Raw genomic sequence first — 1,153,433 nt, 5'->3', positions numbered from 1 at the left:
TTTGCTAAATCCAGTAAAGAAACCATTTGCCAAGTGAACAGGCTCATTTTGTGTTCAGGTTGCTGAGCACAGGTGCCTTTGACAAGGTGCGCAATGTCCTTTATTTGACCCTCACTTGATAGAGAAATCTGCTTGGTTTTCCTTTATCTCTGAATTTCTGCTTGCAGTGAAAAATAAAATTAAATAATAAAAAGAAAATTAGAAGATTAATTTAAAAATAAAAAGCAAAGAAAAGCTGAATTAACCCTAATTTCTTCTTTTTCAGCTCTTTGGTTTATTTTGAGCTCCTAAAAAAAACCTCCTTCTGTTCAGGATGAGTCCACACAATATTATCTTCCTGGTGGTGGTGCAGGAGGAAGTATCATTTTTAAAAGGACAATCTGTCCTTGCTGAAAAGAAAGAGCTGTATATGAATGATGGAACAGGGGAAATAATAAGAAAGTAAAGTGGTAGATTTTCTTATGATCTTTTTTTTTTTTTCCTCTGAAACTGTTTACTTATTTCATCTTTAAAGAGTGCAGCATTTTGACAGCCAGGAGCTAATTTGCAATTTTCCCTCTGAATTCTAGTTTCAAATAAATTTTCCCTGCCCCGCCCTTTCCATTGAAATAAAGTAAATCTCAAGCTGACAAATTTTACTATATGCGGGCACTACAGCTTCTCTCTGATTTAATGGATTTTGGACAAAATGACAAAAAAATCTGGCATAACAAAGAAATGCTGGTGTATACCAGAATGCTCCATGTAAGACACTTTGGAGTCATAGATTGGATGTATAGCCACAACCTGTAAATGCTGAATATTTTTCTAATAAAATTTGCAATAGAGGGAAGCATAAACAGACTGGAAAAAATTGTCTGCAGCCTAAATAAAACTGTACTTTATTTGGCAGATGTTGAAGTTAAGGATACATAGGCAAAAAATGCTAGGCTTGGCTTGCACAATCTTTCTTCCAAAAGAAAACATTCAGGTAGGAATTGCTATCATTTTTCTTATCAATTGATAAAATTACATGGAAGTTTCATTGCCATTCCCTCCTTTTAGTACCCTTTAGTTTGTTCTAGTAGTTAAGACTGTACTGTTACTAACATTACTTTCCTAATGTGTTTTGCTTTAAGTTACTTATGAAAGTAAACATTTCATGAAGTCTAATTTTTTTTCTCAAAAACAGATGTTAGGTAAGGATAAATCAAACAGTGTATATCCCTGCATGAAAACACTTGCAGTTTGTTTGGCTGTGCACTTTGCAGGCATTATTTAGTGCTTTATCATGGAAATATAGACAATATCTCAGCTAGACCTCATTGTGACTTCTTTTTGCTTTGTGTGGGTCTTGGGGTGAACACCACTGTTTAGTGACTAAAGCGATGTTAGTTAGTTAAGAAATCCGTTCTTTCACCAAGCTGCACACTTGACTTTCCCAGTAATATCTGGAGATTGTTTCAGCCTCTGTGTGCTTTAGTTTTCTTGTTGCTGACTTCTGGCCACTTATATTAATGACAAAATGTGGGAGGGGGAAGCCTTGAACCAAAGGACCTTGACATTCAATAGAAAGAGAGAAGAGAGTGGTTCTGATTTCTGAATAGTGTAAAGGTTTAGTTTTCATTCCAATATGGGATGAAAAAGAAATAAAAAATCAGAAACTCAGAAACTGTTAAGAGAAACTGTGTTGGGGGAAGCTAGTGCTGCCTAAACCATTCTGAAATGGTATTCCACATAGTCAGTAAAAGATTTTATGTACAGATATCTAAAATCAAATATTATAGTACTGAAATGGAAAGACATGTACAGATGGTTGTCAGAAAATAGGAAGATACTGCTGTAGCTGCTATATCTTGCCTTGCTGAGTACCTTTGTGAGGGAAACTGAAAATATAGGATTGACATTGTGGATGAATAATTTCTCATGTTTTTCAGAGGGCACACTTCCCTAATAAGGATCATTCACAGAGATCCTTTTCCTGTCACACTTTTATTTCTAATCCCAGAGGGTTTAGGGTTGGTTTATAAACAGAAACATGAAGTTTAACAAGACAAGCTTGCAAAATTGTGAATAGTCTTCATGCTGTCCATATAAGAAGACATCTCTCTTGAATAAGTAGACACTTTGCTTGCCAACCAACTTGAATTTTATAAGTATTTTTGCAAGGAAAGACAAGCCACTTCTTGCAGTCATGTCAGGGACAAATTTGAAATGTCATTTCAAAATTCTGGCTGCTGTGATCTGATTGATAGCATTTCCTGAGTTTTTTTTTGCTTTGAATTTTTCATGCCGTCTTGCTCAGGAAAAACATATATGTGCCATCTGCCGTATGTTGTATGCGCAAATCAGTTTCTGCATCTCTCATGTTACAAATATCTGGATAACAAAATCGTGTGGTGTCCATGTAGATGGACTGTAGATATCAGCTCACACTGTGCCTGCCTATGTCAGACTAGCACAAGTGCTCAGGCAGTTGGACACAGAGGTGTTGCATCTCTCTTGACCTGTCCCTCTGCACAAAAGCCAGTTCAGTTCTTGCTCTTGGGTCTGAGCTGTTTGTATGTGACCACTGGAGTGTCTTGGAACGATGTTTGGAGGAGCTGTGGACCTCTGAAATACCATTCTCCTGCATTCTTTCTCACCAGAAATGCAACTTTGCCCCAGGATGTTTGTTAGCTTTCACGTGAAGGGCTGGATTGTTAGGCTGTTTGTAGTATTTTATATATATTTTTATATATGTCTTTAGAGGCCAAGGAGTAAGGATATTCCTAACCAAATGAAGAGTGGTCCTGCACAGTGTACCACCAGTTCAGCAGTAGGAAGAGTTGTGCCAGTGCTTCCTGGGAGTGGTTTTGGTAGATACCTTATTATCAATTTTGGGACTTGAGCAGCTGTACTTCAGATTTTCCATCTTTGAGCAGTAAATTTTCTTTAGGCACCACACTGCCAGTTTTCACCATGATGTTGGGCTATGTAGGACATTGCTGTTAGCAGGGAGAATTAATTCAGTAAGCTTTCAGTTGGTCTCTTGCACCTCTAAAAATTCAGTAATGATTATCCCCCTTGGATATTGTTCTACAGCCTTTTAATGCTACCTGGAATGGCTTTCATGCCCTGTGGCATGCTCTCTGGGATGGCTGTTTGCTGCTTCAGTTCTTTCACAGGCACTTTGCAGCCTGCCCCTGTTCTGGGTGCGCGGGTTTCTATCGCATTGACCTTCCTGAACAGAAGCTCATATTTGCTAGCCAGTCCAGCACAAGTGAATGTTTGTTGGGTTTTTGTGGCTTTTCCCAACAGGGCAGGGCTTGTTGAGCTTGTGGGCTGAGGGTTCTGCTACAACTCAACACGTTTGGTTACAGGTGACCATGTAGGGAAGAAGCTCCCACTACCATTCTGTTCTGTCTGTAGAGACAGAGTGTACTGTCTGTAGTGTACTTATCCCTCTCCAGCAACTTCGCTCTGCCTTGCCTTTTTGTGCTGTTTATGCAGCAGCAATGGCTGCTTGGAGATCCACTGAAGTGCAACCACTTCTGCTGCCAGTCCTCTGCATTTCCCTATAAATTGCCACCCCCCTGCTGTGATCTGTAGGCTGCCATCAGACTTTAATACAGAGAGTGGTACAAAATAAGACTTTTTAATGTCACCCTGTGGAATTATTCTGGGGGAAAACCAGTGTTTGTGGAACTTTAATCACTTGCGAGACACCTTTTAAGCAGATATGCTCCAGAGGTCCTTACTCTCACCTTTTTGATGTTAACATTAAACTGTAAAAATGTTATTGAAATTAAGTGAGCGGTTCTGGATTTTCAAGAGCATCATTGGGAAAAAGTTATTCTTCTCTTGATTCGGTACTATTATCTGTGAATATTTACTTTAATATGAGATCAAAATTAGTCCTTTGTATCCTTAGAAAAAGTTTGAGGAATGTATGGATAGGTATGATCTGTGCCCTTCAGTCAACCTCTAATGAAAGTAAGAATTCACTTAATTTCTGGAGCTGTTCCATAATTGTGATTTTTTTTTCTTTTTAATTTAGGCCGTGATCTGTAGGTTGGTGACATTCTGCCCTGGTTGGAGGTAGCTCTGTTATTTCTCATGGCATAAGAAAAAAAAAAAAGACAAAGCCTAAATCCAAGGCCTATAGTTTATTTTAACAGAAAGTGTAATTACAAAAAAAAAACCAAAAAACCCCAACCAAACAAAAACAACAAAACTAAAATTTAAAATTAGCGTGTAACTAAGATGAGATTTCCTATGCTGTACAGCTCAAGAGCTGTTTGTGATGTTATTCCTAAATGACAGTTTTGCCTGACAGTAATTGACAGAAGTGAATTTTATTCTCAGAAAACACCAAAGTTGCTCAAGAGTAGGCATCAGTTTTGAAAACTTAAATCATAAAATATAGCAGGATTTGGTCTTGATTTATCAGTATCTGAAGAGTACAAGGAAAAATATAAAATAATTTACCTTAAGTTTTGCCAGGATGTATTTGGATCTTGCTGGGTGTTTTCATTTAGCCCCAGCCAGAAACTAATCCCAGCACAGCTGCACGCTCACCTTCTGCTCACTTCGAGATGGAAGAGAGAACCAGAAGAGTAACAGTGGGAAAACTCATGGGTTCAGATAAAGGCACTTTATAGGAAAAGGAAAACCTGTGCACACAAGCAAAGCAAAACAGGGACTTCAATCACTGCATCCCATGCCAACCCCAGGACAGCAAGGTTGTGTCACTCAAAACAGTGACTTGGAAAGAAAAACTGAACATTCTTCCCTTTCTTCTTCTTCCCCCAGATTTATATATTGTCAGCTGTCCTGGCTGTCTGTCCTCCCAACCCATGCTCCTCACTGTTGGGGTGGGATGAGGAGTAGAAAAGACCTTGAGACTCTGTGCAAGCCCTGCTCAGCAATAAGGAAAACATCCCTGCATTACCAGCAGTGTTTCCAGCTCTGTTTTGGTTTGAAAGACAGCTGTCTGCTTAGGAAGGCAGGAGCCCCCCTAGGGGAAATGTACACCCCTTCCAGAGCAAGCAGCTGCCCCCAGCCTCGTCCTTCACCCACCCCAAATCTCGGTATCTCTCCCCTCAGAGAGAAACTCCCAGAGAAAAAGAAGTGTAGCCAGATGCTACACTCCTCTCCTGACCTTGGCCACTTCTTTTGCTTTTCTTAAGCACCATAAGTACCCAGTAGTTACTTTCCTAGCCGCTTATGGGAAAAAATTCTAGAAGAAAAAATAAAAAAGAAACCCAACCCCCAACAAGCACAAATCCCAAACACAGTCCCATACCAGATACCATGAAGAATATTAACCATCCCAGACAAAACCAGCACACTGAGTGAGGTGTGGAAGTTTATCATTATCTTTTTGTACTTGCTTTGGATCCAATAAGAGATTTTTTTGAATATATTTTTATGGCATTTCATTCTGTCACGCTCTCTTCTTTATTGGGGTGTCATGTCCCCAATATGTTGAGTTTTGCTTAGTGAGGGCTGCCTCCCTTTGCCTGTGAGTGCTCCCTGAAACGCTCCCACATCACTATCACATTGCAGTTTGGTTAGGAGGGGTCATTTTCCTCTCAGCTCCTGTGCAGTGGGCTCTGTCAAGAGGAAAATCAGGGGAGAGAGGGTCACCAACCCCCCCCAGTCAAGTTTTCTGTTTGAAATAGATACAAACATGGGAGTGGCAGGGTGAGTACACTCACGTACTGGACACAGTTGTTAATAATAATAAAATGTGCAAACTTTTATCCTGGTCATTTTCAGTTTCTTGATAAACAGTATTTTGAGAGAATTTGTTTTATCAAAGGAGGAGTGCTTGAAAATAAAAACATGATTAAGCATTGTCAATACAAATAATATACCTTTTGTATACTTTAGGACTGAAACTTTCAAGTATGATGCTAGGAGTCTATTGCAAAACTTTTCCCTTGTGTGTCTTGTAGCTCAATGTTTTTCTATCAAAGCCAATAACTATTTATATAAAAAGGCTTCTTATAACAATGGTAATGTTTTGTACATAATTATCATCAAAAAAACTTGTGTGTCTTCTTGTAAAAGGATTTGTGTTTTAATGACCAGAATATAGACTACTGTTAGTGAAATCCAGACTAAAAGAGAAAGGGTACAAAAATTCCTTGTTTACTTCCACCTGTCAGTGTTTTTGTTTTATTGCCAATTTCTAATAGCATATTGAGGTAATTTTTTTTCAGAATTTTGACAGTAGGACTTTCAAAAAACATATATCTTACATTTGTTCAAATACTACTTTTTTTCTATTTTTTAGGAATTATGCTAGTAAGATTACGGAATTAGATGTATGTGTTTTCAAATCCATGTTTTCCTCCTGGTTTTTCAATATTTAAATATTTTCAATATTTAAATACTTTTAATATTTTCAATATTTAAATACCATATTGTTATAACTAAAGAAATATATTTAAATATTAGTTATAATACTTCTTGTTATATAAAGAAAAGCTGAAAAAAATATTTGCAACAAGTCAGACACAGATTTATATGTTTAGTTTTAGGATTCCAGAAGGTTAGAATTTTGTGGGGAATTTCACCTAGATTTGCAAATTACTTCCTCAGAAAACACAAATTTAGGAAAAGTGCTGAATTTAAACCAATTTAAAATGAAATGTATAAGATGTTTTCAAAAATCATATTCTAGTTACTAATATGTAACTTTGGTAGTGTTAAGAGCTCCAATATGAATTTAAATACTCGAGTTTGGACTCCACAAAGTATTTAATTAAATTCCATAAAACGAAAAAATTTTTCTTTTTACAAATAAAAATCTATAATTTTTAATTTCAGCCATTGTTCAACAATCCTCTTTCCAAACAACTTTTATTCCTAATTGCAAATTTTCATAGCGACTTACTTTCATCCTTATTAATTTCTTTTTAAAACTAATAATTTTAAAATTATAAAAACATATACTAATATTAGTATTACAAGAAAAATATTTAAAAACAGTAATTGTCATCCACCATATGCAGAGACCACTGGTTAATTTTCAGTCCTAGAAAGCTTGTTAAAATGAAAAAAATATTTTAAAAAAATAAATAAAAGGAAGGCATTTTAGATGTTGCACAATGATGATATTCAGCTGCAATGAGTTAGAGGGGGAAAAGTTTTGTCTATCACCATAATCTTTGAAACCAAACCCAAGCCCATTTATTACATCAATCATGTATCTTTTTGGGAAGCTGAAGAATCACTGAGAACATGCCCTAGGATGTAATCTGGGCAGTGATGAGGAAGCGGACAGGATGACATGTATGCTGTGATGCCTGCACAGTTCAGTCTGCAGCCCAGCATTCCTGCTATTTGTGTCCTAATAAATCTAAAGGAAGGGGATAATAATGTCCACTGCTATGGCTGGACATGGGTAAATTGTAATTGCTTTTGTTTTTATGATTTGTCTATCAGAAAACGGTCCAGCAAAGTCTGAATGATCTCCAATTTATAAGTGGACTCTTATTAAGCAGAGAGTTTATAGGCATGCAACAGATGATTACAGCAGTGGAGAAGCTGTATCTTACAGCCTCTAATGTCAAAGGAGTTATTACCAATGACAGCCTGAGCATAAGTCTGGGTGCTTTGGAAGTTGTGGTTCATGTGGAACATCTATGGAGGCATCTCCCTCCACCACAGCTTCTTCTCAGGCAGTAGAAGCCAAATACTTATTTCCTGCTGCTAAAATGAGATCAGATCATAATGATGTGACATTCACTCTTTCAATAATAGTGCCAAATATTCCCAGACTGAAATATTAAATGAACTATCCCTGTTGCTTTTTTAGTGTAAAAGATGTTTCCTGGTGTGCTGTGATTAGGAGTGGTAAAATCTTGCTAACACTGCTCATGGTAAAACTTACATTTACTCCAATAAGTGGGATAAGACTGCTGAAATTTATCTGGTGTTAAAACTTAATGTTAGCATCCCACCACTTAAATGACAGAGGTCTTATTTAATATGATGATGCATAAAAAAACCTCAAAACAAAATCAAGCCAAAAATTAAATATCTTCAATTTCTGGATTATTACAATAATAACTGAGGGATAGAAGCAACTCCTTTTCCTCCAGGAGGACAGTTGTTCAGAGTATATTAATACTTTTAAGAATGGATTACCAGATTGGTATCTTAAAGGGAATGAAGGTATTTCTCTGACATCCTTAAGGCAGTGGCTAAGCTCTGGAGAAGTGGGATTTCTCAAGCACCTGTATGTTTAGTATTTCCTAGTAGCTAGTTCTAGGCAATCCTGCACATATTTTCTATGATTTTTCATGGACTGTAATAGGTTCTTAACCCTAGAGATCAGGGTGTTTTTCACTTTCAAGTTTCTCTGCTATGCTACCCCCTAGAAACTTCCTGAATCTCTCACTGGAGCCAGTCTGTAGGCAGAAAAAATATCTCTCCCTATCACCTGTACAATGCATGAATATTTTCCCTGTCTGTTTCTCTCTTACAGGCTCACACACAAATTAAATTTTAATTATGAATCTGCATCAGGCATTGAATCAAAACGCTAGCTAATAAACCACAGACTACAGCAATAATCCTCTCTGCCTGACAATCCCTGGTCCCCTGTGGACAATTGGGCCATTTATTACTCCACTAGTCTAAACAATTGTGCCGTAATAGCTGGAGTGAAGCATTGCCTCATAACTGAAGGTGCCTGCTTTCTCTAGTGTCTGCAAGGCATTCAGCTCAAGGTGATGTCAAACTTCCTAACTGGAGTACACAAATGTGAAAAATGTCAGGGAGCTTGCAGTGTGCCACATGAGGTGCTGAGCAGAAATCAGACCTTAGTATCGTGTTGTACAAAATACACATTAACACTGAAAGCAATTAGGACCCAACACACAGGGCCAAATTACTTTATATTATTTTTTAGTACACACCTGGTATAGATTTTTTTTTTGTGCACAGTTTCATCCTGTTCCGCCTCGCCTCTTCCACCACTGTGTTTACCTCCTGAAATTCTGGGGGATATATCTGGAGGAATTGTGGTAAGGAGAGATTGTTTGAATGTTAGTGGTGCTGAGATGTGATTGAACTGGAGAAAGAGAGACTTAGTGGACCAGGATCTGATCTTCATTAGGATGGCAGCTGCTGATTTCAGTGGATCTATTCGGTGCTTCTACTGATGTACAGAGGATGTAGAATAAAGACTCGTCACGATGCTAGGATTTTCATTTCTATGGCACTACTTGTTGTATTTCCAAATTTCCCCCTAGATATAACTGGTGAAGATAAAGGGGGCCAGAAATATTAAATAACGTCATTTGGAAGAAACTGCTTTTAGGATTCAGTTGAGCACTGATGAACAGAATGTATCACAAAGGAAAAAAAATTCCAAACCAAAAATAGCTTAGCAAAGCAGAATCCAGTCAAAATTGGTTTGAGAATGAGCTAGAAAAACCTTTTCACCTTTGTTTTTTCATTTTTTTCCGTGCCTGTTCTGCCAAGCCAGGGATCTTCATAGTCTGTCCCTTTTGCGGACCCTTTACCAGTGTAAACTTGCTGCTGAGTCCATGAAGGAAGGTTCAAGGCTTTGTGCAAGGATGCTGCTCTGAATCTGAGAGGGCTGCAAACAAATGGAGGTAAGATAAACATTGCAAAAGCACACTTGCACTTAAAATTAAATGCAACAGCACTTTCTAGATGCTTTCTCAGTTAGTACTGCCCTGATGCTCCAACACCCTCAGCAAAAGTTATCACTTCCCAAATTTGTCCCTAAGTACATATGCTGCATTCTCCCCTTCACCTCCTCTACTCTCGGCCTTTTTGTGTCTCAAGGAATAGGCAAGTCAGGATCCAGGGTGCTTTGGTCTACACTTACCCAAGAGAACATCAAATTATTTAGGTTTTAACTTGCTGCTGCTGCCTGTCATCACTGTCACGTTGCTTTTATTCTAGGTACATTTCCCAAATGATAACATAAAGTACTCCTTGGAGAAAAGGTTCAAGAAGTAACTAATGGTCAGGTTCATTTGGAATTGTGCTTGTGAACACTTTGTAGAAGAAAGCTTCAGGTTTTTTCCATAACCCTTCACCAGAGAAAATGCATCCCGTTTGTTAAATTTGTGACTTAATTTGAAGTTGCATTGTGTTCTATCACTCTCAGTCCATTCCCCCACTTTTTCATTTTCCATGTTTCTAATAGATTTATGGGAAAAAAAGGTTTATTCTCCATTAATGCAAAAAATACAAACATAATAAATGTTCTCTTCTCCTATAAGATGTCTGGTTTATTTTATGGATTTTATCATTAATATAATGTCATAAGTTATTAAATTCCCTGTCTTTATTTCCAGCACATAGTTGATGTCAGCCTGGGAAACATTCTTTTAATAGTTTCTGTGATCAAAAAGTTGATCTATTTATCACAAGACCCAAGTTCTAATGAAATTAAAATTTCTCTCTTTTTCACTTTTGGGTCCTGAAATCACAGAATTTTTTTTTTTTTTTAATGAGGAAAAAAATGCGCAGAATGCCATCGAGGTGAGTAGGAATAAGGCTCCATGATGAACCAAGACACTTAGACAAGGCTTTTTCAAGAGGCTCATGAAAAACTGTTCAAATAGGAGCCTTGAATTAACTTTATTTTCCTGATGGTTAACTATATTTTCCAGATTAAAAGATGTTTTCTTTTATTGAAATTGAAAAGTGCCAAACATTGAACTTGCTTTGTAGGACATACATCAAGAGAGAAAATATTTCAGTGCAATGACATGACCTGACATTTTAAAGCAGATAACAAATGACACCTTGTCAATGCCATCAATTTATTATACCCTCTTTTGTACCTCTGTGTAGCAGTGGGATAACACATTCATTTTAATCATGGGCATGTGTTAAACAAATTTTTACCAGAAAAGCATTTAAAACTCCCCTAGTTGTTTCCCATTTCCTGACCTTACAGCCATCCCACTAGCATATATAAAGAAAAAGGCTGTGTTAAATTTTTCATTATTTTATCCAATTTCTGATCCAATTACACGAGGCTCTTCCATCACTAACATGAATGTATATGCTATAATGTCAGGTGCTGCACATTAATCAGGCTTTTTTTTTATTCAGTGGACACAGGTGCTAAATCATCTCTCTGAAAAAAATGGGACAAGAAAGAGATGCAAATGAATAAGGAGGAAACTTCTTTTTGAGTAATTAGAGCAGGAGTGGGTGGCCTTCCAATCAAAGCCCCAAAGATCTGGAAATGCAGTAGGTTGTTTTATGTCTTTTGTTTTCACCTAATTAAAAAAGAATACATGCTTCTTCTTGTGGCTTTACTTTTCACTACTTTTTACAAGCCTGCATGAAGAATTTGAACTGTGGTTGGCTAGTTTTAATTCTTTCAACTGAATGTGTCACCCAGCTGAAAATACATCATATTGTTAAGGTTGATTTCTGGACACGTTACAGAAAGAAGAGTTCTACTGGGATGAGAATCTCTCTCACCAGAGTTTGGAATGTTATTTTGGTTAATGTACAGTCTTATGGGTGAAGAAGGAGTAGGCCTTTAAATGGCAAATAAACAATAGTTTCTAAATTTGGTATTTCGTTTATTTCATTGAACTGTGAGAAAAATCCCCCAGGTGATTTCTCATTTGTAAGGGACCTGGTCTCAAACTCATATCAATAATATAGTTATGATTAGCCCTGATAGGCATAAGCACTGCAGAAACTGGAGCTTTGGGATTTTCCTTCGTCTTCAGAGTCAGATCTTACATGGAGGAAAACAAAGGTTCAAGAGCGCAAAGTCAGACTGGGTTATGAAGACCCTTGAACTTGCAGCAAGGCCTGGTATTAGAAGAGGTGTACATGTTTTCTTAGGTTTTGGCGTAGTTGCCCAGGAATTTGAAAAGTCAGGGTTAGTTTGAACAACTCCATAGCTTCAGGAATATAAATGTTTGCTGAATTTTACATTATTTGGAAAGGGTTGTTGTTTACAGAGATGTTGTCTTTTTCCCCTTTGATGGTCCATGGATTGAAATTAATTCTATTTTTATAGTTAGATTTGTGGGGGTTAAGAAGTCTTATGTGTCCAGCATCACCTTAAGAAATCTTTTAACACAGAAACTTATACTAAATATCAGGACTACTAGGCTTCCTTGTGGTTTTGATTTTTGTTTTGCCTTTTTTTCTTTTGTTTTTTGGTTGTTTTTTTTCTTTATTATATTAATTGATTTTATTATATTGATTTATTTTATTTTATTAATTTAGCATACAGTCCGACATAGGAAGGAATACGGTTTTCATTACAAAATGTATCTATCTCAAAATTGTTGGATACATATTTGAAACCTTTTTCATATTAATGGAAAAAATTATGTGGGCATGGTATACAGAAGAAAATAATGGTGGGAACTTTGTTTTTCAGTCTTGACAGAGCTTGTGTTTATATTTTTTACATTTGGAAATATCCAAGGGGGTCTTTAATCATAGACATTAAAGCCATTAGACAATTGAATTCACTGAAATCAGCACTAGATTTTTAAGAAATAAAATAATTTGGAATTAATGTTTAAATTGTGAGTTTTATTTGTTTATGGATCAGACACTTTCTGTGGTTAAGACTATCATAGCATTTAAAATGCAATTTATGATTTCTGTTATTTCTTCTGCATAATTCACCTTGACTGTCACAGTAAATGCAGAAATGTTAAATTTATGATGTATTCTATTTCAATCAGCTGTGTCACACCACATTGCAGCACAAATAAGTATATACACAATATGGCAGTTTACAGTTAAACTGCAAATTATAACTATTCATTTTAAGAAAAAGATAAAATCAAGCAATCAGAATGAAAGGTAGAGTTACAATTTTTATTTATTTTTTTTTTTTTCCTAAAAGTGAAATCCAGGGTTATTAACTCAAGAGTGGCTTTTTTTTAGGGCCAGCATGGCCCATTTCCACCAGAATTTTGTAAAGCTTCCTACAGTGTTTCACTGTAATCTTGTCTCAAAGATGACGAGTAGTATCATGTATCATGACAGAGGAGACTGACAACCTCCTGCATTTTGTTGCAACACCTAAGCAACAACATGTAAAAATTTCTTATACTATATAAGAGACTGCTAGGACATAACTCTATGTTTTTAAGTAGCAGAATTCTCCTGCTCTCCTGCACTTATGCCAGGGACCTCAGTGGGGTTTTTGCTGGCTACCCCCAGGCTGGCTAGGGCAGTTTGGGTCAAGTGCTGGACACAGCTTGAAGGAGGGATTTACAATTACTTTCTCAAAGACATAACCATTTGCTGTGGTTGTTGCTGTTTTTGCCCAGTGTATAGCAACCCATATATTTTTTGTGTTTTAATATTGTCTGGATAAGAAGAAAACAAGAGCATATATTCCTTAACCCCTCAGTTACAGATATGGTTCCTATGAGATTCTGTGACTTAAGCATAATTTCAAGATGGTTTTTCTTTTTTTTTCTGGATGTTATTCTGAATAAGGAGAAAAAAAGGTGTTTCCTAAGTTTCTTAATGCTGTCTCTGTAAAATAGGACAAAACCAGCTTGATCATTTTTAAGCTGGCACGATGGTGTGACAGCAACCAGGAGAGTGGTTTCTAGGAGTACAACATCAGATTGGTGTAACCTTTTGGAAGTGACCAGGGGTGACTGGCTGGTTTAGACTAGTTTAACAGAATTCATATTTAAAAACTAAGTAATCTGTGTCTCTCATTCCTTCAGGTTTGTCAGTTTAGAAGAAATGCTACTGGGTGACAGCAGTGTGGTGTATTTAGTGGGAGGAATACTGAGTGAAGGGGTAAAAAGACTCCACAGCTATATTGCAAAAATAACACATGGATATATATTAAAAAAGAATGAGTTGTGTTATGAAGAAATAACATTTCTCTAGCTCTGCCAACCTTAGTGTACTAAGTGTACTGTATCTGTGATACAGATATAGTATGGTATATTAGTTTTTCCATTTAGCTAAGCCTTCTACAGAAGTAAATGTCCCTAGTGCAGCTTAGCCTGACCTGTTAAGGATAGGAATGAGTGACTAAAAGAAATAACTCTTGCTTCTTTCTGAGTAACAACTTCCTGGCAGTCTTGGTAAGAATGCAATCACAAATGTGTGCAGTTTAGGACTTCTCATCACAGAACTGAAATTAAAAGATTAGATGAGATTCAGGGGAGGGACAGCTAAAATGCAGATAAACTAACATGCAATTATCTCTGGTGTTAGAGACAAATGTGGTTGCAACCCACCATGGTGGGGGTGATAAAAGAGTCCTGGGAAATGCAGTGGAAACTTGCACAATATATACAGTATTTTGTAGTAATTAAACTTTTATACATTTTATCAGAGAGAGATTTTCTGTCTTCAGTAGGCTTCAACTTGAAAGTTATTTAATCAAAAGTAGGCAGGAAGAATATACCTGTAACATAAGTACCTTTACTAAAGAGCAGAAGGAGGACTTGTTTAATAATGATGGCAGAATTAGGAGTAGAAGCTTCAAGAACAACGAAAGGAGTAAGAATGATAATTTTTGTTTCTTTTAATAATTGGTAAAACAGAGTAACAATTTAAAAGAGAAAATTTTACAAAGAACTTTTCCTGAAGGCCATTCCCTTCAGGCAGGATACTGTGCTCTGATTAGCACTGGTGTCAATCCAGGTTCATTTTGCTGAAGCCTGGAGTTATCCTGACTGGTAATGGAAAGCAAAATTTGTCCTGAGGAGATTTGTTCTGCAGAATAGTCAGGATATCAGCTGCATAGTGAGAACTCAGCAGTTTAGTTATGGGAAACTTCTAAAACAGCCAAGGTAAAATCCCATTGATCTTAGTGCTAAGGAGAAATCACGGTGGGATACAAAACTCTGAACTCACTTCAGGGCCCTGGTTTTCATGTCCTCTCTAACCTCACCTTTTTTGTGAAGTGTGCCTATGTTCTGTTTAACAAACCCACTTTGTGCTTTTTTTGTCTTTATCCTTAATCCTTATCAGGTTCCAACAACACTGCTTCATTTGTGGTTTTATCAATTTTCCCAAAGCGTTGTCACAGGAAATATTTTCAGACCTACAGCTTCCAAATTCTCTGCATTGATGTTTTGTTATCCTATTAAAACAAATCTAGTTTCTGTAATAGCAACATAGTCACTTCATAAAAGCAGTCAAAAGTTCCAGGAGATAGGCTGAAATCAATGATTACAACAGAAAAAAGTCAGTAGTGTTTATATGATTAATAGCACCATGGGAAATGTGGTAACCTAGATAGGGAAATGAGGAGGCCAGATAATTGGAGAATTAGAAGCAGCACATCAAAACCTTGAAGTCCAGAGAGGGTGTATTCAGGGACCTGTTATCTCCTGTCAGGCCTGTAGATATCAAAATTTTTTGTCAACTTTGGTGGCATTTATACTGGCATAAAAGGAGAAAATTCAGTGTCTGGTTTCTAGAGCTTAAAGGGAAAATAGTCTAGTAGTCTCCTGTGCCATTTCTGAATGCAGGTCTACCACGTACAGTGCTCCAAATATCTGCAACTGGGCTCACACACGTACAACTTGGGAGGGTGGGAGGTCACCCTTTCTGCAAAGCCTCTTACGGAGGGGATCTCGCTAATCCTTATAGCCTGGTTCAAACTAATTAGGATGGATATGGACATTGTAAAGAGAAAACCAGACCGCCCGTCCTTGAGGAATCCCCAGGGATGTGGGAGTGCAATCGCTGACTGCGAGGAAGGATCTGTGACAGACTGCACAGAGCCCTGCTTCCAGCACCTTCTGGCTTACCTGATGAAAAGCCATTGCTCTAAGCTTTTAAAGGTGAACTGAAAGAGCAATGCAAAATTTAAACCTAATTGAGCACCGCTTTCTGTGATGAGCTCTTCCTCTGAAAAGGCAATGTGACACAGGCAGAAGAAAAGGCAACATCATAAGAAACTTATTTGAAGTTATTTTTATACCCAGAGACTCTGGGTTTTGTTTGCTTCCCTAACAGGTCAACACTCAGCAACATAAGAATGCTTTGTGTTTTGCTTTTAATTGCAGTGACTATGAATGCAATTTTGACTTAGTTATTTTTTTACTAAACATACTTTTTTTTTTTTTTTTTTTTTTAATCTAGAATGAGAAAAAGAGGCACAGCAGTTTATCTAGCCAGTTCTTGCCCCAAATTCTTCTGAGCAGAGCAGGGCTTGACCCAAAATTTTCAAAATGAAAGGACAATTTCATGAACCTTGCATAATTCTCTGAGGGAAGAGATGTTTTCCACAGTTCTCAATAGCCAGTTTTTGATGATGTCATCTTGTCAAGAAAACTTAAAAACCCTTAATAGCTCAAAGCCACACCCTAATACAAGAAAAAAATTAGAGAATATCTGCACTCTGTAGATCACACTAAGCTCTGCAGACCAGAGCAAAATACACACTTTTTACAGGCCCATTTCTCTGCAGACTTTGAATACATTCAAAAGTGGAGTTTCTACAATCTCCCTGGGCAAATGGTGTCTGGTCATCCTGAAAGTGAGAGTTTCCTGCTGTTCAGAGAGAACCTCTGAAAGGAGGTAGATGCTCCATCCCTGGAAACATTTAAACATCCTGTGATTCAGTTTGTGACCATTGCCCCTTGTCCTGTCAATTCAAGAGGGTGTAATAGTCTACAGTAAACTAAGCAGAAGAAAACTAATTTATCATTTTGTTTCAGTTACAAACAGAAGTCTGTAGCACAAGGTCATTCTTGGAAATATCTTTTTGTTAGTTCTGAGAAAACCACATTTGAGTCCAGCAGTCAATGCTCAAACATTCTCAGCACTGTCAGCCACTTGTGGGTGCAGAGTTTGGCACTGGACATGTCTCACACCCCAAAGATGCAAAATATGACCTTCAGTGCACTCAAAATGCATTTTTCTCCCTGAATTAAGCCTCCAAGTCCACAAATCTCAGGAGCAATTACCATGCAAATCTTTAATATTAGGCAGTGAGTAGGACCCATTTATTTTAATTCCCTTTTAACCATTGCTGAGCTTCTGTTCTTTAAATTGACAGTTATTGGGTGTTATTCTCCCCTTTTTACTTTTTAAAATGTCTATTTATTCTGTTCAAAAATATTTTTTTATATTACCTTTTTCTCACTCAAGTGGAAAAAGATAAACACCAGTGTCACACTGATGTGGCACCAACAGCCCTAGAGAGGGCACAGCCGCATTAGAGAGGGCTGCCAGCTTCAGGCACTAGCTCTGGTCATGTTGTGTCTCTGGGAACTGGTGACATAAGTGGCCCAGGACAGATGTCACCTGGCTGTCAGGGAGATGTGGGATGGACAGCCTTGACCTGAGGCTAGGAGAGTGCTGTACAGGCAAGAAGGGGCTCCTCGGGGTGTAAGGTGTCTGCTAGGTCTTGTATCCCTGGTTTTGACATCCTCAGCTCTGGACAGGGACATGATCACAGCATGACATGCTCCTGTTCCCACCCTCCTCCACCACTCAGCCAGAGTGCATTGCAGCATTGTTCCAGGATAAGAATAAACACATAGTCCCAGTCTACATTATGCCATAGTCCTACAGGCAGCTGTGAACAAAGAAAGCTCCACACCACCTGCCTTCTCTGCAGCCTGTCTTTTTTCATGAAGCAAACAAAACACCTCAACTAGAAAATAGTGCACAGCTCAAATGAAATTGGTATTTTAAATTTTTCACCTTTGTGCAAAGAGTGGCTCAGCTTTCCAAAACTGTTCAGTAGTACATTAAATATTCTAGGTAGTTCAGCACTTTTCTGAAGATCAGAGCATTTTGCTGTGTTGCTGATGAGAAACATAAATTCACTGGTCACCTTTGGAAAGCTTAGTTGAAGCTTGAAGAAATTTAAAAAAATTTTATAATTTAAAATTTATTTTCTTTATAGATTTGTCCTTCCTTGTGTTAGCATTTTCCTTAAGTAGGACTTCAAAGCACATGAACAAAGATGCATGGGGGATCATACAGGTCACCATGGCAGGTTACAGGTATAAATTTCCTCTGAACCACCTTCAGCTGCACTGCACTTTAGCATCTTCACTGCTCTAATCTCAGTATTTTGGTGAATATGAGAAATTGCTATCCTGACCCCCAGCTGATGTAATTTTCACAACTCCTTTAAACTCTCTGCCATTATATCAGTCTATGTTGTTTGGACCATAAGGACTTATAAGTGATCCAGTAACACTCAAAAGTTGTTTTTCAGTCAGCAGTCTGTAGGATCTAATTATCACATGAGCACAGATCATTTGATCAATGGTGCCATGAAGAAGTCAATGAAACCAGTGTACCACAGAGCAACACAAACTAAAAGAACTGCAGAAGACTAGTTTTGCAGAAAGAATACTTTTCATGTGCAAAGCAGCACATGTCATCTAACAAAAGCTCAGACAGAGACAAGTAGTGGAAGAATATTAGATTTATACATTTTACATCTAGATGAGAATGTAGAAAATGTGAGTTCTTATGTGATCTTTTTTCAAAATCTTACAAGTAATTATTCTGTGTTTTGCATAAGCAAATTCTTGAATATTATGCAAAATGCCACTGCTCATCTTAGCTGAAGTGTTGATGAAAAGCAAATGCAACAATATGATTTGAAATCTGAAGTACAAACAGATGTTACTTTTGAATGAACTTCCATTGCTCAACCACTGGCTCTAGTTATTGCCATCTAAAGAGAGAGATGAAGCAACTTTGCATGCTGTGGATGTGGCTGTAAATTTTCAGCATGCAAATGAAATTGTAGCTATTGCTTTAAAGGCAGTGCCTCTAAACACAATGGGTGGGCTCAATTTTTAAATGCAGTTTGACTCCGTAGGACATTACACCAACTCCCCGTGTTAAAAACATAAGGTGGGATATGTGCTTTAACACTGTTGTACAGTGGTTACTTGATACAACTGCCTCAGAAAAAAAAACACATTTCTTGCTCCATACCTGCTTCCTTAGCACATCTTGCACATGCCTGCACTGGGCAGGGCATTCTGGCAGTGGGACAAGCCTGGGATTGGGACAAGTCTGTGGTGGGTGGACCTAGGCTTGAGCTAAGGACAGAGAGAGATTACTTACCAGTTACCAGCATGGGCAAAACAAAATTGACTAGGGAAAATTAAATGACTTTTTTGTCAATCAAAACAGAGTAGGATAATGAGAAGTAAATACAAATCTTTAAAACATCATCTGTCAGTCGTTCCTCCATCCAGGGCCAACTTTTAGTCCCAATTCTCTACCTCTTCTTCCAGTGCTGCAGGGAGGTAGGAAATGCAGGTTATAATCAGCTCATCACACATTGTTTCTGCTCCCTCCTAAGGTGGAGGAGTCCTTCCCCTGCTCTAACATGAGATCCCTCTCATACGAGAAAGCTCTCCACAAAATTCTCCAGTTTGAGTTCTTGCCATGAGCTACAGCCCATGAGCTGCTCCAGTGGAGGTCCTTTTCCATGGGGTACAACCTTTCAGACACAGGCTGCCCCGTGTGGGACCCCCTTGGGGTCACAAGTCCTGGAGCAAACCTGCTCCAGCCTGGGCTTCTCTGTGAGTCCACAGGTCCTACCTACTCCCATGTGGACTTCCCACATGGTCACTCCTTCCTGCAGGCATTCACCTGCTCTGGCGTGGGGTCCTCCAGGCTGTAGGGGAATCTCAGCTCCAGCACCTGGAGCACCTCTTCCTCCTCCTTCTGCACTGACCTTGATGTCTATATAGTTGTTCCTATCACGTAGTCTCACTCTCTTCTCTGTCTGAAACTTGTTTCTGTGCAGTAATTTTTATTTTTTTTTTTAAATACATTATCCCAGAGGCACTTTCACTGTTGCTGATGGGCTTGGCCTTGGCCAGTGGCCGATCCATATTGGAATCAGCTAGCGTGTTCCGTGCTGAACACGCGGAAGCTTCTGGCAGCTTGTCAGAGATGTTGTCCCCGTAGTCCCCTCACTATCAGAAGTTTTAGGTTGCCACAGAAACTAAGTGAAAAGCCCTAATTCAGAATGTAGAAGTACATAATAAGAAGATGGAGTGGCTTAAGTACTGCTGAAAGGCTGAAGCCTTTGCTTAGAATAATTGTTTTCAGAAGGCTATTGCAGGCATATCTAAAACTTTAAATTATGCCGAGATGTGGGAGCTCTTAAGGATGACTTTAAGCTGACTTTTTTCTTATTTTACTGCCCTTCTGCTGTGTCAGCAGACCTTACATGCAATCAGTCATCTGACCTAAAGCACTTATTTGTAATTAGGTGTCAAAATAAAGTGATAATAGCAGTCTAATTCCGATGGGTCTGTCTACCTGAAATGCAAATCTCTCTCCATCTCAGTAATTAAGCTATGAAATTTAGAGTGCTCAAAGCTTTTGATGTTTTGAAGTAATTAGCAATATGGAGAAAGATACTGCTCTCTGCAAGTACCAACAGCTGATTTGTAATAAAATCAATGTGTTTGGTTTTCTGTTATTAACTAAGTTATATTATTCGTTATTTACCAGTATTTTGCCAGCTGCCAGCATTTGTAAAAATGTTTGTGTAGCCTAAATGCACTGCAAAGATGAGCACAAACTCTTCAAGTCATTAATTACCATTTACATGAATAGAACATGTAGGCATTGATCCTCATAAGGCAACAGAGCCCTAGAAGCATCACAGAGCCAAGAAGCTGTACAAACCAAACCAAAATAGTTGCAAGTTTGATAGCAGGCAATACTGAAAAATGAACAAAGCAAATATTCAGTAGAGGATTTTAAATCCTCTATTTGTATTTTTATGAGATTGCATTAAAATGCTGCCTGTGCAGAATCACATGAAGACATGCATGCACTCAGCAAGTGCCAGGTAGTTTGCAGGATGTTGTACATTGTACTCCTGGGCCTGAGCACAAACCACAAAGCACTTGGAGGAAACTGGCTGGTTTTCTTCACTGACATCAAAGTTGTAGACAGGGTCTGCTGAATACTGGGCACAGAGAAGGGAAGCAGAGATGGCTGGTCTGGAGAGAGAGTGTGACACGGTTTGTAGTGAACAAGATACAGGAGAAGATTAACCCAGCTACAGGATTGTATTCCTTGTTGGCAGTTTTATATTTAGATGTGTTGCATTACAAGATATTAATTTCTCCAGCCCAAGTGCTCTCTCTTTTGAGTTTCGTCAGGTGAGGATCTGCAAGCAGCCACATGCACTGGGAAATACTTAGAACTTCACCGTAGTTAAGTTGTGACTTAACTAAATTGCAAATTCTTACCCTACAGCTCCTGTGTATATTGAAGGATTAATCTTTGAAAGGTGTTTCTTCTGGCTGGACTAGTGTGTTTAAAGCTTATAGTTCTCATGTGGGTGTATAGGAACTGCTATTTTAACCTCAGACTTGCCACACTTTCATCTAGAGATTTCCTAAAGGATCTTTTGGAAAAATAACTGGCCTGGGAGCATGCATTTCTTGATTGCATTTTCCTTCATTTAAAGTATTTGTTGCTTGTGGAAGTAGGAATATTCAATTTCTTATGTTTTTTTTTGTTATTCTGATTATTTTATAAGCAGCCTTTAATAATCACAGTCCATTATCAGTTTGCAGGCTAAGGGAGCAATACCAACTTCCTTTCAGCTCCTGCCAAGGAGCATGTTGGCCGTCACTGCTCCACCTTTGTTTAACCTGTTTTTAAAATCCTGCAAAAAAATGACCTTCCACATCTCTCTGGAGGACCTGTCAATTATTTAGGTACCAATTCATGACATAAACTGAGGCTAATAGGCTTATGTAAAGACTAAACTTGCCACCAGGCACTGGAACAGGCTCTTCATGGATGTGGTCACAGTCCCAAGCCTGACAGAGTTCACGAAGTGTGTGCACAACGCTCTCAGTCACATGATATGATTCTTGTGGTGTCCTCTACAGGGCCAGGAGCTGGACTTTGGTGATCCTTGTGAGTCCTTTCTAACTCAGGATATTCCCTGATTCTATGAAAATATTCAGTAAAGTTACTGAAAAGTAAAAGTACAATTATTTTATCAGTACTGAAATAATAAGCCAATTTGAAAAGAGGTTTAGAAGTATTCTGAGCTGTTTACATGGTGTTTTGTAAACTAATTAATTTGAATGTTGACATTGCTATCTACCACTAGAAAGAAGCACATTTAGATAGGGATTTGGGCCAGTGAAACAAGGCTCCAGTCAATCACAACAAAGCTTAAACTTGTTTGTGAATAATAAAAAATGAAGCTGTTTATAATCCTATTCAAAAATGCTGGGAATGGATCAAATTTGAATCACTTTTACAGAAATGTATGTACTTTTATTTATTTTGCAATTTTTTGCATTTTTTTCAAAACAAAATCAGAAAATACCAGTTTTGCAGAGTTTCAACAGCGCAAATGGTATTTTAATTAGAAGTCTAGTGAAGAGTTTCTGGGAATAGCATCTGTCCTTTCACTGTGATTAGGCAGGGATGAGGGAGTATGGCTTCCACCACAGAGCTCACATATAGTCCTTACTGTGAGCATGAAAGATGGCTAAGGGTGATGTCAGTGTGATTAAATCAAGCAGGTGTACAAACTCTTTGACATTTCTAAATATAATGGATCAAGTTATTCTCTTACTATGAGTATTTAAATCCTGAAATGTCTCCAGAAAAATGAAAAAATACCCTGATACATTTTTGACATCATACACTCTGTGCTTGCAGCACACTGTGGGACACACATGGTGCCCACAGGGTTACAGCAATTGTTACCTTTTGGATTGGAGTGACATAGGTGGGAACAGAATAACAGGCTTGGAGACACCTCCCAGGATGACAGATAATGAGAAAAGTTTAGATGGAGATTTTCAGATGCCAACTAAATCACAATTTCTTAACTCCCTAACCATTTCCTCAGTATCCCAGCATCAAGATCTTCAGAGGTTTTAAAGATGGATTTGTTTTGTTGTTTGTTTGTTTGTTTTATCATTTTAATTCAAATTTCACATTCATACCTGGGCAAAGCATTTCACACCAGAAACAGTGTTTCTGATTATTCCTGCAGGTGCATCATTAGTGCATAAAGATTTGCATACTCAGCTCCAGAGATACAGATGCAAATCAAGATCAGTTTATTTGCACACGTTCAATTATCTTACTTATTTCATTATTCTCCTTTAGTTCATCGACCAGGTGCTGAAAACACTATGGCACCTACCGTACTTGCTCCTCTGGTGGTTTCTTCAAGCTGAATGTCTGGCTTGCTGGTATAAAAGCTTGGAGCTCGCTGACAGTCTAAAAGAAACCAGTTTGAGAATTGTTGATGAGGTACTGGAGGTAAATAAAGTCCTTTCATATTATATTTTACTGCCATTCAGGTAAGATTTAACTTCACTTTTGCAAAAAGTGAGTTTTTCTTTTCTATCCAAACCCAATGCTGCTATCTGTGTTGTGGGCAAAGCTCTTGCATGTAGTCTGAGTTTATTTTCAGAGTTGTAAATCTATTGTTTAGATGGGCTATGTGTTAAAAGGTACTAGGTGGCCTGTGAATCCTCAAAGTAAGGAGGAGGCACTTGAGAGGTTTTAAACTCCTGGATGATAAAGAAGAGGTATAAATAGTGGCTTGTAGCAGTATTAAAAAGCCTCACCTACATAGAAACTTGCACAATATTTACTGCAAGTAATAAATATTTGTAATTGTTATGTGGTGCTTTTCAAATGATATTTCATGTCTAGTTTTATTTTGAGTTATTTTTTACAACTTCAGTTCCTCATGAAAACAAGTTGTATAGCTTATGGTATTACTCCAGCAAAATGATTTCCATAAATAAAGCAAGAGGCAATAGAAAAGAACATATATAAAGATTAATGTATCAGACTTTTAAGCCTACACTGACTAACAATAATTTCTGAGACTTAAGTTATTGGGAAGGAAATCTCTCATATGGAAACAGGCAACAAATCCAAAACTACCTGAGCAGTATAGGCAATTTACTTTCCTTCCACTTAAAGAATTGTATTTTTATAGCTGCTTTCCCTGAGCTTATTGATTTTGTATGCAATTTTCTTCAGAGACAGAAAGCAGCTAGATTTGGCACACAAATGGATGCAGACAGCAATTAATGCTTGTGCTGTTTGTTAGCTGGTGAGTGCTGCTGTGGGGCTCCCTGCACAGGACAGGGAATGTTCCCCTCCTGTGAAACTGGGTGGGGAGGTGACCAGGGAGCCTTGGAGGGGGGGCACTATGAAGGTAAGAGCAGTTCAGAGAATCATGTCCAAATAAGAGAGGCATCTACAGAGACAGGTAGTTAATATTTTCTTCCTTTAAAAGAATAGTCACAAGGAAGTGCAACTGGAAAATGACACCTTGTATCATTTCCAAATTATTTTCCACTAAGTCAAGTGTGGAAAAAATGTGGAGCAAATGTCAGAGAATGTAAAGTAAATTTTCTAATTAAAGGCAGTTAACAACCTTACCTTAAAGTCCTAGATGCTGAGATAATAAAAAAGCCTACCAAAAAACCTAACATAACCTGGATCCCAATTAACATCATTCAACTAGGAACTAAAAACCACCAGTTTCTTTCAGAATTTTCCATTTCATTTCTTAATTTGGTAAAAATAACAAAGTTCATTAGGAATCAGGTTAAACCCACTTTAGACAGAAATACACGAAGAATAGGGGCCTAAATTATGAACATATTATTATATCATCCTTGAACGATATACAATATCAGAGAACAAAACTAAAAGATTTGTTAGGATCTTTCTTTAAAAAAGCAAGAAGAACATTAATTCAAATCTGGGACAAAAATATCCCTCAATTTTTATTTCACTTGAACTTACAATTCTTCATCACAAAAGACCATAACAACCCGTAAAAGAAGACTTGATGAAGGTGGGAAGGTACTGCCAGTTAATGAACTGATGCAGATGTACCACCTAAGGCGCATGTTATCAGTGGAGCAAATCTAGAGAATGCTTTGCTACAAACTCATTACTTATGATGCAATCCATAAATTACTGAGATTCTCTTACTGTACCTAGAATGACAGAAATGTCGATGCTGCAGCTTTGCAGACTGGAAAACGCTAATTATTTAATGACATCCAGTGCCAGAGTATGAGACACTAATGATCATTCCTTTTTGTTTTCCATCTATAAAAACAAGTTCCGTATAGCTGGCAATCATCAAAAGAAGGAAGAATCAAAACTGACATCTTAAACTTCCAATTATGACCAAGGTACACACATTTTAAAATAGCAGTCTGGAAATACCAGAGGCCAGGTGCAACCTTTCCTCCTCCAGATCTACTTTAAATTCTAGATTTCTGCTGCCTTGCCATTTCCTCTTTCACTGCCCATTGATGGGCACACATGGTGATCCCTTTCAATGGGCAATAATTCAGTGTAAAGGATCATGGTTCACACACCTTATTAACATCAAATGAAACCAACAGGGCAAATTGTGATTAGAAATCCTTACAAAAATGCCTTACACCATGGAGAATCAGGAAATTCAGCTATTTTCTGTGAATTGCAACACTGAAAAAATACATAAATTTAGAACTCATGGGAAAGATGCTTTGGCTTTCTCAGGAAGCTCATTTCCCTTTTGTTCTCCTTGTTTCTGCCGGAGCCGTGTCTTCTGTTACCTTTGGAACAAGATGCATTTTTTCTGAAGGACTTCAGGGAACCTTCATCTGAGGCTCACAGTTTGTAGAGCCTATGTTTACATCTTGCAGGTTAACAAATTACCATTTTTAAGAAGAGAACCTTGGTTCATGTTGCATTACAGCAAACACATGCTCTGTACAGTGTGACACTCACAGCTTTGGGCACAGCATGGCATCGCAGGGCGTCACTCAAGGTGGCTACACACCTGCTCTGACCCTCCCGAGCACGCTGCAGGACTGAGCAGCACACGCTTCATGACAGGACATTGCTGCCTCACTGGGAACTATAAGGAAAGGGGGAAGGAGACAGACACAGTGCGATTAGAGGACAGTTTTATATGTGTGTCTCATGTTGTGAGCAGTGACATTTCATGACTTTTCTTTCCAATGAGTACAGCATTCCAAGGTGTAAATTTTACAGGGCATCAATTCAAAAGGCAAGGTGTGGGTAACTCCTTCCTACTTGAACTGCCTCTAGGTGCCCTAAGGCTCTTCTTATTTATTCAAGGGTCTGTGCAGCCTGCTTTGCCTTCTTGTGCCCCTTCCACACACTCAGGAACCAACAGTTCCCAAAATGATTTAAATCTTTGTATGTGGAAGGTGACTCTTTGGCCTCGCACCTGCACAGAATTGCCAAAGCAGCGCTGGTGAGCAGCTCCATGGGACAGACAGAGCATGTGACAGAAAAATCACAGCAATGAGTGAACACAACAGCTCAGAAATTAGATACAGGACGTTTTTAGTTTACAGTGGATCTGATAGAGAAAAGAATTCTTCTGATAGAGAAAAACATTCTTTGGCATGAATTACAAAGACAATTCTCTTATGGCCTGGTGGATACACATGGATACACAGAAAATGTATCTGGCAAGACAACCACACATACTGTTTCCTGCAGAAACTAGTGGTTCTATAAAACAAACACTATTAGATTTGGGACTTCTTAGTATAGAAATATCAAAACCAAATTAAGTGAAAGGTTTCTGTCCTCCATTTTTGTAGGATGTAGCCTATGAAAAGGAAGAGTGTGTTTTATTTGAACTCATATACAGTACTGCTATTTCAGTATTTATTTTTGTGTATATACAGTTTCCTTCTAATGAAGGAAACTAGATGCTTATTGTGTCTTTGAAATGTATATTGTTCTGATAGGAAGGCTCTTGTCACTGTGCTAAAAGACGCTTGAAGTAATTCACATGTGATATCTATCAGAATAATAAATTCTGAGGTTTTGATACCCATAATCCTTTTCTAGAAGAAATCAGAGAGCTTTTTCAATTTTTCTATGATAAAGCTCATCAATCATACTTGTATCAGCTGTTTAATCTCTCATTATTGCATTGTGAATTTATTTGCTATAGCTCCATCTCTTCTTAGTGTTCTGCACATGCATTCTCTGTCCCTAGATTTATGAATCTTGGTCTTGACCTTTGCAATAGTTTAATGGGTATTTAAATCAAATTATTTTAAATAAACATCAGAAGCCATTTATTGATTGTAAGCAAGAAAAGGCAGGAGTTCAGAGGCTTGTAAATTGTACATGTAAGTGGTTCACCTATGTGAGCATCCTACCCAGGCAGGAAAAGATCATGCCTGTCCTTTGTGTTCCAGCCCAAGGCATGAGTTTCCGCAAACAACAAATTAGGATTATCCACAAATCATGGCTTCTTTTAGCTTCAGTTTCACTCTCTGATACCACTCTTCCACCTTCCCCTACCCAACAGCACAGGGGGATGGACAATAGGCAGCTGTGATCCCCTGATATCTCCTTTTAGCTTCTTCTTCCTTCTCACACTGTTCCCCTGCTCTTGTGTGGGTCCTCCGTGGGCAGCAATCCTTCAGGATAAACCTGCTCCACCATGGGCTTTTTCTTCCAAGGGAATATTCCCCTGCTTCAGCATGGATCAACAGTGTGGACATCTGTTCCGGTGTGGTCTCTACAGGCATTGCAGGGGAATCTCTGCTTCAGAGATGTCTGCTGTCAGGAGCTGCACTTTTAAACAGAACTTTACACCAGCCATATGGAAGGAGTCCTTGTACCAGTGCAGGGTCTGGCATGGCAAAGCTATGGGAGCTCAGATGTGGAAGGGACAGATCTGTTCCAGGGTCACTCAGAGCTAGGGTGTATCGTTAAGGCAATGGCTCACTTGAGGCAGGAGTAGGACACCTTTAAGCTTTTTGTCTCTGCCTCAGTAGAGGTTTATGTTTCTCTGCCTACTGTACAGCACATTCCTTGCAGTTACTCATTGCAGTTAATTTTGCTAACACTGCTGAGCTCTGTTTGCAGATTGGCAACATCCTGCCTTTAACAGTCGTGCCCTAAAGCCCACTGCAAACCTTACCAACCTGTCTAAAAATGTGTTCAGCCATCATGCACAAATCCATTGTGCTGATGAAGAGGCTGCTTTTGGCACTAGTGTCTGTTTTGCTCCATCCTCAGTGATGCCACTTTTAATTAAAAGCTGTTATTGATATATTTTTGCACTCTATTTCAGATGATTATTAAGCACATACCTAAACTCATGCTCCCTGCTTTATAACACAGAGGGGCTTATGCTTGTTTATGAAGCAAGGGACAAATATGGAAACCGTCTGTATGGATTTGTATGTCTTTATTTGTGGACAGTTTGTAAGATTAAATTACATATCAATATTTGCTTACTCTACCATTTGATTAATGCACTGAAAGCAGATTTAGAATCTAGTTTTGTACAGGTTTTTCAAGAGCTGCTTAATATGTTTACTCTTGGAAGTACTTGCCCATTAGATTGAATGTACACAAAATAAATCATCCAAACAGTGATTAAAAATAAAGCATATTTGACCATCATATCATTTAGTTAAGACCAAATATTTCTGTAGAACTGCTGGACTATGGCAGATGAAAAGAGCAATTCCTACCTTAACAGCTCACCAAAGTGCCATCACTGCAGTGAAAGATCAGATGGATATCACCTAGGTAATGTGCCTTGTCAGTAGCTGTGATGTACTGTGTAATGCAGGTGGTTTCAAGAGGTTCTCAATCTTGTTATGCTACTACCAATGCACTGAAGTGGTCCTTTCTCTGAAGTGATGGGGGGGCAACTAAAGTCAGCCGGCTGCTGAGAAGCTCTCCATGTTTCCCAAGGATATTAGAGAGAGTGGGACACATACAAGACCTTACTAGGATTACATGCAAGATTCAGTGCGAATAAAGGCTCAAGGATGAAAACATGCTGAATGTGTCTGCCCTGTAGATCAGAATATCAGTAGTCTTCGAGAAGTGATCATCTGTTCCCTAGTGCTATAATGACAAAGTTCCAATGGTCAATGCCCATTGTGTTGTGTTCTTGCTTGCTTTTTCTTTTTCTTTCTTTTCCTGAAAAAAGCTGTAAACCTCTAATGTCCTCTTTTACAGAATCCAATTTGTGACCTGCCATAAAGGGCACTATCTCATTAATCAGTGAAAGCAGAAACAACACACCAAGCCCATAAAGAATTATGGGTGTGCCTTGCTCACAATTGGAGCTCTCCTGACAAATAAAACACGCAGTTTGTTCTCAAGGCCTTTGACAAAAAGCCACCACATGTAATTAGGCACAGCTGCCTTTACACTGTATCTGAGATGGTGCTGGCTGCACAAAGAGTGTTTTCTCTGTATTATCAACACAAATGATATCAGTACACAGAATGCTTCTTGAAAGGCTTCTCATCTCCACTGCTCAGGTATTGAGGGCAACAGGAAACAGAAGAGTTGTTTGACTTAGACATTCCTTTATTTAGAACATAGAATAAGCGATACCTGGATCCAGTCAGGAGATAAGTATGCAAAGACAGCAGACCTACCTGAAGCGTGTAGTGTATGTACTGGTTTAGGCTGCCACTCTTCTTATCTATTTTTTAACAGCCACATTGGATGTGTTTCAGTGGCTTTCCAAGACCCTTTTTGTCACACCCATTTTTATGCTGTTTTATTTTTAGAACTTCACTGGAACACCCTGACTTCACTGATTCATTAGAAGTGAAGTCCAGCAAACCCTTCCAAATGCTGTGAAGTTAAAAATATTCAAGGGAATTGAGTGAAGCTTTCCTACCAACTTTTGGCCAGACACAAAAATACCAGATTTCTTGAGCTAGATCTAGAGGTGGCAGAGAGAGATGGGAGAAGTTTTCAAATTTGGCTCTCCTAATTCTAGGGATTTTTTTTTTCCATTTATGCCCCTTAAGTCTTCAGAACTCTCAGGGAATGCCAGAGTTGTAAATGTTATTGACTGCCATGATTATTCAATTTATATTACGTTTTCAATTTTACAACATTTTTTCCATGTTTTATTACCTTTACTCTGTGTCTCACTGTTTGTCACACTGTTGCTCACAATCTTTCAGTGTTTTTTAGCTATAAATCAACTAGAAAGTGGTCAAGCAATATGACTTTTGAACCTATTTCTCTGAAGACAGCATTTCACCTCTTCTTGTGTGATCTGAAGTAGGTTGTGAAGCTTCTTTTATATTTCTGTTAGTGTGCAGGTCTGAATCATACCTCAGCCACTGCAGAGGGCTCTTGCCTTCCCTAAGTCATGCTGAGATGCTGAAGAAAGAGGGCTATGTTTAGATCTTATTTGTTTGAAGAGATAAATGTAAATTATTTCAATTCTTCCTGCCCTAGTAAATAACCTTAAACCTTCCACAACTATATCATAGCAAGTTTAAAATCATATTCTCCCACCTACCTCCTCTGTGATATCTCCCCCTTTTTCACACAGTATATAGAAATACAGCGGCCCACTTTGGACAACTGAAGAACTGGTATTATCTTTTAGCCAAATAAATCACAAGAAATAATTGATAATATTTCTCTGTTTCCTTTTAATTTTCCTCCTCTATTTCTGCAGCATGCCCCAAAGGCTTTTCTGTGAGAATGAGGAACTATGTAAGACTCATGGCCCTCCTCTTCAAATGAGGTCTAGGTAGTTACTGAGTTGGTTTTGCTGGCATAGTACAAGATGTCAGCAGTGGACCAAGTGCAGTACAAGGAAACAGGGAAAGAGAATTTCCATTTAGATGGGAAAAATGAGACAATTTATTGATATAATGAATGGAAAGGGCTCTCTAAGAGGAGGCTTAAGGTGGTGTTCACAACTGGCTCATTTTTTGTTCCTCCATTCATTATACTTCACCTTTTCCATTCTCTCTCCAAAATGAACAGGTTCAGTGCTCAAACTGAGAAGTAAGGGTAGTCCTACATATCTGGCACTATATTCTGTACATATCTGAAAGAGTACGGCTCTATAAATAATAACCTATGCTGCTAGCTCAGCATTTCAGTTCATTTAATGAGACACATGTGACATCCCTGCATGCTTTACAGAGCATGTCTAGAAAGGATATCCTCTTGTCAGCTCAGCAAAAGTATCTGTGTCTTCCAGCAATATGAGTCTCCTCCAGCCTGGCACAATTTCAAGGACTGGAACCTGGGAAAAGATTGTGTTTCTAAACAAAATACACCTGAAACAATCATTTCCCTTTGAGGTTCTCTTGAGTCATGTTGGGCTGGCACATCGAGCTGCTGACAAAACCTGTTACATCAGATAGCTTCTGATATGACTAAAAAAACCCTTATACAACATATGGTAACAGAACAGGATTATGTGTCTTTTTTTTTCTTTTTTTTTTCTCCCAAAAGAGAATGTGCTGTCTTCAAGACTGCTGTGTGCTCAATTGTCTAGCCTTCATTTACCTGTAAAATACAGAGTTGTCACACATTCTTGAGGTGATGGGCTTCTGTTTTGTTTATTCATCCTTTCATTCTGAGCATCTACTCGTGGTTTCCTTTTTTTTTCTTTGAAGCTTTTATTAAGTAGCAGTATCAAAGATATGTGACCAAAAGATAACAAATCCTCTGAGAATGTACGAGACAGCTCTAGCAGGATATTTGCAGTGTGAGGCTGACAGAGCATCTCTCCAGGATGCATTGCAAATGGGACACAGGGCTGGGAATCATATTCTGTGGGCTTTTTTTTAAGTTGGGGAAGAACCATAACAGGCATCTAATTCAATTTTTTGTACAACACAAGACTTTAACCAACAGAACCTTGAATATTTTCATATTGAAGAGACCGAATAAACTTTTTGTTTCATTGCAGATATTCATGCAAATTAAAGACTCCATGTAATGGGGCAACACATCTGTACAATCTGTTGCTAAGTACTTCTTATATCCACTTAAAACTGTTGTGCATTTAATTCCCAGCTTGATATCCCCACTGCCAACATCATACATGAAAGAAGGTGTGGATTTCTTTTCATTCTTGTTCTGTACTTTAGACTTCAGTGTTCATAGTGGAAACGTATTTTGTCTGAAGCCTCTGAGGGATAGAAATCAATTTTATTTTTTTCTAGTGGAAACACTGATGCTAGGAATGAAATAATTACAGCAGTTGGAGGCTTTATGATAAATCCTGATATTATGAGACTTGCATTAAAGGTGAAAAAAAATCACATCAATTAAAGTCACTGAAATTTATATAGCTTCTATTCCCATGCACTGACAACACCTTGCAGTGTCTTCTTTTTTTAGCTTGAGCAAATACCTGGTGTTCATTTTTTTTCCTCTCTAAGTAATCTTAAAACCAAATGGATCCTTTTTTAATCTTCTTATGGATAAACTAGCTAAATCTAGGATCTCTGGTTTTAGACTTGTCACTTGGCTGGTATTAAGCAATAGCTGCATTCAGAATCATTGAAAGCTCTTGCATGTGTGCATTTGCCCCAGTGGTCCTGGGAAACACAAGAACTGATGGAATCACACCCAAAGTGCATGGGCACAGCAACTCTACCTCATTCTGGCTGTCCTCACCTGGCTCAGGTCACTTGGACAGGACAGGACTTCTGACTTGGCAGCACCCTGTCTAGAGGGAGTTTAGAGAAACTCTTCACGTGAACGAGCAAGATAAAGTACAGCCTGTTTTGTGATTCATCTGTTATGGGCGCTAACCACAAATTCTTGCCCTTCTGAGGGAGCCATCATGTCCTGTAACTCAAATACAATTTTAATGAAATTCAGCACAGTGCATTTCATAGTTTCTGTAGTTTTTCATGTAATTCATCAGTCTTTCATGTAATCCATTATGTTCAGTTGAAATAATCATACCAGGTGTCCCTTTTAACATGCTATTTTTATTTTTTCTTCCTATTGCACAGGATTCTAGTGTCAGTGTTAAAGCATTCCTTCAACATGGGATAACAATTTGTTATGCTTCAAAATTCTGTTGCTACAATGGGTAATCATGTAATCACTTTGTGCCTCAGGTCTTTATCTGTAAGACAGTAATAATTTTGCTACTGTGGGATGGGAGGGAGCATTGTGAAGATAAACCTGTAACTACTTAGGATGTAAAGGGATATTGCAATTACAGATGTTAGGGAAGATCTTACTGATAAAAAGTAGAGAATTCTTCCTGAAGATACAGTTTGGAGTACTGAGTTCAGATTTTAACAGGACAATGCAAAACAGCTTTGAAAAATGGTTTGGTTTTTGGTTCTTCCTGCTGTGCAAAACTGCATACACAGTAAGGAATAAAATGAATGGTTCATAGTAATAATGTACACTTCATATCTCTTTGGACACTGAGCTTTTGTGCAGTTGTTTAAGGGGACAAACACAGCTTTGGCCTGTGGCAAAACTCAGAACAATGCACAGGTTTGTTGAAAGTTTCAAAGAATTTGTGTCCTTAAAAATCTTTTGCGTTAGTTAAATCAATGTGTCAGACCGCAAGATGAAGTTTATGCAGTTTGTCGGTGAGACCTGTGCTTTGTTTTATGCCAGTGTTGTCAAATTCATGTCACAACAAGATTCTAAGTTGGCAATGGCAGACATTAATAAAAATTGCAGTAAAACACACTGTGTTAGAAAAAAAAAAAAATGAAATAAAATGTTCTGGTTCAGGAGTTAGAATGGAATGCACCACATTTGTCAGTAAATGATATATGAGGTGGAGCTGAAATGTTCCAAATATATTTTATTACTCTTTGGAACTGTCTTTGTTTAAAATTCCTAATTTCTGCATAAATGTTTTGTTTCAGAGAGAAAGCTGGAAGATGGGAAAAAGTGTGACAGGTTTAATTATATTTATGAGAATACAGAGGAGATCAAAGCCAAAGAGATAAAAGCTGCAGCTACTGTATGGGCTGGAAACCTGTGAATCGTAAGCATCCTTAAGTGGAGTGAGCCAGAGGAAGCCATCCTGAATTCAGGACAGAGGCACAGCTGAAATGGAAATTCTCTATTTACAGTGTTTTATGACCTGTATTGGCTGGTCTTGGCGAGTCCTGTACTTAGGCAGGCACCAAAATGTCTGGGAACATTCATGAGAAAACAGTAAACCAAAGAGTGCCACCTAAGTCAGCAGCTCTAAAATAACCCCCCAGGGGCAGTATTGCTGTGAGCTGTTTGCAGAGATGGCATTTGACTGTGGGCCAAGAAAAATCTTGTATCAACACATGTAATCAGAACCCCTATGCTAGTAATGACTCTGTCACAGTTTTCATTAGCTATTAGGAATTTCGAAGGAATGGGCTTCCCCCACCACTACCTTTTTATTGGTGCTATATGATCTATTACTAAATCAAAGTTATCAAGCTGCTGCATCTCCTTTCTGAAAGACAATACTTAATAGAAGAAGTGTAAGCCCAAACAAGGTCCTGCTAATATTTTAAGCAAAGATGCATCTCCACCATTTTTGCTTCTGTTGTTTTACCCTAAATCCACTAATCCTTATACTCTGCTCTCCTCAAAGCATTGCTGCTGTACTTCCCATCTTCAAAGGAAAAATCCAGAATCTCCATATTTCTCCCTAGGAAGTTTCTCCCCACTCTGTTCCTCCAGCCTCTGCACCCTGATCCTCTAGACCCAAAGAGCCTCCAGACCCAGTGCACCTCCAGCTCAAGATTCTTGAGGAAATTCCTTCCTTTCTTGTAGATGGGCATGGCAAGATGTCTGTTCCTTCTGCAATAGAAAAAGGAAAAGAGACCTTAGGTTGCCTTCAACTTGGGGCATTTGGTTGAATGGAAAGAGCAAGTCTTTTGTTTGGAGGGTAGAAGTCAGTTACCCACTGTGGAGCTTTGAGGAGGTGGAATCTGTTGTTGGTGCATGTGGTAGAGTAAAGCTGCTGTCAGAAACAAATGGGTGGTCAACATTACCAAAGGATTGCTGGAAGTAACTCACCTCTGACATGCTGTCCAGAGTATTTCTCTTCTCCTCTGCCATTTTTTAGACAGTGGGTAGTTCAGTTGACTTCTCTGCACATCTGAAAAGCCCAGCCAAGGGGATGAAGTAGAATTGCTCATAATCATCTTAGTTCAGTCCCAAGCTTATAAAAGGCATCACACCAGGAAGCATGGCTGCATGTATTCTACTTTTTGCTATTCCTGGTGTCGTTTATAAACATATGTGTAGAAGAAGATGATTATAGGGATGAAACACCTTTCCTATGAGGAAAGCCTGAGAGAGCTGAGGTCGTTCAGACTGGAGAAATCTGGGATGGCTTTATCATAGATTTTCAGTACCTAAAGGGGGCCTACAAAAATGCTGGAGAGGGACTTCTTAAAAAAGTGTGCAGTGATAGAACAACAGGGAATGGTTTTAAATAAAAAGAGGTCAGGTTTAGATTGGATATAAGGAAGAAATTCCTTAATGTGCGGGAGATGAGATTCTGGAAAACATCGCCCAGAAAAGTTTTAGATACTCCAACTCTGGAAGTGTTCAAGGGCTGATTGGATGACACCCTGAGGAGCCTGGGCCACTGGGTGGTGTCTCTGCCCATGGCAGCAGGGAACTGGAACTAGATGGCATTTTCATTCCACTCCAATCCACACCACTCTGTGATTCTATGACAATGTAAACATGCACGTCTGGTAAGTGCTGTCACATGTTCATGCAGTCACTTGTAATCTGTACACCAAGACTGAATGTTCCTTTTTTTTCCCACACAGCAGACTATACTCAACAGGAGCAATGGTATAGTGTGGAGGTGCAGGGGCCTGCCACCAAGGTGGTCATACCTCCAACCCTGGAGGCACAGAGGCAAATGGGAAGAGACACACCTCTACAACAGAGTAAGAAAAGCCCTCCCTCCCATTGGCCTTTGCAGTTATATATTAATGTCTTGTTATGTCTGTTCCCTCATTGGTTTGTAAGTTATGTCACCCCAGTTCTGCCCCCGTTTACCAATTATGTACCCTTTCCAGAATGTTCTTCCTTCCCTCAATCCCCATTGACCCTATTTTGCTGCGGTGCTCTTCCCCTGTCATCCTATTAGTTCTCCTGATTCCTAGCCACTCCCCTGCACCACTTTACCCTATCCCGACTGGCCCTTGACCCTCAGATCTGCCTCTTCTCTCTCATATTTAACCCTGCACTCTCAACCCAGTTCTCTGTTCCTGTCACTGCACCCATTTGAAGCTATTCCTGTCCCTGGACCCCTGTTCCTGTTCCTGAATAAATAGTCTTTGGATACCGGAACAAGAACCCATCCCTTCATCAAGCTGTCAGCCTTTTTTTAGCAGTGTGCTCCAGGCTCCGAAAGCGCAGCTTGCTCTCTAGGCCGTGCTGTTGCATGCTGCAACAGTATTGCTGCAGAGGGTATTCCTAGCTTTCTGGGCACTGGAGGCTTGTAAACCACAATTAAAAAAATTCTGGATGCTTCTTGGAATTATTTGCTTGCATGTGCAGTGAGAAGAGCGTGTCAGAGATACATGGATCAGACCACTCAATGTGTGCAGGTACACCAGATCACATCAGCTGCCACGTCAAGGCTAATGCACATAGAGCCATTGATCTGTTATTACAGATTAGACCAGCTCATCTAAAGCGTAATGAAACTGTGTAGCCTTGAAGCAAACACATTCATAGGAGTCTGTGTCAGAATCTACCTCTTGTTTGGTCACATAGCAATAAGCCAATTTCAACACAAACTGGCCAGGGAAAACCCTGGGTAGACTAGAGAACCATAGATGTTAAGATCTTGCACTCTTTTCACATAAGAAAGAGTGATTTAATACATAGAAATTTTGGTTAAGGTTTGTCCAACTCTGCAAAATTTGGTGCCTGTTCAGAGTGTTCTATGCTGCTTCTCAGAGACCTCTTTTTGTTATTCATGTTTATGCCCAGGGGCTATCTAATCATTTGAACATCAATAACTGGGCAGGAGAAAAAGGATCAATCTTTGTGATATTTTTAGTAATACTTATTTGCGGCAGTTGTCCTGGAGAGAGGTTGTTATATGGCATATCAATACCACTGGTTGTGAAAAATGTGAAGGTGGATGAAAATGAAAGCTCTAGGAATTTTATGAAGTAGAACTGATAGGGATCACTTCCAGTATCAGACATGAACATTTTTTACATGTGCTCTTGGAAAACACATTGGAAAGAACAAACTGAAAAGAACTTCAGAAGCATGCAGTACTTATAATGTAGCTTTTCCAGACACTGCTAGATAGTTGTGTGCATGAACTTTGAGTAGCAAACTACTTTATTTCCACATGGATGCTGTCCAGGTTTTTGTAAGAGGCCTTTTTTTATTTTTATCTCTTGTATCTAACCAACTAAAAAAATAAGGGAGTCTTATGAATAGGATAGGGTGCACTTCATAAACACAGAAAATACTTTCCTGTGTGCATCTAGATCATACATGTTAACTTCTGCAGCTGCAAATTTCCACAGCAATGTTTCTGAAGTCATTAGACACAGCTTACAACTTCAAACCAACATTTTGGCATCTCTGAAGTGCTAACAGTTTTTCTTAAAGCTGTGTGGAAACCCACATTTTCACAGTCCCTTTGGGTTTAACCTTCTGGAATCAATAAGAGCTTTTTCCTTGCCTCTCCAGTCACTGACAGCATCAAGAAGGCTAAGGATTTGTCTTTGTGTCAAATTTAAGACTTATCCTTTTTTTTCAGAAGGTGTCAGAGGAGATAAAATGATCTTTCCATGTTCTTTTCAATGCCAAAAGTTCCCTTTCTCAAGTACCTTACTGGCCATTGGGTGGGAGATAAGAGAAAGCCTGCAGTGTGGAGCTTCAGAGTAAGTGCCAGAAGAATGCTCCACAGGACTGCCTGTGCTCAGCATTTGTCATTTCCAAGTCCAGTGGGTCATATAGTCCAGAAATAAATCTAAGCCTCCTTAAGACTGCCCAGCTGTTTTGCAGGCACAGCCTCAAAGGCTTAAAAGTCATGGTGTACAATGGGGATTTTAGAGCAAAACGAAGATCCAAGCCTTTGGTGACTTGAATGCATGGATATGCTACAGGAAATTTCTAAGAAGCAGCACATATAACAGAAAACTCTCCTGAATACAAGTAGAAAGGAATTAAATCTGTGCATCATTGGGTACTTTTTCAACTCTAAGACATCCATAAATTACATTTTGTAAAAACAAAGGGAGCGCATGGATTTATTATTTTCTCATGAAGGCAGGAACATCTGAAATTATGTGTTACAGCCACAGTCCATTTACTGACAGTGCTAAAATTTCTAGTAAACCTTTTTCCTCCACTCTATCCTTAAAATTTACATAATGGAGCACTACTCCTAATTGTTTAAAATCCATACTCCAAAGGAGCTGAACAAATGAATGTCTGGAAGGGTTGAAAATACTTTTTTTTTTTTTTTTTTGGCCATAAAACAATGCTGTAAAAAAAAAAAAGTGTTATATATTTAGGAAAATGATTTTAGCTCAGAAGCATTTCTCACGCAGAAATTGTTTCAACAAAGGGTTTTCAGCCACTGCAAAGGAGTAGGTGAATGCTTAATTAAAAGAAGGGCAAGTCCTCTAATTTACCAGTGGAATTACAGCTAAAGTAACAAAACTTGTGTTCAAATAATGCTGTCAGAGCAAAAGATCATTAACTATAAACCACAGTACCTTTTTATTTACAAAGTTTTCTCTTAGGTTAAGAAGATGGGGTAGGTGCGTGGGTGTGTGTGAAAGAAATGTAATACCAGCTCTAGGATGAAATCAAAAAACATAGCTTTTAAATGTGAAAAATAAAAGCATAAATTTAGAAGACAATTAAATGCTAGAACAGGACCAGACCTCCATCTTTAGGCAGGTTGGGAGGTACAGTTAGAGGGATGTTGTGCATTGTTGGCTAGACAATGTAATGTAATGTCATGCAGAGATACCATTGATTTTATTACTGGTGGTGAATAGCACTACATCCACTGGGTGGCATGTAGTAAGGTTCCCCAAGGCTCAGCTGGGCCCAGTCCTGCTTGATATCTTTTTTGATCAAGTGCAGCCTCAGTAAATCCACAGGTGACACCAAGCTGGGTGGCAGTGTTGATCTGCTGGAGGGCAGGAAGTCTCTGCAGGGGATTTGGACAGGCTGGGTCAATGGGCTGAGACAATGGAATGAGGTTGAACGAGGCCAAGTGCTGAGTCCTGCCCTTGGGTCACAGCAACCCCAGGCAGTGCCACAGGCAGGGGACAGAGTGGCTGGGAAGCTGCCCAGTGGGAAGGGACCTGGGGTGCTGGTGACAGCAGCTGAACATGAGCCAGCAGTGCCCAGGGGGCCAAGAAAGCCAAGGACATCCTGGCCTGGATCAGCAATGGTGTGGCCAGCAGGAGCAGGACAGGGGTTGTCTCTAATCCCTGTACCCACACTTATGAAGCTGCATTTCAAGTGCTGTGTCCAGTTCTGGGTCTCTCACTACAAGAAGGACATTGAGGTGCTGGAGCAAGTACAGAGAAGGCAATGGAGCTGGAGAAAGCTCTAGAGGGAACTCCTATGAGGAAGGGCGGAGGGAGTTGGGGATGTTTAGCCTGAGGTCCTTATTCCTGCAAACTTCCTGAAGGGGTGTTTTAGTAAGCTGTGAGTCAATCTCTTCTCCCAGGCAAATAGTGACAGAATGAAAGGATGTTGCCTCAAGCTGCCTTTGCCAGGGGAGGTTAAGGTTGGGTATCAGGAAGAATTAATTTATTCACTGAAAGGGTTATCAGCATTGGAACAGGCTGCTCAGGAAAGTAATGGAGTCATGATCCCTGGAACTGTTCAAGAAAAAGCTGGATGTGGCGCTAAGTGCCATGGCCTAGTTAACATGGTGGTGTTCAATAGAAGATTGGACTTGATGTTCTTGGAAGTCTTTTCCAACCTTAATGATTCCAGGATTATTAATAATAGTTAATTTATATTACGAATTAACTCACTAGTCGACTTTAACCAGCATACAGTACTTACTGCAGTGGGGCAGTCTCATCATGGCTCTTTGTTTTAGCATGGCTTTCCTTCCCTGTGCTGTGCAAGGATATCCATTGTGTAGACAAAAGTACAAATCCCTGGTGGTTAATGAGTTTGTAAGCATTGATGTAGTCCTTTTCTAAGTAAATGCCCCATCACATCATCGATCATGGACCTTAAATTTTGTAATTGGGAAAAAACAATTCTGGTACTGGTAGTGTGCAAGCACTGAGGGATGCTGGTTTGTGTCGACAGCTGTGCTGCCTGCTCTACCTGATCCTAGACCATGGAGTTTTGGAGTAATACAGCCACACATAGGTTCACCCAGGGAAAATACTCATCTGCTAATAAACAGTGTAAATGATAAATACACTTCTTGGTGGCTTTATAGTGACATAATTAATGCTACTTTAAGTGAGAGAAAACCAACAAAACTGGCATGGAGTGCAAAGCAAGAAGGTATTTCCTGCTTTTTCCAGGAAAATAAGCTTTACCCTGTGCGCTCTGCTGGCCCTTTGAGAAAATACAAAGCATTCCTGGTAAATCCTTACAAGCTTAGGCTTTCAGAAGGTCTCTTTCTCTGATAAAGATGCCAATAATCCTAATATGGTTATAACACAGAAGTAAAAGTCTTTGCTCTATCTAAGGACCTGAGGTCTTTCAGATACAAAATCTTTGTAGAATTCACTGAAAAATAAAGTCTGGCAGCAAGTACATTGTTTGCAGCTTTTTCAGAGTCTAAGCAGCTTTAGGAATGTGTATTACTTAAGACAGAGGGTAGCCACTGCAGGCTAATGAATCATATTAATTCTGTTCTAAAAGACAGGTGTTTTTAACCTGCATTTTTACCCAGCTCTCTGGCCATGCATTTAGAACTGCTGCTGAGCTAGGAATGCCACATTAGTGACCATGTGAGGTGGATGGTGACTGTGAGCACAGGGTGTGTTCAGGGCATCACAACACTAAATTGCATTCCTGGAATACTGCAGGTAAGTTGAACATATGTCTTAAGGATCTAGAAAATTTCTGAGTGTCCATGATCAGGGTATCCTGATTTTAATGAAATAACCTAAATGTCATTTGCATGATTATGGGAAACTGTTATCATCACAAAGAAACAGAACAGATTTGTTTGTGTCAGAATTTTATTTTTTTGTTTAGAAATCCATTCTTTGGCAGTCCTAACATCCTCCATGGTTTAATTTTCAAAGCAATTCTTTCTATAGGTCTCCTGCCATCACTGTAACAATGCAAAGTAGTGATTAAATAGATATCTCCCGCTGGCTAAGACTCCTCTGTGATATGTTCTAGGATTGAATGCCATTCTATTTTTAAATGTTGGGCAATTACATAGCAGTAAGTTAAATCTGAGAGATGCAGTAATGTTAAAATTAAAAAAAAAAATACCGTTTTCTAATATCAGTAGAATAGCTAAAGCAGAAGGGGATTTTTGCACTATAGAAAACAATTAATGGTATTTATTATGAGAGAAAATCACATGGATTTTGACTTAGTTTATGGGTATCTACACTTGGCTATTTGTGGTGGACACAGAAAGACACCTTTGTGGTACTATTCACAGTTCTAGAAGTTTCCTTGAAAAATGTTTTTTCTTTAGCTATGTTTAAAGCAATGATGTTAGAAGAGTGAATCAGTACTTGCATAAAAATGTCTTTAGGAATAGTTGATACACCAAGTTATCTCACTAGCACTCAAATAAGAGTTACAGATGAAGAGGAAGCACTGGAGCTGCAGTAAGAACAAAAATTATTATTTATAAGAACGTGTCACAAAATAATCGTTAAAAGTGCTGAAAATTCAGAAAACTTCTAGACACACATGACCTAGAAGTATCAACCATGTTATAAGTGTATATAAATTTTGGATAATAGGATGGGAGATTGAATAATAAGGTAGCCATAACAAAGAGGTAAAACACATTCAGGGAGATCTTCATTTCTCCTAGTGCTGCTGATGTGGCATCTTAGCAGGTTAGCACTGACAAAAAGTGCTAGGCTTCTTATTTTACGTCCCAGCATTGTTGGAATGAGAAAATGCGTCTGTGAGCATGTATTTATACAGAAAAATATGTAAATATATATAAAAGAATTAACTGCCTGGAAGAAAATGATGATAGCATTAGAGTTTTTAACTCCCACAGTGTTACCCAAGTAATCAGAGGGTTCAGTAGCAATACTGAAATTTCTTTCAGCTCATCATTAACCCTTCTAATTTGACATTCCCAGCAATTAACCCCCATGCCCTGAGACAAAGCATCACAGTGGGTGACAGAGACACCACTGCCAGCCCTAAAGCTGCTTGTGCCAAGGACTTTGGCAGTGGTGTGCCCCAGTCTGAGCATGGTGGCAGTGGGATCCTGGCTCTGTTGTTAACCTTCAGCTCTGCTCCCTGTGCTAGCCTCCCCTTTCTCCCCATGCCTACCTTGCCCATTTAGGCAGTGATTTGCTCATGGGCATGCTCATGTTGCTGTGTCAGCGACTGTGCTCTCTGTGCTGTCCTACCTCACCCTCCTCCTCCCTTGTCAGGGTCTGCAGCTGGTAATGCAACATGAAGAGAGAACACATGACACCTTTTTCTGAACTCGGCTTTCATTTTCTGAGTTATTTAGATTAAGTTATGCATTTGTAAATAGGGTGAAATCTACAATTCCATACAACGAAGAAGAAAGAAGTGTGAATTTCCCACTGATGTCTGAAGCTCCCTTGTTCTTTACTCCTTTGGGCTGTGCAGGTGATACCTTCCAGCTGGTGCTCATGAAGCTGGGCACTTACCTGTATGGGTAGCTAGGGTGAGGCTTGATGTTTGTTAATTCAGGAAAAGCATCTGCTATTTAGTGATACAACTTGGGAAGCAAGCATTTAAAGGAACTTCAGCTAAATATTTGTGAAGGACGACATGCATTCAAAACTCTACTCAAGTACAGTTTGAGCACTGTAGCAAGGTCTAGGGACGATGAGGCAAGGTTTCTCTGTTGTCACAACAGCAACGTGAGCACTGTCAGAGCCAGCAGCAGATGTTCAGCCTTCTCTGTTTACTGATGTGCGTGGCACAGTCTCATTCAGTCCAGTAAAATGCCTGCTGCAGGGCTTCCAAAGAAAGTACTCTCTAGAACGAGTGTTTTGCCTTCCTGAGAACCTTACTGTGCTTTATCAAATGATAGTTAGATTTCATATTGTTTTAAATTAATTTTATAAAAATCTACTGGCTCAAGGGCTGGCAAATAAGAGGATTATGGAAAATAGAAAAATAATTGCTTGTTTCACCTGATTGCCATGAAGGTAAATAAACTGAAGGCATACTATGAAGCACCTGGAATACAGACTCAAGGTTTTCAGCCTGAGCCCATTAATGCCAAGACCATGTGAAGGATCAAAACTTGCTCTGGGGCAGCAGTTTGGATACAAATTACCTTATTTCAGTAAAGAACACAACTAAGGAAAGTGAGTCACAGTTGCTGTGTTTTGTTAAGTTTCTATCCAACTAACAATTCTCCATTTATTTTCTGCTTTCAATTACTTTGTTAACTTGTCCTTCCCTTTTCCTTTTTTTTTCCTGCTCAAAAGCTTGCATTATTTCTCATAATGCTCTTAAAAATTAGTGCCATTTTCTGTTGAATGTCAATTTAGCTTTTCCTTAGTTTCATAAATGCTTCCCATTTTATTGAAGGCTCCTGGCAACTAAGAGAAAGCCAAAGTCATTGGTGAGTGTTGCATTCCTCAGATGCAGATTTTTCTTGTTTGGTTATCTGTGTCAAATTTGCCATTCTAAGCCATTGCTGTGTACCTCAGTGCACATAGGTAAGATTAAAATAAAGTAATATAGGATGAAGCAAAAAGTTTTCATGATCATATAAAAACAAACAACATTTAAAAATTTTAGCACTGCTGACCAGAAACACTTTGGTTTTGTGCAGTTTTATTGTATTGTGGGGAAAATTGCCTAACTGAACCATGTATGTATAAATGATCCAGGATTAAGCCTACCTAAAACATCACATGGAGGTTAAGGTGTTAAAGGACTCAAGAACCAAAAAGATGTAGCTTCGCTTATAGTTTTTATGTTTTTAATGACTTTGAATTTAATTGTCCTTTAGGACATCTGGAAGCCTTAATGAGCATGTCTTTGCCACTATTTATAGTCTCAGCAAAATTATATAGATCCAGATGAATATATAACCATCCCTGACAATCCAGAACATATTTCTGATGCTTGAGCCCACTATCACTAAACAACATGAGAGAAGGAAGAACAATAACTCATGACAGTAACAAACTGCATCTTGAAGTGGTTCAGGGTCTTTGGTTAGAAACAGAACACACACTTTTCTCCATTATGTCATCTGAACCTGTCATGTGCAATTTCTCGCTGGAGGTGAAGGAACAAAGTGCTTGTTCTTTGTTGGATGGGATTTATTTGCCTTTTGCTGAGTGGTTCAATGATAGCTAATAATTTGCAGATATATGACATCTAGGTTTCATGACAGACACTCTTCTCTGGATAGGCTTCTAGTAAAGAGAGAAGAAAGCTAAGACATCTAACTGGCATTAACATGATTCTTGGTGCATTTATGTATGTTATGTATATTTAATTTTGGCAGGAGGGACATGAGTTCAATCACCAAATCATTGAGTTTCTATGTTGAAATGGTTTCCTTTACCATAAATTGTATATTTTCTATGTTATTTCATTGTCTTACTTTTTGTGAAGTAGAAGTATAAGGAGATACAGGCTAACTTGTTATCAATTGTATTTTCAAATTATACTTGGGACACCTGAAAGTTTGAGGACATTTACTGATACAGAAGTATAGCTAAACCTCGCCACCTAAAGCTCACAGGAAAAAGCTGTTCCTTACCATAAAGCCCATCCTTCAGATTTGCATTCCTTCTCGAAGAAAATTCATATGACATTTGGAATATCTTTTAAGCTTTTGGAGTATTTTCTGACCTGAGGGTTGGAATGAGCTGAGAAATAGGAGTCATAAATATTTTCCCAGTCCTTGCACTGACTTGCTGTGTGACCTTGAGCAGGTGGCTTGGGCAAGCGCTTTAGGAGTTCTCTCTGGTTTTGTGTTCTTTGCTTTATCTAGATAATCTTCTTTTCAGGTGTAAGGACAAGGAAACTATTGGTTTTTAGCACCACTAGCAGCCAAAATGCTGGCCAGCATTATTGAAAAAATGGTGCATTAAACTCTGCCTCAGTTATGCCATCTCTAAAAGGGGGAAAAGTAACATGGATAGTAAACTGCTCATGTTTACAAAAGGAAAAAATAATCTCTGTGCAAATGCAAAATACTATTTTATTTTAGAGTTTCTGACTGCTGTGCATAACTCAGGGAATCTTCACATTCTCATGAATGAACAATCTATCTTCTGTTTTGCCTCCTATGAAAGGAAAGACTTTGGCATGCTCAAGTATGCCTTAAAAGCAGTGCTGCCTCTGGGATCTCACATTAACATAATGATAAATGTGCTGTGTATTGCTTGAAAATGCCATGCGCCAACGTGTCAGAATGTGTTTTCCCTGCACACCTCTTGATTAGCATCTTATTTACATATTGGCAGGAAAGGGATACTGAGGAAGACCTACAAAATAGGATATGTGTTAGTACATTCTTCTCTAAGGCCAGGGTATTAGTTGCAAAAGCAGCTCTCTGGTGGTATGTCCTTCAGAGCTAGTGGATAATACATTTTGAAGTACTGAGCCCACCTGAGTTTTAGCAAGCAGGAGTAATGCTGATGCACTTTCCCATCTTATACTAGTGTAGGATTTACTGAATAATCAAGACTCAATACATACCTTGGACAAAAGTACTTTCCCACATTCCCTGGTATGTTACAGGGCAAAATATCTAACTTTAGTGGATTTTTCTTCAGTTTCATCCATTCAAGTAGTATGCAAATGTGAAAGAAAATAGTGGAAGATTTAACATCACTATCAATTTATTTCTCAATACTTTTGCTTATGTCCAAGTATATTGATTATTCTGTGCTTTGGTTTTGTTTGCTTGTTTGTTTTAAAATAATATTCTGCTTTTCCAATATCTCACATTATTCAGAAGCTCCGTGTTCTCGATACTTATTTTAGCACAGGTAAGCATGAGAGAATATGTATGCAGTCAAAAAGCCACTGAAATGATACTTTCTATTCCTTATATAAATTAAAGATACTGTTGACATTGTAATTTATACTTGTGCAGTGCTTGTAAATCCTTGTTATTAGAAAAGCTTCAGGCTAGGGACTGCATGGATCTATCACTCTATCCTATTGAACTGAGTCAAAATAAATTTCAAGATACAATGTACAAATAAATATGAACAGGTAGGAACCTGCAAAGAATGCATAGCCAAAATTATTATGAAAATCATATCACTTGGACAGACTAAACAGTTTTGTGGCATCACAGAAATTAAGTGTATATTTTCACATCTTATAATAGATGTGAAAGAAATTAATGAAGTAGCCATTGGTAAGGTAAATGTCATTTTCAGGAAGATGCTGCTTATTTAAGATATATGTTTTCAAGAGGACTGAAAAGGATGTTTTAGCACTTGAGATGTGAAGTGATCAGAGTAGATGAGCTAATTAGGAATTTAGAGAAGCAAAAAACCCCTTGTCTTAGAGTTGCTTTTATAATTTAAAGACAAAAGAAATCTCAAACCCTTCTCTGAAGCAGACATAGCCTGGATGCCATGACTGGAGATGCCAGATTGGAAAATAATATGAGGGGAAGGAGGATGTTATGAGTCACCATCTTCTGGAAAGGGCATAGCAGAGTTTGAAGAGGAAGATTAGATTATCCAATTTGTTCTTTCTGAGTTTTATATGAAAACTGTAAAAAAAAGTGGGGTGAGCAGCACAAACTAAAATGGTAGTTTAGAGGAAAGAACTCAAGAAAGGAGATAGTGGTTTCTGAACCATTAGAATAGAGTTAGGAGATTAATTCATGCTTTCATTGACTTTTACAAATGGCTCTGAGCAAAAAATTGGTTCAGGCTATGATAAACATTATTTTGAATGTTACAATATAAAATGCACAGTAGACTAATATCCCCTCAAGCAATGACTGTAAATACAGTTGTTGATATTAAATATCTGGAGGTTATGTTATTTTAATTGCCTCTAGAGAGGACTATCTCAGGGAAGTTTTGATGTTGAATGTTACTGGCTCCTACTGGCAACTGTGAAGTCTGTAACTAGAATAGTTCAGCTCAGAAAATTCGGAGAGCTGCCAGATCCAGTGAACTCGGTGGATCAAATTCTGCTGGTTTTACACATGAGGAGCCGTGTTGACTTCATTAGGGTCTCATGTGTATAACACAATACTTTCTTCCAATATGATTATATCAGGAAACTGGGATTCAGCTGCAGCTGATTTAATATTGCATTAGATATAAGTTTTCCTGCATCATACTTGTCAATAACACCTCAAAAAAAAAAAAAAAAAAAGATAACACCTGGAAAGAAAATAACTTTGGAAGGCAGATGATGTCTTTGGAAAATGAAATAGATTAAACAGACAAAAGAAGTAAAAATCTGATAAAAATGTCAAAGCAAAGTGCCAGGGCCAGACTGTGAGGTTTAACATCTCTGCTGCCCTCTCACTGATGGCTTGACTAACAGCACACTGAGGAATTTAAAATGCAGTAACAGCAGAAACAGGGTCATTACAGACAGTGGGTGGGATTTTTCAAGCACGAGTTGAGCACTCTTTCAAGTCCTTGAAGTTTTAGCTTTGGTTTTTAGTAGGTGTACAGATGGGCCAACCCTGGTGTTTCAGACCTGAAGCTGGTGTGTCTGCTTCTAGCCACAGAGACCTGGCTTCTACCTCTTAGAAGGCTTCTACCTGGCTTCTAAGTGTTGTGCTTCTGTAGTTTTCTCTCAAGCTTGCTCTAGACAGCCAGTCTACATGGATGGACTCTCATCTTGCATCATTAACAGGGGTGAGAACTCAACTTCAAGGAGTTCTTGCAAGAGCTGTTTTAAATTGATTACTGTGCTGTTCAGAGGCTCTGGTTACACAGCGCTCATTAGTGACAACTAAGGCACTGAATAAAGCAGAGCTGTCAGACTTCCTGCCTTCAGAAAGACAGATAAATTAGTCTGGGCAGAGTGCCACGCTAGTCTGGTTCTATTACTCCCAGTAGCTGAACTAGCTCTGAGAGCTAGCTCGGGTATCCCTTTAGGAGAGGAGAGCATGTTGTTCGGATGTCTTCTGTGCAGACAAACAGTTCACAACACTTTGAATTGACTTTGCATTTTCTACTTCAGTTAAAACATTGTGGCAACTCAAAATAATAGGCTAAAAGTCACAAGTTTTGCTTTTTTTGGTGGCTGTGCTGTACAGGAGACCTACTGCAGTGCAAATGGTGGGTGGCCTTTAACCTTTCCAGCTGGCTCTGCTATTACTCAGTCAGGTTCCTTCTGAGGTGCACTCATTTGTCTTCTGGCCCTGGGGACTGGTGCAAGTGCAAGTGTCTCAGGGGAGCTCAGGCTGGGGGCTCTGGCTTCTGCCCATGTCAGCTAATGCAGAGCCTGACATTGAGGGAAGAGAAGAAAGGACAGAGTTTTCTTGCTGCTCTCTCAGTGCCAGGCTACAGCTGCACCCAGAGAGGGGCCATCAAGTTGAGTTGATGTAAAAGCTGTAGGATGCCTTTGCTCATCTTTTCAATGATGTTGCATCTCCACAAATGTTATAAAAGTGTTAGCAACAGGTTAGCCACAGAATTCTAATCTGACCAGAAAGTATATACATTAATTCATCCAGACAACCAAGGGAAATTTGTGCTGGAACTACTGTTTCCAAAGAACTCTTTTCCCTTCCCACCTATACTTTATTATATACTCTCTCACCTCCAATATCAAGATAAAAGCAAAATAGTCACAGTAGTATCTTCTTTTTCTCCCTCTGCCTCCCAAATGTGACTGAAAGAAGTTGTTCAGCCAGGGTTTTGGATCAGCAAAAGTTTTCACCAAGGCAGACAAATCACAGCTACTTTATACAGGATGGAGATCCCCAAGAAGAGAGACCTGTTTCCTTCACAGGAGTCTGGCCTTGAAAGCTTATGGTCTGTTGAGTGGTAGGGGAACTTGAAAAATTGTTTCCCATTTCCCAAGGAAATGCTCGTCCTGTGAACACGTTTGGGCTGGGTAAGGCCAAGCCTGATCAGTTGGCATTTTCTGATGATACCTGACATGTTTGGGCATACCTCAGTGAAGCAATAGGAAGAATGACAGGACATCATCCAGCAACCTTTTATCTTGATGTAGTGTGTGATGCTCACGGTGCTGGAGATAAATGAAGAAACACAGGTAAAACTGACATTAGCCCTTTGTAGCTTTCTGGCTCACTGATCAACATAGCCCTTACCAAGCCATGTTTGGTCTGGCTGAAACATTTGGTCTTGCAGATAAACAGTGAAATCTAGGGGCTTCTGGTAAACATTGAATTAACAGAATAAACCCAAATTCTGTCTTATTTAAATATCCTGTTATTTTAGTTTTTAGACGCGGCTGATGAATTTTAGAAAGCTGAGCAATTTTACCCAGGAGTCCTTGACCAAGACTCACATGGGCAAGAAGGGTGGGTGTTAGAGAACACAGGAGGGTTACTGCAACCTCTCATAACAATATTCACCCAGGAAGGACTCAAAAATCAACTCTCAGCTAAAGTGGACTATGTAGTACTCCTAATGACTCACTGGAGATTTGCAAGACTCTTACCAAGTGCCGTTAAATAAAATTTTCCACTTCAGCAGCTTATTCAACCAAAGGGAATTCAGTCTGCAGTACTACTGAAAATATTCTTGTTCAGAAAATAGACATCATTGATTACCCTGCATTTGTGAAGGCATTGTTCTTGATGCTGCCCATTGGTCTGTGCTTTGAATAGTCCTTCATGATTGCTACTGAATAAGTCAATGTTGCAAAAGCATTGAGCAAGGAATGCTTTATTATTATAACCATTTCGTTAGATGCAGTTGTTGCCACAAAGGACGGGTAGAAAACACTAAGATTTTCTCTTAAAATGATGCTAGGTTCATCAATCTAGAACTTGGGGGTTAACTAATTAGCACTCTTAATAAGCAATGCACTCCCATTTCTAAGTAATGAGTATAAAGAAAGAGAAAAGCTTTAGTGAAGGAGAAAAAATTCACAAGGGCAGCTTGTAAAAGCTCTTGACAATACATCTGTGAAATGAAAAAAGCAACCCTCAGTTTCAGGACCGGATAATGAGTTATGTTTGTTCATCACACTCCAGTGCAAATGTCTAATAACCTAATGTTCCATCACCTCTGTGCTGATCCTTACCTCCTTCCAGAGAATGTTTCCGTGTTTCAGTTTCAGTGGACAGCATGATTCAAAAATGAAGTCATCCTTCCAGTACCTGGTCTTACTCTGTTCACTCATCCTGCTGTAGGTATTTCAGATAGTAGATCTCATCATACTTTAGTCTGCTTATCTTCCATGATGCAAGGTTATGTGCAACCACTTTTTCTGGGAAATGCTCTGTCAATATCACCTCACAGTGAAGATCCCAGCAGAGTATTCCTCTTACTTCTATTGTCATAGTTCTTTCAAGCCCCAGAAAGGGTTTTACACCATGTTGCATTTGGTACCCCCCAAAACTCACCTGAGCATTTCCATCATTACAGAATAAGTATCCTTTCCCTGACTGTTATTTTGTTCATGACAGAGAGGATTATAAGTTCACATATGTTAAGATGGGTCCTAAAGCATCACTGAGAGATTCTGAATAGAAAGCTACAATCAGTTAAGTTTTTTCTATCACTAAATTCCCCATGGCCACTAAAATCTGAGTGGCTCTTTCATCTCCACTTATCTGAATGAACATAAGTGGTTCATGCTAAAATAGTTGTGACCATTCCTTCCTCTCATTACCTTAGGAAGTGGAAAACAACTCCTTACCTTCTCAGATGCTTAAATTATTATTCATTTTTATATCACAGCCGTATCTAGACTGTTGGCCAGTGCCTAAATGCACTAATGCCTAAAGAATTAGGCAAATACTGTAAATAAATACAGTACCTCATGCTGAAAAACCTATATTCCAGGATGTGTGTCATGCAGATGGAGGACAGAGAAGGCTGAAGTCAAAGTCATTATACAAGTTATACTAATTTAAAACTTTTTTTCCTCATTATAAATTCACAGAAAAAGTGTTGAAACTCACCATCTGTGCTTTAAGCTATTAGACAGGGCCCAAGGATGCATCTGTAAGGTGGCTGGCAATCATGGTTGTCCTCTGCATTTAGAATATTCCTGGAAGACTTCACAGAGAATGCAGGGGCAGATGTAGCTAGAACAAAGCCTTCCTCAAAATATTCAGAAAGGAATAGTAGTTTTGAAAAGGCTGTATGAAAGACAGCTTCAGAGTTGCTGTGGCTAGCCTCTGTCCAATGATAAACACATATCTTTTTCAGCTTGTCTTCAAAGAATGTGTTGTTCTTACAGAGAAGATTTCAGCACAAAGACAAAAGTGATCAAGGTATCTGTGAGACTCTCCCTGCCAAATGAAAGCTAGAGGGATGGATGTCTAAGACAGCTACATAGCAAAAACACTACAATAGGTGGTTTAATAATTGCATGAAATTACAGACGTACCTGTTCATTTTTTTACTAAGAAATGGTAGAACTTGCACTCAACAAGATAGAATAAACCAACAAGAGATTAAAATGCTGTAACATACAAGAAGCCCATTTCATGCCATTTTTATCTGGTGTTATATACTATGCTGGATGGCATTGTATGTAAGGCTGGATGCCATGCAGTGTGTCTAACTGTTGCTACCTGCCCAATAAATTAAGATAAAGGTTCAGTGCTGGTCTCAAATATGGTAGGCTAGTCAAGTGCCTTTTAGTTTTCACTGCTCTCTCACAGCAATTGTCATTTTAACTCTTAGTAGCAAACACTCAGAGGAGCTGCAGCTATGCCTAAGCAGCAAAAATTGTAAGCTTGGTTGTAAATGAAGTGTGGGATTCACTGTCAATACAAGCTGCCCAAAACATAATGAGAGCATTTAATATTTTATGATTTTTTCCAATGTTCTACTAGAGACTGAACACTGGAATGAGTCTTAAGTGAGAGCAACTTACCAGATGAAGAGCATAATGAATGTCTTTCATAAAAATTAATATTTAAGCAGTGTAGTTAGTTGTATTATAATTGTTCCACCTCACTACAATCATGATGTTTCACTTTTATTTCCCCTAGTATGATTCTGATCTGAATATTATATGCATAAGCCCCACTGAATAGGAATCATCTCTTAGAAATGCAGCTTTTTGGGATGGTTACTCGAACCTCATTTTGAAAATGCTCCTTCAAGTCCTTCCCCACTTCACTAAAGAAAAAAATCACATTTTCTGTGTGTGGCCATGCGGATCCAAACACACACACACACACATACACACACACATACACACTTATTGATAGGCTGCAGAAACACTGATACAAATTTTGGCCAGGCTGGACTTTTAGCTGGGAGCTAAATCAATATTTAAGGTCATCTGGGAATATTCAGCAGGAAATTCAGTTAGCAGAACTTTCCATATTAATATCAGCTCCCTTTCCACTCAGCAAAACTTTTGCAGTCAGTTTTTTAATCAGCAGCATATTTAACCTTCTGAAGTATTGTATTAATTGTTTTTTGAGGACCATCTTGTTGAAACAATTTTTGCAGTTAGAGATCAAACTCACTCAGTGCTTAAGTCAAGAGGCAACTCTCAATCTGTGCACAACAGGTGAACTATCCCTGTATGCAGGAGAGGATACCAGTGTGGGACACCTTTCTCATTGGTGTGGATGGCCAGATGTACTGACCACCAGAAGAAATACAGTGGCACAGCACCTTTGGATATTGAGTGTATCCACATATTGTGGATGTACTCACATATTGAGTGAGATGTAACATTTTGAGTGTAGGAGTACACTGGACACTAAATCTGCCCAGTGCTGATCAGCAAGGTAAATTGCGAGAGATGGATGAAGAAGGCAGAAAAGAATAATTTTTGGATGAAGCTGGTGTTCCAGCTTCCTTCCATTCACATGAAAAAATCAAAGCAAATTTTTTTTTGAGGGAAGATAGAGCAGGATTTTGCTGTTTTGGAGCTAGTTAATTTTGAAACCCTTCTATTGCACTTGATCCATACTTACTAGAAGCATGCTGCATATCCTTGAAACCTCTCTTATATTGGCTTGTCTACATTTTCAAGATTTCAATGTAATTTAAAGGATTACAATGTTCTTCTGTATTAGCACATGAATTTTTTGTTTGGTGAACACAGAAGTAGATGGGGAGAGGAACACACAAGTGGAACACTTAAATTAACTGAAACACATCTGAAAATATATAGGACAGTTAAGAAAAAAAAACCCCAAACAAAAAAACAACAAAAATCCCCAAAATCTACCAGTTTAAGCTGTTCTTCTTGAGAAATCGTTACTGCAATGAAATCTCTGCAAACACTAATCCTCAGTAGATGGCATTTTATTTAATTTAATTGATTTTCTTTATTGCAGTCAAGTAGATAAAATATTGAAAATCTTCTATTGTACATGTATAAATACCTTAAGAATCTTTTTTAATATTCACACCAATTAGCTTATTAACAAATTCAGGCTAGAGAATCATACTTTGAGATACTATTCCAGCTATTTTCACAACTAAGCACCTCAACCCATTTACCAGAAAAGGGGCAGGATTATTAGCACAGATGTGTACATTTATAACACTCCTACTGTCATGGTTATGTGGAGTTTGCTTTTATTATCACTGAAGAGCAGAGCAGTGACACTGCTGTAGCAAGGCATCAGAGAAACCAGCAAAATCTAGGTCTCACTAGAGCATTTTCCAGTTTTATCTCTTAACTGATGTGCTGCCAAGGCCCTTACTATGTTGACAATGGTGTTGACTTGACCAAGGCAGCATCATAAAACCTGTGGGCCTCTACAAGGCAAGAGTAACGTTTCATAAAGTCATCCTTATGAGATATTCTTTGGCTTCTCCATAAATTTCATTACTTGCTCCTGCAAAGCATTCAGAGACTTTCAGCTCCCCATGGCCTCAGTGAAAGATAAGACCTTCTCAGCTCTTGGATAGATTATGCTAATGTGGACCCTGCAGTCAGGAAACTCCTCTGCTTCACTAGTGCATTTAATTGTCCCCAGCCTTAGTTTTCACTCTCTGCCATGAATACAGTCCCTTAAATGCACTTGACAGCAGGCACCGTGAAAAGCCTTTTTTATCCCCATGCATTAAAAGTGACTGAGTAACACATGATTGGAAGAATGAGGCATTACCCATGTGTGAACAGTGAGGAGATGTACAGCAAAAAGCAAGAGTGAATTTTGGGACAGATTGAAAGAGATGTGTGATGAAGATAAGTAGTGCCAAGAGAGAACAGAGGGGGGGAAGTTAAAGGACATGATAGACTCTCCATAAAAAACACTCAATGGAAACTAGAGGAGCTAAAAGATGAGAAAATAGTGACCATCTGTAGCCATCCAGGGAATACCACAATGGCAGCTTCAGACCTCACTATAGGGTAGGACACCTAGGATGAATGGAGGATAGATGCAGCAATTTTAAAATGAATTAATTATTGATTTATGAAATCGTATTTGTGAAGCTGCTGGTAAAGCATTTCATTAGATTCTTGCCTTGTAAAGGCAAATATGCTCAATTTTAGCCAAGAACTTTCTTGCTCTCCTTTCTCTTATTTTATCTAAGGTAGATGACAGCCTGAAAGCATGCTAAGTAAATAAAATAGGAAGAGTTGTTTTTATAATGGCAATTACTTATCTGCTAGAGCAGATCAACTTAGAAGTCTCTAGATAGTAGAAATAAATTCTTGTTGGGCTCAGGTTTAACACTTCAAATCTGATTCTTCCACCTGAATTCATACAGGATGTAATTTTGGACTTGAACTAACTGCTTTTACATCCCCAAGTCCTTCAGCTCATGTTTCACTGAATAGTTCTTACTGTCTGGTCATATTAACAATAATATTAATAACCATTCTTTTAATTTAAAGTATTGAAGTTGTATTTTCATGTCAAATTATCTTATTTCATTGAAGAACTAAGATTTAAAATTACTTATGTAACATGGGTCTTAATTATTTATTTTTTCTACAGGTTTTATTTTTATTATTATTTGTACTTATTATACGGAGTCAAATTCTCAGCAAATGCAAACTGCTGTGAGTCCAGGGAAGCTATGAAGTTGAATCTGTTTAAACCACCTAAATATCTGACCTTTATTTCTGCATTTTAACATAATTTACTTCACTGATGTACATGAGCTGAGAAACACAAGAACACACACACAAAACACAAGGCTGATGTGCTTAAACAGAATCATTCTCAAGTATTACACACATGTAGCTGTGGCTCTGAATCCAGCCATGCCCCTGCTTCTATTCAAAATCTCAGGATTTTCTGTCTTTGGTATAATCTACCACACTAGCAACAACAAAGCTTGGTGAAGAGCCTAACAAAAAAATAATAGATTTAAAAAAAACACACAAAGAACCACCATTCCATGAATCCCAAAATAATAATTAATTTTACGTCACTCTGTGTTTATTTTGGCAGCCATATCCATTAGCATTTTGGGGGATGAGGAACTTAAGTTTCAACAGATGCCCTGAAAAGCAAGGAAACCAAGGGATTATTTGAGTTTGAAGAATAGCAACAGGACATGGTTGTACTAAGTAGTCACCAGAGTGACTAATTACTAAGTGACTTGCAAGGTACACATACCCTTAGAGTATTACAAGAGACAGAGATATCAGAGAACCACTTATTTTGGTGTCAAGGATACCCTAGACCACCCTCAACAGCTCTTCTAAGCATACCTCCAGACTAAAATGGGGCAGTGTCAGGCAGCATCCCCCTTCATCTGGCTCAAAGTCATTTTTAGTCTGTTTTCATGCTGTAGTTAATCCTCATTACTCACACATGCATCATTTGCCCTCTGAGTTACATGGTACACCTGACCTTGCTAATGTCAGAACAGGTCCCCAAGTGCAAGCCTACAATTCAGGTAGTATCTCTGATATTCCAAAAGCAGTTCCAAGGATTAAAGGCAAAGGATTGCCTTCCTGGGGCCCAAGAGACAGTACAAATCCATTTTACTTTTTATATCTGAAAGCAGAACTGACATAAGGGATCTGATACAATTAATATATTGTATTATGACTATGTCATACTACTCTGAGTGACATGGTAATATCCACACATAGGTAGAGTGTCTGGAGAAATACACCTGCAGCATGCTCTGACTATGAAACTGAGTTTTTGCAGGTTTAATCATAGGATGAATCTTACCATGATTCTTTATTGTCCCATCAAATAGAGAAAGCAGGATCATGTTTATATTACATCTGTAGAACTCATTTTATTCCAGCTTTATTAATACTGCGGTAGCATATCTTTAATTTTTTTGCTTGCTGTTACCTAGTAATACCAGTTTCCATAATGATAAATTCAGAACAACAAACCACTTCTAAGCTTTTAGAAGATAAATTCAGAGAAGCAGGTACAAAGCCTAGCACTCATTTTTTCCCCAATTGTTGCCTATGTTTTCAGGTAACCCAGCTAAAAGAATGCACTTCGATTTACAATTCAAGACCAGACTCGATCATGTCAGTTTAAAAATTGGAGTCTATTATATTACTGTGTGCACGGATCTGTGTATTACAGTGTGTACAAAACATGCAATTTTTTGGCAGTTTTCCAGCACAGACCTTGATGCCACTTTTTGGAAGCCTGCTGTGTGAACATTTCAGAGCCCAGGAGACAGCTGTGAGCACAGATCCACTGTCACCTATGGAGTCACCTGCTGAGCTTTATCCCAAAATAAAACATCCTACTAGGGAGCATCATCACCGATGTGTAGGCAGCACTTGCCTGATTGCTTTTCACTATTTCTAGTGTTTTGTTTTCATTTTCATTTGGGAGAATGCTTGGAGCAGTTCTGGTGGTACAGGAGGAGGCGCAGGACCAAGACCATCCCTCCAGAGTAATCCCTGCTGCTTGCTGAGTAGACACCTGAAGGCAACATCACTTGGCTATTTCTGGGCTGCAGTAGATTGCTACTTGCAAACCTTTTTATGCTGTTATTCATCTCCTGAGCCATCTGGCCCCTGTTGCAGGATACCTGCAGATGGATTAATAAACCAATCTAATAGAGCTGTACATATTAAATATACAGCAGAAGCAGCTGTTGGGTGTTTGTTGTGAGCTTTCTATTTTTTCCTGATGTTTCAGCCACTGTAATTTAAAGTTCTAAGCCAGTTCTTTCAAGGAAAGGAACTGTTTTTACCTCAACTACCCAAAAACCAAAATAAATTTATCTCTCATAAAAGAAGCCTGTCATTGAAGAGCAAATTATAATCAGCATAAATATAATTTTCTCCTTGGAGTAGAAACTTTCACTTCAGCCTTTGAATAGCATTGTCAGTTCATCTTATTAAAATATACCCCCCTGACAGCTCTCGTATTAATTGCACCAGATTGCCTGCAGTGTGTTCATTTGTTTGTTTGTTTACTCTTAGCTAAGAATGACTTTCAGAAAACTTTACTTCCTTGCACAAGTGGGGTCAGAGGGAAACCAAACCTATCTTAAAAGACTTCAGATTGTAGATTATTTATTTTAATGATCCAACTAGTGCTCTTTGGGATAGTCCTTATAAATTTCTCAAAGTGGGCCTATAGATGTTGGTATATAAAACAACAGACAAGAAATATATCTGTACACACATAATGAGAATAAAATACCAAAATTGTATACTTGGGACCTTAGGATGCCTCTGAAAAATACCTGAGATTAAAAAGGAAAGGAAAAGGGAAAAACCAGCACACCACATGACTTCCTCCAAGCCGGGGTTTTTTCAGCTTGATTAAATGTCTGTTTCAACTTTCCTCACCTAGTAGCTGCTGATCTATTTATGCCAGCATTCAAAGCACAATTTAAAGATTAAGACAAAAGTACATATGTGGGATCAAAAAAAAAAAAAAAAAGAGAATTGCTAACACCACCAATTAAAGGCTGCAGAGCTGAAACCCAAGTATGTTAGTTGCAGGAATTCAGGGTAGAAAATAAAAACCCCAGTGGTGGGGTGGAAAATAAAAACTATCTGTGGCAAAAAAAACCCAACAAAAAAACTAAGAGACCTCTCCCACACCCCCAAACAAAGGCTAAAATGTTACCTGAGGCAAGGAGTAAGAATTTGAAGGTATTTAGGTAAAAAAATTACCCCCCGCCTTTATAAGCTCAACTGCGCTTCTTAAAGATCACAGAACATGTACTTGCAGTTTTAAACACTTGCTGAAGTTTCTCTACTGGGCTATACAAAAATCCTAGGGGAAAAAACCCTTAAACTACTCAGATTGGACAACTTTATTTTTGACTAAAGCCCATGAAATGTCACAAGAAACTTGTAGATGAGTTGTGGAGTAAATAGCAATAATTCTACATATCCAAGGAGAACCCTGCTATCAAAGCCATTAGTGTTCAGGCTTTGAACATGCCCTACAAATTTTCAAGGTGAAAACCAACAGCTGTCTCCAGAACCCCAGGTATATCAAAGATCTCCTTTTTGCTTGCTATGTCTGAGTTCTGAATTTCTTTTTCTCTTTTCAAGCACCTTTAAGTTAAATTAACCAGAACTCCACACTGTGATCATCAGAAACATCATACAGAGAAGATTATGTAGGCTCAGTCCAATCCCCTTTGACTTCAGATGCTGCAGTGCAGAATAAGAAGCCGTGTTACTTGCCCACCACTCCATGTTCTCTGAAAACATGTCAGCCCAATTAGCAGTTTTATGAAAACCTTTTTATTCCTTCTTCTTCCCTGTGCATGTCCTGGTGTTCCTCAGAAGGATGTGCTAAATGTGGTTCCGATTACTCAAGTATATTTTGCCTTCTCTGTCTAGTGAGTCCAGACTGCTACAAACCATCCTCATAAGTGGTCAGATTTATGGGGACCCAAACCTCATCTCCATCTGTTTCAGTGACTGCACTTAAGAGGGTCAAGTTGGATGTGAGCCATTATCCCAGAGGTGGAAAACCAAGGCTTTACACACTAAATCTATGGTTATCTTTGTCTCAGTACAGTGGACAAAAGGGTACAAGCCAGAGAACAGTAAAAATTCTTCACTAGAGATGCACAGGAAGCTCTTTGGCAGGCGAATTGCACTTTTGACACCTGTCAGTAATATACATGGCCATCTAGTGAAATGAGCTTACATTTTTCTCAAAGGAGTAAAACATTTCAAACTCCCTTCTGAAGTACAAGGATTAAGTGAAAAAGTAAAACCCATAGCATAATTTGTAGGTATATTAAAAAAGACATGAGTGACATAAAGGATTGCCTCTCTTCTCTTGAGACAGGTACAAGGATACAACTTTAACTGAACCATAAAGTTGCTACAAAATTTATTTTTCTATTCCACTGTAGAATAGTCTGCCCAGTTCTGGGGAAAAAAGAGGCACAAGAAAAAGCCATAGATGGATACTGACAGGAGCATACACTCCACTGCATGCAGATGTGCCTCCCTACCTTTGTGCTGCAAGACCTCAAGCACTCCTTGGTAATGAAATACAGATTTGTTGTTTCCCAGTCAGTGTAGAAAAGCATTATTGTCTCTAATTTGTAGGGAGAAGTTGTGGGGTTGCAGTAGGTAAGGTGATTTGTTCAGGCTCATCAACTTACCACAGGCTGAACCTCAGAGAGGAGGAGAGTGCTCCTTTCCTCACAGGCTATGGCACACAGGCTTCTGCAGCACAGCTGCCCCAGTCAACAAGTGTTCTGCAGGAAGGAAAAAGTAAGAGGCCAAAAGGCCACTGGACAAAGAAATCAATCCCTTTTCAGATCTCACAGCTAGAGAACCGTTGGATTTCATGCTCTTTATTTCCATGCAAGAATGACTTACATGCACTGGAACTCATTAACAATGATTGGGTTAAGTCAATTTGTTATCCAATTAATTTAAGTAACAGTACCTTAAAAATTAAAATACATCCTGCTACTCCAGTGCAACTTCAGAAAACAGCCTGAAGTGGCTTGCTCCTCCCCAGCAGTGCTGCTAGAGTTGGATGCAAACACTTTGCAGAGCAAGGTACAATTACCTTTCTGTTCTTAGTGATGCAGGGGATATGAGAAGACAGATCATTTGCAGTGTTTCCAAGGTCATGCCAGAAAATTACAGGTAGTCTGTGCTGGATAGGGCACGTTGAGGAAGTGTCTCCTTAATGTGGCATATTACAGCAGTGTTTAATATTTGATTGAACTGAATATAGTTATTATTCCTTGGATCAAGTTTCCTTTCTACTGGAAGTTGCATATTATACATTGCTGTGAAATGTTTCAAGGAAGCTAAGCAGTATAATTAAGCAAGTGAAATATAATTCCATTTACCTTAAAATACATCCTGCTATCAATTCATTGATCCAAATTTTCTGAAAACTGTAGATGTTTGCCAAAACAGTAATGTCCTGTTATTGTCATTCAACTACTCCAAAGCCCTTTTACACAGAAAGCAAAGATCCCTCTCTCTAGTCAGGGAATTCCTGAGAAACCTAAAGATAGCAACTTCCCTACGATCATACTCTTCCAAGCTGAAGGAAACTTTGGAATGTAAGGAACTGTATTAGTTTAAAGTTATGAACTATTTTTTTTTCCTTTTTGGGATCCTGATACAGCTTTAAAAGTCCTTCAAAACCCTTGAAAATCATGGCCAAAGCCAGTGTTACAGTAACCTAGAGACACCAGAGTGCAGTTTTTGAACTTCTTGCCAGAAGCAAATATCAGTTTTGAAATCTGGATTGTTACTAAGGGACTTGCTCCCACAGAACCATATGTTACACAGCACTTGCATTTCTGCTGATAACTTAAGGTTTCTTCCCTCTTTTTCTCCAGGAAAGGTTGAGCACGGCAGAGCAGAAGAGCAGATGCAAGTCCCTTTCACATGCTCACAATTTCAGCCTGGGATTTCTATATCAGGTCTGTGTAAAGAGCAGTCTGGCTTTGAGTCACAGTCTGAATGTGAAAAAACTCTCTGGAGAAAAGTTATTGCCTCTGACCCTGAAACCCGTCTTTCACCAGATTTGTGTCATGTGAAATCCAAGCAAGAAAAACCAGCATAGCATATTCTGAGTAATCGTTAACCTTAATTTAACAGCTCATCTGTACTAATTTTCATTGTTCCCCTTCACAAGATTACAATGCAAGCAGTTAGTGCAATCTTATCCTGCCTTTAGATGTGCTGAATTTCTGTCCTATGAGTAAAATTTTAAAAAATCCACTTCATTGTTTTTTTTTGAAACAGGTATAAATAACACCCCTGTAGCACAGTCCATTCTGATATACATGATTATAGCAAAATCAAATTCTTTATCCTCACTCCTGTGTTTAATGTTAGTGATGTATTTGCCATAGTTCTGATAATATTGATCAGAAAAAAATCCATTAACATTTAAAATTGATTTAAAAAGACACTTCCAGGTTCAAACACCTCTGAATATTTCAGGTAATAGTGAACTGCATTGGATTTAGGCATTCTTTCTTGTGCACAGCACTAAATTTAATATTTCTCACCATCAGTGCCATGCAGTTCAAAACTTAGACAGAGATGTCATTAGATCATTTAGACAACAGTTTCCTTTTATAATACTTTCAGATGCATGGCTGGAAAGTACATTAAGTATGAGCAGTACATTTCTTTATCATTGAGGAAATAGAGGCCAATATATGGGCCTAAGCTCACTTAGACCTGTGTGCAAAGTGTTACATAGCTCTGTTATGCCATAATCCATCAGCATTATCTTCCTCTGAAGCAGCATTTTCTACTTCAAGTTCCATAATGTTCTTGCACTAAAGTCACTCACAGTTAGAATCGAAGCTAAAGAGGTACCTTGCCTATTTCTTTGTTACTGTGTTTCACGACAGGAAAGACCACCTATTACAGAAAAAATAAATCCTGAAATACATACAGGGAGCTTATTTTTGTGCCTTATCTGATATGCTATCAGTGAACACCTCGGAAGAGGTTTTTTCCCTCATCAGTCATCTTGAAAACGAAGCACAGTGAGAAGGACAGATGGCTGTGTGTGTGTATATCTGCATTTTTGTTAAAGTGTGTGGGGGTTAATGGATAGCAAAGGAGTGGAAAGGGAAAGGACATGGCTTGTCTCCTGGTCTTTGATTCGAGCCTTGTTCATCCAATGGATCAGTGGCCCCCAGCAAGCAGCCGCAGGCAGCACGCGCTCTGCAGGCGCCGGCTCAGCGGGGCTGCTGAGCTGCTCGCCTTTGTCTGGTCACTCACCCCATGGGCTGAACACCTACTGCCACTCATTCTCATTCCTCTCATTTAAACAAGTGTTTTTATTACAGATACAAGCATAATTATAAATAAATATTCTCTCACACAGGCACATTCCCACAGGGAAGGAGACCAGCAGGACTGAACTCATCCTTGATGGAAGTCTGCTTACTTCAAAGCATTAGTGCCATAGGTAAAAGGTAAACATAGGTTCACACAGGTAACAGGGGCCTCTCCATCTTTGGCAAGTTCATTCAGGAGAACATAAAAATCCCATAGTCTAAACTAGAGATCTTCTGTATCTTTTACAAGTTGTCATTGTCTGTTTAGCCACAGTGGCAAGGAGAAACAAAACAATATTTGGGATGATCTGGAGAATATAACTCCACAACCTGTTTACACTTTGAGGGAGAATTACTAAACTCACCAGAAGCAGCTGCTGTTCAAAGCCACATACACTTTGAATTCAATAAAGTCACAGAAATTATACATGCAAAACACCATTTGCCACAGAGACACTCTGAGTGCTTGGAGCAGCTTTAGAGCTGGTGAGGTATAGGCTCACAACCAAAAACTCTATGTCTTTTTTTAGTCTTGATCAACAAAAGGTAAAGTTCAAGGGAAGGGGAAAACCTTTATGTGAGCAAAGTCTAAAAGAAATGGTGCTTCTTATTAAAAAGTTCCTTAGGCCTACCTAATAAACAGGAAGTTTGGCATTCACAGCCAACAGTCACAGTAAGGAACTACAAATGAGACATAGTCATGGATAATCAGACTCAGGAGCAGGTTTAACTGGTTTAGGAATCAGTACAGTATTGCTGGACATAGGAAAATATGCAAAGAATTTGAATTCAAGGTGGCTCTTCATAGACAGTGAATACCAAACACTTATTAATTTGGTTTGTGCCTATTTAGATTCCAGAAACCAATTGTCACATATCACATGTTGACATGTCACATGTTAATTTTGACATTGTCAATTGTCACATGGCAACTTTTGTGAATTATGATTTCTGCCTCTGGCTGGCAAGGGCATCTTATCTGATGGATAATAACATGTTTTTACTTCCTTGATCATGATATGATTAGGATATGATATTGATATGGATTAGAACCATACAATATATCCTTAGCAGCACAACTATTTCAAGCACATCAAGCTTTGCTTCTGCTTGTGGCAGGCTGTAAAATTGTGAGTCATTGTATCTTGATCTTTATCTAAAATCAATATATAATAACATTACATACATATAGCCCCCACAAAATACTTTAAAAAAATACCCTTAAACCTTCCTGTAGACACTCCACTGCCCATACTTTTCCTTTCAGAACTGACAAAATATCCTACAACAAGTGACGGCTTCAAACTGAAAGAGGGTAGATTGAGGTTAGCTATTAGGAAGGAATTCTTTACTTTGAGTGTGGTGAGGAAGGAAGGGGTTTTCCAGAGTCATTGTGGATTTCCCATCCCTGGAAGTGTTCAAGGTCAGGTTGGGCTTGGATGGGCTTTGAGCAACCTGGTCTAATGAAAGGTGTCCCTGCCTGTAGCAGGGGGGTTGAAACCAGAACAATCTTTAAAATTTCTTCCAACCCAATTGATTCTATGATTCTGTGGTTCTATAAGGTGTTTAGGCATGTTTCTTTATACTTTGCTCTTCCAATTAAGCATTAAGAACATAATCTTTAAAAAGAAATCCAAATTTCCTCTCTGCATTCTACAGCATCAGACTAACGAAGGCTCAGGGGATTAAAAAACGCACAGTACTTAATGGCTCATATATAAAGCCTGAAGATCGAGGCAGAAATCAGCCTCTTTTCTTCCCTGATATTAAACATACAAGGTTTGTGTCCTTCATTTTGTCTGGTTAAATATGCTGATGGATTTTACTTGTGAACTATCTCTGCTTTGCAGAGGTGAGAAGGCAAGGAGAAGCTCAATGAAGGCTTTTCTTCTGTTCAGGAAGAGGCAGTATTGCTGTCACTGTGCAGGTACTGCAAATAAGTCACTTAAAAATTCATTACAAAAATCTCAGTTGCTGAGGGACAGAATGGCTCAGGTGAGAGATGGTAGGATAGAGCCACAATTTTCTCCCTCACTCAAAATCTATTTGACGGTCTGTAAACAAGTTTTTAAAAAGTCTAAATTGGTCATCAAGAGGACCCCTTACGATATTTGAAAACAAAATAATTCAAAAGAAAATATAAAACAAATGAAAGTAAAAAGAGTGAAAGGAAAAGGTTAAAATATCTTCTTAGTCAAATGATAGTTCATTATGCCTTCCAGGTTTTTTGTTTTTGGTTTTGTTTTTTTTTTTAATTTGTATCTTCTGAAAACAGTGTACAGTTTTACTCAATCATGTATCAGCACTGAAAATCATGAGTCTCTCTTGATTATTTTGTAAGAAAATAAATTGGAGTAATAATATGTCAGGTTGTAGAATAAATTTATGGATTAAATCTATTTGGGTCCTTACAGAATTTTGAGTTGTATGGTATGCTGGATGAACTGAAGCCTATGATCTGAGAAGAGATGCTTACTACTGATTACATATTGCAAAAGTAGATCAATTGTGGGCTGACTTATTTTCTGTTTTGGTTTTTTTTTTCATAACTATTAAGAAAGCATACAAACTGACCTTTAAAGAATTTTTTTCTCTAAAACTTCAAAAGTAATTTTAGTTTAAAAAATGAGAAATAAAAAGAAAAGCTAATTTTAAAACCTCAAAGACTTCTTTGAAAAGGGATTGTAGTCCTTCAGCCAGCTCTGTCAGGCCTGAAACAAAGGCATTTGTCATACCTATATTGATTTACCATACTTATATTGATTTTGCATCTAGAAAAATGTAAAACCATGTTTCAAGCTGATAAACTCTATGTAGAAAAAAGGATTAAATAACAGCACAATATCCAGTATTCTGACTATAGGTATACTGTGAATTCAAAATCACCAATAAGAATTCACATGTTAAAAAATGCTAGGAAATTAATGAAGAACTTAGAAACAATGTAATCTCTACTGTAGTGGATATTGAGGGAGTGCTGGAGAACCCACCGCTTTATGATGTTACTTTACTATTATATTTACTATAGTATTGTTATATTCAATACAAAGGACCCTCGAGCCCCTCATTCTCCTTTCCATTCCTTAATTTTTTTTCCTCTTTACTGCAAAGATACAATACACAAGCAGGCAGTCATCCAAATGACAGTAGCTATAAAAAGGAAATACACACATATATATAATTGTTAATTAGTTTCATAACTAGAACCCTTCTGTATGCTTGCATAGCTTCCCTGGAGCATCATGAATCTCCTAAAGCTATGCAGGAGGAAGGAGGTGTTTGAGGCTGATTTCACTGCTGGGGAATTCTCCAACTGGTTCGTGTTGTCACATATTGTGTAGTTGTGTACAGCCAGGGATCTGCTTCTGAGGAAGCAGAGACATTGCACTGGGGAGGCAGAGGAGCAGATCAAAAGCAGAATGGGGTCATCCAGAGATTGAAAGTTTTGAGGAAACCAGCCTGTGATTTAGATGCCTTTTCAAAATGTTTTTTCCTTACAAATTGAGTATTCAATAGAACTCTGCCTGCTGTTCATTAAGTCAGATGCTGATGAAGAAAGGAGCAGTCCCTACAGCAGAGAGTCTCACACAGCCTGAGGGTGGGATGTTGACACTCTCCAAGAGCAACAGCACATGTCCTGGGCAGAGTAATCCTAAATCTAGTCCTTACAAAGTGTCAGGAAAAGAACCTTTTTTAAATGCTAAACTTTTTATCAGTCAGAGGAAAAGATTGTCCAGTCTCAAGTTCTTTGACTTTTTAATTACTGTTTACAAGATCATAAAATTTATGCATTATCAACAATATGCATTTACATTTTCACATTACATTTTCCGTAGGCATTGGTAAGGTCCCCTCCAAGTCACCTCTTCTTCAGACTGAACAGCTCCCTCAGCCTGTCCACCCAGGAAAAATGCTCCAGCCCCTACATCATCTTTGTCACCCTTCATGGTACCTGCTCCAGGGGCTCCATGTCTCTCTTGTCCTGAGGAGCCCAGAATAGGACACAGCATTCCAGATGTGCCTCAGTAGGGATGAGTAGAGGGGGAGTATCCATCCCTACAATAAGCATAATAGAAAAGTCTAATGTAAATTATAGGACACAAGTCCAAGTTTTGCATTTAAAATTTTTCAGAGAAATGAAATATACCACTTGCCATAGTACTAATGCCAGCTGTTGAGTTTTCACAGAATACATAAAGCAGGGAACGTGTGGTTCGTGTAATGGACCTGCTGCTTATATGAGGCCATAATTACTTTTTCCTTGCAGATCATTCTATCTTTCTGCAAAAAAACAGGGACTGGCCACTGGACTACCTGGCTTTTAGTATTTCTTCTTTTTTAAACAAAGTCCATGTTGAATAACCAAAAAGTAACCAGGTGCACTATAAGCTTAGCACAGTTAATATTAGAAAAAATTGTAGTCTAGAGCCACCCAGACTTGCTATACTCATCATCAGATTACAGTTTTGCGAAGTAATTCTACTGCAAATACTTAAATAATGCATGCAAGTGTCATGAGTAAGACTGCTGATGTATTGCAGAAACAGACTGCTTGCTGTCTCTGTCAGCCAGCCAATCTTGATTACTATTCATCAAAAAGTTTCCATGGAAATAAAAGGTAATGATTCCAGTACTGCATGAGAAATTTTTAATTATTTCCAATACTTAGTCATCATTAGCAGTGCTCAGGTTATGTTTGAATATGTGAATCTATTGCATTTGTGGAAGTCAAGCAAGACTCTTGGGACCCAGAATTGCAGAAAGCTAGGGAGGATGGAGAACTTTTCACTCACAAGTTTTTAAACATCTTATCTGGAAAAATAAGAGTGTGTGCTGGTGGTGCTTTCGATTTAGGTTTATCAATCTGACATGCCCCAAGCATGTGGGATCAAAGGTTACAGAAGACTGATGTCAGAATGATCAATAATACTAAGGTGACACTAATGAGAGTATCTTCTACAAGAATGCAGTTGGTCTTTTATGCCCATGGGTGCCCAAAAATAAAGAGGCAGTAATTAATCTCTGTATTAACTAGCAATTGTTTACAACACACAGAGAAGCAAAGGGGCATCTTGTCAGCAGGAAATCATTTGCTGAGAATAATGGACTGTGATGCTGGAGATCTGGCCAGGATTGCTTGGCTACTGCGCCCAGACCACACAGGGAGGCCTTTTAAAGTTTTGATCTCATTGGAGCACTATTTTTCTCTCCAGTGTTGTGATGAAAAGCCTTTTTGGCTGTACTGGCTGTGAAGCTTGATTTCAAGTCTGACATGGATCTGAAATCGCACAAAGGAAACAGGGCCAACCTTTCAACTCCTAGGGTCACCGGGAAGGAATCAAATACCCTGGTCTTGCACCAAAAGAGAGCTGTTAAGTTGCAGGTTGAAAGCTATAGGTTGAAGGTTTTAAACTCTTGTTCTGACTAATATGCTCCTGCCTTGCCAGAAAAGACATTGTTGAATTTTTAGTGTCTTTGTATGCTCCAGGAATAAAAAGCACATCAGTTTGTTTTAGAAATGTGAAATTGATTTCTGAAGGCTAGGTGGGAAAAGTTCTTCTCTCTTCAAGCAAACAAGACACATTAGAAACTGTTCTCTGAACAAAAACAACTCTATATTATGCATTAACAACTCTAAATTATTAGCAGAAAATTCTAACCCCATATTCAATTTCTAAGTATATGATCAGATTTTAAAGATATTTAGCAATTTTATTAATATATCTTATTTAAAAACAATGGTGTTCAACTTCCAGATGGTAGTAATTTGCACATCAAATTAAGTAGTTTCCACATTTAAATAATGCATACATGCTTTCCTGATTTTAAATATTTGTTTTACAATTGATCACTAAAACTTCACTGAATTGAATTCACGGCTGACCTTTTGTCAGACAGTAAGAAATCTGTACTGCATTAATTTAATATTTTTAACAGGGGTCTGTGGAGAGAAAAGGGAAATAAAATAGGGTTTTTTCCCTTCTCTACACATTTTCTATCAGGTTGTACATATTTTTGAGCAGTAATTAAAAAGCTACTCCACACAGACTCAGCCAAGAATTTAGTCAAGGTGTATGAACGATGTAGGATAGACAGGCTTTTACAAAACATGCTGTTCACCTCAATGTTTCATACATCTGAAGAGTGAAGTATATCACTGGTCCTAAATATAGAATAGTTGTACTATGAAAGGACTTATTGGACTTTCAGGAAACTTTTTAAAGACCTTAAATTAACTCCTTCTTTGTAACTCCCAAATCCTAAAAAGCTCTCAGGAAGGATGTAAGAATCCAGGAGCCTACTGGTTTAACAGCTCCACCATCTTTCCCTTCCCATTGCAATGTTTTCCCTTTCCATGTACCCTCTCAGTCCTGACATTGTGCTAGGCATGAATTAGGTACTCAAGGACAGCCAAATTTCATATATTTAGGCATAAATAATTGGATGCTATGTACAGTGTGCGTGCACCAGGATTATTTCTTCAAAGGAAGGTGCCCAAATACCTGAGTCCATCACCCAGCCCACATATTCAGCCTCTGACTTCTCATGATATGTAAAGTCTCATTTAAAACCAATCTCAATTGCATTTACATATCTGAGTATCACTTCATTTACCTCTCAAGTATCTTCTCAGTGCAACTGCATTAGCAGGTCTCAGATCACAGCTCAGCCTCCTTCTAGCAAGCTGGTCTTGGGACTCTTCAACCACAACTAAAGCCACTTCACTTAAGCTGCACATTTGACCTGGGCTTTAAAGACTCCTCAACCTGCAGCAGTCCAGCAGCACTAAACCATGACTTGGTTTGTCTGGAACTGTGACAGTTTCTAAAAAATTTCATAATTTTGAGTGACACTCTACTCTCACAACAGTCAGTGCTACAACAGTCAACAATATAAAAGCTTTATGGAAAAATGTTGTGGGCAACCCTTCTTAAGTTTAAACATTCCTTTGAAATGTTTATAAATATTTAGGATACAAAGATCACCAACCATGCAAAATTTGAACCATATGTATTTCTATGTTGCCTTTGGCAATTATCAGTTTAAGATGAAGGTAACATTAAATACATCAAGAGTGTGTGTGTGACCATGGCAACACAAACTGAAGTATAAAACTGATATGAAATTTTCAAACTGTTGGTCTTATTAAAAGTGTCTGCCTCATTTCTGCCCAGCATTCCTCCTGACAACTCTTGCATCATATCAAAACCACAACCCAGAGGGTGTATGGAGAGGCTGTCATTTGGGTCAGTGAAGCACTCACAGGACAAAGACAGTGATTTTACCTGCCTTTGCCATCCCTCAGAAACATGCTTGTTTGATTAGAAGTGGCTGGGCACGAAAGAAGACGTCACTGGCTCATTTGGAGATTGCAAGGCAAATGCCAAACACCATGAGGCAAATAGCAGCCACTGAATGGGAGACAAACTCAGCACCTGTTGGGAAGAGAAGGATGGAGAACAGCAAATCAGGTCACCTCGACCACTGGTAGCAGCACCATAGGGAATACACAACTATCTGTAACCACCACAGTCTGATGGATGCCAAGAAATAAAACAGTGGAAAAACCAGCCTGATATACGAGTATAGACAAAATTAAGTATCAGATCCTAAAACATGATACATTTTGGGAAACAGGAAAATGATGTCTTTGACAACATGCCGCAGCTTTGTGAAGAAATTGAAAGCAGGTTCTTGGGTAGGATGCAGAACAGACAGGACAGATGGGACAGTGAGGTATTTGGATAACTATCCCTGTCCTTCACACATGAGGTGTCTGAAGCAGTGTATAATAATGAAAGCAGCCTTCATCAACAGAGTCCACTAATTGGTTCTGTAGACTAAGGTTATGCATTCTCAGAGCAGCCTCCCTAACCGAGAAATCACTTCTGAAAACCTGAGCCCACATTCTGTGAGTTAGATTACCCTTACATGGTGTCTGGGGCACCACTTAAAACACTGGTCTTGTCCATTTGAAAAAGAAAGAATTCACATTAGAGATGACTACCCCTGCTATACCCTTCTCCTCAGATTTACAGTCCATTGGCAATAATTATTAATAATTCTTAATTAATTTTTTAATTATTAAAAGTTCTTCCTCTTCATCACACTAATACATGCCATCTTATTGCCACAAAGCATGAACCTAGAAAGGTCTAAAGAAGAACTAAAATTGCAGCCTTATGCAATATGCATACATATATACATACATAACAATATGCAATGTTGATCGATATTAGGAGGGCTTCTGGCATACTGAAGAGCTACGTTTAGACTTTGGGTACTTTGAATCATAAATGTTCAGGAAAGTTATATAAAACCAGCTAATATTAGATTAACTGGTAATGAGATTGAGAAACTTTATCTAGAATGGCTTCAAAACTCATTTTAATTAAAAAAAATTAATTATTACAAAGGAAAGGAATATTTGGAAATATTTGGGAAATTCTCCTTGCTGCTGAAAAAGGCATAATGGAAAGATCAAGTGATCAACTAACTTCACGTAGCTGTATTTAAAAGTGGGTCATTATACATTTTCTGAATTCAAAATTAAAAGTAACGTTTTTCACAGACTGTTACATATCTTCCAGCTGAAGCTCTTAAAGTTTCTTTAAGTTACATATGCAATTTCATACTTCCTATTTTGTAAAAAGAAATAGCGAGTTTCCAAAAATGGCTAAACATGTAAAGACTATATTTACAACTTGTGATGAGGTGAGAAGAAGTGACAGAGTCTTTGACAATTTTGAAAGCAGGTAGTGTGAATAAAAAAAATCTTTAGCTTTTCCCTCAGAGAAATGCAAAGTAGCTGATATGAGATGGGATATTAAATTAGAATCTCACATGCAAAATAAAAATGGCAGCTCCAGGTTACCTATAAGGTGTGAAGATTAATTAATGGATGTCTGCATTCTTTGTTGAAGATGTATGATGCTGTTTAAGTGCTAAGCATTACTACAAAGAGGAATTCTCAGACCTTGGTAAGTTCAGTTTATGTGGTATAAATGACTTCACATTTCTGCTAAATAATTCTCCAGTACTTTTGCCAGTGCTTGCCACTATCTAACTGCAAAAATTGAAACACTGGCTATCTTAAAGATGACAAAATTTTGAGTGTGTTACATTCTCTTAAAACTGATTCATTCTTGTTTAAGGCTTTATACACATGAGAAAAACAAAAAAAAAAAGGAAGTGAAGAACTAGAATTTATTAATTTATGTATTTCTAACGATCAAATAAAGGAAGTGCTAAAAAAAATCTAATCCAAATATGTCCAGCCCCAGCCCCATTAAAGTCAATATGAAAACTCTACTGACAGCAGAGCAAGAGTGTCTCAGCCAATGCATCATATTTTTTTTAGCACAATTTTTTATTGAAGAAAATCAAGTTATGCTAGGTAACTACTCATTGTCAATTTAGAAAACAGCACAAACACTGAGGTGACAAAGGCAGCTGTCGATATTTGCTTGCCCAAGTTAGCAAAAAGGGAAAGCAGATTTGTAAAGGTGCAGAAAGAGCTCTAGCACTGACTGGAGACGAAAGGACTGGAGACATTTAATTTAAATAAAGGTAGTGCCATATATTAAAGAAAATTATTTTAATTTCATCAATAGAAAAATAGGCTTGGCCAAGACATTTCACTGTCTAGGAAAGAGATGTTACCATTACATGGGAAATATCACTTGGAGAAAAGATTCTGGTATGTTTTAACTTAGTTCTTTTTAAATAGAAGCTCAAATGTTTCTGCTGTGAACAGTAGAAACCATCATTACCTATAAAAAACCCCTTGGTTTAGGAGTGAACAGAAGTCCATAAATATCCACATATATCCTGCTGCTTCACATATTGCTTACTTTTATTTGGACAATTCATCTAAAAGAATTAATGAAGAATTGGTCTGAATATACCTTGTGCTGGAGGATGACTGCATGATTTTCACACAGACCTTTTGTTCGGTTTGTTTTCCCCTGCTGACAGGATGTCCCATTTTCAGGAAGGCAATCTGCTTTTCAGCTGCTGCTCTCCTTGGAGAAGGTATGGCACGGCAGCTAGGAGGTAACATCCTCGTGTGCCTCCAGCTGTCCGCAGGAATTGCCAGCGTATGCACAAAATGGAGAGGGATGATTGTGGCTGAATTTCTGGCTTCCTTCTGTCTAATTGTGTTTTAATGATCTGACTACTGGTTATCTTGCCCATCAACTGTCCTGTGCAGCAAAACAGGCCCCATGAATCAGGCACATCATCTCAGCAGGGCAGGGATATTTATAGAAGTGAAATAAGTAATTTAATAGTACTTCGGGCCAGATTCTCAGCTGATGTGAACATGCACAGTCTCACTGAAGTCACTGGATCTATTCCGACCAGCTTTAGGCAAGACTGTCTGTTCATAAGGATTGTAGAAAAGAGCCTTTATTTATACACTATGCAAGGGCAGGAAAATCCCATACTCCCACTGCGTTGTCTCACTGCATGCCAGTTTCTCAGAGCTCTGAGCTAATTTAAGGAAACACAATTAGAGAGAGTGTCATAGCTGCTAAAGGGTCTGTAATTCATCACCTGCAAAACAAGGGTAGTCAACACTGAAAAATACATGAGCTCCTCTGAGTTTTTCGAGCCACTGTAGCAGTAGATCACAGCAGCGTGTATTCCAGTACTCTTCCCTTTCTTCCAGGTTAGCCAAACCAGGCTGTGAGCAGAACTCCTTCTCTGCAGAGATGCTGCCTCCTTCCTGCATCCTTTGCACAACAGCATAGTTTTTCCAGCAATCTTACTGACGCCTGTTTAGAGCATTTTAACATTGAGGTCAGTACCCTGGAAGGTGACACATACGTGTTTAAAATCCTTGTGCAGCTGATATGTTGGACTAGGATCTCCATCTTCCTGATTTGGCAATCCCCAATTCCAGTCTCAGTTCACAAGCCCAAGTCAATCAAACCAGCAGGCACACTTGGGCCCTTCCTAATAATTCCACAGGGACTAAGGCAACCCCTGGGGTCAGAACACCCACTTGTTTCCACTCACCCTCGATGCTGTGAATCAGACTGGTCAGGATTGCTGAGACAATGCTGAGAAGGAAATTCAGGCACCTGAGGGACTTCAAAGAGCAAAAACAAGTCTCTCCTCAGATGCCTAAATGTTCCAGATACCAACTGAGTAAAGAGGTGTCAGGATAGCCATTAAGACATAGGTCTCAAAATCTATTTTTGTGCTCTTCTAACAACAGAAATTATCAGTAGTTTACACCTGAATCATTACATATGTTTAGATGCCCAGCTCTGGAAATTTTTCTCAGCTTAGATTTGATCTATATGTTGCGGATCTATATTCCACTAAAAACTTACAGGCAGGTGGGATTTTGTTTGTTTATTCATTTTTGTTGATGTTTTTTGTTGCTAAGCTATCAGTGTGGCAGAAAGAAAAGACATGAAAATAATTTCTGAACAAGTACTTCAAAATGAGATAATGCCACATCAGCTGCAATTGGTGTAAGAAAGACTTTGTGGAGAAGTTGTTAGATGAGAAGAAGCACACCTGTGACATAACAGTTTTGTGGGGTTTCTTTGTTTTTAACAATATTGGTCTTTCATACTTGAAAACAAGGAGGTTATGCTGTCATCATTTCAGGTGCATATTCAAAGCAGGGGTTACATATTTAAGCACAAGAATGAGTGGAAACTGAGGAGAAAGTGGGTTGCAAGAAATACTATGTGCTCTAATGCCAACTACTGTGACTTACAGAAGTACAGAACAGGTTGTACTGTAAATTAATAGGATCAACAGGATGGTGTGCCCTGGGGCATGCCACATCTGACAGATGTTCTGAGGACAATCTGATTCTCTCTCAGCATTGTGTATGACTTCACACATCTGTGAATGCTCAAGGCTCAGTTTATACCATTATTAAACCCAAAAATGTCTTCTCACAGGTAGCATGCACAAAGTATGGTGAGAGAAAGCTTAGGAAAAAATCCATAAGAGCTGAAAACAGAAAACCTCACAAATCAGCAACAGTCTGTCTGCCCCTATCCAAATTCCCCCAAGTCCTGGTGAGGTGGAAGTGAATCTGTTTCTCAGACTATATATACATTGATATCATTGATATACAGTTGATGTGATGAGAAAAATTTATCTTGCTTTAAGAAATGTGCTTTGTATAGGTGGTGAATGTGAGGTGGCAATTATAAATACTCAGGGATTTTTTTTCTTCTGGGAAAAGTTTTGAAGAGCTTTTCAGAGAAAACTCTCACTACTTCATGAATATTTTCACCTTTAGATTCCATTGACCTGACTCTGCTTGAGGTAATAGATGTGAGAGTCAGTAGAAACACCACCTGGATCAATGTGGTAGGAAAGTTGAACCTGGTAGCCAATGTCAGATGCTAGATGAAACAATTGTGTGCTCAGAAATACTTTTTGTACCTCTTTTGATCCACAGTTTAGCTGATGTTTGAAGTAAAGCTAATGGCACCTTTCTGACATAAGGATGCATCTATGCTGAGGAAGCTGCATCTATTTTTGCCAACATTAGTGGCAAAACATGAGAGTTTTACAGGTGGTTTTGATCTAACACAGATTTTTCTCTAGTGCTGAGAAAGGCGTTAAAACAGACTTAAGCACTCTCATTTTTAAAGTAGCTATTTTGTGTTAAGCAGTCCCGTTTAAATGAAAGTCATAAATTGTGCATGTGCTCCTGCTGGCTATTAGCTTCTAGTTAGCAGATTCTGAATTACCTTCCCAGAGTCAAATGCTTATGTGAGTCACTGTTCATAATATTGCTTATTCAGCTACACCTCTGTAATATGAGCTAATTGAGTTAAGTAATAGTGTCACAGGACTTTCATACAGAGTTTCTGCTCTGGCTGTAGTTACTTGTAGTCAGTTATCAGCTCACACTAATCACTATTACTGTCAAAACTGACATCAGTGTATGGCAGTATTTATCTTACTCCAAAAGGTTCATTTACATGTGGTATCTATTCTCTGCATTCACACCTTATTCCCATTATAAGAAGTGTTTCCACCTACCATTCCCCATTCTATCCTTTCTCTTATTAGCCCTCTTTCATGATTATTTATTAATTTATTGTATTAATCCCATTATTTTTAGCTCTGATTAACAAATGTGGGCTCCCTAGCAGACCGCTTTCCTCTTCTCCTCCTAGTCAGTCATTACCATAATAGGTTTCTTGCTACTCTGAATGCCTGCTCTGCACATTTTTCCAATGAAGGTGTGGAGAGTCTAAAAAGCCCCTCAGCAGAGGAAATCTGCTGATGTCCAAAGGATCAGCATCATCTCATTGGAAATGAGAGAAAGGAAAGGCTGATTGTGGCTTTATCTTGCACTACTTGTCTGAAGCTTTCAAATTTACTTGCAGCTGCTGCTGCTGATACAATATTGGAGAAGATTTTACAGCAGCAGTATATTGATGCTATAAATAAGATCAAACAATATTCTTGTTAATGATGAGGCTTAATAAGGAAGAAGATATAAAAAATGTTTCAAATCCCTATAGTGTTCCTACAGTTTGCTTATTCTCTTGCTTCCTACAGCTCTCTTCAATATTCCATTTGTCTTATAACTCTTTGTTATGACTTTGATACACTTAGATATCTAGCTTTCTTCTAGGTCTTATTTTATATTAGACTTAGATTACTTCTTCTCATGCTATATGGACAATATTTGTTTTCCCATACCTTCCCTGTTCTTTATTCTTTCCAAATCTCCTTTTTCTGCTCCTGCCCTGCTTCATGTCTCTCCAAAGTTCCATGACACTTGCTGCATTCTAGTGACTGCTTTATCTGTTCATCTTCCTATTAATTTCTATTCTCAATCTTCATTCTGCTCCTTTCTCTCTTTGGGTCCTTCCTATACAAGGTCTTTCTGTATTTCATTCAGATTGCTTATTTCAGAATACAGTCCCTAAACACAAGCACAATAACCATAACTTAAACTCCCCCATCAATACAATTTCATATTGAGCTAGAATTTGTCTGGCTGAATTTAGAGAATACAATTAGCTAGCCCTATTATTCAAAAATACAATCTGAAAAAAAAATTAAAAATTGCATAAAGATGAAGATGGTTGGGTATGTCCCCTGGACCATCATTTTCTTCCATCAGAGATGCAATGCATGGTATCACAGCTCTCTCCTTAATATCTCATTTTCATTTTGCTGAAGGCCATGCCCTAAAACACTATAGTTCATGATTTTAAATTGGGCTTACAGCCTACACTCCAGCACACCATTGCAGAAGGCAGTATCCTTCCCTCTGGTCTTCCCAGTAGGCTTGGAAGGCACTACTCACAGCTGAACCACCTGCAGTGCACAGGGAGGGCCTGCTGTTGATAGGATGTATGTGCAGAAATTTCCACGACTGACCTTTGCACTGGCACCTGGCTGAACTCATTGTCCTCAGAGCCTCTGCCTGCAGGGCAGGGCAGCGCCGGAGAGCTTTTACTCTTCCCTGCAGCAGCTGGGTAGCAACAGAAGAAGCTATGGCAGTCACACAGCACTGTAATCCTCCTTCCTGCCTGGGACTTTCAGAGACAGGTACAGCTGAGGTACACACAAAGTATTTCACAGTGTACTGTGAAGTTGGAAATATAAGCCTGCAGTCAGTCAGGTCCTGCCATTATTGAAAGCAAATGCCTGGAACACTCACTGGCCTCCCAGCAGTATTTCTAATTTATATCTGTACCTCAATAATTCACCAGCACCCCAAGCCCATGCTGCTCCAACAGAGAACCCCCTTGCCCTTACACAGCTTCTGCCAGACAGCCTGACAGCAGTCTGAACTTTTCCCTGAAATAAAGAAAATGCTGCCTATTCAAGCACTGCATCAAGCACTTGACTGTGTGGGTTCCTCCCTAATGCAACTCCTCCCCAGTTCTTCACAGGGAATTGCTAGAAATAACATTTTTGTTTCTTGTCTACTGCTCGGTCTTTGGACTTCTATTGTAGTTCTGCAAACAGTCAGTTTGTGAGAAACACCACTGAGAGACCTTGCATGAGTTCTCTCTGAGTATTGTGATTTAGAAAGCCTAGACAGAGCTGAAGGACCCAGTGATAAACCATGCAGTCCTGGAGACCAGACAGGGTCACCTCTGGACTTTCCTACTAATCAGCACTGGAAGGGGCAAACAACTTACCTTTGATTTATCGAAATGCAAGAGTTTTGTGCCAGTTTCCTCCTAATAAAGCAGTGACATTAAATATACCAATAATTTTGTCTTCCAAAGTGACCCTTATGTATCCATGAACAAAGGCTCTGGAGATTTAGTGAGGAGCTTCCAATGTGAAGCATTCTTTAGCAGCAAACCTGACTTAAAATATCTTTGGTTTCATCACCTTTGCAGCTTGGTCCTGCTTCTATAGCTCATGTAGACTGCCTCCTCCGCATAAAATTAATGCAGCTTTTAAGGGTGTGGACTGAAATAATCCAGGTTGAAAAACCCCTTGGGATGTGGAGAGAGGTAGGGTGGGGAAGGCAACAAAAAAGTGATGCAAGAAAAATAACCAATAACATTGTTCATCTGGTAGAAATTTTGGGGAGGTTATATATTACAATTATTTCAGCGAATGCTTTGTTATTATTTACGGATTCTGTAGATTAAAGATATTTGTTGAGATTTGCATGCTGTGACAAGAAGCTTTTGAAAATGTCTTGAGAGTAGCAAAACTCCTGTATTAGTTCCCAAATAAGCACAGATTGAAAAACAAGAAAGGAGGCAAGGCATTGAATGCCACAGGAAAAAGCAGTACAGGTTTTAAGTTTTGAAATTCAGAATAACACAAATTTATTCACACTGGGGGAATGAGTTTTTTCCTGTAGAAAGCGGCCACTGTTTGCATCCACTCACATGTGGCTGACAGTGGCGTGATGCCTCCTAAATATTTGCAAACTTTGATGGATTTCTGCCAAATCAAAGCTCCCAGAAACATGGTTTCTGGCTGTCCTTGGAGCCCCAAAGGTCACCTGTAAAATGACCCCAGACACGGGGAGAATGAGTTCTTTATCATGGCCACTGTTCCCGTGCACTTGCAAGTGGCAACAGTGGGGTGCTGCCTAAAATATTTGCAAATTTTGCAGGATTTCTCCCAAACAAAAGTGGCCAACAACTAGGACTTTGCCTAGACCTGGAGCCCCAAATGCCACCTCTGAGCTGACACCTAGACCCTGTGGAAATGAGGTTTATTTCCCCAAGGAAAATGGCTGACATTTCTGTTCACTTGCACTGTCTGACTGTGGGGTGCCACCTCCTAAATTCACATACAATGCAGGATTTTTCCCAGAAAAAAGCTGCCAGTATCTAGGGCACTGGCTGCACCTGGAGGACCAAATGTCACTTCTCACCTGACACCCAGACCCTGGGAAAATGAGTTATTTTTTCCACGGAAAATGGCCACCATTTGCACCCAGTCTCACTGGGAGACAGTTGCGTTCCGCCTCCTAAATTCGTAAACACAGGATTTCTCTCAGAACAAAGCTGCCAGCAACAAGAATTCTGGGTGCCCTTAGAGCCCCAAATACCACATCTGAGCTGACCCCAGATCCTTTGGAAACGAGTTCTTTATCTAATGGAAAATGGCCACCCTTTATGTCCACTCACACTAACCAACAGTGGGGTGTCACATTAAAAATTTGCAAACAATGCAGGATTTCTCCCAAACCAAAGCTGCCAGCATCTAGGACTCTAGCTGCACTTGAAGCTCCAAATGCCAGCTCTGACCTGACACCCAGACTCTATGGAAATGAGTTCTTTTTCCTATGGGAAATGGCCACCATTTGTGCCTAGTCGTACTGGCCGATGGTGGGGTGCCACCTTAAGAATTCGTAAACTTTGCAGGATTTCTCCCAGAATAAATCTGCCAGCAGCTAGGACTAGCTAGGCTCTGGCTGCACTTGGAGCCCCAAATGCCACCTCCTGTGGGATATGGTGTTTGAATTGTTATATTTGTTAAGGCTTATGCTCAATGGAAGGCCCTGTGGGAAGCCGCAGGCCGGATGGTTGGAAGTTGGCTGAGGGGTGAGAGACAGCTATGAGTGAGGCCAGAGCCAGCTGAGAGACATTTGGGAGTAAGACTGTGATTGGCTGGAGGAACGCCTGGACAGCATATGAACAGGAAACTGATTGGGTAATCGAATGGTGGATGGCGTATGAGTGGGAAGCTGATTGGGTACTAGGACACATGTAGAGCAGCACTGCAACTGAGCCAGCCAATTGGTGCCCTTCTTCTGTTAAGTTCTGTTAGGCCTCAGTTTGGTTTCAGTCATGTCAGCTGGAGATTAAAGGTATAAAAGGGAGGTGATTTCTGCAATAAAGAGATTTCCTTCAGATTCATAAGGGGGTCTGTGTAGCTTTGTTCCCCATTGCTACAAATGGTTGGCCCAAATCGGGACCTATAAGGTGTTGCAGGGTGTGGACTGCTCCTGTAGCAACTTCCACTGAGTCACGGAATCGGCCGGCAGGGAAGAGCCCAGGACAAGGATCCAGTGAAGGATCCAGGAGAGCTCAGGAAGGAACTCAAGAATCAAAAGTGCATGCACTTCACCTAGAAGGTGAGTAAACCAGTAGAAGCAATATGGGAGGCATAATATCCCTGGAACAAAATAGGAGCTTGGGCCGGGTATGGCAGCTCCTACATCAGCAAACTATTAATATTGCTGAAGTGAAATTGAGCATCCTGCAGGACTGGATGTGCAATCATCTTTTCGCTTTAGTGAGCTCCTTCAATCAGAAAGCTGTAGGGAAGAGACTTTTTGATATCACCAGGGACGGCGGTGCTGAAGCTTGTGGGCACCTATCTACATGGGGAACAATCATGGCGGCCGTTAAAGGAAGTCACGTGAATGTCGGCCATTAAGCAGCTTCAGAAGCCAATTTCCCTGAGCTGTCAGTGCCACCAGAACCCATATTTGATGCATCAGGCTACCCTGAGATTAACCCTGTGGAATTGTCTTACCCTGATAAAAATCCAGGTGCGGTTGGCCCCCATTGGCTCGCAATTCCTACATCGCGAACAAGCGGTGGACTCACCTCTTGCCCAGAATAATGACGTCGGAGCCCAGCGTTGGCAGAAGTGTAAGGAAGTCATGAAGAAGGAGGACGACCTGGCGATTGTTACTGCCTGCCCAGTTATATATGTACTGAACCAATACCCGGCATACAGAGAACTAGGCTATAAAGTAATTAAAGAGCTGAGGACTCTAGTAAAAGAACGTGGCATATCCTCCCATCATGCCCTAAGCTACCTTGAGTCTATCAGTACTGTGTACATCCTCATACCTCACTACTGGAAGAGCATGGTGAATATGATCTTAGCAGCAAAGCAGTTTGTGGCGTGGCTTACAGATTACCCAGAACTGTGTACGACCCAGGATGAAGTGCTGCAAGACAGAAACTCACCAATTGTTGTCGCACACCTAACTGCAGAGGGTCTGTATACAGTCCCTACAGTGCAGGCAGGCTATCCATGTGATAGATATGATATCATCACTCGCAGATATGGTTAGAGCATGCCAAAATGTGGGAACTACTGCTTGCAATCTAACTCTCTGGCGGCTGCTTTAGCCATGCCCTTCCAGGTTTTGGACATGAGGATGGGGGGTTGTTTTAAATGCAGTTTAATGGGTCATTTTAAAAAGGATTTCCCTCAACAAAGGAATGGGATAAAAATACCACCTAGAGATTGTTCCTGGTGTGGAAGAGGGAAGCACTGGCCTGCTGACTGCCGCACCTGGTATCCAGTAAAATGGAAGGCTAAATAATTGGGAAACTTCCAGTGGGGGACAGGTCCGCATGCCCCGGGAGATTCAAAAAAATGTGAGGCAAAACATTTGGCAAGCAAGCTCCTGCCCACAACAGCAGGCAGTACAGGGCTGGACCTTGCCTCCAGAGAATCAATAGCTCTTATAACATCTTCAGTGCATTTAGCTCCTACTGGAGTGTGGGGACCCCTTGGTAATAACATTCATGCTTTGCTAATAGGGTGTTCCTCTGCCACTAAATTAGGATTTTTTTTGTGCTACCTGGAGTTATTGATTTGGATTATGAAGGTGAGATACAAATTATGCTATGGACTCACATGCCACCCTACTTTATACCTGCAGGTCACCTTATTCCTTTTTCCAACAAAACCCCTAGTGGTAAGGATAAACCTGGCACAAATAACTTTGGTAGCACAGGTCAGGCACAGGTTTTCTGAACAAGCTCTATCACAACAGCTCAGCCAACCTTATCATGCAGTATAGATTCAAAGGGCTTGTTGATACTACAGCTGATGTCTCTATTATTAAAAGCAATGAATGGCCTAGTAACTGGCCCACAATCAAGCCCACAGCAACCCTAATTGGGGTGGGAGGAATGCAACACCCTAGACATAGAGCTCACCTTTAGATTGTCCTTGACCCCGATGGGCAAACTGCTTAGACTGCCCCATTCATTGCCTCTATACCATGCACATTGTGGGGAAGAGATGTTCTAGGACAATTTGGAACAACCATACAAATAGACTCAACCTCACTGGAAAACCTTTTCCATAGGGGCCATTGATCAGCCATTCCAAAATCAAATACAGGACATATGTAAACCCACATGGTGGACTGAAGATGCTGTGTGGGTCAACCAATGGCCCCTATGAAAGGAGAAGCTAGTAAATTTAAAAGAGCTTGTGGAAGAACGATTATCCTTAGGCCATATATGTCCATTTTCTAGTCCCTGGAACACCCCTATAGTCTGTATACCTAAGCAAAATGGCAAGTGGTGATTATTGCAGGATTTACAGGCAGTAAATGCAGTTATTGAACCTATGGGTCCTCTGCAACCTGGACTTCCATCAGCCACAATGATTCCCCTCAACTGGCCCTTAGTAATTTTAGACCAAAAATATTTCTTTTTCACCATCCCTGTACATCCTGATGATGTACCTTCGTTTTCCTTTTCTTTTTCCTGTTCTTGAATCACGCGGAACCAATGAAGAGATTTCATTGGACCATGTTGCCACAAGACATGTCACAGTCCAGTAGTATGCCAAAGAGTAGTTGATCTTACCCTACAGCCTGTCCATCATAAATTTCCTGCTGCTACCATATATCATATGGATGACATTTTACTCTCAACTCACGATCAATCCATTTTATGTTCTATTCAGGTAGCTGTCATGCAGGCAGTTCAAAGTGCAGGACTCATTGTGGCATCTGAAAAGGTGCAGCATGAGTCCCCATGGCATTATCTGGGGTGGAGAATTACTCAGCAGACCATCAGCCCTCAGCCTTTAAGGCTTTGTGTTAAAGACACACTAACTTTAAATGAATTACAGAAACTGCTAGGTTCTGTAATTCATTGGCTGTGTCTTGTTTTAGGTCTATCTACAGAACTTTTACACCCTTTATTTGACTTATTCAGAGAAAACTCCCACCTGCATTCACTTCAACAATTGACCCCAGAAGCTAAAACTGCCTATTGCTCAAGCACTAGAAAACCGACATAATTGGAGGTGGGACCATGATAAATCTGTGTAACTTGCCATAATTGCTAGCAAATTTCAACCTGTTGCAGTTCTATTTCAATGGTTTGTTATTGATAAAGGCCCTTGTGTTAGAATGGTTATTCTTACCTCACACAGCAACAAAGATTGTATGGACTGTTAATGATATGTTTTGAATGATGTTTTTTTCCCATGGAAAATGGCCATTGTTCATGTCCACTCACACTGGGTGACAGTGAGGTGCCACCTCCTAAATTCACAATCAATGCAGGACTTCTTCCAGAACAAAACTGCCAGCAACTAGGATTCTGACTGCCCTTATATCCCCAAATGCCACCTCTGAGCTAACCCCCAGACCCTGGGGAAATGACTTATTTTTCCCATGGGAAATGACCACCATTTGCATTCACTCTCAGGGTGTCGTAAGTGGTACACTGACTGCAATTTTGCATTTTTGTAGATTTTTTTGGAAGTCGTGGAGTTTGTTTTACTCTCTTATTCACCTTCTCTTTAAGTAGCTTTTTAATTTGCAGTGTGCCTGCCTGTCTGTTTTCCTTCCCTGTAAACAGCTATAGAGACCCTGCTGAAATTCACAAGCTCTTTATTGGAAGAAAAACAACTTTCAGAAGTTTGAAATGTATGAAATGTTTAGCAAGCACCAAATCATTCTCTCTGCATCAAGAGGTCTAGAGGCTAAGACTTTTTTCAGTATATTTCAATACAGTTTCATATGTATTTAATAAATTTTGCTAATTTGACCAAATGTCAGATTAATAAGGCCAATGATACAAAAATGCTACAGTTATTCAAGAACTTAGGTGGTTTTTAGCCAATTTTAATGTAGAGGATTTGGCAATGTAGAACATTTTTTTCCCTTTCATTTCCCTTTCCTTCCTTACACCTTTACAAGAACTTCATATGGCATTAGAAGGATGCTTTATTATTTCTTCTGTTTCCTGGAACTTCCTGAACCTTGACTTACTCAAAATGTCTCTCTTGTGGAAGTGGGGAGGAGAAAAGGGCCTGCTGTGGGTTTTCTGAAGATGCAGGCTCACAGGCTAGAGACAGGAAAAATAGCACCTCACTGCTAAGATTTAGGCTGCAGCAGCCTAAAGGGAGGTCACACTGAGGGGAAAAGTGAGAGGAGGCACAAACGCGAATCCTGAGCGAGGCAGTGAGTGACAGATGGCAGTGTCAGCCTGGCCCCACGGAACAGGAAAAAATATCACCATGAGACTTCCCAGGGACTTGTGGCAGCCACAGCCATGCCCGTGCCTGATGGAAGGGGAGTCTCTGCTTATCGAGACTGCTATCTATTTTGTTTTTACAGGGTGACCTCCACAGCACTGATGGTTCCAGCCTAGGCTTGAAACCTGAGTTTTGATACTAAGACATGTATAGTTAAATGACATACCATAGAATAAGGTAATTTGTAAGTCTATAATACAAAAGAGGATTATGGATCACTATACTTCAACAAGAAATTCATGGATATACCTCCCTGACATATCAATTTGGAGTCCATGCCTCCAGATGACTTTTCCTTCCCTGTTTTTTCCTCCAAGCATGGATGTCCTTTAGAGGAAGCTGTAATCAAACTAATTTCTACCATCACCAAGGGCACTGCAGATGAAAAATGAGACTACAAGTTGAAATGAACATAAATATTAGATGCTAAAATATATCACTGTTCACAATGCAGTAGGGACTGAGCACTGTGCAGTCCTGCATATATTCTGCAGCTTGTGACAAAGTCATTTCTGTTTCTTTCAGGAAGATAAATAGGTCATAGAGTCCAACAATATAATCAGTTAACATGTGTAGGGTATAGGACAGAGTAGCATTTTCTCTTTCTGTATCAATCTTTATGGAAACAAATAAAGCGTAAGAATTTCCAAACTATCGAATGCCAAATGAGCCGCATTGAACCCCAGAATCAGAGTTTAGACACAAAGTCAACAAAATTCTGTTACCAAAACAAGGGAAAGAAAATTAAATATGAAATCTAAGAGCTGGATTTTCATGATTCAATATCTATAGCATGAAATGAAGCCTTGTCAAGTTGTTATTTATTACCTGTGAGACTGGAGAGTCTTACAATGGCACTCAAAGTGAAATGATGTCTATTGGGATTTTGTTGGTTTGGATCAAAAAATAAGGTCTATCCTTCATATTAATTTCAGTTAACATTTAAGTCTAGCTAGGGCACATGTATGGGATTGAGTTCCAAAAAGCCAATTAAAAAAATATTGACCTGTGATGTATATTTTTTTGCCAAGTAAAATGTATAGAAATTATGTGAAAGCTTTTAGTCTATCTTACTGAACTACCTGTTACACCTATTCTTCATTGTCTTTTCATAACATGATTTGAAACAAACAATTAAAAGATTAAAAAGAACACCTAAACTTACTATCTGACCCATAAATGGATCATATTAATTTCTTATTATATAAATTTACTTTAACATTTCTGTGGTATAGCAGAGGTTAGAAGGAAGTTTGGCATAAAGATACTGTTAGCAGAAATTTCCCATTTTCAAACTTAATATAGTAGGAAGAATAGTACTATACTTTTAATTTTTTTAGGTATGATTACTCTAGGAGATATTGTCATGTAGTAGAAAATACAAAGAGGAACATGTTTAGGATGAAGAAGAAAGAATTTGCAGTATCATTTTCCTTGTGATTTACTTATCTATCAATGGTAACTTTTCTGGAAAAGGAAAGGGAGCTGAAGATCTGTGCCAGCATCCTCAGATTATCCTAAGAAAAGAATGTAGCACACAAATGGGAAGTTCAACAAGACTAGTGATGGATCTGCCTTAGGCCAGTTTTTTTGGATATATCTGGACTCAGAAGCAGGGTGAGTGCCAAGATCCTTGGCTCTTTGTGGTTTCTGTAGTAACCCTTTGGTAATAAATACATTTAATGAATCTAGTTGTTTGCATGAGGCAACTAAGCTCTGCCTCTCTTTCCTGTGCTGGATAGTACCTCCTGTATTTTGGAAGTAGAGAAAATTACCAGAGTAAAGACGATAACTTAGGAACAAGACTAGTAGTAATGTAAAAATCAGTCCAGATTCTGGCCCATAATTATAGTTTTTAATGGGACTGCATGACACATTCAAGTGAAATAGGAGCTCACAAACCTTCAGCCAAAATTTGCTCTGCTGCCTTGTGCACCTTTGCAAGTGTAGATGATGGCAGCCTCTGGCTGGCTGGCAAGCTCTGCCAGCTCCAAAATTCTTTAAAAATTAAAAGCCTATTCAACCAGGAATTCAGCATTTTTTTTAACCTCTTTAGTCTGTAAGAGTTTTCCTGTAAAAGTTTTCCTGAACCAAATCATCTAACCCTGCTCTCTAGGTAGAAAGAGATCCAGAAGGAAAAAGGTGTTTGGGAAGGTCTGGGTGAGACCACTTTTATACAAAATAACTCTTAGTGTTAAAAGTAGGGATAGTAAATTAGGCTAAAAGCAAAATGTGGTAATGGACAATGATAAATTATGTAACAAAATATAACTACAGCTGTGAATAAATTTAGGCATATAGAATAAACCAACCTTAAACACCTGACATCTAGCTCAAAACCTCATTGAATCAATAGATGGATATTATATGAACCTGATCTTTCAGTTTTTAAACCTGTTCCCAGCTGTAACAAGAACGTGAGGGTTTTCGTGTTTTTTTTTTTTTTATTATTACATCACAAGACTTAAATGGAAAAATTGTTTGAGAAGAAGTCAATGAAATTAGAGTACCCTTAAATTGTATTTGCATGGAGGAGATACATTTTACCATAACAAATTAATAAACATAAGAAGTTCTTGGAAACATGCTGCAGCAATGGCAGATGTCAAAAACCCTTCACTACTGCTGTTGGGTTATAAACAAAAATCAGCCAGCCCACTTGAAATAAAGGAGTATTTAGAATTCATCATTCATTGCAGACCCTTGTCAACCCAGGTGACTGATAACAGGTTGTCTCTAACCATGTCCAAGGTGTAACTACTTGTAAGGTGAAAGTGATAGTGTCTTCCTCTTCAAACAATCTAATAAATGGCGATTTATTTAATTAATTTAAATTTAATTAATTTAAATGGGGCTTGAGTGTGGAAAGAGCTCCAGGCACAGCAATGGTGGTCTTTTTGTGGTTACAGGTAAGGAACAAATGAGTGTGTTCATACCTCTCTCAAATCTCGAGTCTAAGCAGCAGTTTCTGACATGCAAATCAGATGGGGTTGCAGGACTATGTAGGGAAGCTTTTAAGGAGTTCTTCCACCCCTTTCCTCAGTGCCCCTACTGAGCCACACTGCCCTCACCAGGTCACAGCATTTCTCAGGAGGCTTCAGACAGAAGTTCACACTGACATTGGGACACATATGTTACAGAACTTCATTATTTCACTTGGAAAAAAAACCAAAACAAAAGCTTTGTGCTTATGATCTGCCCCTAAAATAATCACCATTGCTCTACTTATAAGACTCACAGTGTTTCAAAGGAAAATACAACATAAGGGAAATAAATTGATAATTATATTCAGTATCACACACAGACAAAAAAGGGTTCTTCATAAGAAAGTAATTTGTCTGTCTTTTAAAGCTCCACCCAAATTTTCTTCACAGGAGCATCCTGAAAAATGTACAGGTTCACTGCATTTCAGAAACCAGCTAGTTTTCTAACCAAACATATCAGACAAGGCAAACACACACATACATTATTATTTACAATCCAGTATTCCTGAAAGCATCAATCTTGATGACTCCTTCACTCTGCTCTTTGTATCTTGGTAGTAATAGTTCATCAACAGAAGAGTGACCAGTACAAATAAATCAAGACAGAAAAGCAATGACCCTAAAAAGAGACTCTGCCCTCTTCATCTCGAATCTGTGAGAGCTGAGTGATGGAGAGCTGCACACAATAAAAGATTTAGCATTGCAAAGAGGGGCTACAAGGAACACTTGCATCTCAGTCTGAAACTGCCATTCAAAAGCAGACACCAGCTACCACTTCAGCCTGAAGGGACCTGTTCTCCCCTTAACTGAGAATCCCTTCAGCACTAAGGCTCACACCAGTACAGGTTCATCTGCTGCTCCTGGTCTCCTCAAACACAGCAGTGAACCCTGCTCAGTCCTTAACTCAGCATGGAGAAAAAAAATGTTTTGGTGATATCTTTCAGGCTCTGGACCCATGCTGGACAAAAAAGCCTTTTTACAACCCTGGGTGAAGCTCCAAACCAACAGAGTACTTACCCATCACTGATGAGGTCTTCTCTTATCCCCTCCATGGGATATTGGCAATTCAGCTGCTTTTGATTCAACTCTAAGTTGCCCTGCCCTTTCCACAGCTTCTTCAGGAAGTCGAGGCATTGAGCAGATGATTCCTTCCGTAGAGGCCAGAACCTGAGAAGTTAAATGTTGAAGTTGAGGAGCTTTTTTTTAAGTCCTTAAAACAAAACCCCACAATGGAGGCAATTTCCAAACTTCTAATAGAATCTTTAAGAACAGCTTTTTTTTTTAATATGGCCTTCTTTCATCTCAGGCAATTTCAAGCCTACTTTTTTTGCTGAAAACTTTTGGAATTATTAGGTTTTTAGGGAGAAAGACACTTAAAATATTTTTTTTAATAGCAACATTATTTTTCAAGTATTTTCTGTTCACCTGCCTCCAGTTCTAAGTGTCACTCCAAGCAAAAAATGGAAGGACAAGATGGGATCCATTCTTAATTTAATATAGGTAATAAATCATTTTAGCACAGTTAAACAGTAAAAAAAGTGCAGAGGGATAAAGGCACCACAGAAAAAAGGTGCACTTCAGAATCTTATTCCCAGTTCTTCCATGTCTCATATTTCAGAATTTGTGCATGGTTGCAGCACACTGAGAAATCATTTGTACTGGTAGCACCTCTATGCACAGCAGTCATAGAAGTAGCAGTGTCATTGACAGGACAGGAGAAACACTAGGCCAAGGACTGGACTGAAGATGAAAAGTGAACTTGTCCCCTTGGCAAAGCAAGGTGTGATTTCCCAGAGGACAAGTACTGCAGCATCATAAAAATAACAGTTTCATGAGGGATTCTCAAACTCAGGAAAAATAAAAAAATTATTGGCAGGATGAAAAAAGATTGAAAAAAAGATTGAAATTACACCTGTGGTAAGAGGACTAATTTTGAATTCATTACATGACAGTGGATGGAACCCTGGCCTGTTTTTGAGGCAAATACAGCACAATTTTACCTGCTGCTCTAAGCTCTACCCTCTTGCAGAAGTCACATGGCTTTGCTTGTCCTTCAGGCAGAAAACAGTCTGCATACTATTCAAAGATCAGACGCTGCTGAAATCTGACGAATTAATGGTTTAATTCTGCCAAACTACCCTTGAAGAGACTTTCATTTCATGGAGGAATTTAAAAGGGGTTTGCTCTCTTTGAAATATTTTGTTTGGTTAAGAAAAAAGCACTTTCACATATCCTTTGCAGTACCAGGGCACTTAGCAGCTCCTCCAGTGGGTCTTTACCCTCTGTCTAGAAATAATACAGCTATCAAACTTCAATGCTTTTATTTTGTGTTGAATTTTTGTCTTTCTCTGAGCACTGTTGTATGCTGTAATAACACTCACTTTGAACTAAGTATTGATGAAGTTTATTATGGACATCCACATGTTGTCTCCTGTTTCCCTTAGAGAAAACTAAAATATTTAAAATTAATTCCAATCAAAATATTTATTTGCTTTTCATTCTTCAAGGGAAAATAAAACAAATTGATTTGTTTTGGATTGCAAGATGTGTCTGAACCATGGTGTCATGTTTTAATTTGTGGGAATGGCATGAAGCTGTGTCAGGATAGGTTTAGGGTAGACATTAAGAAAAGGCTTTTCACCCAGATGATGTTTGGGCACTGGCTCGGGCTCCCCAGGGAAGTGGTCACAGCATTAGCCTGACAGAGTTCAAGAAGGATTTGGACAATGCTCTCAGGCACACGAGGGGATTCCTGGGGTGTCCAGTGCAGGGCCAGGAGTTGGACTCCACAATCCTCATGTGTCCCTTACAGCTCAGGACATTCTATGACTGTGATAACCCCAGCTGGCAATTAAGTTCACTCCTCCCTCCACAGTGGGACTGGGAAGAGAGTCAGAAAAGTAACCCTGAGAAGTCTCATGGGTTGAGACAAAGACAGCTTAGCAGGTAACACAAAGGCCATGCACACAAGCAGAGTGGAACAAAGAATTCATTCAGCACATCTCACAGGCAGACAGGTGCTCAGCCATCCCAGGAAAGCAGGGCTTCAACACATGGAAAGGTTACTTGGGAAGATAAATACCACCACTCGGGTAAACTTTCATGTAAAGAAGACTCATTAAAATGTCCAGGCATATTTAACTTGAAAAGTAGTACTCCAAAGCTTTCTGAAAATGCACTTAATTTATGTCACTGCTCTTCTACTTCACTGAGAGGTAAATGAGCATGTAAAAAGTGAAATTCTTAAAAAAACCTAGACCAAACCATGGTCTAGAGCATGGCCTTTTAGAATACAGGTAATCTGCAGCCTGCAAAGCCATACAGGCAGCCTGCAAAACTAATTTTTGGAGGTTGTGATGCTCCTGGACATTAGTGTTGCAGTAGTCATAAACCACAGCACAGTGTCCACCTTGGAACCAGCCCTTACTCAAACAACTTTCAGCAGACGAGTAGGACCTGAAAGGCTCAAAAAACACAGGTTACTTTTCATGAAGTTCTATATGCTGTGAGAAGAGAGTAGGAGGAGAATTGCCAGGCCAAAGCACCAGTGCAATTCTGAGCAAAGAATTTTGCCTGACTCAGAAGACCCGTGAGGTGAACAACTACCTTAGGCAAATATGGGGCGTTTATGCCATCTGCTTATGCATGCAGCCATCTTACCTGCCAAGATGAATTCAAACTAAACAAGTCCTAGCAAACTCAGAGACATGACAGAAACAGCTCACACCACTACATCAAAGTAGAAAATGGGGACCTGCTTTTCCTAGGTTTTGGACAGTTATTAATATCCTTATATATTTATACAGTATTTAATATAACCCCACTATGATCCCAGAGTCAAGCGTGATTGATCATTATGAATTATGTGTTAATAATGATTAACTGCAATGATTAACTGCTGCTGTTCAAGTCAGTGACAACTGTAGTTGTCATTGTTATGTTAATTTGCAACACTGTAAAAATGATGATGGACTAAATTGACTTAATTTACTTTAACATAACCTATACTCTGTTTTAATTATTGTAAAATCTTTTCTATAACTAACTTGCTGGAAATCATGTCAAACCCTATTCTCCCCATTCCTATATTATTAGTAGAGCTTTTTAAGTCAAAGTCAAAATATATGTCTTTCTAAGATAATTTATCCATAACAATAACAAAGACTAACATTCTCTTCTATTATTTAGGAGATTGAAAGGAAACACAGTTTAATTCAAAATCCTTGAATAGACCCAGCACCAGGAATGCTCACATTACCTGCCTGGGTGAGAACTAACCATGATTGCAACCCAGAGGGAATGTGACAACTCCTGTAAAAGGCAGGTGCTGCAGTAATTGAGACAGTTACCAAAAACTTGAAGTTCCCACTCTAGTGGTTGTCATTTGGACAGATGAAACCAAACATCTGCCCTGTGTCTACTGAATGATTCAGAAGGTCATAGGGCATTAGAGAGACATCCACAAAGAAGCAGAGTAGACAAGGAAGACTGGTGGTGGTTTAAAGAGTGCTGATCTTCAGCTGCGCCATCAAACATGGGACAAGTGACAGAATGATGACTTCAGGGATCAGACCACTGTTGTCACTGTAAAGCAGTTCATGCACCACAAAATGAATCCAGTGTCAGTCAGTAACACCTGAGCAGTGGCTATCCTATCAGACATTCAGCATCTTCTGTGAGGCTGAGCAGCTGTCCTCAAACTACTTTGAGATACACTGAGCAGTTCCAATGACAGTGGAATGTTTCAGGATGAAATCCTGAAGTGCTCATCAGGACTGGTGTGCACAACAGAAAACAAAGTTTTGCTGGTCCAGCTTGCATAAGAGGCCTGTGTAAATAAGGATTTGTACAGCTTGTACTGCAAAGAATAAAACAGGGATATTGAATTGAACAAAAGATTAAGTGTTCAACCCCTGCAGCAGTCCTGTGTGTTTGCTTTCTGCCAAGTCCTGTGTTACCTTCATTCCTTTCTTGCCAGTTTTCCTTTGGAGGGCATCAACAAGGAATAAAAGGAAACAAAAACCCCACCCTTTTCCCTCTTTTGTCTTCCTCAATCAGTTATTCCACAGAATCCCCAGGAACAGCACAAATTCCTGGGGATTCTGTGGAATAACTTACTGAAGGAAATCAAAAACACGTAAGGAAAGCCAAGAACCCCTCAGAGTTGTGGTAAACTGTGAGAAGTCAAGCCAGTGGACTTCTAGCAAACCTCTAGCAAACCTGCTATGGTGAAGTAGAATTAGCTGCAAAGTTGCCAGCCTTCCATGTTTTCCTTGTGCCATTTAAAACATATGTTGAATAAAAAAAGACATTACAATATACAGTACATACATGGTATCTGTATAAACAGATATCTATTCTAAATTCTGAGTGACAGTTTTTGCTAGAGACATGCTCAGCCGGCTGGTCACAAATGCCTTGGGTCCATGAGAGACGCAGCATTTCTGAAGTATAAAGAATGGTCCACAAGATCCCGTCTTCATTAAATGGAATTGGAAAAGGAAAGTGACTCCAATTACAGTGCTGTGATTACAGAAGATCTGTGGTTTGGCAGACAGGATACCAGCCCTAAGCATGTGTCACCTTATGTTTCTGTCAGACTTTCCCTGCAGCGTGGGAATGATACTCAGTTTATCTGCTGAGTGGGCATTTCCTGGGAGCAGGGGTGGAACACTGGTTAAGGCATCATCTCCGCTCTCCTCCAAACCATCTGTCTCCCATGGTCCAAGTCCCTATTCCCCAGTCACAGTGGTGGCACTAGAGATGACCCTGGCTACCCTGACCCTACCTAAAGCTGAGGTGTCACATCTTTCTCTTAGGATCTGTCACACAAGCACTCCATCCCACCTTGTCCTGGGGCCACTGAAGATCTAGCACGTGGCTCATCTAATGGGAACAGGGGCTGCTCCCAGTGTGTGATCCAGGATGGGTGCTCAGCCTAAAGCACAGCCCCAGCCTGATCTGTTCCCTTCCTCAGGTTCTAAGCTGGAATATGAGATGGACCTGTTTCCCTGCCTTGCAGGATAGTGAGGGCAAACACGACACCCATGCTGCCCGGCCAGTCAGAGGGACTACATGAGGGCTTGGATCTGGGGCTTTGACAGCTGATCGCTTCTGGTCAGCCTTCCTACACTCAGCTATTTCACCTTTATTTGTCCCCAAATCATACCAATTGCTCTGGTGGAAATGAGAGCTGAAGTCTCTCAAAAACCCAGCACAGAGAGCAGCAATGAAATCTGTAGATGAAGAACAATCATTAAAAAAAACCCAAAAACCCAAACCAAAAAAAACCACCAACCCTCTCAGTGGTTGGAAAAGTAGGAAAAAAAATTCTAAATGACATTTAGTAATAAAGCAAGAATGGGTGTATTTCTTTCTTTTAGTTCTTGTTTAATATGAGCCTAGAGTTTGGACTGCGGCAACATATCTCATTAGCTAAATTAAAAATAATTAAAGACCATCTGAAGATTCCTTTCCCAATATCTACAAACTGTAAAATAAAATATAATCATGGAGTTATAAATAAAAGATATAGGCCTATTAACCATATGTTTCAAAACTGCTAAGTGTCTGTCCTTCTGATTTGTACTTAGAAGAGAGATCTATGTTCTGATTTAAATACTCCTAGCTATACTGACTGTAAAAAGCCAGCTTTAATATTCCATGTACAACTAATCAGAGGTAAAATAAAATAAAAATATTAAGCTATTCACATGCTGTGAAAATTATAACCCACATTCAAGATTTGGCTGGTTGCAAAGTGTAGCCTTTATGGATTTCACAATATTTCCAAATTACAGTCAGTTCAGTGAAGGTCACCAACAAAATCTAAGCATACCACAATTTCAGTTACTAAAGATATTATTGAAATTTTGATAGCATTTGTTACAAACATTCATCAATAAATTTTAGTGGAAGTCTTATTATACGCATGTAACACAACTGATTATTACTTTTTAATAGTAATTGGTAGATTCACAGTCTTCTCCACATTAAGGAAGGTCATGTGGGGTCACATGAAAAAGTGTCAGATGCTTTGCGTAGCCAGGGCTATTAGAGCCCACAGTGACCCTTTCAGAATTGGAATACAGAAAATGTAGAAAGTTCTGTTTGCTCTCGAACAGCCCACAGCAATGAGGTCAGGTGCCTGGCCCCAGTGTCAAGCCTACAGCTTACTTCTCAAATTTCTTGATGCCCCAGATTTGGATCTTGCCTAGTAAAGGAACTAATTTTTTGCTATTGTGCCTTCAGGAAGAAAATACTTTGTTCTCTGCTGTAATATCTATAATTTTTTTGTTGTTGTTTTCTTTAGTCTCTTGCTTTTACAGTGCCTTTTTTGCAGGTTTATTTTTTTCTCTTTTCATTTCTAACACAGTGACTACTTTTATACAATTACTTGAGCCAAGATAGCTTAGCTCGACAGATTATTAATGTTCAGAGCATCTTTTCTAAAGTGCACTAAAAGCTATTGACATGCCAAAGCACTGACTACACACACACAGAGAAATGTAATTTGAAGTCATTGCAGATCCCAGGACTCTCATTTACAAAGGACTCTCACTCGCTCTCATTTTCTGCTGTTATAACTTTTCCTCTCAGGCTTTATTAATCAACACTCCCATGGGGATCAAATATCAAAGCCCGACTTCCCTGTCTAAGGCAAACTACCATGTAAATCAGTGGTGTTTGAAGAATAAAACAGGAGAGGGTTAAGCCAGTCAGATGCCTCAAGATTAGGTTTACTAAATTCAGCAGTGCCAGAAGGACAAAGGTTGACAAAGGGTTTTACAAAGTCTTACAAACCCAACATTTTCTTATGCTTGAAATCTGAGAAATTGTTTTTGTGGTGGTTTCCAAAATCAGTGAGCATCAATAGTTTGGGAGCTGTGAGAACTGCTATATAAGGGCTGAACCATCGTTGTGCTGTGCTAAGAGTTGTTTAGACATAAGGAAAAACCAGAGCCCCTGGACAGAAGAAAGCCCAGCGGCTAACAAATCAAAGCACTGTTCTGATTTGCCATAATTAGGAGGAAATTTTGTAGGTAAAGTGTTTCCTATCTTCCCCAGACCTTGTCTTGTGTAACATTGTTTTCCAGTCAGCTGTAATGATAACAACCTCTTCCCGAACCCAGCAAGGCCTTGGTGCAGCTTCAGGATGTGACACTGTATGAACAGACAGGGCACAACGGGACATGCCAAGGCAGCACCCCCACTGCACAGGCTGTGCGATATGGCAGGAGCCAGGTCCCAGACTGCTCCTTCTGCTACCCAGAGAACTTTTCCTGAGATGAGTTTGTACTACTGACACCACTGAGGATCCTGAGGATACAAAACATCATTAGCATTATCTTGGTTTCTAAAATGTAGACGGCAAGAAGCATTTCTAGCAGCTCAGAGACTATTAGCAGCTGAAGAATGTTATTGTTTTGCTGCTCTGATATTTTTGACCTCTTAATGATCCCTCTTTTTTAAGAGTTCCTTGATTTTATATTTTCAAAACAGAAGATAGCTGAGAAGTAATAAAATACATTGTCTGGGGCATTTTTAATGCTCAGAAACCCTATTATCCTGATATCCTAAAAAATGTTCAGATGTACAATAAATTGCAGTGAACTCTATATATTAAAACAATTAATAATGGGAATTAGAGAGTCAAACTATTTCAGAAAGTAGGCACCTTATCCAGTAAGCTTGTTATTGCCTGCATTAGGTTGAAATGAATAACAAACTGTCTGAGGTCTCCTGTGAGCTCTAAAATACAGTGTTTAAAAATACTCTCTTTGGAAGGTATTTAAAACACCATATGATTCTTCAGAAGCCAGTTTGCAATACTACAATAAAAAACTTTTTAAATGACTGAAAAATAATGGAGAGGCGGTCATGCTTTTATAGTTCTTTGCCATGTTAAATAGTCATCTGTTCCCTATCTTTAACATTTACAAATGTGCACTGTGACTGAAGGAGAACAGATTCTCCTCTGTGTGTGTGCATACATCTACCCAGGAAGTGCTATACAGGTAATCTTCCTTCTGTGCTGCATCATTAATTACATATTTATCCCTAAGATTCAGGCTTTATTTAGTCATTATCCTCTTGTTACAAGTATTTTCCAAGGTGAAAGTAATTCTTGACATTTGGTGACCATTAACACGGTGGTGGCGGTGCTGACTGGCAGAAAACTAGAGGCCTGAGGTTTGCTGTGGTCTTGGCAAGCAAAAATCACTAAAAAGGCAGATTTATTATATGATTCCCACTGGCCAAACACTGTTCAGCCTGTAGTTTGTATTTTGTCCATATGTGTTTTAGAGAGTAGGTGAATAACTCTTTCACTCAAACATACTTCCAATTATGGAAGACCAAGATTGTCAAATAAAAATGGAAGAAGAAGACCTGATCTAGTGAAAGGTGTCCCTGCCCATGGCAAGTGGTTTGGAACTAGATGATCTTTAAGGCCCCTTCCAACCCAAGGTGTTTTATGATTCTGTGAAATCACAGCGTGTCCAAGTTCATGAGCTCATGTTTTAAAAATTTTAGATTATTCTCTATGTTAGTATGTCTACACTGAGTTTCACCTGCATATCATTACTGGGCTTCAGAATTTCTCAGCAAATTCCTGTGAATTTCCAGTGAGATATAAAGGATGCCACTATTACCCTTTCCTTATTACTCATAGGGAATAGCACAGGTATAAAAGTTGCTACACTCCTGGGGGAGCACAAACCTTCCTTCAGTTTCTGTGCCCTTCACCTTAACATCACAAACCCATATTGCAGATTCTCAGTAATCAGAAACCAAGCACTCACGTATTACATATCCCCATTTCTAATACCTCATTAGCTTCTAAAACATAGTTAAATTCAAGAAAGACAAAAAAAAAAAAGTGTAATGAGAATTTCCTGATTTGGCAAATTCACATTCAAAGAAACTTCCCATAGGGAAAAAAAAAAAAAAAAAAGAAAAAAAGCACACATCTTATGTTCTTCAAAGGCAGGGATGTCTGCTTAGCACTGCATCTAATAATATGTCCTGATGATTGGTAAGGAATATAGTTTATATTTAACTTCTGAACTAAGCAAAAGCATATCACTGATACAGCCATTGGTAAATAGCTCTAAGATCTGAAGACAGCTGAGTCAATTAAATCAATGGTAAAGATTATGTCTGTAAAGCATTGTATTTCCAGAGTGTAACTAATGGGAAAGGAAATCATTGGCTTTGAATGAAGAGATAGATACGATCGCTCTTAATTACACTTCATTACCCAAGAGTAGTCCTTGTGAGTGATACACAGCAAAACAGTATGCAATCAGTTCAATGTTTTATAAGTAAAAAATCACCGTGGGATATGATGCATGCTAAGAGAACATAGCATTACTGTTATCTTCTCATTTATATTTCATGACTACTGGCCCTTTCAATGATGAGCTATCCTTTCGTCTATGAATGGATGTCCTCTGATAAGGGACTACTTAATTAGTAATCAGTGATAGAAAGGACTTTTGGCATTTTGGATATTGCAGTCTTAATCTCAGTCCTTTACAGCTACAGAAGAAAGGCATGCTTCAAAGACTGATATTTCCCCTTTATTGGCCAAAATAAGAAGCTGGTATTAAGGAAAATTTGGATTGACCAAAAATATGAATGCAAGGCAAAAGAAAAGAAAGTGTTAAAGATTTATTGATTGGTGATCATACTTCAGTTGACCAAGAATGAAGCAGTTTTTTGATTATTTTTAGCACTGTAGAAAATAAATTTATGAAGATGTAGTGAGACAATTTTGAAAAAGAAAATAAAAAATGTTTTTTTTAATTTTCCATACTTCTGTGAGTTTTCCCAATTTTTGTCAGACATCATTTTAGAAATGATACGAATGTTTCGGTGACTTTGTGATGTAGTTTGTGAATTAAATATCAATAGAAAAAATCTTCCAGTGGCAGGAGACATAATGGGAATTTTGCCATCACGCTGATGAGAGAGAGGCTGAGCCCTGTATCTGCTTTGTATCCAGTTTTTGGGAAAAGGCCAGAATTGGGCATCAAGTACTTTATTCATTTGTGGACAATAAGACCCTTCATGGTTAAATTAGGAGAGCAACAAAAACTAGAAGGAAATACTTCAAGTAGGGAGCTCTTCCTATCTGACAGAAGGGCAGGAAGAAAATTACTGTTGCACACTTCTAGTACACAATTCCTTATAATGTCTTGTCATGCATGTGACAAGATGCATGACATCAGAGCCTGAATGGGTCTGATCTGATTAAGCAGCTTTGGTATTCTTATACCCTTAAATGCTCACATTTAGTCATAATTCACCCATGATTTTAGAGCAATCTCAAAGTTATTACTTCAAAGTTCTTTTGCAACACATGTTGCAAAACCAAAAATAAGCACAAGATCCTGATTAAATAATTCCTTTAGTTTCAGTGAATATTGAGCCAAGTTTCCAAAGAAGCGAGCACATCCAATTTCATTACATGAATTCTTTCCTACCACTTTTGATGGATGCATTTGTGGAGGAAGAGAAGTCCTCTAATGAGACCACAGATGTGGTGACTCTTACCTTGGGGCACTAGAAATCTAATTCTTCTAAGACGTGTCTACCAATTTTCAAGAACCAGAATAGTAAAGAGGTGAGCAATTTTTCTTGAGCAATATGTTGGTTCTGAGACCTTTGACAGTGTGGGTTCCATTAAAATCTTGACATATACCAGACCCTGGTATTTACATTTATTGTTTTCTCTTTGTGGTATTCCTACATGGATGTCAAAATTTTAACGATGCCCTCTGTTTTCTGAAGTGAAAGGCATGGAGCTGTCACTGGCAAGGGTAGGCAGCTCTGTTATCTGAGAAAGAAACAGCCATTCTGAAGATATTTTTCACATGAAACAGTGCTAAGCTAACAGCAAGGGACAGTCTTCAAAGTGTCAGTCCATTCTTAACTCACTCTGTAGTGCCTAGATACTGTCAGAGCACGGTGTAGGATATATGACACAAAAATCTTCAAACAGCATGTGGAGGGGCTCAGCATAAGAGCTGGGCAAGACAGATACATATGTTATAATGCAACACCTCAGTGCAACAGAGCTTAGGTTGCTGTGTTTGTCACTGCTAGTTGTAGTCCATATATATATCTATATATATCTATTTATATATCTACATATATACTGTCCCCAGCAGTTTAGCACCTCTTTGCTTAACTATTAATTTGAGCTCAGCTTAAACATTCACACAAATATATGTGTGTGTGTAAATATATATATATATAAAATATATCTTCATGGTTGAAAAAAATCATCATTCATGGTACCTGCAGTGTTTTGCTCCTTTTGAAATCTTCTCACAGGCAGTGCAACTCAGTGGCAGGTTTTATTTTTCGGAGCACCAAACCCTGGCAGCTCCATGACTTAGTTTTTGGGAATTGCAGTGGTCTGGAAGACCAGAGATATAACATCTGTCCTCTGAACACTTTTTTTCTTCTTTACAGGAGCTATAAAGCGTCCTACTCTTGTGTGAGAGTAGTAACTGCTCTCATTGACAAAATGTCCAAAGGCAGTAAGGCAAACAGTTTAGGATGAATCCCCCCGGCACTCTTAAGGGCGGAGTCCTTGAACAATGGAATTTTACCTTTCTTAGATGACACAGTGGAATTACACTCCTCATCCTAATGGTCACGTTGTAGCTGAAAGAGCGGGTCCAGATCTCTGAAGAAGTAATCAGACCCCAAGTAATCACGCCCTCTTATCTTTCATTACCAGTGCTTTCCCTGAGCACTCTGGAAGCAGAGTCAGCAAGGGTTTAGCAGCTGTGGAGCCATTCTCTTTCTGTTTTCTTTCATAGACATATGTATAAATCAGGGAGGCTCAATTGAAAAAGGGGTACATTTACTTAGGCATAAAAGCAATGAGAATCTGGCTTCATATGTTCTGTTTACTCAGAAAAGTAGTAAACTCTCCCCAGGCATGGAGCTGGGCCAAGCTAAACCGTCCTGCCAACGCACTGCCATAGAATGAGGGCTAAAATTTGGCTCTAAAAATTTAATCCCAAGGAGTAATTTGATTACTTTTAAATGCAGCTTCGTTTTCAATTATTTTTCTCAGCATGCTCTTTCCTCGCCTCCATCCGGAACTCGAGCTATGCCATTATGTGCCTGTGCCTGGCCGGAGGAAGACGCAGACCTCTGCCAGGCAGGGGGTACCAAACCCCCGTCCCCCTGCTCGGATGGCACCTGATAAAGGTACCCTCCCCCTGCCTCGAGGGGCCTTGGTTTAGCCAAGAGAGACAGCACAGTGCTGGGGCAGCCCATGGAAAAGCCAGAAATGCTGTCGCCAGGCCGTGACTGCGCGGCGCAGAGCAGGGATGATTTCAGACCCCCACACTGGCTCCTCACAGCACGGCACAAGCAGAGCCGCGCAGAGCTGCTGGCTCAGGTCCTGGAACAGCAGAACTGCTCCAGGGGTTTCGCCTCCTGCTCGGAAACTTGCTCACGCAGAGCAGTCATTACCTCACCATGCTGTATTTTGTTTGACAAGCATGTTATATATGATGGAATTAAAAAGGGAATGCTGCTGATGGTCTCCTTATTGTCGTTATCAGATGACAGCGTGCACTTCTGTGGGCACTTGCCAGCACTCAGAGGAAACTGAAAAGGCTCAGCACTTTTCTGAAACCCAGGACTTAATGACAAAGTCAAACATACCCCAGTTGTCTGCATTTTGACACTCAAAGTAGAAAATGTATGGTAAAAACTTAGTGGCCCTTAACTCCTCAAATATCAGTAAAAAAATGGGTCAGTCTGCAAAGTGAGACTTTGCAGCAATCCTTTCCCTTTCTGAGTTCATTTAGATCAGTGCATGGTGATATTTTATACATATAATAAAAAAATCAGGGCATGTAAATTAATCCAGTGTAACTAAATATTTTAATTTTCAAGTTCTAAAAATAGATCAAGGAAAACAATACAACATTTCTTCAGAAGAACTACATAAATATTAGTGGGATTTTGATTATATTTTTTAAATAAATTTGCTGCTAAAGACAGTGTGCCTGAAGTTCTAGCAGATAAAAAGACAAGAAATATGTCAGGAAAATTCATAACTTGACTCAGAACTGGGTTGCAAATGTAAGTAAAGTGATTTAAAGAAAAAAAAAAAAACAACAAAAACCTCTGTGGGATGTTCTAGAAAGCCAATATAGTAATATTAAGGTATCTGTCATAATTTTACAGCTATTGAGTTGCAGACACTTACCCACACTAATTCACTCAAATCTCACATTGATCTTCACAGGAACTAGTCAAAGATGAACTATGTACCACTGCACTGCAACATTAAAATGTAATTATTGATCCCTCCCCCAACACACAACATTTCTCATGTATGGTGTGAACTTTGCTTTTGACTCGCAAGTATTTAGCATGACTTCATTCAGTCACACAGCAGAATCATTTGAAGACTGGCATCCACCCTCTCAGTAAGTCACATATGATATACAGCATCTAGTCAAGATGACCTGATGGCTGGTCTGGGACTTTGACCAAGAATTTAGAGCAGTGGAAAACAATCAGAGCACATTTTTAATGGATTCAGATCAGAAAATCATCAATGATAGACGATGTTTCTATCACAGCTGTTACAGTGATCAGGTTTTAGCCCTTATATGTTCAGCAGTTTTATCAAAGCTTTGGAGGACCAGAGAAAATCACAATCTAAACCACAAAAATGGATGATTAAAAAGAAAAGCACCTGCCAGGAGAGACAAAAGAGCAAATCCTTAGTGCTATAACACAGCAACATGTAAAGGAATATACCCAGGAATAAAAAATATAGGGCACGCTTACAGGATAGCAGGAATTTACTTCAGGATCCCCAGAAAGGGGATGATAGTGATCATCATCATCATCTTTTATCATGAAGCATGTAAATCCTCAGGCCATCACTACATCCAGTATATGAGTACCAGCGTGATGCTGCATCCAAAAGAGTCAATACTGTCCTTGGAAAAATAAACAAGAAAATTTCTGTAGGCAAGCAGAAGGGAATTATATTGAGTCTGGATTCGGCACTAGAGCTTCATGTTTGGGAGTTTAGGTGATGAATGAAATATGATGTCCATGTTTTACCAAGGATGCTGATAAATTGGAGAGGGTTCTGAGAAAATCGGTGAGAATCATTAGAGGATTGGAAAGGAAACGTGTACACTCCAGGACAGCCATGTAGTATGTCCATCAAAGAGGTTAAGGGATAACTTGATCTGTGTCTTTATGTAATAGGAAAGAAAACTTTGATAATAAAATTATATAACAATATCCAGAAGTAAAAGTCAGAAATACAGAAATACAGTAGTTGACATTTTTACTAATCACTGAAAAAATTTAAGAAATATCTGCACTAGACTTCTAAATTTGTAAATGCTATCAGTAACTTGGGGGTTACTCTAAAATAGTTTCTTTAGTTAAGACAGGAATTAACTCAGGAAAGGTCTGTGTAAGTACGAGGTCAGGCTATTTTGTTAAAAAATGGTCTTCCAATTTTCACAGTCTAAAAAAAGTTATGAGTATAAAGTTGAAGCCACACATTCCAAAGGTCAGCATCATCTAGAATTTGGAAACTTTCTGCTCCTTAACTAATGATTTTAAACTTTAGAGGACAGCCATGCTCCTTGCTATCTTTTTTCTCTTCACAACATACTCGCAACTCCCACTGACCTGCACATTTCTTTTAAACTGAGCTATGAGACTTTAAAAAGAGCCAGCCCCACAGAAGGCACAGGCTTTCTATGAGGCTTCCACTATTGCCTTGGTGACGCACATTTGGAGCATATTCCTCGGAATGTAGAATTCAAGCTCCAAGTCACACTTCTGCCATGTACCTGCGCAGCCTGTTCCCAGTTCCCATTTGTGCACAGGCTTCTCCTAAACAGAGACAGCACTTTGCTCTGGTCTTTTTGGAACACCACATTACTGATTCCAGTTTTGCATCATCCTGATTGTAGTTTTACCTGGGCCATAGTTTCTTACACTGCTTACGGGAGTAACACAGGGGAATGGGCCTAAAGCCTCGATGCCACACCCTTTGCCTCCTCACAGTACCTGCTGGAGGTACAGTGCTGCTCATCAAGGCCTTGTTTCAATATGATTTATTCTTGATAAATCCATGTTTCCTGCATCTTATCACTGCAGCCTCTCAGCGCTGGAAAGATCTTTACACTCTCTTAAGGTACAGAAAATCAGCTTGTTAGTCTCTAATTCCCCTTCTCTTTTTTTCTTCCTTCCTTTTTTAAAAGAGTAAGAATTAAGTCCATCTTCTTGCATTCCTCTGGAATTCACCCTTCCCTACAGAGTGTTAATCACTACCCAGCAACAGCTCATCCTAATCTCTTAAATACTCCAAGGGTACATTTCAGCCAGCCTAAGGACTGCAGCGCACTAACTCTATCTGTTATTTGACCTGATCTATGACTATCTGGCCAGAGTTCTTGTCCTCTCATTAACTGCTGTTAGTAGTATCAGAGGTGCAATTACAAACTCATTATTTTTTCACATTAAAAAAAAAAAAAACAAGCTAAATGTTTCCACTCCTGCCTCCATTAGGCAAGAGATTGTATTTCCCCCCCATCTCCCATAAAGGAACTATATTTATAGAAATACTATATTGTTTCTTATTTCCATCACTAGTTATAATCCTATTTCTTCATTAGTCTGTCTGATTATGTGTGGCCATGTATTATTTTACAGCCTCCAGCACCTTGTTTCTGCTTATCTTTTCTCTTTGATTTTCCCATAATTCAATAGCTCCTGGTGTTGCATTCTAGTGTTTTACTACAACCACTCTATTTCGTTCACTTTGGGATGGATTTTTTTCTGGTCAGCTTTTTGTGTTTTTCCCCTAGAAACTTCCAACTCTCCTTTTTGTGTTTGTACTCCTCCCTATGAGAACCTGCCAGAGAATTTCTCTGGGTTTACTGAAGTTCACTTTTTTTAGCTCTCTTTTATCATGAAGCATGTAAATCCTCAGGCCATCACTACATCCAGGCTCCTGCAGGACATGAGCCATTGATCTGTCACATCAAGCCACTGCTGGCACATCATATCCTCTGTCTCTTCCAGAAGTTCCCTTTCTGGATGCAGTTCTTGGCTAACACGCTGGTTCCCCGCTCCTGCCTCTTCTCTTCCCATGCCCTGCTGTAATTCCCTACAGGTATCATCAGCATGATCTGAACATCTACCACTTCAGCTAAATGAGGGACTATACCTGTGCTAGCTTCTGCCAGTAGTAATTTATTAAATTCTGGAAGATCGGCCACTAGAGGGAATCTAACACACCCTGAAAGCATGTTAAGCTCTCTCCCTTGGATCCCTTTCCTCTTGCTTAGTGGCATTTGGAATGGCTTTATGCATAATGAAAATCTACTTTTACCACCTTTGATAGACAACAACTATTTGAAACGTCTGTTCTCTGCAATGAAAATATCTTTGCTGAACTGCATCTGCTGCTCAGAACCTATTTCAGTCCTAAAATGTACAAGTATTAACTCCCTCTCACTATCTCCCTTGATGCAGTTCTGTGCTTCCTAGGGCTCAGTTGTCCAAGCATCCCTAATTTGGTTGGTCTGTTTGCATCCTGATGAGTTTACACCTTCTGTTACATAAGGGAGAACACGGTAACAAATCCTAAAGTGGGAGTGTCTGCAGCTGGAAAGAGTGAAAAAATATCAAGTGATTTCTTTAAAAAAAAATCCTTCTCCTGCTGAAGACATTAAGGGAAGAAAACAGGTGGGGAGGGAGACCATAACACACAATGTGGATGGCACATGGGTGGACAACTTTAACAGCTCAAAGTGATCTGAACTTTTTTTTTGCCTTGAAAGTGGAAAAAAGGAAAAAAAGAGGGCCCTTTAAGTCCTACTGACATACTGGGGCTGGTAAGTAACTGCACCCTGTGGTTCGCATTACTTTTTTATGTGTTCCTGTTTTTATGGAGTGCTAAATGGCTTAATTACATTTTACTGGTTTATTCTGCTCACTTGCTCATAACCTCATTAATCTGACACACACTGGTTTTTTCCCAAAATGAAGAATACACAATCATTTTCGTGTAATAGCGTCTCTAGGTATTTGCAACTGTCTGACAGGTATAATGTGGTTGAATTTGCTATTTATTAGGAAATTATCACCTCTGCATAAAGGTGCAAGTTATGAATAAAAAGCATAAACTGGGCAGACTAAGCTCTTTAGCAGCACATCAGGATCCCAGCTGATTTAAGTACTTGGTGGTGCTGGTGGAGTGGAAAGGATGCACTGTTCAGTCTAATTATCATTATCTTACTTTCACATGAGGAGATAGATTGCTAGTGCTCACCCAGATAATTTCTAGGCCATAACTGCACACCTTTCAAGCTTGATCCCCCTACTATTTGGCCCGCAGCAGACAGTGTGGGATGTCTGGTTCTGCTAAATAGAAAAGCAGAGGTGTGGGGAGTGCAGAGCCCCCTCATCACAGCCTTTGATGGGAGGTAGGTTCTATACAGCAGAGGGATATTTTATGTGGGTCTAGGATGATGCATCTTTAGGTTTTAGTGCTGCAGATTAAGGGAAATTTTTTTGTTTTGACTTATTTTTGGATCATTTTTTGGTGAGATATTGCACAATGATGCAAACTGAAAGGTCCAACCTCACAGAGATCTAAATATAAAACCAAATTTGATAATAACTTGGAGAGCTTCCTGTGGTTGCCCCCATTGCATTCCCCCATCCCTAAACAGCATTCATTCTTTATTTTAGCTATATAAACAAAGTAAAAATACGAACTCGGTACAAGTGAGAGAGGCAAAAAAAACCCCAAAAAATAGCTTCTGAAAATCTGTATTTCAATTAAGAGATCTTCAGCAGAGACAAAAGGACTTGATTAAATGTAAATGCTGAAGAAATGGGATGTTCTGTCATGTTTCAGTTCCACCCTTGTGAAATCTTCCAGCAGGAAATATGTTGTGAAAACCTACTGGCCATTCCTGGCAATAGAAAAATTCAGTGAGACTCCTCTGAAAGTAAAATGGTACCCAGAATGAACTTGGGACTTCACTAGAGGCACTCTGTCAGGTTTTTATGTGATGGCTGCCTACCCATATCCCTCTGTTTCGCAGCAAGATGGTCTGCAGTTTACAAGCATGTAAAACACATGAACAAGGCTTCCACATCAAGTTATGTGATAAAATTTAAAGACAATGTTGATGACTTAGCACATCCTAAAAATGTTATGTGTACTACTGTTACAAATAACCCTTAAGGCAACTGCAAGTAAAAATCATGGTAAAACTTTCAAACAGTCTTGCCCTTTTCCTTATCTTTTTCTTTCTCCTGTGTTTTTTTCTGCACTGAGCCAGCAGTACACTGGAAGGCAGTGCTTACCTGAAATAGCTGTCACAGAGATTTGAAACTGGAACTGGACCTGATCCAAGGAGAGACAGAGGTGAGGGCAGAGAGGAACTGGATGGGAAACAGAATTCAAACACAAATCAGAGCAAAAGGCCTATCCTTTACACTGCAGAAACAGACCTTCTGTTCCAGGGATCTGTCAAAAACTCAGTGGTTCTGTATGAGCCACTGCAAAGAGAACACAAAACTGAGTGTCCTTTTAAAAAACCCATTGGATCCAAAGTAACAAGTTTGCATTGCATGATTCAAGGGCAGACACTACAACAACAGAAGAAAGTACCAACTTCAGGTTCAAAAGATATGCATCAATCTTTTTAAACTAATGTTAAAATAAAAAGCATCTTCTTGCTAAATTGTGGGGGTTTTTTTCTGATGGCTAAATAAATTTCTTCTGCTTTGTTTTTTCTTCAACTATATTTTCCCCTATCCTTTTCTTCTTCTTTTCCCTTTTTATTTTGAAAAAAATCTCAGTTTAAAATTTTTCTTTAATTTGATTATATCAAAATGAAGACTGATCTTTTTCCTACTTTCTGCACAGCTTGTTAGCTGAGGTCTCAATCCTGCAAACTCATTTGTACAGTATAAATCCAGCTGTCAGTGAGCTGAACATCCCATGTAAAAAGACTGCAAGGCTTGGTTGTTCTCAATTCACCCATCCATCTTGTCTATCCTCCTATATACTTTTTATTCAGATGTCTCTGAAAATAGTTGCCATGCACACAGGATTGGTTATTTTCTTCAGCACTTGACCTAAAGCAATAATAATTGTGGGTGGTTGTTCCCATTGGCTCCAAAAATGGAGCCAATTTTGCTCTCACACAGAGTAACTCCAACTGATCAATTATTTAGAAATAAAAGGGAAAAGAAATATGGAAAACAATGCAATTAAATTACCTTAGATCTTCTATTTTAAAAACTCAAACTCTCATTTGAATTCATCACATGAGGTCAAACAGAAATAAAAATTTTCCACTTATTTGTGTACATTAAAATGTTCAATATAAATCAAAGGAACTGCAATAATTCATAATTTAAAACTAGAGCCCACCACATTTGTATCACTGCAGGAGGTAGTTTTCCTGCAAGAGAACTCTCATAGAACCAAATTTTCCCAGCTGCAGTCATAAGACATTCTAAAGCAAAAGAAAAGAAAGTGATTAAAAGAAGAAATCTTGATGCAAGGACAACTATGTTGCATCCAACACAAAGTTTATCTAGTGAGAATCCCTGAAGGTTTATCTAGTACAGGATCCCATATGGTTTAATAAACCATTTTTCCTCAGTCATACTTCTTCCAAGACAGTGAAGACAGCATAGGAAAGGAAGAAGAAATGGAAAGTTATTTCCATGCAAAGCAGTTGCAAATTATCACCTTTCAAAGTGCCCTTTTGCACCACCTCCAGCTGGTGATCCCACTACTGACAGTATTGAGAATCTTGAACTAGGCTTTAGTTAACCCTGGGAATGGACCTGAGACTACAGAGGTATCCAAGGGGTGCTAAAAATTTAAAAGCAGCACTTTTACAGCCTTGCTGATTGTACAAAAAACTTTGAGAATCTAAGTTAGGTGCATCCTAGCACATTTTATACTTGTTTTGCTTACCCAAGGAGTACTAAGAGCCTCATTTTATTTAACCTGGTCTCACAATATAATGGCTTGAACACAAAGACCAACCCCACCCTTCCAGGCACCATCATGACAAAACATGTTTGCGTGCAGGAGCCCAGTTTAGTACTTCTTTCTCATAACAGAATAGTTTAGAGGAAATTCTGTGGTGGGACACATCCTCCTGGTTTACTTGCCAAAATGGCCTCTGAAACATCCACACCAGGAGACTATCACACATCTGCAGAGATGCTGTGCCATTAAAACTGCACCACAAATCTCTGAACCTCTCCTGTGACCAGAGGTGGCCTTTCCAGCATTTAACATTGATAGGGAACTCAAAAATATTTCTGATATCAGAGCTGGGTCCAAACGACAGATTTTTTGCTCTACAGCTTCCTTGAAATCAAAACTCTGCATTTTCCCCCCATCAACCAAGCTTATTCTGTCTTTAACTCTAGTTTTGACAGTATAATTACATCCCAAGGTGAAGTGACAAACTTTCAATCATCAGTATTAAAGCATATGGGCATAAACAAAAGAAACAAACAAATAATTTGCTCAGCTTGTGCTTGGTGAGTAATAATTATTATTTCACATGTATCTTGATTCTTTAGGATTATCACTTAATTAGCTACATATAAATAGAGTAAATAATTGGTGCAAGCCCCACTGGAGATTGCCCTTGGCTCGAAGATAGATCCCCAAAAGAAGGCCTGGCAACCTGAAAAAGACAGCTCTAGCAGCCACCTGCTTTGGATCTGGCATGAGTAGATGGACAGAGGCTTTTAGTCTCTTTCAGGATGCTACCCTGCACAGTGGGGTATTAAAAACAGCAGCTGTGATGTCAACACGGTTCTTTGGAGTGCTTTCAAGCCTTGTTTCTTCTCCTCAGGATGAAGGATTCAGGAGCTAGAGATTCATTTCAAGAAGGTGCACTGTACCAAAGGCTTCCTTTGCACCGTACACACTTGCAGTAGGATATTATTTTCACGTATGTTATGACAGAGTGCAAGCTGTAGATACACTGTTCTTTTCGAAACAAAATTGGCTCCTGCATGTGTGATGTCGTCAGTAGGTGCATCCAGACCCTCAGCAACACTATAGCCCCCTTTTCCAGGCTCTAGGAATGTGTTTACTTGCAAACAGTCATTTGCACAGATACAAGTGGATTTTTAAATTGAACAGCTAAAGGAATTTTCTCCACTGGCCTGTTGAAAATCTCTTTATATGACTAGTGGTTAGTGCATTTAAGAACACTTCTCTGGGCTTTCCTGGTCTGTGACAGCCTTAGGAAATGAAGTCCTGAGACTATAACTACCCTTGGAGATAGCTGGAGTGGCTGGCAGGTCCTCAGCCTTCTGCCTGAGCAGATACCTACCTTTACTACTCATCAACAACCAAACTATGGCCAAAAACAGGCAGGAAAGGAGATGACCTGTCATTTCTGGCTCTGTAGGCACCCCAGTTCCTGCGGTATAAGGGTAAACCTGGATGTAAAATGGAGTGCAATTGAACGGGAGGAAGCTGCACCCTTCTGTTTTGCACTGTAGTTCAAACACATGTGAAGTTCATAGTGCCAAATGAGATTTGTGATTCTTTCTGTCATGACATCCAAGGCTGAAGAAATGTAAGGCCTGTGGATCAAAACATAAGAATACTTGAGGGAGACCTGTGAAATCAGCCAGACATGTTTCTCACCATTTTATAGGACAGAAGGATGGAGGTGTACAAGCACGTAGTCACAGTAGTCCCAGCAATTTTCTTAAATCATCTGCCTACACTATAGGGAATTTTCCATTTGGAAACTTCTTAGCACCAAGCAAGAAATGCGGTCTGCTGAGGGCATTATGCAGAATACAGGGCCTTGTAGTGTGACTGAGTATGTCAGCACTTACAGACTTTCCATGTGGATGTCTGTGCCTGCGCCTGCAGAAGAGAAGTGCACACGTTGCCGGCAGATCGGACAGCTGCCCGGCTGCGAGTCACGTGAATCTTTGGTCTCTCAAACCCACATAAAGCAAACAGTTTCCCTTGCACAAATGTTTGCAATTTAACTGCAAAAGTCTGGTCCTTGGTATTTTGTGAGTGAGGGATATGACACTCACAGATGTACCAATAACATTGGTGAAGGCAGGAAAAATTTGAGGCAGGGAAAACACACAGCAACTTGACAGTTTTGGGCTCTAAAGAGAGATTCTGCAATACTAGAAAAGTCCTGTATGAGGAAGCTGACAACCATCATAGAAATGGATTTTAATTGCTCTCTTCACCGTATTTTGGTATGATAGCAATTTATGTGCCAACTAAATGCAGTTTGAATTGAACAGTGCCCTGACAGAAACTGCCAAGGTACTAGATCATTCTGTGCAAATATAGGTATTCAAAATTAGATCAGGACATTTTTGACACTTGCTCTATCTCATGTTGCTAGGATAGGGCTAATAAAGAGTTTTGAAATCTTCTCTGCAGCACAGCATCTAAATCACAGAATATTATTCTATTTTTCTTAAATGAGCAATTAATATTAGCCACCCAGGAGAGCAACACTTGCAAACTCTCCTTGCTGGCCCATCCTTCTCTGCTTTAGGCACAGAATACCTGCCGATGTGCTAATGCAGCTACAGAGGAGACACACGTGCACCTCCACAAATGCGCCGCGCACCATTTCCCTCCTGTTGGCGCATCCTCTGCCAGGCGAATGTGAGAAGTGGGTACCGCACCAAGATTTGCGCTGCCAGTTTCCCTCCTCTACCAGCTGGGAAGAGTGAGGGCAGGGACAGACGGAAGCGAGAGGCTGGTACTCATCTCCCCAGCAACAAAGCTGCCTCTTGGCCGATGTTCCACTCGAGTGGCCTGCCGGGATGGAGAGGAGCCTGGCCGCTCTCGGCGGGGGCCCGCTGGCCTCCGCTGCTCCACTGAACTGGCCGCCGCTTCGCTGGTGCGAAGCTGAAAATTAAAACTGCGGCGAACTCTTTTCTGAGTAAACCGAATAAAGCAGCAGGCGAGAGCACCTCGGAGCAGCTCCCTGCGATCGCAGCACTTAGCTGGCATCACCGCTGATAAGGAAGCGCAGGCGGCACTGCTTTTCATTCTCCCTTTGTGGGCTTGATCCTATTACAGAAAACAAATTTACCAAGCATGAATTATCGCTAAATTTCTCAATGCTCCGGCGGAGAAGAAAGCCTGATGCAGACGCCAGTAAATACGCACGTCTGCGGACGAGGATGCCTCTCCTCGGCACGCCACACTCTCCCAACTTTTGGCTATGTGCTGCTGCTGCGAGAATTATTCAAAAGATGGGCTGCAGAAAAAAGAGATCAATTAATCTGCTGAGCGAGTTTTCGAATCCATTCTCAATGGCGCTGACAGCCGGAGACCCCCTCCGTGCGCTGGGTAATTACCCCAGTATTTCCTGCACGCTTGTTTAAATGGCTTCCACCGGGGCTGCCTGTGAAGAGCAGCTCTCCCCGCGCCCATCTGAGGCAGGGCAGAGAGGCAGCTTCCCTTATCGCTCTGCTTCACTCCATCTGCAGCCAGCGGGAGGCTGCCTAATCGCCGGCCCCGGGACAGGGACGGGCAGCCTGGGGGAGGCAGATAGATGTGCCACCAAAGGAGACTGGGACTTTCCGACAGCGCCGCTGCCGCAGAAAACTCATCGCGCTCTCGCTGTTTCAAAGGCGAGAGAGGAGCCCCTTTAAACCAGAGGCCTGTCCCTTAATTATACAAATGCGGCGATCAAAGTTATTATCTGTCCTTACAAAGGCTGGAGCTTTAATTGAATGGTGTGTTGCTACCTTTGAGAGAAAGTGTTCAGTACTCCTGGAGAGCAAAGTGCCAGGAGGGGGGGAAATGGGAAAAGAGAGAGTGAGTGAGAGGAAAAGAGCAAGAAGAGGGAGAGAGATGATATTTAACAAGGAGGCTGCTTTATATGGAAATGTAATGAATACAGTTGATAAAAAAAGGGAGAGACAAAAGTTGTGAAGTTTCAAGCTGTGAAAGAGCTTCAAAGTGTATTCAAATGTCACATTGATTTTTCTTCAAGTCTCTAAGTCGGAAGTTTTTCAAAAGAGGAATATGATCCCCTATTTTATCCACTAATGTTTTATCTACAAAAAGGGGCAAAAAACCACAATGTTTTCCTTTCACATGATATAATCCCTATATTGGAAGTCTATCTTTTTTTTTTTTCTTTTTTTTTTTTTTTTATTCCAATCAATGATTTTTTTCTGTGTCTTTTAAAATGGTGAAGTCTTCACTCCATTTGTGTATTCAGTGTTTAACTCTGGAGAATTCTGGGTCTGAGGACCTGTTCTAAGTGAAGTGGAGAAGAACCATACCCAGGTGGGACCTCATTACCACAGTACTCCAAGCCAACCAGGGCGGGGCAACACTTCCTCTTTCCTGGAAGGAAACTCTAGGAGCAATCTTCAAAGAGACATGAACCAACAAGTGTTTGTGTCGTGGTAGTAATAGGCCAGCGAAGTAGTAGATTAAAATGATGCTATTTACTGAGGCAGCCTAATAGGAACAATTTATCTCTAAATGAAAATCAACAGAAGGATGGTCTATATTCTTCAATGGCCTACCATGGATCTAGACACCAGGAAGAACCCATTTTGTGCCCCAAAACACTAATTACCTATCGTGTTATGTGTCTGCCACTCTCTGTGATAGCTTGGTAGAAATTCCAGATAACACCTCTGAGAAGCAGAGCATAGTTAATGCCAAAAACCATTAGATGGAACAAAAGCTCTTTTATGGTAAATTCTGAATATCTCTAGCAGTTCTTACAACCTAAGCTCCTACAACAATATAAAGGATAGGTTTCTGCAGCACTCACAGTATAGCATTTACCCTGTAAAAATGCAAACTTCAAAAAGAGATGAATGCAAAGCAAAACAAATATATTTTGAGAAATCTCAAAGGTTTTGAGTGAATGGTTTCACAGTCCTCCAAAAATAGCTTTCAGTCAAAGTGGCTACTTTGGAATTTGATGATATTCTGGGACCGCATTGCATATCAAACAAATTCTGCTGAAGGCAACATAATCATAATACTGGAAGGTTTGTATGAGGAAAAAAAAAAAAAAAAAAGTAAGGATCAAACTGGATGGCAATGGCTGTATGCTAGTTTTGTAGTGCAGTCTTGGCAATAGGAAATGAACCATGGCTGCTTCCTGACCCTGCAGGGGCTGTATCCCCTTGCAGACTGGAGCGAAACCTGGGGGTGAGTGGCATAAGGAGCACTCCAGTGCATCTCCCACTTGGGATAATCACAGCACTAGGGCTGCAGGAAGACCACAGAGCACACCTGTCTCAGGTGACTCACATGAATTTTAACACTTGGCAGAAGAAAATGTCATTGCTTTGGGACATTTTACCTTTTTCATTCTGTTTTGTTTCTCCTTAAGATTCAGCCATCTTGTTAAGAAATCACAAAAATGGAACACATTCTCTTCTTTATCATGTCCAGTTCCCTTGTACATGGATTTCAGTGCTAATAATACTAAATCCAAGCAGAATACCCTCAGATTTGTGTGGAAAATAGCCCAGAATTTGGATTTCTTACAGAGATTTACATGTGGGCATCTGCTACTAGTGGGAAGGGAGGAGTGTCCCAGCAAGCTGCCAAAAATTGCTACTTTGTAGAGGAAACCTTACCAAGGTGATACAGGGACAGGCTCTCAAGTACACTTTGGTTTGAGACTGCAGCTCTGTCGCTTTGTGGAAGGGCAGGCAGGTGTGAAATACTGCAGTTCTGCGCCAAAGCACTTGTGAAATTGTAAGAATCTGTCTTTTAATGATTATTTTGAACAATAAAAGGTACTGTTGTACAATACAGGAGTTTCTAGTGAGAAAAACCTTTGGATACATTTCTAGTTAAGTCAACATAAATTTTTTTCCAAAGACTTCAGTAGCAATCCTCACATGCTTAGATGGAATTGTCCACTCTTTCTGCTGACAGCTTTGAAGTCAAAATAACCACAAGTAAAATTTGTGCTGTAGGAACAGTCTAGTACTGACTCTGGGTCAGCCTTCCAGGTTTTCTTGAGGAAAACCTTTGGTGGAGTTAGTATTTGCAACAATCCCTTTCCCCCAAGCCCTTTCTGCAAGAATAAAGCAGGCCTTCAGATATGTCCTCCTGGGTTATCTGTAGACTGTAGATCAGTCTTTCCACACAGGGATTCCAGTGTACTTTCTTTGGGGACTTAGACTTTATCTAGTGCAAATGCAGATGGGACATGTAAGCAGCTGTAAGTGAGTCAGAGCTGAATGTGTGATGCCTACAGGGGACAAAGAGAATGTTAGGAAGTTTAGCAGATACCTTTGAAGGCATGGATCTGGCAGAGTTATGGAGCTGCCATGAATGAGACATACAGAAAGGAAATCCAAAGCAAGTAGGCATCAAAATGACACAGCAGAAAAGAAGTAATTTACCTTTCCTTGCCCAAAGCATTCAGATGGATGAATAATTCTTTTAAAACTGTCAGTCCTCTCTGGCTTTTTGCATGATTCCCAGCAGCTTTTTGCTCCCTGTGCTTCTCTTTCTTAGACCACTTTTTCTTTCTCTGTTCACAATTCTTTTCCTATAACTTGCTCATGCAACACTAATCAGGGAGATTTTCTCAACAGGTGGTTCAAGCCCCAGGAATACCTGCTAAATTTCTAACATAATTGGAGATAAGATCTGAATAATAATAAATGAAATGCCTCATCTCTGTATGGAAATACCAATTTGTCTTGCTCCCGCTTTTTAATACAAATACACGCTTCTTAAGAAAACAGAAATATGCCCTTCTTGTGCCACATTTTGATTTACCTAGGAGATAATTGTCACAAATTTCACAGGGAGATGTTTATTTGTTATTTAAATTCCACTGATGGAAAATTTATCCAAAGTAGAGCAGGATGCACTGAATTTCCTGTGGTTGCTGGCTGAGATAAAGGATTCTTTTGGAGGAGAAGAAAAGGTTGCCATCAGACCTAGGGACCATCACAAATCTTAACTTGCTCATGCTCCATTTGCTCAGTGTATTTCCTTCACCCTGCCTATTGTAATGCAAGCGCATTGCATTTTAAAGTGAAATAAATATCTTATCATGACAGACATTACTACTGCAGGTTTGGACACCTGGTGTGATAAACTCCTTCCCTGCTGCCTCCCAAGATGTTAGCATTGGGAGCCTTCATTTACAAAATCCAGCTCAATAATAGCAAACTCCCCCTCCAATGGACCCCTCTTCTAGAGACTCCTTTCCAGAAATGTTTTTAAAAATCCAAGAATGTTAGAGCCATTCAGTTACGATTTTTTTTCTAGAATGAAATTTCCTACACAATTATGGCTGTTGTTCTTCCAAAGATTTCTCTCACGCCAGAGAGTCATTATTTACCCCTGTGGGAGATGCCACAGTTCGGTCTAAAATTATAATCATCTAATACTTGGACTGTAGTTAGATTGTTAGTAGATTTCCTTGAAGCTGAGATTAAGCTCATCAGGCTGCCATTCTTGAAACTGATCTTTTATTCAGTTAAAAAATAATAATAATTTTTATTCTAAGTACAAACTGGATTTTCCCTTTTAAAAGGAACAGCTGCTATTTTTAATGATTTATTGCCAGTATCTTCCCTCTTTTGCACTTTATTTCTTTCAGAACCCCCCCGATGAATACCATCTGGTTCAAGTGATTTACTATGCTTGCATTTCATGAGCTGCTCCAAGACATCCCAAATTAAGGCAAGGAAAATATAGTCTGAGTTTCAGGAAAATCTTTCTGACAGATCTATTAGACTGTGGAGTAATCTTTCAGTGGGAGTCTCATTGTCTGAGACATTTATAGCAAGACTGGACAAAGCATTGGTAAAATATACTTCAGGGGACAATTCTGCATAAGCAGAAGGAAAGTAAAGATGCATGATTGAAATTGAGACAGACAAAAAAATTTAAGGGAACAATTTTCCATCAGAAAATGCAGTTCTACAGACAAAACTAAAAATACTTTGCTAAACTGTGTGAATTTTAGTGAATACTATTGAAGAAAGAAATAAAAAGTGGAGGAATTATAATGCCAAAATGTCATATTGAAATATTCTCTGAATAAATAATTTCATTTTTAAATAAAAATTTTATTTATCCTATTTCTACACTACATTCTGAAGCAGAAGTCAAACTAAATGCTAAATGGTTTCAATTTAGCCCAAATTTATTGTTCTCTCCTTTAGAATTGTACTTCCTATAGAAATACAGAAAAGTATAGTTTTTTTCCTGTCAAAAATGAAAGAAAATAAGAAATACAACTTGACCACTGAAAATTGCCCTCCAACAGGTTTCTGACAGCTTCCCATGGCAAATGACATCTCTTTATGTTCCATGTTTACAGGACATTTCTCTGCATTTGCCCTTTCACTTTGTCATTTCAGTGCCTTGCGCCTCAGTTCCTTCCAGATTAAAAGCAATAGAAATGTGCATTTTCCTCTGAGAAGCTGGACTGAAAAGCATTTCATAACAACTTAGATTTTTATTAGTGAATTTCTTTCTCATTCCCTGTGGCTTGGCTACTTTATTGTCCTCAGGTTGCCCTGAAGATTTATTCTTCTTTCATTAATGTGTTTTATCCTTCCAGCTGTAATATAATTGGAAATCTTAATCACAGTTGAAATAACTCCAAAGACAGGCTTGGAGAAGCAGTCAACACTGAGGTGAACTGTGTATTTTTTTCTAAAGCGTGGCTGGTCACAACAGTTCATTGAAGCCTTTCTATCCTTTTCAAGAGTAAGAGACAAAATAGAGGTTCCTTTTGTAAACAAACCAACTTTCAAAAGTATCAAACCCCATATTAAATTTTGAAGTCCTGGGATCTGGCCAGTGCTTCATAGCATTCAAAATTACTGTCCTTAGAAGCAGTAAGTCTCTCTATTTGAAGACTGACTGTTGCTTCTGCTTTCCAAAGGAAGTAGCTTTCTGAAAGTGGTTTGTTTACCTCTTGATCTATGGACCCTTTTGGGTCTTACCCTTATTTAGTCTCTATTTGAAGCCCAATACCTTCCACAAACTAAAACAAGAATCTTCAAAAAACAAACATGCCTGGACTCCCGCGTACATTCCTCCCACAGTGAGGTTTTCTCCCTTTCCTCACAAAAATGCTCAATTCTGACACCAGTTATCTCCTGCCCTCAGTGGTGAGCTACCTTGCTGTCTCTAATGAGTCCTTCATGCCTCCCACACACATCTTGCCTCCTTGGAGACAATCGGAATGACAGGAGGGTTCCCTTCCTGTTCTCTGGGCTCCATCTGTGTTCCACAGAGGACTGGCAGAGCGAAGCATTCCTGTCCCCATCTGCAGAAACAAGTTGCCTACAGGCAAGCACCACGTCCAGCCATATCTGATATCTTAGCAGCTCTCTGATCATACTCTGCAGAGATCAGGTTCCTAAGGTCCCCCAGCTACCCTGGGTGGTTTTGAGGATCTTCATACACTCCTAAATTTTATCACTGTAGAAGATAGATGCAAACTGGGAATCTTCTGGCACTATCTTGTATGATGCTCTGAATCAAGAGACACATGCATTAACAGGGTATGGAGAAAGGAGGTGCTTGGTGGCCCTATTTTTAAGCTTTTTAACAAAAAGAAAACCAAAAAGTAGCTACCTGGAAACTCACACAGCCTTGAGAGAGAAAATTCCCTGAAGCTGAGCTGAAGCACACAAGGTGGAAGGAGATCTCTGGGTTCTTTTACAGGCAGCAACTTCGAGAAATAATGTCCCATGGTTAATTTGGTAAGAAAAAGGAAAGCCCTAGAGAGACAGAAAAACGTAGAAGATGTGATTGAAGGCTTGAATTTCTGAAGTGTTTCTTGTCATAATGCACATAACCAAACCAGGATGTAAGGAAAAATCTGCTGTAGAACTCAAATCATAAACACTTATCTGTACCTACTGTAACATAAATGCACCACTCACACATTTTCAACACGACCCTGGATTGCTTTAGGCAATATTTGAATTCATTGTGCAGATTTTTTTCTGTATATTTTGCACATATGGGAGAGCAAAGATTAAAACTTGAGTAAAAGAAGAATAGTTGAAACTAAGTCCTAGAAGTTTAGGCAACGGATCAGAAAGAGCATTCTTATTTCATCTTTGATTTAAAAAGAATAAATGGAATCACTTGCCACTCTACTTATGCAAAAGAAAAAATAAGGCAAACATTATCAGTTTTACTGAATCTACATTAGGAAGGACAAGTCTCCTGTGAAAAGAGTGCTGAGGTGTAATTGACTGTGTTACCTTTTAGCTTAAGGGGCTAAGTTATTGCCAGATCAAAGAGGTCAAGTTGTAAGTAACAGTGGTTATTTCAGATTCAGGGAATGTCATTAAAGTTAAAAGCAGTTGTAATGCAACTTAATGCCTTTGCCTGTTTTATTTGCAGCTATCCCTTTCCTGATTATTCCTAGCATTTAACAAAAAGGTTATGGAAAAAAATAGCTACCTGTAGGCCGAAAGGAATTTCATTATGATCTCACTTTTAATCATTTAGTGTTCAATGGTTAGATTCTGACACTCCTATTCACATTATTGCCTTACTCCATAAATACTTTATCTAGTTTCAACAGTACTATATCTTTACCCCCATAAAATCAAGAAGATGGGAATTTCACTTTTAAATTCTGCAGGAAAAAAATCACTGCAGGTTATTCTGGATCAGATCTATTGATTGATGTTTGTTGTCCCACAGGGAAGGAGACAAAATATTTCTAATTCTTCCTTTGGTTAGCAGATGTCTCTTTAGACACATAACCGATTCAATGAGTGGACACACTGTCATTAAGGCATTATCTTTGGACATATAATGCTTACCTTAAAGTCAATAATTTATTATCAAACTAAAAAAGTCATATGTCTTTTCCACTGAATGGGAGAGGTGAATATCAAAGAAGAATATTGCAAATTATCTTCAAGTGGCCACGCTGTTCACTGATCATCCATAATGCAAACAGAAAGCACAGTGCTCAACAAGCAGCCTGCACAATTCTGCTAACCTCCAAACTCCAAATCTAAGCAACTCCATTAAATACCTTCAGCAGTTGAAGTCAATTAATTTGAAGTGGCAGCATACAAGTAGCCTTATTTGTTTTATTTACGAGTTACTTGTCTCAGGTCTCACCTTCTAATAGGAACTTAGGCAGGTGCCTCTAAACACATGGCTTCTTGAAAGTGAATTTTAGTGCTCCTGAGAGATACTGCAGCTTGATTTCTGACTCCAGGTCACAAGACTATCAAGTGAATTTCTATTTTCTCACTTTTCTCGGCAAGCAGGTCAGGGGGTCTCCTGTGAGACTGATTAAACTAGACAAAAGTGGATCATGCTCTGGTCTGGATAAAAACACATGCTTGAGAATCACTGTGGTAAAAGCTAACACAAGTCCAAACAGTCTTGTAAGGGGTAGGAGGACAGGAATGCTACTGGCTTACAAGAACATTTTAATTACTGTAACTGTAGTTTAATCTATACAGAAGTATTATAAAATGCCTGTTGGAATATTTTCATGCCACATCTAGATTCACTAGCTCATTTAAAAGGCAGTGTTAAAACCAGTGCATTAGCTGAGGTCATTACAATACTGCTATCAGATAATTTCTGTGCTTACGCTAATTAAAATGATGGCACTATAAAAGAAGAAACCCATCTTGTGAGGCTCAAAGGCTCTTTTGGGGAGAGGAATTACACTCCCTTGGCTGCATGCCCCTATCATCTCCCCTGAACGGTGCTGCCCTTGCTGCAGGCCCTTGCTAGGGGTAAGTATAAACGTATTTTTAGAAGCTGGTGTCCAGGCAATACAGAAATTCTGTCAACTAAACATTTGGAGTTTACTTTCCCAGGGAAAGGAAAGGCTTTGGAGAAGTCACCTCGGTTTTTTGGTTTCTGTAGTCCCTACCATGGTAGACAATGGGGAAATCCTCCAGACCACTTCAAATCAACTGACTTTCCTGTGACCAGTTTGAATCTTGAATCCTTACTTTAAACACTTGTAGGCACAGTGTGACTTGATTTACCCCCAGAAACTGAGACTTTTTTTTTCTCCTAATTTTCTTTTTTTTTTCACAAGCACTGAGGTAAAAGGGTTGGGGGGGGGATGTTAGCAAATGTTAAAAACCCATTACAAGGTTCTCCCAGGTGCTGCATTTCCCTATTGTTACCAGAAGGCAATAAAACATTTCATACTTAAACCCAGTGCTGTGCCTTCTTTAGAATGCAAAATTACTTTCACTCCCTGCAGCATGGTTAACAATTAAAAAAAAACCAACTGTGATATAGCTTTAACATTTGGAAAAACAGCTATTTTACAAATTCTTTTGACATAACTGCTGTTTCAAAGTCTACTAAAGGTTATCAAGAATTAAGATTTATGTTCTAAATCTGATTGACCATTACAACATAATAGCTACATACTTATGATGAAATCATCGTGTATGTGAGATAAAATTAACTTCAAATTCTTAGCTTTACAGAGAAAATAATTTAATTATGGATTTCATTTTTTAAAGCTTTACAGACAGAAAAAACAAATATAAAAAGGAAAAAAGTCTCACCAGTTTTTAAATGTATTTTCTTCACGAGAAGTTACTGAAGCAAAACATGAACCAGCCTGTTTCTAGTTTTATGAAAGAAATATTCAAAATGTAGTTCAGACCCTTCTTTTGAAAAGAGATTGTGTTCGATCTTCTATTCCTTCTTTGTTATATTTTATCAAGGACATAAAAGTCATATTGGTCATGATTATAAGAGATTATATTGTTTTACAGCTTCAGACACAGGAAAGTGCCATGGTGTTTCTGAGCAGATTAGAGTATACACAGAAATGATGTAATTTCAAAAAATGAAGAGTAGAATTGATTTTCATTGAGTTGCGTAAAATTTTGATGGCTGAGATCATAAGTGGAATTCAATACGTATCAGAACTTCACACTTCAGGTTAAAAATAAAGCCACACCTTCCTTAGGGGACAGGTCTAGATGAGATTCTGATAACTGCTTAAGTAAACTTCAGTTTGGCAGGAAAAAATTTTACCTGAATTAAGAGCCACATACGCCCTAATATGATGTCTAACTCCAGTGACACTATATTAACTTAGTGCAGAGTGTGGGGAATTTTTCTGAGTGGCTTGATTTGATTTCTTTATTCAGCAACATATCTAATCTGATATAAATATTGCTGTGGATGCCTTAGAGCTTGTATACATGGAAACATTTTTCCCACCAGCTACAGAGCAAAGACAGTTTATTCCCTTAAACTTGTGACAATGTGATTCCTCCAGATGTACTCCAGCCCTGTGGAAAAAGGAGTAATAACTTTGACTAAAAAGCTCTGTTTCATAACCAGAAATCAGCCTTGCTTCAGAATTAGATATTATGATTACAGAAGGTGTAGCAGCCATGGTTCAGAGAGAAAGATGGGATCCAAAAAGATCCAGGAGTCATGAGTCAATTAGACATAAAGATGCTGTTTTGGATGGTGGACTCACATTAGTCTTCTTCAGTAGTAGATACCAAGGAAGAGAATGGGAAGGGGCCATAAGGGTGGAAAAGCTTATAGGGTGGAGGAAAGACTAGCAAAAGAAGGAAATAGAATTTAAGACTAAAAATTAGTAAGATGGCATTTTCATAGGTAGAAGAAAATAACTTAAGTCAGTGCCTGGATTTATGTACCCATTAACATGAGAATATTGTGTCACTGAACTGAAGTTTTAATTCTTCTGCTGTGGCAGGGACAAAAGTAACTGGGAGACCAGGCAAGGGTTCCATGGAAGCAGAATAGCAGAGCACATCACTTGTATAATTTTCTTGTGACTGGATATTGGGGTACCTCTAGGCTCTCAGTGCACAAAAAGCTCTGCATTCCTGGCTTTGGTCACACCTCAGCTGTGTCTAGATTCTGCGTTCCATCAGGACCCAGGTATGACCTGAGTGTCCTGTTGCTGAGGCCATTGAAAGGATACCTGGATACACCCCCCAAAACTAGCTCAGGTCATCTTTTTAGGCAACTTGTTTTCAACAAGGTGATGATGAGCAGTCTGTGCTAGGCTGTGCTCCTTTCCAGCCGCGTTTTGTGTTCCCAGCAAAAGACAGTAGGAAGTTAAGCAAGAAACTGAGACAGCAGCTCAACTTCTGATCTTTCACTTACCTTGGCTTGCATCCAAGAATCTCAAAGGAAAAATAACATCCTAATATTTTAATTCAAAGATGATATAGTATTCTCAGATGCATTCAGGAATGGGGATAATGTAATTATCAACAACATTTAAAACACTCTGAGTAGAAATTTATATACACGTCTGAAATAAGTGTTTCACCTAAAAAGAAGTGTTTCCCCTGTCATTTTCTAACTGAAGACTGCCCTAATAGTGTGAGTTTTAGGCCCTTTTAAAAGGAGGTGACATTTTTATACAGACGTCCATAAAGCGATACCATTCCATTTATGGAAATGGCAATGGAGTCTACTTTGTTTGTTTGTTTGCAAACTCTCTTTGGTACTATCTGCCAAACCCCAATTAAACATACTTTGGTATCATATAAAAAGTGCACATATGCACCAACTAAGCAGAAGAGTTAATTAGCTGAAATATGCCAGCTCCATACCAAGGGAACTATGAATATTCATTGGCTCAGTTATAGAACAGGTAATCAACTATTCTCTTTATGAATTATGTCAATAGTGCCATCAGTTACTGTGTATTTTCTCAGAAAGCAATTTTTAAAAAAACATTCCTAGTGCATAGTTCATGCCTTTTGAGAATTATACACACACATACATACCAAATATGTGCATTTAGGAATATAAATAAGCATACCTGAAATTATTCTGAGCTTCTGAACACCATTAGACATTTAAAAATGTGAGAGTGCAGTGGTTCTAGAGACTGGACTTGGCAGTTCACACTGAATGTCATTCATACACTCAGGACTCAAAGCTGTGAGTACACAGCAGCACCACATATTTTGCAAGCCCATGGGACACTTATGCAGCCAGACTCAAGGCATGCAGAGTCAGTATTTGTGAGAAAAGTTGTTCCTTCAGACTGAAAGGGGAGTAGGAAAGTAGAACATGGCAGAGGGACAATTCTATCTGTTCTAATTCAGAAACAAAAAACTAAAGCTTTGCTTGTTGGTCTGCATGCATAACAGTCATTCCTTTTCTAACCCCTCATTTTACAGAGGTAAAATCTACAAGCAGCTGTATTACCCTACAGCTCTACTGAAACTTGTCATTATTTACTCCTGTATACCACCACTTAAGGTTGTTGTGCTATGTGTGAAAATCACCACAGATGACAGAGCATGATCACTTACATCTCCCTAGAACTAACACACTTTGGCATTTTCCCATGATAGCATATAGCTTCTTCCTACTTAAAGCCCTAGTGATTAAGAATTAAATTGCTTGTAAGAAGATGCCTCGCCTCACTGAAGTGTTTTTACAAAAAGTTGAAAGGCCTCTGGAATTACCAGTGGTGGCCAGTGCTTTTCTCTTTCTGTGGGCCTCTGTGACACAGCTTCAGGACTGGGGGAGAAGGGAACACAGAGGAAAGCAAGGTTTTGCCAAAACCAAAACAAGCTAAACCCAAAGGGCTGGTGGCTTCTAGGTAAAAATGAGCAGGCAAAACCAAATCCTGTCTATATGTCAATACAACCCTTATTGTGTAGTTAGCAGTCACTTAAATGTATAAATATTTATTGCTCTTCTAGAGATTAAGGTCACTTGTCGCCATAAACTTTCAACAGGTACATGATCAAGTTGTGAAGGTTCATTTTCATATTTATTGTATTACCAAAAATGCAGTGCTATTAGCATCTGCTTCATATGGTCTTTATGGAGGCCACAGAGAGAAATGTTAGTGACTCTCTCTAAACTAGAAGAGTAACAGTTCTCAGGAAAGATGCTAAATCAGGGTAGCTAGTATGCTTCTAAATAGATAATAGAAATATTGTGTGATTTTTGGGGTTCTTTCCAAGTTTGTTTGAAGATTAGTGAAACTCAAGGTATTCATAGTATTTCCTTTAGGGGCAGGTATTTTTTGTCTTTACAAATAATTTTCTTGCATTGTGGCCATGAGGCTCTGTTAAACCAGTCATGCCTTCTAGGTTCTTAGGGAACAATCAACAAATAGCATGTAATTATGTAACCAAAAATATTATAGAATTGTTAAGGTTGGAAAAGCTAGCTAAAATCATTGAGCCTAACCATTGACCTAGGGGAATGGAAATAATGCCCCAGAAGAAAGTTTTAACACTTTAGTTTTGTGGAACTCCTGTGCACGGGCTGGACAGAGAAAGAGAGGGGTGTGTGGCATTTCACAGGACATGGAAAAACCAAGCCATTTCCCTGGATCTTCTTCCCACTGTCTGACACTGAGCTGTGACTTCACAGGACTATAGTCTAAGTTTGGAAGTGACCTCTGGAGGTCATCTGATCCAATCCCTCTGCCAAAGGAGACTAACCTAGGGATAGCTGCCCAGGACCACATCCAGCCAGCCTTTGAATATCTGTAATGGCACAGCTGACAACTGTTTAACACAGTTGTAATCTTATAGGAGATGAGAACCATAAATATTGCACAAAAGTGAAATAGAAATGGAGAGAAATGGGAATTGGTTCTTCTAGTGCTGGGCAGTACAGGAGGTCCTGTGAGCACAGGCACTTCTGCTCATTCCCCCAGAATCTGATCTGTCTCCCCTAGTTTGCATAATTCATCCCTTGAAAATTTACTGTCTACACCCAGCCTTTCACAGTCCTTCAGATCCTTGCATCCAACTTTATTTTCTCATCTCTTCTCTTTCACTTTGCTGCTTCCTTGCCCTTAGTATACTCCTTCTCTATAGCCAGACACAAATCTGTCACACAGACATTGCCATGCAATTTACCACTGGATTCTGGCTTTCTTTTTATTTGTTTGTCCAATCTTCTTTTATGTGTACTGTTTCATCTTTCTACTTGCCCAGTCACAGCATCTCCTTTGGGGCCTGTGTGATTCCTGTTCATCTTCTCATTCCTATATTCTCATGTGTGTTTTCCCTATTCAGCTAATTCCTGATTTGATTGAATTTTGTGTGTCCTAGTAAAACACCCATACTCCAAAAAAAACCCCTGTCCTGGTCTATTCTACCTCCTTTTCCTTGAACCCAATAGTTGATTCTTTTTTCTATTGTCTTTTTTGTTACTTTTTTCATAGAAAGACCTACACCCTGAAGCTAGAACAGATTTTCTGATGTTCAAGCTTTCAAAAGCTTATAACCTTGAAAGTTTGTCTTGTACCATAGTCCTCCACATCCTAAGTTGTACTGATGCAATTCTTTATTAAGATACATCTTAAACCACATCACTGAAGCCCACAAAATGGAGGTGTTTGGCTGATTGTTTACTTTCCCCAAGATATTCATAAAGACCAACAGAGAAAATGTCAATCTCCAAGTGAAGAAATTAAAATTTAAAAGCTCTCTAGAATGTTATCATATAGTGCACAATGTTGGAGAGCCTTAAATAAAAATCCCCATGTGATACCTAGCAAGATAAGGCACAATTTATAAAATTTATTCTCTTTTCTGTTCGTTTCAACAGCCTTGACTTTGCTGTAGAGCGAATCTGTAGTTCAATGGTACAACCTGTAATGTTAGTAATCCCCTGAAATAACTGAGATTACTGAACCAAGGAACATCTGCAGAGTGCATGGTCTGTTGCCACTCAAGGAGTAACATGAGACCTGTTTCCTTTACAAATATGTAATTTTTGAAGTACGTGCTTTATCTCAAATGATGAGGAAGAGATTGTGTGCATTTTCTGCCTTCCTGTGTGCACTGAGGAAAATAGCTTTAAAGTAGGATGCCAGCTCTAAAGATTTGTTCTGGGAGGTTTTCTGTTTGCCTACCCATCAAAAATGAATTGTGCTCAATAGCCCCAGTGGTGTTTGGCCTAGAAAAAACCCTTTAATATTAAGACATTACTGAGAAAAATAGAAAGAACTTCCAAAACAGGAACACGTCACTGCTGTTTGACTTTACCAAGAAGACCATGTAAGCAATTATTAAAATGCAGTTTTTCCAAAAGAAAGAAACGCAGCAATAATGGGGCTATTTTCTTTTTCAAAGTCAGCAAAAGCTCTTAAAGACATGACATATTCCACTGATATGGATGAGAATGCAAATTATTTGTTTCTTACCAGCATCTGTTGGTCATGGCAGATGAGAAAACTAACCATTCTATACATCTACCTATTCTCAAACACATATAAGTGGTAACTTTATTCTCAGTTTGAGAAGGTCTAAAAACTCAGCAAAAGTGATCACAGGATGCAAAGATATTCTCGTGATGTTTGTGTTTTCATCCAAACTTGTTAAAACCACTTTTCAACAGATAAGTGAAACCAAAGGAGGAAAGCATGCTGCCAATTTAATGGAAGGAGATACTGACCAGCTAAGGAATATAAAGAAATGGAAATTGTCTAAAATTAATTTACACAGATTAGATTTAGACAGATAAATTATAGTGCAAAATTTTTAAGTATAAAAAATAACAAATATGAGATAACCACCAAAGAATGTAAATAGCTAACTCCCTTCCCTTCCACCTCCAAATTCCCACACACATGCTGGTATTTTTAAATTGATTATAAACAGGTGTTATAATTTTACCAGAAACAGTAATTTTAACTTAGTAATTTTGTACTTTAGGACTTGTTTAACACTGTATGTACATTTACAATGTACATCCTACTCATCTGTATAAGTTACGGAACAGAAGTCATTCACTAAGAGTCCTGTTTACTCTGCTTTGTCCCATTTCTCTGTAAACTAGTATGGAACTTCATTACCTATACTTAGACCTATGCTGGATTATGATGAAATTTGATACATAACAGCACAGTTACTTTGCATTCTTCCTCTTTCATGTAGTTTCTATCACTGGCTTTCCATAACCATCTACTTGTTCAGCCTGTTTCAATTGTTTCTCCTCACTTCTCTTTTATCAAGGCGTCTTCCACAGCTATCAGTTTAATTTCCCACTCAGCTCTTGTCTCTTTATTCAAATTAATGACCATTATTTACCTCTCTTGTTGACATTTATGTATCCTCCACGCTACACAAAAGGCTTTCATTTATTTTGGGCTTGGTGTGTGCAGTGGGTGCGTGGTGATGTGTGCATGCACACGTGCTTGCCTGACTCACCCAGCCCTTCTAGAAATACATGCAGGGTCTTGAAAAAAGGTCAGGGACATACAAGAAAAGAATTTTCTTTAAAATATTTCAGTCTGCTGTCAGTCTTATCCAGATGATCTTGCTTTGTCTAACAGGATATAGGCAGCCCTGTGCTGAAAGTATGTGCACATAGAAAGAGATACCATAATCTGAAAATCAGTTGTAAGAAAGACAACTGGATCAAAGCAGGATTAAAATTTCTAACAGAGAGATAAGGTTAGCATAATAAGATCACTGAATAGTTTCCCACCCTATTTTTCTGCAGTATAGCATGTTATTATTTCTTTTTTTTTTTTTCTTGCAGTAATCTTTTTTCCATTATACAGTATTTAACAAATAATTCTTTACTGACTTCTTAGAATTCAGTGGAGAAGAAGATGAATAGATAAAGGTTTAAGAATAGACATAAACAAGCTCTTCCACACTTTGGGAGCTGTAGTTCAATGGATGTATTTAGACAAGCATTTTTATAATAAAAAAGCTATCCTACAAGTGCAGTACTGGCATCAGTGTATGAATATGAAACAGAAGAATTTAAATTCAAGAGGAAATATTGTTAATGAGGAAGAACATGCTTTCTTGCTGAGTTACAAGTTGACTCACATTACAGAGTACCAGAAATGTGCTGAAAAGAATCCCAATTAATTCATCTCTGTGATTATTGTAGTAATTTGATTCACCCTTTCTGTTAGGTCTTTTCCTCCTATTAGGAATTATTAATAACTCATATATAATTTCACACTGCTTACCTTTTCTACAAGGTTGGCTGATCTGCATATCAGCTGCTTACTAAAACCCTTATGCTATTGAAAGGAAAAATAAATTTTCTTCAACTATACAGTGATTTGTTTACAGACTGAATACATTCTAATTAGATCCCTACACTGAAAAATAAACTTTAATATCAAAAGGTATAAAGTAAGTTTTTACTTGAACCATGTAGGTGCATCTAGACTATAACATAGGGTCTGGAATGGACAGCATGGGACATAACACAGACCTGTAGCAGGATGCATCACTAAAGAGACTCACGCATCTGTGCACTTTGAGCTAAATCTAGGGATATGGTTAAAGAGGAATGAAGTTGTCCAATTTTGATTTGTTTTTATTTTAATACACTTCCTAGTTAAAGGCTCTAAGGGTTGCTTTTAGAAACCATGCCCCTAAATTATATTACCTCCAAATTATAAATGGCATAAAAGGGAGACCTGGACTACAGCTGAATGCCATATCTTCATTCCCAGTCAGAACTGCCAGTGAAGAACACTCGGTTTTGGAACGTGCCTCACAATGCATGTAGAATAACCCAGCTGTAAGAAGGGCTTCAGGATATCTTTCCTGCCTAAAACCTGTTTCATATTGGATTAATTCAAAGTCAAATATTGGATTAATTGAAGTCAAATACTTGACTCAAAAAAACCTGAATGTTAAAAAAAAATGGGTTGGATCCTGGTTTTGATCCTCAAAACTTAGAAATGCTGGAACAGCAGGTTAGTATTTTTGGGTTTTTTTCCTCTCCAGTGGCTGAAATGTATGGCTCAGGGGCAGGCACTGCTGCTCAACAGTTTATCAGTTGTGTAGCTTTTCCCTGCTGTGGGACAGGGGTACCAGGATTTTGACCTCTTGGATTGCACTGACAGTATTTTACTGTTCAGATACAAAGCACATGGACACAAAAATACAGGAAAAGTATAGTAGGTAACTTTTATACTAATCAGAGAATGTCTCTACTGAGCATGAAATGTAGATGAGCTCTAATAACTGTTGTTTGATCCTGCAGGTATTTTGCTATGCTGTTACTGGCAACATTCACAGAAAAGTATTATCTAAAGTCTGTGGTGATAAAAGAGTTTAACACACAGAGGAAAATATACTCAGAACTCATAGGAATACAGAATATCTCCTATTTCATGAAATGTGAATAGGAGTTCTATTTCCACTTACTAGAACACAATTTTTATTAATGTTCTGGCCAAAAGTCAAATTTCATGGAAAGAAGAATGAATATAGACTCTGCATTTAAGCACATATACTTCAAGTAGCAGGTAGCACCTTAATTGATTCTGATACACTTGAAAAATTCATCTTTGTATGAAATTATTTTTATTGATTGTGAAAGGCACACCCAAGCTTCCTTTCTTCTCTCATTTGTGTCAATTCAATGCCATTCAATTCAGCAGAGTTGAACAGAGAGCAGAGTTGGGCCCCCAATGCCCAATCCAGGAAAAGGCAGGCATGTGACTCATCCATCAATATGACATTTCCTAACCTCAGGCATATGAATATGGTTTTAACTGTAATTTTAGGCAAAAAAGAATTTGAAGAGAATGTTTTTAAGTTTATGTTTGCCTGATGCCTCAGACAACTGCAAAAAAAGTGATTTATTTACACTAGACATAAATTCAGGGGGGATCATCAATCAGTTTTATCAGACTCTAGATAAATGATTTTGGTACTCAATTTTCCTGCATCTTTCATCTATGAAGTTCATTGGGGAAAAAAAAAAAAAATCTGGATTATTTTGTTGCTCTGATATGCAACCCCTGCTTCAGGGCTTCTTTTCAAAAAGCAAATATTTTCCCAGGTAAGCAAGTAGGTTCAATGCAGATATTTTTAAATCGAGATATAAAACATACCACACTGTAGTATCTGTGAACCCATCCTAAGAGGACCAGTGGCAAACAGCAATTTTTAGCATTGTGTTTTTATAGTAGTGATGCTGGGGTTGTAGCTTGCTTCAGGCACACATGCAGGCTGCTTGGCATTAGCTGGCATTGATGCTAAAAGGCACATCCTGCTCCCACCTTCCCTGGGCTGATTACTCTGCCTACACCTCCCTGTTTCTTGTTCCATGCAGAGTCAAAGGGAAAAACTGGTTTGGGTTAAAACTAACCCAGAAATTGATGAAAAATATTTTTAACCCAGAACACCTCCTCAGCTTAATTCACAACAAAGGCTCAGGAGTGTTTGTCCAACACAGGGGAAACCTGGAGCAAGACCAGCCCCAGGTTCAGTGACAGTGCTGGTGTCTGGTGACCCAAAGTGTGTGCCACTTGTCCTAGTGTCAGCAGAAGGCATGTCCCACTTTCTATTTCCATCCCTTGTAACAGCATCAAAATCTTACAAAGGGGAACTGAGTAATTCAAAGCATGTAACAATCTTTTCAAGTCAGTAAACCTGAAAACAACAAAGAAATGCAAGCTGTTTCTCGTCACCATGGTGATGAACTACTTGCAAGCAAACAACACAATACTATTATTATTATTGGTTTTATTATTGTTGTTGTTATTATTATTGATAATATCTTATAAGACCTGTTTCAGAAGTAACTTGCAGATTTATCTCAGTTCTGTGTGTCAGTAGGGTGTCTGAACATCCATATGGAGAATCCATCCGATAGAACCACAGTTTTGATTTTCCTTCTGCTTCCTAACACTGCAATAGCATTATTAACCCTACTTGCAAGAAAGAAAGAAAATTAGATAATTCTGCTAGCAAGTTTAGAGGCACAGAGAAGGTAGAGGGAAGGCATAGATGTTCATTGTTCATTAAATTTAGTAGAAGACTGTAAGATTTTTCTTGGTAAATAAGATTCCTCTCCATTTAAAGTCACTCATCCTCTAAACATTTCTTATTACCACACCTGTTTCATGTCAATGCCTCTACAAAGCTAACTTCCTTCTCCTCCAGAAACCTCCATGCCTCCTGCAGCTTGTGCACCACACAGAGATTTCCCTTCCTCACAGGCTGGCTGTGAGCTCCCATCCCCAGAATGTGCCTCTCCTGTTTGTCTCCATTGTTCTCCTCTCAGCTACTCCAAGGTGGTGATGGAGAGTGCCCAGGGCTGTGTGGGTGAACTCACAGACCCCTTTCTGCACACTTAGTGCCTTTCCCCCCTCCAGGTAAGAGTGCAAAGTGGAAAGAGCAGAGGGAAGGTGGGAGGGGGACGTAAGTACCTGACAGAGCTCAGCCTGGGACATGGACTCACACCCTGTTACACAATCATGCCGACAGAGAATTCTTACATTCTGCACAGAATATTTCAAACCTCCTATTTTTCATCAGTGCAAGAGTGGCAGGGAAGATCAAAAAGAGCTAAAACACTAACTCAGTTGGGAAAACCCAGCACAAAGGCAAGAAGAAAAAATGTCCTGCAGTTTGTCTCTTTGCAGAATGTTTTGAGAAACACTGCCTTTTATAAACCTTGACTAACATAGAATTCATATTATTCTTTGGAAAATTACTCAGTTTTCCTTTGGACCAAAAAAAAAATAAATACAAACTGCAAAGGCTGTATTTTAGCAGTGCCTATTGCAATCTAGTTTCTTTCCTACCATATAAACTATAGAGCTAAAATCATATGTATCCCTCAATATCCCAGACAACCCTTAACTTTCATTTTCTTTCTACTAAAATTATTGCTGCTCCTTGCATAGGGGAAAAAAAAATGTTGTACGGAAAATACCTTCAATTATCAAATTTAGTCATAGAGCAACTTGGATCTCTAGCAGGTCATTTCACTCTACCCTTATACATAATCAAATTGCACAAGGCAAACATAAAATTAATTATCTGTGAGAGTTCTCTAACTTTCTTGTTTCCATTGAAATTCTCAGACTCCTGAGATAATTTGATTCCCCCTGTACATAGCAAAATTTTCTCTTCTTGTTTGGTTCGGTTTGGTTTTTTCTGCAAAGGTTAAGAAAACTCCTTTTTATCTCTTTTTATTGTCCTTTACTTAACAAGAGGGGTTTTGGCATGCCAGTATTTTGATTTTCTTTCCTTCCAATCTTCTCTTATGATATGTTATTTCTCTCCAAACTGTATCTCACAAAAAGAGATGTTGAAAGGATACTGAATAAAATAACAAAAATAGTTGAAATTAATTACTGTTATCAGTGTTTTGCATTAGTCATGACTGTAGGAAAACAAATACAGTTTCATCTGATTCTTTTCTCTGAAACCAGCCAGATTCTGTTATGCTTGTTTGGGTGGAGGACTACTTTCCTAGTCACATGATCTCATTGAAATTAGCAGGATTATCAGTGCAGCAAGCATTTTTCATACTGAAAATAATGTCAGAATCTTGAATTATTTTCATATATCACAATGAAAGGGGTTCAGTAGATTCTTTACCCCTAAACTGAAATATTTGTATTAAATATGTATTTCATTCCCAAATTGTGGATCAATGCACAGTTCAAGCAGCTGCCTACCCTTTGTTAGCATCCTACACAAAAAATACCAGTTTTGCTCTCTAGCCTATGACTCTGATATGCAGAGACACTTTAATTGCTCAGCATTCCTGAGTAATCATTTTATGATGGGTTTATTGCCACCTCTCCCTTATCAGGGCATGGCACTGTTACAGACCCCAGTGATAAATTACTCTTTAGAGAGGGAGAAGACTGTGCCACTTTAACAAGTGCAATAAAGCACTTTTTATACCGTGAGAGTTCAGTGCATTTCCCATTCATCATACACCCTCAGTGATTTTACACAGATTTTACACTGTTGATTAGCTCATTAGTGGGGTTAATTGGATACATTAACTGGCAGAATTACAGCTTGACTATGAACCAGAGGCTGCAGCATTATAAATGACAGACAAACTACAGACACGCATGGCCAGCCTGAAGGAAGTTCTTCTCTTTGATTAACTTTCATTAGGTTTTAATTCTTCCCTTCTTTCATAATTGACTCTGCCTGAATATTTACTCTAGCACAAAAGGAATAAGGGGATAGATTACATAAAGCTGAATTTTCTATGGCCAACTGTCCTAATGTCACAAATATTCAGGAGACAACAACTAGAATATGAGCAGTAATAAGACTTTCAGTAGTCAGACCTTACAATCAAAGTGCAACAGCAGTCAAATCCGAGCTGCTTTCACACATCCTGCTAGAAAATAGTGCCCACAGTTGCACATTTGGGGCCCAACCCTGTTCCCTGCACATAGCCAGAATTCTACAGATGGATTAGTGTGATATAAAAAGATAGGAAACATTTGTTGTCTGTGAGAAACAGGATGGAGCTACCAAGCAGTTTTCTGCTTAATCCAAATTCTGCAGTGCTTCTGCAGCTGCCGGGATGATGCTGATGAAGGAGTCTAGTTGTTACATCTCACAGAAGCCCACTGGCCCAATCATTTTACTTTTCTGTCAGGGTAATATTGCTTTGAATAATGCTGACTGATGGTTATAGTAGTTTAAAATGTAGTGATTTATTGTAAGGAAATAATTTAAGAGCTAAAACAGGGTTTTTTCCACTTATTTTCCCAAAGTTAGTTCTGACCATGTGAACCAAGGTTTTTCCACTTCAGGTATTTAATTTTATCTGGTAAGAATCTAAACTTCTTCCAGTTTGAATACTTCAGAAGGCCAAAAGGGAAGAAGCTCTGTCTGCTTCACCCGTTGTGTCTCTTCCACCCCAATCAAAACTCGTTTTTTTCCTTCTAACAACAGTGTATGTAAGCCTGGGGGCAAATACAGCATACAGAGCCACACTGACCACCCTGTCTCTCTCTCAGGAGAAGCTCTCCTGCATTTGCACACTCTTCCCTGCTTTACAAATAATGTCTCAAAATGCTGTTGGTAATCACAACACGTGTCTCACAAGTTCTGGACACCTACTCAAGCATTTGCTGTGGGTTTAATTTTGTTTCATTCTCCGTATTTCTCAGGGGTAACAGATACAAACAAGTATTCACATGCCCAAGAGGGTATTTCAACATGCAAATGTAAGAAAAAGAAATGCCTCTGTTGAGCACACAGCTGAAAATGTGGAGCAGGACCTCAGGCAAACTCATTTGACTGTAGAAACAGGGATTGTTTTTAATGCTTCTCTGTGCCTGTTTAGGCCAAAACTCTTAATGGGACTTTATTCCAGGGTTTTTGGTTTTTCATGTAAGCCTGCAATTGTCAGCCTAAGATTATAGGTTGTTCTACTAGGAAAGAACATTGTATTTAGTGAATTTGACCTAATTAGTACTCACAGTTGAGTTTGTGACCTTCATTTTCACTTCCACTTGTCCATCTGGAAGGGAATGTGTTCCTTGGTCTTTTTTATTGAATAGGTCTGATTTCCATCACTGTACCTTAACTTTTCTCATTTTAGTAAGATAGGCTTAATTTTAAGTAAGGAAGCCCTTAATTTTTTGCTTAGCTTCTGTTTAAGACCTCTTTCATTTACTTTTTTAATTTCTATGTTAAATAATGCTCTAAGTTTTGGATTGCTACCAGTCTCTGAGTTTTTTCTGTCTCATCTGGATAGACAGCACTTAGTGGTGAGTAGTAACAACATCAAAGCACTCTGGTATATTCCCTCTTAACTCCCTATAAACCATTACTTTCCACATTATGTTATTATCTATGACAAAGTAACTACAAGCAATTTGAAAACTGAGGATGAAGTCTGTGGGTTGTAAAAGCCATGCCTATATCAGTGTGAAGAAAAGTAGTTTTGTTGTTGATTTTGTTCCAGTAGCTCCAGTTTCTGAAGCTGAAACACCATCTCAGAGACAATTACACATTTTTTTTTTTTTATGAAATAAAGTCCTTAATAAATAAGATTCCAGACTTCACAGGTAAACAATTTATTAATTCAGCCATGAAAGCATGGCAGGATAAAAGTAAGTCAGCAGAAAAATGGACATTTTTTTTTTTCCCCTAATAGATGGTTTTCTTATCATAAAACCAGCAGAACAGCTCTCAGAAACATCCAAAATGAGTATTTCTTCATATAACTCTGAGAACAATATCACCCCTGGTTTTCCTGTCAATAATCTGGTTCCTTTTGGTTTTGTGGCACGTCCCTTTGGGAACAAGATTATTGCCCCACAAAGCAGCAAGCGGTTAATATTATCCCTTAATTACTGGTAGTGGTGTGAAGCTGAAAAGTAATATTGCATAGTTTGCAATGTGAGTGTCACTATGCCCTGCACTTACTGACAGGGAGGTTGATCCGAGGTCAGTTTTAGCAGCACCAGAAGGGAAGGCTCAGACTGAGGTTTGTGCTGTCACACAGACACCATTACCCAGGCTGGTGTTTTGCTCATCAAGTAGCAGGGCTTTGCAAATGGCCCCACCAAAGTGGGGAAGTGAAGGAAAGGAAAATGCCAACAGAGTGAGGTAATGATACTTCGTGTAAGTAAACATTTTTGATCTCAGCTCAGTGTTTGCAAACTCTTCCTCTGGAAATCACAGTAGGCATCAAAGACAGGAGAAACATGGTGTGACTGCAGAAGGAGGCTTCTGGCTCCCTTCACCCACAGGCACAAGAGTGTGCCTTAATCTAAATGCATGAGAAGTGTTCTTAGAGTCAACAAGACTGTTCATGCACCTGGGGCTAGACACTTGTGCAAGCACCTGGGCTGTTTGCACAGGCACTACACGTGCTGCTGGAGCTTCAGAGCATTCCAAGGTACTACTAGCACTAGAAACTCATCACATAATTGAGCCTCCTACGAGGGAGCTGATGAACATTGCTCCCAGCCACCCTCTAAACAGAGCACATCAGGGTGCAAGCACAGCACAGATCTGAGCTCCGCCTTGCTCCTCCAGCTTTTTCACACTCACAGATGCTGCATTTTCTTAAAAATCCGGAACTTCCTAAACAAACCAAAGGGAAAACAAAAACTGAAGAGCTGTTTGCCCTGGTTTCTTGTCAATTAAGCACTCCCTTTCCTAAAACAGCTTTTCTTCCCTTTTCATTAAAGTTCTTAGGCTAGCAAAGTTCAACATCACCATGTGGGCAAGAGAAGTATGTGTCTACAGCTGACTGGCCAAGTAATTTGGTTCCCCCAGTTTGCTCCTCCTTCCTGCCTGGCTATGCTACATCTATGTTAGTTTTCTTCCCAGCTCTCTTTTGAAATGCACTGACTAGTTAGTCACGTTTGAGGCAAATGCAGGTGCAATTCTGCACCTGGTGCAAAATAACAGGAAAGCACGGCTGGTGGAATCCTGCATGATATTTGTTTCATTTTAGATACTGTGAATTTAAATACTGTTTGACAAAATGCTCTGAAGATTATAAGGGAGCTGGGGGAGACCTGAGGAAGATGCTCTGTGTGGACAACAATTACTAACATTATCACCATCATCATTATTGTTGTTGTTACTGTTATTATTACTACATTATTGTCATAACCCATTACTATTTTATTACTAACATTATATGCCTATTGAATGTAGTCCAAATTCACGCTGAAGATGGCTCTAATGACATAATAGTCCAGATAATGCAGGTCCAGCACCTGAGAACATTACCTGGCTCTGCTTAATTCACTCCTGTAGACAGACAGAACTAAGTAGACAGCTCTGAACCTCTGCCCTGTGCACAGGGACATGTGAGATGTCTTTAGAAACCACTTGGCTTAACGTGACTTTCAGAGAAGATTGCCTGAGTCTCTGGTGTAACCACTGGCAGATGGTCTTTGAGAGATATTTTTGGGTTTAAATGTTTATTAGCTTGCTATATGAACAATAATTTGTATTCAGGTTGCTACATGAGCAATAATTTGTACTCAGGTTAAAAACCTCATGAATAAAAAGCCTGGAATGAAATGGTAAGTCGCAGGACTTAAAAAATTAGTAAAATCCTGTATTTGTTGGCTGCAGTCAAATTTACATTTTGAAAGTTCCAGCAAAAACTTTCAATTACTTTTGCCAATGGATTTAGAAAAAGGAAATAATGTGATAATATTAAACCTTAATTCTTACACGGCTGTTGGTCTGGGAGAACTAATTTGTGATTTTACCATGAAAACAAATACCGTGAAAGGTATGAAACTGCCTAGACTGTTGCTAAAAGGAGAAAAGGAAGTTGCAGGGAAAAACTCCACACATAACTGGATGAATAATTACATGAAATAATACACTGGAAGTCAACAGAGAATCTAAAGATGAGAATGGGAAAAAAAAAAACTGAACTGATTGACAAAAACAATCAGTGTTTAACACAAAATGTGTGTCTTTAGGGACAAAATGCTGAAGAATTTACTGAGAATTAGAAAAAGGCAAGCTGAACTAAAGCAGTCAAGTAGATTAAAAGTACCCCTAAAATGTCCTTCAGGCACATGCTAAAAATCAGACAAAAGTGGGTTCTTATGTAATGAGATATTGGGGAGACAGTAAGGATAGTGCAGCCATGAATTAAATAATCCCAAACTTAAATATCTCACCTGAGTTTTCTAAAATGACAGTGACATGCTTTACTGGAGGCAATCCAGATGACTCTGAACTGGAAAGCTCAGCCAAAACAGGCATTGCTTAGATTACCTTGCTTAGATAACAAAAGAAGAGCCATTATTTGGGAAGAGAAAAAAATCACTCAGTATCTGTTGATGAGATAGCTTCTCAAAATTTTGCAAAACAACTGGAGAACAACTTATGAGGAAAAAGCTAAAAAAGGACGTAATTAGAATGTTTATTTACTAAAGATAGTCTCATGCTCATCTGACACCCTTTTTGACACAACAGATAGCTAAGAAAGGGCAGCACAGTACAAGTTAACAGCGCATGCAGCCAAGGCTGATGACAAAGTCAAAGTAGTTTTTAAAAATAATTTGTTTCTTTAATGTCATAGTTTCTATATAGTTATTTATTCTCTTCTGGATGATCTGAGATATATTTTGTTGGCAGAAAAATCGTAGGAATAGATGATTTGTTCAACAGCAGAATCCTTGTAAGGTGTCCAGTCTTTTTGTTGTTGCTGTTGCTTCCTTACATATTTACCTTTCTAGCTACTCTATGATTCATATTCCATAATGCAATTTTGGCCACTTTCCTTCCCTCTGAATTGATGTTTCTTTCCACTGCTGTTAGCTAACATGTTATTCAAATCCAAAACATTATTATATTTCTCCCTCTCTTGCTTGCTCATTCTTTTTTTTAAAGAGCAAACCTTATTAACATCCTGGCTCCAATTGCTCCTTTTTTTTCTGTATGCATACAGTATGACTTCAAGTTTAGAATGGAAAAAAAAGACTTCCTCCCCACAATTTTATCAGGGAAATTATGTTTCCAAACTTCCTAGTTTTCTCTCTTCTGCATCCCAGTTTTTACTCCTCATTAATTTGTTGCAAACACACTCATGTAAATACTCTATTATTTTGTTTCAAAACAAAATTTTTAGCTATTCTTCCCCAATCACAATTGTGTTCTCTGGTATTTCAGCACTGTAGAACTTCCCTTCATATTTTGACCATTATAAGGTATATTCAAATTGTTCCATAGCCAGTTTTTAAAAGCTATGTTAATCAACTAATACACACAGCCAGTGCAACTGGTTGTAAATGTGAGCCAGGATTATAAATCAGTTGCCAAATTAAGTTTTTGTGTCAAAAACACTGGCTTTTATAAGCCTTGGTCCTCACAAAGTTATAGGTTCTTTTTTAGATCACTTTAAAAAAATATCTATAATCTGATTATTTTAAAATACTGACCTTCCTACATTGGACAAGTTTTTTTATTGTTTTCTTAAGAACTGGAGCTGATGTACTTTATAATAAGTTTAAGAAATTTACAGCCCAGCGTTGATTAGCCACCAAAGCGGATTCTTTAAAATGAAGGAGTTACAAGGGATATTCCCCATAAGATTCTTGTGTCAAGGTTAAGTAGTTTGGATGAATGGTGAAGAAAACATGCAGAAATTTGTCAACAGCCACATAGCTATTATTTATGATCTGCAGAAGAGTGCTCTCAGCAGCAAGCATGTATTTGAAGCCAGGCATTGCAATCAGTTGTATAAGGCAGTCCAGTTCCACTGAGTCCACCTCGGAGCTCGTTGCCTCCTCTGATGTTTGGAGGGATGGACAGTGTAGTATCACCCAGCAGACCCTCAGTTTCTTCTCCCTGTGTTGGCCTCAGAAGGAATGGCTGGAGACCACTTGGTTTTTCACATAGGGTGTCCTTGGCCATAAAATAGCTTTTATTATTTCTGTGAGATCTGTTGTACCTATTCTCTTATTTGTCTCATTTGGATTTCAAACAAGTCTTCCTTAACTATGACTACAGATAATAGAAAAAACATAAATGCAAAATGAACCAACATGATTGCAACATCTAAATTTAAATCTATCTCTGCATGCACTTGAAAGACTTGGTTAACACCATGATATCTGTCATGTCTCCTCAGCCAAATCCCAACCCCTTCAAGTCTCAGGTGAAAAGTGGGAAAATACCTGAATCATGCAATGATTCCCAGAATCATTCGCTTCGACACAGAGTGGTCCCTCTTTTGGAAATGCAGCAGCTGTTACTAACAAGCCTTGAGGTCAGCTTCCTTCCTCCCTAGCCAGGTGGTGGTGGTGACTCCACCTAGGAAATTATCCCAAAGGACAAAGGTGATCTCTCAAATGGACAGAAATATCACTGACCAAAAGATGCTTCCCTGCTTCTGAGACCTTTAGTGCAAGAGTGTAGATGTGACCTGTCTGGTCTGGTGTGAAAGCCCAGACAGCAGAGAAATGAAAAGTGACTGAAAGAGGGCAGAGCTGCATGATTGTTTTTCCTGACCACAAGCTGGAATATTTCCTTGCTCAAGTCTAGTCAACAGAGCAGAGTTGGTCAAAGGTGAACGACAAGCCTTTTAACAGGGATCAATCTCTTCCAGAGGAGTGCAATGTGCAGGGGAAGCCAATGACCACGACAGCCAGTTCTCTCTGCATCATGCCTTGCAGGTTTGGTTTTCTGCGCGTTACCAGAGATACGCAAAGGAAGAACCTCTGCCAGAACTGAATGTCAGGAGTTTTGAATGCAGGCACTCATCTGGCTCACTCCAGAGCACTGTCATACCTAAATGCTAAGCAGTTCCTTCTCTCTCTCAAGCTCTCAGCTCCTACCACTTCAGCAGGGCTTATGCAAGACCCTGAAGTTCAGGCTATGTGTCCCTAGTAGTCAGTGGTTCCCCAGCTTTACTAAATGTCCTGTGGATAGATTTTACAAGTGGTTTCCCTCTGGAGCTGCAAATGGAATAATAACCTGTTCCCCAATGGACGCCTAGAAGAGCCAACAGCAGTTGCTCCATGTGTTTTTCTCCTTGAGAACTATTGTTCTCAATTATTCATATTCATTCAGGTTTAAACACATGCACATGCATACAAAAATACAGACAGAGGATGCCTGAGCCCATAAATCTGACTCACCACATGTTAATACAGTGAATAACAAATTCTTAACAGGAATATATCTGCACTTTTCCTTCCCAAATGTGTTTTCCAAAAAACATTCAAGTTCAGTTTCACTAAAATATTCAGTCACATTTAAAAATCAAGATATTTAGTGCAGCTAATAGAGCTATATTACTGAAACTGAATACTAACAGAAACTGGTACATAACTTACCCTCCTTCAGAGGGTTAGGAGCATCTCTGTGGATGTGAGTCTGAAATGTTAATAGTTAATAACTATTTCAATAGTTAATAATGTTAATAGTTAATAAATCACTGACAGTGGATGTTTTGCTGACAATGTGCAAAGGAACCACTCTGGTGCACAGTGGGTGAGCACCCACCATCAAGGGCTACAAGCTGGGTTTTGACCCAGATGAGCAAGAAGGCTGCTAAGAAGCAGACCCTGCTGAGGTGGGAAAGTGCATCTTAACATTCCGATGTCCTCCCTTATACAGCTGGCTCAGCTGTAAAAGTCCTCTCTCCCCATCACAGGAGATATTCAGCCAATGTAGTCCTGAAGTTGTTCATCCTTTCTGGTGGAACATAATTGGCTCAACTACACTGCATGAGAGGCAGCTGTCATGCTTTACAAGATGTCACAACTGTCAGAACCCAAAGTGCCCACAGACTGATTTCTGGGGCCTTTCACCAGAGCACTGGACATAATCCACAATATTACAACAAATTCAGATTGAAGTGTTTCCTCAGAGAGGGTAAAAATCTGCCCCAGGGATGGTACCTGGGTGTTCCCACGCAAACCAGAACCTATATTAACCTGTTGAACTCTAGGTCTTGTGGGCTTCTCCCACCCCCAGGGATCAACACTGTGACCATCTGACGCCAAAACGGCAACAGTCAAGTCTTGTTTCTGGATCCACAGGTGGTGGTATCTTTCTTTCTCTTTCCTTCTTTTCCTTATACATTATACATGTTATTTTTAAGCTTTATATTACTATGTCACTATAGATAATAACAGAAATGGCTACGTATCTCCTTTCCATTGCAACCAACTTGTTCTAAAATAAACACTACACACACACACACGTACATATATATATATAAACAATAGTCATTTCATGTTGTTTCACTCTGATCCACCCCATGCAATCTATTATTAACAAGAACCTTATCTTTGTGTTCAGGGGTGAGTTGTAACAGCAGAGAGCAAGTAAGAAACCGCCCTTTGCTGGGGCAAGATACCAGGTGAGGGGAAGGACTTGTCTTCCCATCTGCTAAGCTGCCATTTAGCATTGAAAATTTATTTACAACTTCACACGAAGTGCTCAGTGACAAGTGCTTGCCCACTGTTAACCAGGTTTTGTCAAACCCTCACTTATGGTGACAATTACCTGGCTCTACCTGCTCACACCCCTGATGTCAGTGGAGCCACAGATGACAGACCCTGTGCCTTCTGTATTAATACAGACATTATGATTCTTACACTGCTGATAGACAAAGTTATTTCAATTATTCTGGGACATGCTTTCTCTGCTTTGTCTTTTGCACACGGGGCTTTATACTGATAATCTAGGCAAAGTGTGTCTTTTTGTAGTTTAAAAAAAAAAAGCAATTCCCTTGAAGATCTTATAGTGTTTGCATATGACAGGGGAGATTTACAGACAAATTATATTTTAGTACGTTCTCACTAGAACTGCACTGTTAAGATATTCAGAAACACTGGGAATATAAATCCAGAAACTTCAAGCAGTAGGTGGCATGCTGCCAGGTTTAGAAACTATCCAACAATGTCATATTTTGGAGGTAAGATAGTTTCAGTCTAGCAGCATCTTAAAGCTCATAGCTCACATTACTAAGTTCATATTTTATGGAAGTTACACATACATAGATTTCAGCTTTGCTACAAATCCAACAAATTGCAAAAGCAGATGTCACACCAAAACATAAACACAAGCAGAGAAAATATGCTGCAAAGTGTTACTTTTTCTAGAGAATTCCAAGCATCAGCTGTAATGCAAAATTCCAGTGCAACAGACACTATGTTAGGTATGGGACACCTCCTTATACTGCTTTAATGTATTCAATGTATTCAATGTACTTCGACTACACTAGCTGGAAACTGCATGTGAAGCTGTATACAATGGCAAAAATGCAGTGTCAGGCACTTGTTAGACCATGATGTGACACAAGGCCGTGTAGTTGGACAACCTTAGGAATCACAGAGCGCTTCACCTAGCTGGAAATATGTCCAAAGAAATACACCTAGCTCCTTTTCTCTTTTAATGAGATTTTTACTCTTCTCTGGCAGTACAAATCATCCAGTAAAGTATCTTGCTGTAGGACATCACCTGATGTTGGCCTGTTTATATGCCATTTATCCTCTCCCCTCTCCAGTCAGCTCTGAAGATATTCCATATGAAAAATAAAGATGAAGGAAAAGCAAACTGGATACTGTTATCTAACTAAAAGCCTCAGCAATAAAACAGTGTCTTGAATACATGGGTTCCTGAAATGGGCTACCCAGGCATTCTGAATTTATAGCTACATGTGTAGACTCACCTGTGGATAACAATAAACATACATGTAATTGCCCCTCGGCTGACAGAAAAGGGTCTGGGGGATACAAGGTAAGAAAGAAGGGGAAAAATGCAGCAGAACGATAGGACAAGTAACAAATTTTTTAACAGGCAATAGTAAAGTGTTGATTGTTATTGGTCTTTGGCATGGGAAAGTGTTTCCTGCTAGAACTTGTATTTAGGCTTAGGAATTTAAATATATATTTAAAGTTAGAGCAAATTTTAGGAGGTATATTTTTTTTTCCCACCAAGAACTACATCTTACTGCTACTGTGGATATGCTAAACACTTTAATTATTTTAACTATCATTTAAATATATTTTTTGCTCAAACATGCTGAAATGCAGAACAAAACTTCTCCACAACAATTCATGCCTGTGTATAGTTCTTCCCTGAAAGACCTGCCCTCTTTCACCAAAGAAGTTGAGTGTCAGATGTAAGTTGCCACTGTTCGACTGCAAGCAAAGCAGTGGTGCTGCTCTGCACCAGCTAAATACATGTTTAAACATCATCTATTAAATGTCACAACTCTTGTGACCAGGAAAAGGAAATATTTTTGCTGAGGAGGCAAGATTATGCTAATGCTGCCCTAGGCAGAGCAGACAGGCTGTAGGTTTTGAAAGTCTGAAATGTTTAAAAACAGAGCAAACTGCAGCACCACTGATTTTGCTGACAAATCTCTTAACAGGAGAACTGAGTTTGCCTGTAAGATTGCTGCACACACTCGAGCATCTAGGGAGAAATGTGATTCACTGTTCACTAATTTAAGTAAGTTTTCTTGGATGGAACCTGTGCATGTGATATTCCACAACACAATCTCCACAATGAACCAAAGCATTTTTCTCTGACAAAAAGATCCAAGAAAGCATCAGTGTATGAGTGAGAATGGAGATTTAGTTGATGGAAAGACAGTCTGAATGAACTTCTTATTACAAAAGAAGATTGAATCTTTCCGTTATAATAAAAGTATTGATTACTACCTCTTGATGAGCCTAGTTTATTATGAGATTATTGCAAAGTAAGAGGAAGTAACAGTGTTATCTGCCTTTTTCAGGGTTTTGGTAGGGGAACAGAAGCTTTTAAGAGCCTCCTCAGTCAAGGATGCAATGACAGTGACTTCCCTTGTGGCCCTCATGTCCACCACTTGCTTTTGTCTGTTTTGCATCCAACATGGAATGTTACAACACAGCTAAAATGGGCACTTCTACATCAGACACTGCACCTTAAAATCAGTTTGGATTACAATTTTAAAACTTATTCTCCAGGAATGCCCCTTATTGCTCAATAAGCCTTTTGCAAATCGAATCTTTGTCTTCCTCAACCCATATTCTTCCATAGTAAAAATAAAGAAAAACACACTCTGTATTTCATTCTGCTGGCCACAAACTTGAAGGTGGGGCTGGATTCTCTTTTACCTTGTCTATGGTGAATGCATGTCTTAACTAAGTGGCTAGCTGTTGAATTGTTTCAGTGGTAAGAAGTCCTGACCATTGAGCTAGGTAGTTAATGATAGAATTAAAATTCAAGCTGGTAAGCCCTATACCTAGTGACGCTGTTCTTAAACTCTTTCTTTACCAACACTCATTTTAGATTATTTCTCACATCTTTATGCACTCACAGACACAGTTACACAGAAGTTCATGGTGAGGCACAGCAGGTCTGATTTCACCTGTGCATGGCATGGGGGGCAGGAAGAGTTCTGTCTTGAGTGTGCAGAGAGATGGCAGGGCAGGAAGAGTTCTGTCTTGAGTGTGCAGAGAGATGGCAGGGCATATTTTCTCAATGGATGCCTTTGGCTCCACCAGCCACGCTTCCTTCGTGGGTTTGGGGTCTCAAGTCCTACAGGACTTATCCCATTTCTAAAGTAGCAGTCAGTTCTGACACTGAGTCAGGGTCTCTTAAGCAAGAGGAGTTATCACTGCCCCCAGGATGCAGGAAGGGCCACAGGCTCGACCTGCCAGTGTTGTGCTGGGTGTTGGAGAGAAGTCATCCTCCTTTCCCCTATATCACACCTTCAGGGCTCAGCATGCCTGGCTGGAGAGTGCATGGCATTGACAGCCTTGCCCTTTAGGGGAGCCAATAAGTTGATTATTCCTTCAAAAGGCAAGTGTCACTTTCCCACATGCCAAATATGTGCCTGGGCTTATACTCACTGCTTAGAAAGGCTGGCTTCAAAACCAAAATGTTGTTCTGTTATGGAGCAGGGAAATCAGGACTCAAGGGAAATACTAAGGCACAATTTCTGTCCCGTCTCCAGCTCACAGCAAGTTAATGGCTTACTTTGATTTACAAAGACCTAATTTTTATTTCTTCCATTATACTCCCAGACTATTTTAATGGGAGCAGAATATTGACAAGGGAAACCACATCTATTTATTTCCCCAAATTTACAGGTTCTACTGCAACATTCATCATTTCCTTGAGTGATTTTCTTCTGTAAGTGAAATGTCTATCCTCTATCACTGAAAATTATAAATTACTACAAAGTGCCTGCAAACCAACTGCCCACCAAGCCAACTCCATTTTTGTCAGATGTGAGTAAAGGATCAGGGTCATTATTTGAAAAATTCCTGTTTGAATGATATTTAATCACACACCTGTTACTCAACAGACGGTGATTTATACAGTGCTGCTGCAGAACCCAACCCAAAATATAGGATTTCATTTGGAAATGTAATCTGGATATAGATGTCTAATTAAGTAGAATTCACATTAATTCATTATGATGACATGTCAGTAGATGTTATCCTTCCATTTGGTTGGAATGACTATTATGTCTACAACCAGCATATTATTTCTATAAAACAGAATTTAGCAGCAGGCTTGATTTTGTTCTACCTTTCTTTAAAGATAAGAGACCATAAGATGCACCTGATTATGACTCTGAATGTTAACATTACCAATATGATAAAAAAATGCATGCAATAAATGAATTCTAAACCTTCAGGAAAAGAAATGTTTTCTGTGTATGCAGATCATGACATGGCAGAGCTTTTAACACCTCGTATAAAGCACAGAAAAGCATTAGTCCCAGGGAGAATTGCCTTAATTGCTTTGACCCCAAGGGTAAGACACTAGAGCTATATATTCAGTACAAACAATGGTGCCCTCAAGCAGAAAGCAGCCTTTTCACTCTTGTTGCTTTGATTTTGACCAACACCTTCAGGGTAATCAACTATGGCAATGTTTAATCTTGCATTTTTACATGCAGATAGTACAAATCATCTTTACAAATGGAGGAAGATTTGCAATCAATAACTCCTTCCTTACACCAGGCACAGGCAAGAACAATTTTGTACTGCACTCAATTTGGAAGAACATACTGTAAGAATGAAATATCTGTTTGGATTACAACAATTAAAAACAAATTAATAAATGTGCTCAACAAATGTCAAGCACAGTTCTAATCTTGATTTCAGAAGTATGCAACACTTAGATCCTATTACCTGTGGGAGGGGAAAATGTTACAGGCATTCATAATAATGTAAACTTGGTGCGCTGGATGCGTGCTTGTCCATTAGGCTGGTTAATTTATTTTATACTTGAATACATGCCATGAGTCAGAGAACACTGAATGTGTATTTGATGCACACATTCAATTTCCTCTGCCATATCAGCCTGTTCCAACTTCCGTTATCTACCAAATTTTGCATGTTTTAAACACAGGCTCATTCCTGGCTCTCAAAGGTCATCATAAATACCTCATATATGTAACTTGATTTTTCAACTTTGATATGGGCTCTACTGCCTTATAAAGCTTTTGTTACATGTTGTTTGTCTTTTACATATCATTCCAGTCTACACTTACTAAGGAACAAAAGTCTCAGCCTGTATGTTTCTGTATGTCTGTAGCTAGACCACTTTGAATGCTGTTCTGCTGGAGGAAATAGCAAGCCCCTGAGTATTTTGAGTCATTGGGATCAAGCAACACTGTCATGAATCTTCATAATGGGAACACTTTCTTGCAGTCTTGCTTTCCAAATTCCTCAGGCTTTTCATTATGTTATTCTAAATTAATAATAACAAAAATGGTAGTGTGAGCTCACAGGTTTGAAACTGTTTTCATGTTTTTGTGTAAGCAGGCTGTGATTACTGGGCAAACTGGGCTGTGATGGAGTGCTCAGTGTCCCAGAAGGAATGAAGGCTTTTTCTGTGTGGGTGACTGCAGTAAATGCACACAAGACTGCTCTGCATGGGTGGGATATAAATTAACCTTGAACACATACTTGGCCCTGCTTCTCATCCTGTGTAATGGATGAGGAGCAGAGCAAAAGAAAATATCCCAAATAAAAACTTCTTAATCATCTTTGCAGAAAGTAGGGTATTCCCCTTCTCCTCTAGGAGCCTTACTTTGGGCTGAGGAGCTCCCACTCTCCTCTGGCTGATAGACTGGCTACCTGATATGCACTTTATTTAAAGAGAAGACCACCCATGGTTTTAGCTATGAGAGTGGGTGACTTGTCAGTCAGCAGTACCAATGTGTATTCCCTCGTGGAAACACCCAGCCACTCATGGGACCATTCTGTAGATGGCCCAATGGAAATCCCACCTTCTTTTTTGTGCATCAGATGGGCAATTGTGGTTACATAGCATGTCTGTTTGGAGATTGCTGGCACCTTGGAGCATGGCATCTCTGATTCAGAAATCATTTCGACACATGCTGTGAAGATAAATAACTGGTTCTGGTGGCATACAAATGTTTGGTTTTTTTTCATGTAACTATATGGAGAATACATGCTAAGTCAGACCTCATCACAGTATCTTAGTTTTCAGAAAGGCTCTCATTTCATCTGAAGGTTTTGATATGCCCCACAGTGGAGGTTGTTCCTATTTATAAACAATGAAACACAAGCACAGGGAAGTGAATTAACTCTCTGAAGTCACTCATGGTGGGCCAGGAGCAGATCTGGGAAAAATAGGCCCTATCTGAGAAATTCCTATCCCCCTGACATATTGATTTAAACAAAATAGTGATGAAATTATTTGGATGAAAGAAATTCTTCCAGAAGGCTGAAGAGGAAAGGACTACATGAATTAGTAAAACGCTCTTCTCCAATGTTCCATGGCCTAGTCCCACCTCTGTGGGAAAGGACAGGGCTGCTTTGATCAGCTCAGTTCTTTAGCTGCATATATTTGCTTATTGGTGAGTATCTTCTGTGATGCAGAAAGCAAAGCTCACTGCAGTTGGCAAGAAACCAAAGGCAGGACATGCTGTTCAGCCTTCTCGATTAGAAAATGGTATCAAAGTGAAATGAGTCACCAGGATAACACAGACTGTTCAAATTTAAGTGACACTCAGAGAATGGCAAAGCAACACCCTGAGTATTCATCATAGTTGTGTCAAATCTAATGCGCAACAAAATTATGATGAATTCTGGATGACAGATGACAAATCTTTGTAAGCAAATGTTTCCCTGGGGGCAGCAGCAATGAACAGAGTGGAAAGGCCACAGAAAAGAAAATACATAAATGCATATTCCTGAGTTAAGAGTGCTTCTGGTAAGCCGCACACAAATATATCCAGTTGGAGAAACTCTTGTGATATGGATTATGCTAACCTGAACATAAGCAGGCTATTTCTGTCTACAAAAGCAGGGAGAAGGGAGGCAAAGAAAGAAGGTAGAGACTGCTACAGCCCACTACACAAGAAACAACCCATCACTACATGCTCAGTTGACACTCACACAAGTAGACACTGAAGTGCCACTTTGACACAGTGCCACTGGTGCTGCTGTAAGATACTTCACCTGGGTTCTGGCTGCCACTTCAGAAAACACAGGGCTCTTGCAGGTCCTCTTTCTTTATTTGTCAGCTCCATATGATTGTTACTGATACACTGGGGGAATCTCAAAAATCATTAGGTGCCTTATGTGGAACAATGGACCCAGGCCTAAAAATGTCAGATGTGAAGTAGGTCAGCAGCAGAGCTACTACCAGGATGAAGAGTAAGGGGAGCAATCTCTGATCCCTAAGCAATGGCTATCACACTAGCTCCACATAGAAAAAACTCAGCACTACCAGCCTTTATAATCCCAGAGTAAAAGTAGCTGCAGCAACTTGTGAGAGCTGCTAAGTCCATTAATCCATTTAAAAAAAAAATACAGTTATTATAGAATATCTTTTATCCTAAATGGAAAGAAAAGCTGAGGTAATTTCATTCCCACTGTGTGATAAACATTAGCAACTGCTGACTTTTTAATTGTGATACTTTAGGTCTGAGACTTAGATGGATGGAGTAGATTTCCTGTATATATTTGAATATATTTGTTCTCACTGAATGAATATACACATGCTCTTTTTCTCTATGAATATAATTTTAATGTCCTTCTACACTTACTACAGTACATGATATAACATTCAGTTTGACCTTTTAAGCTAATCTTTACTCGTCAGAAAAAAGATATTTTAGACGTAGAAACTATCTAAACTTCAGCTGTCTTTTGGCTTCACTGTAGTGCCCTGATGCTGTCAAATATAATTTAGAAAGTCATAACACATCATTCCAAAAGGAAGGCTTCTGTTACCCTGAATGGCTACATCTGTGGCCAACACTTTCCGTTTATGTATTCTAAACTGATCATTGCGTCTTGTGACTGAAATCAGCTTGCTCCAAAGCTTAGAGAGGAAAAAGTAAAATATTGTTTAAATAGGACACTTTGCAAAGGGTTTGCATTACTGAAAGTCAGAAGCTTCACATGGTGTTTAAGAACAGGGAAAGGATAGGTAAAACCTATGAGGCTGTAAGATAAAAGAGGCTTGGGGAGCAGCATAGTCGGTCCTCTGCTGGGAAGCACCCAAAATCATCACCCACATTTGCAGTCCAGGTACACTGAACACTGTGTGCGGTTTGCAGGAGTTAATCAATTCCCTGAAGTGGGTTGGAAAAAAAAAGAATATTGAAATTCTTCACCTTCATTTAATTCTTCAGCTCAGTAGAGCTGAATGCAAAAGAGAGACCACAGATGCAAATACCCCACTACTACATTTGCTTTAAGGATTTTTCTCTCACCAGCATGGTTGGGGAAAAGGATAAGTTTCATTTCAGATAACTGCTCTCTGACACCAGCGTTTTTTAGTCTCATATACAAAAATTGGGAGAATAACTGAAGTATCCTCTTGTCTCTCAAATTTTCCTAGAAAATATTAAAAGGAAAAAATCTAAGGGTGAAGAACTAGGCAGCCCAAATGGCAATGTTTTGATGCTTTTTCATATCATCTTAGTTTTGTTATTCATGGGTACCACAAAAAAAAAAATCAAATGCAAAAAACTAACCAAACAAAAAAACCCAACAAAAAAAAGTTGATATCACTGATATCAGATTCTTGTGTTAATGTCCTGCATTTTGCGCACTCTTCAAAAAATTATTTTAATCTTTGAGATTTTTAATTAATTCTCTGACTAATATCAGATTAGCTCATGACCACTAAAATCAAGGAATTAATTAATTTTTAGTTCTGGTTAATTTTAGATGCATGTATCTGGGGATTCAATGGGCAATATCTCTAATAATTAAATCCTGTATTTTGTAAATTTCATTCATGGAACAAATCTTAAGCATGTAAATAATAGCATTGAAATCTATAGGATAAGCCACATATATCATGCTAGATGTATATCTGCACCTAAAGAGAATGAAAGTTCATCTCCAGTGAAATCTGTTAGGGCCAGGAAACAGTTATTAATATCTAAAATATTATACCAATGAATAAATGTATGAGTTTTCTGCTCCCTGTAGTATATTTTTTAGTAGATCGTTTTTTTTTTCAAAAAATTATCATCCAGTTCTGTAACTGTTATTTGGTATCTTTAAGAAAACCCTCACACACTGCATTGTTACACCCATAACCATCCACACAACACACCTGTCAGATGTTTGCAATGGACTTTGAATGCTGAATTTATTTACTGGCAAAATATTCCCATTGAATGCTATTTCTTTTCATGTCCTCTGAAAATAAATAGTCCTCAAAATCAGCCAAAGACGACTGGCTAGGAAGTACCTAGTTGCACAGTGCCTTTAAAAGCTTGGGGGGCTAAGAGATCATGTTGTAGCATAATGGGGAAGAGAGGAAAGCCACACTACTTCTGCAATTTTTTGTGTTTATAATTGCATATAAACCAAAGGTTGAGCAGGGTGTCCTCTGTAAAGTGGAAAAGCATTCTTTGTCACCGCAGAGTTTTAATAGGGAAGTCATGTCTATTAATAAGGGCACATCTGTTCCAAAGACGTGCATTATGCAGGTGTCTGTTCCTCTTGTGGTTTTTGATTTTACAGTAGATAATTAGTTAGACATGATTACTTGCAACCCCCATTTGGGCCACTTATCACATTATCAAAGGCTTTAGCTTCTAACTATGAAATATGAAACAAAACCCTTACCTTTGCATGTGTAGCGCTCAAATATATACCTGTTAGGATTCTGAGAGACTGATTGTTTTGTACTTAAAACAAATTGGCACCAAGGTTAGTGATAAAAAGAGGAACTATTTTTGCTTTACAGCTCTGTGAGAGGAAAACACAGCCTTCCCTATTCTTTTCCTAATATCTACAGAGACCTTAAATAATATTTCATTATCTAATCTAGGTTTAAAATACAGCTTTTTCAAAATCTGTTCATTGAATATGACAGGCATAGATCATAAAAATGACGATTTCTTCTTGTGAAGCACATATTTGAGTACCTTCTCTTTTCTGACAATTCATGGATCTATTTTGCTATTCCAAAATTTTCCCTTTCCATCTAAACTAAAATCACAGTCAGTCTCTTTGACATCTCTGGCACTGGTGTAGCTGTTAGCTTAGTCTCAGTATGGCTAAAACAGAAATACTGTTCTGCCTTTCAAGATTTACATTTTTCCCTTCCATCAGAGTAAAAACCAGTGCAATGCCTATTACTGTCACACTTGTACAAAACGTCATTTTGGGTTTGGACCTTTTCCTAAATCTGAAAATACAAAGTTTGCACTTTCTCGCGGAGCAATACTGCTATGGTTGTGCCTTTCTTACGTGTGCAGGCAGAGAAAATTATTTCCTGAAAACTTCTGAGTTTGTGTCTTGGCTACTGCACTATTGGTCTCCTCAGCAGAGAAGCAGCCCTCCCTGTCCAATGTCTATCTTGACTGTTTCTTTAGTCTACATAATCCCACTATCTCTCATTCTTCATATTTTGCTAGTGCCCAAGACCTTCACTTGCCTGTTAACTCAGGGTAATCTCAGCAGCTTACTTATTCAAACTGGTGTCCCTGTGAAATCTTGGTGATATCTCTACAGTTTGAGAAACCCCTTGTGAGGTCATTTACTCCCTGAAATATCTAAATAATACTCCTGAACAAAATTAATTACAGTAATCAAGAAGCATGACACAGTATTGAAGCAGAAAGAATATACACCTTGGGGAGGGACAAACTGTTAATCTGGTCTCTGCTGAGGCTGAGTTCAGTTCATTCCTCTGTTTGTGCAACAGAAAATGCATAAACTGTTGAGGCAGAATCCAGGATCATCATTCCATCCACTGGTCCTACTGAAAAGTGCAATGAGTGGGAGTGCTGGGATTTTCTCAGGGACTACTTGCTGTGGAGGAGATTTGCTCTGGACAGAGATAGGAGATAATAGGCAGACTTCTCAGGTGTCTTTGCTTCTTGGTGCTGTTTCACCTCACTCTTGGAATGGAGCAAAAGGATATCCTAAAAGTTTCAGTTGTTTCAACATGTGGAAACCTCTCTTTAGGCTTCAAAATGTTCTGACAGTTGCTAGTGAAATCCACGTGCCTTTTTATTTTTTATTTAGAACTAGTCATTTTTAGGTTATTTTTGACACTCCATTTTCAGAAGAGGTATATACACTTATGAAAAAAAAAAGTTACCATGTCCTATTATCACAATCTGGGACCAAGACAGAGTTCTCAGCCCTTAAAATATAGAGCTATGTCAGTAGCCAGCAGCTGCTGTTAAAGAGTGGCATTTTTCCGGGTACTCCAACCCTTTCTTCTCCAAAACATCAGGCATTATCTGCTCAATTGCATGGCCTTTCATTGTGTAATTCCATCACACCTCTCATAAGCTCTTGGTACCAATTTCAGTTACACAGGGGCTTAAATGAGAACCCTATTACTTTCCTCTGGCTGCTACTTGAAGCTAGGAGGCCTCTACAGGTACATTTCTCACCAATCCATGCACTACAGCAGGAAATAATTTAGAATGCTTATGAACCCAACAATTTTCCATGATATTTTTTTTATTCAGGCCACATGGACACAACTACCAATGTCATTTAATCTTTTAGATTCAAAACTAAAATTAATTTCCTCCCTAATATGCTTCATGAATTCAACTTGATAAATCTTATTTCTACAATTCATTTCAAAGTACAAGAAAAATGGTTGGAATATAAGAGGGGCTGGAAAAGTAACTAGAAATATTATCCTGTCTGAAAGGCAGCCTGGAAAAGATTGAACTATTTGACTAATAGCTGTAATGTAGAATATGACGGGTATAGTGTCAGAAATAATTAGGCAACAACATACAGAAAAATGACAAGAAATGGATAAAACAGAGAAGTTAACTGTCAGGCAAAGCTGTATGAAACTTCCTTCCAACCCCCAATTCCTTACTATTCTCTGCAAAGTCCCAGGTTTCTTTATCAAACCTACTGCAATAATTTATTATTGTTATACTGACAGATTAAATTCCACCACATGCCACTCATGCCTGTAAGTTCAATTAAAATGACAAGACTGACATGCATGGGTAACTTTTGTGCAAAAGAGAAAAAAAAGGCAGCTTTTCAATGGAATTAAATTCCAATAGTGCTTGTGGCAAGGTGTTTCTGCAAAGCACAAAAGAAAAATTGTGGTCCTGAGTTTCCATCCCTGGAGATGGTTAGCCAATAAAAACTATATCTGGGTTTGATTAACTGCATGTTTTTCTTGACCTCATTAACAGAGTCAGCTGATGGATTTCTAGATCAATTTGCATGTAAATACAAAAGAAAAGGAGTTCTGCTGTAGTGCTAAGATTTCCAGACTCTTCCTTACCTAATTTCATCTTTCTGTAGGCAAAACTAAATGATGAACGGGCAGGGGAAGCAGTGTGCCCTCATTTAGCTGTCAATTTGTCAAAATCCCAGAACAGGATATTTCATATCCTGGTAGCAAGGATTTTAGGCCAAACTTGTCCAAGACTTTCCACAAATAGTCTTGACTTGGCAGTGTGTAGGCTGTTCCCCTTTCCAGAAAACTGCCATACAGACAAAAAGAAAACTGAATAATACAGTTAGTGGAATGAGTAAGCAAGGTTTTTTTTGATCATACTTTTCAGTTGCGTAGACAAAAAAAGTTTTACAGAAATCAACTTGAATGTGCTTCTTTACACTGGTACTTCTACTGCCTTAGCAGTAAAAATACAGGGTAAAATCTCCATTTTACTAATTCACTGACCAGTTTCAATGAATTCTCACACTGAAGAAGAAGCCACTGTTTGCATAATTAATGAAGATCTAAAAATTCATAGCCTGTCATATTACATTTTATAATGACAACAGAAAGATGTCTCTTTTCTAATATTCTTTTCAACATTATTTTTAATAATATGTAAATAAATAAAATGAAAGTACACAAATGCCAGATCATTGTCATGGTTTAACCTCTGCCAGCAACTAAGCCCCACACAGGTGCTCACTCAGTTCCCTCACACTGGAATGGGGGAGAAGATCAAAAAATAAAAGTGGAAAAATGTATGGATTGAAGCAATTTTACAGGTAAAGCAGAAGCATTTCAAGGAAAGCAAAAAGGGAATTCATTCAGCACTTTCCATGGGCAGGCAGGTGTTCAGCCATCCGCAAGAAAGCAGCGCGCCATCACCCCTAAGGGTGACTTGGGAAGACAAGTAACATAACCCCGAACTTTCTTCCCTTCTTTCTTCTTCCCCCATTTTTTATATGCCAAGCATGATGACATATGGTCTGGGATTTCCCTTTGCTCAACTGGGGACAGCTGTCCTTGCTGTGTCTCCTCCCAGCTTCTTGTGTGTCCCCAGCCTGCTCAGTGGTGGGGTGAGGAGCAAGAAAGGCTTTACTCAGCAATAACAAAAACATCTCTGTACCCAGCACTGTTTACAGCACAAATCCAAAACATAGCCCGTATTAGCTACTGTGAAGAAAATTCAATGTACCCTAGCCAAACCTGCACAATCATTCAGGGTTTAATTCTTGATCAAACGTTCACATAATTCTGTGATTCATATGATTTTTTTTTTAAACACAGGACATTAGGACTCATTTATAACTCAGTTTTGCTCCTGAGACCTTGTATTAATATAGAGATAATAGAAGCAGGCGAGGTAAAGAGATGAGGCAGGTAAAACTGAGGGGAAAAATAGGTCTGTAATGTCATATTGATTTGTTTCTAGAAAGTAGGCACTTAGCTACATTAGCAAAGCTTTTACCCACTGGATCCATCACAAATATCCACTGACTTATATTAGGCAGTAATACAGTATCTGCCTAACACTGGTTAGACATTATTTATCTACATATACAGCTCCAAACCTCAAGCCAATTTAGAAGAAAAAGGACTACAGAAAACCTTACTGCTAGCAGCTCATCGATCAGCAGATTAGTATATATTATGAACTACAATGTATACATATTCAAATTGTTTTGATTAGGCAAAAGAGAGATGTCAGGGAGGTACTGATGAAAGGCCATCAAAGACAGGCAGTTTAGCAGCACAAGGACAAATGAAATTCACTGGTGAAAAAATGGAGGACAGCACAGAATAAGTGATAAAATGCAGACAATCTAGTCACATTAATAAGGTAGGGATGATCTGTAAATTCATTGATAACAAGTGGCATGGCAGGGTTCCTCTACCTTTAATATTATGTTTGATAACATTCTCTCTTTAAATAGAAGCAATATGCATGGATAAGAGGACACAGAACGATCAGATATATAATTTTTTATGCACAAGAAACTCTGAAAAACCCTTCTGAAACTTTTTATAATGATCTGATCATTAGACAAAACTTCTGTTAAAAATCCAGCAAGAAGAGAGCACAAGAAAAACAACTCTAAGAAGTCTCTTTTGAACCTTATCAATATAAAAAGTATTCAGTTAGATAAATTAACAAAAATATTAACCATCTTTCTGGGATATCAGTAACATTCAGGAGTGGGGTTCCATTTTGATTTGTTACTGCATTTTAATGATTCTTAACTAAACACACAACTTTTGCCTCTGAAGAGAACAGAATGACTGTTTATTGAATAGCTAGAATATGCTAGAAACAATACTAAGTCTATGGATTCAAATTTCTCACTGGGAAAAGAGTTTGCAGAACTGCTGTTGTCAGATGTACCAAGGCCCAAAAAGTCATCTCATAAGTTGAAAGAAGATGAACATAAGCATTCAAACAAGACACCATCAAATGATGGCACTAGAAAATCCCTGATGGAGTAAGATCATTAGCCTGGCATCTTAAAGTCAACATCACAAGAGAAAGAGGAGGTTTGTCATCCCCAGAGCTGAACCTTGTCAGCATTGATCTGAATTTATGAGCCAGTAAGATAATCCTTCATGATTATCCATCCTGTTGTTCATCATTATGGTACCCTCAAGGAGGCTGTTTCATTGTGTGCTCCTCGTGTCATGCTTAGCTGAAGTATAATTGTCTCAAGGACCACCTACACTTACAGGTTATTCATATACAAATTAATGGATGCTGGTGAAGTTGTGCATCCATTAAGCAGAGCATTAGCTTTCATGGCATTCATTTATCTATCAGATACTTTATTTATCACAGTTTTTCTGAAAGCTTGTTTACTAGGGGACCGTGCTGGCAGAATATTGCTGCTCTCAATGAATTTTGTGCCTTAAACATAAAATTTGAAAAATGAAAACTCATATAATTTGCCTCTTAGCTGGTAAAAGTGGTCATAAGATGAAGATATTTCTAATCTCTGCTCATGAGAAAAACATAACACAAAAACTTTGGGTTTATTCTCCTTTCTGTAAAAGAAAAAAATCAAAAAAATCCCAACCAACAAAGCTTTGATTAACTAATTAATAACAATGATCTTGAAACTTAAAATAACTTTTATCACATTAAAATACTGTGTACTCATTGATCCAGAAAGAGGAAAATATGTGAACAATTTTATAACTTGATTGTCAAGAGAAGCAACTGATGGGTCCATTTTTTAGCCTTGCTCTGGATGCTTATTTTGTATTCAGACTCACACATAGAGCCAGCTTTCAAATTTGGGTAGAAAGTTTTGAATTGCAGACCATCACACCGATATTATTCTAAGCAATACATTACTTAGTGGCTCATTATCATTATCTTCACAGGGATTTCACTCACTCAGAAAATCTTAGTGTCCCAAGTTTCCCAGAAAAGATTCACAAAGCAGCCTCAGCATTGGAGATCCTGCTAGGGTTATGGCATCGGGTCCAGCACTTAGCAGGCTGGCATTTGCCAGTGCTTATGCAGGATGTTTGCCACCTCAGGGAGAAATAATCTTCCTGATGGCTGTATAATTTTAGAAATGTAAGATGTCATTTAGGCTGAAGTCCCTGGGCCAGTTCCTTTAAGAGAATTTAGCATGACAAAATGAGTGAGATCCTCTTACTGCAGTATTTCATTTGCAAATAGAATTTTGATGCATTTTACTTCACTGACCTGACCTATCACTTGCAGGACACTTCCTTGGCTTTTACTGTTTCAGCAGCTCTCAGAAATCGGAGAAAATTTGTCTTTTTTCCATTTTAAAAAATATCCCCATGTCTTTTTGCACTGGGAAATCCTAGGCAGTTAATGACTTGGTGGAATGATTTTGAAACACATGCTTGCAAACTTACTTGTGGCATTTTCTCATGGTGGACTGCTTGGCTTTCCAATTCAAAGATGCTCTTATTCCATCTTTTTGGATGAAAATATTATTTTTGCCTAGAGAGTATTATGGCTTCTACATAGAACAAAATACTACGATTCCTACTTAGCCATAGTGATCTCAACTCCTGGTTCCTCTAGCTGGCCAGGAAAAGACAGAAGATATGATGCATTTTCATTTTAATATTCTTGTATTCATGTGAAACATTTGAGAAGAAAGTCATTACTATAATACTTAAGAAACAACAACCAGTGTTTCCATTTGTTTGACAGGTGTTACCTTCACACCTTCTCCTGTACTAGACAAAGATATGAAGGGTTACATTGTAAAACATTTATTCCTAAATATGTGCAGATACTAAAAAATTGTAGATACCCTCAATCTTACTTGATTTACTTGTTTCTAAACTAAGCAAATCTTTGACACTAAATAAATTCTACTTCTCTATGAATTGTCTTTTGCTCACAAATCAACATGCATATTTCACTTGTAAAATCCCTGTTTGCACTATACAGAGAAGCTATCTAGAAATTAAAACACTAGAAAGATCAATCTTTAGAGTCTTCACCCGTACTGTCAAATTCTAATCTCCCATACTGACTTGAAATATGTCACAAGCACCAGTTATTTTACTAAATACTTATCATCTTTATTGATAACTAGAAGCTCAATTAATTTAGTCAGGAAAAGTGTGTTTTAACCAAGCTTATATGGCACTGAGAGTTTATAGAAGATGATTTCAATGGCTCTGATATATTTTGTCTTACAATCCTATCTCATATATTCAATAATATCTTGCTGCCAATATTCCTTAGCTAAAATCCAGAGACAGGGGAACAGATAAGCCGGCTACTCTGGCGCGATTAATTAACAAAGCAAATCCACATACAACTGAGTACCCTTTTAGGTCTACAAACAGGCACAATTATGCAATATTATCAAGCATATATGATGTCTGGATGCATGTTTGTTTGTTTGTACACTGGAGCCATTATAGATTTCCTAGAGACAGTCATAAGGTTGTTCCAGGTACATGGTGGCAAAATGTACTTGTTCAACTATATTAATGTTGGTCACCTGCAGAGAAAATACTGAACAGGGTGTGTTTGGTTTTTATCTCAAGGACAAAGGCAGAGATTTGATAAGCTTTAACTTTTGAACTGTTTTACAAACAGTGACCACCTCATGATATTTTCTCGAGTGAATGGTACCTATCTACATCTGCTCTTACTCAGGTCAACATGAGTTCTACCACTTATTGCAGCATTAGCCCACTGCTGCTGTCTCTTGAAAATGTCATGTGCAATAAATATGCAAATGATTGCAGTAATTTTTTTAAGTCCACATTAAAAATTCTAAATTCTAAAGGCTATCTGCTCATCCTGTTTATTTTCTCTTCTTAGTTCTTAGAGTTGTGACATGTTTAAACACATGCATTGGCTGTTTTTCCAGGTAGCTCCTCATAAACATTGCAAAATATTAATGAAGTTGTTAAGAAAGCAAAAGGCACAAAACATCAACAGTCATTGCATATTTAATTCACTGCTTTGTTCATTCTTTTCCCATTGCAAATGTACTAAATGACAATATAATTATAACCTAAAGCTGTTGGTAATTATATGCAAAGTGCTATAATAGCAATGAAACCCTAATGCTGAGAAGAGCGAGAAAGAGTCTGAGGGAAGACAGACTCAAAATAACCATTACTCATTGTACTCCTGGGTACCCCCTAAAATTGTTTGATTCTGATGGGTTACCCAACCTGCAAATTACCTGAAAGAAATTCAGGTCAGGTATAGAGAAAACAAATTAATTACCAGGAAATTACTTGCTGGTGTTGAGCCAAGTATTAGCTCGTCAGCATTCAGCACCATTGGAAGAGTGAAGGAGAAAATACAGACTTACATCAGGAGCTGGAAGGGAAGAACAGCAAAAGGAAAAGCCTATTAGAAACTCTGTTTCTATTGCTGTCACCTTTCTTCCAGATAAACCTGAGCTCCACATCCAGTGCCAGAATGTGTGCTACCAGCAGATCATCATTCTCCTTGCCCTCTTGCCTTGGAGCCACTCTCTGGCTCTCCATAGGGCCTGGGATGAGCTGTTCTATCAGGTGTCATCCCTACATCTCCTGGTATTCTATGGGTTCTAGAAAAGCTCCTCTGTTCCTTTGGAATTTGGAACAGTTCCACCAGCAAAGCAGACAAGACCAATAGTCTCAGAGCTGAGATGTACAGTAATTTAGATATTCTCTCCTCTTAGCTAAACAGATTATTTCCTGGGTAGAAATAAGAGCCATGCTTACACAATTTGTCAAGGGAATGTTTGACTTCTGCTTATTCTGTGTTTGCTGGAATCAGAAGGAAATGCCATATAGCAATCGCTTCATTAGCAGAGCAGTAATATGCAGCAGAGAAATGTGCTCTAGAGATGGAACTTAATTGAGATAAAGCACATAAAAACTGTGAATTACATGACAGGCAGAATTGGCAGCTTGTGATGGTGAAGTAAAGTCCCTGCTTATCTTACTGATACGTACAGTATGCTACAGCTGAATTAGTTAAACTTATACAAATACCATCAGAAGTTATGCCCCCTGCTCCAAAGCTTGCTCTTGCAGACTTTCCACCATGTTTGAATTTCTCCTGCTAAAATATATTTAAAAAAGAAAAAGAAAAAGCATTCACAACAGAACAGAAGCAGTACAAACTGAGCAAAAGGAAATACAACTCAAAGATTTTGTTCTGAACTGTCCTTACTGTCTCCATTCCTTTCCAATTCTTCTCCCTCACAGTGAGGGGAAAGTGAGCAAGCAGATGGTGGGTGGCACTAAGTTGCCAGCTGGAGTTAAACACAACAATGACTTAGGAAACAAATATAATCCTAAAATTTAAAACTGTTTCCACTGCACAGAGCTCCTTTTGTGTTCACCCTTTCCCAAGCTGTCAGCTGAACCATGAGCTATGAACAACTTGGGCTCTTAGACTGCTGACCGATCCCCAGCGGCTCCCTCTCTCTGTGCTCAGGAGATCTGTCTTGCAGAGAGACCCTTCTTTGCCTGTCCTGAGAGCTCACAAACCCCTTCCAGTCTCACCTGCTGAAGAGGTGAGTGTAAAAATGCTTAAAACTGCTTGCTGGCTGCCCTGCACTTGATGCTGCAGCTGCCACACATGTAATGTAGTATCATGTGTACGTCGCATGCAAGGGCTTTCGCAGGTGGCTCTTAGCTGCCAGCAGGTGGGAACTGGGGTTCTGCAGCAGCAAACAGTGAGCAAGAAAAGCTCATTACTCCTTTAGTGTACACAAGTTCCCCACTACACAAGGTATTTGAGCAAGGCTGCTTTTAAAGAAAAAAAACACAGGCCTGAAATATATGAACAATTTTCAAGTAAAATCACTTCTGCGTTTTAATATCCAAATACTGATTTATTTGCCTATGTGCTCATTTGGTACAGTGTATAGAGCAGACAAATACTGACATATGTGACCATGAGTGCAAAGCAGCTGTAAAAAATTATTGATTCTTAAAGGTTGTAACAGATATCTGTGCTGTACTGATTACGTTCTGGATAAATTGTTATGTGTGATTCATAAATGCTTAAACCAGAAAATAAAATTACAGTTACCAAGTATGACGTCCTTCTTTTTAGGTTCAAGTTTTTATCTGAATGAAAAAAATGTTTTGATAAGCAATTAATTCCATAAAAATGCAAATAAAGGATGAAATTATTTTAAGTAGTCTGGGCACTTACCCAAAAACGAACACACCACTCCCAAATGAAAGGACTGCTCTTGAATATGTGCTTAAGAATGACTCTTCTGATACAAGACAATATTTTATACTGTTTATACCTTTTCAAGGTTTCTGGGATGAAAGGACATTCATTCCTTCAGTTTGTCTGACAACTGACAGCTTACATGTTAACATGACAGAACAAGAAGCAAAACCCCTTCTCCACCTGTCCTCACAGCACAGGTATAACACGGGAGCACTGCCCTTGGGGTGACACCAATGACACTGGCAGGAGACCCACCACAGCTCTCATCCACTGCTGATTTTGCCAACAAAACCAGCCACAGTTAGTTCTAATCACAGTAATGGTGAGTTTGATACCTGTCTAGGGATAGTCTCATCTCTGAGTTGCTCTAAGCCCATTTTCTGCCTTATGTGGTACTCTCTGCCACTCAGAGATCTCAGAAGGTATGTGGCAAAAAGCCTAACACAGCACTCTGCAGTCCAACAGCTGGCTTAGTTATACTGCCAGAAAAATTGAATAAGAAATTTGACACTACAAAAAACTATTGCCCTTGTATTCTATGTTTAGACAACAACTTGGAAGTGTACTGGCCTTCAAAGCCACAGCACTTTATAGCTCAGGATAGCCAGAGCCTTTTTCTCCAGATCTGATTCTAATGCAATAAGAATGGTAAACAAGAGTCACTACAGTCTTCTTGTATTCATGGATGTTCTGTGTCACACAACAGCCTCAGCTTATTTCTCTCTAGAGGGCTACCCCTCTTTTCAGAGCTGCTAGCAGGGAATGCTTTTTGGCAGGATTTGTACTGATGAGTGACCCCCAGCTTGCTGTGGTGAGACAGCCTGATTTGCCTGCTCCATGGAAAACTTCTGCCATCCTCAGACGTGCTGGTGAACTAACAGCAATAAATATGTGTTATGAGCACCCACAAGCCAGACACTCTACTTAATACCGTCACCATGTGTCTACAGACAGGTCAGATTCAGGTCTGGAAGTGATTCAAGATATCCTGAAGAAAGCATCATCAGGAATCAAAAATATGATAAAAGATTCAGGAGATGAGCTGACGTGATGAAAGGGCAACAACAGTCACCTGCAGACTGAACTGGGACAGGAAAGAGGGCAAGCTAAGTTGCTGCAGGTGAAAAATAGTTTAGCGCTGTAGCCTGGTTCTGTAAGGAACTGAGTAGAAATTCCATTGGATAATCAGAGTTGACAACTCCACCAGCTTTCACATGGGCAAATAAAGTCATATCTCATGTGACAAGGTATCAGATTTCTATGTCTTAATTAGGTAAATGGAGCCATTTCCCCTCCATCTTTGGTTTTCATTTTGTTGCTTGGTTTTGGTTGGCTTTTTTTAAAATCTGCCAGTACAATTTGTGAAGTTTTTGTACAACCAGAACCATTTGACGGACATTGGGCAAGCTGGTTTTGCTTAATTCTGTGACTTTTTTACATGCAAAAAAGTACAGATATGTTCTGAATGCGTGAAAGCTTTTTGGTGTACTACCAGCAGTAGTACTTTTTAGGGTGCTAAGGTATGAAAGAAAAGAAAGGAAATGGACATGAGGTAAAAAGGCATCAGTGAAATTGGTCGAACAGCCTGCACTTCTCTAACTGGAATTCAGGGTCACTGCCAGCTTTTACAGACTGGTCTGCCACAAGAGCACATAATCCTTATAATTCCGAAACAAGGTTGATGCACCTTTGTTCTTAAAGTATTTTACCAAAGATTCCCAGTTCATCACCTGGAGTGATGTGCTGAGCTCTGAGGCTCAGGAGCATAAGAAGGACATGGACTTGTTAGAGATGGATTCAGAAGAGGATTGTGACAATGATCAGAGGGCAGAACATCTCTCCTATGAAGACAGCCTATGACAAGGGGGTGTGGAACTAGGAGATCTATAAAAGTCCCTTCTAAGCCAAACCGTTCTGTGATTCTACAAAGCTAAATACATCCTAGTAAATGTAATTCTAGATCATCAAAATATAGATACAGATCTTATTATGAAAAGTATGTTTAGATATGGGGGTAAAATTGGAGTTTTTTTCCAAAAGAAAAGGAAAATAAATTTTACTTGTGTTCAATCTAAAACATTTTGTTCAACCCAAAATAAAATATCATGTAATATTTTGCACATCATTTAACTTCTTTGTGTTTGACTTTGAAGCTCCTTCAAAAGAAAACAGAATCATTTTCACTCTTGGTAATTTAAACAGAGCAGCGACCACCAGGGTCAGTGGATGCAGAAGACCTTCCAGGTTATTTTATGAGCTGGGACTGTAGCCAAATTCCATTCCTCTGAAAAACGCATACATTTCTCTGAACATATCTCACCTGGCTATTCAGGGGTTTATGCTTTTCCTATTTGGGTTGCAATGTATATGTGAACACAGCGAGACCTTAATTACAGAGTCACTTCCATCTAGGACAAACCCTCCCACACCAAAACCTTCCCTTCCCCACCACAGTAAAAATCACCTTCAGGCCTTTCATTCCTGCTTAACCTTGCTGTCCTTCTCATGCACACGTGTTTGTGTGTGAAGAAATGATTGTAAATCTTGCTTAAGTAGCAGAAGCACAATTTATACATCAGCTTCAGTGAGGGGTTAACTATGGCCTGAAGCAAATTTTTCAGTGAATCTCCAAATTTGTGTAAATGGAAAAGCTAGAAAAATGAAGACAAAGTGTTCTAGGCATAATGGCCCCCTCCACTACTGCCCCAGCCAGTTCTTACAGGAGGTTCTGTATGCAGATGGAATGGATTCCCATACCACTCAGAAGGTTTCTTTCACTTTGAGCTAATGAAAACATTCCCCACACACCTCTCTGTCCCAAATTGGGAAAAACAAGTCTTACTTTTTACAGCCTTCCAGATCTGAGCTGCCAACCAGGCAGCCTTGCACTGGATGATCTCATCACTAGGCAACCATCCGTGAAGGCCACTTCTCCTTGAGGATGTTCACTTATTGTTTAAATGCATTTCTTTTCCAAGGAAGAGTGTTTCACCTGACAACTCTCTTTTGTTAAGCTTGTGTTGGTGGCCTTTAGAATTATTTTCTATTGTGGTAGTAAGAGAAAGACAGAAACCTGACTGCACAGAAGAATGAAATTTTCCATTTGAATAAACATCCTGTAATCTGAACAGTGTCCATGGCTCAATAGTCCTATTGATAACAGTTACTATGGCACATCAAAAGGCGTAGCGTGGCCACATTTTCACTATGGGTGGACTAATAACAGAGAAAATATTTTTATGCTATTCTAAGCATTGTAGAAGGTATCCTCAGAAATTACCTAGCTTCCACCATGGAGAATAATTGTATCCCATGGGCAAAAGGCTTCATTTATTGTGTCAATGGAATGAAAAACTCCCACAATTGTGGTGAAGATTATGGGAAAACTGTGCTTCTGCAGGAAGCTACTATCAGGCAGGGAAGACGTGCAGTCCTTGACTCTCCACTTCTATCAAAAACCAAATAATGCAGGACCCCTGACTCATACAATGGCCCAACCATCTCAACACCCAGCTGTAGCTGTGCCCTTGGGCACTGTGCTCTGTGTGCTCTGACCTCAGGGCAAGGGCAGCAGGGTCCCATGGGAGAGGGGGACAAGAAGGTTGCACAGTTTGTTGATTAACTGCAATATGGGTAGCCCAATTCTGCTTGCTGAGTGAGTTTTTAAGTGATAAGATTTAACTCTGGCTGCTCATTTGCTGTAACTGTACATTGTTACCTGTCCTGAAATAACACACCCAACAATACTGCTTTATCTTCAGTTTTCTTCTGGGACAGCAAATGGGGAAAGGGGAGGAAAGAGGAAAGGGAGGAAAGGGAGGAAAGGGAGGAAAGGGAGGAAAGGGGAGAAAGGGGAAAGGGGAAAGGGCAGGGAAGGGCAGGGAAGGGCAGGGAAGGGCAGGGAAGGGCAGGGCAGGGAAGGGAAGGGAAGGGAAGGGAAGGGAAGGGAAGGGAAGGGAAGGGAAGGGAAGGGAAGGGAAGGGAAGGGAAGGGAAGGGAAGGGAAGGGAAGGGAAGGGAAGGGAAGGGAAGGGAAGGGAAGGGAAGGGAAGGGAAGGGAAGGGAAGGGAAGGGAAGGGAAGGGAAGGGAAGGGAAGGGAAGGGAAGGGAAGGGAAGGGAAGGGAAGGGAAGGGAAGGGAAGGGAAGGGAAGGGAAGGGAAGGGAAGGGAAGGGAAGGGAAGGGAAGGGAAGGGAAGGGAAGGGAAGGGAAGGGAAGGGAAGGGAAGGGAAGGGAAGGGAAGGGAAGGGGACATGAGGCCCTGAAACTCCTTTTCTGATATGGATACTGCTGCAACTTCAAAATGCAGTACTATTCTACAAACCTGGCTTAGAAAAACAGATAAATCAACAGTACTTTACAAACAGAAAATAAGCATATATATACATGGCTGATTCTTTACTTTTGCAGAGTAATTTCTGTCTCCCTAATGAAATTATAATCAGTGTCCTTTCTTCCAAGGTAGAATAATTAAGAATCAATTACATTTTAAACTGTAACACTGACTACTCTGTAACTATTATGTAATTGGGAAGCAGCTATATTGTCATCTTTATGTAGTTACACTGAATTACACAATCATTTAAATGGAGTTATATTGAGAAATTGCATGTTAAGTTATTCATATTAAGTTCTGCAACTTAAGGACCCAATCTGGAACAATTGTCCACTTGGAACACGTTTTAAACCTAATACATACAACCCTGTGACTTAGAAGGGAAAGAGAAGGTTCCTTAATAAATCTGAAGTGTTATCATCAGTATCTTTTAATGCAAAGTGGTTACATACTAGTGAATGATTTCAATTACTCTATTATATGGCTGAGCTAAAGAAAAGGAGCAATTGATAAAAATGTGGTGAAAACTTCATAATATGCAGAAATTAAGAACGGCTCAAAAAGCTATTATGGAGTGCATTCAGCTGGTACCTTCAAAATTCTAAAAATACTTAACATTAAATGGGAGAACTTCAAATCACTAATTTAGTTCACAGTGTGCTTTGGGGATTTGAGTAACTTCATATATGTAGAACGTTTATAATGCTGCAAAGTTAAAGCTGAGCTAGGGTTTTAAATTTTTCTTGTGGCACAGTGAGATAAAACACTCCTACAGTGAAGTTATAATGTAAAGGTTTCAGTCTGAACTGATCCAATACACGAACCTTAGGGCCTGAAAGAATTGAAAATGCTGTGCAAAAATAAACGCTTCGAAGTGTTCAAACCCCACCTGAACACAGCAGAAAGGTGTGAGAGGAGAAGGGTCTGGCTGGATTCATGAAAGAAGCTGACAGGGACAATTTCTTGCCCTTCAGGGGACTGATAACTGATAAAGTTTGAAAATCTGGGACTGGTAAATAAGAATATAACCTGAGTGAGGTTAGGGTGGAAATTAAATATTTAAGGATTCTAAAATATTTTCCAATTCTACATCAATCGAGCTACAGAATTAGCTAACAGAAGAATATAAAAAGAAAGCACAATTTTGAGAGGCTCTGTTTTTCCTTCAGTAGAAAATTCTCCTTTTTAAGCACAAGGTTTTAAAAAGAAATACAAAACTTAAAAATTTTATCAACTTCACTGCCGGCACCTACAGCTGAAAGTGGGGTGCCGCCCTCTAAAATTTTGAATGTTGCAGGATTTCTCCCAGAGGAGAGCTGCCAGCAACTAGGACTCTGGCTGTCCTTGGAGCCCCAGATGCCACCTCTGACCTGACCCCCAGACCCTGGGGAACTGAGTATTGCTTTCTGTAGAAAAGGGTCACCCTTCGCATCCAGGGACCTGTAGCCAAAAGGGGCATGCTGGCTCCTAAAATTATGAATGTTACAGAACACGACCCTTTTTTCCACAGGACTCCCCAGTGTCTCAAGATCAGGTCAGAGGTGAAATTTGGGGCTCCAAGGGCAGCCAGAGTCCTAGTTGCTGGCAGCTTTGTTCTGGGAGAAATCCTGTGCCGTTCATGATTTTAGGAGCCAGCACCCCACTTTTGGCCACAGGGTCTGTGCTCTTTTGTGTGGAGAGCACAGAGATGTTCATATAGATCGTCTTTCTAGCACAGCAGTCTGGGAAATGACAGATCCAGATGTAAGTATTGAACAATCTTGTCATTAAGCACCATGTATTTGTCACTCTCATCCTCACAATACATTTTAAAGTAACACAAATTTCACTGAAGTTTATCTAAAATCCTCAATGTTATTAGGCAGCATCTGTTCTCAAGTTGGTCCCTTCCAAGGTATTTTGTTTGTTTTGGAGAGTAACCACTACCCTTTGCTCAGCTGAGATTATGACTTTGTACCTGAAGCTGATAATGCCAGCACATGACTGTGGCTTCTTTCTCATCTAGGAACAGTGCCTTCTAGCCTGCAGGCTCCAGAAAACCTGCATTCAGCTCAGCCAAAATAAAAGTAGGCTTTATTGGAAAATTCTGTTATTAGCAAGGAAATAAGGCTTACAAGGAGACTCATTTATTGGGACATCATGAAAAATTCCAATAGGGGAGAAGAAAGATTTAATTAGAGTTTGGGAATATTACCTGCAATGCTCAGAGGTGATTTTTTTTCTCTTATTTTTAAGGTTGTCTCTGACTGCATGTCTCAAGTCCTGCATAATTTGATGAAATTGCCCTGCAACATGCCTCATAAATACAATTCATTCTCTGCTTTCTCTATTTCCCATCCATCTCATGAAGAAGGTGACAGATGATTCATAATGTTACCTTATCAAAGTATTTTGTTTTGATTCATGTGACTGGCCTGTTTCAGCCTTGCATAATCTAGATAAATGCAAAGTTATTTCCCAAGTAATACTTTAAAAAACTGCACCAAAAAATTGGTGTTATCTAATTCAGCTTCATTATCATCTTACAAGAGGTCTGTCTGAATAAACTAATCCAAAGAAAACCTTGGAAGCTGAATATCTGAGGCCAGTGATATAGGACCTTAATACAATAGGGCATCACAAGTTTGGTAATGAAGGGTGTACTTTATGTACATTAAACAGGAAGACCACTACTGCTATGCTTAGAAAGACATGTGCAGAAATCAAAAGAAAAATTCCACTTACACATAACTAAATATTAATTCACCTTCATGGGACTTTTCTTTTGTTTTTTGATTTTTCTTTTCACATCTGATGAGATACCCATAAGTATCAAGGCTTCTGAGAGATTTCTTAATGGGCTTCACCCCTATTTTAAGAAATGGTTTTGAAATTCATTAATGATGAGATGGCACCAGTAAATGTGTAGATAAACTCAGGACTAAATAACATGCTCGGAGCTGATTTATGGTTGACTTTGAAAAAGATCCCTTTCCTTCAGGCCTCCTATGGGAACACAATAATGTTAACTGGTAATGTCAATAAAGTCCTTGCCAAATACCACTTCTGCAACAATGGAAATCCCTGCCATTATCAATCCAACAAACTTTATATACCATTATCTATAACATTCTTTAAATTTTCAGAAACTAATATTTTTACCATTCCTCATTATTTCTATTTTATAAGTGGATAAACTGAAGGATGTAAAAGCCATGGCTCCTCTAAAACTGAGTCATATTGACTTTCATCCCTTGGCTTCACCTGACAAAAATGTTCTCGATCCCTTATGTCCCAGAGCAAATCAAAGCAGCTTTTTCATTAAGTTTCAGACATGTCTCATCCACACTGTTGTCTGCTGGTCATGGAAAACAATGAAGTAAACTAAGTTTGTTAATGCAACAAAGTGACCTCAAATTTTCTCTTTTCTTTTTGTACTCATGGAAAGAATATTGTCCAAAAATTATATCAAATTTTATAAATTACTCAAGAGAGTTACTTTTACATAATAGGACCCTGGAAACTTGTAATAAAAAATTCTGACAGGCTCTTAGCTAAAGGCACTAGGAAAATTCTCTGGTCTGTGCATTCTGACTAATTCATTGGCACATTTTATGTTCACTTACGCTGTGTACCCTCAGTTGATCTCATTGGCACTTGAATTTTTGGCTAAAAAGGAGCATAGAGAGCAGTTGGGCATTTTACCCCTGTCCAAACCATATGACAGTGTTAGCCTCCACATTTATCTTTAGATTTCAGTTAGACTTCTAATGCAGAGTCCAGATTAAAATTCTGGCTAAAACAGAGGAAAAGTAATTAAGATTGACATAAGGGGTGCAAAATCTTGTCTTCTTCTGAGGCATTAATTAAATAGAAAGTGTTTAGTCTTTTGATCTCATTTATTCAAACACTACAAACCCCATGTAAGCAGTATTTTGAATAAATATGCCTGTGCCTAGTAAAATGTGGTTTATATCCTCCATTGTGCTTTGGCTAACTGCTAAGAATTTATTACACTGGCAATCTGGACCTAAGTCTGTTGAAAATCTATCCACGCTTTCTGCTCCATAAAAATATGTTTAAAATTATTCCAGTGATGTTTCCTTTCTATGATATCAGTTTGCCAAAGCCTCTATATTAGCTTCCCTGAGTGATGAAAAACGAGGTCTAAGCCCTTGGTAACCCACAAATCACTTCATGTCATTTGTGGCTAAATGAATGCATTAGCCAGTGAAGTTATCCCCAGTTGACACGGTGGAGATGTCACAGAACAGCACGATCTTCAGTGAAAATTTTAGCAGCCTTGCTATGTCAGTGTGGCATCAATACTCAAGGTCACCAGCAGCATTAGTTAAGTAGTTATGAGTTTATCCATCATTGTGAGCAACTTCTGCAGCTAATTTAAACCGGGCTTATATATGTTTTAACTGAGCTGCAGTGATGACAGCAGTTGCAGCGTAGACTGACTCATCATCATTAATCCTGGAGCTCTAACATGCAGAACAGCTTTAACTGCAGTTTTGTACTGTGCAGAGCTAATACAGATGTATGAATTTGGGTGGCACCTTGGGTCTGCTCCCCTGCCTCTTTATTTGTGTTCCTATTCAGCGCCAATAAATCTCTAAAATACAAGCTCCTAAGCTTTAGGCTGTGTGAGAAACAACCCATCTGCAGCAGTAGCAAGGAGTAGAGGTATGATAGGAGGTGTGGAACCTGAAAATCACCCTTCTCTGGCACCACCCAGGCCTGCCACAGGGGAGCATCAGCCCATACAGTGAGGTACCTGGCAGGGGGAGAAATGTCCTTAGGATAGCCAGAGGAACCACGCACCCCCAGGGCTGTCCCAGGACAGCCAGCAGTCCCAGCAGTCCAGCTGGGAAGCCCAGCACCACAGGTCTATGGAAGAGGCTGTCTGGAGCACCTCAGGATCTGCAAGGTATGGGGCATATTATGGGATGCAGGCAAGAGGATTTGGGGATGGCACTTACTACAGAACAAGTGCAGGAAATGAGGATAAGGAGGATAAAAGGGGGAAGTTACTTATAAGCATGTTACTTACAAGCATGTCAGCATGTTTGTTTGGCTATGCCTTGCACAGTCAGTTCTGTCTTCTTAAACTCTATTTTACTGGATGAGGGAAATCCCTAATCTATCTACATACAAATACCAGGAGGTCCTAAGTGCCAGCGGCTGGACTAAGGACCTGTGTGTGGAGTGCCAACAACTAAAGGGACAGCACTTAATCCTGATGGGCAGAATGGGGATCAGGAGGAGACTTCTGGGACAGCACATTTCTGTGTGAACACTGCATACTTCATCTGTGTGGTCTGTTGTGTATATATGTATTTTACACCTGTCTGCACGTGCACCTGTTGGGATTACATGCTCAGCCTCACCGGAGCTTGGGCCTGGAGCACTAACCTGTGGCTGCCTTCCATCTACCCTCCAGAATTGCTGGATCTGGTGACTCCCTAAAACTGTATCCTCTCATGAAATTTTACACCATCAGTGGCAGCTCTGGAATGTTGTACTACAAACAATGTGCAGTAAGTGACAACCTAGGCCTCCTTTCCACACGCAGACAGCAGTGCACTGTCATGGAACTCCCACTAAACTCCTTTTTCCATGACTCTGCAAACACTGCCCAGCAGATCACTGGTACAAGAGCTATTTTCCCCTGCTGTTTCTGCAACGACTCCTCCTGTGAAGCACAGTAAACAAAACAAACACAAACCCAAAAAAAAGAAAGGGAGAGGCATAACCCTAAACAAAATTCTTTTGAAGTTGATGGGACCCCAACTCATTACATTTTAAACAAAAGCTCTAAGCCTCTCATACAGATGAGCTATTGTCTTTTGGTCTCCTTTTTGATGTTATTTTGAAGTGCCTTGAGGATACTTGATAATAAGGCACTCTATGAGTTGTATTACCTTGTTCTGTATTGCAATGTTTTATTAACAACAAAAGCCAAATGAATAATGAAAACATAAGTTGAAAAGTTACATTTTCTTCTTCCATTGCCTATTTTAGCCTGATCTAAGCAAGTTATTAATTGGTTTCTTTTTGATGGTATGGATTTATGTTTGCTTAATGTGAAAGAATGGAAATAGCATCTATTAATACCAATTACAATACCATCTTTCTTTAAAGGAAGGGTGTGAGGCAGGCAGTGTTTATTGATGGATTTCATGGAACCTTAAGGATTTTGCACAAAATGTTAAAATTTTCTAAATTAAAATTTTCTAAAATACACTAAAATAGAATAATTTTTTTAAAAAGTAACTCCCAAACTGTCTATCAGAGTTTTTCTATCCTAGTTTTGACTGGGAAAAACAGCACAATTCTCCTACAGATGCAATTTTCTAAAGACAACTAAATCCATCCATAACAGCATTTTATGCTAGAAATACTGTGCCAAGCAGTTACTGAAAAACATACCATGAGAACAGAATTTTGGATGCTGTCCCCAAAGAACATTAGTCTCCAATTTAAAACTCAAATTCTTTCATATTTTTCCTTCTCCATCACACAGTGTTATTTAAGACCAATTTATAGCTTCAGGCTTTCAGGTCTCAAAGAAATTGGCTGGGTTAGTTTGTTATCAAGAACATAAATGCTTTTATTGGAATCAGGATTTCATCCAGGATATTTCATCTGTAATATAATTAAAGAGGTAGTTTAGAAAAGCAACACTTATACACGGAATATATGCAAAAATATTCTCACAAATGCTACCAGCAGAATTTAAAATGGTGTTGACACAAACTCGCTGGGGAGCTCCAGATTATGGTACTTTTATAGTACCACTGCGTAACAACGATAAGTGACAACAGTACCTGAAAAACAACTTTCCTAACCCAACAGTCTCACTGTCAAATACTACAAAAAGCACTTTAGCAACAAAAAAACATCTTAAGCCTCTATTTGAATATGGGAAGACAAGATCAAGTTCTTCTATAGATCCCAGACTTGAAGAGGGCATGTCTGGGATGGATCAGCTACAGGGTAGTTCCTCTTCAAACTAGACAAATGTAAATAACTACTTTATGTACATTAAATAGCAAGACTACTGCTGCTATGCTTAGAAAGACATGTACCAATTAAAAGGAAAATTCCACTTACACATAACTAAATATTAATTAATCTTCATGGGACTTTTCTTTTGTGTTTTGATTTGTCTTTTTTTTTTTTTTTTTTGTGTCTTCGAAATACAAAGTTACCAGACATTGTAAATAGTATTCAGTCTTCAGGTAAGACACTCTGGGTGATGCTTCTTTTACCAGGGTATGAGCATGTGCCAATTTCTGTCTGAGACTCAAATCACAACCTTATTTATCCCATCCTCACAGGATTTTCTTTAGCTTAAACACAAGTATCAATTACAAATACAAGTATCAAACTTAATCAAAATATCGATAGTTGTGAGACAACTATTTTAATTTTTCATTCTAATTTCCCCTAATATTTGAGACACTGATATCCATGGAATTAAAAAATTATCTGCTATTCAAACATAGAGGAAAATTCACTGCTGAATTTGCTTGAGCCCAAGGGTACAAGCAATAAATGACTATTCAATTTTATCCCCACTAAGAGGAAAATGAGTAGGCAACACAGCTAACTGGCTGAAACATCAAAATGTGATGAAATGTGATAAAAACACATTATCTCCAGCCATACAAAGTGTAGTTCATAGGAAGAAGAAAATTATGCCTTCAGATCACTGAAATTTCTTGACAGAGACTAGACAATCCAAAACACGTGGGCAGCAGCACTGGGCAGGGAGGCAGGTTCAACTTTCAGAGGACTTGACAAACATGAAATTGTTACTGATATTTATACAAAGAGACTTTTGTTCTTCCCCTATCTCCTGCACACCTTGTGCACAAACAGCAGTTTGGTCCTTGATGTTCAACTCAACTAGGGAGGGGAAAACTCCATGAGTGCCCAAACATTAAAGAGTCTTTCCTTTTCCTCCACGGTTCCAAAATACAACTGTTGAAGAGAGAAAACAGAGCTTTAAGCTTGAGACAGAGATCAGGCAACCAAAGAGACCCTCAGATGTTGTCCTAGGTGGGAAAGCTGACTGCAGTCACACTTGTGAGCCATTTGTCATGACAGGTCTGTTTAGCCGGTGCACAACCCTTGTGAGGTGTTCCCTATTTATCTGCTTCAATTTCATTGCAATCACACCCGTAATAGCAAACCAGACAAATCACCACCTATTTTGACTGGAACACACAAGGATGTAATGTGAAGAAGAAAGGGTAAATCATCAGGTCCTTTTAGCATACCCCAGTAAAACCTCATGAGAAAACATTTTGAAAATAACTGCACTACTGTAGCACGCAACTAGTTAATTTGTGAATTTACAAATATGTTAATGAAATCAGAGGGCTTTAAAAAAATTAACCCAATACTGTGGCTAAAAACACTGCCAAAAGGATCATATAAACTGTACAGTAAATACTTCTATTGATTTGCTTAGAACACTAATGATGTTTGGAAACTTGTAAATTCATATACTTCTGGTAGAAGTAGATGCCATTTTCTGTTGACCAGATATTTTTAAAATATTGTACAGTACTTTAAAACTACTATACAGGTATCAATAAAAAATAATAGAGCAGAGAGACAGACATCTAAAGAATATATTTGAAAAATGTTTCATAGCATTCCATAATTGTAAGAATTTCTCAAAGTCAGAAAGTGGAGTTTGTTGTCCAGTTCCTTTTAAAGACTCATAGATATCAGGCGTCCTTTTCTCTTTAAAAGGTTCTCTTTTAAATAATCTTTTAAATAATCTTGACATCATTATCTCAATAATGACAGTTTTAGTAGTAGATTGTGTATGACATCTAGTTCTACACTCTTTCCTCTTTTGCTCAACCTGCTACATATTTTTCTCATAGGATTTTCTTGAATTCTTTTTAGAAATTAACAAATTTTCTCTTAGTGCTTCTAAAGAAAATGTATTAAGACAATATAGAACTGGTTTCTTTCATCATGTAACATGTTAGCTGTTCTAAAACCTCTGGACTTACGGACTGGGGAAGCATAGAAACAGGTTTCCTTTCCTCTTCCAGAGGTTCCTGGTCCAGCCTGAGACATCCCATAAAATGAAGATGCAAGCATATATGATAGGGTTTTGTCTGATTTGTGGTTCAAAAAGAAAGCAACAACTTGCAGCTGCCTTCCATATATTCATTAATATCTATTCATATGTTCAATGACATTATTTGCATTTTCAAAGTTCATTATTTGCTTAAGCATCACATTAACTTAGAATCTGTATTTCCATAGACTTTCCATACTACTAAAGGGCTAATGTGCATCTTCAGGGCACAATAAATAAGTGAATGTCCCCAGCATAAATTTAGGAAAAGGACCTTGTACAGTCTTCTGATTTTATATTTTTCAATAATTGAAGTTTTATTTTGTCCCATTCCACGATAGATTCTTTATTCTGTGTTCTGTTGAAAAATCTAGCTGAAATGTAAACCTGTTATGTGAAACACTGAAGAAAAGAAAACATACTTGGCAAATTTATTTGTTGTGTAACTTGGAAATCAAGACAAATTTCCATTAAATTCTGGTTCCAAGGAGGCAGCATGTTTATCTAAAGTGAATAGTACTTTCTTTTATTATTATTTTACCTTTTATCTCCAAATTCAATGCCATTCTATGCCATTTTGAGAATTAAGTAGTTCTTTATAACAGATCAAGTCAGTACCTTTCATGATATGATGGGGTTTTATTTTTCTGGACTTCTCAAAAGATACTTTTCTCACTTTAAAAGTAGAAATTGACATAAATATCTTTCCATTTTGGAATTTGATGATGATGAGGTTACTTTTTTATAAAAAAGCAGTATCTCAGTATAAAAAAGACTGATGCAAAAAGATGGGAAAAGTTTTTCAGAGTTCATCCCTTTCTAATTTATGTATTAAAATTTTAATTTAAAACAAACAAACTAAAAATTAGAAAACCCTACTGCTTTAGAAGACCCATTATGCAATTAATGGTCACCGGTACAAAATCATTCAAATGGGAACTATGGCATCTAGCTATGATGGAAATTATTTTAATTCCTGCTTTGTCATGATTTGGGAACCGCTACCCTTCTCCCAAGGCTCAGTCACGTTAGCAATGCCTTCACTATGTTCCAGAAGGAATAGCCATTGAACCTGCCTGTGGATTCCTATACTCTACCTTGTCCAAGATCCGCAGGAATTCAATCCAAGATAAGATCCATGACACAATGTCAGGTTTTGTAACCTCTCATGCATGTATGCGTATTCACTTATGTGAGGAAAAAACCAGGAGCGTGCTCCAGTGTTTGCCACATGAAATATTAGTTTGCATAATTCCGATTATGCAATGCAGTACCTTTACTGATTAAATACATTAGGTGATTACCTCAAAAGGATGATAATTTTAATAATGCAGTGTGGAACTACTTAGCTTTTGAAAATAAGTTCATCACTGGGACACGACCTAAGAGTATGCAGAGAATGAGGAATTCACAACCAAAAAGAAAGAGAATATTAACAGAGAAAAACAGGAGAATGAGGAGCACTATGCAGACAGATTAATTTTAACATCTAGTGAGAAATCCTTTTATAAAGGATTATTACCAACATTTTAATTCTCGCAAGGTCAAACTGATTTATGAAATGAGTTCTTGTTAGGCATTCACAAAAGTACCTAGGGTAGTTTTAAATCACACAACCATTTTCTCCCAAATTTTAAAAGTTTTTCAGAATAGGAATTTAATTCGTCAATTAGTATTCACAGGTTATTTTTAATCCTATTTCAACATACATTTATTAAGATATATACCAAACTCTGGGATATGAAAAGCTGATTATTAATCCCTTGAAAAAGAAATGCTAACTTTTTTTCAGTTCCTTTTCATATAATAAAAAAAAGAGTCATCTGCGAATTCATCTGCTTTAATGCATAATGCTGGTACTGAGAAAATTTTTAGTTTTAAAAGCAGACAACTAAACAGAGGGGGTGAAAATTAGGACATTATATGCTGAAAGACACAAGAAAATAAATATTTTCAATGTCTTTCAAACAGAGCTGTCAGTTTCAGCCTTTTTTTTTGTTTGTTTGTTGTTTTCTTCATAAGGAACATATATCTTTCCAGACAGTTGTTCCCTGTTTCTTATTCTCTCTTTTGAAAACATTTTTGTTTGCTTTCTTTCTCTGCCTTGTTTGTAGCTTTTTTTATTGGGCAAAATGTCAGAAAAGATTGATCCTTATTTATCTTTGTAAGGGAGGCTGTCACAGTGTGCTGTGTCTCTGACTATTTGTTTATATAACAGATGAAAGAATATCAAGCTGTAAACTAGAAACCTATTATTATGTTGAGAATCTTAACAGAGATGGACCAAAGTATTTTCATTGACACAATAAGTTGTTTTATTGATCAGATGAAAATATCCTGTACACTTATGCTATGCAGAGATTTATTGAAAGTCTGAAAATTGGAAACGCTTCTGCATTTCTGCTACTTCAGCACTGATTCAAGTTCAATTTTCGCTCCTCCCAGCACTAGGCCATTTTATGTAAACTTATATCATTATAAATAAGTAAATAAATAAATTAATTACCTCAAGCTCTTCCACTGCTTAGCCTGCTTTGCCTTCCTTTCTCCCCTCGGCTGCTCCATGAAAGTTCTCTTTACACCTGGAGAGATGATACACATCCTTTCTGTATGCATGAGTTGGGGTTAATGTGTCTCTCCATAAGTAGCTTGGTGCACACATGATCCTGAAATCAGCGTTTGTCCCATTTACACTTGAAGCTTACCATGTTAGAGATGCTCTCTTGCAGGTTTGTACAGGGAAAACGCTCAAGGGAAGGCTATCAAGGAAAAATGGATATATAACAATTCTAGCCTGTCTCACATGGACATTATGTTGATAGATTTTTATTTTATGTTGTATGGAAATTTTTTGAAGAGTGTGTTGGAAATACAGATATGATATGAAAAGATTTATTTCTTGCTATTTTAGGAAATCTGAGCAGTTACAAAATGTGCTTGGGGAGCATTTGAAATGTGCCTAGTTTAATTATTCTCAGAAATTGTCTGCACAATCATAAGTTGGTACATATCACTTTTTAGGTGTAGTTTTAGAATATCTGAATTTAGTGCATTTGAACTGATTTAGTGGAACTTGTCAAAGAAAAATAAAGTAATGTGGAACTTCTAAAGCCACTAAAGACTAGTCTCAGAGGTGGTTTACTGGTTCACACTGGTTTTGAAACAGATAAGATGTCCCTACTGCTAGGAGATAAGGAAGAGCAATATTCCTCCTCCTACTGATTTTATGACAGACACTTCTTTGTTCAATGGCAAGCTGTGAAAAAGACGATTCATCTGGTATTCAGGATGAAAACAGAGCATAACCTAAGATCTTCAGCCCTTCCCTACATCCATATACATACTTCAGCAGCTATGCATGCAGACAAGATAAACATTAGACCCCAGAATTAAGAACCACCAAGAGGAATCCTGGCAGGACACATCTGTTATTCTTTGGCTGAGTCAAAGCTAGCTAAGGGATAAATCTGGGCTGTGTGCTTCAGTCATGAAAATTGTCTTCAGTCATGAAAATTGTCTTCAGTCACGAACAGGATCTTTTCTCATTTTGTTGTAATAAGTGTTTACCACACCAAGGAGTAATTCTGAGGAGTAAACACATAGTTCTTATCAAATCAACAATTCAAAGCACTTACAAGCCTCCAAAATGCTGTTAAAGCACCAAAATGTAGTGTATGAGTGTAGAATACTAATTTGACAAAGAGGAAAATGATTCCTTAAATATGAGAAGCATTTATTAAATACTCAAACTTCCAGGCCCTGCTGTGGCTGAGTCACAGAGGATGCCTGAATGAACGCTATATTCAGTCAGTGTCTTGCTAGAATGCTCTTCAGGATTCAAAATTGCTCATTTATTCCCTTTCTCTTGTGAGTGTAACCTGACTCTGAATTGAAGCTCTAAAATAAAGTCACTGTTGACCCCGTCATGTGGTCAGACTACCCACTCTAAATGGACTTCTATACAACAAAATATCTCCTTATCACAGGGCTCTTTCACCTGCAAATAACAGAGAAAAGCCAATTGCCATCTTGCCTGAAGGTGAGAAAAGAAACAAAAGTGATTTTATGAAGTCTGTTAATGACCTTCTCCAGCAACCTTGGTTAATAACACAGAGTGTGCCTTGGTGCTGCAGTGCAAGCCACAGCCCCCAAGTCTGTCAGAGTTTGATGTGAGCTCTGGGAGCTCTGACAGCTAAATGCCTTTCATTTCAATTAATACTGGAAATATTTGGGAGACTGAATCAAATTACTACTGCAATATTCAGCAATCCTCAGCAAATTATTTCCCCATCACAAAATTTTGAAATAGCACAAGTAGAAACAGAAGAATTAAAAATAGCATGACATAGCACTGTCCATATTCCATCAAACCCAAAGCACTTTTAACACATCATACTTGAAAGCAATGGAATTAAATGCTACAGGCTCTTGATTCTTTGAAAAAAGACAAAACAACAACAACACTAACCAAGCTGAACTGTACCCAAATGAGCCAGGAAAATTTCACTAAAAGTAAAGGTCATCTGTGATTGCCTGTGTTACTGACTTCTTCCCAGAAGAAGCGTGAAGTCCGATAATTTCTCTTCAAGACAGAAATAATGTTTACAATCAATTGTTGACAGAAACACAAGGCTCCTCTTAGAAGGAATTATAGACATTGCAGGGGATAAATTGTCTAGCTGCCTAAGTACTTTGATTTACTTGTCTGCCTATATTGAATAAAAGCTCGTAAGAAATATTTTGTGCCACCAAGAGCACTTGTGTATTAAGCTACATGATACTGCAAGGCCTCAGTTTGCAGAAGCTGTTTGCTCAATGGTAACAAAGATGATGGGTGGATCCCTGGTTTAGGGAGAATTTGCAGAAAGCAAGCCCAGCATGAGAGTTGGCGAAACAGAAGCTCTGCAATGGATTGATCCAAAGTAGAACCCTGCAGCTGGTCTGCCCCTGTTCTGGGTACCCCTGTCTAAAGGCCTGCTGTTCCAGCCCACTGTTAACACCACCAGCCTAGGAGTGGGAATGTTTGCACAGTGCTCCTCATCTAGAAATGGTTGAAAAGCCATCATGTGGTAGTTAAATTTTGAAGAGTGAAGTTTTACTGGACGTGTATACCTGCCTCTCACAGACTTCTCAAATTTTGCAGATTGCCAGCATTCTCATGCATCAGTAGTAAAATACTTAGTGAAGATTAGCAACCTGACATCCAGCTAAATAAATCACTACTTTAACAATTACTGAGTGTACCTTGGAATATTAAAACAATGAAATGTTTAATTGCAGATCATGTGACCAGGCAGCCCCTAAACACCAACCACTCATGTCGTACATGTAAAGTGATTTTCTTTATCTCTGTGGACCTTGTGTCCATAGCTAGCCAAATTTTGCTCTAATTATCCTACAACATTAGGCAAATTATTTTATTCTGGATGTCAATAAGCTAGTTGGGGTCCAAGGCTGTATTGGCTGTTTTCACTTAATGTAGCAAATGAGGGCTAAGAGTTTATAATTAATATAGTACACTGGCATGCAGAAAACACTATGAGCAAAAGAAAAAGCTATTAATAAAACTATATGAATGGTCTGTTCTTTCATGGCATCATACTGCAATAAGGACTCTGCTTTTCAAGATCCTGTGCATGTAAATGTGTATGTATCTGTATGTGCAGTGTGTGTGTATAAATACATATAAAGATGATTCTTCCTAGAAAGCATTAAAGACTTCAATCCTTCTCCTACTTTTCAAACACTGGTAAAACACTAACATCATATATATATATATATATATATATATAAATGCCAAAGTAATTTCTTTGGCATTAAGATAGATATTTCTTGGCTTTCTGAACTATGAATAAGAAATCCAACAGAAACTGAACCATAAATTCAGCATTTTCCTTTTCAGTCAAGTTACAGGAACAGTAGCAGAGACAGTGATACAGTTGTGCTAAGCTCCTGACATCCGCAGCATATGCTCTTCCCAGGATTTTACTTCCTAGCAGCTCTAGCCTGATTCTGTCAACTGAGAAGCCTTCAGCAGATGCAGCACCAAATGCAGTTCCAGACTGCACCTTCCAGTTCAGCTTCAGCTGAAAGGAAACAGTGCAGAGACTGCCCTACTGAGACACAGTGCAGCCACAGGGATGCTGCACAGGCCGCTTCAAAAAAGTGCATTTCTAGTTCCAGCTAAAATGTCTCAATAGATGCACCCACAATTCCCATCTAGTCCATGCGCCTGCTGCTGATTCCAGCCATTTATAAACTACTAGAGCTTCACCTTAACAATATTAATTATTCTTTATCTTTTGATGGGGGGACAATCTGGAAGTCAAATTTTATGATTTTTAAACTTCATATTTTCATTCAATGACAATAATTTTTTTTTTCTAACTTGATATGTGCCCTAGTACTTGTTTCTCAATTAATTTACACAAAAATATTACATACTTTTTATTCGCTATTCTGATTTCCTCCTTCTAATTTAATCTCCTTGAGATTAAATCATTGTGTTCCAGATGAACCAGTGAGATATTCCCTGGCATTGCTAGCTCTCATAGAAATGGTTTGTCTAAGGCATTTCAGAATTGCTTTTGCCTTTTTAATGGCATCATGGTAGGAACAGCTCCTAATTTCTCTGTGAGCAAGTATTAAATGCACATCCCTCTCCTTAACAATTTCTGACCAAGGAGAACCCATGATAAAGGATAAATTCTATATTACCCATTACTGACTTTTTAACCTTCACTTTTATGATTAGCACTTAGGTCACCCAGTTTCTTCCCTGTACTTCCCTATACTGTGTGATATCTTTTGGACTGTGCCACTAGCAAGCCTCTCAGATTAGCAGACCTTGCAAAGCCCTAACATTAGCTCTAACAAATGTGCCAATTAACACACCAGCATTAAACAGAACAATTCCATGATACATCCTTGAGAAATCAGACTAGGTGAAGTCTCCTGGCAAACTTTCCCTGCTCTTGTTCAGGGCATTTTAACCCCTTGTTTTTTTGAGGGTGTATTTAATTTAGATTATTAGTACTAATCTGCATCTCCTCTGTTTAAAGTAATGTTTTAAAGATGTTCTGAATTTCAAAAATCAAAATTACTTCAATTATGAAAATAATGACTGCACACCTGTATTTGCTGAATATGTTCTTCTCAACCTCTTATTTCTCCTTTTTCCTGTAAAATATTAAGGTGTTCTATGCCATTAATTCAAATCTTTGTGAAACTGAAGAACTTCTTTTTCTTCTTCTATTGATGATACTTAATCTTCATAATCTTATGTATTGATGATAAATTTTCCCCCTTTCAAACTATTGCAACTTATTCTTCAACAGGAGAATCTTGACTTACTGCCATTAAAAGAATAACTGAAAATATTATAGGGCACAAAGAATTAATTATGCTTTTACTGAAAACAGTGAAATTTGTATTGCATTGTTATGTCAGTGTGACTTCTTAGATTTATTCCTTTATTACTGCCCACTATACATTTCTGCTACACAGCAAGAAATCCCTTTGTTTTCCCTGCCACAGCTGACTAAAGCTATCGAGAGACATAACAATTTTCAGCAGAGCTTTATCTTGTACTTCCATGCTTCTGTGTTGTGACACTTCTGGGAACAACCATGACATTTTGCTCAGATTGAAATCATTTTGCTTCTTTAAAGCACTGTTGAACTGTATGGTGATTTTTTTCCCCTTCTTCATCTCAGTACAGCTATGCCAGACAGCATCCTGCGTATTACAGAGTGGCATTTCCCTTCTAGGCAACTTCCTGGAGTGATAACAGAACAGTTCTTCTTCAAGTTAGCCATGGAAATACTGCATGATATTGAGAACAATTCTGATAATTGCTCAAAGACCTAGGATTTGGAATTGTATTTCAGCTTCTCCTGAGGCTGTGTAAAGAAATGAAGGCCTTTCACTCCAGGGATGTGAATGAAGCTGCTTGTACCTCAACAGACACCACTATTGTCATCAACAGCAATAACAAAGCGCAGAGAGACGCACACAGACAAATATTAGGAGATGCTCGGTTTTCATCAGCTTTGTCTCTTTTTGGCTTTGAACTCACAATTTCACTCCGCAGAACTGTATCTCAAACAACCAAGGACAAAACTCCTATAGACAGAGACACAGCACTCCAGAAACACAGCTTGTGTTTCAGCTTTTCAATGATCCCCATGTTTCTTCTCTGGCAAAACAAATTTCTGGCTGAGATCTGCTGCTCTTGTTCTTTTTCTTTACAAACTTTGAGAGAAATGAAGTTAAATATATTTTTAGCAGATACAAACCATAGCTCAGAGCTCTATTTTTGTTCTCAGTCTTTCATGGTGTCTTTAACAATAATATCAGGGTTTTAAAATGCTCTATGGTCCTACTGCTGTAGTCACAATGGTCTAAGGATATAAACAATAAAGATTATAGGCATAAGTAGCATATTTTCTCTGAAGAGTTGCTAAGAGTCCAAAAATTACTGGAGAAGATTTTGGGCCCTTCATAAAGTCTGAAAAATACAGACATAAAACAGTGACTAAAAAACCCAATCCAAACCCTGTAATAAGTGCTGAAAGATAACAGTGGGAAATACAAATGCCAGTATGACACAAAATGAGAGCCAAGTAAAGTTACTGAAGATATAAACAAAGAAAGAGCAGATATTTTAAAGGCCAGAAGCAAATAAGGATGAAGAAATAGAAGTAACTTTGATGAGTCAGAACGTGACTTAGCATAACACCAGTTTGACACCGTAGCAGACTATTACAGGATGTGATGGGTCAGTTCAGATACTGTTGCCTGAAGGATTGGAGTTTTTTTTCTTTCTTCTTGATGGAAAGCAGCATGCGGACATAATTGGAAGATGTAGAGTGTAGAAAGATCAGTGGTTAGAGCAAGTCTGTTTCAGTTTAGGCTGTTAATTCTAATTCTATTCTTTTCACACTTCAGGGTTTTGTGTTTTATTTTGACTTTTTTTGTTTTTTAAGCCTCTTTTATGTTCATTTGTTTTCGTACTTCTTAACTTGCCAGCTATGTAAGCATTTTCTCTTGGGTTTCCAGAGGGATAAATGCAAGTTATTTGCAATATTTGCAAGTACTCCAGTATCCAACAGGTAATTTAGCACACTGCAAGCAGCACCTGCATGTGAATTAGCTTTTTTCTCAATTTCCCTTTTTCACCCTCCCCGACAACTGAATCTGGCATATAGGATACATGTTGTTAATATTACCAACAGAATCCAAATTATATTACTCAGATCAGTGTAATAATTTCCTCATAGGCTGCACAACCTACTTCCTTTTATAAGCAAATAGCACAGAGATAAAGGCAGTTTATAAAAGCATAAGGAATGCATTCCTTCTCACTGGCATCTCATTTACTTTCATCTGCCCCAGATTTAGAGCTGGATAGTACCAAAGCTGATAAGAGATACCCAAGCTGGGCTCAGAGCTTCTTCTGAAGTTAAACACATGCAGTGCAATCTGAAATCACACTGGCTTGTTAGATGAGATAATGTGAAATGGTGTAACACATCAGAGGGAGAAGGGAGAACTTTGAGACTGACTAACCGCTGGCAACGCCAAAGACAACAATCCCATCACAAAACAACATTACAGATAAAAGTGGAAAGGGTTGCTGTGCACTATACATTATGTTCCAGGTGATCTGTCTGCTCAAAAGTTCTTCTGCAAACCTTCTACGAAAGGCTGAGAAATGGCTCCTCATTCTCTACTTTCATAAGCACTTGTATAATCATAATTGACAAAAAATGTAAAAATCTGTAAGTTCAGATAAGGAAAGAAATATCTAATGAAGTTGTCTGCCAGGGTGACATACAGATTCCTTGCACATGAAAGAAATATTGAATGCTAACTTAAAGAACTCTCTTCCCTCTGGGTGCTGCTTAATAGCCATTTTTTTATGGCAGCTCTATTCCCCAACATATTTATTCTTTTTTTAAATATATTTTTATTGCCAGACTTTACTTGGATGATAAAGAAGAGAGCTTAACAGGATCAATAATGAATTAGGAAACAGCTGTCTTGCTTTACTTTAACTGGGCTGCACGATGGCTGTGCTCTTTCTCATTTTGACTTTGGCTGTACAAGGTAGTCAGTCTCAATTTAAGCAGAGGTTTGTGCCATTTCCTTAAGGACTCTGATGGTCAGGCATTTGTGCCGCTGCCCAGGTGCTCAGTTCAGACACAACCTTGCATAGTCTAGTGAAAGGGAACATCCATGCAGATGGGAATATTGTGGTCTATCATATCTGGAAGACACAGAGTATTCTGGATCCAACTTAATTATTTTGATAGTTTTAAAATGGGTTTATACAGTGTTTAGCTAACAAGCATTTAATCCAGAGGTTAAAAAAGGCAGTAACCCTCGAGACTGGTGTTGTAAAGGGCTATAAAGATTTCTGAGGTAGAAAGTCATCTTTAGCCCTAGAGAGTGGACTGTAAAGGCTGAAGGGGATTTTATTAGCATCTTTAATTAAGCATTTATTTGACTCCTTTATTTGGCATTGAATCAATTTGTCATTAGGTTTTTTGTTATTTAATTAGTGTGCTTAATTACTGTAAATACTATTAGGACTAAATCCTGCAAGTTGCTGAGAATTCTCACAACTCCTAGGGATGTCAATTAAAACTCACACCATTTCCCAGGTCTAGGAAAGTACAGAGAGATGCTTTTTAGGTACTGCTTATGACAACCACGATATTACTGTAAATTTTTTTTTTGTTCCTGGAGTGACTCAAGAGCAAAGTCTCAGAGGTTGTTTGAGTTAAAAGGAGCCACTGAGACTACACGAAGTTCATGAAAATTTTCATTTGACTTCATTAGAGTAATTGCTGTGTCCTTGGCAATGGAACACTCAGAAAAAGAGCACAGAATTTGGCTTTCTTCTTACGGGAGAATATCACAGAAAATTTAGTGAAGTTCATTACTGATGTGGGATGCTCCACAGGAGGTCACAAGATGGTGGTCTCGAGCACAATAGGGTACAGGCAGCAATTTTTGGAGAATGCAATAACAATTATTCCAGTCTTGTACTAGATTGAAATATCAAGGAAATAAACACCTTGTTCAAAAATAAAACAAAATTCAATGGTCGAACAACAGCAACCCTGTCATTTTTTTTTGTTTTGGTTTGGTTTTTTTGTTTTCACATCTACAAAATAAATGGATGATTGGGAAGGATCTCAGTGAGAAAGGGGGTACAGTTTTGGTATACAGAGAAAACCATGAGAGGAAATAGCATCAAATAACTGAGTAATTAATTCACCACAAAAGAAAAATATGTTTTGGGGTTATTAACATAGCCAATGATCTGGGAAAAAAAAATATTTATGGAAAACTGCCTACATTATTTCCTGAGAGGCAAAATATTTCACTACAATATTTCCAAAAGAGGGAGGCTTAACTTCTGTTTTGACATGTTTTTTCATTTTAATTAATAACTAAAACCCAAGAGAAACAAACCATTTAACTTTCATTCCCATAATATTTAATGCAAGATTTTGTTCCTGGTTTATTTTCTGGCTAAGTGAGGGGAAAACTAGAGGAAATGTAGTTACAGAGTAATCCAAACCAAAAATTTCCCACAGGTTCTCTTTTGAGCTACTGACCTGAGTAGTATCCATTTCACACAGCTTTTCCCCATCCCTGCTCTGCTAAGGCTCTTGGCAAAGTGCAGGAAGTGAGAGGAGAGATGATTCACAGGCAAGATCCAAACTGTTGAGAGGTCGGAGCTGGAACTGGAGTCCAGGCATAGCTGAAGGGAGCGGAGATGGCAGAAGCGTGAGGCAAAGCCAAATAAAGTCAGTGGGAGAGTCTCCATTGGCTTTAGCAGGTGTTGAATCCAAACCAAACCGACAGAGAAGTGTGAAAAATGAACAATGGGGCATGAGGAAGGAAAGGACAGAGAGTGATGTGAAGTGGGGGAAAATACCATCTGCTCTACTTGCTGCAGCTCTAGGAAGGCAGGTGTAATTTTTTTGGCTGCCAGCACAAGCTCAACATCCCCCTCTAACTTTGTGAGGTGCAATACTGAGCACATAGGGGAGATGTAGGCTTTTGCAGTGGATACTACCAGCATGCTTGCTCAAGCTGGGGAAGTTGTTCATATTTAATACAGTACCATTTCCCCATGCATCTACTATAAAAATGTAATCTAAAACCTCGCACACAGTTAAATAGATGAAGCAGATGGACAGGGAAATTAAAAGAAATTGGCAAGGTAGAAAAGATAAATGGTCAGCTGAGATTTGAAATGAAGAAGAGAGTCAATGAGGCAGAGAACCACAGTGAAGCTATTCCAGATGGTAGAGGCTGCAGAGAAGGCGGCTCTCAAAACACTTGAGAAATTCAGACCGAGAGAGGTCCAGTGGCAAGGAGGGCACGGAGACTTGGAATCCACCTAACCTGTGATGATGTTTGGGACAGAAAAGAGGTCACAGCCCAAGAGGAGGACTTCAGCAGAGGCCAAGATGCTTCTCTCAGTCTTTAAAATCTCAGCCTATACATTACACTGGTTACTCTCAGTTAAGCTGCTTATTACAGCTCCTTTTCCTCATGAATAAATGGACAGTATGTTCCTATACAGGAAAATCAGAAAAGGTCAGAAACAACTGTCCAAATATAAACAACTCTGAAAAATGGGAATGTTTAAAATCCAGTCTCTCATCCAGATCCAGCTGTGCAAGCTCTCCTTGCCTGGATCTGGATTCCTTTTCTTCAGAAATTGGCTTTTTCTTCTGGCCAAATGGCAAAATTTGCTGTACTTACTGTTTTTTTGTGTCCAGTGTGTTATCTATACTGCTACAAAGAGAAAACTATACCTAGGGATAACAATTGCTAAATTACAAAAGATTTATTGAATGTGTACTGGCTTTAACAACTGCAGATTAGTTGTCTAAGAGCAGGCCACAGAAACCATTGGTGTGAATATTTCGAGACATTATCCCTGTCCTCTCCTGAGCAAAGGTGCCTACTAACAGCCTTTGAGCACCTCAAAGCAAGAATTGTCACCTTGAAACTTCATCAGTGGCCTGCTATATTTTGCAATAAAGTGCAACACTGCTCCAAACCCTCTTCTTTTCATTACATATACTGAAGTAATGTTGCAGGAATGAGAGACTGAGGTCTACTTCTAATTTTTAGTACTATTTTTGGGAGCAATCTTAATAAGGTGAGGGGTTATATTGTCAAAGTCCGTCGCATCAACTGTACAATTTTACAGCTCCATTTTGTGGCAAGATCCACGTAATTGAACCTTCAACATCAATTTACTTGATTATAAGTCTGTGTCAGTGAGCAAATGGCCATCAAAAGCCTCTCCTCCTACTTCTGATTTCCTGAAGTTCAAAATGGAATATTAAGTGCCATTTAGCCACTGACAGTTGCAATACCCCATTTATCAGCCTATTAGGTACAGCAAGTAACATTAATGGGGGTGAATGTAAAATAACAAAAGACTAGCACCCATGTTGCTTTTCCCCTGCTGAAAGGGATAATTCAGTAATTGCTGAGCATGCCTCATTTTGTACCCTGGCCAGAGGAAAGGAAATGGGTTGTTCTCAGGATTTCAGGTGGCTAAATTAAACAGCTGCTTTTATATTTTTAAATTAATTGTATCTTTTTGCATGCTCTAATAGCCTAATTTCACTGAAGAAAGATTTTTTCATTAACTTCACATGGGAATCTCAGGATTTCTCATACACACTAAAGTCAGAACAACATATCTAAGATACAACCTGTCATTCTCCACACTTTAAGGTGCTGTGAAACCTGTTGTTTCCAGTCAGTTTGATGAATTACTATTTCGTTGAAGTGAGCAGTGCAATCCATACCAAAATACAACTCCGAATAAGGGATCTTCCTGTTCTGATTGCTTCCAAAGTAGGAAACCACAATATTATGCACAGCATAATATTTTGAAATTAACAAGCAGTAATTGTCAGTTAATGTAAATAATTCTGCTTATTTGAGTAGAAGGCCTTTGCTAATTGATACCATTAATATATCTAAATATTTACATATTTATGTATAATCTGGCTTTATGGGAAGCTAAGTATATTAGGAGATGGTGCTGAAATTCGTTTACATTTGCTGTCCAACAAAAAAGCTTTACAGTTCACAACTCCTGTTACCAAACCATCCCTGCCTCAGTTCATATCACAGGGTGGCCTCAGCACAAACTGGATTTATTCTGCTTCAAACTAAACTAGAATAACTGCCCCAGGGTTTCATATGATATGCTCCAGTCTCCAAAGGGCACTATAGGTCTGGGGCTTGAAGCAGTGCAAGGTAAATCCCTTGAAATATGTACACTGTGGACCTTTCTGCTATACAAGTTTGCTCAAACAGGCTGCAGTATTTGATAAAATAGATATGGTTTGTGTGTACTAAACCCAAATACCAAATGAAAACCAGTGATGGCTGTGCAGCAGCAGAAAGCCAGGACAGCAAAGAGTCTGGAAAAATCCGACTGCAACAAATATGAAGTTTTTACGACTAAGTGAAAATCTGGGCTTTGGTTAGTGAAAATAAAAAAAATATTTAAGGAATAAAGGAATTTTCTAGTGTAATCAGTATTATCACAGGGCAGAATATGTTGGTCACCAGCCTTTGATGCTGCATAATAGGAGCATCAGAGCCTGGAGTTTTGAACTACAGTATAGTTGTCATCTCCAGTTCCCCAGGTTAATTATACAGATTTCTAGAATATCAATTTCCTGCAGAGAGAATTTACAGATTCAAATCAACAAGGTAATATTTATTTACAAAAACAATTAAGTTCCCTCTTTTTGGCTGGAAAAGGCAGACCTGAATTACAATTAAAAAAAGGCCTGAATGAGCCTCATCCAGCCAATAAGAAAGCTCAGCTGAGCTATGGATAAGGCCTGAATTTTAAACTTTTGACCTCAGCATTGCTGGATTTTTTGAGCAAAAGAAATGTATGTCAGACTAATTGAATTCCCTCCTATACAAACACACAGATGATATATCAATGGTTTTGTGAGATTTAATAATATTTTTATACAAAATTACACTTTTTTGTTTGTAGTTTCACTATTACAAATGAAAGAAAATATATAATGTTTCTTCTCTCTTCTCTTTGAAACCTTTTTTTCAGAGTAAGCACATACAGAATATCACACATGTCCCATTTTAAAAAATAAAAGGTAATTGGAGGACTATCAATGCAACAAAGCAAAACTGTGGCTGTAGTATATGACAGTGTTCTGCTAATAAACTTTTAACAAGTACTTAATATTAATTACTGAGAAGATCAGGCAGAGAGAAGTAACAAGAAAAATATTCTCAAGAACTGCAAAAAAAAGGGTCCATCACTGGGATTCTGCTTGTCCATCAAAAAAAACTTGCCTTTAAAAGCAGTAAAGCTACAGGAACAACATTTATAGTAAAGAACATTTTCAACAGATAATTGCTATGAGTGCACAATAAGAAAAACAAACCTCAACATTACACTGAAGTGGATAAAAGACAAGGAATGTTAGACAGACTTACAGACATTAATAACACATAGATAGCAGCTAATCTAAAGGGATATTCCAGACTGGAGAGAAGTCCACATTCATGGTAAGAGTCAATTTTGCCCTGAGTAACACAGGATGTCTAAAGACTTAGATATCTGCAGAACTGTGGTTGGTCTATTTGACCTTGAGGATTCACAGTACAGCTAGAAGGAAAATTCAGTATCCTTTTCCCTGAGCCACCATGTTTGCAAACATGTTCAGAGACACTCATCCTTCATGAAGGAATGTTGAAGGAATGTATATACATACAGTATAATGTTTATATACTGTATACAAGGTATAATATATACAATGTAACTATTGTGCATTTACCTCAGGTATGCACTTTTTATTTTCCCATATTTTCCAGAAGAAATTAGGCAAGAGTCTCTCACTTTTATCTTGCAGGCACATATTTTAGCTACAGCAGGCACATTCTTGGCTCCAAGGCATAGAATCTAACTAAGGAGAAGACTGTTTCTCATAAGGAAGCATAAAGGAATTGGCACAGAGGTTTGTACATGGAAGTTTCGTTTTTAGGAAGAAAAGCTTACAAGATTTATGAAATGTTTTGTCTTCAGTCGGAAAAGGGGTTGACAATTTCCTCTAGATTCAGTCCTGATGTGTTTAAATTTAATGATTACCATCTACAGAAATTCAAAGACCACACCAATTAATCATTCCATATTCTTGCAGGAGGAGCTATTGTAACTGATGCTACAGTTCAGCTTAATGTAAATCACATTTCCCCCCCTTTCATTTCTTGCTGCTTTATAGCAAGTTACTACTGTGTTGCATCACAGCTTTTATGTTGTTTCTTAACTCTCTGTGGAACAGATTCCAGTCCATATATCAAGAAGGTCAAGTGAATATAGAGTTAATTTTCACCTCTATTTCTACAGAAATTATACTTTTATTTTCTCCGCTGCTAATTCAAAAATAGATATTTAAGAAGTATGGCAGTTCACACTTGAACAGCAGTAAGCTGAGTAGTTGTTGACATTTTAATTAGAATACTTTTAGTGGAAGAAGTTCCAAGAACAAACTGAAATGAAGAAAAAGAAAATCACTTTTAATTAAATAAACCCAAAGAAATAAAGCTATATTTCTAATTTGAGAACTGTCATTAGTTTGTTTATTTGTGGCCTTCACCCCCAGTTCTGAAAAAAAGGCCAAAATAGTTTATTAAATTTGTTATTATCATACAATTATAAAAAGGTTCTCATAACTTTTAATGAAAATGACTATACAAATACTAATTTATTTGCTCTTCCAGAGCAACTCCCAAGTCCCAGTTTCAAAACACTTAGCAAATATTACACTATAAACCTCACACCAATACTGTTATCACACTGCATCCTATTAGCTCCTGCCACCGCCAGCAGAAGTGCCTGAGGCAGAGAGATGCAACAGTTTAGCAGGGACAGGGCTCATCAGTACTTCTAAAGACTAAGCAGTATCGAATATTCATTTGAAAAAGTGCACAAAAGCCACTAATAAGTGGATTAAATTTATTTGGTCTCAGATGTCGTAAACAGTATTCACAGTAAGGAGTCCGTCAAGATTTTAGCTGTGAGAGTGCAAGAAGGGGAAGCCTTGCATATCGATACGCCTCATTCCAGTTCATTCACAACATTGCGCCTTATTCTAGGAATTCAAATCCTGTTCCTCTTCCAGCAGCAGGTACAACAAATGAACTGAATGGGAGCATTCATCCACATCAGAAAGAGAGTAGAATTTTCCTGGCAATAATGAAAGGAATTCTTTTCTTCCAGCCTATCACCACATGCTTCACTTGCAGCAAAGGGACAATTTAACGGTACCAGCTCTTCCCACATCCACCGGCAGAAACCCACTCATCTCAGGGGGACTGCGACTTGAAGGACTGACCTCTATTATCTGAAATGTCAAACTGTCATAAATTTGCCTGCTTGATTCTCTCCCTCCATGGCTGTGGCAGCTCCTGACCCAGCAGAGCCCTCGGGCATTTCCACATCATTCCTACAAAACACAGTTCTGAAAAAAGATCAGTGAGGGATGGGGATAAATGTGTGGAAATGCACACAGTCTGTGGGGTCCAGAAGGAGACTTATTTTCAGATTAAAAAATTGAAAATAACATTTCATATTTTGCCTTTTAGCTGTTGGAAAAAAAACTCTGCTTTTTTTTTTTTCCTGGTCTATATTTCTTGGGGATAAAACACTGGATTTCAGCCAAAATACAAAGGAAGTATCTTTATCTTTCTCCCACTCATACCCAGGCATGTGGGCATGTTCTGTTGTCTGAGAAGAGGTAGAGGCAGCAGAAGAGCCTGACAATGTTTTAGCCAAACATACCTTAGTATTTTTTTTAAGTACCACACACCTGGTTCTCTCCAGTTAAGTGACTTAAACCACTAATGAACTTTTATGCAGCTCTCTATGAAAATGACATCCTAAATTGCAAAAACTGCTGTGTAACTTCAAATCCTTTAACCATGAAAAAATGAAAAGGTTTTGACAAACATTTACAAGAATGCACCTGTACCTGAGGAAGATGATAGAGGGCAGGTAAATGTTTTCTTAAGTAAATCCAGGGACACACATGTGTTACCATAAGGGACAGCAACCTAGCTTACTCCATGACCTTATCAGCATGGATAAGTCAATACCTCTGTTTTGTAGACCCATATTTTTACAGTCTCAAAGGTCTTTTTTGTATCAAATACCCTTTCTTCCTTCAGAAATGTCAATTGTTTTCCCATCCCCAATGGCTGAGAAGATCATCTATGCATAAAGTGCTGCAGTATAATGTGAATTAGGAACGGCATTCCCCAATTTAGTGTTCCTGCCCAAAAACTCCAAATCTCGTGCCATCTCCTGCCTCTGCCACTCACCTCCCCTGCACAAAAGGTAAAGTTCATGGGTTGAGATAAGAATGATTTACTGGAAACAGCAATGGGTCAATAAAATGAACAGTAGCAGCTGTAGTATCAGTGTCAATGTATCAATAACAAAGGGTATGAGAGAGGCAAGCAATTCACACACAATTGCTCATCATGGAACTGGCACTACCCTGTTATGTGTCTGGAAGAGACCCCTTCCCCCCACTACCCCCAGGCAGTGATGAGAAATGGTACAGAGCCACCTCTGTGTCCTAGCCATGCCCCTTCTGGCTACTGCAAATAATAACCCTGTCCTGGCTGGAACCAGGACATTATGACATTTCATATTCCAGTAGCAGTAACCAGTACCAGGAAATGCATGTGAGACATATGCAGAAAAAAATGTATAGTCACTGTTTGAAAGATAGAGAAGGAAATATTCCGGAGGGTCAGCCCAAACCCAACACATTGCAAATAGGTTACACAAGCCCAGAGGCTTGAGCTTGCCTTTTATAAAAGAATAAATTTCAGTCCAAATGAGTGACTCTCATAAAATAGCACTTCTGCCACTCTGCTGGCCTGGGGGTGGGCATGTTAACTCTGAGAAAAGGGATACTTTTGGTTAGGAAATGTTTTGTCATGGGTATGACTGTAGTAGTTCAAGAACAGTGAATAGCAGTGTATCATAACAGCCCTCAGAGAAAGGCAAGAGCAGAGATTTAAGTAAGTCTTGCTTAGATTGATCAAGATATGTCTGAGAATGAGAAGGGATATATAAAAGCTGCATAACTCTGAATCTAGGCTGAAATTATGTCTCTAAAGACAAAATTATGTTTAAAGAGACATTGTGTTTAAAAGCTTTCTCTTAAAATCTATGAATTCTACTGTTAGATGATGGTTTGAAATCATATATTGGTTTCAAGGAAGATTTCAAGAAGGTTGGTTATTTTTCATATCGGTTCCCTTGAAGTATAATCCAGAAGGTGTTAAATAAAAGGCATTTTACATAACCCACAGGATTTTTCCCTTTTCAGTTAAAGGAAAAGTGATCAGCTGGTGAAAGAAAACTCCACTGAAAGCCCATTTAACAAAGTATTACATAGAACCAAATCCAAAGAGGAAGGCTGGAAGAAAGGGAATTTTTTTTGTGTGTGATTTTATGTCCTTCTGCCCCATTTCAAGAATGAAGACTGTGTAGGTTTCCCATTAAATGGATGGTGTCAACTTTTGCAGTTTTCCTGTTGATTTAACAGTGCTAATTTTCTAATCCATCCCTGCATTCATGTGCTACAACATTCTCATCAAACATTCTCATAGATTTCCTGGGAAACTGGTTCACTTAGTTTTGGAATCATATCAAACTTTTACCTCTAGTCATTACCCCTTCCTCTCCACACAAGGGTCTTTCACTGCCTGTTCTAGTTTCCTCCACAAGTTAGACCTAGAGCAGATCTCATTAGATGTGTGCTCTTCAAAAAAACATAGATTTATTTTCCATTATATGCTTTTTGTAAGCTTTCTGTTTTCATTTAATATCTCTCTAGGTTGTCACGAAGACTAGAGCCTCTTTGTTTGCAACAGACTTTAAAGGCTCCAGGAAGTATCAACTCTTCTCAAAGTCATGCTAAATTTAGTTGATTTGTCTTTGTCACCTACATCATTTATATCTCTGTAATTGTTAGAGTCAAACTTCCGTAATGCTCTCATCTCCTTCTTGCTGCAAGTGATTTTGACCCAGATGGGTGGTATTGCTAACAATCTATTCCTGTACTAACACACACCAGGATCTCTACCTTTATTTTTCTTTCCTTTATATAATGTACCCCACAGTACATGTTCTGTGAATCCATATTTCTGCTACCTTGTGACACTCAATTTCATATTTTACAGCAGCAATTCTCCTTCTTCCTTCTTTTTGCTCATTTGTCTTGCATCATTACAAAAAGATTTCAGTTGGTTTTGAAGCCCTTCATTTTCCTTCACTGCATCTATCTCATGACACACAAGAACTACTGCTTTTTACCTGATCATCCTTCTATCCTCCAGTATGTTTCACCCTTTGTTATATGTTATATTTTTATATGTTTTTTTATTTTGCCACCTCTGAGTATTTAAGTATATTTAGCAGCCATGCCAAGCTCACCCCCTAAAGGTACTAGCCCAGTTACTCTAGTGGAGTCCATCAGTCCAAAGGAACTCCTGTTCCATGGATGCTTCCTAATGGTCAGGCATCCTCAGACTTTCCTCACAGCATTTATCCTTGAGCCATCTGTTCATCTTTGCTGTCTCACCATGCCTTTGCCTTCCTTTTCTGAGGACTGGAAAGCTTCCACTGAATGTTACTCACATGGAAATATCATTGCCACCTGGCTGGAAGAAAAAGTCTTCCATTTTGCAGATATTGCACCATTTTAAAATGAAATCATGTTTACAATGAAGACTATAGGCTTCCTACGTCCAAATCTTTGTTCCTTCAGTGGCTACTAGGACAGATAAGTGGGGCCACTTTCCCAGCTGCTTTTTGCAATCTTATTAGACAGCAAGTCAGAGAAACAAAACTGAAGAAAGATGCTGGCAGTAGCACTACCAGAGGATGAAAGGGCAGATATCCTAGAACAAGATGCAAATTTTCTGTAATTATTTACAGATAACATGTATTTGGAGTTGGAAAAATATACTTCTTACAGCTACTGTGACCCTGTTGGACAGCATAGTGCTGTTCTTTTATAGCAGATCTTATAAATGGAAATATGGAAAAAGGTAATAAATACCCTCAGGTAAATCCCAGCCAAAGTCAAGTCAATAAATACTTTTTCTTTTATTTAAACATGGGTGAGATTTCACATGTATTATTTTGGTGGACTGCCTTTGCAACAGTAAAGAGAGAAACAGAAGGATACAAAAAAAACAGGGCTTGGAATACTTTCCTATCAGACTCAACAGTCCTGATTCAGGGGCCTAATAGTTCTCTGAGTTTAAGGGCTTCTATCTCACTGCATTGAAAGCACTTCCACATAGGAAAACGCCCCAGCACTGTGTTGGCTTATCTGATGGTGAGTAACATCAGCCTGCAGCAACAAAGGGTGCAGAGACAAGGGGAGAGCAAGCTCTGCCCACATCCCACTCAGTCACTACAACAGCAGCCCAAACTCAAGGGCTGTGTGATCATGGTAGCAGGGTGCTAAGGCTCAACAGCTTTGCTATCCTCAGCTCAGCATCCTGGCTGCTTGGCTTCTGCTCACCTTGGACACCAGGCAGAATCCAGACAGCTTAGACCAGAGTTTGCTGCTCTAAACCAACATGGCAGCTCTTGAACTATACAAATTCACAGCCTCTTTTTTATGCTTTTATACATAAATTATACCAGTTTAGACTTCTTACACGCTACTGTTCTGGACATATTTAAACCTTTTAAATATTTTCCACAGTTTTTACAAGGACAAAAATTAACACTTTGTTTTCTCAATGGGTGGCTTTTCCCACCTAGCAGCACCATTCAGACAATAGGTTTCTGTTTAGCTGAGCCATTTGTTTCTGAAAATGGGGTGCACATAAACACAGCCTGGTAACCTTCTTACCCTTCTCCTATCCCTCTCTACTTCACTACTCAATAAACAGTAACCATTTAACATTAAGTCTGCGTTGCCCTGAAGAGCCACACATCACAACCCAGGTGCAAGGGCCACATTTGTGATGCAGCTGAAGTGCAGCTCCATCACAGCACTAAAGCAAGCTGAGCAACTCGGCGACAGAGAGCCATCATTGAGAAGCCAGACAGGGTTTTAAGAGCACACAGCTATTCTCTGAGTTAATACATGAACTGCAGTTTAATGTGCTGCATGGCCACACTTGTTTCAGTACTAGGAAATGTGGACAATTTTTAGATCTATGGAATTATGTCAGCTTCACTGCATAGATGAATAAGAACCTAAAGAGTTTTGTACTTCTATAAGTTCTTGAAGAGTATACAGGAAGAAAATACGAGCTACCCCAAACAGGAAAAATAAAAGACTTTTCTCTAGCTACTATTTCAAAAGGCAAGCAGTTTTCTTTGTATTTACTTCTATCCCTGCAGCTACAATGAATTATTTAAGCAATATCTATAGAGTACAGGATTTGTGCTTTTACTTTATTTATTTGTCTATTTTATCACGGGCTACTTACAAGGGCAAGTGTGCTGAGTCAACGCCGGTGTAAACCACTGCACTTTTCCTTTAACCAGTGGAACTAGGCAAATTGGCACCCATCACAAAGCTGACTCAATATGTTTAGTGCAGGACAGCTTTTATCAGGTTATTAAAAATGCTCCTATTTACCACTATTTCGCAAAAAACACGGTTGGCAAGGTGTACTTCTTCCCTCTCCCCCTTTTATTTTTTACCCTCTCATTTCTTTTTAATACCATTAAAAACCTGGAAACATCCAATGCATCTAACCAATTTGTAGTTTAACTCACAGTATGCACCTTCAGGAAGGACTCTCCAGGTAAACCCAGCACTGGAAAATGTGCTGCAACACAGAAAACTTCAATCTACTTCTGAATGACCCAGTAGGGCCACTTGGCAGAGCACCTGACAACGGAGAAGTGTCAGGTTGGTTTCTAAAAGCAGTGAAATTACATCAGTGCTGCCTTCTGCCAGGGCTAACTGGGTCAGCAAAGCGGCCCCTGAAGGTGGCCATGTGGTTTGTAGCTCTAGAGGTCGTTGTTTCAGACCTAGGTCATACCTCTGCATAGTGCTCACCCTCCCACCTTGAGGTCTAGATCCTCAGCTGATTACTCTATGCATAGTGGAGCATTAAGTCTCACTAACAAGTTAACTCCATTTACATAAAAAGACCTCCTCACTCTGTATTTTTTATAGGATAATTAGAAGGCTGAATAAGTTAAATGCTGTTGAACCCCATGATAGGAATGTGATAACTTTAGAAATTGGCTCCACCAGAGAACAAAAAATTTAAGTCCACACTTCTCACTGGCAAGCCTGCACTTTACAGGAAACACACCATGTGAAAGGGCAACAAAATTGTTTAAGTGGCTTGTTCCCAAGGCCTAAGGTAATCTGTGAAAAGCAATTCTGGCTCCTATCAATACTTTCTTGGCACTAGGAGGCAAAAACTGTAGACAGGAGACAGGGCATAAGTCCAAAGAGTCACTCTGTTCCAGGTAGTGTTGGCATGAAAACCCCTTGAAACTGTAAGCGGCTATTATTGTTTATAGCAGCACTAAGAATAGAGAAACCACAGACAGACAAATCACAGCTGATAGTCTGGGCCCTTAAATTGTTCTGTGTTGTTTATAGAAATGTATTAAAGACTATTTGTACAAGCTACACAGTTATACAAGTGTTTGAAAATTTAAACTGCAATAATACTGCTGTCTGTTAAATCCTTTACTCAAATTAGTAATTGAAGGATCTGACCCTAGATCAGTATAATATAAAATGCATAGACCTCCAGATATGTCACCAAATGAGAGCAAGTTGTGTGACAGTAGTTTATTAAATGGCCATAGCTGCCCTTCATTCTCTTGCTATAACATGCACGGGGCCAATAGCCTGATTTTGGACATGAAATTAATTGTTACTGTCTTGCTGACATTTCCAGGTATGTTGAAACATATTTCCTTATGAGTTTCTGGAGGTGGGAACCACGCTGTCACTACTGTTGTCCGAGGTCCAAAAAGACTGGTTGTTGTGTAAGTCCTGCAGAGTTTATCCTAAAATAAATCAGTTCCAGCATCCTTTGATATATGAACTGTAAGGTATCTGCCTCTCTGTGCACACCTTTTATAACAATGTGACACCCAAAATTATTCATGCAGGACTGCTAACAGACCCAGAATTATTGGCCAGTAATATCAGCAGCATATTGTAAGTTTTCAGGAGGTTTTAGCTTTGAGATGATGGACCAGGGATTTGGAGGCAGTCAGACAGGGAATCCTGCTTTCATCCAGGTTAATAATTCTGAACTAGCCTGGTTAGGTTTTTCCCTAATGTAAAGGTGGGATCCAATACATTGCTGCTCATCAAAACAAGCAAACCCTATGCAAATACATCCCCCAAAACCCTACACCAACAAATCTGCAGATTTCAATTTAACATAGTCCATGTTTTAAGGAAAGTTCAGGACAGCTGCCTAGTCATTTAACTGTAACAAGCAAGAGAAAGTACAAGCGAAAGGGCAGAAAAGCCAAGGTGCTTATTAATTCCACACTTTCAATTTGATGACATTTTTGTAAAGTGTAGAAAAAAGCTTTAATTCTAGTCATACAGGACTCCGAGATCAGAAGCAGCTTTTGGCACCTGAAGAGCAAGTTCAGGTCATGTGCACTGTAAGACTCAAAGACAGAAAAGCAGAAAGACCAAAACCTTGTTCCAGTCAATATCTTTCCAAACATTTTGAACTCAAATGAAGGGTTGTAGGCTACTGACATCAAGCTATATCATAGGCTCAGAGTTTATACATAGGTGCACATCTATCTGGCTGGTTCACAATATTGTTTTGACTGAGTAGGTGGGGGCTTCAAACTAAAATGCAAACAAATTCAAATTCAGTTATTCTGCAGCTCATGCAGCATTAGATTAAAACTAGATTTAGAACAAGATCCCAAAGGCTCCAAGAGAAAGATTCTTGTATGCTGCTGCTAAGACTAATACAGTTACAGTTTATTAATGAAGAAGGTAATGCATAGTGGAATGTCATTAATTCTTGCATGTAATATTGGTTTCTAATTTGAGGAATTGTGTCCATTTATCTGTAGTTTAGTTATTTAGATTTATAGCTTGGCAACTCAGAACAGCAAAGTGCTGAATTCTCTGTTACCTGGGGAGTCTGAAAAATAAAATACCTGTTCCTTATAAAGACAACCTCTATATTTCCCAAGTCTTTTTGTTCTGGATTTATGATTCAGTTCTTCAAGGGAGTCAATGAAAAGCCCTTTGGTAACATTCACAGCATGCCTCATCCCAGATCTTTTCTCTCTCTATTAAGGCTTTTATCTATAAAAGGGCACTTTATTTCAGTGCCACTCTAAGGGCTGACTGTTGTTTTGGTGCTCAAAGTCATCTTCATGAAAAATTTGTCAGGTTTTCTATCAGTTATGAAGGTCACCAAGATGATGCTTAGCATTTCAGGCCATGCCTTTTTACCAGGCAACTAAGGATGTATTAACATCAGCCAAGATAGTACTTGTAATAGCCAAGGGTCGTTTAAAAAAAAATAAAAATGCCCATTGGCACTTCATTTAATCTGCTCCCTACCAGAATCCAGGGACACTCTGAAGCTCTTTGCTGAAATAGCTCAAGAATTGTAGACTTTAAACAAAAAAAATCTCAGTCATTCCCCATAGAATGACTGCTGATCTCAGCTGCAAGGCTTCCTCAGCCTGCTCAGCAGGGAAGCATGAAGATGTCAGGTAAACATAATCATGCTATTTGTGGAAAGTGTGAGATGAGAAAGAGAGAGGGTAATGAAGCATAGACAGAGCAATTCAGTTTCCCAGCCTATTTAGGTAGATTGTCTTTCTCTAATTGTTTTTCTCCCTGGAGGTACAAACACAGCAAATTTCAATACCATAAAGTTAAGCTTTATTATTGCAGCTTTCATTTCTTTCACAAAGAAATATGCACTATATTATAGCAGCGCCTAGTAGCATACTATAGTTAAAGATGTCAGCAGTTGTGCTACAAACCTCTATTTTTCCATGAGAAGTAAAAACTAGTGTTAGGCTAAAATGATGCATATAAGGTGGGTGTCTAGTTTCATATCAGTTCATAGAAAAAAAAAAAAAATCTAGGCTATTCTCTGGTAATTGCAGATTATAACAGTCTTTAAAAAAACCCCAAACAAATAATCCCCCCCACAAAAAAAGAATACCCTGACACAATATCATCTATATTTCAAAAGGTTGGATAGATACAAGTTAAATCTATCATTTTGCAAATGTTTAAATACTGCCCCCAGTGACTTCAGTCATCGTCTTCAGGATGAAACCAATTTCATCTCAGTGTAGCAAAATACCTACATTTTAATCGGTTTTGTCCAGCCGAAGCCAATCCAACAAAGCCCATATTTATTTCATTAACACTTAAATATGTGAACAGTTCATTTGAAACCATCAGGACAAGACTGTTCATCACCTTGTAGGGCAAGTTCAGAAGGAAACAAAATGTGGACAATTAAAATTCACACACTCAACATTATATTTCTGTGCTCAGTTTTATATTGAAAATTAACAATGTTAGGAATGAAAGAGTTTATAGAAGTTACTAGAGAGACAACAAATACTTGAAGAAAGGTTATTCTAAAAAGTAAGGGCAGTAGGCATGTGTTTACATTTAGACTCTGGGCATGGAAAGACATAGCTACACAAATGCAAGGAACAATTAATTAACTTCAGAGTAACAAAGAAGAAAGTGAACCCCAAAGACACATGTAGTGACTGACAGGAAAGCAAATTTATGATGAATTAGGAAAACCTAACTCTTATATTGTCTAGTTCTGACTAGATCTTAAAAGAGCTTTCTGACTAATTTGACAGCAGCACTCAGATTTCACAGAGAGGGAAAGCAGCCTATGAGCAGATTGAGAGATGTAGCCAAGGTCACCTACGGGGCCCATGACAGGAGGAAGGAGCAGAGGCCCTGCAGGCCAAGTTCGGCTGCAGCTCCTGGGGTGGCTTTTCCTGCAGCGGAGGAGCAGCTCAGCTGCCAACCACCCGCAGCAGGAGCGGCTGCTGCAGAGGCGACCTGGCCTGGGCTGCCCCGCCTCAGCTGCCTCCTGCGAGGCCCTTCAGCCTCTCACCTGCGTTTCGTAAGAAACAGACAATGGCTGGCTCCTTAGCCCTTACTCCAAGGTGCAGAAAGCTGTCCTGGGGTGGTTACTGCGGCAGAGGGGATGCAGAGCGAGTTGATGTCCCTCAGCATGAGCCGTGCTGTGCGCTCCTCTCACGGGTGCCCAGGCTGGCCCAGCCCCAGCCGAATCGGCACCTGTTGGACACCTGAGTGAGGGGCAGGGCCCGCACACCTGAGTGAGGGGCAGGGCTCGCGCACCTGAGTGAGGGGCAGGGCTCGCACACCTGAGTGAGGGGCAGGGCTCGCACACCTGAGTGAGGGGCAGGGCTCGCACACCTGAGTGAGGCAGGGCTCGCACACCTGAGTGAGGCAGGGCTCGCACACCTGAGTGAGGGGCAGGGCACGCACACCTGAGTGAGGCAGGGCTCGCACACCTGAGTGAGGCAGGGCTCGCACACCTGAGTGAGAGGCAGGGCTCGCACACCTCAGTGAGGGGCTGGGCTCGCACACCTCAGTGAGGGGCAGGGCTCGCACACCTGAGTGAGGGGCAGGGCTCGCACACCTGAGTGAGGGGCAGGGCTCGCACACCTGCCTGCAGACACAGGCAGAAGCGCAGGGGAGCCAGGAGAACGCAGCAGGACGCAAGCGGGCGTTTGTCAGACAGCTTCCTAGGGTGACAAATGGGAAAAAAAAGCCATGAAGGATCAAAGCACCCGTCTAGGGGGCAACAAAATGAAAGCTGAAGGACAGAAGACACCATGAGCTGCTGAAGAGATGAGTATGGGCTGCGCTGGTGTGCAGAGGCACACAGTAGGGGTTGTGATGGCACACGATTTCATAGGATCTGGAGACACACACAAGGAAACAGCAGTAGGGAGCCTGGAGAGTCAGAACAAATTCCAACACACACCATTATTTAGAGGACTAGGCTAGAGGGTGTAGAAACCTGGGCTTGTGTGTGCGCAGCAGATGGAGTCCCCTGAGTGTGCTGACCCCTAGATCTCATGGAAAGAGAGTAACAAGACTGTTTCATTAGCAGCACATCTTTAATGGGCTACATATTTGAATTGCATAATGATAGATCAGAGAATAATTTTGACTATTCTATCCAAGGCCATTAACTTAGGAGTTCTTTTGTACTATTTACTTTCTGAAAAATACTCCAGCAGAAAGGTTTGAGAAACAGAAATAAAGGCTACAGTAGAAGTACACAGAAAGGAGAGCAGATCAAAAGAGATCATATCACTTTCTCAGAGACCCTGTCACAAGGATAACACTGTTTCTCAATTCTGAGGTCCCCACTAGAGCAAAATGTCAAAGACTAAACAGGTTAATGAAGACAGCCTGGCATTTTACCCCACTGGTTGAGGGTATGATGCATTGCCATAGCACATTGCCCACAACATTTTGCCATTGCTGAATTGCTCTCACAAATTCACCATGTGACATTTTAACACAATGACCTTTCAGCCCTTTTAGGTGTAAAGCACCTGAAAGCATAAGCACAATCCATAAACAGATTGTAAAAAAAAAAAAAAAAAAAAAAATCCAACTGCCTTTTTTTTTTTTTACCAGGTTTTCTCATTAATTATACTGTGACCTCTGAACTTTGGCAAAATTAATTTTTAATAGAAAAATTGCATACAACGAAAGTGTTTTTAGGCTGCCAACAACAGAGTCAAGATTTCTGCTGGTCCTGATTTTTTATTTTAGCTTTTGCTTTTCATGTTCCATTTCTCTTCCAGAATCTCATTTGCGGTCATGAAAAAACAAGTAATTCAGAACACACTTAGAATCACTCATTGGCAAAAGTGCCAGCTTGAAAAGAAACAAAACCATTCCAACTGGAGGTTGGTTGACTAAAAGTCTGCAGGATGATCTGATGCAAATAGTGTCATCCAAAACCAAATTTTATCCAAAATGATAAAATTCTCTGATTTTTGTTTTTTTTTTTTTAAACAAGAAACATTGGATCATTGCAGTAATGATAGGTATTTCAGCTGATATGTACATATACATATGTGTAAATATATGTACACACATCCTATTATATATCTGAGAAGAAAAGAATTGAATTAAGGAGCTCCAACCCCCTTCACCTCTCCCAGCTGTCCAGGAAAAGCAAAGAGTAGTTCAGCAGGTAGCAGCACGTGTATGATGTTAAAAAATTTCTGACAGGATACAGAATGTGATTTACTCATAGTGCACAGATGGAACACTCAGTTTATGAAGCCAGTTGTCAATACTTGTTGGGATATTTTGATGGCTTTACTTTGTCCCCTGCAAGGCAGTGGCACCTTGGAGCAAAGCATTTTGTATGACACTAGAGCATTTCTTCAGTTGCTGTAAACCAGCACCATTCTTTAAAACAACAGAGCCTCACCTGTGTAGAGTAACTGAAGACCTCCCATCATGTATGCTTTCCATAAAAACATGGCAAGAATTACTTCACAGATAAGAATTGCCTGATAATATTCTTAAACCTTGCCAGGATACAAATTTTTGAAACTGAGTATTCTGAGTATTCACAGAACTTTATTAGAATATTAAAGAGCTACCTCCATTTTTTATTAGTTCTATAAATTTTGGGAGAAAAAATATAAACATCAAACCAATACATTTTAAATAGTTAAGATAAAACCTCAACAAAATGTATTCCTCATTGATGAGATACATACACTAAAGAATTAATGAGAATGTTGTGAGTTAAAGGCAGTATTTTGAGACTATCATTCTTGTGTGTACACTAACATGCATTTCAAAAAAAGAATATGCCTAGCTGACAAGACCAAAAAAATCAGATTAAAGTGGCACTTTGCTTTGACTCCACTGAATACTAAATCCATGACAATATAATGGCAAGCAATGAATAGTTTATGACAATAACATGCCAGCACATAGAAGCAAGATTCTCTTCTCTACCTGGCAGACAGTGCTTTTGTAATTAGGAAGAATAATTGCAACTTTTCTCTTAAGTGCACAGTCATTTGCAAATGTTAAAATGCAACTCCTGTCAGGCTGCACAGCACCCATCATGTGCACACTTTTGGCAGTGAGGCATTTAGACTCATGATTAAGAATGTACAGTTCACTACACTTGAATCCAGCAGCAATAAGTATTGATTTTGAACTGATGTGATTTCTTTCTGTATTAAAAAAAAACCAAACTATGGCTTCTGTAGCATACATTTTATTGCTATGTTTGCTAGTTAGCATTCATTTTCCATTCCTATTGACATATACTTCCCCTCACACTGGCTGGAAGTTTTAAATATGCATGTATGTCTTCTCCTACATTTTAGTGATTGTTTCACTTCAAATTACAGTGCTTGTGCTGAGAAGTCAGTTTTATATCATACTGGAAACAACTTTCCTAAACAAAAATTTAAAGTACGAGCAGGTAGAAACTCCACAGGGATCTTATTTCTTGTGGAGCTGTTTTCAAGCTATTCCTACTATTTAATTATTGAAGGGGAGGGCTTGCATTTGTACAGATTTTGTCTACCACCAGCTTTGTTCCTCTGATAATATTGCAGAAAGTTCTCTTCCAACTTCTGTACTTGCTGTTAATAGAAAACACAGACTCCATAAAAAGCCAAGGGTAAGATAACTTCATTTATAAATCTAGAGATGTCAGGAAGGGTCACCTTCAATAATTCAGGACTTTTCATCCTAAATCCATATATTTAAAAAATGCTGATTTATCCTATTTTCAGGATTTTAAATGAGCAACAACAGAAAAAAGCACAAACTTTTCTCTGCACCTTTATTTAATAGATGAAAACAATATTTCCTACGTACTTAATATTCACTGAACTTCTTGGAAGAAAAGTAGAGGTTCACACAAGATGCAATATAGAGTATTGGAGACAGATTAATTAAAACATTGCAAAGTTGAAAATCAGAAAATATTTAGACAACTCAGAAACAAGAAATAATACCAGCATATCTGACCTCTTAAGCAGTATTAATTATTGTGTAATGTTACTGTTATTGCTGAGGTACTTACATGATTACTACTCCAGGAAATTACTGAAGATGGTCTTGATGGAAAATAAAGAATTAATGTATTAAATGCTTTTAAAAATACATCATTGATTAATAGATTCAACAGTAATGCTATAAAAGCTATATGCTGTATCTGAATGCCAGTACACAAAGGCTGAGATGTAGCCTAAGACTTATATTTCATTTCAAACAGGAACAATAAACCTTTTAAAAATTAATGTAGTGAAACTGAATTTATAGTAATTTATCCTGCAGAGAAGTTCATATTACCATGAACACAGTAGGTAGTGCAAAGGGAGAAAAAAGCAGCTTTTTTTTTTCCCCAAGAGTGGTTTCAGAAATGGCACATTCTGTCAGCACCCTCATTCACTGTATCACAGGCCTGACTGCATGTTACTTCATATTCTATTCCTACAACTTGGAATTGCTGTTTTGCTTCTTGTATTTGCAATGATGTCTAGTTGATGCCCATTAGGAAAAGTCAACCTGTGGACACTGAGAATTTGTAAGAAAACTGTCAATACTGACAGCAGTGTCCAAAGAAATAACCCATGTTTAGCCCTAAAATGAATGAATCAACTTCTGTTTTGCCTTAAATAACAGCTTGTTTTCATATACGATGTAGCATGAAATAGAAACAGGTATTGTGACTGCAGTTTAGCCTACTAAGTATTTGCAAAATTCATAGAAGAACATAGATCAAGCTGGAACACCTTAGGAATTCTTCATAGGAGAGAGACTTTGCCAGAAGAGAGAAAATTGATATATTTATAAGCACTGGTCATTGGTGTATAGCTTTTTATTGACTCAGTAGGGTTTAAGATGCCAAAATGAGTAGTGATTTTACTGAAGAACAGAGTAAGTATTGTGAAAGACATGAGACACTTCAGCATCCATCTCTGGGTACTTTAGCTGGACATCTAAAATGACAAACTGAGATTTTGAAATTTGAAGCCAAGCTACTTAAATTTACACCACCTGTCCTAGAAGCAGGGCACTTTTCCTTGTGCCAGCATTGATCAAGTCGTGGTTCATAATTAACTATATTTTCATATCCTCTCTGTGAACAGCAGTAGCTTTCAAAGTATTTTAAAAAGTGACAAGTGGAGTAAGTGATTCTACTTGACATAGTTAGGAGAATGACAAGGCATATTTCTGAATTGCCAGGTGAGATACTAGGTTTCCTTGTAAAGGCTCCAACTTTTTCCTTTTATCTATTTTCAAAAGTACATGCAGTTAGCTCATTATATGAGAACATCTTTCAAATAGTGCTGAGTGGGTAAAATCTCCTCCATAAAATTACTTTATTCATAATTTTCCATTAGTTTTAATCTTTAAACCCTCAGGTCAATTTTTATTTATTCATATCCAGTAAACCTTTGTAAAAATGTTCCCAGTAACTTCTATACAAAAAATACACATGGACCAAAAATCAGACAGCCTCAGAAGAGTGGCACCACTTGAAATTTTATATGAAGCTTAGATCATTTTGCCATCACAGTTTTAGGGCTGCTCTACAATTGCCCATCAGATATTGAAAGGCAATGAAAACACTACAGTGCAGATGACTACAGATTGAGTATAGGGGGTGTCTTACGCTAAGGTCAGCGCCAAAATAAAGCAATATAGTGTTAGCAGTGTATCTTATTTCATGTGTGGGCTGTATTTCAAAAGGAGAGTGGTAATATATATCTGAAATACAGAAAAAATCAGCAATATACTCCCTTTGTTTTTTGTTTTTTTTTATTTTCTCTCCTATGGCATACTGCAAATGCATGGCCAACAGAAGAGATAGTTTAAGATTTCATAACACAACCAAATAGAATAATATTGTGATTTTGTGGTTTAGAATAAAAAGACAACATGAAATTCAATAACTTTAAGGTTTGTCTTAACCAAGTGATGAAAAACCCCATTTCATCAGCTACATAGGTAGACCAGTCCAGCAGTAATCGAGCTCTGTATTGTGGGTGCTACCAGAACCTGAAAGTCATTGTGAACTAGGATCTCAACAGATCTAAGTCCTTTCAGACCAGAGAGCCTTGCAAAAATCCTGGTAAGAAGTGTTTGTGTGGTAAATGTGTCAAGTTTGGTTGCTCTGTTAATTCACCAAACAGAATATTTTTTCCCTGAGAATGGCACACTGAGAACAACATTCTTTAAATCAAGGATTTTCATGCCAGCTCATTTACAAAGCCTTACTTTTGAGGATATTTTGTATATTTCTGCTGTTTCACAGCAGCAACTGCAGCACAGCAATAAGACAATCCACAGACTGAACTGTCCTGACCATCTCAAGTGATTGACTTGCAGAGCTGCATTTGGAAGCCTACAGCTCTCAGTGTCAAACAGAATAATCTGTTAGAAGCAGGTTTTTTCCTGCTGGTGCAGATTCATTCAGTTACATTCATGCAGTTACATTCTCATGTAAAAGTAACAAGCAGTTCTTATGAAGTTGCACTCATGTCTAGCAAATCTAGGGTTTGGACTGTAGATTTTAGAAGATTATGACTTTTTCTGCAACAGCAAGCGTGCCTGCAGCATAATGAACACATTTGAGGTTGGTCTCCCTTCCCTTTCAGTGAATTTCATTGCTACCACTCTTCTCTAAGCACAAGGATTCATGTCCCTACCAGTATCTCAGCCAACAGCACTCCTACTCTTTCAAGTACCATGCTTCCCTTTTTTCCTTTCTCTTTGCAGCTGAATAGATGGAAGGTGAATATCCATTTATGCTCTAAAGGGATTCAAAACTACAAAGGAATCTTCCAGTCTCTGAAGAAAGAGCTGAGAGTCAATAATGGTGGACCATGTGCCTCACAAGTGCTGTTCTTGTTTTCTAGTGGAAAGTGTGGTAAAAGATTTTATTGTTTCATTTGTTGTATATATAAAATTGTTACCTTTATAGATGCTGTGAATAAACCTAGCACTGTATTGCAACATAGCCAGCTATCAAACTATCAGCCTTTTGATTGATGTTCCTTGCACCCTTGTTTCAAACTCTGCAAAAAATTGGGACCCTTCTGTGTCATAGTAAGAAGGACTAGCTCAAAGTCAACCAAAGAGAACTGAAGTCCATGACTTCTATTTTCACGGAGCACAAAGAACTTTATCCACTTTTTGGAGTGAAACTATGATTTAGATTTGCTGAGCATGATACAAATTGATGTTTGTCCATATATTCACTTTTGTATTTAGTTGATTGTCTTGTAAAGCACTTTGGTACTCCGTGGGTAGGAAAATATATCACACAAGACTGAAATTAAGTTGTCTGTTCTGCTGAAGATGAGACATTCTCTTGAATGTTTATCCTACTACAGACTTCGAGCTGTGCAGAGATAAGGGAGTGTTTTATAATTACTGAGCTTGAATTCTACTGTCAGTTTTATATGCTTAATAATATATCAAAACGTTTAGATCCACGGGGTGCCATATAAAGACCGAGAAATAAAACTCAGACCTCATTAAGTAGTGTTTTGTTCTTTACAGGATCTTGCTACTACCAAATACTGAAATGTGCCTGAAGAGTTCAAATGGCACTTTGTCAGAGAAATCAGTATCTGAAAATGTGTCCATCCTGCCTCAAGCTCCGCTTTTGAAAATCCTTATCTGCCTCTATAAACATTATTAGAGATTCAGAAGTTTAGAATAAGTAATGTAATTTCAGCTGCCTACAGAATTTGAGGAAAGCTATTAAAAATATACCCAAGTATCATCTCTTTTTTTCTTGCCATTAGTGGTGACACTGCTTCTTCAGTCAATGGCTCTTGCAAGTGACCTTTTTGTGTCAGCAGCAGGAAAGTAATGTACTTTATTTACCTTAATGGGCAGTAGTAGGAATACCAACTTCAGCATCCTCCTTTGCAGTTATTGCCATCTACTAATTTAGGGGCATGGAGGGCATATTTCTTCAGACTTGCACAGCCATAATTTAATTCCCAGTCTTTGTTTCTATCCTGTATCACCAAAAAGATGGAGAATGCACCTGCAGAGGGAAGGCTGACATCCTGCTTTCTCTGCTCTGATGACAAACCAATAGGTAAGCGAATTAACTACAGGATTTGAACAATATGAGTTGTGAATTCAAGAGCAGAAGGACCCTATCTCTCTGAATTTAAGTTTACAGGATGACTCAAAAGATTCATTCTTCTTAACATGCCTGGAGCATACAGACTAATTAGGAGGCAAAGAGAAAAGATACAAATGGAGAATGCATTATAAAAAAATGACAAGTTAGTTCCTTTCTATAGAAGAAACCAGCTATTAGCTAAGTAGCTAATGCATTCATGGAAACTGGTGTATTTCAGCTGATGCTGGGAAATGTGGTTCATATGTTTTCCATGGGCTTTGCTCATCACCAGGAGTCCCTAAAATCAGTGAAGAGATTTGATTCCTGCAGAACTGCCACATTAAGTTCCTTACTTCAGTTTTCCCCAGATACTTTCAGGATACAAAACTGTCTATTCCAAACCTTTAATTTTCTCAAGGATTCAACCACATTTGAGATCCATTCTAATAGTTATTCCTCTGTCAGAAATTTGGACGGTCATGTCCTTGAACAGTTATCACTATGAAGAAAAGAAAATGTCACGACAAGACCCCAGCAAGGGCAAAAAAATAATAATAATTTTAAAAAAAAGCTTCACTGGAGTTAGAATACTGAAAATAAATATGCAAACAATGAGGAGAGATGCAATATTTGTCTCCCACTTACTTTCATCCAAAAATCAGATTCTGTCAAACAGTTCTAAAACTCAGTGAACATTCAAATTAAAAAGTAATGCACTACAGAAATGCATAACCATGGTGGGGTGCAGAGACAGTAAAAGATCCTGGATAAGAGATACTACTAAACAACCTCAAGTTTTGATTTTGCTATCAGAAAAAGGAGAAACACAAACTGAATAACATTTTCAGAAGTTACGAAGTTATCAGCCATGCAACTCTGATTCTGACTGAAGGTTAGTTCAGAGAACATGGTTATTGACTGAGCTAAGGAAAAGAGAGGCTAAAACTGACACAGGAAATAAGTATAAGACTTCTGGAAAAAAAAAAAAAAAAACCAAAAAAAACCACACTAAAAACCCCAAAAAAGCAAAAGCCAACAAAGTAGCAAATAAAGAAACAAACAAAAAAACCCACAACAACAACAAATCAAACCAAACAACCAAAATCAAAAACATAAGCAGCAAAGACAATACTCTCCAAGGGCAAGAATTAAGTGCCATAAATAATGTCTTCTACAAGCATTGAGTTTGCTGGTAGAAAGGTGCAAGACACAAGAGAAATCTTTTATAAATATATTTTTCTCAAACCAGTGGTATTAGAAAAAGCATCCTGGGATCACACACCCAAATGGCTAAGGAGAATATGTCCAAGCAAAGATGGAGAGCTGACTTCCTAAGCTCTTTTCCCAGAAATATTTTCTTAAGTAGTCTCAACATTCATAATACATCTATCAAAAAATAAGTTTCAGGCAGATGAAAACAGAATTTCTGATTGCAGCACCAGCTCCAAGTGAGGCAGACCTGCGGTGGCATTTATTGACCCAGGGGAATGAAAATGTTATCTGTTTCACTTCCACAATAACTAGGGGAGCAAGAACGAGATTTTTGGTTGATGAGGCAAATAACAGGTAGTAGGAATGTGACCATAAAATAGCCTATTGAAAAAAGACACTAAAATTAATAAAGCATTTCCTTTTTTCTTTTGACTTGTGGACAGTGCACCAGGGGAACCTGGACAGTGTTTTGTGAAGAGTTTCAAACCACAAATTGTTTAAGGGCAAGCATTCAGATATTTTATGGTAGAGAAGTATAGTACAACCAACCCAGAAACATTTTTATTTAGTGGCCAAAAATGTTACTCCTTATTTATCATTCTCAGAGGAAAAGAGTGCAGTATGGTTTTGACCCTAAGAAACAGTTCTAAAAACTGTTCTGCTTGCTGGAAAACTTGAGCTAAAACTTCCACCTTATCCTGAAATTCTGTGGCTTCCTTTAAGAAAAACAAAAAAAATCTGTGATCAAGATTTGGATAAGATTGCAAGCACCTATGTTGCCCCGGAATCTTATACATACAAAGGCTTTGGAATTTTTTTCACAAGAAAATTTCAGTGACCTATAAAATTGGGCAGTATGCAGATGACAGGAAGACCTTTATAAAAACCAAACTATGACAATTTACCTATATATCAGCAGCGCTCTAAATGGAGCATGACCAAGATTAGTCGAAGACAATTTGCCTTAATTAAGAAGAGAGAAAAATCACTACCATCAAGACTGAAGAATACTATATAGTGTAACATCTATGAAAGTAAAACTTCCTAAGTTTTCAATGGAGTACCTTGCACAGCTAAGGCCTGACTTCCTTCACCATAATGAAAAAACCTTCCAGAAGACACAATTTTTTACATACACAGAGCAGCACAGGAGAGATTCATTTAGCTATGTGACTTCAAATTCATGTGAACTACATTCAACTGATGGGAAAATGTATGTAAGCCAACTAAAAATCCAGACAGTCTGAGCCTATCTATCCCTCATTAAAGCTGACTTGCTGTCAGCTGGCTGGCAAAACTCTCAAAATCTGTGCCCCAGTTTACCTACCTATAAATTGGGTTTTAATAACACTCTTCTTCTGCACACACTGAAACCTTGCACATTAGCATGTGTAATGTGGAAGAAAATAAATGATAAATCATTACATAAGACTAAGTGCTACTATTCTGAATTTGTACAGTGATAATAACTTGCTTTTATAGGCTAGTAAAATCATGAGATCATAGGAATAAATTTAAATTAACACATGTCAGAGGGTCACAGAAGACTAGATTAGGTGACATTCTGGCTTAATCTTTTTAAAAATATTTCAGAGAGGAAAATCTGTTTTAGAAGGGTTATATAAAAAATATAATGTACTTAATTTCAGATTGTAGAAATTCATAGTAGAAACAACTTTTCTTGAGAAAAAGTAATAATTTCAAATATCAATTATTCATATTTTTCAATATATCTCAAAAATTCAATAAACTTTGAAATATAGAACTAAGCACTCACAACAAGTCTATAAAAGGGGAAATGTTACATACTTTAAATTATGTAAGGAATTGGTTGAGCTATCTGCCTTTAGGTTACTACCAGTTCTTCAGAGCATAAATTCAAAGATCTTTCCTCATTCATTACTGTCTATACAGTAACACTTTCTATCAAAAACTGCATTGACATGGTGGACCACAGCCACATGATCACACTTTGGTGTAAATTCCTCCAGGTATGGTTTGGAGAGAAAGGGAATAACCTCATAAGGAGGGACAAGACCTTTCAGCAAGGCAGCATTTTGACCAGACATTCTTATTCAAAACAGCTGCAGATGGGATGCTAAGCACGTATGTTGAGTAAAGAAATTACTGGGATCTCAGCAAAGGAACACAGTCCTGTGAAGGTGGCTGCAAGAGTGGTCTAACTCTCAAAGAAAACGCTGGTGAAGATTCTCTAACTCTCAGTCAGAGCGTAAGAGGAAGAAGATGCCCTTCTCCTGCTCAGTGGGGAGGGGGACATGGAGCAGTGACCAGCCCACTGCATCAAAACCAAAGTGTGTTTTGCTAAAAAGGGGTCTGGAAAGCTCTGTTTGATTCTGAGTTTGTCATAGTAATGAAGCACTGCTACAATAAAATGTAAATATTTTTGACAATAATACTGTACATATTTATATCCTCACTCACCTGTAAGCCACATTTGCAGTTGCATTCAAGGCAGATGTTAAAGGGAGTTAATACAATAAACTGGATACTCTGAACAAGATTTTGGGTTGTTCTAAGACACAGGAAAATAGCTATCACTGCCCTCTGTTCTTCCCAGTTGCACACATTTAAGGGTCTTGGACATACAAATATTTTATTTATGACCAAGTCCATCATGGGAGATACTGCATTGGCACAGAAGGATTTTTGGTCATGACCGGGGTGAGCTAAGAACAGTATCAAACACGAACAAAACCTCTCTTCTCCCAAAGACTTGCAATGTAATTAAACACATGTTTCTCATTAGATTTGTGCTTGATATTTTGATTTCATTTTCCAGATAAGTAGCAAATCTATGCTTGCACCTGTTTAATGAATAAGAAAGCAAATAAACTTCTTCAAAAACTACTACTTTTATGGAATAAGGCACTGCATACCTTCTCTAATTTTCCCCCCTCTATCAGATTTATAAAATAACCATTCAACAAACAAGAAGGAAACTAAGAAAGCATTTGATGATAGCATTTGTTTTTCTTTTTGCCTTTTTTTTTCCTTCCAAAAATTATCAGTAAATAACTAGTAATATTTTCCTCAATGAAGGAAGCAGTATTTTTTCAGGTCTACAAGATATAGATAAACTCCTGCTTTAAACCCTATGATGAAGAAGTGATATTGTGGCATTTATTTTCATTTTGGCAAGAAATCTTGCTCTGACTTGAGCCTAGAAGTTCTGTTGCAGCTGGTTTTTTGTGTATATTAGAGAGATTTATTGGGCTAGGGAGAGTAGATGTAGTTATAGTCCTTGCCATGGAGTGACTTTGGCCATATCACACAAATTATACCACAGTATAACAATGCAATACAGGTATTTTTTGTCTTTTTTTTTTTTTTTTTAATATGATAAAAGGTGCCTAGATGGAAGAGGGAATATGCAAGCTGAAAAAAATACATTGTGCAGTGCAGAACAAATGGAGGCAATACCTCACAGAACAGATAAGAGAAAGCAAAAAACCCACACACTTCCAATACAAACACAAGCACACCACATAAAAGGGTTGTGAAAGCAAAAAAGTACAAGTAAACAGTGAAAAAAACCACACTTTATTGTAAAAAGTCATTGAAGGAAAAAAAACTGGTGAGGATTACAGTAAAAAACCAATTTTAATAGTTTTCTTCTGCTTTGAAATGTGTAGGCTAATACCTAGAGAAATACAAAATGGCAGAAGAAATTTGCAAGAATCAAAAACACATTAATTGTGTATTGGTTTGATATAAAAAATATTTTCAGCAAATGAATAGCTTGTCTAAACGGTAATTTGTTGACAAGTGTTTAAAACTTTCCAAATTCTCTAGGGGGCCTTGGGGAAGGTAATCTGAATAAGTTTTGATATTAATTTTGATAATTTGCCACCAAGATGCAGAATGCTTGAAACTACAACTGAAAAATGCTGATCAGAAACTACTAAAATAATGGATCATTATCCTGCATAAAAACCATCAGGGAGAAAACTGTCAAGAGTTTCTTATTTCAACTTCTTCCCCAAGTCAGTTCTGGAAATATTAGAAAAAATATGTAAATCTAAATTCATGGACTTTTGATCACTGATATAATAAATCATTTTGTTTTACCAAGCAAATCAAGGAGCTGAAAAAAAAAACCCAACCCAAGCCAAAACAACAAACAAACAAAAAAAACAAACAATAAAACCTCACCAAAAATAGCCCCCACTGTAGCAGTGTGGCAAATGAACATCGTTATTGCTACCAGCTCAAAGCATCTCTTGAGAAAGCCGCTTGGGTTGGCACAGTCACTGTAGCCAAAACTCACACACACACACCATGGATATGGCAGCAAAGAAAGACGGAAAGGGTCTCCTGCATGGTATTCCAGAGAGAATAGAACCCCACCCAAGGGGTCCAGTGACAAAAGACCTCAACTTCCTGCAGTGTCTCATGTTGAGTATAGGGTCAGGAGACAATAGTCTTGGGGCACAGAGGCAAGGCAGAGGTCACTGACCTATTGGGGACAAGGTAAATTTACCTAGTATTGCATGGTTGCCTAGTATTACCTAATGGTTATTTAATTTTAGTTACCTAATATTACCTAGTATTACCATGGGAGAAGCATTTTCCCTCATCCTAAGCAGTCAGGCTTTCTTGAAGCCTGTGTCAGACTTTTCCAGGGCATGTGCTCAGAAATTCCCCATGTCAGCTCAAGGGCTTTCTCACCCCACCAAAAAAAAAAAAAAAAAAAAAACCACCAAAAAATACCCCCAGCTATATTTGCCTAAAAAAGCTGTTTCTCTAGGAGGGGCCCATATGCAGCTAACGTTTTTAGTTAATAAAACTATGTTCTGTGGTAGTTTATAAAACACAACACCAGTTCTAAAAGACCACCAAAAAAGAATTACACCAAAATATGTTGCTGAAGAACATTCCAGGCAAACCCCTGATCCAGTTACAAATGGCCACAGTGGATGCCTCCTGCCACGTCAAAGGCCCCCAAAAGTCCGGATATGCAATATACAACATATAGTCATTAATTTTCACAAATATTTTTAGCAAGGAATTACTAAACCCCACTTCAACAGATAAGTGCAGAGATAAGACAAACACCTTTTACATATGTTTAAGCAAAACTACAGTATATTTTCTAAAATAAAAAGTGTAATTAAAAAAAAAAATGTATTTCACTGCCCAGAATTACAAATATATCAATCTGCCAGAATGCACTGAACACTCCCAGAAATAATAAACAGGAGCCTGTACGTACTACTCTTTTGTTAAGGCTTTAAAACACACATCATTACCTACAGGAAGCTGTTTTCAAGAGTTCCCCATTATCATTCTCATTTGTCTGACTAAATTCTCTCTCCCAGATGTTTGCTTCATAGCTGTTTCCATCCTTCTAAAACTGACTACTCTTAAAAAAATATATAAAATAATAAAACAAAATGTATATTTGCATTTCAAGTGGTGTGCGACACACCATTCCTACTGCCCTGATGTCACAAAAAAACCACAGGTTGAAAGAATAGCTGAAGGCAGAATGTTCCTATATAAGGGACTAACAGAGAACAGGTGTCCACAGGCACACCTCAAGAAGCTGGGAAATCCCAAAGAAACAATCATACTAGAGATCCCTGTGAGTCTGAGCCAGCAGGAGCCTGCTGAATTGCTTTCAAAAGCACAAATCCTTCATTCAGTACAAATACAGCTAAAATGAAAGGTTTTCAGTAACAGCCAGCAATGATCAAAGTTTAAGGGGAAGACACTCAGTACATAAAGCTACCAATTCTACAAAGTAAACCCATATTTCTGGTCTACGGAAAAGCTCACAAAAAATTACAAGGACAAACGTGGGATGCCCATGCACACACTCATGGAAAGCCAGCAATCAGTGGGAGAAATTCCTGATCCATATATTAACACTTATTGACTAGTTTGATGATGAGAAACTGCCATGAACTCCAGAAATGGAGAAGCACTGTACTGAATTTGTTTGCATACATGAAAGAGATTTGTAACAATTAAAAGAAAAAACACCTCAAAACAGTTCAACAGTAATGAAAAAAAAAATGGAGATATCAATATCCTCACCAAAAAGAAAGCTCAATCATCTAAGGATTCAGAGAGCAAATTAAGATTTATTCATCATAAAATGTCAGTGCATTAGATGGAACTCATCTCACCAATTCTTTTGTTAAAAGGAGCTGAAAACTGTCAGCTATGACCAATGCTTCCAGAACTTGGCAGGAGGGTAGAGGGGGAGAAAAGAAAGGCATAAGCATGCATTTAATCTCCATCTTCTGCTGGGAGAATTGCAAATTCAGGCCATCACAGAGATGCAGTGAGAAACATTAGAGTTTTTAAAAGATGCTAAAGGTCAATCCATTCAAGAAATTTATGGAAAATTTGATAATACTGAGCTACCCCAACCAATCCCTCATGTTCAGGTCAAATTTAAATTATTGACGGACCTTTATGCCAGAGGAAAATAATTCCCAGCATTGGTAGCTTATGCCCTGTCAACATAAATCACAAAAACTGGATATATATGCATCCATGTGTAGTTCTCAAGTCTGCAGTTAGAAATATTTGCAGGTACCATACTCTACTTCCAGAGCTTAAGAAATGTCCTTGATTCTCTTGCTTGACTGCATTAGCTTTACTTTCTCTTTGAACATTTGATGAAAGGTTGTACAGTTTTGATACTCTGCAAAATGTCTTACATCTCTCTAATGGAATTATGAAAGCTTTTCTTCAGGTCCACAAGTAAACTGCTTTTCAAACCAGAGACATTTATCTCCCCCTTATAATAAAATATGCAAAAAGCTTAACAACAAAATACTTTCTTGCTTTCTCTTCCCATTTATCCCCAGGTCCTGCATAGTTTTACCTCATGGAGAAACGGAAGATGGAAATTAATGCAGAGATTATAATAAATATATATTATTAATATTATATTATTATGTATATTATTATATATTATTTATTTATATATATAAATAGAAGTATTGTAAATACAAGCTTTTTTTTTCTGATTTGTTTATTGCTTAATGTGCGTTAACTGAAAGCATTAGAAATACACCCCAGGAAATATAAAGTGTCAGCATGTGACAATACCTTGATTATTACACCTGGCTAAAGAATACATGCTGCAAATTGCAGAGATATTAGAGAGAGGCAGATACATTTCCTTAAAGGAAAACATCCTGAGAGTTTCCTCATATACTGAAAAACATGTAAGTTTAAGTCCCATCCCCTCTCTCTTAAAGAGCTTTTTAGCACTAAAGTGGAAGTCTCCTGGCTGCAGTACTGCCTTGTCTGTAATGTCACCTGGTGATGGAATGTGCAGCAGCAGCAGCCAGGGAGAACAAGAGCTGTAGCCTAAATAACTGACCTTTTGGGGAAGTGTTTGACAAGAGCCACAGTGTTACTTAAGGGAAATACTGGTGGTGTTCTGTTATGAAAATGTGCAAAGAGCTTCTTCCGCAAATGTCAATTTAGAAAGTCACATCTGTCACCTTTGTGCCCATTTTCACTCCCATTTACAGTTAAACTTAACAACTAGCACCAAAGAAAGGAAATACACTCATCACAAGTTTTCCAGCAGAGAGAGGCTGCATTAGAGCAAAAAAAGCACATTCACACTAGAATAGCAATTACGAAAAAGGAAATACTGAGGACATTTCTTATCAAGATCTGAACATCTTTGATGCATAGTAAACAGCATTTGAGCTTGACAACACACTGCTGCTCAGCAGTGTTTAGAATTTTTGCCTGATACCCATGAAAACTCCAATAGTAATGCCCTGAAATGTGATACTGTAAGGTTTATCTTTAAAACTATTAGCTGAAATAATTGATAAAAAAAATCCAGAGAAATTCTTCAGAGTCGTACAGTCCAAACTTTAACACTAAATAACAGAGACAGCAGAAACATACACAATTACTGCAGAGATTTCCCAGCATCCCTTACAGGCCGAGGTGTAAAATTAACACTTAACATTGATTCCTTGGGACAGTTCAAAGCTAAAATCCAATGTAACTGCATTCTACAGCCCAGCTTTGGCTGCATACAACAAAAAGGTACCTAACAACACAAGTAAGTCAGTCTTGAACACCACAGCACAGAAACAGTTCCTTAAATATGTAAAAATGAAGATGCAGCAAACTTTCTTACGTGCCAAGAAACTCCAACATCAGTGTTTGACAATGAATGTTTATCTTTGCTGGGATTTTACTACTTCATTAAATAGTCTTAGTTGCGTATGTTTTATCAAAACAAGCAAATTCCTACAAACAAATCTGGCCCTGAGGTGTCAGTCCTGTTCAGCAGTGGGTGTTACAGTCTGCAGGAGAGCAGAGCTCCAGGCTAGCTCATGTTTGCCTGCATTGTCTCAGACTGAAGGCTTCTGAAGTTTATTTTCAAAATCCTAGTTGACAGCCAAAGGTGAATGCTGGTGTCTGAAACATTATGTTTTCCTACTGTAATAAGAAATAACGTTCTTGATTTTTATTTGTCAAATATAAATATTTCTATTTGGGAAACACTGGATAATCTAGATGTGTTGGTCAAGTGTCTGGTCTTTGGGCTATGAGCACTGTACTTTTGATATGGATGCAGGTAATTCTTTTATTACTACTCTGTGACAAAGTACAGAATATGCATAAAAAAATTCTTTATCCAGGTAAATAAAATTCTATTTCAGCTTGACATGAATAGAAAAGTGCAGAGAAACTGTTTTTTCCACTGGAATGATCTGCTATAGGAGTTGGCCGCATGCTTTAAATGTGACTGACATGTCTCTGAATTTAATGTGTCATCTGCTGAGTTCAGGATCTGCTGTCTATCTCTCAATGTGTAAAAAATGAATTGCTTCTAAATGATTTATTGCCAGCAAAATAGAATGTGAAAACAACAATAGAAATAGTGTTGTAAAGGTATCCTACATTTAATAGCACTGTTTGATGAGTAAATTATTTCAGAAATATAATCAAACATTCTTATTGTGAAACTCTCAGACTTGATAAAGCTATTGCACAGTCTGGTATCTGCTTCCTGACTCATAAAGAGCTAATGCCATTAAGAACATGGAGAAATGCAGCATTAAATCTCATGTTTCCACTGCTGTTTGTAAATCTATGCAGAAAATACAGGGTTGTATTTTCAGTACCAATCTGTGGAATTAATCTCTCTGCTTTTATCTTTTGTCCATTGGTTTCCCTCTCCTGTGAAGTATCTACAGAGGCATCTTTAATAAAGGATTTTAATTTCTATTTTTTTTCTACAAATTTCTTGCTTTATAAATCTCATCTGTGCTTCAGCTAGAAAAAGCTTTATATATAGAACTATTTTCAAAATATCATGGGTGATCCCCCCCCCAAAAAAAAAAACGGTTACTCTTCAAAAATGTTAAAAATTCAATAAATTTCATCTATTCATCTGCCTAATAGATATTATTAATGTTTAATACTTCTACCTTAGAAATATTGACATAAATGTTAAAAATCAGTGATGACTGGAGGTAAAAGTTCCAATTATTTCAAAAGTTAAAGCATAAATATAATTGAACATAAGGACTATTATGCTTACAAGCAGCTTAAAATTACATGCATAACATTGCATATTGAATCACACTCAGCTTCCAAAAGCACCAATTCAGTAAAGTTCCATAAAGAATATTTTATGACCTTTAAAAACAAAGTGTCAGTGCTTGCCTCCTTTTTCAGAATGCATCCATGCCATCCACACCATTGTTATTCACCAGAGTCATTCCTAGGGCACAAACAGAAGATACTCAAATAAAACTACTGGCCTTTTTTCTTATCATCACATATGTCACCAAAAAATACCATCATTAAGAAAATACACATTATTTGGTGTCCTTGGCTGTTAACATAATCCAGTTTGGTTTTCCTTTAATCTGGAGTAAAATAACTCTTTGCTCACTAGTGGTTAAATGAGTCAAGCTTATAGCCAGCATTGCTACTAGAGCCTCCACTTTCCCCTTCAGGTGCCTTCTGTCCAATATTTGGGATTATAAACTCTAAGATTAGTGAAATGTGTTTGCTCCTATTAAAAGACCTATGAAATGGACCCAATCAAGCAAAGAGAAATGAGAATAAAATTTTGCTTGCTTGGGTTTTTTCATCTTCTAGTAATTATCAGTGCTTACTTTCCACTTTCTTCTAGTGATGGGGAACATGAGCAGTTCCTGTGTTTAAGGCTCATTTTTCCTGAAATGGTTTGCTGCTGTTTGGTTTTACAAGAAGATGAAGTAGTGAATACAAATGGCAGTGGTAGCTTGCCAAGTCATGGCAGGTTATTTTAAATATTGACAACATCCAGCTTCTTGACAGGAATTAAATTTATCCACTGCCTTTCAAAATATATTTTTCCCGGTTTTGTGAACATTATCACACTATTCTACCTGCAGAGGAAATCTGACATTTTAATGACTATTAGTCACAGAAACAAGACTGGAAGCAGGGAGCGAAGATCATTTTTCTGAAATATTTCTTTCTCTTTTTAAATGTGTGCAAAAGTTTGGAGGGATCCACTTGTTTGTTTCTGATGTTCATGAAACTAATGACACCTGGAGATAAATAGATATTGCCTAGACCTCCATTATTAGTTAAGGCTTCAAAGGGCAGTTGGAATCAGCTGTGATGCATGGCACATTATTGTCAAACTTACTTTAGAAGACCACAAAGACAATCTTAGAAAGGAAAATGCAAACAGAGAAACAGATCACTGCAGTGATTTGTCAAGGTTAAGGTTTGCATAAGGTTATTTACAGACTTGACAATTCAATGTTGAACTTAAAGTTGGAATGGTTTTGCTGGACCTTAGGTACTATCTGGACTAGTCTGCCCAGTCACAGATTATTTGCAACCACATTCCATAGAAAAGTTAATGAAAGGTACAGATGACTTAACCACATTTCTACATGACACAGAAAAGAAATACTCAGCAAAAGCAAGGCCAAATATTGGACAACAGGCTTCCAAACTTGCGTGCAATTCCGAAGTTAACTTTAGGAATAAGCTATTCATAACTGTACTGGTGATGACTTTCACTTTTATATCTTGAGAAACAAAAGGCTGCTCCCAGCCTCTCCTTGTTTGAGATTATGAAGGAATTCCTTATCAGAATGAGAATATAACATTTGTGATGCTGAATGTGTTCTTTTAAGGCACAAGGAAGCTTATTGAAATGTTTAATAAAACATGAAAATCTCGTTTGACTTAGGAATATAAAGATTTTCTTTTTATAATATACATGCCACCATGTTGCTCTGAGACTGCAGTGCACAGAACATTGAAATATGAATTTGTGACCTGTTATTGCTCAGTCCTTTTTCCCCACCTGTGTCAGAACTACAAAGAAAAAAGGTTACAGTTTGGAATCAAGCTTTCTGTTTCCTGCACACAATTTCAGCTGCTGGCAGTGTAACCACAATTCTCAGTGTAAAATCCCTTAGGCTTAATATTCAGAGGTAAATTTAACACATAGGAAAAGTGAAGTTTGGGAGTGAATTTCACCTTCTTTCATTAAAAAGGAGAGGGGCTGGATAAAACACAGAGGATTTATTTCCAAACACTAAGTTATAACACTAACACACTTCTATTAGCACTAAACAGAGCCCCAAATTGGTTTGGCTCTCCAGTGAGCACTCCAGCATTGGAGTGCATTGCATGCACACAGCAGCAGTAGCCATCCCATGCATACCACAGGCTCCATCACTGCACAGGTACAGCAGAATGATTGGCAGTAGGAATTGTGCCACATGGGCTAGTGGCAGCGTCTGCACACATCACTGCTAAGTGACATGAAGTATGCACAGACAGCTGTCTGCAGCACTGCTCTGCTAGAACAACACTTTTGTAGATGAGCTGTTTCCTCAAATACAGGAATCAGATTAAACACAGAATTTGAAAACAAGTTTTTACCTCAAAAAGTAATTTTTTTCATTTCCAGTTCCCTTTCCCTTACCCTCCTTTATGAATAAGACTCCAGAGCCCATGAACTAAGCTCAACACACTAATTGCAGTTTTGCCATTTCTCTTCTTTGCTGCATATATCTGGCTCTGAAGAAAAAACTTTCCATTTTGCTCAATCGTTTTTCAACTACTTCAATGAAAAGAAAATTTAAAAAAATAAAATTATATTCATTACCGTCAGAGGAGACTTTGATGGTCTGGGCAGGTAAGTCTTTTGCTCACCAGCAACACTGGACAGAATGCTACATCACGACTATAAATACACTAAAGTTTAGAGTCAAACTTCAGTGTTTGCATTTAAATTCTGTCACTAACTAGGTTGTATTTTTGCATCACTTTTAGCTCATGGAAAGCTTGAAAACCAATTGACTGTCACAAGAAATTGCCAATAATAGATTTTATGGGTTTCAGTAATTAGCAGTAGAGAGAAGTCCCAAATAAATGTAGTATTGTATGTGTGTTCATCAGCATTAAACTTAGAAAAAACCCTGTAATTTCCAAGTCAGATGCAATTTCCTTAAAAGAGCTTTAACATGAAACAATACTAAACAACAAAGAAGTTTATTCTGTGTAGTTACTTAAGAACAAGCCTTGTTACACATAAAAATGCAAAGATGTACAGAAAAAGGGGGACAGGTAGAAATGCATCTACCTACTATCTATCAAGATAGGCAAATGTACTCCAAGGTAAAATAATAGTCTTTAGAACAGAATAGGCAAATTCTCAGTCAGATACATGGTGAGGGGCAGAAAATTTTGTCTCATAATACACAAAAGAGAGCTAGAATAATTAGAGTTATGTATTTCCAAGACATACAAGTAAATAAATGGGTTTTCCAGCTTTACTTTGTGGGAACGCTGCCAGCTTAATTCTTAATAGATTTTTGACAACGGAAAGATTAAAAAAGCATAAAATTGCCTCTTGCATGTCCCTGCCAGCATGATGAAGACCAGTGCCTGTCCCCTCTTCCACGTCAGGGGAGGTGATTGCAGGTCAGTGTGCCAGGGAGCAGCCAGGGCAGCAGTGCTCCCTGAGCACGGGGGAGCCTGGAGCCCAGGGAATTCCATGCCAGCTTCAGCCAGGGGAATGCCCTGGGGATGGTGGCCAGCTCCAACCAAGAGTCTGGCTCAGAAGGTGGTGAGATGGGTCTGCAGTCAACCAGAAATCCACCCCTCAGCATGAGTCCTGGCTCAAGGGGAGCACCAGCACACACAAAGCGCAGCCCAGGGAAGGGGCAGCAGCCTCAGGCTGAGCTTAAGGAGAGCTCAGGGTGGGAGAGGAGGAGGTGAATGTGGGGAGGCTGATGTGTGATGAATGTGTGGCTGATCAGGAAAATTAAAGCTCATTAGAGAACTCAGAGCTTCACTTGGTAGGAAGTTTGTTTGCCTTTAGAGCCCTGCTTTTGCCAGTGTTGCTCTGAGACCAAGGACAAGATGATGTGATTTGTTGTATTATTTTACTGTGGGGGGGAGGCCATACATAAACTACAGAATACATTCATTCCTTTTCTAAAAAGGACTTATTTTTCTGCAGAAGGGGCATGATAAAAAATGCACAGACTTGATTTTTGTCATGGTGGCTGCAGATAACTTGTAGGTAGTATTTTGGCAAAGGAAAACCTGTCTTGTTAGACACAAAACTATTACATCTACTCACCCAGCAATGAAGGCTAGAGATGGAAAAATATATTAACAATATTATTCCATGTTTGGATATAAAATCCTGGAGATAGCAAGCCATAAGTTACCTTGCTAATACATTTCATACAGATCCATAGGGTGATTTTGTAAATTATTATATGATATTATTGGAGAAGCCCTAAAATTTGAATAAAAAATATTTTTTCTTTCAGCTTTAGCAATGTTAGCCAGTCACTAACCCAGTTATCTTCAACTATTTTTGCAAGAAGAACCAATAAATGCCAGTTTCTTTACAAAAGTATGATGCTTAAATGTTGCATCTCTTAAATGTTCTCACAAATTAATATCAGATTAAACACATTAAACCAACAAATGAAAACATTTGTGAGACATTAATCAATAAATGTGAATAATGGTAATACTTCAAGATGATATGGTTTTATATATAATTTAACAGGCATAAGATTCCTAATAAATGTTATGCAATTTAATAATTATAACCGTGATAGATGCTGGATTGTACAGGCAAAGGCTGGTTTGAATGTGTTGCCATGTTAGACATACATGCCAATATTAAACAGACTGTGACTATTAGCTGTACATTTGTCTCTCTCTAGGGCATTTTTAAGAATTTTTTTAATTAGCTTTTGTTTCCAAGCAGTGCTTTCATTTTTCTTGATAAAGCTTTTGTTTTTCCAGGGTTCTATTGAACTCAGATTAAGTTCTACATTTTCTATAGTCATTACAATAAAAATAGGAAGATTTTAATAATATATGAAAACTAGCAATGACAAGTATTTTACAGTGCTTTCAAATCCGGTTAAGAATAAAATAGTTTAATGGTTACTTTCTTTTATTGTTTTAATTTTGGCACTATCTTGTAGAAACAGTGTTTCCCATTAGAAAATTCAAATAGTAGAAGTCTATGAAAAATGAATGAGCGGTTGAGCCACCATGACAGAAAATGTAACATAGGGGGTAATTTTTGCCCAGTTACTCTGCTTTCCACGGCCAAGGAAGAAGGCCCTTCTCTGAGATTTGTGTTCATTTAACCTTTGCTGTGTTTGTCTCTGTTTGGGAGTAAATATAAATATGCTAACTTAAGAGGAGCCATATGTGCTACCAAGAAGATATAAATCAAGGTGGGACCAGAATATAATTTAGGGTGATTTCTATCTTCTTTGCACCCTGAGAGCTTCTTGCAATGCTCTGAGCCTTCTGTGCATGCTTTGACAGTGTGGAAACCCTTGAGACTCAATTTGTCAATCTCCACCTCTTTCCTTTGTTCATTATAGTCAATTTTTCCAACTGACTCCAAATAAAGCAACTAATTTAGTGACAGAAGTTTTAACCTATTGTTCTGTACCAGCAGTCAGGTTTAAGTTAGTGGCTGTGAACTAACAAGATTCACAAAAATTAAAGTAACCAAGCGAGAGTCATTTACCCTTAGAGATACTAACAGTGGGCTTCCCAAGCAACAATATTCACTATTATCTTATAAAAAATGTTGTTTTCATCACCTCTCACAGCAGGGTTCCTCATCCTAATTTGCTATAATTATTAAGTCAGCATCAGATTTTAAGGACAAATGTTATCATTATTCACTACAGTATTCCAGCAAAGCTTCACTAGGAAGCAATAAAGAACAAAATATGTTCTTTTTTATGCATTATTTATATTTCAAAGACTCTTATTTTCCCCTAAATACTTGAATTAAGTTGCAGACTGTGATGTTCTGAGAACTGAGTTATGTCCTAAAGCAATGCTTCAGAAGAAGTGCATCTTGCCTGGAAATTGGGTTCTGATTTGCCTAAGTTTTGGAGTTTTTTAATACAGCCTTCTGATATTCTGCAGCTGTAGCTGCTGCTGGATTTTGCATCCTGGCATGGGGACCCTTTCTGTTGCCAGAGAGAATGATGAATAGTTGTCTGAGTAGCTCCGAGCACATACTTATTTCCTCTTCAATAAGAACAACAGTCAATATCATTTAGGTACAGGAAAATATCATTACAACACAACAAATCCAAGGAATGCTTTCTTTTTTTTACTGCTGATTCTACCTACCAAATTGTAGCTTTTTCTGGACTTATTTGGTATTGCTGCTGTGCTGCATGGAACAGGTATGGCTAGAAAATGTATGGGCTTTCAAAAACCCTAACATAATAAACTGCAACAGTTCTAAAGACATAGGATTCTTTCACTCCAGTTTGAATCTAATTTTAGTGACAACACAGAATTCGCACCAACAGAATTTGGAGCACGCAAGGAACATTATGCATCTTGGTTAAAAGCTGTTTAAAGTTTTTTACACTGAAAAAAAGTCAATTTTTTGGAACAAAGAAGTTTTCAGATCTTGGCTCTTTTGATAAATTTCACTACTTTAGATTTCTGTTTGTCTGGGGAAAGAGTTGTAAACAGGTAAACCAGCCTGTTTTAACATTTTCAAGATGAAAACCTGGAAAGATAATTAATTAGACATGAACCTTCTTGACAGAGACTGAAATGAGAAGGAAAAACTTGAGTTTAAAATTAAATAATTTGCAATGGCCTAAATGAAACATTTATATTTTCAGCTTACAGAAATCTTTGACACATTTAATGTTTTCTTTTGTTGATATCCCGCAGTGAGATACAGGAAAAAAACCCAAACCTTGACATTTCTTGAAATCTCTGTATCACTAAATGGGTGTTACTTGGAAATGTTTCTACTTGCATGCTATTGGCAAGGTTCATTATGTTTTTAACCACTGCACATTAAACAGAGGTTTCTTGCTAATCATTCATCCCACAGTCTGTGATTTCTAGGAAAGATCCCATGGCTGAAGTGATTAATGAAGCACAGAACACTGTTTGGAGTATTCTGGAGCCTGAGATTATGGTGTAGCTTTGTATAATACATCCATAAACATGTATCTGCTCTTAAATTATCTATTGTGCTGACCAGAAATTCTAAGCATTGTCTCAATTATACTCAAGTAAATTTAATTCTGTGAATATAAAGCAATAATAAAGCTCAGCAACCTGCTTCAAGCTCTGTGTTTTCCTACCATTCTGTGGTGGTAGTCACTAGTCAATGGGTCAGAAGATTTAAGAGTTCATGATCAGGCATTTTTTTGATAAATAGTTAAGAAAAAATGCTTTTCATCACTGCAACCAACAAAGTGTAGGGTGTGACATGTAGTGCAATTGTTTACAGCTCTATGCACCTCAGTATCTTCTTGCATTGTGCACAAACATTTCGTCACCTCTGCCCACTAAGGGATGGAGATGAGAAGCTATTGCTTTCATCCAGTGCAATACTTATATTTGAAAGAAAAAAAGAATAAGTTTTAAAATGATGCTACACCCAGATTCAGGCCACAGAATGGAATGGCGAGCAGAATGAAATCAGACTCAAAAAACCCTGTGCATGTGAGCCCCCCTCAGCCCTCACAAGAGTCATACCCACCCTGGTCCCTACAATCCATGTCAATGATAGCCTTAGATTTTGTGTTCTCTGCCTACAACCCCTCCACCTAATTTTAGAGCATGGCAGCTCTGCTGGGGCTGGGCTGTGCCTGTGTGGCACAGCAGCATCCTTTCGTGTACTCAGTAAACAGATAAACATGAGAAAAGTCCAAGATTTACGAAGCTGGCAAAACTTGCTTTCAGGGCTCTGCCTCCTGTGCAGAACTGGGTAATAACTAGGGCCAAGTGAATAATGTATACATTTTCTGTTAATTTGAATTTTTAAATGAACCCACTCTGTCTGTTGTTGCACCTGTGCAGCTGCCACTGGAGCCAGTGCACTCTCAACCAAAGGGAAAAGAAAAAAGATTAACTCTCACTAGTCCTTTTATTGAGACAGCCTGAAAACTAAGGTGCTTTTCACAGCAACACTATGTGCCTTGTACACTAAAAATTTCTTATATTGTTTCTGGTCATTGATACTCTATTTTCAGAATGTTGTTACACCACTGCCGTTTCCATCTGGTATTTAGCAGTTTGTAACAATATCAGACACTGAGTATCTAATTAGCAGCTAAACATGCATTCTCACACAGATGCTTTTTAAAACAATAACAAAAGAAAGAAAAATAAATGGAAGAAAGGATCACGTGCCTGATTTGCAGTCACATTTTAAAAAACTTTTATTGGTAAGTTAATTAGCATGAGCTCAGATTTGAGGACTCTCAAGTCAGCATTCCTACAATTTGGGATCTAAGGGAAGATGGCACTCTGCAGCTATAAGTCATTACAGAGCAGCTGAGAAACAGAGCCCTTCAGCAGGGGTGCAGGAAGTGACTTCTGAGCATCTGGGAGCCTACAGGCTGCACACTGCCAAAACAACACTCCTTTGTCAGGATACATTCATCTTCTCCCTTCCCATTCCCCTGCACAGCCAAGCAGTTTCCCAGATGCTGTACCAAGAGATGCGAGCAGCACAGCTGAAGTACTGTGTCACACACTCCTTGTTTACTCTCTCAGAAGGCCACCAGAGCCCTGTGGACACTGGGAGGACGGCAAATGCCACCCCCAGCTCCTCAGGCACCAGGCACCCCTGCCTCCCCTTATGCAAGCGGTAGCTGGGAAGTGGTAAAGACCCCATTCCTTCACAAGTGAGCTGCACTGCTGGCTGAAGGCCAGGCAGATCTCAGCAGGGCAGGTGCTTCTTTTTTAGGTCAAATCTTCTTAGGCTTTTTTTGTTTTCTGTTGGAAAATTTTCCTGCGTGAATATCTAGTGCAGCATTTCAAAAGGAGCCTGTTAGAGGAAAATATGCTCTTGACATGAAGCAAAGTTTACAGTACCCTTTGATATGTCAAAATATATCCGTGAATATCAACGATATTCTCCAAAACAGCATGCTTTTAATACTTGAAGCTCTTGGCAGAAGTGTGCCAAAGTTGCTATGAACAGCTTCCTAAAAAATAAAAAATAAAATAATTAAAAGAAGGAGTTTTGCAGATATTTTTCCAGGTCTGTCAGGTTTCTTGGCAAATTATCTGTGTTTGTGAATTTTTAGGTTACTGAAAATAAAATGTACTCAGAAAACCTAAATCAGTAAGTAATATAAAATATAAAATCTTTATGTCCTTTTAGGACAGAGGGGAAAAAAGTCTTATTTAATTTCTTATTCCAGTGAGACCTGGACTCATTGGGAAGATGAGCTAGTAGAGAGATACTGAATTATCTCACCATTGAGTTCAGGCAGATTGCCATGATTTGATGAGTCTCTCTTAGAGAGCCTATCTCTAAAAATTGATGTCATGTTATCCACTCTTCAGTGCCAAGATTTGTATTAACATTGATTTACCCTTGTGGCTGAACAAAGTCCTCACAGATAGTGAGTTCCTCATGATGACTTTCTTGAGGGTTTATTACTTGCTGCTCGACTAGTTGCCACCAAAGGATCCCTCATTTGACCATTTTATTTTTTATGAAATCGTTGACAAGGCCAACAGCAGAAAAATGTCAGCCTTTTCATCTACTTCCTCTTCAACCATAATGGTCAATATGCTCTGTCAAAAGTCAGTGGTGGAACTGACAAGCCAGTTAAACTATTTTAGAAATTCTAGACAACACCTACTTAGTTGAAGATGAAAAGGAGTCTATGCTCCTCAGATTTCTGATGATATTTTTGTTACTAATGAATACATTTGCACTGGAAAGATTAGTGGGTTATGTGTTGACACATAATAAAAAGAACTTTCATGGTACAAATGTAGGGAGCTCATCAAGAAACAGTACAATTTAATTAGTACCTGAGGTGTCTAAAATGTAAAATTTTAATTCATATTAAAAAAAAAAAAATCTCCAAAAGCCCCGAGCTCCTTGAAAACCCTTTCAAAAGGTTGACTAACTATGACTTAGTTGATTTTCAGTGTAGTGAATTAAAGGGCTGTTTCAAGCTCATGTATTGCACTGGTTCCCACACAAAGTTTATTAACTATAAACCACCAAAAATTGGAGGAAACAACTCTGCAACAGAGTACATGGATAGCTGGCATGAGAAACAGCACTGTGAGGATCAGCCAGGTTGAAATAGTGTGCTACAGCTCAGGTGAGAACATAGAGATTGTGCTTGCCTACTCCACTTGAGAAACGGATCTACACAATATGCTAACCCAGGGCTGTTTCAAACCTCTGTTGAAAAATTCAGTCTCAACTTATTTTTCCTTCTCTCTGTTACAGAGAGGTCCTGCTATCCTTTTGTGAACTTGAGGCTGTTGGTTTCTTTCTTATTGCTGCTTTAATTTATCTTACTTTCTGATTTATTTCATCAGGAAATGGGAGTTCAAAAAGACCTCAAGATAGGCTATTGCATCAATAGTTCTGGCCTAAATAAAATTAGGAAGTGGTAGGATCTTGCCACAAATTCAATTTCAGCTGTCTCCAGTTGCTAGCTCAGTACTGGAGACTTCCCAATTTTGTTATGTTTTTCTGCCTGCCACAGAGGAAAGGAAAGAGGCCCAAGAGAGAGTAAATTTCACAAGGGAACACAGTAAATCATATCTGCACACTACACTTTCACCAACGGACACCCAAGATCAATGCAGAAGAATCCAAGATGGAATCTAGGGAGCCAAAGGTTTCCTGGGCTCTTTATCTGATTTTAACTTCAGATTTTGCCTCTGTTTTGCTCCTTACTTGACCTCTATGCCTGGCAGTTAAATATATGACTCCCTGTGAAACGGGTTTGGAATTATAATCTTAAAAAGGCTACAATATAACAGGAAAAAGAAATGTGAGCTAGAGCCAATAATAGCATTTCCACCACTCTAAGCCCTGTTACTCACCCTTACTTATAACTAGACCTGTGTCCAAGCAAAACATTTAGATTTTAAATTTTTATCTTCAAATTTTATAATCAATGCTGAAATCATGCATTATCCTTTCTCGTGTTTTCATGTTTTTATGGTTGGATGTTTCTAATAACTGCACTTCTACAAAATGCTAAGAATGACCACATCCCAGTTAACAGAGCAATGCTTTAGAAAATAGCACACAAAATGCATTTGTGTGTCTTCTACAGGGGATCACTTGAGCTGGAATATCTCTCTAACAGTGCCTGTTGGAAAGAACATTTTTTGGAGACGTTTCAGCAAGTGTTGTGCTAATGGTTCGACAGGTAGTTAAATGAATGCTTTTGTCCCACCCCTAGCTGGATCTGTAAAATGAATGAATTACTATCAACCTTTCTCCTCTAGGCAGCAGCACCCTTACTCACAGCTCACACATAGGACAAAAGTGAAGACTGATGTTTTATGTTACTTTTCTGTAATTAGCTTTCTGTGCTAATGGTACAGAATAGATACAATAAAACAAATTCCAGTTTTACGGATCTGAAGGAATCTGACATATCTGACTGATATGTCAGGAACACATGCAGAAACACTGCTCTGGTGTCCAGAGGCTTGTTAAACATCTGCATGGCACACAACTTCAGTTAAAGAAGTACCTTGCTTAAAGCAACACCTAAAATCTGCCTCTGAAGTGCTGAGCAGGCTTAGGGCTGCTTTCCGTGGGAGAGACGATTTTTTTATATGTGTGATGTAGACACAGGGGAAGCAACTGCTTATAAAAGTGTTAGCAGGGAACTACATTGTTTGAATTGACATGCATTAATAGTTCAATTTAACCACAGTAAAATATTTTGTGGTCACTATTTAATGCATGGAAAGATCAGAAATCCTTTCCATGTGAAACCTGTAGTAGCCTACATCATAACTCAGCAAGAAAGATCAAGGGTCTGATAAAAGCCTGAAAAGCTGTTAGCTGAGGCTTTAATACAGAGCTGCCTCCTGATCTTATTGTCCTGTAAATAGTGTTCATCACAGTGTGGCCTTTTACTTGTCAGGATAAACAATGAGCTTCCACATTACTTGCAAGGGTTTTTTATTTATAGACGTCTCTGACTATTAACATCTAAAACCATCATGCACTGTGTCATATTCCTTCACATAATGAGTGTATAAAGCAAATAGGCCTTCTGTTCAGAGAAAAGCCAGTGTGTGGTATCTACACTAGGGTTTCCAAAGATAAGTGGCATTACTAAAATGAATTAAAAATGCAATTAGTGTCTCTAGAGACAAATTTGGCAACGTCTGTATACATGGAGAAAAATTGTAACTAGTCACAGAAGTCTTAAGTTAAATACAGAGGAGATAAAATAGGAGACTGGATGCTGTATAATGGGCAAAAGCACAACCCAAGGGATGATTTATTTTAACAGCTGTGTTTTGTAAATGCTATGGAGCAAGTTGTACTTGTGCTCCATACTGCAAATACCCCTGAAGATCCTAGGCCTTGATGCCTGTGATTTCTTGTCTGTCTCCTCTCTTCTATTGGAAAGGCTGAGTTTCATTTTAAAACTCAGACTCAAATAGGTCACCTCTCCCAAATATCAGGTAGAAACTGCACCACTGCATAAAACCAGCAAAACAGCAGTAACACAGGCAAGAAGCAAGCTGACAACATTACTATGCAAAACCCCCAAACTTCAAAAATAAATCCAGTGGGCAAAAAGGTCCGTAGCTGTCCTGCTTGAATTCTGACTACTCACTGTGATTGAAGTGTGTGTGTGTCCCAAATTTAAGAACCAGTTTTGTTCATTCAGGTTCATGTATGACAGCCAGGGTAAGAAACACATGTGTGTTTCACAGACAGAAACAAATAGAGCAAATTCAGGTAGTCAGTCAATTAGTCCAGATGTTTCTCAGCTTTCCCTCCATACATCCTGGATTTCACTGGCCTGTGACCCTCTGTTAGAAAAGTGCAGATTATATTGCCCAAACCAAATCTAGCCGGCTCTAATTAGCAATTTTGGAGAGGTCCTGATCCCTGACTTGCCGGAACAGTTGTTCCAGGGGCCTTTTGTAGCAGGGAGTTTGCAGAAAGCCACTCACTATTGCCTGATAAGATACTTTATTTGACATGACCCTGCCCAGTCTCCTTCAATGCCTAAAATCATTCTGAAGAATGCTAAGTTTACATTAATGTGTAGCCCTAGGGCTTGTTTTGAGGAACTGTGAGATCTTCATACAGGCAAGCAAGCAATAAAAAATGAACCATGAAAAAAGCAGGCTAGTATTTATTTTGACTGTAAATGACAGTCACCATGGTGACACTGCAGTAGGATGATGCAGTAGGTCTGTCATTGTGTCTTCTAAATTCTGGACACTGTATGAGCCATACCTTTGCTTCACAGAGAAGCAGCAAGGGGAAGGAATACAAGGAACTTTTTATGACCCACTGCAAGGTCACAGGGCTGAACAGGGCTTCAGTAACCCTCCCAGAAATGAAAAGTGCACTGGGCTTCCCCATCCCCGCTTCAGCACAGGTGCCTAATGGTCCACAGAACACCCCTATTACACCTCACCAGTAGGCATAACATTATGTGATCTGCCAGTTGTTTTTGAAAATCTTGTTTCAACATTCCCAAATTTCTTGCACTGAATTTCTGGCCTATATGTGAAACTTCTTGTAGACCAAAGATCAGCAATGAAAATTGGGCAGGAACATAAAAATGAAATCAATAGCTATGTAAATCAATAGCTCTGGTAATCCCATGTTTCATCATCCTGTGCCCTTAGCTGAAGTGCAGTCCCTCCAGAAATCTAACACTTAGCACATTACCCAGCCTCTCTGTTCCACACGACAGCCAGGGCATTAAAAGCCTACTGAGGCAATGCTTGACTTCAGCCCAGAAGAGGGAAAATACACAGAGCACATGAAGGATGTTCTCATTACTAAAGACCTATAGGTCATCACCCCATTTTTGTGCTGCTCGTTTACGCAGAAATGTGTTCACTCTCCTTGCTTCCTTTCATCTCCACTTTCTTTTATAGGAGACTGCCTGATGTTCGGGTTTTTTCCCTTTCTTTTAGGATGACTTCAAAACGCCTGCCAAGCAGGTTCCTACACCTCAATTAATTCGAGTTCAGTTGGTAACTGCATTGGAGCTCAGCTGATCTGAACATACTGCATATTCACGCATATACCTTGTTTCTGATCTCTGATCAGGATTGGAATATTGTTCTTCACGGCAGTTCACAGACTTATACCAGCGATTTGAGTAGGTCTGGGTTGGTGCCCAGATGAATGCAAAGAGTAGCGAACTTCTTAAATAAAGGGAGGCAGCAGGGAGTAATGGTAAATATGTGAATGTACTACTAGAAACAGCTTATGTGAGTTACTCCTATCATTTTTCCATGTCTTCCCCTCCTCAGATCCCATAGCTCAGCTCACAATTCCTTTGCTTGCACAGTTCTTCCTTGCACAGAATGGGTTGCGAGTTGGATGTCTACTGCAGTGATGACACAAAATACAATGCAGTGTGGAAGGCTATAATAAATGCAATAACAAAGAAAAAAAGAAAAAGACATTAAATTGGCTACAAATAATTTAAATTGACATTTCTGTAAAAAAACTTGTCCATCCAATTTGTTATTACCAGGTTAAAAAAAAAAAATCTGGACAAAAGATAAAGCTGAATCCCTTCATGTGTTCTTTCATAGGAATGGAAACAGCAATGTGTGTTGTTTTATGTATCAGTTAAGTAGTCTGAAAAAGTTAAAAGCAGATGAAAATCACAGAATCACTGATAAATTTCTATGTAACTCCCGTATGTTTACTTACTGAATCTTAGAACTTTGAGTAGAGAACCACAAGCAGATTTGAATGAACTTACAGCAAAAAAACTGTTCATGCTGTAACACAGCATTTATTAATCTCTAATCTATGAAATCAATTCTTTGTTCCAACAGATAAAGGTTTTGGATAATCTTATTTTGAAGAAAAGTGACCTTTCAGTGAATAAATCCTTCATTCTTCTTTTATTGGTTTCAGTCACAGCTGTTATCACATCTGACCTCTGGAACCCTTTCTTTACCTACAGCAGAACTCTATCTTAAACTGGATAGCAAGAAAATATGGAATTAGAGATTTTATGCATCAAATTTGAATTGTTTTATTTTTTTCCAGAGCTAAACAGATCTAAAGCAAAAAAAAAACCAAACCGAAAACCCAAGAATTCACTACATTCAGAAACAACAACCCTGAAAACAGCAGGAGATATTTGGTTAAAATAGTGCTATAGCTTCTGTTTCCAGTAACTTTAGCCTTGAAATGACAGCAAGAAATTTTGCATATAGCCAACAGTGATATTATATTACTAAACTCAAAAGAATTTGGCAAGTATGAGGAAGACCATTCAGGGTAATGCTAACAACTTCTGCCAAAGCTTACAGGCAGCCCAGGAAGAGTCCCTAAGGCTAAAGAAGGTGGAAAAGGCTTTTGATGATTTCCTGTGTCTTTGATGTTAAGCCACACAGAGCTGGATGTGTGTGTTCTCTTTAATGTTACCCAGGAGAAGTGTTTTTCCTACTAACTTTCAGGGCAGTTTCTGAGACTGTCTTGTATGACACTTTCCCAAATAAAAAAAATGAAAATTAAAGAAATTATGTCAGTAATAAGAGAGCACTGATGACAAAATTGAGAAATCTGTACCCAAGCTGGGGAACATGCTGTTCAGGGAGGGATTTTCATTGGAAAAGCCAAAGAAGTCTCTGCCAAGTAAGGCACAATCACAGTGGGAATCAGAAGAGAGATATCACTGTAGTAGGTGGTCAGTCCTGCCCAGGAGGGAGAGACTGAGGTGAAACACAGTAATTTAGTAGTGAGACAGAGTGAAACACTTTAGACTCTCTACTGTCCAACAGCTAAAAAAAGAAAAGGATTGCAGTTAGCCCAGAACTTTTCAGCTATGATCTTTTCTCTGCCCATCCCGTCCTCTTCCATTACCCATTTCCGACTTCAGCAGGCTGACATGGTCATGTGTGTTGTGTCTGTGCATGTCCATACCTATCCACACTGGGACAGACCAATTCCAGCTGAACCTTTTCAAACATGAAAGGTTTCAAGGAGAAATGAAGTTGCACAAGGTTAAGTACCACAGGCAGCTGTGTGGACATGGATGGTCAGTGCCCTGTCGGAGGGAAGAACAATGGTGTGACCTTGAGCCCACTGGCTATTGAGGATAAATTTGGTACATGCTTAAGAACCTACATTAAGTTTACTTTTTTATAAACACATTCACAAAATAAAACCAGGCAGTTTTGTTCCAGTCTCCTCAAAGCATCTTGTTCATACTGTGTTCTTGTACTCCATGGAATAATTCTGAAAAAGGCCTGATGTGTACAGCTGCTTAGCATGAGGGACAGCATCTCAGGCTCTGAAGTGCAAACCATTAACACAAGTACAAGGTTTTGGGCTCTAGGGAACCATTAAAGTTTGATAAATCTCAGCCAAGGTAAGGAAGGAGCTGAATAATTTGGTCACAATTTAATTTCTTTTGTACCTGGTTGTTGCCTTCAAATACTTGCTTAGAACAAAACCAATTTGTCTTTCATTAAGAACTGACAAACCTTAACCCCTCTGAAAATTTCTTGAGATTGCGATTTTATCCAATAAATCCAAAGGATACTAACTATGTGCAAAATATATGCATTTATATGGCCATTTTCTTACAGATGTAACTGTTCTTGTTTCAAAAGTAAATGACAAGATTATAGGGAAAAAAATTTAAAAAAATAAAAAAAACCACCAAAACCACCTGATTAAGGTCTTTAATTCTGAACTGCGGATTAGTTGATGTCAAAGACAAATTATGGTTCTTCAGGTTTAGATGTCAACTATAATGCTGCCAGATAATAATGAATGCCTTTCTGTTTGAACCAGATTCAATGTGAAATAAAAGCTAGCTTCAAAACAGTCAGTGCAGTAAGGAGATGATCTAGCAAAAAAACCACCACCTTGTTTTTCAGATCAGGTTTTTTTCTGCTGATGAAAGGTTATTACTTAAAAAGTAAAATCTTGTTTTGAGAGAGATGGAATATTTTCTAGACCTACTTACAGCACTGGGGGTTATGGCTTATGCTTGTTGCTTCGGAAAACCCAGCTTTGACAAAAGGAAAAATACAGGCAAGAAAGGGAATCAGACTCTGTGCAATACATGCTTTCAGAGGGGAGAAGGCAAGATTCAATATAGTAGACCATTTTTAGTGTCAGAATCTGTGATGTTGAGTCCCCTGCACTGTGACAGCCCTCCTTGCTCACCTGTTGCCTAAGTGTTCACAGTCTCAGATAGTGCAGCCGAGGAACCTTCTCATGGCAGTGTTCATGGTGATGTAACAACTATCAAGCTACAGGTGAGTATTAATTTGGGATGAAACCTCTTTTCTATATTAGACACAAGTCTGTTGGCCACATTTCAAGGTGATATGTAAAGGTGGAAAGGTTATAGGAAAAGCAGTTACGGGACTATATATCCAAATGACTAAGACTGTGTATCCCCATGACAGACTGAAAAGATAAGAGACCATGTGATAGCCTTCCCAAACTGTACCCTGCTAAATCACAGTGTTACCCTAAATAAATATATCCAAATTCCCAGACAAGTAAGTCATCAGGGAAAATGTCTAAGAATTTTCAGACCTAGCAGTAAGTTTGACCATCAAGTATATTCTTACTCCCTCCCTCAGCCCTCTGTAACTATTTCAGTGAACAATACAGACAGGGTACAATGCTTTTCACTGGAGTGGCAGTTCTGGTAAAGAGAAGAGATTTGATTTCCAAAACCACACATAGTTCTTAAAATCAAGTGGATGGAATGCCTAGGCCAGGTGCCAAACTGGATCTTTGGAAATTTATGTCACTTCCTCACCCACAGACAGCAAGAGTTTATGCAGCTGTCCCCTCACAATGACCCTCTCATTTGTCTCCTCTGTTGTGGCCAAGAGGTTTCTTCCAAGAGGAAGAACATAGTTCATACTCAACTCGCAATTGTCAGTGGCTCTCTCAGATGCTCTGATGAGCGAGAGCACTTGTAATCATGGCTTTTGAGTAAAAGCATTTCAACCATAAGGACAAAGCTAACAGCACTAATTTGTTTCATACAAGCTATCCCAAAGCTTATCTTCAGTTCCTGCCACAGTGGACCAGATCTAGACTTGAAAAAGTAAATAAATGTCTACACTTTAAAATGCCTAACCACCCAACTTTATATTGAAGAACACATTTTATTTGTCTGTAATTATGTATTTTTTAAAAAGGGAAACTGAAGGTTCTGAAATGCAGCTCTTCTTCTCCTTGATCTTTTATCTACTTTGTGACATCACAATATATCTAAAGCAGCTTAGATAGGAAAAGAATAAAGCAGATGGCTTAGGTATTACTTTGTTTTTTGACAATTTTTTAATCTTTTCCTCATGTCAGGATTTCTAATAATCATATACCTGATGCAAGATAATTAGGCCTATTAGTCCTATACCTGTTTGTAAGCATGGGGATAATTGAGGTGATGACAACCTGAAGCTCTTCTATTATAAGAAAAAGTGGAAAAGTAAACTCATGGAGAGATGGATCTATTGCTAGACTGAATATTATTGTCACATATTCCTATAATCTAAAGAATTCACCTTCAGCTATCAGCATAGGATCTAGATGTTTAGAAGAGGTTTAGTCAAGGAAACTGAAAATTCCTGTATGTGTACTGTGTAAAAGATGTCACAAAGGAACTTGACAACCTGAGTAAAGCAATTATCAGGTGAAAGGAAAAAAACAGCACTTACAAAATCAATTGGTACTAACAAAATCAGTCAAGATCTCCTATAACATTTGTCTTCATTCTCCAGCTTGCACATGTAGTACCTACAAAACTGCTTCAAGTTTTAAGAAAATTAACACACTTTCATTCATTCAACAAAGCTGTTTTCCCTAAGGCTCTACTGAATCCTTTCACTCTCCCTTCCCTGCGCTCCCTCCTCTAGAGAGTTACCAGTTCCCTGGCCTATTCTCTGCTGTGCACATGAGATCTCCTACTCTTACTCCGAAACTAATCACCAGCAGTTCCCCCGAACAATCTCCCTGCCCATTAAGGTCACTCCTGATCTCATTAAGGCAGTGCTTCTTTATTTTTGCCCTCAAAGCATCAGTGCTGATAAAGACAGAGCCAAGGGGGGCAGAAAGTGATTCCTCCCATTCATGTTAGCATGGATTGGCAGAGGAACAGAATTAGACTTAGGGCAAAGCTGCCTGGACTGGAATGCTGCAAACAGGAAAGGAGGCAATTCCTCCTGGCTGCAGCATTGAACAAACCTCAGTGGTGTAATTGATGTAGGAAAACAAAAAACAAAACAAAAAACAAAACCCAGCTCAAAACACAAAAAGGATGCTAAAATGCTCCTCTTCAAACCAAAGAAAATTAGCAGGAAGCATTAGTAACTTTATCTGTGCAAAGAAATTAAGTCTGATCACTCAATCAAAAATAAATCAGATAGCACACTCCAAGCTGATTCCAGTGAATTAGTACTCAGGAGTTTCTGACTAATTGCTGCCAGCCAGCCAGAAAACATGTCTTCTGTAGTGTTATTTTTTTTTTTTTCAAAAATAAAATTACACTTCCAAATGAAACATTTCTGTGTCTTTAGCACTGTTATCGGAAGTGTCTCATTACACAAGGTTAAAACAACCGGCATTTTGCACTGCAGACACATCAAATGAGTGAGAGGAATTGTGGGAGAAGAAGGAAGTGAAAAAGCTGTCTCCTTATCTTGGCCTTAAACCATAAAAAATAAATCTTTAATCATCATCTTTCAAAAAAAAAAAAAAAAACAAAACAAAAAACGCAGGGAGATGGATCCTGAAGAAGAGTAAATGAATTTTTCTCATAATAAAGATTAGATGATCTACTGGGATGGACACATGAGCAACGCAGATTTCCACCAGACTTTGAAATATTTCAGAATTTCAGAAACACTGTTGCATTAGTCTCTGGCATCATTTTCTCAAGGCAGTAACACTGACACTACTCCCTTCCAGAAGAAATGTAACACAACCATAGAGGAGATAGTCTGTGGTGTTTGAAAACATATCTAGAGCTGGAATTAGCCCACAGCACAGTTAAATTGTCAGTGTGAGGCCAATTCTGGTGCCTCATTGCTGAGGTTCAAATAGTCAGCAAGGACCAAAAGTAGGGAGATAGAAGAAAAGACGTAATCAAAAGCAGAGGCAGAAACCAGGGTGGAAAAATCTTAATCATTGTGTGATAGCCATGAAACCAGCTACTGAAAACAACAGCCTGCCTTCATGGCAACACAGTTTGGAATACTCAGCTCTGCCTCGTATTGACTGTCCAACCCAGAAAATAATTTCTCTGAAAGAGATAAGCAAAATAATTTCTACTCTTTATTTAATGACAACAATACATTACCGTGTTTTGGTGCTTTATTCTGTCCATAAAATGACTTGCAAATTCAAACATTTCAATAGCTAATTCAAAAGCTTGTCCACTGTTTTACAGGAAACTCCTACAACGCAGCTGGGTAGTGTTAAAAGAGATGATCTCTTAGCAGTGTTAGTACTTGTATTCCCAAGTATATCATTGCTGTATAACTAAAATATGCATTCAATCACAATATAAAATATTTATATAACTAGAGACACTATAGAATGTGTATATTATATAATAGCTAGCTATTTGTAATCACTATGCTTCACTCCAGCCCAGCCTTTTACATAGAAGCCCAGGATATTCTGAGTTGGTAGGGACCCTCAAGGATCATCAAGTCCAGCTTTTAAGTGAATGGAGCACACTGAGATGAGACTCACAAGCCTGGCATTATTAGCACCATGCTCTAAACAACTGAGCTAAACATCCCATTGTTCTTAATCCACAAATTCACAAAAGGCAAGTTGCTTCTACTGGACCTGTTCCTGAATTTGCAATCATATTTATTTCATACAAAGAGACACTGATATTTGTGATAAACTCTGTGTGCATCTGCAAGCCATCCTGCACTGCACATGTGTGCAAACAACATTTTCATTTAATTTCCCTTTGCACAAAGGAACTCTGGGAAGGTGGATACACAGTGCATTTTGATTTAAGCTCAGTCAGCACCTTAAGCTTCAAATATAGGCAAATATCCCAGTAGTGAACAAAAGAGTAACACTGTAGATGCAAAATTATTCTGAGTCTTGATGGAAAGCCCCCTCTAAATTTCTATTTCCATTATCCGCACCCAGAGGAACCAGCCACAGGTTCAACAGGTGGCCAGGGGTATTAGAATGATCCTGTAGAATTGCCATGGGTGGCTCCCAAGTTAGGAGATAGGTTCTCAAGAAAGAGAGAGAGAAAGGGGAAAAAAAAACATGTTCTCTGTGAAAGTTTTATTTATAATTCTGAATCACTGTCCCTGTCAGAAGGGGTAATATTTTTTAAAAAGCATGAAGAAGTAGGCCCTTCCCTCTATTTTTCTTCACCCTTCCTCTCTGTTTCTCTTAATTATAATTTTTAGGAACGTGAAAAGCAATTTTGGATGAAAACTGGCATTGGCCTTCCTGATAAAAATGAAGGAAGAAGGACGTAGAGCTCCTGCATTAGTAATGGTCGCTGAACTCCCGACCTCTGTTACGCCATTCTGCTCAACAATAAATATTTCACTGTACTTGCTGCAAATTTACCTTGGAGCAAGAGACAAGAAATGAGTGCAAAGGATAAACACAGAGAAAAAGGGCAAGCTTGTTACTCGTTCAGCTTCCTACCTTAACTGCTACTCCAAAGTGAAGTCCCAATCACTTGCACTACATCCCAGTCTCTGCAGACATCCAAAGTCACCATTCTGGATGTAAAACATCTTCCACTATTTCCCCTTCTCCTTAAGTATCCAGTCTTCAACTGAAGTCACTCAATTCTGTTCAAGGTAGAGTTTCTCCATATTGAACAACAATGTTTAGATACATCCAGGACTTGTGAAAATCATCAGGAAGAAACAAAAGCAGAGAAAAAGACGCCCTTCATTTCCAAGGAATTATTCTTGGAAATAAATTGCAATAATTTTAAATTTGAAAATGCCAGCATTTACAAAAAAGTCTAGAAGTATTTAAAAATGCAAGGTGCTGGAAGAAAATTGCTTTATATATTTCAGTTTCTTGCTTTATTCAGTGAAGTATTTGATCCAATTAAGGAAAGGCCTGAGAAATCTCACCTAAGTCATAAACAATCACAGATTATGAAAAGCTTCAAAGAAAATCTCTTATTACTTATGCATTATTCTCACATGCAGGTCCAGTTGCAGTCACTGGAATACAATACTACAGCTTTTATTTTTGCCATCTTCTGGGGTGATTATTGTTAATGATGTTGGAAAAGGATACTTGTATTTTAGTTATGAAATTTTAGATATTAAACATTTGATAAGCAGTTTTGAACATTAAGTCATTGTAAACTTGTAAGTTGTTACCTGAGAATTAAACACCTGAGAAGTGTTTCCTTATGCAATTGGACAAGTCTCCTTTCTTAAAGGTTTTGAATGCATTTACTCAATTCTCATGTTGAAATCAAGCACACCGGGTTTTACTTTTGTTATCTCTAGGCCTACAGCACTCAAGGCATCATATAACATCCAGTGAATAATTTTAGCTCTGGCCAGACTATTTTGTCTATACCCATACTTTACAAGACTTTAAAGTGGACCTTATCAGTTAGAAAAGCAAGAACCCTGGAGGCCTAATATTACTGGGAATGGATTTACAAATGTTTAAGGATGCAGGGCTCAAAGCGGGATCTTAATGAATCAAAGACAGATGTTCTACCTAAAAGCCATCGGGGAGACCAAATTGCTGACAGATGATACCCTTGAAAGCCATAGTAAATAAGTGGTGACTATTCACCAGGAGTGCAGCAGCCAGAGGAAATAGGTTAACCAGTTTGCACATCAGTTGGCCTTGAAATGGCTATATATTAGTCCTTGTGATTCAATTCAGATACTTCTCAGTGAATATGACACTACTGAACACCTATATTCTACACTAAAATGAACATTGAAAATTTACTAAAATGCTTTTGAAAATCTGTACTTTGTTTGCAAAGGCCAATCTAATGCAGAGCAGTGAGGCAAACATGCCTGAGGTTTGGGAAAGGCAGCTGAACAAGAAGTGCCTCTTCACACACACAGGTGCTTTCCATAATGCAGTTTCTGAAGAAGAAAATTCAAATGGAACTGTAGTTGAATTTTGCATAAACATAACACTTCTAGTGTTTCTCTTTGTATGAGAAGTGTCTTCCAGAGAGAAAAAGACAAAAAAGGTTTTCATTTAGCTCCTTATTAGTTGTGAGGAAATCTGAAAAGGTCAGAACCTCAGCCATGGTTATTGGCTATCTGGCCGGGTGTGTTGATGCTGCAGGCTGCATTGTGGTCCCAGATAAAGATAAAGTCAGTTACTGAGTTCAGACATCAAAAACAATCCAGCCAGAGCAACAAAGGCCTCAGCATGATCTCATTTACTCCGTCTGCCTTTGTTTCTAAATATGTGTTTGATGTTTTTTGCAGTATTCAAAGGAACACCGCAATAATGAGAAAATAATAGCCTATAGCCTTTTTTCTCCTCATGTTGACATTTTAAAGAACATAGTGATAATATGACATTATAATTACAGAACCATTAGGCCCAGTTCTGAATTTCTTACTTGGTTTCTGGTTCAGGAAAACAGAGCAATTTCTGAGATCTGACAAGTAATGAGCTCAATTCAGCACTTTTTTTTTTTTCCCTAATAAAATATGCTGAACAGAAAAACAAGAACAACAGAAGATTGTGTTGTAAAACCCTGGCACAAAACTTGATTCCTCTCTCCAGCAATATACATTAAGACATATGCAAAAGCACATACGACTCACTCAGTTATTCAAGAATCTTTTCTGTTTATTTGACTCATCTGGAAACAATAACAAGAGGGGAAAGTAAGCAGAAAGCAATGTTTTCTTTCTGCTCATTCTCTCCACACATCCCTTTTGCCAAAAGAACAGGTGCTGCTGCTCTCAGGGGCGCCACTGAAAACCTGTGCTCTGCAGAGATAGTGCTTCCCAGAAAGGACCTTCTGAGCAGTCCTTTGACTTGTGTAAAGAAATGGCTAACAGGAAGCCCTGAAAAACCAGGGATATGAATTTGGATATTTTTATATTTTTATAAAAAAGGTAAAAATACATATGCTGGTTCACACTGGATTTAAATGCTGAAACTTACTTTAACCACTAATGCAGATGGGCGTAAGAGCTGTGCACACACACACATACACACTCTGCTTTGTAGGGCAGTAACAAGTGCTCCCCAGCTTATTTCTGCCCAGGTAAGATTTGTTATGGATAGAAAAAGGACATCAGCTAGACTGTCCTGGCCTCACACAGACATCAGCATCAGCTCACTGAGAGAAACTCCCTGATGTAGAACTCTATTTGCTGCTCTGTGTTATGCTCAGATCCACTTTTGTAAATGCTTGTTATATATTCACAACATGTTTCCATAGGTAAGTTTTGTACGTGACTTGAGGTAGCCAATAGACCAGAGAGCAGCTGTGGTTAGCTGAATTACAATAATTCATGGGCCAGCATTTCAGGGAGTCTCAGCTGACACAGGTGAAGAAGGTGTCACAAAATGTCTGTTATAGAAATCCCCATGACCATCTAGACAGTCAATGGCCAACCTGTTAATGGCATTCCCTATATGAGAATTAACCTTTGCAGATGATCCCAATAAATCAGTTTCCTTAGCTAACAGTCTGTGCACACATACCTGAGCAGCATGCCAGGAGAGAAAAGAAACAGGCATAGCTGGGATGTGACCCAGATTGTGCCGGAGCTTTCCAGAGAAAAAGAGGAAGGTTGTTCAGCAGTTTCAGCTCTAGCTCAAGGCTTAGGAGGCAGGTTTAATTCCCTGCTCCAGCTACTTCCTTCCTATATTGTTTTTAGAAAATTTCAAGATAATAAATGTCTAAGTACCTTTAGAACTGCACCCTTAGTTTTCCTGTAATTCAATTCTTCATTTTTACAGTGAGTACTGTAGTAATTCCTCATCTCATGTTTTGAAGGACAAAGGTTAGCTGCGCTGAAGGTAGTCAGGTGCTCAGGTACTGCATTGGTGAAGGCCGTGGAAACATCTGGCTCATAATCTGTTGATGTGGCATCTGGCTGTGTGACTAGAACAAATCCTTCCACCTCTTAGTACCTCATTTCATCTTCAGAGCTAGGAGAATATTTTTCTACTCCCTTTCCGAAGTATATTAAAGCAGCACTCATTAATGCCAAAATGAGATGAGAAAAATAACGATGAAGAGCTTTTGAAAGCTTATAAATAAACAAAACATACTCTTGTAATCAGGATCCATGATAGCTTTACTATGAAAGGAGACTGTAAACAACCAGAGGAAATGCAGCCTGAACTAAAACCCAAGAGAACAAATGGATTTATATTTTAGGTTCCTTGAAGCAGATAAAGAAATAAGACTGCTTAAGAAATAGATAAGATCTTAACTGCTCAGTATAAGATTGAGAACATCTTTGCATTTGGAACATTAGGAACTTGGGGAAATCCTGGCCCTAACATTTTTGTAGTTTTAGGTATCTGAAATATTTTAATCATAAATCTTGGTCCCTCAGTTCCACATGGATCAAACTATACTCTTCAATACTGCAGATCTTTACGTTACAGTACAAGACATATGAAAATATTTAGATGTTTAAAAAAAGCAGAGAAAGGATCACAGAATTTTCAGACGCTTGTAAGAAGATAAAGTTCTAAACCCTACTGGAATCTGAATTTACATTCTAGTCAATGTCTGACCACATAGCTGTATAGCTCCAATCCCCCCAAATTAGATCTTCTACCATTTAGGTGCATTAGAAAATTTTACCCAAATTGTATTGCTGTGATTTATTTTGTGCCTCTCTTATCAGTAACAGATGAGCAACTACTAAGATAATTTCATACCATATGAGTCATCTGGAAATACTTTGGTAAGTGTTTTACAAAAGCTTAAATAATTGAAGCTTGTTACTTGTGACTAATCATTTATTTTTGTAACAGTGGTAATGCAAGGCCATACGTTATCCAAAACGAAATACTTAGATGAAAAGGAAAATGAAAACCTACAGCTTTTTTATATTAATTTATGTTTATAGAGAAAAATGTAGATTATATATGCTACATCAGGTAGAACTTCCACCAATCCATCACATCTTTGCTTGAAAATCACCTGACTGCTGTGCCCAAATGTAAAAGTGCTTTAAAGAAAAAGATGTGAAGAAATAGCTATTAGTCTTGTTACTTCTGATGCATCACTGTGCCAGCCAATTTCCATTAATAGATGATCCTAAAGAGACTATATAAAATGTTACGTAGATGAGAAAAGCTTGGTAGTGCTGTCCAAAAGAAATTGCTGAACTGGGAACTTAATTCCCTCAGCTCTGGAAGGACACTAGAAAGATTATTGGTGCCCCAAAATGAAACTCTATGTTAATGAGCTACATGAGACCAAGGTGAGGGTCAAGACTACCATTTCTGCAAATTTCAGTTTCTTTTTCACTGATCTATCTTTACAGAAAGTGAAGCCTCCATTCCACTCTTAAGCTGCCGTAAGATGCTTATGATTGATGTGTTTGGCAAGCAAAATGATTTGTCATAAGAAAAAAAAAGGACATGGAAACTAAAGAGGAAATGCAGAGCTGAGAGATTCAATCACAGATTGTTTTTGTGACAACTTTTTCACATTCATTTTACTTAATCAGTATAAGTATGAATTACTGAGAATCAACTCTATTCTCCATGGCTGGGAGAATGACCTATCAAGTCTTTTGTTGAATGACATTCTAGGTCAAAGTAAGGAAACTGTGAGGTGTCATCATTATAATTGAAATACTACAGTTCAGATATACTTATTGTCAAACTGAGATAAGGAAGCAAAAATAAAAATTCTTGTTATTTAAATGTGCAAATCTTTCATTTAAGTACACAGATCACTGTGTGGCTAGACACTGCTATTTTTCTGTTTTACAGATAAATATGTAAATTAGTTTCTTTTCTTGTGGACAAATTTCTGCACCTTGGAGATAGAGATCATTATCTGTTTTCTCGGTTGTGACTCATAAAAGTCAGTAGTTGAGAAATATCACATTTTATATTATCATGGTATAGTTTTCTTCTTTATATAATCCATGAATTGGTTTAAAATTATGGTTTTAACATTCTTTCAGAAATGAGAATATGTTTAAATAAATATATTTTTCAGAATGTTCCCAAATGTGTAGTTATTAATAACCTTTATATGCATATTTGACTTCGTGAAGTGAAATCACTTTTTCCCAGAATCTCTCCAGGATGTTTGCCAAGGACTACACGTACATTGAGGAAGGCACATTCACTTCAGAAGAAGTGATTTTTTTGGTAGCTAAGAAGCCTCAGAAACAATGTTTAGATTCTAAGTGAATTAAAGTTTGTTGTAAGACAAAAATCTGCCCACAGACTTACCTGAGCAATTACTGACACACAAAGAGAAGAAAATGTTGGGTTGTTTTTTATTTATTTTTATGCAATGTATAGTATTTTCTGCTATACAAAACATAAAAATTGAGAAACACATATGTCATAAATCAAAAGAAATAATCAGTGATCTCCAAAATGTCTTCGAACTCACCAGAATGAATAAAGGGCTATTTTCTTGCTTTGGACACTGCTATACATCAGGAATTTCAATTTGGTTAAAAATTGTCCTGTAATATTCATGTCATATTCTTTTCTTTCTTTTTCTCTTTAAAAGAGAAGACAAACAGAGAAATCAAAGAACATGAAGACAGAAAATCCTAACCAGTTTATACATTCATGCCCATCTCAGTCATGTTACAAGGCTGAGTGTTCCTTTGTGTACTCATCCAGTGTAGTTTTAAAACTCAAACATGTTTTACAGCTGAAATTGTAAGGTCTGCTCAGACATATCCACTCACTAATTGACACCTGGGACGTTTTCTCTACTAAGGGAAAAGAGTCAGTAAGAATAGTACTTTAAATTTCAAGCTTGCAATAGTTGTTTCTAACATAATTTCCATTATATAAAAATATTTTGACTTTACATTGTACTAATGTTGTAGCTCCATGAATCTTCACCAGTTTTTAATACAAACCAGTTGACTTTGGGAAAAATCTAGATTAAATACCTTAAAAGGGCAAGAAAAAGTCACTGGGGTTCTTCTTGAAAGTATTTTATTGTAGAGAGTCCATAGCTTTCTACTCCTTTAGAATTTTCATGATTTCAGCAATTCGTTAAATAGTTTCAATGGGCAATTTTATTTTCATTCCTCAGAGCCTCTTAAGGCTGTCCATGTCCGAGGCTGTCATTTGCAAGGGCTAGTTTGATAATCAAGTGCCAAATCCTTCAGTGGTTTTCAGGCAGCTGATTCAATTCATGCATTGTTAACTTCACTGTAAAGACAGCTATTGTGAACAGTTTTTATAAAGTAACTGAATACACCGGCTTGAAAGTTTGAGTCATGTCTTAGATTTCCATTGAAAATAAAAAGGTACTGCAAAAATAACGCATTCTATTTTGAAAAAATTAAAAATGCTGTGTTTCTGTTATATAAGGACTTTATTTTCCCTCTGTTTTCCAGTTACTTCCCAAGAATAAAACCCCAGGGCCAGTTTTGAGAAGGTCTAAATGCTTGAAACTCCCACAAACTGCAAATAAAATTCTGTTCTGAGCACTTCTAAGAAGGAGTAGCAGCAAAATGGTTTTTGCTGCTTATGGAATACACAAGGTTTTCTAATGGTCATACAAAACCTCTGATTTTGTCACCCTAAAGATTTACAGATGAAATCTGTTTATTACAATATTTCCTGTCTCTGAAAGATGAGAGCACAGAGTCTGTCTTTACAAGGAGTTTTTGAGTTTCATGTTGGAGATGGAGTTAATTATGCTTGGTTTAGAGACATACCAGTGAACAGAAAAGGTGAATCATAAGCACTTAATAGTAGTGATGCAATTACACACACAAACACACACTGACCACCCACCACCCCACCCCCCCTCAGCTGAAATCATATAAGCAATTGCACTCAAGCTTCTGGGATTTGGAAAATGCTTTTCCCCTCCTTTATTCTTCACTCACTTACCCTATTAATTTTCTGCCTATTCCCAGAAAGCAGTTAAATATCAGATGTTACTTTCAATTGCCTCATTGCGATGCATGGTAGCATTTGTAGCTGAAGAGGTATCTGAGTTAGCAAGGGAGGACACAGATGTAGGGGGGAAAAAGCAAGAGAAGAGAGAGATGTTCTCTGTAAGTAGAAGCCTTCTGCTGGTGTCTTACAGAAACGATTAAATTAAAGAATGTAAAGAAAAAATACCTCTAGGGAAGTACTTCTCTTTCTGGAAAGCTCTTTGAGCATGAAGGACTGCTCTTATTCCCCAGCTCATTCCTTCCCCAGCCTCAGCCTGCCTATTAAACTAATAGAGCAGTAAAATGAAGTGATTGCCTTTGAGCAGGCTGTGAGATTCTAAGGCCATGGACTGCACCCTACATGCTGCCATCATGCTACACCAAATCTGTCATCACATGGGAGAGTTCAGCAGGCTCTCCCTCTTCAGATATCTCCAAAATAATGCATCACTCTAGAGAGAGGCTGCCAAATTCTGACTGTGGAAAACGCAAAATTACACAAAAAAGTAATTTGATTGGGAGGATTATCACAATTATACAATTATACATATGATTATCACAAAATTATAGTTTGGAAAGGCAAGACAATGAAAAGAGAAGAGAAAAGTATTTGAATCAATATAATTTTTTTAAAACTTTAATAATCTGGCACTGGTTTGAACAGTTACACTGGTTTTTTTATTTATTTTTTCATTGCTTGCAGATCCAGATTACCCAGCAGCCCACACTCTCTATGTTTGGCAGCAGTGCTAAACCAATCAGGTATTTGTTACTTTAAGAGGCTTACATTTTGTCTCAGCTCTAATTACACTCTATCATACTGTATCACATGTGTGTGGTGTTGCTTCCCTCTTGGCAAGCTAAAGATGCTGCCATTTAGCTAGTTATAAATAAGTTGTAAATGTCCTAAACCTTTTTATTCCCTGTTTGACAATCTACATGACATTATCATGTAGTAGTTCTGTAATGCAGTTTTTAACCTATTTTAATGCAAATTAAAGCTATTACCTAATACCTAGACATGTTCAACTTGACTAGCATTATTCAGACTAGAGATTTGATTGTGTTTACTGTCTACCTCTAATTCCTAGGCTTGAATGTATTTTCCTTTGACCTTTTGTTTTTTTCTCCTGTAATTAAAGGGAAAATAATAAATTTAACTATATGAATGGGTTTTATTATTGTCAATGATATCTTAGTGGTGAGTTATTATAAACTACTCAATCAAGAAAAATCTCACTGTGGATGTGGAACTGCCTTTCTTTAACACACTAGCAAATTTCATCTTTACTTACTGAAACAAATAGGACATAAAAAGCTGATAACTGCAGAACACTTTTTCTTTTGGACATTTCACTCTGTCAGGTCAGTTACCCATTTTTATGTGCAACTGCACTTTCTTCTTCCCACTCAGAAGCACAGCATTGCCCTCACTGAAATTTTCAATGACATTTAGTGAAAATTTTAAGCATGGCTCGCAGTGGAAAAACATTCTAGAAAATTTCCCATTGAATGAAACTGGCATGGAGGTCCTCAGCCTCTTGATAGCATCTCTTTAACAACTAATCTCTTTGATAGAGATAGATAATCTCCAGTTAATAGATGGATTGTTCTCATTAAGAATCAGAATTTCTAGCATGAAAGCCAGCTAAACAGAAACAAGAAGTCTAATCTTATTGGCTTTGACACAGAACAATCATTACAATTTCAGTGTATATTCATCAAAACTGCTCTCCCTTCAACTATGTCTTGCGGTTGTGATTTCTGGAGGTACTTGAATCTCCAGAGCAACAAAAGGGTTGAAACAGTCCTGCAGATATTAGTTGTACGTTCAAAAATATTTTTGAGGGTCCTATTGCAATTAATCTGAAAAGGACGTTATCGTAGAAAAGAAGTTCTGTGCAAGGATGATTAATATGTAAAGCCATGCATCAGCACAGGTTTGTTTTATGTGACTTTTATAGTGCAATGTAAGTTGAAATTCAGCCTGTGATTTTCATCCACAAACCTCTCCTGCTACAGAATCCTGGTTAACTCCTTGTAAGACCAAGTGGTAAACAATCCCTTTACAATCCCTTTACAATCCCTTCTGGAACACTTCTGTAAAGGACATTTCATTATATTAAGCCAAGTTGGCAGAGTCATAGATACTGTGGAGCATTTATTAAAGTACCTCCTACATTACTATAGCTGTGCAAAATCTAATTAGAATGGAAGCCAGTGTATATAGCCTTATAAATAAAATAAAGCCTACAGTAGAGACCTGCTGTCTTTGCACATAATCAGAGTGATCATCTATACAGCAGATGGCTACTTAGTCAGTTGGCTAAGGGTTACAGCACATTTACATTTGTAAAAATGGATGAGAGTTTGTTAAAATCCTTTCAAATAGATTTTCCATGATGTACTGGCCCAATAACATAACTTAAAAGACAGTTTATTGGCTAATTGAAAAGATCAAAAGAGAAATCAAACCGGCTAATTAAGGGGCTGTTGTAATAACACCTTTTTATCTGTTTCCATTTAATATTCCTTGATTTTTACTGTCCTGAAAAAATAATGACACTTCATTGAACATAAAGCTTAACTACACTGCTGCTCTGGATAATCTTCCAGACATTTAACAGCTTTTTAGCCATATGGACAATGCGTATACAGCTAGAAAACAGTTTTTATCCAGATCCACATAAATTTACAGGGGAATAAGAAGGGCTATATGTATCTTTGGAAGCTAGGAGCAAGCATCTGGCAATCTCAGAAAATATAAAAAAGCTTACTTGTTTACCAGGTATATTAGAAACTTATCTTGAAAAAACTTCCAGTAAGAAATAACATTAAGCATAGATTCATGCATTTATAATCTCTTTCTCATTAAACACATTACAGAGTAGAGGAAGGTTGTGGGTAGCTCTCTAACTAACTTGTTTCAGAGCTGCAGTCAAAGGTGTCTAAATTTTGATTTGCATGAAAATTACAATGTATCCCTCCCAAAACCACCACAGTCACTCACTAGGAAATTAATTTATACAGAAGGAATCCAAAATCTGCTAATATTTTAGGAATTACAACTCATTAAAACTTCCTAATTGAAGATACTTAACACTCAATTTCAGACTAATCTTAGTAACATTGCAGTTTCAGGCCTCTGATAAAATAAAAACAGAGAAATGTTGTAGATATGCTGTGTTACAATTTTTCAGTAAAGGTAATTTTTCCTTCCATTCTTTTTATTCATTGTAACAAGAAGTTATTTATTCAGTATGTTCTAAAGCAGAAATATTTGACTTCAAATCATACTGTGTAGTACAGTCTCTTGTAAAGCAATTGTCATCTCTTATTTTTCCCCAGTGGGACTGAAACCGAAGCTGAGCTCCACTTCTGGCAAAGAATGGGTGGCAGCCTCCACATCCTCACAGATCAAGAGAACACTGTGTTCCTTATGTTTGTCTCAGGTAGGACTGAATTCACATTGTGCTTGAAGCTCAACATCACACCAAAATTAAAACGTCATGCTGCACAGAAATAAAAGGCTTACAAGGCACAGATGACGTATATCATGATCTATATCATGTATATCCCAGTTATCTCCACTTGGTGGGCATTCCTATAGGTGCAATACAGTACAGGAGGAAGAGAAAATCTAGCCAGGCAAAATGCAGGATCACTTGATCAAGTTAAAAGGAGTTAAAACCTTGCTAAAGTAAAAGGTGGGTCAAATGTCCATGTCCATGATATGCAACAGCCACTAAAGGCTGTTGCAAGTGTTCTTAAAAATGCATTACTACCCCTCAGATTAATAATTAAGCTTTGTAGCAATACAAACAGATCAAGTTAGAAATGTGCTGTAAAAGTTTTGAAAAACTCAGTATTATAATAAATTCATAAATGAGGACATTAGGGTAATTCATAAATTCCAAATGAGGACTGAAGAATTTGTGATACTTCGCAAAGGAATGATAAAATTTTTCAATAATGGAACTGTACAGAAGCAGCACTCGCATATTACTTTTTGACTAAATTGTCTGTTTCTTTATGTCATTTTTCAGCATTTGTATTCTTTGTCTTCCAATAGACCTATTTACCTCTCAGTGATCCTACTTTTTCTGGCACTTGAGATAAATGAGAATGGAGAAGAACATCCCACTTGTCTGCAGCAGAACAGGGATTTTCATCTCTTCTAAGGCAGATAAAGTTTAAATTAAGTTGAAGTCTTTTTTCTTCACATCCCAGCTGATTTTTTCTAATTGAACTTGATTTGTTCTTCTTTTAGGTTTTAAAACACAGGAATAACTTCCTCTTTCTGCCCACCAGCCTAAAACAAGCATTTGTTTTAGACTTGAAACTAGGTCAGAAACTGACAGAACACAGCAATAGGCTTACTTTTTAACAGTGTCAGCCCAAATACTTTTTAGCTGCTGGGGATTCTTCTTTGCTGAGAGCTACCTGAATTTTTATTTCCTGTGTGGGGTGATGCTGGGCATGGTGCTGGTGTATGAAACCCTGCAGTCCTTGCTTAGTGCAAGAAGAAAACATAGAAGTTACAGAGATGATATTTGATCAGGGTCTGGTGGACATGGAAGAGCTTCCCTGTGGAAGAAAAGCCCCTGCCCTGTAGTCTTCCCAGTAGGCAGTAAATGAAGAAAATACTGGCAATTCCAAAAGAACATCTATTAGGCTTCTCCACTCCCTCAAATGAATCTTTCTATGTATGTCTACCTCAGACCAAACCTGCTTTGCTCACCTATTCCCATTTCCTCCTTCTACTATTTCTAATGGGATTCCTTGCCTTTGCAAATATTAGTAGAGTTCAAACTACAAATCATTGAAACTTCAGACATCATTTATTTGGAAACTTTCTTCAACAGTGGGCTACTTCCTAAAGTGAGCCCCTTTAGACATTGCTGGATATTGGTAGAATCTTGTTATATACAGTGATGTGTCTGTCAAACTGAGCAGGGTGCATGTAATATCTTTTTTTTTTTTTTTTTTTTTTTTTTCAGGATTGTTCATTTTAAAGGCTTTTAATATATCAAATTGCACTTACTCAAAATATTTTTGAATCTAAAAACCTGTCAGTTCTTGAGTGCAGTCAGTGAATTACAGTAATTAATGAGCTGGTCACTTCTCATGTTTCACAGATTAGCAATAAAAAGCTTGTAGTGTTTCAGATTTTTTAGAGTTATGTCTACATGAGCAAACACCTGAGGCATTAGTGCCTCCTAATATCTTAAGAAAACTTTCTTGCTGTGTGAGAATAACATTTTGTCAACAGTTCATCTACTGAGCTAGCCTTTAGTTGCCTCATTAATATCCTGGTCTATTTTTAAGATCTTGACCTCATTATAGTATGTCACAGCGAAAGGAAATCTTTGATGTTTTTCAATACCAAAGGAATAAATACATCTTTCTAGATTCAAAATTTTCTTCTCCTTATAAGACCTTGAGCTCCCCATAAGACATATGCAAAATAAACAGAACTTTGCTGAGTGTAACACAAAATTCCAATAATTAGAACATTTAATCTCCTGTAAAAGTTACTTATTTAATGTTTTGAGATGTTCTTTTTGTCTAAGACGGTACTGTGGTATGTGTAACGTACACATACTAATTATTTACCCCAAAAATATGCTGCTTTTGAAGTTTAGCATTTCCCTGAACATATTAATTATCTCCAAAAAAACAGCCTTCAAGGTTGTAATTTGTAGCATTTAAAACTGTTTGTGCATTACAAAAGCATGGGTGCTACTTCAATTTTATTTGTTTTTCCTGGTGTTTCTGGAAGAATGTATGATAATTTTCATATTTTTATTTCTCAATTTTTATTTTCTCATATTTTTATTTTCATGCAATTACATATATGCCATTTTGAATGTCATGTGTCAAAGATCTGATAATCTGGTCCAATGTGTGTTGAAAATAATATGAAATTCATTTCAATGAAGATTAAACATGACTTCATATGTAAAACAGAAGTTTTATTTTTACATCTACAGAATATGAAAGTTTGAAAGAAATGGTGAATTGTGACTATGAAATTATTTGATCTCTTCCTGTTTTTTTCAGCATCTCTGAATTATCAACATATAAAAGTCTTAAAAGAACAAAGAGGTAGAGGACAACTCTGATGCATTTTAGAGATAAGATCTGCCTTTTCTAAGCTGTTTCATGCGGATGTGTGCAATTCAGATTTTTAATGTGAAGTTCTGCCTGTCTGTCTTGGTATTATATGCCTATGACCTGGAGCAGTTAAGAGATATCATGTAGCTACTGTGCATTGGAAAGATATGAGAAACCATTAGAAGGAAACAAAATACATACTCTTGTAATTGACTGAAATGTAATGCTCCCACTGCATTAAAAACGGAGCAAAAAATCAAAACCAGATACAGAAATAATCAGAATGCTGTAAGGAAGGGGGAAATATTACCAGCTACCAGTAGTGTCCTGTTACAGTATTTTAAAGCCTGTTCCAAGCAATTCAGACACAACCTCAACCATGTTTTTGTTAAATAATTGCAAAACTTCAAATGATTTCAAGAAGGGCAGATTCAGGTTTACTTTTCTTGAGGGACACTGACCCTCATGACCTACTTGCTGTAGGTTCCTACTGCAACTATCACTTTGTTTTGTGCATTGAATATTCCAGCTGAGTGACTTGTCAACAATTCAAAGCTGCAAGAGTGAAACCTTAGATAGTTATTCAGAAACACCCTTGCTGCTAAGTAATGTATCTAAGTTAGACTAAGCTAGCAGAGGAAAGTCCAAATCAACACATTTTCACACAACTTTCACATTTCACAAAGTATAGTTCAAGGAGTAGTAGAGAAGAGAGAAATCAGGATAATTACCAGGATTTCTATTGGTTTGCAGGGCTATCACTAAAGAATATTAAAACCACTGCTAACATCAATATTGAATGATGGTATTCCTTATCCACCAAGTCTGGTGAGCTTTTTCTACTAAGGGCTGCAAAACTGAAAGTAAAATACAAGACTGAGACTTCAAAGGAGAGGAGAAACACAGAAAAAGGATATATCGAAAACTCAGAACAAAGTTTCATGAGTATCACCTGTCCTGAGATTTTCTTTGAACCTCTAGCAACAGGGCAGAAAATCTTCAATGCTGCAGTAAAGAGATTACGAACTTGATCCCCAAAGATTTTTTATTCTATCTGGGAATCAAACTGTATTCCCTCTTGCATCATATGTAGAAAATGTTTATTAAGATGAAAGGGCCTCTTCCAGACAACTGTGGTTTCATTTACTTCAATTAATTTCTATCAGTAAAACTTTTAACAGACAAATTTGTTCTCAATTTAGGTCATTAAAATGAATAATATCTTTATCCTTTTGTATATATATAAGCATACACAGTTTGTGCTTCTTTAACTATTGTGCTTTTAACTATTTTTATCCTTCCTACATAAATAGGTCTGGGTATGAATCGAAACACGACTTTGAAAGTGAAATCACAATGGCTTCCTCTAGGTAGGTGGCAGTACCGACAGCAATTCACAGTCCTTCTAGAGGGTTTTTAGTTTTTGGCTTCAGATACTCCTTATTCTGTGTTTGAGGAAATGGAGACATGGTGATAAAGTGACATTTAAGAGTTGAACTTCCAGAGCTGTACAGGAATCTCCTTTTTGGTGAATTAATCTCCACATAAATGCTGCAATGTTTAGGCTCCAATTAAGAAATGCACATCTTTGTTGCAAACATAAACATTATTGTTCATCTCAACTGTCTGACCAATTTTCATCAGCACCCTCAGCACACTCCACATGGCTTCTTTCTATCGAGGTTCACTACAACTAGTAAGAAGCAGCTCTTGGAAGAGAAGACACGGAGGAAATTTCATCAATCCTACAGCCTGCATCCTTACCAGCTACTTGAGTAAGACAGAAGGACTCTCTCTAGTCCTGTGTGGATTAAGGAAAAGAAGGCTAAATTACTATTTAGAAATGCCAATGCTTTCCGAACACCTACTGCAGCAAATAGTTTATTGATATTGGTGACTATCCATACTTAGGTGTGTTCCCATCCACTGGAAAGGAAGCTGGTGGTTTATGTGCTACACAAAGCAAGGTTTATAAATATTTCCACTTCTCAACCAAATTTATATTTTGGATACAATAAAACTTGAAGCTAGTCAGTGTGAACACAACAGAAAATCAAATTTTGGAGATCTATGGCTGGATTTTATTGTAAGAAATACTTGAAGATTGATTAGAAATTCAAAAACAAACAACATAAATTCAGAGGCTAGCAAATTTAAATTTTCCTCACAGATATCACCTAAGTGATAAACCTTTTACATCATCTTAAAGAATATTTTTAACATCTACCCTTAATTTTTTTTTTCTTTTCTTTTTTTCCTTCTAGGATAGTATGATTAAATAATGGTTCATTTTTAAAGCTTCCTAATTAAGTCAGTCACAGTCTTTCCACTCATCTAAACGGATTCCAAGTTGGGCAGCAGCAAGTTAGAACTGACCTTTTAGCATAATGCTTTCACTTTTACTAGGGCTAGTTTTAACTGTATATCTAGTACTTTCGGTATTTGCAAAGGAAGCACAGACACTCCCCAAATCAAGTACAGGTGTTTGCTTTTTTTACCTTATGTCATTTCTTTCTAGGCTGCTCAGGACGTGAAGACTGATGTAAAGAACTCCTTCTATTTGAAATACAGATTTTCCACTTTTTCCAGGCATGAGAGGATGTGCAGGAGCAAAATGCACCTTTTTGAAAGGGTACAGCAGAGACTGGCTTACAGAAAATGATTGGTAAGAAAATCAAAGCTACAGTTTTGTGAGAATCTTAGGGTTGTCCTTATAATAAACAAGAGAATCCCTTGCAGAAATTTTGTTAAAGAATTCAGTTGAAAGTCATTACTTTTAAAAATCAGTTGGTGTGAGAAGCCATGAAATTAATCTACAGTGTACCTCAGAAAACAAGCCTTTAAAAACAAAGACATTAACCCTGACAGAGCTAAGTAATCCCACTAACAGATGAACATTTTGACCAGACTGCAGTGCTCAAAGAAATGCTGACCCCCACACTAAGACAAAGTGAAAAATGTTTTAGAACTGTGACTCAGTTTCACATGCCCTCTAGGCCCAGGGACTGCATTGCATGGCTCAGTGCTAAATGGACAGATCTAGCTGGAAGCTATCGAGTACAGATGATTGCAACAATACATTTCTCAGAGACCTGCTTATCTGCAACAGATAACACAAGAATTTCTCTATTTATCTGAACTGCAGAATGTGAGGTGTGTAATATTGCTTATCTTAACTTCAGGCCCATAAATCCACTGTTTCATATGTCAATACTCATATTGCAACCTTCCCATTTCAATGTTTTCATTCACACATGGCCCTCCTGCAAAACAATCCTCAGGCTTCCAAAACAGGTCTAATGTGAGCAAAGTTAAGTCTTAATCAAACATTTAACATCACAATTTCCAATTTGGTATATCATTGTAAATATATTTCAATAAAGATATTGTAGTAATATTGCAACTACTGGTTCAATTACAACAAAATAATGTAAGCTACAGAAATTCTTCATTCCAAACTTTCGAGCCACTATTTATAATTTCAGCTTTCATGACGATGTACAAGTCTTTAAGGATGTTTTCCTAAAGACAAAAATTTGTAGCTGATACAGGTGTTAATGACTGGAAGGTTTGACATGGTAGAAAGGATTAATTCTGTCTTATTAACCAAGTGACCTCCAGACATTAGCAGTTTGGCCCAGCTGAAGTGATTGATGACTTTAGAAAAGAGGTTAGTAAATATCCCCCAAGAATTTGTGTACAGCATCCTTGCTTACACTCTTTCAAGCATCTCCAGAGCGAGACTGATTTATTGTACAGCTTCAAAAGGGACCTAACAAACTCTGGATCCAGGGATCTTTTATTAGCACAATAATAACAACATCAATGCCAGTGTCACCTTTCACCACCATATTCTTTCTATCCTGCAGTTTTAAGTGTTTTAGAAAGTTTTATTCATAACTGAATATGAGTAAGAAGAAAAAAGCCTGAAGAAAAATATTGCTTGACTACACCAAAGAAATAAATTACTTTGGCTCAGAATTTTTGGATTATTATTTCCCACTTGAGTTCATTCTTAAAAAAGTATTGGATAGAGGTAAACTATGGACTCTTCCAAAATCCCTCCCCCCACCCACCCCCATGTACACAAAAAAATCACAGAAATAAGATTTTGGGAGTAACAGAAAATATGTTCAGGGAATTCATGGGAGTTCAACAGGATTGGAAGATGTTTGTCTAGGAATCTTCATCCAACATTAAAAAACAGTCAACAAGTTTTGCTACATGCACTGTGGATCTGCTTTTCCTCAACACTCTAAGCAGTATTGCAAATGCAAGAGAGAGCTCTTCCTCAGAATAACCACAGTCTCTGTTCAGAAATTGCTCCCAAAATGTTCCTAGAATTTTTAAACCCTATTCTAAATATATGAATATTCACTATAATCCAGGAAGTTCTGTGTCCCTTACAAAATGTCCACAGTAGAAAAGTAAATTATAAATTGCCTGCCAGTGATGAGAATCAACATGTTTTGCAGAAAATCAGCAGAGCTTTGCCTGATTGCACCATTCAAGGAGTGCTTGTTGACACTGAGACATCATACTACTACTTTCAGAACAAAAGCCCAGCACTAAATAAAAAGAGAAGAAAAGGACAACATGATCTAGTATAATTATATCTGGATCTACTGATGAGCATTTGTGTTCTGATATCATGTACAGAATTAGATATTTTAAAATCCATACAATATTATTTTTTCGTGTATGTTCAGGTATTTATAAGCACATATGGATTCAAATCTAGCACTGTGGTTATTTTCTGCATTTGTTTGTGAAAAGTTGCTTTTCTTGAATGCCATGAGATGGAAGGAGAAAGAATCAGTTCAGTTACAAAGTAAACTGCATTTTAGAAAGCCCTTGATAATTTCAAAACCTAGGACCTGTGTTTCAAGGACATATCACTAACTACTGAAGCAGAATGAAGCATTCTCATAGTGAGGAAAATTTCATGGTAAAAATAGCCTTTGAGTAAGTCACACAACATTAGCAGAATAATTAGTCTTTGACAATTGTCAAGGACAATTCAGAATAATTTATTTTGGAGGCTGGCTTTTTTTTCTTAAATCCAGTATGCATAGGTATAGAATGACCTGTGAGGTACAACTTTTATTTTCCTTACATTGTAACTGAAATAATTTGTACTCTCAGCTATTAGAAACCTCAGACAAATAGATTATGTTACATTTACGATGAGAATCCTGGAGCTCATTGTCCATGCACACAATTCAGAAGGTTTAACTATAATGCACTTCTAATACTGACATATCCTCACATCTCCCCCTTTCTGTAGTAACACCTTGGCTATGTTGGGAGAGGCCGTAGACTTGCTTACCAAAACTCTCTGAATATGCTGTGTATATTGGGTATTTATTAAAGGAGAGTCACATTGACTGCATGAAATCTGAAGGTTAAACTCCAGCTCACTGCTGAACTTCCAGACCCTTTAAGCAGAAACATTACTTTGGGTATTAGATATTATTCCATCTGGGAATACAAAGAAGTAGCAGATGCTCTCCAGTACTTTATAGCAGTATTCTTGTTGAGGTCATTCACTGCAAAATCAGGCATCCTCTTGCTGTGAAAGTGATGGAAAGATTTTCTCTACCTTCCTGAATCAGGACCTTAATAATGATAAAAAAATACACAAAGCCCCACAACACAAAGATGTCAGTCCCTCCTGCCAAGGACATTGCAGAGTCTGGTCTGGCCTCCTGGGCTTCCCATATTTTTCCCTGAAGGAAAATATAATATACAGGTACAGTATTTCTGTTGACACCATCAAGAAGGCTAAGTCTGCTAGCCCTTACACCTTACTTTGGGACAACTTAGAGACAAGTTGATAATAAATTAGATGGAAAAATGTCCTTGTATCAAAAAATTACTCTTATGAGAAAGAATGTAACTACTTTTCTCCAACATACTCCTTGTATCCTGGCACTCCACTGGAGAAGGTCAATGCCACATGTTCTTTTCCCTTCCACATTTTCCTTGAGTTTAGAAATGGTACCTTAGAGTGTATGCCCCACTGCTAATGCTGTTACTCTCAGAGGTCACCATTTCACATGGGTAAACTGTTGGGAAAGAGGCCTTGGTCCCCTGCAAAAAGAAGTGATCAGGAATTTCCAGTGGTCTGCTGAGTGCTAGCTCCTGTATCCCAGTACCGTCAAGCTCCTGGTATTTTCCCTGAGGACCTGTCTTAAGCAGACCAGGTTCCAGCAGCATAAATCTTTCTTTTCTCCCCTATAGCTCTGAACTGTGCTATGTGCAGAGCTAGGAGTATCTGGGTCACAGATTTTATACCACAGCATGCCAGGGAGACTTGTTATTTCACTTGTTTGCTCTCCATGGCAGCCTGATACAACTTGGCATGCAAAAATATGTGCAATGTCACACTGGCCAGGAATGAAGCACACATCACCCTTGAGTGAATCTGTTTTTCTGATTAAGTGCATCAGGCAACGTTTGTCCCTCATTTGCACCAGCTAAACTCTGTGCAGTTCACCAGAGTTGAGTTTGGATATGTGTATGAGAGCAAAGGTAAGAAAACAAACTGAGACTTAAGATAAAATTTTTCTCTTTATCAGGATCAAGATTTCCTCAGGAAACTGGGAATTTTTCTCACACATTTAAATTATGATAATCTTCAGGGCTCGTACTTAAATTATTCTTACGCAGTGCAAATTAGCTACAGATTTGGGAGATAATGAATCAGTGTTTTGAGCTGTGGCATCTGTGTTTTTCCTGTTGAGTTGATGGGTACTGGCTTTTGCAGCCTTATGACCTATTTTTTTGTTATGTCAGGCACCACTATGAGTCTGGACAGCAGCTAATATTTTTTGGTTTTTATAATGCATAAAGCTTTCAAAGCTCTACTGCTACAACTAATAAGCAGTTTCTTAGAATAAAAGACAGTGAAGTTAAAATCATGTCCTCTCAGAAATTATTAAGCTTTATAAATCTTATTCATCGTAATTCCCTCTAACAAGTAGTAAGTTTAACAAATTTGGGGGAACTTTTGATAGTTGCATAACTCTTTTCATAAATCTTTATCTTAAATATTTTAATTTTTTTTTTTGTGATAAAAGTATATGTTAAAATGTAAGAGAAAGAACACCTCTGACAATGGGAAATGGTCAAGTTTTGAAAGTGTATTTAGTTTAGGTGTAACTTACTGTGTCCAGCATTAAACTGGACTAATATTTTACTTTCTAATATTATACATCCCTATACAAATTTTAAATTCTAAAATGGTATGCTGGGATACTTATTTTGGCTTTGGAGAGTGCTCCATGAATAAGCCATGTATAAGAATGCAATAAAAGCTTTAACACAAAATTGGATATTTTTCAAGAAAAGCTTTGAGTTTTTTCCAGAGCTGTGTAAAAACTGCATTGCCACTCAGCTAAGAAAGCTTTTCACTTATTTTTGTACACACCACAGTCTGCTGGCTTCTCCAGTCACGTGCAGATATTTGTGTAACACCAACATAATGTATAGCTTTATTCACTGCAGAGAAAAATGCCTGTGCAATTCCATTCTTGCTTCATTTTCTTTTGTGAGCAATGGGGTTGCTTTCAGAACCATGAGAAGCAGAAGTTGCAAGACAGATGAAATGGACCAAATTACCATCATTCCACAGAGTCTCCATCCAATCCATGGCATGGCAGATATCACAAGATTCCTGGTTCCAAACCCAAACAGCTGTGACATTGCTTTCTTTCCCAGGATGTGATGAAAAATTAATAGAAAAACTAAGTATCATCTTCTCACTTTGCTTTAGCCTTCAAAGTAGCTTTCATTTCATTTCTTCACATGTATTTGCTTTCTTGTCACAGTTTCCCCTGATACATCATTCCACTCAGATGAGACTCTGTTCACATTTTAGGTGCTATCAATTTCATCTCTCCTGAAAAACCTACAAAGCAATTCATCTTCATATCTTTGTTCCTGCCTTGTTCAGGAAAGCACACACCAGTGAGAGGAGTGTGAGCTGGCCATATCACACAGAATGTAGCACAACTTCCACACCACCAGGCACTCACCAGCCAGGCTTCCCCTTGTCCACTTTTCATACAGATGGGACAGTTCAATAGAGAGCATTGCACTGATGACATTTAATATCAGCAGTTCCTCTCTGTAGAGTTGGGCATAAATATAGCTGTTCACCTGTTTTCTCAATAAAGAGAACTCCTAAAAATTTTTTGAGTACTTATCATTTACTCCTCTTAAGGTTCTTGAATTTTGAAAAGATAAACTGAAGGAAGGACATGTCTCTGATCAGTGCCAGAAGTCCAAACTAGGGCTGGTGAAGGAATTTTGGGATTTCTTAATCCCAATCTCAGTAATAGGAAACATGAACAAGTATTTTCCATTCATAACTTCTTTCAGTCAAGAGTTATTTTTATGATATATGCATATAGTTGTTTCCATTCAGAAATACAAGTATAGGAAAAATTATTTTTATATTCACAATTATGAAAGAAAAGTAATACGAAGATATAACACCAAAGAGATAAAAAATTTGGACCTGCAAAACTCTAAAATTTTTCAAACATATTTTCATTGAGAAAAACACAGAGCAGGAATTTAATTTTTCCCTAAACCAAGGAAACAGGAACAGGATGTCCTTTTCAGGCTTTTGCAATGCCAGGAGCATTACAAACAGAATGACAGTGGAATCTATGACCTGAGTTCTGATTCTCTCAATATCTGATTAACCTTTCTCTAATATCTAATACACCTTTCTTATTTTCATTTTCAAATAAGGAAAGGCTTGAGCTGAAACAGTGGTGAGGCATTGGAGCAGGCAGCCTGGGGAAGCAGATGAGTCACCATTCCTGGAGAGATTTAAAAGCCATGCAGACATGGCACTTAGGGACATGCTTTAGTGGTGGACAATGACCTTAAAAGACTTTTCCAGCTGAAATGATTCTGTGATTCTGTGGTACTGTCTTCTTCAGAACATAGCTGAATCATCTTTAAATGTTGTCAAATATTTCCCTTCCTGTAGCTAAGCTGAACTCTTGTGTTACTTTCTGCTTTGAGGATTTGGAGGAAGAGAGGACAGCAGATTGTTTTTTCTTGCTTTTAAATGGTATGCTGCTGATGCAAGAGGTAAGGACAGATCATGGGACGTGGGAGATGACAAAACTGGTACTGCTGCCAAACGCTTTGCACTGCTAAATCTGGGCTCTTGGCATATCGTCCTGAGTGTGAGGCCCCAATTTTCAAGCAAGCCATTAAACAAGTGCATGTGGGAAGGCAAAAGAGAAGAGTCTAGAGTTAGTCTTTTTCTTTAGCAAGAAAGACTAGTAAGTACTGAAACAAAAATAACATTTTGGCTCTTTTTCACTGTATATGGTTGTATTTTATTTTATTCTCGATTTCTACTCCGTCCAGCTGTAAATATAAAAACCTCACAAACAACCAAATTATCCAAAGCATAGAACATTTAAAAGAATCACTTAAAAATTGTTTAGTTTAGGTCCTGCCCAGAGATTTAAAAAGGAAATCAAAATCAATGCATAAATATATAGAATAAAACCAAAAATAAAACAAGCTGAATGGCCAAAAAAAAATTATGCCCTGGAGGTTAGAAGCTTGAAAATTAAATACCAAATATTTCTAAGTTACTCTAATCTTCTAGATGCAATGAATTCTCCAGTATTTTCATAAGTGAAGCATTTTAGAGGGTAAGAATTCAGGTTGCAATGGTTAAAATGCAATTTCAGGTTGATGATTAAGTGGCTTGTGTATGTGGCAGGGCCACTGGGAGTCATGTTTACATTTGAAGTTACAGTTTTTGTAGAGCACTTTGTTATAAATTAAACAGCTTTACTGTGATTTGAACAATAAAAATCTGTTTGTTTTGGGGCTTTTTTTAAAGATTATTTTCATACTTTAGCAGCACAAAGAGAAATAAATGTTTGGTCTATTCAGCTGCAACACACAAGTCACCACAAAAATTATTATCTGCCTGAAAGATCTCTGTAAAATACCTGTGGAATAAATATCACATTCATTCTCATAAGTGTAGAGAAGGGTCTTCTCAAAACAAAGATGGGAACCTGAGGAAAATTTGCAATATCTCAAAACACAATATGGTAGCACTAGCCAAAGACTAACAGTAAGGCCACAGTTTCTGGTTCCTTCACTTGCAAATTTTTTTTGTTCATTTACTCCCAGTTGGAGAATGAACCAATATTTAGAAGCTAAAATGTTTATGTATTTCACCACTAAATTGAATCAATACAACTGGTCAAAAAATGTAGACTGTTAATATAAAAAATGTTTGAAGGAATATAAGGGTCTTAATGAATTTGTTGAGAGGGCTATGCTATATGCAACTTGCAGTAAAATGAACACATGATTTTGAGAATGGCATTGTTATGATTAACATTGCAACAGTCACCTCCAGGTATTGATTACAACATGATGTTTGCTGTTTTATATTCCAGCATATCACCTCCTATTCTTAAAAGTAAATATTTTCCTTACTAAATTGAAACATGTGACATTAAAATTACATAATGCACTGTTTAAAAACTGAACATTTTCAAACAAGCAAAATGTTCAGTTTTTCTTCTTATTTCAATCCAGCATAATGCATGGGAAACTAGAAATTTATTTTTTTAGATTTTATTTGTTAGCAGCTGATTAATAAACATATTTTGTTTGGAAATGAAGTATGGACATACGGTATGGCTGGACATTGAAGTTTTACCTGGACTAGGCTGTTTTAAGCAGTAGCATATTCTTACAGAGGTGTTGAATAAAAAAATATAGAAAGAGAAAAGGAAATCTAGGTTTCTGGCTTGCATGGTCTTTGGATACAAACTATAACCAATCCTCATTCTTGTTATTATAATGTGAAGCCTGATATGTTCATAATACAGAAAAAAGTACATAAAAAAGCAGGGACTACTTAAAGTACAGTGAAATGTGTTTATGTTAGACACTAGGCACATATCAAAACATCTTCCTCTGTTTTCAAGTCTTACAATTCCTTTACTTAAGACTATCCATTATTTCCCTATCTATATGCAGGATTTGTATGTAAATGTTTATGGAGATTAAATTATTTTTTCCCCCAGTGATAAATCCTCCAGCTTACCTCAAGATGTCGGTTATATATTTGATACTTACAAACCCCAGCATTCATAGAACATAACAGAATATAAATATTTGTACCAGGGGTCATGGCTCATATTCTGTTCTTAAATAGTTTTAAACTTAATGGCTTAGACAAACACAAGAATTACCTAGACCAGGACAGCATATGGTGACTTTGCAATACTCTTTATGGAGCTTGGCATGGAGCTAATACATTCTCTTTTCTAACATTCTAGCAATAGCTTTACAGAATTAGACAAGGTAACAAAAAGAGTGTCTAGCTATATGCTAGCAAAAAAAAAACACTTGAAAAATGCTTCCCAGTCATTCCACTAAATGGCTCAAAGACATAGTCTGTTTTTACTACAAGCAGAATCCTGACTGATACCTGATTTAAAATAAAAGAAAAAAAGAAAAAGAGTGCTTTGTTTCTTATTTATAAAAAACATATAGGTATGTACATGTGCATGTATAATATAAATTTAATGTATGAAATTGAAGGCCATGTATAGTTTCTTCCAATAAAACCAGAAGAAATTACCATCTCACCCTTTATCCAATTCAGAATCATTCACCTTTTCTGACAGAATCACCTCCAGAAAGAAAAACCATATATTTTTCGTGTTCAGGATTTCCAAACTGCAGTTCCTTGCTGAGACAGGCAGACAGACATCCACTATGGTTTGTGAGGCAGGTATCAGGAGTGACCATGGAAACAAACCCCAGAGCAATCCCCAAAGCCTCCACCAGTTTCTGGTCCAGATACAAACACATCAACTAGTCCAGATAAGAGAGTTTTTCCTAATTCACTGGCAATAACATAATTGTATATTCTACCCCACCACTCAAATATTGTCACCCTTTATCAAGGGCTGTGAGTTACAGTTGCACTATGTGTTTCATGGATCTCAAATGCCACCAGTCTCAGATCAAGCAGAAAGATGAAGCAGTTTCCATCCAAGCACTAGTTACACGTGCAGTGGTTACTGAAGTGAAGACACTTTTTTCTCTTTAGTTATGGGTCACCTCATATCAGTTTAGATACAGTTCACAATTTATCACCCTCTATGCAAAGTGCTGTGGATTGGGTTGTCTTAACTTAAAAAAAAATCCCAGACAGTGCAAACACAGGAGAGCAATAAACTGAATGTCAGTGGTTAAATCAATAATTTATATAGAAAAGTTAGATGCAAATAGCAAATCTTTTTATGTATTCCCCAAACTTCAGTAGCAGATGTTGAGCTGGAAGATAAAGTTGGGCATTCAGCACAAATGAAATGCAAGCCCTACTGGTTTTTAGGTCCCACCACATCCATTCTGTTAAACTTTCTGCCACCAGTTCATCAGTGATGCCCCTCTATACATTACAGTGTTATTATTAACTCAGTAGTGACACCAACCTGAAGAACAGAACTGACCTTTAGAAGTAGGGAGGTCATATAAGTGACACTTTTTAATATTTGATAAAGGTTTAGAATATATTTTTATACATTCATAATATTGAAGACATAAAAAGTAATTTTTAAATCAGTCACTGAAGATATAGAAAGTAAAGTTTAAATTTGTCAAAAAAGTTTACTTATAACTGGAGATACAGAAAGTTTTTTAAATATATATTTTTATAGTTGATATAATAGAATGTCATTAGGAGAGAAACTGACTATAAACATAATTTATTTCAGTACCTGAAAGAGTCATGGATATTCTCAAAATACTATTGTAATACTCTTATTCTATATTGCACTTAAAATAATTGTATGTGTATAGTCATTCTTTATTAACTTTCTAGCAAATCATAAAATCTTAGATGCGTATGGGCATTCATTAAGATTGAAACATTCATCATGAGAGTTAAAAACTATCCTTAAAATATCATGCAGCCCATAATAAGCAGCCAGTGTGATTACTTGTCTAAGTAGACTCTATTTAGAGTTCCACAATCATGCTCTTAATTTTCCCATTTTAAGTTCATATTCCACCTTTATTCCATAACCTCCTCTAAGAATAAATTTCTTTTAAACTAGGAACTTGGTTGTCCAACCCTCCCCAGAAATCATCTTAGAATTAATCACAGCTAAGAGACTCTTTAAAGGAGCTGTAGCTGTGAAATAACAATATTTGGTATTTAATTGACCCATGACAGTAAGACTTTGTTAAAGCTGACTCCATAAAGAGCTGGCTTCAAAGGACCATGGAAAGCAGATGGATTCTGGGAAGGAATTAAGTGTCTGCTGGTAGGGGGGTGATGGTTTGCTTCATTAATAAAATGTGAACAGCAGGAGGACACTAATGAATAGGCACCCTAGAACTAGCATACCAAATTTATTTCATCAGGCGTGCACATTCACACACTTTCAAAATGAAAAAGCCCCTCACCTACCCACCCGAGTTCCACTACACTGACAAGCTGAAGGAGTCTACAAAGGGATTCTTCTAATAGCAATGTAAATGTTGACTGCATGATAACTGTGAAAACCCTAGAATGACCTCTGAATGCTAGGCAGCTTTCCCCAACAGGTGGTCCAGCTTTTATGTTGTGTTTCTTCTCAGGCTTTAACTTTCCAAAAATTATCTCCCAATACTCTGATAGCCTGTGCAGTATAAAAGACATTTTGCCGTTTTCCTGCATGACTTTTGACAGAATGTGACAACAGCACACAAGGAAGCTGCAGCAAATTTAGATCCCTACTCCATGCAGCAGCTACTTAGGTATGCAGCCCCAAAGTCTGTGCTGCTCTCCACCCCTCTTAGGCAGAAAATCTTGTGGTCATGATTGAAGATCTCTGACTCTATGAAATACTCAGCCATAATGATGGTTGTATATGGCAGATCTTTACTGTGGATTGTAAATACCAATAAAAGTTTTATTTAATTATCCTGTACAAGGCTTAGATGTATGGATCACGTCCTGCACTTTCAGAAGGGGGTACTGAAGTACCAAATTAGTGTTCAGACATGACAAAATGCCTGAGAAGCCCTTACAGAGGAAGACAAAAATACATGGGAGGAATTCACTGACCACCAGTGATGAGACTGCAGCAAAGTGAGTAATATGGTTTGTTTTTAACAGACATTAAGGAGCATATTTATTATTGGATATTTATGCAAAAGTGTCACTTAGATTAACCTTTTCCTTTGGTATACAGTTGTTTCTTGAGGGCTTAGCATCTCCTACACTGGTCAAACTCCATGTCCACCAATTATAAGATCTCAGGGGTCCATTTATTATTTAAGTTGGGACACTGTGGTCCAACCTTGTAAATAAATGGTAGGTTTTCTTAGCTACAGCAACATCACATTCCTGAATAGTCAACTTGGCCCCTTAACAGTTAGCACAATGTTTCTCCCCTACAAGTTGAACAGAGAAGGAAAAGATTGCTCAGTCTCTTGATGGAATGAAAAGACACTGGAAAACCCTCTGGGTTCTGCTTCCACACCAGAAGATTGCAGCCTATTCTTAGAACCTCCTTGCCCTTGGAATTGGCTTTGCCAGACAAATCCTGAAGGCATAAACAGGTAATTGGTGCTTTTTGTGCCACTGTGTGCTCATGGCTTCCTCACTGCTTCCTCATAAAACTCCTATGGGACAAATTTTTGGGCATCTGAGTGCTGTGAGAATCACTGAGTAGCTTCTGTTCTATGAATGAATGAATGAATGTATTCATAAGAGAGATGTGAAATTATTCAACAATTCTGAGTTTGCTGTGAAAAGGAAACAACTTGAAAGGAACTACCTATCTAAACATAGTAAGGAAAGATCATGAATGTTGTGTGAGTTTGTTTGTGTTTTCTAATTTTTTGGGTTGGTTTGGTTTGCGGTTTTTTTCTGGACACCTACATGCTTTACTGGTGGCAATTTTTTAATAGGTTACTCTAATATTAGTTACGTTACATCTTATTTTCTCTCAGCATTGTTTATGTGCTTCATAATATCACAGATATCACAGTCCAAAGTGCAAAGAAAGCAGAAATATGTTTACTGTAGGATTTTAAACAGTTCCCTTTCAGAAATCTTATATGTATTTTAAGGAACTGAACAATTCCTCCCATCCAAAATGCTTGTGGTATAAGGATTCAAATCTGTGACTTTAAAATATTCTGACTTCAGAGGCATAGTTTAGAGATTATATTTTCATACAGTCCTAAGTATATTTCTGCTTCTTCTGCAGAACTGATGGTAATGGTCAGCTGCTCCCTGCTAAAAGCCCAAAGAGGGGTAAAGTAGCAGCTAAGCCACTCATTTTTACATTTATCAACAATCTATTGATATATTTTGCAGTTTTCACTCAGCTCTGTTAATAAGCGTCTAAGAAGTCGTTACTTTGTCCTATACAAGACAATATATATGTCCTATGGGAAAAGAGATATGCTCTTTTCCTTGGAGTTTGGAAGTTGGAGCAGTAAAAAACCCATGTATTTTCTCTAGGAGTAATGCCATTTCCAAAAGAAGGTCTAAGACAGAGAAAAAGCCTGAAAAAGGATGGCTACAATTTAAAACAAAAAGCCAAAAGGTGCTAGGAGTTAAAGCATTGAAATGAAATTATTCTTTGAAGTACAAAGAAATGGCATTTTTTCCTCTGTAAATTATTTGAAGTAAAATACCACAGCAATCTTCTTACGTGAAATTCACTGTAAGATTTTAACACCGCTTTATTAACTTGGGCACCCTTTGCTCTCCTGCTCATCATAGAAGATGAATGGTTAGGATGTAGAAAATGAACATGGCCTGTGTATCCCAACCTTGCTTTCTCCAGTACTTTTCCTTGCTGAGGCAGGATGGACCATCACCTTTGAGGCCGTGGAGAAGGGAGCTAGCCTTGCACACACTCTCTGTTCTCTGTAGCGGTACTTGTGAGTTAGGGGAAACATCAGGTGCAGTAAATGGTTTGTGGCTCTACTGCTAATACAACCATGGCTATGAATGTCTTTAAAAGTATTTAGTTCAACTAAAAAAAATATTACTTGGATCTGGTAAATACTTTTTTTCCAACATTAGAAAGGCAACAGTCTGGAAGGAGCTTTAAAAATTGCTGGTCATTACATAACAGCTGTAATCACAGATTTTTTTCCTCTCTTCCTCTCTCTTTAAAAGTATTGTGCATGATTTTATACCAAACGTTTCCATATGCATAAGAAAGGAAAATGTCTGAATTGTCTTTAGAAACATAATTTCATATTTTCTTCTTCCCTCATTTGTCACATGAACAAATGCAGATAGACGGGCTTAGAATTGTGTTTGCTAAAAAATTCATCTCTTACATTCTAGAAAAAAATATTTAGCAATGATTACTTGACATTGAAAAGGATTCTCATGGTTTAGGTTAGCAAGTTCTAAATTAAAATATAAGAACATTCAATATACAAAAAGAACACAGTAATTTCTAAATGCAGAATAATTTTACTTAAGGTATTTAAATAAAATTATACAGATTAGATGTACATATGTAAAATACTTTTAAAAACTCTTTCACTTGGCATATATATTAATGTATGTGATATTAATGCAGTTTCAACTCTACTTGATGAGAAAGAATTAGTTTCCTTGGATACATTCAGTCCCAAATCCTGTCAAAACAGAACTTTTGGAAGATATTTATAGATCTTAAGTGCATGTGTACATGACTGTTTTGGAGAACTCATAGTAATGATCTGAAATATTTCCCATTCCCTCTAATCCTTCCACTGATTTCCTCTGAGAAAACTCAGGCTCCAGCTCCTCCACGTGACCCCATTAGGCAGCTGTAGACAAATCAAATTCCTCTTCCTCTTCTCCAAGCTGAAGGACCTCAGCTCACAGCCTCTCCCCATACATCTCACACTGCAGTCTCCCATTATCCCCATGGCTCCACACAAGCCTCACTCTGGTATATCTCTATTTATCTTGTACTGGTGAGCCCAGACTGGATCCAGTGAGCAGAGAGATGAGCAGAGAGGAAGGATTCTCTCCCTCAGCCCTTCTAATACATTCCAGACTGCCTCTGACCTTCTCTGCTGCAAGGGCACGCTGATGATTCCCCTTCAAGTCGCTTTTCACAAGGACAGCCCTGAGGTTGTTTTTTATTTCTGCCAAGCTGCTTCCAGCTGTTTGGCCCTCAGCCTGGTCTGAGAATGGGGTTCCTGTTCCCATCTATAGGACTTGGCACTTGGATCTGTCATACTCCTGTCAGCAACCTTTCTCATCACTGTTCAGCTGCTTTGAGTAGCAGCCCTGCTTTCCATTGTGCAGTCATCCCACAATCTGGTATCACCTGAAAATTGTCTGGGATACTCCATCCTGTTTTTCAGGTTCTTAATAAGATCATGACATACTCCTGGCTCCAGTATGAGATCCTGAGGCATGACACTGATAACTTCCTATCAGGTGAATTTAGCACCACTGACTACTGCCCTTTCTGCCCCCTCCTCCGGTCAATTTTTCAGCTATCTTGTCACCCACCTTGATTGGAAGTTGCTTCATGTTACAAAAAATGTGTTTAAGTTCAACAACCAGAACAGATTTTTCCTTTTAAAGTGATGAAGATTGCAAATTGACTCAGAAGATCATTCCTCAAATCCCCCAATCTCCATATCCCTGTTCCTGTGATAAAATTCAAACGTGATGCACAGAAATCCCTAGGGATTCCTTATGACTGACAGAGACTCTTAACGATGATAAGGTTCTTCAGGATCATTTGAAATAGATGCTACTATCTAAATATAAATGTACTATCATTATTTCAATGGGCAATCACTGAAGTAAACAGCAACATTTCTATCAATGTGAAGAGCTCCACTGCAGACAGGTGCACATATATTTGCATGTATCTGGAGCACCAGGCACTGGCATACTGTTTGGATTCAATGGAAAGCCAGAAATGGAGGATTTTCAGCATGCAGTTTTCAAACACTTCAAACTATTTTATGCCTTGAGAAAACATAAAGGCACTTTTGTTCTTGCTGCAGGATGAAGAAAGGAAAATAAGCTACTTCAGAGTTACCCATTCAAAGGAACAATCTAAAATAGTCTTATAACCTGAAAACATCTTTCTATCTAGATATGGCTAATTTCAAAGCAGAATTATGTTTATTAAATGCCTTCAGTATATCTGACAGTTAAATGCACCAGTAAACAGGAAGGTTTTCAGGCTTTGGTTTCTACAAACATGTACTTTGTCTTAAAAAAAAAATTGACAAGAGAAAAGAAACAAAGGAGAGATGGATTGGAAGAAAACAGCAGCTTGTTTCAGGTCGACCTCTTCCAGGTTATAACTTCCTGATATAAGCATTCCAAAGGCCAAACAGATGGGCATGTAGAAAAATGCTCATGGAAATAAATGAACAGATTAGTAGTCTTGTACAGTAGAAATGTAATGAAGATAGAAAATCATCACAGGTGTCTCCAAAACCTTTCAGCCATAACTTCAATAAAATACTCTTATTCCAAGCATCCACACTAGAATACTTGATTTTACAAAGCAATTCTCAAAGCAGAAATTGCTGCTGTTCTAAGTTCCTTCACACACCCTCAGTTTGGCATTGGGAACCCTCCCTTGGGTTCCCAAAGAACCATCCCAAAGAACCTCCCAAGGAACCATCTTCTTTGTGTTCCAAAACATGACTTTGCTGAGCAATAACATCAGTGCATACAAAATGATGAAAAGATTTGCAGGTTCAGCTGATTTTGTCTACAAAGACAAGGCTGCAGCACGCAAGCAGGGAACTGAATGTCATATGGACAGAGGAACATCACTGAATGTGTCAATGCCACTGCAAAGCTCATGCAAGACTGTTTATACTGTGAAGGCATGGAGAAATATCCTTTTTACACCCCTGAGCCAAGCATTTGAATCACTATAAAGGACCAAAGTAATTACTAAAACAACTCACTCTGATCTATAATGTACAGTACACTATTAGTTATGTTTGACAATTTAATTTTTATCAGATCAGTGAGGTAAAGGAATGTTAGAACAAACAAATTTTAAACAGCAGCTTTGTGGCGTGTGTGTATTCAGGCACCCATCATCTCTACTTCCAAAAATCTGCCGTAAGAATGGCAGGACAGGGGGAGAAGGGACAAACTTGGAATAGTACTCAGACTTGAAATCCATAAACAGTAAAAATTTCAGATTTCTGGAGCAAGCAAGAACTCTGTTTTGTCTGGGTAATTTTTTTCCCCCTACAATCCCAAAACAAACATCAGGGATCTAGTAGAGAATTACTTTTCTTATGGTATTCCTGCTGGTAGGTGAAACTGCACTCTGTCATAAATTGCAAATATGCAATGAAGTTCCTAATTTATTTGCATTTATGTTCAGCCCTTAGGGGACTTACTGATACCAAATGCTATAAAACACACCATCATTGTCTCTGAAAAAAATTCCTGCCTTGCCTGCAGTGATAAAAGACAAGACTACCATCCCCTAATTACATAAATTATTTCCCAGGTGGATCATAGAAGATTCTACCTTCAGAACATAGATCATATTACTTTCATATTAAAGAGCATATAATTTTTAATAAATAAATCCATATGTGCATATTGATCTTTCATTTTGAACAGCCATGGGAAAAAGTCATAGAGATGTAGATTCTGAATTTGTACAATGGATTAATATGAAACTTCAACAATATTCATTGATTTGCTCTAAAACATGGATAAAATTAATCAGCACAATGACAGTGAATGGCAATAAGAGGCAAGATGCCAAGTTGTTCAAAAGAGCTAATATAAACAGTTTGTTTAAAATAAAAATATGTTCCCTTCACATAAAAAATTTTGAAGATAGTTTTCAGAGTCTTCTATAAAAAAAGAAATGTTTCAATACAAATTATTTTTGCGTCAAAATCCGAATTAATACATTTAATATTCCTTCCGGTAAGTTTTGGATATGACATATATTTTATGCCTCAATACGGTAAAAATTTTAAAGACAAATAAAAATAATCACACTAAAATAATTTTACCATTAAATTAAGAAAAAATCCCCACCAAGCAATATCAGAACTTTCTGGTTTATGAAAAATGTCAACTATCAACTTTCTCTTCCAAACTAGAACATATAATCTAGACATTAGAATTCCTGATAAAATGGAAATTCTGCTGTAAGTTTATGTTACTGTCCCACCCCGGTCACTCAAACCTCGGGCTAAACCAAGGTACTTTTGATCTAGGTAATCCCAACCAAATATTCTCAAGAGGTAAAAACACACGAAAGTTTATTGGCAAAGTACTCAGCCTGCTGAACATAGTAAACCTTCAAACCATTCAATGTCACCTTCTGTGAGAAGGGAGTTAAAAGAAGAAGGAAGGGAGAGAAAAAGAGAGACAGGAAAGATATAGAAAGACAAAAATAGCTATCAGCTCCTGGGTCTAGCTATGTAAAGCTTCCAGATAAAGGTAGGGTTAAAAAAGAACATGCTTGCCTCGAGGTGACCCTTCTTAAGCCCTTCTGGCTCATCCTGGGCCTTCCTTCTGGGTGGGACTTTGGTCTCTGGACCACTCAGGGTTAGGTGGGTTAGGTGACATTGAGGGGGCTGCCTCCAGTGTGCCATGATTGACACACACTGTGGGGCTGGGGTGTGTTGGGGCAGGGCACCACCTCACCAGAGCAAGCTCCCACCACACATTCCAGGCCTCCAAGATGTCTTGAAACAGATCACCTTTTCCAGTCTCTGACAGGCACTTTTAAAAAAGAGCCAGTATAGCTTACTCAGCACAAATATGAGGCATGGCAGAAATTTTGTTCTTCCTTACTGCTGGTTTCATTGCACAGCTATGAAATTTTACCTCATCTTGCAAAGATGGCAAGATTGAATCAAAATTATGCTTTCCCGACAAAGCTGCCATAAAATTCTATAGTTACCAAAGAAACGACTTTCCCACTTGAAACCATCATCAGCAAAAGGGGGGAAAAAAGTGTGTTTGAAAAGAAGAATTGCATCAAATCTGTGGAAAATGGCCATGTTATACTCTGCTCAGATATTTGCATTGATTCTATGCTGTGGTATCTGGCCTGGACACTTGAGAGGGGAAATCTGTGTGGGACTGTTATTATGTGCAATGTGTGTTTTGTTCCGGGACAGCTGCAGGTCCTTTATGTCAGATATGCTGCACCTCTTGATGAGATTGATAGCTGCCTAAATAGCACACTGAAGATAAGGACTCATTTTTTTTGTCTTTCATATTCCAAATAAATAAAACCCACCAATCATAACAAAAACCCTGAACCTAGCTGAAAGAACATGAATGGGAAAACATTAATTGATTGACTGGGGGAAGGATCAGGTCTCAACAGAGCCAACTGGTGCAGTCCCAGAGAGGATACTAAATAAAACACCTGCATAGAGCTGATTTCAGCATATCTCTGATAGTGAAGATTTAACCTCAGTTTTCATGGTCGTTTGGGTTTTGAAAGAAGTAATAAAATTGGATGTCCAGATGCAATTAGAAAAAAATAACAAAACCCATCATACTTAATATTCCTCTTACTCTTTTGATTAGAAGATGTGCCTTAATATTACTTTTTACACAATTAAATGCTTCAGCTCACTATACATTATAAACACTCCATAGTAGATTAAAATTATTATAGCTATTAAGACTTTTAAAAGCATTATGCAAATTATCTTTTAACTATAAAACTATTTCATACAACTAAAAGCCAGGAAAGATGAGATTAGTTTAAGGAAAGTATACCATTTTAAAATTATTTTTCCATGTGGGATGTAGTACAATATATGTTCTAGTCTTAGTTTAGATGTCAATATTTTAATCAAGGCCAAGATGACTGCAGTAAACAAGCATCAAACAATATTTTTTGAGACAACCCGAGGAAAAACGTTAAAATCTTCACAACTCCTCTAATTAATCAAGTAAACAATAAATACAGTTAAATGTTGTAATCCATACAATTTTGCAACTAATTCTCAGTGCACAGTCAGATGAAGTTATTTACTTGTTTCAGAAGGCTAGTAAATAAAACATTCCTCTTTTTGCAGTGCAGATTGTTTTATGCACATATATCCCACTGATTTAAGGTGCTCGGAGGCCCTGTTTCCAAAAAAAGCAAGGATAAAACTGTTCCCAAGGCTCACTAAAAGCTGGTCAGTATCTTTTAGGAGTCATGGAGCCTTTGGCAACAGGAGAATCTATGTCTAATCTTGGGCTATGGTCAGAAAATCAACAAACTAAGGGGGCTTAAACAAAGATGAAGGGCACCACTGTTGTCTCATAAGCCAGAAATGAGTCACCTGCATTGACTTAATTAATATTTGTTATATTGAGTGGTTGATTGTAATTTTTTCATGTGAGTTATTAGCTCCAGCACAGGAAAAACCCTGAAAATAATACTTGTATTGTCTTAACCATGATAAAAGCATTTTCTCCTCTCACTGGATAGTTGTTTGGTCAAGCACAGAAGTTATTCTTGCTGTAATAAATGGGCATTGTCACTTCCAAGAGATAGTCACATTCCTTGTGCTGGCTGCTGTCACTTCTGAATTCCACTCTGCAATTTAGCAGGCCAGTTGCCCTCACTAAATGTGCATAAAACTAGCATAAAAAAATGAAGTTTATCATGAGTTTAACTGTAATTACATTCAGTTTGATTTTATTCCCATTAGTCCCCTATGTCTTTTTGAATCTCATTTTCCAGAAACCTAAACAGTATATTTTGGTTTAATAATTTTTATTTTTTTTTTTCCACATTACCACAAAGTTGTTGTTTTTTTTTAAAAAAATCTTTCTCTTTTGTCTGTGTGCTTCCTCTGGAGAGGTGTGACCATCCTTAAATTAAGACAGTGGAAAATTCCTGCCATGGCTTGGTGCTCTACTTGGAGCCAAGAAACTGGGTGCCTGCTCCAGGACAGCACTAGTGTTAGTCAGGCAAGTAGCCTAGCAACAGGAAAGAAGATGAGTATTTGCATATTTAGGGAATCTACAACACGCTTTTTACATTTTGAAACACTTCATAAAGCCAATTTGCCCTGTTGCCGGAAATCATAAAGGACATGGTAAGTAATTTGAATGCACAAATGGGGAGAGTTTGGTTCATTTCTAGTACCAAGAGGTATTTTGCTAAACTCAGAGAAAAAAATAAAATTTTCAAATTGTATCTTGATGGACAGGAAAAGTTGAGATTTTCTTCCAAGAAAAATCCAAAATATCCCAATATTTTAACTCTTCCCAGCATCGGAAGTGAAATGTCAAACCAAAGCACAGACAGTATGCACTTTCCACTCCAATTCATCCAAGTGTCTCCATGATATAAAGAGAACTTAGTGAATGAGAATCCCTTTGACCCTTGGCTTCTTTATGAAAGGAGGGATGTCACAGCAGATGTATTTCTTAAGAAGTCAACTACTCTCCTATGAAATCAGGATGAAAAATTTGGGGTTGTTCAGCCTGGGGAAGATAAGGCTTCTTATAGCAGCCTTCCAGTACCTAAAGAGAGCTACTACAGAGGCATGTAATGACAGGATGAGGAATAAATAGTTTTAACTGAAAGAGGCTAGGTCTAGATCAAAAATTAGGAAGAAATTCTTTACTTTGGGGGTGGTGAGACACTGGAACAGGTTGCCAAGAGGAGATGTGGATGTTTCACCCCTGGCAGTCTTGGAGGCCAGGTTGAAACTCTGAGCAACCTGCTCTAATGGAAGATGTCTCTGCTCATAGCAGAGGAGTGGGAAAGATATGATCTTTAAGGCTCATTTCAGCCCAAACCACTTGGATTTTATGACTCTATGGTAGGTAAAAGCTGCTTCTCTGTCCTGAAGAGCAGTATGCGAACCTCTTGGAAGCAATGGCCCCACCCTTGCTGAGGTATATCAAGCAGTAAACAAGACAGATGGATGAGCACCAGCTAATGCAAGGCTGGCTAACCCCCTCCTTTCAGTGTAGAAGGACAGGAATCAGTAAAAATAAGATTCTGCTCCAGAAAAAGCTATTATCTCTTGTACTTTGCAGCAGTAATGGCAGCTACTTCTTAGATCACAGCCCAAGATGACAAACCTCACTCCAGTCCAAAAGGGAAGGTGAATTATTGCTTCTGCCTTGACAGCATCCATGGTATTTTTACCTGGTGCTGCCTTTAAGTAGAGATGTTGTCTTGAACCAGCACAGATAATGGGTTCAGCTTCAGGGCAACAGAATTATTTCTGTTGTGATAAAAGCCTGGTACTCCTACATCTGAGGTTTATGAATGCCAGCATGTCTACCTCTGGATGCTTCAGGGATTGTGGAGACAGCAGATTGCATGATTTGCATTAGGGATGTCTCAGTACTGTCATGCTGTTACTACCTGAGGGACGTCTTGGTTCTTTGTTTAGCAAAGAGTCTCTTCTACAACTTCATTAAAATGCAGGAGGATAAAACTAAGTTTGCTAAGGATTAACTGAAGCTGTGCTGCTTCTCAAACAGGCAACTGCAAAGAGCCACGTACTGCTGACACCACCAGCGTTGCATTGAAGATTTCTGCTCTTGATCCAGCTCTCACAACTTGCACATCATCTGTTAGCTGGTCCCTGGCTGTCACTCAGCAGCACTTGAATGCCAGCTTGGTGTGCCTGCAGCTCCTCACACAGCAGAAGACTGCCTACTGCATTTCAGTGAAAGAGGTACTGCAGTAGAGCTGCTGCTGAGAGATGCTAAGTCATGTGAAGCCAAGTAGAGATAAGCTATGCAAAAGGTGAAGTCTTCCACACAGAGAAAAACCTCACATCAACATGTACTTCTCTATACATCCAACAAGTACATGTACAATTGTGGGCTTTTATGACTCCTGCTTTTGCTTTATCTGAAAAAAAAAAAAAAGATAATCTGTGAAGTAAAATTTTTCAACTAAGTTAATAAAATCATGAAAAGCAGTGTTAATGGGAAAGTTAAGTCTACCGAACTTGCTGCTTGCTTGCTTTTTTCATGTGCTAACATTGTACAGTGTATGTTACCCATGATTGCTTAATAGGACCCTACGGCACAACAACTCTGGGTATGGTTTACACAGATCACAAAATTGTTGCAATGCTTTTAGCTCTGCAGTGGAGAGGGTCCAAAATCCAGGAGAGTCCCTACCTGTCCCTGCCAGGGAGTGGCCTGGCATGGTGAGAGTTGCTGATGAACTGCATAATGGGTTGGGGCACTGCCTAATCTCTTCCCAGTTTATGTGGCCAAATTAAGTCCAGTAGAGGTGAAGGGAACAAGACTTTTACCTCTGCTTGGAAATAGGGATGAATAATTACACCCTTGCCAAATCTAAAACTAATCAAGCATGTCCCTTAGTAACTTGTGTATCTGGACAGTAACCCGGAGCTGTAGGGACTCAAGAAGAGCAATTCAATGTACTATTGGACTAAAGGAAGATGCTCCTAACTCCTTTTCTTCCACAAGTATCATTATTTCCTGCACCTGAAATAGTCAGCTGAGCTCTGTGGTCCTTTTCAGACCAAGTATTTGCCTATAGAAAAGCAACATTTTTCTGTTACTGGGGTTCATTTTTCAGAATTTCCACAACAGTTCATTTATTGAATAAGCTTCTGGAAGAAGGAAACCTGCTTCATGTTCAATTTCTAGAATGGCCCATACAAAGAACATGCTTGTGAGCAACCATATGCTATGATATCCCAGTACAACTAATTCAATGCTCGCATCTTTTTGAAGTCAAAAATAAAGATAAATGATGTTTATCAGCCTTTTTCTCTCACCAAGTTTGTTCACTGGCAACTATTTCAACACTACTCCTTGTTATTTCAGGTAATCAGTCTGAGCTTTAGAGCTTAATCTGTGACCACTGAATTTCACAAAGTGACTTTTCTGGACATGGAATGAGAATCTTTGTATGTAGCCTTGCAAGTGGAAGACTTTTAATCCAGCACATCCCAATGAATTTACATCAGTCTTAAAATAATTTTCCTGGTTTACCCTTGTCTGAACTAGCTACTGCTGTTGATCAGCAAACATGTTTAATATTTTTTTGAAACTAAAATAAATAAGGCAGTTCAATAAATAAAGCAATTTTATGCCATGGTGACATTGCAAATAAGCAAAGAAATCTAATTATGTGTGTAACTGTGACAGAAGGTATGTCAACAGCCTTGACATGCTCGAATATATCATAAAGCAAGCCCTTCTAGACTTAGCACATCATGCAAATGCAGACATGAAGTATGAGACTGTAAATAATTGACTGAAGAACCTCATGACTTACACCAGGTCTCATCAGATCACCAGTTTTGCAGGTTAAACTCTTTTACTGATCACTGCATATCATTTATCATATTTATTACTGGGTAACATTGACAATTCATATTTAATCTGTGACCAAGTATAACTACAAGAACATTACTACAACACTTATATCTTTTCCATCCCATTCTTGTTCAGCTTGTTATTTCTATCTAAATCCAATATCATGCACTTACTGAAATAGTGTTACTGTGTTTTCAGATCACGTCTTCTATTTGTAAACATACTTTTGGAAGTAAACCCTTTAGAAAATTTTGACAGGTTTCCTAGGATGGTGTCAGCAGCACCTGTGAGAAGCATACTCACATACTCTATTTCTTCACTTGTGCCATTAAAAGAAATATTGAATAGCACTAGAATCTGAAGAGATTCAACTGGGCTACCACCCATTTTGACAGCAAAAGAATAACTCCCCTGGGAACAGTTTCTTGGCCAGTTCTACACAGGGACCTTAGAGCAGATTGAAAAAGATTAGGATTATCAATTTATAGTGGAGAGAAATCCCCTAGGGAATTTTAGAGGGTTTTATCTGATGCTTTTTCATGCACACAAGCCTTGTCAGCATCCCATAGTATAACAAAATAATTAGGATGCTTCTCATTCTTGCAAATATTGGGTGTTAACCTTCTCCCTCTTATATTCTAGGCAACTACAAAGAGCTGGGGGTTTGCCTTTTTCAAACTTCACAGGTGCAGAACATACCACGGGATTGAGAAACATTGTTCTTTTTAAAGCTGCTATTATTCTCCCATGCACATATGACACAGATAAGGGTACAATAGTGTATGCTGGTATTTCTTGTTAGTTGTGCGATTTGCATATCCTTCTGATAATGAAGATTGTAGCTTGCCTAATCAATGTAAGGGAGGCAAATCATTACTGATTTCAAAACATTGTCCCTCTCCACGATGGATTTAAGTATTTTTTGTTGACTTGAGTAATTTATTGAATTTAAAAATTGTTAAAAATATTTGTTACACTTCAAACAGAAAATGCTAATTTTGCACTGAACTTCAGTTTAGTTATTGCCGTTTCATTTAATGTTGGCTGTTCATTAGGATTTTAATTTATATATCTTCTCAGTGTGGAGACTTTTTCTTTCTTTTCATAAGGACATCTGAAACACTTGTTTTAAATTAACATGTGTTAAAATTTCACTATAAAAACAGAAATGAAAAACATATGTGCCTACTGGGATTCAAGGATTTCTTAGAGCTGGTCTTCCATTCAGGTTATAAGGTGACAATACTGTAACAGAATAGTGAAGAAAAAGTTCATTGATAAATTACATAAATATTTGGCCTTAAGCATTCTGATGTAATGATGTCATCCTGATTATCCATGTCTGATCATCTGAAGGCAACAAGATTACTAATTAATGCAGTCAGTCCTAAGCTTCTACATTAAGTTTCTAGCCCTGAATATCTGAGTAGGAAGTATACTAGCAGGTCTTCACTCAGTCTTTATTCAATGTTATTATTCATAATGTCATCCACATTTGGCACAGAAAGCAGATGGATAGATAACAGGAAATTTAGAAACCTGCTATGACTTTCTTTCTTTCACAGTGCCAGCTGGGTTTATTCAAACCAAGGGTCTTTCTAGGAGCAGGTTTATTTCTTCTTTTAAAGCTCTGTCATTTCTATACATTTGTGAAAAAACTAAACTGGTTCTTTACTATATATACTATATATGCAACATTAGCTCCCAGGTTTTCTTGGGAAAGGCAGTGAAAATAAAATATGTTGGAAGGATGATGTTTTTTGCTGAGAAAATTAAGTGAATAAGTATCGTAAAATTTTGCCAGTTTATTAAAGTGAGGCTGGAGGGGGGGTGCAGAAAGACAGGTTTTAGAAACAGTTTCTTTAGTTATAACATCAGGTAGCTGTATTTCTGAGGCAATAAAAAAAATCAATAATGGAACACATATTGTTCTCTCTTCCCTGTATGGATTCACACCCACATTTTTCTTTATGCGTCTATATAATTTTATTTCCATGAAATTTTAGTGGTAAAGAGGTGTAAATTTATAATTAGTTGCTTCCCAAAGAATATTACACTTGTATTTCTTAGCAAAATAGGTACAAGGTTAGCAATTTAAAACAATAATAAAGACAGCAAAGAGGAAACAACAGCACACAAAAGGTTATCAGTGTGATTGGCAAAGAAACCATGATAGTTATGTAGTGGTAAAAATTCTTCAAAAGAGTCAAATAAATACAGAAAATAGTGATGCAAGAGAACCACTCTGCTATTTAATGAAATGCATGGACAGCAACTTCTAATGATGGGAATTTGAACCGAAAAACGTAATGAGTATTTGGTTTAATTTTATTTTTTAACCCAGATACAATTACTTTTGTTTCCTTGTCATAGGTAGACCTTTAATATGACCAGGTCATGTCTTCTCAAAATATTTAGCAAAGCCGTGTGGTTATATTTTCCTTTTTGGGGAACACGTGCAGGCATTGAAACTGCTTCTCTGACAACCCCAAGAGCCTCCTTACCAGTGGCACCCCTCCACACTGCCCCTTTATGGGACACAAGGTTCTTGTAAGTCTTGTGACTGGACAGGTGAGATCAGCGATGCTCTCGTGGTTTTATTTCCATCTTCACAGCAAATGTTTTACAATACTTCACAAAATTGCCTAATCTTTCTCTACTCCTGCTTTTGCCACAATGAAAGGCCGGGTGGGAAGGGAAATAGTAGCTACTTTTCCTGATAAAATAGTTAGAATGTTACACATGAGAAGTATCATATGCAGAGTAAGTAACTGCAATAAAGAAAGAATTACTATGAAGTTTTAAGCACTTGAAGTGCTGTGGGAAAATTTTGCCCCTGATTTTTAGATGCTATTCATACTTGGATGGTTACTCTTTGGTTCATCATAAAGAGTTTTCTCATGTGTACAAATTTAAAGGACTGTTTTATAGATCATAAAAATATGTACTCAATTACTTCAAATAACACTTGGGGAACTGCATGTAAATGGTGCATAAATTGCCCAATGAATCACGACAAAGTCTCTTTCAAAATCAGGAATCAGGGGGTAACCAGCATCAACAAACACATACACACTGTTGAAAGGAGGAAGCTTATTACTGCAGAGCAGTTTTCATCTGTGCTGTAAATAAAACTGGAGCTTTAAACAAAGCCGCTTCAAACATGCATCTGCAGCAATTCTATTATTAAAGCTGGTGGTGGCTGAGGGACAATCAATGCACTTTGCTTCAATACTGTTTTGATTTGCAATACAGTACATAGATTGTACAGTGCAGAGGTTTATGAAACAGCTTATTCTCCACTATAGTTGTTCCCAACAAGCTTACTTAAGCCCTATATATCATAAGCTCTAAATCAAAGGTTTGATGTCGCAGGGCTCTGGTAAACTGACTCCATGAAGCTGTAATTCTCCTCTTGCCCTCTGCCAAGATGTGTATTATCATCATCATCAAGGCCTCTGAAGTGCTTCTAAAATGCATTTGTAGAATGTGCTATATTATTACAATGCTTTTAAAAATCCCCTGTCCATTGACTGGGGGCTTATTGGATTTTGTCTTTTTCATTTTTACTTTTTGATCCAAAAAATGTTGGATACAAATCCTACTGAAATTCAATGCAGATTTTTTTTCGGTTTATTTCAGCCACACATTCACAATTTCAGGCTCAATAATGTACAAATATAGCATGACTTTCTGGAGCATTTACATACCAAAGCCAATTTTAAAGCTTGTGCTAATTTATATGGAATACACTAAGACCTTATACCTCAAATCTGGATCCCACAACCTGACTAGTACAGAAGAAAGAGAAATACAAGTGCCTTGGTTGCTTCTTACTTCAGCTTAACTACATTACTCTATCAGGGCATGTGTGAAATGTGCACTGGTAGAGTAATGTAGTTAATGTGCACTCCCTGTTGATGCAGAGAGCTAAATGCTGGTGGAGGGGCTGGTGAGAATCCGTGTGGTTTGGCTCTCACCTCCTTCACCCACACATGCCATGGGCATGGGGACATGCTGTGGGCAAAGGGAGAGCTAGTCCCCATCTCAGGCATCATAACACTTCTCTGAAGCTGTGAACTGCAGATGAGGAAGCCCTAATTGCACATAATGTTCTTCCTACTCTACCTTCATCAAGCACCCTCTACATGTGGAGAACAAAATACTTCTCAAATACTCAGTAGTATTCCAGGCTCCCCGGAGTGAAATTAGTGGAAGAGGCACACAAGATTTAAGTGATTGTCCTTAGTCACTAAGGTATTCGATGGCTGTGCAAGGGGAACAGATTTTATGACACGCTTATAGGTTAACTTGTTGATACTTCAGTCTGGAGACCAAAGTATAGGAGAGATCTACACTGTTTTGAGACAGGGGCTATTGATTTTATGTTCGCTCCTGCATTATGAGACTGCATCAGGAGCAAGGAAATGAGCATCTCAATGTGAAGAAGAAATACAATTCAGTCAGTACAGAATGATATAAATATCAGTTCTGTCATTCAACATCATTTTAAACCACACTAATCACTCTTCATAGAGCAGAGGTCCACAAATACAGTTTTGACTTCTTGACTGTTTATGATTGATAATTGCTTCTGAAGGCAAATGAGTCCATAAATGTGTATTTCATTGTGTACTTTAAATTATCAGTCTCCAGTTTACAAAGAGTATCTGACTGGAACTATGGCTTCTAATAATGAAGTTAAAATAATTCATATCAAGTTGGGGAGGAAAATAATTTTTTCCCTAAGTAATTTCTCAACCTTTACATCGATAGTATCTCAATACCTCGCACTGGAAAATAAATGGATATGCACTATGCCAATTATGGCAGAAAATAGTGCTTTATATCACATTTTCTGGTCTTCCTCGTGCACTTTTTATGTGGAAGAAGTCCTTCATAAGCAAAAGCAAAGACAATTTATTTTCCTCCCTTAAACAGCTGCTTTTATGTCTACAAGTGCCTTTCATGAAGTCTATTTAAAACAAGAGTGAGTAAGCAGCTTGGCTACTGTTCACATCACACTGCTCAGGACTTCCTGAAGATAACTAGTACTGTCTTTCTCTCAACACCACTTTGTGTTCAGCTGCTGTCTAGCTTTTACACAGACAGTTCATTGCTTAGGACAAACACTCGTATAGCATTTTTTGTGATGCAAAAGGCTTTGATTTTGTGAATAGCATCATAAATACTCGTAGTAGAGCAGTTGTAGAAGAAGTGGAAATAAGAATCATACCAGTTCTATCTCATGTGAACATACTATAATCCCCCCTTTAAAATAGGACCAGCAAACAATGAGTTTTCTTGGCTACTTCACATATAACACAGTACAGAGAATTCAAACACACTGGCAACTCCATCATCAGTTAAACAAGGCCAAATTCTGTTCTTTCATTCAGTTTAGAACACTGCATTTAATTCAGTGACATTTTCATTGATTTAAGTATGCCATGTGTGAAATCTAGCTAATGCAAATCTCATCCACAAAACTTCAGACCTCATAAGGTCTAAGACATGGCTTTTAGGGTCAGGGTTTAAGTAGATGACCTCTGTAAAACCTCTGCTGGGGTGAATTTAACCCTGAAAGTAGTATTTTGTAACAGCTTCAAGAAAAAGGGTCTTTTTTATATCCTTTGATCTCTATCTATGACACATTAATTTAACCAGTAATGTTCATACAAAACAAAGATTTTTTACTTCCAAGACAAATATTTTCTTCTACATCTGGTGCCATTGCCTCACTACTGGCCAGTAGCTTTACAGCCCAGACTCTCTTTCTCAAGCCTCATATGTACCAACGAAACACTGCGGTGTTACTGTACACCTTCCATGGAGAAAGTCTTGCTTTCCTGAGATTTGGAAGCCTAAAGTGCTCCTCTGGTTAAAGTAGACAGCAGTGCTATCTTTATCTAGCTGTTGGATGCTTCATTCTATTGCCTGAGTCATTGGCAATATCGCTTGAGGCTAGACAGGTATATTACTCTTTAGAAACAGATGGTGTTGCACACAGGAGATTTGAGAAACACATTCTTAAAGCAGCAACAGATCTCTCTAAAATGAGCTGTCCAATTTATTATGGTTTATATAAAAATTCTGCCATTACCTTCTATTACCACCTCCCACTCTCCATTAAAAGTACGGTATTTGGAAACAGACATCAAAAGAAAGGAGTTTTATTTTCTGGGAAGCAACATCAACAGAAAAGAGCAATATTTTTTTTGTGTTTGCAGCAAGCATTTTAGCAGAGTCAAATTTGAAAAATTAATGTTGAAGAGAAATATTAAATAAGGATGTTTTTGCCACTACATCCCAAAACACATTGTTTTATGAAGAAAAGGCAGTAGTTTGATATCATTGTTTTTAATTAACAGCTTGGAGGTGGGGCCAGAGGGAAGAAGTACAGAAAATCAGTATTGTTGCAAACATTTTCTGATTATTGTCTTGTTGTTTCACCATCCAGCTGTCTACCTGCACTTTTGTCATGGAATAAATTAACATCCAGTTATCTATCTACACTTTTCTCATGGTTTATTAAAGATATATCAGTATTTCTTTCCAACCCTATCTATTTAAAAATAAATAAATGAGCATATGTCATTATTCCCTAGCACTGCATTCAGTATTTCAATCACAACATTTCTAATGCCAGTTCTGAAGTGTGAAATAAGCATCACATGGTCAAAACTGCTCTTTAGTTTTCTAAGAATAAAACTTCATCCTCAAAAGAACCCCAACATCTGGGAGGCACAAGAGACAGCAAAGAAAATTACTATTCTTATACACTTGAATTTCAGTTTTCACTTTGGATTTGTGGCTTCTAGATTTGGACACTTATATTTGGTGACAACTTCAGAGAGAAAAAAAACATTCTCCTGCTTAGAACAGTTTATGATTTTGCCAACATTAATTCCAGTTAGGGGCTAAATATTTGTTAGCATTTTATTTTTTTATGTATATTTTCTAAGAACTTATATTTTACTGCATTGACTGTCCTTATAAAGGATGAAAGAGGGAAAGACCAAATACATAATAGCATACAATGGTTTGTTCCTCACTGCTGGTCAAACACAGAATTCAAACAAGTAACAGCAATGTATACAATTGCTATGAAAATGGAAGGGGTGACAGCATTTAATTACCTAGATAGCCACAGCAGGTGACATACCTCAGTAATTTTTTTTGAGATCTAGGGGGAAGAAAACCACCAATGCAGTCAGGGTTTTTCTTTTCAACTAGGTAAGGATATACTTGCCTGCTTATGGCTTTACCAGAACCTACTGGGTACTATCTGTTCTTCAGGGAAAAAAATATAAACAGCATTAAGAATTGCAGTAAGAACAGACTGACTCATCTTTTCCTTTACAAAGTGGTGTGACATCACTCCCCCAGCTGCTCAGCGTGGGGGAGGTCAGTTGGTAATAATCCTTGCCAAGTACGTCCAACAAGCACAGATGAGGAGTGGAGCTTTCACATCATAATAATCTTCTTCCCTCTGAGCTTGTGGATTCTCTTTTGGATGAACACAGCATGGTCCAGGGCTCCACATAATTTCAGGGGATATGTCTAGCCAGGAGGAAATGGAGCCAGGCAGAAGCCACTCTTGGAGGCATTGTTCCATGGCAAGCTAGTCAATAATCCACCATAAAATCCACTGATGTAAATGCTGATTGGAGATGCACTACCTTTAGCTTCTTGGCTTTGTTAACATCAATATGTGTGGTCGTTGTGGGCAAGCACACTGAGGGAGTAAACAATTTAAACTGGGCCACTAATGCTCACAACTGATTTTTTTTCAGCAGGGAAAGAAGCCAGATCACAGCATGAACTGTCCAGAACTCTCTGATTTTGTCTTGAAATTTGAAAGGAGGTGATGAAGACTTGCAGATTCTTAAGTCACAAAGGCATATGGACATGCTTTGTGTCTCCTGGCCACATTCAAAAATTTGCAGCAAGTTTCTTTCTCCCATGCTGTTAACAGGAAAGTGGTTAGATGTGCGTTGATGCACAAAAGGGGGTGGGTAACAATCATAGTACCATTAGATAATGCATTACTTGTAGTGCAAGCATTTAGAAAACTGGAGACTAATTTTATCAAGATGTTGCAAGAAAGAACAATAACTGCATGGACATTGATTTTTTTTTTAAAGAGCTTGACTAAGTTTCTGGCATGGAAACACCCTATATAGGAAAATCATTACAGATGCTTGTTCAAATTCCATTCAAATTCCATTCAATTTCAGGAAAGTACTTTCCATTGATTCTAATGGTCTTCATATCAAAATCTTAAAATAGTTTTTTTTTTATTTTTTAATGCAGTTGAACTCTTCATTCACTAGCCACTCATGACTTCTCAATAGCCAGCTAAGTCTAAACTATGTTTAATGGGAAGTGTCCATGTTCAGACTAAGCACAGAGCAAAGAGTAGCATTAGGAAGACACAGTCAGAACAAAAAAGGAATAAGCTGTAAGTACACTTCATTTAAAATGTACAGTGTCTGAGGGCCACTTGACTGCATTGTTCCCATTCAGCTAGGGGACAATCAAATAAGTACATATTGTCAGCAGAGGAAAAACAATTCATAATGAACTAATAATATTCTGATGAATTTTAGACTACCTCTATTGTTCAATAATAGTCTGAACAAACAAGAAAAAAATAAAATCCTCTGTGGAAGCCACTAGTCAACTAAGGCAGTCTAGAGAGTAGCAAAATCTATAAGAATGTTCTCCAAGGACTTTTGATTACTCAAGAGGTATTTCATGCCTTACAGAGGATTTAGAAACCTTTCAGTATAGGAAGTGAATAGCAAACACGTAACTATAAATATGGGGGGGGTCCTATTTTTTTTTAGAATGGCAAAAAACCCTCAACGTTCTATTGTGGGAAGCTGGCATTTTAACAGAGCGTCCATAAAAACCCGTGGTACTTTTATATCCACGTAGAAATTTACCCAGCGCATCTGAAAATACTGAGGCAGAATAATACTACTCAGTAAACTATTCTGTTTACACCGAGCAGCACTTCGCTCCATGAAATTTTTCTACTAAAATTAGTCTTGTGTCCTGCATATAAGAAACAGATGCTGAAGTGAATCAGTCAAATCTTGTAGTCCACATTGACAAAAGCCTGGGCAATAAATGTTTCATTCAGGAAGGCCTAAATTATCACTGCTGTTTATGCTGCTCTGTAGAAATTTGTACTTGACACTCCATAGGAAACTTACAAAAAAAACACAAATCAAGGCCATAGGCCTCACAAACAAGACTTTAGATTCTTGAAATAGCAACGGATTAGTTAAAATAAATTTTAAAATTATCCTAGGACAAGACTGGGACTCATAATACAATCAAAAATAACAATGGCACTAGCTAAAATCCCTGCCAAGTTCTCTTGACAGAGAAAAATTCAACTTGACCTCAAATGTAAACTTAATCTAAACACATAGGCAAGACTACGATATTTTTCCATGGGATAAGCATGGAAAAGGGTCTGATTCCATGTAATGAGAAGAATTTTAATATATACAAGCCAGAACCAACAGCACAGGTACACACAAAACAGAACCACAGTCATGCAAATGGATCGATCATTTCAACTAAAATAAGCTGTGCTCACAATCATGGAAGAAAATGTTGTTCTATTTTAATTGTACCATAAACTGCACAGGGGAGAAATCCTCCCATGGAGAGAAACAGGGAAATAAACAGGTGGTGATCATGTAGGCAGTATTGTAAATAACTTCTTTAACTCCATGCTACTGAACTTCTCTCTCACCCAGTTTTCAATTTTAATACCTGCTTTTAACTGAATAACTTGCATTAGGTCAATAAATGGGCAGAGCTTCTCTGCAGCAGCAGTAAAAGCTTCCCTCTCCCTAGTTTCACAGCAGACATTTTGTAAATGTATTCTATCCTGACGTTCCTCCCATCCTTCTTCAGCATTGCTCCCTCAGACTGTCAGCTTCACTCAAGCCCATTCTGGATTTAGGTGTCTCATTGCTCCTTTGAATGAACTATTTGGAGCAACCTTATGATTTGGCTGACCAAGAAGAACAAGAGGAAATGATTTTTACTTTTCATGGAGTCAAGCCAAGGTAACATCACCAAAAGTGAATGGAAGGAAATTGATAATTCTGGAAGAGTCTTCAGGCCCAGTTGTCTTCCACATAATAACTATAGCTCTGATTTCAGAACACAATGTCTTCTAGCATTTTTCCTTTTGTTCTAAAAGGATAAAAATCAATAGTGTTTGTCGTCCTGAAAATTAAAGTCTTCTGATAATGTTTTCATAGTTTGAGTTACTTTCCCATGAAAGTTCCATAAACATAAGTTGCTTACCACATTCCTTCTAAGAAACGTCTTTTGATGGACGTTTCGCATGACCAGCGTGCTTGGGAAGGTGTTAACTGAATTATCCAATCCCTGGTCATTGTTGAGAATTTATAAATACTGGAGTCAGAGAATAAAGGTGCTGCTTTTCTGTTCTGACACCGAGAAGTGTTTGTGTGAATCATTTTGTGTCCTTTAGCAACAAGCATAAGCTTCCTTCTAGGAACCAACAAGCTTCTGAACTAAGTTCATGAGGCTCATAAGTCTATTGGCATGCTAGGGAAACATGAAGAGTGCCAGGTTTCTTTCCAGTGTATTTCTTGTTCTACCACTCCCAAGTCCCTTCTCTCTGTTGAGTCACACCTCTGAGCCAAAGATTTGAGATTACCTCTGAGTCAAAGATATTTTGAGCCAAAAATATCAGTGTGGAATATGAGTCTTATGCTGTTCAGCAAAGATTTTTGTCTAATGCTCACACAGAGATGTGCACTCCATAAATACTTCTCTGTATACAGTCTCCTCTGTTATATCCAGAATCATATTGAATTAATCCCTACCTGAGAGGGTATTACTACTAACAGGTGAAAGCATTTCATAAGAGACACTTTGTCTTGGAAATGTCACAGTATGCTTTTTGTCTATTTGTTTTAATTATCCTTGTTCTGGCAAAAACCTGAAAGCAGCTGCACTGAAATACACTAAATTTTGCATGTTTCATAAACACATGTTTTAAAACAACATCCAGTGATACAACTGAAATTCTTACCTATTGTACAAGTCAAACGCTCTCATCCAGTGCTCAGTGGAATACTTTTCGCTTTGTGCCATCTGATGGAAGTTATCTCATTCCCAGAAATTTTTAGTCTGAAGATTCATCCATTTGACTCCTTTCCAAAATTTCTCAGGCTATGTGATAAAACTTCCCCATGCCATACATTGAATCTCTGTGACAGGATGGATTTCTTCGCTTAGGCTGATGCAACCACAGATTTTAAAAACTTTAAGACACTGTTAAATCCTCTTGGAAGCCTCTGCTTTATCTCTTTCTTCAAAACGCTGCAGTGTCATTCTTCAAAGACTGATAAAAAGGCTTTTCTTTTGTGAAACTATGATATAAAACTTCAGTATACTCATTGTTCAATAAGGTAAGAGGGAGCCAAGTTCCATTCAATTGCTGTGACCCTTCCTGCAGGTTATATTCTCCATCTACTGTGACAATCAAATACACGGTTTCATAAATACAAAGTTTCTTTAAGTCCCACTGTCTCCAGTCTTGGAAATATTTTTTCCAGACTGGACAGATGTTCAACCTTACCTCTGCCTCTTCTGGGAACATTGTCAATTCTCTCTACGACAGTGTTGAAAGATAACCTTCAACAGATTTTCCATTGCTCTCTAGGAATATCCAGGTGGTGACAACATTTCATAGGGCAAGACATTACATTTCGAGTAGCCCTTTCTTTTAAATGCCTTCCTGTCTCCCTCCAGTCTCATTTGCTGACAGTTTACAACTTGCTGCACTTAATTTTGGCCATACAGTGGGGATGAGATTAATCATAGGTACCATAGATATTTTTGTCTGATTTAACTAAAGGCTATAAAAGCAAAGCTTATTCAGGAAATTGCACTGGTGATGCAGTACCCCCAACCCTTGAGCTTTATTCACGAAGCACAGAGAACTACTCCTGATTTCAAGAGTTTCACTAGACTTCATCCTGGACACAGCAAGCTTGGTCAGCTGCCCTTGACTCAGATCTGCAGCTTCTCGTGAAGTTTCTTAGCAGAGAGTCTCGAGTATAAGAGCCATGACTGGAGCACAGCAGCTTGTGCAGAATAATGGGAAATACTTATTTCATACATGTGTGTGCGTGTGTATACGTATATATATCTAATATAAAAGACATATATACAGTTTATAAAAGTTTATAAAAGATCCGCTTTATTTTCACTTGGGGTTTTTTTAGTGTTTTGGGGACTCACATCCTGGATTTTGGGTGGAATTTGGTAAGTGCCTTTGTTTATTCTGGACAACTTTGAGTGCACAAACAAGCACAAAATAAGTTCCTTTATTTCAAAAGTAGCTTTCCTGAGCTTGATTGCTTTCAGATGGCTTTGTGTTCCCTGGATTGATTCTACATGCAAGTCTTGTAAGTTATTCACTGTTGCTTCCACTTGAGTTGCTAATCCTGTTGCTTTGGGGAAGATTAAGTCTTTTTCTGTCAGCAATAATCTCTAAATATTCCTATCACAACACCAAAAGCAAATCAACCCTCCACTTTCAAACATCCATGCAGGCAAGCAAGTTACGTACCATTAGTCTGACTGGTCATCTCCTCTGTAGCAAAAGAATCCTGTTCTAATCCTGCCTTCTATTTTCACCAAACCTCATCATCTGCATCAGATATTCCTATGTATCAATCTTCTTGGTCTTTTTTGTACTTACAGTTTTCCAGTCATCACTATTTTATAAAACATAATGTGAAGGAATTGTTCCGTTAGTGTTTTCCTTCCTTTTGACAGCTTTATGTGGAAATTCCTTTATGTTTGACCAGTTAAAGCTGAGGTACAGTGAACAAATGTACTATAAAATTATTATTGTAATGTTTCTGCACCTTACCTTCAACAAAATAATGTGTTTTAAAAATAGTTGCATTCAGAACAGTAAGGGTGGCATGCTATACAGACACGCAGAACGCTTCTTTTTACAAGCTGCACATCTCCTTTTTCAGCTCTAGGTTAAAATAAAACCCTCTAACATTGAAAGCACATAGGTCTTTGTGCTCAGCCATTCCATTACAGTAATTGCATTCTACTTCTCAAAATTCCCCTTTCAGATGCAAAAGGAAATTCCACCTTTTCCTTTGTTTGTTGTTCTGAACTTCAGCTCTTTGTAAACCTTATCCCACAACCAGCTGTGTTTAATTCCTAGAGTGACTCATAAACATACAAAGCTAGCTAGTAGTTCTAGGGTCCTCTGGGGAGGACACTAATAATGCTGCATAAACTATTATCAGATTAGCATTTTCCAGTGACATGACTGCTTTTCCTCCACCCTCCTTGGATATGCAATTTATGCAGCAGATGACATAATGATCTTTGACATCTCACACAGCGTATGCCGTATGCATATGACAATGGGATAGAACTGGTTGGAAAGCTAAGACCTCTTACTTCCTTAGCACTGCATCTGCTCACTCTAATCATTATGGACATTTGCATGCTGTTTCTATTTTCTTTTAATAGGGGATATAAAGAGAAGGAAATAAGTAATAACTTACTATATGTAGTTTATTTTTAGCTAAGTGACACCTGTCACTGAATGAGACCTCTATTCTGATATTTACAGATTCAATTTTTCCATACCTTTTATCTGCTCAAGTCACATCTTTCATTCTCTGTTGACACTTAGCCATCGATGGTTTTTCAACACTGAAAAAAAATAATACTAAACTATATATGCTTCAAAAATACCTCTCTGTCCTCTCTTAAATGTGCACTTCCAAGTGACAAGCAGTGCCCAGAACCAGGAGCTGTGCTTCTGATCTGCACATACAATACCTGACTTCCAAAGCCAAGCCTCAGAATGGCTGTGAAGGAAAGCACAAGGCTATTCTAAAACCCCACCAGAAGAAGCAGGCTGCCTGGAACAATTTTTCTCCCTTCCAGTACAAGGGATCCAAAAATATTTGCTAAAGACCTGCACACGTACCAGTGCTTTAGGGAATGATCGTCTTCCTAATGAAGTCCCTATCCATAGAAGGATACTGTTAAATGCCTTCCATGTCAGTTGTCATTAGTGTGCTATTCAGAAACATGCACACAGAGATTTGTTCAATAAGCTGCAGTCACCACACAGCTTCAGACATCTCACTTTCGTTCTGCTCAGTAATTCATCAATCCTAATATGACTGTAATAACCACAATATTCCAAACTTTAGAGTGCTGCCAATGTCTACAGTTTTAAAAATAAAAATTGCCAAAATGTTTCCTCTCCTCATAATAAATGAGGACTTTTCCTATAAAATCACCCTGGCCTGGGACCAAAACTGGGCAATAATCAGCACTGGAATAGTGACAAGTTCGAATCCCATTATTTCATGAGACAGCTAGGCTAGAAACAAATGGTATCTGCAAGACATAACAATGAATCTCATCTTCGAGCAACACACAGAACCGGCCTCTTGATCTGAAACAGAAGCTGAAAAATCACAAGCTGGTTGCTTTCTTGCATATAATAATACATTTTAAAATCCTACATGCCTTGTACCTTTCTATCTCTCCTTGCTGCTTTGAAAGCTGAGATTTTTGTAATAAATTCAATATATTTTAATAATAGGTAAGGAAAAGGTGCCTCCTTAAACATCCAGAAAGATTTAACCTACAATCCCTCTTCCACACCTAAAGCAGAATATACAAGAAGATACATGGAATTGCATTATACTTTTGTTCTATAGCACCCAAAACCTAATAATGATAGCCAAAGCCATACTCATGGATCTTTGACATTACACAAAAAGTCTGTAAGAGCTTGTGGGGTAAAACTACAGTTCTCTGAATGGTAGCCTTCAAAAGAAAATACTGGTTAGGTCCTCTGTACCTCAGGACGGCCTTTGATGGAGAAACAAACAATTATTTTGCCTCTCAAAGGTATTATTTAAAACACAGATATGTATTTCATTCTATGAAACTGGATTAGATTAAGTATCTTTCAAATACAGAATAAATGAGAGCCCAAATGAGTCAATGGTGTTATTGGTTTTGTTACTATCAATTTTTAAGGGACACGGGTTTCAATGTAGAAGAATAAGAATACATTGCTATGAAAAACTCTTTAATATTTCATAGAGATCCACAAAGTAAGCAATCATCTTGAGCAAACAAATAAATACTTTTAAGTGGTAGAAAATGCAAATCAGATATGTAAGCTTTTAGGCATTCTGTTTACCTGCAAAGCAAACCTTAAATTTACAGTAGAAATCTGTAAAAGCAGAAAGCTGTGTTTGCTTTAGGTATTGGGATGTGGCAAGTCCTGCTCTTTCTGCAAAAGATGTTATTTTAAAGGACTGTAGGTCATTGGTGCTACAAGAATAACAGAGAAAATGGAATGAGAACCTTTGCAGTCACTGATGAATAAAAGAATGGTGCACATTTTATTTTTTATTACGTTTGACATTTCTGAGACTTGTTGTAATTTCTGAACTGCCTATTGCAGTGAGTGGTAGGAGATCAGACTTCACTGTGTTACACTATGGGGCTGCAGGAAAAAAAAAAAAAAAAAAAAAGAGAAACTGGAATGACCTGGCAGAAGTTTAAAGGTTGAGACCGTGTCCTAGATCTTGCTGTCAAGCAAAACACAAGCTGTGTGAACATACTACAGAAGTTCTGCACATAGTGAAAGAAATGCTCTATGTCCCTCATTCTTTTGCTGTGCTGCAACATATAATATTGAAGGAGAAATAGCACATGACCTGTACTTGTTCCCAGCATGTTTAATGGTACAGCTAGTCCCGAGAGTCCACATTTGCCTGGGACTCCAAAGTAGGACACTGCTAACATAGACAGTTAGGGTCAGTCCCTTTCCTATTACAGCTTGCTCAGGATGAAAGTAGAAAAATTGGCTTTTGGTTGACAAGTCACATATTTAAAACCACCATAGATGCTGCAGGTAAACTAGGCACTGTTTAATCTTCTCATTTTTAGAGACAGACCTAGCTATAGAGGTTCCTTAATGCCAGTACAACAGAGAAAGGTAAACTGGATTACCTTTTTCACCCATCAGCAGAACTGTGGTGATTACAATGCTTAATTCTTATATCCTTCCTGAGTATACATGAAATTTATTCTGAACCTAAATCCCCCTTGATGTAACTGCTCCATGTTATGGATGCAACACTTGGTCAGAACACAAGTAGAGCTTGTTTTGGAATAGTCAGTGCTCGAGGATTAATTTGTCAGAAACAAATAAACAGTAAGTGTTACAGGTGCAAGTATAAGCTGTAAATCAGAGCTCTCATCCAGTCTGTTAAACCATATTTAGTGATGCTCACATCTCATTTCAAGCATGCAAGACTGCATTTCTAGCAACCTCTGACTTGAGCACAGCTTTTCTAAAGAAAGAAAAATTAAAAGCTTTACCACCCATCTACCCATTGTGCTTGGATCAAGATTACATCGAGGCAGCTGTGCTTCCAGGGACTGTTTTAAACTGGCCATTTGGGCCAGTTTTCTACTTGTCTGGTGTCACCAGAGAAACTAAAAGGAGTCAGATGCATGACTGGGATCTAAGCCCCGGAATAACAAATCCTCCTTGGTCCATGACAGCCAATTTTCTTAGACAATTTCCTCTGGTATGATTTCTTTTTTCTTTTTCAGTTTGTTTTAAGAGTGCCAAAGCAACGATGTCAATTTATTATAAGCCCTTCTGAAAACAGAGTCAGGATTATGAGGAACAGTTGAATGACTAGCAGTAGAGCCAAGTTTGTCTTGTCTGTCTCTACAACATTTCAGGAATACTTTTTTCCCCCTGGTGTTAAATGCTGAAACAATCCAAGCACTTCACATATGGCAGTATTGCCTTAAATCCTCCCTTCTCTTTATGCAGCTTCCATGTGTACCACTAGACCACTGTTTATACACTATCAACCATAAAGGGAAGAATCTCTTAAAAGCTACTGTTTCTTGGTTCCCTTCATGCTGATTCTAAAGCTTCCTTCCTTCATTGTAGTTGTCATTCTGATAAAAGAGAATCAATATATTCTTTATAGCAACATAAATCAGGAATAGGTTCGTTGCTTTGAGTGAAGTGATTGCTCACACTTCTCTGTATGTGTGTGAAAAAGAATACTCTCATGTTCCAGCAGTACATTAAACCATAATTCTGTCTTTGCAGAGATCAGGACACATTGGCATTCAGTAGAAGGTTAAACAGGAGAAAAAAATATTTGAGTGCTCCTCCTTGGCTCTGGAGGATTTGTTCCTGTACTAAGTCACTGGTGAAAGGGATGCTGGAAGGGCAATGTTTAGAAATCACAGAATAAAAGAGAAACTCTTGAAAGGGTCCATTGTGTACCACAGCATCAAATAAATTCAATAGAACTATATAGAGTAAGAAAAAAATAATATTAGCCAAGTATTGATGGAATAAAAGAGAAGATGGAGCTACCATGCAAAGGTAAAAATATTATATTGATGCACGTGTTCTACATTGGTGTAAATGTTCAAATCATGTTCTTGCTACCAATGGGGCAGGTGTACTGGCATGAGAACCTGAATAGCTGCATGTAGCAATGTAGCATTGGAAAAACAATGGCTTTCAGATGGGTTTAAGTTAAGAAAAGAGAGTAGGAATTATTATGATCTTGACATATGCTGAAAAGCAATCTTGAGAATCCTTTCCCCTTCCTAATGTCTAGTACCCTTCTACATGCATTCAACATTTCTCACATACCAGGGGGATTGATGCTGTCCTTTGGTGAGATGCATGCTCAGTTTTGGTCCTGACATTATATGTAACTTCTATATGTAACTCTTATTGTGATAAGGTTGAGCATCCCTGACAATGCCATGTGAGTAGGGAAATAAACAGGATGGGAGAGAACATCACATGTTCTCTGCAATTTCTGCAGTTGCTAATACAAAACTGAGCACCTCACTTCAAAGGATTTAATAGATCCAGCTTTGCCTCAGAAGAAGTGGATGTACTGCTAACAAATTAAATAGATTTCCTGCCTCCCTAAGTGCTGACAGGTTTCAAAGGTGATGTGCATCTGACTGAATCCTTGGGTGTTCCAGGTTCTTGTTAAAAAATTCCAAAAAATCCAGAATTCCTAGTCGGTGCATTAATGTTCGAATCTGCAATGCAACTTCATCTCACAGACCCATAAAACTGAGGCTTTCAGGCTTGTGGGACAGCTGTCTATTGGACTGCCTCCATGCTGCTGTCTGGTGGAAGCAGCTACCAAGTCAGGGAGTTCACGGGTCAGCTGATTCTGGAAGCTGGACATAGGGAAATGTTTCTGTTCTGGATTAAGACATATGGTGGCCATAATCTTTGCACCTCTCTCCCTTCTATTCAGTAGTGAACAGCCATGAATTTAACAAAAGTCAGATTGATTTCACTTGATAGCTGCTGGAGTCCCACATAGTACATGCTGTCCATCTGCTGTTCTTTATATCAGTCTTTCTTTCCCCCCCAATGTGTCTGCTCTGAATGCTTAAAAAAAGATGTTTTATCCTTAGAATCTGACACCTATTATATATTGCCACATGTGTTTGTTTGTGCCTTTTTTTATTTTTGTTTTCTTAACACTTCATCCAAAGCAAAATGTTGTGCTGTCTTACTAAACACTTTTCCTCTTACAACAGTGTTCTGGTAATTTATAGAACACTGAAAAAGCAACTCCCAAGACACTTTATGGATCAGATTTTCAGCAGATACAGTGCAGTACAGCCCTGTGGGCCTCACTGAAGCAATAACACTTTACACTAGTGGATGGTCTGGCCTTGCTGTAGCTATTCCATCTTTGAGCTATTGCAGCAAAAAATCTTAATGCTCACAGAAGAACCAGCAGCATCAGGAGGTGGTGAAGGAAAAACCACACTATCAGTCTATGGGAGGTCACAATTGTCCTGAAGAATGTCTGAAGGGATCCTCCTGTTTCAGGTTTCCCATGCTATATTTAGCAAGATGGGCTGCAAAACTGAAAAATATGTTCAATTATGGTTTTCTTAGTTTTAGAGCAAACCCAGCAAGGCCAACATCAACCACTGATTTTAAAGGTTTTGTTAGTTCATTATAGAGGTGCTGGGTGATGATGATATATATTTTACATTGCAAAAGTGCACATACCTTATTCCAAGATTTAAACCACGCATTTCCCGTACCAAACCCAGTACTTCATGCCCACAAGCCTTGCTGACCAGAACAGTGGGAAAGCTGCACACTTTGAATGTAAGTGGAAATAAGACTTTTTAAATTTTCCCTTACTTTCTTGACTTTTAAAATTACTTTGCTATCTCATTAACTGGTGTACTGCACAGGTGAGCTACTCAGTGAATGCAAAGGTGGTCATTTTCCATTGAGTATTATAGTTAGCAGACCTATCAGCTCACTGATTCATTAACTCAAAATGAACACATTTTTTCATTCTATTTTTTTTTTCTTTTTCTTTTTGGTTGCACATGGTTCTTTTCAGATATACTCCCCCCGGCTTTCAGCAACGTAAGCAAATTAACACCAGTGAGACTCAGAATCTATGAAAATGCGTCCTCTGAGCATCTGTTAAGTAGATTTTTGTTATGCCTTATAAATGAGGATCAGACCTAGGTCAGGTCAAGTGCTGTGAAGGACATGCTAAACATATCAATTTGTAGCCATCACTAGTCTCTGGTTTCTGCATTTTTAAGACACACAATGATAGCTTATTCATTGAACCAGCATGCAGAATTATTGATAAAATTAACATATATAATGGCAAAAGGAGGAAGTCTCCAGATTTATTTTTTAACACATTTTTTTCTCTCAGCTGACAATCTATAGGGGTTTTGCTGTTTGCAGGTTTGATGGAAGACAACAGTCAGTAGCATTGGGAAAATACAGCTGGAATATTCTAAGCACAACCATATTAGCCTTTGTATTCTTGCTTCAGCAGGGATGAAGGGGATCAGAATAGATTAGGATGGGTAGATAGACCCAGCCAAACTATCTCTGCTCCCCTTCTGTGGCTCTGTTGTCAGGGGTCTACTTAATATACAGTAGTGAAACAACACACACACTGCATTGCTGAGACAACACACAAAACATCAATTGAAAAGGCAAAAATCTTGGCTTCGATGGCACTGTCCTTCTCACATCTTATTCAGAGAGTGCCTTTTATTAAGTGCTATGTGTAAGGGAGAGGTCTTGCACAGGATTTAATCAGTACACCAGATTTCCCCACTTTAAAGTATCTTTTCAGTGTAAGGAACTGCATGGTGAAACAGGAAACACAAGTGTGTTTCATTTAACTGAAATCAATGAAAGTATCTGTGGAAAAATATTCTCATTGACATCTTTGCTCAAGTATAGTCCCTAGTGACTCAAACTTTGGATCAAACCCTAAGAACACGACTGCAATTGGATTTTGTATAAAAATACAGCCTCAGATGCAACTGCTTGAGAAAGGCCTCATTAACTGAAAGCATGATTGTTATAATTAATGATTTTGTTTTACTTTTGAAAAGAAATTTCATAAATTATGTTCAAGCAACAATAAGTATTTACACATTTCAATTACATTTTACTTGAATTTTAAAACTACAAGGTCCATTTTTCATAGCAGGGATGAAGTAAGTTTCTTCTGAATCAACCAAATCAGCATTTTGCAAGGCATTTTCTTTGGTTATATAAAATGCTTTTTGACAGTGTATTTTTCTAAGAAAATGTACATTCTGGTGAAAATTTGACTGGAAAACTAAGAGTCCAGTCAAACCAACATCACCTTTAAAAAAAAAAATTAACCTATGGTACAGAAAAGAACATATAGATCTGATAGCAATTTCCATAAGTAGAAAAAGAAGCTGTCTGAAGGTGCTGTGACTAGCAAGTCACCAAATCAGCACTTCTTTTATGGCAGCTTTGGAGAGACACTCAAATAAATTAAATTTGTCATAACTCTAAATACCATTTGAAATGTCAGCTGGGATTTCAAACTTGGTGTACCATGGCGATGTGTTTATAAGCCTTGACTGCCCTTCACTGGGAGCCTGTTGTTTTCACAGATCAAGAAGCCATTTTCTGTGGGAGAAATTCTTCGGTCTTTTTCAATCATCTTTCTTCTATGTGTCCACATCAGATAAAGATGCTCATTCTGTTCAATCTGAATGCAATTTTTCTTAACACAACTCTAAGTATGTAAAAGTTGTCCTCTCAGAAACTGGTTTAACAATGCTGGTTTTTTACCCATTTGGTGTTCACAAAACTTGTGGCAGCATAAAGCAGTCATATTGCTTGCACTCTCAAGCAATTCAATTAATTTCTATGTTTTAAAAATGCTTCTTTGCCTCTGAAAAGGTCTCTTCACAAGCCCTCTGCTGAAATGCAAGAGGTCATTCATTTGAAAGAAAGCAATAAGGGATAGTGTGAAATCAATGGAATTTCACTGCAGTTTCTTTATGGGATTTTGTTATTTAGTGATGAAAAAATTAGTATGAATCTGAAAATACTTTAAAGTCTAATCGAGGAGTCATCAACAGAAAGCAAGAATATAAAACACGTTGGACTGGATTGTTTTAGAGCAAGCTGCCTGCACATTACCTGACTTACCTGTACCATTACTCATCTGAATTCACTTGTGACCACCAATCCAAGATGTAAACCATAAAAGGCAAGGAATACTCTAAATTAATAAGCTGTCAGTGGCCAGCAGGCTGAAAACAACATTTGTTTTATATTTTTTTCCATCTATTATATGAAGACAGCATAGAGGAATGATGGAGAAATGATGGAAAGATCTAACTTGGTTTTGTGGAATGAAGATTTCCCTCAGTGTTAATCTGCCTTTATTCAGCTATGCCAGATCTAGAATTATATAATTATCTCAGCACAAGTAACTGCAGTTTGACAGAGGACCTAAACATGAAGTAATATCTGAGGTGGCACTTTATGTCTTCTCAGTTTGTTGGGATGGTTTAGGACAATAGTTATCCTGAAGATTCCTGCTAGCGTAGAAACATCACAAACACAAGGTACAAGGTAGAAGGCTGTGTTCCAGTTAGAGTAACTAAAAAACAGATTTTTTCATTTTATTTTCTTCTTTCAATTCTTGTATATGTATTTTGATAAAGGCCACCATATTGAAATGAAAAAAAATCTCAAAAACCAAAAGTATTATTTTCCTGAGGAATCTCACAACAGCACAGGGATAAATGGAGGATCCCAATAACTACCCACTCATGTAATCTTGTTATGATAATGTCTTCAGATACACTTCAGATACATAATAATATAGGGCTATGAATTAATTTATTTTGAAATTCATTTATATTGAAATAAAGTGAGGAAAAGTTTCTTATCTCCTTTTTTCAGTCTTGTAACTCTTCCTATAAAAAGACAGTATTAAAAAGGTTTGTTCTCTAATATTCTTTGGAGAAAGGTGTTATTCATTTACCAGTGTGATATACAGTGAGAAAGAAAATCATTCCCAGTTCTGGATTAAAACTGCAAAGTGCATGGTGCAAATACTGAGCAAAGAGAATATACAATCTCTGTCATGGCAGATACAGAGAAGGAAGCAGCTGGGCAGAAATGTACTGTCAAAACACTCTGCACTGGCAAACCAGACCCTATGTAATTACAGGAAGCCTCTTCAGTGTAATTCAGGAACATTTAAACCCTCCTGCTTCTCCAGGCATTTAATTGAAAGGGATAAAAATTCCTGCAGAAAGTCAGCATTAGAAAATAACAGGAATGTGAATTAATAACATACACAGAATAGTTCTTGTCATAGTGTCCTGTTCCACATTCCTCTTGTAAATGAATTTCACTTTCTTATTAATTCTAGCAATTACAGAAATGTATCCATTGCTTTTGGAATGTTGGTATAATGATTCTGTCTATAGGCATGGACCGAAAAGCATCATACCTGTGTTGAGGAGTACAGCACACTGCCCATGTACAAGTATATGCCAAGCATAAGGTACACGTCCTTGCTACCAGCACCACAGCCACTGTGAAAAAGCGGCCAGACCAAACATTACATGGGGAATCCAGCTCCAAAAATGCAGAATTTATTTGGAAGCTCTGCTTAATTTTTAAGAATAGAGTTTCTAGGTACATGATAACTGTAGCCAGGGGCAACTGGTCTCACAACTTCCATACTCTTATGGTTGTGAAATGTTTTTTGAAGCCACTGGGAATCTAGGTGTGATTTTCAAAAGGAGCAATAATCTAACCTTGTGTACTTTCCACATGTAAAGGTTAGCCCACCAGCTACACTGTTTGTATAGCAGAAGTAGGAGAGTTTGAAAAGTTAGGGCAGCAAGGTCCAGGTTCCATTCTAAACCAAGCTCATTGTTTGCTTCACATCGGCATAATACCAGTGACTTTTAGGAAGATATTTCTGAGGTACCTTTGAGGAAATATCTGAGGTAAAATCCAGCAATGTACATGGAATCCAAAGAAAATCTTTAATGCACATGATAATATGTTGTAAGTGATATCAGAAGAGTGACCTTTGTTTACAAAAATATATTGCTTCTTTGTTTTAACAGTGACTGAGTAGGACAGGAAAAAGAACATGTTTTTCAGTAAAATTAATGCCTTTTTATTAACTACTGTTATTAACACTATTGTGTGATATTTTCTTAGAGCATTTCTGTTGAGGATATAAATCATTTTGCTTCATGAGCATTATGTCAAAGGCTGCTTTTTAACCTGGAATATTAGGTTACACTTTATTTCCATTAATATGCATTCTTCTCAGTCTACAGAGATTGCATGTTCCTTTTTCTGTAATTTCAAAAAGAATTTCTCAGGAAAGAACAGGACAGAAGTATTTTACACTTCAAACCTTACCCATTTATGCAAATGTTCTAAAAGCCCAAGTAGGAATTCAGTTCTTCAGACGCATTGTGCTTCATGAAAACAATGAAAACCTTCTCTCTATCCACAAAGTCAGGATTACATAGCAACAAGATAAAATGGTTTCACTTCCATCTGTTAAAACACAACCAACTCTTTTTTTTTAAGTCTAAACTGTATTAAAAGCTTACTCAGTACCCTTTGCCGGTATGTTCCATTTTCTTAAAGTATTATTAAGGCTCTAGAAGTGAACTTAGGAAGCTGTAACCAGGAGGGATCTTTTGGATCATCAGATACTATTCCCGGCTAATGCAAGGGTATCCTGTCAAGTATTATCACTGTAACAAGCTTTTACAGTGCTGTTTTAATTCCACTTTTACTCCCATCTTCTGCTGCAGAGCTGATACTAGCTTGGTCACCCTCCTCTCAATCCAGGGGACAGCCAGTTTACATCTACCAGAAGCTGATCAATTTCTGAACAGCTAGAATAACCTTTTGTTAGTTTTCAGCATCCCTTCCAGGTCCTCTAAAAGGTGCTTCAGTTTCCAAATTTCCTCACCCAGGAGTCAAGTACTCCCATGCAATTTTTCCAGTAATTTCTTTCTGAGGAAACAGAGTGCTCTAACCAGGTTCAGTACATGCAGACTCATTCATTTGAAAGCCTGCTTCTTTGTTCTCCTATATGGTATCAATCATTTATCCCATCAGTCATATTTCCCATCAGCCCATCTTCTCACTCACATAATATTCTTTACAATATTCCTATTTTTTCCAATTTTCCTTCTATAAACTGAAAATACTTCTCTCAACCATCTCTCCTTGCTTCTATATTTCTCACAGTAACAGAGCTGTACATCTTGGTCTACTTCTCACTACAACTGAAACAGATGTATCTGTTTCTCACCCTTAGATGTGCCTCTAACCTTGGTTAGTTAAGCTGGAACTGTTACACCAAATCCCTGCCCAAGTCTGTCCCCCTTTTAATTGATTTTGGTTTTCTTTAAACTCCTGGTATTTAGAGAGGAAGTAGCTGGTAAATATATAACCATGAGGAGTACAGAGAAGAGGAATGGTGGGACAGAGATGCATAGCCAGACTTGTTTTACCAAAAGAGGAAGACAGGTGAGACAAGGACAGGGTAGAGAGGGGAGAAAGGAGCCAGACCTTAGGCTAGACCATGGAACAGAGGACCTGGGTGAGTCAGGTAGCAGAAATTCTTAAAGCTGCAGCAGCACACACCTTCAGAGCTTTAATTTGAACTCCAGAGTCCTGCTGCTCCAATCTCAGCAGAAGGTTCTAGTATGTTCACTAGAAAGTCTATGATCCATAGTGAGTGACTAGATTCAAATGGTACTAAACAGATCTTGTCCTGTGCCTTGCTCCTTTGCAGCTGAATGGAGCTGCCCTGTGCAGCCATGCCAAAAGAAGAAAGGGATACAACTGATGCAAAGGGAGAAGAAATAGGATTACAATCAGAGCAGTGAAGGAGCTGGAGACTGTGCTGCACAGTATTGGGTTTGAATCTATATATACACCATAATATTAAAAAAATTAAAGCAAACAAGAAAACTCTGAGCTCTGAGCCTATAATTTAACCTCATTAGGGTCTAGTGGCATATGAAACATTGTGGTAGGTGGAAGTCACCTGACCCTGCAGTGAAATCTGTTCCCAAGCCTGCTAATCTTACAGATGAAGTGACATTTCAAAGACCACTAGTACACTTGTGAGCCAAAACAAGCACAAACCCAAACTGCACAAGGTATTGTAGTAGTTCCCACTCAGAAAGATGACAGAGGATTTTTTGGTGTGGATTTTGCCTGTAATCCCTTATGTTGAAGGCCAGTGTTTCTTTTCTGTCTATAAGGATTTGCTCTTCAGGGAGAGATGGATGTTTGTGGGGAGTCATGTCTTATCTCTCAAGACAAAGCTGCAGCTTCCAATGATGTGAAGAAACAGTTTACACAATTTTCAGTATTTTTAAGGGAAAGCTTTTTTGGTGGAAAGAAGATTAAGTGACAAGAGCCCCCTAAAGGCCAAGGTCAGCTTCAAGAATCTTCTTGCCTAGAGAGGCTCTAATACTTTTAGAATATGTGTATTTTGCTCTTCTCCTGTACAAGCTTTTACATGACTTATGCAAAGCTCAAACTTGTTTACTATATATTTTTACAGCAGTTTTACTAGAAAACCTTCTCTTGTGAGGAAAGAGAGCCATGAAGTTATAGTCCCATCTGCCTCTAGATTAAAGAAAGCTTAGCAAGTATGCAAAGTTAGTGCCCCTTAATGTGAGTTTTCTGCTGTGTAAGAATTGCTACTAAAATAAAGGGCATGATATTGATTCTATTTATCTATTTATTTATCTGTGCAAGATAACTTCTCTTGTTGTGATTATTTTAATTATCTCTGATCTTTATTAGGGGCAACTTCTACTTTAATCCTCATTAAATTAAATTAAATTAAATTAATCATAGTCAAAATTATTGATTTCACTAGATTCATTGAAGCCCTTTGTGATCTTAATTCTGCACTAAGATGGATAAGACAATAGTCAAAATAATGGCAATATCTGCTGGACCTCAGAGAACAAAATACATAAGAAGAAACAAGTTTCTAAAGTGAGAAAGCATTAATATATTATACAATAAAATTTTTATGCACCTTGTGGGAAAGTATAATTATTAACACACTCAATATATATTTCACAATGCATATATGTTATAAAGTCTTTGGTTATTAATTTTTTAAAATTAGATTTTTGAGTTATTTACCACTGTATTGGCTTCCAATCCTTCGGTATGTCTACTCTTTTTCTGGGCATAATTAGTTGCTATATAATCTAATTAACAGTTTACATCCTTTCCATCAACTAATTCACAAGCTAAAATACCTTTTTTTTTTTTTTTGCCTTAATGGTTTCTTCTAGTAATTTATATTTGACAGGCTGTACCCTTCATGGTTTCAGTCAAGAGGGATATCTCTAGAAGCTTCTTGCCCATATTGTTTCATAATTTTTCAAGTTCATTTCTCTACCCAGCTTATTCCAGGAGGATCCTGCTTCACTTAAATATGCATTAAACTTAAGTGTATAGCAGAATACTCTAGAAGTTATCTAAGCCTTCTAAATTAAGAAGGAGCTTAAGAATCTTGTTGAATTAGGGTGTATGTGCCTTATGAGATGCTGAGATATCTACAGTTTCACAAGAAGAAACTTTGTGGTTTGCTATTTTCTTTTACCATACCTTTTTTTTAAGGCTTTTATCTGATTAAGATAAATTTTCTGGAATTAGCAAAATTGTGACACCCGTGGTATTACTTCTGCTCATTTTTCACCTTCATTATGCTCAATTTAAATAAATTTTGCAGTTAATATTGCGTTTCCTTTTATTTATGTGACCTGATTTCTACAGTAGTCAGTCTTCTTTTTACCTCTTACCTGCTATTTGCACAGTGGAGACAAAAATGAGGGGAGAAAAAGACCGCAAGGGGAAGATTCAGATACTAAATTGTAAAGAAATTAAACTGGTTTCATTTGAAACCAGGAAGGTTCTCAGTGAAAAGTGAGCAATAAGGAAAGTCTGCTGTATGTATGCATATGATTTGGGAGGATGCTTGGAAGAAAGAATATGCTAAAAATCTTCATCTTGAGGTTGCAAGTTGAAACTAAAGAGGAAGTAAAATGCAAATGGAGTGACACTTAAGGAGAGCCAGACAAAGAATCAACACAGAGGTAAACACATCTACACAAAAGCTAGAAGGCTAAAAATAAACTGGGAATGTCTATCTCAAAATAAAGACACTGTTTTACTAAGCATATCAAAAACCTGGTGACAGGGAAACAATCACTGAAGTACTGTAATGCCATGACAAAAAAAAATATTCAATGAAGAAACAGTAAACAGTGCTGCTGTCAGAATAGATCAACATGTTAATGACAGTATAGAGGTAAACCTCATCAGTAAGCCAACCATCTCGGGAAAGACCCAAAAATCTGCACAGTTTTACATTCCAGGCCTAAACAATGTGATAATGGCTTTGTGTGACTGACTATTCCCAGTGAAAGGCCAAATGTGCTGCCAGAAAATTCAGTTGTTTGGGGTTACTTCAGTGATCTTCATTTACTCAAGAGACATGTCACATAAATACTTTGTGTGGGACTCTTAGAAGAGGTAAATAATTTATAGGTTAATGACTGTCCTCCAATGAAGCATCCGCCCCTTCTTCTCGAACCTCCTGAGCAAACCTATACTAGAGAATCTTCCTCAGAGCCTTTACGGGGCCAACTCTTTTGTTACACCAAGGCTGAAAGATGTCAAATGTATCTCCAGTCTTAAAAAAGGGTTTGGAGAAGGGTGGAGGAGGAACATCATGAGCTACTGTACTCTAAGCCTGGCAAGTGTCTAAGGCCACTAAGTAGAGGCTGCTTATAGTATAGAGATTCAGGTACTTGTAGCTTTGTTTGAGTGTCTGGTTTCCATTACGGATCTGATGGCATTTGAATAAATGTCATAAACTTGGAAAGACCTAATATGGATTCCTAAACAGAAATCCCACCTTAAAAACCCCATGAAGGTTCTTTGAACAGATTTATGCCCATGTGGACAAGACTGATCCAGGTGATATGCATTACTCAAATTTTACAGCTACTGTCAAATGTAATGAACAGCTTCCATACAAGGCATGAATGATGAACATCCTGTCAGGAAAGGAGATGATGGTTTGGGGATATATAAATCTATAAAATTTTGGATAAAATACAGGCTGTCCAATAAGGCAGGAGGAACAGACTCAAAACAAACAGAAGGAGGTGGTTCCATGCATCAGGCAGTAGATCTCTATGACAGGATGGCACAGGTGCAATTCATAGGGGTCAGGGGAACACAGCAGAAGTAAAAAGAAGAAAGATCCAGAGCAGACTACTAATTGAGCAATGAAAAGGCCAGGAAATTTCTCAGCTGAACCCAGCTAGAGATTTGGAAAGAATCAGAAGAGTGTACATGACTGCCCTATACCTCTCTATCGTGGCTGCCTATGGATACTGCTGGAGATCACTTTCCAGGTTGAACAGGCCACTGGTCTGAACCAGTGTCCCCTATTCTTCCAAGGGAAAAAGATCAGCACAGCCTGGGCCACATGGATATGCTAGTGTGTCAGGCAGCCAGCACTGCTGTGGGGAAAGGATGGAAAGGAGAAAGAGTTCTGGGAAAGAGCAGGAGGAAAATGGATCAGGTAGGCCAAAACAACTGAGTGATGCCACTCACTGAGGGCAGATGGCAAAACCCCTCAAGAAACCTCCTGCACTGTTTGTGAGACAAGCAAAAATTTTTTTAATTCTAATGAGTAGGAGCAGCTTTTCAAAATTACTATTTATTCCATAATAAACTAATAATAATATTTGTTGATTTGTATATTATCCACCACTTCTTCAGTGGTCTTCTGGAAGAGATTTTTGTTGTTGGACAAGTTCCAGTATTTATGGCCCCTAAAATGAACAAAGAAAATACCAGCAGATTCTTTTACTAATAAAAATGCAGAGAAATACCTAAGAAACTAGGAAGAATTACACATTTTAAACTGTGATATTATAAAATTTTCCCAAAGGTATGTTAATTAACAAGTGAACTGCAGTAATAAGACCATTGCCTTAAAAAATGAGTACCCCAATAATTTCTTTTCAGTAAGTAAAATTTACTTCACTTGTTATTTATGACATATCTTTACAGTTCAGAATCTCTCTACAAATTCTCTTCCCCTGCATACTTTTCAGGGGGTTAATTAATTTCATGTGCAAATGGTTGCAAAATATTATCTATTTTCATTATTACCACCCTAATAGGATTAAATTGGTAATCACTTTTATTCTAATGAAAAGTCATAAATATCTCCTTGCCTTTTTTTGTATATTTTATTTTCTGTACCATCAGACCAAAGCTGCAACAGCAGACTGGGCTTGCACACTTGGCTGCTTCCCTTCTCCCCAAGCTCAGCAGCAGCTGATTTACTCAGTTGTTAAAATAGACTGGCAGTCTGAGCTGCTGCTGGTGTTCAACAGTCAGCCTCACCTGTTCAGTCTATCGCTGCCAAATTCAAAGGGCTTTTTTCTCCCCCTCAATTTCTCTTTAAATAACACAATAGTGGAATACTGAGTTTGCACATAGTGCCACATTAAGTAACAACACACATGCTGGAGGGCAGGATTTGCATTGCTGAGAAGCTACATAAATTGTTTGAGAAAAATCAGAATTCAGTTCAAATAGGACCATTTAATGATACCATTAGGCAAAAATTATCAGTTGTGGGTTACAAGCCATGAGGCAGGAGCAAAGTGGGGTATAAGAAGAACCTAAATCAACACTCTTAGACCATGGTATGAGACAAACACCATCACTGGCAGCTGCAAGAAACTTGAAATATATAGCACAAGCAGGGCAGAGCAAAATTTAAACTATGCCTTGCTTTGGGCACACTAGAAGGGGGATGCACATGCACAGAGGGTGGCAAACAAAGTACTGAAAAGAGAATATGAACCCACAAGGAAGAATTGAAAGAGCTGGCATTTAGTCCAGAAAAGCAAAGCATGAAAGGAAGAATATTACTAGACTGCGAATGGGTAGTGTAAAAAAAAAGAAAAGGGAATGGATCACTCTAGATACTTATGAGGGACAGAACATAGTGCAAAATAGGCTTGAACTTCAGGAAAGAAGATATAAGGATATTTCCAGGAAAGCTGTCTATAGACAAGAACAGTGGACCGATAGAAGAGCTGATGTGAGAAAGATATAGAGCCTCCATTATCATGCATTTCAAATAAAATATAGGACAAGCGTCTGTCAGCGTTGGACACACTACTGACCTTATTCTGAGGCAGAAGCAATAAACCAGATGACTTCTCAAGAATCAGGTTCTCTTTTGTGTATATAAATGGTTTAACTCATAAGTCTGCACTGATACAGATAAGTCTGATACAGACACTGGTAAGTCTGCATTGATACAGAATTGTTCAGAAAGAACAGAAAATATAAACTGATCTTGCAATTTCTTGACCTTGTAACCAGGTGGGAGTCTTGAAACAATCTAAACACCTGGACTTTTTCTAGGTGTGCTTTCAGCACCCCTCTGAAAGCATTTTGGCCCCAAGAAATTGCATAAATTCCGCAAATAAAGTTTTAACTTCAGTTATTCTCCTTTATGAGCAATAGTCAACTTTAAACTGCATCTACCATGCCACAGGGGTCTTCCATTGCTTGCCTTAGACAGAATTAGTCCCTTTGCATGCCCCAGATAATGGGCCAAGTGCTTAGAGATTCCCCTACTAGTTTGTATCTCTACAGCATCTTATCTCCCAAAGTGCTTCATGGTGTTATGAGGACATCTAGTCAAAATGGAATGAGCCCTGAGCAGAAAAGGCAAATGCCAAGGAAAATTATGTGTGCTGCACACCTTAGGAAAAGAGCAGGAAAGTAATTCTGGTAATGACAAGAAGAAAAAGCAGAGCTGGATCTTTGACATACACAGTGCAAGCATACCCTCATTTGATGGATGCCATTCAGAAGAATTACTTCTAAATTGATTCCCCAAATATACTGCTCCCCAAACCATGATTATGCACAGTGCAAATATATCCCATTTGAATTCTCCTAAAACTCTAATGCATAACAGTAGGAAAGCAAACTGTGCTTTCTAAATGTCAGAAAAATTTAATAAAGCCTGAAGAAGGATATGAATGTTTCTACCTTTTATTTGGAGCTGTAATTTGTAGTTATCAATGATTATGTTCATTACTGAAACACAGTGCAATGGCTGAAGTACCTAATTCAAACTGTGTGCATTAACTAAAATATAAATGCAATCATAATTTCATAGTCAGACTCACTATGCCAGACCCTTAATAAATGTAAATTATCAGCTGAGGATCTGGACCAGCTTTGCTGTATCTTCCTCCCAATTTAAAAGAAAATACCATTAGTTGTACATAAGAGATACTGATGCTTCTGTTTTAATTAAACACAGCAGGACTTTTACATTTTTATGGCACTGCCTAAAAGAAGCTCACAGATCAACCTAGTCAAAGATTCCAGACTGCTCATAGCAGACCTGAAGATGGAAAGAGTCATTATGAGTCCAAGATTAGTATTAACCATGACAACAATGATTGCTGACACAAAAAGAAATGGAACCTGTCTGTAGTACACATGAAAAGCAAAAAGAGATGCTTGGCAAATATAAATGCTAATGAAAAAACTTACATCTAAATAATGCCTGATGAGTTCATGAATTCAAATTATTTCTCAATCTTGTATTAACTATCATTTAATAGCTTGGTTAACACAAGCTCATTTCAAAGCAATCAGCAACTGCTCTTTCTATTCCAATGTGCAAGGTTAAGTGATGTCCAGCTCCAGCAACTGTATATCTGATATATTCTAGATAATCTTGAGGTGAAACAATAGTCTGCTTGCACAAAGCATACTACAAAGTCACATACTTCTCACTTCACTGCCCTGTTTATTTACCCAGACTAAGCTCCTGTGAGCGCAGCTTGTCAGAAGAGTAACTGGGCTCACAGGCCCATCAATCAATCAATCCAAATGGACAGTAAAGCTTATTCTGAAGTTCAGCACAGATTTTTGTGAAGAAAATGTAGGCCTCTGAAATACTTGGAGATGTAAATAAATTCACTGTGATGCCTCTGCGTGTTGCTATGAATACGTTAAGGGGACACTGTCAAGGTTGTTTGGCTAAGAAATTGTTAGGCACGAAATTTAAAACAAATAAAGCCTACACAAGACTTACTGTGTAACTCAGCAAAAACAAACCTGAGCCAGCTATTGTTTGGTTCTTGCTGGTTTTCTTGTGGGTATTTTTGTTGTTGTTGGGGGCTTTTATTTGGTGGGTTGTTTTTAAATTCATGACCTTGAGAGAAGGTGGCTTACCAAATGAATAAATTACAAGAATGAGAAAGCCAAGATATATGTGAGGCATTTTTTGGTAGGGCATTTTATTTTTGTATATCAAACTTAAATAATAGATGTGGGGAACCAGATCAAATTTAAGCACATCACTGAAAAAAAAAATCAGAGTCCACTCAGAACATATAAACCCATGTGAGCTGTAATACCTGCTAACCATTCTATTAAAGCTGTTTTATTCCTATATTAAGTCAAAAAATTAATTATGCCATATTTCAGTGCCCAAAGGCTTTAGAAATGAGAGGACATATTTAATCTCTTTCAGGTACCTAAATGAATATAGAAGACAATACCTCACCAGTTATTTTTTTTCTTACAAAAGCCAAATATGTGGCCACTGTGTTTCTAATTGCATATCCAGCAAAAGAAAATACCTTTTTAAGAAAGCACTAGAGTAACATTAAGTAGCAGGAAATAAAATGATATCTCTATATTTACTCTGACAAACCTAAACCAGAATCATTCACTTTTCTGTCAGAAAAATATAATCCATTAAGTGCATTCATATGCCTTCTTTTTCTGGTCTCTTTTAAAAGTGTTTTTTCATCTCAAGCAAAACCTGACTTTATGGAAAATCAATTGTTTTGTCTTCTAATATATACTCCTCTGGTTTCTGTTTTATTTTGTTTCTCCCAGTGAAGCTTTAAATATCACCTTTATCCTCTATGTTAATCATTTCCAAAATCACTATGAAACATTTTTTCCCTTTTTTGTGTATCTAAAAATACTGCTGTTTTTATTATTCAAGACCACACAAAATATTCCAACCAACACACAGCAACTTTAAAAAAATGCATATGGACTATGCTTAACATTCTCTCAATTAAAAAGGACACTGAGGTGCTGGAGCGTGTCCAGAGAAGGGCAGCAAAGCTGGGGAAGGGTGTGGAGCACATGTCCTCTGAGGAACGGCTGAGGGAGCTGGGGGTGTTTAGCCTGGAGAAGAGGAGAGGTGACTTTACCACTCTTCACAGCTTCCTGAGAGGAGGCTGTAGCCAGGTGAGAGCCAGCCTCTTCTCCCAGGCAACTGGTGACAAGACCAAAGGAAATGGTCTCAAGCAGCAGCAGGGGAGGTTTAGACTGGCTATCAGGAGGAATTTCTTCACAGAAAGGTTTTGTTAGACATTGGAATGGGCTGCCCAGGAAGGTGGTGGAGTCACCATCCCTTGGAGGTGTTTAAGGAAAGACTGGGTGTGGTGCTCAGCACCATGGTCAGTCTAGATGGCATGGTTGTGATCGGTCAAGGGTTGGACTCAATGATCTCAGAGCTCCTTTCCAACCTAATTGATTATGTGATTGTTCTATGATTAATGTATGCACTCTTTGAGTTTGTTTGTTGTTGTCTGGCCTGGTATTTTTTAAATAGCTGTAACGATACAGTTTAGTGGAAATTCCTCACAGTAGGAGCAGGTTACCCCGTTCAATTAACTGAAATATGCACTACAGGAATCTTTATCTAGGTTACACATTGACTATTTATAAGTGTGTATTTAAAATTAAAAAACATCCAGATAACTTTGTGGTGCTGTTTTACAACAGGAAGATCACTGAATTTCTACTCCTCAAAAGGTTAAGAATGGGACAGTTTTTGTTTTGACTAAAATAATTATCACATATCATTTAAAACTTGATTCTACAAAAATTAATGATACATAAGACATGCCATTCTCAGACACATCTTAGAAAATTACTACTGTAAATATTAAAGCAGATTTTAACTGAACATTGATAAAGAGATATTGTTTTAAGATTTAAAAGTCAGAAGAAAAGGGAGAAGGGTGCAACCTGGCATAAAATCGGATTTCCAAAACTAGCTATATAAAATTACAGACTAGGTATAGTATTCCAAGCAAAATAAATGTAAAGACAAAACAAGAGAACATCCAAAGTCTTCAAAAGAACTATTAAACCAAAGCATATAATAACTTAGGCAATACAGGTCATGGAAATCTTGGCTGAAATTTCTGGACATGTGGAAAGCAAGTGATTTTTAAACCCTACTCACTCTATTCAAAAATGTTTGTGGAACCCTCAGAATAATTTTGTCCCTCTTACGAGCACTGGAAGCAGTGTGTATGATGAAGGAGACTGTAGAGCTGTTTCCATCGCTCTTTACTGATCCTGTGCCTGCAGTCTCAGACAAGGAAAGCTCAGAGAGCAGCTGCACGTGGTTTACACATCTTCTGCAGCAGCCTCAACACACAGTGTGAGTACCTGTGGGTGGTATGGCTGGAGCTTGGAACACGCAGATGGGTCTTGTTCCACCTTCCCAGAAACCCTGTACCACAGCCATGTGGAGCTCAAGCACCCAGCCTGGGGGTGTGGATCCAAGTCACAATGAAAATTCCCATGGCTCACATCAAAAATCATTACGGAATGAGAAAGCACAAAGACAGGGAAACAACAAAGCAGGTGCGCAACTGCTTATTTCAGCAGCTCAGAATCACAAAGAAATAATCTGGTTTTTTTTCTAGTAGAAGTTGACAGCTTTGTGATCATTATCTATTTTGACTGTAAACTTCCATGTTTGCATGATTCATTATTTGCCACCTTGCAGAACTGCCATTGTGGAAGGGATACATTTCAAAATGAGAGGAAGCACACATCTAATCATATTGCCAGAGGTGAACTAGAAGCAGCAGAAAGACATTACTTTAAATTTGTCAGCTATGACAAAAGCATTACTTTGAATAGAACATGGAACAGGCTCAGCTGAGAACTACTTACAGCCTTCTTGATTTCAGAGATAGAACTAACCCATACCTCTACTCATAAATCATTTCTCTGTACTGTTTGGTCAGTCAAACCATATGTTAAAGTTTGCAAACTAATTCTTCCATGCTTGTATCAAATATGTGGCCTTTATTATGCAGAAAATTCACTGTAAAACACTCATAGCTAATTGTTTTGACATTTGTAAGGGGACTGACTCATTCTCCCAAAAATACCAGGTTTGGGAGACTATAAACTCCTACTCCCTTACTCTATTTGTGGAGCCAAGAGAGCAGCTGATTTTCATTTACTGAGAGATAGTAACTTCTCACAAACTCCGGTCCAGAAATTAGAATATATGCACCCCTTGCTTCTCCATCCCCAAGAATGGGAAAAATCTCTATGCATCTGAAACTTTCTAGCCGAACATTTTCCAAAGTACTGTTTGAACTATTCCCCCCACCAAAAAAAAAAAAAAAAAAAAAAAAAAAAAAAAATTCATTTCAAGACAACATTTACTTCTAATTTTCACTTTCACTATTGAAAAGATTAAAAAGTATGACAAAGATCTAGCTCTAGTCCTTTACCTGAAAAACCATAGGTAATATGCCCTGATTCACAGCATAAATGATTAATGAGGTTATTTAAGTGATCAAGTTTACAGCTCTCTTTGTTCTGTTCTCAATTTCTCTCCTTCACACCAACATGAAACAAGAGAACCTTAGACATTTCTTTAACATTTGGCCCTCCTCATACACAACTTTCTTTATTGAAGAAAGGCAAACAAGCCACCTATTTAAATTATGTTCAGTTAGGTGACCTAGATCAAGGTGAACAAGTTTAAGTCTCTATTTATGAACCTGTAGAAACTGATACTTTTTTGATCATATTTGATAGGACTCTTGTCACTTTGTGTTATGAAATCTGTAAAGTCTCAGCTAGTTTTCTCTGTTCTCTTCATAATCACTCTAGACAGAAGCTCACTCCATCCACAATCTGTGTGCATTCAAGTCTGGCTGTCCTTCTGGTGACTGGAGTTAGTACAGAGTAAGATATGATTCATGACTTGGATATTATATACTCTTTTCAAAACTGTTATGCACCCACTCAGAGTTTACCCAACAAACCAGGCTTAAGGATTTAGAAGGACGTGACTCTTTGCTATAATTCAATGACACTGGCTCTGAGCTTGAATACTGCAGAGCATGTAGGACACAACACTAGACACCATGAAAATTAAGAAAATAAAGTGATACAAGTTAGTAATGGAGGAATTCAAAACACAGATTTCAGAAGAGGAAGGATTAAGCCATCACTTGATACCATCAAGTCAGTGTAAAAGCAGGATTGTGGTCTAATACCTTCATAGATCATGAGGTTGTTCTTGTAAAAAGGAATAATCCTCAATTACACTCCAAAACCAGAGAAGTGAGACTGAAATAAAATACACCAAGTTAGACAGCCTGAAAGATTTTAAAAATAGAAACCTAATTTTAAAAACATAACTGTAATTTTAAAAAGTCGTTTTTTGTCCTTAGTGAGATTTTACTTCTCTGTTCTTTAATTGGTGCCTAAAACTATTATAAGACCTTATCTCCAAAATACCTTTTATGCAGTAATTTTCAGATATATCAGCAACCTTGCAACACAGCCTTGTTGAGGCTGAGGCAAGGGCTGCTTGTCAAGGGATGTTTGTTTAATTAGCTGGTTTGGGGTTTTTGTTTTTCTTTTTTTTTTTTTTTTTTCCAGACAGCTTGGACTATTTCAAATGAGCATTTAAAGTTCTTACTCATAGTGAACCTGATCATTAAACTGTGTCTCCCACTGTGCTCACATCTAAGCTTGTATATTACTTCACTCACGTGAGTAACCCTCTTGACCTCTCTGTGGGATCAGGCACCAGAACTGTGCTAGGGTTTGTCTGTCCCCAGAATAGGGAATAAACACAAACAATCTAGTTAAGAGCTAAAAATATATTGCAAAACTTTTAATAAAGAAACTCCAACTTTTCTATTGAAAATTAATAGAATTCAGTTTTGTCAAGATTTTTTTCTGGGTTAAGATCAGATCTGAGAGAAGCCTGAAATCCTTCCAAGTGAGAATACTTTTTTGACAGCCCATTAATTTAGCCATGCTCTCTATGTCATTTTGGTTGCCGTTCTGATCACTTCTGAATCACTGTGAAAATGACATTTCAGAATTGTGTGTGAAGGTTTTCAGGGCCACCATACTAAAAGAAAGATTAGAAAAAGGATAAGAGTGGGAGTTGCCATCCAACGTTGCAGAGTTTACAGTCAAGGTAAATTCACTTATCAATTCCCATCCCATCATCTTTCATTAGTTAGTTCAGTGCAGGGTCTGAAGACCTCACGGACTGCTTGTCACAGGGACCAAAAGAGAGATAAGAAATGATGTAAAACTATTTCCCTTGACAGCAGCAACACAGATGGAGACTTCATTCTGACCATATTGTCTGCTTTAGTGCCATCCCTAAAGCCATTAACTATCATAATGATGGGGCTCCGGTTATTTATTTCTTCACAATTTCCTGATGTTTTTTGCAGCATTACATCAGTGTGCCGAGACCTTCGGCAAGCCTTTGTGTTTGTCCTTGAAGGCAGCTGTCACACGCAAAATGCTCAGTCTAAGGTATTCACTTATCAGCAGAAGTACAAATTGTGAGTTAAAACACCAGTTCTGTACAGTAACTGATCTAGCACAAAATAGAAACACGTTATGATCAATTGCCACATATCTTGTATCATTGCTTGTATCAGGGCTGGAGGGTTTGGTTTTTTGAACCTTGCTGACATTATACTAATGGTTAAAACTGTCAGATAATAATTACTATTACTGTTTTTTTTTATAATCTGTTTCACTTACAAAAACTACTGTTCTCAAAATTATGATTTAATAAAAAGTATATAAATATAGTCACATAGATTGACAAAATTAAGAAATATCCCTTCCACATTTTTCCCCTGCATTCTTACTCAGAAAATACAGAGTTCCCTAATTTGTAGACCTGCAATAAGCAGTTCCCTAATTCAAGATCTGGAAAATAAATATATTTAAAATTGGAGATTACAGCAAATTAAGAAACAAGGTGTTGAGTTGTATAGAGATAGGGCATGACTGACACCAGAATCATACACTCACAGAATGTCAGTTTGGAAAGCTACTCACGGGTCATTTGGTCCAACCTTTCTCAGTAAAGGCATCTTCTAGAAAAGATAGCCCAGCACCCTGTCTAGCTGAGTCTTAGAATTGACCAACATCAAGGAAACCATCCCTTCCTAGGGAAAATTATTCTAATGATTGATCTCATAGTGAAAAATTTTCTTCTTATCCAACTGGAATGTCCCTGAGAGAAACTTGTACCCATTACTCCTTGCCTTTTCACAGGACTCACTGTAAAACGGTAGCCTCTGTTTTCTTTGTGGATACCCTTTAAATACTTGAATGGTGTTAAGACCTCCCCTAAACCTTCTTTTCTCAAGGCTGCACAAACCCAGTTCTCTCAGCCTTTCCTCATCCACCTTATCCTTTAACTGGGTTTGGGTGGAAGACTGGGTGAAGTTGCTAACAGTTTTTCTAATCAGCTTGCTCATTTAAAGGCATTTTCAGGGGAAAAAATAACAAAAATAAAGGAAAGAGCTACTAAAGGTCTGGCAGAGACTTCTGACTTTCTGGACAACAGCAAACTCTGATATCCCAGCCATGTCCTCTTGCTGGGGTAGCACAAACTCAATTTTTTCTCATAATTTGCTTCAAAGACATTAACCAGATTTAGCTAACAATTATCACATACACTTTTAGCAAACTTACCTGAAAATCACTGCAATAATTTACAAAATGGGAAAATTATGTTCAGAATAGCCCAAATTTAAAAGAAGCTAACCAAACCAAACTACAGTGTAACAAGACACTCTAAATAGTTCATTTATGAGAACAACATTATTTATCTGCTCTGTGTCAAGAAGATTCCCACTCCAGCAGGTACCCTGACAGTAGGGAAGCAGAAAAAGCAAGATGGAATTATAAGAGAGATGCATTTTGTATTCCTAACGCTTTCATCCCAGGTGTAGCTATGTCACTTATTACATGTCAGGTCAAATTTAGCCCTTGGATGCCACTCTCACAACCACTGCCATTTCCAATGGAGCCGAGGTGTTTACACACATGCAGCAAATTATGAAATAGAAGCATCCTAAAGAGTTGTGAAATCCACCTCACCATTTGTCTGATTTCATTTACTTCGGAAGTATCTTAAATTACCAGTCCCTTCAGTTAGTCCATGTGTGATCCATGGAGAGTCCCCTTCTGCTCTGCTTGGCTTTCCCCAGGAGAGCAGGTATTCACACCTGCGCTATTCATAGTGCTGCTTGTCAATACAGTGCCGCAACCCAATTTCCTCCTAATTGCAATGGTAGCTTTGATGCTCAGAGCTACTGTTCTGCAGAAATTAACAGGGACATGTTTGGTCCCTCTAATCATGGTGATGTCTATAATTTGCTACAAAGTAATTCAGCTAATAGGATCTTAACTAGAACAAGCTCTGCGGTGAATGTGTAGTGTGAATGTGAGTGTGTGCTGGACTCACAGCCGCTTGCAGGTGATAAATCTGGTTGCCAGGTTCAGAGTCACAGAATTTAACATGATAATTTGCCAAAGTGGTTTGAATCCTAAGAGTAAAAAAAGCCAGAAACATTTAAATATTATGCTCATTGAAAAGGCCTCATTCAGCTCAATCTTTTAAACCTCAAGCTGCAGAGTTACTGTGTGTCTGGACAGATGTGTGGTAGGCCAGCTGTGTCCAAACACATATTTATGGACAGATCCTCAGCACACCGAGCCCCCCTAAATCCCCTGTTCAAATAACCCCTTTGGTGGGGACAACGCAGAAATTCAAAATAGCTCTTGAAATAACTGTCACGCACACTAGAAATTATTTTGTGCTCCTACATCCTCTAAATAAAAGAAATTTTCTTTCTTTTTAAACTGAAGGAAAGAGGATGAAGTTCTTATTTCCATTATTGTTTTAAAAGTACCACAATATGTGAAATTTTATCAATAATCACATGTCATGTATTTCCCAAGATAAAGCTGTGACCCTCTCTTTCCATCTACCTTTATGCACAATTGTATAACTTTTAAGTCTGACATCTAGTATCATTTAAGGGCTAGAAATAGTACTGAAAGAAAGACTTCCAGTGGGAAATTGAGAGAATTTAATTTGCCCTCCAAGGACCACACATGACAACATTAATCACGTGAAAAGGAAATGCATTAGGTACTTCAAGTCTGCTTCATGCAAGTAGCAATACAACAACTACTCAAAGCCATGGTAACTACATTTTCAAATACGTATTTCTTTAAGATGAAAGTTCAGTAGATTTAAATTCTGGTGCTTTACAGAGTGAAGGTGCATTTCATATGCCCTGTGAAACATCTGTGTCAATCACAGATCTGTGATTGTCTGTCGCAGTCTGTGTTCCTCTGTGATCTCCTTCGTATGCTTTCAGCTAATTCTGGAAGAGTACAAGCCAGTCCCTTCAGAAAGCAACAAACTACAAGGACCATATGTTTCCAGTGTATATAATGTACATAAACAAACATGCTGAGTGCTGGCTGGCCCTAGCTTTGGTGCCTACATTGAATGCCAGCCAAAAGCCTACTGTCAATGAAAGGCATCATTTGCACACTTGCAGAAGTTGCCACTTTTTACTTTCTTTTCTCTTTTATTGAAGCAGAATGAACAACAAGCAGGGCTACCAGAGAACAATAGCTTTTGATTTCTTGTCACACAAAAGTCCTCCAGTGCAGAAGTCTGGCACTGACAGGAACACTGAATGTGTTTAGTATTTGAACTCTTTTTTTCTCTGTTCTTAGAATATAAAACAAAATAGAATTTCTTCCCTGATAAGAGCAAATGTGAGTTGTAGTGCACAGGCTCTGGAAGGCTCATATGTTTTCTGTCACTTTTTTCACCTCCCAGCAGTGAAGTATGGAATAGGTTTTTAAAAATATTAGAATGTAAGTGGGCATACACCTGTATGGCCAAGCTTATTATTGACAGCTTTCATTTCTGCTCCAGTGGTGCATAAAAATGTGTGGCATTAAAACACTAGTCCAATTTAGTTGACATGCAACAGCTATATGCCTTTTCAAAGTAGATGTTTAGAAACTAATCTCACATTAAATGAAAAGCTCCTACCTGCTCAACTTCTGTTCAATTAAATGACTGCTTTCACTGTAAATTTTCCTTCAAAATTGCTGCCATTCAGGATTTCTATGCATTTTTCCAGTTCTGTAAGTGTATACATCTTGGTTCTATGTGAAGGATCAAATTCCACTTCACTGCCAGAAAGAAGTTCAGATTTCCAAATGCAGACAGCAAATTCTGAGCCACAGGTTTCCTTTCCAGTGTTCAGATCACCTCTGGTTGCTTCTACCTTTCCCCTCATGGATGTTTCTACTGTTGCAGAAGCTGAACATTTAGCAGGGTGCAGTAAGCATCAGTGAGGCCTCATTATATTTTCCCCATTTGGCAGTTTTTCTGCGTTGACCATACTAGTTGCACAAAAATCAGTGACTTTGGAACTGACTGACTGACTTTGGAATATCATCAGCACTTCTTACAAAGATAATAATTTAGGACAGGGTTTATCTCTGTTGCTCACATGTAAATAAACCTCTGATTTATGTCCTGTGTGATGTGATTTTCACATCATAATCACCAACCTCTGCAGAAACATGCCAGCCACACACAACAGCTTCATAGCAGCTTGTACACTGTGTGATAGTCCAGACATACATGAGCATTTTGCAAAATCAGGCAATCTGGCTTCAATATCTTTCCAAAACAGTACAGCTCTAGAATATGTATGCATACAAGGCAATTTTCATATGGGGAACTTTGTAATAAAAAAGGGGTAAATTTCATTTCCATTCCTACTCTGACAACATTGAAAAAATCCAAACCTAAGCAAAACAAATCTATCAACATGTAAAATGTTTTTTGGTAGAACTGCTAGTTGTCTTGCAAAGACCTTTTAGTTATAGCAACACCTTTTTTATTTTGCCAGTGATCTAATTAAACAATTCATTGACAGTTGAGAATTTGAAGATGTATAGGATTTTTTTTAACTTTAGAAATTTTATGACCCTTATTTCTGTTTTTTAACAGCCAATTTTTAATTAATTAGCCACTGAACTGATAATGCACAATGTAGTTCAACAGCAACAACTTATTGATTATTGCTGCTTGGAGACAGAAGGTAACATGAGGAATGAGAGCTCTTCCCTCATGAGTGACAGTCTTGAGAGACAGAGCTCTACTCTCCTCAGACATAGTCATTTATTACATGTTGAATCCCATTCCCAGGGATGGGATTTTACTGTCACTATTTAAAATCCCATTCCAACCATCACCAAAAAAACCATCCCTACCTTTTAGCTACAACTTGTCTAATGTACAAGAAAGCTGAGCTTGATAATTTTGTTACCTTGTGGTGGAGTGTGCACATTTTAAAAAGTGCAAAGGGAATCCTTCAAACAATTCCAATAATGTCACTCTAAGCTCAGAAGGAAATGTGCTAAAAGTGGTGTCTCCTCCTGGTAGAAGATGTACCATGCACTTGTTTTGGGAATTTATTCAGGACCACTTTCCCATGGCAGGATGGTAGATGTCTACATGCAAACACAAAACAAAACATCTGTCCTGACCTATTCACTTCATAAAAGGTGAAAAAGAGCATAATTTTAGATTATTGTCTTATTCCATAAATCACAGAAGAAAGAATGCTTGTTATTGTTTTGGAAGAAAAGATTGTAGAAGGAGTGATTCTGCATCCAACAGAAGGAAAAAAAAAAAACCTGACAAAGCTTTCCATTTCCATACAGAGCCTTGGGAGATTTGCCCTTCAGTTTCCAAACAGAAGCCTAAATGTTGTTTTTACACTTTTCTTCCATTACTGTCCTTACCTCACTGATGTGAATAGTGCCAATGAATTAAGTGTCCTCAGTGTGACACAAGGGAATTTCAAAATATGACTGCTGGGATATGTTGGTATTCACTTGTGTTTACATATTTATTTTTTTAAGAAAGATTTGTGTCTGTGTCTGAAAAGAAAAAAAAAAAGAAAGAGAGAAGGATGATTCCCAGTGGAGTTTTGATGCGTGCCTATTAAGCTGATTTAGTAGCTAACAACTTTGAAAAAGACTGCCATTTAAATGGTCTAAAATAGTTTCTACTCTCACAGACTATCAGTATCAGGGGAATCTTTATTATGTTTCTGCCTCCAGATGTAGCTCATCCCAGCTGCTGAAAATGAGAATGATTAGATGTGAATAAACCAGTATTTCCACTTACACATGATAAATATGATATCTGAAATTATTGGGCTGACCCCAATAGCACACACAATCATGCTTATTTTATTTGTGGTGTTTTTTATTTGTTTGGGGGGTTTTATGACCTATGGGGCTTTGGATTCTCTGAAGGTAAAAATGGAAAATGTTAAATACTGCCAGGTTTCATGCAGCATATGTGACCAACAAACTCTCCCTGTTGTTTGACGCCTGAATCATTTCATGCAAACTCTGCTTGCCTTGTACACACACAGACACCACCTGCATGGCTGCACATATGCACCCACACAATCATGGTCTGGGAGAGTGGACAATCCCATTTGCTTTGGAGACAGCTTTCCATCAAGTTAGCATATGGTGATAGCACGCTGAGTGACAACTGCATGATTGCTTTCTGGGATAAACTCAAGCCTGCAGCCTTGAAAATAGCAAAGTAAGAGGTTTTTAGGAAGGTGATGCCACTGTTTTTGGGAAGACAGCTGCCCAATGCAAAAGCATGTCCCAGAAGACTGGAATTGGCAATAGTTGGTTGGTCATTCCTGACTGAAGAGAACAGCACACTGCAGAACAGATGACTGAATGGGAAATAAGGGTGCGGGGGGAGGATGTGGAAATTGAGAAGGGGGTGAGGGAAGGAAAAAAAATCCTTGTATCTCACTTCTTCTGGATATGCAAGCAAATCATATGATCATATGTCCTGGAAGCAAATTAGCACCCTTTCCTGCCTCATATTGCTGTCTGGAGTGTTACACTCTATCACACCTTTCTTTCCTCTTCTAAATATCATCCCCACCAGTCTCCTTTTTCTCACCTTGCTGGAGTGCTACACAGGTCTGACTTGGAATTGCCTTAGGTCTCTCAGTTTGGGACACTAAACCTTGGATAATGACTGAACAGGACAAAATGCTTCATGTGCTAGCTTTTATCTAAGCCTGTTCATCCCTCTGTCTCTGACCCTACCAGATTTTGCAGTCAGTTCTACTTACTAACCACATGACGATTTTCACTTAAAAAACAGAGGTGTGGGACACCCTTCCTGTCTCACAAACTTAGATGCTTTTCTATTCTCTTTGTATCACTTTCCCTTACATTTTTCTCTGCCACATTTTCCTTGTCTACTGGAACTCCTTCCGTCTTCTTCCACTTTGTGATTCTCCATGAGCCTTTCCATTCCTCAGTCCTCCTGATAAACTTTTATTTTATTTTCATTTAAGTTTTGAAATAAAGATAATAAAAGATGAACATTGCTTAGTTAAAGCCCAGATGATAATGAGTCATTCTCAGTGGAAACACAGAAGGTAGCCATCTTAATATACTCAGTTCTGATTCTCAGGTTGCTTTTAACGATATGTAGCCAAACCAAACACAGTAGGCCCATAATAATATAACTCCTCTCCTTCAAGTGACATCACAGGAGGACATTCTTGGAAAGTACAGGATTTTCTTCTTTCAGGAGTAAAGATTTTTATTATTATTTTTTTTTTATGCTTGGTTTCCCTCCTTCATGTAGTAGTTCACTACTTATATATATAAAAAAAAAAGGTGTTAGTATAAATTAAATCACATTCTGAGGACAAATGACTTTCTGTTAATGCTGTATTCCAAACTGCATTTTTCTTCTTGCAACAATGCCTTATTTCAATAGCTCTATTTTGAAAACAATATATCAGAGTGGGGCAATGACCCAAAACTCTCCAAAAAAGCATCTGTGGTGAAAAATAAGAAACAGATGCTTGAATGTAGAATGAACTAACCAATCCCACTTGCTATAACAAATGCCTGTAAACACATCATAAGTGAATTACATAAATCTCCAAGACAGATGGGACATTATATATAGGCAATTGTCTCACATATAATCTTCTATATATAATCCTATTTTAAATAGCCTCATTTTTTAAAGAATGCTAAATATATTATAATAACTAGAGGAAAGAGACAGATGGGAGGACAAGATCTAGATTTGGCCTTCAAACAGATAAAAAGTGTTGCTTTCATTTCATAGAGTTATAAATGTTAATTTATTTTGATTTCAAAAGTGTTTCTTTGGTAAGGCTGGGACCATAAAAATCTGATGTCAATTGCTTATTGAAAGCTCTCTTTCCTCTCAAACAGAACTTCTCCAACATCCTACTGACATTTCTTCCACCTCCACAAATCCCTTGAATATTTGTATTTAAGGCTATTTTTTTGTCAATGCAACTACATACATCAGTGGCAAGTATGCATGTGCTCCAGAAAGGCTTCAATGCTCAGTATGAGCCTTCATCATTTTGGTAGGTGACCTTTGTTTTTGATGGAGGAAAGGAAACTGTTCTAAGCACTGCAGAGCTGCTTTTGTTTCAACAATAGTTCAAAGAGCACAATGACAAAAAATACATAGCTATGAAGAGTTTGTCAGTACAAGATTTTTTCTTAGATGCTTTACTTTCTGCCTAAGGTGAAAGAGCTACAGTTAAGTTATCACTAGTTTAGGTGATGGAGCTAGTATCAGATATATACAGAGCAAATGTTTTAATTATTAGAACAGATGCTTCTGAGTTTACAGCCATGGATTTAAACCTCAACTGGGAATTCACTATTAGCCCTATCATTAGCATAAATTGATTGCTTTGATTGGCTAATCACTTAATTAGGAAAGAGATCCTTAACAGAGAACCACTTCGGAATACTTTCTATAAATGCAGAATTTCCTAGGTACATTCTTTTTAGACTTTGGACTCTATTTTTCACTTGATACTTATGTTGTTTTCAGAAATTATATAATATCATGAAGATACTACAGATCATATTGACTATCTCCTATTTTTAGAGGCTTGTAAAATGAGGAAAATAGATAAGGGGCGACTTTTTCCTCAGCTTTCTACAATGATTTCCTCAAACTCTCCAATGTTCCTTCTCAGCACAATGAAGAGTTCATTACAATGTAAAGTTTCACTGTTAGCTCATTCACTGCCCTTAAAGTCACAAGCTAACCCTGACCTTGAATCACACAAGAGTAGTTCCTGGGTGCAAAGCAAAAGGCCATGTGTTGCCTCCTAGAGCAACGAAGCTGCCATCTACATTCCTTACAAGGATTGCCCTAACAGTGATATGAAAGGAGAAGCTGAATCTTCTGGTTAAAGATAATAGATGATACAATATGTTATGCTGAAAAGGTATGAATAAGATATAAGAAAATTGTTTCAAAGGCCAGGCCAGCAATTCTCTGAAAGAATCCCAAGGGCTCTGCTGCTTTCCCTCTCTGATGAGTCAGATTAACTGCCTCACTCAGTGGCACCACAAAGTAACTAGTTTAAAACATCACTTCAAGAGCTTTTTAAAAGTAAGAATTAAGTGAGTCTGTCTGGTTTAATTTCATTTAATGTAAGCGAGCCTCTGAACTGCATTCCTTTGCTCTAACATTGAGCTTGAAGCCTTGCTGGCTGATTAACGCCAAGCTGTTTGAAGTATACTCTTTTCTTATCTAGCACTGTGCAGGCCTCACTACAGCCTGGGGAGACCTGCTGCTAAGTCAGAGCTCGGGGAGATTTTTGTCTGCTCTTCACAGAGGGGGATGGAGGCCAGATAAGCCTTACACTATAAAACAGAAAACAAAATGAAAACCTGTTGCCAATCCTGAAAAACTTGTTTATATGGAAATAAGGGGGAGCACACTGCGCTGTAACACTGACTCACTCTGTCTGCCTGGTTGTGTATGATTTTCACTATGGTCATACATTAACGTCCTCTCAATTAAAAGCAATCAGGTACTGACTCCAAAAACCTTCTATTTCTCTGCAGATGTCTTTTTTAATTCTGTTTGGGGTTCTGATAATGTAAATATGTAAAATAATAGTAATAATAATCATTACAGAAAGACCAGAAAGTATTAGATTAGCCTCCTAGAGGATGGTTAGGAACACCTTCTTCTCACGGACTGTGGGTCATAACTTCACACTGTGTTCACAGTGAACTTCATCCTGTCTCTCCAATCTTTTGAAATCTACAGGTGTTATAGATTCCAATGAAATAAAATTTAAAATATCTTCAGTAATGCATATGCATTTGAAGATTGATGATTACTTCTGTTGCCACTCACTGCTCACTGGAAGCACACCCTGGAGGTGTCTTGCATCTTCTTTGCTGCTAGAAAGTTGCATAAATCTCTGGCTTTGATAGCATTAAATGATACTTCATTCTAATAAGATATTCAATGCTGTTTAGTGTTAGAGCCAAAGAAATTAAAATAAAATATAATCAGTTCTTAATTTACTATGATGCTTTCAGCAGTCACCAACTGAGAACAGCTCCCCCATCAATATCATTTACAGAGATAAGAAAACACTAAAATTGAAGGCATTTCCCTGTGGCTTTCTGACACATTTTAAAAAAGGCTGAGAACAGGTAAAAGTATTTAGAAGCAACACATTCTAACAAGAGTCTGGTGAAGCATATTTGTCTGTAAATGCTGTGAGGTTATTTTAAAATATTGTGAAACATTAAGGGGCATAAGACAAAAAAATAAAAAAAGGAAAACTAACAACAAACTACCTGAGAAATGAAAAAAGGAAAGGAAAGGAAAAAAGAAGAGGGATCTCTGTGGAAGAATGCACCATCAAGAAAGTTTTCAACTCAGAAATACTTATGACAAGCAGAAGACAATAACTTCTGCACTTCCTTCCTAGCAAACCTCAATAAAACAATATACTGCTTTTCTGAGGTGAACTTAATTGTGTGAGGGCCAAAATAAACTCTGAGTAAACACGAGAGATTGTATGAAAAGAGACTTTTCTTAGATGGGCTGGTAGGGTTAGAAAAGAAGATGGGGTGGGAAGAGAAGTTGCAGACCCAAAAAACAGATCAGCTCAAATACATTCAAAAACTTCTGGCAACATATTTTCTAAGCTGGATCCTTTTCCCTCCTCCTTTCTTACTTCTCCCCAAATATTTTTCCTAGGTTTATACAAAATTATGTCCCTCATTACAAACTGTCTTTAGAAAATCTTTAATGCAGACCACCACCTGATCACCACAGGTCACAAAATTAACCACTTCAAAGAAAAAATGTGCTCTAAAACTCATGTGTACTAAGAAGGTTGAGTCCCTCATGTGAGTATTTTTATATTAAAAAAATCTAATGGAAAAGCAGGTAATATTATCACAAAATATTTTAAGAAGAAAACTATTTTTAGGATCAGTAATATTGGTCACTCAAAGTAAATTTGAAAGTATATTGAATGAAGCCTTATGAAAATTCCTCTTCAAAATCTTTATATTGTTTGCATTTATTTTCTCCTTTTCCCACTGCTTTAGTGTACATTCAGTAATTTCAAATTTCTACTACAAGACTGCCCTCCTGTTTTCCTATTCTTTCTTCCTCCCTCTCCCCATAAAGAATTTATACTTCATTGTTTACTGTACTTTTAAGGGAATGTAAGTAAGTGGACTGTCCTCCATTCCTACTCACTACCAGCATTCAAAAATTAAATTTGTCAACATAAACAGGATTATAATGATAAAAATTAAGCAACAGAAATCCCACTACAGCAACTTACTACAAAGTAGATATTAAACAGTATTTAAAAGGTTCATGAAACATTACCTACTATGAGCACTGTTGGTGAGACCAGTGTTGTCCCACCAGCTTTCTTCCCACTCAGGTGGGCTAGATTTGGCTGGGATAGAGTTAATCATATTTACAGGAGCCATGAAGCTATGCCTTGGATGGATAACACAGGTGTGCTTTCAGCATTACTGAACAGTGCTTGCACAACACTACAGCCTTTTTCTACTTGTACCAGCCCACCTGCAGGTGTGCTGGGGATGCACAAGGAGAATGGAATGGAATGGAATGGCATGAACTATTTTGAGCTGGAAGGAGTACACAAGAACCACCAAAGTTCAACTCTTGGTCTGGCACTGGACAGGCGCAAGAAACTGGGAGGGGACAGAGTTAGAACAGCTGCTCCCAACTGACCAGAGGACTATTCCATACCACATGGCATCATGTCCAGCACATAAGAGCTGGGTGAAGAAGAGGGAAGAGGGATGATGACATTTGCCTTCCCAAGTTACCATTAACATGATGGAGCCCTGCTTTCCAGGAGATGGCTGATCACCTGCCTGCTGATGGGTGAATGAATTCTTTGTTTTGCTATGCCTGCTTGCACAGCTTTTGCTTTGCCTCTTGAATGACCTTTCAGATGTAATTTCAAGAGGTTAAATCACAGTGGCAATCTGCACGTGAAACCTAACAGAAATGTTCACTGTCTTTGTAAAAGACAGTATCCTAAACATAAGTTTACTTTTGGAGTCTTAAAAGAAAATAAATGTCTTTCTAGTCTTTCTAGTCATCTTGAGCTCATTAATATCATTAATTCAGTGTTAAACATCTGTATATTAAAAGCACTTTCATTAATTTTCAATATTAGTTATGCAATGAACTTAGTAAACCACATTGTGTGTTTGAAGAACTGCCTTCCAGCCTGAGATACAAACTGTTGTTTTTAAAGCTTGGCAAAGTTTGGATAGAGTTATTAAACTGATAGAGCTGGGGACCAACTTTTTCTAAACCTTTAACAGCACTGGAAACCAGCAATTAGATTTGTTTTGTGCAAAGTCCGTAGCAGATGCTTTTAACACAAGCATCTTTTCCTCACATTGTAGATTGAATGCTGCATTTGTACTCAAAACTGACATGCTTTCATGTTCCTACAGATTGTGTCCTGCTTGCTTTTACAGCGTGGTGATTAGAGCATTAGGTGGTACCTTTCATACCTATTACAATTCTAGTAAGAGACACATCTCTGCTGTGGAACGGGTTTGTTAAAGCAAGAGGCAGTATTGTTTGGATTTTCAAGTTAACAACTGCCAACCACGTGGCTTTGTATAAGTAACAATCTCTGCTTTTCCCGAATCCTGATCTGTACAGGACAAAAAAACACAGGACAAAATCTGTAAAATAAATATAGATTCTTACACAGATATCCCTTTCCAATTAAAAAAGAAAAAGAAAAAAAAAAAAAGAAACAAACTAACAACAAAAAACCCCAAGGACATTTCTAAATTATATAATTGTCAGTGGAGACAATTATTACATAGAACGAAACAAATCATACTTTGTAAGCAGAGAGGAAATGAGCACAGAAGCAAAACACAGATATAAGACTGAGACAGACATCACGTTGAGATCAAAGTGACAGAAACAAAGTTCAAAAGCACTGCTTTATCTTTCTGTAACTAAAGAGTTCAATGGTGCACATTTTCAGAGAAGAGTGCACTTGGTTACCCATACTGAGCATAAAAACTGCTTCTGAGATTTCTCTGGAAATAAAGGTGGATTTCATTAAGCTGATTTGTCCACTGACTAATGATATCAGAATTCACAGTACTCCTTCTGATACTGGAAACAGGGAAAAAAACCCCAAACAAATACAGATAGGTATGAGTCTGAATTCAAAAGCAGGCAGGTGCTGTCTGCTGGCTACTACAACTTCTGCTCTCAGGCTAGTCCATGTGAGGAAACCTCCATTCCCTGCAAGACAGCTGGATTTCATATATCTGGCCTACACATGCTGAGCAGACAATTACTGGCTAATAACAAACACTAGGGACTGAGGATTGTGCTCTATTTCCTGTCCTTATAATGCTTAAGAATCTCTAAGAATTATTAAATACTCATGCTGTGTGCAAGGAGACATTCTCCTGTGCCTATATGCTTATACTCCTGCATCTCCTTAAAAAAAAAAAAAAGGAAAGAAAACAACATAAAAAGCTTTGGGAAAAATCTATCAGCAGCAATGTTGATGCTAGTCTGCTTTTTATTTTTTTCCCATCCATTTACATTGTTTACGTTGAAGTTGCTCCACTCTACAAAAAAGAGCTGGAGATTCAGTGTGCCAGAAACAGAAAGAAACTTAGGAGGACTGTGAAACACTGATCACAGCACTTGGTAAGCACCAGGCTGTCTCAATGACCTGCTTCTGTATTTCATCAAATTAACACATATTGAGACCTTCAAGAGATCTGAGATCTGTTCCAGATGAGAGTCTTCAACTGATGCTTTCCTGGATGATCCAGGCAGAAGTGGTACAGATGAGTCTTGGAATCACAGGGGTCCCTCATATCCACTCTCAGGATTCTAAACACCAATCTAATATATTTCTGAGTTCCCAGCTATCTTCCTAGGAAGAGTGTTTCTCAGCAGTTTGTACTAAACATAGGACAGTTTCCACTTCAAAGCTGGAACTTGCCCTCATTGGTGGCCTGCAGCCCTTTCATGATTTGCTTAGAAAAAAGACACTCTAAGATTCTAAAAATTGTGATCCATCTACATTCTGTGACATGAACGGTATACATGAAAACCTTCTCCTATTCACCAGCCCCACCCTTGGTTTTTTCCTCATTCCCTACAAGACTCTCTGAGTCAGATTAAGGAAAACAAACCATATGAAAATACCCCAGGTCTTTTTCTGAGACAGGACCACTTTCCACTTGTTAAGCCTGCTCAAGTAATTTTCCACTCTTTTCTCTTGACTTGAAGGATAGCCACTGTGATCGTCTGATACTCATACATAATCTCTGTTGCCTCTTGCTGTGCATTAGGTTTTAGAAAAAAGCTGCAAACCTTGAGAACTGAAGAGTCTTAAAGTCTTAGAGTTTATGATATGACTAGCAGCTATCAAAAATGAAAGATTTGCTATTCTGATTTGTAACATATATTGTAATATTAATTTTAAAATTTCTATTACTGCTTACTATTGGCTTGTTGAAAATTTCAAGGGACAGCAAGGTCTGATGCACTTCATCCACTACAGTCGTGCATTCCTGTTCTGTATGCCAGACATTAGTTCCATTTCACTTCTAGCCAGGATGGGGCTATGCAAGCTTATCTATGCCATCATGTGATGTGCTTCAAAATGACAGCTCTCATTGATGAGAAGGTGAACAAAATAGCAGCCACAGAAAAGATAACCAAAAGGGCAACCACAAATCCAGGAGTGAAGGGGAGGGCACCTAAAGCCAGTGGATTTCTCAGAACTTCGGCATGGTGCCCACTGATAGCAAAACAGGCACCAACAGGCAAAAGAAACAGCTGACAATGTCTGTTAAACCCATCTTAGGCTCCACAGGAATCAGTTGCTGAAAGCCATGGTGATTTACAAGAGCCTCTGGTGGGAACTTTAGACAAAAGACCCAAGCAGCTTGTAATGTTCTCATTATCTGCAAAACAAAGTGTGTTAATAGGTATGCCAAAATGATCCCTGTATCTGAACTGTGTCTACTGCAGACCTTTCTTCTTTTCATCACTGAAATTTGGAAAAACATTATCTTTAACAGGCAAGAAAACTGGGCTAGGCACAAGGGGAAGCTTAATACATAGAGCACTTCAGCCACATTAATTTTAATTCTCTACTGATTTCTTAAAAAAAATTATTTTATGAAATGTTCATGTTTCATGTTATCACATATGGAGCAATAAACATATAATACAATGAATTGTATAATACACTAAAATATAAATATGTCTTATGAGTTGTCATTATGGACATAAAGTAAAAAAATGCTTTTAACTCAAGTCCTATTGTAATGCTAAAGCAAAAAATATTGCATGCGAAAACAGCTCAGTATGACCTGTATGTGTATCGCCCACCAAACAAAAAAAATCTTAAAAGAAGATATGACTCATTATGAAAAAAATTATGAACAAGCACAATATACACCTCAACTACTTTTAGGCTTGACCCAAAGACTATTCATATCAATGATAAATATGGCTGACTTTGAGAAGCCTGGCATGAATAGGTTAAATTCAAGGTTGGCATTTTAACCTCTCCTCTTTATTTCTCTTCAAAGCAAGTTGTCCAAACTTAATATATGAAGATTAATTTTATCTAAGTATTAAAAGTATCATCATTAAAAAGAAAGATATATGTTACTATTAGTCCATAATCTGAGTACAAAATGCGAGTTACAAATCTATTTAGTAATTATCTCAGTGTTCTTTAACTAGCTCATATGCTGTGATAGACAAACCAGATTAAAAAAATGCACTTTCTCCCTATTTCCAAACATGTGAAAATGACTGGCTTGGACATAAGCTCCCCACAAAACCATTAAAAGTTGAAAGGTGTGCCATTTGTCAGTGGAAAGGTCATTTCACTAACATTTGGAATCATGTCTCATGATCTGACATATGACTTAACATCAAAATGTCTTAAGCATGTTAGTGTAGCAATTCTTTTCATCTAGACTAGTATAAAGATTAATGAAGCAGCTCCAGCTGATGCCACCTACCTGGACCCATAAGGTAAAGAGACTGGAAAAACAAAAAGAAGATTTTTTAGAAAATCTTCCATAAGTAGGAAATTTCTAAATTCTAGAAGACTTTCCCATTCTTCTATCCTCCTTTGTCTCTCCCTTAAAGGAGATAAAAGGCTCAAAGACTGCTGTGGAGCTGAGAAGGAAAGGGAGTAAGACTGTACAATGACACACATCTTGCTTTCTATCCTCATAGACCACCAATTCCAGCTTCCTAGATTAAAGAGATGGATGTTTGATCTGCAGTATATCTTACACAGCTCAGAACCAGAGGATTTTCTAGGTTTGAAAAGTCCTTTAAGATCATCAAGTTCAACTTGATCCAGCACTCCTAAGTTCACCGCTGAACTGTGTCCCCAGGTTCCATAGCTACATGTCTTTTAAATATTCAAAGGATGATGACTCAACCATTTCCCTGAGAAGCCTGTTTCAATGCTTGGCAACACTTCAAATGAAGAAATTTCTTCTAATATCCAATCTAAATCTTTTCTGACACAAGTTGAGGCCATTTCTTCTTGTTCTGTTGCTTGTTCCTTAGAAGAAGAGACTGACCTCCTTTCAGGTGGTTGTAGAGAATGATAAGTTCTCCCCTGAGCCTCCTTTTCTCCAGGCTGAATAGCCCCAGCTCCCTCAGCCACTCATCACAGGACTTGTGCTCCAGATCCTCCACCAGCTCCATTGCCCTCCTTTGGACATTCTCCAGCATCTCAAAGTCTTTTTCATCTTTTCTCTTGTATTACTTTTCCATAACGACAACTATACGATTTCCTGGTGCACCATGGCTTCCAGCTCATCCTGCTTGCTGCCCATGCTGCACACATTGGTGCAGACATACTTCATCTGGGCTGTTGATTCCACCACCTTCTCTGAGAGAAATAGCCCTGATCCTGATGTGACCATTCTCAGGTGCTTCTAACTTTTCTAACGTATCAGTGACCCTGGTGTCTCTGCTGCTGCATGCATACCCATTCCCTATCTCCAGCTACACAGCAGATTGAAGGATCTTGCTAGCACATCAACCCCCAAACTTTGGCATGCAGCTCCTAGATGCTCTCTAGTGAGCCTGGTTTTCTCCCTTCAAATCTAGTTTAAAGCTCTCTCAATGAGTCCTTCTTGTGCAAAGATCCTGTTTCCCAGGAACAGGTATAACCCATCTAAAACAGAAAATTCTACTAAAGAACTCTGGTCTTGGAGCCAGGTATTGATCTGCTGGCAGCTACCATCTGCCTACTACCTCACAAACATTTAAACTTGTCCCAAAGCACTCTGAAAAGGGAGTTTTACAAAAATACCAGTGGATATGTCCCCAGGAAGACACAGTCTTAAAAGCAGAACAGTAAAAACTGAAACAGAATAGATGAAGAAACTGCTAAGGCAGAAGGAGGCTGTGTGAAACCAACAAACCTGGTAAGAAAAGCAAATATATTGAAGGGCCATTAACACAGAATTGGAGAACCTGCACACCAGTCTGACCCCAGGAATGTCATCCTTTATGAAGTCACAGTATGTTAGTGTGCAGCTCAGTCAGCACAAGCACAGGGTCTGTTCACTCCTTTGTACCAACATTGCCGTCCAGCAAATGCAATGGCTTGGGATTCCCAAAGATTCTACGGGTTCATTTTATGTTGGCCATTCAATTTTTTGTAACAATTCATGATAGCAGAATAGAAAGCCAGTGCTACTTGACTCCCCCCTGCTTGGGTTAATGACTTTTGGAAGTCTCCTAATGGGATTTAATTGCTGCTATATTTTGACAATAGCCATTCCATATGCATTTACTGATAATTGCCTAAGAGTCAATGAAAGTTAATGAGCAATAATAATGCCAGTTGTTTGCCTTAGTTTTCTTCTGAAACCCTTTCTCTAAAGATTAATACTGTTGATTTCTCCTAGACATCATTTATTCAAAGTCAAAAATAACCTGGATATAAGTTAACAGCTTGTCCTTCAGGTAGTGAGGAGGATTTATTCTACAGGCAATGCCTTCTAGAACATTGCTTCATTCACCCACCTACGTATCTGTTCTGGGCAAGGCAGAAGCACTGTCTCAGGAAAGTAAACTGTGATTGTGCCAGTTTGTAAAGACTACTGGTTTGTGGGTGTCACTTGCATGTAGCGCTTCCCCTGCCTGTTGGTAGAAAGCTATTTGGCCAACTTTGCTAAGGTTTTGATTCAGTGTAATAAAGATACATTTTATTTAACAAGAAGCCACAGTTCACAAACACTTCACCACACTAAAACCAAAATAGTTACACTGAAAAAAGGAATAGTCTGACTTGACAGAAGTTAAGGGACATTCATTCTCAGTGAGCTGCTGAACTAAAATTCGGTGTATTAGTCCCATTCCTTACTCCATAATAATCATCAAAACTGCCCTGGGGGCAGCATAACATCTCTGTGACTTTCATAGAAGCTTATTCTCTCAAGTCACATGGGCTGGCACATGTTATTTAGACACCCAAAGATGCTTAAGAGCTGGACTCTACACACCTAAAGTAGCAAAAAATTAATTAAATAAACGTGTATCTAAGCAGGATTTTGAAGAAGACATCACAGGCTGGCTGATAGTAGCCTCAGTTGGAAGTAAAATGGTTAAAAATTCATGTTTACCATGTGTGCACATGTCTGTACAGAAATTATACGCATATACTCTTCTACTGTTTTCTTAAAATTCCTTATAAATTAATTGTACATATTGACAAATCATGGCATCCTTCTTATTCATGGCCAAAACCCCTAAAAATTTCAGAAATATACCCAGACAGGCTCAAAACACCAATGAACTTTAATGAGGTGTACATTTCCTAGACATTTCAATTTACAGAACATAAAATAATGTAGGTTTAGGAGTATATTCCACACAAGTAAAATTATCCCTCTGAACACAAAGGTGCTGGCTGATATCATTGCAAGATCACTCTCAGTAAGCTTTGAAAGATCTCGGCAACCGAGAGAGCTGCTTGAGGACTACAGGATGCCCAGTGATGGAACCATAGGCAATGGGCACAAGATGAAATGCAGAATATTCCCTGTGAACACCAGGGAACACTTTTTCACTGTGAGGGTGACTGAGCAGTGGCATAGGTTGCCTAGAAAGGTGCTGGGGGTCTCCCTTCTTGGAGGTATTGCAAAGCTATCTGGTCATGGTCCTGTGTGACTGCCTTTAAGTAGCCCTGCTTGAGCAGGGGGTTGGACCAGATGACTTTCAGAGGTCCCTCCCAACCTTAACTATTCTGTGCTTCTGTAGCAGGATAACTTCTAATCTCACTTTTTACCAAGCTGGTGAAAATTAGCCAGCTGTATACAAGGCAAGCAGTACCGCTTTCTTAACCAGATGAATCCTCTTAGCAGACCATAATATCCATCATTTCTTTCCTTATTTTTTTCTGCTCTTTCTCCTTCCTGTTATTTTTATTCTCCCATAAAACCATAAGGAAAACATGATTCATGCAACAACAGATGGTGACAGAAACCCTCTACCTACACTGGAATGTAGGTGATGTCAGTATTCATTCATCCCATCCTAACAGGCTACATTCAGTGCTTTGGTGGAGTAAGAATAAGGATCCATTCCATATAAAATGATTGATTTTATATAAGTCACAGCTATATACTCAATATATAAACCAAAGATAACTATAGCCCAGGGACAAGATTTTCCAAAATGAGCAGTGATTTTTCATGTTCATCTTGATAAAATTTAAATATGACTGGATATTCACAACATTGGTAAGGGAACGAGAGGGATGTTTAAGATATTTTTAAAGTGTTCCACATTGGAGAAAAAGAAAACATTAGGCCTTAAATTTACAGTAAGCATTTCAAACACAGCCAAATAGGCCACAGTGATGTCATTTTAGAAATGCACATTTAGAAATCCAATTTTTCACATACCAGAAACCATTTTACCTTGGATAATCTTTCTGCTTTCATGGAACATTCTGATTACTTCCATACTTAGTTCTTAATAGTATTTGCATTTAATAGCACCACTGTGACTTAAGCAGGGAATGGGACTTTTCCCAGAAGAGCATTTTGGAAATGCTCATTAATGTGTGCTCCTCACCCAAAACTCTTCAGTGCAGCTACAGGTTTAGCCACAGCAATGATCTGACTCCTGTGCAAGATGACTACAAACCATTGGAACTCAGAGTAAGAAACCAAAAGTTATGGGTCTTTGTTGCAAAGAGCTAATGGCAAAAATTGATTCACAATTGTATAGAGATATGTTTCTCCCTGTCAATGCTGAGCAACATCCTCCTAGAACCACAGTTAGTGGCAACTTCAGAGCAATCAACTGTGTGTCTTCTCTTTTGTAGGACTTTCTCTTTGACTTTGAAAGAACCCAGGGAAACACAAAAGCATCTTTAATTCTGTACATTCTTATAACACTTTTATCTTAGTTTTAACTGTGTCCATAAATATATTGAAAGGTATGCAGAGCTAGTACTTTCAAAGTTGTGAATCTGAGATACTACCTTAAACACAACTTGGGAGATTTATCATTATATGTGACCTGATTACACTTCCACATATGCTTAATTTTACATACTTTTCAATGTCCTTGTATAGTGCTATCTGCCTGAAATACTCACTGAATGATTTCTAAATGTACTCTGGATTTGAGGTGTGGCCTCACCAGTGCTGAGTACAAGGGGACAATCCCTTCCCTGGTCCTGCTGGCCACACTATTTTGGATTCAGGTCAGGATGCCTTTGGCCTCCTTGGCCCCCTGGGCACTGCTGGTTCATGTTCAGCTGCTGTCACCAGCACCCCACGTCCCTTCCCACTGGGCAGCTTCCCAGCCACTCTGTCCCCTGCCTGTGGCACTGCCTGGGGTTGCTGTGACCTGAGGGTAGGATGCAGCACTTGACCCTGTTGAACCTCATACCACTGGCCTCAGTCCATCAATACAACCTGTCCAGATCCCTCTGTAGAGCCTTCCTGCCCTCCAGAGATCAACACTGTGCCTGCAAACTGATCAAGGGTGCACTCAATCCCTTTGGGATGGGACTGGATCCCACCTGGACCTTGTAGACTTGTGCAAGCCTAAGTGGTATAGTCAGTTATATTTTCTCCCTTCATGACTTCACAACATTCTTGTAGTCCTCTGATGTTGCTTGTGTTTTCTTATAAATGTCATAAATTCTCCTTTTTATTCCTGTTCAGACAAAGCTCCCAGTTCAGCCAGGATGGTCTTCCCAGATAGCTCATTTTTTAGTTCATGTGGACACCCTGCTCCCGTGCATTTAGGATTTTCTTCTTAAAGCACATACTTGTCTTACTAGACTCCTTTGTCCCCCAGGACTGCCTCCCAAGGAACTCCCTTAACCAGTCTCCTAAACAGGCCAGTGTCTGCCCTCTGGAAGTCAAAGGCAGCAGTTCTGCCAACTTCCCTCCTTACTTGTCCTTACTTTGAGAATCTAAAACTCAATAATTTCATGGTTGCTGTGCTCAAGTCAGCCTCTCACTGTCACCTTACTCACCCATCCTCCCCTGTTCACAAACAGCAGGCCCAGCAGGACACCTTCCCTAGTGGGCTCCCTCACCAGCTGTGTCAGGAAGCTACTTTTCACAAACACCTATGAGAAAACTGCTTTTTCTTGTTCTGAAGATTTTGCTATCTTATCAGGGAAGGTAAAGAACATGAATGAATCAGACAGGTGGATTTGTTTGCCCTCTCTCACATACTTCCTCTCTGTACAGTGTCCCGTTTCCAATCATTGTTCCATAAAAATGGAAAGCACAGTTTTAGTTATTGTAAGGTAATTTCATAATATATTTTGTCATCTGTACTACATTTGACTGCTGATTAGATTCAGAAAATCCATGAAAATGCATGGATGACAAGCCTAGAGCAACTATAATATGACTCACTGCTTTCTTCAATTATACTTAATGGTAACTAATAGTAGATCATTCATTTTATTGCTGGAATAAGAACTGGTTTTCCCTGTGTGTTTACAGAGGGAGCAAAATTAATTTCTGTATATTTCATAAATATGTACTATGTAAAGTAGCATGGAAATAACCTGTTTGGAGGTTTCAACTAAAATGATTTGTAAAAAGAGATATGTAATGCAGAGTATTTTAAACATCGTGGCAAATATTTAACTACTTTTTCTTCGTCAAAAAATCACAACAGAAGTCAATAAACCAGACTCAGAGAGCTTCAATGGGAATTGCTAACTAAGCCAAACACTTTCTGCCTGAACATTATATCATGTACAGAAATAGTTCCAGTTCACTGTAACAAATGTTGGAGAAAAATATGATATTTATTCACTTTTTCTAAGTTTGAATAGAGGTTACCACAGTTGTTGCTGTCCATGCAGCTTATCAAAGGAGCTTTATTCTGCTCAGCAATGGAATATGAGGGACAGACTTGGGGCAACTTTTGACCCCTGTCACAAATTACTGCCTACTCTGGAGATTAACCCAGGTGATGGAAAGATAAACTTTTGTCTTTACACATCTGCATATCCATCTGCACAGCCTCTCAGAATTAGACACATTACTGATGAATGCCATAATAACTCTTTCTGCCTTACCCTTTATTGCTTTCACACCTGAGGAAGTGTCTGTGGTTAGCAGAAGATTATTTCTATAGCAGCAACCAGGCACAGCTGATGTATTTCATGGGCATTTGTAAATACTCATCAGAACCACCAGAATGACCATAGGTCTTAGCAGCATAAAATCAGCAATTTTTGCATACACTGCTGGGGTGGCATATGGATTATTAATGTAGTGAACAACCATATACTATTTTCATCATTAATAAAATCCAAAATAATATAATGGATCAGTGAATTTTTAACATTATTGTTTGTTCTGCCATTCCAGTAAGCCTGAATTAACATTAAACTGGATCAGAAAATTGCTACTAAAAAGCGTATTTCTAAAACTTTCCAATTATTTTTATGTCTCTTCAAAAATTGAAAATTTAGTCAGCAATTCAAACTTATTATTGTTTAATTTCAGCCACATAGTAAACATTACTAAATATTTTTGCCCTCTTAAAAGACCTTTACATATATTAAACCAATTTAACATTACAGAATGATTTCTCTAGATGCTCAATATTTAGGTGCATATTTTGACCACATGCAGACATTTCTCCTCTCATATATATATTTTTCATAATATAATATGCTTTAATATATTTTAATATAACATAATATATTTTAATATTGCTGATATTTTCAGTGCAGCTTGATGTATCTATTGAAATGTAATGGAATCAGGCATTTGAGCTCTGAATTTCATTTGGTAAACCTCATTAAACCTAATTTTAGGAACCAAACTTTGAAGACTCTCATACTCTATAAAAAATTCCACCTCTGTAGACCTGACTTGTTTGTTTTGTTTCATCAGCACCAAACAACAGAAGATGTTTTCTAACAGAGAGCACAGTATAGGTTTGTAGAAGTAACATAATCCTATGGTGCATTGCAATAACTTGTTGGAACACCATCCCTTGAAGAACGCACAAAGCCTGTTTTCTTTTGGGCTAAGTCAAAGCATTAGGGATGGCACAGTCTGTTTTTGCCTTGGACTAAACAGATTTGGTTGTTTCACTGGGAAAAAAGTCCCTAAGCAAAAGAAAATCTAAATTTCTACTTGATGATATTAAACTACACTAAATAGATGTGTATTTCTTCCCTCAGTTCTCTGATGATGAAAAGGAGTAGATACCAGAAGTCGTGCATAGTCAGTAACTGAGTGTCACAAAAGGCAAAATGATAATTTTTATTATCATTTTAAGATAATAGTAAGATTATAATCTTTAAGATGTTCAGTGGCCTTTAAGATGTTCAGTGACAAAGAATGCATTTAAAAATTTTAAGGGGAGTGTTCATCAAAAATAGCTTTACACTCTCTTCCTAATAAAGACATGAAACTAGCTGAGATATTCAGACAGATACACTTGCAATCTTCCATCTCATGTTTAATTTTACCTAATTAAAAGATAAACTTCTAATTCTGATTGTCATAAACAAACAAACCAAGCAAAAATATTTGGTGCTGGAATGCAGTCACAAAAATTCTCTAGGATCCTTTCAGAACTGCTCTGTTTCAAGGGGTGCTAGATCAGATGACCAATATTTTCATCAGAAACAAGAGGAGTGCAAATATCTTATTATAAATTTCAACAGCAGGATTTCTCAAAATGTGGAGGACTGAGGAGGAGGCAAAACTATGGAAAATGCTTTTATGACAACCTCGAAGTAGCACCTTGAATGAAGCAAAGTGTCACAGAGTCCCCAGGCAGTGCAAAGGAGAGCCCTTTCCTGCAAAAAGCAGGCCTTTTTAAGCAGTTAGCCAGTTATCAGTTTATACACTTTTAAGGCACAACAAACCCAAGTCAACCAACCACTGTACACCACGGTGTGGCCACACAGAATGTTTCTCTACCCCTAGTCCAGCTGAGTCGCTCTCCCATAGTTTCCTTCTACTTAGCCAAAGTAGCAGGCCTGAGCCACGATTTTACAAGGGTAACGAGGCCCTTGTTTTATAAGGCTTTACCTATATACAACAGCACCTGAATTCCATATGAACTATAATGATCTACTTTTAGGAAATCCTTATGAGAAAGAGAAAACACCATTTTTCTGATTTTATCATGAATTAAATTTAAATTGTCCGAAAGTTAACACAATTGCCACCTGCTTATCCTTTGCTAGATTTAACCTAAGTGGCAGGGGAGCAGTGAGAAGTTGCAACAACACCGTTCACGTCAAAGAAAGCACAATCTGAAACTACTACTATATATGTACTTTTCAATCTCTAGTTCTTTATCCTTTTAAATGCTGGATATTTGTTATCCAGCACTCCTCAGGGTGTGCTAAGGATCAATCACAAAAATACTCTGAAGAAAAGTCCTGAAATGCTGTACAGTCTAACTTCAAATCTAGAACTTGCCAATTTTCCTATTAAAAATATAAAGGAATAGTGCTTTGGTTCTTAAAATAACATAGAACAGAACTCAAATCCTGAGGTATAATAAATAAAGAGGATTCAAAAATCCATAGTAAGACTTCCCTCAATGTACCAAAACACCTCATTACAGCACTGACAGATAATTCCAAATATGCTCTTTGGAATACATAAAAAGTACTGTATTTGGATACATATATTTATACATGCATCCACATATTGTTCTCTTTTTCTCCTATCAAATTATCAACATTTTGCAAAGTAGTAAGAGTGGATCAGCTTATATAATCAAATTAAATCCAAAGAACACCTCTTTAGAGAGGAATGCATCCTACAATGAGTTAAATCTGTGCTATAGCTTTTCTGTCCTGATGCCACACATTGACCGAGTTCTCCTTACAATGCTATCCAAACTCCATGTGTACAGTGTCAGAAAATACTGAAAATGAGAACAAGCCTTCTCAAAGACCCCACAGAAAGAGCCCAACTTGTACCCAGGCTCACATGTGTGTAAATTTCAAGACACACACAAGTTGAGAGAACCTAACTTTAATACCTGACTTCTCGTACTGCTGTGTCTGGTATAATGACAGAAGCTGAGCTCCAAAATACATTTTTAAGTGACACGGAAGGAAAACGGCTCTTCAGTAACTGTCAAAGCTATTTCTAGTAGGACTCCATATTAAAGTCCTTCAGTTACACAGTATTCTTCCACACACAAAAACATTGAAATCTGGAATTTCAGAGCTTATTTTTTTAGCTGAAGGCGATGAACTCTATTCTTGGTTTTTGTGAATTCTGAAAACTCAGAACTAGAAAGTGAACTACAATTTGAATTTCAGTTTTAAATTAATCACAGTGTTCTCCAGAGGTAATATTCACTCTAAGTATAAAAAATACATATCTCTGCATTCATTGGCTGAAAAGAATTTGAATAATTCAGTATATGGAACAGTTCCTAGTATATCTATTAAGACGTGCATTAAACTGACAATAATGTGATGGATCAGTTAATACCTAATTAATGTTCATTAATAAAGAAATTTTAAAACTTTGGTACACGCAGTGCAGAAGACTGATATTCTGCAGTTTATTAACACCAAAAGTGCAGAGCAAAAGATTATTTTTTCTTGTTATTATTCAGACTTAAAAGCATCAACAAAACACAGCACTTGGAGTCCTAATTAAGTACAATAAAACATAAGCTGGAGCTGTGACATTTAACAAAACTTCATAGCTCTAGGGACCTAGTCTTGAACAGGAGTTTGAAATATGAATGAATTTGCAATTCCAACAACACTTAAGCTGAGCTCAAGGTTGGAAATATGAGACTGAAAAAATATGAGAAGGTTAAACAAAACACTAAGAGGCAGAAGCACAACACAAACTTATGTGAAAAGCTGAGTGATGTTTTTATCTATACAGGTCTTAATTATTGTAAAAAGAATGTGCTAACAAAAAGGAATGTATTTGAATTATCAAATACCGAGATAAAAAATAAAGACATATAATGTGACTGATTAAATTCATGGGGAACAGAAGTAGGAAGAAAGCAGCAAAATTATTCAGAAGTATTCTGAATAATTTAAGAGAGTAAGATGACACTAAAAAGAAAATTAAAACTAAGGAAACTGGATTTTCAATAGCAAGAGTAGTTTTTTTCATCTCAGAGGAAACTAAAAAAGGTGACCAATAAATCCTTACTGCACTCTCAGATAAGCCATAATAAACTTCAATAAATTTGATGGAAGGTAGGGAAGAGTGGGGTGTTCTCCCCTCGAATTATGAGATAGGAAAGAGTAACTTTTTTTTAAGCATATTTCAGGAATGCCTTAAACTCTTCAAAGAGCATACAGTAAGTTTATTACCTAAAACTATCTTTGAATAGAGAAAAAATATTTAAAGACCTGCCATCTCTCACAACATTTTGAAAGCATTCAAACACTTCACCTTTCCTCTATTTTTTTTTCTTTCTACAGAAATTGGGATTTTTTTTTTTTTGTTCCAGTATCTATTTGATTTTACGAACACCTTTTTCTTTCTAAGTGTCTCAAGGAACCATTTTGGAGGCTGAAATAATCACACCTTCTCTTCAGAAATCTTCAATACATGGCTGATGCATCTGCCATCCTTTTATCTTTTCCACAGTTTCCCCAGAATTTTTCTGTCTCTTCAGTTTCAGCTGAGGTTTCATTGCCTGCTATTACTTTGCTGCCTTCACTTGGGAAAAATCATCCTTCATGATGAAGAAACTTCCTTTAATTCCCTGCCTATTTTTACCTGTGTATTCTTCTCTAAGATTCAGTTATTTCTGCCATGTCAGAGCATACAGTCAAGAATATCAAGATATGTGTGATTACAAAAAAGGGAAAGATTATATCGGTACTTACCTGGATCTGGCTGTGGAGAATGAATGTATCTTCTAGATGAGAACACAACTGAGGCCTTTAATTTTTAAATGTATCACATGAAAAAGGTGTGTATGTGATTAAAACTGTTGTAGCACCAGACTAATTTAAGAATTTTTAACATTTGTGATCTCAGAGGCATATTTGTGTATTTTTCTCATAGAAAAGGTCAAAATCTGTAGAAGTCCAAACATTAACAAGCATCCATTTGGGTTTTCTTCTGCAAATCACAATTGTTTGCAAGGCACATGGAATTTTACAATAAAACATGTTACACCAGTGTCCAGAATTATTCACCATTATTCCCCTCTTGAAGAACTTGCAGGAAAGTTTGTTTATATCCTGGGAGCATCAGACCCTTCTCCCTCTATAGCATATAGGCAGTTTCCACCAAACTAAAGAACCAGATTCACAGAAGAGCCAGTGGTCAAAACTTGTGTGGTAAGGAATGGTGTATTTTTGAAACATTTTAATACTTCTCTCAGTTCTTTATAATGCTGGACATTGTGTGAAGCTTTCCCAAAAAAAAAAAAAAAAAAAAAAAAAAAAAAAAAAAAAAAAGAAGGGAGAATATTTAGAATACACCAAAATCTTCTCAATCCATGGGAAAAGCAACCCATCTAATCTAATCATAAAATATGGCTGGCAAGTTAACCACACCTCATTTTGTTTTAACAAAACTTTCAAATCTCATTTCTAATCATGTGTGAAGAGATCCACTATGTTTAAACAACAGACAGAAAAGAAGAAAATTAAAATAGTTTATGTCTTGTAATAGAGAGAGCAAAACTCTCTGTGACACAAGCCACCCATTTTTTTAATCTTTTAAGGACTGGTGCAAATAACATCAACTAGAAGGAAAAAGACAAGTCATAACATACAAAAGTTTCTCATCTGATTTGAAATCCTCAGAAAACTGTTAGTATTGATTTCCAAAGAAAACCCACAGAAAATAACTGTCATGTTTTTGAGATAGAGATCAATACAGGTATCACAAATCACTTAAATAATTAGAAGTGAAAAATTTTTCTTGAAATATTGTTTACCCTCCATAATGTAACACTTTCACACAACGCATTTATCACCCTATTATGTTCAAGAGATGGTTAAGAACACTTAATTCTAGCAAAACTTTGCTCATTTTATATTCCATCAGCCCACTATGATTATGCTGTTAGACTGTTCCAGTTAGTGACAGCTTAAAAAGCACAGCAGTATTCTGACTAGTAAACACATAAAAAGCAAATTACTTAGCTGCTAATGGAGCTGCTCCAAATGGGATACAGAAATAAATACATTCCATCTGCAACGCAGTGGGCAAAAAATTAAAGATATCCAGTGGTTATTATTTGTATATTTAGAATTTTCTTGCAACAAAAGAACTTGCACATGTCGTGCAACAAAGCCTCACACAAGGCTTAGCTGAGAAAACCTGCAGAGCTCAGCACCACTCACACCTACTTACTCAAGTCTGAGAACATCTCAGTTGTATTCCCCACAAATCTCCAGCTAGTCCTCAGGTGCCAAGCTGTCCTTTGGAGCCAGTCATGGCTTTCCATGTCATGCAACCCAGCACTCGTAGATTAGCACACCTAATGCAAAAGATTCTGCTTAGTCAATGATCTAATGTCTACATTTAAGAAGGCAGGATTAATGTGCCCACTGTCACATAAGGAACCTGCCTTATGCAAGACTCAATATTCAACTAAACTTATGTTTCCCTTGTAATTATGTCCAGAACTGAACTGTTTAAAATCATGGTGAAAGCAAAATCTGCTATAACATGTATCTAAAAATAAGAACTCAAATCCTTCTTAAAATGAAAGACTGCAGGGGTAAAATAAAAAAAAAAAAAAAAATTGTGTCCACTGCTTTGGAACATTTCTACTTAGGACCAACAGGAAAGTTACCACTTTTCAGTAAAAAATATAACCAAATCTCATTGAACAGTTTCTTTCTTTACCACGCAGATGGGAATTTTTATTCTGTGGATAAATGCATCCAGAGAATCTGAAACAAGCTCCCCTGCATTGATTCTACACCACGACGCAGAGGATTAGCTCATCAGATTTAGACTTTCAGTGGCTACCAGATGAGGGACGTAACACATGACAGATTGCTCTTCCAATGGACTGAAAATCTAAGATAAACACTTATCTTTAAGAAATAAAAATTAGTTGAGTTAGGATTTAGAAAGCTTCCATTTGCATCACTTAGTATTTACTTAAAAGATCAATACCACGAACTACTGGGACCTAATAAAACAGAGTAGTTGAGACATAAACCTCTTAAGAAATCAAATTAAATTCTTCCAAATTACAGGCACAATACCTGAGCTTTTAAGAAGAAAGTAGTGCATGTATTACTGCTGCTTCTTTCTATCTGCTTATATCCCAAAATCTGTGGCATCAGGATGAGGAATTCTCCATGTTCTTCATCATTAAAGATATTACACAAATGCTTTCTAAGAGTAAAACTTTCATCAGCTAGTCTTACTAGTAATTTTCAGTATTTTAATTAATATACTTCACTTTAAAAAATTAAAGGAAAAATTAGTTCTGGAGCTTTTAGTCTACTGGGCAATGTTGATTTGCAGGTGGTGTCATAGCATAGTTTATCTAAGTATAGCAAAAATTTATTCCCAGGCAAAATCTTTTCTCATTCTGAAATTTGGAAACCCAATATACTTGTCAGACCTTCACATCAAACACACAATTGGAGCATCACCTGGTGGATTTGTATGGGTTGTTATAAATTGGCAAGAGAAATGTATAGAGAAAAATTGTTAAAATAGAGTGGATTAGTACTGGTGTAATTTTCTGTTAAAGTAGCGGGACAGACCAATGTCACTTCAGCAATGCAGAAAGTTCTTAATTTGAATCCTTCTTTTATGTCAGTGCTATGACATGGAGGATTTTTTTTTTTTTTATTACATGTTTCCAGCACGACTACCCCTTTGGTATTTGCTATATTATTGCTATTTTTAATTATAAGTTTCTGAGGAGAAGTATTTGCCTTACAGTTGCCTGAACACCCAAATTAAATCTATCATTAATTATTTCATTATAATTCTCACTACTTACTAGAAGCTTTATGTAAAAAATCTTATTTTACCTGTTCTTGAAAATAAGAACAAGGGGAATGTATGCTTGTCTTCCTTTTCCCTTTTTCATTTTCCCTTGTAGCTGAAAAAGAGCACTGCTCACTTAGAAGCTTCCTGGTGCCCAATACAATATAAGATTGATTCCCTTAACTCCAAACTAATTATGGTTTAATTCTCTATTTAATTGAGCCAAGCATCTCACATGAACCACTGAAACCAAACCATATGAAAAATTATGTGTGATTTAGCTCTTAATTTTGAAGGTCAAAACACTGAGGCAGACCTGAATAATGCTAACATTTCTGAGGTGTGTTTGAGTAACAATTTATGGCTGGCAAACAACTTGCTAAGATTTGTCATCTTCTCCACAAATGAAACCTTCTGTAAAGGGTCTGAGCTCTGTGGAAGTCTTTAATTTGAAAGATAGCAGAGTCTATGGTGCCATGATTTTCCCTGGCACCAAAAGGATAACAGCACGTGGATGGATGGATGGATGGATGGATGGATGGATGGATGGATGGATAGATAGATGGATGGATGGATGGATTGCAGGAAGGAATATAGAACAACTACTCTTTCCACAGACAGGCACTGGAAATGAAGCAAGTAAATTCCTTGGGAGCATCGTTTTTCCCTGCCACACAAAACCAGAGAAGAGCTGGTAGCTCTTCTTCCCAGAATTCAGAGAACTACTGAACCTTTGCTTAGTTATATCTACCAGGTGCAACACCATTTCTTGGTGTCAGAGGCACATCAGGTCAGTATATCCCTCATTCTTTAAAAAGTAAGACCTCTCTTAGGAATGATTAGGCAGCTAAAAAGGAGACAACACACTTCTCCGTTACTTAAAAAAAAAAAAGATTAAAATGAAAGGGTTTTTGCATTTATGGAATTCTAGATGTTAAAATAATTCCAGGTCTTTCTGCCAGTCTGCTCAGATTTCAGCCCAGTGAACACAGAGACTGGAAACTGACAGCCAAGTAACCCATTATCTTTCCTCACATGTTCACTAATTAATTGCGACAATAATTCCTGAAATCCCTGTCAAATGTGTTGGAGGCAAGAAAGGTGCATGGGTTGTATTTCTTACCTATCTTCCCTCTCCTCAGGCCAAAAACATACCCACAACCACTCATGGAATTTTATTAATAACAGTTCTCCTTTTGTTTTCCGAGTACAGAGTCCTGCCCCAATTTATTGAAAGACTAAGAGACAAATCTATTTTTAAATTGTCAATTGTGTAGACCAAGTGATGCAGAAACTAATTTCCTTCATTCTTTTAGAGCCTATGAGGGTCCACAGAACCCAGATAACATTCGGATTTTGTAACATAAAAAATAAATCCCAAAGTTGATTATACTCTCCTAGCAGTTACAGTCCTAAAGAAAAATAATGTATGAACAAAATACAGGAAGCTAATTCTAAGCCTCACAGAATTACTGCTCTAATTCTCCCTCACTCTCTCTCTTTAGGCTCCCCCTCTTACAAACACAGCAGTAGGAAAGAAGACTTGCAGGGATAAAAAGGCACTGCTGTTAAAACTATTATTAAAACACCACATGGGATGCTCAGCCAATTGTGGCATCTGAGTGTAGTCTGTCTTTGTTTACATACATGCTAAATTGTTACAAAAAGCATAACATCAGCAAAACCAAGATGGAGATGTCTTAGTTCTTTGTACATTGGAAGATCTTATTCTTTTTTTTTCTTAAATATTAAGAAAAAAAAAAGAGCAGAAAAATTCTTTTAATTTTAAGGTCAATAAAACAAAAAGTAAAAGGAAAAATAAAACACAATTTATCTACCTTAAGTGAGTTTTTTGGCATCAGCTGATGTTTAATTAAAAAGCTCTACAAGTTATCAGACTAGATCTGAAGATGTAAAAATAGAAGTATAGAAATAGGGAAAATAAGCTTTGGTAATACATAGGTTTCACAGTGGGGTAGGGTGCTGCCTCAATATGAATGTCATTTCTTAATAAATGGGTAACAGCACCACGTTACAGAAGCACATATGAGTCAAACAGATCAAATGCAGAGCCTCCCTGTTATTTTGTTAGCCTTAGGGAAAAAATTTGCTATCTGCAGGTTCCCTGACTTCTTCCTACCTTTACTCCCTTACCTTCCTTCTCTACTCCTCCTTTTCTTTTGTTCTTTCCACACAGACTAACACAAGAAAGATGCTGAAAAGAGATTCCAGCATCAGAGAAGAGGTAAAACCTAAGCTTTGGAATAGGGGTATCATAAAAAGATCACCAAGCCATTAATTCTTCCAGTGGGGGAAGGGAAGGAGAAAACTTTAGAAATATAAAGAAGCAGAAGAAAAAAAAGTATTTCTGTATTTTATTGTAGTTAAGAGAGTCCTCACTGATTAATTTAATCTTCATTCTTCTGGAAGTATTCCACTTTGTTAAAAGGGTAAATTGCAAAACATTCTTTACCTTCAGCTCCTCCCCTTCTGCCAAAAAGACACAGCATTCAAATATGTCTGTGGGAGTCTATGAAATCAAAAAACCTTTATGCACCCATCAGTGCATAAAGACAGAATGTGCCTTCAGGGCTGGGGTTTCAACAGTCACACCAAACACAAGGACAAAGCACCCTGGCAGAGTAGATGGCTGGTGTGACACAACCTTGTGAGACTCAATCTCATGCATATTTGTAGAGAAACACGATGTACTTGTCTGTCAGCCTGCCCACCACAGAGGCTGTCATCCTACAGGTATGACAGACCTCATTTTGGAAGCCAATAGAGTCTTTTTGACAGAATGTGAAAAACAAAATTACATTTTCCTAATGCTTTGGTTTGAATTTCCATAAATTCTAAGAAAATCAGAAGCAGAAAGCAGGTTTTTCTAGAAAAAAAAAATCAACAATCTTATTTATTCTTCAAGCACAGTTTCAAAACTCATGTTTAGGATTAACTCCTTAATGATCCATCTTTTTCCCTAAAAATAATTTATCTACTCCACGTAAAACAGCAGTGGACAAAACACAATGCAAAAACAGATTCTAAATTGACTTGGTCCCAGTTCTTTCCTAAAAAGGGCACAACTCAATGTAAGTTTCTAACACCTGTTAATTCTAGGTCCTGTGACCCATGAGACAAGCACACCTCACCTATTTCATTTCATTCATAAAAGCCTGCTACATGATAAATTGGGATGTTAGAAAAAGACAACAGGAACTTTACTAATTTGAACAAATGCCGCTTAATAGTGTCAACAAGGAAGGCATTAGAAAACAATCAAACAACATTTTGAAGGGTACCAGGGCCTTGAAGTTAATGACAACATCAAAAATAGAGGGTGGTACTGAAAGAGAAGAATTCTACTCAAAACAGAGTGATGGATGAATAATATGAACTCAGTGAGGGCTAAATGACAGTTTAAGGGAAGAACCTTGCTAGGTTTAATTTAAACAGATTCTAGAAATACTCATTGATATCGTGAAATCATTAATAGCAAACCAAATGCATCTGTTCTGTCTTTGTGCAGTTACCTAGACTACAATTCTTGACACCACTGTTCTGTAATAACCTCCATCTGCTCTGCTGTCTCTGTCATTTCTTTTGCTGTAACATATTGTGACAGAGGCTTCATTTACCTAAACTTATCTTGGCAACTTGTACTTCATTAAAGAGAATCCTGCAAGCATCAGTTAAAGCTTTCTTATCTGGCCAAGCATAGCTAAGCTTCATAAATCATTCTTTCACTTTCCATTTTGCAGCTTCTGGAAAGGTAACATTATTGAATTCAGATCACTGGAATAGAGCAGTACTAAAATGTTTATTGACCAGCTTTTAGGCACTGAACTCTGCTTTGAATGCAGACAGTAATATTAGGTAAAGCTTTTGAATTTAAAAAGGATGTCACTAATATGTTTTATACATTGCTATAAATACTGTTTGATGGCAGGCCACTTTAGCAAGCTGCTACTAATACAGCAGAAACAAAGTATTATTAACAGATATTCCCTCCCTTTTTGTCCTTTTAACCACAGCATCTGCAAATATAGTATTATATATTCATAGATCTAAGACCTCAATCACAGCTCAGTAGTGCAGAATGTATCTGACAAAGGCAGCAGCAATGTGCAAAGGGACCTTAAACCAACCTTTATATTCCCATCAGATCGGTCTGGCATGGCACCAGGACAGCACTTGGTGCAAGTCACAGCAGCTGGGAAAGTGCCAGTGGTTACTTGTTTGTAACACAAGAGAATTAGTGGGTTTCTACCTTCCTATTCCTATGTAGGAATCATGAGATAACTAGCAATATGTATACTGCACACAGCATTACTTCATGATAAGAATAATTTGTTAGTAGAATGAAAATAATGACGAGCCTCTTTACAGACAGACAGAGCTATTCACTTTTGCATCAGATTCAGAAGAGAGCCATGCTGTGCTGGCTGATGAGTCAAATCACAAATGCTGAGCTATAATAGAGTAGGATGAAAGGAATAGGGAGGACTATATTTGCCAGACAAAACTTAATCAAGATAGAATGGTATCATTTCAGATAAAATTCAGAAAATAATTTGGATTTAATATTTCTTATATGAAACAACTATCACACCTGAATATTTTGGTGACAGTAAAATACAGTGGTTTAACAGTTAAGTTTGAACAGTTTTAACAATGAACAGTCTAGGAACCTCAGAGATGAGTAGGATGCGGGTCACTTGGATTCAAACTGTCCCTTGATCCACAACAACAACAGCCTGAACTGACATGCCACACCGTCTGTGTGAGCACTAGTGGTCTAGAGGGAATTTGGGAACATGATTCTCCTGGTAACACAGTCTATTTTATCTTAAATAAGTATTATGTAGCCCAGAGAGACAAGAAAGTACATGAAGATCAACAAAAGACATCCTTTAAGCAAACAAAATTTTATTATCTTTCATAGTTTATAAAAAGACAAATTATCACTTCCTTGGAAGCTAGACAACCTCCAATGACAAGGAAAGGATCTGTGGGGGCAGTGAGTTACATTTCAGTGAGGTAATGTTACAAATCCTGAGCTATCCAGACAACACTGAGAAGCTTCCAGTAGCAGCTGCCTTTTGCTCTTAAAATGCCCTAATAATTGAACTAACTTTTGAATGGATTAAGCCTGAATTGAATAGTTCCAGTTCACCACTTAAAAAAAAAATACTTAGTTTTAAATTAATCTGAAGCAACATTGCTATACCTTTTCAATCACTCTTCCCACTACACCTGCTGAGTAAAAGAAACTTTGATTATTCACACTGGCCCACAAACCACCCATAAAGAAAAAAAAAGTGTCAGAGAAATGTTCAAGAAGGTTTAATCAACCCTCAGGACCTGTACACCAAAAAAATGCAGCTGCCTCAGACACCATTTCTCTGCCTTTGAAGCTGGACCAGTATCTAACAGGTACTCTCATGAAATCCTAAACTCTCAAGTTCAGTCTACTTCATTCCCATCCCAGGGTCTACTGTTTTGATAAAGGCTCTTTTTAGTGGAGTCACAATGAGGGGGAAGAAGGGAATGCTGCAAGGACAATGTTGGCAGCTTGAAAATAAAAAACTGGTTTCCATGCAGATGGTCACAAATGCCTTATAGATGACAGATACAGTCAGATCCTGGTGGCTGCTATTCTCTCATTGGATTTTGCATTTAAAATACAAATTATTTCTCTAGCCTGAAAAAAATCTAGCTGCATTGCAGCAGACAAAGCTGTTAGCATGTTTTCCTAACATTAGAATTCATCCAACAAATAATGTAAACTTACTTATAGCTGAGAAATCTATTGCTAGTCCAGAAAGGAATTTTTTTATTAAGTGATGTTTCACTTTAATAATTTATAGCACAGATAATTTCATTTTAATTAGAGGTTTGTTGGGGTTTTTTTGTTTGTTTTTAAAAGGTTTACTCTACATCAGCTACAATTAAGTCAAATCTTCAAGGAAGGTAAAATTAAACTATTATTTTTTTATGATCAAGAAAATAATTTTCTGTTGGCAATTTAAAACAATTGATTGTGGCTGCTTAACTATGACATTTAAAATGGTAAGGGGTAAAAAACCCTCCGAAAACAATAATAATTTGTGTCTAATTCAATCCTTGCATATCATTAGAGTGATAGTAGCACTTTATCTGATGTTTCATTAGCAGATCCTAAGTTTTTCTGTAGTAATCTGAAACAGCATATAACTTTCTTTAGGCTACAACATAAAATCCATAAAAATAACTGTGTCTTATCTATAGCTGGTGTCAACAGCCAGACATACTCATAAACCTTTGCCCATGAATAAGAGCATCCTAAGAGTCTCTGAGGAGCTGAAGAGCTGCTAAATTCACAAGCCTTCTCCATTTTCACAGTCTGAGAGCAATGGCCCATCAAAACACATCTTCTCTTCCACCTTATGTGCACAACTAGGGCATAAAACTTTTGGAAATGGGCAAGGAAGTGGGAATTTAAAGAGAAAAGTTAAATGCACTTTTGAAGATTTCCTCTTACAGCTCAATACACAATGAATTCAAATCTCCAGATGAACCTCAAGGGAACTAGTTAATTTGTAAGCTCCTGAAAACCAAGTAATTGTATGAGTCTTTGGATATAATGATAACTTGTAAGCTTATGTAATGTTTGTAAAAGACTTTTTGATCCTCAGGTGAAAAAAGCACATAAGGACAAAAATTGTTACCCCTAATTATGGAAGACTTCATACTGTATTATTGTTTTAAAAACTGTAACCTAGAACCTGATGGTTATCTTTATGTTAGCCTAAGGATGTCTTGTACAAAACTCTAATAAAAACATTTAGATATGCTGAAATTAATACAGATCTCAGTTGCTAAGTGATTCAGAGATCTACATAATTTTTTTTTTCTCTGTAAATCAGAGAGTTGAGATTATAACTAAAGATAGGGATAGTTATCTTATAATCTTCATATTTATAAATTATAAGCAAACTGATGGATTTCCCAGTTACTGAAAGCTGTCATTTATTTTTGAGTGCTGATACTTTCAGCAAATTGTGCAAGCTACAGTTGTACATGCAAAAATCTCTTTTGTAGTGAATTTTTATTTCATGTATTTTAAAATTTTCAGACAGAAAAAGTAAAATGTTATGGAAAATGAGTGTCTTTCCTCCATTCAACATCTTATTGACCATTCTTTAAAAAAAAAATTTAATACCTTTGTAATTTTAAAATAGGAAGTACAAAACTGACAATGTACTGAATTCTCCCAGGGATCTGCTTCTATGCATCTCTGAGAAATTCTGCCAAATTACATCAAGTGGTAAGACTTTGGGTTAAAAACCATAGTTTGCACGTGTCTAGCATACATTTGTTATATCTTTACTGCAGAAGTCTCTGAAGAGTCCAGATGAAGCAAGATTTACCTTTTTGAGAGAAATGTGGGAGCAGCGAACATTTTTTTCTGCCCTGTTTTCGGTTCCCAGCTGGCTGACTTCAGGCAGCATAAAGTGAAAGTTAACAGAAAAAATGGAAAGTCTGTGAAGGAAGAATGAGACCAGCATTTGAGTGTGGAGACAGATGCTGAGCAAGGATGCCACACCTGGGACTTGGAAAGGTAGAGCACTATCCAAAACCAAAACAACCACAAGCCACAAAACCTGTTCATAGTATTTTTCTACTGCATTTGTTTTCATTGCACCTCTGAGTGACAAATAACTTCAACTCCATTCACCAATGTATAGGCCTGGCAGTCCTTACTTGGTGCATGTTGCTCAAGCATACAAGTTTTCTTAGGTACTTCACGAGCAAAGAAAATGGAAAGAGATTCCTTCAGAAAGAGTCAGTCACAGAAAGAAGTACCTGATGAACTCTCTGACAGCATGGTAAGGACTGTGTTTTACCAGATATGCCAATACATCTCTCTGATTCCACTGAAGGAAGACCATGCTTTATAAAGCCCTGAAAAATTCTTTAGTCAACAGTCATCTACAGGGCTTTTGGATGCACCTTGTTTATAATGAAACATACACACATCTATAAATCAATTGCAAGAGTGCTCTGATTTTGAATATACCTGAAAAAAAAAAATTCAAATACATTTATAAAGCATCAACAGATCTTGAGGACCATTTAAAATTTTCACCAGCAAGGAAAAAAGCATCATTCTAGTCATGAATCAGACTGTCTTCATATCAATGTGCCAAATCTACAAGTAGGTTTATAAGAAGCTAGCAAAATCATTAAAAACTATGACCAAAAGACAGCTCCACAAAAGATATTTTTCAAATTATATAAAAATTACTAAAAGCATCAAGCTCCTTTATGCCAAGAGTACAAAATACAGTGAAAGATGGAAAGACAGTGCCACACACAATTGATTGCCTTTAACAGGAATTTTTCTAATATTATTAAACATCTACATATCTGAGAGCACTGATTTCATTTTGCATGATAAAAAACCTCAGTGTCATTATCTAATCTTTTTTTAAACCATTATTAAGTTTTCATAAAGAAGCAGATATCTGTGATGTGGCTTTTCATTCACTTATGCAGTTAGTTATAATCATATTGTTGTTACCTCAAAGAATTTAATCAATTTCTCTGATCATCATGCAGAGTGTGATTACTCTGAAGAAAAAGGAACAATAAAAAAAAGAGAAGTCTTCTACTTTCCTGCCACATCCGCTCCCTGGAAAAAGGTAGGAAAAGGTGTTACCTGCTGAAATTCTGATCAAGAAGATCCAAATTCTGAGCTACAATTACAGTAAATATCTAATGGCCTGGGTGGGGATAGGTCTGGTTAAAAGAAGTACAGCTGAGTGGTTAGTGACAGTAATATCTTTGAACAAGAACAATTATCATTTAGCAAGCATCTACTAACTAATGGAGTATGACCCATTCCACATCAGATGCAGATCTTGCTGGCTGGTAAAATTACAGCACAAAGTTTTTGCTTGAACTCTGCTTTCTTTGTTGCTCTTTGACAACAGCAAGTGACTAATTTGCCCTGCTTAGAAAAAAAACAACTTTCCCTGCTTTTGAAAAAAACTTTCTTTAAAAACTTACCACAACAGTAACAAAACCTTAAATGATCAGGATGAATGGATTCCCTGCAAAACCTCATAATGCACACAAAGTATGAGGAACAAACATGTCATAGGACTTCTTCACATGTGGAGAGCTCAGTGCCTTTTCCACAGCTGTGGCCATTCCCAAGGAGATAGAAGCAACTCTCCTGGTTAGTCCCATTTGTTGGTAAATAATCACTTCATAGTCCTTACTACACAAGAGTTTTACTCCTTATATATTTAATTTTAACATGGTTGGAGAAGCAGGACTTAAATTATTATTTGCACTAACTTCTGAAACAGCCCTCACTTCTGGTCATATAATATATGGATAAATGTCAGTGCTGTATATTAAGACAAATATTGTTTGTACAGTTTCCAGAAGGGATGTTCTTCCACTGTCATTTTTATTGCATTGCCCCCACTCCTTGATGTCTTCTTAACCTGCCTCAAATGCATCCACTTTTCACACCTGTATGGAATAAACAAGCTTTTGCTATTACACTTTCTACTAACATCTCCAACACAGATTGCTTCCTATCTTAACAAAATTCCTCAGTGCCGCAAAACAAATCACAAGAAAAGCTTCTTTTGCTTTTTGAATTTTCTTTTTAAGTATATCACTAGAGCAGTCCAGTGTTGTAGGGCAAATGGCAACTGCATGAAATTAATACATTCATTGAAGTTGCTCATTCTAGAGAGGTCTCTTCTTTCTGTGGAAAAGGGTTAAAAGCATTTAATGGTCTGGGTTAATAATAGTCAAGTTACTGAGTCAATTGAGTGATGAATTGGGAAAAATCATTAACGCTGGTTAGAGTGCTTGACCTGCTCTTTCAAAGGCAAAAGCTAAAAATGCCTTCCCTTTAAAACACCAAGCAACCCTGAGTGATCTATGCTTATGCAAATATTTGATTGACACCTGTCTGGCGGGTCAGCATGATGAGCAAGACATTGGTTATTCTTAAACCTGTAAAAAATTATGGAAAAGGCACTGTGCATTGATAATCAAGGCCAGAGTTTTCAGGAAACATCTTTAATTTATTCTCAGGGGAATTTAATAACCTGCCTTCCTATAGGGTTGGGTTTTTTATATCCCAGACCTACAAGGGTAACTTTTTCATCCATATTTATGCTTTAACACACATCTTTAACAGAGACAACCACATTACCAAAACTGAAATCACAAAAAGAGTATCAAGGGGATACTTTACTTGCAAACAATTGCAGACAACAATATTTTCTAACTGAAAGAGAGGCCCTGCTGTGAGCATGGGGAAAGGGATGAGCAGCATGAGAAAATGTGTGACCTATGGCACGCCAGGCAGGAGGTGTACTCTGGTACGCAGAGGTTCATCTGGGAGCCATCTCTGGAAAGAGCAGCAGATGTAGAAAAATGCTGCTGCTAGAAATTCAGCATCACTTGTGTGCTGGAAATGAAAGTAATGTTATCTCTCAGATTCACTTCCTAAGTACATATAGTTTTTGCCCTTGAGTATTGCCATTAAAAAACACCCCAATGAAACAAGTAGAAGTGTATCACTCCAAAAATAGAATTTCTGTTTCTTATATCTTTATCTACAAAGTTTATACCAATGAAAGGGAGAAAAAAAAAAGGCATCCCATTTTGGTGTTCAAAGCTTCTTCCTGTGGTGAAAATCTGAGATTCTAATGAAAGAGATTGTGTATTCACAAAGACTGTCACTCCATGCTGAAATATGAAATACAGTAAATGATGTCTCTCTAGCTTTAATCTAGGAAAACATTTGAGGACAAGCACAGCGCTAAAGCCAACACCATGAATAGTTCCAAAGAGATTGTTTATAGATGTAGAGATTTTTCCGTTTCTTCACAAATTTGGACTCATGAGTTAGTATTAAGTACAATATGTGAAGCTGGACTTTCAGTTCTTACCCTGGAACTGAAACATCCTCACTTAGGGGCTTTAGCCTACTCATTTCTATGGGCACCTTCATTTCCACTTGTAAGGTAAAAAATATTTGGCTGCATCAACAGAAGTGTGTATTACCTGAATTTTTTTACATGCTTTGAAAATGAAAGACACATACATTTAGTTAATATTATATGTTATTATTAAAACTATATCTGACCCAGAAAGCTTAACATTCTCAATTTATAAGCTACAATATATTTAGCCATGACTATCATTTAACTTGCTCCTCTGTCTAGGTTTTATATCTTCCATCAGAGGAGTACTGGGCAGCAATAAATACAAACCTATTGCTGCTTCATTCATAACATCCACTGATGATATAATCTGAGTTTCAACCAAAATAATAAAAAAAATCCATGTTTCAAAAAAACCAAATGTTAAAGCATGAATTCTGGAATATCATCATTCAAAAATATCATGCCCCTTTAGGGAACATGTGTGTCATCTATTTCCCTTGCATCCAGAGAAAGATAATTTTTATTTTTTCTTAAAAATACACTGGTTTTTTCCTCCACAGATGACAGCTTTTGGTTCTTATATTTTTTTGCACGTACTGAGGTTTGTGCTATCAAACTGATGAGAGCACAGAGCACCAACAAACATCAATAGTGAGACAGATATTGGCAGACAGTGTTTTGGCATGTAAATAACTAGTGCAGTCTATCTTTCCCTCAGTCTGTAATTGCAGGGTAGAATCGGGGACAGGTGCATATTTTGAGCTCTGTTGAGCACTAAAGTTTTAAAGTGTCTCTCTGGGCATGGATTTGGATTGATGGCTGATGTATCATCAGTTACTTAGAAACCTTGAAAACTTCTGTAAACAGCACAGCCAACATCCCACAAACCTTCTCCCCTGTACTTTTTTCTATCAGAAGTTAACGTGGAAAGTTGTTGCTAATTAAACTGCAGTACAGGGAGGACAACAGAAGTAGATGCAGAAATGAGCTGGACTATTGGATAAACTGAAATCTCACAGGGAGAAAGAGAATAGCAGCAAAAATTAAGATAAATGACCAAGACATACACTGTTGCTAAAGAAAATAACTATCAAATCACAGACAGTCTTTATTTTGCATAAAGTCATCTGTAATTCTAACACTGGCTCAGTAAAAGGACTTATTTCACTAAAATAACTTGTTTGGGCCAAATTATATGGGATTCTTTAAGCTTGGACTTGCCAATTTTTGTAGAGAATTCAGGAATAGCTTAGAGCACAATTTTAGTATTTTGAAAACTGAGGGGACTTCTTGGCTTGGCAGTGTAATGTGTTATTCACATGTTGAGCTTGAAATCTAGGACATGAGCTTGCTCATGGACTACTACCGGGAAAAAAAAGTCATGTTAATACAGAATTTTCATCCTGAATTACTCCAGCAGATTACATGTAAAAAAGTGAGAAAATTTTTCATATTATGTAATTCTTGGAATAATCCATTATTATTGGATATAACATCATGAAGGAGGTAAAAGATCACTGTATGCTCAATGGAATATATGGTACAATACTTAACTTCTTGCTCAAGAAACTTAGTAACCTCAGAACAACAAACAGATTTCTCCAGTGCTATCAATACCACTCCTCACCTTTCTGTTCATCACCATAATACATAAATCATCTGTTTTACAGCTGTTATTAAATGCAGTGCATATGTGCAAGGAACACCTATTAAGTGGCACACGAAAGTATGGTGGTAAAAATACAGATCTGTTTTCAGGCCACAGTGTGCAATGGCTCGTGCTGTCAACAGATGACTGCAGGCAGTTCCACAAATGAGCTTGGAAAAAGAAGTGAGAAGAATCTACTATGAATTCTTTCTATTATCCAATCAAGCTAAGTACTAAGGCAAAGGCAACTTTCAGCTCCAGCAGTCTCCCTGAAACCACCGAAGGCTAAGCTGCGCAACAGCTTTGCTGACTCAGACAATGAGGCTTTAGGCAGGCATTGAGTATCCCTAATTCCTCCATTTACCAGCTGGAGTGGGTTTTGCCCCTACTGGCAGAAATGCTTAAGTGATAGCTCTTTCGTTATTTTGGGCCATACAAACAAACCCAGCTGGTCCAGTCTGAAAGAGGTTAAGAAAAGCTACAATACAGAGAAGGGATAAACACAAAATGGGGAGCATTTTTCAGCTACCATGGTTACTTGGGCTTCAAATAGCTACAGAGATTAAACCTTCAGATTACTGCTTGTCTGCTCTTGTCCACATGAAATTCTATCTATGTTTCAGCAACTAATTACAGGTATGCCATGAGGCAAACCTCAAAGTCCCACATTCAATTCATCCAGCTATGAGATAAAGTGACACATGCAGCAAAACAAAAGATTGCTGACTCCGCAGAAGGATCCTGCACTTCTGCAAAAGATGACAGCCTCTCAGGCTGCACCCAGAGTGGGACCTGGCAGTTTCTCAAGTGATATTCAAGTGATCAGCATCACTTCCACACCTTCATACTCCCTCGGCAGGAGTCAGCAGCAGCCCAAATTACCTAAAAAGCATAATCGCTAGAAAAGGAGAACTGCTGACAAAAAAAGATACAAATAAAAATCCCAATTATGCTCTCAAATACTCAAAGAACTATGGGATTGCACAGCATGTTCACAGAAGGTCAGTGGAACCATATGGTCTGGCTCTTCTGGGAAATGCTTCGTCTCTACTGTCCTGAAACACCAGGAGTAATTACGTGAGCTCTCCAAATACTCACCATGGTTCAGGGAGTCATTCTTTTATAGAAACAAGGAACAAATTAGGTGTCCACTTGAATTTTAACCCAAAGTTCAGCTGTATGAGTTATCCCATGGCTGTAATGCATTCAGATCAGCACTCAAAATCTTGCTCTCTTTTGAATGTCAATGGAGCACATGACTGAATTTCACTGATGAAAATTATTGGGAAGAAAGTAGAGCAACCACTGAGTTGCAGCTTATTCTCAGTCCAGTTCATGACTCAGCTAGAAGTGTTAAGGAAAGATACTTGTATTTGGAAATGAAAGACTTATAATCTTGAAGAGATTAATCTTCAAGAGTTTGAAGATTCGGACCTTGTGATTGAGAAATGAGAGAGGTATGAAAAGAACCTGTGGAGATATACAAAATAACAATAAAAAAAGGTACTATTATTATAAAATACATATTAGTACTATTTACCACAATTTATAATACAAAAAAAAGTGGACTGTGATGCTGAACAAAAACAATTCAAAAAGAAAAGGGGAGAAAATATTTCTACATGGCGCATAACTAAGCAGTGGTATTCTTCCTGAGGATATTATTACCAAGACCAAGAGATTAGCAAGATTCAAAATGGATTTAGACATTTATATGCATAATGAGAACAGCTACAGCTATCTTAGATGAGATTAAAAAAGCCAACATGTGAGATATAGACCTTGATGCTTCAGTGAATAAGGCAACTTCTTGCTGGTGGGCTTTAGAAAAAAAAAAAAAAAAAAAAATCTTTCTCCGTTAGCAAACTATTCAAAAACTAGTTTTCCTGCACCTTAGACACCTGTTATGACACTTCCTTCACTTACCCTTAAAGCTGCTGGTGCTGAGCACTCAGAAAGAATGCAAAACCAGACAGACTTCCTTTTCCCATTTCTACATTTCAAATGTACAAAAAAAAACAACAAACAAAAAACCCAAAATATATTATTATACAATCCAATTGACTATGGTGATAGTGGGCTTGCAGAATTTCAAAAGGAGAATAGAGCTTCTTATCCCAAAATTTTCTTAAACTGTCATTAACTGTAAGGTTTAAGAAACTACTAGAGGAAAGCTTTGGCTTATAGAGAAAGATGTACACAATTTTTCTGTAAGGCCTATTTGGCATTTTGCACTACCTCTTAGCCTCAGAGCCAAACTCCTTGACAATACCCAGCCCTACTGGAAAACACACAATCTCCTCGTGTGCTGTAGCCCTTCCTGTCAATCAAGCCAATCAAGTATGTCCCTAAATTCTTCTTGCCTGCAGTTTACCACTCACTGAAATCTGACACCAGTGCTCATGACGCTTAAGAGGACAGATTTGGTAGCCCCTCTCAAATGAACCACACTTTTCCAGAAGGTTGTGTTTTACCAGGATGCTTAGTAGTCAGCCCTCCTCATTTCCTGGAAATACACTAATGCCACTTCTACATCATCTTCCCACCCTTCACAATCCTTGATAAATACAAATATCCAATCTAAACCTCCCCTGGTGCAACTTAAGGCCATTTCCTCTTGTCCTATCACAGAGCAGCTTCCATTCAGGCAGTTGTAGACAGCAATAAGGTCTCCAAAGCCACTTTTTCTCCAGGCAGAACACCTCCAGCTCAGCCACTCCTCCTAAGACTTGGGCTTTGTTACTAATTTAATGTGATGACAATATGATAAAGCAGGTCTAAAAGAATCACACTGAGAACTTCTGGGCATTCAGAGACCTTTACAAAAATTACTGTACCTATTGGGCTAGATGGAGATCTGAGAACCATTACATGACAAGATCCCAAATACATATTCCAGCTGTAAATTGACATTTAGCTATCAATAACAGAGCAGGGATTGAACTTCTTGAGGTCATGACAGACCCCAAGTGAAACCATCCTTTGTCTGTTACCTTTGCAGAAAAGTCAATGTTTAAATGTAACTGGATTTGAATGCTGATATAAAAACATATAATATCCACTTGGATCCTGTCTGAACACGGTGTATTTATATTTTTACCATATGCCAAAAACATCTAATTTGAAGCAGAAGAGAAAAAAAATAGCTATTTATTTCTTTTATAACAATCTGGCATACATACAAAATTTGAATTGCTTTATTTTTATAGATTATGTTGTAAATTAATGTAAATAATTTAACATGCAGATAATTCACTGTGCTGAAAATGACTGGCATTTTTCAAGAGTATAAAGGGAACTATTTGAACAAGGATGTCAGCAAATGATGAAAAGTCAAAAAAGTCATAACAACTCCCTGTAAAATGTTTCAGACTCCACAGATTGTTTCACATTAGAAATTGTACAGTATGTCAGAGGCTAACAAACAGTGTGCAGCACATACTCTGAAGATCTGTTGTTTGCACTTCAAGCAAAAAAAGATTGCTTTAATTTTTTTAAGAACCTAAGTGACTGAATGAGTACATGACCATATTGCCATCCATGCCATACTGGATTTCACTTCCACTTGGCTCAAACTATTTTACCATCAAGCATCAGAGGGGGATGTTTTTTCCTTGTAGAAAATTACCAATATAAGAACAGAGAAAATGTCTTCAGTGAATGCTCAAGGTGATGTCCAGAGATTGCTCTTGCTAAATAAGTCTGTAGACATAGTCAGGTGGAAAAGCAGTAATCATAAGTGTCAGCTAGATGCAACCAATCACGCAAAGGAGCAAGCCACTAACTCAAAGGATGCTGCAGGTTTTAAAGTCAAAAAAAACCTCTCATGTTACTTCTCTCTCAATTAAAGAATCTGATACTTATTGTATCCTCTTTCATGTCACATAGAATGTACCTCAAAAACTCAAATGAAACACAAAAATCCCAATTAGATTAACAGCTGATCAGGCAGGAATTATTTTTCTGTTTGGTCAGACTTGGACAACCACACATGCTATGGATTTGTCTATATTTCACTGTAAGCATAAAAGACAGTTTCCTATATCAGCAGTTAGGAGGTTCCATTAACCTAAGACTGTAAAATATACATAACATTTACGGGTACAGGATACAGTCAGATGGGCTACGCTGACGGGTTTCTGTAGCAGATGTCTTTTTTATTTCTCTGAAATAACATAGCTGCTGTTAGAGCTAAAATTTGTAATTAAAATGTAGCATGCTTCTCAGAAATCTTATCTACCAACCACTCCAGTCCACACAGCCTGGGATACGGGATGCTCCGAGTCCCTAGCTGAATCCAGATTCCACATTTACAGCAAGCTGCTATATTTATAATTGATGACAATGCTAATTACAGACATACAGACACACATACTGTCTTCATCTCCCTTTGAGGTGTTAAGTGTGACTACATAGCCATGAGTTGCTGCATGAGGGTATCCTTAACATAGTCTTTTTAATGCAGAGGGCATAAAATTCTCATTAACAGTAATTGGAGTTAGAAGCAGGAATTCCAGGAAGGATGTGTTGTCTCATTAGATATTAACTGGAAATGCTGTAAAATATTCTGTTTATGCATTGTTAGAATTCTGAAGTGCTTTTTTTTTTTTTTTCCCTTCAAATTAAGACCTCTATGAATAAGTCATTTGGAGCTAAATGAAAGCTCATGCAATTCTGGAAAACTGCACTTGTGAGTTGCCCCAAGGATACAGACTTTCTTCTGAACTATAGAACCATAAGAAAACATCTCTACAGCACCTGTTTGCACAGGTAAGAAATCCCCACCAGAGTTAATGGATCTAATAATTTTAGCTGTGTCATGTCCACTCAAAATACCCACCATATTTGGGCTTACGAAATGTGCGGAGCTCTACTTCATGATATGCAAGGGCCTGAAAAATCAAGAAGCCAATACTTCTTAATTAGACACAGGACTACATCATTGCCTCTCCATGCAAGGGAACATGGACAAGCAGGTGTAGATTATGTCAGGATTCATGACAGAGAAATCAAAAACCCTCAAATTTTCTCAGGCAGAAATCCCTTCCAGGAGTCATCCATAAGTGATTTACAGCTCCATCAGAAAGCTCCTTCTGCTCAGTGACCAATCTTTCTAAGTCCCACAAAACACATTTCATTATACTGGATGTGGGAGGATAAAATCTTCATTAGCAGATTATGCCTGTCTCCTAAAGTTAATAAAAGAATTTCTAAGGACTCTGAGGAAAAAAGGCTATGCTCATTCCAAGCATGTTTACAAACTTCAGTCCTCAAGATACCCTAAATATAAAATGTAAGAGGAGGAAGGAGAAGCCATACAGGTTTGACCGTTGACAGTAAGATTCACAAAAGACATCTTAAATTCTTTTGCTTTAAAAGTAATTGTCTGATGCTCACAATTAGAAAAGGTGATCCTTCCAGCTGCCACTCCGATCTACAGGATGTCACGAGGTCATTTGTTTTAAAAAAAGGCAAACAGAACTGCTTTCTTCAATTGCTCGTTGAGAATTGTTTGCAGAAAATAAAATCCCAAGGGGTGCTTCACTAATTGATATCCCAGGGCAAATCTATACAAGGATACAAAGTTAGTTCAAAATAAACAACAGTATCATTAAGAGTTAATGCAAAGCACTTGTATCAATTCTCATTGACTGCTAAAGCTAGAGTCCTTTTCACCCAGTAGTTGTTACCTGAGATAAAGAGTACCTTGCACAAATTCCAAGGAAACTTTCTGGTGAAGGATAGAAAACATTGTAAAGAAAACATAACTGGAATAAATGAAACTAACAGTCACTTGCAAAATTTTGTCACAAAGAACATAAACCCTCAAAAATCAAAACCAAACATGCTAGAAAGCAGTATCCTCTTATTGCCCTTTCATTGCTTGATTGGTCAAAACTGACAGTGCAATTTATCATCCTCACTTCATCTCTTAGGGTTAAACCTTTCCAAAGTGCTGCAGGACTGAAAAGGACACTGATCTCATCCTCCTCCTCCTTCCATTAATTCACTGATAGTTCAATAAAACTGGCCAGGATTTTTCCAAAGCTGCAACTCTATACCATCGCATTACACCAAATCCTTTGAAAACGTGGCAGAACCAAACACCTATAAAAACAATAAGTTCTTAAAGTAAAATCCTGAAGGAAAGAAATTAGACAAAAAGAAACAGTATTTATGTGTATGGAAAAAAAAACAAAAAAAAACAACCAAATAAAGCCACAAAAGTCAAGGATAGACACACAAATACACACCAAAGAACAATGGATGTTACCACTCTTTGTATGAAAAAGCAATCTCTCACTAGACCTGACATTACATTTTGGTACCTAGATTTTATTCCAACTGAATCATCTTGCTGTATTTAGCATGATATGCATTTGTAGGACACAACTCTATCACATCTCCAGTAGAAGTTCAGTTCAACCCCATCAACCACCTATTGATTTAGCAATACTTGTGTGCTGACCAGTAACGTCTCTCCATTCTTTCAGGCCCTTGTGACTCCAGTTGACATGGTATGTTTACAGGGTCTATAGCAGCTCACTTTGCCAGGCAGATCCTTGCGGAATCAGTATGTTCTGTAAACAGAGGTCTATGCTCTCTCTGCAAAGTCAGCTACTGGGTTTATTTTGACACGTTTCTCTGTAGAGAGGACCAACAGCTTACATACACTGCCATCAAGTCATCAAATGGGGTTAGGTGTCTTTCTAGAGCTTCCTGCACAATGAATGCTCTGAAAGAGAACACAGCATATTTCTCAGCTCAAAAGCAACAGTAGTTCATGTCAGATGCAATGAAGGGGAGCTGGACAGCACCTGCAGCGTGCTTACTTTCTCTGCTTCCAAGTGACTTCCTCCTGTCCACAGCTGACCTACACTAAAAAATAGCATCTCTCTGCATGGCCCAGGCAGTGCTTAGGACTATATCTGATTTTTCCATGGAGAGGAAAAGGAAAACAACACACCTTAGTTTTCATCCACTGTGCAAAAGTAGAGAATGGTCTCTCCTATACATCTCTGTCACAGTTCTAACAAAAAAGGCTTCTCATCTCTATAACCACTGCAGAGATAACACCTTTGTAATCTCTTCCACAGTTTTATAGCTGACTGCACTTACACAAAGACAAAAGATCATTTATTTTAAGAGATCCTAATACTGATTTACCACTCAAATTGGCAGTGCTCTACACTAATATAAAAGTTATATGGTGCCTTTGAAAGAACATTCACATTGTCATTAATAATACTTATAGACATAGGGGTGTAAACAGAATATACAGAAAACAAATGTAGCATATATATTGTAATGTTGCACCCTAGCTTCTCCCACAGACAACTGCCTCAGCTTATGAGAGCTCTTTGCAACACTTCATAATCAAAACTTCTTAACAACACTTTGTCTGGTAAATCATTCACAGAAGCAAACTACATTCATGAACAGAAATGAGCCTGCATATCTATAAATACATTAATTATATCACTCGAAATTGCAGGAAATTATGTAAAAGGTTATGTCATTAATCTCTGTTATTTACATACTGGAAGTCCAAAGGGTGGCATTTTTTACAGTCTAGGTACTTAAATTCACACTCTTAATAATGGTATTGTTTTTTGCTACAGTACAATGCACAAACTAAAAGATATTTTACAATGATACACTGAGAGCCTCCAAGAACTATGAGCAGCTCTGTATTTTTTCCTGCATAAAATAGTCACAATAAAATGTGCAGTCATGCATACATACAGTGTCACATTGATGTTCTCAGCACCATTAAGTAGTCAACAAACAGAAGCAGCATAATATTGAATCTTAAATTGTGCTAGAAGTCATATTAATTTATTTTTTTTAGCAGTGTCTTATGACAGCACCTAATGCCACAGACCTAGAATTTGCCTGTAGATTCTAGAAAACAACCCTACCATGTCAGCTCTCTGGTGCATACCTGCTTATTGAAACTTAGACACACACAAGTAAAAAATTTAAATTCTACTCTTTGTTATCTAGAGTAAACAGTAGCTTAACCAAGGCTGCTTTACTCTGTGCTATCAGCCTGAGGAAACTGAGAAAAACCTCACATAATGATTATTTAGTATAAATAAGTGATAATATTCAACTTTTTACCACCTCAAACACTCACTTCTTCTATTTATTCACGTTTACCATAACTACTTCTAAATTCTCCTGCATCTCTAATGCAGTTATTATCATAATAACTCTCAGGAGTTAGTCCTAAGTATTCTCTCTATGAAGCAACATCAGATACTTATTAGTTTTTCAGGTCTGTATATTTTGGTCTCCTGAGGAGATTCTGCACTTTTTTGTCTGTGGTTCTTAATAATATCCATTTTCTGGTTGACATTCCTGTGTGTTTCTGATCAAAGTTTCTGATCAAAAGCGCAGATTTCCACCCCATGACTGCATATGGGTCGTTTTGCATTCACTTTGCCAATTTAATCCTCAGATCCATAATCTCAGCTTTATCAACTATACCCGAGGAACAGCCTATTCCAGGTCTAAACTAAGTTTCAGCATTCCCAAGTCTCAGTGGCACCAGAAAGCCATAGTATTCCAAGCTGCAAGTGAGGTTAACAAGTGGGTGGGTGGGGCTGGGGACACAGGAGGACAGAACAACACATGACACAAAACAACCCCAAAACCAACAAACAGTAAATAAAGCATGGCATTCTTGTTTACTCCTGATTATTTTTCCCCAGAGCAGCAAATATTTATTCATTAGAGAGCCTGAGTCCACCAGTAATCAAAAGGGTTTGCTTTCTACACCCTCTTCTCCCCAAAAAAGGGATTGTTCTGATTCAAAACAAACAGGTTCACATTTATATTTTCTTAAATATGCTTTTTGCAATTGTAGAAATGTGCTAGTATTTTTAAACTTTTTTAAGCATTCCCTATTAAAACCTACTTAAAATCCAAGTTTTGCATATTTAATTCTAAAAGGAGAAAACACATGAAAAAGAAACAAAAACAGATATGGGAAACATTTTTAAATTATAAAACTGGGAGGCCGTTTCCTAAAGGCAATTTTTGAGATTTGTAATTGTGAAATTTTCATTCCAATTATTGAAAGTGTTATTAACCTTACATTTACTTCAGAAGGAAATACTTCCCATTGAGCAACCTGATCTGCTCTTTGGGGAGAGAGGAAGAAACCAAGATTTTCACAATGCCTGTTGTTGGCCATCTTTAAATCATATATCAGTAAGTTATCTTAAAAGGAGTCATCTCATTGCATGACTGCTCATCCCAGATTCTGCTAAGACTGAACATCAGCTGCTGTTAGCTAGTCTGGTCTTCCATCCTAAATAAATGCTGAAAACCCAGAATCTTAGAAGAAATATTTTGGTTTCAGCATCATACTTGCACTAAAGAAGAGCTAATTGGTTTACAACGTTTTGCAAAGGAACACAGCCCCTTGGTTTGGGTATATCTAGAAAACTGTATTAAATGTTTGTACAATGCTATGAAAATCTGCTTCCTTCTGAATCCTTCTTATTCAGATGCCAGGATGTATTGAAAAGTTTGTTTTTTTCATAGACTTCCTACAGAGGCTAAGTCTTCTTAACCCCCTAAGACTTGATAATTCTTTGCATATTTTACTGAGGGCTAGGCAATGTCACCAAGACAGAGCCTGGAGCAGCACGTTTCTGCACTGGAGCATTCCACAGGAATGACTGCAAATCAGACAGAGGCTATTCCATCCTGCTTCCCTGTTGCTGGAGACAGAAAGTAATTAGCTGCTGGCCTATACCAGCAGCAAATCATTAACCCCTCCTGCCCCTAAACATTAGCTCAGCTGTGCTGGCCATTGAATTGCAAAGGATGGAAATACATCTCTGTCCATCTGCTTCATCTGCTCCAGCGAATCAGCATACATGCTCTATGCTTGGCTCCTAGAAATCCAGTGTGGGAAATCTTGAGAGAGCTAGGCATCATTTGGGTTTGCTCAGGCCTGATACTCAAATCACAATCTGCCACTCAGTGATTGCAATAAAGAAAGGGCAAAGCTGCCTGCATGCACGCTGGCATTCTGGAACAAGTCAGTAGATCCAAAGAAGGGTGCGAAGCCAGAGCAGGATCTAGACCTCGGTTTTCTTGCCACCTTGGCTTATCTTACTGGTTCAGCTAGATCAGGTGTATTGAAATACTGTTTTGGATTCAATACAATAAAGGCAATGTTTAGCATTTAACCTTGACTCCATGAATCTGTTCCAAAAGCCTAACTTTGAGTAGTATTTCATCAATGTAAGTATTTCTTAAAATGCTCTTATTACATGTACTTGAAACATACATTGTAGGAAGAATTTTTCTTCACAGATACCAGCTTAGCAGCAAAGTAGGCCAAACACATCCATCTAACTCAATGGGCCAGACATAAAAATGTAGGCTTGAAAGAAATTATGTCTTATCATCTGAAAGATGGAGCCATTGCATTGGCATTAAACAGCCTGTGCATTAGATCAGACAGCAAATGAGATATTGATAGAACTATTTTGAACAGTCAATAAGCTTTCTAATGATTGATAGCTTTGAACTAACTCTGGCAATATCAATGTCTGCACTTGGAAACTGGGGATTGAAACTGTAATGCAATATTCTCTTTGTGGAACTGATAAGCATAAGTCAAGTGTGGGCAGTGGCTCGGGCTGAGGGATTTGCATGGGTCTCTTTCTTCATAGCATAAAAAAAGAATGACAGCAACTTTTGCTTGTCTTAATATTTCCATGTAAATACCACCAAAACAGTAGCTCAGAAGATAAAAACAGGGAGAAGAAAGCCATGGGAGAAGCCAAGATAAATCAGTGAGTATGCTAGTTCCATGGATTTCACTGGAAGTCCAAACAATGGTACTGTTGCTTTTGTAACAGTTTTACAAATAAAGCACAAAAGTTTTCCCTGGAGTATTTTACATAGTATATTCAAAGAGCAAAAAGCAACCATTGAGGAAAAAAAGGAGCAGTGGAGAAAACATACAGCCAAGACTTTTACAAGTGATGTCAAAAAATTATTAATGCACTCCTAATGTAGCTAGAATTTTAAAGATCATGTGCTTTGTGCTCTCACACAGCATAAGGTCCTTTCATCTCACAAAGAATCCAATAAAGAGCCACTATTAAAAATATTCCTTGTAAAAAATATATTTTTGTAAAAGAATGTGAAAGGAATTTTAATTCCCTAATCTCCATCTATTAATGGTTGAAATTAATGACAGCATATTTATTTTAATTTAAATTTCCAAGCTCTCAAACTTACGGCAATGCTGTCAGAAGTCTATAAATCCTGTTTGAATTACATGTATTCATGTAAAGCAACCAAGTTTCCTTTCAATTTCATCTGAAATTGGAGAGGGAAAAGAGGTGAAAGAAGTAGTTTGGTAGTCTTTCCTCATTACTTATAAACAAGTACTTCCCCTTGCAATCTAACTGAATTTGATGTTACTCTTCCTGGTGTATTGGCACATACTTGCAAGGGGTTTGCAATCCTCCCTCTGCTAGTAAAGTAAAATGCAAATGACATTAAGATTCTCCACAGCAGAGAGAAAGTCCTTAAGGATTACTTGATCAAATTAATTAGTTAGCAGTTTAAAACTTGAGCTGCATCAGATCACAAGAACAAGCATTGCCCCAGTTGCCCCTAAGAGAAGTGATGATTCAGTACACTCAGGCACATTTTCCTTCCTCCCTCTCTGCACCTGACATGGATGCATCCTTGCTCCCCTCTACACAACACAGAGCATAAAGCACCATGCCTGAATAGTGAGGGATCCTCTCAGGAAAACTGACTGTCAGCAGAGGTAGCTCTTCTTTCACTTACTTGGTGGTACACCAGTGTGAGCCTACAATCCTCTGTAACTCTCTTCTTGATTTATGCTGATGTGCCAGACCAGGATCCACACCTAAAAAAAATACACTGCCATAATCTGCTTAACCAATGAAAAATACTTCCTTCACCACTAGTATTTTGACTCAAGGAGGTGGTAACCTTCTTCTCCACTTCAACACTTGCATGAGGTTTTTACATCCCTCTCATTTTTACCAATGTCTCTTTTCTGCCTTTTCATAAACACTATGCCTGAACTGTGGCATTTGGGCAATTATCTCTATTCCAAACTTCATGATATATTTAAAAAAAAAAAAAAGTGTTCATTTTTAATTTATACTCTTTACAGATGCATTTTGCTGTTTGCATTTTAGTTTGCTAGAACAACACAGTGGCAAGGTGTTCCAAATGCAGAGAGGTGATGTGGCAGGGAATATATAGCAGCGAGATTACACATAGGTAAAGTAATTGAAGAGAAACAGTGAGGACAACAAAGGTTTTGAAAACTAATGTCTGCTATGCTCTTTATTTTTATTTTACTGACTCCTTCATCTAATACCAACTTAATAAATAAACAAGCACTGCAGTTTATTTATAAAATCCTAAATGACGAAATAAAAATAAATACGCTCTTCAAATTTTCTTCAAACACCTTCTAACACCACAATAGAAACAATTAGGAACTGTGATGCATTCATGAATAAAGAACAAGACTGGCACAGTGAAAAAAAAAAAAACAGACAGAAAATTTCCCAAATGGACACGTATTGTTTTTTAGATTGAGAGTTGGAATCGATTTTGGTTAAATCTTTGGTTGTTACAACTAATTTAAGGTGTTCATACCCTGTGAGTTGTGCTGGCTAATAGTAAAAAGGCCTGTTTAGTTACATCCATTGACAAGCAGAATCAGGAGTCTTGAATTGTAACTAAAATAGGTAGCATGGATTAAGAAAGCACAGGCAAAAAAAAAAGATACAATCTATGGCTGCCAAAGTTTATAATGAGTTGTTCTCCCCCAAAGGTTACTGATGTGCATTTACAATGTATGCCACCTAGTGGGAACTAAAATTTGATAAAAATATTAAAATATTTTAAAATGTTAAAGTGGCTCTTTGATATTGATAATGCATCATTTGCACTGTATCCGTAGATAGTGAAGCACTCCTATTTCACAGTACCAATATTACAAAACAGAAGTATGAAACTCACTAAGAAAATATTCAAGTCAAAGACCAGATGAATTCAAGGATGGCAGACAAGAAAATCGGTTGCCAAATACTCAGAGATACTTCTAGTCTATAAAGTCTCTTGAAAATACCAAGGCTAAGAGTATATGGAGTATCCTTCTGCTAGTCTTGCTCTTAGTGTAACTCAGTATTTGAGAAGTAGATGGACTTTTGATGTGATTCGGCTCGAACATTTTTGCTTTACATAGCTTATGCCTTAGTTATTCAAGAGTAATAGAGAAATAATAAACTCTTGCTCAGTAGAGTTCAAAGACACAGTGATCTAAAGTACAGAGTAAACATAAAGGAATAAGATTTAAAATTTATGATACAAGGCAATGCACTGTAATCTAATTAGCTGACCTACAAAAAAATAAAATTCTCGAAATGGAGGAACTGCCACTTCATAATCTCGGCTTCAAATCTAATAATCTTGTATCATTAGCTCGGGCATGACAAGTAGCATTAGGTGGGAGGATGAGCCACCTGTCTGCCCTCAGCTCGCCCCAGGTAAGGCACCGAGGGTGCCTTGGGTGCCGTGGGTGAGGAAACAAGAGGTTTTCAGCCTGACGCTGCTTGCCCCGCGGCCAGCTCACACGGAGTTACAGCCCGTGGAGAGCTCCCCCGGAGTTTTGTCTGTGCCCGCTCATCCAGAGGAGGCACAGACCCCTCCGGTGCCGCGCAGAGCCGGCCGAAGGGGGAGAGGGGCGCGGAGAGAGCCCCTGCAGCCCACGGGCCCTGCTGCGGCCTGGGCGCAGCGCAAGGCAGGGCACGGTGATGGCCCTGCTCTGCCCCTGTCCCGGCCTCTGCCAGCCCTCTGCCTCTGCCAGCCCTATGCCTCTGCCAGTTCTCCTGCCTCTCCCAGCCCTCTGCCTCTCCCAGCCCTCTGCCTCTGCCAGCCCTCTGCCTCTGCCAGCCCTCTGCCTCTGCCAGCCCTCTGCCTCTCCCAGCCCCCTGCCTCTGCCAGCCCCCGGCCTCTCCAAGCCCTCTGCCTCTGCCAGTTCTCCTGCCTCTCCCAGCCCCCTGCCTCTCCCAGCCCCCTGCCTCTCCCAGCCCTCTGCCTCGGCTCCGAAAGGCTCACAGGCTGGGCTCTGCCAGGACACAGTCGCTCGAGTACAGGAGAACGTGCTCAAACATCGCCTTGATCACAGGCAGCAAGAAGACAGGTGAAGGCTGCATTTCTGCCAGTCTCATCCCACACCACAGGGCCCTCGGTCAGCTCAGGGAGCACCGGCTCGCTCTCAGCCCAGGTAACCCAGAAATCCTTTCCCGAGGCCGTCCCGGGGCGGCTGAGGTTCTCACCCTGAGTGAGGCACAGCCTGCCCTCCGGGAGAGCTCCCACGGAAAGGAAGGGGAGCGCTCCGAGCTTCGGCAGCCTCCTACCACCAGGTACCACGGCGTTTGTTGGTCCCTTTCTCGTCAGCACAGAGAGCTTTGTTTTTCACAGTTCCTCGCCAGTATTGCGAGCCCCACCGGCGTTACTCTGCTTTTTGTGTCCTTTGTTCCTCAAGTAGGAGGGTGCTTTAAAAGAAATTCTCTACCTTTTAATTAAATCAAGGCTATTGGTGCTGTGATTTGTCTCGCTCTTGTCTCAAGAGAAAACTTCAAAATTGCTTCTGCCAGGGCTTTGAGTGCTGAGGAGGGCAAAGAGGAGAGAAAAAGCTTCATGCTACTCGAGAATAACTCTACTTTCAAAAAAACCTTCTTCATTCAATCATATCGGAAATATCTTTATCGCTGACATCACACATTTCCCTTCTGTATGGTGTTTCAGTTTTTTCTTTGTGCAACTCGAGATATTTTTCATATAAGATCTGAAGTGTTGGAGACAGTAAATACATTTTTCAATTTATTCTGATGGGGTTTTTTACATGAACTATCACTCAAATACAAAAGCAGTTCACAATGCATTTTGGTCCTATCAATTCATTACACTTTCTATGGTTTGGTCGCATTTTCTTCACTTGCATTCTTCTGCCTCAGGGATAAGAGTCAGTAAACCGAAGCAGGACACTGTTTTCATTATTTTGGTGCAGCTAAAGGAAAGTAAATTAACACTTTTATTCAGGATCTGTGCAGGTAGTAGAAGTAATCCTCACCTCTTCCCATCTCCTTATGGGAAGAAAGCACTTTCACAAGCAAAACTCAAAGGCAGATAATTATTCTGTGTGTTTAGGGGGTCTGACTTAGTAGTAGTGAAAGTTCGTCAGGTTATATATTGATAATCAAACTGCTGATCAGAGTAGTAAAATGTGAATTTTGACACCACATTTTAGACCACCACGTTCTAAAATACGATGTGTAGACATGGATAAAAGGAGAAATAAAAGTAGTAGGGGAAATAATAAAAACACCTGGAACAGTAGAAGGAAACATCAAGGCTGTTTGTGTCAATGTGTTGAGTTTACCAGGGTGTTTTAGAGGAGCCATTTAGAGGACACATTTCCGGATTGTTCTATGCTTTACAAAAGAACATTTCTGAAAAGAAGTAGGCTTTCTGAGAGTGTGTCCTTCTTCTAGTAAGTCAGTCCAGTGAGAAGCTGGGACCAAACAGGGGGCTCTTGTGCTGCTTTCACGTGCATGGTCCCATCTCAATCCTCTGGGCTAGCTCTAGGGTTTGGCTGACCCTACAGTGGGCTGGTTTGGGGAAGCCCTGTTCTGTGAGTTTCCAGTGTGAGTCCCTGAACTTGTTACTCTTCAGACAGAGAAGTGTTGAAAGGAAGGAGGATGGAGGGTAGCAGAACTACCCCTTTGTACAACAGGTTGCTTGGCTGATATTTTCAAATTGAAACCATCACACCACAATAGCAACAATCATTCCAAAGAGATGGAGTTTTACCTGGTACAGACTAGTAAAAAAAAAAAAAAAATTTTTTTTTTTTCCTTTTCTAGTTTTATCCATGTGGTTTGAAACCCATCACTTTTCAATTGCTTTACTTCCAAGGCAGTACATAGAAAAGAGAACAGGGAAAAGCATCACTAAAAATAATGTACTGAAAAATGCAAAGTCAGTTTAGGTCAATACATCTAAACAAACAAAATCAAAATCTATGATCTCCCAATGGGCTGGCAACTAACCAAAAATTATGCTGTTGTCTTGCATTTTTGGCTGACCCAGCCTGTAAAGCAGAATTAAATTTTGGTAGTAAAACCCTACTACTGTTTGCTAGCTCCTCCAATTCTTTTCCAGCCTTCAAGGTAACTTGATGTAACTCAGTGAAATTTAAACTTCAGGATGACTAAATTTTCAGAACTTCAGAAACACTGCTTTACCATATCTTCTTTTTAAGTTATTGAAATGTATTTGAAACATGTTTGTTTAGTCTAGCCTTCTATGCTCATCCACCTTCTTTTGTTCGACATTATTTTCTGAAGAAAAGTACTACTAGTGCACCTAGTCACGGTGTGCTATAAAGAATAAACTTCTCCACAGTGGCTATTTTGGATCACTGGTGTTTTACGACAACAAATAAAATGTGTATGAGGGAAGTTTGATCTGAGTCCACTTAAATTTTAAGAAAAATAATGGCCCATAAAATTTGTAGAAATGAGCAACAAATCTGCTTTGCTTTCAGACCTCCTCATGTCTTAACAATTTATTTTTTTTTTCTCTTCATGGGTAAGTTTTTTCCAGACCTAGAGATAAACTGAAAATGTAAAATTGACACAAATTTGTGTCTATTAAATTCTCAAAATGCTATATCAGACTCTTAATGCATTACCCTTTTCCTACTGAATACACCAGTAGTGCCATAAAGATGACAATAGGGCCAAGATGAAATTTAAGAGTAAAAAAAGCAAGTGGGTTTACAAGGGATAAAATACTAGAAGTTTTGGGGTGATCTGCTTCTGAGTTATTGAAGAGAAAAATGTACTTTGTCATTGCCAACAAATTGATTTTACTTTAAGCTTCCTCTCACTTAGCTTCATCCATAAGAAAAAGACTGATGGTCCTCTTATTTACTCGCCAGTGACTAAATAAAAAAATAGAGGTATGATACCTATTTAGAATAGTTAATTTTGTCAAGGAAATTTCAAGAGCAAACTTATCTCTGCTTTACCATACCAGATATTTTCATAGCTTCATAGAAAGGAAACTGTATCAATGATATCAAGAAGGCACTAAATATCCTCAGCTCTGATAAATTCAACAAAAGCAGTAAGAGCTCCCCAGAACAGCCAGCAGCTTTAAGGCTTGAGGCCTTAGGCACTGTTGTCATTTACACCTGGAGAATAATACAGACATACGAGCAAAACTGAAGATCCTTTTTATCCTTTGTTTTAAAGCACGTTCCTGTTCAAATACGCAGTTCTTCTCTCATGCTGTCTCTTTACCAGTAAGGGTGAGTGCATAATGATGCCATTCATACAGGCTTGCTAACAGCTAGATCAATGATACTTGTCACATGAGTAGTTTCCTGGGCTGCTTCTCAGAGTTAATTTTGATGGTATTACTTGAAAAAACACATTTAGCTTTTGGGTTCCTTGTATTGATTTTTGTTTTTATAAATGTAATGCTTGTTTCACCCTAATATGTAAGTGTTTCCTTAAAGTGGATCTATAATGAGGGAGTTGGACTGTGTGTCTTACCTCTCTCTGCACACTATTAGCACTGGACTCCCAAGGGTACCTTGTGCAGTGAGCTACAGTAATGAGGTTGATGGTTCATAAAAGGGCTGATGTGACAAATTACTGACCTGTTTTGGAGATTAAGTACCTTCACCAAGGTGTGTATATCAGCTTTTCATTCAGCATAATTCCTTTAAGTATGGTGGTTGTGCTGTTGAGTATTCCATGTGCCAAGCTGATCAAGAAAACATTTGCAAAATGGAACTACTGATCGGATTAGTTGTACTTCTCCCAAGACAAAGCACATCATTCTGTGATTCAAAATGTGCAGTGGGTTAAATTTATGCAGCTTCTTGCAAGATTTAGAGGTCTTCCTACACCTGCTGCTTTAGTTGGAAGAGTATTATTGGAAGATGCAGGTTATAAAACTCACTTCCCCATAATACAGATGCTGCCCTTTTGCCCTATAAAAATGTTTGATGTTTGATTAAGCTGCAGCAGTATCAGTTGGTTCTCTACCTATAATCAGGCCTTCTCATAACCATTGTCTTTCATGAGACACTCTACTTTTTCCCAGTAAGTGGGACACTTATTCTTTTCTCTGATCTTGCTTTTGGTGGCACAGCAACACACCTATTGATTCAAATTTTTAATCTTAAGCATTACAGATCAAGTGATCAAGTAATCATAGTAAAAATGAATTACTTGTCATCTGTAGGACATCTGTATAGATGTTTTCCTTCATATTTGTCCATCAATCAGTTTGTGAAGGTAACCAACAGAAATTATATCCACTGTGTATTTTATTTCCTTGCTATTTTTGCTGGTAATTTTTAAACCTTCTCATTTATGCCTGCCAGACTTCGGCTGGGTGCATTTTTATGGGTGAAGAATGGCTCTGTGATACACAATGTGTATTTACATGTGTTCCACAATAATATATGGTTTTTGACAGGAAGCATAAAAGCTGTTGTCATACTCTTAGAAGTGTTAGATGATGCTTAATTTGTCATTTTATTTTTGGAGCATTCAGCAGATTGAGCTTCATTGTCCTACTGATGTGGCCAACAGAGAGTTTGCATTGATAGTCTTTCCTCATTAGCATTGACACTGCTGGTTGTGCTAGCTTTCATCTCTCCCCATAGCTGTTGCTTTGGGTTTTTAACTACAAGGACTCTCAAGCATTGAAATAGCGCAACTCACTGCTGTCCCCTCGCTGCAGTGGGATTGTCTTTTCTGTCCCTCGTGCTGTCTCGCATACAATTCCCGAGGAAAAAATGAATTTTATGAAGTATCTTGCATAATTATCTGCTCCTCTGTGATGCGTATAATGATGTGTAACATTATTTTGGAAAGTCATGATCAAAAGTTGAATCCTTGCTGTATTCCTGCTTCTTGTTTTACCAACAGAGTTGGCAGGCAATGGCCACAGTCCCTTCTGCAATGACATATTCCCCTCTCTAAACAATGGGATAGCTTCTGCTGAGCTTATCTCTGACTAACTGCCACAAAATAATTGAGGCTTTCTGCACAGGTAGTGGTGTTGTGTAGTACAAGAATATCAACACCACTGAGAAAGTATGACTGAAGTGCTAGGCAGATACTGTGGCAGTGGTAGAGCCATGAGAGAACTTGTACTGGAAATGTCATATACAAAGAAGCCCTTTAATTTCTTCAGTACTTTTCACATTCTCTGTTTCTTTTAAACTTATCCCTACTTAGTGTGGATATTTTAAAAAAAATTAAAATTAAATGGAATATTAATTATTTTGGAAGTATGGATCTCTGCATTTAGTTCTCAGTAGGCCTTTGTGATGATGAGACTAAGCTTACTTGAAGTGGAAGTCAAGGTAGGTTTCCAAAAGGTGAGCTTCAACATTTCATGAATTTTATATGTGTATGAATGATTTGTATGTACCCAGGAAAAGAAATCTTGTACTATAAAGAATCAGCCTTGAATGCCTTTATTTTGAATCTTCTGGCTTCTGATTTACCGGTTGCTTTCAATTTTGATAGCCATCCTCAAAATGTGAACACCATTCTATTTATTTTTGTTTATATTGGCTCACAACTCATGCTAAGAACAACAAAACTCTTGAAAGTGCATTTTGCCTTCAGATGAATGTGGTCCACTTGTGAGAAATGCTTATAAACATAAATCTGTTTATTATTATTTGCTTTTAATAACCAGTATTGATTTTCTAGATTTGAAATTATATTTTAAAATATATTAAAAATTCTATTGAAAACTCCTTCTTCCAAAATGAGTATTCAAGATTTGAAAGCAGCTGTTACAACAGCCCAAGCTTCCAGATCATTCTCTATTCTGCTTATAAGTACATCAATTCAAATCCCTCTCTGTCAATAGCCCAGCTTGGAGCAGAGCCTTCCCATTGCAAAGTTTGTATTAATGAGTATTGCAGCATCTGTTGAAGAGATGAAGAGACGAACTTTTCTTTGCAGGGAGGATCTACATGCCTGGAACACAGCAGCATGATCTGTTATGCAGGGGGTTAATGGATCTGCATTAAAAACAATATATTTACACTCTTGTGTGGGTAAATCATGGTTAGATCAACCTAGAAATTTACTGATATGTTGATCAGGAGTGTGTGTGCTAATAATGACATAGCTGAGTTAAGGGAGCAGAAAGAAGAGCTTGTCAATCAAAAATTCAAATGTAGAATTACTTAGATTAAACCTTAAATGCTATGTATGTGTTGCTTTAACATGTGTGGCTCCTATTTCAATAGGAGTAACTATGCCGAGAATGATGAATGGCATTTTGTGAAAATCTGTCAACAGCAGAAATACTGGGTATCTGTCATTCAGGGACTCTTCTAGTGCCATTTCAACAGGTATGATATAAGTAACTATTTTAACCACATAAAATTTCTTATGATGGTAGTTCTAATAAATGAGGGAACTCTTAAATGGCTTAGGCTTCCAGAGACTTGTCTGTGCTCTAGTGTGGTAACAGATTGCTGACTTTATTTTTCAAACAGACTTTGTTTTTAGAGACTCTAAAAGGTCACTCAGAAGCATCACTGTGGGAAGAGCCCTGTTTTGACTTTAATTAATCCAAATTAATTATAGCAAATTTCAGACACGGTATTTCATAAAGTTGTACAACCATAGAATAATTTGAGTTGGAAGGGACCTTTAAAGGCCCTCTGAAATGAGCAGGGACATCTCCAACTAGGTTAGATTGATCAGAGACCCATCCAGACTGACCCTGAGTGTTTCCAGAGATCCCACCGGCTAAGTAATTGATGAAAATGTTAAACAGTACTGGTCTCAGGACAGATTCCTGAGAGACACCACTTATCTCATGGCACTTTGTTTCTGAGTATAAACCAGCTTTGTATAATCTATCATATTCCTCCTCAATAGATTCCTTTACCTAGTCAAATTGATAAAGGGCTGAAGCTATTAGTAACAACGCTATAATCTGATTCTCTTGATCATATTCAAGAGCTCTAACAGAACATACCATTGCTGTCATCATGGTGGGAAGATGGGATGCTTTTCTAGTCCTTCAAAGTCCTTAATTTCTTCAAGTGGTGTGGTTCCATTTGTATAGTGTGTTTTTCCATAACACTAGCCCACATAACTACCTCAAATGAAAAGAGAAGAGAGCTCAGGATAATGCATTTAGATACATTTTTGTCCTTACAGGATTCAAAAATTCTGAAAAATTTACCACATTCTCATGCTCATAGTCGACTTTTATAATTACTTGGAAAGATGTATAAAGGATAAATTAGAGATCACACCATTTCAACTAGTTCAGAAAAATGTTTCAAATGTAAATGACAGGAAAAACTGTAGTATGTGCAGTCTGGTCCTGGCTTGTCCAGGTTTCAGATGGGATAGAGCTAATTTTATTCTTAGCAGCTGGTACAGAGCTGGATTTTGATTCAGTAGGAGAATAGTTGTTTTGTTTTGGTTGTTGCCAGTAGTGTTTACTCTAAATCAATAACATTTCTGTGTGCCATGCTCTGGCAGTGAACAGGTGTGCAGGAAGAGAGCATGAGCAGGACAGAATCACACAAAATCAATTAGCTTGGAAAGGCCTCTGAGACTGGGTCCAACCTATGACCACACTGAGTGCCACACCACCTTGCTGGGCAGCCCATTCCAATATTTAACAGCCCTTTCTGTGAAGAAATTCCTCCTGATGTCCAACCTAAACCTCCCCTGACACAGCTTGAGGCCATTTCCTCTCATTCTGTCACAGGTTGCCTGGGAGAAGAGGCTGACCTCCAGCTTGCTACAACCTCCTTTCAGGGAGCTGTAGTCTGTGAATACATTTCTGATCCGTAGTGTGGTAAATCCTGCACAGCAAGTACAACATAGTAACAAAACTATCCAGAGTTACAGAAGAAACCCTTATATATAACTGTAATACTGCAGACAAATGTTTGTATGTTTTGGAAAATAATGACTACAGATATTGTGTATCTACAAGTTCATCAAGGACTCTTCATCTTACTGCCTGGAAAACGAGTGCTAACTAGGCAAAGATATTACAAGAAGTTTTTCTGAATGCAAATAATACATAAAACCCAGTTCAAATAGGAATTTTATCGAACCCCATATCTCTAAGTATTACTCACTTTATTTGTATGGCTGTTTCATATTAACTGCCAGCTATGAGGTGGTTATTATACAAGGGAGGAAAAAAAGTAGTGGGTTTAGTGCAGTAAGAAGCTGGAAAAAATCAGGTGATGTTTATGAGAATTTTGGTGAGATTTTTGACATTATTATCAGAAAGGGAGACCTTCATGTGTAGTTAATACTTTCAGTTCTCTGCAGCTCTTCATAGTACTTATGTTTTCTAAATGACACCCAAATAGTTCTTGGGTATTAAGACAGGGGATTCTCAACTCAATGGCTTAAGGCTTCTGCTCACTTTGTCCTCCCTTCACAATTACTCCTTCTCAGAAAAAGTATCATGAAATGCCAATTTGAGAGTTTTTCTAAAGCTGAACTGATGTTTGTGTTATATGGAGTCCATACCGATATGGATCCCACAGATAGCTTTTCACTTAATATTTCAGCCACTAGACCTAACAATTTTAAATACAGCAAATTAAGATCAGTACTTTACACTCACTGATAATACTGGAAAGCAGCGTTAGGTGATGATGGTACTCCTGGAAACAATGCAGCTCAGCCAAAGTGGGAGTCAGAACAGTTGAAACCCAACTGATGCCTGCTGCACCAAGGTACAGGAGGGCTCATAAGTGCTGGCAGTGCAGAACATTTTATCTCCTACAGAAAACAGGCCCTTGTGTCCCTTTGATTTTTAAACCAGCCTGCTCCATCTGGCACAGTCTGTGCTTCCAAATGAGGTTCATATCTCTGTTGCCTAAGGAACAATGGAAAAAGGACCCTTAGAAGGAACTTCAAACTGAAGTTCCTGCACAAATGACTAATTTTACCTTAAACGCAGTGCCAGCTTTCAGGGGAAAGATAGAAATTTCATCATTCAACCATATCTAAACACCATTGTTTTCCAGAGTAGTGCATATATTTGCCAGAACCCTTCAGATTGTTCTAGGAAAAGGGTAATGGTGTCATGGGGAGGAAAAAAAGAAAGATTCTCAGAAAGCTAATAACTTGATTGATTTTAGCATAATGGAATTACCATGAAAATCAAACTCACAGATCTAGATAAGGTAGGAAATTAAACGTTGCAGTGGGACACACTGAGGATGACCAACATGCAGCAGAAAATCACGTCTTCTAGAAACAAATTTGAATTAGGCATATACCAAAACTCAAACAATTATGCTCTTTGTTTTCCCACTTTAAAGTGTTCTCATTGTCCCCAGAATATGAACATTCTTGTTAGTCTTGAAGACTATCATATTCATATGAGGCCGTAAAATCTTGCTACCCAACTTTTTTAAGTCTGTGAGGTGTTTAAATGGGTTTTGTAATTGCAGAATGATCATGGATAAGTAGATGTATCATGGTTCTTATTAGGCATGATATTCATTATTTGTATACTTTGTCATGTTGTTTCTTGGTCTGTTCATTGGACTGATTAGTTCTGTTCTGTACATTCATTTTCTCTTGAAAGTTGTCCATTCCCCTACAAACTTCTCTTAACTGTGTTTGTATTTCTTGTATGCCTGCATTTCCCTCTCAAAAGTGATGGGGAGGGAAAATGTTATTTTTGATGAATGCCTATAATTGATTTAATGACGTATTTTCAATTATTTGCTACTGCAGTCTTTCTGTTTACCTTGTACTTCACTACTGACGAAAATGTAGTAGGTATTGTTAGTGATGTCTCAAATTAATTCAAAATCTTTCTTCCCTCACTTACAGGAGATTTACAATCACTAATTATCTATTCAGTATACACAATGCTTTTGTCATAGAATGACAGCAGTCACTGTGTTTTATCTCTCCTTTTGACATTCTCTCAGTGTTTTTTTTAGGCTTGAGCAACCTAAATATTCTGCTGTCTGCAAATGCTGCCACTTGAATTCTGTTGTTAAATAGTGAATGTACAGATTCTGCTGTGACATCTTCAATTGAGGCATCTAGTTTTCAAGCCAGACTTTTCTTCCTGTTTATTGTGTTACTATCCTTATTTACATGGGCAAGAAATGGCCCCAACAAATGGCAAATGATGTAATTGTAAGTATCTGCTGTCAGTGCTTGAAAACAGTACATGAATTTTGACAGGCAGAGAGCAAATTATTATTTTTGGAAGTCCTAGTTATACAGCAGTTCTCAGGGGGGAAAAAAGGTGGGGCAGGGAAAGGGAGGGAATATTGTCAGTCTTTGGCAGTGAAATAAAGTGTCAGAAGTCTTAACAAGAACCTATTTAGTGACTTTCTGAAACAAGGCACTGTAGATTGAATAAATGATTTAATAAATGCATGGAAATTTTGAAACTGATTTTCAAAAAATTTACAAACCTTATCCTACAACTGATTAATATACAGCCTTCCTAAATGTCTCGCTCTGTGTCAGCCTTAAAAGAATGATCTGGCCTCGTGCCTCAGGATCATAGCTCATAGGAGCAGGCTGGAAAGGATACAGAGAAGGGCCACAGCAATGATTAAAGGACTGGAAAGCTGCCCTGTGAAGCAAGGCTGAGAGAGCTGGGTTTGGGCAGCCTTGAGAAAAGAAGGTTTAGGGCAGACCTTATCACCATGTCCCATTATTCAGGGGTGGCTACAGATGAAAACTGACTTTTTATCAATAGTCATATGGAAAAGAGGAAGGGTAATGGGTAGAGGTTATTCCATGGAAGATTCTGATTGAACATGGGAAACAAGTTGCTCACCGTGAGAACAATCAGCCATTGGAATAATCTCCCCAGGGAAGCAGAGAAGTCTCCAACACTGGATATTTTTAAGATTCTGATGGACAAGGTATTGTCCCATCTTGTCTAAACCATGATTTTACCAAGAAAGGTTGGACCAAATGATTCTTGAGGTCCCTTCCAACTTAGTGTTCGGTCTTAGCCTAATCTGGTCTGGTCTTGTTCTCACTAAACCTTAGAGGTTAGGTGACTTGATTGGATTTTATCTTCCAGATTGGTACTCCTATTTGAAAAGCAGAAGGTGTATATCCTAGGGAACTTGCCCCCAGAAATGAGTCTGTGACAATGCAGGAAGCATTTAGCATATTAAACATATTTATTTCTGGATGGTTTTGGTTTTATGATTTCTGATGATGCCGATATATTTGAGGCATACCGATCTTGTATCCTCAGGCAGCTCTGTGTGGAATGTCATATGCAGGATAGATCAGATCAATTTTATGCAGTCTGTAGAATTTTCCTGTTCCATGTGTGTGCTGGTTTTGCCTGGGGTAGAGTTAATTTCCCAGTGTTTGGGGGAAAGTGTGGGGTAACCCCCCTCAGTATGGTGTTGTGTTTTCAATTTGTGCTTAACAGGGGTTGATAATATAGAGAAGTTTCTAGAGAGAACTTATACAGAGCCAAGACCATTCCTGCTTTTTATATCACCATGCTGGTGAGGAAATCAGGAGTGGGAGGCTGGGAGGAGAAACAGCCTGGACAGGTGACCCAAACTGACCAAAGGAACATTTCAGACCATGTGACATGATGCTCATATATAAAGTTGCAGGAAGAAGGGGGAGATTTGCAGTGATGGAGTTTGTTTTCCCAAGTTGCTGTGGTATGTGATGGGGTTCTGCTGTCCTGGAGACAGTTGAACACCTGCCTGCCCATGGGAAGCACCAAATTAATTCCTTGTTTTGTTTTGCTTGTACGTGCAGTTTTTGCTTTTCCTATTAAACTGCCTGAAGCTTGACCCACAGATTTTCTAGCTTTTGTTCTGCCAATTCTTTCCCCAGTTCTACTGGTGGAGAAGTGAGGGAGTGGCTGCTAGCAGCTTGGTTCGTGGCTGGGGAAAATCACAGCAGTGTGCCAGGGTGCCAAATTTCCCTAATCTGTTAAATAATGGAAAAGCTACCAAATAAAAAAAATGGAATGCCTATGCCCAGCCTCAGATACTGCATGAAATTTAGGTTTGTATTCAGACCTAAATTTGGTATGAAATCTTGCTTATAATTTTAGCAAATGTAAAATGTGTAACAAACACATGATAAACTCAATCAGTTAACACAGTTACACCTCAATCAATTTTTTTTTTTAAGATTGCTCTTTGAATAACATATGTCAACCTGTTAGAGCAGTTTGATAAATATTCCAGCTACACATCCCCCTAGCCAGTAGCAAACAATCTTTTTCCTCCCCCAGTACATTTTCAAAGCAAAGTCATCAGCAAGGTACTAATAAGCCTCTGATTTAGTCATGCAGCTTGCAGTGAAAGCCTCAAGCTGAAGGCTGTGTATATATATAATTTCCTACCTGTTTCTCTGAGCTACAAGCTCTTTCTATCAAGGTAAAATGCACTAAACTAGCTCGTAATTCTTCTGTCTGCTTTGTGTTGCTTGAGAGGCTTTAAGGAGCTATAATCAATTTACTAAAGGAATGAAGAACAGCCATGACCCTGCATCATGCACAATGAAGAATTCACTAGTGAAAATTCTCTGCATATATGTAACTACTCACCTGTTACACAGCTGCAAAAGCATCAGGGTCCTTGAGGTGATATTGTATGTTGAATAAAGGAGAAAGACGTAAGATAACAATCAATATTGTACTTTTCTGAAGTGAAATCACGTATCTAATCTTGAATTGGGTATGATAGGAAATGAAACTTGCTGGGAAAATCCATTTTGATTCACAGGTGCTGTGTCTTTCTCTCTGCAACTAATTTAAGTTTAAAATTGCAAGGTCATATACTGTGGGATTATTTCACATGAAAAAAATTCTTTATGCAGAGTATTTGCAACTGGGGACTAAGGCTTTAAGAGTGTTTGGGTAAGAAGAGAGAACTACCAGTTTGTGTGCTTGGCAACAATTTCTAAAAATGCACACGTTGTAAAGTCATCGTTGGTAAAAGCAGCTTAATGAAATAAGGGCTTATATGAATGTATTTAATTATAAAATTATGATTAGCCTACCAAAAGTGCTGGCAGGGAAGTGTGAGTAACTGTGGGGTTGTGGCTTCCTCTGCATGACACATAAAACAAAGAAAAGCCCAAGCCAGCTACACAGAAATTGAATTTCTAAAGACCTGTCCTACCCGTGTACACATTTATCCCATTTCAATTATCACTCTTTGTAATGGCCATTGAAGACTGATTCTGCAGTCAGAAGAAGCTCTTTCTCTACATTTATATAATTTCAAACACTCCATGATATAATGACCAGGAATTAAGTGGCAAACCACCTGTGTCACAATGAAATTCTTCTTTAGGGAAACACCATTGTATTGTGCTGTCAGAGAAATAGCTGATAAAATGGACTAAGATGTAACACATGATTAATCACCTTTCCTTAGAGTTCCAAGTGTAATAATCTTTTTTTGTTTGTTATTACTTTCCCTCTCCTTTGTCATATAAAACTGATAAAAGGCAGGGAGTTTTACCCCTAAGAGAAATTCCCTAGACACATAATCACTGTAAAACCCAAACAGACCTGAATTTTTGCATGGATAAAAACTTCTCAGAAACTTCAAAAAGGAGAAAAAAAATTAAATTATGGATATGCCTGCTACTCTGACACTGATCTCAAAGTTCAGTCTCACCTTTTCGTTGCACCCTTTTTCACCTTTCAGATTGCTTATAAAGTAATCACCTGTAAACTTCTTTCGCAAACCTCTTCTCTATTTCATTTCAGATATGCTAGTTTAGAAAAACTACTATTTGAGAGCATGTCTAATTAACTATTAAATTCATTGGTGGTAGTGTCCTTAGGAAGGTGCATATTTCCCTATTAGTATGTAATCAGCAACATAAATCAAAACAGCTGTAGCTGGGCTATTGATCAAGTGAATAACTTTTTTTTTTGCAAAGCTCCATGGTCTACATATTAGCTCACAATGTTGTTTCCTCCAGCCAGATACTTTCCTGTAAAGTGGTCAGTTCAGCTTTACTTACTGTATAACTAGCTGTGATTGACAGTTAAAAATGTTGGGGGAAACTGGAGTTTTGTGACCTTGCCTTTCAATGGATAATAAAGTTTTTAAACTATAAGCCCATGACCTACTAGGGCTCTTCCTTGGATTTATTCTTACAAGGCAATTACATCAGTGAGCAGTGTACTCGGTACCTTCTCTCACTAACATCATAGTGGCAAGTCAGGGTGTTAACCCAGAGACTCAGCAAATTTTCAGATCACTGCTTATTTCAGAATTTTTGGAGAACTTATCCTGAAAATGTAGATATTTAGGGAAGGGGCTGCAAAGAGAGAAAGGTTAGTGTTCTTGTGATCATTCATAGACCTTAAATAAACTCTTTTTAGTGAATGGTATGATTTGGTCTCAAACTTGAAAACCAATTAACCCTGTGGAACTGTAGCCCCTTCAGTTTGTGAGCTTATTTCTCCTATAAAAACATAAAAGACCTGTGTGACTGATCCCCTGCATGTTGCTTGTACCACCCAGGCTCATAAACATGGCCCAAAACACTAAAAAACTGCCTTGTTTTTAGAGTTCAAGATGAAACAATGTATTCCTTTGAAGGTGGAATCAATTGGCAAATCAGGAGCCAGCTCTGTGAACTGGAGTAGATGGGAGGAGTGCCACCCATTTGAAAATAAGCAACACCACACTAAGTGGGAGAGGAAGCTTGCTCAGTTTTCAGCAAGGGACACAGTTCAGGTCGTGAGAGTGGTTACAAGCTTTCTTCTGACACTGAACAAGATGTTCTGTTTTGTGGCAGAACTCTTACCTATTAAGTAGCCCTAATGGAAGGATGAGGAAAATAAACAACATTCTTGCTTCCATGGTCTGTTTCAAGTCTGGCCAGCCATTGGTGCTGTATGACTGCCACATATTCAGTATTTTGAATGTCACAAAGACAGGTTAACAATATGCAATGTTTTCTAAAACCTTCAAAATCTGCTGAAGTCTTTATCAGTAAACAGTGTTAGCTCTGAAACGCAGGCACTGATTCAGCTGCAGTCCTTAAAAAACAGAGCTTAGACTAATCAGAAATGTGTTCATTGTAATCAACAAATTAAAGGGTACACCTGAAACTGAAAAAGTTGTGAAGGATTATGTCTGGAAGTTTCTCACTGGTGATCAATTAAGTAGGATTATTTTTCTTTTCTGTTTGTTTATGTTTTTTTTCCTGCCATGTATTTGTAAACATTATTCAGATCTGCTGTCACAATTGGGAGCTGTGGGGAGAACAGCTGTGACCTGGCCACAGCAGCTGGAGTCAGCTTTATAATGAACTTGTGGGAGGAAGCAGAGGTGGGAAGAAAATGGTGCCATACAGTGGGTGAGTTCCATGAATCCTGACTGCCAGTTGCCATGGGGACTTTAGGTGTAAGAAAGGATGTTCATAGCAGTAGTTTTCAGGGTATGAGAAACCGGCTTTGTTCCACTGCCCAGCAGTTCAGTGCTTGGTCTTGGTTGATAACAGACTGATGGTGTGGGACATGAGACAAGTCACTTCCCTGTTCCCCACAAATGTGGGGTTTTTTCCCTTGGAACTTGTACTTACACAAACATATGCACGCACATGAATATATAAAGATATGTGTGTACACACACTCCTATAGCTCTTTCTTCTCCACTATGGTAAAGAACAGTACACTGAAAAGTCCTAACCCTGTTCATTCGAAGAACTGCATAAGAGCAACATTTTATATCACAGTTCATCTTTTCAACACACTTGATTTGAATCCTTCCCCTTCTGACAGTCCTTTGCTAGCCAAGTATTGAATGACTGCCTCAGTGAACTTCCAAGGCATCAGCAGAGTATCTTCAGTGCCTTCTCTTCATGGTTTTGCAGTGAACTCTACTCACGTTCTTTGTATTTTGGAAGTCTTTCATGACAGAGCAGTGATGGCTGCAGTCAGTTCAATACACAAAGTCCCTGACCCAAGGACCACAAAAAATGTAATGAGCAGGATAAGTTTAGTGTAAAGATACTGGAATTTTTGAGAGCATTCAAAGAGTGGTGCTATGAGTGGTGTATGAGAATATTTCATTCTAGGGCCTTAACCATCAAACTCCTTTCCTTGCAATTTATCTTAATAAGATGCCATCAATGTTCGCTCTGTATTTTCAGCTAATGAATGTAATCACCTAGAAAGAGTCACAATTATCTGTTTTTCACTAGTACACTCAGTACTTCCCATGCAGAGAGCCAAAATTGCTCCTGGAAGAGCCTGGTTGATGAGAGTGAATTGTTGCTCCTGTGGCAGATGGAATTTCCCAGGAGCCTTTTGAGGAGAACAGTCTGATTGCTGGTGAAATTAAAACTTGCCTAACTGTGAGAGGCTGAGAAGTATAATGGGGATGGTAAAGATTTAAATATTAACATTTGAGAAGAGTGAGAAAGAATCTCCAGGCAAATCAGATGGCTCAGATCTGCAGCAAGTTCTCGTCAGTACAGTAGGTGAGACCCTCAGCCTTTAAACTGTCTAGGCAAAACTACAGGAGGAGAAATTTCCAGAAAGGATGTGACTGTCAGTTCTAATCCCAGAAATGTTACTCTCTCTTTTGGTAAAGCCTCATTGCCCATCTAATAAGTTCTTACTGCTTCCTGTATTCAGACTGTGTGGCAGAACAAGGGAATTAAAGCTGTGTTTATTTGCCACTCAGTATTTACTCATATTTCATTCATACAATTTCAACTAGTTGAAATTTTAGCCGTAATTGTCTGGGCAGCATGAATAAATAGTAATGTGTTTTCAAAATAATTGTTCCCCAAAATAGGAATAATACAGCATCTTGAATAAATTCTTATGAAAAAATTAGATCTAGGCCTGCTTTCAACTAACCTATTAGTCAGCGACACAGTAATAGAAGACTGTGCATTTAATCTGAAGTGGTTGTTTGTAATCAGTGTTGTACTAATTTGGTTCCCTGCAGATAGTCTATTATTTCCTGTATTATGTCTGTTTAACCGTGTTTCATTTTACATGTTTGGATTTAACTGTGATACATCCTGAATTGATCAGTATTTCTTACGGAGAATTAGTTTAGCATCCATTTATCCAGTATTAGGCTGCAGCTCAGGTAGAAGAGCATCCTCCGGTAATCGACATGTGCAAGAAATTTCAGCGCTGACTTCAATTGTCGTTCACCCCAGATGCTTAAAAGAAGTATCCAGCAGAGCTCTCGTCACATGTTTACTAAAAAATACCATTTTAATCCACTGTTTTAGTATTTGTTTGCATCATTTGTTACAAATGAACATCGGTTTCTACAGCAGAGATTAACTATCTCTTCTGCATTATCTAGCATTTCACGAATCATATTTCTTTCAGGGGAGCCCACTTGTTGCAGTCAAGCCTCTTTAATGAAAGCGTCATTAATGCTGGGGTTCTACAGGATCCAATTTTAGATCCCATACTGTTTTGTCATTATATACTTCCCTTGGGCACTATCAGATTGCTCTCATTGTTTCCAGTATCTCATGCAGATGATCTTCAGATTTGCCTTTTTCTATTCCATCCAAAACTGAATGTTACAGATACAGAGTAGTTACTAATTGGTCCACCTCTAGGTCTTTGCACTTCTCACTCATTGGTTCTAAAAATAGATGTTCTGTTTTTCCTGTTGCCAAGGCTTGTAGCCTTGGTGATAAAAGAAGAAAGAGGGAAAAATTCAGTCCCTGAAAAACAGTAGAGAACTCTTTCTCCTAGGTGAGGGCAAGCAGATCTAAAGGAGATGAGCTGTTTCACTGGAGTCCTTACAGAGGAACAGATAAAATAATATTAATACAAAGAGTTGATAACAACAAATAAAAGGAGCAAAAATTGCTGCAAAAAGATGAGCTATCTGCAGATAATAGAATAGATGTCATCCCAAGAACCTTTGTGGACAACAGGATTTTTTTGCAGATACACAGAGGATACAGAAGTACAGAAGTATTTCTTAGGCCATCATAAAGAATCCATGATCTCAAAGGACTCTTTGCAAGAAGCAGAAATATAAATGTGACAGGGGAGGTAACAGTGCAGGCCCACATTGTGCAAGATGACAGCAGATTGACTGCAACGTGGAACTTTCGCCAGTGTAACCTAGGGAGTTTTGGGATTGATAGTGATTTTTCAGGAAAGATGCAGACTCACTGGAAAGAGTCCAGTGCAGGGGAGCAAGATCATAGAAACACAAAATTAGCAATAGTGTATGAACAGTTCATTTAATTCAGTATCTTGCCCCTAACAATAACAAACAGTGAGTGTTTAGGGAAAGAGTGCAAAAACTAGGCATAGAGAAATATTCTTCTTGATGTATTCCACAGAAATTTAATTAGCTGAAACTTAGGAATTCCTGTGTTCAAAGATCACGCTCTCATGTATCAGTACCATGCTCTTCAGCTGTCATTTTGTTTTAAAAGTTAAATGTACTTTAATTACTTTTTAAGCCATTTAGAATATTTTTATCTTTCAGCAAAGAGTCCCACCAACAAGCTTCCTGTTAGAAAGAAAGCAATGGAGCTGTGTAGCGGGCTGGAGCTTATGCTGCTCTGTCAGTGTATGCCCTCAAAGACAGGTTAGAAAAAAGCAGTCTGTGTGGCAAAATACAGTGGTAATGTGACTTGGGACAGTGGGTTGACTGGTTTATCTTTTCATGTTGTTTTTGTCCATACTTCCTTACAACCCTGTGAAAATGATATCGTCCCAGGAAAGAAATCCCTGCTCCCTAAATCCTCTCTCCCATAACAGCCTTTGAAGTCAATATATTTGCTGTCTCTTTCCCTGCTCTATCTTGCACTGATGCCACAGCAGATCAGATGACAAAGCACATCCTAAACCTTGTCTTAGAGATGTAACACTAAGCAGGTACAAAATACTAAGAGGACATCTTCATTTGATCAGACACTGCCAGAATTGTGTAATTTTGACATTTTGTTCACTGCCGGTTAGCTCAGGTTGTGAAGCAGGGAACAACAGGCCAGCAGATTTAACTGCTGTTTTGGGAAAGATTTTTAGAATTATTCATAAAGGATGATCTTGCTAACACGTTAGATAAAAGTCTCTTACGCAGTAGCCAAGAGCCATGGGTTTAGAGAATTAGATCTTGTCAGAAGCACGTGATAGAATTAATCAAGGAGACAAAGAAATTAGAGACTGGGCATGCTATAGATCTGAGTATGACTTATATCTGAGTATGGCTTTGATAAAGTTTCACACAAGAAGTTGATGTGCAAATTCAAGGATCTTAGGGTCAATGAGAGGATGATGAAATGAATGAAAAACTGTCTGAAGTGAAGAATCCTGAATAAATTGGCACAAACTGAGTTAGAGAACAGAAACCACTAAAAGTGCCTGGATTCATTCATTTGTCACTTTAGAAGTTCTCCATACTTTATTCAGATGCTTAGTTGCATTTAAAACATGACCAGTGTTGCAGAAAAATAGCTGGGGAGATGCAGTAATGGAATATATTTCTACATCTGAGGAAATTTGCTTCTTCCCCCTAAGGGAGAGAAAGAAAAGTAACGTACAGAATGCAATTCCTCTTATTCCAAATATTAAACCAGCCAATTAATTTTTTTTAGATTTTTTTTTTGTTTTCTCTATGTGAATTATGGGTTAGTCATTCATAGACACAAACGTTGTGGGCATCTAAAATCCATGCAAGATTAAATTACTCTGGTGCTTCTTTTTCCTCTCATTTATGCCCATTGTACATTAGCATAATTGTGTTGACTTGCATTCCTACCTTAAGTCTCCATTCAGTAAAATTTTTCCCTTACATCACCCTAAAATCCCACTTTCTCATTCAGTCTTGTCTTGCATTTTAAAGACTGAAGTTTAAGGACAGTATATGACTTTACAAAGGTCCTTCCTCAGGAAAAAGGCCACTCTCCCTTTATATGAACTAGACCTCAGAGCCACACTATAGAAGCATCATCTGGTACATAAAGATTTGGGCTGGGATTCAGTCCTGGGTCAGCTATAATTTGGCCTCTGAGCAATCAATTTATGTTTTGCCTCAGTGCTTCATTTGTAAAAATGAGAATGATGCAGAGTTATTTTGTAGGCATAATCAGGTAATGAGGCATTTAGCTTTCTGCCATGAGGCAGGGATGTGTGTTAATAAACAGAATCTTTATCTGCTCAGATGTTGGGAGAATCATGCTGTACGCTGTTCTGTTGGTTTAGAAAAGGGCTGTATGTGTGTGTTTGCACATACACATACACATACACATACACATACACATACACATACACATACACATACACATACACATACACATACACATGTGCCACAATCCTGGCTGATTTATATTGCTGAACACATTCTCAGTGGAGCACACCCTAACAGAGCTAGTATATATAAAACCAATTCACATTCATCCATACAGGTGGATTAATGGTAACACATATTCAGAAACTTTTTATCCAACCTTTTTTTGTTCATTGGACCCTCTGAACTGGTTAACTGAAAGGTTTTTCTTGCGGTGAAGAAGCATTACTCTGCATTCTGGGAGCAGCAAAACATCATCCTCTTTATCAGAAAAGCATGCTAAAGAAACTGCATGAGACAGTGATTCCTGGGGACAAGAGACATAGAGTATCTCCAACAATGACAGAGAAACATATGTAAAGATCTGTTTGGGATATTATTTTGCTAAAAATGCCTGTTCTTTAGTATTACTCTGTTACCAACATCAACTACACAGCACACACTCAGACAGAACATAAACAACTACTTTAACCAGATCTTCCCTGAAGAAGTGTGGATTCCTCATTTATCTAAAATTGGAATTGGGAGTAACACTAGGGCAATTTTTTGGGAAAACAAACCAAGTGCAGGCAGGCAGGAAGGAGGCATTGTTGCTCTCTCACATCTTGTATTCCTTTAATTCTACACAAAAAGCCTACAGTTCCCATTCTTAAAGTACCTAAAAATACTCTGTTCCACTGCAACACCTTATTGCAATGATTGTCTCCTGGTACAGTCCCACATATATTTTTTCATTCAGCATAAATATTTTCCTTTTTTTCTCCCCACCCGAGATGAGGAGAAATACTGTGTCTTTAAACATCTTGTAGCAAGCATTCTGAATTCTGTATCTCAGCTGGGTTAACAGGAGTGTTACAAGTAGAGCAGTCCCACATTGCTTATGTCCTGCTGTCTTGAATTGGATTCAGTCTTGAATTCAGCTGAGTGACTGAAAATATACTTTTTATGCTCTGGGGGTGTCCTGACACCTGAACTATCTCCCGATAATTTTCAATTTTATTTAAATAAATAGCTTGAAAAATAAAAGCACAAGAAAATACTACATCTTTATTTTTTTTTAATGCGAATTGAATGATTTCTTCTACTTCTGGATGAGTTGATAGTTTGCTTTTGTTAGATGTTGAATTATTTTTTGCATTTGTTTAGTTTCCTGACTAATATAACAAATGAAATATAAAATTTCTAAGTTCAGGAAATGGTTAATGAGGCGAAAGAAATGAGTTCTTACTCTGCTAGATACTTGTGCTTAGGAGACTTCTTCATGCTGAGTCTGTGATAGTTAGGTCAACAGTCTGTTCCAGCAGTATGCTAATCAATGCCTTTCCAAACAACAAACTCACAGCTATTTTTCTCCTGTGGGGAAAGTGGAAAATCCTATAAAGCTTTTATTGACTTTAGGCTCTGGGTTTGGAAGCAACTTGGTTAGTCCTGAGCAATGTATTGGCTGAGTTCAATAGCAAGGGGCTGTCTTTTCTGGTAAATGTCACCACAAGTCAATAAGAGCTGCCACATGGGACTTTGAAGGACATAAAACAGATTTGACCAGTCAAAAAAAGTTATTAGGCTGCTAGTCCTGTTAATAATCTGAGTGATTCCTTATTAAAAAGATTTCATGCTAGTAGCTCTGCTTATGTATTTCTGACTTTCTTCCAAATATGTAATCCATCAGAAATAAAATATCATCTATTTTGAGAAAAAGATGTTCATCTGTCCATTTGAGAACTGTCATGAAGCTCTTTATCTTATTTTTTCTTCTATCTTGTGGTTCAAAAGGGAGGAGATAAGGTGTCCAGCATAGGCCAGGATGCCTTCACTATTAGAGCTTTATTCTATGTACAGCCTCTTTTATTCACATTTGTGAGAGTTCAAAACCTTATGGTTTCTAACTCACACTGCGTATGGTCAAAGAACTAAGGAAACAATTCAAGGGCTTAAAGTTGAGCTTTTAGTACTGTTTTTATGTCAGTTGCTGGCTACCATTCAAAAAATTTTGGTCTTTCAACATACCTACCAGATCATATACCATTTAAAATTGTCTGTGTTTAATCCCTGTATCAAGATGCCCAAACAGGCTACTGGCCTTAATTTAATCATTAAATTTAATGTGTTTATTTTCATTTCATGTTCAAGGGACTATTTTTATTCAAAACCTTTAAAGCTACCTTGTAAAGTAATCGTGCAGTTACCTTGTGAATTTTGCAGCTGGTTCTACAAAAGTCTGAAAAACTCTTTCATCATTTCCATTTTTCTCCTGATTATTTTAAGTTGTTTTGCTCCTGAGGAGTTTTCTGGGTTTCTTATGGAAATATCTGAGGAGTCTGTCATTGTTGCTAAACCGAAATAAAAGAGTATTTCAGATACCCATGAAGATTAAAAGTTACCTTGCAAAGAAAGAGGGTGGGAAAAAGGATCAAGAGACATTTCTGTTCCTGGTACATTGTTTCACAAAGTACTATCACAAGCTGTGTCATAGGCAGTTTTCCTTGTCCCCTCATCGATCTGTCATATCACATGGAGCTTTTCATAACAAAGTTCACATGTAAAGGAACTTCTTCAGATAGGACTTTAAAGCTACTGTACCTTGTGACTGAAGAACCTTGATCATTGTTTGCTTATGAATCATTATAAAGTTAAACCCTAACCATCTGCCTGTAGGGAAATAGGTGTCTTCCTTCTTTGGAAGGCAAAGGAAGTCGCGGGAGATAGTTTAGTTGTTCCATACAGGAGGTGTTTCTGCAGGCTAGGAGGCTTTGAAGAAGTCCAAAAATTGAGGCAGGATCAATTCTTCAATGGATCTGAGTCAATTTTTTTTAGACAGTTTGTTGTCTTGAAAGTAACGACTCTTCAGTTTGCTTCTGTTGGCATTTCCCCAAGACAGTGGTTTGAATGGCAGTCCTTGGTTCTAACATCTGTTCCCTTGACTTTTTCCCATCTGAACACTCCATTTCAGTGCTCAGTTCTGTATTTCTGTGTTACAGGAGTCAAAATAATTGCCAGTGCTCTAAGCTGCTACCTGAAACATTAGCATTTCTAAAGGATCAGGGAGGAGTGAGGGACACTAATGAGCAGGGATTTTCTTCGGAGTAAACTACAGAACTGAACAGATGTGGTCAGTGGAGTCTCATGCAGAGATGAACCACATACATCAGATTTCAAGTATGAGGATTTACATATTACTTGGGCAAGCTTTTAGCAAATCAAAATGTGCCTTAAAAGAACATGAAAGTGATGTTATCTTGCCTGTGCCACAACCCATGTTGCTAAGTAATTCGGTTGGACAAGATTTAATTAATAACCATCACAACCTGATTAAGAAAAAGATACTGAAGAGCTTTAAAAACCACTTGATCTATCCCAAGGCAGAAGTACACTTGTAATTTAATATTGGTCACAAAGCTAATAATAATTAATAATTTCACCTTCAAAATGATGGTGTTGTTGTAACTTTGCACATGAGGAAACAGCAGTAAATGCAGGGAAAGCTTTCCAAAGTCAGCTAAACATTTGTGGAGCTATAAAAAGCATTGTCATAAAGTTTTTCTCCCTCAAGCTTACCTGGTTTTGACAACTCCAAAATAAGTTAACAGTACTGAAGTGTGATTCAAAAGTTGGTAATACTTCATCTTTCCAAAATTCGGTTCTGAAATCTGTTGTTAAGTGACTTAAAGGGTGTATGTTACATTATTATATAAAGAGATATATTTTAATAATGTTGAAAACCCATGCATACCATGGGTTTTCCTAATTTCATTGGTCATTGTTTTATGGCAACACTCTTCATGGACTGAAATGACAGTGCAACTTTGCATTTTCTTTACTCTCTCAAGGACCTTCTTGGAAATTGAATGCGTTATCCCAGAATTTCTAGTGGTAACTGAAATGCAACAGATAAACCTCTAAACCTCCTAAGTTATGCTTTTGTGTTTAGAAGAATTTGGAGAGGAACTGGATAACTTTAGTGAGTTGGCAATGTTCACAGCTTTAAGCTGTAGAACACATGTATAAAAACTAGCTCAGCTCAATATATATTACATAAATACACAATATTATTACAATATTACATTATTATATTATATATATTATATATATTTTATATATAATATAAATTATTACAATGATTACATCAGTATACAATATACATTATACCTGCTTGATGGCTGATTAGCATCTCATCTGATATAAACTGGTCAGCTTGATCTACCTGACAGGTGTGTACTACTGTCAGAACAGTTTTAAAAATTTTAATAGAAAAGTGATAATTTATGAGTAAGTCTCATATCACCCATATGGAAGATTAAGAAAGCATAGAAGACAGGATGCTCATATGGTATTTAGATTGATGGAACAAAAGGTAGTCCATTTCCATAAGAGCAACATGGTTACACTCATGTAGCAGATGTTACAGGCTTCAATTATAAGGTTTGGTTTAAGCTGCAGACTTTTATAAGAGGTGTCACAGAAACAAAGCGTGTTTGCCACCGGCTTGCTTGTACTAACCAAGAAGTCAAGGAATGAAGTGGCCTGGAGATTAAAAATGTCTGAATGATTTGTCAGAAAGGGCAGATGAGAAAGCACATAAAAGTTGCTGCTGCATGGAATGTGACACATTTTTCCTCCAAAGGCATCAAGCTTATATTCCTTCACAATGCTAAATTTCTGCAGAAAATCTGCAGTGGTTTGGCCTTAAGGTCGGTCTTTTAAGAGCCATCCTAAATGTTACCTGCTGAAAACCATTCTGCTACATAAGTGATACTGCTCCTGGTGAGTGCACTTAAGAGTCTAAGTAATTTTTTACAAGATTGGAACCTTGGACAAAATTTTCTACTCAAAGGAGTCCTGTGCGTCTCTTTTCTCATTTTATGTCCACATGTTATTACTTTCTGTAATTTAAATGTCACATAAGCTACATCTGAAAAGAAAAAATCTTGAATTCTAATTAAATGACAGGTCTTATTAATAAATGCTGTGCATTTAATGGAGGCCTATGACTACAGGCTTTTTCCATTTAATAATGGAAAAGCAACTGCATATCTTGAAGTTTTTATTCCAAAATGTCATAAAAAAATTTCAAAAGCTTCTCTTCTTATATTTGACATTTTTAACTACCCACAAATTGAAATGGAAGCAGGAACACAGAAAGCTATGCCAGAAGGATTTAAGAATTTGACCTGAACCAAGGCATGGGGTAAAATAGTTTTATGTTGGTGTTGGTGTTCCAAAAAATAAAACCTTCTTCAAACTCACTTTGGATAGTATGAGAGATTCAAGTGCAGACAATGATTTATAGAATTATTGCTTTGTCATTTCAAATAGGATTGTTAATGATAAGAGTATCTCTTCCTCTTTGCATGCACTCTTTGGAAACAATTAGATCTCCTAAATAGCCTGTTCTGAAGTTATTGCTCATTAGGTTTTGACACCAAATTATGTGTGGCTGTGTTTCCTTCATTTGGAGCTAATACCATAATATATGCTACTAGGAAACTGGTTTATATAAGTGGATGTTTTTTGAGTTTGGACACTTTATAAACCGCAAGAATTGTATGGTAGAATTTGGTCTTTAACATAGCAAGAGGCCTCTTTATGGCATCTGATCCTTTTTTTTTTATTTTATTTTCCAGAGACTGCAGCTATGCTATGGATTTTCTCTGTGTCTTTCTGGAAGAATTTTTAATACAGCAGATCATGTACAGCCATCAACAGTAACTATGAAAGCAAAAATTGGTTACTACTGATAGTAGTTAGTCAAGCTGATAACTAATGACAGTAGTACACCTGCCACAATTTAAATTGGCAAATTTATCAGAGATTTGCACTTCAGCTATGTTATCTCTGAAGATGCAGCTCAATGTGACAAGAAGATGTTTAGAAAAAAAAACATGGCTAGAATAACCTGAAACAAACTTTCTTTATGGAGACTATGTTTTTTTCCAGGCATAAAGTGTAAATTATATCTTATTAGGAAAACAATCAAGGGGCATTTTAACTTGAGTGAAAGACCAGCATTTATGAGCTACTTTCCTTGTTATTGCTAGTTATTTACTTACGGTAGATTTTACTTCTTTGTTGGAACTTTCAAAATTATGTTATTGGAAAAAAATCAATTTACAGACTTGCTTATTGAAAATGCTTGTATTTGAGCTCTCATGTTTGACTGGTAAGAAGAGCAGCTCTGTTTCTGAAGTTTCTGAAGTGCTGAATGTTTATGGTTACATTTCCTTGGATCCAAATTGTACCTTATGCCAATTGACATTGGTATCTAAGTGTCTCCTGTTCACTAAAAATTGGAGTACAGTGTTTCATCTGCCATCTCCTCTCTCCTTGAAGATACTGGGCCAGTATTCAAGATCAGGGTCTGTGTAGTCCCATCTGGCCATAAAACTAGCCAAGCATACTTTGTTCTGCTGAAAGCTGATATCACAAATAACCACAACTATTTTGTTTCTCAAAGCAATAGATTTGCAAATGTTTGGAAGCACAAAGCCTCTCTCCTTTCCATTTCCCGTTATGGGAGTAGTACTGGTCAAACTACACCATTTGCAAAAGTAAGCTCTCAATAAAGGGACTGTTAATTTAATGCAATAGATATGTACAAATTCTGAGTCCTTCACCTTGAAAGTAAGCATTTTTAGTAAAGGAAATAGAAAAAAAATCAGTTTAGTCTATACAAGTTTAGTGCAAAATAACTTGGACACAAATTCAGGATATTCTGAGGACCTGAGCTCCACTCCTTACAAGCAAATCCTTGTAGCTGGAATGTCTCAACATGGAATTGGAGTTTGTACTGCAGGTTATAGGAGTTTACTTTTAACTGGGGAATACAGGTGGTTAAGACTTTGAAAATTTGTACCCCATTATTTTAAGCCACAGATGACCTTTTTTTCCCCTCTATTTTTAATTCCTTCTTTAACAGGTTACTATATCATGGAATCATAGAATGGATTGGGTTAAAGGCCCCTTAAAAGTCATCTATTTCCAATTCCTCTGCCATGGACAAGGGAACCTTCCACTAGACTGGGTTGCTCAGTCTCCCATCCAGCCTGGTCCTGAACACTTCCAGGGATGGGGCATCCACAGATTCTCCTAGATACCTATTCCAGAGCCTCAGCACTCTCACAGTAAAGAATTTCTTCCAAATATCCGATCTAAACCTGCTCTCAGTTTAAGGCATTCCCCCTTGTCCTGTCTCTACAAGGGACTGTAAAAAGTCCCTCTCCAACTTCCCTGTAGGCTCCCTTTAGGTACTGGAAGGTGCTGTACAGTCTCTGTGAAACCTTCTCTTCTCCAGGCTGAACAGCGCCAGCTCTCTCAGCCTGACTTCATAGAAGAGGAGCTCCCACTCTTTGTGCAACTTCATGGCTTACTCTGGACTCACTCAAACAAGTTTATGGGGTTTTTATGTTGGGGGCCTCCGAGCGGGGTACATCTCCTTAGATCTCCCATGACAGATTCTCAAATTCTTGGAAGTTGTTTAAAATCTTCTTGTGGTATGATAGGACTCATTTCATCATTAACATGTGGACAGTGTAAAAGAAAAAGTGTCCATCAGGACTTAGATTTGAGATACAAACTGAAACTGGGAGAAAATTTATTCTATGAGATAGAAATAGAAATAGGATGCCTTGGAAAATGATGACTGTGTATAGACAGAATGTTGCCAGTTATTAAAGTGCATATGAAAGTGAAGGGTAGCTAAGATGACAAAACCAGAATATATACTTATAATCATAAGAAATCTATCAAGAATAAGAAATGGAAATGTAGAAAGAAAAGTATATTATAGGAGCATCAGCTGTTGTCTTAGCTGTGCAGATGGGATATGGATTCACAGAGCTTTTCAAAAAATGACTGGTATTTTTGTCATTAATAAGATTTTATAGGTATAAATCCAGATTTTTTAAATTTAATAAACAGTTTAATGCAACAACACTAATATGTTCTTTCTGCCTTATCAAACTCCTAGCAAGCACTCCTGTCTGAGGGATCTTTCAAGCATAAAAGCCTGCTTGATTCTCTACCAATTCCTGAGGGGCTGACTGGAGAGAAGGGGACATGGGGACACTGCTTCAGTTCACTTCCACTGAGAAACAGATCCTTGGAGAGTGCTGGAACCAAAATAAATTTTAACAGCATCTAAAGACTAGGCCCACATTTCTTCCAGTACAGAGTGTTTTAAAGCTGATTTTCCCTCCCACTCACCAATTCCTGTGATAAGTACAGCCCAGCTGAACAAAGGATTCCACTCAGTGAGCTGGCCAGAAGGAAGGAAAATATGAGGAAGTGTAAATATGCATTTGGAACCCTGGGGTGGTACAGAACTGGACTTGATGATGTCCTTTAAGAATCAGCAGAATATTTGCATACAGTAATAATAAAAATAATAGCAGAATTATGTTGCATAGTAAAACTTGGATACTATTTAAACATTTTTTTTTTAAGAAAAAAACTCTGCATGTTTTATTGCAGAAATTAAGTGAAATATACTGTACTTGAGTGATATTCACATAAAGAAAAAAAGTAAACAGAAAATTGCACTTTCCAGGGAATAATTTTTAAGAGGCCTTAGAACTACTACTGAATATTTTAGAAATCGAGAGAGCTAATACCAAATTTAAATTGCCTAGAGTAGAACCTCATTGAAGTTTAGGTGCCAAGGTTCAAAGCTATGACATGAAAATTTCAGTTTAAGTGCTCTTTACACCCAGAGGCACTTAAATTCTAAGAGAATGGTAGTTCTTGGACAATTTTCCTGCACCTTTGTTCATATGTTCCTAGAAATGCAAAAAGTTTGACAGGATGTCCAGCTGTTATTAAGGCAGGTGTCCAGCTGGTATTATCTCAGTCCTGAGCAGGAGCCAGAAAGAGCTTCTTTCCAAACACCCTGAGAAGGTTAATACTGGGAACAATCTCAGAATATTTGTAATCTGCACCTAGAACAATGTTCCCAAATCCAGTGATGACTGCTCCTACTCTTGGTGTGAACCCTGTTTGTGTAATTACCAAGCATTTAGAGAATTTGTCTATAAAGTGGGGGACTTAAAGATCAGTTCCACCGTGTTTCTGGTCATATATAAAATTATTTTTTTCCTTCCAAGGTAAAAGATGGATGTTTAGACACCAGCCATAGGTAACACTAACAGGGACATTTCTGTTCTTGTTGAAATTCTGCTGCAGTACAAAAACATTTTCTAGGTCAGGGAGAAAGAATAAACTTGAGGATGAATCCATAGTATGGAGCACTTGCCTGGAAAGGGGAATGCTATATATGAGCTGAAAGACTGTTGGCTCAATTTTGATTTCTAGGATCATCCAAGTAAAATAGCCTTGTGGTTAAAACTCTCTTCACTTAAGAGTTTCTGGTTTGAATCAACTCCAATAGAAAATTCAAAAAATTCTGAGATCTGATTGATTTTTAAAAAAGGTGTAGCCCTTTGTCCTCAGAAAACCGCACTCAGCTTTGAAGCCACTACATTTGAGTGAACAGAGGCCCAGCTATCTGCACTGTAAACTCAGGGGCCATATTTAAGACACAGATTGCTCCCAGCAGCATTTCCTATTGCTGGTCCTCTTGGTTGTGCTGTAGGGTACATTTGGCTCTGTGCTTAGCATATTAATTGTCTTGGATCCTGTTCTGAGAGCTCCCAGTACTGCTCCTTGGCACCTAACCTAGTCTTGGGTTTCACTACAACTTTTCACATTGGTTTTATTTAACATGTGGTTTATTGTATGTAAGTCTTTAGAACTATTGTTGGAAGCATTTTCAAGTCAGTGATTTCTTTAATCTGATAGAGGGTGACAATATAGTGAACCAGCTCAATGGTAGGTGAGATAAATCATCTGCATACCAGTCATGTAATAAGAGATTGTAGAAACTTTCAAAATGGGAAGAAGAAAATAATAATCCATTTAATATTTACAAAATCTTACTGATATTTCATATGTCAAAATTATTCTCTTCATGATCTGTGACTTAAGCCTTGAATGTGCTGCTGTTTGGAGAGGAAAGTATATTTTGTCAGGTTTCTGTCATAAGAGTTGAATTCATGCTTCACAAGGAAATCCACTTCAATAATCTGGTTTTGATGTGATGTTTGCAATTGCTTCTGCTTTTCTGCCTACTCCAAGCCTCAAAATGAACACTTAAATGTGTTTTTCCCGCTGTGCTTCTCAAATACTCTCTGTGCTATATAAAATTATATTGAAGAAAAATTAATATTTCACTTCAGCAAAATGTAGAGGATGGATTGCTCTTAGGAAGAAGAAATAAAAATTTGACTGAATTAAGAGAAATCTCAGATCTTAAATTTTTATGGCACAAGACTTTTTGTTGATGTACATGAACTCTCTTCTGCTGTTGTTAATTGACTTTGGCCACTCTTAATCTGCTAAATGAGAATATTGTCTCAGACAGAAAAAACTGCAGCAGGAGGAACTCTTAGCAAGATATTGAGAAGCTTGACAATATCAAGGGTCAACTGGTTTGTCTAGAAATTACAAATGTTTGGACTACAAGTTCTACAGTGGAACCAGTAGATGAAATTTCAGCAAGACTTAACATGCCTTTTTTTTTTTTTTTTTTTTTTTAAATCAGGAAATGAACTTGATAGGGACAACAGCCTTTTTGCCTTTTTTTTTTTTCACCAAGTGGAAAACCTAACCTGCTTTTTTTTTTTTTTTCCTTTATTTTGGTACTTCAAATATTCCTCTGTGCTGTCTAATAATGAATATCCTTTTGAGACACTGTCTCCAAAGAGCAGAAAACCCTCTGAGTTGGTGAGACAAGTACTCTAATTCATTTTGCCTCAACTGACTGCCTTGATCCTCTTGTTTGTTTTGGATTGGGTTAACTTCTTTTTCATACTTTATGCTGTTCATCACTATGGGATTTTAATTAAGTTGATATATTAACTCTTTGGTAATTACAGTTGAAGAATATGTTGTAAATGTCATGCTGCTGTACTCTCACCCCAGGTCAGCAGTGAAAATGAGATGTTGTGCTTCAATATATTTACCCAAGGAAATTAAAACATAAGATAATTTATGATTTATCATTATCATTACAAGAATTTATTAAAATTATTTATTACTACTCATCATGCAACATTTCATAAGTGCATAATGTTTTCTGCCTAAGTAGAGAATAAAAGAAAAATTGAATAGGGAGGTTCAACTTCAGTATCAGAGGCAGCTTTTCTGGGGGGCAACCTGCTTAATCTTGCCTTGCCTGCTGGAAGTTTGGACAAAGAGGAGAGGTAACACTAAAAGACAGTAGGAAATTTTAACCTTTGGCCATGCCTTAGACTCTCACTCTTGTAAAGTGGAATTGTTAGCATGTGTTTGCTTCACAGAGTTACTGAAATGAGCAAAGACAAGCTTTTGGATAATTTAGCAGTAGTGTCATAGAAAAGACTGTAAGGATGCTCGTTCTGTATTCAGCAGAGGAGGAAAGTGAGTGTGCTGTACAAGGTGTACACTAACTAGTGAAGAGGAAATTCATAGCCTGTTAAGCAAGTACTTTCAACTGAATGTTGGAAGGATTCTTTAGAAAATCAGTCAATGTATTATTAAAGAAAATATTGCAATGCAAAATGTACAAGCAGTTCTTGTCCCAGTACTTCTTATCTGTTGAAAGCTTTACTTTGCAGGCCTAACATTTCATTGTACAATACGTGCACACATTTGGCTTACACATTTCCTTTAGAAATTACTTCCAAATAGGATTTCTATCTCTGTTTTGGAGATTAAAGAGACATGTCACTACTCTGTGTAATGTGGTGGTGTACAATGTTCTAGTTACCGTCGTTTCTGTGCAAGATCCCAGCTGAGGCTGAAACCACATTATGCAAGACACTGTTCATACTTACAATTCAGGAAAGTTTAAAATATAAAAAATTTAAAGCAGTGTAGGGTGAAGAAGCTGACTAACTGCCCTTTTATAGCTAAGGAATTTAGAGAATGTTACATACAGAATTAATAAACTTATTCTGCAAAGCATGTAGGAAGTTACGAACTAACTGAACCCAGCTGCTGAACCAGCTGCTTGGCTGCTTCTGCAAATGCCCTGTGGAGCAGGAAAGGTCCTCATTTCTAGTGAACAGCTTGTCTGTGTCCTGATTTCACACCCCAGTTGGGGGGCTGTCAGTGCAGCATTGCCCACATGCCCTGCTGTCCCACAGAGGACCCTCGGCATACCCCAGGGGTGGCCTCTGTCGAAACAATTCAAGGATAAAGGCAGGAAGATGCAACATAAAGCACACCTGCCACAAAAGAGATATACAGCTAGCAGCATCCTCCCTCCTATCTTGTTCTCTTAAACACTTATTCTGTGTTTGAAGTCTGAGTTCCAAGATGTTTAGTTCCATTGCTTTATATTGCTACAGTTATTTTGATGTTATATTCACTGAGAATGAACTTGCACATGTCAAGTAATCAATATAAATAAAAGAGGGAAGCTCTGAAAACAATAACCAGCACTGCATAAAAATAATTCACTACATAAATTCCTAAAGGTAGGGACTTGTTTTACAGATAGTTGTACCTTCTTGACACTGCTCTAATGCCAATATAAATAATTCTTATGTTAGTGTATTATAGACAGAGCAGTGTGTTCAAGTTATTCAAATTTATTAAGTAGGGAAAATCTTTCAAAAAATACCAATTTTTGGCCAAAACACTGACATTTTATGAAAGCTCCTTCACTTAATAAATATTTGCATATTCTGAATAGACCATTCTGCCTGGAGTGTACAATAACTGAAGAGGGGACTCATCATGTAGGAGTCAAAACTATTGAAGGATATATGTGCATCACTGTGTTTGAAATGAACACCCTAGATTTTCTATTTATGTCTTTTATGATCTTATGCATTCAAGGCTTCAAAAACTCTTGAAATGTGTGAGGAACATGCAGACTAAAATCTCACCCCAGCAAATGCTGAACAGTTGAAGGTCTTACTGTGATCCTGGCCTCATTCCACCAATTTAATAGCAGAAGGATTTCTCTCTTTTCCCTATGAACTGACCTTTAATTTTGATTCCTTGTGTGTCTTTGGACAAGCCATTTAATTTCACAGTATCTTGATTTCTTCTTCTATAAAATTTAAAGCTAATTTTCACAGGCAAAATGACACTCAATATTTATATAAATTTATGACAGCCTTAGAAAACAGATTCTTAAGGAAGATATTAATTATTGTTTTTAATAATCAATGGAGCATTGCACATGACACAACATTGCTAAACAAAGGCAAGTCACAACAGCTTGGTTAAGAGGATTTTAGACTAATAAATCATGGAATATTTTGAGTTGAAAGGGACCCACAAGGATCATCAAGTCCAACTGTTAAGTAAATGGCCCATGCAGGGATCAAACCCATGACTTTGGTATTATTAGCACCGTGTTCCAATCAACTGAGCTAATGCCTTAGCTGTTACTCACAGTCAAATTGTATCAAAACCGCAAAGAAAATTTATATTAATTTTCAGCACTGATACAAAATGAATGCCAACAAAACTACTAGGTGCCCAGAAAATTTAGACTGAAGTTTTGCTGAGGAAATATTGTCATGAAAATCTTGATCAAATAATAATCACAATCTGGAAATGTGTAGCAGAGTTTTGAAACTGTAGGCCTGTGAAATTAATTAAAGCTTCACTGTGCTGTCATTTTGGTTTTAAGAGTTTAAGACAATTGCTTTTGAATTTTTAAGACTGCATTCATATAATCCCCAAATTTAATATGTTATTTTAATGTGGATAATAAAATAGAGTGAAATCTCGAATGGTGAAATCTTTATTCACTACTCAGAGCTTTTATGAGTCCAAAACATGAACAGTAAAACCAGCTGTGTGTGAAGATCCACCAGATTGATAGATGTAGGTAACACAATAATCTATTTTCTTCCAATAGCTCTGTATTTTTCTCAACATGAAATTTAGCAACAGTTACTCATCAGAGTGTATTGGACACTCTATATAGACACTGTAAAGAGAAGCAAAGTCCTGGAAAAAAGCCACTTTCTCCAGATTTAACATTAACAGTTATTTGAAACATAATTCTTTGTTATTTTCTCCTTATAGGTGCTTGTATCAGAACTAGGAGAGATTTCTTAGAAGCAGGTCCCTGCCCCTTATCCTTACATCACTCATCTGGAATAAAGAGTCTGGTTGATTTTTTAAGTTTGGCCTTATGAAAAGCATCAAACTTGAGTATTTTCATGGTAGCAGAGTTTTAGAGTAGCAGACTTTTCTATCCATATTCCCTTGACCGAACAACTTGAACTTTTCTTGTGCTACTCGCCATCAGTAGTTAGAATTGTTCATTCTTTCTTTCTTGAAGCTGGTTCCCTTGCGCTGGACAGATATGTCAGAGGTCTGTAGCACATTGTACTTCCAGCAGAAGGGTTCTTCATAGCTGCCTCTCCAGCAGAGTGTGAGTACCATACTTATGGAACAGAATAACACAGATATTTACTAAAATATTTTTATTGTTCCAAGTGAATAAAAGTTTTGTTATTTTGAGTGCAGTGCTGCTGCATTTTTTCTGGTTTTGAGTGAGTTTTCTTTTTCAATATACATTTGTATTGTTTAAATTGAGCCCTACTGCTTATTTCCTTCACAATATGATTGCACATTTATGAGCAGGCTGCTCATAATGAGAAGGCTGCTCTAACAAAGTGTTTGGTGAAGGATAGAAATCAAGAGGTTAAAGTTTTGAAGTATTAAAAATAAAGCAGGAAAACAGTGCAAATAATGTTCTTTCCCTTGGTGATATAGCATCCTTTATTAAAAAACAAAGATACTATTCATCTGAGAGTTACTCTTTATTTCTGTGGCCCCCGATGGCATTCCAGAGGCAAGGGAAAAGTTTTTCATAGACTTTACATGCTCTTGTAGAAAGCTTCTCATAAAAGCAATAAAGAATATAAACTTTGTTAAGCTGAAGAATATAAACAAGCCTGATTTAACTCAACTTTTAAAAAGATCTTTTACATTAGTCTCAGCATTTGATAACTATCATATCAGTTATGCACATGCTGATCTCCTGGAAATATTCAGGTGGAGAAATATTGCTGGACTCAAAGTAAACACTAGAAAACCCCTTTGTTCTGTCAAGAAAGAAGGAGGGAGGGAGGGAGGGAGGGAGGGAAGGAAGGAGAAAACTGACTGAACCAATTCCTCCACAAAACTGTGGGAAAATGCAGGAATATTAGGTAGGTGAGTCTAATGAAAGAATAACAATCTAGGAATTCACATCAGTGGATTATAAAGAAATATCAAAGAGATTCTCAGAAAGATGTAAAAATGAACAAAATTATGTGGCTTGGAGTCTTTCATGGATAAATGGAAGAAAACCCAGAAAGAAATATAGGTTTTAATTGACATCAAAAAGTAGCGGTGGAGCAGTATATAACAGTATAACATTTCTGCTCTCTTTTAAGTATTTTCTTGAGTAAAATCTAAATATGATCCCAATGCAACCACTCAAAACAGGCACTAAGCCACCACTAGGAAAACAGGCTCCTAATTTGTTTCATTAATTCTGTCATTTGAGTCCACTATTTTTAATTCACTGTGAAACTGAGAGAGGAAACTAAGTCAGGCCTTATGTTAGAAATTTCTAAAGCTTTCCTCCTGTGTGAACCAGAAGTAGAATATTTTGGGTTCTCATAGAAACTGAAACAGCTTATTAAAGAAAGCAGAAATTTCCAGAAGCACCTGTAAGTAGAGCTACCTATTTTCTTACTCTGCAGACACTAAAGTTTCAACTGTTGTGAGTAAATGGTACACAGCTGTCAATAGTTTTGATAGACTCATATATCAAATGAACCTCTTATTTTGTGAAAATTTTTCATGCTTCAGATACAGATAATCAATTTTGAGAATTAAGAATTAAGTCAATTATGTATCATCATCTATTAAAGAAAAATTTCACATGGGCAAGATTCATTCCCCAGTTGATAACAGCCAAATCCTTGTAAGGTGTTTCCTTTGGCATGATGATATGATCAGTACAAAGCAGGGCTCTGGAAAGAAAATATTCTCCTCTTGAAAAGTAAACTGACAATTTCCATGTTGAAGAGCAAGCTCATCTCTGGTTATTTCAGCCGATGTTTTAGCTTGAAATCTGTTTAGGCTGTGTGGTTATGTCATAAATATCCCTGTGGCTATCTAAAACACTTGGCACATGGTTGTTGCCGCCACTGAGTCTAGGGAACACCTCTTTCTCATCTCAGTCCTCTGACATAATGAAGTTCTGTGTAGGCTCATCACAGTGTGTATTCTGAGCTGTGCCACTCTCATTTCTTCTTCTGCCAAATGGTCTTTTATTTTGGATGATGGTATATTATTCACTACACATTCTGCTTTCATTCAGGATTCTGTCATTTTTTTCCTTGCAAGTTATCACCATAGCTTTGGTGCTTCAAAGACAGAAACTAAATACAGTATAATGCTGGCAGAATTCAGTTGAATAATTTACCATGCCAATCAGTCAGAGGAGCACATTTTAACAATGTGCTACATGGTATCAGGAAAATAATTTTCCAGTTTTTAGGGCCATATGACTATAAGGAATCAGGATAAATTTACTTCCTCTATAAACCTTGATAGTTACAAAGAGTATGTTTTGTAAATGGAGTCACTCTTGTTTGTTTTGGGGAATGAAATGATGGAGGTCTAAATGACTCAAAAACTGCTGAGAGCCTTTTATTTATGGTTAACTGCAGTTGCTGTATATGGTAAAGAAATGGTCAGAAATAAAGGCACATTCTCTGCTGAGAAACGTACTTCTGGCTCTTGAACCTCACCTGACACTTTCTGTGGCAACACAAGCCCATTTACAGCTGTGAAAGGGCTCAACCTGACAGAGAAAAGCAAAGCTGGGGTTCTGCTGGACACAGCCGACCTGCAGGTTGACATCTGTGAATTATGCAAAGAGAGGAGCAGAACACAAGCTTGTCCTTAAAAATAGGTTGTATTTTCAGTGGAAGAGGGAACAGAGGAACACTCTTGCCTAATAATTATTGAAGTTGGGAGGGTACTTATTCCCATGGTGCTTCTTAGAGAGGAATAGTTTGTTTTGGCTTGTCTCTTCAAGTGGAAACATAACTGTGAATTAAAAAATGGCATGCTGAGTTTTAGGAGTGGCTTTTTTGCTGCTTGCCATAGAAAAGCTGTGGGTAGAGGGCAAGTTGTCATTAATTTTTGAAGCCTGAGTGCGCTTTTCATACCCTGGTGCTGAATAGTGAGAGGTGCAATGTAGAAAGTTTATGAATAATGCTAATAAATGGAGTGTTCACACTGCTGTTTTCCTTTCCCAGTATGACATAACCACCTGCTCCCTACTTTTGGAAGAAAGTGGTACAAGATAAATTCTGCCTTATTTAGAAATATGAGAAGCTAATTTATTCACAATAAGAATTCCATGAGCGTTAGGTTTCCTTTGTTTGAATTTCTTTCTATTTCTGTTTGATAATTTATTATTAGTATATTAATTAATTTTTAAAGTTTCAATATTTTAGTAATATGCTTCTGTATGTTATTTTCTAGAGTAATAATAACACTTTAGCACCAGTGTGAGTGTAGATCTGCATGGTCCAATGTGGAGTCAAACTACAGGTTATTATAGGTGTTTTTTTAATACTGATTTCTTGAAGAAGAAAAAAACCCCAAAACTATTAACATCATAACATATAAAGCATTTTTTTAAGACCTTAACCACTATGTTGTTTAATAAATTTCCAGAACAGATACAAAATATAATGATTTTAGTAATGTGCAAAACATTTGAGAAGCTATAAAGAGTGTAAAAAGCAACATATATATAACACTATTACAGAATTTGGGTAACTTTTACATGCTGCTGCATGTCAAAGAGCAGGGTTCACTGTATCGAACATGATTTCATAAGCATGGCCTAAATTAAATCACATGCACAATGTAGACATGCACAAGTAGCACTTTTGAACAGGATTTTTGTTGTTCTGGAGCCAATACAAACTCATGGTCTAACTGGTCTCTCATAATAAAAACAACTCACTTCTACTCTTGGTCTTTTCTTATCAAGAAGAACTTATGGATAAAGAGAATGAAAAAGCAAAGAGTAGAATTCACATTTCCTTATTTCATGGAAAAGTTTGCTTATATGCTTACCTATTTCAGCCATAACTGGATGGTAGTTTTCACTGAGAGACATAGTTTATTAACTATGTTACTATAGCATAATTTTGCAACAAACCATGAAGGATACATTGTTGTTCCACAGAGAAAGGGTTTGCTTTGTATTCTTTCTTTTGAAACACATATAACATTAGGCTTTGTCTGCTAACAACGGAGGGAGTTCCTCTGTACTTGTATTACATTTTCTAGAGAAATGTCTGAGTAACTGTCATGAATAGAAATTACAAATTGTGCACAGAAAAGAGTTTAAATAGGGAACTTTTAGGCAGTAAAACACTTCTTACCTTTTTTGTTCTCTGAAAATAAAATTCAACATTGTGCAGATTGTATGCAAGCCCTAAATATCATATATATTCTATTTTGAGAGCTAATGAGGACTTACGTATTTCATAGGTTTTGTTTGGACATGGAATTTTACCTGTGTGCTGCAAAGCATCTGTAGAAGTCCATAAATGTATTCAAGAAATGTTGCTCAGACTAGGCTGAGTTGTATTATGATTTTCTCACTTTCACTATTTTACTTTCATTTTGAACATTGCTTAATAGCTTCTGTCAGGTATGAGTTATTGTTCTTGGAGTCAAAAACATAATATTGAATTTATTTTTTTTCTCTGTAAACAGATTTCATTAAATGGCAGGTTTTATCAAAGGCTAAAAATACTCCTATAGGAAAATATCCTCAGAGTCCCATGGAAGTCATCTTTCTCTCATCTTTCATGTCAAAAGTAACACATTACCTTCAATGCTGTATAAGCTTTGCTCCCCATCTTTGCTCTTTTCAGGAGGGTAAAAAAGAATACAATAAATGGTCTATTAATATTTATTATTGCTTAATGCCATTGCTTTGGAAAGCAAGTGTCTGTGTGTTGCAAATTGTAGCCCACACAGAATTTACAAGACACCAGGACAAGTATGATTCCTTTAGCTTCATGTTTTTTTTTCCATTGCAGACTTACAACTGCCAATACCCACAGACACCAGAAAAATATTATATAAAAATGAGAGTGCACAGTAAGTGGACTGTCTTTGATATCTTTTATGAGGTACAGATGCTCTTGTGAAGGAAAGCAAAAAGAGGATCATATTTCTTACTCATAAAACAACATTGTGCATAATATGAGAGGATTAATGAACCTCAAAGGCTTAGAACCAAAGAGCATTTTGGAAAAAGGTATCTAGAACTACCCTAACTGTAACAGTACAGCAATGTATGAATAAAAGTCTTGATAAGAAATTTTCCTATGGAAGTATTTGTAATATTTTCTTTTTCCAGGTTTGTGTTTCTTCAGTAAGGGCCATAGTATTAGCTGATGTTTCAATTAAGGTGAAAATTACATTTCAGAATAGTCATGTTCTGTGTGGTTCTGAGGAGGTACATTGCTGTAGTTTCCCTATTTGTGTAGCTGGTTGTCTCAAAGTGTCTGTGGAGAAAATTTTGGCAACAAATGCAATTTTTTGAGGTTATGCTAAAAAAAAATCATAATTAAACTTTTCTTTAGGAAATGTAATTTGGACTTTCATCAAAAAACTTAATTCCTTGAAAGAAGTTAGAGGCTATTTAGTAAATAATAAATCGGTGAAGCACAGGCACAGGTAAAGTCAGTTTTCTGCATCATTGGTAACTTACAAGTAAAATGGGTATTTCTGGGAATTGTCTGGAAGGTCTTTCATTCTTCCATGCACAGTCCTCCATGACTCTGTCTCTCATCAGCTCACCACAGCATTTGCTTTGGTTGGAAGCCTTATAGTCTCTCCTTGAAGGGTGACACTTTTCTCATATATGAATCCTGAAGCAAAGCATTGAGGTGAGCAAAGATACACAGATACACAAGAATAAAGCTACCTACATGTAGAACAATGCCTAGAAAGACTCTTTCTCTAGGAAATCTACTGCCAGACCTTTTAGATCACTCATGACACTCCCTCTCATTTCTTCACACAGTGATACTGTAGATGAGTAGGATTTAATTAGAAATACAGTACTGTGGTAAATACTGTCACTCACAAGCATAAATATTGCATACATTTATCAGATGTACCGACAAGGATCTCAGAAATATGCCTTCTAAGACAGTTTCATTGCACACTAAATATAAAAAACTTTTCTTCACATATGCTCCCAAATGTTACAGTGCTCAAAGAGGCAGAATTCCATTCAGCAAGGGAGATACTTTTGGTTTGCTACCAGTCCTGGTATTATAAGTTCAGTGGAAATTATTCTGGGCTCTGTTGGAGCTGGCAGCCTGCAAGTCTCTAATGGAAGCAAATGATAGACTTCCTAAAGCGACAGTATCATTTCACTAATGTGCAACTAAAAGTATTCAAGTGAAATCTAATAGCTTTTACTCTCCAGAAACATTGTTAAAATAATTACTCCCTCTTTTTTGCAAAGTAATATTTCATGTAGGAGATTTTCTAGAAGGAATGTAACCTAAACCATAGCAGGGGGATATACACTGCCCAGAAAATACTATAGTGATTCTTGAGTGGTGTAACCAGTGGGTTTCAAGATACCAAGACACTGTAAGCAAAACCAAACCTTCCTGGTTTGGTCTATTTCCCTTTGTTCAAAAGACCGTGGGACTTAGCCCATATTGCTTATTTTACATATTGCTTATTTTACATATTGCTTATTTTAATGAGCAATATACCAAATTGCTTATTATTTGATCTGTGCATTTTTTTTTTTTTTTTTTTTTTATGATTAGGGCATCAGCATGGCAACTTTGTTGTGCTCTGACGTTGTCTAATTTTATTTGTATTTTCACACCCTCACATTTGTGTGTGTACATATTTATGCACATGAATACTTGGGTAGTGCAGGTATGAATATGTGTGTGGATGTATGTATGAAGAAAGAGGGAGATGAGTAAAATCTTAGTGCAGTACAACTAAAATATGATAAAAGCTAAAGTAACATTTGAAAAAATCTATATGTCTGAGCACATTGCCTTTTCTGGCATAAGCTGTGTTTCACAGTGTTGTTTACCACATGAAGTTTTTTCATTTGAGAAGTGAAGACAAACAGGAAACATATACAAAATAACACCATAACATGAGCATTTGGTGTTGCACACTTCGGTGTATGCTTCTGACCAAATGGGAAACTGGTAGTTTTGTAGGTTTTACTTTTTTGAGTTTTCCTGACTCAAACTTCCTCTGTTTTTTAATTATTAGGAGTTAGATGGCAATTCATTACCTCTACGAATTAGGCATAATCTCAAGCTGTGTTTTTGATACCTCCTTGTCCTTAAGCATGGTAACTGGCATTCAGTCACTGGTATTTCTCTTTGCTGCTGCCTCAGGAACGTGATACAGTCACAGCTCAAGAGTTTTCCTGCTAGACCTGAGTCTATTCCCATTCCCAGCTGAAAAAGATTGCTGGGGAGTTTAGGGAAAAATGGAGCAAGGTGTGGGACGTGCAAGGGCGGCTGTCTGCTCACCCCATTGTGCTGTAGGATGGCAGTGCTCTCAGCAAGTGCTGCCAGCTCCCTGCAGCTGCAGTGCACCAGGCTCCCTTGTGATCCCTCTGCACTGTGCCGTGGGCAGCAGCTGCCAGCTGGAATATGTAGCACAGTCTGGTTGTACTTCAAAAAGATGTAGACTCTCTGCCACAGCTGAGCCACCGTTTTTCACCAGAAGGCAAAAATTCACCTTTGCAGGCTGAACCCTCTGTTGGTTTCCATGTTCTTCACATTGTCTCCTTCCAGTGACCACCGTGTGGAGACAAGCAATGCAAGGGTGCATCTCACCCCTCAAAGTGAGGGTTAGGAAGGGGGAATAACCTTAAGCCTCTCTAAAGTGATCACCCACTCCTTTCTGATCATGTGGCTGTGGGCCTTACCATTGCTGTGTGATTACAGACTCGCATTAAGCTGACAGTGCAGTTCACTGCCTGAACCTTGAAATTTAACACTCTGCAAGTATTTAACCTCCTTGAAATGCTGACAGAAACATTTGGTTTTAAGGTATATAAGGCCAGATTCTTCCCTCCCATAATTTCATTGGTTATAGTGAAATTATACCACAGAGAAAATTGTCACGGAAAATCCTAAAATAGTACTTTAATCACTAATAACCTCTAGACACATAGTGCTGCATGAAATAAATAAATCCCCTTTTCAACTTCAAAGTGTGTGTCTAATAAGAAAAGTGAGAGCCTATAATGTGGTGCCATTATATTCAACTGATCTGCTTCCTTTCTGGAACCAGAATCGCATTAACCAGCTTCGGTGCCTGCATAGGATCCTTCCTGCTTAACAGTGTTAGTGGCCCTGCAAAGCCAGTACCCAAAGAAAAAGAGAGTTGCATTCTATTATAATTAATTTTACTCTGAAGTGGTGGCTCAAATATATATTAGCATAATATATCTGTGTCTCTTTTTTTTAATTCTTTAGTTGATTATTATGAAATTTTATAATTAGAATTGCTCCATGATTAAATCTGTAACATCTGTCTGAATCTCAGCTACTCCTTTTCAATCTCATTAGGGCAATAGGACAACCCAGATGATTCTGATCATATAATTAGAAAGCAGTGGTGCTCATTGTCTGGTCTGTCCAGCAGAGCAATTGCTGGGGAGTGTGCACCAGAAATAATCCCATTTAAAGCAAGAGTCATTACTCCCCTGTGACACCATGGTAGAGAAGGCTTAAGCCACTCTGAAAACAGCTTGAGTTTAAAGTTCCTGCAATGCAAACATTCAGCCCAAGGGTACATATTTACCCCAGGTCACATTTCAGAGCACGGATGATGTTTAGCACTAATTAGCCCCCATGTGGACATGCTGTAAAGTCCATATACTAAAATTAATGTTTCTCTGGACTTGGTAAGGCATAAACATGCACTTAATTGAGGCATGTGCCTAAAGGGTGAGCTGGGCTTGGGAAACAAATCCAAATTTAAGTACTAGGAAAACCTAGGTACTGAAAAAGAACAGTCATGTTTTGTATACTGGCCACACAGAAAAGAATTTTTCCAATATTTTTAATTCTACAAACTGGGCTTTATCTTTTCCATAAAGTTTCAGTTTGGTTTGGTTTGTTTCTTTTCATATTTTTTCTTCCTACATGCATGCATGCATACACATGTACACACGTTCTTTGACCTGTACTCATATGTTTACATACATACACCCACACAATACTACAGGTAAAATACAGTTTATTTTCCCAGTGCACACAGCATGGCCTAAATCATATATATGCAGTGAATCCCTGGCATGTTGGGGAAATATGCCTGAACTCCACAGTCAGGGTGATGTTGACACTAGCTTCTTCTGCAGTGAATTCACCTGTGGGTTTTTTTTCCCCAGAGGGTAAAACCCACAAAAGCCTGAAGCAATATTACCTCTATGTTAGACAGCACACTGCAGTATGTTCAATTTATTTTGTGTACAGGCAGTAACAGGACCCCGGATAAAGAGAAGAAAAGCAATGGCTTTTTGTTGCGTGTTTTTCCTTGCTCTCCCAGCAGTTCCCCTTTACATTTGAAAAGCAGCAGCAGCAGCAGGTGTTTGTTTTACTTGACACCTCACTGGAAGGGTCCACAGCACGAATTGAGGCAAGTGTGTTGCTGCAGTAGCAAAGGCCTTTTGCATGTGTATGTGTGTATGATGTTGGAGGAGACAGCTACAGCTTGTTAGTGGTGGTGTCCCATTTACAAGTGGCTCACCAGGGCAGCAAAGAGGATTTCAGCTCTAGTTTGGGATGCTGGCACAGGACACTCTCGGGCTATGTTGTGCTGCCCTGTTGGACGGTGCTGCTGTCATGGCTGTCCTTCCCTCATTCCTGGAGGTACTGGGGATCTCCAGGGAGAACCATCTTTATGTGAATGAGGACTATGACACTGCAGGGTGCAACCTGAGCGTTAATGGGTCAGTGAGTGACAGCTGAGCCTTCTCTCTGAGGTACAGCGCTGGCTATCACTGCCAGGAGCACAAGGTCTAGACAGTGAAGTGTGCCAATTTAATTTTGTCACATGTGGCTGGGTTGTACAGACACGGCTGTTTCTAGAACTCTTTGGCAATACTAAAACTGATTCAGACCACAATACAACATTTAAGGATGCTAATTAGAAAATAATTGCGCTGGGTTGTACAGATTTTACCATTGTAATCTATCTTAAAGGCCCCTATAGAATGGGAAGAAGGTATTTTAATGCACTTTGCATGCAAAATGAGGCACTAGATTTTGTGATTTGTAACAAAGCAGAGTAAAACCACCATCATCCAGTAAATCAGGAAGCAAAAATAGTTCTTAAGGAGTTAGTATTCTGCTTTATTTGCTAATTAAAATGGGGTTTGGAACTGCTCTTCAAAATGATTGCTCTAATTAATTCGTTGCTCTTTTGCACTTCTACCGTCTATGCCATCTGAATACAAGGCAATCTCTTGTGCTTCTCAAAAGCATGATGGCCAACAGGGCATCCTTCCCTTTCTCAGAACAGTAGGCTTTATTACTTGTCAGTGTTTAATAAAATGTCTATTCTATACCAGGGCTAAAAAGTCATCCATATATATTCTCAAAAATTTCTTTCCAACAAAATGCAAGTATAAACCACATTTTTAATTAACATCAAATATTTGTTTAACTTAGGCAGAATTAAAATAAAAACAAATTATCATTTTTATAAGGCCAGTGACAGATTTTACCTTTAATTATCTTTAAAGCTTAATAAAAGATAGTGAGTATTGTAATTGCTATTCCTGTCACTGTGATACAATCTTTCATTTTGTGGTTAAGGGATGATATTTAAGGTAGTTCCTACAGTTGCCTTTAAAACATTGCCTGCAGTATTGACACAACTGTGCAGAGCACCAGACATCGTATATGAAAAGGGGACTAAGGGAGTGAAGTGTGGAAGAAGATGCACTCATTTTACATTCTTCAGACTGCCCAAAAGTTTGAAAATTATTCAGATCAGTCAGGACACAGATTTAAGGAGGTGTAATTGAAATATTGATTGTGAATATATTATCTGATAAAGGTAGCCTTGTGTTTTCTTAAACATATACTGCTTTCTGTGCATTTATATTATTCACAGGTTTCAGTGAAGAATTTAATAACACAAAGTCTGCTTGCAAACTGTTGAAGTCAGTGGCTTGCTCAATACAGGAGGATACACATTCTATTGTTTGTTATATATATTAAAAATACAAATTTTAAAATTTGGAAAAGGAAAAAATAAAGAATGGATCTGGAACTGAAGCTCACTGTAGAAAGCAATCACTAAAATCACTGGAAAAAAAATCAGTATAGAAAGAGATTCCAGATGATTTCAAAATCTTTTTGATCAAATCTGCAATACTTGCAAGTAGTAGCATGCTCCCACAAGTATCACTGGAGTCACCTCAACTATATTTGGAAAAGAGGTGTGAATCCCTCGTGTACTGTTTGACTAGTTACATTTGCCATGGCTGACAGGAGAGTTTTAAACTCTTCAGATTTTCATTGCCAGCATATTTGGAAATAACCTCTGTTTACTTAGGGTGTGTCTAAATGACCATGAATACAGCCTGTTGTATTTTAAGTAATTTAAGATATTAAAGATGAATGGTCCTAAATTAAGTTCTGTGAGGATTTTTATGCCTTCAGGCTTGAGCTATGTCAGGATTTTTGGATTATGTTTTGTGTAATATCTGGATCCAAGGTGTTATGAGCACTGTATTAAATACTAGATAATTGTGGTAAAGATCCATTTTTCAGGAAAACATCTCTGCCAGCCCAAACTGTCAAGCTATTTCAAGTTTGTCTCTCCATATCTATTTGGTTGGTCATTAAAAAAAAGCAAATGTGGAAATGGCCTCATAGTACCTGGGTACTCTCTGGTTAAGAAATTTCCATCAGAACAGTATTTGTTAGTAAATTATAAATCATGGGAAGGAACAAGCACTTTCTTTTCTTGCCCATCTGTCTTTTCAACAGCAGTCCAATATCAAACAAATGCTTTTTAAGTTTTCTTCCTTAAAAATGAGCAAGTAGAATTAATGGCCCCTACAGGTCCCATAAAATAAATCTTCTCTGGGAACAGAGGCAGTGCTCTGCCTGTCTCCACTGTGTGGGTTGTCTCTTGCAGAGGGCCTCTTCTCTGCTGGACACATGTTGATTCTTCCTGGGACAAGGTCCTTCCTGCTCTTGGGAACTACACTCTATCCATCTTTGAGTGTCATCCACCCTGACGTTGCTCACCTCCACCAGACTGTCTTTTCAGCTTAGTACTAAACTCTATCTTTCCTGCTTCATTTTTTTCTTCCTAATGATTTATTGAAATAATGACCCACAATTTCATAGCTGAGTGTTTGCAGCTTGCAAATGGTTGCAAGTACTTAGCCTTCATTTTCGTGCCTTATAACGTTGTGATTTACTGCTGTAATAGTTATTTTCTCTACATCTGGAATATAGGCTTGCATACTCAAATCGTCATAATCCTGTACATTAACATTTGCAATTCCTTTGCATTTCACTCCCACTACCAGCAGTTTTGTAGCTGTGCATTTTCAAAATACTACTCTGACAACAACAAAATCTTTTTCAGTTAATTCTGTATTTTAAAATAGAAAGAGAAAAATTTCTCTAGTAATAGCAGTAAGAGGAGAAAAAAAAATCCATGTGAGATTTTCTTCCTAATTTCACTGCATTATTGTCATTCCTAACTACCTGTCATCTGTCTGTGCCTGTCAAAATCTGCTGATTTTCTCTGTTGTCCATCCTTATTTTAACAGAGGTGCTTATTGCAATGGAGCTTTTTGGAGGTGCTTCCTGAAACAGAAAGGAATTAATTCAAATGTTTTTCTCCTGTGTAAGCAGCATCTGCTGATACTTCTACCTGGTAAAACAAATATGTTTGTGGAAAAAGGCAAGAGTGTCTAGAAGGTAAAACACAAAGTCTTACCAGTGTGAGTACTGATGAGATGTCTTCTGTCAAGTCTGTGAGATTGAGAAGAGTGCAGTGGGAGAGCCTGGTGGCATGGAGAGATAGCTGAAACAAGCAGATGGCTTAAAGGAAGCTGAGAAAGGCTGTTAGCACATAAAGCAGCAGACACTTGATGATGAATTGCCATTTTGAGTTGCTAGTTTTTCTTCCTTATTTAGCTAACTACTGTTCCAATAATGACTTATATAATAGTTTCTCCAGGAAGACTTTTACATCTTCTTTCATTGGAGGCATCTTTTTTATAGAATGAAAGCACAGTAAGGTCTAATCAGTAAAGGATCTAAAATCAGTAAGGTCTAATGCAAGAAAAGGAAAAAAAACTGGGATGAGAGAGAAAGGTAATTATGCAACTTGCTTTATTTTCCTCTAATCAAAGTCATTCATTGCCCTATAAATGGAAAATAAGAACCTATGAGTTGAAAGAAGGAAGTCCAAATGGCCAGGCTGCTCAGGTTATATTAGTCACACTTGTGCCAGTGGTAACTTACCCCATTCCAGCTTTTATGTCCTGGACATATCATCCATATCACCCCTAAGGTCTTCATATTTTGCTGCTTAAGATGTCTCATTACAGTAGACCTGTCCATTACTTCCCATCTAACTTTAGGCAGACCCCTTAATTTACTCTTTTAGTTTCCCTGCCCGTGAATTTTAGCTTGCAGCTCTTAACTGACCTCAGAGTTAAGAGTTATGTGGGAGGTGAGATCTTGTTACAACACATCAAATAATAGAGTAATTATCAGGAACACTCAAGGACGATACATCTTCTCAAGGCAGGACACAAAGATTGCATTTTGCCATGGAGGTAGAGGGCCAGGCAGATCTCTCCAGCAGGTCAGTCCTGCATGATCAGCCCATGGCAGGTCAGAAGCTCTTTTCAACTCGCTGTCCCCATCAGACAGTCTGGGCAATATATGGCAGGTGTATGAATGGCAGTCACTGCTTACTTGGACAAGGGTGCACCAAGGCATATTTCAGAAAGCTCTAAACCTTGTGCGCTCGTGTGCCTGGGCCTGTGCTGAGTCATCAGACAAGTTGTGTATGTTGTCTGGTGTGTCCAAAGAAGAGCAAAGTGATGAAGGATCTGGAGCACAAGTCCTATGAGGAGCAGCTGATGGAGCTGGGGGTGTTTAACCTTGAGAAAAGGAGTCTCAACGGGACCTTATTATTGTCTACAATTACGTGTAAGAGTAAGGTGGGGCTCAGTCTCTCCTCCCAGGTAACAAGCAATAGGACAACAGGAAACAGCTTCAAGTTACACCAAGACAGGTGTAGACTGGATATTAGGGAAAGTTTCTTCATTGAAAGGGTAATTAAGCATTAGAACAGACTGCCCAGGAAAGCGGTGGAATCATAATCCCTGGAAGTGTTCAAAAGTCATGTGGACGTGGTGCTTAGAGACAGGGCTTAGTGATGAACTTGGCAGTGCTGGGTTAATGGTTGAACTCAATATCTTAGGGCTCTTTTCCATCTGTAATGATTCTGTGATTCAATGGAATACATCCTGGATTAGACATGCTGAGTGTCCTTCACCAGTTACCTAACAGTGGGGTAGTTCTGGTTCCTAAGAGAACAGTGAGATACTGGTGTGCTTCAAGGCAAAAACACATGCAGCCCTTGGGAATCTGGCAGTGTATTCTTTGGTTTCCTTTTTGCTAAGTACATTGGTTTAATGTTATTCCATAACATCTATTCATTACTGCTAATGAACACAGAAATGATAATGAAAATGCAGCTCCAATTTCCTACTGTACCTGTAAAATATTAGTAATTTAAATGAGGCCATGCAAACCATAAAATTACAGCATCACACACTCTCATTGCAATATGATTGGATTTCCTCTCTAAATGGTTCATCATCAATCCCAATAAAGGTAAAGTGTGGGTCTAACTGTTGTCTTGAATCCAATAGTTTAATTTTATTGCCTCAGTAGCAGCTGCTTAAGTACCCCTTCCTCTGCCACTCAGTTCTGTGATATGCCTTTCCCATAAAGGAACTTCATCAAACCTGCCAGGATTCTGCTCCAGCCCACCACTAGGGAGAGTTCTGAACTCTCAGGTTTAGAACTACACAGATTATTCAGAGGGACATATATGAGTAACAGAGGTGTGAATGTCCCTTTTTTCCCTGAACTTAATGAAAATTCAACAGAAAAATAATAATATTAGTATCATAGAATAACCTGAGATGGAAGGGACCCACAAAGATTATTAAGTCCAACTACTGGGAATATTCTCCAATAGTTCTCAAGTTATCCAACCATCCACGGGCCATTAAATTCATGAAGGAAAGACATGCCAGGGTCAGAAAAATCTGGAAATACAAGAATATTTTGAAAGTCTAAAAATATCTAGGTACTAGTGAACCCTAAGCAAAGAATTTTCTGCTCTAGATGGTTGTTAACTGCCAGGAAATTCCTGCAGTGGACATCATTACTGATAAATAACGAAAATATTTAAGAAAAAAATCAATGAGGCATTTAATGTAGTTGAATTTCAAACTGAAAGAGAAAAATGGAAATGTAAATACCAGTTACCAGGACCCAGAGTTCTATTAAGTTAATATTTTTAACAGGTGAATTTTACCAGTAGGAAGAAATTGATTCTATCTGATACTCTGAGAATATAAGTGTCATAACTTCTAATTACTGTAATTCTTGTTCCAATTTCAGTACATTATTTGAAGTAAGAAACAGTGCCAATGTCTTCAATGGGGAAAAAACCCACAGAAGGAAATTGAAGCTGATCCAAATGAAGGTAAAAAGTGCAAATTACTTTGCAGTGTTCTAAAGCAGTTTTTGAAAGTGCTTATATAACCCATACTCAAGCAAAACTCTTTTTTTCCTCACTTTTAATATATTTTTTTTAGTGGAAAATTTACATTTACTTTGATTTAAAATCCACTTCACTATGGTGGCTAGGGATTTGGAAGCATGCATACTATGGAAATATTTCTTTGTAATTTCTGGGCCTGAGTTGATGCAGAATAAAAAATTGCTTCATTTTTCTTTCATATCAGTTGCAATGGAAAAGGTACTGCTCACTATGGACACATGAGAGGCACTCTGGAAAGAAGGGAGGTGCAAGGAGTATTTCATTGGATGCCTAGGCCTTTTCTGGCCACTTAGCTTGGAATGCAACTCTGGCCCTCTAGTGAAGAATTTCAAGTTTTAAATGCCCTACTGTCCTACCTAAGAGGAATCTTAGAATTATTTTGGTGCATGTCAGGAATATTTTAAAGGAAAGCCTCATTTAAATGGAAATGGATGGAAGTCCTATATCCCACTTGACAGAGCAGCTTTAACTGTACACCTTCTGATTCTCTACAATAATGAAAGATCTTTATAGTTTTATTCTTGTGTATTATTTCCCAGCTAACCTAATTTAGTAGAACATTGATAATTTATTGTTCAAGTGCATATGAAATGCCAGTAATACACTGCCAGAGTGTTTCCCAGAAAATGTATTTTTGCTTTGTTTTCTAAAATTAAAATTATTAATATTCCATGAGAGTAAAATATAATGTTATCATTTTGTTTTCAGGAGATTTTAACAAACATTTTATGCCACAAGGAGAATAAATAGAAATATTCCCACTACTGCTACTGTACATATTTTATTATAATCATCAATTGGTTTTCATTTTTCAGTCTGGAGTTTCGCGACCTGGATGACAGTGGTTATGCTGATGAAGTTGTTCAGCTAATTAATATATAATGAAGTAATAGCTAGGTTTATCTCTGCACTTCCATACTAATGCCCTGTAACAAGGGCTGTTTAAAAATAAGCATTCATGCAAAAAAAAATAGTTCTGTGAAGTTAGTGAAGACAAGTCATTTCAGGGAGAAAATAAACTAATGCATCAAGGTTGATGAAAAACAAGCCAAACAAAGATTTCGGTGTGAATATAAACTTCCATCCTGACAGGTTTTATCATGGTCCTTTAGACAAGTGTAAAACAGCACCTCTGGAAAATTCACAGAAACAACTGTTTACAGAAAATCCTATTAAACTCTTCTCTCTGTGGCTTCTTCCAGGGACCAATGAATTTATATCTGCACTTGAGACAAAGTCTCATAAATTGAATTTTAAGGTCTCTGGTGGTTACCACAGCATTCCACACATCCATCCTGTTTAGTAGGCTTTAAGTATGTGCTTTAAGACAATTATAAGGAAATATCAATATTGCTGGCTTGAAAATATTGACACTTAAAATAATTTGCTAAATAAGCATGTCACTGAATTCATACATTTAGCATATGCTAATATAAATATTTGAGACTTTTCTAGGCAAATTTCAAAGCTTTCTCCTTGAAATTAAGCAGTTATTTTACTCTATTTACTTGTAATTTTAATGCAGGGAGAGGGTGTTTATTACTTTTTCATAATCATGACATGATTTTTGTGAAGTGTATCCAATACTAATAAGTTCTCCATATAATTTTGAAAATTTAGCAACATTTAGCAAAACTATCAGAAGGTATTTCACTCTAAATGTCAGTATTATTAAGTACATGGCTTCTTCTTTTCTGGTCTTACTGGAGTCTTTGGTGATATATTAATTTTTTTCCTTTTCTCTATTTATTTGACTGACAAAAAATGCATTTTCTTAGTCTAAGCATTTTGATTTTTAAATTCTTATCTTTCAATTTTCTTTTTTTTTTAGAAGATATATTTTCTGTGAATGTACTTCCCAGAAATTTAACATTCAGGAAGAAACAACTGTAGAGAGCAAGGAGTGATATTAGGTGTTGTTTTACCAAATCTATGGCACATTAATTAATTTATTAATAATTTTTTTCCCCCCAGATTTCTAATGGTATCACTAAATGGAACTAAAACACTTTCAGGCTTTATTTTCAATGGGATTTCATTCTGTTCACTGGAATCTTATCTGATTTTTATTTTATAGTCTGATCTTCTCTGATTTTATTTTAGACAAAATCTCTACTCTCATTTCCATTATTGTACAACACAGGGACAACCGCTTCTCTACTTCTACAGACTTACTAATTATAAAGAACTTCATCTGGTTTCAAAAATAGATTTTAGATTAAACTATTCCATGAGAAGCTACATGGGTAAATCTATATCATAGATATAAATCTGTGGCTAAAATGGGGAATTTTAAACCTGCTGTTTCTATGATTCTTTCTTAACACCTACTAAATATGTTATTTTTCCAAGTTATGCCTTCTCCCCAGGATTATTTTTTGTCATGGTTTATTTGGGAGACCTTATTCATAGACATATCCTAGGTCACAGCAAAAGTAAACCTTGAAGGGACTGTATGAAATTCATTGAAAACATATCCATATCTGTTTTCTACATTTTTGTCCACTTGATACAGGAAGTACATGAAAGTTTTAGAAAGGGAAGAGGTGCCTACATGTAGTGATCATAATAGGTAAAATCACAAGAACTACAGAAATTCCCTGAATTTCCTATATTTATGAAATATAGGTTGATTGGATAGTCAGCATCATGACATCATGGGATTAGCAGCTATCCATTTCCCTAAATTAGGAGCAGTTAGGAAATTATTAACAGATGGTGTAGAGAAGGAAAATTATTTTTGTGAACCTTTGAAAATTTTTGTTTATTTCACAGCTAGTCGTAAATTGTCCCACCATGCAACTATGTTGCACACATTGTGATTTTTCCTTCTGAATAAAATTTGTAAATTTTCCAGTGAGTCTCATCTTGGTTTTGTATGAGAGATGTAAACTATGTTTGGATAGTTTTAAATACTTCTACTGTATCTAAACCAAACTATTTAATCTAACAGATTTTTACTTTTTGTATAATTCTTGTTACATTACAAGTACTAGTGAAACCATCTCCATCACCAAATTATTTTTGTCTTTTTCTGAAGGCAGAATTCAGTGTATACGTGAGATTTTTTGTATTTATTTGAATGGAAGTGCTTATCGTAAATGTTATGCTGCAAGTTTTCATCCCAAATGCCATTTCATCTTCTTTTCACCTCTTTTGAGTATTTTTTCACACCCATAATTTTGTGCTTTCCCTCTGGATCATATCTGGTGTTCATTATTTACACATTTTTTCAGAGCCCTTGAAATCAGGACTGCACAGCTGGTGTCTTCTATTTTATTTTTAGATTTATTTCTACTTCCATTGTGATAACTTTTATCAGAAGAAAAACAAGGATGATCTTATTCATTAAAATAGAATTTTGGATAACCTTAGGGTGACAACAAAGGGATAAAATCCAGGACGTGGAGTGCAAAGGCTGGCATGCTTTACTGGGCTTGTCATATTGGGCTCAAGCTTGGTGATACAATGAGCAAGCTACTAAGCTACTGTCTCAGTTGTAAGTTCAGAATCTCTTATTTTTATCAGAAAAACTATTGAGTCCTATAATTAAAAATAAGATTTTTGTAGCCACAGGGTTTCCCTGGAAAGGTTATACTTCTCTGCATATTATACTTTTCTGCAAATTGCATCTTTAAATAAACCAGCTCCCTCATCTCTGCTGTTGAGACAGCAGTTCAGTCTCTTAATTCCTTTTACAAAATCCTTTAAAAACATTAATATGTATGACAGTGCCTTTGCTCAGTGCACAAGGGAGATACTGAAACCTATTCAGTGAGCTTCTGCAGTGAGTAACAGTTCGTAGGAAAGGGCCTCTGTACTTTATGACTAAGATAAAACATCTGGCTCAGAGAGAATTTCAAAAGCATGAGGAGCAAGTTAATTGCAGACAGGATGCAGAGAGTGCCACCAGATCATAGTCATAACACAGTGCTACTGGATGTCTTAGTTTCCTGTGTTGGAACTGCTCTCCTTTTGCTTTAGGACACCAAAACAACCTTGAGCTGAGGTTTTGGTCAGGAGCTGGTTCACTGACTGCACAGCCCCTAAATGGCCCGTGATGCCCTTCTGGTGGTGATAGAGCCCTTCATAAACTCTCAGCTCTGGACATCCCTGTGCCCAGGGACTGCAGTGAGAGGGGGAAAGCTTGAGGGTAAAAATATTTGTATTCTTTATCTGTGTTTTCAGTTGGTTTTGAATTTCAAAGCTAGAATTGAAAAAAAAAAATAAAAATGACACCTTCTTTTAAGGTAACGATCTTAGCTTTCACTACTATAATATTTAGTCTGTAGAAAAAAGAGCAATGCCAGGCTATGAAAATCTTGATTATTGTTTTTGTGCTTCCTCTTCTTTCAGATTTTCCTTTCTTGATAGAAGTTAGGAATTTTCAGTGCCTGTTAACTGAAGTCTCTAAGCAGTCTCAGTTTGGTCCAGATAGCCTAGTTTTCACCAAACACTTAGAAATAACCAGGTAGATTCTTGCTGAAGACAAAACCAGGATAGCCTATACTCCCTTGCTGGGCAGTTCCAATGGAGTGGAGACTACTAAAGATCTTTCCATGGAGTGTATTGAAACTAAAATTACATTCTGGTCATGATGGCTATCCAAGGCAATTGTGGAAGCCCTCAGAAATGAGTTTTCAGAATATGTATATTCCTAGGAAAGTTTCTAGGGGTTTTCAGCTTTTAATCACCTCTTAAAATGAGTAAAAAAATAAAAGAGTAATTTTTTTCAAATGTTTTGGAGATTATATTTCACCCTGTCAGAAAACTTAGAGCCCATTGGCTTTGTTTTTGGGTGAATATCTGAGTGTAATGTTCTAAGACGCTTGTGTCAACAGTAGCCAATAGCACCGTTTTGCATGTACAATATTAAATTTCATCAAAAAGAAGTAGTAACATGGATAGCACAACACTGACACAGGAATTCCTGGCATTCAGCTGCTCATAACTGTCTGGAAGCTCAAGTTATTCTTGCAGACTTTCAGGAATTGACAGAGTAAGGGAATATTTATTTGTCTCCCTTTCCTTCTTTTGATTTCTCTTGAGTGGGTTTGGTTGCTGTTACCTGGTCCTTCCTGGACACTTACATTCTAGAAGAGTAATACTTTTGTTCTTTAGTTGCATTATATAAAAATTAGAAAAGAATTGGGGATCTTCATATTTGGAAGTTGAATCCACATATTTTTTTTTCCAGCTTTAGACATGCAACACTCAAGAATTCAGTGCGATTACTGGTTTTAAAAGAAGACTTCTTTTAAAAACTCCATGAATAATAGATTCTTGGAGTGATCATTCATATATCCACCTTTTCATTACCCTGCGTAAACTTTCCATAGTTGACAATAGACATAACTGACAATAGAAGAGCTTTCATTACAGTGATAGTAGTGTACAGTGTTAATATTCCAAATATTCCATATTAGAAAAATATACATTTGCAGACTGCATCACAAAAAATCCATAACACCCATGAAAATGAGGAAATTCAAAGTTAAGACCAAATATGGGGATTTCTAAAATAAGCATAACTTCAGGGAAACCACTGCATTGTTGTGGTACTTCCATTCTGTTCTAAGCTTTTCTTATTATATTCTCTATTTTTAATCTTGAAATCTGTGCCCATTCCCCTTTCTCAGAAATAAGTCTGTCAAAAATTACTCCTGAAAACGTATTTGCACTTCAAACAATGAGCAAATGAGGCCAAATTCACTTTTCCACGCTCCTCATTTAAAGTTTTCCAGGGAAAGATTTAAAAAATTATTCCTTTATAAGGCAGGATTGTCTTTCACTTGAGAGTCCCTGTGCAGATGTCTAAACTAAGACTTTTAATACAGTGAAAGTAAAACAAAATAAGCAACGCCTTAGAAGTTATCAACCTAACATGTCTTCTAAAGATTCTTACCTTAAAAATAAACTTAAAATATTGTTATTTATTTCTGTTCAGTAACTGGCATTTCTATAACTGCATAAAACACAGATGTTTTCAGTCACATGGTGAACCTGACTCAGATTCTGTTCTACATTTGAAGCTCACTGTGGGGCGAGTTGTACATACAAAACACAGAGCACATACAGACCTGAGTAAAAAAAAAAAAAAAAAAAAATAATCTGGCACTCAATAATGACAGCCAGAAACCTGTTTTAGTACCTTTGCTATTTTATCTTCCCTACCCGATCAACTCTGTTAATCACTTGTCAGTTACCAATTCCTCCTTTTATTTCAGAAGCAATACTTATTATTTTCTGGAAGATTATATTGCAGATATTTTGAAGAAGTATTGCTTTTAGAGAAATATTCTACAACTATTAACCCGAATTTGTGACACTGACTTTAGAAGAAAACTGACGTGATTGAAAGTAAATACTTTCTTATCATAACTGTCACTATTATCCTGTTATGGTACCTCCGCCTTATGAATTTAAATCAGTGAGAAAACAAAATAAAGTACAATGTAGCTTGTTCTCACTTCCAACTTTAATTTTGCCTTATGAATTCACTGTGTGCCAGCTAGAACACCTTGCATTTATTTAAATGTATTTCAGCTTTTCTCAGCCATAGATTTTTTTTTTATTTTTTTTTTAATACCAGGAAGAAGAGTCAAATCTCTAACATCTGATCTCCCTTAGCTGCAACTATACCACACACTTATCAAAACTGTCTGGATTACTGAAGTTCCCTCTTTAATTTGTACAAAAAAAGGTTATTCCTACTTTTTAATGGTAGTTTTGTGTTTGTTTGACTATTTCTGACTAACTAAGGGAAGTTTGCTGTTGTAGTAATTAGAAAAAAGGAGAAATATCCTGCTTTTTTATCAATATATTCCATTTATGTACATATATATATAAAACACTGTGCAAAACTTGCAGTTATTTTTCATTTAGTCCAAAAGTAAATACATTTTTAAGGGGCAAAAGAACAGCAGAGCCTTAGGCAGTGAGCAAAGTAAACACCAGGTGAAAGACAAAAGCCTGGAAGAATTGATTATGCCACTTGGCTGCTCTCCTGAGGAAGATAAAAGAGGCCAGGACATGCTCTGCTACTCCCTGCATGTAGAAGTCAGGCTTGGAAACAATACTCTGACATCTCTGCCATGCAGATAACTTCAGCAGGCAAGGCTGCTGATTTAACTATTCACATTTTGTATTTTTTGTGGCCACTGATTGACAGCTACAGAATATATTCTACCAGCTTGATCTTTGTATACTGGCTTTAATGAAAAATAAAGAATTTGGATAGGAAAGGGATGAAATTGAAAAGATAAAGTGATTAAATGAAAGATTAGGTTTCATGAAGGCTCTGTATCCTGGCAAGATAATGCAAGAATAACTTGAGCCAAAGTGTTGAGTGGTATGCACACAGCCAAGGACACTGGAGACTGTGCAAACTTCTGCTGCTCAAAGCCTGCCGGGAAATGCAATTCCAAGAGAACAGCACTTTACTGATCCTCAGCCTTTGAGCAGCTGAGTTACAAACATGGTGTAACCTATTGTACTGTAATGCCTCCAAGACAGAATATCAGAGGACAGAATACTATTTATGTTCTGTTCCCTGTAAATATAATGTCAGTTAAAACTCACATCATTGGATTTTGTGCTAGATCAAGCTGCAGGTGCCATGTCTTGTTTTGCTGATACAAAAATCTAAATCATAGTCATTATCTGGGGAACGAAGAACCTGAACCCTATGAGATTTGAGTTCACCTTCCCATATGTGTAAAAGAAGGAGAGGCATTGTAAAAGGAGTTTCTGGTCCATAATATCCCCAGAAAGTTGCTCAGTCCCTGAAAGCCATCACTTAAAATTCTAGTTATTAGAACAAAGACTATAAAAGAGAATAGCATAGGTAATTTAGTTATTCTTTTATATGTTGGGAACCCCAGTGGATATTGCATCATAGTAACCCACAATCCATGCACCGCAGATCCTATGGAAAAGGTTCTCTTATTCTGGTCATTCAGGCTACTATAGAATTTTTTTTTACAAGAAAACAACTCTGTCCATAATTTCTACTGCCAAACAGGAAGGAGGTTCACACGAGGTCTTATTACTGCAGTTCTAGATAAAGGCAAGGGCCCACCTGTGGTGAGATCAATGGTACCAAGCAGGAGCTGCCTGGAGGCTCCTTTATCACAAGGAGTTTCTCCTGCAGCCGAGGGGTGTGTGCAGCACAGCACAGTCCTGCACCTCCTCAGGTAACTGCACCTGGCTGTGAGATGCACACTGGCTGTGACACGAACACTGACTCTGACGTGTGCAGTGACTGCTGGGTCAGAACCACTGCGGGAACTGCTTTGGGTTTCTTCTGCTCTGAACTTCAACACTCATATAATTCAGAAAGTAGATGTTCCTGGAATGTATATGAAGCACCAAGTTGCACTGAGCAAGAAAATATTGGAAGGGCTGTATATTCTGGGGAGACAAAATAAAATAGAAGGACAAAGACATTTTTGATATGAAGTCTGCCTCAAGTTGTGTCCCTGTAGCTTCTCCCCTCCTTGACTGGGAGCCAGGCTCTCCAGTGGCAGCATTAGGGTCTGTGTATGAAGAATCTGGCTGTGACAGCTTCAAAAATAAAAGCCAGTAACAAAATGGAAGAGCTTTGAGATAAATCTCCAGGCCTTGACATCCCTGTTCTAAGGGAATGATGATCTATCTGTTTTTCTTATCCTAGCCTTTTCCAGATAAGTGAGATACAAGCATTAGACTCCCTACAGGTGATATTATGATTACTTGTATGCTCTGAAGGGCAGGTCTGGGGAGTTACATTTACAAAGATCATTCTTCCTATAGCCCATGACAATGCTGTTCCTCATGACTTCTGTCACCTGCTCTTCCTTACAGTAGGTGAGCTCTCCAGATCCTCCTGACCAGAGCAGAAGTCTGTGCCCCAGTCTGTTGAAGGAAACTCACTTAGTTCTCAGAGAATGAGTTCAAGTTAAGCTGTTCCAAAGTCCTCCAGTTCTTTGTTCTGCCACTTGAGAAAAGGAAAATAACATCATTGTATTTCAGTATATTTCATGTCACCATGTCCACAAAAAGAAAGGACTTCTACAGTTTTGCCACTTACTCTTCTGAATATACTTGAGAGATACACCCTAAATCTGTAAAAGTAGCATGTCATATCTACAAGGTATTCAGCCACATGCAGCAAAACATAAATGTGCACAAACTCCATTTCTTGCATTCAAAATGGAGAAAAAAAGCTCATAAAATAGAAGTTATGATCCGTGCACAGGTAAGGAAATTACAAAACAGAGTGTGTTTAAAATAAAGTCATGAAAAATTGCTCTGAGGGAGAAAGACTGTATCAGCTAAGCTACCTGTTAAAAATGTAAGTGAAAGTAAAAGATGAAAGATATGAAATTGCCATTATATAGAATAATTGCTGGGAGCCAAATGATAGGAAAGAAATAGGAAATGAAGAGAAGACTCAAAAAATAATAGAGAAAGGGGAACAAAAATAAGATGGCTGCAATTGTGGGATTAGGAGAAAGAGTACTTTAGTAATAAAAATAGTGTTTTTTTAGTCCAGAGATAATTTACATAGTATGAGTTGGAATCTGCAGTTCTGAACTCAACATGACATCGACAGAAGTAGCCTTGCTGCTGCCTTGCAGACACTTGTAATGTGAAATCTAACCACCAAAAGACAAAAGCAAGAGCACAGTGCCTAGCTGGGAACTGTGAACATGGGCACATCTCTGCTTAAGGTCTTTGATATGTGTTCCTCCTACAAGGGAGGACTTTAATGTGAAACTTGTCCTACAAAGAGTTACACCATGTTAGGAACATATTAAAGACAAAGGGTGCTGTAGAAAGGTGACTGGTGACCTTGCATTGAATTTAATCTGTTAGAACAGAATTATTTTAGCTGGCATTCATCTTACTGAGAGAATTATTTCTTGGCACTCATTACTGTAGCAAAGGAACACATAATGAACATTAATAGAATGTTTTCATCATCATAAGCCTTATGTGAGCTAAGAATTAGCCCCTTTTGCAGGTGGTGAACTAAGCCAAATCCTTCAACATGATGAATGTGTCCTACATAGTGTTGCATGCCCCTAACTCCCATTGGAATTGCAGAGCAGTGAATACCTTAGAGAAAGCTTTCAGGCATCCAAGCACTTTGTTTAAGTGATTTGCTAAAAGTTCTACATACATAGCATTCCTTATTCTCAATTACACTAAAACCATGTTACATTAAGTGGGCAGGAGGCCAGCAAACAATCTGAACCCTGCAATACCAACCTTGTGTCTTAACCACAGGATCATTCTTTCCTCTTAAAACAGGGGCAAAAAAACCCAGATTTTTTTTTTAAAAATGGGACAAATGGCAGTCTGTCAATGAGGGCAATGGATAAAAGCAGAGAAGTGGTGAGTGGGATGTGCATGCATTGGTGTGCATAAGGAAACAATAAAAGAAAGGAGTGGCAAGATGGAGAGGCTGTGGAGGAGGTCAATAGTACAAAAAGTGAGGAGAGACAATATGAGGAGTAGTACATGCAAAGAAGGTTATTTTGGCAGTGAGAACCAACACAGCAAATAGTAAGACATGAATAAATGTATTGCACATATTTTAAATGAACAAATCTTTAGTACTCAGTATGTCATCTGTATCCAGACACAGGTAAAAAGCTCTGTCAAATGTACCTTAGAATGCCACCATAGCTATAAATATGTGATTTCTACCAAATGGTGGTTTGGGGTTTATATTTACTGTTAATTCTCCTTTATGACTCATGTATTTTCTCCTTATCATGTTACAGTGTTTAGCTTGATCACCTAATTATTACAAGTTAAGCTATACTTCATTACATTGATCTACCACTACAGTAACCATTGTGCTTTTATTTTATTTATTGTTATATTCACAGAATTATCCTTCAGGTTCTACTAAGTCCTACATAACAGCTTCTATAAACTTCTTGAGGGAATACTTGTCAAAAGGATTTCAAAGGCTTGGGAATTAACACAGTAAAATCAAAGGGCCTTAGACAGAAGCTTTGATCTTGCAGTTTTGTGTCCTACCACTTTTCCCACTCATTTTGATTCCTTCCACTTTTGCTGAAGTTAACTACTGCCCGAAAGGCAGAGCACAATTTGTCTAAGAGGGAGCACGTTTACCCTGCAGTGTCACTTATACTAGATGCTATTTCAGAGAACTCCTTTTACCTGCCGGTCCTGCTTTTCAATGGTGGATACACCTCTGCAGGAAGGGAAGATGAGCTATATAGGCAAAGGCATAGCCACATGCCTAATGATAAAAGAAAGGCAAATTCTCTTGAGAAAGGTAATGTGCTTTACTGTAAACTGTAAACTGTAAACTCAGACCCACAAGTTGTTCATCAAGTATGTAAAGTTCTTCTAAATAATTTTTGAAAATTTACTATGATATTGGTAGAACAAGAAGTAGTAGAAGAAGGCACAGGAACATTCTGATCCAATTGCTCCTGCAAAATTTCCAAAGTTATCTATTGTATCTCTGGCTGAAGATAATACTGATGCCTAATACTTTCACCTTGTGTTTCATACACAGTGACGAGGGACTTCTGTGATACAGCAAACTCTCCAAAGACAGAGCTTCCAAAATGATCCTCAAAGATTTGCTGCATCAGACTTTCTGGCAAAAGGGATTTGTGGTCTGATCAAGCAAATGTCAAGAGCTTTTCCTAACCTTGTGGTCACATTTCCCTTTATGAAGGGAGAAATGGCTAAGCCTAAACTCCTCTGGGTCGACCACTAGAGAAGTGATAAAGAGCCAACTGTCTGTTACTGGGGGAGAAGGGTGAGCTGACAGACATAGATCACTCACTGGGAATAGCAGCCAGCCTGTCATCCAGTCTATTAACACCACAGTCACTCACCATAACTTTTACTCTACATTGACCACAGGCTATGTATTTTCAATGAGAAAGCTTCTCATTGAAAATACATAGATTTGTCAAAATACCAGCTTCTGCTGTTAAAAATACCATTCTGGTATTTTGGGTGTCACCTCTGGAGGGACTGGTCACTTGCTGAAAGTGTGTTGCAAATGCCTCCCCAAAGTGATATGTCTTGTGAAATAACCACAAGCTGTTATTTTTGTACAGCAGGAAAGCAGTAAAATATCTTTTAAATAATCCCAATTTAGGTTTAAGCTCGGTGCTGCAGAAAGCTGTCATGATTGTGATTTTGATTTCAGAGTCTGAGAGAAAGGGAAAACTACCTTTATTCCTGTTATAATAGAAGTGGATCCTTTCTGTGGTTACTGTACAAAGAACTTTGATGCTTTAGGGTAGAACTGTAGGATGTTATTCACTGTTCACTCTTGAGAAATTGCTCACATACAGCATAAATGTAATTTGAGTTTAAAGAAAAACGAACACACACACGGACAAAGATTAACTCAGGTTCCGTACAGAATACTGATGTGTAGTAAATTGGTAGAATTTGATCTCTCATGTTTTCATCCTCCCTCATGCATTTGGTTTTATTCCCCATGTCCTTTGAGCTGTCTGTTATTTTAACATAGTTCTAGGTATCAGAATACTATAAAAACATTACAGTGCCTCACACCAAGGAGACCACACGAGCACACAAATGATTGATATAAATCTGGACACATTCAAGACTAAGTGTTGCAACAATGGTAAGGCTTCTGGCAAATTAGTTTGACTCTCACAAAATAATTTTTACTGGAAAATATGAGTAGGATGTTTTTTGCTTTAGCCAAGATTGCAGTGCAATGACATGAAGACAAAGCTGTGGAGGAGGCTGTGTGTGACCAGCTATAGGAATTCAAAGTGAGATTGGCAAAGCAATCATATCATGCCTATGAAAATCTATGAGCATGTTACTGAAAACCAGAATGTAAGGAACAAAAAAAAAGGCATAGCAGTGATTCAGTTTCTCTAGGAAATTATATCCATTATTTTTCAAATCTGTGCAGTGGATCAGGTCCAAAAGCAAGGAGTGAAACAGAATTAATAGGGCCACCTACAGCCTACAGGCCTGCTTACATCCATATAGAAAATTTTCAGCCATAGCATTTGTTATTAAGAGCACATTGTACTGCTGATGTCATCAGATTATTGAGCTCTTCCCAGCTGAAATTGGTTGAATGTGAAGAAATCTTTAGAAAACTTAATAGAATCCATAGTTCCCATGCATTTCAATTGGATTTGTTTATTAGCTGGTGTTATTGGCATAAGGTCAAATATTCGGCCCACTCCTGTTATCGTTTTTATCTTTAAGAACCTACGGACATTGTAGTGATTACTTAATTGGAATTTGCCTTCAAGTACAAAACATGAAGTATGAGAAACTAACAACTTGCAAGAAATTTGTGGTATGCTTTGTATTTGACTGTGTATGTTTTCTTAATAATAATTTCTTTTGTTATCACTGTGTCACACTCCCAATAACAAGAATCTTAATGTTAAAAAGTTCTGTTATCTTCCCTCAGTCACTTTAAGAGCATGAATCATGAGAAAACTCCAAAATTCCTAAAACATAAAACAAGAATAAGCAAAAATTACTGAGTACATTCTATATCTAATATTCCCAGAAGTTCATATAAAAAATAGGCTGATTCTCTTGCCATGCTATCAAGATTGGATTGTCTAGTCCCATGTGAAACAAGAAGCAGGTAGAATGTTACAAATCAGAAAGAGATATATAGGCAAAAAACACAGGAATGAACACAAAGTGTATTTCTCATCTTCTCCATGTCACAATCCCTGACACGTTGCCCAACAACTTTATGAGGAGATATTGAAATTTGTAATTTCCAATGTCTTTTTCTCGGTGATCAGAGAAGTAACTTTTTCCGCTAAAACCACATTATTCTTTCAGTGGCTGAATTAACATTTCTGAAAACAAAATGCTGCATATAAATTGACTTAATATTATTCAGCAGACTAATTATGGAGAAGATATCCAACCAAATAAACTAAATTAATGCCAAGTCTTAAAACTGGGAAGAAATGTTTTGCCTGCATATTTAATTCTATAGTGGGTTTGGCTTTGGGCAGTAAAAGAAGCATATCTTCTAGCTGATCAGCTTTACAGGAAAAATATCCCATCCTGAGAACACATGTCCAAAATGAAATTAGTTAAAAGCTTTGTTGTTTTTATTGATGGACTTCATAAGTTCAGTTAGTTAAACAAATGAATGAAGGAAATCACAACATTTCATGAAGAGGTTTGAAGAGTTAAAATAAATACCTTGTGAAAAGCTGCTTTACCATAAACTACTTTTCCTAACCATTATGTAAGGTAAATGTCTCCAAGCCTAGCTTTATCATGAGGCCATGAGGTAAAAGAAGCCCTAGAAAGTCAAATGTTTATTTCTCTGGCGAAGATAACACCTTCACAGCTGCTGAAGCAGGTTCTGTACTCATACAAACTCACATTCTTTACTTCTTGATAGATGTGCTACAATGTATTTTTAAAATGCAGTGTTTGGAGCAGAAATAATATGTGAATTCATGCTTTTTTGTCTCTCTCCATCAGTACTCTTTGTACTAATACAAAGGAGAGATGTAAATCATGTTTAGTCAGAAACCCTGGCTACAGATATAATTATTCAAGTCTAGGTCTTCATGGTTCACAACTATTTTTTGCAGAGATTGATCATTAGAATGTTTTCCTTTTTTATGTAGACTAGACTACCTATGGATAGGTCTCAAGCTATTATATAAGAAGTATCAGTACTTAGAAACATATTCGTGAAATAAGAAGAGCCAAATTGTTGCTATCACAGGCCTGTTTAGCCGTACATCTTGGCTATTCCATTAGTGCTCCCAGCCTGGCTTGGTTTCTTGCACTTGTTCTTCCTTTTCCCTTCCATGAAGGGCTTCTACACCAGCAGAACAGCTGCTCCATCCGACAGCTTTTCCTTTTTTATTATTTTTTAATGGTTCCTTTCATGTGTCTCGTTAATGGTGTGGACACAAGAACAGCTGAATAAGTAGGACTGAGGGAATGGCAAAAGGCCAAGAATAAATAGCACAGAGCATTGCAGGGGCAGAGTTCCCTTTAACTGGTTCCCAGCTGGCCACCTCTGGCCCTCAGTTCTCCTTTTCTCTTTGGAGAAGCAAGTGGAATTTATGGCAATAATACGACTGCTCCTCACCCAAACTCAGTTACAGGGAGGAACGAACAACTGAATGATGGCTTGAGGATTCAGCTTCCTGAGGCTACAAATCTCTGAAAACTAATTAAAGACTGGTATTAAGTAACCATCACTCGACCTTAGACTTGTATCTAAGTTAAAGAATGCACTTCAATATTTAGTTATTAGCTCATAAGTTTAAAACACGTCAGAACTGCAGAGTCAATATGGGCAAATGGCAAGGAACTTGCAGGCACAGCTGAACTACCAAAAATTTCACCTTTCTCTACTTGAGGAATGATACCGTTTAGGAATGAAGAGATTTTACTGTTCTACTATGTGCCTGCAAATAATTTTGTCTAATAATGTACTTAATAAATTGCTGTGTAAAATGTGTCCTGAAAACCCATAGTTTAGCTGAAATCTACCTCTGTGTAATGCTGTGGAAGATTGGAGAGAAAAGCTGTTTTTTCTTTCTTTGTTCTGCATTTGTATGGGGATGAAGTAGGCTGCACTGCAGAACTGTGGTTTTGTCACAGAAGATATCTCAGATGATAAAAAGAAATAACCTTGTCACTTTCTGTATTCTTTGCTGAAGTTAACATTATATCATTATGCTTCTGGTATTTTACAGTGAGACACTGAGTCAAACTAACATTACTTTTGTCTTTTTAGTTTTTGTCTTCATTGTCAGAAGTTTGACCTCTAGGCATAATATGGGCTTTGAATTAGACATTTTCCCCTCTCTGGATTTTAGATATTTGCACCTTAACTAGAGACTTCAGCTCAGGAGTGTAACCCTGTTCTTGCTAACACTGGTGTAAAGTAGGAATCATTACATTACAGTCAGTGGAATTATTCTGGTAGAAGATGGGGGTAAATGGGGCTCTGGATTGTCCACAGACTTTCAGAAAATTGGAAAAGATGTTGCAGTATGTCCTCCAATTACTATTAACAAAAGTGCTCTTCCCCACAAAGCCATTTTTCTCAAAGTGCCAAGTTCTTTCGAGCTCTGCTTCCCATTAAAACTTCCCCTGAATGAGGGCAAATGAGAGTGATGCTCACTTTCATCAGCCAAGCAGTATTGGAAGACTGGCCTTGCTATTACTATGCACTTACAAGCAGCTCAGAAGCAATTGCAACGCACTTGGTTGTCTAATTTGAAACTCTGAAAAATAAATGAAAGGTTTTTTAAGGCTGAGTTCAGGAGGAGAATAGCCTGTGAAGCAGCATTTAAAACTTTCAAGTGCTTTTTAGAACAATCTTGGTAAGAATTTTACTGTCTCTTCCTTTTTCCAGCATCTAGGGTCTGGTGTGTTTCTCTTGTGAGAATTCATGACAAGACATACCTTAGAGATAAGGTAAGAACTGTGAGAAAAGGGTTTGCCTTTATTATTATTAACATGCTCAGGTTTTACAGTAAAAAGCAGACCTGGTCTCGATAGGTGGGCGAAGGGGAATGTACAGCTATATAGAAATTAAACTGCACTGCAAGTTAAGTGTAACTGTAAGCTTTAAACAGTGATCCCAGTTTGGATGAAAAATTGAATAACAAAATTCTCACTGAGGTCTCTTGGCAAACTAATGAGTGAAACCCATTGGCTCTTGTCCTTCCTGTCTTTCATGGACTTGGAAGAAGTCTTGCTCACAGTTCATGAGCTGAGATTTGACTTGGGCACTCAGATCTAACCCAGTGGTCAGAGTCCTGGCAGTCTGTTTAAACAAAAATAATTTTCATCTCTGTAATATCAAATTTGCACTCCCTTATATATGCTTAGATTAAGAGTGACAGAATCTAATTTAGGAAATTTTGTTAATCACTTTTGGATCAAATTCTGTATCTGTTTTGTAAGGGAAATTAAATAAAGAGATGTCCTGTTCATATTTATGAGTTATTTTCCTCTATCTCAGAAGCATAGTTTCTGGTTTATTGTTCCTAAACAGCTTCTCAAAAGAATGTGAGCCAAGAAGCTGTTTACACTGAGATACACACAGCTCTCTTTGCATAGTATTATTTTTTGCATGTGTACATATGCAGCTGCCAGCCCAGCACCAGGTTCTTGGACTGGCGTGTTTGTACTTCACCCAGTAAAGTCATGTCTGATGGGGAGAGAATAAGCAAGTAAAGGAAAGCCGTAACAGTTTATAGAAAAGTCTGTGCTTTGTCAAATTTAATGCATTTATGGGTACAGTTATGCCTGTACGTTTTCTGCTTATAGGCCAGTTATTGCCCATCCGGTCTTATCAGAATTTATGGACAGTAGAGTTTGGAAAAAATTATGATGGAAAAATACAATTCTAGTACTAATATGAAGATGTGATACTAAAACAAAACAGTTGCAAAAATTTATAGGAAATTTTCAAAAGAGAAAAGTCAAAAGGCTTGTAACTGAAGCAATCTGGTTTCTAAGTGGCTTTCATTCAGCAATTGTGCTGAAAACACTGTTATGAGTTAGGTAAATAAAAACTTTTTGTGGGAGAAAATATTTACTGTTTGGCATCCTGGTGGTTTAAATACTTTTTGATAAAAATCTAATGGAATTCTGCAGTAACCTTCAGTGTCTACAGATATTAAAGCTTTCTCATCAGGAAATCCCAAAATGCTACACAAAGCGCACAAGTAATGGTTTTGTTTATAAGGGATAAAGTGAGAGAGTTTGCTCAGGCCATACTGTTGCAGAGGTGTAGAAGTGAAATCTTCAGCTGAAGTTCTTTGCATTTTATGGTATTTTTCTCTTATTCTCTTATATAAGTTCAGTATAGGTACTGTACATATATATGACATACATTGTGTGCATTTGGGGTTCCTGTTGAGTTCAATCGGTGTAACTGTATGAATACATAGATGATCTAGGTTTTGTGAACAAAAACCCCACTTAAAATCAATCCAGGCCTGGATGGGAAGTCTGTGTGTGCTCAGGGTGTTGCACAGAGCCTTTGAGCCTTTGCCCTTCAGAGGCAGCACACGGATGTAGGACTCTTTTCAAATTAATAGGATCCAAATGGCTGGGCAAGATACGATGAAAAAAGTTTCAAAGCTGCTTCACATTAATTCTATTTTAAATAGATGCAATTTATGGGAGGAGAGTTTTCCAGGTGTTGATTTTTTAACTTTGAAGTTAGAAAAAATGCTCAATTACATTGCCTGGTAATTCTGTCTAACGGGCAGAATGGTAGTGGTAAACATACCTGACATCTTCAAATTATCACAGTGCTAAGTCATTTTCTTTAAAATATTTCTAAATATTATTATTTATTGTAATCATTTCTAGTGGCTCAGATGTAGGCTTGCAACAGAACCCTCCATCAGGGAAATTAGAATTTTAGTCTTAAATGTCAAAGGTTTCTCATGTTACATTTAGAGACGGGTTTATCAAACCTGTTCAAAGCAACATTCCCTGTTTGAAAGAATTTGATCTGATTCTGTTTACTACTGTTCAAAGTGCAGAAATGAAGAGATACCCTGGAATACGGTAGACAAAGACAATACTGCTGGAGTGGTTTATTGCTCAAGTGGATTTGTCTATTCTTGGAGGCCTCCTTAACCTTGCTTCATGTCTCCTTAATGAGACTACTGGCAAAAATTTCAGTGTGAGCAGCTCAAGTATGACAAGACTGACTGCAAACAACCTCAGCAGAGCTGCAGAACACATTTTTGTTTCTCTAGTTTACCTACTTGATTCCATTCACTCTGTCTCCTCACAGCTCCCTGCCAAAACAACCTTGAGAAATGTAATTATACACTCACTATTGATTAGAAAGGATCCATATTTAATTATGCGTAACATGTTCTACTTTTAAACTTAGTCCTTTGTTCATCAACACTTCATGTCAGACTGCAGCTCACTTTCAGCCACTGCAGTAATGATCTTCATAGGAAAATGAGATTTCCCCCTTACTGAAATTGCTTAAAGAACAGACTTGCTTCCAGCTTCTCTATCTGCATGCAAGCTGTCATCCTTCCTTTGGTACAGAAATGTGACCAGTCACTCCTTGAAGGATCTTATTTGTGATTTTTATAAGGAAAACAGTTTTGCTGAGGCAGTGCTTTGAGGTTTTTGCATTGAATCTGTACTGCAGTCTCAAGGGACCTTGTCAGTTAAATGTGGACCTATGGCTGTAGCAGTTTCTTCATTTTTACTTCACAAAAATTTTTAAATAATAGTGGTAAAAGATCGTGTATTTGAGAAAACCTTAAGTCTTCTCTAACTTGTTCCTATTTACTGCAAAAAGAACCCACTTTTCCAGTAGAATGGGAATATATAATTAAAACCTCCTGAACTTCAGGACACTAAGAGCTATCTGACTTTGCAGGAAGTCTCCTTAGAAGTAATATGTGGTGATTTGCTTCCTGTTTAATAAGAAGTCCTGCACAAAATAAAGCTTACATTACAGTATTTTTCTCAAGTAGAAGCCTAATTGAATCTTTCTTCCAAAGAAAATCCAATCTATGATCCTTAGAGATGCAGATTACAATTTTGCTTCTGAACCTGCATCTCCCTGTGGGTGGGGTTTGGGTTCTTGTGGTTAGTTCAGTGAAGAATAAAACCAGAGGACTTTAGTCTCTGTATCTGGTTCATATATGCTCTGAATTGGAAGAAATGCCATGAGAGCAACTCACATCATTGTGGTACTCCCAAAAAGTCCCACCTACCTGACTGCAGTTCTGCACTGGGAGTTTCTGCCTAGACCTTCTTTAGTCCCAAACATGGACTGACTGCTATAGATACTTCAGGGTCAAAACCAGAAGCCTCAAACTTGGTGCTAAGGGAATGAACTTGGGATGAAAGAAAATTAAAAATTCTCTCCCCAATGATCACCTCCATCATCTTGCTGAAACAGCTTATACAGACTTTATAAAGGGTGGTGGTATTCACAGGGACATGCTCACTTCCATCCATGCATCCAGCCTTCCTTAATATGATAACCTGATAGGAATCAGGGCTCTGCATTGCAAAGAAGCTGTGCAGCCATGCCATGCTCCTCATTGTCTCTGGGGAGATTTGGCTGCTACCAAGGCAGAGCATGGGTGGATAAAAGGAGAATGAATGTGTCCTCAGAAGACACCATTATAAAATACTTCCCTATGCAGAAATAGTGACATGAAAATGCACCGATGAGCTCATTGCCTAGTGGGACTATTTCTGGGATGTTTACCCTCACCTCTTCCTCAGAGCTGTGCCTACTGTAAGCAACCAGTTTTGAAGGTTTGCTTAAGATAGCAGTGCAGTGTTAAGCAGCGGAAGCATTTTCCTTTGCATATGGCTATGCTCCAAGCGAAAGTAGCTGTGAGTAGTTCATTTGTACAATAAAGCCAGTTGTTAATATGCTCTGGGAGCTGTTTGGATCCAAAATGTTATAAGTTGAGGAACATTATAACTGGAAAGTGCTTTTAATAGCAAATGATCTGTATGAAGTAACAAAACGAGAGAGGTTGCAGAGGAAGTATAAAGATCAGGTTCAAAAGCATATCAGAATAACTCATAGGATTACAGAAAAGATTTATATGGAGTAGTTTCACAGAGTACTCTTTGTTTTGAGGTCATACCTGGTAAGATATAGAACTACAAGGCATGATTCTGCCATAACTGAACTAACAATGAGATATATGCATCCTGTAGTTGATAAAGGAGGTACAATAATACCTCATTATAAAATGAACGACTTATAGAAACCAGAATGACTTATGGCTTTCCTTCACATTAGGCAAGAAGAGGATAAGAGGAGCAGTCTTAAGGCTTGTCCATTCTCTAGGCAAGAACTAGGTCTCCAAATCTTCCAGGCTGTCTTGATCAACAGGGAAAAAAAATACAAAGAAACACTGTGAAAACTTCTTTTAAAAAATCTCATATAAATACAGTAACTGCTACTGGGTTTTGAAAAGATCTGCAAGAAAAAGGCAAAATAAATGTCTGATGTTCATTTATCAGGATATGTTTTGCATTAATTAAATAAAATACTTTATCTGCCAGGAAGCAGATACTAGGAAGACATTGTTTTATAGCCAGGATATGTGTTGCTTGTGCTGTGTAAGTATATTTTCCTGCTAGTGACAACTTCTGATTGAAATCCTCCATTTTGTAGCACGGTTTAGCTCTAGAGCATCTTGCAGAGTGTTTCTGCTCTTATTTCAAATCTGATAATGCCACCATGATGAACTGTGTTGTGTAGTTTTAAAAACAATAGTACCCCTCAAACAAACATGATCATTTGTGGAACTGTACAAGGTGTAAAAAGTAACAGTGGCAAGATTGACAGGAAAACAATATTCTTCTCAGAAGTTCACTTTTAGAATTTAAAAAACAGCCTGTGTGAGCTGAGATAGAAAATAAAATTTTACCTGAAAATTACATTCAATATACCTCTTCTATACTTCTTTTTTTTCCTTTCATGACAGCTTATCTATTATATAAAAACCTTTTAATACATTGCATTGGTAAAGGAGGAAAAACTGAGCAGGGAATCACATAACTAATGTACTCCTAGACAACTTACATTTTTTCTAAACGATTTGTGGATATCCCAGTAACCAATGTTCACATCAGATAAAGAACTATGGTAGTTGATTCAAAAATTGGTTATATGGAAACTGAGATTTTCAATCTAATTCTTGGAGTCATGAGATTAAAAATTAGATCCCTTCTTTAGGAGAAATATGAACAGTAGTTACATTTGACATCCTGATCTCAAGGTACAAGTTATACTGCACAGGAAATATGACATCCATCCATCCATCCATCCATCCATCCATCCATCCATCCATCCATCCATCCATCCATCCTTGCCTTCTCTTAGCTCCTGCAGGACCAGTGTTATGAGGCAGGCAGGCACCCAAGCCTATACATGATTAAGTGGTTCTGTTGGACACAAATTGATTCCTGCCATGTGAGTAAGAAGATGTGCAAAAATGATGTCACAGTGTGTGCCACATTTCTTGAGGACAGTGTCACTAGTTCAATGAGCTGCTTGGAGTAAAGCTTGTTAGAATCACAAAATTACAGAATATGCTGAGTTGGAAGTGACCTATCAGGATCATTGAGTCCAACTCCTGGCCCAGCACAGGACACCCCAAGAGTCACACCTTGTTCCTGAGAGCACTGTCCAAACATTTCTTGAATTCTTTCAGTCTTGATGCTGTGACCACTTCCCTGGGAAGCCCATTCCAGAGCCCAGCCACCCTCTGGGTGAAGAAACTTTTTCCAATACTTGACTTAAAACTCTCCTGCCACAGCTTCATGCCAAGGCCGGGGAGCTTTACTGTCAACATCTGCATCTGTGTAAGTTAAATTGAATAGATCTGTGCTACAAACACCAGACTGGATGTCAGGGTTTTCCTCTTCATCACCAACAGGGAAGAGAAGAGTCATATATTTAAATTTCTTTTGTTACATGTATTATATGTCCCAAAATGTCCTGCATCCAAGATTTTTAGAAAGTCTAACAAGCATGGATCTTGCAAGGAGATATTTTGGATTCTTAAATTTCATATGTCCTTCCTCCCCAAAAACTCCAGGGAAAAAAAAACCAAAAACCTGTCAACTGAGACCTGATCTTTTTCTTCAAGATATGTGCATGCATTTACAAATAAGTAGTGAGTTATATTAATATTCCATCTGACTTTATCATCATGTGTGTGTAGCTGCAATTGCCAGTTTACAGGCCATTGTAGCTATTTTGCAGGTGATGCTTAGCCACTGCTTTCATGTAAATCTAGCACATAAAATGATTGTAGAAATCTTACATTCTCATCTACTGTTTTTTGTATTTTGAAAGTAGTAACTGCTGCCTAAATGATAATGTCAACCATTCAGCTGGTGCTTAAGTAACTAAATAACTATTCAGTGCTGCTGTTACAATAGGGTTATAGCAGTGTACAGTTTAGCAGAAGTAGGTACACTGTAAATTTATACCTCAGGAAGTATGTGTTTGGCAAGAATACATCAAAATCACCACCTTTGCTTAAAAAAAACCAGTGTCTTCTTGAATCAACTAATATGACATATCAAACAGATGCATGAAATAAGGAATTTTGAATGACAGAGGTGTTAAAAATAGAGAGAGCAGTGTAGCTGGATTTGGACTCTTACATAATATCTGGGCTGATAGTCACAAATGCGAGACTGTGGCTTTGCTTTAAGAAAACTTGTCTTCCTTGGTCAGTCTGTCAAAGCTCTGAGAGTCATAGTTGCTCTGAAACAGGGAAAGTAACTTCTGCCAGCAACACATGTGGAAACAAAAATGTCAGATTTCATGGCATTTTAAAATATCCCTCTGACTTTTTAGAGATCCACAAAAACTTTAAAAAAACTAGAGGAAATTCCAGTGAGTCTTCTCACTGATGTTTGTCTTTGGCTGCTCTGCTCCAGTCTCTGATCAAATTAATGCACACAAAACCACTTCTGACAAGGCCCAGATAAGAGCCCTATTTTTTCACCTTAATACAAGAAGGAAGATTGTCAGAATGTGACTGTCATCTGCTGTGAAATTGCTTGGATAAATATGTGTACTGGATAAGCAGACGGTAGTCAAATTGTTCTATTCCCTAAGTGGCTCTGCCAGTTAACCAAGGTACAGTTATTCCCTCCCACAACAATTCATGTTGTGTATTATATTCTGTCATTATCAAAGCCTAAGAAAGTCTTTGGAAACTCATGTCTGATACAGTAGAGAATCTGAAAAGATTAGGGTGAGGCACCAACTCTTCTGCATTCAGTCCATTATAGGAAACCTCAGAGTTAAAAAAACCACCTCAAATGGATCGCTGCTGGTTGCAGGGAGTAGCAGCTGCTCTGAAGGAATCCTCACTTTGTCCCTCTTCTCAGCAGCAGTGATGCCTGGGAATCCTGATGGTCCTTGACTTGGGAGAGGACTTCTACATTTGAAATAGGATTGCCTCGTGAAAAATGTAGTGAGAAAATAGAGCAGGGATAGGGGGAAATTGAGGAGAACAAACATCAAATGGCACAAGGACAAGAATTCTTTTCAGATGGGTATTTAATCTTGGGTAATGCTGAGAAGAGAATGAGAATGGAAGAATAGGACAAGGATGTGTAGGACAAGCATATGTTATCCCAGGCACTAGAAGAAAGAAGTGAAGGAACTCTGGTTCCTTTAACAGCTCAACAAAAGTTAAAGTTCTGGTCTGCACCCCTGAACCATGTCTCATTACACTTTTATGAAGGATGCAGTTTACTTTGATAGGAAATACTTGTATAAAAGATTAGTTTGGACTTGGACTGTGGGAAGAAAATACAGTGCATGCCTAGTTAACACATTATGTGAGTAGACCAGAAGGCCTCACATAAATATGAAAGCATTAAAAAGACAAACTGATGTTCTCGGAATTAAAAGTGGAAAGGACTGATATGATATTTAATTTTTTTAATCTGCTATGCTGAAATAACCAAAGTATATAAGTCTGAAAATTTTATGGCACAATTGAGTAGAAAAGAATTAGTTTTGTCAAGTATAATATGCCTGAGAACTTAATATTATTCAGATGATGTCAAAAGCAGAGCAAACAACATAAATGCTGAGCTGTGAGAAACTCTGTGTGAATAAATATGTGCCTATCACACTTTAGACATAAAATATTCATATATTTCAATGCTAATTCTTCCCTGACTGGACTGCTTCCTGAAAAAAAAGGAAAAAAAAATGTTTTCACAGAAAATCACCAGATACAGCTTATACTTAATATTATTGGTAAAAACAGTGGCTGGAAACACTAAGCAGCCCTTTTTAAAACTCCATTCTCTTTTAATTGTGAACCTTCACATTACAGGGCGATAATTAGAGGAGCAGACTTAGGATGGAGGTAAACAGCATTTTTTCTGCATCATTGCCTGATCGTGTGTGTGGAGCTGGTTGGGATTCAAGACCAGACCCTGAATTGCTGGTGTCTCAGAAGCAGCTACGGATTAACATTTAATAAAGAGTAGGTCAGCTATGACCGGCTTTAATTGAAAAGGGACAGCCAGGGATAATTTCAAATGTACCACCATGGTTTCTTGCCTATTTGAGGGAAAGAGGAGCTCTCACTTCCTAAGTGCCCTTACTGCTGATAGAAAAAGCCCAGCATTTTCAATCCTTCTGATCCAGCCCAGGGGTAATACTAAACCAAAAATTATGGGCAAATACTCTTTATATTGGATATTTTGGTCATTCACAGACAGCAGTGCAGACTGAGAGAGACACCTCACCTGTTTGAATGGCAAATCTGAAGAGAAGCAGCAATTTTAATCAATGTACAAACATTGCTCCTCCATCACACTACAAGTAAACACATAAGCAATGCAAGGATCTGATTCTGTGCCCCTGCTCCTGCAGCCATACCTTTGGAATACAATATTTAGGGACAAATAGTGGTCTTTAAACTTGTGAGGTACTGTAATAATAGAGTGATGCTACAAAGATATCTGTAAAGAGATAGGTGCTCCATAGCAATCTCTTCCCAGGGAAAACAGCATGCACCCTATTGACACTGCAATTCTGGAGCACTGCCCAAGCCTTCTTGTACTTGATTTTATGTCTGCTGGATTCCTCTGCCATGTTATTGGTACAGATCTAACCTTGGTTAGTTCAGTTCTCTCTTCCATGGCATTCCCAAACTTCAGGCTCCTGGGGGTTTTCCCACCTTCTCAAAACAACAGCCTGGCCTCTCTTGTGAGCTCCCTATTTTATTTCTCACTTGGGTTTAGTATTACTTGAGTGCTACACAAGACTTTTCCTGGGATATTTTATTGGGCTTTTTCTTTCTCAATCATCATCATCCTTATTTTTCATACTCATCTCACAGCTGAATTTTCTTTCTGTCTCTGTATTCAAACTCACCACTTGTGGTTACTGATGTGCTTTCTTTGTGCAGTTGCTGACATCTGAAACAGATTCTGTATGGCTCTTTAACTCATAAACTTTCAATTTGCTTCCAAGTCTCAGCTGAAGATCTACCTTTTAGCAGTTGCCTGTATCTCTTAATTTTCTCATTGTGTTTTTTTTTAATTATAAACCCATCAATTTTGTTTCTAAACTGCATATATTATGTTAGAATACATAGTATGGTTTGTGTTTTTTTAAAGTTATAGAAAATAAGGCCTAATTGTGTTGGCCAGATCTTTCTTATTAGCATTAGCTGGAAAAAAAATTCCATAATATTCCACAGAGTGACACAGATACACTCTGGAGACAGTGAAAGAGAGTAGAGCACAGGATATTTTACAAGAAGACTTGATAGCAATCCTAGATGCTGTGCAATGCAACCGAAGCTGCTCACCTATGTGGTGGCTGATTTAGATTGAACACCAACCTGGTTCAGGGCCAGGAAATTCACATGGCAGGAAAAAAAAAAAAAAAAAAAAAAAAAAAACTACAAGTGGGGGTTTCTGTGGCAGAAACTTGGGGCATAAATACACCATTTTGATTATTGTCCTTGTTGAATGATCTTCTTTTAGCCCCTGACATTTCATTTTCTTTAGCTTATTGGTACAAAACACTACAAATCTCACATGCACAGAAGGAGCTGTAGCCTGTGCTTATCTTGCATCCTTGATCACTTTAGGTACACACAGAAGCTCCAAAGGCACAAACCCAGAAGACCTGCAGTAAGGCTTTAAGATAACTTTAAGTTACCTACATCAAATGAGTTTTCCATGCTCGTGCTCTAAGTCAGAAAACAGAGAGTACATGTGCTGCCCCCAGAGGCTGTGTCACTGGTGAAGAAGTCAGGCATTGCTAATTACAGAAGTGCCTTACTGTGTCCTTTGGCTTGAGTAGCTAAGAGACTGATCCAAGGAGACCACAGGAATCGGTGGGAACGTTCTTCCATTTACTTCAGTAAGCCTTGGGTCAGGCTTTTGTTATAGAGTACTAAAATCTTCTAAATACACCTCAAATTTCTGTTGATCTCACGAACTCTATCAATTGTTTCCAGATGCACTCTGCAAAAAATAATTTTCCTTTTCTGTGAGATTTCAAATACAAACAGCAAGCAATATGAGAAACCTGTGGGCAGCTGGCTTGACTTTTGTCCTAGGAACTGCAGGCTGGTCATGCATAACCTTTTTTGAGTAGAAAAAAATAGCAATAATTCAAATTGATTTGGATATGAGCACTGTCAAAAGGACTGAAATTGGCTGAAAATGCCCTGGCTTGGAAAGAGCTTCAAGCACTACTGAGGAGGGAAATAAAAAAAACAGAGTAGAACTGTGAGCAGAAAATTACAAAATTAAATTCAAACTAGGAAAAAAAAAAAAGTTAACAAATCTTCATCTGAATTCTGTCTTCATTGGCACCTTATGTATTTCCATTATTGCTGATGTCCTCTTCTCTTGTAGGTTTTTAATAGGCCTGATAAGGCCATTGGTTTCAAGAAGGGTGTTGCTGTTTTGCCTCAATGTTGTGCAAAGTGTATCAGTGTATCAAGGACTGTGAGATGACTGCATGCAGTCTGGAAGGACATAACTGAGTTTCTCACAATCTGTAGGAAAATGTGAATGATATTTACATGTCTGTTCCTGTATTAGCCTTTTACTTATGACATGCCAGGAAAGAGACAATTGCCATTACACAGTTGGGTGGGGACCCAGCATTACCTGGCTCAGTGAGACATGTGTCCTAAAGAACTTCCAAAAAGCCTTGAAATTCGGATCCTGAACACTGACAAGAAAGAGTAGGCAGGTTTGTTAGTGTGACATGGGATGGCAAAGATTTTCAATTTAATATTGAGAGAATTCAAACTAAACATACACCTTGAAATGTGCTAAAAGACCTATTTCTTGAGATGCCTGAGAAAGAGTGGAAGTGAAATGTAAGAGGCAAACTTGCCTTGGTAGAAGGAAGAACCAGATAACCTTAAATTCATATGTGTCTAAAATGGATCCTGCAATGAATTTAATGGAACAGGTCTCGTAAAATGTTATCAGCTGAATTCATTTCTTCACTGGGAGATCAGTGCTTATTTGAAAGTGTTAACACAGTGATATATATTTGGAAACCAACAACAGCCTAGTTTCAGCTGCTTGTCACACATGTAGGATGGGTGCTAGATAAAAGTGACATGGATTAAAAAGGAAAAAAACAAAAAGAGGAGAGTTTAAGTATGAACCACAGAACCACAAAGGCACCATGTTCCACTCTTCCAAGGAAAGGTCCAGGAGCCTGAAGAGTTAGTTGAGGTCTTGTCAAAGGCACTTATTTCAGGGGGGGAGGGAGGAAGGGAGGAAGGGAGGAAGGGATGAAGGAAGGGAGGAAGGAATTGGTGATGCTGTATCTAGGAATTTGGTTAATCAATTAGTGATATACAATCAGTATATGCTTCTGTATCTAGAATATTTTAGATAAAACAATGTATAACCAAAAGTGGTTTGTAGAACTAAATGAAATAATTATGATCAGGCCAGAAAATATCTATATACATGAAAATCCAGTGCATACAAAAGCAATTGGGTAAGTCACCAACCCAATAGAGTTAGGCATGTACAGATAAGAGACCTTATTGTTCTGCTGTGCTGGTGCTAAACAATGGGAAAGAGGCTATATTCTGATTCAGTAGCTTGCTATGTATTTTTTTTTCAGGCCAGATTTGCTCTGACTTCATGTGCAGTGATGTACACTTTGTGTCCTGGGGAGCAGAAACAATTTACTAATATTTGTTTGCTAGTTCAAACATTTGTTGGTTTGTTAGGATGGACATAAAGAGAGAGAAAGAGGAAGGAAAGTGTGAGGGACTATTTATTTGTGGAAGAAAGTGCAGCCATACAAACTAAAGAAAAAATAGGTAAACACTTAATGCAAACTGGTTTTCTCATTCCTATACCCATCACAGTTGTACCTGGTAAAAAATACTATGTAAAGAGTTTTTTTTGGCTAGGAATAGCCAACTGTTTCTTTTTAAGGTACCACTCTGAAACTGCTTTCTTTTCTATCTGTGTTCTTTTTTTCCCCCTGGTTTGTATTTCGGATTGATAATCTTAGGAACAGAGTAGCTGAGATGCTGTTCACCATTTTAAAAAACCTGTGTGTCCCTTTTTTTCCCCTAAAAACAAAATTTTTTTTTATTTTTTGTTTTTCTGATGTTTTGAAGGTTAGGAAGATTGTGAAGTAAAGGAAGCAATTACATGAGCCATTTAAATCCTTTGATAGACTCTCACTGGAAAGCCTAACTTGATTGTATTGAGGATGGAAGAGGGAAGAAGTCTCATCAGACCAATCCCACAGTGGAAATGTACACCAAAGAAAGTGCAAGAGAACAAAAGGGACAGATTGGTCCCAGATAAAATCAGATGCCTCAGGAAAGTACAATGGGAAATGAGGGGCTGGTTCAGATATGAAAAGCAAATGTTGTTGCTTTTGTTATTTCAGATGCTGCTGTTACATGCTAGGGTTTACATATTCTTCATTCTTTATGCATTTTTTTTGCTTATTTATCTTTTCCTGAGAAAAACAGATATACATCACATCCACATCTTGAAATATGCTGTATTCATAAGCCTCTGAATGACAAAATACATGAAGAAATCTAACACAAAAGATGAATTGTAAAAAAATAGAATGATGCATAAAACCAGAAAACAGTAAAGTGTGGATTAAAATCCAAGAGGTGTTTATAGAACTGAGTCAACAAATCAGCTTGAGCACACTCATACATTTACTTTAGGCCTATCTATAATTCAGTTTCTAGATTGTTTGCCTGAGTATGTTGGGACTGATTTCCCTCTTGCTTGTTTGTTTAAATCAGGAACATCTTCTGTGCATTTACTAATATAACAGTGACATAATGGAGAGATGAGTCAGTCACAGAAAGGAAGTTATATAATGGTATTTTAAAAAGATGCTCCATAGTTTACTGTGGAAAAAAAAAAGTCTCAGCAAGGAGAAGAACACGTCGGACTAAGTGGCTCAGCCTTGATCTATGCTGATGAAAGATCTGTTTAGGCATGTCAGTCACTGAAATGAGCACAAGGCAGAAATCTTTCCTAGTGATGCCATTGACTGGAATTCACACTGATCCTGTGCATGCCAGCCTGTGGACATTTACAGAGGATGTGAGACCTGGGGCCATTCTGTTCTCATGTCTGGACTAAGATGCAAGACACCTACTGAACACCCTTTGTGCAGCTTTCACATCCAACACTGCTTTCACGCAGTCAAGAAACAGAATTGAGGCCATGTGATAGATTTGATCTCCCACAATTATTTGCCAGTTGTTCTGGAGCCAGGGAGATCAAATACAGAAAACAGTTCATATTCAGTCCACATGCTTAAACAAAATTAACTTTGGGCAATGAATAAATTTGAGGAAATCATGGCTTGCATGTGGACAGTCCCACAAAGAGGAAATGAGACTAAATCAGTGTGATAAATTATACCTTGCAAATTCAGACATCCTTTTGCAAGCATTTCATTGAGAACTATCTGGAGTAGTAAGGGAGGAGAGCAGGACTGTTTCCTGGCAGTAGGGTAAGCAGAGTGTCCACCCTACCCTGCCTGGAATCCAGGAATCCAGCTAATGCCACTTCCCCAGCATCTCCCACTGTCTCCCAGCTGCTGAGGCACTGATGCCCTGTAGCTGGGAGAAAAGGTTTCCACAGTGACCAGGGGATATCACTATAGAACTGTAGTTAGCACTGATGCTCAGGACACCTTGCAGAGAGCTTCCAGAAAACAAGACCCCACTTCTTTCTCAGTGAGCTGTTAGGTCTATGAATTTGGGACATTGTCAGTGTGGATGTCTTAGGATTGTGAATGTTGGACACTTTCAGTGTGGGTGTCCTCAGTCTTTAACATACATAGGTCAAAGGACAGAACCATAAACATCAGTGGGAAATTTCAGTCTCATTTAAATCAAATAAAAGTCCTTTCAGACTCACTAGATCTAATTCTACTCCTAGTGTGGTCCTAGTCTTGTTTTACATTGTATTTATCTTGTTTTGTGTGTTGTATTTGGCAAGACACACCTATATTGGGTAAAACACAGATTCTGGATGTGTGACTTGTTTTTTGTAGAATACAACTATGAAATAAGGTGCAGAGGAACAAACTAGATTCCTTAGTAGTGATCTTAGACCTACCCATGCCCCTTCTACCTGTAAAAGAGCCTGATATTTTACAAGAGGAGTGAATATCATGACAGCTGATGTAGGCTGCTAAGCTGCCATACACATTGTGCGTGCAGCGGTGGCTTCCCTGTGGGCAGGTGCTATGAACCCAGCTGCTCTTTTAGGAGTTAGGAATACATTGACTCAAAGAGAATTTGATGCAAAAATATTTATATGTCTTAGCTTCCCACTGAATGAATAAACTAAAGCTGGGGAATTAAACTATTGAGTCATTGGTGCTACTTGATGGAGCAATTGTTGTCATATTTCTATCTCTAGGATCCTGATCATTCCTCTTTCTGTTACATAAGACTAAGAAGATGGACTTTGTATTCCCACATATAAAATTCCTAAGATACTCTGTCTAGAAAATAAAAAAGCCCTTTTACTAATGTAGAAGAAATAGGAGAAACTTTTGGAGAGGACTTTTACTGGAGTACACTAAGTGGAAGTGCTTTTAGCTCAGTGGAGGCAGGTATTGTGTGTGCATATTTGTGGGTGAGAGAGAAATGCTTTCAAAAACACACACATTTTTCAGTGCAGGTAGAATAACAGTTTTCAGTCCTGAGAATACTCAGGTGACAGACAAAGTACTGCTTAAAGAAACTTTGAGCTGAAGTGTTATTTCTACAGCCATTATCAGCTGCATTCCCATGACTATTATGCGTTCCTCCAGAGAGAGAGGAAAGCTAACACAGCTTCTAGCAATTCACAGGAAATACACTTTCATTTCTTCAGAAAGGAGCAGAGGGAGTACTGGGTGAAAAAATTAACTTTGTTGAGACCAGAATTTCAGCACAGAAGCAGACATGCAATGGACAATTGTGTGAGAAGTTAAAGCCCCAGTCACACCATGGGGAATCCTAAAGCCTCTTGTTTCTAATGGTGTGGTGGCATTTGGGACCAGATGAGCATTTGCTCTTTCAGACGACAGCACATGCAGTGAGGTAATAAAAGTTTTCAATTGCCAGAGCTGTAAATCACTTTAAAGAATTCTAGATTTTTAATCTTCCATGCTTAAAATGATACTGCTTCATGTATTATTAATCAAAGACCATGGTCTGTTTGAGGACAGCACAGATTCATGCTAGATGGAGCCACACCACATTTATAGCATTTGATAGGTTGACTCTCTGAGATAAGAAGTTTCTGCAATTGTTACATGAAACAAGCACACAAGGAGGTAGCCCAGAGCTGAAAATCTCTTCAAGAGATCCCATTGTGCAGTCTTTCTAGTTTCATTCCTCTCTCCAAAGAGCTGTATAGTTTTAAAAATACATTTCCCAGTTATTTCTGTTTCCTTTTCAGTACTGCATTATAATGTATTATGGAACTCTGTCAGCACAGATCTTTTCCAGTGACATGCCACAAAGAGACTTTTGAAATGTAGGATAAGTAAGGGTTACAAACTTGGGATCAGTGAAGTGAGCTAATGCCTCCAAATTGCACTTGATAATTTTATGTTGTCCCAAAATATCCATTGAGAGATGTTTCATGAAATGCTGTTTAAAAATAATGTTTTTCTGGACTAAAGTTTTTTTTAATATATATGTTATGTACAGAAAAATGCTGACAGCATAGAAGAGTGAGAGGAAAAAGCCTGCTTGTGAAAGTACAATATTTATTAGGCTGTGTCCTGTGTGCTGGGTAACCGAACTCACTGCACTGCTTGTACACTTGGGGTGCAGCCACTAGCCTGTTGTTCTGGAGTGTCAGGACCAAGGGAAAGAAACAACAACAACTAACTCTTCTGCACTTTGCAAAGCAGGACAAAAGCCATGAATATCTTTTCAGAAATACAGACAGCTGTGTGAAATATTTCTAGTTATGTCAGTGTTTTAAAACAAGCATTCCCCCCCCACCCAAATAAAATACAGAAGTTTCATTTGGGAACGTGGTCTGAGCACTGTGTATGTCTACATCTGCACTGAATGCATCATCTGTCTCAGGTTTGAAACTGAAAATACCAGGGATCAGGAGGGAAACAGACAGCTAAAGGAGGTGATGGGAAGCAGTAAGATTTTGAAGCTGACTTCCGTGATTTTTCTTGGTATTGAAGGAAAGAGTTAATGTCTGGAATACTTACTTATAGCATATCTAATTCACTGAGATGAGCAAATTATCTAGGGTTGAGCTAAAAAGAATTCTAGTTTTAGACTACAAGAGAAAGACCACTGCTTTGAACTACAAGAAGTCAAAAAAAACCTGCTTTGAACTACAATAAGAGGTACCAGTAAGAAAAACCTTGCTTTAGTTGAGCAGCAAAAGAGTTCTGCTTTGAAATACAAGTAGGGGGGAAATCCTGTCATATTCTGAGATGAATTGAAATAAGAAATGCACTCACAAAACAAAGACAAAACCTGGATTTGGGCATTTGAAAAGGAACAGAGAAACAGCTACAAGTACAGCAGCAGAGTTGTCTTGTCTAATGATCAACACTTAAGATTGGAAGGAACTTCTGAGTTATGGTTGCTGCTAAAATTTGGTCTGTCTTGAGTGGCATTATTTGCCCAGCTGCTTCACTTGTCTTCTCAGTAAAGCGCCCCTAATTCTGCTTTCCTACCTCTACTTTTCACAGTGCTTTGAAGATGTTGAACCTTATGTACATGATGAGTATTGTTATTATACTTTGCTATGGATGATTTCAATGAAAAAGGGAGAAAAAAAGCCTGCTTTAATATAGAAAAGAACATTCTAGCTGTAAACATGAATAGGTAATGTCGGGGAAAATTCAAAAGAGTGAATAAAAGAAAATAAAAGAGTTGGTGAGGAAAGAAATAGGCAAAAACACCCTTCCAAGCACTTCCATCTTCCAAGAGATGGAAATGGCTCAGAAATTACTTGCAACAGAGTGAATTTCCACACAGAAATTACTTGCAGCAAGGAAAGTTCTGTTTGCTCCCCTCCTACCAGATGAAGAAGGCCTCTTGCATTGCCATCTGGTGGGGAAAGGTGACAAGCTTTACAGCCTGTGCTCTCCCAGGATGGCTACCCCAGAAGGTCTGAGGCAGGAGCCACCAGGTGTTGACACCAGAAGTGCTGCTACCTGCCAAGACCAGGGATTTATCCCCGTGGGTGCTCCACTGTACAGAGAAGACTGACTGATAAGCTGAGAGAAAATGCAATATGTGATGGGTGGACAAGAGAAAGCCAGTCAAGTGTAAGTGCTGAATAGTTCACAAAATAATATAGATTACTGAGACCTATGGGGAAATGAATTCCAAAGACTGGGTCCTTCATCCACTCATCTGTATCCTGTAGCTTGTTCTTCTATTTAATAATTTTAGTTAAAAATTGAGGAATAATGCAACAGAGGATATGCAGTTGTGCTTTAGGATGTGTTACACAAAGAATTTGCTTTGATTGGCCTGATAATTATGTCCAGTATGATGAAGATATATGAGGAAAACACAAAATAAACTTTCTCTTGAAAAAAAAAAAATAAAATGTATTCTGGTGTGAGTTTTGTTTTTTTTTTACTCAAGCGCACACACACACAAGAGGAAAGTGACAATGAACCTGGCAGGAACGGAAAAGTCCATGTTCTGCAGAATATTTTGCCATTTCAGAAGTGGCTACTAATTGTGGTAAGTTTTTTGCATCTCCAAACAAATTCAGCTGATTAAGTGAAAATTTTCAAAAGAAAATGTTTATATTTGTGGGCTAAAGGATATATCCAATATATGAAGAGTCAACTGAAACAGGAGTGTTCCAGGTAAAACTAAATTCCTTGTAGTTACTTTATCTTCATGAATGTAACCATTAAAGTCAGTCTTGTTCAGAGAGGCCAGATTCTGAGCTTGTTTTCACGCATTTGTCAGATCACCTCTGCTGAGTCCATTCATCAGCCCTGCAGCAGGAAGGTTTCTGTGGCATCATTCAAAGGCATCAAAACAAAGTCCTTCATATATTGATTCTGCCACTAAGTATTAGGCACACTGTTACATTTGATTTTTATGGATTGTTACCTTCCTCATGGACCCTTCTATTGCAGGTTCCCCTGAGATCGATGAATGTGCATGCTAAACAGAACCTATCAAACATTTTTTCCCACTCATTTTAAAGCATACATTTCAACAAGCATGATGGAATTCAGCATTCCACAAAGAGCTACTAGGGGACTGCTATACAGGTTCTTGTCAGACCAAAAGCAGTAAGGACTTCTGTACTGCCAAAGGACATCCTGCATGGGGAACAGCAGTGTCCTTCAAAGCTGGATGATTGAAGTAAAAGACACTAGTATACTCCATTTTGCAAAAATAGTATGAAACAACTTTCCTCTCACCATTTGTGATGATCCTTTTCTCAACATCATGATCCAACCTAGACAGAGCATTAGCCTAAACAATCTTTTAGCCAGCGATGAGGTAGTGTGGCATCAAATTCTCCCCATGCAGCTGTTCAAGCACCAGCTGGTACCATGTTCTACCAGCACCAGATAGAACCCTTGGACTTTCCACAGCTCACATGGCTCATTTTAGGGTTTTGTCCTCTGGCTTAAGGAAGATTAAGCAACACTGTGCTTTTTTGCCATAGATTGTTTAAGTTCTGGGGCACATAATATGTTGGCTTCCTGAAGCAAAAGAACTGTCAGCATTCTGAAAGTGAAGACTGGACCCTTATAACCTTAACTAAGGATGGAGAAAAATCAGGAGCATGAGGAATTGAGTGCAAGAGAAATGGAGATACCATGGTGTGGGAGGCAACAGAGTGTTTGTACTAGCAAAGGTCTTTCTGCAGGACCTCTGTGGAGATCCTTCCTCTGACTCCTACTGTTTAGCTAGGCTGAGCACCAATTGTCTTGACAGTAGGCTGAAAAGGACCAGGATCCAACAAAAGAAGACTTCATTTAAATTTTATCAGAGTGGTGTAATGGTCTCAGGGAATTGAAGCATGGCTCAGAGCAGTCTTTCTGCCTCTTCAGTTTGGATCAACGTGTACAGGCTGCCCAGGTCTACCAATGTGCAATTTTTCCTTTTTTGTACCCTGAAGGATCCTTTCTCTTCTTGAATTGTGTTGTCACACTGGTTTAGAGGGAGGATTTAGATGAATATGACTTCTAAAGTTTCTTTAACTCAAAATAACTATCTTTTAGCTTAGAAATCTAAAAATTACTTTATCTAAAACTGTATGTTGAAATATGAAAGATTGCCAAAATTAGGTAATTACTGGAACAGAACATATTCTGTTCTAGACCATTATCCTGGAGGTTAGTTAAGTCTCTGCACATAATAAAAACTTAAATTCCACAATATGAAGCTTTGATAATCCCTTCAGTATGATAAGATACCTTTTCCTTCCTGTCTGAATGGCTTTTATTACATAACACTGAATTCTCCTTAAATATGTCTCTCAATTCTTGTAGGCTTTGTGGGATTTAAATAGTCTTAAAAGCAGGTGCCATTCAGCATGGTGCTCTTAGGAATATAGGGCTTGATCCTCCCTTACAGCATCCACAGATTGACTAGTTCCACCAATTCAGCATGAGAGAAAGGTGGGTGGGAAGCCTTACCAAATCTGAATATTAAATACCCACTGAGGCATATGACAGCAGTATAAGAAGAAAAAAAAACAACTAGTGAAGAACAAACTCTACAGAGTGCATCATAACCACTCCTTCCCAGGATTGTTATGTAAGATGCAAAGTCATAGATGCAGAGAGAGGAAAAAAATGCAAAATACTTTTCTCAGATCTTCAGCATTTCTGGAATGTGGCTAGAGGGAATAGTGTTACACATTTTTCCTTAGTTTTTTGGTTTTTTAAATTTCTTAAGTGCCATCCATGTGGGAACTCAAAGCACCTCACAGAAATCATGCTGATATTTGTCTGTGGGCATATTCCACCCCAGCAGGAGTATGACAAGTCAAGGGATGAACAAACACCCCAAGCTCATGGCTCGGCACTCCGAGCATTACTGCAGCATAGCAATGGGAGGGGCTCAAACATTAAATCAGGCAGGCACAGTTTGTTTGGGTTTACAGGTTGTATAGTGAAGAAGCATTTGTTAATCAAGCAAAATAAATGCAAAAAAAACTGTAACAAAACTGATTAATTAAGTTATAGCAAGATACAGTCATCAGCACTTAATAGCTGAAGTACGAGGCAGAAGGAAAAATGATAATGCACTTGCCATTTTCACTCTTTAGCAATTCCAACTTTTACCTTGGAAACTCTTCATTTCACTCAATATCTTGCAGGACAGAGCTCTTTATATGACTATTTAATTAAAACCAATTATCACAAAGTGATCCCGTTTTCTGCATTGCTTTACTCTGAATTTACATCAGCTTGACAATTAAAGCTTCAGACCAGTTATGAAAGCATTTTATATCTGGTTTTCATTAGCTCATATTAAACAATTCATGGGCTTGATTTTCACTTCAGTGAGCCTTGTCATAAAACATGCTTAGACATAATGGTGATATCACATAAGAAGTGAAATGAATTAATAGATCAGCAGAAACACTAACTAGCACACTGGGTTTTTTTTCTCACACGATTTATTATTTTGCAGATATACTTGTCAGTCATGTGTGAGATATACTGAGACCATGAGGGTGGGAAAGCAGCACTAAGTCAAGAGCATGCTTTGACACTGTATTCTGTGTTCATTTGGTAAAGCAGGTGTGTAGTCAGCAAATCTCTGCTGAAGGACATTATCCTTTAGATGGTCTCTTTTTAGTATTATAATGGTGCCACTAAAGCTGCAATAATTAAGGATCTCTCAGCATTTCATTACAAAACCATATTTTCAAGTGGATATATAAATTGCATATAGAGAAAATTTGCTTCTCGTTCAAATATCTTCCTAAAATTAGCATTCTGAGTGGGTTCTTAAAAAAACACACATATTAATTTGTTGATAAGAATGACTTAATGAATATTCAGCTCAGAAACCATGGAGGAACAGCTGTAACCCAGTACGACAAAATGGCTTAGTGCCTTCCAGATCTGTGCAAATATTGTATAAAATGTAATGTACAAAATGCCCCTGTGCACACAAGCAGACGCTGCTCATCAGAAATATATCTGTTTAGCAGGCAGGGAGCATCTTTGCATTTAGAGGGTTTTGATGTTTGGTGGAAGGCCTGTACAGGTTAACTGAAAACACAAATCTGCAAGATCTCATGTATTATTAACCTTATTAAAAGGTTAGAATAAGAGATTTATGGTACAGCTTGCCTAAGACAGCAACGAGGAGAAAAACTCTTCTCTCATTCAGTTCATGTCTATCCCAATAAATTGTTTTGCCTAAATTATCATCCATATTCTCTTTGTACATTTCAACAGAAGGTTGAAATCAGCTATAGGAGCAACAGACTGGAAATCTGCATAGCTTGTGGATGGCGAGTCTGGCTAGTTAAGCTGGCGCAAGTGAGGGGAATTTCTCTGCTAGCTGGGATGCTTTAGCCCAGAATTAAGCAGGTAGGCACCTTGGCAGCTTGGCCAGGCACTCTGGCCTGCAAATGTCGATTGCCCTTGTGGATGCAGTGAAAATTGGGTGTTTTCACTCTCTTCCCATTCAGGAGCCTCCCAGTGTCAAGGTCAGATTTGAACCCTCTTTAAATGTCAGACTGCTCATGAGGGGCTCTCCATGGGTAAACATGGATAAACATGGCAGTGGCAATAATGTTATTCCTTGTCAGGCTCCGTTCTGTTATTTTGGTCTTTCCCTTCCTTTGCAAAGAGTGTGTTTGCCATGTGGGAGTTAGGCAGAGAGGGATCAACCCTGTGCTTCTGGCTTGGGACACCAAATGCTTTCCATAGCACTGTCACAGAGGATTTTGGGGTCTGAGCTCTGTCTTACATGTGTAGAAGAACAACAAATTGAAAGCAAGGGTTTAACCAGGAAAAAACATTTTTAGAAGAAAGAAATATTTATATCTTTGTTGCACTAGAGAAATACCTAAACATTTTTTTTTCAGATTTATTCCATATTTACCCAAAAGACTGAAACAGCTCTTTTTGGTACATACAGTGATACACTGTTCTAAAAATAACAAAGACTATTAATTAGTTATTTATCCAACAGATGGTCAATGAATTAGATAATGCAAGTTTTAGAAAACTTCATAATTAGGTGGTTTTGCCAGAGAGCTCGGTTAAATCTGTATAGAAACATGGAAAAATATGACCATCCAAAGGATATCATTAAAATTCAAATATAAGTAACAAAAGCACTGAAGTTCCCTTCTAAGGACTTGCACAGTCCAACAGCAAATATCTGCTCCTCCAATCCACTTCTGATTCATGGCAGTATAACTAAGAACAGAACCAAAGGTGAATTTTGTTCTCTCTAAGTCATGCTGCTACTATTATTATTATTATTATCATCATCATCATCATCATCATCATCATTATCATCATCATCATCATCATCATTATCATCATTATCATTATTATCATTATTATCCTTATTGTTATTATTATTGACTTAAATTGTTCTGTTTTGTCAGTTCTATTACTTCTATTAGTTGTCAGTGTGTCAGATTCTTGACACTAAACTATACTAAACCATAGCTCCTGATGGAGTTATCCATTGCATATCTAATACTTGCATAACTAATCCCTTGAATTATATAAAACAAGACCTGTGTGTGGTGAAATACATCAACCTTTCACACACTTATCAGGAAAAAATGCAAGATTGGGTCCACTTTCTACATAAGGATACAAAAAAATATATGTAAGAAATGTTTCAAACCCTAATGCTCTGGTTTAAGTAAGTATTAAGTTAGTATTAATCTTAGGTTTTGACAGCCTGATTCATTACAGTTATTTCAATTTAATTTGAGTGTTATCTTCTGCATGTCCTCTCCATTATTCTTTCATATTGCAATGCCCCATTTTTAAGCAAGAAATGAATTTGCACTAAAATTATGGCCCCTTTAGCTGCCCATTCATGTAATCTAACATCTTGAATATGTGACGTCTGAGCCAGGTGTTGTGGAAAAGCCAGGCTGTCCCACCTACAGAATGATGGTCATTTCCCTGCTTGAACAAAATGATGATTCTTTTTTATGATAAACGGCCCATACGTATTAAACTAATAGTTCTAATACTGACATTACAATTCCTGAAGTAGAAAAAAAACCTTTTTTTTTTCCCTACCTTTTTAATTCACTTTGTAAGCATCCTATTCTCATTTCAGATATGTAGAGCACAAGTACCAGTTCACTGCCTCTAAATCTTGATATTCCAGTCAGGTTGAGTGTTAACAATACCCCTTTTTAAAATTTAATTTTAACAATACTCTTTTTTAAAATTTTACTGTATATTTTACTTAGTGCTTCATGTTTTACATTCATGTGAGAGCAGAAACCATTTTTTTATCACAAAAGGAAACAAAAGGTCTCTATTCCTCATACCTGCAGAAAAAAAAAAAATATAAAAGATTTGAATCTGTTATCTGGACATCTGCTAAGACCTTGAAAAGAACAAAAATGAACAGCAGTTGTGTGACAATTTTAAAATCTCGCTGCTTTTAAATGAAGCCCGTAGTTTGATTTGATTGAACGCTGGTTTTGGTGTTGGCAGAAGGCTTTGCTGGGTGGGTGTCAGGAAGATCTCCTTTCTGCCAGCCTTCCCAAGGCTCAGGACATGAAGGCAGAGCAAGCGCGACGATCCAGTCTGTCTGTGGTGCCCTCCCACCACCATGATCACTTGCCTCCGAGTAGATGAGAGGAGAGATGGCTGCTAAAAATACACGGCTCTCAATAGCTGAAAAGCGAGCAGGAACAATAGTGTAGTGTCCTCTAGAAACTAAGGATGGGGAAAGGGCACAAGGGGGAGGAAGCACAGAGAAAACTGAGAAGAACTGTACAGAAAAGTCAAAGGGGAAGCAAAGCGGGTGACCTACAAACCAGTCACTACTTTTTGGGAAAGTGCTTTTCTCTTGGAAGTCAGAAGAGAAAGAATGACCAGTTGTAGATATAGAGTAAATGTGATCCAATCCTGTTGAGCACAATCTATAAACCAAGCCATTTTTAGTTAAAAAATTGGATTTAAATTCTGTTTATTTGAACTGCGTAAACTTTTTTATAGGAGCAGAGCTAAGCAGTCATCAGAATGGCTTTTCAATTCATTTCCATTTCTTAAGATTTTAGTAGTTTTATTTCTTCTATCAACATTTTTCCCCTTTCAGAAGAAATACAAAAAGACCCAAAAACCAAAAAACAGCACCACAGGCCACAGGGATGAGGGTTAGTAAGATTTCAATCTACTTTTTTTAAGTTTGAGGAAATTTTGCAAGACTTTTGAATGAATATTTTTTTCCTGAGTATACTTGCAGGGTTTTGCAAAGTCCTGTTGTAATTAGGATAAATAAAGAAATCAGGAACTAAAATGTCCAGTTGCTCCCTGCCTGACTTGTTACCACAGCATCTAAAGCGAGGGTGACATAGTTAATACTGGAAAATGGAAAGAAGAGTGGATACAGAAGCACTTGCCAACCTTCATTTGATCTTATGATTTGTCTGCAGAACTGTGATAGCTTTCTAATTTAACTGGGGGACTGAGCCTACAAAAACAGAGTTGTGATCTGAAGGGAGGGAGTGTGAGCAAGAACTGCCTGCAAGTGCCAAATGCAAGGTGAGCTGGGACCACTGCCTCTCTTCACACGTGTCAGCATGCAGATGCCTTCTGATAACAATTTACTTAGCTCTGGAGAAAGAGGAGCTTTCTCATCTTAATTACACCAGCTCCAAAATAGCAGGACAGATTTTTTAAATTATTTCTCAATTTAACTGGTGACTAATGGAGAGCATAATCAAGATTCACATTTTATTACTTATCAAGACCCCAGACTGTGGCCTGGGATTCTGATTTCTGAAAGGGAGAAGGAAAATTTGGGCATACAACTGGGTCCCCAGGGTGGAAAGACAGTGTAGGACAAAGGGAAGGGAACAAGGAACATTGGAGGCATTGGTGTTCTGCTTTGGGAGGTAGGACAAATTGTGATACACTACATTAAATCTGAATTATGGTATGGAAGATGGATTAGTATGTGGATCCATAAATAAATACAAGTCTATGCATTATGTTTCTCCCTAGAAACCACTGTTTAGTGGCGTAGGAACAGCATTTCACAGCTGGCCAGCGATGAACAGGAGAGGAAGTGAATAAAGAAACAGGAGCGGCTGTTTAGGGACAATAATAGCAGAGATGGGAAGCCTTAGAGATATGCAAATGGCTATAGAGGAATTTAGTGCTGAAGCTGGAACTAAGATTCAAATACCCCATATGTAAATTTCTGAAAGAGTAAAGGTGAAATCAGCCTAAAGAGCAAGAGAACTGACAACACAATGATCCACAATTTTCAAAAGTGAAACCACAAAGAGCTGGTAAAACAGCTTGTGTTAAATGAAAACCATCTCCTGTCTTTCAGCTCACACTTTAAAAAACAACCACATCACCCCTCTCTGCCATCAGAAGCAGTATGTAGGGGAAAATAAGGGAAACATGGGACATTTGGGAGAACTATTGGGTGAGTGATTAGGGGGTTTTCTTGATTCCATATAATCATAGGAGATGATCTGCCAGGGAGCTAACGAGATCATCTAATCCTTTTCCACATCCACAGAAACATCTTGGTACCAGAAAATATCTATTGTATTTGATTTCCGGCTTTCTCAGAACCGCTTATATTAAATAACTTCAGGGAATCTTTTCTTTATGAATTTCAAGCTGGAGCACAGAGAGACAGAAAATCAAGCAATTGCATTATCTTTTGGAATAGATATAATTTCTTGCAAATAGGACAGAAATCTGCTCTGGCAGAGCAAGGAATAGTGAAGCACCAGACCCTGAACTGTCTCCTCAGTTTGCCCATTTAATGGATTAATGGCACACCAATGTTCATGCCTGCCGCATGATTCCTTTCATTACTAAGAACTTCCCTTATCACAAAAGCACTAACATTTCCTTAGCACCACTAATACAAATAGAAAACATCCTCTGTTCACAGCCCAGCAAGGCTGGTTCCACGGCTGCTGTCTCACACGGCCAGCAGAGTGACAGCTTCCAGGATAGGGATGAGTGTGCTGTGGGTAGAGACAGTGGACAGATCTTCTTATGCTCTGCAGAGAAGCCTAAAGGGAAATGGGATTTGCTTCTTGAAAGCCAAAAAAAAGGAAAAGAAAAACAAAAACCCAACAAGCAAACAAACCTGATTATATGTAGGTTCATCATTGTCCAAATAGCTAATAATTTGATAATATGCCTGTATAATTTTTGGCTAAATTGAATGTTACTTGGTCTAGTTCCTAGGGGAATTTTATCAGTAAAAACATTCTTTCCTTTGTGAGAATTGAGACATCTCTATGACAGTGAATGCTGAAGAGAAGAAACACAATAGAAGCCCACTGATAGCCAAATATAGTTAGTTAATTCATGCCTCCAGAGAGGTAACAAAACATATGTTTTGGTAGCATCAAGTGGTGAACGATGAAAGGAAACCTTTAGATCTCTCTGGATTATCTGAGATCTTTCTCCTCTATTAAAACATAACCTTTATTTTGCCCACTGAGAAATCCTTTTGGCATTTCACAACACCTCTGAGTACCTTGCCTCAAGGCTTTGTAAAACTCCTCCTCCCAGCTAGCTTTGAAATTGTACAAATTCTGAACAGCATCTTGGGGAATGGAAATAATTTGTTTGTCCATTTGCAGTTGCTGCAGATCAGAGGAGGCTCCCCAGTCAGGCAGGACTCTGGGCAGAGTTTTCCTCTGCAAATGCCAGTAAAGTGAACATCTTTTGTGCTAAATATTCCCGCGCAGCACACACATTATTCCCCTGTCAAAAACAGTTTGTGCTGAAGTGCCTGGTTGTTGTAAACAGGGAACAAGGAAAATTACTTCAGGGGAAGACTCACACAGACACACACACACAGACACACACACATGTAGCTCTGCTTGAAGCCGTAGGCAAACCAGAAGTTTAAATCTGTCTTTGGAGACTGTAGGCCAAAGAGTGCTAAACAGCACAGAAACTTTAAACATTATGCAGCAGATGTGGTTTAATTCTTCTACATCTGTTGGCAGATACATGGAATATGAGAATGGAGGATGGCTGATAAGAGCCCGGGAGGGGCAAAGCCACAGGCAGTGAAAGCTGAATGTCAGGGACGTGATGCCTGAGGCAGGCGTGTCTGGGTGTAAAGTGAACTCTTTCCATTCAGTCTGCCAGCTCAATAGCATTTGTTTCTGTAGATGGAAAAGGTATTTCCTCTAGAGATTCTGCAGTCATCTAGCAGGGTACATTCTGCAGGTGCAGTGAGCTGGGAAATAAAAAATTACTTTAGCAAATTAGCAGACGTTTAAAAAGTGAAAGTCAGCATTTTCAGAGTTGTGCACAGATTTAGGAGGGCTCAGTTTCTGCATGCTCAGCCTGAAACAAATAATGTCTCAGATGCTAAAGAACTACCCCTTCCCCTTAGAAGTTCCAGTTTTTCAGAGTTTTCAGACCTCATAGAAACCACACTTCAGTTCTTTTGTGTGTAGTTTATGCCTACAAATTAAGTGCCACTGTCACTAGCAGCTTCTGGAAAACGTCCCTTTGTGTTTCCCCCTTCATTCTTCAAATTTGACACCTCCATCCAGCTCTAACCAGATGGGGTAGTGCAAGTGAGAACTGGGCTCCCAAAAACTCTGCTATTCTCATTCAGGTGGTGGTTGTGTTGGGTTTTTTTCAAATTAAGAATGAGCACTTATATTTAGAACTGTATTCAAACAGGATTTTCAGAAAGTGATAACAATGGATTTTTAGTTTTTGAAGTGCCATATGCATGGACTTTTTAAATAAAGTCTTTCTGAGCATCTCCTGGTTAGTTTGTTGCTAAATTATTCCAAATTTATTCATAGTTTATGTGCATAGCTGTTTTAAAACAGAGTTATACGAAGTCCTTCCACCTTGCTCTGGCAGTGAGAAAGCAGGTGTGCCTCTGCAGTTTTTTTCTACCTCTTTTCATACCTCTTCACAGTGCCTTCTCAGTGAGGTATTTCTTCAAAAGAAGAATAGGCCTTTGGTATTTCCTGTTGCTTCTGACATTTACAAATAAGAGGAAAGACTGCAGCTCATGCTTATTTTTTGCCAGCACCCACTTCAGTGGGGCTGTCTAGAAGGCACAACCATAGGCTGGTGAATATCCAATGGCCCAGCCACAGAGAGGTGTGGCTGTGTGGGCACAGGTAATTCAGAAGACCAATAGTTGCCATCTCATCCAGTAAAGGCTCACATTTTTCATGCCTTTTGCCATGAGTTCAACTTTCTTCCTTGTCCTCAAAGAACATTTAAGTTAAAATTATGCACAGGTATATTGTATTAACATGATTTTTTTTTCCCCTGGTACTTTATTTAGATACAGATTGATTATTTGCTACATTATATTGACAAGTATCTACCAGATTTACTCCTGTCTTTGTACACAAGCATGTGACCATCCTTTTACAGAATCACACACTCAATTGTGTTGAAAAAGACCTCTGAGATCATCGAGTCCAACCTATGACCAAACACCACCATGTCAATTAGACCATGGCACTGAGTGCCATGTACAGTCTTTCCTTAAACTCTTCCAAGGATGGTGAATCCATCACCTTGCTGGGCAGTCCATTCAATGTCTAATCACCTTTTCTGTAAGGAAATTCCTGCTAATGTCCAACCTGAACATCCCATGGCACTTCTGGAGGCTGTGTCCTCTCATCCTTTGACAGTTCCCTTGGACCCCCCCCTGGCCGCACCCTAATCCTTTCAGACAGTGGTAGAGAGTGACAAGGTCACCCCTAAGCCTCCTTTCTTCAAGAAATAGTGAAATCTTTGTTGTGTAGCCCTTCCTTGTTCATGCTGTTCTTTCACAGCTTCCTATATCTTTAAAATACAAATACTGTTGTGCATAGGCTTTCTCAGTGCCAAGGAGCGATGGGGAATGGAAGAAGATTAATTAACTGGAACTTAGTCAAAAAATTAAGACTAAAATTACATTGTTTGAATATTCAGTGTATTTCAGAGGCAGAGCATAGCAACTATCATTGTTGTAAGACTAGATACATGGAGAGAAACCCAGAAAGTATTTGGTCTTTCCTAATAAATGGGTCTTGCTTGTAAATTATAAAAGTCTTCGTGATATAATCACAGAAATAATCAGTTTACTGTCTATGGGCTACTAAAATGAATCCGAGCGTTTTCTTCAATTCCCCTGACTCTTGTGTTGCAATGCTCATTCAGTCAAATTTCCCAGGGAAGTCAGGGTGATTTTAAAGCTTGAAGGAATACAGCACCAGTTCTCCAGGACACATAAGTTTTGTTGTGAACTGAGGAAAAGACTCATGCTGAGAGTGTCCCCATTAACCCTGTGCAGAGATGCTGACAGGCAGCTGTAGCATTTAGCCACCAGGAAGGGAACAGAGCAGCCACAGCTCTGGGAAACTGAGGAAAATAATGAAAGTTGGGGAGGAGATAACTCACTGTGCTCAAGTACTGCTGAACCCCAGACCATCCTTCACTATGGCCCATGTGCCAGCCTGACCCCTGCTTGCACCTCACAGGGCACCACAGGCAGGTCCTGGTATTTGTGTTCCCAAAGGGTACTTATGTGAGAGCTTAAAATGGGACCAAGATGAGAAAAATGTGTTCAGGAAGCCAAAGCTCTGGTTTTCTGATAGCCAGAATCTCTGGGATTCAGTCCCATAACCTAAACCAAACTCTTCTGGACAAAATTCAACTAAGGGCTTTGCAGGGAGCTGGGGTGGACTGCTCAGGGCTTTTATATGGATATGAGGTGATTGTGTTCCCCATGGCTCAGAAAATATAAGTTGTTGTTCTCTGCTACAAGCACCGATGGGTTCCAATGAAATTATGGAAGGAATGAAAGTAAATTTGGAAGGGTTCAGAAATCAGAAATTACACAAAAGAGCTCAAGGAATTTGCAAGCAGGAGTGAAACATGATAGTGTTTGCAGTGGTTGTATTAGAAATATATTCCTTTACACTGAGCTGGTATGAGCTGCTCTCATGTAGCCTGAGGCAATTTGGGAGGCCCACTGATGAAGCCAATTCACTTACAAAAATGTAAATCCAGTGAAAGTGAAAAATTAGGAACTATGATTGTGACATACATCAGGAAAATATATTTACAGTGAATATAAACAGAGATAACTCTTCAATATAGTTGTTCTTGAAAAGGTTTTGCCTGTGCCCTGTTTGCCCAAGCAATGTCCTTCGTATCATGGGCTGAGTGCTTATTTAATTAAATCAGTTCCTGTTTATCTTCAGCTTCTGATCTATCTGACTTTCTATCTGTATTGTAATCGTCTGGTTTAGGATTCTCAGGCTAGCTTTTCTTCTAAGCCTGCTCATTTCTTTATGCCATTCCCAGGACTGTTCAGAGCTCCCTCCCAGCTCCAACCTGCCAAGGCCTCCTTGTAGGTCTCCTTGTACAGCAGGAAGGGTCGTCACAATTTCTTACTGAAATAATCTTTTTCTCCTAAGGTTCTGTCAAGCTAGACACTTTAAAAGCTATGTTAAACTGACAGAGTTCTTTGGGTTTTGCTCTTCTTTTAATTTTAGTGATTGACTGATTCATTTATCCTGTCTGGTCTGTCAGCTTATTGTTTATTCTTCCCTTACTTGCTCTAGATGTAATGTTTGTTCCCTTGGCATTTGTCAGCTCTCTACCTTTTTTTTTTTTTTTTTTTTTTTGGGTGAACAGCCATATCACTATCACTTACAGCTAGGATGACAGCATTCACCTCTCCTCTCCTCTCCTCTCCTCTCCTCTCCTCTCCTCTCCTCTCCTCTCCTCTCCTCTCCTCTCCTCTCCTCTCCTCTCCTCTCCTCTCCTCTCCTCTCCTCTCCTCTCCTCTCCTCTCCTCTCCTCTCCTCTCCTCTCCTCTCCTCTCCTCTCCTCTCCTCTCCTCTCCTCTCCTCTCCTCTCCTCTCCTCTCCTCTCCTCTCCTCTCCTCTCCTCTCCTCTCCTCTCCTCTCCTCTCCTCTCCTCTCCTCTCCTCTCCTCTCCTCTCCTCTCCTCTCCTCTCCTCTCCTCTCCTCTCCTCTCCTCTCCTCTCCTCTCCTCTCCTCTCCTCTCCTCTCCTCTCCTCTCCTCTCCTCTCCTCTCCTCTCCTCTCCTCTCCTCTCCTCTCCTCTCCTCTCCTCTCCTCTCCTCTCCTCTCCTCTCCTCTCCCTCTCCTCTCCTCTCCTCTCCTCTCCTCTCCTCTCCCTCTCCTCTCCTCTCCTCTCCTCTCCTCTCCTCATAATAAATCTGGGTGACTTTTCCCCTCTCCAAAGTTTCTATCCAATGCTGCAGTGTCTATTTTGCAAAATGGTTACTGGCCTTAGTACCTTTTCTCTGTCCCCTTCACAAATGAGTTCACTACTGAATTTAACACAGCTCAAGGCAGAACTTTACTACCCTTGTAGAGTGCTGAATAAAACCAAAAGAAAATTACAATAATGACACAATATTGGAACTGAAATTGGATTGCTGTGGGGATTCAAACGGGTGATCCCCAGGTACAACTCAGGTCTCATCAGAAAGCATGTTGTTCAAAAAAAAGGTTTTATTTTTCCCAACTGGTCAAATAGCCAATGTTTCACCAGGATGACAAGAGATGTTGTACTACAGGGCTTCTTTCACTTTAATATAAAACCAAATTTATAACTTGTTATGGTCACTAATGTGTCCTGGCATACTTCCAAGTGTTGGATCATTAACCTTTCTGCCAGAGCTAAAATCCACTTATATAGTTATGTTATTTTTATCTCAAATTTCCACTTGCAGTTTCACTTGGGAAAAAAAAAATACATAAACAAGCTCCTATTCTTCCTTTCCTTTACTTCTCTTGAAAAAAAAAAAACAAACAGTTGAGTGGAGTTGCTGTCAACCAAAGGTGACTTGGCTATTCTTTTGTCTTTTCCGCTTGTTTTTTAAACAGTTTTCAAACTTTATCTCCTTGCTTTACTCTCTTTGATTCTGTATCTAATCACATAATTCTTTTTACTACTTTTTTATGTCCCTATTCTGCACCCATTCCAAAGGTGTGTTAGGCCAGAGTGGAAGCTTTCATGTCTTTTTGCTCTCCAGACAAAAAAAATTATTGAGAGAGGGAAACACAGTGTTTGCTATGAGTTTCTCTGGGGTTTACCTTTGAAGACAAGGTCAAATCACCTTTTAGCCTTCAGAAAGAATAACTACAGGGTTTGAGGCAGTTCTTATTGTTGGAGAAATTTCATGTGATATTTTTGGTGACATTTTTCTTCACATTTTTCCTCCTTCTACATAGCACATTCCTCAGTAATTTAGTACTTTCTGTCATCCATATAATCTTCTACTAGGATTTAATGTGATACTCATACCTGGAGAGTGCACCCCACTGGGCAAACGAAAAGCTCTGAAGTGCAGACAGCCAGCAAAAGGCACCTCACCCACAATCAGCAGTGTGCATGCTTCCAGCTTTAAATAGCAATTATGGTTTGAAACTTGTACCTATGAAGGCAACATTGTGAGAGTTTAGAGTATCTGCTCACAAAGGTCAGAGGCAAAATGTGCTAGCACAAAAATGTGCTAGGAATTTCCTAATGGAACTCTTTCAACTACTGCCAGTGTTAGCACCTAAAAATCCATCTTTATTCTGCCTGGCACAAATAATTTCATGTGTAACAAACATTCGGGCATGGAAAAATCTTTCCTACTTTGCCTTCATTGCCATTAGATGCCTCAGTTCCCATCAGTTTTCTCTTTCCCTTGGATATCCCCAAAGGGAAGTAAACAGTGGAACTGCACAGAGGCTCTGGAGTCACATCTGGGCTGGCAACTGCAGATGTGTTAACAGGTTTGTTGTGAACAAGTGCAGAGCCCAGCTCAGGCACAACCTGCCAGGTCAGCGTGACCAGCCAAAATAAGATAGAAGGTAAGACACACTCTTGTCACTGACTCATGTCACCTTGTCTCAAAATACATCCACTCGTAAAACTTGATGGAGGAATACACTTTGGATACCTGCTCCGCTGCTGGGAAATCAAAACTGGTTTGAGTGAGGGACTGCTTTCTGGTTATTTTTTGGCCAGAGCAGGGAAAATGCTTCAAACCACTCCCAAAAGTGTTGCTGCCACTCAGTGTGTTGTTCTTTAAGTACACAGGTGATGGGTTTGCATCTATTTATGACTCCCTGCTACTACAGCCCATCCGTTTCAGTGGTGCTGACTCTAAGAACTTATTCTTTGGCAAAGACTATGAACAAAAAAGAAAGTAAAAAAAACAAAATTTGTTTTCCCATGAACCATAATTGTGACTGCCAGCTTTATACCCTGCACAGGAAACAGAAGTCAAATTATGGAGGAGGTATGGTAACCAAACCTTTCATTGACAAAAGCAAGGATATTTTAAGTAATAAAATGTTGATAAGAAAGTTTTGTTAGTGATAACATTACCTCACTTTTCTCCTTACAAGCTATTATGGAAACCAGGCTGTATTTAGGACTACAATCTACGTCAATTACATGTAAGAGAGAATACCATGTAAAGTAATTCCAGTAATTGGAATATAAATAATTTTTTAGACATATAGGGAACCAAAAGGAAAACACAGATTACTTTCAGGAATTGCTGTGTTATTTTAGCAAGGAGTAACATGTACCTTGGTGTTGAGAAAATATGTAAGAAAGATTAGCCATTGTGTGTTATGCTTCACAAACTACCTCCACAGTAATGCAGAGTTCACTTCATTCTTAGCTCAAAACCTGTTTTGGGTAGAGATCACTATTGATTTGAAATGTAAATCAAAATTTCCTCATGAATCAGAGCACTTCATTAGTCATTCATGTCATTGTTCTTTCCAGTCTGACCTCTGTTTGCAAAATGATGTCTCTCTCCCATTCTCAGATTGAGAGTCAGCAATGAAGGAGAAAGGTTGGGCAGCTTTGAAAAGGGTAACTATTTGTCTGGAGTGCTTATTTCAATATTTTCTGATGTGAAAGCAAAAACACATCAGAACTAATTTCCTAGCCTGCTGTCAGTCTGCCTCTCTTCCCCCACAAGGTGCAAGTTCTGGGAATTTGCTGAACAGAAATTATACTGCTCATCCTGTCCTAAATGGAGCTCTTACGTTCATTTTGATGTGCAAGTGTTGCATGGAGTGGAACTTCATTTAACATACACTATATGATATTCTAGCCCCTGATGCCAGTGGTGCACGGCTGAATACCAAAATCCACAACTCAATGTTCTATAACAGGTTTTTCACAGCACCTCTTCCACAGAGTGAAGTTGATTGATGTCTTTGATTAGCCCAATTTTAGCATAGCGGACAGGCAGTTTCTTCTCCCTCTTGCCTGGAAACAATAAAAAAATGCAAAGTCTGATATTTCTAGTTGACATTTTTTCTCTATGGGTGCTGCTCATTTCCTCAGTACCACTGTGCACTTAAGGATTTCTGTAGTGCCAGCTGAATGTATTCCATAAGATGAGTAAAATCCATTTTCTCTTCTGAGGAATATGCACAGCATATATGTAGACAAGAAAACATTTCCATTTCCATTCTAAGAAATGTACAAATCTAGCATCAGATTCTAACACTCTAATGACATTTGAATAAATTTTTACTCGATATATGTACTAAACAGGCTTTAGTTAAATATTTTTCCTAAATAGAGCTTTTAAAATAAAAAGCTTGAAAACTCAGTTACAAGATCAACTGTACTAATAACTGTAAGAATTCTTAAAAAATTATCTGCTCAAATAATTTAAATATTTATGCTAACAGAAAGTCTCAGTGGAGATTTCAAATATCTCCCTAATGAAAAAAAATCTTAATATAATAACCTTTTTTTTTTCCTTTTCCCTTTTTTATCTAAATCATATAAATAAAAATAAAATTTTAACCATTTTTCAAAAAGAGGTTATGGAATCACATTTTATTGCTTCTATTGTATTTGCTTTGAAAAGAGACACATCAATGAAGCTATGTTTCTATGAAGTTTTATCATTAACTTTTATGTTCCCATAAAAGTGAATGAAAAGCTACAGTTTTTTGGTCATCCCAGTAGTTAAATTAATAAAAAATATACACTTTTTCAACCATGCATACAATACTATTCTTAGATGATTACAACAATTTTTGGTGGTTTTTTTCCCCCCAGGTTTTTATTTTATTATTTTATTATCAGAATGTTTCCATTTTACCTATCCTGAATTCACCTGGGCAAATGGTAAGACTCAGAAAGATTTCTCTTTTTAGGGAAGCAAATAAATCACAGTAAGGACAAAATAGAATGTATTCAATTTCTTTTGTTCAGAGCCGTGTCAGTTATTAGCTGAAGCAATTCTTTTGGTGAAAAATGTAAATTAAGGGGATGCGTATTCCATTAGGATTTGTGGAATTTTTCCATAAAAAGAACTGAGACAAAAGAAAAAGTGTGAATCTTTTACTTGGAACTTTTGGATTTATTTTTCTTAAAGGAAAAGGTTTTAAGTCTTCTTTCAAAAATATCTCTGTTTTTAATTTCTCTTCTTATTCCACATATATTTTTTTAAACTGGTAGAATCAAGATGGTGTTTTTCCACTGTCCTTCCTAGTTCCTATTGAACTATTTTGTTTGATATGCCATTCTCCACGTCCTTCTATAAAAGACTCAAATCAACAATATATAAAGAAATAAAACTATTCCAGTTTCCATTTGAAAATTTAAAAGCAAACTAACCAGAAATCTGCACCTTGTATGCTTTTCCATAAATATCCTGCCAGTGCTTTGTAACAAGAGTGAGAAACAAAAATGATTATGTTAACATAACTACAAGCACAGCAGAATGATCTTTATTGAGGTGAGAGGGGGAAAGTAGAAAATTTGGAAACTAGGTCATTCAGCAAATGTTAACATGGTCTTTTATTGGAAAAAGTAACAGAAAATTTTGCACAACAGTTACCCCTTCCAGAAAAATAAAAATTATATGTTGGAAGCAAAATAATTTCAATGTTACTGTTTAATTCCACAGAAGATATTTTTTGCACATGGCTATTAAGTCATGATTTTATTAATTTTATAAGTGTGTGAGTACTATGTATATTAATATGCAATATATTCTATGAAGGGAAAAAGCATATAGTCTACACAATGTCCTTTTTCTTACAAAAACTAGAAACTCACATAGCAATGCACTGAGCTTGATCAGATGGACAATTTCTAGGATTTGCCTTTTAATCTATGACCCTGTAAAAAAATAAAAATTTATTCTAACATGTGCCAAGCACATGAAAAACTTATGCATTCACAGCCTATGAATTATAACAGAAATTTCACTTTGGAAGTTTCAGTGCTTCATGGTTTGGTGTTCTATTAATAAGAAATGAAAGAAAAAGGACTCCTTGCTAATCTTCTCTGAGTTTCTCTCAGTTACATGTCTGTTTTATCCCAGTGGAAACAGTGTCATAACTTTATTTTAGTTTTTAAGTAAAATTTTACAGCTGACCTACCAAAAGAAATGTGGACTTACTTCCCCAAGTACATTTAAACAGAGGCACAAGAAAAGACGACTGGCCTCAGCAGTTCACTGTGGAATTTGCAGAGCAGAGTTTCCAAATCTTCTATTCACATAAGTAATATACATTTTTAAACTGTTTCACACTTTATAGGGCAGAAAGCAAAATTTTAACAATTTTAGCAATTAGAGGGAACATTAAGGTCATGAGCTGTGACATCAAAGTAAAGGATCTATTAGAAGAAAAGGACTATGTCTGGTCCAAATTGCAAACTCTTGTCTATCCAAGTGGATATTCCTACAAAAATCAAGGTGTGATCCTAAGCAGTTACATTAAGATCACGTTTGAAGGTGGGATTAAAACCCCAAGTCTGTGTAGAGTCAGACCAAAATATCTTCCAGACACCCATATCTCAATCATGCTCTTCCAATCCTGAAAGCTCTTCAGGGTCTTAATTCCTATTGAATGAAACACCTTTGAATCTCTGTGCATTCTGGCTCCAGCCAGGTCTGGAAGAAGTTTCTGTCACACACCAGTGCTGGCTCCTATCATTCTTTAAGTTTTCACGAAATTCCACCTGTGCCACAGAGATAGTACCACTTCCTGAGCTTTTATAATGCTGTGAATAGAAATGAAGACCTGAGAGAAACTATTAGTGTTTTAAGAGCAGTTTGTCAGTGCAGTAAGTGGTATCTGACACTTTTCTTGAGGATGGGCTACTGCAGGTGCTCTCGTTGGCTTTTGTGCAGCTTGGGATGATACCAGGTACTATCATGAATCAGTGCTGGAAATTGATGTGTGACCTTAAGTGAAAAGTAATGGGTAAGTACAGGAGAGTCTCTAAAGCAGGTCTCTATTGAAGGAGAATTGTAGTTTCTGCCAAAGGAGGAAATAAAAAAAAGGACAAAAGGAAGTGAACTACACAGAATACAAAGAAATAAGAAAATTAATTTTCTTCCTTGCAATTAAGCATAAAAGAAGGTTGGATAAACAAGAAAATTAAGGAGAACTTCCTTTTTCTATCAAGATCTCCCCTTCCTTCTGTAAATATTTTGTGATAAGTTTGTGTACATTCTTGTCATGGCCAATGCCTGTGAAACATTGTCATGGAGTAACTATCCCTTTCTTCAGTGATTTTCTTTCAAGCCCATGAGATCTGCTCCTGCTTGCTTTCACTGCACTGCTGCTTGGCTCACACAAATTGTTTATCCCTGATTTGAGGGGACAAAATAAGCATGATTTGGTCTTTGTGATCATGACAAAAACCTTTAATGATGGAATGACTTTAGCTACTTTGGGCTCTGGAATCTCTGGGCCAGAAAGGGTAAATATGATGGCGATGAGCAAGCAATACATCAGGCTTGACTTGACCGCCTCTTCTAACAATTACAGCACAGAAACAATATGTTCTTTATTCTTCCAAGCAAAGAGTTATTTATGATTTGCATGAGATGCTGGTTAAAAATCACTGTACCTGAAGTAGACAAATATTTCTTTCTTTTATTTTATTTCATTTTACTTTATTTTATTTGTTCCTCGGTGTTTTTTTCCCTCTTTCTCCCAAGGCATTAGGTGGGTTTTTTCATCCTGTGGACTGGCTCATTTGTCTCTGTTGCTCTTCTATTACAATGCATGCTCCTGCTGCCTGGCACATAGCCCTTCAACTAGCAGAACCAATTAACCTCCCTCTTTTACTTTAAAAGTGGAAAAAGAAAACCCTCCTCTCCTCCCTTCTCTGTGCTTACAATAGGGTTAGCCAAAGTACATATTCACAGCTATAAATATATCTCTTGGAAAAATGTAAGCATGTGCTGTGAATCGGGTTTATTTTGTCTTGGGAAATCACACTTAATATAAAACTACAGTTTCTGACCTTTCCTTTGTTTTTCAATGTCTTACTTATTAGCATAAACTAACATTTATAGTCGTGCTAATATCCGAGGAGGACTTGACATGCCTGTGGAAACATAAGCTTGCCAGACAAGCAGAGAGCCAAAGGGACATGTCTTACCCATGCAGCCACTGCAGTGCATTGCAGAAAAATGAAATCTCCTGCAGGTCAAGGAGGTACTGCAGAATGAACACCATCACCTTGACTGAACACAATTGATCTGCTCGAATGCACCAACAGCAGCTCAGGAAAAGGATTGATAAACATTGTTTGAGCCACCTGGGCTCCTTCCAGTTGCAAAACCTATGGCAGGGGTAGGTGGATATCCTTTAGTAACCACTTCAAAAAAATTATCCCCTGTTTCTCTCTAAACACGAGATGAAACAACGTGGTTTGTTTTGATCTTCATAAAAGAGAAGGGTTGATTAACTTATTTCTCTTTCCCTGGAATGTCTTTCAGCTGTAGATTGGAATCCTTATTAAAAAAATGAGACACTTAGAATCCATTTTAAGGAATTTTATGAGAAATATCTGTATGTTTTGTCACCATTATTTTATATAACACTTACAATTTTTCAAGTGTTTTCATTTTATTAATTTATGAAGTACCTTGAAAGAGGGAGTGATATGTATAAACTAGCACCTGCTACAAACACGGTCAAGGCTCCTACTGACTATTGGTGCTATTCTTCAATTCACTGAGCTCCTTTTACTGATAGCCTGAAAAGAAATGAAGCTTTGTAAGCAGAGCTAGCACCTGAAGCACAGATGTGATGGAAAAAAAAAAATTGTGAATGAGAGTCAGAGTGGAAATAGGACTATGGTATTTGACCAGGTATCTAGTCCTCTGTTCTTGAAGTAGGTACCTATGATCTTTCTTAGAAAGACAAATGTAGAAATCAGATGAAATAGGAAAATGTGACTCATTTTGGCACATACAATAATTGGTAAACACCTGTTTGTCACTCATAAAGTGAAATTTGTGACTTAACCCCAGCAATGTTCACTTTGTTCTTTGTATATGTTTGGAGTATCTCTATAAATGTCCCCATTCTGAAAGCCACAAGACAAAAATTCATAACTTCATCCACCCTGTTTATATGAACAGTTTCACACAAATTCAGTGATCTGTTTAATCCGTGTCTCTGGCTTTGGGAACACTGAGAGCAAGAAGTTTGGATCAGTGAAGAACAAGAGGATTTTTTGACAATATGTGCTATACATGAGTGCTCTGTCTAAACCTACATAAGTCCCACCCCATTATGCCCACTACAGCAGGGTGCTAATGGACTCCCTCTTCTACAAGGTAGGGCTCCTGCTAGCTGGCAATTTCCCCAGTGACCAGCTCTTCCAGGACTTTGCTAAGGAACACAGGCTGAAGCACTGTAGTTTCCTAGGCAAGCATTCTAGTGCTTTAAGAAGCAGCAATGCACATTCCAGTTAGGCTGGCCCTGCTGACCCTAGTGGTATCATGGGGCTGTGGCTGCTGCTTATCTGTAAGTGACTTCTACCCTTCAGCTTCAGCTGCCTGTACTGCTGGGGGGAGAACCAAAGCAGGTGCAGCCCACCAGGCTTTAAGAATCTGTGCTGTTTTTCCATGTTTGCACCAAAAGACAAGTTTCCATGTTTGTCTTGCAAGCCAAGAGGAATCATCAGATTTTCGGTCCTAGATGTCACCTCTACTTACTCTGCCTATTCTTTGTCTGACTATGAGAACATTTTTATTCAAAGCTTTATCCTTCCTGGAGTATGTTGCTTCCCACAGAGCTTTGTTTCCAGAGCTCTCCTATAACATGCAGGCTGGCAATTGTGGGCCAAACTAACATCTGTAGTAACCAACAGAGCTTTAAGTTAGGTGAGTAGGGTAAGCCACAGTATAATTGTATCCTGTGTGTGTTTTAGTGCCTGTGGTGAATTTATTGTGAAGGTGGATAACTAAGTACACCCCACTTGTTCATGGGGAAGAGGGGATAGTTCTGCAGGGAGGCATCTCTACCCAGCTGTGCTGGTGTGCTGGGAAGCCTGTGTGTGAGCATGATATGGGCAGAACTGAAATATCTTCACTGTGTTTTGTGTTGCATAAAGAAATATAGCAAAGACCCCCTTTTTCAGACCCCAAATGCATAAAATTTTGGGAAAAGTAGCATGGCAGCAAAGTTGACTGACTGTTCTTGCTATTCATGCTATTCTAAGGCCTGTTTTAAAGTCTTTTTTCTCTCTGTGAATCCAGTAGAGCCTTTGGAATAGTTGTAAACTAGTAAACTGTGCTGTGAAGGGGCTTTGTTACAGACCCATTCAAAAATGGGTCATTACCCTCTCACAGTGAGGGAAAAGGGTAGAAGAGAGAAATGATTAAACAGCTTCAGGGTTAAAAATGGAATTAGTTGCTTTTGATCTGGCATGAAACCAAATGTAGGTAACAGATTCTTTGGGAAGAGAGGTGGAGAAATCAAGGAGCACTGATTATTTGTAATGCCTACTGAGTCAGAAGCAATTGCAACATAGGAATCAAGCCCTGCTGCGCAGGTGTGAAATTGAGAAGTCACACACATCCAAAAATACATTGAATGCATCAGATGCTGCTGTGATTGACCTTATTTTGTGTACATTAGGCTTGTAACCTTGAACAGTAGGCAACGTGTTACAGACAGTACATAGTCCTGATATCCACTGTGCAGTCCCTTTATTCTTTGCCTCAACAGATTGTTTCAATGGTTTGCCAGCACCTCTGATCCAAAAGTGACTGATCTTTCTGTCCAAATCCCAAAGACCCATGCCTGCTTCTGCTTCTGTGTGTTCCTTGCAATGTTGTTCCAAATCAAAACCTTCCCTCTTCACAGATAAAGCACAGAGTGACAATTAATTCTGTTATGAAGTCACACAAAGACAAAGGAAGATGCACCAGAAATGTGTTTCCCTTTTCTCTTAGCTTATTCCAAAATAGAAATATTGGACTTTTCCAACCAACTTTGTCAGTAATCAGAAAGGAAAAAACCCAGCTATTTGAAATATGGGTATTTCCCTCTTATCTTTTTTATACACCATTTCTTAAATATTGTTACCAACTTTTGTAATTCAAGAGACAGTCTAGGTGGTCACACACCTCTTCTTGCAGGTTTGGTTCTGAGATCCAGCTGATTACAGCCAGCCTTTCCACCAACTGAGCTTCAAGTCGTGTTTCCAGGCATGTTCTGTAGGATCAGGACATTTTTTAGATTGACTAGAGCTCAGCCCCAGTGCTGCCTAGTTTAGAATTCCCACAATCTTTGATAAAGCCTAAATTTCCCTGTTTGCATAATGCCAGGTAATCATCACCCTACTGGAGCACATGAATTTCCCTTTATATAGGTTGTTAAAAATGACCATGACTTCTGCCACCTACCCTGGGGAAACAGATGCAAACAACTGGAAATTAATATTAATTGGCAAGATGTTCAGAAAAGAGCAGTCGCATTCTTGTGAGAAGTTCAAGAACAGGAGCAGCAGAATCTCTGCCTTCATGTTGTAACTTCTACTCTGAATCTCTTCCATTAATTATCCTGCTTCTTGCATGGAGAGAATTTTTCAGCAAAGAAGGGAAGGCAGAAGCTATGTTGGCATGAAAATTTAGAAGTTATGGTAGCTTTTTTACAGTGCACTTACCTACTGCTTGTTCAGTGACTAAAACCTTGTACAAAAGAAACCACACCAGTTAGGATTTGCACTTCCTGTTGATATTGCCAGTGAAGGGAGCCCCATTAATTAGCAGGTATGTGTGGAATTTCTCCTCTTTTTAGAGTAGAAGAAATCCAATTTGCTGGTTTGTGTCTACCCACAACACAATTTCTATTTTTTCCCTCTGCTACTATCATCAGTGTCTGCATATTGCACTCCTTTTCCCTCTCATCAGGCTATCCTCTGCCATTGAAGCAAAAAATACATGGGAGTGCTTCTTTATAAAAACCTCAGTCATTTTTCCTTCCATGTCTCTCAGTCCCTTGCACTGGCAATGATCCTCCAGTCCTTTGATGGATCAGGCACCTCGGTGAAGGCAGCAGAGAGTGGTGAGGCTCCATCTCCTTTGCAGTGTGCATTGTATGTTTTCTGGAAGCAGGGACAGCGTTCTGCCTCTTTCAGGTGCTCTTCTGCAGTTGCTTAGCTTAGGTATAAATGTCCACACTGAGCTCAAAGTAGAGATGGGCCCTGAGTATGTAATTGCTAACTCCTATTGTTAATTTCAAATCAAAAATATAGAAAGATTATGCAAAGATCTGAAAAAAAAGTGCTTTTCTAGTCTTGTCTCTGCCTGCTTCTTCATACAGTTGGCAGGATATTGCTCTGTTTGAACAGAATCTGCTTTGATTTATATAAAATACTGAGTAAATTATTTTACCATGTGTACTTCACAGTTTCTTGTAGCTGAGCATATGTCATCATAGTGTGTCACCTGTTTGTTAAAGAGCCATATATCTCATTTTGGTGACTGAAACAGGTGGGAAGATGTGTTCCTCAGGTTCATCCTGGGGGAAGGGAAACCAAAAATTCTCTTCATTTCTACTTCTATCGGAGCAGACAAGAGAAGTGAGAATCAAATGTGGATAAAGGGTTAAGAATGAAGAACTACTAAAAATCTAGAAGTAGGACTAGATTAAAATAAATAGATTAAGATGTCAGACCCTATAGGCCATGCAAGGAGATATATGTACTCTGTAGAGTGTAACAAGACAAGCTTCGTGGTGTGATTCAGGCTGCTGAAGTAAGGTAGTGCCCCTGAAATTAAGACAAATCGGAAACTTGTTACAAATTCACTCCCAAAGCATCATCACAGTTCTGCTTAACATTGGATTCAAATGTCTAGCAGTTGCCTCCCAACCCAGCAGCTCACAGCCGGCAAGGTTTCATTTGCAAATGTCATCATCACTACTGGCAGCCTTGGTGACCGCAGAGAAGCCAAGGACTTGTTGATGTAGTGTTAATTTAAATGGAATAAATTGGCCTGAAGAGTCAAAGAAATAGCATGACCCTGTCACTGTATGCTTAAACAAGGCTCAGCGTTTTGAGAACAGGCTTCATCTGTGTCTCATGGCAAAAAACATCATTAAAAATCTTTTAACTTTCATCAAAAATCCAGGCAACTCTTGCATGCTGTCAGCTGCAGGTAGAGATCAATATGGCACAAAAATAAGGTAGTCTGTAGCACTGCTTGAACAGGAAGATCATGCTCCAGAGCAAAGGAAGCAAGGCAAAGGACAGAAATAGAAAATAAAACCTTCTTGTGCCGGTAAGGGCAGACAGAAAATGCCATAGGTCCGTACACCTATCTTTGTAATCATCCAGTTTTCCTGACCCACCTCCAATTGTGCCATTCTTGGCTGCTACACGGGGAAAAGCAGCTTCTGCAAGGGTTAAAGCCTTTAAAACTCAAGAAGTGTTTTCCTGCTATTCTGTTTTTTGGGACAGGACCTATTTTGAATGTAAAGTTAATTCCACATTAGTAAATAAGTTAGAGAAGTTTACTTGAACTTAGAAAGCGGAAATCTAACCTGACTCTATCTCCACATGCAATCAGTGCTCATTTTCATGTGAAGGCAGCAGGAGCTCTTTCGAGTGTATCACTGAGTGTTTCCTTGCAAGGCATTGTTCTGGACATGGGGAGAGGAAGGCTGCTCTCCAAGCAGGAATGGTAGAAATGCAGCAATGCAAACAAGAACTGGTAAGCAAACAACATACCTACTTGAGCTCTGCAGTGGATCTAAAGGATAAAATTACAAAAACAACAGTCCGCACGCTCTCTGGGCTTTCACCCACCACCTGGCAGATTTTGGGAGAGCAGTGAAGCAGCTCCTGGAGCTCTGGGACAGTGCCAGACTTGAGAATGCTGGCGGTAGATCTCTATATTTGCTGTCCTCGTGTCCTTTCAGAGATGGCAGTAGGTCTGAAGAGCAGAGCCGGGGTTCAGTTACCCGGCAGAGCATTGAGAGGAGCCCAAGTGCCCCAGACACGATGGCAGCACTTGCTGAATGTTCCCTTGAATGTTCCCTGAATTCAACTTAGGTCTGAGTCGGAGCTGGCAAACAGGATGAGAGCAGGCACAGCTGAGACAGAAAAATGAGGCTTAATTGTTTGAAGACCTTTATGACCCAGATGCACTGTTCATTACACAGAAACATTCTGCCTGTGTAGCTTCTCCTTGATAATAGTACTTGATACCATTTTATTATTATTATTATTCATTCTCTGCTGCTGTGTAATACTAGACTGAGCTGTCAGGAGCTACTTTATTGCCCCTGAGTTGTTACTTTTCAGTAGTGGATGAGCTGACTCCCATGTTAGAAAACACCTTTCATCTTCCCAAACTGTTTAGTGTAAACAAGACTTTTCTTGCACGTATGTGATGTTGTTTAATTGAAGTAAATTGCTGTCTAATTGAACAGATCATGCACAAGAAATAAAAGTAGCAATATTGTAGGATGGAATTTTTAAGGGGTGTGTTTTGTAGTTTTTTTTTTCTTTTGCTGTGAACAAAACATTTTTATCCTGATGAGTTTTTAATTAGACACAGTTCCCATTAGCTGAGATTAGGAGCTGGATTACATCTCCTGCATTTTTGAAATGCTATATGATGATGAAACAGATAAATGAAAAGGAAGAATTAACACAAAAAAGTTTCATTGCATTTAGAGATATGCCAAACAACATCTGAATGCAGATAACTGCCTTGCCTCCACCCCTGCTGATGCGTCTAGGTTTATCAGCAGGAAATGAGTGTGTTTATGTATTGTGAGATATTTGTTTTAAATATTTATAGAGTGCAAAGTCCTTAGGCATTTGCAGGAGGCTTTGCAAATTCATCACAAAGTTTTTTTTACACAGACCTATTTCCATGATTTTTTTGGCATAATGCAGAAAGATTCTGTGCTCAGCCTCTGCATTAACCTAATGGCACTGCCTGGATTAAGTTGAGTACAGGAGGCAATGACACATTTAGAAAGAAATAGTCAGTATCTGGAACTCCAGAAAATCTGAATGTGAAGCAACAAGGGTGGAATTAAAACAGTGGTCCCCTGACATTTCATACTTTGCTTTACCTCACCCATCCTTGCACAAACAAGTGTAGACAAATACTATTGCTCTGACCCTGAGTGTAGCAAAGTAGCTAGTGACTACAAGACTGATGATAAGGCATTGAGAAGAATCCATCTCCTGCAAATAATCATAAAAATGTAGGTATTTCTTTGCCTTGCTTCTCTCTGTCTTCTGCCCTCAGATATGTTTCCCTTATTTATCCTAATAAAGCTGCACAGGGCAAGGAGTTATAGATGCTTAAAGATAAGCATAAATCAGCACTCTGGGATACAAGGTGGATATTCTGGATCACGTCCTTTATATGAAGGGCAGCCCATTTCTTCATCCTTTGGTTAATTTTTTTTAGATGTATGAATTGGAGTTCATGTGGTTTTCTTTCCCCTCAATCTAAGCAACAGTATGTGATGAAGCACAACCCATGAATTTTCTTTACCTTTGTGTCTCTAAGGAGAAACTAGAGGGAAAGATAGTGTGTATTCTTTATTGCCATATGTCATGGTGAGGTATGTGCTCCCACCTCCTCTGCTAGCTCTTTACCTCTAAAGCAACAGAAGAGCCAAAAAATTGTTTCTCTCTTTGTAAAATGCTGCTCTGCAGAAGTATGTGCTGAGGAGTACTTTAATGAGGCACTAATACTCTCTACCATTTGGCATTTCAACATCCACAATATTTGGGACTCAGAGCTCTAAAATGTTCACAGAGCTCCTTGTGCAACTCCTTTGCCATAGGCATTCTAACTAAAGGTGCAAAATCTGTCTGGACAGGCTATGCTCCGTGCCCACAGTCGATGAACAGACTGGGTGTTTCAGCTGCCAGGTCTCCAGTCCCATCTGCTCAGAAGCTGCTTATGTGGGTTAGATGCTGGTCAGACCCTTGCCCCTACTCCAGAAACGCCACGTACGAAATGCCTGACAGATCAGCTTGATACCAGACTTGCAGTAAACAGCAAGATGTGTACGAGTTGGGATGACTTATAACCAACACAGATTGTAAGACTTCATTAATTAGAAGCTCTATTAATTAGAGAACTTTTTCTAAAGTCACAGTGCACTGCATGCGCATTATTTTTAACTTCAATTGTTAGAGGGATAAAAATTTAAACTAAAAGAAGATTATAATTAGTCATGTTTCTGTACAGCATGCCTTCATATACTCTGTCACACCTGTTGACATTTAAGTTCCAAAACCCCTTTTTTAAACAAGACAATAGCCAAATAGCAGATGATGGGAGGGCATGCAGATCGTAAGGCTTGTAGATGCCAAAAAGACAGATTGTATGCAGCAGGCATCCTGGAAAAAAAATGTTTGGCAAGGCACTTGATCTCTCTAAGTTTGTCACAGTGAAGAACTGCTTACAGGCAGCCCCACTGCATTCACTGACACCTGCAAATAAACTATAAAAGGAGTTAATCAGATGAGACGTAATTTGGAGCCTGCCAGTCAAAAAGTAATAATCCTAACTGGCCAACATCAGAGTGTCTAATGCCCTTGTAAAAAGACAAAGGACAACACAAAATATGACTTCCCTGCTAAGTTTATTGCAATATCACCTACAGATCCCACCTGAGACCTGGCCTTTGTTGTATTATAGGGTATACAAACAGCCTCTGCAATCCAAAAAACAGAGAATCCACAGAAATGAGGTTGGTGGTGTGCAGCCACTGAAGACTGACCTGATTTGGATGTGTAATATGTAACCTCTTTCTGTAGCAGAGGGCAGGAAGCAAAGCACTATACCAAACACAGGGCTGGCTGCTTGAACCACTGCATGCAGAGTCCTCTCTGCATGGCAGCTTGTTTTTGTGCTGTATGCACTCCTAAGTAAAAGTTTGGGGGTGACCACGCAAATGCCAATGGTGGCTGCAGATCATCTGTCACACAAGCAGAAGACAGCAGACAGCATGTGTTAGGCTAGGGAGAGAGATACTTTAATGGCTCTGAAAGGAGTTCAGTAATTGTTTATTTTGAGATCTGACTCATTGTGTTTACCTTTAGCTATAGCAATACAATGAGGAAACGACATTTATCATAATTACGTGTTCAGCCTCAGGAGAGAGAACTGGAGGTAATCCTGAACTTCAGTGTTATCTGCTGGACTCACAGAAGGTTTGGGATTAAATAGGAGAGATCAAGTTTCCCCCTCTTGCCATCAGGCTTTTCTGTTAAAATGTCAATTTCAGCAAAGTTTCCCCATGTAAAGATTCCTGAGAGTTGCTATGAACCTCTCTAATGATGGTAGGGTTACAGGTGCCTTTTGTTCGACAAAGTAACTTCTGTTCCTTTCTGCAACCAGATAATAAAAACAATTTTGAGAAATAAGAACTCTCATCTGTGAGAAACCCCAAGACTTCTGCTGAGAAATTGTTCCAAACAAACCTCAAAGCAGTATTGAAGCAAAAAAAAAGAGGAGAATGTTTGAAGGCTTAAGTCACTACTTATTGTTTTTATTTTCTTTCCCCTTCTTCAGTCTTTCTTCTGTAACCAAATATCCTCCATTGTACCATATGTCTTGTTTTAGTCATGGATGTAAACAGTTTTCCCCTTGAAAGGAACCTCTTGAGTACGAACAGCATAGAGCACGGCAGGAAATACAGCAACTGGTGGTCTCAGTGCCATGGGAAAAAAAAGTAGTTTTGTCATTTATGACTTATTAGGCAATTATAAAATTACTTCCAGACATCAGCTGAGATCATCCTCCTCAGCCCACTGGAACCTTGATTCACTTAGGTTGTAAAATAAATAAATAAATAAATAAATAAATAAATAAATAAATAAATAAATAGATGTAAGCAAACAGTAACAGGAGTGCACAACCCCATAATCTGTTGCTTCATTAATGCAAGATGTAAATGCTTCTCTTAATCTTTCTGAGCCCTAGGAGTGCAGGGTGGTGTATCATGATGACAAGGCAGGGTTACTGAAGGGACACTCTATACACGCTTTTTAACTCAAATGCATTCAGTGCCATTGAGCAAAAAGCTTTAATTTATCTCATATGCAAAGCTCTGAATGTATTGCTTGCTTAATCATGTTGATGCAGACAATATGATTACTCAGAGATGAAAATTCTTTCACCTATGGCTCAACTTCAGGTCACGTCGGAAGAAAAAGTCAGAGGCTGGTTCCAAAATGATGCGTGGCATGAGACTGCTGTTGACAGCTGGGCTGGGCACAGAACCGAGAGACTCAAAGTGCTTTGAGCTGCCGCTGATGCTGTTGGGAATACAAGCAGCAAAGAAGCCCTGGATGTCCCCAAGGCCACCAACTTGAGGTCTTTATTGATGCCACTTGAGAGTGTAGAGAGCAGGTGCTCAGCCACCTCTGCAATGCAGATCTGCTGACAACATAGGTGCTTCCCAGGTAGCTGCTGGCAGAGAGGAGTCAGCTCAGCATCTCTGGACATCTGGAATTTTAGCTGGATAGTTGGGAAGGTCGTTACACGTGTGGTTGACAAGTGAAACTGCATTGAATGTTTTGCCTCCAGATTCACGTGTGCCCTGGACTTAATGCAGCTCCATATGCACACCGCTGAGCAGGATATTTATAATGCCTGTCACTGTGATATATAAGCACTTATCTAACTTACTTTAAGTGCTGAGCAAGCCAGCAGGGCCTCCAGGGAAGCAAGATTAGCAGGCAGCTTGTTGCTGCACCCTCATACTGTGAATCCTTTCTACCAAAGGGAGGGGATGGTTAATGTCTGTGCAGAAATCATATCCAGATCTGCCTGCAGGGTATGTATCCTGGGCAAGATACATCCAGCTAAAATTGTAAATATTTTGGAATTTGGTTGTATTTTTATTTAGCTCATGGCAGTCTTGTATTTCCGCTATTTCACTGCCGTGTTGATACAAATGAAAAAACGTAATTATGCGATCCCTAATAAGTTGTGATTACAGGACCTGTTGCATTCCACATAAAATAATTGTACTAGAATAGTGTTTTGTCCTGCCTCTTCCCCCAGGCAAATTCAGCATATTTCCCAATTGAGTAAGTCAATCATTACAACAATAATTTCTAGATCATTTAAGACACTGTTACATCCACGCCATAAGAAAAAAGAAAATCTTACACAATATCTTTGCAATCGCTACAGAGCTTTCCCCCAGTTTTCTGCATTCTAGGCCCGTGAAGAAGTATGCGTGTGACAAATCCTGAAGCTGAGTTCAGCTTTACTGATCTTAATGTTGCTCTGCATGGATGTAGGGCCTAATCACAAATTTCCCCGTGTCTGTATGTCCTTACAAACTCTGTCTTCGCAAGCAGCACAACTACAGTGCAAATCTCTGTAGCTCTTCACATGACACAATTGTCATAAGAGGTCTGAGTTGCAAGGCAATAAAGCAAAGAATCTGTTTCTGCTTAAAGAAATTCAAGTCCAGTTCTTATGCCAATGAGTTTCAAACAATTTTATTCTCCCTGTGTTAGTCTAGAAAGATCTTAGCATCACTGAATATTTCTACAGAGTCAGTGCTGTTCTGAAGTTGCTCCAGTGTCTGAGACCAAAATTTCAATTTACATTTTTAAGTTTTGTACGGACACCTTTCATACTACACATCTCTCATTAACTGTATGACTGAGAGATAAAGTCCTTTCCTTTGAAATAATTAATTTTGTATTTTAATTTTACATATGTCGCTGCCTTCAAGTTAAATTAAGGAATAAGAGCTCAGATGATTATTACTGGCAAAATGTTAATCTTTGAGGCAGGGACATGAAGCAAGACACTGCAGTCAATATCTTGGAACTCCTTTCAGAAGTTCTGAAAAACAAAGGTAACTTCTCCATGTATTTCCCAAGCATGCAGCTCACCTGCACCCTGATTAAACTGATAGGCTAACTCAGCATGACTTGCAGAGATGCTGCACAGACGTAAAAGTCTGAATTAATAAGAATTATCCAATAATGGTATATCATTTCTAGGTCTCACGTGTTTAACAGCTGCATTTACAGGAATGGTTTTAAAAAACGACGTTGCCAACAAGATGAAATGCAATTCAAATTCCAATTCAAGTCTACCATGACTGCAATTCAGCGTGCATCACCCCAGTGTATGCAGACCTCATTCTACAGCTTTGGCCCAGTCATGGCTGATTTGAATTAAGTTGTAATAAGCTCAGAAACAGGGAGTGTAGTGTTTTGGAAGAGAAAGCACATCTTTTTCATGTTATAAGTTCAGTGTATGCAAATTTACTCTTACTATTTTGGAGAAGCAGAATTTAAGCTAGTGCCAAGACAAAGGTCTCTGCTGAAGCTCTAGACTCAGCCTTTCAGTTGTAGTTAGAGCTATTCAAGGTGGGATAGAGGAGAGGCCATGAATATTAACAAGGGCTCTGCAATTCGACATACGCAAAAAAGAGGACAATTCCTTCCCTTTCTTGCCAAATGTTTTACTGTTATGTGGAATTACAAGCAAGAAGGTATCCAAACATTTTTGGAATAAACTGTCTCCTTTTCTTTTTCCTTCATAATACAGCAAGTTGCTGTCAGAAAGTCCTGAAATGCATATTTGAATGAAAGCCCAGGTCTCTATTATAAGACTTGCATGTAAATAGTAATCAAGCAGAGTTTTTAAGGGCTATTTAAAAATGTGTATAGAATTGGATCAATGAAACTCCCTGGACTTGCATTTAGTCCAGTTTTCAGATTTCTGGTTTTGAAGATGAAGAGAAAAGCTTTGTTTTATGCTTAACTATTGAAAGGTAAGTACTTCACATGTTTTACAGTAGTAAAAAGATTTCTTATGGAGCAGTGGATTACATGCATTTATTTCTAGAATAGGTTTATTGTTACTATTTCCACTGAATTGTTTCTAGGAAAGGCATCACACAGATTTTTCCTCTTTTATTCCATTCTTTCTTCATCTCTTTTTTTTTCTTCCTTTGGTTCTAGACTTTGACTTCAGATTCTTTTTATAGAGCAAGTAAAGCTGTGAAGGTCTGGCATTCTATTTTGAGTACCACTAAAATGTGTATAAATGTAGTACTTAACAAAATGTGACAGTAATGGCAGTCCAAATTCACAAGTGTTGCTGTTTTGCACTGCAGTCCCAGCTTCCTTGCAATTAAAATGCACAATATATAATGTTGGGTGACATACTCCAAATATTTCCATGTGTTTCTGTTTCTTAGAATTCTAACATGGCTCCACTTCCTTGTAACACCTAGTTTAGGGATTAATACATTTATTTGTGTAGTTTCTGGTAGAATTGTGCTAAAATGTATCACAAATTCAATTCTGATTAATGTAGGCCATAATCTCAAAAGATACTTAGATGCTGAACTTTCAGGGTCTTGGACCTAGGCACATTGCAGGATGTACACACATGAATAGTAATAGCACTAGTCACATTTCTGAAGCGCCTCGTGGGGTAGACACAGGATCAGGAGCTAGTGCTGCTCAAATTAATGAAAGCATTTATTAGGACTATGGTAGCAAATGAAGAGGACCTAATGAAGAGCCCTATAATTGCCTTATTTGGGGCACAGTTTGCAAAAAGAATGGCTAGATTAGATAAGATAAAGTTTACCTTTAATGCTTAGAGTTCCTGGATCCTCCCTTTTGGGTCTCCAGATTACCTGACCCACAGTAACAAGTCTGAGCTGATAGCTGGAGGCTTTCAGCCTCTCTGTAATTTTTATTGGATGATTATTAGATAGAAAACTGACAGTCTGAGGTTTCTCCTAATTTAACTCCTCAGAGCAGGTAAGCAATAACAGAGCTGCAAACTTTTCAGTTTCTCAGCCCAAATTAACCAGAAATCAGACCAGACACTAAGGCCTAAAGAGGCTGCCCTGGCCTCACCATCAGCCTTAATGCCTGGTCTGACAATAATTCATCTGGCAGAAGAAATCTTAAATGTGTTTTTGATGCATTTACAGTCTAGTCTACTTGCTACTGCAACAGTGATTAACTTGCACATTATCTACTAAGTGTCGACTTCTGCAGCTAAAAATCTTCACAACAAATTTGCTTGTTGTTTATTTGGATTAACATCCAGTGCTGCTAATAAGAATTAGATTTTAATTGCCATTCCTAACATGTGTTTGAGACATGGGCTAACTCATCACTCTTTCAGGCAGTGAGATCAACTTCCAACCTTTCTGTGTTTTAAGGGGATAAAAGAGTTCAATTTAAATGGCTGGCTAAGACACATCCAGACTAAGCATGACCTGAAGAATCCAGAAGCACAAAACCTTGTGTCTTTAGACCAAAAATTTTAATCCTCAGGTTCCCAAATTTTTGACATTGTTAATCCTCTTTGTGTCATGCCTTCTGATTCTTTACAGCAAACAGGTACTTCTGTCCCTTGGCTTTCTCTGAGGGCAACTCACACAGTTTTGGTTGAAACTGCAGCAAGCATTTCTGTGTGAGCTCTTCTCTGATAGAAATCGGACTTGCCCCAGAGATATTTCATATGGGTTCATCAGATCTTACTCTGTAATCAATATGAAAATAAATTGCTCTGGATGTTGAATGTGAGAAATCAGGCAGGTAGCACTGTGTCTGTGTGAAACTAAGTCACATAACTTTCTGACACTGGCCTGAGAAGGTATGGCCTGAGAAATCATAAGGAGGAATCCAAACAGGCCTTAGAGAAGGAAAACAACTTTTGCAGGTGTTGTTTGTTGCCTTGCTGTTTACCTGTAAGAAACAGTGTTGTTCCTAACTGTCCAATGATGGTGATGTGTTGGTTTCATGGCCAATGAGAGTTTTACCTTTTTGGACCTTCTCAGAACTGTCTATAAAAGAAGATCTGGAAGAATAAAACTTGCTCTCTTTTGCAACTAAGGCTAGAGAGTCTGTGTCATCACTTCACAGTTCCTAATACAGTGTGTCAAATTGCCACAATTTTTGATGTGTGCAGGGATTTGCACGACTGGGTCATTTCCTTTGCCATCAGTTGGCACTGGTTTCTGCAGTGAGGTGGATTAGGCTACCAGAAATCCTCTAAGTCAGTGTTTCTCAATCTCTGGCAGCTGCCATCTACAAATGGTTTAGGTACTCAGAGTAAACCTGTCTATCACTAGACTGGATAGCAAACATTTAAGCAAGGTTTCTATATATTATACCATCCAGGCTGAACCACACTTTACAAATATTGTTGTGTAAAGTTTTGGAGGGCTCTTTTACTTTTTTTTTATCTTCCTAATGTCTGTATAAGGGTAATGGCTCATTTTTCAATACCCTGGAGAATGTATTTCAAACCCTCCTGAATGTATGCTCTGTTTGCAGAATCCATTAGCCAAACTCCAGGAGGAGCCTCAGAGTGCACAACTAACAGAATTACCATCAATAAAATGAATATTAAATTCCTTAAGTCTGTGAACACTTGCTTTCCTGACAGAGGTACACAGTAGTTCATAAGAGTACTAGCAGGAGATTCTGGATATAAAGAACATTTGTGTCAGTAGCAGATGTAATTAAAGGAATCATTCTCTGGTTTAATGTTCACCTTTAGTACTGATTCTATTGGGGTTAAACGTGGAAGGACATAAATACTGTACATGAGGAAAACAGAATCTCTATTTGCAGACCAACTGAATTGAAAACCATGGGGAGTTAGGTGGTCCAGATGAAAAGTGTTACAGTGAGAGGTGAAAACCATACGAGTATTGTGGCCTTGAGTTTGAAGAAACACACCCACCCACAGTGGTTTGCAGCAATGGCTGTGTAGTTGCATGGCCAATCTGCTAATGAACACACAATCTTCAGTAGCTATAAAAGGTACTGTAACACTTCAGTAACTGTGAAAGGAGTTAGCTCACAAGGTGGTACTTGCTGAAGTTCTCAGGAAAGCGGTAGCAGACAATGCTAAGAGAAGACTTCTCATGCTTTTTATGGATTTTAGGCAACCCTAGAAAAATATTAGTTCTATTCTTTGTTATTTCCCCTTCCCGTTGCTTTCAGTTTGTTTCTTAATACAAATCAGCTTCACCTGATATTAATACTCCATAGGAGACAGCAAATAAAAGACAACTCAGTTGCTAGTTCTGCTGCCAGCTGTGTCTATTTATCAGTGCTTCCAAATTAATCCACTAGATGCAGTGATCTAAAAACATCTTTTTCTTTCTATCATAATCCCCAGACTGACACAGGTTTCTTAAATATGCCACTCACCAGCAGAGACTAATTGTGGCACCAATCCAATACCCAAGAAAACTCCATTAGCTTTGGCCTTGGAGCTTTCTACAGCACTGTAAAATGTTAAGGATCTTCATGGCTTATAATTTTTTTCTATAATTTTTGCAAAAAGTGCCACGTGAATGATCTCCTGCTCTCAAAAATTTGTATTTGGTTACATTTGGATGTCTTAAAAAAAGTCTATTCTACAAAATTACTGGCTGAGTGCAGGGCACAGATGAATGGAAAACTGAAGGAATTCTTTATCAGAGAACAGAGAGCTGAAATGCAGTATAATGACCATGTGCAAAACTGTGTTGTTAAATCTGGACTTGGCCTGAGTCTGTTCCTGATCCAAGGCACTACACATTGTTGAGTACTTTTCCACAGCACAGAATTTTACTGGTGGTTAGGAGAAGAACACATGATTAATGCTGAAGCTGTGGTAAGGAATAAACAGCTCTTACTCATACATTATGGAATTGTTGATGTGTGTACTTATTCTGGGAAAACCAGCTGGGAGTATAAACACGGTATTGAATGTAGACTTGCCTCTTGATCCTAAGACCACTATCACTGGTAATCTTAATTCTCTTGTAAACATTACAGACACATGGCACTCCTAGGGCAGAGGAATGTCCATAAAAGGGTAATAAAAGGTCTGGATCCAGGCCAGAATGGGGTAAGACTACACAGTGTCTCCTTCACATGCTCTGAACTTTTTTTTAGCGTTCCACCATGCACAGAGATCTGGCTAGCTAGAAAATTTCACAGAATTACTTTCCATCCCATATTCAAAGGTAGCCTAACTTACAGAAGTACTGCTGTGCAAACTAGTGGTGTCCTGGCATCATTGTGAGAATTATTCCCCTTGCAGAGAAAGATCGAAGGCATGTGTGGAATAAAAGTAAATTTAAGTGAAAAATAAATCCCTTTTGGGGAGGAAAAAACCCAAACCAAAACAAAAAACAAGCAAACAAACAAACAAAACCCCCAAACAAAACAAAACAAAAACCAACTGAAACAAAACCAACAACAATAAAGGAGGAAAAATGGCTAAAGATACATGAGCAACTTTGTTCTGTGCTCCTGGAGGGATTTTGGGACTTTGGCAATCTCTGAAATGTTAAAGGTGTGGGGAGAAACAAGAATCACAAAATATTTTCTTGACTTGTAACTGTGAATCTTGTCCTAGTTATGATCATTTTGTTTATCTGTGTCTTCTAAGAAACAGGATCTTGCTGCTTATATATTATGTCCTGTTACTTTTACAGTGCTCCACCCCCTGCAGTCCTCCCACATGCTCATCCCTGTAAACTGTGATCAGTTCTTAATTTTTCTTCTAAAGTAACCATATCTTCCTTATCTGCTAAAAAATTAAAAAGATAAAATGTCAGCCAGAAGCCTCCCTAATGCTACTCTTTCGTAGTTCCAGTTTAGGCCTTCCTCTTCCAGGACACATTTGAGAACATGTAGAGCAGGCAGAAAGCTTCAGAGGTCTGCAGTCATTAATGAATTTACTGGCACTCCCTGTGAATGCTGAGATTGTCTGGTAATGTGCTGTCTTGTCCCCCTCCTGCACCTCCTCTCTTCCAGGCTATGCCTTCTATCTTGGTCACTTTATCATTAGAACTTGCTTTTCAAAGGGATCATTAAGTGGGCTGGTGTTGTTACTTGGAAAGATTTAACTCCAAAGAAATCAATGAGTCCCCAGGCATGTCTGCTGTGGTCTAACATTGTAAAAATTGAGTTCTTCCCTTTTTTATCTCCTGTGGTCTGGAAAGGGAGGAGCTTTTAGGGACGTTAATTTTTCAGACAACATGATTGCTGGTACTGATCTGTTGGGACCAAGAAAACAGAGTCTACCATATGCTGTCTTTCAGTGGTAAATTCTTGTTCCACATTCTAGAGCTGGTTTTAATAATCTCAAGACTAAATAATGGCTAATATGTTAGTTATGAAAGTAAAGTACCACTTGTCATCTTAGAGTTTATGTTCCTCCAGAGAGGAAGGAAAAGTCTTGACCATTTTCAAGCCAGTATTGTATTCTGTATCTTATCATACCCTGAAGGGAGTCTGTGAATAGTTCTAACAAAAAAAAAAAAAAAAAAGGAGAAAAACTCTGCAACATTTGATAGAGAATAATGCAGAATATTAAGTTTTTATTAATAGATTACCATCAACTAATTTGTGAATGCAATAAATGCGAATGGAATAAAATGAACTATGAACTATGTAACTATGAAACTCTGTTCAAGACACTTTAATCATCTTCAAACACAGAACAACTCAGACATCTAATAAAAGAAAGCATTGTGTGGGGCCACAGCCACAGGTCCATTTATTTGATATTACTTTTCAAAATGTTACTCATAAGAGAAACAATGAATAAAAATGTAGGTCTTGAATTGAAGTGGTAATAAAGCAGCTGCAGATAACCTGCAATGCTCTCTGACCAAAATAAGGCTCTTGTTATTATCTTTACAGTAGAGTCCTATTGGTGAAAGAGCACAAAGTTTTTTACATAGAGGACTTATTCCCAAAGGGCCTGAGCTGGTTTCGGTAAATCTCTGCAGAACTTTATTTGAAATAAGAGCAGACACAGAATAGCTGCTTCTACTTGGGACAAAACTTAAACTTTTTTTTCACCACATTACAAAAAACACTTATTATCCTGGTTAGACTTTAAAAACAGGGAGAGTATTTTCTTTATTTTTCCTGTTTTGCTTGATGTTATCTATGTTGTCCATGAGCAAATGCACAGCTGAATTCCTAGTAATGTCTTCAGACAAAGAAATCTAAAGGCTGTCAATTTAAACTACTGTAGTAATTCAAATCTGAGTTACTTTCTAGCATCGAATTCTATGTGCTTTAAGGAGGCAAAGGTCACACTTAAAACAGGATCACATGTTGTCATTGCAGGTGATTTTATTTTCATAAACTTTTCATCTTCATCTCTGAGACTGAACATTTTTGCTATTCTATCATTTTTCAACCTCTGTACAGAGAGATGAAACAGCATTTCTATGAAAACAAACTAATTATTGCTAAACAGTCAAGAATGTTGTTAATTATGTGACTTAAACAAATCACTCCATTTGTGAAACATTGTCTTTTATAAGATGATAATGATAACTGCAAGTATTAAAACAGCCTTTGGAAAAGAACATCAGAATAAATATTCTGGGAATGATACAGTTTCTCTTCTACAGCTTGACATATAACTTTTTCAGTCCTTCATCTCTGAATTCATAAGCACTAAATGCACACACAGCTTGGAGCACTTCACAAAACAGAATAAATACATCTCCTCATTCGAATCAATAAAGCTACTTCAGTTTAACAAAGACTTCATTCTTGTTGGAGCAATCAAAATCTATATAATGTTTGCTTTGATTACTGGACTGGGATAAGTTTTCCCTGTACATTTGAGCTCTAATTGCCCTGCCACTAAGAGGCCAGGTGAAAAAAGACTGAAAACAAAACTGGGCTTCCATTTCAGGCAACTACAACAGATTTCCTCTTACTGTCACACACTGCTCAGAAAATTGAGGGGTTTCCTACGAAAGCTTCTTTCTGTTGGTTAAAAATGATTATTGGGTTACACGTTGGCAGGAGTAAATTCAGTCCTGCATTCTGGGATAGTACAGTAGGAGAGCTACTGGGGAGAGTTGCATTTCAAACCCATTGTACAATGGAGTAGTTTGTCTGGATTCAAAATGAAAAAGGAAAAAAAAAAAAAACAACAAAAAACCAAACATACAAAGTGAGTCTCTTTGTTTTTGTTGTAGCTGGTTTTCCTCACAAAGTAGATGGAAATGGAAAGGCTGGGGACTCCACCATGTATTCAAACTCCCATAGTTTTCTGATCGTGATCAGTTTTCACAAAATAGTTCATGCATTAAACTGCCAATACATTGAACTATACAGAAAATCTACAACAATTAAAATCATACCATTTTTAAATCTAGAAGATAAACGAATGCTACACAGGTTTGTATGTAAGTTGGTATTATTGTAGAGCACCAAAATACTATGTTAACAGCTAATTTTCTTGGAAATTGGATTTCTTCGTAGAACCTGCATCTTCTTAAGCATATTTTTTCAGTGTGTTTTATTATTCTTCTTACATATTTCTTTCTTCAAACTATCAGTTTTCTCCCCTAAGAAGTGGTTTAATGAATACTGTAATTATCATTCTTTCTAATGTTGCTTTTTGCAAAGTGCATCACGAAAGAAAATCCATAAAATAATACATGTGGCAAGAGCAACCCAGAATATACACCTACAGAGAGAATTTGAAACAGAGATCCTAAAAGCAATTCTATTATTTTCTCTTGGTACCTAAGGCAGGGAAAGCCACAAAGGCAGAGGTGGGCAGTGAGGCGCTATTGAGACATCAGAGGGAGGGCTTCTTGTGACACTTGTAAAGAAATTTGGAGGTATTGTACCCTGAATGGGACAATCAGAAATCAGTACCTGGTAAATAAAGAAGAAACTCGTGTCAGTTGGAATCAGATGATCCAGGGGCAGAGACTGACACCCCGCAGTCACATTAATATTCAACTCAGAGGTAGATATGTAGTTACAATGTTACAAAAATAAATGCCGAGCGGAGAGGGAGGGAAGGATAAAACACTGTTGTGCAACAGACGGAAATATTTCAAGTTACTCGTGTCCTTCACCTCAGCCGAAGGGAGAAACCGAGGAAACCTGCTGTAGAATGCCGCACTATCAGAGACGGGCCTACAAGAGGTTTGTTCTCAGATCAAATGCTCAGATAATGAGAAGCCATGGGACTCTGACACGTTCCTAAAACATTCATGACTCATCGATCTGCAGCAGAGCCGTGGAGAGAGCGGCGAGCCGGGGCCGGAGCCGGCGTCTCACATCTCCCTCTGCTGGGAGGCACCGCAGCCGCTCGGCCGCGCATCCCCATCGCAGCGGCCCCGGAGAAACAGCCGGGTCCCAGCAAATGCGGGCTGACAGCAGGTCTCACCCTTCGTATTCCTCTTCTTTTCTTTTTTTTCTTTTTTCTTTTCTTTTTTTTTTTCTTTTTTTTTTTCTTTTTTTTTGAGGGGGGTAAGGAATATTTGTAGGTGGGAGGCAATTGGAATAGGGAACATACTTCGAGTACCGAGCTTCAAATGCTCGTGATGAATCGTTCGTGAATGTGCTACAGCTCAGGAACTGCTCAGAGAAGATATTCGCCACAAAAACAAAAAAAAAAAAAATAGTGAAGACAGAACAAATAAATAAGAAAACTGTGATATGTTTACAGACAACTCAAATGAAAGAAAAAGCTCTTTGGTGGCATTATTTGGCAGTAGCTGGAGGACACACATCTCAAAAATGGGCAAAGAGCCAAAGTCCCATTGCCATTCAAAAAATATTATGCCCCTGAAAGTGAGACTGAAACACCTTTTAATTTTTTACTTACTTTATAAGTCCCCAGCTCCAGGTGTATCCTTTTGCAGAAATGGCAACAGGATGTTATACACAGCAAGATACAACAGAATGAAATGCACAGTATCCAGCATAAGTGTAGGGACAGTTTGGCCCTCCCTTTTTTATCATTAGTTCAAGAAGGTCCTCTTCAGATATTATGAAAAGCCAGGCTGTTCGAAAGAATTGTGAGTACAACAAAGTTGTTAATTGCCATAGATTTATTAAACAAATAAGAGCAGTGCACCTGAAAATGTATCAGGAACAGGATATCATATGGTCTCCCAGGTGATTCAGCACAGTTCTGGAGTGAGGGTTTGTTATAAGGTGAAACACTGTTTAAAATTAACATATATGCTGATCCATGGACTTGCTAGTATAATGCCAAGACGGAAAATTTAGCACACTACTATGGTGCATAAGTAAGGATGAACTTTGGAAAATCAGATTCCATAAATAAGCAGACAAAGTAGTGATTCTGGAAGATGAAACACACTCCGTTGTTTTATTGAATTTCAGTAGGTACGAAAGAAATTTTCCTTGGACCACAGTTCCACCGCAAATAGTCATTCCCAGCGTGAAAAAAACCACTCAGAAGTTTTTACTGGAAATGAGGCTGTGTTGCTCTTGAAATGTAAGATATCAGAAGAGTAGTTTCATTTGCTGATCCCCAGTATCACACACAGCAACCACAGAGGAGGTAATTGCCTATCTAAACTGTGAGAGCAAACTGCAGTACTTGATAGCTTGGGGCAGGCATGTCAGTGAAGCTAGAGGTTTGTCACACACCTGCTTTTTGGATTGCGCTGTGCAGGGCTCTGTCATAAAATAAGAGCAGCATGGCAGAGCCTGGGGGAATGGCACAGCCAAAAGCAGGTGTGTGTGCCACATGCTCCCCTGAGCTTCAAACAGCTCGTGCAGGAACATGTAAAATGCAGCCCTCTCTCAACCACGCCGGGCTGCGTTAGGGGTGCCGCAGTAGCTGAGAGCATCTTGACTATCGCAGTCACCTGGGGTAGCCTGAATCTGCATCCCGTACTGACATTTGTGTGGAAAATGAGTCCTCGGGGCAGCTGGCCAGAGCTGGCACTACTTGCCGAGGAACACAACACTCAGTGAGAGGACTGGTTAGCGAATTCTAACGGGTAATTATCAAATCACAGAAGGGATTCTTCTCTTTGTTCAAACCAGCATTGCTGACATTGCACATAATGCAGGGGACCAGAGTATCTCTGCTCCAAATTCATCAGTCAAATTTTGAGACTCTTTGCAATGAGGATTGGGGCACTTGAACCATTGAAAACTGGTTTGAACCCAGTGGAACCCATTTGATCTGGTTTGAACCAGCTTGCAACTGGCTTGATCCAGTTGAACCAGATTTGAAATTATTTTAATCAGTTTAACCTCGTTTGAATTTTTTGGAATTGGTTTGAAGTGGTTGCAACTGGTCTGATCCAGCTGAACCAGCTGGATCCAGTTTTACTGTTTGTACCACTTGGAACCAATTTTGACTAGATTGAACATTACTAGAAATTTCTTAATGGAGAGGGTTTTTAAACACTGGAATGGACTGCCCAGGGAGATGGTGGAATCAACATCATCCTTGGAGGTGCTCAAGAAATTACTGAACACAGCACTTAGTGCCATGGTCTAGTTGACAAGCTGGTGAAAAGAAAAGCTTTAGACTCAATGACCTGAGAGTTCATTTACAACCTAATTGGTACTGTGATTGTTTTAGTGTAATTCCAGATCCTTGGGCAACAAAATACACTAAAATCAAATTCACCAGTACACAAGTTACACAACAACTTTTAAATGTTAGTCTAGATTTTATAAACATCTACCGGGGTATCTAATTTAGAGTTGAGATTTCTTGAACTTAGCTTAAAAATTAAGGTGACACCTGTTAGACTGCTAAAGCCACTTTCCCATGCAGACTCTTTGGCAGTTGATATATCTGTCCAAGCATGAAAACTGGAGATTTATACTTGCTTCAGATGCATTTATGAAGGGTGTGGAGGGATTTTTAAGACATTAAAGGTGACAAAGTGATAAACTTACATTACAGGTACTTTTAAGTCTCAAACGTTTCAGACAGATGGAAAATACCTTCCCAGGCAGGTTCTATGAGGGAAACAAAACAACTGCTTTTGGAATAAACCAGGCAATTTGCACTTTCTAATCCCAAAATTCTGAATTACCTCAATCCTTTATCTCCGTGTCCAGTCTGAAGTTTATTAGCTGGGATAATAATTCTATTTATCTCATAGGGAGAAAAATAAAGAGGCCTTGGACAGACTTGCTTCTGAATAGGGAAAACCCAGTGGAGTGGCATTAGGGATGGCCCAGACACAAGTGTTTTTTGTCAGATTATATTGGATTTCTGAGAAAGCTCAGTGATGAAGACACATGGAGTATCCTTGGATGCCCTTTCTTACACATTATATAGCATGGAAAGATTTTAAAGCCTGTTTTCCAGATAAGATCCCTATCTAATTATTGGTTGCTGTTGCTTGAGCCATCTTCTCCAGGCCAAGGTATATCCACTTGCAGTAAAAACATGGTTACTGAACATCTCAGGCTGCAGTACCTTTGTTCCTCCATTGTCCACCACACCTTGGGTACTGGAAAAATATTTACTTTCTTCCCAAACTTGTGGTACCTGTGCCACCACTTTGGTCACAGCTGTAAACCAGCAATGCTTCCCCTTGCACCAACTCCAGGGCAGAGATGCTGACAGCTTGGCAGCCACCAGGGATCCCTGGTCAGGGCTGCAGGGACATCATCTTGAAATTGGGATGGACCTATTTAATGAGGTCACTGAGCTAGAAACTAAGCCTGGAACTATAGGTATTACTCCTGGGAGGCCCCAAAACATCAAAAATAAATTAACTCTGATTAATGGAGAAGCAAGCCCTCCCTCTCCCTTCCCTTGTGGCAAGAGATGTTGCAGCACCTCAGCTGGTGCTGCAACAAATGAATCTTCTACATGTGACATCTTTCAGGGTTCTCTCTTCCTGCCTCTGAAAAGTTTTCTCTGGAACAGGGGAAACAGTAAGTACCCCAAAAAAAGAGAGATGCTCCCAATTCACAGAGGTAGGGGAAAATTGGCAAATAGATATCATACATGGGGACCTGTTCTGTTGACTGAGCTAGGGAGCATGGAGTCAGGGATTGCTGTGGGGAGCACCTGCAATCAAAAAAGCTCCTGCTCAGGACTCACACATTCTCCTTTGAATGTGGTTAAAAGTTGAGCGTTTCCTTTTCACCACTTACACAGCCTCAGAAACTTCGATCACAGATTTTGGTGGAGCCTTAATATTTCCTAGCCTGTGCTGTATTGTTTGAAGCAGATGGGACTCGCCCCCTTAAAAGATGTAGAACAGTGAGGAGATGGAGAGGTGGAGTGCTCCAGTTGGAGAGAATCACGGAAAGTTATTGGGTAAAAAACAGCCTGTTGGGCTTGAAACACAGCCTGCTTGGGGCACCTTCCAGGCATGACCAGAACAAAACCTGCCACTTTTCCATGTTCCTAGCCTGTAAATAAACAAACAAACAAAACCCCACACCAACAGAACAGGACTTTGCTTTACTGTTACACTGCAGCTTTATGTCAGCTGCCTTCCAGGAGAAAAAAAATGGTGCCCCGCCAGACCCTGAGGTGGGAACAGTGTGGGTAATTCCCTGGGGAGGACATTGAAGCCAGGGGGCAGGTGGGACAGAGCCTCCCTGGAGGCAGACAGCTCCAGCGACCCCAGGGAAACCCTCCTGCAGCATCAGCAAGGCTGGTAGCTGTTTTCCTGTGTGGAAAGGACAGGGAGGGGAAGGCAAAGCCAGAGTGCCTGGGAAGATCCCAGCCACGCCTCCCAGGAAAGGACAGCTTCATGCCTCGCACGCAGCCCGGCTTGGGGGAACTTCTGGGCTGGAGAAGGCAGCGCTGTCTGGAGTACCGCGGTGTGGGGAGGGCTCCGGGGCTGCAGCCCCTGGCATCGGCACACGTGGTGTGCGAGGTGCTGCTCATGACAGCCCACCTTGGCTCTGCAAAAGGGAAGGACAACTTAGAAAAGAGAACCCAAAACCAAACATAAAGTCGTTCAAAACCAAAACCAAACCAAGGAAACTAACCAAAGGTACAAAAAAAAAAAAAAAAAAAAAAAAAAAAAGAAATAAAGAAAAACCATAGAAAGTAGCAGTAAAGCCCGACCCTGAGCAGTGAAGAACATGAGGTGTGGGCACTGCTATCCTTCCCAGCGAGACTTGGTGGGCACGTGGGAAAGTCAGAGGCCAGGGGCAGTTTTTGGGGGTGCAAGAAGGTTAATGAAGGGTAAGGGCTGAAAGGGAGTGACCCCAGCCTTAAGAGAGAGGCCCTGGAGGGCAAACGGGGAGATGCTCCCCAGGGGTGGTGGCTTCTCCAACAGCTCTCCTGGTGCGATCTCTGCCCCTGCCCTGCTGCTTGTGGGAGCAGACTAGTACCCCCCGTCCGGCATGGTGCTCCCCGATCCTGCATCTGACGGCTCCCTAAAGATGGTCCTGATCGCCCAGAGTCCTGGAGGTGCGCGTGGGGGTGTCAAGCCCACGGGGACAGTCTGGGGATGCCAGAGCCCCGGCTGTAGCTGGGTCTGGCCAGCGCAGCCCTGGCTCCTACGCCTGCTGCGCTGCTCAGGTGGGCCGGGGCGGGGGTGTGAGCGTGTGCTGGAGTGTGAGTGAGCGTGTGCTGGAGTGTGAGCGTGTGCTGGAGTGTGAGTGAGCGTGTGCTGGAGTGTGAGTGAGCGTGTGCTGGAGTGTGAGCGTGTGCTGGAGTGTGAGTGAGCGTGTGCTGGAGTGTGAGTGAGCCTGTGCTGGAGTGTGAGTGAGCGTGTGCTGGAGTGTGAGCGTGTGCTGGAGTGTGAGTGAGCGTGTGCTGGAGTGTGAGCGTGTGCTGGAGTGTGAGTGAGCGTGTGCTGGAGTGTGAGTGAGCGTGTGCTGGAGTGTGAGTGAGCGTGTGCTGGAGTGTGAGCGTGTGCTGGAGTGTGAGTGAGCGTGTGCTGGAGTGTGAGTGAGAGTGTGCTGGAGTGTGAGTGAGCGTGTGCCGGAGTGTGAGTGAGCCGGTGCTGGAGTGTGTGTGAGCGTGTGCTGGAGTGTGAGCCTGTGCCGGAGTATGTGTGAGCGTGTGCCGGAGTGTGTGTGAGCGTGTGCCGGAGTGTGTGTGAGCGTGTGCCGGAGTGTGTGTGAGCGTGTGCCGGAGTGTGAGTGAGAGTGTGCCGGAGTGTGAGTGAGCCTGTACTGGAGTGTGAGTGAGTGTGTGCCGGAGTGTGACCGTGTGCCGGAGTGTCAGCGTGTGCCGGAGTGTGTGTGAGCCTGTGCCGGAGTGTGTGTGAGCGTGTGCCGGAGTGTGTGTGAGCGTGTGCCGGAGTGTGTGTGAGAGTGTGCCGGAGTGTGTGTGAGTGTGTGCTGGAGTGTGAGTGAGTGTGTGCCGGAGTGTGACCGTGTGCCGGAGTGTCAGCGTGTGCCGGAGTGTGTGTGAGCGTGTGCCGGAGTGTGTGTGAGCCTGTGCCGGAGTGTGAGCGGGCGCGCACGTGTGCGCACCGACATCTGCGTGCGCCTGTGCCCGCGGGTGTGCGCGCAGGGGGCGCGGGCGGAGGAGGCGAAAGGGGGCCGGTTCTGCTGCGGGTGGCTCCCAGCCTCCCCCGCCCCCTTCCCTCTGGGTCTGCTCCTCGCTCCGGCTCGCATTCTATCGCAGGCGGCCGGCGCAGCCCCCTCTCCACAGCCCCGGCCCCGGCCCCCGCCCACCCCCGGGGTGGAGGCAGCCGCGCCGAGCCGCCCGCGGGAAGAAAGCAGCGCTCCGCCGGCTCCGCGCCCCTCCGCGGGGCCATGCAGCGCCTCTGCCCGCCCGCTCCGAGCGCAGCCCCTCGCCCCGCCGCCCTCCGCGCAGCCTGAGCGCCCGGCGGGGGCTCGGCGCCGCTCCGCGCCCGGCGGTGGGACGGGGCCGGCAGAGGCGGCACAGGAAAGCTCCGCGAGGCTCCCCCGCTGCCCCGGCCATGGGGAAGGGGCTGGAGGGGACAGCGGCCCGCTGCGGGCTGGGACTGGGATACCTGCTGCAGACGGTGGTGCTCCCCGCCCTGGCCGTCCTGGGGGCCAGCCGCCCCGGCTCCGCGGCGCAAGGTAAGGCGATGGATGGATGGATGCACGGATGCACGGATGGATGGAGAGGGGTTGGAGCATCCTCCGTGTACGGGTTAGAAATGAGAGTTTATGCCGCGATTATCTTTTTTACTGCGTTTGTGTGTGCAAACAGTGCAATCCCCCGCATGCACGACCCCCGCCGGGGTCCGGGGGGTCCGGTCGCACCGGCCGGGTCGGGTCTGTAGGTGCTGAGCCTGGCCGGGACAGGCGTTTGCCTGCACTCCTTCCTCGAATGGGGCACGGAGAGCGGAGGGGAAGTTCGGGCTGAAGGAGCCCCGCCGGCACCCCTCCGGGGCTGGAGAGCGGCGCCGGTGCGCCCCGGAGAGCTGGCAAGGTGCGTGCGAAAGGCAGGTGCGGGCGGCTGTCCCTCCGCAGCGGCAAAGCCGTACCCTGGACCTCTGCAATCCACGGTCAGTCTTGAACCCCCCAAGGCCCCCCACGCCCTCCTTCTTCCTGCCTAAAACATGATACACCCGACGGGAGTCACCGCCTTTCTGTGTTTATGTTTTGAGATTTCGTTTCCTCTCCGTGTCGGGGATTCTGGAGTGCATCTCGATCTGCCTCCCCTGTGTAGCCCTGGTATAAATTCCCCTTTCTAAGTGGCAATGTATTGCTTCTCAGTGCGTGTTTAGGGGTGTTTGAAAGCATCACAAAGAGCCCTGGTTCAGTGTGGCACCCACCCAGCTGACAGCTACAGCAGGAGGCTTTTTCTCCTGCGACCTGATGCTGGACAAACTTTCTCGGTGCCTCTCTTCTTTCCAGGAGTTAGACCTAATGCGGAAATGTGTCGCTTTTGTGGAACACAGGAGAGAGAAAGAGAGAGGTTGCTGCTGCATGTGGGCAGAGCTGCATATACCAAAGATGTGCGGGTTGGTTAAAGCAGTGGGAAATCCCAGTTGTATGATTAACAAGAGAAAAGGAATTTTAGAAGATTCTTTGTTTATTTTCCACATGTATGTAACCAAGAAGTAGTAACATACACCAGACTTTTGATTTGAAGTTGCTAGCATAATGCAAGTGTAAGAATGCTTGATTTTCCCCACATCATGTCCGTGGAGAGGCAGTTGTGAAAACTACACAGATCTGACCCTGTGCTCTCACCCAGCCATTACAAAGTGCGCTCCTCTGTGGTCTTTTTGACAGGAGAGCAGTGCTGGTTGTTCTGATTCCCGGTGTCCCTGGCAGGCTTTCTGTGTGTTCTCCCAGGCACAGAGCCGTAGGTTTGCTGCTGGTGGGCTGGGTGCATCGAACACCATGTCTGTACATGTAAGAGTGCTAATCCATTTCCTGCTGATTCTTACTCCATCCCCTCAGAGTCATGTTCCCTTGCTCATTTGTCTCACAGGAAGATCAGAAATCTGGCCATGAAAAGGAGGTAGCAGAGAACAAGAGTACAAAAAATCCCTTATGCATCCTGGCACATTTCATCTGTGTCTTCCATACCATTTCCTTTCACTGGTTTCATCTTCAAGATAAGCTAGGTTTGATATTTTGTATTTAGAGGTTTTAATAGTACCATAGGCATGTAGACCTACGTGTCAGGGGGTATGTATCAGTCTGTGTCGACACAGATAGACCATGTCAGGGGGTGCTGGAGAGGAAAGGTCCCCTCAGACAGTTGAACCTGGAGTGGAAAGGAGCCTGCCTGCTCTGCTGGCAGGACACGGGAGTTTCGCATGACAGATGGCCCAGGCAGGACAGAGAGGACCCCCTGTGTTCTGCTGTTCCAGAGCGCTCATCTCGGTGCCACAGGGCTCATACCTCACACTCCCAGATGGTTTCTCCTTTCCACACTTACCCTCTGTGACACAACGCTGTGTGACAGAAACGCCACGAGGGCAGAGGAGCCAGGCCCCCTGTTCCTACACTGCAAAGGGCAGCGCACGTGCGGGACCTGCCACAGAACACAGCTGTGCTCACCTACCCAGAAAGAGATGGAGAACTCTCCAACACTTCCTAATGTGTGATGTGTGATAAACTTCCACAACAGAGTGAAAAATCCAGGGAATCTGCTTGTGATATAGCTCTTTGTTTTGCACTTTCTTTTTCTTATTTTTTTACTTTTTTTTTTTTTTTTTCCTGTGTATACTTTTATTTTTATTGCTAGGACGAGGCAGAGAGTTTGGGCGCAGATGTGGTTTTGGCATTTTTCCCAGAGCTGAGGGATTTTCTGATTGTTGTGTGCAGTGGGGATCTTCATGTGTGTGTGTATGTGTACACGGTGCTTCAGTGAGGCAATGAATCAACAGTTTAACTATGCCCTCTTCAGGAAGTTTCCTCATCATATAGCACCGGGCAAAGTTTTCCCTCTATTCTATATATACACTTCAAAACCATACGTGTTTCATCTCAATTCCCCGACTATCTTTAGCTTTTGAAGCAGGCTGAGAAAGCCATGAGCATTGCTGGGACTTGTGCTTTCATACCTTCCTTTCCCAGTGCCTGGTAGAAGATGAATTTATTAACTGAGGGGTTGGTGGACCAACCCCCCCTCACTCCCTGGCAGATTCATTATCACTGCATCTCGGCGTCCTCCTGTGAGCTTCTCAGCAGACCTAAATACACTTTTTGTTTTATGAGTATTCCTTATCTTCTTATCTGAAGCTGTCTAAGTATTTTTCCGCTGTTATCAGGAGAGAACAGGAAATGGCTGCAATGGTAGAGACAGCCCTTAATTCTCAAAGCGGTGTGAATGGGGCCAGAGCGATAATCAAGCCAGAATCAACTGTGGTCTGGCGTTCACTGCATTTACTATACCTCTATGATAAGCTACATCAGAATTAGAATTTAAATGCTGCAAACTATGCCCCTGCTGGGCATTTCTGTGCCATCTCCCTAAGAAGAACTTTTCCTTTGGCTCTTCAGTCAGCAGAGACTGGGTTTCAACTGCTGTGCTCCCCTACAGCCCCAATGTTTCCCATCTCCCAAACTGTTACCCACCTATCCTGTGGTTCCCACCTTCTTGTTGTGCAGGTGGGACAAAAGGGAGGGTCAGGCTATCTATCTGTAGTGACAAGCATGATTCAGACAGCTTTTGGGGTTAATAACGATGGTGTAAAAGATGGTTGAAAAGCTAAATGGACTACGTATTAATGAGGTTGTGTTTCATTTGTTTCTTTACAATGAAAGAGTGCATTTTTCATGCTTAACCCCTCAAACCTAATTAAATTGAAGTGATAATTTAAAAAGAAAACTGTAAAAGAGCCATATGTGCAGATATTTGTCTTGCCCCAGCATAGTCTGTATTAGCAACAGCAGCAGTTTGAAAATGCTTAGTGCGGAAAAAGTGAAATATAACATGTGAATGTACTAACCTTTTGGGGATGCATTTCCTAATTAAATACCTAAACACATCTTGTTGAAAAAAAGGCGGGGAAAGGACTTAATTATCTTGATGCATCAGTGGACCTCTTGTACTTGATCATGTGGGTGTAGTATTTGTATTAATAAAGCAAGAGCCAAGTAGTATTTTGTTGTGAATGGATAAGGCCCTTTGGAACATTAATCTGTTTTAAAGTGATGCACTGTGGTAGATTTCAGTGATGCTGGCAAGTTTGAGCTGGATGTGGTAGCCTGTACTGTTTCTGAGTAGCATTTTATTACTGCAGTACTCTTTTCTGAAAGCAAAGCAGCCATTGTGTATCCTTTGCTGACAGAGGTGCAGTTTAAGGAGGATTAAAATTAAGTGGATGAATCTGTGCATAGAGGAGAGTCCTCCTTGGGAACATGGGAGTCAGAATCTGAGCTCTTCTTCCTCTGGCTCCAGGCTCTGGCAGCTGGTTGCAAGAGTTATGGAAAAAATATATAGATCACATACAGGCTCCTCCTGATGGCTCTTCAGCATTACTTATCAGTGTCATTTATTCCTCTGTACAGTAAGAATGCCAGAGTGCATCTAAACATTTCCACAGTTGTTGTGTATGTTTGCACTTAATCACTTTACATGGATCATTCACCACACAACTTTATTTTTCTTTGGTAATGGTCTTAAACCCCAGTTATTCACTATATTTTGGGACTAGCTTTGTGTGTGTGACATCCAAATTCAGAAACAGGAAACAGCCTTAACCAAATTAAAAAGATTTTCCTAATTTAATTTTCCAAATACAGTACATCTGAAAACAGGAATACAACTCTGTGCCAAGGGCAGGCAAATCAGTTCCATAGCTGGTCTGTGCAATAGGAAAGGAGAAAATGTGGGTTATATTTATTAGATATTTCCAGGTAAATATCTTGATTTTTATGCAAATAGAAGAGAGGTGTTTTGAGACACAGTCTACCCAGTTCAGTTGAATAGGATACAAAGCAAATCAGTTCCTATGGAAAGTAAGAGGAGCCCAGGCTGAGAAGGACAACAACTATTTCTGTACAGTATATGACTAGAATTTTGTGCATTACTAGAATACAAAGGAGAGTTATACTTCGAAAAGCGAAGCTACATTTATGTCATGCTACCAGCAAAACAATCTTGTTTTTAGTAACCTGTTTTATAGTGTATGGCTGTATTTCTTGATTTCTGGTTCTTTCTGGATTTAACATCATTAGGCTTTCTAGGAATCTGTTCTGGATACTTTTTCTACAAAAGGGCAAGAAAATTACTTTTGCAGCTCATTAGAAAAACAAGTTTGAATTGCTGGTGCAAAGGGGAGTTCCTGGGTAAATTTGCATCACTTGGACCAGTGAACAGTTTGTGATTTAGCCAAAGAGGATTGGGCTCAATGTGAGTCTCAGACTGCTGGTTTGTCATTGAAAACATGTTACTGGAGGCTATCTTTGAAATAAAAGTGTAATCGTGGATGCTCTGCCTATGCAATATATTTCACATACGTCCCTTTAGGAAAAAAATGGCATTGTCTTTCCTCCCTTTAGGGTGGGGAGAGGGCTGTGCTGGTTTGTGAAGTGCACATCTTGTTAGCCACCCAGTGGAGGTATTCAAGTCTAGCAGGCAGCGATCTTGGCACGGGTGCCAGTGAAGCAGTAATTACAGCGTCTGTCATTTGCATCAGCCGGCTCTGCTGCGCATTCGGCTCCGAGGTACGAAACAGCTTCCCCACTACAAGTCAAGAATCAAAGGAAAGGAGTAAGAGACGAGCTGTGGTTTTCCAGTTGGCCACAACCTCCATCAGCACACCGTCAGGATAGTGTTGTGCAGAGGCACAGCTCTGTGCCGGCTGCTTCCAAGGACTGAAGGAATGGTGGTGGTTTAAGTGATTTATTTTGTGTGCTCAGTAGAGGCCAGTCTCAGGAGCAGGCACCCCTGGATCTTTCCATCATAATATTATCCAAGAGGCAGTCTGAAGGAAATGTTATTAAGTCTTCTGGGAGGCAAACTGTATTCAAAGAAACACTTAATTTGCATCATTGGCAAGCAAGCATTTGAAATTATGCTAAAAAGGGAAATGGTTATAAAGAACTTTACACAGAATAAATAGGAGCAACAAAATTCCCCTTGATTTTGAGCATACTTTATTCCCCTGTGTTTAATTTAATGGGGTCATCTGTAGGTGCTCCAGCCCCCCCTGCACTGCTGTGGTGGAGAGATGATTTATTTAGTATTGTTGTTGGGTTCATGATAGGTTTGGTTAAATATTTTGCAGAAGATCCATTGTGGTTATTTTATTTAGATTTATCTTTCTGGTGTGAGGATGTAGCATAAAACTCTGTGCACACTAGCTGGAGAAGCTAAAGGAAAGCCCCAAACTGCAGCTGTGTTCCAGTTGTTTTCCTCAAAGCTGGCTCTGCTTGTACAAACAGCATGCACAAGTAAGGTGCAGTGAGTGGGAGCAGCGGGGCAGGAGCTGCCAGAGGTTTTCCCAGCTTTCAGTAATCTCAGAGATGCTTGTACATAGCTTTCTCCCTGGGTAGTCATCACTAGAACAACTTCCTGTTTGTTTTTATGACTCCATCCCAAATCACATGGACGTTAAGCAGGAAATATGGGATTTCCTCCCAGGTCATCAAACACCAGGATTTGGGGAGTCCCTTTATAGCCTGGCACATTATCTAAAAGTTTGGGCTGGGGAGAAAGAGCTTCATGCGAAAACAGTCTCACTTAGAAATACCCTTTTTATCAACATGGAAAATCTAGGGGGAAACAAAAGAGGAAAATAAGATTCTTTTTTGTTTATTTGCTCAGGGGAGGTTGGAAAAAAAGAAATAAATCTTAATCAAAACCAGAAATGATTCAGTTATTTTAGAGAAAAAGTCAATAAAGCACTGAGAATTTACCATACTGTCCAAACTATTCATATTTATGCTCTATGAAAATGTTTTAGGTGTTCAGTGAAAATGAAGAAGTTAAAAAGTTGTGAAGTCTTCTGACAACAATGGTTTTCATTTCCATTTATGTTTTTCCATGTATTTCAACCAGCCTAGTGGAAAAACCTCGCTGTTAGACTTAATTTACTGTCGTGGTTAGCACCAGTTATGGCATATATTTACAGTGCTTCCTAGATCTTGATGTTTGGGGTTTTGTTTGGGTTTTTTTTGTTTGGCTTTTTGTTGTTGTTTTGCTTTGGTTTTGTTTGTTTTTATTCTAAATCACACTGGTTTTACTGAGATGCAGATTGAGATGGAGACCCAGATTCCCAGTGATGCCAGACATGCCCTTATTTCCAGCAGGGAGTGTCAGGCAATGTTGAATTTAGGTGAGTACCTTTGCTGCTCCCTGAATACGAGCAGTGCTACTCTAGCTTGCACAGCAACCAAACAGTCCGTCAGGACAGGGACATCTCCCCTGTCAGAATGTGATGCTGCAGTGCTTCAGCCCCTCCTCAGATTCTCACTTACCTTTGTTGTGAGTTTCACACGGGCAGGACAGGAGAGACACCCAAAAAGCTGTGCGTGCTTGTCTGAGTTGGTGACACCTCCTGTGGGGAATATCTGCAGCTGTGTCTTTAGCAGAGCTTTGCTACGTGTTTGCATTGCTGGAGACAACGGGAAGTTCTCGTTTGTAACATTGCCTTAGTTATCCAGTCTCTATTTTGCTGGATTTGGAAGTTTGCTGTATTTATCACTGTTTGGTGGAGAGGTCTAGGGGGAATTGCCTAAGCCTGCAGAGCAAATGCTTAAAACATGAGCTCAAGTTTTCTGAGTAGCCAAGACTGGCACTCCAGTCCATTCTTCTCTGAAGAGGGGATGCTGCAGAAGGAATCCCCAAAGAGGAGGTAATTCTACAGAGGGAATGCCACGTTGGCTCTCAGGTACCTTCTCAATGTTGAATTTCTTGTGTCTCACTGATGATTTCTTTGTATCTGCTAATCTAGAAATATGTATAAAAGGGTGCAATGGGTTAGGAATGGTCTCTCTCTCTCTCCCTCCTCCCCTCCCCTGAGGTGGGATGGTGAATTGGAGGCACACAATGTAAAGATCATGGGTTAAGCTAAGAACAATTTCCTGGCAACAGCAGTTAGGTAAGAAAATGTACAGCAACAATACTGACGACAGAAGGTGCGAGAGAGGGGAATGATTCACATGGAAACTCCCTGACCACAGCAATGCCTGACCGCTCCCTCTGCCACACTACCCAGACTTGGAAGAGAGCCCTTCACCTCATCCCTGGAAAATTAAGTGAGATGGTGTAGTATAATCTCCGGGACCTAGCCATGCCCCCTCCTGGCTACTGCAAAAACTGGCCGTGTGCTGGCCAGAACCAGAACAAAGGAACAGGCAGAAGTATATGCTGTTGCTCAGGAACAGGGATGCTTCCTAGAAACTCTGACTTTGTGATGGCAGGGAGCTTGGAAGGATTTGCTTTGCCCAATGCAATCCACAGTGTTATCTCCAATTTGGAAGGAGGAAGAGCAGTTCCAGCACATGACTGCAGCACTGCTGTAAATGGAATAAGGATCACTGTCCTGGGCTGTTTTGTTTGTTTTGGGTTTAATCTGCAATTCAGTACTGTTATTCAACTGTACTTCATTCGTCTGAATGAATGACTTGCGCTCCAGAGGACCCTGTTGCCTTATGAGTCATAAAAGCTATGAGGTTGCCTAGGCAATTAAATCAGTATCTTTTTTCTCTTGTTGCAGGAACATTTTCAACAATTATGCTAAGGAGCTCAGATAGATTTCACTGGCCTGGCAACAGCTGAGCATTTTCTTGTTAGGTAGCTCCTGCCAATCCCTTTTTGGTTATTTTCAAGAAGTAAAGTAGCTTTATTTCTTAGTCTTATATTGAGTGAGAGGCTGAAATGTTAATCTCAGTGGATTAGCGGTGTATCCTGCGAGAAAAAGGAAAGCTTGCATGTTTTGTGGTCTCCTGAGTGCTGGATGCATTTTTTTTTTTTTGTTTGAGAAATCTTGAATTTCATCAGCTAGATATAAGGAAATGTGTAAGTAAGCCTTGCATGATCTGTCAGAAGAGGTTGACTTTATTGCAATTGTTTTGGAAACTTGTTTGAACTGATAGTTGTTCCCCAGGTGTTTCTTTGCTTGACTTCAGAGCATTTCACATGAGACAGTGAAAAGGGATCACCACAGGATTATAAGTAATTCAGAGCTTCTTGGAGCGCTATACTCCAGCCATCAATTTGCTAAAATAATGGCTGTAATATGAATTGCTGCACTTTTATGATATGATGTATCTATTGTTGAAATACATCGCTTGTCTTATCCACTCCCAACATATGTGTTTATACTGGAAAGTTTACATAGTCAGTGAAAATAAAGTACAGTCTCACGGAATGAGGTTAATTGCAGTTCAGTCATACTGGAATCAAGGAGTAAGAGGTGGGACAGAATAGCAAGCGAGACTAATTCTGTTCTAATGGGCACTGGATTTACCTACACTGACTGAAGTGTGGGCACTTAGCAGGAGTAATTCCAAGTACAGATGTGCACGCTGCCTTATTCTGAATGAATTTTCTCTTTCATTAGAGAATGAAATCTCTAAGTTTTGCCAGCTGCTCATGGAGTCAGCGCAGATGTATCCCTCTCACCTTTCCCTTTTCCCACAATTTTGTGTGTCTGCCTGCTTGCTCTGCAGCTCTACACATACAAAAGATGAGTGGCTGTGCCTAACAGTGAATAGCTGGGGCTAACTGGCAAACAGTGAGGTGCCCAGTCTGAAATTTCATGTCTGCACTTAGATGAGACTATAGAGAAATCTCTGCTGCATGAACCTCTGTTAACCAGATAAAACTCTCTAGTGCTTTCAACTAGGAAGAGATAAAGTTTCCTCCGTTAAACTTGGCCACTTATTCTGAAAATCAGGGTTCATTGTGGAAACTAGAACTCTGTCTGGTTAAGGAATGGATCTGTAATTAAGTGGGGAAGACTCTGCTCTTCTACAAGTGCTATTCACAGAAAATCTTGCTGAATTGTCCCATTAAACACTTGTATTCCTTGCTCAAAGTTTTTTTTGGCCCCAAATCTGCACTATTTTTTGACAAATCTTTGTCCCCATTAAAAACTCTTTTCATGCAGACACTTCAAACCTAGCTTGAGGGACTTCCTTTCTGCTTCCTCACCAGTTTTTGAAGGTGAGGGTAACTTTTTTGGTTTCTTGCTCAAACAAAATGCAGCAATCTTCTTATGCAGCAGATGTCTGCTGGCAAGAATAGGAGTGTGGGTTTTCCTTCTCTTTGTCATGCAAAATATCTGTACTGGAGCAAATATGAAGTTCCTAATTTCTTATTTCCCAAGTAACTAGAAAGTTTGTAGCTAGAAAGTTCAGGACTGGGACCTGTCAATTTCACTATCAGTTTTCTTTTGTTTTGTAATTTTTTTAAATGCCTAATGTTTATACCAGGGATAGACTTATGTGGTACAAGGCCAGTTTATGACCACCACCAAATGTAGCTCCATTAATTTCAGAGCCAGCATATGCCAGATGCTGATCTGCTTCTGTGTTAAAAATACATTGACACAGTAGAGTGAGACTCCAGGGTCAACAAACTTTGATCTCATTTTACTTGATGGCAAGTTTTTTTGCAAGGTTGTTTCATTTTTGTTTTGGTTTTGGGGTTTTTTCCCTGTTTGTCTGTTTGTTTTTAGTTTTTTTAAGCAAAACAATTTGAATAACTTTGAGACTTTCCATTTCCCTTCTATGTAGCAATGTGACTCTTTCCTATAGAGAGATTAACACGGTGCCTCAGTTGAAAACAAGTTTGCAGAGTTCTTTCAGGTAGACGGTTTTATTGCTTGGCTTTTTGTTACAATATTTTAGATAAGAACACTGACAGCCAAATAGGCAGATACCCACGTAAATATCTATTACACACAAATGTGTGGCAATTTCCTGCCTTAGCAATCATTTTTGAACTAAAGAGCTCTGCCACTAAAAGCATGGGCTTCGAAGTTTTAAGTTAGAAGTGCAGCCTGGTAGCTGGTGACAAAAGCAGTTGTTATCCTGGTGCAGGCAGTAGAATGAGAAGTGCCATATGCCTTTCACGAGCACTGGAAAAGGCCAAACTGCTCAGCTGCTTTTATATTTTACTTGTCCTGAAATATTTCTGTATGAATCTTTATTTTCCCTCCACACACCCCGCCCAAAAAAAAAAAAGTTAGATATTAATTCATTGTAGTAAACATGGCTATTAAATAAAACCTTCCAAATCTTAAAAAAAAATAAAATGCCTAATTTAATTACTTACTTTATAAACATTTCTATCATTTTGTTGTCTCGAGAATAAAGTTTTAAATTTGCTTTTCTGAGAAATATTTGCAAAGAAAATTAATTTTAGTGACTTTGTGTGGACTATTAATCTGCTTTGTTTTACTGGTCAGATCATTTTACCAGTACTTGGTTTCATTGCCTTTTTTTGATTAGGGAAATCAATAGATTACAGTATTGTGATCAAATTTACTTTGTCTGATTATTTTCACTGGATTGCCTGGGATTTACTCACTGCAGGAAGGCAGGGAAAATTTGGTCTTTTGTCTTTAAAGTTTTGTATTCACTAGTACCAATGCAGAACATACTTCATTTGTGTGAAGGCCAGGCTGAGGTTAAGTTGGTTTTAAAGATAACAGTAGATTCCAACGTCCTTGCATTTGTTTTGTATTTGGTGACAGTCACTAAATCAGGGGAAGGAATGTTCAAACAACACACTTGAGGAAAAGTGATTTTTATAGAAAGGGCCCATTCCTGCTAATAGCCAGTAACTGCACACAACCCCACTGACATTAAAAGTCCATTAGCTAAGCCAAGTTTAAACACCAGCTGATGCTATGTCAGCTAAATGTATATTGGAATTTTTCATGTAACACAGCAATAGCACTGTACTTTTCCTAAAACTATGTACATTAAGAAAAGCAAATGTCATCTGATACTAGTAAGATGAAGAGTTCGCATTAAAGTAGGCAGAATTGTAATCAAACTGAAGTCACCATCTGGTTGCATTAATGAGAAACAAAAATGGATACAAGAAAAGCAGGGAGTGTCAGGTTTCTGAATTAAAACTAGATTAACAAATCCAGTGTACAGGCTTCTGTAATGCAGGATAAGCACAGAGCTGCTTATCTGCTTGGTTTTTTATCATTAAATATAATATGACCTTGTTTGAGAAAAGTTTGTACTGAAGTCTGTAAGATGGTTTCTCATGTAGAGCACTGGGTTGCCATGGAAGAAGGTTGTTTCCTGGCTATTTAGGAAATATGTCTCATTACAGCATTGTGAAAACCTTTAAATGTGTCAAGATAGTGTTCATATCCTATGGTCTGAAATTCCAGATAACCAGTGGCACAGCAAATAGCATTCAGCCATCTCTATGTATCAAAAAAAGGGTTGAAAAAGTGTGGTGAAAAAAACAGTGTGTGCTTGGTATTGAGATGTGTTACAGGTGAGGAACTTAGCGTTCATCTTCAGAGGCAGCCAGCAGGCTGAGGTCCCAGTACTGCGGTCTTGGCACCCACAGAAGCACAGTTTAGCACCTGGTTTGGCAGTGGGTCTAATTGAGAGAAGTCGCTTTGAAGTCTGCCTCGAAAATAGACCTTGTGCTGTAAAGCTGTTGTGGAGACAGGCAAGGGGTGGCTTAGTAAGTTAATGTGAGAGCTGGAGCAGAGGGGTAATGAGTCGCTCGCTGACACCTCCCAAGTCTGGTGAAGCGCTGCTGTAGCCTCCTCTGCCTCTGCTGTATCATTCTCTGTCCATTAGCGGAGCCTGGTGCGGTACCGACAGGAGCACGGCTAAAATGCCTGATGTGGGCAGACAAACCCACTGCAAACATCCTCTGAGTGTACCTCGAGGGCTCCCTTGCGCTCTCACCACACTGTGCCAGTTGTGCCAAACTCCCAAACGTGTCATGAGGCCAAGCCTGGTAGTTTGTGTCTTCCTTGCTGTAGGGGCTGACATCGGTAGCGTGCCCAGAGCAGACTGTGTGTTTGCGAACCACAGGGTTCAAGGAGAGTAATTTAATTGCATTTTTCCCCCTTCTGGAACATAACATGTAAACACAGTACTGAACTAAAGCCTGGTTTTAATTACAAGCAGCAACTTCTTCATGTTGACAGATTTTCACATGGAAAGCTTTATTGAAAATGAGAGGAGACCTTTCTGCCATCGTTAGTTCTTGCTGCTTAGTGCTTTTATCAAGTACAGTAAAATACAGTTTATAATTAATTCAAAGCTTATATGGACATGTTTAATATAATTACCAAACAAAATCCTGTTTACTGACATATTGCTTGTGAAACCAGCCTGAATAATCTGGTCTCTGGCACACATAAATCAGGCAGTAATAACAGCTGTAAATATTTCATAATATACTTAGAGTGCTTTGATTTTAATACTGAATCCACTTTTGGGTTTTGAGGATAAAACATAGGTCAAAAATGAGTTTTACCATATGTTCCTTCTTAGTCTCTTGCACTACTTTGCCTGAAAATTATTTTAAAAAAATCATTACTGTGTTTTATTATAAAAAAGTAAATATATACACATTTATGAGCTGGGAAAATTATGTAATTAAATTATGCTGGAGCTAACAAAATGACGCCAGTCACATTGGCATGGGACAATTGCTTCAGTACAACCATGAATATTGTTCATTGGAAAAGGCATTGCAGTGCCAATACTCTTTGTCTTTCTCAAAGTTTTGCTATTTTTATCTGTCTGGATGTCTGTGTATTGTATACCAAGGCTGAAAGATGTGCCTAAGGCACAAAGAGGCAGCTGGTTATGCTCTTAATTCAGCTGGCCAAAAGGCTGGGAAGCCGAAGGTGACCAGGAGCCAGGCTTGTAGTGGGCTGCTGGGGACTTATGACACTGTGTTATGTAGTGGGCCCCCTCTTTCTGGGAAGGCTTTGAACCAGTATTTAAATAGAGGGAAGAAAATGTGACCACTTATCTATCTATTGTAGAATATTTGGGGTTGCATGAGGCTACTAAACCATCTTTGAGAGCTCAAACAGTCTGCGTGGTTTGTCCAATTCAGAAATGTGTCTTGAAGGTTCAGAAGAAAGCTTATGATTACCACTCAAGCCATTTTACCCTGCACAAAAACACCTTAACAAGAAGTTGTGCAAAAGACAGCATTCTGCAATTTTTATTACTTGGAAATTTTCTTTAATCTCTAAAATAACATAAGAAATAAGGTAACTAAAGTACTATTTAGAAAGGCAAATTTGAAAAATATCCACTTTGGGAATTTTTCTACCCTTGTTCTGCAGTTGGATTCCCCTGCTAAAGTTGATATAAATCTTCAAATGTTTTGGCTGTTGCATGCTCTGAAAAAATCATTACTCTCCAAAACTGTGCCAGGCTCCTTAGGAATGCTGCCCCCCTGAGCTATGAACCTCTCAAGCTTAGGATCCTACTCCCCAAAATAAAAACCATAACTAACAATTGTTAGAGGTAGGAAATAACATTGGGATATGCCACAACAGTTCTCATTTTTTCTCCCTGCATCCTTGAGGGGATATACAGAGCCTGTTTGTGTAAAGGGAGCTCCTTGGCATTGCTTTTAGTTGGTCAATATTTTAAGATATATCAACATATTTTGATCTGTGTAAAACTACGTGGTGATACTTGTAATCAGTATTAGGTGTCCCTAGCATCATCCTACAGGCTCCTAGGGATCCCTGGATATGATTTGCAAAGGTGTTGCTGCAAAGTTTTTGGCAAGTTACTCTCTCTAGAGACATCACAGGGGTTCCTGAATGCAGTACTTTAATTTTGGAAAGCTGAAGTCCCAATTCTTAACTTTCTGTAGTATGAGACCTTGCACTGAAGTGTGAGTCATTGCTTGAGAACATTGTAGTGTGCAAACAATATTAAATTGCTTTGTTGTGTGTATGTGCAGGCTGCCTCCAGACACTGTCATTGGGAAGTTATTAGTATATATAATTAACTAACCACAAGGAATTTCTGGACTGAAATTGCTTATGTAAGCCTACGTGTTTCCTTCCCACAAACCCAGCTTAAGGCTTCATGCAAGTATCTTGCTAAGGAAGTGTCTTCCTGCCCATGAAATATCATTTGGGAAGATGTGCTTACCTGCAAGAGTACTGCACTTTACTTGGCAATAGTCCGAACTTCAAAAGTTAGTTCTTCTCACTTGTGCTGTTTATCAAATGCTGTTTGTTGTTGTTTCATATTAGATGATGTGACCTTTGGATTTCAGCTGCTGCCATAATTTAATTGACAGCCTGAGCCTTCCTGTAGGAGCCTGTTGTGGTTTAACACAGCAGGTAGCAAACACCGCATGGCCACTGGCTCACTCCATCCCCACACCGTGGGATGGGGGAAGAGAACTGGGGGGAAAAAAACAAAGTAAAATTCATGGATGGAGATAAAAATGGTTTAATAGGACAGAAAATGAAGAGAAAATGACAGTAATATGAATAACAGCAATAAAATAAGTGAATATATGGAACAAGTGATGCACAGTCCAATTGTTCACCTGCTAAGTGATCCCCAGCCAGTTCCTATGCAGCAGCCCCTATCTGGTTTTGCGCCTCACTTGTAGCTGATCATAACAGGCATGATATGGAATAAAACTTTTGGGGTCAGCTGGCCTGGCTGCGTCCCCTCCCAACTTCTTATGCACCCCCAGGCTCCTTGCTGGCAGGGTGGGATGAGAAGCTGTAAAGTCCTTGACTCACTATAAGCACTGTTAAGCAACACCTGAAACATCTGTGTGTTGCCACCATTAGTCTCATCCTAAATCCAAAATAAAGTGCCATACCTGCTACTAGGAAGAAAATTAATTCTATCCCACCTGAAACCAGGATAGAGCCAAAATTATTAATGAAAATTTGTGCAACACCAGGTTTTCATGACTCGGGCCAACGGATATGACTTGTGTATGTGAAGACCAAGTAGCTGTGGCAGTGTAGGTCTGGAGTTCAGGAAGGCCAAGGGTGTTTTCATTAGCAAGGAAATGGAGACCAGCTGGTTTATTTATGCTTATAAATATATATAGCATTATTTAGGCACACAGGTAAATTGTGTGTGCTGCTTAGCCCCATCTGTTCCCAATAAATTTCAGCCTACAGGCCGTAGGCTTTGAAACTTTTGATTATGCTCAGAACGATCAACTAAGTAGAAGAGCTGGCCTTCACAAAATATGCTTGCAGCCCTATGTCTCATTTTGTGTAAACCAGCACAGCTTCCCGGAGTTCAGTGCCTGGGTTCTGCTCCAGCTGAGGGCTGTTAGCAGTCAGGGTTTCTGTGAGACTCTTTCCTGAAGGAGAGATTTCTATCTGGTCTGTTTGGACGGAAAAAATTTCCATGACTCTAAGAACGCTTTTAAAAGAGCTGGGGAGAAAAGGGAGCAGATGCTGCAAAGCACATCAGAGAGCAGTCCCAGTGTTAACAAAGAGAGATTATTTACCGCTAAAATGAGGAGGAAAATGTTTGTATCTTTACAAGATCTTGTCCCACTTAGGAGAGCCTTAAGAAAAGATAGACATCTAGAAGGGCAGTTATTGGTTAAAATCCTGGTTTATGACTGCAAATTATTTGAAGCTTTTTATTTGAAAAACAAAAAAAAGTCTTCTTTGGATGTTTTTGCAATCGCCCACTATCCCACTGATGCAAAGCCTCTTCAAAGTAATTAAAATAAAGAGGCTGTATGTTCACAGTGCCCCAACTCTCTGCAGTTTTTTGTTCTCAGAACATCTCCCTACTTCTGAACAAAACCTGAGCTGAATTTTTCTGTGTACCATCAAGACCATCTTCCTTGCTATGGCAATGACCGATCTCTTTTGATCAACTTAGAGGGTATTTACAGAAACAGAAATAAAACCTGACTGTCCTCATTGTCTTCTATCAAAGTAGGCAATAAAAAATCAAAGCGTGGAAAAATGAACCTGCTAGGATTAATAATTTCAAATATTAGTAACAGTGGAAAACATAGATTTGTTTGTAAGAATGAGAGTTTTGAATGCAGGCTCTATTATTTTCCCAGGTGGTAAGACAAATACTGCACTGTATAAAGAAGTTCAAGCATCCTTTTCTCCCAAAAATACAAGCAATAGACTAAACATTCTTTTCTCTTTCATGAAAACTTGGGATGGGAACAAACCTGTGGTATTTGAGGCTGGAGAAAGCCAGAAAGCAGAGCAGTATGTGTTTACCAGCTACTTCAAAACCACGGGACAGACACAAATGCATGCAGGCAGCCTGTTTAAAGGTCAGGTATTTTTGTGCATGGATACTTGGGTCAAGAAGGAGAAGGCAGTGATAAAGGGGCTGCTGCTCCGTTTTGCTAGGACACCAGCACACACTGGGACCAGCACACAGAGGACTAGTCTGGCCTAATGACTGTGAGAGGCCCCACAATCATCCCACACCACTAGCTGTTCACAACTGAGTGGACTGAATGTGGCCCTGACATAAGAGACTTTGGGCTTTCCTGCTTCAGGAATGACCTCAGAATCTTCAATTCAGTCTGGAAGTCTATTCAGGGTGAGCTAAGGCAGGTAGGGAGGAAAAACTGGTTGAAAACTAAAAGAAAAGTCACATGAACTTGAGATTTGGTAGTTTTTTTAAATAAAAGTGTCATCATCTATATGAACTATCTATTATATTGTGGCTAGGAGGTACCTTAAGCACAGAGATACTTTAAAAGACAAAAAAGATTTACACTTGCCACCAGGTTATCTCTTGATGTTGTTGTTTGGTTTAGATTGTTTGTTTGTTTTTAATGTGAGACTGTTCCGTACCCACCTGAGAAAACTTGCAGAAGTGGATGGGGGAATTTAGAACAATTTTATGAATTGGTCCATCCATATTAAAAATATATCAGTGGGTCATTATTATATTTGAATGCAAGAGGACAGTGTAAAACCCAAAGGCTGTGTAGAGTGGGATCCCACAAGCTGTGTGAGTGAGAAATTTGGAGCAAAATAGATGGAAAATGTCAGTGAAAATACCATGGATCAGGCCCTTGTTTTTGTGTGCCGACACCGGTGCCAGGACAGAGCTATTTGTTACCAACTCTCCTGCTGGGATGCTTTAGGAAAATGTCATTTTGGTGTGGTTGCTGGGCATGCTAAACTGTAAATTACTTAAAAGGAACTGAAAAAGTCAGTTTAAGCATTGTGGACTTTTAAGCACAAAGAAACATGTCAAAGGAAAATTTGAAGCAAGAATGGGATAAAAGGCACAGTTCTGTACAAATCCTTTCCCTTGTGAGGAGTCCTATTAACCTTTGAACTGTGATGACACTTACACAGGATCTGTGCTTCGGTGTATGAGTAATCCCACACTTCTAATATGCAGTTTGCGATGTTGTGTGTAGCCTAAAATGAGTAGTCCCAACAAAGTTTCCCATAGGATCAAAACCAGATCCTTGGGAAGGAGTTCAGACCAGAAACGTAACTTCTCTGAAGAACTCTTAATCTTAGCTCCCTGTTGCAGGAGCTCTTATCAGAGAAGTTTTGACAATGTCTATTGATTAAGATTCTCCTTTTTTGTATCTTAAAGAGTAAATCGAAAGGTCATTTTTTATATTGATGTGCAAGGAGTTTTATTGATTCTCTTTTATGAGGCATTAATGAAATCTATAGAAGCCTAACAAGATTGTATAGTTAACCTTGGCAAGATTGCCTGTTCTTTTTACACGTGCAGAAAAGGGAAAGTAGAATGTTGCATTTTGGCGGTTTAAATTATGTGGGAGTGAGTGAATTTTGCAGAATTAAATACCTCTTAGCACAGAAAAGAGAGCATGATGTATCTATACTAACCCATTCTCTCGGAAATGTGCTTAGCAGAGATTTTTGGGGGAACACTTTGTTTTCCTGCCTAATGGTACCACATATTTATCACTATGAAAACATGAGGGGAAGTCAATCACTCACTACGTGTGCCAGAAATGCCTTCCACGGTCACAACGGTGGTATGTCAAAAGTCTGTCTCACTTTAAAAGAACAGGCAGAATTTATTCTGGAAATGTACCAAAATGGACCAATCTGTCTCAAAAATATGAAGCTGGGATCAATTTTGCAAAGTTAAAATAAACAGTAGTCACACTTGACCCAGTGTATTAAGCTAGCAGAGGAAGAAATATAAAGAATTGAGGGTATCTATGTATTTGACTTGGTAGAACATTAAATATGACACATTAGATTTAAAAAATTATCCACTAACCTAAAAACTATGCGTAATAAAATTTGGGAGGACTTCTCAGTGCATTGTTCCATTCCTTTCATAAACATATTTTCTTTTTATGCTGTTTAAATTAATGAAGGCCACCTTGGCTATGAAATACAAAGCTCATGCCGCCTGAGAAAGGGCGCTTTTGCATAGTGAAAGCTCAGAAGCCTTTGAGTGAATGTCATGCATTTTTATTTGCAGTAGGAAAAACATACTGGAGAGAGGCAAGTATAATTATCTCCATTTTAGATAGAAACCAGAGGAGCGAGAGGCAGGACTGGGGAGTGAGCAGACACAGGAATTCCCCTCTGGTGGGCTTATAGAAAACATGGAAGTAATTTGTGGTATGAAAATGGCTGATGGTGGTGTTTGTTTCCATGCTATAGAGAATGTAGGAATTGGGTGCTGGATTTTTGCACTACAGTCTGATTTGTGTCCAGCTTAAATGCTGCTGGCCCGGCTCAGCTTTGCCACTCATCCTCACTGACAGACAGCAAGGTACACACAAAATTAGGAGTGGGGCTCCTAATGCCCAACTGGAGAAGCCCTGTTGTGTTGAGCCATTGGTCCAGCTCTGCCAGTGCCTCTGAGGACCAGTCCTGCCCAATTTGCTCCATGCCACGTGGTTTATTCCAGCCTGCTTGCCCACATGCGTGAGGTTCAGTGACTCCAATGGAGCCCCTACACAGCTTTTCTGTCACTCACTCCTTTCAGAAGAGCCTCCTTTTCTGCTCACCAGATGGACAAGTCTTGCCAGGGCATTTCCAACACTGTTTTAGCTGTGAAGGTGAGGGGATTCATTTGTGCCACTGCCCCTGTTCCCCATGGGGGCTGCGCTCAGGGGAAGGCTGTGCTGGGTTTCATACAGAGCAGCTGTGCTGCAATACTGCATCATTCAAATCTGCACAGCTGGAAGCCCCTCATGGTCTTGGTGCAGTTACTCAAGAGAAGTGTCCTGTCTGTGTCAGGCACCAGCTGTATTTGAAGAGGGCAGAATTGGCTGGAGATGGTGGGTGGTCTGCAGTTGCTGCAGGGGCATTAGATAGCACTTCAAGACTTTGCCTGTGCCCAGAGTGTGAATAAATTTCCTTCCCAGTTTGGAGCGCCTGTCTGCTTCAGAACGCTACAAAATCAATCCATAGAGACATATCCCAAAATACAGAACTGGTCTTTGACTCAGCTCTTGCACTTTTATTGAGTGCCATGAAACTGAGGGCTGGATGTGCCTTTCTCGGCACAGGAAACAGGTACAAGGCAGTTCTCCTTTATGTATTTTTTTAAGTCACTGTATGTGTTCTATTTTGTGGTTTATGTTTTGAATAGTGACCGTTCAGGCTCTGGTGGTTATGAAATTGTGTCTGCACTGGAGGACAGTGGATACCGGCAGTACATTAGAGTCTCTTCATCTCCTCCTTTGGAAGATATACCTACAAATTCCATTGACTGAGTCTCCGTGTGTGGGAGCACCCCCCATGAAAGAGCTGGAGTAACCTTCTGAGATACTGTACAAAAGCTGCAGGGTTACCTGAAATGTCTAAAATGCATTGCAGGATGTAAGTGAATCCAAGAGGGACAGGCAAACGTTACCTTTTGTTTTCATGTGTAAATAGCACAAAGAATAGGGGCTTGGTTATTTTCTTTTTAATGGAACATTTTGGTTAAACTTCTTTGCACTCACACATGTCAGTACATGAATAGATTTATTTATTTGAAAGTTAAAAACGTTTTGATGGCTGCTGATATTTAGTTTCTATCCACTTCATATAAGCTGCAGAATTGCTTTATTTATTGATCAAAAGAAGATTTAGGGATAAAGGATGCCAAGAAGTATTTGGATTGCAGCACTCCAGTAATAATATAAGGAGGAAGCGCAGCTGTATACACTATCTTCAACTGCATTTCCAGGCAGTACATTTTCAGGAGAACAGACACTCCCACTTTTGTAACAGAAAACAGTGAAAAAAAGACAGATATCTGGATTGACAGAGAGACAAAAAAGACAAATGAATGGATACAAACATGAAGAGAAAGAGCTGGGATTAAGCAATCATTTGCAAACATAGTATGTGCTCCAGAAATGCCTGCTTTTTCTTCCTGGGAGTGAGCTTGGGAGTGTGCAATGGCTTTGGTGGCCAGGCTGGGCAGCGGGGGAGACAGTGCTGAGGTGTCTATAAATGTTTCTGCACAGTCCAGCTGACAAAAAAGAGTGAGAGCAAACAAAGCTGTCAGTGCCTCCGAGCACCAGTCAAGGGCAGGAGCACGCAGCAGTCTGATGAGCAGTCATTTGGCTGCCTGGGCATGGCCGGGGTTGCTGCCCTGGTGACTGACTCTGCTTCCTTTGTCCCTGAGCTGCACACACCAAGCTCTGCGTGCCTGCTGGTGAGCACACCTGTGCCAAACATCTGAGCCAGGTGCTGCTGATGTGTCTGTCAGGAAAAGAAGAGCTGTGGTGAGGCCCTTGCCATGTGCTGCTGCCTAGCCCCTCTCTCTGGCTTCTGCCGTTTGCCCAGCAGAGTGATTGATTCATGGTGTGGAGAAAGGATAACATATATCAGAGGGGGAAAATAACTACTGACCTGAGGGTGCTCCTCTTAAAGATGCTTGTGTGGCTTCTCTAACACACATTGTGCTTTGATCCCATGGTAGAGCTGGGCAAAACCATGAACTGTTTCTGAAAGCCTTGGCCCTGCTCTCTGGATGGGTTGCAGCTTCCCCGACTCCACTGACTCCTGCCACCCAGCAGTTCCCATCAGTCTGTAAATGCATTAACATTCATAACCCCTTACCTGCAGTTTGGCATTTATTGCTTTACAGAAGTCAAGAAGTGATGACCTTTGTTACAAGCCTGGCTGTTTTTGTCATTTCTTTAATGCTGAGGGCCTCTCTGGCCCTCAGGGTAGAACCGGTGACTTCTCCAGGCTAAGTGGGACTTCTGCCTGCTATTGAATTTGAGGATATCTTTGTTTCTACCTTGTGATGTACCTTTGTGTCCACATGGGTTTTGGAATCCCAGACATGACAATTTCCTGCACAGAAACACCACTAGCATAGAGCAGTTCTGGCATCAAATATGCTTTAAGAGACAAGTCAGATTCCTCCCAAGTTCAGCAGCAGGGGTTACAGCCTGGATAAGATATGTCCTAAGCACTCACACTCATTTGACTGCTCTGGGAAGGAAAATGAACTCCCCACAACTTCAGCCAAGGACACAACATATTTTAGACAAATGGACAAAAAAAAACCACTTGCTTTTTAGAAGCGTGGAACAAGAGTTCAATCTTCGTTCAGATCAATATTAGCTACAAAATTTGACTTTCTTTTAAAGTATCCTTGGCTTTCTGGCTGTGTTTCATGCTCTGGGCATTTTGCTCAAAAGCATCCCTGCCCATGCATGAATCATTCCCCCTTTTTCCTTTACCCTACTTAGCATTTTGCAGGCTTCATGTAACAATGTGAGTTACGCACAGTCCTCAAGACACCCTGATGATCAAATCCCATAGGAACTGCCTCAGGTACTCATTTCTGTCACACCTGTAGCAGGCCTTTTCTCTTATAAGCTGCATGATGCTCCTGGGGGAGGCCAGCTGAGCCCTGCACCTTCTACAGAAGGTCACACAAACCAAAAATCACTTCTCTGCAGAACAAGTCTGTTTTCTCTTGGTATGGTTCACAGTTCACAACTTTATTTTGCTGTTCAAACATGGAGGGTTGGTTCTCAGTGTCCCAGTAAAGTGAATTATGTTGAAATTTTCACTGCAGGGATATCCTGTCTTAGACACTTCTGAAACTGCTGGCTGGAGAAATGGGGCTTGCTTTGGGCCAAGATACAGTTGTGGTTTTAATACGTGGTGTATTTCTGCTGCTTGTGTGCAAACAACTGTCAGGGGTTTCCAACTGAAGCTCATGCTCTGGTATTCGCTGAACACTGAACTCAAAAACTAGTGATGTAATGTATAAAACAACTTTCATGCCTTTTCTTTGTGGTTACTTTTCCTGGTATTGGTTTTGCCTGGCACATGATGAGTTCCTTCATATATCTTTCCCTATTTCTTCCAAATCAGAAAGCTAAATATGCTGTGGATATTAGATTATTTCTTCCAGATACTGCACTAATTACTGAACAAAATGAAAGGAGAAGAATGATGGAGTTGCACTCACCTTGGGCTGTCCACCCTCTGACTGCCCTTCCAGTGCCCTGACTAGGACTGGATGATGGAGACACAGTCTTACTCTGTCCCTGTGCAAAACATTCTGAGGGTTAAAATGTTCAGAACTGCCTTTTACTTGTCTGTGGCAGTCAAGGTCAGATTATTGAAGACTTTAAACTGCTGATAAAACCAGAGGAAAATGGAGTTGCATTATTTTATGTTGTCCTGAGGACATTCCATTCTCTTTGGTGTAACACTGTAATTTTTAATGGATAAATTTTAATGGATAGAGGACTTATGTCTTTGTTAAGACATTCTAGGTGGAATTCAGGGTCAATGAGATTTTGTATGGGTCCTTTGCCTATGTATGAATTAAATTCAGAAATGCCATTCATTTACGCAGGGTAGGGAAAATAATTGAAGGTTTTGTTTTTCCCTTAAATGTATTTTATTATACAGTTTACCACTCTAAATCTTGCTTTGATATTGGGATTATTGAAAATACTTCTTAAAAGGCTGTTTTCAAATCTTGCACATAATAAATCTGCTTCAGTAATTTAATATATGGTGCAATACATTATACTGCAAATAAATCTGCTTCACTTAATTTATACAGCGTAGGGCAAATGCTTGAGCAGGAAACTGGAATCATGTATCTAATACAACTGCCCACTTTACTAGTGACATGGAGACACTGTGCTTTCCATATCCAGTCTTTGTCTTTCTGTGAAGTATTTTGAGGTGTTGCAATAGTCAGTCAATTACATATTAATAATATCTTGGAACTTAAGCACAGAAGGGATTGATCAGAGGGATGGAGCACCTTTCCTGTGAGGAAAGGCTGAGAGAATTTGGTTTCTTCAGCCTGGAAAAGATAAGGCTCAAGGCTGACCTTATTGTGGCCTTTCAGTACCAGAAGAAAGCCTACAAGAAAGATGGAGAGGGTATTTTCACAAGGGCCTGTGAAAGGCTAGGACAAGAAATAATGACTTTACACTGATTTATAATAGGAAGAAATGTCTTACTGTGAGGGTGGCGAGCCACTGGCACAGGTTGCCCAGAGCAGTTGTTGGATACCCCATGACTGGGGCTGTTCAAGGCAGGCTGATGAGGCTTTGAGCAGCCTGGTCTAGTAAAACATGCACCTGCCCATGGCAAGAGTTGGAACTAGAAGATCTTTAAGGTCCCTTCCAACCCGTGTCATCCTGTTATTTAACTATGGAAAATGTTTAAAAATGTCCCTAACAAGTGCAGTTTTGTTTCAAGGAGAGGTATGAAAAAGATGCAGCAGAACAGCCAGGATATACCAGCATGTTTGTCTTTATATATACCAGCTTTAATCTCTTGCAGCCGTTTTGTTAGTTATATTTACATATGTCGTTTAATTAATCTAATATTCGCCACTTTCCTTGGCATCAGCCCTGATGCCTTGGCATCAGTTCCTGATGCAAGGAAAAAAAAAACTGCTGCTTTTTTAAAGTTCTGGAAATTCTTCATTTGTGTGTGTACTGATAGTCAAGGCTTTGTTGGCAAGTAAAGAGTGGCATGGAAACCAGATCTGGGAGGCAAAGCTCTCCAGTCATTTTGAGTCTCCCAGCAAAAATAATTCTGCTCTTGGCTTGCTCTCTGACTACAAAAATACATGCAGGCAACTTTGGGGTGTTGTGTAAACAATTTTGTATGTGGGCTTGACCAATGAAAGCATGTAATTGAGAACTGGCATGTTTCCTTCCTTTTTTAAAAGACATGCTGCTAGGGTTTGCTCTCTGCTTTGTATTTAGACAGTGTCCCTTGTAGCTGTCTGTTCTCACTCTTTCCTGAGCATAATACAAATGAAAGCAGAAATATGCTAAAGCATGTTAAATTTTCTCCAGCATAACCTTAGCATTTCCTTCCAACTTTTTCTTCTTCCTATGACTATGTGAAATAATTTTCAAGAGTTTTATCTCTGCCTTGCTCCCTACCTATTTCTGCCCCTCACTTCCCAGTATTTTGGGTTTAGATGTGATTATTTTTGGAGTTTTTCAAACCTTCAGTTAATTTGCTTGCTTTTCACTGCCATATTTTGTTTCTGCACATCATTTTGATGGGTGGTCACAGCAGCAGGTTTACCTCTGGCAGTGGCTCTCTATGTGAGGAGACCAGCTTATCTTAAAAACACCCATCCCCAGAAACCTGTTTTAAAAAGCTCCTGGCTGAATTCTGCAGACTATTTTCAGCAGCTGTCCCAGCAGCTATCCAAATATTTTGTTGCTTCTCTGGATGCTGTTGATAAGGTTGATTCTGTCATTAGTTGTAATGGTTTTTATCTCCCAGAGCAAACAGAGGCGTTAATGCGGATTAGCGTATTTGTCAGTGTGTCACTAGATTTAATTTCTATGGCTCCTTCGGTCATCCTCACCACTGTTTTTCAGCATCTGCAAAAGGTAGCACTGAAATTATTTGTGATTCTTTAGAATCCATTGGGTTGTGGTGTGATTGATCATTTGTCTGAAAATTTGTATTTAAGAGGTATTGCATATCTAGGGGTGTCAGCAGCATACTTAGGATTTACTATTTCCTAGCGCTAGGAAGCAGGAACGTCTCTTAATGTTTTGTATGCCTTGCCAGGTGAAATGGTATATTGCCAACACTAAGACTTTGAGAGGAAAGTGTACGTAAAAATTTTCTGTGAAAATAGTTCTGTGAATACTGGCAAAACCAGCAAACATAGATGGATAATACTCAGATTGGATTGTAAATAAAATAAAGAAAGAAATAAAGCCATAAATAACTTGTAAAGAAGAACATGATAATTCACGTATCGTCTTTACTTTCTCTTGCTGCTGTTTTTCAGCACCAGTCAGGATTGCTGTGGTTATTTTGAAATGCACCTTTGAGTTATTAGGTTTCAGGAAACATGAATCTCAACAGCTTTGTTATCACCTTTGACTTACACTGAACATAAAAGTTAGATTTGTCTTGGGAAACAAGTTAAAAGGAACATCGGTAGTAGCCTGGGGCAGGAAAAATTGAGAAGTTTTGTGAAGTGAGTCTGGTACCTGAAGCAGGGGGGGGATGGTGTGAAGTGGAGGAAGTGACTGTGGGTGTCCAACCCTGTCTCCACAGCAGCCTGTGGAAACAGCTCCATTAGCATTGCCAGGGATGGGACTTCACCGTGACATTACCTTTTCAGAGAACACCAAAGGGAAGCTACAAGTGAGCCTGCCTGTACAGGACTTTTCCACAACACATTCCTATTATTAATAGAACCCGCAACCAAAACATCTGTTTCAATGGCAGAGTACTGTTTGCCTTTCAGAACAGGATGGGAAGGGCTGATTTTCAGCTTGTTTGAATCTGTACTGCTGGGTGCCCAGGAGAATATCAGAGGAGAGTAGAGACAAAAGCAACTGAAACATTTTATTGTGGTCTCCCAGTCTAGTTGTAACACTTTCTGCCTCTTCATTCTGCCTCTATCATCTCATTAGCCATTTTATCTGAGTGTATTCTTCTAAAATTGCGAATATTTGTTTAGACAAAAATATCTGAACATTTAAAATCTCTCTAAGGGAGAAAAAAAAGGGAAAAAGTAAAATCTGTGACTTCAAACAAAGCTTTTCTTTCTTCAAGTGGGGGAGGAGGGTGAAGAAAGAGGGTAAGTCAGAAGGAGGGAGTGGCTCCTTCCTGCTCAAAGTATCCAAGGGTGTGATGAGTGTTGGAGGCTGCGGAGTGCTTCAGCTCTTGGGATTGAGCACACGCCATATTTCTGGAGTGACTGTCAGTGGTGATGCTCAGACCCATCAGAGAAGAGCTTAGGCTGGCTGTCTCCCTCTTGGAGAGCGAGCACAGCCAGAGCCTCTCTCTGGTATTTTATCAGTGCCTGCATGAGGAGTGCCAGCTTACTCTGAGTAACAACTCATCCGTTATCTTGCTTGAGGTTTCCTTTCCCCTTTAAGTCAAGGAGAATCAGCTCTCAGAGAGTAGATAGCATGCTCTGTGATTTCAGCCAAGGCAGTCACTAACATTTTCCAGATGTTTTATAGTCCCTTGCATTAGTTTCACAATGAATTCCTCTCTTTGTTGCCCATAATTTTTCTTGTTTTCAGTTAAATCTATGCTCTAATGGATACCTTCTTTATAAGGTGTGAACCACTTCATTTTAGCAGTCTGGGACAAACATTTACTGTCTGACAGCTCTGTGTGAAGTTTGTGGGATTTTCATAAACTGGCTTCAGTAAAAACAAGATTAGTTGTGTAGGAAACATTTACCTACAGAAGCTTGCTGTCAGACAAGGAGTCAGGGAAATAGGTATTTTTTACGTGAGATTACACAAACCAGGATATACTTCTACACAAAGAATAAGGATAGAATTCTTACAATCATGCCTGCCTACTGAAGTTTGGGAATGAAAAGGGGTTGGGGATTCAGCTGTGAGTGTATGGTAAAGGCTGGAATTAGTCATTTTCAAGCCCTTCACTAGGCATTAAGTCTCAAAGCTTGGAAGCAGATCTGCATGACTCAGTTGAATAAATGTGTTTGACACAGAAGACAAATATTGTACTCAGTAGAGCAATTTTGAAGTCTAATGCTCTGCTCTCCCAACTAATTCTAAGGCTTAATTACTGAATACCAATATCATATAATTCACAAATAATTCCCTGGCTGCCTTTTGTTCACTTGTGCCTTTAGTACTGTATTATCAAGTACCAAAAGATTATCAGATAGCATGACGGGTTTGCAGATGTTCTGCAGTGCCAAAAAATATCAAAATGCAATGACTTGCCAATTCACAAAGTGGTGTTTCACTGGCTCCACAGGAGTATTATTCCACTCTTTGGTTTTCCAAGTCTGATTTACATGTGGTAATAAAACCTTTCCTCCGTCATACTATTAATCTCCCAAATTTGAGAGGCAGGCAGACTGAGTTTCCTTTGTCTTCATTCAAGAAAATATATGTTTGGCCTTTATATCTTACAGTTTAGTTATCTGCTGGCAGATTACTGTCGTGCTGGGAAATAGGAGGAGAACTAGCCTTTCTGCATGGAAAGGCTTCTGTCCACTTATCAACAACTGCAGCTCTGCTGACTTTATATTGCATGTTTTTCCAGGAGGGCTCTATTTGGCCCCCTTTAACAGCTTGAGAAGATTTTTTTTTTTAATATTAGTTTTTTGAAAAGCTGAGCTCTCATATGAGAGCATTTCAGTGTCAGCTTTCACTTAGTTGAAGTACTGTCCACAAAAGGACATAAAAGCAATATATCTAGCACTTGAAATTGCTAGAATTTATTTTTGTACCATGAATTGATTTTATTTTTAGTAATAATCATATTACATTATTGCATCTATGGATTTGATAGATGTGTGCAGTTTTTCTCCCTTTAATGAAAAGGTGTCAGAAACTTTAAGCATTCCTGTGCTCAATGTCAAAAACAACACTGTGAGAAGAACTGGGATTTTCATTGTGAATATACACCCCATCATTAGATAGAGCAATTCAAATATTTCATCTGACAAAGCAAAAGGCGTGAAAACTGTATTGCTCCAAAGCCCGTGGGAAGCAGCAGGATGATTCAGATTTTGCTGGGCACTTATTCTCACATGACAATTGCCCACTCTCAGGAAAGAAGCTTTCCACCTCTACGATCCTTTGATCTTGGAGAGGTACACGAAAGCTTCATGGAAGGTCTTTGCTCCTGTTAGGTTTTTAACATATAAGTTAAAATTTTGACTGGAAGCCTAGTTAAGGTGTGTATCTTAAGTTTCTTGAGCCAAGCAGGTGAGTTCAGAATAGTCCTCGTTGTTTTCCAAGTTCTTGGCCTAAATGTCTTCGTAAGGTGGAGTGACTTGAATCCCCTGAAATATCACATTTGGCAGCTGCAAGAGGAGTAATATAGTAGTAAGTGTCACCAGCCTGCCCAAAAAGTGTCTGCCTTGACTTTACTGTTTGGCTTTTGGTACTGAAGGAGGTGGCAGCAGCTCCAAGTGTCACCCCAAGCATCAGCAGTCAGGGAGAGCAGCAACTTGAGACTTTCGGCACGCGAGGTGCCGCCGCAGTCGGTGCTAGCAGGGCTGCAAGTTCTCTGTCACCAAATGTGAAGCCACACGCCCTTTGGAGCTGCTTCAAGGCTGCTGGGTGCTAGGCATGACTGTGACTGCAGCACCGTGCCAGGCACGAGGGCACCGGGGTGGTGGGGTTAGAGTGGTAGGACTGCAGATAAAGCTGTCTGAGGCAGTTAACAAAATAAATTACGGTGTTTGTACTGTGACAGTGGGTTGGCAGCCATGGCTTTGCACAGGGGTTCAGCTTCATTTCCTGTAAGATGGGTCTGTAGAGGACACAGGCTGTCACATAAGGACGAGAAGTTTTCCAGTGCCTTCTGCCGAGGGCTCAGGCAGATGGCCATGGCCTTCACAGCTTTCTGGGAAACTTGGTCAGAAAAGCAGAGCTGATTGCAGCATGAAGAGCAGTGGGTCAGGGCTTCAGAAGCCCCGGACATGTTCCTGCCCACGTGGAGCAAGGTGAGGAGACACAGACTCAGGAAGAGACTGTAGGCTCTGAGGCTGTTCTGGGCTAAGCCCAGGGCTCAAACAAGGAGAGCAAGTGCTGAGTTAACCCTCTGAGAAAGATACACTTTAAATGGTGCTGCCACAGTGTAAAGTGCATCAGCAGGGTGTCTCAGAGAAGCCTTGTATTGCTCCTGACCACGTATGATCTGTCTGTGGATGAACAAAGGCTCTTGGTTTCTAGGGCTATCTATCCATTACTTCAGCCACACATGCAAGGCTTGGAGGAAAAGGATGTTAGAGCAGCAATTACATGAGATATTAAGGAGCCACAGCTGGCCACTTAGCCTGTCATTAACGACCATTGCTATGCTTGAGTCAGGAAACACTAGAAATCTGCCGAGGAGGCCTGAATTAGCAAAATGTGAGGACAGTTTTGAGATCAGATGTTCGAAGGATTAATTAACTTTTGGAAAAAACACCCGCTGATAGATCCATACTGAGTCTTTGAGACTTCAGCATCAGGACTGCCACAGAGCAGGATGTGATCCTGGGGCTGTGGTATGTCAGGAGCCAGCCTCCCCTCTGCCCCAACAGAGCCTGCTGCAGATGCCAGGCTGAAAAGCCAGTGTTGGAAATGCTTGAAGAAAACTTAGGGTCTGAGCTGGAATTTGCAGAGATAACATATAATTCTTGAATGCCAAGGAGTGTGTATTAATAGAAAAGCTGCAATGGTATGTTGAATCCTGCTTTTATTTGTGGTTTTATACTTGTACCTTCTAATGGCTTCAGGCCCCTGCTTTAACATGAAGATCCTTTTTACCTTGCTACCTCCAGAAGCTGCCGTGAATCTGAGTTCATTAAGCTTTGAAGTTTTCAGCCTCAGTAGAAGCTGAAGAACCACTTGCATATAAAGCACAGTTGAAGGAGCACAGTAGTGTTCCACTAAAGCAATAGTCATGCAGGTTGAACTCCTGTAGCATCAGTCCCTAGAAAGAAAGAAATAACCAGAGTTAGTGATTTCTTTTTCCTTTTATTCTTCTTTTTTTTTCTGGAGGGGGGGTGGTGGGGGGAAGGACAGGAGTTTTGCCCCTTATTTGAAAGAGAAGCATTTAAGAATGGATACTAAGAGAGTACTTTGTTAGCAGAAGAATTATCCAGCCACTTCCCCTCTGATTCAGTGTTATTTCAACTTGGGGGACTCTTGTGGCTGTCACTGCCATATTATGCAATGAGGGACAAACACTACTTAGCATGCTGAATGGGGCCACTGTCCCTAGCTTAATCTACCTAATGCCCCCACTGCAAGATATAAATAGATTAAGAGAGAAAATTCAATAATTTCCCCATTCTCCCACCAGAGCAATACACATTACATGTTCCTTGCCATCTAATTGCATTACATGGCAGGGATGCAATAAACATTTAATGGCAGTCACAGTCATCTGTCACTTCCCTTTAGGTTGGTAATGTTCAATATGATTTACATGCTTAATGCTGAACATTTTCGGGGGGAGGGAGGAAGGTATGAGTAACCCACATCAAAGAAGTTGTGGTTTTAGCTGAAGTATTTTCTTTAATCAGTTAAGAAAAAAGAAGCGATTGAGTGCCCAGTGCTCCTGAGGTACCTTAATTAATGCCTCATGAAAGCAGGATGGAACATTAAAAGTCACGGTCCTGATTTATCCCCAGCGGTGCTATAGTTTTGCACAGGTATAATGCCACAGAAATTAAACAGGAGTCACACCAATGAGTTAAATGCAAATAATGAAAGTGTTTAGGGAAAAATGTTTGACTCTCACTCTAGCTTGTTATTTAGACAGAGCGAGGTGCAGTGGCCATATGTGGGTCTGAGATATGTATATATTTCAGGATATAGTGAATTGATCTATACAGTGAATTTTCTATTATCTTCAAGAGGAACAGAGTGGTTCCATCACAACAGTCTATAAAAACATGGATGCCATGAAATATATTGTTCATGTTGAACACTGTAATGGAAAAGCTACAAATCCCTGTGGACACATTTAGATTAAATTATATTCCCCTCTTCCCAGACAAGTTGGGGGCAAGATGCTCAGCCACACCTCTTATAAAACTGCTCTGCTTTGCCTGTATAGTTTTATGACATGATGGATAACATGTTCCATATCCAGTGGCAAACCCCAGCTGTTTCTAAACAGGAAGAAGAAAAGTTTTCACATATTTCCTACTGTAGCAGCGTTGAGATCTGTGCTTTTGAAAATGCAGGCCATTGGCTTTTTGAACAAAGTTAAATGACTGCTTTAAAAACTGTCCTCTTCACATCAGTGGTTTTTAAATTTGCTAGAGTCATGAAATGTTAAAAAATGTTAAAAAAAAAATCCAATGTAAGTTAGTAGAAAGCATAAACCAGACACAATAGCAAAAATAGTGTGAATTAGGAAAACAATTAGAGAGAAGGAAGGCACTGACTTATTCTTGACAGACCACCAGCAAGTCATCATCTGGTGAAAACTTTCAGCCAGTGTGAATTTGAGCCAAACAGTAGCCTGCAGGTGACGGTCTCTGTAGCCCATTAAGAGTCTCTTGAGGCCTGTAATCTGGCAGCTGAGCCCATTTCTTACTCTTTCTGGGAGCTTGCTTCACATTTAGATTTGCTTTGCTTTGCTGTGCTTGAGGCTTGCAAGCAAACTGGGGAGCAACTGTGCTCTGCCACAGCACTGTGGTTCCCCAGTAGTTAGGCAGTTTCCTTTTCCTGTGGATCCCTAGGACTGGTCTAATTCTCTGTCTCTTTATTTGGTTTTGTACTAGGTAGAGGAAAAGAAGGGGAGTGGGTTTTAGTTTTTCTTGTCTGTTAGAAAGTAAGAGTTGGGGTTCTTGGGATTTTTCACCAGAGGATGGGATTAGCTCAACAGCAATCCAGCTCTGAACTACTCTTTACTAGAAAGAGGTCCTAGAAATTGTGCTCAATCAGGATGAAACACAGAGTGTGTGTGCATGTGCAGAGAGTCACATATTGATATCCTCACTTCTGAAGTCTGCCAGCGAGTTACCTGCTGTACAGTGCTCTGGGCCTTTGCTAATTTGACAAGGTCACTTCAGGAGGCACTATCTGCAAGGCAAACAATTACCAAAGGTGACAAGGCAGCTTTTCTTCTATGAATCGCTTAATCATTAACTTCTGTGTCACTGAAAAAGTATCCTAGCTACTGTTTGTGTCCTTCTCAATCAATATCCCCAGGCAGAGTATCCATGTCCTTCATCCCCCACAGGGATGACTAAACCTCTCCAGCAGCTCCGAATCACTCAGCTAATGGGCAGGGGAGCAGAGACCTTTATTGTCCCCGACACCAACACAGCCGCTTCTCCGCTTGGCCCGTCAATCCCGTACATCTCTGCCGGCGCAGAGGCCAGCTGAGCTAGGGGAATGCTCGGGCTGCTCTCCGAGCCCACCGAGCCGGCTCCGCGGCACCCCCGCTCGCTTCTGCCGGCACGGCCGGGCCGCGCTCAGCCTGCCGAGAGCAGCCTCGTGTGGGGGCTGAGCCCCGCGGGGCGGCACCGGGCCCAGCTCTGCGGGCCGGCAAGGGCAGGGAACGGGAATGGGAACGGGAACGGGGAGGGGAAGGGGAACGGGAATGGGAACGGGGAGGGGAAGGGGAACGGGAAGGGGAACGGGAATGGGAACGGGAACGGGAATGGGAACGGGAAGGGGAACGGGAATGGGAACGGGAATGGGAATGGGAACGGGAATGGGAATGGGAACGGCAATGGGAAAGGGAACGGGAACGGGAAGGGGAATGGGAATGGGAACGGGAATGGGAAAGGGAACGGGAATGGGAAAGGGAACGGGAATGGGAAAGGGAATGGGAAAGGGAATGGGAAAGGGAACGGGAATGGGAAAGGGAACGGGAAAGGGAACGGGAATGGGAAAGGGAATGGGAAAGGGAATGGGAATGCTGCCCTCGCCCTCTGGCGGCCGGCACGGCAGCGCGGGGCTTCCTTTGGAAACTCAGCAGTGCTGTCGGCACCCTCCTAACGCGGCTTTGCTGCTGAGAAACGCTCTAAACCTCTCAAGCATTTTAATGCTTCCGCTAAATCCCCGCGAAGCTACCTCCGCCACAGCTAAAAATGGAGATTACAGCTGCTGCTGTCAGTCCCTTGCATTCAGTGCGTCAGAGGTTTTAAAAACCTGGAAAAGACAGTAATGACTGAAGTTTTGATTGTGTTATTTTTGCATGTATGCTTTGGACATGGGCTAAGGGCACCTATGAGTGTGGATGTGACTGCTTGAATGATGTACTGAATTCAGGGATGGTAGAGCAGCAATGGATTCTATGCAATCCCTTGCTGTCCACTTAAACATAAGTTTCATTTTAAGTTTAAACTTTGATTTAATTTTCTGCTAATGAGATGAAATTTTACTTAACTGAAAAGGTTGCAAGAATTACTGCCCGTCTGTGCAGTTGGGATTTTGTGGTCTGAGATGCTGGAAGGTTTGTTTTTACAAGTAGCAGGTCTGTGAGAAATCTTCCCATACGACTAATATCAGAGAAATATTTTGAGGGTGTATCTGTACAGACGGTGTAAAAATTTGTCTTTCTCATCCTGTCTGACATTCAGCAGAGAGCAATGCTTGATTTAACCCAAGGCAGTTGTTCCAGTGTCAACCCCTCCTACCCCCACTGCAGCCAGTGCTGGACCACAGGAAAACCTGCAGTGGGAGGATATGGTGCTCCCAAAATGAACAGTAGTTAGTGTGGTTTTGCCCTCAGATCTACCCTTTCTCCTTACCCCTCTGGCTTTGCTTTCTCTGGAAGCAGCTGTGTTCATGAGGGAGTGTGGGGGGATCTCTGCTCTTACCCGCTGCCTTGAATATTCAGGCTGGTTTGTAATTATGCTTCAGGCCTCGTTAGAAGTTTTGAGAGAAGCCTGTGCATGTAGATATAGTCATGAGCACATTTATTATTTGTAAATTTACACTTAACTTCAGATATTAAATATACAAATGGGAACAGCCTGTACCAGTACTACTGAACTGCCTGAAATATTCATTTCAGTCAGGTCTTGCAGTGATGTAAATTGCTGTAACCGCATTCAAATCAACGTTGCCGTGCAATTTAGAGCAATTTGAAAATCTGTCCGCAGTAGATATTATTTGTTAATAATTCGGAGAGCAAGTTTTATTTATTCCTTTGAGGAAGAACTCTGAGAAGCTCAGATTTAAAAACAAAGTGAAACTATATATCATTAATTTTATGTATAATACATAGCTTGGGAGCACATACCATAAACCAATCTAAGAACTATAGGCCCTGGAAATGTTATTTAAAAAAAAAAAAACAACAAAACAAACCCAAACACATTTCCTTAGCATACAAAGCGTGACTTCATCAAAAATAATAAAGTTTTTATAAGCTATTTTCATAGGCATAAAAGACTGTGTCAGGAAAATTATTGAGGAGAGTTGGGTGGAGGTCAGTCAGCATCCCTGTGGACTGGTTAGCCCAGAAGGGGAGACTCGAAAGCAGAAGAGAGTTCTTAGCATGGCTCCTGATGGAACTGTTGCAGGAGTGATGTGTCAGTCCTTCATCAGAGAAAGACACTCATTTCTTCTGCTTTTTCCAGATGTTCTTGAGATATTATATGAATATATATATATATATCCATACATACAGAGGTTTATATTTATAGACAGGTATACAATAAGGAGGAACTCACAAACTTAAAAATTAATTTACATCCTACTGCAGTGAAAACAGAATTTCCTTATTGGCACCACGTTGATACTATGCTTTGGATGCAATACTGCCAAGTGCTCAAGGCTTTGCACCCTTAAAGGAAGCAGCTGGCTCATCCCTGCCCACAAGGCAGATGAAATGTCATGGTCTGTCCCTCTTTCATGGCAGGTGGCCCCAGCTTGGACTCATGTGAAATGTCACAGAGAGCACTCACAGCAGAGCAAGACTCACTGTTCAGGAGCTTTAGGGACACGTGCAGGAAGGGAACCACAGCCCCTTGCTTCAGCAAGGCAAGGATGAAGTGCCTCAAGCCTCAGGAAGCTGGTGTTCAAAATCTGAAAGTTCCCTGTGAGTTTTGTGGCCGTGCCATGCAGGCAGGATCCTAGTTTTACAGGTCTTACTGTAATGTTTTGGGGGTAGGGAGGCTGTTGGCTTTTTGGACCCCCTCAGCCTGCAGCAGGTGTGCTCTTGCTATGCTGCACTATCACTGCCTATTCAGCAGTAGCCGTGGGAGTTGGCTGCTTGGTCCTCTTGAGTGTTCTGTTTTCCTTTAATGTATTCCTAAATTGCTTAAAAGTTTATTTGTAGCCGTAATAGCCTGGTCTTTCCCAATTTCTCTCTGCATGTTTGTAAAATCATATGTCAGCAGCCATCAACATTTGAAATCATTGCATCAATTACATCCCTTTGATGCTGGTAAAGGCTGTTTAAGAATAAAATAACGACCCTGCACTTACTGCAGTAGAAGTTTCCCCAAAACTGGTTTATACTATCATCACTCATTCAGTGTGCTTGAAAACATTTTGGGTAATGCTATTAGAGTGACTTGCCAGTGAACAGTACAAGTTAATATTGATTTTAACACACCCAAATGAATCCTTAAATCCCCAAACGCTTAATGAAAATTTTAGTGTAGTCTTATGAGGGAATTCATGGATGTGAGCTGGATAGCATGCAAAGAACAGTAGAATTTTCCATTTCAGAATATGACCTGATGCATGGCATGCTTGTTTCTCTTACCTACCCTCCAGGTAAACAGATTCACAGCTCCATAAATATTTGATATGATCTCCTTTTTTCCCCCTTATTTTCTTCCTTCTCCTCGCCCCCCACCAAAAAAAAAAATTACTGAAGCATGTTTTTAAGGCTCTCTGTTCACTTGGAAAAGTCATAAACAAATTCCCAAGTCTAGCAGTGATAGAAGTCTCAGTACTAACAATGCTTTGTACACAGACCTATTTTTAGCACCACTTCTTAGTAATGAAATCTTGCAGCCTTGAGTAGCAATGGGGATTTGTCCATCTTTCCTCATCCTCTAATCTTGTTTCAACTGGCTTAATTTCTGCTTCTATATGAACTGCCTTCCCAAGGAGCTGAGGGGTGAGATGTGGAGAAGGGAGAGCTGTAGTTCACAATGGGAAGTGCTAGCAGAGTTGGTTGATTTGCTGGATCTTTTTAAGATTGGAGATCTGAAGGCAGTCTTCTTCGGTAACAGTGGAAAGCCAAGAGGTTTGGGTAAATGAAAAAATAAGGAAAGAGGGCTAAGAGGGAGATTGGAAGAAGAGGTGTATGAGGGGAGGATGGAGATCCCACTTTCCAGTCCAGATTTGCACAGATCAGCTGGACCAGCTGGGAAAGGAGACCTTCTTCACTACACTGACCCTTGCCCTCCTGTCTGCAGCTGGAAGTTTTCCAACATCTGTATAAACTAGAGATTTGTACATGCAAAGAACTCACATGAGGTTGAAAAATAGTTTTACTTGTAAGCCACCAAGCAGCAGCAGCAGCCACAAATACATCTGGATCCCTAGTAAAGTAGGTTACCTTTGAATTAGTGACCTATGGAACAAAATTCTGTCTGCAACTGCCGCTCCCTGGATAAATGCATTGCCCTTCTCTCTGGGTGGTCATTAAGCAGAAGTTTATCTCTCCAGATTATGCCTTAAGTGCTAAGGGAAGGACGATTCAAAAGGTCTGCAGGAGAAATACCTTACCCTAGCACTGCAGAAACTTGTTAATATTTGTGCAGCTTTATATTTTCTCAATTTTTGTTTAATTTATTTTTTTGAAGTCCGAGTTTGCTGTGCAAGAAAGGCCTGGCACTCAGGTTGCAGTGGGAATTCATAACCAAAGAGTAGCTCTTGTTACTGTCTATTTTCTTTTCCAGTCTGAGAGATACAAAAGCATCAAGGGCACACTGATGTTTTAACTACTGGTGTCCAGCAGTGCATCTTAGCTTTGGGCAGCAAAGGAAGCATGAGTGAAGGAACCACTGGTCTTTCCCTGGTCTTCTTTTACCCTGCTTTCCTTTCTGAAAGCTCCACTACTTGGTCTATCACATCTTCCTTTTTGCAGTAATTCGTGCAGGGAGGGTTGTTTCCTCTGCCCAGAGAAAGGGGCAGAGGAAATGAAGCCAGTGGCTTCATCCCATTGAATGGAGAAGTGTAGATGGCTTTGCACCCCCTGCCATTTTTATTTAATTCACCCATTGCCACTGTTTCCTCTTTCTGTGCTGCCAAGGAGGGTGTCGGCTGAGTCTGTGGCATGGCACACTTCCTCTGTGTACATGACTGGCACAGGCACAGCCAGGGACGCTCCAGTGTCACTGCTGCATGTGCCTTAAAGCACAAACTATTCCACTCTGAAAATTGCTTGGAGATTCTAAATTGCTTTTTCCATCCTTTGGGATGAAAAGTTCTATACCAGTGTATTATTATTAATGACAATAAATTATTCTTGAGGCTGTGAGGCTGCTTCACTTCCTAAGGAGTGAAATGAGCAAGCACTTTCCCAGGAGTACACCCAAAAATGAAATACTAGCAGAAGAGGCTTGCAGGGCAGCCTGATGTTTCAGTGCCACGCTCGTGGTCTGCTTGCTGAGATGACCACAGAAGGTGCCCTGAGGAGGAGGAGGAGGAGGAGGAGGTGTGCTGTACTGCTGGAGACACAGTCCCAGGTGGCAGGGCTAGTGCCAGCCCTGTGGCTCACCGATCGTCCTTGCTGGGAGCTGCCTGTACCAAGTCCCTCTTTGAGAGGCTTAGTGAAGTCCCGGCTTGGTGGTTGAAACATTTCCATTGTTTGTTTTTCTGGGATGCCTTCCAGTTGCTCTGAATTGGCCTCTTGTTTGCCCACCCCCCTGCCTGCACTCGGTCCTGCAGTGCTCCCCAGGCCTCTGCCGATCACTCGCACCGCTTGGTCGGGGGTGGCTTGGGGCCAGCAAATGATGACGAGTCAAATTTCAGTAACTTCATCACCGACTGTTGGCAACACCTTTGTCTCATATTACTTCTAAAACACTCAAGTTCATTACTGCAAGTTTGAGCAAAGAAGAAATAAACCCCGGTGCTTATCACTGGCTATGGAGAAGCTTGTTTTTTTCTTACCCTGCTGCTGATTAAGTATCTGGGATTTATTGTTTTGAAAGATGCCTTGTGCAGAGACATATTTCAAAAGGCAAAGGGACTGACAGTGTTTAACGTGTGCTCTGGCGTTTTGGGAGCACTGCTAACAAAGTGAGCTTTGCAAAGATGCATTTCAGCTAGGAGCAATAGAAATGTGGCCAGACACAAGTGGGAACTGTTGTACGCGGGCTTGAAAATGGGAGAAGCGAAGGAATGACAAGTTGTGTGATGGCAGATTTGTGCAGCATTTCTTTTCCTTCTGTTTTTACAGTAAGTGAGAGGCTATGGCAAACCATTTAGTGCCAGGGAGCCTATTTTCTGAAAGTAATCCAGGCACTGTGGAGAAAATGAGAAAAAAAACAGTTCTGAACTACCCTCCAGCCACTTCATACAAAGTTTTCAAGGCTGAACTAAAGCTGGTATTGATGCCAAGGCCACTGTGCTCTATTTGGCTGCATAGAACCCATCGTTGCTTACTCATGCTTTTTGTGGGTAGTGAAGTACTTCTTGGCCCTGTATGTTTCCCATTTTCACACCTGTGTGCTTGCCTGTTCCAGAAGTGTGGAGAGGGCTAGGTTTTTTTACTGGTAAACTCACAAGATTTTCCTTCTGGGTATACTGTTCTACCACTCTGAAAAGAAATAAATGCACTCAGTCGTCTGAGGAAAACATTATTTTTCTCGTTTTTAAAAAAAAAGGTAGAAAGGAGAAAAAAAAAGGAGAAATATAGCAAATATAGCAACTGTGGGCTTTGATTGTTAGGGGTCTGCTGGGGAAGACTTGGTATGAAATTCTTTTAGAAAGCTGAAAAGTGTAATTTGTCTGAAGAAAGGTAAAAGAATAATTAAAGGAAAATCCCTTTTACCCAAGCCATTGAGGCATTGACAAGAAGAAAGGAAGGTACAGGTCTTACATGCTTTTATTTTTCTTTTGAATAAATGTTTATATGAATTTTCAAATACATAAACACATGTTTTTGATCCAAAAAATGCTGGGCCAGTTACCATTCACTCTAGGCTTATGTATTGGCAGGGAACAGGAGGGAAATAACGAGAAAATAGAGAAGCATTTTCTTTTCCTTAAAGCTGTAAGCCCTTGTCTGAAGAGAGCTTTGTGAGTTCAGCATCTGATGAGCTTTCCCATTTCCTAGGAGTAGGAGTGTAGGTGAGATAAGCACAGGAGCAATTATGGGCTCTCCTGGATCTTCTGTGAATTGCAGAGATTGCAGACTGTGATCCTGGGCTCACATGTAGCACTGGGGATGTGTGTGTGGTTAATTTGGAAAGGTAGCATGGTTAGTTTTCAGAGATGTTCTTGTGGACATTCTTGTAAATCATGGGGTTAAAGGGTTCACTTTAGCTGCGGTTGTTTGGGTCTACCACTGTAACCAAGTACAAACAGAATTGGTGGAATTTTAATCTTGCAGGCCAGATTCTTCATAGAGTTGTTCTGTTTTAACCACAGCTTTCATGGAAAAGAGGTAAATGCAAAAGAAATGCCATTTTCTGCAAGATGCAATATCATAATGAAAAAGGTGGATGTAAAGAAAAGAGACCAAACTGCATTAACTAGACCACATCTTGACTGTGGTGCTCTTCGTTCAGAATGAGCCAGAATTTAATGTTCATTGCAGCAAAACAGCCTTTAAAATGTTAGACTAGTATACAGGTGTTTACTGGCTTCATCATTAAGATGCAATAATATAGTTCTAAAGAACTGGAGCTGTTATTGAAAGCTCTGAACTAGACCTCAGAGACAATAAAAGGGTCATATTTACATGGATAATTTTTTTTTTTTTTTTTTTGAGAATGTACTGCAGTTTTCCTCCACTCAAACCTGTAGATGGCCAGAGACATATTTCCTTTTTTCTCTGCTGTTCTTTAACAATAGCATTAATAGAACTGAGGCTGAAAATGATAATGATAATAAGTAGACCACTAGTAATCTATTCTCTTGGTGCTTTGTGCGTGTGTTGTATTGCTTGCTGGTTTCAGTTTCAGGGTTTTTCTTTTTAAAGAGTGAGCTATGCAGTCAATCTAATGATTAGGAAATTAAGACTGAAAGGAAATTCAGGCAGAACTATTACTCAGAGGGAAGCAAACATATGGAATAAGTTGTCAAACAAAGCTATTAAATGCAATATGTGAGTTGCAGAGAGACAAAGAGGTTAACTTGTTTATTGTGAAAAAGGAGGAGGTTCTGAAAACACAGAAACAGATGCAAGTTAAGGGGACGGTGAAATAAATTCAAAGGAGAGAGAGACTTGATATTGTGGGTATAGTAGCCTTTTCTTGGGTGATGGGTTTGTACACATCTATAAGGCAATGGAGAAGTCTGTTTTTACATTTCAGTTCCAAGTTAACTGGGTGCTTTTAAAAAATAAAGGAGCAGGGAAATGGGATTCCTTATTTTTCTTGAAGCTATTGTTTCAAGGAGTTCCATTTCTCATCCACCAGACCGTTGTTGGACTCTGGTGACGCTGGTGTCAGTGTCAGCTGTATTTTATAACAGCAAGCAGGTCTCGTGCAGGTCTGTCCTTCCCTCTGAAGTCAATGAGTGTCTCCTCCCTGCCCCAAGAGACTGGCTCTGCTGGTGTCAGTGAGACCGCCCAAGTGAGTTGTGGACAGCCTGCACCCAAAATTAAGCATCCTTGTGACATGGGGAATTCATTGGGAATGGACCCTGCCTTTCCAAGAGCTGGTCAGGATGCTTGATTTTTTTTTCCTCCCGGTTTTGGGAAAAGTATGAGGTTTCTTTAAATGGGAACTATAATCTGAGCACTGCCAAGGAGTCCAGCTTCCAGTCCTTCCTCTCCCTGCAAACCCAACCTCTTGCAGGAGACAGCTCTGATCACAGAGATAAGGCTGCTTTGTAAGGAACGTCCCCTGCCCCCTGGGTCTCCTTTGTGAAGTGTGCAGAAATGAAGAGCAGAAGGAGGATCCTTTGGTCCAAAGTGATAGCGAGAAAGAAAGGAAGCATGACCTGAGTTCCCCTAATTATGGCTCCAAGCACAGAGATCCAAGGCCTGGGGCCTGGACTTTGCCCTCATGCCTTTTCTTTTCCTTGATGTGAAACAATCCCGTAAGTGTGATAGCTGGTCTGTGGGTATCCTAACAATGATGTGTGCAGCCTGTCTGCTGCTCTGCATCAGAACTCTCCTTATTTTGTGATTAAACTTCACACACGAGCTTTCCATCCTCTCTTAGGTCTCAAAAATTTCAGGCTCCTTAACCAAAAAGTCAAGCTAATATTTAAGGTTTCTGATTGATTGTTTATTAATATAATTTAAAAGTGAATAATGGATAACATAGTGTAGGAAACTGTTATCTTTTAAGATTGTCTTCTTTAGAGATTGACAGAAAATACCACATTTGAAAAGTTGTAGCAAGCTTTAAGATGGGAAAATCCAGACCTGGTTTTGAGCTGTGCCCAGACACGATAGAATTTAGTATCTCATCTCCTTTAAAAGAATTTGCCTGTTTCTTAGTGAAGGAAGATCATCAATTGTCTATTTATTCCTGCATCTGCTCTAAGATGATGTGCAAGCGATGATTAATTATTTGCATTTGTTTCAGTTTTGAGGTTTCTGCAAGTGACAGCGAGAAAGAGGGAGTTTGTGAGCTGGTCTTCTGCCACGGGTTGTCATTCATGTGGTTGACAACTCCATCTCTCTAGAAGGCCATATAATAATGTATTTCCAAATAAAAAGTCAGTAAAAGGGACATGCATCACTTTGAGAGCTTGTTCAAAGTCAGTGTCAGGCGTGTAATTCAAAAGTGCTTCCAAGTAGGGCTCCTGAGAGAAGAATTAACAGGAGTGAAGCACTACCCTCTGTGTCCTTCCCAGCCTGACTCTTCCTAATGGGAGGGACATGGCTTTTTTTCTCCATCTCAGAGTCTCCAGGGTCTGTGTTGCTGGGCATGCCTTAGCACCAGTGCCTGTTGGCATCGATGTGGGTTCAGCCAGCTGGCAGTGCCCTTCCTTCTGCACCACCATTCGTTGGATAGAAAGGGACAGCACTGGTACCACTTGTGGTATTTTCAGACTTGAAGTGGCTCTGTTAGCATGACATAAGTGTGAGGAAAACAGTGGGTCCAGAGTGTGCCTGCCAATCCCAGGTTCCCATGGAAAGAAAACGTGGTGATGTGGCTCTGTGGTGCGGTAGTGTCGGTTTGATAGCAGCAGATGTTGCATCCCTGAATCACTGGTACAGCTCTGCTTTAGGGCCTGATGCCATTCTTGATGGCTGCCTCACTCTCTCGCTGTCCCCTCTACAGCTGCCATTCAATGATGGAGTTTTAGGATCTTGGTACAAACTGGGGTTTTCCCATGGCCATGGGACCCCACTCACTAGCCCAGCACCTGGCCATAGACGTGTGAGTATTTGTAGGGGTTCTCAAGTCCTTTGGTGAGCTGAGGACTTTTACATTTTCTGAATAATAAAACCAGGTAAGAGTAGCACAGGTTAGTTAATTGCTCCTAAGTCTGATTGAGGACATGTTTATCAGTTCTTGTCTAAGTCTTTAAATTAGTCCTGGCCTTTTTCCCATGGCATTGCTTTGGACCAGTGCAAAGACATTATTTCTCTTACCTTTCTGTTTCTGTGCAACATGCCTGCCGTCCTGGGTTTCAAGCTTGGTAGACCGTTCCACTGTTCTGTGATTTACCTATATTTTGGTCTTACCATGATCATATCTAACATCTCAATCCATGCATAGGAGCCAGTGGGAGTTTTAAACCCAACTTCTCTTGATCATATTTGGAACAGGAATATATCTTAGACCCATTTCTGCATGCTGTTTTCTGAAATTCTTGTCGCTTGGGGTCCAGGCTCATACAGTATGTCAGTGTTTCTGGTCAGAAGACTTTACAGTCACTGTGTGCTATCCCCAAACCAAAAATGCCTGACAACTGCAGACAAGAGGATCAAAGTGCTGTCAGTGAAACTGCAGGTTGTTTGCACCTTTAGATAGCTGGTAAATGAAAATTGCTTTCCAATATCTCAGAGAGAAGTGTTAGAAACTATTAGCCTTCTGCCTGGTAGCATTAATTTCCTATTCATTTCATTAAAGGAAGATTTTTGGAGAAACTTGCAAATTACAACATGCTTGTAGCAGAATAATAGCTTCAGGAAAAACATGTAATAGCTCTCCTTAATCAAAATAAGGGCAAGTTGTTGCTTATCCAGCTGAAGAGCTGGGGATTGCTAAAGCTTGATTTCACATTTCTCATTAAACAATCGCACATTTTTTTTAAACTGTTTTAAGAGAAACATGGTTCTACTTCAGTAAAATATGTGCCTATTTGGTTGTTTTTTTTTCTGAACATGTTTATCCTACTGTTTCCCTTTTATTCCTATTCCAGTCTCCCTGTGTCCATGTTCTTCCATGACTGTGACATGTCAGCCTACAAGAAGCAACCACAAACTGTTGGATAAAACAGAATTCTGTCCCTGTGGGATAATGTAGCAGATATTATCATTAGATAAAAGCTGATGATTAGATTTCCTGCTGGAGCTGAATGATTCTTGTCTCAGTCACGTAATAGATCAGGTGGGAGTTTCTGCAGGCGTTTGCACTGTGATGCTCAAGATCAGCTCACACTGACTCTACATGTGTAAATAATTAACACAAGATGGAAGGAGACCCAGAGCTAAACCACTGGTTCTAGTGGGGCCTTTCAGGGAGAGGTGGATGCAAGCTGGTCTGCAGTCTTGAAAGACGTGTAGATACCAAGTCTAGATCCTCATGGGTGTTTAGAAAACAGAGTTCCTTTAAATAAATATGCCAAAATTTGCTGCTGTTTTTGGTTTTGGTTTTTTTTTTTCCTGGGGTACCATTTTCCTGCTCAGTTTGGCCTATGTCTGCTTTTAATTGGGTGTTAGACAGTTTGTACTGTGGAGTTGTGAATCCTCTTGCGTTATCCTCTTTAACAGTTTTAGTCTGTATTCCTCCAGCCTGTAGGCTTAATTAAGCCTCAGAACCTGTTTACCACAAAAGGTTATATTTTCATTATAGATAATTAAAGCAAAGAGAATTTAAATAAAATAGAATAATTTTTATTTTTTTAAGTAGCACAAAAATTTAGCGGCTCTAATCCCTCCCACAAGCTTGTTGTTTGTGTACTTGTGAGGAGTGGCAGCATACTGTGGCACACCTTAGTACTTCCCAAAGTCTAGGCCCTTGTGCTTTTTTAAAAGACCAAGACAGTAAAGCTGGGGACGATTTTGAAAGTTAATGGAGCTTGTTTTTCAGGACATGTACTGCTTTGGATTTTCAGAAATGCAGGGGATTGGTAAATCAGTGGTGTGCTAGTTGGGTGGAGGCAGCAGGAGTTCTGTGCATGGGGCAGGACCCAATGGTGTGGCTTGCGGACTGCTGGCTTTTCCCTTAAAGAATGCCTCAGCATTTCCAGCCTGTCTGCAAAGACTCTCCTGGAAAAGGACAGGCTAACAGACCCCTCTGTTTGGACAAAATGAAAACCAAGAAGCCTATTCAGACTGATGTGTACCTTTGAGTTGGCTTCCTTCCTCAGTGCAAGAAATGTATTTACAGAGTGCAGTGTGGCAGGGAGTTAGAGCGGAGAGCTGAGCCTTCTCCATGCCATGGAGAGGGCAGGAAATGTGTGATTAATGCCACAACAAAATTGTACTTTTCTGTGCAAATGGCTGACTCTACTAATAGTGGCGATGCACATGGGGAGGAGCAGAACAAAGAAATAATTGAGGAAACCATGAGGAGCAATAATGTTCCCCAGAAATAACTTGCTTTTTATTTTTTCCTTAGATATATGAAATGTGGCATGCAGTACTCTTGCCTATATTGCATTCTCCATCTGGCTGGTTACTGAAAGCTCAGATTCCTCTGGGTTTTTCTGAGTTATTTACTTTAATATTCTGCCTTTTATAGAAAAGATTATCTTACAAACTAGATTGTCCATGCTGGACAGATTTTTATGGTTTAATCCTGTTTTTGATATCTAATTCTATTTTTTCCCTTGTATTTAATATCATTTCCCCTGACACACATACATAAACACACTCAGGATTTCATGTCACATTTTTTCTGTAGTAGTGTCTCATGCAGAGATTCTTTTCTTACCACACTTGATTGAGAAATAGCTCTTATGGGATTCAGAGAATTGTTCTGTACCTCCAGCTTAGGAACCAAGCGAATCCTTGTGTGCCTTGTTCCCTTTAAATGGAGACTACAGCCAAAGCCCAATTAATACAGAGGGAATCCTTCCACTGACTTCAGTTCCCTTGGTCAGGCTGTCTGTCTTTTATGCTTCATTATCCTTATCACTGAGCATATCATAATACATATATTTATCCTACTACATGCCCGCAAGAGATAGTCCTTCTACTTTATTGATGGGGATTTGAAGTACAGCGAGATGAAGTGCTTGATCCGGGAAAAGACAGAATTAAGCTATTGAAGCCCTGGTTTAGATAAATTTCAGTGTATTGTCACTAAAAGGCCCTTCCAAGTGGCTATAGGTGCTGGTGGAATGCACGTATCCTTAATGCAGATGATGTGGTACATGTGAAGTATTGTGGAAAGAGTTCTGGGAGCACAGCTTGGGATCCAGGACTAGCCATCCTTCTGCCACAATGACCTTAAGTGAGAATAGCAAATCTGCTTTCTCTCTCTCCTGGGTACACACTCACATTGTGCTCTGTGGCATCTATGCAGGGAGAGTTAAATCTACTCTGCACAGAGTATTGTTTGGTGGCTGTAGGATTCTACTGACAGACTATGGACCAGAGTTATCTGGAACTGAGCCTGGACAGTGACTAGTCAGCACTACGTTGTTCCTGTGAGATTTATTGCAAGATGTTGGCCCCGCACAAGAGAGTTGAGGGTTGGAAAGCTCTAATCTGGCAAATGTGAGGTAGGGTTGCTTATTTGTTCTTTAGCTGGAAGGTAATTAATTGGTCTCTATAAAGGCTGGTGCCAGTATGCCTTGGGTTGCACTGGGAGGATATGCTTAGGATGGGAAGAAGAACATCTTTCTAACCAAAGCCAAAACAAAACAGCTGGAGTTTTGTTGGCCCTGGGACCATGCAGGGGCTCTCCTTGTTATTCCTCTGTGCTGCCCATTGCACCTACAGGAGCAGCACAGCATTCTTCAGTGAACTATGGATCTCTTCTGGTTTACCCAATTAATTTTACGCAGGAAATTTTTTTTTTTTTTTGCTTACTTTGTAAGACAACCATGTAAAGGCTCCATAGTGCCTTAAGCAAATTGCTGTGAGATTTAAAGCAGAAAGCTTAGGACTGTGTTTAGGCTTCCCATTAGACTGAAAGGGGCTTAGATTTCCACTGATTGACCACTGAACTCTCCCTCCCCCACCCCCAACTCCACTTCTCTGGCCCAGATCAATGTCAGTAGTTAAATGGATCGGTTATTTGAAAGCTGTCTGTTGACCTTTCCTTCATGATTGATTGCATGAAAAGTGCACGGGAGTGTGGCTTCCAGCTAGGCAAGTAGTCACTGCTGACGGCTCTCTTTCACCACTCCCCATAGCCCACTAGGATTTCCCACAGAGGAATAAGCTGTCTGTGAAGATGCCAGACCTGAGAGTGCTCTCAAGTAACCATAATGAAGCTGAAAGCCAGCTCCAGTCTTCCTCAATGGCTGTGAGGAATTATTTATGAAGAGGAGACCAGGGCTGAGTGGTTTACTGGTCTTCAAAACACTTCCTGACCGGAGGTCTGGAATTGGAGAACCACAAGAGCCCTGGATGACAGCTACCTATGGGTGTTGGCAGGTGTCCTACCCCAACTGAGAGAAGAGGACAAAAGCAGGGCCATCTGGCTTTCTCTAGTGCACACACCAGCATGTGTTTGCCATCTCACTTGCTCATCTTCTCACACACGTTCTGTCTTAGCCCACAGAAATAATTAACTTTTCTATCTTTCAATATGTATTTGAAACACAAAAACAGCCTGCAGGAGCAGATGCATTGAATTAGTCTTTGTGCAACTCTTCTTTCTTATGCTTTCCCATTCTAAAACTAATGTTGTCAGAGCTTTAATTTGGTTTAAATCTCCTGTAACCAGTTCCATGCTAACAGGTTTTGATTTCTGGCATATGGAACATTTTAGTTACTCCCGATTGTTAGCGTTATGAATAATGAACCCACCTTTTAACTCTTAAAATAAAGTTTGACAGTGCAGTAAGTGACATTCTGTTTGCACAGAGGCAGAGAATACAAATTACCCTAAATCAGGTAATGGGAATCTGATGTATGATGATTATGTTGTTCCATCACCCACTTTTTAGTAGGTTGTGCAGGATTGGTAATTCACTGCATGATCTCCCTTTTAAATCACTTCCTTAATAAACATGTAACAACACTATCCTGATGTAGGGCACAGCGTGACTCTATGCTTAATCTATATTTTACAAACCAGCAATACACTGCAAGTAATGAAAGGGTTTGCAATGTCAGCGCTTGATTCCGATTACCAGGGAGCTGCTGTCTGTAGAGTGCAGGGTGACATGGACAGCTGGGGAGGAGGATGGGGCAGGTTGAGAATTGGTGTTTCTGCTGCTAAATATCATGCACTGCTGCCCAGGCTGTGTGAAGGCCATCCTAACCTAGGTTAATGGTGGATGCCAGGCAATTTGGCAATTGGAACAATGGGTGGGGGCTTTCAATGGCAACAATTTGCCATCAGCTACCTTTTCTCCTGGCTGTCAGCACTCTTTAGCTCTGGCACTGCAGGGCAGTCCTCCTAAAGGGTCAGCCTTAACCCTTCACAAACACCAAGAAAAGGGTTTGTGGAGGAGCTCTGAAAGGCATGAGCTGTGAGTGAGGAATGAGTGAGTCCATTGCAGGCTGAAGAGGGCTTGGGAACCTTTGAGATTTCTGGATTTTTGGTGCAATATAATTTAAAATTATTCCTTGTACTGGACAGGAGATGGCCAGAATGAGCAAAGGGACAGAAGAAAAATGAAATAATTTTGAAAACCACGTTGGCACTCACCTTGCTTGCAACCCCATTTTGAGCCTAGTGCATGCTCAGTCTACACAGCTGCTTGTTTCCTTGCCCTGCTGACTCATCTGGAGTAACTTCATGCAGAACATTTACTTTGGTGGCTTGGTGGGAGGACAGGGGTATTAGACAAAGCAGATCCATGATATTTAAGAAATGCTTTATTTTAAAATTAGCAGGGGAGCTGGTGTGTGTTAGAGGGGAGAATGACATTTACTGGACTCATTCTGGTAAAGATGGAGTGATCTAGCAGAAATCTGGGACTAAGGCTATGAGGAAGTGGGCAACACAGTGGATGCTTTAAACTGAGAGGCTGGACACAGGTAGCACATGTTGCAGAAAAGGCTCTGGGAGTGAACCTCCTTCTTCACAACAAACCTTCAGGTTTTGCTCTCCTTATATTGTTTTTGAAGGTCATTTCTGGAATTAAAAGCAAAACCAACAGGGACACTCTTCTGTTTTAAAGATGGGAGAAGAACCTTTAATAGGGCTGGAAACTACAGACCTATTAAAGATGACATTTAAAATTACAAAGCTGTAATTCACAGAAAAATTAATTGCTCAGGAGTAGCCAGCACCCATTGGTTTGGCCATAACAGAGTTGAGTCTCCAGTCTGTCAGATTAGTGCTCACTCTTCTCTTCCTCCCTTCTTTGATGATCTTTTCATTGCCAAAGCTGAGAGCAATGATAACTCTGCAACAAAGCCCGATGTCCTTGCATGGTCCTTCAGACCCAGTGCTAAAGGGAGTCCTTGCATTTCCCACTGATCTTGCCAAGGACAGTTTCTGAGTACACGTTTCTGGCTCGGGGAAGCAGTTACCAGGGGTCACTGCAGTGCTTTGTTGGTTGGGAGTTATTCCTGAGCAGGGAACTTAATTCCTGGCTCTCGCCATGTGTCTGGTAACAGCACCTTTACCTTTCAATAAAGGCAGCAGTCATGGAAAATTGCGTTGGTAGCTGAGCAGAAATGAAGGGGATGCAAAGTTTCCCCTCCTCATTCCTTCTTTCCATGCAGCACAGCTTCTTTTAGCTCTCCTTTACCCTGGGTGTCTGACTGTTCCCACTGTCATGATGCTCTGCACCCACATTTCCACAAGGGAGTCCATCCATCCTTTTGCTGGCATCCCCACACAGCTACCTGACTTCTGATAGAGTGGGAAGTGAAATGCTTTCCCTGACACTGCAAAGATGACAGCAGATTTTGCAAACAACCCTTTCATTGCTCATGGAAATCATGGGCTTCAGATTTCAGCAGTTTTATTTCCCAAAAGGGCCTTTCCCTGAAGGTAGGCAGAAAGCAGTAAGTTGATGGAAGACACACAAGAGACATTTAACTCCCTGCCAGCTTACTATAATGGCCTGCACCAATGTGCTATCTCAAGAAAAAAAAAAAAAAAAAAGCAAAAAATTACAGGCAATCCAGTTTGTTTTCATTTAGAGGGAGAAATGGAGACATTTTGAGCGATTAAGTGATATGCCTAAGGCTGGGCAGGGGGTCTGACCAGAGCTCAGATGTGAATTTACTGTAGCTAGGTCATGTAACTCAAGCTCAAGACTTTTTCTCACATTTGAATAAAGTATCTTTAAAGCTAAACAGCAACAGTTTTTTCTGGCATGTCTTCTTTCATATCGTTCTAATAAACTGAAGGATATTAGGAAGTGTAAAAGAATAAACCTAGGTCGCAATATCCTGCCTTTTCCTTAAGTCTCATAGTGATTTTTGGGAACATAATTTCTATTTTATCATGGTTAAAAAGCAGCACCTGCAGAGGGTTTATTTCTTTGCAAATGCCAAGTCTAATGTTTCAAAGAAAGCTGAAGATGAAATGAAAGGGAGAGCAGAAGAGTAAGTAGCTGTCATTAGCCTTAAGATTGTTTATGAAAACCCGAGATGACCTACAGCTTTAAATGACATTGATTGGCGTACTCTAACTTTGTACTAATGGACTAATGACTTGCAAAGCTCTGAGCATTCAAAGGGAAAAAAAAATAAATCCTGGCATCTGTGAAAGATGTTGATTACAATCTGTGGTATTCAGCTGACTTTTCCAATAAGTGTTAAATATGCAGGACACTGCAAAGAATTGTAGTTGTTGCTATTTAAAATAATAATAAAAAAATATCTTCAAATAACAAAGTCTTTTGTTTTCAGTGCCAGGAATGCCACACTGAAAGTGAATAGTTTCAACTATGGCTTCTGGACCAGAGGCAAACCTTGCTGCAATTCAGCAGCAAGCCCTGTTTGAGCAATCCCTCTAAATCTTGAGCCTTAAGGGAGGAGTACTCTGGCAATTAATAATGAAAAAAAAAAATAGTTATAATAAAAAATAAATAGCAGAAACCCCTTCTCCTGCTGCAGAATGCAAGTCAGCTAACTTTGATCGTTTTCCCCCTTAACTCTGTTGGATGCTTGAGATAAAAGGGAGAATAGGATTTGCCTTAAATTTCCACTGTAGTGGTTATTGTTTCATCTTCTGCTCCTTTTATTATCCTGAGTAAAATGTGCCACTACAACAATCCTTTTGAGACATGAAATACTGCTGAAAGGTCACTGTTTAGAGCACAGCCAATATAGCAGGAGACACTGCTAATCTATCAGTTCTATGATGAATATGTTGACAAGGAGCTGAATTTTAATAATTAATCATGATAAAACTAAAGCAAGTTAATAATTTAGAGTCTGATAATGGAGAGTGGTGTGACTCCTTGAGTAGGCAGTTTCTGTTAAGTTTCACCTCTGTTAATTTTAACCAAAAGGAGCACTGTCACTTTTAATTATGAACAAGAAGCTCTTGGAGCTGTACAGATGTCACAGAGGAGGTCAGATCCAAAACATGTTAACAGCTCCAAGAGAAAATTTGGGGAGCATATACAAAGTCAGTGTAAAGCTACTCAATGTGGTTAGTCCCTCAAGCTGTATGTTTGCTTAACCATAACACTGTGTTAATGGAGAACAAGTAAGCAAATTGGTAAAAAGTATATAGATAGAAAGTAGATATTTGTCATCCCAAATATGTCAATCATGTAGGATCAGTGTGAAGCCCTGAGCTTACTGGTAGTGGTGGCAAAATTGTCATCATCTCTGATGAAACCATCTATATGCATCTTTTCACAAAAAGATTCTCATGACCAGCCAGCCCATCATTGCAATTTCCTCCTCTGAAAACATTCTGGGTTCCTAAAGATGTCAGATGTAGGTACTTTGCTTTTGTTTGCCTCTCCAAAGACTTTGTATTTTTTTATTTAAATAGTCCATTTCAACAGAAAGAGGGTAGGGAACAGCATGAGTTATTTCTCAAAGTCTGCAAAAATCATTAGCAGGATTTGAGAGAGCATAATGATGTTCTGGTGGAGAGAAGGATTTATGTGGGAAGGGAAGGGCTGATGCACCCTGACCTTGCACCCCTACTATGTGCTGCCCCAGCAGCCACAATGGGAAGACTGCTGTGCTGCTCGTGGGGGGAGCCCACTGAAGCCAGGGAAAGAGGGAGCTCCAGGGTACATAAGGCAGGAATTCAGGCCTTCAGCAGGCTTCAGGAATTCTGCTATTGAGGGAATATCCCAACTGATAAGTACATCTTGCTTTCTCAAGGCTGAATATGCTGGTTTGGGACACTACAGCGTGTGCTCCATGTAAGATTGCCAGCGTGGCATTGGATGCTGCAGTGCCTGAGCATTAACTTGTGTTTCCTGCTGCTTATGGTAGGAAATTCTTGGAATGCTGGGACTACTGAGGTACCTATTCAGTTATCAGAAGCATTTGGCAAGTTTCGAAGGGCAGCCACTGTAGCTGAAATGTTATTTTAATAATTTTACAAAGCTCTTTGATAAACAGAGGTTGACATTTCTAAGGAACCCTGTTCTCTTCACCCTTGTGGCAGTCAGAGTTGGCTAGTGGAGAGGAAACACCTCACATAGCGTGGCTCAGGTTACACAAATCAGATGATTTAACAGACTTTTCAATGTTCACTGCTTAAATAGCTGCTTTTGTTCCAGACTTGGCCGAGTTTTCAGAGGGTTGCCGTTCTCTTAACTGTCTTGTTTGCAAAAGTTGGCAGTTCATGTTAAAGACACATTGGCATGGTTTTAAAAAGAAGAAATAATAAAGCAGGGCACTAAGTAGTTAAAGTATATGGTGTGTAATATTCAGAGTTAGTTTACTTGGCCTCAGTGCTGTATCAATGGCAAAAAAATTAACACCAAAAAAATGCATGCAAAGAACGTTTGCTTCTGAGAAGAGCTCCGAGCACTACCCGCTTGCCACTCTTACATCTCTGAGTGTGTGATCTTGTCTCTGCTAGTTGTTTGTTTTGGCCTGACTCCAAGGGATTCGTATTACAGGCTGTTTTGTCACTACAGTTGACATAAGTCACAGTTTTTCTCTTTGGTTTTTCACCAGAGAGAATCGTATTTGTTGTACTGTACAGAATAACTTCATCTCACTGTAGTTTCACGGCATGTTGTGTTGATGTGTGATGAAGGCACGTCCTGTCATGATTTTATGTCATTATATGACAAGACACCTTCCCCATAAATTAACACATTTTGGATAAGTTGCAGCACTAGGTCAAGTTAGTCCATAGCAAAGTTTCAGGAGTCCAGGAGACACAAACTAGTTCAGAACAGTTACAAAGTTTTAGACTAAATTTGTGGGATGTGATATACTCCTCATAAAAATCAAGACTGTTCTATTAACTTCTTTGTAGACAATCTTTGCATCATATCTCAGCCTAAGACTGTAATTAAAGATGTTCCTGAATTGTCTAGGAAGCACGGGTGATGAAGTACTTGTGATTTAGGCCTCCATTCCTCTAAAAACAAACTTGGCATATATCTGCACATATGTCTGTCTCATTTCCAGTTTACTTGAATGAAAGGTGACCCCAAATGTCTGTACTTCGTACTCCCTGAAGCCATTATGTGTGTGCTGTAGCAGATGTATGGATGTTTGAAAGAATGGCAGCATCCAGTGCATCCTACACATCCATCCTCATCCATAAATTGTCACATTTGTGTGTAGCAACCTGCTGCATAAAGCATGGCACTTAAGGTATGGACAGAGAATGTTACCTGGCAGGAAGAACAGAGATATGCCTGTTTTATAGTAAATCAGAATTAATCGCCTGTGTCCTCAATAAGATGTGCCAACATCTCTGAACTCATAAGTGAAGTGTTTGCAATTACAGAGGAATCTTGACATGAAAGGGCCAGATCTGCTTCAGAGGCCCTGAGAAGCCCAGTTCCCTAGCACCAGACACAAGAGCTGTGTCTGTCTCAGGGGTCACCAAATTCGTCCCCTTATGTTAATGCCATCACTTACTGCCTTGAGGTAATTGCATATGTCATTACTTGATTACTGTAGAAATTTTATTATAATTCACTCATCTCTAAATTCCAGCTCAAACTAGACTGCATATCAGATAACCTTTTTATTTGTTATAGCTACAGAAAGAAATAGTGGCGTCACATTTTTATGTGTGATGATTTGTGTCAGCAGTCATCAAATTTCCTGCTGTAGGCTGGAGAAAGGATAATATTTCTTTCTCTCTTAAAAACTCATGCTTTTGAGTTAGATTTCACATGTATACATACAGAAGGATTTTGAGAATCTTACCTTTTGTAAATGTTTAGTACTTTTTGTAGAGGACTGAAATGAGCTGAAAGTATAAAATTACCAATTCTACCCCCCCCGCCAAGTTTTCCTTCTTGCCAGTCATTTATCATTTGACAGCATATAAAAAAAACTCTGGGGCTTTTTTTTTTTTTTTTTTTCTTTTTTTTTTCTTTTTTTTTCTTTTTTTTTTTTTTCTTTTCTTTTTTTAAATCTGGCTTTGTTCTTAGTACATAACATCAGTACTTACTTACATCTTCAATGCAATCTATGGACAAGAAGACACATCCAGTCTATCTTGTTCATGATTTATTGTGAAAGGATTAGCTATTAGGTGTTGTTTTCAGGCCAGCAGAATGTCCTTTCACCTTAACTCTTTGTATCTAGTAAATAATTTTCTCAAGTCATTCAGCTAGTAGATGTGAAATGTGAGCACTCTCCTACAAGCTCATGTAATTGCTGAAGGTTAAAATTGCTGCTTTGGCTTCCATTACAATTTAAACAATGGCCATCACATTTATTCCTTTCCTAAACAAATGGTGCAATGAAGCGACCTGTTCTACATGACTTAAACAAAAGTAATGACAAGGGAGTTTAGTGTTTGGGAGCTGACAAGCTTACTTTAGGATTGAGGTGAATCACAGCCACTGGGTATATATGATAATGTTACTTCTTCCCTGCCTGCTGCACTGATCTGCAGCTCAGAGGTGATGCTTGGGGCAACTTCATCCCTTGGGTTCCCTGTGACTCGTTCACATCTTCCTCTATCCAAGGTGGAAGCCTTCCATTATCTGTCTGTGAAGTGAACACTGAGAGAAAAGCAGAAAGGGCCCGATCTCGTAAAGTGCTAAGTAGACCCTGAAGCCTTACCTTCCCTCAGCTTCCCAGTGATTAAGATGCTCAAGTTTGTTCATTCTGAGTTAGGCATGACAACAGTGGAGAATGTTAAGCACTCATTACTGGCTTACGTTTTTCTGTCCTCTAGCTGATCCCTCATCTTTCTTTGGTTGCAGCAGCAAGGCTAATGCACTGTATCCGTAAAAAGTAAAACCTGCTACATAAAATCACCTAAAGAAAATATCAGTAAATTCCTTATGGGATTTTATCTGTTTTAAATTACTTTATTTTGATATGATGTTATGTGCCGAGCTAAGAAGAAAAGAAAGCAGGTTGACAGTACTTCTGGCCATTTGAAGATATCTTGCAATCTTTGGGAGTCTTCTCCTTGGGCTGATCATAAGACAGCAGTGAAATAAGGACCCTGTAACCAGCAGTGCAAAGAAGTCAGGGTGCTCTTCCTGGGGGCTCAGAATTATCGTGGTGTAAGTGCCTTTATCTCACTGTTGGTAACAGGCGACTCCTGAAATAAACAACACTTGGTGTAGGCTAAAGATGTTCTCTCCCACCATTTTGGTTTTAAGAGAGATAAATGTTCTTGGGGTTTTGTTTGCCTGTATTTTACAAAGGTTTTTTAATTTTAATTTTTAAAGGAAGTATCAGGCAAAGAGTGTTTCCATATGCTGCAGCATGGAGTTGAAAAGTAACACTTGTTACTGATGAATGATTATCATTTGCTGTTTATACTAGAATATTCAATGTGCTGTGGGATCTACTCAGAGATGAGGGGAAGGCATGACTCCTTCCCTGCAGAACCCCCTAGATCAGTATAGGCACAGAGAAGAAGACAGGCCAGATCAGATAAAAAGTATGAAAAGGAAAGTCAACTCTGCTCTCTGTAATGTGGCACAATTGTTTCTTAAGGGTATTTCATGGGTAATGAAGCTAAACAGCTTAGTTTCATTATCCGTGCTGAGATAAATGCATGGGGAATACATTTCAATACATCATCTAAATCTCCATGTGAGTTAAGTCTCAAGTCACAGTCTGTTCAACACAACACCACATTTATAGGAGTTGGACTTTAAGACACAATTAAAACTTCAGTTCTCTAGGGTATGGGAAATCCAAATTTTTCTAAAGGATTTAGTGATTGCACAAATAAAGATGTTTCCCTGACTAATTAGTTTGGGATCACTATGTGTCCCATCCCACATACCGTACAGGTCTTGGGCAGTCTCACTGTGCTGAGAGCTCTGAGTGGAGCTGGAAGAAGCAAACTGGAGTTTTGCTGTAGTTGCTGGACTGGCAGCACTGGGCAGCTGGCTTCTGGATCTTGATCTTGGTAAAAGGGTAAAACAAAGAATATTTTCTGTCCTCTTGAATGGAGAAAGGCCCTGTCCCTCTGAAAGTGTCCTGAATATGTGCCTTAGGGAATTTCGACTTAACCATGTATCTTACTGAGTGTAAACCAGATCGCTTTAAAATTTCTTTTAGCTGCAATCATCCTAGAACAGTTTTAAAAAACAGCTAAGAAATCTAGGATGACATGAAGATGGTAGAGTCCTTGGCTGGTCTCTGCCTGCCTCTTTCCAGCGCAGTTCCTGTCAAGGGTTTAGCCTGTGGTGTTTGTCTTGGTGAAGTCCCTCTACATGTCTCATTCTTTTCAACCTCAATTACTCACTCTGAAGCATCATTTCTGTCTCCTGTGCAGAGCATGTATACTGAGGGAACAGGAAAGATTCAGTGAATCAAACTAGAAATCACAGAGGAAACACTCACAGATATCCATGACAGCAAGATTCAGCTTCACTTGCTTGATAAATGATGTGATCAGAAGGTTTGAGTTCTTTGATAAGCCCGTGCTAATTGCTGCTCCTTGCTAGGCACTGTGCTGTTCTTCAAGCAGACGTGTGTAAGAGGTACAGGAGCCACCAGAAGGCTGGCTCATCTGCCTGGCTCATTTGCTCACATGCCCTCCTATGATCTCAAAAATCTGCTGCAACTCTGCACTCTGAGGAAAAGCCCTAATATGCAGAACAAACATGATGCTGGCGATGCAACATTAAGCAACTGATGATGTTAAGAAATGTACTAATACTCATGTTTGAGGCCGTCTGGTCTGGTTAAACCCTCCCGAGCCTCTTTAATAGATGAATACTGTGTATTACACAATGAAGTGCTTTAGGATAAAAGTCTTCCTCTTATTGTTGCTACATTCACTGAAATTAATGTTTTCTGATTTACATTCCCCCTGCCTCTCTTGTCTTCATATGTATTCATTTATGTGCTCCCTGTATATAGATTTGGAAGATAATTTTTTATATCTTCTGTCTTGGGAAAATTCTTTTCCCTGAAGATATCTGGCTTTCCCTAATGTGGGCTAGTGGCAGTGACTTAATGAATTTTAGCTTCTTTCCATAAGAACTTTCACCAGAAATACTTCAGTAATAGGATAGTACTGAATATAAGTGGAATATAAATGTTGCACAGTTGAAATGCCTGCCTTGATGGAAGGGCAGAATTACAAATGTCAGATATTCCAAACCGTTTTGAGATGACTGGATTCATTTGAAACAGAACTCCATTGCAGAGAAACAGCCTGGGGACAGATTGATCTTGTTTACCTACTGCTATGTTTCTTCCGTAGTTGTTTGTGCAGAAATTTGCCCATGCAGGACTGTATGCATTGGGAAGGTTGGTTTGTTTTAAACCATTTGACTGATTTTCTTTGGAGTATCTAGTTTATCAGAAAGAAGAAAGGGGTGGGGGGAAGGAAATGTGCTGTTCCTTAAGCTTTAAAAAGGAAACTCGGGATTCTTTCAAGCCTTAAAATGTTTCAATGCCTCAGTCTTCCTGCAAGTGTCCCAGTGCAATTGTTGCATCACTCAAAAGAAATGCTTTGGATTTTTCATTCCTAAATTGTAGAGGTATCCAAAGGACCCAGTCTAAGAGGTAACATTTGTACTGGCATGATGTGGTGCTGTTTCTCTGTTGGCTTTGTTATTTCCCACCTTCTGCTGAAAGAATGTCAAAATGGTGCTGCCACACAGGTTCCAGCATCAGAGTGCTTCCCTCACCCACACACCCTGCTGGGGGCCTTGAGGTAATTGGGAGGAGAATATGAGTTTCCCTGTGACAGCATTATTTATAATGATTTATTCTTTCCATTACTCTGGTTCTTCAAGGCCACATGTAAAGATCAGGGCTTAATTGCACTTGAAGTCATGAGGTAGAAAAAGGCGAGCGTCACCCTGAAGATGCTTGTAAACAAAATACACTTGCTGTTCACAAGTCAGACAGGTGTGTGAGGTAGAAACAGGAGAAAAGGTACAAGAAGAACAGACGAGAACAGAACAAGTTTGCTGCATAGTAAAATGTGTAGAGAGCTAAAGGAAAGTGTACTTTGCTTGAGTGTCAGGCACTGAAATAAATCTAACCAGCCTCTGAAGAAGTGTCAAGACTGAGGCAGAGTGGCTGGGCCTGGTGCTTGTTGAGAGAATTAACAAGGCTGGTGATGAACCCCTGGGTAATAATGGCCCTGAAGAGTTACATTTTCTCATTGGAATTTGCTTTTATAAAAGCATGAATTTTTACGTGTAAACAAGCTATAAAGCTCTATACAGAAGTAAAGATTTTTAGTACCTCTGTGAATGAAGGACTGTGTTCCGTATGCTCCAGCAGGACAGAACTTGCATTAGAGCTGTAGGATGAGAGCTCAGTGAGTAATTCAATATTAGTTATTTCATAAGCCTTGTCTTTGGTGAACATAAAATATGATTTTCTTGAATCAATTTTTTATATAACCTTCTTTTTTTTTTTTTTTCTTTTTTTTTTTTTTAATCTTCCTTATGCTGTGCTTCTGCCAGACTTACTCTTAGCATTTTCTGCATCACCCAGTTGCCAAACCAGAGGATGTGGCTGGGATATGGGAGCATTCCCAGCCTGGGTCTGGGAGGGACCAGCCTTCTGTATTGTCTCAGGAGAGCTTGCCTTCACCACATTGCTCTGTCCTTCTCCTGCATGAGGACCCACAGGGCTGAGTCCCTCTTCAGCTAGCAGCACTGCAGCAGCCTACAGAGTCTCTGCCGCCGGCCACTGGGCTCCAGTTGCAGCAGGAGCTGGCAGGTACAGGGACAAAAAAGGAAGGGCAAAATTAGGGAAGGGCAAAAGACTTCTTTTTTTTTTCCTGAAGTCCTTCTGTTTTTCTTCTGGGAACACTGGGGTCTGAGTTATGTTCAAGAGTAGCACAGATAAAGCTGTTGCCTTCAGCAAGAACACGCTGAAAAGCAAACTTGCTGGAATTACACTTTTGGTTATTGCTCCCATGAAGCAACAGCCTTGTGAACCTGGTGATAAATCAGGGCCTAAAGCCCACAGCGATTATGAGGTGAGGTACAGAAAAAAGACTGCAAAGGAAAAAGCCAAGACAATGAAGGAGGCATTGATTTGATTTTGATAGCTGCTAAGCAAAATGGGCTGACAAAAAACATTAATGCCCCTTTCAGACGCCTCTGTGGGAGGTCAGCTGCCAAACAAGAGAGGAAATGGTGGGGGTGAGTTATGTGTTTGCTGTAAGACTGATGACTTCTTACGCTTGATGGAGCCAGACTTGCTTGATAGGGGTTGGTCCGGCATATCAGGGGGAGAGCTCAGCTCTTGCTTTCTGATGAGGAATCCTGAAGGAGAGACAGTGGAAGAGTGTTGCTTGCGGTGGGCTGGCAGCAGTTGGCTGTGAGGAGCGCGGGATCACCTGAAGATGGGATGTTCTTGTGCAAGGCACAGGAATCCTTCTCAGGGAGTAGTGCTTGTGGCAGGTTTACTCGTTAATCTTCCTCATTTTGGTTTTCCATCACTCCTCCAGGATCAAAATATTCCTTTTGAGGCCTGTATACCTCAAAAACTTGTTTAAAACTATAAACAAGCCCATTCCTTCTTAGAATAGTTTCCACCCTGTCCATGATTTGAGATGCCATTTGTGCCACGGTTAATCTGTAGAAATTTTTGCCAAATAAGTTAAGCTACTGTTTGGAGACTTTCTGCACAAACTCAAGTTGTTTCAGTAAGGGAGAAAGAAAGAGCAGCTGAAAATCAAGTATTTTCTTATTGGTAATGGCTAGTGAAGATGGCCAAAACAGGATGCTGGCTGCAGCACTGTTTTTTTCTTCTGTTTTAACATCTCTGTTGCTGGTAACTTGAAAAACTCACCTAATTTCTGCTGTAATCAACAGACACAAAGTTTAATTACAATGCAGTAATGATAGCTTAGCTAATTTTCAAGTGGTACTTAGCTGATTGGATAAAGGAAGCCTGAAAGAATATTTTTCTCATTCATTTTCTTCACATTCTTTCACTCTATGTTTTCACATTATGCACCATGGACAACTGTTTGCAGTCTGTTTTGTGAGTGATAGAGTATCTTAAAACACTGGATTTTTTATAGCAAGTCATTGGCTTCTTTACTCAAGTGTTGCCTTGTGGGCAGCGACCCACAGATCCAGTGCCCCTAATGGAAACTTTGTGTCTAAAACTCTCCTCTACTTTTAAAAACCCAATTTGCTTCTGCTTCATGTGAAAAAAGATGATAACATACAGAAGGTTTCGTGAAAAAAAATTTTTCTTTGACTGCAGATACCTGATCTAGAAGTTTGAAAATTACTAATAGAGGCAACTTAAGCGAGATTGCTGAGTGTTTCCCTGGATATGTTACCAAATAATGCAACAAATTACTTCTCTCAGTCCAGTGGGCTCTTCCTTGGCAGCGAAGTTGACTTACAGGATTTCTTTGCGATCCCCATCCTCCCTTTGCTCCCTATTACCCATTTCACCAGATTCTTCCATCTTGCCTGTGCCCACATTAGTGTTTTGGGGTAGTGCTGTAACCTTCCCAACATCATCTGAGTTACAAAGCTTTAGGAGACATTAAGAGTTGACTTTATTTTAGCCACATCACTTCCCCAGTGCAGCTTGTAATAAAGCATGAAAAATTATGAGTGTATCCAGGCAAACTGTTTTCCCCATGCCCAGGTGAAGGAGACAACAATCTCTTAAGCCCTGAGTGCCACTGGTGCCTACTCTAATCTCCCTCCTTCTGACAATTATCTTTATCCTTAACCCAGCTACCACTTTCTGGGTTATTCCCTTTTCAGTTTTCACTGCCTTCCTTAAGCATCTGATAAGCAAGCAACTTCTGCAAGTGTACACAACTGGTGGCTTCCAGGACTTTTATTTCCATTACTTGCATCAGGACAGTGCTAATGAGGGATGAAATCATGCTGACCAGGAGATGTTTTCTAAGCAAAGTCTGCTCCAAAATAAGCAGGCATCTGTGCCTGATGGAGCAGTGGAAGTTGCATGGCACAAGGAAGGCCTTGGAGAGCCATATGTTTGAAGGCTCGTAGTGACATTTCTGCTTTTCTTCCTTATATGGTTCATTACTACAGTTTGTTTGCTTTCTTAATTGCTCTCTCTGTTGCTGAGTCTCTGTGGACTGTAATGTATGTAAAACAATGTGCATGATTCAAGGAAAATCAAGGGTTTGACTGTCTTGTTGTAGATACCAGTACGTGCAATACCATGAACTACAGATTAAAGGAATCCACTGTATGTTGAGCTAAGTCCTAAGCCAGTAGTAACTTAAATCCTTTGTTCATACCATAATTTAATATTTCACAGCAGCAGATTTGCTCTATAGCAGTGTAGTGCCTAAGGCACTACTCGCACAGGAGTGCACGCACCATAGCGGTTCCAGCAGAAAGGAGCTTGCTTTGTCTGGGCAGGCAAAAAGTCTGGGGAAAAGGGAGTATTTTACTTCTTATTCCACAGAAGAGGCAGACTGCAGAACTAACAGACTTGCCCGTAATCTCCCAGGGTTTTCACAAATGTGGTGGTGATTTAATCCCCTGATTGTGATTTTCATCACAAATTCTGAACTAATCGATAACATGTTTATTTTCCATCCCATAATTGCAGCAGTATTTTGTTGTTAAATACCCTGCAGTGCCATTAAAAACTAGGTTATTTAAGAATTGTAACTAACATGGGCACTTGAGGCATTTCCAAAGGAAATAGTGTGTGAGCTGTTCGATATGAGTAACAATAAAGCAAAGTACTTGATTATCCAGCAATACGAACCTGAAATCCTGCCTGAAGTACTTTGGAGAAAGCCTGACAGTGTCATACCACCACAGCACATCCTCTTCACTTCTCTGCAGGGCAATGTAAAGGGGATGATTAAAAAAGGAAAAATACAAAATATTAAAAAAAATACATTAAATACAATAAATTTAATTTACACTAAAAATTTAATACATTTAATTCACTAAAAATACAAAGGATTAAAAAGTAAAAGTAGGGTGGGGCTACCTTAACCTGAGGTCAAGAGCGAGAACATATCCCTGTGTCCTCTGACGCCCAGAAACGCAGGCAGAGCACAGAAGGGGAAATTCACAATGGCAGATTGTAGCTTTGAAACTCCAAATTCAGCATTAAAGAAAATTGAAACGTGGCTGACTAGGCTGGTGGCCCACTGGAGTAATCACCTGCAGCCGTGTTTTCAAACAAAAGCTCAGATGAAAGCTCAGGGTGACCAACAAAGGGACAGAAAACTAATTTTCCACCTGCCTTTTGTTATAAATACTGATAAACTGTGACTCCTGGTCCTAGAGGCAGAGCACTGTGAAGAAGTGAATTCTGTGGCTAGAAATGATGCGTTAAGACACTTTGGGCAAAACAAAAATCATTGTTGTGAACCCCCAGCTCCTCCTCTCCCCAGTCAGATTAAACACTGGTACTGCATCAAGATGCAAAGAAGTGGAGCTAACCTGCTAGGCAAAGATTTAGCCAACATAGAAGATGTCTGTAGATAGTTTTCCAAATCCCAGCTGTTAAAAAAAATTACAAACTGAGCTGACATATGGATATCACAGCATTGTTTCTGCTTTCTGCATAGAAATGGGGTTTTTAATTGCGTTTTCAGTACATGTGCTTGCTGTTGGAATTGTGTTTGGATAAACCTGCTGGAAAGTTTGTTTCTAATGTATTGTTTTAGCAATGTTCTTGTTTTCTAACATTCTGGTAAGATCGATATTTAATGGCTTTGAAAGCACTCAAGTAATTTTATTTACAACTGTGGATGAACATTTTGGGGAACTGTTCTTTTTTAGTTGCCCTTTTTCCCATTTGGTTATCAATATGATGTAGATAAGAAGACAAATCCTGTTCATCTCCTATTGATTTTGGACTAAGTGAGCAATCAGCCCCTGTAACTCTACTCCTCCACATGCTCAAATAACATCTGTAATAGCAGGGAGGTAGTAACAGATGTGAAGGCCAGATATGGATACATCCCCTTTACAAGGGAAGCATTTAATAGAAAAAGGGAAAATGAAATGAGTTTAGAGAGTAGTTTGGGAAGGTTAACTGAACTATTTGCACTCTTGAAAATGATAGTAACTGAAAACATAATTTTTCTCTTAACCAGTTTGGGAATTCCTCTCTTGAAAACATGACTGGGGTATACAAGGCAATTAGTGCAAATATACTACCACGTTAGGGAGCACAAGCTTTTTTTTTTTTTTTTTTCATTTTACAACAATAGAAGAAGCCAAATACCCTTATATATTACATTAATGAGATAGATTGCTACTTTTAATGGAGCCTCTGTGCTCTGCACTGCACTGTATGCAGATTTGCTAGTTAATAAGCCCGAACAGTGTTTCTGTTCATGGAAAATGAATCCGAAGCATTTGTCAGATTATCTGTTTGGCATGCCTGACTGGTGTCTGGAGTGGCACTTTGCTAATGTGCTATTACTCAGTGTCATTAACCCGCAGAAGTGATTGAAAGGTGAATTTATATTTGCATCATGCTGCTCAGAACAGGCGGTGCTCTGGATTAATCTGGCGTCCTGTGAAATGGGGCTGCACAGGACAAAACGAACCAAGCATCTCACAAAGTGCATATTCCTAACTCTTGGTGGCTTTTTACACTAGAGGTGTGTCCTGTTGTGATTATGGTAAAATGCAAGCACGAAGTTGCCTGTGGGAACATTTGTTTGTTAGCTGTCTGTTCAACATTGTTAGAAATCCAAAATTCCTGTGAAAAGCTTCTGATTGCTTCACCCATCAGCATTAAAACCACATAAAATATTTTGCCAGCTGCATTATACATAAATAGCATTGAAATATTGCATTAAAACAGAGGGGATTGGTCTGGGAAATGCAGAGCTGATTATTTTTTCATATTGATTAGGAAAGTGTATCTGTTTGCATGCAAGTAGATTACTTTCATCCTACAACATATTTCCTTCTCTACTGAAGAGAAAGAATTTCTTATTTTCTTTCTGTAAGTGAAGCCATCATTGTTAGTTTGTTTCGGGTTAAATAACTGCTTTTTTTTTTTTCTTTTTTGCTTGGTTTTTTGCATGCCATGTTGTTTTTACAAAAAAAAATGCATTGCAAACAGTTTTTAATGAAGAATGCAAGTAAAATCCACATTTGTGTGGATTTTGGAGCTGAAATGCTGTTTGCTATGACCTGTTCAGGAGTGCAAGGAGATCCAGACCTATAAAAAATAATGGATTCTTGCTTACTGAAAATATGGAAAAATGAGGGAAGAGAAGGCAACTGTGATTGCTCTGTATCTCTCCCAGTTTGACTTCTTTCTGTTTGGTTTTGCAAAAATCTTTGAGGCTTCAAATAATTTGTTTTCTGATTCTTTGAGTTGTATTTCCTTTTAATTTTATTTTTATGTAGTCCTAAAATATTGATATCTTTTTCTATGTAAAAAGGAAAAAAATTTCTTAGGATTTTTGCACCATGCTTCACAAAAGACAGAGGAGTGTGACACACTGTGCTAATCGGCTTTTGATACACCACAGAGTTGGAAATGGTTTCAAAGCTCCTTTGAATGGGAGTCTAATTTCCTATTTTGACAGCTCAGGTCTCCCACTCCATCCTCAGACAAAATGCTCACAGCTCCTGCAAGTTTTAGCCGTGTTACAGTGCCGAGAGCCTGCGCCCAAACAGAACTGGGAAAGAAAACAGAGAAAGGTGTAAGTGAAGACTGTGACATTAATGACTCATTGTGACAATGAGCACAGAGCTGATCCTAAATGAGAGGTGTCAGGGTAATAAATGACTTCTGAAAGCTGCGGTGACAGGCGCGTGTCCCAGATCGGGATGTGGAGGCGCACAGCGGTGCCGCGCGTGTGCCGGGACACGGCTTGTCCCACATCTCTTTGGGAAGATGCACATTCTTACTCATTTCTCTTGTAGTAAGGATTAGTGCTGTCTCCATTTGTAAAGTTTAGCCCTTTTCCAGGGATTTGAAAAATAATGCACTCGCTGTTCTTCTCAATTAGTCCTTTATTTTCTTTAATCAGAAAGAGATCAGTTTTCTGTCATCGTTCCTTAATAATAAAAATGCACTGATGAGCCTAATTGTTATAGTAATTTGACCTCAAACCCAGGAGCAGTCACCCCTGAATTTTATTGTTCAAAAAAGGATAAAATGAAGTGCAACCTTGAATGTCTTTCCAGTCGTTGATTAGCTGTGCAGCCTAAGTGCTGGGATTCTTCTGTGTGTTATTTTTGCTGTTATTGGATGATAAAACAAAGAAAAGAAATCCCGAGGAGTTCATCTACATTGACACGTTAGATTACAAGAGCTTCTCCAGGGCATTTGTTCATCATGTATAGATAAATTCAATCTCTCTCTCCTTTTCCTGTAATGGAAAGATTGCTGCAATGTGGGAGTTAATTAGCAGAGCTGTTTATGAAAAGGAAAGTGGGGGGAGTTAGGCATGGGTAGATGGATGGATGGGTTGATGGATGAATAGATAGATGCTGGAATGATTTTAATTTGTTAAAAAACCCAAGTGTACAGGGGAATGCAAAATTTGGAGTTTGTCCATATTTATAAAAACAAAATATTATTTGCTGTCAGCCTTGGAAAAGCATTGTACACTGGATATTTTTTTTTTGTGTCTGTGTGCACATATGTTTTTGTTAGCCAAAAACACTGTCTGAACAATGTGTAATTCTACTCACTAACAAGCAATTCCCTTCATGTCACCCAGTGGAAACAGGATGGGCAGGACAGAAAAATAAAGAAAAAAGAGCTATGAAGTTTAAGTAATGGTTAAGTAGAATCTGAACTGGTGGTATAGTCTGTTAGTTGAATTTTTATTTTGATGAAGAAAATATGTGTTGTAACAGGTTTTATTAAGAGAAAGCAATGCTACTAATTTTGTCTTTTTTTTTTAAGGCAAACCTGGGTCATATTTCAAACCTATTTATTATTTTGTATATTACTCAATTTGGAAAAAGTTACAAACTTCAACAAATACTTAGTTCAACTTAGTTTTCTGCATTTCACACAAATAGATTTAAGGCAGGGACCTTCTCCTGTTTCTACTTTAAGGACTGAAAATTCTGAACAGATTCAGATGTTTCTGTTTCTGATGGTCTGATGGGTCTCCATTCATGGTTTGTGTTCACAAAGGAAACATCCTTGTGGACCAGCACAGTACTTTGCTACTTGGATTTCCATTCCTCTGCTCTGATATTGATTTCATTTTCTCTGCTTTTTAAATAAAGCCATTGTTACAAAAATAGTATAAAAATATTCAGTAACTCCTGAAGTTAAGGAGTGATCTCATGGAATAATTTATTCCCATTTTAACTACATTTATGTAAATGTATATTTTTAAGAGCTGTTTGAAGCCTTTTCATTAGACTACATACATATATATAGGTTTAGCATAATCTTGACTCAGAATTGCTTTTCATTACAGGTATAAATGTTTAAAAAATACACAGAAATCTTAGGAACACTACAATTATTTGTAAAACCCATTAGCCCCATTTATCCATGAAGTTGTCCATTTAGGATCCATACGTTTGAGCTTTAAGTGGGAAAGTGCAAGGTTCAAAGTCAAAATGCACCAAAATTTGGTGCCAACGAGCCTGTATGAAGTGATATATGCAAGACAAAACACATTTTGAGGTTGCATACTTCGAAACTTGCTGTGAGATGAAATATATTTTATAATTGCCTTATTTGTGTTGATCTGGAAGAGCCTGCCCTACTGGATATGAAACCAGCATGTCCCCCAGACTCACAGTTATTTCATTCCGTGATATAACGAAGAAAAGAGTATGGCTGTGCTCACAAGAAAGTTGAAGTATGGCTTGGGGGGGGGGTGTGTTCAAGAGGAATGAGGACATTTTGCCAATATATGAACCTGCTTGTACTGTTTCCTCCTCCATTGCCCTAACTGAAGTCTTGGACACTTCCATCATTTCCTAAAGCTGCCTGCAAGATCACCATTTGGTCACAAATATACAGCATGGCTACACACTGACCATCATCTACAAATTGTGCCATGTCCTCCATGTGCTTTCTATATAGAAATAGTAGCAGAGAAAGTGAGAGTCCTTCTACAGGGATCATGCCTTCGATAGACTTTAATCAGGTTCACAGTGACCATTTATATATAGGCCATGTTTTCAGGCATTATCTGTTGATGTCCTTCTCATTAACAAAAGGAAGACCTTGAACCTGTTTTCAAGGCAAAAAGCTGGTGAAACTCACTTAGGGAAACATCTCGCTATCGCTTGGAAAACTAAAACCGAGGTGGGGACTCATTTCTTTGTCCACATGAGAAACTACCCACTGCTCCTTCTTGAGTGCTTGGGGGGCTCTGTGATTGTTAGATTTTAAATTTTTAATTGTTTTGTTAGCTTAACCTGCAGTTGACCCATACAGATTTCATTCAGAGTGGTGCCACTTAGTAGTAATGCATTTTCTGACACCCTGTAGAAATTATGCTGCCAGCGTCACGGTCTGGCCCATCAGCCCAGGCGGAGCTTCTGGCGGGCTCATCCCCTGCCAGGGGGAGCCTTGTACAAGGCTGCTCTTTTATTATTTAGCACCCTGTTTATGGCATCGCACTTGAACCCTGGAACTTTTCAAGTCCACTTCCCAGGGGTTCAAGGGCAATTATTAACCCCTGCAATGCCAATAATCTATCTCCAGGAAGCCAAATCTCTGTAGCTGCGCGTGTGCACCTGGCTAATGTGTACAAGGCATTTGCTTACTGCTTGGCAACTTTAAATGAATTTAGCCCCCGTTTTCTGCAGCTCCCTCAGACCCATCTGTGGGAATCCCACCTGGGGCCAGAAACATCCCTCTGAGTGCACTTTGGTGTGGGCATAGCCCCCTGAAGACAAAGCTTCCTTTAGCTTTAGCCTGGCTCTGTCAGGATTTCATGCTTGATGTCCTAATGCTATCATGTATTTAGATTCATTGCCTGCAGAAAGAGGTATTTAGTCCCATTATTTCCAGTGCTCGCCAGCGTTTGGTACCAGTTTCTTCATGTGGAGCTTTTAAAAACGTGTAAGTAAAATATATTTGTTGTAATGAAATGAAGGGGAACCAAACAGGGGAACCAAACAGCCAGCATTATCACACTGGCTGCTGCTGACATTCACTGCTCCATGCCTTCTTGCAAACGTGATCCTTTGGGAAATCAATTTTAATTAAAGAACCCCAAAACACGAGGAGTTACAATTAAAGGCCTCAGTCTTTTGAACAACCAAAAGAAGGCAGAACTCAGGTTTTCTTTTAGAATGTGTGAGAAATTAGAATATTTTACATCATGAAGTAGAAAAACCGAGATAGATTAATTAACGTTTTATTTTGAACTTGAAGTTGTGGCTCAGGAAAACATCAGGCACGTAAATAATAATGCCAAGAGAAGCTTTTTGATGAACAAGCAGAGCTCTTGTGGTGGCACATCTTTCCCTGTGGCTGTCTGCAGGGGTGTGGGGAAGGGCAAGCCAGTGCATGAACACTTGTGTCACTTGGGTTTTAGAAGGATATCACCTTCATGAAGGCCCTGCTCAGGCCCAAGGGCTCTCTTTGTAGGTAACTCCTGAAAGAAAGGCTTCGAAATGAAGCTGAGTGACTCAAAAACAAACGTGTGAAAATGCTTGAATAAATAGCCAATCCTGCACCTGTTTCCCTTGTATCTTTTGGTCCCGTCTGTGTGATGGAGAAGGGTTTCTTTGTACTCAAATGAGCTGGATGCAGATGGCAGATACCTATAGTCCTGATGCAGCTGTACTTTGACATCTTTGCATTTTGCTCATTTTTCACTCAATGGCTTAAACTCCCTTCTAGGGCAGAAACTGTCTCCTAGGTGCTACCTACCAGGTGGCTGCAGCAAAACTCTTCCAAGCACATGGGGCTGATCCAGGCTTCATCTCTGCAGCTGCTCAGTCTGCCCTTCCCAGCGCAATGGGAAGCTAAAAATGTAAATGGTATGGCACTGGCATGAATTTTGTCCTAAACAGAGCTGTATGTCCCTTAGCTTTGAAACCGTGGACTGAGCGTCAAAATAAAATGTGGCAAATGGTTATGCAAATGAGGAAGCGAAAATGTGTTATTTCTTAAGTGCAAGATCTTGCAAATGGATGTCTGCAGGCTGACAGAGCCCTGCCCTCACGCTTGAGCTCTGAACAGCTCCACAAAAGCAGGACAGAACATCTCCGTTTACCGGCTTGCAAGATTAGGACTGGTATAATAAGGGGAGGAAAAAAATGTGGAGCTACAATTTGCCTTTACAGAAAGTTAGTTTGGGAAAGTTCTTCTGTAGACAGATTATCATCGCTTCAGAACTAAGTGCCCACAGGAAGACACAAAATGATTGCAGTTCCATTTTTAAAGGAATATTAGATGTGAATTTAATCTAACCTATCTCTTCGCATCAGACAGATCATGAATTATCACTGATGATTACTGGAATTCTGGGTAAGCATTTGAAGTACAGATGGGATGCTATGACAGTAAAATTGAGTAGGAAATGACCACAGACAAGTGGCAAGCTGCCTATCCTGCCTTCATCAAGAAGGAAAACAAACCCCAACACATTTTAAGCTTTTAAAAAAAAATTAGGTGGTTGGAAAATCCTTCTGGTGTTGATAATCTTCACATGCTTTGCTGTTTATATGAACTCTTATATCCAGCATTTTTAACCTCATGACTGTATTCCTCATTAATTTGATAACCAGTTTATTTCTCAGCTATGTAGTATATATCATAAAATTCATTAAGTAATTGATGGGGAATCAGCTGAGAAAATGAAAATGAATGAATCCCCCATCAGGCAGCTATTCCCTTCATCCTGACAGAGCAGCAAACGGGGACAGAGAAAAAGGAGTTACCTTCCTCTGAGTAATTTGGTGGTGGTGGTTTACAAGGTAGCATTTGTACTTTGGTGGCTAAAATCTCTTCTGATCAGATTTGCTGTGGCATTTCACAGGGTCAGCTGGCCTAAAAGCTGTGCACTTGTGATTTATGACATATGTGACTTGCACCACAGTTTTGTTAATGCTGGAGACCCAGGTTAGGCCAAGTTTAAAATAATGAGGGATCTTGAGGGAGAGAAACATTTTTGAGATTGACCATTAGATCCTTATATTGCCTTTTTTGTCTGTGTGTTTTACACTGAAAAAAAGGGTTATTTTCCACTTTTCAAAATGGGAAAATAACACTGGAGTGTCTGTTTCAGTGCCCTAACACTGGATGGAGAGATACATGAGTTCTATCTCACTCATGGTTTGCCATGGAAAGCAAACCTCTCCTAACTGGCTAGAATTTTATAGTGTTTATTCTTTGCATAGAACACTTACATTTTAAGTTTTTTTCTCCCAGAACTATTTTGGGAATATAATTATTAATATTTATTAATTTAATTTTCTTTCATTAAAACTAACAGCCAACATTTTAATTTTTAATACTACTTCTGTTATACTGTACTAGAGGGAACATAAGGGTGCTCCTGGGAATCTTATTAAATTTATATCTGACCTATCCACTATGACTCATCAGTCTTCAGAGAAATTAGAGGACCATTTTGGTGCTCCTTCGTCTGGGTTTTTTTTATCTGCAGGAGGGAGGCAGAAAGGGAGGGAGGTATTTAAACACATAACAGCTCAGTATGTTCTTCAGGCTGTAAGGGAAAAGCTCATTTCTAAGTGATGGTCAGGCAGTAGTGAAATTGGTCCCATATGCCAAAGGAGAGAAAGGGATATAGTCAGGTCTGTTGAGTTGCTGGGAGGCTGGTAGGTCACTACAGAAAAACAATGTACAGATGAAAAACATCAGCAAGATTTTTTTTTTGCTTCAGACTGCTTATTTGAGGATGAGCCCACTGCAAACAAAACAACAAAACCATCAAAATAACTGAGTTTCTATTGAAAACCAAAGTCCTCTTCAGGCACCCAAGTTCATTAAGCACTTACTTGTCTGAACTGCTTTTTCTGAGGTTTTTTGTGACTTGCTGACACTTCCAGAAGTTCCTCAGATCTAATGGTCAGAGAAGTTTGTGCCATTGGGAATAATGTGGGAAGCAGAGACCAGATACAACCATGACTCCATCCTCCTGCTGCTGGGCACAGTGGCTTGAGGCATCTCACAATGGCCAAGCGACAAGGATGGGTGTTTAAAAAAGGCCATGCCTTTGGAGCAGAGCTTTCCAAGCTGTGCATCCCTTTGAAACCATGAGTTTTGCACATAAGTGAAGGTGGGCTGGCATTTTTCTGTGGAGTATTTCCTGGCTGAAGACAAGGGGGCAATTCAACCCACGCAGTCGATGAGAGAAGCTATATGGCCAGTGAATCTTTGGCATGTCTGTGCCAGTTTGGAAGGGGGGAGTTAATTTTCTTCACAGTGGGTAGTAACCAAAGGGAAGTGGTGAATTATTTCCTTGTTCTGCTCTGCTTGCATGTGTGGCTTTCACTTTACCTCTTAATTTGTATTTAACTCAGCTCAGGAGTTTTCTCACTTTTACTCTTCCTGTTCTCTCTTCTCTCCCACCAGGGATGAGCTGACTGAGCATCTGTGTGAAGGTTTATTGCCAGCTGGGGTTAAACCACAACACTGTGAAAATCGTGTTGCAGGGCTTGGTTTTCTCTATTGATTGTGTCTTCACAATGTGTCAAAGGTGTCAGGAACCCGAGAGGCTCCTTTTAGAGGTTTTTTTTCTTAACTTTCAGTTTTTAAGAAAAAAATAAGGTGGTGCTTTTTGTTTGGTTTTTGGGGTTTTTTCCCCCACATAGATAAATAATATTAACATTAACAAAAAGGGATCAAGCTTAACAGGTGAATGACTTCTATGGAAAAATCTCCAGGGAAATCTAAGGGTTTAAAATTTACCTCTCTCAAAGAAAGGGAACATGAATCTACAGTGTGTGTGTGTGTGTATATATGTGTGTGTGTATATGATCATCAGTTTCTATATACTTTAGAATATATGCTCTAGTTGTGTGAATGAGCATGTGTGGATACAACCCACATGTTTGTTGACAGCTTTCTGCAGTGTGTCTGCTGGCATTCAGCAAAGGTGAACAGAAACAGACACTGAGTTGTTTTTTCACCTTGGAGTTTCTTGCATGAATACTGTCTCTGGTTCTGCACTGGTCAGGGGCAGCTTTCAGAGTAAGGTGCAGGGTACAGTGACTTGAATGGTGACATGTGATGTGTTATCTGAATGAAAGCTGACCTTTATCCAGGTTTCAGGATCAGGCCCATATTCCAGCTGTTCCTACAGTGTCCTCCATGAAGCATTTTCATGTTTTCAGATGTTCCCACAGATGGTCTGCAGATTCTGTTCCGTTTCTTTGTGTTGTTCTTATGTTACACTATCCCTATTCCTCAGGAAATGTCCAGAACCTCCCTTCTCCGGTGCTTCTCAGGATCAATTCCACACTGGAGATGAGACCTTGCTGGTCTCAGGCCTACAGCAAGACTGCAGAGGATGGGGAGGTTCCTCTTAGGCGGTGGGTTTATGCCCTGGGTACAGAGCAGTTTGTCCACTCACTCCCTGTGCTGTTGTGGATTTTGCTGGGGAGGAGAGAATCCAGTTCCATGTTACCTTTAAATCTTAGACAGATAACAAGGTCAAGTTCTGTACAAAGCTATATTTGAATTACAGGCTGTGGAAATGTGAATTCTGACCTTTTTGTAAACTTTTTTGCTACTTACTTTTATTGTTTTTATTCTTCATTCACCAGTGTTCAAAAGAAGAAAAAAAAAAATCCATCAGAAGGTCTGAGACTGACATTTCCGAGTGAAGCAGAGAGTGCAAAATTTCAGTTTGACCCTGGCACTGCAGCTGCTGAAATATTAATGGCATTAAATGCAGGTGAATCGGAAATGTGTGCGCAGGCCAAAGATTCCTCCAGGCGGTTTTCCTGGAGCTCTCCCGCTGCCGGAGTCGCTGCTGCCGGCGGGACATCTCCCCTGCTCAGCCGAATGAGGGATGACAGGGGTGGTGAGGACGGCACTTATGGCAGCAGCCTCTCCTTGATAGGGAAAGCTGTCCGGCTGATCAGATTGAACAGGCAGCGCCGGCTGTCCAGCCCTGCCAGAAAACACACAAGCCAGCTGGGGAAACAACATGCATTCTTGCACAGCCCAGCTGCCACTGCCCAGGCTGAGCACGGAGGCCTGGGGACACTGGTGGCTTAGCTGAGGTGAATCAGGACCTCAGGCTGGGCTGAATCATCATCCCGGTCCCAAGCTTCACCCGCAGTGCTCCTGCGTTCATTCTGTACATGTGGGTGGTAGTGGGGGCCACCCCAGCACACACTGCAGCAGTGAGGTTGGGGATCTAGCCCCTCTTCCTGGGAATTGCTTCCTCTGTTAAATGATTGCAGCTTGAAGTCTGGAAAATTAAATAGTTGATGAATATTTAAAAAAAAACACCCTGAGCTATTTGTCCCAAACAGCTTAGAGGGTGGCAGTGCTACATAGCTGTCAGGCACTAAGCTCCTGTAAGATTTTGGTGATGTTAGGAGGTGAAATATTTGGAAGCAGGCACTCTTATGGCTGCCAGAACCATTTGAATTGTTAATTTCCATCAATGTCATGCCAGCTTTTTCACAGAACTGGTTAATGAGGTAAAGCAGCTATTTCAATACTGTCGCATTTAGGTTAGTGGAAAATCTGCTGTGACATAAATGGACTTTTAAAAAAGCCAAAATAAAATGAAATGTCTAATGACTCCCCACTCTCCTTTTTATTCAAACAAAATAAAATGCTAAGAAGGGGATTTAAATGTTTACATATGGTCCCAAAGCACATGTTGCACTCCTTTCCCATTTTAGGACCAGAATAAACCCCATGAATTTGTCTGCAAAGTTATCTCCCCATCAAGTGTGTTGCCTTCTTTTTCTTTAGCTTTCTTTCTGCTCTTTTACCCCATCATTCTTTCCTCCCCCAACTGCCACCACACACCATCCTTGCTCGCTTTCTTGCAAAGCTGCCAAGAAACTGTGCGCAAATTTAATGTATGAATAACTGCTCGGTCTCTCAGTGACCTTGAAAAAATTGCTTTGCGTCATTAAAGATTCATAGAAATGAAATTTTTGTGAGGAGACTGGCACATGCAAAATTAGTACTTGTTGAAATGCAGCTGGAGTAATCCAACCTCGTGAACTTTCAAAATTGTAATTCTTATGAGAGCTAATTGTGGCCAGCTTACAACTTTGGATCAAGTGTTGCTGTTTGACTTCCTAAAATAATATCATGGTATGCATGATATACCTGTTAGCATGTGCAGTGCAAGTGCAGGTAAAGTCAATGCACAGCTTAGCAGACACAAAAATGTTTAAATATTGTTCAGTGCTGATATGCTGATAAATGTAATGAAAAGGATGCAATGCCTGAGTGGGATAGTTTGGAAGCAAGTAAATTATCATTCTTTGCTGCTGTTAGTGGGCTGTGTAGAGCTCTGGGTTGGGATGCATATCCACTAAGTGACATTAGTGAGCTGTGTGTGGTGCTGTGGCATTCAGATCCATGTAAGATGTGAGTTCTTGAACTCTCAGAATTTAGCAGTCCACATTTTTTCCCCTTGTGTTGGCCATCTAAGCTGCAAAGCTTGGTTTTGCACCTGAGGGAGTGGGGAATCAAATAACATGTTTGTGTCCTAGCTGTGTTCCAGGTGGCCTTGTTTTCCTGTTAGACATGAACAATGCTTTGCTGGGGAAAAAAATATAATTAAATAGTAACTACTGAAGTACAGCATGTAATAGCAAAGTGCACTTTGCCTCCTTCAGCTGTGTGGCAGGATGGAAGCTTTAACAGATGTCACAGTTCAGGGAAATAAAATGAGATGCTTACGGCGCCTGAACATGAGGGATGCTGTCCCCACAACCTAAGCAGATCAGGTTGCTCAGCCCTGATGGAGGTAACCACGCAGGCATTCCCAGTATTGACCAACATCTTTGCAGTCTGGCTTGAAATTCTTTCAGTTTATTCCTTGAAGGCTGCTTGCTAAAACTGGAGAGCCCTGCAGTGTTTTGGGTGTGATCCCAATTTTGTTAATACCAACTGGATACTTTCCATCTGCTTCCTGGATTTGAGATTTGGGTTCATTCCATCCATGGGAAAGAAACTGATACCTTTTATGCCTATGATCTGTGGAGGATCTCTTACACTGTCATTATTTAAAAATCACCAACATTTTGGGTGATTTCCCATGCAATTCAGTGTGTGTCACCTGAAGTGTGATGTCCCAGGATTTGAAGCAGAGCTGGGAGCATACAAAGGCTGCAGCTGGCAGCAGCAGTATTTTGTTGTGAGTGCTTTTGTTTGCCTGGCTCTGAGACATGCCTGTGAGCTCAGTGGACGTGCTGAATACCAGTTGCAGCTCTGTCATCAGCCATGCCACGGTCCATATTGCTGTCACAATGTAATTAAAAAATCATTGCTCTCAGTACTGTTTGGCATTGAGGCTGAACCACAGCAGTGAGCAGCTCAGTTAGGATGTGTCTGAACGACAAGAAGTTTGACTGCCCAGTATATTTGCAGACAAAGTCTGTGAGGATAGCAATACATGCATAACTTTGGGGATCAAGCTCTCTCCTTTTTTATTTTCCTTTGTTCCTGGGCATCTGTTTTCCTGCCTTTGTTATAGGGTACCTTGTTTTGTTGAGCACATCCTGTTGTCTTCCCTAGCGCCTTGCTGCTAGATGCCATTAGCATATATCTGGGCCACCCCTTGTGCAGACTTGTCCCCAGGTGAAAGCCCTTGTGGTCTGGGATGGAAAGAGGCTGCAATTTACTGAGTCCATTATCACCTCTGGACGTGTAGAATGATAATGGAAGTGACAGAGGTGCAGCTGAAAATTGGTTCTTAATATTTTATGTGTTAAAGCTGAGGATTGGAAATCTCACACTGCTCTTCAGGGAAAATGAAGTGTGTGTCTCCCCTTCCCATCTCCCCCTCCCCTCCCATCATATTCAACCACTGGGCAAATCAGCTCTCTTTTTACACCTCATCAGGATGGAAACACTGCTCCAGCAGCAATGTTTTAAAAGACAACGGCATAAAATAGTCTGGAGAAAGATGAGCTGTCCTGAGTGGTAGTACGGCCCCATCAGGACCACTGCTGCAATGAAACTTTGTAGGATATATGTACAAGGCTACTTTTTCCTTCCTCTCTTCAAGTTAGGGATGAAACAAAATGACTGCCATGAAGCAGCATCTTCAAATTGCTTTCCTTCACATCTTGTAAGTCTGTAACCTGGGCACTTTCATCCCCCTGCTCTAATGTTTGCAAATTATGCTCTTTTATCAAGGCAGCTTCCTTCCCCCGCCTCTGCACATACACACCAAACTATTATTCAAGATTACTGTTCATCTATTCATGTGTAATGTGTCATGGATACATAATTTTAAATAGTTTCTTCTTCTAAATGACTTATGCAAATGACAAATTAACCTCCTGGCCTTTCACCAAACTCTGTCTGCCGACTTTCTGCATCTTCTTGGTACTGATTACAAGCAATATTAGATGAAATTGGTTCTTGCAGCTTGGCTTTATTAATTTTTCGTGTTCTTACATCAGTTAAAACACTTAGGACTGGGTGCTGCTGTGATTCCCATTGACCCAGAAATTTCTTGAGTGCCTTGGGAGACTCCTTTTTTTTCACCTTAGCCTCTTCTGTGCAAATGCTAAGGCTGGGAGTAAGAGTGCACTGCTGAAAGGTATTTCCACATGTACAAAAGTGATTCTGGCTTTCCTTGTGTGCTCTGCGTGTTTGAATGAGACAATCAGCAAGGTGCTGCATCTCTTCCCTCACAGGTGAGTCTTGTGACAAGCAGACTCGAGGACCCTGTGTTGTAAGGCACTGGTGCAGTTTTAATGCTTCCAGTTGGTCTGAATTGTAGCAGCCCCTAAGTGCAGTCACAGTCAACTTCATATCTTGGGTGCCTTACTCTGTATTGTGTGCATCGTTTCTGCAGTCCTACTCACATCCAGAAACACTAAAATATTAATGCAAACCACCATTTTGTTGTTGTTGTTACTGTAATGGGCTTTTGTATGAGTTTATGTGAGTTTTATAGATAATAGATTGACCTTGGACTTAGGGTGCCTAAGTGCTAGCCATGGACCTGCAGATGACTTCTCTTGGTGCAGATGTGCCATTTATCCGTGACTTGGTTCTTGATTTTTTAGTGAAAAGCAAACACACTTTCTCAGTAGAGTTGTTGTGACATAACTGTTACTAATTTGGAAACTGCTCAACTATGATGCCATTATGGAAATGGAAATGCTTAGGAAAATTCAGTATTACTCACCACTTTACAAATTGGTAAAATAAAGCCTTGAAAGAACTTGGTTGTAAACAAGGCTGAGGCATCCTTGCTAATTATGTCTATAGTGTGCTGAACTAATTTAACACAATGGGAAACTGCCACCCACCCCCACACTGGTACTCTTCCTCTTTTTCCACAGAGATGTGCTGGGATGCAGGGAACACCATGCTGGTTGAAACTGGGATGCAGGAGATAGATGTGCCACTTTGAGGACTGGGGAAATTTCTAGGATAATAAACAACTTTCCTCCAGCAGTTCCCATTTGACTGTTGTCTAAGTTATTGAGGTTTTTTTTTTTTTAATTCAAAATCAGTATTGTTGAAATCAGCAGCCCTGCATGCTATATGGATGTACATAAAAGATAAAGTCCAGCCTTTTCACAGTATTTGTATTCCAACTTTTTATTGCTCGATTTTAAATAAAGAACAATGGAATCACCCTATTAAGGTTTAATTGACTTAATATACATAAGAAATCCTAACTAAGTACAAGGAGCAAATATTTCCTCTAATCCCAACAACATTTTATCTGAAAAAGAAGAAAACTGCAGGTATTCAGATTTTTTTACTTAATCACCATGTTTGCTACCACTTTCTGTTTCATGCCAAGCCTACTGCAAATAGGCCAAGGGGAAGGAGGTAGCTTTCTTTCTAAGCTTACATATGTTTTCCAACCCTAATATTTTGGGGTTTTTAAAATGTGAAGAGTAATTTCTTGACTACCATGATAAATATTCTTCAGTTTGGGGTAAAATAAATAAATTATAAAACATGCTCATGGACAATTGTGAAAAGATAAGCTTGGATGCAATCTAGTGCACATGGATTCAATTAGCTCAAGGTACAAATGCTTGAAATAGTGAGGAGCAATATTCAGCCATTTCAGCAGCTTGATTTTTTGGGGATGCTGCTAGGCTGCCCACATGTGAGGAGCTTGGCATACAGGCCTATTCAGTTCTGGCATCCCATTAAATACTGGTCCTGTCTGGAAGCTGTTGCCTGTATGAACAGGCAAGCTGTTACGGTGCGGCCGTGTCTCTCTCTTGCTTCAGAAAGGTGGAAATGGGTTAGACTGAGCTCTTTGTATTTCAAGATGTTCTGCTGGCTGATGTTGTTCTTGATGAACATCTGCCTGTACCATGGCTTTCCTTGTCACCCACATGCAGTCACCAAGGCAGGGAGAACAGAAGCAGTCGGTTTAATGGCAACCAGGACGCTGCAACAGGAGGAAATAAACTCCAGATCTTTGATTCAATAAAACTCTGCCTTCTCTCATAGAACACAGGGCTGCTGAGACATCTTATTTCAATTCTATGTACTTATTAGTCACATGAAGTATAAATAGGGCTATTCATGCTTCACTATCTAAACGGTATTTCCTCCTTTTTCCAGTTGCTTTCAGACAACAAATGAAAAGCCCTAATTTTGGTTAAGTCTTTGTTAGAGCTGCACAAACTACAGAAGGACTGACCTGGGCAACCACAAGTTAGAAGGTTCTGATTGATCATAAAGTCATTTAATTTATTTATTTATTTCCTTTTAAATTTTGCTATTTGATATTAGATTAATTGCCTAACATTTGAGACAGAGGAAGAGAGATCGAGAAGTAAAACAAAAGCACTGATCAAGGTGGTAAGTGGCTCTGTGCACTGAGAGACCCAGCATCAAAGGCCCAAAGTTGCTAAGGAGTGACCTCAAGGGACCCATGGGTTCCCAAAGTACCTACAGCATATTAATTTTAACACTAATGGTGCATTGTTTCCTACCTGCCACATGTTATTCCTTAGTTTCTATTGTTAATTTTTAATAAAAGCACCTCAGCCAGTGAATTAGAAAGGAAAAACCCAATCCTGTATGATTTAAATAACTAATTCTTCTAAGTTACTTTGCAAAAAATTCTAAATAATATATATCCTCAAAATTCAAGGTAAAGATACAGACTGTTTTCATTTGATAAAGGGAAGAAAACAGTTAGACATGAAATTCATTTACATAACAAATTATTTGGACAATGTTTTGATGTGATTTTGCACAAACTACTAGTCATATATTTTTTAACAGTGAATAATCCTTAATAAATGTTATTCTGTTTTTATAATTTGAAAGAAGATATGCCATTGCCTGATGGGAATCAATCCTGTTCTTACAGTCCATTGAGGGAAAAGATCTTTAGATCTTACAAGTGCTGAAGGAGCTGAAAAAATAAAACATTCAATATAAATACTTTGTGCAAAGAGACCTATTGATTTAAGGAGAAAATGAGAGAGAGACGTAATTCCATTGTAGCAGTTGGCTTTTCATACACTTCTAGAGCAGATGGTCTAATGGTCTAAGCATCTGGTTTGAAATATCTGCCTTCCCTAGGGCCATCAACTCAAATTTAGACAAGCTGCATTTATACCTTTATTTTCAAGACAGATCAATTGGGCTGACTCTCCGGTTGGTTACAGGAGGGCTTTTCTCAGGTAATACCACTGGTACTGGCTTGAAGGGTTTCATGCCATTCATAGGGTTGATTTTTCAGGCTTGACTAAAAGCAGAAGTTCAGTTGGCTATGTGTCATTCTTTAAGAGGATCCTTGTGTCACAGAGGGATTTGTCCTGTGTCATTGTTCAGAATTTCCCTTGTGTCCACATTTCTGGGATGTATGATGCATCATTCTTGTGTCTCTTCTGTGCTTCGAGTATTTAAGCAAAAGTCCTGGAATTTACATCTGAATTGGGACAGGAAGCTTTTGGGTAAGAGCAGGAAACTGTGTTTAGAGTGAGTAAAAAATTCACTCTCATATAGCAAGTAACACAAGAGTGTGGCATCCTCAGTGCTTGTTGCATGGGACTTTACAAGACAAGGCCTGTTTTGTGCTTTGAGTCACGCTCACGCCTTGCTTCGCTGTCTGCTATCTGTCACACAGAGCAGTCCCTCAGACGCTGTCTAATAAAACCAGGAGGCATATTTTCTTGTAATAAGGAGGCAAATCTGAAACAACAGTAGAAGAATAGGAGGGCAGTGGAAGGGCAGGTTCATTTTGTGATCATTGTGTGAAATTGTTTATGCTATCATGTATTCCTCATTGCTGAAATTGTCTAACAGAATGTCTGCAGATTCTGTATTATGCTGCACTACAGCTGGTGACCTATATGCTGTCATCTGCATGGGTTTTGTATTCTAAGAATTTGAGTATGAATTAGTTTTTTTCTCTATTATTTATTGATAGCATGTTTTTAGAAAAGCAAGGGGAAAAAAAAAAAAGAAGAGCAGGGAGATTTATAAGTCAAATGATGAGAACAGAATTTAGCCTGCTGTATAGTAATTGAGTGGCAAAACCAATTCCCCCTGTTGAAAAGAGATTAATCAAAAGATTAACCAAACCCACTTGCTAACGGCAGTTCTTAGGACAGTCCGGAATATGTAGCAGGCAAAATTAATCCTTCCAAATTGCTAAGAAACTCAGGGACTTTGAGATTTAAGCCAGAGTGCTGCAGTTAGTAAACCCTTTCCAATCAGTGTGTCAGGTTTGTAATTAGTTTTTGTTTTGGTTTGGTTTTTTTGCTTTGGAAATATAAAATCTCAGCCAGGTTCATGCTCGGGGGTCAAACTGGGACTGTGGCATCTTGTGTCCCTAGGTTCTTGTGCAGGTCTGTCCCTGCCAGGGCTCTGGAGACTGCTCCACATTGTATCAGCTCTCTGTTCAAAAGGAAATGAGGTGGCCACTGTTGATTCAAGGAGAAATCCTTTCCTTCTGTCCTGTTGGCATCTTTGCTCATCTCTAGAAGGGGTCCCAGTGCAGCTGATGTAAGCCTTAGGCTGATGGCTTTTAGCAGCTTCAGGGTCTGGCTACATAAGCAAAGGGATCCTTCATTAGTCAGCTGTATTGATTTTATGTTGGCTCTGTACAATCGCAGTCCTACTGCAAAAAAAGGTCTTACTCCACAGTATTGGATGTCACAGGGCTTTGATGGTGCATTCTGTATCTCTAGGGATGATAATGAAGAGCATGCCTTATTAAAGGGTGTCTGTGTGGGTTAACTTAATAGGTGACCTGAGCCATTCTGTAGAAATATTTCATACAAATAATTTCTGCTGTGATTAGAATTTAAAATAATCTCTTTCTCAGATCTGGTTCCCAATGTGTTCATTGTGACCAAGGAAAAATTAAGAAAGAAATGAAAATCAAACAATATTGAAAAGATAAATGGGAATCCTGCACAATTAATTTAGTAAACACTTTTTTTTCCCCCTTAAATGCCTCTCACAAAGCAAGGGAGAAATCTGCAGCAAAAGGACAAAAGACTTCTGGAAATTTCACTGCAATGCTCTGTTTTCTACAGGCTCTTTTTCTGCCAAAGCACAAAAAAATCCCAGCAAAGTGGGAATGAGACACCAGCTTTGTCTTTTTTTGTTTGGACTTTTTATCTTTGTCTTCATGACTGACAGACTTGGTGCTTCACTTTCCAAACTGTCACCTTCCCTCCACAAACTGCTTTCAAATCCCACAGAGCTCCTGCAAGGGAGCAACCTGTCAGACGTGCCCATCAGCCTCTGACACATTGATGTACTTGGGGACCTGGAGGAGAAGTTAATCCCTTCTGCTCCTGCCCCACTTTTCTTCCTCTCAATTTTTCTCAGTCCAAATTTTATGGGAAGTTGTGGTTTTTTAACTCCCTTTGTGGAGGGAGTGTTCTGCTCAACACTGGCTGGAGACCACAGCAGTCAAAGGGGCCAAAGAGAGTCTTGGGAACCTGTCCTGATCCAGAGCAAGCAAGGCTAAGAGACCCTGTGACACATGGGACTACAAGTAAGATTTCCTTTGCTAGGAGAACCAGTACATTTCTTATGCATCCAGTGCTGTGGTCCAGAAAGGTATGGTTCTCCCTAGAGCTGTGAAATGCAATATAACTTTTTTTCCTTGCCTTTATGAAGTTCTCTGGAGGGTTAGGCAAGCTGGCAGGTTTCCTGAGTTTACAGTTCCCTTCCCTCTCACTGAATTTTTTTGTTCCACACTATGAAATTTCTCTGAGCACACAGAAAATTAGTGTAAAAGGATGAGGCAATTTAAACCAGGTAGCAGAACAGTATGATACTATTGATATTCGGAAGAATTTTATGATAAATCAGTATTTGCTGTTGCTCACTCTTCTTACCATTTTAGAGACCTTTAAAATGTACTTCTTTCCTTCAAAAATGGATTAATTCTTGCCGGTTAGGCTACTTTTCTTTTTAGGCAATAGCCAAATGTAACATACTTAAGCAAAGCTCTGGTGGGTCATGACAACTACCACTGTTGATTCTTCATCAGATATGCTGTGGCTTGTTATCATGCAATCTGTGTGGGGTGAATTGAGTTCCTACGTTACGTATTTTTGCGTCAGAAAATGATCAACCCTTTTTTCCATGCTGGTCCCTAAGGTATTTTGAGGGAGGCAAAAAAAGGAAAACCAAACCAGTTAAAGACTAAACTGCAGCAGACATGGTCCCATTGCTCTGCCTGCCAGGGCACTGGAATGCTGCTGGAGTTTTGGGGTTGGTACTGTTGCAATTTCTGTGTGGTTTTTCTTCTGACATGCTGCAGTTTTGAGCTCCTGAGGTCCCCTGAGGCTTTATGTGGATTGAGAGAGCCTTAGTTAAGCTTGATTCAATGCAGCACTCTTGGATCCAAGACAAAGCAAAGCTTTTGTATTTCCTAAAGAGCACATTATCCTCAGAGCACTTAATTTGTACCCTCTACTTCTGCTAGTAAAAGAAGCATTGCTGCTCTGGCCTCTGTGGTGTGGTAGCAGGGGTTTACTCCCTTCCACCTCGCATGAACATCTGCTTTAACCATAATTATTTACCCGTATTTACCTGCAGATCGTGACAAGGAGTCATGTATAAACAAGATGATAAAAAGGAGACTGGAGGGTATTTTGCTCTGAGTCTGATGCACATCTGGAGGCCCTTTTTGTCCCTTTTGTGCCTGTTCAAAAAGCTGTCTCAGAAAGCAAGGGAAGAAAATGTGTGTGAGTGAATGTATAGCAACACCTCACAAATAAGAGAAGTGGGAGAAGAGCAAGAAAAACATTACCCACCAATACTGGGATACAGGTACAAAATCTTGCAGCTGAGCTGGCAATATACAGAAAACCTAATCCCCTGGATATTCTCCCAAGCCTTATCTGATGACTTCTTTTCACTGCTGAGTGTTGTAGCAGTTATCCTCACCCTTGGCCAAAACTCATGCAGCAGATACAAGAATAGGATGGCATAATATTCCTGTGGTTCCTGCATTCTCCCTTGCTACATCTCTGTGCAATCCCCAGAGTGAGGGGAGCTCCATTGTGACTGTCTTATCTAGGCTCTGAATGAAGCACGATGCCAGTATGAAAAATTAAAAACCATTCTGGGGTCTTTTTATGTAATCTATGTGAGTGTATCTAGGTAGAGTGTGTTTGCTATGCTTGTTATGCTCACATATTTTCTGTGCTGCATTTCTGTAACTTTTCATATTCAAGGTACTTATTTTTTTAAAAAGCTAGAGGGAAAAGGTGCACTGAATAGCAAGATGAATCTGATTTACATGCAGTGCTAACAAAAATGTTGAAGAGATGTTCTCTGGGAAGAAGAGGGCAAATACATTAAGTGCATTTTCCAATTAACAGAGTTCCTTTATTGGGTTCTTTGTGTTTGTTATGTTTTGTTGTTGTTGTTTTGTTTTTTGTTTGTTTGTTTTGGTGGGGTTTTTTTGTAATTTGGTTTGTTTTGGTTTCAGGGAGTGAAAAAAGATCTGCACACATTATTAATAGTCAGGAGCAGGAGTTAGCTGGGTTTTACCCACAGCCTTGCTGTTATCTCTAATGCACAAATAAACTACTGCTAAATTGAAGAATTAATCACATTAAATTTTTAGTCCCTGATAAGGAAAATGTCAGGCCTTTTTTATTTATTTTGAGCCTGGAAAACAATTTAGCTGAGTTCCTCTGGATATGCAGTTTGCTTCTGTTTTGGTGTCCTACAGCATTACATTAGATATTATCACTGCTGCTGCATTAGTGTGTCTAAGCAGCATTCCAGTGATTACATCCAACTTCTTTAACTCCACTGCTAAATGAACTGGGACAGAAAAGCTAATTATACCTTTGCTATGGAGGAAGGCTTCCTATTATTATCAAGCCTTTATCCACTGAAAAAGAAATGCTCTCCAAGAGCTACAAGCCTTGTGCAAGTTTGTTTTTCCCTGTTGGGTTTGGGAGATCCGTGAAATGTAGGTTTTGGCAGGGTTTGGCATTCAGACATCTCTGGGATCTGGACCTGTGGACAGAGAGAGCAACAGCTGTTTTCTGAAAATGCTGATTCCTTTTATTATATAGCATGCCAAAAACTGCGGAGGGCCGAGGCTCCAGATCTGCTTTCTGCTGTGGCTCAGTCTGCAGACCTCCTGACACAGGCCTGCGAGGATTGTTAAACCATGGGGCACCAATACCTGCACTTCAGGAAAGACTGGAGGTGGTGGGAACAGAGGAAACTCACTGCTTTTAGTGAAAGGAGGTGAAGGAAACTGTGCTGTATCTGGGACAAGAAAATTTCGGAGTCAGGAAGGAATGCAGGCTAACAAATCATGAAGGTAGGGGTAGGCTCCAGCTTGAACCTATATCCTTTATGGGGCATTGGTAGGTTTGCTGTATGTGCAGCCCCACTTGGCACTATACATGTTATAAAACAGTAATAAAAAATAACAAGTATGTCTGAGAAATCCATGACCTGATTATAAAAAAGCATTCTAGTTTCACTGAATGAACTATTTCCTGAAAGTGATTAACTCAGATGGAGTAATAAATGAAGTAATAAATCTCTGCATTTGATCCTCTGGGCTTAATCCATGAGACAAGATTTATGACTGGAACCATTAACTCTTGTATTGGGAAAATGCTCTTCGTATCTCATCTGCATGGAATTCATTTGGAAGGTTTGTATTCAGACAGGTGCATCTTAGGTCTCAGTTGAAATACTGAAAACTTTGAGAATATTTCACAGTAAAATTATGCAAGATAAAGTCCCAAAGCAATGCTCTTCTGATGTATGCAGCATTTTGCTGGTTATTTTGAAGTTAAGCTATGGTCTGACTGAAACCTAAAGAGCTGAGGAAATCAATTTAAAGCTTCAGTCAGATCTGAATTCATGCTGCTGTTGCCAAGAAGAATGATAGAATTATAGACTATCCCAAGTTGGAAAGGACTCACAAGGATCATGGAGTCCAGCTCCTGGCCCTGCACAGGACAAGCCCAAGAATCCCACCATGTGCTGAGAGTGTTGTCCAAATGCTTCTTGAGCTCTGTCAGGCTGCTGCTGAGATTTTCCTGGGGAGCCTGTGCCAGTGCCCAACCACCCTCTGGGTCTCTAACCTTATATGAAACCAAATCCTCTCCTGGCACAGCTTCATGCTGTAAGCTTTATTTCTTGAGCTTATTACAGGTCACCAGAGAAGAGATCAGTGTCTGACCCTCCACTTCTTCTCATGAGGGAGATGCAGACTGTGATGAGGTCTCCTCAGTCTCCTCTTCTCCAGGCTGAACAAGTTAAGTGATCTCAGCAGCTCCTCATAAGGCTTCCCCTCAAGGCCTTTCACCATCTTCATAGACCTTTAGATGCTGTCTGTGTATCCTATGATCCAGGGGTCAAAGGAAAGGACAGGCTTCTCTGTGTGGATGTATGTATACACAGACACACATGCACATATATACACTGAAAAAAAGAAGTTTAAAACCTTTAGTGTAAGTGCCTATATTCAGATGGCTACTTCTGACACTAATGGGGAAGTAAGTTCCTTTACTTATTCCTTTACATGTGCTGTAGCACAGCACATGTGCTTTCAGGCACTAATAACATAAGTGTGTTACTATCCCGGGTCTCATAACATCAGCGAGAGCTTAATTATAAAATATGACCCCTTAACAGGGACATGCAATGTTTTGTTAGTGTAAACATTAAAGCTGCTCCAGTTACAGGTTTCCCTGTCACTGCTTTGGGAAGCACATAAATCTCTGCCTCCTTTCAACATGGAGGGACAGGAGTAATTCAAGCTATGGGCTGATCCTGCACATGCTGTGATTTACTGGCAGAATAGTCTACTGATGTTAAAGAAAATCTTTGGAAGATAAGATCTTGGCATCTTATGGCCAGCTAAGATTTCACCTAGGCTGCATAAATTACAGCAGGTATGTAATTTTTTTTGCAGATTTTGGACCTTAAGACCAAACATTGCCTTGAGGTAGGGCCCTTTTAAAGTCATTAAGACAGCAAAATTGAGCTGTGCCACTAAACATCTGAAGAAAGAACACTTCTTTTCTTTAAAGTTGGAGAGGTGGCAAACTGTGAAGAATTGGTTTGGGGTGACTATCTATAAGGTGATTTTAATTGGTAAAGTTCCACAGAAATTTCCACACCTCTTCCTTGATCATTTCTGTTGCTCAGATTTATGTTGAAATGCTCAGAGGGTGTGTGCAGCCAGGCACTCTCTAGGTTATCACCACATCCTCATGGCTGGTGTGCAGTAGTGCTGCCTGCAGCCTGGGAGCACCTGAATTGCAGCCATCCACAGCCTGATGGTGGAAGTAGCTGGGAGCTATGACCTCCTGTTCTCAGGAATGCTTTTGGAAATGAAACTTCTGCTGTGGCACTTGGAATATACTTGTTGCAAAGTTTCTGACATAGTGCTGCTCTGTGTTTTGTAATGCTGTCCTCTGTTTCTGTGTGTGGGTGAGCTGCCCTTGCACTTTGTATGTAGAGCCCTCATTGACATCAGGGATGTGTCACCCAGGGGGGCTGGAGGGACCACAGTTCTTGTTTTGTGCCCAGATGCTCTCATGGGCACCTTGGCATGCTCTGCCTTTGCTCTGGATCAGCTGTCAATTTTACACAATAATAAACCACCAAAATGCTCCTTCACATCTAGTAGATCTGGAAGCAGTAAATTATCTGAGTACAACCAAATCCAAAGAGAAAGATAGATTCCTCTCCTCTTTGGAGGTACTTCTGGAGAGCCAGATGTCTGTCATCTGCTGCAGTATTCAAATTCAAAGTCTTCAGAAACTGGGATACTGGACAAACATGGGGTGGGTGTTGGTCATGCAGAGAGTGGGACACAGGTGAGGGCTCTGTCAACAGTCATAGCGGCAGAAATGCAGAATACCTTGTTCTGCATCACTGCAATTTGCTGGGGGCCTAACTTTGCAGAACTTAACCCCTGACCATGCTTGTGGGAGCTCTACTAACCATCCTGCTCCCTTCCCTGCTCAGGAACAGAGCAATGTGATCACCCATGCCCATGGACTGGGAAAGACATACAGGAGTCTCTAACTTAGGGTCCCTTGGCTGTGCACTTGAGCAACCCTTTTCTTCCCCTTTGGTTTGTTCTTCCAAGCCCCTGCACAGGAGAATATTCTGCTTCCATTTTATCCTTCCAGCTCAAGTCATGACTGTCCATATCAGCTGTGTTTACAAGATCAAGCTCTCTGGTTTGGAAAGCTGTATGTAACTCATCTCTGTTGTAAACTTCTTTTCTTACTTGCAAATCTGCTCAAGAGAAAATTGCCAGAAAAATATATTACGGGCTGGGAGACTCACTAATCTACCATTTAATGATGGTTGAAAGGTTTTCTTTATTTTGATGTAGAGTGCAGATCGATAAATCTTTAATAAAGATCCATTTTTTTAGATAATGCATCTTTTGAGATACAAGATTGCCGAATTACCTACAAAGATGAGTTTCAGTACAGAAAAATAAAAAGAAAAGCTCACATGTAAAATTTTAGCCCTAGGAATTTTATGTTTTAATCAGTTTGCTTAGTAAAACACAACAAGGCGGTTGCAGTTATCAGCAAGATACTTCTCAGAAATATGATGCTTGCATCTGTCTCATTTATTAATGTGAATCAGAAAAATAAATGGCAAATAACAAAGCATTCAACCGGAGTTGTGTTAACTCCCAAGATGGCTTTCTTGTTCTGGTGCCTCACTAGCTTAAGTTTATAATGACAGCACTACAGATCTGATGTCTTTGTACTGAATTTTTAAATAATCCTTAGAAGAAAGCAAAATCAGGTGTCTAACTAATTAAGACTAGGGATTTGGATTCAGAGTTACAGACACTTCAAAGGAAGCTAAGTTTGCCCAAAAAGACATTTTCCCATGTCACTTCAGGTTCAGATGTGAACTGTGAGACATATTTGGGGGGAAAAAGCACCTTTTTTTTTCATATTTAAGAGAAATCTAAACAAGCCTGTGGCTGTAACAATGACCATCATGTTTAAAAAGTAGTTGTATATATTATAACATAATAAGATAATAAATAATACATGTCTGTCTGTATCTATCTAGCCATCCATCCATCCATCCATCTAGCCATCCATCCATGTAAATCCATTCCTCCTAACTGTGAAATTCTGAATAGCAAAAATGCTCATTCTCCCTGATATGCTCTCTTTTTTCCTAAGAAAGATTCTGAACTTAAGCTTCAGATACAAGGAACTCCTATTTCAATCATGCTTGCTTACAAATTTAAATTTTTTTGTGTGACACAGCGCATCCAAAATGTCCCCTTACGTTCAGCAATGACGTTTTGTCATGGCCTTTCTTTTCAGGGGGAAAAGTCTGGTGATGAACCACTATTGGCATTTACAATTTGTTACATTTTCCTTACCTGCACACTTCATCCTATGATGCTGGGGCATATTAGTAGTCAGCCAGTATTTGGGGTTATCTAGAAGGGGGCCAGGACTAGCCTCTTGAGCAGAAACCTCATACAGAGACACAGCCCTGCTCAAGTGGTTGGTCTCTGTGAATCCAAGGACTGGGACCTCCTGAATCTAAATCCCATCAGTGTCTCCATGGGCTACAGTCAGCTAAATGGTGTTTTCTGTTATCTGCTGGTGGCAGATAGTCCCTCTGCCCTTGGAGGAGGTTCAGTGAGCAATGTGAGGTTTGAGGGGAGGCCAGGGAGCACGCTTCCCTCATGGGAAGCATTGCTGCTTTGCATTGAGGTTGCTGCTATCTGCCACAGGCTCTAGTTTGCAGAAAACTTTGCTCTCCTACACAATTCAGAGCTTCATACCCCTCCTTCTCTGAAAACTTTCCAATTTGTTTAGCTGCTGGTAAAATGCCTGTGTCTGTGGGCTGGTGCTGGGGACAGCCTGGTGCTAGCAGCCCCCAGGCCCTGGGAATGGGCACCCCAACAAAGCCCCAGTGCCAGGATTTTATGCTGTAGGCTTTTCTCATCCATGCAGGATGCAGATGAGTAAAAGGGCTTTCAAAGTTTCATTGTCACAACAGGACACCCCTGAGGGAGAGCTGTGAGGATGTGGAGGGGGGCACTCAGCATGTCTGCATTCTCCCATATGAGGCTGGAAACTGTGGTATCTGGCACCTGGCAGGAGTGCTGCCCATAGAGGAGGGGGTGGACAAGGCAGGGGCAAGGCTGTGGTGTTGTGGGGACAGTGAGAGGAATACTCAGCATGGTAGGATGCCAGTGAGACGAGCTCTGAAAATAGTGGTGTTCACACAAGGAACTGTAACTCTTATTTAGCTGCCTTTGAATCCTCATTCTGAATTATTTTAATTCCTTCTGTGGATTTATTAAGCACCTCTTGTCCTGGTGGTTTAGCACTTATTTACCAAGTTAAACCAAGCAGTAAATTACCTACGCTTGCCTGGCTGAAATGGACAAAATGACAGAGCTGCTGTTGCTGTGCTATGAAATTAAAGTCAGGACAGAAATAGGAAGGGCTTTACTGTATTTCCTACTTTTGCCTTCTGATTTCCCTGGAGAGAGGAATCCTTGTGGGAAGTCCTCCTGGAGAAGACCTCTCCTGTCCCTAGGGCTTTAAAACTACAGAGCCTCCCAGCTGATGGATAAGCACCAATTTTCTTCCTGATGGAGCCTATGCACATGGTTGCTTTTTACCACAGCTCCCATTATTTCCATCAAAACGCACCTTCTCTTCAGCAAAGGCTGATCCAGCCTGAGGACTTGCTCCATCCATTTATTCTGGCTCTTAATTTTTCTTCGGAGGCAGGGTTGCATTTTCCTGGTGGTTTGCAGATAGGTCAGGTATTAACTGGGCATGCTAGAGTTTGGTGTTTGGTTCCACAGTTGGCCCATCTCCATGAAGCCCATTAAAGCTTTTACACTACAATTTCGGCTAAGAAATTCTATTTTATCAATTTTATAGTCCTCAAGGTATCACAGCGAATGGCAGATTGGATTATGCAAAATGAAGAGAGTTTTACTGAGAGCCTGTTAAAGGCTCTATGCTAATTTTATAACTTAGTTTATAAAGTGCTTCTGCTAACATCAAATTGATTGTGTGCAAAGAGGCAGAGACTGTTTGGTCTTTTAAAGCATTACTTCTGGAACCAACACAATTGTGGTGTTCAGTTGAGAATAGCAGGTAATTGTAGTGAGTTCCCAGCATTTGGTCATTTACAATCCTCATTTTCTGTGCAAACATTTTCCCTTTCCTGATGCTTGTTTTTGCTGACCCTCTCTAGTCAGAAGACAGGGTTCCCTTATTGATCTGTAAATCAGAGACATTTAGTTGGATTCTGCAATTTCAGTATGGGCTTGGTGATGTTCCAGTGGAAAAAAATGTTGCTTTGACCAACCACTGTGATGTCTGTTTTTCCAAGCAGGAGACAGAAGAGAGAGTAGAGATAAGATACAGTCAAACAGAGAATGCCTTTTCTAATTACAAATGGCCCATTCTGTTCCCCTGTGGGCAAAAGGCCAAATGCAATATATTACATACTAAAACAACATAACTGTATATACACGTGCTTAATATTGCAGGGGAAAAAAATCACGTGAACTGGGAGTTTTGCAACAGAAGGAATGTGCATGTTTCTTTGGGATAACCCAGCAGTTTGTAAAAGGGAGAATTTTCTTTTATCTTTCTGACTAGCTGCGGACTCAGGGTGCAGTTACAATGCTGTTTACATTCACAGCCATACTCAGATTAATTCATAATGAAGGCAGATGAAGGCAGGCTCCTCTAATGTCTGTAAAGAGTCCAGAGTATGTTAGGAATTTCTGAGACTCTTTTTAGGGTGTATTGCAGCTAATTAAATCCAAGGGGGAAAAAAAAGAATAAAAATAGTAGAGAAAGTGCAAGTACAGATTGCAAAACTAACCTCGAGGGTCTTTGCCATTTCTAAGCTGTCTTCATTTGAATCTAATTTTGGGGGGAATAACTGGATTTATTTACATTCTTTAAGTATATCTCACAATCCCAATCGGATGGATGCTCCCTTCGTCCATTCTCTCCCAGCTTTGTGCACCACATTGGTACATGAAAATGTTTATTTTCCCTTCCACACGTAGGCATCTGTGTGTGTGTCTTACTTGCTTCCCTTCATTTGAAGATTTTGATAACAAAGTCTGATAACAAAGAACAAGTGGAGATGTGCATATAGGTTAGGCTTAAGACATGGAAAGACTTAATCTCTTCCTGAGGTTGGCAGCCTGTGCTGGAAATCATCAGGCTCTTGGCAGACTCAAATAAAATGCAAAGAACAGCTCAGGGAGTCGAGCATCAGTGTGCAGGAACGCAGGGCAAGATTAGGCTGGGATAGCAGCCGGAGAGTGCTGTGCCTGGGGCACCTTGGAAGCAAGGCTGGGGGAGCAGACAGGGTGCAGCACTCCATGGATCAGAGAAGCCAGGCAGTTACTGTCAGTCTCCATCACCTGGAAGAAGCTTGCTTATCCCCACAGCTATGGCCACTTCAACTGTGCTGCTTTAAATAAATAGAACAAGGGAGATCAGAGCTTTTAGCTGCTTTTTCAGAAGCTGTCACAAGGAACTGATAGGGTGGCTGGTGAAAGGGAGAGCTGGTTTGGAGCTAAAGATCCGTGTGTAGCCTGAATCCAGCCTACCTTAGAGATAGCTTCGTGGGAGAGGAATACTGGAGCAGATTTGTCACAGGGGGAAGAATTGCTGGGCTCTCCCACTTGACCTCTGGTGGGAGTATATGAGCTACAGGGGCTCACAAAGAGCTTTGCAGAAAAGCTGTCTGCTCTCCTGGTGCTTACAGGTCCATGCTGAGGCTCAGAGGCCAGTGGCTGCTGTCTCCTCTGGGCCCCCTTGTTTATTTGCCTTCAGAGAGTCTTTGAAATCCTGCTAAATGAAGTCTTGTGTAAATGTATTTTTTTAAACCCCTACAGTTTAATGTGAGTAGAAAGAGTGTTCTGTGTTCCTGCATTTGCTGAGCTTGTTTCCCACTGAGGAATATGAAGTTATTTCAAGTAACTAGTAAAGTGGCTTTAGGAATACAGATGTAGACCTGGAATTTGTAAATCTTTAGATATGATCCTGTGGGATGGCTACAGGAATCTGTTTTGGAGTATTTGGGTTAACATACAGGCTGCAGGTAGGCCTAGGCTCTGTTGTGCTCAATAATGCCAAAGATTTCCTATATGAACAGATAAATGCAGATAACGAATACTGTTTCAGTAACAAAACTCCAGGAACCCCAGTGCAAAGCTGCAGATTCCCATGTACGCTGATGAGAGGCTCTGAGATCAGGCTGTGATTCTGCATCTGCCACTCTGTGCAGCTGAAAACCTAAGAGCAGTAAGAGCCTTTGGGTGAGTAACATGACAGAATGGTGACTTTAGTCTGTGTTCTCAGCTCAAGAGTCATCCTTTCTTCAAGCTATTAATGTTGTTTTTTTTCTTTTCTGCAAGTCAGTTACTATTAAGTTTCCAAATATTTTGTGCCCTTACATGTCTATATGTCTGTATGTTTATGTAGGCAAGCAATTAAGTTGACTTATTTAATGATGTTTCTCTTTGAAGAAAATTTGGGTTTATCTAGAAGGGGGTCATTTTGGGTTTATTTCTTGGTGAAAACATAGATACTGGGAAGATGCCAGGTTGTCATGTCTCACTAATAATTAGAGCAGTTGCCCTCTAAAACTTTGCTTTCATGCTGAAAAATAAGTTTCTGATTTTCCTTTGCTGGAGAAAATGTTGACAAACTCACAGATGTAGGGCATATCTGAATGATAAAAATTATGTACTTTTTATGCCCCTATTTCCTAAATGTCTTGTAAATGGAGGGACTTTTCATGCTGCTACCACAGTGACAAAAGCATCCCTGAGCTAACTGAGGCAGGCAGCTCTTGCCTGCAATTCATTTGGGATGGGAGGGTAGTTTCCATGGGAAAGGAATGGGATCTGAGGGGTAAAAGAGAGCCTGGAACATGGCTGGCTTTCCCAGAGAGCTTACAGGTTTTGCAGCAATTTGGGGTCCTCTTAGACCCACAGCTGCTGGACTGCAGTTGGTATTTTTGATTTTTAACCTGCAGTGCTCTAGGCTGCAGGCTAAAACTGTGACTTAGGCATGTCAGGACCATCTCATAAAAACTACAGAGGACCTTGAACAGAATTCCTTTTTTGATCTGCCATCTCTTTTTCCATCTTTCACTCTCCTAAGTGACCAAAGTGAGAAGGTTCAGTTGGTTTTGGTCTCTTGGCAGCATTGTGTCTGGCACAGGTGGAATGAAAAGGTAGTTAAGAAGTCAGAAGGAGAAGGGGAGTGCACTCTACACCCCCCATGGCTGTCCTTCTCCCTTGGGATGCTTGCCAGGAAGAAGGTGGGATGGCACTTTGAAGCAAAAGCACTCCAGAACATCCTTCAGGGAAGCTGAGCTTCTTGCAGATTCTTTTTGACATTTTCCTTTCCCATCCTGCTCCCACACATGTGCTTGTTGACTTCATGAGCCTCTCACTCAGCAAGAGTGTACCTTTAGCTCTTGAATCCTGCTAATACATGAGAGATTTTCCCCGAGCGCCTTCACTGAAAGGTATCAAGCAAACCGTATTTCTTCCAGTGCTCCCTGCCTTTTAATGAAAACCAGCCCATGCCTCTAACATTATGTGATGCTTTGTTTTATACAGATTAGACTGAAATTCTTGGTTACGAGGTTATTACAGTTTATAATCCCCTGAAACTCCATTATGAATCCTCTTGTAGTAACAAGTACCTGGCTGTCACGTATGCAAATGCCTTATCTCGTGAGAGCAGCCGGGCACAGAGGGTGCTTTGCTGAACACTTCAAGGTATGTGCTGAGACTGCTTGTTTCTTTTTCTGTGTGAGTTTATCCCAAAAGGAACCTGCCCTCCAAGAAATCAATAATGCTTCTATATTTAGATATAGATATTCTTACTGGTTTTCTTGGCTGTGCCAACACAAATTCCAACCAGAGAAGTTATTGAAGCAGCAACATAAATTTTGACCAACTGCCAGAAATACCTAGTTACTTGAAATCTGTAGGATATCATGCTGTACACGTGATCTGCCTCATCTGTGATGCTCAGCAGCAGCTGCTTTTGCATCTTAAAAACAAAAATGTCACAATTCTTTGTAGTTTCCTGCAGTACTTCTGGGTCCTTGGAAATGTGCAGTGGGTAGATAGGGCTTTACTTTGCTGCCTCCCGGCTGAGGGGATCAGCTCCTTTTGCCAGCAGTAACTTAGAGAGATGAATTTCCTAAAAAATTGTCCAGCCTAATCATGGGACTTTAGTCACCTGCATCATCTTTCTGCCTACACTTCTCCTCATGATAGGAGATTTTCCTCTTCCTGCAGCACTGGGGAAAAACTGCAAACTCAGAAAACTGCCACTCGTCCTTGCTATAAAAGTAATTAAGGAACTTGCTGTATTAACATGCAGAAAGTGAAGCCAGATTGCATTCTCTGCTGAGACCCTGGGGGACAGAGAGATACTCGGCCTTTATCAAGGAACACGGGGCCTTCATGTGGGCTAATTGAAATGTCATAAGCCGTGCATCAGTTATCAGTTCAGATACATCTCCATTGTGAAATCCACATCTGATGAGGTGGCTTTATTTGGACAAAATCCTGGCCCTGCTGCAAGGCCTTTCACTTGGGAAGTGAGGCTGAGTGGGAGACAGTGTTTAAAAAGGGAGAAAGCAGGAGGAGAAAAAAAAATGGTGAGGGTCTAATTGAAGTTAGAAGTGATTTTATTTTAGAGAATGTTTTCTTAACTGTGTGCTGCAACCCTCCTCTTCAGCATTTTGGATTGAATTACTCTTGGTAGAGATAAGCTCCATTAGGGCTGTCATTTCCAAAGGAGGCTTTTTCCTGTCTGTTATGCTCTGTTCCTCCCCCAAACCTCAGGAACAGTGATACAAACATTAACAGGGGCCAGAGCAGGCCATGAGGATGAACTTTTTATTACCCTGCTAGTGTGGGCAATGTAGAAAATTAGTATTTCATGTGTACCTCTCTTCACAAGGCATGTTTCAATTACAGGCTCCTGGTGCCTCAGCTTGGCGCCTGGCTGCGAGCTCTGTTGTCCTAAGCAGGGTCATGAACTTATTTTTGTTTCTTTCTGGCTGTTTTCTGGGAACAAGTCAGGGGCCTTGGCCGTGTTGTGTTGGGCAGGCTGCCCCAGGGGCTGTCTTGGCACTGCCATGAGAGGAGCTGAGCACGTGGCTGTGCACAGTGCTGCGTGTGGTTTCCCAAGCCCATAAAGCTGTGTTGCACATCCCTACCAGAAAGTCAGCAACGAATACAGAAACAGTTTTCTCTGTGCTGCCCTAGCAGGTAGCTAGGCAGCTCTACAGACAGATGTATGGCCAAGGCGTGGGTAAGACAAGCTGTTGTCCTCACTATCCTGTGTGATAACCCCACTGTGTCTTTGCACAGCACAGACTGACACAGGCAGGGACACGGTGCAGGGATGCTCCTGGGGGTGGTTGCTCATGAGCAAAGAGCATGTCTGCTTGGCACAGATGAAGATGAAGGTTTCCTCAGACTCCCCCAATTGCACTGGAAGTCTTTGGACCTGCCTTTGAGAGAAACAGCATGTGGCTCCCCAGCAAAACAGCATCTGCAGCATGGTGTGCTGTGGTCCCTCAGGCTGAGGCTGGCCTTCTGCCATGCATGCTGCCCAAAAAGCCTCACATGCTTAGGGATACCAAGTCCTGTCTGGCTCTTGCCCCTCTTCTCAGCCACTTTGCCAGGAACAGCTGCAGTTTCACCTTCCCTCAGCCTCGCAGCGTGCCTGCAAGGTGGGAAAGTGCTGCTGGACTGTTTGTTCAGCAGGTGGGCAGTTCAAGAGTGGCTCAGTCAAAGTGACAGAGGAGTCCGTAGTGAAGTTTAGGATGGGTCTCAGGAGCAAGTCCTCACTTGTTCTTTTCCTTACTGCGATTTTAGTGACTGCTTATCACAGCATACATGTAAAACAGAAAGCATGAGTCAATATACCTCAGCCTGAGACCATGCAGGCAGTGTTCTGCTTCAGATGCACTCACCCAGGAATAAAAGCCTCTTAATGTCTTCAGAGTATTAATATGCTTAAACTGGATTTAAAGAAAAGGTAAGAGAGTTGTGAATTAAATATTGATCCTGGTATTTCATTGTTGAATTGCAGGCATTCAATTGCCTGTGGATTATTCTGCCATCGAATCATAGCAGCGAGAGATGGAAAAGCTGTACAGTTATCCCATTCATGGCTTTGGCAGTGGAAAAGCATTCTCCACAGTACGTTTTTGTAGCGGCTGAAGTTGATTACTTAATTCCAATTACTGACAGTCTACTAATTGCTTAGGCTGTATTCCAATTTTTGTCAGCCCTCCCATCATATTAACTTTAAAAAAGAGGTCTGCCCTGCCTTCTGGATGGGGATCATATGAGTGGCTTTGAATAGGAACTTGTAAAATAACTTTTTCTTTTCGGTTTTATTTCTGACTGCATGTATTCTTGATCCACCTGCACTTTATAAAATAAACAAGCAAACTAAAATGCCTCCAAATGAGTAATTTAGGGAGATCAGACATGTCGGTATTCCCTAACCATGGTTATTTTCCTTTCAATGTGTCCATGTCACTAACCTCCAGGGGATGGCTTTCTGATTATTTTTTATACTTCTAAATAAATTAAGACAAAATATCTCTGCCAAAGTCTCTAGAATTCACATCACTTCTATCCCTGCCAATAGAGAATTATTCTTCATCAATCCTTAGTAACATAAATTAGTCCTGGTGAAAAGGAAATATTAACTTTCTGCGTTACTGGTAAACTCACACCTTGACCTTTCAGCATCTTCTCTATTCTTAAAACTGCCCTGTTTTGCCCCAGGCCGTTTTTCTGTAGGGAAAGGTTAAGTGCACGCTGGCAAACATGAGAGGGCAGGGGACAGTTTTCTGACTGCCCAAATTTCTTTAAATCATTTATTTATTCACTCCTTCATTTTTTGGCCAGCGAATGTGCATGAGCAAGGGTTTCTTGATGGGACTGGACAGCCAGAAAGGTACCAGATGGAAAGGCTGGCAGAGACAGGGGTCATGGGAGAGCAAGGATGAGTCTGTGAAGTTTATTTTAAAAAGAAAGTGCTGGTCTTTGAGTTGAGGGGTGAAGGCTGGTGTGGGTCCAGGGAGAAAATGAAATGCTCGAAGGAGGATAAAAGGACTTTTCTTCTGTGTTTATGTGCACTGCAGAAGCAAGTAGCAGCAGACTGGGATATGCTCAGCATCCCTGAGTGCTGCTGAGCTGTGTCCAGCACCATTAGGGGACATCTGGTACCGAGGGGCTGGTAGGCTGCCTGTGCCCACAGATCTCAGCCATCCCTGGAGGTGATGTGAGTGAAAGGAGAGCCTGGTGGCTCAGAGCAGCATCAGAAAGTTTCCAAAGAGACCAGAGTGAAGTGGCTTAGTTTTGACAGGTGAAGGTACAGAACTCCCAGATGAAGTGACATCAAGTAAATGACTGTCATTTTCAACCACATCTCTGGCAAGCAGTTTTGTCAGGGAAGATTTCCAGGCACAAAGGGAGGAATTTGACTGTTGATGGGGATTGCAGCCAGAAAGAAGTCAGTAAAAGAAAGTCCAGTTTTACAAGAATTTTGAAGAAGACAGACAATCATGTGACATCAAGTCTATTAGACCTCCATGTGAAATTAGAGAATTCTGCTCAGTCACAAGATGACACAGAGATACATCAAGCTTTTGGCCTGAGAGCTTATAAAATGGCTTAGAGTCCTGGCTTTGCTTTTACTTTGAGCACCCCAATTGAGAGCTGAGTGAAAGAATAGCTGGAGAACAAGCAGGCTGAAAATGAGCCTGTGCAGCAGAACTGCTTCCTTGAAGGTGCATGGCCTTTCACTGCCACACAGCTTCAGCATCTGAGGCTCATCAAGTTTTTAACCTGACAAAATGAGCTAGGCAAAGGAAAAGGAAAATGCACAAAGGGAAATTGTTACATCTGTCTACAGTTTAAGCTGAGTCTCAAGTTCAGGTTACAGAGTAAAGTAAGGTTCACAGGAGTTATTTTAATATTTCAGGAACTGCTGTCAAGGCCATGGTTGCGCTTATGACTGGCTGTGTAGAATAACCTGCAGGAAATACTATTTGCACTGGAGAATACACAGTCTGAGACAGGGATGCAGTATGTAAGCTCAGAGTGTAATATTAAAAGGAGCTACTATCTCCCATGATAGTTGTTTGTGGAAAAAATGTATTGCCAGTTATTGTAGCTATGCTGTGTAACCTCCAAAACAATTGCCACCATCACCTCCAAACAATAGATTGTGGATTTTTAATCTTCTATTTGATGGTTCACATGGCCATTCTCGCAAAATGTGAATTGTGTCTGTATTACAGATGGCCGTCTAAAGCGAGAAATCATCCTGCTTTTTTCTGCTTACCTCACATTGGTGTATTGCTTATGGTACTTGCACCTGACTGCTCTTAAACAACATGTCCTGTACATTTCTGTCCCTTGCAATGTGAGTCTGAAATGAAAAGATAAGATGATGGGGCTGGTATAGGTCCCATGGGTCTCAAACCTTAAGCAGTTATCTTGGGACATAAAAATTTTGCTTGAACAGCATATAATTTTATACTTAGAAAAATGGTATTTTATCATTAGGAACTGCTTATATTTAGCAGATTTTAAAAATTCAACTACTTTCATTAATTTTCATGCCAATGAAAATTCTTCAGTCAGTAAGTAAGATACTTGTGTTTGAACAGATGAAAAATATTAATACAAAGAGGGGATCAAACAACTTTCTGTGTTCTCACAGGACAAGGCTGAATGGCCTGAGATTAAAGGAAATGAGATTTAGGTAGATCTTCTGAAAATCTTTCAAGTGAGATAAACAATTAAGCACAGGGTAAGTTGCCTAGAGAAGTGGTCAGATCTGCACAGATGAGCTTTAAAAACTCATTGGGTACAGGTTATAAGCATGATTCATGCTGAGTGGAACTTGCCTGCAGACTGAAGGACTATGACTGTTTTCAGTGATTCCCAAGATTTAGGAAAGAAAGAATGCAGGTCTTGGCACCGGTTCCTAGCATCCTGCCTGGATTTATCTCTCCTTGTGCAGGCTGGGTTGTAGCATGAAAGCACCCAAAACATTGATGTACTTGTGGCAGTGCGGTAGTTTGGAAATGCAATATAATTGCAGAGAAAGGTCAATGACCTTATTGGGAGTTAAATTGGAAGATCTATGGTCTGAAAGGGAGTAAGTTTTTTTCAAATTAAAGTAGTCAAATTTAGCAAAGCAGAAGAGAATAAATTAGTGGGGAAATGCCCTCCTGTTATTGTTTAAACTGTGACGCTCTTCTCTTTCAAGGTTGCTCTCCAGTTGAACCTTATGCAGTTGCAAACAGAAACTTTAGGACTCCCTTCGCAAATAAACAACAGCTTTGGCAAGCAGGTGTTGATTTAGAGGGTGGTTATGGGTGTATGCCAGGGATGTTGGCCCTCCATTTCTCTGGGGGTGGGGAGGGGGGTATGTGCTGGTTTGCAACTCTTCCATCCGCTTGGCATGAAGTTTCTTTAGAAAGCAATCAACTTCTATCATGGATGGCATATTTTAATGACAGGTGGAGAGAATTACAGAACTCTGGCAGCTCTTCTCCAGCTAGATGTTGACATCAAAACAGCTCTGGAAAGAGAAGGAGAGAAGGAGGTAATCTCTAGTTCCTTTGATTTAATGAGATTATCTATTTCACTCAGAAATATTGAAGATGTGGTTCTGGTGCTGCTGCTAAGAAAGAGTGCTTTGAAAGAAATGCTGATAATCACTGATGTCCCATCTGGTTGCTAGGAACACTTTCTAGCAGCAGAAATGCAGCAATGCCATCCTGGGAGCCTGGACATTGAACTGCTCTGAGCAATTACTTGCTTTCGCTTGGGCTACAGAACTTCTCACTGGTCCACATTGCACAGGTAATGAATATGTGTGAGAAAGAATGGGAAACCAACCAAGGAAAAACATGCTTTCAAAGGTTTTATGGATTTTCCATCCTTCTTTTCGTCCAAAGGAAAGCTTCCTGGAGAGTCAGTGTTACACTGTCAGTTGAGGAAACTGAGGGACCATGCCCATGTGTGTGCTTATTTTAAAAACACCCATCCTGTTTCCCAGGTGAAAGAAGAGATGTGTTCCCTTCCCTGCTGCATACAGCTCTGATTTATTGATGATGCATGTTAAGGAAGAAAACAAATGATTGTCCAAAAATTATTTCCCATGTCTTTGAGAGGAACAAGCTGTATTATTTTTTCTCTTGATTCCTAGAGTTGAAAGCTCTGCTTCTACCTTTAATGGTAAGAAATGTCTGTGTTTGATGAAGGTTTTTTGAACTGCCTAAATGGTCAGATGTCAAATCTATAGGCAGCTGGTGTTTGTTTAGTAAATGATGTCCGTGTTATTGTAGTAAAAGACAGGCCTCAGTGGGCTGTAAGTACACTCTGTCCCCTTGCATGATACCTTAGTCCAAATGTACGTTTCAGACCTTTGGTTGTTTGCTCTTAAATTTCTTCCTTCTTCATTACGTTTTCCCCTCCATCTCTCCCACCAGGTTATTACACTGAAATAAGACCAATCCAAGTAATTCACATAATAACCTTTTCAGAAGGAAGCAGAATTTTCTCTATACAACAGTTGTCATTGCAATCTTATTTGTTGTTGTTTGCCTACCATCAGTGCTCCCTGTGACAAAGACAACAATTAACATGTATTTAGTGTGTGCCACTACTACAAAATGCTCCTATCTACCTGCATCATGAAATTGTGAATTGGAATGAATAATCTATTTTCTGAAGTTGATGGCATGTCTGTACTGTGGAGGGTTAGAAAGGGAACTCTCTTGGTTAGAGAGTACCTGGGATTTTTTTATCATATGAGTGGCCAGATGAGAACTTTAACAGCTGATTCTTTCTTGTCTGCCTCTTCTCATTTTACTCCTATGATGTTGTTCTTGTAGATGTAGAGGAATTTTAGGTAATTTACAGGATCAATAGAATGTCACCAAAATCCCCAAACTCACCAGACATTGATTTGAATAGGAAAAAATTACTTTGGGGAACCAATTTTTGTTGAACTGTATCTTCTATATAAAAGTTCACCTTGTTCCATGTTTCACCATGTTACACTGAGGTAATTATAAAAATAGCTTGTCCTGTGGTGTTTTGACCATTTTGTTTCTGGTTCTGTTCCAGACTCTAGTAGGTAGAGGTCCCCTTGCATGATTTTGTGCAAGGATTTTGTGCAAGGCCTGGAAAATACACCAGTGGGATGGACTTCTGCAGGACCTAACCTTTCCTTGTCTGGGATATTGCATGGTCATTATTATCTCATGTCAGCTGGATTGTTTCCTCTCTTTTTCTTCACCCATAATCCAAAGCTGCCAGTCTGCTCATCTGGAAGTGCTAGTGTGGTGTAGCAGAGAATAGAGTGCTTTGTACACACCTGACATACAGGTGGCACTGGGCTGTACCTTGGAGTCAAGTCCATCCTGAATCTGAAAGCATCTGAATCCAGGAGGAGTGTGTATTTGAAAGAGGAAAGGAAATTGTGAGTTCTTTGAACCTTGGAGAGATCAAACTCTGAGTCCAAGCTTTCCAAATAAGAGCACTCTGCCCTTAACTCTTTATGCAGTAAATCTGAACATCTGATATTTCACTTCTGATGAACCACTGGCAGAAAGCCCAGGAATGCAAAGCCTCAAACTGTCCTACAATTAACATTTCAAAGTCTCCAGATCTGTGAATGAGAATTAAGTGTCCCATAGGATCTGGGTACACCCTGTGGCCAGGTTTGCATCTGACTGTGATTTAATAGATGCGCTTAAGATTTCAAAATTCCCTTAAGATTAAAAGTTGGATCGAGTTGCTGGAGGAAGTCCTTCCCTTGTAGACAGAGAATTAAATTTATATTTCTCACCAAAAGATCACAAGGACAAAGAAGGGTGACATTTCAGTTTTCTCACATTCTTCTGAAAGAACACAGTCATTTGTTCAGTGTGGAGGAGAAGCACGACCTCCTTTCGATATTATTTTTTCTCTTCAAGCATACCTGGCAGAATTAGAACTGCAATAAATCTGTCCTCATAATGATGCAAATGTGGGAAATTGCAGATCTCTTCAAACAACCTTTTGCTCTTTGTTTCTTTTTGGTTGTCAAGCTGCTGATTTCAAGTAACCCCATCCCCAGTAGGGAAAAAGCCCCTTTATTGGGGCTTTATTGGGGAAAAAGCCCCAGTACTTTCTCTTTTTTTTCTGGCTTCACTTTTCACTCCACTCATTGATACTCCAAAGGTGAATCTCTGAGTGAGCCGAATAATTGGAATCTTCAGGGTACGAATTGTTCATTTGCCACTAAATATGAAACCCGTCATGCTGAACTCTGAATACAGCAGGATACACTTAGCAGGTATATGGAAATGAAAATAAAAGGATGCTGATTGAAAGGAGAGGGGAAAAAAAGAATAATGAAAGTGACATTTCTTTAACTCATCCAAAATATACAAAACTATTTTAACTGCTTTCATAACAGATACTGTGCAAAGAGACCCAATTAATTTTATCTTCATGCTGCTATACAATCTGTATAATTCTTTTGGTTACCCAAATGTCTGAGGTACATTCCTACTTTACTCCTTGGTAAAAGAAATCACATTTAATCTCTTTTCTCTTTATCTATGGATTGATCTGTCTGTGAACAGTTCCAAATCTTAGCAGGGAAAAAAGTGTAAGTAATATCAACCCAGTAAGTTCTGGAAGAAACTTTAAAGAGAGAGCATATTTGCATCAAACAGAGATTTGTGTCTAAATAGAGGACTACATACTGTGTGGATGTAATATCTGATTGTGTTTAAAGATAAAATGGCTTTTAGCTTGGTATATTGAAGCAAAGAAGTGAAAGAGATCAGTGTCCTTACTGTTTTTATGAGGCAAATGGAAGGAATGCTGGCTATATCAAATGAAACCCTAATTTCATTCATAGTTACAGGAAACCAGTTTCTACAGTTCCTTAAGGCAGACTCACTTTTGGTTCCTACTACTGGAAAACAGCAACAGGGGATTTGTCCAAGATCTTTGAACGAAAGTGCTGGTTTAGTTGAGCAGTAGGCAATGGCAGAAGTTTTCTAAAACTTTTCTGCAGAAATGCTGGATGGGAATGTCAAATTGCCCTCCAGTTTTAGGAAAATGTACCTTGGTTTCTTTGCAGAACTAGAGGTGGTAAGTCCTTGCATTTTCATCATAGTCTTCACTTAAGCCTGTAGTAACTGTTACAGGCTGCTCAGTATGCCTGAGCTGAATGGTTTGGTCTTCAAGGATGCTGGAGAGGGAAAAAATCCACCAATGACTGGATTTTGCTTATGGCAACAGAGTGTAATTGACAAGATAGCAAGTGGATGCTCTGAGATTTATTGTCCAGCAGCTATGAAGAGGGAGGATGAAACTATGAAGAGGGTAGATTGATTTAATAATTAAATGTGAAACTGCCTCGTTTTCTGGTTTCATTGTCAGCTCAGAAGCCAGCCCTAGTTTGAAGAAGAGTTTTCTCCTATTTACAAGGCTTTCAGAAAGCTTTGGTGCAGTTTTGAGTAATCTTGTGCCAAATTTGGCTCTATACAGGGGTCTGGGTAAATCTGGATCAGTGTATTTCACGCACATAATGCAGAGAAATCAGCAAATTGCTTACAGTTCTTTTCTGCCTATGGGCTGATGCAGAGAGGAGCTACAGCCATATACAGCCAAATTTTCAGGGAACTCTAAATGCTGACTTTGGTATATGAGCCTATATTATTTTTCAAATCCCCAAAGAACCCAGCATTGTTGTTTCATCTGAATATAAGTCACAGTGTAAAACTTGTTTAACTCCTGCAGAGTAAAAGCATGAAAATTAGTCACTGAATTGAGCTTCTGAATCCAGGGACCATGCTAAGATCACCTTTGGGACTAAGTCCATAGTGTGACCATTTGACATTCAATAAGTGAGAGAACCATTGCATTTGAATGTGGAAAAAGTAAATGGCCATAGAAAAGGGGAAAGTGTCACATTTTTCACTGACTACAGATCTCAATGGCACCTTTATATTCAGATGAAAACCAAGAGGGAGTTGAGATCTGATCTGGAGCAGAGTTTGCTGCCCACATAGCCCCACTTCCCCTTGCCCCTTTCTCCCAGCAGATCACTGATGTACATGCAAGCCTGCCTCAAGGGCTTGTTTTTGAAGATTGCAGCATGTTCTCCAGTCTGGCCTGACAACAACACAGTCAGTGTGTATTTGTTACAATGTGGGTGGGAAGCCTCTTGGAATATAGGACAGAGAGCCTGGCCTGTATTACAGGTGGGTTTTTTTCATTTAACAAATGCTCATTTATCAAGCTGCTGAGTGGAGAGAAAACCAGCTATTTCTGCTTGTGTGCCTGCAAGGATATAAAAAACACCTTTAAATGTATAGAGACTTGAAACCCCATAGGATTTAAAGGCAGATGTGAGGCATATGCAAGCTTTTAGAAAGATAAGTAGTTCGCTTCATCCTTATTGTGTTTTTACTTATTCTATAAAACATCGTAAAGTAGGGATTTAAAAATGCTTCCTTCTATAAAATTATTCCTCTCCCTGCATTCATCTTTGCATGGTCTGCACATTTCAGCAGAGTTTATTATGGAATACTGGATTTGGATAGTGCTTTTCCTTTTCATTATTTTAAGTCATTTCCTTGACAGTGATTATACTTAATGTTAAGTATAAACTTAACTGCCCAAACTAATAGGTAGAGTGAATGTCATTGACATTTACTCCTTTCTCTTTACCAGTCCAAGGGTAACTGAACTTAAAGTCGTTATGTTAGTCTGAATTTGGCATCAGAGGCTTATCCCAGTTGAAAATGATCCTTTGTGTGTTTCTTTTAATACAGACAGTGATTGCAGCCTTTTGTTTACAATACACATACACACAACTGCTCGAAGCATCTTACCTACTTTTGTGTCCTCTAGTGATTTTATTTATGATATAACTATAAAAAAACCCTATTCTGGTTTCTCTTTGAGGCTATGACTTTGATCACAGGTTACTGCATTGAACTTTACTTTAGAGGCTCTAACAAGAACAAAAGTCAAGAAAATTTAGAACAGGAGGGAGGGCCTTTCTATTCAGAAGCAGATTATCTTTAATCCTCGTCCCTTCCCTTTACCTGACGTGATATGCACATACAGGCATCCATGTGTACACAACTACTTGTACAGTTTAAGTTTCTCTTGCCCTCCCTCAGAGCCAGAAGCATAAATCTTGCTTCTCTAATAAAGGCATTTAAAGCACAAAGTTATAAAAATATTCTCTATGTTTCTGCGTGGGGTATGTCACTGGCAGTAGGAAGCATTTATCTTCCCTGTCACTTAGTTTCCTTGCTGAAGTCTCTAGGGACAGCAACATTTGGTTTTCTTGAAATTTTCAATAAAGGACAGGCAAATAACATCTTTCCCTGCTAGACTTTCCCCAGCTTAGCCCTGCTGAGGGTGTCTTGCAGGGACAATTACCCTGCACACTGCCAGAGTTTCAGTGGTCATTGTTATTGCAGCATTTGTCCCTTTCCTGACAAATCACATTATTCCCCTGGCTGAGGACCATTAGTGGAGCCAGGGGAGCCAGAAGGGGATGGCAGCTGGCAGCTTGCCCCTGGGCAGAGGCAGTGTGAGAGGGAGCAAGCAGAGGAAGGTCAGAAGGAGCCCATTTGGGTACTCTCCCGTACCTCTGAGCTGCCAGCTATGCAGCACTCACTGTGCTCCATACCCCTGCCCTGCCTGGGGATTGCTTCTGTCTGAGCTTAGCAGTGCTGCACCCACTGCCTTCCCTACACTTTCTCCATGAGGGAGGGGGCCTTTTCCATGAGCTTCTCTCCCTGCTGAAGCATTTGGCAATGTGCAGTCACCTAAACATGAGCAATGTCTGGAAATCACACTATTTTGATAAAATACCTTCTTCTTCTTCTTCTTCTTCTTTTTTTTTTTTTTTTTTTTTTCCCATTTGCTACTTGGTTCAGTTTCAGGCTTTGGCTTCTGTGGCAGCACAGCCAGGAAGGATAATTGATGTCATGGTATAGCTGGAGTTCTGAGGTCTGCACAGTGAAAAACATCAAGAGCTTTTCCACCTTGTGTCAGGCACTGCACAAGCAGCAATGGGGCACTGTCAGTGTGGGACATCCCTGCAGCTGAGAGAGCAAATCCATCCTTGCTGCTGCTCATTACATTAAATGGCTGTATGCTAGCTGGTAGTTCTCTCTTAGAGAAACTAACAGGAGGGGCACAGGAAAGTATTAAGATGTCAATAACTAAAGCCTTATCTTGACTTGAAATTCTTCTGCTGTTCTGTTCCTGATCCCAAAGATTGAGCAGAAAAATCCCCAAAGAGGCTGGTTTGTAACTCTCACCAGTCTTTATACAACCAGCCGTGTTTTCTGCATCCAGGGGTGATGTGGGTCTCCAGGTGTCCTGCTAAAGCCTTATTAATTCATGTGTTTCTTTTCTAATATGGATGTCCCAAATTCACTTTTTGGCATATAATGCATCTTCATTTCTCTCTATTTCCTACTATACAGATATTTCTGTTAACCTTAACAGCCTGCTTGGGAGAGATGGAAAGAGACGGTGGTGATTTGAGAGGTAAACACAAAAGTGTCTGGTCTTCATTCAGATTATAATACTGGAGGCAGCTGGTATTTTATCACTTGCAAAGTCCTTCCTGTTTGTTTTCTTTCTTCAGAAATCACCCCAAAAAGAGCACATACCTGGTACTCCCTTTCTGTGTGTCACCATCATATGGCACTGCACTTCGGTGACAGGCTGATTTAACTTGCCCCCCACTTCAGTTTAGCATCTAGACTTCTAAGCACAGCTGTACTGGTAATGGTTACCATTGGAAAACAGATGCTTTGCTCTCCCAGTGAGGCAGGTAATTTACTTGATACTCTTGCTCTCTAGGAATTTTTAGATTTTGTTGGTATTTGTAGTATTTCCATTTGCTGGGGACAAAAATGGATATGCTAGCACACCAGTCTTGTGTAAATTTCTGCTGTTAGAATTTATGTAGGGTCTAGGTGGAAGCAAATGAATCAAAGTGGTTAAAGGGTTTACGTATAGCAAGATTCTTTCCATTCTCTTTTTACCTTTGCTGCAGACAATGTGCTGCGTTATACAGATGCTTCTCTGGGAATCTCAGTACCTTGCAGCAACGATCACTGCAGATAATCAGCCTCTGTCTACTCCAGAAGAATTACTGCAGCTGGATACCATAGTTTATCTCTGCTGGGAGCCCAGATGAGGCGCATTGGCAGAGCTGCACAGCCGACACGGCGGCGTTAAGCACTGTTCTGAGCGGTGGTATCGGGGATGCTGCCGTGCTTGGTAGGGCAGTGGTTGCCAGCCAGCTGCAGAGCCCCCACTGCTGTTAATAGTGCAGGCAGTGAATTCCCAAAATATTCCTTTTGAGGACCATAGCCATGGCTAGCACTGCTGCATTCTGGTTGTATTTACCTGTGGGGATCTCCTGCTCACAGGAAGCGTGCTGGCTTTGGTGGCAGTGCTCAGATCTCCTCTACCAGAGCAGCGACCTTTGTTTTAACATGCCTAAAAATAGATGATTCTTAAGCATGAATCTTGGGTCTTCTTAACACTGGGGTTTAAAGCTAATTTGTTGAGGAAGTTCACAATTTAAAGTTACTGCTCTTATAAGGAAGCCACATTACACTCTAAACGATGTGAGCTTTGAATTTGCTTTGCTGGTTTCTGAGTAGGTTTAATCAGCTGCAGCTAAGCTTTCCAAGTACTGATCAGTTCTGAGATTTGGGAGGACACCTTGATGGCATCCCCAAACTTCCTTAGCATAAAACCAGAGTTCATAAAACCCCCTGTGCCAGGGGGCACAGCAAGAGCTGCAAGCCAGCAGCAAACACTAGGTCCTCATGGAAGTTCCTGTGCAGGTAGAGATAAAGCAACTCTGAGCTGCCAGCTCACCAGAGCCCCATGACAGGAGAGGATAAAAGGGACTTTTTGAGCAAACACTAAGACTTAAACTTCTGAGAGCTGGTTTAACAGTGCTTTAACCTTACACAGATGATCTTACAGCACCTGTGATTTAAGATCTTGATCCTAATAGAAAGTAGAAGTAGAATATAATGTTACTTACTGGTTACTGGTTCAGGGGAATAAAAAAAAAATGATAGAAACAGCAGCTATGATGGAGAGTGAACTTTTAATGTGTTTTTTTTCCTCATATAATGTTGGTTAATTTGTGCATCCAGTTGGTCTCATGAACCTCAATGGGACTGTTTGTGGGAATAAATAGGCTAGTTTTTAATCCCTCAGGTTTTCCTAATAGCATCATTATGTCATTTAAAGCATGAGCAGCATTTATCTTGATGACCTCTTGTTATTTGAGATCAAAGTCAGATAAGAGTTGAAAATTAATTCAACCCAGCAATCTCATTAAAAAACTGTCTACAATATGACTTTCACGGCAGAGTCATTCTGAAGGTTTAATTTTGGTCCTTTGCTGCAGCCTTTCCTTCCATAAATCCCTTTCTTGGCTTGGGGCACTAATTATGACTTTTATCAAGAGTCGTGTCCTCAAAATGCCTGTGAACATGTCTGTGTCTTGTGGCATCACCAGAGTCACCGAATGGGAAATGAATCAAATTACAAAGACCTAAAGATCTAGAGAATTCTAGCCTTGAGTAAGATAAAATACCTGCCTACATCAAGGTGAGTTGTGAGGGTTTGATAGACACATGAAAAATCCCTATTAGTGCTAAAGTATTACTGGAATTAGGTCATGCTCCAGTGTCATTTTCCTAAAGATAGGGGTGTGATATTTATATCGGAAAGATGTGTGAATCTGTGTGAGATGAAAGTGTACTAATTTCAGAGTTGCTTTTAAAAATATTTTTCTTACCTCCTGCTTTTCTGAAGGGTCTCATGAGTCTGTCGAGAGCTGTTACCTCAGTGAAGGTCTTGTTTCATTGTCTAGTGCAGATTTGCTGTAACATATGGCAGTGATGGTAGTGAGAATCACATTTTGAGGAATAAATTCCAAAGACAGAAAAAAAAAATCAGCTTCTTTTGAGGTTAAAGGTTTCTTCCAATGAGGACCATTTATCGCATGGATTGGTAACAGAGGAAACAAAACCAGCAAAAAACTAATATGCTGCTTTGGTCTGTTGAATACATCCAGAAAGTTTCCATACTAATCTCCCTCTTAGTGGGTAAATCTTACTGCTTAAAAAAAGGTATTCAAAATATTAAGTAGAACAAGCCCAAAGTACTTTCTCCCTAAGTTATTAACTGTTGCCAAGCCAGTGCAGGCATGAGTTGTAAGAAAGAACATCTCAAATTACATGAGATATCTACATTTAGACAACTGATTTAAGCCCTTTGTATGGTGATGACAGTATAATTAATTCATACTATGTAATAGAATATGCATAAGTAATTCATACTGTAATGAAAGTGACTTTCTTGTGTAGTGTTAGTAGAAAGACATGGTACTGAAAAAGACAGCAAGTTTTCCTACTGTGTGTTCACACATATGCAGGATATCTAAAAATATTTTTAACTTCTTCTTGCATTGAGCATTTCATCTAAAGTAAAAGAAGAAAAGTTGAATTACATATATAATTGACCTTAGCCTTGAAATCTGTGTTAAAGATGGAAATCCATCTTAAGATCAATTTGTAAGCTTATGGTATGCTCATCAGCACCCATTTAATGAGAATTAGGGAGATCTGTGTAGGCAAAGGGAAATAACAAGCTGAACTGCATCAGGAACATGGAGCCACAGAATTCTGCAGGTCCCTCAAGACATTAGGCACTAATCAGAGAAGAAAATAATGCTGCACATTCTTTTCAATATTTTCTTTTCCTTGGTCTATGCTACTGAGTATAATGGATAAATTTGGAACAGGGGAATTCCAAACAGTAAAGGTGCAGTGCTCCCTTTGACAGATATGTCCAAAAAAAAAAAAAAAATCTCTCTCTATATATATCCATATATATGTATTCACGTGTGTGAAATGGAAGAACTCAGGAAATTAAATGTCAATAAATCTTTGGTACCAGATGGCATTCATCTGAGGTTTCAAAAAACCCAGAGCAGATTTACTATAAAAATATGTATAGATTGTCACTGAAAACAACCTCATCTATCAAATGAGAATAGTTGCCAATTGAAAAGATTTTTTAAAAGACAAGAATAGCAGCAAGAATTATATTGTGACCATCGAATTTAATCTTCCATGGTAGGAAAATAAATGTATTCTGTTCTAATAAATTAACATACTATTTATTTTGATGTTTTTCCATCTTTGACAGGTTTAACAAAAATATTTAGAACAATGCAGAAAAATACCATGTGTCATTAGAATATTGATATAACTAATAATTTTTTTAAATGTCTTGTTATTGATCTTTCTGCATAGTCTGTTAATGAAATTTGTTAACAAGAGAGTGAGAGTAAAGTTAGATCTGTTCAGAGATTAGGAGAATAAATTAGATTACCTAGATTACAGAGAGGAAAAAAAGAAAAGACTGGTATCTATGCCTCAGCACAGGAGGAGGTTGTTATTATGATGTAGCCACAGGGTTCAGACCTATAGGGAGTGTCGAACATATTGAGGATGTGAGGAAAGAGGTGACTGCCAGTACAACAGGAACTTGTTTGTGCAGCTATGCAGTGCATTAGAAATTCCTTAGAAAGCTAGAAACCTGGGCAATGTACTTCAGGATAGACAGGTGCAATGGGATTCATGCAAAGACCAGCTTGATAAGCACTCATTTTGACTGCATCGAGCCACCTGTAGAGGAGATAAAGATGGAAGGTAACTTGTCTCTTCCACATAAGAGCACACCAGAGGTCTTCTAGAATAAATTCAGTCCCATGGCTGGAAGGGAGGTGAGCATCAGGTGTCCTGTGGGTGTCTGAGGTGTGAGCCCCTCACAGTAGCATCAGACAAGCACTGTCTGACTTTTCACTGCTTGTACAGCAATGGTAGCTGTGACTGTGTCTCCTGGTGTTTTTATGGAACACATCACTAACTTCAGTTCAGACATCCAGGCAGCTGCCTTTTCCCATCCCAGACAAAATATGTAGTGAGAACAACTAACCCTACAGAGCCAAGCTTAAGATAGGGGTGGCTAAAGATGTCTATGTGACAGAGAAAGATGATGAGTGGATTACCAAAATATTGCACTTTGTTAGGGAAGAGATAATGTTGTCTACTGTACCTTTTCACCTTCATTAAAGGATTTACTTTTGCTCATTTTATTCTGAAAAAAAAAGGGAAAAGATAGCAAAGAAAAGAGTGAGGGAAGGCTCACCAAAGATGAGAGGAATCATAGTTAGAAGTGTGGAAAGTGCTTCAGCAATGAAGACTTGAAGCAATGCTAGGAAATGTTTGTCTCCCTTCCTATGCACAGGCTGCAACTAATGATTTGGAGAACATTTCTGAAGGAGGTGCTTGCTATAAACCCCAAACTAATTGATCCATTTCACTTCAAAGTATATGATAAGGGAAAAGTCTCCTTTATCTTCTCTACTCAGGGTAGCAATAAAGTCCTACTCGTACTCCTTTCAGTTCCAGCAAGGATTGTGCGTCACTGACATTCCCAAGCCCAGCTTTGCAAAGAGAATGTCCAGAGACTGTTTCTTAAAAGCAGGCTGAGATCTGTTTTTCTCCATGGGAATCAAAAGGAAAGGCTGGACTTTTCACAAAACATTTATGGGTATGTCTTCCAAATTCTCAGTGTTCAGCTGAATAGGAAGTCTGTCTGTTTTAAGAGTTGGATTGATAATTCAGTGCAGTGGGGATAAAGTATTAGCTTCTAACGTTTGCCAAGAATTTAGTATCAAGCCATCCTAGAGGAGCAGGAAGGAAGGCTTTGTGCCCAACATGGCAGAGCTCATCTCTAAATACAATTATCTCAGTCTGAAGTTTCAAAAGAGGGTGTGTTTTAATACACAGTGTTTGGAGAATTTGAGAGGTCAGCAGAACAGGACTTTATTCCACTGTGATTTTTCTTCTAATTAGACAAAGGCCAACCTTTCCTCAGAAGGAAAGCCTCCTTCCCCAGCTCCCTCATTTCCTCATGGAATGTGCTGTTGGCAGAACAAGGACTTCTGAAATCATTGCTACCGATTATAAAGATAATTCCACTGAGAAAGTGCAAACCAAACATTTTCTCATTAAGAGAAGTCCAGATGCTCAATTCTGGTGTGTTTTAAAACCAGTGCAGTGAAGTCTTTGAGATATATATAACTGGCAAGAGAAAGCAGATGACAAAAGGGTAATGGTTTAATTCTTATTTTAAGTTAACAACTGTGGTGTGTTGTCTCACATTCTCAACAGAGATCTGAACAAGAACATGGATTATATGGCATGCCAAAATGCACTTGTGGGCTTAAGTTGCAGGAACAAAAGGACAGAACTCTCTGATAGGAGATGTTACAAAGACTCTTTAAGAGAATAATGTAGGAAAGAAGTCAAGATGCCAGGAGGGAAATAATGTCAAATTTTCATCTTCATTATTTTCAGGGTTGGAGGGGAGATAAACATTCTTTTGGGCTTTCGAAGCAGAGCATTTCTGTCCATGGAATGAGGTGGGAAAGACCCTTCCCATATTAGCCAGGTTGTCTGAAAGCCTTTGTGGGAGAGGTTGATAATGGGCCTGGGTAACTTTGCCTCAATTTACAGACACTCTGCAATACAAATTCCTCTCCTGCCTCCTGGGAGCTTGATCACAGGTAATAGAGAGCCGCACTTTACACAGAAAACGGAAAAAACCCTGCATTTAGACAATTCTCGTTTGAAAATTGTAGCCCAAGGCTGCAATAAAGATGCCAGTTTTATGAAACTGAAACAGGCTTGGACACACTGAATTATGGACTAAGAGGAGCACAGACAATTAATAGTAAAATTGCTCTTAAATATGAATGAGAGTTTAGGATAATGTTTTTGATAATAATCTTCTTGTAATAGCACAATAAAGGGATCCACACTCCCTGCCTTTCACAGATGAACTCATTTAAATATGTCCTCCATTCCCTCAAGATCAGGCATTTCAACATACACCGTAATGTCAGTCATTATTTCCTGAGCACATCAGCGAAGTTTGACTCCATTTTTCCTAAGTGCTGAATTTCGCTGGGGGCTCTGCAGGCTCTGTGTAGCACCGGAATGACTGCAGCTGTAACTCACCAGGATGTGTGAGATGGAAACGCTGTGGCCACTGTGGTCCTGCCGCCCCTGGCAGGACAGGGCAGAGGAGTGCGGTGCTTTGCACAGGGGGACACACACCAGGCTCACCCTCTTGGCAGGAGCATAAGGGAAAAGCAGGTTGTGAGGGGTCTGTTCGTAAGGCAAACACTGGTACACTTCTTTCAGCCTCGTGTTTTGAGTAATACAGTAGGGTTTTCAAATGTTTTTCAACCCTTGGAAGTTGTGCACTGGAAGATTGCACGGAGCCACAGCGCAGGAGAGAGCACGGAATAACTCCCTTACCTGTTGATGTTGGCTTCACAAAAGAGTATGGCCCCAAGGTGTCTCCCTGCGGAGGGCCACCAGCAACCCAACCATGTTTTTATAGGACATTGATTCTTTCTTAGGAGCCAGCAACGTGCTCACTAAAACCGAGGACAAAATCCCTAGTGATACCAGTGGAAGTAGAATCTAGCTTTTGTGATTTAAGTAGGGTGTATGGGGAGGGATCTCTGTCTCAAAGAAGAAAGCCTCTAACTTTTTTGAGGCTGGTTGCATTTGTCTTGCAGGCGATCTGAAACAGGTATTACAAGCATCTCAGTTCCCTGAAGTGCTTTCTGGACAAAGCGCCAAGCGCACCGAAGCTTTGTGTTACCTCTCTTGCCTCTAGACTAAAAGGGATGACTGATATTTGCAGAGATAGTGGAGCAGCAGCTCCCTTTCATGCCTGGAGGAAGCCTGGTAGTTGCCCAAACTGCCTCAATTCCTCTGCCTGGGGCAGTGCCCTCCTCAGGCTGGGAATCCAGGCACAGCCCTGATCTGGCTGTGTCATCACTGTGTAGTGAAGGAAAAGCGATGCATTTTCGTTATACCATCAGGATGCTATCTTCTAGGGATAGGGTTAATTGGCTTTTTAGGACAGTGGGAGGGAAAAGAGGGAAAGTGTGACAGCTGTTTCATTAGATGGGATGTTGAATAAAACAGTTAAGAGGCTGCACCCCCCCAGAGTTAACCTTTCTCGCCTGTATTTCAAAGCTCAGTCATGAGGTTAGGTTTGAAAAGGCTGATGGGGTGGAGAAGAGGAGGTTAATATATTTTATTAACATCAACTAAGGACAAAAAAAAGCTTTTCTTTCATCATGACCTGAATCATTCGCTCCTACTGTACATGAAATGACAGCTCACCTGAGAGAAGAGAGAGGGGATTTAAAGCCAAATAATGATTCATAAAAATCCATTGCTGCAAGTTAAGTAAATTTTGAGGAACGTGTAGTGCTAGACCAGCTTTTCTGTATGCAAAAGCCTTATAGCTGAAAGCCATTAAGTCAATTAATACCACACAATACATCAGAGCTCGTTCGTGCCGACAGAAGGTCAGACCGATGCCCTGATCCAGCTGATGTGCTCTCCCAAGACATCACAGCACAGGGCACTGTCCTGGCAGCACGGGGCAGGATGTGGATCCTGGCTGGACAGCCCAAGTTTTTGTGTTTTGCAGCTGGGTACTGCATAGACTTCATCTGACTCCTATCTCCAGGATGTTTACTCTCTGAACATTTTTCTGGCTTCTTAGCCAGCATGAATGTCTCTTTGGCAAAAATTTCCACAAGGAAGATATCTTAGGACAGGTCTTCTGAGCTGGGGAGCCATGCTTCTCGGTATTTTTATGTTCCTACGCAACACCAGGCTCTGCTGTGCTCTGTTTCACACTGGTGTAAATATGGAGGAAATCTGTGGCCTATCAGTTTACACTGAGGAGAGAAAGAGACCCACTGTGGTGAGTGCATCGTACAAAATGAAGTAATAAGTCAGTCTGGGTCTCCACTTGGCCTTGTCAAAGGGCAGGCAGAAAGACATGCTGGGGGGAGGTGGGGGGAGGTGGGGGGGTGGCAGGCTCAGTTTGAATGTTTGCCCTTTGAATTAATTCTGGTTGACCTACTTCAGCAATGATTGAAGAATTTTTTATTCAGTTTGCCCTGATCTATCCCCTGGTGAGCATGCGCTTGTTATTTTTTAATGAAACCATTTTCACAGCCTGTTGTTTTAGGTGTTGCGAATGGAGGAGAGTGAGGTTATTCTTTGGTTCTTACTCTGTATTTTGTTTCTTCAGGGTTCTCAGCGCCACACGGTTGCTTTTAACTGCATGTGCACAGTGCACTCCCAGTTCCTCACTCTCAGCTCAGCAGGTTTATTTTCACAGCAGATAAAAATAGTGTAAAGATACGATCATTGATTGAAAAGATCTCTCTTACAGGAGCCATAAACAGAGTATTTTTGTCTTTCCTTGTGAGTCATGTGCAAGTAGACTTGAGGAGGGTCTTGCTCCATCTTTAAACTTCTCCAGAGCATTGATGTTTGAGCCTTTAGACACAGAATGCAGGTAGGATGGGATGCACCGAAGTCACTGAAAAATAGCTATTAATTTACACTCTGTGCTTAGGTCAGACACAAAGCACTTGCCATCCTGGATGAGATCACTGTTCCATCTTGTTCTCTGTCTGAGGAAAGTGCAGCATGTCTCCCATCACACCACTTGACATTCTCCCACCAAGTCTGTTTCCCTGCAGATGCAGTTCCGAATCATGAGATCCTGAGGTCTCTGCATATCTGGGAGCTTAACTTCACAAGAATAGTGCTTATTCTCCACCGCTCTGGAGCTTTTGTTGTACAAGGAAAGAGGCTCCAGGGATGACTAATGACTTACTGCCTGCAGATCCAGGTCTGATTGCCCTTTGGAGCCATTTACTTTCCTCTGAAGTGGCAGGTAAAGAGTGACTTTTGGGGGTTTGTTAGCAATCAAAAGCCACCACATTTTTCTCAAATTAAAAGACACTAGGTTTTGTTTTGCTACGCAAAGTGATGCAAAGGAAGTATCGTCATGGCAATCTGAGAGATGCTGTTGTATTGTGCCATTCCCTGTTGCTGACAGTATCAGCTTTTGTTTTGTGGGGAAGGGGTAAAGGGCAGAATGCACGGAGGTTAAAAGAAAAAAAAAAATTTAAAATGCTTCTTTTTGAGATTTGGATTTTTTTCCCCCTCTCTTAAGAAAGTCATTTTGAAAAAAAAAAAACAACCAATGAAAATGTTCATTCTAAATAAGTGAATGTTAAATTAAAAAGGCCTTCAGTTTCTTAAGTGATGGCTTCTTAGGCAACTCGCATTGATCACAGTTTCAAATATTGATTTCTAACTTAAAAGAAAAATTGACCAAATGCCAGTAACTATTTCTCAACAAAGAAATAAATATTGCTTCTACAGAGGAGTAATGTAATGTATTGTTATTTATTTTATCATATCACTGTGATTAGCTATGTGACACATAAGTTGAAAGGCAAAAAAACCCCAAAGAAATCTTTATCTTGAACAAAGACATACAGCTTTAGTCCTTCTTCTGAGTATAACTTGCCAGGAACAGATTTCATAATGGGACACTATTATCATAACTTTAATCTTGTTTAAATTCAAAAGTCTTCCTTCAAGCATCAAGGCCTAGAGGAAAGACCTTTACTAAGTTATCTAAGGAAAGCAGATTGCCTGTGAATCACTTCTTATAGTCCATAAAAACCTTTATAATTTACAGAACAGCTGTCCATAATAAAGCATCAGAAAAGTTCTACTTCGAGTCCTGAAACTGAAATAAACACAATATAGAAAAATACATTTATGTGGAACACGTTTAGAAAGGTGCATGTGCCAGCTCGAAGCTTTTCACCTATTTATTGCTAAAAAGTCTTAAGGTAATGGGTTAGAAAAGGTTGTCAGATGAAATAATAGCCAATAAACATACATGGAGGAGCCTCAAAATATTAAAAGATCATCCACCAGAGCTTCTAGGAAAAAAACAATTGACCTCTAATGAATCTGAGAGGGGGAAAATGTTTCAAAATGCAGGTTTTGCTCGAACATTGACCTTCAAATTTTTAAATTATTCTTCTTTTTGCTGTTCTTATGAACCAGTTCTAGGATCTTTTCAAGGTTAAGAGAGGAGTTACTGTAACATTTCAATGTAATAGGTGTTCACTTAGCATATGTTGGCCATGAAGAGGACAAATGGAGCCTTTTCATTCCATGGCTGTTTAGAAAAATAGCATTTGTGATACTGATCCCACGTAAATGCCTTCATAACTTACAGATATACTTTTTTGAAATGAAATTTCCCATAAAGTCAGGTGCCAGTTAAAACAGTATTGATGTCTGTTTCTCTAGCACCTTTGTTCCTTCAAGACCTTAAACTTACTTTGATATCACAGACTCATCCATAATTTACTGACAGAGTCTAGGACATGGCAGGATGGGAAATAAAATAATAATGGATCTCAAGACAGATTTTTTTTTTTTTTTTTAGAGAAGAGAATTTACCTCCACTGAGAACAAAGTTGCTCCTTCTAATGCTCTTTCTGTGGTTCTCCAGAGTGGACTTCTGTTTTCAATAATTTTCCTAAGTTCTCTAATGAAGTTAGCTCATGTTTATTGTGGCTTTAAAAATTTTTTTTTAAAAAACTACTAGAATAGCAGCTGTGGTGAAAAAAAATCCCATTTTGAAAAGAAAATGGGCAGTTAGCATTTAAACACAGCAATGTGAACTCAGCAGAAACCCTGCCTCGTGGCACTAGGGAAGGAAAAATTAGTCAGCTACATTTTGGTGGCAAATCAGTTCCAACCCTCTTCATTTTTATAACTTCTGAAGGTTTGTACTTATTTTCTGACATTAGTGACTGACTGCTGACTTCACAGCGAGTATACCGTGCATTGCAGTAGGTTTGGACACCTGATGATGTGACATTTATAATTTCCAACACATGGCGGCCTTTATGTGAAGCACTGGGTTACTTAAACTATCTTATCCTACTTCTGTCTCAACAAATAATAGTGATGAGAAGAAATAGCTTTGTCCTCATGTAAGGGACAGACATAGGATTGTTTCTTCCTTCTGGTGTTAATAAACAGATGAGACAGGACAACACAGTGGAATTTTTAGGGATCCTTTAGTTTCCTCAGCACTTGTTGAGGATTGTTGCTTTGAAAAGGCATGGCTTTCTGCAAGGCAGGAAGTGTGTGTACTTAACTAGTTGAAAAAATCTGTTTAATCATATTGCAAACTCCAGCAAGTACTTCATTTGTAAAGCAACAGGAAGATGATTGATTTAGGACAGTTTTCAAACCAATGTTTTACAGATTTTCTGTTCAAGACCCAGTAGCATTGTTATAACAACAGTGGTGCTGAGAATGCATTTGTGTTCTGACCAGAGGAGTTATAGTACAAAGAGCAAAGACTGAATTCAACAAATGGACTGTAGAGCAACAAGCTTTTCTATCTAACTTAAGAAAAAAAGTAAAAGAAAAAAAGAAAAAAAAAAGGGGGGGGAATAAGAAAAAGAAGCTCAGCATATAATTTACACCAGTTTCCTTCAATCACTTTCTTAGTCCAAGGCTCTGGTATATGTCCCACACCAGTGAGTGGAATGGGAGTACAAAAGGCAGGAATGAAAAGGAACAAGTGAAAAATGGGAGCACAAAAGGAAGGAATGTCACAAGCCACAGGAGTTAAGATAAAACAGAGAGAATATGAACAAAACGTAATTCATGCAACAAACACCTCATGTTTATACTCTGCCAACTAAATAACTTCAACAAGTATTTTTTCCAATTGCTTTCTCTGTCTTTTAGTATTTCTCATTATTGTTATCCCAGTATTATCTGATCTTAAATTCTCACCTTTGTAATAATGACAACTGAAGTTCTTACTTCCTTAAAAGAGTAATAAATAATCGGCTGGGGGAAGGAAACTAAAGGGAAAAAATAATGTTTGATGGGGGGAGATAGCAGAGGTTGGAAAAGGGTACATAGAGGCTGTCCAGAGCTACAGACATATTTTGTGTCCTTATGTGTGAAAGGATATCGCTAAAGATGGTTCTGCCAGGAAAGATTAAATCACGCTTGAGAAGAGGGGCTCAACAATGGGTTGGCTATTGAATAAGTGCAGCAATTGTCCTTGACTTTCAGCATGTTTTCAGCTGTCTGGAGAAAGAGAAGGTTGAAAAGGATACAGTTTGCAGTTGCAACTAGTCCCTCATACTGAAAAAGGGATTCAGGACTATCAGTCTGAGGTTTTAAGGATTTCGTTGCTGATTTATAAACATCATAGTTGCTGAATTTTTGCTCTTTAAAATGGGGCAGATTTCAGGGAATGCTTCTACCCCTGTGCCGGGTCTCCAGCATTATCCTGATACTGAGCTGATGCTATGCTCATGGTTACAGCTCTCCCTGTGGCATGTAAGAGGTGGTTCTAAGTGGCTGCTGTATTTTGTTTTTATTTTGTTGAATTCAAGAAATCAGTATATCCATCTGCTGTTTTTGTGTCCTTCAAATGAGATATTTTAAATCTGTACTTCCTTATCCTTTTAGCAGCTATACCAAGTAAGCTGAGTCTCACAAAAAGCTCCACTTCTGCCAATATGGGTGGCAGAAGTTACTGTAAGCCTCAATTCAGAGGCCTTCAGAGGAAAGAGTCTTTGAGAGAAAAGGGCTGAGTACTTGAGCAAAGTCTGTGCAGTTTAAAGTTGGCCAGGGCCTGTTGTCTTGGTGGCATGATGGAGTGACACAAGGTGGAGAACCTGAGATGGCCTCAGAAGGCCAGCCATGAACACTCACTGCTGTCTAGGGATGGCCAAAGTCAAGGAGATGTGAAATGGGAATGTTGATTCTCACCCTCACTGCTCTGGTTGTGCAACACAGTAATGACCCAGCTTGTTGGGGTGGGATTTACACTCCCTCAGCCCAGTGAGAGTTGACAATGTCAAATATCACATAGTTTTTGCTCTCACACACCCTAAAACTCGGCTGCCAGTTTGTCTTTGCTCAAGGGAAAAACAGCAACCTTCCTCCCTTATCAGGCTATGCAACATCTGTTTCAATTTGTTAGCTGCTTTCCTGCAATATTAGAAAACTTTGGTCTGCTGGAAATGAAGTTTCTGTTATCAACAGCTGCCAGTGGAATGTGCTTTTGTGGAGCAACCCGTGCCTTTGCACAGGACTTGCTCAGCTTTGTAATTAAACCTCTCTAGTATGGAAAAAGTGCGCAGAAGGCGTGGAATGGGAGCAGAGCTTACATCAAAGATGCCATTCACAATTGTTTCTTATCTAAACTCTGATTTTAACATTATAAGAGTGGTGACATATTGCTTTTCTTCTTTTGCTGACTCCTGGCACCAACTCAAACAGATATCGTGGTTTCCTTCATCTTGAAATCCTGCCTTTGCAATGCCACTGTTCAGGCAGGGCAAGCATTTGCTAGCAGGGTTGTTCTAGTAGCTGATCCAACACCTGTGGTGGAAACACTTTCTTGGAGTGTTCTTTTGTGACCCGGTAGGATTGGTCATGGACAACTAAAAAGAAGTAAAGCCACTGTGTTGCCCACCAAGTGAGTTGGAACTACCAGCTCTGGTAAAAAAAAAGATCTGCTGGGGCAGAAGCATTTCTGCTTTGTACTTCTATTTATATATATTTCAGTGTGATAAAGTGTCATCCAACTCAGCTGCTTGAGCAGCATAGCATTAAATTTCTCTGTTGCTGTTATTTTGAAATTTATCAGTTCCTGCATTGATGTATCTTAAAGTGCCTGTTCTCGTGTCCTCCTTCCCCAGATGCAAAATATCACTCTCTTTTTGAACTCCATTAAGTACATGTACCGAGTAAAATACTGTGCTCTCCTCACCCTTCCATCTGCAGATTGCTCCCCATATGTTGCATTATAAGATGTAATTTAATAACTAAAGGGAATTAATACATTAAAAAAATTGGGCATGAATTTTAAGTGCTTGCAGAAGCTGCCAGATGGACAAGCAGAGGAGAGGGAAGACCTTTTTTTGTCACCAGGGTCCTAAACCAGAATACCAGCAGCACAAAGCTCCTTACATCGCCTGCTAATGTTCTTTATCCCCCTTTTTTACCAATCACTGAGCTTTTTCTTGGGATTCACTCCAGTCCCAGGACAGATTGAGTTTTTTGTCCATTTGGCTGTGTGTCTGTCCAACACCATGCCCAGTCAAAAGGATCACTGGGAGGAGAGGAAAACAGTGCATCTGAGCAGGTGAAGTGTGCACTACACCTGAGCTGGGAAACATTTACCTGCTTGCTGGAAAGGATGGGGCTGGAAGTCAGGAATTGCCAAAGCCCATCTTGCGTGGCTGGTGCTTCTGCCAAGGACACAAAGGCAGCTGCAGATAAACAGAACTACCACTTTACACATGTCCAGTCTGTGCTGAATACAGTCTGTGGTCTGCTGAGATTGCCAGAACATTATACAGCAGAAGTTTGTTTGAAACCTGGGTTTATGTAACTAATCCACTAAAATACTATAATGAATAGTGCATTGAGCTTTTAATCAAGAAGTGGTCTTTATAGCTACGAAATCAGTGCACAATAGTCTTATGTAACACAATTGCACATTTAAAAAAAAAAAACAAACCCAAGGTTTTAGCACTGGTGGCTTTTGCTATCTTATTATTTTACTCCTTTTAAAGCTGCTGTTTATCAAGCCTGCTTGCTTTTTAGAGCATGCTTTTAGGTAACACCATGGGTAAGGCTGCCATGTTTATTTAAAAATAGGTCACCCAACAGTTTGCAGGTTTCCTTGGAAAGTATTCACATTTGCTTACTGGATGTTGAGTATTGGCACTGTTTTTCACTGGAGGGTGGAGCAGTGCTCTCATGAGTTTTGTTCAGCCACTGAACTACCTCACAATTGTTGGCAGGTTTCATATTTATTTAATAGAAGTCAACCACTGATCTTAGAAAGTCTGATGTTTTTAGCTAATCCATTACAATAATAAAAACACAAATGAATAAAATGCAGTAGAAAAAAAGGTTGTTTGAGGGCATACTAGAAAAGCCAACCCTCTTATCACCCCAGTGCTACTGTCACTCATTCTGAGCCACAGAGCGCTGCCAGCCAGGGGCTGTGACTGGAAGCCCATGGGCTTCATGGATATGGTAGTGTTTGGAGCTAGGTCAGCTAGAGATGAATCCTTTATGTCACTGGCGCACACAGAGTTCTTATTTTTAAGTCTTCTTTGATGGAGTTTTTTGCACCTACATGACACAGTGAGAACTTTTGTAGATGTCTGCCCAAGCTGTGCAAAGGTAGCTGTGCAAAAAGAGGCAAAACAGTTTACAATTGGAAAGAGATGTTTTTTCCCTGTTTTAATTTAATATTCATTGTGATTATAAGTAATCAAAATTCAAGCTGGTAACAAAGAGCTTATCATAGCATTTTATGTAAATACATTAAGCTAATAAATTAGCAGAATAGTTAATGGAAGTTAATGGAATAATTTCAAATGGATGTAATAAACCTAGCTGTATTGATAATAACCACATTTTTTCTATGAAAGCAAATATGTCTTCTATCTATCAACTGCCTGGTGGCTCTCAGTCTTCTACAAGTACCCAAAATGAAGGATAGACAGGTGGGGGTTGGTCATTTCTCCCAGATAAAAACCAATGAGGCAAGAGGACACAGCCATGAGTTATACAAGGTGAGGTTTAAACTGGATCTGAAAAAATAATTCTCCTCTGAAAGGATGGTCAAGCACTGTAACATACTGCCCAGGGAAAAGTGGAGTCACCATCCTTGGAAGATGTGTAGATGAGGCACCTGAGGACATAGCTTAGTGGTGGCTTTAGCAGTGTTGGGCTAGTGGTTGGATTTGATGATCTTAGGGGTCTTTTCCAACCTAAAGCATTCTGATCTTCTGTTTCTAAGGCAGTCACTGAACGCTGGCCAAGACTGCAGGTGGCTGCTGCTGAGCTCATCTCCCCTTGAACTGCCCCTACACACGGGGTCCATTGCCTGCGACCCAGCACACATTTTTGGCTAATCTGTACCCTCCTTTTGTTGCTGCTTGTGATAAGTATGTCTGGCAATTGAAAGGTGCTTCTTTTCTAAGTCATGATGTTGCATCTGTACCTTTTATCTCCAAAGGAAGAACCAGAGAAAGTAGTAGGTTTTTACATTAGGTTTCTTTTTATTGTCTAATTATCAAACTGCCTGCAGCCCAGGTTGGATGCTGCACTCTGTTCTTTCATGCACATTTCAGTCAGTGTTTGTATCCCATTATCATGCCCTGCTGGCAAGAGAGTGGATAGAAATTTTGGAGAATATGTGACAAGCAATTCAAGGCAGCATTTGGACAGCCCTAGTAAGTTAATCAGCTTTTGATACCTCCAAACTAACTGTACTTGGGGCTGGAAAACATCATGCGGCATCACATTAAATTGTTTCCTCTTTGTGGAAAGCGTGTGGTGGCAGCATCATTTGGACAAGGGAGCATTTGACAGCTCACCTGTCACACACAGCACACCCTGCAGGAGCTGCTCACCCTTGGTTTGGCACCAGCCAAGCGCTGCTGAAGCAGGGGCTGAACAGGAGAATCATTTCCCAATCAAACAGCAGCCTGGCTACTTATCCCATTGCCGAAAGGATCTGTCAAACGCTGCTGCCAGCAGGACAATCACTTGGCATGTTTATTCAAGTAAACCTGTGCTTGGCTGGTTTTTCTTTATGCATTCAGCATTGTAAGGTTTTTTTGAAAACAAATGAGGAGAGGCCGAGGAAATAAGGAAACAGGTAAAATACTTTGCTGATTTGTGGTTTCAACATATTCATTAATGCAAGGTGGCAGGATGACAGATACTGAGAAAACTCTGCAGGGTCTGTGCAGCCATGCAAAGGGGATCTTGCCAAGATTTAGTAAAAGAAAGAGTGATGAGGCAGACACGTGTGTGTACATGGTCTGACCTGGTTAATTGGTGCTTGGCTTGTCCAGATGTTGGAATATTCGAGTAGCTTAAAGAGTGACCTGTAAGCAGAGTAAACAGTGTTATGCCTGTGCTGTTGAAGCATTAACTGAACTTCCCGAGGGATTTAAAATACTAAGTAGAACTATGATTTTACAAGGGATGGGGATTGGGATTATCCAGGTCTTAAATATAGCTATTTCTTTTTTATAAAGCACATGATCTGTACTCAGTACAGAAGCACTTATCTCCAAAAACAACTGGCAAAATCCTACAAGCAAAGACAAACTCAAACATTATTATCTGAAACAGGGTGGGGGGTGAGGGGGAAAATGCAGTTCTCATACAATAACATTCCATGAATTATTTCACATATCTTTGTATGGATTACATAGCCTTTCCCTGTACCTTAAATTTAGTGCTCTACCACTACAATTTTGTGAGTTTTAGCTACTGAGGTTTTTTTAAAAGGTATTTCTTCAAGATTAGAGATAATAAACAATTTGAGAAGTGGCAGTATAGGAGCTTACAGAGGCTAGAGATGAATTCATCTGTCCCCACTGTTCATCAGCAACTTTTTGCAAGCATTTTAAATTTTTGTCTAAGTCCTAAAGTTCTTAAGACAGATACTTTCCTGTGTTTTCTTTTCCAAGCACAAATCTTTTGGATTAATTGTGTCTAAAAAAAATCTTTACTTTGCATTGATGAAAATTCAATATCCTTTCTACAAAAGTCGATAGGTCTGGTTTAGGTTTATACCTGGGCAAACTGGAACCAGAAGAATTTGTCCTGTTATGCCTGTATGTATGCACACATTTTTAAAATCTCTCATTACGAAGTTACATATTGCTATATTTTACATTTCTGAGACAGTGAGCTCGGTCATCCTGACCACTCTGGTTTGCAGATCCAGTGACTTTTGGAAATACTCTAACTCCTTTGATCATCTAGCTTTCCTCCTGGGTGCTGACTTGTTATGCTTTAATGCAGCTTTCATTCAGTCATGTCCATTTTGGATCACTGCAGCCAGGGCTGCTACTTCTAGGAAGGTGTCCAGGTTTAAGTATGCAAAGTGTTTTTAATTTAATTCTTAACACAAGTGTGGGTTATTGTCCATGTGCAGAATCAGCGTATATCTTAATATTCCATCTTACTTTCTGCCAGTTTCCACTTGAATGTGTGTATCAGTGTATCAGAAGTTCAGAAAAAGTTATGAGAGGGCTTTCCAAGTAAACTTTGGAAATCTGTGTCATTTTCATTGAGTAATTTCTGAAATCAACTCATGCATCTCAGACATTGGATATTTTGACATCATCATGCTTAGTCCAATATTACAGGGAGCTCATATTTTACTAAAATAGCTGTATATTATCAAAGATCATATGTAATCACATCATGTGCAGCATATGTCTGTCAGACCTCATGGCAGTTTCTAAGATCTTGAATTTGGTGCTTAAAATTTCAGTTCAGAGTATGTAAAGACACTGAAAATAACCCTTCCCTCTAAACTTAGGTTGAAAAATGTAAACCCTAAGTCCTGTCTTCCCACACACCCCTGAAAATATGCCTGCATGTTAACAGGCACCTGCTTCCTTTGCAGAGATGATCCATTTCTGAGGTTATAAATAAGTGTATGTTTCGCTCGGTTTGCTTCTGTGTTTTCTACAAGTGAGACCTGAAGATTTGGTTTATGTTACAGACCTGACACCATGGACCAAGTGTGGGCTCTAAAGGGCTAAATAAAAATCTAGCTTTTCCTAGTCCAGCATGGGTTTGATCTCTTGGGTTTGAATGCCTGTTTGCAAGTCAGAAAATTTGGGCGCTGGATGTGAAAATTGCTCCTCCATGGTTTTTCACTGTTAAGTGTCTGTCCCCTCAATGCCACTTTGTTTCAAGGTCAGAAGCCAAGGAACACACAGGTGGGATGAGAGTAAAGAGCTGGGAGACAGATGTCCAGCTCCCAACCACCATGGGGGAAGGGGGAAGAAGAGTCAGGGGAATTGTCACAACAGCACGAGGCAAACTGGTTGTGATTTTAGCAGCAGGTTTTCCAGAAGACCAGGCCACATTCTGTCTGCTGTCCAAGTGTCCTCTCAGTTAGCACCCCCCTGCAAAGGTGACACAAAACACGTACTGTTGGAGACTCACAACCAACACATTGGATCCTAAGATCCTAAGATTTGCATCCCAGTTTTCTTAAATTTACTTTGTACCAGATAGAAGATTATTTGGTGAATGAATAGCATCAACCTTTTCTCAGCAGGGCTGGGTAAACAATGGCTGCATAACAAAGCAGAGGTTCATACTTACAGGTACTGCCTGTGTTATTGACAAGCACTAGAGAGCCAAATAAAATGGGCCAGGGAGAATTCTGTTATGGTAACACAGAGGGAGGTGATGTAGCATAATGATATGTTATAACATTGCACATGGTTCCTTATAGAATGAAAAAAAAAGCCTTAAACTGCGTCAAAGCACCTAATTGTGCACCGTCCTAGTACACTTACAGTTTTTGGACCAGCAGTTCTGAGTGGACATGGTAGGAGTTAGATCTCACTGCCTTTGACTTTGCACCTCAGCTCAAAATGGGACTTGTTTAGAGTTGTCTGCCAGACACCTTTGGAGGTATTCAGAATGTGTTCCAAGTTTGCAGCCGTAAATCTTTAGGGAAGCATCTTCCCTGCTGTGCTTTCTTATTGAAGTGCCTATGGCAATTCTTGGTTATGCTGAAGGAGCTCACAGAGACGGGAAGGCAGAAATTGAAAAGGAATGATGCAACACTGTCCACTTCCCACGTTTAATGTTATCACTGAGGGCTCTTCACGACTTTTTTTGGGAGATAGTTATGGAGAATGAAATGAAGTTGTGGTATCTCTTGAGCTGCTTTGAGTTCATTATTCCATTGTTTGAGAAATTACCTATTATTTTCCATAGCAGCCAAAAACCTAAGTGGTATAAACATACTCTTTAAAATTAACGGTGCACTGATGACTCATAGGATTGCTTGAGCTGGGAACACAAGAAGAGTGTCTTGAAATAGGCAGCACAAGTCTTTGGTGATTTTAAAGAGTGGAGATACATAGTGATTTTTACAAACAGTTAAAATATTTGTTTTCTGACAACAGTGACTCACACAGGTTGTTTAGCAACCGCTAAATGAAATACCAATGTTTGCACCTGCTTCTAGAATCATTTAATTTTTCAGACAAAGTGGCACTTGGGGGGATTTTTTTGGGAGAGTGGGTGTGATTTTTTTAAAGGCACAAAGTTCTATCTAAACCAAGGCTGCATGCTGTATTTGCTGTGTGTCATAACCTTATCTTAGCAGATTTTCCAATGCTGCACAGTGTGCATCTGTGACTTAGACAAAATCAATGCTTATAGATTTAGCTGTGTAATCCTATCACTTGTCCTCCTAGATATGATTTGAAATGTAAAGTTCGTTAATGTTTAAATGAACTTGAAGGCCCAGGGTCTCTAGAGGAGTTTTCAGTTTCTTGGAGAGTAATCCATTTCTTTTCTTTTTTTTTTTTCCTGCTTGTCACTGTCTGTCTTTTTGTCTCCTTAATCATTTAAGACCCTGGAACACTTAATCATGTCCAACATATATATGGCTAGAAAAAAGGAGGAATGTGGCTAATCATGTTACCAAAAGCTGCTTAAGCATGGTGAATGCTTGAGCTCCTCTATAGGAATCGGGGTTTGGAAAAGTGAAACAGAAAGTGAGTAATTTGCTTTAGCTGCTTTTGTCATAAAATCAGTTAAAATTCATTTTCCCCACACTATAGACAACTGTTCTTAGCTTCCAGATAAAAGTAGTGTACTTTTCTATAACACTCTATCTTACCTCTTTTGGCAATCAATACTTTTATGAAGATGTAGAAAAAATGGTTGATTTTATTTTTATTTTATTTTTCTCATTCTGAGCTTCAGTGGATCATACATACAAGTGTCAGGGGGAGAAAAATCCAAAAACATATTAGAGGTTACTTTGAGAGAAAAATTTGTAGAAGTGAGGCAAAACAAATTTGTAACTTCTTGCAATTTTTTTCCTTCATTTAACCATCTGTTACTTACTTGGATTGCACTGATGAAGCCAGGCATGTTCACCTAGGCAAGGAAGTGGACTACTTGGAGGAGGTATTTCAGTTTTTTGAGAGCTCACTTGGGATGAGTGCTTGAATGCTTAAAGCAGCAATTAATTAATTTCAGTCTCTTAAAGCCCAGTCTGAAAAAAAAAAATGCTGTTTCATTGAGCTGATGTTCTGCACTTTAATCTATTAAACTGCTGGACTGGGCCCCACTTCCTAAGGTTTTTCCTGCACATTCAGTGTCTTTGTACACTTTGTGCATCTGAACCCTGTTTTTATGAGAGCTGCTCAGAAGTTTGGAAATGGGGTTCACATAGGAGAGCTGCAGTCAGTGTAGACTGCCAAGCCAAGCTGCCTCAAACACATCAAACCCAGCACGGGGTTTGTGTTCTTCACGGCCTTCAGCAGTTCTGTGGGAGAACTTGGCCCTGGATTTACCTTATTCCCAACCCAGCTCTCCTTCCTTCATTCCAACCAATGAACTTCCCTCTGTTGAGGCACCTCTGAAAGTGCCTGGGGCACGTTGGGAGGGATGCCTGCCTCTGTGCCTGACTGCTTCCCCAGGTGGGACCAAAACTGCAGTGAGGTCACTAAAAACTGGGGCTTGTCTCTCAGAAAGCATGTCCTGATAACAGAAGGATCTTGCTTGGGTAACCATTATCCGTGTGGGCTGATGCCTGCTTACATGCACACAGCCTGTGGATTCAGCTTTGAGGTGAGGTTTTGCACTTTGGCACAAATATTGCCCCAGGCTTGACCTTCAGCCCTGCTGGAGCGACTGGAGCTTGGGGCCAGTGGGCTCTCTGCTCCCAAGGAGCACAGGCTTGTCCTCCCCCAGGACAGGCAGAGGGGCTGCCCCTGCAGGAGGGAAGTTCAGGAAGATTTGTTGGTGGCTGCAGCATGCTTAATGAGTGTAAAATCAAATTGTTTGTGAAGCTCAGGGGTGTGCCATTCTCATCTCAGGCAGGTTTTCTGTGGTTTGCAGCAGGCACCCCTTGAGAGACCCTGGGATTGGAGTCAAAGTGAGTGGTTTTTTGGTGTCAAAGTCCAAGAAGCTGAAAGAGTAAAAAAGAGGAGCATTAATGGAAACCAGGGGCTATTGCTTGAGGAAATATTAATTGGACCAGAGACTCTCATATTAAGCAGGTGTCTGTATGTGGTGCTGTTTATGACTGTGAAACTAATCTATGTTAATAATTGATTGTTCAATTAGTAAAACAAATGTGACAAAGCTACGCAGCTTTGCGTGCCAGTGATGGCAGGAATTTATTTGACTGCAGCCCATTATCAGTCTAAGGCTGAGAAACATTCCAAGAAAATCCTGTTTGTTATTCGTCTTGCTTACTCTTTTCTTCCATCACCACTTATAATGGCATGATACAGGCAGACACTCAGTACATGCAGTGAATAGCATTAGATGAAGATGTAGCTGTGCTTATTGTATTGCTGATAATAACACCAGACAGCATAAAAAAGCCCAGTGCTCTTCAGGCAAGGTGACATCAGAGCCCCAACTTTTTCTGCAGATTTTGAGGAGGAAAAGCGAGCTGGCAGGAATTCTTGCAGAGGGGCACAGAAACAACATCTGCTGCTGTTTTGTCGTGTTTGCCCTTGTAGTGTCATTATGTCCAGAGTGATGGTGTGTTTTGCAGAAAATGCAGAAACTTTGGTATAAGTAAATGTAACTTTTTGATAAGCCTTGGAAATGCGTAAATGTAGGTAGATTACTCCCTTTACAGTGTGAGGCTTTTTAAAAACATGCCTGAAAAAGTGAAAATAAATCCTTTTTCTTGGTGTCTTATCTTACAAAGCAGTGAATGTGGAGTACCCTGTGAAGGTTTTCTCAATCAGTGTCCAGGAGCTTCCAAATCCCTTAGCAGAAGTTGCACAAGAGATGGACCTCTTCTGCTCAAGCTGTTTAAATCTATATGGGTTTTTACAAATCAGTATTGCAAGTAACAACGCCAGTAATCATTCTTCTGATTGCCTCCAGTAGCTTTCCTAGAAGGGTCTCAAAGAAACACATAACCATTAACTGCTTAATCCTCACTGCTCTCCTGCCAGCACAGTCCAGTGAGTATAAAAATGTATTATGACCATTTTTCAAGGAAAGGTTGCAAGGAGAAGGAGGCAGATTAATAAATGGATGGAACCAGCTTAATAAATGGCTGTGCCCTGTATTCATCTCTCTCCTTTCGGAAAGCCTGATCCAGTCCCACAGCCCCTAGCTCAGTCAGCACTTCTCAGGCTGCTGCCTGGTCATTTGGGAATTTGAACTTCACTTGGTTTTGTCTCTGAGTTTTGGGAAAGCAATTAGTAAGTTAAGTCTGCTTTTTGCTTACTTCTGCAATGGCCAAGCTATGTGGAGCTTAGGGATTCACACCTCTGCTTGACCTGTGGTGTGAGCAGGGTGTTGGCACAGCAGGCCCTAGCTGGAGATATTTGGGGGCAGGTCCAAACCTGCATCACTGTGCCATTATTGATGTGAGGAGGCAGAGCTACAGGCCTTTACATAATGAATGTTGGGAGGAGAGGTGTGATTAACAAAGATCCTAATGCGGGTGAATTGGTACAGAGATCACTAACGCTCATCTCCACTATCCCGGAAGGCTTTGTGCCATTAAACAGTGCTAGTGACAAGAAAGAGTCAAGAGTAATTATGCCATAGTGAAAGACAGCAGTTTATTTTGTTGTAAGAGGTATTGTACTTAAACTTTCAAAGATTTCATGCCAAAGGAAATGGCACAACAGTTTGGAAAGGAGAAGAGGCAGCAATCGCTGTTTTTTCACTGATTTGTTATGTTATTCTCCCATCTTCCTTTGTGTTTTTCTAGACCCTGTGCTTGCCAGTGCAGGGATATTTAATAGGTGTTTGTACAGCATGTTTGGGCTTTGTTGTAATTGTAGTATTTGAACACTATCAGAACATTACTAATAAACAATAATTATATCAATAATAAAACCACACAGACACATATATAAAAGTTTGGAATACTGAAATAAATCTCAATGAAAATAATTTGTGGATAAGGTATACAATCAGACTTAAGGTAAATTTCACTGATTTTCTGATGCAAGCCTCTGGTGATCACATCAAAATTTCTGTTGCACATAATTTCTGGCACATTAAATAGCTTTGCTGTTCATATTTTTCAATATCTATATCAGTGCAGTGTGAAAATGGACTGGTTTGTGCTACAGATTGCTGTAACTTTGACAAAAGAACTTCACAATTCTAAGTGAATTAATAAAAACCTGACTTAATTATTTGCAACTCTTGGCAGGTTTGGTAATATTAGAATTCATAAGGAGATGGATTCCAAAGAAGTTCATGGAAGTTGTGAAAAATTCTCCTATAAATCTCAGATTTTATGACATGGCTTTCTTCTCCACACATAGTGCTCTCTTACTCTTAATTTCTACATTTGTATAAAAGAGTGATAAATTAACTTATCAGAGCAGCTGATGGAAGTGGCTCAGCATCTTAGAGTGGGCATTCTTGGCTTCTGCCCTGGCTTGTGTTCAGGGAGATAGATCAGTGAGCAGAAAGCAGTTAAATGGTCAAAATTATGACAAATAAATCTTTGACACAGTTCTTGAAGTTACATTTGGGTCTGTTTTGAAGGTTTAGCAGATGTCACGTGCCATTGGCATTTATTAGTGAATTTGATGTTGTATCCCTTCATTATTGGCTTGAAGGACTCCCTTGGCTTGAAGGGATTTTGCAGAGGTTATTGATGGCAGGCATGCAAATGAACCTGGTGGTTTCTATGGCAATGTTGCTGTGTTCTGAAATGGTACTCTGTATTTGCCAAAATTAAGCCTGAAATATCATATAAAATCCAGAATTGTTACTTTCCATTGGTGCCCTTCAGGGGTTGAAGTGGTGTCCCAGTCACATTTTTGTCCCATAAAATAAAGCTCCTGGGCAGGGCTTTTCTTTTCGTGCTTTCCACACAGCACATGTTCCAAGTTGCTTTGTGCACAAGTAGGACAATGTTGTGTGCAGAGAAATCTGGATTGCCTCACTGTGGCCAAATGGCTCTGCAATGGGAAGATCTATTTGTCTTGGAAGCAAGAATAAATGAACTGATGTTGGCTCCAGCTTCCAAAATCTTTAGGGTGCACTGGGTCTCTGTACTCTGGTGGTTTTCTGTATTACTGCTGGCAAATGGCAAATGTGAGTGTAACTATGTCATTGCACTTTTCTTTGTTGTAGAGTTCATGAGTATGTAAACTATATATTGTTAATGCTATTACTACTGCAAAATTAAACTCAAAAGACTGTGGTCTTATGCTGCTTTAAAGGAATGCAGTGAAAATCACTGTTTTGCTGAATCTAAAGTCTGCCTCATAAGTGTAGGTATAGCATAGTTCATCTCCTGGAAGTCTACAGTATTCTATTGTTTAGCTTAATTTAGGCTTTGAAAACATGGAAGCCAAACAGTTAGAAAGCAGCTGTTCAACTGAATGTATTAAGCAATTTACTTTAGGTAATGTAGCCTATAAAATTTTAATTTTGGATTAAATAAACCGTATCCTTCAGCGTGACTCTCCTACCTTGATGTTCAGAGAATGAAATATGGGCACATTTAGTGAATTTCTTCTCCAGGATGTGCCAGTGGATAAGGGTCAATAGTTTCCTAATGAAAGCAGTCAATAGCAATTTCTCTTAGTAAGCACAAAGAAATTAGCACTAAACAACAGGCACGAAGTGGCAAAAGTTTTATGTGATTATTTGGTTGGACTGCTCCAGGATTTAGGAAATAGCTGTAGCAGGTAGCATACTACTGCTCAATAGATAGCAAGCAGAGGTTGGCAGAAAATAGATCAATTAAAAAAGTGTCTAAGCAAGTTGACAACAAGAGTACAAATGTTTGTATCCGTGTGTGCAAAGGTAGCATGTTTTCTACAGCATTTATTTTATGCATTTTATATCTTAACATGTGGAACTAAGCAGATGTTTTGCTACAGAACGAAGGTGGAAAAGATTTCTTGTCGTAGTTCCTTCACAAATGTTGTTCTTGCCCTAAAAACATGTAATTTCTTGCCTCATTACTGTGGCAGGATTGAATGTGTTTTACCTATACTCCTCTTGGGACAAGATCTTCAGCTGGTACTGAAAAGTTTTGCTCCTCTGATCATGACTGAAGTGTCCCTTGAAACAGCTGAACCTTGTCCCTTTCCTTAGTTTTGGAACAGCATAACATAGAAATAATGGAACTTAGAGCATTAACTGAGGCTGTTTTCCTATATGAATTCAAGAGTGTTCTGCAAGTTTCAGATCAAAATCCTGCAGATGTGTCTCTGTTGACTGGAGTCCCTGCGATCCAGCCATGAGAGGATGCAGGGAGGGATGTTTGTGCGGGTATAAGTGATGACAGAGGCTCTGATGGGAAATCGTTTACTCTCTCAAACACCTGTTTTTAGTCTAAAAAAAATCTCAGCTGACGAGTATCTAGAAAAAGGCTGACTTATAGCTAACATGTTTCATACACACATGTAAAAATAACTAGACCTGAGAATCAATGAACACCTCTAGCTTCTGCTTACTCCTGTTTATTCTTGATATCAAATTATCTTTTGATTTATGACTCAGTCATGTAGGCTCTGAAATGTAAGAGATGGGAATTCAACAGATTTTATTAAAATATGTAGGGAATGTTTGTAGCCTGAGAGGTTTGGTTTGTCATCTGTTTGTTTTTAACTCCTCTTTTTTAATGTGGTCGTTCTTAAGCCCTGCTCAATTTTTCACAGTAAAATAGAAGTCTCACACAGTCGATAGCTAAGTTTGTACAATCTATATCGTAGTATTGATCTGGGACAGGTGAGGAACTCAACTATTGGCAGACTGAGGAATGAAGGAGCATTTTTAATATGGCTCAGACGAGGTTCTGCCAAGGGCCCTTTATTCATCCCGATTCCAAAGCAATACCTCATTGCATCTAAATAACAGCAGAAGATACAGAGACACTGAGTAAAACAGGGGAGAATAGGAAGATCTTAGAAGCAAGTCTCTCCTAAATGTTGTGCAATGCTGTAGGCTATGTGGGACTGTGAGGGTAATGCCTATTTAATGCGTTGCTTTGAAAAACTAGTGTTTCATCTCGTAACATTTTGATAAAATCTAACTCTTAGAATAAAATTAATATAATAAGCAAAAATACTTTTTGAGTGGCAGGAGAAAAACTCAAGTATTTTTGTATGGAGGCGCAGCGGGTAGTCACTTTTTCTTAGTTTCAAAGACTCATGCTTTCATGTACTTGTTTCTTTGATGAGAAAAGCAGCTTAGTGCTCATATTATATACTTTCAGAGGTATTGTTTGATTGAGAAATTTCAGGCATAGATAGTTTATTGAAGTTTTGATTTTATTCTTGATAGACTACCACTTTGTCCAGCAAAGGAAATGGTTAGGATAATTTTTTATTCTGCCTGCTTAATTCTGCAGTTCCCTTTCCAAAAAATATAACTTTATTATATATTCAATCTTTCTCTGCTGTTACACAAAGACAATGCTGTACAGATTCACACTGCCCAACAGAAAAAGCTTTGGTCTTGGTCAGCGATGACTTCATGGATAACCAGGCAGAGAATGACTCTTCTTGTTTATCCAGGCTGTGTTGCAATGGCAGAACTGAAATGGTGCTTATGCTGCAGGTGTAGGGCCAAAAGTGGTGTTTTGGCTTTCTAGGCTTTCATGCTTCCATGCAACCCCATGGTTAACATCTGTTGCTTGCAGTCTCCAGTTGCTCTTTTGTCTAGAGCACAGAGACACCTGGGACAAAGGAAAAAACCAATGTTCATGTATTCTTGAACTCAGATTCCTCCAACAACAGGATTTTCAAACCCACTCTTATTTATTATTATTGAAATGACTGTTTTACTGGAAATCCCAGCTGGTTGTACCAGTTCTCCGTAATGTTTGACAGGCAAAGGACATGAAGGTTGCCTTCTACTGGGAAGATTAATTGTGTGCCTGGGTACATAAGTACAGAATTCTCTCATATGAGCATACACTCAACGTGTTGGGCCAAATCCCTCAGTCCCAGCAGACTGATTATTCTGACACACTGGAATAGCTCATCAGCTTGTTATACAAGGCAGTGGTTTCAGGAGCCAAGAGTTGGATTTTGTCCTTTATCTGCTGGAGGAGTAGGAGATAAGCCCTTTGAGAGCACCACAGGAAGTCAGTAAGGGTGCTCCATATTGTGTAACAATATTTTGGAAGAGGACTTGTATTATTTTTCATGAAATACCACTAGCAGGAGGAAAAGGCTGTTTTAAAATTGCACAATGGCAATGGCACATGTAGATGTCTCTCATTTGAACTGAAATCCAGTACAATTATCCCTAATCAAGGTTTATAAAAGCAGAGTATGTAGATTTCAGTTCAGACAACCATACTTGTCAAGGTAGGGAAGTGCTCACTATCTAAACAAGCTTAACACTCACCACCTTGGGTTAACAGCTCTATCATTACAAGTGAAACGCTTAACCTGCCTGGCCCAGGATTAAATTAAGTTGATCTTGATGGGCAGTTCTAGGCTTTTCTCTTCTGTGGCCATGTGATTATGTTGCATTCCCAGGCCTCTAGACTTCCCCTGGAAACACACAGGTTCCAATGTGCACCTACACTCCCTCTCTCTCTGGTATCCCCTTCTTCTGCCAGGGCCTCCCACCTCACAGCTGTAAATGCCTGCTCTTCTTTTTTCCAGACTTTTGACATCCTCCCTTGGCATCAAGAGAGCAGTGACAGAGCTGTGCTATGGTGCCCTTCCTCTACATGACCATTTCCTTCATTTTTTTCAAAAAAGTGAATTTGTCTTTTTCAGAAACTAGCTATAGTCTTAGTTCCATTGTAAATAATGGGACATAAATACTCTCAAATTCACCACTTAAAAGTGAGTAAATTATCTGTTTTTTCCCTTTCAGAGCAATTATGGGCATTTGGTAATATGGTACTTCTACACTGAATTCTTTGTGGCACTATCATAATGCTAGGGAAAAAAAAAAAAAGCTCAAAGTTTAAAAGAATCACTGGAAAAATGCTAAAAATTTTCCTCCCTTCCCATGTGCCCAGCTTCTGTGTGCTATTTCAGTGAGTCTGGCTATTTCTGGCTAGTATCTAGACACATCACAGCTTGTATTTATCTTGGGTACCACTGGTATGAAAACTTCTGAAGATCCAGTACTGCAGATTGCAATGGAAGTTAAATATCCAGGATCCCAGGTGGACTGGCACAAAATGTACTGAAGGGAAACCTGTCACTTTTTCATCACTTTTATTATCCAAGCTATAAAGATTAAAGTGGCTCAGTGCCTGCCAATAAAATTCAAATTGTGTCGTAGACCCAGATTAAACTCAAAGGGAAGCATAATGCATCCATTTTATTCAATAACGAGAAAGAAATGGTCTGACACCCACAGGCTAAATTTCTTGAAGGGTTCATTTTAAAATAAACCCATATATTAATCAGTTTATTTGCATTGTCTCAGAGAAAAATGGTTCTTTGATCAAAGGCATGATCAGTGAAAGGTCAACTGTCTTCCTGCCAGAAGTGCAAATATTTTGTTGCATCTGTGTCTAAATGTGGCTTGGGGAAGACTCTTGTAGATGGCTTTAAGTTTAAGGTGGATCTGTTCTAGATACAGTATGAATCCAGTGAAAAGTCATCTTTGTCCCTTCAGGACTTGAAAATATTAAGGGGTGAAATAAGGGTGGGAAGAATAAAGATTATTGCTATGATCATACACACCGAATGGTTTGCCCGTGCTTATTCAAGTAGTCTGTAGAACAGCTGGGATTGACTTTTTAAGCCCTGTGTACACATCTGTCACACAGCTCCCTTCCCCTCAGGACTTTGCCACTGGGTTGATGTTGTATTGGGCTGGACTTATTTCCCTTGTGAGATGTAAATCCTCCTTTCCACACCTGCCAGGAGCATGCCTCATGTTGTCCTCGCCTGGAATGTTGAGAGCACAGGGAAAGCAGAGTCTTGCCCCCACATGACAGGCTCGTCTTGCACAGAGAATTGAGTTGTCACTGTGGCATGGGACACAGCTGTTTGTAGCTGTAATACAGCATGCCTGCAAATTTCCTGACAAAATTGGTACAGTCAGCACACAGTGTGCTTCACAGCAATGATAATCAAATGTTCCATAGTGATGTATGATTGAAAAAATAGTGCTGGCACTCCTGGCCCCACTCTCACAGGTTCTTCATATTAATAGACAGCTTCACCAATTTTTCCTCTTCACCAGGGGGCAAATCCATCCAGGCATCTGGGCTGCATTTAGTTTTGCAAACATCAGGGCATACTCAGCTTGCTCTGGAGCGACAGGAGCAGCAGCGCCATACATTTGTGAGAATTTGCCTGAATCATTTCTGAAGCACACTGTGTACTGGTCAGGCTTTAATGGGGCGTGCTGAGAGCTCAGCACCACTCACAGTGGGCGCCTGCCTGTGAGGGTGTGTGAAATAGCAGCATCTATGGCTGGCACGTGATTCAGGGAGCACATGAATACCATCCTCACTGGTCCCTGCTTCCGTCAAAATTCTGCAGGAACTGTTCTCAACATAGCCACTGGAAAGAAAAATAATATGGCTGTGTTGTTATTCAGCTGGTATTGACTGGCAGTACCAGGACAGTGCAGAACTGCCTTTCTCTAGCTGTCAGCTGATCAGCTGTGACAGCCCTAATAATGGTTATGTCAGGAGGCAAGTAAAGAGATGCCACAAATGGATTGCACGTGTATAATTGCTTCAAAAACAAATCTGTTAATAAAAGGAGACGAGAAAATTGACAGGAAGAAATGGCTTATTGCATGCTAATTTTCTCCAGCTTTCATGTTCCCTCTCTCTCCTTTTTTTTTTTTTTTTTTTTACATTCAATTGGGTCACTTCTGTGGAGAATTGTGGTCAGAAAATTGAATGTGGGGAGGAATTCTATACAATAAATAATTACAATGATGTGTTATTCCCAACAAGGATCAAGTTCAGCCAGATGGATTTGGCAGAAGAGCTGTTAGCTATCTGATGGCTTCTTCAGTTTACATTTATCCTGTTGTGGTACTTAGAGTTTTTGCGCAAAGGAGTGCATGAATGGAGTGGCCTAAAAGCATAAAATCTCTTGGCCTATGCCTTCAAAGGTCCCAAGATATGGTTGCACCTGCATTATCCCTCTAGAGAAAACAGAATATGCTGCAAATTCTGTTCATAGAAATGACAAAACCCACAACAGATGACAAGGGTTTTATTTACTCAGTCCACAACATAACAAGATCCATATGGGTGTTCCTGAATTAAAATGCTTTGCCTTCTGCACTGTCTCAGTAAGATTGCTAGTGTACCTAAACAAGGGTTTATAGAGTGTAGAAGACTGATTGTTATATATATCTGAGCAGTTGAAACCTGAGTCATCACAGAAATAAGGTAAGGGTGTCCTGTAGCAGAGAAATGAGTGAATATGGCTGATGAAACAATAAGGCTAGAAGTAAGTAATTTGAGAAAATTGGACCAAATAATGGGATCAATGCTAAGCTTGATGAAGGCAATAGTTTTCACGTGACATTAGTGGAAGCAGCTGCAGGACTTACAAATACATGCTCAAGAATGCCCATTTTAGTACAAGTTTTTATTTTCTTGAAGAAAACATTTGGTTATTTTTTTCTAAAGCAAAGCATCTCTATTTATATATGGGTGAATATATCTATACTGCCCATATATATTTAGACACCCCCCCCACCCACCAAGAAAGAAAAAAATCTCCAAGCTGTCAGCTGTAATGTGAGTAGTTCTGGCTGCAGCAGCAGCTGGAAGCCCTTCTGAACTGGGTACTCTAATGATGCTGATGTGCAAATCAAAATTTTGTGTCTCCTGCAGTAGTTTATCAGTAGAGGAAATCAGTGTATATGCACTGGGATCTAGATGTTCAGGTAGTTTTATGAACTTAATTGCCAGACATTTATTAAGTTCAGAGTTACAGTCTGAGGTGTATTCTGACTTGAAGAACATACGTGAAAACAACCAACTGGAAAAGACCTGTTTGGACGAGGTACAGACAGAAGTATTGTTTATTTTTTAGTTTATTTCTTGTCTGATGTTTCTTATTGTGAAATTGAATGATACCTGACAGTTTTGACCTTAATTTTTGATCGTGCTGGCTTTCTAATGAACTTTTTTCTATTGCACGAGTCTCAGCATCTAGATTGGTCTCCATTTACAGCCTCAACGGAGAGCCCAGGAGTTAGATTGCTTCAGACATAAGTTTTGGTCTTTCAAAGCAGTCTAGTAATGCTAGACAAACTGCTTTCAGGGAATAATTGACTCTAAATTCCCTAGGCTATGAGAAAAATCTCAACTCAATGTGACAACCTGATCCCCAGAAAAGTTTGTCTAAGTGATGGCTAGGGCTAATTTAGAAGACTGAAGACTAGACTGAGATTTCTGAAAGGTGGGCTTGACTCCTGATTCAATCAGTTCTCACTCTGACAGGGTCTCCATGTGGTTAAAAAAAAAGAATAAATAAATTTGTCTTCAAGATACATGAGACCACTAGTGACAAGAAAGAAGATAGTTTTTCTGCCAGGTGAGCAGGTTTACTGTGCACTTGCAGAACTCCTCAGCTGTGTTCATTTTGGGGTGTTGAAACAACCAGCCTAGCAATTTCTCTAGTATTTACTTCATGCTACAAATAAAAATTTCACAAAAAGTACCTAGGGAACAATTATTTTCAGGTTTGTAGGAGATATTACCAATGGCAAATGATAAGAGCAGTAATACAACCAGGGAAAGTGGGACAAATATAAAGAAAAATTTTAACAATATTCTTTGATATTATTCATTTAACAAAGAGACTTATTTCATAGCTGACTCCTGTGATCTGTGCTAAGATAGTTCATGGCATCATCAGTTTTCACGCTTTTCCTCCAGTTGTTCAGGGATGAAGCATTTTTACAGTCCATTATTTAAATACAATGCATGCTTCATATTTATGCTTCCCTTAATTAAACATTCTCTGCCGTGGTTTGGGGTTCAGGAGAGCAGTCACTGCATGAGCTCTCTCCGCTTGAGCAGCGAAGAGCAAGTTGCTGTACATGACAGCATTTCATCTCTGTATGGCTGGGGACAGTAATGCACGAGCAGCAGGCAAAGGCATTAATCTCCTCAGCTATCCAGAAATGAACTGTCATGTACAGCAACTTGTTCTCTGCTCTTGCTGCTACCCAGTCCCCTCTCCTCCTGCACCCAACATCACCTTTGCATACATTAAGCAAGATCTTGGGGTACTGGCAGATTTCCTCCTGGGAGTGGCAGGCTGGGGCAATATGAAGCCAGGAGGTGCTGCAGTCCCCAGGCCCAGGCAGTGGTGAGGGTTGTAGCAAGTACAGAGGTGTTGGGGATGCCACAGGGGATCTGCTTTCCCAGCCTGCAAGTCCTAAGTTTGAGGGGTGCTGTGTTGGAGATCCTCAGAACCTGAAAAGCTGACGTGTGTGGGGTGATGGAAAAATGGGCTGGGAATTCGCTGTCTCTGAAGCATTAGAATGCATCCCCGCTTCCTTGGCCCATTTGCTTCCTGGCTTTTGTGTAAAAGAGTCTTTTCCTAGCTGACTTCCAATCTGTTTGAGTTTCTGCTCACCTGGACAGAGCATAAGCTGTCCTGTGTGAGAAGCAGGATCCTGGAAGAGAACAATCTACTTAAAAACCAGGCTCTGCTGTAAATTGTACAGAGCACTGTAAGTTCAGCGTATTGGCAGAGATTAATGTAACAGTTGGGCATTTTTTGAAGGGGAGAGGCAAATTTAGTTTAATTTGCAGTGGTGGGAAGTGCTGTGCTCTGTTTAGTGTCAGCAGTGTGACAGTTTACTACATGTTTCCCAGGAGTGGTTACAGCAGGAGTAGGCTTGGGAAAGAAGAAACTCAGTTTATAGAGATTTTTTTTTCATTAACAGAAAGCTACAACCCCGGCTCCTGGGGCAAAATGCTGACAGTCTTGCTCAGACAATACCTGTTTTCAGCTGTGTGTGTAACTGTGTGTGAGTGAGCAAAATGCTGACAGTCTTGCTCATACAATACATGTTTTCAGCTGTACTATAATGTGTTTTGGCATCAGCACTGAGTACAGTGGGAAGCCAACCAAAACACACCCCTTGCTTTAAGTATTACTAACAAGCTTCTGAGGTTTCTTCCATACAATTGCTACCCAAATGCACAGCTGCTGTTTTATTTTAGATATTAATTTGCTTATGTGCTGTGATTTTGCCACTTAAAAGGAAATGTGGCTTGAAGAATGAAAGGGAACCATTGCAAATGACCTTTTTGGTGGAAACCTCCACTTGCTAGGGCTAATAATTAATTTTACATGTTTTCTATCCCTTCTGCCCCAAGCCTAATGCAATCACAGGATGTGACCTTCTACTATATATTTAGATACGTTTGATTTAATACTACTGGGGTTTCCTGGTCACAAATTAGTAACCTGCTGGATGAGGCTACCTAACTCCAAAATGAACTTGTGCTATTCAAGCCAGTTTTTCCAAATGAAGGGGAGAAAAAGCTGTTTAAACTAACTGGAGAACCACTTTAAACTGTCGTCTCTGGTTAGACACCAAAATAAAGCAGGATCACCTCTTCCTTTATGGTAGAATGGTATTACTGTTGTACAGATGAGAAGATTTTCCTTGAATGTGAATAAATTAGATCTACTGTCAATTATTCTGAGAGTTTAAAAGTAGGTACAGCTATTTAGTTTTGATGTTGGCTTTTGTGAGGCCTCTGTCCCCAGTCATTCTATCTACACTTATTGGCTGTTAATCTTTACCCATTTGTAACAACATAAGGAGATTCCTGGCCAGTCACATTTCCTGTACTTGGGAAAAAAATAAGGAATAGGAGGGATTTGGATTTTAAAAAAACAAAAAAGGTAGAGAGCCTAGAGGCAAGAAAGAAGATGAAGATGGAGGGAGAAAAGACATGACAGAAAAACTAAGAAAAGGGATGAAGAAAGAAATGAGAAAACTAAAGTGGAATTGAAATACATATGTCTTGTGCTCAGATCAGTCAGATAGCTTAGGACTGTGTTTCTGTAGTGATGGTGTTTATGATTAGAACTCGACAGATTCAGCTGGGGCTGGATATCAGTTTCTTCACAAAGGCTGGGGATGATGGGGAGGGAGATTAGAGCACTGATTCATTGCTCCCTAGTTTTGAGCTGACTTGCTGAGGAGTGCTGAATAAATAAATATGATATGGCAACACAAAACATGCCCAGCAAAGCCTCCAACTTAATTGCATTTCTGTTATTCCTCTCCAGTGTTTCTTTATGTTTTAGATTAATTAATTAACACTTCTCTGGCTTTTTGAGTGAAGATCTGTATTTTAAAAATCAAAACCAAAGGAATCCATTTGCTTCTTTTGGGGCCAAGGCCCTAGCACACACAGCACACCTACTTGTGCTGAGGGAGTTGAGACCTCAGAGATTTAAAGTCTTTGGACTAGACTGAGATACAGACAAATGCAATTTATTGGAATAATCTGCACCATTACTGGATGATACTGCTTTTGTTAGACACGAGGAAGTCAGAAACGGGTATAAATGCCCCTGTGTCCAAATCCAGGCAATGCAGATTTAGGGGCCAGTTTGGCTAAATGCTCTTGTCCTGCATGCTGTGCAGTGTTATCTCCTGTGGCATCTGCAAGACAGAGGTGGATGTCTCTGTGTTTCTTATCCCTGCTGCTAGAGGCCATCGAGCCACATACACCACAAGCTGTCCTTTCCCTCTGTTTCTGCTGTGTACTTTCAGCTGCTGAAACACAATACTGTTATGATCTGACCTCTGGTGTAAGTTGCAGAGTGCTTCTGATTTTGTCCAAACCAATTCACAGCACTGTTGAGAAATGCCATGTAACTTGGTAGCAAGGTGTTTGTTTTGCAGGATCTGAAGCCCCACTTCCAGTGGCATTTTCTGTTGACATCATGTTATCAGAAGATAATGGTTCCTGCAGGAACCTTACTTTAAAATGGATGTAGCAGACAAGGAACTAAACAGATAAGGGAGGGAAGCAAGTCAGTGTGTGATCTATAGATTCAGGGGTTAAACTTTAGCTGCTGGTCTCTGAACATTTGCTCTGTCTTTCAATAAAACTTCAATGCTGGATCTGTTCTCAGCACTTCCTCGGGATTTCTCTATTTAGCTATCATTTCCAGTCATAACTTTGATTACTGAATATTCAGAAGACTTCCTTTTCTCCCCCCCCCCCCCCCCCCCCCCATTTTTCTTGTTAGTGTCCATGGAGTGAGCTTGAAAGATTTGGAGGCAAAGGGTAGGATGGCATTTGGGAAGGGTGATCATGCACTTTGCAGGTACTGGAGTTCTACCTGCTGGGATTCAGAAGTCTGGCAGCACATCTCAGAGCTTCCCACAGGCACTGCACATTCGCTCTCTGGTCACAACAACTTCTGTTTGAGCTGTCCTGGCTGCTCGTGATGTTGGAAAGGGTGATAGACACTTGAGCTAAAGGGTGGGTTGGAGGCAAACCAAAGTCGAGGGACTCCTGTCTCAGGCTTCACTTTGAATGTTAAGATTTTTATTGTTTTTTAGTTGTTAGAGAGCTTGTGAGTAAGAAATCAGGAGGACTTAAGAATGAATGTGAATGAAATTAATCACTGCAGGGGAAGATTTTGTGTCTGTAACCAATTTCTGAAGAACTGTGTGGATGCAGACTACTTCTATAACTCATATGAGAGGAACTGTATGAGAGGAACCTCTAACTACTTCTATAACTCATATGAGAGGAACCTCTGTGGGCCTTGTCCATCATAGTTTCCAGCTTTAGAAAAGGACAGGGTGGGTATTAATACCAATGAACTTGCAGCATTCACCTTCCATCATCCTTCCTTTCCTGTGTCTATTGATGGGTAGAGTGGCAAGAATAGAGATATGTTCACCTGCAAATAAACATGCTCAATGAGCTACACTGTCCATGTGTCTCCTCAAATAAGCAGGCTCTGAATGGAAAACAACAGCTGATTAAATCATCCTGTATGTTTCCAAAGCAAATAAATCTTTTTTGCTTTTATTTTCCCTCAGAGGGAGGAATGCCTTTGATTATTTTGTATTAAGATTTGGTTGAACAGCTCATTATTAGCTTTATTAGGATATATAGTACACACAGTCTGTTGATATTTTCATGATGGAAACTATAGTATTCAAGTGGAACAGAGTTTTTCATCTGCTTACAAAAATCTCATGTATTTACAAAACCAGTTGCTAGTCAAAATAAATAAATAAATGTCCAAGTCATATTTCTGATCCTAGGCAATAATCTGTGTCTTTCCATCTGGCTCTATAAATACGTGGGTGTTTAATTCAATAAGAAGATATTTATATTTTCTCTTCTTTTTCTACTTCTTTTAAGGATTTTTCCCCTTTTCCACATCTGGTGTTCAGATTCCCAAGTCCCCCCCATTTTCTTTCCCCTTCTCCCCAGAAGCTCCTGCTTAGAATTCAGCTAATGGATTTCTAATTCAATTTGGACTTCTGCTGGGATAAATCAGCCTCATACAAAATAATTTATGGTTCTTGAAAAATTTGCTGTGGATGAAATTAGGTAACCAGCACCAGGCAAATAATAATTTCATTAAGAACCATGAAAAGAAGTAGTGAGTATGTAGATATTCATGAGGATTGATGTTAGTCTCAGGACAGCAGGATTCCCCTAGCCCATGGGGAGAGCCCTTCAGAGCACCCAAGACCAGGCTGCTCCACTGATGCAAAGGGAGACCAGTGGCAAACTTTGCATCAGCTCCAGCATAGACAGACTTTGCTTCCTAGTCATTTTATAAACACATATTTGTTTGTGATCCTTTCTGCAAGTGTTGTCTGTTTAGCAAATGATTCTGGCATGCATTTGGGAGAAGTATTGAAGGAAGCATCTGAGTACAGAGCTGTTTGCTCAGTTTGAAGGTAATGAACAAAGGGTGCTACCTATTAAGCTCCTACATCCGTTTTGCAGATGGGACCCTGAACCTGGCAGATTCGATTTCCCCAAGGTTACAGAAGAATATCTATCCCCTGGGTATCAGCTCAACACCTCAACCAGGTGGCCATTTGACTGAGCTATTATTTTAGGTATAGTCAAGTGTCCCGTGTTTTTCTGAGATGGAGTGGCACTGCTATATAGATTAACTGTACATTTCAGATAACTCATGAAATTAGGATCCGTAACATCCCACTAGATCTCAGTTTTATTAATCAGGAGATGTTGGATCATCACTTTTTGATGAGACAAAAATGCTTTCACTGAAAGTGTTACAAAACTGGAAGCAAAGCTCTGCTGCAGTTTTAATAATTGGAAAAGTAAGGGTAAAAATAACTGTTCTTGCTAGAAACAAAAGGTTGACATTTTAACCCTAACATACTGATCCAAGAAGCAAGCTTAATTATTAATATGAAACAAGATAAAAAGCAGAGAAAGTATTTGGAAAGTACCACGTTTAGTTACAGATCCTCACTCAAGGTAGCAGTATGGAGCTCCTTTCACTGTGCCATAGCCATCAACGATGCATTGCACCCGGATTTCTCTGTTAAACAAACTTTTGCTGTGTAATGTGATTTACTACTCACCCTGAAATCCATTTGCCTGCAGCTGAGGACTCTGGCCTAAGCTCTGTCTTTGTTTCCAGTACATGATAGATCCTTAAGAGCGTGAGATAAGGTGGGATCAATTTTTCATTTGGTTATCATGTTTGGGACTCCATGTTCGGACTGTTGACATAGCAGTCAGATAAAGGACCTGAGTCTGAACTTCTAATTCTAAAAATGTGTGCAGAGTTAATTATCCTTGGATTTTTTCTGAATTGTATGCTTTGGACTATACCCAGGAAACTTGTTTCCACTATGTGTTGAGAATATATTTTATGTGCTGTAAAATGCATTCCACCATCTAACCACAAAGGTTGTTAGGTCTTGTAAAAGGAGATTTTTTTTATGTTATTGTAACAGGCACCTTCTTTCATGTTCATGTAAATATGGCAGGCTCTGTCCTGTGTGACAAAGAGTGCCTGAAGGGGACTTGAGAATGAATAGGTCTAACAAAAAGTATTTTAGCCTAAGCCTTGTCCATCTTTAATTAGTTATCAGGGTTAAAGAAGGGGTCAAGAGCCTGGAGCTGCTTCAGGACTAATGTGTCAAAGGGAAGTGAAGCCTAACACTGAAGAGGAAATGATGCTCCTCAGAGGTTTCATAATTTTTGACCTTGCGGCAACCATTATGACCACTAATGGCAGCTGGGGCAGAAATGTTTCAAATTAGACTTTGCTTTTCAGGTGGTTAGGAGGGGATCCCATGCCATCACACAGCCCCATCACAGTCTAGAATCCAAAATGAAAAATGCTTGAGAGAGAGGACACAAACCTCGTGGGCTGACACTGCTGCTCTGCTGTTCATATGTTGCATCTGTATCAGAGAAGACACAACCAGCACTAATAGGCTTGAACACTACCAGCACAACCATTGACAAGCTGTGTTAATTTTCCAATTAAATGCCTATAGCTCACAGTTACAATACAGTGTGAGTGGCTGACAAAGTATCACTTACATGTTTTTCTGTGTGTTTGTTACATGACAGATTAAGGAGATAAAGCTTTGGATATAGTCTGTAATCCACTTTTTTTCTTTTTCAAGCATGAATATTTTATTAGTTTTAAGTGAATCATACGAACGAATCATGGAATAGTTTAGGTCAGAAAGACCTCTAAGATCAGACAGTCCAGCTGTTAACCCAGCACTGCCAAATCCACCGCTAAGCCACGTCACTAAGTGCCACATCTATACATTTCATATACAAGACATATATATATATTTTTATGTCTTTTAAATATCTCCAGGGATGGTGACTCAACCATTTTCCTGAGCAGCCTGTTCCAATGCTTGACAACCCCGGAAATGGAAAGAGGGTGGAAACTTCCACAGGGTAATCACCACGAAATGTCACTGATGTCATCTGCTGTTTGTCAAGCATTTTATTTTCAAGTGCTCTGCTTTTGAGAACTGTGGCACAATAACTGAGCCAGCCTTATCCAGTAGCTCTGTAAAGCACAACAAATTTCCATCAGGAGTAATTAATACTTTGCAAAGAGGAATGTGACTGCTGGTCACAGGGCAGGTCAGCAAAGAAACAGGACCTTTGCCTCTTCATTTTACATTTCATGCTTTCAGTGCTCTTAAGTCAGCCTCACCCCCTGATGATTTTTCCTCCAGCCTTTTTTATCTATTCACATGGTTAGGCAGACTCATAGAAAATAGTGCTTGCAGATTAGTGCATTAAGTTTCCTATATTGACAACAAGTCTCATAAACCTTGTGTCTCAAAGAACAGCTTGGTGCTCTTCATATGCAATAGAAAGTATTTTCAATTGCCTTGGATGAAATCATACCATCTTCTGGCATTTTCCTATGCTGAGTCCAATGCTAATGAGTACCTCCACCATCTCTTGCATGTTTAGGCAGCAGCTGGTAGTCTAACAGAGTTTGTCTCAGGGCAATGATACTGGATACAGAACCTCTAAATGTCACGTCTACATATGTACCTGCAGGTTTTCTCTTGAATTAGCAGTGGGATGTCTAAAAAAATTCCCTCTGTTACAGAGCACTGAGAGTTTTGTGTTCAATTTTCCTCTCATCTGGTTGATGTTAAAGTTTCAAGAGAAGCAGAAACTTTAATTATGATTTAGAATTAAAAAAGCTGGGGGAAGGTGTCTTTTTCCCCAACAGTAACATACAACTTGCGAAACTCTTTACAAAGGTGGTATAGGGTTTTCCTCATCTCTATGTGATTCTCCTTCTCCTTACTCTGGTGCAAATCACTTGACTGCACTGGAATTAGTGGTTGGTTAAGAGCAGTGCAGTTTAGCAGGGTAAGCCAGGAGAGATGTATACTCCAAGCCCTGGGCTGAGAGAAGGAGATGGTACTCTCAGAGCAGGGGAGATGGAGAGCACACTGATTGCTGTAGGCAACATGGTTCACAGTGTCCATCCACATTGTCTGTGGCTGAGCGATAACCACTTATTCTTTCATCTTCCTCTGCCCTTGGCTTTAGGTCTGGGCATGCAGCATTCACATAAAATAGGAGCACTGAGGGAAGGACACAGGAGGAGAGGGCTCCACTCCACACAGGGCTGCCGGGGAGGAGCACCAGCAGCCGCATAGTTGGCTGCATTCTTTGACTGTGAAACCTCCCTGCTTTTGAGCTGCAGCTCCCACCCTTGACAGACCCCCAGTGGGGTCTGTCAGTGACAGACTGTGCACTGCTGTTAAAAGAGAAAAGAGGGTGTTTTCTTCTCCCCTTCAGCTCTTCACAGCTTTCTGAGAAAGGCTGGACGGAGTATGGCATGCATAACAAGCACGATTACTATATTAGGTATGGATTATTTATTAAAGGATGGTCTGTATAGTAGGACTGTGCCCAAATAACAGAAACCTCCTTTCTGGACTCTCTAGTTGAGCCAATAATCCAGTATTTCAGGTGTCTGAGATGCCCATTGTCTGGGTTTTTGAAAGGACTTCAGGTTGGTGCCTGTTGCTGACCAGGGATCAAGTATTGATTCCTGTGCTGCTGTGAAAGTTCTTTTTTTTCCTAGGGGTAGAGATAGACAGGAAAGGATGTGTTTGGCTTTTCTTTGATCTTCCTATGTTTGAGAGGAAGACTTTTGCCCAGCAGCCTTCTGACGCATATGTAGCCATTCAGTGCATGTGTTCTTTGTTAAGGGCAAGCAAAGCTTGGGCTTGACCTCCTGGGGATGTGTTGTTAAGCTGAGGTGTGCTAGGAGAATCTTCACTGAGCTGCTGCAGGTGCAGGAAAAGTTCATGCCTCTTTGTGGTCTTTATTTATTCTGTTTCTGGACTGAAGTCACCCAAAAAAGATGAACATTGCTTGCCCTATCGATTTCTCTGTCACTTTTCCCAGACTGTGCCTGCACTCTGCCTTCCCTGACTAAAAGAGCATTTAATTTTGTGGGTGCTCAGTAAATCTGAGTCAGAAATTCCCTTGACCTTGCTCCCAAGAGGGTCCAGCAAAGTTCAGCAAGGATCTGGTTTGTGGCCTGCCACAAAACCAAGCCTCATCTTTAGGCACATAAAGGCCTGCTAGTGAATTCAGCTACATGAAAGCAGATGCCAGCCTCCAAGAATAGCCAAATATTTTACTGTTGCAAAATTGCAGTCTTCCTGGGCTATTTAGGGATACCTTCCGCTTTTGAGGTGCTGAAGAATAAGGAGTGATTGCCTTATTGCATGCTCACCTTGCAATCAGGCAGAGGTAGGGCTGACAGAGTGTTAAGTGCTGAGAAAGCCACTCTCCTTCTCCCCAGGTCAAAGCAGGAAAGGGTGCTTTCTCTTTCAGGCCACAGGCTACACTTTGCTGTGCCCATTCTCTGTCCCTGTGTGGTCTCCAAGGCTGAGGCAGGGTTGAGAGGGCCTTTTGGTGTGGAAACTCTTCAGAAGTGATTCTTAGAAAAAGTCCTGCTTTCTCCCAATTTTTATTCAACTTGGACTAATGCTGGATTCATAGCTCCATGGTGTTATGGGCCTCTAAGGTGGAGGCAAGGCTCTGTGGCATACAGTATTTTTTGCTTCCCATTTGGTGGCACTGTGTGCCCTTCCTAGGAGGATAGAAAACCCTGCGACTGAAGGACTTCCAGCCACGCAATCTTCCTTTCCTGAAAGAGCGTGCGCTGAAATCCAAACCCTTGCCTCCATCCTGATAAGCTGTCTGGCTGAGCTAGCACCTGCTGTTAATTTCACAGTAAACAGTACTTGTTGCTCTAGAAAGCCTTTTAATCATAACAATAAAACCTGAACAGAAACCCCATCCATACAGTGAACTCCAGCTGCCTTTCTCGCAACGCTTGGGGAATGATCTTGCCGAGTGATGGGCATCCAAATGCAAATAGAATTAACTTCGCAGCCATTCATTTTAAATTGCTCTTGAATCATTCTGAAGTAAATTGCATTTGAGAAGAATTTGCTTCAGGTCTCGCATGAAGAGATAATGGTCCAATATATTATCATCTAAGCAATAATAGTTCAAGTCTCGCAGTTCAGATATATACTGAGCTATATGCTGGGCTGATGAGAATTAAAGCTTCATATATAGTAATAAAACTAGTGATCTAGAGATGAATAGATTGGTGTACGGAGCACAATATTTTCCTGCCACAGATTAGAGCAGGGATACTAATCCATAAAAGGGGAAATATACCATTAAATCTCTCTTTTCACATGTTATGCATGGAGAGCTAGAATATGTACAGTTTTACAGGCAAATGCATGGAAAGAATGAAGACCTTTCCTAACATCAAAAGGTTCCTGACTTAGGCAAATATTTGTTTTACCTTAAACGAAATCTGAACTAAAATTAAGCTAAAATTCCTATATGTGACAGCCCATGCCAGATTGTATCAATGCTGATTTCAGTGGTATTTCCCCTGTTCCTATAAATTTGCATTTGACTTCGCTTTTAAAAAACATAGTTGTCAGATTCTACAGAAGGCAAATAAAAAAGTGTATCTGTATTTGGGCCAGCAACTAAAATAAAAATTATAGAAGTTTATAGATTAAAGTGGCTTTTAAAAATTTATTTTCTTAATATGAATGAATTGCATGACTGGAACCAGTTTAGCAGTACCATTAATCAGGTCTTTTGTCTTGCTAATATAAATCAGTCAATAACAACAGATGGGCTGTACACTTTATTATGTGAAAATAAAGATGAATGTGACATACTGCAGAAGTAAACTTGCAGTTCAAAGTTACTGAGCACAGAAGGGGATTTGTTACAACAGGGGAGAACAATGTGTGTCTTGTGTTTGCGTTTGATCAAGGTTGTGAGGGGAACTTGCTGCACATGACATTGGCATAATGACTGGAAATCAAGTATGTGAATTTTTAGTGTTTGTTTGTATCTACACTTCCAGATCACTCCCAAATGGTTTAATTAGCTTTTTTTCCTCCAGACATAAGGAAAAAAAAAAAAAAAGTCTAACTACTTAGGAGAGTTAAATAAGAGAGTTATAAAGTTTGCTGCTTTGTTGCACCATTGGGAGATGAGCATTTTGAATAACCAGCGGTAACTGTCAGGAAGATGCAGATCAAAGTCTCAGGCAAGATTTATCCCCTCATACAGCAATGGAGCACACCATGAGAGGCAACCCCCATCCAAATTATAGAAACTGGCTCAATAGTCCACTCAATCATAACAAAATCATCCCTGAAAAATTTAAGTCAGAGTTTGACTTTTGTATGGAGAGAGAAATGACCTGTGTTTAAGTAGAGCTGGTCAGGAGATGGAAGTGTTTATTTGGTTGTTAGAAACTGTGTCCTCATGAAAACACAGATTCATTAGACTGCTTTGGTGTTGCCAGGCCTTGTTCTTTAGAGAAATGTGAAAAAATCCCAACACAGTCAAATGTCCTATATTGATACTTTCTGTGTCGGATTTTTTGGAATATTTTGCCATATAATTACACTAACATTATAATTATGCTTGCACGTTGCTGCGAGCATTACAATGAAAGCACGACGGCATATTACTGTAATGAGGGGATTTAAGGCTCTTCCTCCTCAAAAGATTCTCATCCTGAGAAGCTTCTGGCACAGGGGAGCTGGGGCTTCACACCCTCTCTACCTGTAAACCATGATCCTGGCACTTCAGCTGGTGTGCCCAGGTGACAGGGGAGGGCTGCTCTGCCTCCCTGCAGCACCCAACCCTGTCTCTTGGGGGATGCAGGAAACACCAAGTGACTTCCCACTGTGGTTCACACAGGTTGATTAAGCCACTTATTACCTTTCAGTAGTGAAAAGCAGGAGCAAGGGTCCCTCAGTGCTAGTGGAGGTGGACTAGCTTTGCAGTGGAATTGCTGGTTTTTCTACCAAACCCAGTCATGGTGATATTCTATATGTTCCTCTTGAGAAACTGTTCTATAAAAAAACACCATTGTTGCTATTAACAGCAGCAGTATGAGGGCAGGGATTGAATGAGCATTCTCAAGTTTAAAAAGCAAAAAAAAATCTTTCTTAGCCACTATCTTCAATTTTTTTCTGAAAGTGACGGTTTTAAATGCCAGTTTCCAGGGACGTGGCAGCCTTTGAGCACTATTTGTGTGACAGTTTGTGAACAGTTTCCATCTATATCCCTAACATTTAAGAGCGGTTCAGATGCCTCTTGATAGAAATGAGAAAGAGTGTGGAAAAATAAAGCTGAGCTTTATTGTCGCTCAAGAAGGGTAAGGAGGAATCACAGCAAGAAGACAGTAAGAAAACAGGCTTGTACCTAACTGTGGGAGATGCCAGGTTGGTGGGAAAAAAACAACTATCACCACAATCAAAATGTGAGACTAGATTGTAATGTACTGAGCAGTACTTTGAATACATACAAATAATACCTAAACTTTATAAGCGGTTACCTTCAGGAGCAAAAGCCAAAACCCACAGCCATTTTCCAGGCTGATTAAAAAAATAGGCCTGAAATCCTTTGTTCTTTTTTGCAGCTTGCTGATCCCTCCTTTTAGACTTTCTAGTTATATTTGATAAGGTGCAGTTAATTGGTCAGGCATTGTAATTATTGCCTTTGATAATGTGCAGAAATTTAGTGGTGAAAATAAATACATTTGTTCTTCCAGTCACCAGAAATTAGTGAAGCAATACTTGTTTAATTATAAAACATATGTGTGCTTTGTTAGTTTCCATCTGTCTGCTGGCTGATTTGCAATTAAATGACCAGAAGAAAAAGATACGTCCTCTGGCAATTTAGGAGAAATGATTCATCTCTAGTGTTTCTGTGTTGTGGATGTCTATGGAGCAGCATGTGGGAGAGGAGAAGAGGGGAGGTGTGCATGGAAGGGGATGAGGAATGCCAAAAAGCCTCTTGATTCAGTTCAGACATGTTTCATTGTCATGAAACCAAATGAGGACTCCCATTAATTTACTGCAACTCAGCTTTCTTTTTGGAAAAAAAATGGGGAGTAAAATGGAGCAAGGAAGAAATACCTAATGAGGAGAGGAAATAGGATTGCAGAAGGATGCTGGTGTGATCAGAGTGAAAAGGAAACTGCTGAAATAAAAGGAAGTATGGGAAAGTGATAAAAAATTAAATTTAATTTGAGTATCTGGAAATGATTAGTTGGAGATGGAAATGGAAGTGTTATAGTGTGTCACAGATTTTCCCTTTGCTAGAAGAATGTCAGGCCTTATTTATTGGCCCTTTTTTCTATCTTTGAACCAGTTCACTTCTATTAACTCTCAGGGAGTGATGCAGCAGTGAGTCAGACCTAATACTCTTCATAAAATGAGACACCAAGGACAGGAGTATTTTTAAATCTATATGAAGGGGGGATGGGAAATAAAAAAGAAGAAAAATGGTGAACGTATGTTCTTTTCATAAGCAGTTTAGGAGGTTCACAAAATGGTTTGCTCCGTAAGGTATTCCCATCACTGATGGACATGCAGTTTACCTTTATATAGCTGCATGTACCATATTACCTTCTTCCCCTCTCTCCTTCATCTGTCCCTGTTCCTTCTTGTCTTTCTGAAAAGCACTAGCTGGAGGGAGACTCATGGCCCTTGTAATTCTGGACACAGCCTGCACAGGGAAGTCTCAGGTTCGGGGAGGGAGCCATCTGACATTTCATCTTCATGAAGACTGGCAGGGAGGAGATAGCCAGCCAGTATTTTCAGTTGGATGTTCCGTGGCATTTTATTGACCAGCATCAGCATCCCTCACTGGGTATAATGATAACTGTGTCAGAGGCAGAAAGGGGAGATTGAATGAGGCCTTCAGAACTGCCAGCTCACTGCTGGTGCGTCTGTCAGGAGTTAGTGCCCCCCACCCCTTTACTGCTCAGAGCCTCTTGGATGTTCCTGTGCTCTGGTGGCAGGTGGGGAGGGAGATGGGGAGAGGGTTATTCTCCACTGAATCTGCTGCTTTCTGATGTGGAAGACTTCCTCTGCACAAAGGGGCAGAGGGGTTGTAAAAGAGGATTAGTGAAGAGGGAGGAAGAAAGAGAAATACGCGCGTTTGGTGCTTTCAGTCTTGCCTACTGGGCGATGGATTCTCTTCCTCCTTCTCCAGACGTCTTTCATTGACTTAATTCTTTACCAGCAGCACCAGAGAGGTGCTGAGATTCCTAATGTGACTAGCATGTGTCCACGTTTGCCCAAAACTTCACCATTTCACAGCTGCCCCATGTCCGAGCTCCCACGTCCTCTCCAAAGCAAGCACTGCCCAGACCCATGTACTACTGACAGAGGAAATAAAGCATAGCTTGGCACCTTCATTAGCAGTCTTAGCAGGAGAGTCAGAGTACAAACAAAGAGGTGCAGGCTGTACTTGCATTTAGTCTTTTGCCCTCAGCAGATTTCAAGTTGCTCATCTGAAACAAAAGGTACTGTTTCCTATTTGGATCAGCCTCAGCTGGCAGTAGCTATTGCACGCACCTGATTACACAGTGTGATAAGTCACTTTTGAAAATGTAACCTTGAAGCCTCTGAAGGTTTCTATTATTTCTCTTTATGGTTTTGCAGGCAACTCTACCAAGCACTAACACAAAGCATTATTGCTGGTATTGCCCATGGTGGTAACAAAGGACTGATCTCAGACTGTGAATGTGCACATCCCTGTCACATCACAGAGAAGAAAGAATGCTCAGGATGTAGAGAACGGTTTCTTCCAGTCTGGAAACAGCAGTGCATCTAAGTCTCAGTTTAGGAATGCTTCTAAGATAACATTTTATTCAAAGAGTATGCCTCTTTTTTTTTAATTTTCATGAAGTTTTTGCAAGTGTCTGCCAGCTGAATTTTGTTTCTTTCATTTTTCCTTTACAGATGATGACTTTTTTCATGAGCTTCCAGAAACTTTTCCATCTGATCCTCCAGAGCCATTGCCCCACTTCCTCATTGAACCCGAAGAGGCTTACATTGTGAAGAACAAGCCTGTGAATCTGTACTGCAAAGCAAGCCCAGCCACACAGATCTATTTTAAATGCAACAGTGAGTGGGTTCATCAGAAAGACCATGTGGTGGATGAGAGAGTAGATGAAACCTCTGGTGAGTTTGTATTATGTTGTGAAGGGATGAGAATGAACACCATTAATATCAAGTCCCCTGTTGTAATCTAGCATCTGTTTCATATGGCAGCTGCTTTTCTTTACTCCTGTTACAGCTGTGAATTCTCTATCTGGCGTTACAAAACGTTCCTGTCGTAGAACAGGGGTGGTGCCTGCATCCAGGTCAGCTCGTGAACAGGAGTGTAGAGCACCCTGACCAAACCAAAAGAACCATGCACAAACAAAATTAAATTCCTTTCTTCATACAGGTCTCCTCCCAGTTCACTTCCTCAGTGTCACAAATTCACAGTGGTTGCGCTGTGTTGTTGTTGCAGACTGAGAACCACATGCTCCCCAAAGTGTCAAGGAGCAATTGGGTTGTTACTAGAATGATGTTTTCTTGGGGAGAATTGAGAAAAAAAGGAAAAATTTAATCAGTTTTCAGCAAGAAAGAAGGAGAAAGCACACCTGGGCGCACTTTAGAGCATTATTGATCCAGAGCAAGCACCTGGCTGTTATTCATTGCACTTCTCTGCCTGCTCCGTAGAGCCTCTAAGAAGGAGAGCTACAGGATCTTAGCGTCCTTTCTCAGTCAATACCAGAAATCCCGCTGACATTCATGGAAGTAAAACAGGATCCTCATAGCACAAAAAAAAAAAAAAAAAGAGGGGTGGGGAGTTGTGGTTAAAAACTTGAGTAATAAAGCAGTGTTTGGGAAGACTGGTAATCAATAGAGTCTGAGACACATGCAAGGAGAGAAGCAGGACTTACTGCTGTTTTGATGGCTCTGAGAAATAACTGGATACCAAGCGAGAAGGTACTTTCCATTTGGGAATTACACCACCACTTGGTCTAATTACTTAGAAAAATAACTCCACCAGATGTCTTGGAAGTCTCTAGTGAACCAGGTTTTATTTGTTTCAGCTCATTTATTTCCACAGCGATCAAAAGCATAAGCTTTTCTTGGTACTCTCACTTGAAAAAGAAAAGGTTGGTATAGGAAGAAAGACTGTAGGAAAAAAAAAAGTCTGTATTAGACTTGGAGGCCTGTGTATTCATTTGTAAAAATTTACTTTTCCACAAGTTGACTGCAGGAGAAATACTTAAAAAAAAAGTTCATGTTGCTTAGTACATCTTCAGTGTTGCAGTCTGCAACCTCAGGATCTCGTCCAGGGAAGCAGCAGGATTCTGCGGACCAGCATGAAACACCAACGAGACGGGCTCCCGTTCATGAAACCATTTATTCAGCATAGGAACAAAGTCAGGTCCAGAACAGAGAGCCCTGAACAGAGGCACAGCAGGGGTTTTTGAGGGGCAGAACCTTTGGGGGTCTCCACCTTTGAGGGTGGAGTTCAGGGTCAGGGACCATCAGAAACACACCAAGGGAGAACCCCCCAGGGACTCAAACCCAATCAGAACTCCTGGGCCGCCCTTCACAAGGGGTTTGGGGTGGAACAATGTAACTCCTGAGTCTCCCTGAGGCCGCTGCCACATCTGCTCCTTTTTTATTATTTTTTTTTTTTTTTCCAATTTTTAATTAAGAGCTTAAAATGTTTCCAAACATACACCTTAAAATCTCACCTCTTCCACAGAGCACCCACTTTGCTTTGTGGGACACCAAAAACTCAATCACAAAACACATTAGGCAAACAGAAAAAAAAAAAAACAAAAAACAAAATTAAAAACAAACACTTAAATCTCGGACCACGCCGGGCAAATTAAACGGTGATGGTACTTAATGCAAACATAATGGTTTTTTAGTTCAGTCTCTTCCACTTTAGGATTCTCTCTTTGGAAGGGTGCAGCTCTTAGATCTCCTCTTACGAGGGGCAGAATTCTTCGATCTCCAGCTTTGGCTTCGGCTCCGGCTCCCATGTGGGCGCCGCCCTTTAGATGATCTCGGTGTTAACACTGGCTTTGGGACATCAGGTTACAGTTTCGATTTCCCCAGAGGAGGTGTTGCCCACGATGGAAAAGGCACAGCCCCCAGGGGTGGAGCTCCGAACAAAGGGATGAGACCGAAGCAGGAGTTACTGGGAGGTTCGGGAAGGGAAGGTTCGGGACCGGAAAAGAAGGAGCAAGGCGGGAAACAAGGGATCCCAGGCCGCGTGGCCGGCGCCATCTTGGGAAGGGGGGGGGGTCCGGAACAGACCTTCCCAGCCAGGGAACGGGAATATGGAAAGACAGGGGGTGAAGGAGGACACGGAACGGCGGGCAGACGGCAGCAGACCCGCAGCACTCTGGATGTTCTCCGTTCCTTGCCTGCCTTCAGGAAAACAGGGGATGGGATGGCAGAAAAGACACTGGGGTGACGGGGAGTTGGCAGCAACCCCGAGCCACCTTGCCTTTTTTCACCCTTTGTCCTGCCCTTAGGAACAGAGGAAAGGGGAAGGTACAGGGAGGTATACACCAAAAAAGGAACTCCACAGAAGACAAAAACAGTCCACTGGAAGAGCCATACCGTCCATAATCGTCCATAATGTTAATCGTCCATAATGTTGATATCGTCCATAATACGTCTCGTTGGGTGATGTTAGGTGCTTGTCTCAGCGTCTGGTCTCGGCTCCCACACCTCCGTAAGCCCTTTTCTTCCCCATGCCCGAGGCACTCTCAACCCAGTCTCCCTGCCAGGTACTCTCGAGTCCTCCTTTCCAAGGCGGGGGTCTCGCCGGCTCTCAAGCCGGGGACTTACGAGGTGTCCATGGAGCCGGGTCCTGCTGTTCTCCTGGTGCTTCACTGGATGCCACGCATTCTCTCACCATTTGTTGCAGTCTGCAACCTCAGGATCTCGTCCAGGGAAGCAGCAGGATTCTGCGGACCAGCATGAAACACCAACGAGACGGGCTCCCGTTCATGAAACCATTTATTCAGCATAGGAACAAAGTCAGGTCCAGAACAGAGAGCCCTGAACAGAGGCACAGCAGGGGTTTTTGAGGGGCAGAACCTTTGGGGGTCTCCACCTTTGAGGGTGGAGTTCAGGGTCAGGGACCATCAGAAACACACCAAGGGAGAACCCCCCAGGGACTCAAACCCAATCAGAACTCCTGGGCCGCCCTTCACAAGGGGTTTGGGGTGGAACAATGTAACTCCTGAGTCTCCCTGAGGCCGCTGCCACACTTCAGGGTTTTTCATTCCATGGGGGCCCAGGGGAATGAAAATGGGCAAACAGAAGAACACCTATGACTGGGTTAATTTTTTAAGTTTTCATGAACATCACCATTTAGAAACAGGAAAGTTTTTCACTACAGGTGAAATATTTGTTCTTTTTTCTCAAAAATCTCATTGTGGGAAAATTTGGTAAACCTATAAAGGAAATTGCATGCTACAAGTGTAAAAAGCAAACCTTTAAAAGAGAAACATCTAAATATTTCAGAGGTCAAATATTTTGCATAATAAACATCATCAATTATATGCAAATGAGAACCATTATCAATTAAAGATTAATATCATCTACTGGAGTTCAGTGAGGGGAAGAGGGTGTCAAAAGCTGTGCATGTCAGATTATTAGCACAAGAGCCACAAACTTAGTTGCACTAATAGTCTGTTAAAATGAAACTGTCATCAAAATCCAAATTTGTCATTCAGCCTGGTTGTTGCCAGAATATTGGTTAATGCGTGTCACAGCTGCAGTGTTTGTGCCCCTTCCTGTAGGCAGGTTTGGAATCTAGGGCTCCTAGCATGTAAGTGGTATAGAAATGGGTAAAGAATTTAATTAATTGTGGTAAAATAGTACTTACTTTAAACCAGTGGAAGCTCAGGAAAATATATTGGCTGCAGATTAAGCTGCAGAAAAAATTGCAGGAGACAGTGACTGTGAGGGTTCATTCCAGCACACAGAGAAGGAGATATCAGCTTGGCAGCTTGCACCAGCCAGGCTGGCAAAGCCCTTGGACTCTATTACTTTTGAGACTATTTTGGTTCCTTTTGCTATTTTTGTCTAGCTAGTGCAGTTGTAACCTAGGGCACAGAAGTAATGACTGAGCTGCTCAGAGAGTGATGTAAGGATCCCTCTAGGTCCAAGCCTACACTGCTGCTGTTGCTGCCTCCTGACTTGTGGTTAGAGAGGCAGGAGAAACTTCCCACAAACCAGATTAGGTCTAGACTTCCCATAGGTAACCTGGGGTTCAAAGGGATATGACTTACACAGTGTTTCTGCATGGTCAGTCTTGTAATCCCAGCAACTGAAAACTGTGTGCTTTCTTCTTTCCTGGTATTTCACTCTTCCTAAGGTCTGCTCTGCCTGCTTATGAAAAGAGGACCATGCTGAAGAGATCTGCTTCTGCTGATGTGTTTGAACCAGGCTTTCAATTCTTGGCATAGACAAGCAAAGCAAAGGCAAACAGACAATAAAATATGAGAGGAAAAGAGTAAAGGTCACTTGTGCTTTCCTTTCTAAAGGACGAGTGATCAGGAAGAAAGTGAACTAAAATACAGGTGTGATGCTAGTAGTACATCATCTTGGGATTGTAAATGATGCATGAAAGAGAGAAATAGGTTTTGATTTGCAAAAGATTATGTGTTCATGGACTTTGAGCTTGTGCCCAGGAATGAAATCTATGTAGAGATGATGAACTCTTCTTATAAGGCAAATTTGTTTCTGTCATTGAGAAGACCGGAGAAAACAGCACAGCAATAGCAATGGCACACAAGGTGGAATTTGAGTGCAGCAAAGCCTCTCATTGAAGAGAGATGTTAGATTGAAATGTTGAACATATTAAGAAATTTTAACATTTAAGGGAGAAAAATAATTATTCATGTAATTTTTCTCGGTAGCTTTTTCTTTGTGAAAGAGAGAAGGTACAAATAAGAGTAATAGTTATATATACTTTGCACTCTGGGGTATTTTTAAACAGTGGGTAAAGCATTGCAAAGAACATGCACAGGGACTCTGTGGGAGTTGTTGCCTTCTGGTTGGAGAGGATGAGAACCATAATAGTGACAGGGTGTTCTGGTACCACTTTATTTAATTAAATTAGCCTGAAGAGAGAGCCTTGCAAAATATTTTACACTGATTGAGTCTGAGAAACCTGAGGCTTTACACAGAAAATCATTACATTCTGTTTTTAAATCCTCAGACTCACTGGAATTTTTCTTCTTTATGCAAAAAGCTAAGGGTTTTCATAGAAAAAGTCAAATGGGTGCTTTGGAAATGTCTAGTGCAAATCTTTGACTCTTTCATTTCCTATGTATGTGAAATACAAGGGAGGGCATTGTCTTTTTTATGGCTTTATGTCTCTGGAATATTTTTCCATTAATGTAGAAAAGAATAAGAATACTGGTTTTAAAAAACAAAGATGAGAGTTCTTTTGAGAGAACACATTTGATTTTACGGCTGACTGTCATAAAAGATAACAGCAACAAAAATAAAAGGAGCCCTGCAGAACTGATGCTTTTGGGGGCAAGAAAATCCCGTTGTTACAGGGCAGGAAGTTCAATAGCATCAATAATTGCTAGAGCAATTCGTGCACGTTTTCCAAATTACTGTACCTCTGAAACTGACTGTGGCAAAAGATTTTTTTTTACAGGGAGGATGGTAAAACACTGAACCAGGTTGCTCAGAGAGGTGATGGATGCCCCATCCCTGGAAACTTTCATGGCTGGGCTGGATAGGGCTCTGAGCAACCTGATCTGATTAAAGATGTCTCTGCTCATTGCATGGCATTTGGACTAGATGACCTTAAAGCTCCCTTCAAACTCACCCCATTCTCTGATTCTGTGATTTTATTTTGTATATGTGCTTTTATGGAGAACTATTTTCCAAGACGCACACACCCGTTCTGCACTGGTGGGAGAATTGTGAACGTATAGAAAATCAGTGTCTTGCACCCCTTTCATTTGTTGAGAGGGATTAAATGCTGCTATATCAAACCCCACATCCCAGTGATGTGCAAGAGAAAAGCAGAAAAAAATCTGGAGCTTTTTTTTGTCTTTCCAGTTTGCATATGCATTGTGATATTTTCCCCTTGACTATTGAGGTAAAATGGTCTATAAACCCCCTCCCTGCCCTCTGCAATGCCAGGGACATGTTCCACTTCTCTCCTTCAAGCAAGGAGAAAATGTTTGTGATTCTTTAAGTGCTAATTAAATAGACATATTGGGCAATTCACCCAGCATTATTGTTTGCCCACACTGTCTGTCTTCTTTTGCTGGGATGCATAGGGAGAGGAGATCTTGGGGAGTTTGCTGATGACCCCCTCCTTTTGTCTGATTAAGAGAGTTTATCAAACTATGCTTGGAGTGGACAAATATGCACCTCTTTTCAGAGAGAAAACTGGCTTTTTTTTTCCAGTTTCTTTACACAGCCACCACTGAGATTCTGACACCTATCTCCCACCATTACCTTTCCTAATTAGTAAAGTATTTCTGGATGACTTGCAGATTCAGCGAAAGGAGACTGAGCTTTTGACGTAGGGTCAGCATTGATCTGGCAAATAGTATTTTGTTACTTTAAGCAATGGGTTTGGCAGCCTGTCGAGGGAGTAGGTACCCAGCTAGCCAAGTCTTTCATAGATCACCCTCTCAACAGAAAAATCAAGGATTGACATCTGCCCTTTTGCCTTTAAAGCAGCTCTTACAGGATCCTGCAGCCATGACAGCAGTGGGGAAACCTTCACAGTCACTGTGCTCTTCTGGTACCATGTACAGAGGCAGGAAAATCACTTCCAGCACAAATTGCTCTGTTGCTTCATCTTCTTGTTTTTGTGTACATCTCATGAAAGCCATTTGTTTTGGTGTTTGTCACACCACATATTAAAAGGCTGCATTCCCCTAATGGCAAAAGTCATTGTTTAAGCTGGGAGTTCTGATTATACAGCAAAGGTCATCATACAACCTCTCATTTTGAGAAGTTGCATTTATTTGTCTTAGTATATTTTATAAACAAAGAAAAGCTGTTATTTCTTAGTATTGCATCCCTTTCAATAACAGTGTTGAAGAACTTAATTTGGCAGCCCAAATACAAAATTTCAGTTCCCCCAATGCCCAAGTAAGCAGAGCTCAGGGAGAGGTATGGAGGCTAAAATGTTTTACTCATTTATTTTACCCCTAGATCTTCCTTTCCTTAGAGCTACTTTCTTTCTCTGCACATTTTTTTCACTTAATCTCTTTTTGCATTTTGACATGCTGCAGCTTCCTAATTCTCTGTATTATTATTTAAGAATCCAAAGGATAAGGAAAAAGCTATTTTTTTTAGAAAATGTGGCCAGTGTCCCCATTAACTTCACAAAACATATAGCAAGTGGTGCAGAATTCTGCAGTTAGACTTAGCCTGCAATATTTTGATTCCCTGGGGTAGAATACCTTGGGGTTATGTTAGTAAGGGTAGCCACACATCATAAATAAGGATTTCTTTCATTCTGCCATTTTCAGAAGTAATTTTATTTTCTGTTTATCATTTGATCAAATCCATTACAGACATCAAGCACCTATATGCAAAATTATTATTTCTCAGCAACGTATTGCCAATTTTCAGCTCTGCTCCTTCAATACTCTGCCTTAATCCATCTCGACTCATGGAAATTTAAAAATTTGTCTTGAGTATGTCTTCCCAAATGCTCCCCAAATGCAATTAATAGTTTTGAGTTGTGGGTTAGAATTGGTACTACAATCTTCCTTTTTCTTCTGTAATTTCTCTCTGTAATGACTGTTCTCTCTCTGGAAGGTTGCTGCTAGTCAAACATGCTTATGTATGTATGGTGTGAAAGGCTGCAGGTGGTGCTGAAAGAAGAACACAACTCTGTTTCTCCAAAGAACTGGAACTGTCTGGGGAAATACAGGCTCTTTAGGTCCATAAAACATATGAAGAAACCCATGGGTTTTTTCCTACTTGAAATTTAAGTTGCAGACATTTTTTGGCTGTCACTTGGGCCACCCTCTTTCTTCCTGTCACTCCCTGTGGCCTGACAGACAGCTCTCCTGGGGAGGAGGAGCCCTGTGCCCATCACTGCTGCAAGAGAAGTTCTCTCTTCTCACAGGTTGCATCTTCAAAATCAGCTGCTGGGAACATGGTTTCCTCTCACCCAGATCACGGGAATACCCAACAACAAAGCTGCTGCAGATAGTGTTTTCAAGCAGACAAAGTTTGCACTTTTATCTTGAGTAACTAGTATATTTGGATAGAAAAAATAGTCATTTTGGAAGCTTCAGAAGAAACACTGAGAGGCAGAGAATCACTCTTTTCTAGGATACGCATTTAAAATAGTGGGGTTTTTTTTTGTTCAAGTGACTGGAGAAATTACTAAGGTCAGGACACACCTGAAGAAGGGAAATAAACTTTTGTAAGCAAGTAATACCACTGGACCTTCTGGAAGCAAATCTTATAGGCAATAGCAAGCCTCCTCCTAAGCCCAGGGAGATTTTGTTTTTCTTAAGAGGCCTGCAAAAGACTTGAGGGTTTTTGAGTTAAACTCAACTGAGTATAGGATTCACTTACAATATGTGCATAAACATATCAATAATTTTTTATTTAATCAAACTGTTTTATGTGGGGGTTTTGTCCCTCTAAGCCTTTGACCAGATCTTAGACCAAGAAATCTCTTTTTTTATGTGTTCATAGCCATTGGGACTTGCCTGTCCTTCTGCTACTGCTTTTCTTTCCAGCAGCTTTTTCCCTGTGGGGCTGTGTGCCCAGGCACCTTTGCAGGCAGCAGCAGTGGACATCGTGAACCCTCTGCCCTCCTGTTGCTAAGCTGATTGGGGCAGGTTCTCCCAGCCTTGCTCTATCCTTCAGGGTACTCAGGCATGCTAACAGAGGGCCCAAAAGGAGCTACTCTTACTGCAAATTTATCCCTCCCATGCTCCGCCTCTGAGTAATAATGGGCCCGTGGAAAGGGTCATTTGTCCATTCCAGATTTTCTGTATATTCACCATGTATCTGTGCAAATCTCTCAGTGTCTCTGGTTTACCTCTGCAAAGTGCTTTGGGACCAAAAGATAAAAGCTTTAGGATATTTATTCATTTCTTATTGCAGCATTAACTTCCTATCTGCAGCTGTTTGCCTAATTGTCCTGGAGGTTTCCTGTGGGCTTCTAGAAAAACAAATCTGAGACAGGAAATAAAGTTACTTAAAATAATTAGAAGAAGAATATGGATGCTTAGTGCATTCATCTGAAGCATTTGAGAACACCCTCCTGAATATTTCCAGCCAAGGTTTTTCTTCATCATCAAATTCTCCTCGAAGGTTTTCCTTCATCAAACCCTTTGTTACAAACTCGTAATCCCATTAATTCCCCAAAAGACATCATCTGACATCAGTCCACCCACCACAGCTTCAGACTAGCCACAACTTTGCACAGCAATACTTCCTATTTCCATCCACGTCCCTCAGCTCCTTTTGAGGCCTTTGTGTGGGATCTGGAGCCCCTGTGGCGAGGGTGGTCTGATGCCTGAAAGGCTCATAAATATGGTCTTGATTTGGAAGTGAGTCCCAAAGCTCAGTCTCCATCCTGCACCCACAGACCTAAATGGAAAACAGTTGTTTCTTAGATACAGTAATGCCAGAAAAGAAGAGCATGGTGGAAAAGAAGAGAGAGCCAAGGTCTTGTTTGCTGTCGAACAAAAGTGGTGCAGTTAGTAGCACCCTGGCAGGAACACTTGCATCCTATAAGTGTGTTTTTTTTCAGTTAATTAAATATGAGAATGAGTAGGATTAGTAGAGCTGTAATTTCTTCGCAAAAATACCTGGAAATACTCAGGGAAATGGAAGGTCAAAATTATACCTTACTTTTTCTTCTATGCAAACAAGTTATAGTCTGGTGCAGCCAGATGATCTGGCTGTAGTATAACACTCTTTAGAGACACTGGGGTCTTAATGACTGTGCTAAATATTGTGTTTTCCACACTCCCTTGATGTCTATCTAAGCTTGTGCCTCAGTTACCTGAGTGCTATCTTCTATGTTTTCCTCTATTAGCTCATTAGGCAGAGAAATCATTGGCTGAAGAATTCCTATTCCTTAAAACCCTTAAAATTACATTAGAGAAATCCTTTCCTTTTAAAATATTTTTATGGATTTTTTTTATTTTTTTTTTAGGAAAGAAAAGCATTTGTATGGAGCAAAGCTTTGCACATAGATCAGATTTAGCGAGGCTTTTTTTGCTATGCAGGTAGGGTGCCAAATCATCACTAATGTTGAAGGGAAAGAGAGGTGCCTGTCACACACAGCTCTGACCCATACAGGATCTAATTTTGTGCTGCCTTTGCAGGTTCACTGCCTGTATTCATTTTGTCATTCCCATGCATTCCCAATTTGTACATAAATGAGCAGCATGATGTGGTACCAGCAGAGCTGCCATTCACCTGCAAGGTTACATACACCTCTTTCTCTTCAGGTTTTGTTGGAACTCCTTTCACAATTCCTCATAACTTCTCATCCCCTTCATACTTTGATTGTAAGAGTAGAAAGTGAGTCTTTTGTCAGACCCTTCTGTGTCTTCTATTCCCTGAATACAAATCTTTAGGCCCTTGCAGCCTCTTCTATTTTTTGCTCCCAGGTTTTGATTCAAAGAGGATCTTGGTTGGTTGATTGCAGTTTTTGGGTTCCTAGTGACTTGTATAATTATGTTTTTGTAATGAGTATGCTCATTACGCTGCACCTGAGTTGGTTGCTGCACCCTACTCTGAAAAGGAGTAAGGACTGCCAGCCCTGAGGAGCAGCAATGCCTAGAAGTAGATCAGGTTTGCTTTGGGGTTAAGTTTAGTGCTTTTGGTTTTCAACTACGGTGGAAGCCAGTATTGGAATTCAGAGTGGTGGGTACCTAGAAGAGAAAGTAAAAGGAGGCGTGTAGACTTACAGGGATACTTTGATGGCATTTACTTACATAATTTAAAAGGTCTTGTTTTCATGTCTAAGTCACACAGATCTGCAGAGGAACTTGCTCGAGCCATCGGTGCCCCCCTCTAGGTGAGGAGTGCCATGAACTGCGCTGTACCCAGAAACGTGCGCACCAAAGGACTTCTGTGACCACCAGGCTGCCTTTTTGCACGCCTTCCTGCCACGATTCCTTTGTTCACTACAGACTAAGAAAAACCTCCTGGTGTTCAGGAGCTGGTGTTTTGACTGCTGCCCTGGCACAACCCTGAAAACATGCTGGGTGGGGGAGCAGACAGTAAATTCCCAGAGCTTCATCTCTGTCTGGAGAAAGTCACTTCACTTGACAGCACAGTGGACAAAGCTGCTTTGAAAGCAGCTGCTAGCCTTTTTCTTCCATTCTTTTTAAGGGTTTTTTTTTTGTTGGTTTCTTTTTTTCAAAATACCTGGGTCAGCTGTGAAATGTCATCCCCAGCATGCAGAACAATGGCAAAAAATGATGGGGGTCTTAAACTTCTCCCACAACCTGCTGTTCCTGCACACTGCAGACTAAAAAAAATAGGAGAACTGCTGAGGAGGCTCCCGAGTGACCCCTTGTGTCACATTGAAACTGTCCTTGTTCCCACAATAGCTGCACCAGCCACTGAACTGTGTCATTGTATCAAGTTCACAGAAATAAGGCATTTTCATGTTGTCTCTGCTTCTCAAAACCATGCAGAGTGGATGTAGTACATACGTACATGTGCAGATACATATTTTATATCTGTAACATGTGTAAGTTGATAAGTCAGTAAAATAAACAACTTGATATATATTTTTATATATAAATTTACACACAAACACATTCATATCCCTGCCCCCTCTCCACTATGAAAAGGGAATGTAAACATGCTGTTCAAAATTCAGATGTTCTCAGTTGGTTTCCCAGATGTTTGAAGTTCAATAGATTTCTTTTTTGTTGTTGTTTTTTCATAATTTCCTCTACTTCTTCTTGTGAAGTGCTAAACAATCATTACTTCTTTTTTTTGCCTGCACATTGAGATTCATCTGTAGGCTCTAAACTGCCTCAAAAGTGCTTCAATTTTGCATGAGCACTAAGCTGGGGACTGGGAAGCATTACCCACTGCTGAAGACCCAGATCATTAAAAAGAGCATGTAAATCCTCTGAACCAGAAATAAAAAGTGCACAGATTTTCTTTGTGAAATCTCAATTGCTGCTTTAAGTAACACATGAACCATTGGCATGTTTTTTTCCTGGCCCCTGAAAAAAACTAAACCAACATCTTTTCTCAGCTGCATGTTCCTCAAATCAAAAGAAGGGAAGATTGGGCTATGACCCAAGAGCTGGAGCTGCTAAGAGCTCATACTCCTGCTTTTCTCTGTGGACAATCTCTCTTCTTTCCACCCCCTGTAAGTAGCACCAGCCAGACAAGGAATTATTTGGGGATTTCCACCTGGGGTTTCTTGGTATCAGGATGGCTTTTCGATCAAGATGCTTCTAGTTACATTTGTTTCTGCTCCTAGACTTCAGCCTCTGTGAGTTCAGAAATAATGATGCCCGTTGTTAAATGCAAATATATATTTATAGGGAGGTTTTCTTTGGAGTTCTGCTACATTGGAGCTTATTGCTTTTGTTCCAGGAAAAAGGAAAAAAGAATGCAGCTGTAGGCACATATTGTTGTATGTGGAAGAGAGCAATGAATTTTGGAGCAATTTGTACATATTTGCAAAAACTGCTGTCAACCAGAAAATAGCCTTCATTAAGAAACAAAGGGGGAGGTGGTTTTCTTTTATCTCTGAATGGTTTGTAGGCTGAGAACAAGCAATCCAATGCTGTTCTAAGGTATTAAACAGCAGTAGTTCAAGGGTGATGTAAAGCACTCAGCTGCTGAGATTGGCTGGGGAGGTGATAGCAGAGGGGCTATTTTACCTTCTTCAAGGGGACGAACCCACAGGGCTGTACTGCCCAGCCCCAGCATGCTGGCAGGGACCAGGCCACACAGTTTGTTTTCCAGCAGCATCCAAGAACTCTGTTTTGAAATCTTCCCTGCATCTTACACAACTTGGTCCTTCAGTTGTTAATGGGAAAAGGACAAAACCTCCTTGTTTTCATGGGAAAAAAAAAAAAAACAAAACCCAAACAAAATGCACGTTCTTTAATTCCAGCTCAAAGTAAAATCCCTCTGAAGACAGCCCTTTATAAAATTTGTGTCAGTCAGTTAAAAAATATTAGAAGAGCTGGGATTTTAGCTTAACTCAGTACCATTAGGTGGTAATTGATAACATAAGTAGGTGATGCAAACCAGTGCAAAATTGACATGGGTTTTAAAGCAATCTTGATTTTATTATGCTGTTGCCTTCACCTGTGCTAATTTGAGTTCAGAATGCATCTTTTTCCTAAAGAGAAAGTTATGAAGAGATCAAAAATAGCTGGAAGCCTTTAATTTGAATATTTAAGCTAATATTTGTGGAAAATTGTTTGTGATCTTCACACAGTTATTTCATATTGCCAGCCAGCCTCAATTTACGTAAAAGCAGTGTATTGAGACAAAACCAGGTGTAGGCAGTCACAGTGTGAAGGATTACTGGGTGTAAAAGCTGTTTACTCTTTTAAACCATCTCTGGATATCTATCTGTCTATCTGTCGTTTGTTAAGATTACAGGTACTCTATATAGGAAATAAGCTATAGGCAAAGTGTGCCATTCTGCAATCATCTCAGTCCCATTATGGTGCACAGAATGCATTTTTCTCAGCAAGAACTTTAATATTTGAAGTCGTTCTTCTTGTGCATAACCTATTTATTCATTTTTAAACATCAAATTCTATAGCTTAAGTACTCTGATATATTTGAGTGGAATAACTCTCTGACTGTGAGGGATCCATCTCTGCAAGAAGGTAAATAAATTTAAATTCCTGCATAGCACTGATTTTTATCTTTTTTTTTTACCTTTGTGAAAATAAATTCACTTCACCAAGTAAAGCAAACAGATACAGGGTTTTTATAGCACCTGTGATGAACAATTAAATAAATTGGACAGGTCATTTCAGACTATCCATAAGTAAAAAGATCATTATTCTTGATTTTGGTCACTTCTATTCTGCCATTAAAATTAAAAGGACAAAGAACTGCAGAAAAAGAAACCAATCTGTTTCCCTTTTATTAAATCTGTTTACAGTCATACCACTTTGACTCATGGTCTTGGCCTCTTTCATGAGGCACAAAACTATGCTACTGTTTTAAGTGTTTTTTTGGTGAGGCTTTGCTTGAAATCTTAAGACAAATGAGGAGTATGAGGAATATAACTGGATTCTGAAGCAGCATGTGTTTCATAGGTGTGCAGAGGAGCCCCCCTACCCCAGAGCTGTTTTGCTGCTGTCTCCCCCAAGCCTCTACTACACCAAACAGGAACACTTTCCCTGACCTTTGTGTCCCCACTAAGCAGTGGGAAGGGAGATCTGGGGTCTCACCCACTTGGGGGAACCTGGTCCTGTCTAAGCAGGGAGAGAACCAAGAGCACAAAATATCAGATTAGTGAGGATGGTGTGAGAGCTGACTTTCCAAAACTGAATGTGTAAAGGGTTTTAAGTTACCTCTGTGAAAATGGGGTATATTTCCATACTTATTGGCAGTGGCTGTGATATACCTGCCATCTATATGCAGGTATTACTGTAATGTCTTTTTTCCAGACCAGTAGGTCATAAAGTTCCATCTCCTTGAGAAATGTGTTCTTTGGTGTATGTGATTACTAATTAATGAAATACCTTTTGGGCAAATGAAAGCACAAAGGCACAGAAACTGTTTGAACTACTTACAGAGAAAATAAAGTATCTGTGCAGTTTTTTTAGAGTTTGTAAGTGCAGTTCAGTCTTGCGACTAAATAGTTCCTGTTTACTGTTCTGCCAGAGGGTTCAAACACGTACCAATGTAGCACTTTCACCAAAATTGCTCTATCAAAGTCCCGAGGAGTATTTTCACTGGTCTTGGGTATTAATATCAAATACCAAACAGTTATGACAGCCAAAATACATCAACAGTTTCTTGGCAGAATGATGCCCCGTGAGATGTAGGTCTTAACTCTGTGACCTAGATTGACTCCAGGCTGAATAATTACATTTGATTAATTGATTATAATTTTCTGTTTTCTGATGTTTATGGTGGTCATTTATTGTCTTGTGCAGTCTCATATGGTCAGAGAACCTAGAGACATTTTTGTTTCCCCAGAAAGAAATTAATCTGATCAGAAAATCAGTTTCTTTTAAAATCACTGGGAAATTTGCCAGTTACTTCAGGATGCAATATGGAACCCATGAGTTATAACTGCCTTATCAATAATCTGCCATAATATCTACAATTGCATTGCATTTGCATACATTAAGAAAGATAATATTTGTGCCTCTGAAGACCAGGTAATCTACCTCACAGTTTGCATAGCCAGCTAAGTTAAGCACTTGGGGACCATGTGTATGAAGTGTGTTTTTGCTTGATTGTGTTTCTAGGATACAGTTACAATAAAAGACCATGCATATAGGGCATGATTCCCTCTTTACACTTCCTTTTGCTCCATGGGGGGCAGTAACTTGACTTTTGACGTACACCATGAGCTGGTGCCTCTCCCCATGCTTTCTGAGCCGCACACATTAGCAATAGGCAGAATCAGCAAGGTTTCTTCCACCTTTTGCCTCTCTCTGGCATTAATCCCTCATAACATGCAAATACAGAAATCTGTACAGCTCTAGTTCCTTCCTACCCCATTTCAGAGTCTGAGTTGTATTAATCCCAGAAACACATTGATTTTATTGAAATGAATGAGCTGTGCTATTAAGTAGGCAAAACTTGTGATTTACGAACAATTTCTTAATTCACTGGACTGGGATGTAATTGCAGACCAGTTATGACAAATGTCATGAGCCCTCTTTCTTGTTATCCTCCAACCTGAACTGGACAGAAAACTACTGGGCCAAAAGAAGTGGTTGTCATGCTTTAGGTCCAGCTGGCAACTGAGCCCCACCCAGCCACTCCCTTCCTCCCTACCCTGGTAGGATGGAGCTGAGAATCCAACAGGTAAAAGTGAGGTTGAGCTTAATAAGGAAACCAGAAACTACACAAGCAAAGCAAAAATCAAAACAAAGAATTTATTCAACACTTGGTAGGCAGGTGTTCCCAGGAAAGCATGGCTCCATCACAGGTAACTTGGCAGGAAAAATACCACCACTCTGAACATCTTCCTTGTTCTTCTCTCAGCTTTATATGCTGAGCATATCATCATATGGTCAGGGATATCCTTTTGGTCAGCACTTTGTGGGCTTGGAGAAGGAACCTGTCAAGCATTCTGGCTGCCCACATTGCTATTATTTCCCTTCTGCTGTGTTTGTTACTGCATTGCTTGAACTAGGAAGATCCTGACTTCTTGTGGGTTGCTCCACCGTCTAAGTGATTATTATGTAATTCTGGATATGTGCAGCTTACTCAAGTGTTCAAAAAAACCCCCGTGCTTATGCTGTGCATCTTCACTTGCTGTATAGTTTAGCCGTATGAAGAACTAGACTGAAAAATTCAATATATTTCTAAAGAAGAAAGTAAGGTAGAGGATTTACTCTCTGTGAGAAGATGACATTCTATTACTTAGCGCAGTGGCAAAGTAGAATTGGCCAGTACCAGGTAGGTTATATGGTGCATAAATTATTACTAATTTCTCAGTCTGTCTTGTTCTAAATATATTTGGGCAAAATACAGGGGCTCATTTTATAAAGCAACTTCTAATTTTGCTCTCCAAGACTGTGCACTCACCCATAATCAAGCAATTTGATAAACAATTGCCTGAATAAGAGGTGCAGCACATCACATTGTCTGGAAATATTGAGACATGTATTTTTCAGCTTTTTTCTCCTTTTTCCTTTTTGTGGGTGTTTTTTTTTGGTTTTTCTTGTTTGATTTTTTGTTGGTTTTTGTTTTTGTTTTTGTTTTTTTTGTCTTTTCCATTCCTCTAGGTAATGTTCTTTGGTGTAGAAGCAGGTCCAGCAGAGATAAGACAAAGATCTCTGTTTGAAGTCATCATGCAAGGGTTTTCCTGCACCCAGTGCCCACATGAGATGGATAAGCAATACACTCCTGAATGAAAGCAGAATGTGCCGGCTCCTCTGTGAATTCTGATGTATAGCAGTGTGTCAGCTGGTAACAAGGCAGTTGCTATCTGAGATATCTCAGCAAATTGCAGGTTTTGCAATATGACCTAGAAAGGGATTTTCTGTTTGGGGTGATGTTGGAGTGTGCTAGCAGAAGGAATAAGACTGCAAATTGGTACAACAAAGGAAACATGTCTCCTTGTGCTTGCCCCAGGGTCTGAGGGTGGTTGTATTTCAGCTGGTGAGGGTTTTCTCCTGAATCAGTGTGGCTGTTTGTGCAATAAGGTGCCAGTGGGTTGTGCTGGGAAGCAGCAGTGGAATCAAATCTCTGAGTTCTGGCCATGGATCCTTATAGCCCAGATGATCTTGTGGCACCACCAACTGGTTTGATACATTTTGAACTCTAGGAAAAATAGTTTACCTTAGAGATCAAGACACAATGATGCTTTTTGCTTGTACGCAGAAAGAGGTAGAATTTATTTGCTATGGAAAGAAGGTGTGCATCTCTTTGGTCATGGCACAACTGTTGATACTACTCAAATAACAAATTTCACAGACTTCACAGCTGTCCCACACACATTACCAGGAGTAGTTTGTTATTTTGAATTAGAAAGCATCTCAGGAGATCAGAGATTAAAAGTTCTGCTGGTTACTTCATAGGGAGCAGCTATTTGTCATATAGTTTTGTATCTTTCACAGACAATCAGAAAATGGCATTTGTGTCCTGAATGTTAACGCTATTTCATAATCATTATTAACCAGTATGGTCATGATGAGTATGCTTGTTTTGGCCCTTGGGTGACAAAGTTCATTGCTCCATCAAGCTCTGTCATAATCAGCCTTATTATAAAAACATAATATTGTAACCTTCAAAAGCTCCCTGGGCTAGTACAATAAAAACTGTGGGAATGAGCTGAAGTAATCTTTAGGCTAACAGCAGTTGCACTGGGAAAATATAACAATTTTTATGCATGTAATGTACATGCTCCCTCCCACCTTCCTCATGCTCTTCTCACCAGGACAAAAGCTGTCCCTCAGACCCCTCTTGGAGCCAAATTAGCTCATCAAAGCAGAATAAGTTTATAACACAATATTCACTGCATAGCAAATGCCCATGCACTGCTTTGATTTCCATTCTTTGGAGTGCTGTTGCCATATTTTGAGTATTTCATTTCAAGGAGAAGAGCTATTAAGTGTTTCCCCCAAAGAAGCTGATTATTCAATGGCTAAAGATGTCAAGGATAATGAAAGGGAGCTAGGCTGTGATAGTCTCTAGCAGGAAAATGCATCTCATTAGAAGGCATTCCCACCAGGGAAGTCTGTGGTGTTACATGCCTTAATTCCTTTCTGCTGCTCGGTTGTTTCCCAAGTTTGGGATGCAGGCAGCATGCAGCCGCAGTGACAGTGCACAACTGTGTGCAAACAGTAATTAATCGTTGGCTCCCTGAATGGAGCCTCTGTGAGGCTGGAGGCAAATCAAAGGCCTGGCCTGGCTTCCAGCGCTTGAGGAACATGCCATGCTGTACAGTTGGGAACATTCATGTTATGAATATCCCCTTGTAAGCCGTGTGGCAGGAGGCTGAGGGTAGCTGGCCTCCGCAGGCTCAAGTCTGTGCTCAGCAGAGGGACCTGCCCTTTGGTGTTTGGTGATGGGGACAAACTGTGCATACTCTGATCCAAGGATAATCCAGTTCAGTTTCCTGGCAGTTCTGGAAAGAAAAAGAAAATCACTGTACAAAAGATTTGTGTGTGAATTTATATATTCAAGGCTGTTTGCAAGAGTATGTTTTTGAAATGGCAATGGTGTTCTCTACAGGCAGACATACATTAGAAATTTGTCGATACGTGGGCATCATCAGCAGAGACCAAATATGCTGAGAAATTCTGTAAACACTTTCTCCCACCTCCACCCAGTAATTAAGAGCCTTTTGGTCAGGGAGTGCATTTGGAAGCAGAGAAGGGGGTTGTGTCAGTGTGAAACACAGTGGTTGTCATTGGAGGATCTACACATTTTGCCCACGATCCTCATAGTGGTGTCTGAGACACCGCAAAATTTCCTTGCACTTAAAAGCAGCAAAACAGCTTCCCCAGAGAGAGCACTGTGTGGGAAATGTGGGCAAATCTCGGTCTGCTTGGAAGGATGGCAAGTGGGTCACTGTCCTCATGGGTGCAACTGTGGGTTTGGAGGAGGGCTGTGCTGAGATAGGTTATAGAGGGCAGGGCCAGAGAGACTGTCAGGCACTGAATTGTGTTTCACTGTGTTACAAAATCCCGTAAAAAATATCCCAGTATCTGCAGCATATATGACAGCGGTAGTGCCCGTCTTGCAGCTTGCAACAGCCATAGTGCAGCACATGTGCTCCTCACTACAAAGTATCAGGACATTTTCTGCCATCCTAAAATCCATTTTCCTGGACAGCACCTCTCCCTGTCTCCCTGTGCTGTGTCTGTCTAGCAAAAAGAAAAGAAGTACAAAAGGGCTAAGGAAGTCATATAAATTGAATGATTATGTGGTTTTATGATATATCAAAATAAAGCTGGTCTGGAATGTCCCTTGACGTAACTTGTCCTAGAGATGTGGTACAATTTAAATTAGCTGAGGTGCAGTTCCTCCAATTTGTCTAAAATACATGTTGTATGTGATAAAAGTCAAAATCTCAGCAATTAGTTCTTCACTCACCCACATCTCTCATTATGCAGATAAAGTGGGAGTTTCTTTCCTTTCCCATCCTTATGACAGTCTGTGTTGCTGAGTAGATATTTGTAGAGAGCTGTAAGGTCTCCCAGCAACTTTGCAAGCAGGTTTCTGCAACTACACTCATTTTCTGTCCGTCAGCAAGCCCAACACTGACCAGTGTTCCTTGCACCCTGACAGGTCTGATTGTCCGGGAGGTCAGCATCGAGATTTCCCGCCAGCAGGTGGAGGAGCTCTTCGGGCCAGAGGATTACTGGTGCCAGTGCGTTGCCTGGAGCTCCGCAGGCACCACCAAGAGCCGGAAAGCCTACGTCCGCATTGCATGTGAGTGCTCGGGTGTGCAGCTTGGGGTGGTGGTGGTTAGGTGAGGAGAAATGCAACCTCTGCCATTTCAGCGAGATGTTTCGTTTCCAGCCACTTAGGCTCTGTATTGTGAAGTTATTGATGCATGCTGAAACTGAGGCCTTCAGAAATATCCACGAGAGTTTCAGTTTCTTCTCAAGAGCTAAACCTCATTCTCCTGCGTGTGGCATCAAAACCAGTATTTATTGTGTACAGCAGTTTTATGTCTCAATAAAAGTGCCTGAAGCTAATGTGTAGGAACCTTAACAAAGCAAGCTGTGGAAAGAGGCGATAGCTGTTCTTTTCACAGAACCACAGAATGGTCAAGTCTGGGAAGCACCTTTGGAGGTTATCTGATCCAACCTTTGGCTCAAGCTGGGCCACCTAGAGCCAATTACCCATGACCAAATGACTTTTGAATATCTCCAACAAAGGAGACCCCACCACCTCTCTAGGCAACCTATGCCACTGCTCTGTCACCCTCACAATGAGAAAGTATTGCCTGGTGTTCAGAGTGAACTTTCTGTGTTTCATCTTTCCATTGCCTCTAGTCCCATCGTTGGGCTCCACTGAAAAGAGCCTGGCTATATCTTTGTTGCCCTCTCCCATCTGGTGTTTATACACATGGATCCCTCTGAGCCTTCCCCTCTCTGGGATGAGCAGTCCCAGCTCTCTTGGCTTTTTCTTGTAGGAGAGATGCTGCTGTCATCTTTGTGCCCTTTGCTGGGCTGCTGGCTCCACTATGTTCATGTGTCTCTTGTACTGGGGAGCCCAGAACTGGTTTCAGCACTCCAGATGTGACCTCACAAGGGCTGAATTGAGGGACAGGATCAGCTCCCTCACCTGTGGTCAGTACTTTTTCTCTAACACAGCATCATTAGCCTTATTTGCTAACATTTGCTATGTTTCTGACTTACTGTCAACTTGGTGTCCACCAGAACACCCAGGCTCTTTTCTGTAAAGCTGAAAATACGTATCACTGCAGTCAGACAATAGAACTGCTGTTCTTCAGCAAAGAAAAAAGTGTATGTTTAGCATATCATGTGATCAGATTGGTAATATGAGTTTGAAAGTGGTCATCTCATCATTGTAGTATTTCATCATTGTTATTCATGTCTACTAGCCTCAGTATTTATTTGGAAACATTCCCATCTTAGACCCCAAGAACACAGGGCAACCAGTTCCCTGAAAAGAGATCTTCATTTGACTGTACAAATATTTAATGTTCATTAATTTTCAAAGAGGTGCTTTTCTTTGTAATAGAGTAGACACACTGGGGACTCCCATTTCTCTTTCACATGATGAAATACTGTTCCATATAATAGGAACAAAATACATCATCTAGAATTGCCTTTCTTCCACTGCTTTCACCTCAGCAAAAACACATTTTGTGAGAAAAGGTCATTGGAAGCTGGATTTGCAGCATAGTTATATTTCCTGCACTGTGCCTAACAATTTATAATGGGATAAGAGAATTCTTCCAGCCAAATAAACCTTTTCACAGACACACTGGAGAAAGGATTCTCTGTCATTATAAATCTCCATTAAGGGCTTGATTCTCCTTCAGTTCTTGAGAAACTACTACTTGGTTAAATCCTCAAAGAAGAGGTACCTTCTGTATAAACATCCAGATACAAATCTCAGAGGTGCTATTTAAATACCCATTTTTGAATGCTTTTAGTCCAAGTAAAATAGGATATAGGGACCTGTATTTCTAAGTATAGGCCTACCCTCAGAGAAGAATTTCCCCAGGGCTAAGGGGAATTAAAATTACTGTACAAGACAGTCTTCCTGCAAAAGCAGAAATGCCATTACATGTGTGCATATTGCTTTCCCATGGCAGGAAGCTTTTCAAAACTTTGAGGATTTTCCTTTTTTGTACTGAAACAAAAGAGAGTGATTTCAATTCTTTTTTTCTTCCAAACAGTCAGCTCTTCAGAGAGGCTTAGCAATGTTTGAACAGGTTTTTTAGATTATGACTCTGCAGTTAACTCATTCTGTAGACTCTCATGTCCTGCCAGGTAGCCCTTGACAGATGACCATTAAATTAACACAGTTTGGAAGTATTTTATAGATACTTAAGTGAATTTTACTTGATATTTAAGTAACTTTTGTGTCCTAGCATACCTATGCACCTAATTTCTATGTAACACATAATCATTATGTGTCAATGCAAGTTATTTTATGTCAACTGACATTTCTTCCCAGGTGTCCACATTTCTATTGAAGGTGCTCATAATACAGAGCTTGCTTGTTTTTCTTACTATATTCTGGAAAGAGGGGAAGAATCAGTTCAGTGATTTTTCCAGAGTTTCAGTGGCTTTTTTTTTTTTCCCCCCCCAGAAAAGTCAAATTAAATAAACACCAGGGAGTTTTTGAGGCCTGTAATTCAAATGTGGCTTTGTATTTTACTGAAGTTTTTTTAACCTCTTGTCCCTGAATTTGGGGTTCTTGGACAGCTGTGACACAGGCAAGTCATTTAGACTCCTTGGGATTAAGGGTTGAAGTATGAGTCCTTCAATCTGTGGATTTTAAACCAGCAGCAAAAGCACGTTCTTTGCAAAACTGTTCATGCACAGATTTCTAAAAATTTGTCAAGTAATTCTAACCTACTTTTTGGGCACTCAGGAAGATGATATGGGGAATATGCCTTACTTTCTGATGTCATTGGTCTGCGAGACCACTGTTTTAAACTCAGAGCTTTAAACTCAGTGTTTTAAACTCAGTTACACCAACACGCATCTGTATTCACAGCTTTGACTTCTTAAAACTGACTCTGCACTGGCAATATAACAGTAGTGTCACAATAAACTTTCAGCACAGCTGGTTAAGTATTCTGTACTTAACTTATTGTACAGTGTGCCATGAGGCTGGGATAACAATGTAGGTTCTGTGCAGTGCTTATTAATCCAGGAAATCAAAGATGCCCAAATCTTAAGAGAGACAGAAGAGTCCATCTTTCCACATCAGTCTGTAGCTATAGCGGCTTATTTGTCACCAGTGCAGTCTTCCCTTTTAATTGGCACAAGAGTGAGCTCTGACACCTTTAGGAAAGGTGAGGGGCCAATGGAGCATGTAAGCTTCCTAAGTGGAATTATTTATCTTAATACCCGAACCTGGTGATTTTATCTTGACAGGTACAACTATAGTATAACTAGCCATATCTAGCACATTCAAAAAAGCTTTTCTCCTCTTTCTCTCTCTCTCTCTCCTCATCTCCCTCTCCTCTCCTCTCTCCCTCTTTCTCCCTCTCCCTGTTCATTTCCATCTCCTTTTGTCCTTATCTGCTTTCTGGTTTTTCTCCCTTATGCCCGTACATTTTATTCTGGAATTATTGTGTCCTCTCAAGGGCTGGAGCTGCACTCCATTAAAACAAACAAACAGAAAAATAGCACCCAGCATCACTGTTCACTGAGCGTGTAATAGAATTAACTGAAAAGTAATTTGGAAGTGTGAAAAATGTGCATCCTGGAAAAGCAGCTTGTGTTTGTTTAATACAGGGTCAGGGATGTGTCAGAAAGTACATAACAACCTGGTCAATGAAAGTTCTCTGTGAAAATCAATTGCAACATTGCTTTGACCAAGAGCTTCAGTTATTCAGGAGTGATCTATAAATATGGGCTAAAGATGCTGCTGGTTTTCAAAGGTTGCCCATGCTGGCAGTACAGACAGGAAAAGAGCCAGAGTTTAAAGACAACATTCCAGCTTCCCTAAGTGTTCAGGATCATGCCTATGCTGGGAAATTACTCCCTTCTGTGCAGGCTGTCTCTGTAAAGGCATGTTTTTCCTGTGTCATGGAATTCATTGTCCTGAGGCATTGGTCCCCCCATGAGAGCAGAGCTGAGCATTTCATGCTCTCAAACCAGCAGATTTGTTGAGATTAATTTTCACTTTGCTATTTCAGATATATCAGAAACCTAAAAAAGTAGTGACACCTAATGTATGTATCTTGGTGGAGCTGGAAAGATAGAATAAATTTTCTGAGATATTTGCCTAGGAAAGTGCTAAAACATGTTCCCTATTTATTCACACTTTTCTGTTTTATTCTAGGCAAATCCAATGAGGAGCCTTAGAAGTCACTAATATGTTTTGATACAGTTTTCCTGCTCAATTAAAAAATTTTCCTGTTGTGGAAAGAGAAAGGAAGGAGGGATTTTGGGCAGCTTTACCTTTGGCTGTGAAAAATGCAACCAAATATAAAGTTTTAATGTGAATTTTCTGTAACAGAGCTGATGTCATTGAGCAAATAAAACCTAACAGGGCAAAATTCCTATTAAAACAATGAATGAGATCTGAGTGTGTGTAACCAGAAGTAGAGTTAAACCCACTGGAACATACATCTGATAAAGACTAAACAATAGCTGCAGGATTTGACCTAATTTTTAGATCAGATAATAAAGGGGTGGCTAAGACAAATTGCTTTGAGCCCTTGTGCATAGAGCAACCTCACTTTTCATTTGCAGCACTTTGGTGTTGCTGTAGCTTCTCTGACTTCAGGATGTTAACCCATGCTCTCCTTGAGAAAATACGGTAAAAACTGAAGCCCTAAATATGTTTCCATGTTTTTGATTTGTTGAACATCTTTGATAAAATAGAAGCTTTTTCTGTAATTTCTATTACCTGATATTTTTGGTGTAATGGATGTGAATAGTTTTTTCTTTTCTTTTATTAATTATCCTAAAATCAGAATTAAAACAAAAACAAAAATAAAAAAATTAAAAAGCCCTGATGTACTAAAGAACTGTACTCGTTAATATTTTTAATAATTTTGTACTATAGTTTCCCATGTACTTATCTGAAAGCCTTTATTCCCCCAAACATTTTTTTCAAAGGCATGCAATTAATATATGTATGTCAGATACTGTATGCTGATAAGATAAATGCAGTACAGAAAAACAGATTGGTTCATCTCTGCTTACAAGGGGTTTGCATTTATGCAAAGAAGCAGATATGAAAAAACAACCACATATTCTTTACTGATACTTGTTTATCTCACCTTTTGGTGCTGGGGCCCATGCTCCATGGCATATGGCTGCAGTGTCTTTCTTCCCTCTCTTCACATACCTGATCCAAGCAGAGCTGTGAGGACACATTCTGCAGCCACTAAAGCATTACAGCCCTTTGCAATAGGAACAAAGTTGGGTGGATGTTGAGATAAGCAGGGGGAGCTAGGAAGGTCAACAATTGAAAATTTTAATGGGAAGGTACATCCAGGATATCCAGTATTAAAAAAATACCATAAAAATGTGGTTTGTGTACCTTGGCAAGTGCGTATGGGAGTTAGCAGAGATAGGACCTTAATTCCTTCCTTCCTTGTGTACCATTTAAGTTGCTACTAATCAATATCTGCTGCTCAGAGTTAATAAAGGAATGACTGAGGCATGTGGGCTGAGATTACTGAAGGACAGCAGATTACAGAAAGAGCAGCAGAGAGGTTAACTGTGCATTTAGCATATTCAGTCCTGCCTGCCTCTCTGCTAGTGCTCCTGAAAAGCACACTTCTGTACCACTTCCCACTTAACAGGCAAGACCACTCCCAAATTTAAGAACACAGTTGCAGAAGTAATAAATAGAAATTACATTGCATTGCACCGAAGAGCCAAGACTATGAATTAGTGTGGACTTGATGTTAGCATTGCTTAAGAAACAAAAGGAAACTCCTTTACTGAATTTACATTAATTTAATCTCTCTGTAGGAGCTTTGAGAATATCCTACCTACACTGTCATTCCTAATAAATTGCCATCTTTCAGTACAGGCTGATTAGGGCCTTAGTGCTAATAGATCCAGCCAGGAAGCTAACAAACTTTTGCTTATATTTTAGCAGTGACCACACAGCTGTGTGAGTTAGGTTAGTGTATCAGAAGAGCAACAACAAAACAGCACTTATATAAAGAGTTTTTAGTTTTAGTGTTTCAGTGTCTTTTAAATTCAATTCTACATATAAATTGTAATGTACACCTGATGTTTCCAATCCAATGTCTTTAGTACCTTTAGCACATCTGCCATGTAAAAAGTCACCTGTCAAGGTTAGGACATTTGAATATTACATTTAGATTTATTTGAAAAACAAGAACTTAGGAGTCCATCTTCAATCACCAAATAAAATAATGAATAGAATTAAGTTTATAAGTTGGTTTTCAGGTTACAACTTGAAGGTTACAGTTTACAACAACAAAGCTTACAACAAAATATTGGGCTACCAAGCAGAAATAGAAGGGGAGGAGATCAGTGTGATCAGTGTACACCTGGGAACCCATCTGCTCAGTGAATTCTTGACAAAGTTTGTTTACTTGTATTTCTTACAGTTGTTTCAATACCAAATGTGTTGAGTGGGTCATTCTTTATAATAGCACAGCCCACATGGAAGCTGTGTTGAAAAAAACTGTTTAGTCTTACCAGCACCTGTCTGAATTAGCTTGGAGCTAAAGAGACAAAGGGAAAAAATGTTTTTTTAGCAGATGTGTAAGGAGTGAGTCTCTAGAGTCTTCAGGGTATAGTGTTATCCCCAGCTGGCTGAAGATGCCATTGGCAGGATGAGGGCTGGCCAGTCTGCACCTCCCATTTGCTCAGGCTGAAAATACAAAGGAAATAAAAGAGGAGAGAAGGTCCTGGGTTCATGCAGATTGTCTTGCAGATTGTAGCCTGGCAAGCGAAGGGTGTTCCTCACCTCATTCTGTAGCTCAGGTCAGTGGATAGAACAGCCTGCATCCCCAAAACAAGGTGTGCACTTCCAAGAAGCTCCTGCAGTCCCCCTCAGCTGTTCAGTATGGAAGCTCCTGCTGATTCCTGGCTAGGTGGGATGTCAGCCTTACTGCCAGGGCCACCAGAGGGCTAAAGACAAGCTCAGCCCAAGCCATGAGCTGCCAGGCGTCTTTGGAAAGGTGGAAGTTCCAACATTCAGGATGTTCCTCTGCAGAATGAGAAGGTGGCTGTGTCAGCCTCCTGGTGATGCAGCATTTGTCTTTAAGGACTGGCCAGAAATGAAATAGCCCCTCCAGAAAAGGAAAGAGTAGCACAGAGTAGTGTATTGAGCATTAAGGGAGAGTTTTGAGGTGTTGGCTTATTTCTTCAGTCTTCAGCTCCAGCTGCTGAAGCGTGGGCCAGCCGAGAGCACAACCCTGTCCAGCTGCAATCCCATTCCATGAACAGCGGTGCTCTGGAGGAGGGCAGGAGGCTTTGATCAAGGCCCAGTGTGCAGCTGATACAGCAGGGGACTCCGCAGGGCAAGACACCACACTTAGAAAAGCCATTGATAGATACTGCAGAGGGATCCCCTGGGTTACAGACTGATGACACCCCTGTGGCTGTCTCACTGGAAATCTGGTTTGATCTAATTAATCAAACACAGAGCTGCAACCACACAAGAACAAAATGGGGAAAAAAAGAGGTTTTTGTACCTAACCTTTCCATTGCTTTCCCACCACTGTCATTGATCCCCACACAAAGGTCATAGACCCAGCTGTGAACAGAAAAGCAAGGCCAAAGTATGCCTGACAGGGCAGGGTTTCTTGCATTTAGATTTGTAATTCAGTCTTTTGTGGCTTTTTTTGAAGCAAAAAGGTGTTTCAACTCTATCCACGTTGTGGAAAGTGATGGAAGAGACCAGGTTTACAATATTAGTCATGTTTCTTGAACTAAGAATCAGCCATCCAAGTCTGGGAACAAATGTACTGAGATGTGTTTTCACAAGCATGTAGATTCTCTTTCACTTTGTAGATCAGTAGCATTTTACCACTCTTTTTCCACAATTATTTTTCTGTTTGGGTGTTATTATTAGACCAGGTAAAATTAAACAGAACTGAACCTTGCCTCTTGAGAACATTCTCAAGGGAAGGAGGTAGATTTGAAATCTTACATGTCACATACCAATCCTCTTATAACAGCTAAAATTATACCAAGCCATACTCACTTTAGTGTTTTAATTGTATTTTTTGCTTATGACACATTTGTTTTTATATAGATGGCTGTATATACTTACCTATGTAAAGGAAGCTATCTTCTGTATGGAAATACATGCTTTTTGTGGAGATCTTTTCACATTCTTAAGCCTTTGTTTCTCTGAAAGCACACACTGAACATATTTCTCCCAGTGGCCATAGTTAATATGACAGTTGTATAGAAAAGAAATGTGGGGTTTTTGCTCTTTGTGCTCTTAAAGCTTGCTCATATTTTAGATTGTTTGTTATAGGAAAGTTGACGTTGAAGTTGCTAGAAGGAGAAGAGAGTCTTAAAGGTCTACCAAGGGCAGAAATCCATCTTTCCCTGACAGTAATGCTGCCTTGTTCTGTTCGTCTGGTTTGCATCTAATTCCTGGCTGACAAGTGTCCGTTTTTCATGCTCATTCATTAGTCACCCTTGCATTAGCACCGTGTTGAAGCGCCTGGTCTGCCTCTTATCACATTTCTCAGAAATGATAAAAGATATCCTTATAGTTTTACCCACCCACACATCACTGTAAAACCCAGAACAACTGTGATAAAATATATTTGATTAAAAAAAAAAAAATAATGGGGTCGGTCTTCGCTCTTTCTTAGAAGCTGACAGGTAGAAGAGGAAGTGGGGAAATGACATGACTTCCTGTATAATCTATTACCTTTGGCAGGCAAAAATGCAACTTCTGAGTGTTTTGTAAGATAAGAATGCATTAAACATATAATGAAGTAATTTAGCAGTGCATCAGAAATGAGATCTAATGCCCCTTTGTCCAAAAAGCATAGCAATTCATAAGTAAAGTTAACAATATGGTGTACACTGAGAATCTGATTTCCCATTAATTTATTTCAGTTTTATGCTTATGAAAATCCTCTCATTTCAGTGCAGCTCTTATGCAGCCATATGTCCTTACCAGAGAGGGTTGTGCAGGAGTATTTCAGGAGTCTTGGAGGGAAGTCTCACCATAAGTATGCTGTAAACATGCTGCGATATATGCCACAAGAGCCCCCTCTGAATTTACTAGGACTATGCTTTAGTGAGGAAAATAGTCTGGCTCGAGGTGGCAGACCAGAATTTTAATTGCTGCCTTTGGTTTCTTTTATGAAGACAGCCTTGAAGGGAAGGTAGAGGTGGGGTGAAGTGCCTGGTGAGGGTGCAGGCTGTTACCTGAGCCTGGCAGTGACATCCCTGCCTGCAGCTGGGTGAGATCTGTCAGAGAGCTGCTGAAAGACAAGATGGGCCCTTCAGCAGCACTGTCCACCCTGCCTCTCTCCACCATGGAGAATATTACCTACATGAAGGGAGGAAGAGTCTTGCCAGCACAGGCAGTATAGGATTATTCTACATTACCAAACTAATAATGGAAAGAAAGTGCAGCTGCCTTTCTCTTGCATCCCCCCTATGGAAGGTGAGGGTAGGGAAGGTGCTCTTTCAGTGTCTGCTGCCCACCCAAGGCTTTAATAATCCACACTGCCGCTTCACAGACAGAGAGGTCCTGATCCAGAATGGATCAAATGTTTTATTGATTTGCTTTTCCAGGCATATTTTCAGAAGATTGTTAAAGCTTCTGCTTTTTCTCTTTTTTTAACTGGGATGTATTTTATTAGTCTTTTACCATTCTCTGGGAAAATGAATCCCTTCTCTCGTCACTCACAAGCAATTGTAACTTAAACAACACTTTGAGAAATTGAAAAGTGCTATTGAAAATACTCTGCTTGGGAAAGATCCAAAGTCCCTCAGTACATTCGCAAGCTCACCCACTCCCAGCTGACAGTGTGATGTTCCCATGATAACTATAATTGTTAAATGGCAAAGGAAGCTGAAGATTGAAGAATTAGAAGGATGTCATTGTTATCCACAGAAATCACAGCAAGGGCCATAGAGAAAGAGCAGCCATTTCAAAACCCAGTGCTGTCCAAGTGGGCTGTTTCATGATAGTTACAGAAGGTGATGAAGATGTTTGTCCAAGCCCGCTGCTTCTTCTTCATCAGCTAAAAACCCATCTTGTGTGTGTCACAACCAGCCAGCCTTATGCTTGGTTAGGTCAACTAACCATAAATGCCCTGCATTGTTACCATCTGGAGCCATTTGTAGGTGACATAGCTGCTGTGGGAGGTGGTGGGATAAAGCTGTGAACACGTGGGAGGGAGCCAACAGGATATAAGAGCTCCCAGTCTTGTAAATACACAATTATGTACTTTCACCCCTGCCAAATTAGTATAATTTACTCAATAGTATCTAATGGCTCCTTTGAGAACATTACTGCCTATTATGTCAAAGGCCCTACTTAGTGTATTTTTAGTTTGTGGATCATTGAAATGCCTGAACCCCACGGTGCCATTAGAGCATCCTCCCACAGCAAGGCCCTGTGGGTGGGGGCAGCTGGGGGAGCCAGGCTCCCACAGGGTTCATCTCACCTGCGGCAGCACCACTACAACCGTTCCCAGGGAAAAGGGGCTGTTCATGCCCAGCAATTCCAGCTGTTGGTGACAAAGAGGTTAAAGGGGACTTTTTTACTGTTATTGAACATTTCTAGATTAATGCTATTTACTTTTGTATGCATTAAAACTTGGGGATTTTTCTAAAGGCAAGTGCTTTATGGGAGAGGTGATTATTGAGCATCTAAGGCAATGCAGAACCAGAGCTTTGTTAAATATTTCAGGAAGGTAGGCAGGACAGTAAATCAACATGTCAAGAAAAATATTCAGATTATTATCTAATCTCCTTCTACTGTCTTCAGCCTGAACACCTGAAAGCTATTATTAATATGCTATTTAATACTGTGCTTATATGCTTCTATGACCATTACAGTAACCTTCTCATTTTCCCTCAACCATTATATTAGAGCACAATAATTGTCTGCATTGTGCACGTGTGTGTACCTGCTAAATGCACTAAGGTGTACCTGATGGAGAGGTAATCCTTTTCTTCTGAAGGTACCTATGGAACTAGCAATAATATGATCTTATGGGTACTGCTAGCAATATAACCCCAGCTGTTTGCTAATTTATAGCAAACAGCATTATCCTGACATTCTGTGGGCCCAGCATACCTATCAAGCCCACAGGATGGGTGAGAAGCCTGGGCCCAAAGAAGAATGTAACTTCCCAAGAAACCTACCAGCTCCCGAAAGAACTGCTCATTTCCTTGTTTAATGTGCAGAACTGCAGGAAGCCAAAACTCAGCATTTCGTCCTTGGAATGATTCACACCCAAGGGCACTAGGAAGGTTTAAGGTTTACTCAAATGGAGCCGTAGAACCCAAATGTCCCCTGAATGACCTGTCAGAGGGTGGGATGAAGCTGCTAGTGCTGGCAATGCTTTGGGAGCTCTGTACAGACATCAGAGACTTGCTGTGGCTGCTGTGACATGGACAAGCCTCACTGGCTTGGAATAACTCCAGTGTCACAGGGATGCTGACAGGAACAGCCTGGCAAAACTTGGCAGTCATCCTAAGAAACATTCATGTCCAGATTTTTGCTCCTCCTCTTTTCCCTAAGTTACCCAGTGTTGTAGGGTAAAGCCCTCTTCAGCAGCAGCTGAGGTTGGAATGATGGGGTTTGTAGTGAGGTATCTGACATTGGCCTGTGCTCCCTTTTGACAGAAGGTAATCCCAACCAAGCAGAGAGCTGTAGGCTGCAATTTCTTATGTTGTTGCAGTAGGATGTACCAAAGCTTATCTTTCAGTGCCTTAAACTGTGGCCAGGACTCTCTGCCATGTGTGCCAGAGGGAGCAAGAATGCTGCTGGTGGGAAAGCAATGAAGTGTGGGGCTGCTTCTCTCATGCTTCTCTGTGATGCACAGGAAGGGCTGAGATACCTCAGTTTCACTGGGGAAATGCTTGAATGTCAGAGGTTTGCCACTGTATCAAGTTAAAATGAGCACCTCCAACTATGACACAGCTTTTTCATGGTACCATTGATCTGATACTTAATTCCAGGTAGTTGAACAATCATATTTTCCCAATAATGAGATAGAGAAAAAGAGATAGAGGTCTCGTTCTATTCAAAATTTCAGGGTATCAGAGGAGCTGATTTTGGTGGCAGCCACCCCATCTCCTTTTCCATCTCTGCTTTTGCCAGCCCCAGGTTTTGCCTTTTGGTAGCACTGAAGCAGTTCCTTGTGGGTCAGCTCTTAATCAGGTCTTGGAGGTAAACTAGAACAAAAATAGCTCTTTGTGCAGTTTATTTGTAAACTGGTTCAATTCAGTGATCTGTTTTCTAGTCCAGTCATAGGTTATGGCTTCAAAATATTAAATAGCTGGCTTTTAAATTGTTCCCATATGACTGTGTTTGTTGCCAATATGGCACAAGTATTTGTGCAACCTCACCGTGAGCTGATGTACGGAAATGGTTTGACTTCAGAACAAGAAGTAAAACAAAAATAACTGAGTTGTAAAGTTTTTGAAATCAGGCCAGCTCTTTGATGTGACTTTAAGCATGGCTTCACATCCATTTGCAGAAGGAGCTGGCAGCAGGGAGAAATATCCCCAGTAGCTACTGGGGCTGAATGCTCAGTTTGCCAAAGCCACGTCCCCCCTGGCACAGTGGGGAGGGTGCCAGTCCATGGCAGAAACACAGAGATAGTGATAAGGAGGGAACTTCTCAAGTCCATTTTACCATCAGTTACAGAGGGGTACAAAATAGCCAGACTTTGCAGCTGTCCAGTACAATGAACTGGTCTGATCTTTGGAGGTGCATTCGATGCCCTGTCAGTCTGCTGCATTTCTGTGGTGCTGCGGAGAGATCCAAACATGGTTCAACTACTTAAAGTGACTTTTTATTATTATCATTATTATCACTACATTATTATTATTATTAATAATAATAATAACTTACTGCTACAGGGATAATGATAAGGTGTACATAAATTAGCTAAAGCTGTAAAGTTAATGCTTATGAGCTAAAAGTACATTAAATCACAGCACGAGCACTTTCATCTATGCATTTAAGGCAACTCAGTTTATATGCTGCAGTTTTACAGATTTATTTAATTTTCCATAACTTTTTTTTAGTGAAGTACTAAAAAGTACTTGGTATAGTTTACCAAATGTAAATTATCTGAAGAAGGGACTTGTTTCACTATTTGTTCTGTGTCTGGACATGACCTTCCTCAGGCAGCCTTGGTTGCTCACTGGGTTCACATGCTGTACCACAATGTGAGTAATAAATCCACTGTGAAATCTTTGCTTAATATTTGAATGAAGTGAAAACATGACTCAGAGTTTTTTAATGGTTTATTTTACAGGGAGCAGAGTTTGTCTCTTGCATATATCCAGCGTGGCAATCAAATGTAATTTAAATGTCCGGCTGATAATAATGTTAATGATTTTATTTTCTTCCTCCTTCTCAGATCTCCGGAAAACTTTCGAGCAGGAGCCCTTAGGGAAAGAAGTGTCCCTGGAGCAAGAGGTCCTGCTCCAGTGCCGTCCCCCTGAAGGCATCCCAGTAGCTGAGGTGAGCAACAGCAGCAGTGTGTGGCACTGGCACATCCTAAGTAAGGCCTGATGGGTGGCTAATGGTGCAGTGACTTAGAGCAGGGCATGACGAACGGGTGTTAATGGAGAGCTGGCTGACTGCTGCTCATAGACAAGATTAATTGGGACCTGATTAATGGCTTTGGGTTGTGGTGCCTTGCTGGGCAGAGCTGCAGGTGGTTTGGTTTCAGTTTTTTCTTCCCTTTGAAAAGCCACAACTGTATCTGGCATCGAGAGGACATGTATACGGGGGAACCAGCCTGCTATCTTTCCTTTTGCTTTTAAAGAAAAAAAAATAATCATTTATTCTGAGGGGCACCTTTCAAACATGTTTTAATTTTTAGTTTGCCAGACTATACTTCACTCACATGTATATGCACCACCCTGCCAACTTGGCTTGAGAGGATGTACCATGGTACAGAGGCTCCCAGGTAAAGCAGCATGAGGTTTGGGAAAATAGAGGATGTATCTGCCTAAGAAGCCATCTTCAGGGCCTTAGCTGTTTTTCTACCAGCTTTTAAGCAAACCCAGAGTGGGTAGCCTGTCTTCCCCCTGCAGGAGCCAGCCTGCCCTTCAGCAGAATCTGTGCCTGACATCAGTGAGCAGCAGCTTCCCTAAGTGCAGCGGTGCCTCCAGCTCCAGACTCACAGCTCACAGAAGGGGGTTCCCTGAGTCACAGGGGGCCTCTGAAATCCTAAATCCACTGCGGCTGTTAAGAGAAAAATTGATTGCTAATGACGGTAATTCCCCTATCTGAATTCTCTTCGGTTTTCCTCTACCACGCACAGAAGAAACTGTTGCCAATTTGCATTAGGATAAGTCAGACTGTCATGGCTAAGTAGCAAAGTGGTTGTCACTCAGCTCTGATGGCTGATTTCTCAGGAGATGAAGCTTAAAGTGCTACCTCCCCATCTAACCCGAGTTTAGATTTAATCAGAATTGCAGAAACGTATCCACAAACATCAAAAAGAATAATTAGCACAGGAGATTTTTCCCATTTTCTTGTTCTGTAGGCTGTTTTCTTTCCCCATTAAGATCTCCAAAACTGCAAAGAGTGTTTAGGTCTGCCGAGCCAGCTTGCTGACAACTGTAATATTAATCAGTTGGGTTTCGTCAGGAACTCAGCAGCAGGTTTTTGTTTTCCTTTCTGATGTTTCTTTGCATCAAATCAACTTCTTGTTGTACCATGGCAGGAGTTTTTGTGCTGGGATGTGTTGTTTGGGCAGTGCAGGGTAGTACTGGGGAGCTTCATTTCCTTTGCTAGAAACAGAGATTGACACTGACAGGTAGGTTGGTTTTTATGCAGTGCTACAAGCACCGCTGGAATTTCAGCAGCCAGGCCGATTGTTCCCTCAGAAAGGTCTGTTATACCCAGTCGCGTGGCTGAGACCCAAACTGCATAATTTAACATGATTTGTGGAAAGTGATCTCTGAAAAAATCCTCTGTGAGCTGCTGCCATAACAGTTGTGCTTTTTCCTGCCTTCCAGTATCCTGCTCACTCTGTCAATAGCCCTTCATGACGGTGCATTGACTGACTCTGAATCTTATTTGTACCATGGTCAGGGCAGACACCAATTAACACTTGGCAGGCTCAGAAATCTTATACTCCCTATCTGACATTCAAAAGAGCCATTCTCAATGTGGGTTTTTTTCCTCTTCTGACTTTTGAAGTCAGAAGGAGATCAAACACCCAGATTGGACAGCCGCCTAATACAGCCTCTTTGTAGATTCTTTCCAACACTATTAAAAGAACAAAGACCTGAACACTAATGAATATGAATACCTTAATGTGACACTTTATTACAGCCACTTGCTGAAGCTAGTAAGATAAATTTAAGGAAAAAAAAAAAAATAAGGAAAGATGAAAGATAACTTGGTGGGTTGAAGGATTACATGATTATTTTAATTTAAAGATGAATGAGTTCTTTGTTTAAGACTTAATTTATTTCTTTGGGGAAGTTTCTGATATGATGGTACAGGTAACTATAAGAAGGGCTTGGGAGAAGGCAGCCAGCAGACTGAGGCTGTTTTCCATCTTTTTGAAACACTGCTTTGATTCTGAGTAGGATAATGGATATGTTGCAGCTGTGAGCAGCATTTCCAAATGCTTTGGTGAGCATGTGCTTTAGATTCTTCAAACTCTGGAGTCTGTGTTTTGTTTAGGTTTGTTTTTTTTTTTACTTACTGGCTTCTGAAGGAGTCACTGGATTTAACATCAAAACAGATGAAGAAAAGCTTACACTGTGAGGCTGTACAAAATGCACCTTCAGTGTAATGTGGTGCAGTGCTGGAGTCCAGAGTCCCTTTTGCTTGCTTTTGCTCTTTGATTTCATTCTCCCCCTTCATTCTCTGTTGGGTGTCAGTTTGTTTATCTTTTTTTCCTGGTATTTCAAAGTGGTGAGAACAAGCATGCTCAGGGATAAATTCTGTCCTCTCTTCAGTATCTGGGGAATTCAGTCTTATCATTCCCAGCATATTTAATTGCAATTAACTGTGTCAAGCTCTTATGGATCAATGCTAGAGCAGATCTTAGGACTACTGAAAAGCTGAACCACATAGCAATATACGGCTTCTCCAGAGGTCAAGAAGGACAAAGACCGAGATGGGCAGGCAAAGCTTTTAAAGCAACACTTGCCAGTCCCTCAGATCCACTAGTACATGACAAGCATTAAAGCAGGCTCAGATCATGGGCACTATGAAAAAAAAAGAAAAACTCAAAATCCAAATACAAACAGGTGTGTTAAAATACACCAGCCTCAGGGCCTGAGGCCAAATCGAAGTACATCTCCTTGTTTGCTTGGGACAACGTAAAGAATCGAGGGCTTCCATGGTCTCTGGAAAAAACAGATCAGCTTCTCTGCAGTCACACACCCCTGCCCACCAGCCCTGACCAGTGTGGGTGTCAGCTGCTCCATGGCATCCCTCCCTACTCCCAGGTTTATAGCCAATATCAAGCTGAACAAACCTCCAGGTTCTGAACCATGCAGGTAAATGTTTGGGCTGTTGCAGTGCATGGCAGCAGCAGGAGATCCAGCATAGGTGCTGTTACACTGAGGTTTCCGCACGTAGCTGAGGGGGGAAGGAGCAAACCCACATATTCCTGCTGTGACAAAAAGAGAAAAAAATGAGTGGACATAAAAACAAACAGCCCCCTACCCTAGCTCTATGCTTCTCTGCCTTCTGCTTTTCCCCCATGGGGAGCAGTAGGGTCAGGTGGTGAGATCAGCAGTCTGAGCCGCCAGCCTCACGCTCAGTGGAAGTCAGACAGTTGCAGCTCCCCAGCATGAACAGAAACATCCATTTCAATTCCACTCTGCTCTTTGTGTGCGATTTTCTAAACCTAACCTGAGAAGGCAGGAAGGATCCCATTCTGTGATGCTCCAACAGTTATGGCTGAGTTGTTAGCAATTAACCCCTTAGCTCATTTAACTTGTTCTTTGGAAGAGACCGGCGTCGTATTGCACATGATAAAATATAGTTAGAGACACTGAGTCACATCAAATTAGCTCATTTGGGTAGGTTATAGATCAAAACACAAATGAGATGTAAGATTGGTTAATATGCCATAAGCTGCCAGATGAACTTTTGCATGGAAATTTATGATTTGTGGTGCCTTTAATGGGGGGGTAATTGCTTCTTTAATTTTAATTGAGGTGTTTCACAGAGTAATTTAATTGCAGAACAGGGTGTAATGTACAGTTTGGTGACACAGTTGGGCTTAAAACTGGATGTGATATTTATCCACATTCATGGCTTTAATTAGGAACTAGAGCAAGAGGAAAAGGATCACTGAGTCAAGAGGCAGAAGAGGGTGTTTTGCTGAGTCAAGATGACTGTGACACAAACTTTATTCATCTGCTGTCTCCCAGTCAAAGGCTGGTGGAAGCTAGGGGCTTCTCCAAATAGTCAGCTCCATCTAATTGATTATTTATATGACTGCTGTTTGCATTGTTTCCTGAGAGCCTCTTATGTTTTGCAGCAGTTGTCCCTTAATTGGGAGTTCATGTGTGTGCGTTTCCATGCAGGTGTGTGTCACTGAGAGTGTTTTATATTCACAGCAGGAAAGTGAGCTCCAAGACAGACAAGTAGAGGAGTTTGTGACAACAATTGCTAATTGCTGAAAAGTGGCACTGCTCTTTGCAGTGCCTTGTGACATACAGCAGAACTGCCTTTGGGTGTCAGTGAGAGGAAGTAATGGGGAGGGGGAAGCAGGTTTGTGTTATGAAGGAGCACAGTCCAAAATGAATGAGGGCTGCTCATCCTTTGCTCTGGAGAGCCATTGGGTAAGGTCTGGCCATGCAGGCCTGTCCTCCAAAAGTACAGGATAAAGCACCCTGCAATTGTCAGCACCCGGTCCCCTACATTTCTGTCCTTTTGAACACACATTTTACCCCCCAGCCTACTGGTGAGTGGTTGAGTCATTCTTGCAAAGCATGAGACATAGGTTACAACCTCCTGCTTGAAGGACAGGTTTGCATTTGGATTTGTGCTTTTCTGGGAGGTATGCTGACTACTAGGTTATTAGATAGCCTTGTCTATACATTTCCTACCGGTTCATTTCCACAGTGCAGAAACCCATGCCAAAGAGCACAGGTCTTCTTGCAGAACTGCTTTTTCTGACATCTGACATTTCTATGGAACCTAACCCTGTACCTATCCTTCCTAGTCCAGTTCCATTGATGCCAGTGTAAGTGAGGGCAGAGCATGCTCCAAAGTGAATCCAGTTGCTGTATAATTCAGTTCAGGCAAGGGTGATCTGTGGGACTGGAGAACAGTCAGGCTTCTACTTCCTCCATGAAATATTACAATGGGAGATCTTCTACAAGAGTACTGAATCCTGCTAGCTTATCCTCTTCTCTACAGCTGGCTTCCTGTGGCAAAAACAGCTCTGGGATTCTGGTGTAGCTTACACAACCTACCTGTCCACATACCCACATGGTGCCAGAAGTTCCAGTCAACATGTGAGCTATGGGGCTCCAGCACCACTTTTAGGTGGGAAAAGAATCCCAGCAGCTTCTGATGGCCACATAGCATATGCTGTGGTTTTCATTTAATAATGCCATGATCTGTGCTTGAATTTGAGACTGTGGAATAAAGTTCTCCACCTGTTGCTACCAGTCCACCTCAGAAGTTTGATCTGAGGCTTCCCAGCTGTGTATAAAGCAAAGTTGTAATGGGGCTGGAGACATCCAGCATCTGTACGTGCACCCTGCAAGCAGAAAGCTGGGTGTATGTGTAGTTAAGGAAGCATTTCCACAGCAGGAACAACAATTCTCCATATTGGCAGCAGAAGCACAATAAGAACTGAACAAAACACCATAGTGTTTTGCATTTGCTGTCTCATTCTCAGTATGTTTTGCAGTCTCTCATAGCTGTAATTTCAGTCTCATTGGAGATCATTTCTTTCTCCTTTTATTTTCAATCTTAAATGTGTATGAAATATCTTTCCAGTAAATAGACATACAATAGTACATAGAGGACAGCAGACAGTTGCTGGGATGAAATCAGATTGAAAATCAGATAGCATTCCTCAAAGAGACACTTGAGTCTCAAGGTACCCAAAATTTTTGCTGGCTCATCTGAAAACTGCTAGAGTTTTCTCAGTCTCACTTAGACATCTTGTACTGTGTCCAAAACAGTAGTTAGTTAGTTTCACAAATGCTTTATTACTGGAATGTGTGTATGTTACAATCCAAGTGATGCCAGGGAGCTGAGATTTCCCCGTGGCTGTTGGAGGTGGTGCCAGCTCAGCAGGGACTGCTGCAAGGTGAGCAGTGCCACTGGGAACAGTTGGCACAGCTGCAGAGAACACCAGCCACAAGCCAGCGTGGATGGGGAACCAGATGCAAAGCAATCCTACTGTGTCAACCAGGCATGGGGAAGGCACGGGTGCAGTGTTCTTGCCTTCCAAAATTACAAATTGCCTTTCATCCAGGTGAGTTTCTTGCTGCTCCCAGATGTTTGCATCCTGTTTCTTGTGGAAAAGTGCACTGGTGGGCTTTTCCTGTGTCTGGAGGGGAGAGGAATTGCTGGTTTTGGCAGGTGCTCCTGGCTCTGAAGATCACTCTAGGGCATGTTGGTGCAGAGAAGGCAATGAGCAGCTGGGATCCAGAACTCAGACCCTGCTGACTTAGCTCTTGAGATTGCCAGGCTTGTAGGGAACAACTCTTATGATCAAGAGGGCAGCATCTAGATGAGATCATATTCCTTTTCCATCCTTGGGTTTCTTTTGGAGCAGATGTGTTTCTGCTCTACCAGTTTCTAAAACAGTCACGCATACGCAAGTGTGCCAAGAGATTTAAGTGCCTAGGAATGCTGGTTATTTGGTATGGATAAATTTGTATCAGCAATTAGCTTCTGTAATAGGTTTTCCTGCGTGTGTAATCGCTTGTGTGATTTATGTTCCCTGTGTTCATTTAGTCTGCACAGAAGCCTGGCCTGGCTTTGCAAGTCTCAGTGTCTATGTGTGCTGCTGCTGGAAACACCCTGTGGCAGCACAGGTCTGGCTGGCTAGCTGCAGCTCCCAGGTAGGGCTGAGGTGGTTATTGCAGTTTTCTGTTCTTGCTGATGGTCTTGCTTTTCATATTGGGTGGCCATGTGGCAGGTTCCTTCTGTTAATTAGAACAAATGTGCCAATTATGATAATGTATCTCCCGATACCAATCAGTGAATGATTAGAGACAACACATCTGTCTCTCACCAGGGAGCAGGATGACAGAAGAGACACTACAAGTTGTTCCAAATTACAGACACCTTGGATCGTGCCTTCCCCCGCTGGCCGCAGGGACAGCTCAGTCTCCTGCAGGCTCGCTTGCCAGCCCATTAGCAGTCCTGGATGTGCAGCTCCAGTGCAGCTGGCAGGATCCCTGTGCCTCATGGAACTGCAACTTGCATCCAGAGTGCTGAGGAGCTCTGACCAAAAGGTCAGCCTCTCAGCATCTGCAGATTCTCTTGGTCAGGTTTTCATGAGCCACTCTCACACCTCAATTGAGTGGCCTTCTCTTGCTAGTCAGCTTGCAAACATATAACAAAAACTCTTTCTTGTGTGGAAAACTAACAAGAGGAAAGGGATTTTGGGTCTGCTTTGTTCCCGGGCTTTAATATATGAGAAAAAAACATGCATATGTTTTTGTAATTGTAATTTTCCATAGCTGTCATTCCCCAGAGGGTACACTTACCCCATCCTTCACTGCACAATTTTTGCCAATTAAATGATTGCTGTTATGATAAGAAAAAAACTGATCCCATGCTTTCTCTACATATATGCATGACCATCAGTACATTCACCAGCAACTGCTGGAGGGATGTGCCTGATTTAATAAAATACATAGAGCTAGGTGTTCAAGGATTGTTCTGATTATAGCCAGTAAATATACATCCTTAATATTTAGGCAAAAGCAAACATCTACACTGGAGCATCTCCAGAGGGATGAAAAATGGAGGCATGAGAGTGTGATTTGGTATGACCTTGAAGTCAGGCTTTTGTGCACTTTGAAGTGCCCATTTATATCCTGCTGCTCTTCTGTCCACTAGCCTGCAGGTGTACAGGTCTCTGGCACAGAAGTGTCCAGTGCCTTAGCTGCCAGTAACTATTATTCAGGCTGCAGAATTAAATTCAGGATAAGTATCTGCACTGACTGGATTAACAGCCTATTTCAGCAAGGGGGCTGCACCTTGGGGAATGACATGGCATCAAAAGAGATCATTGCTTTTAACTTCTGTGATAACAGTTTGCATACTTGTCACTCATAAATCACACTGTCTCATTCTGCTTGCTTCTCTTCTGTACTTGACACCTGATCTCTTCCTACTTACGTGACAGAACAACCCTACTCCCACCTACTTTGGTTACCTCAAGAAAAAAATAATCTGAGGTTTGGAGGCACTGAGCACTGCAGTCACCTTCACTATAAAAATTTGGTCCAACAGTAATTGAAAATAAGTGCCAACAACAGTCTTGCATATTGTAGTGTCTTTAATTAGTCCCCATTTCTACAAGGACTGAGGGAGAAAGCACAACCACTAGAGGAGTGTTCTCTTTTTTGTGTTGCTCTACTGATGGCTAAAATACGTGTGAAAGGAGACTCCCACTGCTTGTCAAATCATCCATCAGTTCCTTCCTTCAGATTTGACATTAGAGTTTGCAACATTAACAGACATCATAAAAACCTGGATGCCAGAAGACTAAATTAGATATATTAAAGAGATACCTTGTAAAAGAGATGGCATTTAGACATGCACACACAGTACTGATGTACTGGTAGAAAAAAAAGACATCCTGTTGTTCTTCAAACTTTTACTGTTAGCAAATTCTGTGAGACATTAGGTGAAAAGGATCTTTTTCCTAAGAGATTTGGTGTAGAGCCAGAGGCAATATACTGAATTATACAAAGCTGCTTTGTTTTGGGATTTTTTTTTTTTTTTTTTTTATTGGCAACTTCTCTTTTCATATTATCTTTGGTGGTTTTGCAGGGATGATAGGGAATTCAATGCTTACAGCTTTAATTTTGTCTACTCATTTGAGACCTGAATTGAATATGTATATGCATTTTTGCAGAGAGAAAATGTTGCAGAGTAGTAGAAAAAAGAACCATGTGCTTGGGCATGGAGCCTTGAGGGTGCCAAAGGCTGCTAGACTAGGTTGTTGGATGGGCATACCAGAAATATTTTAAACTGAGCCTTAGACCATGTAGGCTGTAGTCCTGTCCTTACTGATGTCCTGGTGTCCTCAATGTGCAAAGCAAAGGAAGAGTACAGGCAGATTTGAAAGTGGGATGTACACAGCTCTGGCAGTGTGTGTAGCATCTTTTACAGCCCTGGCATAACCATCCCAGAAATAAAAAGTGACATTAAAACCAAAGAAAAACATGGTTTCTGTGTGAGAGGCAGCAGTTAAATGGCAACATATCACTGATGGAGATAAGCTTCTGGCTTGTTTTTCAGTCTAGAATTCATGCAGACTGGGCCTGCAGGTGAGGAAGGAGCTAAATATTGCCATTGACTGAACAGGAGTCTGTCTGTCTTGATTATACCTGAAACCTATTAGGATTCAAGAAAGGCAGAAAACAAGTTTAGTCATTCTGTCAAGGAAAAACAGATTATTGACTATGAGCTTGTATCTTCCATGGTGTAACATGATTGTGGTAGTGACAGAAATAGAGCCTCTGAAGTCTTATGTCTTTTTCCTCCTCCCCTGCTCCTTGCAGACACACATATCAATTTCCAGAGCCCTTGTTGCACCACTGTCTTTAACTGAAGGTGTAAATCTTTGGAAGCAGTTCATACCTGAAATGCACTCACCCAAACTGGAGTAGGGGAGCTGGAGCTGCTTAAGGCAGGGCTAAAGGCGGGGAGTGGGTGGTGGGCACCTATAATCCAAGCCCACATCTGCCAGCACTCATCTTGCAGCATTGACTGGCTTTGTGTGGGGGTGAATTGAGCCCTCTGTGTTGAGCACCAGGAGAAATAATTGGTTTTTCTCACTAAGGTTTGGGGCAGTCTGTACAGTTGTCTCAAGTGACTTTTGGAGTATGTCAGTGCTTTGAGGTGGTTCCTCAATAGTCTTTATAGTGAAGTGGGGTTTGGGAGAGAAGGACTTGGCTGCTAGCAGCTCACAAGTCCAGTGGGTTGATCGTGGTTATGTTTTTCTTCCTTTAATTAAATCCTGGGCACAGGCTGAAGTGATCCAGTGGCGTGAAGGCCCAGCTTTGATCCATCCAGGGCCCCAGTCCTCTCCTTCAGCGCACTCAGTTCAAATGAAAACGAGCTACTAGATTTGCAGCCAAATTATATTAGAGTGGCTCACAGCAGTCAGCTGGGATATAACAGGGTGTTTTCTTAGGAAGGCAATAAAGAGAATATTGTCTAGATTAAAAATCTCATATGAAAATATTTTTCTGTGCAACCAAGGAAATCACGCTTTATTAAAGTAAAATATAGCTTACACAAATAAAGAGGAAAAATAAGCACTGATGTCCTTGTGATTTCCTATTTCCTTGGTAACTGACTCTATTTTGATTCATTCTCATTGAAGCCAGACAATGTGCATGTGAGTGCAAGTGTACTTAAAAATATTGGGGTTTGTGATTTGTTAGTGCTACCCACTCTGCTATAGACCCTCATGGTGTTAGACCCAGGGCAGGTACCTATAAGGTTACTGCATTATTAGCTGCCTAATTAGGCAACATATGCAAACCACTGGGTGAGATCTGGGTTGATTTAGGGTTTCTGATGGTGTAGGAGAATTTTCTGTTTGCAGATAAGCTCCTAAGATATCACCCTTTCCTTTTGGCTTCCTTCTGACTCTGAAAGCACAGATCAGCTTTTCCCTGTACAGCCTTTGAAAATGCATTGATGCTTTCAAGGCAAGGCAAGATGGCTGTTGTGTAGATGGGTGGGACGGAAGGGGAAGGAAAGGGTAGGCAGGAAGAGTGTTCTCCTGTTTCTCTGCCCTGGTGTTTTGTTTCAGTAGGTGACATTCATCAGGTGAGTCCTTCATCCTGTGCCTTGGCTCGTAGTGTTTTCTGGGATGAGCAGCATAATCACAGATACTGTGTCTGTCCATATTGGTGTGACTTGGTGCTGACTCACTGCCTCCCCTCTGGCCCTTTGAAACCCCAAGGTGGAGTGGCTGAAGAATGAAGAGGTGATTGATCCCGTGGAAGACCGAAACTTTTACATCACCATTGATCACAACCTGATCATCAAGCAAGCCCGGCTTTCTGACACTGCCAATTATACCTGTGTTGCAAAAAACATTGTGGCCAAAAGGAAGAGCACCACAGCGACTGTGATAGTCTATGGTAGGTGATACCTCATTCAGTGTTGCATGTGGATGGACACTCAGAGCAGAAGGGGGATGCACAGTGCCCCTGTGCAACTCTGGCTGCAGTCGGTGCCCAGGCTGGGCTGCGTGTGTTGCCTGGTGGCTCGCAGCCACACAGAGACTGCAGTCAGGGGGCACTGCTCAAATCCCTCAGAACTCTGATGGCAATGGTGTTCAAGGAGGAGCAGCCCCCTACAGAACTGCCTCATTGGAGAGAAGGCGGCTGCTCCCCTTGCTGTAACACATGCTGGCTGCAGACAGCAAGGAGCCACCAGGGCTCCAAGGCATGGCTTACTGCCATGTTCATGTTCTTAGTGACCCTTTTCAGAAATAAGAGTGAAACTTATGGAGAGTTTGTGCTTCCAGTGACTGGTAAGAGTGTCAGAGCTCATCAGAATCCACCATTTCTTATATCTCTTTAAATAAGCTTATTTTTGATGCCTACTTCCAAAACATACCCTGACATCAAGAGCAAAGAAACAAAGCACTCTGGGGCTGCAGTTCGTAGGCACACAGCCTGGCTTAAAACTAAACATCAGTGTGTTTAGTTTTAAACAAAAGCATGGGGATAGCACTATTCTGTGTCAGCATCCACAGTCCTGATATGACTGTGTCTGGCCATGCTTTGGCTGGGAAAGGATGGGATTCCCTCCTAGGGTGTCTTCCAGCCTGTGTTGCACTGCAGCTCTGCCTCACCAGTCCAAGCCTTTGCCCCCACAGAGTTACTTCCCCAAATGCATTCCAGGTGGGGGTATCCACCAGAACAAAACCTGCTCTGATTATGTGCCAGCTGACTGAACTGGTGTTTCTTACAATCAGCTTAATTATAGGATAGACAAGTAGGAAAAAAATCCCTATGATTATCCCTAATATTCATTTCATATTCAGGGTAGCAGTTAGATTTAATTGTAAGCATTTGCTTCTCTGAAGTTACAATGAGGGCTTTTTACTTCAGTTTTTATAGAAAACTGACTGAATTGGGTTGATTAGCAGTGCTTTTGATATTGAGGGATGGACCATGCGAGAGCACCATGTTTTGTAACTGAGATGAATGCAGAAACATAAAGATGTAGGCTTACTACAACCCTTCCTCATACACATACAGATTTTTTTTTCAAAAGTGTATTCAAGAGACATGTGTAGGGAGCAGGCATTTTTATGGGTTTTGCTGCCAGAGCTGCTTAAGGGTTGTGTCATATCACAAACATTTGGGTTTAGGGAATCCTAGCAGTTAATATGTTATTACCCATACCTGACAATGACATTATTATGTAGAGCAGCACAACTGCTTCTTCATGCCTCCATCTATCCCAGAAGCTGTGGTGGGTGAAAAGGAGAGTCAGTGTAAATATCTTCCCAGAGATAAATATCTTCCCAAAGTCCAACAGAAAGAAATGCATTTAGTGTTAGCTCATCCTGAACAGCTTAGGGAAGTGCTGGGACATTTATGTATACACGGGCTATTTCCACAGAGGGGTGAGTGAAGTTGTCCTGACATCCTGAAGTCACCTTCTGGAAAGAAAGGAAAAGAAACTTCTCCATAGCTAATCAAAGCATGGGGGTCTCTCAGCATGCATAGGTGATGGGTGCATCTGAGCATGAGTGGGAGTGCAGGTTATCTCCCTCTGGAGAACGGTACAACTTTCAGGGCACAGGCTTCTAGCTGCCGGAGCTCTCTGAACCTGCAGGGATTTTGTTCATACACACTCCACCAGGCACTTAAGGCTGGGTCAGGCTGGTTTTCAGGATAAGGCAGGTCACCTGCCAACCCTAATAGTCATCAAGTGGTGTTTTTCATTCAGCATCAGCATTTCTTCAGCTTGTACAATGACTTCTGGTGTACATGCGGTGTGTTGGAGACGTGGCTCTGTGCCTGCTGGGTGTCGTTCCTCGTGCCATCTCTTGTGACCACATGACACATCTCTTGGAGGACACATGACACAGGGCCAGAAGTGCCTTGGGGCTGCCCAGGCTGGGCTGCCTGTGTGACCCTGCCCTTGTTCTCTCGTTTTGCAGTGAATGGGGGCTGGTCCACCTGGACAGAGTGGTCTGTGTGCAACAGCCGCTGCGGGAGAGGCTTCCAGAAGCGCACGAGGACCTGCACCAACCCTGCCCCACTCAACGGCGGCGCCTTCTGCGAGGGCCAGAGCGTCCAGAAAATAGCCTGCACCACTCTGTGTCCAGGTTCAGTATGAGCAGCACACAAAAATGCTTTGTCTGCGTTTCAGGAGAACTTTGCAACTATTAGTTGCAAAAGCTTCCTTTTCATTATTAATAAATCCAACATTTCAGGGAATTAGTATTCAATTGTAGTCCATAAGTAGATGAAACTGTGAGCACATCATATCAAGCAGCACGGGTTCCAGCCCTTCTTTCGCACACTGCTTGCACTGTGGTCTCAGCTCTAATAATTCAGGGGATCTGGGGAACATTCAGAGTTTCAAAATGTAGGAGATAAAGGTTGAGAGCTCTGGAAAAGAATTTGGATTCGAATATAGAAAGCAACTGTGATGTAAATATATTTGCAATGTCTGTTCAGTCCAGCTGTCTCAGCAAGTAAAGCATCTGGGATGTGGATATTAAATTTGAGGCAGATGTTTACCTGACATATACAATTGCCAAATACAAAGGCATTTTTATTGGAAAGAGATGTGTATCCCTACTTTTGGAAGTTATTTAAATGTAAACTTCTGAAAAATACAAAATTATTTCAGGACATGCAATTGTAGTTGGTGACTTCTCTGTGATAAAATTCTGCCATCTGCCCTACTGTCCAGTGCTCTCCTACTACTGACCCGCTCAAATCAATGGCAATAAGGCCATCTTCAGCTTGTGAAGTTTTGGTAATCCAGCTCAGTCACTGGAAGGATTTTATGTATTGTTCTTCAGCTGCTCATTTTAGTGTTTTTGAAAATAATTTGCTGGAATTTGAGAGGTGCTAAACACATTCCTGGTTCTGTTCATGTGAAATAAATTGGTGCCTCTAGAGATTTCTTTTAATAGAGAATATTTAACATTGAACATCTTCCTATTAAAGAAGAATTTCTGGACAAGTCTAACCCCCCCACCACAAAATTTAATCACAGATTCCTGACTTGTTGCTTGTACACTTTGAACACAGATAAACTGGTTAGAAGTTTATATAAAGGGGAGGAATGACCAGAAATGGGGTCAGGGCAGAGAGAAAGGAGATGTGGGGGTGAATGTGCAGTTACAGGTCAGAAGTAGAAGAGCAGGCTGATGATCCTTCTGCCTTGCCAGGAATGGCTGGGAATTGCAGACTGGCTTGTGCTGACATGTGCATCGCTCTGTCTTGGTCTCCCTTTTGTGTACCCCTAACAAGTTGTGTCCTCTCCTTCTCTCAGTGGATGGCAAGTGGACATCCTGGAGCAAGTGGTCCACCTGTGGCACGGAGTGCACCCACTGGCGCCGGAGAGAGTGCACGGCCCCGGCTCCCAAGAACGGGGGAAAGGACTGCGAGGGGCTGGTGCTGCAGTCCAAGAACTGCACAGATGGGCTCTGCATGCAGGGTAAGTGCTCTCTCCAGGATCTGGGATGCATGTGGCAAAGCCTGAAGTAACTGCAGATCAGAATCTATGACCTAAACCACTTGTAGGAAAATTGAGTTAGGGACCAGTTCTCAGCCAGTCTGGACACCTCACTCCTCTTGCCTGGGATATGAAACAGTGAAGAATTAGAAAGAGTCATAACAGCCTTCTACTGCCTGCCCTCCCCACCAAACAGCACTTCTCTCTATATTGGCTCAGCATCTGTCCAGAGAAGCTTGGTAGTGGCTCTTACAGCACTGCAAATGGAAAAAATAGAGCATTTAGGGCAAAGCCAGCATTTTCAAAAGAGTAAACTTGGTGAAGCAGATCAGCCTCTGGCTTCTTACTATCAGGAATGGTGAGTGTGTTTCTATTTATAATAGTTACCCTCCTTTTCGAATTTCAGATGACTTGTGGTAGAAAGAGGTACACTGAATCAATGCAGTGCTGGTGCAAGCTTCCTATCTGGTCACCAGCATGCTGCAGCCTCATGAAGATCAGCTCCAGCTGAAGTGTATTCCACCTGTGCCTATTCACACAGTGGCCTGCCTTTCTGACTAAAAGAGAGAGAAGCAAAGAAAAGCAGGTTTTAAGTGTAATTCTGATATACACTGAACAATTACTGGGCTCTACACTCCATCCCTTCTCAAAAATGAGGTCTTTTCTGGTCTGCTGGTGCATCAAAACTCTCTTTCACGTTTCATTAGTACAATAACCCGAGCCAGAATCCTCACATACAGCTCTTTCCTATTCCTTCATCCTGTGTCTCTGCAGTACTTCTCTGTTCTCAGCTCTCTGTTGTCCAAAGAGTTGTGGCTGTACCCATCCAGTACCTCTGTGTCCAGATCATAAAATGCTTAGAGTTAAAAGGAGTATAAAAAAGGAGTAAAGAATTCCTGTTCTCTGAGGCAGGTTATTTTTGACTGAAATATTCATGATGACAGAAAATGACACTACCAGCTAATAAATTGGTCTGCTCTTTGAATTAGTGCTAGATAGGATAGTTGCCATGTTGGTAGTGACTTCTGACCTACCCTATGGCACAGCGTGGCCATTTATTTTGGGGTTTCCCAGATTTAGAAATACCTTCCTCAATGTGGCTCACACAAGTGTTTCCATCATGTTAAAAGCTATTAGTCAATGTCAGCAGCCTATAAAGCTGTAATCCCTCAAAACACTTGTTTTTATGGTGAAATTGGAAAGGTAACATTCAGAACGCCTCTCTTTTTCATTTCTAAGGATAAGGAAAAAAATCTAGCTATGTCTTACTATATAACACCTTGGTGACTTTTATTGTATGGAGGCTAAAGCACCCCTAGTTCCAGCAGTGTTAATAAGTCATTATGGCAAATTAGGAGGAAAAGATGCATTTCCCCACACAGAAGAGCTCTTCACTATCGGATTATATTTAGACAGGTGTATGTCATCTTTGTGTATGTGCATAAAGAGAGCCATTTAAGCAGAAATCTTGTGGAAAAGTAGATATAATAGTACAGCAGAATAAAAGCCCTGTAGGGATCTCATTTATCTGTTGATGGTATATTGCATTTTATTTGTGAAAGTGGATGCTGAGTACAAAGCAGAGGTCTTCAGCAGGAGAAAGGGTGAAACTGTTGTGAATTCTATTCTGCTTCATATATATGTATATAAAAAATGGTAATGAAAAATATGCAGTCACATAATGACCTGCTTAGCTGCAGGGGCTGTGATAATCCTTCAGTGCTGGAATTTAATGGCAGTGTTTTAATGGTGTCTTTATACTCTCAGGGTTTCATATACCTGTAAAACTTCCAGTCCTGCTCCCTGATCCATCACTGCTGAGAAGATTGATTTGCTGTACTTTGTGGCAGCGTGCCTGCTGCTCGCTCTCTCTCCTTCTCTCTCTTTTTCTTTATTTATCTTTCTCAGTTTTTGCAAAATCAATCTGAACACTTATATTTTTGCCCGTGTGGATTTAGATTCATAGAAAATCTGCCTTCTGAGCCAGGAAGACACACAGCACTTCTTTTATTCCTAAAACAACATGCCTTTTTCTGCATTGTTTGAAGATTTAGGGTTCTGCCCTGGAACTGACAATTCTCCTAGCCCAGGCACCTGTAGATTCACAACAGTCTTTTCCAGTGGCTTCATGCCACTGAGTCTGGCATGGCATCTGTTGCGTGGAGGAAGCTTCAGCCACCTTTTCTCTGTGGCCACAGCCCTCCGGGAGATCTGTTGGCCAGCTGCTTACCTGCACCATAGTCAAATCCCATTCCTAGGTGCCCTGTTGCTGCCTCCTTACTGTCAGTCTTTAGTGAGAGCTTGAAGGTTGACACCTCAAGGGTGTAGTTGAGGTCAAAGAATTAGCAGGCAGACACTCTTAGCCTGTTGCTCTGACAAAAACTCCCTTGTAAATATATATCTCTATATAGCTGTGTGTAAAATTTATCCTGGAAAATGCTGGATTGAATGAGTCTAATTTACAAGTCCCTTCTCTTCCAGTCTATTATTCACTTCAGTAGCATCAGCTGGATAAATCAATAAGCCCTTTCATCAGACTGCCCCTGTTCCAGCAAAGAGCACAAGTCTGCACCACTATCGATTTCTGTGGGGATAAAAACAGTGGAGCTTTCTCCATCCCTTGTAATTACAGTATTTTACACCCAAAGCTGTAGTTTGTGCTTACCACTAACTGTGGCATTTCTCATGCAACTCTGTTGTTTCATTTATTCAGACTAATCATCTTGCTGGTACACACATACTCTCCCGTATCCAGTAGTTAGTGTTTTTCTGTTAACATGAAGGGATGTGAACAGTCATTAAACTAGAGAGCCCACAGAGAGCCAGCAGGCTGAATTGAAGAGGAAAAGCAGATGTAGTGAAAATTTAGGGCAGTCATTGCTATTTCAAGTTTTCAAGTACACAATATTGTCTAGCAGTTCCCATTATAACAATTTCATAATTCCCATAAAAGCATTAATACGATTTTCTGGAACAAAATCTGCCATAGGTAAGAAGAATTGGCTGGTTACCACCCACGCTAGTTGCATCATTGCCTCCATAGTTGCATTATTTCCCAGTTGATGTGTGAGTACTGTGGTAAATACTTCAGTGCAAAGAACACTTTTAAAGGCACGCACTGCATCTCACAGGGGATTGCTGTAAACTGAAGCACTGCAATTAGCCCTTCACTCATATCACCTAATGACTTTGGTGGGTGTTCTGTGCGGGGAATAAGAAAGTAAAGCACTCTTCTGCTGCCTCAAACCTCAGTACAAGTAGTTCCCCTCACTAGGTCACAAACATTTTTAAAGCCATGTACCAGGGAAGTGTTTTGCTGGACCCAATCTGGAATGCGTGCAAGATTGCTTGTGTGGTTCAAACCAGATGCTTCTGCTTTGCATTATGTGCAAAATTCTGCTGATAGTCAAGAAGAGGTGGACAACCTGTGAGGAGAGTTAGCTGTGCTGAATGTTGAAGGCTTATTACCTGAGTTGTGACATGCAGCTGTCATGCTCACAGCATGACATGTATATCCCTTCTGTTGAGGATCCGAAGTGACAGTGTCCAGATCTGTATTGTCCCTGTCCTGAATGAATAAGTAGAGCAAATCCATAGGCATTGGTGGAGGTTGGTGCCTGCTGGTCTTTTAGGCTTTTCTGAAATCATAGCTGGGACATGCAGAGTTGACCCTAGTTCAGTCAGAGGGAGCCAGCCAGTGCCCCTTTTTCTGCTCACATTTGGCTTTAGTCAACCACTGTGGCTTTTCATAAAAGGCTGTCTGTAAGTTGTGCTTTAATTTTTTTTTTTTCAAAACACAAAGGTAACTGTCTTACAGCAACAAGCAAGATAATACAGAAGCACGTGTTGTTGCTTGAGGACTATGGGTTATGTAGTTACACAAATAGTACTGTTGCCCTGTGAAGTAAAATTGCTTACTTTATACAGTCTCGCAATATGGAATAAAAATCTATCATTGAATAGGAACAAAAGGAAATTTCCACCTGAGGATCATTCCAAGGGTCACCAGATCCAGTATGGATTTTCCCTTTGTTTCTTGAGTCTGAAAAGACTGAGATGTGCTACTGTCATTTTAAAAAAATGGAAGAAAGTATCCAAAATCTCTTCACCTGTTGCTACAGACAGTACTCTGGACTAACTCTCAGGTCACTCTGGTCTTCTTCCTGCATGTAGCTTGGAAATGTAAGTAGCAGATGCACCACTGGAAACTACTTGGAAATGCAAATAGCAGATGCACCACTGGAGGAAAAGACACCACTCTGTGGTGAAGATGTTGTTACCAGACTAGTAATGCTGTTCCTTCTTAGAACAGGCTGCCTTCTAGTCACGAGTGAATTGATGTGACATGGTGACAGCAAATCTGTATTTGCTGAGTGCTCTGAAATCCTTGTCTGAAAAGCAGTATGAAGTTTATAAGGTTCCCTCTTGCAATGATAGCGCCTAAGCAAGTGAAAAGGATGCAGTTTATCCTGCTTGGGCATGAAATGGCAAAATGCTGCCCTTTTTCAGTCTAGTCTCTTTTTATACACAGGTCCTGAGTAGAAAGCAAGGTTACTCCGATTCTAGTATCTCTTTCTTCCCAAAGCATACACACTCTGCACCTGTCCTGCTTGGTTACTGTAACATGTCAGAAACTCTGGTGGAATAAATATTTGTTTCCCTTTTTGGCTTGATTTGAAAGCAGACATTCAGGGAAGAGTTACAGGGCAGAGCAGCTTGATGAGGACCGCAGGTCCACCAGAGCAGATCAGTGTGCAAAGAGCAGAGGAATGTTTTCCAGGCTCCAGAAGGTAAGCAGAATTCTCTCAAGGGAGACTGCAACAGAAAACTGTGTGTGCAGAGGAATTAAATAAAACCTTTTATTAAGAGCATCTGGGTCAAGAGAGAACTTCTAATACATTCAGTCTGCCAGCATAATGATCTGGCCACCTGGCCTGTTTTGGCCTAGCAGGGGGAGTTCATTCATTTGAAGAAGGCATCTCATCTGTTCCTAGAGGAAGTTCTCCATAATATTGTTTTTTTATATGAGTAAAGGGATGTTTTATTCTGTTTTCTACCCAGCTACTATGTAATGCTGTGGCAGCCAAGGGAGTTTATGCACACATCTCAGAGTTATGACTCATCTCTGTTTTATTGTAGTGACATGAAAAATCCCCAGCTGAGAAGCATCCACGGTCTGATGGGCCCTGTGCAACTGAGAGCTCTTGCCTAGAAAACCAACTGCTTGAAGCAGACAAAAGTGTTGTGAGAAAGTAGAAGTGCAGAGCCACAGGCAGAACCCAGGGCACTGAAATGCCTGTGTCTTAACCCCAGTCAGTTCAGAAGGAGCCACCTCCACATTATTTTTAAAGAAAGCAAGTGCTGTAAGATCTCTAGGCTGTTTTCAAAAATCTGCACTAATTAAAAAAATATTGTAGCCATGCAGAGAGGAGACAAAAGACAACCTTGTCCATCTATATTCTTCATTCTTCTTTATTCTCTTTGGTTTTCTTTTCTTCTTCCCTATTCCTCTACACATTAAAAAACTCAAAAAGTTCCTCAGATAGATGAAAGAAGAATTAAAATCTTAAGAAATCTAACTGATATATGGATTTAATTGTAGAAGAAAACCACCCCATACAGAGACAATAATGTACATTTATATTATCCTTGTCATATCCAAAGATGGATATATTTCATGATTTTTGCTCTCCTGTCAGGGTGTCAGGCAGGGCAAAGTTCCATGAGCACCTGAAGCCTCATCAAGGAGTAAGTGAAACAATCTGAAGTAAAACTCGGTGCTCTCTGTTTCTAAATCTAGACTAACAAAATTATTTGCAGCATGCTTAGATGAAAACTCATGTTGGGGAAGGAAATTTCTAGAATTTGGGAAACAAACATTGAGCTGATCAGCTGATTCTGGAGTTTCTGGGGTTTTGAGGTTATAAACTGGGGAATACAAGTTTTTTTATGTGTGAGCATACAAACCTGTCTAAGATTTTCCTACCTTTTCCATGTGGATAACGTATGCTTTCCATGACCCTTTTTGTCCAGCATTCTTAACAGTTTTTTCTCCTAGATCCTCTTCCAATTGTCCCTTCCTTCCTCTAGCTGTCTGCCATGTTTCCTTTCTCCAGTGGTGTCCTTTGTCCCCATTTAAGCACTCTTGTCCCACTACAACGAAGTGAGCCCCAGGAAGTTTACCTAGCATTCAGTCATTGTAAGAGTGGAATTTGCAAATGCACATCTAGCAAATTGCAGTGCTAGGCATGTGTTTACTTTTGCTGTAAACGTGCATAACAAACCCAATGCTGAGGTCCGACTAAAGACTGACATAAGACTTAACCAAAAGGTCGAAGTCCTTAACGCAGAAGACCGCGTAATGTCAAACTCGGATATTCTAATCCACATCAAATTTTAAGTTATCTTTCTCTTCCATCTTCCCTCATTCCCATATAGATGTCATGCACGCTTAAACTCAGGCAAGACCTTTCCATCAATGTTAACAAAATGTCAGGATCTAATTTAAAATGAAAACATAATTGCAGTCTTAATTATAGAAAATCATGAACTCCTGTTCAAGGAGAGAACAAGAGAGTGTCCCCGTTTAACTCACCCACTCAGGAAAGATCTGAGATAATACCCAAGTAAATAATCAGTCACAAAACCTCAAGCTCCCTGTTTATTAGCCCACCCTGAATATGCCAATAATTAGTCCTTCAGAAGGAAAATAAATTGCTGTACATTATCTCTGGGATGCCTGATATCATATCTGACCTTCAGCATCATTACTACCAACGTGAAGGTCTTTCTTTAGAATAGAAAATGTAGGAAGAAGCTGGGCACATTCTGTCTGAAAGATTTTTGCTGTGCCAAGGACTCTGTTGTTGGTTTGGTTTTTTGTTGTTTTTGTTTGTTTGTTTGTTTGTTTGTTTTTAATTGTAATCACCACCAGTAAAGTATAGCATACCAAGTTTTCTTGGCTTTGCAATACATTTCCTGGGAAATAGCAAGGGAGAGAAACAACTAACAGCAAATAGGGTTCAAATTGTATTGTTAATACTTTTCCAAACTCATTAGCAATATGTTAAGTGAACATGAAGCCTTGACACTAAACAGTCAGAATATGGGGTTTACTCTAAGATTACGCTTGCACCCTTAACCCTGTCCCTTGTAGAAAAAGAAAATACTGGAAACTTGCAGCCTCTGGACAGTGGAACTTGCACAAAGCAATTTAAGACTCCTGAATGTCAAATTAAATCACCAAAATTCTTTCTTGTAAGTTGGAAATATGTGACTGTTTGGCCATCATAGGTGGAAAACTAGATGGACTTAGATGGAAGCCAAAAGCATTACAATGTATCTGAATTAATATTTTGAAAGCCCTTGAAAGTCTTTTCTGAAAGCTTTGAGCCTTTGCACACTGTACTGATCATCTAGAATTTCCTTTAAAAATAGTGAAGAAACTCAAGCAAGCTGGTGATAGCTGTAGAATGATGGTGAATGAGGTAAGGCAGAAGGAAACAGGACTGGTAATGCAAGGTCACAGCCACAGTAATAACACTGCAAACACTGCAGGGACACATAAAATTTTTTCTTCTTTGTCTCAAAACCCTCTCTGTATAGTGGAATTCAGAATATAGAATCGATAAATGTGTCTTCCCATGAGTGCAAAAAAGCCTGAAATTGAGCCAACATGGAATTGAGAATGGCATTTTGCAGAGAAAGGGAGAAAGGTTGAATTTCTAGATCTTGGAATTTGGAAACAGCAATATATACTTTGGATGAGTTGAGGGTTTTTACTCATTGATATCCATTGAACTAGAAACTAACAACAAGAAAAAAAGTTACTAGGGTTCTTAAACCAATTTTATTCAAACTTTCCAGGATAATTTCTGAGCCTGAGACTCAGTATAAAAAATTCCAGCAAAACCCAAAGATTTTAAATTAAATTCTGAGCTACTGGAGCTGGCCCAATGAGGAGGGTAATATGACTTAATGCTGAAAGAAGGCCTCATCCTGGGAATTAAGAACAGAAGCAATTGGGTGCATATTGTTTGAGTCTGGTATGAAAAATAGTTACCAGCTTGCTGGCTGAGTTATCAGATACTGGAATTCATCTGATATATCACAGCAAAAAAAAAAAAAAACACTCACTGAGTTGTTTCAGTAAATTCATGTCACATTTTATATACCACACACCTACTTTAAATCATCCAAGAACTGCTTCCTTCAAATGTTAAGCATCTGCATGCAAGAATCACTCTCTGTTCATCTGTTTCCTGAGAAAGGAAGGCAGCAGCTGAATGTGTGGGGTCTTGTTTTCTCAAAGGTGATTTGAGGGCATTGATTTTGGAGCCAAAAGGGGGAAAAGTGCTGTTACAATATGTTATGCTCAACCTGTTGAGTTCTTGGCAGCAGGGTGTTCTTGAGGCACATCATGTGGCTAGGATTTCAGATGGACCATGGAATTATTTGACCTGAGCTCTTTTTGAAGCTGCTACAGAGCAAGTAAAGAGAGTTGATAGATTAGAAGCAAGTGATGCCAGATTAAAGTATGATTCATTGAAGAAAGCAGCAGTTATGGTGTGCTTTATGCAATCTTCACTTTATTAAATGAAAGCGCAGGTCTCCAGTTCTCACTGATATCAATACAGGCTCAAACTATGTATCATTAACTGTGACCTCAGCAGCTAATGCTATAAAACTATTTCTTTGCAGGGTAATTGTAAATATTTTCATAAATGTGACCTAGACTGTATAAGTAAATAAGTGTCCAGAAAGATCATCTCCAGCTACTTCACCTGTCTTACCTATATAGTTGCTGGAAGGAGGGAAAATAGGCAGGAAAATCACAAATTTAAAACTGGGTATTTTTCTTTCTCTCTTATGTCGATATTTTAATTTCTGCAAGCAGCAGAGTAAAATATTTTCATAATCTGATCAATTCACTCCAAAATTGATATTCATTAATACAAATTCAGCATGACTAGAAAGCTAGCAAAACCAATTACAGACCAAAAAGGAGAGCCAGTTACAAAGTTCCCTCTGCATGAAACCGTGACCTAAAGTTTTATAACACAGGGATAAAAATTCTTTTGAAAATGTGCCAGTTCACAGGCCAAGGCAGTATATTCCCATGGCTTTCTAGGTAAAATCAAACACAGGATTTCAGGATGCCCATGGTCATGATCCTGAGTCCCCAGGCTGGGTACCGTGTGTGTGTATAAATGCCCATGAATATGCTGAGGGGTAGATTCTTTCCCAGTGGAAGAAGAAGAGCTGAGAACAATGTTTTGGTGACTCTCTGGGGACAGTCACATGCAGATACACTGAGGGCTGTTCAGTGACACAGAGCAGCCTCTCTGTCTCCCAGGGCCTCTGGCACAAATGTGTTCCCAGGAGATCAGAGCAAGGCACGTGGGACCAGAATGCTCAGACTAGACTTCCAATGTTTGGGGATCATCTGCCTTCACAAACTGCACCGAGCTAATTAAATGAGCTTCACAATCTATTCAGTGAAATGGCCACAATTTCCCAAATCAGTGCCAAGTGTGACTGATGCTTAAATTGAGTTAAAGTAAATTGATAAAAAGCCTGCTGTAGTCTTTTTTATATGTCGACATTGGATTGGTTAATTTTTCAAGTACAGTCTGACATATTTACCCTTCTTCACTTTTCCCAGTGTGTTGCATCATTGTAAAGGTGATTAAATTGTTCTTCTCATACTTTATAGAAACAAATTAGGCCATGTCTACTTAAAGCACCTTTTTAACCTGCATTTGTACTAAGGATTTGTGCCAAAAAATCCCCACCTTTGACACTTCATGGAAACACTTCCATAGGGACAAAAAATATATTTACAAACCTAAATTGGACTATAAAGTAGAATACATGGAGAACCATTAACTTAACTAAAGGCTTTCTACTGAATGCCTTTGCCATGCAATTACAGTGGTTCAATTTCTGTGAATTAACCTGAGCCTCCTACTGATTTTCCAGGTTTGACATAGGGTGAGGTACTTGTACAATAAGGGAAACATATACCCATTTTGGTAAGCCTTTGAGAACCTCAAACAGCAGGCACTATGCAAGCATAAAGTATGATTATTGCTACTTTAGTCATACAACAGTAAGTTACACTACAAAATAGCAAAAGCACTTTTGAAAATACGTATTTCCCAACAAGCTGTAGGAAGAATCTTAAATTGCTTTTCTCAAAGTAGCTCACTGTGAAACCAGCTGTTATGAGTCAGCAGCCTTCCTAGAGTCAAACCCTCCAGCACCTTTCTAAATTCACGCTCATTAAAGATGTTCATCACCCTGGTAGAAGTCCCTTAGGTATTCACCAAGCAGTGCTGTTCATACAAGGAGGAAGGGAAAAAAAAACCCCACACAGATCTCTCTTCACTGAAATTACTTTGAAGAGAGGAGGGAAGACATTCTTCATTATTTCAGTTACTAATCCCAGCAGGTTTGTGTCATTATCTGATGAAAATGTCCTTTTTTCATTGTTTGAAGGCATAGTAAGAGGGAGCAGTGTGACAGCCAGCTTCCTACAGAAAACCCTATCCTCTTGTGCTGGATTGTGGCAGTAAGCCTGCCTCCTGCCCATCACTAGTGCATGGCTGCAGGCCTTCTCCTTGCTCCTGCAATGCCCTCTCCCTTTTGGAGGAGTGACAAAGGCATATTTAAAACTAATTTTGTTGTAAAACAGCCTGCCCAAATGGCAGGAGCATCCTGAAGTATCCTTGGCTCTTCCTCCTGCTTCAATACTTGCATCTTTGAATGCATGCACAAAACATTTCTGCGGAGGAAATTGACATCACTCTTGCATGGCCACAGGGGTGCTCTCTGTAGTTAGCAGTAAGAGAATCTGTGGAAACTTGTAAAAATATGTATAAATATGTATTTGTGACTAACAGGGTCTGTGGAGAGGCTGCAGTGAGGTAAATTTATTTTAGAATATTTGAGGATTGTGCTCATTTACTTTGCTGAACAAGCTTGAATCTGGATTTCCATTTTCCTGTGAGGGAAGAATACTTTCAGTAAGATCACACACAGCTAATCCGGGTGGTGCCATCTTTTGTGCCTGTGGAGTGGCAGTCACTGGATCCCTCCAGACATGGCAGGAATGAGACACAACCTTGAACACAAAACTGACCACCTCAGATGCACTGTGAGGAGAGAGGAATAGCCTCTTCAGCTCTGCACCATGAGCTCAAGCTCCATGGGTGATGCAGAGCCAGGGGACATGGGCTGCTCCATTCCATCTCCCCTGACAACCTGCTGGGGCACATGAAGTGCAAGGAGACATCTTCAGCTTTCCCAGTGGATTTGAGTACAAGGGAAAAAATCATTCAGAGATGCATCCAGCCTAAATTCCACTTTATCCCCGGGCCTTTAAGTTCCTTCTGCCTGCCTCTTGGTCTCTCCAGAGACATCTTGCCAAAGGAATTATTGGGCATAAGGCTATAGCTGAAATTTACGTTTACCAAATTATGAGCCTCAGCTCCCGTCTGGGGAGTAATTGGGAGTAACAAGGGTACTGTAAATTCATGCTCAGACTTGCTGAGCACTCACTCAAGCCCTCAGAAGTTACTCACTGGTCTTTCCATGGCCAATACCACAAGTACACCAGTAGAAAGAGAAGGCAGTTATTAACAAAAGATTGAGTATGCGTGTTGAGAGTACACATAGGTGAACTTGCCTCAAAGAGCCAGGGAAATTAATGTAAGAACATAATACTTCTAAAAACACTGGTATGGCTGGAATTCTTGCTGTGAAGTAAAGCTTTAAACAGAGATTACAGGCAGTATAGTTTGTGCCTTGATGTCCCAGAAAAAACATCATCAGAAATCAGCTGGTTTTGCTCTGGTATTTCAGGTGAGGTGGAAATTATGTGGTATTTAATGTCTGGAAGTTTTGGAAGGATGTATGTCTATGCCCATGATTGGGACAGACTGTGTCTTCATTAACAAAAAATGCAGCCAAGCAGCAAGATAGGTGTAGAGCACAACAGATGCTGAGCACCCAAGCTCAGTGATTCTGGGAGCTGGGGATTATTACTCTGGTCTGCCTATAACACGGTCCTGTGCATTAGGCACACACCAGGAGTGCATTTTCCAGTTTTGTCTCACCTGCAGGGAGAGCTGTGTGAGCTCCTTGCAGGGGTGAAATTCCCTTCAGGTGAATTTAAGGGAAGGTGATGGAGGAGAGGTACCTTCTTTCTTATGCTGACTCTAATCCCATCCCAGACAGCGACTCCCCTGCTCAGATGGGATTTGTCATTTGCCTTTCCAGCAGGATGGGACTTGGAGCAATTCACTCATGTGCCACGTGGGAGATGCTTATTGAGTTCACAGGATTCATGTGTGAACTAAGCAGCTCCAGTGTGCTGTGCTGTGGGGGACTGCAGAAGGAAAAGACAAAGGAAATGATATCTCTTCATCTCTTCTTTATCCATCCCGAAATAAAGCTGTAAATTGTGTTATGATTTTGTCGATATATGGTGCTTGCAAAGATTTCAAATAAGTAATGTTCTGACCCCAGGGGCCTTATTGATTTTGTAATGATTTCAAAGAGAAACCACTCAGTTTACTGTTTGCTGACAAATTCTTTACTCCCTAAGGAATTCCTATTGAGCATGTATTAAGGACAGGATAAAATAATTCCAAGGAAATACAAAGAGGGCTTTGTGTGTAGACTGCTCCACGAGTCGGTATTTAACCTCTGACCAGTGACAACAGGTCTCCTTTAGCTCTATTAGATCAACAGCAAGCTATTATAATTAAATATAAAAACTGTTTAGAGCCTCACCGAACACGTCCTGGGAATTAAAGCATATGGCAGGGATAAGGATAAAAAGACTTTCCATATGCTAATGACCCTAGATGTCTGAAATAAATTAGATCCATTACAGTTTATGCTCAATAAAAGAAAGACTTTAAGCACTCCAAAGTTAGTGACTCGAGACCGATTTTGGCTTAGAAATTCAATCTGCCTGCTTATTAATTCTTAGTAAGGCTCTGGAGGAGACAGGGGATGCAAAATCATAATTCTGTGCTGTATCAGAATTTTAAAGTGCCATCAGTTTCTTTTCCTTTTCCTTTTTTTTTTTAATTAAACTATTTTTCATGCTTCATTTTTTTGTTCTCCTCATTTGATTTTGTTCCCATTTTTGTTTAATTTCTTTCTTTTTAAGGTTTCATTTATCCTATTTCAACTGAACAGAGAACCCAGAATGAATATGGATTTTCTTGTAAGTTTAATGTTTGATTTTATGTTCCTGGATGCTAATTTGATGCTGTTCCTTGGGTCAGGCTTTACTGTTAGGCAAGCACAGTGTGACTAGGCAAAAAAGGGACCTATTCAGCAGGGTAAGTGACATTCTGCTTGCTTGACAGCAGGCACAGTGCTTTGCAGCAGACACAGGCTTATAAGGGCCCGTGTGCAGGAGGGAAATGGGAGAAGATGCTCCCTCAGAGGCAGGAACTGGAGAGAATTAGCCATCTTCTCATTAAAATTCCCTTAGCAAGTGGATGGAGTGTGGTGGAAGGGTAACTTGTCTTTGAGCCGGAACTCAAGAGTTCTGCTTCCTGAACTGCTGGGTTAAAAATGGGATGTTTCAAGATTGGTAAATTGAAGGTCTGGTAGCCTGGAGCTGTCGGAGATTGATCAGTCCCTTTCTGCATCTGCCAGCTCTCACCTCTGAAGCTGGAGGGCAGCTTGGCTTAAATGGCTAAAAGAGATAAAATAAAAGTGATTTCACATGTTTCAAACCAACAAAAATGGGGTACTAAAAGAATCTGATTTGTTTTTGCACTTCCTTTTTTCATTAGGCTATTTCTAAAAATGGGATTCTTCACTGTAGAGAGATACATCAATTTTTGAACACGTATTCAGACCTTTTGGGAAAAAAATGTCTGATGGATAATGATGCCAGAGATTAGCCTGGAATTGGTGCTGAAGATATGGTATAAGCAGCTAGTAGAAATATCATAGCCATTTCCTCACAAGACAGCTCTAATAAATTTTGGCTCCTTTTGGTAAATTACCACATTTTTTCTTGTGCTTACTTCAGCTTTTATCTTAGTACATATGTGTTAATGCCACTGACAAGAATTCAATGCTTGATTCTCTGCTTTACTAATTTCCTAGTTTATATTTTTGAAGGCAAATGGATGGAAGGGAGTAATGACAGGTTACATCTCAGAAAATCCAAACCAACCAAAGACATGTCCTGATATTCCAGGTATTCCATAGAAAATTGAATTTTGGGATCCTTTTACTTCTTTAAAGTAAAAATAAAGCTTCTGAAGTTTAAAAACCCACATGTTTTTGGTATCAGATGAACTTCTAAGTACCAATATTATGACTTTATGTCACTAAGATATACTATCTCATTTCATAGGGTGAATTTGGTTCATAAGACCAAGTCTATAACATGTTTTGCTTAGTAGTTCACAGCCTGAGTATTAGATAGATGAACAAGTGGATAGGGAAAGAGTTAGAACACAAGTTAGAGAGAAATCAAGGATTGTTTTCCATCAAGAGGGCATGGACCTGTTATATGGTGTTGGAAATGGATTTTAAATTAGCCTATAAAAAAGGCAGTAAATATCTGCAGGGAACGAGAATAATGTGTTTTGTTGAAAGTCCCTGTAAGGAGGACATTTCTTGAAGTTTCCTGGCCTCTCTCCCTGCAGCTGCTCCTGACTCAGATGATGTTGCTCTCTACGTGGGGATCGTCATTGCCGTGATCGTGTGCCTGGCTATTTCCGTGGTCGTGGCCCTGTTTGTCTATCGCAAGAACCACCGCGACTTCGAGTCGGATATTATTGACTCCTCTGCCCTAAATGGGGGATTTCAGCCTGTCAACATCAAGGCTGCAAGGCAAGGTTAGTTGGCATTTCACTCCATTTTGACCAATTCAGGGGGACGCTCTCAGGTTGCGGTCTCTGGGGCTGCATGAATGATATCGCTGGATGCCTGTTGATGCTTGATAAAGAGGAGAAAGATCATGTTCATTTGTTTCTGACTGTCAAGTGCTCAAAACCCGTGGTGGCGTTTGTCAGCTGTGCTCAAGAGTATAAAGCAGGTGAATTTAACTTCTAAAGAGAGAGCATGAATGTGAGGATGAAACTCAGACACTTTGATGGAAATACAGGTCCAGCTCAAGTTGAAATCAAAGGCAAAGCTCTGACAGAAACAATAGAGGCAGGATGCATCACAGGAGTGATACTACAGTAATTCTATCACATCTCCCTCCCCTTTATTTCACTAATAGCTTTTTTTCCTATGCTCTGTCTCCACTGGTATAAAGAGTATAGTGAGAAGTACTGTGCTTTTATTAGAAAATATAGAAGACTGTGGTAGAACATAATTTAATATTTTTATCACTGATGCATAACAGCTTGATTTTTTTCCTCACTTCATTGGCCAGGAAAAAACATTCTAAAGGTAGTACTGCCTTATCAAGACACTTATTTAGGCTGAAGAGATTCTCTTTTTTCCTAATATCTACACCAGAATATCTACACTGTAAAAGTTTAGATGACAAGAGAGTTGTCACATGTAAGATTAGCAGAAGTGTTTTCTTTGGTGGAGAAACTTAAAACAAAACTTTGAAAAGTGCAATGCAGGTACTAATCCCCCACTGCAGGGAGTCATGGGCATGATGACTTCATAGGCTTGTTGTGTCTTTTATTTCAGGAAGGCTGTCATTAGGCCAGTTAGATGAATTGGTTAATGATTGTCACATAGCATTTAGGAAGGGGTTCTTAGTTAAAACTAGATCTACTGAGCAATGAAAACATCTTGCCCTGAAGCTAAGCATGTCATATTTGAAATCTGAGTGAAGCCTGGAAAAATACTCCCAGTGAAAACTCTTCAGAGCAGAAATGTGCTGTAATTTTGCACAGCGATCGGATTCCAAAGCAGCTGGGGCAATACGAGCCCTGGGAGTTTGCTGGAGAGATTCATGGAAATTGAGATGAAGGTTCAGGGACTTTGCTTATCTGAACGTTTGGAATGAAAGAGAAAATGCAAATGCAAACCCAAATTATTGCTCAGAATAAAGTCATCAGAACAGAGAAATGATACGGTTCTTCCTTCTCATCTCCACTGCAGACCTCCTGGCAGTGCCACCAGACCTCACTTCTGCTGCAGCCATGTACAGGGGTCCTGTGTACGCCTTGCACGATGTCTCTGATAAAATCCCAATGACCAACTCTCCAATCCTGGACCCGCTCCCCAACTTGAAGATCAAGGTTTATAACACCTCTGGTGCGGTCACTCCCCAGGATGACCTCTCTGACTTCTCCTCCAAGCTGTCCCCACAGATTACGCAGTCTCTGCTGGAGAATGAGTCCCTGAACATGAAGAACCAGAGCCTTGCTCGGCAAACTGACCCATCATGCACCGCATTTGGGACCTTCAACTCCTTAGGAGGCCACCTAGTAATTCCCAATTCAGGTAAGTGCTAGCCATGCTGACTTAAAGGTATGATGGCTTTGTGGGTTTAAGTGGTGTTAGCTTGTTTTTATATGGGGAAAGAAAATTTATACATGGGGCCCTGCCTTTTCCTTGATCAAAACAAACAGATGGTTCCCCCCCGCCCTTAATTTGCATGTATTAGAGTACTTAGAATATTTTCTACCCAAAGTCCTGGCCACCTTTTAAACACTACAGGCCTGAGGAAGACTTGGACCCCTCACTACAAGAGCACCAGTCTTAGGAGTAGCAGCTGAGGGAGCTGGGGTTGTGTAGCCTGGAAAAAGGGAGGCTGAGAGGGGACCTTATCTCTTTCTACAACTGCCTGAAGCGTGGGGGTTGGTCTCTTCTCCCAAGTAATACATAGGAATGTGATCTAGTGGTGAACACTGTGATGTGGTTGGATTCAGTGATCCTAAAGGTCTCTTCCAACCTAAATGATTCTCTGGGCTCTTAGCCACTTTCTGAGAAATGCAAGGTTTCAGAGCTCCCCTGTGTGAAATGCAATTCAGCATCACCTTTTCCTTTCATGCAGTTCTAGAAAAGGGACTTCTGTACAGTAAACCTCTATTTTGTCATGGCACTAAAAGAGAACAAATTAATTTAAAAACAAATTGGTTGCTGCACTTCCAATTCATTGCAGACTATGTGCAGTTGGCATAGGACAACAGAACACTCTTTTTGGGAGACTTTTTACCTGTATTTATTGTTGACTTTCTTTACAATTAGGAAAGAGAGGGACTGAGCATGGAGAGCCTGCTGATGTCATGCAATATGCTGCTGAATCTTTCTCATACAGCTCAAAATCAGGTTTCCAGGCCCATTTGGGCCACCCTAGCACCAGAAGGCAATTTCAGAGCACCCAAGGAACTCCTGGGCAGCCTTGGGAGAGCTCAGGCCTTACAGACAGATTCTTCAGCAGAGCCATGCTGCTGCTTGATTCCTATAGGAAGTCTTGATGTTCTTTCTAAGGAAGTTCAGCACGTAGATGTTCCTGTGGGTTTAGCATGATACTGCAGAGCAGCATTAATATCTAAAGTGAGATTGAATCAAATGCATAAAGCATTTGATGTGAAGAATTTGAAGGGCATACAGTGGTCAGGAATTCACCTGCCCAGTTTCACTGGAACTCTGAATTCAGGTAGGACCACAGTACATGTGAGACTGCAGCTCATCGCTTGACCATTTTACAGCAAATGCCCTCACCAAGGAGATAATGCCTACCCTTGTCCCCTGCACCTTTGCTGGATCTTTCCTTTTTTGTTGATGTTACGGAGGAAGCAAAATGCCTAGGTGGCCCAGGACCTGGGTGGATTGATCCTCTGAGGATGCAGTCCCACCCTGCCCGTGAAGCAGCCAAAAGTGTTTGGTCCCGTAGCTCTGGTTCTCTGAGCTCCTGTCTAATGGAAAGCAAAAATATCTGTTAAATTTAAGTGAAAGCTGAACTGCTTCAATAAATCTGGTGCTGACTGATGAGCAATGTTGAAAATTTGTGCTATGCAGTCTTGGATTTCACATTTTTCTAAGCAGCAGCTGAAGACAGATATTGATACTCAGTTTTCATATGCCACAGTGGTTTATCATTATCAGCAAAGTCTATTAGTCACTGTTAATTCACATATATTAATTTCAATTTGTAAAGAAAACACATTTGATGCTGTAATCCCTTTAAAATGATTAAAGTAATGATTCTGTAAAATAAAATAATCTGTCTGCTGCTACCTTGTATGCCTCTGTGCTGCTTGTAGAATGTATGTCCTCCTCAAGATACGATCAAAGCCCTTCATTTGCAGTACATCTGCCCTGTTACAGCTGCAGGCATGCATTGGTTAGGTTGTAACAAGCTCGTAAAGACACAAGTGCCAGAAGGTATTTGTGGGAAATGCTTTCCTAGCTACCCCTCTCCTTCAGAGCTAAGGGTGGGACTGAGGCCCTGTACACCAACACACAGGACGTCTCCAGTGTAACCAAACCCTGTACACTAAAGAAAAGAGGCAGAGCCATGCAAGGTGTCTGTAAAAGTGTCTCTAGTGTAAACACACATATATGTAAATAATCTTCCTCTAGGTTTGTTTTCAGCTATGTGGTAACAACTGTATGCAAATCCTTGCCACTGATTTCCAGCTAATCTGCACAGCACCTACAAAGAGGGCTGGCTGAGATGTGTCTGGCAGAGTGAAATAGCCAGTTTGTGAGCCCTGTTTGTTGTACAGAGACATCTCTTAAATGGGAGTAATGTAAGAGCAGCGTTTTTTAATCAAGTGTGCAGCAAATCATTACTGAAAAGGACACTGAACATATTTTCCCACACTTTTTTCCGTGGCTGGATACCCCAGATTTGATCCACTTTGCAGGACTAGGTACATTCAAAAACCAAGCCCAGTTTAGTCTCCCTGGCAGTCTAGGAACTGAGTGCATTAAAAGACAGACACAGAAGCCATCTTTCAGAAAACAACTAGTTTGCTTCCTGGGACAGTGCTCCACTGCTTTTCTTTCCTGATCTTAATTAAGAAAGAATTGCCTAGGGAGAGATGTCCCATTACAGCTGTTGGAAATTTTAGTCAGAGTTGTTTGTTTTTCCATCATTATACAAGGTAAGCAACAGCGTAACCATCTGTCTGCTCTTTAAGTAAAATGAAAGGGAAGAAAATCCTCTTCTCCACTCCTGTTTTTCAATGCAGAGGAAAAAGAACAGGCAGCTGGACACTGAAGACACCAGGGTTACAGTAAATGTTTTTTCTCCCATCTTGCTGAGGTCATTTACAGTCTGCTGGTGGGGGTGGCTGAAAAACTTGGCATTGCAGGCTTCATCTTCTGCTTCTCCTGTCACTCCTCTTCACAGACCCACTCACCTCTTTTTTCTCCATCTTATCTTTTGTGTCTCTTCTGTTCTGCAGGAGTAAGTTTGCTGATCCCAGCGGGAGCTGTTCCACAAGGGAGAGTCTATGAAATGTATCTGACAGTTCACAGGAAGGAGAATATGAGGTAAAAATCTGCCTTTATTTCCTTGTGCATTAATAGATGGGGGGAAATGTAGTAACTGAAGACCTGTGGTAATAATGCTTATGCAAAGCCTACTGCATTGAAGTTGTTTGCTGACTTGGAGGTAAACACAAGCAAAGACAAGGATAACCTTTGCCACAAAACCAGCTCAGACATTTGCTTTTCTAACCAAGTGTTACACTCTGCAGCAAGCTCTCAGGCCAGGGAGGATGCTGAATTGTAGAGGAGCAAGAAAAATATGCCAGCATGAGTCTGTGCAGCAGAGAAGGTGTGAAGTAACCTCTTGATAAAGACCTGTGCAAAAGAGAAGAGGAGAAAGAGGAGAAAGGCGATAAATCAGCTCAGTGGAGGGACTGAGCATCTGACTTGGAAAATCTGCTCTGCTGTTAGAGTGAAGGTGAATTTTTATTTTACCCTTCATGGGCTTGCGTAGTCCATGCAGAGGATGAAGCCAAAGCTTGTGGTGTCCTCTGCCTCCTTGCTGCTTAGTCCCAGACACTGCACACTGAGGGCACCCAGAGCTGCTGCTGGGATGACCACTGTTGTCTCCTGTTACCTGAATGTGTGGCCAATTCATATTCTAGATCTTAATGTCTATTGGCATGTGATCTGACAGCCTTGAAATTAAAAAGAATTGTTTACAAAAAGGCCAAGATACTCTTTGGAGCCATTTAGAAAACCCTAATGAAGAGAAGGGTGAGATCTTAGGCTGCAGAATGGACTCGTGCACAAAGGCAGAATGGCAAATGTGAAGCTGAGGCAGTCATTACACGGTACTTTGCCTCTTTCTCCTCCTCATAGCTAGATATGTTTTTTGGCTCAGCCTCTTAATAGCTTTTATTATGTGCTAAGCCACAGCTGTTTATACACTGTGTGATATTGAACACTATTCTTTAGCGTGGTAGTCTTTCACCCAAGCTAAAATAATCTGCTTAAAGAAAAATTAAGTAATCCTTCCACCCACCCTTTTGCATACATTATTCATCAGCCACTCTTTGAAAATAGCTAATTGCAGCTACAGAAAAAATGTCTCTGTTCATAGCTAGTATTGATTATATTCCTATTACTTTTGGCTGTGAAAGAGGTTTACAAACAGTATTGAACAAAGACTCTTTACTGAAGAAAGGGAAAAAAATAGTCAGATGGCATCCCCATTATTCAGCTTGTTTCTAAATCTCCCTTTCCAAAATACTTAATTCTTTAAAAAATTATTTAATTCCTAGAAGATGCTGTATGTGCAATTATTTTCTTTCCAGCCAGTTATGAAGGGAATCCCTGTTACTTTATTCATGCAGCTGTGGACAACTAATGTCACATACTTGTCTAATTTATTTTCTTCAAGGATCATAAAGCCACCTCTGCATGCTTTGTGATAGCTGTAACTCAGGAAGTCACACAGAGGATAGAAGGATAGGTTAACCTGTGTTGGGAAAAGCATGGCTGGAGATGTGCTGCCTGCCAAACTGAGCAAGTATGCCAAAGGACACCTACAGAAGTAAACAGAATGGTGTGAATCCACCCTTTCAATGAAGATTTTAGAAGGGGTTTCTTTCCCTGGGAGAAGAGAGCAGAGGAGTCTGCCTTGGGGAGCAGAGTTCATCATACTGTGGTGGCAGTCGCTTTCTGGGGGCACAGAGTCCAGCTGCTTATTTGATTTGTGTTTTCCAGAAAGCACACCAGGCTCTTCATGCCCTTGGAATGCAGCTTCTTCTGGGACATTTAAGATGGAGCTCATTGGGTGTTGTCTAGATCACTCAGAGCTGAATATTCACCTTTCCCCAGGTGCCAAGGAGCAGAAGGGGGTGGGTGGCACTCAGCTGTAATGTTCTCCTGCTGCAGGACTGCATGCCAGACACTTCACTTCTGTAGCAGAGTGGCAGCTCAGTCAAAGCTTCTTTTTCTGACTGCGTGGGCCACAGATGTTGCTTCATAAAATTGGAGTCATATGGGTACCACAAGTTGCTGTGTGGTGTAATTATTTTTTAAATCAGTTACTGCACTCCTGCAGCACTCTAGCAGAGAGTGATAGTCCCCTGTAAGGACTAGCTGCAGACATTTGCTTTTGTGGCCAGGCAGTAACTGCAGTGTGTTCAACAAGCCCTGTGAGGCCCTGTATTTATTTTCATGAGCACTGTGCAAATGTGTATGGGTTGAAAAGTCCTGTTATGTGTTGATGTTGTTTGGAAGGAGAAACACAGGAAATTATAAAATGCATGTTATTATCAGAAATGAAGGCAGTCTCATCCTTGATATTACAACTAGCACTGAGGTGAGAATGTGGTCCCCACAGGGCTACCCTGGTAGAACCAGAGCAGCAACAGAGAGGGTCCCCACCATAACTCACATATCTCCAGCCACTTAAGATCTAGCTCACACTTTGTAGAACTGTGAAATTACTTCTGAATAGTCAAGCTGAAACAGAAAATGTTATCTCTCAGGCACCTGGAAATTCCTCTTTTCTTTTCCTTCCTTTGTTTTCATAGTAAGTTTCCCTGGTTAGTCTCTGAAAGCTGTAGTACAGAAATTTGAGAGACTTCACAACCTGGTAGTATCACTCTTTGTGTTGTCTTGCAGATTGACTAAGAGAGTTTTCTGAGACAGTCTGTTAATTCCATTTCATATCTGTCAAAGCACGTGAAAGGTCACCCTAAAAGCATTATCCTTTGGCAGTGAATTGGGGTTGTGATAGCTTGCAGTAAACACCACTTGGAGGCTGTTGTTTCCTCGAAGTGTGTCAGCATAGTCGTGGCACAGTGAGGTTTCTCTTTCACTGGACTGATGCTCCAGGAGAGTGTTATCCCTGCTCCTGTCCTGCAAGCTCACCTTCATTCTTCCTCTCATTTGGGGCAGGATGGATGGCAGGCCACAACCAGGCTCTGATCCCTGGCTGGTGTGTTGACCCCATGAAAGGATCCAAGTCCTTTATGAAGAAGCTACAGTGGAGAAAATTATATAGGGGTGTATGTTTGTACACATATATGTACACATGCAAATACATATATACATGTATACATATATATGGATATATTGCTTATATATGTGCAACTGAAAAAATTACAACCCTATGAGAATATTTTACAGCTATCAGATGGGTTTCTGTCTCAAAACTCAGTGTCTTTTTCAGATGTTCTCTCCCTTAGTCAGGGGAAACGTCACCAACTTTGAGATTTGCAAGGAGTCCCTTCTTGAGTAGTGATTTCATGTGTAAAATCAGCACATTATGTTAGCCAGTACCTGGCAAGAGCCTGTTCCCATGAGCATCTTTGAGAGCCTGGGACTTACAGATTAAGTAATTTATTTAATTAATCTGTAATTTCATCCTAAGGATTAAATAGCATGAGTATAAACCTCCAGCCTCCAGGATTTGCTTGACTGCCTGAGGTTAAAAAACAAATCTCGCTGTGAGCTAAATTAGCGGAACTGAGTTTCCTTCAGAAACATCTGGCAGTGGTCAGTGCTAGATGAGGTCTGGGTCTTGATGGACCACTGGTTTTATCTTGTGTGGCAGTTCCCGTGTTCCTGTGTGAACCCCTGCTGGGCTTGCACAGCTTTAGGTGGAGCTAGTCTTGCATGCTCTAATCAGAGGCAGGAACTGCACAAAACAGATACAGCTCTGTGAAGGACACTCCTGTATAATCCATCACACAGGAGGTGTTCCAAATCAGAGTGGAGGTCGTTGTGCCCACAAAATTCGACAACCCTGACAAACAGAGCAAGCAACACTCCTGAAGGTCTTGAAGGAATACATACAAAAATGTGCAAATTTCAAATTAGCCACCTTAAAAGAGAAAAGGGTCAGGTGAGCCTTGCCAGGATTTGTATCAATGGCATAATATATGCACAGAGTTTAATATAAAGTCAAGCATCTGATCAATGGCTCTGATCCAAGGAGCAATGTTGCTTTTTCACCAGTAAACCTTAAGCTTAGTGATGTGAAATAAAAGAAATTGAAGTCTTCCACATTTCATTTCTCTACCTTCCTTATCTCAGTTGCATAAATAAAATTACTTTGCAACTCCAGAAGACAATTTCTTGAAGTGCCAGTCATTATAATTGAAAAATTCAACATGAAAAAGACCAGAGCATAAGCAAAAGGGGAGGGCAAACTTCTCAGAGTATTTTTCTTCTGAAGATAGACAGTCAGAAGAACCACGTTCTGTTGAGAATACTAAGTTTGAAACTTAAGAAAGAACACATTCTAAAAAACAAAGCCCCAGCAATGAAAGGAGAAATAAAATATCTTCCCTCTAACTTTTGACTAAGCTGTGTAGAAGGGTTGCCCTCTGTTGCTATGCGATAGCCATTCCTCTCTCCCCGCTCTGTCCTGTGCTTCCTGAGCTGCTGTGATTGCCTGGAGCACAGTGGCAGGGAGCACAATGTAGTTCCACTGAGGAGCAGAGATTTATCTAGTTGTGCTCACATCTGCTGTCTGACAGCTACCTTAATGAATACGGTCTGGCTTATTACAGGGAGACGGTTTCGAATGAGTAATCCCATTAAAAACACAAATTTGATTGTGAAGGGAACAGATACGGTGAATAAAAGTTTGTTTGATTTTAAATATAAGTTGACTGTTCTTGATAATCTCTGAGGGATGAGAAAACATCTAAAAATATCTGAAGACCTTTCAGTTACTGTTGGTGCCTTTTAATAGAAATGCTAAGCATTGAGCTGAATTTTGGTCTCAGATCTTTGTACAACAAAAACATCTCTTTGTTTTTGGAGTTATACAGCTGAGTGCCCATTCTCCTCTAATAAGTTGTCCTGAGACTGCTGCAAGCCTGAAGTGAAGCCCATGTTGATGGGGTTTTTGTAGGGGGTTGGCTTTGGGGTTATTTTTTGGATAACAGCCTGAAAGGTCACCCACAGTTTTGATCATGTCTGCTCATAGGTTTAACTCCCTTTCTCCATAAGCTCTCCTGTGTCTTTGTTCTGCTGAATCTCCCACAGTCTATAACACATAAATCTCAGTGCTGGTCACAACATGTGCTCCTCTAGGCTGAGATCCTGGCTTTGCTGGTGCTGCATCACCTGTGTCAGGAGGAGTAAAATTGCCTGTAATGAGTAACTACACAGTAACTTGTCTTCAGGGGAATTTGTTGTTCACTAATTCTATGCATTACTGTTGGTTTATTCTTTGAAGAAGAACAATTAATATCCATTGTACAATGTATCTTGTCTGCTGCATCTGTTTCTGTTCTCATTAGCTATAGTAAGGCATAATCCTTTTGTTTTAAAATAGAAATTGAAAACAGTGAGAAGCGAGAAAAAATTTGTCAGGAAATTTTTGTTCCTTTTTCCTGTCACTTGCCATAGGGCACCTCTCTTTGGTCTTTGCCATTGTGTTGTTTAGTCTATTTCCTCTGGGTTTCAGATGTTTATTTCTGAGAACTTGTGGTGGTCCCTAAACACACTGCTGCTACCTGCAGTCGTGTTAGAGCTGGAGAGGAAAGGGAATATCACCGTGATGTGCTCTGACATGCCTTGTCCCATACAATGCCAGAAATCAGATTTGCTTTTTGTCAATGTTTCATGTTACATCTGCTGTGTTGCAGCAAGCTCACCTGAAATGTTGCTCACTTTTATTGCTTTCTTTGTTGCTAAGTAACTCTTTGGAACTTGTTTTGCTCCAGCCTGAGCTACTGTACAATTAATAAGATTTTATTTCCTACTCATACTTTTACCCTCTCTAGAATTTTGCCATTGTCTTCTGGCTTTCACTGTTACTTGCAGTGATTCCTTAATAATTGTTACCTGTAAATGTAATGATTGTGTTTTCCACATTGTGTGTTGAAATCCTGGACTCACAGTAGTCAGAGAGAGGTTTAGCATAGACTTAAACAGAGCTGGGATTTCACCTCAACAGTGACAGTGACCCACTTCACACCACTGGAGAACTTCTCTGCCACTCATTATATCTCAGTTTTTAAAGGTTTATCTGTGTGAGGCAGACTCCTAGTGGCTTGGAGAGTCACTAGGACCAGCAGGTGTTCTGTCATTTGTGGTGCCAGTCTCTGATGTGTGCCTGGTTGGGAATTTGGGACTGTAAAGTCAAGCACCCCCACAACTGGCCCGTTTTGTGCTCTTTAGTAATCAGACTGTTCTCTATCATAAATACCCAGGTCAGGATCATGCATATCTCATCCACTTGGCAATAAATCTTCTACGTCTGGTGAAAAAGTTGCTGTTTATGAACATGGGGAGGAAATATTAAGCCTTGATATTTTTAACATGTCCTTTGTATGCCTGCATCTACCTCCCATCTCATTTCCTCACTCTGCAGTCTGCAACACATCCTGACTTGGTGTTCTGCATATTTTTTTTGTACATGTTCTAATCAGCTATAAAATGTTACAGCACAGAATCGTGCCCTTCATCAGAGTCCTAAAATCTGACAGTTAAAAAAATTTTGGCACAAAGCAGTGACTAAACTTTACTTGGAGACAACTTCAGACTGTGATTTATCAGTACCATATTATTTTAATGACCTTTTGGGTTTCTTTGACTGGAGGCATCAATGCTTGTAGATTTTAACTCATTTTTCACCTAAAAGACACTGTATTAATTTATTTTTTTTTAAGGGAATCATGATATATTCACTCCTGCATTCTTTTTGACTGCTTGTTTTGTAATTCAGTCCAAAAAACTATGGTAGCTTGTATTTTCTTTCTTTTCTTTTTCATGGGTCAGTACTTTTAGATGAAGTTAGGTTAACTAGATGATTAAATCTATAGCTGGTCATATTCGCTTTCCATACAAATATTATAATTTTTAGAGATCTTTCTCATAAGATACTATATTTCTTGAAATTTCTTGAATTAGACCATAGGAGAGGGTTGAAATATCCACCAATTCTCAAGGCTGATGACCATTAAAAACCACTGACACACTCTGAGTGTTTTTTAAGCTTCTTATTGCTTCCTATGAACAAAATAACAATGTAAATGAGTCAGGAAAAAGAAGGAATGTTTTAGTGAAAAACTGTCCAACGATTTATTCCATCTGGCCTTGCAAGATTCATCTTCTTAATTTGAATCCAATGATTCCTTGCAGTGTGCAAGAGGAGCTGGTCTAGGTACTCTGTCTGCTAGAGTTTAGGGGTTTTTTTGTATTGTTTGTTAAGCTAAAATAGCTGGCACAGTACATGATAGCTGTCCAGATTGTTAAACTTTACATCTTTTTTGAAAGACATCTCTATCACAGCTGTTTGTTTCCAGTCCATGGATTTTCAGAAACAATTGTTAAGTCATTTAGTAAACTCATCAGTTAATTTCCACAGATGCGTATCATCTGGATTTACTGATTTGCATAGATTTAAATTTTTCAATGCCAGACCCTTTTTTTTCCTCAAATGTTACAAAAACCTCACAACATTTGTGACAACCAGAGGTAATTTTCAAAAGTGTCTTGATTCCATTTTGAAAAAGGATTTCTCAAAAGTCTGTCTTTCATTCTATGAGATAAATAGGATAGGCAGGGAAAATTAAGGTGGATAAAATTAGATGAGTCCTATATTTGCAATAGGCAGAATAGGTGTCATAAATTTGATATCAAAATAGCTTCTGTCCTGATTTGGCCTCCTTGAAAGTTTTATCTAAGATTACCAGCTCGGCTCTGCACTGGTGTGGCCTGACCTTGAATATAGCGATCAGTTTTGGCTACCACAATATAAGAAAGACATTAAACTATTAGAGAGCATCCAAAGGAGGGCAATGAAGATGGTGAAGGGTCTTGAAGGGAAGCCATGTGAGGACTGGCTGAGGTCACTGCATCTATTCAGCCTGGAGAAGAGGAGACTGAGGGGAGACCTCACTGCAGTTACAACTTCCCCGTGAGGGGAAGAGCAGGGGCAGGCGCAGGTATCTTCTCTGTGGTGCCCAGTGACAGAACCCGAGAGAATGGCCTGAAGCTGTGTCAGGGGAGGTTAGGCTGGATACCAGGAAAAGATTCTTCACCGAGGGTGTTTGGGCACTGGAACAAGCTCCCCAGGGCAGTAGTCACAGCACCAGCCTGGCAGAATTCAAGAAGTATTTGTCCAAATTCAAGAATTTGGACAGTGCTCCTCAGGCATGTTCTGTGACTCTTGGGGATAATCTTGTGCAGGGCCAGGAGTTGGACTCAGTGTTCCTTGTGGGTCCTTTCCAACTCAGGATATTCCAGGATTATGTGATTACAGCTACTTTTTTTTCTCTTGGTAAAGACAAAGACTTGCAGAAAAAGGAAGCAATGTTATCTCAATTAATTTCTCTAAAACTGATGCAGATGTACTACTTGTATTTGTAAATGCAGCATGGGGCTGAACCCTCAACCAGAGCAGAGCATGTGTGGTCCCGTGGGCAGATCAGGATTTTAAGTGCAGATCACATGGAATGCTTTTAATCTCCCACTTGCTGGTTTCTGGATCATGAATTTGTCCTCTATTATTTAGGGAGGCAGTTGATGAGGCACATTCAGCTGTGTTTGTCATACACCAGATGTCGGGATAGTTAAAGTCACTCATGCTTCCTCTTGTTTTAAGCTCCTCAGTGCTGGTCTGGGATGGTTTGCACTTACACACATGTGCACACACACACACACATATGCACACACACTATCATTCCCAAGTTAGACTGTATGTTGTGTGTCCTAAATATTCACATGATTTCCCTTAACCATTTCCAAGTGACTGGCAGCAAGCACGCTAGATAATACCTGAGTTTTTTAGCCGAACAGCTCAGGGTAATCACTAGAAATCTTGGGCTTTGCAAGTGTGTTTTACCCTTGCACCATTCCTTATCATCCCTTCCTCCTTTCTCCCTCACCAGCAGTGACACTTGTTCCCTGCAGGCACATTTGCAATAGCCATTCTAGTAGATCTGTGAATGCCTTTTGAGTAAACTGGAGTATCAGTGCTTTGGTGATGACTCAGAACTCAAACTGCACATCTCAGATGTGCTGTGAACCACTTTCAGTCATGCTTACATGCTTATTAGTTCAGTGTCTTCCTCTCTTTGTCAGTTTTCTCTGTCCTGACAGTAAATAATTCTCACAAGTGGTGCCTACAAGAGCCACCATTCATTTTTGTGTGTTACTGAACAACTGCCAAATGCAGCAGTGGCCACATTTTGGCAGTGGGTGAAGTGAAGCCTCTGCATACCATCTGCAAGGATCCTTCAGAGTGGAGTGTACTCAGCAAATATGGCCTATAATTTGCTGACACCTAAACCTGCATTTTGACATGAGTGATATTTGGCACAAAAACAAACAAAAAAGGGAAATAAATATGGATTTGGAAAAAAAAATGAAGAAAAAAAACCCCCACCTATTTTGCTTGCACAATCTTTTTTATTTTAAAAGAAGGATTTTTTTTATTTTTACACACTCAAATGAACCTTTCTGTCTTTTTCAACTCACTTAATGCATCCATCTTTCTGTCTCCTTGCCAGGCCACCTGTAGAAGACAGCCAAACCCTGCTGACACCAGTGGTGAGCTGTGGCCCACCAGGAGCCCTGCTAACCCGGCCCGTCATTTTAACCATGCACCACTGCGCAGAGCCAAACACAGAGGACTGGCAGATCCAGCTGAAGCACCAGGCTGCCCAGGGACCGTGGGAGGTGAGGCTCCAGAGCTCCAGCCTGTGTGCTGGCTGCTTGCAGGGCTCTCTGCTTGTCCTTTCCTTGCCTTTCCAAACCTGGATGCTGGTATTTTGGGGTTTCCATGTGAGACACATACAGGCAGGCAGGAGTGCCCTTCCCTATGAGATGTCTAAGCTGCCAGGTGCCCATGCAGAGATCGGTCTTGGGGCACTTTGGCACCTCCTAGAACTAGCAGTTTTCCGTGGTGGAAGCCTGAGGTGGTCCCTTGTCAGTAGTATAGCAGGAGAATGTCCCAAGGCAGTGTGGCAAAAGGATCTTCCCGCTATAACTGGAGCATAAAATGATGCTTTTGGCAAGGCTGGGCCATCCTGACAGAGTCCTCCTCTCCAGCCTTGTGCTCCTAGGTCCCTGCTGCCACCAGTTGGTCCCATAATTAATTTGGCAAGGGCACTTTCTCCTGCTGGTAAGTTTAATAAGGTCAGGGTGGCTTCTGAAGGCAGTTGGGCTGACAGCAGCCATGTCCAGCATTGTCTTCAAAAGCCTCTTGTGTTTGTCCTCCTGCCTGTGGCAGCGGCTCTTCCTCCTGCTGGGAGGGAGCGTGCAGCAAACGCAGCTCTGCCTCGCCAGCTAATCTGCACCCCACAGCCCAGCTCGTGGCACCACACGTGTGTTCCTTATTTGTGCCTGTGTGTTACTGGCACTCTTCATTTTCCCCCCATCCTCCTCCTGCCCTAGGCAGAGGTTGCTCTGCCAGCCCTGCACACACCCTGGTGTGTGTGCAGCATCCTTGGGGCCCCTGGCCATCACACAGCGATCTTCCCCCTCCTGTCAGTTCCGGAGCAGCCCCTCCAAGCTGATCTCAGGCACACGTGTGCGCACACATGCATGCACACGCCTGCAGCATCACTTGGGGCTGCGCCTCCTGCCAGAGCCAGGTGCTGGCAGGGCCATGGAGCAGCACCTTGCCCTCCAAAAAGATTGTGCCGCTGCTGCAAACGTGGCAGGTTTGCCTCTCCTGAGACTAAGGGAGCCAAGCTTAATGCCTAATGCCAGCTGAGCCCACTCCTCTCAGCTGCCAGGTGTGTGCATTGTGCTGCAGAGCTGCAGGCAGCGGGGATGAAGTGGACAAGTTGTGCACACAGTGGCTTTGCAAGAGGCGGCTGTCACCCCTGCTGCTGATGTTTTGCTTCTGCTCCCTCTCAAAGCCACTGAAAGCACCTTGTGTTGCGTGCAGGATATTACATGCAGGGTTGAATGGAGAAATTAGCAGGGGAGCTGTTTTCCTGTACGCCCAGGGTGGGGAGGTCATCTGCATTCAGGCAGTATTTTTTTTCCTCATCCTGCAGTCTCGTCACAGAAGATTATTCTGAGGAAGCAGCAGGTGATATTTCATATAGATGTGGTATTTGGCCGTCGCAGAGGTTACTTCCCTTCCTTGAGTTTTTATAACTCCTTATTGTCGTGCTTAGGAGGTGAAGGGCAGTTATTTATTCAGCATGCCTGAGACTACTGATGCTAAATCATGGTCACCAAATGATTAGTTCTGCAATATCTCTTTCAATAAAGTCTTGGTGATATTTTCATTATTTGCCTAACTCTGCCCAGGGCTTTAAAAGCAGGAGTGAGGACAGTGGGAGTTTTTGACCTCCAACATCGTCACCATCACCCCAGCAAAATCTGCTCCCTGTGCCTACACAGGGGAAAAGCTGGAAGCAGGACTTTCAGACCTTGATTAAGCTAAGGGGCAAACAGCAAGGACGTTTTGCAACATCCAGGCTTGAAAGGGGCATTGCTGTATGAAAGGAGAGCAGCTCTGAGGAGTCACATGCTGTAACTTGGCTTCTTTCTCTCTTAGGATGTGGTGGTGGTCGGAGAGGAAAACTTCACCACCCCGTGCTATATCCAGCTGGACCCAGAGGCCTGCCATATCCTGACAGAAACCCTCAGCACCTATGCCTTGGTGGGACAGTCAATTACCAAGGCAGCAGCCAAACGTCTCAAACTGGCCATCTTTGGACCGCTGTCCTGCTCTTCCCTGGAGTACAGCATCCGGGTCTACTGCCTCGATGACACGCAGGATGCTCTTAAGGTGGTTCTTGGTCTCTTGCTTGCCCTCCCTCTCCCTCCCCACTTGTCACAGAACTGCAGTCATAGCAGAGACTGAACCCTCTGCTCCATGTATTCATGCTCCCTGAGTTATTTTTCTGATTAGAAGAAGAGCTTGACAGCAGGCTGCTGTTTCACAGTTTAACCCTCACACGCTATAAATTGTCCTTTGCAAAGGGATCTCACACTATTTTCCACCCACCAGTCTTTTCCCTTTGTTTACCTGTATCATATCCTGAATCCTAAGGTTTTTGCATTATTAAAAGGCCATAAGGTACACGGGGCTTCATTCGTTATTCATGTATTTTTAATGCTAAGTGCCAGCTCCCCAAGGATGGGGAAACATATAAATGCTTCTTTGTAAGTAGTTGATAATGATAAAAGAAGCTTCTGGCCTGTTAATCACTGCCTGCTTTCATACTGCTTTATTACACCTCTTGGCGTGCAGCTTTTTGTGTTGGGAATTCACAACTGGAATAAACCAAAGCTGCTGCTATCCCTGACTGGATAACCTTACTCTCCCCACGTAATTCTGGCATTCACATAAACACACACGCACTACATGCAGATGAGCAGAGAGGTAACCATACTTGCTATTTCTCTTTATAAATACCTGTATTTATACATAGGGTATCTATAATAGATGCACTCATGAAATATGCAGCTCCAACTGCACAACTGAGTTTATTAAAAGGTGGGGGTTTTCCTTTAGTTGTAGGTAGTGCAACTTCGCTTCTTTGTGGCAAAGAGATTTCAAAGCCTGACTAAGCAGAGTCATCCTGCTGCTGTACATGCTTTTGTTTCCCCAGGTCTAGGTGGGAATCACTGGGGTTTAAACCCAAATACACTAGCTGGGAGATGTTTGTGTTTTTCAGGACAGTGACTTCCATCCCTGAGAGCAGCACGCTTGGTTGTCCTCCCTGATACCGTCTGATATTGCCTGCCTAGGCTTTGCTGCAGGGGTGCTCTTGTATATGTGAAAAAGACAACAAAGTATAAGGGTTGAAGCAAGCACATGGTGACTTCTGTCCTCTGGGAGCTTGGTCTGTGTCACTGGATTGGTTTTACCAGCTTTTTAGAAACAGTTATTTTCCCTGGTCTGAGTTCTCTTTTGTTTTTCCTATTTGAAAAAAAAAAAAAAAATTGAAAAGGATCTTTCACAGCAATCAAGCTTCAAAGGTCCTGATGGTTTTATGCCTGTGCTGCATAATACAATTTTCCATGGATTTGACAAGGCCTGAGGTAATAATAACCGAGTTGGAGGGGCCTTGGCCAGCCAGCTAATGCAGTCAGAGCTGAGGAATCTAATTAGGAATTACTCAGGAGCTGTTGGTCTGTTTCTAATAGACTGTAGGGAGAGTTGTGTGGTAAAGTTAATCCAATTCAGTGCGACAGCAGAAGGGATCAGGAAAGGCACAGGGGAGCCATCCTTCACCTGAGAAGCTGCAGCCAAAATCTGGGAGGGCAACAGGTCAGTCCTTGGGATCCTGCTCCAGTCAGACCCCAAAGCGAGACTGCAATTTAGCGAGGAAAGGCGAGCAAAGTCAGGAGGCCACCATCCCACTCAGTAGCTACTTCTTTTTACATCAAGTTCATGCATTTTAATCTTCTTTCTCTTTGGCATGTCTACCCCAAGACTGAGGGAGCACCCATGGGGTTCAAGACCTAGCTAGCTGGTGGTTTGCAGAAGGACAAGCACATCTACTTGTTGGCCACAGACTCCTACGAATGCATGAATCGCACTTCTTTGGAAGTTTAAGGTTTGGGGAAGGAGAAGACTGAGGAAAAAGAAGCCTAGGAGACCAGCTGTAGATGAGTAAAATAGGTGTAGATGGAAGGGCTGGCTATGGACCAGTGTGTATAAGCAGGCATGTACAAACTGGAGCATACAAACCAGCATGTACTAAACATCCTTGTGTGACAGTGCTGTGTAGACTCAATCTATGACTATTTAGATAGTAGAAAAAAAGGTTGGGGTATTTGGCACGTGCTTTCACAGCAGCTGGTACTGCAGCAGCCCTTGCCGTGCTGGGAGGACATCCTTGGCATTGCTGTGTTGCCAAAGGGAAGGCATTCACAGGGCAGCTTCCACTGGGGGTGGGGACATGGCGTGCAGACAGGGCTGGGCCAGCAGATCCTGAGGTTAGAAGTATTGCAGAGAGGAAAAGAAAGTTGTAAGCAGCAGGTGAAGCACCAGCTGCAATATCTCTGTGTCTTGAGGCTGGCTGCTCTGGGCAAAGCACAACAAGGGTAGGGAAGAGCAATATTCCCATATTGCATTGCCTGAGCTTTGGAAGAGCCTTTGTAGGGGATTGTGTGTATTTTTTAATAGACGACCAAATGCATTCTGCTCTTATTTACAACTAGGAATGAGTGTGCCATATGCTGAATGTGTTTTAACAGCCACCAAAGGAAGACAAGGAGTTGCAGTATAAAGCACAGTGCAGTGTTTATCCAGCAGACTCTTCCCTCTCATCATGCAGAGTAAGCACTCACAGCTGAGCTGCCAGCACCCGCAGTACAGTAGGGAAGTGCAATGATTTGCCATCAATAAGGGCTTGGTAATTGTGGGAGCAGCTTAGTGAGGTTCCTGGCAGCTGTGGAGCAGTGTGGGCTCGGTGCTGATCACACATGCAGCATCCTCTGCCCCACAGGGTCCTGAGCCACCTGGATGGGATGCTTACAAAAATGCTTTTTGGGCAAGGATGAGGGGAGTTGTGAGCTTGAGTGCTGGCCTCTTTTTTTAAGGCTAATTTTTTCACTTTGAAGGGGATGCCCAAGGTTAAGAAAAAAGAAAGAAAAATGAAAAAAGCAAAAACATGATAACTGTGAAGAAATCCATCTGCTTTGCTCTCTTTATTGATGTATGGCTTTGAGACTGAGGTATGTGACCTGTGTGTGGCAGCATGGCAGGGGCTGAGCAGCCAGATACATGGAAACAGCTGCCTCCCACACTGGGGGCATGTGAAGGACTTCAGGCTGTAGCAGGGTGACATTCCCCAACCTGTCTTGTGCTGCGCAGTAGCTGCCTTCAAAAAAAACACCCAAAAATGGGCACAATAAGCCTGTGATCTTCTCTCTGTTATTTAATGCATATTTTTCCTTTTATTGAAGAAAGGCCCAGCTTGGACTGAACACCGTTGTTTCTCGTGCCCCTTTAATGAGGAGGCCCAGGCTGCGGCTGTTCTGGTGTCACAGGTGATGCCTTACCTCTCCTAGGAAACATGTCCTGACTTTCAGGGTGGTGAGAGAAAGTGACCACAGCTACCTCAGCATGAGGCAAGCAATATTCAGCTCAGGTTTTGGCTCAGGTGGACACAAAGGTGCCAGCCAGCAGGATAAGCACTGCTCTAAAAAAAGGCTGTATGGCAGGAACCAGCCAGTATGTTTGAAAGGCTGTGCAAGTCATGGCTCCAAATTAATTCTGAATTAATTAGTTAAACGGCATGGGAGAAGCATGAGCAGCTTGGCATCCTCCAGTTAGAGCATGTGGAAGGGCTCCCGTGGTCCAGGGTGGCTACCAGAAGTGGGATGTTGAAACTAGACACACAGACCTGGTGGGTGGGATGGTGTAACATCATGCAGCAGTTTTCCCCCACAGCAGTGCAGCTCCCAGAGCTGGTGCAGCATGGGCAGGATCAGTTTCTCAGCACCCCTGCCCTGCATTCCTGAGAGGTGGCAATTAGCTCACACAGTTCCACAAGTCATCTTCTGGACCTTCCAGGGAGGTAATTAGAACATAATGAAGATCTATAGTAATCAGATAATTACTATCGATTGCTCTTTAGACATCTTGATGAAATAATTAGGTGGCACTAGGAAAGAAGCTGGAACTGATTCATTGGCATAACCTTAATCTGAAAGGTTTCCTGATTTTTGTTTCTTTTTCTCTAATGGCCAATAAAAGAATGTTTTAGCTTCAGGATCTGCCAGATGCTTTTCTTATATGTTAACTACCTCCTTAATGTGGTCAGGAGCAGCTTTATTTGGCCTGGGGCAGAATCCCTGTTTAGTGTGCCCCTGTATTCCTTGAGCATCTCCACTGTGAGTGATGTCTTTGGCCACATGAGACCTGTTGGCTGGTTGACTCTTTTAATTAAATGTGACTGAGATTGGCTAGGTTTCTAATGGGGCTCATGGAGGTGCCTTTATTCTTGCTACTTCCATGTGGTCCACAATTAGGGTGTTTGTAGGCAGCATTACACTGTGGTCTTATTAATTACAAGTTTATATTTAGCTTCATAAAATGAAGAATTCAGACTCTTGGCTTGCTAGCTTTCAATCACATGATTGAAATATTGATTTCAGTAGCCCTGAACCTGTGTATATGCATGAACAAAATGCCCCATCACAGTGTCTTGCTCTGTTTCCGTGCCATCCTGCTGGACAGTGTCAGGGTAGGTACCTGTTGTCTCCTGTCCTCCTCTCCCATGGGCACTTTGTCCCCCATGGGCCATGAGCTGACCGACCAGTGGTATGCACAGGGCCCATATCAGCAGGACCTACACAAATAAAGAGTTTCCAAAAACAAGATAGTAAAGCTACCATTAGATGTCCAGTTTGATGAGCAATGGAGATTGATCTATTTCTATGCTCAGTGTCTGCATGCAAAGTCTTCACATTCCATTTAATAGCACAGAATTGAGCTTCTGCTCATAGGACATGTGAGAGAACACTGTGTGTTCTGAGGTGCCTTCATTCCTTCTGGGCTGCTGCTGGATGGAGAAGGTGAGAGGGTTATAATCAGATCAACTAATGCAGTTCCAGTTAACAGGGACACACAATTCTGTGCCACGCCTGTGTATTTTTTTAATCTGTATTACACAAGTTACAGCATCTAGAGCACACAGTCTTGAGGACTCAGAAGACCAGTGTGCTGTCTTGAGGAAACCTGACCACTTTCTTCTTTTTCTCCCAATACTGCAGGAGGTCCTCCAGCTTGAGCAGCAGATGGGTGGGCAGCTTTTGGAAGAGCCTAAAGCTTTGCATTTCAAGGGAAGCACCCACAACCTCCGTCTGTCCATTCATGACATTGCCCATTCACTCTGGAAGAGCAAGCTTCTGGCTAAATACCAGGTGAGCATAACAAAACATTCACCTTGGATGCTAGCAGTGAGGCTTAAAGAAATACTGTCACACACAGGGGCGTTTAAAAAACACCAGGAGTCAGGCTGTAGTTCCACAGACATTTTTTTTCCCTGGACCACATTAGCACAGAGCCTGCAGTCTCTGGTCACATAGCAACCATGCCTTGGTGCCACATCCCTCCCTGATTATACTTTTTTGCTTTCCTCCTGCAGGAAATTCCCTTTTACCACATCTGGAGTGGATGTCAGAGGAACCTGCACTGCACCTTCACACTGGAAAGGTTCAGTCTGAATACCCAGGAGCTAGTGTGCAAGCTGTGTGTGCGGCAGGTCGAAGGAGAAGGACAGATTTTCCAGCTCAATTGCTCTGTCTCAGAGGTAAATGACATGTGTGCGCTTTTCTATCCAACTGCAGGAACATGGGAGGGTAAGGTGGTAAAACCTTTCCCATTGCTACCTCTTTAGTGCTTCCTATTTTGCTCCTGACTGCTGGTATGGATATAAAGAATAGATTAAGTCATTTCTTTGTCTCTCATGTTGCATTTTTCCTTAGTTTCTCTCATCTGGAAGGAAGCATCCCCCCTTAACAGGTGGGAGGAGAGCAGCTCTGGTCTCCCTACTGGTACTGCCTTTCTGTGTCTATGTGGAGGGGCTCTTTGCCTACCACTCCCTAAAACGTCTCAGGAAGCTCTTATGGTCCTGTTTCCTTGGCAGTCCATGAAAACCATCATGCCTGACAGTTCCCTGGAGAGAGAGGGAAGAGAATAGGAAAATGTCAGTGCTGTGTGTTCTGTGAGCCCCTCCCCTCTGATCCCACGCAATAGCTGCTGTGAAATAGGAAATATCAGATGGCCTGATTGCAGTAAACTTTTCTCCTCATGTTTTCCTACTACTACAAATCCTGACTATTTTTTTGGCAATTTTTCTTTTGATGGATGATATTTTCCAGAAGAAATACTATAATAAGTTCCGGGACATTTTTGCCAATGCTGTGTAGCACCTGGAGAATTTTTGCTCCATGGGGCAGTCAAGTTTGGGGCTGAGATGGAGCAACAAATTCAGGTGTAAAGAGGCATTGACTTCAGTGAATGTGCTGGTGAGTTTTATCCCTGGTACTCTTAGCAGCTATGAGGAGCAGACTCTCAGGCAGCAATTACTGCTGGCTGGCTTGGGGAAGGGCTTTGAGCGCAGGGACAAAAGTTACTTGTGCTGTAGGGCTCTGACAGTGAGCATTACCCATAACATCTGCTTGGTTAGTGGGTGTAAAGTTACAGATTCAGCTGGGGACTACACAGCATTAAGGACAGATGGTAAAACAAGCATCATAAACAATTATTGTAATAAGTGCTGCATTGAGGTAATCACTAATTTAACCTCACAGAGAAGAGAAAGAACTGAAAGTAACTTTAATGAAATGCAACTATACACTATAATCATCTTCAGCTGGTTGTGTGTAAAAGGGCCTGGTAATAGATTCAGAGGGAACAGGCTAATATTCCTGTCTTGTGCTGTGATCCTATCCATCAAGGATGAATAGGGGGAATGAATAATGCCACTGCGATCAAGGCTGTCTCCTGCAAAATTGCCCCTTGTTGTTGACACCTTGTGATATTCCCAAACTCCAACCAGGAATGGGAGGACCTTGGGCTGCTAAGGGCTGGAATATAGGGTCAACTAGGGAAAAATCCTGTAACTCAGAGACCTGATGAAAGGGTAATTACCTGAATGGGGAATAACTGCAACTTACAAACCTATGTATGCTTCTAGAAGCATGATAAAGACATCAGACCAGGCATCAGGAAACCAGAGCTCTGGTTCCTCACATTTTCTTCTGAAGTTAAGCTAGTGGTATCCAGCTAGTGGCTAGGCATTACAGGACTGTGCTGGCATCTTTCTTTATTGCTGGATCTGTCTCTCTGCCACTGTCACCCTGTGATAAAAATTTAGTAACACAGTTTCCTGCATCCTCCCTTGATGGGCTTTCTTTTTAGTACCCTGCAAAGGATGTAAAATTTCTGCAGATTAAACTGTCTTATACTGGCTTTATACAGTGCCTACCACTGGGACTTCAAAAATTTGGCAGTGAGTGCCAAAACATACACATTTGCAAAGCAGGAGGAAAATTGTGATAAAAGTCTCCCATGATTCATTTTTGAAGCCCTGTTTTTATCTTGTGCTGTTGATACTCACACGAAAGAGCCACAGTGCAATGCTACAGATAGCTGGGCCCCTTCTCCAGCAATCCTGAAGCCTCTGGGGCTGCAGGCCACCCTGAGAGCCAGGGCATCACTTGTGTCCTTTGGCCCAGAATACAAAGAATAGGTTATCTGTCTGCAATGCCACTGCCACTGCCTTACTGCCACTTCCGACCTCCCAGTGCAGGTGAGCCTGCAGGCAGCACCAGTGTCAGGCACCTCCTTTTCCTGGCTCCTGGGCAGTGCCTGCTGCCAGATTGTTGGGCATTGGGGTTGGGACAGGCAGTCTGTGATCCAGGGCCTTGGCACCAAGTACAGATGCCACATTCAAGATGTTAATTGAGGACATTACAGCATCGCGTAAACCTTCACTGATTGCCTAAAATGCCAATTTTTGTCTTTAACAAAAACAAAAACAACAACAAAGCAAAAAAATATATTTATACATTGGGAGAGAATTAATTGGTGTAGATAGGACTGTGAGCATCTCTAGAAAAATCCTTGGGGGTTTGTGATTGCAGCTTCAGCCAGGAGCTGCCTGGCTTTAAGACTGTTTCAGGTATTACAGCTCCTTTCCAACAGCCAGTTTGCCACAAAGCAACAAGACAGCTCACAGAGGAGAAAACAAATTGACATTTAATGACAAATCTTTAGCATGAGTGTTTCTGATTGCCTGGGGTTGTGACCTGGCAATGGGAGGAGAAGCAGCTCCCCCATTTCTACTTGAAAAGAATACCAAATTGTGAAATAGACTGAGCAACATTAGGGCAGAACCACCCATGTTTGCTGCTTTTTCCATCATGGTCCTTGCAGGACCTTGCTGTTCAAAACCCAACCATACAAACAGACCAGCTATCATTGTCCCACCAACTACCAAGCCTGTGGGCACTGAATCACACTAAATCCTTCCAGGCCAAAGAGAAGAAAAAATCCTTGCCCAGAAGAACCAACTGCTGTTATTCCCAGTGGTATCAGCAGTGGTGTCATAGGGACCCCTCCAGCTGGGAGGACCACATCAAAGAGCATCTACACCACACCTGCAAGGGACAAGCTGGCTTTGGAGATGACTTTTCCCTTGAAGCACTTGCTGCCACACTGCCTTGGAGCACAGCACATGTCTTGGGGAGAGAGGGCGATGCCTGCCCCCACCCCACCCCCTGCCATGAGCGCATGCTCTCCATCTATTTCCAGAGTCAAAGCCGCATGAAGATGAGGGCTTAGCTTGTGCCTGGGGTGGGATTGACTGTCTGTCTGTGGTCTGCACAGCATCAGAGGCTTCAGAGAGCTTGGATACTGCCAGAGGGATGTCAGTGTGAGCCTGGTGCTGGCTCAGTGGGACACTGGGGGCTTGGGTAGATGCTGGGAAGGGGATCTGGGAAAGCCCAGTTCAGCTCTCATGGTAGAAAATTGTTCTGAAATGTGTCTAAGTGACTGATCCTTTATTATTTCCAGAAGTAACTAATTAAGCTGACCATTTTGTCCAGCTATAGTAATAGTCACCCCAAAAAAAAAAAAAAAAAAAAAAGAGGAGGAAAAAAATACTTTTGTCTCCCCAAAGCTGATTATAAATATTTCTGTTTTCCTGTGGACTAACATGTTTATGTTAGTGTTTACTTACAGAGGGCTGCAAGTAAAAGCCGAGATGCAGTTCTCAGCAGCAGAGGATGTAGTTCTACAATTATCTCTTCACTCAGTAACAAAATTGATGGGTTGCTCAGGCTTTGTTTTTTTGTCTTTCCAATCTCAGGAACCTACTGGCATTGAATATCCTCCCATGGACTCAGCGGGCACCATCACCACCATCGTGGGGCCCAGCGCTTTCAGCATCCCCCACCCAATAAGGCAGAAGCTGTGCAGCAGCCTGGATGCTCCCCAGACCAGAGGCCACGACTGGCGCATGCTGGCCCACAAGCTGAAACTGGACAGGTGAGCAGGGGTGCCCATACGTGGTCAGGCAGGAAAGCTCCTAGGGAGGGGGGTATGTGCAAAAACAACCTGCTGAAAATCCCACTGGAAGCACATGTACAGACTGGTCAGGCTGACTGCACCAGGGATGAGCACCTTGACAGCACCAACAGGGATGGGTGAAATGATATGAATTCAGGTAGCTTCCATGCAGCTCCAAAATAAACTGAGTTTCCTTTTGGCTCATTCCAGGTACTTAAATTATTTTGCTACGAAATCGAGTCCCACCGGGGTGATCCTGGATCTCTGGGAAGCCCAGAATTTCCCTGATGGCAACCTGAGCATGCTGGCAGCAGTTCTTGAAGAAATGGGAAGACACGAAACGGTTGTTTCTTTGGCAGCAGAAGGAAATTACTAATGCAGCCTTGGCATGACCAGGAAGGACAGACACAGGGAGCAGTAATGCCCTGTTATTGCAAACGAGAATTGAAATGAAAACCCAGACCAATGAGTTACACAAGAGACATTTCAGAGAAGAAAGCAAGCAAACAAACAAAAAAGAAAACCAGCCCTGACCTTCACGTGTGCTCTCCTTGTACATTATCACAGGATCAGAAAGAGATCATGCAAAGTTGTACCTTGAAAATATAAATCAACCTAATGTTCCTCTCGGCTTGGCTGTACACTGCTTGGTACAGGTTTTTACAGTTTCCTAGGAAACGCTTTTTATTGCTATCCAGATATATGGATAAACTTTCTTAACAATCCCAGTTTCTATGGATGTTGTTTACATCAAATTCTGGACAGGGGTAAGGAAACTGTCCATGGCTCTTTATATTTTTTGTTTAAAGCCATTGTAGACAAGGCTATGGACAGTGGGTTGTGGCTATTTCAGCTTATTGGTTTCTGGTGAATTCAGATTTTGGCTACAATTCTGCACATTGGTTGTCTCGCAGTGATCCTCCTGTCATTGTTCTGTTTCCTAGACCTACTTGTAAAAAAAACAAAAACAAAAACAAACCAAGAATATCAGGGTGTGCATCTGGAAAGCAGGTACTCTGGCTGATAAGCAGGAACACACAAAATGTTCCCTTTCTTCCCCAAGACAGTCCCACTGAGCCTGTGTGGAGAATAGCTCTAAGACAGTGGGGAATGAAGGATCTGAGTTAATTTTCAATTCACACCCTTTCCACCCCTTTGCTATATGAGAGGTCAGATATGCAATTCAGAGTGGTTGGAGGGGAGGGGGAGAAACCCAGAAAAAAATAAAAAAGACAAGTTGCTATGATAGTTATTTACTGATTAGTATCTAGTGCAAGGATTATAATGACTATTATATTAGTATTATTACTTTATTTCTAATATTGTCAGCAGCAGAATGAATAATTTCTGGTTTTATGGAACCTGTTGTCCCCTTCCTGAAAGTCTTTTAAGACTTGTCCCTCTCTCTGCTGTCTGTCCTTCCCTCTGTCATCGTACTGCTCCTCCAAAGTCCTCTGCCAGCCCGCAGAGGCTGCTCTCCTCGACTTAGCATTGCTGTGCTCCACGCCCAGTGCCAAGGCAGCATGAACTGGTGACACTCTGCTGATCTTCACCCACCAAGTGTCTAAGCCTGGCATATTTTGCACCACCCTGGTGCCTCCAGGTTGCTGCAAGAAGCAGTCCTGTCCTGAGGTGGCTGTGAACCAGAGACGGCCTCCAGATTTGTATCCAAATACACACAGACCTCTGGTTCCTGGCCACAGGTGCAAGCATGTGGGGGCACTGACATCCACCACCTGATTTGTGCATCCAAGGTGGGCCTCCATAGTTTTTGCTTTGTTTTGCAGTGTTCTAGGAGCCAGCAGCTCCTGTTAGTTCCCCACAGAACTGCAGGTCTCACTGAAACCCACCACTCCAGTAATGCTTACTGCACCAGGGCTGCTGACAGGCCAGCCCTCCGCTGGGTCACTTCTGTGTGAGATGCACTTGGCAGATCTCCACAGGTATTCCCAGACATTGCTGCAGCCAGGGAAGCCTGTGTTCCATGGGCCAGTGCAGGGCAGTGGAACGGTGAAGTTGAAATCCTGTGTGCTGTGGTTTGCTGCTTTTGCTGCTCCTGCCACCACCGCTGCCTGGGCAGGGTGGGTTACTCCTTGATGCCTGGCCAGGGAACACTTGTCCCTCTACAGCACTCACAAAACAGGTGAGGTGGGAACTTTGCAAAAGGAGCAAACCAAATATGTTTGTCACTGCAAATGTATTTTTTTCTGTTCAGTGAAAATTCTGACTCTGGTACATGACAGCACATAGGATTGATTGCAGTAGTTGTACTGCCTGACTGGGCTGTCATTTATGTCTGGCACAGAAAGGCTTTCTGCCCCAACCCATCCACTCCAGGTTTCCAGCCAGGCCCTGGTTACTGCTGTTGTGCACACATGCCTGCCCCTGCCCACACATGCATTACCATTCCATATGCTTCCTGAGACTGGAGCTAGCTTGCTCTCTTTTGTGCTTTTGCTTTTGCTTTCCTCACAGCTTTCCAGATTGTACCTTTGAAGGTAACTGAAAATGTCATTGGTCAAAATGAAAAGAAAATTTAATCTGACCTCTTTTTCCATTTGACATTTCCATCGGCTTGTCACTTTTTGCTTTTAATTTCTCAGCTCCCTGACCAGTGAGTTAGGTTTTGATTGACCACCAGGCAGTGAGCACAAAAAGTTCCCTTCCTTGTAAGAGGTAACCAGGCAGTTTTCAAACCAGCATTTCAGTCAAAACTGGAGACCAGAGGACATGCATTGTAATTTTCAACATCTGTGTGTATTTTGCTTGTGTAAGCCCCACCTTCTCTTAATGTGGAGATGCCATGGGGACCCTCTCAATGAACAACCATCTTTTTCACCTTGTGCATCTGGTGCAGCTCACTGCAATGCTAGTGGAAATCTTTGCTTTGAACTTTTGGAGGGTTGGACTGGGACTTCTAGTTCTGCCCTTTCTCCACACTTTTTACTTACCTTAGAGAGCTAAAATGGCTCTTAAAGGTAGGTCTCAGCTTTTTTCCTTCCCATGCTGTCTTTGGGTATAACCAGTTGTGTTTAGTTTGTGCTTCTTCACCTTTCCCATGTGTTCTTCCCTGACTCCTCTTCCAAGGCAGGTGCAGGAGTTGAACCATCCTTTGACCCTTTGGCCTTTTCAGCTCAGTCTGTGTTGGTTGATCCCCAGGCTTGCTGGTGCTCCCCAGCTCTCACCTTTTTCTAAGTGGGCAGCACATGCACCCTTCTCTCCAGGATCAGGGCCACAAAGTTTCTCATATTTATCTGTGCTGCTGTGAGTTGATGCTCCTTTGGCCAGCCCCCTGACCTGTGTTTTGTTGCCTTCTGCAAGAGAAACAAATTGCAGGTGAACAACTTTCTCACAGTGTTCTGGGGCATTTTCCTTTCACAGCACCACACTAAAGAGGATTTATTGCAAGGAAAAATGCACACTGATTAAGAGGAGCATCCACAGAGGTGGCTGGAGGTCAAGAACGTAACCCTCCATCACTGAACATGACTTGGGCAGCAGCATGACCCACTGAGGGGTGGAGCTGCTGTTTTTCCACCCCGACTGCTCAGAAACCAGCCGCAATCCCCTGCTGCAATCACGGGCTGCCCGGTTTCTCCAGCACCAGCTCCACAGGCCTTTGCAGGCTCCCAGCACAGCCCCTTGGGCTGCCTCAGCCCTGACAGGGGAAGGTTCCTCCACACAGCCACAGCTCATCCCAGCAGCTGTGAGACCACCCGTTCTCTGCCACTGCTGCTCACAGCAGCTCTCACCTCACCCCGCATTCCCTGCATTAATTTTGCTCAGTTTTTTGGGTTTTTTTCAGGGGGAGCGGCAGTGGCAGGGCTTGCACTGTGGAGAGGGCTCTTGCTGGAGGTATTCACAGGAGCATCCCCATCCTGCTGCCCCAAGGGGAGCGGGCGGGAAGCAAGGGCAGCCAGAAGGGCTCAGGATATTATTTTTGGTGGGAGCAAACCCAGCAGCAGTCCCTCTGCCTGGATTGCATGGACACAGTGCCATCTCGTGGGGCTGAGCCCCGGCTCCACCATGTCGCTGCCGCCACGGCAAGGTCGCATGGGGAAAAGGCTTCCTCTGACAAAGACATTTGGCAGGCAGAGCTGACTCTTAAAAGTTGTTGTAAGATTTTATGTCAGGTGAGCACACCTGCTTCAAGAGGAAAAAAAAAACGAAAAAAAAACAGGCTGCAGGCATCTTATCCTCCAGTTATTACTATTTTTTAAAACGCTCTTCCTTTTAGTTGTTCACCTTTGGCTCTGTACTGGAGCAGTTTTGCTGCTCTTCACACCATCTCTTCATTACATGTTGATCACTAGCGCTATAAATAGTATATATATTATATAAATATATATAAAATATCTACTGACTTCAAGGAGAACCTTTAATTTCTGAGTAAGAAACATTTATTGGAGGCAATCCTTTTCACCTTATTTTTTTTCTTCAGTTTTTCTTGTGTTGTGTTCTTGTAAAGGTGACTGTCAGTGTATAGGGTAAGTTTGGGGTTTGGTTGGGGTTTTTATTTTTTATTTTTTTTTAATTTATGATCACAACTGATCCACTGTGTCTCACTAAACAGTGCAAGACTTAAGTGCTGTTTCAGTGGATCTTGAAAATTTTGCAGCAGTGAAGGTGTCTCCAGTCAAGATTTACTTTATAGGGAGACCAAGACTTTTTTCTATCTCGCTGGCAGAAATGCAGACACTCATGAGACATGTTAGAGTCTGCAAAAGCCACAGAGCAAAACATGTCCGTTCCTTGGGTTTTCTGGTATTTCAGTTGCTTACATATAGAATAAATGTATTTACATGCTGTAAGCCTGTCATTGTAGACAGTGTCCTAATGTCTTGTATTGCTACCTACAATAGTTTCTTTTCAGTTCTTCTTTCCTTCTTCTTTTGGGGGCAGGGGGTGTGGGGAAGTGAGGGGTGGGTGGGGCCTTAGACCCTTGTATGCTCTACCTAGTAGTTACCACAGCTCTGAGGTTAATTTTAAACACAATAGTTTTGTTGAGGTTGGATTTTTTTGGGTTTTTTTTTTAATCTTCTTTCCAGGGCACTTTCTAAACTATCTTAGGGAGTGTTCAGAAGTTTTCAGGTATTACTCTGGCTCTCACCTGGCCATGAAGTAACTCACTGTTTGCAGGCTGGCTTGGTCAGTATCAGGTAGTGCAAAGACATAAGTGGTTTGTGAATGGAAATCAAACCTTTGGCCCTTCTCCCACAAGGACTCCAATGAGTTACTCACTTTGGGGTCACCACTGCAATCCATTCCTAGCTTGTGTGTGAAACCTTGAGTCCATAAAACGAGCTGCACTGTAGATTTTTAAATGCTGAAGCACATATCTCAGACATCCTTTGAGACAGAAAGGCAAAGTAAGTGTGTGTGTGTGTACATACAAAGAGGAAAAAACAAAGGACACTACCTGCTGGAGGCTTTTAGTTCTCATGTTAGGTATGGGCATCCTCTTGTTTTACCAACTTTGGCATGGGAAGGTAAAGGTCAAAATTCAGTGCTGTATCATCACTGCAAGGTCAAATAAGCAGTATGTCAAAAGCCAGCAGAGTAAAAACTGGCAAGTAACTGGAATTGGACTTGAACTAAAGCCACAGGAATGAAGCTTCAAGTTTGGTAGGTCAGGCTCCTTGCTTGAAAAGGAGCATTTAGTTTATTTACTTATTTGTCCTCTAAACTTGATCCCTGCTCCCTGAAATCTGAAAATCACTTATCTGAAAGTCCTTTGATAAACTGTCTGTACAAAAAAAGTAACGATAATCCAGAGTTCCCATAAATCTCTGTCCCAAATAGGTATTTCTGTGGTGCTGGTTAAATGTATTTATTAGTGGTTCAGGCTCCTCAATTGCTGACAAAGAGATTAATTGTTATGTATGCTGCACCCTGGGCCTGCCCTCTCCTCCCAAAACACTCCATATCATGGCAGGTGAGTAGCTCTGGGATGCCTGTGAGGAACTGGGATGTAACTGGGAGAGTCCTCCCACAGCAGTGATGGGACAAGAGCCCTGAGATGAGAAAAGCTTTCACAGGCCCCAGAGCTTCTTTGGCTGCTGCCAGCTGGCTCTAGCTACCACTTGCCAGTAAATGTGGGAGCTAGCACAATACAAATAAAAGGCAAAATCGGTCTGGAAAGTAAACAAAATTAGGAAGGAGGGGCAAAACACTCTTCTCCCTGCAGATTTTTCAAGGTACCTTGCAAAAACACCCGAGCCGAGAGCCAATAACCCAGGGTGTGTGACACAGCTGAGACAGAGAAGTCGTGGCATTACTGTTTTCACACATCTGTGTGGTAGACTTTTTGCTAACACATGTTCTGTTACTGTTGAAGAAGAAAAGAAAAAAAATAAAAAAATAAAAGAGGATATCTTCAGTACCTTTCCAAAGCAAAGGAGGGCCTGTAGGAAAAGAAACGTGTGTGACCCAGGTGTATCACATTGCTCCCTTCTCTTCCCATGTCACAGCTCTGCCGGGGTTCGTGGGATTTGTTTTCTTTGCTATTCAGATCTGGAGAACTCTTTTGGTTTTGGTTTCCCTATTGCTGTATCTTCTATGCAATTCCTTTTCTAAAGACCGACTTACTACAGGAGAAGTGCTAGCCATTGCATTATTTGTATTGCTGTACAGTGGAGGTGTGGTTTACTAGTTCTGAGTGTGCCTCTTACCCCCCTCCCTTTTTTTCTCCTTCCCTCTGTTTGTAAATGCCTGCATTTATTCTGTCAGCCTGACATGTACAAAGTGTAAGAAAGAATTTTTAAACAGGTAATAAATTATATTTATAAGCAACTGGAAAAAAAAAAGTACATCACTGCCTTGTGTTCAGTTGTTTAGTTCCTGGAAGCTCGGAAGTGGAGTCTTTTATTTAGTTTCTTTTTTTTTTTTTTTAAAAAAAAAAAAAAACAAAAAAAAAAAAACCAAAAACTCCCCCAAAGAAATGTTTCTGCACATAAGAACTGTGGGATTCAGTGGCATGCCAAGGGCAGTGTGCAGCAAGCACAAGGCTTTGTCACCTCAGTGTGGCCAGGCCAAGGGTGCTGTAGAAATGCTGCCTGGAGAATAACTGCAATGCCACTGAGCACAGACTGTCCAGGGCAAAGCTTGCAGGGGCTGTGCAGCTCAAGGGGAAATTGCTGTTACTTACACACTTCTCACCACCAGCAAGGCAATTAACATTAGGGAACACTGAGCTGGGTCTGCAACACAGAACTGCAGAATGAGAACAGTGCTCCAGCTTTAAGTAGAAATTCACAGAAATACCTCTCTAGATGTAGAGGTACATACCCCAAGTCTCATTAAGCAATGCCATTTTCAGCTGATGCTGGGTATTTAGGCTGAAACATTTTCACCTGATGCATGGAGCTGGGAATTCTAGCTTCAGTCTCTGCAGAGATGACTCCTGTTCCTCTTGTGCTATTAAAAATAGTAAAAAATATCTATAAAGATGTGGCAGAATGAAGGGGGGGTGGTCTAAAAAAAATTATGCTAATGCTGACTTCCTATAGATTTACATAATCAGCCACAAAACACGAGCAACTGCTCTATTAGTGATAACACTATTTTAATTACTATTTTTCTCTTCACTGACTTGTGAAAGGAGTGATGCTTTTTTATGCCAGTGGAAACATATGGAACATATTGCTGTTTACTTGTTTGTTCAGAGGAAAAAATCTTATAAAAATAAAATAAATAAAACAAGGCACAGTCAAAATAATCTAGCCAGGGTAATGAAACAAAAATATGATGCTTTTCAAACACGTTAAAAGTAAATAGCAATCTCTGTCATGGGGAGATGGAAACAATTTTATTGGGGGGGAATGTTAAAACGACCATATACAATTTGAACAAATACAACATAACACAGTTTGTTCCCCAGGTTTTCTAATTACAGTATTTACAGTTTTAATAAGGCACTGGTTCTCAAAATAGAACACAAATTAGTTTCTTAGTCTCTACATTGACAACCTTTTCTTTAATAGAAATAACTTTGTGCTAGAGAAAGGATAGCAGTTGCTAGATGGCATCTCTCTTTTTTTTTTTCTTCTCCCACTTACCTATGCCATCTCACCTATGCCAGTAAGAAACTAAACTACAGTTCCTTGAACGATTTACATTTGAAAAGTGGATTTCTAGACCCGTGGGCACCGAAGCCACAATTATCTTTACCACTGACTTCCAAGCCCTCATCAATGTGCCCTTTGAAACCACCAAAATATGGAAGTGACATTAAAAGGCCACACCTGGCCAAACAAACAGACTAACCTGTAGTCACTGCAGGTGCTGAAACCTTAATAATGACACGCTGAGTGTTACAGCAAGTCACCCATGCAGGCAGTAACTCGAATGTCACAGTGCTGGAACAGAAGACCTCTACCCTTGCCTTAGGCTGTTTTCTGGCCTTAGGAATAGCCCTTTACAATAGATTACAGTGGATAGGAGATTTGAGGGCAAAATCTGGTCTTGGGAGAAAATAGGCAGGCACTAGTTACACAACTGCAGACTGTTTGCTTTCTCAGTGTGTGTCTCCTCATATATATATATACATTTATATATATTTATCTATTTTCCTATACAGCACCGTTGCAGTGATTTGTCATTTATGCATTTTCATAAATAAATATTATGTTTTATTTAGTGCTTTTTCATCCATAATAGTTTACTCTTAATCCACATACTGGAGCTATTCCAGACTCGCAACTGAATATATATATATATATTTTTATATATATATAAAAACACATAAACTTGAACATCTAACATACACACTTTACGTGATCTATCAACCAGGATCTTAGATTCTTTTCTTCTGGACCAAAAAAAAAAAGGTAAGATTTGCTCAGGAAACCATGACTGACTCTTTCACATGCTGATGGCAGATGCCAGGGGTGTTCATTGCATTGCTGGTGCTGCCAGCTAGCAAAGCACCTTCCACAACACTCCTGGGGAGAGAGCCCTGCTGATTCAAATAAAGAAAAAAAATCTATTTGAGGAGGGAAGAGGTGAAACACACCTGAACAGGCAGGAAAGAAGCATCCCTGCTGTGCGATCTGGGACCTGCAGGTCCCATCTGCTTCTTTGGAGCTGAGAAATCTCAGTTGCACAGGGTGTGCTGGCTTTTATGGGACGAAATGAGACTAGAAACCCATGGCTCCACTCACTAAGACAAAAAAGGTGAAGAGAGACTGGGCTGTGCCCATTTTGGCCCACAAATCTCAAAGGTGGGCCAAAGGAGAGGAGCAAACTCCGCTCTCAGCCTCGCAAACATTTTTCAACAACAGGGAAACCATTGTTGTCCCTCCTGTGGTGAGGATTTGGTGTATTATTAACTCTCAGAGATTTTCTTTTTGTTTTGCTTGGTAAATTTGGATACAGGTAAGGAAACTGCACTGCAGAAAAAGCACTCTAATGAACAAAACCCTTCTGATTAAGCTTTTTAACACCTATCATCATGGAGGTCTTGCTGGTTCTCTTGAACCATGCATTTTTCTCTGTTAGCTTGAAAGTATAAAATGGTAATTTTTCCAGCTAGAAATACCTTAAGGGAGCTGTTAAGCTAAACCCCAATTATTCATCTACCTACCACAAATAAATCAGTTTTGTCCAAAAAGAGGGAGAAAAAAAAAGAAACATTACAGAAGTGCTGAGGCTAAATCCTGCATGGCAATTAGTTCAGTTCTGAAATAGGCTTTGCATAATCAAAGCAGCATTTGTAAGGACTTATTTCAAAATTAAGCTGAACACCATCTAGTAAAACAAGAGAGCCAGGCAGGAAAATTTTAAAAAACAGATGAAGAGTAAAAAAGGGTAAACCAGTAGCTCCCATGCAGCTCAGCTTTGGTAATCTGACAAAGAACAGAACCTTTCCAAAGGAAACACTTCCCAGGGTATATTTCACCTCTCATTTCCCCTTCTGTAGCATTAGCATTGCTACAACTGCTGCAGCCCCAGGAAGGAGGAACAGGGAAGGACAGAAAATACATTTCCCATCGCCTTTCTCCCCTGACAGCTCCTCTTGCTGGGAACCACAATGCTACACAGCCCCAGCCCGGCAGCTGAGCCTGGCACTACTGTGCTGCGGCTGCCAGAGGTGTGGAGGCTGCTGGAAGGCCACCCAAAATAGTAATGCAGATAAAGCTTGAGCCACTTGCCTGGTTTGTGGTGTCTCTCACTACAGCACAAGGCAGGTGCCCACTGCTGCCCACGGTTCCCAGCTCTCACCACCCACCTAATGTGTCCCACACTCCCTCCCTGTCACTTTCTACGACAGCCTCAAGGCACCAGGTCTCCTCACACTCAAGGAGAAATGATTGCCACCCCAGAAACGGGCACTTGTGAGGTTTTTCACTTTCCCTTAAAAAAGGGAACACAGATTTTGCTATTTTTTTTTTTTCTAAGCTGTGGTTGTAGATGGACCTCTCACTTTTACACAAATGAAACAGCAAGTTAATAATTCCTTCTCACAAGGGGTTTCCTCTTAAACAGTGGTTGTTTGTGGGCTCTAGCAGTTTCAAATTACCCAGCAGATTCAAATGTGTACTTCATTTCCACTCACACACAAAATACTTTATTTTGCAGTGGGGGAAAAGGAAGGAAAAAAAAAAAAAAGCCAAGAAAAAGGGCACTTGTTTATCACTGTGGTACTATCCTCATCACATTTCCTGGAAACATGGAAGATCTTCTATAAACAAGTCACACCAAACCATATTCATATAGCTCCCAACTACCTTAAAGGAAGCATGACCTTCCCTGGGACAGGCCACCCACAGGAATCAGGCCACCCACACCAAGGCAGATGGCAGGGATGTAACTGGGCTCCACCTCTGTACTGTGAGAATCACTTGCACATGCAGGCTTTGGAAAGTTATCTCCACAAACAGGTGGCTTTTAAGGCAGGCTCCATTACAGCTCCTCTGAGCTACACAGATCCACTCACCAATTTTTTTTATTTTTTTTTTTCTAAATGCTGGAGTGCAATAGTCTTTTTGGAAATGAAAAAGTTGGTTTGCTTTCATTTTCAGCAGTTTCCTCTAATTTTTTTTTAATGTATCAATATACATCTTTTTTTTACTTCTAACCCAAGAGTTTTATTTTCATAAAATTTAAAGCAGTATCTTTTTAAACAATCAAAACAATAATAATAACAATAATAATAATAAAATAATAAGTGGCTTTCATGGAAAGCAACATGCATAATCTTAAACCAGTTACTAAAACTGTATTTCCCCATGTAAACAAGGGCAGACAAGCCTCTTCAATCTTGCATGTCAAAATTCTGGTGATTCTTGCAATGGATAGTCTCCTCCAGAACTCACAGCTGCTCTTCAGCATGACTCCTCCATTCAAGGTACTTAGCAAAGACTTTTGATACATCTTCAGGACTTCTGCCTGCACAAGAAAGTTCATTTCCAGGGGCCTCTGCCGGAGTTGCCTCTGGCAGAGTCAGAGTTTAATGTCCTGGGACTCTGACATTTTGGCAAGTGTTTTCTTGACGCGCAGGGCTGTGAGCCGGGAGGCAGGGCTGTGAGCCCAGCACTCCATCATCAGCTTCCCCATCTGCCGTAGGCACTGCGGAGAGAAGCGGGAGAGAAAGTTCCACCGGGGTCAGTGGAAGAGGAGACTGCAGTTGTTGGCAATGCTGGAAAGCTGAAGGGAAAAAGGTCCTTTCTAGGGGCAGTGCAGACCCTGAAAGGCATTACACATAACCACCAGCGCTGCCCAGACCAGCCAAACATGTTTCATGTAGATTAATGTACATTTTTATAAATGAATTTTTGGTAATACACAAACACTGTGGAGTAACAAACTGACCATTTATTGCTGGAATGCCTGGGGGGGTATTACGAAGGATGCTAACCAATTGTTCAAGAGCAGCTATTGGAATAAGCCTCCCCAATCTTTGACACATATGGTAGGAGACCAAACACCAAGTACCACCACACAAAAGCCCTTCTGGGAACTGATTATCCTTCCTTCAGTGTTTCCAATCCCAGTCTGAAGGCTCAGAGGGATTTGGCTAGGGAGAGGATGAGGCAGGTGAGTTTTGGTTAGATCTTATCACACTGGCTGTTGCACAAGACCTCAAGCAGCCCAGGGAGGTTGGTTTTTTTCCCCTCACATTCACAAATCTCATGCTACCTAAATCTTTCATCTCCCCGCAGAATATTCATCTACATGCTGCTATTCCCAAATGGCAGCACCAGTGGTAAATAGCCTCCTCCCTCAAAATGATGCAGAATTGGGTCAATCTCACTCACTAGCTCTGATTAAAAGCACAGACTGCATGTTAAGAGGGATGATAGGTACCTCATCACTGCTCCATCTGTTGGGAAACGAGGGGCGTAGTCTCTTGATGCACACGATCTCCCGCATGTCCTCGTAGGAGGGGTCGCTGGGCACCAGGTCATGGTATGGAAGCTGGTATTCCTCCACTATTCCTGAAAGAAGCAATTAGTTGCCTGTCACTTGCAGAAAAAATGTTCCACTCTCCTCTTCCCCTTTCATTTTATAACAGATTGACCATACTGCCTAACAGTTGGGTGTACTTCCCTTAAAAAGGACTTGCCTGCGCTAGAAGTTTATTCCACAGACAAATTCCAGTGTAACCATTGCTGTGTAAAGACTGGCTAGGTATTTTAATTAATTACACTTAATCAAAGTGTAGTGACTTGCCAAGTGAGACAGTTTCTACCACTGCTGCCCAGTTCAGCAATCTCCCAGTAAGTTCTCACAGAAAGAGCTATTAGCATAGGGTCTGTATCAGAGTAATTTGAGAGAGAATCTACCTAAAGTTATGTCTCCTTCTTATCAGTGGACCTGGAAAATACTAAAGGGCACTTCTGAGCCTCTTCAGAACACGGCAAGATACCATTCTTTGTGCATAGTAACAGTGACAAAAATATTACACATTTCACCTCACAACATTGCAATACACGTCACCAGCTTTTAAACATGGGGATTCTGCTGCTCACTGACAACATTCAGCTGAATGCTCTAGGGTGAGCATTCAGCACAATCCTGCAGGATTTAAAGACCCTTAAAGGTATGCTGAAGGTAGCAGAGACCCAAGAGAGACATGCTCTATTCTTACTACCAAACTGGCACAGAACTGCTACCAAGTCATTTCTGTGCATTTAACTTTCTCAGTGGGAAAAGAGAGGTAACAACACCCATCACCTCTGCACTGCACTGACCTCTACATGCAGGAAGAGCATGGTATGACAGTGATGTCGCAAGTGCCACCTCCCTCCAGTGTTCTGCTACTTGTCTCGTAAACAGATTATTTATTTCAAAGAGTAGCACAGCAAACCCCAAACTGTTCGTCCTCCTCCTTCCATTTAACTCTTAACTAAATTAAGAAGTCACTGTTTTCTTTCTGCTAAATTAGCTGAACACCCCTAGTCCAGCAGAAACACGATGCCTTTAGAAAAGGTCCTAAAATGAGTTCCACACTTCCTCAGTGCAGGCATCCACTACCTTCAAACAAGCCATTAAAATACAAGATAATCTCTGCTGTTGAAATAACAATGACTGATGCTTTAAAATAAGTTTCAACAAGAGAACAGATATTAAGAGAGTTACCTGTATGGTTTACCCACGTTTGCTTATTACTGTAAAAACAATTACCCAGAGAAGAAGGTGTAGTGGAAGGTTCAAGGTTCACTGACACAATTAAAAGTGATCTCCCAGCTCTTTACCTCCTGAAACACATCTCCTTGCTATCTCCCAAAGGATGAGTCCAAAACTGTACATATCAGCCATGATGTAGGACTGAAAGTGACTTCTATTCAAGCTTTCATCCAGCACCTCAGGAGGCATATAACGTTTTGTTCCTACACGGGTATTTGGAGGGATGTCTACCTCATTTGTATCACTAAAAGAAAAAGAAGGAAAGAAAAGGGCATCAAACATACAGTAAAGTGGCTTGAAAAGAAAGCAATTTAGGTGGAAGAAGTAGTAAATCCACCCCACATCCACTATCAAACAAGGTCGAAAGTAATGCATAATCTGAATGGAACAATTCTTGCAAGAAAAGACTCCTAGTGTGAAGGCAACCCTCCTATAAAGGACGACCTGCCTGAGGCTATGTTAAGCATTCAAATGCAGAAGCACAATGGAGATAAGACTCAACAGGGATGCTGTAACATTTGTGAGATTTCATTAGCATTAGCCCAAGCTCTAATGTTAGTGATAACAATCAAATCCTCATTAAACGCTGTTTTCTTAACATACTCCACCACCTAATGCTTCAGTCTCAGCAATTAAGGGGGGACACTAAGTAGCTGAGGCAGTATCTCTTAGCTGTAGCAAATCAAATCTGCAAGGAAGATGAATCTGTTATTTTTTGCAAGCATTATGTTTGATCCCTCCCAACCTTTACACATCAAGATATGCAGACACAGAGAGATAAATGCATAAAAGCATCTAAGCAAATGTGTTACACCTCACACATTGACCAGGAAGAGACGACATACAGGAAAAAAATTCCCATTAGTTATGTGAATGGATTCTTGTTTTTCTTATTAACTCAGATTCAGCTACATCAGTTTCAATATAGTTAAAAGTCAATATATGTGGCATATATTCTGGTTTATTTTCCTTTCCTCACCTTCAAAATGTATGTATTTTAAATATGATGGATACAACAGAAGTTCACAGAATAATTATATTTCAGTAGCTTTCTTCATGTACAGCAATTGTTTTTTCACCTACTGATATGAAGAAAATCTGAGTCTGTGGTACAAACAGTCACATACACAGTCATTAAATCACACACATGCTGGTGGCACACACTGTACACCTCCAAGAATGTAACATAAATCCAGTGACCTGCACTGTCTTGCAATATTTCAAATGAAATGGGAACACAAAGAACTTTACTAGAATCATTAGCTTCAGCAGAGCACACCCCTTCCAACTATTTTCTGTTCCCTGTTGTTGCGTGAGAAATGCTGTCTGAGGAAGGATTTGGTATGAAAACAAGCCAAGTACATAACGTAAATTCCATCTGGAGTGTGAAAAATTTGTATTTCACCTTCTTTTGTAACAGCACTTGGTAATTCCTAGCTCTTCTTCATTCACAGCTAAGCAGTGTGCTGCTCTGTATTTGCCAGGCAAAGTACACCTGCAAAGGGTAAATTTCTTCCCTGAAACTTTTTAATAGTGTATTTTCAAGCTGTTGCTTTCTAGGCCTCTGTTCCTCAAAGTGAAAATATTCCTTTCTTGTCTCCTAAAGAAAGGTCAGGCTCATAAAGGAAATGCCTCACCAAGGAATCTGGTAGGTAAGTGAATGGTAAGAACACATAAGAACTGCCTTTCCTTTCACTCGGAATAATTTCAGTTCAACATTCGTACTGAATTCCTAAATTTCTTAATACTCCTGGGAGCGCACAATTTCAAAGCTGACCTCCAAAAGGGAAACCTTCAGTCTATGTATTCTGGACACATTTCTGTGTACAGAAAAATCAGAAACTTTGGAACACACATCTCCACCACCAGGACCACCGCTGAGAGCTCAAGCTCCTTTTGAACAGAGCTGTCAGAGAGCAGTGTCTCCTTATGAATCCCAGGAGTGAGTAAGTTCTACTTGTCTGCTCTTTCTAAGTTGTTTAAACACATAACCATTTTTTTAAAATCAAATTTAAAAGCCATTTCAAAAATCAAATCTGTACTTCGGCAATTTGATTTGTAGGAAATGAAACAAAAGACAGCCCAAATGGGGTCCTTTTCAATAAATCCCAGTTAGTAACTCGTGCAAATTCTTAGTACTTTTCTCCCTAAGTTGAGAGTGAATTTTCATGGGATCAGACAAGCTGAATGCTTCCCTGACAAGCTCAGTGATGTGACTTCTACCTGTCAGTGCTACATCCTTTCACTGTGTGCCAGCAATCCTGGGGAAGCTATAGAGGATGGAGTGATGAAAACTGAACCTTTATGCAAATGCAGCTAATGTGCTCAATTAATCAAAAAGTGACTGTTTATACACCTGCATGAGGTGTTGACATGACATTCTCCCCCACACAGGTAACCTCACACACAGATGAGCAGAGCCCACACGGTGTGCACACACACTGCAGGCGCTTCCTCACACGTCCACACTCAGTCACCAACGAAGGAAACTTTTGCACCTGATTTATTAATTTCTCCTCAGCCCCCTCACTTGCCACTCACCTGATAAATTTTACAGCCAAGCCCAAATCTGCTATACAGCAGGTGCCATTCTTTTTCACCAGGATATTCTTACTCTTTAGGTCACGATGGGCAATAGCAGGCTTGCCCTGAGTACTGAAGATCTCAGTGTGCAGGTGGCACAAGCCACTGACAGAGGAGTAAGCCAGCTTGAGCATGGCTTTTGTGTCCAAGGTAGTAGATTTCAGATAATCATAGAGTGAGCCGTTCTCATGGTAGTCAGTGATAAGATACAGCTGGGTCCAAGAGCCTGTACCTTTAATATCTGCAGCAATGAACCCTTCAAAAAGAAAAAAATATATTTCCAAATTAATATTTCTCATGGGTTTTTTTTTGACTGCTCAGAACTCTGGACTGTCATCCATTTCAGTAGTTTTGTTTTAATAACAGATTTAATTCCTTTCATCTTACTTCCATGCAACTGCACCTCACCTCTAGCCTTTAATGTACCTTCAGAAGCCCAGAAATGGATATACTGATGGCTGAAACAGACATGTTGTGTTTGGAATAACAACCCCCAAACCCCATTGTTTTTTTAACTTTTATTTATTTTTCAGTAATCCTTTCAACAACTTTCCTTTGCAAATCACTGGGTGGCTAATTGCAAAGCACAGAAGGAAACAAAGCACATCGGAAAGGACATCAGATAACAGCAAATACAAAATTGCTAATCTTAAAAACCTGTTCACTATCAAATAATTCTCTTTCACTTCACTCACCAAGAATATTTTCATGTCTCATCAGGACAGTCTGGTAGATTTCTGTTTCTCTGAACCAGCTGGCCTCCTCTGTAGTAAAAAACACTTTCACTGCTACCTTTTCGCCACGCCACTTTCCCATCCAGACTTCTCCATAGCGACCTTTTCCAATCTGCTTCACCATTTGAATCTGCTTTGCGATGGTCCTTTGAACCTGTGAAATGCCAAGGCAGATCTTACACCTTGCTCAGTGGGAATCTCCACATTCACCTCCCTCCTCCTGTGTCTTCCTCCCACACATCCAGCCAGAAGAGAGTGGAATATGCAGCCATCGTGGCACGGATTTCAGCAGCCCTCCACAATTGCAGACACTTCCTGCCCTCTCCAGGACACGCTGCTGCTGAGGACATCCCCACCACTACACTACAGAGAAGCCTCTCTGTGCATACTCAAGATATACTGTGGTCTCTCTAGAAACTCCACCAGCAGTGTAAAGGAAATGTTTGTCCCTGTACCCTGATTTTTCTTATTTTTCTCCGGGATGTAGTGCTTGGTGGATTTTTTTTTGTTATTTTTGGAAAAGTTTTGACAGAAAACACTTCTGGTCATGTCAATGCAGTCCAAATTCCAAGGGGACATTTGCTGTTTGGAAACTCAGCCACTACTTACAGAGTTAAAATACAGGTGTCTACATTGATTTTAATAATCATAATTAGATATTAATAAAAAGGAATTTCTCCCCCAAAATACTTGAAAGAACAGTTTTCCAGCGCCTGTGCCAGCTTTGTCAGCAGCTGTACTGAGCTAAGGCTAAAATCATGGGTATTGCAAGATCAATGTCCACAGCAGCACTGCAGAGCTGCTCTTCATGACAGGCTGCCTCTACATTTAACAAGCTTTTACAGCCACAAAAAATCCTGGACAAATGGAGACTAATAATCTCATCAGATTCGAGCATGTCTGCAGATCATGTCTTTCTAGAAGTTCACAAATAAAAATGCGAGTGGATGCTGCAACACAACTCGCTGGTGTTGGTGGCTGACTCTGGCTCCCCCTAATAAAACAGGAGACTCAAGGTCACCCTCTTGTGCTACAGTGTTCCCAGTTCAATCCACCATTAATGAGGCTTTGCCTGGTAGGACTTGGTAAGATTTTGAAAGAATATCGCTGCCAATGCAAGGAGATTTTCATTTTTCAGCAATTGGCAAAATCTGGACAAGTTCAAATTCACGGTCTCTTGCTCCATTTTGCCACCATCCAGATACAAAGCTCCAGTGTTTTACTGCTGCAAGTGACTGACTGCTCTAACTGAATCCCTATGAAATCATATTCATTTCATGAAGTCCAAAATATTTTTGCAATCTTGGCTGACAGAAATGAGTGAAACTTGATTGTTTAAATCATTTGCTTCCCTTGTTATGCTTGGGAGGTCCAGAGGAAGCTGAGCAGGACTGCCACAACCCCACTGCAGCACGAATGTGTGCTCAAAATATATTAGGTCAGGTCTATCATCATTCATTTTTTAAGTAAACCATTGGTTTTCATATTGGATAATTTTAAGAAGCAAATCATACAGTGGTATTTGTGCAAAGCTATTTCAAATATCCCAGTTTTCTTGTTCTGCCATTTAAACAGAATTCCATTTTTCCAGCCCTGCACTGTATTATTAGATGTTCTAGATGGTAGCTTCAGTGCCATTATTTTTGATTAACATCAGTGAAAGCCAACAATAGAGATTAGCATTAATTTTTTAAATTGATTTATCTTTTATACTCTCATATAGTGATTGAACAATAGTTATATTACATTGGAATTTTGCTGTAACATTTTGTAATGTCATTTTAGCATTGTTCCTTTCTATTTTGCCCATTTTAAAAATGCATCCTGAACAATAATGTAGTTACATGAAGTAACTTAATTTGTGGAAATATATGTAATGGCATCATAAAGTACATGCAATTACAATACTTAATGATGAAAAGTTCCTTATTAGATTACATTAAGAAAATGAAAAACACATTTCTGTTATGGGTTTTCAGGCGGCAGAATACTATGAGAAAGGCCTTAACCTGGTTTCCTCTTGCTAGAACCGGTCAAATGGTTTCCTATGAACAATTTATTTTATTTTAAGGAATTCAGCTTCTTCTTGAATCATAAATCAATTATGATTTCTAAAACAAATAGGTTAATCAAAATTGTTGATTGAACTGATTTCATAAGCATGCTGAATGATGTGCTCCTGTGAGTTTTTTATTTACACTGAGTGGGACTGGGGGTTTCTTATTTCTTTTTAGATCTGTGTATTTTGCTGCTTGAGCTCTGTAAGCAGCCAGGTAAGGTTACATGACCTTTTCTTTTGTCTCCCTGAGTGGAAACAATCCAATTACCAACTATTTCTACTTTCCTGGCATTCAGCTAGACGTGCTCAGCTACTGCAGATGAAAATTTAGACAGACCAACCTTTTTTCAGATTTAATATTTTGAACAGAAAATTCATAACTATGGCTCAGATGCAGTCCCTTGAAAAGTAAAGTTCAAGGGAGGGAAATTATGAAAAAAATGTGTGAGAAGGTAAAAAACAAATTGTAGTTAGGAATCTCTTCAGACAGACCATTTTGCAGCATATGACCTGCAGCAAACTCTTCTGTCAGAGGTACTACAGACAGGTCAGGATAAAGAATGCCTGCTAATTGTCATCACACTGACAAATTCTTGGCTAATATTTGTTTTGGGTTTAATACTTGTAGCCATTAGAATAAACGTTCTACACAGAGGAAAAACATTACTGGTTAGCATAAGGTGACATTTTGCATTAAATTTGCATCTTATTTTCCTGAAATTATAACCCTGGATGTTTCAGTCTTTGCATAAGAAACAAGGTTAAAAATAAGCTCCTGCTTATAATTAAACAAAGACCAGAGCATTACTGCCAGGCACTTCCTACACACTGGTTTCAGGCATGGGCCCAGGGCTATCTCTGCATTTTTGCTGAACTCACAGTGGTTGTAGCTGTCTGGGAAATGCAACAAACACCTATTGCCAAACACAAGATCCATTTTCTTCTTTTCCACTCAAAATCACTACTTATAAAAAAGCGATTTTTTATTTTAAAAAAATGCATTTTTTGTAAGCAAGGGGAGATTGGGGGTGTGTAAGAGTTCCTAGAGGAAAAACACTTGGTCTAGTGGCTGCAAAGTGTCCAAGCTTGAGAGAAGTGGCCTGACAGAGGACTGGATGGTTTCTGCCTCATGGAGCAGTGGCAGAGCTCTGAGAGCTGCTGAGCAATGTCCCAGCTGGGATGTCACCTTGGCCATCACAGCAGCTCAGCAGCAAGAGTTGGCTTTTCCCATCCACTACACAAGCAGACCTGGGGACACCACTGAGACCACAGATCCCTCCTTCAAACTGCTCACTGGGACAGAGGAAGGCACAAAAAACAAGCAGCCATAACTGGCACTGCTCCAGCTTTTTGGCATCATGAGATGAAGGACTGAGCCATGCACTGCTGTGAGGTGCCCCAGGGCACCTGGTACCCACATGGGCTGCTGGAAACACATTCTCTCAGAGAAATACAACCAAGTTCCTTCTATTTGCTCTAAATTATTATATTTTTTGTCATTGGAACAAATGAAGACAAAGACCTTGATGTGGCAGGTGTTATGGAAAAAAAAAATCCAAAGAAACACACAAAACAAAAAACAAACAAAAAATCTCAAAAACAAAACCGACCAACCCCAAAGAAAAAAAACAAAGAATACCTCGCAATTAAATCAACTGGAAACTCATTAGGAATGGTCCTAAACTCCACACAAGATCTCTCCCTTTCCATGGGTGTTAGAAGGACACTGCTATGGGATAAAGCCGAGAGCAAACCCAGCCTGTTGCTTTATTTTTAAGGAAATATAAAACTTTCCATTTAATGTCCTCTTTAGGGTGTTTAAAAAATACGTGTGGGCAAAAACCAGACAGATAGTACATGGTTCTTGGAAACTGGAAAACACAGTAGTAGCATCACTACAAACTAATAGGTTTGGAAGACCTATTATGAGGGATGTATCCATTCTGAAAAATGAAAATGAAATCTATTCTGATTTCTAAGAGGCACTTATTTTAAATAAGTAACCTAGCATTTTTACCAATTCTTTTCCACCAGTGATGATCCCCAGAAACAAAACCCCCTGGTGAACAGAACTATATTGCCACAGAACATTCTTCCTTTTCAGCAGGCTTAGTAATTCTGGAGTCTGTTCTGAAATAATCACAAACTCCATCCCTGTGCCTTTAACCTTTGAGATTGCCATAATACAAAGAAAAAAAAAAATCCCCCTTGACTTCTGAATGCAAAGTGAAGCCTACAAATAAAAAGGTTCCAAGTTTGACAAGTTACAGTTCCCTTCAGAAAAGATGCGTCAGTGTTTGAGACTGATGTGCATGTGTGTGTGCTGCACATACAAAGGAAGAAAACAAGATCAGTGTGCGAGGTGCTGTCCTGAACACTGGAGTAAATCCTGATGCACTTCCATGAGCTCTCTTAGCTTTTACTTGCCCTATGGTGTCTAAAATAAGAAATTAACTGAGGTAGAAAAGCAGTAGTAGAAAACCTTTTTTGGCTTAGTTCGCATAAAAAAAGTCCTGTGCTTCTAAAGCAGCTGTTCTCCAGTTTAAATCCTTGTCATTTCTGGTAGAGAAAAAAACCCAAAAAAACCTAAAACAACAACTGAGGATATGTAAATGGATTTTTTGTGCCTCTTCTACCTCTACACATTTTTTTTGCCTTTGAAATGTGCATTAAAATAGTATTGCTTCCTTACCAGGAGAGGGAGCCCGGAACCGCTCCCTGAGCTCTGGGACTGCTCGATCAAATCCTTCAGGGACTCTCCAGGGGGAATGTAGGTCTCATCCTGCTCCAGACCGATGCTGTAGTGGGGCCTCGTCTCTTGGCGTTTGTATCTGACGTTTTACACGAAAAACAAGTGGGTTTTGAATACAATGAACACAAGTGCAATGAATAATGCACGTGTCCTTCACATTTCCTTCATTTATAGTCTAACAGCTTTCTCTGCTTCCCTGAGGAATACACTGGACTCACGGGCCAAAATTTTTCATTTTATTTTTAGCAACTGTGTTCCGCATTAAAATTCTAAGTATAACACTCAAAGGCCATGCAGTCTGGGGTGAATTTGCAAAGCAACCAAATGTTTTCCTTTCAGAAACTTAAATATGTCTAAAACACTGACCAATTAAGTAACTTTATTTTACTGTCTGCAGTGCATTTCTAGGAGCCAGAGGAGGTAAGGTCATGGAATCTGGGGATATGTAAAAAATGTGCCAAATTATTAAAATGTAATGTATGTAGATTATGATAACATTCTAAACACATTTACTGACCTTCCAGTATCATCATATTTTTTATGATAAGCTCTTTATCACATAAACAAATTTTAAAGTCTTAGATATAGTTCCCTTATAAAAATTTCCCTATAGAATTTGTCCTTTAGCCTTCTCAGTAAAGAATAATCTGTGCTTCTACCTGAATGGCATTTTAGGATGTTGAGTGAAAGATTCTGTATTAAATACATTACACAGGTATACCTGTGAATAGCATTAATAAACTACACATTATTTTTCCTCATGATAAAATTACAGTTTCTCATTTCTTTTCTTTAAGGTCACTTTTATTTCTTTCTAATTTTTAAATATATAAAAAGGTGAATGTTGGGAGAAATATTAACAAGCTGCCAAAATATTCCTTATTTACCTGAGGTAGCAGAGTATGATGAAAAGCACCAGCAGGATGCTGCAAACAGTCACAGAAATCAGCAGGGCCTTGTGGTGAATGTTTCCTTCAGCAAAGTCTGGGGTTAAAAAATGAGAAAGGAGGAAAGTTTAGAAAGGGAGATGGTATGAAGTCAATGTCGGAAGCGCACTGAGCACAATGATCATTTCCACTCTTTTCTCATAATTCCTGTACAGGATACCCCAGGATTCCGCAGACATTTCATGGGCTTCCTCTTTGACCCTCACTGACCAGGACAGAACTGACACTTCCAAAAGCCTATTTGGTTTTTCAGTCCTCACTCAGGCAAAACATTGTCTTGATTTGCAATTCCTTGTTTGTCTCTTAATGAAAAATCAACCAAGACCTGTAGCTCTACATCTTAACCTGAGTGATCAGCTAGGGCATGCAAAAATTACTGCCTTTTTTAAACACTCAGATTAAGTAGCATCCTGTTGAGTAGTTAATACAGTAAAACAAACAAACAAACCCCAACCAACACCAAACTGCATTTATCCTAGAAGGGAAGATGTGGAAGACCATTTAACCTCAAGAAGGCAGGCATGAGAGGCCTTGAAAGTGGATTTCCATCATTACAGAAGAATTTGTCTCTTAGATCCTGTTTTAAACACCTGAGCAGGAATTTCTTTCTTCATTAACTCTATAGCAGCCCTGTGTGCAAGCAAGGCCTTCCTGTGCTAGTGGGCAGAACTAGCTTTTCAGCAGCTCTTCTATAAAACACTTTGAAAATAAAACATGTCAAGTAACTTGTAGAAAATGCTGTTGCATAAAAAGTATTAAAATGTTTCAGGCAACCTTTGTATGGAAGACTCATACGCTCCTTTAAAGTGTAATATTAATCTTCAAATTTGTACTCTAAGCTCAGGCAAGCAAGTCTGACCTTCATGCATGCTTTTCTGCTGAAAAACAAAGACATCAGCTCTATTCTTTTTAACCTCCTCTGCCACCCAAACTCTCAAAATTATTGTATTCTGGCATGTGCATACACAAACCACCCTTCCAGTAATGGGATAATGCAAATGAGGGCCATGTTTTCGGAAGCTCTTCCAGCCTTGCTATCTTGCATCCTTCACTCCAATGCCCGACACATCGAAGAATGCAAGAAATCCATCCTTATTGACTGGTCCAGGGAACGATGTTATTATGTTTCAGATTTACAAGGGTAATGAGACCAGGAGATTCCTAAGGGACTCTTAGTTTACTCTCAGACTCTTTTATTTTAAAGTATTCTAGTTTCTCTTTTTTGTTTTTGTTTTGTTGGTTTTTTTTGTCCCAAACAATTTCTTTCCTTCCCTTTTCTGCTACAAACAAGGATTACCTACCAGCACACCACCTGATCACACTGGTCATGTTTTAACCTGCCATTACCTGCTCTGGGAGCACTGACAATGTAAACATTCAGGACATGGCTGATGCCTTTGAAAGGGGACCCTGACACAATGTCTATCAGGAAAACACTTGAACCCATCCTTCTGCCTGGCACAGCAGATTTATCCCTGGCCTGCCACTCCAAGTGGGCTGTGGGTTGAAACCAAGAGCCCGCTGGGGAATCCAGAGCTCTCGTGAAACTGATGGCAGCTGGGCAGGGCTGAGGGCTCTGGTTTGTGCTTTGTAAGCAGCCTGTGGCAGCCACCACCTCCCTCTAAAATGTGTGGGTATTAACAGTTTCAGATGTCGAGGCCCATCAGATGAGTAAGAGGAGCACAGAGACCATCAAGCAGCATTCTGTACCTGGGAGAAACCCGGATAACCACCCACAGCAAGGGCTCTCCAACTTCACAGAGATGGAACATGATGGAAGCTGGGCTTCTGTGCTTAGCAGTAATGAAAGCTGATGTCAGACACAGAGGGAACAACTCAGATCTTATAGCTGTGTCTGCTAGATGTTAAAGCCATGGAAATCTGTGCCTTTTTGCAGACACAGTATTGCCCATGAAGTTGTTCATGCTGTCTGTGTGTGCAGGAGTATGTACATTTGGAGAAGGATGATAAACATGCTGAAATCTTGAATCAAATTCCCATGATTTTTAGGGTTTAAGTGATCCAAACCTTATGCGCAATGTTTCTAATGGGCTTCTGCCATTCAGAAAAGTAAATAAATGCAGTTTAGTTTTCCTAGAGGCCAGAAGGCATTTTGGCAGTGCTGTACAGTTCTCAGATGAACTTTGGGCTTCAACACTGCAAAATTCTTTGGGTACCCAAATGCAATTGGGTGAAGTAAATGTAAGGAAAGCATGAAAGACATAAAGGAAAGTGTCCTGGTCTCCTTACTGGGAGCAGCTGACAAGCCTTTGACCAGGTGCAGAGCTGACCCTCTTGTGGTGGCTGGTGTCCCCCATGCCTAGAGTGGCACAAACTCAGCAGTGGCTCCCTGTGCACAGCACAGGCGTGCAACTGGCTCTCACAGGAGGGGAGATTTAGTTCCATATGCCTTTCTATTTATTTGCCTATTTTAGAGGCAATACTGATGGTAAGTGGGCTATTGTCCCACCTTTCATACACTTCCTGCGTTTTTAAACCATTCTGGCAGGATTTCATTTGCTTGCTAACTTGAGGACTTCATGAACCTGCTGGTGTGTGTGTGGACAGCACAAAATTAAATGCAAGCCCCCATCCTTACACCAGCAATGCCTGTTTGTTCTGCTGCACTAAGCCAGGCTGGATTTCTTGTCCTGCTCCTCCAGCCCAGGCTGTTCCCCACAGAGCAGCAGGACAAACCTCCCCTCTCCCTGCACTATTTGACCAGGAGGAGGGATGGGGCAGCTCAGCTGTGAGTCTGCCTAGAGACCTGCTTGTGGGCTCTGAGGTGAACACTGTGGTGGGTCCCGGTCAGTGCCAGTTTACATGATGGAGCTACTCTGTCCTTTAAGAAGTCCAGTGCTGTGCTTTCTACTGCTGTGTTACTTGGAGCTGCAAGGTGCCAAGCAGCAGGGTTACGAGAATAAGCAGCAGCTTCCACGGAGGCAGCAGTGAACGATTACTGGGAGCACGGTGTGGGAAGTGCAAAACAAACACCCAGCAGGTTTGGGAAGCCTCTTCACATACCTTGGCTGGCTGGTAACAGTGAAGCCCAGCAAACACCACATTAACAGCTCCATGCTGTAAGGAAAAGAGTGGTGCAGGCTGCTGTCAGCAGGGAGCTCGGTGAGACCAAGCTGCCTCTCTGTTACTCTCCTGCAATTTCCCCCTCCTCCACCACTCGTTTCACTCACTGTCATCAGCGGGACCATGCTGAGGAGTGCATTGAAAATGCCACCCAGAAGGTTCAGAAGTCAGCATATCAAAGAGAGAGGAGGTTCTCCTCCCACCCCAGGTCCCTCCAGTTCAGAATGCTACAGTTATCCAAGTAAAAACGGCAGTGAAATCCGAGGCGTGGAGACTGTGTGCACACATCAAACCCCATCATTCCTCCAATCATTCCCTTGCCCATTCATCACTGGCTATACAGGCAGGGAGCCAGACATGGTGGCACCACCACTTCTGCTTATATAGGCTCTAAATCAGTAAAGACATATTTCTCCTTTTGACTGGTCTCAGCCTGTGCTTTCGCTGGGATTTCCAGGAATATCTTTTATTGTTTAAAGCAGAGGTGTTATATCAGACCCAATTATGATTTTCATTTCCTTAATATGACAGATGTATAGCTGGCACAAGGATTTAATGGTTTCTCTGGGATATTTTATCCTGCTAGCTCTAAACCAAGATGAGCTCAAAACTCAGGCTTAGCTGTTGTTTCTTCCATCTTACTTAACAAGTCTTGCTTTGACCAGTGCTAATTTTTCTAGCTCTTACTTTCATGTATGCGGTGCTCCTTTCTTTCCAGGGGGGAGAGAAGAAGGATAGGGTGTGGCATAAATCTTGCCTTGCAGCACATGCCAGGCCTCGAAAAGCACTGAGAGAAGACAAGTCACTTGCCTTTGTAGCTGTTACCTTGGTGCATGGGTCAGTTTTCAGTTCAACAGCCTCTGACCTGCAGCTGCAAGCTCTCCCTAGACTTTGGTTCCCATGAGCTATCACCTCAGACGCAAGAAGCCAAATTTCTGTTTGTTTTTTAGATGCTGAGGAGCATACCCTGAAGGCCAGAAAGTAATTCCAAGAAGCTTGTTTCTAAGCTCACCTCTCTTTCTCAGTACTTACCGTTTATGTTAAATTTGATATACAATTCTAACATTACGCAGGCAATCACAGCCTAATCTAAATGCTTCCACAGTAGAAACAATGATCACAGCCACAGTACTGGGCACAGGCAGTAGCATGTATTTGTGCACAGTATTTGTACTTATTTGCAGTGAGGGTCTGTGGTTCAAACTATGGCTTTTTTTTTTTTTTCTGAGGTTTCATACTAGGATACAGCAGCAACAAATTAAAACAGGCCTGGTACCAAGAAGGACATATTAACTTAAGGCTTTAGTAAAGGTGATGATTTCAGCCTTGTTCAGCCGCTTTTATTGAAGCAGTTCCTGAAATGTATTTCCACAAAACAGTCAGGATGCTGGTAGTTTGAGAGCTTATTTTAAAAAAACATTTAAAAAAATATAATCTTCTGAGCATGCTGAATGACTACATCACCTTTTGTCTGTCATGCTAAATAGTCAACTCTGCAACACAGAACAGCTGGAACCCTGCTCCAGCTTAAAAGTTTTCATTTAAAAAATATTCTCCCTGTTGTTCAATGGGTCTTGCCACCATGGTCCCCAAGCAATACTCTATTTACCCTATATACACACAGAACAAACCCAACATCGATCTAAACAACTTCTGCCACTACCAAAAGCTTAGTTCACTGCTTTCTGTATAAGCAGCAGATAGCATTGCCAAATAACTAAAATCTTAATAAGATGGATGTCTAGTGTTAGGCACTGATTCAGTATTTTTAAGTAGTCCTAATGTAGAATAAACTCAGCCACTAGCAAGAAGAAATCATGGCAGTGTTTTCCAAACTGATATTTAATGAAAGACTAAGTAAGTGTGAACAAATATTGACTGCTTTTTTGGAGATTCTCTCTCAGTCCAAAGAACTTTTTAAAATTAAATAAACCGACAAAGTAGTACATAACTCTTCTGTTGGAAGTCAGAATTTTATGAGGTTTCACTGCCTTAATGCCTTGCTAGTAAACAGTGGAGTATTTACATACTGCTCTCCGAAGGCCTGACTGCAGCCCATCTGTGCAGAATTTCACAGGCCTAAAGGGAACAGCTTACATGACTGAAGGCTTTCTCTGAGCATGCATTTGTGTCAGTATCTGCCATTGGTGAAATTAAGAGTGCATCTGTGCACCGATCTGGATCTTCAACACAGAATGCCGCAAACACAAATTCTTCTGCAACTCCGAACTGACTCCATGCTGACTACCACAATTCCTGCTGAAGCCAAGAGCTTACTATGGATGAATTTACACTTACTTAGGAATGCACTTCTATAAAATGTATTCTGAACACCCAGATAAAAACAGTTCTACCAGCTTTCAGAAAGTGATGTTTAAACAAACAAACAAAAATGCTAAAACATTGCCTCAGCATTAACTAAGTTAGTACATGTCCATTTGCTCTCAAATAATTTTTTTTTTTAAAAAGTGTGTGAGTTCTTACCCTATGTTATATTTTCAGCTACATTTTTCACATAAAAAATACACTTCAGTGAATCATTATTGCCCTAGTGCTGGATGATCAGGTCTTGCAAATAAGAAAAACATACAGACTTGTGTCAACTTGAACTGACCGATTTGTGTGTGGAGTTATGAATGACAATAATGCAGTCACAGGGACTGAAGAGAGGACTCCATTTTATTATCAGGCTAAAAAAACACACAGCAAGAGTCATCCTCTGCCATGACCAGCCTAAGTCTTTGCAATGATCTCTGATAGCTCAGCAGGTCTGCACTAGCATCATGCAACTCTAATGCATCTCGTGTTCACCGTGTGTATGCAACAGAAATAACAGCAAGCATCAGCACCACTCCACACACAACCTACAGGAATGGAGATAAACTCTTTAATGCCATTTATCTATCTAATCACATGCTTTTGGGTAGGGGTGCTTCAGTCTGTGCTCTGTTTTTCCCTAAGGCACAAGGACCAAGAGCAGGAAAAGATCAGCTTAGGACTGGATTTTCTTCCCCTTACCTCGATTCTTCAGCGGTGGCAACGTAGGGTGAAGGTGTCTATTACAGTAATCTTGGCCTGTGCAACATTCAATAGATCTTCTTTGGTGTGGAATAGGAGTGTCCTGCAACAAGCAATTCAGATAGAAAGAAAGTCATTACCTGTGTTGTAAATATCCACTGTCATTCTGGCACTTGAAAGATGTGCTTGCTAGCTGGACTGCAACCTGCTACAGATTTCTAGGATGCATGGATTAAGGATTTCTGCCAACCAGCATATCCAGCAATACTTCAACCAGGTAATTAAGACATTAATTAATTAAGATACTCCTAACTTACTCCTGTTGGTGCCTTAATGCTGCAGAAGGGACTGACTTTCTCTAATAGTGCAAGTCAGAAGTGTGAAAGTCACATACATCCATGAGTTAGACCAAAACAGAGTTAGTACAGATATCCAAAACAGGTTAGTCAGGATAATACAGGAATTGCTGTGTGGACTAATTCAGCTGCAGCGTCTCGTCTCACGGGAAGCTGGATAAAATACCTTCCATTAACCATAATGATTAGATAATTCCTGTACTCATCTGACAACATTTGAGATTAACATGAGGAAAGGCAACCACCTTGGAGGCACCTGGCTCCGTTTTCCACGACCCTTCCATTCCTGCAGTGACACTTTCTGTCAGATGATCAATGTACTTGAAGGGAGTATCTGGCACCAAAAATCCCAAACCCAAGTGCAACTGCATGTAAGACATAGATGTTGCTGCAGTCCATCAAATAATACCCTAACTTTAGTTAGCATGGCCATTTGAGGCGTTAAGAATGCAATTTTATAAATCCAAACTTCCTCTGAGCAGGAATGTTAGTAGTAGCAGCAGTGCCAAAACCAAAGCCCATGAGTTGTTATTAGGAGTAGATATAGTATCATCTTTTGGGGATACAAATGCACTTCCCCCAGTAATCAATGCAGATCAACTATCTGCCAAATGAGCAGAAGTGAGAAACATGGACACAGCAATGTCTGTTGACTGCACATTAATTGAAAACTATCAAAAAGTGTCATGATGCAAGATGCATGTCACTGTGGCAGAAAATGCTTCCTCACCCGACACTGGAAGTCTGAGCCCTCTAATCCAAGGCATCCCTTGGTGACTAAATGTCCACCAGACTCATCTTCTTCTATTATGGTGAAGCAGTAGCCATCGGTGCTGTGGATTGGAAAGAAGAAATCAGGAAAAGGCACTGAAGTAATAAATGTGCTGTTGAATGTTGTCTTAAACTTTGCTCCCTGCCAGGCAAATCTGCCATTCACAAATGGACACACCGAGGCTGCTGTGGACCAGCTCCTGCACACACAAAGGAGCCTCGGAGCTGTGCACTTACCTTTGTGACATTTCACAGCCTAAACCCCGCTAACAAACACCCCAGTTCTCTGCCCGTGGTCATTAGTGCACTGAGACTCTGGAAACCCATGCAACACAAGCTTCAGTGCTACACAAGGTCTGCCCTGGTGCAGGAATAAGGCACTGATATTTGCACCACTGCACAGACCCGAAGAAAGAAACACTTTTGAAATACTAAATGTAAAATACTATCACAAGTGATCTGTGATTCCTGTTTTAACTGTATTATGAACTGCAGCGCTCCTGTGCATGAGTCCTTGAGTCATCATCAACACCTTTCATAGATGTTTACTTGGGTTATAAGGCTGAAGTGATCCAAAATGCTTCCATTTACAGGAATGCGCACCAGGGAGGGAAAGGATACTAACAGATGGCTAGATGGTGCTGGTGATAAATGTCCTTCCTTGATGAAGGTCAGATGCCTGAACGCTATGGAAAGAGGGAGTGGAGGGCATGGAAAGGGTGGCTGCATTTTATTGAGACTGCTCTACATTAAGTTCTCAGCACTCTGAGGGAGATATATAAAGTGTAAGAAACAAAAACTGACTGATTTGCAGGAAGAAGATCCAAAAATAAAGAAAAAACTCTTTAATATAAGGAATTTAAGTCACAGAAAAATAAAATATTCTGTTATTTGCTCAGGAAAATAACACTGACTATTATGTTCAATGAGTATTTTTCAGAAGAGAAGAGAAGAAACAAACTCAGTTAAAACAAGGAAATAAAAAGAAAAAAAGATTAGAAAACTTAAATACAGCAAAAATTCAGATGATTTGCTCCTTACTTGAATGAAACAAGAGTCTAAAGAGCACCAGCAGCAAAGGCAATGAAGATGTAGGAAACAAGAGCCACAGTTACACATTTAAGAGACAAACACAATTTGTAAGTATTAGCTACACAACCGAGAGATGCTGCCTAGGATCACGTCAAATATTTTCTGTGGCATATTTTTATATTAGTGGCGCAGGGTCTAGCCACGGTAAACTTATTATTTCAAATAATAATCTATCATGGGTTACTGACTTCTGGATCTGAAAAGTAACCAACTGCTGTAATGTTACAAATTACTTTCTGGGAGAAGCCAGCAATGACTTCTACCCTTCTTCGACTTTGTACTTAGGAGTGAGGCGAAGGAGACAATAACCCTTCTGGGCAACAACCACCTTGATGTCATTGCTTGGGCTGAAAAGATAGGAACAATAGGATTGCCAAGAGAGACTGTAAGGAATCCATTAGAGTACAATATCATATTAGATTAGATTTTATTTGTTTGCATGGTGCCTTTGATTCAAAGTAATGAGTAAGTTTAACCCAGGGGACAGAGCAATGAAACAATAAATTGCTATCAAGTGAAACACAAAAATGGACTTGACAGCTAATAGGCCCCCACAAAAAAACCCAAAACTCTTGGTTGATGAAACCAAGAAGGAAGGGGAAGTAAAAGTCAAATTGTTTGCAAAAGGGGAAAAACAGAAACAGAAAGTCAGCAGTTTTAATTCTATTTCTCTGACTTGTCATATGGGACTCTGGTTCTTAGCTCACTTCTGAAAATTAAATTCAGAAAATTAAACTCATGCACTCCCTCTAAAAATTTTACTTCAAATTTAAAAAGAAAAAATTAGTTTGGGTAGAGCAAAACAAAGAAGTTATAAAGCTTCAAAAATAAGAATAAATCAAGCTCTTTAAAGACTTTAGAATAATGAAGGAAAAGTGAGAGGAAAAGAAAATAGCATTGCTGAGCAGAATAAACACTGGTATTGCTTGTATCTAGCTCTAAGAAAAATCTAAACAACAAAAAGTTTTCATGCAATATAAGAATTCATGATCTTTTTGAGAATTTCTGAGGTGCTTGGGTGAGAGGGAGAAGGGACTTTTCTGAAAAGAAAGAAGGATCTCCTACCTGCTTCCCCCCTGTCACCCCTGCCCTGCTCTCCTGGTTCACAGGATGTCAGATGGACCACACACTGCAAGGAAAGGGCAGGGCACATCCCTGCTGTTTTATTGATTACCCACCTCACACCTGACTAGGGTAGAAATGAAACTGTTCTTACTAATGCAGCCAGTAAGAAACAAGTCAGAGATGTATGCACAGTCTCAAATTTTATGTTTATTTTGGTGACTACAGAAAGAGAAACATCTGTACATCACTGATACTTGCAAATCAGTATGAAAAACCTATTCTCCACCACCTAGAAAAAAAAAAAAAAAGTATTATAGAACTGCTATTTTCTTAAATTTGCAATGTGAATTCTAATTTTGTGTAATTTGATTCTGCAAATGGTGTGTAAAAAAGGAATTCAATGTGCTTTTACTGGATACATCTGGGTACACATCCAGTAACCTCCTCCACTGAAGCACCATCTTAGTAGAGTAAGAGGAGTGATTAAATTCACTTTGGATGTGATCACTAATAAGCACAGATTTGCTATGTCACATAGTTGCCAAGAGTGAATTCTTACAGCCAAGCCAAATGCCAGGAAAATAAAGGGAGTTAATAGCAAAACATGGACAGACACTGATATAGAAGGCGCTGCTACAATTACGGATTACCACAAAGAAAGCAGGGATCTTAACTCAGACCTTTCCTAAATGTCACAAGAGAGGAACCAAGGCCAGCAGCTTTGCATCTTCTCACACAGATGTCCCCACTGGCCAGCAGCCATTTCTCACAGAAGATGTGATTCCTCAACTACCGAAACCTGCCTGCTGGAGATTTCCCACCCGGCTCTGTGAGTGTGAGACACAGCCAGGGATGGCAATATGTAACTTTGAAAAGCAACATCTTGCCCTCATTCAGTGCCTTTCACAAAGAGACACGTAACTTTCATAACTTGATGAAAACACCCCTTATCTTTAACTTGATTTCAAATGAGTCCATAGAACTATTATTACTTCTTTCCACTCCTCCTATTTATTCTCCTCATTTGGATAACAGAAAGAGCAAGAGCCTCTCTTCACTTCCATCCAAAGCAACATGACAAGTCTCCACACTCTTTTTAAAATGATCAAAAAATTTCCTGTATAAAGGAGGAAATTTAAAAATAAACATAAACATTAAAAATTTGAAAGGTCTAATATTTAAGATCTCACCATAGCTCCTTTATCAGAAAATGTTCAGCTTTTCCCTAAAAATTAAAATTTATTAAAGCAGAAGTTGTCTGAACAGAGTGCTTTGACCATTGTCAGTCTTTATTCTTCTACATACCAAATTACAAAGAAAATTCAATCATATCTGTAGTACAGGAGAATGAAAATAACATCACTCAAATGAGTTGTCACCTTTGGTAATGCTGAAAAAACAAATTAATTATTTTATTGCTTCAGATAACCGAAGATACAGTTGGGCAGAAATACAATCTAGTAGGCAACACATAGGAACTTAAACTTTATCAGCCCAATCTTTAAAACTGTCAGCATTTATTTGTGCATGAAAACAGAGTGCGACAAGGCACCTAATTGGCCTCTGCCTTTACTGCAATCCCATTACAGTCAAAGCCAATTAGATGTAACACCAGGTTTTAAAATATGCAATTAATTATGATTAGACACAACCGTGTGTTCACTTTGAACACAGAAAATTTGAAATGGAACAGTAAAACAAGGTCCTGGTTGCGTTCAAAGCAGCTCTGACCTCCTTTACTAAAAGCCTTTTATGAATTGCACCGATTCTTGGAAAGAAGAATAAAGTTTCAGCATGCAGCAGTCTACCACACCCTTTACAAGCAGAGGATTGTGAGTCTTCTCCAAAGGTTTCACCTGTCAGGGCCTTGGGTGCACCAGTATTTTTCAAATGCCCAGAGTGGCCTCACTTGTGACCCCTCTTTCCCCCTGTACAGAACCCCTGAGCAGCGATACAGGAGTGCCTGTCTCCAGCCATGGGAAGGGCTAATGAAGGAGCTGTCTCTGAATATGTGTTCAAATATTTATGGGGAAATGGGGTCCTGGTGAGTGAGGATATCAGCCTGAGCTCCTGGCCTGGCCCACATTTGCTACACCTTGGCATTAACCCTCCCTTGATGAGCTCACCCTGTAATGGGTCTTCCAAAACCTCACTGTGCTCGCAGACTGCCCCATTTTTTAGAGCACACCCTAACTAGAGGCACAGCTTTTCTGCTTAAATAGAAAAGTATTCTGCCTTTTAAGCTGCAGTGTTATCCTTAGCTCTCTAAAGTATTGTTGGACTTAAACTGCAGAAGTATAAAGAAAGGGAAATTCTGTATAGGAACACAGCATGCTGTTGGAGGATTTGATACCAATGTGGTTAAAAAATACTGGCTTTTAAATTTCTACAAATACAATTATGGAGAGGATTTTAAATGGCCACCAGATGTCCCCATTTTTATATAAACATTCAGACCCCTAGTACTATGAGCTGGATACATACTTTAAAGCTGAATACCTGTGGTAGCAGATAAAAATCTTCATGTGAGATGACAGACTGCTTTTTATGAGAAAATTTTAATGGTGATTGCGATAGGAATAGCAATCCTTTTCTGAGAGTTTTAATTCAAACACAGCTGGAAATACTTTTGCATTGAACTTTCTGAGGTACTTGCTCCTGGGCTCATAAAATGCTTCACTGCTTTAGTAAGAACCCTGATAAGGACAGTGGCTGATGCTCTCCAAAGCCCAAGCCCTGGCTGTGGATGTACTCAGTGAATTTCCTGGGTGTCAGAGCTTTGCCAGGCCCCTGGGTGCCCCAGAACACACTGGCTCGTTCCTGTTGGGCTGGCAGGTCCAAACTCTGAAGGTCCAAGCACAGCCAAAAGCTTAACAGGTTGACAGAGCTGACAACTCTGATTTTGATTTTTAAATTCTTTTTTAAAATATAAAATGCAAAAGGCTTTTAGAGGCTATATCTGAAGCTAGCAGATAATTAATGCAGTAACTTTTAATCTAAAGCAGTCAATTTATTCTTCAGACAAACACTGCAATCGATACTTCTTGTACTTCAAAAAGGGGAAACTTCCTTTATAGTGACACTCAGTGATTCCCTGAGTGCTTTAAAATTGTGCCAACAGTCATTCACACAGGAAAAAAATACCAAAGTTACTGCCTGACTAGCAGGATGATCCCAAAACTCAGGAGAAACTAATAATCACTGCTAACCTGGTTGGCTGTGCTCAAATCTTCTGAGCCTGAGTCGCTATCTAGCCAAATAACCAGATACATAATAACCAGCTAACCAGATGCCTAATAAGCACTCTTTCCCAACAGAAGGCTCAGGATCTTCTTTTCTCTGTAATTCATAATTCCAGCTGTGTAGTAGGGAATTTAAAAAAGGAATCATTACACTAACAGCTAAACAGATGCAGGGAAAACAAGGGGTGTTGAGTCCTTCACACCTCACTGCAGCTCTCGCATGAAGGCAGCGGGAACCATAGCAATGACCACTACCACCAACAGGATTACTGCTGACAAGCCATGAAGGTAGTGCATTTAAATTAATTTATTTTGTTTTATATTACTCCAAACTCCTCAGCCATTTTGCACTTACGCTGTTGCTCACTGGGCAAGTGGCAAGGTGGGAACTGCTCAGGTGACAGCACAGGGCAGGAGAGAGGAGCTGATCTAAAGCAAGTCTCCCAACTGTCCCAGGAACCTCCTCACTGGACAGAAAGGTGATTAATATTTGATGGATAAATTCCAGCTTCAGTTATTATTTTGGTGTCTGAACTGGAAAAAAAATAATTTTGGCAGCAAAGCAGAACATTCAAGCCTGAAGTCTCCAAGGATTATGAAGACAAAAGGGGTTACAATTTTGTGTTTTACTCCCACTTAACTGCCTATCCTTGGGCATTAACACCCAAAAAAAGTTTGACATTTGACCTCGTAAAGGACGCTCTGAAAATAGTTCCTTTGAAGTACTGTAGCAAGGGAAAATGCCCCAGTCCATTCTAACAGGACATTTACTCACAGTTCCATGAAAAATATCTCATGTCAGTGATGCCTACAGAGCGATGTGCAACAGCAGGCCTCCCCAGCTGGGGGACAAACCTTGTTCAGTCACTTCCTTAACATTGATCCCTTTGTGCTTCCTAATTCTCGGATTTAAAAGTCATCTGCAAATTCCCTGTTGCTGCGTGTGTGAGACAGCACATATGAAAGCTGTGGCTCTTGCTGGCAGGAACAGGAAACAGCTGATTCACGCTGCAGGGAAACTGCAAATTGGTATCAGAGTGGGGTTTTATAGCTTTTTAAACTGACTGTCATGTGAGAGCAGTAAGGTCTAACTCCTGGCTGGAGCATGGGCCTGTAGGAAGAGGTTAGAAAGGGAAAATGGTATTTACAGCCGTCACCAAAACTTTATACATTTTAGTAGGAAAACGCAGGCTGAGAAGAATTAAGTCAAGCTGCAAAACCACACTCAAAAATCCAGCAAAGCAATCGATGCCTTCAGCAACCTTAGGCCTTCCCCGTTTAAATTTGAAATAAGCTGCCTAGAAGAGCGGACACAATGTTAGACAACCTCACCTCAAACAGCACTGCACCTCCAGCTGGGCTCACATCTGTGCCCTACTTTGATGCTTCCCTGACTCCACAGCTCCACCAGGCTGACAGTAGGTATATCCAGTACCACGCCTGCTCTAGCCAAGCAGACAAGTTTAAATTCCTCATATGGAACATGAAGAGCTCAGCCCAATTTTGCTGCAGCTAAAGCAAACTGTACCTGCACCTCAAGGAAAGACAGAGGTTCACTCAACCTTCATTCAACAGCAACTGTATGTGTCCAGCATGAGCTGCTTTTGGGTAGGGGAACAGCAGCTTGGTCCCCCCACAGGTACCCCCAGTCACCTCTGCTTGCTTCAGCCAGCACCAGTGCAACACAGACCAGTGCTGAGGCCTCAAGGAGCTTGTGCTCATCTGGACCTGCCTCTCCCCCAGGGAGCCAAAAGGTCCTGAAGCAGCAGAATCCAACACAAATGAGAAATCTGTAGTACTCTAAGCCCAAAAATAAACAGAAGGCTACAGCTAGGAGACAAAAATACTCAACACTTCATCTCAAGACAGTTTTCCTTTTAGCATGGAAACAAAAAAAAACCCAAAAAACCTCAAAGCCTCAAGGACCTACAGATACAGCTGGGTTTTAAGAATCAGGGTTCTTAAAAATAGTATTCCATTGAGAACAATTATAAATTTATAAGCATTTATTGACATTTCAATATATCTCCACTAGGTTTCCTCTCATTAACTGCATGCACCTTTAAAAACAAAGTTCAACCTTCAGAATATTTCATATGCAGTGCATTAAATATGTAAAATGATAAATATGTGTATTCCCAAACAAAACATAACAACCATGCAGCTGATATCTAGGTAAAAATTACTTCTGATTTTTAGACACAGTGAAAAATAACTCATTTACATATTGCTGCTTAAACAAAAAATGCCACGCCCAGTTTGGGATTGCTGAGCTACCACAAGTATGTTTGTATCATCACTAGATGTCTATCCCACAAACCTGCAGGTGTTGTTGACAGAGTCCTCAGGGCAGTGGTGGTGGCATTGGCAGGACAGCTTCTTCTGGGGAGGAGCAGGGGCTGTACTCTCACCATCTTTTCTGGTCTCCATGCTCAGCTTGCCAGAACTTCGCAGGGGCATGTTGTCTAGAAAACTGGCTGTGAGAGGGGAAGAAAAAGAAACAGTTTATGCTGTATTGCAAGACTTGAAATGCAGGCTTTAAACTACTTCTACCTATCAAAATTTCAGGAAGTTATTTGAGATGAGCATTTACTACAGAGTGTTTTTCTGTAGTTTGAAATGGTCACCATGGTTGAGGCTTATTGGACCTTGGTGGTATTAGATCAAAGGTACTGATATTTGAGTTCTGCCACTGCCAAGAGATATATTGTGCTTTTATTATTATATATTGACAGTACAGCTTTTCTTCTATTGCATTACATAGGCCAAATCCTTGGTTACACCTCTGAGCTTTCTTTATCTCTACAGCCCTCAGCACAGATCTACATTCACTGAACCCCATAAACATCAGTGGGATTTATGGTACTCCAGGCAGAACAGAACATGGGCATACAATTTAACAAAGACTTAACAGAAAGTGATGTTCTTTCAAATTCAACAGCACGTTCTGTCACTGAATTGCAAAAGCACTGCTTGGAAAACAAGGGAAAGAGCTCATTTCTGTAAAAGAAAAGTCTATAAACAAAGTAAAAGAGAAGAATGTGGTTTCAGATGAACAATGCTGAAATATATGGGGGTGATTATTTCTAAAAATATCAGCATACTGAATCTCCATGGAGCTGGTGGAGTACAGCTGGAGATGTTTGTGATAGGCTAGGAGCTGTTTAAGCAACCTCCTTCCCCCAGCTCTACTCATAAATATCAGCTTTCAGTCCTTGTGAAAGTTTAAAGCTTCAAAGACAAAAATGAGATTAGCATGAAAAGCCTCAATGGGCAGTTCCTCACTCTCCTTTTGGTTCCCTGTAAGAAATCTTACCAAAGATTACCAAACAGCTGTCTCCAAAAGAGGAGCTGAAGAACAGGCTTGGTTTACAGTTGAGTCTTTATAAACAATTGATATTACAATTATTTTGACTGCCCTTTACTCTAAAATTTTCCCAAAATCTCCATCATTAGGACTGATATATTGTGGAGCTGCCAAAAAAAAAAAAAAAAAAAAAAAAAGTATCTTTTTGAGCTCCCTAGGGAGAGACAGGGTGGGCAAACAAGCAGAGGGGATGGGGACAAGTAGCTACACTTCAGGGCCTGGACAGCAATCAACAACTGAGGTGAGAGTGAAGCTGAAGGACTCTGAAGCAGTGAAAGGCCAGAGGAAGCATGGGGCTGTTCTACCAGTCCTCACCCTTAGGAGGGCTGAAAAAGCCCAGTCTGCGCTCCTGGGAGCATGGGACCAGCCAGGGCACATCATGCCTGCAAGCTGCATATCCCTCCTCTCCTGTGCCAGCTCTGGTAGCACAGGATAGGCACAGGTAGGCACTGGGAACAACAAGTGGCACACAGGCTTTAGTTTTCTGCAGTGTAACATGAGACAATGCAAGCTTATCCCCAGTTAAGCCAGAAAAAAGCTGTCACTTGTTAGCTCTGGGAGAAGTGGGGCTTTGCATGTAAGAACACTGCATTTAGAGAAGTGCTAGCCTTTTTAACATTATAGCTCTTCCACTCCTTGCACATTCCTTGCACAAGAGGTATATTAATAATATTAGGGTGATACACATGAAAGAGAATAATTCACCATGACATTAGCTCCTATGAAACACAGAACTCATACTGTGTCCCACTGAAACCAACTGGCTTCTTGATCAGCTTTTTCTAAAGTCAAACCAGACAACCAGTTACAAAACACATACAAACCATGGTTTGTAACCCTTGTACCCAGGATACAAACTGGATTCACAATACTGACCGGCTGGCAGTCCCACACTGTTTTCACTAACATTTGGCAAAATCAGAACTAAAAGCGTGAGTTCACTCAAGATACATTGTGTGTATGTGGTGTTGTGCACTTGCAGCTGTACCTTAAGATGAAGTAGATGCTTAAATTACAGGAAAAACAATGCACCATTGTTTGTTTCTCCTAATACGATTAGGCAGCCTGTGTATTACAAATTAATATCAACAGATGTTTGCTCCCTGGGTTACAGGATTAGGGATCACCTAAATTCTCCTTCAATCAGCAATTTTTATCAGTATTACTTTGTTACCATTGAATGGGGAATGTTCTACTATTAATATTCCTCTCAAGGATTTTCAGACTTCAAGCTCATGAGGCAACCAAGTGAATTTCTAGCTCATGAGTATAATAGTTGGCTCTGTACATCACTTCTACAGCTCTTTCTACAAGTTACCTACAGTTTTAGCAGGGATCTCTCCCCAACAAGGAGTGTAAAAGACAAAAGTTTCTTACACCTAGCACAAAAAATGGGGGAAGGTTTAATAACACATTTGATGGTGCCTGAATATGTTAAATTTAGGCAGCTAAACACCATCCTCATAATATATACAACCACATATCATTCATTTTTCCAACAAGCACGTAAGATAGTCATACCCCAACACAATCTGTGGCCATCACTCATCAGTGATGTGATGATGAACAGCTTCTGCAAAACTTGACATAAACAACAGCTTACACCCTAGGTTTCCCTCCCAGATATAATAAGACAGCTGGAAGTGGCTGAATTGGAATCAAAAATCTGAAGTACCATCAAAAGCATTGCAGGTGGCTATGTAGAGATGTAGTTTGGCTTTGGGAAAATTTAGGACAGATAGCCTGGCATTCAAATTTACACCTTCCAAGAGTTGAAATTAGGAATGTAGCCTAGTATTTTGCTTACACCTAATGCCAAGGGTCAAAACTAGTGCAAAAGCATTGCAGTTCAGTGTCAAATACATTGAATTGAATAAAACTAAAATAGGCAGGAATAAGATACCTTTAATCAAGCTCTTTTCTGTCTTCTAAAATGTAGAACTCTTCTCACTCTATTCTCTTGCTCCTTTCATGCCTTCATTTCCTGGCTGCTAGCTAAATTGATGGGCAGATCTTTTGCCTCTGGTGTCTCACCTAGCAGATAACCATGGAGCATGTAGGAACTCTTCTCCACCCACTCAGAGATGAGTTTCAACAAGGTCTCCTGACTTCTATGTCTGTTTGACTTCAGCACAGAAAGGTTTTCCAGCAGTCCCTTCCCCAAAAGGAAATGTGTAGGAAGGAACTCACAAGAGAAGTGGGAAGAACTTTCCAGCTTGGCAACAAGTTTCTCCTGATTTCAGGTGTGAAAAACACAGTTTGGGATGGTAAACAGCTTGTATCTCTTGCATTTGCTGCTGTTCTGTAACAAGCACCTGTCTCTACAGACCTGGCTCTGTCTAGGGTTTAGAAGCCCCTTTGGGTTTTGAAAGCTCTCCTAGAGCCCTGAAAGCAAGAGATTTCAGGCTATTTAATCTTGGCTGCTTCTTTGCTGTAGCCTAATCTGTTGCAGTCTGCTCATGGTCAGCTTCCCATCCCTGATGCACTGAGTGCAGCTTGAGAGAACTGCAGGAAAACAGTGGGATCAAAAATAAGGTTGTTTTAGTCTGTTGAGAAACTTACTGACTGCATTAGGGAATTCATCAAAGAAGCTGTGCACCTCAAGTTCATCATCAGACTGGTATAAATTCATCAAGTTCAGCTGAGTTTCTCAGCTTAACTCTCTTTTTCCACCAGCATCTATAAAGCACCATCCACCACAAGGGATGGCAGTCAGCTGCCGAGGCTTCGATGACTCTTTGGAGTGCTACTCCTGGAAAATACTTTCCTCTCTAGGACTGGAACCACTGAAAACTGTGATGTGATGGCCTCTCATGAACTTCTACCTGAGAATGGGGACTGTGTGCAGCATGCTACTGCTTTGTTTTTCCCATGTGTTAGTGTGTCTCTTCCTGCATGCTTTGTAGTCCTTTACAGAAAGAAAGATCTACAAAGATCCTGAATCCAGGATAAAGAAAATAATGAAAATAAAGTGCTGTAAATTGAAAGTCACTCTCATGGTCATACAGGAGGATAATGTTAATGTCCAATTTAAGCCCCTACTAACCTCCAGTGTCAACAAATAATCCTTCTTGGATATACTCTTCCATTTATCAGCACTAAGATTTAGAACAAAATACTTTGCCATGTGCAAACCCTTTCATGGCATTTCAGGGAGTTCTGCTGTAATTTTTTAAATGTGTGAGATGCGATCACAGATCCCCGCTCCACAATGACAATGAAGTAACTATGAGGATGAATTCTAACTTGGTTTTAAACAGTGTTGTTGTTTGTTGGTTTGACAGGTCTGCAGGCAGTGGTGCCTCGCACACAAAAGGAAAATCACCTACTTAAGCTTTACATTGGCTCATGTGGGTGCAGAAAAAATATCTGATCTAGAGAGCCAGTCTCTCAGTGTACATTCAGACCTCGAACTCTCTGCCATGGCTGCCAACAAGTACTTCACCCTCTGCCAACTGTAGCCATAGTTATGTGATTTGGACAGAAATTTCTCCACTAGAATCTGGATAAAGCCCAGTAACTCATTTCACACTGGCCCACAGCCATTGGATGGTAATGACTTTTGGGCACTGCTCCGATTCAACAAGTCTGGTAATGTAGGAGGTGAAAAGCTCTTTATTCTGTTTCTCTGTATTCTGTGGTTTGAATTTTAAGCCGGCCTGTTCCTGGAGGACGAAGAATTAGCAATAGTTATCTTAACAGATTAATTTCTGTGCCACAGCTGTAAGATTTATGTGCTGTCTATGCAGTGAAAACAGCAAATCTCTCATGACCTTACAGGGGCTCCTAAGGAGTAAAAGTCAGACTTTTCAAACAGATGATAAGGACAAAAAAACAAAACAACAACAACAACAATAAAGTATCAGAGTTTTGTGATTACTCCTCTTTCTACACAGGGCATTTGAAGCCTCAGACTGATTCAATACCTTCCATTCATGTTTTCCTATTCTAATAACAACATCTGGCCACAGCACCCTCTGACTGGGAGCAAGGCTTACTGCTTGAGAGAAGGCACACACCTAAGAAGCTCTACATGTCACGGAGTAACTGTTTCAACTGCTCCTTTGGACTGGAACCTAAGGATATTCATACAAAAGTGTCTGAACAGTAATTGAAAACAAATGAAAACAATGCAAACCTGAGAACAAAATCAGTCAACTTGATAAAATAGTTAAGATGGAAATTTTAAACCACAAGATGACTTCATTTATGCCCTACACTAATCTACATAATGCGCTTTTCCTCAAAACAGACTTTTATTAAATTACAAAACTATCTTGTGACATCCTGCTAGAGTTTCCTATGCCGTATCATAAACCACAGCCTGATGACTTCCCACCAGGCTAGGGTCATACCATCAGTATGATTGTTTTAGGAGGAAGGGAAATAAGTAACTGCTAACTCGCTGTACTTTACAGTTACCAGATAAAAGAATTTCCATGGGATATTTTCTGGCAAATAGTCAGCAACGAAAACACAGCACAGTTAAAAGACTTGAAATAAATTACACCTCTTAACTCAGCCTGATCTACTGTGTAAAATAGTCAAGAGGTAACAGTAAAACACTTTTTTATTGGTGATAATTATGTAACAGAGAGGGAAAACTGGATCATGACAGTTTCCCTTTGCTGTATATTCAAGGCTACCATAAAACTCAAGGAAATAGCAGATGCTGAGACCTTCATATTTTTGATCCAAAACCACAGTAAACAAAATCTGGTGTTAATACACCAGAAAAAATTAAAACAGTATGCTTTGCTTTGCAGTGTATGATTATATTGCAGTAGTGAGCCCAAACTGATATTGGTATCAATCCATGTTTGAAAATAGCTGTACCTTGATATACATCCACTGTAATAAACTGACATACTACAAAAAATGTAACATTGTAGGGCTTATGTATGATTTGTGCCATTTCCCACCTATGCTCGACTTCCTGTACAACAAAATACAGAGAACCTACAAGTTGTTCCTTCTCATCTGTATACTTCAAAATTTGAGGTGGTTTTGTTTCTATTCATAATGCAAATAAGGTTTAAAATAAAATCTACTTTTAAACAACCTGTCAGGCGGTTTTCTTAAAAACTGTTCCTGTCCATATTAATAGAATTGTCACTGAGTGCAAATATAGCTACAAGCATCCAGGACCACTTTAAACGATATCTTTATTTTTCAGAATTATTAGCTAAAAAGTTTAGCATGTAATGTAACAAGCTGTGACAAAGCCTCCAAGAAAAGACCCTCCAAACTAACACCCGTTCCATACTACTCACAGCTTACAAACACAAAGGCTGCTTTGGTAACACAGCCCATGGAAAATGCACATGTAATTTGCTGTCTGTTTTCCTCTAATTTCTGATGCCCAGTTAATCTTTGACATATTTTTCATTTGGAAGAAAATGGGAATTGGTTGGCACATTTTTCATAGCATGAGACAATGTACCAACACAACATAAAAAAAGTAAAATAGAAAGATAACTTTAAAATATCCAAAGGAAAGTGCATGCAAAGTTTTTTATCCTGTCGTCTTGGACTCAGTAATGTCTATTCCTATCCACTGTAATTCCCCATTAATATTCCCCAAATGTGTCAAACATCTTGCCTAATTCGACCTTTTATGATCCTTTGGTTCAACGTGTAAATACTCCATGACAAAATAAAAGCTATTAAAATATAAGTTTGTCTTTAATATTTGCAAAGATGAATGAGCAGGTACTTCATAAAATTCTCATTAAGATACCAACACAATTCTTTATTTTTAATCCCTTTTCAAGAGCTGCATTTTACACAATAAAGGTAAATATGTTGGAGCTATCAATCTGAAACAATTAAAGGCAAATACCTCATAAATATTGTGGTGAGAGCCAAAGGCCAATGTGAAAATGACTAATTCTTCTGGACACAGAGAAAACAGAGATATTGAGGGCCACCTTTGCATCTGTCTTCAGTGTCAACACCACCCCTCAGGAACTTCTGACCCAGAAGGAAGGGCTGAAGGAAGACGTTCCCTTTGTCAAGGAGGATTGGATCAGAGAGCATCTAGACAAATTGGATATCCACAAGTCCATAGGCACTAACAGGATGCATCTATGAGTGGTGAGGGAGCTGGCACACACCAGAATGAGTCTACTCATGACCATCTTTGAAAGGTTGTGGCAATCCACAGAGGGGCATGAGAACTGGAAGAAAGCAAATGCCACCCCAGTTTTCAAACAGGGCAGGAGGGAGGAGCCAGGGACCTACTGGCCATTCAGCCTGACTTCAATGCCTGAGATCAGCTCACGTGGATAGAGCACGGTGCTAATAACACCAAGGCGGTGGGTTTGGTCCCATATGGGCCATTCACTCAAGAGCTAGACTTGATGATCCTTGAGGATCCCTTCTAAGTCAGAATATTCTGTGAAAGGAGAATGATGGAGCACCTCATTCTGGAGGCCATCTCTGTCAACATGAATGACAAAAATCTGATCAGGAGTAGTCAACACAGATTCACTAAAGCTAAATTATGCTCAAAACAGGGGATAGAAATTAGGGCACAAATATGTCAAAAAGGCAATTTGGATATTAACAAACAGCAGAGTCTGTGCCACACTCTACTATGAAAGGAAGAGTATTGTTAACATCCTACAGTAGTTATTTCTGTTTCCAAGCTGAAAATCACCACGTATACTTGCAGTTCCAAGCAGTAAACACCAAATGCGATCATCAGGAGATTATGCAAATGTCACTACAAGTGATCTTGAAAACTCTCCTGAACAGCAGCAACAGGGGAAAAATACACAGATGGGAAGCAGTGCAATGTGATACCACTGCTACTAATCTATGCTGTGCTATCTGATCTTTAGGAAAGCAGCAAAGATTGCACTGGGCAAGCTGCAGGTTTGTACTTATTATCATTTCAGATGATATTGAGATTGAGGCATTCAGACAATGGAATTTAAAAGAAACAGCAAGAGACAGCTTTGACCTCATGGCTCTTTTAGATATGTTTAATAAATCACTGTCGCTCCTGCTGCCTTTCCGAAAGAGAAGAAACACAAGAGCACCATGCAGTTGAGACAAAAATAGTGCCTGGAAGATAAAAATACCAGCTAGCCATTCTCACCTCAAGATCAAAGACTGCACCTGGATATTAAAATATAATTAGCATGTGCACATGCCATGCTTGCAGAAACCAGTGCCAACACTATTCAGAGGTGCCGGTGCCCTTCTGACTGACTGGGTTTGTCTGTTCAGGAGTAAATGTGACACAACCCCAGCTCAGCCTAAAGAGCAACCTACCTCATAAATTACCAACTCCTTTCTAATTTCTGCTACATTGGTGTCGTTCCCTTTTTCTCTTCTTGTAAGAATAAATTTAATTAGTGTAGATATTCACAAAACCAGAAGAGTCATACAGATGTTATGGTATAAGCATGTTATATTTTTATCTTTTTTTCCCAAATTCTGTATCTATATATATATAAATATATATATATAACTTTCTTTAAACTCAGTTTATTGATTAACTTATCATGCTTCCCAAATCATGGGGATGATGATGCTTTCTACCAATTCCCCTTCCAACTTTTCCTCAAGTGCCTGTCTGTCTTCCAGAAGGACAGATTATTTGGTGTCTGAAAAAATAACTAGTATTTTGAAAATTTTTCATGGATTAATGCCATCTGCTTCCCAAAATCCCACGTGTTTATGGCACTCTCAGCAAGTAACTGCTGCTGAATGAAGTGCTCAAGGATCTCCAGAAATTCTTCTGCCTGGAGGCAAATGCCACCCTGACAGGTCACCAGGCCAAGCAGAGTTTTAAGCAACTGAGCAAGTGACAGTATAAATTCCTGCCCTGTTAAGCTGCCAAGGCAGGGACTGCATTGAACTGACTGCTGCTACTGTTGGCCTCCCCACACACGCTGCACAGGCATTTGAACTACATGTGTGGAAACCATAAGCGATGAAGAAGATCTTTGTGTTCATGAACGAGGGCTGAAGAACAAACCTTATCTTCTGCAAACGTGGCTGAACGCAACAGAAAGCATCATTGACTTGCTCACTTTGACAGAAAACAAACAAATCCATTTAGAGGGGGAGGAAAGCATCTCTACTGCAAACCAAAATTAACTGCACGCACGGAGCAACAATAATGAATTTTGACCACAGACATAAGTGCTACGGTTTTCCAGAAGTGTTTGAGCAGCCTAAAAAGAATTTCCTTCTCTGAATGCTCCAGAGCTCATGTCTGGGCAGGAAGGGAGTGTGTGCCACCCATGCCAGTGACACAACCACCAATCCATCAACCAGTGCCCACCAACAGGCTTCCATGCCCACCCACCCGCTCAGGCCTCTGCAAGAGGAGGAACCAGCCCCCAGCCCCACTGCATTCGCTCGCTTTGCTTTTTTCCCCAATGTCATAGAGATGTATCTTCACAACTACACTTCATACACAACCTCAAAAACTAAGAAATGTGCACTGCAAACACCCTTGGCAAGCTCACATCCCATGTGCTCTTCTCCTTGACCAGAAGTTTTCAGGAGATGCATGACCTTCTTTCTTTCATTCTCTGCAGATTTCTCTACAGTTTTATCAAATGTAAAACCTTTTTTTTTTTTTTTCAGTATCCAGCCAGATATGAACAGCAATGAGTAGGAGAAAAAGTACATTTGTTTTTATTATTTGGCTATTTTTCCAATTAACTAGTATTTAAAATGTATAGAACAGATGCAGTATTTTAATAAGCATTACTGACGTACACAAGCACTATATATCACTAAAGTCAGACAGAAGGATGAGTAAGGCTAAAACCAGTCCCAGCTCTGAAATTCATGCCCACAATGCAAACCTGGCACCAAAATTAGCCTATTACTGCCAAAACATTTATTTTTAAATTAACTTCAAATCCAAAGGTTAATATAAAGGAGAAAAAGTGAAACATTCTTTTTTAAGTTCAAGATCAGGCTGATTTCCAAGTACTAGCTCTTCTAAAAATTTATTTTTCCTCAATCCTCACCAGAAAGGAAAACAGGAATTCTTTTGTTTTACCTGCAGTATTTTCTCTGTATATCTACCTTCTTTCTCCTTAAATCTAAACCAAAGTGCACCTAAAAGGCTTGGGTCGGCCTCCTGAGACTGTACAAACTCTGACCCCCAGTCCAAGTGAATGAATAGGAAATCTCCAGAGTTTGCGTGTGTGTCCCTGCAGGAAACAAAGCTGCAGACACAAGACCCTGTGCACCACAAGCAGCTGGCTCCCTGCTGCCCCACATCTTGCCAGCACACCAGCAACACTGCTTTTTCTTCAGTCCCTCTCTGACCTTTCTGAAGAACCTGCTGAACTTCAATTTTTTTTTCTCCCAGTCTCTTAAGTGTTCTGTTCAAACCATGCCCAAAAAATAAAAAAAAAAGAAAAAAAAAGAAAAAAAAGAAAAAGGGAAAGATGAGGGGGGAAGCACAAGAGCTTTGTGAGTTGAAAAGCTAAAGCCTTCTACTTACACCGAGTTTCCGCGCGCTTGCTACATCGCTGCCAGATTCCCCGAGGATGAGAGTCATGTGAGGAGGCAGAGGGTGGCTCTGCTAAGCAAACACAGCACCGTAGGCCAGGCTAATCCTGCACCTGTGGCGTGTTATTCAGCAGAAAAGAAATGTACTCCAGACTGCCTCTGCTTAATACGGCTCAGCTGTTTCCCTCTGTGCTCGCTTTGATTGTAAGCTGGCAAACAATATTATTTCAGCCAGGCGCAAAGGGGTATTCAGGCTACATAGGATGTGACAGTAAAAAGGTGAAAGAAAAAGAAAATCTTGGGATTACAAATAAAACAAAGATCCTGAGCAATGCAGAATTTCTAACTCTTTCCAGATGGCTGGCAACGCCTCCCAAGGTCAGTATATAAAATGCACACTGAAGTTGGAGCCTTCTGCTCCTCACCTCCCTTTAAAGTGGCTACTTGTGATACAGGATATACCACAGTGGCCTGGCCTGCATTTACCCAATTCAATACGTATTTGCCGATGAGAGCAATCACAAGAAGGTTCAGATGGGGTTTTAGGCTTCTTATGGTACAAAAAATGCCAACTGAGAACAGACAATGAAAAGAAATGGCAGGCAACCAGCAATTTGGGATTTTTTTTTTTTTCAGAGAAAGAGCCAGAAAAGAGGTGGTGATGTTGCCGCTAAGATACATATTTATCATAGCATATCACAAAAAAACCCCAGATAATCCCCACAAAACCAAAACCAATAGAACAAAACCAAGAAACAACAGCCAAAAAAAAAACCAACAAAAAAACCACAAACACAAACAAACAAAAAAACAGAAAAAAACAAATCCAAACCCAAAACTAAACAAACAAAAAAAAAACCAAAACAGGAAACTTGATAAATTGTGTCTAACAGCATCAAAATTTGGTCCTATCATGGAACAACAGCAAGATTTTCATTTCAAGGTAGAGTATATAGTCATTGAGAGCATTTTATGGTCCTGATATTTGCTGTGCAATTTGACTAACCCCTGTTAAAAATTCCCTGTAATTATGACCCACACATATTTATATAAAACAAACCAGAATTATTTAAAAGCAAAGCCACATAGATTATTATTTCAGATATTTGAAATAATTTAGTTAACTTAATCTTGTAATCGGAATTTATTCCAGATAATGTGGTCATAATGTACCGCACTTCCTTCATAAAACATCTATCATTTCCATCTACCACCTACATGTAACTATGTAACAGAGTATCTATGTGTATAACACCTATATATGTAACAGAGCATTACTGATAACCAACACATGCTTTTACAAATGTTTCCTTCTGATATTACACTGTAAACATCTGACATTGCAGTCACAATGCGCTCACAGCATTTGTACTGAAATGCTCTTCTCTACACAATGATACTTCAGTTTCTGCTCCACCATTCGCAAATCTAATTCCACGTTTGGTGATGAAAAAAAGAGATATCTGCACACTTAAAATGACATATCAAATTTTTTGGTGGAAGGTTTACTGCAGCTGCTGTTTACCAATGGGATTCTTTCCAAAGAAATAGGAGCCTTATTCCTATGAGGAAATGTTCATAACCAATCTGGAACTATATGAACTTTCAACTGTTTTCTTATAGAAGAGGTAACTCTTCAAGATGCTGAATGAAACAAGTAGGATATCTAGATATCTGACTAGATCACAGAGTAAAAAGTAAGAAACAAGACTTTTTACAACATAGCATCAAAATAAAAAAGCTGTCTCAAATTTCCTCTTTCAAAAAATTTGGTGTTTTTGGGTTTGTTGCTTTTTTTGTTGTTTTGTTTTTTCTTTTTCAAATACCTAATTCCTTTTTTGGAACCTTACACCAGTTTTTTTTTAAAGCTATTTGATACTAGCAGAGGCAATGGCTAAATTTTTCCTCCTCCTGGTCTGTTCCTGATTCATCCCTAGTTTAGAGAACTACCTGTAACTCTATCAAGACCACATGTACCAAGTGAAAAAGATAGATGATGTCTAAATTTCTGCCAACACAATGTTGAATCGTGGTCCTGCTAGAAACTGCTTGGTGCTCCTGGCAGCAACCACATTCTTCTCTTTAACTCTCTGAGGGCATCCTGCTCATTCTGCCTTGTGTCTCCTGGAGCTCATTCATGGCAGTGTCCAACAAAATCATCTTCAGAGCTGTAAAGAGTGTTTTGAATTTGCTTTCATTGTACACTGTGGCCTTTGCCACAGTGCATGTGGTGTTATCCAGACTGTGCTCTGTACCAGCCTGCTGTTCTGCCAACACAAAGCTCAAAACCCACTTCGAACATAATTTGAAAACACAGCAAAACAATGAAAAATATGGAGGCTGGAAAATAAACAAGACTGATATAAGCGTCTTTAAGCAGGAACAGCTTTCATACACATTTCTTTTTACAACCAGTCACACACCTAAATGTTTACATTTAATTAGCTCTCAAAACAGCGGACTAGATGGCTGTGGAGACATAGGAATTAGGGACACAGACTGTTTTGTATATCTGAGCTATATCTGAACGCTAGCTGAACTTCACCTAAACCCAGCAAAAGCTTCCTGCTAGACTGCCTGTTTGAAACCAGAACACTGTGCTGGCTGAAATACTTCAAGGGTGATATCCACAACACCTACATCTGTGATTTCCAATGAATACTCTACTTGCAAGTTAAAAAACTCAGGAAAAGGTCATATTGACAATTTAACAGAATGTAGAAGAATATTAACCCTTAACACCATGAGACATCGCTACTTCCCATATTATTTAAATTTGATGGATCAGAAAGCAACTTTTGTTCCCAAGGTAATAACAACCGAGCATTACTGATGAGTGGGAAATCTACTTCACTTTTCCTTCTTTCCCTTCTCTCTTTCCAGAGCATGCACTTATTTTCTGACACCCCTATTACAAAGGAAAGCCTGCCACTCTTCATTCACAACTAAGCCAAAGGTCAGGAAAATATAAAAAATAATCTTTCTTTCATTAACTAATTTAAATGTCACATAAAAAGGCCTAGAACAAAATAAAGTAATTGCCAGCTGCCTAATTATTTTCTCATCCTCTTCCAGACCTCAACACAATGCCTTTGTTAGGCTGCCTGCCAGTGACGTTTGGAACATTAAAATATACCAAATATCTGCAAGGACTTTGTGTTGCAAAATGTGCTCTGGTGGGCAAAGCTGAAGCAAATATAAGAGTGATCTGATATTATCCACCTTAAATGATGAGGGAAGTGAGAATACTGTGTGCTGTCAACACCCCCTCAGGTTTGTATCCATATTCCTAGAACAGTTCAGTAAGAGGAGGTTGGAGGTTAGAGGTGACCAAGGACAAATTTTGGCTCCCAATTAACACTACTGAGCCATGAAAGCCTTGTCTAGCAGGCGCCATCACATACAAACTATCCTCCCACTGCACAGGGCCCTTGCTCTTTGCAGAGTTCAGTGTCTCCTGGCTTGCCCAACAGTGTAAGCAGAGGGATCATTAGTTATGACTAGTAGAGTCTAGGAGATAATGTTGACTCTCATTTCAGGAACTATTAAGCTATAAACACTGCGCTGAAAGCCATTTATCTGCATTTTAAGATAAACAGAGAAGCTATTCAATTAAGTAGACTGCAAGAAATAAGCTTCAGATGCCAAATCGAACAACTTTTAAACTCTGAAAGAGAAAATCCGTGCATTTAATAAGCACAACTTTATACCACGAAATAACTCGCATGGAAGTTCATAAGCAGCACAGCTTAACCACCCCACCACGTCTGATAAAAAAAATACAAATCAAAGTGTAATTACAAAACAGTTAAATCCAAGCAATGTAAATTAGATGCACTTACAATCTGCAAGTTCCTACTACAGCCACCAGTGATGGTGTACGAGGTTATGAAGTGGCAATTTTCATACAGCAGTATTTACATTTTATCTCCACATCGCTACAATTTGAAAATGAGATGCTATTCCAGACCTCCACAAGTGAGATAAATGCCTAAGCTGTCACGTTCATATCTGCACTTGCTAAAGGAGAACATTCTTCCTGAGATAAGCAAAAGAGTATGAAATTAATTTCTCAAGTCTTGCCAACTAACCAGATTTTTTTAACTGAATATTATTCATCTATTTGGACATATCACTATAAGATCTTTAAGATACTAGCTTAAAAATATTAAAAGGAGAAAAACTAACCTCAAATCACTAAAAAGTATACCCACAAAATAGTTTCCAGTATCCTTTAAAAATATAAAAAACATGAAGCATTCTAAGAATTAAAAAAAAAAAAAAAAAAAATAATATGGATTCCCCCCCAGCACGAAAATTATAAACCTGATCTTTCCTCACACTTCCAGATGCCAGAGATTTTCGAGCCAGCTCTGAGGTCAGACGGGGAACACGCAGGTGCACCAAGCATCGGCAGCTGAAAGCTTGCAAGGTTGTGCCGGAATCTGATCCACCCCCCTTCCCACATTCCTGCCGGCATTATAAACGCTCCCTGAAGGAATAATACCCTAATACGGACTAATTTTCCGCATGCAGCCCCAGCCTCATTAAACCTCTTCTTTATCACCATTGTTCAAAGCAGTTTTTCTGGTAATATTGAACTCTCCTACGCCCATCTACAGAGAAAAAAAACCTCCTTTTGTGTTCTCTCCAGTATCATTTCTCCTACTCAGGTCCACTGGCACTACACAATAGATTCAATAAAAATATCCAGTTTCATCATATGATAGTAATGTCCTAAAGACTGCGACATGGATTAAGAGAGAGAAAGTGTGCCTGTTCCAGTAAAAAAAGAGATCACTCTCCCAACAGCATTTGATAGATTTGTATGAGTGACTCCTCCCAGCAATCAAGCTAGCCCAAGTGAATTAAGAAGACAGTATTTCTAAAGCAGGTGCTTTTCAGAACCTGCAATTCTTCACAATTTTTAAATGGCCTTTTAACCTTCCCTAGAAAAATCCTTTTGCCTTCAGCAACATCACACAGGTTCTGTTAACATGAACAGCCCTTGCCACTACAATAATTAAAATATTTGAATGTGCCATCAGCTAGCTTCATTGTGGAGCCAAAAAAAGAGCCGGTCTGCATTCAAGTGCCCTGGGAAGCAACAAAACCTAAGAGTGAAGTTATAATATGCTGAAACCAAAAGTGGGTCCTCTTTCCAAAGTGATGAATACCTGTGGCACCTTATCCCAGATGCTCCATGATGAACCTTGCCCATCTGCAAGGCACTGAGGTGGAAAACTATGTTGTTTTAAAACCATTTCTGTTTTGCAGATGAGGATTTCTGCTACAAGGCTGACAGAAGCATGCCATCTGCAGACATTCCTTCTTCCCAGCTCCATCCAGATTATCCTGAATGGCCTGAGACTTGAAATACAGCAGAGGATAACACAATACAGAACAGAAACACAGGCAGAGGATTTCTGCCTATCCTAACCACACATTCTAATAACAATCCTGAAATGATAAAACTAGTTGTACTATGAGTTGCTAGTTCAGAGGAAAACAGCAGACCAAACAGTGCTGTGTTTTCCAGTGATTCTTTTGCCTGCTGTTCAAAGTACAAACACCCACGAGAGATTGCCAGAAATATGGACACCAGGAATAGAAAATGCAGGCAAAAGCACTGTGGGAAGGCAAGCCATGCATCCATGGTCTTTCTACCAGTTTAATTCCATCTACCTGGGATATTGTGAAAGAAATATAAACAAGCAAATCTATTGTTTCTATATTATGTGTGTAAGATACATACATATTCTATCTAAATGCAACATACATCAGTAAATAATTAACCTGTTAGGGCTCTAAACTGAGGAAACACAGACTTAGTTCCACTGAACAAATCACTGTGGAAATGAAATAATTTGAAAATTGAAAATAGTGCTACTATTCAATATCATAATATCAATATAAGCAATGTAAGTATGAAAGCTGTGGTTCTCATAACCATTTTTCTTATGTGCAGCACAAACAAAAGGCCATTGTGTAACATTTTGTTCACACATATCTGATTATAAAATAAGGCACATAAACATAAAATATTGATGATAAAACAATGTTTCCTTTATTTTATTATCCTGTTCTTCAAATCATTCCTCTTTCTCATTTTTCCTCAACCTAATTCCTTCATAGTGTTTTAAATACTTATTTTTTCTCCTTTTTTAATATATTTATTTCTTTTTTCAATTAACCCAATAAATTTGAATTAGAAACCCTGACTTCAGCAAAAAATCAAAAAGAATTTTCATCAAATGCCAACAAAATACAACAGTGTGGGTCTTGTAGGGACTTCACTTAAAAGAAGGTGGCTATGCTCACCAATATGAATTTAAAATATTGAAATTATTTTTTTCTTTCCCTTTTCTTCTTTTAATATATTTAAAAGAGATTAAAATTGCCATCTAGCTCAGTTTCATTTATTTTAGCTCCAGTCAATCTCTCTAAAAATTCTCCAAGGCATAAGAACAAGCGGCCTACAACAAATATGTGTTTCAAGCTGAGATGCTGTCTAGTTTCAGAGGGAAAGAAAAATATTTTCCCAAGCTTTCAGTTTTTCATTTGTATAAAACAGTGTATTTTACAGCTAGGTAGAGATGTAAAATTAAACTTCTTCATTAGTGTAATGCACTGTAACTCACTACAAATACTGTTAACATACCTAAATACATGAATTGTGCAACAAGAATATGAAAGGAAATAGATACCAAATATAGGGCAAAAGAATATAAAAAGCCAGCTTTCTTCCACAAAATACCAGAATTCTTAAAGAATATATTGGTGGTCAAGTCTGACAAATAAGAGGTTGTTTCCATGCTACACATCCTGACTATTGGTTTGATCAACCTTAACTAAGAAATAAGGAAAAGTATTTGGATATTCTGTAAATAAGCACAGGAATCATTATTTACCCATAAAGTTGTCTGAAATTACTAACTCTCAGCTTGTATTTCTTATTGCTGTTCTTTTAGTGCACCAATGCTAAATCAATTCCCTACACACCTTTTCAATAGAGGAATGATTTGCTGAAGTCCTTTCCTGGGTGTGGACCATACCAGATGAAACAACTGTTATCACTGAGCTCCAGTCAGATGAAGAAGGAAAAGAGTAAAAACCGTTTTTAAAGATGAATGTGATTACTACAGATATTCACACTTTTCTACATGTAATGTTTTATATTTCTGTACTGCTTTCCTTTTCAAAGTAGCTTCCCCTTGGACTGAAGCTGGTAGATAGAAGTTCAATCTCTGTGAGTTAAAGAACCAGATTTATCTTCATGTCCAGACAGCAGGAAAACCCACCCAAAAAGGGCACTTGATTTACTACAACACAGAATTCACATTTTTCTCCCTAAGTTACCACCATGCTCAAGGAAACACATTTCAAAGATTTAGTAACACACTGAGCAGAAAATCAATGTAAACACTTAAATATACATGACATCAGAAAATATGTCAGATTTAGTTATTTTCTTCTAAAAAATACACCACAGTTAACTAATCTTACCCAAAAGAACCTTTCTTTAGAACACTGCAGGTCCCCACACTGGAAACACCTACTTTGTCCACCGACAGAAGTGACGTGGAACACGCTTGGCACCAACCCAGGAATACCAATCAGAAATTCAGCTGCAACTATGACTAATGTCTGCCAAATTGATAAGTGAGGCACGGCTGCAGGAGCCTCCTCAGGCTCAGAGCCACAAGACACGCATTCCAGCAGCTGGGCCTTACCAAGGGAAGTCAGAGGGATATTAGTGGGGAGGAACTGTCATGGGTACTCCCTGCTATCTTTGTCTTGGAAGCTGGCTTAGAACTGGAGTTTAAAAGCTTGACTCCATACATGAGAAAAATGTGAGGCTCACATCAAGCCAAAAAATGGAGGAAGTGTTGGTAGGCTAAACACAATGTCTCCACTAAATGTTAGCCACCTAAACTGAAAACAAGCAAGAACTAACCTTTTAATAGCTACATGAAAGAATAAGGTTAATAAATTTCTTTTCAGAAAAGTCTAAAATAGACTCTGAGAGAAATAAACCCCAACTTTTTCTTGTATTACATATTTTTCTTACTCAGCAATAGAATTTCTTATATGAATATCACTGTAAGACATCAACAAACCTAAGAAGCTACATTTAAAGAAAGGCGAAAAAGAGGAAGATTTGAATACAAAACCAACAGAATTAGAGCTTTGTAATTTATTCTACATCCTGCTGGCTGCAGTTTCAGTAGGTGATACACTCAGGATAGAATCAACCCTACCACTTTGGTTTTATTCTCAACAGCACCATCAATGTGAGTTATCAAATTGAGCAGACTCAAATCCAAAGCTTGCTGTGTTTCAGGAAGGAATCAGTGATTTCTGCAAACTGTCTGTACAGCTTTAGTACACGGCACAATCTAAAATTTTCACCCCCTTAAAAATCCTAAAGTTACAGAATAAAATCCCACGGTTTACTGCAAGCATTTTTAGTTTTGCCATCACCTGCAATGGGTTTAGCATTACAAGGCAAGATATCACCTGCAGAGAATTCCTCTTTCCTTCTCTGTCAGTTAGAGAAAGTCAATTAAAAAATTTATGTAGTGAAGTAATTTCCCTGTTTCTTGCCTGTATCTTCGTTCCCACAGAAAATAAGTAGAGCTATGATGTTAAAAATGAAGGTGAAATTAAGACCAGCATGTACTGTAATAGATTTACAGGATCCCTTCTGGATTTCACATTCATTGTTCTGTAACCCATGAAATATTAGGAACCTTGGGAAGAAGTCAAAACCCTTGACTTAAAAACCTCACACCCATTCAGAAAGAGATGATTAGGAAGAACAGTATTCTAGCATTGTATTTCTGGTTCCCTTCACTAGTATAAAATGGTTTCAGATTCAGCAATAATATTAATCGAGTGTTTTAAGACCACTTTTTCCTTTCCCTGCAAAGTTTCTCCTTCTTAGCACTCTCAAGAGTATTTGTTTCTGCCAAAGGTAAATTCAGTTTCTGCCTGTAACAATCATGGCAAAATGAGGCTCAGCACACTTCTAGCAGGGAACAGATGTACTTTATACAGATCATTGTATTAGAATGGTTCCAAATACTGCCAAATTAAAGGTGAAAAAACCCATGCTTTTCAATCATGCTTACAAGAAACCAACATAATCCTATTATTCCATCTATACGTTGTATTACTTAGAAAAATTCAAGAAAGTTCAGTAAAAAAATTATTTCTACTTTTTTTTGTACACTTCTTTTAGAGATATTTCAAATTAAAATATGTGAACAGGGGAATTAAGAAAAAAAAAAGCACCCCATTGAAAAATAACCAAAAATCTCATAGAAGTGGGGGGAATGGGGAAGAATGTGTTGAAGAACAGAGGCACTAGAAAATTTCCCTTAGAAATATCTCTCCCCATCCCTGAAGAATTTCACTGTTTTCCTGTATGTTTATATTTGCTGTTTTATTTGCCCTACAGCAGACACAGATCATCCCACCAGTCCCTCCTTTCTGTCACTTCCACCCTCTTCTAGGAGAAAATCAGCTCAATATTCACTCCCACTTCCCTCAGCAGAGGATCACCAAAATCCTCCAGATGACATCACAGGGCTGTCTGGCAGGTAGGACCCAACTCCTCCTCAATAAAGCCCGCTGTAAGATTTTAACAGGCTGACACTCAGCTTTGTCTCAACCAAAGGTGTCCAGGGGTTCATCCAAGGAGAAGAGATGGAGGGCAATGTGCTCAAGCTACTAGCCCTGCTTATGAATTTCTCAACCCACCCTGCAGCAATTAGGGTATCAGCAAAGGACACCACTTCCACACTAACATCAGCTAGGGAGCAGCTCTTGCCAAAAGAAACACCCCGTCAAAATTCCTCTGCCAGCAGGGATGTGCAGGTGTTTCTCCACTCCTGATTTTGTAACCCATTGGTTGAGGGACCTCTCCATCTTCTAGTCCCAAATCACATGTTCTAGGAGTTCCCTAAAGTGTAGAGATTATTGTTAAAGAAAAACAAATTATGGAAATTGAAACCTAAACAATCTATGTCTGATATAAGCTGTAAAGAAAGACTAACTGGCAGCTGGTGGAATTGAGGCAGGTGTCCTCTCCTCTCATTTAAGCCATCAAAACCTTTACACCAAAGTTTCCTCCCATGTAACACAGACACAATGACAAAGAGTCATTTTCTGGATCCATCTTTCCAAAATACCTAAACATTTCTAAAGCATCTTTTGCTCTTCTTTACCTACGGGCAGACAGCTTACGTTTAGGCAGTAAAGGAAAGGTTACACACAGAACTCCCATTGTTTGCACACATTTCATTTTTTGCACTTTGTGTTCATTAAAGATATGAATTAGAAGCAAATATTTTCCTGCATGTGCCTTGTGAGGAAAAATAGGACACAATGTCTGAAACACTTCAACTCTGTGTACTGTTTTGATGTCTCTTGCCAAAACCAAACTGTGATGCTCTTTTGCCAGCTGCGGTCTACAGGACACCGGTTAAGGTGTTTTTTCTCCACAAAAAGCTATCTAAAGCACAATTTCTCCTGCTTCCCATTCCAAAGACATGTGTTTCAGGCTGCAGTAGATTTTCTCCTTTCAACCAGCAGCTCTGTGACACAACCCAGAGGCTGAAGGAGATGTAAACTATTTACCCTGCCGCCGCGTACGTTATTTTTGCAAGCCAGCAGGCCAGCCTCCCTGGGCCATGTTTGTTTATAAGGCAAGTGTTTCCCGCTCCTGCAGGGCGCTCGTGGAAGGAGGCGCCTGTGAGTTTCTGTTTGAGGAAAGCCACTGAGTGATCTGCATTTCTGGCAGGGGAGATGTTTTGTTTAACTCAAAAATAGCTTCAAAAAGCAGCACAGCAAGTGCGCTATCCCTGAAGAACCCGGTGTCGCCAATAATGCTGCCATATGAGTGAGAGGAGAAGATACTCCTACAGAGGAGTTCAGATTGAAGCATGAAGCAACCTTGAAAATCTCCCAGTTAAAATGTGGGTGATCTGGCTTGTTTTTATTTTTTTTTTAATAGAACAGGAGTGCCAAACCTTCAGAATGATTGTGAAAGGAATTTTCACTTTTGGAGACTACTAAAAATAAAAGCTGCAAATAAGCTTAAGTAACTTATTGAAGCTTCCTCCAGTTCCAGCCAACCTGTAAATGTAATTTTGAATGCATATTGTTCAGACAATACAATTTAGTTTATTTTTTAGATTATTTATTCCTTCTTGAAATCATTGTATTTTGGGGTTTGTTGCTTAGAGCCAGGTCCATGTTTACATGGAAATGTTATTTTGAAAGAAAAGTATTTTTATTTTACTGAGAACAACTTGTACTCACACAATTTCAAAAATCCTGCACTGTAGTTGAAACTATTAGTCAAGTGTAACTCAAATTTGTGAGTACTTTTGGCCCAAACATAAACATTTTTCTGCCAGTCTTTATTTTATCATGCTTTTTAATTGTCTTAACTTTTCAGTCAGCTCTATCCATCATATCACTTTCCAGTTTTCTAGGAGAAAAATTCAGAATAATGATGAAAAAAATATTGGTAATTTCCTATGCTATCTACACATTTTAATAGGATGCTAAGGTCCCACATTAGACTAAAAAGAAACATAACACAAAGCCAAGTAAAGTGTATTTTCTCCCAAAAGTGGAAATGCTGGAGAGTTAGCACTTAGAAAATTTACAGGAAGTCATGTGACATATTGAGAGAGTCAAATATGTACAATTATGATAAAAAAAGTCACAAAAGCCCTATTTAGATGTTAAAATAAAGTGATCTGCTGGGTCCTTGCTAAAACAAGTCAGCATTCCACCATCCTCCTGGTATTCAAGACTTTGTCGCAGTAGGCAGCAGAAATTCAGGAAGTATGCGTTCCACAAATTTACCTCAGACTTGCTCAGTCTCACAAAGATATCAGTGATTCATTTAGAAGTAATTCTGGGTTTTAATAAAGCTTAATGCAAACCACACTCCAGTTTTGGGGTTTTTTTTGTTGTTGTTGTTTTTAATTTTTGTTTTTTCTTAATGTATGCTGCAGTTTCACACTGATATTTAAATCCCAGAGGTGAAAAAAGGGTTTTAGCCACAGCTGGGGCCAGCCCTGCCGGATACAAAGTATCATGTAGGACAGACCACATATTTCCCACGGAATCACAGAAAAGTGGCATTTTGAGAGGAAGGGAATTGACTAGTAGCTCTCCTTCAGTAGCAAACCTCAGAGCATATCATTCAAGCTTTTCAAAACACTCTGCAGTGCGCAGGCTTGATTGTGCCTCTTTCCATTTATTTATTAAGAGACAGCAAGGAAGAGAGAAGGAAATAATTAACACAGAACACAAGTGGGATGTAGAAACAAGGCTGGCTAAGGATTGTGTCTCCTCTCCCATTGCTGTGTTGCAGTGTGCACTGTTTCACACACACAAACTTCTTAGGGCAGCTCATTCTCACTTCCACCACAGCTTCACTTCTATTAGCAATGGGCTGCTTGAGTTTAGTATTGAAGGACAAGGTTTAAAAATGCCTTTCAAACCTTGCATGGCTCTCTCTACAATGTGGCTACCAGCTAATACAGCCTGCATTTGCTAGTAAAACAACTGTAAGCTTCAGCATCAAATATTAGACAAATTCAGGACTGATTAAATAGCAGTCCTGATGTGTAAGTCTCTGCTAAGCTACAGGGCAGCTTTAAGAAAAGCTCTCCAGTTCTGGCAGCAAGCCTCATCTCCAGTTTGGACTTTTAAGGGTAACTTCAGCATGCTTCACATAGCACACTACTGTTAACAACCACTCGTCACGCCTTTTCCGTCTCCTCTGCTTTCAGCCCACATGGCAGGGTCATTACTTAAACCAACAGAAATACATTTCTGAGTAACATTTTCAGGGTATTAAATACCTTTTCAAGATCAGAATGTATCAGATGCCCAGCTTTTTTTCCCCCTGTCTTTCAACAGCTAGTGTTCAAAATGTCAGTCATGAGCAACATTCCGTAGGACATTTTGCTGTTAGTACAGAACAAATATTTAGGTAGAGAACATGCAAAATCTATGGGGCAAATCTTAAGTAATTGCTACTGACTGCAGTGAGTAGTGCTGCAAAGGGAATCTACAGGGTTACTCTGAATGGTGTAATATACTATTTTTCATAAATATTTGTCCCTGAAAATGGGACCAACTCACGCAACAGTCTCCTTTCTCCACAGAGATCCGTACCTTACATTAGTATATCCTGCTAGGATAAGACTGCACAAATGTTGTTCCCCACAGAATAATACGAGAAGGCTGAAGAAAATCTCGCTAGAATGAGGGTTAAACTTTACCAAAAAACACCTATGAAGAAAATCCCTCTTTATCCACCAGCTCAGATAGTAACCTTCATTTATGTAACTTCAAATGGAAGTTATAACCTGAAAACTGGTGTTTGTAAGTAAAATGCCCATTGTAATAGCACTATAAATGAAACTTCCTCACACTGGATGTGTCTCTGTACTTCGACCATCTTGGTGCCAACTGTGTGAAAAACAGCAGTGAAGGTGCAGAAAAAAATGGACTCAATTTTTTTTTTTTTTTTCTGTTGGGGGTTAGTTTCAAGCGTTTGGCAGTAGGATTTAATTGGATGCTCTACAGATCAGAGGCAAAACAGCTATTCGAATTCTTCATTATCACATTCCTGTCTCCCAGAAGTTCACCTTTATTCATTAATAGCAAAAAGAGAAAGGTGAAATCCTCTCAGCCAAAACACTGCCTTTTCTTTCCCACAATACACTGGGATTACTTTTGTACGAGGACAGAATGCTGCCTTTTGCTGGGATTTTGTAATAAAATGATAAATACTATCTACTATTTAATACTATCTACTATTTGATAAATACTATCTACCATTCCATGATTTTAAAAAGGTTTGAACCAATGATAATTTGGGGTGAGAAACTTCTGAGTCTAACCACTTGGGCTTTAAACTGCTGTGCATGTCTCCACTGTATTTTTTAAAAGTGAGGCTCCGGTTCTCATCTCAGTCTTCTAAGTGCTGACAGAAGTGCAGCCTCCAAGTCCAGTGCTGTTTCTTATACACTGGACAGATGCTGATGGACACATTCAGAAAACAGTAAGAAATATTGTGGGATGTGCTGAAAATGAAACTCTAAGCTCTGGAATTTCCTTCAGAAGGTAAAAAAAAAAACCAGAGTGATCTTAGGAAGCATTATTGTGATGAAAGAACCCAATAGTACAGCTATGTGAAAAACCCAAGACAAATCATGCTTGTTCAGTTAAAATGAGGTACATTGCTAAGGCCCTTTTATACTGTTTTGTAGAGAAGACCATTCTCCAGGTCCTGAACAGACTGAAGAAATGTTAGTGCTTCATTTTAGAAGAGTCTTCAAATTATTTAATAGGTCATCAAGATACTAGGATGCTTTTTCCAACCATCCAGTGCAATTTACGTGCATCTATTGAGACCCAGATATTGCACAGGAGCACGAATGTCTCTGCAAGGGAAAAGATGGGAGATTACATCTCATTCTCTTCTGCATGCTGCCTGAATGTGCACACTGCAGACTGGAATAAAAGACAAGTTTCTGCATTGCTGGGAAAAGCAGGTGGATTTAACTGTGTGTAAATTTACCCTGCAGTGCTTTGTCCTATCTATCAAACACTAAACTGTCACCTCAGTCATCCTCATAAGAAAAATAACAAAGGAGCTAATCCTGATTAGGTCCAACATTGTCTGAATCACATTTATGTTCACCCTCAAAAAAACAGGTCACAGAAGTTAATCCAGCCTGCAAAAACAGCTAGAACCAGAAAACCCATCAGGCAGAGGACAAGTCATATGCCCAGTCACCTGACATGTGCCATACACCCTGTATTAACACACTGCAAAAATTTAACCATTGGCAACCTCTTCAACTTCCCTCCTTTCCTCCCTTCTCTTTCCCAAGTGTCCCAGCAACAAAAACAGAGCTAGCAATACATAAAAGGAAGGTTAACTGCATCCTTGTATACGAATCCTTCAAAAATTTGAGATTTACTAAAGATTCTCATTTGAAAGGCCTAAAAGAGGCAAGAGTCTGCAGGGAGAAGCTTTTGTTAACATAACCTTTCTGAGGAAGGTGAATAGGGAAATCAGAAAAACTCCTCCAGGAGAGCAGTTTATAAAAGAGGTCTCTATAACAACAATCAGGGGCAGCCTAAAGTTTATCCAAGGGAGGCTACGTTTTATTCCCCCTCAGGCTTGACCAGACACCGTACTCTGCTGCTCACAAACTGGCTGGACAAGGAAAACATGTGCTGACAGCTTGGATATCACCAAAATGAAGGTGTCAGCCTTATTCTGAGATCACTCAACTGAACAATTGCCTTAGCTCATCCAGAAGCATTTCACTGCTAGTGGCCAGAAAGCCAAATTGCTGGCTTGCTCATTTCCTTCTATGAATATGTGCCAGCACACCTGAATCTTACAGCAGAAAAAAGGAAAATCCAGAAAGCTGTTGCTAAACTTACTGCTTATAATGAAATCACTGCAAGATCTTTTTATGCAGACCTTTTTTGGCCCGTTTTCCAGGATGAAACAACAGCTGTCTTTGCCAATCTCCTCACAGGCAAAGAAATTTTCAAGATTAATTGCTCTGATAGAAAACAGGAGAATTTTTTTTTTCCTTTGCTTTGTTACTGTTACTTCTCCTGCAGTGAAGTTTCTATCCTGGAGGCTCTTCCAACTGTGAATTAATTACAGTTTTGATAAGCTGCATACCTGTTGTTCCTAGAGATCAGGAGTGGTAAACTTAAAACCCCCTTTTATTTCCTACAAGACTTTATTTCCTGGAAGACTGTAAAATTAATTTCCCACTTTTCCAATGAGGGCAATGGGAGGCAATTGCTGATGTTCTCCCATGGTCTGAAGTGTAGCAAAAGGAAACCTCTGCTGAAAATTGGGCTTTAGCAGAGGACAAGGGCCTGAAAACATGGCAACTCTTGCTCTTCCCCTGAAGAGCTTCCAACTAACCCATCAATGAAAGTAGCAGAGCCCATAATCCAGATTGGTGGGTGCCCTTGATGAAACCCATGCTACACAGGATGTCATCCTTTTTAATTAGGACATTTAACAGATCGATATGGCCAAGAACCAGTTCTTGTTTAAGAATAAGCTCTCCACCCAAACAAAGTATTAATGTGTCACACTGTATAATAAATACATGACTTGCTATGCAAAGAAGTAGAGCTGAATGGCTTTGGCCTTGTCTCAAACTAATTTATTTTAAGTCTATATATAACAGGTTTCTCTGACAATGAATTGTGTAACGTCTACAAGACAAAAACCGGCACACTTCGTTAGCTACAGAAAGACAGGTGGACTGACAGAAACTTCCACTTAGTGCTTTATTGGCTGCCTGCCATAGTTTGAATGGGGGCAATTATGAAAAAATTGAACACATGACTTTAATAAGCTTCAATATAGATTGCTGTCTGGTGGAAACAGAACTTTACAATAAGTTACTCTGGGTCTAGTCTTCACTGCTAAGAAGAAATGTGTTGTTTCAGATGTCAATCGTATATTCTTGGTATTATTTGAAAAGCTTAGCAAGAATACTGACATGTGGAATTGCAGATGACAAGAAGCAGCCACAGCACTGATCTCCCTCCATATCCTGTGAGATGGCCAGGCTCCCTCCATGCCAGTGGGGAAGCACCTCCCTGAGCACAACAGGGATGTGGCAGCAGCACCTGACTGCAGGAATGCACAGCAAAGAGCAGCAACCGCTGCTGCGGGGGCTTGACATCAGCTCTCCACGTGGAGTTGTTCTCTGCCCACAGCTGAGCACTGGATAGTTCACAGATAAATGAAAAATAATCTTATCAAATATTTAGAATGGACATGTCTTGGTGCAAAGATGTCTTTCAAGGGTTTTACAGTTCAAGCTCCCACCTCCAGCAATTGAACTAGCTGTGAATAAGACGGCAAATAATGCATCACTTCACACTCACCATGAGGTCGGGGAGGCATCAGTGCAGCAGTTAACGCTTGTTCCACGTTTTGAGCAGCTTAAATGAAAGTTGAGGTTTGGATGAACTGCCAAATCTCCTTGCCAACCAATGCTCTTCCTTCCCGAGCCAAGCACAACCTGCGTTTTTCAAAAAAACTCATGTTACCCCCCAAAGAGACTGCTCTTTCAGCAACAAAAGTCTGCAGGACACTTCTTCAGGACTGAAGCAGTCCATTGCTGGGGGCAGTAGTCAGTCACTGGCCCCCTTGCATGAAAGCCTGCCTACATGTGAGCCACAGAAATCCAGGTTCGCTGGAACTGCTCACATGGAATGGGGGCAGAGACAGACCAGAGCAAGAGCAGCAGTGGTCCCAGCCTCCCTTACAACTTTTTCCTAATTCCCTAGCAGAAGAAGCAGTGGAACAGTTGCTCACCATCCCCACACCCACCTGCCAACTCCAGCTCCCTCCCCTGGCAGCACTGAGGATGTATCTTCATGTGCTGCTGCCAATATTATTATATTCTGTAATTTCAACCTGCTCCCAAACCATCTGTAAAAATAGTAGCAATTATTAGCAACAGGAACAATGTGCACTGATGACAAATCCATATGAGACATTTCTGACACAACACAAATTCAGTAAGGACAAGTCCAAATAATGAATGGTCATAATTTGGCGCACAAATACAACACTGAGAACAACCAGCTAGTCAATAATCTGCAGCATCAGACAGGAGGTCACTGACTTAATGTGAGTCATCAGTGTAAAAAATTATGAGAAAGCAGTTACAGTATCAGGAGATATCAACAGACTGTTCTGGGTAAGAAAGGATAAACAAGTCTGCTCAGGGCAGGAAATTCACATTAAAAGCAGTGTTGTGCTCTGGGCAGCATTGCCTTCAGGGGAGAAAAACTTGTGAAAAACAAATCCAGAAAGTCAGAAAAAGTACATTCACCAATTTGAAAATAATTAATTATGAGGTCAGATTACAATTATGAGATTTGTTCTGTCTTGAGACAAAGGCCACACAGTAACAGCTCTGAAATGAGTATAAAGCCTCTGCAAAGATAGATGAAATGTACCCCTGCTCCACATGCACTTGCGTAAGGTGAGAAAAAAAGGCTGAAATTTGAACACTGAGATCTCAGACATCCAGAAGGTCAAGTTTTCTTTGAAACCTTTACAGTGAATGGAAACAGATTGTTTACAGAGGTGCAAGAATAAACATTTCTTTCAAGGGTTAAAAAAATTATTTGACAAATAGGTGTCAGAAACAGTTTAGGTACAGTGCCTTCAGGTGGAGGGACAGCCTAGACAATTCAAAGTTCCTTGCAGTTCTTTGCATTCAAAAACTGAATCTATATCTCTTAATTTTTAGTACAGAAAAATTCTTTTAATGTAATTCCATTTTCTAATTTCATAACATTGAAATTCTAACTAGGCCTAATGAACAATAAAGAAAATAACCTAAACCCTAAATGGTTCAATGTAACATTTATAAAACATATATTATGGTCTTACTGAGAGTCTGTATTACTGTTAATTGCTCACCAAGCCAAAAGACCTATCCTCCACAGAGTTCTTATCAAGATAATTCCATCACTGGAATTCCAAGATTCCAACAATACTGTTCCCATCATCATATTCACATCAGAATATGAATAGAGGTTAGATCAGCTGTAGCATCACTCTTGGTGACAGTCTGAAATCCTAGAATTGTAAAATGCTTTGAATTGTAAAGGACCTTAAAGATCTTAAAGGTCATCTAGTTCCAAGCCCTCTGTCCCAGGCTGTTTTCTCCAAAGAGGAGCTTAAAAAAAAAAAAAAAGGAAAACAACAGCTAAAGAATTGCTAAGGATCTCAGGGGAAAATTGTTTTGAAGAGACACTGAATTTTTGGAAATAAGACTGCAGTATTTTGTTTTTTCTTCACTCTGGAGACTCAGAAGTTGCAGCAAGCCTTAAGTTAAATTAAAACATATTTTTATTACCCTTTGAACGTTGCAGTGTGATTCTCTCATCATTACAGCTTAATCTCAAAAGAACAAAGCAGCATTAAAAATTGCTCTCTGATTATACCCACGTTTCCTCTGAGATTATTTTTAATGCAGGCAAAAAAAATCTCTTTCAAATAAGAAAATCCATATCACATTTGCCTCCAGACCTTTAATTGTTTAATGCTATTTCCCTAGGAAGATGTTCAGTTTCATTTACACAACCCTTTTTCTTTCTTTTTCAAAAGGCTAATCAATATTTTGAAATATAAAGCTACTTTATAAACTGCCTTAATTTTCCAATGAGTCAAACTGAAGCTGTAACAAACAACACAATTTACCATGTCTTCCCCTGTTCAATGCATGAGATCTCTTGCGAACAGCAGCTTCTGCCAGCTGGGGTTTTGGTTGTCAGAGCAGTAAATTTTGCTTTCCACAGCTTTATGTTCTTTGTGCACAGCTGGAGAACTTTGCATTTAGCTGAGTATTACCATGTATATGCAACTGAATTGTTAATTTATAGGGGAAGGTGAAAAGTAGTGTTTGCAGTGTTGCAAGAAAGAAGATGATATATAGTCAAGCCAACAAGGGCCACGCACAAGAGAGGAGATGAAGAGCCACCAGTCAACTCAGTTGGACTCAAGCTGCCAGGCTTTTATAATACCAGTTCTTTATTAACAGGAATAACATTTTCCTTACATCCCTAACAGGCGAAAGAATGTTTAAAAACAGGGAGGAAAAACGCTATTGGCAAAGACTTCCTTCATTCTTCTCAGGGGGGTTAAGGAAACAGACACCAAGTGCTCGCAGTGTTGCTGAAGTGTCTTGTATTTCCTTATGGTCTGTGTCCAGTGAATTTCAGGGGAAATTTCTGAAGAGGATGCCCTGCTAGAGCACAATACACTTCAAGGATACTGTGTTCAGCTCCATCCAGCAGGTGTTTCGAAGGAATGCTCTGCCTGAAACCTGCCTTTAGATTACTATGGCTTTGGAGACCTTCTGAAAAGGGAGACCTCACAAGGGTACTGAGCTTTGTTTAGAGAATTTAATCCTTATCCTCTCAGCTGCCAACAGGGAAAGGCTATGTTTTTTCTAAGTAAAAAATTCCTTTCTTAGAATCAAGACGTGAAAGTGGCAGAGAAGAGCAAACACCCTCCCCAAACAGCCAAGCTAACATCCCCAACAGCTGACTGTTAACAGCAGCAGAAACATCCCTTTTCACTTGGACAACATGTATCAAAGTAAAAAGTCTTTGCCAGGTGGCATTAGGCATTACAAGAATACAAGAAACATCCAAAGAACAACCTGATCCTTTGAGACCCCGAGTTCCTCCCTCCTGTTGAAATGAGTGGTGCAGAGGGTGCTACCAATGTAAACCTGAGCGGTGAATCACATGCCAAAGGCTACAAAGAATAAGCCATCCCAGTGCTATACTAAGCACTACTGGAAATATTTCCAAAAAATCAGAAAAAAACCCTTTAAACTGAAATTCCAATCTTGGATGCACACATTGCCATGAGATTTCCATTACTCCTAAAACACTGACAATATAAGTCCAAAGAAAAAATGGTTTGAAGCGTTCATAGATTTTTTTTTTTCTCTCCCAAGACCTTCACTTTTATCAGTGGCACACAAACCTAGAGACTTTCAAGAGTTTTGGGAAGCAACAGGTGGTGAGGCACTAGAAACAATTTGCCAGAGCATCTGTGGATGCCCCAGGCCTGGAAGTGTTCAAGGCCAGGTTGGGTGGGTTTTAACCACCTGATCTAGTGAAAGGTGTCCCTGCCCACGGCAGAGGCAGCAGTTGGAACTAGATGATCTTTAAGATCCCTTCCAAACAAAACCATTCTCTAACATTTTATAATGGCAGGCTTGCTGAAAATCTAATTTGAAGCATTACAGTACATTCCATGAAGCTTTTCTTAAACAAAATCTCTACTCATGAGCAGAAGAGTTTGAATAAGGAGTGCATTTGTTGCAGCTCCTTCAAAGATCTGACCTAGCCTGGCCCAATAATAAATCAGTAATCCCCCCTGGCTGTACTAATTCAGACCCCAGGGATCTGAGGAGTTGAATTTCCTGACAATGTCACCTCCAAAGGAATATGCCAGCTCAACAGGACTTTTCCAGCAGCCTTGCTTCCTGCCTGTGAGAGGCTATGGCAGGCTGTGCAACAGCACAGTGGATGGTGTTTTTCTTCCCAGTATTTGGGAACTGATGAGGAAACTGAATGGGTTGAGAGATAGACCAAGCTGGACTGCAAAGCTGAGAAAAAGCATTGCACACATAAGTGGTAAGCAGCAGAAGTGAGCTGGGAAATCTGGGAACTATATAAACTCGCATAAGGAGGGGAATGTGCTGGGGAAAACTGAGTTGGGTGAAAACAAGAAGTGCTGGATGTTTCTCTACAGCTTAGAACTGCACTTTGATTTGTTGAATCTTTTCTGCAAGGCCCTAGCAAAACATCCTGTCCCTTCCGAGCACTGGACATGTGGAGATTTGCAACCTATTATTTGTGCCACTTTGTTCACTCAAGGGAAAAGTTTTGTGACATGGATATGCATGGTCATTGTGCTGCATCATGCTTTGGCACAATGGGGGGTGTGCTACATGACAGGACTTCTGTTTTCCACTTGATTTTTTTCAAAGTCTAAACAATAACCCATAAAACCACAATATGGTAGAAGCACACTAAAAAAAAATAATCAACTCACCTACCCACCTGCCTACTGAGGAGATGGCTGAATTAGTGTTACTTCTGCAAGTTTAATAAAGGATATTTATCGCTGTGTGTAGAACCCTTTTTAAATTATTGCCAGAAACTTAAAAAGTAGGTGAGGTAAATAACCACGAGTAGAAAAAAAACCTACTAAAATAAGAAAAAGAGAAAGAATGATCTGCAAGCAATGCCACTTTGCTTTGCTTTGCTGTGACCTGTTTCCCCCAGCAGTACTTGGGGGTGAAGCCAGAACAAACCACTAAGCCACTCTTTTCTCAAGAGGTCCCCAATTCTTTGCTCCACTCCCCTGTGCGCTCAACCTGAAAACCTCATTTCTGACCACCCAGCACAGTCAGCACTCACAAGTATCACTGATGGCAGAAAGGTGCTTTCACCTCAGGTAAGTGCATGCCACAGGATGGAGCCCAGAGTGCCTCAAAACCAAGCATGTAGCAAATTCAATGATGTCACAAGGGGATGTCAGAACACACTTCCTTTGAAAGAGACAGTCTAACCAAAAATTCAGTTTCCTGCTATCTTGGTGATTTTGCTGTCACATCAGTGATCTGCTCCACCATGGAGCTGCCTAAGACCCAGGGACAAAGAGAGAGAGGAATCAACAGTATGGAGCTGTACCCTGCTGCTCACATGCTAAATTAGGCTGATTTTACCCAAATGTGAAACTGCAGCCTGGGTGTCTCGTTCTAGCCCGAACCATCCTCTGTCTCAGTGCTCCACCTGCTGAATGGGGGGAACAGGTATGTCTTTGTCTAACCTAGGTGATTTGTAAAACTAAACTGAAGTTACAGTAATGACACTATAATGATATGTGTCTCAGGAAAAAAAATGTGAGGAAATGACTAATCACGGCCTCAGCAGGGTTTGAATAGCATGTGGCAAATAAGGTGATGGTCACACCAAATAAAATAATGAATAGGGACTCATTAGGTGAAGATTGCTCATCCTTTATACTAAAGAAATCGGGGGTCCAATGGAAAAGCTAATCTGTTATCATGCAACTGAAGACTGCACAGCAATGCACATGCACAGGAGTCAAAGGTTGCATGTACAACATAAACACAGGCATTTTGATTGCAGCACCAGTAAGGGTATTTTCATCTGTTTTGGGCTTGTGTAGCGTGACTTACTTGGTACATGCAACTTAACAGCTGACATCATTTAAGATCTATAATTTTTTTTCTAAATGCCACTTTTCTCTCCTTAAAATGTTATTACTTTGAGTGCATCGAGGACTTGGTTGAGTTATCTGGTCCAGATCAGGCAGCAGCCCAGATTAAGAGATTCAATTTTGGAGTGCTGATGTTAGAACACGCACCCTTCCTCTGCCACCTCCTATGTTTCTTGCAAGGAGGCCAAAACATGGGTGCCTTCACAACTGAAGACTCTGTCTGAGAGCTGGTGACAAAACTATCTGCCCTTCTGCAAGGAAAATTTATTCTCCATTATTTAAGATTAAACTGCCCCAAGAAGAACAGTGGGAATGTAACATGGCAGTACTACACGGCCTAAATGGGCTGCCACTCAGATTTTGGAAACCATTCGGTCCAGCATATCAAACAGCAGCACTCTGTTACTGTTTATAATGTATCTACAAACATTTCTATGGCCTTTGGCACCTGCAGAGACAGCTACTCCCAATTAATGTCTCTCATAAACAGCCCTGTGGAGTCAGACTGCATTATTATTTCCATTTTGCAGGAGAGAAGGTAAAACAGAAGAACAGCCCAGATTTACAAGGGTATCACTGTGACTTCCCACTGAAGTAAGCCAAACATGGTTCGACTGCAGAACTTCTGTGGATCTGGATCCACAAATCAAATGAGCATCTAGGTGGGATTATTCCACAAAGCTTTGTAATGATCTTTGAAAGATCATTAGTGAACTAAACCAAATTTTTTTCATAAAACTGAGTTGCATTTTTTCCTTCTGTAAAGGGTTGGTTACCACCACTAAAATATTAAACAGACAAGAGAAACTGGAGCAGGAGCAATAGTAGAGTTATACCAAATGCTTACAGTGTCCACTGTACTCATGACTACTCATAACTGAATTCCACACTACTCATAACTGAATTTTCCCCTTGTATTGTCTATTTATTGTATAAATAGAAGAAATATATGCCAATAAACATTGAAAATATAAAAATCATTAGTGCTGTCACACAGTAAGAAAAATCTTGTCATTCTAGCCAACAGTTTCAGAAGCACAGATTTCTATACTTCTTTTAGATCTATATAAAAATGTAACAAAGATTTAAACCAACACCTTTACTTAGCTCTGAAAAATCCTTCTGATGTAGAGGTAAGTGTTAAACCTAACCTAGTTTAAGTGTAAACTTAACCACAGGACCACAGCACTCCTCCAGCTCTTCAGTCCAAGTGTGGAAGGTGCTTGCCCACTAGCACAAACAATTTGCTTGGAGAGAAGCAGGAGCAGTGCACCATTCATGAGAATTTTTTTCAGCTATTCTCATCTTTGCTATTTGTCCTCCACTTCCCACATGTCCATGGCAGGGCTGCAGCCTTTCTTCAGTGCAGCACCCATCTAAGAACAGCCCTGTGAGAGCAGGAAGGTGCTTCCCAGAAGCAGCAATGTCATCTTAGTGCCAGGACATGAAAGCACATGGGTGGCAGAGTTTGCTGTCAGCAGGTGCTGTCACCCAAAGCTGTAAAGCTCCAGACTGAATTCCCTCCTTGCTCTCTAAACACACAGAGGACTCTGCCAACACATCGCTTACAGAAGTGGCAGAAAAACAAGAGCTTTTTCACCTGTTAAAAACATTGTGTTTTAGAGACAGAATTTATTTTCCCTTTTTTTTTACATCAGCTAAGCTTTATCTCCCTATGTTACCTAAAATAACCTTAAGATATTTGTTACAAAAGGAAGGCTGTAACATTAAGTTTATTTTAGTGCTCTTTGGAGGCAGGATGCTAGCTGACTGCACAAACATGTTCCAAGAGAAAGAAGCTTGGTTAAAAAGGTTAGATTGTCACACAATTTTTAGGATATTTGTTCTACTTTTTTTGATGTTACTATTTCATTATTACACAAAACATGTACATGACTGACACGCATGACCATAGATGTAGAAAGTGTCTAAGGCTTTTTTTTTGGCCCCAAAAAGAAGAATTTCTAAGGGATTTATGTCAAAGTTATAATGGAGTGCTTAATACAAAAAAATTAACAAAGTACAATGACAGCAGATATTCCAGACGGAATCCTTCTCTCAGGCTGTAGAAAGCACAGCATCTCCCTCTGCCACAGAGAACAGTCAGCCTAAGACAAGCCTTAAAACCCTTCAAAAACCAAAGCACTGCAGAGTACTGTTAATAACCACCCACAATCAGAGTGTCAGCTATCACTGGCTGCTGCTAAAGATACTGACTCAATCACAAACTTTTTGGAGAATCCCATTTTAAAGAGAACTGACCAGGAAAAATGCCAGAATATCACTACACTGTCTGGGTTTGCATGGGAACTGTAATCTAAGAGAAATGTGAATTTCTGTACACATAATACAGCCACTACCACGGAGAAACCATCACACATACCAACATCTCTATTTCATACAGAGCAGCAATTCCATGCCCAAATTTTCCCACATGAACAAGATGCTCCCTAGACAGTTTAATCCTGACTGTCCAGCTAAAATGCCTACTGCAGCTGAGCTATTCCTATTTGCAGCAAAAAACTTCTCAGATTTTCTTCTTTACAGCTACTGCTGGAGTTTTTGCTTCTTTTTTGAAGGGAAGACATGTTAATAACAACTGATGTGGACAGAATCAGATACAAAATTTTATAAATAATAACTTCCAACAATCTTTTACCTTCTCTCTTTTTACTGATGACTTCTGGTATATATTTACTTATTTTCCAATTTATAAGGCAACAAAAATAATAAATAAAGTACATCTTCAGGCAGCTAGTAACAACTGAACTGCTAAGAGAACATACAGAAAACTAGATTTAAAAATAATAATTTTAATGAAATAATAAATTTCATGTTCCAGCTCTTTGAAAAGTGATCTGAAAGAATGCTTCCGAAGTCTAAATTTATTTGCAAAACTGAAGCCAGTAATGACAGATTCGGAAGGTGAAAATGTTATTTCTTCATCTGTAGCTGTATTTTCAGCTGGTGACTTCCCACAGGCAGCCATCATTCATTCAACAAAATCTACTTGGTGGCACTTAATCAAACAGAATACATTTAACAATTTAAACAAAAGACAGAGCTTTCACTTTTTACATAGTCACAATAGAAAACAGGTTAGTATAATGTCACACTGGCATAATTAATATGCATTCAGATTTTACAATAGATATTCAATTAATAAATAATTTACTATATAAGTTGCTTTATCACAGCATATGTCAATACAGAACTAGACTGTCAATTTCAGACATTTCAGACTAGAATTTCTGTGCTTTTTACTACTAAAGGAAAATGTAGCTGGCTGTTGCAAAGGTTCACTTGCTATACAAGGTGCCACAGTTAGGGAAAAAATAGTTCTTTTATTGCTTAGGCTGACCAGATACAAAACAAAGCCTCCCATGAAGAGCCTTGGATTGTACCTAATCCAGGTAAAGGAAGAAACTAAACCCATCTGTTTCTGCAGCTATGTCACTCATGCTGATTTTCCCAGTACTCTGCACAGTCACCAAGATATTCTGTGTTTGGAAGAAAGAGAAATTTGCTGGAAACCTCCTGCAAATGAAACCCAGCTGCTTAAGCACAATCCCAGATGTCTCCTGCACCGTGTGGCTTTGATAGATTAAACTGAGCATAAGAAAGAGATGAAGTATTTATGAAAATTAAATTTGCAGTATGCATGTCAGTAAGCCTGAAGAACTTTTTTTTCGAGCGAAGACAGGAAACCACATTTTTCACCCAATCGGCTTAGGTTAGCTTATAGTAGTGGTATTCATGGAGCTCCTGAGGTGCTTATGTTTCATGCAGACTGCTTAGCTTTTATTCACACCACTTATTCCAGAAACAGGGACGACAGATACTGTCTCTGACACCAGTGGATCAAACATTTATAAACAACATGCTCAAATGAATTACTATGTTTTACTCCTTATCCACCAAAAGTTCGGTATTTCGAAGGCTGGGAAAAAGCTCAAATCTCATTGAGCACTGTGGGTAACAACACTGCGGGTACTGGACACCAAATACAGCTGGGACAAACAAACATGCCCTCTTTCACACTCAAGGGAATGCTGTCAGACACTTAAGCAAATTCCTACATCCTGACACATCATCAGGCTATTTGTTCCCCAAAACGTCACACTTGTATTGGCTTCCACAAAAGAGCAGTGGAGGAAAAAAAAGATTGTGGTAAAAGAGAATAGAAAGAACAAATTAAGGTAACATTTTCAATTAAGTGAAGCCACAGAAACACAAAATAACTCTATTTTTACAATGTTAAATGTCTTGCATAGAATCTCCAAAGACACCTAACATCTCTGGCTCCCCACGGTCTTGGTCTTGCCCATCTCAGTAGATCTGTTATTGCTATAATAAGCTCTATTACAGAACATGACCAGCTTTTCCATTCCTAAATTTCATCCATTGGCAAACAATTGTCTTGGAAAGGGTAGCATTCCCTTTCAAGGTGCTCTTTTCTCTCCCTTGGGGAATTCAGAAACTCAGAAAAATTTTTTTAGATGTTAATCTTTGTGATCATTTGGCACTCTATTATTTCAAAATCCTGTTTGATAGAAATATCCTTTCAAATACAGAACTATGACTAAATACATACAGATGTGTTCTTCTTAGCAAAGCAAAACTAGTACAAAAGGCTAATATTTATACTGTGGATTAGCAATAAAGGGGCTGCACTTCTCTTTGCAGCTAACTGAATGTTTTTAAAACAGAAAGCAGAAGGTCATTAACTTCAGCAAAGCAGGAACAGAGACAAATCTAACACTTCCCATCACCCTTTTGCTCCTTAAACACCTCCTGAGTGCATTACAGGGCCACCGGATGAGCCAGGACAGCAGAGCTGTCCCAAAGGAGATCAGGAGTTTATTTGAAGAAGCTCAGCAAGCAACGTTTCCCAAACTCTCTTTCAAAAGAGAAGCAATGAATATCCTATTTCCTTTCCATGGAATGTTTATATGCTGTGGCTCGAGTACCTTTTACACTGCCAAGCCAATGCAAAGCCACATTTCAGCACAGGAAGAACAATACACTTGCTTAGTGTGCACGTTTTGACTTCTTACTAGAATATATTGTGTCTGAAGCAACAGCCCAAAATCTGCTGAGAGACGAACAGTACCACTGCAATATCACAGCAACTCCACAGACAAACGTCATAAACATCAGTAGTGCCCAGTGTCAAATGCTAAAAAACAGAAGAGCTGAAAATAGGGGTGAGTAAAAAGACAATACTGTCCTTAGTCTGGACAACTAAACTAACACATTAGCCCTGTTCATATTTTAAAGGAATTAAGTCTCCACTTCTGCAAATTACTCAAGGAAAAGAGTAGTCCTGTGAGTCGCAAAAAGTCCATCTAAGTTTAAAATCATGCAGGTCTTTTAAACACTTCAGGGTTATTTGGGTTAACACATGGCACACATCTAGTTTCAGTCCACTCAAGTATTCTGCTTTCTAGTGATGAATCTGGATCAAAAGGCACTGAAAATCACACAAGTGAAGTGCTTGCCACTGCAAAACATGTCAGGCCTTCAAAGCCAGTATCTCTGTCAAGGGCAGGCAGGTGAGGATGGGTGACAGACTCCAGTTCAGAACAAGTGCTGCAAAGTACGTCTCGTATGTCCTGAGTTCAACTGTATCTCCTAGAAAAACAAGGAGGGAGGGAATGAAAGAAGGAAAGACCCAAGTATTTGCTACCTTCCCTCCAGGTATGAAGCTGAAGAGATGAGATTTTGAGCATCTGTAATGCTCACCATAAGCCATTTTCACTGCTGATTAATAGTGAGAGATTAATATCCGGGGATGCCATGTAACAGCTGCAGTCTGAACCTCGTGAACACGGATGTGGTTATGCATTTAACAGCTGGGTTCAAACTTTAAGTGGATTTTCCTGTATGGTAACTAGGATCAGTTTACAGTTGAAAAATGATTACTTTAAATGCATACTGTACAACTACACCACACAGCTACTTCTGAAGTAACACAGCCCAAAAGTTACCTATCCTCAAGCTTCCCAGGTCATCCTTCAACTTTCAACAAGCCAAACTATGTCAGGTCCTACCTCCTAATTCCCACAGGTTTTACCTTTAATTCTCCAAGTGTTAAAATGCATCAAGGAGCAACAAATGCTAGAGGTGGATATGGAGGCCTGGCACTTCTCCAGACAACAACCAGACCAGCAGGTGAACATGAAATTCTTTTGCATTACACCAAAGTACAGAATTGCCTGCTAAATCCCTTAAGCAGTGAACTGTCTGACAAATAATTATACCAAAAATTTCGTTGCATCACCTTTACATGTTTACCAGATTGCAAAAACAATTGACAATTACCTCTGCTCAGAGTCTCTGTGGCTTTGGATCCATTAATCATAAAGGCTAATGTGTCACTCCACAATGTGAAGCTAGGGTACACCAAGAGGCATAAATTTCTCCTCGAAGATACATCTGGGTCTTGCTCAGTTTTCTCATACTTTCTCCATCCTATTTTTCACAAGTGCTACACTCTTTCATTCAGAAAAAATTCTCTATGATTTCCACACATCACTTCAGGACAAGGCTGCAACATAGTCCACTTTCTGACTATTCAAAAGATGCTCATTTGCAGCACTTGGGATGCCACCAGTGGTGGTATGGGAAGACAGAAAAATCTGCCAAACCTATATCCTGCCTCCATCCAACATGGGTGAAATGGGCAGGAAAATCTCAGGATTTTCATAAACATCCATTTTTACAGTAAGTGATGGCTTACACTCCATTCCATGTATAGGACTGATGCACGTATGCAGTCACAGATGCAAAGGATTTAGGCCAAAACTACAGTTTTACCCCAAAGCTCAGCCTCTTATGAAACTTTTTTTTAAAAAAAAAAAAACCTTTCTCAGATTATGGGATAAAAAAGAGTTTTTAAAACAAAGAGGCAGGTTTGGTAAGAAGAGCTTTTGTCACCAGTTTCCTTGACAGCACAACCTTTTAGGTTGCATCATTGAGCACAAGTAAGCATTTTTTTCTAACAATTCATTTTTTCTAACCATTTTGGCCTACATTATTTAGGATTCGGCCTGCAAACAAACATTACCTTTTCTGATCTAATTTTTGAAAATTTCCTTCAGAAAGAATCTCCTTAAGTCTAAATTCCAGTCTGAAAAATTACCCTAAATAAGATGCAATGCAGGATAGAAGCAGAAAATAATGCTCAGCCCAAAAGCCTGAACACAAGAGCTGCAGTTCAGTCTGAGTGAACTGCTCTGCTTTTCTTCCTTACACTTTGATCTCAAGTTTAGAGAAGATTAAATTCAGCCAAAAATACTCCAAGAGACAGACATGAGCAACAGGCCACGAACAAACCATGTCAAAAACATTTCAATTCCCTCTAGGATGAAACATAGGCCTTGTAGACATTAAGACATATGCAAATGTGAACTGGAGGATAACGCTAGCATTCAAAAATGTTCTTATGGAGTTGGAGAAACGTTTGGGAGAAGCTGGGGTGCTATTAAGACAGTACAACCCAATATACAGCCACTATTAACAATGCACATACAAAAGCAATTGCACAAATGAAGAACCACTCAGGTCTGAGCTCTGCATTTTGAGGAACACACAGAGACTGAAAAATGCACAGCGAAGTTCAGCAAAAGTAACTCAAGACCAGACAAATAGAATATGGCTTGAGCTTGCACAAAGACAACCAGGGTACACTTAAGACTAATTTTTCTAGAGGTCAAAATAAAGACACACTGGAAATTATTTCCTGGAAACCCGTGGTCTCCTCATCACTGAAGGGAAGCCAAATGTTGGTAAATGTATATTTGTGTATCAAATATGTAGGGATTAACTAAACTCTTGGCATCTAGTGCAAATCAGTCATTACATTAATCTAACTATATCTGATTTTAGTAACCATGTTGAACCATCAGGATCTCCCCAGGTATATATGCAAAGGGAAAAGGCAAATTCCACAGGTGAGTAATTCACATCCTCACAGGATACTCATCCTACAAGGAAACAGAAGCTTTGAGGTGATAAAGAATAGATGCAACTAACTAAGCAAATTTAAGCTAGAATTAATAAAGGTTTAGAAAATTTTGTTCTCAGCCTGAGGCATGGTCTGAATTACTTAAAAGACCTCTTAATTTCATTTTCAACTCTCTTTTCATAACAATTTCTGCCTTAAAACTGACCCATAAACCAAAGATTAGGAGGTAGCAAAGTGCTACTGTGATTTTTTTCTTTTTTTAATTAAAAAGAAATAAACAAATACATAAATATAATTATACAATGCATAGCTTACCAAGACTTTTTTCCCCCTGATTTATCTCCTAAAACTATCCTCAAGCACTCAGCTTCAACTGCTATCACTTTGTCTTTATTTGCTGAAAGATTTTGGGCTGGAGCTGCTGAAAGCACCTCTGGGAGACCACTGGGCACTCCCTGGCAAAGATTCCCCAGCACAAGCCTCTCACCCTCTAAGCAGTGCTGCAAACAAGAAATACACAGTCCTTGGGAGGGAAAAAGCCCTGTGCTGAACAAGGCACTAGCTGCATTTCCTACAGAAGTTTGTACAAGTGCTCAAAAACCAAGGAACGATTTGACCCCCAACTGCCAGGAAGTTGGGAATGTATTTCAAATGCAAACAATGAACTCATAAGCAGCTAGGTTTCAAATTACTGTGAATCTCCTACTGGCACTTGTAATTACACTGTTGATAAGACACTGTATCTGAGGATCTTTTCACATAAGTTTTGCATGCTCATATTTGTGCCCGAAATTCTGCAGAAAGGGAAAAATCTTGGTCTCCTCTGGACAACCTAAGTTTTCTCTGCACATCTTTCAGCAGCCTACTGCATTTCTTCCACAGATTTGTGTAATCCCCTTGCAGATGCTCCTACATTAGAATACATACTCTTTCCCTAAAGGTCATTGCACCATGATTCTCAGTATCCTTAGGAGCACATTATTTTGGTATAAGTAACTCTGAGGATGCTCTAGGACCCACTTTGACTTCAAGGGATCATGCAGGAAGGAAAGTGTCAAAGCATCCACCCATCAAAATTTTAAAAGGGAACAGAGAACCTAACAAGGCTCAGGTACATTTCTGCCTCCTGGTTTCAGGGAAGTTGATGCAGCCCCAGCTGCACTCTCCACTTCGGCAGCAGAGGGTGCTGCCACAATACTGAGGGCCCCTGCAAAGATATCCAGGACTGGTCAGTCAGGTGTGACTTGCAGTTTGTCTAGAGCCTCCATGTCACACAAGTATCACTTAGGAAGTACCGGTTAATGGTTTCAAACTCGTTTTTCAATTTCACCCAAAGTCCATAAAATTTGTTCATCCCACGCTAAACTGTGTGGCGTTCTCACTCCTAAGCCTCATACACAGCTTCTGTAGTGATGCCTGAAAACGAAGCCAAACATTAGATAAAAAACACTAGTACAGTAGTTTTGCGATTCAAGGAGAAAATGACTGATCAAGGACTGAAGGCTTGAATCTGAACTGCACACACTGCTACACTTGGTTAGGACTCCTGCAGACCAGCTGCTGCTCAGAATCCTGCTCTGCCATCTACCCTGCTCTCCCCAAGCCCAGCTGTTCCCATGGACACTGCACCCACTTCCCACCACATGAAAGCTTCCAGGACAAATGGACTGCACGAGTGGCACTCCTGTTTCTTCTGCTCCTTGACTTTAGTGTATCTTACTACGGAAGTCAGAGTAAAACCTTCTCAGGCATCAGGGAAACTCCTGGTTGATGCTGTAGGGCTGTAGGTGAAGTCACAGTGAGTTCACCTGGTTAGTTAACAGAATTGACTAATTTATGGGGGAAAAAGAAAAAAAACTTCCTTGGTATGCATATTTTTTCCTCCTTTCAGATGTGATTATTAGCTTGTTAGCTAACTGCTTCATAATGAAAACATCCAAGCCAAAACATCCAGGACTGTTTCATTAAATTATTTACCACTTTTCAAGAGATACCAAGCTTAACAGAAAAACAAGTCTTCAGTGACTGTAATTTCATAGTTCTTCCAAAGAACATCAGTACATGAATAAAGTGCTACAGTAAACACATTTATAAACTCACAAAAAACCTCACAAAACCACGTCAGCTCATTTACTACACTCAGAACTTGTTTTCAAATGCAGGTTTGTAAGAATGTTTAAAATCTTCTAATAAACTCCTCATTTTCATCTTTAAAATTAATAAAGCTACTATGATTCTGTCAGTCACAATTCTGCCTTACTGCAATCTCTGTAAACTGCTAATTAGCGCCTCCTTTTCTTATTAGCCATGTCAAATTTTAGCATCTTGGTGCGTAAATACGGCAATTTCACTTACAATTAGCATGACGCGTTCCTGATAGGAGTTAAACAAGAACAAATTAAGTCTTCCTACGAAACCAGAACGACGTTTACTAAGTCTATAGCTAGAATAAAATATTAAATAAAAAAAGCCCTCGCTGTTAAAAGGGGTAACCGGACAAAAAAGCGTAAGCTTGAAACGCTCAAGATTTTTGGGGGTAGAAGCACAACACAGCTTCTTTAAAACTTTTTCTTTCGAGCGGTGCAAGTAGCCACAAGCTGCGATTTGGGAAAGGGAACAGCAGCGAGGGCAGCAGCTCCCACCGCCCCACCTCGCCGGCTGTCCCCGCACGCCGTGCGCCTCCGGAGCATCACCCGCACGGCCGCACCCAGCGGGGCCAGAACGGCAGCCCGGAGCCAAAATCCTTCCCTCCCGCCTCCCGCTGCCCCTCCGTCCGCGCGTCCTTCCCCGCTCACCTCGGCCGTGCAGCCGGCGCCGCCAGCTCCCAGCGAGAGCCGCGGCTCCGGCCCCGCTCCGCCCGCCGGCCCCGGCCGCCTCCTGGCCGCGCCCCCGCCCCCGGCTCCTGCCCCCGCCTGCCGCCGGACCCCGGCTCCTGCCTCCGGACCCCGGCTCTTGCCCCCGGCTCCTGCCTCCGGACCCCGGCTCTTGCCCCCGGCTCCTGCCTCCGGACCCCGGCTCCTGCCTCCGGACCCCGGCTCCTGCCTCCGGACCCCGGCTCCTGCCCCCGCCTGCCTCCCGCCCCGCTCCTGCCCCCGGCCGGCTCCTCCAGGCAGGGCAGGGCGGGCAGGGGGAAAGCCCCCCCGGCCGGACACAAAGCGCAGCCCGGGCGGCGGCCGCGGTGAGGGGAGCCGCTGCCGGGAGAGACAGCCCCAGCCCCGCAAGGAAGCCCGAGCCGTCCCGCCAAGCGCCTTGGGGCTCTGCACATCAAACTCTTCCTGTGCCCCCCGGGAAGAGCCGCGGAGCGCTCCGGATCGCGGCCGTGCCCGTGCAGGAAGCGCTGCCAGCAGCAGCCAGAAGCGAGGAGGAACGGGGACCTCCGCTCCTGCCCAGCAACTTGTCACCGGACAGCTGCTCCAGACACCTTCTGAGCTGGTGTCATTATTCAGGGACTAAATGAGCCGCTTCAATATTTGCGAAGTGCAGGATTTCCCTATAAGCCTGTTAGTGAATCAGCCGCGCTCAGGGATTTAACCTTACCCCTCCTCATGGTCACACTTGCTCAGCAGTTGCGTCGCTCCTCCGCCGGGCGCACTAAAACAAAGCCGCCTCACGTGTGGCTGGGGTTTATAGACCTCTACATCAGCAGGTCATCAGTGGATGCAAACCCACAGAATCACAGAATCAATTTAAGTTTGAAGAGACCTCTAAGATAATCAACAATATTCACCAGTAAACCACATCCCCTAGTGCCACACCCACACAGTTTTTGAACCATCTACACATCTGCCCTTTATGACAGGAACAAGTGTTTTAAGCAACTCTTAATGCCATCAAGCAGCAGAAGTATGTGGTCTTTGTTCTTGAGCAAAACACAGGTGAGATGAGACCCTTAAAACACCTTAAAATACAGCAATATAATAGGAAAATGTACAAACTGATGTATCATAATTAAAAGAGGCTGCCAACTACCACCAAAAAAAAAAAAAAAAAAAAAAGAGCAGGGGTAAGCTAGGTATTTGCAATTAGACTCTGTATCAATATATAGTCATAATTAATGGCAGCATTATTTTTTTATATTTTTTTTCTTTATTTTATTTATAGGGTTTGTGAGGCATCAGGTCACTTGTGACGATGTTTGGTCAGTTTGGCACTGATACTGGACTACTGTAGCTTATAGAAGCCTGGCATCTCAGTGGGCAAATTCCACTAGCATGCTTCAAGTGGTATTTTGCTTCAAACAAGTAATCCCCCTGAAGCTTTCTAGGACAGATCAGCATCTATGATGATGCTTAGCAAAATGGAAATCTTTGAAGTGGCCACCTAGCTACTATCAAACAACAGTTAGTAATAACAGAATAAAATTCACTTTTATGTCACTGAGAGTAATTTGGCCACAGCATTCATAAACCAGACCTTGACCAGGTATCATAAATGTGACAAGCATTTCTCTGATCTTTCTAGTGATTAGTGGAATTTCTTTTTTTCCTCATCCTCTTGTTTCAAACTCTTATTACCTGCTTGATTACTGCACCAACTAACAATGCAATTGCAACACAGACTTTCAATTCTATGCACATGAATGGAATGCATAGTTCGTGTGAATAAAATCATTCTGTCAATATAATTTTTCAGTCTTTCTCACATTTTCATTGCAACATATGGCAAGAAATAACACAGTAGTGTCTAAAAAAAATATTTTCTAAAAGGAGTCCTAATTACAGATTTGTTCTATACAGATCAGCTTTCAAGGGAAAAATTACCTTGATTTTGAAATTCCTATTTAATCTACACGTGGTCTTCAAAAAGCATTCTAAGCATTTATTTCCCAAAGTCCCATACAAAAACGTGTTAAAGTAATGCTTGTAATCTGTTGACACCATTTAATATATTTGTAAGTAAAATTAAAAATCCCAAATTGCCACATATTGAACACTACAGAGCAGACCATTCTTCCGACGTCAAACACAGGATGTCACTCCTATGACCTTTTTGACTGCAAAATGGAAGATTATCACTGTTTTCGACACTTGGGATGGGCATCACAAGCCTCAGCTGTGTGACCTTAAAGGACTCAGATGAATTCGAAGCAGCAAATGTTTGAATCTGAAAGACTGCCTCTGAAAGTATGGGGAATCCAACCGAGATGCTTTTAGGATGTCAGCAGAATCAATGCATCAAGGAGGGGAGTTCCTTATGCAGACTGAAGCAAGTGTTTAAAATCAGGGCCCAACGGTTGTTTGTTAGGGTGTGGGTGGCAGGAGGAGTCTTTTAGACTCAGTCAGTGATGTATCTCTGTAAATTAGGTGATTCTTTGCCTAAATTCATACTGGCTATGTGGATATTAGGTGATATTCTTCTTTGGGAGATGGCCAAAAAATAAGCATAAATTACTTTAAGACACACCTTGATCACTTTTTGAAGAGAAACGAGGTGGTGGGGAAACATGTAACATGGTGCCTCGGGACACCTTTGTCATGAACTTGATGACAGAAGAGGTTTCATCTCCTGTCTTGTATTCCAGAGTTTCATACCTTACCATGAAAAACACCACCCCATTCAGCAGAGCAAAGAGGTGACAGCACAGTGAAGGGAAGAAAGAGGTCTTCCTGCCCATGTTTCTGTTCAGAGTTCAAGGTGTGATCTGCAACTCAGGGATCTTTTCTATTGTGCCTTTTCAGTGAGGAGCTGGACGCTCCTGTTACTGTTAAAGCACTAAGCAAAATAAACCAATGAAGCAAGCAATAATGTGCTGTAATTACAAGTTTGTAGGTAAGCTGTCAGTGTTCATGGATCTTCTACTCAGTCCCACGGAATACACCAGTATTACACATTTCCATATAAAGAGTGCATAAGCAAGCAAAACTATTGCAAATTATTGTCCTGATAGGGACATTGTATTTCTAAAAATGAAAAGGAATTTTTCAAGTCATCATAAGTGTGGGAAAAAAATTTCCCATCTTAGAGGATGACATCATTGTCTCCATAGTTGTTAATGTTGTCAATGATGTAATGGTATCTTTTATTTCTTCCTGCTAATTATGCTATTTCCCTATATGTTTTGTGTTCTGTAAAAGCTCTTTGCCCATTAAAATCCTTTTCTAAGCAGAAGCACAAATCAAAAAAGTCTAAATTAACAACATTTCATTGCTGCTGTCTTTGTTTTCCTAGATAAAAAGCAACTCAGTACTTAAACTACAGTAATATCCACAAATGGGAGGCTCTTCCTTCAGATGAAACCCACTTGCATCTGCTTTCTCCAGGAAAGCTGGCAGAAATGAATTCTTTAAGGCATTATTATCTAACTTTTTTTTTTCACTTTGTGGTGAAAAATAGTGTCTCCCTCCATGGAGCACAAACTCAAAAAGAATAAAAAAGATGCTTTCACTCCACTTTGAAAAATTAAGGCGTTCAAACCCAGGGACAGGCACACAACAAAAGCTGTGACGTGCTTAGAAATCTCTAAAAAGACTCTTAAAACATACTGGAGATGTGAATTGAACCTCTTTTTCCCTATTTTCTTCCCTCTTTCCTTGCTCTACCAGTGGGGATGTTCCCCCAGCAGCCTGAGAGGAGCCACACACTCCAGCCCCTGTGCAGGGACAGCCACCCTACACCGCCCCCTTGCCCCTGTGGCCCAGCTGAGGGGACCATCTAGTATTCCAGGCATGTATTCCTCTCGGTTTTGTCTCTTTTTTTGGTTTTTTTTTTTGGTCCCCAGAGATCTGCCAAAGTTTCCCTTCCCCTCTGACATACACACACCCCATTCGGAAAGCGGGAGCAAGGGAGAAAATCCCGTAACTTGTCCAAAGCACGCAAGGATGATTTGTGTTCTCACTTATGGGGTATGACTGTCACTGTTGATCTGCTTTCAGGCCTAGATTACATCTGATAAGGGCTGACCTTATTTGAGTATTCACACATTATGCACTCATGGAGAGCATGTGGACACAAAAGTCCCTCAGATGTTCTGGGCATCAATCATGCTCACAGCGTGGAGGCTGCCAAACTTTTCTTCCCTTAACTCGGGAGAGGAGAGGGTAGTTCAAGACAGACTTAATAAAGTTTAAAGCTGTGCCACAGTATATTTGGGGCCCATTGTCTTCTAAAAGTGTTCTTTTCAACAAATTCTCTGCAGTTACCACGGGCAACAATTCGTCTTTAACAAATTGGGGCGGACTGTGTGCAAACTGTCGGGAGGAGGGGAAGTGAACAAAAGGCTTGCCAGGCCCATTAAATAAAAGCCAAACAACCAAAACTCTTCTGTCTCTTAGTTGCCCCATATTTACAAAACCAAAGTAGGTTCTAAAAATCATTCCCAAAACCAGAGTATTTTCAAAACGTACCTTAAATCAAATCACTTCCTTAAGAACTCTGTTGTTCACCACACAAATACTTATACTCATTACCACAAATTAACATGTGCTTTTATAAAGAATATCATATAACCATCACTGATTGCTAAAACATTTCATCAGTTGTAATGGCTGACACCTCTGTAATGACTGACACATCTTTCCCAATGTCACAAGAACCACAATTGGTTTTATAAACCTTCTGCTTTTGTCTGCATGTTCATTTGAAATTGTGAGAGCTGGGAGGAAATAACAGCACACAGTAGGTGATGCATGTGCTTCTCTGAAATTTTTAAATTCTAAATTCTTAATCTTAATTTGTAAAGCCTAAATTCTCATACAGCATCATCCTTACAGATAAAACTGACTCTACAGTCTGCAGACCTTCATGGAAACTTCCCAAATAAGCCATCGTACCTAGCTCTCAAATACCTTTTATTCCCCATATATGTAGACTACATGAAATTGCTACTCTCAAAGTATGATTTGCTTTGCTAGATCATGCTTTTTAACTCAAAAACTGTTTAGGCCCTGTAAACTTACTTTCCTCTACAGCTGGCTACTCCAGCAGAAACAGCAAGCTAAGGCATTCTTCTCATGTGGCTCGAAGTAAATAAGAAGTAAATAAGAAATAAGTAAAAAATGCAAATACTCATCAACCAAAGCCTTGGACAGGATGTCATGAAGAGTTCAATGTGTTTTCTCTTTTCAGTTTTAGATGCTTTTAATTATGGAGCTTTTGTTGCTGCTGTTTAGGAGATCAGTTCACAGCATGATGCATCTTATCATGGGCAGGTTCTTCTGCTTATCCAGAGATGCTTGGTTGAGGCTTTTTCCTTCCCATTTAGGGCCATTTATTTCTTAGTTATATATCAAGAGTGACTGACCCTTGAGAAAAAACAGCAGAACACTACCAAGAGAGGTGAAAAGATCTCTGGATTAAACCACAGGAAAAGTATATTGAGAAGGATGTGTTTTTCAGGCGTGATACCCAAGATGATAGCATGGAGAAATCCACTACCAGTTTCAGTGGGATTTAATTGAAACCATTCACAGCAGTAGCAAAGACACTCCCTGCCTTTGGGAGGTACATTTCCTAGTGAGGACCTTCTGTGGCTGTGTTGCACCAGATTCTTCTTAAAACACAAGCAGCAAACCATACATCTCATCACATGTGGGGATCAGGATATGGTATGCTAACTAAGGGCTGAGGTTTAGGTCCAAGTCTCCAGTCTATAAAGCTGTGTTCAATCTTAACTGAAGTGTTCCTTTGAAAGATTTTGGCTACACAGCATTAGGATAACAAAGTTCCAAAAAAACAATCTTCATAGTAAGAAGGCATACCCAGACTAATATGATTGAGTCCATGGCTTTCTTCCCCCCTTGTTTAAAAACCAGCCTTTAAAATTTAAACTTTAATACTTATTATCATTTGATGAAAAGAAATTATTCTTCTTCTATCAGTATAAGCATACACACAAACACATACACATAGATGTTAATTTGTTGGTTCCAAATGTCATTACCATTATAGTATGGGTTATTCTATTATATGAATAAAAGCCCATTTCTCTGACAAGCTGGCTGAAAATCTAAATGCGTGAAGGAAGATTGTACCTTTAGCTTTACTGAATCTCCTTGCTAGGCTGACTGTACTCAGGTAAGGAACCAACATCACAAAAGTAAAGTTAATGGAGCTTGGACATGTGTTTGACCCAATAAACGAGAAACTGGTATTTATAGGGTTTTGTCATATGCTGCCTGATCTTGCAATGAGAACCTGCATATTATTCTCCAACTGGAAGTTGTCCTCACAAAGTGGGAGCCACACAGCCACCTCACAGCAATGTATCTACCACAACTACACTGCTACAGCATCTGCACTCACCCAACTGCTGAGCCAGGGCTGGCTTCTGGCCAGATGTCACAGACTGTGGCAAAACAGAACTGTACCCAGCTACAGAAGCTAAAGAATTCCTCAAAAGGTCACATAATTTAGCAATCGCTGCGCTGACACATCAGATCAGAGCAATAGCTCAGTTTGTCCATATTCCTGTCTCCAATAAAAGGTATTTGCTTTTTATTAATTTTTAAATGCACTGCTTTTTAATTTCATTGGGATGTCTCCTGTCTTTTATTATGTAAAAGGTTAAATGGAAGAATTCAATTTGCTTCTTCTATTTATATGTATTATTTTATTTTCCATTTTCTGTCTCCTCTTATTGAAGTCCTCTCTAACCATCCCCCAAATTTTAAGTTACTTGTTCCTCAAGGAGATGGTTCGTCTCATATTTTATTACCCACCTATTCATTCTGTACCTTTTTATCAGCTGAGGTGTCCTGATGCAAATGCAGCATTCTTGGAGGGATGTGACACTCACTGACAGACACTTTCAGAAATCAGCTCTATCTCTGGTTTGGAGTCAAATGTCTTTTTCACTTTTCTCACTGCAGAATGAAGATTACTTTGACTTGTTCAAGACAAAAAGAATGACACTTTTTACTCAGATTTATTTCAACATTCTGGAAATATACCAGGATTTTGTATTTGACAATGCACACTTGCCGAAAATATTTTAACCTGCATGTTTGTATCAAGTTTAGAAAATCTTTTGCCGTTTAGCTCAATTCTTTCTAATTTAAACTAATTTAAATAATTACTTTTACTTTCCCTGAAGTCACTCTTTCCTCCAAAGGCTACCATACCCAAACCCACTTTCAGAAGTAGCTTATTACTGTCTTCAGGGTGGCAGGAGCAGCGTGCCTCCCAAATCTCCGTTGCTCCTTTCCCTCAATATGCCAAACAATGAGGCTGCAAGAGGACAGAAGAGGAAGCCAAACAGAGCTGGGATGGTTTGCTGGGATGACTGGGCACAGAGGGGAGGAGTGCATGAAGAGAGATGTAATTACCCTCAAAAAATTCTTTTAATCATTTCACACTATTTTTTCAGGGCTTTTATAACTGAGAAAAGTTATACTAATGAGTGCATAAAAATAGTAATAATACTTTTATACCATGTAGTGTTCTCAGCAATTAAGTCATGCTAGAGTCTCTTGGTACAGTATCTTATCAGTACATAATTTCATATTTCAGAAGTTCCTTTCAGCACAGTTTGGATTTCAGCCTTCAAGCTGTTCTCCCAAGCAATAAATGGACAAAGGCATAGATTTTTTAACTCCATTCCCAGCCCAAAAGCATGTCTGATGGATTTTAAAAGTATCCTATACATTCAAGATAGGCATCTACCAAAATAACACTACTCTAATGCTGGTTGAAGGTATTCCCCCCACCCCCCCATACATACTACCAATTTCCAGTTGAAATAACTTTTCTTTCTGAGCAAAACTTGTTCCTGTGTTTACAATTACATTGCTCTAACTGCAAAGCAGGTCACTGTGAGGAACCACAGTGGCATACTGGTTTTAGGTACCCAACTCTCCAGGGAGGTTACCTCCATAATATACAGCCACTATCCATAACTTTCCTGTCATTACAGGTACACAAAGACCACAGAAGCCAACCAAACACATGGAAAGTAAATGTATTTTGTGACTTCAATGTCATCAAGAGCCCAACAAGCAGGACTTGGCAGCAACATAAGTCTTAGCTGTATTTACAGATTTATCGCAAGTGCATGATAAGAAAAAAAACCACCCAAAACAAAACAAAACAACAAAACCCAGAAAGAAAAAATGCCTAAAACCAACCACATTTCACTCCATTGCTACTGAATTCTATGTATTACAACACAAGTCAAACCTCAAAGCAATCCCTGCTGTGATGTGGATACAGCACGACCTGAGGCACTTCTGACTGGTATGATGAGCTTGAAGGCAAATCGGAGCATGCATAGTCCACCTGTCAACTGAATTTTCAAATAGTAATTTCAGTACCACATACTTTTGCAGTATTATCAAAAATAAATCTAAATTTGAAGGCACTAGACTTCTACAGTATCTCTCCTTTTAGAGGAGCATATTGTTTCCTTGTTTGGTTGGGGTTTTTTTAGCTAAAATGCACATTAAGACATTTAAAAAACCCTTTGGCTCCACCTCTTTAAGTAAGTAGACAGCTTCTTTAGACCTTTCTGCTCCTTCACCTGTCCCCAGTTACAGAGCACAGCTGTTTGGGGGCTTAAGATTTTTTTTGTGAGGTAACAGTTGATGATAATCTCATTAAATCCTTTCTAACACTTTCCAGTTCATACAGGATTTCCTTCACCAGGGTGAGTGGAACAAGGATTGGCTGCTTAAGAAATCACTGGGGAAAAAAAAAAAAAAAAAAAAAAAAGTCACCCAAACCCCTCCTCGCAGAGGAGGGTGCAAGGGAGCCAAAGCTCAGCCCCAGCCAAGGGGCTGGAACAAATCCAGAGATGCAGCAGCTCTTTGCTGTTTCCCTCTGCAGCTGAGAAACCGCATTAGAAGTGTAATCCCTGATATCTTTTGCATGTAAAACAAATCATGTGCTAAGCAAGCTCCTCTACCTGTAAATCATTCTGTTTAAATGTCCAGAGTTCCTCTCTCTGCTACCCTGGGAAGTCCTCATTGCAAAGGAGCTGTGTTCTCGGGAGAAGCTCCACGACCAGGTTGGCCGCCCAGACCATCAGTGCCATTCCCAAGAACAGGAGACAAACCTCCCCAGGGAGAACGGACAGTGTGAAACAAAAGCAAGACAAAAAGAGGCCTGACTGGTTTAGATATGCCTTCTATCAGATCCTACAAGCTGTGCTGTGGGTGTTCTGAAGGCACTTCCAAGGAAAGGGACCTCCCCAGAGAAGCCTTAGGTGCTAAGCAGATGTGAGGCACAAAAAGCTGAGATGTCCTAAACTGCTCTAAGACCAGACAGGAACAACTTTTAGGCCGCATTAGAGAAATCTCTGTAGCATCAACTACTTGTATCAAAATGGTCAGTTTTCATTTCACTGCACAAGGTCTCAGCAGTTTAATAGGATTTTTCCCTATTTACATGCACTTAAATGGCAAATGCAAATTTCCTGCTCCAGCTGCCAAAAAACACTTTTTCAACCTGCCTGACTAAAACCACCCAAAACGAGCAACGCGAAAAGTGCAAGACAGTTTAAGTTCTGTAGAACAGGCTGGCCAGCTCAGGTATCTGGGTAACAAATATTTTTATAGGCCTTTCAGTGGCTCGAATCCAGGACAGCTCTGCAGTGATTTATTTCTCCAACAGCTTCTAGGGTGGCCTATGTAAAATTAGCTGGTAATCACAAACCAGGCCCCTAGTGGGCACGTTCCACACCCAAAGCAGCAGCGACTGGTGCTCCCTTGCTGAGGGTCACAGGAGAAACAGCAAGGACTGAGGGGGGAATGCTGGATATCTCAAGCTGTCAGGAAAAATGAAGCTGAGCATCAGAGCATTATGACCAGAACTTTTCAGGATCAAAGCACAGTTCATCTTATTTAAGCCATAAATGCGTCACTTTTTATGATTGACCTGCTAGTATTCTGAATAAGCGTTAAGTACAGTTTTTAAGGGTTATACAGAATTTGTCTTGCAAAAACCTGCTCTCTTAGGAGCACACAGCATAGGCTGTTTGCAGTCTGAGTTGCTACTGCAGCTCACAGTTTTTTTAACTGAAAATTGTCCCTACATCTCAGCGTGGAAGGGAGAAAATATTAACAGCACAACCTGTGTATTGACCCTTGAGGACACTTCTGATGTCTGATGTCCACTGATTAGGACTTTCTACATAATCGCAACACCGTAATTGCAAGAGAATTGGTTGCAAATCCCCCATACACTGAAAGTCTGCAACTCTTGCCACCACCTTCCCTGCTACAGGACCCCATGGATGCAGGCTCCAGCTCCATCCATAGAACAAACATGCAAACACATTGCAAATTCTTTTTTCTTGCTTCCAGTGCAACTCCAGCAACCTCCACCAAAGCATCCAGCCAGGACAGAGGCTGAAGTGTAGTGCCTATAATTTTTGTTTGGCCGAGATGATTCCGCAACATCATGTGCTGATGCAACCCTTTTATCATCACTATCTCCCAATGACCTTAAACCATCACCAGGCTGTGGTAATTCTCACACGCTAACGAAAGCTAGAAATTAATGGGAGACTCCCAAATCTTACATGACAGCAGCTGCTTTTCTTCAACTATTCCCCGCTATCTTTAAGAGAAGTGATTCAGACAGATATTACAGTTTTATGGTCTCAATTCCTATTATATTCACTCAGGTCTAAGAGAGTAAGTTCCTCATATCTAGATTCAGTTTTACCATGTTTTTCATTCATTTTGGCTGATCTATTTTTGATATATTCTCAGGCTGCACCTCCTTAAAATGTGCTAATTTAGTTCCCTGGCTGTAGATAATATGTTCATCCCAGCACTTGCAAATTTTCAGATAGAAAATAAAACCTAGACACTAGAAGTCACGTGCCTATTTAAAACATGTAGCTGGACAGTATCAATATGACACTGGGATAGTAGATTAAAATTAACCTGCAATTCCATAATATCAAATAAATCGACCTGCTAATGAAAGGAAACACATTTCCATAAGAATTCGAGTGGTATCCAAGTAACAATTCCATGATGATACATTTTCAATTAAAGAATTACAATAGACTACACTTATTTTTTCTCTCTAATGTTAGGTTGTAATTTATTATTGTGCAGGCAGCTGAATATTAACCTACAGCTTCTGTTCTTTGTCTTGGTAGTAACTGGGAAATGTTTTCAAGGTCAAATACTTTATTAGTAAAAAAGATACCTACATGCCAAATTTTAAAAGTTTTCTTCTTTTTTATTATCTGGTTGCTTGTTCTTACTTATTTTAGCAAGTTAGAGAAATATTAACAAAATCTATGAGAAACTCTGCCAGACTCATGAGTGCAGAGGAGTGTACCCACTCATAACAAAAGCAAAAGTAGGTCTATTTGTTGCTATTCTGTACCCAAAAAAGGCTCATGTTCTATAAGGCCACAAGATATGAAATACAAACTCATGGTTATTAATAAAGTAAAGTCATTTAGTGAGTCAGTGTTTGCAGGGGGCAGCAAATTTATTAATTGTCCATTTATGGTGACAGTCTCCTAAGTGCATGAAAATTAAATTCTCCATGATCTTTAATTATCTTATGTGGTTCACTTCATATTATATTGTGTCACAACGTATCGCTCACTGATGTTGCTATACAGTACTACATAATGTTCATATTTAGTCAAATTGCAAGCAAAATGCATGAAATTCTAAAGATTATTTTCCATATGCAGCTACATATCTGTCAATAACTACATTCCTGAGTTTTGGTCAGATGGCCCTGATGCCTGAGAGGACAGGAACAGTACGCTGTATTGTTAAATCCCCCACTAAGGCTTAGCTTCAGTAATTCAGCTTTCACGACAAATGCTAAAATTCAGCAGTAACTGAATTTAAAACTCAAGAAAGCCCCATCTCTACCCTTTGAATATGGGAAAAATGTTTCCTTGAGCTTGACAAGGAAATGAAAATAAGGAAAATGGAAGAGAGAATCAAGATACTGTTCCCATTACACAGTATCTGTGGAAGGATTATTTCAAGTTAGAAAGCTACCAAGACATGAAAAAAAAAAAAAATCAATTCTTACATGTTGAACAGTAGTTCCTGCTTCCCATGAAAGCCATCTGTTCTGTGTATGTACATGCTTTGAAAGACATTCCCAGGATTGTGTCAAGCCAAAGGAATCCCCACTAGAGTTACAGAAACATAAACTCCCTTCACACTGGCAGGAGAGCACTAAAATGCAGCTCTGAGGACATGTAGAGCTCCACCCGCCTCAGGACCATCAGAGTCCTGCTGGCATTCCAGGCGTTACGCGGGATTTTCCCATCTGATATTGGGTTATGAGAACTGAAACTTTAGCAGGGATAACATTGCAATACTTTGAATTAGAAATTCTTCAGATGAGTCTAAGACGAGAGCGCCACTCTTCTCTATTGCAAAATGGCATCATCACCCTTTCTCCCATTTGCAGCTGACATGAAAAATGCCTGGAAAATATTTTTGAAATAGGATTAATTCCATAATGCAATTTTTGCCATTACTGATTTTAATGGGAGTGGGACATGGCACAGTTTGAATAATATACTTGTTCCACATTCATTTCCAAACTCTGGAAACAGGAGTTGAAAACAGAAGTCTAGTAATTAATACTTGTGTAAGAAGGACAATCCTTCCTATGGGCCTGGCATTTTTGCAATCCCTTGTCTACTACACAACTGAGTTCAAATTGCAATTATTTTTCCTAGGGAGCAATTAAATACTGCTACCAATGTTAAGCATAAACACAACTATAACTACAAGCAACGCTCAGATGACTTGCTCAGGGTTCAAGGGTTCACTGCACATGAATATCCATAAATACCACTGACAGCCTTAGCAGCATAATGAACTTTGCAGCAACTCATGCAGGCAATCTACACAATACAAGAACATAACGCCCCTAACCTTAAAGCAAGAAATCTGCAGAAGCAATTCTGAGCTATTTTTACAGCTGAAACAGTGTGTTCAAGGACTACTTAAGAAATAGTCCGATCTTGTTTGCAAAATGTTGATGTGTTTATTGTTTTTTTTAAATCATTGGGTGTAATCAAACAGCACAACTGAAGAAACATGGACTTTACGTAAAGATGGTCAGTTACACTGATTTATCACTACAATTAGCAATGTTTTCTTACCTCCATTAACTTAAACATGCAACATTACAAGTTAAACACCCTGGGCTTTTTAAGGCATCACAATATATTTTATCTTTAAAGTGCTTACATTTTTTTCTCGCAAACACTGGCCACAGTATCACATAGCCCCCCATAAGCAGATATTTCTGGCATCTCTTGAAATACATGCCCTGCTCCCAGCTCAAAAATCAGATCTGTGTTAAAGAAACATTCTCTGTTTGAAATCTAAGGAATACATTTAAATCATTGGTTTTGTTTAACTTCATTATTTTCTTAGTTGCCAAGATGCTGCTTCTCTACTTCTCCTGGAGCTGCAGCACAAATAGAGGAAGCTGCTAAACAGATCTGCATACTTGGTAAATGCTGCTAGCAAAAGCTAGCATGTTGAAAATACAGTGTATTTTCAACCAGCTCCAGGCTTTAGGAACTCTAAGGGTTGATTAAAATTACTTCAAAAAAGACTTATGAACTGGGAAGACGTATGGGGTTTAAGTTAATGGTGGTTTTCCATGTACAAACTTAAACAACTATGTCCCCCTCTATCTTCTCAGTCTAGATCTGGTGGGAAACTTTTTCAAGGTGCATTTTGCTCCTTTTCAAGTTACACAGAAAGCTATCACATCCAGTTCTCTCTTCTGAAATGTTATCACTCCTTACAGAATTAGAGTGAACTAACTGCCTGAGACCCCCATCTATTTCACAGACAAGTCAGCTGAGCTTGGTTTAAACAGACTTCAACAGCAGCTTAAGGCAAGATATCTGAGCTTACACTAAAGCAGATGAGGAGCACTCAGCGGTCTTCCACCTCTCTTCAGGCAGTAATCATCAGCAGATAAGCAGTAATAGATTAAGACCTGCACATCTGTTCCAACAGCAAGCATCTGTCTGTATTCTACTTTATCAACCTATGGATCTGCAGTTCATCACTGTAAGAGAGCTCAGTGTTATTATCTATGATGTCTATCAGGCAAACTAGTAATTTTCAGTGCTGCAAGCCCCAAATACAAGCTAGGATGCCAATAATGACAATGCTATTACTAATTTTCTTTCTTAACATTAGGTGAGAAGCCTGCTAAAGTTAACAGACCCTTCCAATCTTGACTCAGTTTAGATATTGATTGGTGATCATACACCAAATCTCCACAAGCATTTCCTATGGTCTGACCATCTTTACTAACCTCCACTCCAGGAGCTCATACATAAATACCATGGCATGTAATAAAAAATTTCTTATTTCCCCTGTAATGGGGAAATGTTTGCCAGATTGGTCATGATGAAAGACAGCTTTTTTCAATGTCACTTTATTTTTTTATTTTTTTTTTCTCTGTTGATCAGTTAGGAGGTGCTGATGTGAAGATCCAGAAAGCTGCTTCAGCCACCAACCAACCTGAACCAGAGATGCTAAAGCTTTTTTTTGGCCACAACTGGCCTCACCTTCATGCAGAAACACCCCAAAAGGCATGTTTTTTTAGCAGCAGATTCCTCTGTGCTGTGCCATGATGAGGAGAAATTCTGTCTTTAACAAGAGGATGGATGCACACCTCTCTGAGAGCCCACCAGAAGAGTGTGGGACGGAAGGGACCACAGTTCACCAGCACATCTGGCCTACTCACAAGCGCACAGACTTCTAGGAGAGAGAAAATTGGGGTCTAGATAACAAACTGAGTGATTCAGCCCCAGCTGATCACTAATTTTAAGTGAAGAATGAGCTTGTAATCCCAGGAAAAACAAATCAATACCATGGCTCTGCCAGCTGCATTTTCTGTCTCTAGTGATTGCCTCTTTAGTGTTTCAGGTTTCTATGGGTGGTTTTGGTAGTGCATTTAACATATCACCCTATGGCTGATCATGGTCTCTTTAGAACCTCTGCAAGGGGTTTTCCCCAGATAGATGGAGCAGTTACCACAAGTCTCTTCAGTGGCTGAAGTAACATGACACGAACAGCTTTAGTCCCATCTTTTCTTTCTTGTTCTCCAGAGCTATTCAGCCATACTCACCTTTGTAAAGGAGGATCTGAGTGAGGTGTTTATCATTGGTGTAGGGTTGAAAAGCCCTCTAAACCTGCTAGGACACAGGCTGTTGTAGAGAAAGTGGTGCTACCTGCCTCCTTCACACTTCTGTGTTTGGACAAGTTTATATTATAAGTCTAAAAACTGGTGAAATGAGATGTAGCCATTGGAATATCCCAAGTCCTTCTCCAGTAACTAAAAGGCTCTGAAACCAGCAGTAGTATTTGCTTCAGGGCTGATATGAGACAATTATTAAAATAATAGACTGAGATGGTGCTTTATGCATGGATGCAATAAATTTACTTGCAGAGGATGCAAATATTGTCTCAAAGCTAGGGACAAACAGAGCTATCTCAAAGGAACAGAAAGAGCTGGCTAGGGAAGAGTGAAATAAGAGGCCCTGCAGTGGTGTTCCAGTGTGAAAGACGAGCCATCCACTGGCCAAATGTGGTCACTCTCAGTGGCCAGAGTGTTTCTGACCTCAAATCCCAGCCAAATATTGCACAGAGGATAATCCTACAATAACACTAATATATACCATAAGATCACTAATCTATACAATAAGCTCCCAGAAGTAACTAATCTTGCTTTTAATTAACTAACTAAATGAATAAATATTCAACTTGTTAAAGTCAGGCACAATGAAGAAGTGCTGTTTCTCAGGTCTGTTACCAAATCAAGACATTACTTCTGTATTTTCTTAGAGGCAATTTTTACCTTTTAAAAAGTAGTATTTAAAAACAGGAGTCAAAGTATTAAAACATAGTCACCATAATGTTTAAAAATTTCACTGCAACAAAGGATATTTAATTTCCAGGTTACATCCTGGTGCAGACAGCCTGCCTATAATAGAAAAGGAAAAAAAAAATAAAAATAAAGATTATACTAAATAAAGAACTCCTAGGACAAAAATTGTATACATTGAGAATTTGGATTCAAAACCTTGGCCATTTCAGATCCTCATTCCTCCATGAGCCAAACAACTCCAAAATGTGTAGTTCTTGTTCAAAAGCTCCTATGTTGCATAATTGAGCATCTTGATTCATTAACTTGGTAGACTTGATCTTAATTCTTGATAAATAGACCCATAAAGGCCTTGACAACTCTGAGGGGTTTTTTTGGTATTTTTTTCTCCAAAAACATTACTGAAGCAGGTAATGATAAATGCAAGGAAACCACCTAACAATACAGTAAACAGTTTAAATCTCTAGTAAGACTTTAGGACAGCCAGACCTTAAAAAAGTCTTAAACCTTAAAAAAGATGACAAAAAAACAAAAGTCAATAGGTAACAGTATTAGAGATTGAACTCAACATCTTCACAGACATTCAAAAAGAAATGAGCTTTCACCTCTAAGACCTATCAAGAATCAACTCCAAGCAAAAATCAACATGAAATATTTGCCTTGCTGGAAAATGTAAGTCACAGAAGTCAGCACCGTGTATGAAGGAATGTTAACATTCAAATGGTCAAACAATCTTCTAAGAAAAAGTGGAGTTTCTATAGTAGAAGTCTCTGCAACAGTTGCCCAAATGGATTCATCCCAGTATCACTTAAGAAGATTGTTTCTTGTCAACATTACAGTACCTACAGTGCCACTGTATTTGCCAGCTCCAAATAACCATTAGCGAATGGAAAAGAAATCATCTAAATTAATAATGTGTAACGTGATTTGTCACATTTACTGCCTACCTAATGTCCATCAGCTGGGGTCAGTATCTGTGGCAAATAACTTTGTCAGTAAATGGAGAAGAAGTTATAAGTTCTTACTGTTCTAAAGTTTTAGAATTTTATATTTGCAGATTTTAGATTTGTAGAATTTTTAATGCAGTTTCTTCATTCCCTATACAATTATGTGACTTTTTCCTCCTGCTCAGTCTTTTTTACCCTACCACTTACTTGTTCAATCTCCTATATGATATACAGCTGATACATTTTTTCCTCTGAACTGCTGAATTTATGAGGCAGGGAAAAACAGAATTTCTTTAATACCTACATTCTACATGGCGAGAGGAAAAATTCCTTCCTAAAAAAGTTTTGGATTATTCACAGCATCCCTTTGTACATTATGAGCCTCAAATTAAAAAGTATTATTCACAATCTACATATGAGACATAAGTAATGCAATTAAACGGGACCATTTGACAGCATTAGCTCCTTGCTTTCACATCAGCAAAGCTGGACTCTGCAGCAAACACCTATAAACCAAAGACATGGACTTACCATTTCAAGGCATCTGAGCAAGAACAGAATCATGTTTCAGGTGTGGAATTCCATGTTCTCAGAAGGCATTTAATCCTCTGTGGCATAAGCAATTTTTATTCAGTTTCTAGTATACAATCCTTTCGAAGATTCCAAAACAGTCTTTGCAGTTGAATTGCTATTCTGCTATTGCTGATGCTCAGCAGAGGGAGAAGGATCACTCTGGGAGACACTCTAAAACTTAGACAGAAACTCCTATATAAGATGATTCACATTCAGAGTTGGATTTTCACAGATTAAATGCTGCATTTTAGGAGTTTCTACCTCTACTCTACAGAGTAATATGGAGCAAACGTGTTCATATTTTTCTGTGGCAATCTAGCAGTACCTAGGTCTGGAAACCAAAAGGACCCAAAGTAAACCATGAAACCTGAGACTCAGAGGAATAGAAGTACTGCCAGAGCCACATCAGTCATTATATTTTGTGTATATTACAGACATCCCCCTAAAACCCCATAATATAGCTTGAAATTGTGAGTCTGTTAATTAACACGACATATCCATAATAGTCACAATCAGAAGACATTTGTCCAGAAACCATGGAATGGCCTGGGAATCTTTCACCTACAGCCAGGCTGACAGAAATCCAATTAACTCCACAAATAAGAAAGCTCTTCATAGGTCTCAGAAGTTGTTTCAACTCTCCCATTGTTTTCATTTGGACTCACAAACAAACAGAGCTCAGCAAAACCTTGAAGTTATCACTATTCCAGGAAATGTGCTAATAAGCCAGAGGAGTGGGGGCCCAGACACAACTTTGAAGTCACACCTTTACACAACAGTATCTTAATTACCAGGAAAAGGAGATGCACTGGAGCCATACTCACAATAGATGCCATCTCTAAGGGCTAAATGCTGCTGATCTGATCCCCAGTTGTTATGTTCAGTGACAAGTTAGAGGAAAGATTCCTTTGGATCTCTTGAGCTTTTCAGGATTTCAGATTTTTTTTTTTCCCCTCCTACTGTACATGGAGATACTTTTCTGCTTTAAACATCTGCAGTTTTGTACCTTAAAGGTACAATTTATAAGAGAAAATTCTAAGAATGTCTGTGATGCAGGCAAATCCTTGGATGCATTTCCAGTTTCTGAAAAGTTTGGGGATTGCTTTTCATTGTGTTGCAGTTCTTTCTATTGTGATGCTCATCCAGTGCCAGGAAAGAGAACTGAAATTTTCTCTCTCTTGCCACATAGGCATTGCAGAGCACCCATACGGCAAAGGAGCAAACAGCAGCAAGACAGCTTATGACTGTGTTTTCATTCTGTTTTAACAATAAAAGCTGTAGCTTTAGATAATCTCCCAAAAACACAGATGATTTGAACAGAAGAATTTCTTGATTTCTTTTTTTTTCCCCTGCTAGTCTTTGAGTTTTCAAACTTCTCTCTAATTTGATGAGAATTAGAAACTCAATTTTGCTTTACTGCACTAAAACAGTTTCCTGTGACCATTTGAGTATGGACAGTAGGAATATTTGACAAATGAGTGGGATGCTAATGATGGGGTTACAAATGCTGGCAGCTCTGGGCATCCATTCAGAGCACTGCAGGGGAATGCTGAGAAGTTTGCCATCTTACCCTTCAGTCTCCCATTGAAAATTCTAATTCACTGGTATCTATTAAAAAAAAAAAAAATCCTTCAAATGGAACTTTCTAAAACATTCTTCACTGTAATTTCAGGACCTCATCTCCTGCATGTGAGCTGACTTCTTGGGTGTGAGGATCCCAAAGAGATGACTTGAGAGTTGTATGACATTAACTACTCACACTGAACCACCAGCAGCTTTTTCAGTAGGAGGAAAGGAAGGACCTCAGGGACACCAGGAATGGGTAGGAAAGGATGAAGCACATCCTACGTTGCTGGCATCTCACGGTTCCCAAGTTCTCTGGATGTGTAACAGGGATACTCACACCTATCTGTGGCTCTAGTAAACACACCACAGGAAAACGAGCTGGATGTGTGGCTTCAGCACACAGTGCAAGTAAACACATCAATATAGCAGGGAAAAAAATATCTGCAACAGGAGAGTCCTGGGGATCTGTGGAAATGCTGAGATGGATGCCACTGGAGAAGTGATCTTTTGTGCCACCCTTTTCAAATAAAATGTCAAGGGACCACAAGTGCCACTATCAGTTCCTGAGTGACCTCATCTGAACACAGAAGGGATAATAATATAATTAAACTATTATAAAGCATCGTTTGTTTTTTTTTTCTTTTAGATCCTAGAGAATCGCGTGCATTCATATTATTACAAAAGATTGACAGACTCCTTCAGCAACCTATCAGCAGTTAAATTTCAGCCAAAATTGATATTCTGATTTCTGCTAGGTTCCAGCATGCCTCCTGTATAGGCACAAGAGAAAAAATAAAAAAAGAAAAGGAAGTATATAGTTTTTGCCTTGAACAGCAGCCAGCAGAAGTGAGCTGTCAGGACAAGATGAGCACTGGATGTGAAATGTCCTCCATGGCACAAGAAGCCTTCGTCATCTATCCTTCACCTTCTTATCCCTTTCAAATGTTTGTAAAACAAATCCTGTGTTTTCTTCTGGCTCCTGTTCCTTTCTGTCCTCTGCTCTGGTATGTAAAGAGAAGCTAGACAAAACATCAGGGAGGCACTTGGAGAAGGAGGGGACCTTCAAAGCCATGCAGCCTCCTCAAGGATGAGGCTTGCAATCCACTTCTGTATTTGCAGTTGGCATATAATTGTAATAAATTGTAATTGTAATAATAATTGTAATAAAACACACATTGAAACTGTCTATGTCTAAGCAGAAATTTAAACTTCCAGCTCTTCATTCTGAAATCTGTCCTCAGTCAGAGAGTGTTAAAAAGTTGACCCTTGCTCATATTGCCTGAACTGACTTAAGATAAACAATGCTTTTGGCACTGGATTTTGTTTGCTTGCTTGAAATTTTTGTCAGGGCCATGGAGATAAATGAGCAATGAATTGATAAAGCATTATAGTAATGTGTTTCAATTGCTAAATATTTTGGTTTTAACTAAAATTATTTTAACCCTCAATGCACCCTCTGAACTGTTTTTAACTTAAAGTAGGAAAAAGTTTTGAAAAATCTTTACAGATATGTTCGTTGTTTTAAAGAGAGAGAAAAAAAAAAAAGACATTTCAAAATAAATGGCTTATGTCTTGGGGAGTGTTAATGAGGTAAGACATTTCCAAAGAGACTGCAGAGTGACAATAGCACACAGACTGTGGTGGTTCCACAAGTACAGAACTGCCCCCCAGCAGTGAACACCCACTGAAGTGAAGCAAAGCAGGAGAGGGGGAGAAAGAGGGAGGGGGAAAGAGAGAAAAAGGAAGAGAAGGAAAAAAAAACCCAAACTGTTGCAAGTTCATGCACCCCTATTACAAATTCATTTTAATTAAACAAAGAGATTATACAGACATTGCTGACAGGGATTATCAAAATAGAATGGCGCCACCTGCCCCTTGCAGCCCAATTAATTAGCAGAGAATCTGAGGTGCCAATTACCACAAAGGACTAAGAAAGGATCAGTAAACACAGCTCAAGATGAACTTGAAAATTAACTCTTTCAGCTCACAGCTGAAGTGCCATAGCCTCACATACAGCCCTGATGCTGCTACAGCCCTCCAAAAGCCCCATACTGAAAAGACACAACAGGCTTCTCCAGATGCCTCTTTCCCATGGTTTTGTGAAGTATGACCACTCCTGCTCTTCATGAAGTTCTTACAGTACTTTTAAAACTTATGCCACTAAATTTAAATAGCATATAAAGTCATTTAAGATTGAAAAGGTTCCTCAAAACAAAAGACGGACTTTTTACTGTTTTGAGGTACATCTGGAAAACGTAGATCACTTCTCATGCCATACCAGAGAGGTCTTAAGACAACAAGTCCCTGAGTAGAATTCCAGTTACTGACAGATAACTAAGTTTTCATTTTCTAGGAAGTAGATATTGCTCATAAGTGTTCGACTCCTTCTCTCCCTCCCCACAAGAGAATCTTCTCTTTCAAGCTCTTGGGTGGGATACCTCCAGGAGTAAAAGAATGCAAGTAGGAAGGCTCAGCAGCAGCAGCAGCAGCAGCAGCTAGTTGCAATCTATTTTCCTGGGGAATTCAGAGTCTACCAAAGTATCTCCAAAATTAAACTTTTGGCTTTGCATCTATGCAGTGTGAGCCATTACCAAAGGCACTGCTGTGTCCAGTCTGCCTCGGCACTTGCACAACTGAATGTGGTCACCCTGGAGAGGGAAGAGCTATAGCCATTTGCCCTTCCCTGGTATAAATCCTGGTGTAGTATTCACATTTGCAGAACTTCCTCCTCCTTCAAGAAGGTTCAACCTGCCCTCAGTCTATGGACTTGAAGCTGTGTCATAAAGAGGAATCAGTAAGTACCCCATGTGTGGGGCTCAGTATTTTTTCCAGCTGTTGGAGGGAACACACTGAGGAATGACACCTTCAATTTCCCCTCCTCAGAAGAGTGATCTGCCACCTTTCAGGGCAGGCAATGCTGGCATGTCTTATGCAAAGTTGTAATCACAGCTTTACCTTACTTCATGGCTTCCTGGAGGCCATAAAAACAAATGAACAATGAGATGCAAAGCTATGGAAGCAAAAAAAGGCAACCAGTCCCTTTTTAATTTTTTTTTTTCTGCAAAATATAATTTCTTTCAGGGAATGTTTGCCTTTCCACTCTGCACACGTTCATTTTAGAGTTATATTGACAACTACTCTAAATACTATATAGAATGATAAGTTTATCTTGTAGAGCTAAGCAACTCAATACAAAAAGTGTAGATAAATCCTCAGTTATACCAGTATAAGTTCTGTGGTTTTGTGTTGTCTTTGTTGGATTTGAGTGTCACAGCTACAATTAAACCCCACTCCTTTCTTTGTTCTATTTCTTCTCTATTGCACTTGAGAGAAAAAAAAAAAAAAAAAAAAAAAGGTGGTTTACATGACAAAGCACGTCATTAAATAGCAGTTAGGCAAAAACTGTGTTGACTGAAATGGGGAAAAAATGAATCTCTGAAGTTTGGGTTTTACTGTTAAAGTTGTTCAATACTCCTGTAAGTAAGTACGAGAACAGGGTGCTACAAGCATAGAGAAAAGCACCTGTAGGCAACTGGATTAAAATTAATCACATTACTGTTATATAATTGCACTCCCATATCTATCTTGAGAACTGCAAAACAAAGTCCAAATACTTCAACAATGCAAACTGTGAAATACAACAAGTTTTATAAGCAAATTTGCTTGCAATGCCAAGCTCGTCTTCTTTTCTAAGTGCCTGCTGGATCGTTATTCAATGGCTTTATTGTTTTGGGATCAGAAAGCGAGGACTTCAGCTCTACAATGCACAGTTTGTCACCCTTTGGATAAAGGAGCTGTGAACCAAAGCAGCAGGACATACTTGCATTTAACACAGTGTGCTCTGAAGAGTGGAGCCCATGCTGGCAAGACTTGAAAGCCCTGAAATGCCAGCCAGTTCCTCCAGTTAAATTGGTGAGACCTCCACATACCTGTGGGGTGTGAAAAGGCCCCGGTGCTCATCATTCTGCATTAGGATTGAGTTCATCTTATCAAATGGGCCTTTCAGCATATTGTGGAGTAATTTACCAACCGAAAAAATCATAACGATTTTCCACTTCATTTACCTCAACAGTAGCTACGTAATGTCAATAGTTTTAAACATTTAATTAGACACACCACGTGTTTTATGCTCTACTAATTACATAAAATTGTGCTCAATAATTTTCTTCCCATTGAAACGAACCTTAAGCAGCTGTTAAAACACTAATTAGGTGAATGCTTCCATGCTGTGCATTTGACTCGGTGCCAAGCGCATTCCTCCCAACGGTGAGCGGGCTTTTTCCAGTGTCCATGATGCAACCGCGAGCGCACGTCAATCTCTGCTGCACCACACAACTAAGAGTGAACTCCAAACATTTATTTTGGCCCTCACCTTAGAAAACTAACATTATATATATATAAAATGCAATCATTCAGAAAGCTGAAAGTTCAATTATACTGGGCTCTTAGTTTCCTGTGCTTCCATTTTTATCTCCAAAGAGCAGCTAAATTTTGACGCAGAGCTTGTCATTTGTCATCTCCTATGAAATCAGCACGAGCTGCCTTACAGATGTTATCTCACAATACAGTCAAATGAAAACGCATTGCTGAGCCTAGTACAAATGCAGCCTTTGGTACTTAGATATTTTAGGGTTATTTTGTTCCTAAAATGTTTTTAAAAGTTATGTAAACCACAGTTATCCATGCATACGGTGGCAAGGGATGGGAAAACCTTTTCTATTTTTCAGTTTTACACAAAAAGATAATTCAGAGAGGTTTTATTTATTTAAAATATCCTTAGGAAAGGGCATTCAAGTCTTACCAGTGACAAGTTTGGTGATCCTAATGGCATCTAGAATTGAGTCAGTACCTCTAAATGTCTCAACTGGCTTCACTCACAGCTTTAGCCTTGGATGTAACTCCAGTAAAATCAGGTTCTCTTAATTAGTTACTAAGTCTGTACAGCTGCAGGCCTAATCCTGGCATTCCTACAAGGACAGAGGCCTGGCAGAGGGGACCAGATTGCCAATAACAGGAACTGTCTGACAGTTCCTACTTCAGCCACCCCCCAAACCTGCCCATGACTCTGTGAACTGGGATTTTGCTCTTGACCACATCCTTGTGATTTCAGACTCAGGATTTGTTCCTGAAGAATTGCTGTAAGAAGCAATTGCCCATAATAGCCATCCTCAGAAACACACATGCATACTTTTCTCTATATTTTTTTTTTCAAAATTGGACCCTAATAAGTGTACATAAATCAAAAATTCAAAAGAAAACAGGGATTTTTGCCTTTGACAAATTTTTAAGCATTATCACCTGAGTATGCTTGCTGCCTCTACAGCCACAAAAGTATGCCAGTTATATTACCAAAAAATAGATAGTTTATATTCGTAGTTAATATCTGGTTTTTCCAAATCATATTAATCATAATTCTTTTTTAATCATTTTCAGTGATTTGGGCTGTAGCTGACAATGGTTCTTCCAAAATACACTGCACCTGTGGACTTCCTTCTTTTATAGAAAACTAAGCTAGTCCTAGCTAAGTCCTGGCTTCCTTTTCTAGTGCAAATAGGAGCTGCATGAGGTGTACTGTTGAATTTTTTTTTATTTTTTTTAACTTGCATGTTCTGAAGTCAGGAATATCACTAAAAAAGGACACAATTCTAAACCACATACCACATCATTGAAAACTATAAGAACAGTTAAGAGACAAACCCAAAACATAAAAGATGTTGAATTCCCATAGTTCACATTGACCTCATGTACTTGTACAAATGGAAGACATATTTTCTTTAAAGAAAAAAAAAAGAAATAAAAATAATTTTACATATTTAATGTCTGTATATAAATTCAAAAATATTTTTTTTCTGTCTTGTTCTATTTTGTTGAAAAAACCCTGCCAGTGCAACAAGCCCACACACAACCAAGAAGCATTTCTGGCGTAAAAAAGAGCATTTTTCTGTTTTCTGGAGGTTTCCAACTTAGCCTGTTTCTTAATACTTTTTCAGGTGGTAATATACCTGCACAAAGTTGGTAAAGGAAGGTAAAGCCAAGGTAAAGTTTATATGAGCCAAATAACTTTCCTTTTTTCAAACATTCCCTTTGCATAAGAGAGTCTAAATCTTCATCAATTAATTATACTGAGATATAAGAGAGGAACAAATGGAAGCTGTATTAAACATATCTGTGGATATAATTTCAAGTGCTCTTTCCACATAAGACCCATAATACTTTTCCTAGTAACTAAGATGCCATTGAGTCTCACCATTAAAAGCTTGAATCCTAATGCACAGTTCCCCTCCTGAGCTATTCCTTTTACAAATCAAAATAGCAAATCTAGTGTTTGTTTTCCCACCTTGCAGGATAAAACATTCCCATGCACCAACTAATTCCAGCAGGCTGATCTAGGAAAAGGTCATCTAAACAAACTGATTGGTGTCCAGGCATCATTACTGCAGGACAAACAAATAAACAAGCAAACCATAGACTTTCTTTGTGCTGTTTGAGATCAGAATGTAAGCCCTTTTCAAAAGTAAGTTGGGCAGTCTCATACCTGTGAAATGGAGGAATTAATCAAAGACATATTTCTGATAAATATTTAAATGGGATGAGCATGTGCACTTGCTACATATTTGGAAATTTCATTTAGTACATGATAGCCACAGTGTTTTCTTCTGGTTTTGTGTGGACTTGTTTAATGTACAAGGATATTCTGTAAGGACAAGGACATTCTCATTTTCACATGCATAAAAAACTGTGAAGATTCACTCACTTAAGTCTTCTTCCAGAAAATGACAATGGAAATTACCCTAGTGTGGAAGAATTACACTGTACACATGTTGCTCTCTTCTCTAGCCAGTCATTAAGTTTGGAAAAGACTTCTAAGATCATTGAGTCCAGCCATTAATCCAGTACTGCCAAGGCACCACTGAACTACGTCCCTAAGCAACACACCTATACACTGTTGAACACTTTTGGGGATGTGTTTTGGGTTTTTTTTTGTTTTTCCACCACTTCTCTGGGAAGCCTGTTCCACTGCATGACCACCCTTTCACTGAAGAAATTTTTCTTCATATCTATCCAATCTACACCTCTCCTGGCACAGCTTGAAGCTGTGTCATCTTGTCCTACCACCTGTTACCTAGGAGAAGAGCCTGACCCCCAGCTGGCTACACCCTCCTTTCAGGGAGTTGTGCACAGCAATGAGGTCTCCCCTGAGCCTCCTCTCCTCCAAGCCAAATAGCCCAAGCTCCCTCACCTGCTCCACACAGGACTTGTGCTACAGGCCATCACCAGCTCTGCTACCCTTCTCTGGACATGCTCCAGCACCTCAATGGCCTTTCTTGTCATGAGGGGCCCAAAACCAGACACGAGATTCAAGGTGCAACCTCAGCAGTGGCAAGTCCTTTCTCAAGCTGATGGGCTGTTCACCCATAGCAAGACCTCAGTACACCTTTCCAACATTCTCATCTCACACCATTTGAAGATGGGATTGGGATCAGATGACCTCCCAAGGTCCCTTCCAACCCGCACATTCTACAATGCCCTGCAGAACACTGACAATCACATCAGGTAGCCCTAACCTCAGTATCTTTCACACACAACTCATTTCCTATTTCTTCCTTTTTACTGCAGGAGCCTGTTGCACTCACCTGCCTCAGCCTGCGTAACTTATTTCCTTTTTATGCATAATGTGCAGCAGAGTACAGGGGCTACAGGGTAATTTTCCCTCTCCCGCTTCCATATTTTCTTCACGGAAACTTCCTTTATCAACCACATTTGTGTTCTTAGAAACGTGTTCATTTCAATAAAAATGACTTACTGTTTTATTGAAGTTGAAGGCCAATGACCCAAATCCTACAAATCATTAAAAATACTTTTTCTCATAGAATCCTAAGTTGCTTTTTTCTCAGTAGCAGAGAAAGCCCTTTACTATAAAAAGCTACATTTTTGCCAACACTAAAAATTCTGCATTAAAAATACACTAAATGAGGGACAGATGTTTAAAACAGCGGACCTACAATGAAGTATTAAATATTACTGGCACAGTGCGCCCTTTGGTACAGTTTAGTCTCTTTTTGCAATAGGCATGTTTTCACAGCTGTAAAAGCACCAGAAATTACTGTCTTTGCTCCAATATTAATATAGAAATCTATTAAAAAATACACCAGACTGCTGAACAGATTAAACTATTGTTCATACATTTCTATCATTAAAATAATTTGCTTTTACAAATTAACATTACAATCAAATGTTTTGAAGAGGATGAGTGTCACTTTGAAGACTACATGGATTATCTATACAAAACCAAACAGTTCCACTTTTGTCAAAAGAAAAATGCATCTCTTTAAGAAATCAAACCTGCTACTTGATGCTTTGCTTAATAACAAACAGCAGCACAGAGAAGGCGGACGATCTTGTGCGAAATCACTCCAAACCTGCACTGAGGATGCAGTGTAGGATTAAAGCCCTTTTCCACAGGTACAGGTGGTGTCTCAGAGCTATGGGAGAAAGTGAGACAGGTCATGGAAGGGCAGATTCTGTGGTCTAGGGGATTTTTTTGTTAAAACATGATAAATATAAACAAGATAGGCAAAGAGATAACACATAGAATGGAATGATAATGTTAATATCTTCAGATAACCGTAGCTGTGAGGATGAACTTGGTAAATCCATAAACCACAGTTGGACATGCTCAGCACTATACATAGCTTCTTCTACATTAAAGATTTAATTTCTATATCCCAGGCTCATGGCTGAAAGCTCCAAAATCAAATATCACAAGTTCATACTCTTTGCCAAATTGTGTCTCACTCTGTGCTTCATTTACTTGAGCACTAAGCAATTTGTGATCATCATAATCCTGATGAAGTGGTGCCTACTTAAGTTTGCAACCCATCTGGAATAAGAATAGTTCTGAGATATCCATAGCTCAATTTGTTTTAGTCAGTGCTACTTCAAATATCAATTAGGAACATCAGTCTTTGTGACATGAAACTCTTTTACTACTCAAAGCAAGGAGATGAAATGTTACAAAAATCTGCATATAATGTTAAATGAAAGGTGGAAGACTTAGCTTGGGTCCTTGAAGTCCAGGAAAAAATAATTCTATCGAATGTGCATGCATCTAATACTCTTTGTCCAAACTCCTGACAAAGAAGAGATGGGTTGCTGAGGAGAGAAAAAGCTTGATTAAAAGCTCAAAACCCCAGAAACACAGTCCCAAAAGCTAGAAAAAGCCCTACAAGAAAGGGCAGAACACGACAGGATAAGGGCACAGCATGTTGGCCAGTCTGATCAGCCATACAGGATGCAAGTAATAGAAGCAAAACCACACGAGGCTTTGGGAGTACAGCTCCTACTCAATAAACAAATTCCTTGGACTGGAGACATTTTCTTGGAAGGAATTTTTATGGCACAAACATTTCTACTCTCCTCTGGAAGCCCTGGAAAACCAAACCCAAACCTCTCCCCACCACTGCACGCACACACACACAAAAACGGAAGATGTCCGCAGCCCAAGTGAAATGTGCTTGTCATCCTCTAGAAAGCCCCTTGAGTGGGTCTTTGCTGAGGAGGTTCTACCCATCCATGAAGCTCAAAGCCCTGAAGGAATGCCCACATCTCTGGAAGCCATGTAGCCGTGATGGGCATGTCCCACACAGAGCCCCACCAGACTTCCTTCCTCCAAGTGTGGGGCTCCAGCTGTGCTCACCTGGGGATGCAGAGGCGTGAAACGGCAGCACTGCCACAGTAGCCAGCACAGCCCAACACACAATAAAACAAAGAGAGCCCTCACCCCTCTGGTTAGACAAAAAAATGCCAGGGGCTATAAAATGTAAGGAGGGAAGGGAGACGGGGGGAGTAAAAACAATTTCTGAGCAGGAAAACAGGATAAATTCATTGAATAAATTATTTACTGGAATTATTCACTTAGCTTCAATTACAATCTATCCATTCTATCCACCATCTACATCAAATTATAATAAATTATCCTATTATAACTTGGCTTCATGCCTGCTGATTTGCAATAGCTTGTTTTTTCAGAAAATAATGGTCTGATGCTGTTCAACCTTCCACAGGATTTAGATGTGTACACCTGGACGCACCCAAAAGACAATTTCTTTTTGAGAAACTAACTCCTTTTGTAAATTAAAGAGAAGGGGACTAGCGTATTGTTTTTAAATTGCCAGCAGATATTTTGAAAACATAAAAAAGACCCAAGTTATCAAAACAATATTAAAATGAAAATATCCTGTTGCTTTCCTGAAGAGTTTGGCAAATGTCCTGTACTGGATACTCAAATGCAATTCTGAGAATATATAAGCACTCTCCTTCCTTCTGCCATCAGGTCTCTTTACACAGCAGATGTTTTAGGATTCTTCTGAATCTAAAATATTTTGTTCTGCTTTATCAGACAACCTCTGAAATTCATAAAGAGTTGTACTTGAAAATTGATTACAACAGGATGCAGAAAAAGGGGAAAAAAACCAAACACATGAAGGTTGTTTTTTTATGTAATATATAAAAATAAGATTGGTTTCCACAGCCACAGAGTGTAATTAATTTTATGAATCCAAACCTTCACTGGGATAAAATGAGCACAGGTCAAACTAAAGAGTTTGTTCTTTCAGTGTAACTGTTTTCTTTTTTTTTTTTTTTTTTTTTTTTTCTTTCAGCATAACTGTTTTCTTAAGTAACACTGAAATAACAGCAAGTGAAACGTGCAGTTAAGGGTTTTCAAACATGAGAATACTGCTCACCTTCTTTTCCTCATTCCCATACTCCTACAGTCTCTGTGCCTATAAGCTGGTCAGACAGATGCTGAAGTTTTAATTCTAAATTAATTAACAATGTCGCTGATTTCAACATAGCATTATCATATTGTGGATGAAAGCAGAAATAAATAAGGAAAAAAGGTAAGCAAAAAAACTGACTTTTACACATTTTTCCAGAAGTTTATGAAACAACAATACAAAGCAAGAGATAACCAAGGCCTTGTGGGTCTCTTTTACAAGGGGCAGCTGCTGGAGCAGCAGGATGAGGCTAAATTCTACCCATGTGAGCAATCCTGAAGGCAAATTTAAACCAGGTGGGTGAAAGGGTGGTCAAGCTCTGAATGGGATAGATTGGTTCTGTCCCTGGCAAAAAATGAAGGACACTGTAGAAGATAGCAGCACAGAGAAATTCCACCACAAATTCATATCCACATTTCAAGAACCTGAAAGCACCTTGGATGTAGCCACCTCAGGTTCCACCTTTTCAAACATGCATCTCAGAGAAAACGCCTGCCATCACACCAGTAAGGTGAAAGCAGCGCTTACTTTCTCTGTCACTCCTTACAGAAAATGCATGGGGTTTTATTTTGGTAGTATCAACTTGTTCTGCTATGCTAGAAGTGCTTCTGTAATCCTAAAAACACACTAGCACTACTTCTATGTAGTTTCATTGCTGTGTCTACGACCCTTAAAGGGTAAGCATATACTTCAAGACAATAATTCACTTAGCTAGTTGCCAGAGCCAGCATTATGTGAATAAGCTTGATAGATCTCTGTTCCTAACCTATCAGAAAACAATTTATGGAATCTAATAAATTAAAAATGAATTGTCTCCAGCAACCATATATTTCACAATAAATGTACGCTCTTTGATCTCAACTGACTCTGCTATGTTCTAATTAATTTTTATACAGAAGTTTGCTATTGCCCCTTAAATGGATTTTATACACAAGACTAATCAGCTAGCATTTTCAGCTGTGCTTTTGTCTTTTCACCTTCCAACCAAGTTAAAAATTCACAGAATTCTAGAATTTATGGCATAGCTTTCTACATATAAGCCTTTTCAGTTGAAGGAAGGAAAGACCTATATATTTTCTCTGCTTTCTTGACCCCAACAGGCACATAATAGAAAGAAATACATGCCAACAGCTTAAGGACTTGCCTCTAGACAGTGTGACTGTGGAAATGAACCCCTTTCTAGCTCTCAGCTGCTTTTTTATCCAGCAAAAAGTCCTGGAGTTACTCAGTCACTATGTATCCCCTCCACAATCTTCTAAAGTAGGTATAGAGCCATTTGGTATTTCTGCCTGGAATAGCAGGGCAGCTGGCAAGGAGTAGGGGTTTGACCCTGTTTCTGCTGGGGTGCTGTAATTGCCCATTCATGAGCAGATTTTCCCATATCAGTGAACAAGAACCTGGAAAACACATCCATGACTGCAATACAAAATCCCCAAATTGGACTGGATGGTCTATGCACAGATTATTTAATGCATCTGATGTGTAGGTTCTGGCATCAGGAAAAGAAAAATGCCAGCGAGGCTGGGGCAGAAGGCATTAGCCTGGGAAGTAAAGGAGAAATGAGGAGCTTGGTCAGTGATGCCATTTAGCTCCTGCTTTGCCACAGGAGGTGGGTTCTGTTCACCTGCAGGACTAAAATGCAATAAAAAATGTGAATTAATTAGAAATGAAAAGGCCTCCGTCATCCAAATTCTCCTCTGTCTTTACAAACTCATGTAGAATGGTCTAAGGCTCTTTACATGTTTTTGCATAGCACCATCATTGTCCTTGCTGACAAGTAATAAGCTGTGCCTGTCTACCTGCCATTAATCTCTGAAGGGCAGTATGATGCAAACACTTAAGCTATCAAAGATGCTAAAATATATTTTATATCCATCTATATACATACAAAGACATATATGTATGCTTTGAAAATGAAAATAAAATTCCAAAGAATTCCCAGTGAGAAAAAGAACAGCAAATACAGCCTCAGCATCAGGCATCACTACACAACAGAAAATTCTTGTTGAATACCATGTGGTCTAGAGACACCAGTAAAGCTGACAAAATATCCACTTAATGAAATATCAGAAAACTGTCTCTCTAGAGTGGCCTAAGAATGTAAGGATCCTGCCTTGGGATACAGCCAGATGACCCTGGGAGATCCCTCTTAGCATTTTTCAACGACCCTGTAAAAATAGTCACGGGGGCTTTAAAAACTGGCATCTTAAAAACATTCTTCACTTTGTGGAGAAACTCTGTCAAGAGGCATTCTTATACTTCAATATTGTCTTCCTACAGACTGCTATTACAACCAGTAAGCAAGAATATGCAGAAATTAAATTATACTTTTAGAACATGGGGTGGTAATTTTATTTTGTTTTTCACATACAGACCATACAAGATCGTTTATATTAAATGTTCAAAAATTAAAATAGATTCCATAATACAGACAAGAAGTCAGTGCAATGGGAACCAAATGGGAGTAATAGGATCCAGGTGGTTGGAATAGGTACAAAAACCCATATAGATGGCCATGTACGGCACAAATTGGAGCCTGGAGATGATTATAACTGGAACCTTCCAAAAGAAAGAATGTCTGTAAGCTGTTAATTGTATCAATGCAAACATCTTGGTGACTTACCAGTGAGGAACGAGCAATGAGGGAGAAATGTATGATTTACAGCTTTAATTGTAGCTAATATAATTAAGTAGTGTAGATACTGAAACTATACCATATTAAGGAATATATCAGTATAGGCCATAATGTGCAGAGAATTTTAACTCTTGATTAGGATGAGACCATAACAGAAGTGGCAAGATGGAATTTACTTTCAATTTGAGTCAAGAAACAAACAGCCACACAGCTTCAAAAGTCACAGGACAGAACTGTCAGATAAGGACAATTAAGGTTAGTAAGCAGAGTAGGAGGAAGCCTGTTACCCAGTATGAAAGCTGGGAGAGCATATACATTTAACATTTAGTTATATTGTTTGGGCCACTGAAATACCTTTGCTTACCTACCCACCTCTCTATTTATTCCGAGACAGAAGAGTAACATGCAAAAAACGGACACGTACAAAGCACATCTAACTCATGAACAAAGCTCTTCCGGATGAAAAATAAACAGCTTTAAGAGGTTTTTCATTATGAGAAAGAATATCTACAATATGGCACAAAATGGTAACAGCCAGCCCAAGTGAAAGAGGCAAGAAGCATTTCTGGCATTGGGTATGTAAGGTTAATACCTTGAAAGGATGTAGTGAGACTTTGGCAGCCCTGTTGACAGCAGAAGATACAGTGACAGGCAATTAAGAGCCCTCATACAGGACTTTGTAGATTTGCATTTTATAAAGGTGTCCAACAAAACCTGTGACTGAAGGACAGTACACTGATTTAAGTGCTTTTCCTTCGCTGCAGAAAGACTGAGAAAATGCATATCACTTAACTTGCTGCACTTGATAAAGCAGTATGGCTTGCTTGGCCCCTCAGGGATTTTGTGATAGCTGAAGTCTACTTGTTAGCACTTTTTTTAGAAGGAGGGAGTAATTTTTTGGCAAAGGAGGGAAAGAGAGAGGGAAGACATTGCTGCTATATATCACAGTCCAGCTTGAAACCTTTAGAGAATACCTTCTGATTGTATACGTCCATGTTGTACACTGACAAAATATCAATTTGTTAACAACACACCAGTGCAGATGCCCTACCGAACAACAGTGAAGCAAGAAGTTCAACTTTTATGAAGTCCCATGTAAAGTGAATTTTTTTAACTTATCCAGATCTATCTTGTCAAAAGGAACTGATATTATTTGTTCCTACTTAGATGACACATCACCCAAAGAACAGAATGATTTAAAGTACAAATTATGAGCAATGTTTATTTGGGGGGGGTGGGAGGGTGGGTTTTTTTCCGTTGTAGTGCCATTCATTTGGGTATATTTAATTTTTTGTTAATTTTTTTTGGTTTTGTTTTGCTTTTCAATAAGAACCAGAGCCTTTGTAGCACACAGTATAAAATTAAATTTAAAAAAAAAACAAACCTTAAAGGAACAGTGAGGAAGCAATAGAAATTTGTAAAATTATACAGACTGGAAACAAGTAAAGGACAAAGCACTCTAGGTATTAGAAGTACGTGGAAGCAAAAGTTTCAAGATGGTAATAGAGTAAGACCAAAAAACAGCCAAACCATCAGACTGACCTACAATCTAAAGGCAGACAATGTAGAGAAATTTTTTGATTAAATTAGAAGGTTAAAAATATAAAATGCAAAACTTCTGAAAAAAGAAAAGGGAGAAGAAGTGAATTCATAAAACACAAAATACTTCAACATTGTCACTAAGTAAAATCCATATAAGTTTGGTGCCAGCAACCCAGTCCATATCGTTTCTGACGGTAAACAGCCTGAAAGAGGTGGCTGGCCTTTACTGGAGGAAGAGAACAAATCCAAGTAAATCCTGTGTGAAAAAGAAATGAAAAGCATCTGCTGAAGACACCAATGGTTTGATGGCTGACATCAACAACGGGAAAGCTTCCAGTACATCAGGCCTGGGCTTGCCAGCAGGTGCTGCTGCAATTATTCAGAACAATTAGAGGTAGTATTTCCAAAAGCATGGAGATGACAGGGCCAATAAATAAGGCAAGCATGATATTGCCAACAACTGAAATGTAAATATTTCCCATAAATCTTTTGAAGACCCGTGCAACTCCATATTTTAAAGGTAGCCACCAGGGCCTCAAATTTTACCAGTCATACTAATATGGAATAATATCCTCCTCCATGACTGATGCCACTGAAATCCCCCAAACAATATGATTTCTATAATATCTCCTTTCCTATGGAGTAGAATCTCCCCTTGACAAAGAGAAATAGAGTTGTGAGCAAATAACCCAGGTTTTATTTTCACATAGCATGTACTTGAGTGTATTTATTTTTAATAAGCATTAACTTTCACTGATGTAGTAATAATTCATTATTATTTAGATAAACTAACTTAATTGCAATTGTCTCATTACAATTTTTCTTCCTTCCCTTTGCAGAAGATCTCCAGTATTTGTATTTTTTTCACTGTGGCTATGCTTCAGCTTAGAAGAAGGCATAAAACAGGTCTCATGTTTAGATGTTCAGTTTTTTCAATATACTATGACTATGCATACAGTATTCTTTAGCTGGGCATACAGGTTAACAATAAGTTGTAGATAAACACCAAACACAGTTTAAGAGATTTACCTAATGCTAAAATTTTCCCTTTTTTGCCATTAATGTGGTGTGCACACCTGTCATCATCAGGACTATTTAGAGAAGTTTCTTAAAATTATGGAGTCATCATGATTCACTGTCAAGCCTGATTTAAACTGCATTCTCAATTCATTCATCATTTTAAAAGAAAACAGAGCATATTACTTTTTTTTTAACCATTCATCTTTGTAACTTCCTTGGGTAAGAAAAAGTCTGTTAAAAAACCAGACATGATATGCCTTGCATCATTTTGAACCATTAAATTACTGCTAATGGAAATCAACCATGGGTTTCAGTGGCTTCTTCACACTGAACTGCATCATGACCACTCATCCCTTGATTTGCTGTCTTGCTGTTAGCTTTACAGTTGACTTCAGTGGACTCTCTGCTAAAAGCAAACTTCTCTGTCATTTACATCATGCCCTGCATTTCATGGAAAACCTGCACTGAAAAGAGATAGCAATTTTTACTTCATTCAAGTAAGAGAGCCAGGCAGATGGCTCATGGCAAATACTATTTCAATGCTATATTATTGAGACATCTCCTAGATGTGCAGCTCAGCCTCAGGACCAAGAGTCAGTCCCTCCTCCCTGGCATGTTTTATATAGTACTGACTCAGTGCAGGTGGAGTAACAAGACTACAGTTCATGTTTCTTTTTTATAATTAATTTCCAGTCATTCATATCCTTTGCGCTGAAAGTTAATTACATGCTCAAGTCGCTTACTCTGAGATTAAATGGTACCAATTCCTTGCATGCTTAGAGTAAGTTACTTAGCACACTCCCAGCTTTCATCTTAAAAACTTGCACGTTGCTGTTTGCCTCAGGAAAGATGCATTAATGGGAACTTTCAAAATCTTCTCAGATGCAAATTGCTATTTAAGTGTCAGATATTACTTTATTGTAATGGGCTCTGGGGGTAGAAAAAGTAATGTTGCTGATAACTGCTAGAAAGATTAAAAAACTCCATGAGAGAAATAAGACCTGGTAGTGCAAGTATGGGATGAGAAGCAGTTTGACTAAAGGGATGCAATGAAAAATCACTATTTGTCTTAAAAAGTGCATTATCTTAATTTACAAGTTTAAACCAAACAAAACAACAAAAAGATGTTCTTCCAACACCCTGCTTTGCAAACCACACCTGAAATCATGCTGCATGCTCTCTGCCTCACAGTGGAAAGCAATTAACAATTTTGTTGACAATCAACAGACCAGAGTAAGATCCAGCTCATTTTCTCATACCATTGCAGAGCAAATTAAAGTAGAAAGTCATCACCATTTATTTTTGCACTATGGAAAGCAGAAGTATTTTGGAAGACAGTTTCTGGATCTCTGAAGAAGAATGACAGCATTTGTACAGAGTCATTTTCTGACCATATATGCACTTTACAAACAAATCCCCTATTGCACACCATCCTGGCTGGACTTGTTGAAAACTGGAAAAGTGACTGCACTTAAAATAGAATCCTTTTCCAGTCACATCAAGCAGGTATGAGATTTCCTACCCTCAAAATGTTGAAAAGGGCTGCAGAAAAACTCTTTGCCTTGTGAAAGATACACAGCTACTCTTGGTGGCTTCAGAAATGGAGTCAGAACCTGCCATTTAATGCCTGTGCTATTATAAGGAAATAAAAAACATCTCTTTTTCTAACTTGTATAAAATAAAGCAAAATCTTTTATACCATACATGCAAGACTACCCCTTTCAAATTCATTCTGTTATGCTGTGAAAACATGACATAGAAGGTACCCTCAAACCCACAGTGACCTTGTGCACAACTTGTGGAGGAGGAGACAAGCAGTGTGAAGAAGGAACAGAGACCAACTTCAGCCGGAATTTAAGCCGGCCTCACTCTTACCGGTACAAGATAGCTGAAAGCACCAGGTCTACTAAAGCAACCAGAACTACAACCCTACACGTACATCAGACTTTTAAGACCTGAACTTTTCAGCACAAGGAGGAAAAAGTAGTAACTCCTAAGTGAAAACCATCCCAAGTGAAGCACACAGCCTAGAGTCTCACCTCGCACACTCACCTCTGCAGGCACCAGGACCCTGGGGCAGCTGATAGGGCTGAAATGAGCTGCCCACCAAGTGCACCCACCACGGACCGCTCCCAGGATTGCTGGCCACGGGCAGGTGCCGGCAGAATTGGTTTCCTCCAAGCCCAGGCGGCAGGAGAGCTCTGGGCGCAAGCTGGGCAACCCAGCTCTGGGACAACCCAGACCGGGTTCACTGTGCCTGCCCCTGCTAAAGGCTCTCACAGCACCCGGAGAAAGAGTATTTCAGCACACACAAAAAAATTAATTAGCAAGAGAAAGGGTTACAAGCTCCATAATTCACGGGTCCCACATTAATGATTAGCTAAGTGAACGAGCAGCCCAGTTGGTAATTTGATTCTTTGGAAAGGAAAAGGCACTCTACGGACCTTGAAAGGTTTTAGCAGAACTGTGTGTCCCAGGTCACCCTGCTTCCCCCTGCCTTCACCATCTCATTGTCAAGCTTAATTTGCCAGCAAGGTCCTGACAATAAACACAAAGATTCATTTCAAGGTTAGTAGGCAAAACTCTTAGTGGATGTCATCATGAGCCATTGTAGTGATGAAATGAAGGAGATGCAAGTGTTGGAAAGGGTTGGAGGTTTTGTTTTGCTTTGCAAATGGCATAGTTTTATTCAATTATCACTCTTCATTTATTTTACCTTCATCATTAATACTTCTTATGTACCTATGCTGCTAAAAGTAAGCAGAAAAACATTCCTGGGAAGTTGAAGGATATTATTTATTGCTTGGAGGGAGAAATGAATGGTCTGCTGATCTCTCTAGATACTGATATGTAATTTTCCAAGTCAAAGCACTGGGACAATGTGCTTGTTAATTAAAAATCACACTTTATACTTATGCTTTCTGAGGTGGGATGAAATACAGTAAATAACTATGATTCACTGGCTTATTTCAATTTTTATAGAAACCATGGTCCCACTTCAGTGCCCTGGCACATAGAGCAAAGTGTAAGTAAGGGGTATTCTGACCTAAGTGAGAGATTTCAAACATATAGCCTGTGGGCCAAATATCAATGTAAGCCACAAGGATGAAAAAAAATCAGAGTATTTTTTTCTCTGCTGCAAGAAATGCATTCTTGAGTGCCAGTCTGACGCAGGAAAAACAGGCTGAAAACTTTCAATCTGCACTTTAGAACACAGTAGTCGCCTGGTCCTTCCTCTTCGTGACCACTGAAGTACTATTATTTTCTTGAGGTCATCCATGTTAAAGTCTGCCTCCATTTTCCAACATGAAAAACAGCATCATAATTAAAAAGCACATTAAAAGCTCCAGATCTTTTCTCATATCCTTCTTTCTGTATCGTCAAGGAGGTTTTGTGCATTTGTAACTCCTAAAGTGAGAGAATTTCAATGTAGATCAGATTTCAAAACATGTCTGGGACAACCAGTATTCACTAGTTTTAACTATGAATCACAGAGAAGTGTTAGCAATGGCATTATATTTTTTTCATACAAATAATAAAAAATTCAAAGAAATTGGAAGCAGCAGCAGAACACACAAAAAATAAATTTTTAAATGGCACGAAAACTTGAGTTTTCTTATGCTCTAAGTAGTCTCATATCATGTCAAAGACTAAGTTAAACTTGAAAGGACCATTCACACTGTAAATGCTATTTCTAAACCAGTATTAATGAGCAACCACACATAATTCCCTGCATTCTTGGTTTGCCTAAATGAGCACTGGTTAAGCAACTAAGTCTTGCTCAAATAAGAGTGGACTTCCTCTGTGCAAGGAAAAAGATAAAGGTCAGTGATCAAGAGACTTGGTGCCCACAAATACAGTGTTCTGTAAATGTACATGCTACTGAATGTGCACCTGCCCTCAGGCTAAGCAGTGTTCCCCTCGGATGTTAAATACTCTCATGGTATCCATACAGAACATTGTCGATGTAACCACTTGGTTAACCAAGGTCTTCTCAGTGACAGCTGAAATTCAATACCAAGCAGCACTTGGTAGTGATTTGCAAACACAAATCAAACTGGAAAATACAATATGCATTACCCATCCAAGGACTAAATTCCGGTGCCAGCTCAGTTCTTAAAAGTTCACAGCAGTAACACTGCTGTACAGGGCACCTGCAGGCAGGGTCCAAAAGTTCTGATTAGGAAGGTTTTTCAGATTAGGAAAATAACATGGCTATTCATCAATTTAAAGGTGGTAAGGAATAGAGAACACCAAATCACTTGTGTGAGATATTGGAGCCAAAGAGGAGCTCTCTTAAAGTAGGGAAGAGCACTGAACTCCCAAAACATAAATGGTTTTCTTGGTTGTATAAGCATATTTTTACTTTTTTTTATTTGCTCTCAAGTTTATTACAAAACATGAAGAGCTCCCAAAGTCATCATTAGCAAGCTATGGTAATGAAGAAATGGAAGGTCCCACTCTTCTGACACTGAAAAATATCACAACTGAGGCAACACTGGCATAAAAAGTAAATTTATGCCAGTTTTCCCATTTCTGCATGGGAGCACAGATATTTTAAAAAGGACAAAACAGTGTAGAGGATACCAGCTTGAAGATGGAAACAAATACTTCCATGTTTATTACTAGGAAAGAGTTCACCCCAGATGATGTCTGAATGGAAAGGAATATTATAAAAACAAACAAAAAAACCCCAACCAAACAAATCCAAGGAAAACAAACAAAAAAAACCCAAACCCAACCATAGGTTTTACTCTTCCATTTCTTGAAACCAAGATATTTCAAAAGGATTTCCTCAAAAATCACAGAGGGAAAGAAAGAATACCCAATACCCTACTCTGAATTGTTGAAGTTTCACATGGCAATTAGTATTTCTTTAGACAGATCACAAAACACAGAATGAGTCAATAGCTCAGGCATTAGATGTGTCACTTCCAATATGGGAGATCCAGGTCTGAGTCCCCAGTTCAAAAATCATCTCAGCATGTATGCATCTCAGCATACATACAAAGAGAAATAGCCACAGGTGGAGTGGCTTGAACTGCTCAGGTACAGCCTGGGAAATGAAGCCCCACATCCTTGACCTGAACCAGACGAACACATGAAATTAGACTTGAACCCTTCACAACCCACATATATGCTGTCTGCATCAGGTATTGGCTTGTTAATGTAATAGTCTTTGTGATTCTGGTCCAGACTATAACAGCATTCCCAGATTTAAGACAGCTTTACGAATTACATTTTCCTCAAAACTGATGTGTTACAAGCTTAGTTCCCATACTGGCACACAATCATTAGAAATAATGTCAGAAATCATGCTCAGCCCTCTCCCTGCCCTGAAAAATCACCAACCCCCCCAAGGACTACCTATGTCATTTGTGCAGTGTAAGGACTCCAAAGGCCTAGCTTCAACCAAGGCATGCATGCACCTATTTTTACAAAGTTACCTTTACACATACATATATATGTGCCCTTTTTTTTTTTTTTACTATGCCATAATCTCATTTTTCCTATTAAAGCACAGCTTTTGTGTCAACCTGGTTACCAAGTTCTGATGGGGACACCTCAAACAGACCATGAGAACAAGATAAACAGCAAGGCAGCACGACATGAAGGCAAGCATCCTGCTTTATATACCATCCCTGGAAATGCATTTCCTAAAGCTGAAATTGTACAATGACTTGTAAAATCCAGAACGACTTAAGGGGCAGGCTGACTTTTGACATCCAAAAAACCAAAGATAAGCCACATCCAACCCCAAATACAACACAGTTGCGAGGAAACACAGCCTTAGCCACTAAGGTATTTTTATGTCTGTGCTCCTGCTCCAATTATTAATGGGGGAAGGGCCATCATAGAAAGTGTTCACCCTACTGTCCTTTGCTGTGAAGCCTTCTTACCCTTCTGTCTTTTAAAACCTCTGGAAGACAGCTACAGCATCACTCACCCTGGGAGTTCCTCCCATCCTAGCAGGTACCGCTGACAGCCCTGCCAGGCATGTCCACAACAGTCTAAAAGCCCCAACACTACCCCTGCAACACCCAATGCTCTTACAACAACTCCTGCAGACACAATGCTAAAGAGGCAGTGTGTGACTTTTCTCACCCCAGCCCCAGCTGGTAATTGGACTTTCCATGGATAATCCCAGCAATCAGAGAGAAAATCTCTGCCTCCAGCGTGACCCATTAGCATAGAGTTCACTGATCAGTAGGCTAACGTGCCATTAAAGCATCTCTCTGTGGGGCTTAGGAAGGGTCAAGAAAACTCCATCACAAAGAACAAAAAATACCTACAGAGCTCACACATGGTTGTATCAAGGTCCTCATGAAAAGGTCAAATTCAGCTCAGAGGCTATTCCCTTCCCTGGAGCAGCAATATCTACAGTCATGACCCTTCCTCCACGTCTTTCCTTGAATGTCCCTTAGATTTGCAAAATACAAATTATATGGGTAAGCCAACAGCCTATCTCACTGTAAGGTCAGATGGATACCATGCTGCAATAGCTGCTCTGCAATACTGTTCACACTTGCAGTTTATGGTCCCTGGTTTTAAATTAGAGACCTTTTTTTACCTGTTGCCAACATTCATCCAGGGTAATGATGTGCACACAGCTACTGGAAAACAGTTTATGCTCTGTAAGGACCATGCAGGTTCAACAATGGGGCATCAATTCTATGCCTACAGTCCCAAAAATGACAGTAGTAGTAAAATACAGTAATAGTAAAACCTGTCCAGGCTGTGATCATCTAGGGATGTACAGTCACAACACTGAAACTCTGAGGATGTGTACTGATGCCATATAATCTGCTGTGTCCAAACACACTATGCTAAGCCACTTTTCGATAACTTTATTTTCTCTTGTTCCTTATTAGGTGCATTTTGACCAAGGTACTAGATAAAGAACATCCATACAACCTTCAAACAGAAGCACAGATAAATCTGGGTAAGGAAGAAGAAAAAAATAGGAGGTTTCATCTTGCATTTATTATTTATTTATAAACCTCGAAAAGATGTGACAGTGCTGTCCTCTATGAAATTCACTAGTTATAAGGCAGTTGACTTTTTATCTTATTTTTTTCTATGTCCATGTGTTGGAATAGCTCTGTAATGAGAGGATTTCTCAGCAGATTAGTTTTATTAGTGTTAATTGTCCATTTAATGTACACTTCTGTCTCCCCTGTTGCATTTCCAGATGTATTTTTTTTTTAATGTGACTAGTGGTAACAGTGTCTAACCAAAATGTGACCTAAGTGATAATAATCATCATGATCTTTAAATACAGACATGGTTTTCTACAGGTTCGTGTATAGACAGCTTTACTTATCTGGAAAACACCACTCTTCTTGTCATTTACTTGCTAAATCTTAAATTGGTGGATAGGTGCTTATGTTATGCACCTCATGCGTGCAAAACACTGGTGTTAACAAGTACAGCTAAGGATCTAACGTGAGCTCTGTCTCGCATTTCCTTTTATTTGTTAGTCTGAGCCTCAAGCTTAAAGTTATTTCAACAGACTTTTGTTTTCAACACGTATTCAGTATGCGTCTAACACCCTCTGAAGTTGCAAGCCACCCTCCCACTCACCCCCAAAAATCTTCAACCAGTGCCAAAGTCTATATTTTCTTAACTTAAAGAAGTAATTCCAGAGCTGTCAACTGATAAATTTCATTCAGGGAAACGCTGTGTTCTTTAAGCAACACATTAATCTTCTCTGAACTAACCATAGTAAACATCAATGTTGAATTGTACAGATTTCACATGTTGCTGCCAGGAGAGAGTTTTAGAAGAATTATCCCCTTTTTAGGTAACCTGGCTTTTAAAATTACACCCTAGAATACGCAAACAAAGAAGACTAATGAACTCAGCAGCCTGTATGTATTGAGGAGGCTGTTGAAAAAGATACTGTGAGTAATGGAAAAAGGTTCATTTTTCAAAAGCTGTAGGGAGCTGCCTGTATGAAGGTAGGAGAGGAAGAATCTCTCACTTTGGTTATAACAGTTCACTGTAAACAGCCATTTCCCCTCTGTTATCAGGGAGTATCCTGCAGGGGTGCGTGTTCTATGTCGCCTTGACCAATTCACGGAGGAAGGGGAATTTTTCTCTCCTAATAACCCACTCAACTCCCCACCTTTTAAAAAATTATTCATTTTTTAAACTGAAGGATATAAGAACATCCATTAACTACTGTCCCGCTCTTCAGAGAAAGACTCTGATTGCTGATACAACAGAAGACAGAAGATTGAGTCAAACTTTTTTCTTGTTTTCTGCTGCTAAAAGCAGTGCACATAGAGCAGCAATCTAGCCATGCAAGTAAAACCAGCTATACACCAAGGAACAGATGCTTTAAGCCACAACCCAGCCATTGCTATGAGACAGTATTTTAAATGACCCACACTATTCTCAGTAGTGGAAATAGAGTGTGTGTATTTCTTTTCTGACGCTGACTGACTTTCTCACGCACTCTGCTAAATGAAGAAAGTACACAACACTCCTCTGTAACTGTAGACAAACTCCGCACATGCAGAACATCTTTACATAAAGGCAACACCATGCTTCAGTCACAACTCCAAGCTCTCGATGTAGCATCCTCGAAAGGCAGTGAGCTGGCCGGGACTCTGGAGGTAAAAGTCACATTAAATCAATTACTTACTCTCATAATGTCCTGTTTTAGATCTGTAGCTTCCACCTGGCCATAATGTGAAGCAGGACGGCTATGATTCACAGAGAAGATGGAGGCAAAGGGGTTTTATTTAATGTTGCTTAAATAACAGAAACCTGACATAAAATTGCCCTTGGTTCAGCCAAGATTTTTCTCGCACTGCCTCTCTGTCTCTCTCTCCAGGACTGCTGCGTCGTTGTCTATAAATACTGGCCCCAGCACTTGCTCAGTGCTTTCCTTGCTGATGGCACAGGTCAGTGTTAATGTACACCACGGCATGGCTCAGATGAAGTTCCCAGCTGCTCAGACAAAGCCATGGATGGTTCCCCACCCCTCCTGCCTGGAAATGCCATCTTGCTGCCAGCTTTACAGATGCTGCGGGCCTTTCCTGCAGGCACAGATCAGGCACCGAAGGGTAATTATAATGCTCATGCAATAAAAATAAAAATAAAGAGAAATAAAATTAAATTTAAAAAAAGGAAAAGAAAAAAAGAGCTTATGCAAACAGGTGGAAAAATGGGGGAGGAGAGAAAGAGGAGGAAAGGAGGAAGCACTTTTGTTTCAGCTACCTTTACAGTGCACATCCAGCTATTATTATAGAATTTCGTTCCCAGGAAACGTGGATGTCAAAAAATTCTGCAAAAATGTTTTCTGTAAAACCAGTTCTTCAAATTGAATAAAGTGTGAGGCTATCACAGAATTCACACAAAAACATTAAGTTTGTATAGGTACTCACAGAGGGATGAAGGAAAAATATTAACGCTGTGTCTCAAAATTTCTGTCAGCGGTCAGGTATTAGGTATCCCAGTTCTTATTTTAATAATTAGGCACCTTATGACAGTAAGCATGAGACATCACTAGTGGCAGGAGCCCACAATCCTGCCCTGCAATAAATAAAAGTTTCAAAGTTTAAAAATCAGTAAAACATGAATCAGAATTACATCTCTGTAAACCCACCGAGATACTGGGCTATTATGATAGGGGTAGCTTGAAACACAAAAATAAGGGAAATTGAAAAGAAGATGGCAATATCAGCACAAACAAGTATGTATTTGCAGCATGCCCTCAGTGTACTCTGTGGGCAGGCACCACAAAAGAAGATAAATGCCCTGCCTTTTATCAATATATTGGATGGCATTACTGGGAGGTTTGCCCAAGTAAAATGTAAACTATATCATAACAGCATTAGCACTAAGAGCTACAGGAGTTTATCTTAAAATCAGTGTCTTTTTAAGAAAACTTATGACCACAAAATTCTCCTTGTAAGGGCAATATTTATACATAAATCCTAGTCTGTTCCAAGGCTCACAGGACCATCAAGCTTGTGTGATTAGACAATGCACAGCCTGGCATAATCCCATGGTCAGTGTCCCTGCACACCTCTGAGGTTACCACTGAGGCTGTGGCCAGTGCTTCTTCATCCTTTTGCAGCTCTGCCAAGTTGAAAAAGTTGTCATAGTAACTTTGGAATAAAACAGAAATTTCATCTCCTGCATCTATATTGAAAGGTATGTTAGATCTTACTGCTTTCCTTCCACTATTTCCATCAACAACAGCTCTTGGAAGTGCTTTTAGTACCTTGTGCACATCATTAGGGCTCTCCCTTCATACGATTTATTTATCTTTACTGTGCAGCTTGAAAACCTAAGATGATCATTAGTAACACACCACTACTGAAGCTGACGTTGTGTAAATGGACATTGTTTATAAAACCTTGGTTTAGAAGCCTGTCACTGATGCCACAGAAACCTGTTGTATTTAAATGAAAATACATTTGGATGACATGGGTAATTGCTAAGCCTTGGTGAAGAGCCAGATGCAAAGTGTAATTTGCTCATTACAAGTTTCTCAGTCATAAAGCTCCTACACATAGCTCTCATCCTCAATCATGTACATGACAGCTTCATAGTATCATTCCATCAAACTTTCAAGTTGTCACAAATAAATCCCTGCAAAAAACAGAAACCAGAGTGGTTTCATAAAACTGAGCAAGAAATTGAAGCATTGATCATAGCTTTATGTGTAGTATAAAGTCAAAAACTTGTTCTTGACATCTACATCTGTAAAACGGAATTATCTTAGATTTAAATTTTTTTCAGTAGAAGCCCATAATTTTAACACACATTCCTTTACTTCTGTAAATAAATACACAGCATCACTTTACCATACCCCATGGCTACTGTGCCCCACAAAAAGAAGCAAAAGAAGACATGTAAACAAGAGTGAGAGAAGGATAGCACAACTATGGCTGTTAGTGAAGGCTGGGTTTATAGCCATGTGTGTGTTTGGCATTGCACATGCAGAGGGGTTACTGCACAGGTGACAGCACAGAAAACCAGAAAAATGACATTAAATAATACAAGGACAGTGTGTTGACAAAAAACATCAACTTAGTGTGCTGGCAAAGTCTGACAGCACTCAGAGGATGACTGCTGGAGGAGGGCAAAGGAGGAAGAGCAGTGCTAGTCAGAAATTCAAGAAAAAGAGCCTAGGTTTTTAACAAAATGTCAACAGAACCTCTTAAAATTCACAGGCAGCATCCCAGTGTTAGAAACAGTAACTTACATTAAAATCTCACTGCTGAAGTGTGCATAATATAGAAGAATTAGACACTAATTTAGACACTAACATTCACTCTAATGTTTTCTAAGTTTCTGAAATCCTCCAACAAAATTTTCAGGAACAGAAGAGCTTTGGAGTAAATGCCAACTGTGCATTTTTAGGTCATTTTGTACTAGGAAATTAGTAGGGCCTTTCCTACTTTGATCACTGAAGTCAATGGCACCAACCATGACATCCAAAATTAAACATGTGCAAGGTTTAGCTCAATCACAGCCTGCAGTTTGGAAAAGAATAGCTCAAGAAAAATGTGAATTTACTACTGCATTATTACTGCTGCTTTTTTGCCTGCATTTTGCGTAGCCAGCAGCTGCAATTTGCTAAGGAGACAGTTGTTACTACATCACTTAAGCTCAAACTCTTAAAATGCAATCTGGCTGGCCCTAAATCTAGAAGTAACACTAATATTAATCAGAGATAACAGGCTTACTTGAACTATGCCAACACTATAATAAATTTTACAAGGCTGTTGTAGTTATATAAGATAATCCCCATGTGACACCGAACGGTAATTGAACAGTATGGACCAATACAGTTCCAAAATTACCTTTTTGGTCAAGATGAATAATAGCAAAGTTTCATAATCACCTAGTCTGACTTAAAGAAAGGAAAAACCTGCTGAATTAGTAACTTGAAAAAGGAAAACCAGTAGTGTGAAAGATTCAAGTTATTTGGAAAGAAAGAAAGGAATGCATCCAGCAGTAAGGAAAAATTATTTCCAGTAATGCTATAAAACTGAAAGATTGTAGCAGACACTAAAATCCAAATTGTGCCCAGAAGCCTGGATTTCTGCAACTATAAACCAGTTTAAATACTGAAAAATATTCCAAATATTCTGTGTATTTTTAAAAGCATCTTATTCTGTTTTCTTTCATTACATCAGTTATGATACAGTGAATCAAGCCAAAAGTTCTAAAACCGCAAAATAGCTTTAAAGGTCTGCAAGATTATTTTTAAGTCTTTTGAAAACTACCTTAACATATTGTGCCTCAACAAACATTCAAACACCTTATATAAAATTTCATTGCTTTATGAAAATCTCCATCTGTGTCTTCATGCACACTGTGTTTTTATTCCATATAATGAATAAGTGAATTTTATCCTCAATTAAATGAAGACTTCTTCCCTGGCTATTCCTGCCAAATAGGGAAAAAAGTCATGTTAAAAGCCAAATGTAGATTATGAATTCATCCCACAGGTTCAACAAACCTGTGGGGCTTGCAGACCTAAAGCTGTCCAAAATTCTAGTGAGAGTAGACTTGTTTTTCTACCTCCCTACTGAACATTTTCACATAGGATACCTCCAGTATTAGTCACAAGGAGCTTAAATAATTTAACTTCAATGTTGTTTAAGAAAGATTGGTTTCAGAATTTAGTCTCTCTGGCAAGGAAGTGTAAAGTACAAGACTAACATGGTACACCATGACCATAACTTTCTTCCAGTTTTTCAGTGGTCATTACCGATCTGAAGGCTCCTGTTGCATTACAGAAATATATCCAACATCCCAGTATTGTATGTAAATTAATCATTAAAAGATAGATACTTTAAATTATTTTGAGTCTGTTTCTAATTCCTGACTCTGAATTGTTTTTTCTCCTAACCTTTGAAGTTCACCCAAAATTAGAAGTTTAAAGCATGCTAATCAAACATCACAGAACTTTTATGTGTATAGGCAGTAATTACATTTCCTAGTTTGAAGAAGGAAGTTACCTGAAGATGTATATATTGGAATCAACTATTGTGTGTTACACCTGTAAAAGATGGCTTTAAGGCAAGACAGAAATCCTTCAGAAATTTTTCTTGTCTTCTCTTCTTACTGAATGAAACTTTAAGCGAGCTGAGCAGATGATTGAAGCTGTAAGACCAAATTCTGTAACATTTTGTAGCATTACCTTTCCTCCAGCCAAGCAAAACAAGAAAATAAGCGCCTCTGAGGGTTTTCATAATGTAGCTAAAGCTTAGACAAACCTATATTAACCACACAAGAATAGCAACATCTGTCATCTAGGCCAGCTCATTTTCAAATGCAATATATGTGAAATTGTGGTCATTCTCAGCTTGAGTCTTCAGTCTTCATCACAGCCTACTCTGCACAGCAGGAAAGTCTGTCAGCTGTCCAGACACTGATGAAGATGGCTTCAGTGTGCTTTTAGGAAATCCAAAGAATTTAAAGACATTGAGTTATTCTTACAATTTAAAGACACTGAATTAATCTTACAGGCACGCAAATGCTGTGATGGATTGGATGGATGTTGGTCTTCACTAATGAATAAGGAAAGCAGGGTTAAGACAACACTTAGGTCATTAATAACAGCTTGCAAAATCTTGGAAGACTGAAGTCAGAGGAGGAGGATGATTCTCAGCAAATGAGATAGGATGTCTGTAGGTCTAGTCAAAACCGTTTTAGTGAACTGTGGGAAAAGATGCCAGTGCATACCTGAGCTTTTGTGGCCTGAGGTCAAGGAATAGTTTTTAGCACACTTTACAGCATGATAATTCGTTACACTTAAGAAAAATTCCTTCCTCCTCTCTTAAAACTGATGAACTGCAGGCCAATGCCCTAGTGATTGTTTAGTATAATAATGTTTCTCATTTCCTCACTCAGCTGACACTCATTTGAGACACCAATCTTTGAAAACAAAGTTACTCAAAATATGCAGTACTCATTTTTAAAATCTAAAACTAATTTAGTTGTTTAATCAGAGAGTAAATCAAGAGTAATCTTTTAGCTATATCACTCTGCTTTCCTATTCAGAAATGCCACAAGCAAAAGAAGACACAGCTATAGCACAAGGCAGCTAACACAAAGGAGACACACCTATAGATTACTTGTTCATACTGCCTTCTTGTTGAATTATTTCATATAAAAGGTCAGTAAACAACTTGAACCACATAGTCTAAGCACCAGTGTGACATTCATTGTAGAGTCAAAAAAACCTGTTACTGGTACCTTTCCCATTTGATACTTCTCTGCATAACATCATCTTTGATTGTGTGGTAAAATGAGATCTGTTATCACAAAGAGCTAGTTTCACAGTAATGCAAAGGATGGTGAGTTCTTACAGTGAAAATAAATCAAGTGACATTTCTTCTTCACTGAATAAATCTAGTCCATAATACCAGTATTTATAGGATTACATGGCTGAGCAGTGAAGGCAAACTGATCCTGTTAATGATTTCAGTTTTATTTTTCATAGATGTCACTGTTTCCTAATGTTTCATGCAGGTTTAAAAGCTGTCCATATGAACGAACACCTGGAAAAATGCTGAAAGTGCAGGAGAAAAGGCAGAAGGGGCAGACTGAGTTGTTGCAGACTTTCAGTGAGAGAGCAAATGTGAGAAGTCATTAATTAACAGAGATAGTTTTCAACACTCTAAATTTAGATGACACATTCCTCTAGGAATACATGTATTCCCTTTGCATGTATTCCTGTAGGAATGTATGCTAACAGAATAAAAGGAGTCGCTGCCATGGAAGGGCACTCTGGAGCAGGTCCTTGGTTTTTTGCACATCTTCCCTTAAGCAGCAAAAGAAAGCAGACAATTGCCCTTGTAAGTGCTTAGATACGCACATGTGGAATCATCTATGTACCTAGTACAAATCCATGTAAGAAATTTGGTTAGAAAACGGATAAAAGTCTATAAAGGCAAACTCCTTTCTAGAAATTCAGTGCAGCAAATGTTCAGAAGTTCTAATTCCACCTGCCTTGTAACTGTAATGAAAGTGTAATCTTCCTTTAAAAGCTGTTCCCTTAAATTTTCCTCTTAAATTCAAAAACATGAGTTTAGTCATAACTAAAATATCACCAGTTACTTTCAAAGTTTAAAGCATTCTTAACAAGCACCGCAGATACTGATTAAACACAGAACAAACAGAATGACTATCACTGAAGAAAACTGGCTTGCAAAAGTGAAGAGGAAATACTAAAATCACAAAAGGTCCATTCGTTTATGAAGACCCCAGGATTCTCCACATTCCTTCAAGTAAAAAAAGTTTTATAATTCCAGCAAAATAATCTGGGGGAAAATAGACTACAGACAGTAAATCACACATGGCTGCACACATTGTTCTGTTTCTGGAAAAAGAAAACCTAAGTCAGGTTTTGTGAAATCTGATCTTCAGGTTCCTGTGATTCTGGGGTTTTAGTTTCTTCTCCCCTATAACCCAAGTGATTAGTCTGTTCTTGATTATATACTCTGATCTCTTCAGTTAACATGCCATCTCCTCCTTGTCAGGTTTGACAAGCACATTTTTAACAGCAGCACTGATTTCACTTTTATTTAGGTGTGCAAGGCAGATAATCTCACAGTGTTGTCAGTGGTGACTGTGAAATTGTTTTAATCAAACATACCTGAAAAAAATTAGTATTTCAAATGACAGAATGAATAAATTTTCAAAAACCACAAAACAACCAATTTTCTTTCTCTTCCTTTACAATGCCTATTTGAAACTCTGCACAAGTGCCAAAAATCACAATGAAACTCTATCATATTTCATTAATCCTTGCATTGTGAGCCATTCCAATACTCTTCACTCATCAAAGTGAATTCTATCCAGCTTTAAAGAACTTATCTGTAGGCTACTCAAAATAAAACAAAATTTGTATTTTTCAAGTTGGCTGCAGTTTTGTGAATCCTGCACTCTAACAATTGTTAGCTTTTGCTCTGTCCTAGTTTTGGCAAGGACAGGGTTAATTTTTTCCAATAGCCAGGAGGGAAGCATGGCTAAGGCTGGGATGTCACCTCACCTCATTGTCAGGGGCAGGAATAAGGGAATCTCACTTCCAGGGAGAAGGGTGCTCCCTCCATAGGGCAAAAGCTTGATGGGAACAATGATCCATTTTTGTTTTATTTTACATGTAAAATATTTCATTGTATCATACCTTTGTTATTAATATTGTTGCTGTTACTGCTCATTTTCATATCTCGTTGCTGTTTCCAGTGAATTGTTCTTACCTCAACCCATGATCTTTGTCTTTTGTGCTTCCAATTAGAGGAGAAGGAGCAGGGAGCGGCAGCATCATTTCAGCGGGACTACTGAATTGGAGAATACTGCTCCTAAACCATGACATGTTCATGACATTGATGGAAAACAGACCAATTTAATTTTTAATTTATGTTATTTTCTTAAATATACCCATCCATGATGTCTGTCACATCTGAAGAATTACAACATGAAAAAGGCCACTCTCTCAATGACTACTGCTCTACTACATGCACGGGCCATGCTGTCATAAGGGCTTTACAAGTTTAAGAACAGTTTTCACCCAAGTACCATTACAGGGTCCAACCTCACAGAACATTGAATCTGCCCAGAGTAATTAACAATACAAAATACACTGCAGAACCAAATGCTATTTATTTGGTGAAAACAAACATGTAAGAACACTGCACTCCTTGCACCTTAATGAATGAATGCATGTAAAATATATAATGATGCATGAACTCACTCTTTATGAATGTGGCCAGAGGGAACTGCCTCCTAGCTTAGAAGAAGGGATGGGGTGGGAAAAGAAGACTGAATGTACAGTGGGCCCTTCTAGAGGTCCATTATTAACTCTCCACCATATTCCTGTTTACAGGCATGCTCTTGGTCTTTCAGCATGCCATTGCTTACCTTTGACTCTAAGGGTCTTTGTTTCCAAGCAATAAATATTTCAGACTCCAGGGAGCAGACAGGAAGATCATACATGACTCAAAAAAATCCTTTACTGTTGATAGATTATTGTAAGCACTTATTCATTATTAGCTGAAATGCTGCTGCCTGCACACTTAATAAATAGCCTATTTGTTCTTTCCAACTGAAGCAATACTGTAAGAGGACTTTTGAAGAGAAGACCATTAAAAACATAAAGACATCACACAGCAGGTAATTTGCAGAATGTGGTTTCAGTTTTCTCTTCGTTGCAACACAATCAACAAATGCTGCATCAAAATTTCTGCTGCTTCCATAAAGCTTTTGTGTAGGGACAGGTACTCATACCCCTTAAAAATGAAGTTTTCAAGAAACAAGGCATTGAGGTGAACTATAACCACACTTGTGTAGATTTCTAACAACACAGCCTCATAATTTGTGTCTTCTTTGGGACAAAAAAACAGCCTTGACTCTCCCAGGGAATAAATGTTGCCCTGAAGCTCAAGACAACAAACAAGGTGAAGAGCCAACTTTGCCGCAAAACACCAGCAAGTTGTCAACATCAAAGGCATGCAACTGAGTATCTCCTCCCATTTTTGTTCTTAAAATGAGCCTAATCTCATTTAGAGCAAGAAAATATTCACATTGAAAGTTCTTTTGCCTTAAGTCAGTCTGTATAAATATTTTCAGCTATGCCCTCAATCACTGTTAATCGCTGCTTTTAAGACCACACTTAATAAGCTATGTGCAACTGTCTCTTAATGAATACAAGAAGGAAAACAATCACAATTAATATTGCTTAAAAGGATTCCACACAATTAGGAAGTGAATTAGAAACATATAGTACAGGAGGAAGAGATTAACTGGGAAGGAAGAGACAAATATTCAAAATATATAATTGGAGAGGTAAATTTAAAAAAGCACCAACCATACTCAGCAGTTAATGATAGTTAATTTGCAAGCCTGACATATATCAGAGCTAATACTTAAGTGAGCCATTCCTATAATAAAAGCAGCTATACCACATATACATTATCTTCTATTTCAGTATTAAAAAGTCCTGAAACAATAGGCTATCCAAAAGTTTCTAAAATGCTTCTGAAAAAAATCATGTGCAGAGCTTGTACAAGCACAGTAAAACAATACCTGTAGGAATAATGAAGGGAAAACATCTCTTAATAGTGCCTGTTTCTTTATGGCATTGTATGGCAGCGTCACTGTAGCACAAGTGAGCACAAATAAACTGAACATTAACAACAGCGAATTCACTTAGATTCTGCAGCCCATCATGCCTTCACTTTTATCACTTTGGCTAGAAAAACAAACAACAAACAGGAAACAAGTCAAGAAGCCACATCCATTTCAGCCTGCGTTACTTAACGTGTGCAGCTATCTTTGAATGTCACCATTGGGCAGCTCACTGACTCAAAGGTGCTGGTGGTTTGTTTTCATTTACTGTGAGAGTAAATTATGCCACTTATCTACAAGCACATCTCTCATAGGTGCCTCATTCGATTTCTGATGTTGGGCTTCGCTGAACAGCTGCATGCCTGCCCTCACAGCTGGATGCAAGCTGCTGGACAGCTACACTACTCATAGCAGAAGGAAAACAGAGGTAACGATATGCAGTGAATTGGGCTTGCTTGAATCAGACTAAATATTTGGATTAGAGTCAAATTCTTTCTATAATACATATTGCAGGCATATGTCTGACAGTCTGAAGATGAGTTCATTGAAGGAGAAATATAAAAGAATAAGGATTACTCCAAATGCCTGGGAAAGGCAAACTAACTACCTAAGTGTTCCTCATACAAATGCAATTGATTCCTTTCTTGCAGTCCTAATATAATTAATTTTCTAGTAGAGGCAGTAACTGCAGTCTGGCATGCCTCAAGTATTGTGGAAGCTTTGATTTGATCACCATGACTTGATGTTCTCATTTCCCCAACTACACTTTGCTCATGCACCTTCCTTTTCTTCACGCAATGAATGCAGTAGTGTAAACGTAATTGTAAGATGTTCTATTGTATCAGAGTTCCCTGATTTAAGATTGAGTGCTACTGGGACAGATGTTATCCAGCAAAAAATCCCACAGTGACTCTGCTGTTGATGACAGCTATAGAACCACACAGAGTTTACACTAATCTAACAGCAACTTTGTCTATAACCGTGTGATAAATCATGTCAACAGCACCAAGACTTCATGGCAAGATTGATCCTTCCATGCTGTCAAGCTTCCTTCTTCTGAAAAGCCAAGATTCCAAATGCAGGGGGAGCACAGGGCACACTGGGTCCATCCTTGACAAGAAATCTGAATGAGGTCCAAGATGTGCAGTCCCACCTGAGAGTGTTTGACCCACTCTAGTTAGTTATTGATCCACTTACAGACATCACATAGAAATTAGAGATGAAGTACCACTTTGAAATAGGTTTCAAATCAGCTTTATATTACACTACTACTCTTTGTTTTATATTCTCAAAGAAGATGACTAACCAAAAGATGACTGTCATTTATATACAAGCAATGTAAATCAAAACACTGCACAACATGAGAATGCAACTGATGAAACATTCCAAAAGCTACATTGGCAACAACACAAACAATTCTAGTGCCATCTCAATTACACTTAAGTATTCACATTATCTAGGAATTCACAGTGTGTTAATTAATGAAAGGCTACTCTTACTTTTTTTAAACTAAGTTTCCATGCTCTAATCATTGTGGTTCAAGTCTGAAAATGGTAATACATCCCTTTATTGTGGAAAAGGATAATCACTTAGAGTATTTTCAGATCAGCCCAATAAATTGTTGGATCACTTCTGATGAGAAATAAGATAGCTATCTTTAAGACAAAACTCCAAATTTTATTTATTATTTCATATAACCACACAACAGTTGAGGTTTTAAGGCACCTTAGAGAGACTCTAATGCAGCCATCCTCAGGGTTTCTGAGGGCTTTGGTTTGATCTTGAACATTTACAGGGATGGAGACCCACACCCTCTCTGGGTGGGGTACTCAAACTTTGCCAGAGTTTGAGCACCCTCACAGAAAAAATTCCCCCTCTCCCTCGTGTTTAAACAGAATTTCCCATATTTCAGCTTGAGTCCATTGTCTCTCCTCCCATCACTGCACACCCCTGAAAAGAGCCTGACTACATCATCTTTGTACCCTCCTTTCAGATATTTGTACATACCAGTGAGGTCCCCCTGAGCCTCCTCTTCTCCAAGGTGAATAATCCCAGCTCTCAATCCTTCCCATTGGACAGATGCTTCAGTCCCCTAAACATCCTCATGGTGCCTTCCCTGGCCTGGTTCCACTACGTCCACGTGTTTCATCTATGAGGGAGCCCAGCACTGGCCCAAGAGCTCCAGATGTGGCTCAGCAGCGCTGAACAGAAGTGAGGGATCCCCTCCTCAACCTGCTGGCAGCACAGTGTCCAGTGCAGCCCAGGAAGCTGTTGGCTCTCCTTGCCACCAGGGCTCATTGATGGCTCACATTTATGTTGCTTCCTCAACCTATTTTCAGAATTACTGTTCTGTGAATGTTGCTTATTCTTCAGTGCTGATTATATGAATTTTATTGATTTGAAAGTTACCTCATACCAGTGAAAATTCCTTTAGTGAGTCAAATATTAAGAGCATCATTCAGTTCGGCAATCCAAAGAAACTTTTAATCTTAAGCTCTGTGTTTTTTTTAAAAAAGAAAAAAGCGATGGAAAAGGGCAGGTGGATTGACAACAAAAGAAGTATCCAAAATACACTATATAAAGATATTGAAAATGCAGCTGATCTAAATTATGTATTTGACAAACAGGCAGAAAGAAGAAATGTCTTAGGAAATGAATGGGAAAATTTTCACTGTGTGGCACAATTTTTTGGTTGACATGGACCATAATTTATTCAGTCAGGTATAGGTATATCCACAATCATTCACAGTCTTGGCTCATTCTCCATCGCTCTTCCCAACATGTTTTTTGCACAGGGATAAAATGTAATGAGCACAAATCCATGTGTTCTGTTAAATTATTAAAAATGACACTTCAAAGTTTGAGAAGTTCAAGAAGGCTATCTCCTTTAAAATACAAATTTTTGTTTACAATTTCTCTGCATTATAGTGATATCATTCCCAAACCTTTACTAACTGGTTAGTAACTGAAAAGAATGTCAAAAAAAAGAGGAAAAGCTATTCTGAGTCCCATGTCATATAGCTGTAAAACAATGTTATAGCTATATAGCAAGGACGAACAACATGTGGCAAGAAAGCCAATTATGGCCAATGGGGTTAAACAATGAAGCCATCACACATCTCTCTCCCCCTGTAACTGATTAAAATCTGATCATATTAAATTGATTAAACTGATTACCTCTATGTTAACACAAGCAAGAGAACTTTGTCCAGCTATCTGGGAAGCCAGCAGCATAGAAAAGTTTGTGCAGTTTTTCTGCAGCTTAAAAAGCCACAACTAGTAAATGTAAAGAGAATTCAGAACTTTGATATAGCAGTTATATATATATATCCTTACATATACATATACACACATATAAAAAATCCAAGGGGCATAGTGCTTTGGCCCTCTGTATCATTTTCATATGATTACTAGCTTTATTGCAGAAACTTAAGTGTCTTTGTGCTTCCAAGCATCACAGGAGTTATGGTCTGGAAATGGTCAGTAGCAATTGAACATTACTAATGGATGGACTTACAGATGTTCATAGTGGTCACAAAATCCTGGTGGGAAACCAGTCTCAGAGGAATATTAATATCTGACATAGCATCTCAGAAATGTTCAAGCTGTAGCAGTCAAAAGAAATTGGGCACTCAAAAGTGAGGGCCCATAAAGCAATTCATGGCATCATCTGTTGTGCCATATATCAGCTTCACAGAACCTCTGACAAAAACCAGGGTGTCTCATCTCTCCTGCAGCAAACACACATGGCTCAGCCAGATGTGCAGTTTGAAACTTTGGTCCAACTGGACAAGAGGGTGTCAGCACCAAAAAAAAAAAGTCAGCCAGAGGAAGAGAGGTGGTATCTTTTAACAGAAAAAAAAATAAAAATGGAGGAATAAAAATAAGAACTTTTAAGAGTATGAATTTTTTTTTCCTTTTTATTCTAAGAACGAACACTTTTCTTAGCGGTCACAAGTGTTTTAAAAGCAAAAAGACAGTTAACCAAGCCTGACACTTGGCAGGTATTTTACCTGCTGCAAAACACAAGAAGAGAGAATGAAAAAGCCAGCATCTGGCTGGCTTTTTAACTTCTGGGTGACCATGATAAATTGGTAGTTTGTTTGCTGACTATAAACATTCATCATTAAACTAAAAATAAAGCAGCTCGAAGATTAACTACAAATAAGCAAAATTCTGAATGAAAACATACTGGTAATGACCTATATTTTAACTGTTTTGTCTGGAAATGTTTTGGGTTTTTTTTTCTTTAAGGAATAAATGCAGTACACAAAGAGTCATGTGTTTTTAAAATAAGATAGCATTTCTTAAACTTATAATTAGAGTATTCTGCAAACAGAAACTGAGATAGAGGACAAAAATTTTAGTCATAATACCTTGTGATAGAAAGGTGTTTGGGGTTATTATGTCTCCTTGCAATGAAGGAAAGATATGGAGCCCAAAGGAAAAATGTCAGATACTTAACACAGCTGGAGCCAGAAGGTTTCGAATCTCCAGAAAATGTCACCGATTAGATAACATGTGCCTAACTGGACTGACTTTAGACAAAAGCACTTCTACCTCCTCTAAAATAAACAAAGAGATGAGAGAAGAACAGAGACAAGGCAGCTCCTGGATTATCACCAGAAAAAGAAGAGAAAGATTTAGTCACCCTGATGGAAGAGAAGCAAACTGCCCAGAAGAAAAGGCTCTAAGATTCTGCAGAGGCAGCGGAAGAATTGGGTATTAATGGATTTACTAAGAGAGAAAGAGTAACACCAATCAACTTAGCCAGAATTAACAAGGGAGAAGAGAGATTCAAAGCATTTAATTCCCAGCCAAGAAAAGAAGCATGCATAAACAATGGGTCAGTTTTTCAAACCACAAGGTGAGCATGGCTGTGGGAAAGAGTGAGGCTCCTGTGTCTATAGTACAAAGTGATGTAAGGATACATGATGAAGAATCCTCAAGAAGTAGAGGAAAAAATTTAGAAATTTTCTGGAGAAAAAAAAAAATCACTGAAGAGTTAGCAAAAGGCAAATATTAAAAAACAGGATTACTGTACATATGCAAATATTCACATTTTACAGCAACTAGAAGCAACTAGATCTACTAACTTACGTGACAAGAATAAAGAAAGGAATTTTGCTGAAGTAGAGAAATGAAGCTAACTGCTAAAACCTAGAAATGAAACATTTGTCAAGAAGATACAAATAAGGGCAAGAGATACATGTTGCAAGACAATTCTTGGAAAAAGTTAAAATAATATAGGCTGTATTTACCTTTCATTTATCAAAGAGAACACATCCGGTGGATTTTATTTTCATCTTCACAACCTTCAAAGTTGTTCCAGGAAAATTATTTGTACTTACAAAACAAGCAGATTCCATGTCAATCTCACTGGTTCCTTAATTTTTGATGCTGCTATTTTATCATCACAAAGCTATTCAACAGATTGCCTTCCAAGCTAGTTAAATCACCAAAAATATTAAATATTGTTCATTATTATTAGCCTAGATTTGGCAAAAGTCAACAAGACCATATTACAAGTTACATATATTAGAATTTATATCTCTGAATTGCTACCACACATGCCTCAAATTATGTCAGGGAGGCACCAGCTCCAGCATTCAGAGTCCCTGTACATGATACACTGCAGTGTAATTTACAACAGACCTTTCACATTAAGCTTTCATGGTGGTAGCTGTGTGTTTCATTACTTTTTAAAGACAGATTTGGATGACACTGATTTTGTCCCACATACACAGAGCTTACACATAACTGCCTGTGTTAGCATCTCTCTGCTGATTCAGGTCATGTTTTCTGTTTCACTCCTTGACTTTTCTTGGCCAAAGGTGCCATTCATTTTGTTTATATCAGACTTTCATGTCATATATTGGCATATCACCGTATATATCAGTATTTCAGCTCCTAAGCAATACTTCATGCTATAATTACATTGGTTTGCTTCTCCACCCTTGTGCACCAACAAATTGTGCTTTAATCAAGGATTGAAACAACCTATCCACCCACTCAGCTAGCCAAATGCCAAAGTGTCTCCAGATTTTTTAGCTTTCTTTTGGGTGTAAAATGATCTTCCAAACACGAACAGGCAGTAAACATCATAGCTGGCTTCTCATGTTTGCAAGCAAGTAAATAATTTTTTGGATACCTCTTCAGTTGCATAGATGTGTGCCAAACTTCAGCATCTCACAGCTGTTCTTAAGAACCATGTAAGATGCATGGAGAGCATCAAGAAACAGCTGCCTGCAAGGATGAAGCAGCAATGAAAACACTGATGAATTCAAAGCAGAAGGATGTCTTCTTTCTTTTTCCTACAGAACACTAAGGTTTAGGCTCTTTTTGGGTCAATTTGTCGCATCCTACCAGAATGCTGATACCAAGGATAATCTCACCCTGGCTCTCATTGAAGTCCCATGGCAGCACGGCCAGAAAAATCCTAGTACTTGCTGGTGGGAAGGGAGAAATTCAGCACACAAAACTTGAGGACTCGGAAAAATCAGTCTGTTGGAGGGACAGAGGTGAAAGGCGTTGAGGCTTCAAAGTTACTTAGTGATCTACAAGAAGAAGTGGACCATTTCAGACCGAGACCAAGCAATCTTCTGGAGGCAGAAGAGACACAACACATGGCATGAAGGCAGTATCTGACAAAACACACTTTTCCCTCACATCTTTCTTTCCTCACTCATTTTTTGATCTACATGTAGATTTAACACAGAGACATCTCTTTTTTTCATGTTAAAATCCAAACCCTCATCATTCACTGCCTTCAAACACAACAGGAAGAATGCCAGCCCCACTGTTTTTCACTTTGGCACTTAGGCACAGGCTACATTTTTCAAGCTCTGGCTTCATCCTTGTTCTCTGGTTCAGTTCCTTGAGACGACACGACAGCTCACTCACACCTCATTCTGCAACGTGCAGAGAGAACTATTTGTTCTCTTGCTGCAGGGGCGTAAAAGCCAAACTGTTTTGGGACTCCAGGGCAGCCCAAGGCTCACCCTGCAGCTACAGCCTCCAGCAACAGCTGGCATTGGTACAATATTTTATTGGCATAATAAAAGCAGCGAAGATGACTAAGACAACCAAACAAATTGATGGTCTTGCTACTGAATTTTGGTGCTTTAATAATATTCTTTGCTGGAGAAGACGTGAATCCTTCCAAGATGGGTAAAGGCACTACAGTTATCACGCATGGTTCAGTGCAGAGACAAGAGACTGCTCTGCACATGTTTCTGCCCACCACACCGAGGAGACACTGAGCAAAACACAGCTAAGAGAATGTCAGTAAAAAAATCAGCCCAAGTAAGCAGGTTTTATATGAGGCATCTTGGGAGTGGAGGAGTGGAAAGGCAACAGCTCCACTGTTTTCACAGTGTCCCTGTGGAAGGACTTGGGAGTACCTTGAGCCTGATAATCTTCATGTCCAAGGGCACCCACACAGCCTCCTGGCATTGCAACCCCATTCCCCTCAGCACATGTAGGACCCTCAGTGAGTCTGAAAGCAGCATTTGTCCTTGTATATTGTACAAGAAAGCTGAGTACTCCTTACAGATTCCCTGCTCTCACCCCACAGCAGAGAGGGGTTTTCTTCGACCACTATTCGATAGCCCACTGGTACTGAATCTAGTCCCCAGAATCATTCAATAAGCTGTTTTCCTTCAATCTGTGCTAATAAAACTATACAACACTATAAACATTTTCCACTGTGGACTCCAAGATGTTTGGTGCTCTAGCTGGAAACACTGCTCCTTTTGTTTTTACATTACAGCAAATCCTTTTAGACACACTTCCCGTCAAGCCACCGAGTATTTTTGTCTTCTATTTTCTGCAAGGAGAGCCCTAGAGCCCTTCTGAAATCTAAGCAAGAGACTTATGACCAGCTATTGGGCGAGTATTATCACTACAGATCTAAGCATATTACAAAATCAGACTCATCAGAAAAGCAGAGCAATGGCCAGGGACCAATTTTCCCTCCGGTACCTGCTCCAATACACAGCCGGACCACACCGGGAAGATCAGCATTAACAGGAGCTACAGCACCCACATCTCTCAAGTGGGGTGAATGAAAAAGTCTCAATACAAAAACAAAATTTCCTTTCCATCAAAAAATTTAAGCTAAAGCTAAGGAAAGGAATAAACTAACTACTCTGATAGCTTTGTCAGTCAGTGTCTATTAATCTTATTAATTGAACATATTCTCCCTTTCTGCCCCACATTTGAGAAGTGCAAGCCAGGTAAAGGAGGAGTAAGAGTATGACATATGAAATCCAGCAAAGCACCATGCCCATGGTGCTGCAGGCTTTTCTGTTAAACAGCTGACAGAAATGCTCATATTTCGGTTAAGCAAAGTTTACAGGGAGAGGCAATATCTTTTATAAGACCAAGTGATACAGTTGGAAAAAACCAGACAAGCTTCTGGGCATAGAAAGCCTTTCCTGCACCGTCCTGAAGGAGGATTTGTTTGTCTGAAGCATCTGTTTTTTCCAGCTATATTGGTTCATCTAATAAAAGATATTACCTCTCTGTGCAAACCCTGCCCCCCTCACCAGTCTTTGAATATCCTGGCTGTAACAGCAATACTATTACAATTACTTTAGTACTGATGGTTTGCAGTACAGACTTCTGCATTTGGTCTAACAGGCATCAACTCATTTCACAGAGAAAAGGCTACCATTTCTAAAGGCGATAGCTTATTATAGATAATAGTCATTGCCAGCATGAGCCAGTGTAAAGCTGATGATGATGAAGGCCAAAAAAAATCACACCCCAAAAATAATTCAAAGTCCTGTTATTACCGATCATCTTGGGAAGTGACACTTTCACATGTGAACTACACCCTAAAGGGCTTATCATAAGGACACACATTTACATAGCAGAGGGAAAAACACAGAAACAAGCAAATCCTTTCAAGCACTGTGGGCTTCAAGGAAGGTCTTTGTGTCTCACGTACTTTGATGTTCTGAGTACTTCTGGTGGAAGAGATGAAGCAGCTGTCTGACCTGCTGCATGGGCAGGCACTGCTGCTAGGAGATGCACAAATACCTGAAAGATCATGTTCAGCTTATTAAGACACACTTTTCGTTCCATTGTCTGCCAGTGAGTTTAGCACAAATCTAATTGAAAAGCATTTGTACTGCAAATGAGAAAAAATTATTTATTTATTCATATAGTATAAAACAGGCCATATTTAACTACTCTTCACTGCTCCCTGCTCTCTCACAGGTGAGAAGGTTCACTGTAAGAAGGGTGTCAATAAGAAAGCCACAGTTTAATAATTTTTCAGTGAATTACATTTTGTGGACATTTGCTATTACCAAGACAGATTACGAGTTTTATTTCAGATGTCTATGAAGCAAAATGCAAAACGCTTTCCATGACATCTCTGAAGAATGGTAGGAATTTTTATTACAGATTCGTTTGCATTCAGATTACAAATGAATGATGCATCTTACTGTTTGACTCAGTGGTGTAACGATAGATTAGCCACATTAATTTCAGTGGAATTTCTCCACAGTTTTACTTTTCCACACAAATCAGAATGGATGTGATAATTATTATAAAATTACTTGATAATTTATATATTGTATTTCATATGTATCAATGACTGCAAAATTGTTTTCCACCAGGAAGTGTTTCATTTCTACTGGACAGCTGATGATTTGCATTTTTTAAATAAAAATAACAGCTATAAAATACATTTCTTTTGTAAGCAGAATTTTTATAAGGTGATCTGGCAAATATTTATCTCTGACATAGATTTAAAACTTATTAATGCGTATTTATGCAAATATCAATTACTCTGTTAAACCTTCTTTTGGGGGTAGGAAGTGGAAAATGATTTTTTAAAGTTTATTTATAGAAATTTACTAATAAAACAATCCACAGCCTGATTGCACACCTGAAATAAGCCAGACTGACCAGAAATGCAGTATCAGAGGACTATCATTTTGAAAATGAGAGAAGGGGAAGGAAGAAGTTAATTTCTGCATGCTTCAAAAAAAGAAAAATCAGTAAGCTAAAATCAGTAGGACAAAGTCCCTACAGCTGTCCCCATACTGTGGAATTTTAGGGTAATGAGAAAGACTTTTTCCTCAAAGCAGAAGTGATATGATAAAAACTACAGTCTCAAAATATTTTATACATAACATGCCATTTCTTCACTTTGCCTTATAATTAACTGCAAAAACTAAGTGAAAATGAGACACAAATTTTCTTTCACTGAATATCAGACTTTTACATTCATTTTAATGTAAACAAGGAGATGACCAAAAAAATTACCTTCAGAAATTGTCTAACATCGGAATAAAATTGTGTTTTTGTTAACCATGCCACCCTGGTGTGAGATGACCTTCAAAAGGGCTTGTGTGGTCTGAAGCTGTTTTCCCATCCAGGGTGTGAGCCATAGATATCAACCATTAGTTTCTCAGTACCATGGTGCATCAAATATTCAAGGAATGACCTCAGATTTTTTTTTCTGTAGGCATCACACATTGTATACTCAGTGCTGGTTTAGATCTTCTGTGGTCATGAAACAGAAGGTAATTTTCATGTGTTCTCACATCTGGGTGAATGATAATTTGTATTAATATTATTTATATATCATGTGCTTTCAAGACAGCTTTAGGACATTAGCGGAGAACAGGTCAAGCAATCTCTCATTAAGTCCTTAACGTATGAAGAAGTGCTTGTAACTGATAATTGTCAAAAGGTATTACTTATTTTGTTCATGAAATTATTTTTCTACATGCTCTGCAGAGCAGGCACCATTTGATGAACACCACAGACAGGAGCAATGCAGCCATTCCTCATCAAACTTCTCGTTGCAAGGTTAGTATTGATTTTCTTTGAGCACTTTTCAATCAGCTCACAGCCACACACCTGGTCCATAGACCATCTCCTTCCTTCATGAAGAAGAACAGTACTCAGCAGCTGCTTTTTTTTCCCCCACACACAGGAGAAAATGCACAGGTGACTAATTTGAAAATGGATGAAGAAGGAACTCCAAAAGACACAGGACTGAGATAACAGCATTAATGGATGATGAGTTGTCTCATGGCCGTATTACACTCCAAGACTTGTCTGGTCTCTAAGTCAGCCACACAGTGTTGTGTGTTTCTATTCAGAGCCACAGAAAGGATAGGTTTTCTTTATACCTGCTGCTTTTGTTGTATCAAATGCAGATACCGAGGCATGAAACACACCAGACATCATAGCTGGTTTGCACAAGTTGTCTAACAGATACTAAAACTCTAACCAAGGTTTTTCAGACAGCAGGGAATAAAGGTCCACGTCCCTCTTTGACACCTTTCAGCTATTTACAGTATTTACAAGACAGAAAATTACATGTAACAATGTAATTACATGTAACAATGAGACTGATGAATTCCTAGCTCTATTTAATACCCCAGGCTCCATGTTAAGTAGCCTCTAAGCCATCTTTGAATCCCAAGATGTGCAGAGAAACAAGGAAGAAGTCTGCTTGACCTGAACTGGAAAGAACTTTTAAAACCTCTATGCACAGTCTGCATAAGAATATTAGGAAAAAAAAAAAAAAAAATACAGTAAAATTCTTCATGCAAATTGCCATCTGGGCCAGGAAGCTGAGCACAATACTGTTTTCATCATCTTTAATGATGCACAGTTTAGTTCAGGAGGAGGGGGGAAGGAAATGGGACCAACCTTTGACCAGTATGACAGCAGCATAAGTAATCCCTTATTGCATTATGAAATGATTCATACATGGGGACCTGTTACATTACTGGCCTGTTAACAGTATCACAGCTCCTTACTTGGACTTTTTTTCATTTTGTTTTACATCAGACAAGCCTATTGCTGTCATTTGTAAAGAACAGAATAGCTGCTACAGTTTTAATATCAAACACAGGAAAAAAATACCCAGCAGCTGTTCATATTTTCTAGGAAGTCTGTTATAATAATGATGTCATGGAAAAAGGCTGGAATCTATTAAAATGGATCAGACAGGCAAGCCATTCAAAGCCTTCAAACAATATGCATATACAAGCTGCACTATGTACCTTACATTCAAATAAAAACACACAAATAGTGGAGTTCCTTAAAAATATTATTGAGATCAGGCAATTAAAGTAATTTCATGGATTTACTTCAATAAATTCAGTTTACTACTAGAACTACCCAATAAAGCAAAATACAAAAGCTACAACCAGCTCACTGTCAAGTAAGCTCACTTTCACCTATAAAAGCATTTAAATCTATTTTTAAATCACTGGTTCAAGCTACATAGGAACAAAGAAACTCTCCTAGCAAAAGAGCAGCAGTGAGTAATTTGTAAACTAATAATTCAATTTACCTTGTGTTTTTCCAGAGTCCACCAAGTCAACTATGTACAACACCAAATTTTGAAAATTCGGGGTTACACTGATGAGTTGACATGTAAAGGGCATATATTATAGACAAAGCATTATAAATCTGAGATCAAGCTAAAGAGATATTCTTAAATTTCTTCCTTTTCAAGCCATCAAATAGATTTTGTACCTTCTAACTATTAAATACAAGGTACAAAAGCCCAAAATGAATGAAAATATATCAAAACTCAAAAAATTAATGAAACTACAAATTGGTTTAAAGTGGTAATTCCATTCATATAATTAATACTTCAATTCAGGTCATCTGAAGAGATCTATTTGATGACAGCCCTGGTCACTTTTGCGTAAGTAAGCTGGACCACACTCAGTATATTCCATATCCAGCTACATTCAACATTACAATTACAGGTATCTATTAAAAAAAAAAAATAAAAATTCAAAACCTACTATCAGAACTCCAATAGAAAATTCTAACTGCAAAGCAGAATTAAAACCCCAGAAAACAATGACCCAAATTTTATAGACACTTCCACACTGAGGCTATTAAACACCTCCTCCTGAAAATGGATATGTACGAACATATTTGAGTTCACACAAGTCTGGCTGCAAAATCTGATCCCCACTATCCTACTCACATTTCCAGTCCCAGTAAAAGGAGGAGGTTATGCATGCACTAAAAGCAATAGGTTAGGCACACAAGTGGCTCTGTGCACTTCTCTAAAGACTCAAAAGATTTGAGCCAGGGTACAATAAAATGAATCTGAATGCCTTAACTTAGGCACCTCACAGTGTTCATAAATTTTTACTTTAAGCTGTTATTGCATAAAATAAAACAGTGTTAACATCTCAGATGAACATTCAGGGCAGCTTATAAACTATTCAGTGATTAATGTCCTTGTCTCATGTTTTCAATTTTCATTGCTAGTAGAGGTCATATGTTATGATGTCAGCTTGAATCTAGATTTCCATTTTGAGCAAATTTAATTTAAATTATGATCCTAAGGCATATGGTAAAAATCACTTTTAAGTTCCATACTGAGTAAATTTATTCACTCTGCTAATAGGATAGATTTCACATTCTGGTGCCACTTACTCATCAAACAAACACAGTTTGGGTGGATGGTCCCAGACAGTAAAGATGCCATAGGTTGAATGTGCAGGAGCTGAACTCACCTATACCAAGATTATACTTGCCAACCTTGACTGCAGGGGTTTGCAAGATATTTGGTCAATAATAGGAAATTAGTAAAATCCCCAGAGCATGATGTAAATTGAATCTGCCAAAAGGATTCAGAAGGAGGAAGAACAGATATCTTAAAAGAGATCTGAGCTGGAAGAAGACTCGGGGCGCATCTTCCTTAGGAGTTAGTGGGATGGAGATGTTTCTTGGGGCCTCTCACTAGTAAGACACTCACCCCTTTATTCTGCCAAGCTCATCAGACTGAAGAATTCCTCACCAAATTGCGAACAGAAGTTTTATGAGACAGCTGAGATCAGAAGACAGTAGGTTGCCAGTGAAAAGACTACTCTCCTCTACCTATCCCACCTTCATCCTCCTCCTATTTCCCTTGGACTATTGCTGCTTTTTTCATTACCATGTCTGTGACACCAGCTAAAACACTTGAGAGCTACCTCTGTTTTCTTTCTCCCCAGTCCCTGCTCCCCAAAAGAAATAGTTTTCAGGTGGTTGTGTTCCCTAAGACAACTCACTAACCCTGTTACCCAAGTAACAGTCAGCTCAATAATTTGATTGGTTTCAAGCCCATGATATAGAGCAACAATTTTCTGTATATTGCCACGCCCTTCTCACAGGTGCATTGGTGCCACGTGAAACATGAACAAAAAATTGTTTCAGGTGAAGTTATTAGGCTTGATGTTATAGCTTTTTTTTTTTGCTTTTTTTTTTTTCATAGAAGAAATATTCATGGAATCACAATAACTAAAGTCCTTCTCACAGTAAAACCAAGCTCAAATGGGTTTTTCAGATATGCAATGCATGAAGCACAAGAATTATTATTGTTTTCTTCTATCATTTATTATTATTTTTTTTCCCAGTAATAAATAGTAGTGAAGGTATACAAATCAAATATTTCTGTACATCCTTTGAATTACAATGATTTCTTATATTGGTAAAGCAGTGACAGAAACAACCAGTACAATCCACTGGAACTGCTTCAACCATCACATAAGGAAGAGCATTCAGAATTTACGTAGTCATTAAAATTTCAAAGCTCATTTTGAATTGGTCAAGTGTTGAAAAATTACTGCTGAAAGAGTGGACAATCTTCTGTAGCATTTTACAAACAGATGCCTATAATGCAGCATATGCCAGCTCAAATGTTTTGTATTACACAGGTATAACTCTAAAAACAAGGACTAGTACAGGAATTACATGGACAAAGCATGAACCTGCTCAAGAGGTTTTTCATTTAATTTACTAAGGCAATTTTTTTTGCCCCAAAAATGACTGAACTGACTAGGAACATCATATAAGGTGACCAAGGTATTGCCTTCCTCCCAGGAGGCATTTTAAGCACAGAGTCATCCAACACCCTTCAAAAGGTCTTCAGTGTGAAGCAATAAAGCCATTTACATTTATGCAGATGTACAACCAAAAGCCATGGATATATACATCCACACAATTACATTGGTTCTATTATTATCTTTGTATTCATTTCAGATTCAGGCAGATAAACAATTAACTAGGATGCTGTAGAAGCAGGAATAGCATTCACTATCATGTAGTTAAATATGGTAAATAAATTACTAACCTTAAAATGTTTTAAAAAAAAAAGTATTTAAAAAGTTGTTTGTTAAAGGAAATATTCAGCTTAAAAAATGCTTGAACAGCTAATAACGAAAATATTAATTTTCTGCAAGAATGGGAATACAAAGATTTGGGACAGAACACAGAAAATCAATAGCATTTTAACAGTCTTAAGAGTTCTAATATACCATGTTTCTATATCAATAAAGATTAACATAGAAAATATTATACTTAATTTATTGGTTTAGCTTATAATGTTTGGAAGATAACATAGTTTTTATTTTTTTAATACCTCCATGCAACTTACTGGCATTTCAAGGTTAGCACATCCATTTTTATAGGAAAAGGCTACAACTTTATTTTAAACTTAACAGGCATTCATTCTTTTTCCTTTCAAAATCTAGGTATAAGTAACAAAGCACAAGAGTCTTATAAATTTTCTAACACCAAATGCAAATTAAGTCATGAAATTGCTCTAGGAAAAGTTCCAAGAATGTAAACCCAAAGGAACTTCAACACAATTTCTCAGCTTCAGGCTCTTTATGATACTGAGGCAAGGTAACAGAATATGGTGCAGTCAGGAAGCGCTACCTGTGTATGGAAAAATGTTTGATTCTCCAATTTCAACAACTTCCTGTATTGTGTTTATAAGCTCTAGGATGAAATAGATGCATACAAAAAGGAAGAAACTGGAAGGATGGCAAGGGCTGTGTAGATTAAACAGCTTGCAAATTTTTCAGTGGCCTGGAAAAGTGGGTTGACAGTTCATAACTTAAAGGACATCATAGGTTCTGTAAACATCTATCAAATTTCTGTGTTTCTGTATCCTTTACTTGGGTCCAGTGAACTGCTTACCTACATTGTCTCAGTCTGCATTAGAAGTAAAAACCACACAACTCCCCCTCATTTTGTGTAAGGTAAAATTGCCCACATTTTGTTTTTATGTCAGCTCTGACTATAAGGCTTTACAACACCATCTCCAGCAAAGTGGGAGTTTTCCCATTATGAACAGAGTAATTATTTAATCTTTCAACAATCCTCCTGAAAAGACTCAAATCCCTTTTTTCTTAAGCACTAGGCAGGAGTTTTAGCAGACTGTTTAAATAAACAAAGAGCTGATGACTTTTTGCTCTGCCGATCTACCTCTTGTTTACCCCAGGGGAGACATCAGTCAAAGAATGACAGCTTAATTTACCAGGCATGCTATTATTTAGCAATAACCCCAAGGGGACTAGGGACATTTCCTGAACACGAAGTTTAGGTCTCCCAATGGGTATCTGAAAATGTGAGACAGACAATGACAAGCAGCCTGCACCAGTCATGCTGCCAACACCTGGTGTCTGTGTGCCCATTACCTCCAGCCACTTGCACAACTGGCTCCCTTCAGTTCTTCTGTCAGGAGACAATTCTTTACAAATCCCCTTCTTGACAGACATCCTAGGTACTAAGCATTCAAAATAATAACACCATTCAAACTTGAGAAAGACATCTGTCTTTCTCAAATTTCCTGCTTGTATCACTGCGAGCATCTCAAATGACTTTTCTTCAGCTTTTAAAGGGTAGTTCATGAAGAGTGAACAATTCTGCATTTACTTTATGATGGTGCTTATTGGCAACAATTGTCTTAATAAAAAGAAAATTAGTTAACTCAGTTCTTACCTGTAGAGCTCTTAATTTTCAATAATTATTCTTGTCTCACAGTGTAAGTAAGATGATATAATCTACAACAGAGCAGAAAAATATCAATTACGTATGATATTTTACATTTAACATTAGAGTTCAGTCACTCAAGCAAAATGACAAATAAAATGTTGTGCCTATGTGGCACATATGAAGCAGCAATTGCACAATGTTGCATATATTTACTAATAAAAAATTGCCTTTTTTCCTTTCCCAGTACTCCTGCTCAGACATGGAGGTGGCAGAGTTTTATCTACCTCCATGCATTACTCACAACACTCATGCCGTGGTTAGATAGATTAAATAATTAAGGTCCTGCTGACACAGTATTTCTTGTCACTAAACACCCCAATCAATTGAATTAGGTGCTTTAGGAAGAGGTGTGTGACTGGGCTGAGAAGCACTCAACTCCCATCAACTTCTAATGAGCTCTTTAGTAAAAACATGCAAAAAACCCCATACTCCCTGAAAGTATGGATCTGATTACATCCCAGTGAAGCCTAATTATAAATTAACACCCTGAACTGCAGCTAAACAAAATACTGAGCCTGAGTTTCTACTGGCCAAAAAAAGCTCCTGGTCCAAAAAGCAGCAGCCACACTGCAGAAACATTTCAGTCAAGACAGCCCAATTTGTATGTGCCATCTCCCACTGAGGGCAGAAGCTATGGGCTCTAACCTTTCATGCAAGTTGCTGAAAATGCAATAGGTATCACAGCCAGTTACAACTACTGTTCTTTAATCTGCATCTAGTGCCACACTTGTGCCAAGTTTTTCATTTATTGTTCACTAAGGGCTCTTCACTGCCTTGATTTTACAGAGAGACTGACCAAGAAGCTTTGTTGTTAGAAACAGTCTATGTGAACATCTGCAGAACTCAAATAACTTCTTTCCTGGTTTGGGGTTTTGTCTTGTTGTTGTTTTGTTTTTCTCCTTCAGCTAACCTACCTAGGTTCAGCTTAAGCTGTCTCTGTTCTAGGAGAATTTGCTGGAATAACCATCACAAAAAATATATGCCTAGCCTACCTAAACAGCACAGCCCTGAGCCAAAAGCCAGCAGAAGAGAACAGCAGCAACACTATTTCACTGCTCAAATATCTGAAGGCCAAAGTATTGAGCCTTTGTTCTCTGTGCTGGTTCTCCAAGCTGGACAGGCAACCACAAGCCTCAAATTACACTTCATTGATCCGGGGAAACTGAGGTGGTGTTCAGTTTCAGTTCTGCAACCTGCACGTTGACCTGCCTGTTTGTTGGCCTAAACAATGAGATTTCAGGAAATGAGGTGTTTGCACTTTGTCCAAGTCTTGTTTTCGGGGAGGGGGATCTCTGCCTCAGAGGCCTAGGTTGGTATGGGAGGGAAGCAGAACATCTGGACCCAGGCTTTTGCACTGCATTCCTCCACTGAGAGAGTTTCTGCTTCAAATTCAATATCACCAAAATCAAACACAAACCTAGAAATGGGAGGTGGTCTCAACTAGCTCAAATTCTTTTAGCATAATGTTTTTGCTACCTCTGGTAAAAGTGGAGGATGTATTTAGAAAGAAGACAAGGAGATTACAATAGTTTGTTCGGGAGTATTTTGCAAACATGTATTCCCACATTTGGAAGATTTCATACAGTCCATCAATACAAAACCAAATCCTAAGCATTTGCAATATAAAATGTATAGTTTATAGGGAAATTTGAAAAATCCATGTAACACGACATTAATAAGATCCACAGTAATGGAGTGCCAGCAGTTAAATGTAGAAATAACCTATATAATAAAAAAATAAAAATAAAAAAATTCTTCAGTTTCTCTATAAAATAACTAAAATTCTCCATGCATACTTTCTATTAAACTAAGTAACAGATTAAAGTTGTTCAAATGTGCAATGCAAGAATTAGAGATACAAGCAAAGACCTTTGTTTCTTTCTATCGTGCCATGAAAACAATTCCAAAAGGATGCTTGTAAATGATCTAACTTAACCCCCACCCACTGCCCAAATCACCCCATACAATAGGAATAAATGACACACACAACATTTTTGAGAAACAATGTTCACTTCTCTCCTGAAAGTAAGAAACACTATCTCATTGTGTTCATGTATAGGAAATAGGAGCCTGGAGTTTCAGTTATTTGCTTGCTACCATCAAAGAATTATAATCTAGTGTCTAACTCAATCTGTTGCAGTACTTTTGTATTGGCTTATCTTCCTTTTAAAGCCTGCATAACTGTAAAGTACTATTGGACTGAAGCCTTGCCTTATGCCTCCAAGAAACATTTTATTATTTATTCTGGCTAATTGATTTGTCCGATTCCTTGTCCACATTCAGAAGGCACCTTCTTGCTTGGAAAGAAAATCTAGTACTTCTGGACTTCAGGTTGAGGATACCCACCAGAGCCAAGCAAAGACTCTTGTTTTTTAAACAGCCTAACACACTTTTCTCGTGTGGTTTTGTTTGTTTTAACGAAGACCTGGTTAGCTTTTCTCTTGATTTTACTTTAATTTAGATAAAAAGATTTATGAAATTCATGTCCATAACCCGGCAGCCACCTCTTGGCAATTTTAAACTATTTTTATTCAGCAACATCTGAAAAAATGCCTGTGTGGCACAAGTTTATGCAAGTGCTTCATTGCGCTAAACCAGGATCCTGAAAAGCACAAAAAGGACATTTCATCACATTAGTTCATTTATTGTCTATCACAAACAGAGAGGAGAGCTCTCCACAATAAAAAAGCACTGTTGCGAGCTCAGCTCAGAAATTTTTCTTGCTCGGAGAGTACCTGAGGTACCCTGCAGTAATTTATTGCAGGGATCCAGCTGTATGTCCCACTAGTAATAGATGGACTATACAGAGTAAGTTACCTTTCCTATTCTTAGCTACCCTATAGCCTTTTATTGTACAATAATGTCTTGGTTTAGTTTTTCCTTCTACTTCACAGCACAAGAAAAAGAGACAGTAGAAAACAAAACAAACAGAAACCCAGCTGAGACAGTTCCTTCAAAACTAGCAACACGAAATATTAAGTTTCACCTTCTTATCTAGAATATGTAAATGTTTCAGATTCTGATCTCAGGCTGACTTCCACCGAGGGGAGCACTGTGGCTGCCTGGGGAGCAGCCGCTGTCCATCTGCTTTACACTGATACATGACTGCAATCAGATCTGGGTCATCTCACCTTGGAGTTTGCCACACACATAAATTAAGGGATCACATGCAAAAGTGGTTGTGCTAACGGCAATATAATTTACGGGCAGAAAATATTTTTAGCCTTTTCCCTTCCACCCACTAATGTGAAAACAGTGATTTATCTACATAAATGAAAGTAGAATTTCTTTATACTTGCTCTTTCCAGGGGAACACCCATGTAGTATGTTTACCCACATGTCCATGGAAAATAGAAGAAGTAAACCCATAGTATATAAAATATACTATATAAAATACCAGAGAACTTTAATAGCTAATAAGCTATTAAAATGTCGAGAATATATTTTCGACTATTCAAATATTGCAAATATATGCATCTAACACTATAGAATCATAGAAAATTTTGAGTAGGAAGGGACCTTTTAAAGGTCATTTAGTCCAACCTCCCTGCATTAAAAACTTTATAGCAGTCACATGAATATGCACTGCCTAATAATCACTTTGGTGGGTCTGTACATGTTACTATTTGTGAAATGCCTGTGTACATCCTCCCGGATGACAGAAGGATTTAAAAAAGCAGCAACCAGAAAATGTATGAAGAGTGTGATGTGCCAAGCTGCTGCTTGCTGGTAGCCCCTGCACTATTCCCTCATGCTTGTAACTTGTGGTGCACTGGGAGAGAGCTGTGCTCTCTTCACTCAAATCAAGCAAGTCCCAGCGGAAAGAACAATTCAGTATTCCAGCAACTCAACATGGAGCACTGACTTCGAATAAACTTTAACAAGGTGTTCATGGCTGAGAAATAACAGCAGCGAATCCCTGAAAGACTAATTGGCAGATGCCCTTCTATGTAAAAAAAAAACAAACAAAAAAACAAACAAAAAACTGAAACCTGACCCTTGTTCTGAATACATAACAAGTCACATTACAGAACTGCAAAGCTGTACCTCAACCAAAACACATTTGTAATACAAAAAGCATGAAAAAAAGACAGAACTGCTGGACTCACGCTTGAATAGCACATTCAATCTTATGTTCAAAACTCGAAGTCACTGCAAACATCAGCTCATCCACTTGTACACAACTTGGGTACATTTCCTATGTTATCTACCATTGTTTTCTTAGTTACAAGAAAGACAAAATAACCCATCTTTCTGTTCAGTTTACAGAATCAGTATTCTCTCTCATCTCTCTTTTTGTTAGTTAGATATACAGCACAGAATGTGGCAAAAGACACCAAATGGCAAGTTGGGGGAAGCAAGAGACACCTCCCATGTGGGTCCCTGTTTTAAAGGACATATCACTGAGGGACTCAGGTCTGTAACATAGATTTACTGTGTTTGACGACTGCAGGTGTGTAGTTCTTAACTAGACAACAGCCAACCAGTTGGACCAGCAGAATGTCCTTATTTTTCAGTGTCTTAGAGAAGGTTGGCTACAATCAATCAGTTTTTGTGAAGCTGATGTGTTTAATAGCCACCAAAACAAATGGAGGATGATTAGAACGGTTTTATTATTAAATGTCAGCTGCGACAAACCACTCAAAGACCAGCGTGAACATAAGTTACACTTCTGCTGTTTCTGACAGATGTGCTCAGCAAAATTCTGCAGTTCTGGGCCACTCGGTGCCATCTGGTAACATTAACAGTGGGAACTATCAGTGTTTTGGAGCAAATGACTCATTGGGACAAAAATGCAATAGCCCTCAACTCATGGCCAGAATTCCCTGATTTGGGAAGTCACTCTGCTTGCTCTGAGCACAGCCATGGTGTAGACTTCCTAGGACGGGCAAGAGGCTTTCGGGCTCTTCTAGCTATGTCGATGTACCCCAGGTGACAAAGAACTGACTTGGTTTATAACTGACTTATTTCCTGCATTAAACTTGCACAGAGGAGCAAACCCAATAGGGAAACCAGGGGAAACAGGGCAGCAGGGAAAATAACAGTTTAGTTGCTCCCTGCAAAAGAGAGGCAGATTTTCGGACAGAGGACTGGTTGTAAAGCCGAGCTTCATATTACAAGTGAGGGAACTGCTTCCTGTTGTTTGATCTGCCCACTTTAGTAAAAGAGCACTTGCTAAATGTGGCATCAAAGGCATTCTAATTGTCATCATTACTTCCACCTGTCCCCTGAAATACAACTCCAAATACCATCTAAAACCTCAGCCTCAGAGTGGCAATGGTGTGTGCCTCTGGTCTAACGCTACGACACGCGCAGTCTCGGTCACATCTTGAGCACAATTCTGCATGAGACAGTGCTCTGACGCAGAAGTAAAATGCTGGCACCCAGTCCCCTAGGTAATAAATTTGTTCTCTATGACCTATCAAGATCAGCTGTTCAAACTTCCTATTCAAAGAGGAATTCTTACAGTACTATTTTTGAGGAGTTAGATTTTGTTTTTATCAGAGTAACATAAGCTTTTCATGGGAAATGAATGTCTACAATCATTGCTGCTCCTACTGAATAAAATCAGACCAATAAATGAACAGCCAAGCAAACAAAACAATGCAGTAAAAATGAAACTGACTGGAAAATCGTAATAGGGCCATACCATCATAAAACTTTTATCAACTCTTCAAATAACTTCTGAAGTTAATTACTCTAAAAGTTAAATAGAAATACACTAATGTATCTAATTGCATAAATTTTTCCTTCCATAAATCTCCATCTCTAGTGAAGCCCATAAATTATCTGCATCATTAAACTTCAGCAAGCCTGGTAGTGAACATAAAATTTGACTGCTTACACATCAAAAATCATGATAAAAAAACCCCCGTAACAATCTGAAGCAATCTATATAAACTGTTTCAAATAAACTTCTGAATCTGAAAATAGGCAGGATCACACTTACTTGAAAATGCCTGGATCTTTATATTCTGGCTAAATCCAGAAGAACACACTCCAGTTTCTCAAGCCTGGCAACCAAGAGACCCACAGGGCAGCCTGGGAAGACTGGTGGAGCTGCTCTGCTTGCAGGGATTTCGCAGGGGAACAAACTGCGTGTGAACTGCCAGCTCAACTCTGAGTGGGCAGCACATCACGCAGTGCAGGGAAGGCAACTAATTGGTAGAGGACATGAGAGCCTTCCAAGGAAAGGGAAAATTCATGACAGATGAACATCTCTTCTGCTCCCTTATTCCACTCTGCTCTTTCGCATTAATGGAAAATATCAAACTAACAAGGCAGTGCAATATATCACAAGGAAATTGTGACATACATTTCCCTGTCAAAATAAGGCCACATTTTATTTCTGTGATACGCCACAGCAATAACACATTAGCCAACATGCAAAATCCTAACAATAATAATTCAAAAATAACACAAGCCACGTGTTGGCCGGTGTTCCCTGTAGTCTTTGTGTAGAAAAGAAGTTGGAAAACATGTAGACATGATAAAGCTGCAAGATTTCAGGCTCCAGCCATATTCATACACAGACCTCATGAGAACCTGGAGCCAATGGTTTCGCAATCCAACCATGGAGCAGCTTTTACACTCTCCTCTCTGGACTCTTGCCTAAATGCAACAGTCTTGAAAAACGTGGCTACTGACACCCCGCTTTTTGACTTTCTTAAGTGTTTTGAGCCTGGGAAGTCCCATCTGGAAGTACACCATGACATGTTCTGGTCTAGAGAACAAGCAGTAACCAAAAGCAGAGACCATTATGGACCAGTTTGGGACAGGCAAATTACTCAAAACACAGCACTGGGTCTAAACCAAACCACAGCAATCCTACCTGGCTCTGCCCACTTTTTTCTGTTTGAAAGGATCCACGTGCATTGCAGCCCTATTCTTAAGCTCACCCCTTCCCATTCAATACTGACTTTTATTTTCTGTGTTTTCTTCCCTCCAAGTATTAACCACAGCAATATAAAGGAAAGAATTTTTATGAAATAGAAATACAACACTGGCAGCATCAAACACTGTGAGCATCAAACAAATGAACACTTCCTTCTTTACTAATTACACTGAAAAGAATTTACCTTGGCAGAGTCTTCTATTCTAAATGACTATTAATTTTCAAATATTCTTTAGTCATGAGGCCTGTTTAGGTCTAGAATTGTTTCTACCCAACTTCTCAGATCTCCCTGAGACTTTTCATCTTCAGACCTAAGTTAATCAGAGCACCAAACTCCTCCTTTAAGAAGTTTCTCTCATGTTTCTTACTTACATGCAATCTGTAAGATGTCTTTTTTCCTTTAAAAAAAGCCTGAGGATGATGTTGCTACATTAAAAGCTTATCTAGTGTTTGTTTCTTCAGTGCTCTAATCTTCAAGTGTGGCTTACTAAGGAGATGAATTTTACTTCTGTGTTTCTTATAGGGAAAAAATAATTTACATTTATATATCCTTCAGTTTTATTTCCCTATTTTAACATTTATCCTCCTGAAAAAAATACATATTATTCAGTCCCCATCACTGCTAAAAGCCCCCAAGCTATGCAGTGCTTTAAGTGCCTGTTGTACAACCTTCTACCACTTTTAAAATTACTATGCAATAACATGCTGAGGTTTTACAGGCTTGTTTTCCCCTTGCACTGAAATAAATAACTTACACAGAAAAACAGGCCAAGCTGCATTATGTGCCTCCTAAAAAGTTTCTTCTAAGTGGCAACATTTGAGCTGGACACTCTTGCTGTTATATCTACATTAAAATGAGCTGGCTTTGTCTTGAGGCTACCAGAGATCTCTTTGCACTTCAACTGTATCCTGCAAGCGCCTGGGACAAAACTTGGGATATAAATTGTCTCTGCAGGCAGGCACAGTGGAATTAAGGCTTCTGCCTTCAAGTACTCTGCCTCTGAGCAGCCATCACCTGCTACAGGCTGCAGCATCTACCTGGGTCTTCAATATAATGGCAAAAAGGTCCTTAAGCACGTTATTCTGCATCTAATGATCTGGAAGCAATAGTGAGTTTAGGAGATCCCTTCAGCAGTGCTCATATACAAGCTGATGTACAGACAGTGAGTGTCAAATTTCAAAAAATATTTAGATTTGTGGCTCCTTAGCAACTTTGCAAGACTGAAAGCAAGAAAAAAAATTATTTTATTCCAGGATTCCTGAAAGGAAACAGAAACTATCTTGATGATGGAAGCTTTTTTTTTGGTTTTTAGGGCCCACATGGAAGTCCTTTGCACAGGCACTAGGTACAGAGGGGGATTAGACAATGGCATTAGACTGGAACCCATTTTTCCTTCGAAGGAGGCACTTCTGGAACAAGAGCTTGTAGAGCTCCCTGCTGTATTCAGGAAGGAAGTCATATCTAATTAAACTAGACAGAACAGATGCTTCATCATTTTAGCTGGAAAAGCCAGCAAGGGAGCTCGGCTAGCATGGGGACAGCCAACTGCAGCTTCCCAGCTCGCCAGCAGCCTGTAAAGCTGCTACTGGGGGGCCTTGGCATTGTATTCAAAGCCACTTTTAAGAGCCAATATGGTAAGCTGTGCAAGATATGATGTACAGGGAGCCCCATAAAATCCTTTAATGGAAACAGCAGGCTTGTGTTGGAAAAGGTTTCAAGGAGGTGTGTACACCAGTATAAAGATTTCAGCTCCCACAAGACACCAGGGCCTGAGTGCACAGGCTCCCATAGCCCCAGACCTCACGAACTTTTGGGATGTTGTTTTCTGTAAAAAGTTTACATCATCCTCATAGAGAAAACATTGATATGATGATGACAGAATACTTTTTTCCCTGCTCTCTGCTGTGCTAAACCATCAGAGGCAAGGTGAGATGGTTAGCAGGCTAAAAGCCCAGCAGGCAGACAGGCCTGCCAAGCAAGCTGCCTGTGCTACACGAGTCTTACAGGGACACAGGCCTGCTGCTGGGACAGTACCATTTAATGTCCCTGCAATGAGTTATTCTTAGATAAAGCACTATCAATTTCAACTCCCTCTAGGTGGAAGTCTGAGGCTGTCTTGAGGAGGAGCATAACACTGAGGGTCTTTCTACCTCTTCACCTTCCATTACGAACTAATGTAATGACCCCTCTCTTAAAGCAAAATCTTTGCAGATTTCTGCGCTCATCACCTGCAGAGTCAAGTATTTAATATTCCAAAGAGAAGGGAAGGCAGGATTACCATTCTGAATGGCATTTCAGAGGTATGAATGGGGATAAAACCAGCAGCTCTGCCTGTGGTTATCAAGCACCTCACTTTGCTGCTGTGCTCCTGGGCCCCAGTGATGTGGGATGCAGCTGCTCTGCTGTACAGGGATGTGCTGGTTGGCTACACTGGATAATTGGGATACCAGCCTGGAAAAGAGGCTACAGGACCACAGGGAACATCACGAGACTTCTGCTTCAAGGAGCCTCATTAGAAAACAGAGATTCCATGGATATATTGGCCTCTGCTTATGACACTTTGCCTATCATGTCATCCAAAAGTCCATTATAAAACTCATCAGCACAGCATCATTGGCAGAATGTGACTATCAACAGAATAGATTTTTGCCTGTGCAAACAGGCAAAGCTCTTCCCAGCTTCTCCAAACTACTCAAAATCACCACAACCACCGGAGGAAAACACAGCAGTGGCTCTAAGTGGGTCAAGAGAAGACCACCACCAAAAACCAGTCCTTACACACTGGATCTGGAAAACCCCTGATCTTTCACATCTAAAGAGGAACAACAATTTAAGTATTCAAAGGGATGACCTTAAAATTGAAAGCATCAACCATCAGTATGGACCACCCACAGCTGTACATTATATCTTTTTTTCTAAAACTTATGTGAAATCTGGACCATCAAAAACACTGATTGAACTGAAGTATTTTTGATATTCATGTACAGTAATTGTACTTTCACTCCTGCTTTGAAGGATTAAAAGCACTAATGTGGTCATTAGGGGATCTCATCTGTTCAAAGCCAGAAATAATTAGAATCCAGGGAGGGAGTGAAGAAGGGTGTGGAAGGGAAAAAACCTAATATAATCGCCTTTTCTTGATGCTTGTTTTGTGCATAAAGACTAACACATTTTCCACCCAAACTAAAATTTCCCATTGGAAAAAAATATAAGTCTTTGGAAAACAGTGAATGACTTTCATGGCTGAGTATCTGGTTTATATTTGGAAAATACAGGAAATACATTCTCTTAATCAGCCCTTTTACCTACTGCCAAAAAAATGAGAGTGCAGCTTTACAGCCAAAGCAAGCTGTTATCTACTCCTTTTATAACTCGCTCCAAACCCCTACATTAATGCAATATTGCAAATGAGCACTTAAATGCAGAAAAAACAAACAAAAAAAAGAAAATGTTGAGTCCCTCTGGCCTGTGCACACATCCTACAGACTTCCTATTGTGGCCCATTTTTACACTGATTTTTCACAGTGCTATTTAATCTTACTAAAGCCCGAACGTAAATCTTCTATAAAACCACACATACAATATGTAGGAAATATAATCTCTCTCTAAAAAATTCTCTCAGAAAGTGTACATTTAAAATTTCTGCTTGCATACAGTATCATTCCATTCACACCCTTTCTGCTTACAAAATTCAAGGTTATAATATATGCCAGCTACTTTAAGTGTGTTCTCATTTTCCAAAATCCTTTTTTTTTCTACCTACATAAAATACCCATTTGTCCTGGAGAACATCTCCTGCACCTTACTTAATGCACAATCACTACACAGATGGCTTAAGTCTGTGTAATTAATAATAAAAAGAAACCTCTGCATATCAAATCTATTTCATATACACCAAGCAAGTGCACAGCTCCTCAACACAAAGTAAATTGACAATATTTAGAGTGCTTCAGATTCACTACCCATATGGCTGGCCCAACAAAAACCTGACTCATTAGACACCAGCTACCAAACATGGATGTTTGCCACACAACTGGAACAAGCATTTTATCAGAACTGGTAAGAGATAAAGCCCGTGGAATCTTTAACACTGTTAAGCAACAGAAGATTGATCCAGCTCCATGTTCTCTGCCAGGCAGGAAGGAATCCCCCAAGGGAGGAAGACATTCATATACATGCAAGGAACACTTTCATTCAGACTTAAAGCAGGAAAGATCAAAAGGACATTGAGAATTTATAATTTGGAGGAACACAAATTAGAAATAAGCCCAGGTTTGAAAAATACAACAGGTGTTTTAATGAAAATACGGCACAATAGTTAATGTATTGAGACAAGGCAGAAAACACTCACTTCCTAAGACAGGGCACCTGAACAAACACTTATTATCCCAACCCAAGAACAACCAAAGGGTTCCAAAGTTTATATGCTAATGTACCTCACTTCAAAGATTTCCTTAAGCTACATCAGAAAGCAAAATTTCTATGCCTAGAAATTTAGCACTGAAGAAAAGGGGAGTGACAAACTATCATGCTGTCAAAAGGAAAACACACCAAGAAGTGTTCAAATATTTTTCTTGAAATAGACTGTTGCCATTTTCTGTAATTGCAGAACCTGTACCCATGTGAACTTTGTTCCCACACGGTCTGGTAAAAACTTCTGTTTCCCAAGATACTCCTTGACAGCCACTGCTATCCCTTCTAAATTACTCTGTGTTACCGGGTGCTTGCAAATCAGGAATTTGATCTTCTGGCACCTGGCAAAAGAGAGACACAGCTGAAGCCTTACAGAGAAAAGGTCCTGTGGCAACATGGGTTACTGGCAGAAGGCTTGGGTCAGCTGCTAGGACTGTTCAGGAGGTCAAATGAAAGAGGATTTTAAAAGTGAACAGAATAAAATGAGAGAATCAATTTCACTGAGTACACCAACTCTTAGAGGATTGCTACAGGTGTGTAAAATTAGTCTTTGGGGGAAACATACTGTGTAAATTGGAGAGAAGTTTAATTGGCTGTGGAAGGGTGTCTCATGTTACAGCTTCTTCCTTCCCCCAACTGACCAAGATGCAGATGACCAGGGGGACACATGGGCTGGGACCTAGGGGCCAGATTTCATTCCCATGCAGGAAACACTTGTCCCTGCAAGTGTTAGACATCCAGGGCAGGGACACCAAACACTCTTGATTGTCTCAATTTCTGTGTGGGACCTAGACGAGTTTCAGTAAGTCTAAAAATAGTGAAGCTAAAGATAAGAAAAAAATCTTACTTATTAATGCCACAGTCTTTTTCAAGGGTACTGGGCACAGTGGTTATCAACATTACAAGATGGGTATGATCTAACAACAACATTAAGGCATTAAGTTTCTAACTCACAGGTTACAGAAAGACAGAAGTGGCCATTCTCATCACACAGTGATAGCCTTTAATTGTACATGGTCCCAGAAAATCAAGAGAATACATTGTTACCACAGGAAAATGAAGTACCATTTGTTCACATCTCATTGGGAATAACCAGGTGCTGACAGCACGTGACCTAACACTGATTCAAGCAAGGAAAGGAGATATTTTCAGGGGATTCAACTGATACAGAAACAATGAACAGTTGTTATATTAATGCCAGACATCATGGATTTATGTAAAATACATCTAGGGAAACAAAGTTGTTTTCATCCTCTGATAAGCATAGCAAATCTATCAGATTGAACAAGGGTTTACAATTGAGAACATCAATATTTCTGTGCCATCTCACTTTTTATTACCCAAAATTCTGTTCCAAACAGGTTGATGCTAAAAAAACTAATAAGCACCTATTCAAAAGACTGGCTGATTTGAGATTCATCACTAATATAGATCCAAGCTCTACCAGTAACATCTGTATCAAAAGAACCACTGCACAACATTATTGACACCAAAATCAGCTTAGAAATTTTTGTTCCACCTTTAAATGATAACTTAAATTCAGAAAGAAAACAAGAACTTATAGTAAGCAATTAAAAGTTCAATTTATTTAACTTAGAGAAGCTCTAGGAGCAGACTTTTTTTTCAGTTTCCCAAGTGTTTCCATTGGAAGAAAATCCAGTCTTATTTCAGCTGATGAAGGCATAAAAAACCCTCTCAGCTATGGACAGATGTTCCAGAAAGGATGATTACTCAGTGTTCTGAATAACCAAGGCCAGGAATGTTGAATTCTTCAACTCATAATATCAACAGCTAAAGTATCAAAAAACCTTCCAGAATATATATATATATATATATATATATATAATGGTAAAGTAAAAATTTGCAATAATCACATGTAATTTATTGTCTTAATACAGGGTAAGTGCAAGAAGTATGAGAGTCTGTGATATGCAGAAGGATCAGACAACTTTTTCAACAAACTCTCTAGTCTTACTTGCTTTGATTGTACAAATGAAACAAAAAAACAAGAAGAAAAAAACCCAATGATCTTGAATTAAGTTAAAAACTTTAGGCAACAGCTGTGTTTTTAATCTCTCAGAAAGCTAACATTAATGTTGCCTCAACAGCGAAAAGGTTTTACTTATACTAATAAATGAGAAAAAGGCATACCATTCTTCTCTTTCACGTACAGCAATGTCTCAAATACTTAGCAACTGCTTGGCTTGCTGGTGCTGATAGGAGGAGAATGAAGTAGAATGTGCCCAGAACAGTACAACATGAAACTGATAACATTATCCCGCTTGAATGTCAAGTTTGTTTTGGTAGCACATGAGTGATAGGAAGCCAGGGGAAGGGGGAAAAAAAAAGGAAAACCAGCAACAACGAAAATCCCCAAGACACTTAGGGAAAAACAACAGCTAAAATGAGCAATTGATCTCAGGGAAGATATCCAAGTCAAATTTAATCATATGCTCAGCAAAAGCAAGCAAGTCTCAGGCAAAGTGGATTACCTTTGCAAATGAGCAAGCACTGAAATGAGAGTTTACTCAATTCCTTTACATAGTCACAGACAGGAAATACAGCTTGGAAAGGAGCAGTATTGATAAGGAAAAAACCACAGCAGGGGAAGACCTCAAAATCAGACAGGAAGACAGATGGCAGTATAAACTGGCAGAAAGGCCAGTACTGGACAGAAAAAGATCAGAAATAAAACACTGTGTGGCTCAAGAAATTTAGCTGTAGGAACAAATTGTGCAACAAGATTAGGTAGGAAGGTCAGAGCAGAATTGCTGGGGCGCTTCACTGCTTTCCCTTCCATCAAAACCACCCAGGGCTTGTCAAAGTTTGTACAATGCCTGCTGGGTCACTTACAGGACAGACAGCTTGCCAGGCAAGTGTCTCAATAAAACAAATCTTGCTGTGCACTTCTGTTTGAACAGCACTGCCTCCATCAGATTCTGGAAATGCTCTCAAAATTCCAGCAAAATTTAATTTTCTAGGACAAGAGTAACATCCTCATCACTAACCACTGAAACAAATACCTACTGCCAAAAAATACAGAAAAGCTGTAGTGTCAATGAAGCTGCACTTAAATGTGGGACCTTGCCCTGCACAAAGTAAAATGCCAAATGCCTTCCAGCTGGTGTGATGCAGACATAAGCTACTACTATCTCTGATACAGATAGTAATGAAGAGAGTCTATAAGGAATAAATTCATGAAGAATGAGGAAATTATTTATGAAAACCTGATAAAGTCAGATAAGCTGATATCACCTGATATCCCAGTGCTAGAGGAAAACATTGCCTGTGCAGGGATCTGGAAAAATGGTTTTGATATTGAATAACTTGGGTGGCTTGTGACTACATCACTTCAATCCATGTCATAATAGCATAACCTTTACTGAGCAAGCAATATATAGCCATTTTTTCATGGTCCACTTTTACCTCTGTATATGACAGTTCCCTACACATGAGGATCTTGTAATTACAATCAGCATCTGACTTGATTCACTGAAGAGAATTACTCCTTTTGTAAAAATACCACCTTTATACATACACTAGCCTTTTTAGCAGATGGAATATTTCTTTTCAATTTCTGAATTCAGTAATAACCTGGTTTTTGTTTGTTTTTATTTTTTTTACTCAGACTTCTTTGCAGTCTTTAAGGTTCACACAAAACCCAGACAATATGTTTCTTTATAATCGTACTCAAAGTTTTCTGTATGAACCTGGTCAACAGTCTACATAAAGTATCATGTAATAACAGTACTTTGGCCAGGACTGGCAGCAGGAAAACTGGTGATGCTGGAAGAGAATCAACCCAAAGAAAACTAGAGGGGGGAAAAAAATAATAAATAAATAGAACAGCAAACAAACAAACAAAAAAAACACTGTGTGCACTGATGATAAATTCAGAATATACATGAAACTGGCACTGAAGATCTCAAGCAAAAGTTCTGTTTTATGGTTACACTCCTTCAAATAACATCTCAATTAGCTCCAGGACGGCCCAGGGATTACATACGTGAAAGGCAGCTTGTCCTTGTCCTGTCTCATCTTACAAAACAAGGCTCCAACCTATGAACTCGTTCACTGCTTGTCTCAGTGCGCTCTGTATCCAGCTGAGGTTTGCTCACTCACTGTCATTGCAGTTTACACAAACTGAGCCTTACAAAAACCACCTTGTTCAGTCTGTCAATGTTTCTCCATCAGATGAACAACACAAGGGAACTGACTTTCACCTTAGCTGCACTACAGGATTTCCCTGCTCCAAAACTCCAAGTAGTGTTCTTGCACTTTGGCGTAAATCGTAAGAAATAATACACATCCAAATGTGAACTCTCTTGTGAGGAAACACGAGAGATAAGAGGATACTCTACAAATGCTTTCCAAAAAGCATATTACTGAATGCATGGTACTGAGAAAACTGGAAAATTTCACTCCTTGACAGTGCTCTCAAGTTTCAGCAATGCACAAAGAATTCATTTTCACCTTCTAGTCTTGTGGATTAAATATGTTTGGGAAAAAAATCTGGAGAAGAAAAGAGACCTCCAAGTTTATAATTCACATATTAAAGAGGACCTCCTGCCATGAGCAACTGTTTCCTAAATATTGATTTAACAAAATTCATAATTTAAAGCGTTTGGGTTATGATGTTTGCATCAAAATAAATGGTTCCCAGTGCAAAAGCTGCCATACTTATGAAATATGGGAACAGATGTTTCTATAGGAAAACAAAATATTATGGAACTCAGAAAACAATGAAAAATTACAGCCACCACAAGTGAAAACCAAGAAGCCTGCAAAGTCTATTTCTGTGCACAAGTCATCCTGTTATATTACTAATTCTTTTGCATCTTCATTCTGTAAAGAACAAATGATCCAGAAAAACCTGAATAAATTTCCATTCATTCTTAATTTCTGAGAGAAAAAGTCAAGATTTCTTTTTTATTATTTTTAAAATTAGCTACAAGTAGAAAGCCCTGTGAAAAAAGAAGCCAGGTTTTCTGCTTATCTGCAAGTAGTTAAATATCCATACACTTTCTACATATATTACAAATAAATTCTTCTGGCATGCTGTTCCGCAAAGACTTTACCAGTTTAATTGTCCTAGATGTCAAGAGATTTGAAGGCACGGAGTTCCTTGCAAAACATGCTCAACATCTGGCAGAACTATAGTCTACTAAGGCCTTTGAATTTACTTATCTATTGAATCCTTCAGGAGGTAGCAGAAATTATCCAATTTTAGGGAACACAATCCATTTGATTTAGGTTCCAAAGGCCAAAACTGGTCTTTGAGACAAGGGCAGGTGCAAACCATGCTGCAAGAATTATCTTCTCTTAAGCAAATATACAGAATGAACACCAGCGAAATGCAGGGAAATGATAGCATGGGGAAAAAGTAACACAAAAATGGCAAAACAATTTTTGTAATAAGAGAAATACCAGCACTAGCTGACCTTTCTAATAATACACAGAATAAAACTGGCTGTCCTTTTTTAATTTTACTTCAGTCCAAGTGTTCAGTACATTGTCCAAAGACAACCAATTGCTCACAAAAAATAGGAAAAAAGATTTAGATGCTTTGCTGTTCACAAGCCACTTTTGACTTAATATGCTTACCAAGATACATGAATAAAAGACAAATTCTAACAAAAAATCAATTTATTCTAACAAGTTCTCCAAGTGGAAATAATGTCTCACCTTGTTCTTGGGTTTAGCCTCTTAATTAATACTACCTCTAGGGAGACAATAATAGTCTCAAGTCCTGCAACATTAATTGTTATTTGCTAAGCATGCACAGATTATCTTTTTGAATTGTGTAACATCTGTCCATTGATGCAACTATACATTAAATTATTCCTTCATTAAATGAATATCCTTCTCACACAGCCCACAATGCTGAAGAAGTTTTTCTCTTATTATGACATCTGTTAAAAAATTGCTCCTCCTTGAAAATAAATAAACCTCTTTGGAACAGAGCGGTCTCAGAGCCACTGCACTTAGCATCTGTCACCTCACATGAAACACTCCTAGAAGCACCACACTTCCCAATGAAATATTTGTTTAAAAAAGAAGATTCCAAGTAAATTTTTGCTTGTACATGACCAATTAGTTTTAAAAGAGAAGAGGTCAGTCAGAGTGGGGGAAAGTAGATGTAGTTGGTGAAAATGCTAGAACCGTATTCTAATTGCCGTAAGTTAAAAACAGCTCTCTCTTGCCCAAAACCCAGTAAAGGAAAGCTGACACAGTGCCAGCTGTGTTAACTACACCACTTGCAAATATTGTCCCTACACGTCTTCATCACAGACCTTTCCAGATGAGAAGTCTCATGCCCAGTTTGTATCCATATGATCAGCTACCATACCAAGGCAGAAAGAAAAGTGTCTGAAGCAAGTGTTTGAGGTCATGAATCTGCTGCAACCCAAGTCACTAACTCAAAACACTGGAAAATGAGACATTTTGAGTTGCCATTCTCTGGTGGTGGCAAATTTCCAACAGAACCTTAGCTAACTTGCAAAATGCTGCATTTTTTAATTTACCTTTTAAATGTTACCTTTTAAACTAAAAGTGCACTAACAGACTTCCAGATATATCTGTGAGCAGTCCTTATGGACAACATATCAGACACTTCCCAGGTTTGAAGTGAGAAAATGGAACTGAGGAGCATCCTGCCTCATCCCACCTCCTGCCCATCACCCAACCCTTGGCTCCACGCTACCAGCAGGGCTGCCTTCTTTACTGGAGCAGCTCAGTAGTAAGAATGAGCACCCATAATTGGAGGAGATGAGACAGAAACTGATCATTGCCACCAAGAAGTGGCTGTGGACCAGTACCCAGGAGTGGTGGCCTCAGTATCTGAACTGCTGCTGCACACGGAACCCTGTTCTCCTAATGGTCTAAAGATACTTTTCATGCTGCTACAAGATGTTATCAAGAAGCAAATAGGATTCTCCATGGAGTGTAGTATGAGTCATACTAAGAATGAAGGTTAAAAAGAATTATATATTCTAAGACAGAGAAAAAGAAAAGCGAACAGATTCTTCTAACTGAAGACATGCTAGCTTCCGATCCAATTCAACTTTTTACAGTTGCTCACAGTTCTGCAATGCGTTTCTATCCAATATGTCCAGGATGCCAGAACCAGAGTGCTCTCAGTCAGGGTAATAAAAAGCAGAAAAAATGAACCTCAATGCAGTTTATATGATGATCTTCTACCCAATTTAATTTTCAAGTTCTTATGCACTAGAAGACAGTATATTGTAGAAAAATAAACAAACACTTTAGGCTGATTAAAGAACAAAACCACACCTTTAAAAAAAATCTGTCTTGGCACTGACAAGAGGAGACAACACAAATGAACAGGAAGCTGTAAATCTTTAGAGCTATAGGAATCTCTCCTCAAGGAACAACTAAAATGAGCCATTTGAAAACCTTCATGTGTGTGTTTTCTGTATTTCCTAGCCCTTGGGCAGCAGCAGTATGTTAAGATACATGCCTTTTCTCAACACATTCAGTATCTCAAAACACTTGATATCAGATACAAATTGTATGCACTGCCTCAACAACAGTCAAGAGACAGAAGGATGGGAAACCAAGAACACATGTTTAAAATGTACGGCCAACTGACAGCTTTTAAATTACTGTGCTGCTACTTCTACCAAAAAATAACCAAAAATTGCATCAAAGCTGCAGCAAAAGCATGCTGGAATATATGTAAAGCCCCTGCCTGTCTAATTATCCAAGCCTGGATGTCTCTGGACCTGGGGTTGACTTCTGGTCCAGCCTATCATGACTTAGCTCAATGAAAGTCCAAATACATCCAAATTTTGACAATGCACCATCTTGAAGGTACAGTTCCTGAGGCTTTCCTTACATTCTGCTCATGTAGCTATTACTGTGACATTCTTTGTGCTGTAAGTTTCATGCTCCATACCTGAGAAGAAAAGAAAATAACCCTTTGGGTAGTAAATATGAATCACACTTGCACTGGGTCCAAGTCTTCTTCCAGGATGTAGATGGAAGGAGAGAAGAGCAGAAGTCTGGACCTCTCCTGTCCTATCTATACAGCAAACAAAAATATTTGCTAACCCAGGAGCAGGTTCCAGGAGTGCTACACATGCACAAATCACTGGGGAGGGCAAGGGCAGCTCTGCAGGGGCATGCACTTGAGGCAGAAAAAACCTGGGCATATCTGATAGTGAACATGTTCAGCTTGAGGCAGTTGAGTGTAGGAGGTATTTTTAGCTTTCTTTATAAACTGAAAAGAGTAGTTCCCAAAGCTTGGAAATGGATTATTTAATTTCGTTTTATTTTTCCTGGCATTTTATTGCAAGCACTCTTAAAGCTGTTTTCAGGTTAAGAAAAACAAGCAAAGGGAAAATGCACAGGTTAGAGTTCACTCTTCTTGAAATCTAGCCCAGAATTTCTAAGTGTTAATCTCTGGAGGAAAAGCAAACTAATTCTGTAAGAGTGGCTCTGATTTTAGGCCATACGACCTGTTTCTCACATCTCCCACAGATTTCATACAGTTCTCAACAATCTACTGTTTGCACAAAATCCCAGGAAGATTTTGTTCATTAAATGTAATAATTGGATCAAGCTCTCTTCTCTCTTAATAAGCTTTCAAGAGCATATGCCAATAGCAGCAGTCCTGAGAAACTGCCTATTGACCTAATGTGGTTAGGGCAGCTGAAATTTTGTTTCCTTCAAACGTGAGCAAAAACAATATGTTAATAAGTGTTTAGAAAAGATAGTAACCAAAAATGGCAGGGTTTAACTTTTTCAACAGGTCAATGTTTCTTAATCCTCAGTAAAGTTGTTCAAGTGTAAAGCAGTGTCATCAGTGGCATTTTGTGAACTCATGTATTTCAAAATATGGGCTGTGTATCACATCTCATTTCCCAAGTAATTTTTGTACATGCTCAGTACATCACAATTCTGTGTGATACTCTCCATTTAATATTTAAACACTAAATGGAATAAGGTTCGCTTCTAATTGACATTGATCATTGTAATTTGCTTAGATTCACTGGTGGGGAAAAACACAAGACAGATTTTCTTCTTTTTTCATTAACCTGTTTGACGTTCTGTAAAACATGCTAAAGCTTATTGTATTTGTTGCAATATTAGAACAGGCATTGGAGCAGATGCCTCAGGAAACTACACTAATAATTCAGCTGCATACACAGGCAAAAACACAAGGCTTTGGTCCCTTCAGATACTTCTGGCTCCACAGCTCGTGGTCTTTATTCAGGTGTCCCTTTTAGCTTCTCCTGCATAGACCACCACTTTGGTGGTCCTCACTCCCTACCTACCTTCAACCTAGGAAAACATAGTGCTCAAACCAAAGGCCCCTCACCCTTTTGAGTTTTGCTCTTCCCTTAAAAATACATTTCCCTACTTCTGAAGGCTGTCTTAGTTCCCAGCTCTGCAGTGGGGAGAAGCCCTTCAGTGTCTCTTGGCTGAGCAGCAGGTGTAACATCCCATGTGCCCCTCAGCTTATGATGCTGATGAGGGAACTGGCCAAAGCCCACTGTGTTTAAACCTCTTTGGACTTCTTGTGAGGCAAAGCAAGGAGTGGCATCCCCAGCCCTACTATCTCAGATTCTCAGGCTGCTGTAACCTCTGCTCTTTCTTCTACTGACTTTCACCACACCCCCACCCCCCCCCCCAAAAAAGGGGGAGGGTGGGGAGGAAAGGGAAGAAAACCACACAAAGAAGAAGACAATGAAATGAGAGCTGATCTCTAAGTTGATCATTGTGTGTAGACCTCTAACTTGCACTGAATCTTCCAAGGTCAGTGGAGCACTTGTATAAGGAGTCACATCCATCTGAAACAATGGTAGGATCAGTGCAAGACGCATGGACACAAACATTTTACAAAGCTGTGTACCAGGGCCACCAGGTGTACCTCACCCAAGTCAAAACAGAATAGGTGAGAGAGAGAGAGAGACAATCTCTGGCCAGGGTCGCCATGGCCTTAAAAAACATGGCACAACAAGAGGCAAAAGGACTGTACAGACTGCACTGTGCTGGGACTTGACATCTTGTAGAGTGAATAACAGGAGTTTCTGCCTTTCTGGGCAGGGTTTCCTGGTAACAAGTGTGTGCTGGCACCAGACAGCACTACTGCAACAAGTCTCCTACATGTGGCACACATTTATGAAGGTGCTGGCCCATGAAGATGAAATGAACATCCTCAAACAAAAAAAAAAAAAAATCTATAACTAAGGCCCTATCATTTCAATTAAATATTGTCACTCTAGTTCACTGCTATCATATCACGAACTTTCCCCCTCGATGATTGCTATCCTTTTTTTTTTTTTTTTGCCACCCTTTATAGCCCCACTGCAAAAATACAACTGATGTAGAGAGTGGCTGCTGTGCACAAAGCCAGCACTGAATCAGCCTTGTGGACCCAATCTCCTGCACTGTGGTGCCTTTCTGAAAGGGAGCGTGCAGCTCAGCCTGCAATGTTGTGCTTGGATGCCATACAGGTCTCCGAAGGAAAAAAAAAAAACAACCCACCTTGTTTTCATTCCAGACATGTTTACATAAAGGCTCTAATGATCCCCACCAGCAGGTTATTTCTAACCCCTGGCCTCCTTCCCACCCCCGTGTGCCCCTCTCCAGCCAGCCCCCCTGGTAACAACCTGCCATTCTTCTCACCAGCAGTGGTTAAACATCTGGCTGTAAATTGCCATTGCCACATGCTTCAAGCCCTAACTATTTATCCTAGCTGGAGAAGGAAGGCAGAAATGGTTAATTGCATCTAAATTCAACTCTACTGCCATGGCAGTTTTTGCTACAGCATCTTCACCAGCCAACAACCCCCATTTTCACCTAGAGCTGTTTGTAGTGAATTAGCCAGTATCTAGCTGACTGATTTGAACATAGGTCATTTAACTTCACCCAGGTTTTCGCCATAAAACTACAACATGGAAGTCTGAGGTTGCTTGCATACTTGCACATCACTCACAGTCCTACAGAGAGTGCAAGGAAGTGTGATTCCTAGGACGTTTTCAGGGCAGGCCCACGGTTTCCCTCTGTATCGTAAAGAATCCCAAGCAGCGCAGCAAGGAGGTCCTTGGACAGCTGCTCTAGGCAGTGCATCAGCAAAAATGATCAACAAGAAAAAGCAAAGCAATCCCTGTTTTCACATACCCTGTCACAACTCTTCTTATTAAGCCAGGAGAGCTAGAAGTGCAGATTTAATCAACACAGAAAGACTTCAGCCAGCTGATGAGATCTGTTGTGGCTTCTGCTCATCGCTCAGCACGTGCCACACAGACCAAAGAATCTGTTTCATGTACCACTCACAAGAATGTACTTCAAACTTCTGAGTGCACATGACAACATGCTGAATAATAAGCCACATGATTCAGATGTTTCAAGCACTGTTTGTTTGTGTGCCTCACCGAAGCCCAAGGGGATTTCACCATGTGTCTAAGGCCACTGCATGTGGCCCTTGATCCCTCAAGTGATAACTGCACAGCACCTCCATGTCTGGCAGAAGCAAAGGAAAATGCCACGTTCCATGTGCCTTGACTATTATAGCTTGGTTTTGTCTATTTCACACATTATTAAAGTGGCAGAAATCATTAGGATAATGCAAGTGAAAGAAATTTAAACTCACAAAAAGGAACACCTAGTTTTCTAACCCAAACTTCAGAAAACTACTTTCATGTCCTAGAATAGTAATCAGGTGGGGTTTAGCATTGCGGTTTTTGGTTTGTTCACTTATTTTTTAAAACTTTTTCCCCATCCACAGATTTGAATCAGATAAGATGAAATCCACAAGGCTAGTTTTATTGAACTTTCTCCAGCAGCACTTAGGAAGCTGGCCATCTCTTGCCCCTGAGCAGTTCATGTCAAACTCACTTGGAAGCCTGGGATACAGCTGCACAGGTAGAAAATTTCCCACGAGCATCACATTTTACAGGTAGATACCACAGACCTAAGCAATTCCTGACCATTATCCAAGGCCTATGGGCCTACACTGACCACAGTCCCATGTGTAAGTCTATTACTGAATATATTAAATATTCACAAAGAAGATATTGATAATTTGCTTTTAGATTAAAAGATGGTTTTAGGACACTATTTGTAACAGAAATCACCTTTCCAGGGCGTATAACTTCACAGTAGGTTTATTTTTATGCTTCTAGTCCATTAACACAGTGCTAAGGAATAACCTTGTGTTGCTTGATTTAAAAGCTATTAACTTTTCATCTGAAATTAATGTTTAAGATTATTAAGCTATGAAGCAATAATAGCAATATTTGAAAAATTCCAGAATTCTTGCATAGGAAACTGCCTGCTAAGTCACCTATACTTTCTTTCTGACCTCTCCTTGGTAAAAATTTTGGGCCACAGGCTGTTCACCTGGTTTTGGTGAAAACTGTCACACAGATATTTGGTATTGTCCATGAACTTGCAACAACAGTATCAATGCAAAAAGGGATGATATGGTCCAGACTTATCAAGGGAACAGAGCTAGTTCTAGGACATGAAACATCCCTAAATTTTGCCTCATGGACAAACGCAAGAGCCATCTACCCCACACACCTATTTTACCTTTACTATGGTCTTTATATTCACATGTTCCTAAGAGGCACTGATTTGTCACATGTGATTGTTCAGATGAAGTGTAAAAAGAATCTCACACATTTTATGCTGCCTCTAAGTTATAAACTTATTAACTACTCCTCTGATATAGTTAGTATATGACAACAAACTTGTTCACTATTATTTTTGGCTTGGATCACAGCATTACTTGTATCTGCTCCTTTTTTTAGTGCTTACTAGGTTCAAGAACTGAGAAGGCAAATAATTTCCTCAGCAGACGCCTTCAGAATTAGAGAATGTCCTCAAAGTAAAAACCCCAGCTTTTATGAGTCCTTCTTAAGTGTAAGTCTTATGCTAAGGCAAGGGAATAAGAGGGGTGAACTTGGCTACCACTTAGCTGAAAAGTTGATTCCAAAAATCAATTCATATCCTACTGGATATCCCATTTCCACTGTTCTTCTAGGGAGAGCAGGTGAGGGACTGAGAGACTTAGCATCCCCTCACATCTGTTCTGAGCAGCTTCTAGAAAGGCAGCAAGAAGGACCACTTTAGAGATCAGAAGAATTTATGGTCTGTTGTGCAACCATTATGCCTGTGCAAATGAAGATGATTTATCATTGCATTTGGTTTTCATCACCATCCCTCACTTACAGCACACTTCAGCTCTGCTGGAATCCAGCACCATTTCCTGCTAAGCTTCAACAGGAGGATGATCAGGCTATTAATGGACAGAAGGCGCAATGGGTACAAGAGCTACTGTAACTTGCACAGATGAAGTATGATAATAGCCATCATCAACAACTTCTGCTCTAGAAGGTGAAACCTTCTAAAAATACACAGAGATTCTCTGACTCTGTGGTCCTTTCCCTTCCTTTTGTTTTACACAGTATCTTTCAAATACAACTTTTTTATGAGTTCAGATCTAACTGGTAGCATCTTTGTAGCACACCAGGCCCTACCTCATGATCCTCAGCAAGAGGTCCTCAAGAGGGTGATGAATCAATCAGGAATGGACACAATTTGGTGACCCAAAACATAAAAACCTTTAATACTAAAACAACAAACACTTCAGCCAAACAACAGTATAGGGTGCATCAAAAAGGCAAGGGCCAGGGTAGGTTAAAAACGTATATAAAATAGGTTAGGGGTGGAGTCTGGGGGAAAAGGTCCAATAAAAAACAGGGATTAGGAATATATAAAACGTTGCACCAAATGCTAACCAATAACAACATAGAAACCATAAAACTTTCCAGCAATATTTACATACAGCTATTCAGAGGACAGTGTGGGTAATATTTTGCTCTCCATGGGATTTTTCCCACAGCCTTAATTTAGAGTTTTCATTGACCCCCCCCCAACACATTTTCACAAACTTACATCAACATTTTGATATCAAAATTATTTCTAGCTTTCTATAAAAATCTTGGATATTTATCATGGAAAATAAAGGTAAAATATAACATGCATATATTCTATGCCAAAGAAAACAAGTCTTATTTGGGATTCACAGATTTAGGAAATGGTTCAAGAAGAGCTGAGTGAAAATGGCATTTCTGTGATGCTGCTAAAGCCAGCAAGAAAAGTTCTTGAGAGGAATAAATCTAACAAAGTTACAGGATACCTACTGCATACTTTAAATACTAAAAACTTTGGTAGGTCTTATAACCCTCCCATATTCAAAGAAGTCTCTGCATCAGGATAGTTTTATAGTATTTAATTCTTGCACACCCTATCTGGCCTGTATTAGCAGTTGCACAGTAAGTTACCATGCCTAACATGATCACTGAACCAAGTGCCTTAGACTGCACACTCCACATAAAAGCTCTGGCTGGAACAAGAGCAAGTGTGTGCAGAGTGCTTACTTTCTGTTTGCTTGAGATTTCTTTCGCTTCATTTGTAAATCTCTCCTTTTCTGACATCAACATAAAGTTGATAAACATAAAGGAAAGTGAGATGAAGGCTGTACAAGCCTTCAAGAGGCTCTCCAAGGGATCTTAGACTTTGCATGCCTGTCTTTCCCTAATACCTCACTGTACAGTAAATCTGGCACCACCAGGGAGAAAATTAAGTGAGATAGTACATTGTTTTGTCAGACCCTATAATTAGATGAGGAAGTTTTAAAAATGCTGAGAAGCAGATGTCCTATGAAGAAAAGCAACAGAATGGGTTTATATTTATTTTTTGGCTAAAATATCAACCCAGAAGCTGTTCTCCTTTGAAAAAAAATAAAATTGTCAACACATTTTACAATCTCACAAAAGATAATAATAGCATAAAATCTTGTAACATTTGTTTCTATTTCTTGCATGTTTCACTGCTGATTAGCTTCTATATCACTTAACATCGAGTCAATCAAATTCTGAATCCATCCCATGGGGTTCTTTGTGGTTTTCTTGATTGCTTGTGGGGTTTTTTCCCCAGTTTTTCTTTTCCTGCCCTTCCTTGAAGTACCAAATTTTACTAATTTGGACAGTTTGATGGCTTTCAAAGACAGAAGTAGTCTTTGTCCCGGCATGACACAGAAAAAGGTTATCTACGCCTTACGTTAAAGACCAGTATAAGATTTCAAAATGCAGCTATGGATATATATGAAGAACAGGAAGAAGCATTGAAAGGAAGCAAGAAGCTTTTCATTGGACTAAATGTCACTGTGGTGCAGGTCTATGCCATATAATATGATAATGAACATTACACATACAAGGATGCATATTCAGCAGGTCTAAGAAACTTTCAAACTTGAAAAAATTCCAGTCTTGCTCTACAGATCTGTTTCTCAACCACTGAGGATACTGAACAGAGCATTCTCTTCAAGGCCTAAAGTTTAATTTTTGCTGTCTCTTGAACCTTTGATACACAAGTTTCAAACTCTCAGCTCCAGTATTTTGTTAGTGTCCAAGCTCATACCTTTCCACACTATTTTTCAATGTGTGCATCAGATAATTTGTAGACAGCACCCAGGCACTTCCTTTGAGAACTTCAGCTATTACAGCCATATAGCAATTATTCTTTCTTTGTTGGCTGTGAAAGAAATAACCAAAACAAGAAATCTACATCTATGTTAACCAAAATAACACAAAAACATGGAGCTATGTTTGGGGGCTCATTAGCAGAAAGCACAGACATACAGACATTCCCCTGCACAAAACCTCTTTCAGCAGCGTCAGATATAGAATACTTTCTGCATTTGTCACCTTTCAGGTCTGAGTTTCCAGCACGCTTCTCGTTATATGCAATTAGCCCCATGCCAAGGTTTGGTACATTTCATAATAAATCCCTGACCACATTTGCTTCGGGCTTGGCAGCTCTGGAAAGGCTCTATTCATCAGGGCAGCAGTAAGCCACAGGACTCACCACACAACTCACTCACAGAATTCCAGCACGCTACACTTTTCAACAAGCCATCCCCTCCCTCCTCCTCTTAAACAGCCTGACATATGACTGTGATTAAGTAGGATATGCAAAAGCTCCAACCCATTTTTCTCTTTTTCATCTCTCCTTTCACCTCTTTTCTCTTCAGACAACACAGACACACACCTTCCCCCCTCAGGAAAACCCTGCCTTCTCTCCCAGTGCTGCATGGGAGATAGGAATCTTTTTTTTCCCTCTTGCCTGTATTTAAAACAGTAACCATCTATTACTTGCAGGAAGGCTGTGTCTCCTTCTCAGGTTTCTCCAGCTTTGGAGCACTACCCTCACAGCAGCACATGAGGCTGGCTGTCAGCTTGGAGCACTCTCTGAGAGGTACCTGAGAAGAACAGAACAGCAGCAAGACCAACCACTGGCAATTGAGCCATCTGTTCATGAACAATGCAAACTAAAAACTCACATTTCCAACAATCCAACATTGCTACAGCAAAGGGGGAGCTGGGAGAGATACCAAGGCAGCATGCATGGCACAGGGAGTGTGAGTGCGGATACAGTTTTCTCCATCGTACACAGACTGGAATTTTCTCTTCCCTGTGCTGCGGAACAACCTTGTTGGCAACAATGGGATATCCCATTTACCCAAAAACCCACTCAGAAGAAAGCAGAGCCCTGGATAAAGAAGCTCCATAGTGCTTAGCAGCAATGTTATAACTAGATGTGAAATAAGCTTTTCTTTCAGTTATGAAAGAGTGAAAAACCTCTGTTAACTCAGAATTATTTCAACTTTCATAGAAGGGAGCCCAAACTGTTATGTAGTTTGACTTGGGTAACCCATACAACAACTTCCAGCAGTGCCAAAGCACTCCTGCCTGTGTGTCCACCCTCCTTTCATCTCCAGGGACACATTCTCAAAGCTTCATTTCTTTCTCAGCAACTCTTCCTTTCTTTAAGGAACCGCCACAGGAATAAGTGGGGCACTGCTAAGCTGCAAAACCTCCATTGTACATTTCTGACAGGTGAAAGATGGACAAAATGACATTTAAATAAGGCATAAAGTAATCTCAAAAAAAAGCTGCATCTGAAGGGTTACAGTCAGGAACCAAGACACAGCGTGGAAAAGGTCATGTTGTTTAAACAGGCCAGGTTTTCCACGGGTCTGATTTCTCCTGAGGTCCCTCCTTTCAGGATCCATTCTCTGCAGAGATCTCCCTCTGCCAGAAGTCTGTTCACTCCAAAGCCTGAATACAAATTACAGCAACCCCTTTCAACACAAAGCATAAAGTCATGCCACAGTTAACTATACCAAATGGCAAAACCTAATGAGAAACTAAAAGGGAAATTATACCAGGAGTTTATCTAATCCTATCTTTTCCTTGTTAACCTACCCTTTACCTTGCCAAAACACTAAACTAAACATGCATCCTAATTTTATGTCATTCCCTTGCTTGCCTGGAGCTGCTGAATACCAGAATCCACAGTGAGATACCCTCACAATTCTTTTTCTTCTCAATTCATTTTTCACTGAAGCCAATACTCTAAAAATAGTACAGTAACTGCCTGTGGCATAATGAAGTCAGAAAATACTCATCATCAAACTGCACCAGCCACAGAATGTATTTGATTCATCTAAAGACATGTCAGACTTGCCTGAGACTTATACAGTCATGTAGCTTGTGCTTAATGTCATTTGTAAGAGCTGAGCCCACCTTCTGCTCAAGAAGTGCCTGTGTGCATCCCAGCTCTGCTCCCTCCAATGAGGGCACAGTTTCATTCACGGATTTTGGAGAAGCTGATTATGCAGCATCACACCGTGTTTCCAAGGTTCCTATTTACCTCAACACATTGCACTGCTGTAACAGGATCAAAAGCTGGAATAGCTGAAAGATTATTTAATAAAACAACAATGCTAAATTTAGACTTTACCTTGAAAGATCCTTCAGGAGCTCCTACAAAGCTCTCTCATGACCATTTCATGACTGTGTACACACAGCCCTGGGATAGAGGAACACTTAAGCATCCCCAAAAGCCCTTTGAAAGTACAGAATATGGTATACAGGTATATGAAGTTCTACCTAGTCACTAAAGTTATCCAGCACTCATGGGCTGTTTCTTTGTTAATCAAAGAGAGAAAAACTGGAATCAGTTTCTACGATGTACTCTTCTCACCAACCATTAGTCTTGCTTCTAAGTTTACCCAACCTTTCACAGACAGCAGTGAAGTGTAGATGTTTAATGTGAGTACAAATGGTACCAGCCCTACTCAGAGGAAAAAGAAAGTCCAATCCATCTGTTTTTACAAATACATACACTTAACTTTAATCTAAGCACTATTTACAAAAATGCATGCAGACATAAAAGAGCATAATAAATTAATAGCTCACAAGAGGCAACGATGACTAATGACAGATCTTGTTCTCCTTTCCAAAGCCCTGGCCCAAGGGAACACAGCAGATAAAATTACCTAAGTTGACTTTCTGTGTTTCTTTAAGCCAAAACTTTGGTGTATTCTGAACTGTCTGTGTGATGCATCCCAGCTGGGAGACATAAGCTTTCCTAAACAATTCAGGGCTTTAACGTGACCTTAACACCGTCATCTTCTTTCATACAGCCAAGAGATATGCTTGTTAGTTTATATGGGGTTTATCTTATTCATCAAATTCTCCTGCCTGAGCACTGATATTGCCTACTTGTGGCTGTGCTGTCAACAGATCCTGTAAGAACCTCTCTGGTAATCTGACTCCTGCCCATGGACACCAGTCAGTAAAACTGTAAGAAAGCAATTCTGCAAAACCCTTCTTGGGAAATTACTATGTGATTGAAACGGTCCCAACACAAATTTGCTCTATAAATCCTTTTAAATCTGTGCACTTTCCCTGTATTTCTTTGATGAAAATTGTCACCAGTGCCTGTTGGGTGCTGCCAAATTGGTACACATAAGCAATGCATTACCTGAGTCAGAGCTGCAAGTTGAGAGGCAAAACAAGATGGTGCTCTGAAATTCCTGACACTTCTGCAGCTGCATGCAAATGTCAGCTCCTGAGAGATTATTTTCAGTTTATTTATTGACATAAACAGTGTAGATCGTGTGCTATAAAATCGAGAAGTGAAAATGTGATTTTTTCTTTAACCCAGAAAAACCCGACTGGCATTCACCAGAGCTCTTCACATCCCACATCTCATATTGCAGGGATCACTTACAGAAATCTGCATAGGCTTTTCTATTCCCTTTATCCTGGACTGTAATGTGATTATACATGGAAGAGCAGCAGGTGTGCATATGTGCTTGCGATTGAAACAACCTCCTCTCACAATTTTCTTCCACCCCAAATTACCTTTTCCAACACATTTCCCAGGAGACCATCCCGTTTCTGAGAAATGAACTGTGCATTTTTATCATCCTGCATTTCTCTTTAACTAACTTTTAACAATTCTGTGTCTACCAAAAGCCCACATGTTGACCAAACTTTGGAAATACTAACAAATATCTAAAAGGATGCAACTCCTCACCCTTTCTTGAAACTCCTCACCCATCAGAAATACTAGTGCACTGTCATCTGCCCTGATGGTGCAGTTCCACGTGCATTTACTTCAACAAGGCCCTGACTCCCTGTCCAACAGCAAGTTTTATGGCATTTCTGTCAAACACCTTGCTCATATTCCCCAGTTAGGTTCACCATGGCACCAGTTGTGCTGATAAAGCAGAGAAGTTTCATGCCTGAATAAATTCCTCTGACATAATTCTGTCTTCATAGTGTGAATCCTGTTTACGTCATGGCAAGCAAAACCACAAGTTTTGTGTGGGAGGGCAGACAGCAGAAAGGGAAAGCAGAAAACATCCTGTCATGGAAAATTCTCCCTCAGTAAAACAGGAAAAAAATCTCTACTAATTATACCCTGGCAAATACTAGCTTCCAGAAAATTTCCCAATTTACTTCAGAACAGTTCAAATATTTAATATAAATTAATTAACAATATGCAGTATTAATAACTGTAATATGTTCAATGATGTTCAATGAGATGGTGGTAACTACAGTTTCTGGATGCTCAGTACCTAAGAAAGCACTGAAAGCTCATGACAAAAAGAAGAGCAAACCATGAACAGGTATCAAACCATTCTGCTGACATAATTTTTTTTTTTTTCTTTTTTTCTTTTTTTTTTTTTAAAGTAATTTTATCTTGGTAGATTTTCTGCCAGATCAGGTATCATCCTTCTTCCTGCAGCTGGTACAAGGCAGCTATAAATACATCATTGTGTGCTCTGCCAGGCTGACAAACACATGAGCAAGTTCTCACATCTGACCTGGTTCAAATCCACAGGGCTTGGCTAGGCTGCAGGGCGCAGATGAAGTGACAAGTATTGATGAGCACAGCCTCACAAGGTAACAGGCACTTTTGGACTCTCCAAAACACCCAGGGCTCAGGCACCAAGATCTGGCATCAACACAGTGACTTCCACAACACATTTCTTCTTTTCTAAACATATGTAAATGAACAGTGTTTCTAATAATTACTGAAATTAAAAATAATTAAAAAAAAATCTTACCACACACAATCAAAATCTTTTGGCAAATGTTAAAGTCTTAGATCTGCTGGGAAGCATTCAATTCACTTCAGTGGGGTACGGATTGGGCCTTTTATCTCCTACCTGCAGCTGATTCAGCTCTAGCTTATACTTGACAAAATCCTGCCAACTTTACTGTCACTTCATAATAAACTGGTTTTTTTAACTGAACCTAACTGAAAGACTGAGCTTGTGATGACTGCTTGCAATTACATTTTCATTTCCCTTCACTGACTATGCACATAAGTGCTGTAAATCTCTATCATTTTAAATGAGGTCTTCAAGGTTAATTTTGGCAGCCAAAGAGAAGTAGGCATCATGTTTGAAGTACTGTAGGATCCTTTTTTCTTTTTTTTTAATCTTTTGGACTCAGATCAGTCTCAAACAAATTCATTGCTCACCTATCTCAGATGACATTTTAATTGCAGCTTTTAACTACACGCACACTAATGGAAGAAAACTGGGTATAAAGTTCTCAGAGTGTACAGTCAGATGGAGGGCCTTTACTGTGAATTTGGTTTGCATCACTGAACTTTATATTACTGTGATACCTATAAATATATTTAAGTACAACTAGGAAAAAAAAGTGCCTCTAAAATAACTTTCTGGATGTCAGATGATTTTTTTAGACTTTGTTTGCAGAATATTAGCATTTAAAAACAAAATTTAATTTCATAATTTGTGGAATTATGCAAAAAATTTCCTAAATCTCCATATCTGCTGCTGCTTTTTGGTTAGATATTTTTGCATTCTTTCAAAAATTCCCACAGTGTGTGTGCATATATATATATTTATATGCCTAGAGCTAGAAAATGTCAAAGGTCTACCTTATATTTTTATTTACTTATTTTGCTTTCAGGCATCAAAAAATTTCTTTTTTTCAAGTCAAGACTGTGACCCTCATAAAAGGAGTTCGCTAGGTGGTCTTTATATGCAAACCCTCACTGACAATATTTACATCTGTGAAAACATTTTAAAAGCACTGAAGAACGCAAAAAAGGCATGCAAAGAAGGAAAGTGGAATTCTCACAATTCACATCTATATGAAACAAACAAAAAAAAAAAAACAACTAATATCTACTTACTGCCCTGAGGCTCTTTGCACACAGTACCACATTTGCTAAGGTCCTTTCTTTTCTTTGGTAGCACAGGAGTTCAGTGCAATTCTTCACATGTGTATAAATGCCAGAGATGTATGTGGAGTAACAGTGTTCAAAGGTTTCACGTGTTTGTTGGCGTTTTAGATATGTATACTTTAAAATCAAAAATAACATTGCTGTGGAAACCTTGAGACTGAAATCGGTTTCTTTCAACTTATTTTCTCAAAGTGACACTTTCTGTTGTTGCAGCTTTGCAATATTAATTGCTTAGCTTTTTTCTTCTGGTGAATGATATTTATAACAAACATAACGAGCTCAATGCAGCTGAAAGCCATTAAAGTAAAAAAAGTAGGAATCACCCATTCCATCTGCTTTTCATAACAAAGGGATACAAAGAACATATTGAACATTCATTTCCATTTCTCTAAACTGATATTCCCAAAAGAAAAACCCAACATCCAGCCTCAAAATGTGCAATGCGTCTTGTATTAGAGGCATAAAAAAAGGAAATCAAAATTAGATAGGAACACATGCTGCTAATAATGTACAGAAAATTAAATATGTAAATAAAATATTAGAGCATTAAAAATTACAGGAAGCAAACATATTTACTCAACATTAGTAACCAAATAACAAAATATTTGAAATAAAATACCAATTGGAAGATAAATCCATTTGAGGATTTTGATGTCTGAGTATCAACAAATATCTTTGTTAGATGTGTCAAAACAGTGCATCTATATTAAAAACTTCACAGAAGAGCAGCGTGTCAAATGTACTGCTGTAAAAACTGAAAGGTAGAACTTCTAATAACTGAAACTACAAAAAACACATTTCTAGCATAAGAAAAAACAGAGAGTACCAGATTAGGGGAGAATGCAACCAGTGGTGCTCAACCACCCACTGCCATCAGCAGATGCCTTTTCTGCTGGCCTTGGCTGGACAGAAGTGAGGACGTACCACAGGAACATGTACCTCGCTGCACACTTTTCCAGCTTTGGAGGCAAATCTTTAAACCTGCACTCAGCAATTGAAAACACACGTTTTCTGATGGGAAATGTAAATATGAAGGCATACTTATTAGAGCAGAAAGCAGCGAGAGCAACGCCGTGTACACTGACCACAGAGAAAGGCTTGGAATTACAGTTTTAGACAGTGCTGGAAACTTGATGACCTGTATTAAAACACTACAGAAGACATGCACAAAGTGAGTTCATGCAGAAATCTGACAAAACTACTCATAACAATTCCTTTCCTCAAGCCACTAGCATGTCTTCTCATTGGGGCAATATTTCTTCACTCAAGTTAAAAATCTGATTTTTCACTGAAGCTATGAGTCCGGTATATTTAACAGATGCAATAACCATGAGATGTTAAAAAGTTATCTTGAATTCAATGAAAAGTTCTAACTGCATTTTACAATATTCCATAAAGCCTAAAAACTCCTTAAATCTCTGTAACTTCTCTAGGCTGAGGGACTAAAATAAATATTCTAGCTACTTACTCCTTAACAAAATACTCACATCTACTTTATATGAGAAATTTTATGGAAATTGCCAGAAAGGTCTGGCATCTAAAAGAACCATTTACAACAATTATTTTTTTTTTTCCAGTTCATATCACTTTGACTTCCCAGCCATACCATCCTACTTTGAACAGGGCTTGAAATTTTAAAAGCTTGTAAGAGGTCCTAAGTCCTATTATCTTTATTGAAAATTTGGTGCTTGAATTTTGAAGACTTTTTGAAAATTCAGAAACAGAGACATATATTGACTCCAGCAGCATTATGTTTCAGATGCAGCTAAATAATGTCTTGCAGAAAGAAGCAAGACAACCTGAACCAAAAATATGATACATTGACTGATGAAGGATTAGATTTGTGGTCCTAATAATTCAGGATGGGAAATGTAAAAAGTCTGGTTGCTGCCTAGCTGTATATAAAAACCTTACAAAAAGTTTAGAAAAAGCTTTAAAACTGCTCTATATAAAATTAATGTCTCTCTTTCCCCCTCAAAGTTGACACTTGTGTCAAAAACATAACACAAAGTACTGCTTAGAAAGAGGCAAATACAGATTTGTTTAAACAACACCTTAGAGAAGCAAGGCATCCTACAACTCACCTTTGATAGCACATTACAGACATTCTAAAGGTGTTTGTTTAATCTTCCTAGTAAAAGAAGCAAAAAGACTAGCTAGTCTTTGTGAACTTAGTGCAATAAAGCTTCCTACTCTAAGGAAGTCCAGGGTTTCTGAGAACAGTTTTCCACTCATAAATTGTATTGTTATTATACACATTATTTTACAAAATTTATGATATCATAGCATGCATTGTGTAAGGCCCAAAGACAAAAGACTGTGGAGCACTTCTGTCATTGTTAAATATGTTTTTCCTCCTGGGTTGCACCTAAGAAAATAAAAAAAAAAATAATATATATAGATATAAAATACATATCTATTAAAAAAAAAATTAGAGACCTGGTCACAGACATGACATATGTGAACTTCCTCATTAACTGCTGAGAAATTCACCATTTCTAGCCACCTTTTTAAGGACTTTTATACAAGCTAATGTTACAATCTGGATTTTAACATATTTGTACAGGGTCCCCTTTCACTATGGCATATTTATACCCTGTCAGCTTCTTCAAGCTACAGAAGGGGAAGGGGTATCCCTTTCTCTTCAGGATGAACAATCCATCGAGGTTTTTTTTTTTTGCATCGCCTTCTCTATTCAGTTTCAGGATCAGTCCTTCCTCCAGCAGCATATGAAAGAAGCAACAAGCATGATTTTGTTCTTCATTTCTCAAGGCTGAACAACTGAGGTTTTTCCTGGAATTTAAACTAAATTAATGACTAATACCACCATAAACAAAACAACTCTTCCACCCCCCCAGTTCTTCAGTATTACTCTTTAAGGACAGTCATAAAGCTGCAAAGAAAGAGACAGAACACTCAATGGCTTTTAAACAAATGCTACCACATTTTAAACATGTGCGTGTTTGCCAAAGCTCTAAGGCTCTATTGCTCAAACCACTTGTGGTTTCTCAGCACTTCTTTTTTGAATGATTGTGTCTTTATAAAATAAACATGTTTGAGACTAAATTACTTGTGTGTCTGTTGGGAATAATTATAAAATTAGCTCGTTCTAATTTACACTTGCGGGTTTTAAAAACATAGCCAAATAGCATAGTGAGTCTCCTGGTGAAACCAAAGCCTGGCATGTCAAACATGGTTTAAATCACACACATGGGCTTTGATTTTCTCAGTGCAGCAGTCTGATCTCTACAGCAGGCTTAGTCCTTTAGTTTTGACTTCTAATTCTCCAAATAAGTACTCCTTTTGTAGGTCTCCAGAGACATTAATTCAGCGTGCCAACAGGTTGTGCAATATATAACACAAGTAATTCAACTCCAGGCACAGCTGTAATTTTCAAAACTAACTATCTCCACGTATGGTTTCAGTAGTTTGCAATATGTTGCTCATCCATAACACATAAAAGAGCTTTGGTTGCTGAGTATCTCAGTGTCCCAAATACGATGGACAGATGTGCTACAGTTCTAACCACATTACCCAGGAACGCATTTAAGTTCCAGTTAACACTATTCAGGGGAGCAACACGTGGTATATTTTAGCTGTGTCCCTCAGTCCCAATGATTTCGGCAATCTAAATTATGTTTTTCCAGGAAGAGAAATTATCACATTATCACAATGCTTCTATTGTACTACCCTGGCACAGCACATTATGCTTTTGGGCATTAGGTAGTTACAGCAGCAGATAATAACTTCCAGGGAACTGCAATGACCAACTTGTTTCCAAAGTGTTTTTTGCTATTCTACCAGACAACACTGGTTGATGTAGTCAGTATTTTCATACTAATATGCCGGGATTCACTTAAAATAGTCTCAGTCAGCAACTGGCAACTCTGGAAAATTAAAATCTTAATCAGTTTCCTCCTCTTTTACACTGGACTTGCCACACAACACGTTTTCAACAGTGGATTTACAGCTCCATGAACCTACAAGATGTACATTTGTGATTAAAAGGATTCATTTCATTTAATGACAGAGGTTTGTTTTCACTATCAATAGCTAGAACTTCTATTTGGCATCCCACAGTTTGCCTTTTTATCCAAGGCCAGGGGAGACGCAAATTGTACTTTCTGTACCAAGATAAGGTGGGTTTAGTTTCTGTGTTTACATCCTGCTTTTTATCCCTCGAGGCTGCAAAGGTTACATTACCATGCCTTGCCACCACTGTTTAACCTTATTTTCTTCTTTTCATAAATACCTGAAAAAGTCTTTTTTTTAATCATATCATAACTAATACTTTAACCAGCAGTCTGTGGTCTCAGACTTGTTCCACGTTTCTCAAGCACTGTAAATTCTCTTTCCTCTATGTTAGAGACTTTTAATAGTTTTTTTCACCTGTTCTCCCTCTGAATATAAATATATATCTCAACAGAATCTCACTCCCAGTCTGACCCAAACTTCAGTCCAGCTTGGTATAGTAGTAAGTCACACCATCAACCCCTTCACTTCCTTTTCCTCCCCTACTTAAAAAAGAGAAAAGCTTCCTGCACATCTCCCTGCCTTCCACAACATTTGCTGCATCCCCAGTTTGAGAATACCTGTGCTTGTCCTCATTATACACACGTGTATTAACACGTGTCTGCATATCCATGAGTGTGCATACATATATGCCTATGTACAAATACAGGTATATTTATTCACAGAATATTTCTGTATGTATGTGGGTCTGTTGAACATATATGTGTGTATTCTCTGTATAGAACAGACACCACACACATTTAGGTGGCTGTGGCAAGGTGCTAAGCACTATACCCTACACTGCCACTTCTTAACATCCTCCACAGCACATTTTTCCCAGTGCATTCTCAGGGGTCGATTCTTTCTCTAACCCAATAAAAAAGTCAATAGTAAACATTGTATTTAACAGCCTGAACTACACATGGGGTATTTTACCAGCGTGGCTTTTCAAGCGCACTTGAGTTTACCTTCTGGCTATTCTGAAGAATGAGTAACTCGTTCCACTCCATTCAGCAATATCCACTCCTCCCCCCAATCTCCCTCTTTTGGACTGATCACCTTTTAGATACAAAAGAAAACGAGCCACTATGTGAGAAAGAGGTTCATTCCCCAGCATTAAGGCTTTAGAGTAGTCATCTTCCCAAGCTGCAAATGGCTTACCAGTAATCTAGAACCGACCTTTTTCTTAGAATTTGAAAGAGGAAAGGCAACAGAAATTTCTCCCTGCATAATTTTCTACACAAATCAGCCTTGCCCTCTTGATATTTATTCAAAATTATAACATGCATCTCTGAACTGAATCATGAGAACAGTTTCTGAAAGATAGTTCCCAGACACAAAGCATCACACACTTCACCAGCTCTGCAACTCTGCTTGCAGCTTTTTACACTACTGAAAACCTAAATACCACTCAATTCTCCTCCTTCGATAGAAGAATAACAATAAATCTTTCCAGCTGCAGTTACCGGCTGTTTCAGTGGCCTGGCTTTGTATGGGGACAATTAGATTACAATCAATTAGTGGAAATATCCAAAATAAACAAGTCAAGGCAACATCCAACTTCCTGGAAAGTTAAGCTCCCTCAGCAAACCAAACATTTCAGCAGTATTAAAGCTCTGCTCTTATTTTAGGAAAACAGCAACGCTGTTTTCCTCACTTCTTTTACAATATAACACTTATTCCTGCACTTTGTTTCCAAAAACATCACAAAGCCGGTCAAGCTCCTTTGAGGCAAATATTATTTCTGGGGACAGTATTTGCTTTCTGACACAGCTCTCTGTTCAGGGAGAAGATTGCCCAGAACATGCATGTGCTCGATCATAAACCAGACAAGTATGAAGAGTGATGCTGCCCCAAGGGGTTCTTGATTTAAGGGTCAAGGAGGAAAGAATTAAAAAACAAATGGGGAGGACTGTTGGCTTGAACTTGAACTATGAAAATTTTTTCACTATGGTGAAAAAAAAATTACACTGCTCATCATAACTGGGAGAGAAGATGTAGGAAAAGTTGAAGGGCAGTTTCTGGCCTTCCACTCCCAAGGACCTGAGCTTTCCCAGCCTGAGCTGGCAGCCTGCTGGCACATTTTTAAGCAGGTTTTTAAAACCTTCATCCTACTCTCACACCCAATTTACAGACCTGAACTTTCTGTGTATAATACAGAAGCATATCGTTGGAAATAAAGCTAATACTCAAGGGCATTGCTTTTGGAGCAGACTGCAGGTAGGAGCAGGGAACGGGAACAGCTAACATGATTTTTCTTCATGAAGCCTGCAGCCACTGCAGAAGTATTTAAGCTGAAGTAGTAATTATGATATGGGGAAGCATCCCAACCTAACAACTGCAACTAACTTTCCGTGGCACTGTTAGCTGATCCTGCCTGTATAGCTCAAATTCCTCCCGTAGCTACACACACACACCATCACCAATTCACACAGGCAGAAACTGAATCTGCCACTGATTATGTTTGGGAATTACTATCATTAAATGGAATCCTTAAATCCTGCTGGATATTGGTAAATTTACGTGTGAACTCCTAGCTCTTCCACTCCCACAAAGCAACAAAAAGCAAGTTTGCAAAGTGCTGCTGCTTTGTTTGTGCAGCCATGGGAAGAACACACCACAGAGACTCCAGATGTAGTGATTCTTTTCTAAATAGAGAAAGAAAAGGAGCAAGTTAAATCCAAGATCTCAAATCTAGCCAGATATATAGCTATATATAGCTATCTGAGCAAGGCTTTATGGACGTACAAGAAGCATGGAGCAACCTCTAAGAAGCAATAATTTCTGCTCAAGGTTCAGAAAATACAAGAGTACACTGTTTCACCAGAGAACTGTACCTTATACAGGCAACTGATTCTCACCAGGATGGGAAGAAAAGCATTTGACTGTAACCAGCAAGTTAACACTGTAGGTACTATTAAGTATTTATGTTCTTTTTTTAGATTTATTTATTACTTTACACAAGTTCCCTAGCGTAGGAAAGAAGGGGGAAAAAAGAAAGGAAAAAATAAATCATACACAATTAGATCCTAACATAGTAAATTCTCATTTCCTTCAACATGGGTTTTGCCAGAATGAGATTAAGCTCAGGCTCAGTAAATTATTATTAATACATTTTCATGCATGTTAGCATAACAATTTTTCACCCTGCATCTTTAGCAATTTAACAAATTCCTTCACTAGGAGTCTACAAGTCCTTCAATAAACCTATCACTACAGCAAGAAAAATTTTTTCTCCTTTCATGATTCATGGAGAATTCTTCCAGCAACAGTTTAACCTTTGAGATTATACATGATGAGTAAATTTAAAAATCACAAAACATGAGCACTTGAAATGATAGGCTTCACAAGTTGCAAGGGGGAAGGACAGAAGCACCAGGATTAGAAGAATTCTACTGAACTCAAAGGCATTTTTTTTTATTTCTCAGTGGGTAAGAGATTAAAGCTAAAGCCTAAATTCCAAAACTAAAGATTTTGAAAGAACATTTCCATACCAAAAATATTTAAACTGTGTTTTCCTAAGTAAGAAGGCAACATAACTCCTGATGTCGATATACCCATACAATCATAAGGATATGAAGGTGATCTTAGCTTTCTCATCCCCTAAAATAGTAGACTATATATAGTACAGTAAGAACTTAAACTTCATAAAAACTGCATCCATACATAGTGCCATGATAGTGCTGCTTTAAACTACTGATTAAGAAAGTTGTATAGGGCTTACAGAGAAAACCTCAAAATCAGCTACATCAGCACAAACACACAAAACTGATTTTTGGTCAATCTTCTGATTTCTCCTCACCTTTGTTAAGAGTCGTCTTTTCCAAACTATTCAACTTTCAGCAAGTGGACTTACGCTGTGGTGTTCCTGATAGCCTAAACATCAACATACAACTGAAGCCTTCATTCTACCATCCTGTTAAATGCATTGCTGAACCAGTCAAAAGTGGATCTGCAGATGCAGTCACCGAGTAGGCAGTGACTGCCTTGGTTAAAACACATTATCACCTCCAAGGAGAGACTGCAGCCTCTGTCGCAGGACAAATTAGAAATAAGTGTGTATGAATTCCAGCCCCTTTGAACAGAAATTGAACCACACTTATGCTCTCTACCTGCATTGCATGAAGGTCACATGGATGGCCAATCTGCTGCATGTCTGGTCTCTGCTAAACCAGAGCAAGCCCACAACTAGCAGTTGTCACATCAAACCCACCCCGGCTTTTCAAAATTTGCCAAATGGAAGGAAAGACAGTCCTATGTCGATTTCTACATCAAAAACTGTAATTAAGAGTTCAAAACTAAGCTTCATGCTCTACTTCTAAAATGTTTCTTGCAGGCTTTAATTCAACACACAAATCTATAAAAAGTTGTATCTTTTAGCACGACATGAAGGAAGAGTCATTGAGGATGGCACATCCCTAAGAAGACTTCCAGAATTTTATCCCCTTCTCTGTCTCATATTTCTGACAAGCACGATAATTTTTTGCTGCTTAATTTTGAAGGTGTTATCTCAATTAAAGTAGATCTCAAGGTCCTTCTCTCCTCACATCAACCTCTGCACTCTCACATGACAATACAGAGCAGTGAAGGTAGCAGTCTGGAAGCCTACCCATTTCTTTGACAACCGGCTTGGAGAGAGCTCTACTGGTTTTAAGAGCCCTTGCTGAGTATGTGGAAGCATGATGGAGTGAACTTAGGCAGGCCAGTTCAGTGGCACAGGGGAAATATCACAAGTACCAGCAGCAGAACAAATTGCTATCCACTTTGTCAAGCTGATCTACAGGTACCTGCTTATCTTCGGAGCTTTTACTGATACCTGTGATAGAGTTACACATTCCATTCCCAATACAAGTTACATTATCACACACTGCACTTACTACAAAGCACAAAAGTTGAGAAAAATAGCCCAAAATAAACAAACCCTCCATCGACAAACTTTCTATGAGCTCATAATAATGAACAGTGTCTTATCCTTATCAACAGATGCTGTCTTACCTTTATCAAGAAAAGCTGAAATGTCCCTTTCTCCTATTCAGCTCTCAGGAACAAAAGAAATGAACTCCACCCTGCAGGCAAAGAACATTTTTTTACTGATTAGTGATATTCTGAAAAAAGGTTTAAATCATTACAAAATAATACAGACCTTCCAATTCTTGGATGATAGGCAAAAATATGATGCTATCTGGAAAAACACCCACCAATGGCACATAAGGAGCTATATATTTACTACCTTATTTTAAGAAGTGACATGAAAACACTCTTATGAACTGCAGCCCACTGATGGCAAACTATTCAATAATACTGGTTGACAAGGAAATTCACACTTTTATATATTAGGTCCACTTCCAAGATAAAATGGCAATATTGCAACCCACCACACAAACTTTGACTACAGTTTTCATCTTAACCCAGAAGGGCCCCAGAAGAATAAGATTACATGATACACATGATTAAAAATAATTCTGGATCCCCTAATAATTTACATATCTTCTAAAATAAGGCTCATCACTCCTCCTTGTTGTAACAAATGCACAAACTCAAGCCCTTCCATGGAAGTAGGACAGGATTTTTACGGCAACAGAAGTTAGAAGTCTTAGGGTAAGAGCAAGAGTCTCAAAAGCAGTAGCGAAACTGAGATTCATTTATTCTGTAGTATAACCATAAAAGCATAACTGAAGTACTCAACAAGTGCAGCTTCAGTCAGCTGCAGAGGACTGAAGACAAGGCTTGAAAATTAATCATAGAGGCTAGATGCAAAAGAGAAAAAGAAGATAGAGCAGCAGCTGCAGAGGGATGATGATGAAGGCTGCTGGAGAATGAGCATATTAAAACTTGTGTTGCAAGGAAAAGATATTTCATGTGTTGAACGAAAGGCACAGGAGCAGAGAGGGAAGGACAGAAGAAGGACCAGAGCCTCATTGTATTTGCTCTTCAATTAACTACTCTATTATTACACTAGAATGTGGAGCAGAAATTACTCATTTAGACAGCTTCCCAAAATCTTTACAATCATAGAATCATTTAGGTTGGTAAAAGACCTTTAAGATCATCTAGTACAACCATAAATGTCACTGCTTATCTTATCTGAAGTAGTTTTACATATATCAACACCAGTTCAAGAGTTACATAATTGTTCAAGCTCATTCCTCTCCCAAACAGTGGCCAAATATTTATCATTTCTTTCACACTAGAACACCTAGAAATGTTACAAGGGCATAAATACAACTGATACTTGCTGATAATACTTGCTAATAATGGGCCAATTCAAGTAGCTGTCCTTGTTCCTACAGCAGGTTTGTCATTCTACAGTTTTAATAACCTGATGTTTGAAAGGAAAAATTAATGTTGTTTGTTATTAAAAAAACCCCAAGTAATTAAGAAGCACTAATCAGATGTTATATTTTTAATACGCAACTAGCTCGTAATGACATCGTTATTTCACAGTATACATTACCATTTCCCTTTTTCCGGGATAAAAGAAAATCTCCGTGAATTTTGTTTTTATTCTGTTAACAATCATGCATTAAAAAACCTACTGAAGTGAGCTGTGTTCATTTGGTTTTGCTTCTAATTAACAGAGACCAGCTGCTAATGGTGAGTCTGTGACCCCACAAATACCTCTAACTTTGATACCATGGAAGCTCACACGCATCTGTAATACACAACATATATTAAAACTCAGAAAAAATTACTGCCTTTACTCAGTAAGATTCACTGGAGAGATTTTGAAAGCTTCCTTTGCATTGCTGAATGTTTTCAAAAGGGCACAAATATTAGAGATTCTGCTTTTTCACATGCATTAATTTGTGCATATAGTCATATCTGTTCTGAAATACTCTGTTAAATTGTGTTTACACATCCTAGAGATTTGTCTGGTGCTTACATAGAGTTACAGGTAGAAAAGGTTTGGTTTAACAATTTATTTTCAATACACTCTGTATCAGTATTTCATCATCAAATTATTTCAACAGCATACATATAACAGAGCAACTCTCACCATCATCAAAAACTTCCCCAAGTTAGTTAACATCCCTGAGCAAATTCTCCTGGCCTCTTCCAAGCATTCACAGAGCCCTGGAACTGCCACAGCATTCTCCTTGCAGCCAGCCAGTGCCAGGGACTGACAGCCCTGACAGTGGAGAGCCTTTTCCTCATGTCCAGTCTGTTTGACTGCGTCCTCCTACACAGTTAAAAGAGGGGTGAGGACCTTATTGGGAGCTTACAATTTACACAAGGAGTTACACTTCCACAGTCTTTTTCTGAGGGAGTTTAAGCAGGGTGGTTGGCAATAAAGAATGACAGCTTCTTCCCTTCAGCTCCCACAAAGGGACAATAATATCCTCCTCAATTTTGCCATGCTCAGCAACAGGCAAAAACATCACAGGGATATTTTCACATGATTTTCCTGTTTTCTAAAATCTCTGGAAACCATTTTCCTAGATCTTTTTATTCTTTTTCTCAACTCCATCCTGCAGACACCAGGGATTGGTTTCAAGTAGGTAAACTCCACAGGTGAATGTCCCCAATAATCACAGCACAGCCTCTCCTGCTTGAGACAATTTCCATTTATAGCCTTCAAGCATATGATTCTGTCCTATTTTTAAAGGAGTCCTTAAAAGAAAAATTTTCCCATCCAAAGCTAATGCTAAATAGACAAATGGTGATGTATTTCACTATAGACGGACAGGACTGGTCTCTCTTCCTGCTTTATCCACAACACTGCATGCAAGCTCCCAGCTTCCAAAAAGCATGTTGTCCTATTTGAGAATGCTTCACACTCTTCTGCTTAACTGACTTAATTTTTTATAATTGTGATCTACAGGAGCTGCCTAGCAAACAAATGGTTCAGCTGACACTGGACCATATGTTACCTCTATCAGCTGGGTTAAAAATATAAAGACCTTCCTTCATTTTAATCTCAGAAAGACAGAAAAGAGGAGAATGAGTAAAAAAAAACAAAAACCAAACCTAAAAAATTAAACTGTACAGTTTACACTGTCCTTTACCTGACCAATACAGCTGCAATTTGACATCCACATGGCTGATTTCAGCCTTGGTGTATAACACATACAAGAGCCAAGGATATCAATGCCCACAAAAATGTGAAGAGGATTCAGTTAGCATTTACTCTAAACTGCACAGAAAAATGAATAATTTTGAGGTAATTTATCTTTCCTCTTGACCCTGCAAGAATAGACACAGAAAGGTGAATTTAGCTCTGACCGATACAATCCAGGATTTCACAAAGAAACTGATATTATTACAATGAAAAGATGGGAAACACTTAAGGAACTGTAAAAAATGTTCTGTTTCATAAGATAAGGAAGCTTTTTGCTACAACTAATATTTATTTTGACTTCTTAAGTTAAGCTAAATAGTATTTTCATTGTTCTTTCACAGCTCTTTCAGAAGGAGCAACTGCTGTGACAACCCAAGGACCAAAGGCTCCACAGCCACTGACAGGAAAGTGCCCTTTCCCCCTCCTGCCATTTGTCAGCCTCACAGGCAAAAGCTGAGAGAGAAGCACAGATTGGAATGATTACATAGAAAGTATGAAGCTAATTAAATGCATTATTCAGCATCAGTAGTATTTAAAACCTATAGAGAAAATTAATAGGTGCCATCAGAAAGTTTCTAAGGGAGACAGATTACAGAAAAGTGTTACAACATGAGGAATACAAGATTTCACTTGAAGCAGCCTCCACAAGACACAAAAAAGACCACCCCAAAAACCATGCACAGAAAACTTCATGAGTATCTTTTTACAACACATGTGAACAGAACATATAGAAATACATGGTTTGATTGTAGAAACCCAGATAATTCTTCTGGACATCAGTTTTCAACAGTGGCTTCAGTTCTCAAATTACCCAGCATTATGACAGAAAGAAATCAATTCAGTACATTTGCAGTTGTCTCTACCTACCAGTTTTATAAGGGAAAATTGGAACCACAGTACAGACAAGAGGGTGAGTAAGAACATCAATCTAATTACAAATAGACAAAAAAAAAATTAATCTCAATATAAATAAATTCCTCCCCTCCTAATAGACTACATGATTTAATATGTCAGGATCACATAAGATACCGCTTTTATTAAGACTGGAGCAATTTGAAGTTTACCATTTTCTAGTGGCATATTGGTGAGACAAGCAGAAGCTCTAAATAAAAAAAACAAAATCAAAACAAACAAAAAACAACAACAAAACCCCACAAAAAAACAAAGACCCCCCAGAATATTCAGCAAAACACTGAATTGACATACATCTTCATCTGTGAAGAACTGAATCTTGGAGGGACAAGATTCTTGCAGGAAGGTGTAATCTATGACCACTATAATCAGTGACAATTGTGAAGTCTTGCATTCCACCCCTCACACAGTCAACACTAAAGGAAACTGCAACACACAGCAATAAAATGATGACAATCTGCCACCTTAACTATAATTCACAGTTATGGATAAACTCTTCTCCATAGGTTTTTATGGCTTTCCAATGGCTGCCAGTGTTTAAGTTGTCAGGAAAAACACAAGGCCCCTTCTTACAACATGGTTACAAAATACAGTTTTGCTATCCACTGAATGCTCACCTATTTCAACGCACTTTTTATTATTTCCTATTTTTTGTACTTATTGCGTTGCAAATTAGTGCCATCTGATAGATTCTCCAAGATGCAGGCACTAAAAACACCACAGGTGATCTATGCAATGAAGCCCTTGTCTTGCTCAAGCTTTCCCACATCCCCCCATAACATCCTCTCCCTCTCTATGGCTCCGTGCCATTCAGGCATTCACACACTGGGCCTCCTTTGCTCATTGTCAGAATGACAAGCACCTATCTAAACAGAGAGTATGAAACACGATCCACGTGTTTTCAACTGAAATCCAACATAAAAAGACACTTCAAGCTGACTTTTGAAATAATACGTTCAAATATTTTCTTAGTATGAAAAGAGTAAGCTCTGCTCCTCCAGTCGGAAAAGTCCCTGCAAAGGCACTGCAAAGATAAGGAACATGGGGAATTTGGCTTCTGTATTTGCTGTCACCATGCGTTTCCATGGCACACAAGTACCACAAATCTGATGCTCAAGGAGTGAAGTTTAATTCATAACTCATGCAACTAGGTCGGAGTTATCCCAGGATTAATGAGCTACAGCACCGTCATAAACAACCAAGACAAGGGCCAACACTGCTTGATATTGTAATAGAGTCTGTGTTTGGGGTTTTTGAATTTTTGGGGAGAGTAATTGGTTTGTTCAAGGTTTTTCCTTTTCTTTGTTTTTCAAATGCAAAAAAATCTTTGATATTTGAAAGTCCGAGAAGTAGCTTCAATATATAATTAATAATCCACTCGACTTCATAGGATCTTAGAGTTTCTGTATGAGCAGAAATGCAGTAACACTGTAGTCCTTACCAGTTACTCCACGGAAAAGAAACCTAGCAATTAAACATATGTAATTGCTTAAATCAAAGTCAACTTTTAAAAATTTTGAACGAAGTCTGAGTACACAAAAAATGTGACATTATAAATATCCTTTAAGTTCACATGGCTTTATTGAGACCTATCAGAGTTGTCAATAGTACAATATTGAATTCTAGCCAGTCATGAAGTTAATACTTGAAACATTCTAGTGCATTTTTAACTCCAAAGTAGAGGAGAAATGCCACTACAAAAATCATGTGTGTTGACATTATGAGTCATTTATGAATGTGAATTAAAGTAACTACCACTTAATTTAGCTATTTTGAGACACATAAGTTTAAAGGGAGAGTCAGAAAATACATTTCAAAGGACTAAGATTAAGAATATAACTGTGGCTTCCACCTACACTTAACAACTGGAAATTCAGTTCCAGCCTCGGGCCTAGACTGGGTCCAAAGGTCTATTTTGATCTCTACACACAAACTGGCTGGAACTATTGGTAAAATGCTGGGCCTGTGTAGCTACATTTTCCTTGTGGAGCTAATGGGGACTATAATTAGAGATTAAAGGAGCCCTAGGCTACAGGCTGTAAAGGAGAGTGGGATGTGCTCCCTGGTATTTGTACTGATACGTACCTGAAGCATGCTGGAGAAGACAGAACACAAAACTATAGGATGCTGGTGACAAATGCACATATGTATATTTGAAGGGCACTTGACACACTTGATGTCAGCTCTGTACTGTCCCCAGAGGGGACTAACAAAGCTGAGGTGCACGGAATCAGGTGTGAGGAAGGACAGCCGAGGAACAGCAGGTGCCCATTAGTCAGCTGCACTCTTCTGCAGTGAGTGCTTGTGCAAGAGTGATTGCTCAATTCAAGTACCTGGCTAAGGACAAGCAGCTTGCAGCTGGTCCTCCCAGAGACACCCAGGGCCACGCGTTCCCCACCTCCACAGCTGTGCAAGCAGGATCCCTGTGACAGCAGTCCAAAGAGGAACTGTAAACCCAGTCCACTTCTCCCTCCTGAACACACACCCTGCATCATAATGTGTCATCCATGAGAAACAGAGAGAGGGTGTCCTAATGAACCCATCTTCTCAGATTAATCTCTAAATCTGTGTTGATACAGCTAAGCCACAACCACGGCCTATTAAAATAGAAAAATATTTGTCCAATTCCACATTCAATTCTGGGTGTGTTCTCTGTAAATTTGAAACCTTCCATTGAAGCAATAGGATTATAAAAATAGTGAAGTATGTTGTAATTATCCATGCATATGATTGTACCAATGTGAAAAAAATAACTATAATGGGACAAGGCTACCAAAAAGAGTTACAAATCTTCAGTGTTTCTTCTCCCTTTTTAAACAAGGCTAACAATGTAAACAAATAATGAGAAACACCCAGAGAAGTGAGAATTACAGTCCATTATAGGCTGAGGCAGTGAAAAACAAAAAAAGCCAAAATATCAGCATAAAAATCAGAGTAAATTCTAAATCCTTATTTACAGCATGATGTGCTATGACTTTTAAACAAGGAACATGGACCTTTCTCTCTTATTTTCAGACTTCATACAAATCTCTGCATTTTCCATTGAAAAGACTGCCACATACAGTAAATAAAACATGGTGAATTGGGAGGTGGAGGGAAGAGGGAACAACAGAGACACCCTTCTGAAAGGGCACAACCATATTGCTACATAAGCTACAAGGGAAAAGACAGTAAGATCTTCTCCATTTATGAACAAAATTCATTGCCATGAAGGAAGAAAAGTGGGGGCAAGAGCTTTCCATTGCAGCTTGGGCATATAATGGAATTTCAAACTAGATGGCCAAAACCAAACAAACACACATGTGAAAACAAACACTACTTGCTTTATGAAATCCCACAACAGCAGTAAAAAACTGGAGCCTTTTGGTCATTTGTGAACCAAATGGTTCAAACAAAAAAAATGCAGTTCACTACAGCACAAAGTTACTAATTCACTGCAGTAGAAAAGCAATGTTTCCTTTTGCTTTTGTTCACTTTGGAGTTGAATGATTTTAAACTACATAGGCAGGATACTAAATAACAATCACAGGGCTTCTGTGTGTATATATTTCATATGTGTAAAGATGCATTTGAAAATAACATGAAGGTTGGGAATGATTAGAAGCCTTGTGCCACAGAAATGTTGCATAGGCATGAAGAATGTCTAGCATTACTCTTGAATTGTTAAGGGTCAGAAGGTCAGCCCACATATGCAGACCTTTCCTCTAAACAAGGTTACCACAGTGACCTCCTCAGAACTGCCTGCATCCTGGTGTATTTTTGCCCATCTCTGCTCCAGGTTTTCGCGTAGTTGGAATTCCACAGATGGTCCCCATCGCCCCTGAAGAAATGCTCTTTCCAGACGAATTCCCCAGAACAGAACTTCATTTCTTTGACAGCAGAGGGATATTTTCCAGAAATTCACGATTCCCAAAATCACAACAGGTGGCTAACATTTAGTCATTCCACCATTTTAGAAAATACAGTAGAAATATAAAAACATTTCAGAAGGCACTGATGTTCCAATAAATGCTGGAAGCTCTCTTACCAGCATTTGACAACTATACATTCAAGGATTTGAGAATCCCTTCTCCTCATTTCAATATAAATAGAGTATTTGTAGTAAAGCCTATGCTAATGTCATGCTTCTGAAGTTCCAGTCAACTATTTTAAACATGGCATTCTAGTGTCCTTTGTTAAACACACAGAACAGTCAATAGTTCAATACTCCAGTCTCTCCCTCCTCTTACTATTTCATTTGTTGATGTTAATGATTTGCTAAGTTGATTTCCCATCAACCACAGCCTCTGTGTTTCTCAAAGTTCCTTAAAGATTACTTCAGTAACAAAAGACATTATGACACAAAGATAAAAGCAAAGATATCCCAGTATATAATTTTCCAGCTGAAGGGCCACGCCTCAACACACACAGCTGTGCCCATAAACTCTCCTCATGCCATCACAGTGTTCCTCAATTCATGCACATGCACCCTTCAGCAAAATAACCCACACTTATCACAGAACATTTGCATTCAGACTCCGTGTTTAGCAACCCTTTTCCAGGATTTCTGCTTGCATCTCTGGCAAAATACTGTAATTCCTGCATTATATATTCATTCTACACAAGGAGCAAAATACAGATTTCTTCCTTAAAAGAAATTTGGAATAATTAATAACAGAATCATTATTATAAAGAAATAATTTTTCTGCATGCAGAGAGAATGCTCATCTTTTATACATGCTAAGTGGACTTACTGAGTATGTTTTTCAGGAAAGAGACGAGAAATCCTGTAACCCAAGATGATACAGAAAAGTATATAGGGAAAATCTTTAATTTCCTACATTAGTATAATCCTTTAAAGGGAAGCCATCAGGGAGATCATCAAGGAGAGGTAAGCATAAATAGAATTGATTTTTAATCTCCTTTGCATTTATACTTCACTGACCTCAAAAGAAAAAATCTCATTTTCACTGCCTGCTGTTAATGTTACAAACATGTTAATGCAACAAACATTAACTCTAAACTAAGTTAAAACAGGATTTAAATGCAGTGAAGTAGCTTGCTAAAGATACCTCAGGTGAGTGGTAAAATGGGTTCACCCAAATGCTCTTTGACTCAAAATGAAGTTGCTGACTAAAGATTTTCCATGAGAAAGGTTTCCGCCACTTTGTGTTCAGATTTTTAAAGGTTTCAAGTTCACTGCCTCCAAGCCTTCCTAGGAGCGTCAGAGATGAGTATCATCATCTCCCTTAAAACAGGATTCTGTTGAACAACTAAAAAAACAATAATGAATAAATTAAGATGGCACCTGCTGAGATTTTTAAATGAGCCATGGTGAGCCTCTTGCTCCTTGGTGGCACCTTTGCAAACTGATCCTCACCTGGGTGAAAACCCCAAATGCTTTAACTGGTAGAGGCTGCAGGACAGGGGACTTCAAATTAACTGAAAGTAGCCCAAAAAAAGTCCTTCAAAACCAGTGAAGGCTGGTATAAACCTGCCTGGTAACTCCCACAGTGTTATCAAATAAGATAAACTGACTTCAGGCTTTTCTCTAATTCTAAATTTAAGTTTTCTGTTAAAGGCTTAGCTGCTGAAAATTAAGATGGTAACTGTTCCACACTTTCCTCAAAGATTGAAATTCAAGTTTCCCCAAAGCCAATACTTCACTCTTTTTTAAAAAAAACACCAGATCAACATTTAAAAGGCAAATCACTTTTAACTGAATGTTTTATTTGAAAATAGATTAGAATTACCACCAATCTCGAACTGTTAAATAAGACTAAATGCTCTACTTTTGCTATACCTCTTCTCATGTTTGCAGACTTTTTTTTTTTTTTTTACCTTTCCCAGCAATTTTGGCAATGCAGACAGACAAATGATTTTTCTTAGTTTTCCCTGTTTCCATTGTAGCTGACTCAGGCTTGGTTTCAAACGTCTGCAAAATATATTTGATGTCTGGACTACTAATCCACAGAGGTTTCTTTTTCAGCTTGTTTCCTTGGAAGGTGATGGAATCAATTCTATTACTGTTATTTTCAGAAAAAAAATTGATAGAAGTTCAAACACTACTGTTTTGTTTTAAATAGAGCCAGCCTTTGAAATTCAACTACCTGCCAGTGGTCTAAAATGCCTTTTTAAGCAGTTCACATAACATAGCAAGTAATAAACATAAGGCAAAACTTTAGCAAGTATAAAAAGATAGGAAAACACCCACATGCCATTACAGCCTGTTTCGACCTACACATACAATATAAATCAAGCGTAAGGTAACAGTAGCTTAACTAATTCTATTAATCTCTATGAGTAAGCGTTTCATTTGGCCATTTTCACATCCTGTAATTATTCCAGAGGAAACGCAGGTTAAAGGTTCAACTAGCACTTAAAATGTCTCCTAAAACATAATTATATATACAAGACTTAGCCTGTGGGTAAAACTGGGAAACCTACAACACAAAGCATTTATTTTTCCCAAATAATCTGCTGAGTCCAATTAAAACAATAACATTTTTTTATCATTATTAATACTCAGTTCTATGCAGAGCGTATCTCAAAAGGAAAAGCTATCTGCAAACTGCACAATTTGGGCCATAAAGCCTTAGTATTCAGCCAAAATAAATGGTTAAAACCATTATTAAACCGATTTATGAGCCCCCTCTTCCAGTTCACCCAAAGGAAGAATCACAAAAGCACAGTCACAGTTGTCAATTGCTTGTGTTCTGCAGGGGATCACTGTGATGGCACAGGCTCCAAGGGAAGCCCTGCTTGTTTAATAGTAAAATATGGCTTCAAAAAACACAAAACACCTATTTGCTTTTTTGCTTTTGGAACAGAGTCTGATTTCCAAAGATGGAAAGGGACCCCACAAACTGCACATGACAAGATGTACCTGTTTATCTAACTGCTTAGGAAAGAAGAATAAAACAAACCAACAAAATGACTGCAGCAAAAAAAAAACAAAACTCCCCAAAAAAAACAACTAAACAAAAAACCAGAACAAACCAAACAACTACATAAATTTAAATTACCAGGCATGCAGTGGGAAAAAGCTGAGAAGAGATGAGCATTCAAAACAGGCAGGAATTCAAGTCAAATAGAAAAAATACTTCAAGAGAATCCTGCAACTTTTATCTACAGAGCCCACTAATCTCCTTTGTCCTATTAAATATGCATAGTAAGTGCTATATGCAGTATATATTAATTTGAAACAAAGACAGTCAATTGTATTAATTTGTTATTGGCAATTTATAAAGCACATAAATAAAAGGCTATTTGCCATTACAAAGAAGGCTCTGATTCCGTTCAGCTACGGCTGATTTTAGATGTGAAAGCACCAACACAAGGTGTTCATAATGAAATCTGTAAGCACCAGTTCAAAGTCTGTGTTCTGGAAAACATCATCTTCTCTACTTATTTCAAGAGGTGCAATTAATGGAACCTGGCAAGCAAGTTCCAAGCTTCAGTTTAAAATTTTTTAAAAAATAATTCAACCTGAAAAGCTCATGAAAGGAATATTAGCATTAAAAATGCTCTAATTCCCAAATTAGTAAATATTAGAATTAAGGCTGTTCATGAAACATTAATTTGTACCTCATATATATTCATCACAATGGCTTTGCCCAATAATAAAAAGCAAGCCATCTATGAACTGAGGGGGAAAAAAAAAAGACAAACTGAAATCCCTCAAGCTAAACAGCAGTGCTCCTGTGACCGTCCTGTTTCAGATGATGCAAAAATGTATGAAATCGCTGTAGCACTTCATGTAAAAAGACTGTATGAAAAGGGGAGTTTCAAAAGATCGTACATAACTACTATAGTGTTAAGCTGGAACTTAAATACAAAGCAAAATGACCATATTATATACTGAGAAAGAATTCTAGTTTACATATTTTTCCATTATTTTTAAAAACATTCCACCGTTTTACTATAAAACCCCAAAACCACCCTAACTGGTTTTGACATATTTTTAGAGTTCTGCCAATGTTTTCCTTTCCTTGGCAATTTTTCTTCAGACTTGTAGTAACATCTCACTCACCAACACAAACAGCTTAGTTTTTTAGTTTAGTAACAGATTAGTACAGGCATCTGCCAAAGGTGGCAAGCACCAAAGTACAGGCAACAAAACAAAGCCCAGTAGATGTTTTATGTTTTGGACACACTTCCTAAATGTTTTAACCTTCCAACATCCAGACATACAGAAGATCAGAGAGCAACGTGAAAGGATCCTCCAAGTAACTTCTAGAGAGTAAAGCATAAAACTGTGTATTCAGTAAGATACCTCTTTGCCACTAGACTTAATTTTCTGGTTGTTCCTCACTTAATCCAGTTTATATTGATGACATCTAGGGGATGAAGAGGGAATGGAAATGTCAAAACGTTTCTCCAGTTCCAGTGTGAGGAAACAGCAGATACCTCCAAGGTCTCCCTGACCTTCCACCATTACGGGGCAATCTTTGCACAAGGACTAAGTGTTCTCACACAGCTCCTGCTCTGTACAAGGTACTGATCTTTCTGTTAACACCTGGCATTCAGGTGTTCTTGTCCTACTTCTCTTTTGCCAAAAAAAACTTCATGTACAATGTAAACCCAACAGAGCATAGGATCCTGTCCCAAGCATAGGTCTGTTTTTTCAGTCTATTCCTCTTCCTTATTCCTTGCTCAGTATCAATCTCTGGAACAGGCTGCCCAGAGAAGCTATGGACGCCAGGTGTTCAAGGCCAGGTTGGATGGGGCTCTGAGCAACCAGGTCTAGTGGAAGGTGTCCCTGTCTGTGGCAGACGGGTTGGAACTCAATAGTCTTTTACGTTCCTTCCAACCCAAATTATTCCATGATTCAATGGTCTTAGTGACCCCTCTAGATTGGAAATGGGAATCAACATTCTGCATTAATATTACTTTCATTTTGATTGTAACATTGGTGAAAGAGCTGGGCCTCAACATTTTTCTTGCTGGCAAGGGTCAAGTTCCACTGGTTTACAGAAGCAGCTTAGCTTAAAACATCATATTTGCCCATGGTAGGCTCAAGATTTCCCTTCCTCTTTCTATTCCAGTACCATTGGGTTGCTGCATTTACACAAAACCACATTACTGCTACTGAACACTGGTAAGTCCATTGCAAGCATTCACTGCTTGTTTTTTTCCTCTCTGTCAGCGCAAGAGGAACTCCTGAGTCATACTGAAAGTTTGCAAGGCAAGAGCTGAAGCCAGTGCAGATGACGTGAATTATTCAAGCATTCCAAACATGTGTCTTCTCAAACATCAGTCACTTGATGCATCCAAAGATAAGACACATTTTTTTATTATTTTTTAAGGCACATGGCAAAAAAATGAAAGCATTTATATGGGATCAGAGTGGATTCAGACATCTCTAGCAATGGACATTATTCAGCATGCAAAGATTTTATCAACTGAATGCTACTTTTTCTTAAAGCATAAGACATCTAAAAATTTACATAAGAAAAATAGTGTTCTATTGATATATACAAATATCAGAAGTAGGCTGACACTTAAAACTGAGGAAATGACAGTCAATTAGAAAGAAACAACAATCAAAACAAAAACGGTATGAGAATGCATTCATCATCAAATGTAAATTTTTCTTTCTGTTGAAGGAAAGTATGACAGCACGCACCTGTTGTTTACAACTTTACAACACTGCTAATGAAAAGGTGCCAATACAAACCAACTCACAAACTCTCCACACTGCTGAGTAGAAAGAAACTGTGATAAACAGAGACCAAGGCCCTGATTCAGCAAGCACCTACTTTTGCTGGAGCAGGTTACCCACCTTGAAAGTTCAAAGGAATGTCTCGCCCAAAATGAGCTGTCAGCCTACAATAACATTTCAACACTTGGGGCTAAAACAGGAACTAGGCAAGAGTCACACCAACACTGTATACTCTGTGAAGAAGTGTGATTTATACTTCAACTGGGGAATAAAGTTCCTTGTTATTTTTGTCACAGATGGTCTGTCATGGCTCATGTCACTGCCCACTAGAGCAGCTATTGGGGTTGCCACAGCTGCAGTTGAAGGGCAGAGTTAAAACTGATGGCTGCTCATTTCTAGAAGATGCTCAGTGCTGCTGACAGTGAGGCATGGTATGCTCTGTAAGGCACAAGTTACTTCGGCTGCTCTGTACAAGGGCCCTGCCTAGGACAGGTGTTAATCAGCACCAGTTTATAATCCCTTAACCAGTATGTCCCATAATTATTTTCCTCAAGAACACCACTGTCACAGGCTAGTGACAGTACCTGACCTATTTGTGCACGATGAAACACAAAAAATAACCACCTGGGAATTAGCTATACAGCTTTCAATTCCCATTATTGACAGGAAAGAAAAGAAGGGATGAGCAAATCAAACACTTGCACTAATTATTAGTGCTTTGGAATTTTTTTATTCCTAGAAGATCAAAACCTCAAACCCTAATCAGTTATTTTCATCAAAACAGAATTCCAAGAAAGCAAGAAGATCTCCAGCTCTTTTCACCACAAACCCATTTGACCTAGGAGAGGGTACAAAACAGCCCTGTGCCTTCTGCAGCCAGCCTCCACACAAGCCAGGGCTCTGTCCTGCAGCCACAGCACATTTTCCTACAGCACCCCAAGCTACTGTGCCACTCCTGATGCAAAGCTGAGAAGGTCTCTGGGCTCTAGAGCTTAGTTTAGTACTAGTGTTTTCAAAACACATCAGGTTGAGAAGAGAAACAGAAACTTGCCAGATTGGCTCACCTCTACTTACCTTAAATGCCCTGATCACTAGGAAGGTATTTAGAATCTTAAAACCTATTTCCAGATTTCTTCTGTACAATTATAAAATGCCTTCAGCAATTATAAAACCAGATTTCCTAAGAGGACTTTATGGATTCAATAAAAGCAAGCATCTGGTGTCTTCTTAGATTTCATTTTTCAGAAGAGACCTGTTTGCCTGTAAGAGTATTTCCCATAATTTTGTCCTTTGCAGAATTCCTAAGTCTGTATGGTTTGATTTACTGAGCACTTTCCAGTTACACTGTTACCTCACTGTACAGATATACAAACCCCATCCATCTAAGCCTGAAATCTTTTATTACACTTGTGAAACTCCACTATGAAAAAAATCAGGATAGTCATGATCAAAAAATCATGGACAGACAGCAGAATTACAGCAGTCACACCATGCTGACAAAGTGCTTTTTTAAGAAACAGAACTGAAGAAATGATGATGGCACATTAAATAGCAATTAATAGATATTAAGCAGTAATAGGACTTAGGACTTCTTAGGACTGAAGAAGGCGGTTAACAACAGGCAAAAACATATGACTGTCAGGCTGAAGTGTTCAGTCTTTGAGAACAATTTGTTTGGGTTTGGCCACATCTCAGTATGCACATACAGAAAACTTCAGTCCCACAAACACAAAATCACTGTATTCCATTTTCAGTAATTCCTCACGCTTCAGAAATTATTTTTTTGTTTCCTTCCATTGTGCAAATGCACAGAGAAACTGCCTCACATTCATGTAAATAAACACAAATACGTACCTAATTTTTTAAAATCTTGATTTTGCCCTGCCTTCATTTGTGAATGTTGCAAAGTGAAATTTAAGTTGTGTACTTCAACTAAAATATTCATAATAATGCCAGAACATACCAAGGCATTAAGCACACTAGGTATCAAGCAAATAAACCAAAGACTGGAGTTTTTTGGGTTTTTGGTTTTTTTTAACTACATCGACTAGTATTTCTGGATAAGAAAGCATCTTCTATGGTAGGTGAAAGAATAATTCAGCTGTTGCTATTAGCTCACCTGCTGGTTGTAACTTCCAGATACCATATAATACAATAATATGATAATAAAATGATCCTCAACAAGCTATTCTTAATTCGACATTTACACTGGCAACATCGATATTAATTTTCAGATCTCATTCTGAAGAACAAGGATTTTACCCTAATAATTGCATGACTAAATAGGACACTAATACTAATTATCAAAGCAACTATTATTTTGAAGTTATTATAAGAGTAATTATTTGACCAACTGAGCCTAGTAACTCAAGAGGATAGAGCTGATTTTGTGTTATATAAATTGTATGTTTTCTGCATTTTTCATCTTTATAATAATTTCTCTAAAGACTGGAGGTTCAATAGCTGAATTTGAAAAATGTGGCTACATTCTTTTTACTCACCTGGGTGAATAAATCCTGCTCCCACAGAGAACAGAATAATTTTATTTCCTTATTATCGACTTCCTCTGAGATACAGAAAGTCCTCTTTAAAATACTGCCAGGTACTAAAAACAGATTTAGCATTTTCTTAAAACAGGAAGATTTGTAGTAGGAGATGAGCTCCCCATTATTCATCTGTTTCCAGTTGGTTTTATTCATATTACCAAACTTTCCAGATGTCATGCTCTTCATCCATTGTCCCTCTGGAATGATAAACTATGTTCCTCTTACAACCTCTTTATATCCACCCTTATACTCAAACATTATAAATAATTTTGAAATGAGATGTGTGTTAAATTCTTATTTTCTGTAGAGGTTTCCAAGACCAGTATTCACCAATTCCCTCTCATGAACTACCTACCAGAAAGAAAGAAAAGGAAGGAGTGTGCTTCCTGGTGCAGGGATTTGGGCACTGGGGAGCAGCAGCATGGGGTTAAGTCAGCTGGAAATAAAAGTAGAGTTAGTTCTGCCTCCAGTGAGCCATTTATACATATTGAAAGGAAGAGAAGCAAAGAAGAAAACAAATGCCAGACCTGCAGGTGTGCTAACATATTAAAACTGGAGCAGGAAAAGAAAAAGAAAAATCTGCTGTAGCATTTCAGCCCCTTGCCTCACCTCAGCACTCCTTGTGATGTAACCTTTCTTCTAAGGGGAACTGCATACAGTCAGTCTTACCCATAATCAGGCAGTGAAGATCTGCACAGGCTGGCTGACTGCTGCTGCCCCTAACCAGAGCCAGCTGTCACCTGGAACAAGAGTCCCAGGCTATCAGAAGATGGAGAAAGGAAAAGAACTGGCTTCTCCCTTGAGCACTAGCAGTAACTCAGAAACAGACACTACCTGCAACTATGAAGTACGTTAGAGTTAAAAAGTTTTCAACACTACACGGTACTGTCTTCTGGTTTCTCAGGAAAGCATTGAAGAGAAAGTTATTCAAATATATAATATGTGCTTCTCTACTTGCATGACTTCTCTCAATATGGCTTGCCATAATGCACTGGAAAAGAGAGTACTTGTGAGGTTGAGGTGTGCTCTGCGTCAAAAAAGTCAGAATCATAAAAAGTCTTCTCAAATCTCCAAATGGTATTTTACCTCTGTACATGTTCCATTTGGAATTTTCCATATCTAGTAAAAATGCTGTTCTTTCCTTTATGGACAACAAGAATTTTTATGTTATGTTACCACATTCCTTCAAACTAAGAAGAGGAAGAAACAGCCATGTAGCCGAGGCCAGAGCTTTCCACAGAAACCGTACATACGATTCTAAATAATCTATTTTTTTTAATATAGAGAAAACATAAGCCATGATGTTGCTATGAAAAAGTTCATGTTGTAAGCATACTTTCCGAAATTAAAAATCATTGTAAAAGAAGCAAGCTTCTGTGCTTTGTATCCACAAAATGGAACAGTGTACTTTTATGACTGCAGTGAAATTGTTTTCCCAATAAAAAGACCGAATGGAAAGACTGTCACATCCAAGACTTGTGCTCATCATGGATACGTACTCTGAAGCAGAGAAGAGCAATCTCACAGACAAGAAGTAGTCAGGTAGCACTGCATATTCGGAGCAGGGAAGTAAGAAGGGTCTTGAGATGCAACCCAAGCATCAAAATACATCACTCAAACACAAACTCAAAAATTCAGGAAGATCTTATGAAACAGAGGACTCCACAGCAGTACCCTGGCAGATCAGGTGTTTGGTTGGGAGTTTACTCTGGCTTACAAACATTTAGAAACCTAAAGACACCTCTAGGATTTTATTTTCCTAATGTTTCTTTTTTATGATCACATCTCCAACCTAATACCAAGAATTTAACCCTTTTGCTTTACTAGAAGAAAGCTGCTGGTTCTTCTTTTAAAAATTGCTTGGTAACCAAAGTCCCCCTGAGCAAGTACCTTGCCTAAGGCAGTAAATCTAAGACCGGTTATGGCAAACCAACACTGGCAATCCACAGCAGCCTCGAGATCTGAGAGTCTGGGCCACAACTCCTACATAGCTTCAAAAGGCAGTTTGAATGTTGGTATTATCAGCTCTCAATATTAGGAGAAATATACCTGACCAGAATGACTTCTCAAAAGACCCTGCCATCTTACACGTATTTTGCCTCCCTGTGCAATTCCAGTTTCTTCTGACAGTTCCCACAATAACCACGCAACCTACTAGGGGAGAGGAGTGGCAGGGAAATACAGGCTTTTATAATCCAATCAGAACTCACAGTTTTGGAAGCTCCTGAGCTTTTGTCATGTGGACAAAGCCTCCACAGCTTGCTCTGCAAGGGCCCAAGACAGCAACAACCCTCCACTGGAGTGAATTATCTTGAGCTGGTTTTCCTTCTTGCATATTTTTCCCCAATGCTTTCTTATTAAACTAAATGTCTAGCACAGACATACACCAGCACTCCCATGTACACAGTATGCTGGGTACACTCACAGTGTGCATTTATGTAAAGCATACATGCAGTACCTACACTATTTGCCACGCTGCAAGCAGACTGCATGAGTACATCCAGGAGAGTTTAGCCCCACCCCAGTAACTTCTGCCCGATTTGTTGCAGCAATACCAGGTCAGACAACAAACTCCCCATTTACCAGAGGCAAAGACCCAGCTCTCAGTCCTCCTTACATCCCATGGAGTGAGAGTTTCCCTCCACTGGCAACTAGAGCTCTCTAAGCCAGTGCATGCGTGCTTTGGGGTCAGGGGAAAAGGGGGCATGACAAGAAGACCAGGAAACACAAAGGACAGCCCTGAAGTCAATGCAGGGCATTGTAGCTCCATTCTGCACCTGCTAAACCTTTTCCCTGAACCTTATTAGAAACAGCACTCGCCCAAACAAGGAGGGAATTAGAGGGTCTCTCCCACCACGGGGAGCTGTGCTAGAGCAGCCCCGTGCTGGAGTATTTTCCACAGCCTCTCCATTAAAGCCACTCACTTTTCAGGTCAGCGCTCTGGCAGTCCCGCTCCTTGGCAAGGCCTGCCGCTTCCACAGTGGCAGGGTGAAGTAGCCACAGCTGTACCAGCTGTACATTTAATGCCGAGCACAGGCTCCCAGCAGCTTAAATAATATGAGTTCAGTGCAGCAGGCAAGATTACACATTAACAACCACGAGCAAAACGGGAGCAATTAGAGAACAGCTAGGGAGTGCTCAAACGTGTAACCAGATACTCTCACAGCCAATACATATCAATACAGCATATAAAAACACGCTCAAGGACCAGGGCTCTCTCCCTCCGAGTGTTGCAGCTGGGTGGTCTTGCAATGAAAAGGACGTGTTAAATCACATTGTGTCCACCTATAAAAGAGAGCTAGCCATAAACTGGCTGCTGACACTTAGAAAGTGCTCCAATCAGTGCTGCCAGTAATTTGAATAATCCTGAATTTCTGGACAAGGCAAGGGCTGACCATGGCTTTTCATAGGAAAGCAGGACTGGAGGGGTAGACCTGAATGAGAGATCTAATGCATGATTTCCACCTTTTACACCAAAAAGCTCTCTCCATACAGAACAGTGGAATGCTCTATACCTACCCATCCGTAGCTTGACAGCTCCTTTGCCAACAACACTCCACATTTTCTGCTGCTCCCAATCCCACTGCATAACATGACACACTACTAGAAACTGAACAGGGACTCCAAAGCACCAAGCCATGAATTAAAGCAACTGCACCTATTCACAGGTGCTAAAGGAGAAGATGAGAATAAATGTATTCACACAGTTCCTGAGTGATAAAGAGCAAACACTGCTTAATAGAATGAGTAGGTACAATGTAGAAAGGTTTTTTTTTTAAATTTACATCCACCAGATTACCTGTGGAAAAGACTGATTTTCAGGAAAAAAATTTAAACCACAGATGGTTTTAGCAGTAAAGCAACTGCTTCTAAAATACTGAGGAATAGCACAAAAAAGGCAGCTTGGAAAGTTGGACAAGGACTGGAAGACAGTGCAGGAAGCTGGAAAGGCTATGAAGGAGATGACAGCAAAACACAGACAAAAGCACAAAGATGCAATATGTGTGGGGTAGAGAGGAAACTGGAAGGACAGTAACATTTTTGATGGGCTGGAACATCAGACACATGAAAGGAAAAATACCATTCCTGCAAGATTTCAAGGCATCCACTTACTCCATCCTATACTAAAGAAATGTCAAAAAGCGACAGATTAAACAAAAGTCAGTTGAAAGCCATGAAGGAAAATGGCCATCCTGCCAAATGATTCTTCACTCCACAATTCTGAATTTCTGGGAAATGTACATTACTTTGACTGTCAATTGGCCTGTGCTTTTTATGGCTTCTGAGGTAAAATTAACAGGCTAGTGAATTCTACAAGCAGTTTTAAAGAATGTTTACCAGGTTCCTTGCAAGATTTCTGGAGAATGTGAATTACCCAATATGTGGTTTTAATTTAGAAACTTATAAAGCAAACAATTTACATTTTCTTCTCTGAGATTAGTTAATGAACATGTTAATAAACACAGTACCAATGTGACAGCAAAATTCAGTAGAATTCAATATACTGAAGTTAGGACTGGATAATTTACATTCCAGAGCTCTGGAAACACCAGCCCATGAAGCAGAAGGTGTGAAAGGAAATATTTTAATAGGTCTCTGATGCTGAGGGTGGTGTCATCTGATTGGAAAATAGCAAATATAATACCCATAAGATGAGAAAGAAAAAATGCAGTCTGGGAAAAGAAAGTCCAGTTATTCTGATCCCAGAAGAATACATGGCTTTAGCACAATTACTCAGAGGGGAAAAAACATGTTGAAGAAATGGAAGTAAACAAGAATAAGTGTATCTGCATTTAAAAAAAAAAAGAAAAAAAAAGAAAAAAAAGACATAAGAATGTGTGACTAACTTTTTTCTTTTCTAAAATGTGAGCATATCTAACAGACATCATTAATCTAGCCTTCAGCAAAGCCTATGCTAGCATGACATAAGGAATTCTTTAGTGAACTCAGGGGAAACTTGAAGTACATATTAGCAGTATGAACAGACTGAGTAGCTTATAGAGCTTTAAAAAGGGAAAACATGCACCATGTGGAGGTTATTAGTGTACCTCCAGAAACATTTGTTCAGAAAGTAATTTTATTGAATACTTTTACCAGTGAACTTAGCAAGGAAAAAAAATAAAAAAAACAAAACCAACAGTACCTTATTAAAAACAGCTTCTAATGCAAAGTCAGGAGATAAAATCAACACACAGAAGGACCATTTAGAATATCAGACAGAATTTAATGGGTAACTTTGAGATATGTAAGCATGAAGCCCTGTAGCCTAAAATGGAGGGCTAGGTGCATGGAAGCACCATGAAATGAAGCTATTTATCAACTGGAAAAGTTCAAGGAGGGAAAATACCTTGTTGATCATACTCATTGCTAACAGATTAACTGTGACCTGCCAACATAAGGCAGACATGTCAAAGGCAAACATGATCTGAAAAAGTATCAGCAGTTATGTGACCAGCAGAGACAGGAAAGCAGAAATGTCACTGTACTTCAGGAACAGCACATGGAAGTCTGGCCATTCCCACACCAGAAAACTGGCTACAAACCACTGGCAGAAGAAGATTTCCAGGATGCTACAGAAGTGGAGAGCCTCACAAAGAAGACAACAAAAAGCCCCCCACCAAAAGAACCAACCAACAACAAACTTACAGAGAAAAACTAGACCAGCAAAACAAATGGTGGGAGAATGACCCCTCTACAAGAGTCAAAATACAAGATACACCAGAAAAAATTGGCTTGTTGTACTTGAACTTCCACAACTGGTTGCCCAGACTAGGAACCTGACAGCTGATACAAGTTTCCCATTTGCTGAATTTGGGATTTTAAGGACACCATTTCTCCCTGATTACATGCAAATCTGCAAAGAGCTTACATTCCTCCTTACAGGGAATTTGAACCCCACTGAAATTAACAGGGAAGGAAGGCCAAAATCTAAATACCAGACACCCAAATATTAGAAATTCCAAAGGAATTCAGACATAAAATTCTTAGTCTTTTGACTGGAATCCAGTACTGGGTTCTGTTAGGTCCCAACGAATAACCAAACTGAACTAAACAAACAGGAATAAAAGCCTTCCCACCCCGACAAAAGAGGACTCAAATTTGTCTGCCTGTGGTTCAAGCTGCTTCATTCAAACAAGGAAGATAGCACTAGACTATCTGGCCACAAGAAACCCTTGAACTAAAAAGAAAACCAAACCAAACTACCTTCCCCCACAACCAAAAAGAAAATAAATCCAACTACTATAACAGAACCTATAAACCCCAGTTAGATTGTTCAGACTAGGCCCCTGAAGTGAAATTTGGGCACTTCTAAAGATGGCAGGCTGATCTCCACGGGTGCTGAGCAATCCCTCTGCAGTCAGCTTTGACTCATGTCAGCCTGGGGCTGATGCCGTCTCCACCAGCACAGCCCAGCTGGATGGGTTGGGACAGCTGTGGTCCATAAGTCAGGGTGCATTTCGACTCTGTGAACAGGCTCCCTAACACCCGCCTGGACCACGAGGCCAGAGCACATCCCTTGAATAAGCAGAAAGTGAAAGACCTTCTTTCCAGCCTCAGCATTCTCAATATCCTAGTTTGATACGTCTCAACCTGTTTGAATCAAGACAGTTCTGCCTGTTTTCCCTCTGCTGTTCTTTTTTGGAAGTTACTCAAATATTTCTTACTGTTCATAACAGCTGACACTAACCCAACATGGCCTTGGTTTCTTCTCCTAAACACACCCCATTTGCAGCTCTCAAAAATACTGGCATGGCTTTAAGTGCAGCCTTGAGCTGCACTAGGAATGCTTTTGATACCACTGATGTTTTAAAAAGCTAGGATATGCACAACAGCCCTTCACATAGATTTGCAAGACGTAAAAAATTATTCATATTTGCATAGAAAATTTCCCATTCAATAGAAAATTTCCTGGGCTCTTATTTGGATTAAAGAGAACTGAAAGGAGACTTGGCAAAGCAACAAACTACTCTTCCTAGCAAATGGAAAGTAAGAAAATACTTGCAATTCTTTTACTTACTTCCAGCTCTTGTTCAAAACCAGCTTATTAAGTATTTCTGCAGTTGCCCCAAAAGGAAAAACAATTTCAACAATAGATTTTTTTAAAGGCATCTTTAAATATATAGTGCTCATAAATACTCTATCTCAGATATGGTTTACTGGACTTCTTTTTTTAAACTCTCTAATGACTACAGTTAAAAAAACAAACAGAAACTTCTGAAATTACAGATCAATACTCAAAGTGGGAGAAAGTGCTTCCATACTTGAAGTTTCTAATAGCTTTATATCCATCTAACAGACATCAGGATTGAAATGAGACAAGCATTAGGAATAATCTACTTTAGGAAGGACACAAGGTCCTTCAGTGGATGAACAAGATAAAAACAAAAGAAAATACAGAATGTGAGGGTCAAAACAAATAAGAAAAGGGAAAAAAAACCAAACCCTAAGGTTTAATTTTCAAAAAAAAAAAAAAAGGAGTTCAAGAAAACCCAAAATGTGAAGAGAGAGAATAAAGCAAACAAAACTTCAAAGATTGCCAAGTTCTGTCCTGCCAAGGATGTGTGCAAGATCCCTATTACACTCATTTAACTGACTTCAACTGGAAGGTCCTTAGGCATCACACTTAGGGAACAGGGTGTCTGCAAGTGCCAGTGGTTCCATGGAGCAGCGCTGCTGGACAGCTAAACCAGCAGATTTACTGTCCAGGTAAATTGGTGCCTGATGCTTAACGCTAACATGAGTACATCATCTTGCCTGAACAGAGTTGGGCTGAGTTATGGCATGCAGCTAAATACTGTACACTGAAGGGAAAATGTCCAGGAGTGGAAAGTTGAAGGCTAATTCTCAACCAGGGCTCAAGCAGATATTATGGAATGTGCTCTTTCCTGAACATGAAACATGAAGGAAATCAATGTGAAAGAAAGCAGAAATTGATTCATTCTTCCCTTCCTCTTTGGAAGAATAAGGCCTTCAAATGGTTTCTTGTTAACTTTCCTAGTATGTGTTTACTTTTTCCAAGAAAAAGGAAAAAGAGAAGTAGGTGGTGGTAACCAACCCAAGTAAACTTCTATACTACTTGAGGAGAACTCCATCCATTTCTGTACCCTGGGTATTCCCCTAAGTCCCAAACAGACCACTCTGATTTCAAGACTCCTCTTGGATGCAAGTCCTTTTCTCAGATCTGTTGCCAGTACCTCCACCACCTTACCACTGCTGGAAGTGAGGTCCAACACAGTGAGTCAGGCACACTGTTAATGCAGTGAAAGGTTCATGTGAAACATCATCTCCCCTGCTACAAGTCCACCAAAAGGAGGGGCTTATGCTCTTCTACTTGCACAAAGATTCTTTCAGTGCAACACTATGCAGATGATGCCCAAAGAATTGTGATTTATAGCTCCCTTCCCAACAAGTGTATGCCTTCCCATTTTCCTCTCCTAAGCATACCTTCAAGACAAATCTCAAAATATTTCATTTATTACATTCAAAGAGTCACTCTACCTATGTAGTAACACAGCCAGTGTGGACGACTTTTCAAACCTGCTAATAATGATCCAAAAGTTTTAATCAGCATTGGGTTTACAGACATAGTTAATCTACAGAAGGTGATGCCATGCACAAGGGAGAAAAGTGACCAAACTGTCCATATCCCCATGCAAACCTGTGAGCACACCAAGCTTTACAGGATATGCAACTGATGGGGCTGGAAGAGGCATGAACGATGCAAGAGAGTCAAGAGAACATGACTTGAGAAAAAAAAATAATAGGCTAAGAATTTGCAGCAAGTCAGCAAAATGTGACCAGACAATAATCAAGACAGGTGGTCATTTTTTTCCCAAATGGGAAATGTAAATTCAGTACAGAAAACTAAAAAGCTGACAAAATATTTCTCCCAATAACACAGTGTAATTTATGAACAGGTCTTTTAAGCTACAAAGTTGCAACAGGTACGGTTGTTTAAAATAGGAATTGTTATGGCATTCTTTACTGAGGCCAATGCCACTTTACCTTCATTCCAAAGATTCATAGAAGTTTCTATTTAGGAACAGAGAGAAGGCTAAAAATGATGTTGCTCTCAGCCTTGGTGACTTTCCACTTGTTGTGGCATAATACCAAAACTTGGATTCATAAAAATTAATACTTTAGTCTAACAAAAAATGTTTTGTTTAAATTATTTACACTCAAATAATGTTTTTTATATATTTTTTTTTTATACTTTAAGGTATATAAAAATATATTGCTTAGTTGACAGTAAAAGAAAGTATCTTTTATAATCTCAAAGAAATAAGTTACCATAAAGGTTTTGTAAAATTAAAAGTGGCATATTTTCCTCAACACTGTGAAACTCAATTCATCTTGAGAAAGAAGACATCAACATTTATGCACAGAAAGGCACAACCCATGACACATCAATTAGCATCTGCTTGATCAGCTGACACTTCCAACCTGCATATACCAGTTACACTCAGGAACATTTGTTAGTATCAGTAAATTTCTTAGTCATCTACTGATTACTTTTTTTCAGGGAAATCTAAAACTTGTTCTGCAGCTGAATTCCTCCAGATAAATGCAAAATACATTCAGGACACAATCTGGTTGCATCACTCTGTGGCTGCAGGGCTAACTTAAGATTTGCTAGACCTCAAATTCTTACTTAAAACTCAGCTAATAATTGCAATAAATTGTAATTTACACTTAGATAAAGAAAATGTGTTATGTCCTTTTTGTAAGATAGTAACATCTTTACTAAACTCTAAAGAATGGAAACCTGAAGAGTGACCGCAACTGCTCATACATGAAGAAATATGTCAAGAATCCAACGCTGTTTTAGCTGTCCAGATAATTTAAATACGTTCCTGTCTATCTGCATTTTATGAAATGTTGTATCACAATTAGTATGTGGCACTTGGGGTTTTTTAGAGTCACCTTCAAGGTAGGGGTCATGCTTCCTATACATGATGTAGAGTATTTGGCTTCTTCTGGGAGAAGCAAAGAGGAACAACTCTATGATGATTTATTTCCCGGGGAATGAGCATTCAGGGAAAGCAATTCAGCTTTCCTAGACACACACTGATTTTGGAACAAAACCAGTTTGTGACGGAGCCCTTTTCAACCCGAAGACATGACAAGTACAGCACAGGACCCAACCTCGCTTCACAGCAGTTGTCTGAGGTATCAACAAGGTAAAAAAGGGCTCTGGGTAAGCACCTGCAGAAGCCACTGAACACCAAGAAGAGCCAGGCTGGGTAGAACACCAAGAACAGCACATCACTTCCAGCCACAGAGGAACATGGATTTGCAGTGCTTGAAGAGTACAGTTAATCAGCAAAAACAAAGGCGCACGTTAAAAGCATTCAGATGTCAGAATAAACTGATGAATTGTTTCGATGCTCACAGAAATTTCTGTGGATCAAAACCAGTCAAAACAATTCTGGGCCTTGTACAAGCTCTCAGGAAGAGCTGTAAATTTGGATTAGATGTAAATCACATTTACCACTCTTGCTTTAGCAAAGCATCAACAGCAACTAACTCTCCATTCACAGATTTTAGTATAGGAACTTCATGGGGAAAAAACAATCCATGACATTTGAAAGTATTTTACTCCATCTAAAATTGATGTGCTTAACACACAACCTAAATTTTCTCAAACAATCCTTTGTAACACTTAGTTAAACCAAACACTTGCTAAAACAAACAAAATAATTTGCAATCAACAAAATGTTCAGGGTTTGGGCCTTTTTTCACAATTTACAGTGCAGAAAAAAACACAAGACGCATCAGGTTTTCTTAAATGCTACTATTCATGAACAAAGCATCTATAGCATGCGCATCTCACTAGCGAAAAGAATGTATCAAAAAAATATAAATGAGAAACCCTCTTCACCAGTGGGAGAGGAGTTACACTACTCAGTGGGGGAAAGTGTTATTGTACAGTAGCTCATATTCATGTAATAATTTTTAAATGTGCTGACACGCCATTTGCTACGCCAGAAAAGTGGCGTGGCTGTTGCCCCTTGCACTGAATCTTGGATTTGCTGAATGTGAAAAGCACATATCAGCGGTTCCATACCATGAGATCGCAGAAGGTTGATGCAGGGAGTCCCAACTGACTGGATTAATTTTGTCCATGGCCAAGCATAACACTGGTTTAGAGCCTCACACTCTATCAAGGGAGAAATTCTAATTGGATCTAACAAAGAGCTTACTGCTTAGGCACACGTGTCAGAAAATAGTTTCCACATCACATAAACTGTACTGCTAAGGAGAATTATAAAAGGACATTTTCAGAGCTCTGGAATAATGACACATTATATTACACACATTGCTTTCAAGTATATTGCCTTCAGGAAAGTATCATGTAAATTATGAATAATGCATTTACTCTGGTAACAGCAGGTATGGTGAATCGAGGCTGGGTTCAGACACAGTTACTGCCATTCATTTCAGCTTTTACTTCACTACAGGATAATCTGTGCTAGAGTTCACTACAGGAAAATATGATGGAAGATGCTTCACCAGAATCTTATTATTTAATCTTCAAAATGATGTACTAGAACAGAATAGAAAATTATGGTGAAGAAACAATGTAAAGCCATATGAGGGTGGAAAAAATACTTAAATTGTGGGAAAAGAAAAACTACATCTCAGTTTCCCTCTGAAGTCCCTCTCCACTTGCCACTCCTTCTGTGAGAGGCATCTCAGTCTTCATAACTAAAGGTGCACAACACCAGAATTACGAGTTGAGAATACCACACTACTACAAACCCCACAGTACTATTCCCATCAACCTTTCTTCATCAACCCATGTCTGGCTCTCTGCTCGTGCCACTCTCCCATTTACTTTCCAAATAGAATAAGCCTACCTGGGCACCCTCTCTGCTCCAGCAAGACAGGAGAGGAGGCTGGCAAAGCAAAACAAGGGAAAGATGTTTCCCACCACCATTGCTGCCCAAAATCTTCAACATTATCACAGTAGTCCATAACACATTAATACCTTTTTCTTGGTAGGAGTAACAAGGATGTGGAGTTTTCAAACATCAGAGACAGAGAACTGGAGCAGATTGCCCAGCAAGGTTTTCATTCCCCTCACTGGAGATATTCAAGAACCATGTGGATGCAATCCTGTGCCATGGGCTCTAGAAGAACTCTCCCTGAGCAGGGAGGCCAGACCAGATGACACACTGCAGTGCCTTCCAACCTGGCCCACTGTGTGATTCTGTGAAATACTATTGGATACCACAATATCATGTAGTTCCACTGCAGTTAGCCTATTTTACCTACAGCCTGCTTAGGGATGCTTAAAAGTTTGCAAGCTGGACCCTGCAGGTGAGGGTAGTAAGGGGAAGCAAATGCATGGTGTGACAAGTCAGGTGTCCAGAAGTCTTAAATTCCTGAGACAAACAGATTGTCTGGATGCAACCAACTTATAACAAATTCACAGGAGGAATATTTTTAAAGTGTTTAGAGCTTGCACCGTTTACTTGTCTCAATAGCACCAAACATAGGAGGCCCCTTATCTCAAGAAAGTTGTGTCCTGACCCATGCTCCTGATTATAATTAGAGGAGAATACTGACTGACCAGGGGGGAAAAGCTGGTGCTGTAAAACGTCACTACAGCCACCCCAATGGTCAGGGGTCACTGCCACACCACGTAACGCCAGTTGTGTATGCTAACACTGGAATTTCAATAATGTGGACACACATACAGACAGAGCAATTAACCTTGCTGAGGGGGGGAAGGCAAAAGAGAAAGCACACCACAAAAAAATAATCTGATTTGGCTCTGTACTGAGGACACCAGCCTTTGAAATCACATATTCATTTTGCAAGTCCTTGCTCTTATCTTCACTCGCCCACCACCCGCCCAATTCATATTCCCACCCTACTGATGAGAAAACACATACTTGTTTGGCTGTGGCAGAGTTATTAGTTCCTTATGTGACGCTGTGAGTTGGATTTGTGGTGAAGACAGTGCTGATAGCACAGAGATGATTTCACTATAGCTGAGCAGAGCTTACTGGTGTGGAGGCCTTTTCCGCTCCTCACACTGCCCCACCAATGAGCAGGATGGTGCTGCAGAAAAGGCTGGGAAGGGACACAGCTGGGATAGTTGACACCAATGGACCCAAGGGATGTTCCATATTATACAGCAGTAAAAGGTGGGGGAAGAAGAAGGAAAAGGGGATGTTTGGAGTGATGTCATTTGTTCTTCCTGTCACATGCAATGAAGCCCTGAATTCCTGGAGATGGCAGAACACGCACCTGCCCACGGGACATAGTGCACAAATTCCTTGCTTAGCAGTGCAGCTTTTCCCTTATCTGGTAAACTGCCTTTACCTCAACCCACATTTTCTCACTTTTGCCCCTCCAATTTCTCCCAGTCTGATGAGTGAGTGGCTGTGAGAGGCTGAGCTGCCAGCTGGGGTTTGCCCACAATTCACTGTCACTACAAATCTCCCCACTAAGTGCCTTGCTGCAGCTACATCTTCCAGGAAGCTGGCCTTGCCTGCTCTGACTAACATACCTGAGCAAAGAAAGCCTAAGAGGGCGTTTGATTGCTGTCTACCAGCATGCCACACTAGAGGCAGGAATAGCAAACAGCAGAGAGGAAAAAGCAGTGTATCTGCTAAGGGCAGCGCCAAGCCCTATGTATGAAGCAGTTGTGACAACGTCCAGGTTGGAATTAAAAACAAATGTCATGACAACTCCACAAAAACCATCAGAAAAGACCCTCCATACAGGAGAAACAGAAAGCAGGCATTCAGCCTTCAGAAGAAGAAACTTGCTACCTCTACAAAAGGAATTGTGTAAGAGATGAAAAGGCAGGGAACTGGAAAGTGACTCAGGAAGTCTCACTGATCTGCTGCCAGGAAAGGCTCTGACAGCAGCCCAGAGCACAGGGAGCTCCCTCCCCTAGGTAGCCTCTGCTGGAGCAGTCAGTTTCTGAATAGGAAGAGAAGAAAAAATTGATCTCAAAAGCTTATTTTGATGTTGGGGTTCATAAACCTTAAAAAGAGCACATTTTATCCTCTGCATCTCAAACCATTCCTAAATAATAATAACAACAACAAAATGAAGAGGAGTGGCACTCTTAGAGAGATCAAATAAGTATTTCCTTTTAGAAAGGTGTCATTTATCTCCTATATATGTTTGTCCACAAGCCCTGGTATTATTTTGATACCTTAAAGTATTGACTTCCAAGTCAATAATGGCTTCCAAGTATTCATTGCTTTGTCTTAAAACACCTTAATGTTAGGATAGGACAAACAGAACAGTCTTCAGGAGGCTCCATTTCCCAGCACTGACTAGGGAGAAGCGATAGAGAATTAAAGGTAACTAGGGATCATAACCAGTGCATGACACAGAAAGAAGAAAATCAAGTGGACAGACCCAGACACAGTTTTTCCTGTCAGAATGGGCTATTAAAAAGCCTGCTAAGAAAGATAATAAAAAGGGACTTCACTAGCAGTTAAGGTGTGAGAGTCTTAGCTCCTAGCTAAACTATTATACCTAGTAACCCGTCTTCAAGTGAATTACAACTCACTCAATTTCTTTAGACTTCAGAAGAGTGCTAATTCCCAAATTCATGTGTGAACCACATTAACTAATAGCTCATAAATCATCATAATTATTTCCAAAGTTGCTCGCTTCTGTAACACTTAAACCAGAAGATTTTGCTTTTATTTTAGCCAAATATTCTTCACCAGTGTTTTCAAACCACCCAGGACTGGAGCTGCGACTCCCCCAAAGTGCTGAGCCTCTGGCTGCTTTCACCTGGCTGCTCAGGTCTTGTGGGGGGCTTGCAATGCTGAGTGAGCCAAGGACTCTCCAGGAACATTTCACACACAGTGCTCAGCCATTCCGATCAGCTTTGCAAGTGGGAGTCGGATTATTTTGTCTACGAGTTTCTTGTTTTGCTTTGAAACGTTATGTTCAGACAAAGACTTTCCTGGGCTTTGCAAACAGAGAGAAAGGTAAAAGGGTGGTAAGATAAAGTTTTGGCTTGCCAAATGAAATTACAGTCCTATTAAAAAACAAGCAAGTTTGACTAATGAGAGCCCAATGACATCATAAAAACATCTTAGTTTCCTTCAGTAGATTAAAGGCAGTTCATAAATGAACTCTGAGAAATAGTAAAATTAGAGAAAGGTAATGTAAATATCAGGGCATGTTCTAAAGAAATAAGTGAGCTGTATTCAAGGCAACATGGAAGCAGTCAGACCAGCACCAACATTTATTGAGTACTCTGCTCATTCTCCCTTTGATACTCAGGCGTTATTTTTCCTGTAGGTTGATGTAAACTTTGAAGTTTCGCACAAGATCTTGAAAGAAATAGAGTGTAACCAGCTGCTACATATGATTCTCTAGCTAGTGCCTGCCTTGTATGCTACATATAGAAAGCATAAAAGAGAATAGGTTGAGTGATGTAAACTGCCAGCAGGGAAAGTCTTTGAAAACTTATACAAGATAAAAGCATCTGTAGTCTCAACACTAATACTCTGTAGTCCAGCACAGTGATAAAAAACAGCAGCCACTGGAACAGCTGGAGTCCACTGAAAGGGAGCAAAGCCAGCATTTGAATACTGTTAGCTATGACTATGTTCAAATTGTCTGAGATACGCTTTCACATCCACAAGAACCCTCTTGCAACAGCTAGTCCACTAGAGGAACCATCTTTTTCAGAAGAGTTAGAATCTACCAGGCAAGAGAACTGTACAAAAAGAGTGTTACTGAGTACAAAGTAACCCTGCAAGGCAACATGTCTGAAATTACACAACAACAAAACTGCTTGGCCTGTATGGGCTCCACTTGCCACACAGCTGTAAGCAAAGGTTGTATCCTTTGTCTCCTGCTGCAGAAATCCAAGGAATTCCTAAGTGCACAAGAAGTGCTGCCGGCTTGGCCAGTACCCATGGGCAGCCTGGGCACTCACACCATCGCCCAGGCTGAGCGAGCATCCCTGTCTGTACCCACCCTGAGCCATGGGAAGTGGCCAAAATACTCCTGCCATTCCAGAAACCATCAGTGATGTGGATACAGCTGAATTAAATGCAATTTCTGTGAAATGGAGTAAAACTGTGACACCTGTGTGGAACTCAGTGTATTAGCAGGTGTTAAATTACACACACATAATGGGAACACCTGAATCTGCTCCTTGCAGAAACACCTTGCCCATGACAAAATTGCAGAGATGTGAGACAGCAGATGAGCCCTTTCATCCATGTGGTGGCATTAAGTGAAAGTGACCAGTCACAACTGCAACATGGAAATACAGAGGAAGTGGTACATAACGCACCACAACAAAACAAAACAAACAAACAAAAAAAAAAAAAAATGGAATAGGTTGCTGCGATCCAGGTAAGTGTTTGGTGAATACAATGGAAAAGTTTATCAAAAATGTAATAGAAATTGCTAATGGAATTGCTCTGGTTTATATATCTAATTTCTTTCCTTGCTTTCAGACTGTTTTTAAACACTCATCCTGAACCTCACAGAGGAGAAAAGAGAGGAATTCTGTCAATATTGTACTTAAAATCATGCACAAAAGTTAATAGCATTATGATCTGAAGTAAATGTCATTTTTACAGCTAAATTATAGCATAATCAGTGAAAATGAAAATTATTTTATAACTGATGAGTGGAAGTTGTACTTTAACTAATTGTAATCCAGAAACGGCTGGGTTTTGCAGCCAAAAATCAGCAGACTTCCATACGGCCAAACTGAATTCTGTAGAGAGAACAAAAACATCTTCCCATGTGAGCTCTACCTGTACACAGGCCACACTGTTAAATACTGGAACACAGTCAGTGTGTCTGAGAACCACTGAGCAGCACCAACCTAGCACCTGACACTACAGAAACACAAAAAATCGGAGATTTTGGAGAGTAAGAACAAAAATATTCCTAAGGGCTGAAGAACTGGATCTATAATGGGAGATCAGTGGTTGACTACATACCAGATTAAATAAAAGATGACATTAATGTTTCAAAACAATGTCCTGAAGCAATCAAAGCACCTCATAAAAGTAATATGTGCATGCAAAACCAGTAACTGCTGCAAGGAATGGAAAAAGGGTCTGAAGTTAATGTATGTTCTTTAAAAACACAAGCTTGTCCCCCACACTTTCTTCTCATATCCTTGATGAGGAAAGAAAAAGATGGAGCTTCACATATCCCAGGATATGAGAAAAAGGAGAAGAGGGAGCTAATCTTCTGAGAACAAAATTTTGCATCTGTGTAATAATAAAACAATAACATTTTTATCCAAGAAGTTTTTTTTATCCAAAATCTCCTATCCACCTGTGGGAAAGTGTTAGCATGCAAGAGGATGCACTCCAAGAATTTCTGGGTCATAAACAGGAAGGGTGACCAGAATTATTCAGACACTAAATTTTGTTTTGTTTTAAAATGGGAAACTACCCACAGTTACAATAATTTGCATATCCTAAAAAAAACACCCCAAAACTAATTTTTCTTACCCTGTTGATTCTATTGTGATTCATCTCCATAGCTGATGATATAAGAACTATAGCTGGGAAAATCTGATTAATGAAAAATAACAAGGCAAATGACACTGCACACTCTCAAGGTCAGTAAAATAACCAAGTCAGCTTTTGTAATTTCTGTATTTCCAGACTTTTTGGTCAAGCAGAATAGGACACTGGAAAATGCAGCACTGCACATACCTGACTGTAACAGTGAGGTATTTAATCATGTCCATTAAGATAAAGCCAAATCTCCTTCCTGTCAGCAGCTTTGAAGATTTCTGAATAGCTAAGGATGCTTGTTTCCCATGAGTTCAAAGTGGTTTATTCATCATCATTCAAGTTTCTCAGTGTATTTTTTGGATAAAAAATGTATTTTAAAAGTCCATAAAGAAACAATGACCTTCCAGCTTGTGATATCATTTGCCTCTTTTGGCAGGGTCATTTTGAACTGAACAAAATCAGCTGTTGCTTTCTTTTCAGACCTTTCCTATCATTTATTGCAATTCCTTCCTTATAACTCACGGGCGCAACGCAACGTCTGCAACTCCATCTCATCAAGTACCCTTTCCACCCGCTCCCGAGCACAAGGGAAACTTTCTGGTTACTGCAGGGTCAGATTTAAGGGCCCCACCTTAAATCTGAATAAGCAAGTTTTGCTGAAGACCAATCAAATGGAGAATTCTATAAAATATTCATTGTGAAAAGCCTCAATTTATCTGTTTCTCCCCGTGTCCATCCCCTCCAGGTCCACCTTTTCTTTTGGGTTGGTAAGAAGTCAGCACAACATAGGTTTTGTGTAAGAATTCCCAAATTAAAAATGAATTTCTGACAAGACATCCCCATGTTTAACGACACATCTGGTAAATAAGCTAAAAAGTAAGGTATGAAGTTACCTAGGCTGCATAAAGACTAAGCAATGCCAAGCTTCATTTGGGAAAAAAAAAAAAAAAAAAAAAAAAAAAATTATACATTCAATAAATAATAAACATATCCATTTTGTTAGTAAGTCAGCTGGCCCCAGCATACGTTGACGAACGCCTACAGAAAGTACACAATGGTTTCAAGGAATGCTATTTTGAGAGCAAACCCTCCTCAAGAAAATGTCACGACCAGATGTTTAAAAGAAATTTGAAATCCTTTTAGATGTGAAAAAAAAATAAGGGCTTGGAAAAATAATAATAATTAAAAAAAATCACAATACTCAAGACAGGAATTTGAGAAATTCTCAAAGTGAAGAGTGGAACATGATTTGTGTTCTCACTATTGTGAGGCCCTATTTTCTGAACAATTATAGCATCAGATGGACCTCTATGAAAAAAAAAAAAAAAAAAATGCAGCTTTAAAGATGAGGCAGAGAATAACACCCCTGGAAACCACTTCCAGAATGGTTTGTATCTACTATGGTAACAGTACTTGAGAAATGTTATGGCTCGAAGAATGAAGAAAGTTTACATGGATGAAGTTCTCAGGCTTTGCAAATGCCAGCTGATCAGCAAAATGCAGTAGTCACAGAATCTGCATCTAATTGGAGTAACTCAATAAAATGCATTCTGAGATGCAACTGAGGATCCAGTCCAAGTGCTGCTTTCAGAAGCAGATCCAAAGGAAGTGCAAGTGCCTTCAAATCTTGATTAGAAAAGGAAAATGACTGAGATAAAGCCCACGACTGTTGTTTGTGTCACAGGGAATTATCTCCATTTCCTACTACCAGAAGACTGCTACAATGAAATGAGGCTTCTCTACAGTCCTCAGAAAGAGGCAAAACATATTTTTACATAACATTTCTTTGATATCAAACAACAGGCACAAGTGAATGCCACTGTGAGTTCTACCATGCTCAAAGACGGAAAATAGATTCTGGCTGACTTCTCCTGTGCGAGGATTGGTTTTGAGCAAGCCCCACATTAGCAGGAATTAGGAGGCATTCCCTACAATGCTAACCTAATTCAATCAGGACCAGGAAGGACAGGATAACACTGCAAAAACAAGAGTGTGCAAGAATTTCAGCAAGATTGTCTAGAAAAACAATATTCCATCGTTTGACATACACTCCTTGTATTTTTATGCAACCTAAAGCATATCTGTCATGCATTCACTGATGAACAGGACTGTACTCTTTGTATATGGTACATTCAAGCAAAAATCAAAGTTACATTTATCACTTTGTTAATAACCTTTCTTGATTAATGAATGTGGAAAAGAGCTGCTATAAACAGGCATTTATCATCAGATGGGAAATTATCAGTAAGGGCCACGAATACTGCTAGGCTAACACTCAACAACAGTCTTCAAAATATACAAAGGAGTATCTTCTAAAGAATGAGTGCAGCTGAAAATTTTGAGACTGGCTTATTTGACAACAGGCACAGAAATTGGTTGCTTTTGTTCAGGAAGGAATATCATTGAGAGAGAAGGAACTCGGGAAATGTATGAAAGAGGTTAGTGGCTGGAAGAGAACTGAAACGGCACAGAAAGAAGGGCAGATAAAGTCACTTGAATGGAAATAACACTTCCACTTGTTACAGAAATAATACAACAGCTTCCATCAATTAATTATTTTATTCATTAAATAGGCAGCCCATTTATTTTACTTCTTACTAGTCAATTAAAGAGTTATCATTTGAAACACCTTTAACAGGATAGTCTCATACTTAAATGGAATAATTTTTAAATGTATTTTGCAAGATGTATCTATTTTTTATTATTTCTTTCAATTTAAATAATAATTTATCTCTCGGAGTATTAATGCAAAAAATCACAGTAAAATATTCAAACTAGCTATGAAAATATATTTTCTAAATCTGATTTGAAAATGTATTTTCTCTAAGAGTTTTACTAAAGAAACATCACAAAGAAATTACTGTATTGGACTGATGCTTCACCTTAGACACCTTGGGGAAAATCTGGAAGGGATGATGAGATTCAGAAAAAGCTGTTCTGTGCAGAATCTCTCTCCACTCCTGACATGTATTTATTATTCATTCCCCACCACCTCTCCTTATCTGATGACACAGCTTACAGACTTCATGCAGTTTAAAATGTAGTTTGAAGTTGCTGGGAACTCTTCTGTGATAATTTCCAGTCTCCACAAAAAGAAAAGCCACAGCTTAGTCCATTCTTACACCTACAGAGAACAGGTAACTGATTGACATCTGCTAGAAAGCAAAAAATCAACACCAGAGCTGATGTCACCAGGAGCAAACACAGGGATTGCTGTGCACATCCTTCAAGGATTTTATTATAATCATTTCCAGTGCTCACTACTATCTCTAACCATTAGCAGAACATACAGGCAGCTGCAGCCTGAAGTAGCCCATCCCTTCTGTCCTTGGCAAATGTGAGAAGGAGAAAGAGTCCTGAACTTTTCTGAGCTTTTTCTCCCCAGGGTTACAGTGGCAGCACTCGCCTCTGGCTGGACCTTCAGATGACATTAAGGACTTGTTTCAGGGTACTGAAGTTCACATGTGTTCAGGCCACTGGGGACTGCAGCACCCAGCACCAGTAACACAGAACCTGTTGAGCTCTACATGTTATGCTACTGTTACCAGGCTACTGAGGTAACTTTGCAGGACCTCTGTTGGTATGACTGTTTTTGAATCTTCTCTATTCTACCTCCTGGGTACTGCCTTCTGCTATTTTCCAATTAAAAAAAAAAAAAATATATATATTTTAGGCTATTAGTTGCACACACACAGAAAAAAAAAATAATGTAAACCTCTCCATCTCTAACCTTGGACATCTCTTAGGCACTATTCGTGTGTATAACGTTTTCTGGAGTCACAGAGAAAAGGAATTAATTTCTGAGGCAGATAGAGTCTTCAATTGTTCATTGCCGTGCTAGCCAGCTAGCCTAATTCACACTTCACTGGAGGATGGCTTCATATTGCCTGAGGACAGGGAGTGAGGTTATGTCACCTCACAGCCGGAGCAAGAGACAAAACAAGGCAGGTGCCTTTGCACTGATGCAGACCAGGCACATTCCCACCTGCTGAGAGTGCTGAGGACCCTATCTTTCAGCAGGAGGAATAGAAATAGGAGCTAGGCACAGCAGCTCCTCAAATGCTCCCACTATTCCCAAAGCAACTGCCCATTTAGGTCCTTAATTTTATGGCAAAACACTTCTAAAAGCTTAGCTCAGCTTTCATGCCATTAGTTTATCCTTCACAGTACTGCTTTTGGGCCCATCAGAGTATCTGCAGTTTACTTTTCACGTCAAGCCAATTCCAGCATTTAAGTATGACTAACGTAAAAAATTGCAACCAAACATTTCAAAAGGCATTTAAATACATGTAAGACAACTCCTACCTGCATGCAAAGCCCCCACCAACTTCTGAAAAGATTTAGCATCAATGATTAAACCTGTGAGAATATATGTATCTGTGCAAGTAGAGTCACAGCATTTTAGTTTTTATGAAATTTGCAGCAAGAGAGAAGAAATACCAGGGATGGTTCATTGAAACAGCTGAAATGCTGCTAAGGAAAGAAATTACACTGGGATTAATAATTTCAAATATATGTGCAGCATTTGAGAGCAGAAGGACAGTATAAAAATAGATCAAACCCTTTTGACAGGCTCTCATTTGTTCACACCATTCCAAGTCATGTTGTCTGAACTGGTAAGGTGAATCAGAAAAACTGAGTTATGCACAAACTGTGCAGAAATCTGCCCTTCTGCAGAAAGCTAGAAAAGCCTTTATGCACAAAATAAGCACCAAGTTCAGTAAAAATGATGGCATTTTGTACACACAAAATCTAACAGCTCACTATTCAAGCCTTAAAAAATAAGAATAAATTTTACAATCTGGAGGACTAGAAACTATTCTTTGTGTTGCTTTGGTTTTGGGGTTGTGTTAGTCTTCAATTAATTTTCAAACAAATTTTTTTCTTCAAAACCTTAAAAACAGCAAGCCATAAGAAAATTCCACACATTCAAAACACAGGCATATGTATCATTAAGATCACGTTGGTTCTTGTCAGGAGAGAAAATTTTTTTTCAAAATGAAGCAGTCTTAGGAAATTCCATTATTCAGTTATACAGTAGTTTGATTACTCCCTGGCAATAGATTTCTGAGTTTAAAAGTTATAAAGATTACCTTCATTTTTTCGTCTTGTTTAATTGGAGTAAACTACTAATTTCAGCACCTCCTCAACCAGCAGCATCCCTACTACACTGAACAGCCCAACAATACTGTATAAGCCCCACTGTAAACAGTTATTTTGGGATGTATTTTCCATGGCTCTAACTTAGTTGTGGAAGACAAGGAATACAAACAAGCCTAAACAGTTGTCATACATGGTTATCAGAGAAAAGTTAATTAGCTTCAGGTTTAAAATGTGCTCCTCATCCTCTTCAAAGGCACCTGCTGCTGTGATGGCTGTCAGGAAAAGCACAGACCTGCCCTTCCATAAAATACAAATGTGATCTCTGTGATGCCATTGCTGCTCACATGATGCTGAACTGACATGGCCTATGTGAATATTTAACCCCAAACCGCAAGGTTTACCATCCACTTCCAAAAAATACCAGAATTCTGGAGGAGAATGATGGTGCTGCTTTTTCACTCTAATCAAGTGATTGTATCTGCAGCAGGACAAACTGAGAAAAGATTTTTACCTGTGGAAAGAAAGACTAAGTGACCCTATTGGGATAAGGGAGAAGGCTCAGTTGTCCAACCAGTTTTCTACCCAGGGAGGAATGCACACATCCACACCAGGAGCTGTCTCCAGAAGAACACTGTGAAATGGTGGCAAAGGCAGTTACATCCAGCTGGAGGCCAGTCACTAGTGATGACCAAGGGATCAGGTGCACTCTCAGCAAGTTTGTGCACAGCACCAAGTGGGAGTGCTGATCTACTGGAAGGCGAGGAGGCTCTGCAGAGGGATTTGGACAGGCTGGAACAATGGGCTGAGGCCAACTGTATGAAATTCAACAAAGCTGAGTACCAAGTCCTGCCTTTGGGTTACAACCACCCCATGAAGTGCTACAGGCTGGGGCAGAATAGCTGGAAGGTGCCTGCAGAAAAGCATGTGGGTGCCGGTCAACAGCAGCTGAACATGAGCCAGCAGTGCCCAGGGGGCCAAGAGGGCCAAAGGAATCCTGGCCTGGATCAGCAATGGTGTGGCCAGCAGGAGCAGGGCAGGGATTGTCCCCTGTACTCGGCACTGGTGAGGCTGCACTTCAGGTGTTATGTTCAGTTTTGGGCCCCTCACAAGAAGACATTGAGGGGCTGGAGCGAGTCCAGAGAAGGGCAGCGGAACTGGTGAAGGGTCTGGAGCACAACTCTGATGAGGAGAAGCTGAAGGAGCTGAAGGAGCTGAGTTTTTAGCCTGGAGAAAAGCAGGCTCAGGGAGCACCTTACCACTCTGTAACTGTCTGAAAAGGAGGCTGTAGCCAGTCTTCTCCCAGGTAACAAGTGACAGACAGGGTGAGAGCAAATGGTCTCAAGTTGCACCACGACTGGTTTAAGTCAGATACCAGATTTTTTAAATTTTTTTTCATGGAAAGGGCTCTCAAGCATTGGAACAGATTACCCAGGGAGGTGGTAGAGTCACTATCCCTGGAAGGGTTCAAAAAACATGGATATGGCACCTGAGGACATGATTTAGTGGTGAACATGGTGGTGGTGCTATGTTGACCATTAGATTTGATGATCTTGATGGTCTTTTCCAATCTTAATGATTTCATAGTTCTATGATTCTGTGAATGTTTCCTACCATAAGAAGGAAACATTTCATGTGAGAGTGAAGGGTGTCCTGTGAAAACCACCAAGCTCGACAGACTGTAGTCTGCATGCAGAATACATAGAGGCAATCTTCAAGCAAAGCCCTTCTTACCATCATTCAGAGAGAAATCATACCGGTAAATCATACCATAAATCCTAAGCACAACACAGATTCTAAGTATCAATTTCATAATACTTGCAAGGTGCTGAATACCCAGGAATGCTTGGTAATAAAGGAAAAAGACAATTTGCATTAATATTTTTAACAATGAAAGGCAAAACAGTCTCCTGAGTAACTTTAGTTTTATCCTGTCCATCAACAGCAGCAGCTTGGACTTGACCTCATTCTTGACCCAGAGTCTCAAAACACTTTAAAGGGGTACCTGTAACTGCATCCCATTGGACAGAAGCAGCCATACAGAGATGTCATCCTATGGCATGTCCTTGATGCAGCACAACCCTCCTCAGCTTGAAGGGTTTCTCCACTTCGATTTTTTGGTAGGACAAGACCCTACAAGACTTGCCTACAAATAAAAGAAGCCTATGATGCCTGCACACTTAATTGTATTTCTGCAGGCTATAAAACTCTTGCTCTACTCATTTTAACAAACTACCAGATAGTTATGCCTGAAGAGAAATTCCCTGTCAGGGAAAAAACCCTATTCATCCAACTTCAGTAGCAAATGCAAATAGCTAATTAACCTTATCTCCATTACACTGTCCTGACTCTGCAATACATCTGGCATGGAAGCAAGTATTTTTTTGCCTTGTCCAAGTCTTCTCACATAAGTACAGAGCCTACACTCAACGGGCTCTGAAGCAAATCTGACCAGCAAAGATTTAGCACGTATGTACAGGTTATACACTCTGATCAAGTCTCTAAATGCATACCTCTGCACGCCATTCCATCATCACGTTATTGGGGAAGAAACAAATTGTCAGACGCATGAAGGAAACTGTATTTAGCAATCTAGTTACAAATAAAGCTGTATTTGTGTACTTAGGAGAGACAAATAAGCAAACTAGCCAGATCCAGCTCATGTACACATAATCAATCCAAGGCAAATAAATATACTCTTTCACCCACCAGCTTCTTCCCCTAAAAGACATATGTGCCCGAACTATGAGATTCAGCATATCACCTTTTCACAGTCTGTTTTAAATAGAACACTTTTTCCTTGGCCAAAACTGACAAGGATTAGGGAAAGCAAATTGGACAAAAGGTCACATTATAGTGAAATTGAAATATTTATCAGAAGAGCTATTTCTGCCAAGGAAGATAATCACAAAGGTAATGTCTCCTTTGATCCTTAATTGACCTGCATGTTTTTAATTAGGAAGCAGGGGAATTAACCTAAAGCTAATTACAGTCTTCGTTTTACAAACCTGTAAGTGAGTAATTTTATTCACATAAGTATTCCTTAGTGAAGTTATGCATGAACAAATACGTTTGTAGCTTCAGGGGAATAGGTCTTGAATAACTTAACCTTTTAAAAACTTTTAAGTGGCTACTTTACAAATATGCCTTATATACAATCTATTTTATATTTTAGGGTTTAGATGTGAAATATTTCTGAACACCAAAGAATATTTCTTTTTGTGTCAGCAAAACAGCAACAGTTATTTTTGTGTTAAGGAAGTAAGTGGTAGCTTTAAAGAACAGACATTTTTAATTATGTGCCTTTATTCATCCTGGTCTGCAAAACTGCAATCTTTTGCTTAATGGCATCACAGAGTAGAGGTTTGTAGCAATGCATTTTTACTTCAGCACTGAATTAATTTTAATGTGTAACACAGTCAGTTTCAGGGAAAAGAAACTTCCTGTGTCATTCAGGTCCCTGCATACTACAATTCATTCAGTACTGGGAAATCTTCCTGGAACATGTGAAGGGTGAACCTACTCTCCCCATTCTCTCCCCAGGCTCACATTGCTGCTCCAGTCTCTTCATTACATTCAGAGTTTCCAAACTCTGCAGACCCATATCTGCAGTCCTGCAAGGTGCCACAGATGACTCCAAAATACCAATTATACGAGGCTTGGAATCGTGACCGTGACTTCCATGCAAATGTCCTCCCTGCTGGCCACTGTACCACCAGATGAGGACTTGCTCTGCATCCTGACTCCAACAGAAAATAACTCCTTCAGCCTGCTTTCCCAAGGCAGTGTTTAGCCTTTCTTATCTGTGGATAAACACGTCTGCCAGACCCTCACTAGTAAGTTTTGAGTCTATTGGCCAATTAAACCAAATCTGACAGAGGCTTGGAGGCCTAAGAGATATTCACTGTGACAAGCAGCAGAAAAGCAGGCAGCTGGGCTGAGCATACAGCCCCCACGAGTGAGCCTGTGAGAGAAAGGCCGGAGCAGTGACAAATTGGGGACCCCAGCCTTGAGATACAACACCAAAAGAAAGAGGTTCCTTTGGGTTTGGCTGCTCATCACAACCCTGCAATGCAGGCTGTGCATGACAGCAGATAAAACATACCGCCTGTATTGCCAGAGACACAGACGCATGCTCCTCTCTGTGCACACTGTGCAAGCACTCACACCTGGGTGTGCATGCACACTCTGGCAAGGGCTGATCATAAAGAATAATTGATCACATAGGAATTTTTATTTTTTTTTTACAGCTTGATGAGGTGTTGACATATTAAGCAGAGAAAAGTAAACTCGGTAATCTGACACATGAAAAAACTGGTATAATGTAATCAAACACTACATTATTAAGGTATTTTAGTTACCTCAAAGTAATTTCCTTATTACAAAAGAGTCCAGCACTTACAGATGCTGAAATAGATAAATCTTTTCTCCTTTAAGGCACTCAGAAGAACAAGGTTGTTGATATATAGCACAATGGAATTCATAGATATCATCAGATTGTTACAATTTCAAGACTTTTCCAAAACTTATTCTATAACCCTCATTACATTTTTACTACCTCAACCAAATGCAAAACAGCAAGAGGAAAGAGCTCACCAGAACCAAGCCCAATCCAAAACGTGCATTAGGCAAAAAAACCAGCTTGAGACATGTGAACCTTAGATTAAACCACAGAGTTTTTTTAAACCAGTTTCCTCCAAGTTTTGCCTATCAGCAGCAAGATTCCCAATTTGAGACAATTTAAAACCAGCTCATATCTTCTGAAAAGGAACAAAAATCTGAATGGAAGTAAGTCTAAGATATATTTTGTAGTTTGCTTTATGGGGTACCACAAATAGGTCTTACTAATTTGTTTCTGTTCTATATTTGCAGTATTTACAGCACAAAGATCAGCACATTTTGGCACATATGAGTCACATATCAATATTGTCTCTAAGTCCTCACCAACTTCTTAAGTTTGAGTAAAGACAACCAAGATAACCATGATGATTTATATACTATCCTATCCTTGCAATTACCTTAAGATTGCTAGGAAATACCTGTTACAAGTTTTTAGAAGACTTTTCTGGCTTGGCCCATACTCTGTTGGAAGGCTGTAAACTACTTAGGATGGCTGCAGTTAGCAGCAGCAGCACATGCTGGAACCAGAGGCAGCCCATTGCTCTCCCCTGCACACTGCATCAAGTATCACATTTGTAAGACAAAGCAAAGCAGCCCCTTCCCCACAGGATTTACAGTCTGGACAAGCGCTTTGTAGTCAGCATCAAGCAATCAGCAGTTAAGACACAGCTCATAAACCTTCTAAAAAAAAGTTCATCTTATTTCTTGGGAGTAGTAACACATCATTTCCCACCTGAGCATCAGACTTCCTCATTGTTTCCTTACACCTGGCAACAGATATTGTGTCTTACTTACTGAAGGTCTTGTTTTGTAGGAAACAATACACAGGGAGGAATGACAGAAACAGGCAAGAAAGACTAGATGCTGGGAACAGCCTTTGTGAATCTGTCAGTTTACATCATCACCAATCAAAGCTCTTTAAAAGGGAGTTTCAAAACTTGAGGGCTTGATTCTGTCAAGAGATGAATGCTCCAGTCTTGCTGCAGCAAAGGCCCCAGCACATGCATCTCTTTAGATTAGACAAGTGCACCAATTAAAGTGGACCCCCCCCTCATATCCTTAAAATTAAACATGTATTTAAGTGCCAACTTGAAGCCAGAGCATTCAGCATACTGACCCAGAGGAAGGACTGCTATAAGTCAGGATTACACACACAGATAAGTACAGACACAGCTATCCCAAAGGCCTGAGGGTCGTTTTTCCCTGATTGCACAAGTGTCAATCAAGGGCAGCTCAGCTAAAGCCAAGCAGGGCAGTAGGTTGTGGGAAGAGAGCCAAGGTCCTTAGGTTGTGTTTACTGTGATGGATTCCTTATTTTGAAATAACTGCAAAACTCTTTCCTAACAATGCAAAATTTAAACACAAGAACCAGAGAATCTTCTTACAAACACATTATGAATCCATCATATCACTCTAATAGTAAAATGTTACTTGGGTTTTTGCTTGCTTTCAAAAATCTCTGAAAGAAACGCACTCCCTGCACATGCAGCCTGTGCCAGTAAAAGAAAGGAGGAATACCTGGTGCTGCAAAGCCATGCTAGTCTTCAGAGGAGATTTTGTCCTCTGCAGGCAATCACACGGTAGCCACACTAAGCACACTGCTTCCACGAGTTACTCCCAGAGACTGTAGCTTTTAACATCCTAACTCTAATATGCCTGTCATTCAAAATTCTCCATTCTCAGAAAATAACTGTCTCTGCTCATTTCCCTCCTCTTAAGCTACATCTCAAGCAAAGCAGAAGAGAGCATTTTGGCCTGAACACACTGGAAGTTTATAAAAGCATGAATGGGACAGAGAGGAACAGAGACCAATTCTGCAATAACTCTATGTCAAGACATAGGTACTGTCAAAAGTTCAGAATAAAATGCTATGGGGTTTGACACAGTGTAAAGTTAAGGCTATGAAATTCCTTCTCACAGCACATTGTTAAAAGTTTACATAGGGTCAAGGGGCAATCAGAGCAGTTAATGGAAAGGAAAAATCATTGAGTGCCATAAAGACACATGCTCTGCCTTAGAGAGCATCCAAACTGCAAATCAATGCATGCTGAGAGAGGCTTCTGGAGAATTATCCTTACACGCCTATCTTATTTTCACTCCCCCTCAGGCATCGCTTTTTGCACCGTCAGACCCAGGACGCTTAGACAGACCCCCGGTTTTATCGACAAGAGGCTCCTAAACAGTGACACTTTCTGTAATTTACATTCAGCAGATGCTTAAATCGAGAGGTTTAACGCTATGTTTCTGAACGGCATCACCGAAGACATGGACTGCTGTAATCCGGCCGGTAAATCAGAGCCCATGTCAGTCATCACGGGCGACAAAGTCTGTGAGTTAACAATACCGTACCAGATTCCCGCTTCCCAAGGGTTCACAGGGCCCTCCGTCGTCCTCAGCTACAAAACAAGATGTACCTTGACAAACCGGCGCTTTGATTTAAAAGTTCATTTCGGGAGCGCTGCAGATCGCCAGCTCCTGACCTGCACGTATCGGGATGGTACCAAGCCAGGCGCAGCGTGTGCCCGGAGAGAGCGGGTCCGGCACCCGCCTGTGGCCGCTCGCCCCGGGGCGAGCTCGGGGCAGCCTGAGGCGAGCGCTGCGAGCCGCGCACGGCACTGTACGGGACAGCACGGCAGGGGACAGCACGGCAGGGGACAGCATGGGAGAGGGGCCGGGACGGGAGAGAAGCCGGGTGGCCGCGGCTCCCGAGCGCCCAGCGGGGCTGGAAGGCACCGGCCGCGTTCGGGGCGCTGCCCCCGCAGCACTCGGGGCCCCCGGGGCTCGCAGGCCCGGCACCCCCGGGACCCCCCTGGATCCCGGGCCATCCCGGCCGCGCAGGTGCCCGCCCGCCCTCCGCAGCATCTCCGCGCCGCAGCACCCGCTCCCCGCCCTGCTCCGGCTCCTCACCGTCCTCACCGCCTGCCAAGGCTCCGCGGGGCTGCCTCCTGCGCCGGGGCTGCTGCCGTCTCCTCCGCCGGGGCTGCCGCCGCTCCCAGCGCTGCCGCCGCGCTCGCCCCCCGCCCGCCTCTGGCGCACACCCCCCTTGCCGCCCGGCTCGCAGCCGCTCTGCTCGGGCTCGGGGTGGTTTGGGGCTTTCTCCCCTCCTTTCGCCCTCTCCAGCTCCCACTAGTGCTCGCACACCCGGCCAGCCGGACGAGGATTCGCCGCCTCCTCCTCCTCCTCCTCCTCCTCCTCCCGCCCCCCCGCGGCCGCCGCTCCCCCGGTCACTGCCGGCTGCGGAGCCCCAGGGCCGGGGCTGCACGGGCCGGTCCCCGCTGTCCGAGCATCACCAGCCCGGTGGCCAGCCGCCCCCACCCCCACAACACCCGCACAAGGGCCCGAGCTTGGCTGGCGGGACGGGGAGATTGAAGAGAAGCGAAGCAATTACTGCCAGGATTAAATTAACAACCGAGATAAAACGGACAGCGTGGGAACAGGCGACTGAAAGATGAATCGCCGATACATTGCATAATGTTTAGAGTCACAGCAATAATTTATTACTAAGTGTAGGCAGCAGCACACCCCGATGTGGATACTCCTGCTGCAAGTTGTATTACATCCCACAGGCAGGCAAGTACCATCCCGTGCAACCTTACAGCCCAGGCTTTTTAACCTCTATATTATCTTATTACTGCCTCCCTCTTTTTTATGTTTGACTGAAAGAAAATAATAGATAAACCAGCAGTTTAAGTTATCATATTAGAAGTTTATGATGACAATTTAGTCCATTAATAACACGTTATGATGGGGAAAATGCAAATTTAAAATGGTAATGTTCAAGGGATGACTACATTAGCAATTTAGTGTGCATCAAGAGTGCACTTTAAAACAGAGGTGTAGCAACCTCAGTGCACTGACTGCAAGCAGTAAGCCAAAAAATGCATCCTGGGAGTGCACCTAATGCACCGTGGGGTCAGCAGGCATCCCCTGCACAAGGTGAGGCTGCAGCCAGTGCAGACACCTTGGCCTGAGCACCAGCAGTTTCACATGGCAAATCTACTGAGCCACACTCACTAGTCAGGCAGACATCAGCATAACCTCATTGAATTTCAGTTTCTCACACTCAAGTTAGCATACTCTCTCACTGCTCAAGTGGGTTGGTGAATTAATGCTATTAATTCACATACACAGGAGCTAGTCTATCCCCCTTTAACTCAGAATGTTTAATTTGCAGAATATTACTCCAATATTTTGGGCCAGGGACACAGAGGAGAGGGCAGACTACCTCCAACTGCATGTCTCTGTTCTTAGGCCCATACCTATCCTCTCCCTGCTACAGTAGGCACTTTACAGCTCCCACTTTACCACAACCTCAGTTAATAATAGAGACTGATGTGGTGGAAGTCTTACTACTAGCCAAGGCAAATTTGGAAATGATGAAAAACTAGCAGAAATCTTGTTCCAGCAAGATTTTTGCAGTGGTGTTTTGTGAAATTGTTGTATTCAAATTGTCCTTGTACACTTCATGCTCCACACTTTTTTGGCCTGTGTCCTAGCCACAGCTCATTATAACACAGGTATATTGTCTATTGTGAACCCAAGGTTTCCCTCTCAGCAGAGATACTTCAATTTTCAATTGGTTTCTCTCTTCTGTTTATCTCCTATAGGTAAAGAGAAGACCAAGGCAAATAGTGGTACTGCCTCTCCTAGAAAACAGCTGAGTATCTACTGCAGTTACACTGACAAGAAAAAAACAGAAAACTCAAAGTGAAAAGAAAAACACACCCTCAGGAAGTAATAAAGAGAGGGATGAAAAGGCAAAGAAGACATAAAAACAAATAGGAAAGGAACAAAAGGAAGGTGTAACTGAATTAAAAGTGCCATAAAGTGAAACAGTTGGCAATGAGAAAGAGGCCTCATGGACACCTTTGCTTCACACCGACAAACTGAGAAACTGAAAAGTGTAGTTTTCTTTGAGACACCAAAATAATTAACTCTTTACTGAGTATCTGTGAAGAAAGGATTTGTGCTGCAGCACTCCAATGTCAGTGTGCAGCAGAAAGGGGAAAGATTTTTACCACCTTCCTTGAAAACATACAGCAAACCTTCAAAAATGAGTGCCCTTCTTAACCATGATGAATCAGCAGCAAGAGAAAATATGCAGACCTAGAGTGAGCTCTAATGAAGGCATCACAATTTCTCTCTTTCTTCCCACAAGCTCCAGTTAATCTCTTCTAACTGGATCATTTCAGCTACCATTCTCTATCTCCTAATTATATCAGACCTGATTATAACAATACTTGAATGAAAATGCTCAAAATATCAGGGTCCCAGTGACATTACTGAAAAGGAGATGTAGTGTTGCCTGACAAGACACTGTTGAGACTGCTGGGTAATTAACTAAATCTTCTATCATTGCTAAGGTAAACACATGAAACCACAAAAATGTTTGAGCCTCCTAGCAAAGCTTTTGCTGTGCTTTCACCTTCCTGACCTCTAAGTGTTGAGCGCTCCTCTGCAATTTCTTCTCTTGCTACGTGTTGCCAGTGGAGGAGAATCCCCCCTCCTACCCCCCAGCCACCCTAAACACATTCAAATAAACCATCCAGTGGAAAAACAAATAGTGTGTGATCTCTTCACCTTTTGTCTATGTTTAGGAAAGACAACATAATCACATAATCCTTTCTATTTTAGAAGCAAATTCTCTCGTGTGCTTTCCAAGACAGTAGTATTCTCTCTGTTTTGTAAAGAGCCTGGTGGTTTTGTGCTTTATTTGTTTCTTCTCCTTGGTAAACAACTTCGTGGAGTCTGTTTGTCTTTCAGTAGCCCTGTGTATTTCACAAAGGAACAAACACACACATGCAACCCATTTATTCCCATTTCCATAACTGTTGATCAGACATTATGATTTTCCTACTGCACCAAAGCTGGGAGTTTCAGTAATACAGAAGGAAAAAAAAAAAATTATCTTGACAGATTAAATAGAGCTTTTTCTTTACCATACAGCCAGGGTAAGATTATTTCACAGCATTCTTACACTTCCATAACACAATTACATCTCATTTTCAAAACTCTATACCAAACTTCACTTGCCTTTGTTTATTCACAGATTACAGCTGATGGCTCTCCACCATCTGTTTGCTGGAGTATAGTGTCTGTAGTGCCGTGCTGTGATTTTCAAATCAGCCCTTAAACTGTGATAAACAGAATATCAAAAACCTTCATCATCCAGCTAAAAATTACTCAGGAAAGAGATAATTAGCACTTACACAATGTCAAAAATACCCCTTACACAATGTCAAAAATGCTTTTTCCTATCAGCTAATATAATATACTGATCACCTACACAATATCTATGTAATATTCTTGTAAAAATCCCCAAACACGTAAAACACATTTTAATTGCCGGAACTTGATTCAAACATTATAAATAAGCATAGCTTGAGTCTGTGGATATGCAGCACAGTCTTGTTTCATATTTGCTGTGCAAACTCTAGAAGCTTAGGATCAAATTCACTTCTCATTACCTCACTCCGCCACAGGATACACACGTACATATATGTGTTTAAGTATGTAATACACTGTGAGTAAAACACTGACAGCCCATCTCAATAAAATGAGAGGAACAAGAAGAAAGGGTACATGCTTCCCATGCGAAATGGTAATTGTGAGAGGGACAGAGAATTGGAAAGAACATAAAAGGCACTATATTTGAACAAAATTATTTAAGACAGCCGTTCCCAAACTGAGATCCAGGGACTAACTCCCTCCTGGGGAGAGCAGCTGGCTGGCTGCCGGCCTCAGCATCTTTCACCAGCGAGAGGAGCCAGCAGTCAGCCATAACATCCTCCACAAGTTTTCAGTGTGCTGGAGTCCTCTTCTGAATTTCTGGCATTCACAATCCCTATTGATTTAAGTGGGGCTTGAAAGCCATCAGAACTGAACACTGGACATCTTTACTAAATAAGAAAGTTTACAGTGCTAAAAATCCTCAGAGTAAATTTGAAAAAAATAAAAACCAGAAGACTGTCTCTAGGACAACAGCAGTGGGGAAGAATGCCCTCCAATTGAAAATAAATCTGTTTCCTGTGATGTTTTGAGCTGCAGTTCAACTACTCAGCCTTAAACTGCAGACAAAACATCCTGGATTTTGGGCACATCCCAAAGCACCCACGTACACCTTGCTGATAGCAGTACTGCTCCCAAGTCCAGTAAATGGACTTGCACAAAGAGCTCTTGGCATGCCTAAGGTTTCCAAGGACTTGGACCACAGACTACACTTTCTTGTGGATTTTGTCATTGTTTCTCCAAACTTCAGCAGTATTTCATAGCTTCTGCCCTCTGAACCACTAACTATTTTTACAATATGGGTTAATCCCTTTTTCAGTTTAAAGAAACAGCTGAGATAGCAAACTTTAACAATTTCGTATTCTAAACTCTAATTAGTTTAATGTAATGTTATTTGTTCAGGAGTGTTTCTCCTTTAGTCAAGTTTCAGTATAATCCCAATATAATCCCCAATGTTTTTTTCCCTTTTACATCTCATACTTCTCTGAAACGTTTTAAATGTTTTGATCTACTAAACACTTGCTGTGTGCCTTGTTTTTTGCTCAGTATTTGCTTTGATCACTTCTTTGAAACTTAATCCAACAGGTGTTATTTTAATTAAAAGCAAGTCTGTCATCGTTCTTTTATAATAATTTCATTTCATTATTATGGAGTATATTTTATGCTTTTTCTTCCTCTTAAAATTCCTTTGTTTGGGACTCACATAATAGGCATGATTTTTATATTAACTGTTTGTCATGTCTATATAGGGTGTGCATATATACTTATTCTTCCTGTACTGTAATGTTATTTGATCTTAGTGGGATTTTCTCTTGGATTGAAACCCTTGAAAGGAGATGGACCTTCTGGAGACCATAAAATGACCAATTTAATGCAATAACAACAGCAGTTTTCCATGAATGCAGCTGTGTTGTCACAGGGCATAAAATTTGACCTTTCGCACAATGACAGCAAAAGTTCTCGGTATTCCCTAAGACATCAAAACAAGGATCAGGGCTCAGTCTTGAAGCAACCATAAAAAGTTCTTGGAACAAAACTGCTTGAGCTATTTTACTTTTATGCAGCAGGTCATACAACTGCCTGGTGAAAACCTGATGAAATCTGCAGAGTTTGCACAGGGAAAGGTACATTTCTTTGTTGGGATGTTCCTTTGGTCATGTTTTGCCTTTTCTAAGTATGTCAGGCTTGACTGGAAAAATGGGAGTAAGAAAACTGTGGATTTCTACAGCAGGGACCCACCCAAGGCAAAGAAGCCTCATGCTGAGAGACTGCTTCCTTCTTGCTGTGGGAAGGAAAAGTGTCTCACTTTATTTTAGATTGGGTGCCCTTTTATTTGCAGGTACCCATTTTTCCAGCCACAGGCTCAGCCATACAGTGCATTTCTCTCCTATACCCAAAATGGAATATATAAAACCACAAACGGCATTCATTAACTCATAAAAGGATCCTTTTCATTTGCTCACTCTTGTATGGTGTGGAAAGCAAGGAGAAACAAGCCATGGAAAACAAAAGAAAGCTGACAAGTAGAACATTGCATGTCAGGGATAAAAAGCCACTAAGAGCCAGGGAATTGTCATCACACTGGAGTTACATCAGACTATAACCATCTCCAGCACTAGCTCTCCCCATACACATCACTGTTGCATAGTGATCTGTCAGTCAAATAACTCTAAAAATAACATCCAACTACCCTTGAAGTTATGGAACTCCTTCTTTCCTTGATGTGCTGTGCTTTCAAGAGCTGCCATGTCACACAATCTGCTGGACTGCTGCTCTTTTGTGCTACAGAGCTGATTTCCAGAGGTTTAGTATACTGGTTTTCTCCTGATGAAGCTCCAAAGAGTGAGTGCTTTTATGAGTTAGTGACAGAGCACTACATCAGGTGAAAGCCAATGGGTTCAATGTTCAGAAAACAGGAAAGTCTGTTTTCAGTTCATTATAGGAAAGATGAAATTCGCTAGCAAGAAAATGTTTAAAACAGTTTATGCATCCAGGAATCAGCCACCACATCCTCTTCATACCCTTGGCTTTGCCATGCCTTCACACTACTCAGATTTAAAATATTCATCATTGCATATTCTCCCCTACACAGCCTGACTACATTTTGAAACTTTGAGAAGCCAGTCATTTGGCCAAATGTTGCTATTACAGCTTCTCTTCTAAAATAAAGAAAAATATCATAATAAAAGCACTTAAAGTTTTGTAATGCTATCAGGAGGAAAGAGAAAACTTTAAAACCAATTTTCAGTCATAAAAAATGGTAACTGAACAGCCCAGAGGTAAATGCTATTAAAGAAGCAAACAAAAAAATAATCACCACTTAGTGTAATTGTATATTGAAAATTGTAAGGGATGTAAGAGATACAAGCAAACAAAAACAATTTGAGAAAGGACCCTTTGCACTCTGAAACTCTCAGCTACAGGCTAGAGACATTGTCTATCTTTTCCTGGTCCAGTCGATCCAGTTGTTCCATAAATTTCAAGAGGAACCAGGGAAACATTTTCTGTCCCAAACAGACCTCTCATGCGAGGATCCTGAGAGATTTTCCACCAGCACCTTTTATCCCAGCCACTCTCCTGGACTGTATTTCAGCTCAGGTGCACAGATCCCAATGTTGTTATGTCCTTTAGAAAGGCTGCTGCAGATGGGAACACGCACCCAACCATATTGTCAGGGCACTGCTTGGGTTTAGGGTGCTTTACTGAAAGGCCAAAGAGAGTAAACTCAAACAGCTTGCTTTTACCAAAGGCCATGCAAAGAAATGCCTTCAAATTCAGGACCATAGGCCCATATTGGATACCAGAAGTTGTTGGCACAGATAAGAAATGGAAGAGCCACCAGTGAAATTACCCAAACTCTCTAAGAAGGAAGAAGACACTACATGGAAAGTGGATTGCAGTTATTTTCCTGCTGTGTTCTGAGACCCAGGCCAAAATATTAGCAGGATATTTATCTTGTGGAAAATAAAGTGGTTTTATTTATTTGTTTATTTATTTATTTATTTTAATTCTCAGTGTAATACTTAGCTAGAAAGCCACCTATAATGGAGAGCTCTTATTTCATAATAAGTACGTGATGAAACTGAAAATGGTTTCCTCATGCTGCCGAGGTGGCAGTAGTAAATAAAAGTCTCTCAGAGCCCTAAATACGTCTTAGCAGATAAAAGTTGCAAATAGGCATTAATGTTGGCAGTCACTAGTAATGAATGCTTTAAAAACTAATATATTTTTTCAGTGGGACACAGACACCTCCAAACCCAAGCATGGAAACCATAGGCTGTTGCCTCATAGCATGTCCTGATGCTGTGCTGGAAGCAGAACAGAGCAAGAAGGGAGAAGCTGCCACTCTAGGAATTATTTTCCCAGGAACAAATAACTTCCTTGCATTCTGGTCAGTCTATTTGCCTCCATTCTCTTCTCTCCTTCATTCTCACCAAACTATTTCCCCTCGAGCAGCTTTGTCCAGGCCCTGAGCACAATAAACCCTTTCATAATATAAAATGATTCAGTAGCTTCCATGTGACTTTTGGGTAAAATGAGATGTATCATGGAAACATGTTTCTACTGTCTTCTGCTACCTGTATGGTGGCATCAGCTAAATCTGATATTTATTCCATTTTGTTTAGGCAGATAAAAAGTTTATAAAGACTTGGCTATTGGAACTGACAAACACACCCAGACTACCTGCAAGTATTCAGGCAGTATCATGCATTCACAGGTGCATAATGCGGGAACTGCTGGTAGTGAAATACAACTTTTCTTGCATCAGAGTAACAGAAATCCCCTTTAAACCTTTTCATAATGCTATATTGTAATGACAAGAAAAAGCAGCAGCAAATGAGGGACAGTCCCTTTCATGGCCATCCATCACAAAGAGACCCTAAATGAGATCTCTATATTTTACTTCCATTTCCCAAAGTGAAGGAGCATTTATCCTGTAGAGCGTCAGCTCCTGCCAGTGCTGGAAAGTGTTTTACAGCATGGAAATGCAGCCTAAAAACCCCTTCCTACTCAACCCTTTTTAACCCGTGAGCTCTTGTGTTGGAGTGGCCCTAGTAAGGTTTAAGTAATGGATGGGAGGTTATGGGCAGTGTCTGAGCCCCACTGGAGCCTCATTTGGAGACTGAAATGGAAGTGAAGCAGCACAAAGGGCTCCATGAGTATTCCTCAGCAGACACATTTATACTGAGCACAGAAAGCACTGACCACCGGAGGTAAAGTTCAGAGGATGCAAATACTGAAAACAAGAAAAATTGTCTTGTTGTCTGAGTTGTGTCTTTCACTGCCTCCCACAGACTTTCATTTTACTGCTGAAAACAGGTATTCCTGTGGGATAAAAGTAAGTTTTAGGAAGACACACCACACTGGAGGAAAAGAGGTTTTGTATGTTACCTTGCAACCAGAGGATCCGGTTTTCTTTTATACGAAACACCCACACATTTTTTCACAAATCTATCTAGGAAAAAGTTTATCTATGTCTTCAGCATTAACCCTTTGAAGCTTTAGAGACAGCAGAAATGAGTGCTTGTAAATCCAGAGACAGCACATACATAGTTTGGATTCATTTATGTTTGAACAAGGGCGAGAAAACTCAAACCATCCCTGGAAAGGAAAAAAGCCACCATCCCACAGCTGCAAGTTGAAGCAGAAGCTTCTATTATTAAAGCTTCAGCATTTCTCCTGCATTTATAAGTATCATGACTTAGAAACATTGCTACTCATGTGAGGTGCTGTTTCAAAGTAGTGACACATTACAGAGAAAGCATTTAAAAATATGCATATGTAGTTTCGGCTTTTTACTTTCCAGTCTGGGGAAAGCTACATGCATTTTTGCAACTGGAGATTATTTTTGTGAACAGTGTTAAAGAAAGAAAAAAATAATTAATCCATTAATATCTTAGCCATAAAGTTTCAAGTGGTTACTGTTGCCTCTTGACTTCCCCCTGATTGCAGTCTATAATGGGTAAATGCTGGACTCCCATATCTCTCTGGTTACAGCCCCTTATATTTTTCTGGTAGAGGTGCTACAACATAGGAGGAGCTGGGTTTTTTCGTCTCTCTTTGCAATGCTAAAAAATAAAGGTTTTCATTGGACCTTTCATGTTAGTTGTATTATTTAACAAAGTGTTTATCAAACACCTGGAAAATCACTCTCCTTTAAAAATTTTATGATGGAAAAGCAATTACCCTTTAAGCCATGTTTCAAAGTCACTTCACAAGAATCCTTTGGAAGCAAACCTCAAGTTTCTCTCCTCCTTAACACCCAATGTCACCCAACAAGCATGTAAACTACAGCTGATTTTATTATTTTAAGATCTAGTAATAAAATATAGATGATTATTTTATTTTTTATTTGAAACCTATGGGTGAATTAAATCTTTAAATAAATCAGGATTGACTCGGTTTCAAATATTTCTCTTCCTTACCAGGGCTTGAATTTGCACAGCTAATAGAGCCAAGTATGTCTTAAGATTTTTCCGTACATCAAAACAAAGAGCAAATATGAATCAAAGGCCTTGAGATTCCAGATGAAAGAAAATGTAAATTAAAAAGTCTGTGTGTAGAGGAGAAAAAAAATAAAATAAAAGGCTTTATGGCAAGGCAATGATAATTTTTTTTTTTTAAAGTACAAGCAGGAACCAAGCAAACAATGCACATCTAACAGTCTGTATTTTTCTGAAAATGTAAAGAGCAGCCACCAGAGTTTGCCAGGTGCATTAGGCAGTAAGCAAAGATGCAAGACTTGATTGGAATATTGTACAAGTGGGATACTCTGGAAACTAATTTAATTTTTACTCAGGGGAGCAACACACAAAGACTGTGTCTATAATGCAAAACACTGCTTTTGGGGTACTTTGAAATAGGAATCAAAGTTCCATTTGACCAAAAATACAGGGGCAGTCAAATCCCTTTCCAGATTCTTGCACCAACTTCCCAGGAAGTTGGTGCAAGAATCAGGGAACTGGCTGATGCTGTTGACAGGCCATCCTCCTTTATATTTGAAGAGTCATGGCAGTCAGGCAAGGTCCTGATTGAAAAAAGGGAAACCACACTTCTATTTTTAAAAAGGGAAGAAAAGAAGACCTGGGGAACTACAGACAGGTGAGCCTGGCCTCTGTGTCTGGCAAGATCACGGAGCAGACCTTCATGGAAGCCATGCTAAGGCACACCTGAGACAAGGAGGTGACCAGAGACCCAGCACAACTTTACTGAGGGAAAATCACGCCCAAACAATCTGGCAGCCTCCTACAATGGAGTGACAGCAACAGTCAACAAGGGAAAACCAAGCTGTGTCATCTACCTAGATTTCTGTGGGGCCTCTGGCACAGTCCCACGTGACAGCCTGATCTCCAGACTGGAGAGAAAGGTGTTTGGTGGATGGACTACTCAGTGGAGAAGGTATTTGCTGGATGGTCAATGGCTCTATGTCCAAGGGGAGGCTGGTGACATGGCAAGGTGTGAGCCACACCTGGGGTTCCAAGCACGAGCAGCTGGAGAAAGTTGTGCTCAGAAAGAAGAAGGAGGTATTGAGTCCTGATCTTCAATGGAGGTCAGGACCTCCACTGACCTGTTACCTGACCCTGGTTACCTGGGTAGGATGTGTGGGAGGAAGTCCCATGTGGGGCTTTTCTGGGCAATTAAGGCTATTAATTGAGCTATAATAATTTTCTGGGCAATTAACATAATCATATAGGTAACAAGTGGGGAGCTTGTAAGATTACTCGAGGCTGGAGTTTGTTCTCCAGTTTATTATTTTGCACAGAAAAAATGCAAACATCAAAAGTTGAGACTTTCGAGGTCAATCTCACTTAAATTGCCCTGAGAAAAGCTGAGGACACACTCCACAGGAGGCTTCTCCAGCTATAACTGGAGCACAAACAATTTAATACAAAACACTGTTGACTTCCTCTCCTTTTCTTTTCAAGAAAATGTATTCTCTTAAAGTGTTCTGAAAGTCTCTGAATTTAGGAACAACAGACACTTTATACTGGAGCAGTGAAGGGAACAGGCTGTGCTGGGTAACTGGCAAAATCATGCTTGGGTATTTCACAAAGGCACAACAGAAATTCCAAATAGTACCAAACAGTAAGTTATAGCAGGTGCAAAACTCAGGGCCAGTTTATCTGGTTTATCAAGTCTCTGCAAGGAATGAAAAATAAAATTAGGCTGAAAGCTATGATTTGGTCAAGGTCAAATACTTTCGAATGCATTTTACCACTGTTTAGGATTCTAATTCCTTGTTAAATCATGAGAAAAGAATGAGATCACCCTCAGTATCAGTTCACTAAGTAAAAGACTGTCATATTGCCAATTTGCACATATATAAAAGTACCTAATAATGACATATTACTGTCCATAATCTTCAAGTATCCCAATGAAATTGTCTTTTTGCAGACATGAGGCTCATCAGAGTTACACCGATCCCATCAAAAACAAAGCTATTCCATAAATATACACTCCATTTACCAACACTGCAATGTTGAAAAACCAGAAAAAAAAGTACTGCTGAGGACTACTAAAGTGGAGTCTCATTTCTCAGTTCCCAGTAGTGATAATGTAATGTTTGAGATTTGTTCTTCGGACCAGATGCTGACCACTTATAAGATGTTTCTATTGTTTCCTGGATTAAAACAATCCCTTTTACAAATTGTAATGATGCTGCTTCTGCATCCTATGTAAGCTACCCTGGAGCATTTCCCACAGTCTCCAAAGTGAGACAACATCAGCATGAGATGGGCACATGAACTGGAGCTCAGTGGAGTTTTAAAATCTGCCCAAAACAGGGGAACAGATTGTTGTCAGCCATAGCTCAGCTAATAAATTATATTGTTTTAAATGCACTTTCTGAGCCAGGGCCATACATCTATTTCTGCTCTCAAATATGCACCGCCTTGTGCTGTATACACAGCACACTGACAGCATATTGAAAAGCTTTCTTTCTGGAGCCTTTCACCTTGTATTATCTTGATTCACTTGCACATTCCAGAAAATGACTTGTCCCCTCATCAATGGACTCTGCCATGCTGGATTGCAATTACGGGGCTTGGAAAATTTAAATCTGAGTGAAGCTGTCTATGCCAATGCACCGGCAACTTTGATTTCATAGGATTATTCTCACAGCCCTTAAGAACAAGTTTCTACTGAAGCCTCAAAACAAAAGTACCTGAGTAATCCTGAAAATTGTATGAATCCATGCAAAATATTTCCCATCATAATCACTTTTCAGGCGGGGGCCACGTATTTGCTCACCCATGCCCCAGGCAGCTGACAGGGCGGCTCGCCTGTTTCCCCCAGCCCAGGAAACACTTTCCACCACACCCGGGGTTTCTTACAGGTCAGAGCTTTTTATTTCAATTATGAGCCTTGGGCAGAATGTCAAACAAAACAGTTATTTGCTTAGCTTGGGCTACCACCCTGCCTCTGAAACTCCTTCCTTTCAGTTCCTCTGCTTTGGGGACTATTGTAGGACATTGCCTGAATCCTCAATAGGGAGCATCTGGACATGTTTTGGACAGGTTTTGCAGCTGTACAGGGCTGACTGGCCAGGGGTTTCTCCAGCCTGTCTTTTGTGGTGAGAAAACTCTCTTTTTGGTACAGAACACATATTTTTCTACAAGACTCGACTCTTGTGGCTTTCAGGCTTCAAAGCTTTGTTTGGGTTGCAGATCTGAGGAACAAATACTCTTCTCCACACAAGTGTGCCTCTCCACACAGGTATCCTGGTGCCCCTCAAGCCCTCACACCTCTGCCAGGGACATCAAGCCTGGCACAAGCTGGACTAATAGCAAAGCCAAATGCTGTTCCTACATGCCTGTCTGAAGGAGCTTTTATGGTAGATTTTTTGACATTTTCTAGTCCATCACTGATTGTTAAATATTCCCATTTTCCTCTCGGCTTGTAGCGAGCACCAATAATTCCAGCATGCCAAAGTGCTTTATTTGACTTACAGGGCTCCTCTTAGGAACCAATGGCTAAAAAAGCCCCTTGATAAGTAATATGTAAAAGGCCAGAATTTGCAGTTCATTTTTTAATGAAAAAATGTTTAATTAAACAGGATAGATTAAAAAAAAAAAGTCTACCATTGCTAGTATTTTATTTTGTCCTTTTCTGGGAAAAAAAGAAAAAAAAAAAAAGGAGCTGTTTTAATGTTTGGTCCCCCTGGAGCCCCTTGGCTTTTTCCCACATCTTCCAGATAAGGAAATCAACCTAAATAAATATTTGGCTTGAGTTAAAGGTGATGTCTTCAGGGAAGGCCAGCAGCTTTGCTTTTCCAGGGAAGCTAATGGGATGCAGTGGCCATCTGCAGCTGTGGCTGCTTGCCCCAAGCACCTCCATCACTCTGCCCCCATTCCCCTCCCACCCGACTGCCCTCTCTGCTCACGTAAAAATTCCTTGAGTTAGGGACCCCCTGCACGTGTGACCACAGGACTCAGGCAAAAAAAAAGATCTTGTCTTTCACAGAGAAACATGCTAACAAATAAAAAAAAAATGGCTTGAATCTTCCTTTTAATTTGCTATCATTTGGAAATTGGTCTTTCAGTGACCTCAGCATCAAATCCATTGCTCTTTTCTTTGTGCCTGTTTAAGAGGAACAGGAAACCATCAAGGGAAAGATAGCTGTACTAACTCTTGCAATATAGCAAGGCCCCACAAACACAACTTCACCAAAAAAACCCAAAAATATGCAATATTTTAGATATGTGAAATAATTTTTCATAAGATAAAAGTTGATTTTTCTTGGAGGGTGAGATGGGATAATACCAGGGTTGTCAGCATTTGGCTCAGAAATGACAAATGCACGGTGTCTGAATGGATTTTTCTGGGGGGAGCTGAGGGGTGTAAACTAACATTCTGAATTAGATTTTTATGAGCCATGAATATGAGCATTGACAAAAAGGACTTTTTTAGCTTTGCGCTTTCCATGACTTTGCTCTTTATTTCCAACGCTGCTTCTGACAGCTTATTCATTCCCTGAGATTGTTTATTCCTGGTAAAAAGAGCACACCCAACCCAGTGCAGATATACATGCAGATATGCAGTTTTCAACCCGTTAGGGTGGAGAGTTACTTCTGGAGGGCCACAAAAGGACAACAGAAAAAACTATTTCATATGCACTAATCTGAAACATGCATAATTTCTGGAAAGAGCCTTGCTATGACTGAAAAAAACCTAACATTATTAAAAATACTGAAACATTCTGATATATATGGAGTAGTAATTTGCCAGATCTGGAAATTCAGTGGGGATTGTGCCAGGAGACCTCAGTACCTGCTGCTAAAGTCTTGTGCTGCTACCCAGCCTTTAGTAGTAAAATCTCTTGTTTTGGCTTCCACAATGGAATAACTTAAAGGAAACAAGAGAGAGAGAAAGAGAGAGCGAGAAAGAGAGAGGGATGGTGTTCATACAGCCTGTTGTAAATAGCTACACTGCATATTCATTATCTGAATCAAAGGTACACAATTACACTTTGACTTAAACAAATCTCTCTAAGAATATTTAGACAGCAGCAAGAAAATGTCTTCACCTTGAGTGTGCAGACTTACTCTGTGCCACAAATTAGCCTCAGAGTAGGCCAAAACTGGTGACTTGCTTGTGCTCATATATGGTATAAATCCATGCACAGCAGAGAACACAAGGCGGGCTGTGGAAGTTTTGTGCCATTTTGCTTTTGCTGCTCCTCTTTATGACTCAGCAGCTCTTACCTGGAAATTAGATTGAGATAAATGCAACTATTAATGACAAATATTATTAGCATATGGCCTTGAAAAAAATTCAAAGTGCCTTCTACAGCATACCCTCTGTCTCAAGGCAAGCAGTGGCACACTCTTAGCACAGAATTCGACATCCACGTATCTCCTCCTGCTTTTCCATTTATCAAGAAATTGTGAGCTGCAATTTGTATAATATTCATTCCCCAAATTGTCCCTCCTGTCTCCTAACCCAGGTTTGCTCAACTGGCTCTTGACAGTCTTAATAATTGGAGATACCTGAAACAAAAACTCTGAGCTCCCCTAACAAGCAGAGTGGGAATCACCAGCAAGGACTTAAGAAACCCTGACAGCTGCTGTATAAATATCCAACTGTAATGCAGTATGTAGCAGTATAGCATTTGGATCCCTTATTACTGGTTTTCCATCAGACAAATAATGACAAACACATATTTTGACCACTATTACTAAATTTCTTTAATTAATCTAAAAGGCAAAGAAGTTTTGTTTTCTAAGTAGTTTCCTCGTGGTCGTCAAGTTATTTATTAACCTCTTTAGCTGTGAATGAAATTCAAAAGCACTGTTCACATCTGAAGGATCTCATTTCACATGTGTGGAATGCAGGGAATTTCTGAAAGGCAGAAAAGTATTAAGCACAGATGTGCATCCATTCATTATCCTCAAGACAATGGATACAATGTATTACTCAGTTTTGGAAAACCTCTTGCCAATTGTTGATCTACAATGGAAACCTGCAAATAATTTAGTGAGGATTGGTCTGTGGTCTGTCTGTAGTTGATCTGTGACACACTAACATCCACTTGAGGAACTGTTAATGAACGTTTTTAATTTATGCCTGTCTTTGCAAAATGCAGGGGTGGACTTAGGAGAAAGACCATTTCTTCTCACCATGCTTACATCCATGGGGCATAAGGACATCTGTCCCAGGATTTGATCCAGGGACAGACCTCTCTGAAATGAGCTAGATAACTGGGGACCCAGTGAAGGGCTTTGGTCTGTAAAGCCCCACCAGGCACTGAGCCTGTATCGAGAATGCTCACAGCAGTACCTCACCTCAGGGAGAGACACTTTGGGCTGTCAGTGGTCAGGGCTGGAGTGAAAGCACCTAAGACCCAACAGAACAAGGAAACTCAGGATGGTCTCATCCTGAATTATGAATCCTCATAATTCTTTACTTAAAAGGTGGCCACCTTAGGTAGGACTCCTCTATTCCATAATTAAAGATGGATTGGAGAGGACAGGAAGAAGTTCCAGGCTTACCTATGCATTGAAGGACTCACCCATGCCCCTGGTTGCTGTGACTGTGCAAGTGATCTGAGAGAACAGGATGAAAATCCAGGAATTTTCACACATCTCATCTGGGCCTATTAATACAGAATTATTGCTATTATATTTTTTTTGCTCAGAGACAAATTAAATTGAAGTAAAGATCTATAGCATGAGCTCTAGGAATGGTTTTCAGAGATGGGATATTCTGACCTCGTATTCCCTTCAGTATTGGAAGAAATATCCTCTCACTTGGTGAATAATCTGAATAGGATGTTTTATGAAAATGAAGGCCTTTTTCTCTTCTCTTCTTCTTCATAGCTTCCAGCTATGCTTTAAGAGGCAGAGGCAGATGTAACTTCATTCTGTGAGGAACATAATCATTCCAGTATGTAGCAGGCCAACAACTGGACAAAACCAGTAGTTGGGCCTTTTAATGTTTTGTGTCTTGGGTTTGGTTTTTTCCTCCCTTTTCTGAGGGAATCAGTATTTATGGGAGTAGGTACCACACTGTTAGCAAAACCTGCCAGGTTCATTCAGACTTAAACATGCCTGTGAGAAGGCTTGCACAGACAACTGTTGTACTTCATTTTGAGGATACCAAGATCAACTGCTGCTAAGGGCTTCGTGGAAAAATAGCACTGTTTAAAGACCTTAAATGTGTTTCACTTCCATGCTGATAGCTGGTTGCTTAGTCCTGTGAAGATGAGGGTAAAATGTTTAAAGGTACCACCTGAGGCACCTGGGGAACATAAAACCAAGCAGGAAAGGTCCTGGAGGCATCAGGTACCTTCAGAGTCAAGTTGCAGCTTAGCCAGCTTTTTCAGAGCAGTTTTGAACTGAGGTTCCTAAGATGTTAAATGGCCTTTTCCACTGCACTGGCTGCTGGTAGCAGTAGCAGACTGATGGTTTTTGTAGTTGATTATTTAAAAAAGAAAAAAAAATAAAAGGATGGAAAATGCCAGTCATGCCAGTTTTCTCAGAAGTTCTTTCCAGGTTTCTGAAGTGTACAGCAGTTGGCAGCTTCATGGACATTACTACCTGTAACTTCTTTCTCACTATGCCAACAGTGGGATTGAGGACCCAGGCTACAGCCTCAAAGCCTCTCATCAAAGGGATGAGGAGAAGGGACCTCAGCCATTAGCTTGGATCAGTGTCATCCTTGGCAGATTAAAGAGGAGCTGCAGAGTCTGCCTGCAGTGTACAAATGGAGAAACCAGACTAATGCTGACAATAGCTACCACTCTCCTCAGGGAGGGTAGTCCTGAGTTGCTCTTAGGCAGGAAAGGATTACCATGACAGTGTGGTTGTGCCAGGACAAATGTTTTCCCCATCATTTTTATGGTGAGGCGGGCCAGCTCTACATCACACCCTCTTCAGAGCTCATTACATCTGGTTTTGGTTTTATGAAATTCTTGATGCCCTTGTTGCCACAAATCCACTCATGTAGTGGTGGCTATCAAGTCACCAAAGCATGGTTGTAGCAAGGAATTCTGTATTTCAAGAGATGCATCTGCTACTCATTCCTAGGCAGTCATCTGATGCTGCTACATTATATAATAAATTTGAATCTGGCAAGAATGAACAAGAATCCTATAACAAAAGTAGAAACCTGTTTCACATACTAGATCAAAACAGGCAGGAATGATGGAAAGAAACTGTTTCAAAACTGAACTTCACACATTCCAGTTGCAAAGCTTGGCAGACTGTCAAGAGACTGAGTGGAGACTCTGGTCTGGGAAAAGGGAGTACCCTGTCACAGCAAACTCCACAACATCACAGCTGATAGCCATTGGCACAGACCCCTAATTGAAATAAGGCTCTCAGTCATGCATTAAAAAATGATAGTTTCGGAGGCAGCAGATTCCAGATGTCAGCAGGAACCTAACTGCTTCTTTCCCTTGTCCGAGCTCAGGCTGGCTCTTCATCTGCAGCATGTGACTTTTGGGACTGACTCTTAAACACTCAGCAAAAGTTGATATGCTGTGATTTGTGAACTGTTATATTCCTCACTGCGCATCCCAAGCGTGCAAGGATGGGCCAGGGTTATAGATATTCCCGAGGCAGGGAGAGCAGTGGCAAGCAGGAGGAGATTCTGACCTGCTTCTGTGCACTTCCCCACAGCTTTATGGGAAAGCTAGTTTTCTGGGAAAGCCACTCCAAAGAAGTGGTGTGACCAAAGATATAAACAGGAAATTCTGAGCAATGATGAAAGGAGCTGATGCTGCACTTACCCATCTCCCATCAGTTTAGGATACCATAGAATATGGATAACTGACTGCAGAGTCTCCTCATTTTCCCTCAGTTTCTTCCAGGTCAGATGCACGAGTGATGCTTCACTCTGCAAACTGATCAAGAACATGGCCTCCTGCACATTTTGCCTTCACTCCTAACTTCTCAGATATATATGTATGTATGTATTTATCTGCATACCTATAGATATGTTCATAAACTTCCTATGTTCTGCATCTATGTTCACAACGTGCACTGAAAATTCTGGAATACATTTTTTGTGCAAAAGAAGGTATCTAAAATGTAATGGCTATACCTTGACCATTTTGTTCCAAAAGAGAGGAACCACAGTCAGTAAGACCAGGACAGTAGTGAATACATCCTTCATGCTGGTATTTCTCCAAGCACTGGTGCTTTTTAAAGAGTTATTCCAAGCTGGGGAATAGCACTAAACTTTAAATTACTGGGCTCTGTAATAGAGTTGCTGTATGTATTACTCTGATGCAGCATTGGACTCGAACTCTGATCTTGCATCTGTTTGAACCTCTGTGTTCTGTATATGGCAGGAGAGGGGGTGAAAGAAGGTCAAACCACAGACCTGCTGGTTTTCTCCATCTGCAGAACTCCAGCTTCTCAGCACCATTTTGGAGGGGGACTTGTAGCCTACAGGGTAACTGTGCTGTTGGCCTCTTGCTATGTCCTCTTTGCCAAAAAAAAAAAAAAAAAAAAAAAAAATCCTTACAAAACATACATAGTGATGAGAAAGAGATTCCACATACTGAGGAGCTTGTTGCTGTAGCTGCCCCCTTGCCTATTGAAAGGCAAAGCTCAGCAGAGCTCAGAAACGAAATCTGACTCTGAGTTGTTATAACCATGAACCATTTCTTTCTATGGAACTGTGCAACAGACTGGAACTCAGGCAGTAAAAAGTGCTTGTGTTGCCACCCACCAGCTGTCTAGAAGGTGGTCTGCTATGCTCACATTCACTGAATTAATAAGGCCACTATACCTAGAAAACCCAGATAGTGATGTCTGACTTCCACATACAAGAAACCAACATTTCAGTGCAACTCCCTTGTATGGATTTTATAACCAAATCCTTATTACTGATCACTCCTTCTCAAAAAAAAAAAAGAAAAAGCACTGAATCAAGTACACATCAGAATATTTAATTGGCAGAGTTAAAAAACATCAAATCCAATAATCAGCATTGCAAAGAGAAACACAAAGTATGATTTTAGTGACTTAATATGCAGCTGTTATTTTCAACTCAAAACACCAAATATGTACAATTTTCCTAGTGTGTAACAACATATGAGAAAATCCAGATTATATGCACTTGCATTTTCATCTGTTTCCGATCAAACAGTCCATTTGCATTTCTCTCATAATGGCAAAAGCATGGCTAAGCAATTCAGCAACTGACTGTCACTTCCTGAGCCTGAGCTTTAGTCTCATCTCAGATTATATCCTCCTACAACTAAGATAATGTCTGAGAAGTGATGGATCAATCTCTTTATTTTTCAGAGAAAAACTATGGTTTTTTTATTGCGCTTGAGAAAAAAATATGGAAAAACAGATTTTGAGCTATTTAGAAGTGCCAATTTCTTTAAAACTTAATTAAAGGATATCATGATTGGCATCTTACTGGGACTTTTGTATCAGGACACCTACTGGGAATTAAGTTCCATGTGCAGAATGTAAGCTCCTAAATACATAGGGCGCATAATGCAAAGATTTATACTTCTTTAATGATGACACTGCCAAGGTAATAAAACCTTACACCACAATGTTACCTCTTTATACCAAAAATATACAGAAATAAACAAATAGAACATGTTGAGAAGTCACACAGAAACTCTGTTAAACATTTTAAAGGGTAATAAAAATGCCTTTGACCCATTAAATGCACTCTACTGACTACATGAGCCAGTGCCAAAAAGTATCAAAGCTTTTACAAAGAAAAAGAAATAAAAGAAAAAGGTCCAAGAACTTGGTAGTGTATGTTCTCGCTGAATAATTAAATGAATGTGCTGGGCATAACCCAGGAAAAAGCATATGGGTCGTTTCATCTTACAGAAACCCAAGTGCACACACATATACATGTACACATTATGTAAACATATATATATTTATACCCACATGGACACTTGATATGGGCATGAGAGCCCATGTGATAGTTTGCCAGGAATATGGTACAATAAATTATCATTCTGCCCTTATCTATTCAACAATGTAGTTCTCTTGACTTTCTCTAAAGTGTAAAACACCAGAGTATATTCTAATGTTACTTTAAGAAATCTGAATCACCTATAAAAAAAAATCTTTTCCCTTTTCTCCATTATTATTTTTACTTCAAGCAGTTGAGCAAGTCTCTGTCCAGATGCAAAGAAGTGTCTCACAGTCCCAGGCCCAATTTCTTCTGAGCACTGAAATGTCCTGGGACATTGATTTTTTTCCAGTTCTGCAAATGACACAAGTAGTTCTTATTTTATTTCAGAACTGGTGTATGACTAAAAAATATTACATGTATTAATGTCTGTATCAATGTATACTTATCTCTTGTGCAGCAAATTCATGAGGCAAGATCCTGATCCCAGAACCAACCATTAAAATGACACCTATTGTAAATTCTTCTCAAAAGTAAACTTTTATCTAGAGCTAACAACAATCCCAGATGCTGTTCTATCCCTAAACCTGGGGACCTCTTTCTAGACTGCAATGCTGTGGGTTTTACACTGTGAAGCAATGAACACCGCAAACCTTGTGACTGCATTTGCTGTGGTATCTCTTTATGTGGCCAGAAGAGACAGGACAGGCCCTGTGCATTAAATAATTAGTGGAAAACAATATGAATCCAAATGATACTTTCCTTCAAGCTTCTGAGATTGTTTCTCTGCTTTACATCTTCCTTGTAAAGCTTATCTTTTATCAGAATTTCATGTGCTCTACTAAATGAAAATAACAACCCACAATGAGCTGAACTCTTTGCCACATATAATTGCAATCCATTAGATTTAACCCCTTGAAAAATGACAAGGGACTCTTCTGTCATGTTATTCTGAAGTCAGCAGTCTTTTTAAGGATCAAAAGTACATAAAGCATCTCGCGAAGTCACTCTTAGTTTGGACCCTTTTAGTAACAATTTTATGAAATAAATCACTATCTTGAAATAAAAGGATTTGGGTAACTCTGTGAGGGTGAAGAAGAAATTGATGACTTGCTTGGAAAAATCCAAAGACAAAGGCGACACAGATGAAAATTTTCATTTTGTTATTTGAAACAACCACAAAAGGTTGGGAAGTCAGACTGGGATTACTCCAGTGACCGTGTACACTCCTTTCTTTGTACAGGAATGGTAATTTAATCTATGTACAGTGACTTGTACCGTGACCTCTGGAAGGCGTCACACTAAACTCAGAAAGGATCTATGAAAAACATGTTTGAAAAATTCATATCTAACCACACGACAAAAAGTTTGGCTTCCTGTTTAAAACAGATGGAAGAGATTTCACATAAAGCCCCTGTAGTTTCATTTTCTTGTGTTCAAACCCAAAACAGCTGAGGTCTAAGTGACTTTAAATCACTAAATAGTAATTTTTTCCCTTTACCTAATTTAATTTTTCTCTTGCTGTTGAATTTATGCATCCTTCAGCTGCTAAGCTAATATGTGGCATGTGACCTCCGTGGAGTTTTCCATGAACATTGCTATGTAGGGCTAGAGTCAGGTTAAAACAAGATATACACTCACACAAAATATACATAGCCTCCACACACATGGAGGCAAGAGTAAGCGTCTCCCCTGTGCTCATTCTAACAGCTTGGGCCAACTGAAACAATATTTTCCTGAAGAGTTTAAAATACTATGAATGGCACAAGCATAAGATTTCAGATTCAGCCTTTTATGCATCTATTTTTCTCCAGGTATGTTGTTGGAATTGTGTAATAAATAGCAACACAAAGTAACTGACAGGGGAAAAAAGGGGTGTAATAAGGATTAGCAGCACAGATAGTTTCTTGTCAGACAAACCAGGAATAAGAAGATAGACATGAGTAAGAATTTCATAGATAACATTTGGCAGCTGGCATAAATGTAGGTGAGATGAGTGAGGTGAACCTAGAATTATTGCAGATTGGCTCTTCTGCTTTAGCAGTAACTGAGGAGCTCATAATGCTGATCCTGCACAGAGTGTTATCATTAATACACATAGCTCAGCCTACTAAGCTAATACAGCTCACACTATCCTGTTAATTCATTTGCCAAGATACTCAGTCATTAACCACTCTTGTGTTTCGTCATTTGTTTAATTTCCACATTTTGTAATATTTTCATTCGCACCCAAAATCATAGAAGGTTATTAATGAAATGGAAGGTGGTTTGATATGGTATTTTCAGCAACGTTTCCTGGAAAGTGTGTAAAATTATATATTAATCCAGTTAAGTCCTTGCTTTCCATCAAGGAGAACATTTCTTGCACACAAATGCACAAAATTTCACCTGGAAGTGTGAAATTAAGATTGTAATTCTCTGTCTTCTTGATAGAATCACAGGATAATTCCATTTGGAAGTCACCTGCTGAAGTGTGGCCACACCAGGTTGCTCAGGGATTCAGAGATTCAGTTGGGACTCGAAAACTTTAAGGAGCAGAGACTACACAACCTCTCTGAGCAACACAATATCACAAAAAAGATACTACAGTGCAATTAGTTTCATGGGCAAATCCATAGTCACACTCTTTTCAAGATGTGCACCCTTTTACTATATATCCTCAAAAGCAAGAGAATGACAAATAACTGAAGAACATCCCCATCTCATTCTATTTTCATTTTTCACACATTTAGTTTTTCATTAGTTGAACTTTATAAAAATTATCAAGTGTGACGCTTTTCGTACTTGTGATCCAAAATACATATGCTTGAAAATGAATAGGGTGTTTTTAAAAATCCAAGATATTTCTCTCAAAAGTTGCATCTGAACTTATCTGAGACTCCTGGGACTGCATACCCTGGTTCCAGACGTACCTCTATTTGTCCACAGAGTGTTCAATAGCAATAATAAAAGCACCGGCCTGGTGTGTGAGCCCAGCCTGCTGCTGTCCCTGTGGCCTGCTGTGAATGAACACGATTGCTCAGCTGACATTTCCACTATTCTTGAAAGCAAAGCTCAGCTAGACCATTTAGTCAACCACGACTGTTCTGATTTTACAAAAAAAAATCATGTTTTAACTTCAACTCTTTCTGCTACAAGGACTTTGTCATCTATAGCAGTTTTATTTATTTTATATATATATATATATTTATTTTTTTTTCCTGTGTGCTTGTGGTAGTGTTTTGTTTCTCCCCAGTGATAGTAGAAAAGGACCTGATGAGGGCCATGAAACTTCTGCTGCGTTGCAGAGGAGCTTTTAGGAAAGGTCCTGCTACTTGGCTATTTTTATTTTCTGGCATCATTAGATGTCTGGAAAAATGCCCTGAAAAATTGAGTCCAGGCACATTGACTTCAGAAATTGTTACATATTAGCCAGAAATTTCCTCTTTCCCCACCTACTTTTAAAATTTTTAACAGTGGAATATATTGAAACATGCAGAGAACTGTAAGACGGCCAGGAGGGCTTACATAAAACTCACTTAAATGATCCACTTCTGCAGTGGAATAAATCAGAGGAAATATCAGCTAGGAAAGAGGATACCTAAAGAAAGTGACTGCAAACTGCTAGTGAAAAAAAAAGTGTGATACCCCTTTCAATACCCATTTTTCTAGTCTCAAAGAGCCACAGTTAATTGGATTGCTTTTAGAAAGACTCCCATCAAAGCCATTTTACTCTATAGAAACAAACAAACAAACAAGTCACCCTTTCCCTTGGACCACATGTTTGCAGGCTGAGTACTTGAAGGGCAGATTTGTCCTTTGGTGTTGCATTCAAATGCAGTCACTCCACGTTGGTTAACAAGCATCTCCTGGGAGATGTGATGAGTGCTGAAATGTGTATGACAAACCTCATTCATCTGCCAGATCACTGCCCCCTGCATTTCACAGCCCAGCATCTTTTGTCTGTGGGGAGGAAGGGAGTGGAGTGCCTCCAAGATGAGGGCAAGGTTGGAAAGTGTGACCAGAACCTGAATGCACTGGCATCTGTTGTGAGCACAGGGAGTTGAAATGATATTTCTAAGAACTCCCATGACCGTTCATAACCACATATTCCAAGAAAATCCCCAATATAGTCGCTGTCATGAACAAAGACTGCAGGCTGTAAGCAACAGATGAGCTTACCTTCCTGCCTTTTGGGCCATATTTCCTTTGGCCTGGAGCAGGGACAGCTACCCTGGTGCAAGGTGGGGAGGCACTGGTGGGGAAGGGGATGAGTGGGTGGCTCCTGCCCTGCCTTTGAGAACAGGACTGAAGTGTTCATCGCTGGAACAGCAATCGTAGCCAGGCTGCTCCCACCCACGCTGCTCCTGTGGCTCCTAAGGCTGACCAAAGCTGGGGACACCACAGCAATACCTTGGCTTCAGCCACAGCTGCTCTGAGTGGACATGCTCCTTCTTGGCTCATTTTCTGCCCAAGGACAGGCAGAGAGGGAGCCCCAGGAGATGCTGCACACATCCCAACCACCTCTCTTATTCCAGATTCTCAGTGTTAGCATTTTGGAAGAAAAAGCTCTACACTCTGCTGACAATCCTAGCATCCAGCAAGCAGGGAGTGCAAGCATCACTTTAGCTGCTTTCCTCAAAGTACCCTCAGAGCCTGAGTTCTGGCTCCACTGGCATTTGACTAATCGTATCAAGGTCCTTACCTGCGCTTTGTTTCTATTTTTATTCACCCACAATATTAGCTTCAGATGTCACTGTTTTGCTTACTTTTTAATTAAAGACTTTGACATTTTTAAGTCACTTTATATTTCCTATCTTGGCAATATCAAAGGAGGACTACACAGATGGGCAAATAATCATATCAAGATCTGAGGCAGCACTTCCCTTCATCTTGGTCCACTCGGGTAAACTCACACCACATGCCAGTGTGAACTATTTTTGTAAAGAAGACAAGGGCTGTAAATCCCTGCTGAAACTTATTTAGGAAGGGTAATTTTGGCTATGCATAAGTGCCATATATTAAGTATAGTACAGGTGAAATTTGCTGGGAAGGGCTCTGACATTTCTAAGTCAGACAAACAGTACCTATTAGAGATGCTCCAAATTCTGAGCAAATGTAGGATAATACAATTTTATATATTTTATAAATTTATCATTTATATAGCAATTTTACATGTAGTCTCTTCAGAAAGAAACACCAAACCCTTTTCAATTCCACAGTCTCTGGCCTTTACAATTAAATAAATTCCCTTCAGTTATTCCTAGATATTCTGTGGGCAAAGGCACTGTAATATTATCTCATTTCTGAAGAGGTATTCTTGGACAGTATCTTTAAGTATCTCTGTGCAAAGATGCAAACATTTGCTGTCTCCTTTCTCCTTTACAAAGCACCTGCATCTGTCTTCCTCGTGCTTTCCCCAGGGAGAAAGGAAGCTGGGAGCACTACAAAACAGCACTGGCAGCTTGAACCACCCCTGAAATGCAAACATGATAAATGTGATGGGGCTGATACTACCCTGGGTGGTCATGAATTAGAAATCACAGCTACAGAACCCGGTTTCGTTGAAGATATCCATGTCTTTCCTTGCCTTATTGCAAAGACTCCATGCCACACTTGGCAAGTTATCCCAGCAAGCTCTGGGATATCAGTTTTGTTAGAATAATTTGCCACTGAATTAAGTTTCTCTGTAAACCTTTTATTTCTTACTGTGCTCTAGTGGATTGGGGGGGACACCTGAGACTCCCTTGTAAAACTGCAGGCGTCGGGTTTCTAGCACACAGGGTAATTCTCACACGGAGTTTTAAAAGTTAAAGTCAACTCTCCTGCATGAAGGTGGTCCAATTCCTGACAGGTAAGTGGCTGCTTGGCCACTTGGTCCCATTGGACTCCTTTCCATGGCACTGCCTTTGGCTCCTCCATGGCACTGCAGAAGGAAAACCACGCCTGCCAGCTGGGCAGACTGGTGAACAAAGCCAAGGACATCATGCATGCAAAGACCTCTCCAACTCAAGTGGGGAAACTGACAAAACACAAAGGATTTTAAGATAGCCCCTGGAAAAACAGCAGCTGCTTTCTTATAAAAAGATGCAATGGTTACCAGCAGTTGCAGCCATCTAGGCCAAGCCCTGTGGCAATTGCACAGTTCCTGTCTCTGCTGCTGTGTCTGCAACAGAACCAAACCTAACCAGCTTCAGATGGCCTCTTGTCTCTTCACATCATCTATAAATATCTATTTCCTTCTCTAATTCCAGCATAAAACTCCCTTACCCTTAGCTTGAATCTGCCCAGCTCTGGATCAGTGACGTGTTTTAGACTCCATGCAACAAGAACTGAGAGGTCACTGCTGCTGACTTGAAGGTGGCTTTGTTACTCCACAGGGTGTGTGGCACATGGAAGCAGCAGGATAGTACAGTCCCAATGAGTGCAGCTCTTCTGAGCTATGCTAAATATGTAAATACTAAATATGTCAGTGGTCCAGAACCAAAAATTACCATTTGCTGGCTCTCAGGCAGCCATAACTTTCAGGAGAAGATTCACACTGGAACTAGAATTACATAAGCAATTGTACTGATTCCAGATCACTTATATTTGTTACCATCCTCAAATTCAGACATGCAGTGTAATAATAATGTTATGAACCATTTTGATAAAACCCACCTTCTACACATAATGACAAATGTGAGTAGCATAGAAAATGTGCAGACTGCCTGGATCTGCACACAAGAGAAGAAGCCTGCTCAATTTCAAAACAATAATAATTTTTTTAAAAATGGTTAGGAATATAAACATTGATAAACTTGCCTTACAAATATTATTTTAAAGACACCTATGACAGACTGCTTGAAGTCAAAGCCTAATACAGCAGTTATCTTCAAAGGGACTTCTTTACATGTTTAAGAGGAAGCATGTGCTTCAGGGCTTTGCTGGGTTTCAGGCACACTCTCCTTATAACAAGCACAGTGTTACCTGCAGTCTTTGTCTTATTCCAGTGGGCATTTCCCTGTCCAAATCCCAGGCCACAAATCCCAGAGTGCTGTAGTGGAGCTGCTCAGTCTGAAGTCAGTGACCAAGAATGAGAGAAGGGCTGCAGGTTGTGCTTTGTGTTTCACATCTTTATGAGGCAGAACATAAGGTTTTCTATTCTTTGCATACATATGTAGAGTATTATCCATATGACAACCATAACAAAAGAAAGAAAATTAAAACCAGACTTATTGGAATTAATACAAAATAAACAGTTTGCTTAATATCTCTGGCTAATTTATCTTATGACAAAAGTGAAGCAAATGCTTCCGTCTACACTTGGGGGTGGTGGTGGAGATTAGGAAAAAAGCAAAATATTTAGCTTACCTCACCTGAAATCAATCTCCTCTTTGATCTTGTTTTGCTTAAATTGCCAGCACCACTTCTTCTCCAGGATCATCAATTCCTTCTCCACCTCTATTTGCTCTTTTCCATGGAGCTGCATGGTACTCAGTTGCTGGTTGGGGTTAAACCATGACAGGCTTTCATTTCTGTAGCTGCACAGACACAAGCCCTGTAGATTTTACACTACTCAGGTCATATATATCACTGACTGCTGTGCTTGGCCTTTGCTGCTAATAAATATTCTCTTGGATCTACTTTTACACCCCAAACCTCTAACAGTTTGAGCTGTGAACCAGACCAAGAACATTGATATAAACACAACAGCATTTGTCCTTGTTGTATGGATTATATTCTATTAGAAGAACATCTGTAAGGCTGAAAAGTAAGACCTTGTTAGGTAGAAGATGGTGCCAATTCAGTCCTTTTTGGATACAACCTCTGGTTACTGCATGCTCCACATTCCCACTGCCTGCATGGCATGTTTTGGCTGAGATATAGATCCTAAGTTTTAAGGATCCTGGAACTCAGATGAACAAGCTCCCAGAAAGTTGATGGATCAAAACTAAAGTAAATTTACACTATTTTTGTTGTTATTTATAAGCATCAAACTATGTATAATTAGAGAAAACAGTCTTTATCATGCAGCATGTTGGGCTCACCTAACACAATCACATTACCAAATTCTTTGGTGAGGAACAGGGAGCACGCTGACAGAGAAATATTTGTTTGTATGGTTCTTGTCCCATTTTCTCTATCATTAAATGCACTTCTTTGAGCTAAGTTATGTCCTTCACTCCCAAACACTGAAAATGCTTGGTGCATTAAAATGCTCTTCAAGTTCATCCCATATGCTTTTCAGGGCCCCATCTCTATCCTGCCTGCTGGGGCTGGACAGGCTCCAGGTAAAGGAAATTTGGACAAGAAGGGAAACGCAGAAGCTCCTGGATGCTTCCTCTATCCGTGGTCCAGGACACCAGCCTGGTCGAAGCAGAGTTGCCTGAGACTGCACAAGGTGAGGTGTTTCACTCCTCCAGAATCCCCATCAAGCAGCTGTGGTACCCAGCAGTGCAGAGCCCTTTCAAACCACAGCTGGGGCAGGTGGCCAGGGAAGGGGCAGGGCATCCTTCCAGATGGACAGGAATTCCAAACAAGGCAGCACTGACAAAATGACAAAGGGGAGATCAGATCCTCAAGCAGTTAATAGTATCCAGCTGACACAGGGAAGAATATGAAATCTATGCAAACGTACGTAACCCACTGGCCCAAAGAAGGAATGGATTAGCCATGAGCTACACCAAAAAGCTTCCAGAAAGGTATTAGCTTCCAAAGCAGCTGGATGCCCCTTGCACAGGGACATGACTTAGCTCTGGTACTCAGTGCCTCACTGAACAGCATTTTAAACTGCATTTGGAGAACAGAGGTTCCAACTTTACACATAGAAATACATACAAAACTTAATGATTAGGTGAGGTTTTGCAATCCATTTCATCCTCTCCCAAGTTATGGTACTGCACAAGGGCTGCAGAGCTCAATGTGCATTCTGCTCTCACAGCCCCACACAGCTGCTGTGCAAAATTTTCAAGTGGACTTCAGCAGAGGTGGCCATGCCAAGAGCTGGAAGAAGTTCAGAGATGCAAAGCCCTGGGGGAATTTGAGATAGGGCTGCTACCTACAGACAGCACAGAATGGGATGGTGTAATTTGAAGCAGCTACTGGCACTGTAAAGTTAAACAAATTTCATTTCAGCCCCTGAGCAGCCCCAAATCAGCTGGTGACAAAAAGGAATTGCTTGTGTTCAGGTACATCATGAAGATAAAAAAAAGCTATTCGACCTCAAAGAAAAAAACTGGCAGAAAAAAAAATGCGCACAATTTGGTATTAAATATAAATGTAGAATAGAGGGAAAATTCCCTTTCCATGAGGCTGCAAGGTCTGTGTGCCCCTTAAGTTCTCCTTAGGTGCATCCTCAGCTCCTGCCTGCTGTTTTACCTTGCCATGCCCAAATCATCCTACTTTTTCAGACCATGTGCTCATCAATCTCTGACAAGAAACAATTGACAAAAGAGCTTGACTTGCACAAGCTCTTGCCCTGTTTCTAAACTGTTTCCTACTGTCACCTCCTCTCTCCTCCTGTCACTGTGCCCTGACAGTGGGGCTGTCACTGCACCACTGCTGCAACTGAGTTTTCCCTTCTGCTTTCACAGTGGCTGAAAGCACAATTAAAAATTACTGTGCAGCACACCTTTTCTCCCCTCCAGGAGTAAGATGGGAACTTACTGTTATGTACACTTCATGTAGAAGACATGAAAGACAGAATAGCAAACACTGTTACTGTTAAAAAAAAAAAAAAAAAAAAAAAGATTTGAATATGAATTTCTATCCTGGTTGATTTTGCAAACCCCTGCCAGGAAGAAGTTAAGAGTCTTCTCTCAACATGCTCCCTGAAAAATAAGTAAGTCATTACATTAACTTAGACACATATTGATAAGAGTAGGCTCGCACTTGCCCTCAACAGTGATTATCCTTGAATGTATACTAATTTTAAAACCTAACCTACGTATAAGCCTCCAAAGATGTATTTTTAAGTCTCTGGATGTGGGTGAACAAAGGGTCAGGGCCACAAGGGTGCTGCTGGGTGGAGGGAGTGGAGATGAATGGCAGAGAGGCAGCAAGCAGGGGCATTTGTTAGGATGGACCGGTCAGGATTGTAGCTCCTGCCAGTATCCAAGGAAGAAGCTGAGGTCTGCATGCAGGTGGCAATCCTCCCATATATTGATTCTCGTTTAACTGTTTGCACCCTTTTTGTAGTGAGCAAAGATCACATTACTTCCATCACATTCCAAATTATAACTCCCAGTTTCATGGTAATACATCATGTTGTATAAATAGCAATGCAGCGCTCCCACAAGACACCACAATCCTTGAATGCTAATTACCACTGAGCAGAAAAATACAAAATTCTCCTACTTACAGCCATGCAACTGCCTTTAAGATGAATATGGTATAAGGAAACTTATGCCAAAGCTCTGTGACCTTGTAAAACACTTTTTTTTTTTGTGGGGTAGCATATCATAGGCTTCATCAGAGCACACCCAGAAACTGCCACCACAGACTTGGAAAAAATGAAAAAGAAGCATCAAAAAATAACATGCAAGATTTAAAGACAAATTTGCAGCCTTATTGTAAGATCATTTAATTTCCACTTATTCACACTGATTTATTTCAGAGAAAGTCCAGTCTATTTTCTTCTCCAGGTAACACTCGTCTGAATTTCCCAGTAATCCTCTACTGATTGTCAGTGGGTAGCAAGTGTGAAAAACAAGTCACATGGCAGATTAACTTCACTGTGGTTGTTCAAAGCCAAGTCTAAGTCCAAGATTGGATCCTAGATAAAAGGAAATCCTGATAAATACAAAGACCAAATCCTTAATTCTGAGCTTGCTCACTTGGACAAATGCAAGCATAAAACTAAAGTAGCTTTAATACCAATCATTTTTAATTTGTAGAGGAATAAGCTGAAATCAGTGAGATTGTATCTGTTTAAATTATCCATGATTTTGGCCTTATACTGGGTTTCATGTGTTTCCCTTTTTCTTGATGCATTTCAAGGGAAATAAAGACTTTATGTGGGATATAATTACCATTCAGGTCTAGTATCTTGAGTTATTTTTCCAGCGGAAACTTCTGGGTGGGAAAACTTGACACTTCAAAAAGCATGCCAAAATTCAGTGCAAGTTTATATTTACCAAAGGAACATTTGACATTTCATTGATGCATCACAAAGAGAAATAAGGGACACACCTGACAGGATTATCTCGTAATGAAGTATTTTAAAACAAACAATGGCACTGCCCAGCAGTAAGAAAAAGCAAAGCAAAGGCAGGAGAATTGAAAAGGAAACAACTCTGATCTGTGGAAAGTGAGAATATTACTCAAAGCACAATGACACAATCCTTAGTCTCACAGTACAGGAGAAAGCTTGTAAAGCATATCCAAAATGCTGGATATTTTTCAATATATAATACAAAAATACTTTTGTATTTCCAGTGCAAATACAAAAGTGCTTTATTACAATTGCATACCCTATCATCTTGAGTGTATTTTATAAAATCAGCCATGCATAAATTTTAGTGTGGTGACTTTAAACTTCTTTAGAGATGTTTCTGGTTTTACTCCATCTTATTCTAACCTGCCTTTCTCACACAACTTTCACAAGATCTCTAACGACACAGTGGTTTTCTATGCCCAGACTGCCATACATAAAATAGATTGGGGCTTATCAGAGATTTGTGCTATTTTTCAGTTTCCTCTCTAAGCCAGCCTCAACTTTCCTGGCAAATGATAATGAAAAAGACCATTAAGCAGAGCAATAAAGAGTAATATAAAAGCTCATTATAAGCCCAATTCATAAAATTACAAGCTGTAGTGTGCAGTATGCACAAGTAAAACTGAAACCCAAGTTAAAGCATACCAAATGAGATTATAAATTAGCTGTTGTTTTTTCTGAGAAAAGCCATTCTTTAATGAGCTTGGAAACACAGCTAAATATTTTCTTTCATAAATTCAAGAAAAAGCCATACCACTTTTGAGACTTCTGCTGGGCAGCTTTTTCTCGTCTCTCTTTTCCTCTTTTAAATTTTAAATACTGCATAGGAACCATTTGCTCTGTGAGGTTCCCATAGTTAGGACCAAACCCTTCTCAGAGGAATTTTGGCACCTTATTAATTAGCTGGTTATGAGAAGGAGCTGCACTCTTTCAGTGACTCCTATTCCGCCCTCAGTAAAGTGTGATACCATAATAAATTTCCATCAAGCAAACTATTTCTGGTAATTCCCCCTAATTAACACCAGACTGCTAATAATAAATTAGGCCTATGTGTTTCTGATATAACCAAGATCTTGTCTGAGCACAAGATATTAACCAATGTCCCAAGAAAGTAAAACTTGAACCTAAATTAAGCCTTTGCTGGTAAAAGGATTTATATGCAATTTTGTGAGAAACCCTTTGAAGATCTCATATAGGGCATTTTGACCAGCAAATATTTTGAGTGACAGAGAGATTTGTTCTGTGCTGAGCAGTGAAAGTGGATTTATTGTGAAAACACACCATTGAGTTTTAAGCCTATAAATCTTACACTGGATTACAGCATCTTAATGAATGAATGACAGATCTCTTTTTTTTTTTGGTCGGTGCATTTTAATGTTACATGACGTTGTGATTGATAGAAACCAAACCTTTGCCATTAAAATGTCAAATGCAGACTTCATGCCTTTAAAAATTTGGCTTCTGGAGCTTAATGTACTGTTTGCAAATAGACTTGCATTTGTCTCACTCATAGCCTAAACACTGAAGGGGAGGCAAGTTTTCTGTAAAGTTGCCTCTAAATTTTATAGAGCTGTGTGCAGCGTTTTCCTTTGCCTGTGTAAATAAAGGTAAAAAACAACAGTGCATTTGCCTGTTTAAGAGATGTTCAGCTAAGGGGATTCTTACCAGACTGGTATTATCCTGAAGGAGTTGGCTGTGTTAGAGCAGACAGTCAAGTGTCCCACAGTGAAAACAGAGACTGCTGCATGCCAACACTAAGTACGGTATCAGACAATGCTTGCTAGAGCAGGCAGCATTTCCTTGGACAGAGTCAACTCAGGAAAAAGTGTTAAAACCTTCAGACAAACAGTGCAAAGCATTCTAGACATACTCTAGAATGGAGTAAGGACATAAACAATAATTGGCCAATGTAACGTTCAACACAGCGTTCAACACCGTATTTATACCTTTCCATCCATTTCGAGGAAAGATGAAGAATCAGAGCTTCTCCGAGGCCAGAAGGGACCTTTACTAGTCCAAGGACTGTATCCAGTCGGGTTTTGTGTATCTCCAAGTAGAGAGACTCCACAATCTCTCTGGGCAACCCATGCCAATGTTTGCCATCCTCACAGTTGTCCTCTCACTATACACCAAGCCTGGCTCTGTTTTCTTGACTCTCCTATCCAGGTGTTTGTACACATTGATGAGATCTCCCCTGAGTCCCCTCTATTCCAGGCTGAGCAGCCCCAGCTCTCTCAGCCTCTCCTTTTATGACAAATCTCCATGCCCCTCACCATCTTCCTGGCTCTTGACTCCAGTACAGCCATGTCTCTGGTACTGGTGGGACCAGCACTGGACTCAGCTCTGCAGACAGGCCTCACCAAGGCCGAGCAGAGAAGGATAACTTCTCCCATCTGCTGGCAATGCTCTGCCTAATGGACCCCAGGAGGCTGGTGGTCTTCCTTGTCTCAGCGAAGTTATCACTGGCTCATGGTCACCTTGGTGTCAATCAGGACTCCCTGGTCCTTCCCTGTAAAACAAAGCTAAAAAAGACCCACAAAACCCTGAAGAATGAGCAGCTCAAATGCTACCTATTCATGTGTACAATCATGGCTTACCTTTACTGGCTTGGATTCAGGGGAAAAGAAAATATCCAACAAGCACAAAATAACTGAAGACAGAATTTTAGGTTTTGAGTAGGGTTTATTTGCTTGTTATGTTTTTCAATTATAATTAAATTTGCAAATGTGAACAGCCAAAATTTAATGCCAAAGGTTATTAAACACAAGCAAAGAAATCACCAGGATTTAACAGCTGGTAGTTTAGCACAAAACAATGTTTGCAAAGCAGCTGACATGGCTATATGATGCAAGTAGCTCTGAAGAAATAGGTACACAATTAACAGACCAACACACACTGAACCACAACTCAACTCCTGCTTTTAAGTTTATGGCATTGTTATATTAAGCATTTATATTTATATGTAATCCTGAATTATTTCATTACAACATACTGAAACTGTCATCATGGATCAATTATTCACTTATAAAGACATTTCACCTTCAAACAGAGTTAAGCCAAATTCTCCCACAGGCAGCTTTGGAAGAAAAACAATGATTGAAAATGCATGCAAAGATTTACAGTAGTTAGGTTACTAATATATCTGTCTTGACTCTGTAATATTCCCTTATAACATGAATGCTATATGTGTGTTGTGTGAAAAACAGTTGGGAATCTCACAAAATCCCCAAGTGATTTTTTGCTATGTTAAGTCTGCATTCAAATACACATATATCCTTATTTCTCTCAATGCACATGCGTACGTGCACATGTAGAAAGAAGACACACTCAGACCCCAAAAGACTCTAGAGGTAAAGGCAGGCTTACGAATAAAACAAATAATACCAGGATGAAATAGTTCTAAACAACAACAACAAAAAAGGTAATAAATATTCAGTGAGATATATGGCATTATTATAAAGTGCTCTACTAAAATCTCACTTATTAAAATAACGATAAAAATTATGTTCCTTTTAATTGATTTATATAATTTGGTAAAGCCATTAAATATTCATTATCTATCAGTGACTATATGCTTCCTTTAAAATTTTAAACAAACAGATAAAAGCAGAAATTAAAAGGCAAAGCAGCTAAATGAAGCAGTTCTATTAGAGCCTTTCAGGCTTTTGTCCTCAAATTCATTAACAACTGCAAAATTTCAAACCCTAGAGCATATGGATTAAAAAATAAAATTCCAATTAAAATTATGAGGGTAAACAAAATTTAATTGGATTTTAAGGACAATGACAAACTGAGAAGTTTTTATCCTATGTTAAAACTGCGAGGTTTGAATCGCAGAAATTATGGAACGCCTTTTTCTGTGCATTTCCCTCCCTCTTCCCTCACATATGTGCAATAAAGCTCCAGTGAAACCCAGTCTGTAGGTCTCATTTCTCCACATTCCACTTAATTTTAAAAGTAACCTGGCTTATATGTTACTGTATCTTGTCCAGTCTGCTTCCACCCTTCTGATTTTCAGCCAAACTCACAAAAGGGTACATCTACAAGAGTGTAAACATTTTAAACAACTTTATACCGTACCACCAAATTTCTTCTTATTTACCAACATTCATCAAATTTACCAAATCTCTTCTGTACCACTGGGAGTTAAGAAAGAAATGTGGTAATATTGAATAAAAACAACTTCAGGAAATAAAATGAAACAGCCCCACAATGTGAACCTGTCTCACCAAATTAATAAAAAGCCAAGTATCTTTTCATATTTCAGTACAGCAATTTTGGTTTTCTTTCCACCTCTTTTGTTGATGTTCCTCGTTACAATTGCTTTACTCAACTGTGGCAAATTTTTGTGACTTTTTTATCCACAAATGGTTTTATGGATAAAATCATTTGTTGAATCAGTAAAAAAATCCACCCCACAACAACAAAACCAGTAAATGGTTATTTTTAATGTCTACTAGAAAGAGCACTAAAGACTAACATTCTTTTCATTGTGACACCCCAGTTGAATCAAACAGCAAGTAAATTCAGTTTCCTTCAGGAATCTGCTCTGGTCCCGAGAGCACCCTTCTCTGTTGCACAATTCTGCTGAAGCAAATTCACCCTGTGCAGAGGAGCACCACCTCCTCCCTGGCTGCCTGCGATTGCTCCAATTAAACCAGTTAAGCCCTAATTTGAGGCTAAGGGGGACTGAGCTGGTCTTGCACTGCCTCTCTGTGTGGATGCAAAATTTGTATCAAGCCACTGAATGGCTGACCTGGCCCATGGCAAATGCCTAATGACAGCATTGTCTCCCTGCTCCCTTGCAAGTTCTGAGAGGTACTGAGCTGCTTAAACCAGTGGAATATCATTTTTCAATGCATTCCCTACATTTGTAAGAAAAGAGAAACATAAAACCTAAACTAATAAAAATCATAACAGCTGAGCAAGAAAGTTTAAGTTTTCAGTATGCTACCTGGCACACCACCAGTATACATATTCATGAGCTACGTGGTAAAGAATGTACTGAGAAAAAACCAATGTCCTCAGCTGCACTTCAGCAGCTTCCCTCATTCAACACCAGGATCTCATATTCTGGACACAAAACACTGTTACCTGCAGATTCAGCACAATTTCCCCTTTCCAAGGCACTTAAAACTACCTGAAACCTGAACCGCAAACAGAAGAGTGGAAATCCCTGTTCCTTTAAGATGTGATCTGACATTTTCATCCTATCAAACATACCCCCAGCAGCAGAGAGTTTTGGCTAGTGTCCTGGTAGGCACAGGAGTTACAGAAAAGTATCCCATTTATATTTTCTATTAAGTGGCATCTTCTAAATATTCTTTTTTACCAGCATAGCCACTTAAATGCTTTGGAAAAACCTCTATCTCTTGGGACAAACCCATGGGAAATTTAAGTGCAAAGGCACAGGTACACGTAGTTGTGTAGGAGGCTGTCTGTATTTGAATATCAGGTTAAAAAAAATAAGTTTTGGAACCATATATTTTATGTAATCTTATCTTTGAGTTCCTTTTAATGGAGTTTAGCTGCAATACTTTTGGACATGCTTTAAAAACATCACCAAAATAATGTGATCTGGATTGCTGAATCCAATCTCCTTTTATTTGTTGAACAGCAGCAAGACTGAGACTTCTAATATCAGGTATTTACTTTTATAGATACTTCACTTCTCATAATGAAACAGATAAAAATGTGGTCATAAAATCATGAAAAACAGTAATGTGCGTAGCATAGAGATAAAGACACTCTAATTGTTTGTCTTGGGTGCAATTCCTGACGCCTTTCTTTTTTATGAGGCAAAATTGTAAATGATAAACACTCTGAAAAATTAGTGTACAATCCCTTCTTCAAGTTTCCACATCTCTCTTCCATTTTAGAAAAATTGTATATAAATAATTTTAACCAATTATTGGACATTTTAACCTTTCTGCTCAGTACATTTGTTACACAAGATGAGCTCCAAGTATCAGATGTTGATAGAGTGGGCGTGTTTCTTGCACAGTGGCTTGTCCTTCTTGGAGAAGAAAGTCTGGCCCTCCAAGCTGTCACTACATACCTGAAATGGGATAAAAAGAGAAAAGAACACCCAATTCAGATGGATGAATTGCACCATAACTATTCAGAATGCCTGGTCATGGTACTGTTTTACACATAGATATATTCAAAGATTAAGAATTACCTTTTTTTAAGGGATCCTTTTTATGTAATACCAGTGGTTGGTGTAAGCGTAACCTTTACTAAGACAACAGGGATTTAACTGGGAGCAGAGTTAGATTCAGAATTTAAGGAAAAAAAAACCAATCATTATGATTGGGGCTTCTCCTTTTGTTGCTTTTTTTTTTTTTCTCATGTAATATACTTTGTATGCATTGTACCTTGGCTACAGTGTCCTTATGTCAAGAGCACTCTTGCTACTTTGGAAACACAGCCCAGTCCCTTACTGTCTTCAACACTAACTCTGAGGAAGTAAACATCAAGGGTTAAATGCTGGGACACAGGGCTGCAATCCAGTACACCTTCACTGATACACGTGCCAAAGGCTTACAATAGCAACACACCTTCCAAACAACTGGGAAAGCACTTCTTGTTTGGGCTCAGGGGATTGAGAGAGGTTAGAGCTGCTAACTCCCACATGGGTCAGGTTAGCACTGCTGCCAAGGTTAGTTTAAAGGCAGAGCAGCTTTACTTACAGAGCATACAAAGCAAGTGTCATGCCAAGTGTGGCCCAGGGCTTCAAGAAACCTGTCTCCAGCTTCAATGGGGAATTCACAGCCGTGGCACATCGTACCAAAGAGGGCGTAGTAATCTGCAAAGAGATACAAACGGCTTTTAAAGCATATGCAGAAAAGCAGGACTGACCCTTTGAGAGCTTTGCTCTTTCACTGGCAATAGGTTTCAACTTGCTGATGTTTGTTAGACTGAGTATACTGAATAAAGAGCTCCTAGATCGAAAGCCTGGGATGCTGACTTCTTGCTAATTCAGTTCTTTTCCTCATCCTTTCAAGTGGGCAATGCTTCCATCTTCCTGGTGTTTAATTTCCTTAAGATCAACAGTGTGCTGGAGAGGGGGAAATGCACTCCTTGAGAGCACTCACATGAACTCTACATGTTCCTTACGTTCTCTCCAACTCTGCTTTGAAAGCACACCCCAGCTGTTCACACTACAGACCTTCTCAGAGTAATGAACTCTGACCTACGTTCTGGGAGCATTTTTGCCCCAGATTGCACTACTCAAAACCATGTAATCATTAGGCTTCTGTCCTAATTGGAGTCTAGAAATTTGGATCAAGTCAGAATACCTTTCTGATCACTAAAATACATTACATGTTTTTTTAAAAAAAACCAACAAAACCCCAAAACAAACAAACCCTTCCCCTTCATTACTGTGAAGAAGAAGCTTCTCCAGCAATCTCATGAAGCAGGGACTAAAATAAATGGCACTGAACCATTCATATTCCCCAGCCAAGTTGTCCGGTCTTCTTCACCTATTTCAACTTTCAAACATCCCATTCTAGGAAGCAAATGTTCCACTCCTACGGAGACAGCAGTAGCGTTAGTGCTATAACATGAGAGAAATTGGCACCAGCACACTACCATGGCAAACATGTCATGCAATATTATGTCTTCATAAAATGAACTACAGTCAAAGTGACAGCCATAATGAAGCTTTGGACTCCATCTACCAGTAACAGAGTGTTACTACCATAGTAACACTGCCTCTGACAGGGAAATTAGATGCCAGAGGTTGTTTCCAAAGGAGAATTATAAGGGGTGGGAAGCGGATAGACTACACAGATCTGCTGAAGCTCTAATGCTTACTGCAGCAGAGCCCACAGAGGATCATCAGATGTGTCAAGCCCAAGAGAAAAGTCCTGGTTTTGTTCACTAAGACAGTGTTTTGTGTGATGACCTCCCTGAAAATGAATCATCATAGGAGATAACTGAACAGGATGGGGAACACAAGTGCTCTGGAGTAGCAAAGCCCTTGATGAAGGCCAGTGGAAGAAACTGCTCCACCAATCACCTCCACTAATCCATGCTACTGGAATGAAATTGTAAGTGTTTAAGAAGAAAGACAATAAAAATACCAAATGGTAGAACAATGTGCAAAACCCCTGAAGGCCATGGTCTCATGACTGTACTCTTTCAGCTCTTTGCATTTGTGGTCATACAAAATCTTACTGATAATTTCCTGGTGCCAGCAGTTAAAACCTTTTGTAAGTTGGCCTGTGGTTGTGTTGATAAGTTTATTGGCTTTTCTTCTGAAGAAAGGGCAGCAGATAAGGCAGAATGAAGGGCATCAGCTTTCTTTTGCATGCTTGAATTGTGATAGCACAGAAGCCTTCCATGGCAGATTTCTTATATATTCACATATCAGTATTTCCTGCACACAGAATTTTCAAAACAAGGCTACTAACTCTGCACTTAGAAAAAGTTCAAAGTTGTAGATATCCAGACTTTTATTTTAATTTTAGCCTCAATATCTACGCCCAGAACATTCTGCAGATTAATCCTCCTTCAATACTAATAGCTAATGCTGTTATAATTTCAAATACAGATTTAAAATTAGAACTCTACTTTGCACTAGGAAGAAGGAAAGTTGGCACTGACATTTACTACTTATTTATTTAAAATTAGTCATAGGCTCATAACTCCAGCTGGACTGAAAGTCTTTGAAAAATTAATATAACTCAAATTAACATCTAGTCAGTGAGCCAGAGCCATTACAAAGTATCACTGCCAATAACACCTCACAGATTGTGTCTGCATTAACTTGCACTAGCAACTTTCTATCTCAGAAATAAGCTTAGCAAGAAGTGTAACATACTTGACATTTTGCCACAGTTTTTCCCCACGCTCACAGTATAGAAAAAGGCATATTTTACACAAGAGTTGTAGCAGTAGCACAAATCAATGCACTGCACGATATGTGGGTCATTTGGTGGCAGGAACAAGAATTCAGCCTTAACAGAACAAACCCTGTCATGAGCTTTCCACCCAAAGGGGAGTTATTGATTCCTCCAGTACTATTTTTGAATCATCAAATGGTTCCAGGATTAGGGGCTTCACATTGCTTCAGGATGAAATTTCACCGTACTGTCACACTGGAGGATGCTGCTCATATACCCGTTTCCTCTGCTGCTCCACAAATTCAATAGGAGCAACACCCTACCCTACATTTGTCACCAAGTTAGCAATAACCTACTGTCCTTTTGTATCTGCCAACATCTCATTAAAGCAGCTCTGACAAGAGAAATTTTGGATAAATTTGGATAAATTGGCCTACTTCCCTCATGCTTACAGTACCTAGCACTCTCCCTGGCACCCACTGTGAACAACTCTGGGATCAGCTCCGAAGGAAATCTTAGCTTCAAAGAGGTCATTAGAATTTCATGCTCAATCCTTTCTGGTCAATCCATTTCTACAGCTAGCGAAACTGAGTAAAAGTAGAGAAAAGAGTAGAAGGAAAACTATAGCAAGGGTCCAGCTGACAGTTCCAATCCAGCATGCACTGTGAAAACAGATAATTTTGATACAATTTTGTCTCTTTTCCATTTTGTGTGAATTGTTTTACAAATTGTTTATTTCTTTCCTAGCTCAGAGGGGTAGATGGAAAGTTTTAAGCAAATTAGAAAACCAGCTTAAATAAAAACTGTTCATATTAATAATAATAGGTTAACAAGAGGCTCAACATGGCCTGGCAATGTGCACTCACAGCCTAGAAAGCCCACTGGATCCTGGGCTACACCACAAGAGAAGCAGCCAGCAGGCAAGGGAGGGATTCTAAACCATCTCCTCTACTCTCCTAAGACCCCACTGGAAGTCCTGCATCCAGTCATGGGGCTCCTAAGACAGGATGGATGTGAACCTGCTGGAGCGAGTCCAGAGAAGGTCACAGAGATGCTCAGAGGGATGGAGCACCTCTCCTTTGAGAAAAGGCTGAGAGAATTGCAGTTGTTCAGTCTGGAGAAGAGAAGGCTCCAGGTAGACCTTACAGCACCTTCCAGTACCTGGGGGAGGGCCTAGAGGAAGGCTGAAGAGGGATTTTTTACGAGGACATGTAATGACAGGACGAAGGGGAATTGCTTCAAACTGAGAGTACATTTATATTGGATAACAGGAAGACATTTTTTTACTGTGAGAGTGGTGAGGCACTGGAACAGGCTGCCCAGAGCAACTGTGGATTCCCCATTCCTGGAGATGTTCAAGGCCAGCTGGATGGGGCTTTGAGCAACATGGTCTAGTGGGAGGCGTCCCTCCCCAGGGCAGGGGGGTTGGAACCAGATGATCTTTAAGGTCCCTTCCAACCCAAACTATTTTATGATTTTATAAAAGATGTTATGATTAGCTAAAATGGAAGTGCTAAAAATCAAACCAGAAATGCTCTGAACTTCTAAGCCACATTGTTCATATAATATTGCTTATCAGGCTTTCAAATGCTGTAATTGTATCACCGTGTTTCTCCCCTGACAGTTTTTTCATCCTTGATCCTGCAAAAAGCTACCTGGACAAGACTGCTTACTCTTGGAAACCCCTCAGGCTGTAAATACGGCTATTCACAGAAAAACACATTATTCCACTAGCATTTGTTTGTGCTTGGTAAATAAACAGATTTACATAAACTTCAGATTATTTTAAACTCAACCAGAAAGTCACGCTAAAACTAACACTTTGATGTATCACTGAAACTCCAGCTTAACAGGAATAGGTAATACCAGTGACAAGAAGCCTGCTGCTGCTGAAGCTGATGAAGAAATCCTCACCAACTCCTCCTGCTGCAAACTTAAAGTGTCTACAGCAGTAGTCGTTGCTTTGAATTGACATCTCAAAGTTTCATGAAATTGCTGGGGCACTTCTAACGTGCAGCTTGAGAAATGGGAATTATTTTTTTCCCCCCAAACTTACTGAGCTCTGCTTTCCTGCACAGCTGCAATAAACTTTAAACTTTGGTTGTGTTGCTTCTTACCCGTCTCACAGTAGGGATCACCATCTTCTAAGTGAAAGACATTATTGCGGATGGGGTTATGACAGGCCACACACACGAAGCAGGAAACGTGCCAAGTTTGTTTCAAAGCATTTATTACTTCCTGTGGGGATTAGAAAAAGTGTTAGGAACACATTATTTCGATGTGATGACTAGATTGTGGTAGCCATGCCTCTACACTTGATTCATTTCAAGAATACTTCGTTTCCTGCTGCTACTTTGAAAATGGGTTGTGCGCACAAGTTCTGCGATGTTAAACATAATGAGGTGCTTTATTTATGGTACATCTCCTTATTTTTCATGAGCAATCCTTTGGGGTTTTTGGAAGGTTTGACATAGAGTTGGACAAATTTTAACAACTCATTTGTTCAAATTCTTAATTTCAATCAGGATCTCATCCATAACAGTCCCCTGAAATAATAAAAGCAGCATCTCTGCCTTCTCCTGAGTCAGTGAAGGGTTAATCAGAAGACATCATACAGAAAATTATGACTGCTCTGTGCTGTTCTGGAAGATACTATAGTGCCAAATACAACTTGAGAATTGTGCTGCCAGAGCCCTGCATGACCCCAGTTACACAAGAATGCAGACACATTGCTGTCTGCAGTAAAACAGCAGCCGATCAGCTGGCAGGATCAAATGAGCCATACCAGTGCCCAGTAGGATAATGCATCTTTCCATCTACATTAACACTGGGAATATTTCAGAACTTCATATCTAGCAAGCAGTGTGTTCTTAATGCTCTGCTCACCTAAGGAGGATCTTTTTATTTCCCTCCCTCACTTCCCCCTTCCCATTCTGTAAAAAGCTGCCAATTAAAAGCATTTTGCTCAGGAAAATTTGATAATTGCAACAGCTACAGAACACCTTCATGGAAACAGGAGCTGAGCTTAGAAGAGCCAAGGAGACTACAGCACCTTTCCTCAAAGAGATTAGAAAGGTTCAAATTAGAACATCCAAAGGCATATTTTGTATGTAATGAGAGCAGAAAAGGTATGTCAGGAGTATATCTGAAAAAATGCAGGCTGGGCCAGGTAAAATGGAAACCCATTGCAGAGAAGCACTGAACACTGTGATCATTGCTCCCACCAAAAAACAGGCCTCTTGCTGGTCACCTACCCCAAGGATCTTCCTCTGGCACTTTGAACACTCAGGGGCAAAGAACTTCTCATAGCAGACCTCACAATACAGCATCCCTTTCTCTTCCACAAATCCAATGTATGCCATTGAGGTTTTGCAGTGGGCACAATTAAACTCCTCTGGATGCCATGACTTTCCCAAAGCCACCAAGAAGGGTCCTCTGATTAGAAAGAAAAGATATTGTCAGCAAATGCACCTGGGCTGGCGCCTACAAAATCTGTTAACAGACTTATCTGCAATAGTTCTGTGCCATTACTACACTCCTCACACACATACATTGCTCCATCCCTCTTTCCTCCTACAGGCTCTAAGAAAGCTCCAAGTGTTGACTGTATTCATCACCGTTGAACTTTCTCCTAGAAATGCCCACCCACAATAAACACCAATTCTTTTCACTTGACTGCGTTTCAGAAATTTTATTTAGAACTACATTAAATAGAGCGCTGAAGTGTCTGCTAGAGAAGTGAAGAAGGATGTTTCCCATCTTCCCAATTCCATCTCTTGCAAAGAGATATTTGACTCAGTGATATGATCAACTCTCCTATAGTCTGCATTCATATTGAGACTAAAAATACAAATAGACTTGACCCCACTAGGAGCAGATAACATCAGTTTCTTCTGAGACAAAAATTCCATCAACTGTTCCTATCCAAAAAGTTTCTTACAAGATAATCTATGCTAGTTATAGGAGGATTTTTTTGTATTAAAATAGGTCAATTTTTCCCCAAACACACAGCTTCCTTCCTATCACTTGCAAATGCAAAATAGCTATACTTTTAATAGCATTTGTCTGGTTAATGCAATACAGCTAATAGAAAATAAATTTATCCATTTTTCAGTTAATAAAAAATTCTCAGTTTGTAACTCATGAATCCTAGGTATACATTATTGTCTCTATATTAATTTGAAAGTATATTCAGCATGTTAATCTCTTTAGTAAGCATTTTTTTCATTCAAAAAGTGCCTCCAAGGTCCCACCAACACTCAACTTCCAGAATTTAGGTTTCAGATGAACTTTGTGGTTCAAATTCATCTCCCTCACCAAATTTCCTGGTTTTCCATCACCTATGAAGATGTAATTCTTTCAAGTAATGCTTCATTTTTTATTTTTTTTTTCTGATCTAATACTGCACTGAAAAAAAAACCCTGAAAGGTACTAGTATGACCACGTGTTGCTAAACATTATTTTGGAAATCAAGTAATCTACAAGAACATTTTTTGTGGAAGATTTTTATATGAACAAAGAAACAATAATAAAGAAAAAAACACAAAGAAACAAGAAAAAACCAAACAACCCCCCCACCCCCCAAAATCCACCTTGACATTTGATTATGTTGACTCTAAAATGGAAATATAAGTGGGCTGAGGAGAGAGAGCAACTTCATCAAGGATAGAACGTAAAGACTCATTTCTCCTCTACATTTTCTCTGGTGACACTATGTATTTTCAGCAGGATAAGAAGTCAAAGACAAGGGACTCAAACAGATTTAGGATAACCCAAAGACCTCATAAAATGATGAACATATTTAACCCAGGCCAGTTTCTTCTATTCACCCCTATTTATTGGAGGGAATGCAGTGAACAAGGGCTCCTGAAGAGAAGCTTGTAGTTCTTTAAGGAGGGAGTTGGGGCTGAGCGCGGCTCTCCAGCCCTGGCTCCCAGTGGATGCCTGAGCAGTGCAAACACTGACCTAACTCGATACCCTCCCACTGCTCTACAAGCACCTTTTTACATCAATGCCCTCTCAGTTATGTACTGATCAAACAATACAAGCCCTTATGTACAACAAAGTGCCCTTACAGCGCCGTGTCAGCACAGGCTAATTTAACAGATTCATTAACACGGGGTTGACACTAAAGACGCTCTCCCGGCTCCAGGTAGGATTGAGTTTCTGGCCATCTGCACTGAAATGACAGGCTCAGCTCTGCAATGGGAAGCAGGCATGCTAGCAACAGGAGGAGAAGGAATTTTTACATCTGCTGCATTTAGCTCTCCAGAGTTTACAGCCCTGCTGGATTGCTGAGGTCAGCCATTCAGGACAGTACGCAGGAACGCAGACGGACGGGGAGTGCACCTACGGAGTTCCTCTCCCAAAGCCCCCAGACAGCTGGGGCTGTGCCCTGCACAATGTCTACGAGGTGTTCCATTAGTGCACTGGCTCCCCGTGCACACATGTCCAGAAGAACACTGTCTAAATATAATTTTACTTTCAATCAGGCCGCAGTTTAAACATGTCAAGCTGATACTGTGGCTTAATGATACCTGCAACTTAAAAGCTGCCCCAAAGCACATGGAAGGAAAAAAACAACCAAAAACCTGCCATGTAAAATACACTAAAACATGATATTCAGAACTTGGAGGAGTTCCCGGTCTCTGCATAATTTTGCCATCAAAATGATAGCTTCCAGTAATGAAAGGTATTTATTTCCTCTATTAATTTGAAAAGGACTTTAAAGTCCCAATTTGAGTAAGGGGGCAGGATGCCCACACTCACGCAATGTGACAGAAATAGTTGGGGGGATGCAATGCTAGAAAGATGGCTGTAGAAGCCTTCATCCTTCATTTCTTCCCCATTTAAAAACAAAACCAATAACAATCCCACATGCCTCTGTCAACTAGAACATATTTATAAAAGTAGTGCTAAAAACCCATGTTCCTACTGTCCAAATGAGATATGGGATGATCCAACTGGCAACAGCTGGCTATGAATGTGCCTCTATCCTGGGCTACTTTGACATGCTGAGCATTTCTGAACAAATTTCTGGCATCACCACCTAGACGACATGAATGGAACTCAGAGATGAAAATGAACTAGTTGTTTATTTATTATTTTTTGGAGATCCTGATTGATTTATGAGAGTATTTGCAGAATGTAATGCTCCAAAGGATCACCAAGTACATGATCTTAGTAGTCACCTCAAATATCTGGGTTCTGTGTGTAGTAATGATACTGGGGCAAACTGAAAGGAGAAGTGAGCAACATACAGGAAATGTAAGTGCAATTTCAATGACAACACTCGTAACTGAGTATAACTTCATCGGTATGATCACGATGTATTATATTAGTACTCCAGTAATTTAGTTTCTCAGATGGCTTGTATCGTGATAGCAAGCCAGAACTGAAATTTGGTGGTAGAGAGATCAAAAAGGATTTCCACATCTGCTAGGAAGGTCAATCACTCCACAGTTAATCATACAGAAATTCTGCATTCTTGGAAGTTTCTTTTCCTCCCCTGAAAATGCCACAGGATACAATTTGTGTATAGGAGTGCTGAAGGGAAGCACCGTTTTTCCCTTTTGGCTTTAAAAACAATTAAGCTTTATGAAAAGGTGACAAAGCCAAATCATCATTCACAGCAGACATGCTAAAGAGTATGTTCTCAATGGTGATCCAGAGAAAACATATTTGGACTTCAAAGGAAGAGCCAACTCTGCACTGCAGAACTTGGTAAGGCTGTCTGGGAACCAGAAGTCTTCATCAGGAAATGCCAGAAGTCTGCCAGACCGTCACAGCAAGTAGATCAAGAGAAACTTAGTTTGCCTCCAGCTTTGATTCTTTTACACATGGAAAGAAAAGCTTACTTAATGAAGCTTTGGAAAAAACTGGAACCTTCAGACAATCACTGTGTGAATAATTGAAGATATATTAAAAAGTTATAAGGTGTCTCTAAGAAAGGTTTTGGCTCATCCAGCCATGTTATTCTATGCCTGAGTGTAAAGTAACCTCCAGAATGCATTTTGGCTTCAAAACAGATGTACAATGCAATGCCATTTGATCCTCCTCCTACCTTTTCATAGGTAAAGCTACCACTGAGGGCATGAAGTGTAATTATGCTAAAACTTGAACTCAAAATGCCATTGCAGTCTTCCAAATCCACTGTTTGCCGTGAACATGAGGCATATTTGGCATTGATTAACGTACATCACCTCATCTCAGAGCACTTGCTTTTAATAATTGAGCAGGCATTTAACATATGAAGAAATATAAGGATTTAAACACCACCAGCAAATTACAAAGAAGTCAGATGTGGGTACCAATTACTATTAATGAAAAGGTGTCACTTACAAGAGGTGACAGCGGCTTAAATACAGTCAAGTGGGGCTCTGCAGTTTGTCCTCACATATCCACTAAGGAGTAAATGTTGCTCCATGGACCAATACACTGCCCTGCCTAGAGGGCAGCAGCTCATCTCTTTTTCAATTTTGATCAGACTGGGTGAGTGAGGAGTAGCAGGAAGTGATTTAAGGACCAAGAGGAGAGGGGAACTGCTCTGAGGACTGAGACCCCACAGCACTGAGCACCAGCACACCCTGATAAACCACAACTGCTGTAAAAAGAAATTAAGTCTTTTGTATGAAAGATGCAGCATATAGTTCACCTTGTGTTTGGTTTAAAACTAAAATAACAGTACAAAAAAGGAAGTGAATGGTTTCTCACATGTTATTTACTAGACACAAATCCAAATCCCAGAGGACTAAAAGGACAGAGTTTTAAAGACAGACAGAATTATTATATAGGCCAAACTCTTCAAGGAATCAGATTAATCTCATCCCAAAAATAAGTACGCATTTTCTGATATTAATCTTTGATTTTGTAATGAGGACAAAAAAAACTGGATTAAGATGCATAGGTGCACCTGTGTTGGGAAGGTGTGTATGCATTTTCTATTGCTTCAAGGGGGTTGGGTTCATATATTCTTATTTCCTTGACATATCCAGTGGAATAGGAATAACTTTTCCAAAACATCACAGACACATTAGTAAAGAGTCTTCTAAAATTAACCCAGTGCTAACTGAACTGGTAGTGAACTACCAGAACAGAAATCTCATGGAAGCAAACAAGCTGGACTCAGTTAATCACTAAAGATCAAGTGATTTACATTGTCTGGTTCTGAATCCAAGCCAGGGCTCAAGAGGCTACAAAAACCCATGGTGGAAAGGCTGATTTTCTATTATAATGAATGAAAATTATACAGCTTATGGAATTCCTCATTTTTCAGAACTTTCTAATCAAAAAAGTCTCTTTCTTTAATCATTGTGAAACATAATGCAGGCTCTCCTATTCTGTCTACTGAAAACATGGGATATAGATAAATAAAAAAAATACTATTAAAAAACCATTACTTTCTCCTTGTAGTTCAACAATACAAATGACTGAATAAGCAAGAATAAAACACTTTTGAAGAATGTATTTCTTTCAATAATCCTAAGAGATTTATATTTTAGAGAAGAAATAAAATGGTGGATGAAAATGAGGACGATTTGCACACTGGCAATAAAAGCAGTTACAATTCCCTGAATGAGACAATCATGACTAATTGTCAGAAATCACTGACTCAACAATGCAACCCAGATTCAATTCTTCCTCCATACAAAATTCTGGCTAATGGTAGGATATCTTTTGGGATCAGCAGAACTTATTTAATTTAATCTCTATTGGCAAACTTGTGTTTGTGTTGCTTAATGTTTTCTACCCATGTCATACAAGGTATGTATACATACATGGACAATAGCTACCGTAATGTCCAAAGGCCAGAGAGCCCATCAAAGAGCTTGAAATCCAGCAGTGTAGGAAATTATTATCAATCCAGTCCTAGTAATTGTTAACACATCTCTTGCTTTTCTTCTATGGATGTTATTTTTCTTCTTCTCAGTTTGAAACTACACTTTAGAAATCAACATTAGTCTTTCTAAGGTTATGCTCTCTGATTGGTTTCCAACTAGCTAATAGTCCCAGTTCTATTGCAATGGGTATATACGTGAGAACTAACTTGCTTTTCCTTGGTCTTGCATTTACTCCATTCCACTCAGCTTTCTGGTTATCTGTAAAACGGACTGTAAGACCGATTGTTAGCAGTTGACAGTATTTTTCCTCCAAAGTAGTTTCATTCTTGGTTTTTTTAGATAAACCACACATGAAAACAGTGTTCCGCATTACCGAAATGAAGCCCTAAAACAGTTGTGACAAAAGAATCAAAACCCATGGAAGCAAAACAAAGCCCTGCTGTGAGAGAAGCTGCAGGATGAACAGAATCATAGAAATTTTTAGGATGGAAAAGACCTATAAGATCATAAAGTCCAACTGATCACTCAGCACTGCTAAGTCCACCACTAAGTCATGGTTGTAAATTCCACATCTACATGTCTTTTAAATACCTCCAGGATGGTGACTCCAAGACCTCCCCTGGGCAGCCTGTTCAAGTGCTGGACAACCTTATTGCTGAAAAAATTTTTCCTAATATCCAATCTAAACCTCCCCCATCACATCTCATGGCTATGTCCTATCACTTGAGGAATATTACTTCCAGATGATAAAAGAATGATAAAAGTACTGTTGACTGCTGACTTGACAACAAACCTGCTGATTCCCTTGAACCAACCTCCATGTCACTGCAACCTCCTTTCAGGCAGTTGTAGAGAGGGTAAGGTGCCCCCTGAGCCTCTTTTTCTCCAGCCTGAACACCCCCAGCTCCCTCAGCTGCTCCTCATAGGATTTGTGCTCCAGACCCTTCCCCAGCACTTGAGGCGTGGCCTCCAGTGCTGAGCACAGGGGGACAACCACTGCCCCAGTCCTGCTGGTTGCTGATACAGGCCAGGATGCCACTAGCCTTCTTGGCCACCTGGGCATACTGATGGCTCATGTTCAGCTGCTGTTAACCAGCAGCCCCAGGTTCTTTTCTGCCAGGCAGCCACTCTGCCCCAGCCTGTAGTGATGCCTGGGGTTGTTTGTGACTCAAGTGAAAGACACAGGACTTTGTCTTATTGAACCTCATAAAACTGACTTCAGCCCATTGATCCAGCCTGCCCAGATCCCTCTGCAAGGCCTTCTCCAACACTCCAGCTCAATTTACACCTGCTAAGTGTGACTAAGTGTGTCCTTGATCCCAGTCTGGATCATTGATATAGATATTAAGCAGGACATGCTCCAATAACGAGTCTGGGGAGCAACCCTGGTGACCAGTTGCCAACTGGATTTTGCTCCATTCATCACCACTCTGGGCCTGGCCATAGAGCCAATTCTGCACATCCCAAAGAGTGGCCCCAGCAAGCAGATACACACCTAATGACCTGGTTGCAGTGTGCACACATGGGAGTGCGCTTCCCCGCTGGAATATGCTCCGCTCGCTGAACCAACGTGTCTTGCTCATTTAGCTGAGGTGTTGTTGCAGGTTTTTCACTCGGGGCAGTTTTTCCAGGTGATTTAATACTGTTTGATGCCCATCCACTGACAGGAGCTGGGGAAAGAATGCCAAAAGCATTTAGAGGACCATCTTTCAGTACCAAGTAAATTAACTTGAAATACAAACAACCAACAACATTTGCCTAACATCATTGTCCAGTGTATACCTGCCTCCTGGAAGGAACATACTAAAAAGCACTCATTTTCCCCTTCTCCCCCAACAAGTTACCAAGAAAATCCTACCTACTTTATGAAATGTCTGTGAAATAACACAGAATGGTTTTGGCTAACTTGGGGAGGTAGGTGGACAAATTTTAACATGTTGAAAAAGTTAGGTAAAAGAATATACAACCTGTGAAGGCATTATTTTGTTTTAGATACAAAAGCTGAAGCCAAGAACATCAGTGTATTAACAGAGGCAGGAGAAAATGACATACCTACACAAAAAATTTCACAGTGAGTGCAATTGATCATACATCATTACTAACAGGTTGAACAAGAACATACATTCAATACCTGTGTAGGAATTTAAAACAAGCAAAATTTGCTTCTACATTGAAATTAAACACTGGCCTAGATCAGTGGATTCTGCCAATCTGAACCACTCCAAAGGTCATGTTCACATCCTCCTTATAAAAGTATGACACAAATAAAACCCTGACATTTTCAGAAATGCATACACTACACACTTCCATGTGTACTCAGGGTTTTACAGCTGGAGAGCAGACTAGGCTTTTATGGAGTTTGAAAAATGCATTTACAAAAACAAAAGGCACAAACGATACTTGTTTTAAGGGTAGTGAAGAAACAAACTCTTTTCCTCTGCTTTTCTTTTCCCTCTATTGATATATGTACCTTGGTAACGTACAAGCTACAACAACATGGGTTTATGGGATGTGTTATTCCTTTCAAGAGGAGGTATCTTTCTTTTTCAAGTACATTATAAAAAAAGCCCACATTTCCATAGCCTTTTGTTTGCAATCACAGGCAAAAGAAACCTGGAGTGTTTACTTGGTGCCCTGGCTTTAGTGCAGCCTTGCTAAACCTTGTAAATCAAAGAGTGAAATTAAGACCCAAGTGGAAACTCAGAGGCAAACAACCAAGTAATGACCGAGACATCCCACAGTGCAAGATGATGCCTCTGCTGCAGAGATGCAGCTCTCCAACACCAGGGTCAAGGCACTGTTATCTAGCTTTACAAAAAAACTTGTTTGTGCATTTGTTAATCTTTGTGCTATTTGACCTCCCTTGTTTTTCATATTTTCCAGGGAAAACATGAAATTTTTTTTCTGTTCATCTCTATTAACATAATGCTGATCAGCCTCTGTACTACAGAAATGTTGCAAGTCCTTTTCAGGCAAAACACTGCACTCCCTGCTGAAAGAGAAGTGCCATACTAATTCACAGAGAAGATAGATTTAAGCAATGCTGAATCCACAGAAAAATCCAACATAAATGCCAATATTGTGCTATTTACTATAGCCAAGCAGTACACAGTTTAATCAAAACACTACCATGAACTTTAGCAATCCTTTCCTCTACTCACATGTAGGCTAAGACAACATATTTGGAAGAGAAATCCTGCTTAACACCGAAGCTTTTGTACTATAATTAGACTAACTATTAACCTGCTGATATGGGCTCAATACCTACTTTTGGTTACTCTGTGTATGAAGAAGAAATATGCTCATATATCTTTTTTTGTTGTTGTTTCAGTGGTTGGTTTACCAAAATTTCTCAAATCAGATAATTTGAAGACTGACATATTTTTGGATCCTTTTTAGAACCTTATGTAGCAAAAAGTATAACAATTTATAAGAGTTGCTTTTTTAAGTTTTACTTCTTTTTACTTTTTTAAAACAAGTCTGTGTTTCATGTATAATTAATGAATTTACAGTATCTTGAAAAAATAACATCTTTGTTATTTTTATGTTGTCTTGAAACATTCCACATTCCTGAATGGAAAGAATTTAGGAATAGAGGCACTTGATCTTGAACAAGTCACTCTGCTACTGTAGCTCACTTTTGATTATAAATGCCTGCTAAGCTGAAAACCTAGTAAGAGATAAAAATGAAAAAGGTGGCAGAACAGCTTTGAAGACATGAACAAAAGTGGTGTTGATTAATAGCACTTTCCTCCTCTGTCATCACACATGGTTTTTCAATTTTCAGATCCAATTTCATGAGAAGACAGGAATACACACTAAACCCAAATCTGTTTGAAGACTGCTTGTGCCATAAATCAAATTGCGGCATAGCTTCTAGTGTGTAGCTAATTTCTGTTTGGGTTATCTACTGAATCCCAAAGCCCATTCAGACACGTCAGCTGTCTCGTTTGCACTGGGTAGTTAAAAAAAGTCTTTCTGCTTGCTTAAGGGCGGGAAAAAAAAGAAAGGACAAACATCACAATTGCTCCCTTTTCTTTGGTCTCATTACAGCTTTCATTACTGCTGTTTTTATGAATGATGCTTTTCCGAACACTATCCTAACTTCAAAGTTACTACTGGCCAGGAGGAGAATTTGTCTATTTAATCCTTCTCTACAAAGCTGTCAGATCAGTCATTTCCAAGTTATTTAAAGCACTAAAAAGTGAGAGGAGATAGTCCATCATGTTTTAACAAAAACTCTGCTTTAAGCAAAACATAATAGAAACCACACAAATTAATAATGTGTCAAGCAAGAGCTGTAACCTGAGCAAATCTAAGTCGGGCATTTAGTGTTGAGGAAGCTTCCTGCCCAGGCTCCCAAGGATTCTCACAAGGATTCTCTCTCTCTCTCTTTGCTAGTAATCACATTAAGACCTTGTTGGTCTTGCACAGTCTCATTCCCCTCTATTCCTGTTCCAAAGTGCACTCGAGCTTCTTTCAGTTCAGATTTTTATTCTAAAAGGAGTCAGTCTGCTTCCTTTGTCTTCAGAGCCATACTCTCATTAAAGAAAATACACCAGTAAAGTACTCCAATATCTATACCTATATCAAATACCTTATTTGATATACTGTCTTCTTTGTAAACCTTCTACAATTCTCTAGATGTATTTCTTTTTTATTCACCATAGATCATTCTCCCTTCCTCACTGCTTGATTTGCATCAGCCTTTTATTTTCCTCATTTCCTTCCGATTACCATCCGGAGGATAGCTTTTATTGGCCTCTTCTGTCTTTTCAGAGGTCACAAACATACCTTTTACACTTCAGTAATTTCACCAAAGGTTCATTACTTCCACAGCAACCCACAGACCATTTTTTTGTTGGTGGTGACATTTTTGTTTATTTGGTTTGCCTTTCATTTTTAAAAAACCCACTATTAATTCCCACTTAAATCTGTATGAATTGTCAGCCCTTTTCCCAAAATATTCCTCCTCTTGTAGCTAGAGAATTTAAAATATCAGGCCTGTTTTCTTGTTTAGATAGAACACTGATATTTCCCATATAGCCTTCTACTTTAACAGCAAGTTTAACACTCCTGTGGACAAGATGATTTTACTGCAGAGAGGAAGGGGATACTCTGAGATCATGTATTCTCTTCCCCTCCTTTCTCTTCTCTACTCCCTTGGAAATCCTCCAGATTGAAACACAGCCATTTGATTTAAAAAAATCAGGCCCAGAAAACTGATGCAGGTGGTTTTTTTCTTGCAATGAGAAGATTTTACCAGGGCACATGAGGAATGCCAAACCAGGTACAAATCTTTACACCCAATCTCAGTGAAAACCTCTCAACTCTTGGCAACCAGTCTGAGCTCTCCTGTAGTTTGTGTTTTATACTTGGCTTTTTATATTTTACACATACAATCAGCAGCTTTGTTCTCAAGGAGTACTGAGGAGATAGATGCCCCAGTATCCAAGAAGTGCTGAGGTGCATGCACATTTTTAATTGCAAATGGTAACTGATTAATAATGGGAAGGGAAATCAGCCTCCTGATGACACAATCTCAGCCCATATTTTCCTGTTGCCAGCTCTGCTTGAAATGGAACAAAGCACAACAACTTTTGTGGGTGGTCTGAGGATTTAAAACTGAAATAAATAAATACAATTAATAAATAAAAAATTTATAAGAATTATACACTCCAGCAGGAGCTATTCTGACCTGAGTACCAGAGAGGTTTGGGTTCTGCAAGTCATGAGAAGATGTCTGTAGCCAAATTTCTGAGTTTTGTAGGCTTCGCTTCACCTTCACTCTTTTTAATTAAACATTCTAAAGCACTGTTGATTTACACTGATGTATTGTCATTGCTGTTTTGTTTTTTTTCAAAAATCAAAAACACTCTGTACCTGATTATTAACTTTCTACTTTATTAGGTTTAAGTTTAGCAAACCCACAGTGTTTGCTTTCACTAAACTCCTTGGTATGGCTAGTTTAATATTTAACATCTTTTAGGCAGGGTAAAGAACTGCCTTTTTTTTTTTTCTTTTTTAAAAATCCCAGTGTGACTTTGCCCTTGTTAGTCTAACAATAGGTTGTTCCATCGCTGAGCACATGGATAACTGCAAACACTGCTGAAAGGTTTGGAAGACAAAGGGAGAAAGGCGGATACACAGTGGTGCCAAAGTCACTTTGACAGAGGTTCTCTGGTGCGTAGCAACAATACAACAGCCTGAACTGTTTAACGCTCACTTAAACATAACATCAGCCTTCATGTAATATCTATAAATAACAATGCTACTTGAAGCAGTGGGAGTGCCAGAACTTCATTTTAGTGTTCTCAGTGATTTATACACTGCAATCAAACTACTGTATTATAAATGAAAAATATAAAGCTTCATACATCCAATTTTCTGACTTTTCTTAATATATCTGTAGTGTAAGAAATCTTCCTGTTCCTTCCCTCAAAACCAAACAGATGGCCAGATGAAGCAATTGAAAAGCTCTGCTATCAGCTCACTGCACTGGCTGAATGTAACACCCCATCCACTCCCAGGTCCACACAAAATCACAAGGTCAGGGCAGAATGCTACAGGACAAGTACAAGGTGAGAAAAAACCAAATTAACCTCAAGAAAATTCCCCTCAACAAATGCAAAGTTCAGCCCCCATATTCCATAGCTGTTTCTTTTGTTTCTTATGAAGTCTTGGAAACACAGCCAGAGCTAAACTCCTTTTGCTGATTAAAGGCAGAACAGGACATTATCATGTCTTTAAATACCGGGTGAAAGCTGGTATGCATCCGTGGAAAATCAAAACAGGTGCCACCTCGGCCCCATTTCACAGCCCCTGCAACCAGAGGGAACAATTCCTGCGTTAGTAACCAGCCTTTCAACTGGAAAGGCTCTGGGTAAATTAGCTGTAAAGCATCTTAATTAAAATGAGTATGGTGGTTTTGGCTTGCTCAGCCTGTCTCCTTCTGATTTGTTACATCACATACCATCACAAATCTGGCACAACTGGCATTGCTTTTATCGAAAAAGTGACTTGAGAAGAAAGAAAAAAACAAAGTCCCGTACTATAGTGTTGCATTTCTCTGCAGTGGCAGTATAGAAACCCATTTGGTAGCTTTCTGCAGATAAGATTTTGTCTCCCTTGCTTTTAGTTCCTATTCTGAACTCTTGAGAGCATGTCTGTCCAGTCTCATGTAAATTACCTGTCAGTTTTGTGAAGCTGATGCTTAACACTGAATTCCAATAAGAATGCCTTTACCAGAGGAATACTGGCTTTTCATTTGCTGAACAAATATTAGGCATAATTCTTGGATGCCCTACACTTGTGCATCTGAACAGGACACATCACTGCTCTGAGCTGGTGCTAATGGAGAGGAACTGATCTGGCAAGTCAGTCTGTGACAAGAAGTTACTTTTTAACAGATCAAAGACAATGAACATTGAATTTTGGAAGTCAGTGAATGTTCCCATTTGATGTGTGTGAAATAACCATAGAGCCAAAAAATCTCTGTGTCTCTGTTTAAAGGAACACAAAGAAATACACATCTGTCCAACTAATACAAACAATTCATTTAAGTGTGCAACTTGGTGCAACAGCACACTAATTTGGCAAAACCAAAACACAGGAAAATTGTCTAAGGTCATGTTTGTAACAGAAAAGTCGAGTTTCTATTCAGCAGATCTTGTATTGAGTTATATCAGGCCATTCTGTCTCTAAAAAGCAGGTGGTACATTTCTGCATCATTACTATGATCTGCCCCTTCTTAAAAATCAACATTCAAGTTTTAGAAACACACTCAGTTTTTCACCACTCTACAGGAGTTACAATTTCATACTGCCAGCAAGTTAAGATTAACATTTATAAATTACTCTGGTATCACAATGGCTTTTGCTTGGCTAAGTGACTTCACATTAATTAAACTGTAAGAACAAACTCTTGTGGCTTGCTGTCACATGATGATATAATAATTTAGATTAAATGAAAAATTAATTACAGTCCACAGACCAGGATCAGAAAAGTTTTGTGTTTTGACCTGTCAATCATAACACCTTTATGGAGAAGGCTTTCTGCTGTAATGAATGGTGGCTACTTCATGGAGCAGCAACCTTTAACTATCTTTTTCAGTGAAAAGTAGTGGAACTGTTTATATTTTGGGACCTACTTTTAACAGAGGCCTTACCAAAAATGCAAGAATATGTCTTAATGACTTAGCAGTGTTAACCCTGTTTTTTCCCCATATTCAGACCATGGTCCTCAAGAGGCAAGCAGCTCCTTGGAACTCCTATAATTAGTCCTTGCCTTTCAATTCCTGTTCCACAAAGGAAACAAATTAATATGAGAGGGTCCTAAAAACAAAATTTCAGAACTTTATGAACATGGTGATGGTGACAATAGTTTGGTTGCTTTTTCCATGCAGAAGTATTCCCAAAGCTATCAACTTAACTTACCCAGCCCTGTATAGCCTATAAGATCAAGAGTTGATACAGGGGCTGGAGCAATTACAAATGAAATACAGAAAAAGAAAAATGACAAGGACAAAAAGTGCTGCAGTCCATCCCTTTATGGTACTTAATCCCATAAGGACTTACTGGCAGTACAAGCATTTTGTGATAGCACAATGTATCTCAGTGCCTTCCACAGCTCCATACTGTTTGCCCTGATGGCCAAATTCCACAGTTTGATATAATCTGCATTTTTATCCCACTTTCTCTACATAAATAAGTAGCAGAACAAGTAGCAAGGAGGGAAACAAAGACTCAAACTGCCAGTAGAGCACCGTGTCCAGTCACGCCTAGGAACAGGCTTGCATTTTCTTTTGCTTTTAAAATTTTAACATTATTGAGGGAATGGGATATAAAAAAATAAAATTCAGCAAGAAAGCTAGAGGAGGTAAATTCAAGGCTACCAAGTACATTAAAACAACTTCAAGGAAATAGAAGAATTTTTAAAACAAAGTTGTCTGGGGAGTACTTTTTATGTGCTTGCAGCTTGTTTCTAAGTGTGCTCCCTCTCCTGAAGGAATCATGTGCTTAACACATGTGCTTGCTCAGGATTAGGCAATTGACAGTTGTGCATATTGCAAAATATGCTGACATTCCCTAGCAGCTCTACTGGAAGGGGATTATATATCCCAGTGATACCAGGCTGAGAGAGACCCTGGGAATAAAGAAACTAGCACATCTGAATAAAGGGTCACTTAAAACACGAGCTTTGAGTGCATCTACCACAAACCTTCCCTACTCCACTCCTCTAACTCAGCTGCAAAGCCTAGGGGGAACAAAGGGCATTGACTGCAATGAAACTCTCCAAGAAGCAAATCAGCCTTTCTGGCCACCAGCTGTAACAGCTCCCCACAGGCCCCTGCCATCCCAGTGGGCCCCAGCAAGCAAGCTGCATACTGCCTGCCCAGCTCCTGTACTGGAAGGCAGGGTGTGGGGCTGGCAGTGCTGTGCCTGGCAGACACCCCTATGGTCCCCATGCATCAGCAGCTCACCCCCCAGCAACAGCGTTCGAAAGATGCCAAGAAAGGGAAAGCAATTTCATGTGAGAAATGTAACATCGGAAGTCCTGACCACTTCTGACCATCACAGATCCTGCTACGCTCTCCGTGAGAACAGTTTGGCTCCTGGACTGACTCCAGTTGGTGGAGCTGTGCCTACCAGGCAATTACACCTTCTGGAATTGTCCCGGCAGTTTCAATTCGCCACGGTGCTACTCACTTCCTTTCAAGTTGCCATGGAATGTTACGGCATGCTGACAAGCAGCTGTCATCTCTCGGCCACGAGGTGGCTACATGGCAGTGGCGAGTGAAAGCCATTCCTGTGTCATGGAAAAGCCACGACATGAAAGCCATGCACCGTGTCCTTGCCCAGGATAGAAAATGCCTTGGGGTTCCTTGGGGGTAAGCAATGCTACCTAAGTGTAGAGTCATAGTTATCAAATGGTAAAATAGCTCACTGCAATGTAGCCAGGATGCCCTGGGTTATTTCATTCTTTGAATTTAATACTATCTTGTAAAAATCTTCTGCCTATATGTCTGTACACATAACACACAGTAACAGTGTGTTTTCACTTGTTTCAACAATAGAAAAAAGATTGAAGATTACTAAGCTTCTTACCCATGCCTTGAAAGAAAGCATGAGGCAGCCACCCCTAACTTCCTCTAGCAAACCACTGAGGAATCCTGTAATATTAGGATTTGCTCCAAAAAGGACTAAAAATCTCTGTTACCAGCACACTGGGCCACTATCATAGTAGCATTCATGGCTACTCCATGAATGGCCCCCACAGCCAGTGAGGATAATTCAGGCCTAAATGTGTTATCATTGGGAGATCCCTGTGGATCATGACTGACTTCCGTAGAGAGAAACCCAATCCCTGAAGCACCTCCAGGTTCACTATCTCAGCCATTCAACTTGGAGCATCTTGTTGCCAGGTCATGAAACAGCTCGCATGTCAACTACAACAAAATAATCCCTCTGACACCTTCAGGCATCTCTGCACAATCTCAAAAAAAAAAAAAAAGCTAACAATAATCAACATAATCAACTGAAGCTAAAAAAAAAAAGTCATAGTACTTTTTTTTTTTAAAAAAAAAGGTATTCTCTGGGTGGCCTATACAAGAAAGAGATTCCAGCTAATAATTGAAAAGATGCTGTCTACTCATGTCTACTATGTCTACCCAAATGACCTCTATAGTCAGACAACTTAATAAAATCACTGCTAATCTTCATGCCACACCATCAGTCAGCATCTTAGAGCTTCCCCAGGCACAAACAAAATCCTAAGACATGCCTGTTTTGATTTGGAAACATCTTGGTGTTAGAAACAATACTCATAAGAACGGTGAGCAGTATTAGAGCTACAAAACTGTGCTCCCAATAAACTTCTGCTATTAATATCATACTGCTATTCATTTACATAAGGCTCTATCTTCCTTCTAATTATTTCCTAAGGTAGACTTCAGCTATGAAATCAAAGGGTTTTTTGGTCTAAAACTTTGACAGGCCTATGGCCTATGAAGCCAAATTTTGTTTGGCCTGTGAAGCACTGGCCTTTTACTTTTTTTTTTTTTTACTTTTTACTTTTTTTACTTTTTACTTTTCCTTTTACTTTAAGGAAAACTTTATGCTCACAGACTGCAAACAAACAGCAGAACTGAAGTCCAAGCATTCTCTGAAACACTTATTATCTTTCTTTTTCTTTCTTCAACATCTGATTAATTTTGTCAAAACATTCAATTATTGAAACAGTTTTGCCTCTCTGACTGTTGTTCCACCAAGAGGGGACAAGTACAGACTGGCTTCCCATGGCAATGGGTGACTCTGTGCTCCTAAGATGCAAATGTTAACTGAAGCTCCTCTGGCACCTGGGACATGGTACCTCCTCCCATCCTGTTAATTCCTGGGCAGTTGCCATTCACACTGCTGTATTATCTTCCCTGTACTTTCCGGTTTTAAGGAACTCTGACCCTTCAATGCCTCTCTCTCCTACAGCTTTTATTTCTGGCTCCCCCAATATTTTTGGAGAGAGATAACAGCTTTGCTTTGGAACTTAAGCTGTACATCTCAGAACCCTTCATCAAGGGAGCACAAAGCTGAAACCCTAATGACCATTTCTGTCCACCAGCTTCTCTGGCAGTATGACCTTTCTAAGCTTTCTTTAAGATGTTCTGGAATATAACAATCAAAAATTCTCCTCCTGGCTTTCCCCCTCACCTGCCTACTCAATATCTCTGATGTAAACAAAGTGATTTTCACATTATGCAAGAGCATAGGCATAGATTTTCAGAGTACTACAGAATCAAGTGTAGTTTAATTATCTCTTTAAATCTTTCTCCTTCATGAACATCTTAAAAAAACAAAAAAAGGCTATTTCAAACATTTGACTCCTATTAATACCAGAGTACCCTAGTACAATTTAGTAGTGAAACTTTAAACACACTAAACATACCAAGCTACCAACATACTAAAAATGAGTGTGGTACTACAGAAACCCCAAACTGATGGGTGGTTTCTAAGCAAGTGAAATAATTCATCACTTGGTGAGACATAAAGCTATATCAAACGTGAAGCACAACCAGTCACTTAGAAAAATGCAGGTTTATGACATTCCCACAAAAGTTTTCCTTAAGCACGCACGCTACCAAAAAACCTAACTTTAATAAGTGTTGGGGCTTCTATTGTTTCTGTTCCTTTTGAGTTTTTTTCTCACCTTCTAATGCTAGCAAACTCAGAGAAGTGAAACAATGCTAGAATTAAACTGATCTAAATTTTAGGAAGTCTTTACCTTGTCCTCATTAGTAGACTCAGTATTTGCCAGGAAAGTACAGCAATGACAGTGCATTGCCATCTTGAGGCTTCCTACAGAACTGCACAGCCCAGTCAATATACATCAACTTGTTACCAACCACAGCAGTCATTCAATCAAAAGTGCCAAAGCCATTATAAAACACGCAGCATTAAAACCATATTTTTCTTCTTTATTTTATGCCAGGGCCTCTATAGTTCCATTTTGGGACTGGATATACTTCTAAAGAGGGAAAACCCTTACATAGAACAAAACCAAATTAGCAAATAGAACTATTTAGCATAATTGATTATGTCAGGAAGAGAATCAAGACTATTCATCTCATATTAACAAGAAAAAGCTGAAATTAAAGCTTAATTAATAATAGAGATTTCCCAGATCCTTTGAAATTACTACATGAGTTTAATTCAGCACCAAAGACTGATTCAGCTTAAAAAATTACCCCAAGTAACTACTGCATGCAATACTATGAAAACCTAAGTACACAGTTACACATATAAACGTATCTGTATTATCTAGTAACATAGGAGTGCTCATAAAGAAAACAGAATACTTTCCAGACAGAAAACATTCTGGTGTGGGTTCAAAGGGTTAGAAGTCACCTAAGTTAATTCAAAGGTAGTAGCTATGTGAATTGTCCTTGCAAGAACTTTTACACAAATCTCTGTAACCAAACCTATGTAATTATCTGGCACCCTGCTCAAATAAAAACTACAGATGTCAAATGCATAAACACTCTAATGCTTCAGCCTTTTCTATATATATTTTTTTTTTTTTAATTAATTAGTACTTTGGGAAAGATCACTTGGAAAACACACGTATATGGATAATGTCAACACACGTCGATATTCCTACCTGAAATAGCATGGAATATACTTGAATCTACAGTCACATGGGAAGCACCAAGATGAAACTGTGGGGTGTATATACATATAATTGATTGGTATGAATGCTTTTAATAGAGGTGTGGGGCAACGGATTTTGCCTGTTTGTGAAACCAATTACATCTATGAGGCTACTTACAAAGGGCTACCTGTTTACTAAAAGAGCTAAATTGGTTTTTCTTCTCTTTGCCATGCAAACTGGCCTGTACTCAAAACCCACAGCCATTTGAAGCCTGTTGTTTTTACACCCAAGGTTAAGTTTGTTTTCCTGTGCCACCCAAAGGTCTTTAGGTGAACAAGAAAAAGCCTCTCTGGAAGTTACCTGCTTGGTTTGGAGGCTGCCAGCCCTTGGCAGAACCCAGGGGTGCCGTTGGCTTGAGGACTGCAGCAGGTGTGGTGTTGGCAGGAGCAGGTCTCACATCCACACTGTCCTGGCAGGCAGGGACGCTCCTCACCGGGGCGGGCTGGGCAGCTTCCAGGGAATCACTGTTCAGAAATGAGGCAAAAGTAAATAAATGCTTCTTGCTAGAACAGGAGAATTTGTGAAATGGAGATGTGGAGTGACATTCCCTTTACCCCCCCCCCCGTCCAACAATGCAGCACCCACTGGTCTGTCATCACCAACAATGCTGTGGCAGTTACAGTACACTAAAGCTGCTTTCTAAGAACTGGACATTTGAGTAAGGTCTCCCAAAAGTCACTACAGTCAACTAAACCCCTGCACAATTTTAATTTTAAAAGAGTTATAAGTTTCTTTAGTCATTAAACAACATGCACAATATTTTATATTGCCTCTTTAGAGCACTTTACAGATGCTTTTATATTTTAAGGGTTGGCAGAACTCTTTTAGCTCTTTAAAAACACACATGATGAAAACCGAACTTAATCACAATTCACCTGGAGTGCAAGAAGCCACTAATTGTATTGCTAGCAAGAAAATATTTCATTTCTCACTTGCCTTTGGGAAGCTGAAAATGAATATTTTTATTTAAAATATTCAAAGTAGAGGAGTAATTACTAATGAAAGTCATTTGCAAAACAAAAGTACACCACAACCAGGAAAAGAACAACATTGTGAAACACAGCCAAATACATACATGAAATACCATTCCAAAAACATATTTTGCACAATTTGGAAACACATTGATAAGAAATGGTTAAGCCCCTAAAAAGAATATATGGCACTAGAAGCCTTGTATTCTTTCCTCTATTGAAGAAAAACAAATTTACAGCACATGTGCACCATGCGTATTTTCACCAGGGTCATTCCCAGAATTACAGGTTGTGCCAAGTTCGTAAAGTAAAAAATCCATGAGCTATTTTTACTTTACAAGCGTTGCACATGCACAGTACTGCCTTGCGCATATGACATGCAACCACTTGAACACTTGAACCATGAGACCAAAACATTGTTCGTAACCTTCATTTTTTAATTTTTTTTGTTGTCTCTAGGTTGGCAGGGTAAAAAATTCATGCATTTACAATCTTCTTCTGAGTAAGGGATAAAGAAGTTATTCACAATTTGGAGAATAAATCTGAATGCTCAGTTTAATGAGTAACAGCTATGGCAATTGCAGGCTTTTGCTAACAGCAGTATCTGTGCTGAACTGGCACTGGTGGATTTGCTGTGGGCACAAGCCCAGTGAAGCACAAAGTGAGACCTTGCATTCCATTATCTTCAAATGTTGAAAAGATATTAAAGACATTTGTATAGCTCAAATGGAGTACACGTCAGATTCCTTTGAGACTCGTGTTCCAAGTCTTTATTACAGGCAGATTTTGAGGCAGTGGAGATACAGGGCATAAAAGTGCTAATGCAGACTGAAAGAAAAAGGATAGTTAAGTACCCTCTGATGTGAAATAGCAGCAGTGGTTGAAAATGACAAGGTAGTTTAGGATTGGTTTCCACAATGAAAAAAGTGCATGTCTGCAACTTCATTGTTACAGAAACATCCTTCTGTGCTGTTGAATATATTTGACATGTAGCCCATCAAAACCACCCCAGGCCAGAGCCCCACTGTAACTTTAAGAATTACTTGTTAACACTGTTGGTGCTAAAAAAAGAAAGTTTCCTCCTTCTCCATCCAAGAGGCTCATTACTGCTGGTCAAATAATTTTTCAAGTCTAGCACCTCTTTACTGCCTTTGTCTGGAACATATAAGTCATAAATAATACAAATCATCAGTCAGAAATAAGAAAATCCTGCTGACTCAGTAGCTGTCTTTTACAGCAGAGAGTACTTGACAAGCAAAAATGGATTCCAGACAAGCAGAAAAGGTGCCCTCCAGGGAGAAGATGGCAAGGAAGCAGACTCTGATGGATGCCCACAAGGCTCATTGCAATGCTGACTAGAAACTACCACTGCCATTTTTGTGGTTGAATTTTGAGGCTTGTGAATGACATGGCATGCCAGTTCCTGAAGCAACAGAACGTTGGAGACACTCAGGCTTTTATTTAGAAATTAGGTGAAATCCTAAAGATCCCAAACTAAAAAACAATTCTAAACCTAGGTATAAGCTACCTCTGATTTTTTTTTTTCATCATTTCTGGAAGTTTATGTGCCAGGAGTCTCAAGCAAGAAGCTTTCCAAGGGAAAAGCCTGAAGCCATCACTCCGACCAAGAGGATGTTGCTGGTCTCAGGGCAAAAGTTCTGATAGAACTTGGACACCCTTTGTATTGCACGTCAGATTCTTTAAAGCAAAAATTGAATAAACTCGAGCCACAAGCACAGCCTGTTAATTTAACAGGCAGGCTGCTACTGCAGCTGGGAAAGTCTTTGCTGTGTGATATTGCCCACCTATGGCAGGCTGCATGAAATAATGCAGCATTTTTCTGGAATTACAGCCTCCAATCAGCTGGCTGTGAGTGCACATGGAGTGCTGTCTGCAGAAAGACTGATCCATCTTTGTCTCACTTTCAAAGATGCACTGCACCCCTAGCAGTGTCTCCCTCATGAGAAGTTCAACCTTTTAAATGCCGAACTTCAAATTCATACTGCAAAGTTAATTCCTCAACAGTTTAATTCATGTTCTTCTACACTGAGAAACACTCAAACTCCAGTTACTGTTATCCAGCTTTATGAATATAGTGATGGATCTTTCCAGAAACGCAGTTATCTTCTACAAATGGCTATACAGTGGCCACAATTATCCCCACTAGTATTTTGCGACTCACTAGGGTATTGTACAATGATGAACCAAGTTTCACCATCTAGAAAATACGGATTTGAAGAGACAAAAAAATATACTGAAATTTAAGAAAATATATTATGGCAGAGAACTCCCAGCTGCTTTTCAGTGTCATCAGTGGGAAGCTGAGGGAGGAATGATAAACCTTATGTATTTACCAAGTCCTGTGTGAGTATTTCTCAGACTTCCCAGCTGACACTCATAGGTCAGCTTCAGGTCAAGAATATTTCAATCTCAGAACACTTGTACTATTACTAATGACACACCTACCTTCTGCCTCTAGCATTAACATTTTAGCTCTGTTCCATAACTTCTAAACTACTCCTTCTTCACCTGATGAATACCTACAGCAAATACCAAATTTTTCCACGATGAAAACAAATGCAACCAAGAGGCTCATCCTTGCAAGCCAACATTTCCTGCAAGCTGTGAATGCTCTGCTGTCAACCTTTGGGCAAGGGATTTTAACACTGCAAGAATGAAGAATGGTGAAACATGAGTCTGTCAGATTCAGTCTTGTGCCCTGAAAACCCATGAGAAGTTTGATTAATAAGCTATGGGAATATTAATCAAAATAATTCTGGAAGTGTGTTGCAAGGGAAACAGATTGCAAAAACAGCCCAAGAAAAATGTCTGGCAAAGAAGCAAGCCAAAGACACCTCTCTATTTTTTACATATGCTAGCTTATACTTAACAGACATGCCTGAAATTCCATGGAGAACAGCTCCTACTACACAGTGCAGCCTTATTTTATCAAAGTAAGTGTGTGTATGGAAAACAAACAAATTTCTGGGGAGCCAGTTGAGAGGCTTGGGGGGACACACAGGCCTCCAGTGCCAATGCAAACTTTATTCAGAGCCCACAAATGGCTCCTCAGACCTTACCCTGTCTCCTGGTCAACAAAAGCACTGTGGAAACTCGGGAAAAAACCCTAGAAAAAGCAAGTAGTAATTCCTCCTCCTCTGAGGGAAGAAGTGGGTCCAAGTCACACATGATATAAGCATCTGTTTTTCAGAGACCAGGCTGAACACATTTCAGAGGCATTTTAAGAAATTTGCACTGGAAAATTCTTCTGAATGTATTTAGAGGTTTTGATGCTTCTCCCTCCCTCAAAAACCCCAAACCCACACAAAAAAAACCCCAAAAACCCCAAGACAAACAAACAAACAACCCTCCCCAAAACAGAAAAACAAACTAACCCACAAAAAAAAAAACAAACCAGAAAAACCCTCAACCAACCAACTCCCAAGAAAACAAACAACCAGACCAATCAGAGAAGAAAAACACATGGGTCTGGAGCTATAGATGCTTAAATCCCCCTTCATCCTTTCATGGCAACTCCTACACAATGCTGTCTTGCTGAATTTCTACACACAAATTTTAGGGAAGCTAATAATGGAGATATTATCAGCCAAAAGAGAACCTACTAAAGAACTGAAAATGAATTGAGCTTGCTGCCATGTAACTTCTAAGAGCACTAAAATGATAATAAGGGCCAATTCAATTGGACATTCCCAAGCAGGTCCAAGGGATTTGGCTGGACTTTCTCCTCATGCAAGCCCAAGATACTGGCTATCCATCTGTAAAAATTATCAGTTAAGCCCTGAGCTCAGTCTGGTACATCAGTATTTTACTAATAGTTCTGTGGCTATAAGTGATAGTTTAAGTAGCTTGTTAAACTAACTTGTTCTGTTGTCCAGAACAACTGTGGAAGTTGTTGGAACAAATCCACTGCAGTGTGAGGAAATCTGCTGACAGGACAGGTCATGGAGTAGCTAAGGGACAGTTTGTAAATGCTTTCTCCAGATAGCCAGGAGTTCTGTGACTGGGATCTCAGGTCTCAATTGTTTGTCATACAAATCATGTGCTATATTTTGTCCAGTATCAAAGTACTCAATAGCTAAATATATATATATATATATATATATATATATATATATATATATATATATATATATATATATATATACATAGGAAACCAGAAAGAGGTAGGTATGACAATGATGACAGAACTCCATGAACAAGGGAAATACAGATGGCTTTTTGCAAGGGTTTTCTGGTGTAACAATAGAAAAACAGAAGACAAGAAGTACTGAGTGCTGACCTTGTTCCCACCCCTACTACAAGCCCACGGTGTCAGTCAGTGTTTACAGTTCGTCTTAACCTAACAGTGCTCCAGTATCTTGTGAGAGAGAAGAAAAGCAAAATAAAGTAATAGAAAGAAAGAGCAGAGAAAGTCATCTGGGTGGAGATATTTCTGTATCAAATTACAGGGAGGGAGTATGTAACCCCTCTGTAAGCAGTGCTCTATACACAGAAATAACTCAAAGCACCTTTCAGTTAAGTATTCTCACAGAGGTAACACCAATGTCCACCTCAAAATGCAAGACTACTATTTCTTTAAAGGAACTGAATGTAGTACAGTATCATGAAGATAAACCAAAAGCCATGCTAATAACAAAAGGGCTGTCAACACCCATTCTTGCAAGTGTTTCCCAATATTTCACAGTGTTTCTACCTTGAGATTTAATTTTAAGGCAGAGCTCCAATTCTTGGTCATGCAAGTTATTAAAGACATCATTTCCTGTGCTGCATATGTGTAGTTTGTTAAAAAACACACAAGCCCCATAAACTCGAGGCTATCCCTGGTGCCATTAGGATGAAACACTTAGCTTAGTAGAAGATTGCATTGCTGTTATACACCCCTAAAAAAACCCATTACAGAGGAGTCTGGTGGGGAAGAAAACGTGTAGATGTTCATCACAACTTCAGGCCAGTTACTAAGTCAGAAAAGGGTCAAGTATTCTGGCAGCTACCCAGTACAGAGCAGTTTAACACAGCCAGCTTTTTGGAGCAGAGACAGTGAAGTGAGAGGGATAAAAGGGAAATATTTCTGGAGGAACCTTACCACAGAACAGAATCAACACCCTGCTTTTGTTATAGCTACACCTTCCTGAGTTTGTCCTCAGAGACAATGTAAAGAAGCCTAAGCTACCTTGGTACTGCATTCTGTCACACACTTTTCTCTTTAGTTATGGGACATCAGATTTCAGCTCTCCTTTCTTATCAACTATTTTATTGTGGGATGAAGTGAGTTGACATTTAAAACAACTTTTCAGCATTACATTTGTTTACATATCATAGTATGTCACTAGATGGATTGTAATGCAAAGACATTTTACTACCTAGTTTCACAGTCAATGGATACATTTCTGTCAATTTTTTTTTCTGACATAATTGATTTCTTTTGCTTGATCTTTGTTGAAATTCAATAATAATATGTTGTTACTGACATTATATTTATCTTCTTATATCTCCTTTTCCTCAAGCCATATAAGCAGATAATAAAGCATATAACCTTTATTTAACAGGACAAGACATCACACAGCTTAATTTCTTCAACTCCATCTACTGGTAATCTCTCCTTCCTCAGGACTAAGGATGATAATATGGAAACCAGAAATCATTACCCTCATTTGTTGTATGCTATCTTCAGGGCAACACTGGGTATTCCTGGAAAAATCCTTTTTAAAATGCAGTTTTATGCAGAGAGTTCTCAGACTAACTGTACTGCTACATCACATGTCCCAAATTTTAGGTCATATCCTTTTTGGGATGTCCCTAACAGCCTGAAAATCATATGCTTCCTTTACCACCTTATGCCACAGCCTTGTAGCAGTAACCTGAATAACCAGGCTATTGCAATGGCTTAAGAGAAAATTCATTTTTTACAAGTTTAAAGGTTGCTTTTAAAACCACCTAAAAATCCATGGATATTTATTTCAGGCCATTCAGCCTGAATCTTGATATATCCACACTGATATGGTCTTTTGGGCAGGCTTATATGGTCTCTGTACTCTCAGTGTACCTTCTGGCTCCCTGGAAAGGCACATCTCTTTCCAGCTGTATCAGTTGGAAGAGAAAAACAGATGAAGCCCCTCCAAAACTGAACTTCAGCTGTGGAAGAATGAAACCAGTTCTCCATTGTTTCCTGCCTTTTCCAACACACAGCCCCATGTACTTGTAAGGGACAGCAACTGAATACAGACACTGGGAATCCCAACACTGACAGCATCTCCAAAAATAAATCTTCAACACCAGGAGAGTTTCCACTCATAGAGTGAGCAAACAATGGACAAACGGAAAGCCAGTTACAGACTCAGGAAGCAGAAAGTTTGCATTAATGAAATAATCCAATAATCTACCTTCCTTTCCCATAAACAATGCATGTTAGTGAGTGGAAGAAAAATAGAAAAGGGAAGTCAGAGAATTTGTTTTCACTCTACTAAAGTATCACCAAACAAACAGCACAGCTAAAGAATAGTCTTGGTGATGGCATGGCCTGAGCTTCACCTGTAGTGCACAGACAGGTATCAGAACTCCTCAAGATATTTTCTCTTTCAATGTGTACATAAAAGTTTTCTAGTAAGATCATTGAGTGGCAAATATAAAATTGGTATTTTAAGTTGTATTATATCACCACAATTCTGTTAATGTTCCTTTTTTTATCTTTTTAAAGTGGATATGCTACAAGTTTGAAATTTTCATACAAATAAAGGTGGTTTGTTGTCTTATAAACCACTATTTCCCCTCCCTGAGGTTAAGACTACTTTAGCCTTCTCTAGAGATTGAGGTCACCTTGGAAGCCACAAAACAGAAGAAAAAGGACTCATACTTCTTACTCAACACAAGTTTCCACATCAAGTGGATCTCAGCTCTACTTAAAATTGGGCCTTATCCCTAGAAGGGCCTAACGCTTGTGAAAATGTAAAGAATTGTACAAGAAATATAAAGAATATAAAGAAATGGGTACAAGAAAACCCACAGATTACTTCTTCCTTAGCACAATTTACTACACACTGCCCTGTAAAATAACCAAGCAGACTACTGCCTGTGCAGCTGAAGTCATAAAAGCAACTTTCCGCTGAAGCAAGCGTTAACATCGCTGCGGTCAGGAAAGGAGAACAAACAGTCCTGTGCACTGAACAGAATCAGCGCTGGAACAAAGGGCCTAGACAGCAAATAATTTTTAAAACAGTCATTTTCTGACCTGCACGCCAGTTATTTGATTTTATACATTCAAAGTGAGCTTTAAAAAAATAGCCTAACGTGACGCTTAGTTGCTCAAGGAACTATGGCAAATAATTCACCCACACAGAAGTTTCAAGCCAGAATCTCTTGTTTCTTCTCCAGATACCTCTGTAGAGTGACACTGCCTCCCTCAGAGGCTCACGACACAACACAAGCACCACCATGCATATTAGAGGACATACTGAAGCCAGTGAGGAAAGGAAACCTCTGCTTTAGTATGGTGGACTCACACAAACACCATCAGCAGGTCCAGGGTGCACATTAGCTGTGTAAAAAGATGAAACCAGCAGGGTTTGGGAGCTGGTGACCTCATGTCAAAAACCAGGACAGGCACAAGCATGCAGACAACAGAAATGTGCTTTGAAGGAGTAGCCAGTTCCCTGCGAGTCCTAAGTGCCAACCACACACCACACCTGGACAATACCTCTGGCTCTTTGGCAACTCCAGAGCGCTTGTGGACTTCCTGGAGGGTGCGGTGGCCTGCAGAGGAGGCTTAGTGACAGGCGTGATGAGCAGGGCATCCAGCAGCGAGCGGCAGGCACTAGGCTCATGGAGTCTAGCAAGTGTGTAAAAAGACCCCATAAACAAACAAGGTGACCACATGAACTTCAGGATGGCTGGGACCACTGACAACCCAAAATCCCTTATGAAAAGTCTTTTTGGAGAAACTGAACCCAGGACAACTGATGCAGGAATTATGTCTAAACAGGCAGCCTGCAAAGTAGAGGCTGCACAATTCAGGGGAGGCACAAGACAACCCACTAAGGTGTGAGAAGCATGTTTTTCATATATTTTTGAATAAAGTAAAATAAAAAGTAATGAGAAAAATTTTTCATCTGTTTTAATTTTCTGATTTTGTGTATGCTTTCTAATGAACATAATTTAGGGCATCCATGCAATTTAGAATTACAAAAATATGGATATTATTGCCTATTAAAAATATTTTACTGATATGAATGAATGATTGAAAAACTTGTCAAAATGTTTGCTCTAAACAAGCCTTTGTAAAAAGCAATACAGTAAAGACTTAGATGGAACTTGGCAAGCTATTGTTTTCAAGCTTGCTTTCAAAAGTTCCTCAAAGTTACAGATTATTCTTTGTCACTCACGTAACACAAATGCTATTTACAGTTAATTTACTAACTGAACTGTAAAACAGGTATCATGAGGAACAGAATGGTAGAAATTACTCACCAAGGTTCAGAACAGCTAAGCTATAAATAGGGCATGGGAGCTTTGGACATATTCTAATGATTTGGCCACTATTGTGAAAGAGCCAATTGATTTCACAACCCTGACAGGGACGAATTATTCTTGTGTGAACTGGAACCTCCTTAAACCAACCTATAAAACATTCCTTTTGAAGCTGATATCTACCTGGCCCGGACAGCAATAGCAGCAGACACTGCAGCAGCAGCCATGCTCTTAATTTTTGATCTCTGCTCAAAAGGAGAAAGAACTGGAGGAGGAGAGGGTCCAAGGATCGGCAGATTTCCCGAAGGATCTTCCAGCATTACTTTTGCAGTGCAGAAGCTTTGAGCCAAGGCAGGAGAAAACAGAGAAAGTAGGAAAGATTGGCAGAGATACAGTACAACACCAACCCACATTAACCACTGGAAAGTTATGGAAGTTTCCATCTCACAGAGACATCAGGCAACGTGTAAGTGACTTGAATACTAATATAGGAAACAGCAATTTTGATTTCACCCACAAATAAAACTTTCCTTTCATCAAGTGAGCATTTAGCATCTGTCAGCCTTCAAATTCCTCATCATAGACTCTGCCTCACACACCTGGGTCATTTGCACTGAACCAGGGACCAAAACTCTCCTCATGGATCTACTTAAGTCTCCATGGAGTGGACAGAATTACCCCTGAAGATCATTTACCCTTGTCTTCTTTTTGATAATAAATAGTAAACATAGAAAAACAGAGTATTTGGTGATGTAACGTCTCCAGGTCCACTTTTAGCAACCTTGACAAATTCAGCATGTAAACCTCTTTTCATTTTCTCTACTTATTTTACAGGTAGAAATTAACTTGAACAGATAAAAAAGAAAAAAAAATGAAAAACCCAGACTGCCTCCAAAATAACTCCTACAATTTCTAACTTGTGTTCTTACTTTAAAATTTCAAGATTATCCACCGAATTGCTGTGTAGTTTTTTTAATTACTACCAAGATGGACAAAACACTGCAAATACCCACACAACTATATACCACTTCCCAATTTTAAATGCAAAAGCACTGCCTGAATACCTTGCTTACACCTAGCAATCTGCTGTAGATGTACCTTAAAATATTTACCTTGTATGACTTACAGATGATTTAGACTGAAAGCTTGAGATTTTATTGAAAGAATTTGTTTCACAAGTAAGCAGAGATGCTTCATGCCTGCCCAAAAGCAGCAAGAGAAGAGAAATCATTAATCAGACACTTATTTCACCTCTGGAAATACTAACTAAAGCTCTGGAGTTCATTTAAACTTTTTTTCTATAAGCCATCCTTACCCATAAGGTAAACAAAACAGGTATGTTTTTTGCAGGTATCCTGTAGTGTTAATTACTGAGAGAAGCACTTTCTGTTGGTAAAGATCTGTATTCTAGTTGTCCCATCACTACACAAGTTAAAGCTTGCATTCTCCTCTAAAAACTTTGGGTTACTGGACAATTTAAAAACACACATTTTGTGGTAAGGGTGACTATATTCTCCTCATGTCACCAACTTCTGCCAACAAAAGCCAACTGGATCTCCTGCCCATGACTCTGTGGCTTTTCCTCCTCCATCAAAAGGCTGCTGTAATTTTTAAACTATTTTTAGAACTTTTGCCTAAAAGCTACTTGAATTTATAATTACTATATAAATTGCCAGAGCACTATGAGGGTCAGGAAACCTTGAAGCTGCTCCATCTTGACAGCATCATCATCAAGGTTTCAGATGAAACTGTATGGCTTTAAACTAAAAGAGAAGAGATTTAGACCAGGTATTAGGAAGGAATTCTTTACTATGGGGATGGTGGGGCACTAGAAAACATTGCCCAAAGAAGCTGTGGATGCCCCAACCCCAGAAATGTTCACCACCAGGCTGGATGGGGTCCTGAGAAATCTGGTCTAGTGGGAGGTGTCCCTTCCTGTGGCAGGAGCATTTGAACTAAATGATCCTCAGGTCCCTTCCAAACCAAACCACTCTGCAATTCCATGTGTGTACAACTGGAGTTTGTGACCGCACCTCTCTAACACAGCTGACTCGGATGTACCTGGCAAGGGCAGGAGGCAGCCCAAGGGCTGTTCCCACATGCAGGGCTGGAGGAGGCAGCCCCCCAGCTGGGTCAGCAGGCAGAGGGAACTCGATGGTCTGTGTGGCCACAGCACACGTCTTGGGGACAGGAGGTGCTTCATCTGCCGGAAAAGAGCTCGCTGCATCTGGAGCAGGCACCGTTATCTTCCTAGTTGATGTTAATTTCATGAGTAATTATAATGAGACAATATACACAGAAGAAATTTCTCATTTGATTAAAAATACAAAATAGCAATGGACAATTCTTTCTAGCTGGCAATCCTGCATCTTTTGTAAGAAGAATAAGTGAGTAGCAGATAAAGGCTTTTTTACCTCCTTCTATAGGAATCAAACATTCATGCCCTGGGAATTAAGATGATGCTGAAAACAATTTTTTGAGGCATTTTTACAGCTAAAGCTTGAGTGCTTGTTTAACCACAAAACCAAACTATTTGGGTAGTTACTTAAAAGATAACAAACTTGAACAAGAGTACAATCAATATACAAGAAACTACCTAGTGTCAGGAGATGACACTTCAGACACCAAGGGTAACTGGCTGCTGACATTTTAAACCTGAGTGACTGAAAGGAAGATGAGGTGTATACTTGCCTAAGACTTCCTAAAGGTTCTCAAACAAAAGTTCTGTATAATAAAAAAAAGCAGAAGGACAAGTAGCATTCATCACGAGAGAGCAATATTTCTCTCCCATATTTTACTTCCTCTTCCTTGTCATCACACTGAAACAACCATAAAAACTCTGACAGTTTTCATATGGTCAGCCTGAGACCTCCTCTTCCCCCAGGCTACAATTCCTGCAGAGAATATTCTTGGCTGTCCACTTTTCAGAAAGTACACAACAAACATCAGGACTAATAGCTATTATTACTTATTACTAAGTCTTTGTATTTATATCAGGAATAATTCTATTAAAAGAAAATACAAAAGTAGGTCTGCATGATTGTAAAAAGCTGTATATGAAATACAATCTAAAGACCTGCTGGCATCACATCTGTTTTATATTAGTTATACACTTTCTCTGGAAGCACCAGATTCTGTGGTTTATATGGTCTAACGCTGCCAGGATCACTTTTTAAGATGACTTTTTGCAACTTTCTGGAAAGGCTGTAAGCACTCTTAAATATTTTACTGTTAAACTTACAGGAGAACATCACATATATGTGAAATAATGTAATAATACTGTAATTTACAGTAGTTGGTTATATAGACATACAACTATTTAAGGCTTTCAATAAAGAACTAAAACTACAATAAAAAAGCATTATGAAGTCTATCTTATAAGCAGCTCACTTAACTTCAATCTAGAAATCAAATCCAGATCCTCCATACCTTTCAGAGCAAGCTTTCTCCTTCTTGGTGGTTAAGAGGTGGGTGGTACAATTTACAGAGCTTCAGCCAAGAAAAGATGGAGCCCATTCAGAAAATAACGACCTATGCCAGTCCTTGACAACAAATGCAAGGCTTCAGTAGCAAAAGCAAGTCTACTTACCCTTGGATGGCCCAATTTTGCTTTACTAAAAGCCTGACATGGCACTCATGAATTGCTCCATGCAGATTTCCAATAGGTGCCATTTAATTAAAAAGGGGGTTTGAAGATCAGATTTGCTGCTATTTCCCACACAAAAGAGCATTATAAAAGCAGCAGCATCTGCTCAGTAACAAAATATAAACATTAACTATAGTTGCTACACTGATGACCTCTCAGTTCAGAGGAGACTCCAGACTACACAGCTGAATCAAATAATTTGTTCTTCTTCCCACACCTAATGCTACACCTTCCCTCTACAGCTCTGCAGAAGCTGCTCCAATTTCTGCCCCTCTTGAGCAGAAAATTCTTACCATCTACTTTTTTATTTGTAAAAATACTTTGGCTCTCATCCTGAACCACCATGAACACAGCTGCTTTTCAGAAATCTAATGTGAAAACATTTTAAAGCTGCTCTCTTGCTAGGTTAATTTTGCCAAATAACAAAATTTAGAGCCATAGGTCTTGAGTGACATTAGATTTAAATTACCTTTGCCTGGACTCAGATAGGAGTTAGGAACTTGGTACTCAGAACACAGTAGCTGTAGTGGTACCTGCAAGGCTACAGCTCAGTAGAATCATAAAAAGGTCTGGATTGGAAGGGACCTTAAAGGTCATCTACTTCCAGTCCTCCTCCTGTGGGCAGGGACACCTTTGACTAGACGTTGCTCAGAGCTCCATCCAACCTGGCCTTGAACACACCCACAGATGGGGCAAGTATGTATAATCATACTGGAGTTTCACTGCTAGACATGAAAATCAATTAATGAAGCAGTACTTTTTGCACTGCCTTTTTCACCCCAGGTTTTCTGCTTAAAAAAAAAAAAATATCATCAGGACTATCATACATATCTATCATACACCTACGGTGTATATTTTTCATCTTTGTTGATTTAAGAGAATTTGCGTCTGAAAACATCACAACCAAATCTTCTTTACTGTACTGGCTCAAACCAAATGTCACCATGAAGGTACCCACCAGCCCATCAGCCTCCATCACTTCCTGCCTAAGCTCATGTTTATACCTGCTTCTCCCAGACAACCCTCAAAAGACACCAAAATAGACTTCTCTTTTTTTGTCAAATTTCTCCTTGTCTCTCAGCTAGTTGAGATTACTGCTTTAAAGGTTTAAAACTGGTCAATGCCAAATCTTAGTATTAGTATTCCAACTGCAGAAAGCCCACACAGGTGTAGGCAACAATATAGTCTTGTATGTTTTAATTCAAGCATACATGTCTGTCTAGGGCTTGGCAGGACCAGGCACTGTTCATTTGATTCTCATTTTTACAGGAACAGCTTTATTTCATGTTACGACTTTGTGCTTGTGCATGCTACCTGGAACTCAAAAACTCCTGCACAATGTAAGACAAACTATCAGAAAATGTTATTGACCAACAGTAACAATCAATCACCCTCCAAACTACTGTCCCTGTCTTCTGCCTAAAATTATTGCTGTCTAGTACTCAGAGACAACCTCCAAAGCACCAGCAATTTGCCAAGGTAATTGCCAGTAAAACTATCCAGGGCCAGTGACAGGAAATCTGCCAGATAATCCCCTGGCCTTCTGTGACTGTATCACAGCACTGTGTTACAAATTAAATAACTCACATTTTTGAATATTACTTTCACATTTCTAAATCCATATTCACTTTTGATTTGTTGAGACCACTGAAAAGCTAATCCAAGTGATAGGGTGGAGACCCACTGACAGCATACACACACTAAATATTATATCTTATTTTAGCTAGTATCCACAAGACTCTTCATTAATTTCCTCATTTTTATCTAATTTTTTCTCCTTCTCTGTCCTACCATTTCCAGGAAAATCCCTAGTCACAGAAGCTTAATAAAGTTTATTTTAAGTGAATGACAAACAACTCTCTCTCCTCCAAGACAGACAAATCCAGGCTAGAACAGCATAGACTGTTAACTGAATCAAAACCCTTGTGAATGATTTACCTTGCAGGAACTGGAGCAGCAATATGTTCAGAAAGTTTGGGAGAGGGGACACTGCCAGGGTGGGAATCTGTTACCGGCAAAAGGGCAGCTGCAGGTTCTGGACTAGCATTGTTTCCACTCCATTCACAGTAATAAAACCAAGTGAAGACACACAGAGAAAGAGATTTTTAATCTACATTAAAGTAGTATGCAGAACAGGAAACATTGTGCATAAAAGTGCTAGTAAACTGAGAAGAGAAAAAAAAAACAAAACCTCAAACCCTAAAAAAATCTCCAAAAAGACCACGGAATTTACAGTAAAATATAATTAAGAGGGTAAAATGACACAAAACACACTTAAGAAGTATCACACTTTCAGTGAAGGCTGAGAGCATCCTGATGTTTTAAAATTCAGAAAGCCAAGTAATATTGAACATTTACAAAGACGGAACACATATATTTGGGATTACATTATGTGATGGAAAACAACTTCAGAGAATACTGAAAGTGACAAAAGTGCTAGTGGGACTCACCCCAAAGCTTTATATGCTTTTTAATACAGCTTTTTGGTTGTGCTAGTTTTGTGAACATTACACTTTATATTTCTCAATATTTTTCATATCCTTTCTGTGATTCAGTTGTTGTAGGAAAAAATATAATCTAGAAAATGTTGTCTTAAAATGCTTTACTTAAAGGAAAGCACCTGCTAGATATATCACTGTAATACACCAAAAAAAAAACTAAACTACAAGGTAGAGAGCAACCCCAAAAATAAGTCTTGAGCAGACTAAATTAGCAGGGGCAGGCATTTCTGCCTTTTTTTTTTTCTTATGTTAGTATGCAGAATTAAGTATCTTATTAAAGCAGGGAGCCTTAAGTGCTGAAGATTATTGAACAGATTTAAGAATGACCAGGGAGCAGACCTCAAAGGTGGTAAAGGTGTGGATGGAAATTCTGGTGCAGGTGGCATCTCCAAAGTCCGGGTAGCTATGGAGTTTTTATTTAAATTAACACAGGCATCCTGGGTTTCTATTCCATCAGGTACATCTGCAGGTATGCTTTACATATATTTATGACATGTGGGAAAGAAAAATACATATGTGATTTTATGACAGATTTTTTGAAGACTGGCCAAGAGTAGGACAGATATTTTCCAGTTTCTGTGGATTAACTAAACTACAAATCTGGAAAATCCTCACCCAGGACAACAAATGGACTCTACAATTTAAGGACAAAACCAAATCCAGACCTGGCTGCTCAAAAGGAGAGGGTTAAAAGTGAACATTAAAAACAAAAACAAAACCTTGGAAATAGGGTGCTGCAGAAATAGAAATAATCTGAAACACAAACTTTATACAAAGGCTAGGCATTGCCTAAGTCTTAAGTAACTGGCTTATAAGCTCCAATCTACACATTTCAGTGAGAGGTTTCTACTTCTATTTCCTGTCTTTCTAGCTGCTGAAGAGAAAAATCTATTTTATCCAAACAAAAATCCCTAGTGGGTTACAGTTTAGAAATAAGCAATAATAGAAACCCCACAGAACATCTGTTTTGGACAATGCCTGCCTGAAAAGCTGAGTGTTATGAAATTGGGATATTTTACTGAAGTAAAATGATGATGAAAGAGAATTTTCTATTTCATTGCCATATTGATATTTTAATTGATATTGATATGAGAGCTCTAAAATTTAAGCTTATTAGTTTAAATAAAAAAACACTCATGTTTTCAAATATCAGATTTATTCTAGGAAACAAACACGAGATAGGGCATGTTTGTCAGATACAAATGAAAAAGTGGTCCATTTTTGGGAACAGTAACAAAAAGTCCAAAATTTAACGCCAGTAAGTTCTGTGCAATGGGGATATTGGGTGCAATGGGTTCTGTGCAATGGGGAAGAGATGACACCTTTCAAGAGGTAAATGAAATTAATTTCACACATTCATAAAACATATTTGGAACTAGTGGTGTTTTTGCAATGAATTTATAGAAAACTAATAATTTCTCAGTCTCTCTCAAACTACTCTCATATCCTTAAAAGACAGACTCTATGTCTGTGTTTAATTTTACTCAAAACAAAGGCTTCTATTCTTTTGATTGTTTAGCAAGGGTTTAGTCTTCTATTTCTGACTACAGCAACTCACCCTTCCAAAGGTTAAGAGCTAGATAGATAAACATAATGGTAAGTTTAACAACAACAGGAAAATATTCTCATTACCTAGGGACATCTCCAGAACATAAAAATACCTGAAGGTCAAACCATTTTGCCCCAAAAAAGAAACCTTTACAGAGAATCTAAGAAATAACCCTTCTAACCTTTCACAGTTTTCATTGCATTGATGGTCTCTGAAATGCCCACATTTTGTTCTGTTCATAAATAAATTATACAAACCCAGAAGCACAATTTAAATACACTACTTCACATTCCCATTTTAATATGCAGTACTCTATCAAATTATTACATCGTGGTGTATGTGCACTCAGTAACACACTTCGGTTTAGTAACACAGTACTCACTGCCAAGTTACGTGAGGGGGGGACATGGAAATTAAATTGATTGGCACTTCTCATCAAAGCACTCTATAGTGAAATTATTGAAGTGAATGTTTTCCCCTACTGTCCCTAAGGAGTTAACCCAAAAAGTGTGCAAGATGTGATATCCCTTGGGCCATCATTACCAGGGCAAATCTGTGCAGTGTTAGGCATCCACACTGGTGACTGTTAGTGTTAGATAACTTATCTATTACCTGAAGTCTCCATTTTCTGTTTGCCTTTTCCTAAAGATAAAATCACAAATATCATAAGCTACTGCTGTACTGTATAACAGCATAAACCATCTGAAAAGGAAACTCAAACTTAAAATAGTTCCAAAGGTCCTCTCAAGTTCTGAAGTTATGCAAGGTAAAAAAAAAAAACAACCCCAAATCTTCTGCAGGGGCATCTGTTCACAGGACTAATTCCATCTGTTCACAGGACTAATTCCATCAGAGGAATGTTTAGGTCAGCTGCATGAACCCAGACCAATTGCAGTGGTTTTCATTGAGCAGATGTGAGAAACTGGGCTTTCATATGTACTCCACAATCAGCTTTGTTTGAGGTGTCAAACTTTATCTGTTTCAACAAGTGCTGCAAAAGCGAAAACCAAGCTTTACTTCATATAATTCTTACTCCTGTAAGGGTCGATCATTTTATTTATTCCTGCAAATCTCATGTCCATTTCAGTAACACAAACACATACCCCATTTTTAAGATGATCAGGAACTAAAATAGTGGGATGGTTTTAAACAATTCAGATTGTTTCTACAATTCACGTGTGATTTAATTGTTTCGCTTCCTATAGGCTGTGAAGGTGCGATGAAATGTCAGCCCCATGCATGAGTAGACTATTCAAGGAGTCCGAGAGACTCAAAAGAAAAACAGACAGAGCTAAGATAAAAGCAACTTTTATTAAAATACTCTTCAAGCTTCAAAATGCATAAATTAATGGATGTGTAGCTACTATAATACATTATTTTACAGGAGAACCATAGGGCTTGTGAAGCTTTCATGAACACAAGAAAGCATAAGCTTCACTCTGTAATAAATAAATACTACTGTCTAATCTTGTCCCTGCTAAAAGATGTGTCGAAGCTCTTACACAGCAACATTCTGCTCCATTATTCTTTTTTAAGTTTTCCAAAACATGAACATGTTACTAGTCTAAGCAGCAAAATCTTTATATTGAGCTTTCACGTCAATTCAAAACACTGGAATATAATTTTTTTAATTTTCTTTTCTTTGCTTAAAAGCAGTCTGTCTTCTTGCTGTACTTGGTAAAACATTTACAACCACTCTAAAATTGACCTGCTGAAAATCTAGTGAAATCAAACATAATTTTCCTGGTAGGTATGATAATCTGAAATAAGTGCATACAATCCCCTCTTCATCTTCTTTCCCCAGCCCCAGAATCAAGGTAACACAATTTCTTATCCATTTGTTCAAAATTTTCTGATTTCTAACAGCCTACAGTAACTCAAACTCAGCAATGTAAATGACTTCTTTCAGGCAGAAAAAAGAACTGAAACAGCCATCTCCTCTCCACATTGGGAGATTCAGCCACTGAAGTTGTTAAGTTTTAAATATATATTTTTTGTCAACTAATGATTAGCACAAAAACATTTTCATCCCATTTTTTACACATCAGTAGGAAAGTGTTAGAAAAGTATAGAAAAGGCTAGAATTTCTCTTGCAGAAAGGCTACTGAAATACGTTTCCTTTTTTAATTTTTTTTTTTTTTTTTTTTTTGCAAAGCAGAAGGAAAAGAAGAAAGGAAGGAAGTGTTTGCATTTTGCTTTTGCAACTTGGGTAAAATCACTGGACATTAAGAACACGTGCTGAGACTTCATGGTGCCAGTCACGTAATTTTGTATATTTGGGGCTAAGGACGTGGATGGGAACCTTTTCCCTGTGGAAAGAAGTGATAGAAGAAAAATAAGAAAGAAAGAAAGTTTGTCTTAAGCAGTTTCACAATAGAGCATGCAAACTCCATGCACTATTCCTATTGCACTGTCTTCCTCTCTATCAAAAAGCTGGATCCAGTGTTAGTCAAAGTCAGTAGAGAAAGTCTCATTGACTTCAAGAACCATTAGGTTTAGCCACTGGTTGGTGCTCCTTTTGAACACTGCTTGTCCCGAAGCAAGGAGACATCTGACCCTCACTTGCAGCCAGAACAGCAATACTTCCCACCTATGTATTGCAATCAGATTCACACTCGCAAATCAAAAATGCCTGATTGGACTTGGGAAAGAAAAACACAAGCTGACCTCGTATAGGCAACCAAACTGGTCCAGGTTTACAGAAAACCTCTACACAAGTGCCTGCACAAACATTACTACTGGACTGTACCAACAGCTTTTTAAAAGGTTTGTCTATGGAGAAAAAGATCTTGATTTTTACATGCTGAAGCAAAAAGCAAAAATGGAAGGAACATTTTAACAATGCCCAGATGTCACACAAGTGCACCAAACACTAAAAGTTAAGAATTAAAGCATGCAAAGTATTAAAGTAATAAAAATGTAAAACATCAACTCACTTAGTCTTCTTCCCAGCGTCATTTTCTGGTTCTTTCACTGAAGGAAAACAGAAAATTTTTATTTTCTATGGCACTAAAGACACTGTACCACAACACTGAGATTCTCTGCTGTGCCAATGTATTCACTACAGAGGGAAATTGCAACAAGGCTCATTAGGATTCTTTGACTCTAAATACGCCCCAATGGACATGAGTTATATCTATGAACTTCAAGAGCCTCTTTGCCAGTAGGACTGCTGAAAACTGGCTCTGCTGTTCTCTGCCCTTCCCCTTGGCCCACTCTCCATGCTGGCATTGGGACAGGTGATTTGAGAAGGTGAAGATGAATGAAGTTAAGAGGTATTTCTTTTGGATGAACATCCAGTGGGTTTATATCAGGTGATAATCCAAGCATCTCTTTGCAGCCAGGCTGTTTCCCACCAAGGTTCTAAAGGTCTGCACAAGAGACAATGTAAATTCCCAGTCCTGATTTTAAGGCTGGCAAATCGTGCAGTAATTTTCTTACAGCATTTGTCAACATGATAAATTCATCTTTACAGGATAACACTATGGATGTTCAGGTCCCATACTCTTCCCTTACAAGGACAGATGAAGTGAATTGAACATAGAACCAAACAGGTCCAAATATTTGTCACACATGGACAATAACCCTTATTTTGGGAGATCTTATCACTGGCTTCTAGAAATAGCTGATCTAATCAAATCATCTGGAGAGGAGGTCCAATCTTGTCAATGCCTTCTTTATTGCAGGTCTAGCTGAGAAAAGCTGAAGAATAAGATCTCAGAGCCCCTGAGAGCACTTCTGGTGGCTTTCACACAAAATCACAAATCTCAGCCAGAAATTTATGGCTGACAGTGTAACATGAAATGGAAGTTTTAGCATAAAATTATATGACTGGGAATGACTTTCACAACATCACCTGTTCCACTCCACCAATATATGTAATCACACTATAGCATAAGCAGAGTGTGGAAACATAACCTGAGAATAAACTGAGGAACTACAGATTTATGTTTCTGATTGATTACATCATTGCAGATCACATACTTTTGTATGACAAAGACCTTCTACATGCCAGAAACCACCTAATTTTTCTGAACCATTGAATTTGATCAGGAATGTCTTCATTTTGGTGAGAGAAGAAACAACCAATGTATGTATCTTTCAGTATCTTTGAGAGTAGCAATAGAAATTTTAAGATTTATCTAGAATGATTTAATTCAGCTCAATCAGGAATACTGTCCAGCAATGTATATATCCTGAACTACTTAGTAATGGCAGGGTTTTACAGTAAGATCTCCCCTTCTCTACCTCCCCTGAAGCCCAGCTTTAAACACACCAGTCTGTGCAGGGGCAGCGGCCATTATTCCACTTGCACCGAGGTACTCACTGTGATCAGTGCCAGTGATCTGGGCGAGGATGCGGAAGGAGCGGGACTGGGTGGTGCCTGTGCGGGGGTGCCAGTCCTCGGTGTCTTCAATCAGCCGCTTCTTGCTGGCGTCGCTGTGGGTGGGCGTGTGGTAGAACTCCGTGTAGGTGTCCACGATGTGCTTCCGCGGGGGGCTGCGCCAGGGACAGACAGGACAGTGAGCACAAGGCTTCACACAACACCTCACTCCAGCCAGCTACACAGGCACGGGCACAACCGTGACTTTTCACAGCATTTAAAGGCAGCAGGTGAGGCCCAGCTAAACACAGATCCAGTTTTCTGAACCAAACACACCATATATAATTACTCTAACCCCAATGAAATATTTCTCCTCGTTTCACTGATGGAACACTGGAGACAGTAAAAGATAGTATTATCAAGATATCTACATATTTAAACTTTTACCGTTTGGGTGGGTTTTTCCTTGGAGGCGACAGAGTAAGACAGCAAGAGAAAGTTTTCCCAGCATAAACAGGAAAAGGAGAAAAAGAAAAGAAGAAATAAAGTCAGAAAGCTGAAATGAAACAAACGTAGCTAATTATTCTACTGAATTAGTTTTGAGAGAAAGAGCACTAAAATCCAATTAATAGCCATATTCTCATTCTACCACTAAAATCACCGCCCAGAACTTGTGCACTTTAATTAAACTCATGGTGATTTCCCTGCAGGGATGAGAGGGGAATTTGTTTTGGTAAAGCAGGGCAGTCTACCTAGCTCAAATCAGGTGCCCCTTGACAAATTCTCCCTTTAGTTCCCAAGGGGCACAGCACAGATGTGTGCACATGCAAGGACCACCCAGTACACACCAAGTCTTTTGCACTTGGCAAAGCCTAGATCAGAACCAGGCCCTCTGAAAGCGTAGATGGCCACATTCTGAGGCATAATAAGGAAGTACTCCCTTTGAAAGAAAAACAGTGGGGTGATTGTTCCATCTGGAAACTTTCCCTACAGTACCTTACAGGCTCTTATCAATCCTTGCACTAGCAAGACTTTCAAGAGTACAGGATCTAAAAGCTTTGATTCCAGTAAGTGATGTAAAGAATGCGTCAATTTGGGAAATATGGGAAAAGGGAACAGAAGATTCAAACTATATAAATTACTCCTAATTCTACATTTGTTATTCCAAAGCATTAATCTGTAAGACCCTCTAAGTGTACACTTATTTTTACATAGGAGGAAAACTGTGAAAAACTAGCTACTAAGACATACAACTTCTAATAAGTATTGAAAATCAAAACCCAACACAACTTTAAAAGTCACTTTTATTTTTTATACTACCTCTTCTCTGTACTTTTATGGTTCAAAGTATTTCTGGGGAAGAAAGGTGGAAAATGAGTGAGGAATGATGTTTACTATTAACAAGTAAGAATTAGGTCCATTAAATGGAATGCATTAGTAAAAACTTAAGGTTAAAAAATACTTAATACTTGAAAGAATGTGAAAAGTATGGTACAAAATTATATCAGAAGATTTAATTTATTGACACAGAGTATTAGTGAAGAGCATGTATCACATATCAAAGTTAATGAAAGAAAAAGAGGTACAGAAACAAAGGCAGTGGCAATTCCAGGATGGGGTACAGAGAAAAATGGATTAAAGTATCGTAAACAGTTAATAGCAAAAATGAAATATGAAAGTTAAAGCAGTAATTAAAGGTATGGAAATACCTGAGAACTTAATTATTTAGTTGCAGTTTACTGCATTCGAGCAACTACCCCAGTGAAATAATCAGTCTTTTACATTTGTTGAAAGTGGTGTAAAGAAAAAAATCCCACTGACTTCTCTTTTCCTACTGCTCTCCTTTTTAAGGCTTGCGTCTACTAGTAATTACTCACTGTGGCAACAAGGTGGTGCCAGAGACAAAGGAAAAAGTAAGACAGGCTCTCTCAACAGCCTTGAGGCAAGGGGAGAAGAGAGAAGCCAGTAAAACCTCAATCACTTATCCTAATTTGCACAAAACAGAGTATATGGACATTAGTTTTCTTTTCCTGTATGAATTCAGAATCCAGCCCTTCATCCCACAGTTCTCCAAGCAATTTTATTTTCATTCTGTATTTCACCATTTAATAGTTGTATTACCAACACCAATGAACCACAGACACATCAAGAATTTATCAGTACACACAAACACCACACAAAAGTTTTGTAGAATAGAAATGAGCTGAAAAATGTAGCACAGTGAAAAGCAAAGTCACATCATGTCCAATGCAGATAAAATAATGTATTACACTACGAAAAGCTGAAGCTGTTTTGCAAAATTTAAATATATAACTCCGTAAGAGCTGTAATTTTGCAAAACCAAAATACATGCTGGTTATTCCAATAGGAAAAATAACCATAATTCAAGGCCAGTGCTGTCGATACTAACTTTGTCGCTGCTGCTATCTGCAAGGGAAAAAAAAAAGTATTTGATGTGTTAATTAATTCTTTGCTTCTTAAAAGAGTACAGGAGTTTCCAAATCCAAGCTCTGGTAAAGCCATTTATCACGTAAGTCAAACTTATTAACATCGAGAGAACCTACAAGAGAAAATTTTACCCCAGCTGAACTTAAACTGAGTGAAGTCTATGGACATCTTACCTGTTTTAAGCAGCAGGCACACCATCATGCAAGAGCTGGCAAAAAGGTCTTGATAACAAGTGCAACTGCACACAGTTTTCTAGTGAAGGCAAATTGCTTGCTTTCTAAGGCAGAACTAAACAAGGGAAATTAAACTTCCTTTCCCATCCTGAAGTCAAATAGTTTATATCCTGAATGTTTGTTGAGGGAAGCCAAGAGGAAGGGAGGAAATTGTGAGTGTAACAAGGTGCATGTCTAAAGAACTGCATTTGCTAAGCAGTGCCATCTATGAACAAGGTACAAGTTGGTTTTTTGCATGTTTTGAGAAAATGAATCATATAAGCCACAGACGCAAAATGGAATTTACTTCAGACTGATCAATTATTCCAAACTCCAGTGTTTCTGATATTTTATAAATGTCACTGATACCATTTTAAATGGGGAGATATTTAAGTATCATTGTAGAATCGTAACTTTTCTAAGTAAAATTAATTGGTGTAGCAGCAGACCAGTATAACCACCTTAGTGGATTTTGTCTGCTTGTTTTTGTTTTGTGCTTTGGGACTGCAGGACACTTGCCAGGCCAAACACAGTAAGAAAGACTGCAAAATAAAGTAGGTTTTTACAACTCTGAAATGTTTTCAAACTTTTCCAAACTAGATCTGCAAGACTGAGAGTGAGAGAGGGATTTCTTCACCTCTCAGCTGTGATTATTCATCCTCTTTGATGGTATTATTCATCCTCTAAGTAAGGTAGGGCACGGTCGCAGTGCTCCCCCAGTCATCCTATCTTGATTGTAGAGTGCTTACTCTGTGCCTGCAGGACTTCCTTCCAGAAGCCTTAATTTTGTTACTATTGTTCCCCTTTTCCAGTACTAATTGCTGCTTTTGAATACACCTTACACAGTTATATGGTAAAACAGTATTCCTGGAAAGATAAGAGAGGGTTTGCTAATGTGTATTCAACAACTGCACCAGCAGTGAGCAAGTCCTTGGGATCTCTCAATTTCAACCCACTTTCTGCAGAGCAGATTCCTGCCATCATCTGTTTAAGAAAGGACTGGAAGTTACCATGGCTACAGTGCAATATAAAATGCATATGGGCTGCATTATGAGTCCACATATGGAAAATATTCGTACTAAAACATAAAGGGAATAAGTACCTAAAGAAGTATTTTTTTTACTCCATAAGAAACTCAACTGAAACTGCAATTTATTCAGTATTTTAGTTGGCATGGATGTTCACCTTTCTGTAGAGTTCTTGATACGTTTTCTATACTGAGTATCAGAGAAGAGAGGGACAAGGCCCATTCTTCCTGTCCTTTTCATTCGTGGGGTGGGAAATAGAAACCACAGCTTTTAGGTTTTAAGCCTGAATAGAAAGGTACAGTTCCCCTCCAGCCCTTCTTATTACTTAATTCAACTGTCACAGAGGCCAACTGGCATGGGACTGATCAGGCCCAGCCTCCTCCTCTCCCCCAGCACAGGAGGTGCTGGGAACTGGTCCCTGAGGGGCTACAGCTTCCAAACTCTGCCCAGGAATTTCTGGGAGAGCCCAAGGCATGCCTAGCCAAAAGCTTACTGCAGGTCTGAGCTCCCAGAACTGCCTCTAGGCTCAATTTAGTTTACTAATCTATTGCTTACTTGTCTAGATGCTACACCAGATAAAGCCTTTTATGTCTCCTTACAGTCCCTTAAATGTCTAGTCTCTGATTCCCACTTCAACATAAACAATTATTTGAATAAGGAAATTATTCACATTTTAAATCTGCATTGCTTGCTTAGGGTGAAGGTAAAAATTAAAGTTGAGGCATTTATATTACAGCACTACAAAAAATCTGCTTAACCCCATCAGATTCTTAGAAAACATCTTAAAAGTTTTTCCTGTGTTGTGCAGAGAATTAATGAGACGTGTCTCTTTGCCTCCCTTCTGGGACCTTTTCCCACTGGTTCTGCCAGGGTCACGGTTGGTCTTCCAGAGCATCTCATTCCCAGCCATCACAGCACCCACTGACCCTTCTTGACAGACTGCTCTGCATTTTTGAGTGCCTGCTGCTTTCAGTCACTGTATTGGGTGTCAAAATACACAGCGAGATTGGACATTGAAATTAATACCAGGCTTGTTGTAAGGTCCAGGACACGTGGTGATAGAACACATCACATAAAGCATTCCGTGGTCCTTGTTCAATTTAGCCGTGACACTCTATAAACTGATATGTCACTCGTGAGAAAAACCATCACCAAAAGTCTAGCTGGGCCCTTTGAAGCATCACCTTCAAAATAATTTCTGAGAGAGTAAACAACTCCTCCAAGCTGTGTTTTCCTTAGCCCTCAAACAAGCCCGGCTTTTTTCCTGTGAGGAAAGACCCCTCACAGCAAAAAAAAAATCCCACCTACCCATTTTGCTGTTTACTCTCCCCCTGGTTCTCTCTGCCTCCTCGTCGCGGCCCCTCGGCTGCGTCCTGGGCGCCGTCGGCGGCCGAGGCGCTCGGGGCGGCACCGTGCTGCCGTGGGACAGGAACTGCAGGTTTAGGAGCGCCCGGCACAGGTGGCCACGGCTCAGCGTTAGGCTTGGCGTTAGCATGCGCTCCGGGCACGGCACACGGGGATGCGGCCGACGCCTGCGCCGGCGTGAAGGCGGAGGACGGTGACGGGATGGAGGTGACCTTGGAGGAGGTTACAGCTCCAAACGGCCTCGGTGTCTTATTGAAAGCCACGCTCGTTGTGGCAGTGACTTTGGGTGCAACAGCAGAGGCAATTGGCACAGGCTTAACTACTTCGGTAGGTTCTGCCTACGTGGGATGAAAAACAAAACAGAAACACACAAAACCACGCCAAACGCATGCACATTCCTCAGCAGGGATTTCTGCTGTTCTCGAGGCAGATGACCCACCTAGCATGAAGCACAGAAGCAAGCTTTACCAAGACTGCAGCCATGAAATGTATGGGGAAACAACCCAAGCCGTGCATTTTAGGAGAGGGAACGATCCCAACATGCACAATCAATACGAAATTCCACAATGCTAGCTCCTCTCGGCATATCCAAAACAGACACTCCACAAATCAAACTTGCAAGAAACTGAAAAACCTCTCTTTTGCAAAACCCACCGGGTAACTCATGTGGAAAAAACGAGAGCTTTTTAGAAAAATCCACATTCCATGTCTCAAACCCAATTTGAGATATGCACGTTCCCCACATGCAAATGCAGTGTGCATGTGTTCACATACTGATCTGCTGATAAGAGCTTTAGAAGCAGAATGAGAGCACACTGGTGCTCCCCAAGGTCTCCACGTACCCATATCAGATAATACCTGAAATCTCTTTTTTGTTTGGTTGGGTTTTTGTGCTGGGAACTATGTTTTATCATTGTGGTTCCCAAAGTGGGGCCTTTAGAGGTCATGGTCAGCAGAACAGTAATATACTACACATTAATTATGTCCACGGGAAAGGCTTTTCAAGTACAGGCTATTTATAAGTATATTCAAGTTTGCAAACAGCTTTTTTATCAGAAAGGGGATTTTGAAACTGTTGCATAGAATAAAACATCGGAAGAACTCAAGAACAAATAATTCTCCAGGGCTTTAAGGAAAGTGAGGGGATTTTTTTTTCTCTGAAATCATAATATTTGGATAAGCTTCTCTCAAATACCGGGAAAGATTTCAGTGTCTATTAAAGTAAACAAATCAACGCAAAAAAATTTTAGAAATAACTTCTGAAAAAATTCTACCAAATTCTGTTTCTTGCCTAGGTATAGAGGGGAAACACCAGCAATATCTTAAAAAAAAAAAAAAAGTTCCAAGAGCCGGAGAGTAACATTTATTCACCTTTTTTTTTTGTTTTATGATAATAATTTCCATGTGTCACCATTCATTTTTAGGATGGGAAAAAGGTAATCAAAGATCCAAGTGCTGCAATATTCTTAATGTAACACATGGAAAACAAGTATGTTATATTGAAAGTGCTGATCAACAACAGGGTTTGATAGATGGATATTGGTTAGTGCCACATGCTACATTTCTTGGTTCTGATGATGAACATACCTTTGTCACATGAAAATGATCAGGTTTTTGTATAGAAGACACTCTGGAAAAAAAAAAATAAACATTAAACTCTTTAATGTTTAAGCATTTCCCTGTTCTACTCACCACATCCACCCACAGGTATATAAAACACTTAATTTTGTTTCCTCTATAGGAAACAAGAAGTATTCAAGTTAAATCTACAACACTGTTGTTAATACAAGGAAAAGGCCAAACTGAACTGAATTAATTTGTCCAGATACAATGTTAGGAAATCTAGCATCTAGCATTAAGTTATCTAAATTATTAGATTTACAAATTCATAATTCTGTATCATCAGTTCAGAGATTTCAACTCCAATCTGCTTTCTGTTTTTCATTCTTTCATAAACTGTCACATAACTCCACAGCTCTGGTCAATTTATCAATCTAACACTATTTATATTTTAAATAGTGCACAGCCAATATACAGGCCTAAAGCAGAACACTTTTTAGAAAAACACAAATCCTCCCAAAGAACTTGGCAAGTTAAATAATACAGAAACTTTTTACACAGTCTTTAGTTTTCAAAAAATAAGGTTAATGTCACTGGAATTCTATAGTAGATGGCAAAAAATTTCTTCCGAATAATGGGCACATTGAAACTGCTGTGGAAAGGAAAGTGGTGGTGGAAAGGTAAGGAAGTATGACAATGAAAAGGATTACATCGATAAAGAATTGACAGCTCTTGTTATATCTAAATTGAAATGGCAATGTGTTACAGGTAAAAAGCATTTCACTCACTCGGGGTTTTTTTCAGATTGCCATATACTTATATGCAAAAATACACACACATACACTTAAAAAAAAAAAAAAGAAGAAAAACCCAGCAAAAAGTCTGATACAGTAACATTTTGTTTGCAAACATTGCTGCTGGTACACTTGGGTGTTTTCATGCTGTTCTAGTAGAAAATTGTCTCTTTGACACACATGTGTCATAATTCCAACACATCTTCTGAATAATGTTTTGAAAAACTGCAGCTGGATTATCATTTCCAAAAGACAATTTGCTAGGGAGGCAAAAAGGTTCATTTAACTGGAAATCAGCTAATAGAGGCTACAGTTTTAAAACCACTTCTACTGTATAAACCAGCTTTTCAGTTTTTACCAGAAAAACATGGACAGCTACAATTGAATTAGGCACACTTGTTCCCTTTAACAACTCTTTTTTATATTTTCCATTTTGTCCTCTTTTTTTATCTGCCTTAACTATTTTTTTCAAAATGTTTATTCATTCCCTCAAAGTCATTTGGCCCTCGGGGCTCATTAGATCCCAGCAACAGGAATCCTGGTGCAGGTTCAGTATCTACCTTATATAAAAGGGAAATACATATATTCCAGATGCCATGCTGGCAGTTGGGTTAAAAAAAAAAAAAAAGGAAAAATTGTATAGCATGAGAAGATGATGTTCTGCACTTGGCCTTCCCCCCTTGTGCATGTGCATGGCTGCTGACACACATTATGTCCACATCAACAGCAATTCTCAACAGAGAGAGGGTTTTGTCTGCTCTGGGGAACAGGTCCCTTCTCCCCTTTCCCACAGAGTGTGCAGGCTATGAAAGCCTGACCTCTGGCCCTCCACAGCACTGGGGTGCATCATTAATCACTCCTAATTGCGGAGTTGTCAATTTGCAGCAACAAAAGCAACAAGAAGGGAGAAAAAAAAATGCCAATGCATATGGAAACTTTTCTTTCTTAAGACTATCTCTATCTTAGGTATACTTGTTCATTTTTAATACAGTAACTTGAAATGTTTTACGTATCTATTAAGCTGGACCAACAGGAAGAATTAAGAAGACTTTAATTATTCAAGCCAACTACCATATTTCACGCTTAAGAAAAAAACTTTGCTAATGCTGGACTTTTGTTTAAGTCTCATAAAAGGAGCATATTTATTTTTCTTTGGTTTTTACGAAACAATAAAATTTGAGTTTGCAATGGAAGACATTGCCTCTATACTCATCAACACAGCACTGAGCAAAAATGATTTCATGCCACTATTACCAGACAACCAGAAGACATACTTTTCAAAATTCATCTTCAAAAATATCATACAAAAAGAAAAAAAGGGTGGAAAAAAAAGCTTGATAACCACAAGGTTCACGATGTTCCTTTCACACAGACAGACAACATAACATTTTCCCCACAAATATACTTGAACCAAGGACATACATTTGTGTGCCCCAGACATATTTAAAACAATTTAACTTGGCCTTGTTGACTTCAGACCATAATCAAACTAAAAATCTGCGATATATCCCATACTGTAAAAGGAAAATGCTCACCCAGCAAACTGAGCCACCAAGATTCTAACATGAAAAATGCATGGTGGTTAGATAAGACAGTACAAAAGGAAATGCACACTTCAAGCTGAGAAGCAAAACACATCCAACACAGACATTTAAGAAAACTCTTCCTTCAGGGCTATTTCCCACAATATTTTCATAGATAGCACTGAACTGCACAGCCAAAAAGTAATTAAACTGCAGAATCATGCATATTCCTTAGCTGTTAGCACTTCACCTGCCACCTAGCAATTAAACATATTAGGATTTCATGCAGGTTTGGTCCCACTGAATGTATGAATAACTCATGATAAAGGTTTTCAGAATAAGATGACACACTTGCCCCCTGTTACTACTTACTAGAAAAAGCAGGATGGCTTGAAGCATGTTATTTCCTGAATGATTTAAAACTAGAAGTTCAACATATTAGTTTATGCAATACTTTCAATAACATACAAACAAAGCAAAAACCTAAGAGCTCAGTATTTAGGCTTATTATAAACAACTCACACAAAAGGCCTTGGCAAATGGTTACTGTATTAAACTTCATAAGAATTATTATAAGCAACAAAAACAGCAGCTACAGTCATTGCTTACTGACAAACTATTACTGAAAACAAAAGTGCACAGTTTTTTTGCACAGTTTCTATATCAAAGCCATTTCTTTTCTACTGGGGGGGGGTAGGGGGGGAAAGCAGCTATATATTTAGCTTGTGTAAACAATTCATTTTGACCAAACATGATCAAATTTTCTGTCTAAGCATACCACAAGACAACCCTCTCTGATGAATACTTTCGTGACATTTAATGCAATTCAAAACATTCCAACTTCCAGAGCAGCCTTATTAGGAAAATGAATTAGTCCACTCTTCACTGTAAGCAGCAGGCCCAGCAAAAACTATTCATTCTTTAAATTCCCCTATTATTCATTCACTTTCTAAGTATGTCACCCGGTTATGGAGAAAAAAAAAAAAACAACAAAAAGAGACACAAACAATTTGATACAACCCTTCTATAGTTACTAGTAAGTGGAAAAACACATTATTAAAGCTAAAACTATAGTTCCTCACGCTTCTGCAGTGAGTATAATTTGATACACCACCTCCAAGGACTGATCCTCAATGCCAACACTGTTATCTCAATAATCAACATGGAAGCAAACCCTCAGCCACTAAACCTGTAAATCTTCATTGAACCTAGAATCCAAAGGACGTGTCAGAGCTGTCTCTTCTGAAATCCACTTAAAGCCCCATCATCCCCCATCCTTTTAAACCCCCTTAGTCAAGGGACTGTAATGCACCCATATCTTAAAAAGCAGATGAAAAACTCAATGGGGAAGTCACAAGAAGGCAACTGCTTATACGAGCCCTTCTATAAACAAGGGAACACACAACTCTGGTGCTAACATAGCTGCTGTGTTTGCTGTTCTCGTGTTTCTGTAACCAGAAAGATTGTTCAAACTCTTGTGAGAAATACAAGAAAGTGCAACACCTTCAGTGAGTAATAGAATCATCTAGGTTGAAAGAGGTCTTTAAGATCAAACCCAACCATAATCCTGTCCCGGGGTACCAAGGCCAAGTCCATCAAATGAAGTCAAAGATGGAAAACTTCCTCTGAACTTTATTTGTTGTTCTGAACTGAACCTTTCTAACAGAAGGATGGAAAAGAGGAAGGATTCTCTTCCTGTCTTGCATCCTGCCCTTCCAATTTTCAAAACTAACTCCTTTTTCCTAGCTGGTGAATCATCAGGAGACAAGTTTTGGCAGCAGATGCTATATCCCTGAAAAGCCACTGGTCAGATCTTCCTTCCAAAAACCTGAATTTTTCATGGTCTTGCATTGTAGTCTGCAGTTCTATTAGTTAGCTTCATTTTACTTCTAGAGAGCAGTCAACTGTCGGGGAGAAAGCTAAATAAATTTGTTTTCTGTAAATTAGCTAACTCATGGAACAAAGATGACAAGCAGAAAGCATTTAACTGTATATACAAACCATGACTTTCACTAGGGGTTATCTGAATAAAAACAAATGTAGACATAATTTAAAGCATAGAAAAAAGAACAATCCGAATATATATATTTTTTTTCTCCTTAAACGTAAGCCCCTTCTCCATCACAGACATACTTCACTTGTTACCAATTCTGCTCTGGCTCACAAAAATAGAAGAATGAACATTGTAAAGCTTGCTTCTTGTTGCAACTTTACACCTTCAGAAATGGTTTCCCTGCATACATTAATACAAAAGCATACAACTGTGTTTCCCACAGTTTCGTAGAAGCACACACTGCCCCAGGCAACATCACTTGGTACATCAGCACTTCAGCAATCTTGCCAGGGCAAGCATCTGTGGCCTCAAGACTGCAAACTTTTCCACAGCCCAACACATGGAAAAGCAGAGGTAGCAAAACCATCATTAAGTACAACTCAATGAAAACTTATCTGTTGCAGTCACTGCAAAAACCCAGAGATTTCTCTTTTTGTTTGCCTTGAGAAACAGCAATGTTTTCAAATCTGTACTCAGGTCATTGTGGTTGCTAAGAGATGGCTGTCAACATTTTATTTCACCCATCATTTTCTTTGTTCTAGTTTATTATGCTAGCTTACATTTAGTTGAACACACCAAATTATGACAAATAGCGTTAATTACAATCAAACAACGGAAATGTCAGTGCTGCTGCACCCAGAGGGTGGTTGGGCACTAGAACAGAGCTAGTTTGTGAGTCACTCTCAACAGATGCTACAACTTCAGAAAGTTTAAAAGGGGGTAAATTAATAGAAGGTGTGTGCAGCCTTTTTCATTTGCTATACATTACAAAATATCTTCACATCCTCATAGTGTTCCTTTGCCAGTACACCGGGGTACAATGAAGCACTAGGTCAGGTAAAAGAAAGAAAAATTATGTTCTTGCTTTACTGGCTGCTTGATAGTTGGCCAAATCAAATTTAGGTCTCTACTCTTAAATTTAAGTAAGATTTGTGATTTCATCATTATGTGTTAAAATAAACAGTGTTGATATTTTAGGAAAGAAAAAGCTACCCTCTGCTTTGGTATTCCTACCCACAAGGGATTAGTTGTTTTTAAGACCTCCCAAAGATGACAACTCCTCATATTCTCATTCCTGTGGTCTGTGGCAACCCTACCAATACATTTGTAAAGAGAATTTAAGTGCAGGCAGATAATATTTTATTCTATTACAGCAAAACCAAAAACCAAGCAGAAAGCTAAGGAAAAAATACCACAGAATTTATCTCACCTTCTGTCAGAGGCTTTTAAAAACATGATTTTTGCTTCCATGAAAGCAGACGTTTTAGCAACCTGGAGTTCCCCTCTTATGGTTAGCTCTGGACTAGGAGGGCACATCTGTACCCACCTGTCCGTGACTGCCCTGATTAAAACCTGTTCAGGAAAAACATCCCCAGTACCAAGTATGGCCAACACCTGACAATCCTGTACGGCAGGATTGCTGTCAGCTGTCCTAGAAAAGTCATAAAGCAGCCTAGATACATGTGGTAGCTCAGCATGTCCAAATGACTGAGATAAATTTTATCCATTATGCCTTGCTATAACTATTTTTTTTCTTTACTTTAAGCCTTCCTAAAGCTGTCTTGCTAAGTAATAGTGTTGACATAACAGCTAAAGGCAAGTGACAAGATGAAACACTCCTATCTGGTCTTCTAATAAACTATAATTTATACATTTGATTTTCTTTATCAGTGCTTATTAGACAGTAATTTTAATACAGCAAGCTACCTTTTAAAAAACAGACATCTTAAAGAAAAGCACAGGTCTAAATAACTCACAGATCTAGTCAGTCCTCCAAAACCCTTAAAAAAAAGGCTCGGCTTCACATTGACTTCAGTCTGTCATCAGATCTAAGTAATAATTTAAAAGATTCAAAACTATGCACTGAATTATTTTTTCCAGTGCTTTCCACAATATGGTGACTAATGTTTAAATTACCTCCTTTGTTTAAAACATAGCCCAAATAAACTCGAAAGTGTAGTCATATCTATTTTAACTGGAAATTCACCACAAACAGCTCCCCAATCCCCAACATGTCCTTATTTGGTATTTTTAAGTTTTCCCCCTAAGCATGTGTGTGGGAATGAGAATTTTTCTCAAATGAAGAATTAGCAATTTAGAGAGCCATTACATTATATTTTACTTCTTCTGGGAGCTAAGCACACCTCTCCTCTGCAAAGCAGCTCACCCATTCCTTACTTCCAGGAAATCTGAGAAGGACAGTGGAAGTGTACTTAACCAAATGGGATGAAAACTGTTTCTGAGGTGTCAGGCAGCAACAGCATATAAGAGCCCTGTCCTTACTAGGTCAGCATCATGGGAAGTGGTGTCACTCACCCAGACTCCAAAAGTATTGTCCTGAAATCTGGCAAAATCCCAGCTGCCCCACCACCTCCTGCTTCTTTCTGACTTCAGGTGATACAAAGAACAATATGAGCAACCTAGTAATTCAGCTTCTGAATTTCCATCTGTGGGGTGTCAAGCTGTGATCATCCTAACTACAATATGCAGATATGTGGAGAGTCTACCACAACTCCATGGCTATCAGGAAAATCACTGAGCCTGGGACTGCTCCAGAAAAGCCAGGGACTTTCTTTATTGGTGGCAGTAGCCACCAATAAAGAAACATGACAATGAATCTATTTAAAAGGATAAACTCGTGCTGGTTTTAGTAGGACACACCATGGATTCAGTTATTTCCCACTAAGGTCAGGAATATCATTAGGCTTTTAACTTCTCAGTGGGACCCACCAGCAAACCAACCAATTTTCTTTCCCTCTCAGACACCTCTCACCTCCCTCCCACATCACCCCAGCAGCAACGGATGAATATTCATCCTCGAGGTGCAGGAGCACAGGACCTGACTGGCAAAGTGCCACAAAGGCTGTCAGGGGCCTTTTCACCACAGGGGCTCTGCAGCCAGCATATACCTGGACACATCTTCGTTGCAGCAGATGCATTTGGGGGGCTCCCACAGGCTGTCCCCTAAGGGAAAACCACCACAGGTGGCACTGGCAGTGGACAGCAGACCTGAAGCACTATAAACCACATGCCAGAATTATTACTGACAGAATTATGTGTCAGTTTAATGAGACCACACTTGCTAAAAGCTATTAACTTTTCCACTACAGACCTTTGCTTTTCTTGCACTTTATCATTTCCATGTATTGTTCATATGGTTATATATTTAAAGTCACTGGCTTAGCAGCATATATTACAGGTCTAACATGCTGAGAAAAGCTATTTATGTCTCAACATGGCCATCCATTATACTTTTAGATACCTAACAACTACAGTTACTACCTAACAAAAACAGTTTGAGGGTTTCCTTATATTTTTCTTTCAACTGTTTGCATTAAGACCTCAAGTTAACCTGGCCAACGGGTCTCACCACACTTTCAAGGGAAAGAGAAGTCAAAGATCAACCATCACAGTATGAGCTGCAGCTGGAAATTATTTTGTTTTCTGCAGAAGCTAAGCAAGAAATATTGGTAAGCAGCAGAGACCTGTAACAGTTCATTCCGGTAGTCAATAGATTGCCAAGGAACCAATTATTCAGTAAAGGTGCATAAAGCAAAGTCCTGCAATTCTTCTGCTGTTTGCAACAACCATGGCAAGAGAGAAAAATTAATAATCCCATCTGACTCCAACTGATCCAGCTAACTATGAAGTTTTCCTTTCCCACCATCTAGTTTTTTTAAAAAAAAAAAAAACCTTTCATCCTTCTCAGCTCAAAATACTTAGGGCATAAGAGTCACAGCACACTTACAGCATATGAAGCAATCAAGTTGCTTTTGTGGGCAACTAATCACTGATGGAAAACATCTGATGGTCACAAAGCCTGTTGAGATCTGTCACAATGCTGCAAACATTACTTTCTTCTTGCCTCATAGCCAAAGTAAGTGACTAATATTTGACAGGCACAGTATGTGTTTTCATTGCCTCATAGGGTTTTGTGCCACAGACATGACTTTCTACTGACAATATCCTGGAATTTTTCAAAGGCAGTAATTATTCAAAATAATTGTGTGGAAAAAAGCCCTTAAAACAGTGCAGCTGTGAAATTCAGCTCTTACTTGGACACTCAACTCTGCAGCTACCGCTGACTTTTATACGAGGTGGTGTAACAGATACATATCTAGTTTAACTCACAGTGCTGTTACTCAATTTGTATTTAGCAGTTTTTCAGACCTCTAGAAAATACTTTATACCTGAAAACCTGCTTGCTTTTCCCAGCATTACCAAACACAACATCTTTCTTATGCAGTTATGCTTTCACGATGTTATCGCTACCTTTCAGGAAGACATTTATTTTCCAAACAGCCAATTATTAATTGATTCTCATTTTACTGTTTACTAGAGGAAGGTGGCAAGAGTTGATGAGTCAGGACACTAAAATTTTGATTCTCAACAGCTGAGAACTTGCATGGCAGAGGACAGGTTTTATTTAACAAGTGCCTCATTTTTTCCTGTGGGCTGAAGCTTGGGGACAGCTTATCTAACAACACTTGTCAGTTCACTTACTTGTCTGAGGGGTTTTTTCCTATTCTTTACACCCCACATACACAGAGATGCAAAATTAACTATCTGAGCTTAAGAAAATAACCAGTTACCTGCATAGGTACTAAATATACTATGTAGCCAGTTCAAACTAACTTGAACTATTTTCAGCATATGAAGGGCATAGCCCATATTTAAACCACATAAGCTTCTTTTAATCCATTTAGAAACAACTGTCCCTTGACAGATCACCACATATCCTTTTATAATTAAAGAATGCCTGCAAGTTAGCATCATAAACCATGCACGTTGGAGAGATGTGTTTTTCAAAGGAAAGCAACAGGTGTGGGACATAGTCTGCATTTGGAAAACAAAAGTGTAAATAGAGACAAGTAACATCATTTGTGGCACCCAAATAATGAGATGAGTATTTATGAAGGAAAAAAGGACACAGATTACACAGTTGACCGAGATGAGATAAAATGAACTTGGGCATCTTTAAGTAAAGTAAGCTACCTATACATTATCAGATTTTGACCCACAAAGAACCCATAGTAGAGAAAACAGTGAAAATTATTCTTTCCCCATTCTTAATGTTGTTCCTGTTTATCCCAGTGTCAGGTCAATTTTCAGAAGATTTTAAATAAATGCCAATCAAGCGTGTCACACAGTCCCAGATTACACCAAATACACCCACCCTGCCCCATCTTCTGAAAAAAGGGGACAAAAATCTCTCCCAAATATATTCACATGCTATTCAAATTCAAAGGTAAGGAGAGCAATATCTTAAGAAATGTTTAAACTTTCCAAAATGCAAGCTTTTCCATTTATCTGGACTTGGCCAGGAGTGCAGGAAGCACCACTGTTGACGCATTACTGTCGAGCAACTGCCAAATCCCAAGGCTACTGCAGGTTCTGGCAAGTAAACCAACAGGACTTTAAAACCTTTTTGATCAGAAAATTTTTGGACCTGGGTCAAATTTCTTCAAGCTCACTGTCTTTCTGGCAGTTTCACTAGACTGTTGAATTCGACGGACATTTGACTTAACCCTAGCACTGGATGCTCAAGCAGCAGCAAGAAAGCTTTGCCTAACGTTTGTAGAGAATCATTGTTTTATTGAGTTTCTGAGATCTTTCTAAAAACACTTATCCTTACATAACTAGCACAGAGAAGAAACAAAAATAAAAGATCAATGTCCCAAAGCACTATGAATGGTACAGTTATGCAATTCTCAGGAAGCTTTTAATCAGGGTCTTTGTAAATTAGTAGCACAGTCAAAACCAGATCTATGTTGTTGCATTCCTTAGGAAATTACAGTGCACGCAAAGCACATCAGACTTCCAAAGTGAAGTTCCCCACACCAATACAGGCTTTGCTTGCATTTCCTAGCTTTAGACCTTGACAGATTTACTCTTGGTCTCCTTTGTAGGACATAATATTCTAGAGCTGAACCAGAGGCTGCTGAAAACTTCCACTAATAAAAACCCCAAGGGAAAAACAAGACACGAGGCAGCATGATGACAACGATGACAAGGCTGGTTTCCATCACAGTGAAAGAATTTCTTCAACTTCATATTCCAGTCCTCCAACACTCACTGGCACAAAACATGTCTCAGCAACAGGTACAGAATAACATTAGCTGTTACTACAAATCGTTTATATAGCTGCACTGGGATGAAAGCAGAGGCTAGAGAAATCCTGGCATTCTTGTCTCCATTTTGTAACTGGTTTGCTACCACATGTAAGGCTGGACATGAGCCGGCAATGCATGCCTGCAGCCCAGAAAGCCAACTGTGTCCTGGGCTGCATCCAAAATAGCATGGGTGGCAGGGCCAGGGAGGGGATGCTGCCCCTCTGCTCTGCTCTGGTGGGACTCCACCTGCAGTGGTGCATCAGCTCTGGGGTCCCTGCACAGGAAGGACATGGACCTGATGGATTAGGTCCTGAGGAACCAAAATGATCAGAGGGATGGAGCACCTCTCCTATGAGGAAAGGCTGAGAGAGTTGGGTTATCCAGCCTGGAGAAGAGAAGGCTCCAGAGTGACCTTATGGCAGCCTTTCTCAAGGAAGCCTACCAGAAAAATGGTGAGGAACAGTTTACAAAGGTAATGGCCTTAAACTGAAAGACACTAGTTTTAGACTGGATATGAGGAAAAAATCTTTACTGTGAGGGTGGTGAAGCACTGGAACAGGCTGCCCAGAGAAGCTGTGGATGCCCCACCCCTGGAAGTCTTCAAGTCCAGGTTGGATAGGGGTCCAAGTAACCTGGTGTAGATGAGAGGTGTTCATGCCCAGGGGAGGGGGCTTGGAGCCAGATCTTTTAAGATCCTTTCCAAGCCCAGCCATTCTATGATAAGGCACTTCTGTAGCAGCACTGTGTGTTTTGCAGATCCAGCTAAAGTCTGAAGGGAAGCAGCAGCACTGCAGCATATTAGACACACAAACACCATACGACTCAGTTACAGTGATGTTTGCTTGCTGCGTAAGAATGGTGTTAGATTATTTTTGTGCAGGTCCATGAACCTCCTTATATCATGCACTCTCTTAATAAAATATAATCAAGGACTGATTTCAGCAAATGAATGTATCCCAGATGATTCTTTGTATCCCTCCCCAAAGCACACAGATATACCTATGAGTAATTGGGACCAAATACATGTAGTAACCTGGAGCATGAAGGAGTTTTAACAGTTGCATTGCTCTGATGCAGCTGTTCACAATTACTGACAGGTGTTGCAAGGCACTTCTGATTACTATGTGTTTAATCTATATATAAATGCATTATTTTGCTAGTCAAAAGCTTGGCATTTAGATGGTATATGAAAGGCTTCAAAACTGATGTCTGCCTCTGATGTCCCAGCTGGCTATTTCAAAGTGTGCCAATAGAATTTAAATGTCACCAAAGAACATGCTACTGAGGTATCTGTGTTATTTTAAGAAGCAAAGATAAACTGTGGCCAACTTCAGATTGTTTCTTTAAGTCTTTCACTAAATAACTACAGACACAGGTTAAAATAAATATGCAAGGCCAATGGCATCACAGTTTACATGCTAGCTAACAAGCCCTGGAACTTTCAGGAAGGTGTTGTATGGGTTGCACAGGTTAAATCAAAAATGGGTAGAAGGGTTTTACTTGAGAGCATGAATGGCAAATGCCCACCGGTCACACAGAAGAACCTACACACTCCTCCAATGTTAGCAAAGAAAATTTGCTATTTGAGAGCAATTAGGGGAGAACATGTTAATTATTTACCTGAAATATAAGAGCTTTGAAAGCATTGGCTCATTGACTGCTGAAAATACTAGTTACAAACAGCTGGAGGCTAATTTGATCATGCAAATTATTTTTATATGGATGCTGCTTTACTAAAAGATATTGTCTTGGTAAGCCATGGGGAGAAGCGCAACTTGATGTTCTACTACCTGAAGGCATTTTTCATGGGAAAAAAAGTCATGGGTCTCAGCTGCTTCCTACAAAAATTTTTAGGCATGGAAAGTGCACTTCTTGAGTGATCTCTTTGGACAAAGATGAAACACGCAACTGTACTGACATCTCTTAATAACACGTTTATGTTAATCAGACCTCTAACCAATGTAATTTTTCCTGGCCCAACTGTTATCTTCAAGAGGAAACATCCACAAAAAAGGAGAAAAATAAATCACTGACTTGTGAAAGACTTAAAATTCCTGCAGTCTTTTGCAAAAATGAGGAAACATTTCTACATAGTCCTGAGAAATATTCCGTGTGTTTACACAAAGCTTGGGTTACCATGGCTTGGAAACCAACCACCCTCTAGTTTCCATAGCCATCGTCACTCCAGCAGCTACATGCACAAAGCCTGGTTTTTGGAGAGCTCTCACCAGGGTTGGTCCTTGCCTACCCACGCCTTTCCTACAGGCTCGACCAGTCCAAGAAGCACAGAGAGCTTGAAATGTCTGACTGCAAGAGCTCTCTAATCCCACATTGAAAGACTTTCATACCTACCACCACAGAAACCTGATCACCTGGGTCCTGCCCATTTTTGCGGGTTTTGGCCAATTTTTACCAGTTTTCCCTAATGCCTCCCTGCCTGACCATTAGCAATCTCCAGTGACCTAAGGCAGGGAATAGCATCAGACATGCTCGGTATCTCTTATTTCCCTTTTTACCTACCTACACATGTAGCAGCTATGTCTGACAGATCCTCATTAGGAAGAGCAACTTAAAGCAAATAAACAAAAGAATCACAAACAAACAAACCCCACTCACACTGATAGGCAGGAAAAAAAAAATGCTGAAAATGTCAAGAAGTAATTTAATTCAGTGACTAATCATGAGACAAGTTCTCCATGGAGTTTAAAAAAATACAAAACCAAACAGCAGGAACATGGTGCATCATGAGAAGAATCGGATGAAATCTTCACATTTTTCATGAATAGAATCATTGGGGAGAATTATACAAAGAAGAGGGTAGTCAAGAGTAAATATCTAATGTTTGCAATACTCCAGCTCGCCCTCATACTTCCTTTTGACCTCACCCACAGTGTGCAGCTATTATTAACAGAGTCATTCTCTAGCGGTAATGTATGGGAGGCAAAAAAGAAACCCACCTCAGCCAAGAAAACTATAATGATCAAAATAATGATCAAAATGAAAGGTGTGATTTTAAAATAAAAATTTGACTTAAGATTATATCCTCAGAAAAAGCCACAAACAATTTACAATCTTTTTAATCTCTCTTCTTCAAAGAAAGAAAAGGCAAGCAGAAGGAATAGTTTCACAGTGTCCCTTAGTCACTTCTTGATCAACAACGTGCTTGGTCTGCTAATGACTTGTTGATAGCAGAAACAGTTCAGGTCCAGCCCTGCAAGGTATTATGTTTCTCCAGGAAGGCTAATAAATGCCTCAAGCTCCATTATCTTTTATAGCAGATTAAGTCCTCCTCATTAAACAAAGAACCTTTTTTCCCTCCACATCAAGAGGAATTCAAAACTTTATAACCATGTTTTATCCAAAAATACATTTGTCCATTCTAGTATAAAAAAAACCCCAGATGTGTAAGTTATTAATCCATCCTTCCTACCAAGATAAATCTACCAGATTAAACCACTGAACCAGTTCATGATTCCTCCAACCTTCTCCCCACATCACTCCCCAGCTTTAAAATTATCAACAATAACACTGAATTGATACAGTGCTAATTTCTACACTGGCATGCTACTTCCACTCACTTCTATGTGTTGTGTACCATAGGATTTGTAAGCAACAACTACATGGTGTATCACAAAAATAGCTAACTTTAGTGGCTGATGTAAGTAAGGATCATTTCTTTCTGACTAAAAGAAATAAATTGACTCACTGATTTTATTAATTGACATAAGATACTCTGAAATTTATCTGGATCCTAAATAATACCCCACCTAACAGCTTTCCACAGAAGTGGCTAGGTAGTGCCACTTAGATGAGACATCCAATTCTCTTCTCCCTAGTTCCATTTCCTGCCAAAATACCCTCTATATGGTAACTGAAATCTAATACTGATTTTTCTTTTTTTCTCTGCTGTTGTTGTTTTTTAATGACAGTGTTGTTTACCTGAGTTGTGCTGAAACTTGATTTTGTCCCAAGTTCCATGTAAGGCCCTGTTCACAGTACTGTGCCACCTGAGTCTAGCAGCCCTGCCACAAGGGAAACTTCAATCTGCCCTTGCTCCAACTTGCTCAATTTGCACTAGGAGCTTTCTTCTCCAAGACAGCTCCCTTCAGCCAAATGCAAAAGGTACAAAAATTCTATAACCATACTCTCTACATGATTAAGTTATTCAACATTGCCCCTCTTTATAGGTAGCTCTAAGAGGTGCAACACAAAAACATTAGTCCAGCATTCACTTAATTATCCAGTTAATGGAGCAGTCACTTATGAGTTAAGAAGATTTTGCAGAAAATGACTGACTTGTCCAGTCATCGCCTTCCTTCCAAGACTTGGAAAGGCGGTAACTCTTTGGGTCAGTCGTATCCAAGATCAGTATTGACAGCAGGCACACTTAAAAATTTCAGTACTTGAGAGGCCTTGAATGGAAAATATTACATTTTTTGGTACTTGCAAAACCTGTTATACATTATACTTAGCCCAGTACGTGTATTTTAGTGACTCCATGTGTCACTGAGACTTATAGTCTGCTCATGTGGAGGGGCTCTTTATGTAAAGGAAAGATAATCTGTTAGCAATCAAGCAGCATTAGTTACCTCTGAAGTCACTGTCCTCATTAAAACTTTGGCTTCCTAAACTCTGTAATACATTTTAAGAATGTATACTACATTCCATTTTTTGCATAGAAGCTTAGAAGCTAAAAGGGATACTATACAGTCAGTAAGACTGACTACCCTAGGTTTGGTCATTTTCCCTCCAAAAGACATTGATTGTTAATAGTCCTTTCCCCCTAAAACGAAACTCACATTACTGCTATAATCCATTCCCTTTTGCCAAGATGGTCTCTTATAGAGCAGCAGTCACAGGTTAAACAGAAACAACAGACTAGGCCAAAGAAGCAACCCCTCCAAAACAATTGCCACTCAGAAAACCCATTGAACTGTTTGGTGAAGACTTTATTCCAAACAAATCAACACCATACATCAGCTTCAAACCAGCCTTAGCTGCTGACATAGATTCTCTATAAATTTTTGTCTCTCAGACAATGGCTTATAAGCTCTCACAAGGCACATTTATTTTATTTTGCAAGATTTTGTCCTCAGCCACACCCACACAAAAACAACATCAAATTTTCATGGGGTTTTGTTGTTTGTTTTGTTGGGCTTTTCCAAGTTATATTCAAATTGTATCCTGGCAAGAGTTAGAAATGTGAGGAAATTGAGGCTTGCCAAAACCGTGGGAGAAAATACTCGGCAGACATCATAAACTTAGAAGTTTAAGGCATTAAGAAGAATATCAAAGATTCCAAAATATGAAAGAATATGAATCTGTTGTAAATTTAAATATAAGAGAGATTGAAATGATTTGCAGATTTCATGTTAACTGACAAACTTTGCTCAGCTAAAGCAGCCACAGAAATGCTGGGAAAAAAGCTAAGGCTTAAAGATCCAATGTTTTACAAAGTAGGGACCAAACACTGTTAGCATCAAGTGTAATTAAGCCTAAATTGAGAAAGTATGCAAGAACAAGAATAATTTATTCTATTTATAAGACAAGTAGATGTCACTAAGTAAAAAAATAAAAATCAAAATCAATCCAGGTTCAGTTCTGGTTCAAGTGGTCACAAGTCCCTCACTTTATCTATGAGCTCCCTTTTGAGAATTTAAGCAAGCGAGGAAAATTGCCCAGATTTTTAAGTGGACAAATTATTACCTAAAGTGTTCATGAGATATTTCAATAAAATTTTTTTTCATTTCATCTCCATAAATTTATTGCTAGTTGTTTTGTTGGGAAATTCCCATGGACCAGAAGCAAAGGCAAGTTTTTGTCATCTCTTATCCTTGCAGAAGAGATCTCATTCAGTGCAACGACCCAACCCTAACAACTCTGTGCTGCACATGTGCCACTGCTGCTAAAAGTTACGCTGTCATTACTTGAAAGATTCCTACTTCTTTGAAACATATTCTTACTGACAATTGCTTCCCTGCTTCTCTTGTCTCAACATCCCAATTCCCACTCCTCAGAGCTCCCTGAAACAGGCAGTAAAGCTTCCCTTGTACTGATTAGTTGCCTCGGGGTTGGGGAGAGCAAGGATCTGACATCTCCAGCAGCAGCCAGGGGTGTCAGGTCATGTGCAAGACAGAGGAGGATTGTGGCACGAACACCAAACAAATGCATCGGGTTAAAAGGGCAGTTCACAATTCTTATGAAGTTGAGATAGGGTCTCTGAAACCTCCTTACTCATCACAGGAAGGAAGAGAAACTTTCCTTTCTGAGCACTTTTTGGGCAGAGGCTCCAACACAGGACTTCACCAGAAGCACCATGAGGTCAGGAGGAAAGCATGTCCTCTTTGCCCCTGCCCCAGCAGGGAGCCAAAGTCCTTTCAAGGCCAGAAATTGCTGCATCTCCACGAATGAAAGAATGTGGCACATGAGCAACTGGAAAGACAAAGGGCTTTTTTCCCCCCCCCCCCGGTGGGAATAAGGATTCATCTGTGACTAAACTGAAGTGTCAGATGAATCCTGAAGACTTCCTGTCTCAAGTCTCAAACCACTAAGATGACAAAGGCTCAGATCTGGTACAGACCTTGCCAAAAGCAGAGAGGGTGCACAGAAGTAAGTAAAGAAAACTGTCTTACTTTCTGCTTGAGCAGCTCACTGTGGGTTAGGTAAAACTGGGGATACGCTGTGCACCAAAGTTAGAGGAAAGTGCATTTGGGGGGGAAAAGAAAAAAAAATTAGTGTGAGAAAATATTTTTCATCTACATACAACAAAAACACCTTGATGTTGTTAGTCTGTCTGGGATGAGAGTTATGTTGACAGATACATGAAACAACGCCTATAAGACCCCAGTTTAATTATTAGTTACAAGTGTTTATGGTAATCAAACCCACATGTCTTGTGTAAGCACCCAGGTTCTCACACCATGCAGGTGTTACAAGGCATGGTTTAGTTCTCACTCCCCCCTCACACTGAATCATCATCAGAAAGCAGCCACAGCAGGTCTGGATACCAGACTAACAGGTTCACTGATACAATACACAGACAAAGAAATCCCTACGGTTTTTAATTCTCTTGTTATTTTTCAGGCTGAGTGCTCAGTCCAGAACACGTCCACTGAAACACATCCTATTCAGTGTCAGGCCAAAACACACCCCGCCGGAAAATGTGAGGCAGTGGAGATATATAAAAGAAAAAAACCACACCAATTTATACACAGCTCTTTGTTATTCAATCACCAGGCAAAGCTGGATTTCACTTCTAATACTGAACTAACAGCAGTATTAGAAGAAGAAAAACACAGGTCTATTTTACTGGGCTGCGGAACTCTGCAGTGTTTCATCAGAACACTCAGGTGCACACTTCTCTAGCTTTATTTTGTTGTAGGAAACTTCACTTTGGGATATGTGCACTCCAAAACAAAAATATTATTTAACAGTTGAAAGCAGATCTGCATCATTAACAAAATCTAAAAAGAACTGCAACAAGTGGTGTTTGCCTACAGGGCTCTTAACAACAAGAGAATATTTGAGGGGAGAACACAAACTTTACTTCACAAGAAACTAAGCAAAAATGACTGGTAATAGTCATCCCTGACTTATCATCATGATACTTTATTTTTCTTAGTATCTTTTACTGAAGCCCTCAGAGCTTCAGAACAAGTAAGATCAGATCTGACTATGTGAAAGGCAGATAAAGGTTATCTGCTTAAGAGGAAATGTCTAGTTTTAGGAAATCAAACATTAAAGCCCAGCCAAGTCTGCTGCAAAAACAAAAATGGAACTAAAAATTTAAAACCTATGCTTAACCACTACATCAGTTCTGACACATAAAAATCTACTTGATATAGTAAGATCAATAATGGAAAACATTTTGCAAGTAACATAGCATTTTAAAATAGCTGTAATCAGCTGCTGCCTATAGCAGGTAATATTACTAGAGAAACAAAAAAATGTTTTTCTACATTATGCTGCAGTGCTTATGGGATATTGGTGACTGTCATCATGAATACCACGGAAGTCCATTAGAAAATAAGGAAATGAAAGCCAAAATTGCATCAAAGGCCTCCTGGAGAATAGTACTTCATTAAAATCACTTCTAATGAAACAAAATGTAACAAAAACCTAAGAATATAACTTTTCTGATGGTTTTCTGTAACTCATTAAAAAAAACAAACAAACTTACACTCCCCTCTGGGGGTTATTTATAAATGGGAGGAAAGCAGTAACCGAAAGAACTTCCTGAAACACAGCTATGAACCTTTTCCTCAGAAAAACTAAAAAGCTGGACTTAGCCAGGAAATCACAGTAAGAGCAAACAACATTGCTTTCATATCAGTACTTCAAAATCTGAAGTACTCCATAGCTTCATTTCTGCCTTTTTCTGAAACAAACCTAAACTGAATCCCAAATCAATACCCCTTCCTCCCCACCCCCAGAAATCAACACACCTTTCAGCATCTCCTGTGTGAAGAGATAATGAAAAGTAAAAAGTGCCTGGATTGTACTTACACAGCCATAATAGCTCTTGACAACGGTGGTGTAGCCCAAAGTACCTAGCTTACAATTACCACAGAAAGGTTGACTTAATATTGCACTGCCAGTGGAGACTCCTTTCCCCTCATGTAGGAAGTTGGCACTTGTAACTCTTAAGCAGAAGCTTTTTTGTACATCACAGAGATACTTGATAGCAAAATTAAATCCTGCGGTTTTCAAGATATTTTTTTAAAAATTTCTATAATGAAGGTTAGCTTAGCTGTGTTCTTACATTCCTAAAATACATATATTCAATGTTGGGAAATACATCCAATCTACTCCTTAGAAACACCTGTATGTTACTAAAGAGCTCTTTAATGTGGGGGTGTTTGAGCACATACCTCACGTTCCTTCCACCCTTCAACAGCAATGAGAAGGCTTTGCAACAGGCAGAATATAAAGCAACTTAAAGCAAAACTAACTTAAAGCGGTTTGCAAGCTGGAAAATGCTGTTAAATAACAGTCAGACTCGTAGTAATACTAGTCATGACCTCACCCAGCCTAGATGTCTTCTGTATTAAATTTCAGCTTGCAAATGTTATTTCTTGCTTACAGCAAGAGCATATGAACTGAACAATATGGAGTTCATTAAGCAATTCCCTGCTGTCCAAAGATACTCCTCAACTCAGTTTTGTAGTGTTTTGGGTTTTTTTTAATTCTGTAAGACAGGAGAAAGTTATTGGTATTTCAGAAAGTTATTCCAAATCACAAGCAGTCATTTATCATTATCGTGTCTTTCATCCATTAGGCAGAGCACTGCAAGCCCGTCCTCACCTTGCATACTGAGGCACACTGTCCATCTAGCACATGCCAAGATCAAGTAAGATTATCTAATTTCCAGATACTTCCTACTGAATTACAGCATTTCAGGGAAAATATATGTCAATAAACCTTCTCTGTTCCTGTCTCCACAGACAGAAATCCATTGTGTCAGATCTAAACCAGAATACAGCTTTGTTTTACTTTAGTTTTACAACAGATGAAAATAGGCTTCTAAACTACTGTACACAAGCCAAAGCTATTACTTTTTCTAATGATCTGCTTGTGTAAAGCCACTTTTAAAATTCTTGGTTTTTGCATTTTTTTGCTTTAAAAATTTAATATTTTTTTTCTAAAAGCATCATTATACATCAGAGTGGTGTAATCCCTATAGCAGAACTATAATGGAGGGCAAGTATTTTCATATTGATCTTAAATATAGGAATAAAAGAATGTAGTCTATATAATAACAAGATGTGATAAGTATTTATTTTTAGGTTAATCCCAACATATCTGAAGGACACACATGGTTTCAGGCTTTAAAAGAAACATCTACATGGTCAGCAAAATTACTCAAAAAAGCAACCCAAAAAACAAAACAAAAAACACCCCACAAACCAACCAACCCTCAAAAAAACCCAAATCCCAACTTTACTTCCCTGTCTGAAAACAAGCAGCATTTTTTAAAAAACAAGCTAAGAGTCAAATTCAGAATTACTTTTTGCTGTATTTGTCAGACATCTGTGCTATGCAACAATGGTACAGATGTTTCTCACTGGTTAAGGCAAAAAAGCAAGATAACCAATTTAAGACACTTTAGTTACCACCTGACCCATTGCAAACAGATGGGAACTTCTAGGATCCAAAACTTTCCTCCCTCCATTTTCAGAAGAGACTCCCAGGTGCAAACCTCAACCACAATCACTCATCACCTTTCAAATAGTGATGCCCCAGTTATCTCCCCCTTCTCCAGCTCTTTATCAGGTTCTGCTGATTATAAAATCTGAGCTACTCTCCCAAGCAACCAACCTTTATTCCATCAAGGACTTGGACTATGATGGTAGGAACTTGAAAATTTATCCCAAATCACAGGCTCTCAGCTTGTGAGAGACAGTTTCTTGATGATGGCCTCCTCGTTTTCACACAAAAGAAGGTGACATTTTTAAATATCCCCCTAATCTGACTGTCCTTGGTTTAATGCACCATGATATAATTATGTAGACAAAATCTCAAAAACATAATGGTAAAATGGCTGCAATTGTTGCAGCTCAGAGGTGGTATTTTGCATTTCCCTGGAGGCAAACAAACTAAAAATAAAATGAAAACAAAAAATAAAAATAAAAAAACAAAAAATGCATTAAATGTTTCTTCTTTAATCTCCCTTTGCTTAATTTTCAGCTTCCTGAGATGGTATAAACTATATGAGGGCCAAAGGGGAATGTACCTGAAATTAAAAGTGAAAAAAACATCTTTAAAGTAAATTTCAAGGAAACATTTTGATGCTCAGTAAACAGCAATCTGCCTTTGGCACTTGCTATTGTCCACTATCTATATTTACTACTGTGTTTATGTTCCTATGCTACTTACTGCAGCAACCTCAAGAAACTGCACAGCCTTTACAAATCTTTTGCAGCTCTAAAAATTCCCAGCAAAACTCTAAGGTACACAGTGTGAGAAAGGCTGCTATTATTATTGCTTAACTCGCCCTCAGTCCCACCCATTTTCCTGGCAGATGGGTAGGTATCATCCTGTACATGTCACTGAACTCTCTTTTTTACCCTGCAACCTTCCATTTTCATCCCAGCAACTCTCCTTTGAACTTCCAAGCAAGCCTTTAGTTTGTTGGATTCACTTAGCTGCAGCATGTTTTGTGGTTCATCTAATTGCTACCGGAGGAGTAGCAAAATGCTCTGTACAACGAGACTCTGAATTCCAGCTGCAAGCAAGAGCTGTAGCCTTCCACTTATTTAGTGTGTGGGCAGGCTTTCCAAAGGCATGGCTTAGGTAAGCTAAACCTGTTCAGCTCCTAAATGAGGAGCAAAATATTCCTACCTTGCTTCCAACAAGAGCGTAGATTTATACAACTTTTGGATGGGAAAAAAAAAATCCAGCATCATTCATTAGTTTTGAATTCTTTGGACAATGTTTTAACCCAGTATCACTTAATTCCTGAGTGAGATAAAACAGGAGGACCTAAGATGACTCAGTTGACTGCATTGCAATGCACAGCACAAAAAGGCAAAACAGAAAGTTCCCCAGGATTGTTTAAAGCCTCTGCAGGCTCCACTGAGTGAGCTACCTGAACAGCTGCCACCTCAGAGCTTAGCGACATGGCTAAACAAGAGAAGGGAATGTCTGTTTGGGAGGCATTCTTCTTCACCTAGTTTATTTTCAGGTATAACTACGGAGAACTAGTATTAATGTTTGAAAGTAACAAACTAGATTTGGGGAACAAGTTGACAAAGGTTTTGAATACCATTTCAACTACCAATATACAATTTGTTCACATATTCCAAGCCATACTACCTCCATTGAGTTCTGTAAATTTTCTGTCTCAACTCTCTCAATTAAGAAGAAATTATTTCCTTAATCATCCATCACTTAGTTTTGACATACATGAAACAAGTTATATAAGAAATAGTATTACAAAAAGAATTACAGAAAAAAAAAAAAGTTTTCAGATTTTGAAAAAATTACTCAGAAGCCGTGGTGTCTTTCAACTAATTATTATTGTCTCTGTTGAACTGCCATAAGACAGTGAAGCTGCTATTTTCCTAAAAATAACAAATCACTGAAGAACCAAACTAAAGTCAAAATACCTATGTAAGGGAAATGATGATGACTGAAGCTGGGAGAAAAATAGGACTTCAGAATGCATTCTTATCATAGTTTTCTTCAAGCTCATCCATATATGGTTTAGGGAAACAAAATACCTACCCAAGGAACCTATGACTCATAGAACTTAGACATGAGTTTTAACCATCATCTAATGTGAAGCCTGTAAATTAAACAAAAAATAGTAAGAAAAATGCATACTAAGCTAGTCTCACTACTGAAAACCCTTTCCAAACTTGAAAAACTATCTTATAAAATAGAATTCAAATTATTTGTAACATTTTTTTCTTGTTACCCCATCTTAAATCATGAGAACTTCAGCTGCCCTTAAGCTAAAAGCCTAGACTTCACGCTTCCTGAAAGAAAAATGAAAAAGATAAAGGAGCAAAGTATGATAAAGATTCATACTCAGGCAGGCAGCGAAAACAAATGTCAAGGCTTTTGAGTTTACCAACTGCAGAACTCAGCCCCTATGGCTCATCTAAATTTTGTCTCTGAATCCTGCAGGACATCAAAAATATCCAGGAGGCCCCAGCCTCACCTATGACACTTGAGCAACTCTATGCTTTAAAGAGGTTTAGGGAAAAAAACCAAACCAACCCATGGCCATCACTGAAATTCATCTATTGCTTTGTAGTACCTGTGTTCCTCCACTGAAGAGCTGGAATCAGAACTGCAGTAAATGCTTGCTGCAAACTTACTGCACCCAGAAAAAAATTTTCACCCCCCAAAAAAGAACTGTAATATGGCAATAGAGAAAACAACCTGCAGAACCCTCCTTTTGCTTCCCAAGCCAAGCAATCTCAATGCCTTTTGTTCTAAATTAGTAAATCCACAGAGTGAAAGAAATTCCTTTACAAATCAAGTTATACCTGTGCAGATCTGCTTTAATAAATAGAGAGGTAAATATGTTTTATATCACTATAGGAAAAACAAAGGCCAAGACTTTCCATATTTTCTGTTTTAATTTTATCCCTGTACTGCTGACACTTTTCCCAGAAGTTTCACAGGTATCATGATCTCATTCATTTGCAGAAATCCACTATTCTTTATCCTTCTCACTCCCAGAGACTCATCAAGGCAAATGTCTGGAGGAACAGTCCCCAAAAATAATATTTTAAAAATAGGTGGTGGCTTTTAGCTGTTCAGCAACTTAAAGATTTATTTATAAAAGTCCATGCTAAGTTACTGAACTTGAAAATATATCCAAAAAGCAAGCATCTGGTTTCCATCTGTCCTCATGGGAAACTGGACTGGTTTTAGATGAAAATAAAATATAGGGGTGCAAAAGAGCAAGATCTCAGAAAGGGAGAGATGAATACAAACAAAAATTGGAGGGGGGAGGAGATCTATCAAGAAGCTAAAATCGCAAGTTACAAAATAAAAATAAGAAAAACACACTTATTTTTGAGTCACATAATATGAACAATGGACAAATAACATGCCTACATTCAAATTTCATTTCACAACTGAAAAAAATATATAATTTTGTACTAAACAATGAGACTTGTTTACTGAACATATTGATTTTAAAGACATACACCCAAAAATACTTGCCAACACATACGAATGTTAAGCACCTAATATTGCACACAGAGCTGGCAAAGCACAATTTTGTCCATTTGTATATGAGCAACCTCTATGCAAGGTGGACTTGAACTTCCACCTCCTTTCCATGGCACAGAGCAATTTCATGTTTAAAAAACCAAGCTGCAATATTGCCTTACACAGAACAAAGGGAAGATTTTATTTGCCCTCCAAATATTTTGCCAACATTCAATTACAAGTTACAAAACACCTAAATTGGTTTTCCACAAGGGCTACATGCATATCTATCTTCATAAATATACTGCTTTAAATCTGTAAGTAAAGGTTTTGAAGGAATCCCTCCCAGACAAGCTACTTCTTGCCCCTTGTTTAGTTTCTCTTTATTTTATTTTTTCTACTTTGCACATGAAGAAGAGGGGAAGCCAAGTGAAAACCTAAGTAGGTTAACTATCAAGTTAAAATATTTATAATAAGGAATCTGATAATAAAGAATTTCCTCTCTTGCCTTCGCCATAGACAAAAGAAGTTTCCTTTGCAGCTTCTAAAAGGCAAAGTGTTGCCCTACCCTGACCACTGTGTAAGCTGGGTTGCTGGAGTACATCCTCAAAGTAACACCACTAACCTTCTAAACATTGTGTTCTTTTAAAGCAGCAGGAAACCAGGGCAGTATCTAAGAATTGATGGACTCTTGAAAAACTAACCTCAAGATCCTTGCATTGTAGTTCAAACTATCACCAGACTGTGTGACAGTACATAAAATCTCAGAAGTGTAAAAATGAAAGATAAATAAAAAGCAGTAACAGCAAAGTAAAATATGTCTGAGATTTTCCCATTCTATGGCACCAACCTGTATTTTGAAAGCCAGCTTTGCTTGACATTGACAGTATCTCCTTAATCTTACATGCAAACAGTAACAGCTTAAAACATTTTATTTATTTCTGTTTCATTTTGGGCAAGGAGACAGGAAGAAAAGAATAGAATTATGGAGACCACTCAATATTAAAATGGCTTATCTTGCCACCCTGTTTATATTCTCAAACTCCCTTCCCATGGGCAGCCAGCAACTCTCCAGTTAGCATGAGTCAGTTTGACTCCAAGAAGCATCTTCTTTGCAGGCTATAAAGAACAAATAAAGAAGCAAAGCAGATCTGTTAAACATCAGGGCAAGGAAGTTTTCACAGGCAGAGGAACCAGGAGAACACTGTCTACACCTTTGCTTTCTTGGCAAAATTCAAAACAGCTGAGACCATGAGACTGCAAAGCAGCAGAGCCACAAGACAGGACATCTGTCGCACCCCCAGATACCAGGACCAAGGCTACTCCTTTGATCTCTATTAGTCTGATCCTGACTTAGTCTTCAGCTGTCAGGTAGCCAACAGTGGTGAGTCAAATGCTACACTAGGTAGAAAGGGTGAGAACAGCAGGGGATCAGACTAACTCATAATTAATTTGATTTTCCAACCACTCATCTCTGTACCCAATCAGAAGCAGCCTCAGACAAGTTATTACCTGACTGGGACACACCTGCCATTACTTTCCTATATCTGATTCAATATATCTGCCCATTCAATTATGGTGACAGGAGAAAGGGGACCAACCCATCTGCCTGCTGCACTGACTCAGTGGGTCCTGGAAAGTGCATTTCTAAGCGACCTGCCAGTCTCCTTGGGAGCCAGAAAAGCAAATGACACACTAGATACAACATGTAGCTCTCCTAATGAGCTGGTATAATGCCTGTCTTTCATCAAGAAACTTTTAATGCCACCTTTACAAGTTTCACTGCGGGAGATGCCCTAGGCATGAACCACACCACAAGATACTCCTTTCCTCAGACTGAGCAAAGGGAATCCCTTAGTCAGGGTAGCTAAGGACCAAAGCACAGGACAACGGGAAAAACAAGAAAAAACAAGCAGGGCTGAACTGCAGCCTCTTACAAAAGAAAGCATGCACATACAACCATTCAAATGCACGTCACTTAGGGCTGGGAACAAACACGACCACCCTGGAGATGGATGTTTGTCAGATCTGCAACCACATCATCTATTTTTATTCTAATACAGATTAACTCTCAGAAAAATATAGTGCTTTCATTAAGGTAAGGATAATATGCCACAAAAACCAGTCAGAAACTGGTGAAGAGATATATTATGGACCTCAACCAACACTCATCAAGGAACTTTGCACTGCTGAAGGCAGGCATGAACAGCAATCATGGCATACAACTGCTGCTGCTTTCTTTGAAAACAAGAAGTGCTCTTCCCTATGTGATGGATTCAGAGGCCAATCTCCTCCAATATGTTCACTCACATCATTGAATCAAAATAGCAGTCTTCTGGCAAAAACAATATTTAGCCCTGGGAGGCTTTTGAGAATTGAAGGAATTTATTGCTTGTGCTGCTGTTCATTCTACTTCAGGTTCAATAACACATATGTGAGCATCCTGTCGTCTTCCTGCAACAACTCCCAAAACACACCTCAGGCTATACCAGAGATATGATGGGTTTCAATAAACTCTATCATTTAGTAATGACACTGGGCCAAGCAGTAACTTCTATTGCAGTCACTTCAGTTAGCAAAGGGAGGCTGCTACTTAGTGACATAGTGGTATCACTATGTGTTATTCACATGGTGGAAACATCCCAGACTCTGAGCAGAGGTATTTTCCTCCATTTAACTCAAGGGTTAACTATTGAAATCCATCATTCTGTTAGCTGGTAAGAATGGTGCTTTAGGACTTGACCCAAAAGAATATTTCTAGTCACCTGGGGGAGGGGAAAAAAATTAATAAGACCTGCTTTTAAACAGTTAATTAAACAAAACTGAAACTCAAAGGAAGAGGAGATGTAATAGATGGCATAAGGTTGGAAAAACTCTTTGTCAAGCCACATAACTAACATCTAGTAAGTTTTCTAAAATGCTGTAAATCAAGACAGATTGCAGGCTATGGCAGCATATCTTTCAATCACTGCTATTTAACTTCATGGACTTTGCCAAACCACTTACACGTTTTTATCCTCCAAATCACTGTTAGGATGATGATCAATTCTCTTTAAATAAAGAAAAGGTATCTTACCTTTGCAGAGTCATGTTCAAATTGCCTGTACATGCCTTGATCTTGTTTTGTGCTTCTAGATGAGTCATCCCATCTGTGCTTATCCCATCAATGGTGAGAACCACGTCACCAATCCCCACATGTGCTTGGGCTGCCTTGCCACCATCATTAAGCTGAAACATCCCAAGAATGGTAAATGAGAAACCTGGACACTTTACGCTTATATTGAACACTAAATCACAATATTTTATTCACAGCACTGTTTCATGGAAAGAAAAAAAAAAGATACCTTTTCTTCTTTGTGAGTCCTGTGAAAATGGTTGCAATCCCTATAGGTATTTATTCTTATTTTGCTTTAATGAGAGGAAAGTATTGCACAGTATAGCCTGTTTTTCAAAATCAAACTCCACTTCTAGTTTACTGGCTGGAAGCTATGGACATTCATGAAGAGACACAAGCAGGGATGGGCACACTCAGTTTCCTGCACTCCAAGTTCCAGCCACCTTTCTCTTCATACATGAAATTTTTCTCAAAAGAGGAGAGAGAAAGGCTGTAAACCAGTTTTTTTTCCATTCCAGATTTTCTACTTTAAAATCTCTTCAAAGTTCATTTGTTTGTCAATGATTGGCCATGTGCAGGGAAGAAAAGTCAGTGAAGCTGACTTTTCCCCAGCTGCAACTACTAGAAAGTCAGAAGTTCAACATCACAGACAGGCTGGTTGCAGGACATTGTTTTGCCTTTCTCTCAGTAGATTTACAGGCCCCGGTGACCTGAAGTATATTCAGATCAGGGTAAGAAAAGCCTCTTGAGAAGTCTGACTCTTTGACCAAAGTCACTGCCGACGTTCAGTTCAACTGTCTTTGGTCCACTTGAATGAAACAATATTGCAACAAAAGCCTCTGTAAAGTTCACATTATTGTCCCCAACTGAGCAATAAATCAATCTTTTCATCTGGTTCTGGTTCATGCAACTTAATTTCAACCACCTTCATTCCCAGGAACAGAAATTAAAGCAACACATGGTAAGATCTATGCACTGATTTATATCCCTGGTCTGCAACCTGCTAATCATTTTAGAGGAGGCTGAAAAAAACATCCTGAATGGTATAAATTCACTCTATGTTTCCACAAGTATTTCCTATCTTACAGCAGAGATGTCGTAGCTGCTGGTGCTGTGCACGCAAAGCCTCACAAATCTGTCCTCTGCCTGCAAGCATGAGTACATTCCTTGAAGAAATCACTGCTTTTAGGGAAGTGCTGCAAACAGTAGAATTGCTTTATCTTCATACCCAATTTTGCTCATACCCAAATTGTGAGCTAAGAGGCCTGATTACTATAAAACACCAATCAGGGAAGCCCACAAGCATATAGAAAGCTATGACCAACATGGCTATTTATAGGAAATCTCCTCAAACCTTTGGGTGAGGGCTGGGACCTGCCATAAACAGATCCCTAAACCGATATGTTATAGCACACTGACATTTGCCAGCGAGGTCTGGAAAAGGGAAAGGAACGTAAGGGTGCTAAAAGCTAAAGGTCAAATGGATCGCTGTGCTTTGTGATTGGACTCCCCAAGTGAATAAAATTTAGCTTTCTCAGAACGTGCGCAAATGCACGTGATGCTGACATGTTGAAATCTGTGATGAGAAAAAGAAAAAAACAACCTACACACAGTTCAGGACTAAGACTTCAAAAGCCAGCTTCATAGTAATTATTTTCTTACTGGATGATGGAGGGGTGGGAGGCCTTACCATCCCCAGGAGTGTAAAGGAAAACAAGTTTATTAATTAAAAAAAAAAAAAAAAAGCCAAACATTTCTGTTTAATTTTAGTGGCCAACACACAACAGCCCACAACCAACCACCTGACTTTCAAGAGGTCATTCTTAAACTGTTGCCTACAGGGGACGAAACTCTTTGCAAGCACACGTGGAAGACGGTTGTAAAATCATTTCAGCAAAACCCCAGGATGAAATTTCATGAAAAGAAGTCCTGAGAAGTGTGATGAGTCTCTAGCTATGTCCATGGGTCCTGTTGTACAGACAGACAATTGAATATACCTCATAGGTGAGGCTGTCAGAGACATATCCACGCAAATTACTGGACAAGAGTGAGAAGAACTGCACACACACAGAGGGATGCCAGAGTAATAATCTCCTTATCTAGACGCAGTGGATAAGACTTCTAAGTAACACCTACTGATTCAGAGCAAGAGATGTGACTCACTAAGCAGGAGAGGTGAGGCTGATACTTCTAGGAAATCTCAGCCAGAGCATGAGTATTCCCTGAAAGTAATGGTCAGCAACCCTGGCTTCTGAAGCACCTATACTGAAGTGGGACTGAAGCTACAAGGGCAGTTTTACCACCAGTGCATGAGGAATATCATCACAAGTATATAAAAATAAACACCTACACTGAACATAGGAGGAGGAGGAATTAGAACATTTGAAATAACTAAAGATCTTTTTCAAACTGCAGACACTGAGAGCCTTAGTTTGGACACTTCTTAGATGCTGAACTGTGCATTACCATTACATGCAATAAATTTGTATAAATAATGAAGATTTCATATGCCAAACTGTGCACATATTTGAACCAAAACTGCGCAGATATTCAAAACAAAACCAAGAAAGAAGGCCCATATTTCTTGTCACAATGGAACTCCATTTTTTAAACCTAGATTTTAAAAAATTCAACAGATATACAAGACATATAAATATAATTTGAAGCTTATATATTATCATCTACATATTTATCTCATTGCTTCTTTTGTATGATTTTATTTTTTTTCCATCCTGTACAGGTGATTTTGTTCTTACAGTACAAATTAAACCTTAGGAAAATTATCCTGCATCAGTCATTCATAAAGTACAGAATTATCTGGGGAAAAAGGTGATCCTTAGAACATACCTTTATTAAATGTGCCTGTGTTACCATATGGAATCAATGCAACAGGATGTATATGGAGAAGAGTATAGCAATAAAATTACCAAACCGGCTATCCAATAATCCAACTAACCTCTAAGCACCACAAATATTCTTCAAATCCTTGATCGATCTGTATTTATAGGACCAGGCAGGTTTTTAAAGTCAATCATGAATTAGAGCTACAAAAAAAAGCAGACTTTTTTCCCTTGATGTTACACCACAGACTTGAAAGCTACAAAATTGCCAAACCAGGAATGTTTCCTCCTACTTAATTCCACGTCTCAGTCCTCTGTAAAACTCATTTGGAGACTGAAGGGGAGGCAAGCAAGAGAGACATTTCATGACCAGGCACCTGCTGAGGCCATTCACTCCTGCAGCCCCCGGCAGGAAACCTCTGCCCCTCTGCAGCAATCTGCTACACGGCTGAAAGCCAAAAACAAGCCTGCGCCATCCAGGGATGCTTGGGTCACTTTTTAACAAACACAAGTGAAATCACCCGTCTGATGTTAGATTTCAGTTTTGTTTTAAAAGATTTTAAATTTGAAAAATTAAAAATAGACCATTGTTGTTCTGGTTTTCAACATCAGAATTCCAAAACTGCAAGTATTGTCCAAAAACACATACCAAATGGAGACAGAACAAAAGCAAAACAGTTCTTGGCCCAGAATGGACTTCAAAATCAAGGTATAAAATGCCATCTTACCATAGTTCTACAATTCAGGTTTTGAAATGTGAACAGCCAAAAATACCCTGGAATACAACAGTTTTACTGAGCTAAATTTTAGCCAGCACACTATTTTGTTTTGCAATAACCAACAGCTTTTTTATGTTTACTCTTCAGCTTTAATTAGGTATTTTGAAAGAGTCTTTTGAGGGCAATTGCACGTGTGCATACACATGTGCATCTATCTCCGAATCAATGTAATTTGCGGCCTAATTAATTTCTATTTAACATATAACCACCTATTTTTCCTTCACATGACTAAGAAGAAATCTTGACAAGCAACTCTTCTTAGAGCTGTAATTATTTTGCTTTTATGCAGTAATAAATTAATTACTTAAATTTCAGTTACTCACAGGACAAAGGTCAATTTGACTTGAGATGGACGCTGCCTTTTATGTTTTCCAAATTGTTTGCCTTGAATCTATCCTAGCTGCAACCATGTTGTATGATGACACAACATAATGACTTTCCCAAAAAAACTGTTTTGTACTCTGACAGTAAATAATGTTCTCCCAGTCCACATCCTTCAATGTCATCTGCACCTTCCTCTGCGGATGTAACTCACTGATCCTGATTTAAAACTCCCTGGGCACCCTCCAGCTTTATTTTTACCTCTCAAGCATTTGATCCACAATTGGCTGTAGCAATTCAGTTTAAAGTCATGAAAAATCAAACAGAAAGCACCCAGACAATGATCTTGGTGCCCCACTACTGCTCCTATTCTCTTTTTTGTCTACACTTTTCCCTATAGAAAAGTATTTTAAATAAGCAAAAAGCCAAAACACAACATACTCATTTAGAGAAAGAACATTACAGAATAATTCTGCAGAATCACAACATAAACAAAGGGGTAAACTCTTCTATCAAACAACATTCCGCCTTTTCAAACCACAGGGCTTTATCTCCTTGCTACAATACACTTTATGCTAATATTTACACTCATTACTAAACACTGTTTTGTTTATTCCTAGCTTCGTTTCACCTGATCAAAGTATCACCTTGCATGGATAATCAGTATTTTAACAGCAACCTCATAAACATATGTAGAGCTCCAAGTAAGCTAAAAGGCGCACCTTGGGTGAATCAATGAAAGAGCAGAAGCTCGTTCCAAAACACAAGGGGGGAACACACTAGTGCTCTGTAGTAGCAGCAACTCCATCTCAAAAATTGCACATCTGACCTGATTCCTGTTCCCCCAGAACCTTACAACCCACAGAACCTGAGCATGGAACACTCAGGTCCAACACTCACCACCACAAACATAAATAGAGTAATGCTGTGCTCCAGCATGGTATACCTAATGGGATGGCTCATCAAAGCCCTTCCCGTCCTGCTTCCCTGATGGGAAGGAAGCAAAACCTACACCCTGACATGTTTGGTCCAGCTTAAAACTTCTGCCTGAGAGGAAAAAAAAAGTATCAGAGCACCTGCTCTTTGTGGCAAATAAGCTTCCTCTGCACTCAATGGAAACTGAGAGGTGTATCGTGTTCCTCAAGCCTTTACTACAGCAATATTATTCGCATAGCCAACAGATTAGCCAGACAGCTTTGATAGTCGCTTCCAAATCAAGAACATACATGCCAGTTTTAAAGTCCAGATCAAATTTATACAGCTGAGTTATAAGAACTCTAATGCAGGGTTTGCTGTGGAAAGCGCTGACACAAGCAGCTATAAAAAGGGGTTATGAGGCAGTCCCTCAAATAAGCTAAAGCTTTCCCCAAACAAAGCAAGGATCAAAGTTAGCTTAGGTCAGAAAACCTGTCTGATTACCAGAGTACTTTGCTATGTATCACCACTAGGAAACCCTGCCCTCACCTCGCTCCATGTGTCTGTACTCCCACTTGCTACATTTTCATTTCCCTCCTGTTTCTCCCCCTGTAACTTTAAAGGTGTTTTCAGACTGATTTATAAAGCTGTAACCTAAGGCATTCACAGCACAACCATTAAATAACCATTAAAGATAATGTATAAGGAAAAAAGTGTAAGACAAAACACAGAATTTTTGGTCGGGCAGTGGACCCCAACAGCAGATCCCATCCCAGTCCTGTTGAGAGAGCTGGCCTTGTCTCCTTGGCCTGTCCTCCCAGGTTCCCCATGTTTGCTTCATCCCTTTCCCTTCATACACAGCTCCATCACTGTGATGCCTCAGTGACTCGGTTGAAGCAAAACCAGCCCTTTGACTCATTGCAGCCCACGGGAAAATGGGGAGAGCCCACAGGCATCTGTCCATTTTGCCAGAAAAAACCACAAAACCATCTTTCACATTTCATTCTCAGTTCTGACAGCAGTAACCCCAACAACAACATATATTTTAACATGATTGAGCTGTGTATCCCTATGGTCCCACATTCAGAAATTATGTCAAAGAAAAACTAACACAGTTTGAGTTTTCCCTCTAAGCAAACATGGCTGAGCATTCCTGTGGGTTCACATTCTAGGAAAAAGACAAATGCTTTCAAACCTCTCTTTTTTCCTTAAAATTCTTCTTTTACTGTATTACAACATTTAATGTTTATCTACTGTCTTCCACAAAAAAAAATAAACAAAAAACCACCAAATGAAACCAAACTAACTTGGTTTTAGCACTTTCAATGACGTGTTGCATGCACAAATCACTCATTCTATCCATCCTTGCACGCACTAAATGTGGAGCTATGCATCTACAGAGGAGCATGAGAGGACACTGACTACTTAAAACAGGAGAGGCACAATATAGCTTAAATTACTCTCACACACAATTGGGTTGATGTAAAAAAGAATCCAAAAATATACATGAGGTTTACAAAGCAGAGTAACTGCACCATGTACAGGCCTTTTGAATATGTGCTCTTTTATTTTATAATCACCTAACACCAAACAAACGAACTTGAATGCTGCCAGCAGCGGCTCCCAGCTTCCCTCTCTTGCCCCAGAACAGGTTGCTAATAAGTAGGAACAATTTCCACATGCCAGTGCCAGAAGGATTATTAACTGGTGCCGTCTCTCACTTGCCATGGCTTGACTGATCATGGTTTCCTTGTAGCTCAGCTCTTCTGCGGGCAAGAACCTTTGCTGCCTTCCCTTATGAGAATCCAACTGCTACAGGATGTAAGGAAGCAGAAATAATTTCAGCAAAGGTGCCTTCAGATTTAATTTTTGACAGAATACCACTATCTCATGATTACTGCGAGTCTGGTAGCAGTTATTAGAAAGTACAATCCCTGCTTTTGACCTTGCTGGTGTGAAAACAAAGTAGCTAATTACACATACGGCAATAAATTCTGGTACAATTCATGTATTTAACATGCAGTTTAAACATTTTATCCAGGTACTAGCATGCAAATTACTGTGGAAACACCAACTGGAATTGGAAGGATTATTAAAATGAGTGAAAAGTCACACTCACTACAAAGAGGAATAAAGGAACTCTTCTGTTCAAGTGTAGCCCCATTGGTATGTAACAAGACTAAGCATCTGGTCTTGCTTTTCCAAGCCTCTAGAAGCATTCAGGAGAACAAAGACATAAAAAGATTGCCAACAAGATAGGATGGGCTTCTTGAATAACAAGATACAACTAATGTTCTGATTTGGAGAAGAAATAACATCACAATGCCAAAAAGCAAGTTGTCAAACTTAGGTTTGTCAAACAATAAGGCAAAATAATTCAGACATTGTGACTAGAATCATATTTGCAGGAAGCACATGGGTAATTTCAAAAAACTTTTGAAAAATACTTCTGAAACACTTGAGTGATGGAAAACAATTTACAGTCATGTGCCAGAATGTCTGAAGATATTTAAGCCCCTATCATCCTTGAGAGAATGCTTAGCTTTCACTAAGAATTCTCTCAAGGAGCTCAGTTGTGTTCTCATGCTGCCAGCATGCCTTAAGAGCCCTATTTATTTTAACTGGCTTTCTTCTGACAATTATTCTTCTCTTCAGAGAGTTTACAGAACTGATCCAGGTTCCTCCCTGAGAAACTATATGCCAGTGGGTAAAACACTGCCTACTTAATTTCTCAGAGAGACAGAAAGAGAAAATGGAACAAAAATGTAGCTAGAAACACAACACAAAATTTGTATGGCTGCTTTAGCTTTTGGAAGCTGCACATCTCTCCTCCAGTAGTGGCTTGGTTTTTGAGGGTTTTTTTTGAACAGCCAACACAAATTAACTCCACAACTAAAGCATATGATTTCTTGGGACTGCCGAACAGGCAACACCTTAGGAGCCACTTGATTTGTATCAGAACAGAAGCTTCAAGCCTCTCTCATTTAGAGTAAAGTTTGGAAATTGACTGAGTTATATTGCTGGGGGCTCCCGAACAAACACAAAGCAAAGCAGAGTTAGTTTTCTCTAACAGAGCTTAAGTGTGAAGTGACAAAAGGGACTGAGCTCAGCTACTTCCAAAGAAACTGATTTCCATCCTGTAAAGGCCTTACATATGACAAAGTCTGCAGAGCATAAAACGGTATATGTCCTCCCTTCCCAGACAGCATTATATTTATTCTTTTACAGATGATAAAATTAGTTCAACTAACTGAACATCCATCTTCTTAATAATCTTAGTAGCCAAATATGTGTCATCTTGTTTTCATAAGGTTTTCATGGTCTATGATTTAGCTCCTCCTAATGGGAAATACCTTTTCTGCATCAAATGTGATGCTATCACCCCACGCTTGCCAGAACATCCAATTTAGAAATACAAATAGCACTATACATTATCCTGTGTAATTTAACGATACATTTATTTTTTTCTTTTCAGTACCTCTCCCAGGACAAAGAGCCTTGTACATGGCAGCAGTGAGAAGGAAATGTAGCTAATGAAGCAATTCTACACAGGAAAGCAAAGCAGAGAATGAAGTGGGGAGTGTGAACCAGAAACTGATGTGACAAAAAATAACAGCCAGCGGCAAGAAAATGCTACTACAAATTGAACCCCTCATGCTTCACCAGCCATTGCTTCACTTTCCCCTATCCAGAATCCAGGCATGCATAAACAAGCAGAAAACAACCTGCTTGCTTCAAAGAACTGAGATAATGTCAAGCTGCACCATATAAGTAGGGAGAAGACAGAGGCAAGTTCAGGCAGTGCAAGTATTGGTTATTGGCACAAAACATCTGTCCAGAGAGGACAACTCATGTGAATGCCATCCCAAAGCATCACTCTGCAAAAACTGTACAAGTCCATTTGAAGGTGAAACCCAAGCCCAGCAATAAGAGCCACCACACCCACAGAACCAGCAGAAGAGGCTGCAGACTGAGCTACACTTGTGCCAGCTCTCTGTTGAGCATGCAGCTCAGCACCCAAGGAGGAAATGCAGAAGAAATGCATCAGAGTGCAGAAACTCCTCCATGCTACATCAATAGGGGCTTCATGTTTTAAGTATAAAGGCGCTAAGGCTTATGGCACCTCCCTTTGGTAACATGGAAGAAAAAGGCAATCTTAAACTTGTGATAGATGACAACTCATTTCAGATAAATAAGCATGCTCTGAAGTGTATGGAAAGTAACAAATAAACCAATCATAGCTAATATGCTATTATGGCAGTGCCAAAACCTTCACGAAAGCACAGTTCTATTTTCTGTGTCACATGCAATGGAGTAGGAGCTCCTTAGGATTAGTGAAATGCAAACTTCCAGCACAAAGAAATAAAAATAAGAGATATTAGTAAGTCCTTGAGGATATCTTGCCTTTTATACATCAAGGGAATATTATAGCAGTCATTTGTTTTAAACCAGTCACATACTGGCTAAAACCCCAAGTATGAAATATTGCAGAAAAGGAGTCCAATAAAAAGCCCTCAGAAAACAAGAAACACATTTCAAAGCAGTTGCATATTATTTAATAAATTCATACAGCTGTTTTTAGCTAAGCCACACAAATCTTTATAAGTTAATAAAGCTCATGAGAACATATAACAATTTCAAATTTAACTTTCCATTTTGAAATTACTTATATACATATACACGCATGCATGCAATACACTGTTTTAGTTTGCTTGACTTTCAACATTACTTTTATGTGATTTTTCTTATACAGTTTCAGGTGGGGGAGTTTTGTGCATACATTTTTTTATGGATATAAACCACTGGATAATGTTACTAATAGACAGTGGTGTACATGTATTCTTTGGGAAAATATTTGTGTATAAATATTTATTTTTACACACACCTCTATATAAATAAAAATACATTTGTCCTCTATGCTAGACACCTGTGTGAGACAACCACATGAAAATTATCAGCGTTTTTTTAGGCAGTGTACAACAAAAAAGTAGTTGTCCAGAGAAAACAGGGAGCTGAGCTATTCAGGACAAATTTTCTGACTGCAAAATGAAGACCTTCATGTTAAGTAAATTTTCCCTTACCATTCAATTGCCAAATGCATTACAGACATGCAAGACTAAACATAAACCCATGCACAAACCTCCTTACTAAAGCTCCAGAGAGAAAAATGCTTGTGTACTTGTTGCAGCTGAGAACTCTGACAAAATTTCTTGCTGTATTTTAGCCATCTTCTGAGTTTCAGTGCTGAGAGCTGCACTGTAACTAATTATAGTAACCTAAAGTCTGAGTTATGCTGCAACATTTTTTTTTCTTCCTTGGACATCTGGAGATCTGAAAGTTACACACACAGCTAAACAATGAATAAAGCTGATTATCAAATAGCTCTGAAAAAACAATGAAGAAAACTCAACCCTTCAAATTTACTTCCTGCAGCAGTCTACCACTTGCTCTCACAGCTTGACATTGAGCAGTGGAATGTGTCCGGCCATTCAAAGTCTGGGCTTGCAGAGCAATGCTGTAAGCTTAAGCCTGTTAGCCACGACAGTTCTCTGGTGTATATTTTTTTTTTTTGCTTCCATTTTCTTTTTTTCCCCTCCCCCTGTTTGTATGTATGTAGCCCTACACTATCATACTAAAATCAGGACATTTCAAAATTAAGGCACAGAAAAAGAAACCCTCCCTATCCAAAGCAGAGTTTACAGTGAATACTGTCACATATAAGGAAACAAACATTCAAATCTTTTAGAGTATTAAATTTTGGGACTAAAATCAAGACTGCTCTAGCATTCTGGAAAAAAAAAATCTTATATACACTGGTTACAGGCAAAGCTAGGAAACAATTCCAAGTAAAACAACAAAACACAAAAACACAATATGCATTCATTTGTCCAGCTTGATCCAAGACAGATGGTATAGAAAGCCTGCAGGTTTGGTTTTGTTCCTGCTATTTTTGTTAGTTGGGTTTGGGTTTATTTTTTTTGGTTTCTTGGTTCTTTTGTGGATTTTTTTGGTGTGGGGTTTTTTGTTTGTTTTGGGGGATGTTTTATGTTACTATTGTTGCTGACAATTGTAATAAATATTGATCCTTCACACAGGAGTCACAGGTTTCCATGTGATTTAAACTCTTCAACCTCTGAGATCTAGATACAGCCTCTTGAATGCCTTCAAAGCTAAAGGGTAAAAGCCTGACCAACACACAAGGAAAAGGGTTTTGAAAAACAGGATAATATAGCTGACATGTAAAGTCCATGAAAACCTTCAGGCATGTAATTTCAAGTTTTTTCACTATTCAACAGCAACAACTTTTACTGTAGGAGGACTCCTGCTAGATTTCAAGTAATTTCTAAAAGTCAACATTACTTAAAGAATTGTTGGAATTCTGGAAGACTCTGGAAGACTTCTACAAAAAAATAACAAGGGGTACTTGCCTTTCTTTTTTTTATCTTGCTTTTCTTGAATTTGGCATCAACTATACCAAATGAAGAGCAAAGTTTCTGGTCCTTATAAATAATGCTCTTTTTGACCTATATATTGGTTACAGCCACGATGATTTGTGGTTTTTGTCTTGCCCTACTACCCTGATTGTTACTCAATTTTGTATACCTCAAGTTTGTGTAGGCCACTCATGAGTAAGGCTCTGGTGAAGCTGATAATGTGAGTGACAACTTATTCTTTGACAGAAGAAAGACAATTTCAAAACGGAAAGATATTCGGAATAAATCATACTGGATGTTCCCTGCTGAAAGCTTATCCTCAAAAGAGATTCTCCACATCAGTCCAAATCCAAGAAAAATTATGCCTCTCTAAAGCAGTGAAAAACTCTTCACCTACTGTCTGAAAACAGTAAGTAGGAATATCCAAGAAAGTTGAAAAGCGAGGCAGATCTGTCCCGGCAGGGCTACTCTTCCTTCATGCAGCTTCCTGCTTGGAGGTTCACCCCAGCTGAGACTGCTGGCAAAGCGAGTACCTGCTCCTTCCCCACAGCAGGATGCATCCATCAGCTGTGACAAACACCCAAACGCACACTTCAACACACACCAGTATATAACTCACTTCAGTGAGGCAAACCATGAGCAGCGGTGCATTAATGTTTGCAAAACAGCTCCTCAAGACAAAAGAAATCAACTTTCAGCTGCAAAACTTGGGTGTGTGGGGGAAAAGAACCCAACCAAGCAAAACCACCCCCATATATTGAGGTAAGACAGGGAATGCAGACAGTTTCCAAAATCACTGAGGCTCCACCTTTAGTTTATGAGAACATCTAAAAAAAGGCAGAAATATCACAGTCCTGCCTGTTCCCTCTCTCCCCAGACATCATCAGGCAGGATAAGATAGGCATGCTGAGGCCATCACAGACTCAGCCTGGCCACCAGAACGAGAAGGGTTCGATGGCTTCCCATCCAAGACCATGATTCAAGGTATGCTTTATCAATCACCAAATGGCAACAGCATCTCTAGTCCTGCTTCTGCAGGTGGAAGGCAGGAATAACATCACACATGGAAGCAGAAAGTGAGACTTAATGTGCAGCTAGTGACCTTTGGTGAGCAATGTTCTCATGTCACATGAGCTGATGTCATCAAGGACTCACATCAGTCTGATCCAAAAATGCACCGTGTGCATATTTCCTGCCTATTTAACAAACCAGTTCTAGGGGAAAGCTTTCTCCTCATAAATACATTTTTTTATTCAATCCTTCTCAAAAAGGAAATGTTCAATGGGACAGTGAAAACGTCACTGAAGGATCTGTGCTCTTCACACAGCCATCCATTACCTCTTTCTTGAAATTAACACCTTCAGACATTCCTCTCCGGCCACCTATTAGAGGGCATCAGATATCCTAAAATTATGCAACTTACCAGAGGGAGGTCCTAGCTTTACAGCACACATCCCTGAGTGGCTCTTCCAGACACTGAATGGTCTGGAAGCATTTCATGCTTCTCACTAATGTTCAGTTAATGTTCAGCTCCGATTACCGTACCAGTAATCCACAAAAAGGTTTGATTTTCCACAGAGCACAGGGTGTTTTCCCTGTCTTCTAAGCTGCTATATTTAAGTGGCAATTTATTAAGGCAATATAAATATGTTTAGGCATGCTGAGAATAAAGAATCTTCATACCTTAAATAAAAACAAGTGCACACTGTGATCAAAATATTGAATAATTAGCACCAACACAGTTACAAAACATGTAAGACCTACCCCTATTTGAATTTAATACTGGAAGTATTTTAATATGCTTAAATTTTCACTTTAAAGTTTTGCTTCACTCACATAAAGCAATTTAAGCTAACCTGGAAGCATCACATGCAAGCTAAACTTGTATTACTTCCAGCAGGAATCTTTCAGTTGGTTACAGTGAGAAACAAATCCTGTACAAGAAAGGCTTGCAAAATAGTGGGAGATGCCTTTTTTCCTTTTCCCTCCAGCTTTCCAATAAGATTGTCCTTTAAACCCCTTGAGCACTACCTGGAGAGGGTTATTATAACACTCTGCTACAAATCACGAATCACAACAGCCACTCAAATGTGAGAACTGAAGGAGGAGATTAGCATCTTGCACAACCTTTCCTTGACCCAAAATGAGTAAAATACTAACAAAGTTACTATTTGGAAGTTCAACAGCGCCAATACTGCTCCTTGATACAATACAGGGTCTCTCAGGTGAGGTTTCACAGTGCTTTTTGAGTATAGAGATGAAGAACAAAAGCCAAACCACACTAGAAAGAGGGAACAATAAGCATGACATAAGCAGAAACATGAATAAAGTCGGAGACCTTGAAAGTAAAACATCTTCTCAGAAATATGCCCAATTATAAATTAGGTTAGGGGAATAGCAGGTTAGTGTGGCTTTGTAAGTTTTCTTCTCCATCCACAAATGGACATCTGTGACCTGACAGGAAGATGAGGTCAAATGGAGACACTGAAGTTCCTTCTTATAATATGTGTATTATTCAAGAGCATGAACTGACAGAGCATTCGTGGCTGAAACACAGCATTCATTCCCTTACCACAAGAAAAATTCATGCAACTCACCATCTGTTCCAAGGAAGCAATCTGAGGGAGTAAGTCATTAGAGAAATACCGAGGGCATGAGCCTGGGCACCCAGGATGAGACTGTGGTGCCAAACTGCAGCTATTTGCGGCAAACTCTAGCTGATGCAAAGTTTGGGCCAGATACTAGCAATGGTAACAACATCCCCTTACAAACCTGATACAAACCAATTCATCAAGCCTTTGAGAGTTGAAAGCATATAAAACTCAAATAAAAACAACAGCAGCACAAGATGTATACCAGGCCAAAGACACAGCTTCTTCCACATTCTTATTAAACTGAGCAGGGGAAAAAAAAAACCCACAATTTTTCTGCATAAACAAAACTTAAAGCAGAACATGGTATTTCTTTCTTCCAGGCTAGTGCAAGCTACTAATACAAACAAAATAAAAGAAATACCAACCAGACATATAAAAATCATGGTGCAGCTTAAAGTTTGCATTCAAATGTCAATGTGTAGAGTGATTAACCTGCCTGAGGTTACACCAGACCTCCCTGCTTGTCTGTTACCATCACATGCACTTCCTAAACACTAACCACAGCACTCACTGAACATAAAATAGCTGTCATTCCTCCCCCTTTTGCAGAGAAGACACAAGCAGGCTGGTTTTCATCATCCTAAGGAGTACAAAGCTGATTTAGCAACTTAGCAGCAGAAGAGGCAGGTTGGAACAACAGTGATCAAGAACAATCCGATGAAGAACAAAATCATCTGTCACGTTCAAGCACATTAAAGTGTGCTCATTACAAATCTCCGGAGGAGAGACAGCAACACAGAGCCGTGCATCCAAAAAGGTGCACAAAAGATACAAAAAACAAAGGTATCAGTAAATCATTTGTGAAGTGAAGCATTACTATCACACATGCACAGACTGTGTAGCAGCTCTCTTAAATCACTGAATCTAACCCAAGTCAGCAACAAGTGATGGTTAATTTCTCAGCACAGACAGTAAAGTCTCATGTCCCTGGGGTGGGATTAAACAAACCTCCCCAAAACAAAAGAAGAATGTGTTCTAACTTCCAGTTTATATCACTAAACATGACACCTCAATAACAACGCCCTGCAGTTACAGGTAGTTCTCCTGGAAACCAAATTCTAAGGAACACAGATCTCTAACTGAAAGTCTGATAGTATTACCCACCAAAAACGAAAACAAAGTCAATTTCTGTGCTCTTTTAGCATAGCATGTGAATGGATGAGCAGTGGCAGTAGAACAGGCAGGGGCTGCTACATGGGGTCAGGGGAATAGCAGGATTGAAGCAACAGGGACTTAAGTCAGTGCGTCAGGCTGTACCTTCCTACTCAATGTTATTGGACACAGAGCTGAGGAGCTCTAAAACCATAAAGCCCAAACATGTAATACCAGAGGAAACACCCCAAGTCTGGAAAAGAATTTTTAGCGACTGTGTAAACCACATAAACACACATCACTGCAAAGGCAATTCCAGGCAAGCTCCTCTAAGTTTCTGGGATACACCATATGAAGAAATCAGTACCAATCACAGAGCTCACCAACCCTGTCCCTCAATGAAAAACATTTCCTTTTTTTTTCCCAACAAATAAGGTCTTTTTGATCCATTGATGGAAAGACAGATGGTTTAGCTCTGCATAATTTAAAATTTCTAAATAGTATTTTTCAATTTTAAATAGGGTCTAATTAACACATTTTAGCACAGTTGCCCAAAAATCTTATCTTGGTCAAATGCTGTTTCCCTCATATATACCATCTGGAAGTAAAAATAAAATTACTTTACCCTAACTTAGTGCTACTAAGGCATGAGGGTGGTAAGGATCAGGAATTAAATGGCTCACAGCCATTTATCTCCAGACAGATGTGGTTTAGGAAGCAAGAGCTTTGTCTTCCGATCTGTGAGTTTAATTAGGTTTAAAAACAAAAAGGCAACAAAATATCCAGTCCAAAATACACCTCCCCCCACCCCGCAAAATAAAAACAAACCAAAATAAAACAGCCCAACCAAAAAAAACACCCCCCAAGTCAAATTAAAAAAGAAATGGATGAGCAAATGATAGAGAAAACTCTCCAAAACAGACACTGGTGCCCCAGAGCCTACGTGTTGAACAGTGTACTCCAAGCGTGGTGTGGGCTGCCCAGCAAGGGTCTAAACTTTCATCTGGTGCTCGGGGGACATGAATGCAAGTTATTTTAAACCACAGCACATCCAGCCGGCACGTCACTTTAATATTCTGCTATAGATTGTATTACAGCTATGCTTTATAATGAACCTTTGGCTTCATCTCCAGTTCTCTGGTGAAGCACAGCAGTGCCACAGCTTTAGGGTTTTAAGAATTACAGGAGCCAGTTAATGCTTCTGCCAAATCCAGATGTGCAGCAATATCCCAAAGGCAGTAAAAAAATGCCACAGGTTCTTGGAAAAGGGTCTCACATTGAACAGAGATAAGCTGAGTTTGCAACTGAGTTGATCTATGGTCTCCTGATCTGATTTACAGCTCCACTCTTCACTGTTTAAGTGTGAACAAAGGCCTTGTTTTAATGCAGAAATAACAAAAGCACTCAGAAGTATCTACCTGAAGTATACTTAGAAAAAAATGAAGGGCCCGAGTGGTTTCCCAGGGCCAGTCTCAGCCAGCAACACAATAAAGTGCAAGAAGTCAGCAGAGGCAGGGCAGGGAGAGTGCCTGTGCCGTGCCCAGAAGGCCGGGACGCGGCCCCAGCAGCACACACGTGGTGTGACGCACTGGGACACGGGTCAGGAGGGACAAGGGACAGGCTGTGCCATAGCTGGGGTATTACCTGCACACATACTTCCCGCTAAAGGGCGAGGCAAAAACGGAATAAAGCACTGAAACATTTCAGACCTCTCGGGTGGGTAACAAACACTGCTCTCTTCCAGCAGGTATGTGAAATCAACAAACAAGAGGAAAGAATTTAAGACCTTTGCCACTTATCTATCTTGACAGTGAAATTCTTGTTTGAGACCCCAACGAGGGAAGGGGCTTGAAAACACAAATCAGGTTGGTTTTCACTGCAAATTCAAGCGCAATTTAGCTATCACCTTTTCTTTTTTTGTTTTTGCAGTGCTGCCAAGTAGGAGAATGGTCAGGCCATAGCAAACTATTGCATGTATGAAGCTGCCCTACAGGACACAGCCCGAGCCACACCTTCCCCAGAAGGTGCCAGTGCAGATCCTGCTTTTCATGGGAGCCAGTTTCTAATCCTAGATCGAGAGTTGTGGTGGCTGCTTGCAGACGCTGAATCTACCCCAATTGAACTGCAATGCTCAGCTATAATGTATCAATACATACTGATCCTGAAAATTTTGGAAATAGGGCTGCGTTGAAAAATGTTCAAAGGCATGACCCCTGCAGGTATTTGTTACCACCTCTGCGTCAGGGCTGGTACACATCAATAAAAAGCTGAGCCTGGCATGACAGCTTTCCAGTGCCTGCTGGCAGCAGTTCAGATTGTACTTTGAACAAAAATCTTAGTGTTGCAACATCTCCCTCCTCACCGTTCCGCAGCACTAAAATGAAGCAGGCGGAGAGACATACACATTTTCTGTCTGCACTAAAAACTAATAAACATGAAAGCCTACTTATGTCAACAAGAGTCTGTTTAATCCTTGCAATAATTTACAAATGGGCTTTTCAAAAGCTTCGAGACATTCTTGACTAAAGAAAATAACACATTAAATCAAGTTTCAAAGTTCATTAATAACTCAAAATATTTTCTGTGGAGCACCAAAGTAAATTTTTCAGTAACTTCTGATAAGGAAGAGCTTGTTGAGAGATATCATCTCATCCTCCCCTAAAGGGTGTGACTATCTCTGTTTTGATTCCTGCATTTTTAGATTTCTTTTGGTAGCCTGGCTCAAATAATGTAATATTTTCCTCTTCTTTTTTTTTTTTTTTTTCCCCCCAATGCAAAAGTATTTGAGTTCTCAGGAGAGTGGCAAGTCTTAGAAGAAAAGAGAAAAAAATTACAGTTTCAGCACCATTCAAGACCAGCAATGAAATGGAATAGCAAGGCACATTTGCAAAGAAAATACCATCTTCTTATTTCAGCTTTGCTATAAAGGAAAAAAAGAAAAAGGAAAACAAAATAGTGGAGAGGAAAAGTTGTAGAAGGTAAGATCATTATGGAAAATGCTGGCAGGAGGTTACCACTCCAGACCAATGATATGAATCCCAATACCCATATGTTTGAGTGTCCAAATTTTAGCATCTGCTTATATACTAGAGCACAGTGGGCAGAGCTGAATGGAATTTTCCCACAAACAACACAAAATTTCTCATGCACCCTGAAGAAATGTAAAATATTCACTCAACAGGCAAATCAGCTCTATGCTGTAGTCTTCATTTGTAAGTTTCTAAAGCCAAAGCACACTAAGAGAAGTGAGGAAAATTCTCTTGAAAACCAAGGTTTTATTCATCACTTATGAAAATACTCATTTACTAGTACCAAAATACATTTTAACATGTGGAAGAAACAGGACTGTCTAAGCTTTTCTTTTCTAAGCAGTAATCTTAGCAGTGATCTGTGTAGGCAGATTTCTGTTTGACCAGATAATTTATGAAACTCTGCTAAGATAGATATGAAATATCAACAGTATTCCAACAAATACACAAACTGAAGCATTTAAAATTGAAGAGGGTATATTTAGATTAGATACCAGGAAGAAATTCTTCACTGTGACGATGGTGAGACACTAGAACAAGTTGCCCAGAGAAGTCAGGGGTTCCCCATCCTTGGAAATGTTCAAGGCCGGGTTGGATGAAGCTCTGAGCAACCAGGTCTAGCAAAAGGTATCACTGCCCATGGCAAGGGCATTGAAACTAAACGATCTTTAAGGTCCCTTCCAACCCAACCCGTTCTGATTTTTTTTTTTCAAGTTTCATTCCAGACTAGGAGAAAGTCCCTTCCACAGGTTTGCATGTTGCAAATTTGTTGCAGTACGCAAGTCTGGACTGTCCCAGGAAGTATCCCAAGAAGCCTGGGAATGAGGCACCACACTGGTGGAGATCTGTAATGCAGCCGAGATGGAAAGCATGAGCTCCATACCCAGAGACAACATACAGGAAATGCTCAAGTAAATTACTGTCTGGGTGAGCCAAAGGAGGAAAGTTCAGGGGGTATTAACATTTTTCTATCTGATGAAAAACAGACTACAAAAGGTATGAGAAACAGATTTGTCACTATACAGCTTTCCACGCGTATCCAGCTGCCAGAAACGCTAAATGGCACAAATCAAAAAGGAGGCATCATGCCAGCTGTCATATTCCTCTATATCAAGAGTGAACGAAACAAAGAAAGTAAAAGATATTAAGGCTAGAGTTTCTCTTAAGGGGATTGTATTAATTCAATTTTTTTCCCATGATGTGTTAGTTAAAAATCCAAGAGTTAGTCTAAGTATATAGATAGTTACTATATAATATAGAGCCCTGTTTTGCACTGCAATCCAGCTTCAAAGTAACTGCATTGAAATCATGTCCTGCAATAACAGTGTAGAGTACTTTGCTTACACATTTGTTATGTTATGCTCTCAGTTACTTATTTTAAACAATAGCATATGGAGACATAAGGCACATATTGTAAGCAACATTCTTTCTTCTTTGCAAAGGAAGCAGTCCTGGGAGTTTACATACATTACAATCCCCAGAGTTTACAATGACTGGGCCCAGCCCAGATATGTAAGCAACATCATCTAGACCTTTTCCATACCTACTTCCAGCACCTTTATGTTGTAGTGCTTTTGAAAGTTATCACAAATGTATAAATCAAGCAGTATATTTCCTACACATCTTCAAGAAAGATTCAGGTTACTATTATCCAGTGTTTACTTATTCCAGCATTTCCTCACGACCTTGCCTGTCATGCTCCATCCCCTATTCACAAGGGCTTTACACACATGACATATACTTGTTAGAAGAGCAGCAAGCACAATAAGCAAACAAGCTTTGTGGAGTAACATACAATTTCCACCAGCTAAAGTCTCATCTCCCCCAGACAAAACCAGTGAAGCTGCCCCAGGAAAGGGGACCTTGTCAATGCATTTAAGTATCTAAAAGAGGAGGGCTAAGAGGATGGAGTCAGGCTCTTCCCAGTGGTGCCAACCTATAGGACAAGAAGAAACAGGCAGACACTGATGCACAGGAGGTTCCAACTCCTGAATATGAGTAAGAACTTTTTTATTGTGCAGGTGACTGAGCACTGGAGATTGCCCAGAGAGGGTGTGGAGTCTCACTGCAGATATCCAAGAACAGGATGCAATCCTGTGCCATGTGTTCTTAAGACTGCTTGAGCAGGAGGCTTGGACCAGATGAGCCACTGTGGTCCCTTCCAACCTGACCCATTCTGTGACTCTGAATCCTTGAAAGACAAAGGAAACTCAAAACTTACTTCATTGAAGGGCCTATCCACATAGCATGGAAGTTTGGACTCAACACACTTCTGACAACCAAATTACAGAAATAAGTTTGTGTATTCATCCGTCTTTTTCATCTGGAATACTGCAAGCAGAAGAGACCCTCCACGCACTGCTCTCCATTCAAAGCTCTCAACCTCATTATTTCAGTACTGCACCAAACAGCTTGTTCACATTTGCACATTTGGTACTTGGAGAAAAGCAATTACCAGCTCAGTTCTCATTTTAAAGCTTGGAGAGACCTTGTTCAGTGTTCCTGTCAAGTCACGCCCAAGAAATTCACAAGGCCGATGCTTGTCATGCCCATTCCTCCCCACTCTGCCAGAAGAGGCTCCATGGCATGGTGGGGGACACGCTGCTTCTCTGCCTGCAGCACCCCACATCCCAGTGTTTAATGAAGACCTGAGCAAGAAATTCCTACACATATCCACTGAAAGCCTTCTCCATCTTTTAACATTCCGAGCCTGCTGCAACTTGCAATGCCTCGTAAAAACTAATAGAAATATACTTCCCCCAGAGCACAATCTGTCAGAGGATAATTCATTTAGGACTTGGCTGAACGAGTTTCAGGGCACCATGGACTTCCTGGAAGGCAGGAAGACCTATTAAATTATTCCACACCCCACCACTACCACCGCTTTTGCTTTGCATATGCTGACACCAGAAGCTGGAGCCACCATTAATAATCAGCCAATTTGGCCAATTTATTTTCCTAACAGGGTGAAATTCTACCACACAGGCCATGTACTGTTTAGTTCTGAAGATCTCTAGCAAGCCAGCTGCTCCATAATTCACTTTCCTCTACCACATATACAAGAAACTGCATACACCATGTCCCAATAAAACAGCTTGTAGACAGTCAACAACACTTCGGTCACTACGTAATTGATTTAAATCAATTTTCAGAAGTTTGGAGATTTGACATGTTGTCTGTTTAATTACACACACAACCCAGATTATAAGAGATCTGCAAAAATTTGCTTCGGGAATTAGGGAAAAAAAACCAAACATGAGAAAAGTATTTGGCACAGCTCTGTGCCCAAAAGTCCTGAAATATTTATAATGCTACTTGACCAGCCAGAGCTGCCACCCTCACACATTCAAAAACCGTGAGTCAGGGCCTAGAAATAAGTAGTGTTTTTTAATCTCACAATTTTATTGCCAAGATACACTCTGAGGTTTTGCTGGGTTTTCCAACTTACTTCTCTTAAATCTGCAATGCAAGACCAAAGGATTATTTTGATGACTTGAACTGAATTCAGACTTTGATACAAGCATATCAACACAAAGGACTGGGAGCTTAAAAGCAACCCCCCACAATGCTCCCCTCCCAAATATTCAGTTACTTGGACACTCAAGAACAGCAGCAGCAAAAGTAACCTATTTCCTCTATAATCTTGAGTGCAGTGATTTTGGAAGGGCTGCTTTAGGAATATCTCTTCAACACACAGGAAGACAGCAAGAGGTTGAAGACAGCAAGAGCTTGAAGACTGAAGACAGCTATGTGTGGTCCTGATTAACATCCAGATGAAGTTACTGGTACATATCACAAAGCACTTCCTCCTTCTTATGGGTTGACTGGAAAAATAAACTCAGATCTGTTGTGCTGCAGTGAGGCCCCTCTGATGACACAGATTGTCTCCATTTTATTCATGTCTTTCAACAACAACCTTTACTCCTCCTCCCAGTGATAAGAAAAGAGATGGGGAGATGGCCAAACTGCTATCTTTTGTGTGTCTTTTAACCAACACTTCGCTTGTAGACTGCATTTATTGATGAACAGAGATCAAGCCAATGAAGCTGCTACCTTCTTTATGATGTTTAACCACATTGTAACAGCCTCATGGGCAAATGACACCTAAACCCCCTGCACTCTCCTGAATCCAAATGGGCTGAGACAGCTGAGGGAAGGAAGACACTAGCATTGCCATGATGTTGGGAGCGCAGAAGGCGTCTTGTGGTAGGCTCCAAAAGGCAGCCTCACACACTGGGTAGGAAGAATCTGGAATACATAGCTGAGCCATGCCTAGGAAGGTCAAGAATCTGTTAGGAAACTGAAAGCCAGATGCAACACCAACTACAGAACTTTCCCTAGAAGCCAGCAGTGCTTTTTGAGCTGGAAACCCAAAGCATGCACGTGCTGCTGACAGCGTTTATTCAGGAATCCAGGGGTACGCAAGTGTTCATAAAAGAGCAGCTTGTTTCTTGATGCTGAAGCATTTCCTGTAACTGCTCCAATAAAGCAAAAGCTGCCTAAATACAGTCCTGCTTTTCTGATTTAACCCAGTGCTGGGCACAGTAAACCCAGGACATACCACTCTCTGGCACAGTACTGAAAGATGGGAAGGAAAAGAATGGTTACAGACTTGCAATGCAGTACTAATGCAAACAGAGACAAGATACCCCTATAGCTACTTATATCACCTGCTTTACAGAGTCCAAAGCTCTTATCATTTGTCACTTGGAGCTCTCTGACAAACATACTATATATTCACTAGCTTTGAAAATTTTTTAGTTTGTGATTTTTTTGCTACCTAGTTCTTATTCCCTTTATTCCAATCCCTTCATTTGCTTTATGAATCCTAAACCCTGTTAGCACCACAGGTAATAATTTCTGAACAGCGTTTGTCTTAAATGATAACTGAGAGCAAAAACTCCTTGTAGAATTACTTCAGCAGGAAGGCACAAGCCTTCAGACTAAAAGGAAGAACAAAACTTCAAGGCAGTACAAATTGTGTTCCTGCAAAACTACCTTCCTCTTTCTGATAAAACAGGCAACAAACTAAAGGACTCAAACCTATTTAGCAGAAACTTTAAAAAATGGTGCTAGAAAACCAACTCTGATTCAGCATGAGTGATTAGCTACCTTAAATACTGAAGTGAGGTTATTTCCCAATTCATAATGCCCATTGTTATGCACAACGTTTCCTATAATTGACACTAATATTACTTAAACATAATTTTGTTTAAGTCTAAACTATTTGCATGCCACTCCTCTCAAGGTGTCAAGAATCTGTATGCTTCTCCCAAAGCACAACAATTACACATTCCACTATGCTCATCTTTATCCCCTTACTCTGTAGAAGTAGTAATACTACTACTACTCTGGGTAGTATTTTTCCTCATGAGGAATTCCCTCCTGTGAGGCCTTATCTCCCATATCCAGCCTCCTTCCAAGTCATACAGAAATTTCTCTCAAGGGAATGAGTTCCTGCTGCAGGATAGAGGCTGATTAGGTAATCATCATCAGGGCAAATTGGGACAGGAAAATCTCTACAAAACCTCATTTTGTGCCCTGGCAATACGTTCCTTGGTAAAGGAATGGAATTCTGGAATGGAATGTAGAAAGCAGGAATGGGAAAATTAGGACATGCAATTAAGAAGAAAAAAAAGTACAGCATGAATGAGTGACAAGGGGAGGCATTCAGAGTTAGCAGAAGCACTGGCAGCACTCCATCCTCTTGATGAGGTCAGGAACCAATCAATGTCAATGACTGTGGTATCCAAAATCCTGTACTTGCACCCATCTGCCTCCAGCCCACTGCCAGAAGTGTGCCTTACATTTGCAAGGAGGAAGCTGTGGGAGAACACCCCAGCAGTTTGGCCTTCCACAGCAGTAGAAGGTTATGAATTAAAGCATCAACACCAACTGGTTTGCCCTAAAGCCTTGTTTTGACTCCTGTAATCGGAGTTTCCTGTGAGCAATTTCCAGTTATTTCATCCCACAGCAACCAGGACAGAGGTATAAACTGATCTGGGCTGTCAACTGCAACAGCAGCAGTTTTCATCAGCTCAGGTATCAAAACAAATTAATGTAATTTTAAGTTTCAATGATCAGCAGTTTCCGCATTTTAAAGCTGAAGTGGAGATGTGTCAGTGGAAGAAAATACTCCCAGAGGAGCTACTCTACTGGCCAGAGAGTATCACATTCCATCTGACATAAGAGGGATGGTGACACTTTTATCCAGAGAGATAGTGCAAGAATTCAAGCCTCCAAGCTTTAAGTGCACACCCCATGAAAAGCATCTTTCGGTTTTCACATTGAAAGTGAACTGCAATTCTAGACTTTTACACAAAATTTATTCTTTCAGTCAAAAAAACCTACTCATGTATTTTGTTCATAAGCTCAATTATTAAACCAGTAGTTCAGAAGTTTTACAAAACTACCCAAAAAAAGGACACGCTCTGAGGGTAGTAATCTCTAGCTTAAAAATTATAACATGCAATAATTGCCTAATGCAAAGAGAGAAGGGGAGGGAGCATCTCCACATTTCTAGGGTAAGATTTAGCACTACTAAAGCACTTGATTTACTGATGGAGTTTCACTGTCTGGTTAAAGGCCTGTTTCTATTTGAGCTCTCTGAATGCCATACAAACATCTCTGCTAGTCAGTTCTCTTACACTAACAATCACTGGCTCATACATCTTTGAGACAAAGTAGAAAGTTGTCCAGGAAAGGTCAATTGGCTCCTCTTTCAAGCAAGTCTGTGCTTCTTTCTTCCTGGTAACAGCAGTCTGAAGAACCAAAACTGCAGAGTGCTGAACCAAGGTGATGTACATTGACACAGGCTGAGCCTTATGCAAGAGTCATCTTATGGAAACAACTTATATGCCCACAATTGCACTTTTCCTTGAGTGTTTTTCTAGTGCTAAGACCTGGGTTCTTAGCATTTACAGGATTGCTATCGATCTGCACAATACCAAACTAATTTAATTTATAAATTATGCTCTCAAAGGAGATTCATGTAAGCCCCAGCTACAATGACTTGTGATTCTAGTCAGCTGCCAAAATATGACAGCTGGAAAGTGGAGAGAATAGAATGTATTCATAGCTGACAGAAGCTGTTATTTAATAAGCACTCAGTGGCAGTTTTCACAGCTTAGTATACTGACAGACACATCCTAGCAAGTCAGGCTTCGGCACTTCCAGTCTGTACTGTCCCCAGGTATCTGCCACCACTGTGCCAGCAGACCCAGCTCCCGTGGCCAAGCCTGCTGGGCTGAGAGAACCTCTGCTGCACCAGTCCCCCCTACTATCCCTGCTTAGGGCACTGATGGAGGAAGAGTTTCATCTGTGGAGCTGGCTTTAAGCTCTGTCATGAAAATGCAAGTGCAGGTTTTCTTCTGCCAACCTTCTTCAGCCAGTGAGTAGCACTGGCAGGGGTGGGGGCCAATTCATATCCAAGAGGACTATTTGGTACTACATGAGCTTATTCCTACTTTTGAGAGCGCCAATATTTGGGGAGGGGGGGCCTTCCTCACACCTCTCGGCGTTAAGAAAAGACTTAAAGACGACAGGAACTCAGGCAGTCAGGTAGGATGCAAGGCTCTCCAAGCATTATTGCTGCCTTTGCAAGACTGATCGTGGCCCCTGATGACTATTAACATTAGACTTGATCAAGTCACGACTCCAACAATCGGTCCCCCACAAAGAACTGGTGCACCATCCCCCAAGGGTTAAATACATCCTGAATATATATTTTGGGGATTGCCTTTTCATTACTAAATGATTGCTAGCATACTACCTTAGACACCGGGTAAAGAACACTCATGGGGCCTAGATTCAAAACACTGTGATTTGATGAGCAGCTGCAGAAAGCAAACGGAAGAACTGTCTGAAATTGAACAAAGGCAAGTGCAGGGTCCTGCACCTAGGGAAGAAAAACCCCAGGCACCAGCACAGGCTGGGGGCTGATCTGCTGGAGAGCAGTTCTGTGGAGAAGGACCTGGGGGTCATGGTGAACACCAAGCTATCCATGTGCCAGCAGTATGCCCTGGGAACCAAGAGGGTCAAGTGGACCCTGAGCTGCACTAGGAAGAACATGGACAGCAAGTCAGGGGAGTGATCCTGTCCCTCTGCCCAGTCCTGATGAGGCACATCTGGAGTGCTGTGTCCGGTTCTGGGCTTCTCAGAACAAGAGAGATGTGGAGCTCCTGGAGCAGGTCCAGCAAAGGGTGACAATGATGATTAAGAGGGCTGGAGCATCTCTCAAACCAGGAAAGGCTGAGGGAGCTGGGCCTGTTCAACCTCAAGTAGAGATGACCAAGAAGAGACCTCACCAATGGACAAAACTGATGCACAGGAAGTTCCACATGAATGTGCACAAGTACTTCTCTACTGTGCAGGTGACCAAGGAACTGGAACAGGTTGCCCAGAGAGGTTGTGAAGTGTCTCTCACTTCACAAGAACCCTCTGGACACAATCCAATCCCTCTGTCCAATGTGCTCTGGGATGACTTCACTTGAGCAGGGAGGTAGGACCAGCTGACACACTGTGGTCCCTTCCAACCTGACCTATTCTATGATTCTATGACTTTATCAAGATATCTTTGATTTTTAAAGCTTTACAAACCTTCCATTTCTCTATCAGTCTAATAAAAGTATGCCCAACCCTACTTCCACAAGCTCTGTGGTTTGTAAATCTCCCCTGATGTTTTGTTTGTTTTTCTCTGATTTTGTCCATCCTTTTAAAGGTATTAGGTAAAGAAAATTAGAACAGCACAGAAGGAATTGCTCAGATACACGTGCAAGTTGAAGACAAACAATTCCATGAATCTGCCACTCCATGTGTTTCACACTGTAATGCAAAATCTAGAACCACAACAAGGAGAGGTAGAAAACACTGGACTCAAAACTACACCTGGCTTGTCACGTATAAGATGCACATTAAAAAGAAAAATCTTTAATAGCAGATGCACTATTCACTTTGAGATTGAGCTGCTCTGCCAGGTAGAGGGAGCTTTTGTACAGCAAAGCTGCTTTTATTTTTCAAGGGTTCTGAACAAAATGTTCTATAGCTCTATAGCTAGAGTTTGCACCAAAGTGATATAATTTAGTAACAAAAATATACCTTTATTTATGTCTGCATTTTTTGTATTTACAGCATTTTGCCTTGGCTCCACAGAATTCCTTTTTAAAAATCTCAAATGATATTGTACCAATACAGCATCACACTTAGAGAAAGTTCGATCACTTTCTCCATAGCCTGAACAAATTTTGGGTGCAAGAATAACTAAACAATGCAACTACATTCATAAATGCAGAAGCTAAGCAAATGAGGAATCTTACCCTCCTGAAATCCATGCACTCTATGTTAATCCAGGCCTAGCATCTAAATCACTAGCCAGGTCTTCAAAAGAAATATGAAATAATCAGCACAAAATAAGTTTCTGTTGCCTTCCCAGGGTTAAGTACTTCACATTGTTCAGTAGAAACATTTTCCCTTGTCAGGGAAAAAACTAGATACTGTGTTAGATCATTCCTTAATATAGCCCAGGATAAGTCAAACTTCTTTCATATCCAGTTAACATGCAAACCATTTGACCTTTCCAACAGGACTACTAGAGGCCTGGCAAGATCCACGTTGTAGCCTATGGGACTTCGTACAAGGCATTACATTTTACTTCAGGGCTTTGCTACAGGCACAGCTGACAGCAGTTGCAAAAGTTCATTCGTTCAAACACTTTCAACTATCTCTTGCATTTACCTCCGCTAAGCTTAACTGTTTAAGCTGAAGTTTCCAATAAAAGAGTAACTCAAAATGAGGAAAAAAATCCATAGTGGTAAAATATTATGGACTATTCCACATGGAATGTTCTGGTCTACAATTTCTGTGCTCTGGCTACTTAGTAGTTTTGGTGTGAAGTACAGTTTTTGGTGCAGCGCGTATTAATGTGCTTTAAGGGTGTGTATCATGATATGGTCATTAACTTACAGCATGCTATTTTGTCCCCATACCACCTCTCTACTTGGGATAGCATACCCAAATGACTACACAAAAATGCACCAGTGTCTTGAAGTGACAAAGGATGGAAAGCTACTGTGTGGGAGCCCCACCCAAGTGATTGACAGTGTTGAAAGGTGAGTAATGAAGGAAGCAAATAAATGGGAAGAGGGGAAGGAACCCATTTCAACTCTTCTAAGAAAAGATAGTACCTCTCTGCAAATTCAGCTTGAGGACCTCATATAGCAAGGGAACCTGAAGAAGTACTTCTGTCATATTTTCTCTGCTGTCACTGCCCTGAAGACTTGAGTCATTCCAACTCATGCAACACTGGCCTTAGCAGCAGCCTCCATCCCTCCCGTCTCTGTTTTTGAAACAGCCACCTGTAGAAGCAAACAAACTCGACAGAACAATGGGCTGAGGCCAACTGTATGAGGTTCAACAAGGAAAAGTTCCTGTGTTTGGGTCACAACAACCCCATGAAGTACGACAGGCTTGGGGCAGAGTGGCTGGAAAACGGTCTGGTGGAAAAGGACCTGGGGGTACTGGTTGACAGCAGCTGAACAAGAGCCAGCAGTGCCCAGGTGGCCAAGAAGGCCAGTGGCATCCTGTCAAAAAGTGTGGCCAGCAGCACCAAGGAAGTGATTGTACCCCTGTACTCATGAGTGGTGGGACCATACCTTGAATCCAGTGTTCAGTTTTGGGCTCCTCATTAGAAGAAAGGCTTTGAGGTGCAGGAGGAGAGTGTCCAGAAAAGGGCAAGGGAGCTGATGAAGGGTCTGGAGCACAGGTCTCATAGGGAGCAGCAGGGGGAGCTTGGGGTGTTTAACCTGGAGGAAAGGGAACTCAGGGGGACCTTCCTGCCCTCTACAGCCACCTGAAAGGATGCTGTAATAAGGTGAGGGTCAGCTTCTCCCAAGAAGCAAGCAGAACAAGAGGAGATGGCCTTAAGTTGTGCCAAGGGAGGTTTACATCAGATATGAAGAAAATTCTAAAGGGGTTATTAAGCATTGGAACAGGCTGCCCAAGAAAGTGGTTGAGTCACCACCCCTAGAGACATTTAAAAGATGTGTAGATGTGCCACTTCAGGACATGGGTTAGTGGTGGACTTGGCAGTGCTGAGTTAGTGGTTGGACTTGATGATCTTATAGGACTTTTCCAACCTAAATGATTCAATTATTCTATTCCTCATATTTGTTCAAACTAATCTCAGCCTCAATTTTCATTTTTTATGACCACTGGCAGGAAGAATATCACCTTTCCCATATTTCCACTGCCTTAGGCATATGAGAAACAGTTTTCTCTCACACTTTTCCTTATATTGGTAACATATGAAATCTATTCTTTATAAGTCAAAACAAATAATAATTAAAAAAAAAAAAAAGCCAACAATGTTATCTCCTGGCTCCATACCAAAGCCAAACAAACAAACCTTTCAACACCATGTCTCTTCTCACAATGCCTTTTGATTGCCATCGGCCAATGAATAATGAGAAAAACAGTTACACTAAAAATAGCATCTCCAAATGGTGGGGAAGTCGACAGAAGCTGTCAGGCCTCCAGGGTGAGATACTTGCAAGGAAAACATGCCTAATATTTTTCAGTTCCTATTCAATAAATGCTCCTGTCTTTTGGCCTCTGGAAGGACTGCCAATTTTGCATCTGCTCTGAACATCTAATCAGAGTTTATTTTTTCACTACATCTGTCTTGGAGAAGCAGACACTGCTAACAAATACTTTAGTTTTTCCATCACAAAATATTTAGCTTATATTCCTCATACTGTAACTAAACTGTCACTTATAAGGGAAAAAAGAAGAACCAGCATTTTTTAATGTAAAAAGAATGTGCTCACGCATCACATCAGACATCCCCCAGCTACAAACTTTGGTTCCTTTTTCTCCCAGTACAGCCAGCTTCACCTTTGGTATAATGACATCAGCAGAGGAACTATTTTTTAAAAATTAGCTTCCCACTCAGTCTGAAGAGGTTGTCTAACAAATAAGGTCATTCTAACAGAATGAGACGGAGACACTTTTCTTACGCCTCTTCTCCCCCATGCCCTCCCTTCTTTCCAAGCCCACACACCAGTGCTGGTCTGTCATTCTTTAAACCACACAGAAGAATAGACAAGGGAAGGAAAAAATATGGTCAGAAGAAACTGCCCTTTTCCCAATTTTCAACACAATGATGTTAAACTACAAGTGAGAAAAGAGGCAGCCAGGAAATTACAGCCATACCAACAGATCTCTCTTTCCATCTTCAGGTCAAGCTGAGGAGCTCTATAAAGACTGTTTCTTGCAACTACGCAAACTCTGAAGCACTAACCAGCACTCTAAGGACTTCCAGAACACTTGCTCATATTAAACCACTTGTGCAGCTGGGAACATTGTAATTATCCAAAGGAAAACCTCTGCTCCTTCAGGACTCCGTACACAGAGGATGTAGACTTTGGCACTGGTAGCTCATCTGTCATTCTCAGTATATTTTCAGTAAACCACATCTTGTAAACAACATTAAACAGAACAGAGTAACACTTCTTGCTTGGTATCTTGGCAAATCCTATTCATTTCATAAGCACTGATAGCGCCTGTAAAATACAGCATGTGCTGCCCCAGCAACAGCATCAGCAGGTACATGCTGTGATGTCAGACAGCATCTCTGACCTGTGCCAGGATGTTACAGAATTACAGAAAGGCTGGGATTAGAAGGGATGTCTGGAGAGCATCTGGTTCAACCCTGCTGCTGAAGCAGGCTAACTTAGGACAGCTAGCACAAAATTGTGTCCAGGTGGGTTTTGAGTATTTCCAGAGAAGGAGCCTCCACAGCCTGTCTCATCAGCCTATTCCAGTGCTCTGTCACCCTTGAAATAAAGAAGTTTTTCCTCATATTCAGATGCAACTTCCTGTATTTCTGTTTGTGTCCATTGTCCCTTGTCGTGGGCACAGGCTGTGTCTTCTCTCCAGGTTCAACTCTCTTGGACTTCCCACAAAAAAAGAGATGCACCGGCACCCTACTCATCTTCACAGCCCTTTGCTGGACCCCTCCAACATTTTCTTGTCTTTCTTGTACAGAGGAGACATTCCTCTTCCTAACGCACTCCAGGATACCACTGGTCTTCTCAGCCACCAAGACACACTGCTGGCTCACAGAATTTGTTGTCCTCCTCTCCAGCAGATCAATCACCAGCCTGTGCTGGTGCACAGGGTTGTCCCCCCCCAGGTGCAGGACCCTGTATTTATGTTCTGTTGAGCCCCAGTATGTTCCTCTGCCCAATGCTCCAGCCTGACCAGATCTTGCTGAATGGCAGCACAGCCTACTGGTGTTTCAGCCACTCTTCCCAGTTTGATACCACCAGCAAACTTGCTGAGGGGACACTATCCCTTCATCAAGGTCACTGATGAGTAACAGGACTGGACCCAGGATTGACTCTTGGGGAACACCGCTGGCTGAAGGCCTCTAATTAGACTCTGTGCCACTGCTCACAACTGTGAGTGCTGCCATTCAGCCAGCTCCCAATCCACCTCAGCTGCAGCAGTGGAATGCATCTTCAGCTGCACTTTGTGCAAACCATCACAACTCAGTGACAAATCAACCCATCACTGCAATGCCAGCAGCTGCCAGTTAGGATTTAGTTAGGAGCTCTCAGTAGCTTCCAGGATGAAGCATAAAGTTACTGACACAATTATCACTGGCCAGGCTAGCAGTTCTAATGTTTCCCTCCTATTCACATACCTGATTCAAAAACAATTTCCACAGACCTCCATTTAAAAAAAACTTACTTCATACTTACACAAAGCTTGATTTTACTGGAAATTACACATACAGCTTAATAAAATAATTCACACAAAACATAAGGGCGTGAGTCTCAGCCAGACTCTAGTCAAAGTTGACATGCTCCAGGTCCACTCAAAACATCATTTTCCTTTATTGTCTTCTCACTATTTTCACACATAATAATGGCTTCCCAATAACAGCATAAAGAACATCAGGATGCTCATGTGGGACAAATACTGAGCACCTGATGTGCTGTACTTGCATTTCCTACTTCATCCCAAGATGGGCTGCTCTTCCATCTACTCCTTGAGTGTACTTCTTGCCAACAGACTTATTGTCACAAGTCTTCCGTCAACTACAGGCTTGCAACTTTAATACAGAAAAATATACTTGTAACAGTTGAAATAATGAAAATTAAAAAACTGCAAAACCAAGCAGTTATTTCTAAGGCAGGAGTGGTGTTTATTTGTTTTGGGTATTTTGAAAAAAAAAAAAGTGATCAGTGAAGCAGAAAGAAGCTGGCAGTGTGGGAAACACACTGAAAGAAGCTGCAGTAGAAAAACAGAGCTGTCAGTCAGGTCAAGCATTTCAACATGCCTGTATTCTTTTTTAATTCCTACAGCAAGAGAAAAACAAATAGTGAAACATCTTCTGAAAGACAAGAGCTAAACTTGTCACCAGGATTCAACAAAAAAAGTAACTCTTAAATACAGGTAAACATCCAATGTGTTTGCATTAGGTTAGAGGGTATCTATTGCCTACAGACTACATTACTCTTCAAACTATAGCTTTGCTTGAGTATTTCCTTGTTTCTAGCAGAAAATATTGCCATAAAGCAGAGAGAAGCACCTTTTAGAGACCACATCACAAAAATTTTGATCAACTACTAACATGTCAAGCACACATCTGGAACAAGTATCCAGACCTCTCACGGGTCATCCCAACATAATGAATACATCATCAATACCAAACACCATTTATTTCAATCTGCACAGTACAGCAGTTTAGACAGTTCTAATGTTAGGCACGCTTACTGAGATTTTTCTGGTTTTGTTAACGAAGCATGGGGAACTAACGAACTCCCCAAAAAGTAAAGCAAATAGAATGTTAATTCAAAGTTTAAAGAAGTATGGATAGTTTCAAAAGCTACTGTGTTGCACCTAAATAACACAGATGATATTGTAGATATGATTAACCCCAAATTCTGTTAATATAGAATTCAGCATGCCCAGGAGTCACTTCATGAAACCAACCAAGCAATATATTGGGGTACTTTATTTCCAAAACTGCATTTGTTCCTTCCACTGAATGAGAATAAACTCTTGAGCAAACAAATCTTATTCTCATCTCCTCTAACTCTCCCTGTTTTGTTTTTTTTCTTTTGCATCATAGTATAGGTCTTGAAGGAATAAGGACATCAGCTGCTTCTTTAATTGATGCAAACTACCATAAGGAAACAGTAAGAACAGCAACTCAGAATAATCTAAGTTTGCACACCTGGGCTCTAGCAATGTCTGTATTCTTCACTGCAGGCTAACTGTTCACAGTCTGCAAAATGCCACCTCAGAATTAACTACCTGGAAGCCCTACACTACACTTACATGTGGCAGCCTGAGCCACTTTAACACTTGGCTGTTAATAATCCTCAACCCACCCTTTATCCCTTATTACTTTCAGAGTTACTTCCTTCCCACGGGCCCTTGCTTCATGGGAACCATACCGCCCATCACACTCCCACCGCTGCTCCCGCCCCGCTTCAGCTTCCCAGCGTTAAATTCCTGACCTGTGCAATGGCACTCTGCAGGGCTCAGACAAGTGAGCAGGCAGGGAGGAAGACTGGGAAAAGTCACCCTGTTGAAGTCCAGCCAGATACAAGTTCACATACCAAGTTCCGCATGCATTTGTGTTGTCCGGACTTATACACGAAATGTACATATGTTGTGTATGTATGTGTACATAACTATGTGCACATATGGTCTATAGTTACACTGATAAATGTAATAACCACCACATCACAGCAACCCCAATATCACATTTATTGCTTCCCATGAAATGTGTACAGCTGTATAATTAAACATAGCAACTTTACAGCACTCAGCTATATAAAGAGACTGATATAACCCTTCAATAACTGTTGCTATTGGTTATGAAGTTCAGACTAGTCTGCAATATACTAATTTATAAAACATCAAATACTACCCCTGCACTAATGTTAACCTCATTTTAACCTAGTTATGAGTATTGCATAGTATGAGTTTTAACTCGTTTTACCCTATAGAGGCAACAAGGAATACGCCCATTTAAACTGTATCCAGTACAAACTCAAGTGACTTAGTAAAACATTCTTCAAGGAGCTGTGAGATCGTAATTTGTTCAAATCATTAGTGAAGAGATTAACTTTTCAGATAAACAGCTTTAGAAAGCAGTGTATTCTCTGTGTTTTATAAACTACACTTTATTTAAATTTAATTTCAATGAGTTTAAACTAAAGCAGGAAATTAGCCCTCAGCAGCCCAGCATTCATCTTCAGCATCTACAGGACAAATTAAAAACAAAACAAAACCAAAGAGTCCTCCTTGCCAAGGAACATAATTATGATGTCTCATTACTGTTTTGCTAAAATAATTCAATTAGCAGCCCTCAGATACAGGAAGGAATTTATGCTACATCAGGAAAAGAAGGGCTTGGGGGGTGAATTGTACACACTGTTCTAGCATACCAGGAACATGGGTGTTGAATTCTTCTGGTAAAAACTATTGGCCCAAAGCTGGATTGGCATACCAGAACTAAGCTTTTTTTTTTTTTTTTTTTCTTTTAATCCAAAGGAGGGGGGGAAAATAAAAAAAAAAAAAAAAAAAAAGCACCAGGCAGTCTAATACTTGCATACTCTTAATTGCAAGTAGGAAGACACAGAACAGCTGAGGAGCTGTGCTGAGGTGGAGATTGTGCTTCCCTGCCCATGCACAAATTAAAGCTCCAAAACCACACCAGCCCCCATCTTTCATTATGTTCTGCTCTTGTGGGCACTGACATTTGTCACTAGGGAATCCCATAATTGAGGCTCTAATAGGCAGCTCTTCAGGTCAATTCCTCCAGGCTACTCTGTGCGACAGCACATTTGATTCCTGCAATAAAGTTGTAGTCTGAGCTAATTCCAATGTTTCCTCTTTTAGATGGGAAGCCTGCTTACAGCAGGACTGCACTGTAGATCTCCAGGATAACAGAGGCCTCTACAAAAAAAGTATTACCTTTTCCTGAAGTTGGTTGTTTCACATGGCTTACTGCCTATAGTGCTTAACTGCTCATCAGGTCAGTATCACAAACAAGAACCCTGTGCCTTTGCAAATCCTTGTCATGAAAGCCCTTGTACCATCAAATCAGCAGAGTGCCGTCCACATCCTCAGTTCAAATTTCTCATCAGTGTACAAGTAACCAGCTACTGAACAAGAAACCAAATTACAGTTCAGCTTTACAGTCCCTGAAATCCAGGAATAAACTGCTTTTCAACCCCTTCTTGTCTCAGATATTAACTGTCCTAATCAGTACACAGGCATATCTACAGCTCTCCTGTCTATTTCAGCCATATAAAAATAATTTTTCACGGCTAAACTGTACTTTCATTTCACCAGCATAATCCGCCAGTGGATAATATAAGCCAAGACTAAATGAACTGGAAGGGTTTGAAACACTAGTTAAGATTAGCTAAAAATATCACCGTGATGCATAAACCCAAATAGAAACCTGCTCCATCTCCCAGGGCAGTATCAATTCTGCCATCCCAACAGGTGTACAAAATAATTAATCTTTGTCACTAAACTCCATGAAAATGCAGAAGGGAGAGGAGAGCTGTTGACAGAGGAAGGGCTATTCGTATATAAATTATTCCACATGGCTAATCAGATTTAAAGGTGTCAGGGTGCAGAGCCATCAAAAGCCAGTCCCTTCACCCAGAGATTTCCAGTGATCCTAGAAATTCAATACTGCAATGTTTGTCACTATATTTTATGGGCAAAGTTCTTCAGCCATCTGAAAACAGCTTTGAAAATTCAGCCCACAATGAAAGACAAGCCTTCCCTGAAAATACAGTTGTAAAGTGGGAAACTAGTTAGACAGTGCTGGGTACAAAGAGCATATTTGTTTTGACTTAGTTCCTCAAATCCTTTGAACACCAGTTCAGAGCACATACTCTATAAAACACTCAGGAGAAACTGGCACGTTCACTCAGGCACATATTGATGAACTGCTATTTACATCTACTGTTATTCAGGTACCTTTTTATTACAAATGGTAGGATTTGTAATAACAGACACCACAAGATCCTCAAGCAGCTAAGAGCTGCTGAATAAACAAGAGTAACACGAGTGATTTTCCCCCACTGCTTCCCATTTGAAATGCACAGGCTCAGCCCAGTAAAGTAAATTGCTTGTTTCCTGTCAGCCTCCAACCTCTGCATTTCTATTTTCTGGATGGGAGCAGGGAAGGAAATTCGAGGGTAATTTCTTTCGTTATTTGAATAAACAAATGCAGATAAAACAACCATTTCAAATTAACAAGTCCTCCCCAAGCTAACTTTCTTGAAGCCTTCACACAAAGATTTATCTTCCCCTCTCTATCCCTCCCTCCCCGACCCCCAACAGTCCACCATGGGCAAGCTGAGCTCCAGTGTCTGCAATTAATGGCTTTGTCTGAAGGCTGTGGGTTGGCCACAGCATAACAGATACCCACATGCAGGAAAAGAAGCAAATGCACTTACTCGAGAGATAGACAGAGGCACATTGAAATCCTTGCCTCCCTGAAGCCTGAATCCCCAGGGAGCTGGCCCAACCAAAGACACGCTGTAGTTGCTCATGATGTTTAGTATTCAAGGACCAAATCCAAAGAACTGATGCCTGCAGAAGAGGATTAGAGTTTTAATTTAAAGATGATAAAAACAAAAGGCACTGTCTGCAATTTTGAAAGCCTTCTTTCTTTGGCTGTATTCCCCTCCCCCCAAAACAGCCAAAACCCCCACACCAGGTCTGCCATGACTTGTGCTTTTATTCCTCTTATGTCGTTTCCCTCCATAGCTTAAGAAGAAACAGAACTTGGAGAATTGCTGCTGCTGCCAAAATGTTTGACAACTACTTTTTACTAACAAAACACTGTGTGGGGCAGGGGTCAATACTGAGACAAGCATGAATTGATAGCATCCCTTAAACCAAAGTATGGAAGACATTAGCACTACTGGCACATTCATTTCTAAAAAAATTAATATCATATGCTGCCATGTCGTCAGCTTAAAGCTTATTTCTAAACACAACAATGTCAAAGCATCACAACTTTGCAGTTAATCAGAAGAAAATAAAATCCCTGTGACTTTATTTTTATAGCACAGTTTCATAGTGGCAGAACAATGTCACAGATGAAACAGGTACCAAAACCAACCCTCAAAATAAAAAACTGTGAACTAAAGCAAAATATCCACAGTCACAATTTAACGCTAAGGAAGCAAAACCCAAGCAACCCCTTCTCCACAAACGTGGCCAACAAATTACCTTTAAAAGGCAACTGAGATATTTAAGTGCTGCTCAGCGTCAAAGATAAGGGCTTCAGTTCCACCTCAGATAAGTAATGTTACAATGACATCTTAGGTTGTGGATGCTGTCTATTTTTGTATAGTCGAAGCCCAGCAGGAGCACACCAGGGCGGGCTGGTGTAAGACTACACCGGGGCACAGCCAGATTCCATACTCATATAGGGACATTTAAGGTGGACCTTCAGCTAAGCAGCAGCAGGCGGCTGCAAACCCCACCAAACTCTGAAAAGCCCAGTTTTAGCTGTTCGTACACTGCAGGGGAGCCACATTAGTTTTTCAGAGGCAGTGGGCTTTTCCAAATGCAGCCCACCCAAAAGGAGCATGAGAGCAGGGCTGCCGCAATCGATGCAAGGATGTCACTCCCCAAGAGAGCCATCCGCAATGCACATTTCTGGGTTCACCTCCCAAAGAAGCAGAGATCCACTGCTCAGAATTTTTTTCTAAATCAAACTATGAACTTTATTCACACCGACAGCCACTCAGGTAACCAGAGCACAGCTACTGGCATTAGGCAGCACAAGATATATATATATATATATATATATTAGGAAGCAGAATTTGTAGCTTGTATCAGAGGTGCCTGGGTAACCCAGCCATTCCCAACCCACCACTGCCTGTTGGCATCCAGCAAAGGGGCAGCTCTGACCCCAGACGCTGACTCAACCCACCCTTAAAAACCCCGACAAGCACCAATGTACCTAAGGGGAAACACACAAGACTGAGCTCTCCTCTAGCTAAAGAGGAAGAAAAGTCTCCGCCAAGTTTGAGCTAGGATTCTTAGGAGGCTTGCTCACCACTAAAGCAAGAAGCTTTTAATTAAGCTGTTTAATTGCCCTGTGCACAGAATTCTTTCAAAAAGAGGATCTGAATCAGTCACAGATTTCTTTCTACATACTCTTTTCACTCCCGCTAAATGAAATCCACTGCAGTGACAGGTCAATGTAAATTATGAAACTGCAGGGAAGCAAGCTACATGTAGCAATCTGCACCCTGTGCAGCTGTTTCACACAGGTGAGCAGGATTTACCTGGCAATTGAAACTAAAGTACCTGTGTAGCTTTCTTATTTTTATTTTTTTTAACTGAGAATCAGCTAGTTACAATTATATACCCAGGAAAAAGAATGATTTCTATTAGGAATTGATACCATTCTTTTTCATTTGTAGCAAGTAGAAATAGGAGGGAAGAAAGCGCACGGTGAAATACCGTGCGTCCCACTCAACATCATTCATCTTTCCCTTTGTCATCCCCTTAATTCCGGTATATCTGCATCTCTAGCCTGACAGATACACCAGGAAGGAACGGCAAACAAAAAATACACATTCCAAGTTCTGTTTAACAAATTTCTTAAAATGTGCCAGGGCAACAGCTAAAGGAAAACACTGCAAACCACCAACCTCGCTTCACATGGGGAGCACTGTGCTAATAAACCAGCTAAGGGTGAAATTGTGCAACTTTCCTTCAGACGATCAAACGCTCGGTGGACCTGCGTCCGGACGGGGGAATTTCAAATCCCCGGCAGAACTCCGGTCCGCACCGCCGCCGGCCCCGCAGCGCCAGCGGGGCCTTCCTGCCCCGGGACGGCCGTGCCGGAGGGAGCGGTGCGGGCAGCGCCAGCACCAGCCCCACACGCCCCAGCACGCCCCTCTGCCCACCTCCCCGGGACGAGGAGCCAGCCCCACGGCCACCGCAGCCTGGGGAACAGACACCCCCCACCCACACAAGGGCGCTCGGTCTCGGCTCCAGGCGCTCCCACAGCCCCAGCCGCTCCAGGGGCACCCGGCGTGCAGCCCCGCGGGTGCCGCAAAGGGAGAGGGGCACCCCGGAGCCCCGAGCAGCCCTACGGGCAGGGCAGAGCTCGGCTGAGGGCGAGGAGCCCCGCAGGTGTCCCGCAGCCCGGGCTCGCTGAGGCGCTGCCCCGGGGCCGGGCCGCGCCCACGCCGCACCCCGGCACCCCGGCCGGGCGCCCCGCCACCACCACAAGCTGCGCGCCCCGCTTACAGAAGTTAAACGAAAATAAGCACCGAGCAGCTTTACAAACCGCGCCTAGCCTACTGACTTTTTGTCTAACTCCCCCCACGGTGTTTTTTCTGTTGGCTTTCTGCCGCCCCGGCACTCACCCGGCGGTGCGGCACGGCGCGGAGAGGCGAGGACACCGCGGCGCGTCTGCGAGGCGGCAGCTCCGTCCCCCCGCTCTTGTTTTCACTTCCGTCTCCCGCCGCTCCTCCCCTGGCCCGGCCCGGCCCGGCCCAGCCCTGCCGCCGCGGGACGGGGCTGCGGAGCGGGGCAGGGGCCCGAAAGCCCGCGCGGTGCCCAGGTTTGCTGCGTTGTTTGATTTGTTTGGGTTTTAACAGGGGAGCGCTCGCTTTCAGCCCGCTTCGATTTACGCACACTCAGCTGAGGGCGCACCTGTGAAGCGCAAGGGCGAGCGGGAAGGGGCCGCTCCCCGTGTGCCCGCCCTGAGGAAAGGGGCTGCGGTGCCGGGCAGCGATGGGGGGAAGCGGC

At 39.5% G+C, this 1,153,433-nt stretch overlaps 3 protein-coding genes across 24 annotated transcripts; 1 reads left to right on the top strand and 2 right to left on the bottom strand.

Moving 5' to 3' along the window:
- Window positions 1-511,192: 511,192 nt before the first annotated feature.
- On the top strand, window positions 511,193-759,840 carry UNC5C (unc-5 netrin receptor C). Of its 2 annotated transcripts, XM_058838630.1 has the most exons (17): window positions 511,193-511,562; window positions 667,304-667,525; window positions 687,329-687,472; window positions 700,776-700,879; window positions 711,522-711,702; window positions 713,742-713,909; window positions 715,091-715,255; window positions 728,457-728,513; window positions 729,961-730,152; window positions 731,384-731,728; window positions 734,644-734,731; window positions 744,175-744,343; window positions 746,181-746,414; window positions 751,358-751,507; window positions 751,732-751,896; window positions 755,461-755,639; window positions 755,871-759,840. In XM_058838630.1, exons 1-17 carry the CDS (start codon window positions 511,439-511,441, stop codon window positions 756,034-756,036), a joined length of 2,853 nt encoding a protein of 950 aa, XP_058694613.1. In that variant the 5' UTR covers window positions 511,193-511,438; the 3' UTR covers window positions 756,037-759,840. The 2 variants fall into 2 exon arrangements, with proteins under 2 accessions (XP_058694613.1, XP_058694614.1); XM_058838631.1 differs by lacking the exon at window positions 728,457-728,513.
- Window positions 759,841-760,595: 755 nt separating this feature from the next.
- BMPR1B (bone morphogenetic protein receptor type 1B) lies at window positions 760,596-995,920 on the bottom strand. Of its 8 annotated transcripts, none has more exons than XM_058838508.1 (15): window positions 995,687-995,817; window positions 949,409-949,479; window positions 934,244-934,357; window positions 907,425-907,486; window positions 820,826-820,962; window positions 793,313-793,469; window positions 785,553-785,655; window positions 784,467-784,569; window positions 778,305-778,401; window positions 777,358-777,496; window positions 772,568-772,760; window positions 771,831-772,128; window positions 769,358-769,533; window positions 767,967-768,097; window positions 760,596-767,228 (listed from the first exon to the last, which is right to left on the bottom strand). In XM_058838508.1, the coding sequence occupies exons 5-15, from the start codon at window positions 820,842-820,844 to the stop codon at window positions 767,103-767,105; spliced, it is 1,542 nt and encodes a 513-aa protein (XP_058694491.1). In that variant the 5' UTR covers window positions 820,845-820,962; window positions 907,425-907,486; window positions 934,244-934,357; window positions 949,409-949,479; window positions 995,687-995,817; the 3' UTR covers window positions 760,596-767,102. The 8 variants fall into 8 exon arrangements, with proteins under 8 accessions (XP_058694491.1, XP_058694492.1, XP_058694490.1 ...); XM_058838509.1 differs by having other exon boundaries at window positions 995,696-995,800; XM_058838507.1 differs by lacking the exon at window positions 934,244-934,357.
- Window positions 995,921-1,030,202: 34,282 nt separating this feature from the next.
- On the bottom strand, window positions 1,030,203-1,153,203 carry PDLIM5 (PDZ and LIM domain 5). Of its 14 annotated transcripts, XM_058838800.1 has the most exons (22): window positions 1,153,049-1,153,203; window positions 1,150,109-1,150,244; window positions 1,113,509-1,113,660; window positions 1,086,309-1,086,351; window positions 1,082,079-1,082,095; window positions 1,080,989-1,081,021; window positions 1,080,116-1,080,133; window positions 1,079,672-1,079,844; window positions 1,078,281-1,078,317; window positions 1,075,957-1,075,986; window positions 1,074,135-1,074,269; window positions 1,073,233-1,073,349; window positions 1,069,710-1,069,898; window positions 1,068,761-1,068,847; window positions 1,067,832-1,067,987; window positions 1,066,879-1,067,010; window positions 1,058,497-1,058,660; window positions 1,046,489-1,046,663; window positions 1,039,408-1,039,588; window positions 1,038,271-1,038,391; window positions 1,033,994-1,034,109; window positions 1,030,203-1,033,359 (listed from the first exon to the last, which is right to left on the bottom strand). In XM_058838800.1, exons 2-22 carry the CDS (start codon window positions 1,150,202-1,150,204, stop codon window positions 1,033,270-1,033,272), a joined length of 2,262 nt encoding a protein of 753 aa, XP_058694783.1. In that variant the 5' UTR covers window positions 1,150,205-1,150,244; window positions 1,153,049-1,153,203; the 3' UTR covers window positions 1,030,203-1,033,269. The 14 variants fall into 14 exon arrangements, with proteins under 14 accessions (XP_058694783.1, XP_058694784.1, XP_058694781.1 ...); XM_058838801.1 differs by lacking the exon at window positions 1,080,989-1,081,021; XM_058838798.1 differs by lacking the exons at window positions 1,080,989-1,081,021; window positions 1,082,079-1,082,095 and adding an exon at window positions 1,084,665-1,084,771 and having other exon boundaries at window positions 1,153,049-1,153,202.
- Between the last annotated feature and the right edge of the window lie 230 nt (window positions 1,153,204-1,153,433).

The sequence above is a fragment of the Poecile atricapillus genome, chromosome 4, assembly GCF_030490865.1.
Source record: "Poecile atricapillus isolate bPoeAtr1 chromosome 4, bPoeAtr1.hap1, whole genome shotgun sequence".
NCBI classification, from domain to species: Eukaryota; Metazoa; Chordata; class Aves; order Passeriformes; family Paridae; genus Poecile; species Poecile atricapillus.
Note: the sequence above shows the minus strand (reverse complement) of the source record. Positions and strands in the feature narration are given on the sequence as shown.

Coding starts and splice junctions, on each gene's coding strand:
- UNC5C (XM_058838630.1), top strand. CDS start 511,439: ATGGGGAAGGGGCTGGAGGGGACAGCGGCCCGCTGCGGGCTGGGACTG. Junction 731,729..734,643: donor CCTAGTAATTCCCAATTCAG/GTAAGTGCTAGC, acceptor TCTGTTCTGCAG/GAGTAAGTTTGCTGATCCCA. Junction 751,508..751,731: donor AGCTTCTGGCTAAATACCAG/GTGAGCATAACA, acceptor TTCCTCCTGCAG/GAAATTCCCTTTTACCACAT.
- BMPR1B (XM_058838508.1), bottom strand. Junction 777,497..778,304: donor ATCATACTCTGCTACCTCAG/GTAAATAAGGAA, acceptor GTAAAACGTCAG/ATACAAACGCCAAGAGACGA. Junction 772,761..777,357: donor GTTCCGGGCTCCCTCTCCTG/GTAAGGAAGCAA, acceptor GGCATTTCACAG/GTTCAAAGGACCATCGCAAA.
- PDLIM5 (XM_058838794.1), bottom strand. CDS start 1,150,204: ATGAGCAACTACAGCGTGTCTTTGGTTGGGCCAGCTCCCTGGGGATTC. Junction 1,067,988..1,068,760: donor TCATCTGTAAGTCATACAAG/GTAAATATTTTA, acceptor CTTGGCTCAAAG/CTTCTGCACTGCAAAAGTAA. Junction 1,039,589..1,046,488: donor CACTGCAACCAGGTCATTAG/GTGTGTATCTGC, acceptor CTTTCTAATCAG/AGGACCCTTCTTGGTGGCTT.